The sequence below is a fragment of the Ambystoma mexicanum genome, chromosome 2q, assembly GCF_040938575.1.
Source record: "Ambystoma mexicanum isolate Mex_15411 chromosome 2q, UKY_AmexF1_1, whole genome shotgun sequence".
Lineage (NCBI taxonomy): Eukaryota > Metazoa > Chordata > Amphibia > Caudata > Ambystomatidae > Ambystoma > Ambystoma mexicanum.
In genome coordinates, this window is record NC_090924.1 from 311,060,667 (window position 1) to 311,920,396 (window position 859,730).

At 47.3% G+C, this 859,730-nt stretch overlaps 1 protein-coding gene across 2 annotated transcripts; it reads left to right on the plus strand.

Moving 5' to 3' along the window:
• The first annotated feature begins 32,967 nt into the window (after positions 1 to 32,967).
• On the plus strand, positions 32,968 to 676,650 carry CIAO3 (cytosolic iron-sulfur assembly component 3). 2 transcript variants are annotated; one of them, XM_069647280.1, is made up of 11 exons: positions 32,968 to 33,131; positions 106,066 to 106,161; positions 167,478 to 167,621; positions 175,409 to 175,541; positions 288,131 to 288,265; positions 482,537 to 482,655; positions 541,172 to 541,301; positions 578,350 to 578,422; positions 594,027 to 594,164; positions 675,062 to 675,219; positions 675,545 to 676,650. In XM_069647280.1, exons 1-11 carry the CDS (start codon positions 33,066 to 33,068, stop codon positions 675,769 to 675,771), a joined length of 1,419 nt encoding a protein of 472 aa, XP_069503381.1. In that variant the 5' UTR covers positions 32,968 to 33,065; the 3' UTR covers positions 675,772 to 676,650. The 2 variants fall into 2 exon arrangements, with proteins under 2 accessions (XP_069503381.1, XP_069503382.1); XM_069647281.1 differs by lacking the exon at positions 167,478 to 167,621 and having other exon boundaries at positions 32,985 to 33,131.
• Positions 676,651 to 859,730: the final 183,080 nt, after the last annotated feature.

Consider the following 859,730-nt stretch of genomic DNA (forward strand, 5'->3'; position numbering starts at 1 on the left):
ATTGTCAAGCATCGTGCCCAGTTCAAAGGAAATGTATTAGGGGCGGTATTGAACGTGTCACTACTGATTACAAGATGCTTGTTTTGTATATATGTAACTATTGTACGATCTTCTCTCTCCTTGCGTCCCCCAAGGTCTGGTAACACACGTCACGGGATGTGGGACCCAGTTGGCCAACTGAAACTATTTGCTTTGCAACAAACCCTAGCTTTTGGGAATACAACCTCGTGTCTGGAGTATCAGTTCGTGTGTGGTGATTGTGCCTTGTTTCCATACGCGAGGGTCCCTCAGGGGCCCCTTCAAGATGACGCCCGAATAGAGACCCTCCCCCACTTGTTCCATTGTGTACGTTGTAAAATAAGGAAGGCGGAGAGAACGGCGAGGACGGGACGATCGAGCCGGGATCAAGAGGTGTTCGGGGTGCCCCTGCGAAAGCGATGAGAGACTCCTTTGCAGATCTGCACACAACTGATCTCGGATTGACGTGCCGGGCCAGAGAACAAGGAGCCGAGGGTCCCGAAACGAGGCAGAGTGAGCCAAGATACGCAGACACGACGTCATTGGTTGCGTCAGTATACGGACGAATTGTGTCTTGAAAGACAACTTGATCGATCAGGTGAGTCGTGCCCCGATTCAAAGTAATCCTGATATTGGTTGAGAGTTGATTTTGCAAAATCAAACACCCAGTGTAAGGTTGATTAGCCGAGGGTAAGGTTAAAACATGCCTGGGGTATTGTCCACCCTAGCAGGATTTTTCTGCTGCGGTAGACAATCTTTGGAAACTGGCCAGGTCGCACCATCTGTGGGATAGCCGGCGTATGAGTTGTATGTGAAATATGGTGTGGGAGCGATAATGTTTTGTGAGACTTGGCATAAGCAAACCAGAAAACAGGAAGATCTTCAGTGGCCGAATCATGGGAGTTTTGAGATGACGAGAATAGATAATTTGGAGAAGGTGTTGATGAAAAAGAAAACACGCCCTGCAGCATTTGATATCCTTAGGGACTGAAGAAGGGAAGCTATGCTTCGCTGGAGAAGTAGAGAGAAACATGCGCATTAAGCATAAGTCGAAAGCAGAGAGAGCGAAAGAAAAAGAAGTGGAGGAGTGGAATGATAGTTTGAAAAAGTCAAATAGACGCGATCAATTGAGTATAGAAAAAATATACCCACAACGAGAGTTGCATTCATCAGACGAATTAATAGATAAAATATTGACTGATACAAAGCGAGGTCCAAGGGGAGAGACAAAAGACCGCGTCAGTGGTTATTGCTCAGCCCCCTCCAGTTGCTCAGCCCTTCCCAACTGACCAAATCTCAGCACAGCCACACACTGCACAAACAGTGCCTCCCATTAGCCAGCCAGCGCCGCAACAGTCACTCCCTGGTCCCGTTGTCCCATCTGCACCTCCCTCCATAGAGATCGATCCTGTCCCATCTGCCCCTCCCGTAACTGAACTTGAACTCGTTGAAACAGGAGAAGGGGCCGGACAAAGTGGATGTGCGAGAGTGACCCGTAGTGCGATCAGCAAGGAGAGAAAGCGAGAGTTGCAAGAACAGGCCGAAATGTATATAAATGGGAATGATGAAACGTCAGCGCTAGCTTCGATGTATGACTTCAGGAGGAGCAACGAAAGACAGTTAGTGTTGGAATGCATGGGGGAATATTTAGTGGCGAGATGGAAACAGTTAATTGGGAAGTTACCGCCGCAACGATTGTTGGATTTGAATGCGTTGGCATGTTGTAGAGGGAGAGATGAAGAAATAAGGGAACATGTAGACAGACATTTTGAACTTAAGAATTAACTTCATGATGAATATGCTGAAATGTTTGCCACACCAGGGTATAGGAGTTGAGATATTAGGAGAGATAGGACTGAAGCAGTGGAGCTATATATACAGCGGCGATATTTGCCGTCGTCAAGACAGACAGGAAACAGACTAAAAGTATGTATACGAGAGGCGTTAAAATGGATTTCAGATCCTAGTATCCCCACAATGGAAATACATGAGATATTTAATGAATACCCCTTACCAATAAGAATAGAAGCGCTACGAACAATGGTCGAGGTGCTATTCCAGCAGGTGGCGGGACACAATAGAGGGAGAGGAAACGCCCAGGGCAGAAGTAATTCGAACATGCATGGAGGGCCCCTGGGATTGAATCCATGTGCGTATTGCAGAGAGGAAGGTCACTGGCGAGCGCAATGTCCACATCTGCAAAATAGAAATGGGTAAGGCCAGAGAAGACAGAATAGGGGGCATCCAGGAACTAATGGGCAAAATAAAAATAACATGCAGCAGCACCAAAATAGTCAAGGAATGGTACCCAAAATCAGAACCAAGCTCAGAATCAAACCTCTACTCAGAATCAGAGCCATCAAAACACACAGAATGGGAATAGAGGAAGGGGTGGGAACATTTTTGACACCCAAGCAAACGCGTACTATAATAACAGCAGCGGTTACACATCGGATGATGTGTTATTTCCCCAATAGAACAGCCCAAGACAGGGGTCGGAACCAGTGCCTATTCCCGTGAATCAGAAAGGACCCTACGTAGAAATGAAAGTCGGGAATAGAGAGCATAGCTTTCTCGTAGATACAGGTGCACAAAAGTGCTCAATAGATCATCACTTGGTTCCAGAAATACCACTGTCAGGGCAAAGAAATATTTCAGTATGGTTCGCAGGTACCCCAGTGATAAATCCAGTGTCCCAACCAGTAGCAGTGACATTAGGCCCATTCACTGAATACTGTCCATTTCTCTTAACAGAGAATTGTGGGGAGAATCTTTTGGGATTAAATCTATTGAAAAAGCTGAGTGCAGTTATCCACTGTACACCAGATGGAGTATTTTTGACCATTTCACCACAGGATGTACTGGTATCTGAATTTGTGTCCAAACCTTTGCCAGGAGAATTGAGTGAAGTGCCAACTTGTATATGGGCGATGAATGACAATGATGTGGGAAGCTTGAAGATAGAGCCAGTGAAGATTGCCCTGAAAGGAGTAACGTTACCGCGTATTCCACAGTATAAAATCTCAGCAGAAGGAGAGAAAGGATTGAAAAGTATTGTTTCTGATTTGGTAAAATTGGGGGTGATCGAAGAGATTACAGGCAGTACATGTAACAGTCCCATTCTTCCAGTGTATAAGAAAGGAGGTAATGAGGTACCGTATCGTTTCATAACTGATCTGCGCGCACTAAACAAGGTGGTAGATCCCCAATTTTCATTGGTTCCAGACGTCACCACAATTTTGACAATGATTCCTGCCTCGGCTGAGTTCTTTAGTGTCATTGACTTGAAGAATGCGTTCTTTAGCATTCTAGTACACAAGGAAAGCAGGTATTTGTTCGCCTTCACATTAGGAGGACGATCATTCACATTCACACACATTCCACAAGGCTACAGAGAGAGTCCGAGTATTTACAGCAGAGCATTGAAAGAACAATTAGATATGCTAGAATTACCAACAGGTTGTGTATTGTTACAGTATATAGATGATTTATTGATCGCTGCAGATACAGAAAAGATTTGTAAGAAGAGTACTGTTTTACTATTAACATACTTAGCAGCGCATAGCCATAAAGCAAGTTTAAAGAAGTTCCAATATTCTCGAAAGGAGGTGACTAATTTGGGTTACCTACTTTCGAGAGAGGGGAGAAGACTGATGCCAGAAAGAATAGAGAGCATTTCTGGTATGCCTATTCCAAAAACACAGAAAGGAGTCAGAGCCATAATAGGCATGGCTTCCTATTGCCGGCAGTGGATTGTAAACTTTGCATTGATTGTGAAGCCAATGGTGGAGTTGAAAAAGAAGGATGTTGTGATGCCTTTGCAGTGGAATGAAGAATGTCAGAGAGCATTTGATCTGCTCAAAACTGCATTGTGTTCTGCTCCAGTTTTGGGCACACCAAATTATGAAAAAGTTTTTAGATTGTTTGCATACGAGAGTGGAGGCTGTGCGTTGTCCGTTTTGACGCAGGAACAAGGTGGAAGAAATAGGCCATGCAGCTATTTTTCTTCCGCGCTGGACCCTTTAGCACGCACTACCACAATGTTTGCGAGCTGTTGCAGCGGCTGCTGCGTCAGTGAAACAAACCGAAGGAATGGTATTGGAGCACACTTTAATTCTGATGGTGCCACATGCCATAGACGTTCTACTAAATAGAACGCAGACGCAACACCTCACCTCTGCTAGATTGTTGACTAGATATGAAATTGTCCTCTTTGCGCCACACATCCAAATTATGAGGTGTAGCGCTTTGAATCCTGCAGAGTTAATGCCACTGCCCACGGAAGAACTCGGTGAAAATGAATCACCTTCCCATGATTGCTTAATGGTCACTGAGGAAGAAACGAAGGGGAGAATTGATTTAAGAGATACCCCACAAAAAGAGCCAGATGGAGAACTGTTTTGTGACGGCTCTTGTTTTAAACTACCTGATGGCACATCAACTGCTACCTATGCTATCACTACGTTAAAGAGTATTGTAGAGAGTAAAAGAATCCCCTACAACTCTGCACAAGTGGCGGAGATAATAGCCTTGACCAAAGCCTGCGAGATTTCTGAGAATCTGAGTGTAAACATATATACTGACAGCCAATACGCCTTTGGTGTAGTTCATAATTTTGGCCGATTTTGGGCTGCAGGGGTTTTCTTGACATCGCATGGGGCCAGAATTCAACATGGCCCTTTGTACAATTGATGTCTGCACTCACGTGTCCAAAGCGCCTAGCAATAGTGAAATGCGAGGCGCATAAAAAAGTAACATGCAAAGTGGGAGAAGGAAACGCATTTGCAGACAGGATTGCGAAACAAACTGCCACTGACTTGAATACCAAAATGTTAACAGTACAGTCAGGGGAAGTGCCCTGCATGATAGAGAATGGAATTGCCACCGTCAAAGAGATGCAGGCAGAAGCCACTGCAGATGAAATATAAGGGTGGGCTGAGGGCACTGCAGAGCTAGATCTAGAAGGTTGTTGGGTAGACAAGAGTAGAAATTGGATGCTGCCCAATTCCTATGTAACTGCAATGGTCACGATGGCCCACAGACCTACTCATATTTGTGCCAAAAAAATAGTCCAGCATCTAGCCACAGTATGGGAGAACAGGCACATAAAAAAGAATGCTGAGAGGATGGTTCAAAACTGTATCACGTGTCTACAACACAATGTGGGGAAGGGAACGGTGACTCCAACAGGCAGTTTCGGCCCTCCCTCTATGCCACTCAAGGTAATCCATTTTGATTTCATAGAGATGGAGAGATGCCAAAACTTGAAGTATGTCCTAGTAGTCATATGTGCATTCAGTAAGTGGGTGGAAGCGTATCCACTGAAAGACTGTACTGCCATGAGCACTGCAAAAGTAATGTTGAAGGAGTACTTCTCCCGTTTTGGTCTGCCCCGTGTCATATGGTCAGACAACGGTCCGCATTTTGTGGGCGCAGTAATATTACAGATTTGCGCAGGTCTCCAGATTGAGAAGTGATTCCATTGTTCTAGACACCCCATGAGTGCCGGTCTTATTGAACGCCACAACGGCATTTTGAAGTCCAAAATAAGCAAAATATGCGCAAGAAACAAGTTAAGCTGGGTAGACGCATTACCAATAGTGTTACTGTGCATGTGTACATCTGTGCAGGCAAGAACTGGGCTCTCCCCTTATGAAATTGTGATGGGGAGACCGGCGAATGTTTGGTGTGCACCGCAGCCGAAACGGTTGAGGGAGCTTGAATACCCTGTGCTCAGCATTTATTGTAATCTGTTAATACAAAAATTGTGTTTGATTCATCAGCAGGTGCAGGAGGCATTACCAATAAGATACACTGGTCCGGGACATGCACTGGAACCCAGAGAGTGGGTGCTTATCAAGAACTTTGAACGGAAGACATCGCTTGCACCAAGGTGGCGTGGACCCGATTTGATCATCTTAACTACGTAAACGGCCATTCGTGTGGACGGAAGGAAATCGTGGATTCACACGACGCACGCTAAAAAGGTCCCATCACCGTCTGAAAAACTGACTGATCGAGACGACCAGAGAGACAGCGGTCCCAGAAACGAAAGTGACGGTTGCCAGTTCTTTGCCATAAAATCTGCCTGATCCTGAAACCAAGCCTGAAGAGATTGCTGTAAAAGAGGAAGGGCAAAGAGTGCCCCAACATTGTCCAGCAGACCCTGCATCACTGCTGGCTGACACAAAACGTGTACTGCTTTGGCGCCCACCATCTATTGTTGCGCCACAGCCTGAAACAAAATTTGCATCATCACTTGGGCGCCCGCCATCATCTGTCATTGCGCCACAAGCTGACTCCGAGCTTGAGTCTGGAAGTGCATTTGCACTATTCATTGATCACACAATACCAGGACCAAGGCGGTATAATTTGCGAAACGGAAAAAGGAGTGATCAAATCTTCATTTCTTTTATTCTTTGTTGCCTCTGTTTCCTATCACTGAAGAAATAGGAACCGGAGGCCTAGAGGAGAGCGGCGTGAGGGTTGTGCAAATCGGACAGCCCAAAAAAGCGAGGCTCCTCGGTGCTAAAAAAAAAATCCATGTGCAGATCACCCCTTGGGGACGAGAGGGGCTCACATGGAACGAAGGCAATTGATAACTGCTCTGGAGTTCTTTGAGCAATGTGCAAATTCACATAGATCTTGCCTAACAAATAACAATCCAGGCTGCTAAGAACTGGCAGAATAGACTGTGGACAATCATCGAACTTACTGACATTCGAACGAGTGCAAGAATGCCGGAACCAGCTTTTGCCCCCTCCTGCACCACTGCTGATAATGAGTTAAACATAGCGCATAGAAGGTTACAAAAAGGAAGTTGTCGGAAAAATTGTATGCTGATCTTAATGATAATAATGTGCATAATGAGTATATTAGCCCCAATGATGACAGTACTGGTATTATGGTACTTGGAAGAAATACACCCATTAGAAGTGCTCTTGCCTGTTAGAAACATTTCCACTACTGAAAGCCCGGTTCATGTGATTACTTACACCTTGTCCCCAATGGAAGAAAGACACAGGGAAGGTTATGGAAATAACACATTACTGCTAATAATGAATATGACACACTCAATATTAAGAAAAAATAATTGTTGGGTTTGTGCCCACTTGCCACAGCATGGTGGTAAGGGGATTGGTTGGTATGTGCAGCCCCTGCCATTGAGTTACGCTTCTTTGAGTGCATTATTTTATGGGAAATGGAACGAAAGTGAAACTGGTCAACTAGACAGAACAAATATTAATGAATTCGAAGAAATCATTATGAAACCTGTTATGCCTCGGCAGGCCCGCAAGAGGGTTGTTGCCCTCCGTAGGGGTATGCGTCGTTGCGCAAACCCAATCTATACCCACTGGCAGCTGCCCTGGAGAATAGTGGCTTCAGCTCACTCCATGGCAATTTTGGACTACAATTCCCATGATTCCGCCTCTCTTTGTCAGCCCAGAGGCGATGACACGTGAGCATCGTTTTCATCCGATTCCGCCTCCTCCTTCCCGATTTAAACCTCGGAACCGGACAAAACGCTGCTTCTGATTAAAGTTGCAAATCGTTGTAAAGAAGTTTCGTCTTCTATTTTCCTATTCCTTGTTATTGTGTACCGAACCATGTTTACTTCATTGGATTCCGATTGCCTGCTCCCTTCAGCCTCCTACACTCGTTTGTCCATCAGACCCTTTTTTTTCCATCCACGGACTGCCTTGCCTGCTGTTTGGATAATTTCTACTCGTTTGTGTATCAGACCCTTTTTTCCATCCAAGGACTGTCTTGCCTGCTGTTTGAATAATTTCTACTTGTTTGTGTACCAGACCCTGCTATAGTCCAATGGATTGAACTTGCCTCCTGTTTTTGACACCTGTCTGCATTTTGTAAGAAGATCTCAAATAAATATACAGAATTTGACAGGGTGTTGGTCTCATATAACACTTCAATAAATATTATGTGAACCCAATCTGTATAAAAAGCGGGTATTTTAATCACAAGAAAAAACACAAATGTAACATTGAGCAAAAACACATCCCACAAGTTCAATGTGAATGGCTTTACGTGTTTCAAGGAAGATTCCTCTTCATCAGAAGCCTAAATTGAACAGTTGATTGTTGATGATGAAAGGAAATTTGGAAAGAAAAAAACAGAAAACTGTCTAATCACATTGTTCAATTACAGTTCCTACACCAAGGAGATTTTTGACATATACATAAGGACAATGGATTCCACAATGCTCTTTTCTGAAAACATAAAGAGGAATGTACAATGCGTATTTGCAACTGGATGTGAACCTGAAAACAATTGTGAAACCTGAACCAGTTAATCAAGTATAGCGAACCCTAATGTAATACCCTTTGTAGTAGAGGGCGACTGGATTGCAAAAATATGAATAACTACTAAATGTATTGATGATAATACCCTAACTACAAAGGCAAAAGGTCAATGGGATCAGAATATTAAAGGAAAACAGGTTATCTAATGTTTTCCTCCTGCTCAAAAAAACTGAATCCACTTGCTGCCTGTAGGCCTATAAGGCACCCCTATATTGAATGCAAAAATACTTGCATAAGTGTACTTGAGAGAAAAGAAACCACAAGAACAAATATCTCTACTTGGAAGGTGGAGAACAATATAGCATGGCCGGTAACTCACCTATGGGTGCTCCAACGACTTGTTACCCAGAAGTTCTCCTGCTGAGGTTAGTGCCACCTCCAACCTCCTGAAATTCTCATAAAGGAGTGCACCATTAGAAAGCCCTTTCATATTGTACAGAAAACCCCATGTTAAATTGTTCTCCTTCATTTGTTTGAACCTTTCTTGGATGGAGTTTAATGCAGTGTCCAACAAGACATTACAAAATTCAACCCTAAACTTCTCCTTCGGATCTTGAGGAGCGTCATCTTCACATTCATAAGACAATTGCATTTTCTTGCGTCGTCTCCTCGTATTGTCTTTGAAAGAAGCTTCAACTTCCAGTTCGGTGGCCAACTCTTTAGTTGTAATCAGAGCATCAGTGAATCAATTTTCTCTGTATTTCTCCAGAAAGTGGATCCAGGATTCAAAAAAGATAACCGCTGTAGAAACGTCCAAAGACTTGGCCTGCATGGGTTTGCTTATTAGGTTGACTATAAACAAAATATCGTGCCAGACAACCAAAGCCACTAAAAATGCATAGTCTTCCAATTGATCAGCCAAAGTGCTTGCTTCATGACGAAGCGATGCATCACTTTTGCCCTATTCGGCAAGTTCAAGAAGAGCATCATGGACACCAGTTATTTGATACCTTACAGCTTTTACACTGTCATTCTTACACTCCCATCGTGTTTCTGAAAGGGGCTTCAGGGTCAAACCGTAAAAAAAAAATCTGAATGCTCCAACGACAAACCGAGGAAGGAAAAAGGACATATATTCTCTGTAACATGCCAAAGAGGGTTCGTGATTTAGTTGTGCATTTTGCAGGATCTCCTAACACCAGTTTAAGGGAATGGCCGCCACATGGCATAAAGAAGGCTCTTGAGTTTATATCAAGGACATGCTTTTATACTGCTTTAATTATCCCCTTCATATTTGCGCCATTGTCATATCCCTGTCCTCTGCAGTTATTCACATCAAGACCACAGCCTTTTAGTTCTTGGAGCAAAACATTTGTGAGGCCTTCTCCAGTACTGTCATCTACTGCTTCAAACCCAAGAAAGTGTTCTTGAATGCAAATGGTGGCTGCATTTGTGTCCACAAATAGGATGGTTAAGGAAAGCTGCTCTTGGTGGCTGATATCAGGAGTGCAATCAAGTATTACAGAAAGTAACTTTGATCCCTGTGCACGTTTTACGATATCCTCTTTCACATTCTCAGCCATCAAGTTTATTAGTTCATTTTGGATGGTTTTTCCACAATAATGGTCTGCTACTTCCTTTGCAAGTACTTTCTCTAAACGTCCCCCCATCACCACATGAAACTTTGCTAATAACTGCACAAGGCCTAAAAAGTTCCAGTTACCTTTTTGGTATAAGCAGTCATTTGATTCATGGAAGGCCAAATTATTGCCAGCAAGGAACTGCACTATAGAGAGAAGGTGCTCCAACACATTGCGCCAGTGCTTTGCTCGTTGTAGTAAAATACGTTGATGCTCATCATCTATCGTTTTGTTTGAGAGCAGTCTCATTTCTGTTTCAGCCCAATCTCGATAGGCCACTAAGTGCGTGAGAGAATTCTCATGCTGACACAGAGTCTGTGCGATATGCTTCCAATCCCTGCTTCCTCCCTCTTTTAGATTGCCCTTCACATTGATATGGCTAAATAATTTGCAACAAAAACAAAATACACAATCTCTGCTAACTGAGTACACTAACCACTTACGATGAACAACTTCTGGATTATTTCCTGTTCTCCTTTTGTAATGGACATTTGAAAAATGACACCCTAAATCATCTCTTGGAAAATTAAGATGTACATGTTTGGCAGGGCCGGTGAGCAAAAGGTGGTCTCGCAAAGTGATATTCATGACTGTAAGCCATAGTGCTGGGTGTGAAAGGTCATTTTGATAAACTTTTCGTCATCAGCTTGGACAACATCATCTATAAGGGGTGCTACCTCAAGTTGGGGAGTTGGGCTTGCGGCAGGCTGAACTCCAGTTTCATGCTCGGTTTCCAAAAGAGCAGAGCAAATGGCAACACGAGTGGTTTTGTCCCCCAATGTGCATGCCCTTTTCACATTTTGCTGCATTTTTTCCTTTAATGTGTCCCGCTCCTGATTCTCCAGTGCTTTGCGTTTCCGATTTTGGCTACCAGATGGCTTGTATTTCAAAGACATTTTTATGGCTACTGTACCAAATTTCTCTTTCTTCCCTTGTCCACTGTAGGGCACTTCACCGCTCTTCCTTTCTTGCAGGTGAGCCGTAACTGTCTAACTTCTACACTCAATTCTGGTGCTCGCCTTCTGTGCACATCACTCTAGCTGCTGTGCCATTCACTGTCTAGCTTTTGTCTTATGGGAATCGCAAGAACTATTTCCTGAGTAGCGAATGGACAATCTGGGTTAGGTCATTGTTAACTGGTGGGTGATGCTGTGGTGGATAAGCGTGAGGTTAGTTGGATGGTTGAGGCAGAGTTGTTAGTGCATTTAGGTGAGGACACAAAAGAACGGGATACAGCGTGACACATGTTTCAAATGACCACAAAACCTCAGCTACATTCAGGGAACAAAAGAAAAGTGTAGCACCCTACACACATTCAACACACATTCAAATAATTGTTGTCATATTAATATAATAGGGCCGGGAGGATTGCTCAGGGGCAACACGTTTGTCTTGGAAGCAAGACAACGCATAGCAGCAAATGTTCGAATCCTGGACTAGTGTTTAGAAACTGGTCCCCAGTATTAAGCGTGTTAAGAGCAATTATAATTATTAACATAGTAGCATGTCTCCAGATGGGTTTCTTTTGCACTTTATTCTTCAGAAGAACGTTGCCAATTTCTAATTGGACTCTAGAGAATATTTAAGTGCTGAAGCGAGGAATTATATTAATGTGCGCTAATTGTTAAAGATGTGAATTTCCTATAAGAATGCCATAGGAACATCGTGTACCGGCTACTGTGTCCGCCCTATTTGAGCCTCGCTTGCAGAATGCAGTGTGAGGAAAGTTTGCAAAAATAACTTTTAAAAAATTACTACACATAACAAGTGGGTCTAGACAGCTATTTGCAGTTGATTGAGTGTAGGTTGCCATAGTTTGGAATAATTAGAAATGAGAGGCATTACATTCGTCAAATGCCATACCATTGAAGAAAAATGCATCGAAAAAAAAGCATCGAATGCAACTGGAAAATAACTGTGGTGCAAAACACCTAAATTGCACTATAATCATATATGGAGAAATTTGATAGTCAGGCTTTTTTTTAAATAACAGCATGAAAAATTAACATAAACTCGGAAGTGAATCACTTACAGAGCTGCAAATAAGACAAAGTGTGATTAAAGGATCTGCCCAGGATCACACACTTTGGTTCAATGGTGAAACCGGGATGTGGACAATTTAAGCAACAGAACACGTCTTCCCAGGTTTAGTTGTTATAGATAGTTTATTAAAGTTTCCCTTTGCATTTCATGTGCTTAAAAACTTCATTGATAGCAATACCTTGGAAGCAAAGCACATTACATAATAAATTATCCTTTTATAATTAACTTTACACTATATACACATCATCAGAGAACATGCAATGTCACAATAGCATCATGCAGATTAATGTGAACCTTCAGTTTGATGGAATTCACACTTTAAGTTTGCAAAATAAATGGTTTTCCTTCAAACATTGACAGTTTGTACATGGAAAGTATGATCTTCTTGAATGTGGGAATATATTAGAATATCATCCAGATACACTATGACTATATGAAGAGGTAAATCGGCAAGGACACAGTCCATGAACCATTGAAAGATAGTGGGAGCATTTGATAGACCAAATGGCCAAATGGCATTACACTACACTCAAAGTGACCATAAGGGATGCGAAAGGCTGTTTTCCATTCATCTCCAGTATGAACACGGATAAGATGGTAAGCACCCCTAAAGTCAAGTTTGGTATAGATAGATGCTCCTTTAACTGCTTCGTGGCTATCAGCGATGAGGAATCGGGTAGCGGTCTGGTATTGTGATCTTGTTCATGCCTTTATAATCAATACAAGGACATAGTTCATCAGTGTTTTTCTTCGGAATGAAGAAGAGAGATGCTCCAGCAGGTGACTTTGATTCTGTGATTAGGCCGTTTTTAAGATTAGTTTGGAGGTATTCTTTGAGTATGTGTCTTTCTTTTTCCAATAAAATGTACATATGTCCAAAAGGCACAGGTTTATCAGGTAAAAGGTTTATATCACAGTCCTCACGACGATGAGGAGGTAGTTGTTCGAACTGTGATTCGAAAAAAACTTCCTAGTATGTTTTTTAAGGTTCAGGAATGATATGCAGGTTGTCAATTAAGGCTACTGTATCTCGTTGAGACACTTGAGATGTGTGATAAGGAATCCCTACTGATCCTTCCGATAGGCAGAGAGACACGCAGTATTCTGAACCCAAAAACAAAGATCCAGCATTCCAATTAATGAAAGGATTGTGACACCTTAACCATGGCAATCCTAGTATCACAGGATAATGAGCTGCCTGATATCCAAGGACAATTGTTTCTTATGAGAGGAAATATGCATGTTGATAGGAATGGTGTGTTCAGTAATCGGAGCAGAAATTAATGGTGAACCATCGACGCTCTCCACTGGAATCTGTATTTCTTTAGCTACGCTGGGTATACCTTTACTTCTGGCCCAATGATCATCAATAAAGAGTCCTGCAGCTCTGCAGTCTATCATGGAAAGGAATGTTATAAATCTCTAGATCCATAAACATCAAGGATATTCGAACAGCCACCATGTCATGGCTATGAGCAGTCAGCAAAGGAGTCGTTGCAGGGGAACCAACCGGTTCTTCATGGATCGTGGTTCCCCCCACTATCGGGAGTTGGCGTTTCCCTGTTGCATGGGAGGGGCAATAGGGGTAATAGGACAATCTCTCTCTAGATGAGATTTAGGCCCACAAAACATACTCAGACCTTGCGTTGGTCTCCGATTTCTCTCCTGAGAAGTTCATTATCCCCAGGCAATTCCCAATTGCACAGGTTCGTCTTGTTTCCAAAGTTTTTGTTGTAGTTCGCTGCGGTTCTACTGTATGTCTGACTGCACAGTTCCTTTTACACTTTGTATGTCTCTCTGTATCTTATAGTCTAACTGCATTGTCAAGGTATTCATTTCAGCAAGATTTCCCACACAAGGAACTTCAGAAACCTCATATTTCAAATCTTCAGAAAGGCCTATGCGGAACAATGTAATGAGAGTGTCATCGGGCCAGGCAGGCTGTATCAGCTGCCATCTGCTTGAATTTAGTGATGCATGACAACAGATCCATAGACCCTTGCTTGAAAGCAAGTAACTGTTCCTTCTCTGAAACTGTTCTCTCATGCCGTCCAAACATAGCTTTTAAACTATTAACAAAGATTTGGTTAATAATCAAAAATCAGATTATTTGTAGTAACTAAAGGTGTGGCCCAAGCTAAGGCTGTGACAAGTACCTGGTCATGGTGGCTCCTGGTTCGGAGATTGGTGCTTCACTCCGATGTCCTCGTTTGCTCTCCAGAATTTCCATAAAGTAGACAATATGGCGTGGGGTCTCTAGACACCTGTGCCCCTCACTGGAGCAGATTACCAGAATAGGTGGCCGGGGCTTTTCTCCCTGCGCCATGAGACAGCTGCTTCCGGATTACCGTGACGTAGGGACAGCGCAAAATGCTGAACGGGGAAAGTCAGATGTCTAGTTGTTAAGCAGCAGGAAACATTGCAGCAGGCAAGGTTGAGTCAGTCACCAGAATAACAGGCCAGGAACAGGCAGGGCCCAGGCAGAGTTGGAACAGAGGTTGGGAGGCACAGACCACTGGAGCAAATAAGGAGCACTGGAGGCAGACAGCAAGGCAAGCAGGGTGACAATTAGAAAGGTGCCAGGAGATGGCAGGAAAGAAGGAGGAGGAGGGAGGCAAGTGCAGGAAAACAGGCAAGCGATCAGGATGGCAGGCAGGCAAGGTCAGGACAAGGAAGATCCAAGAACTAACAAACAAAAGACACGAACCGCACATGTGCAGTACAACCCAAGCTGGCAGCGCCCAGTCGCAACGTCTCTCCCAGCCCCATGTGCCTGCTGGGGATACCTCTTGTGACTGCCCTGCCTCCAGGTTGCCGGCCGGCCCCCCGCTGCAGCCTCCAACGAGGATACATCCTCCAGGTAAGAGATTTCGGGCCGCGGCGAGGTAAAGCGCGGGACGTGACAGGCTGCTCCAGTCAGATGTGAGATCATGTGACCCACCTTATCTCTCTCTGTAGGAAAATATGCAGCTTTAAATGTGAATTGTACAGTGCAGGCGTCTAGGGATTCTTTGAGTTTGTGAGGGTTTCCGTCTTATTTCCCACCAGGTAGACGTCCAGGGGGAAATTCTCCTACTCCAGGAGAGCGATCTACTTGTTGTCGCAAATGAACATTTTCTAGTTTCAGTGTTTGTAACTCTATGGTTACATTTTGGATTTTTTGCTATGGACGTTGCTATCTGTTAGCACACTCCGCTATGCTGGGTAATTAACTTCTTATTAATTGTAGCAAACACGTAAGCACAACAAATCACTTTCAAGACTGACCTGAAGTGGTCTTCATCTTTGTTTGTTGAAAGAAAGGAATCGCCCCGTACATGCTATCATCCGGACATAAAATCAGAGAGATAGTAATAATAGGGAAACCTTCTGGGGAAGAAAACCCTGTGGTGGATGAAGCCTGTTGCAGTATTCGTCTTCTTTTTGTTCAGGAACTGAATTTCTGTATCACTGCGATGTTATGGGGCCGTCTGATGCAGTCAGAGATCGAGCATGAGGAAGTCAGTTGTCCGTGGCCGTGCTCTGAGTATGAAAGAGACTTGTGTGAAATATCTGTATTGTTCCAGTTTAGATGATAAGACTAGCAACAAGGAATCTTTACATATCAAGGAACAGCCGCTGGTGATATCGTCTTCCGTGGCCGCATTGAGGGAGCAGATGTGCGTGGTATATGCGGCTGAGGAAAGTATCCTATCAGCTTTTGGCAGCGGGAGAACAAAGCGAGTTCGTAATATTAGCGAGTGAGAGTCTTCTCAGCATAGAAGAAAGGCTTGTTAATACAAAGGTAATAGATAGCCAAGAAAGGATAACACAGGAATATCGGCGCAAAGGGACAGATAAGGATATTTCAAACTTAATGAGCATTATGCTGGAGAAATAGCAACAAGCCGGTGCTATGGAAGCAATTTTCCTAAATAGAGTTCCTTGATCCTCAACCAATGTCAAAGGGGAGATGCTTGTAACACGGTGCGCGAGTCGTGCAACAGCTCGACTGTTACACGGAACAAGCAGCGCCATCTTGGAAGGACTTGTATAGATGTAATGAATACCTTTCCATCTTCACCAGAAAGCAGGGCTTCTGTAACGTGCCATGACATAGAGTGGGTGAAGGTCTTATCTTGGCATGCCATCACCCAAAGCCAACCCCTGGGTAAGGGATTGCTCAACATACCCGTTTCTTCAGGAGGAGGGAGGATTAGCATGAAAAAGTTTGAAGACCACTGTCTTATGATAAATCTAAAGCCTTAACTGCTGGGCTCAGCTTTTAGATGGCCCACACCTCCAATGATTAGCCTCTTTGTTTAACTAAATAACCTCGGAATTGTGGTGAAACATGCATTTAATGGGCCAAAGGAAGTTGCAATAGTTATTCGGCCTCCTGGGCTCAAAGGAAGGGGGGGTCAACAGCGCAATGGGTTTAATGGCCCCACTCCACTTGCGCACTTGAGGCATTTGGGCATGCTGCGTATTATAAGAAATGAATAACAATAACTCCAAAGATGGAAGTGTAATATAAATCATTGGTACGCTGTACTACTAGTTTGTTTTTTACAGAGCGTACCTTTAGTTCAAAGGCTCAAGAAATGAATCCTTGACACTTTGTCTTTCTCCTAAGCCAAATATAGAATCGGCTCAGGCCGGACATTCAAGAACTGCCAGTTTCCCAAGTCACAGCTAGGCAGACACACGCACAGTGTCTGTGGCTCTGCAGGTCGTTAGGGTGTTCAGGTTGCAAACACATTTCTTTTATCAGTGGCAGAGCTTTCATATGCATGATGGAACATTTTCCAACTCAAAGAGCTCACAAAACATCAGTTACCTTGCAAATCTGTGATAGTTTAAAGATTTGTTTATATCCACTATCTTGATATGCGAAAAAATAAAATGCTTTCAACATCATGATTAACGTGCTGGAAATTTGTGACAAAGAATCTGCATGTCTAGCTTTGTTTATTACACAACTTCTTTTTATTAGATGTCTTAAATTACTGAAAGTACACTGGGGTTAACAAGATTTTTCAGGTCTGCATTGTCTTGTATGCTGGGACTTATAGTTTACCATTCAGGAAGTGAAAATTAAAGCCACAATGATATTCTTTTGGCTTAACATGTTGCTATAAGGATTTACATCCGGGATGTACATGCTGTCATGTGGCTTTCTTTTGCAATTTGTCTTTTTTGTAAGTAAGCTTTAGAAGACATTATTACTGTAGACCTTAAAATCCAACTATTTGAGCCAAAGGTTGCGATCCTGGTCACCCCTCCAGACCTCACTCGACACACCTTCATGCCCATCTGTGCGACCATCGCTCTCCCTCCTTTTTGGATGCAGCCAGAGTACCACTAGTTCCTTTTTTCCACTTCCACCCCGGCCCCATGTAGTATCTTGGGGTGGCTTGAATCATCAGGCAGGACACAGGAACCGCTCCAGAGCCAGATACGTATAAAAAGGTAAGCTTGCATTATTGTTCCAGTTAAAGGGAGGAAGGTAAGTAAGGAGAGCAGGTAACAAACTTCTACTCCCTCTGGCTATCTATCTCTTTTATCCCTACCCGTCATCCCTTGAACCTTGGAGAACCCTAGGATCCAGCCCCCTCACCATATTCCAAGCTCCACTTCACTCACACAGCTCATCCTGCCAGGTGCTAGGTCACTACACATCTCCTTCCTCAAAAGAAGAAAATGAAAGCCTCTCCATGTGTACATAAAGATAAACAACATACAGTGGAACTAAAACTCCTTCTGTCCTGGTCTGCCCCCCCAGGACCTCAGGGCTGCCACCCCCGAGCACAGATTGCTCTCTGTGAGCAAATAGACTTCACTAACACTCGCAACCACCAATACAGTACCTTGCTCCTTCCTTAAGGGCCTGCCACGCCCAAACCGTAGACCTGCCACGTCTAGGCACAACCTCACCCACAGTACAGAGCACCCCAGTCTCTGCAGTGCAAGCAACCACACTAGCGTCCAGAAATCCTTAGGGTTTTCACAAACAACTCATAACACATCAAGGTAACATGAATAACTCACACTCCTTTAGAAATGACCAATTAACACTACCACTAATAACCACTAACACCACCTCTCTGCAACACACAAAAGCAATGAAAAAATAGGAAAGTGACTCACAAAACAAAGAGCACATACAACAGTAACGCAACCACAAAAGGCGTGGTGTGTAGAGTATGCACACACTAAAGACTGCACGCAAGCACAAAAAGATGAAAAATAAGTGCTTTCTAAAAAAATGTATATTTAAAATTGGTAAATAACTATATATTCCACTAAAATCACTTGCCAGTGTCTGATGCTTCAACAGGTCATACCATGACTACATGCCACCTAACTAAACTCAACTCAAAACACGCAAATACACTGGCATATATTGTGCCCCAACAAAACTGCTCAGCCAAATGTCAAAATAAAGGGTGCCTAAGGAGACATCTAACCACTCAAAAGGCACAAGCCAGCAACACAGACCTTAAGCTAGGAGTTTGAATCATTTCTCCTAAAACACTACTTTAAGCGAATCAACAAACTGCACTGGAGTCAGATGTGGGCACCTACCCTAACATCCTGCCTCACACCCTACCCTTGTATGGGGCCCATCCCCACACATGATGTGTAAACCAAAAATATATAATCGGTCTCCAGGAAATCTCAGCAGACTTTGTCCTAGTGTCCCATGTAACTTATTAAACTCTCCACCTAGGATTCAACTGACTAGAACGCTACAACGCTACTTGCGTTCCATAAATCTCCACAATTCCGAGTAAAAACCACAGGTTTAAATCATGGCACCACACCTGGCCAGCATGTGGGCCACAACCTATATCTCAATGCGGGCCACAACCTATATCTCAATGCGTCCCACCTCCTAAACACGCACATACTACCCTAACAAACTTTATACATGTCCACTATCACATGCACATACACACTTACATCACTCCCTCCAAGTAATTCATGCATAGAACACCACAACACGCACATTAGAATGATCTGGGGATGTAAAACACTAAGTGAGAATGGTGGTAATCAAACAGCATTCTGAAAGTGCACACTAAATACAGTTCTAAAATACACCTCTAACCATCCCACCAAAATCGTTAATTTCATCATTTAAGAAAAACATAATTTAAGAAAAACATCATTTAAGAAATATTCTGTGCAAAAAAAATTGTCAAAAATCTGTGCACGTTTTCTCACTAATTTCATCATTTAAGAAAAACATCAATTAAGAAATATTAATTCATTGCCAAAAATCTGTGCACGTTTTCTCGCTAATTTCATCATTTAAAAAAAACATCATTTAAGAAATATTCTGTGCATGTTTTCTATAAAATAAATACTAATTTCATCATTGCATTACCAGTTCACCCTTCACTGCATCTCACTAGTACCAGCACATCTGCACACATCATTACTACTCAAGTGTGAGTAAAACAACATCTAAACACTACTATGAATGCAGTACTTCCTATTCACATCAATAGAACGCAGCTCCCTAATCCTTTTAAAGCATTTCACCTTCACATATTAATCTGCAACTCCACAATTTCTATCTAAAAATGTTATTTGTATGTTTGCTAAACTGCACCACTAATAAATATCCACAATAACTTTAGCATAATGTATAAAACACTACTGCCAAAACCCCATCTGTAACAAAGAATTGTTCCCTCGGGTGCTGTAGTCTCGACCTCGCTGAATTGTTCTCTCTGCAACTCAAGCAAACTGTCCCTTCTTAACGCTGCTCCACACCGCGTCACAAACAGCATTTACCCCCAGCACAGCATGTGACAGAAACATTAAGCACCACAGCATAAATCCAGGTTCCGATTGAACCTCGAAGAAGGAAACTGTCAAACTTTCCTTATCCCCGAGCCGCCGCCTTAATACAATAATGGTACCTCCAGCCTCATAAACAGGCACATTCACAGCGGTCGCAAAGGTTCCTTTAAACACCGCGCTCCATCAACATTTCAAATGTTCTCAGCTGCAGTTCAGGCTTGAATAGAACCGTGACCGGTGCAGTGTGTACAACTTGTAGTTTCAGATGCTCGGATCAAATGTGTTTAGCCCACGTCATCGCGCTGGATAAGCGTTGAGGAGACCCTTCCTCTAATGAGCTCCACAGCATTCGATGAAGGCAAGCCATGGCGCCGGGGAAAATAGCATGTGTTCCAGCCCAACGGACTGCACTGCCCAATGGCCTCCGGGACCACAGCTAGGCTCCAAAATTCAGTCACTGGGGCTCTGCTTCCATTTTATCCACTTGGGCCTACGTTTGGACGGAAAAAGGAAGTGGTGGGAGGCAGTACTGGTAATAGTCAGGGGTAATTCAAGGTAAATAGACCCCAAGGGGTCTTATGTTAAGTGTGTAAAACAGGTAAGTGCTATTTCAGGTGCAGCAGGGTGAAGCTCGAGGCCACTCGAGATTCAAAATACTGAGGAACAAAACAGGCACAGACTGTTGCCAGTCGGTAACCCTGTGCTGCACTCCTAATGGGAATAAAATCCTAACTGGTGATTCAGCCTAACTAAAGCAAGAGGACTCCCTTGTGGGAATACTAGTTCAGTAGGACAAATTGTCAAAAAAGTTCAAAGAAAAGGGGTCAGCTTGTTCAAGTATTAAAGTATTACAATGGTGCTCCAGGTGTACACAAACCTCTCACGCTGTAGGTCCCCAGTGAACATAGAATTCAGCTGGGCTCAGAACAGGTAATAGGTTGGCCTAGGTGCCATTAAGTTGTATCATTCACATTGAAAGTCAATTCAACTTCACACACTTCAATGTGTAAAAGGTGTGAGACTCAATTAATTGAATTCACAGGATACTAAGTAAAAGTAAGTTTATAGTACACAAACAAAGGATTGCATTTCAGTTGATCTGGACAGAATGCTCTGTAACAACACATATACACAGTAGGTAACAAAAGTAAAATACACCTTTTAGCAGTATAGTCTGACTGAGCTATTCACATACAAAACTGAACAGACAACAGTTGTCCAATTTCAAATTCCCTGCTTCTGAGCAATCACATTCACTCAGCTCAGAAGTATATTCCTAAAGACACTCCTATTAAGTTTGTCAGTGCCAACGCCTTTCGGATTGTAGGAAATCCATCTTCAGGGCAGGATGTGTTTTTAGTTTCAACAAGATTCAAATTTCAGTTTTCAAATTTCAGTGGGATTTCCTAAAGGTATAAGGATACACTAATTAGATTCATGCAGTATTTGGAGAAACTCAAATAAGTATCTCACAGAGGTAGAGGTAAACTAACCTGCTTTCCTTGGTACCCATAGAAAGATCATGGCCACCTGTATAGTTAAAATGACATGACCGAAACAGCTTGTACAGATCAGATCATTGGTGAGGGATCAGATTTTCAAGTGTTGTGAACATAATTTAATCGTAACTCACCCGGTCAAAAGACCGTAGATCTCTCGCCGGGTGTAGTGGCAGTGTCGGGCAGTTACTTCAACCGAGAGCGACTGCAATTGTGAAGAAAGGAGAGGAGGGTGACTTCAAAGCATACGTGCTAATAGTAAATGTCGTTGAGTGAGAGGTGGAAAAGCCGTCTCTATGCGCTCATTCACTCATGGTGACATTTTAATTACTAGTGCTCGCTTCGGTTATTGTTGTAACTTACTTCTAAGTAAAGAAATCACCTGTAGAACACTAAGTGTAGCTGCCCGCCTCGAGGACGCGCTGCACAGCTCACCCAAGCTATTATCTTTGCCCAGGGAACCGACGCGCATGTGCATCCCAACGCGGACCGTCATCTTTGTATGGGCAAATCCGCCAAAAGATTCTACTCAGGCCGATCGTGGTGCTGCGCGAGCGCCTCAGCAGTCGTTGCTAGTGACGCGCACGGAGCATGCGCCGCGTTGCCAATGGTATTGGATATGTTAATAATTCCACTTTGTAAGGATCATGGTTATATCGAGTGATCAGAGTACCAATCAATCAGAGGAGACAGATTTAGCGGGGAGAGGGGCACGGCAGCAGTTGTGAAGCTGCCTCGTGCCCCTACCCACCGTTCAAGTACTGGAGAGAGGCAGACCTATAGAGTGGGTCGGTCCTAAGGCGCCGGCCTGCAACCTTCCCACCTGGACTGTCAGTCTAGTTATCAATATAGTAAGTTAAGGCGTGTTCTATAGTGGCGCTGTAGGTGCAATGTACACACCATTTTTTTAGACATTCTATCATGAACCGCTCAACTGTCTCATGTCATGTACATTACAACTTTAGTGAGCCTGTTGCTCTGAAGATTCCCCTCTTCCTTCACAATGCATCCAAACTTAAGCTCCTGGTCAGTCGCCAGTTCACAATCTACCGGGTCAAAGCCCGTAACAGTGGAATGGATTAATTATAAAGTTTTCACAACGTGAGTCCTACCAACATGAGGGTTTCCTATGGTGAAAGTCCATGGTATCACATATACATTTGGACCCTTGATCTGTATGCAAGCCGTTAGCTTGGTATGACTCTGTTAAAAAACACTATTTACAAGTACACCAACAAAATAAACGTGGATTGGATTAGAGAAAACACATTAAGTCGAATTCACAGTTCATGCCCCTGGGACTGAGGCAATCGAGCAGGTCAATCCAACTGATCTCCCTCTGGAGTAATTTCTTCTGTATATCTCCCCCTCTCGGACTTAGTTTGACCTGTTCCAAGATCATACATTTGAGTTGGGCAATTGAATGCCTTGCTTCAACAAAATGCATTGCCACCGGAGATCTCAGATTTTTGGTTTGGATATTGGACTTATGTTCAGTCCAACGTAGTTTAGCCTTTCTTGTGGTGATACCCACGTAATAGAAACCACAAGGACATTTCAGAGCGTAGACCACATTCATGGAATCGCAGGTGCATGAGTGTTTCAGCGTGATTGGTTTACCAGTGTGTGGATGCGAAATGATGTTGCCTGGTATAATGTTACTACAATGTTGACAGTTATGACATGGTTGTGTACCTTTATGTTTGGTCTGTGTGATTGGAGTGGTCGATAGCTCTGCTCTCACCAGGCTGTTTCTTAGGGCGTTACTGTTCCTATAGGCAAAAATAGGAAGATCTTGAAAAAGGGGTTGGGTCAGCGGGTCCATCTGCAGCATGGGCCAATTTCTTTGAATGATACTCCTGATCTTCTTACTCTGTGCTGAGTATGTGGTAAAATATACCATAGAGACATCTTTCTTGCTGATCTTGGGTGAGAGGAGGGTGTCCCTCTCAACATTCGCCACTTTCTCTTCGATTTGTGCCAGCTTGGACGGGTTCTAATCTCTCTCCCTAAATTTCTGACGTAATAGAGAAGAATGTCTTTGATATTTGGTATTTTCAGAAATGTTCCTCCAGTATCGTAAAAACTGACTCAAGGGAACACTGTCCATCGTCCTTTGGGGGTGGAAACTCGTTGCCAATAGAAGGCTATTTCTATCAGTTGTTTTGGTGAAGATTCTTGTCTCCAGACGGTTTTCTTTAACATAAAGTTCAACATCCAAAAAGTTGATCTGTGTTTTGCTCGTCTGGGTAGTGAACTTAATCCTTGGGTGCATAGAATTCATCATGGTAAAAAATTCACATAGTTCCTCATCTGGACCTGACCAGATGCCAAACACATCATCGATGTATCTAACAAAGATGGTCAGATGTCGTAACCGCCTTGCGGAAGTCAGGACGTATTCTTCTTCCAAATAGTACATGTATGTGTTGGCATATGCTGGGGCCATAGCGGCCCCATGCTGGTCCCTGAGACTTGTAGATAGTACCTATCTTGGAATCGGAAGAAGTTATTCATTAAGACTAATTTAAGTAGTGTCAATACAAATAATCTATCCCCCTTACAGTTATCATTCCTTAATAGTAGCCATTCCACTGCTTCTAATCCAGCCTCATGTACAATGTTGGTGTAAAGGGAGGTTACATCCATTGTAAAGAGGATGTCCCTGGTGCTCACAAATTCAACCTCCTTCAGTTTGGTTAAGAAATGGGTAGTATCCTTGATGTAAGTCGGAGTATCCTGTATCAGAGGTTGCAGAATAATGTCCAAATACGTCGCCAATGGTTCCAATATGCTTTCAGTTGCCGCTATGATTGGGCGGCCCGGGGGATCAATAAGTCTTTTGTGGATCTTCGGAAGAATATATATAACAGGTGTAATAGGGTGCGTTTTTTCCAGGAATCTACGTGTCTTCTCGGAGATCACCTCTCTTGCTTCAGCCTCATCCAGTGTTTCCCTGATCAATCCCCTCAGTTGTTCAGTGGGATTAAAGTCAATTTCTTGGTAGGTTTCTCGATCAATCAATTGTCTTTCAATTTCAGCAATGTATTTTGCTTTGTCCATTAAGACTAGGGCACCACCCTTATCCGCTGGTTTAAAAATGATATCGTCGTTGTCAAGTAATTTCTTCAAGGTTTGGCGTTCTCCCATGGTGAAGTTACCTCTGTCCCTCGTTCTAAAAGGAATTTTCTTGAATTGATCTAAGACTGTTTTTTCAAACACTGCCAGTACATGGTTATTAACTGCAGGATTGAAGACACTTTTGGGTGTTAGCTGTAAGAACCTGGAGGGTTCTTTGACATTCTCTTCTTCCTCAAGATCATTGAAGAATACTTTCAATTTCAGTTTCCGCATGAGTCTAAAGAAGTCAATCTTTTCCCTCAGAAGGTTCGTGTTATGGTGAGGTACAAAGGAGAGGCCTTTGTGGAGGACTTGTAATTCCATACGAGACAGTTGATAGGATGAAAAGTTGACAACTAAGTCTTTTTGGCTATTGGTTTCCTCCTCTCTGATTTTTTTCTTCCTTTGTCCCCGTCTGGTAGGTCCCTTGCTAAAAAAGGAACAGATGCGGGCGTGGTCTCCTCACCCCTAGGGATGGAAGATGTGGATGCTTCAGTCTCGGTATTCACTTCAATTTATGTGCTGGAAGCTTCCGAGGAAGTGGCATCTGGGTTCGCAGGTCCAGTTCTTGGTGTTCGCGATTGAAATGGTCTAGTGGGACGTTGACCGTAGTATTCCTGCCAAGTATATACTATGTTTAACTTGTTGTCCTGGGTATCACGTCTGAATTTACGAATTTTCTTCGTCTCCAATTCTTGTTTATACTTTGCCAATTTATCATTGGTGTCGTCCAGTATCTGTTTGAGCTGATCCGCCGTGAAGTTTTTACTTAATGTAATTTTGATTGTATCAATTTCCTCATCAAGAGATGTTAGATTGTGTGCGAGTTCTTCGATTGTCAGCAAGATAAGATCAAGGGAGCACTTATTGAGAATCTGTCTCCATTTTGTTTACAGAGTTCGGATTTTCTTTGCACAGTGTTGGCTCTAGATTCACTCTCAGTCCACGTGGTATCCTTTGTGCCTTGTAATAGTGTGCCAGAGTAGTTGCATGTAATTTCAAATTTATCTCCCTACGTATTTTCCACTCAAGCTGTTTCATTAGTGCCTCAGGTTTGTCAGAGCTGACCAGTTCGTCACCCGTTGTTTTGATGAGGCTTAAAATCCTCTTGGCCTCTTCTTCGCTGAAGCCTAATGATTCAGCTCTGTTATCGGTAGTTGCATCTATTTTTGCAAAGGACATTATCTAATGTAGAGTGTATGAGGATGAGTAGTATTAGGGCCAATTCAGTAGTGTGTGTGCACTCCCTAGTGTGGCCACTGTAAAGTGAAGAAAAAGGAAGTGGTGGGAGGCACTACTGGCAATAGTCAGGGGTAATTCAAGGTAAATAGACGCCAAGGGGTCTTATGTTAAGTGTGTAAAACAGGTAAGTGCTATTTCAGGTGCAGCAGGGTGAAGCTCGGGGCCACTCGAGATTCAAAATACTGAGGAACAAAACATGCACAGACTGTTGCCAGTCGGTAACCCTGTGCTGCACTCCTAATGGGAATAAAATCCCAACTGGTGATTCAGCCTAACTAAAGCAAGAGGACTCCCTTGTGGGAATACCAGTTCAGTAGTACACATTTTCAAAAAAGTTCAAAGAAAAGGGGTCAGCTTGTTCAAGTATTAAAGTATTACAATGGTGCTCCAGGTGTACACAAACCTCTCACGCTGTAGGTCCCCAGTGAACATAGAATTCAGCTGGGCTCAGAACAGGTAATAGGTTGGCCTAGGTGCCATTAAGTTGTATCATTCACATTGAAAGTCAATTCAACTTCACACACTTCAATGTGTACGTTTGAACGGACCACAAGTCCTGGAGTCCTCTGCACCTATTCTGCTCATTTATGGAGCACTACGGCACACAATGTTGCAGCAGTTTAAACGACTTCTCACGGCACATTCTACAGCAATGCATCTCATTATGGAGACTCCGCTTCACTGCTGCCAGTCTCCGTAATGTCCCAGGACAATTTCTTCAATCTTCCATCAGCTGACTCTCTCCTGGGCATTTGCAACTATGGGTTACTTTTCAACTGCTTCCCACTTCCTCAGGGTCTGCAGCTGCTCAATAACACATGATTTTTCTGCAATTCCTGCAGCAGTTGCTCTCCACCTTCCTCATCTGGGTTCTCTTTAAGCTACCTCATCGCCAAAATGTAGTATCTTGGGGTGGCATGAATCATCAGGTAGGACACAGGAACAGCTCCAGAGCCAGATATGTATACAAGGTAAGCTTGCTTTATTGTTCCGGTTAAAGGCAGGAAGGAAAGTAAGGAGGGCAGGTAACACGCTTCTACTCCCTCTGGCTATCTCTTTTCTCCCTAACCGTCATCCCTGGAACCTCAGAGACCCCTAGGTTCCATGCCCCTCAACACATTCCAAGCTCCATTTATCTCACACAGCTCATCCTGCCAGGTGCTAGGTCACTGCACCCTACTCACTACCAGCTTTCAAAACTGCCATGCAACCCCCTCCCCAAAATGTTGAGTCTTGCTCTGCCCGTGTGTCCCACTGCACAAGGTAAATTATAGTCAAGTATGTCCTGGTGTACAAAACACATCTCCCCTCTTAACAACCCCCCTGTGGTGTCGTCACCGCCTCATGTCACGTGTGGAGGGCCCCGGTGCAGCGGAAAGGGGAGGAGCAAGCAAGGGAGAGGAAACAGCAGTCCTCTGCAGTTGTGCATGAATAAAGTTGTGTTGCAGCCCAGCTCCTGTGTCCGACTCTCCTTGTCCCACAAGGGACAGTACATTGGCGACGAGGTGGCACGAAAGCCCACTACGCCAGCTACCTTTTGATGCTCCGCACTCGTGGCACATCAAACGCGGTGCCACTTGAGACGTGGGCCGCCGGCACTGTAGGCGGTGAAAAAGGAAGGCGGGAAGGAGCGCAACAGCTCCCCTCCAGCTGGCCACCTCGGCATACATCCGGGCGGTCGAGAGGAAGATCTCCCGCCGACGGCAACCGACTGGCAGAGTCACCGACGATCGGTGGAGGCGTGGTCCTCCCGCTCAGGCTGCAAAACGGGTAAGCGCACACAGCACGCTCCCCGTTTCATCTCACCTCATCCGGCAGCGGTCAGAGGATAAATACCCTCCTGCCAAAAACACAAAACAATCACGAAGGCCGCCGGAGGCCTACAAGCAAGGCGGGAAAACGCCTGCCCACCAGCACTTGCACCAGCACCCCCTCCTGGGCCCCACACCACTGGAAAGCAAACTCTCCAACACACAGACACTCATGAAGGCCATCAAAGGCCTGTGCGCAAGGTGGGAAAAAGCCCACCCAACTATATTATCACAGCGCCCCCACCTGGGCCACAAATTAATCAAAAGGAACACATTCCTGAGCAGAGTGAATTACACAGAGCCCCAGGCACCAACATCTCTCCTCTTACATGGTGAGAGAAGAGCTGCATACCAAGGCCACAAGAAGAAGGGGACCAGGCCTGAACTAGCGAACAACAAGCCACCCCAAGGCACGGTAGGCCAATTCCCGTCTGGAGGTTACACCCACCCAGCAACTCTAGAAGAGCATGTCAGAAGAGGAGTCACTGACTGTTCCAGTGACCCCTACAAGGACACTTCCCCAGAAAATGTCGGACAGCCTATTGTCCCAACTACCTTCTAACTTTGACCTCACTGATACCAGCACCCTAGGATCACGATGGAAGAGGTGGCTGAGGGACTTCGAGGTGTGCCTAAAAGCAGTCGGGCCCATAGAAGATAAACAGAAGCACAGTCTGCTCAAACGTGCGGGACATACTAGATGAAATACCAGAAGGTGACATAGACACTTATACCAGTCTAAAAACAACCCTCACTGACTACTTCACGCCCCATACAAACGTGGACTATGAAAGTCATATCTTCCACACCACGAAACAAAACAAAGGTGAGACCATGGGCGCGTTTGTAATGAGGCTAAGGCTAAGAATGAAGCACTGTGATTTCAATAAATATTCAAATGAAGATGCACTTCATTCACAGATCATAGCAGGGTGCGAAAGCACAGACTTCAGGAAGCGACTACTACAGAAGCCGCGTAACTTGGAAGAAATACTGCGTCTGGCTCGCTCGGACGCTACGCTGGTGGCACAGGTGGAATTCCTCGATGACATTAAGATCACACACGGAAAACAGGAGAACATTAACAGGCTAGAAGGGGCCGCAAGGAACAACAGCGATCCATTTTGTTACAGGTGCGGGCACGAATACCCACACGAGGGGCAATGCCCTGCCATGGCCCAAACATGCTCTGCCTGTGGAGGGGAGAATCACTATAAAGCAGTTTGCCTCATCTTTCGCAGCAAAATGCATGGAGCAGGAAGGAACGGAAAGTCCACACCAGAACAGGAACAAGACCAACCGACCCCATTCAGAGCACCACATCACCCCCACGACCCGGCACGTCACCGAGACGAGCAGCCAGACAGAAGGCAAGACAGAAGTGAATGGAGAGACAATAAGACTCCAACATCCAGACAAAGAAGGAGGCCCCGACGGTACGTCAAGTACCTTGTGGAACAGCCACCGTCCGACAGTGCTTCAAGTGCATCCTCGGAGGACAACACCCGAAGAAGTGAGAGGCACAAGGAGGAACCATGAAGAAAAGGTTACTTATATGCCCTAGGAAACAACACTGCGAAAGAACACAGCACAATACTCATGATCCAGGTCAACCAGACAACGGCCGAATTACTAATAGACACTGGGGCAAAGGTAATTGTGATCAGCGAGAAGGTATACAAGTGCATAGCCCATGCCCCTTGCCTACAACCATCCCACGCACTCATATTTCCCTACGGCTCCAAGACACCGTTAACCTGCAAAGGATTTTTCATGGCATCATGCCGCTACAAAGATCATGCAAAAGACATTCCCATGCATGCCCTCGAAGCCGCCACCGACAGCGGGTGCATTCTTAGCTATCAAGCGGCCATTGAGATGGGACTAGTCCACATACTATACCGACTCATGGTGCACAAGTTCCTGGACTCTACCGCGAGCATTGAGCAAGTCTTCCCCGCATTATTCAAGGGCATAGGGAAATTGAAGGACCGACAAATCGGATTACACATCGACACCAGCATCCCACCAGTGGCACAGCATTACAGGGGAATCCCCATCAATATCCAGAAGCAAGTGGAAAATGAACTAACAAAGTTACTGGAGGCAGACATCATCGAGCCAGCAGAAGGTCCCACACCGTGGGTTTCCCCTATAGTGCCCGTGCCCAAGAGAGATTCATCCGACATCCCCATATGCGTGGACATGAGAAGACCAAATGAAGCCATCCTGCAAGAACGCCACCAGGCCCACTGCATCACCAACTAGACCTCAGCAAGAGGTCCAGATACATAACAACTTTCGTCACTCACCTTGGCCTATCTAGATATAAACGACTGAGTTTCGGCTTGTCGTCAGCGGCAGAAATCTTTCAAGCAGAGATCCACAATGTAATCAAGCATGTGCCAAATGACCTGAATTACAGCGATGACATCCTGGTATTTGGCCAAACACAAGAACAGCACGACGACACACTCACGCGGGTATGCATGGCCTTAGAGGAAGCTCAACTCACACTAAAGAGAAATGTGAATTCCGGAAAAGAACACCCAATTTTTTTGGACACATCTTCTCTGAGAAGGGTATGACACCAGACTTGGAGAAGGTTAGCGCGCTCACGGGCGCAGATCCACCCAACTCCTCCGACCTCAGGTCCTTCCTGGGACTAGCGAGCTATTGCATGCGCTACATCAAGGACTTCGCGTCCATCGGTGAGCCCCTCAGGGCACTCACCAAATTCAACACTGAATTCATCTGGTCGGCCAGGTGTCAGGAAGCGTTTCAACTCATTAAAGACTGCATCGCTGACGCCAAAAACATGACATATTTTGATCCCAGAAAGACCACGGAACTCATCGTACATGCAAGTCCAGTCGGCCTCAGAGCCATATTAACCCAACTGGATGAAAAGGAAGGACATGACAAACACATAGTATCGTATTGTATCCCAGCCGAAGCATATCCAAGACCGAGCAGGCATACTCCCAAGCTGAGAAGGAAGGACTAGCAGTGGTTTGGGCTTGCAAACATTTTCATTTATTTCTTTATGGAAAGCCATTCACCGTCGTCACGGACCACCAGGCACTGATCTTCATCTACGGCAACCCACAAGCCAAAATACCACCCAGGATAGCGAGGTGGTCACTGCGCCTCCAGGACTACCAGTTCATTATAACACACAGACTGGGGAAAGAACAAAACCCTGCAGACTTTCTCTCACGCCACCCACGAGATGGATGCAAGCCTCAGTTTTCCATAGCAGATCAATACATCCGATACGTCATCCAAGGCAATACACACCAGGGTCTTGACATGGACCAAATAATTTGAGAATCCAACACTGACCAAGGCTTGCAAATCATACTAAGATGCCTGGAGACGGGTTGCTGGAAACAGGTGAAACAACTCAAAGAAACCGTAGGTGACGAAGTAAGGCAAGACATCATGTGCCTCCTGGCCGTCAAGGAGGAACTTGCGACGTCAGATGAGGGACTGCTACTAAAGGGCACCAAACTCGTAATACCACGCAACTTGTGACAAAAGGTCCTCGAACTTGCACATGAGGGACACTGGGGCATAGTGTCCACAAAAAGAATGTTGAAAAAAAAGCTGTGGTTTCCCCACCTCGATTCGCTAGCAGAGGAACTGCTCAAGAACTGCCACACCTGCGCTGTCATAAACCACCATACTGCACCTGAGCCACTGTTCATGACTGCATTGCCTGAAGGAACATGGTAGGAGATAGCGGTAGACTACTTTGGACCACTTTAAGGGGGGGAGCACATACTAGCATACATGCCAACCCTCCCGATTTAGGCGGGAGACTCCCGATTTTTCGGTGAAAAATATTGCTATTTTTCACCGTCTCCCGCCTAAAATAACTATACCCCCAATGCATTTCTATGGGGAAATGTATGTATCCCGATTTCCCTGTGGAAATCTCCCTCCCAGGTGCATCTGAATGTTGGCATGTTTGTACTGGTGGAAGTCGACGAATACTCGCGATATCCGGACCTACAAATAGTACTGTCCACGTCAGCACACCATGCCATTCCTGCTCTTGACAGAATGTTCGCCACATATGGAGTTCCCAAAATTGTGAAAACCGATAATGGGCCCCCATTCACAGGACATGACTTTAAAACTTTTGCAGAATACATGGGATTTCGACATTACAAAATAGCACCTCTATGGCCACAAGCCAATGGCACCGCCGAAAGATTTGTGTGCAACATCAAGCGCACCACTCAGATAGCACGGCTCACCGGAGAACCAGTAGAAAAACTGTTGTGCCAGCTAATGCGAGACTATAGAAATACCCCACAAAGTACCACAGGAAAAGCACCCTCAGAAGTGATGTTCGGACGAACAATCAGAACAAGACTCCCACACATTACGCCAGATGAAGAAAGATATGAAGGCGACCCAGAAATGCGAAGGAAAGACGCTCTCATGAAAGAAGACATGAAGAGAGCCACTGACACTAGAAGACGGGCAAAGGAAAGTGAGCTGGCACCAAGGGACAGCGTCATAGTCAAACAAACCCAGCGTCGCAAGAATGTGGCTGCATTCAATGAGGAACCCCTCACAATTGTTAAGACAAAAGGTTCACTCATCACTGCGGAAGGAGAACAGAAATCTATAACAAGGAACTCGTCCCATTTCAGGCGGATGCCTGTGATCATACCTGTGGCAGAAACTCTCTCACCTGATGGCAACCACGTCTGGAATACACCATATGAAGGGGACAGAGAGGACTCCGACAATGAGATGGCACTCTGGACGTCTCCAAGCCAACCGGAAAGGACGGACCTACGGCCTCAGAGAGTCAGGAAGAAACCCCATCAGCTCACTGAGGAAATGAATTGAAGACAGTGCATCATGTTTAGCAAAGGGTGGGGTGTGGTGTCGTCACCGCCTCATGTCATGTGGGGAGGGCCCGGGGCAGCGGGAAGGGGAGGAGCAAGCAAGGGAGAGGAAACGGCAGTCTTCTGCAGTTGTGCATGAATAAAGTTGTGTTGCACCCCAGCTCCTGTGTCCAACTCTCCTTGCATGGTGTGGAGAACAAATGCAGGCCGGAGCGTGAGGCGGTCCACAAGGGACAGTACACCCCCCAAAATACCCCTCTCCAGCAGGCAGGGGGAAAAAAGCCTGGCCAAAAAATAATAACTCTCTGCAATTCTGTAAACTGGTATACTGGAAATTCGCTTGTGAATGGTGGAATGTCCCTGCTCATCCGCACTGCACAAAAAATAGCCCCTTGCACGTAACGAACCCCCAAAATACACCGAAATACCCCCGCCTCTTGGTCGGCCAAAACGCCCAACTTCACTAAAAGAATACTATAGCTTTAAGACTTACTGTTAACCAAATTGGCTTGGTACCGGAGGAATGACGGTGTTCATCATCTCTCGGCCACGATACTGTCTTCAACTACAGCTTTCCTCTTTCAGCCACGAGGCTGCAACCTTCCCGCTCGTGCCACGCGTTGCAAATAAGACACGTTGATGTAGTACGCAACCTGAGACACGTGATTTGCCAGACACGGCTCAATGTGCAACCCACGTGATGTGCAGGGGAAGGCGCGTTGCTAAGGTCCGTTTCTCGGATGCGAAATAGACACTGTACTGTTTAGAAATGGCATCTCACTTTAGCGGCGCGCTGCAGCTGACAGACTTGGATGATTTCATCGGGCCCTCTCAGGTGAGGGCTAGAAGGCAGAGATTTCTTATCGTGTGTGGCCCATGTATTGAGAATTGCTGTTGTAAAGGTATAGGATGGCCCGGGGTCCTGGTCTGGATAGGACCAATTCTGAGAGATTTGGCAGGTGGAAGAAGTATAGGAGGAGGGCCAGTGGTTAGTTATCCAACTTTTAGATATGAGTGTGTCCAAGTCAAACTGTAGTATTTGAGTCGAAATATCAACTGTTCGGATGAGGCGTACATCCAAGGACTCACTTTTCATGTGTTTATTGTGGCAAATTTGGTGCGATATGGAAAAGTGCAGCCAGCAGGAGAAGGATGATGGACAGGGTGCAACGACAAATGCGCTACCGCTCGGGGGCTGGTGGGTGGGGGAGCTTGGGAGGGGGCTTCCTACAGATTGTTTGAGGTGCCATGTATCATAACCTTTGACATAACCTTTGACTTCTGTCTAATTCGCATGGCAGTAAAAACATAGAGAATGTATTTACAAATATTTTCTCCTTACTGAGTGATTGTGAACTGCTACTGCTTAGAAACAGTCTTGTTAATTCAGTGTGCTCTGTCATTTGTCCTAAGAGGATGTTGCATTAGTCAATTTTGTGATCAGCTAACTAAGTTATATTTGGTTGTTTTTTTTAATTGGGGCGTAAGGTGTGCCGGGGCTAGCCGGGACCGAGCCCTGGCCCTGGCAGTCTCTCTAAAAATGTCCTCTGATACGGAGCTCCCTCAGTCCTCCTCCAAGCACCCGGCATAATCTTAGCATCTGCTCATCCTGATCTTAACTTTAAGCACTAAAAGAGCCTTTGCAGCAGAGGCTGATTTGTGTTAATAACGATCGAGTGTTTAACATGATGTGATGGAATTATGTGGGACAGTCAATACATGACTCCCAAAGGGTGAAGCTGTCAAATGCATGCATATACATATATATATATATATATATATATATATATATATATATATATATATATATATATATATTCTCGTTATTTGTCGTCATTTTACAGTTTTGGTGTTGCCACAAATGAACCTAGCAGGCAGGCCAGTGAACATTATGTGCTCGGAAGAGTTACAGACTTGACTCGTTGTCACAGATATGTCATATTAAAACGTGTGCTAATTCTTATGTTCCCAACATTTTATGCAAAGTAGCTTACATTGGTTCTATTTGCCCCCCATCCCTTTCTCATGGGTAATGTCAGGGCCTGCAGAAGATGCACGGGGGCTCGGTGTGAACCCCTTCAAAATGATGCCCTTGGACCCCCTAAACCTTCCCCCTTGTGGCGCATAGATTTTAATGTAGATGTTTCCAAATGCAAACTCCAATGGATTTATGATGGGTGGAACATGAGCCCCACATTGAAGTTCATTATTCCCCAAGCATATTCACTGCCTCACATTAAAGAGCTGAAAGCAAGCTCACTGATAACGCATTTTAAAGAGGTATGTCTTTGGCCAGCAAAAGCACATAGCAAGTGACCGCCTTTGGTTTGAGGAGACTGGTGCCTACCCAGACAGTAGGTGCATACTATCGGCCCCCTATTGTGGTTAAAAACTGTGGCTAAATCAATAGTAAAATACTGGGGGTAGTGTGTAAATAGCTGCAGATTATCAGCCTGTAGGGGAGCTTAAACCGTATATGAGCACTGAAGAAAAGGACGCAAGTTATTTTTTTTACAGAATGAAGGAGATTTACTCACTAATTGAATTGCTTATTTACTGAGTGAGTTCATTTACAGACAGCAATGTATTTAGAAACTGAAACGGGAGTTTTATTTACAGTATGCAAGCAAGACCTCCTGAGACAATGCTGACTGAAAATAAACGTTTGCAGGTCCTTGTTATGTATTGTTTGGGACAGGCAGCTCTTGACCAAGCCACCTGCCCCTCCTTTAAGCCACACTCCGCATACTTTGCCACACAACCTTTCCACATGGCCCCCACCCAATATCGTATCCCACTTAAAGCACTGACGTTAATTATGAGTAAACGAACGTCTCTGTGCTTTCTTGTGTCTGTATTGCTTCATTTCAATAGGTGCTCCATAAGGTGACCAGACGTCCTCTGTTCAGTGTGGGGGTAGGCCTACTTTTTCCCACCATGTCCCCCTTCATACAAGTGTCTGCAAAAGAGTGAAGGGCCAACGTTTTAATTTTAGCTATTCAATGGCGCCTTCAAACAACTTGTAAGCCAAAATTGTTACATTGGAGTACAGATAGGAGAGAGATGGAATGTGAGAAGGGTCAAACAGCTTGTGGACGATGTTCAGATTTGTACCCACAGATTGACCACCCCTGTGGTGATTGCCACCCACTACCTGCCTAAAACACACCCTCCCCGGATTTCTTTGAGCTAGCTATGTCACTCCGTAGCCTGGCAGTGTTATTTCTAAGCAATTTACTTGGACTTAATGGCAGCTATTAAGTAGCTCCTGGTGTAATAAAAATGTCTTACCAAAGCGTCCCTTCAGTGACTTCATTTCTAAGCAGTATGTTTATCCTTAGGTCTGTTCCTTTCACCGAAGTCCTGTTAAAACGCACATTGGCAAATCCAACCATTTTGAGTTCTGTCTGCATATTAGATGGGCATTTGCCAGACACCAACTTCGTATTTCCAGTTAGCCGCACCATTTCCACCTGTTTCCATCTTATTGCCATTATGGCTATGCCTGACACATGCCTATCCCATGCCTACACAAAAGCCATACTTTTTTTGGCTTTTCCATTGCTTGTTCGACTGAGCTTTGAAGCTAGGTCCTTATCAGAGCATTGCATTTCTCTGATGAAGGGTAAATGCAGATGTAGAAGATGCAGATGCATAGGAAACTTGGGTTTAGGAGAGCTGGTGTAAATGAAAACAATTGTTATTGCTGCTAAAACATCAGATGGATCAGAACAAAAGAGGTACGGATGAGTGTGAAGTGATGGGATGGAAAAGAAGGGAGCAAAATCATGTAATCGAGAGGGGCGAGGCAATAGAAATTGAATTAACGGTAGTTATTGCAAATAAAAGGACACCAAAGAAGTGAAATTAAAAGAATGTATACCCATTGTGCCTATATTGTTCTGAGTGTGTCACTTTCAGAATTTAAACTCAATTAGTACACCCCAGTACTCTACGCAACATGTCAAATTATGGAGCAATACTAATGCTCCAGATAGAAATTAATTATGTATACTCATTTTGGGTTTGTGGCATATTCTTTAAATAGAGGATTCTGAAGTAGATAGTTTGATATATTTGCTGTTTATTGATTGGCACTCCTACAAAGCTATATTATTGAAACAAAATTGGTTGTCTGTTTTGTCATAAAATCATATACAGATCTGTGAATTCCCTTTGTCCATTGTGGTTCCATACATCATATACTCATTAGTAGGTGCATTTTGTCAAGTGTGTAACTGTCCTCCACAAGATAATAATTGATATTCAAACAATTGAATCGAAGAGTCCTCAAGGCTTGAAAAAATATTTAGGAAACTTGAAGCAAAGAAAAAAAGACATCTTGGGAACTTGATACAAAGATTAAAAAAAACATTCTTTTTTTTGGCTCAATTCTTCTACACGTGTTTTCACCCCTGTAATCAGTAGGGATTAAACATCAGGAGGGATTAAACATCAGGAGGGATTAAACACTATTTGCATTTGTCGATAGCTTTCTATAATTTTCCAAAATGATTAAATCATTGTTGTATCTAAAATCAAATCAAAAGGAGAATGCAGTGAGTAATAGTAAATAGTGATTAAAGTTAGTTGCAATGGAAAGAAGGTTATTTGTTATATGATGTGCAGAGAGATGCCAACTCACCCTTTTGTTGCTCTTGATGTAAGTGTAGTTCAAGGTAGCGAATCCTCTGTTTGGGATAGATAACCCTGTGTGGATAAAATGTGTGTGTCAGACCATGTTTAACTTCTAATGCTGAACTACGTGGGAGTTGCAGAAGCAGGGGTTAGGGGATGAACAGTGAAAGAAAAATTAGCCCTAGAACATTGAGATAACAAATGCATCTTAAATGTTACTCGCCTATTGTACTGCAGCATGTCCGCATCGCAAAGCAGTCCCTTCCGCTGCTGTTCTCTTCTTCACATGACACAAGAACATGTAGGCGTCCGGGGGCAGACTTGGGTCATCGCAAAGCAGTCCCTTCCGCTGCTGTTCTCTTCTTCACATGACACAAGAACATGTAGGCGTCTGGGGGCAGACTTGGGTCATCGCAAAGCAGTCCCTTCCGCTGCTGTTCTCTTCTTCACATGACACAAGAACATGTAGACGTCCGGGGACAGACTTTGGTCACTTAGTACCTCTGGTGGTGGCACTCTGAGCCTCGTTACAAGTACAGCAGTGCAAGTAAAAACGGCAGTAATGCATCAGTAGTTTCAGTACTGCCGTATTACTTAGTACTACATGTTTGGTGGTAAGGGGGAGGATTTACCTACAGTACTTTACAGCCAAAAAATCAGCAGAATTACCACCAGCAGTAACTGCTGAAATCCCTATGGAGTCCAACGGACTCCAAAAAAGGGGATCAACACCACCCTACCACCAGTTGCAATGTCGCGGTAACAGTGATCGAGTTTGGTGGTGAGACCCTCTATCCAAAGAGGTACATATGCTTGTCCTTTTGTTTTTTTAAAACATGTTTTATTTTTTTTGTGAAGCACCCCATTTCCTTGTTTCTGACATTAATTTTACCCACACTTATCTGAAACCAACGGGTTAGTAAAGTACATTACAGAAATAGTGTGCTTAAAAATACTGATTGACGCATCTTGTTTCCAAGAGTCCCTCTTTCTTATTTAAAGATTGTTCTTAGGAATAGGTGTACATGTTTCCTTTCTGTCATGGCTTTCAAAATGAATTGTAAAACTAACCCAGGGGTCATGTCTCCGTACATGCAAGCCTTCACCATTGATTCTGCTCGGAAGGGCTGATGGCAGTTGTAGTTCTAAACATCTGGCAAGCCAAAGATTGCAGACCCCTGACTACACTTTTTTTCATCTAACCAAACTACTGCAGTTGCACTCTTATTCTCTCAAAAATGCTCTCCAATCCTGTTTGTAAGTCTTCTCATCTTTAGACCCCGTCATTTTGGGATCCTATGTTATTTCCTCATTAAACATGTAGGACTAAGAGTACTAAAATGCAATATAATGTGAAACTGAAAACCAGGACTTGCTAATAGTTTCCTACCTCACATGAGGCAATCTGACATCTCCTATTTACTGACATTTAGTTGGTAGTTCTTTCAAAACACACCACATAAGTCTTTTTCATTTTTTTGACAAAGGCTTGTATCCTGTTATGAATAAAATGTGCAATCCCACAGAATAGTTGAAAACATGGTTTTCCTGTCAACTGAGCAAACCCACCAAAGACCATCAGCGTTGTTAAGTTGAATGCTGAGAAGCCAATTGGAGACTTTGGAATTGCAAATGTTCAATTTCAACGATTCATACCACAAAAGGTAGCAAGGGCCATCACTGGGTACAACCTCCCTTTAGAGAGGGAAATAATGCAAATCACAAAGTCTAGGGGGGAAATGGATTTTCCTTAGAGGGCCTCCTCACTTCCTTGAGAGATGATGGACATGGTGGTTCTTCTGTGTCTGCCAAGGAGTGTGGTTAGACGGCATTCTCTGACTACTGTGTCGCATTCGGTGACTTCTTCCATGCTAATCTGTTAGTCAATTAGGTTTCTTCTGTTAGACTTTATAGCGCATGGTTGAGGTGTCTCTGTTGTAGCTGTGATAAAGTGCTGTGCGTCTGAAAACCTCACTCCTTTGCTTATGCCTTTCATCCAAGGCTACCCTTTCCGTGTCACAATTTCTTTTTTCTTCAGTGACTACATAGCTCTTCCATGTCTTTTCACTTATGTGGGCTGGGTGTATCTTACCTGTGTCTTTTTTTTTTTTAATTATTTGTTCTTGGATCTCCTCCTACATCATTTTATGACTCTCTTCGTGTTACTTAATGTCATTTCGGGAACATCTCCACGTCTTCCCTCACATCTGGCAGGAAGGAATAGATGTGACCATAATGGGCTTTTCCATCGCTCATCAGTTGAATGAGGCTGACTGCGGTCATGTAATTTTTGTAGTCTCGATTAGCAGTTGCTCCTTCCACTGTGGTCATTTTGGTGTCATATTTGGATGCTGCATCTACGATAAAAGGATTTGTCCTCTCACATTGTATGTTAGCCTGCGGGTATAACAGTGCTGCTTTACATGTTTGATGCTGCTTTTGGATTATAACTTCATGAGACATTGCACACCACTGTCACCAATTCCTTTGGGAAGCCTTCTCTGATAAATATGTCTTCTAATACCTTTTGTGTTAATTCTGGTGACTATATCGTGCGTACAGTACATTTTCTTTCTACTTGGATAAGTAATTTGAGAGTACCGCTCTGCATTTCACTTCACGTCCATGTGATCTAATGCATCTATTATTCCGACGGGCACTCCGCTTTCTGTAAGTAGAGCTTCAAGCCTTTTATCTCTATGGTAACATGCTTAGCAATTCTGGACTACTATATTTGTCATTATCCATAGCTGAACACCATTACATTTCTTATGATCTGCACTGTGTGAGTGGCTCGCATGTGCCTTGTTTTTTTATTTTTATATATAACTCTTTATTATTTTCAAATAAAACCAAAGTAAACAAATGGTTGTCAAAACTTGGTTACACATTGTTGGAGATATATCTATACAATCGGGACTAAGAACATTGCGGCATGGTGTAGACTCAAATCAAATAACAGTTCATCCTCAAACCTGGCGGCCCGAAAACAGTAAATCAGAGGAGATGCTACATCCCTCTTCACCCCTCCCTCCACCCACCCCATACTTTCTGAAATGTCTGGGGCAACCCCATGCCGTAAACACACGCCTCTCTAAAGACGCACCCCTGTCAACCTCTGCTGACCAGCGACTGAATCTTGGTTGCTCCGCTGAGCCCCTCGTTGCAGCAATGAGCCTCTTGGCCATCCCCGGCATATTTGGTGAACCCCACTCTCCCCAAATATCCATCAGCACCAGCTTCGGGTCACATGGGACCTGGGACCCCAGCAGTAAGGTTAACAAACGGATGCACTTCCCTCCCCCCCATCCCCCAGAAGACCTAGATTAGTTTGCACTCCCATAACATGTGGAAGAAGGTGCCTGCCCCCCTCCCTACCCTCAGATACGTGTTGTGATATACTACAGCCCCCCCCCCCACGAGCCATTGCCGGCCATGAATAATATGCTTGGTGCAGTATTTTGTATTGGATTAAGCGGAGCCTGGCAGCCATTCCTATCTCCCGTGGGAACATGAGTGGTTCTACCCACTCCTCTGATTCCAGTGGTCCTACCACCCTCTCCCATTTTTCTTGGTACAGCGTCGAAGTAACTTTAGTGACTATTTGTCGTGGAAGAGATTGGCTTCCAGGGGTGAGCACCTAGGGCCCCTTCCATGGTGGGGAACTGGGAGCCGATATGATATGGCAATAATGATATGATATGGCATTTATAACGTGCCTGTGCAAAAGTGTTTTTAGGTGCGACAGGACAAGGCGGGGGAAACGGAGGGAGTGCAATAACAACGATCTTACTAGGCCCTGTGCCATTCAGATCGTGCAAGTGCAGGGAAGGGGAGAGGTGCCTTGTCTCGAGACGTAGGGGCAACGTGCTTGCCTTGGAAGCAAGGCGACACAGAGTAACACAGGTTCGATCCCCGGGTTCGCGTTCGGTATTAAGCACGTTATAAATAACCTATCATATCATATGCGTTAGCCATCTGGAGAAAAATCCATCTGGAGAAAGATACCCTCCTATCTCCAATAAGGAAAAGTTCACTACTGCCGATACTACTTATAAAACAGCCATTCTTAACACCGAAAGAGGTTTGCAAAATCGGGTACAAAAGAGCTCTTTACGATACTAAGGGAACTGAGTCCCCTGCACCGCCCACAGAAGCCTGCATCAAAGATGCAGCTTGGTGCTCCAATATCCAAAAGGCCATATCTGACAAAATTGCCTTACTCCAAGCCTAAATGGAGAACAAAAAGAATAGCCTAGCTTTGAGCGCCAACTTGTGCACATTGCCCAATGCTCAAGCTCCTCCGTGTCGCCCTTTCTACTTCTCCCGAGTCACTACAAAAGAAGTTGAAAACATCATCACAGGGCTAAAAACCCACTAGATTCCAGGGTGATACTGGCCCAACTTCAATCATTAAGGAAGGAGAAAAAGATCTAGCACTGTTTATCATTGCCTTGATTAACTCATCCTTCAAAAGCTGTTCAGTACCCAACAACCTTAAAGAGGTATGGGTAATGCCCCTCCTCGAAAAACCAAACCTAGATCCTAACATACCCATAAACACAGTTGCCTTCCTCTTAAAAATACTAGATAGAGCAGCCTATCTAAAATACAAAAACACTTGGAGGACAACAATCTCCTGGGCCTGCGCCAATCTGGCTTCAGACCCAGGCACGTCACTGAAACCACCCTCCTGGATCTTAAAATCCAAATGGAGGAAGCCAAAGACAGGCAAACTAGCCATTCTCCTACTGCTGGACCTCTCAGCAGCATTTGATCTTGTGGACCATCAGATCCTTACAAAACACTTAACCACAGCCGCATCAATTTCCACGAAAGCCGCTAGCTGGATCCAATCTTTTTTGTCAAACAGAACAACAAGGGTCTTTGTACCTACAGCGTCGGCTGAACCAGTACCCTTCTACTGTGGAGTCCCACAGGGTTCCTGCTTTTCACCCACGCTCTACAACATTTTCACAAAGTTCCTCTTTCATCGTCTCGATACCTTGGGTGTCACCCACACAAATTACGCAGATGACGCCCAAGTCCTCATTACGCTAACTGGCTGCTATGACGAGGACTCCAAAATGTTAAATGAAATCTACCTCGAAATACAGGCGTGGATGGCCGCCCACAGCCTTTATCTAAACGACAAGATGGAGCTTAGCTCGTCTAAATAGACTTGATACACGTTTAAGACTTTTAACATTGATGGGAACATCATAAAGGTTGTCAATGAGGTGAAAACCTTAGGCGTCTACTTACACTCCACTCTCTGTCTCAAAAGACAAATCGGCACCACAGCCCCAACTACAGCATACACCAACAAACTTATCAATGCCTGCAAACCTTACTTATCTACTAACAGCTGCCTTACACTCACCAGGGCATTGATTTTATCTAAGTTAGACTACTGCAATACACTATTCCTAGGCTCCACCCAACGCAACTTGAATAAATACCAAGTTCTCCAGAACAATGCTCTCAGATTCGCCTTAAACATACCACGCTCTAATCATATCTCTGCCACTAGACCGGATACCCACTGGCTCCCAGTGCGTGACAGAATCTCCCTGCACACGCTAGTCATCACGCATAAATGCCTGTCAAATGCAGCCCCCAAAAACCTGGCTGACAAATTCTCTAGGAAACAACCCTCCAGACCCTCAAGATAAATCTACTCACACTGTCTCACACTGTCTCAACATCCCTAAGTACAAACTGAAAACTGCAGGCTGATCCAGCTTCCCTGTGTTAGCTGCAAAGTGCTGGAACTCACTCCTTACAGCCATCAGGTCTGAACCTTCTTTCTGGAACTTAAGAGCCAAGGGGAAGGTTTGGCTCCTTGCCCAGCAACATTAAATCCCAACCATTACTGCATTCTCCACCCATATTCGCCACCCTCTCCTCCACTAGTAGGCACAAGTGCCAAGTCCAACTCGTGCCCTTGTGTTGTTACCCTTTTGCAGGTTGTCTACTTTCTTGTAACCTGTGCTTGTCAGTATGTAACTATCTAGCCTTGCTGTAATCTTTGTTGTCCTGATGCTGGTACGTTGACCAATTTGTAACACTCGTAAACAAGCCACTTATCAACTGTCTCTATTTGTATGCACTTGTAATAATCAACTATGCTAAAGCGCCCAGATACCTCAGGGTTAGGTGTGCTCTACAAATAATAAACAAAACTAAGCTGCAAATGTCTGTATCGCTCGTTGTTCAGGAGCTCAGGGTGTCTTGCAACGCTTCGAACAGAGTAAGTTGCCCATCCCGCACCACATCTCCCATGGCACATACCCCTGCTCTTCTCAGAACGTGAAGTGGGCCATTTTCAGTATTTCAGGGAGATACCTATTGTTCCAGAGGGGCTGGTCCAGCAATGGTTTCCTTCCCCAGCCCATTTGATGGTGTGCATCCGCCCATACGTGCACGATGTGTAGTGTCATCAAGGGTAGCCCAGTGGTCCACCCCACCCCATCTCATACAGTACTTGCTTGGGTGACAACCGTCCCATCCTGCCCTTCTGTATCGCAGTGTGGGGGAGCCTGGGGCCGCCGTGCAGCCAGTCATTTTCTACCCCAGTTGTGCCGCCCAGTAATGCATGTGATGGCAGTGCAGACTTATTCTTCCTTCCCATTGGAGGGTTTTGAGTGCAATGCGTGGCTGTCTGCTCCCGTAGAGTGCCTTCAATGGTGAAAGACCGATTTGGGAACCGGGAGTGGGGCATTTTGCAGGACATAGAGAATCCTTGGGAGTGTCGGCATTTGCCCAGCATTATCAGTGGGAGGGATTGCCAGTTTACAGTGTCTGCAGATAACCTGAGGTTGTCGGCGTAGAGTAAGACCCCCATGTGAACCCCGCCCACTCCGGTGCAGTTCAGAGTTTAATTTCTAATGACAAGTGAGAACAAACTGGGCAGCCCTGCCTGGTCCCCCATCCCAATGGGAAGACTCTGAAAGACACTCCATTAACCCATACCACTGCCTCCAGTGATTAATACAACAGTCTGATCCACGATATGAACCCCATCCGGCCCATTATTTCCCATAGTGAGGCCCACCCAACTGAGTTAAGTCCACAGCCAGAAGCGCTAGCGGGTCCAGTATCTGCGATGCTTGGCTAATAATGAACTGTACTCTACAAAGTTTCATGTGCGTGGACCTGGATGGTATGAATTTGCACTAGTCCGGGTGTATCGGGAAGTCTCTCACGCCCAACAGCAGATTAGCAAGGACCCTTGCTACGACCTTGGTTTCCCCGTTTTTCAATGATATCTGCCTGTAGGAAGCACAGAGTTCAGGCGACATCCTGGCTTTCAGCAGCATCACGATGCAGGCCCTCCTGAGATCTGGGGGGAGGCAACCGCCCCGCCTGCACCACATGAATAGGCGGTGTATGGGACCTACCACCTGGTCTCCCTGGCACTTCCACGTTTCCACAGGGAATCCGTTGTGCCCGAGGTATTACCGGATTGATGCTGAGAGTGCCGCTTCCATCTCTTCCTAAGTGATCTTCCTAAATCGAGCCTCAGCGCCTATTGTTCCATTAGAAGGGGGATCACCACTGAGACAAGGATGCACAGGGAGTCTGCTGGAGGCCCTCCTGTGGGGGGCTATGTAGCTCCTCATAGAATCATACAACTATCCCTGCAATATCTGCGTCTTGCCCCCCCGACCCCTGGTATATGGCCCTAACGCATCCATTTCCTCTATCATTGCATGTGGCTTGTTAATGATGCTTGTTCTTAATTCTGATGGCAGAACTGTCTTGTGTCCTCTGAAAACCATGTCCTCCATGACTAAAATTTCTGTTACTGGGCAGTATGGTTTCAGTGCTGGTGAAAGACCTCGGCTGGCCACCCTTTCACAGAGTACTCTCTGTAAGACTTTGTCAGTCTCTGTGTGTTGTATCCACTGCAATTTGCTGAAGCTATCTTCTTACTCGGGTGTCCTCGACAGGGGACACATCCACACTAGTCCTCAAGGAATGTGCTTGACATTTGTTTTACAAAGCAGTCTTGTTTGGCAGCCCCTATCCCTAATCTTTCACCCTGGGCTATGGTCTATGGAATAGATACATTCTTGTAGCTTGCAGCAAACCTGGAATACTATAGGGTGAGTGCCTTCGTACCTCCAGGGCTGGCCTGAGCATTAGACCATAGGTTTGTGGTATGTTGAACAATATTTCGTCCCCCTACAGCATGATGTTGGCTCCTGTGCCATATGCACTGGCATTCATGTGTTTCTATGTCAAAAGAGCAGGTCTAAATGACTGCAATTCGGGATATTGACAGTGGTTGCCTTTACACTGCACAATTCTACTTATGCTTCAAGTTCACATGTGATCTCCTGGTCTTTCTTCAGCAGTCTACTCTGGATATATTTTCTCTGTGAGCCTAATACATTACTTTGTTAAAAAGGAGTGTTGGATCGCCTCTACTGAAAATGAACATGGGTCAAATACCTTGTTTTATGGAATTTCTTCCACTCGGGAGGGTCTACAATCGCATTTTAGCTCACTGCACCCTTCACAGAGGAGAAATATCTATTTGCATATCAGTCTTTGTTCCACCCACAAGGGCAGCCCAGCACTGAAATGCTACTTTGGAGTTGGAGAGGTAGTCCTGAAAGGAAGGTGATGCTCGTAGGAGGTCAACGTATTGGATCATAGTGGAGCCCCATGGGAAGGTGGACTCCTGGAGGTCTTCCTGCAGAATCTGGGAGAAGAGAGATGTGGAGTCAACATATCCCATGAGAAGGGATCTGTAGGTGAGCTGCGGCCCCTTGTATGTGAAGGCAAAGAGATATTGAGAGTCAGGGTAGATAGGGACAGAGAAAAAGCCAGAGGCAAGATCAATGCAAGTGAAAGATAGGGCTTTTGGTGGGATATAGGAGAGGATGGTGAGGTGGTCTGGTATTGATATTGATATTGATATTTTATTTCTGTTGCGCTCGTACACAAATGTTTCAGAGCGCGACAAGGCAAGGGAGGGGAACAGGGGAGAACAAAACGGCGATCTTACTAGGCCCAGTGACATTGAGAACGCGCAAGTGCATGGGAGAGGGGAGGGGAAAAGTGTATGGAAGGGGGAGAAGTGGAAAGTGCGAAGCAGAGAAGAAACAGATAAATAACAATACATAAATAATAAAGGCAACAAACAGCGGTAGTGCAGCCAGCAATTTGCAAGTGCTAGGTTTAAGGCAGCAGACAGGGTAGGTCTGATAAGTGCAGGAAGAAAAAGGGGGTGCTGTATGAGTACGGGGGGGGGCCCGGAGGCAGTGCGGGAGGGTGGCAGGGTGAGCAGGTACCTGGGCCCGGAGGACAGAGGGTGGCCAGGTGTTACGGTTCCAAGAGAGAACAGATCAGCAGGGGAGAGGGGGAGCAAAGGCAGAAGAAAAGAGGAAGGTCTTGAGGTGCTTCTGGAACCGAAGATGGTTCTCCTCAAGTTTTAGAGTGGCAGGGAGGCTGTTCCAGAGGGAGGCCCCAGCCGAAGACCGAGATCTACCCCCAGCTCGTTTCTTTGAAAAACGACTGACCCTGAGGGAGTTGGAAGTAGAGGAACGAAGAGCTTGAGAGGGGAGGTATTTGCAGAGGGATAGCTGAAGGTATCTTGGACCCAGGCCCCAGAAAGCCTTGTGTACAATGCAGAGGGTTTTGAATTTAATCCCTGCACCCACTGGGAGCCAATGGAGAGATTTCAGAGCTGGAGAGATACGATCCCAGGGCTTGAGGCCAAGGACAAGCCTTGCAGTCCTGTTGTGGATTAGTTGCAGAGGGCGGAGAGTAGAGGCAGGTAGATTTAGAAAGAGGCTGTTAAAATAGTCTAAGCTAGAGGGAACCAGAGCTTGGGATACCATGAGCTTCTGGGGGAAGGAGAGGAAATGCAGAGTACCTCTGAGGAGGTGCAGTCGGAAATTTGACTTTTTAGGGATCTCAGAGATGTGGGCGGAGAAGGAAAGGGTGGAGTCAAAGATGACCCCAAGGTTCTTAGACTCGCAGGTGGGGGTAGGAGGGAGGGCCAAGGGAGGCTGGCCAGAGTGAGGGGAATGGATGGTGAAGGTGTGCCTCTGTCTTGCTGGCATTCAGACAAAGACCATTGGCGGCACACCAATCTTGAATGGCAGTTAGGCAATCAGAGATGAGAGAGGGAGAGGAGGTGGCAGAGGGCAGCCTGAAAATGAGTTGAGTGTCGTCAGCGTAGCACTGCAAATTTGAGCAGAAAGTGGCAATGCAGTGGGCGAGAGTTGCCAGGTATTGGTTGAAAAGCCAGGGCGAGAGGTTAGACCCCTGGGGAACACCACATGTAAAGAGGAAGATAGATGATAGGAAGGAGCCAAGTTGGACCTGGGAGGGTCGATCTGAGAGGAAAGAGGTCAGCCAGGCCAGAGCCTGATCAGGGATACCCAGAATTTCACGTAGATGGTTGAGCACGATGGTATGGTTGACTGTGTCGAAGGCAGAAGAGAGATCGAGGAGGATGAGGACAGAGGGAATGTTAGAGTCAAGGTTGGAGAGCAGATCTTCACGGATGTTCAGGAGAGCAGTTTCTGTGTTTCTGGCAGCTCTGAAGCCAGACTGGTGGTCATGGAGACAGCCAACAGAATTGAAATGAAGGTTAAACTGAGAGATGGCCAACTTTTCCAGGAGTTTGCCAAGAAAGGGAGTAATGGAAATTCGGCGATAGTTAGCTGGACAAGAAGGATCAGCTGTGGGTTTCTTGAGAAGAGGATGCACAAAGGAGTGCTTCAGAGGGGAGGGGAGGGGAAGGATCCCGAGGCAAAGGAGTGGTTGCATAAATCAGCAAGGGCCGGAGCGAGGGTGTCAATGTGGTCCTTGATGGTTTTAGAGGAACCTTTTTTGACAATGCTTTCATAGATCAGACTTGTATAGCGACCTCGTCGGGGGAGAAAAGAGGAAAGGACGAGAAGGATGGTGGGGGAGGTGGCTAAAGGAGGGTCAGCAAGCACAGATGGAGAGGGGAGGGGGAGGGGTGTGGATGGAGAGGGTGGACAGGATGTCCTGGGTTTTTTAAATGAAGTGAGAGGCAAGGGCATTGCAAAGAGCCTGGGAGGCAACAGGAGGGGTAGAGACTGCAGCAGGGTTGGCCAGCTCCTTGCAGATAAGAGGTTTGCCGAGTTGTTAGATGCTGCAGAGACACGAGCTTGAATGTGGACTCTCTTCTTGGTGACGACAGTCGGTATTGCCTTTGTAGTAGGCGACAGGCCAGCTTGTCAGAGGATGAACAGGAACATCCTACTGGATGTGAGGGTATGCAGCCTTATTAAAGGCGTGCAAATTATGCACGAAACCGAATTTGCCTGTGCCCTTTTTTTCTGTTAGCTGAAACAATTACCCAGAAGCCTTGGTGCCACTCTCTTGGCTGCTGGTAATGCTTCCACAGTTTTCTCTTAGGCAAGGTTGAACTTCTATTGTGCTCACAGTATTGATTAAATTCACAATCTCAACAAAGGAATACTCTTGGCTTGGTCAATGCTTGCTCTCTCTACAACTGCAGATACAGTGTTTAAACACTTGACTTCTTTTATGAGTAATGGTTAGTTCACGTGAATAAAGATGCAAAGTTCACTCTTCCCTTAAAGTGAAATTAGGCACTCGCAACCACTTCTTCATGAGTTTTACAAGGTTTGAAATGTTCAACCATGTCTTTTCTTAATGTTTGTTCTGCGTAATGAGGCACATGTGACCGCTTCTTTATAAGGTTTACACAGTTAGAGGGTTTAACAATGGCTTTCCGCAGCGTTTGCTTTTCACACGAGTGAAGGAGAAATAGCCCGATCACACGCTAGTGCTACTTATCCATTGTCACATTATCAATAACTCAGAAAAGAACTTCAGCTCGCTTCTGCTTATACGCAAGTGAAAATTAAACTGTATACTGTCGCCGGCAGTGTTTGTACAAGGAATCGGGACACCAGGTTTGACTCCCCAGCTTCTGTGATGCTCTCTCCACGTGTTGAACAACTTCTACTGCTTCTGGCTTCACTTGGAACCCTGACCCTTCCTCACTGAAGGTGTCTCTGATCCGACCATCCAATTAAGGAGCCCCTCTCGTTCCCGAGACCCACAGCTTCACAACAGCTCCTCACCTAGGTCTCTGACATGCTTCTTGCACGGCAACCTCTGTAATAAGGCTTACATGGGGAAAGGCATTCTGCCAGCACACCTTCTACTGCGCAGCCTCTGCACTTCAGAGTTTGGAGGAACAGGACCCTCACAGAACAAGCGGGTGAAATCTGCTGCATCCACGTTCCGGCGTCCCTTCGGCTCTCCCACTTATGCCCGGATTGCAAACACTGTGCCTTCTTCCTTCTGCACGCACTCCAATCACAGTTCCAGCTCCTTCTCATTGCCTGCACCTGAGGGGACCTTTTAGGCCTCCCAGGTTCCTTCAGGTGTGGGTTGTTAGACTAAATTGCCTGACTACCACTAAAGCCGAACTCCTCAGTCCTCTTCCTTGTCCCAATACTTATGGGATTAGACTTGTAGTCTTCAACAACAAAATTAGTCATTTTAACTAACATTTTGATTTTAAGGGTAGATGTATTTCTTTTAGAATCATTTAAAGATGAACCATTAGAATGTGGTTACAGAGGAAGGCAATTTACTTAAGGCAATATTTCTAGATTACTTTACATTATTCCTTTGGGAGTAAGGAGGATTTTTATCCTGAAATACCTTGAATGATCTTTCTGTTAAGGCTTGTACAGGTTTTATGGTATTTGTGACCAAAGCCACAGATCTTGTATGTGGTTCAGATCCATCATAAAGGCAATATTTATTTATTTTATATATTTATAAAGCCTGCAGCCATTACCTGTTTTGGTAATTTTTAGAGGCTTTCCCTTTCAAAGGATAAACTGTGTCTCATCCCATGGGCCTTGTCTGCTTCCAGGTGATTCTCCCGCAGTACACCACTCCTAAGGTCCGGATTAGGAAGCGTCTGCCTTTCCCTGGCCACCTCGGAGTAGACTTTACGCAGTGTTTCAGTGGGAATAGGACGAAATGTCTGAATAAAAATTACCGACCCCCACCAAAAGACCTAGAACTTTTCGTGGTGTGTGTTTTAACTACCAAAAGTTTGAACTTTTCGTGGTATGTGTTTAGCTGTTTTGGTGGGGTCGGTATTGAAAAAAATAAAAATAATAAAGGCTGGGAGGGTGTCCCCCGGAACATCCCGCTCACTATAGTGAGCGGGTGTGGCGGGGGACACCCCTGAGCTCATCCAACAGAACAAAAAACAAAAAAAGGGGGGCTGCGGGTTGTTCCCCCCGCAACATCCCTCCTCACTATACTACACAGTATAGTGAGCGGGGGTTGTGGGGGAAACCCCTGCATGTTCACATGGGAAATGCACGAACACAAAATGTTCGTACATTTCCCATGCAAACATTTCCATCGCAGGTAATGCAGCCACAGGCAGATCCTTTCAGTGAGGCATCTATAGGATTCATCACAGGTAGCACTCGGCAATCACAAACCTCCTGAGTATGATGAAGGGATGTGGCAAGAGCTGAGCCTGATAATTGTTGAGAGTAGGAAAAGCACTGAGGAGTGTGGAATACTGCAGTGTAAGACATGGCCAGCAAACGACGTGAGGGCAGGAGGAGGAATGGGTTAGGAGAACAAGGAATAAAATGAGGAGGAGGAGGAATTATCAATAAGACCCAAATGCATAAAGGAGGTTGTGAAGAGGATTCAGGAGGAGGAGATGAGACCCAAAAGCCTGGAGGATGTATGGCCAGCAGAGTCCTGGAGGCACACACAACCTGTAACATCAGAGGGAGAGAGTGATACGGAAGATGAGGGAAGAAGCCAGATAAGATCAAGGAAATAAGAAAATACCAAAACTGGCCAGAGCCAGGTCAGCCAGGATAGGACGGTTCTGGTGGCTAGGTCTGCTATAGGTTTGAGCAAGTGGAGGGAGGAGTGAGATGGTGCCAGAGAGGGTACTGTAAGTTCAAAGAAGCTAAGAAAGAGAGGAAGTCCAGTCTACGTTCTGTAGCGTAGGAGCCTCTTTCTAGCTCTAGTTGCCTCTAAAAACCAATGACCTTAGTCCAGAAACCTTGGTGTCTGAGTAAGAGAAGGGAAAATCTGCATCTAAAATAGACAAAAGCATAGAGTTTAGGAACCCCATAAACCTGCAACACCCGGGGAGAGAAGGTGTGGCAACCCCCAACAGACTTAGAGACTCAGACATTGGTTCCAGGGGCTGCAAAGGCCTAACCGCCAGCATCCAGCACTGCAGACCTTCTGTTGGGAAAGAGACCATCCCGATTATCATCATACATATTCAGGATCCCCCATCCCAGCTTTGTCAGCGAAGCTCTGTGCATTACCAATGTGAACATATTTGTCAGCTACAGCCTGTAGTTTCTTCTCGCTCCATGCTGGCTTTGTTTTCTGGTACAGTTGGAGCATCGAGCAGCGAACTGCTATAAACGTGTTTTAACACTTATTAAAAGGAAAATGGAGCCGTTTGGGTGTCAAATTGTCAATTTAATTCACTGGCATGCATTTAAGCATGTACCTTTTTAAGGTTGCATTTTTCAAATTATTTAATTATATACTTAAAGACCGTTAACATCCATACACTAAGATTTAAATATGTAATACTTGTACTGCCATTAAACATTTGAGAACAAGTAACCGCCCAACAAATCAACATTCTGGCAAAGTAAAGCATGCCATAAAGTGAGCACAAAAGCAAGCCATGTTTTCTAAATTACTTGTCACCTTCAAATACTAGAAATGGGTTAAAGTAGTTCTCCAGCATGGGGTCTGGCATGGATTCACATACTCATGAATATTCCCAGTCGTTGGGCTGGGAATCCTCGGTAAAAGAAAAAAAAAGTTTCACTTTCACTTTAAAACTGTATTTCTCCTCTAAACCAATCACTGTCCTCTGGATCATATTGCCCCCATCCAATGACAGTCCTCTCCCTAAGCCCCGCCTGTGGCAGCCATCTTCAGATTTTTACTGCACTCTTCAGTGTTGGGAGTTCTCAAGTTGCTCTCTGGGCTATTTTGTACTTTTTCCAAGTGTTTTGCACAAAAGTTCTATATTTATTCCATCAGAGCCTGTGTGCTCCTATCTTCATCGGCCAGCAAAGGGTATCTGTTGTTGGTGAAGTTGCACGCTCCCAAGGGCGATTGTTCGTCAAACTTTCTGGAAGGCCGTCTTGGGCCTACTTTGCGCCCTCCGACCATGACGGATGGAAGGACACTTTTTCAGGCCCTGCACCCTATGCTGGCTAAGGAACGTCTTTGTGGAGGACAAACTGTCTATACTGCCTGCACCCAGACCACAACGAGGATGGGTGCGCGATAAGCCTGGGCTTCTCGAAGAAGACTAACACAGGTATAGCAGACTGGCAGCATGGCTTAAGTGGAGCAAGGCCTCTGGCCCGTGCTCCGAGCAGGGTTATGCCTCAGCCAGGACTGGTCGGTCTGAGGAGCAGTCTCCCTCCGGGAGGAGGTCGAAGTCCTTTGAGGACTCCCATCTGTGGGGGTCCAAGACAAGGCCAAGAATCGCAAGACCGATTCCACTGGGTTCACCGGTGATGCGTGTCCCAGGTCGGATAGACTGCGATCGCTGTCCACCTCCTTAGCCAGCCTGCGATTGGGTTCCTCCTCAAAGAGGAAGTCCTCCACCCCAGCCAAGTTACAGGAGAAATTGGAGAAACAAAGGCCGGAGGAAGAGAAGAATGCCTCACGTGCTCATCAGGCGCAGCTGAAGATGCTATCGACTGCTTCATTGACATCCTCTGGGGCGGCCGCTACAGTGAGTGGTACCGACCAGGCGAAGGTGGTCCCTACAGCGCAGAGAGTATCCCTGCCTCCCGGGCAAGGCACTGGTTCTGGTCCCGGTACACGCCTCTCGGGATGGAAATAGGGTGGGGAGGGGGCAAGGAGGCCACAAAGCAGCCTTCCAAGGTTTATGTTCAGTTAATGGACATCGACTTCACGTACGACGACCAAGAGTCCGTCCACGAGGAGGACGGCAGCGCAGGGCCTAGCACTCCATCATTCCCTCTTTAGCCGAGGGACATATCCATGGAAATCCTGTCAACTCTCCACACCCTAGTGACAGAGATCCAGCAGAGGTTGCCTCCAGCACTGGCACCTGTTGTTCCGCAGGCTCCCTCACCAGCCTCCACGCAATAAGAGGAAGTGTCACCCAACGCCGTCGCATCATCGGCCTCCTCCACTTTTCGGGACCCGACTCTACCAGCGCACCACGGAAACCGATGAGGATGTTGACTTTGTCCCGGCAGACAGCGAATCCCCTGCACCTCGACGCCTCTCGGAGGGTCTCCACCAGACGAGGTGGGATCATTCCACTCTATGATCTCCAAGTCCTCTGAGCTGTTCCAGTTGGTGCCCGAGGAAACCAAAAAGGAGGAAACCAAAAAGGAGAGCTTCCTATACCAGCAACGGGAGTCCAAGAGGAAGATGATCATGGCTGTACCCTTTTTGGATATTTGGGCGGAAGGCCTGGCCCTCCTGAAGAACCCATACACAGCTCCAACCAAATGGGACTGGTTGGAGAAGAAATACAGGGTGCCGGACTACCGCACCAAATTGTTTGAGGTCCCAACCGTTGCCGGACTCGGTCGTGTCATCCGCCGCAAGAAAACATTCAGACAACAAGGCATCCGCATCCTCAGTCCCTCCAGACAACGAGGGGAAGAAGATGATGCCATGGGAAAGAGTCATTTACATGGCTGCATCCACGATCAAAGCGGCTAATGCTCTGGCTATCTTGTCACAATACTTCTGGGAGTTTTGGTACAAGCTGGGCCCTATCCTGGAATTCCTTCCTGACGTCAAGAAAACCAAGGCTCTCACCCTCTTCCAGGAAGGGGAGGTGGCGTCAGACCATGCCATTACGGTGGCACTGGGCATGGCCGACTCGGGCTTCCGGCAGATGGGAAACAGTGTTTGCCTTCGGCAGGGATGGTTGAAGGCCATTAACTTTTGCCAAGACGTTCATGCAAAGGTGCTGGACATGTCGTTCGACAGTGAAAATCTGTTTGGGAAGGCGGTCAACGAATCCCTTCAAGCCATAAAGACAGACACGGAGCATTCCCTTGGCACTCTGCAGCAGCATTGCTCGTCTTTTCACTCCTCCAGGGGGAATTCGAGCAGATCATCCAAGGGATACTCCACGTAGTACAGACAACCTCCACGCAGGAGGTTGGCATTGCCGTCGTCCACAGGGCAAGGCACCCAAGCAAGCCTGAACCGGCCAAGACATCTGGCCCTCACTCGTGCACCCCACTGGGAGGCCGGCTGACTGGTTTGGTCAGCGAGTGGAAGATCATCACCTTTACAGATGGGTGCTGGACGCTCTCACCCAGGGACACACCTTGGAGTTCCAATGCAGGTGCCCTCATACTCCACTGGTTCCCCATCTTGAGCAGCGCATCCCTCCAGCTCCTTTCCAGGTGCAAGCCATGTTAAGGAAAGGGGCGATGGAGCTTGTTCCTCAACGGCTCAGGGGCCCCAGAGTCTGTCCAGATACTTTCTGGTCAGAAAGAAGACTTGGGGAGGCGGGGGGAATGGTGGAGGTGGTGGAGACCCATCCTAGGTCTACGCCGTTTGAACAAGTACCTGAAGTCCCAAAAATTCAGGATGGTCACATTGCAGCACATGCTCGGCCAGCTGGAAGTAGGGGATTTCTTGACGTTGTTGGACCTAGAGGATGCATACTTCCTCACCCCCCCCCCTCTCTACAGGAAACATTGAAAGTTCCTATGTTCATGGTACAAGGCCAACACTACCAGTGCACGGCCCTACCATTCGTCTTAAAGTCGGCCCCAAGAGTGTTCACAAAATGCCTGGCCCCCGGTGGCGGCCCACCTGTGTCTGCAGGGTATACCCATACCTGGAGCACGCCCGCTCCCGTAAACTGGCCGACGAGCACACAAAGGAGACCGTCCGGCTACTGACGGAGTTGGTGTTCTACGTAAACTATCTTAAGTCCTGCTTAATACCGTTGCAGAATGTGCTTTTCCTCGGCGCCAGACGCAACACAGTGGCCTGCCTGGTGCCACCCTCAGAGGAGAGGCTAGTAGCCATTCACGGTAAGGTGCAGCGACTGTCGTCCGCAAAGACGGCCACAGTTCGGGCCATCAAGTCGTTGCTGGGCATTATGTTGTCCTGCATCTACCTCATTTGTTTCTGCAGGTTGCAAATGCGACCCCTACAGGAATTCTTGTATGCAGGTTGGATACAAGTGTTCCGGAGCTTTGCAGACAAGATTTCCCCCCCTCAACGAGGAGTTCCGGCAGGCGATAGAGTGGTGGGGGGTGTGCTCCCACATCACCCCGGGGACGGGATTTCAAGCCCCGCCATGCCAGGAGACGGTCACCACGGACACCTCTCTGGAAGGTTGGTGGGGGGGAGGCTCACACCGGGCGTCTACAGGCCAGAGGTCTGTGGCTTCCAGAAGAGCAGGATCTGCACATCAACATCCTGGAGCTACGGGCAGTGTTCTGGGCCCTCCAGTATTTCCTGCCATCTCTGAAGGGCAAGGTGGTGTGAGTATCTTCACGGACAACACCACCACCATGTTCTACATCAGGAAGGAAGGGGGCACTCAATCCCCAACGCTCTCCAAGGAAGCTCAGTGATTGTGGCACTGGGCCATCGGACAGGGTATGTTCCTCGTCCTGCTCCACCTGGCAGGCGTCAAGAACACCATTGCAGACTCCCTCAGCAGGGGACTGCGCGCCTGCCATGAGTGGGAACTTCGCCAGCATCATGTGGACAGCCCGTTTGTCAAATGGGGCAGACTCCCGATCGATCTTTTTGCCATGGCAGCGCACTCCAAATGCCAGAAGGTCGCCAGCAGATTACACCAACCGAGGAGCTTGGGGGATGTGCTCTCCTTCCTGTGGGAGGGTCTGTTTCTGTACGCTCCCCAACACCCCCTGTTTCCTCTCCTGCTACGTGTCATCAACACACTCAGACATCAACAACCTGTTTGCTTGTGGTGAGTCTGTTCCATGGGTAAGTATTGATTTACTTCTGTTGATCCTTGCCACCTCCCGTGGTTGTGTAATATGTACTGCTTTGTATTCGTTATTCATGAGCATGTGAATCCATGCCAGACCCGTGCTGGAGAACAATAGTTACAGGTAAGTAAATTAAACCACCTTTTGCTTTGACACCAACCATATATTAGATCTCGGCAACTATGGTCAATGTCACTTATGCTGGTAAAAGACACCAAAATGTTGCTCAAATAAGGTGGGCCGAACAAACCTTTCCTTCCAGGCTGCACCACTAATTTGTTGCCGGTTACCGTTAGGAAAGCAACTGCATTATCTGGTCGTTTGCTTTGTTTACTCCAATCCATGCTCAACTGCAGTCTATGCCCAGAAGCTAACTTGTTGTAGCACAAACCCAAGTATAGAGTGATCAAGTTTGCAATCATGATAAGGAAAACTGCTTTTATATTTGTGCACTGGGATATAATATTCACACATCACTGATAAAAACCGGTGCACATAGTCAGATCTTTGAACAAACCTTATTCCATGTCTGTTCGAGCTTGGGGCTCTATGTCTATATTTCTGGACATTTTTTACATATAATAGCCCTTTCTAGTCCAACACTGTATTTGTGAGGAAAGTTTCCTTAATGGGCTAACATTTCAACAGTTTGAAATACAAAAGAACAACTTGCACTATTGCCATGATGCAACTGGTTTATGAGACCTTCCTATCAAAGGGGCCCCCTTCTTGCACATGCTTGCATAATGTGTTACATTTAGTTGAGTGTGGCTCTTTTCCCTTTATGGTCTAATCGTGAAGCAGCATTTTCTGCACAAAACAATGAAATGCAAGGGGGGGCCTTTCCTCAAATCTTTCCACCAATGCCCCATGTTAAAACCACAGACCACAGTAATCATTTTGCCCCTGACATAGGGATTGTCCCCAGTCACAGATCACCACCCTTGTGGAGTCTGTAAATTGACTAAGAGAACAACAGAGATTGACATTGAACTAGGCAGGATGTGGTCACAAAAGGCATTCTCGAATTGTAATACACCCTAAGTGGTACATATATATAGGCCGATTCATGAAATTAATGTGTGCCGAAATTTTCGGCGAAAACGTGCGATTCGCAGTGAAAGAGAGAAAATCGCAGTGCAAGTGCAAATATCGCAGGGAAACGAGCGCACATCTATTCATGGAAGCCCGTGCGCGAGTAAAATCAGGGATGTGCGTGGCGCACGCTGGCGCACAGGTCATCTAACGGCGTGCGGTAAGGCCACAGCAAAAGCGCACATAGCGCGGCGCACATACCAAAAGTAGGCGGAACACGGGGCGTAACACTCGGAAAGGGGAACAACTCGTGAAAATGTGGGCGTCACGGGGGAAGTACAGGAGGCAAGTGCGCAGAACGCCCACACACTCGCCTACAACACGTATTCATGGAATCGAATAGGGCAAACCAGCGCACGGGCAAAGACGCGCACTGACCCAAACCCGTCCGCCACACGAAGGCAGGCGGTAGCGTCCCTGCGCTGGGAAAAAAATGTGTGCCAAAATGTGCGCTAACAAAAAGCACGAATATACAGCTCTGATGAATGTCCCATACTGTGGCCCCGTAGGACAAATGACATGCAAAGGGGTACGCGACAAACAGCGACACCCGCTGTGTGAAAAATGAGCTTGTGCGTGTATTTAGTGTGTGCGCGTGAAGTTCTACACGCGGTCGTGCCTGGGGGAGCGGGATACGTGTATTCCAGGGGTTCGCGGGAAGTTTCAAATGCGATGGGCCCTGTGAGTGGGGTGCGTGTATTCCTGGGGTTCGCGTGAAGTTGCACACGCAATTGGGCTGGGTACGTGTAAATCTGGGGTGTGCGGGAAGTTTCACACGCGATTGGCCTTGGTCGAGCGGGGTATGTGTATTTCGGGGGTGCGCGGGAATAATCACACGCGACAGGCCCTGTGCGAGTGGGGTACATGTATATCTGGGGTGCAGGGGAGTCCTACACGTGAATTGGCGGTGTGGGTCCTCCCAGGTGTTCCCTCTACACCCTCCACGGCCCCTGCAGGCAGCCCACATCACAGGGGACTTCATGTTCCGCAGGCAGCCCATCCACCATGGGCATACCCCCCCAGGCAAGCCACATATCGGCTTGCACTACTGATCACCAACACATGACCCCCTCCACCCCCACCCCCCAGCAGTGCAGGGCACCTGCCAGCAGGCCCCCACTCATGTCCCCTTGCACCCCCACCCCCCCAGCAGTGCGGGGCACCTGCCTGCAGGCCCCCACTCATGTCCCCTTGCACCCCCACCCCCCCAGTAGTGCAGGGCACCTGCCAGCAGGCCCCCACTCATGTCCCCTTGCACACCCACCCCCCAGCAGTGCGGGGCACCTGCCAGCAGGCCCCCACTAATGTCCCCTTGCACACCCACCCCCCAGCAGTGCGGGGCACCTGTCGGCAGGCCCCCACTCATGTCCCTTTGCACACCCACCCCCCAGAAGTGCGGGGCACCTGCCAGCAGGCCCCCACTCATGTCCCTTTGCACACCCACCCCCCAGCAGTGCGGGGCACCTGCCAGCAGGCCCCCACTCATGTCCCCTTGCACACCCACCCCCCAGCAGTGCGGGGCACCTGCCAGCAGGCCCCCACTCATGTCCCCTTATACCCCCACCCCCCAGCAGTGCAGGGCACCTGCCAGCAGGCCCCCACTCATGTCCCCTTGCACACCCACCCCCCAGCAGTGCGGGGCACCTGCCAGCAGGCCCCCACTCATGTCCCCTTGTACACCCACCCCCCAGCAGTGAAATGGCGATCCCACGACACAAACCAAAAGTCAACTATGTACATCAACACATGTCCGCCACACGAAGGCAGGTGGTAGCGTCCCTGCGCATTAAAAAAATGTGCGCTAACAAAAAGCCGTATACACAGCTCCGATGAATGTCCCATATTGTGGCCCTCTAGGACAAATGACGTGCAAAGGGGTACGCAACAAACATGGACACCCGCTGTGTCAAAAATAGCGTGTATTTCGGGGGTGCGCGGGAAGTTTCACACGCGATTGTGCCTGGGCGAGCGGGGTACGTGTAATTCAGGGGCTCGCGGGAAGTTTTACACACGATTGAGCCTGGGCCAGCGGGGTACGTGTACTTCCGGGGCTCGCAGGAAGTTTCACACGCGATTGGGCCTGGGCGAGCGGGGTACCTGTATTACTGTGGTGGGCGTGGAAGTACAGGAGGCAAATGCGCGGAACGCCCAAACGCACACGCCATAAAAAGACGCGCTAATGCGGAAACACGTACGCAAGCAGGAAGCAGGCGTACGTCGACCCGCGCAGCATAAAAGTGCGCACAAACAACAAACAAGCTCAGACGCCAGGATGAATATACCGTTCCTAGCAGCAGTGGTCGTGGGATACCGCAGGAGGAGGCGGAGGATAGTCGGGGCCAGAATTTTTACACCCAGAACCAGCCTTTTTGGGATGCCTGATGACCATGTGTATGGGAGGTACAGGTTTCCACCTCACATAATACTCGACCTGGTCAGTGAGTGGGAGGATGACCTCACATCACATCACATCACCCACCCTCTGCTCCCAAGTACTCAGCCCCCTGGTGAAGGTCCTTAATGTACTGCACTTCTTGGCCACTGGATCATTTCAGCGGACAAGTGCCATAGTGGGGGGGGGGGCGTCACAGGTCACGCAGTCACGCTGCCTACACCAGGTCTTGGCCATCATGACTGCACGCCCATCAGTACACAGGCACATATACCTGCCCAGAACACCTGCAGAAAGGCAGGCTGTCGTCCAGGATTTTTACGGGGTGGCACACTTCCCCAAAGTGTTAGGTGCCATTGACTGCACCCATGTGGCTCTACGTCCCCCCCCCCCCCAGGGCATCTGAGCACATCTATAGAAACCGCAAGCACTGGCATTCCATCAACGTCCAGGTAGTATGTGATGCCAAAGGAATCATCACCTCAGTATATGCCAACTATCCAGGGTCCACCCACGACAGTTTCATTTACAGAATGTCAACCCTAAACCGGGACCTAGAAGCTGGTCGGCATGGTGATACATGGCTGATTTGTGAGTATAAATGCCACAGTGCATGCATGTCAGATACTGAGTAATGTCACAACCCCACTAATGATACCCATCACCACCTCCCCAGGGGACAGTGCCTACCCTCTGAGCACCCACATGATGACGCCAATTCAGAACCCCACCACGCCACACGAGGTAAGATACAACACAGCCCATATTGCAACCCGGGGCATAGTGGAGCGCACATTTGGAGTGCTCAAGTCACGCTTTCGCTCCCTTGACCGCTCTGGCGGGCAGCTGTTATACGCTCCCCCAGTAGTGTGCAGGATCATAGTGGCAGCATGTGTCCTGCACAATGTTGCAACACGCCGGGGCCTGCCCGTGGACATGGTGGTGCCCCCACATCCTCAACCACATGCACGCCCGCTGCGCATGGGAGGGGAAAGGGCACGGGGTGAGGCAGCCCGTACGCAGTTGGTGGCTAATTACTTCACCTAAAATCACACCCCTGTGGAGTGCACACAGCCCTGGCACATACCAGCTGACTATCAATGATGATTAGTCAAGTGACCAGTCAACTGTCACAACCATACCAGCCTGAGATTGTTCACCTGGTAGTGTTCCATTGTGTGCATCCCTACCTACACAAACACCACCAATGCTGTGTCATCAAAAGACACACTTCTATGCTGCTAAAATCATTACACCCTTGCAAGATACAACATGACAAAGGTGCCATGTCACCCAACACCTCCCCAGCACCACCACCCAACACACCATGGCATGTCATGCTATGTGAGAGCAAACAAAGGAATCCCCAAAACATGTCACAAGTGTCACAAAGTACAGTGTCCAGAATGGAAAATGGCCACACGCAATATGCTCCCATTAATGTAGAACTGACAACACACATGACCAAAGACTTACCACAATACAATACAATGCAGCTAGCCACCCCAAACATAGCATTCACATGACAGTACTAAGTTAAAGGATACGTAGACTTACAACCTGGTGATGCTAGCACATCAACCACTTCCAACTGTACAGTGTTGGTGCCACGCAAATCTGGAAGTGCACTGCTTACAACATGAACTCCATCTCCAAAGTAGACGGCCTTGTGAAGGCATGAGGAATGAACCTGCAAATTAGGAGGGAGACATGGATGCACAAGCACACATCAATACACCATGCAGTGTACAATACTACAACAATATGCACTAGGAATGTATACACAGTATTGATTACAGACTGCCCACACATGTCATGGGAGTCCAACGTCACTGTGTAAGTTACTGTCACTTGGGCACACCCTTTGCAAGCCCATGGTAACGGGAAGCAGGAGGGGTGTGTGTCTCACAAACCCAAGCATCTAACCCAAACTCAGGACAAGCCTGCATGTGCCCAGCCGGAATACAGTGGATGCCCACGGGAGCCACACAAGGCAACACACTGTAACAAAAACTCAAAAATCCAAAATCAAAAATGGCCATGTGGGGGCCAGGAGGGGTGGGGGAGGCCAACCAGGAGGTCCGAGGACCAGGTGCACACCAACAGCCACCTGTGTGGATGTTGCGAAAAAAAAAAAAAAAACACCTCCATGGGCTCATGGCCTGCACGGCTACGCTATCGTGAGAGATTCAGAATCACTGTGGTCGCTCTCATCACCCTGTGCTGCTGCCGCCACAGGAGGTGGTGGTGCTATGGGAGGCAGCCCAAGCAAAGCCCTAGTCTGCTCCTCCATGGCAGCAAGCATGCGGGTGTGGAAGGTCTCGTTCTGGAGGAATATGGTGCGGAGATCCCCATGCACCACCTGACGTGATGCCCGGACCTCCTCCCGAGTTGCCTGCATCTCTGCTGAGAGCGTATGTGTGACCCGCTCCAGCAGCTGTTCTGTCCTCGTGACAGTGGAAGCCTCAAGCTCCACAAGAGTCTGCCTGAGGTGACGGACTTCTACCCTCAGGGCTTCCCTCTGGCACTGGGACTCTAAAGAAATGGCTTCCCGCAGAGTGTCCAGGGCCGCCCGTCTGCCCCTGTTGGACGCCAACATGTCCTCCCTGAGTGATTGGCAAATGGAGTCTGTTGCCTGCTGTAGTTGCTCCATCTGCCTTTCTGGGGGGACAATGGAAGTGGCCACCCTCTCCATAGCTTGAGCCATCATCTCAGATGCTGCTGCCTGTTGGTTTGCCATACTGTATATGGATTTCTCCCATGCAGTATTGCCTGGTAGCGTACGGCCACCGCGTTGGCGGGCACCACACCTTTCTGGGGCAAGGCGAACTGTGCTTTGCTGTGTCGGCACTGCCTGAGGCTGCAGGACTGCATTCCCCCTCTGATCTGCTGGCCCAGGAACAGGATCAGATGTTGCGGAGTGTGGCCCTGCATCCGTAACCACCAAAGGCGCACCTACCAACACTGACATCCCCATAGTGGGCTGTACCCCTGGTGCAGGTGGGTCGGACAGAACAGAATCCCTCCCAGAAACACCTACCTGCGAAGCCACATCTGTCTCATCATCTGAATCAACACCCGAAAAGAGGTCTGGGGAGGTGCACCCAGAGACACCCCTGGAGAGAACGATCTGCAGCAAGAGTGGGTTCTCACCCACCACCACACCCCGTCCCCCACTGGTGCCCGGTCGTGCCTGAGATCCCTCCTGGGTCTGCACCAACTCCTCACCCTCAACAGCATCAAGTGCGTCATCCCCTGCAGAAACATGAAAGACAAAAAATGGAAACAGGCATTAGCACCATGGCACACAATTAGGCCTCGCAAGCTACAGAACCAGCACTTGATTGACACATGTCCCACATGACTATAACCCTCCCATGCATGCACTGTCACTGAGTTTGAAGGGGAGGAAAATGTCAGACACTGATGACACCAAGATGGAAGAGCAACACATTAGCTGCATGCTGGCTAGCAGAGCCATCACACATTGGCCTGTGAGTGGCATGTCCAATCCACATACATGACACATGCCAGGTGGCATGTACCATAGGCATGTCACATATCGTTTGACAATAGGGCTGAGAAATGCTTAGTGAAAGTGTGGGGATCGAAACAATCAGCCTGAATGAACAATGAGAAATACGGAACAATGTTGTTGCAAGATGCCACTCCAAGGGCAACTGGCGTGATGTTGCACAAAGTCTACTGTGGGCAGAAGGGATACTGTAATACCCAAATCCAGGGGCGCAGAATGTTTTGGATGAAGCACATGGGTGACCCAAACCACTCAGGCACACACACCCTCACCTGGCACTCAATCAGAACCCCTCACACACACAACATACACATGGATCACACACATGCATGTGCACTCACCGGACAATGCCTCGTAATCTGGCAGATCTCCCACACCTTGGATCTGTTCTTCTGTGACGTAGGTCCCAGCAACAGACTCCTGTACAGTGAGTTCAATGTCCTCTTGTGGAGACCCACCTCCAGTCACCAGAGTAGCGGCATGACTTGAGGCCAGCTTTTTCTTTGCCCTGCGCTTAAGGTCATTCCAGCGCTTATAGCACTCACCAGCTGTGCGCCTCACTGATCCAAGGGCACTTATGAAGTCCGCGGCGGTCTGCCAGTGTGCCTGACGTCGAGCAGGTGTGGTCTTGCACCCTGAAGTGATCAACATTTCGCTGTCATGTGCAGACACATACTGCACAAGTGCATCACGTTCGGCATCATTGAAGCTAGGCTTCCTTGACTGCGTAGCCGTGTTTGGGGTATCAGCCTGTAGTGGACGAGCACTCTTCCTCTCTTTTTTTTTGGAAGGTGGTGGGGATCCTGAGTGGCCTATGCTGCTCTGGCCACTAGGGGCAGGAGCATCAGTGGACTGGGTAGTTGGAGTGTGGGAATGCACACTGAGCATGGAACTTGGTGCAGGCATTGGCTGAAGTGTTACGTAGTCAGGGGGAACGTTAGCAAGATGGACTGGGACAAACACTGCCCTGGCTGGGAGAGTCAGAGCTGGGGTGGATGGAGCTGCAGCTGCCCCTGCAGCCTCCCCACCCTGCCTACTCGGGGCAGCAGATGACATAGCTGCCCCTGATCCACGTGGCTTGGTGACGCCAACTTGCACCGCCACACGTGGCCTAGACTTGGCGACCTGGAAGTCGGCCTGGGAGTCGCTCTCTGCCAGGTCGGGTGCCACAATGGGCCGGTCCAACAAGGGCTGAGCAGAGATGGTGTCAGCCACGTTTCCCTCAACTATGGGGGGGGCATGGGTGTCCCTGACTGGTCCTCCACACATGGGGGGCTAGGGGTACCCTGCAAATCCCGGCCACGTCCCCTACTGCGCCCACCACGGCCACCTCTTGAGGCTCGGCCACCTTTGCCACCCTTACCGCTTGGTCGCCTCCCAACCGTGGCACTGATGTTGTTGTGCGTATGGGAGTTGCAGTAAACTATTGTCCTGGGCAATTGGGTGTCAAAGGGGTAGGGTACTAGATGAAATTCGTACCCTAGTGCTCTAGCAAGGCTGTATGTGACCCCTGGGGAAAGATGACGGATCACGCAACGCACAGGCACCCCAAAAACAGAAAATAACGTGCACGCAACCCCTCGTAGACCACGTGCGTGGAAAAATGAACCTACGCTACGCTGTGGCGCCCAGAAACACAAAAATGAACGTACGCGTGTTACACGCAGCCTACAATGACCTCTGAAGGGGTACGCGACACACGGGGCAAGCACAGTTGGTAAATACGTGCGCGACTCATCGTCTGCCTGGAAAATGAGCATGAAAAATATGCGCGTGTGCGCGTTGGCAACACCCCCGCCAAAAGAAGAATTGTACACTGTCTGAGGAGACAGGACAAAAGAAGAAGTGAACGCTGTTTGAGGAAACAGGCCCAACAGAAAATCAGAAAAAAGCTGTCCGAGGTAACAGGGAGTACGAACTAGAAACGCTGTGAAGTAAATCGCATGTGAACCGACAAGAAGTACCGAATTCACCCACTCGCTCTCCACGAAAAGCACGTACAAGGAAATGACGTCCTACACGTGCCTTTTGAACCGGCCCACACGTGCAACGTCACTTCCGCGTATACGCGCTAAGGCCCTAACCTCCAATTACACGAGCTGACACTCGGACGTGCAGTTCTTGGACGTGTAACATGCACCCGGGTTCAGGGAAACGCCCGCGCGCGCACGTCACAGAGGCGCTTACGCGCCAAGGGCCTTTGGTCCAATGAAATCGCATACGCGTGCTGACGCGCTTACGCGTTAAGGGCCTTTCCCCGAATTACACGCTGACGTGCTAGATTTTCACGTGCCAAATCACTCCGTATCAAGCTGGCCACGCGTTCACACACGGAAGACCACGCTCCTGCCCAGAAGGCCGAATTACTGCCCCCCCCCAGAACCCTGAGCACGCTCCCACCTGCCATCTGCTGCTGCCTGATTGCCTGCTGCCCACGTGCCCTGCTGTTTGCTGCCTGCACGTCAGCCCGGGGTTCTGTTGCTGTGACCACCCCTGCTGGAACCGAAGACTCCCGACTGCTATTCCATCGCTCCACAGCCCAGCCCCACGACCCAGTTGCCCACCCACACCTGCCTCTGGGGTTGCCATGTCGGGCACTACACCATCTGGCACCACTGGCAACCCCCAGCCAGAGAGGCATAGGGCCACCAGCTTCACTGCCACTGAAGTTGGTGACCTGGTGGAGCAAGTCCTGGTGCAGTATGATGCCCTCTTCGGAAGGTCGGCCGCCGACAAGGAAGGACGGACTCGGATCTGGACGGACATCGTGACTGCCATCAATGCGGAGGGGGTGGCAGTCCGTGACTTCCAACATGTCAAGAAGCACTGGGAGGACTTCAGGTCCAAGACCCTCAACAAGGCCCGGCGCCTCTTGAAGGCAGCGGATGCTAACGGGCACCGGGGCCACCTGTCGGAACATCAGATGAGGGTCCTGGAACGCATACGCCCAGCGCTCCACGTCCAGGTCCTTGAGAGGCAGACCCGTCTGGAGTCGAGCGGTAAGTGTACATGCATACTGATTGGAAGCTGTGCGTGTGGTGGTGTGCCAGTAGTGTGCAGGTTGTACATGTGGTTTTGTAGGGCCATGTATGGATGTGTATGTACAGGGCTGTGAGGCTGACACATGCAAGTCCTTTCATGTGTGAGACACATGGATGGTGTATGTGTGGGTAAGCATGCAGGCCAAATGCAGATGTGTGAGCACACATGTTTTGATTACTGTGTATGTAAGTTGGCATGGTTGTCGTGTCGCACATGGATGTTGGTTCCAGCTGCATGTATCTGCACCATGTACATGTGTGTGTATTTGACATGGGTGCAACAGTGATGCAACATGGATGCATGTGAGACTGATATGTAGAAGACTGATTGCCAGATGTGACATGGATGTCCATCCCGTCACTGCGACAGTTGACGGAGGTGTACACATGCATGTAATTGTGGTGGCGTGTGTGCAGGTCTAGTGCACTCCCTGTGTTTCATGTGATGTCTGGCTCACCTTTGGCTGCTCATGCTGTTTGTATGTGTATGGATGGTGCTGGCTGTTGCAATATGGCTGTGGAATAGCTCATGTGTGTGTTGCAATGACGTGTGTTGGGGATTGTGATGCCATGTCTGAAGTTTGACAATGCCACTCATGTACAACTGTCATGTGTGTATGAGTCCATTGTACAGTGCCCTGATGCCTGTCTCCTATCTCTCCCTGTCTGCAGCGTCAACTGATGAAGAGGGCGGAGAAGGTGCTGTGGAGCACAGTGGCAGGGATCGCACCGCCAGCCGGAGACGCAAGGCCCGTCTCCCCTCCCAGGTTGTCATCTCGTCGGGGAGTGAGGAGTCCAGTGCCGCGTCCCAAGTTGCAGCTGCCGAGGGGAGGTCCAAGAGGCGGAGGTTGGATTGGACTCCTCGGCAGCCGAAGGGGCAGCTGAGACCCCACTGGGCCCAACGGAGGAAGATGGCACGGAGTCATCCAGGTTGGTGGGGGGTTTGGTGGAGGAGGAGGCCGTGCAAGGGACAGAGACGGGGTCTGGAGGTGGGGATTCCACTGGTGCTAGTGGTGCAGTAAAGGGGCAGGGACAGGAGGCAGCACAGGCCGCCGCGGAGGTGCCTGTGTGTAATCCTGTCCCCGATCCTGTGACTGCATCATCTTGCACCAGCAGGGATACCTACCTCCAGACCCGTTCTCAGGGAGGGGATTGGCTTACACCAACTGGCCTTCCTCTCCCTGCGGATGTGGCTATCCGGCACCGGGTTGAGCCTGTCCTCGGTGGGGTGGCGTTGCGTCAACGTGCCATGCGAGCTGACCTGCAGTCTTTTCATGAGGAGACTGCATGTCTTCTCGCATGTCCCAGTGGGTCAACGAGCCAGCTCACCATGGCCGGATTCCTCCGTTTTGTGGACCTTGTTCCGACCCCCTCCTCAACTGAACCCCCTATGCACCAGTCGTCCTCCGTGCCATCTTCCCACCCATGTGTCACCTGGGTGCCCTGTGGAGCTGCCTCTGACCCTGTGGCCAGGCTGGTGGAGGACACATCCCTGCCACAGTCGGGAGTCGGACGTCCAGCAGGGGTGGGCACCTCAACAACTGCACCCCAGCTGGAGGAGGATGTGCAGGCAGCAGGAGCCAGGGCACAGGCAGCGGTACAGCAGCAGCAGCAACAAGGTGGGAGCCATGATGGCTTGGGGCCTTCATCATCGGAGGGGCAGGCATCGGCCGGAGGGCAGGAGGACCCTGGACCGGAAGTGTCTTCCGTGTGGCAGCGGTTGGGCCATGCGATAGATGCGGAGCGGCAGCGGGCGGAAGAGGCACTGCTCATGATGGTCAGGGCGGAGAACTCCATGCGTAGGGCCCTGAGGCGGGCCGAGTGCCTCGAGGCCATTCGCAGGGACCTGGAGTTCCAGATGTCATCGTCCCTGCGAACCCTTGGGGCCATGGAAGAGGACCACCTCCGGGACATTGAGCAGGAGTTCGATGATGCCCAGGCCCGGAACATCAACATGTGAGCCGTTGGACTTGCCCGCTGGCCTTGTAAACGGTTATTTTGTTAGTATTAGGTTTCCTTTGTTTTTTTCTTTATTTTGGACCTTTTGGACAATGGACCACATTTCTGTATATAGTTTTTTTTATTGGGTAGGAGTTTTTGATAGGTTTCATTTCTTCAGTTGGGATCATGGACCCTGGATTGTTCATCTGTGTATAGCTGACTGTTGGATTCTACTTTTTTGTTTGGATTTCCCCATGGAGCAATGGTTTTCCCTTGGATTTCATTTTTGGAACTGTGACTTTGGACACCTTTCCTTTGGATTATGATTTGTTGTTTTTCATTATTTTACAGACCTGCAGCTTTTCATTTTTAATTTCCATTCATGTTGCTTTTAATACATTTTTTTTCTTCAAACTTCGATGTGTGGTATTATCTCATTGGTTTCATGCATGTCATGATATGGGTTTTGAGATTCACTTGCACCCATTGTGTGTGTGTGTGAGGGACATGTCTTCATTTACATACTTGCCATTGGGGTTGTGTCATGTAATTGGCATTTCTATGTGGGTGGGTGCAATACTTGGGTGGGTCTTTGGCATGTGGAGGCTGGCCATAAGGGCCAGGGATCTAGATTGTGATGACATGTTGGCTGGAGGACATGTGTCGGGGCCTGCTGGCAGGTGACCTGCACTGCTGTGGGGGTGGGGGTGCTGGGGGAAATTAGTGGGGGCCTGCTGGCAGGTGCCCCGCACTGCTGGGGGGTGGGGGTGCAAGGGGACATGAGTGGGGGCCTGCTGGCAGGTGCCCCGCACTGCTGGGGCGTGGGGGTGCAAGGGGACATGAGTGGGGGGCCTGCTGGCAGGTGCCCCACACTGCTGGGGGGTGGGGTTGCAAGGGGACATGAGTGGGGGCCTGCTGGCAGGTGCCCTGCACTGCTGGGGGGTGGTGCTACAAGGGGACATGAGTGGGGGCCTGCTGGCAGGTGCCCTGCACTGCTGGGGGAGTGGGGGTGCAAGGGGGCATGGGTGGGACATGAGTGGGGGGCCTGCTGGCAGGTGCCCCACACTGCTGGGGGATGGGGGTGCTGGGGGAGATGAGTGTGTGCCTGCTGGCAGGTGCCCTGCACTGCTGTGTGGTGGAGGTGCAAGGGGGGGGGGGGGGTGTAATGCATTGGTGATCACTAGTGCAAGGTGACGTGGCTTGGCTGGGGGGGGCATGCCCAGGGGTGCAGGGTAGTCCCCTGTGGTGTGGTCTACCTGCAGGGGCTGTTGAGGGTGTAGAGGGAACACCTGGGAGGACCCACACTGCCAATTCACGTGTAGGACTCCCCTGCACCCCTGGAATAAACGTACCCCACTCGCACAGGGCCTATCGCGTGTACTTCCCGCGCATCCCAGTAATACAGGTACCCTGCTGAAATTGCGTGTGAAACTTCCCTGCACCCCAGAAATACACGTACCCTGCTGGAATCGCATGTGGGACTTCCCGCGCACCCCAGTAATACAGGTACCCTGCTGTGATCGCGTGTTACACTTCCACGCACCCCAGAAATACACATACCCTGCTGTAATCGCGTGTGAAACTTCCCGCGCACCCCTGTAATACAGGTACCCTGCTGGAATCGCGTGTTGAACTTCCCCGCACCCCAGAAATACAGGTACCTGCTGAAATCGCGTGTGTAACTTCCCGCGCACCCCTGTAATACAGGTACCCTGCTGAAATCGCGTGTGTAACTTCCCGCGCACCCCAGTAATACATGTACCCTGCTGGAATCGCGTGTGGAACTTCCCCGCACCCCAGAAATACACGTACCCTGCTGAAATCGCGTGTGGAGCTTCCCGCGCACCCCAGTAATACACGTTCCCCGCTCACCGTTTGCTGTTTGGCAGCCCTGTATACTGGTCCAGGGTTAGCGCAGCCCTTTGCGATGAATTGTGAATTTTGATGGCTTTTCCTTGCGCAAGGGCGTTCTTGGCGTAACTGGCGCAGCTGCAGGGTCGCTGCGCCACGGCTGGTTTTGGAGGCTGAAATCCATGAATACGCTGTGGGGGGATATCGATTTTAGCGCACGCGGCTGGCGCAGACATTCGCACGCGCACCCTGGGCGCCAGCCGCGTGCGCCACTTTTGTGCGAAATTCTATGAATTACCCTGATCATTTCTTGAACTTTTGGCTTCAAATATACAGGCAAGACAATTAGAAAAATCAAAACCCGAATTTTTCATAACACAAGTTATTTAAAGCATAAGTTGGAGAATGCTCAATTATTGGAACTAAAACATGGTCATGAGGATTTCAGTTGGATAGTGGTCCAGAGAATTGGAGGTGGCAATAAAAAAGACAGGGAGCACCGACTTCTCAAATTGATTTTCCTCATGGGTAGTTATCAGAGGGGGTTGGTTCAATGATGACGTGGAATGGCATAAAATTAGGGGGGTTATTTGTAAATCTAATCCCCCCTCCACATTAGTTGGACAGACGTAGTCTTCAATCAGGGAAATTGTAGATGTTTATTTGTTGGCATGTGATGCAGTGGTTCTATGTCAAATTTCCACATTTTAAAGACAGAACACAAAAAAGACTGGATTTTTTTTTCAAAGTCGTTTTTGTGTTGGCTTTAAAATGCCAAAATAAGACTTTCTGCACCCTCCCCCTCGTAAGATGATCCCCACCCGTTACAGTTCGATTTAGAAAGACTGTTCTGTGCAGTCACAGAGCGGTCTTTCTAAATCAATCTTTTTATTTTTGTTTTTTAGAAAAAGGTCTTTTGACCTAATACCGATGCAACAGCAGGTGAATGACATTGTACACTCCTGTGCCCTTATCTTTACCATTTCCATCTGATTAGAAGGAGGCCCCAATCAATTGGGTGTTTGTGATGGTCATCTCGACCAGTAGCATCAGTATGACTGATTCACTACACTATCATGTAATCTCTTCTCAATATGACCGCTACGTACCTAAAATAGAAAAACAGTGGTCCATTTGTTTACTAGAAACTGAAAATGGACTAGTGGAGTTTACGCTTCCGATATACAGAGCGTGTTCCATAGACATGAACACCTAATATGATTTCACCATCTGCCGAACTCAGAGGATTACTGGGCTGGTGTCACCCGTTCTATCGTGCTGATCAGCCACAGTAAGTAATACTTAGGAAAAGAGGACGAGGCAATGACATGAGGCAAATAGGATACTACTTACTAAGGTTTTGGATGTTTTTATGTGGCACATAGGTTCATCACCAAATACTTTGGCATATATTTACTGGGGGGTGGAATTCCCTAGTGTCGCGGAATCATGACTACAGATGAGTGTTTAGCACATGTTGGTCTTCTGAACTCGGGGTGATTTTCAAAGTGGGACTTTGGTTTTATCACACATTTGGTGGTGGAGGTCCGTTGGGATTTGAGTCTGATTATGCACCTTTTTGTGCATTGTTTTTCTATAAGGACTATTTTCCTACTAGCATGTCCAGTGCAATACACCTCTGGGAAGAACCTGCCATATTGATGCCCTAAGGTAATTAGGTTTCCCCTCTGTCATATTTACTTTATTTTTCCTCTACGACTAGTTGTAGCAATCAAAGCATGTCTTTGTTCTTTCAGCAGAATGGGTTTGCACTCTCTCATTTAACTCCATACAAGGTTAAGGTTAACTGTGGCTATTAATGCAATCTTTTTTTTAACAGTCCCTTCATGTACCAAGTGGCCCCTGATGAATGTTCCGCATTTATAGCCTTAAGAACAGTAGCATGGCATGTTAGGCTGACCTGCACGGATCAAGGCGTGCTTTCAGGATGTAAGTATTCTTGGTAATAGGCCTTAATATTTGGATGGAGTGTAAAAACTTGATGGAAATGCACTGCTATTGTGCTCGGAGGATTTGATTGTAAAATAACATGAAAAATCACATTTATGTATATATAATCTTCTGGCAGTTGCATGTTCATTTTCTTTGTGGCCTGTGGGAAAATTCACAATGTTTGTGAGTGTTTTGAATTAAATGTTCACGAATGCAAATGACGAATTTAGACCACTTGAACTAACAAATCCAGTTCAGTACAGATACTCAATGAGAATTACTCAACTTGATAGAACTGATGAAATATGGTTGTACTTTTTTTTAAAACATTTTTTTTTAAAGTGTTCAAGTATTTATTAATACATTTTCCATTTGAATAAAAGGCCATTTTGTGTCTTCTTCCATGTTAAACAGTGACATTCCTCCTGTAGAAGCAAGTGAAAATCAAATAGTTTAATTGACATGTAATTATGGCATTTGGACATTTAGTGACAGAGTATACTCTCACCACATAAACACCAGGCCAAGAATATAAAAAGAAGTTCATTCAATTATTTGTAACACTCTTTAACTAAAATACACAATTTAAATACTTGTTTATCCTGGGCTAGCACACACAAGAAGAAAGAGGGGCCCTTCTAATGTATGCAGACAGTGTGATGCAGTGACACTATATCCAGAAATGGTGTTAATAAGTATCTGGCTGTGCATAACATACGAGTAGTTTCTCATATAGTTTAAAAGTACTTTGTGGTGTTTGTAGGGCATACAGATGAATTGCTTGTTCATACAGAGTATAAGCAAGTGCAGTGCCAATATATCCAGATGATTGATGTTTTGCCTAACAATCGCACTTTTACAGCTACATAACTATTTCAGTTAATAAACTGAATCGGATTTGAAATTTAAACTGTAAACGCCAAGACGAAAAATCATAGGAAGCTATATGAACATGCACAATGTTGGTGTGCTAGGACAAACTGCACGCAATCGCTAGAGTGAAGATTCTATAGAGCAAAACAGATAATTGAGGCAGCACAATAGTCTAAACAATCCTGTTAGGTTTTCATTGAAGTTTGCCAAAGAGTTTGCATTTCTGACAGTATTTTAGGAAATGTAAGTTGGCTTCCAAAATTTTGAATTGGCTCCTACATATTTTGCCCAATGAGCCATTGTCTTCTTGGGCAAAGGTTAGTCTGCAACCCACATATGTCAATGCTGGGTACATGGTTGGAGCATTTGCCGACATAACGGCAATATCTGCCATATGGTTTCAGTGCTTGGAGAACACTGTCATAGTATTCCCAAATACCTTCCATGGGCAAATGCTCCCAATATTACATTGCAGTACCCATCAACCATAAAAGCATCTATCAGTACGACACCACCTATTCCAAAACACCAGCATCCTGAACATTCCTAACCATGCTTTCTTTCACATTCCAGTAAACCTTCTTTTACACTACATAAAAAACCAATAAAACATGCTAGACATATTGACTTTCCAATACTTGTTTACAAATCCGTCCTGCAATGTGAAATGGTTTCTGTATCACCATGATATCACATTATATGAGAAGTGGGGGCTGTGCTTCTGCTTAGAACTGAGAATTCAGATTGTCACATTTTAGTTTTGTGGGTTACAACTGTCCTCTTTGAATGTACGTTTCCATGGTCTGTTGAATGGTTGCTTGCATTCTAAAAGCATACAATATTCAGTCAGTGAGTCAAAACTACTTTATTTCAAATCTGAATGTCCATAAAAGCAATGACGATCACAATTTATACAAAAGATACATAAAACCTCTCTAAAATATTAAAAACAGAATATACACGACGCATTGTCTCATTCTAGATCCCAAAAGGAGTAACAAAATCTAGGCTATCATTGGCTACTATTGCAAACCGTGCCAAACTATCATTTAGTATAGTCTGTTTGAGCTAAGTAGCCCAAACCCGTGATAACTAAGGTGGCTAAAGGGCAAGAGTGCAAAATAGCAAAGGACAGTATGGCCAAAAACCAACAAAGGCCACACAAAAGATACCATTGAAATAAAAGGGGCCTTATTAGCTCAAAATTACCAAACGTAAAGTGCATGTGCTTATTTAAAATACAGGAAGATAAAGTTGGAATATTAAAGTTGGAATGTTGACCCGCACCCACAAGACCCCATCGTCAATTTCCTACTTTTTAAATTTCTTTTCCCGTATTTTCCAAGCTCTGCGTATGAAGAGTGGACAATGCCCAAGCCATAATCCGTTACTCTATATTTAATAAGAAATGCAAATCCGGATGGTGCTGTGTAATTTTCTTGTCTTTGAAAGCAGGCACCAGTAAACATTTCTTCAATACTTTATCTGCAGGGCAGAAGAAAAGGAAATGTGCCATATCCTCCACTTCTGCTTGCCACATGATGCCTAGCAACAATGCTCACACCTGATATCTTAGATAGGATTTCTTGGAGGAGTAAACGGTTAAAACGGGCATGCGTTATAGGAGATGTGATGAATCTGATATCATTACTCCTTTCCCTTGGATAGCCTTTCCCCATGTGGCCAGAGGACAGCAGTCACTACCTGATACTGACCCTGGGGGTGGCCGTTTGAGGGAGGATCACGTGGGGGGAGGTGGCCCTCAGGGGATGACATGGCATCATTGGAGGAAGTTGCATATTCCCCATTCCCTTTTATAGGGATGTTCCCTCCCTTCCTCATGCATTGATGGCATCTTGTAACCATCACCCTCAACCACTTGCCAAGCCTATTGCCAGTATTCCTCAGTATCACATAAATAATAGTTTGACAACAACTCAGACAAGAAGCAGTGGTGATTATTCCCAATGAGAACCAACACCAGCGGTCTAATCGCACGGAGACTCCAATTGAATCAACATGGTTTAAAAACATGCTGGAAAGAGAAACATAGAGTTCTTGAGCTCGGTGCAGAGCGAGATACCAGCCGCATTGCAGAAGCCCTGGTCTGCTCAGCAGTAAAGAGGAGGACAGAGAGTTCACTGCCCCTGACGTGTGTCGAAAGTCCTGGGGAAGAAATAGCTGGCAATGGCAGAGCTGCTGGAGCAACTATGCTGGCAGCCCTAGGAAACCAAAAGGAGACTCATTGTTCGCTCTGGGAAACAGGGCGCAACGGCAAGGAATTGAGATGTCCTGGGTAAGGCGCAGAAGCCAGACGCAATGAGAACCGCAGCAGAGGCATCCAAAAGCTACCAGCACCTTAGATGAGACGCAGCAAGAAGGTGAGACACGCAGAAAAGAGTGTGAAATGATTCGAAGCCCTGGAGAGGTCAGGCGAGGTCTCTGCTCGCATGCCATAAAATACCATTGAGAAGAGAGTAAGGGGCCCTGAAAATGGACTTTGTATGAAGCCCTGGCAGGAGAGTATACCAGGCAAAGTCAAATGTGTGTAATGAAATGCACTGAATGTAAATGAGAACCTGGCAGGGGAGTATACCAGGTATCCTGCACGTCTAGAACCCACACCCATATTGTAATACAGTAAGAAGAGAACCCAAAGACTCATACCTTTTTAGGAATTTGACTTATCTTGAATGTGATTAGAAACCTGAGGAATGGAGCCATTTCCCCAGGAACGGATTGCAACACCAAGAGGAGGGGGTTCTTCTCTTGGGCTACAAAGAACTTGGTTATTCTTTGTTTTGAACGTTTCGTTTGTAGGAGGAGAGATACCTGGGGAAGGGAGTCATTTCCTGGTACTGTGGGAACATTTGTTAGATTTACACCTTTGTGTTGGACTAGAACATTTGTGCACTTTGAGTACCCTTGGCACCTTTAAAGTTAATTTTAGTGTGTGAGGGATAGGATAGGATTCTGGACACTGGACATATTTTTGCTTTGGAGATCTTGGCAAAGGACAGAGTCTTAGTTTTGGTTGAGGTAGGATAATACCTCCTAGATTGGGGATAGGGAGGCATTTTTCAACCCTTTTTATTTTTTTAATAACATTATATAACCCGAACCATGAGTCCTCTGTGTCAGTGTCTCATTCCTGGCGCCTCGCAGAGACCTTTTGAGATTTAGTGTTGGTCCAGACCAAATAGTTTATTATAGTGTCAGTGGCTAGGATCATAAATCGCTGGTTAGCTGCTTTTGCAATTTCAGGGGTTTCCCTTGCATCCTTGACCCAGAATGTGTCTCTTTTTGAGATCACGACTCCTCAAATTAAGTAAGTTTGGGATGTTAAAATAAGTGATGATATTGATACTTCCTAACATGCATTATGTGGAAAAACCATTTGATGCTCTCCACTGCCCTTTTGATTAGCAAATTTGACAGAATATGATGTGTTAATGAAGCATTTGAGTTAGACCACATCTGTCATGACCCTTGCCCCTGGCCCCCACTGGCAAGTCAGCCTTCCAGTTAGGGCCAGGTCAAAGACCTTAAAACCTCATCCAAGACTCTCTTGGAGTCAGTCCTGGCGCCTTTGGCGCCAGGCTCATAACCATCATGAAGACCAACATTAGAATGGGACTATTTACTTGGGACTATTTAACTTGAGGGGTTCAGCCAACATGGAGGCACACACATAGCTCAATTACAAGGAACTGAGCTATGCAATCTAGTTTTTTGTGTGTGGCAGGCCTGGGACTACTTTACCTGGGCTACTCTGGGTGTGGCAGGCCTGGGACTATTTTACCTGGACTACTTTACCTGAGACTATTTAAACCGCACCCAAACAGCAGAACATGCTTTGCGTTATTCTGCTGTGGGCAGTGTAACGCTCAACGTGTCCAGTTCTTTGATGCCAGCTTACCTGAAACCAAGGACCTGCAGAGAGAGAAAGAAAACTACAAAACTTACCTGGAACAGTATCCTGTCTTCAATCCATCGCCGACTTCAGTTCCACTCACCTGAAGGTACGAACTCCATCATCCGGCACCGCATGCATCCTTGAATACCATAACCTGGAAAGAGGAGAAAGAAAGACAGCATTAGTAAGCGTTTACTCACGTTTCCTCCCGAATGAAGAAAGCCACGCAATTCTTACCTGGGTAGTCATCTCCTGGTCAGGATCATTGCTGGAACATTACAGCGCTCGGCGAGGAACATTGCAACCTGCAAGGAGACACAGGTTAGCAATATAAAAGGCGAAACAGCGCAGCGCATCGCGTTACTTAACGGACAGCATCGCGCACACCGCGCTTTCGTCTACCAGCCCATGCTCATCTTCAAACTGCATGACAACACCAAAATACCTTTCCATACCTAAAAAGGAAAGAAGCAAGACATTATTATTCGAACTAAGAGGAACATAAGAACTGCATATAAAGACTGTAAAGCAGCAAACCTACGGAGTCGCAGCAGGCCTGGATTCCCACAGGGGGGCTTACACCAGTGAAGTTACTTGGTCACTGCTCGCCCCCCACATCTACGCGCCCCCGCCACAAGGAGCAGGGCGGAGAATCCACCTTTTACAATATTGAGGTGAGGAGAAAGCCCACGGGGGAGGAAGGAGTTGAGGCCAAGGGAGGTGGGAAAACATAAAGACAATCTGGTATTGAATCCAGCTCTCCTATATTGCAGACCCATCTTTAACCAGAGGCCTTACCAAGGGACCGGGAGAGGGTTCAAGAGTGCAAATCATCCAACCAGGGCTGGGTGACGTCCCCGTGGATACCAGGTGAGCGTAACACATCCTAATCCAAAGCCAAGTCATCCTGATTGAACTTTAAACAGTCTCATTCCGAGTTGCATAATTCGGGGTGGAACTAAGGGAAAGCCAACAATTTCTTGAGAAAGGAGTTTTCTTCTCTCTGGATAGCCATAGTTCGAGAAACCCCACACTGCTGCCCTGCATTTTGCTGCCCCAGGGTGCGGGCTACATAAATTGACTTTATGATGTTAAGCGGTTGTTGTTTGTTACTTCATGAAGCGGAAGGTGCCCCCTATTGACAGTCATTAATAGGAGCTGTTTTAGCAAAGGGGCATCTGCTGTAAATGATTCTGAGAAACTGCTCTCCAAATAGTCAAATATGTTGGAATAGGATTTGTGTCACACTACATAGTGGGAACATTCACCTTCTTTTTAGATTAACTGACTGGAAATCATGCCTGCAGATTTCTTTGAATTTACCTGTAAATAGAGTGCCGCCATAAATGTTGCCGTATGTATTACTCATAATTTGCAAGGCTCGGAGGGTACAAGCAATAAGTACCGAATCGTTGGCGTACACTAATGCTGGAATCATATGCCAACTATCCTGGGGACATCAGCATTGCAATTTGTCATTTCTTTTTGGAGTTTATTAATGTACGGGGAAAACACACCCCTGTCTAACTCCTGAGTGAATGGGTAACCAAGCTGTACACTGATATTCACTGCCAGATCTTACACAGGCCTCATTGTTGGTATGTAAGACCATGAGGAAATCTAGGATGCGTGCTGGGCGATTGTGGACCTAAGCACAATATATACAGGATTCCTCATCAGGAACGGTGTATTGTGCATGCTTTAGCCGTGAAAGCAGCATCAGTGGCTTCCAATCGCACATATGCCCATCTAATCTGCAGCGTGTCCTCTTGCATGTGCATTGCCTGCAAAGTTGGCAATAAATGTAGTTAAGATTAGCTGCAGGATTAAGGTATAGATGAAGGATGGGTAATTAATATTCGGCCGGGCGGGAAAGCTCTTGTCGCTGTTTTCTGCTGTTTGCCGTGTCTACGTGTGCAGTGGTGCTGGTTTCCCTGGCTTCTATTTGGCTACCATATCCATACTGCATTCAGCCGTCATGATTTTACACATGTCGGTCTGCGGACCATACGTGCGTTTGAGGAAAGAACTGGTGTGTTTGGCAACTGGCAGGATCAGTGCCCTCCTAGCCCATCTCCAAACATTGAGCAAAACATCCTTCATATTCTACAGGATAACCTCCAAAGCGTCCTCAAAAATAATCTTGCTAGGAGACCTCAACCTGGGCCTCCATGACCCTAATGATCTAACCTCCAAATCATTATAGGACGCACTGAACACACTTGGCTTCACTCAACGCATCACTAATCCCACACACAACAAAGGCTGCACACTGGACTGGATCTCAGACCACAACTGTCAAATCTCCACCAGCGCCAACACACCCTGTCCATGGTCTGACCACCATATTATCCACTTCTCTATCACACAGCCAACCAAGCCAATAGCACTACCCAACCCACTTCCTTCTTCTGTCACAAGGAGCTAACGGAAGCTCACCAGAGACAATATCCTACCCCTGATCAACACTCCCCGCATTCAGGCTCCCTCGCCTCTAACCCTATTTCACTAGTGGATACCTACACTTCAATGCTCTCTAAGGCAGTGAACACCTTAGCCCCCCCTAGTACCACACAAAGCGAAGATGGTCAGACATTCCAATTCATGGTTTACCCCTGACCTCTTAGAACTACGCACCTTGAAACGACAAGCCCAGCTAACCTGGCTAAAAGAACCTACCATCTCTGCAAAACAAGACTTCACCAAAGCTTCCAAATTATATAAATCAGCCATAATCACAGCTAAATCCAACTACTTCAACACTAGAATCGGCAATGCCAAGTCAGATGCAAAAGACATTTTTCACCATATACAGAGAACTTTAATCCCCTGCAGTTCCCCCACAACCATCATAAAAGACAAGATTTTCCAAGAGGCACTCCTTTGCAAAACTGACACCTTGAATAGGAAGATCCTATCTCAACAAGCGACATTCAATATAGTACCAATGACCTCTAGCAACAATTGCTCACCTCCCACCCCTACGTCCTCCGCCACTCAGTTCTCTTCAGAGACCTCACCAAACTGATTAATAGGCTAAAACCTTCAAAATGCAAAGGAGACATATGCCCAGCACCCCTAGTCAAAGACTGTGCCGACATACTGACCCCTCCCCATCATCACAGCCATTATAAACACCTACTTCGCTCAAAGTACTGTTCCAGCTAACCTCAAAGAAGCTTGGGTACTACAGGCTGATCACTACTGTCCCCTTCCTCCTAAAATTGTTGGACCAAGCTGCCTACCTACAAGTTTTGCAGTTCCTGGAGGACAATCACATCCTAGGGATGCATCAATCCGGTTTCTGCCCAAGGCACGGTATAGAATCTGCTCTGCTCGATCTAAAAAATCAATTAGACGAGATTAGGGACAAAGGCAAGTCTGCCCTGCTCCTCCACCTAAACCTATCTGCAGCATTTGGCCTGGTCAACCACCAGATCCTCTGCCACCACCTCACCACTTGCGCTCATTTCTCACCTTCAGCCACTGCCTGGATAGTATCTTTCTTGAATGGAAGAGTCACGAGGGTTTTCTCAGATATCGCTAAAGCCTCTCCCTCTACGATCACCTACGGTGTGCCACAAGGATCCTGCATCGCCCCTACGCTTTACAATATATTTACCAGGCCCCTATTGCACATATTAGATTCACTCAGCATAGAATACACTAACTATGCCAACGACACTCAAATCTTGATCCCCCCCTCTCGGGCAACGACATAGAAGACTCTAACACCCTTAACACGATCTACTCCACAATTCAGACCTGGATGGCAGCCAATCATCTTTGTCTCAACAGCAACAAAACAGAAATCCTGATTGTTGGCCCACCAAGCACCCTAAAGACCCTCAACAATCAATATTCTGCCTTCACAAGCAACAATTGCTCAATTCCTGTCTCAGACACCGTAAATACCTTAAGGGTATACCTAGACACATCACTCACCATGACTAGACAAGTAAGTGCCATTGTCCTCCGCAGCCTATGCTACCAAGGTCCTTAATGCAGCCAGACCCTTCCTCTCTAAAAACCATTGCCTAACCATTGCCTGTGCAGTCATTGGCTCCAAGATTGATTATTGCAACGTCTTATTCAGTGGCACCTCATCCAGAAACATGCTCAAACTTCACACCATCCAGAATAATGCCCTCGGAACAGCTATGAACATCCCGAAAAGAGAGCACATCTCGAGAGCTCGAAGAGACGCACACTGGCTCTCCATCCAGGAGCGGATCATTTTCAAAACGCACTCCATTACCCACAAGTGCCTTTCTGATATAGTACCACCCTACCTCTCCAAACGAATTGCCAAAGCCCACTCTTCAAGACCCACTAGGACCCCTTACAATGATAGACTAATTGTTCCCAAATTGAAAAGATGCAAAGCTGGAGGCTCCAGCTTCCCATACCTTGCTACCACGCTCTGGAACGACCTCCCACCGTCCATGAGGGCATAGAAATCCTACTAGATCTTCTGCAAAGCAATAAACTCAGCTTTTCACCTAAACCTAATCCCCCCCCCCCCCCCCCCAATGCCTCTTGCCAGGAACTCTCTTCTGCCCCACCGCCCAACTGCTTGTTTTGTAGGATAATTGCCATTGGGTTTTATACCCATATATGATTTTGCATTTTTTTGTATGATAATTGCCATTTGGTTTTATTTACTTGTATGTAACTTTGCCTGTATCTCGCTAGCTTGACTAGTAATTTGTACCTGCAACAGCGCCTCAATGCCTACTGGTTGTATACGCGCTATACAAATGAATTAAATAGGCACAGATGGAGCGGAAGCGTCTAATGCGGCCCTATACTGAGTAACTTTTGCTGCGGTGCCTGAGAAGTAAGGCAGTAGCCCAGCTTTCTAGTCTTGCAGCCTTGCTTTGCTTCAGAGACTTATTTCAGTTGCCTATGCACGGGCCTGAATAGAATTGAACTGAATGCATAGAGGCAGTATGTGGTCTTCAGAGTCTAGCTCCTGTTACTCATATATACAACATGTATAACTCATTATACAAATCTCTCATCTGAACTTTTGACCATTTGGCAACTGCCAACATCAGCATATATTTTGATTAATACTGGTAACTGATATTGGAGTGTGCTAAAAGAGGACGCGTATTGACTGGCCGAAAAACAGCAACTGGTGCACAATTGTACAGTCACATGGAAGATTTGGCTTGCTTTGGCCCATACATTTTCTTCTTTTCTGGATTGTTCATGGAGCAGGGGAGGGGAGACGGACTCAGGCAGCCCCTTTAGCCAGTCGGACGTGCCCTGCTCGTGCACTATTTTGGTTGTGACTTTGTGCCCTCCTGTGCTTTTGCTAGCTAGGTTGTCCTATTCGTTATTAAAATACTCAGTGTATAGCTGGCTAGCACTTCCAACCAAGATTGTCTCCACTGACTTGCTTTGTCTACCCACCTGTGGTATGTGTTTTTTTTCCCCCCATGTTTGCTATCTTTTTTATAATATTGTATCAGAATTATTATAAACTTTTTTATAGTTTGGCATAAACTGTTTTTAATAAAAACTGTCCCATTGCAGCTATTTAAAAGAATAAATATTGTCAAACAGCAAGTGATATATATTTAGTTGCAGTTATTTTGTACTTTGCATCTGGTAATTGGTATTTACACCTGCACTTTACGGCATGGGTTAGATATCTTGTATTCCCCATTTTGAAGTATGTCTAAGAAAGCAACCTCCGCCATTTTGCCCGAAAATAGACCGAAAAGAAATTCTAAAATGTTTGATGCCATAAAGGATGTTAATGTTTTGAATACAGAAATCAAAGATCTTATACAAGACATTGGTTGTTTTTAGATACCCATTACTGGGGTGTATCAAGGGTTGCTGGGAAACCGGATATTATTGAGCTAGATAATGTTTCTTCTAACTGTGCTGTGATTGGGGCTGAGACAGAAATTCTAGCTTGTGCGCCTACCCCACAGGTACATACTACAGGGAATTTTAATTATAAGAATATGACAGGAAGAAACAGATCGCTAAAAGAAGCCAAGGACCCATTAAAGGCCTTTTGAGATTGGTAAAAAGGATGGCCAGGAGGGAGGTGCCCGTTAACATTCAGGGACATACTGGATTGGTTGTGATATCATTGAGATTTATCTGCAGCAGGCTGAGGTAGTGGCTGTCGAAGTAGCCAAATTGGGATGCATGTGAGCTAATAGCCATTTAGATAACATATCACAAAACCTTCTCAGGTTGATTGAAATCGACCCTAGTATTTACCTGTCAAATAGATTTTCCCTACTGAGTCCCCAAGGATCACAAAACCAGCCATCAGAGGAGTCCAGTACAGTTGTTACTGGCACTCGACACGTCAGTGGGCCCTTGTCATTGAAACCCGAGGTATTGGAGGGAACTGTGATCGTGCAAGATCGAAACCCCCCCACTGCCCCGGGGGAAAAAGAAAAGAGGGAGGAAAGTTGATATCAGCACAGCCTCCAAGAAGCCTAAACTAATGCACATCAGGAATCCTGACCGCCCACAGTATCAAGAGAAAGTATGTGAAATATAGGAGAATAGGAACCAATTTACCCCTCTCTAGGTCTGAATCGTTTCGGTTAGTACACCACCTGTTGGCTTTATCAGAAAAAAGTATTCATTATACGGTCATTCAAATTGTCTCCAAACCATTTCTATAAAAAACATATTTTATTGCTATCTTTACACCACAACATACAAGTTCACATAGTCGTGTCTATGAAATGTGGGGTTAGTATAGATCATTCTGTGGACACAAATTGTCCTACTGAGAGGTCATACTATGGCCACAATAGAGAAACAAACATGAAAAAATGCAATCGTTGGTATATTGCTTAGTTTCTAAATAAGTCGCAGATTTTTATAGATGAAGCTCCTTCAGTATAGTCTTCATGAAGTGAGACACAATGGTTCAGGCCTCTTCGATGGTCTATGTATGTTTCGGCTTGCTTATAATAAATTGGGCGCTATCTCTAGTGCCTTTTTCAGTGTTTGAGCTGTCTTCAGGACACAGACATTTCTTACAAAATTGCGATCAAATCACGGGAACCCCCTTGGGTGTCGTTATTTTGCATGCTCTTTTATTTATACAAAAGCTAGGACTTTGAGCATTGTTTTCAATCACAGATAATACTGCTTTGACTCTGTAGGGAACTTCTTGTTTTTACCTGTTATTACAGGACTCTAATTCTTATTTTCTTTTTCTTCTTGGCTATGCCCTGTGGTCACGCTAGGCACCAGCCAGAAATCTTGTGTTCTCCAATAGGTTGGATATTAGGTTTCCTTTCACATGAAGTACTACTCGGTCTGCTCGCATCAGTTATTCTCGGGCCCGAGCTCGAGGCAGTATTATCTGTGATTTAAAACGATGCTCAAAGTCTGAGGTTTTGTATAAATAAAAGAGCGTGCAATATAACGAGAGATTGAGTAAAAGGGATTTTGGGTCTTGTCTCTAAGGCAATACTGCCAAACATCGAGAATATTTGCCGGGAGGTAGTCCAAGACTGGGAGATCATTTTATAATTATCAGGAAATATCCAAGAAAATCAACCCCTTTGTTACTTCTACTAGTAACCAAGTTAAGCATAGGGCTGAGTGGTATGACCTGGAATGCATGTTTGTAAAACGAGCCCTGGTAGCTGTATTGGAACAGGGACCGCCAATTGATAGAGATTTACTTGTATTAAGAGGTCCCACTATAAGAGAGTTATAAAACCAAAAAAAAAATGCTATCTCAAGCACGAATGGGATTGCCTCGCAGCAGCACTGGATAGTAGCGATAGCGTTGCTTTTTTGAAGTTGGTGACCGATAATGAGGGTTAAGGGGATGCCAGTATGCAAAGTACTATTACATCAGCGGCCTGGTTAAATCATGTTTCTGCCCTATGTGAGGGGTGGTGGAGACAGGATGAAGAAACATGGAGGTTAATGCATTCATCATCCCCGGCTGAAGAGAGGCCATCAAAGCACAGAGGGCAGGCAAGGCGGCAGGACCTGATTAGTTGCCGAAAGATATTTATAGAGAAGAACCAATGGTTTGAGCGCCGGTCCTTTTTGGAGTCTTTTTTTTTTTTTTGTTTTAATGTATGTATCAAACTTGACTCTGTTCCAGAATCCTGGCGTCTAGCAGAGATGGTGCCCATTTACAAGAAGTGGGTCTGGGGGGCGGGGGGTGTCCAGCAAATTTTACACCTTATATCTCTGCTGTACAGCTCTGGAAAAAGTGGTTCTGGAGCACATTCAGGTCTGGGTTAAGGAAAATAAGATAATTAGTACTCTACAGGCAGGCTGTCAGGCAAGTAAACAATTGATCAGAGAACATGATTGGCATTGTCCAGTCCTTATACCTAATACCTTATGTCTAAGCAATATCGCTCTTTGGAATGCCAGATCCCTCTGCAATAAAACTGCAGCTGTCTTAGACCTGTTCTTTCGTCTCAACCTTCATTTCCTCTGTCTAACTGAAACTTGGATCCCACCTCACAACTCTACCATCCCTGCCTCTCTTACGACGCCTTCCTCTTCATTTTCTCATGTCTCTCGTCCCACTGGTCGTGGTGGAGGTGTTGGTATCCTCTTCCATCCTAAATACCATTCATCTACTTCTACACTGTCCCTTCCTACCCTCCCTTCTTTTGAATACCTGTATAAATCCTTTACTTACCCTCACTCTATTTCCTCCCTAATTATTTATAGACCTCCTGGTCCCCTCTCCTCCTTTTTATGACGACCTTGACCACCTCCTCTCTCATCTCCCCTTCCCCTTCTCCCCTCACTGTACTTGGCGATTTCAACCTTCACCTCCCCACATCCCCTCAACTTTCAGCTCATCTCTCGATCCTCGACTCCTACCTTCTCTCTCCTCTCCCCTCCCCTCTTCTCCAACTCACTCTTCTGGTTCCACTATTGACCTCCTCTTTAATTCCACCTACTCCTCCTCTCCTGTCTCCTCTTTATCCATCTATCTGATCATGCTCTGCTCTCCTTCTCTCTTAATCTCAGCATTACACCTTGCTCTCCTCTACCCTCGTCCATATCTTTTACGACGTGACCTCCGGAACTTTAGCACTTCACTCTTCATTGATACCTGCTCTTCTTCTCTTCCTCCCCTTTCTGACATCTCTTCTCTCCCTGCTGATCTTGCCTCATCCTCTTTCCTCCTCTATATCCACTAGTCTCGATCAACTCTACCGCCCTTCTTCTTTCCGCCCTACTCGTAAGCCTTCCCAACCCTGGCTCTCTCCCCACCTCCTAGCCATGCGTCGTCTCCTCCGTCTCCTTGAGCGTTTTTGGCTCAAATCTCCTACTCTTCCTAACCAAACCTACTTCTCTTTTCGCTCTCTATATGATTCCTGCTTTAACTTTGCCAAACGTGCATACTCTTCTAACCTCCTTCATTCCCAAGTCTCTCATCCTCGTCGGATCTTTCAAACCCTCTCTTGTCTCCTCTCCCGCTCCTGACATCTCTTCCACTTCTTCTCTTTCTCCTTCTGACTTTGCTAAATTCTTCTCTGAAAACATATTTCTCTTTGCCAAAAAATGGTCTGTTCTCCTTCTTATTCCTCCCCTCTCCCCTCCATACACCCCCCTTCGGCTAGCATGTCTACATTTTCTCCCATCACTCCTTCTGATGTCTCGCTCCTCTTATCTAAATCTCACCCCACCGCTGCTCCTTCCGATCCTATCCCAACCCTTTTTATTCCCAACATTTACCCCCCTCTCATACCCTATCTAACCTCCTTCTTCAATACTTTTCTCTCTACGGCCACCTTCCCTTCTGCCTTCAAACATGCTACTATTATCCCTATATTGAAGAAGCCTTCTGCTAATCCTCTTCTCGCTTCTAACTTTCACCCAATCTTACTGCTTCCTTTTTCTCTCTAAAATACTCGAACGCTTAGCCTATTCTCAGCTCTCAACTTTTGTCACTATCCACTCTCTCCTCCCCCCCCCCCCATCTCAATCTGGCTTCCACCCCAAAAACTCCACTGAGTCTGCTCTTACCTATGTCCTTAACTCTCTCCTTACTGCTCGCTATTCTAAGCAATCCTCTATCTTTTTCCTCGGTGACCTCTCTGCTGCATTTGACACTGTCTATCACCCCTTACTTCTTAATACTCTCTCCTCCCTTGGATTCAAAGGTTCTGTCCTTAACTGGCTCCCCTCTTACCTCTCCCACCGTTCTTTCGCCATTTCTTGGGGCGGAAGAACCTCTACTACCTTCCCTCTTGATTACGGTGTTCCCTAAGGCTCTGTTCTTGGACCCTTTTTTTTATTCTCTCTTTACACTTCACTCCTTGCCCCTATCATCTCCTCCTTCGGAATTTCTCACCATTTTCTATGCTGATGATACCCAGCTGTTCCTCTCCTTCACCTCTGACCTACATCTCAATCTCTCTTCTGTCTTACTGCCATTAAAAACTGTATGTCATCTCACTATCTCTCTTAACACTGATAAGACTGAAGTTGTGTTCTTTCCTTCTAACACACTTCCTCCTCCCTCTCCCCCTCCTTCCATTCAATTTCCCCCTTCTAATCTTCCTATTTCTAACCATGCTCACAATCGTGGCATTTACTTTGACTCTTCCCTCTCCTTTATTCATATCTCCCTCACCTCTTGGGCATGTCGCCACCATCTATTTAACATTCGTAAAATCTGTCCCTATCACGTTTCATGCTACTAAACTCTTAATTTCCTCCCTCATTTTTTCACTCCTTTTCTATTGTTCTTCTCTCATCTTTGGTCTCCCCGCTTCCCATCTTGCCCCCGTCAAATCCCTTTACCACTCCGGTATCCGCACCCTCTGTTTTCTCTCCCCTCATGACTCCATTTCCAACTCCCTTTCTCACACAGATTGGCTTCCTTTCCACTCCCAACTTAAATTCCACTTCCTTTGTCTTGTCTTTAAATCACTTCACAACCTTTCTCCTCCTTACCTCTCCTCGTCTCTCCTTCTACGCCCCCTCTCGCTCTCTTCGTTCCACCGATCTCTTCTTACTCTCAGTTCCCCCACCCCCTTTTGCCTCCTCATTTCCGTTCTTTTCAGCTTCTTGCCCCCTTACACTGGAACTCCCTACCTTTTTCTATCCGCTCCTCCCTTACCTATTCCTCCTTCCGCTCCTCATTGAAATCTCTCCTTCATTCCCCTCCCTGTCTTCCTTCCCCCTTTCACCCTTCTCTCCCTCCCTCTAGTACCCTTCCTTTTGTTCTCTTAATCTTTTCCCTTCTCTTCTAAATTATCCTACTCTTCACTATTCTCACTACTCCCTCTCCCTCTTCCCTCCTTCCCCACCCCCTTCCTCTCCATTCCCCTTTTCTTATGTAAATTGTTCTACATGCCGATTTTCTGGTTTGATTCATGTTTACTGTTATTGCTTCTACTGTTCCATGTTTAATGTGTTCTTGTTGTTAACTGTAAAGCGCCTTGGATTAAGGCGCTATATAAAACGATAAATACAAATGCCACAATAACAAGGCAGTCTGTTAAGTATTTCAATCAGGCGATACACCATGGTCTCAGCCTAGTATGCAGCGCACAACCAAAATGCTTATTTTGTTATCTATGTAGGTTCAATATTTGAGTGATAAAACACTCGTATCACACCCCTTTTCAAATACTCCGGGTCACGATGGACCAGGAATCGGGCTGGTTGGTAAAAGTATGCTTTTTAATAGGGAGCTGCAATCACCACTGCAGTGACAATAACAGATAAGAAGGTATGTAATGCACTTAAATACACTATTTAGCAACACAGATGGGAAACACCAGAGAATAGAACACTTTTGGCTTGTTTGGAAAGATAGCACTTAAGTTAGGATTTCCCCCTGCAATATTCCTCAACCCACAAATAAGCAATTATAAATAGATATAAGGAAGCAACAGGTAATCAGGAATAAGAAGCAGAATTCGAATCCGACCGTCCATCCCCAAACAAGAGAGAAAAACGGTTTTGAAACCCTTGCACTGTTTAAATTGACATTCGGAAATGGCTGAATAAACACTGAAAGCGTGCAAAAATCCTTAAATCAGTACAAAATTATATGGGAGCAACATGTGAAAGATACTAGCAGTCATAAGCAATAGTTTGAGCAAAAGTAAACAATTTGAATGGAAAGTTGAAAATAATTTAGAATAAAAATCCCATGTGTAAAACTTTGCAAAAATGTTGATTCCCGCCTAAAATTAACCAAACGGTTTTTAATAAAAAAACAGGTGAAATTCACAGATTTTGAGTTGCGGTTTATCCATAGGTCTTAGGTATAATATAGAAGTGTAGCTATTAAACTGAGGTAGATATGCAATCTAGAATGAGAGGTGTTTTTAGAAAAATCGGGTAGTGAAAACAGAAAAGAAACTCAGTTTGGAAAAGCAAATATTTACTATAGTTTTAATCTAGATTAGAGCATTCAGGCTAGAATACCAAAGAAGAACACAGTAAGCTCTGGAGTTGATTCATGACTTCAACCCCAGATCCCCAGCACCCCCCTGGCGGAACCAGACCGATTACTCGAAATAGGATTGATAGTTTAGGATTTGCACGAGATAAAAATTACTAAAGAAATTGCGCTTAGCAAGATAAATGAAAACAGGATTGCAATAAGGATTCTGACAATGTTATAAGTTATTAAGGTAAGGTAAGGATAGGATGGTTTAGAGATTGGGATAGGGCAAGGCAAGGCAAGGTATGCTATGGTTTTCTATGATTCCTCTTAATACTTACAGTCCACTTTAATTTTGGATTTTGGACCGTCAAGGGTTTTGGCCACCACGCGGATTCGGTCTAACACAGGACAGCTGGGCAAATCTGGTGGCCCAGGATCAGCTGGGCCATTCTGGTCACCAGACTGCACTGGACTGGCACTTTTGGTTACTGGATACTACAGATCAGCAGGGTGGTGAGTTTTCAGCAGGCATGCATCTAGTTGCAGCAAGCCAGGCAGGATCAGGATGCTTCCCTTGGGTTTTTTGGGATTTTTTTAGAATTTGAGGCCTAGCTGAAAAGGGGTTCAGCAATGCATAGGCCTTGGCTTTGCAATGAAAATCTGGAATCGGGATCAAACGGGATGAAGAAATCAGGAACAGGATGCCATGCAGGAATTCAGGAAGAAGTCGGGAATCAGTGTGTCTGTGTGTTGACAGGGGCCCTTATTTGTCATGCCAGATGACATCACTACAGTATATGGCAGGGGCAGGCTTACTACCAACGCCCCCAATACTAGGATTGGACAAGAGCATAGCTTCCGCCTTGCCCACAGCTGATTGGATCACAGAAAATGGATGTCATCTTTATGGGGTGATTTTTACAGTGTTTAGAAACCTCCCCTAGCTACTGGAACCAAAATCAAATTTTCTCACAAACGCATATTTATGCATTTGCAACCTCTGAGAAACAGATACACAGGTTCCATATTTTATGTGCCATATTTCAATCCAAACCCCAAGTCTGTGGCACCTGGTTTTGCCTTTCTGCTACATTTTGGTAATTTTAACCATGAAAGATTTGGCCCAAAATTCCCCAATTTTGTACACAGATGTGCATTTACCCTAGGGATGGATGTACAAAATGTTATGTTTGCAACATCAATACTTTCCCCCGTAATCTGTCATTTTTTATAACTTCTTTTCCTTTTACAGTAAAAAATTCTACCAAGTTTTCAAAAAAAGAGCATGAAATGAGATTTGGAACTACAAACTTTTCATATTTTTCCTAATTCTTGCTGCAAAGTTAAACGTCTTTAAAGTTCAGTTACAAAATAGGCTTTTAAACCAAAAGGAAGTCCATGGTCACTTGATGTCATGATCACTGCTTCCAAGGAGCCAGAACCAGCCCAACGTCCTTGGAAGCAGGCCCCTAACCCTAATCCTAGGCACCAGCCGGTCCCCACGGGAACCTTTTGGACCTTGTCCTGGCGCCGGTGGCACCAGGCTCATCAGAATCATTGGTCCCGGCACTGGAAGCGCCGGGCTCATAACATGTGTGCAGATGCTTGGGTGGACTTACCTGCAGCAGACCATGCTGCTTACTTACCAGCCTATTAGAAGTCCTCTGTGAACAGGAACTACTTTCTTACCTGGGTGGGGCAAGCTTCACTCCCTGGATTCAGCACTGGAAAGCTTCTGGAACTGGAACTCTTTTCTTACCTAGGCGGGGCCGTGGAGGAAGACGCCTCATCACTCCTAGGCTATTTAAACCACACCCGATAGATGAAACGTGCTTCGCGTTATTCTGCATCTGCAGCAGAACGCTCACCGAGTCTGTTTCAGCCTTTCTTCTTACGATCTTGAACCTGCAAGAATCATACTCACCATTCCTGCATCCTGAATCTGCAAGAAGCATACTCGCCATTCCCGCATCCAGTCGAGAGCAGCACCTGCAGAGACAAGAAACAGCAGGTTAGCAAGGCAGCCTTAACTCGCGGTGCTACTCACCTGATCCATCGGCTGCGGTCATTTTCAGCACGCTGCACCTCCGCCTGCAAAGATAAAAACATTGTCACTACTCACCGGCACTCCGTGAATTCTGGATTTCTTCACACTGCATCGCCGCCTGCGGAGATAAAAGCATTGTATCTACTTACGGACATTCCGCGGACTCCGGCGCTGCAAACAAACTTCTGAAAGACAAAAGAAGAGACATTAGACAGGTATTTACTTACGCCCATCGCGCTCTTCGCAATAGAACGCCTGCAATACTCCGGCGTCTCTTCGGCACGAACTACGCTGCAAGGGAAAAGGCAGTTAGAGCGCTTGCATTTACTCGCGCATTTCCAGGCGCTTCACTCCATCTTCCTCAAGAGTCCTGCAAGACAAAAGGGAGAAAAGCATTATACGAAGTCCTGTTCAATGTTAACGTGCCTTGCACCTAAAGACTATAAAGACTAAAAAGGTGTCTGGAAACTCACCGCTCGTGCAGTCAACGACGGTAACGGTCTTCTGAGTCCAAGAGGCCTATGTTTCACCAGTGAAGGAACCGACTACAGCGCCCTGCGCCCGACGCAGATGGAGAGCCCAGCATTCACCTATCTTAGGTGAGCACGTTGACCTGGGGGTTCTACGGAGAGGGAGAGAGAGGAATAGGGACATTGAACAACCCAGACCATTAACCCCCCATATTCTTTCACCTGCAGAAACCTCACCCTACGAGTCCGACACACAGTGCGAAGAGGTTCGACCCCAGAAGCCCATCGGGTTCTGCACATCACCTTTCGAGTCACAGACACCTTCCTGCCAAGATCAGCGCCTCCGTGGGAATCAGGTGAGCGTTACAGAACGCGAAGCCCACCGCAAAATTCCTACCCAGGCGCAATGGAAACCTCAGACACTGATCACTTAGCCCAGTTGCTCGGGGAATTAAGAGCAGAAGTACATGCAGCTCGTCAGGAAACAAGCTCTCTAAGAAGAGAACTGATAGTTTCCAAGGAGCGAACAGAGGACCTCGCTAGGCAATTGCTTCAAACGCAGGCAGGACAGACACCCCTGCCCACTCCAGGAGGAAGCTATCCTTCTGCATCATCTGTAAATCCAGTGCAAATCAATCTACCTGGTAATGTGCCCTTGGCTCCGCCCGATCGTTTTTCTGGTGACCCAAAGAAATTTGCAGTGTTCCTCAACCAGTGCCGCTTACATTTCTTATGTCGACCAGCTGCATTCCCAACAGACCAGACCAAAGTGGCTTTCGTGCTTTCTTATCTCAGTGGCAGCGCCGCAGATTGGTCGATCCCTTTAGTCACCCAGGATGATTCGGTTTTACATGATTTCCAGGCCTTCCAGTTCAGCATGGAGAAACTGTTTGCAAGACATGCACAAGGGCAGGCCTTGGACAATGAACTTCTTTCATTACGACAGGGTAATCAAGACCTCTTGACCTATATAGCCTCATTCAACAGACTCGTAGTGGAAACTCAATGGCCCGAGGATAAGAGAATTACGCTTTTCTACAGAGGTCTGCGTGGAGAGCTCAAGGATGTGTTAGCTCAAGTTGTGAACCCTCCACAAGAATGTTCAGACTATATTGACTTAGTCATCCAATTGGACCACAGATTACAGAACAGGAAGGCTGATCGTTCTAAATTTGATACCCAAGTGTTTTCTAAACCACAGACTTCTACTAAGGGAGCTGACACTGTGGAACCCATGCAAATAGGGGGGATGAAAGGTCCTTTAACCCAAAAGGAGCGGGAAAGAAGAAGACAGCTGCAATTATGCCTCTATTGCGGGAACTCGGGGCACTTTCTTCGAGACTGTCCAGTGAAACCAGCTAAGAAGGCTGTAGGAGCCGCAGATTCCAGTACCTCAAGTTCTGAGCAGGGAAACGACCTAGCCCGGCAAGTGTAGAGGTCCTCTTGCCGAGCGTTAAGATCTGTCCCGTGACCTCGCACTTCGTGGTGCCCAGGGTCCTCATTAGTCCTGCACGTCCGGATCGTTTGCATGCAATTGAAGCTTACATCGACAGCGGAGCAATCGGCAATTATGTGGACCGTGAAATGGCATCAAGGATGAATCTACCCCTTGTCCCTAAGGCAGTAAAAGACGTCATTACTACAGTGGATGGCACGGAGATAGCCTCCGGACCAGTAACGCACGCCACCCAAGAAGTGACGCTAGTGAGCCAAGATGGACACCGGGAGAAAATCGTGTTCGATGTGATCAAGGCCCCTCAGTTCCAGATCATTCTGGGAATCCCTTGGTTAGAGAAGCACAATCCTCAGATCAACTGGCGAGCAAAGACGGTTCAGTTTCCAGGATGTTTTACCACTTGTTATCCTCGGCCTGAAGTTTCAGTGGCGGCAATCTCTTCTGAGGTTCCCACATTACCTCCCGACTACCAAGAATTCCAAGATGTCTTTCGGAAGGATCAAGCTAACACCCTGCCTCCTCATAGGTCTTATGACTGTCAAATAGACCTGATACCCGGAACAACTCCTCCTTGCAGTAGGATTTATGCCCTCACCGAGCCAGAGAATCTTCACCTCAGGCAATATCTGGACCAATACCTAGCTAACGGGTTTATCCGTCCTTCTAAATCTCCAGCTTCATCGGCTTTGTTCTTCGTTCCGAAAAAGGAAGGAGACCTTAGAACTTGTATAGATTACCGCGCCCTGAATCAAATCACCGTAAAAAACAGATACCCGTTACCTTTGATCCCTGAACTCCTGGACCAAGTCAAAGAAGCATGTATATATACAAAGTTGGATCTCAGAGGAGCCTACCACTTGGTACGAATAAAAGAAGGCGATGAGTGGAAGACGGCCTTTCGCACCAAGTATGGGCTATTCGAATATCAAGTGATGCCCTTTGGACTTTGTAACGCTCCTGCCGCCTTCCAGTATTTTATGAACGATGTCCTTAGAGAACTCATAGATGTGTGTGTTGTCTACATTGATGACATCCTTGTCTATTCCTCTTCTGAAGAGGAACATCAGAGACACGTTAAAAAGGTTCTCGAGAGACTGCGTCAACATAACCTTTTTGCCAAGCTTGAAAACTGCGTTTTCAACGTAACTGAAGTTGAGTTCCTGGGATTCATATTGTCACCTAATGGGGTTCATATGGATTCAAAGAAGGTCGACGCAATCATCAAGTGGCCATCTCCAACCTCGGTAAAAGGAGTTCAAAGCATGTTAGGCTTCGCTAACTTTTACCGCAGATTCATTCCTGAATTCTCTCGGATAGTCCAGCCCATCACCGCTCTGTTAAAGAAGAACAAACGTTTTGAATGGTCTACTGAAGCAGAACAAGCTTTTCAGGACTTAAAAGCTAAATTCATTTCTGCACCTGTTCTAAAACATCCTCGCCCAGAACTCCCCTACATCGTGGAAACGGATGCTTCAAGTCTTGCTATGGGGGCAGTGTTATCAAAAAGAGATCCGGTCACACACCAATTACATCCAGTAGCCTTTTGGTCCCGCAAATTCTCGGCTTCCGAGATCAACTATTCAATTACAGACAAGGAACTTTTAGCTATCAGATCGGCCTTTAAAGCCTGGCGGCATTATCTTTTGGGAGCCAGACACACAGTCACCGTAATGACTGACCACCGCAATCTACAATATCTGAAGACGGCCAAAGCTCAGTCTTCCAGACAGCTTCGCTGGGCTCTGTTTCTGGCTGAGTTTGACTTTCTAATTACTTATCGACCCGGCAGTAAAAACGGAAAAGCAGATGCCCTCTCTCGGATGGGAGTAGATGAACATTTGACCAATCCGGAACCAATACCCATAATCCCAGAACAAAGGATTTTGGGGTTGGTCAGCGCTCAATCCTTTGAAGACATCAAGACTACAGTCAAGTCACTCCTAACTCCGGCCGATTTGCAGGACTGGCAATTAAAGGGAAAAGAATTCTCAGTGGATCAAGACCTACCATATTTCCAAAGGCGATTGTACTTGCCCTGTGAGAAAATACAAAAACAAGTAATCTCCGGTTATCACGACTCTCTAATGGAGGGTCACCCTGGCATTACCAAAACCATGGAAAAGATCAAGACATATTTCTGGTGGCCATCTTGGAAGAAGGATATTAGAGACTTTGTAATCTCCTGCGGTGTGTGTGCCCAGAATAAAAGTCAGAGGGAGAAACCAGCCGGCCTTTTAAACCCTCTGGATATTCCTCCCTGTCCATGGCATACCCTGTCCATGGATTTCATCACAGACTTGCCTCCATGCTCAGGGTATAATATCATTTTAGTAGTCGTAGATCTATTCTCCAAGATGGCTCACTTCATTCCCCTGAAGGGCCTACCTTCGGCTTCGGTATTGGCCCGAGAATTCTTAGAAAACATTGTTCGGTTACACGGTTTTCCCTCGGTTTTAATTTCCGATAGGGGAAGTCAATTCATCTCCCACTTTTGGCGAAGTTGCTGTCGTCTAGCCCAAATTGATGTAAGACTTTCAACCAGTCACCATCCCCAAACTGACGGACAAACCGAGAGGACAAATCAGACTCTAGAGCAATATCTGCGTTGCATGCTCCAACAAACTGAAAACCCTTGGAAGGATATTCTTTGGATCGTTGAATACGCTTACAACAATTCGACTCATTCTGGAACCGGGAAGACTCCCTTCTTCCTATTATACGGACATCATCCTAGAACCTCTAATCTGGATCCTCCCCAAGAATTCGAAACACCTGCTGTGGATTATTTGCACTCTGAGATTACCCGTGCTTTTAAAGAAGCCACTGCCCATCTGCAAAGAGCTAAAGCTCAAGTCAAAAAGGGAGCAGATCGACACCGTAAAGAGGCCCCTCACTACGCAGTAGGAGATCAGGTCTGGTTATCCACTAAGCACCTGCCTCTAAAAGGACCCCGCACCTTCAACCCGAGATACCTTGGACCTTAACCCATCTCTACCATAGTTAATCCGGTGGCGGTCAAATTGGAATTACCTGCGCATATGAAAATACATCCAGTATTCCATGTCTCCTTATTAAAACCAGTACAACCAGAAACCCGATTGACTGAACTCCCAGAACCTGTTTTGGTAGACAGAGAACTCGAATTTGAAGTAAAGAACATTCTAGACTCCAAGACCTCCAAATCTAAGTTATATTATCTGGTTGATTGGAAAGGATACGGCCCACAGGAAAGGTCTTGGGAACCCTCAGAATATGTCCACGCATCTCGTCTGGTCAAGAGATTCCATCTGAATCATCCCGACAAGCCAAAACCCCCGGACAAGACACGCTTAGGAGGGGCCTTGAGGGGGGGTACTGTCTTTGATCACTGCTTCCAAGGAGCCAGAACCAGCCCAACGTCCTTGGAAGCAGGCCCCTAACCCTAATCCTAGGCACCAGCCGGTCCCCACGGGAACCTTTTGGACCTTGTCCTGGCGCCGGTGGCACCAGGCTCATCAGAATCATTGGTCCCGGCACTGGAAGCGCCAGGCTCATAACATGTGTGCAGATGCTTGGGTGGACTTACCTGCAGCAGACTATGCTGCTTACTTACCAGCCTATTAGAAGTCCTCTGTGAACAGGAACTACTTTCTTACCTGGGTGGGGCAAGCTTCACTCCCTGGATTCAGCACTGGAAAGCTTCTGGAACTGGAACTCTTTTCTTACCTAGGCGGGGCCGTGGAGGACGACGCCTCATCACTCCTAGGCTATTTAAACCACACCCGATAGACGAAACGTGCTTCGCGTTATTCTGCATCTGCAGCAGAACGCTCACCGAGTCTGTTCCAGCCTTTCTTCTTACGATCTTGAACCTGCAAGAATCATACTCGCCATTCCTGCATCCTGAATCTGCAAGAAGCATACTCACCATTCCCGCATCCAGTCGAGAGCAGCACCTGCAGAGACAAGAAACAGCAGGTTAGCAAGGCAGCCTTAACTCGCAGTGCTACTCACCTGATCCATCGACTGCGGTCATTTTCGGCACGCTGCACCTCCGCCTGCAAAGATAAAAACATTGTCACTACTCACCGGCACTCCGTGAATTCTGGATTTCTTCACACTGCATCGCCGCCTGCGGAGATAAAAGCATTGTATCTACTTACGGACATTCCGCGGACTCCGGCGCTGCAAACCAACTTCTGAAAGACAAAAGAAGAGACATTAGACAGGTATTTACTTACGCCCATCGCGCTCTTCGCAATAGAACGCCTGCAATACTCCAGCGTCTCTTCGGCACGAACTACGCTGCAAGGGAAAAGACAGTTAGAGCGCTTGCATTTACTCACGCATTTCCAGGCGCTTCACTCCATCTTCCTCAAGAGTCCTGCAAGACAAAAGGGAGAAAAGCATTATACGAAGTCCTGTTCAATGTTAACGTGCCTTGCACCTAAAGACTATAAAGACTAAAAAGGTGTCTGGAAACTCACTGCTCGTGCAGTTAACGACGGTAACGGTCTTCTGAGTCCAAGAGGCCTATGTTTCACCAGTGAAGGAACTGGCAACAGCGCCCTGCGCCCGACGCAGATGGAGAGCCCAGCATTCACCGATCTAAGGTGAGCACGTTGACCTGGGGGTTCTACGGAGAGGGAGAGAGAGGAATAGGGACATTGAACAACCCAGACCATTAACCCCTCATATTCTTTCACCTGCAGAAACCTCACCCTACGAGTCCGACACACAGTGCGAAGAGGTTCGACCCCAGAAGCCCATCGAGTTCTGCACATCACCTTTCGAGTCACAGACACCTTCCTGCCAAGATCAGCGCCTCCGTGGGAATCAGGTGAGCGTTACACTTGATCCGTTTTTTTTTTTTTTTTTTTTTCATTTCCCCCTACTGCAAGCAGCTGTCAATTCCTTTGAAGCAGGATGAGGGGCCTCTCTCTTGATTGAAGGTTTTATTGCCCCTCACATTTGACAGGCGAGAGTCTCAGCCTGCTATTGTCCCAGCCTGGAGCAAAGACGAATGTCTGATGAGCTTGTGAAGTTTCTTTGTCCTGGTGCATTCAAAGTCTTGTAAGCTAGCAATTGGCACTTTCCTGTCCCAGAAGTTTGAGGTGTCACCCTTTCTCAGGGCTAGCAACTGGCAGTGCAAGTTTTTTTTTTAATATAGTTTGCCAACTTAGCCTATAGGTTTTAGTTATTTTCTCATTTTACATCTTGACTTACATCTGTGGAATCAAAACAGTTTATAGGTGTACTTTTACCAGCAACAAATCCTTTTACATTGTTAAGTAGGCCATCACACAACAATTTACTTTTAAATAGGCGATTTTCTCTCTTCAGTCAGAAAAAGCACATTTTGCTATTTCTTTAAATTCGGTTCTCATCTCCAGCAACTACACACTTTCTGCAGCTATAGTTCTTTTCTTGAGTGCTGGAGTTGTTTTGCAGCATGGATACATTTACAGAGGCATCTATTTAGAGTCTTTCAGCTGATTCTTGATACTTTTGCAAAGAAAATAGACGCGTTTCCCGTGTAAAATGAAAACCAAGCCCCTGGTTGATTTCCAAAGATACTTTTGACAGGAGCTGTCATTCAAATAAGGCCCGGTTCCTCTGAGGAATAATGAATGATCCTAGGCATTGCCTAGGCAGGGCCTTTTTAATCACAGCAGTTTCAGGGTAAATGGATGGATTTAGTGCCAAACAGCACTTTTAAAGGTTGAAAAAGGTGTCCTTGTAAAGAGGCATTTTGGGTTTTCAGCAAAGTAATGCTGCCTCTTTCACTTCACTTCATGTTACATGTTGCAGAGCACACTGGCACATTCCTGCAGTGAGTACTCTGTTCCACCCCACCTGAATGTGTGTGGCAGGGTGGTGCAGCCATTTTCTGGTTGTTGCAAAAATGCAGTTTTAGAGATCCTGGCGTGCACAGGAGTCGGCACGGCCATTTTGCTGTTTCTTGCACCAATGCAGCAAGTGATGTGGTAAGGCACATCTGAGTGGGTTAATTTATCCCACAAGTCGTACGTGTTGGCTTGGGCGGAGAGGTCACAGCCCACTTTGAAGTAACCAAGGGAGTCCATTCCCAGAGCTATCCGTACCTGCATCGGTAGCAGACGTCTGGGAGAGCGCCTCACACGCCGCCGCTTAAGGGTGAATTAACCTCCTATGATCAGACTCATTGGAGGAATTACTCGGACATAACAAAGACAAACATCTGAAGATTCCACTTATTGCATCCGGGGATTCGCTAAACCAACTATGATGATAGAGAATCCAGGGTGAAGTTAAGAAGTTGTATAAAGATTGCGGACAGACTGAATATTCACATGAACACTTATTGCCGTGAATAGGCAAATATTTGTGAAGAGCTATCTGATGGCGGATATGAATAAATAAGGTAGTGTGCTGCACCTGAAATCTGGATCAAAGTTGAATAATGATCCGGTTTGGACTTTTCTCAATGTCCCTAACCAAGCATAGTGAGCTACAGATTGAAATTGAAGAAGCATCACATTTGGGAAGAATTAAATTCTTGAAAAATTATTGCTTTTCTTTGTCCTGAGGATCGCCCATATATCAATTAGACCAACAGCATTTGAGAGTGCGAAGTATGCGTCCATGTGGCCGAAACATATGCCGACATAAAAAGGAAATACCCATTCAGCTTTTTTCCAGTGCTTCACTTGTAATTGTAGATGGCTGGTTTTTCTATATGAATTATAATATGGACTTTAACCAGTACAATTTACATTAAGAAATTCCGAGAGATTGTAGAAAACAAACAAAGAAACAAACAGTATCTCTCCGTCGTGTCTATGTATTTATCTACAAGTGTCAGACTATAGGTTTCATTGGTCGACCATAATCTTTACATATTTAGAAGGTATTTTTTTCCCAAAAGAATTGCTTTTGATTTTCATTGATTTGTGTCACAATTAGGTTTTTTATGAAATAATTGTTTTTGATGATTATATTAGATGTGTTTTGATGTCATGTAAGTGTGCACTATTTTATAGTGGTTTTACATTTTTTAGAATGGTGTAATCTAAATACATTTGAATGTTTTTCTATCTTGAAAAATAATGTGTGTGGGCAATGCACTGAATTATCTATTACATGAATAGATTTTCGACTTACTGACAGGTAGACACTCTGGGACAAAAAGAGAGGGGTAGTTGACCTGTCCTTTTGTAATTTTGCTATATTAGTCCCCCAATGTGTAGAGATGACCCCCTCAAACAAAAAATAGGGAGTACCCAATAAGAAGAATCCCAATGGGGATGAGACAGACCTTGGCGTCGATCATGAAACAGTGTGGGGAGAGGGGCCCTGCACTGCATAGAGAAAACCAAGACCATGGCTTTATTAATTTAGGAGGCATCAACAGCTAGAAGCCATGGTGGAGGGTATTGCTCTGCATCGAGTAAAATGTATGATTACCTTGGGCTGTGTTTCCATGAAACTGGCCACTGTACTGCTCAGGTGGCAAAATCTATGGCCACCTTAGAGAAGTGGTGGGATTCAGGCAATTCTTAACAGACATGGTAGAGGTGCAATAAAACCTGCCCTGGACTTATATGCAACCGTTTTGTGAGAGGTAGGCGATTTTGGCCATTTTTGCCAATTGGACATGCATGGACGGAATGGAAGAAAAGGGCAGGAAAGCCAAATTGGAGGACAGAAAGGCATATATTTCTGAAAAGTAGACAAAATTCCAAGTTTAGGAAGGGGTGATTTGCATAGGTCAGGCAACAACTAGGTAGAGGAAACTGCCATCGAATGGGGGGAAAAGCAGGAAAATGACTGAAAAAAAAGGTATGTGTTGGACATGGTTGGCTTGGTACGGCAATGGCTTCTATGAATTTTGAGAAAAGCAATGCTCTGCTACATTCCCCCGACGCTTGCAGTTAGGAGAGCATACATTTCTTTGTAGTGTTTTACAAAACAAGCAATACCACAAGCCAGACACTGAGCCATGGTACACAGGAGTTTTACGCTCACGGCCTGACCAGACGCACTTAGCATGTGTAAATTGGGAAAACCAATGTGGTGAGGAACGGCAAGCATACAGACCTTTTCAAGGGTAGGTGATTTGTGCAGGTTACAAAAGTGTATGGTGGCTAAAGCAGCGACTAAATGTAGGTCACGTTTGGGAAATGAAAGGGTTGTGAGACAAAGGGCACCAACAAATGGGTCAAAACATTATGTAAACCACACAAACACAACACATGGCCTACCGTCCTGCGTTCCCACAGGTGTCCCGATGAAAACGGTACCTCACATGTGTGGGTGCACCTACCTGGCTGCCAAGGGGAAAGCCTAAAACACAAGTAACCCCAAGTCTGTTTTCAGAGCGAAATATCAGACATTCTGCCGACCGGCACAACATACAGATATGGACCTTGGGTGTCCAAGCCACCGAGGAAAACCGGGAACCCCATGCATTTCCAAAAAGAGAACACCCGTGGGAATCCGCAGAGGTATGATTTGCGCACATCGCCCCAGAATTATTTACCCAGACAGCCCCGCAAAGTCCGAAATGTGGGGGAAAAAACGCTTTTTCTGCAAATTTCGCTCGACGCACCCATCGAAACACGCCCCCAACAACACATGGCCTACCGTCCCGCGTTCCCACAGGTGTCCCGATGAAAACGGTACCTCACGTGTCTGTGCACCTACCGGGAGCGCAAAAGGAAAAGGGTAACCCACTGGTCACCCCCAAGCCTTTCGCCACTGCCCATTGTGTTCATGTGGGAAACCTACAGATTTGGGCCTAGGGTGTCGAAGCCAGAAAGGAAAACGGGGAACCCCATGCATTTTTCAAAAGAGGACACCCCTGGGAATCCACAGAGGTCTGCCTTGCGCAAATTGCCCCAGTTTTTATTAGCGACAATCCCCGACAAAGTGTGATGTTTGGTGGGGAAAAAACACAATGTTCACTTTGTCTGGGGTTCTGGGTAATAAATTGTGCTGTGGCGAAAGGCTTGGGGTTACCAGCGGGTTACCCTTTTCCTTTTGCGCCCCCGGTAGGTGCACCCAAACATGTGAGGTACCTTTTTCGTCGGGACACCTGTGGGAACGCGAGAAGGTATGACATCTGTTGGTGGCGACGTGTTTCGTTGAGTGGGCACAGGGAAATGTCTCTGAAATTGGCTGGAAATGCAGACAATTCTCAGACATTTCCCTCTTGCCACTCACCGAAACACACCGCCAACAGCACATGGCCTACCGTCCCGCGTTCCACAAGCAATGCACCCGAATATGTAAAATCTGTCATTAATATATTTATCTATGGGAGATGTGAGCCTATTCCAGGTTTGTTTTTGTAAATTTGGGGTTGTGCATTTACTGAATCCCACCAGAGGATAATGGTCAAACACTTTGTATGATGATTAGAATCCTATACGATGAAATCATAAGTATAGCCGGGGGCTGCGAGTAAATACTTTCCCCTGTCCGTTAATATGAGGAAAACAGTTGTGATACTTTTAAAGGATAAATTGCCATTTTTAAACTGTGAAAAACATGATTATAGATTATCGTATTTATTTTTGTCATTATGAATTTATTTAATGTGTATTTTGTAACTTGCAATTTTATAAATATGTATCCTTTACACTGTGAATTTAGAAATCATCTGCTATTTAATCTTTATCTTTTTTTATATGTTTTCTGCAATGTACTTTTATGGTTTTAATGCCGAATAAAAGTTAGTAAATCAATATTTGATTGCGCCCCTAATACCGGAGACCAGTGTCTAAGCACATGGACGAGATTCAAACCTCTGTGGTGCTGCGTTGTCTTGCTTCCAAGAAACACGTGTTGCCTCAGACCGATCCTCACGGCCCCCTGGGTAGGGTGAAGAATATGGACTAGAAAAAGACTATAAGGGAAGACCTGAATTTAAGTTTAGAAGAAGTGAATACCGCTGAAGTAAAGACATACGCCAGACTACGCCACGCACATCCTACAAACATGGTTCCCTGCATGACTGCTCTAGACCCCTTTTTTCGGTCATTCATTGCTCATGAACATTTTTGGTTAAATAGTATAGTTGCTATCCTCCATTAAAAATCTTTCTGGCTGCTTGATGGTCTATTCCATGAGTCTGGAGGATAGTTGACAAGATGTACCAAAGTAGAAGTTACTCACAGTACTAAAGGTTCATGTTCCCTTTCCAACCGTCACCACACACCGTATGGCTCCTTTCTCCATATTGTGTCATTTGCTGAGACGGATGAGTAGAGGCTAAAACACCTACTTAGCCCTCACCTCTACAAATCAAGAGCCAACGCAGTCAGAAAGGTAAAACAGGCACAGTTAAGCGATATAGGTCCTTTGCCTTTTGTGGTAACTTGGGCTGAGGGAAGGCTATACTATCTAAGGGTTTGAATGTGGTTCAGTAGCAACCCAAACAACAAAGTATAACCGTCCAAAATAAAGGAACATGCCATCAAGGTTCTATAAAAATATATACTTTTAGTTAAACACAGCATATACAATAATAATGAACTAGACAACACTGTAAAAACTCACCCTTGTACAAAGAAATCAGAATATGCCTAGATGCAGATGCAGCACTCGGGGTAATGAAGCTGGGGGAGAAAGGGCAATAAAAAAAACTCATTGTTGAAAAGGATATGTTCTTGAGTTTCAAAAAGGGATTATGATGACCTTGCCTGTCTCTAGCGCCTTGATGCAGTTTTTTTCAGCTGACTTGCTAGTGAGAAGTCTTCATTCAATAACTATTTGTACTACTAAATGGACCTGGACCAGGGTGGCAATTATCGGGCAATAATACCTTTTTGTAGTGTCTTTGTGGTTAAACAATGCTGAACCAAACTTGGGGCCTCATCACAAGTTGGGTGCTAACCCCGGTGGTATTACCACTGGGGCTATTGGCCCTACCGCCAAACCCCCCTGGCGCGCCGGATCCCGGGTTTGGCGGAATGGTAAATCCACATTCCCCATTGGGCCCTTTCGGGAATTTTCCATTCCCCATTGGGCCCAATGGGGAATGTTCGGCGCTATTATAGCCATGGGTATTACCGTTGACGGTACTGGCACCAAAAATTGGCAAAATCACAGTAGATTTGGCCGCAGCTCGGAGCTGGGGGTAAATCCGCCAAACGCCCGTGATTTGGCAGACCCTTAAATGCGACGGTAATAGCGTTACCGCCGCATTTAAGGGTTACCGCCAAACTCGTGATGAGGCCCATGGTGCTGTTTGGTTGTTCATGTCGGTGAGAGATGCAGCACTCTTGTCGTCCACCGACAAATGTGTTCGAACTGGATGAAGGCTGCGGTTCGAAGCGGCTCGAGCGGTGTGGATGGTGGAGGTCACCAGTTTCGATTTGATGCTCGAGGGTGCGAGGCGGTCTGATGGGGCTCGGGAAGAACACAAGCAGCGGTTGCATCCTCGGCTCGATATCAATGAAAACACTGGTAGTGCGAAGGGCGGTTCAAGCAATGCAAATCCAGCAGCACACTTCTGTTCGAGCTGAGACACTGATTTGCTTCAGTTGGCGTCAAACTTGTTCAAACTGGCAGACTGCGGTTCGAAAGGTGATGTGTCAAAGGCAGCTCTGGAGAGCCCTTGTGGTTCGACCTGGGTCGAACACCCTCTAATCGCGGATCGCAGCAGTTAGACTGCGGAATTGCAGGAATACTGGCTGTCTTGGTTCTCGGGAGCTCTGGGATGATTAGGGGACAGCTTGCCTCTTCCTTGGAGCACCTCTCTTCACCCCGCAACTGGTGGGCTTTGGAAAGGACTTCTCTCCCAATAGGGTCTGACGAAATCTTCTTGAAATGTTTAAAGTCCAAAAGATGATTTAAAGAAGTGTTGGGAAACCCCTTCTTTTAACGGTGAAAACCCTCAGTTAATTGGACTTAAGGCAGCCTGCTTCAGGGGTCCAATTCCTGTTCTTGGAACAAATGCATTTTGCCATCTGGCATCGCACCCTTGTTCCTTGTTCTCCGTTCTCAGTTTGTAGAGGACAGGAAGGAAAGATGGAGGCAGAGAGGAACAAGATGGTGGAACCTTCTTCCAGCTGTAAATAGCTCCCTGTCTACAGTCACCCCAGTCCTGCCCCCCCGCCCCCATTCTCAGTAGAATCAAAGACCTTTAGATATGCAGCACCCTGGTTTGAGGCCTACCCTTTTGTGAATGGCTGTGCCATTTCATTTATGTTCCCACGCCAGCTTCCTGTGGAGTGGCTGCTTCTCCAGGGAGGATTACCTTGCCTGACAAAGGAACTGAGGCAATCCCAAGGGCTACCTTTCTGCCAGCCGTGGCAATGCCTAACCTGTTTTAGGAGAATACACATAATGCCTTCAAACCTGATCTGGGCTGACAGGGTTGATGCATGTGTGATATCAAATTGCTGTGGCTGTAATAATTATTAGAATACCATCCACCATACCATAACTCTGGTATGGCTTCTATTTAAAGATTTCTCTGCCACCAGATGAGAAGGCTCATAATTATAGTGGTTTGGTACAGGGATGCATGTTTTAAATGGAGTCCCTGCTCTGCATAGACTTGGCTGTCAATGCAGCTGTAAACTGCAAGTACTTATGATCTCTTAACCTGCTCTATGCCACGGTAGAGCATGCGCTGCAGACTAGGATACTGATGTCGTAAGGCACAAACATGCTGCTTTTGGCGTGTAGCGTTATGAGAGGGGAAACTGTTCAGCAGATTCCCTTTCAGAGATTAAATTACGTGCACACATTTTATTAATGCAGAAAAAACAAAGCCAAAGCTTCTACATCCTTGCCAGAACGTGTATTGCAAGAAATGATACATTCTCAATTCTGAGGGTACGACTCTCCCAGGAATCTTTCAGAAGGTAAGGGGGTAGTGGCGGGGCTGGAAGACGTGATTTAAAAGTACAGGAGTCCCAGCATTGAATAACCTGTATCATATTTTACCTTCATTAACAGATTATTTGTGCTGTACATCCGAAGTGTTCCGAATGGAGCAATCCACAAAATGTATTGGAACATGTTATAGAAACATACGCTAGAATTGAGTGGAAAGCATTATTTGATTCTTTCATGTTTTTGAGGCTGTACAGCTGCTCGCAGCATTGCTACAATTATCAAATCCGTTCTCCTTTTTTTTAAATTTATTTTTTACCTCTGTTCAGGAGTGCATAAAGCCAATAAAAGTCGAAAAGAAGTTTGGTAAATCTGCAGCAAAGATTCAGATCGAAGATGATGGGAATTACTTTCAAGTTAACCAGGTCAGAGCATTTCTTTTTTTTGTATCAAGTTGTGCCACACTACATCGATGTAGTGTGTATTTTCCTTGTGCTCAACATATGTATGAACATTACTTTTTCACTAAATAACCACAAGGGTAAGATTGTTGGCAATGGAGTAAACTGTATGTAAACATCGACATGTTCAACAAAATATTTCAGACCCAGCTTTGTAAATGGCCATGAGGGATTGTAGCAAGCCGGTATTGCCTTTCACTTCTCTTTAAATCCCTGTCCATTCCTAAACCTCTGGACACAGCGAGGTCTGCCGCCAACAGTTAAGTAAGGGGGTTGGAGGGGAGCGGGTTGCCAGAAATGTCAGTGAGAGAAAAAACCCCAGTCATTTTCGTTCAAATTACTTTCACTATTTTCTTCCGCTGACATTTTGCATTCGATTTAATTCATGGATAACCATAATCGATGGTAATAAACCAAATATCCCAAGTCTTGAGCGTGCACGGCAGAAGTTCCGTACCTACTCCCTTCCTCTCGAGGAGCTGGAGGGGATAGGGTGGAGAGGTGGGCAGTGGGACGAGGGTTAATGATTTGAGGAACAGATTTGCCTCGCAAAATGATGGTGTCCTCCTGATGGTGTGGAGCAGGGGAAAGTGCTGTGAAAGGGAAAGCAGCCAACTAACGGCTGTGTAGGCTCACCGACTGCCAGGCACCCAACTCAGTTGGAAGGTCCAAGGGGGTTTAGAGGGGAGAGCACGCACAGCTCACTGAGCCGAATGGTCCAAACAAGATGGAGCAGAGTATTACGAAGCCAAGCACCCTAGCGGGAGGGAGGCAGGGGGAGATATGGTGGTTATAACTGACGTAATAGAAAAAGAAATCCACTGCATCAAACCCAGGAAGAGGGGCATTTAACATGGCAATACCCAAAAGTGGGTGAGAAGGTACTATTGAACTGAATTCTAATGTTGTGTAGCCAGAGTCATAAGAGTGGAATGTGTGGTAAATTGCTTGCCTGCGTCCACTGAATTCCCTACTGTTAGGAGTGTGGAAGAAGAACCGGTTACAGGCAGTGAATGCAAGAACAAGGGTGACAGAGTGGATGGAGGACTAAGCTGCAAGGTTTTGCTAGAGTCCAGGAACCCCCCAGAACAAGATGTAAACATGAAAGCCACAGAGGAAGTCTGTTTCAAATTTGAGAGCTGAACGGAAGCAAATGGATACCAAATAAGATATTAAAGGCATGGTCTAGTAGAAAATTGTATTATCCCTACGGGTCGGCCATGTTTTTTTAAGCCTAAGTGGCTTGATTTTAGAAAACTTTCCTATGGACCTTACCCGAGTTTTCGTCCATTGAACGCACGCGAAAACAAGCACCAGGGAGCCGCCATTTTCTGATAATCCTATCTTTTCCCCGATCGCCCTGGCTGACCTGCTTTTGCGGCACTAAATCAATTCCCCCGCCCCTGAGCCTGTCATCAGCAGACTCATACCGCCCATTTCCCAACGCCAAAGCACGTCTCGTGTCAACATTCGCTGCGCTTCAGCTAATGACGTGTCGCCATGGAAATGGCAGGACGCCTCTCTCCTCAATAAGTATAAACAGACCGTTTCACAACACACAGCAGCCGATTTCCGATTCCGATCCTCTCTCTGTGTTACTTTGAGTATTCTGTGACTCGTTTCAGTGCTCTGGTCAGCTACCTTCGCCGCTTGTAGCCCGTGTGAACACATACCAGTACCACCGCTATAAATTATTTTAGTTTGTTTAACACACAATGGCTACAATAATGCCCTACATGTACGAGCCCGAGTATACCGAGGAGGAACTACTGGAAAGGGAAGCACGCGAAAACGATGGGGATTCGGACGGCAGTTGGCAGGACGAATCAACAGATGAAGAGCCTGGGCCTAGTCAATTGGATGGCGTCTCCACCTGGTGCACATGCAATCGGTGCGAGCTAATGCCAACCGAGGACGAGAACTGCTGCTGCCGAGAAAACTCTGGATGCCTGGCCTACATTTCGGAAGTCGAGCCACGACCGCAATGCATCACCGAGCTGCCAGACTTCAGGGCAGCCTGCCTCACACGGGCCGTGTTGAGAATAATGATGGTGCTTATGCACGAACTTCGAGCAACTGTTCGTCCTCGTAATCCGAGTAACGAGTAAGTATACTCTGCTTGTCATGCCACTCCTATTTCATGGTCTTCTACTATATCCAAAATTACATCTACATATCATTGTAACGCATGTAAGTCGTTGAATAGTGTGCATTGTCTAGATAGCATGTGTCCGTGTAAAATGCCATTAGTTACAAGAATTGTCATTGACGACAAACGTTTATTAAACTTATCTTGGTAATTTAAAAACAGTTCGTTTCATTCCTTTTCACAGGTGGTACAGGCTGGTGGCCTATTGTTCCTTTACATGGTGGCTTCACGGGAGGCTTGGACACCGCGTTCGAAGAGTGATACCCGCCTGTGCCGTTCATGCCATTAGAGAAACGTTCCCGAGTGACAGCGGTCAGTACAGGGGATTTTCTCTCGCTGTGCTGCAACCTGACCTGTATAATCTTTAAAGTCTTGTATTTTTGTGTCATGAAAATAAGATACAAAATAAAACACCACATATATTGTAACAACGGTTGTCTCGATTTTTTTAAATGAATCAAGTGTGTCTCCATTCAAGGATGGACGTCCGACATCTCTGCTCCGAATGGGTGAAGGTCTGGTTGCTGTGAAGCAGGGTGGTCACTATCTATCTAAGCTAACATAACATATTCTCGATAATGCATGCACTAAAACACACTTGTTCAAAGTCTTTCAGTAGGTTATGTCTCTATAAAAGTCACGCATATATCTATACTAACATTTACCATTGGATTATACAGTCTTGACCACTATAATACACTGGTTGAAGTGTGGGTCTGTGCTCACAAGAATCTCTGGTATGTGGCATTTGTTAATGATAAGCAACGATATACTGATGCGCGCTGGCATGGGGGGCTGTGACGGGCGCGAACGGCCAAGGTGGAAAACTACATGTACACTTCAAAAGGTGTCCCACGCCAAGGGGCCATTGTTCACATGGTCTCCTCAGACCCCGTGTCTCCAGGCAGGCCTCCCCTGAGGCAGGCCGCCCCCCTGCAATCCACATAAGTGTGTCTCCATTCAGCAGTCTTCCTGTGCCTTATCTGCACACCCCAGGCCCATCCATCCCACCCCCTTGTATCAAAGGCGGTTCACACCTGGGGATGAGCGCTGGCATGGGGGGCTGTCAGGGGCGCGAAAGGCTGAGGTGCCAAACTGCATGTACACTTCAAAAGGTGTCCCACGCCAAGGGGCCATCGGTCACATGGCCTCCTCAGACCCCGTGTCTCCAGGCAGGCCTCCCCTGAGGCAGGCCGCCCCCCTGCAATCCACATAAGTGTGTCTCCATTCAGCAGTCTTCCTGTGCCTTATCTGCACGCCCCAGGCCCATCCATCCCACCCCCTTGTATCAAAGGCGGTTCGCGCCGGTGAATGCGTGCTGGCATGGGGGGCTGTGACGGGCGCGAACGGCCAAGGTGCCAAACTACATGTACACTTCAAAAGGTGTCCCACGCCAAAGGGGCCATCGGTCACATGGCCTCCTCAGACCCCGTGTCTCCAGGCAGGCCTCCCCTTCAAGCAGGCCGCCCCCTAATACCACGACATACATACGTCATTCATTCACAAACACACCCCAGTTTCTAATACTTTAAAAACCACTCGATATGTCTCATGAGAACATCTTTGTGCTTTGCAAGTCAACTCTTGAACGTGCTACCTGGGAACCACTGAGATCTATGCTAATCTGCTCGTCGTCGTGCTATCCGTGAACTTCTGTGACCGCTTCGAGCATACCCATCAGTGCGCTACCTGTGGCCATCCACCTATTCTCCTGCAACATACTGCTCTGCTTGCTGAATCCAACTGTTTGTTGGTCAAGGTAAGGCCATGTATCCTGGTCATATTTCGCAGATTTTTAAATTTCTATCTATTTTCGAGTAGAGTACACAATAGTGCTATGTTCATTGGTCTCATTGGTATTGACTTGAGTTTCCATTGCTATGCTATCAATAGATCTATTTATTTTCATCTGTGACTATTGTGATTGAATTGCATCCTTCGGGGGTCCAGTCAATAAAGTTAGCATGTTTCCTTCTCGTGCAAGACAGAACATCCAAGGGACGAGTCACATGTTCAGATTTCAGTCACATCAATTATACATTTCTGCAACTTATGCAAATACTAAGCAGCACATAATGAACTGGTATAGTTCCTGCGACCAAAACAAACCTTGCATTGATCATTGCATGATTCATTTACTTTTGTATCAAATCTTTATTCTTGAAGATTGTATAATAATGTCGATATTTACTTTTCAGATTTATCAACAATGCCTGCCTGTTCGATTAGCGGTTGCCCTTCGAAGACCCATGCGAAATCTGAAGGAACTACAATGCATGTATTCCCGAAAACTGTTGATCGAATAAGAGAATGGGTCAGACATTGCGGATACCCACTGGATGAGCTGGAAAGTAGAGTCCAACAAGTCTTAGAGGACAAGAGGGGTGATCGATACCGCATCTGCAGCCGGCACTTTTCCTTGGACATGTACACAACTTCTTGGGTAACAAAGAAGAATAAACGGCGAACGACACAGAAATTGCGCGAAAACACTATTCCCACTCTATTCGTCCACATTCCGCCACCGGTGAGTCAAGTGTCCGGATTTAGCTTTCGGCCTTGCGGTAGTGTGTAGCCGAATGGATTAATAGATATTGTAGGTGTTCTATCCCTTGTAATAATTTCGATATTGATATGAGTGTATAGTTTTTTGAATAATGACATTTATCAATATATTCTTTTTCGATTTCATAACCCACAAACGCAATGTATATATATATATGGGGACAGGGAACTGTGCTGTATTGAGCATTTTTCAAGTATTCTGTCGGTTTACATGGCTATTTTTAATATTGGCAATTCATTATCAATCATTAATTGACCTTTACAACTTCTTGACTATCCCTTGAATCTGAAGCAAGAACATTCTACATCCTTGACGTGGTCGCAGTTATCAACCACTTCTAGCGCGTATCAGGTAATCTTACTAGGCTAATCCGCTACATACTTGTTTTATTCTATCGTGTAATTATTTTACCGAATGTTTGGTTACTGATTTCCAATTAATATACACCTTAGTTATCGTCCACTGGTGTTTTTTTTCAGTTATAATTAATTATCCATACTAATGCGAGTACTGTCTTTCAGGGAGATGCTGAAGCGTCCGCCACATCTACAACATTTCTAGATGTTTTTCAACATCAGGAGGTATGGATACTGACAGCTCCATCGAGCGTCATCATCAGAGCTGGAATTCTTGTCGTTTGATTGTTCTACACAATGTTTCATTCGTGGTTAGCCGTTGATATGTACCTGTGCTGTCGACCCCAGGTGTGTGTTATGTTTTCACAATTGTAATCCTCACTAATGCAAGTACTATGTTTCAGGCTGTTGATGGAGCGTCAACCCCTGCACTTGATGCCGAGCCTGACATTCAAGTAATTCCAGGGGAAGTGGAAGCGGGACCTTGCGTATACGAATCGGCGCAACAGCTTTCGGAAGTGCGCACTACATTTACAACATCCCTACATATTCTTCGGCAGCACGAGTTATGGCTACTGACAGCTCCATCGAGCGTCATCATATAACGTGATTCCATTTGCTATACTTTCTTCCCTATTAACGCAAGTACTGTGTTTCAGGGAGACGACTGAGCTTCCACCACAATCACAACATCTCATTTAGATGATGCAGATGTAAAGGAATCGTTGAAATTAGTCGATGAAATGTGATCATATTTGGATTTTCCTTGATTCTTTTGGACAATGCATCATTTGCGGTTATCTCTTTATATGTACCTGTGCCGTCGACCCCAAGTGTGTGTTGTGTTTCCAATATTGAAAAGCATACTAATGCAAGTAATGTGTTTCAGGGAGATGCGGATGCCTCCTCTCCAATACAACCATTCATGGCAGTGCATGCAGAGCCAGAGGTATGGATACTGACAGTTCCATCGAAATAGATCATCACTGGTCGAATACTTGTCGTTTGATTGTTGCACACAATGTTTAAATCGTATTTGGCTATGGAGATGTACCTGTGTGTTCGTCCTCACGTGTGTTTTATGCTAACAATATTTTGATACATAGTAATGAAAGTACTATGTTTCAGGGAGACGATGGAGCCTCATTCCGTGCTGTCTATGCGGATACAGAAAATATAGTCGTTGCAGCGCAAGAGGAAGGGAGGACATGCGGAAACGAATCGGAGCTACAGCGTGCAGATGTTGAAGGTCCAGTCAAAAAAGTTGCAAAGAAAAAAAAACAAAAAAAGGTTAGTTACAAACAGTTCATAACTTTAAAAAAATGTTTGTGCTGGGGACTATTTTATGTTTTTTTCCAGTCAATTCTACTACACTCCATCTTGTGTTTAAACTGAACATCCCTTTTCCAATCTCTCCTCCAGTTACCCGTGGGTGTCAGAACTATACACACACAGACAGTGAAGCGAATGAGAGATGTGGCTTGCCAGACCGTGTACACTATGGAGGAACTATTAATTGAGGCGAGGCGTGTTCAGGCTCGAGATGCTCATGTCCAATGGCCAGAACATGAATTAATTGTGTTTGGAGACTACAGCAAAGTTGCATTGGACCATAGCTACAGTGCGACCGCACCACCACAAGAAGATGTTATTGAATGTATTGAAGATAGCTCTGAAGTAGTTGCAGATCTATTTACACAATCTACACCCGCCAAAAATTTGCCACCAAAAAACCTGTCGACATTGTTGTGTTCTCCCATCAATGTCGAAGTAATAGATGTTGAAATGACAGAGAATGAACCAGCCGCAGCATCCATAGACGCATCAGAACTTGATATCAGCGATATTACTTACCAATGTGTTGAAATCTCCACAACGTCAAAGGCCGAAAAACGTTGACGCAGGATGACAGTCTAATGAAAGAGAGCAAATACATTGTATTCGACAGTTGTTTGATGGAAATTATAAGTATGCTGAAATGTGTGCATTCCATTAGAGGGAAAGTATGTGGGAAGCCATTGATTAATGTGACTCGTCAAATAAAAGGCAGTAACGTCAAAATAAATGGCGCCTGTAAATTAAATCATAGGTTCTCATGGTCTGCACAACCGATGCTGGGGAAACTGCCAGCAGGCAATCTACTGTGTGCAGCTGCATCACTTTTTAGTGGCTCCAGTTTTAGAAAGTTAGGGGCTTTCTTTCAGTTTGTGGGACTCCATTTCATTTCTAAAGCGCTGTACTATACATACCAACGTGATTATCTGTTTCCGGCCATTAGTGATGCTTGGAAAATTGAACAATTGTCTCTAGCAAGTACATTCAAAGGCAAACGATTCAGGCTAGCCGGCGATGGACAGTGCGACAGCCCTGGATTTTCTGCCAAGTGCTGCACCTACCACTTTCAGGACATGGATAGTAAGAAAATTGTGAGTTCGGTGGTCGTGCAGGTAACACAATGTACATCCTCAGTGGCCATGGAGAAACTAGGTTTTATAAAATCAGTGGAATATCTACAATCGAGGGGAATGCACATCGACCTCATAGCCACGGATAGACACGTTTCAATTGCCAAGACAATGAGAGAGCAGTTCCCACATATTAAACATCAATTTGACGTATGGCATCTTGCTAAATCAATCAATAAGAAAATCTCGGCTGCAGGGAAAAAAAAAGGTTTTGAAAGTATTTTGCAGTGGTCACATTCTATCACCAACCATCTTTGGTGGAGCTCAAAAACTTGTGAGGAGTCAGTGGAAATACTACTTGAAAAATGGCGGTCACTGATGCACCACTGTACCAACGTTCACCGCTGGACAGCAAATTAACATTTCCACCAATGTGAACATGGCCCTTTGTCCCCAGAGGAGGCACGGAAGAAGAAGTGGTTGATTCCATCTTCACCGACACACAAAGCCATTGAGAAGATTGTTTTCGACAAAACTCTATCAAGAGATTTGAGAGGACTGACAGAATTCTGTCACACAGGAGATTTGGAGGTGTTCCACAATATGTGCCTAAAGTACAGGCCAAAGCGCTTGCATTTTAGCTTTCGGGGCATGAAACATTGCACTCTACTAGCAGTCTTGGCCCATAACAGCAATGTCGGACGTGAACAATCTAGGACTAGGTGTAAAGTAAGGATGCCTCGCTACACTAAGGTGTTTTCAAAACGAAGTAAGCAATGGGTGATCAAACCAGTCTATGATGAAATGCAGTTCGACTTTGTGAAAGGCCTTATTGTTGCTGTGTTAGAGAAGCACAGATATGGAATTTTGGACGTTTCTGTGCAGAGCAGTGATCCATTGCCACCGATTGCGACTGTGCCATGCCCACCCGAAGCACAGCTGATTGTGAAGTACAAATCCCGGTTTAAATAATTGCAATACGATTGTCTTTTTGTAAATAAATGTTATTGTACAGTGTACCTGTAACCCTAACCCCTACCTTCACCATCATGGGTGGCGAACAAGCTGGGTGTCATCTTTGAATTCTCTCTATTCACCTCATATATGTGTATGTATATATTTTTCTCATGTCTCATCTCATGTAAATGCTGCGCACTGTTAACGGAGTGGAGGCTTGCGTATTGCAAATAATAAAAAAAAAAAAAAAAACAATAAATCTCACTTTTAACTCCACTCCTGTGGTACTTTATACTTTCCCTGACCTTCCGCCAAAAATTAAATGTCTCAATTTGGGCTGCAAAGCTCGCAGACAACGGGGACATAATTGGGGCACTTAGAACGCGCCAGCCAAGCGGCCCGTGGCATTTGGGAGAGAAGCCAGTTCGCATTTGCACATTGAGGCGCACTACATAGACGGATTCTAAACTTCAAGTTCTCACAGATGCCTATAGTACGTGATGTTGCAAATAAAGAATGCGAAGGACAGCGCCCAGATGAGGCCCACAAGTCGCACTGGAAGTATAAGGGTCTATTGTTTTTTGACCTTGAGACAGGGACCATGCTGAAAGAACTACATTTGAAGGGAGTGCACAATAACGTAAGAGACGATAAGGCAGAAAATTCAGAAACTAGACCGAATTTCAGTTTTAGGTCAGTATACGAAAAATCATTGTCAAGAGCACGGTCCGTTTTACAGACTGCATTACAAAGAGACACAATGGAAATTTCAAATATAATGTAAGTAAATCTTTACACGCTTTTATACTGGAATGAAGATTTAATGAATGGGTGCATGAATAAATGAATGAATGAAGAGCTAGGAAAAGCAAGTAAAACTGTTCGTAGTGGGCACATGGGCATGCAGGTCCACTGGTCTCACCGATCTCGGTCCTTGGCCCAGCCACTTTTCCCTGCACTACGGGACTGTCTCTGTATCCTTCAGCTACTTCTCCCGGCATTTACCTTGCACTTGCCACCAGCTGGCCCTATTATTTAATTTGTATTCAACTAACCATGTACAGCCCATCCCCTTGCGCGATCAGAAAGACACCTGGCCTAGTAGGATCATTGTCTGTCTGCCCTTGTTCCCCACCTGCCTCGTCACGCCTAGAAACACTTGAGTATAGGCGCGTTACAAATGCCATATCATATATCATATCATTCCTCACGCATGTAGACTGTCGTTTATCATTGTGTGTTGGCCTCGATTTATCTCGTTACTTTTCGCATTGATTTTAGAGACGAACATACTCCATTGAACTATCCTTGCAAGCAAATAGTTTCTGATCGGCCGTAATAAATAAAATGAGTAATATTAATGAAGTTCGGCTAGCGAGACTAATCATCATTTTTTTGTTTTCATAACAGGTATTTGATCCCTTTCTGCCACTGCCACCTGTTTGAGACACCGGCAGATGGATTCTTCAGCAGACACCTGCAGCTTCGTGTCAACAACTGGAGCTCGATCACCATATTATGGGACGATCGCCAAGGGCCCACATGCCTTTACGCTGTACTAGTGTCTAGAAGCAACATATCAACCTTTACGCTGGCCTAGTGCCTACTTGATGGAACAGCCTTGCGGTTCACTGTGCTTCCAAAGTGATTCTTTTTACGAAAAGGAACACCCTGTGTACCATAAAGGAACAGCGCATGACTCAAGATGAAACGGAACAGTTATTGCGGATACAGATAAAAGAAAATAAATGGCTTCCGGAGTTCATATGTCAATTGCTGAATATTCTCTAAACATTTAATGTCAAATAAATGTACTTTACCAAAAGTACCGTGTTGCTGTTTCATTTTAAAGTACAGTTTCATATTCCGAATTGTGGCGCGCTGTGTTGTGAGTTGATCTGTGTTGGTTTCCGGGTTCTGTGTGGAGTCGCGCAGAAGACGACTGGGCGTGTTTGCCTACGCAGCACAGTAACGTCACGGGGAGAGGCGGGGAATATGCATGTTTTGATAATGTCAGGCTCAGGGGCGGGGGAATTGATTTAGTGCCGCAAAAGCAGGTCAGCCAGGGCGATCGGGGAAAAGATAGGATTATCAGAAAATGGCGTCTCCATGGTGCTTGTTTTCGCGTGCGTTCAATGGACGAAAACTCAGGTAAGGTCCATAGGAAAGTTTTCTAAAATCGAGCCACTTAGGCTTAGAAAACATGGCCGACTCGTAGGGACAATAAAAATTTTTACTAGACCATGCCTTTAAGGATGAACTGGAGGAAACTAAAGCCATCAAGCCAGAAATTCATGTCTCTTGCACAGATTTTAAGAACAGGCTGCAAAAGGTGGAAGAGAGAGTAGAAAATAATACATTATCTGCTGATCTACAAGAGCTTAAAACAGATGTGAAATTAAAGGAGAGGGGGACAGATTGATTATACCGAGAACCGGCAAAGGATGTGTAAATGCCATATCTTTGGGCTGCCGGAGATTGAAGGAGAATCCCAGGGAACAGTAGCGAGGGAGGTGAAGGGGATGGTTCAAGTGCTCTTCAAGGATTAATCTCTGAATCTCCAGCTGGACAGAGCACATTGTGAATGGCAAATGAGTAAAGGCCCCAGATATGTAGTGCTCAGTTTCCACGGCTACAGGAATAAGGAGCGTATCCTATTGAAAGCTAGAGAATTGAATGTCATTCGCATAAGGGCCCCAGGATACAAATATATAAAAAATCATTAGACCTAATGCTGGCAAAGAGGAAGGAATGTAGACCGCTCACCGAATGGCTGAGACAGAAAGAGGTCAATTGGATGGACAATCTTACGAACTGCTGCAAAGGGCAGACATACACCGAGCTATACATGCAACGTTACTTGTTGACGTTCCTCAATCAAGACCTCAAGCTACAGAGACCGGCCCTCCAGAGGACAAAGGAAGTAGTAGGGGAGAAAGAGTAGAAATTCCAGGCTCCTGGAAGATTCAAAAATTCAATTCCTTGTTGCAGATGCGTATTGGTAAAGGACGATGCTTTACGTGAAAAGTGAAGACTTTGAGGCAGTGGGTTCTACCTGTGGAACTCTAGCAGTCCAAAGGTGAAATAATGGTTATTGGATTTCTGTGGGGATATAAGGGGAGAAGGGAAATGGGTGAATAAATGGAGTGAGTGATCACTGGTGACCCTTGTTTGCTTGGTCCAACAGGGTGTCTCACAAGGGCACAGATGCCATTTTCAGCAGGGGGAAGGAGGGGAGAGGATGGAAGATGTTCAGGAAATATGATGGGTCTCTCCACTCCTATCAATGTTTTTGGTTTGTAAAGTTACAAACAGGCTGAGGGTGGGAAAGGTGGTCCTCTGTTACCGGACGAAAGGTGGAAGATACTAGAAAGTAAGGATGTAGCTTGTGCGAAATTAATCGTGAACAAATGGTAAGGGTACCAAAGACATGGGGCAACAGCAGAGAAAGGAGCTTGAAAAATTGTCTGGAGATGATGGGAGGGCGTTTGATGGACAGGCTATGGAAGGTAGCCACACCCAATGTCAAGGGAATACATTTTCCACACAAGCACTCATTAGTGGTTAGAGAAAGCCGGATAGACACTATAAACCAGGAGAGGAGAGCGATAGTTATTGGGCAGGTGTAGGGCAAGCCTTCAGTGCGTCACATAGGGTTAAGAAACCAGGAGTAGGATATATTATTCTCAAACAATTAAACATTAGAAGAAACCAACGTGAGAAGGCAGTTGGAAGGAAGGCTTTTACTTCTGAAAGTAATATTAAATGGAGTCCAACTCAAGATGGGATGCTGCTCTGCACCGAATGTTGGACAATTTCTATACCTGGACAAGGTGATGAAGGAGGTAGAAGAGGTGGCTGAGGGCCACCCTATATTTGAGGGGGATTTTAATCTGATTGTATACCCAACCAAAAACAGTTTATCAAAGGAACACAGATTTTTATAGAGACTCTGAAAGCTCTGACGGTAATGGGACTGGTAGACATCTGGAGACTGAGTAACCCACAGGATAGGTTTTACACTTTCTACTCCCAAGTGCACTCGTCCCACTCTAGACTGGATTATTTGCTAGTGGAATGAGTTCAACGCCATATATATATATGGGGAAGTGGAAACAATACCAATTGCTTGGTCTGATCTCGACATTGCCAAGGCAGAGTTGGCCTTCCCAATGCAGGATAGGGGGAATGTAAGGTAGCAGTATAAGGATTCCTTATTGAGGGAAAGTCAGAAATCGAGTTTTACTTCAGTAAAAACTAAGAAAAGGGGTTAGACTGAGCATGGTCTGGGATGTGGCCAAAGCAACAATTAGGGTGATCTTAATTAGGCATGGGCGAAAAAGAAAAGCAATGGATTTTGAAGTCCAAACTCTGAACTGCAAGAGGTGAGGACTCTTTTGGCCAAACAACCAGTGTCGAATACAGATTTGTCGGGAAAACATCTTGAGATTCTGAGAGAAGATTAGAGAGCTACAATCAGGAGTTATATAAAAAAATGTAAACTATTCAAGAAAAAGTTATGAAAAAGGGGGGGGGGAAGAGGCTGCCACCTTTATTAGCCAAGATGTTAGAGATGCAGAGGGCTGATAAGAATATCGCGATGCTAAGGAAAAATACATGGGAGATGGCTAGAAAGATTGTGAGCTCTTTTGCAAACCTTTATGCAGAACTATACAATGAAGAACAGGCTAATCTGGAAACCAATATTGGAAACTATTTGGGAGGCCTGAACCTACCAAAATTGACTGAATCAAAAAAAAGAAACATTACAGAGCCCCATTTTAGAGGAGGTTAGAACGGCTATCTTAAAAAAAAAAAAAAAAATTAAAAAAATGTTTTAACTTTATTTTTGCATTTGTCAACGTTAACAAACATCTCAACATGGAGTCAGATTTTCCCAAGGTATACACTGTTCCAAGCAGCGCATAGGAATCACAGTCCCAAGAATGTAAAGTACCAAGTAACATTACCAGCTCTGTCTTTTTATCAGACTGCAGTAGTAATCGGGTATTGAATATAAGGGCCCCAGACATGGGGATGCACATGTAAGGCAAGGGTCCTAATGAATGCAGTTTCTGTGTCATGACAGTAGACGACATCTTGGAGCCACAGTGCATCCGGAGTGAAAGGGAAGTGTCTGTGTAGCCTGGCTGGGGTATGGTACACCTGATGCAGACATTTGAAATGGGTATGTTTATACCTGGAATGAAGGGAAAACCTTTGGTTCTGGTTCAGTATATAGGCCCAGTCTTCTTCAATGGATTCTCCCAGGGTTATTTCCCACCTTTTTCTTCGGGGTTTCAATCCCTTCTGTCCTGTCTACCAAGATCAGATCACTATAGATCTGTGAAATCAACCAGCCCTCTCCTTGTGTCTGAATCACCCTGTGCAGTAGATGCCATATTGGTGATTGTGCTGGGAAAGAAGGGGAACCCCCCCCCCCGACTGACCGTAAACGCGAGCAAAAACGGAGAAGCCATCCCAGAGCAAAGACCGTCTGACCGCGCGGCCCCCCCTCCAGGACACACGCAGGAGCGGGATCCGGGCTGTAGGCCGCGTACAGAGGAGGAGTTGAGAAGCCTGGCCCCTGCCCTCCCAAGAGGTACCGGCGCCCCAGCACTTCCGTGTGTGGCCTACCCGCCCCACCTCGCCCCCAACCCCACGGAGACCCGAGGATAGAGCCCGCAGAAGGGAGATCCTGCGTTCCGCGCAGCCGGCATGGACAAAAGAAACAAGGTGGGTCTGCACCCCCCCCCCCGGAACTCTGGACTGCGCAGAGCTCCACAGGGAGGCCCCATCGACTCCCGACACGTGGGAGTGGTGGAGCCGCGAAAGGTGAGCGCCCCCTCTCCCCTATAAACGTTTCATCTCCAACTGTGCAGGTGTCTGGGACCCGCAGGAAGGTCCCGCTGCGCATCCCGCCCCCTGTCGGAGCAATATGCACGGGCCCCCCGAGCCGGGCAGCAGTGCTCGTGGCCCTGCCATGCCACCTGATCAGGGCAGGCACACGGCACACCTCCAGATCAAGAGGGTGGAACAACACCATTGAGGAATCTCCTCACCCCAACCTGCAAGCCCACGGCCCTCGGACCAGGATTCAGTGCCTCAGCAGTAACCCACAGGCCACCATACTTCCCTGGGAGGCTCCGGAACTGGAAAGGCCCACTGAAAGTAAATAAGGACACTCTAACTGCGCAATAGGCAAAGGATTACTACGAGCCACAAACCCCCAATAAAGCCCTAAAAGGAAGCAACGGTATCCAAAGTCATAAGCTCGCCAGGTACCCCCGCCGCGGCCATGGACCCCCCACGAACCTCTGCACAAAGCACCAGCAGTGAATCGACGCCCTCGCAACCTTTAAGGGCACCAGAACACTCCACCCCACAGAAACCCTCTCCCTATCGATCGGGGAGGACGCCTGGATACTGGAACGCCCCACAGCGACGCCAGTCCTCACCCACCTAGCCTAAAACGCCACAACCAACAGCCCCGGCACACGCAACTGGTGGACTACTTACGTAACCTCTGCAAAACAGATTACCGAGGCCCTCAGAGAACCACGCAGAGAGACTGGCGGCAGTTTAGAGGGTTGGGCCCCAAAACACAGGGCGTGTGCCCTCCTTTTGAATGAGCCAAAACGGACAGTAACCACATGTGAACCCACCCATTGCTCCGCACAAGACGCTCCAAATACTGGTGCGCTCCCAGAACCACATTGGACCCAATAACAGACGTCCAACCAAACGGAGGGTAGAGCGAATGCCTCCTCCTGTTTCGTGGATGCAACGAGCCAGGCGGGCAGCGTCGCGGCCCACCGACCCGGATTCATCCCGAAAGAGGGCAAGGCCCCCATAAAAGGGGCGTGTGCCTCCTCTGACACAACAACCGCTCCATGAACACTAAAAGTAGACTAGCCAAATATGCATGCACCTCGTACCCCCCACCCCCTCCCTGAGTTCAGATCAGAGAAGCACGATGTCTACAGAAGCCCTGGAGACAGGAGCAGCAGCCACCAAGGGCGACATTGCTGCCCTCCTGAGTGAAATTAAAAACATGGGCGCCAGTCTCTGAGGCAAACTCGATAAGATTACACAGAGAATGGATAATATTGAAGAAAGACTAGAAGGAGTGGAGAACAACCAAGCCTCAATAGATACCCTTGAAACCCAAATGGACCTCAGGATACGTAATATGGAGAAGAGTGAAGAAGAAATCGGCCTGAAGATGGACGATTTAGAAAATGGAGAAAGGAGGAACAATCTAAGATTTTTTGGGATACCAGAGCATGAGGGGGGAAAGGGAAGAACACCTCAAGAAAACAATACACGACATCATCAAAATCTTGACCGCAGACGAGGACATCAATGAGCCTAAAACCGAGAGAATACAGAGCCGGAGGCCCACCTGGCGGCCCGAGGTCAGTCCTCGCAAGATTTCACCGATATCAGGACAGAACAAGGATACTTACGAAAGCCAGATCCGGGGGACCCCTGACATTGGGAGGGGCGCAGATAACCATATTTCAGGACCTATCCTCACTTACCTTGGCCCTGAGGCGCCTCTGCAGCCCCCTGACGAAATGACTTAAAGAGCAAGGCACGAGATATAGGTGGGGATACCCTTTCTTCCTCACTTTCGAGCACGGAAGCAGACAAATTCAGCTACGATCTCGGGAAGAGATCCGCGATTGTATTTTGGACCTCCTTGGAACAGCCTCAAAAGAAGGAGACTGAGAAGGACCCGAGCAGAATGGAACCCGATGGGAGCTTCAGGGCCCGAGGAGAAGGAGAGTCAAAGGGTCAAGGAAGTATCGGCGGCTCAACGACACACCAGATAGTGACAAATAATTGTCCACCCTAAGGTCCTGAATGTCAAGAATGGTCATCGGGTCGACATTGTATGAACACCTGTTAAGACCCTGATGAATTGTACACCTCCGATACGGGACCCGACTCATAGAAGGGTTCTTCCCTGAAGGTGGGATCGACCAGCCGACCGATGAAGAACATGGGAACCGCATGTATCGAAAAACGTTCTACACATAACAATTTTTGTTGAGTGTTAATGTGTATGGGGGACGGGCGGGAAGGGGGCTCAATATGTTATACTGATACTAGCAGTGAAAGTGGCCGCAAGGTAACGGTCCCCATCGGTGGTCCGAAATTAGACGGGCAGCATCCACCCAGTCAAATTCGGACACCATCAAACCAAAATCCAGACCCTCGTTAAAAAGGTGAAAGACGAAGAGGATGAACAGAGGGCAAGGGGTATCACTTTGGATACCTCTGGGGAAAGGGAGGTGGGAGGGCAAACGGAAATGGCACCGCTCCAGGTGACCATGAACACTTCTCAGACAGCTTCCACCACGGTGGCACCCGGCGATGGAAGACGGGTCCCGAAGCGCATATCAAGAAGGCGTACAAATGATCAACAGACATGAAATGACATGTGACAGGCGTGGCACAATCAAAATAGGCATGTTAAATGTCAAGGGACTCAACTCCCCAACAAAAAGGTCACTGGTATCCAGAGAGTTCAAAAGAGCGAAACTTGATATACTTTTCTTACAGGAAACCAGCTACAGTAAGGGATAGGAGAGAAAGGTCCTGTACGCCAAGACAGGTTCTGAACATTGTGGCGTAGGTCCACACAAGAAGGCCGGTGTCGGCATCCTGATCAGCAAGGAGCTACAGTTCGAAATCCTGAAAACATGGGCTGACGTAAGCGGCCGAGCACTCCTACTGGTCGGCAAAATACAGGGCACCACCCTTAAGCTTGAATTCATATATGCACCCAACTCAGGACAGTCCAGGTTCCTACAACACACTGTCCCCAAAGTTATGACTGAAGCTGAAGGTGAAGTGATTTTGGGGGGGATCTTAACACGTGGATAGACCCAGAATGGGACAGACAAGCAGGAAACCCACTAGTGGCCACCCCACCGGAATCGGGACGCACCCGGATTGCAGACATGATGGACGTCTACAAACTCAGACGCATGGCGGCATGTGAACCCACGAAAAACAGGTTTCACGTTCTACTCTGCACCACATGCCACGTATACCAAAATAGACTACATATATCTCACCCCGGACCTCACTGAGGCGATGTCCACATCCAATATATCCCCGGTGACGTGGTCAGACCACGATATGGTCACGACCTCCATCAATCGATGGCGCTCCCCCACAGAAACTCGAAATGGCGCTGCAACGAGACACTCTGGAAGGATCCTATATTCCGAGATCAACTTAGGCAGGACATTGATCAGTACCTCGAACAGAACAATACAGGAGAAATTTCAGTGAATACAGTATGGGCAAAGCCACGTGGAGCGGGATCCTCATCAAAGAGGGAGCCGCAAAGAAACGAGAATGCCAACTCATGTCTCCGACACGAAATAACTCAGCTTGACTTCAGTGCTCAATCAAGTGGCCCTGACAGATCTCGAAAAATTGAGGAGGCCAACAACAAGAGGGAGGAATTGCGACAATTGGAAACCGCCTGCATTGTGCGCAAGCTTCAATACTTAAAACAAAAACAATACGAAAAAGGGAATAAGGCGGACGCCCTACTCGCCGCGAGACTCTGAGGGCAACGAAAGGAAAGATGGGTGTCAACAATACAGAGCGGTGAGGGGCCAACCAAAACCACCCCTCTAGTATCCCAGAAACCTTTGCTAGCTTCTATGAGAAACTGTACTCCTCAGATGCCACCCCACACTCGGAGTCGATTACAGAATATATGAACAAGGTATCTCTCCCAAGTCTACCCCCGGATATAGCACAAGCCATTGACGCCCCCATCACAGGAGAAGAGATAGAAGAAGCAATTAAAAGACTCCCAACAGGGAAAGCTCCTGGAAATGACTGCTATACAGCAGGGTTTTACAAGACCTTCAAGGACGCCCTCCTTCCATTCTTGGTCAAGCTCTTTAACAACATCCTACAATCTGGCATTGCCCCAGAATCCTTTACTGAGGTGCTTATAACGGTTATCCCCAAGGAAGGCAAGGACCCCAAACTATGCGCATCATATCGCCCAATTTCCCTTCTAAACACTGGCGCCAAAATATACACGAGGGTCCTCACCATGCGGCTGGAGTCACACATGCCCGCTATAATCCATAACGACTAGGTGGAATTCATCCTCGGAAGACCCTCCACCTCATACACAAAGCCAAAAAATGCTGAACACACCTGCACTGTTCTCAATTGATGTGGAGAAGGCATTCGATAGTCGAATGGCACTTCCTGGAAGCCACGTTAAAGAAAATAGGATTGGGCCCTGTACTCCGAGGAATCAAGGCTGTCTACACGGCGGCCCGAGCGTCAGTGGTACTGCACTCCCAGTACTCTCACTGGTACCCCCTGAGCAGAGGAACAAGGCAGGACTGCCCCCTCTCAGCAATATTATTTGCAATATCATTGGAACCGCTCGCACAGTCACTCAGAACGGACAACAGCATTGAGGGAATGCAAGTAAACGGCAGAGAATACAAGATGACCCTATATGCGGACGATATCCTGCTCTATGTGCAGAATCCGATGACGTTGATCCCCCAGGCGATCCGTCTCAACGAAGAATATGGCACACTATCGGGCTTTAAAATGAACAAAACCAAATGCATCCACTTCCCGGTCCACGAACCCACTCCTGACCAGCGAATAGACCTCGACTAATCATCGGAGGCCGAACATTAAGATACCTAGGGGTCAACTTGACGAGAGAGACATTGCGGATCTGTACGAAGCAAATTTCACCCAACTCCTCGCTGCCCTCAAAGCAGACTGCACGAAATGGAGACCCCTGATGATCACCTGGATGGGACGACGGAACGCTATCAAGATGGTTACCCTTCCACGCTTCTTATATCCCTTCCAAGTGCTTCCTGTGACAATCCCAGAACTCTTCTTCAAACAGGTGAAAAAGGCAATAACCGAATTCCTATGGGTCGGGGGAAAAAACCAGGGATACCGTAGGAAATCCTAATACTACCCAAAGAGCAGGGAGGAGTCGGCCTTCCCGACATTGAGCGATACTACCAGTCCTCATCCCACATCTACGAGACAGAAAGGACCTGCAATGGGTCCAACTGGACAATGACAACCTAACTCCTGCAACTCTTGCAGAATGGCTATGGGTCCCCAGACCAAAACTTACAAGAAGACTACGTAACCATTCAATATTGGGAACAATATGGAACATATGGACGGAAGGTCGGGGGATGACAGGCGTCACGACATGGCCGTCCCTGCTGAGCCACCTCTGGTCCCCCGGGATCAGAGACGAAATTCCCGAACACTCCAGATATCAAGCTTGGTTCGAAGCTGGACTTGAAAGGATCGGCCAACTGTGGAGAGAGGACAAATTCATACCTATTATGGAACTATAGGATGCCCTCCAACTGCGCCCAATTCCGGTCTTCCTATATCTACGACTGAAAGGCGTCCTGTCCAAAAGGGAATGGAAAGACAAAACCCAAAGAGAACTCGCGCCCTTTAAAAAATCTTAGACACGACCACTACAAACAAAGGCCTGATAGCCCACATGTACAGCGCCCTGATCCGTAAAGATCGACCTCCAAGCCGCCGCCTCAAAGAAAACTGAGAAAAAGACTTCGCTAGAGAATTTGATGAACAAGCATTGGACAAAATTTGTGAAACGCCATCTCGAATATCCATCGCAGCACAATATAAGCTCCATGCAATAAAGCTACTCCACAGATGGCAGTACGACCCATATAGGCTTTCGAAAACAAAATCAGACCAACAGTCCGAAATGCTGGCGACAATGTGGAATGGACGCTAACTACTGGCACATGTGGTGGAGCTGCCCCAAGGTCCGGATATACTGGAACAAAGTCCTGGGATGGATCAAACACACTGCATCGAGCACACGCCATCCCCCCTCCTGACTCTATTTGGCCTGGAAGAGGAAGATGAAGAGCTAGTTAGGATAAAAGGACTGGCATCTCCCCTGTTACTGGCTGCGAGAGCAGGCCTGGTCATTTAATGGAAATCCCCACACCTCCCAAGCAAAGAAGAATGGATTAAGATCGCAACAGACATCTATACAATGGAGAAAATAACGGCAGCGCTCCATGATCAGGCCGCACGACACGAGGAAGCCTGGAGCTACTTCGCTAACCAACATATCACACGCATAGGAGAGAACGACCAAACACATCAAGGATCCTAGGAAGTTACACCCTCCGCAGGAGGTTATCGACATTCGCCACACCACGAATCAACCAAGCCCAAGTGTATTGGAGCCTAAAATACAGGAAAACATCAAGGGCCGAGACGGCTCCGGAGCGGGAACACCCCATCCACAAACAAATCGCCCAGGGTTTCTATTCTTAGCTTATCTGCCCATTGCAAATATACCCGCTCACTCGTTATGGCCAGCCCGGGAATGTGCTTCGCTGGTAGGGGAGGCAAGTCCAGGCTGAGGATGCCGCCCATCCCGGGCATCTTTCTCCATATCGCTTATGTGATCAGCACCACATTTATCGTGTCTGGTGGGACTCGGAGCTCCCCAATAATTACTGCTTGTAGCAAGCTGAGAGTCATCAAACCCTGTTCAACCTGAACATGCAGCCGTACAAAGTGTGTGGCACACCAGTGCCCCAGGAATTGCGCCTGTACTGCCCAATCGTAACGTTCACGATCGGGTAAAGCTAAGCTTCCTCTTGTCATCGGCTGTACGAGCGTTGTATAGGCTACTCTTGCTGGTTTCCCAACCCACAATAGGTCTAGGATCAGTCCTCGCAAGCGCCAAAAGAAGCCGCCTGACAAAAGCAAGGGGATATTAACAAATAGGTACAGTAGTTTGGGCAGTATGATCATTTTGATAATGAAAATGCGTCCCAGGAGCATGAGTGGAAGGTGTCGCTACCTCGCTATCTTTTTGCGGAGCCCTTCAATGGTCCTCCGATAGTTGTCGCCAAACAGTTCTTCGCGGTTGCGGGATAACATCACCCCTAGGTATCGAACACCTCAGGACTCAGACCTAAGATCAAATTCGTCTCAGTATTCTCTGATTTCTCCAGTGAGGGGGAACACCACAGACTTACTGTGATTAATCTTAAGGCCTGAGAAAACCCCAAACCTGAGGATCTCTCGCATCACTGGATTTAAATTAATTTCTGGATTGCTAATGGAGAGACAGACCATCTGCATACAACGATATAATCAGTTTGTGTGGTCCCAGGCTAAGACATCTCCCGATTTGTCGTTCTCTTAAACCAACTGCAAGCGGTTTCCTAGCAAGGGCGAACAGTAGCGCGGAGAGAGGGCAGCCCTGCCTGGTCCCTCCTTTTCATATCGAATTGCGCTGATCGTACTCGCCCCATTACGATTTTTGCTGAAGGGTTCATATATAGAAGAGAGACAAGTGGGACCCCAGCCCTAGTTTGTGTAGTACTGCAAAGAGATGCGGCCATTTACAGAGTCAAAGGCTTTTTCGGCTTCCAAAAGTAGTGCGACTGCCTGGGACGAAGAGGTCAATGCCTCAATGATCACAAAAAAACTGAGAGGACCAAACCTGGTGTTTCGGACCGAGCATCAGTGGGAGTAGCCTCCTGGCCAAGACTTTAGCAAAGATCTTAATTGTCAACATTTATTAGGGAGATTGGCCTGTACGAGGCACAGTCCTCGGGAGGTTTTTCAGGTTTGTGTAGCAACACCACATTTGCTTCACGCATCGTAGGGGGGAGGGTCCCCCTTTCAATCGCCTCTTCGTAGAGTCTGAGGAGGAGTGGTGCCAAAGTAGGGGCAATGGCCTTGTAAAATTCCCCTGTCAACCCGTGAGGTCCTGGTGATTTGGGCCCTTTAATCATTGCTAAGATTTCATCTAGGGTGATCGATTTATTGAGAGATTCCCGTAAGTGCGCTTCCACCTAGTATAGCTCAAGTTTCTTCAAGGTAGTTGCGTAGGGCTTCTGGGTCTCTTGGGCATTTGGAGCTCTTGATAGAAGGCTCAAAACACCTTTGCAATGTCTTCTTCTGAGTGAACCAATTCCCCTTGGGGGTTTGTCACACATTCTACGAGGGGCGGACATCTATCCGCAGCTATCAGACGTGCCAGGAGCGCTCCTGTTTTCGGACCTTTGCCATATTGCCGCACCATATTGTCCCCGGGGCCAAAAAAACAGATTTCTCGATCAGCGTGCGTCCTGAATTTATCGGGTTCCTCACAGAGATGGGCCAAGGTTCGGGTTTCCTGTTTTTCTGCATATTCCCCCTCTAATGCCTTAATCCGGTTTTCCCCATCAGTGAGTTCCCTTCTGATGACCTGTAGAATTCCATTTTCTTTGGACATGCAGACCTCTCTGATGTAACATTTGAGGGTCTCCCATAGAACTCCTTCAGAGGGGACTGATCCCTCATTATTTTGGAGGAAGGACTGGAGTTGTCCCTGCACTTCTGGTCCTGGAGCGCATCTATTTGAACCGCCAGGAGTAACCTCCCCTCCCGCCTATCTGTGGCACGCACTCTAGTAACACTGGGGAGTGATCGGAGAGCCTTCTAGGGAGAATGCAACTGCTCCCCCAGTGGACCCTCCCGGGATACTAATAGTCTAATCTGGAGCTTGAACCATGAACCCAGGAATGGTATGTGTAATCTCGGACCTAATGTCATTGCCTCCATGCATCAACGAGATTGTATGTCGGGCAGATTTTCCGTACCTGTAGGCCTGCCCTAGTCATCCCACTCTGGCTCTCTCCTGATCTATCCCACAGGGGGACTAGTGTGGTATTCAAATCCCCTCCCCACACAATCGTGGCTGTTCGGTGCCCGGTTAATTGTGTCATAACCCAGTTGAATGTGTTTGTGCTATCTACGTTTGGGCCATATGAATTCACCAGGGCTACCTGTATCCCCTCAAGCACTCTGTCTACCAGAAATGTCCTCCCAATGTCCTCTCTGGCCACCAATATCAGCTGGAATTTCACCCCTTTGCTTATCAGAATTGCCACTCCTCTGGCAGAGGAGGAATACCTGTGGCACCCCCAGCCAGCACCCCATTTACATTTGGAGTTAGGAGTAAGGTGGGTTTCCTGGATAAGTGCCACATCAATGCAGTGTCTTGTAAGGTATTGTGTGATTCTCTGAATCTTGCCAGGATTATTCCCCCCCCTCTTATATTCCATGTTGCCACATTAAACCCCATCAGTCCTCAGGATACCCAAGCAGTGAGGCCCGGATCTTCCCATCTATTACATTCTTTACGTAAGTAGGTGCTGCCTGTTTCATAGGATATATCGGCGGAGTGAACTGATGAGGATCGGACTCCAAACAACCATAACTAAGCCTAAACTCCTCCTCTGGTACCCTTTGATTCCCATCCCTTCCTTCTTTTCCCTGTACTTTGGATTTTATTGCCATCGCACTGGAGTTCGCCCTTCTCTCTGGCCAGTCGAAGGATCGTGTTGCGGTCACTATAGTTTAGGAGGCGTGCGATGATGGGACTGGGGGATGGGGATTCGGGGGGGGGGGGAGTTGTCGCTTTGCTCCTGGTATCGCTCGGGTTGCAGGTATGCTGTGGGCGCTCTCCACCACAAACAGTGGAGATAGCGCGGGTTCTCTGAACAGGTCTTTTCACATGGCCTCCACAAATTCTTCCATTTTGGGTAGGCCTTGCTGTTCTCTTAAGCCGACCAGGCGAATATTGTTGCGGCAAGCTCTTCCCTCCAAATCTTCGTTTTTAGCCGTTACTGATTTGACCTGAACCTCGAGCAGTGACACTCTGGTGATAAGTGAGGTATTCCCGTCTTCTAGCCCAGATACACTCTGCTCCACCTCATCCAGGCAGTCGCCATTCTTGTCTAGCCGGTGTTGTAGCTGCTCAACCTTGGAGGGCAATGAGTCTAATTTGGAGTTTAGACCTCCGATGTCCACCTTTTAGGTCTAACAGAATCTCTCTAATGTCCACCGCCAAAGCTTGGGTGGCACTCTGTCTCCCCTGTTGATTCGGCTCTCCGCTTGAGGCTGTGGTCTGGGTGTCCTTGCGGAGGACCTGTTTTCGAAATGAGTTTCTGCTACATTTTATCCGGTTTCCCCATTTTCAACGACCGTCTTTCTCGGTGCCAACACAGTCTGTCTAGGAGTGTTTGTGGGAGTCGGGGGTGCCCGACCTCTTCTGTAATGTAGATGCAAGGTTTTGGTTGCGTGTGGTCTCAGAGGTATGTAGGTGTGTGCATCTAGGAGTGGGGTCATGGGTTCACTGGCTGCAATGTGTTCAACCCCTGACTGAGGCAGTCTGCCATGATGTTCAGCCCCACTCCAAGAGCAGTGGGGTTCTGGGGGTGTTCTTCGTTAGGGTGATGTGCCTGAGGGTTGACTCAGACCTGTACTGACCGTAGTAGTGTGTCCTAATCTTGAGCTCTCCTTCTGTCCTTCCATGTGGGCTATACAGGATTCTTCCCCTTCTCCAGGATGCACTGTTAATGAGGGTGCTCAGCAGGTAGTGTCCCGCTACTTTCTCACTTCGTTCACCCTGGCTTGCCCCTCACTCGATTTATAGTATGCTAGGGTGTTATGTTAGCGACTAGGATTCCCCACGATTCACTCTCTTGGCGGCAGTGTTATCTGTCAGACGGCTGACCACTTGATGCTCACCAGGGGTTGCGGGGGGAGCGGGCTCTAGACTTCCCCTTAACCCCCAGCTGTATGTTGGGTTAGTGGGTGGACGTGTCAGCCAACCGGTTCTGCTGGCTCGGTCCTGTCTTAGCAAGACAACGGGCTCTCCCCTCACAAACTGCTTTGCCATGTATCAGTGTGTTTTATTGACGTCCAGGTCTCTCCCTCGGCAACAGCGTTATTTGTCAGATGACTAGTACCTTGACATCTGCTGGGGGGGACGGGCTCCATACTGCCTCCGTCCCCCAGCTACTCGTGGGACCAGTGGGTGGTTGTGCCGCCCTACTGGTTCTACTGGTTTGTTTCTGTCGTAGGTAGATAGCTGATTACTCCCTCACCCACTATCTTGTGGTATATTGAAGTGTTATGTTAACGATCAGGCTTTCCCATTAGTCTCTCCCCTGCCGGCAGTGTTGGTTGCCAGATGGTTGGTACTTCGCTGGGGGTGTGTTCCAAACTGCCTCTGGCCCCCAGCTAAGTGTTGGAGAGGTGGGTAAATGTACCAGTCTACTGGCTCAGCCGGCTGGATCCCTCCGTAGAAAGATTGTGGGGAACAAAGGCTTTGCTCTCACTGTTGACTTTCCGCACCAAGGGTTGATGGTCGGACACCAGGAGCGGGCTCCTCACTGCCTCCGCCCGTGGCCTCTGTGCGGTCGTCTCCCACCTCGGGGTTGCTACTGCTCTTTGGTGGGGGAGCGGGCGCGGCTCTGTGTTGCAGCAGGGAGGGGGTCTGCTCCTCCTCTCCGCTATGCGGTAGTATCCCGGGACGGCGAACAGCAACACAAGCTGTCAGCTTAATCTTGTTGTGTGCCATCCGTTAGGCAGTTCACCGACCTCCATTGTTCTGGCGCCACGAGTTAGGGGCCAGGAGCGGCTCAGCACTGCCTCCGCTCTGCGTTGCACTGCTTCCCGGTGGAAGTCTTTGCTTATATGGTGGGGTCATAGGCCCGCGCCGCTGTGGGAGGATGCTGGGTTCCCTCCTCTCGCTTGATTTCCGCCGCCGTCCCTCCACTGGTTCGGTTTCCCAGAGGGAGGTGGTCCGAGATGGTGGGCTCTCTGACCTGTTGCAAACATTACCCATTCAGGGGCCGGAGCGGTCTGCACACCATCCACTCATTAGGCGAAAGTCTGGGTTCTGGAATCTGGATGGTGGATTTTGCGCTCAATCTGCCCTTTCTGTCAGCAGTACCAGAAACCTGCGTTTCACCCACCCGTGCCGGGTAGGATTGCATGCATGTGATGCACTTGGCCTTGACTGACCAGGGCCTGCAAATGCATATCAATAGTAGATGAATGCGACTGAGGTTGTGGCCACCTCCCCAGCATTTCCCTTGTAGCAACTGGTGCTCTGAGACGCTGCTTTGAAAATCACTGGAGAGCCACAAGGACTTCAGAAATGTCCACCTCCAGCATGGCACTTTGGCGCTACTGAGAACGAAGTGGGCACTTTAACAGCGCATGGACACTGCGAGGATGGACAATTTGAAAGCAATGCAAGGTAAGTTTTACTGTAACTGAATGGAAATGAGACGGCGCTCAAAGTTATCACAGCTATTGGGGGTGCAGACAGGTTTTGACTGGTAAGAAAATTGGACTGTACACTGAAAAGTATGTTAGACTTTTCACGACAAACAGGTGTGGGGGCAGTCGATATTACGGTGTTCACTTTTTTTATGGTACAAATACAATATGCCACTTGCAGTGCTTTACGTGTGACAACTTTAGTGACAAACGCAACCGATTTATATGAAATTCGGGCCTGCTTAGGCCACTCTAATGAAAATATAATTGACTTATAGGTGGAACTGTTATGACTTTTAATAAGATAAATGTCAACATGAAAGCCTACAAACGGGCGTGCTTGAAATGCACAAAAAAAGACAAGTTAAAAATGCACTTTAATCATCACCCACCGGCACCTAGCTATAACAGGGGTGACTGGGGACTACCCAAAAGGGAAAAAGAAAGAGAAATTCAAAGCGCTATGACCCAGGCATGACTAAAATAGAAAAACAAATAACTTGTAAGCAATGATTAATTAGTGGTCCACCACAGATCTGCTCTTTAATCAAATTTGGGCAAACCCCAGCAGAGAAATCCCCTTTGGCGGGACCACATTCAACTGCTGGCATGCTGAAAAACTGCTCTGCTGTACAGCAGCAATAAGCAAAAACACCTAGTAGGGGGCTTTTGCTTGCTTGTTGCTGAGAGCACAGCATGAACACAAACAACTGAAACTGTTTATGCTGACAACATGGCAGCCTCCAAGTCATTTAAAGTCAGGACTTGGAGCCTCATTTTGAAGCAAATTTTCCATAGGAACTTTAAAAAATTGAAAATTTTCCATAGGAACTTAAAAGAAAAGTAATAATGCCAATATATCATTTTTAATATGGTCAACACTTTTTTTAAGTATAGCATTTTTCATTGAACTTCCCCTTTAAGGACAAAATTGGGAAAGGCACCTGGCCCAGATCTACCCCCACCCCCTATCCTTCTACAGAGCCTTTATAAATCTGTTGGCCCCAAAGTTAACTGAGCTATTTAAAGGAATTCGTAAGTGGAGAGGATATGCCAAACATATTCGTACAGGTATTAATTACAGTGATTCAGAAAGAGGATGGATAGTGGAGACCCCTTGTCCGGCTCATCATATAAACCAATCTCTCTATTAAATGTGAACAAGAAGATATTAACTAGAGTTTTCGCAACTAGGCTTGAAGGGCTTCTTCCCCCCGATGATACATACTGATCTGGTAGACTTTGTATTGGGAAGGCAAGGCGCTGATAATATATGCAAAGCTATTAACTTGATTCATGCTTCAGATGCCTTGTCCGTGAACCCGGCCATGCTTTCCATAGATGCTGAAAAGGCATTTGACCGGATCAGCTGGGGCTTCCTTTCCAGGACACTCAGAGGATTTGGGTTTGACCTGCATTGGTGGCAATGGATCGGGCAATTCTACTCTGCAGTGGTTGGAGCCAGTGGAATAACATCAACCGTTTGGGCTATCCAGGGCTACTGTACAGGGTTGCCCCTTCCCCCCACTGTTATTTGTCCCAGTCATTGAGCCATTGGCTGAAGTAATCGGGCAGAACCCAGAAATAAGTGTCTTTAAAGTGGGCAATGAAGAGTATAAAATAGCAATTGTTTTGAGATCTTATCCTGTTTATTACATATCCTAGACACTCATTAAAAGCTTTACCTGAGGTTTAGATGCTTATGGTAGACTCTCAGGATACAAGGTAAAAGCTTATAAGTGTATTTATATACAGGAAGGAACAATGTTCTTTTCATCACAAAAGAATGTACATTAGGTAAGAAATAGGAGGAACGTTATGAAACTGTTTCAGCTTTTTCCAAGCTTGCGATTTGTTTCTTCTGATGACATCAGAATTGTAGAATTTGTATTGGAACAGACCACTGATTGGGTGGTTTTACATCTAGCCTCGCTGGAGATAAAGGTGGCAATCTTGGAGCAAAGTGAGAAAATGTTGCCCCTGGGATACGACTTGAGAAACTATCAAAGATCAGGCCTTCATTCTGACCAGGTAACAAAAGGGAACAACCATAAAGATCATCAAAGCAGAAAACATTCTAATAAAATAATATCTAAACCAAAATCAACGAGGCAGTATACTGATAATATCTCCAAAAGCCGACAATACATTTCTAAGTCATGCCTTCCCTAAAAGAGAAGCAGAAAAAATACTGAAAAGACTAAAAAAAAGTTGACCCGAGCTGAGGAAAGTGAACTGGTTAACTCTCGCTGATTAAAGAGAAATATCGGGAAGCCATTGGTGGAAAGTAATATGGACCTGTGCAAGGTACGCTTTACTGTGAATAGTAGCCGTCAAGAGGAGAAACCATGAGGTGCACGAAAAATTGAGTGGCTGGCAGAAGCGCTAGCCCCGAGATCCAAGAAATAGACTGTCCAAAAGGAGGATACCCCAGTGATTTGGTTTGCATCTTGGAACACTAGGGGTTTCAAATCCTTGTTTACAGACAAATTGAAGGAATTAAGCAAGTATGAGATTATTTGCCTGCAGGAAACTTGTTTTAGAAGGCTCCGTCCTGTGACGTATGAAGCCTTTCTAAACCCAACCAGCAAGGGTCTAATGGGCCTACCGTGTTCAGGGCTACTAGCGCTGGTGAAGGTAGACTCAAGTGGTCGCTCATTCGTTCCCAAATCCATACATGCAAGTCCTACATCTAAGTAGGAAAGTCCAGGGTAAACCAGAAAATCTGCTTCTAATAAATGCATACTGGCGGGTGAACTCAGCCAAAGAAATGTATTTTGTCCTAGCAATATGCAAGGAGATGGATAGATTGGAAGGAACCCCTTATGATCATTTGCAGAGATCTCAATATACACCTACTAGATAAAGAATGACTCCTAAAAAAGAGGGCCTTACGAAGCAAGGTCCGCAACTGGCATCAAGAGACAATGTTGCCAGATCTGCAAATGCTGAATGGACCGATGTCGGGGGACACCACAGGAAGATTTAACTGGGGTAGAGGACCCAAAAGATTTTGTCTGGACTATTGTTTTATCTATGTGAATTAAGAGTGATCATGACTTGGTCTCAATGGCAATGGAGATCGGGAAAGACGGGATGAATCGGGACAGAATGGGTCCAGTGGAATTATCATGGGTAAAAAAACAGGCTGAAAATAGGAAAAAGGGACATTATGAAGATCAGTGATCAATTTAAAAAGGCATTAGAGTTACAGGTGGATTATAACTGGATTCTCAAAGACTTTTCTAAATCCAAGCAGAAAGGTGTGAAAGCGCATCTAGCCCCGAAGAATGCATATGATCCTCAAGTTCGGAAAGCAAAAAGAGACCTCCGCGTAGACTTGAGAGCAAAAAATTGCCGGAGTGGGTAGACCTAATCCGGCAAAGGAAGCAGAGGTTTAAAAATTGGTTTCTAGCCACCAAGTCTCAGAGATTACAGTCGGAGGCAGAGCATATGCTGAAGATCGGAAGAACACCAGAGACCTCTGGGAACTTATTAATCATGGGGGGCTTTTAGAGCAAATGCCATGCTAGGACAAGTCAGAGAATCAAACTGGTTTATTCACTTCAAGTCTTTTCTCGGATCCTGGGGACGTACCAGCAGTTGAAATCTCTAATTCCCGCAATAAGTGGGATATTGAAATAGAAAGAGAAGACTTGGTAAGAAGGATAAAGAGCCTCAGCAGTTCAATAGCTGCCGGTCCAGATGGGATATCAAATCACCTCTTAAAGGAGAACCCAGAGGGATGGAGCCAGATATCTATACAGATTTTTGTGCAAGTCCTGCATACAAAGCAGGTGCTGGACGGCGACAGTGGTTCCCATTTATAAAAACGGGAACAGAGCGGACCCTCGCAACTATCGTCCGATAGTGCTGTTGGATACGATGGGAAAGTTGTTTGCCTCCATACTTTTAAGAGATCTGACAAAATTGGCCACGAAATTGGGGATGCCAAATCAACATCAAACAGGATTCTTTAAAGGCGTAGGAACATCACTAATCCTCCTTGCAATTGGAATGCTAAAATTGAGAGCGCTCAAGTCAAGGGCCTGCATCCACATGGCTTTCTTAGATTTAGAGCAGGCTTTTGACTGTGAACAGGGCAAAGTTATGGGCGAAACTAAAAAAATGGAAATGCCCAGCCAACCTGCTGCCCGCAATTTGTGTACTTTATACTAACACCTCAATACAAGTAAGATTGACAGGCACAGGAGTGCTCTTGAAGAAAATCTCGACCCACAGGGGATTGAAGCAGGGTTGTTCCCTCGCAGCATTTCTCTTCAGTCTGTACATGGCAGATTTGGGAGAATCGCAGGAGGAGGTGAGGGCCTTCCCTCCAAAAATAAATGGGAAAACATATGCCCTGGATCCTGTATACGGACAATATTGTATTTATGAATTTAACAGTGATTCGTCTGCAGAGGAGAATTAAGTTTTCTCCCATTTTTAGAAACTAGCAACATAAATTAACGTTTGCAAATCCAAAATACTAAATCTGACATCTGCGCGTAGACATCTGCGCGTAGACATCAGCGACCCAACCAAGTTTGGTGGATAGGTGATAAGAAAGTAGAAAGTTGTGAATACGATGATCTATCTAGGGGTCATCATAAATAAGAATGTGATGATTGTGCCCACTATATCGGACTCAGACTGAAAACTAAGAGGCTGGCAGCCCAAGGAATGAGAATCCTCCATAATTATGGCAAATGTTCCCTCATACCACTTCTGGCATTTTATCACCAGAAAGTGATCCCTATTCTAACATAGTGTGTGGAGGGAATGTTGAACCTGCCCTGGAGGATTTGGGCCCAGCTAGAGGGTCTGTTCTGGCGTAAGTGCCTACGGCTGCCAAATGCACCTTCACTCTCGTTGATCCGCCACGCCAGGAACTCTGATTACAATAGTTTGAGAGTATTGTTTTATGGAAATCCATGGCTGTTTACTGAAAGTGTAGATTGGCCGAAAGAGGTTAGTCTTTTGAAACTTGTGCATGCAGAAGAAAGACTATTGACCAATCTCTGCAGAAATGGTGGGAGAAGATCGAGAGAATAATGACAGAACAGGAATTAGATGGATGATCTACTCACCAATCCCACGAAAATCAAAAACAAATTAAAGGAACAGGATTGGATAGAAACGACGAGTTTAAGGAACCTAAATCCCCTGAGACTATGTTTGGAGAGGGAAAGAAAGGGTTTAAATCAACTCCCTCTATACCTGCAGAAGTTTCCCTCCGCATACTATAGAGCCTTGCTGCTGAGAGCGAGATTAAAGGAATAGTGCGCTCAAAAATATTATTGTCCCAACAGATGGGCAATAATGAAAACATGCATTAAACATAATTTGAATGAAAGTTGCTATGTAAACTTTTGAGCAAACAAGGCTCAAAGCGTTTACATGGGAACATCCATTTTGTCATTTCAGGCAGCCTCCTCAGCTCATGTAAAGCTCTGCCATGGCAGCACTAAACAAGCCTACTGGGAGCTTTTGCTTACTGCAGCCAGAGCAGAAGTGTACATGAGCTTGGGAGGCTACCTTCACTTTCATTTTACGTTTTCGGTGCTCCCCAAGCCCAGGGAAGCACAGAAAATGTAAAATGAAAGTGAAAAAGGCAAAGGCGCTGCAATTATAAATACAACGTTGTTGTATTTCTGATTGCTGTGGTTTTCCAACAACAGCAATCACAAATACAACAAGGTTGTATTTCTGACTGCAGCGGCTTTCGCTTTGAGTCTCCTAGGCTCCCTCAGGTCAGGGGGAGTCCAGGAGACTCCAAACGAAAGCCGCCGCAGTCAGAAATACGTTGTTGTATTTCTAAATACTGCAGCATTACCTTTCGACACGAGAGGTGAAACATGAGTGAAAGTTAAACACCTCCAGAAGGAGCTCATTGCCGATATTGTTCACAACCCGGAACAGTAGAATCTCTCAGCCATTGGGTAATATTTTGTCCAGCCTTGTCAAACCTACGAACCAAACATCTCGAACTTCAAATGACCCGTAATATCGAACTAGATCAGCAGTGGTTGGAGTGGATGCTGATTGGGGGGGGGGGAGAATAAGCTACTGTTTAGAAGTGCTAAAATACATAGAAGCTTATTCTATCATTGTCAAATGAATTGAATCCCAGTAAATTGCCTTCTTCAATGACCTTGGGCGGGGGCGGGGGTGTTAGGGAGAATTCTCTGATAAGGCTAATTTCCCAAACCTAGTGAGTTCCCCCAGCAGCTTTGCTGGATTTTTGGGGTTTGTTATTTTCTCCTGCTAAGAGTGAGACTTTTACTCCCACTCTTAGACATGATTTGATGTATGTCGTTGACTTGTTATGTGCTTATGCGCTATGGGGTTTCTTTTTTACGCCATAGGGTACCCTCAGTGCAGTGCCACAGGGGTGTCACGGTGACCCCCAAACATAGACTCCATACCCTGGGACTGACTACTGTGGGCATGTAAAGTCACCATTGGCTTTACTAGTCCAAAATGGTGAACAGAACCAGTACAAACCATCATATTGTGGAAGTACTGGTAAGGGGTAATTCGATTGCCCCTGGGTCTGTTTTCGAAGGGGCACTGTCCTGTCCCCCCTCGTCGAGTTTCTGGCTGGTGGCAGTGGTTACCACGCGAAATATTCCTCCGGAATATTCTCTATGGGATTTTCCCATTGATTTTAAACGCACCACTTTTTGGTGCAATGTTAAAGATATCGCCGGTTTATTTATTTAATATTAAATCACTGGTTGGGTCTTTTTGCCAGAACTAGATTCTAAAATGGCGTTTGTGTCCGTCTCTGTAACTCTGACCAGGGTCGAGCTCTTTGTTCCACTATTTTGGCGGGCTTCTCCACAGAAGCCCTCCAAGTGGTGCTACTCTGTCTGGGTTCCACAGGAAGGGTGGAGGGGGGAATTGGCACCCTGGACTGCGTTGTCTTGGCAACCCAAGTCGCACTGTACTCTTATTGGCCCAGTGGTGAGCCGCCCAGCTCAGCACTTAGCATGTGTGATTGACAGCTAGGCTGTTGAATGGGGGTTTTTCTGCATAAAAGCAGGGCTTTTGGGACTGGAACTTCAGAAGTCACCACAGGACCTAAGAATCCGAAGAGGGAAGAAGCTGAGCCACCTGCAACCGACGACACCACCGGTGAAGTCCTGCTGCAATGAACTCACCACTTTTCCAACAACAAGAGAAGATCTTCTGCTGGAGAGTCTTCTCCCTTTGAGCTGGTAGGACCATCCAGTTTGCCCTTTTTCACTTCCAAAGACGTCACTTGATCGAATCGCCCGTGCCAAGCACCCCGGCGGCCGGATAGCCAAGCTCACCACTTTTGACCGCGAATAAAAGGACCGCACCTTTTAATCGGGAATTCCGCGGCTGGTTTCATCCCTGTGCAGTGCAACGACTCCACGTTTCCTCCTTGACAAGATCTTCTCTTCCCCTGGTCGGAACCACGAACCTCAGCCACTGCCAGGAACAACTGCCCCCGCTGGAGCTTCCTTTCTCTTTAAGGTACTGTGTCCTGCCTGACCTCCCTTTCTACAGATTGCTAAAGGTGACCCTTAAATCCTTGGCTTCTAAATTGGGTTGGCTCCAGGCCTTCTATCTATATCTTTTGACTTACCCCAACCTCTTTTGAACACTCTGCAAAGACTTTCAGTGCACTTTAAACTGTGTGATCCTGGGCACATTTCGCTTTGCTCCATTTAAAGTGGGCCTGGCCTATGAACTTTGGCTCTACAGTATAACCTGCTTTCTCCCCTTGCTCTGAACTCTTAAAAGTGTTGGGAACTGTTTTATTTTATGCTCTGCCTTTTCTCTCCCTTTTTTTTTTTTAAATTATTTTTATTGGCTCAACAGTGTCCCTCTGCTCCCCCCCTCCCCACCCTGCGCCCCCCCCCCCTCACCGGTTTTAATGTCTTTGCACTGTCTCTGCGAACCTTGGATGGTTTTGTTTAGGCTGTGAACATATCAAGTATGCAGATGTTATGGGGGCACCATTGCTGTATATATAGTCGCCTTGCAGAAATTCGATGGCTTCTCCCCAGTCCGTGGCGAACTTCTGTCTGCCCCTTGGAGATCGCACGTGATCTTTTCCATAGCTACATGTGTCCAAATCCTTCAGAGCCATTCTTGGGTGGTTGGGGGGGCCTTTTGTTTCCATTTTTGCGCAATGGCCAGCCACGCTGCAATGAGGAATCCCATGAAATTCTGTTTTTGCGTCTTTGTATAGGATTTATCTCGGGGGGTGGGGGGGTGGGTGCGGGGGGTGGCCACATGCCGCACATCCAAATTTCCTCTCCCAGATTGGCCGCACCCTCAAAGATTACCTGCATTTGTGCTTTCACTTCCTCCCAAAATAATTGTATTTCAGTGCAGTCCCACCAGATATGTCTCCAGGTGCCCAAAGTGTCGCATCCCCTCCAGCATTTGCCTTGTGTTGTTGGGAACATTTTGTGGATTCTCTCCGGCGTATAGTGCCATTGAACCATTATTTTCATCCAGGCTTCCCTCGTTTGTACTGCCCGTGTCCATTTCGGGATTAATTGCCAGAGGTATGACCATTGTTCCCTTATAATTTGTTTCCCTAGGGTAACTTCCCATTTTTTCATATACTGCCAGGTAATGTTTTCTTCTTGGGCGTTGATAAATTTGCATAGAGTGGATACAAATTTCGAATCTCCCGTATTGGTCATGATATAAGTCTCGAATGGGGTGAGGTCTCTTGACCAGGCCTTTGTAATTCTTGGTGAAGTGAGCCAGTGGTGGAGTTGCTCATATTGATATCTGTCCCTTTCCGTAAGGCCCAGCAATTCCCGGGTGTTTTGGAAGGATCTGATTTGTTGACCCTCCATCATATCTCCCACTTTCGTGCAGTGTGCTTCGCGCCATTTCCTAAAGGAGCCTCTCTCCTGGCCGGGGGGGGGGGGGAGTCTGAGTTGTCGAAGAGTGGGATGAAGGGGGCTGGGTCGATTGTCAGAGCGCCCTTTCTTGTAGATCTGTTCCAAATTTCCATGGCGGAGCTCATGACTTCGCTGAGGTTTATGTTGTGGTATCTGTGTTCGGGTTTCATCCAGAGGAGGTGGCGTAGATTCGCTCTTGCTACTGCTCACCACTTTTCTGAGTCATCCGTGATCCATTCGTGTAGGACCCACAGTTGTGCAGCCTCGTAGTATTTCTTCATGTGGGGAAGCGCCATTCCTCCATCCGACTTATGTGCGGTGAGTGTTTGGAGTGAGACTCTCAGAGTTTTGTTTTGCCATACGTATTTCAAAATGGTTTTGGGGAGGGGTCTAAATAATGTCGGTGGGACTCGGATGGGGAGAGCCTGGAAGTAGTATAGTAATCTTGGTGGTATTGTCATCTTGAGGACTGTGATTCTGCCCCACTATGAAATTGTCAAGGGGTTCCACCTGAGTAAATCGCTTTTGACGTCTTCTAAAGGTTTGGGGTAGTTTCCTTTGTTAGAGGTCCTGTATCCGCGGTGTCAGTGTCACTCCGAGATATTTGACACCCGATTCTGCTTTTTGTAGTTGGAGGTCTGTCGTCTTGTATATTTTTCTTGTCGCCCGCCAGTGCCATCACAGATGATTTCTGTTTATTTATCTTCAAACCCGAGATCACTCCATAGTTGTCTATTTGCTGAATAAGGGGGGGGGGCGGGGGGGTTTGCTTGGGTCTGCTAGAGTTAGCAGCATGTCATCTGCATATGCCGCCATTTTGTGCGTGTGCCCTCCCATTTCTATGCCCCTGATGTCTGGGTTCGCTCTAATCTGCGTTAGGAGGGGTTCTAGGAATATAGCATAGAGAAGGGGCGAGAGGAGGCACCCCTGTTTCGTGCCCCTGCTGATTCTGACCGTGTCCGAGAGTTCTCCGTTGACTGTGATTCTGGCCGTCGGGGAATTCTAGTTGGCCCGTATCATGTTGATAAAGTCAATTCCCATGCCCATTTTCTGTAATGTGGCAAACAATAGTGACCATTCCACCCGGTCGAATGCTTTTTCGGCGTCCAGCGCAATTATTGCCGAGGGGATTTCCATGATTTCTGTCTTCTCTATGAGGTGTATAATTCTTCTAATGTTGTCGTGGGTTTTCCTTTTAGGGATGAAGCCTGCTTGTTCCTGGTGGATTAATTTGGGGAGTAAAGGAGCTAGTCTGTTGGCCAGGACTTTTGTATAGAGTTTGGCGTCAATATTGATTAGAGAGATTGGGCGATATGAGCCCGGAGCTTCAGGGTCTTTCCCCTTCTTATGGAAGACTAGTATTTTTGCTTCATTCATTGATGGTACGATGTTACCTGAAGTCTTGAAGGTGTTGAAAAGTGTAGTTAGATGGGGTGTTAATATGTCCGCGTATGTTTTATAAAATGCTGCAGTATAGCTGTCTGGCCCCGGGCTTTATTCCTTGGGAGGTCTCTGATTGCCTTCCCCACCTCTTCCTCCGTTATTGGTTGGTCGAGGGCCATTTTCTCTGACGGTGATACTGTCGGAAGGGTAATCCCCGTTAGAAACTCCATTTGAGCCTCTCTGCTCGCCCGCTGCGACGTGTATAGGTTCTGGTAGTACTCTCGGAACTCTTCTTTTATGTCCTTCGTTTGCGTCTTCTTTTCTCCCCCCCCGTTTATCAGGGTTTTTACTGCTTGATCCTGGCGCCTGCCTTTTAGTTGTCTCGCTAGGAGCTTGTCCGCTTTATTTGATTTCATCGCATACCAGTGTTTTGCATGGAGTAGTTGCGTCTCGGCTCTTTTGGTTCTTATCAGGTCTAACTGGCTCTGTGTGTATCGGTATGCTTTCTTCAGTTTTCTGGAGGAGTTTTTGGTCATTTCCTGCCTAATTTCTTCCAGCTTCTCCCCCAGCTCGTCTTCCCATTTGTGGATGAGCTTATTCTTCCGCGCTTTTAGTGCTATTAGTTGACCCCTTATCACGACTTTGAATGCTTCCCACTTGGTGGCCTGGGTGACATCTGGGGTATCGTTGTGCTCAAAGTATTCATCTATTTTTCCCCTGATAGTTTCTCTTAAGACTGGATCTTGTAATATTTCTCCTGGGAGAGTCCATCGCCACAGCCCTGAGTGGTTTCGCCTCTTGGGAAGGGTGATCCATAGCGGGGCATGGTCTGATAGGGATATTATGCCTTTTCGATGTCCCGGATTTCCCAGAGTAATGCACCTGATGCCCATATGTAGTCTATTCTGGAACTTCTATCATGAACGTGAGAGTGGTAGGTGTATCCGTCCGTTGGTCCTCTGAGTCTTCTCCACACGTCATCTAGAGCCAGATTCTGCATCGCCTGTCTGAGAGATGGTGACAGGGCCACCTGTTGGGATGAATTTGGTTTTGAGCGATCTTCTGGTAGGTTCCACGCTATGTTGAAGTCTCCCGTGAGGATCACCTCCCCTTCCGCGAAGCTTTCGAGTTTGTTGAGTGTTGCTTTGATGAAGCCCTCCTGGCCCGTATTAGGGGCGTATAGGGTTGCAATGGTCAGATTACGGTTGTCTATCTGGATCTTAGCAAAGACATAGCAGCCGTTTTTGTCTGCCATTGTTTCCTTGACTTGGACCTGCAGGTGGTTGGTGAATGCAATAAGGGCGCCTTTTTTCTTTTCCTTATCGTTAGATTGAATAAGCTGTTTATATCCTCTTATGCGGAGTAGATTTTTCCTCTTCTTCTGTATGAGTTTCTTGGAGTGTTATTATATCAAACTTTTCCCTGAATAAGAAGTGTTCTCTTTTTTTCCTCTTCACTGGCGTGTTCAGCCCCCTTATATTGAAAGTTAGTATTTTCAGCCCCATTCTGTCCTCTGTTTTTGCAGTTCCTCGGTGGGGGCCTCCTGTGGTTCGCCATAGTGTGCATTTGATCCGGTGATTGAGTTTATTCCCTCCCAAACTTTCCCATGAACTCCCTCCCCTCCCCTCTCCCTTCCAATTCCCCCAACAATGTCCCTGAGGAGGGCCCTGGGCCCTATGGTTGCTCTGGCGTTACGCCTTTGCTCCATGCCCTCAAACGTCTCAGGGTGGTAGTTCGCAGGGAATCCTAAACCCTGCATGTCGCGCGATTCCACGATGGTCCCATGGCTTCGCCGTGCATAGTTTTCGGCTTTTGCCCTCTCTATTGTTCCTCTAGTCTTGTAGACTCCTTCTCCGGATCTGTCTTGGCTTATTCCCTCCGGGTTCTTGATTCTAGTCTGGGTTGTGTGACTGGAGTCTCGTTCTTCTTTTCACCATTTGCCACCCCTTCGGCTGTCTTTGTTGTTTGGGGGGTTCCCTAGTTTCTGTCGGATCTTGCTCCTTTTCCTGGCATCCCAAGATCCTCAGGCCCTCTTCGCATGAAGTGACGCGGTGTTGCCTTTCTTCCCATGAGAATAGAAGGCCAAAGGGGAATGTCCATTTGTATCGCATTTGTCTTTCCGATAAGATCTTGGTCAGTTGGCCCATTTCTCTTCTTTTTCTGAGCGTTGATTGTGCCAGGTCTTGGAAGAGTGAAATGTCTTTACCGTTCATTCTATTTTGGTCCAGAGTCCTGGCCTCTCTCAGTATTCGTTCCTTTTGTACGTATCTGGTCATGGCCACTAAGACATCTCTGGGGCGGGACCCGGGGTCCCCTGGCCGCCGGGGGCCTACCCTGTGTATTCTATCGATGAGAATATCTTCACTGGGGTCGTCCTTCAGTATGTTCTGGAACACTTGTTGTACCGCAGTGCGGAGATCTTTGTCCTCCACTGTTTCCGGCATATTTTTAATGCGTATGTTCGATCTCCTAGATCTGTTCTCCAAGTCTTCGCATTGAGTTTCGAGTTCCAACGCCAGACGTGCGAGGCAGTCTTGTGCCTCGGCCTGCGAAGTCGCCTCTTCGTCCATGTTCTGGACCGTTCTTTCCAAGTTGTCCGTCCTCTCTTCTAGAGATTGGATGTCCTTTTTTAAGTCCTGTACTGCTTGTTTCAGTTCCCCCTTCATATTGTCAAATTGGGATTGCGTAGAGGCAATAAATTGGTCTTGAAGCTCCTTAAACCACTTTTTCAAATCCTCTCGTGAGGTCGCCATTTCCGCGCTTACGTCGCGTTCCGCAGGGGGTCTTTCAGGGCTTGAGTGTTTGACTGCTTGTTTTATTCCCGCGTTTCCTAACCCCCAGATGTGGGTTAGGTCTTGTGTCCATGTGGACCCTACTTTGTTTTTGGATATAGCCTGTGACTTCTGCCTGGTCCCGGGTTTGGACATATGTGGTTTTTTCTTTCCCAAGGCGTTGTCTCGGTGTGGCTTTCTCTCCCCGATCTTGGAGCGTTTGTGGGTGTTCGCTTGTCTCTTCGCCAGAGCCTGTGCCCCTCCGCTGTTGGGGTGTGGTTCGCCCTGATTCCCTGGGGTGGCTTGATTCCCCGGTTCTGCTTGGTCGCCCGGCGTTGGGGTGTTTTGTATGGCGCTGTGGGCCTGTCTCCATGGGGGCCGAGGCGGTCTCCCTGTGTCCTTTTTATCCTGTCCTCCCTGGATTCGATGAGTCGCTCAGGCCCGCCTCATGGGGGGGGGGGGGCCTCTGTTTGCTTTCGTGCGCGATTGTTGGAGGGTCCTTCTCATCCCCCTGTGGGTCCGCGGGGCATGCGGGAGGTGCGCAAGTGGGGGGGCCCTCCCTGTATACCCCGGGATCTTCTTGCTGCAGCCGCGTACCTGTTTGCTTTGTCCTCGTTCGGGGCTCCGGGCTTCGATGGACTCGAGCACTGCTTCTGGGGCCGCCGGACTCCGACCGCCTCTCACCACAGAGTTTCCTTCTGCTGGGGTATCGGAGGCACCTTTTCTCCCTCCTGGGATGCTCCCTCTCACTGGCGGCTTCTCTTGCGGCTGTTTCCCTCTTTTCCCTCTTTTCCCGCGTTGAGGCGTCCTCTGCGCCCGTCCGGTCCTCCTTGGCTGCGTCACTCCTGGGGGGGGTCCCCTTGCTGCTTCTCACCGGATTTCTCCCCGGCGGGGGACCGGGACCTATGCTGCGCGGGTTCTTATGCCGCTGTCGGGGGGGGGGGGGGGTGGGGATCAGGGGTGCCGATCCCGGGCTGGATTCACTTCTCTCGGATGCCTGCCGCGGCGGCCTGTTCCAAGCGGAGCTCCGTTTCGGCGGGAAGGTGGGGTATTTCAGGGCCGCGGTGACAGTACTGCCGCCTCCGATGTACTTCGTTCGGCGAGACTTCGTTCCCAATCTCTATCTGAGATCGGAGGGGTGAAGGAGTCGTCTCGATGGGCTCATTGCCGGCTTTGTTTTCTTTGTTGCCATGGCCCGAGCAGGGGGACGGAGCTACGCTCACGCACGTCTGCCCGGCTCGGCCGCCATCTTGGAATCTTCTCTCCCTTTTTAACCTAAACTATTGGAGTGCCATCTAGGTTAAGCGCTCACTTCTGTCTTAACAAATAGTTGTGCTTTAACCCTGACTTGTGTGATAGTTATCAAGGGAGGTGTGTATACTTACCTGACTGTGTTTTAACTTACTTTTCATTGAGAGTGCTGGTATATTACCTAAAGTGTGTTTTAAATAAATAATTATATACTTTTTATACAAAGCTCTGGTCAGTGTTTGTTTGCTGTACTGTGTTTTGACCCTATTTTGTGTACTCTGCATACTGCCCTACTCTTCTTGAGAGAAGTCTGGCTGCTCAGCCACAGCCACCAGGTAAATCTGGGTGGTGCAGACTGCTACCAATTGGGTTTACTGCTGCTCCTGTAGTCTTAATCTTTTTGCAGTGTTCCCCAAGGGAACCGCACAGGATTCTGCCTAACACTGGTGTACAGCGGTGGGATTTGTATTGAGTATACATTTTAGAGTGTCTAGATACCTTAGTGCAACTAACCACAAAGATTAGCTCTGTAAAAGTTAATTTTTAACAAGTCAAACTATGGAAAGTTACAGCCAGGAGTCCCTTTCTGCAAAAACTGCTGATTGTTTGAGTTCTTTGTAGACATAAGGATCTTCCTGTTAAAGGCAAGAAAATGGAACTAATAGAAAGATTGTTAGAAAACCAAAGTCTGGGTAGTGATTCAGAGGAACCTACCTCCCCAGCAAATGTAGACAACAGTGATGAAGGTAATATGGATCAAAGTATTGATAATCTTGTTGTAGATTCAGAAGAGGAAAGTGAGGCTAATGTAACTGTCCCCACTGCCCCTCTGCCTGCCCTAGCACCTCAAGCTATGTCTACTGGACCGGTGTCAGGTCCCACATTAAGTCCTGAATTCATTGAACTAGAAAAAATGAGGCTTAAATCAGAGTTCAAAAGAATTGGTGCCCAATCTGAACAAAAGCACCAAGAACTAAGGCTCAGAGAAATAGAGCTCAAGCATGAGCTGGAGATGAAGAAATTATCTGTTGAAACTGCTTCTCTCCCAGGATCCTCTAGGAGTTCCAGTCCCAAAAGACCCCGGATGCCTAAAGAGATTGTGGGTATGTATGAACCTAAGTTGGATGTGTTGGATTGGTTGGCTATGTTTGAGTATAATCATGGGCTCCAGAACATCACAGGGAATCAGTTGCTTCCTTGGTTGTTCGCTAGGCTCCCCCCTATTGCATCTGATGTGGTAATGGAGTTGGGGAGGTGGATAAGATGGATTATGAATGTGTGAAGCTAGCTTTAATAGTTAGATTTGGGAAGGCCCCTTCCCAGTACCTTAAGAGGTTTAGGACCCTCAAAAAGAATGATGGTACCCCTTGGGCTACCTGGGTGAATGAGTGTTTGAAAAACTTAGAGGGATGGATTAAGGGTTACAGAGTGAACACTTAATGAGGGAATGAGAAATCTTGTGATGTTGGAGTCAATTTATGATGCCTGCTCTCCTGAGCTCAGACAGCAATTGGCTGATTCTAAAGCAAATAGATCCTAGAAAGCTACCTAAGGCTGCTGACTTGTGGGTTGCCAACAGGGCTACTCACAAGGACTCTGGGGCAACTCAGAAAAAGGATGAGGGGAAGCAGCCACCAAAAGGGAACCAAGAGACTTCTAATACCTCCCAACCCAAAGAGGCCCCAAACAACAAAATAACCAGGGTAAGCCCCAAGGGAAGCCAAATAGGACGAGTGAGTCGTCTGGTGTCCAACCAGAAAGAGGTCAGCAGAAGCCCCCATTCTAGAGAGCATTTGGAACATGCTATCTCTGTGGGGCAACTGACCATATCAAAGGAGATCCAAAATATAAGGGTAAACCTACAGGGATCAGCACAGTCTCCTTATCCTTCGCTCCTGAGGAGGAAGTCCAAATGGCTAGTGCTTACTTTGAAGTCTTTGCTGAAGAACCTTTGGGTCTTCAAGCAAGTGTATCATTAGGGTCCATGGGTCTGGTTAGTAATCAGAATAGGGGTGTGTATGACTCCATACCAGAAAACTCTAAAGTTTATTACATGGACAGGGTTCTTGTCAATGGCCAGGATACTCCTGCCAGACGAGACTCTGGGGCCAGCAGAACAGTAGTGGATGAAAGCTTTTTCAGGCCTGAAGATGTTGCTAAGGCACCCAAAGGTCCCACTAAGATGTCTGGAGGCCCTGTCCAAATGGTTCCTATTCTACCAGCCCTTATACAGTGTAAAAACATGACGGTGATGATTCCTGTCAGTGTTCAGACTGAGGTGCCTGGGAGAGTCCTGTTGGGGAATGATCTAAGAGCTCTAGGAGTAGTATCCAGTACCCCCAGGCCTCCCAGTATGGAGACCCAGAACCAAACCAAATTGGCTAGAGAGGCCACCTTAAGGAACCACTCTAAGCCTGTGGGAACCTCTACAGAGAACCCCACTACAAGCCCTGGTGTTGGTAAGTTGACCTCTGACCCAGGCAAATTTCCGGCTAAAATGTTAGGGAAATGGGAGCCCCAACCAAGCTCCAGCATTGTTCCCCCTGCTTCTGAGGAAGAGGTGGATAGACCAACTGGACCCCTAACTAGGCCTAAGAGAACTGGTAATTCTCAGTGCTGGTGGAAAACCAGGAAAGAAAAGTCTAAGGCCAAAAACCTTCAGACTGTTGGATCTTCTACTGAAGACTCCAACCCAAATCCTAGTATTGGGAGTGAAACTCCTAAGGTAGGTGAGGAAAGATCTAAGAGGAATGGGAAGCAGGTACATTGCCTAACCCCAACCCCTCCAACCAAGAGGCCTGAGATCCAACCTGCTCCCAACAGAGAGGTGGTGAGGAACCTTGGAGCCCCTCTAGATCTAAGGGAATCTTTTATAAGGACCCCTTGAAAAAGCCTAACACAGGTTCAGAAGTTGTACCAACTTCTGAGGGACTGGTCCACCAGATCCCCTATAAATTTAACAAGAAAGATGTTCCTCAAAGGGTTTGTAGGTCATATAGCTTACAAAGGAAAACCTTTGATGTTTCCATTGAACACAGGTCAAGGTGTCACCACCAAAATGCTGATGGTCTCTCTAGGGCGTTTATAACCAACTAGAGGTATGAGATTCATCCAGTTGTGGATTCGGTCCTCCTGTCCCTTGGTCTGGGGGGGCGAGTGTTGGGGAGAATTCTCTGATAAGGCGAATATCCCAAACCTAGTGAGTCCCCCATCAGCTTTGCTGGATTTTTGGGGTTTGTTTTTTTTCTCCTGCTAAGATTGAGACTCTTTTACTCCCACTCTTAGACATGATTTGAGGTATGTCCTTGACTTGTTATGTGCTTATGGGCTATGGGGTTTCTTTTTTACTCCATAGGATATCATCTGTTTTTCTGTATGTGTGGTACACAGCACCCTCAGTGCAGTGCCACAGGGGTGTCACGGTGACCCCCAAACATAGACTCCATACCCTGGGACTGACTACTGTCTCCCAGGGCATGTAAAGTCGCCATTGGCTTTACCAGTCCAAAATTGTGAACAGAACCAGTACAAACCATCATATTGTGGAAGTACTGATAAGGGGTAATTCGATTGCCCCTGGGTCTGTTTTCGAGGGGGCACTGTCCTGTCCCCCCTCGTCGAGTTTCTGGCTGGTGGCAGTGGTTACCACGCGAAATATTCCTCCGGAATATTCTCTATGGGATTTTCCCATTGATTTTAAACGCACCACTTTTTGGTGCAATGTTAAAGATACCGCCGGTTTATTTATTTAATATTAAATCACCGGTTGGGTCTTTTTGCCAGAACTCAATTCTAAAATGGCGTTTGTGTCCGTCTCTGTAACTCTGACCAAGGTCGAGCCCTTTGTTCACTATTTTGGCAGGCTTCTCCACAGAAGCCCTCCAAGTGGTGCCACTCTGTCTGGGTTCCACAGGAAGGGTGGAGGGGGGAATTGGCACCCTGGACTGTGTTGCCTTGGCAACCCAAGTCGCACTGTACTCTTATTGGCCCAGTGGTGAGCCGCCCGGCTCAGCACTTAGCATGTGTGATTGACAGCCAGGCTGATGAATGGGGGTTTTCTGCATAAAAGCAGGGCTTTTGGAACTGGAACTTCAGAAGTCGCCACAGGACCTAAGAATCCAAAGAGGCAAGAAGCTGAGCCACCTGCAACCTACGACACCACCGGTGAAGCCCTGCTGCAACAAACTCACCACTTTTCCAACGACAAGAGAAGATCTTCTGCTGGAGAGTCTTTTCCCTTTGAGCTGGTAGGACCAACCAGTTCGCCCTTTTTCGCTTCCAAAGACGTCATTTGGTCGAATCGCCCGTGCCAAGCACCCCAGCGGCCGGATAGCCAAGCTCACCACTTTTGACCGCGAATAAAAGGACTGCACCTTTTAATTGGGAACTCTGCGGCTGGTTTCATCCCTGTGCAGTGCAACGACTCCATGTTTCCTCCTCGATGAGATCTTCCCTTACCCTGTTCGGAACCATGAACCTCAACCACTGCCAGGAACAACTGCCCCCGCTGGAGCGTCCTTTCTCTTTAAGGTACTGTTTCCTGCCTGACCTCCCTTTCTACAGATTGCTAAATGTGACCCTTAAATCCTTGGCTTCTAAACTGGTTTGGCTCCAGGCCTTCTAACTATATCTTTTGACTTACCCCAACCTCTTTTGAACACACTGCAAAGACTTCCAGTGCACTTTAAACCGTGTGATCCTGGGCACATTTTGCTTTTCTCAATTTAAAGTGGGCCTGGCCTATGAACTTTGGCTCTACAGTATAACCTGCCTTTCTCCCCTTGCTCTGAACTCTTAAAAGTGTTGGGAACTGTTTTATTTCATGCTCTGCCTTTTCTCTCCCTTTTTAACCTAAACTATTGTAGTGCCATCTAGGTTAAGCGCTCACTTCTGTTTTAACAAATAGTTGTGCTTTAACCCTGACTTGTCTGATAGTTATCAAGGGAGGTGTGTATACTTACCTGACTGTGTTTTAACTTACTTTTCATTGAGAGTGCTGGTGTATTACCTAAAGTGTGTTTTAAATAAATAATGATATACTTTTTATACAAAGCTCTGGTCAGTGTTTGTTTGCTCTACTGTGTTTTGACCCTATTGTGTATACTCTGCATACTGCCCTACTCTTCTTGAGAGAAGTCTGACTGCTCAGCCACAGCTACCAGGTAAATCTGGGTGGTGCAGACTGCTACCAATTGGGTTTACTGCTGCTCCTGTAGTCTTAATCTTTTTGCAGTGTTCCCCAAGGGAACTGCACAGGATTCTGCCTAACGGGGGGTGCCTGCATGAACACACTATTAAAATCTTGAGGTCAGCATGGTCCCACTAGAGTCGGAGGCTCTTCATTTAACTTTTTTCTTCAGTCTCTCTATCGATCCTTTGTTTGAAGGCTTGATTTTAATGGTTAAAGCATGCAAAATGATGTGGAAAAAGATATTGGAGTAATGTAATATGTAAATGGTTAGAATAACGTGTTTGTATTGTGTTTTGTTTTATGAATAAGTGAACCAATAAACATTAAAAAAAATGAAAAGATAAGAAATCAGATTTGACAGGAAGCAGTGAGCTTCTTATAATAGGGTGAGTTCGAGTGACATTCTTACCAGGTTGTAGAGGGGAGGAAATGGAACAGTCACCGGGGAAAATACATGGGTGGACAAACATAGATTAAGGACAACCAACATTAGATATTTGTAAGTGCAGGCAAGCGGTACGGCCAGCTGTTATAGGGATGTGACCATGGTAGATGAAGTGCTAGAGTGGAGGCAGAGAAAGCGAGGCAGAGATGCAGTTTAGAGGTGAGTAAAAAATGATAGCTAGAAGGCAGATGGGAGGTGAGTTAAGAGGATAACTCTGATGCGAGGAGTTAGGCTTTTAGTTTGGTTTGAGCAAATGTGTGCACTGTTTCTCAGAAGAAAATTCCATGCAAGCAGAGCAAGAAGAGCGAAAGAGCGGATGTGAGAGGAAGCACAGGGAAGGAAAAGTGCCAGAAGAGTAGTCGAGGCGGCAGAGCAGAGATTGGGAGGTGGCTTGCAGAGTTGGATCGGTACAGTGGTGTTAGGCAAAGCTTGTATGCAGTACCCTCTGGGACCACTACACACAACTCTGACTACAGGTATAGGAAACCCAACCTTTGGAATAAGCTTGTACTACACAGTTCTGGTAGCGTGTTGAGCAGCCAGGCTTATCTCAAGAGGGGTCAATGTGAGCTGTAGTGGAGTTGCACAGAGATCCACAGTTACAAGTATTCAAATAAACTCTTTCACTCAAGGTTTCTTGCATAAACAATTATTTAATTAATGTATTTATCAGTCAGTTAGAATACGCCTTCTTCAGCAGGGAGCAATATAATAGTAACACACAAATACACTTCAATACTGTACACTCTTAGTTAGTTTCTAAATCAGTAAAGACCCTTTTGGGATGGCCCACAGACACAACCTACACCCACTGGTGACTTCAATAGCTAGGGTGCTGGGGACATTAATATCTTACTGTTGGCATTTAGAATACTCTTAGAAGTTGGTAAAAGGCAAAGGTTATTAGAACAAGAGACCACAAATATTCATAAGCAGACGCAAATACTTTTGGATCCCTTCAAGAAGAGTCATACAATTCAATAGGCTAATCCAAAGTCAATGGGCAAAAGTCTTGTATAGGATGAAGCACTTCTGGTAAGTAAATGGAAAAGTCTTTGCACAAGTTCTTAGGAGTCTTTGATGAAAAGAAGAATCAAATGTAGGGACACAAGCTGATTAGACCTGTGAGTTGTAGAAGTTGCAAGCACTCTACAGTAAGATTAAGTTCTCTCAGACTTTTTACAGTACCTTAGAAATGAAGAAAAGATGCAGCTGATGACTTCTGATCCTGTGCAGCTCTGCAGATCTCCCTGTTCCTGGACCTCCGTCGTGGGGACAAGAGGGAGGACGTCGGGGGGACTCCTGCAGTGCGCTGGGACGGTCAAAACTTGCAACCGGAAATTTCACTTTCAGTGGCTGTTCAGTGTTTTTAGCTCCTCGCGTCTACCGCAAATAGCAACACCACGGTTCCTGGCTGTTGAGATGGGCTTTCCTTGCTGCTGGAGTCCCACACACTGTTGAGGGGGCTCAGGCTCGGTCAGTCCTACTTCCTGGGAGTCTGGAGGATCTTCCTGAATCTCTAGGCCAGCTTAAAAGCAACACACACAATCTGGTGTTCCTCTCCCTGGTTAAACGGCTTCCATCAGCAACTCTGTGAAAATTCAACCAGCTCTGAGATGGATGTGCAGGTGGCTTACTTTGGAGTTGATTGGTCCCACCAACTCAAGGGGAGAAGTTGTCCGTGCAGGGGCTTCCCTGTCGATGCAAACTTGGCGTTTCGGCACTGCAGCAGGGCTTCACCGGGCAAACCTACGGTCCAGGAGTTGCAGCAGGCGTCCGCTTCTCAAGTTCTTCTTTGGTTCCTTCGTCCAGTGGTCGACTCTGCCTTCCAAGCCAAAAGACTTTCCTTTTATTCAGTTCTCTCCCATTCATTCTAGCCTAGCTGTCAGTCACACAGCAGGGTGGCTGTACTTGCTGGACAGTCAGCCGGCCAATCACTACAGAGTCTCCTGTATAGACTGAGCACAGGGAGTTTCGGGCACCTCCCTCACTTCTGCCTACCCCAGACACCCCAGAGCCGGAGGCAGACTTCACTCGTGAATCCCGCCAAAGGCAAAATGAACAAAGAGACCAAACCTGGTTTGGCGCGCAGAGTAAATCTCAAGAAGGCCCTTTCCACAAAGAAATGGCGAAAAAAGAAGCCCAGGGCCATTTTGACAAAAATGGCACCCTTGGGTGCTTTACTGTAGCTGCGAACGCAGCCCGTGGTAAATGCACACCATGGTAGTTAAAACAAAACCACTACCACCAGCCAGTGAGAAAAGGGTAACATACAAATCTTACATGAGAAGCTAGACAAAGGGGATACTAGGTAACCCCTCCAGCACTCCATCGTAAGGTAGGGTGTGCTGGGTCTAGAAAGTTACAATGGTAAGTAAAGTCAATTTCACTTTACTGCTCTTGGAAACAGGAGTTTATCCAAGAGAAGGAATTTAAACCTTTGGGAAATCTGAAAGACTTCCCGGTGTCACTGCACTGAAGGTGCTGTGTGACACAATGTAAAAGATGTCTATGGAGTATGTCCGACTCCACAACCAAAAAAAACAGTGTTCAAAATCACAATAAAATGCATGAGAGATTGGGGGGAAAAGGGCCACACCCTCAAAATCCAGCAAAGTTGCTGGGGGTTTCTAAGGTCTAGGGAATTGGCACATTTCTGAGAATTCTATACCTAACAAGTGGTGTCTTAACGTGGATAGATTTATGAACCAGGAGAAGAAATATAAATCTGGCCCTGTTTTGTATCGTCAGCCATCCAGCCTAGTTGGGGAGACCAAAGAGAATGCTGGCAAAGTAGTCCAGTTTACTGAAGACAGGAGGGTTTAAGAGATACTTGGTGGTGTTGAAAGGAAGGAGGTGCCTGATTTTCCTAATATTTAGGAAGTTGAGGCGAGCCGCTGTTGCAGTTTTGAAAACAAATGCAAAGAAGGTATGAGAAGGGTCATAGATATCGTTGAGGTTCAAAGCTGAAAGAGTAGCAGAGCATGTCAGGTGGGACCTGGATAGGCAGAGATGAGATGAGGTAGTTTTTGGCATGGAAATGGAGCACCTCTATTTCTGTAAAGTTTAACATCAGAGTGTGAAGCCATACATAATTTTAATGGAAGAGAGACCGTGTGAAATGTTGATGGAGAGTTCAGGAAAAGAAATGTGGGTGTCGTCCGAAGAGTTGGTACAAGAACCCAAAGGAGGAGATTAGTGGCCCATGAGCAGAGGTGTAGAGTGTAAAGAGAAGACCCAAGGCAGAGCGTTGTGGAACACCAACAGTTAGAGGAGTGAGTTGTGTGATGAATCCTGTGGAGTCATCGCTGATTCCAGCCTACAATCTACTCCCATTTTGCCAGGGACGGCAGCCGCTATCTGATCTTGTCAATGGGGGTGGGGTTATGAGGGAGGAACACAGAGGAGGTGGCTGTCTGGGAGAAGTGGTCACTCCATCAGAAGAGATGCGGTATGGCCCTCTTCCATGTGAAGAAGATGATCTATAATCCCTGATTTGTTGATGGTATACTGCCAGTATACCAGTCCTTCTAATGATAAAACTCAAAGATCTTTTCCCATTAGACACTCAAGGCAGGATGACCTTCACCCTTTTCTAGGTTTCACCATCTTGACCTTGATGTAAACCCAAAGCATTGTAACTTTACAAAGCCTCCCTCTCCAATGGACTCCCAAGTCCCAGAAAACCTACTGTTCTGGGACAAAGAAAGAGGGCAAGGAGTTAAGGAGGAGCAAAAAGCACACCAAGCTGAATGTGCAGACTAGTTGTTGGAATTCCATTCAGCTGTGTGGGATATTTAAAACTGATGTGCTTTTCGGAATAGAAGGAAAGGAGAGATGCAAGGCTGGCCCAGCGGGAAGCAGAACCGGAGACAGACCTCTCAGGTAGGTGACGCTGAAGGAGGCAGGTGCTTCCTACCGAAGTGGAAGGAGACTGAGAGCAGTGTGGCAGAAGCAGAGCAGGGGTTGCAAAGGAGCCCGCAGTGAGGAGAAGGCTGGCGGGAGTGCAGTCACGGTGCAGTGCCATCATTCCACCGGCGAGTGAGAGGAGCCGGTGGAAAGAATGAAGAAGTGTCTGCAGAGCAGGGAACGCTTTACCAGCATTCAAACATTGTGGCAGCAGTACCCCAAAGGTCAAGGACGCCAAGCGATACCGGTGAGTCGGCCTGGGGCATACCGATAGGAGTACTAGCAAGTGCCAAGATGTTTTGACTGTCCGCCAAGTAACGTTGAAAGATTAAGTTGACACAAGTCTCCAGATGAGGGATGCCAATATGGGGAAAGTTGGAGTAAACTTCATGAAAGGCAAATTAACATTTCTAGAGAAGTAATTGAAAGGCAAGATTTTTACAACTCTTCATATGTGCAAGGTCGACATGGGGAAGATTGAAACAAGCAGTGCCACAAGCCAATGAACACTTGTTCTGCCCAGCTCCAGAGCGAAGACCTGCGTTCCCACCTTGGAGGAGAAGCTGCACGCCTGGAGGTTGTGCTTTCAACCCTGCCACTCCTGCATAGAGGCTCAAGGCACATGGTGATGTTGGGAGATTCCCATCAACTTTTTTTAGACCAAAAACAAAAAAAAAAGAAATTCTGAACATTTAATTTGTATTTCACTGCAAATCCTGTGATTTCATTGCACGACTTTGCCGCACTGCCCGGCTCCTCGCTGCGTTCCCAACAACATTTTTGTGGCCGCATTGCTGGGGAGTTCAATCTGCTTGCTTTTGACTGCCGTCCTCGTGGCAATTCCAAGATGGACGCTGCCTTGGATGGGATCTAGATGGCCAATTCCAGTGCCTCCTGACTTGCTTACTGCAAGTTCATTGGCCAGCCGGATTATTGAATTGCACAACTCTGGACCGCCAGGCATTAGCCGGCCCCTCCTCAAAGGCCTACTTTCTAAGGCCCTGTCTGTTCCCTGGCCGGTTCTGCAGGACCCCTCCTACACTCCCCACATGCAATGGAGGCCGAGGAGAACTCCACTCTTTCTGGACACATTGTGGTCATTGGAACATCTAACATTTTCTCAGGAGGTCAGTTACCTTAACTAACTTATTCGATCCTTTCCTCACACCTAGGACTGTCCCACCTCTCACCTCATCTCATCTGGACTCCCACCAATCTATCTGTGCCCTGTTGCTAAATGTGTTTCACCTATCCTTCCGAAAATTGAATTTAATTGTGCCCTGTTGCTGAATGTGTTTTCACTGGTCCTGCTGAAAAATTAATTTAGTTGTGCCTTGTGGCTGCTTGTGTCTTCACTAGCTGATGTGCTACCATCTGTCTTCCCCCTCTCCCTTGTGTCCCCCCACCCCCTTCCTCCAAGGGCTTATGAAGGTAAGTGTTTCTCCCCCACCCCCTTCCTCCACTGCAGCCAACCATTTTGCTATCTATCGTTCCTATCCTCTCCAACTGCTTCACAATCTCCTATCGCCAAATCTGGCCATAAGAAACTTAAGAAGGACATACTGGGCTCCAACCCAGGTCCTATTGCAAACACCTATGTCACGTCACGGCTTCTGCCAGAGAGACTATCACTGACATCCTCTTCTTCATTAACGCACCTGGCCGATGTACTTGCTACATGGTCAGCTTTTTCTCCCCTATCGCCTGTTTTCCCATTAATGGTGGCACCTCTTCGCCATTTCCATAGTAATCATTAATGTTTATCTCAATGGAACCATCATGGTTCAGGGTCCTCAACCCAACCTTCTTCTCTTCGACAGGCTCCTCCCTCGCCTCTCTAACCTCACCTCTCCCTCCGGCCAGGCTCCCTTGCCTTCTGTGCCTTCAGCCTCCTCTGTACAGGCGCCCCTGCCTTGCTGTACTGTCCCGGCTCCCTTGTCGGCCTTGGCTCTTTCTCCGTCCTCTACTATCCCCCTGACCCTCTTGCCACCCTAGGGGGGGTAGAACCACTATACCCTCTGCCCCTCCCCCCCCCTGGGGTAAGACCCTCAAAGATGGCAAGCTGCTCCACATTGCCACTCTCAACACCCGCTCGGCTGTCAAACACTCGTCTGACATCTGCAACCTCCTCGAACGCATGGATTTTGATGTGTTCGCCATCACAGAGACATGGTTCAGGGATAGCTTCGTCACAAGCTTTGACACACTCCTCCCTGATGGCTACAAAATCCTCTCTGTGCCTCAGCCTAAGAAGAAAGGTGGGGGAGTGGCGCTCATCTTCCCTGAATAGATGAATAGATACCTGTGTCCATCATCCCTACTCTGGCCTCCTCCTCTTTCGAGTGCCTAGATTCTCACTATGGCCACCTTCTATCGGCCACCAGGACAGTCCACTCTCTTCGTCTCCGAATGGGCTGACCTGGCCTCCTCGCTACTCTCCTCCTCCTCTCAACTCCTCCTGATGGTTGATCTCAACATCCATCTGGACTCTCCTGACTCCTCAGGACCTTTCTGCAACCTATGTGATTCTCTCTCCTTATCTATCCTACCCTCTGGCTCCACGCACACCGCAGGGCACACCTTGGATGTTCTCATCTGACATCCCCTTCTTTATCCCTCTCACTACTGCTCTCTCCATGAGAGACCACTCTCTTCGCTTAACACACCTGACGCTCTCCTCTCTTGCAGCAACACACCCGGCATTGCCACTGGGCTTCAAAGTCACCAGACCCATGAAAAAGGTGACAGTGGCTGCCTTTGCCTCCATCTATTCTCCTCCCATTCCTGCAGCTGACTTCCACCCTGACACAGCCCTCGCTAACCTCAACCTCTCTATCTCAAACACTCTTGCCTCTGCCATGAGGGTCTGACTGAAGCCTTCCAAAAAGTGCAACTCTTGGTACGACTCTGATCCGGCTGCCCTTAAACGCAAGTGTAGGGCAGCTGAGCGGAAAAGGAACTCATCAGGCGGACCATCTGACAAACTGGCCTGCAGCCTCCTTCAAAGGCAATATCGACTCTGTATCCGCTCCAAGAAAAGAGTAGTTATTCAAGCCTGCATCTCTGCTGCATCTAACAACACGGCCACACTTTTCAAAGTCTGCAAGGAATTGGCCAATCCTGCAGCAGCCTCTTCCTCCATCACACCCACCCAGAACCTTTGCTCGGCCCTGGCCTCACACTTCATCACAAAAACCCAAGACATCCTTTCCTCCCTCTCTTACACTCCATAGCATACATCAACACCAGATCCTCCCTTGCTCCCCCCCGTACTCTCTCCTCTCTCTCACCCGTCACACCTGATGAGGTCACCAGACAAGTCCGGTCTATGAAGGCTTCATCCAAACAGGTGGACCCCTGTCCCTCTAAAACCATTAAGGACAACATTGACTCCCTCGCCCCAGCCTTGGCTGATATCTGCAACCTCTCCTTTCCCACTGGAGTTTTCCCAACTGCCCTTAAGCACCCCCTTGTGCACCCTCTGCTCAAGAAACACTCTACCGACCCCTCCTTTCTGGCAAACTACTGCCCTATCTCCATCACTCCTTTCTTGGGCAAACTCATGGAGAAGTTGGCCATCACTCAGCTGACCCTCCACACTGAATCTATTGACTGCTTCCATGACCATCAGTCTGGCTTTAGAGCATCCAGAGGCACGGAAACTGCTCTTCTGAACATCCGTGAAGACCTTTTCTAAATCTTGACACTAACACTCCCTCTGTCCTCATTCACCTTGACCTCTACTCTGCCTTTGACACGGTTAAGCACAACATCCTGATCGCACATCTCCGTGACACCCTGGTAATCACAGGTCAGGCTCTGGTGTGATTAATCTCCTTTCTCTCCGAACGCCCATCCCAGGTGGAACTCTGAGCCTTTCTCTCGACTATTGCTCTTTCAACCTGTAGCGCTCCCCAGGGATCTAACCTCTCCCCCTGGTTCTTCAACGTCTATATGGCAGCCTTGGCACGCGTCATTGCCACGTTCACCTCTTAACTTCCAGTGTTACACGGATGACCCGCAACTATCTTTCAGGCTACCTCAGCCGCCTCATCCTCCTCTCTCATATCTGACTGTCCTCTATTCAGTCATGGTGTGCTGAAAATGACCTCTGGCGTTTAATGACCTCTGCCTCAATGCCAGTAATACTGAGATTGTTCTCAATGGAACCCCTGCCCTCGCTTTTCCACTCACTCTGGCCAACCTCCCTTGGCCCTGTGCCCGCACCCACTTGCGATACAAAAAACATCAGGGTCATCTTCGACTCCACTCTTTCCTTTGCCTCTCACATCTCTGACATTTCTAAAAAGTCTTATCTATCAGTTGCACCTCCTCACAGGTACTCTACCCTTTCTCACTTTCCCCCAGCGGCCTACTGTCTCCATAGCCTTGGTTCTCTCTAGGCTGGACTACCGCAACAGCCTCTTCCTCAACCTCCCTTCTTTGGCCCTGCGGCCTCTGCAACTCGTCCAGAACAGAACTGCAAGACTTAGCCTTGGCCTTGAGCCCAGGGATTGCATTTCTACGGCGCTGAAATCCGTTCACTGGCTCCCCGTGGCTGCAAGGATCAAGTAAGATCCTCTGCATTGTCCACAAGGCTTTCTGGGGCATGTGACCTATCTACCTGCAACGCTGCCTACCTAAATACTGTCCCTCACAAGCCCTCAGCTCATCACCTCCATCCTTCTGCGAGTGAGCCGGTTTTCCAAGCAGAGATTTGAGGAAGATCCTTATCCTCAGCAGGTCCTCCCTCTGTAATAGCCTTCCTGCGGCCCTCTGTCTTGAGCTTGACCTTAAGTTCCGGAAACTCCTCAAGACCTTCCTCTTCTCCTCTTCCTTCGCTCTCCCTCTTCCTTGCTAACCTATCCCTCTGCTCTCTCCATCTCTCCCTCCTTTTTCTTACAGCCTGTTGACTGGCTGCCTGGTTACCACAGAGTCTCACTGGTCCCGGGTACCCCCGCCAGTCCTCTATCGCAATTGCCTCGGGCCCTACACCACCCTACCTTCACAACACTTAGAAATAACCGAAGAGAGTGGCTCTCTCTGCACTTGCTCCAGTTCCACCAACTGGGTGCCCTTGGACCTTCCCCTCCCTGTTACAGTCTATGCACTTGCACAATCCAAATTCATCCTGCCTGAAGATCGCTTGTCTGTTCTGTTCTCTCCCCATAATTCTTGCACTGGTAAAACTGCAGAATCGCCGTCAGGCCTATTTGCTGTGTCTCAACTGGTAAAATTTATTTTACGCACTTAGTCTGCCTGTGCAGACTATTATCTCAGAATTTCAAGGGCTCTGGGGTGTTTTTTCCCCTTGTCCCCAACCCTCCTTGGGCGCTTTGAAACACTTCCTGTGTATAGGTGCTATATAAATAAACAATACAGCACAACAATATGAAGTTGAAGAGCAAAATGTGAAGAAACCTCCATACAAGGGATACCAGTGTGGGGGAAGTGGAACAAGTAATCACTGAAGCAAGTGGACTATAAAACAGTAAAGAAGTAAGTAATGTGTCAAACTCTAGAAATAAATATTATTGAAAGATTGTGAGAAGACCTGGTGATGGTGTTGCATCAGGCAGTGAGCCTTTGGGGAAGGGGAGATGCCTGGCATGAGAGTACACTAGGGGATCCTCCAAACCTAGAGGACCCTTTTTGGGGGAGATGCTCGTCAGAAGAGTACATCAGGGGATCTTTAAAGCCAAGAAGGGGAATACCTGGCAGGGGAGCACACCCACCAGTTGAACTAGCTAAAGTGTATAAACCGAAAAGACATTATGAAACGAGTTCCTGGAAGTGGAGTATACCAGGAGACGTCCTTTTGCTGAGTAGAAGAGACACTTTTTCCACCATCTCTACAAAAATCATAAACTGTTTTGAGGAGATACTCTTTGACATTCTTGAGAAAGTGTTGCACAAGAGACATTTCCACTTCTGTTTGGGAATCCGTGTTTGGGAGGGACAATATTTTCATCATACCTAAAAGAGTGTTAAAATCATCCTTGCTCAGGTTGCCAAGAGATACTTTGCCATCCTTGTAAATCATCATTTGTTTTAAAGAGACCGTTTCATCTTAAAAAGAGACATTACTATAGCTCCTAAGGAACTGTTGTTTGAATTGAAAATGTTATACCTGAACTAATTCAGGGGAAGATTATCCCCTGGATCCAAGGATTGTTCTGTTGGGATTTATATACTTAGTTTCTGCACTTAAGTTTAAAACCGAGGTATTTACTTTGCACATTTTGTTTTTCTTTTTTTTAGTGTGGGGGTCGATATGTTTTGGACACAAGGGGCCTCATTCCAAGTGTGCCGGTCTGGAAATACCAGTGCCTGTCACACCATACCGGCACCCTTTTCCGGACCCTCACACTACGAGTTGCGATGCCAGAAACTCTGTACCCGCAAATGCGACTCTGTGTTGCCGTTGACACCTGCACTGTGAACGCCAACAGCGCATGCTACCGGGTGCTGTGCCGGAAACACCAACACTGCAGTAGTACAGCTTAATTCTGAGTACCGTCAACATGGAAACACTGGCATGAAAATGTCAGTTCCACTGTGAATGCTGCGCCAGAAACACTGGCAAAGCGGAGCAGACATTAAACAGTCTCAGGTGTGCAGCAACAGGCCAGAGGTGGCCATAATCAGCCCAGCTGCACACCAAGAGCACCGTGAATGTGCAAAAGGATCACACCCACACCCCACACACCTTACAGCACAACCATGCTGGCAGCTGCAGCAGCCGTAATGGAGCTAAAGGGCCCTGCATGCAGGGGTCCAATATGAGCAACAATTGAAAGAGGCCGACAGGCAGAGGAGGTGGCAGAGGAGAAGGAGGAAGATGATGGCCATGCACATGAAAAATGGTCAGCCGCTAGCACCCCGCAGGCAGCCACTCGTACCCCGGTTAAGGGCCACACCCTGGAGCCTCGGCGACACACCGGTCCACACCGCGTATCGGCTGGACCGGGAGGCCATAACCTACATGGTGAACCTAATCCAAGATGACATCCAGAGCCTAATCGACATCAGGACCACCATACCACCCTTGCACAAGGTGCTATCTGTGCTGCATTTCATGGCCACCGGCACCTTCCAACATACCATGGGGGAGATGCACGGGTTGTCCCAACCTTGTTTTTTTGAGGTGCTCGTCCAGGTCCTGGATGCCCTCCTGCGGCACGTGTCAGACCACATAGCCCTCCCCAGAACACCTGCCCAGGCCAATGCAACTAAAGTGGGCTTCATGCCCTTGCAGGCATGCCCAATGTGATAGGTGCGCTGGACTGCACGCACATGGAGCTGGTGGCCAGATATGCCAATGAGGCTGTCTACCGCAAACCGGAAACTGTAGCACTCCTTGAATGTCCAGGTTGATGCAGACCTCCTCATTACCCACTGCAGGGCATGCTTCCATGAATCTACGCGCGATTCGATGGTTCTGCGTAACTCCACACTCCCAGGGTACATGGCACGATACAGCAGAGAGCGGACCTGGCTATTGGGTGAGTGAAAGTACTGACACATAGCATGTGCACTGTGGAATGGTGTGTGAGGGCGGGGGGTTGACCACTAACACAAGTGCCCGTGTGTAATGCAACAGCATGTCCACATGTTGCATGCATGAGCGGGAGGGCATTTCTGGCATCTGGTGCATGGGCAAATGGAGCACATCCCATTGCAATTAGTCCACAGAAGGAAAGGCACAACACATGCACTGCAGGTACCAGAATGCATCACAACAATGCCACCTACCTCAGCATGTACAAAAAAGAGACATTACTATCGCTTCTAAGGAACTGTTTGAATTGAAAATGTTATACCTGAACCAATTCAGGGGAAGATTATCCCCTGGATGCAAGGATTGTTCTGTTGGGATTTATATACTTAGTTTCTGCACTTAAGTTTAAAACCGAGGCATTTACTTTGCACAGTTTGTTCTTTTTTTTAGTGTGGGGATCAGATATGTTTTGGACACAAGGGGCCATATGCTTGTGACAAGAATCTAAAATGGTGGAACACAGAATGACGAATAGGAGAGATGACCAATGTACAACATGCAAATGCCAAACAATACACGGCAGACAACACTGAAAAAGTAGATAGCTGTGTTTCCATAGGAGTAACGGGCAAGGTGGGAGTCATATGGGGCGGGGAATGTGGGTGCAAACCACACCCCCTGCCTTACAATACACAAGAAACCAGGGTCATCTGTGCCATTTGCTACGTCTTGCAGCAATCCCATGTGACACTGACCATCATCTTGACATGGCTGCATTGACACCTCCACCACAATGACTTTGTCCCCCTTGTGTCCCTCCCATGAAGGTGATGCCGGATGCCCCTTGATGCAATGGCTCATGACCCCCATCAGCCAACCACGAAATCGGCACAAGCATGCCTACAACCGAGCACACATCAGGACATGGTGCACCATTGGTCAAACGTTTGGACTGCTGAAGGCAAGGTTTTGCTGCCTGAGTAAATCTGGGGGTGCCCTCATGTAGAGTCCCATGAAGGTGGGCAAGATTGTCCTGGCCTGTGCCATGTTACTTAACATGTACATCAGGCGCAACATTCCCCCCCCACCTCCCCTGCCCCCCCAGACATGGACATTCCTCCAGCGGAGGGGGACGACAACAGTGACACAGAGGCTGAGATACCATTGTCCGATTGCAGGGATGACATCGATGGGCGTAGGCACGCTATCAACTAATATCCCACTACATTTGAGCACAGAGCACATGCACATGGCCTAGGCCATACACCACAATTGACACCGTACAGCAAATAAACCACTCTCTCACGTAAATAATGAATGTCCAGTCATGATTTGCAGTGCAGCACCTAGTGTATTTACATGAATGGAAAAATGTACAGGATGACCAACACTACCTCCCCACTACCCCTTCCCCAACTTGTGTCACACTGTCAATAAGGACACATGTTTGACCAGGGCCTATTTTCGTGGCTGCTTACCACCTGGCCTGCCCTTTTGCCCTGTAGCAGACAGGCGCATTGACCTCCGCCTTGGGCTGCTGTGGTGAGAGCTAGCGGGCGTGGAGCTTGTGGTCGGCGTGTGGGAATGCTCACAATTATGTCGGCCATGGCCAAGTCACTGGCAAGGGCCCCCTGCAGGGACATTGCCGGTGACTTGGCCATGGCCGACATAATTGCCCTGGTGGACCCTCCTGGCCATGAGTAAAATTGCGAACGTTGCACGTCTGAGGGCAGGTGCCGTACGGCGCCCAGTGGCCTGCACACTTTCCTGCATGAGCTCTGCCTCAGTGCGGAGCAGGGCTTCCTCCCACTGCATCAGGCGGGACTCCTCCAGGTGCTGCTGCACCGGGGCCGACAATCCTTCCTGCCTTTCCTCGATGCGGTGCAGACTGTCCATGTCCCTGACATTAGGGAAGGCTGGGCGTGGGGGGGGGGGCCTTGTCGGATTCGAGGGGCTGAATTCTGGCAGCTCGTATGTGACCGTGGTATCCCCGATCCACGCTCAGAACTCTGGTATTAAGCGTGTTATAAAAAAACAATTAAATAAAAAATGGTATCCGCCTCACTATTTGGAGGACAGGAGAAAGCAAAATGGGTTGTCAGTTGGCCACCTTTGAACAAAATACTTATTTTTAAAATCTAAAGCTGTTGTGCGTTTTTCAAATTTTTGATGGCCTCCCCCTACACCCCTGCCCTCCAGATTCAAGTGCCTTTGTATTTGGGAAGAAGTGAAGTGCGAGGCAATAGCAATTTATGTGCTATATGGAGAGGCTGCCCTAATAAAATGGCTAGCCCCACTCTGGCCTACCCAAGCCTGCAGATCAGATCAAGATTAAAGTAGCCTTTCTACAGCTATATCACAGGTAAATTGCTTTTCTCTTCGCTGACTTCTTGTATTGTATCCAGGTTTCTTTAACATTTAAAATGGGTGTTTTATTAGTGATATTTTTTTTCCCCTTTGGCATGATAAGTTTGTACTTCCTCAGTGGTGGGCCAATAGCAAATTCTTCACAGTATTTCTGTCAAGTGAGTATTTGTGATGTGGTATTATGCAGGGCTGTAGTGCATATATAAATAGATGTTCAACGTGAAGCATAAACCTTGCCAAATTTGTAATAGATTCTGGTTGATTAATGGGTTATATGTGATTTTACTGAAGTCAAATTCAGTGGTAAGTTTCACCGAGGTACAAAATGCCGAAAAAATACTGTTTTGTATTTGTTGGGAGCGGGTCCCCCCCAAGACCCTGTTTTCCTAGCCTTTTAACCCCATCCCACCCTGAATTTTTCAGTATAATGACTCTATACCGATTAACGGTGTGACCGGCAAGTCACATGACCCTCTAGGACACTTGAGCAAGGCTGTGGTCATGTTGGCCATGACATTGACCCCTCATGTTGTTTTTCAAAGGTATTGTGTCCGAATGGTTTATAGTCAAAATATCGAAAACAAAATAGTCGAAAGTCAAAATATCGGTCGGAAAAAAAAGTCTAATTTCTTTTTTATGTTTTTTATTCGAAATGGGGGGAATCCCCCCGAGCCCCCCTTTTTTTCTAAAACTTTTTTTTTACATGCGAGAGCCAAAAAATAAATAAAAAATGTTGTTGTCTTTAGATATTTTTTTTTCAATATTTTGACTGCACACCTGTCCGAATGTCTCATTAAATTATATTTGCTTCTGTTTCATTTGGTTTTGTACATAATGATCTTTTAAAAAAAAAAAGGGAGATGCAACTCATTTCAAGCATGATTCACAAGTTCGGCTGTAGGTAAATGAAGTACCAAAAAAACAGTTAAACATGAATGTCGATTTTTCTGCTGCTATATTGCAGGATGGGGCGACCCAGAAGCTTGAGAAAGCAAAGATCACCTTGAATGACTGCCTAGCCTGCAGTGGCTGTGTGACGTCAGCAGAAACTGTATTAATCACACAGCAAAGCCATGAGGAAATCTTTAAAATTTTAAAATCTAACAAAGTAAGTTCGAAACAAGTTAAGAAATTGTTGAAAGATTCGAAATATGAAATGTTGCTGTGTGTGAAAGTGGGTGCAGCAGTTTACTTGGGGGAACTTAGTACAGTCAGGTAACTATGGCCACATTTTTTCCATTTGAAGTATTCCCATGTTTCCAAGACCTCATGGCTATTTAAGGCCCATACAGAAACTCTGCAGACAATGGATTCCTCCCTGTTGATTTGTCACACATTTCCTTCATAGGAAATCCAAAACTCGGACCTGGTCTCCGTAGACTTCAGTCTATCAACCCTAGTCACAGTCTCTCGTTCCTAGTCTCTATCTTAGTCTATTGCTCACTTCTAGTCTGTCCTAATCCTAGTTTATGTCCTAGTCTCTGTCCCAGTCCTGGTCGTTGCGTCTCTGTCCCAGTCCTGGTCGTTGCGTCTCTGTCCCAGTCCTGGTCGTTGCGTCTCTGTCCCAGTCCTGGTCGTTGCGTCTCTGTCCCAGTCCTGGTCGTTGCGTCTCTCTGTCCCAGTCCTGGTCGTTGCGTCTCTCTGTCCCAGTCCTGGTCGTTGCGTCTCTCTGTCCCAGTCCTGGTCGTTGCGTCTCTCTGTCCCAGTCCTGGTCGTTATTTGGCCCCAATCCTGTCCCTAATCCTAGTATATCCTAATCTCGGCACTAGTCCAAGTATATATCTTAGTCTCGGCTGTAGTCCCAGTTTATATCCTAGTTGCAACTCTAGTCCTAGTTTATATCCTAAACTTGACCCTAGTTTATATCCTAGTCTCACTTCTAGTTTATTTTCTAGTCCCCGTCTCTCTCCCCTGGTCTCGGTTGGTTCCATGTAATAATGTCGCCACAAATCTCGCCATGCAAAAATATCACCGAAAAATGGCTGTTTTTTGTGGCGACATTATTGCATGGAATTTTTTTTTTTTTTTGCCCCTGTCCCCATATATATGGTCACCCATATAATATCGCCGCAACCTTTTCCCGGCCATATTATTTACGGCAACCATATATATGGGGATAATATTACCTGATACCTCTCGGGTTCTAGACTGCCAACCTCTATCTCCCTCATTTCCCAACTCCTGTGGTATCAATAAATCTCTTCCCTTCCCCTCCTGCCCTCATATGTCTTTGTCTCTGTCAGTCTGTCTGTGTACCTTGCTTGCTCTTAGGTACATGTTTCCACAACCCTCTGGGGAGGGATGTGAAGCCAACTAATGTAATGGCAGAACAGAATTTCCAACCAAAAATAAAGGCAAGATTCTCTAAGGTGGTAGCTATGCCAGAGTAGTCGGGTTTAAGGGATTGAGAAAGGCTGGTAGTGACCAAGCACAGTTAAGCCCTACTTTTACCCCCAAAGACAACACTACACTGGTATCCTATGGCTTTCACACCTGTATTGGTGGATGGACATGGCCGGTAATTATTTATCGCGAGGGCTGGGAGCCGTTACAGCCCATGTTTGCCCTCGGACGCAGGGGTAAAAGCCATTTGCACCCCAGGGTTTATCCGGAGTGCCAATGGTTGATTTATTTATTTTCAGGATATCGGCTGCGCTTATTGCATGGCACCAATATCCTGAGGGGTTGGGGGAGATGGCTGCCTCCATAGGGAACAGGGACTAGGTCCCTTTTCCATTTCTATGACAGATGGGAGCGGGAGCAGCGCCGGGACCGGAGCACAAAGCTCCAGTCCTGCAGGTTAGTGGGAAGGGTGATAGGAGGACGGGAAGAGGTATGATTGATTTTGGGGGTTGGGAGGCAACAGGGAGAGCCTCCCTGTTGCCTCCCGACATTCAACAAAATAGTAAAGGTGCCACCCAGGGAAGGCCTTTCGGTGGCTGGAAACAGTGGGTGGAGAGTATGTATTGCATACATGGCTCTTCCAACTACCTGATTGGCTGAGCGACCTTCTGTGCGAATGAAAAATATAGAGTCTATTATAAAATCACACCTTCAATCTATTTTAGGTAAAATAAGTACTTTGGGGATTAAATGACTCACACTAAAAAAGGTGTGTGTATAAAAACAGTAATGGTCAGCTAAGGCCCAATTCACTCGTCAACTACGTATTTCCCTCTACCTGGTGATAGGTATAATACAAGAGTTAAGGAGTGGGAAGAAAAAGGGGGCTATAGACAATAAAATGTACTTCAATACATCCTTTATCAGGAGTTATAATGGCAACAAAAAACACAGTGCCCATAATCCCTAAACCTTTAGTACCTGGTAATTGAAATAATAAATGCACATCATACATGGCATTCAGAGGGAGAAAGTGGGATTAATACTTGCAAAATCAAACCTGGAGGGCCAGCAAAAGTTGGGGTTAGATTAGACTGATAATACCAGACTAACATGTTCTTACTCGCCTAGAAAAGAGATCCATTAATATTCAACACTTCTACACTGCAAAATAGCATTTTCACTAGTCAGGAGTTTAATACCAAGACTTTAAAAATACATTGCAAATCAGGAGTAAATGTTAAAATTCAATTTCTTTGTCCTAAAACTCCAAAAGGCCCAACTGGGACACGGGGAAAAATGTCCATGCACAGGTTTCGCGTCACTTTTAGAGAGTTTTAGATGAGTACAAATTTCCTCCTAGGAATTAATCTGACCAAGTCTGTTCGCACTTGCACAGTTATGGCGAAAACGTGGTTGCGTTTGAGTTCTACCCCTCCAATGCGGAGAAGTTGGCAACCTACACCAGGGGGATTCTAAAAGAGACCAACACTAAGGTTTCCAGTTGCAGGTTTGAGACGCAGGAGCCCCATGAAGAATTATGGCCAAAGCAAGTGAATGGTAAAACGTGCTTCAAAGGGACCTGCAGAAACCCACAACTTGGGCACCCCTGAGTGCAAGTATCTCAAACAATCCACTATACCAGAGCCCACACTCAAGTACTTATAGTAGCAGATCCCAAAAACGGAGTTCAGGAATGGCAAATCAGTCCAAGTCTTCCTTTGCCGGTCGAGTTACACGATCCTGTCACCCAGGCACTTCAAACCCAGACCAACGACGACCGTGAGTAACAAAAAGAACAATCTGCCTTCCCTGGAGTGGGACACACCCGCCAGCAGTGAAAACAGTGAAGAATGCCTCAGGAAAACTGAAAATCTCTATAGGTAAAGAGGGGAAACAATGGTAGAGGATACCCAGAATGGCCCAGATGAACAGCAGGGACGGTGTAGTGGTTTCCCACCATCTTTTTAGATGGCTGCAGTTTCCCACCCCAAGACACATGACCAAGGCGCTTCCCACCCCAACACACACGACCAAGGCATTGATTCTGGAAGTGTGACGAATCGAGAGTGTTCGTCCCTTCTCCCCAAGGAGGAGCTACCCCTTTTGAGGCTAGGGCAGCAAGCCTGCTGCGCAAGACCCTCCCTAAGGATTTGGGTAAGTGGGACCTCACTGCGAGCGACTCACCCTTGGGGGACAAGGAGACTCATTCCCAAAAGTAACTCCCTAGACCAAACATCCGGTCTGCGTATATGGGACTGCCTTGTATTAAGAATAATGGATCCTCCTTTGATTAGCTTTCAGACATTATTGAATCCAACCAACCATACAAAAGTAAAGGAGATCTCTCTTTACAAATAGATCTCTATGTAACTGGGATGAGAAAAGCTGACGAGGAAAGAGAGTATGGTGTGCATGGGAGGCCTCCTGGCGTAATCACGCCCGGGAGAGGTGGAGCAGAAATAAGCTGCAGTGCCGGCGACTTTCAGGGAGGCGTAGAACACCACGTCGAGACTCCGTTTGGCCAGCAACGGGAAAATCATTCCAAAAATTGGCCAAGGCTTAAATGCATAGTTGTATGTTTATACATTCTGCCTAACTTGTGTTTTAGGAGTGCTTTGTGCTTAACTTAGCCCTTCATCACTCTCCCAGTCTCCTAAGTATAAGCCCTACTGCTCATCACACTAGCATTACAGAGTTTGGCTAGACATTGTCTTTTTCTGTTCACCAGAGTAGGGTGGCCTCTGTTGTAGCTGAATAGAATGTGGAATGTAGGCAAGGGATCCTGGAGAATGGAATGTGGAAGGTAGGGCTGGGGACAGCTGTAAGGCAGTTAATATGAGACATTAAAAGAAGGAAGACCTAATCCATGACTCAGCGTCATCATTAATGTTCTAGAAGATATGCATGAAATCAGGATCACAACAGCCCCTCGGAATCAGCCAGCCTGGCTGATTCTGAATATCCACCTTAATACTATCCGTGTTTGTGTTGTACAGGCGGGCACGTTGGCTGTAATAAAGTGGCTATGTGTGGATGCCAAACTTTTCCCCCCTTAAGAGGTCATCCTCACTGCATGATTAGGGGAAATGTAAGTGTGTGTTGGCTGTTAGTGAGGACACTGTGGAAGAATAGAACCAATAGGAGGACCTTGGAGTACAGAATTGCACCTTCTGGCTTGCCAGGTTTGATGGTTCAGGGGGCTGCAATCTGTACTGCTATGTGAATTGCAAACTTTAGGCTGGAGGTTAGCCACACTAGGAGGAGACAAAACATTTGTTCGCCATCTAAGAATCTGGGCAATGGTATGCCGCTGTACCAAGGTGAACACTGCTGCTAATTGGGAATTCCAGCAGCCCCTAATGTGATTCTGCAGTCTCCATGTGTTAGCCTGCTCTCTACTAAGCATGAACAGCAAGTGGTTTAAATCGTACTTCTCTCTTTCCCCATCCTATCGGTATCAACATGATGGTGGCCGTGCTCGGGAATGGTCCATTACCTCATGTTGACCAAAGATAAAGGACCTTGCTGGAGGAAGAACTAGAGTGAGCAGGTCTGTAGAATCGTGTCCCTTAATGAGGGCAAGAGGACTGCACTCCCAAGCCTCCAGAATAGGGACTCTGGGGCATACCTGTAGATGATAAAGAGGGAAACGGCCCTTGTGAAAAAGACTGCCAGTTACTACAACATACTTGATTTATGTATGTATACTAGTGGAGGAGTGGACATAGGGATTCCACTACCACGAAGACAATCAGCCTGGCAGAATGGCTACTCTGGACTGCGTTGAATCCTTATTAATTATAGTCCGAGCACTGTTAAAAATGAAGTGGGATCACAGTCGGCAGAGTCCTGTCGTGAACATCTGATTTTGGTTCTATGTGAAAATGTCCATTGGGTGGAAAAAGTCACCAGGTAGGATGGGTACAATTTTCTATTCTAACTCCAGTTCCAGAATATTTGGGGAAAGTGCTTGATTTTCGTGCAAGTGCAAATTTCGGAAAAAGTCGCTCCCTGGCGACCCTTTTCTCAGGCGACTTGATCACCTTGATTTTGGGCTAATAAACACCAAGGGAAGCAACAGCATCTTTTGTAATACCTGAAATGTGTCCGTGAACTGGAGATGCAGGTTGCCCTCAAACAAAGCATCTGATTAAAGAAGAGAGAATGCTAATGGTTCTGTCGAGTCCTGGCATAAAGAAATGGAAATGTGGAGATATCCTTGGCAGCAGCGGAAGGTAAAGTGGAAGCCTGAACTGTTAGGGTATTACAGACTAAAAAAGAATTAAAATGGAACAAATGAACTCCTTAAATGTCAAACTGGAGTATCCGGCATCAACCGAAAAATGCTTTGAGTCTCTTCAATGTTGTGCAGTTTTCTTTGATAAATGTCAAAAATCGGAAATTTGCATTGAGCAACCAACTTTCGGATTTTATGTCTGCCAGTGAAAAAGGAAAGGGATCTCTGTTTCTGGTGGCTTTGATACAAGACCATGACCTCGGAGGCGAGCATCACAGATGAGTCTAAATCTAGTGGAACAGGAACTCTGTTAGCGGTACTAATGGGTTAAGAAGAGAGAAACCGAGTGATGAAAGCAGCATGCACAAGAGAGGCCATAAGTGGATAGGATCAGTGTGCTGATTATTTCTAGATTACTGCGCCGAAACAAAAAAGAGGAGACAAGGGCTGCTGAATATCCAAAATGGGTGGTCAGAAAATGGTTTTGCTGGGAATGAAACAGCAGTTGCAAGTGTTGTGTTAATGCTGAGAAGAAATGTCTCTTCACTCAAGTTGTAGTAGCACAGAAAAATTTGGGTTTAAAAATCGTCTCAAAATAATTGACACTGACCTCCCGCTGGATGTTCTGCTTGGCCACTAAACAGCTAAAGCAAACCCAGACATTAAAAGAAAGGTAGGAAGGAGTCACACTGACTGCCAATTCTCTGAAGTTACAAAACATTCAAAAATAAAAATTCGTGCAGAAGGCACAACCAGTATTGGAAGAGTGAAATAAGAGAATAAGACACATGATGCGGAAAAACCTAGAGCCCCAATGGCAGGGAGTGTGAAGAGCAGTCAATGGTTGAATTATCGGGAAGTCCATTCAGGCCCAATGGCATGTGGGCGATGGTCCAATTTTTGGTGAAATGGGATGAAAATTTGGCCGAACTACTACAGATGGAAATTTTTGGGAGAGCGATAATGGACATGCAGGTGTTGATTTGGGGGAGAGTTGGGAAAGGGAATGACCAATTGAAATGAGCGCTCCGGGAAAACTGTTTCAAATCAGCAGGCCATGACAGTTCCAAAAAGCAGGCAAAGTCACAGGGCAAGAAGTATTGAAATAGTCCGGTTGAAATAGGTCTCTGAATACAGTGCAGGGTCCAAACACGCCGAGGATATTGTATTCAGACATAGAGCTGAAGCGGTTTCCAGTACAGGGTCTGAGTTCATATGCCTCATACAGGTATTCTTAGCCAGCAGGCCTAGAAGAGCAGGACAGATGACTGGCTGTCCGGAAGAAAAACCACAGTGAATCCCAATCTCCAAACGATCCAACATTACAAAATGTCCAGAAGAGAACCCGGGATCGAGACCTCGGGTTTCTTAAAGCGTGCATTTTTGTGGTGTGCATGTGTGTGCTACATGTTTTGGGTTTGGCACAACCAATTCCAGAGCCTTCTGTACGTCGATCTGGTCTCCCGTAACGCAGACCCAACGGGCAAAGGGCAGCCAGAGGCACCACTCATGGCGACCCTACCTGTTGAAACATATCAACTGTTCCACTGGTAATTGTGGTGTGGCAGGCGGTGGACGAGCACGATCCTGAAAGTCGCTTTTGATCTTTCTTCCTTCCTGCCTTCATTCCTTCCTTCCTGAAAGTTATTGGACAAAAGTAGTGCAGTACACTAAGGGATCCATTTTTCTTTTTTTTTTTTTAATGCCCTTTTCCTAACCTGCAAAAAGTTTCTAGGTTGCATTACCAGGTTGGGTACGTTTTGGGGCTGAGTGGCAAAGGATACAGCAAACATTGCCTGATATCTATTTTGTTAGTGTTTGGGCTATACGATTTGTGCATTGTTGTTCCCAACTTTGCACCTACGATCCCTGAAATACTTTATACAATAGTCTTTCAGTGATGGTCATTGGACACTTGCAGGAACAATACAAAAACACGTTGGTGGGCATATCTCTTCCGGCTTCCTTTATCTTGTTACAATGTGAAACCATTGCAAGCATATCAAATAATTGGTTGCATATTTGGCTATCAAGTTGGTAAGTAGAAGTTACTTGTCAGTCTAAAGGCAGGCAACTCTCACTGATTTTGATCTGTGATGACAAGTGACATTCTACTTTTTCTCTACACCTTTAAGCAGGTCCTTTACATGTGAATACAAAGATGGTTAATCTGGACAAAATGTGTGGTGGACTTTGTCAGAACTGATATTGAGCACCTGCTAGCTTATTAAGATTCAGCCTTTTCTCATAGAAGCATAGTGTGTTACGCAGTAGCAATTAAAGTCTGACCAACGGTGCTCTCCTCTCATTAGATTGCAGGTTCCAGCCAACAGAAGCTGGTGGTCGTTTCCGTTTCCCCACAGTCACGGGCATCACTTGCAGCACAGAATAACCTGAGCATTGAAGAGGCTGCCAAGAAACTGACAGGCTTCCTGAAAAGCATTGGTGAGAGACTGTGACCTTGGTCAAAGGACGGTGAAATGTGGTTCTAAGTTCAACACTACCACACAGTGTCCTTCTGAAATATTGCACAAAGTTCAAATTAAACACATTTTCTTAAGAATGTTAATTGGCATTTTGTGATATAGCCTGAATATCTTTTCTAGCTTTCCTTGCTTTCTTACTAGATCAGATTTGTCAAGGTTATTTGTGCGTATATAATTATAGTGCAGCGGTTGTAGCGCTATAGTTGAGTATCTGCTATAGGAAACCCGAAAATAGAATTGCTAATAACTTGATTCGCAAGACGGATTTGGCTCTTATTTCGCAAAAAAGGTTTGTCACAGGCCGCACCGGAGTGGACGTTTTGGGAAAGATTTGTTAAACAATGAAAAGGTTACTAAGAAAGCAAAAGAAAAATTTGTTTTCAGCCTACTCCCATTTGTTTCTCCATAGAGGAAAAAGTCCAAACTTCTGCGGAGCATACAGCAAAAACTGCTGGATGGACTTGGGCCAGGTATGAAACAACTTGGCACAAAGTGTTGACTCGATTTCTGGGAGGTTCCATGTGATAATATCGCCTTGAAAAAGTCACCAAGTAGGTGACTTTTTTTTCCTGATTCCCCCCCCCCCCCTAAAATTCTTTCCACAAATATTCTAGGAGGGGTATCATTATATATTGTTACCTCCAATACTAGAATATTTGGAGAAAGTGTTTGATTGTCTGCAAGGTGCATTTCCCCGGCAACATCATCACTGAATACCTTTCGGGAGGGGACTAGGGTTATTCTGTCCAGTAGTTGTTAAAATATTTTTGACGGAGAACGGGGTGCCCCCTTCTCCTATAATTATACTTATATCTGCCATGGTGTTTTGCAGGAGAGAGGCTTTTTCAGAAATGAAAAAGCTGCCATTTTTGTTTGGTCAAGATGCGAGAGACGACCGGGATTATTTCCGAAATAACAGGACGAGGAGGAAAACGGATGAAATGGCCTCAGGCTAGTGGTGGGGAGGGGGATAGAGGACACCATGTGAAACTGGGGGAGGGGTGGGGGATGCTGGGCACCAAGTTCTGAGCTTGAACATTTTCTCATAACCGGGATTATAGTAGAAATCCGGATTGTGAATGAAAGTGCGTCACATGAATAACTTTTGTTATTTTACCAATAACTGGGGTTATTTTACAAATAGCCAGGGTTATTTGTAGTACACTATTATTGGGGTTATACTAACCACGGTTATCGGAAAACATAATAAAAAAATCAAGTTTTACAAAAATTTGATTAATACAAAAAAAAGTAGATTGTTACAGCTAAGGTGATGTGGGGGGGGTAATGGGTGTGGCCAAAGTAATGGGTGTGGCCAAAAACTATGGCTACTGGGATACCTTTAAGGTACCGAATGGTGCAATCTAGAAAGTGAACACGGCCGAAGGCCATGGCTAGTCGGCCCAAACGAAACCTGTTGGGTTAACATGTCAAGGGACCATGGTGAAAGGCAAGATTCCGCAGACGGGGGTAGTCGTGACCAGCTTAACTCGTTCCTGTTGCAAAACCTTTGAGCACATACGTATTATTAGAGAATCGATTCACAGTGACCTACAAAATGGCATTATGGGGGACACCAATGGGAGCGTGCCGAGTTAAGCTGGTCATGATTTCCCACATCTGCTAAATTTGAAGGGTTTTGTTGCGTTAAATCTGCACAACTTCACTGCGCCTTAACTAAGGGGTGTGTGTATGTGTGGGTGGGTTTTTTTTTTTTTTTTTTAGGCTTGTGTGCTTAAATCACATGCTGTGCATAGGCCGACATCTAGTGGAAGCTGCAGAGTATTAGTTTGTTTTTCGAAACCCGAAAAGGGGCGTCGAACTAGGGCGTGCCAGTAATACTATCCCCTAGTGTGACATCCACTGTACCCATGATCCCTCAGATTGTTTTTTTCTGCCATACTTGTCTGAAGCATATCGCTGAGTTCCCTTGGCTTTAGCCATTCATCAATATTATTACAATATTTCCCCGTTTCTCCCACCCTACGCCGAAGATCGACGTCGGTGAATCGAGATTGAGGAAATCAGCTGTCGAGACCACACAACGGACTTTGGGCCTCGGCCCTGTGCCAGTAGGGAGAGTGGGGGATGGTCATACACGTGTTTCCTACATATACCTGCCCGCTGCCAATTAGTAACATATGGAGAGTGCGCCCTTTAAATTCTGCCCGAAGTGTAACAGGAAGTTTCCCTGGGTAGACAAACGCAATACGTGTAACCTGTGTCTCCCACAAGGCCATCCCGAGGCTACCTGTAGAGCTTGTAGGCTCTTCAAGCCCAAAATACTCACAGACCGCTCGACGAAGTGCTGGGCCCACTACGCCAGGCATCTAGAGGCCAGGGACGCGTGGGATCCTTCAGCGATGGCAGCAACACCGCCTTATCGGACGGCAAAGGCACAGACACCCACGCGCAAGCCCCCAACCTCGAAGGACTGACCGGTGGTTCAGTTATGGGGACAACACCCGGCGGCATAGGCACAACACACCACTTCGACCACACACACCACTTCGACCAAGCACATTAGCTCCAGCCGAGATTCGACATGCATGTCGAGCCATCGGCAACGAAAGGCGTCTAGAGAGCGGTCCACTGAATCTGTGTCCTCTGGGCGTTCCCGGTCACGTTCGCCTCACGCCAAACAACAACCGTCCACGGTTGGGAAAGGTGCCACATTACCAAAAGTCATTGAGGCCCGGTCGTCAGAAGACGAATCCGACCTCTTCCCCCAAATAGCATGTTCGACGTCTACTTCCGAGATTCAACGCCCCTCTTCCAAGACTTTGCAATCTCGTACCACCTCCAAGCCCAGACACGATGTGTCGAAAGCCACCTCTGTTTCTCAACGCCAGGTGTCGAAACCCTCAGGGACCCCTAAAAGTTCAGGAAAACAGTCCTCTAGTCATGGGAAGGGGGAAAAACAACATAAAAAACCCTCAGAACACCATGTTCAAAAGGAAAAACAAAAAGCCCCTAAATCTTTAGAAAAATCCAAGGTCCCTGACCCTGTCACCAAGGGAAAGATGAGAATCCTGTAGTCCTTCCCAGTTCAAAAAATTGGAGTTCTGACGACATTGATAGGGTAATGAGAAGAATGTCATTTATGGCAGACTTCTATGAGAAAGACCCTAATTATTTCCAGAGCTATACCAGCACTCCAGCTACCTCTGTCCCTTCGGGGTCAAAGCCCTCTCAACTCCCTACTAAAAGGCTCCGCTCTGAGGCTCCAGGGCAGGGTTTGTTTTCAGACCCTTTGCTTATTGAACATTACCATCCAGAGTCTTATGGCGAGGAAACGGGAACACATGCTGGAAGACCAGACAGGGGTTTCTTACTATGGGGACGATGAGGACCAGGAAGAGGAGGAGGAAGATGAGTTGGAGGCCTACAATCTAGACTCTCCTATTCCGAAAGACCACCCCCGGTGAACGACTCACCGATTGATAATCGGCCACTCCTCAATGAGGTACTGGCAAAAGCAGCAGCCCATTTCCAAATAGACACACAAGGTGCCCAAGAAGACAAGATTTCGTGGAGGAAATCTTAGGTGACAGAAGAGCCATTTCCCAGGCTATCCCCATATTAAGATCCATCCAACGCAGAATAGATCCCTCGATGGTAACTCCTAATCTTACTCTTGCAGTCCATCCACGAGTGGAAAAATTATTCTGCGCCGCACCCTCTGATCCCATGTACATTAGGGGGCAATTAAAACCCAATCCTTCGTAGTAACAACTACCAGAAAGAGGGCAGGTACACCACTTGCTTCTTCCAAAGCACCTCCCGATAAAGAGAGCAAAAGAATATACGCTCTGGGTAGGAAAGTTGCCTCCACGTCAGCCTATCGGGAACGTATTGCTAATAGTACCACTCTTTTAGCAAGCTATAACTGCCATCAATGGGAACAAGTAGCTGCTTTAGTAGCCTCTGCACCTGAACCACTAAAGGGACAGTTAGCCCAAATTGCAGCAGACGGAAAGTCCATGTCTGGATGCATCCTTAAGACAAATTTTGATGCAGCAGACAAGGCTGGAAGACTGATAGCTGAAGGCACAGTGATAAAACGCCATGCTTGGCTAAGACAGTTCGGGTTCAAGACCGAGACCCAAGCCATGCTCATAGACATGCCGGTAGAGTCGAACGTTCTATTCGGAAAAGCAGTGGAAGAGGCACTAAAGACGCTAAGGACAAATATGAGACCTTAGAATCTCACGGCTAATTGACAAATAAGCCCTCGGGTCAGAGGGGAAATAACCATTTTCGTCACTTTCGCGGCCAAAGCTCCCCGAGGGGTTCCAACTACTATCAAAATCAAGGAACCTCATGGGGCAACAATCAGTCCCAGGCTACACAGGGTTTCACCAGAGGTCAGCGCAGGGGCTGCACTAGGGGTAGAGGCAGCCCCAGTAGGGGTGGTACGCCGCCCAATAAACGGTGATGTTCCGCTCCGGGTCCCTTCCCATGCATCCCCAGTAGGGGGGCACATTTCCACCTTCACCCACGCATGGGAAGGAATCACTTCGGACAGATGGGTGCTGTCCACAGTGGCTGAAGGATACTGTATAGAGCTACTAGAACGCCCCCGCAATCATCCTCCAAGACAGAAAGTACACTCCTTGGAGCACCAGAAAATCCTCCATGAGGAGATCGCCATTCTACTTGCAAAGGACGCAATCGAACTTGTCCTGGTCAACCAGGTAAACAAGGGTATTTATTCAACCTACGTCCTTGTGCCAAAGAAAGATCTAACGATGCGCTCAGTATTAGACTTGCGCACTGCAAAAAAGTATGTCAAGCCACAAAAATTCTGCATGACTACACTCCAAGAGGTAATCCCCTACTAGAAAAGGGGATTACATGGCAACATTGGATATGAAAGATGTCTATTTTCATATTTCATTGTTCCCAGTGCACAGAAGATTCTTGCCTTTCAAGATAGACAACCAGCACTACCAGTTCAAGGTGCTGCCCTTCGGAATAGCCTCGGCTCCAAGGGTATTCTCCAAGGTACTGGCGGTGGTGGCGGCGCACCTACGCAGCGAGGCAATCCAAGTGTACCCTTACCTGGATGACTGGCTCATCACAGGGGAAACCCCCGTAATTTGCAGATTAAACGTTCAAAGAACAATCAACCTCCTCTTCCAATTGGGCTTCTCAATCAACGAGAAAAAAATCAAACCTGGTGCCAAGCACCTCAAAACAGTTCCTAGGAGCTGTCCTAAACACCCAAGAGGGGTTGGCCTTTCCATCCGAGGAAAGAATTCGAAATCTAAGGGTGCGCAAACCGATGCGTTTGCTAGGCATGATGGCATCTTGCATTTACCTGGTTCCCCACACGCGCCTGCGACCCATGCAGGAATGGTTGGCTAACAGTGGTCTCAAGCAAGTGGCCAGTGGGACGATCTAGTGGTCGTTTCGCCAACACTAGTAAAGAGTCTTCGCTGGTGGACAAGAGAGAATCTTACAAAGGGTAAACCCTTTTACGAAACAGAGATACAATCCCTCATCACAACAGGCGCCTCCCTGTCAGGGTGGGGAGCTCATTACCTTCAACACACAGGTCAGGGTTACTGGTCTCACACAGTGGCTCAGAACCACATCAATCTGCTAGAACTTCTGGCAGTGTTAAGAGCGCTTCGTGCATTCAGACCGCTCCTATCCAACCTGTCAGTGCAGATCCTAACAGACAGCACGACAGCTATGTTTTACTTAAACAAACAAGGGAGCACTTACTTTACTTAAACAAATCTGTCCAAGCTTGCCCAGATAATTTGAAAATGGGCCCTCAGACGGAAGATTTACCTGTCATCCCAACATGTTCCAGGGGATCTCAATTCACTAGCGGACGCTCTGAGCAGAGATCCCCTCCCAGAGGAACACGAATGGCGACTACACAAAGAAGTCGTAGAAGATCTCATCTCTGAGTGGGGTTTCCCCACTATAGACCTATTCGCCACAGGCGAAAACAGACAGTGCCCAGACTTCGCATCCAGGTTCCCCCAGCCAGGCTCCAAGGGGAACGCTCTATGGATGAATTGGTCAGGGATGTTTGCCTACGCTTTTCCACCAACCCCTCTGATGAGGAAGGTGGTCAACAAGATGCACAGGGAATCCATGACGCTCATCCTAGTTGCTCCTGTGTGGGCGAGGCAACCATGGTTTCCACACCTACGCAAACTGGCGGTGTGCGACCCCCATCAGACTCCAGTGCTGGTACAACCTACTCTCCCAGCACGAAGGACCAACGGTGCAGCCTCAACCCAACTCCATGAACTTGGCAGCATGGCTCCTGAAGTCATAGAGTTCGGGCATTTCAATTTACCCCATAGCTTAAGAGTCAAGAAAACCTAACAAAAGGCACTGTTACTTTGACAAGTGGAAAAGATTTGTTATTTGGTGCCAGAATAAATAAATCAAGCCAATTGATTGTACTCCTTCCAATATTGTCACCTATATGCTCCACCTACTGGATGCAGGGTTAGTATTTAATTCACTCAAGGTACACCTGGCGGCGCTGTCCGCCTACACTACCTCACATAACAAGGTGTCATGGTGGAAAGTGCCAGTTGTCAAAGCCTTTATGGAAGGGGTAAAGAGACCCCACCCTCCAATTTCTAACCCACCACCAGGTTGGGACCTTAATGTGGTGCTTGCTAAACTCATGGGACCTCCCTTTGAACCTATGCATAAAGCTAGTCAAAAACACCTGACTTACAAGACTGCCTTCTTAGTAGCCATTAGCCAAGCTCTGTCAGTGCAAGATCCTTTCTTTACTGTACATAAGGATAAACTGGTTTTACGCACTCGCCCTAGGTTTTCAACTAAGTTCATTTAAAAAATCCATGTTAACCAGTCAATTGAGCTACCGGCCTTCTTCCAGGAACCCAAAAGCTCTGCTGAGGTGAAACTCCACACACTAGATGTCAGGAGAGCGGTCCTCTACTATGTAGACAAGACCAGACCGCTAAGAAAGACAGATCAACTGTTTGTCTCCATAGCTCTAGACAGAGAAGGAGATTGCGTCTCTAAAGGTGCCATCTCTAAATGGATAGTCGGATGTATCCAGCTGTGCTACTCCCTTTCAGCTAAAACACTGCCTTTTACACTGAGGGCCCACTCTGCAAGAGGTACTGAGGCCACTCTGGCTTTCATTGCAAATGTACCCCTTGACCCCATTTGCAAAGCAGCTACATGGAACTCTATTCACACCTTTACTCGGCACTATTGCATTGCCACTCATTACAAGACAGATACTCAAGTGGGACAAGCGGTTCTAAGACATTTTGTTCGCTCATGACCCTTCTCACATCCCACCTCCTTCTAACACTGCTCGCTAATCTATGCACAGCATGTGATCTAAGCAGATTCCACAAGCCTCAGAAGGGATACATTACTCACTGTAATCATATTTCTGATGCTTGTATCTGCTTGGATTCACATGCGCCCGCCCTTCCTCCCCTCTGAGAGAAGGTACATGGATGCTTGTAGTCTTATCCATCTTATCTGCTTGGTTACTCTGTACTCGTGGTACTCCTCATGTCAGAAAAAATACAATCTGAGTGTCCTACACGCGTGAGGGATCATGGGTACAGTGGACGTCACACTAGGGATAGTATTACTGGCACGCCCGACTTCGATGCCCCTTTTCGAGTTTCAAAAAACAAACTGTAATACTCTGCAGCATCCACTAGATGTCGGCCTAAGCACAGCACGTGAATCTAAGCGGATACAAGCATCAGTCAGAAATACGATTACGGTGAGTAATGTATTATATATATATATATATATATATATCACACACACAACACTGTGTACCTTTATTTGCTTTTGCATTTGGATAGCTAACCTCTTTTCTGTTTTACCTGACCATATTCTTTGGTTGCCTTCTTGCTTCTTCCAACGATCACTGATTCTCTCACATTTAGCCTTCCTGTGTTTTAACTTTAGTGTGATGTCATATGGCCTGACGGCATTAATAATTGCATGTGTGTTGTGCATAAGGATCCAATGTTGATTTCATTCAGCAGCAACATTCTGTGAAGGAAAGGAATGCAGAAACATTTGTGAATCATTCGGGGAGAGCCACAAATGGATGTATGCATTTTGCCTGTTTCCTATCTGGCCTTGTGTCTCTCAACCAAAATACAGCACCATTCATGGGAACATTTAAAGTTAGATACTTTTGTGTAACATTTTAAATATGAATAAACCCAAGATAATGGGCCATATTTACTAAGTATGTCTAGGGCTGAGGCCTCCTTTAAAATAAATGTATGATATTCTGATAAAATAAGTCTAGAAAAGTACTATAGTGAATTAGTGATGATGGCTTTAATGTTTCCATGTCTAAAATCCCACTTGTGCTAACTTACTGTTGTTGAAGGCATTTAAATAAATATTGGTCTTCTTGAAAACCTCACAAGAGAGAACCAAATTAATTGAAGAGGCACACACCGCCAGGCAATTGCACAAAAGAATACATCTTCCCAGCCTAAACCAAGAGTATATACCATGCCATTCTTGTTTGTTGGACACATTTGTAGGCATATGTAATGTTATCTAACTGAACTGCAAGGAACATCATATGCCCAGATCACTAATCAGATTACAGTTTTGTGGAAATAGATATTTTAGTAACCTAAACTTATCACAATACCAACTACCCCTTGACAGTAGTGTTTGGATCTGCTCTTCAATATTATCTGATGGGTGTTTAGTCAAATAATTTACCATATTCAAAATCGCTTCAAGTATGTCCTCCAATCCGGCATCTCGGTTTCTGTTTTCCTGTCATAAAGTATTGTTTTATCTTAATTCCCAACTTTCTTGATCATTCAATGAGTTTCTTCATTCATTACTTCCTTTTTCTTATTTCTGGTCCTTTGTCTTCTTTGGTTTTCCATTCTACAAAATGTTTACACCGTGCTTTCATTTGTGTTCACTTGCCTCTATTGGGCCTCCCTGCCCACTGAAGCATGTTGGTGTCATCCTTTCTTTGCCTTTGCAGTATTACTGTGTTTGACTCCCATGGAGGAAGAACCTTTGCAATTTTTGGGCCTAGTATATTTTAGGATGAATTTTCACTAATTTGTTCTCGTTTTAGCAGTCTTGACGATTCCATTAAACTCCTGATTCTTTCCACCTTAAACAATAATTTAAAATGTCAGCTGAAAGAACACACCTGTTGGTTCCTATGTGGCTTGTATTGCTTCCCCTATCCTTCATATTATTTAGGCATTGAAGGAGGGACTTCCAGTTTTTGCAATGTTAAGTGAATAATCTCTTTTCTTGGGTACTACTGTCTCAAGAAGGTCACGGGAGCCAGGTGCTTCAGTCTATTAACATGTCACCTGGTTTCCCACAGACTCCCCATTTCCATTATTTGGGATGCGAGTATCTCCTGTGGCCTTACTACTGTATTTAATTTAATATTTTCAAACTTCCTGTTCAAATCCCAAATTAGTGGTAGAAAAAACATTTTGGGTAAGGGACCTCCTGATGTGAACCATTTATTATATACCTCTGTCACAATATCCCTATAGTTAAAGAGGAGCTGATTCAACCAGCAGTATTTCTAACCATTGAAACAGTGGGCCAAAATGTTTCTGAAATACCACTGTTCTTTTATAGTTTCTGTTTCATTCTCTAGGTATGCTCAGGAAAGGTCCTTTAATCCGACTAAAACCAAGGTGATGGGACTTGCATCTTCTCGTAAGAGTTGGAAGCATACTTGGTTTATGAATAACATAAAGTTGCAATTTTCTAGTAATATGATATTTTTGGGATTCCCTATTTTGGATAGTCCTTATCGTTCATATCTTTTGGTCTTCCTTGAAAATAAGGTAATCGTACTTAGTAGTTTTTTTTGTTTTTTTTACTATTTTATTTTATTCGATTTCAGCCATGGAGTGAGCAGTACATTACTATATATTGCCGTCCGTCATACAATTAGCAGTATAAATGATGGATATCCCCTCCCCTTTCCCACCCCTAGAGATTACCTCCCCATATTCCCCCAGTCTGGCGCACATTGGTCTGGAAAATACCACTTCAAATGTTGTCTCAAAGGAACAGGGTTGGAAGCTGCAGCTTGTATGTTTGAGCCGGAATGCCTCGATCATAATCTAGTATGAGGGACCGCACATCTGTAAATCGGTGAAAAAGACTCTCCTTTACCGCTGGGACCTTTCCTGTCACCAAGATGTCCCATATTTTGACCCACCATAGAGATAATAATGGTCCTTGGGGAGATTTCTAAGTCCGGGCGATGGTGACCCACCCCGCTAGGAAAAGCTGAGTAATGAGTTTGGCTGTCGCTCCAGATCTCCGATAAACCCCCTAAATTGGGGAACCCAGGATCATCACTTGGGGTTTGTTAAAACAGAAGGGCAGTCCCACCACATGTGTAAGTGCCTTGGCACTCACGGTTTCACCAGGACTACAGGGTCCAGTGAGTTCTGAAAGTGGTGGAGCCACGTTGGAGGATAGTACCAATGAAGAAGCAGTTTAACAGCGTATTCATTGTTAGTCACACAGGTTGAGAAGTAGGTTTCTCGTCCAGATGTCCACCCAAGTATGATCATTGATTGGGCAACCCAAGTCCTTTCCCCACTGTGCCATGTATGTAGGGCGAAGAGTCAACATGTCTTCTTGCAGCAACTTGTATAATTTAGATATGTTCCCTCCAATCAGCCCCTTCTGTAAAGTAAGATTAACGGGGTCGAAGTTTCGAATTGACCCTCTGCAGGACCAGCGGGTGCGTGTACCAATGACGTAGTTGGGCGTAGGAGAATCTGTCTCTGTCAGCTGGAATGTTCCTTTACAGTATCCAATAGCTGTGCTAAGGGTTGCAACCCTCCCTCCTCCAGTTCTTAGTTTGTGGGGAGCATACCTGCAGTGAAAACTGGATTGTGGAAGACTGGGGTGTGTGGCCCGAATCTGGTCGGGATGCCTTTGGATTTCATCGCCCAATCCCAGATTCTCACTGTGGATTTTGTGGAGGAAAGTATACCAGGCCAGTATTTTCGTGCAGGTTGGGGGGATATGTGGGAGGGAGAAGAGGGGCAGTGGCAGTCTTAAAGGAATGGTTCGGTCAAAAAATGTTATTGTCCCTACGTGTCGGCCATGTGTTTTCAAGCCTAAGTCGCTCGATTTTAGAAACATTTCCTATGGACCTTACCCAAGTTTTCGTCCATTAAACGCATGCGAAAACAGGCACCAGGGTGCTGCCATTTTGTGATAATCCTATCACTTGCCCCATCGCCCTGGCTGACCTGCTTTTGCGGCACTAAATCATATCCCCCGCCTCTGAGCCTGTCATCAGCAGACGCGTACCGCCCATTTCACAATGCCAAAGCACGTCTCGTGTCAACAATCGCTGCGCTTCAGCTAATGACGTGTCGCCATGGAAATGGCAAGACGCCTCTTTCCTCAATAAGTATAAACGGACCGTTTCACAACACACAGCAGCACATTTTCGATTCCATTCCTCTCTCTGTGTTACTTTGAGTATTCTGTGACTCGTTTCTGTGCTCTGGTCAGCTTCCTTTGCCGCTTGTAGCCCTTGTGAACACCTCTACCATCGCTATAAATTATTTTAGTTTGTTTACCACACAATGGCTACAATAATGCCCTACATGTACGAGCCGGAGTATACCGAGGAGGAACTACTGAAAAGGGAAACAATCGAAAACGATGGGGCTTCGGACGGCAGTTGGCAGGACGAATCAACGGATGAAGACACTGGACCTAGTCGCATGTACAGTGTTTCCACCTGGTGCATATGCAATCGATGCGAGCTAATGCCAACCGAGGAGGAGAACTGCTGCTGCTGTGAAAACTCAGGATGCGTGGCCTACATTTCGGAAGGCGAGCCACGACTGCAATGCATCACCGAGCTGCCAGACTTCAGGGCAGCCTGCCTCACACGGTCCGTGTTGAGATTAATGATGGTGCTTATGCACAAACCTCGCGCAACTGTTCGTCCTCGTAATCCGAGTAACAAGTAAGTATAATCTGCTTGTGATGCCACTACTATTTCATGGTTGTCTCCTATATCCAAAATTACATCTACATATCATTGTAACGCATGAAAGTCGTTCAATAGTGTGCAGTGTCTAGATAGCATTTGTCCGAGCAGAATGCCATTAGTTACAAGAATTGTCATTGACAACAAACGTTTAATCAATTTATCTTGGTCATTTAAAAACAGTTTGTATCATTATTTTTCACAGGTAGTACCGGCTGGTGGCCTATCGTTCCTTTACATTGTGGCTTCACGGGAGGCTTGGACACCGCGTTCGATGAGTAATACCCACCTGTGCCATTCGTGCCATAAGAGAAACTTTCCCGAGTGACAGCGGTCAGTACGGGGGATTTTCCCTCGCTGTGCTGCAACCTGACCTGTACAATGTGTAAAGTTTTGTATTTTTGTGCCATCAAAAAAAGAAACAAAATAACACCACATATTTTAACAACGGTTGTTTCGATTTTTTTAAATGAATCAAGTGTGTCTCCATTCAGCAGTCTTCCTGTGCCTTATCTGCACGCCCCAGGCCCATCCATCCCACCCCCCTCTGTCAAAGGCGGTTCGCGCCAGTGGATGCGCGCTGCCATGGGGGGCTGTCAGGGGCGCGAACGGCCAAGGTGCCAAACAACATGTACACTTCCAAAGGTATCCCACGCCAAGGGCCCATCGCTCACATGGCCTCCTCAGACTCTGTGTGTCCGGCCAGCACTCTTCTCCCCCCTTCTTCCCCCCCTCACGCTGGCCAGCCCCCGGCAAACCACATAATACCACGACATACACACGTCATTCATTCAAAAACAAACCCCTGTTTGTAATACTTTATAAACCACTTGATATGTCTCATGAGAACATCTTTGTGCTCTGCAAGTCAACTCCTGAACGTGCTACCTGAGAACCACTGAGATCCATGCTAATCTGCTCGTCGTTGTGCTATCCGTGAACTTCTGTGACCGCTTCGAGCAAACTCGTCAGTGTGCTACCTGCTCGGCTTGCTGAATCCAACTGTTTGTTGGTCAAGGTAAGGCCATGTATCCTAGTCATATTTCGCTGATTTTTAAATTTCTATCTATTTTCGAGTAGAGTACTCAATAGTGCTATGTTCATTGGTATTGACTTGAGTTTCCATTGTTAGGCTATCAATAGATCTATTTATTTTCATCTGTGTCAATTGTCATCGAATTGCATCCTTCTATAATGTAAGCATGTTTCCTTCTCGTGCAAGACAGAACATCCAAGGGACGAGTAACATGCTTAGTTTAGTCACATCATTTATAAATGTCTGCAATTTATGCAAATGCTAAGCCGCACATGATGAACTGGTATAGTTCCTGCGACCAAAACAAACCTTGCATTGAACATTGTATGGTTCATTTACTTTTGTATCACATTTTTATTCATCAAGATTGTATAATAATGTCGATATTTACTTTTCAGAATTTTCAACAATGCCTGCCTGTTCGATTAGCGGTTGCCCTTCGAAGACCCATGCTAAATCTGAAGGCACTACAATGCATGTATTCCCGAAAACTGTTGATCGAATAAGAGAATGGGTCAGACATTGCGGATATCCACTGGATGAGCTGGAAAGTAGAGTCCAACAAGTCTTAGAGGACAAGAGGGGTGATCGATACGGCATCTGCAGCCGGCACTTTTCCTCGAACATGTACACAACATCTTGGGTAACAAAGAAGAATAAACAGCGAACGACATGAAAATTGCTCACGAACGCTATTCCCACTCTATTCGTCCACATTCCGCCACTGGTGAGTCAAGTGTCCGGATTTAGCTTTAGGCCTTGCGGTAGTGTGTAGGTAGCCGAATGGATTCATTGATATTTTAGGTGTTGTGTCCCTTGTAATACTTTCGACATTGATGTGAGTGTATAGCTTTTTGAATGACATTTATCAATATATTCTTTTTCGATTTCATAACCCACAAACTAAATATATATATGGGCACAGGGAACTGTGCTATATTGCGCATTTTCAATAGCATTACTCTTGTATTCTGTCTCCTTACATGGCAATTTTTAATATTGGCATTTCATTATCAATCAATAATTTACCTTTACAACTGCTTGACTATCCCTTGAATCTGAAGCAAGAACATTCTAAATCCGTGACGTGCTCGCAGTTATCAACCACTTCTAGCGCGTATCAGGTAATCTTACTTGGCTATTCCGCTACAGACTTGTTTTATGCATGTCAAGTGACATTTTTATTGTATCGTGTAATTATTTCACTGAAAGTTTGGTTAGTGCTTTCCAATTGATATACACCTTAGTTATCGTCCACTGGTGTTTGTTTTCAGTTTTGATTAGTGTTATCCATAGTAATGCAAGTACTGTCTTTCAGGGAGTTGCTGAAGCGTCCACCACATTGACAACATCCCTAGATGTTCTTCAACAGCACGAGGTATGGATACTGACAGCTCCCTCGAACTAGATCATCAGAGCTGTAATACTTGTCGTTTGATTGTTCTACACAATGTTTCATTCGTGGTTAGCCATTGATATGTACCTGTGCGGTCGACCCCAAGTGTGTCTTATGTTTTAAATATTGTAATCCTTACTAATGCAAGTACTATCTTTCAGTCAGTTGATGGAGCGTCAACCCCTGCACTTGATGCCGAGCCTGACATTCAAGTAATTCCAGGGGAAGTGGAAGCGGGACCTTGCGTATACGAATCGGCGCAACAGCTTTCGGAAGTGCGCACTACATTTACAACATCCCTACATATTCTTCGGCAGCACGAGTTATGGATACTGACAGCTCCATCGAGCGTCATCATATAACGTGATTCCATTTGCTATACTTTCTTCCCTATTAACGCAAGTACTGTGTTTCAGGGAGACGACTGAGCTTCCACTACAATAACAACATCCCATTTAGAAGATGCAGATGTAAATAAATCGGAGAAATAAGTCGATGAAATCTGATCATATTTAGATATTCCTTGATTCTTTTAGACAATGCATCATTTGTGGTTATCTCTTTATATGTACCTGTGCCGTTGTCCAAGTGTGTGTTATGGTTCCAATATTGAAAACCATACTAATGCAAGTACTGTGTTTCAGGGAGTTGCTGATGCCTCCCCTCCAATACAACCATTCATGGCAGTCCATGCGGAGCCAGAGGTATGGATACTGACAGTTCCATTGAACTATATCATCAGAGCTCGAATACTTGTGGTTTGATTGTTCTACAGAATGTTTAATTCGTGTTTAGCTATTGAGATTTACCTGTGTGTTCGTTCACATGTGTTTTTTATGTTTTCAATATTGTGATGCGTAGTAATGAAAGTACTATGTTTCAGGGAGTCGATGGAGCGTCATTCCGTGCTGTCTATGCAGATCCAGAAAATACAGTCGTTGCAGCGCAAGAGGAAGGGAAGACATGCGGAAACGCATCAGAGCAACAGCGTGCAGATGTTGAAGTTCGAGTCAAGAAAGTTGCAAAGAAAAGAAACAAAAATAAGGTTAGTTACAAACAGTTCATAATTTTAGGAATTGTTTTGTGTTGGGGACTATATTATGTTTTTTTCCTGTCAATTGTACTATACTTTATATTGTGTTTAAAATGAACATCCCTTTTCCAATCTGTCCTCTAGTTACCCGTGGGTGTACGAACTATACCTACACAGACAGTGAAGCAAATGAGAGATGTTGCTTGCCAGACCATTTACACTATGGAGGAATTATTAATTCAGACGCGGCGTGTTGAGACTCGGGATGCTCATGTCCAATGGCCAGAACATGAATTGAATGTGTCCGGAGAAACAAGTAAAGTTGTATTGGACCATTGCTACAGTTCGACTACACCACCAAAAGAAGATATTGAATGTATTGAAGATAGCTCTGAAGTAGTCGCAGATCATTTCACACAATCTACACCCGCCAAAAAAATGACACCCAAAAAGCTGTCGACAATGTTGTGTTCTCCCATCAATGCTGAAGTAACAGATGTTGAAATGACAGAGAATGAACCAGCAGCAGCACCCAACGACGCATCAGAACTTGATATCAGCAATATTTCTTTCGAATTTCTTTGTCCTCAACGGCACAGTCCGAAACAACTTTCACGCCGGATGACAGTCTAATGAAAGAAGGCAAATACATAGTATTCGACAGTTGTTTGATGGATATTATAAGTATGCTGAAATGTGGACATTCAGTTGGAGGGGAAGTATGTGGGGAGCCATTGATTCATGTGACTCGTCAAAAACAAGGCAGTAACGTCAAAATACATGCCGCCTGTAGATTTAATCATGCGTTCTCATGGTCTGCACAACCGATGCTGGGGAAGCTGCCAGCAGGCAATCTACTGTGTGCAGCTGCATCACTTTTTGTGGCTCCAGTTTTAGAAAGTTGAGTCTTTCTTTCAGTTTGTGGGACTCATTTCATTTCTAAAACGCAGTACTACAAATACCAACATGATTCTGTTTCCGGCCATTAGTGATGCTTGGAAAATTGAACAATTGTCTCTAGCAAGTACATTTGAAGGGAAACGATTCAGGCTAGCCGGCGATGGACAGTGCGACAGCCCTGGATTTTCTGCCAAGTACTGCACCTATGACTTTCAGAACATGGATAGTAAGAAAATTGTTAGTTCGGTGGTCGTGCAGGTGTCCTAATGTAAATCCTCAGTGGCCATGGAGAAACTAGGATTTATAAAATCATTGTGTAATATCTACAATCAAGGGGAATGCGCATCAACCTCATAGCCACGGACAGACACGTTTCAATTGCCAAGACAAAGAGAGCAGTTCCCACATATTAAACATCAATTTGACGTATGGCATCTTGCTAAATCAATCAATAAGAAAATCTCGGCTGCAGGGAAAAAAAAGTTTTGAAAGTATTTCAGAGTGGTCCCAGTCTATCAGCAACCATCTTTGGTGGAGCTCCAAAACTTGTGAAGTGTCAGTGGAAATCCTACTTGAAAAATGGCGGTCACTGATGCACCACTGTACTAACGTTCACCGCTGGACAGAAAACCAACATTTCCACCAATGTGAACATGGCCCTTTGTCCACAGAGGAGGCACGGAAGAAGAAGTGGTTGATTGCATCTTCACCTACACACAAAGCCATTGAGAAGGTTGTTTTCGATAAAACTATATCAAGAGATTTGAGGGGACTGACAGAATTCTGTCACACAGGAGAATTGGAGGTGTTCCACAATATGTGCCTAAAGTACAGGCCAAAGTGATTGCATTTCAGTTTACAGGGCATGAAACATAGGACTCTACTAGCAGTCTTGGCCCATAACGAGAATGTGGGGCGTGAACAGTCTAGGACTACGGGAAATGTAGGGATGCCTCGCTACACTACGACCTTTGGAAAAAGAACAAAGAAATGGGGGGGTAAAACCAGTATATGAGGAAATGGAGTTTGACTTTGTTAAAGGCCTTATTGTTAGTGTACTAGAGAAGCACAGATATGGAATTTTGAGCGTTTCTGTCCAGAGCACTGATGCATTGCCAACAAACATTGCCACTGCCATGTCCACCCAAAGCAGAGCTTGTTGAGAAGTTCAAATCCCGGTTTAAATAAATCATTGTAATCTGATTGTCTTTTTGAAAATAATATTATTTTACAGTGTGCATGCAAAGTATGCTAACCCTAAACCCTCCATTCACCATCCTGGGTGGCGAACAACATGGGTGTCATCTTTGACTTCTCTCTCTATTCACCTCATATCGCTGACCTTGTGAATATGTGTATGTATATATTTTTGTTGCTGTAACTAAGTTTTGCAATCTCATGTAAATGCTGCGCACTGTTAACCGAGGGAAGGCTTGCGTATTGCAAATAGTAAAACATATAAACAATAAATCTCACTTTCAACTCAACTCCTCGTGTACTTTATACTTTCCCTGACCTTCCCCCAAAAAGTCAATGTCTTCATAGTTATGGTTCTCTAGGGCTGCAAAGCTCGCGGACAACGAGGACAAAAGTGGGGCCTTAGAACGCGCCAAGCGAGGCATTGCAGATGGGAGAGAATCCAGTTTGCATTTGCACATTGAGACCTAGTACAAACATGGAGTCGAAAATTCAAGTTCTCACAGATGGCTTTACACGGGATGTTGCAAAGTAAGAATGTACGCTCATGCAGAGTGAAGGTCAGCGGCTTTGATTTTATGCTCGCGGGCTGAAGAGGCCCGCGAATCGCACTGGCAGTATAAGGTTCTATTGTTTTTTGACCTTGAGAGACAGGGACCATGCCGAAAGGACTTCATTTGAAGGAGGTGGGCAATAACGTAAGAGACGATAAGGCTGAAAATTCTGAAACTAGACCGAGTTTCATGTTAGTTCAGTATATGAAAAATCGTTGGCACGAACACAGTGGGATTTACGGACTGCATTATGCAGAGATACAATGGAAATGGCAAATATAATGTAAGTAACTCTTTAGACACTTTTATATCGGAATGAATGAATGAATGAATGAATGAATAGCAAGTACAACATTTGTGTGATCGTCTTTCTACCGGGCACATGAGCATGCATGTGCCCATTCGACACGCATGTAGACAGTCGTTTCTCAGTGGTTCAACAGTAAAAAAAAAACATTTGTTTGTGTGTTTCCCTCAATTTATTTCGTTAGTTTTCGCATTGCTTTTAGAGCCGAACATACTCCATTGCACTATCCTCACAAGCAAATAGTTTCAGCTCGCCCGTAATAAATAAAATGAATAATAGTAATAAAGATCGGCCGGTGAGACTAATTTCAATTTTTATGTTTTCTAAACAGGTACATCCTACCATATTGCCACTGCCACCTATTCCAGACCCCGGCAGACGGCTTCTTCAACAGCCAGCTGCAGCTTCTTGTAAACGACTGCACTACATTGACCATTTTATGGGTTGATCGCCAAGGAGCCATATGCCCTTACGCGGTACTAGCGGCTAGAAGCAACATATCGGCCTTTACGGTGGCCTAGTGCCTAGTTGATGGAACAGCCTTGCGGTTCGCTGTGCTTCCAAAGTGCTTCTTTTAACGAAAACCAACACCCTGTGTACCATAAAGGAACAGCGCGTGACTCACGATAAACTTTTACGTATTTGCGAATCGAGAGAAAAGAAAAAAAATTCTATTCCGATTTAATATGCTAATTGCTGAATGTTATCTAAACATTTAATGTCAAATAAATGTACCGTATTGCTGTTTGATTTTAAAGTACAGTTTCATATTCCGAATTGTGGCGCGCTGTGTTGTGAGTTGATCTGTGTTGGTTTCCGGGTTCTGTGTGAAGTCGCGTAGAAGACGACTGGGCGCGTTTGCCTACGCAGCACAGTAACGTCACGGAGAGAGGCGGGGGAATAAGAATGTTTTGATAATGTCGGGCTCAGGGGCGGGGGATATGATTTAGTGCCGCAAAAGCAGGTCAGCCAGGGCAATGCGGCAAGTGATAGGATTATCACAAAATGGCAGCGCCCTGGTGCCTGTTTTCGCATGCGTTTAATGGACGAAAACTCGGGTAAGGTCCATAGGAAATTTTTCTAAAATCGAGCGACTTGGGCTTGAAAACACATGGCCGACACGTAGGGACAATAAAAAATGTTGACCCAACCATTCCTTTAACTGTTCAATATCCACCCATTTTGGAGGATCTGCCGGGGAGAGCTACGCCTGGAGATGCGCCAGTTGTACAGCTACGTAATATTTGCGTAGGTTAGGAACCTCAATCCACCCAAACGAGCATTGCTCATCATTACCCTTTTAGGGATCCTGGCTGTTTTACCTCTCCATATAAACTGTAACATTTTCTGTTGTAGGCAAAGGCGGCGGGGGTAGCAGGACCGCCACGGGAGGAGTAGAACAGAGGTATAGGAACCAAGGGAGAAGTTTCATTTTTCAGGCCATAATCCGCCCCATTAGCGAGATCTCTTGAGGGGTCAACCTTTTCAGGTCTGCTTCCAGTTCTTTAAAGAGTGGGGGGAAATTTGTTGCATATATCTCAGCCGGGAGGGCTGGAATGTGCACTCCTAAGTAATCTATTGATTTCTCATTCCAGTGAATTGGACAGAAGGGCCAGAGGGCATCTATTTCCCCTGAGCTCAATTCTACTCTGAAGGCCGATGATTTATGGTAGTTAATAGAAAACCATGCAACCAGGCCAAATATGTATAATTGATTGGTGAAGAGAGGGTTGGGCATATGTTAAAGTAAGCAGGACGTCATCCGCATAGAGAGAAAGCTTATGGTGCGGACAGCCTACCTAGACCCCTTCAATAGCCGAGTTGCTCTGAATTCGCTGAGCGAAGGGCGCCATTACTAGGGTAAAGAGAAGGAGAGACAGAGGGCACCCCGGTCTAGTTCCACATGTTAATGCTATGGGCGCCGTTTTACTCTGGTTAACCCGCAGCGCCGTTTATGGTGAGCTATAGTAAGACCATCTTTCTAAAGAGTGGGCCAAATTGGCCTCAAGAGTTAAGCGCAGAAACTTTGTCAAACGCATTGGTTGCATCTAAAGCTAGAAGTGCCATTTTCCAGCGATCTGAGGCCGCTACCTTCACCTGATTCAGGGCCCGCCGAATTTTATCTCCCGTGTTTCTGCCCCTTATGAAACCAGTTTGGTCTGAATCAATTATTTTAGGTAGAACCAAGGCTAGGCAGTTTGCCAGAAGTTTAGAATAGATATTGGCTTCTATGTTGAGTAAAAGATGGTCCTATATGAGGCAAAATCTCTCGGATCTTTGCCGGGTTGCAACAGCAGGTTAGTTGAGCTTTGCATTGATGGGGTTGTGGAGCCAGCTTGGCAAAAGGAGTCGAAAGGGCTTTAAGAGGGGCTTGGAGTTGAGGGTAAAAGTGCTTATAGGATCTGGTTGAGAACCCATCTGGGCCAGGTGCTCTGGTTTGTAAGGATTTCCTACCCGAGTCTATGTCCTCACTAGTGATCGGGGAATTTAGGGCTTCTCTTTCTACCTCTCTGAGGTGTGGGAGGCTAGTGCCTTCCTTATATCGTTTTTTTTCCCTGCCAAATTGCAGAGAGAAGCTGTCATGGTTTCGGTCAGGTGGGCTGCTGCTAATTGTAGTTTGGCCTCTTCCGTATATTGGACCTTACCCTCTGAATCTCGTAAGCCAATTATTCCATTGCACTGTTTTACTTTTGCCAGTTTCCTAACTCGGAATGTATGCGTTTTGTTATTTTTGGCATAGTATCCTTGTTTGGTTTTCAGTAGGGAATGGGCTGTTTCTTCGGCATAGTGGACTTCTAATTTGTTTCGGGCCACCTGCAGTGAACGATGACCTTTAGGAGACCATACCTTTTTTATGTTTCAATTCTGCTTCTATTATTTCTCTCTCTAGCCGAGATCCGGCCTCTCGCGTGCGCTTTCGATAGGCAGAAGCATGGGCTAGGAGTTCTCCTCTGATCACAGCCTTCATGGCATTCCATGTGAGTGCAGGCGAGTTAAGTTCTGTGGGGTTTTCCTCAAAGTAGTACCAAATGGCTTTAGCGCCTGCGTCCCTAGTGCCATGTCATTCAAGATCTGGTCATAAAACCTCCATTGCGATCTGGGGGCGAGGGGATTCGGGTCATGAAATCGGGATGTTAAGAGAACTGGAACATGATCGGATAGAATCCTTGGTTTTATGATCACCTCATCGACATAGTACATGAGCTGGGGGGATGCCAAGAGTAGGTCTATTCGGGAGGAAGTTCGATGTACGTGCGAGAAGAAGGTGTAGTCCTTCTCTCCCGGGTGTAACACTCTCCACGTATCCACTACCCCCAGAACATTGAATAAGAGATGAAGATCTAGAACAATGTCTAAATCTTTTGATGTGGGTGCGTACTATCTATCTGGGGGTCCGGGACCCCATTAAAGTCTCCCCTGATGATCATCTGACCATTGAGAAAGGGGAGAGGTTCAGATTCCAGTTCCAGGAGAAAAGCTTCTTGCCATTCATTGGGGGCGTAAACGGAGATCAATGTATATAGTTGCCCAAATAACATACCTTTGACCCCTGTGTATCGGCCTTCCAGTCTATATACTGTTTCCAGTTCCCTGAATGATATCCCCTTCGCCAGAAGCATTGCTGTGCCTCCTTTTTCCGACCCATTGGATGGCAAGTATTGAGTTGGGAAATGTCTGTTTCGAAGGCAGACAAAGTCTGGCGGAAGGTGTGTCTCTTGCAAGAATACCACTGAGCCGTTGAGGTCTTGCAGGCATTGAAGCGTAGATCTGAGCTTGGCTGGAGCATTTAGGCTCTTAACGTTGAGTGAAATAAAGTTCTGTTTTTGGTGGGGTGGAAGCTTCTCCAAGGAGGCTGACTCTGCAGTGGAGGGTGGGGGGGATCGAGATCGATCTCATCTGCCATCTAGTCTTGTCACTGCCTCAAATCCATTTAGCAACCGAGTTTTTAACTTGTAACTCCAACTGGTAACCAGTAAAGAAAAACCAACAATAGGATTGGGCTTGGCACCCCGTTGGATTCTGAGTGGGATCTTACCCACATTTGGATGTAGGCCAAGTGAAGCCAGGTGCCCAGATAGCCCTCATTGGTGGATTGTGCCAGTTCAACTGCAGGGCGGTCATGCACCAGAAAACCTTTGCTAGCAGTTAGCGAGACCCCATTCAAGTTTGCTGCGAGGTCATTTTGGATTTTTGTCCTCTGGATACATTCGCCCAGGTGTTACGTTTCGGCTAGGGAGCGTCTCTCTTCGGTGATGTAAAGGGGCTGGAGGGGGTGCCCTGCCTGCCTCTGTGGGGGTGTCTGATAATATATCCTCTGCCTCCTCCAAGGTGCTGATAGTGCGGGTTGTGCCATCCAGCACAAACTGCAGAGTGGCGGAGAACAGCCAGCGATATCTGACCTTCTGATCCTGAAGGGGGGTGGTCATTGGTCTGAGTGTTCTTCTCCTGTGCATCGTGGCTGTAGCAAGGTCTTGGAAGATTTGCAGGAACACTCCCTGGAAGGTCAGCTCTCCACGTGATGGGCTTGCTGCAAGAATTTCCTGCTTGACCTTGAATAAGTGGACCCTTGTAATCACGTCTGGTGGAAGGTCCGAAGACGACCCTCCTCCGGGAGCGCAGCCTGTGGGTGTGTTCTAGGAGCAACTTCGATTTGTCCAGATGTGGGAGTGATTGTACGAGGTCCCCTATATATTCATTCAGGGCTTGGTCCGAGACCGATGCAGAAACCCCTCTGACCCGCAGGTTGTTTCTGCGGGCTCTGTTCTCCATGTCTTCCTTTTGTGCTTCTACCCTCCATTTGAATTGTACATTGTAATTCCGCCACTGTCGCTGCCTGGTCGTTTGGTCCTCCACCTCCCCCAGCCTCTGCTCCGTTTCCAGCATTCTTTGGTCCAGGCGGTCTATCTTTGATGATATTTCTGTCATGCAGTTGTGGGATTCCAATTCAATCTTGGACATGAAGGATTGACTGCCCTCTTTTGTGGCTAGCTGTCCCCCAGGGTGAAGTGGAGATGGGGGTTGGGTCCTCGCCACCTCCAGGTTCTTCCCTGTGTCTGTAGATTGAAGTAAGGTTGCAATATCCAAATCTTTGGTGGTGGTTTCACCCCCTTTGCTGTGACAGATATGCGGCCTGAGGCTCCCTTTGCATTGACTACGTTGTGGGTACCGCAGCTCTGACCAGGCGCATGTGGGCTCTGAAGGCAGGCCAGCAAGATAGATGTTATAGAGTGGGAAGTGTGTGGCAGTCTCCTTCTTGAGGCCACGGAAGGTACAGGCTACTGTTGCTTCCTAGCTGGGGCCTGCCCACCAGCCTAAACATGTTGATGTGCTCCCTGGGCGCTTCGAATTTCACTCTCCCCACTGTGCCCCCCAGGGGATACTCAGCTGCTCATTCCAGTCAGACCTCTTTGTTGCTTCTCACCTGATGAAGTGCTGGGGCGTGGACAGCTTGCACTCAGGCCCCAGGGGGGTGATCCTGTGCTTGCTCCAGGCACCACCATCCCTCTTTGAGGGCTTGGATCTGGAAGGGTCATCTGTCCCTCAATCACTCCACTGTTGCGATTCTGATGCTCATGGTGAGCAGCAAGGAGCCAGTCTTTTGCTGTATAGATTGATCGGCCATCAGGGCTTCCCTAGTCCCATCACGCCAGGAATTCCCTCCTCGGCCCTCGCAGTCAGGATTAAGAGCACAGGGTGGGGGGAAACAAGGGAAGAGGGCAGCTGATCCGCGCTCCAGAGCTCTGACTCACGCAGCCGCCATGTTGCTGGAGCCCTGCTGCGGATGCGACAGAGCTTAATCTTTTATATCGCCATTCCCCGCTGCTGTCAGGCCACGTCTTTTGGTCCAAATGTGCAGCAAGCTTAGCTGCACACCATCCGAGCTCCGAGGGTGCTAGCGCAACGTTTGAGCCGGCACAGGCTTAGTTATCCCAGGGCTTCATGCAGAGGCCATTAAAGCAGCGTCTGCATCGTTGGGTCTGCTAGCCACTCCCCACTAGTCAATTGTTAAAGATTGGATCCAAATATGGAAAATTCTCTGTGAGACTGATGCTGGAGTTTTACAAAGGGAAAATCTTCCCCAAGCTGCTATATAGGGTGGAAACTTTACCCATTTGGGTCCTGTAGAAGCTCCCTCTTCTGGGGACCCTTATCTGACGAAAAAAGCCCTTGGAATGCCGGATTGCATTCCAATATCAATAATTAGATACGAGTTGTGGTTAAAATGCCTTATGGCACGTGCCATATGGCGTATTTTATCAATGTATCGCAACCTGTCAAATCCCTCGGTGCACTCTTTGTACGGAAATCTGCAAAAGTACATGTTGGACAAAAGGGAGAACTATGCTAATAATCTTATGCGCTATTCTAACAATTTCCTCCATAAATTTGGTTTATGCGTGTCTGATTTATTGATGATCCTTGCATTGTTAAACCGCTCCATAGGTTAGATTGAGCCCACACTGTAGATAATTGTCATACTTATCGATCCCTTGGTCACCTAACTAAAGATCATAATCTAGGGATTGTTGCTCCATACTTGAACCTTTTTCCCTGAAAATCATTAAATAGTGACTTCCTTAGATTTAGATTGGACATCGAGCCAAAATCTTTCTAGTAGGAAAGAACAGGCATCATTTTGAAGATTCTATCAGGACCCCCACATGGAAGAAACGATGCAGCATTTGTTGCTGAAATGTGAGTCTTTGATTCCCCTACATCGGCTGTATTTTGGGAAGTTTGTCCGTAGATTGGATTGGATTAACATAGAAAACGTGTGGGTCAAACTGTTGGGTCACCCTGTTTCGGTAGTAATTGCTTGGATCATGAATTTAAAAGTTAGTTGGATCTAACTATTATGGTTGTATATAACTATTTAATTTAATGGATTGAAATTTTTCCTTTAATTTTTACTTTTCGCATATTTGCTTATCTTTTATTTTCTTTTTAATGCGTCAGGAATTTGGTATTTTTTGCAATAGATTGAATCATTTTATTTAGCCATATGCAAATAAAAATAAAACATTATAGTTTATGTGGGAGACTTCAGTGTGGATCAAATCATTCATAATATCCTAGATAGAGTGAAGTCTGTCAGGCAATGTGTAGTGGGTGTCAATTGCACTTCAGTAAGGTGGTGGAGGGTGATGGCGATACGACCAAGCAGTGACTCCATACTGTTAGTCAGGAGAAACTGCTTCCTATTAGTGTGTGCAAAAACATTGCTATTGTCCTCCTCCCACCACCACCACCACCACCACCACCACCACCCCCCCTCCCCGCCCCATTGATTTTGTCTCACAATTGATGACATAGCAAAGATAGTTTTTAGCAACTGCACCATGTTCCTGGTACATCCACTACATTTCCCACATCAATGTTCGTATGCATTTTTCATGCTATCGGCGTCAAAACCAAGCCTGAATTTGAACAGAATTGATCAAAGGCTTATGGAGCAGTTCTTGTACCACCCTGTTTGTTGATGTAAAGCATTGTTGTGGGGTTGCCTTGAAAGCTCCACACCCAGGAGCCTCCAGATCGTATGTACTGCCTACCAGTCCTTTTCTCAGAGACTTTGGGACTGGACACATTTTTGCACAGTAGGTAGCTTTTCTTGCCTCACCATGGTTTTGGCGTATTTTGGCAAACTGTGGCTCATGTCTAGCCTTTGCTGTGTGCTTTTACCCAGGGGTTTTCGTATCACTTTGATTAAAGTTCCTGGACCATCATTGGCACCTCTGTATGATGCGCGACATGTTTTCTTTCAGGCTGATGACTGTGCAGCTTTGGCTTTCAGAGAAATTGTTTGTGAAGTCTCCACAAGTGTTCCTTAAGAGGGTTTCGACTTGACAAAGAAACTAACAACATCATACTTTATTTTCCCTGTACCTTGCCCAGTGGATGTGTTCCTGTGCCTCCAGGCTGGACAGTGGATGTCCTCAGTAGCTCACCACTGTGCTACTGGTAAGAACCCAGAGGTTCTCCTCTAAGGGGCTAACTGGTGCCGCTGGTACCAAGGACCCTTTGCTGTCTAGTACTAGGTGTCACCACTAGGTTAATGTTGGGTCCCCAAAGTAGGGGCTGATACAAGGGTCATCTTGGGGATCTCGCAGTACTCTTGCGGGGAACATTTCAAAGGCTTCATTTGCTGTGGGAACATGAGACATTTTGCAAGGGTGTAAAGGGACTTGAGTGCCTGAGGGAGTCCTCAGAATAATCTCTCGCTGTCCGATGTAGGTCTCTGTGCCTGAGGTGATTTTGCAAAATGGAAAATAGGCAGCATGCAAAAGTTGGGTCTCCAACCTCTGCTCCTAGTGAGCAGACCCCACAGCAACAAAAGTACCGGATCTTCAGAAAGGGGTCCCCTTCTGAAGTTGTTCATTATGACTATTGGGCAAGATTTTCTTTTTGCTGTCCCGGTGAAGCCCTGCTCCTCTGTCTGATCTCAAGAAGACACTTGTTGGTGCTTTGACCCATGGGCATGTGCGAACAACCATTCTCGACCACTTATTTGAGGAGCTGTGCCCTCTGAGCCTTTGGAAGTTCACTGGACCAACCCATGGACTGACCAGCACTCTCCCGGGTTACCCACTGCAGCTGTTGCCATTCCGAGGGCATTCCTGGAACTTGGAGGAGCTTCAGTTTATGTAACAAGACGCCTGCTCCTGCATTTCTAGCCTTTTTTTTTTTTCATGAATGGAAACTGTGCTAGGCCTGCTCCTATGTTTGGCCCCTGTTGCCTGTCGCCACCTGACCATGGTAATACCCTTTGCAACACTCATTCAATCCTGTGAGGTGTCCTGAGGTGGTCTGCCCTACAGAAGTCTCCATCTTTCCTTGTTTGGGTGTTCTACTGGAAGCTGTCCGGAACCGATTCCGAAGTACCGTGACTGACAAACTTTATCCCATACAGAAAAGTGACCAGTGCACCCACGACCTGTGGGCCTTCCTCGACCAGACCAACCACAGAAGAGTATGCCCCTGATGGATTCTGGAACATCAGCAGTAGTCTCTCGAAGAATCAGAATCTGGGGGTTCAGTTAACCTACCTGTTTCTGCCCCCATATCCTCCATGGGGTTAAATGGGTGTAAAGTCCTTCCCCTAAATTGTTCGTTCCGGACTTTGATCAGTGGAGGCCTGGTCAAAGATCCCTTTGTAGGACTATCCTATAGAAAGGAATTTAGTGATTTTACTTTACTGAACTTTAACTTGTTGACTCTTATTAATCATAAGCACTGGTACTGCTAATCTCTGAATAATCCTACGAGAAATATCTACTTTGGAACTGGTGACTTTTGGGCACAAGGTCCCAAACCATCTTAGTGTTGGACTTTATAAGAGCTAGGGAAGCTGTTCTATGATTTTCCTGAAGTTTTCTTTTAGTTTCTAAAGCATATGAGTATGTACATGTGCTTTTAATCTGTGAGTATTTAAGGGAAGCTCTTACCTATAGGGACTTCTTAGGGAAAAGTCTTATTCTGTAATTTTATTTATTACAATTTTGTATGAGTATATGGATTTTAAGGTTAATTCTTTGCTGTCCTTATCTTTTGTAATATTTGATGTTTGGAAAACGCCACTAATTAGTTTCGGCTATTAGGTAGCGCTTAAAGCGCTACCTATAAAGCCAAAACTATTGTCATTAAAATAAGAGCTTTAACATACAAGCTTGAAATGGGTGCTTTGAATGTAGGTTTGCAGTGGTTTTCAATGCCGGTGACATACAAGGATGGATTTTTGTAGTTTGGCTATGTGTTCTACCCATATAACGCCCATTGCTAAGTGAAATCTATAGGCTTTTCCTCCCATTCCCACCCATTTTCCATCCAACCACACCTCTTTTTGCACTCTCTGACAGAATTTCTGCTGTGTGGTGAATTTGTCAGCCATTTTTACTTCCAAAATAGCAGCCGCCATCTGTTAATGTTATTTAAAGGTTATTTGACTGGATTTATGCTAAGTGCCAGGTTATTATGCAAGTCTATGCAAAAAGGACGAGCATAATCATCGTTTGCATTTAAGGGGTTAAAATATATTTATTGCAGCTTTCAAGTTATGTTACACATTTTACAGTATTTACTTATTGAAAATAAACAAGGTAGTGTAATAGTATGTTTTGTATGGCACTGAAAATGTACATCTAGTGACTTGTGGGGGATTGGTTTCGTGTTTTTGATGTAAGGAGAACCTGCTTGTCTGTGCAGTGTGTGTTTGTTTCTCTAAGTAAGCCATTTTGTTTCCTGCGTTTTCCAGTCCCAGCCACAGGAGTGCGTTTATTTGCCAGATGGAGCCAGGTGATGGGAATGATGGGAATGGCTAGTCTGGGAGAGAGGAGGATTCCTCGCCGGAACACCTCTGTGGTGGCTTCTGGATTGTGCCAGGGCTCTGTGGCCTGTACCATTTTGATCTGCCAGAGCAGCCAGGGGTTCAGCGAGTGTCTCTGTGGATTTGACACTCTGCGGCGTGCTTTCAACTTCTTGCCACACATGGGGTAGCCGACTGGGTCCAGTCATGGGGGGGGTTGTGGGGGGTCTGTGCCTGCGCAGCCAGACTACCCCTGTCATAGTGCCGTCCCCTGCTCACCCATGCTCCGTTCACCTGTGATCAGGGAGGGATGTCGCTCTGGCAAGGTACAGGGAGTCGGTGGAAGGCAGCCCTGGAAGAAAGTTGGCACCTTTCTGGGAGCACATATAGGTACATGCCAAGAAACTTCCTAGGCATTAGTGCCCTGCCCAGGAACCTTGCTGCACATCTCTGCCTGTGGAGCCAATCTCTGACCGTGGGAGCTTACGAGCTGCCACGCGGATACACCTCTGTCCTTCGGGCCCAGGTACCTGCTCACCATGCCACCCTCCCGCACTACCTCCGGGACACCCCTTGCACTGGGGTCTGTATCTGTACCCATACAGCCCCCCTTTTTCTTCCTGCACTTATCAGACCTACCCTAGCACTTGCAAATTGCTGGCTGCATTACCACTGTTTGTTGCCTTTATAATTTATTCATTGGTATTTATCTGTTTCTCCTCTGCTTCGCACTTTCCACTTCTCCTCCTTCCATGCACTTTTCCCCTCCCCCTCTCCCATGCACTTGTGCGTTCTCAATGTCACTGGGCCTAGTAAGATCGCTGTTTTGTTCTCCCCCGTTTCCCTCCCTTGCCTTGTCGCGCTCTGAAACAATTGTGTACGAGCGCGATAGAAATAAAATATCGATCAATCAATGACTTGGGTTCCCGGCATTCGTGCATAGGGGCTACACCTTACTCCTCACCCTTTCTCACCCTCCTACAGTTCAGAAGCCCTTGAAGAAAGTACTTGCTGAAATCCAGAAGCTGTTTGACATCAAAGCAACAGATAAATTATTCTCAGCCGAGAGGTCTCGAATCTTCCTCTCAAAGTTCTTTATGCTCCCTATGAAGAACATGGCTGGCCTGTGAACTTATTGGACCCCTCACCTTCAAGCCTTTCCACCATCTCTCGAGGATAATCTCAAAAGGATCATTCCAGGGCATTTAATTTCTTAGGTTGACTGACTTTGCATGCTAAATATATAGAATGTTTACCTGCGCTTTCAGATTTGGCATCAGCATACATATTTTTTGAGGTTCTTCATGTGAGACAAATTATTTCAGTACAACGTCTTCGCTTTTCTCAGCATGTTTATGAAGCTGATGAGTTGGTGGCCTCACATAGCTTTCTGACAGTCATTTGTGTGTACCTCTACATGGACGACTCGCTGGTCAGTGTCGCTTCGCCTTTGGAGACCTTGAAAGCTACCTCTGTCCTCCTGAAGCTTCTATTGTGTTTGAGTAAATTTCTTGTCATTGAACGTGATCCAGTCTGACCCAGTCTCTGATTTATTGCCAGTATATGGAACTCAAAGCTGGCCCAAGTCTTCCCTATTGAAGAGCATACCTGGGGCATCTAGGGGACTGTGGGTCACTTTTAGGCAACAACCACTACAACAGGCTTCTGCTGCCAAAGATTCCTACGACTGATGTCTCAATGCCTTTTAATGGTCCCCCCTTGCCTGGCTCTGAATGGGATGTCTTCAGTTGCATCTAGCAGCTATCTGGAATCTGTCCTCTCAACCGCAATCCCTCAGGACCTTTCTTCCTTTGCAATTCAGGGAGGATACTTTGGCAAAGTGACCCCATTTACATTACAACGACCTGGGTGTATGGAATTTCCAGGTCCACAACACCAGCTGTCTGCAGTGAAAGCATATCCCTGGGCATGGAACAATCTTTTTTGGAAAAGCAAACACGCTTAAACTGTATGTCCGTAATTGCCCCTCTTAAACAAGAACAAAACCCAGAATGAATTCAGAAAGTGGAATTATGGACCCCGAAGATAATAGACCATACAGAAAGCTCATTCAGGTCACCTAGGCCAGGCTGGAAAACCTGTCCCTGGACTCAATCACCAAACCCTGTTATCAAACCAAAAATAAAGGGACTGCATCTCCCATAATCCCACTTTGCCACCAGAGGGAAACTCTATTCGGACTTGCAAAATGTCCTTTCAGATTTGGAGTTGGGAAGACCGGAGTAACCCTTGCTCCTCTAGCTTTCCTCCCTCTAATGGGGCAGTCCTGGACAACATGCACTCCTCGCCAATTCAATATCCAGAGTGGCATCAGGAAGCCAAGTCTGCACCCATACAGTTAATGGACACACGGACAGAGCATTACTCCCTCCCTGGTCTTGGGGGGGGTAGCTCAGGGGCAATGTGATCACCTTGGAGGCAAGACAACGCGGAGCAACACTGGTTCGATCCCTGGGCCCGTGCTTGAAAACCTCTGGGTATTAAGCACATTATAAATAACCAATTAAAATTATTTAAAAAACATGGACACTACAGAGAAAATAATTCATGCCTCCCTCACAATTGCAAGCACAAGAGAGACAGAATGGCTTGCAGAACTCCCTCTATTGCAAGCAAGGGAAAGAATAACAATGCAAAGCAAATGAGAAATGTTTTTCTAGAACGCCTCCCATGAGGAGGAATTCTCAGTTCATATACTCAGCTGTTTAGCACAGGATGTCATCAAAATAGAAATTGGAGGAGGGAAACTCCAGCATATGGCAGGGGAACAAACAAACTGTTCCTTCCCAGCAAGCAACAATAGACTGAAGTTGAATCCAAACCGGTGTCTGCCCCGTTTAATAATGTCTTCCCCAATTAAATCAGGACCACATCCTCTCCAGGGAATAGGGCAGAGAAGGCATGTGTCCTGGCTGATCGATCAGAGGGAAGTTCAGTCTAAACACTTGCCATGGGAGCTGGTCCTGATATAGAGTCCAAGTAGTTTTGTGGCACAGAGAAAGCATGTTGTGATATTAATTAAGAAGATAATTGCTGGGCTGGCTGTGAGACCTAAATGGAAAGACAGATTTTGCAAGACTCGGAGAGAAGAGGAAGGCTGTTAGGCAGACATTAAGATCTGGCGAGGTCAGGCATAGGGTAAGACAGAGAGAAGTGGTGGAGATGGTGGCCAGAAGGGTTTCTGAAAGGAAAAAGGCTGAAGCCGTAACAAAATTGACGGTAAACCAAGACCTGACCACAGTCCCAGTCATGAAAATGGAATAAGTAGCAAAGACAGAGGCCTTTGTTAAGGGAAAGCAGAGGATGAAAAAAGTGAAGCACTCCAACAAGGAGGTGAAGAGAGGAAACATCCCCCTGGACATTAACACATTAAGGGGATTAACCCATGAAAGAACGTCATGACATATATTCTTGTAAGGTTTTGGGGAACTCCATAAGTAACCCCAATTATCCTGACACACTAAATGAGACGCTGAACTGAATGTCCTTATTGCATCATTTGTTTTGATTTACCACATACCCAATGATGGTACTGGCTGGACAACCTCAGCATGGGCTTGCTGGATCCGGTTTGAAGTGTAACATTACAATGGATTCCCCCTTGACTAGCTCAGGCATTCTGAATGCTCGGCCCACAAGCTGTGGAGCCCACAGGAACATTACCAAGCACATGAATGTCCTCAAACTGAAATCGCTGTCATGATGCCTACCCCCGGGCATCCGGATGAAGCCCATCAGCCCCAGGAGCAGGCATCCAGACATTTACAAAAACCCCAGCAGCCCCAGCTAGGGGCTGTCTGGGTTCAGTCCCGGCGCCATAGGCGCCAGGCTCATAGACTTTACTTACCTCATGCAGACCATGCTGCAAATAAATCCAAGCCAACGTGAGGCCTGGATGGGACTATTTTACTACAGGGTCTATTTTTTACTCGGGTGTGGTTCTGGGGAACTTCTTTCCTGGGACTACTTTGGAGGCTATTTAAACCACGCCGAACAGCAGCACATGCTTCGTGTTATTCTGCATCCAGCAGCGTGACTCTCACCGTGCCTGTAGCCAGCATCCAGTCTTCTGCCACGCCCGCGTGCCTGCAGCCAGCATCCAGTCTTCTGCCACGCCCGCCTCGAATCCGGAGCTCCTAGAATAAAGAGGAAGAAAAGGACAAGGTTAGAAAACAAACTTATTTCAAATTCCTCACCTGATTTCCGGATCCATTTCATCTCCCGACCTGGAAAGTACATCAGTCCTGCACACGTCGCTTCGCCAGTTCCAGCACGGCGCCGTACTCGCCAGTTCTTACAGCAGCTTTCGATCCAGCACTGTCCATCATTTCTTCGGCGTACTCCGGCACCTAGGGGCACAAGAATAACAAGGTGAGCCAAGGGAATCAACAAATACCTCTTACCACCATGGACTGACCTGATTTACCACCGGCGGTATTATTCTCCATATCTTCATATGCCGCATCTGTAAAGAGGGAGAAAAACAACACGTTAACGCATGCAATAGTTACCGGACAGTGTTGGGTAACACAAACTTTTACCTGAACGCCAGCAACAGCTACGAGACCTTCCTCTCACAAACTCAGTTGCAACTTAAGGAAGCAAGGGGGCAAGAGTGAACAATGGGCACATTGAACTCTTTGAACTTGATACTTACCAATCCCGTCTGGGACTTGAGAGTCCATGCTTACCGGAACTCTCCCAACGCCTTCAAACCAGTGAAGTAACTGGTATCTACGCGCCCCTGCAAGACACGCAGGATGGAGAGCTCATCTTTTACAAACATAAGGTGAGGTTACTAAGGGGATATCGGAGGTGATTAGTGGGGGAGAGCGAGAACGGTTGGGAGGCCATCACTAAAACCCACAGGTGGCTAATCCCTGTCTCCACTTGCAGGAAAATACTTCTTCGCGTCCATCAGACAAGACTAGGCGGGCCAGTCCAGACAGTCATCTCTGCACTACGCATCACGTTGACGGAGACCGCACTGTCCGGGTCCGATCGGCACCCCTGTGGGGTCCAGGTGAGCGTAACATTCACTTGGACAGTTTTGTTTCTTAACTTCAAATGTACATATAAGGCTACTGCAAAACACAAGCTTCTTTATGCATACTTTCATTGGCTTTTTCCATGCAGGGCACTCGATCTAGGCACAGTTGTTGGACCACACAGTCCACCCATTACAGGTCACGCTACCGATACCCCTTCTTACTGCTTCCCTCTGACAGTGATGTTTAGTTGATTCCCCATTTAAAGGGAAAGGCAGATTACAGGGTATGCTGAACCTCAGAAGGTTCAGAGATCGTAAACCCACTGACTTCTCATGGTTCATGCAGAAGCCAGCAATAAGAGCAAATTCCTCTAGGAGCTCAAGATGCGTCAGGAGGGACAGCAGGGGGTCTTGAGGAAAGCATATGCCATCTGCGTATTGTGCTATCTTATGTGTGTTCCCTTTATAAGTTGGTCCGAATATGCAGGGGTGGGAAGGTACCATCTGTGCCAAGGGTTCCATGGCTAGGGGCAAGGGGTCAGCCTTGCCTTGTGCCTCTGCCCAGGGGGATTAGTGGCGATCTAAGGACATTGACCTTGATTCTGGTTTTGGAATTAGGAAATGTGCCATGATTAGTCTGGTGAAGGATGGGCCGAATCCATATGCTGGTAATGGTGCCTGTAGGTATTCCCAAGACATGCTGTCGAAGGCCCATTGGGGAGTCTTTGTAATTAGATCCACCACCCTACAGATATTATCGTGGGCACTCCTGTTTTTAATAAAGCCAGTTTGTTCGCTATTTACTATCTGCGGGAGGACCTCGCCCAACCTGCTAGCTAGAATTTTGCTGCAAAGCTTGGCGTTAGTATTTAGGATGGCTATAGAACCATACAATGTACAGTCCTCTGTGTTCTTTTCTGCTTTTAACAATAAGGTTGCGGCTGATGCTGCCATCAAATCCGAAACTCTCCCTGACTTGGAAAAGCAGTTAAAAGTTTAGTGAGGTGCGGTGTCAGAGGGTTTGCTAATGTTTTGTAGAATTTGTTCGTGAAGCCATCTGGAGCAGGTAATGAATTGCTTGGGAGACTTACTGTGAGGTTATCTCCCCTTCTAGTATCTCTCTAATCTCTTCAGGGACCTGGGGAGGCTGCTCCTGAAATCCTGAATGCTAGCCTCGTTCCCCTGGAGTGGGGCCGACACTCTGCGAAAGAAGTTCTTTAGTACGTGTAGTTTCCCTTCCTCTGAGGTGACCCTCTTCCCTTATGTCTTCCACAATGCCCCTATATATTTGCGAGTGGCCACTTTCTTTAATTTGGCAGCCAACAATTGATTTTCCTTTTTTAACCTTAAAATAAAAGTATTATTTTGTCTTAAATATCGATTGGGCAGCCTTCCCCGTCAGGTGTGTCTCAAATGCCTGCCGGGCTACCCTGACCTATGGACATCCTGCTACCTTTCGCCACATGTTCCTTCTCTTTATCTTGGACCACGCCTTCCAACACCATTTTCTGCTGTTTGAGCCTTCCCCCAGGCTACTGATTGTTCGATGATGACCCCCTGCAATACTGCCTTCCCTGCATCCTATTCCGTTCGAGAGTCCAAGGCCCCACCATCGTTAGTCTGGAAATCATTCTTTATAGCTTCTTCAATGTGGACCCTCCCGGTGACATCAATCAGTATGGAGTCATTAAGCCTCCAAGGGGGCCTGTGCTGTGGGGTAGTCTGAACCCAATCTATTGCTAACCTAAGGGGGGAATGATTGGCCAATGACTTTGGTTGAATATCTTTCTCTTTAACTGCCGGGATGAGAGTCTTGGAGACCAAAAACATGTCTAGCCTGGAGAAACCTTTATGGACAGCCGAATAAAAGGTATTATCCTTTTCGGCGGGATAGAAGAAGCACCACACCTCTATCAATGAGTGTTGACGTAACAAGGTCGTCATGACGTAAATGTTCTGTTTATCATTCGGAGCAGTGGCTAGCGATTTGTCCAGATCTGATTTTATCACACAGTTAAACCGCCCCCCCAAGGATAATTTCCCCCACTGCAAACTCAACCAGGATATTAGAGAATCTCGCCAAGAACTCCACTTGTTTCTCATTCGGGTCATATAGAACTGCGAGCAAGACCTTGTGGTTGTTCAGATGGATATTCAGCCATAAAGATCTCCATTCCTTGTCTCTCAACACCCCCAGCACCCTCACTCGCAAGCTTCTTCGAAAATGTGATGGTGGCCCCCTTCCCGTTACTTAAAACCACTGGTGGTGAAGTACGTCCTCGGGTATGGCCTATTACATAGCCACTTTTCATCACCTAGCAGTAGGTGGGTCTGCTGTAGGAAAATCAGGGCGTCGTCCAGAGAAGAGTCTTTGCAAGAGTGCTTTATGCTTTACTGGTGAGTGAAGACCCCTCACATTCAGGGTCCAGCAACTAATGTCATGGGACGCCATCAAGCTCCAGCGTAGGCTGCTGTACAACCCTGCAAGCCAGAACAGCAGTTGGGAATTTATTTTTACAGGAGATTTAGTCTCTATTTATTGCCCAGGATCTTCTTGTGACCAAACAGAAATAAAAAAATCGTAACCCTCGGATTGGTAATGAAATTGCAACAAAGCCCAATCAGCACCATTTCACACATTTCCAACAACTTTGACACAGGCGCAATTCCCTCGTGGCATCTTTTCCCCTCTCCCATACCCCACAAATGTGCCAACGAGCAAAGAAAAGATGACCTGTTTACGTCACCCCTGATGGCGTGAAAGTGAGAGGTAACACTAGCACCCTGTGAAGGGTATGAAAACTTCAGAAGTAAGACTCAGCCATTGGGATATAGCCTTCAGAAGGCTCAGGTCCAGGCTCACCTGGGACGCCCCAACTCATCATGAGGCGAGATCTTTGCCGAATTCCTCCTCCTTCTGGGTTTCGTGGAGCTGTTTCTAAGTTCCCAATAAGAACCAGTTCCCTTCTCTGCATCTTCTTGGTTCAGGCCTGGGATGGCGCTGCGCTCATAAAGTCTGCCACTTCCTCCTCCGAGCTGATGACATATCGTTGATTCTGGAATTCAAATAGGAGCTTGAAGGGAAAGCCCCATCTGTCATGATGCCTACCCCCGGGGACCCACACCAGGTCCAGCAACCCCGGAAGCAGGCATCAAGTTATTTTGAGCAAGCCCAAAAACCCCTGCTAGGGGCTGTTTGGGTGCAGTCCTGGCGCCTATGGCGCCAGGCTCATATGGAGGGTCAGTCCTGGCGCCAGGCTCATAGAGTAGAACTTACCTGATGCAGACAAGGCTACAAGCTTACCTGATGCAGACCATGCTGCAAGAGCTCGAAGCCAAATGAGGCTTGGAAGGGACTATTTTACCTAGGGACTATTTTTTTACCTGCTGGGGAGGAATACTTACCTGGGACTACTTTGGAGGCTATTTAAACCACGCCCGAAGAGCAGCACACGCTTCGTGTTATTCTGCATCCAGCAGCGTAACGCTCACCGTGGCTGCAAGTCTGCATCCAGTCTTCTGCCACGCCCGCCTTGAGTTTGGAGCTTCTAGAAAAAGGAGAAAGAAGGAGAAAAGGTTAGAACAAGAGCAATACCTTTTGATCCTTACCTGAATTCCCGATCCATCGCGCCTTCAAGCTGGAAGAAAAGTTATTTTATGCGCATCGGCTCGCCTGCTGCAGCGCCGCGCTGAACTCACCGGCCTTTGCAGCATCTTCACATTCCACCGCATCCTCCTGCATGTTCCCGCCGCATTCCGGCATCTAAGGAGAAGACGAGAACAGCAAGGTGAGCCAAGGGAATACACAGAGGAATATTAGTTACCCCCCCATAGACTTACCTGATTTTACCACCAGGGGTACTATTCCTCTTCACGGGTCGGCGCAGCTTCCACTGCATCTTCACCGAACCCCGGCCCCTAAGGGGAAACAAAGGGACTATCAAGGGGAACCCGCATCACCGCAATAGACTTACCTGATTTTACCGCCAGAGGTATTATTCCCCGAGACTTCATACTTTCTTCAGCCTGAATAAGGGAGAAAGCAACAATTTACATATTGACATTATTTTATCGAACTGTGTTGGAAAATACAAATCCTTACCAGAATATTACCGGTTGCCATGAGGAACTCTTCACTAGGGTCAAGCTGCAACCTGCAAGGAATCGGACAAGAGTGAAAGTCAGGCATTTGAACTCTTATGAACTACATACTTTTCGGAGTCAATATTGTTCTGGAACTCGCCAATTCCTTCGAGCCAGTGAAGCAACTGGTTATCAACGCGCCGCTGCGCTCAATGCAGGATGGAGAGCTCATCTTTTCAAACCATCAGGTGAAACTATAAGAGGGAACATCAAAGGTGATCTGTGGGGAGAACAGCGGGGGGTGGGGAGGATTTACACTCAGCTCCACGGGTGGTTAATTCCCTTTCTCCATTTGCAGAAGAATATTCCTACGGGCCAAGCAAACAAAGCTAGGTGGGCCAGTCCAGTCCGTCATCTCGGCCCTACGCGTCACATTGGTGGAGACCGCAGCTGTCCAGTTGGGATCGCCTCTGTGGGAGCCAGGTGAGCGTAACACCATCAATATTTAATGTTGTGGCACTGTAGCCAGGCCGTGACCAAGTGTAGTCTCCTCCTGTTCACGAGTGTCCGAAGCAAAAGGTCCTGAAACAGAGAGCTTTGCCACCCTAAACTCCACCAACGCTTTTCTCCGGGCAGCCCTCATGATTTCTTCCTTTAACTGGACTTTGTAGAACGTTGTGAGCACATCTGGAAGTAGATAACGCTGTTGTATTGAAGAATAAACTCGTTGCGTTCTGTCGAGCTCCAACACTGTGTTCCCCGGGAGGTCTAACGAGGATCAGAATAGGTCACAGAAATATTCGATCAGGTCTTGATCTTGTATCTGTCGAGGCACTCGGCGTATGCGTACATTGTTTCTCCTTGATCTATTCTCCAGGTCCTCCTGTTTTAGCCAGATCAACTCTAGCTGCTCCTCAATGCCCACCACTGTTTGATAGCTCTGCATGGTAGTGTGCTGCTCACGCAGCATATTCTCGAACTCATTCACTTGTGACTCCAGACCCATTAGGTGCGAATTAAGGTCTGTGACAGTTTTGACAAGCGTGTCCTTTGAAGATTTAATCTCCTTGGTAAGATCTTGTTTCAAAGAGGCGAGCATGTCCCCGTTATCTTCCTTTTGTGAACCAGGGATTAGCCTGGGCAGCTCCCTGAGTGGGAGAATGGGCCTCGGCGCGGGGATCTCAAGCAACTTTCTCCTTATCTGTCATTCCCAACATCGATTTAATGTTGCCCCCTTGGCTTTGGTGCTTGCTTTAGCCATTATTGCAGAGGTTGAGCAGTGTTCCAGGTAAGTGTTTCAGTCTTCTCCCAAAGGTTTCCCTCCCAGCTGGATCTAGCTGCTATGACTTTTTTGATAACACTTATGGACGCAGGACCTTGGGGACTAGTGATGCGCCCCAGTATTTTGGGTAGTCCAGTGCAATGTCAGGTTTATAGAACACTCCTGCTTGGCTTGGTGTGCTGGGTCCCCGCCAGTTTTCCCCCCTCTCCTCCTCCCCCATGCGCTGGGTCCCCAGGTGCACTTCACAGTGCCTTATGCCTTCTTTCAGTGTACCCGACCCCAGCCTGAACAAGTTCTCTGGGATGGGGAAGGCCTCTGCCTACAGGGTTACAGTCTGAGCCCCCGAACACTGATATGGGATCCAAACTTGCAGGGTCAGTCCCTCTCTGGAGGATATATCTCCAGCAACACTGTTCTGACATATAGGTCAATGTCGTGTATCCCTGCATTTGCACATCCAGAAGCTTACTGGGCCGGGTGGCATACTTTAATTGATTCCCAGCTCCCCTCGCCGGGTGTCCTGCAATCTGTATGGAGCGCGCTCAGACTAGATGCTTTGGACGCAGTTTAAGATGTGGGAGGCTATCTTCCAATCCACTCCATCCGCTCCGTCCGTTCCATCCGCTTCGGCCGTTCCATCTTCTATCCGCTCAATCCGTTCCATCGGTTCTGTCCGCTCCATCCGTTCCATCCAATGAACATTTTCCCTGTCTGAATTCTGCTTCTTGACCGTGGATTGCTCTGTATGGTATGCAGAGCGTTTTGAGGAAAATGTGTTTCTTGAATGGTAGCTAATGTAGGATTCCCAGTGCTGGTGTGATGTGTTCTCTCTCTTGGTGAGTCTGAGGAGTAATCTTGCTGCTCCGTTGGGTATTCATTTTAGTTTTTGGATAAGGTAGTCTGGCCTTCCCAGATAGCTGTTGGTGTAGTTTATTCTTGACATGAAGAGAGTAATGACAGCAAGTGTTCTATGTGGGAAGGTGAAAAGGGGAAGAATTTGTTCGATTCTGTGTAGGTGGAAGAAGCATTTCTCCAGCATTGGATGTTTCATAGATTGACATGCTTGAATATTCCCTGGCGTCAGGCAATAGTCATGGCCACTGGGCAAGAACCACAAGATCCACTACTTAAAAGGTCCAGTTGGACCCAGCCCTGGCGTCTTTTGCGCCAGGCTCTTGAGTAAACTCTGCACACTTTATTCTGGTGCATGTGCCTTTTTTTCCCCTGCAGGGCCTCCAGGTCGGGCGTGGCCATAGGAGTTAATTGGGCTGCATGTGCAGCATCATCTAGGAGTGGCAGGGTGGGGCCACGAGTTGGAACAAATGGGCGTGGCCGGGACCAGGCTATTTAAGCCTGCCCCGCCCGCATGCAGACGCTTCGCATTAGTCTGCTTACAGCTGCATAATGCTCACCGCCCCCTGAAGAGCATCCTTACCTGATTCCAGCAGCAACTGCAGTCGCAGCACATCCTTACCTGATTCCAGCAGCAACTGCAGTCGGAGCGCGTCCTTACCCGACTCAAGCAGCAGCCAGAGTCGGAGTGTATCCTTACCCGATTCCGGCTCCCAGCCACAACACTTACTCGGGAGTCCATTTTCGCCAGCTTCATCGTGGATCCAGGCATCCTTCATCCGCCGGCAGATCTTCGGATGACAGCATCCCAGTCGGACTTCGCCAGGCCATCCCTGCAAGAGAAAAGGACAAAATAAGGTTAGAAAAACTACATTACGCTAAGGTCACGCTCAAACCAATCCTCGCGCTTGACCTAAAAACCAAATTTACCACCTATTTGGACATCGTGAACTCCCTTTTTCCTCCATTGGGGCTCGCTTCTTGCACCGCAACTACCGCTGGGCCTCATATCACCTATTGGGGAAAAGGAAAGACATTACAAGAGGTACGGACAATAATCCAGGAAAAGACATTACAAAAGGACACAGACAATAATCATTATCGAAGGATACTTACCTTTGAAGTGGTTCAGCCACAGCCGTTCTGGGCTGCCACGCACATGGACCAGTGAAGGAGCTCGGTCTATCTAAAGGCGCCCCTGCAGTGAGAAGCAGGACGGAGAGCTCACCATCCTAATTAAACAGGTGAGACTATATGGGTAGGCGCATGCTCACCACATTCTGGGAAGAAGGGTTCGAGGGAGACCACAGTCCTATCGCAGCATTCTCACGGTCTCTCGTATTCTCGCAGGGGCAGTACCAACAACCAGAGCAATCCACAACACAGGAGCAGGGGAAGAAGCCTGACCAAGGGGAGCCAGTTCCAGGGAGGGCTGCAACCGTGCCCCAATGTCCCAGCAGAGACCAGGTGAGCATAACAATAATTTAAAAATAAATATTTATACATTTTTCCCATTGGAAAAGAGCAATACAGATTGACCATTATGCCTGATGAGGCACTCACTTTTATAGTCCCTCCACATCACTTTGGTCCTTTATGACCCCAGCCAATGAGGTTGCAGGGCTTTAGCTTGACCCCAGGCAGCCATTTTCAGATTTTTCGTTGCAGTCTACTGACTAGGGGAATCCTTATCAGCTCTCTGGGCATTCTTCTGTTTAATCCATTTTTTTGACCTCTCTTTTCACTAAGAAAACATTTTTCTAAAAGAGTCTGCCCTGCTCTACACAACCTGTGTTTTTGAGATCGGGGTTTCTTTTGCTTGGTCTTGAATTGTTGTGGGAAATATCTGCAAGGGATCTCATGTCCATGGCAGATACAGGCACTGAATGCAACTGAATGCACTTCTAAGACCCCTCTCTTTAAGGACTGCATGAGATGCAGGAAAAGGCTTATTTTTGTCAGGAATCCACCCACGTGTGTGTTTCCTACCTCTGTCCACATGACATTATTCAATGTCCTCTTTGCCAAACCTTTTCTCAAAAGACCCTTAAAGACGGGCACAGAAGGCTCCTCCTCCATTTGGAGAGCAAGTTATGTTGATTTATAACACGCACTGCTACCACCCAGGGGCAGTTTCCAGGCGTGAGCTTCTTCAGATGAGGAATCCGTGAAGACAGCCCCTGTTTCCTCACACAGGACCTCTGAAATGCAAGCTCCTTAGAGGAGAGCTTCTTCAATTGACAGAGGATCTCCACCTACTACAAAGGCCAAGAAAAATAGTTAAGGAAGCAGAGGCAAGCTCCCAGGCATCCAAGAAGCACGAAAGTCGTCATTTGAAGGCAAAAGGGTCTAAAACCAAAGGTAAGGAGCCATCAGCAAAGCTCCATCCACGGGACCCTCGTCCAACTACAAGACACTGCTGATACCCAAGTCATCCACGGGGGAACGCTCTGAATTGGCCAAAATATCCTCGTCCACGGGGAAAGACCCATCAACGATAGTCCCCTCTTGTCCATGGTTCCCCTATCGACAGGCAACGTCTTGTCAACCAAGAAATCTTCAGATCACCATTCACCCACAGAGACCATACTTCCACGGCGACCATTGAATACGCTGCCTGGAGTCAATGTCTCACGTTGGCGGCTCCTAGCGCAGGATGTGTGTGTTTCCTACCTCTGTCCACATGACATTATTAAATGTCCTCTTTGCCAAACCTTTTCTCAAAAGACCCTTAAAGACGGGCCCAGCATCAGCCTCTCTCCCATTAAGGAAATGGTAGAACTACCGGATATCATCCTCCAGGAAGAATTCTCTGACGTAGGACATTCTAGAGGTGCCATGGTCGTTGCCCAAGGAGCACAGGCCACCCTGGCACCCCTCTACAGCAGACACCAAGCCTTTCCAACAGGGGCTGATGCAGTCCATGAGAAGTATTATGGATGATTTCCAGCGAAGACAGAGCATGCGTAGCGGCGCAAGTCACCCGTGGCCTGCCTACCACAGAACAGGAGGTATTGTTCAAGAGGAGAAGAAGTATCTCTACCCCACCGGGACCAAGCAGTTCGCCCAGGAGTATGTACCCCCACGGCTGAAACACAGCATCTCACCCAGACTTCATTGAGAAGGCTCTCTCCCCCACCATGTGCTTTGTCTATGAACTCCGGAGCCCCTTCCACCTTGTCAGGATCCTGTGGACAATCAATCCAGGGATTTCACCAATTTGGATGCTGAGGAGGATGTGCCTGAGGGGGGAGGGGGGCGGGCGGGCGTCCTCAAGATTCACCAACACATCAGGTAGATGAATGGGACGAGTATGTCATCGATAAACAGTGGAGACACGACTCCCCCGGAGGCTTATCACTACCACGATGCAGCCTCTTTCCACATGATCATGGCTAAAGTGGCTGAATTGTTAACTTGTAGGTGTCCAGTGAGGAGAAAGTTTGTTATATGAACACCGGGACAAGTGGTGGACGGTTACGACCGTCCCGATCCTGGACACAATTCGAAGGCTGGGACAAAGATACTGGCGAACCTGCTGTCCAACCCTGCCTTAGCCGCTCAACCTGAAAAATATAAGGTGTATGACAGCACGCCTTTATGTTTGCAGGGGCATCCCAAGCCTGATTCTTTTCATTACAGTAGCAACAAGGAAGAAGCTGGCAAATCCTGCGTCGCTGCGAACAACTCATCCAGAGAAAGGGGGAAGGAAGCTAAAGGCTATTGGCAGAAAGGTGTCAACGGCAGTATCTATCTATCAATGGGAGCAGCAAATGCTATAGAAATGTCAGCACGGTACGACGGGGAACTTTGGCACAAGGTGTCCAAGCTCGCCAAACATCTCCCTGTGGAGTTTCAAGAAGAGGGTAAGACGATCATTTCAGATTGTGAAACCACTTCAGAGCACATGACCGCTGTAGATGTAGCGGAGTCTGGTTTCAGACAGATGGCCCACAGCACTGTCCTGAGAAGGCAGGCTTGGATGAAAGAAACTAATTTCAGGCCGGAGGTTCAGGCACACATTTTGGATATGCTGTTGGATGGACCGGAGCTATTCGTCAAGAAGGTGGACGACCATCTAAAAGGGATAAAGGCTGACACAGACACAACCAGGGCAATTAGCTCCCTAAAGGATAAAGATAAGGACCAGCGTCCTTTTCGCTCCTTTCGGGGATCATCCTCAAGGTACACGGTTCTATAACAAGGTGTACACCTCTCAGAGCTCCGCTTCCTCATTTTTTCAGTCTGGAAACAGGTACCAACAATCATCCACCAGGTATAATCCGCAGAGACAGGGATGATCAGGCCAATACAGGTCCCAATCGAAGCAGAATTGTCAGGGTTATGCCACCCCTCCACCCCACTGCATCCCTGTGGGGGACGGAGTATCAGCCAATACCTCCACCACTGGCTAGACGTAACTTCAAAGAAATGAGTGCTTCAGGTCGTGCAGAAGGTTCACACTATCGCCTATCTAATTAATGGACACCACAACGATCAACAAAAATCCACCACTTGGCGCAACTCAAGCTGGAGATAGACAAACTTTTCAAAAAGCTAACATAGAAATGGTGTCCATAAACCAAAGAGGGAAGGGATTTTATTCTCATTTCTTCCTGGTCAAAAAGAAAAACAGACAGTGGCGCCCAATATTAGACCTACGGGCATTGAACAAGTTCACGAGATGAATACAAATCAAGATGAGCTCACTTCAACAGGTCTTACTGTGGCTAAATAAGCACGACTTCCTGGCTACGCTCGATCTGGAAGATGCGTACTTCCTTGTCCCCATACACTCAACTCACAGATGCCACCTCAGATTCGCATTGGGAGACATGCATTTCCAGTTATGCCTGCTAAAGTCAGCCCCAAGGGTTTTTACAAAGTGCCTAGTTCTGGTAGCGCCACATCTCAAGCGTACAGGAATAGAGGTTTTGCCATACCTCGGCGATGGCTCATAAAGGCAAAAACAAGGAAACAAACAGCCAGAGCTGTCAGGCTAACAGAGGCTACTCTAAGGAGGTTAGGTTTCTCCATAGACCAGGCCAAGTCAGCACTCACACCGGCACAAACCGCTCTCTTCCTCGGAGCAGAACTAGACACTCGCATTCCCAGAGTGCAGCCTTCCGCAGAGCGAATAGCGGCAATGTTGCAGCTAGTCAGCTGGTTTCTCACGGAGTTATCCTCCACGCTACGTTGATTCAAATCTCTCCTGAGCATAACGTCCTCTTCTTTATTCCTCATCCCCAACTGCAGATTGAGAATGAGACCAATCCAGGACCAGCAATGGGATGAAACAGGCTCATGGGAAGATCTTGTTCACCTCTGACCCCGTTTTCACGCGGTGATGGAGCAGGGTATGCCTTTTCAAGCGCCAACCTCCACATACTCCTCTGGAACGACTCCTCCCTCCCTGTCTGGCTGCGGAGCGCATCTGGGAGAACTACAGACAAAAGGGCACATGGTCAGATCATGAAAGGCTACTCCACATCAACGTATAGAACTCCAAGCCATACGGTGGGCACTAAAGTCTTTTAAACCAGTCCTTGCAGGACAAGTCACGATTCAGACAGACAACACAACCTCCATGCATTACACCAACAAACAGGGGGTCTGGGGGGGTAACAGATTGGCGATGCTCTCTGCAGAAGCACAGACACTCTGCGAGTGGGCTCTCCAACACCAGGTTCATGTCAGGGCATAGCACCTTTCAGGGACGGACAATGTCCTGTCGGACAAGCTAAGCAGGAATTTCTCCTCCTCCTTCCCACAAGTGGGAGCTCACGACAGCAAGATCAACCGAATCGTTTGCAAATGGGGACATCCTCAAATCCACCCATTTGTGCCCTCACTTCACTTCCAGGTACTCGGAGAAGAACTCGCTGGGGATGCTTTCTCAACATGGACGCGTCAATTCCTTTATGCCTTCCCACCACTACCTGCTAGATTACTAAGGAGGGTGAAGATGCAACCATGCCGGATAATCCTCCTAGCACCAGCATGGGCCTGGCAAGTTTGGTACTTGACCCTGCTGCGACTGATTCAGAGCAAGCCAGTTTGCCTCCGGGCTCACCAGTTCTTGTTAACCCAGCAGGAGGTTAAGATCCTTCATCACGACCCAGCGGCACTCTCGCTCGGGCCTAGTTCATGAACAGTGGAAACACGCCAATTTAACACTACCCTCCAAATGCTGGGACATCATTTACGCATTTAGTGCACAATTGACTCGCATAACCTTAGCTAGAAAATGGAAGCGCTTCACCACATGGTGTGAGGGTGCGCAGCAGGATCCACCGTCTATCTCTGTAGACCAGCTACTACCCTATCTGTTGCATTTAGCCAAAGCGGGTTTGGCGCTGTCCTCTGTTAAGGTTTATCTTTCTGCCATCTTGTCCTATTCTAAGGGTATGCAACACGTGTGGTTTGTGACCAACCCAGCAGTGAAAACCTTTCTCAAGGGACTATTGCGCACCTTGTCTCTGCTACCCACTCCCCAGTTGAAAACTAAACACTGTTTTATCTGCAGTGATGGCGCCTCCCTACGAACCAATTCACAGATGGGACTTGCGATTCCTCTACTGGAAGGTTGCATTTTGGTGGCAATAACGTCAGCAAAATGAATCCATCACCTAAAGCCTTTTCTGCAGAGGAGCCTTTCACAGTCTTCCAGACAGACCGTGTCATACTTAGGCCACACCTGAAGTTCCTACACAAGGTGGTATCCGAGATGACACTATCAGAACGCATAGTTCTCCCATTCTTTTCCGTCAACCATTCCTCCAGCGCTGAATGTGCTCTGCATTCCTTAGACCTTTCACAGGTCTTGAAATTCTAGCTACAATGCACCAGTGGGTTTCTTACCTCATCCAGACTCTGTTGCCTTTTCAGGGTACACCAAGAGGCAAAGTATCACCAAACAGAGCCTTGCACGCTGGGCGGCGAACTGCATCACGCATTAGCACCAATATAAGGACGAACCTCTCCCATATCTCGCTACCGCACACTCCAGCAGAGATGAAGGGCGGCTACAGCAGCTTTCCAAGCAGAGTGGTGATAAGACATCTGCAGGCCGGCGACCTAGAGCATGCTCCACCGGTTTGCTAAATAGTACTGCCTGGAGGAGGATGTCAGTAAGGAGTCAGTGTTCAGACAAGCGGTCCTGCGTCACCTGTATACGAAAGGTAGGAGCAGCCATTGTTCGTCCCTCCTTCCTGTAATTTTTCAAGCATGCATAGGGTATAAGTATTCTTTGTGGTACTTTGGTTAACCTATGTGTGTTAACTGGTAAAGTGGCATGCTTCCACTGCTTGGCATTCTATTCAAGCATGTGCATCTATGAATGATCCAATACTGACAAAGTCGTTACTTACCTGTAACTGTATTTCTCCAGCATTGGTATCTTTCATAGATTCACATGCGCTCCCCAAGTCCAATCACTCATATATGCAGTCACTACGGCTCAAAATTTGAAGATGGGTGCCTGGGGTGGAACCTAAGCCCTACCACCTCACTGGTTGGGGTCATCAAAGTGAGGTGGAGGGACTACATAGGTCAGTGCCTTATCGGGCATAATGGGCAATCTGTATTGTTTTTTTTCCTATGGGAAAACTGTGTGTATATATAAATATATTTATTTTTAAATTAGAGGATTCACAGTCTAACAATGGGAAACAAAGACTTCTTTACTTCTGAATTGACTTGCGGTTCAAGTGTTACGTCGTTGTCATTAATATTCCGAGATTTCTGACCTCTTTGGATGGTTATGGTTGATTTCCCAATTCAGTAGGCCATGGAATGTGGTGATGGTTCGGCGGGTCATTGGGCGAGATCATAATTTCTGTTGTGTCTGGGTTGAGTCTAAGGCTGTTGGTAGTCTTCCAATTATTTATTTTTGTGTGGCAGTTGGTAAGGGTTGGGTTTTGTTCTTAACTGCCCTTGATTTTGTCGATAATTTGTTTGTTGTCTGCGTAATTGTAGGAGGTGAGGCTGTGACTTGATGAAAGAATTCATGTATATGTCGAAGAGTAGTGGTGAGAGGCAATCGGCAAGTTGTTGTTTAGGGAGTTGAGTTGAAGCGGGTTAGCCAAGTTGTTTCTGTTCTTTCAGTCATTAAGTATTTTAGCCAAAGTAACGTTGTGTTGCCGATTCCTGTAACTTTGTTTTTTGATGAGTGTTTCGTGGTGGACTGTGTTGAAGGCTGCTGATCAATTCGTATTCGTGCCGATTTGACGTTGGACTCTGCGTTGGTTTTTAGATCATCCCATATCAATAGTAATGATGTTTCTCTCATGCATCTGAAGCTGACTTGTCCTGGTTTAGTATCCAATTCTTGTCTACATGTTCCAGGACTTGTTCGTAAACGTAGCTTCCTAGTAGTTTTGCCTGTTATGGGATGTTTGAGATTGGTCAGTAGTTGGTTAGGTCTTCACTGTTTCCTGATGGATCTTCAAGGAGTAGCTTAATGTATGTCAATTTGAAGGCTTGTGGCACAGTTCCTGATTCTATTGAGTGGTTGGTGAGGTTGAGGAAATATTCTGCAGGTGCATAGGTCTAGTGGGCAGGGGTCTGTTGGAGAGCCAGGTCTGTCGCTTTTGCTCACCAGGCTATTCAATTCTTCTGTCAAAATTGGTGGGTAGTTGTCTAGTCTCGTAGATGGTTCCGGCATTGGCTGGTTAGGGCGTGTTGTTGGTGTTAGGCATTCTCTTAATGACTTTCTGGATGTTTGTGGTTTTGTTTTTTAACCAGTCTGCAAGGTGTGATGGTGTAGAAGGAGACTGGCAAGGAGGGGTTATTTTTGGGGCTACAAACTTTTATTATGAGAAATATTACAAGAAATATTTCCCCCTTCTTCTAAGGGGTTTGCCCTGCCTCAATCTAGGAAACTTTAGTGACCTGTCAGAATGTCCGTCCAAAATAATGTTCTCTGTCCACTTTCAGAAACCTAACATTCGAAGGGATTGTGTCCTCCGACGTATTCCTTATCTTAGATAGAAATCCTTCAGCTTTGCTGGCCTCGGAAATTTTTTTCGCCAGAGGGCGCTGCGCGTCGATGATCGCCGAGTCGATGACCCTCGACGGCCTCCGTGCCGACGTCGACGTCATCCTGCCTATAAAGGCCGCGCGCAGCGTCCGTTGCTCAGTTCCGTTTTTCCGCGCTTCGTTGTGCCTCGGAACACCGTTGCTCAGTTCTCGTCAAGATAACGTATATAATAACTACTATTTACCTCGATATCGATGGCATCCTCCTCCGACCCGACGACCCCTCGGTCCGGTTTCAAAAAGTGCCGAGACTGCGGGAAGAAAATGTCGTTGACGGACCCTCACAGGGTCTGTTTGTGGTGTCTGGGAATCACGCACCAGAGTTCGGAGTGTGAGGAATGCCTTTCCATGACGGCGAAAGCCTTGAAGGAGCGTAGGGGGAAGCTCGAGAGAGGTAGGTCAACTTTAACTTCCTCGAAAGCTTCTTCGGTAGAGTCGAGACGTTCGTCTCCTCACCATAAAAAACACTCTCGATCTAGATCACGAAGTGGCTCCCACCACTCGTCGACATCGAGACACTCGAAGAAGAGACGTAGGAGATCCCCTTCGTCATCTTCGTCGAGTTCTCCTGAGAGAGTTCATTGCCCCACAAAACGCAGCTCGCAAGCTGAGTGGGAGGAATTCAGGAAAAAGATGCTAAGCGTCTTCGAGAAAGCGGCCTCGTCCCCCTCGAAGACAGCTGAGGGTGATACCCCGGGTAAAAAACCCAAAAAATCTAAACGCCGCGAGTCGCAGTACCCGGCGGAAAAGTCAACCCGAAAGCGCCTCGAGCCATCGGGAGATAAAGCATCATCGACGCCATCGTCGAAAACTCCTTCGAAACAGAGGTCGGCGCCATCGACGCCGTTGTCGAAGGATTCATCGGCGCATCAGTCGATCGAGTCGACGCCGACGTCGACGCCGATATCGACGCCGGTGAAGGAAAGAACCACGGCTACTCCACAGCCAACGGTTAGACAAAAGACCTCCGACTCGACGCCGAGAACGTCGACGTCGTTCTCGAGCAGGACTCCGATCCTTTCGAGTTCTTCGAGGCCTAGTACACATTTCTCGACGCTTTTCACGGCGCCTTCGAGTACTTTCACGTCGGTGTCGACGACATCGACGTTTTCAAGGCCTGTGATGATGGCTCCTTCTGCATTGGAAATGGGGTTTATACCATTCCAAAAACCAATGTATCCCCCTTTAACCTCGATTTTTGAGGAAAGGGAGGATTCAGACCAAGATATTGATTTACAGAGGACCACATCACCAGAGCCAGAGACTTTCGCCTCTGAGGAAGGAAGATTAAAAAATCTTCAGGATGCACTTCAGGAAGCTAGTGGCTTGGACACTTCTCCTGAAGCAGAATTTATCAAACCAGACCCAGGAGAACATGCGGAGACTCCATATAGAGATCTGATGTCTAGAATCATAGAATTTATGGGTTGGTCTGCACCTTCTCCTGCCTTTCAGCAGGATGACCTCACTGACATACTGGACAAGGGCCCACAGGAGGATCCTGTGGTTCCATTTCACTCTGCTCTACAGAGAAGGATTTTGACAAACTGGGAAACGCCAGAAATTATCCCGGCAGTAAATAAAAAACTGTCAACAAAATACAGGGTGGCTAGTTCTGACCCTGAATATTTGTCAAAACACCCTACTCCTGAGAGCTTGGTTGTACAGGCTGCAACCTCATCAGGCAGCACATCTGCATACCCCACTGCTCCGCAGGATAGGGATGACAAAAAGTATGATGCCATGGCTAAGAAGGTTTTTTCTGCCTGTAGCATGGCGTTAAAGTCTATTAACGCGACCTGTACGCTCGCTAGGTTCAGCCACACCCTTTGGGAGTGCGCTTCATCAGCGGCTGACTGCCTCCAAGAAGGAGAGGAAAGGGACGCATTTTTAAACATCATCAGGGATGGTAAAGATGCGATGTGCGAGACCCTACAAACTGGCCTAGATTCTGCTGACAGTATCAGCAGGGCCATGGCGGCAAGTACCACAATCCGCAGGCATGCGTGGTTGAGGAAGTCTGGTTTTGCCTCTGACGTGCAGACCAGGCTTTTGAATATGCCCTTTGACGGTTCTACCCTCTTTGGAAAGAAGGCGGATGACAGTTTGGAGAAACTGCAAACGTCCAAGGCAGCAGCCAAGTCATTGGGAGCTGCTATCCGTCAGAATACCTTTCGTCCTTCGGGATCATCGTGGAGAGGACGGTCCTTTCGTTACTATTCCTCATATGGAAGGGGCAGGGGACGACCGGCTCAAAGAGGCCAAGGAAGATTTACCCGTGGTGGACGGGGTAGGGGAAAGAAAGCCGCACCCGCAGGAGCAGGAGCCACTTTACCTTCGGCAACTGCATCAGCCGCTTCAAAACCACTCTGAGGTCTCCCCTCACAGAACACCAGTAGGGGGCAGGTTAACTCACCATCTGACGGAATGGCAGGCTATTACGTCAGATGCTTGGGCTCTGGAGACAGTGGCCCAAGGTTACTGCCTGCCCTTCCTACATATCCCTCAGAGTCATCCACCGGGGAACAACCCTTTGAAGCTTCCAGATCCGCTCCTCTTGCAGGAGGTTTTAGACCTGCTAGAGAAAGGTGCCATAGAACTGGTACCTGTAGCGGAAAGGAACAAGGGTTGGTACTCCCCCTACTTCATAATACCGAAGAAGGACGGAGGACTGAGACCCATCTTAGACTTACGGGAATTGAACAAATTCCTCCGAAAGGACAGGTTCAAGATGGTGACTCTCTCTCAGATCCTTCAGGCCCTCCAGCTTCAGGACTGGTTGGTATCTCTAGACCTCCAGGACGCTTATTTCCATGTGCCGATCCATCCCAGGCACAGGAGATACCTGAGGTTCGCAATTGGCAGCTCTCATTATCAATTTCGAGTTCTGCCATTTGGGCTAACCTCCGCCCCGAGGGTCTTTACCAAGCTAATGTCGGTTGTGGCTGCAAGTCTAAGGAGGGAAGGGATTCATGTCTACCCTTACCTAGACGATTGGTTGATCAGAGCTGTATCTTCGGAACAGGCTCAGAGACAACTAGATTATGTTTGCCACTTCCTTCACAAGCTGGGCTTCTCCCTCAATTTAAAGAAGTCACAGATGATACCATCACAGAGACTCCAATTCATTGGAGCAGTCCTGGACACTTCCCTGGGAAAAGCCTTGCCACCAGAGGTGAGGGCTCGAGATATTCTGCAGATGGTCATCAGATTTCAGAATGCCCAATATCTCCCAGCCTACGACTTTCTGAGGTTGCTAGGCCTCATGGCATCCTGCATATTCCTCGTGCCGGAGGCTCGCCTGAGAATGAGATCCCTCCAGTGGGCACTGAGAACTCAGTGGTCACAGTTCTCAGGAAGGATGACAGATCTCCTTCGGATCCCGGTCAAAGTAGCCCGAGACCTTCAGTGGTGGGCCTGTCGGGAGAACATCCTGAAAGGAGAAATGTTTTGGCAACCATGGCCGGAGATAACAGTAGTCACGGATGCCTCACTCACGGGGTGGGGAGCTCACGCCAACGACTTGACCATCAGCGGTCGTTGGTCTCCATCGGAGTCCAGACTACATATCAACCTGTTGGAGCTGAGAGCCATCAGACTAGCGCTGAAGGCTTTTCTGCCGTCTGTACGGGGAAGAAACGTCCTAATAATGACGGACAATACAGTGGCCATGCACTACCTCAACAAAAGAGGAGGCGTAGGCTCACTACCACTGTGCAGAGAGGCGATGCAGCTCTGGTTTTGGGCAATTCAGGAAGGAATCTCTCTATCGGCAATTCACCTAGCCGGAGAGAAGAACTTGACAGCGGACGCTCTGAGCAGGCAGAGCACAGTCTCTCACGAGTGGGAGATAGCTCAGGAAGTCCTTCAAGAGATCTTCGCCCTTTGGGGAACCCCTCAAGTGGATCTGTTCGCCACCAGTATCAACAGGAAGTGCGACAGATTTTGCTCAAGGGAATTTCCCCCGAGAGGAGCTCTAGGAGATGCGTTCGTAGTGGACTGGGAGTTCCCACTTCTGTACGCGTTCCCTCCGGTCCCTGTCATTCCTCAAATGATCAGGAGGTTGAGAAGGTTTCGGAAGACCATGATCCTAATTGCCCCGGATTGGGCCAGGAGAACGTGGTACCCGGACCTTCTAGACATGTCCATCTGCCCTCCAATTCGACTGCCATACAGAGAGGATCTTCTCTCGCAGAAGGAAGGTCAGGTTCTCCATCCAGCCATCAAGACCCTCAACCTTCACGCTTGGTGTCTGAAAGGTTGAGGTACAAGGATTGGGACCTTCCGGATGATGTTATGGAGGTGTTGCTTTCGGCCAGAAGGCCGGCAACTAAAACTCTATACCGCTGCCGTTGGAACAAATTTTGCAGCTGGTGCAGAGAAAAGAATATTGAACCCTTTTCTTGTGGTACACCTATGGTGTTGTCATTCTTACTTTACCTGGCTAATTCAGGCCTACAGGTTGGCACAATTAAGGGCTATCTCGCAGCGCTATCAATCTTTAAGCGCACTGCAGAGGAGCCTTCATACTTCAAAATTCCATTGGTAATACAATACCTAAAAGGATTAACTAATGTTTATCCCCCGAAACCTTTTCAAGTTCCCTTATGGGATTTAAACCTAATTTTAAACTTCCTAAAGGGTGCCCCTTTTGAACCACTACACTCTTGTTCATTGAAGCTTCTCACCCTCAAAACTGTTTTGCTAATAGCATTGACATCTGCTAGAAGGGTTAGCGAGTTGCAAGCCTTATCGTGTAAACCTCCACATACAATCTTTTACAAGGACAAAGTTGTTCTTCAGGTGAAGCCTAACTTCCTCCCGAAGGTAGTCTCGGAGTTTCACATCACTCAGAAGATTATATTACCTTCTTTCTACCCTCCTCCTCATCCGGGGAAGGAGGAAGAGAGACTGCACAGGCTGGACCCTAAGCGAGCCTTGAGCTTCTATATCAGCAGATTGGCTAAGATCAGACAAGCAGACCAACTCTTTGTAGGTTATGCAGGACATAAGTTGGGCCTTCCAATAACAAAACAAACCATCTCCAGATGGATTATTTTAGCCATTCTGGAGTGCTACAAATTGGCAGGAAAGGAGCCTCCTCAAAATCTAAGGGCTCATTCTACCAGGGGTATCGCAACATCCTCAGCCCTTCAAAGAGGGGTGCCAATTCGAGATATATGTGCGGCTGCCACATGGTCGTCCGCACATACATTTACCAAATTCTATAGCCTGGATTCCTCCTCTAGTCAAGAAACTAGATTCGGCAAGGCTGTGTTACACTCTGTCCATTCTGGAAGGGTAACATAACTTTTATTACTCCCGCCTCCAGTCACAATACCACTGCTATGGGAGTCTATCTAAGATAAGGAATACGTCGGAGGACACAATCCCTTCGAAGAACTAGTTACTCTTACCTTGTAACGTTCTTTCGATGGGATGTTCCTCCGACGTATTCCTTATCGACCCTCCCATCCATCCCCGCAGTATGACTTCCTGTGGGTTTGCAGCCTATGCTCCTTCAAGGTGATTAGTCTAATCCAAAAACATTACTGGGGACTACAAAACGGAACTGAGCAACGGACGCTGCGCGCGGCCTTTATAGGCAGGATGACGTCGACGTCGGCACGGAGGCCGTCGAGGGTCATCGACTCGGCGATCATCGACGCGCAGCGCCCTCTGGCGAAAAAAATTTCCGAGGCCAGCAAAGCTGAAGGATTTCTATCTAAGATAAGGAATACGTCGGAGGAACATCCCATCGAAAGAACGTTACAAGGTAAGAGTAACTAGTTCATCTTAGCCTAACACTTAAATCAAAAGTCTATAACCAAAGTAAAGTTCCTTGACCAGGCGAATGACTCCCTTCTCCTGGTGTCTTGCTCAGTCTTATTGTGATAGTAGTCGTAGGCGCCCCTCTACGAGAACGAACACAGCTAAATGACCTGTTCTTTGGGAAGTTACCCACTCGAGAGTCCGCAACCACACTTTAGCTCACTGTACCTTTCGCAGTTGTTTTTTACAACATAGAAAAACAAACAATGGATTGGTCATCGTCACAAAGATACCATTTCCAAGACTATGATCTATCAGGGTGTTACATAGTTGAAAGTACAGACTAAAAGGCTTTGCACCCTTCCCTATTCCCCGTAGAAACATTTGTTTATGCCTCAGCCCGTTGGTAAGCCATCACTCCCCATCCTCCCATCGCTGCCAGATTTTATCTGCCTTTTTTTCGGGACATCCCCGTGCAGTACACACACGCCGTTCCATGGACATACACCCGTTCACATCAACAACCCATTGTCTAAACCTGGGGCGCCCCAGTACTCCACATTTCATTGCAATGTTTCGTTTGATCAGGCCAATCATTGTGGATATGAATAGCTTCTCGTATCGGGTATAGGAGTTCTCACCCCGATCCCCAGAATGAGTGGTTTAGGATCGTCTTGTATCTTTTTCCCCAGTATGGTGGCCAATCTATTGCAGCACGCCATCCAGAAGCAGCGGATCTGGGGCCATTCCCATAGGATGTGAATAAAGGTACCCTCCTCCGCCCTGCATCCTAGGCAATGTGGGCCGTCAACCCAGCCCCATCGGAATAGTGCTAACCTGGGATTATCTATTCTGTGGAGAATCGTAAGTTCAATCAGGCGGAATCTGGATGAAATTGCGATCTCCCTGGGAAACATGAATTTCACAACCCAGTTCTCTGGGTCAATGGATCCCACGGCTACATCTCATTTCGTCTTGAGATTGGAGAGTTCTGGGGTTGCAAAAGTTGTGATTGATTAGTATAGGGGGGGAGGTAACCTTAGTAGTCGTGTTCCAATAGCACATTCCGTTCAAGTGGGGAGCATTGTGGCGTGTCTGACGGATGAGTGAGGTGGGCTTGTATTGCATGGGTAATTTGCAGGTAATGATAATGTTTTGTGTTTAAAAAAACAGTACCTCTGTTGCAAGTCAGCAAAAGAGGACAAAGCCTTCCCCCTCCAAGTCCCTAGTAGTGTTAACACCCGCTGCCACCCATCCCGGTAATCTGGGTAGTTTGGTCATTTCTGGCAGCCAATCATTTCCCCAAAGAGGTTGCGCCCGGGTTAATTTAACTTCCCACCCAGTGTGTTTGTTAGCCGCCCTCGATATCTGCACTGTGTGTTGTAGCATGGATGGAGGAGAAGCCCGATTTCCCTCCTCCCAAACAGATCTTTGCAGTGCAGTTAGCGCAATCTGCGGTTGGGCACCACCCCACAAGAGGTCATGAAGAGCGGATTTGTTCCTCGGAAAGTCTGAGTCAGGGATTTGCAAGGGGCGCTTTGTAAGACGTATATAAAACACGGCAATGCAAACATCTTAAAAAGAGCAGCCCAACAGAGATATCGAGAGCGCTTTCCAGTGTCGGACATCTCTAAGAAAACGGTCCATGATCGAGTGTAGATTTTGTATTAAATAACTTGAGATCCGCTTCTATGCGGACACCCAAATATCAAAATCTGCTCGTTACAATTCGATATAGACAGCTCGGGGGTGGGGGGGTTTGCCAGGTCGGCACCTTGGATTGGGAAGATAAGTGATTTACCCTAATTAACTTGCAACCACTAAATGTTCCATATTCCTCTAATAGGCGTGTTACAGTCGGACAAAATCGGGTTGGGTTGCCTAGGTATATCAACAAGTCGTCCTCCTATAGCAAATCTTTATCTACGCTTCCCATTGGCCAGCGGAAACCCCTCCAGGATGTGTCCTGCCGAAGTAGTGCAGAAGGGGTTCTATCGCTATTATAAATAATAGAGGGGATAAATGGCAGCCCTGACGCGTCCCTCACCCCAGCGGGAAATTCCTGATGAGTCCCCCGTTCACTCTGACTTCTGCAATTGGAGATGCATATAATAAGCGAACCCATGTTAGAAAACTGACCCCAAAGCCGATTCTGCCCATGTTTTCCCATATACTATCCCAGATCACTGAGTCAAATGCCTTCTCAAAATCAATTGCTAGAAGTGCAAGAGGTTCTTGAATAATAGGGGCTCGCTCAATCGGCAAGTGTAATCGATGGATATTCATGCGCATTAACTTGTTTGGCATAAAACCGCATTGATCCGGGTGGACCAGGGATTTTTTCACCGGAAGTAAGCGGTTCGCCAGCACCTTGGCAAGTATCTTTGCTTCTCCGTTGATCCTTGAGATCGGTCTATAGGACCCACAAAGCTCTGGGATTTTGGACGCCTTGGGGAGAACCACCATACTGGCTTTGCTTAGATCTGGAGGGAGAACACCCCCGGTCTCTACAGTATTTAAACATGTTATGTAATGGAGTAACCACTGTCTCTCCAATCGTTTTCCATGTCTCAACCGGGAATCTGATAGGACCCAGTGTCTTCCCAGAGTGCAATTGGGTTATGGCCGTGGCAATTTCTTCTTCCGTTAAGTTGGTCTCCAGTTGTAGTTGCTGGACCTCTGACAGACGGGGGAGCGTCGGAGTGTTCAGTATTATGGCGTCTCGCTGTGTTTCCGGGCATTTATAGAGCTCTGCATAGTAGTCCGCAAATGCCTCGGCAATGCCCTGCTCAGTCTCCTCACAAGTTCGCCTTGGTCGGCTCTCAATTCTAGGACTTTTCGATGTCCTTTGTCTCTTTTTTTTCAAGCCATGCCAGAAATTTCCCAGCCTTATTGCCGGATTCGTAGATACGGCTACGCATCTCCCAGTGGGCCTGTTTGGAATTGTCCATAGAGATGTTACGCTGTATCTCCTTAGCCATAAGGAGGGACCTGTGTGCCTCTGGAGAACTTGAGAGCAAATATTCCTCCTCCCGCCTGTTCGCCTCCCCTTCTGTAACTCGCTGGAGCTGGGCCTTTTTCTTGGCTTAGATCCAGGAGATCGTCTCTCCACGGAGGACTGTCTTCTAGGCCTCCCCAATGTCTCTGGGTTATACAATGACCCATTGTTAATGTCAAAATACTCAGTGGATTTATTTTGAATGTGGTCCACACAGTCCAGGAACCCAGATAAAAACCATTCAAACTCCAAGTCGAGGTCAATGCCGCTTTATTAGTAAGCACTTCGATCACTAGCGTTGAGTGGTGCGAAGCCCCACGGGCGTGGTAGTATGCGACCAAACCCTTATGAGTCCTGCCGTGGAAGGAAAAAATAATCTAGTTGCGAGAGGAAGCATGTGCCCCTGAGTGAAATTAATATCCTGTTCATGTGAGTGCAAGTCCCAAACGTCACACAGTCCCATAGCTGTGACGAAAGCCACTGGTTTTGTGGGATTATTGGGATTCCTCCCTCGTAGATTTGTGCGATCGAAAGTCACATTCATAATGTCATTGAAGTCGCCCCCAAGGATCCACAGATCCGTCTGGTGTTCTACAAGTGCAAAAACAAAGAGGTGATGGCTGGAAGGTTTAGACTGAAGCTTAACCACTGGCATTGCTCGGGGCAACCCTCCAGACCATCGTTCTTCGCCTGCCAAGCCATTACAGAAGGGGAAAGACCATATGCAAATCAGGCTTGGCCCAACCCCAAAAGGGGCAGTCCAGCCCGAACTGCTAGGTCACATCCCTTCTGCACGAGACCACAAGCATCCCCAAACATGTTTCGCCCTTGTTGGGGCTCATCAGTGAGGAGTAGCTCGGGTCTCTAGGCCCAGAAGGCAAGGGACCCACGTCTGGGCAAGCCCGTCCCACTCGGGGTGACAAAGCAAAAACAAAGAGGTGATGGCTGGAAGGTTTAGACTGAATCTTAACCACTGGCATTGCTCGGGGCAACCCTCCAGACCATCGTTCTTCGCCTGCCAAGCCATTACAGAAGGGGAAAGACCATATGCAAATCAGGCTTGGCCCAACCCCAAAAGGGGCAGTCCAGCCCGAACTGCTAGGTCACATCCCTTCTGCACGAGACCACAAGCATCCCCAAACATGTTTCGCCCTTGTTGGGGCTCATCAGTGAGGAGTAGCTTGGGTCTCTAGGCCCAGCAGGCACGGGACCCACGTCTGGGCATACCCGTCCCACTCGGGGTGACAAAGCTGGGCCTAGAGACCCAAGCTACTCCTCACTGATGACGCCCAACAAGGCTGAAACATGTCTGGGGATGCTTGTGGTCTTGTGCAAAAGGGATATGACCTAGCAGTTCGGGCTGGACTACCCCTTTGGGGGTGGGACCAATCCTGATTTGCATATGGTTTTTCCCCTTTTGTAATGGCTTGGCAGGCGAAGAATGATGGTCTGGAGGGTTGCCCAGAGCAATGCCAGAGGTCAAGATTTATTCTAAACCTTCCAGCCATCAACTCTTTTGTTTTGCTACGTTCTACAAGTGCAGCCTGAATATCTGTGAGCAGATCTGCTGAGTGGTGAAAAGGCATAGACTGCTAAGACGCGCATGGATCCGCCCCATACTTCGCCAGTCAACAAGACGAACCTGCCCCTGGGATCTTGCTGAACCCCTACCAATCTGAGAGGGAGGCGTTTGTGTATTAAAATCAGGACCCCACTGTCCTCCATAGAAAAACCGGCATGTAGTGTCGTTCTATAATAATTTTGTGCGGAAGATTGTGCATGTCGATCCAGCTAGATGTTTTTCGGTGAGGAGGACCATGTTAGGGGAGTGTCGGTTAAGCATTGTGTAACTAGTCTCCTCCTAATTCAAGAGCCCACGCCCTTAACATTCCACGTAAGAAGCTTAAGAGATCTCAAGGCCTCCGCAGCCATGTCATCTGTTGGGGATGTTTCCAGGCAGTCTAATACCCTTGGGTTGTGAATGTATCCCTGTATCTGCAGTGGCAGGAACTGTTATTTTTGCCATGTACCAATGTGGTGACCCAATCTAAGCAGAGAAAAAACAAACTTCTCCAGCATGGGGTCTGGCATGGATTCACATGCTCATGAATATTCCCCGTCGTCAGGCTGGGAATCCTCGGTGGTAAAGAAAAATCAGTATCAGTTTTGTTTCTGATCTTTCTTAGAAGTAACCAATCACTGGTTTCTGGGTCATACTGCCCCCAGCCAATGACTGCCCTCTCCCTAAGCCCCGCCCCTGGCAGCCATCTTCAGATTTTTACCACACGTTCAAGTGTTGGGAGTCCTCGTGCTATAGCTCTCAAGCTTTTACTGCGTTTTGTGCTTTTTCAAAGAGATTTTTCTCATTTTTCGGTTTAATCGAGCCTCAAGCTCCACCGTTTCTACTTCCGATCAACGGGGACCTGTTTTGGAATTTTCTATGCCCCTCAAGGGTGAAGTTTTCGTCGAGTTACGCTTCTTGGAGGATTCCAGAAGTTTCTAAGGCCTACCTCGCGGACGAGAGGAACATGGCCCAGGAGACGGGAAGCTGGACTCCCGGCAAGCTGTTCAGGATCTGCCCTGGATGCAATCTACAGAATGTGTTCAAGGAGGACGAGCATTCGAGATGCCTCTACTGTCTCCACGAGGACAAAACGCACGTGGAGAAGAACTGTGCGTGTTGCATGAACATGTCGGATCGGACGATGAGGGATCGTCGGACCCGTCTCGCCAACAGCTGGAAGGCAAGAGCCCAGCAGGTGAGAAGAAGAAGAAGTCAGAGCAGTCTTCTAAGTCCTGTGAGAGGGCCCAGGCGACGGGGGCCCAACAGAAGGCAAAGCACCGGGAGTCCGCGGGCACAGGGAGCGCCGAACGGCTCCTCGGCTGCCAGGCAGGGCGCACCTTCACCGACGCCATCAACCATGAGCCAACGCTCTGGCTCGGGGAAGAGAAAATTTGAGAACCCGGCTAAGCTTATGGAGAGGCCCCAGTCGATCTCGAAGGAACCGACCGAAGGGGAGCGAGGCGGTGACCCTCCCCCTAAGGTGAAGGCCTCAAGCACACCCAAGGTGGTGAAGGCCTTGATTCACCCGGCCAAGGCCTCTATTGAGGGGGTCACTGCGGCCCTGGTGAAGCCTGTGGATGCTACCCCAGTGGAGGCGACCTTGGGGCCCAGAGTTTCCCTGCCTCCACGGAGGGAATCCTCTTTTAAGCCCATCGAGAAGACACCCATGAAGACCCCGGTGGAAAAAGAGGGGGGGTGCGGTGGCCGTTACGGACACAGACACAGCCTCCGAGGAGGAACAGGTCGACGTCGAAGAGGGACTCGACAAGAATTTGGAAGAGGCCCGGCCCCACGGGAGGGATCCCGATCAGGGTGACCATGAGAGCGAGGGTGGCGACGACGAGGCTCCCGTGGAGGAGCAGCAACCGTCGCCACCGTTGCAACCCGAGCCACAGGACAACTCAGCGGCCATTTTGACATCAATCCAAGCCTTATGTACGGAGATAAGGACGAGATTGCCCCTACACCCGACGGACGACCCAACTGAACCGGGTCCGTCGGGAAGCCCTCCAAACAAGAGGAGGAGAATCCATCCAGTCCACTACCAGTTCAAGGCCCTCCCATTCGGATTGAAGTCGGCGCCCAGGGTGTTCAAGTGCTTAGGACCAGTGGTGGCGCGGCTGCGTCTGCAGTGGATCCACGTCTACCCCTACCTGGACGATTGGCTCATCCAAGCAAGAACAAGGGAACTCGCCGTCGAACACACAGCGAGGACCGTCCGGCTGCTCACGGACCTGCGATTTTCCATCAACTTCCCCAAATCCCACCTGGTCCCGTCGCAGGTCGCGTTGTTTATGGGAGCCAAGCTCGATACGGTAGCGCGATTGGCCTCGCCATCGGAGGAAAAGACGAAGGCCATCCTGGGCAAGGTGCGAGGTTCATCAAGTCCCTTCTCGGGATGATGTCCTCATGCATCTATCTGGTGCACCTGTGCAGGCTTCGGATACGCCCTCTACAGGAGTTCCAAGTGCCAGAGGTTCGCCAGCAGGTTTCCCCAACCGAGGAGCATGGGCGATGCCTTCTCGTTCCCCTGGGATGGCTTGTTCCTGTATGCATTCCCTCCGTTGCTGCTCAGACTCATCAACCAACAAGAGGTCCCGGTGCAGGATGATCCTCGTTGCACCGGCGTGGCCGAGACAGATTTGGATCCTGGACCTTCTGGACTTGTCGGCGTCCCCACCAGTCAAACTGCTGACGGATGCAGATCTTCTCTCCAGAGAAGGAGGCGCCATTCTTCATCACGACTCGGAGTCGCTGAACTTGCAGGTCTGGCTCCTGCAGCGCTAGAGTTTGGAGGGTACGATATCCCGGCGGACTGCAAAGAGGTTCTTGCAAAGGCCAGGGCGTCCTCAACTCTCAAGTTGTATGGACATAAGTGGAAGAGGTTCTCTGTCTGGTGCCGTGCACAGAAGATTAACCCTCTGCGGATTATGGCCCCTCAAGTGCTACCGTACCTACTGTCGCTGGCCAAGGTGGGACTAGCGCATGCTTCCATCAAGATACACCTGGCAGCGATTTCCCGATACACCAGAACTACAGGACGGCCATCCCTGTGGTCTCATCGCCTGGTGAAGGAATTTATGAAAGGACTGTTCCGATCGTTCCCGCCGGTGAAGGCTCCGGCCCCAGGGTGGGAGCTCAACGTGGTGCTGACCAGGCTCATGGCAGCGCCATTTGAGCCTCTGCATTCGGCACCGTTGACGTTCCTGTCGTGGAAGACAGCATTTCTTGTGGCCATCACCTCCGCACGACGAGTGGGAGAGATCCAGGTCCTATCCTGCAAGCCTCCATATTTGACCTTTCACGAGACGCGGGTGGTGCTGAGGAAGCACCCCTCTTTTATGCCCAAGGTGCCGTCGGACTTCCACCTCAACGAGCCCTTGGTGTTGCCAGTTTTCTTCCCGCCGCCTTCGTCGCCGGCCGAGAGGACTTTGCACTCGCTGGAAATAGCCAGAGCGCTGAAGTTCTATGTGGACTGCACGAAGAGTTTTCTGAAGACTTCACAACTGTTTGTGAACTTTGGACCTGTAAATCAAGGGAAGGCTCTCTCGAAGGCTTCCATTTCCAGATGGCTCTCCGGCTGCATCATGCACTGTCACCGGTTGGCAAACCGACCGTTGCCCGGCCGTCCGAGAGCCCATTCGACCAGAGCGATCGCTGCTACCACGGCGTTCTTGTCTGGTGTGCCCCTGCTGGACATCTGCAGGGCTGCTACGTGGAGGTCGACGCACACCTTCACAAGATTCTACTGCATCGACCGGGATTCCAATGAGGAGTCCAGAGTCGGCCAAGAAGTGCTGAGCGACCTGTCCGCCTGAAGGTGGGCCTGGTGAGGAGGCAAGAGTTGCTTAATGCTGCGTTTATGTAATGCTTAATGTTGAGCCTTGCCACCTCCCATGGTTGTGCATGTGTGTACGGCTATGTATTCTTATATTTATGAGCATGTCAATCCATGCCAGACCCCATGCTGGAGAAGGAACAAGTTACTTACCTGTAACTGTTGTTCTCCAGCATGGGTCTGGCATGGATTCACATGCGAACCCTCCCTCCTACCCCTCTGCGGCTCTTCACTTGGTCATACTGCCACTTTACGTGCTACCAAATCTGAGGATGGCTGCCAGGGGTGGGGCTTAGGGAGAGGGCAGTCATTGGCTGGGGGCAGTATGACCCAGAGACCAGTGATTGGTTACTACTAAAAGACAGATCAGAAACGAAACTGATACTGATTTTTTCTTTACCGAGGATTCCCAGCCTGACGACGGGGAGCATTCATGAGCATGTGAATCCATGCCAGACCCATGCTGGAGAACAACAGTTACAGGTAAGTAACTTGTTCCTCCCCCCACCGTATACTCCGCCCCAACCCGAAGTACCTGTCGCCCAAACATATCCGGCGGGCTCAACCTTTGGATTACCAGAAAAAGGGGAAAGAACAAAAAAGTTACACTAAGGAGGGAAAAAAGGGGGGGCCCGTCTTTTGCAGTCATAGGCCTCAACGGCTCAGTGACCACAGGAAGTCAACATGTGAGACAAGGGGTAGGATGATTACACCCCATCTCCCGGACGCGGCAGCCTCTGTGTCTTCAACCTGTGTCCTGCAACTGTTGTGTATCCCTTTCCGGCGTAGCTGGTTCAGTGTCCTGATTGTTCCATGGTCAGCCGTTGGGCGGCCCTGGGCTGCGCAGTTGGGATTTATCACTGATCTTACCACCCTCCAGATGTCCGCCCTCCAGATGTTGTTCGACCCATGTCCAGGCCTCTTGGGGGTCTGTAAAGTGTTGGGTTGACCCATTATGATATATTTTGAGCTGGGCAGGAAACGGCAGACCATATTTTATGCCAAGGGATTGGAGTCGTCTTTTCAGCGGGTCAAAGGTTTGTCTGGCCTGCTGTACCTCTCTGGTGTAGTCGGGAAAGAATGGGACTTCAGATATAAGTGATTGGCCCCATTGCATGTGCCATCTGGAGCAGCGCATCACAGTCTCTGTAATTAAGTAGTTTAGCCATCAATGTGCGGAGAGCCGCTCCTGGTGTGTGCCATCTCAAAGGCATCCGGTGCGCCCTTTCAATTGAGAGAAAGTCCGAAAATGCTTAGGTGCCACCAAGTCGACCAGCCATTGCTCAAGAAAAAGTTCCACACTAGGCCCTTCTGACTTTTCGGGGAGGCCCAGAATGCGCACATTGTTCTTTCGAGATCGACCCTCTCCTTCCTCAACGCAGCTTTCCATTTTGCAGTAGTGTTGACATTTGGAGCTTTAACGGGTTCAGAGTCTCTTCAGTGCCAGATATGCGTTGTTTGGTCTCCCTGACTCGAGAGGACAGTTTCTGTAGGTTGTGTCGCAGTAACGATGCCACCAAGCTGAGGCCATCAATTTTCTCTTCCATGGACGTCCGAGAGCCTGCAATGGCAGCCATCACTTCCCTCAGTGAGATGGTCTCATGAGCTGATGTGATCCCTCCCTTCGCGGATGGAGCACTGGGGCCATTTGCAGCAATCGGTCTCATATTGGTCCATTTTGCTTTGGGTAGAGGCCTTCCTAGTTTTATCCTTGACCATGGTGTAGCTTTGTGACAGCCAGAGAGATGGCCAGACCACCACTGGGTCATGAGAGATTTATAGTCCGGGGCCTGGTACACCAGTCTGGACTCCCTGTCACCAAAGTCTATTGGGTGGGTGTCTGCCACCGGCCCTCCAACACCCAGCGGCCAGGGGTCCGGGAGAGGTTTTATGGTTATCCCTCCCCCGTGGGGGGGGGGGTCAAACCATCCCTAGTGGGGCACCAAGGCAGGCAGTATCAGGTGAGGGTTCCACCACTGGGTGTCTCCAGTCCCCGCAGACACCCCTCTTACCTGTATTTCATGTCCCTTGCTTGGTCCCCTTCATGCTGGTGATAGAATCGCAGTTGTCGTGGCGCTGCTGTTATTGCCGTGTCTCCCCGGTAGCACTTCATTTCAGGTATGTATCACGGGGCCCGGACTGGCTCGGATTAAGAGCCCTCCACCCTGGAGGTCTCTCCCTCCGGAGGTGTTTCAGCAGGTCGGCAGTACCGGTCCGTTTTAGTTGTCAGTTGTGCCCTGACCTTTTCTGTTGGAGTGTCTTCCTCCCATCCGCGACCACTGTACCCGTCTTATTCGCAGGGGGGGGTCGTTCACTCCTGCAGGCAGACCGGAGGAGTCCAGAGTTCGGTGACCAGACAGCTCTTATCCCTGCATCCCGCCGTCTTCACCGCTGGAATCTGTTCTGGCCTACCAGTCTTCGCTCTCCACATAGTGGTCCAATATCCATTTGTTGACCCCTTGTAATGCAGACACCTCAGTCTAGGCTCTCCTGTGGCTCAGCAAAGTGTCTTCGCAGCGGGTTTCTTCTGGCCACATCCGACTCCCCAGCATCCACACTGTACTGGCGCCTTCGTATTGATGCACACACAGGCAAGCTTGTGGTTTAGCCTACCTCCAATTCAGTCTGATCTTCCCTCCCGGGCACACCACAGTCCCAGCGGGCCTCCATTGCCGTCCTCCTCTTTATCAATGTGTCCAGCAACCGGGGAGTGCCTCAAGTGTTCCAACTGCCACTCCCGGGGGGGGTTGGACCCTCACTTAGGAGCCACGCGATCCAGCAGGCCCCCTAGTCCATGGTCTGCAGCACTGCTTCGTTGTGGTGTCCCAACCGTTTTGGCAAAATGGTGCCCAGCCAGGGGAGTCGCCGCCGTCCGCCCTGAAACAGGGCTATCCGACCACCGCTTTCCACAAGGATTAGTGCAGGACAGAGCCGGCCTGTTCCCCAATTGCCTCCTGGCTATGTTTACACACCTTGTCCCAGGAAATCAGGATATTTGCGGCTCAAACGAAGCTATGGAGGATCACGTCCTCATCAGTGCGCAACAGCGCCCCCTTAATTTGAGTTGATATTGATTCGTTTTTCCATCAGGTTGTGCCTTTTGGTTTTGCTTTTGTTTCTTCATTGAGTAGGCCTAAAAGGTTGACTAACAGGTTGATAGTTTTTTTCCAGTTTGGGGGTGGGGGAGAGCCTGAAGAGCACTCCCGGGGCTGATACTTACTTTGATCCTTAGCGTATGGGTAATAGCATGTTCCTTGACACATTCAAGTGTGTGAAGGTCTGGAGAGCACTCGTACAGCGTTTCGCATGGTTTGATGGTCCCAATCGGCCGCTGTTTGACAAAGTTTGTGTGCGAGTAGGCGGCAAGGTGGTGACTGGCACCAGGCTGGCGCTCATCCGAACACAGTGAAGGGCGCTTGTTGGAGTAGGAGCTGTGCACCAACTACTTTGAACTCTGTGCGGTGGCTACCATATGACCGCCTAGCTTACCTTGCAGCAGTACTGTGGAGCGCCATGGTTGGACTGTGGCGGAAATGGGAGACACTGAAGGCGTACTACGGAGCAGACTTTGAAGACCTAATCACAAGAGAAGGAAGGGGATGCCATATAGATGCACAACCAAGTGATGCTGGCTGGCTACTGCAGACCTAAAAGCCGCATTGGGCACTCAAATAGAAGCTGTCAAGATAGATGTGGGTCTGTTACGTCAGGACGTTAGAAACCTGGCGGAGCGGACGACGAATGTTGAAACCCAAATGAAAGAAAACACTGAGGGGCTCCAGAAAACGAGCGCTGGTGTCCATCTCCTAAAGCAGAAAGTCAGTTCACTTTAAAACGGAGTGGAGGATGCAAAAGGGAAGGCTCCAGGACACATGGGCCACTATCTGGGTGGCTTTGGCATTCGGCCCAAGCACCTCCTCTTATGTTTCCTCTGGCCTACACCTAACGGCGCTCTCCTCGCGTGGGGATTCATACCCCCAAGAAGGGAAATAGGGCCCATAACAGCAGATGGCATGTCCTATGGGTCGTATTTGTGTCTCTCCTTTCCCCCTTTTGTTTGTTGTTTGTCCTTTTTGCTACTTTTATGGGCACTTGGGTTTATGCTAAGCCTCTGGTTTATACTCCTTTGGTGGGGGTGAGAAGCAGATACGCCCGAGCATGGGTAATGATGCTGAGCAATTGTTTTTGGTTGGGGAAGTTGGGAAAGTTACTGTGGGTCATGGTTTGCCTGTACGAAAGCCCGGGAAGAACCTAGGTAAAGTTACTGTGTTTCGGTTGCCGTTCTGTGTTGACGCAGGACCCCTGTTGGATGTATGGTGGGGAGCCTGTTCTAAAATACAAAAAATGTGAAATGGCTTGTACCATAAATGTAATTACCTGGAACGTCAGGGGCTTGAACAATTATGTGAAAAGAAACTGAGTTTATTCCTACCTGAGGAGATGTAAAATTAATATTGCTTTGTTGCAGGAGACCCACTTAACGGCAGATAAACAAGCTTTGTTGTCCGGTAGTGGGCGGGTGTTTGGTTCCTCATACTCTTCATACGTCGGAGGGGTCCTGATCTTGATAGCACCCACGGTTCCTTTTAGGGTCACACAGGTTAAGACTGGCAACAAAGGTAGAATGGTGCTTGTACAAGGGCTCCTGGAACAGCTAGACACATGTTTGATCAACACATACGCCCCCAATCAGAACACTGTTGGAGTTTTCCCAACGCTATGCCCAAAACTCATCCCCTATAGGAACAGCAATGTTCTATGGGGGTGGGGGCTATTTTAATTGTACTCTAAACCCAGCATTGGATAGATCTGACACTAGACTTTGCAGACCTGCCCCACCGGCCAGGTCCCAACAGATGCTCCTGACATAATTTGGCCTGATAGACATCTGGAGGACACTGCACCCAGATACCAAGCATTTTACCCGTTTCTCTGCTCCACATGCAGTTCACACCAGGATAGATTACTTTTTTATTGGTCAGGAGATGGCTGATGGATTCACACTCACTGAGTACAGAGACAGGGTACTGTCAGACCATGCGCCCCTCCGCCCTCCGACTGCAATGGCAGTAGGCCCACTATTCCCATGTGGAGACTTGGAAGCAAATCCTTACATGGCCACATTAAAAAAAGCATTACTGAGTATGTCGAGCATAACTCTGGCAGCGTCGCCAGTGCAGGAACCCTATGGGAAGCCCTTAAAGTCGTTATCAGGGGCACCGCCATAGCAAAATCCAGCAGTGTCCAGGCTGTGGTAGGCAGAGAGTTAACCTCCACGGAGGATCATTTACAGAGGTTGGAATAGTCCCACGTGGGTGTGACCGGAGAGGGCGCAGGGGCAGTGACGTTAAGGGAAAAGTGTGTAGGATGTTGGGAAAGACTGGGCAAACATAAATAAGTACATCGAGAGACAATACAAGAAGGGGGACAAGCCGGGCAGGTTGCTGGCCTGCTTGTATAAAGGGGAGGAGAGCTGGAGTCCTATCCACTCGATACATCTGCAGAATGGCGAGCTATGTCATACACAAGTGGGAATAAATGTGGCCTTTAAAGAATTTTACAACATCCTCTATCAGGAGGGTCCCCAGGTCTCACATGCACATATACGAGAAGTGTTAGATGAGATAAACCTCCCTTGCTTAAGTCAAGAAGCGATTCACAGTTTGGAAGCGCCCATCGCACTGGATAAAATACGATGCACGATTAGTTCATTGCCTACAGGCAAAACCCCAGGTTCGGATGACTTGCCCAGCGAGTTCTACAAAGAATACATAGACGATCTGGCCCCTCAGCTCCTGAGCGCATTCACTGACTGCTATGAGGAGGGAGTTCTTCCTCTCAGCCTGAGATAATTGATTATTATTCCCCTCCTTAAACCATGTAAACCATCTACGAAGTGCGACTCATACAGGCCCCTATGCATGCTTAATCAGGATATTAAGATCTTGACGGATACACTGGCAAACCTGCTGAAAAGAGTGATCCATACGATCGTTCATCCTGATCAGACTGGCTACGTGGCAGGTAGATGTATGGCCTGGAACCTGCAGAGGCTAGATAGTCATAGATGGCACTGCGTCCCGGGAGACCCCCCTGTGCAATAGCAATGCTTGACAATGTTAAGGCGTGTGATTCAGTGAGGTGGGAATGGCTCTATGCGACGTTGCAAAGGTTTGGCTTTGGGCAGACGTACATAAGATGGGTGAAGCTGATTTATACCCAACCAGTCGCAAGAGTAAAGATTGGTAGACACATTTCGGACTTAAAGGTACCAGGCAGGGGTGCCCACGGTCCCCACTCTTTACATCCTAGCCAAGGAACTGATAGCTCAGTACTTGAGGACAGAATACCTTGCGGCGGGCATAGCTATAGATGGCGTAAGCCATCTAATATCAATGTACGCTGATGACGCCTTATTATATAGTCAGAACCCAGTGGACAACTTGGAGCTGATTATGGAAGCTCTAGCACTGTTTGAGGTGCTATCTGGGATAATGATCAGCACAGATAAGTCTTACCTGTTCCCGTTATCAAGCTTGTCCAAAAAGGGGCGGATCTCGCTCCCTGTCTTGGCACTGCAGTGGACGGTGGACACGTTTAGATACCTGGGAATCAATATATACCACAACCCGGAGACTGAACGCGTCAACATCACCCTGAGCACCCTGGCAGGTATTAAGAACTCTGAGGCTCTGGAATAAATTGCCCCAATCGGTAATGCCAGACTATATACCCAAGGCCTACTTCAGCACGTTAGACTCTGTATGCGGTGGATTCTTGTGGCAGCATGGTAGGTGTAGGATAGCGCTGTTGTCATGATTCCTGCCCCTCATGTCCCCAGCCCTCCAAGATGTCAGGCTGGAGCCAGGCCACAATCACCTACATGGCCCTCAAGGGCCTATCCATCCCCCACTTGGAGTCAGACGTGGCGCTTGTGGCACCAGACTCACTCACTCCCATAGGATAACATTGGGGATTGGACTTGTAGTGCATTGATGGGGACAAGATGGATGCCCCCACATATTTCGGTTCCTAGAACTGCATGTGCAGTCTAGCACCTGGGATACCCAGAGACTATTTAAGCCACACCCAGGCTGCGAAACATGCTTTGCGTTTTCTGCACCTGCAGCGTGACACTCACCGTGTTCGGATCGGTCTCCAGTAGGCCTGCATCTTTCTTCTGCGCTCAGCTCCTGCAAGAACAAGAACACCGTTAGGAACAGCCTTACCTTGCGGCGCTTCTGCCCATCAGTCATCGCTCCTTCTGTTCTGCTGGCATCTTCGGCGGTGTCATTCCCATCCCGGCACGCCTCTTCCTAAGGAAAAGGGAAAAGAACAGAAAAAAGGCATTAGTAAGCATTCTTCAAATCTTCGCTTATTTTTAAATACTGTACGAGCTTCAAACGCTTACCTGAATCCCAGCCGCTCTGGGGGAACTCTGTCTCTGGAACTTCTCATCCATCTGCAAGAGGGAAAAGACACCCCAGGTTAGCGTGGAAACATCTAGAGGCGCCGCATACCGCGCTTACCCACAGCATTTGTTCTTCATAACAGGCATCCACGCTGAAAACGTTGCAGCACCTAAAAGACACAGAAAAAGAACTCAGTTCAATGCAAATACGAAAGGGGTGCATCGCGCATCGCGCTCTCACTCACCTTCAGAGCTACTCATCTCAGCAGCACGCCGCCATTCACCGAACGCCGGCCATCATCTAAGGAAGGAAAGGAACGAAGTTAGAGAAATGTTCAAAAGACTCATTATACTTACCTGTCGGACTCTTGCCAGTGAAGTAACTAGGCAGCAACGAGCCCGCATCAATCAACGCGCCCCTGCGCTGAAGGCTGGACGGAGAGCACACTATCCAAGAAAACAAGGTGAGCTGTGGATCAATGGGAAGGGTTGGACCCCGGGGAAGAAGGGGTTCAAGCACACAGAGACAATAGGGAGTTAAACTCTACCAATCCTGTGTTTCAGACCCATTCTCCAGTCGAATAGCCTCCAGGGAAGTGTTTGAGGTCGTAAGAGGTCAGAACAGGCTGAGTGACGTCCCCGTGGATACCAGGTGAGCGTTACAGCTGTCCTCCCTACGTAGACCCCATGAGGAAGGAGGAATTGGGGTTCCATACTTTAAAAAAAAAGTTCATTTTTATTGGTTTTCAACATACAACCATACAACACAATAGGCATCGTCCTTACTTACTTAACATACTTTGTCATATGCTTTTTTCCTAACCCCCAACTTTCCCATTTCTACCCCCACAACACCCCCCGTTCGCCCTGCCTCCTCGCTCCCCCCCGGCCTACTAAACCCTGCGTCCAGCTCCCCTTGTCCCTTTGGGCCTGTTCCCATAGTCTTCTTATCCCTAGGGTTAGGTGCTACCCAGTGTTGCCTGGTCATGTAGGGACAATTCGGCCACCAGTTGTCTCCAGGCTTCTAGTACCCCATCCTCTGCTTTCACGTGGCTACACCTAGCACCTTGCCACTCCACTGTCTCCACATTCACTCATTTTATTAGATTGCGCCACAATACTTCAGCAGACGGTCGTGTCTGCGCTTTCCAACCCATCGCTATCCTGCGTTTTGCCAGTATATATGCTGGGTCTTTCAGTTTGCTCATGTGTTTTGCTCTACGGGGCCTCGATCTTACCCCCACCCCCCAGCAGGCATGCCCAGGGTGTGCTTACATCCAGTATAATCTCTACTTTAGCCATTCTTTGGGCCGCCTCCTGCCAGAATCTCTTAATATCTACACAAGACCAGAACATGTGTACCATTCCCGCATCAATTTCCCCACACTTCGGGCAAGTCTGTATTTCTGCTCGGTTGAACTTAGCAATTTTCCCGGGGGTTAGATATGCTCATTGGGTGACATACAACTGTATCTGTTGCAACCGTACGTTACTGGACACCTTCTTGTGGTACCTCTGTACTCTGCTCCACAGCCCATCGGTCATCCGTGTTCCCACCTCCTCCTCCTCCCACTGCAGTCTCGTTTGAACCTCCTCTTTTCCTATCTTGGACATCAGCAGCTCATATATACGAGAGACCTCATGCCTCCAATCTGTCGCATCGTGAAATGTTTCTATCGGTGTCCGGCTGCTGAGCCAATTTGGCTTCGGACCACGTACTCTGGATAATCTGACAGTCTACAGTACGTAATATGTTGCCCATGATGTAATCCTGTGTTTCCCACTAGCTCTTCAAACTCCTTGGGTTTCCCCTCTAACCATACGTCACCAACCAATGCCACCCCCACTGGTCCCGCCACTTCATCTGATGTTCAACCTAGTCTGCATGTCCACTCCCTCCAACGCCACCAGTGGTATCTGCGGGGAGCATGGGGTAGGGTTGCTTATTTCACGTCACGCCCTGCGCCAGATATATCTCCCAAGTAAAACCAGCCCACCTCCTCCTTTCCCCCTCTCCCTTGGAGGCCATATAATCTCATTTAAGGAGTATGGGGAGCATTCAGCCCTAAGTAGCCTGGACTCTGATGTCTGCTCCTCGGATAGCCATTTCACCACAAATTGGAGCTGGCTTGCTAAATAGTATACCTCAAAATTGGGCAGTTTAATGCCTCCCTGTTCATATGAGTTCTGTAGTTTCCACAGTGCCACTCTGTTCCTGGCGTTCTGCCAAATGAAGCTCCTGCATATACTCTGCACTCTCCCAAAGAACCGCTTGGGTATAATGTGTGGAATATTCGCAAAATAGTGTAAAAGTCTCGGCAGCACCACCACCTTCTGCAGTGCTGCACGACCCATCATAGACGATGGCAGCTTGGCCCAGAATGCCATACCTTTCTCTATTCTGGTCAGTGCGTTCTCCGTGTTCTGTGTGTTCCACTCTGGGGTCATGGTATATATCTACCCCTAGGTATCGAATGGTCTCTATTTCTCATTCTGTCGATAACACCAGCAATTTGTGAATGGGCTTCCCTATGCATCGCCCCAGGGGGGAATATGCTTGATTTTTGTGGGTTGACTATTATACCTGATAGCGCTGCATATCGTTCCAACACCTCCAGGATGTATTGTAGGTTTTCCTCTGGGTATTTTATTTATAAGAGCATTTTGTCTACGTATAGCTATATCAGATGTTGTCCAGCCTTTGTACTAATTCTTACTTCCCCATAGATCTCTCTTAAGTACACTGCTAGGGGTTCTAACGCTAAAATGAAGAGCATCGGAGACCATGGTTACCCCTGTCTGGTGCCTTTCTTCAGTTGCCATTGCTCTGATATTGTGGAACCCATCTTAACCCTAGCTACCGGCTCACTGTACAACAACCGCACCCATTTCAAGTATATGGGCCCAATCCTGTATCTCCCTAGGACCGCTAGCAGCCATGGCCATTTGACTGAACCGAAGGCTTTCACTGCGTCTAATGATATGATGGCCATTTCTTGCTTGCTTCCCTGGGTATGTTCTATAGTATGGTGCAACCGCCTTAGATTATTTGTTATATTCCTATGTGGGACATACCCAGACTGGTCAGTGTGTATGAGTTTTCCTATGACTGGTCTCAACCTGTTAGCCATCACCGCTGTCAGGATCTTTACATCTTGATTCAGCAATAAGAGCGGTCTGTAGGGACTGTATTCCGTCTCTGGCATATTAGGCTTCAGGAGCGGGACAATAATCGCCTCCCTCAGTCTCGGGTAGCTTGCCTATAGCAAGTGCCTCATTCAGCATCTCTAGAAGGGGGGGGGGGGAGTATTTCTGCCTTGTATGCTGTATAGAATTTGCTGGGGAGCCCATCCGCCCCTATGGCACTACTGGTGGACAAATGCTCTATCACACTTCCTAGCTCTTCTATCGTTATAGGGGTTTCCAGGCTCTCTCTCTCCTTCGTCCAATCTGGGGAGTATAATCTTTGTGAGTGTTTCCTGTATCTCCAGCCCCCCCCTTCATCCCTGTCTTCGTATAGCAGTTTGTAAAAGTCCCCAAAACATTTGGTCACTCCCTCTTGGGTGTCTCGCACCTACCCGTCTTCCCCGCGCACCACCCTAATAGGTTGCCTGGAGATGTCGCTTTTGTACAGCCAGGCTAACAATCTGCCCGGTTTGTCCCCTTCTGCATGTTGTCTTTCGATATATTAACTGTAGCTAAGATTTCCCAGTCTCTCCCAGTGGCCTCTACATTCCTGTTGTATTCACGACATAGTCGTGATCTCCTCCGGGAACCTGTGGTCTCCCTCGTGATCATTTCTAACTCTTTCAGCACGCTGTAACTCCTGCGTGATGACGCCTTGCATCCCCTTAGCCGCCCCTCTCACCACCACTTTAAACGCTTCCCATACTACCCCGGCTGATTTTTACACTGCCAGTATGGGACTGCAGTATCTTGAAAGGGACATGTGGTGCTATCCATGTCAGGACCCCTCTAGCGTACGCCCCATGGTCATCCCTTTCCATTTCATCGTGATCATTTCTTGTTTATCTTTGGTTGGGTGGGTTTCTTGTAACAATGCTATATCTTATCTTCTGCCTCCTCAACTATATCATCACCCTGTTTCGTTTGATTGAACTATTGAGCTCCCTCACTTTCCAGGTTACTAGCTTAAGTTTGCCTGTCAACCCTAGTTATCCTATCACCCTCCCTAGTCCCAACTCCTTCTCCCTTGTTTCGTGGTGCATGTCCGTAGGCCGGACCCCTAAAAACTCCCCCAACTCCCTCGCCACCCTCTATCCCCAACAACCCCAACAATTGCCCAGCTCCATAAATTAATCTCAGGCTACCCCGCATCTCGCTCTTTCCCCGGCTCTGGGCAGTACTCGGAGCACAGCGGGTGGATACTGTACTACTACTCCCTACTAACTAACCTACTGCGGGGGTGGATGTGCACCTTGCACTACCCAACTGTGCAGCATGCCAACCCCTGCATTTTGCTAATACAGGCTAACATATTTTGTTACACCACTTTCAAAGTGTCTCTCCTTTCCCAGCTACCACTTGTCTGCCCCCTACCATAGTGTGCCTAAAGGGCCTCCTTGTTGTTTCACTTATTACTTCCCTCTCCAACCTGTTCCCGCTGCTCCGATAGCATGTTCTGCGAGTCTATCCAATTGTTCACGTCCTCTGGGGTTTAAAAAAATAAGGCTCGACCTTTGTACAGTACTTTCATCTTGGCCGGGTACAGCAACATGAACTTAAGGTTAGCTGCTCTCATTCTCCGTTTGACCGGCCCGTCGATCATCCTCTGCTTTTGTACAAGGAAGGTGTAATCCGGTATGCTGTAACGGTCTCTTACGCCCGGCTCATGGTGCCCCCTCTCCGGAAATGTTCCAGGATCTTCTCTGAGCATGGCTGCAGTCTCCTCGTCTGGGCTGTATGCTCCGTCTCCACTGTGAACCCCTGAGTCAGCTCGCCAGCTCCTATTTCTTGCTGTAGCATGTTCTCTATGTTCTGGCCTTCATCTCCTTCAGGTAGCCCGACAATCTGCACATTGTTCCATCTGGCCCGGCCTTCCGGTTCTTCCGCCCTGTTTTCCAGGTTCTGCACTTGTTGCTTTAAGATGGAGACATCCGTGGAATTAACTTTACGGCTCTCAGCGTTGGTCTTCACCTCGTTTTCCAGCACCCCTGTGCGCTCCAACAATGCTCTGACATCTTGTCTCAGAAGATTCATGTCTATTTGCATTGTGTCTATCTTAAACTCCAGGGACGCCTTTAACTCCGCTATTGTTGCCAGTATTTGTTTGTCCTCCTTCCTTGTGTGTCCCCCCTCGCTTGCCCCGTCCGTTTTAGACTTTGTGCTTTCTGTTACTTGCGTTAGCCTGGTGAACGTGTCCAAAGATGACTGCTTCGTCCTGCTGCTGTCCGCATTAGCCATCATGGCTGCTACTTTCGCCTTTGCCACCCTTTTCTTCCCTGGCATTCATGAGGTTTCGGCCTGTCGTCCCTGTTTTTCTCTTCGGGGGGAGGGAGGCGCGGGGGGGGCTTGTTTGTGTAACTTGTACTGGCAGCGGTTCTCCTGTCTCCACTCCCATGTTGCTACCTACTTATTCTTGTCCGTCCTCTTTTCAGCATACAGAGAGTTGCATCTCCTTACAGATTATCCCCTCTTGTTCTATATGCCCTCCCTTTCTTCCATTCTCTGCTGTCTGTGCCTGCCTGGACCCAGTGGCAGTGCTTGTTCTTTTGGTGGGGGCCCACCGACCACTCAGACTCCTTATTCGCCTCCAGCTTATTGTTCATCCAATTTCGGGAGCTTCGTTGACTTTGACTATATGCCGCTGGTGATATTACCCTTTGTTCCTTAGCTGCGGTACAGCGCCCTCAGTTCCTTGAATAGCACACTGCCGGCACTTGTGTATGTTGTCTCGCAATCTTCTCCACTTATCTCACCCGGGTTGTTTTAGGGGCTTTGCAAACACCTTGCTGTCTCCTCTGGTTGATACTGGGCGGTGGGTGCTCCAGAGCCTTCACTCCGGTGCCTCCTGGTTTCCTGTATTGCTATCCTGGTTCCTCTAGCGATGGTGCATGTGTCTGCCTGCAGTCCGTTGGTGCGTGTGCCTCTTTAAACTTTAAGCTCCCTGTAGTCCTCGCTGCAGCTGAGGTAGATTGGGATCTCCCCTATTCAGAACTGTTTCCGTGGTGTCCCGCCTGCCTCTGTGCTTCTGTGCCAGGTCCCCAGGGCCCCCTCCTGTTAGGCCCCTCTGCAATCGTCCCTCTGGTGCATCGTCGTGGCTGGGGCTAAGCTCCACTCTCTTCATCCCCTCTTCTCCGCACTGGACTTGCCTGTGACACTTTCCGGGGAAAGTAGCCTCTCTGCCTCCAGCCAGCTGTGTCTCCTCAATAGATGCCGCCGTGTGGATCCGGCCACCCAGCGCACGAGTTTGCTTGCATGTGTTTTCAGGATGCTTCCATCCCCCCCCCCCCCCCTCGGCACTGTTGTACTTCAGCGCTTTGTTCGCAGCCTCTGTGCTGGTCTCCCGTACAGTTGACCGGGCCGTTTAGTCTCCAGCCCCTCTTGCCCTGCTGTGCGAATGGTGATGTTCCACCGTGCCATGTTATTGCTTGTTGTGTCGTTTTGGCCGCTTCTGCCACCGCTCAGGGGGTCTTGTTCTGCGCCCAGCCGCTCCGTGGACTCCTGTGCCTCGCGTGTTCTCAGGCACTCCCTGTCTACTCTTGGTGTCCTTGGATACAAAGTATCATACGCTGGATGGCGTTGCTGTACTCGGCTGCCAGTCACTTGTAACACTGCTCTTTCCGACTCACTACGGCTACTGCTGTCATCCAGCATCAACGCGTGAGCTCCGGTGCAGGGTCCCCTTCACAACGGGGCTCAGTTCCTGTTTATACGTGCTGTCCGGATTTTCCTCTCCTTTGTTTGTGGTAAGGCGCTATTTTGTAGTGCTCGCCCTCCCAGCTCTGTCCCAATTTCTTTTCCTCCGCGTTCTGTCACAGCTGCAAGTTTCTTCACGGCTTTTCCAACGCTGCATGACTTGTTCATACAGCTGCAGCTTTTTTCATAATTCGTTTTTGTTGGCTGTTAAGCCTTCGGGTCTTTGTCAGATCAGCAGGAGCTCCGAGATGCACGTCCTTTACGTGGCCATGTAGCCACGCCCCCGGGGTGCCACACTTTGAGTTGTATTACTTAGCGGGACAGCTGCAATTTGTGGTGGATTGGCTGGCGGATGACCCCTCCCCAGACACGCGGATGCTCCTGTGTACAGAGCCACACATCTACTTAATGAAATTGCTATGGGCCAAGAGGCCTCGTGCCCGCCTTAGGTCACACTTAGTGTCTTAAGGGGTGCAAGTGTGGGACAGGGCACTCAAACAGATAGGATTTACGGACCCGATATCAGCACCGATTCACTTCATATCAGTAGTATCAACCTCTAGACATTTGCGATTGGGGATAAATGCTTTTTTTGAGCCCAGTGGTGTTATCGTGAAAGGGGATCTACTGTATAACAAGGGGGGTGGTTACCGCCGATGAAATTTAGACAATTCTCAGATTTTAGACTGTTTTATTTAAAGTGAACTGTAGTGGTGTTTAGAAGTAATCACCCTATTCCAAACTTGCAAGCGCTTAAACATGGACTCGCATTTTTCTAGGAAACAGCAAAACAGATTAAATCATGTCAATTGTTGGGCACCCTTTTCAATCAGCGGACATGTGTAGTCTAAAAGAAAATCACATAAACATCTTCAGGCAAAAAGAACTCATTATGCAACATATTGCCAGGGTGTATGGATCAAAGAAAAATAGACAATGTTGAACACTAGGATTGTCCTCATTCAAAGCAAAGCATAGATTCTGTATTCAGGAGTGCAACCAACATTTGTATTTAGTTGGGATATTTCCTTTACATGAACCTGTCTGCAACAATAATAGGTTCTTAATGTTTGAACTGGAAACTTTTAAAGCGTATATATACACAATTGTGCTACTACTGTGGTCTGCTGGCAGAGCTGGAGCACTCTCTAATGCAGTCAGTGTTTATGGTATCAGAATATAATACAATTATACCAAACAGAAAAATCACACAGAAAGTTAAGTACATTGTGTTTTGTGAGTGCCATTAGGTAGCTGTGTACAAGACATGTGGTCAAGAGAAAAAGAGCACACATCTCAAGTGTGGCATTATTTGGAAAGTACAGAGTCTGACTTTTTGCAATTTGTTTAGAAAAGCCAAGTTCTGTTGTTTTGTAGTGAACTCTTGCACATTAGTGGGGTGATGGCCAATCCTTGGTCAAAGGGGATCTACTACAGGACTCATCTTTCATACCCTTTAGTGAATTAGTTGAACACACTGGTCTACACCACGGCCAGTATTTGCTACATTGCACTATTAGGAGGGAGATTGCAGGCCGCGGACCCACATTTGGTGAGTTGATGGAAACACTTAATAGCAGACATCCTACACGACATCTCAGAGGGAGGACACACCATATCCAGGATATATGACTTCTTGCTAACAGGAGGACCCCCCACAAAATTAGTAGTGAGATGCAAGTGGGAGGAAGACCTTGGTGCTCCTTTCTCAGACACATTGGAAGGAAATCCTGGGATACCACCAGTGTGTCCCGGAATGTAGACTACAGCTGATTCAGCGGTTTGTGACACACAGGGCATGTATGACCCCCTTCCCCCTGAAGTTCAAGTTTCCCTGGCGCAGGAGCACAACACTGCCCTCGGTGCAATTCTGAGGTGGTGGTATGCTACATAGATTCTGGGCATGCCCCTTGGTGCAGCAATATTGGGAAGAGGTAGCAGCCAGAATGTATAGGGGAGGGTTGGTGTTGGATGTACCTTCCCCCGGAGCATGTTTGCTGGGTTGTGTCCCACGTCCCAAAAGGGCGAAGCACATTCATAAGATGAAAGATTTGGCGTATATACTAAGAATAGCGATGGCATGGAAAACTCTGAGGGATCCTAACATAGTGGATTGGTGGCGAAATTTGAAGAAATGGGCGCAGGCTATGACGGAGGCTTGGATGGGGCGGTGCACTTTGGCCTTTCGGTCGCAGATGAAGAGGTGGCGGCATAGACTTTCCTAGTGCAGAGTCTACATGCTCCAGGAGCCACAGAAGCAGTCCAGGAGGATATACCCCCATAAAAACCATGAATATGATGGATATTGTTGGCGACCTGCGCTCAATTAAAGTTGTTAAACACAAGTTACGGGCTAGTACGTGAGGCAAATCGGTGGGAGGGAACCAGGCAGGGAAGGGTAGGTCAGTTGGGGTGTGTGTGTGTGTGTGTGTGTGTGTATACAAAAAAGTAAATTTTGTTTTTCCAGTTCATCTGTCTGCTCACATGGATGATTCTTTGCGTCATGGCAATTTTTTATGAGAAATGGTGTGTTGAGGTTGTTTCTTTCAGTTGTGCTTCTGCGGATTTCATGTCTGTCTTTTGTGTTTCTGGCGATCCTCGTGTGCCTACGATTCCTATGGTTGGTTGGTTGGTTGTGTGAGTGGGTGGTAGGTTGACAGCACGATAATTAGTGATTATGTTCTTGTTCCAGCAAAGGGTCTCTTCCGGTAGCCGGGTTGATGTGCAATTTGTTGGTGTTGGTTGGTTTCTGGGTGTGGTGTTTTGAGATGGTTGGTCTTGTTCCAATTTTTTCTAATTTTTGTATTTGTTTATTTCTATCGCGCCTTGGCCCGCCTGCATCAGGGCGCTCAGACAGACATTAGAGTAAGAGGACATGGAGTTGGCTAAGCTACTCCAAAAAGATTGTTTTTTAAATAAATTTGAAAGGTGATGTATTGTTCTTCCGATCGCATAGGTGTGTAGGCAGTTTATTCCAAGTACCAGCATCTCTGAGAGTAAAGATCTACCTTTTCCTCAGGCTCGATTGGCTTGCGGTACAATTGGGAGATGTGCAGTGCTAGATCGCAGGGTCCTGTTCAGTGTGTATCTTGTCAAGGTTTGCTTTAAATAGTCTGGTGCCTTACCGTATATACATTTGTCAGCAAGGGTTAGTGTATTAAAATGAATTCGTTTTTCCACAGGCAGCCAATGAAGCTCCCACCTGTAGTTTGAAATATGTTCTCGCCTAGAGGCATTATGGATTATCCTGACAGCATCATTCTGAATGATCATCAGCTTCTGGATGTTCTTTTTGCTAGCTCCACAAAGTAAGGCATTGTAATAGTCCAGCCGAGGCATGATTATGGCTCAGACTACGGTTTCACCAGTGGTCGCAGTGAGCGGTCGGGAGCGGTGCTCCTCTACTTTTTTAAATTATGTGTTACAGCTCCTATACTTTTATTTTAAAAAGAAACCGTTCCGGAATGGTTTCGTTTTAAAATAAGTGTAGGAAGACGTTGCAGGTGCACTTTCAATGCACTGCACTGAGCGTTCCCTTAAACAGCAGGTGCAAGAGTTTGTGGGTTTGTATTGTGTTTGGGAGGGGGCGTGGTGATGGGGTTTGTGGGGAGTGGGTGCAGGCCAGCAGGGAACATAGTTCCACTACTTCTTTTTGTACACTTCGACAACTGGATTTCACAATTTTTTCGTGATACCAGTGGTTTTATTTGTCCGAGGTTATAGTGGGTATTCTTTGCGACATTGTTAACATGGGCATCCGAGTTAAGGGATGCTTCAAGTACTGTCCCTAGTGTTTTAACTTTATCTACCACCTTGATGGGGAAGGTGTCTAATATGAAACTTGTACATGCTTGATTAAGCCTGCTCCTGGCTTGGTTTGTTATTTCATGAGCTCAGTTTTTGAGCTATTTAAGTACATCCAGTTACTGATTATCCATTCCTGGACGATCGAGTAGATGTGATTCAGATTTGTTGTATCAGTAATGTAGTCAATGCTGCGATTCATGGTGAGCTGAAAGTCGTCCGCATAGTTTAAGTGTTGGCCCATGGCTTCTAGTTTCTCACATAGAGGCTTTATAGAGAAATGCAGGCCCCTTGGGGCACTCCGTAGCTGATGAGAACTGGATCAGAGTAAGCTGTGCCCCAGCATATTATACAGGTTTTTTCACTAAGAAAGGAGGTTATCCACTCAGTGACGTGGGTGGAACAATTTCCGGTGTCAGCTAATATTTCCAGTAGTCTAGGATGGTCCAGGAGGGCAAACACTGCGGAGAGATCCAGTAGGATGAGTAGTCCAGTTTTACCCTTGTCTAATCTCCCTAACATTTGTGTCTGCAAGTCTAGCAAGGCGCTTTCAGTCACGTAATTGCTACGGAAGCCAGATTGTTTATAGTGAAAGGCAGATGTAGATTCAAATTGTGTCCGCAATTGGAGTGTTGCTGCCTTGTCCAAGATTTTAAGCAGGAAGATTTTAAGTTGGTTATCGGTCTTGGGTTCGTAGGGTCTTTAGCACAAAGACCTGGCTTTTTAATAATGGGCGTGACTGCTACCTCCTTGATGGTAATAGGTACCTTCCTTTGCAAGAAGGAAGCATTTATAAATCTAGTGAAAAAAGGGGCAAAGATGTTAATATTCTTGAGAATAATCTTTGTCGGGAGAAGATCTCCTGTACAGGAAGTGGGCCTAATGTTTGCTAACATTTTGGCTGTATCGTCGATGGTCATGGTCTTGAAGCAGAAGCATGAGGTTGTGTTTGTGTTCTTGAAATCGGCGCTAGTCATATGCTCAGGTGTCTTTATAACATCTTGTTTGTTATAGATTTTACTGCGGGCCAGCAGGACTTTTTCCTGGAAAGCATTTTGCACTTTGTCGCAGTCATCCTTCTTAGGGGCGATAGTATGGGTGAGGGCGGTAGGTTTTTCCCATGATTTATATAATCCGGAGAGTTTCTTAGTGTTTCCTGCGCTTTCAATTTGAGCATCACAATAAAGCTTTTTGCCATCAAGTATCTTTGCCTTGTATGTTCTTTCTATTGATTTCCATTTGTCTCTATTTTCCATGTTTTGATTTTTTTGGCTATATTTGCTCGGCTTGTCTTTTCGCCTATTTTAGAATCTTTAGTTCAGGGGTAAATCAGTTTTGCTGGTTTGGACAATCCCACATTATTTTAGGGGTGCATTGTCAAGAAATTGGTTTGTTCTGTTTTGGCCATTTCATGTGCGTTAAGTCTTTTCTGGTGTGTTTTATTTTGTTATGTGGGCTTGTTGCTTGGGGCTTGTGTTTCTTGTTTGTTTCCTTTATTTCCCAAAAAGATTGGATGTTTTTTTTTTTACTGGTTGATGGTTTGTTCTTACAGTTTTTCTCTTCGCTTGGGCTGTTTCTGCTATTGCAGCATGGAGCGTAGGTGTCGCATATGTAGTTTGTAGGATGATATAGGGCTGTCCCAGTGGTCTAGCTGTCTGATGGGTTATACTGTTTCAGGCGTCCAACTGCCCCATGGGTAAACCTATGTTGGGGGCTCACCGCGTCCCGGAGGCTAGCCTTTTCTCTAGGGGTCGCCTTATCCCTGGTCTAAACCTTATCCCAGGGCCAGAAACCTTATCCTTGAAACAGGGCCTGTCCCGTGGGCTGGAGCTATCCCAGGGCAGAACTGTTCCCAAGGACTGCGCTATCCCAGGTGGAAAGTACATTAGAGAGAGTATTCCAGGTGCCGTATTCTCCTTTGTCCCAGAATTTCTCTGTGTGGTTTTACTGTGATGTAGGCCTGTTAGTGCTAGGAGCTTGGGATGGGGAGGTCCCCCAATCGCAGGATCTCTGAGTGGTAAGTCCTTACTGTGATAGGTTTCCTGCTCATGAGTCCCTGTAGTGATGGTGCCTTGCATTGGTGAATTACTTAATGTGGCTTTAGCTTCCAGGTGGTTTGGGCTCACTTAGTTTGGGACCTTGTAGTGGTATCGGGTTCTCAGTGGCACAAAGCCTCTCTGCGGTGGTTGTATGTATATTCATTTATATTGCGCGCCAGACCCGAAGGTATGAGGGCGCAGGAGCAGCAAGGTTATTCTCAGCTTGGTTAGTGCTGTACAGTAATTACAATGTGTACATAGGTTGATACAGTTGCGATAGATGCAGTAATATACAGTTTACAGGTATACATGATTACATGATTAGTAAAAGCGAGGTCAGTTGTTGGTCATTATTCTTTAACCACTGAATGTAGCTACGCCTAAAGTGGGGATAGGTTTGAGGTGTCCTAAGGGAGGGTGGTAAAGAGTTCCAGTGTTGGGCTGCTTTCACCTGGAAGCTGTTGCCGCCCATTTTGGTTCGATTGAATATGGGAACTGTAAGTAAGTTAGCATTGGTGGATCTGGTGGGCCTGTTAGGGGTGTATCTTTTTTATTCTGTCGGCTAAGTAGCAGAGGGCTGCATTATTGAGGCATTTGTGTGTTAAGGAGGCTACTTTGAGCAGGATGTTGTCGGTGGTATCTTAGTCGGAGAGGCTTGTGGTGCTTGGGAACTCCAGCTTCACAGTGGTATGGTTTGCTGCGGGAGGTTGAAGGTTTGAAGAATTAGTAGTGGGAGGTACAGAGTGTTAGTGTCCAAAAGGTTGGGTTGCAGAGTACAAGGTTCGGAGGTGTGCTGTAAAGTGGTCAAACTCAGTGGCTCAGTGGCTTTGCCCTACCGCGGCACAGTTCTAAGTGTGCCTAACCTCACTGTGGTAGATTTTGTAGAGATAGAGTTCATTGTGGCAAAGTTCAAAGAGAGGGGAAGAGAAACCCAGTGGCATAGTTTAAGCGAGGCAAGGTGCAGGATTGGTAAAACCTTAAGGACAAGAATTCAAGGTGAGGCGACTCTGGCGTATTGATCAAAGTTCAAATATGGTGTAACCCACGCAGCCGGAGTGTTCTAATTTGATGCAACTGCAACAGCATCACAAATCAGAAGTGGTGAAACCCAGCAGTGCAAAATTCAAGTTTGGTGGAACCCACACAGCAGCAGAGTTCCAATGAGGTGCCACCCCAAAAGTATCAAGGTTTTTTTTTTTTCTTTTTTAATTGTATTTGTTTTATTCAAACCTTTACAAAAACATCACACCTTAAGAACACATACAAAAGCATAAAATGGAGACTTTAAATTAGCGATCATATGTATACAAATCATCATTCATGCATCCTTAGTTTTCAAATCATTACATCATTATATCCAAACAGGCAATCCATAGGAGGATACTTACTAAGAGGGTTCACCAAACATAATGAACCACACAAAGGTACAGAAATTCCTATGTTAATTAAAAAAAAAAAAAAACAAGGCAGGTTATCGAATGACGCCCTACAAGAGCACTCGCAGCCCTATTATTTGGGATTCAACAGTAATGAAAAAAAGATAGAGGTAGAATCAATGCAACATTATCTTCCCACATCAATCAGGCCCAAAAGAGCTTTTGTGTAAAATGGTGAATAAAGTTAAGTGCACATGCTTTGTTACATGGAAAATGTTCTAAGTACCTGTAAGAGCATCTCTCACGAGGAAATTGAGCATTTTGCCTAAATAGGCTATAAGTCCCTATAGATTCTACTGTCTAAAGTTTCTTTTTCACAGTGCAGGGACGATTAATAAGTTCTTGTTCACTAGAACCCATCTCACAAAGAAGAGAACACATCTTCCATCTATATGAGTTAACAGAATTGGAGGAAGAATCCAACAACATTAGGCCCAAGTCACATAGCGTGAATTACTTGTAGGATTTTAAAATGTGGCAAATTTTAAAAGCTATCTCCAACGGTATCTGGTTAGTAGTGAAATGAGGACCAACTCATGTCTGGTAATAGCATTTGGCATGACGCTTGAGAATCCAAGAACCTCTTTCCATACACGACCCTGCAGACAATTCAGGTATTCGCCTAGATCTAATTGACCCGTATACATTCCGTACACCAAAGTAGGCTCAATTTTAATGAGAGAGTTTTTCAGAAGTGGAAGCATCAAAAATGTACATGACCTGGAATATAAACATTTCATATGTGACAGGAATGGCTGAGTTTCTCTGAAAGAGATGCCTTCAACATACGATGAAGAGTTACTAAGATTATACCCCAAATATCTCAGTTCCAAAACTCGATCGATTCACTCAGAGCCCATAGTCCAATACATTGTTTTTATTTTACGAGATTTCGAAAATACTACAATCTTAGATTTTAGAGCATTGGCATGCAAGTTATTAGCTACAACATATTGCAGAAAAAGACGTGCAAGCCTAGTCCTGTCGAAGAGGATGAGATCGGCTGCAAAGGCTAACCATTGCAGCATTAGCATACCCAGCCTCACTGGCGATATATTGGAAGCATTCCAAAAGTCATCAATATCACCAAAATATAAATTAAACAAGGTTGATGCCAATATACATCATTGATTAACCGCCGTGAATCAGGCAATGGATGTCGTAAGAGCTCTTCCTGAGAAATCCTAATCTTAAATGAGGTGTTCTGATGTAGTAACGCCACAAGCTGTACAGGTTTGAGGGGGATTTTAAACCTCAATTGTTTGTTAAAAAAAACCCAATCTAATCACACAGTCGAAGGCTGATGAGATATCGAGGGATGTCATATAAATTGGACTAGATTGGCTATGTTTCACATTTAAAAGATGAGCCAACATAGTAGCGTTTAAAGGTGTCCCCATATTTTTTCTAAAGCCAATTTGGAAACGTGATAGCAGGACTGATTGTTGCAGAACAGTCTCCAAACCCTTAAGTACATGAAGTCCAAAAACCTTTGATGACGCATCCGTAAGGGCTATGGGCCCACAGTTTGCAACATCAGAGGGAATGCCCTTTTTAAAAAATAAGGGATAATAAGTGATTGTGCCCAAGTTGTTGAAATGCAATTGGATTCAAAGATATGGTCAAATGTAATTTTCAAGAGAGCCCATAAAATGGGATCATTTTTCAAAAAAAGCGATGGAATACCATCTGTGCCCGGAGCCCTAGATGGATTTCATTTAGAGATGGCCCATATAATGTCCTTCTCCTTCCAAGGACACATGACCTGAATAAGATCACCGACGCACTGGTCAATCACATCAGAAAATGCTTCCGTCAATTGGTATTTGTCGGTAAAAAATGTAACCAAGGAGTCCTCAGAAACCAAAAACTCCGAGAAGCCCTGAGAGTCTCCAGTAGTTTTATTCATAATGGATGAAAATGTGTCTGCCTTATTATCACTAACATGTTTAAGCATTGAGTACAAAAAAGGTGGTGGGTGAGGCGCGCACTCCCGGTCCTGGTCAATTAAACCTGTTGCAAAAAATATAGGTAGCTGGGTCACATCCCAAAATTGACAAATATTCACAGGGTTAGATCCCTTCTGCTGAAAATCAGGTACTCAGTATTAACAGGGTTAGATCCCTTGTTCAGAACAACCACAGACCACAGAACTGCAGCTGAGGGATCTAACCCTGTTATTACTGACTACCTGATTTGCAGCAAGGGATCTAACCCTGTTAATACTGACTACCTGATTTTCAGCAGAAGGGATCTAACCCTGTGAATATTTGTCCATTTTGGGATGTGACCCAGCTACCTATTTTTTGCAACAGGTTTAATTGACCAGGACCGGGAGTGCGCGCCTCACCCACCTTCTTTTTTGTACTGAATGCTATGGGAGTCCCGGGCTCCAGAGGCAGCGCCACGGGGTGACTGTGCCCCACTTTGGAGAATCATAAAGATGGTTCTCTCCCCTCCCCCACATTTGGGAAGGACTTGTGCTTTGGAGGGGTGTCGGTTGCTGGCAACCTGAACAGAAAAAAACTTTTTTCACTACAGCTACCAGAATCCTTTGAGCCTAATTAGACACACCTGCTTAACAGCCTCCCTGATGATTATTTGAGATAAGAAAGCGCTAGGAGGAGAACAACCACAGAACTGCAGCTGAGGGATCTAACCCTGTTATTACTGACTACCTGATTTGCAGCAAGGGATCTAACCCTGTTAATACTGACTACCTGATTTGCAGCAGAAGGGATCTAACCCTGTGAATATTTGTCCATTTTGGGATGTGACCCAGCTACCTATTTTTTGCAACAGGTTTAATTGACCAGGACCGGGAGTGCGCGCCTCACCCACCTTCTTTTTTGTACTGAATGCTATGGGAGTCCCGGGCTCCAGAGGCAGCGCCACGGGGTGACTGTGCCCCACTTTGGAGAATCATAAAGATGGTTCTCTCCCCTCCCCCAAATTTGGGAAGGACTTGTGCTTTGGAGGGGTGTCGGTTGCTGGCAACCTGAACAGAAAAAAACTTTTTTCACTACAGCTACCAGAATCCTTTGAGTCTAATTAGACACACCTGCTTAACAGCCTCCCTGATGATTATTTGAGATAAGAAAGCGCTAGGAGGAGAACAACCACAGACCACAGAACTGCAGCTGAGGGATCTAACCCTGTTATTACTGACTACCTGATTTGCAGCAAGGGATCTAACCCTGTTAATACTGACTACCTGATTTGCAGCAAGGGATCTAACCCTGTTAATACTGAGTACCTGATTTTCAGCAGAAGGGATCTAACCCTGTAAATATTTGTCCATTTTGGGATGTGACCCAGCTACCTATTTTTTGCAACAGGTTTAATTGACCAGGACCGGGAGTGCGCGCCTCACCCACCTTCTTTTTTGTACTGAATGCTATGGGAGTCCCGGGCTCCAGAGGCAGCGCCACGGGGTGACTGTGCCCCACTTTGGAGAATCATAAAGATGGTTCTCTCCCCTCCCCCAAATTTGGGAAGGACTTGTGCTTTGGAGGGGTGTCGGTTGCTGGCAACCTGAACAGAAAAACTTTTTTCACTACAGCTACCAGAATCCTTTGAGTCTAATTAGACACACCTGCTTAACAGCCTCCCTGATGATTATTTGAGATAAGAAAGCGCTAGGAGGAGAACAACCACAGACCACAGAACTGCAGCTGAGGGATCTAACCCTGTTATTACTGACTACCTGATTTGCAGCAAGGGATCTAACCCTGTTAATACTGACTACCTGATTTGCAGCAAGGGATCTAACCCTGTTAATACCGAGTACCTGATTTTCAGCAGAAGGGATCTAACCCTGTGAATATTTGTCCATTTTGGGATGTGACCCAGCTACCTATTTTTTGCAACAGGTTTAATTGACCAGGACCGGGAGTGCGCGCCTCACCCACCTTCTTTTTTGTACTGAATGTTTAAGCATTGGCTGATTATCCTTTATGTACATATCTATCCTCAATGACTTTACCAAATTCTTGTGTATCTGACAAAGAGTTTTTTCCCCTAGCATATTGCAAGTTTAACTCGAAAGAATATTTTCATCTGAAAGGCTCCCAGGAAATCCTTCACTTAAGGATGGTAGCAAGTGGATCAGCTTTTGCCATTGGTCTATAGAAGCCAGAGTCGATCATCTCCTTGCCTTGCTGAAATAGGTCCTATCCTTTGTCTGAACCTTTTCCTCTACTCCAGTCTGACCTACCTTTCAGAGGTTTGCACCTTCCTTACTCAGGTCCATAAGGTGGTCTTGCTCTGTACCCTTGTGGTAAAGAGGCATTTGCATACGTTAGTTAGGTTACACACTCCACATGCACTGCATCCTGCTGAGGCTTGAATATTGTTCTCGCTAAGTGGAATAATAAGTGTTTTGAGTCTATGGCTCCAGCAGATGTGTCTTATCACTTGGGAAATAGTCTTCTTGGTCGCTTTCACTTCGACTCGCAGTTTTAGGGATGTGGTAGTCCTTCTGTTTCGGCAGGCCGTATCTGAAATTCCATGAGGAAAAAGTGATTTTCTGGACTCTCCCTCCTTTTGCTCCCAAGACCTGTACCAGATTTCCCAACCAGTTGTTTTTATGAATCCACATTCCAAACATTCCTTCTTCACAATTTGGAGTTGGCGAGAGACCGTAAATTCAACTTGGAGCACTCCAAGCCCTTCATGTCTTCAGAGCATTTCTGTGTGACCTTTGGGAGATCCTCTCCCGGCGTCAAGTCTTATAAAGCGACAATTGCCTCCTGGCTGGCATTTATTCTGGCGTGTAAATGCTACAAAGGCATGCATTGCCATATTGCATTCTCACTCATTTGGTACATGAAGACTGCTTTGGTTGCCTTTCAGCGCAGTGTTGCATTGGAGGAAATCTGTAAAATGGCCACTTGTGCTACAGAGTGGATACTAGCTCATTTCAGACAGGGCATTCTTTGGCCAGATTATGGTTCCATCCACCCTCTGTGACTTAGGGTGAATTGCAATTTCTCATTAGCATGTAGAAAAGGGAATGGGATCTAGGAGTGCGTACAAGTTAATCACTATAGTGACCACGCCACTCCTAAACCTTAGTCCCCTTACCTCAGTACGCCCCTACTTCTGTCCCCACTAATAAGATTATACGGGTTGTCGCAAACTATGGATCAACGGAGTGCTTGCACACTGTTCTTGTGGTTTTAAGTCCCTACATCGCCAGTGTTTTTTTTTTTTTATAAGTTTCGAAATTTGTATTTTTAATTTTGGGGGGAGGGCCGGCCCCCCGCCCCACTAACTCCACATTTCCTATAATATATTCCCTGTTCCCCAACCCGTGAACCTTTAAATCCCCTTACCCAAAGCCATATTTTTCATGTTTTTTTTTGGGACAAAGTACGGTCGGCAAAAAACGAATTGAAAAAACACTGTCGATATATCAACCATGTACCCATTCTTGTATATCGAATGTGGGTTTGGGAACACACAAGGTGGGTTACAGTAAGGGAAGCCAAGGATAGATTATACGCTGTGCAAAAAGTGAGGTTCAAAGGAAACAAACACATTAAAATATCTTTGAAAGACGCAGAGCGATGCTCTGATTGGTCCACAGTCCTAAATCCAAAGTTCCACTATATGACAGTTCTGAGTTAGGACGAGGCCTTCAGACAAAAAGCTATCAGTTGCTCCTACGTAACCAAGAAATAATTCCAGGAATTACTTCTGGCAGCCACTGGCATTTGGTGGCTCTCCTGGGCAGCAGTTGCTTAACTGGTCAGCGACCGTCTACTTCTTCCCAGTAAGTCCTGAGTTAATTTAGTTAGGCTGCAATCACTGTATTCCTCCTCCAGCCAAAGGAACGATGGTGCCACCTAACAACTTTAAAACAAGGAACGATTATGGTTGTCCAGTTATTTTTTTTTTATGTGTTTATTGGCGAATTGTACAGGTACTTTACACATTATCGAGTATACATCCATCTTCATGTGATTCAACCAAAATACTGAACAAAACAATACAGATACCATATGCTCATCTATTTAGATTATATGAGGCTAGTCTCTGTTCAGTGTCGCAGCATATCCAGTTTGAGCCAGGTGAACAGTTCACATTTGACATTTCAATGGGAGGGGTCTGGCCTAATATATACATCCTGTGTATAATTAGGATTACAAGAGTAGATAAAACAATGTCTGGGGGCAGAATTCACAGTGGTTTATCATCTGAAGGGTAAGGGACAGAATTGACAAGTGCTTTCCAAGCTTCAAAGTTAAGTGCTACATCTCCCCCCAAGCCTGTCTATCGTCCCACTTCATGCAGTAGTTTCAGCGTCACACCAACGTGTACATTCCCTATACCATACATCAAACTGTGGCCCCTTGCATGATTTCCATGTCATCGGTATACATCTCTTAGCCAGTATTCATGCTAGGTCCATTAATTTGTTGGTATGTTTATGCTTACTCAATCTGGGATACCCACCTAATAAACATTTGAGCGGGTTCCAGTGGTATCTTCTAATCCCAATCCCCTCACAGATCTTTCTGATTAGGGCCCAAAATGCTGCATCAGCACACACTCCCAGAACATATGCATTAAATGAATGTCATCTTGACCACACCAGGGGCAGTTAGAAGGTGCGTCTGTTTTACATTTTCCCACTCTAGAGGTAGTCGTATATGTGCGATGAGGCACATTCACCTGTATGAGCCTGAATCTGGCATTGCGTGATAAATTTTTCCCGAATCGGCCTCGGAGCGTGTCTTTAGTTTAGTAAGTTTAATGCTAGCACCATCTAGTAGATGCTTGTACAACCTGGACACAGGTCTTCAACCATCCTCTAGTTCATACATTAGTGCCAAAAAAGTGTTTGACTGTGGCTCAGCAGGCCACTTGCACCAATTGCACCTGGCAGTCCTTGCTATTCTCATGTATCTCCGGAACTGCCCACCTGGTAGTCCCTCCAATTGCATGAGTTTCACCAATTCTCTGAATGTTCCACTCACATACATGTCACCCCAAGTTCCCAGCACCGAACAGCCATTAGTTCATCTAAATTGTTACATGTACCCACCAGGATTGAAATACTGGGGAAGAGTAAGGATGTTGGAGTCGGAGTATCTTATGTGTTCTAGACCAGATCTGTCTGCCCACACATAATGTCAATGGTTAGGTTTCGTTCCAGGTTTCCGGGGACCATAAAGCCTCTCTAAACCAGGCAGGGCTTGTCAGCGTGTTGAGCAGCTCATGTTCAGACCGGAGTTCATCTGATAGCCATTTCATAACGAAGCTTAACTGGGCGGACAGGTAATATTCCAGGCGTGGAAGTTGAACCCCTCCTTTCTCTTAGGGGAGAGACAATGCACTAATTGCCAAACTATATTTTTTAGGCCCCCCACAGAAAATCTCAAAGTATGCCTTCCAGATCTCGGAAGAAGGAAGCTTCTATATAGAAAAGGACATTAGTGAAGAAGCTATATAACAGTCTGGAAGGATAATCATTATTTTGGTAATAGCAACCCTGCCCATGAGGGAGAGAGGCAATTGAGACCAGAATGTTGTTTATTTCTTCACGCCCTCTACTGCCCTCCGTGTGTTGAGCGCGTGTGTTTCCTCAGGGAAATGTGCAATTTGTATGCCCAAATATCTAAAGAAGTGAGGATCCCATTTCAAGCCCAATTCTGGTAATACAACCATGTCTACCCCACGTAGTCCTGCCAGGGGAAAAAGGCATGATGTTTGTTTATTGAAGGAAATTTACTGCTAGCCTGGCAAAGTCGTCTAACACCTCTAGTATTCTAGGCAGGGCAGGTTATGCTGTGGTGGACACAAATATAGTATCACGTCGTCCGTCTATAGGGAGACATGGTGTGTGGCGCCCCCTATGTTTCCCGCCTCGAGGTGCTCCTGTCTCAAATATACGGCCATTGGTTCCAAGGCTAATATATAAAGCATTGGCGAAAGCGGGCATCCTTGTCGCATCCCCCTCTGGATGGTCCACTGTACCGATATCTGCTGGCCAGATCGTACTCTGGTTGTGGGAGAGGTGTACAATAATTTAACCCAGCGAATGAAATTCGCACAAAAGCCATGTAGTGCTGTATCTATCCACTCCCAGTACACTGAGTCAAAAGCTTTGACAGCATCTTTATAAATCTACCTGCCTCTACTCTCCGCCCTCTGCAACTAATTCAAAACAGGACTGCAAGACTTGTCCTTTGCCTCAAGCCCTGGGATCGTATCTCTCCAGCTCTGAAATCTCTCCATTGGCTCCCAGTGGATGCAAGGATTAAATTCAAAACCCTCTACATTGTCCACAAGGCTTTCTGGGGCCTCTGTCCAAAATACCTTCAGCTATCCCTCTGCAAATACCTCCCCTCTCGAGCTCTTCGCTCCTCTACCTCTAACTCCCTCAAGGTCAGTCGTTTTTCAAAGAAACGAGCTGGTGGTAGATCTGTCTTCGGCTGGGGCCTTCCTCTGGAACAGCCTCCCTGCCACTCTAAAACTTGAGGAGAACCATCTCCGGTTCCGTCAAGCACCTGAAGACCTTCCTCTTGCTTCTGCCTTCGCTTCCCCCCCTCCCCCCTCACCTGCTGATCTGTTCTCTCTTGGCACCGTGCACCTGGCCACCCTCTGTCCGCTGGGCCCAGGTACCTGCTCACCCTGCCACCGTCCCGCACTGCCTGCAGGCCACTCCTTGCACTGGGGTCTGTATATGTACCCATACAGTCCCCCCACCCCTTTTTTCTTCCTGCACTTATCAGACCTACCCTGTCCGATGCCTTAAACCCAGGACTTGCCAATTGCTGGCTGCACTACCACGGTTTATTGCCTTTATTATTTATTTATTATTATTTATCAGTTTCACCTTTGCTCCGCACTCTCCACATCTCCCCCCTTCCTTGTACTTTTCCCCTAACCCCATGCACTTGCGCGTTCTCAATGTCACTGGGCCTAGTAAGATCGTTGTTTTGGTCTCCCCTGTTCCCCTCCCTTGCCTTGTCGTGCTCTGACAAGCGCGATAATATCAATATTTAGCGACGCCACCACTTATTGTTCGGTACAGGTACTGGTCCGGTCGTTTGATATGTTGTAGTGTGCGCAAATTCAGATGGTGTTACACCAGACACAAATCCACTCTGGTCAGAATGTATCAGAGTTGCAATGCACCGCCGAAGGCGTGCGGCCAACATGGTAGTAAACTGCTTTACATCGTAATTTAACATGGCTAGAAGGCGATATGAATCGCATACTTCAGCAGGCTTCCCGGGTTTGAGAATGTGGACCACCAATGTTTCCCGCATAGTGCTCAGGAGTGTACCAGTATCAAAAACATCTAAAAGACTTTTAAGAGCAGTGCAGCCAGGGTGGATTGGTAAGTCTCTAAAATTCTGCCGGGAGGCTGTTGCTTCCCGGTGTCTTGCCTGAAGAGAAGTTATTGCTTCGCCTAGCTCCAGTAGTGTAAAAGCCTGGTCTAAATGTTCCCTCTGGCTGATAGTGTGCTTCGGAAGTCGGATTGTTGCAAAGATCTCAGCAATTTCTTCAGCAGATATTTGTGTATCGTGACTATACAATTTGGCATAATAATGAGCAAATATCTAATTGATTGCTGTCTGTGCTCTCCACGGGGCCCTGCATTCGTCATATAGTAGCGTGGGCAATAGTTTTGGGTGTTCCTGTCTACATAGCCAATCATTTACCAGACTTGTCTCCTTCAATGTGTGTTCGGGCCGTTCGGGTGGTGTAGTCAAACCTTGACAATCTCTCCCATGCGGTTCGACATATGGATCTAATCTCCCTAAGTTCTCCCTCAAAGGATAACACACCAGAGTGCAGCCTCTCAAGTTCGTTCACTTTGACTTCCAGAATCTCCAATTCCCCTCTCAACTTTTTACGAATCTCCCAGCTCCTGCAATGATCTCGCCCCTAGTTACAACTTTCAAAGTTTCCCGAATGGTCCTCTAGCTACTCACACTACCAATGTTATCTTCCAGAAAAGAACTCTGCATGACACAAAGTTGTTCTCTAAAGGCAGAGTCCAATAACTCATCCCCTCCCCATATAAAAAAGGCGTCCCGCTGTAAGGCAATATGTGTGCACAACATCTGAATTTATGATGGTATTGTGTGATTGGGGAAATAAGAGTTCACAATGGATAATTCTTTACTGCCAAGGTAGCCCCCCATAATGATATATCGGCCACCCACATGTTTTTCTAAGTTCACTAGTCTAAATGGAAGAGAGTCAGCGATCCATATGAGCACCCTTCTGGCAAACTGAGTATGGGGCCCCATAAACAGTCCCACCCCAGCAATTTACTACGAATTCTTGTTCCTCAGCCATCAAGTGGGTTTCCTGAAGGAGAGCTATTGATAGCTTTTTGCAATGAAGATATGATTTCACCCTGTTTCTGCAAAATGGAAGTACAAAGACCCCTCACATTCCATATCAGAAGTTTAATTTGCGTCATGGTCTTTTAGTGTTGTCATTATGTGGCCATAATATAGGGCAATATAAGCATGTCTTCACATGCAGCAGAACACGCATGATCACTTTCTTCCATATTCAACACATATAGTGCTAGTTGATTTATGTAATAATAAAGGACTTTGCCTGCCCCAAGTCTCCATGCGAATTGTAAAGGACAAAGCGAGCATCATTGCAACATCAGGGTTTATTAAGCAAAACACAAACAAGCCCCCAAACATAGGGCGCAAACAGTGTCCAACAGGACTGTCCCATTCGGACAAACCAGTGCCCGACAAAGGGAGTGATATTCTCAGGCACCAATTCAATAGGTCGACAACAGGGTTGTGTCAACGATCCATATGGATCGGGGTAGTCTGGTCGTCACCCAGTGGATGATGTCGCCTGCCCTCACCAGGTAGAGACAGTTTCTGCAGTGAATAGCAAAAAAACAATCACAAATCCACTCTCAAAGTTTCCATTCTTCGTGTCGTGCAGGTCTTGTGATTGTTTTTTTAAATAATTGATCCTTGCAGGCATTGTCCAGGGCAACATATCGTCCAGCTGACCGGCTTTCAGTCCCTTCCACTAGTCATCAGGTAATAGCGAGATTTAATGTTTATTGGGGTCTGTCTCCAGGAGGGTGGAGGCCCCCGACCCCGGTCCGAGGCATTATCTTGAGCCTCTGTTATGTTCCATCCACATGGATACAGCCTCTGGATGTTCAAAGAAATGCGACTTTCCGCCATACAGCACTTTTAGTCTGGCCGGACATATAAACATGTATTTGAGCCCTTTCTGCCGTAGCCTTGCTATAACCGGAAAAGATCTGTTTCTCTATTGCTGTACTAGAGGGGTAAAATCTGGGTAGATAGCGATGTTGGTGTTATCTCTCTATCTTCCCTCCCTCTCCTGAAAATTGTAGGAGCACGTCCCGGTCCATACAATATCTTAGCAATTACTGGGCGAGGATGCGACCGAGGTGGAGGTCTCTTCTTTATGGACCGATGGGCCTGCTAGACATCAAATCCCTGTGACAGTTTCCCAGGGCCCACTTCCTGTAAGAACAAATTCTCGACGTAGGTCGTTGGGTCTCTCCCTTCAATTCCCTCTGGGATCCCCAGTACCCTGACATTGTTGCAGAGAGAGAGGCCCTACATGTCCTCAGCTGTCCGTTCCAGGATGTTGTTTCTGGATTCCAGTGACTTCATCCAAGTGACCAGGTCCTCGGTGGTAGTGACGGTGTCTTTCAACAGTGATTCCGTCGGTGTCTCCCGTTCGGCGAGCAATCTCACATCTTGGCGGAGTAGTTGGACAGCCACGCCCTTGGGCTTCATAGCAGAGAGCCAGGTCTGGATGTCAGGGTGTTTGATGTTGTTGGTTAGCAGTAGGAATTCAGTCTTGGAGTGATTGAGCTTCAGTTAAGCACTGGACATCCATGACTGAATCAATGTGAGGCAGGCCTTGAGCCTGTGGATGTCTTCGATGGGGTATATCCTGAGGTAGAGCTGCATGTCATCTGGTATTGGTGAATGTGGATGTTGTGTGAAGCAAGGAGGGTTCAGAGCAGTTTAAAGATTGAAGATCACGGGGTAGAGGATGAACCCTTGCCGATACTCCAGGTGATGAGTAGAGCTGATGATCTGTACGAATCCATTTGTACAAACTGATAGTGATTAGCAAGGTAGGATTTGCTGAGGACGATCACGCTGATCGCCATGTGGATAATCATTGAGTGTCCGATGGTCTACTGTGTCGAATGCTGCTGAGAGGTCAAGGAGAACGAGGAGGGAAGGATGGACATCATCATTTTAAGGGCCTTGTCGCTCACTTTGATTGTAGCCCTTTCTGTACTGCATCTGGGTCTAAAGCCAGATTGTTAAGACTGAGTTTATTGGCTTGATGTGTTGGCAGACTTGTGTGGCTACCTTGTGATGGTGTTAGGCAGAAACCTGTGCAATTCCCTGTGGGACCACTGCAAAAAGTTTAAGACTGCAGGAGTTAGCAGTAAACCCAATTGGTAGCAGTCTGCACCACCCAGATTTACCTGGTAGCTGTGGCTGAGCAGTCAGACTTCTCCCAAGACGAGTTAGGAAGTATGTGGAGTATACAAGATAGGGCAATTTACACAGTAGAACAAGCAGACGCGGATCAGAGCTTGGGTGTAAAGATATATAATTATTTATTTAAGAACACATCTATGAAAAACACACTGGCACTAATATGGCAAACAACTTCAATCACAGTTACTATAAGTATATATCAATCCCATAACAATATTTCAACAAGTCTAGGTTCAAAGACACCACTTATTTGCAGACAGAGGTGAGTGCTTAACCTAGATGGCACTCTAGTATTCGTTAGAAAGGGAGAGAAAAGGCAGGGTATGAAGCCAACTCAGTACCAACTCTTTTACGAAGCAAATGCAAGGCAAGCAAGGCAGGGTCTACTGTAGATCACAAAGTTCAGAGGCCAGGCCCACTTGGAGAGAGGCAAGGCGGTATGTCCTAAAAATCTCACAGTGGAAATGCACTTCAAGTCTTTGTAGCAAAATGTCACAGAAAGGTTGGACCAGTTTTAGAACAAAAGTTAAGAAGGTCTGGAGGCGACCCAGTGGAAAGGCAAGGATTTAAGACGCCTCACGCTAACCGTCACAAGGGAAGCCAGGCGGACACAGTACCTTGAAAGTGGAGAGACAGCTCCGGCGGGGGCAGTTGTTCCTGGTGGTGGATGCAAGTCAGGGCTTTGCCAGAAGAAGAGATGATCTCGTCGTAGAGGAAAGTTGAAGATCGTTGCACCACCAGGGAAGAGACCAGCCGCGGAGTGCTCAGTCACAAGGCACCACCTTTTGGTCGCGGTACAGTGGTTAGTGACTATCCGGTTGCCGGGGTGCTCAGCACAGGCAATTCGACCACTAGACGTCCTGGAAGCGAAGAAAAAGCAAGGGACTGGTTGTTCCCACCAGTCAAAGGGAAGAAGACTCTCCAGCAGGGAGATCTCCTCTGTCGTTGGGAAGTGGTGAGTCGGTTCAGCAGGGCTCCATCGGTGGTGTCGTCGTTGCCGGTCGGCTCAGCTTCTCCCTCGTCGGCTTCTTAGGTCCTGTGGCGACTTCTGAAGTCCCAGTCCCCAAAGCCCTGCTTTTATGCAGAAAACCCCCATTCATTCAGCCTAGCTGTCAATCAAACCTGCTAAGTGGTGAGCGGGGTGGCTCACCACTTGGGCCAATCACACCAGAGTGCGACTTGAGTTGGCAAGGCAACTCAGTCCAGGGTGCCTAAACCCCCTTCCACATCCCCTGTGGTACCCAGACAGAATGGCACCACTCTGGAGGGCTTCTGTGCAGAAGCCTGCCGAAAGTGGAACAAAGGGCTCAACCTTTGGTTTGGAGTTACAGAGGCGAACACATACGTCATTTAAAAACCGAGTTCTGGCAGAAAATACCAACCGGTGAATTTATTTTAATTTAATAAACCGGCGGTATGACCGAGGCTACATAGAAAAAGTATTAGCCTCGAACAATGGGAAAATCCCATAGGAATATATTCGCGGTCGAATATAAAAAGTAGTATCCACTGCCACCAGCCAAAACTCGACGAGGGGGGACGGGACAGTGCCCCCTCGAACAACAGACCCAGGGGTAATCGAATTGCCCCTACCAGTACATCCACAATAGGATGGTTTGTATTGGTTCTGTTAGTAAATTTAGGTCTAGTAAAGCCAATGGTGACTTTACATGCCCTGGGAGACAGTAGTCAGTGCCAGGGTATGGAGTCTATGTTGGGGGTCACCTAGGACACCCCAGTGTTACGGCACGGAGGGTGCTGTGTAACATACATAGCAAAACACATGAGACCCTAAGGAGTAAAAGACCCCATAGCCTATAGAACACATTAACATTCAAAGAAATACCATAAATCATGTCCAAGAGTGGGAGAAAAAGAGTCTCACTCTTGGCAGGATGAGAAAAACAAACTCCAGAAATACAGCAAAGCTGCTGGGGGACTCACTAGGTTAGGAAATTCAGCCTAAACAGAGAATTCTCCCTAACACTGCCCCCCCCCCCCCGACTAAGGGACAGGAGGATTTAATCCACTGCTGGATGAATCTCATACCTCTAGTCGATGACATACATCCTAGAGAGACCATCAGCATTTTGGTGGAGACACCCTGAGCTGTGCTCAATGGTGAAATCAAACCCTTGCAGGCAGATTGACCATCTCAGTAGTTTTGGGTTTTCCCCTTTCATTTGCATTAACCATCTCAAGGGTTGGTGGTCAGTCTGAATGACAAAAGTAGAACCATATAAGTATGGCCTAAACTTCTTCAGAGCCCACACAATAGCAAAGCACTCTCTTTCGATTGTTGCCCACCTTGTTTCAGGATCCTTCAGCTTGCGGCTGATGAAGCAAACGGGGTACTCCCTACCTTTCCCATCCAGTTGACCGAGTACTGCACCTATTCCTACATTTGAAGCATCTGTCTGCATAATGAAAGTTTGGTGGTAATCAGGAGCTCTGACTACTGGGGCTTGGCAAAGAGCCTTTTTCAGGTTTACAAAGGCCTGATTGCACTCCTCATTCCATCTAACCTTCTTAGGGAATTTTGGAGAGGAGATGACATTCAGAGGAGAGGCTATGGTCCCATAGTTCTCAATGAAATTCCTGTAATACCCGGTGAGACCTAAGAAGGCTCTCGGCTGTCATGATCCCTGCTTCCAAGGGGTCAGGACTTGCCCCACAACCTTGGAAGCAGGCCCATAACTCTGATCCCAGGAACCAGCCAGTCCCGATTGGGACCTTTTGGACCTTGTCCTGGCGTCAGTGGCGCCAGGCTCATGATGGTGACCGGTCCCGGCACTGGAAGCGCCGGGCTCATATCTCATATTAGGTAAGAGTGCTTGGTGGACCTACCTGTAGCAGACCATGCTGCTTACTTACCAGCTAACTGGTCTCCTGATCCTTCTCCGCCTGGGACTACTTTTCTGTCTGGGTGGAGCAGGAGCCACTCCCTGGAAGAAGAACACAGGAACTCTTCTAGAAATCTGGAACTCTTTTCTTACCTGGGTGGGGCCGTGGAAGAAGACGCCTAAGCACTACAGAAGGCTATTTAAACCACACCCGATTGGTTTCACGTGCTTCGCGTTATTCTGCATCTGCAGCAGGACGCTCACCGTGTCAGCTCCAGGAAACCTCCAGCTCCAGATCCTGTGAATACTAAATAACCTGCTGGAATCCAACCTTCAGTCTTCTTCAGTATTCTGCAGCTCCTGCAAGACAAGGGCACAGGTTAGGCTAAAGCAAGGGCAGCAAATCTACTTACCTAATCCAGCGGCAGCATCCGAAGCGCCTTTTTCTGCCTTTCTCTTTCGGCATCCGACATCTGCAAAGAGAAAGAACTTCGGTCAGGAATATTTAACTACAGAGCCTGCTTACCTGTGTTACGCCCATACCAAATCAGCTCGCGCTGCATTTCGGCACCTGCAAAGACAAAAGAGACATTACGGTGCATTCTACAGCGCTAGAATAGTCTTTCTACTTACGTGCCATTAGAAGGATAATCTTCATCGCCACAGCATCTAAAAAGGGAAAAGACATAGACTTTAAAGACTTAAGACTTTTGAACGAGAAGAGAACAATCTAAAAGGAACTTTAGTACTTACAAGGCACGCTCGTGCATTAACGGCGTCTTCGCTCTCAGCAAATCCTCTGCTATCAAGAGGCAGAGCTCGCATCCAGTTAAGCAACTGGACCCAGCGCCCCTGCACAAGACGCAGGATGGAGAGCCCGGCAATTACCTATATAAGGTAAGCGCAATAACAATCCAGTTCCACGGGGAAAGAAAGGGCGAGAGGGGCAAGGAACTTTCCCAACCTTCCAAACACTAATACCTTGGTTTACCCTTTCAGACATCTCACTCTTCAGCTTAAACTGTCGGTAGGAAGGGGGCCCAGTCCGGGAGCAAAACGAACCCTGCGCCTAACACTGAAGACGGTATCCTCGCCAGATCAAGACCTGCGCCTCCGGGGGAACCAGGTGAGCGTTACACCTGGGTCTGAGTAGTAGGCGTTGTCCAATTTTGCACAGCTTCAATCTTACTGAGCAAAGGCCTTATTTCTCCACCTCCTACCTCATGATAATACCATAAATCATGTCCAAGAGTGGGAGAAAAAGAGTCTCACTCTTGGCAGGATGAGAAAAACAAACTCCAGAAATACAGCAAAGCTGCTGGGGGACTCACTAGGTTAGGAAATTCAGCCTAAACAGAGAATTCTCCCTAACACTGCCCCCCCCCCCCCGACTAAGGGACAGGAGGATTTAATCCACTGCTGGATGAATCTCATACCTCTAGTCGATGACATACATCCTAGAGAGACCATCAGCATTTTGGTGGAGACACCCTGAGCTGTGCTCAATGGTGAAATCAAACCCTTGCAGGCAGATTGACCATCTCAGTAGTTTTGGGTTTTCCCCTTTCATTTGCATTAACCATCTCAAGGGTTGGTGGTCAGTCTGAATGACAAAAGTAGAACCATATAAGTATGGCCTAAACTTCTTCAGAGCCCACACAATAGCAAAGCACTCTCTTTCGATTGTTGCCCACCTTGTTTCAGGATCCTTCAGCTTGCGGCTGATGAAGCAAACGGGGTACTCCCTACCTTTCCCATCCAGTTGACCGAGTACTGCACCTATTCCTACATTTGAAGCATCTGTCTGCATAATGAAAGTTTGGTGGTAATCAGGAGCTCTGACTACTGGGGCTTGGCAAAGAGCCTTTTTCAGGTTTACAAAGGCCTGATTGCACTCCTCATTCCATCTAACCTTCTTAGGGAATTTTGGAGAGGAGATGACATTCAGAGGAGAGGCTATGGTCCCATAGTTCTCAATGAAATTCCTGTAATACCCGGTGAGACCTAAGAAGGCTCTCGGCTGTCATGATCCCTGCTTCCAAGGGGTCAGGACTTGCCCCACAACCTTGGAAGCAGGCCCATAACTCTGATCCCAGGAACCAGCCAGTCCCGATTGGGACCTTTTGGACCTTGTCCTGGCGTCAGTGGCGCCAGGCTCATGATGGTGACCGGTCCCGGCACTGGAAGCGCCGGGCTCATATCTCATATTAGGTAAGAGTGCTTGGTGGACCTACCTGTAGCAGACCATGCTGCTTACTTACCAGCTAACTGGTCTCCTGATCCTTCTCCGCCTGGGACTACTTTTCTGTCTGGGTGGAGCAGGAGCCACTCCCTGGAAGAAGAACACAGGAACTCTTCTAGAAATCTGGAACTCTTTTCTTACCTGGGTGGGGCCGTGGAAGAAGACGCCTAAGCACTACAGAAGGCTATTTAAACCACACCCGATTGGTTTCACGTGCTTCGCGTTATTCTGCATCTGCAGCAGGACGCTCACCGTGTCAGCTCCAGGAAACCTCCAGCTCCAGATCCTGTGAATACTAAATAACCTGCTGGAATCCAACCTTCAGTCTTCTTCAGTATTCTGCAGCTCCTGCAAGACAAGGGCACAGGTTAGGCTAAAGCAAGGGCAGCAAATCTACTTACCTAATCCAGCGGCAGCATCCGAAGCGCCTTTTTCTGCCTTTCTCTTTCGGCATCCGACATCTGCAAAGAGAAAGAACTTCGGTCAGGAATATTTAACTACAGAGCCTGCTTACCTGTGTTACGCCCATACCAAATCAGCTCGCGCTGCATTTCGGCACCTGCAAAGACAAAAGAGACATTACGGTGCATTCTACAGCGCTAGAATAGTCTTTCTACTTACGTGCCATTAGAAGGATAATCTTCATCGCCACAGCATCTAAAAAGGGAAAAGACATTGGGCCTCATTACGACCCAGGCGGTAAGTTACCGCCTGGGCCGTGACTTTACCACCATGGCGTAAACTACGTTTACGCCATGGTGGTTGGCGGACTTACCGCCCCATTCCGACCTTGGCGGGGCGGTAAGTCCCCAATCCCCATTTACCCTTCCCCATTCCCATTTTTGCCCCATAGGGCATAATGGGAGTGGGGAAGGCGTTAATTACGCCACCGTAAATTACGGTGGCGTAATTAACTCCATGGTACCTTAGCGCCATGGATTTTAACACCTGCTAAAAGCAGGTGTTAAAAGCGCCATGGCGCTAAGGGACCTCGTAGTTGGCGGTAAGGGGTCGGCGCAGCTAACGCTGGCGTTAACCCCTTACCGCCAGGGTCGTAATGAGGCCCATAGACTTTAAAGACTTAAGACTTTTGAACGAGAAGAGAACAATCTAAAAGGAACTTTAGTACTTACAAGGCACGCTCGTGCATTAACGGCGTCTTCGCTCTCAGCAAATCCTCTGCTATCAAGAGGCAGAGCTCGCATCCAGTTAAGCAACTGGACCCAGCGCCCCTGCACAAGACGCAGGATGGAGAGCCCGGCAATTACCTATATAAGGTAAGCGCAATAACAATCCAGTTCCACGGGGAAAGAAAGGGCGAGAGGGGCAAGGAACTTTCCCAACCTTCCAAACACTAATACCTTGGTTTACCCTTTCAGACATCTCACTCTTCAGCTTAAACTGTCGGTAGGAAGGGGGCCCAGTCCGGGAGCAAAACGAACCCTGCGCCTAACACTGAAGACGGTATCCTCGCCAGATCAAGACCTGCGCCTCCGGGGGAACCAGGTGAGCGTTACACCTGGGTCTGAGTAGTAGGCGTTGTCCAATTTTGCACAGCTTCAATCTTACTGAGCAAAGGCCTTATTTCTCCACCTCCTACCTCATGTCCAAGATAGACTACCTTACTCTGTCCAATTTGGCATTTACTCGCCTTTAGGGTCCGATTGGCTCGTCCAAGAGCCTGCAAAACATATCTTAGGTGGTCTACATGTTCTTCCCAGGAATTGCTGAACACTGCTATGTCATCCAAGTATGCCATGCAGAAGTCCTCCATCCCATTCAGAACCTGGTTTACCATCCGTTGAAATGTAGCAGGTGCATTTGTCAATCCAAAAGGCATTACCTTAAACTGGTATAAACCAGCTGGGGTAGAAAATGCAGTTTTCTCCTTGGCATGGTCTGTCAGGGCTATTTGCCAATAGCCTGACGTCAAGTCAAATGTGCTGAGGAACTTGGCTGAACCAAGTCTATCCACCAACTCATCTGTTCTTGGCAAAGGGTGGGCATCAGTCTTGGTGACTGCATTAAGAGCTCTATAGTCCACACAGAATCTAAGTTCTTTAGATCCTGCCTTTGGTACTAACACAACTGGGCTAGACCATGGACTAGTAGAGGGCTCTATTACCCCGAGATCAAGCATCTTGCTGACCTCACCTTTAATGTGGGTTCTTATATTTTCTGACATTCTGTATCCTCAGCTTTTGACTGGCAGACAGTCACCAGTGAGTATGTCATGCTGGCCCCAAGGGGTCAAGCCTGGTGAAAGTGAGAACAGAGAGGCAAACTGATTTAACATAGATTTGCACTCTTCCTGTTGCTCAGGTGTCAGATTTGAAGAGAGATTTACTCCTTCAATCTTTTCGTCTAAAGGTAAGTCTCTGAGGAGATCAGGAAGAGCTTCACTCTCTTCTTCTTCCTCTGATGATGCTAGAAGCAACGCTCCTACATCAGGTCTCGAGACATACGCTTTGTCGGTTGGTGTGGAAGACTGTTGGAGCCTCCTTGGGATTGCCCAAGTCCACCAGATAGTTGACCTCTCCAAGATTACCCACAACTCTGAAGGGTCCCATCCATTTGTCTTGCAAGGCCCTCTGCCTTGTTGGGATCATAACGAGAACTAGCTGGTCTTGAGTGAACTCAACCATGTTAGCCTTTTGATCATGCCAGTGCTTGACCAATGCTTGTCCAGCTTTCAAGTTATCACTTGCTTCTGCCATCATGTGTGACATTCTCCTCCGGAGCCCTATCACGTAGTCAGTCACTCTGACTGGCTTGGGGGAAGGAGCACTCTCCAACCCCTCCTTAATCAGGGCCAATGGACCTCTGATGGGATGACCATAGAGAAGCTCAAGGGAGAGTAACCTACTCCCTCCTGAGGGACTTCTCTATAAGCAAAGAGAAGGCATGGCAGTAGAAGATCCCACTTTCGTTTAAGGGGCTCCTCTAAAGCACCTATCATGCTTTTCATGGTTCGGTTGAACCGTTCGACCAATCCATTGGTTTGTGGGTGGTAAGCTGTTGAGAACTTGTAAGTAACTCCACAGGTTTTCCACATGGCTTTCATGTAGTGGGACATAAAGTTTGACCCCCTATCAGAGATTACTTCCTTAGGAAACCCAACCCTGGTAAAAATACCAAGGAGGGCCTTAGCCACAGGCGGAGCTGTAACAGTCCTCATAGGAATGGCCTCAGGATACCTAGTAGCATGGTCTACTACAACAAGTATAAACCTGTTGCCTGAGGAAGTTGGAGGATCAAGGGGACCAACAATGTCAATCCCTACTCTCTCAAATGGGACTCCCACAACGGGGAGAGGCACTAAAGGTGCCACATTCTTGGAGCTAACCTTACCAGAGGTCTGGCAGGTGTGGCAGCTCCTGCAGTGTTTTTCTACTTCGGCCCCCATCGTTGGCCAATAAAAGTAGAGAGAGAGCCTTTCCTTAGTCTTCTTGAAACTCAAGTGACCAGCCAAAGGAATCTCGTGGGCTAACTGCAAGAACTGTTGTCTGTTCTCTTGGGGTACTACAAGTCGTTTGTAGTCTCCAGGTTCAGACTCTGTCGGTTCACTGTAGAAGAGGCCATCTTCCCAGTGCAACCTGTATTTCCCAGGCTCTTGCCCTTCAGCCTGAGCTTCTGCCTGGTGGCGAAGACCTTCCAGAGTTGGACATTCTCTCTGTCCCTTACTGAAGTCTGCCCCGTTGGGTCCACCTTCTACCAGTAAAGATTGAAGCTCAGGATGGTCAACAGGATCCAGATCTCCAATGAGTTTGTGGCCTTCCATTAGCTCTTCCTCAGAGTCTAATTCTACCACACAGGGTTGTACCACCCTCTCAGCCTCAGCTGGAGGGGGAGTTACTGGTGTAACTTTGGACAACCGAGGGGAAGTCCTTGTTGGCTGCACTGAAGTGCTGGCTGCTGGTTTCTGTTTAGAAGTTTTAGGTTTACCTTTCGCTTCTGATTTCCTTGAGACAGCAGCTGACAAATCCAGTGGAGCAGGAGTGATATCTTTCTCCATCTCCTTGGGAGTACCTCTCATGGTTCTCTCCCTTGCAGGTCTGGTTAGCTCCTGTAACCGTTTACTAGGAGGTCTGGGGGTATGAGACACAACTCCAAGAGTTTTTAAATCGTTACCCAACAGAACTCGTCCTGGTACCTCACTTTGTATGCTGACAGGTATCTTCACAGTCATGTCATTACACTGGATGAGAACTGGTAATTGGGGAAGCATCTGCACAGGCCCTCCAGCTAACTTGGTGAGGCGTTTGGGTGCCTTAGCAACATCCTCAGCCTGAAAAAAAGATTTATCCACCACAGTTATGCTGGCCCCAGTGTCCCTAATGGCAGGAGTCTCCTCACCATTCACCTGGACACTGTCCTTATAATACTCTTTAGTATTATCTGGGAAATAATTATAGACATCTAAATTCTGTTGTTCCCACAAACCCAGAGACACTAAAGAAACACTGGCTGAGACTCCAATGGGTTCATCAGCCAGCAGTAGAAAGTTTCCACTTGCCATTTGGACTTCCTCCTCTGGAGCGAAGGCTAAGGAGACAAGCTGGACCCCTGAAGGTTTAACCTTGCATCTGGGATCTCCTTTCACATGGTCAGTAGAGCCACAAACAAAGCATTTACCAAATGCTTTCTAGAATGGCGGCTTGTTCTGGCCTCCCTCTGGTTTGGCACCAGAAAGTACGCTATTCTGCTGTGGTTTTCCTTGTGGCTTACCCTTATGGTTTTGTTTGGGGCCCTCTTTGGAATTGGAATTATTAGAATTCTCTTTGGAGTCCTTTTTTGGCTGTCTTCCCTCATCCTTTTTCTGAGTTGCCCCAGAATCCTTATGAGTAGCCCTGTTGGCAACCCATAAGTCAGCAGCCTTAGCTAGCTTCCTGGAATCAAATTCCTTTGAATCAGCCAAGTGCTGTCTCAGCTCAGGAGAACAGGCATCATAAATTGACTCCAACATAAAAAGATTCTTCATACCCTCATAAGTGTTCACCTTGTAACCCTTAATCCATCCCTCTAAGTTTTTCAACCCTTTACTCACCCAGGTAGCCCAAGGGGTAAAATCATGCTTTTTGAGGGATCTAAACCTCTTAAGATGCTGGGAAGGGGTCTTCCCAAATCTAGCTATCAGAGCTAGTTTCACACTTTCATACTCTTTCCTATCCTCCTCCCCCAACTCCATTACCGCATCAGTTGCAACAGGGGGGAGCCTAGAGAACAACCAGTTAAGTAGCTCATTACCTGTGATGTTCTGGAGCCCATGATTATACTCAAACAAACTCAGCCAATCCAACACATCCAACTTTGGTTCATACATACCAATTAATTCCTTAGGCATCGGGGTCTTTTGGGACTGGAACTTCTAGAGGAGCCAGAGACAGAAGCAGTTTCAACAGACAACTTTTTCATTTCTAACTCATGCTTGGGCTCCATTTCTCTGAGCCTAAGAATTTGTTGCATTTCTTGGTGTTTCTGTTCAGTTTGAGCAGTAATCCTTCTGAATTCCAAGTCTATTTTCATTTTTTCTAGTTGAAGGACTTGAGGACTTAGTGTGGGACCTGCTATAGGCCCAGTAGGTACAGCTGGTAAGGCAGACAGAGGGGTAGGGGAGACAGTTTCATTAGCCTCGCCTTCCTCTTCAGCCTCCTCATCACTATCATCAGAACTTTGATTTAGATCAACACCATTACTGTCATCTACATTTGCTGGAGAAGTTGGTTCCTCTGAACCAGTACCCAGACTTTGGTTTTCCAGCAATCTTGCTATCAGTTCTATTTTCTTGCCTTTTACAGAAAGATTCTCTTGTCTACAGAGAGCTCTCAAACTCTCAGTATTTTCACCTGACAAGGACTCTTGACTGTAAACTTCCATAGTAGACATGTTTTTGGAAAGTTGCTTTTTAGTGCTAAGCTTTGTGGTTAGTTATGCTAAAGTGTTGAAAAGCACTCTAAACTGTATACTCTATACAAATCCCACTGCTGTACACCAGTGTTAGGCAGAAACATGTGCAGTTCCCTCTGGGACCTCTGCAAAAAGTTTAAGAGTACATGAGTTCGCAGAAAACCCAATTGGTAGCAGTCTGCACCACCCAGATTTACCTGGTAGCTGTGGCTGAGCAGTCAGACTTCTCTCAAGACGAGTTAGACAGTATGTGGAGTATACAAGATAGGGCAATTTACACAGTAGAAGAAGCAGACACGGATCAGAGCTTGGGTGTAAAGATATATAATTATTTAAGAACACATCTATGAAAAACACACTGGCACTAATATGGCAAACGACTTCAATCACAGTTACTATAAGTATATATCAATCCCATAACAATATTTCGACAAGTCTAGGTTCAAAGACGCCACTTATTTGCAGACAGAGGTGAGTGCTTAACCTAGATGGCACTCTAGTATTCGTTAGAAAGGGAGAGAAAAAAGCAGGGTATGAAACCAACTCAGTACCAACACTTTTACGAAGCAAATGCAAGGCAAGCAAGGCAGGGTCTACTGTAGATCACAAAGTTCAGAGGCCAGGTCCACTCGGAGAGAGGTAAGGCGGTATGTCCCAAAAATCTCACAGTGGAAATGCACTTCAAGTCTTTGTAGCAAAATGTCACAGAAAGGTTGGACCAGTTTTAGAACAAAAGTTAAGAAGGTCTGGAGGCGACCCAGTGGAAAGGTAAGGATTTAAGACACCTCACGCTAACCGTCCCAAGGGAAGCCAGGCGGACACAGTACCTTGAGTGGAGAGACAGCTCTGGCGGGGGCAGTTCTTCCTGGTGTTGGATGCAAGTCGGGGCTTTGCCAGAAGAAGAGATGATCTCGTCGTAGAGGAAAGTTGAAGATCGTTGCACCACCAGGGAAGAGACCAGCCGTGGAGTGCTCAGTCACAAGGCACCACCTTTTGGTCGCGGTACAGTGGTTAGTGGCTATCCGGTTGCCGGGGTGCTCAGCACGGGCAATTCGACCACTAGAAGTCCTGGAAGCGAAGAAAAAGCAAGGGGCTGGTTGTTCCCACCAGTCAAAGGGAAGAAGACTCTCCAGCAGGGAGATCTCCTCTGTCGTTGGGAAGTGGTGAGTCGGTTCAGCGGGGCTCCACCGGTGGTGTCGTCGTTGCCGGTCGGCTCAGCTTCTCCCTCGTCAGATTCTTAGGTCCTTGGCGACTTCTGAAGTCCCAGTCCCCAAAGCCCTGCTTTTATGCATAAAACCCCCATTCATTCAGCCTAGCTGTCAATCAAACATGCTAAGTGGTGAATAGGGTGGCTCACCACTTGGGCCAATCACACCAGAGTGCGACTTGAGTTGGCAAGGCAACTCAGTCCAGGGTGCCTAAACCCCCTCCCACATCCCCTGTGGTACCCAGACAGAATGGCACCACTTTGGAGGGCTTCTGTGCAGAAGCCCGCCGAAAGTGGAACAAAGGGCTCAACCTTTGGTTTGGAGTTACAGAGGCGAACGCATACGCCATTTAAAAACGAGTTCTGGCAGAAAATACCAACCAGTGAATTTATTTTAATTTAATAAACCGGTGGTATGACCAAGGCTACATAGAAAAGGTATTAGCCTCGAACAATGGGAAAATCCCATAGGAATATATTTGCGGTTGACTATAAAGTAGTATCCACTGCCACCAGCCAAAACTCGACGAGGGGGGACGGGACAGTGCCCCCTCGAACAACAGACCCTGGGGTAATCGAATTGCCCCTACCAGTACGTCCACAATAGGATGGTTTGTACTGGTTCTGTTAGTAAATTTAGGTCTAGTAAAGCCAATGGTGACTTTACATGCCCTGGGAGACAGTCAGTCCCAGGGTATGGAGTCTATGTTGGGGGTCACCTAGGACACCCCAGTGTTACGGCACGGAGGGTGCTGTGTAACACACATAGCAAAACACATGAGACCCTACGGAGTAAAAGACCCCATAGCCCATAGAACACATTAACATTCAAAGAAATACCACAAATCATGTCCAAGAGTGGGAGAAAGAGTTTCACTCTTGGCAGGATGAAAAAAACAAACTCCAGAATCCAGCAAAGCTGCTGGGGGACTCACTAGGTTAGGAAATTCAGCCTAAACAGAGAATTCTCCCTAACAGATGGGGCGATATATGTTGAGTGAGGTAATCAGGGTCGAGTGTTGGTTGCTTGAGCGGCAGCAGGATATGGCCAGTCCTGAGGGTCGAGGGGGAAGGTGCTTTGAGTTGGGGATCTGTTGATGATTGTCAGGTACAGGAAGAGAGCTTCAGTCGGCAGGATCCAGTGCGACGGCAGGGAGGTTGTCGTCCTCATGTGATATGGCCCTGAGGGATGCTAGGTTTGATGTGAGGTCTTCCATAGTGAGTGTCCTCAAAGGGGGGGACGGGGTGTCACCTCCAGTGGGATCCCACATGGCCTATATCTCCTAGGGGTGTTATCAGGCTCACCTCCCTATTCCCTCGGGGGGTGGCTCCCTTGAGGAGACGGAACGGATACCCTGCATTCGTCGTATCTGGTATGCTTCCTCTGTATGGACAAGCAGGCATGTTCCTTGCAGTGGCAGAGGCAGCTTTTGGTGCTCTGGGGGCAGAAAGCTTCTGAAGGGGCACTAAAATGCTAAAGGATTAATGAGTGAGCCACACGGCTGGTGAATGATTTCAGTGGAAGGGCCTAAATATTTTTGTCAAATTAGAAATGAGCGACTAAGCATAGCAGGGGTGCCCAAAATAAGTAAGGGTTGGGGAGTACCCAGGGGGATACCCTCAAAAAAATAATGTGCTGTAATGATGCATTTTGCAACACAATTGTAGAGGAAAATTGGGCTTAAAAGCCTTACAATTGTTTCTCTGAGAAACATGAAAAATACCAGATTCACGCTCACTTTGGTCTGGTGAATATTTTCAGTGGAAAGGCCTAAATATTTCTTCAGATTAGTGCAAGCGACCAAGCCCGAAATAATTAAAGAGGGGGGCAACGGGGGGGGGGGGCGCACAATTTTTGTGTAAAATGAGGTAAAATAGCATACTATTTACAGCTTGTTCTCTAGGGAACACATGAAAACAAAATCCAGTAAATGCCATGTCACAAACTGCACTTCACAGGAGCACTTCATACCATTTTCATGAGGCTGACCAACCATACAAATGCAGGCACCCGCACACAAACACTTATTCACAGGCGCACACTAGTGCTAATGTATACACAGCTACAGTCTCTCTCTTGCTGTGCATAACATTCAAACACACACGCAAGCATAAAATAACACATCACAAAATCACAAAATTCATGCAATTATGTCGTCTTTTCCGTCTTCTCTTCAGGTGGCAGTGTGTAGCCAGGCAAACAAGCAATGCTACCAAGGGAGCATCAGACTGTCAGGACGAATTTGGGTGTGCAGTGCCGGCGCCCACTGGAAGGACTTCAATACCCGGAGTGCACCGACACTGCACCAACCAGCAACGTGGTTGTCAAGCAACCATGTAAGCAACGCTCTGTACCACACACACCATTTTTTTCAAATATCAGCGCTAGCACGAAGTGCCAGTCCTGACGGTGTGCTAGCCCTGCACGAACCATGGGGGTGCACCCATGGAGGAGCTAGAACGAGCAACCAACCCCTTTTCCACCTCCCCTATTTCTGCCACTGACTCCCTTTGGGATGGCTGATCTATTCTTCTCAGAACTGAACTGAAGTTGGCTGCAGGTTTGTGGATGACCGCTGTGATGGGAATAGTTGTTGGCATGGCCTTCTAGAAATCACCAGGAGATTATGTCCTGGATACGAGTGCATGAAAGAATGTAGCTTTAAAATAAATTGAGACATCTAGGGGAAACGGCAAATGGTCCCCATTAGTACTGAAAATGGACAACAAACTACAATTGGCAGGTGAGGTTTGCTTGTGATATGTTTCAGCCAGTGTAACCCTACTACTTGTGTTGTGTCAGAAGAATTGGTGAAATGACTCGGCCAAATCAGACTTTAAAATACTGTCAAAGGCGGCTAGCACTTTCGCTTGAGGAAGTCGATCAAATAGTGCAACTGTGTATATTTTTGCAATGCTTAAGAAAAAATCCTTACCTGTATCCATGATTAACCCAGTTTGCCTCCAGTCGCAGGGGAAAAACGAATGGCGATCCATCCACACCAAGAAAACTGATGATGTTGGTACCAAATTGCCTTGTCTTTGATTTCTAAAATCTAACCCTTTCTTGTGTTTTTGTAGGTGTGCACTATGTGTTTGACACTACCTTCTCACGGAATTTTAGTCTCCTGGAAAGTCAACGAGAATTTTTGCATCGTTTCCACAGACAGACCGAGGACAAGAAAGCTTTACCGATGTTGGCCTCTGCTTGTCCCGGTAAGTTTAACATAGTACAGCTAACTCGTTCCAGTTGAGTAAGGCTCGTCAAAATTGTTTGAATTTGTTCTCTGTACTGTATATTTACACTAACCTATATGCTTCTTTTGATGGAGTACCAAAATATATTCTGACTCAATATATGCTTGAGGGCTTCGTAAATAGGGTGAATGGACATTAATTGCATCTCGGAATACATTTTGGCTTTATCAGATTCTGAGCCCTAAAATGTATACCTTTTTGATTGCTCTGAACTCTAAGGAAAATATATTTGGATAATGATATTTGATGCTGTTGATGATGGTGTTGTTAAAGATACCTTGAATATCTTTCCTTCCATCTACTCAGAAAAAATGCAAAAATCTGGCTCCTCTCGCAAGAGACTTAAGAATATTTTCCATTATCCTGTCTGCCTGTACCCCTTTCTGCACTTTCTATGATTCTAATCTGCTTCACTATTGTTTTTGTATTTGCGTAACATATGTACTGTAATTAATGCGTCCAGATGCCTCAGGACTTGGTGCGCTAGATAAATAAATATCTGTGTAACCATTCTTCACGTCACCTCGCCAAATTAACATGGCTGCCCGAGTGGTGGCCTGTGCAGTTACTTAGCATTGACTCTGAAGCGGAAGACCACTGTTTTGTTCTCGAACTTGATATTTATACGAACTATAAACCTGTAATGCTCCAAGATCGTCACCACGTTCAACGAATAGTTATAAACTGTTCACTCATAATGATGAATTATGGTTAAATAGGCAACCATATTAGAAGTCATTGCGAGTATTATAATCAAGTGACATTGACTATGTTGAACTACAAGAGGATGCTAAATACCTTTCACAAGGGTCCACTGCTTCACAAATACTATGTTTGATCTAGTGAGGACACATCGGCAGCGTTTACAGATAATGGGGTATGACATTGAATTCTTGAAGTGCCCCCGTCAGAGTCATGGTAAATCCCCCGAGTGGGATGCACCATGCAAGCAAAATGGTACGACCCTGAGTAAAAACAAAGTAAATAACCCAGTCGGAAAAGCCTCTCTTGTCCACTCAAGGTCCGAATGATCACTAGCGAAATAGTCATTTCCGCACCCCTCTATCGGGCAAGAGTGGGGTTGGTTATCTGGATTTCTGACAGTCCACCCTCAGAAAAGGCAATGACCACTTAACATTGTGACATGGTACGCTCGTGGGCTACAGTCATGCAGTAATTATATCTGTAATAAAGGAGACCATCAGTGGTTGTTTGAGAATTACCTATTTCTCGTTAAAGAATGTTGGCTGACAGAGCCGGTTAATATAGATGGTAAGGGGAAGTGTGGGGAGACCTTAGGCAGGTATGTTAAGTTGGTGGCAGAAGAAATAGAGGTGCGAGGAAACACATTGAATGTTATAGTAGTAGAGATAATGGACCCAGCACCATCAGGTGGCAATAAGATCAATGTTTCTCCAGCATGGGGTCTGGCATGGATTCACATGCTCATGAATATTCCCCGTCGTCAGGCTGGGAATCCTCGGTAAAGAAAAAATCAGTATCAGTTTCGTTTCTGATCTGTCTTTCGTAGTAGTAACCAATTACTGATCTCTGCGTCATACTGACCACAGCCAATGACTGCCCTCTACCTAAGCCCCGCCTCTGGCAGCCATCTTCAGATTTTTACCGCACATTCAAGTGTTGGGATCCTCGTGCTATTGATCTCGAGCGTTAGTGCTATTTTTCACGTTTTTTCTCAAAACATTTCTCTTTTTTCGGTCAAAAGAGCCTCAAGCTCCACCGTTTCTTCATCCGATCAACAGGGACCCGTGTCGGATTCGTCTACGCCCCTCAAGGGTGAAGATTTCGTCGAGCCACGCTTTTGGAGGACTCCAGAAGTTTCTCAGGCCCATCTCGGACATGGCCCAGGAGAAGGGAAGCTCGACGCCCGGAAAGCTGTTCAGGGTCTGCCCTGGATGCCAGCTTCAGAATGTCTTCAAGGAGGACGGAAGAAGTCCGAGCGGTCTTCTAAGACATTTGAGGGCGCCCCGGCGACGGGGGTCCAACAGAAGGCCAAGCACTGCGAGTCCGCTGGCACCAGGAGCGCCGAACGGTCGGGCTCTACGGGCGCCAGGCAGGGCGCATCCTCCCCGGCGCCATCAACCACGAGCCAATGCTCTGGCTCGGGTAAGAGGAAGGCTGAGCACCCGGCGAAACTCCTGGAGAGACCCCGGTCGTGCCCTAAGGCCCCATCGGAGGGGGAGCGAGGTTGTGACCCTCCCCCCCAAGGAGAAGGCGGTGAGCACACCTAGGGTGGTGAAAGCCTTGAACCATCCGGCCAAGGCCTCTATCGAGACAGTCACGGCGGCCCTGGCTCAGCCTGTGGAGGCTACACCAGTGGTGGCGACCCCGGGGCCCAGAATCTCCCTGCCACCGCGGAGGGAGTCCTCTTTCATGCCCATCGACAGGACCCCCGTGAAACCTCCGACGTAGAAGAAAAAGGGGGGGGCAGGAGGTCGTCGTGGACTCTGCCTCAACCTCTGAGGAGGAGCTGATCGAAGTCTTGGGCCACGGTTCTGGCGTGGAAGAAGGCCATCCTGTCGGGACGGACCAGGACGTGGAAGACGACGAGGGCGTCGAGGATGCCGACGGGGCTCCTGATCGCCCATCGGATCTCCCTCAACCAGTGCCGCAAGACAACTCGGCGGCCATTTTGTTGGCTATACAGTCCTTATGCTCGGAGATAAGGACGAGACTGCCGTTACCACCAACGGAGGAACCGCTCCCGACGGGGGACCCGGAGCCAGGCCCTTCTGGGAGCCCTCCCCCTAAGAGAAGGATTCATCCTCCACCTCCTTTTCAGCCATCGTGCCCTGTTCAGCCCTCCTCCCCGTCCACGGCACGTGGGGATGATACGGGGACTGACACGGCCGCGACGGGTACAGACGACGAGGTTTACGACGAGGATCTCCCGTCGTCACCTCCCACCCGGCTTCCCCGCCCGACGAGATTGGATCGTTTCACTCCATGATCGCCAGGGCATCAGAGCTTTTCCAGCTCTGCCCGGAAGAGAAGAAGGAAGGTTTCCTTTATCAACGGCGCGAGACCAAGAGAAAGACGGTCCTCGCTGTACCTCTACTAGACATTTGGGATGAGGGCCTCGCCCTCCTCAAGAACCCATCCACGACGCCGGCTAGAAGGGATCGGTACGAGAAGAAGTACCAGGTCCCGGACGCGGCCCCCTTGTGCCTTCGGGCACAGCCGACCCCGGACTCGGTCGTCTCTGCGGCGGCCAGGAAGAAAGCGGGGGGGGGGGGGCGCGGCCTCTACGTCAACCTCCCCGCCGGACGGCGAGGGAAAGAAATTAGACACGATGGGACGCAGAGTCATCTCGACGGCAGCGACGACGATTACGGCCAACGCCTTGGCTATCGTAGCCCGCTACGACAGGGAGTTGTGGTACAAACTGGCCCCCCTGCTGGACTTCCTACCAGACGACAAGAGGGCTGAAGCCCTAGAGATCTTGCAGGAAGGAGAGGTGGCGTCGGACCACGCCATTACGATTGCGACGGACATCGCTGACACTGGATTTTGCCAGTTGGGCAACGGCGTGTGCCTTAGGCGGCGTGGATGGCTCAAGGCTACTGACTTCCGTCAGGACGTGCAGACCAGAGTCTTGGACATGCCTTTCGACGGAAACAACCTGTTTGGGAAAACAGTGGACGATTCCCTTCAAGCCATCAAGGCGGACACGGAGACGGCCCCGGCTCTTGGGGTTCTCCAGCAACGGCGGCCGCCCTTTCGGAGCGGCGGAGGCAAACAGGGTGCCTCCAAAGGTTCCAGCGGCGGATTTTCCACCTACCGTCAAGCGGCCCGTTCGTCGTCACAGGAAGCTTACAGGGGACGAGGCAAGTCAGGCGGACCCCGCCGTCGTCGCCAAGGAGGACAAGGCGGCAAAGCCTCGTCAAAGCAGGACTGAACCGGCCGCAGGGTCGGGCCCCCACCGAAGCACCCCTGTGGGAGGCCGGCTGGCGAGCTTCGTCAGCGTGTGGGAGTCCATCTCCACCGACCGTTGGGTGCTGGACGCCCTAGCTCAGGGTCACGCGCTCGAGTTTCTAAAGAGGTGCCCGCGCGTCCCCCCTGTGGCCAGGAAAGAACATCACGTCCCTCAACTTCTCTTGGAGGTAAAGGCGATGCTCAAGAAGGGCGCCATCGAGCTCGTCCCAAAGAGGCTTCGGGCCTCCGGAGTTTACTCAAGATACTTCCTCGTGAAGAAGAAGACGGGAGGATGGCGTCCCATCCTGGACCTACGACGACTGAACAAATTCATCAAGGCACAGAAGTTCCGGATGGTCACCCTCCAACACGTCCTGGGTCAACTGGAGGAGGGCGATTTCCTGTCGTCGTTGGATTTGGAGGATGCGTACTTCCATATTCCCATCCTAAAGGGACACCGAAAGTTTCTCAGGTTTGTGGTCCAAGGGCGTCACTACCAGTTCAGAGCCCTTCCCTTCGGATTGAGGTCGGCACCCAGGGTGTTCACCAAGTGCCTTGCACCGGTGGCGGCGCAGCTGCGCCGAGAAGGGATCCACGTCTACCCCTACCTGGACGACTGGCTCATCCGAGCAAAGACGAAGGAGCTCGCCGTGGAGCACACGGCAAGGACCGTCCAACTGCTCACGGACCTGGGATTCTCCATAAACTACGGCAAGTCCCACCTGTTGCCCGCGCAAGACGCACTGTTTCTGGGAGCGAAGCTCGACACAGTGTCGCTTCTGGCCTCTCCGTCGGAGGAAAGGACGAGGGCCATCTTGGGCAAGGTCCAGCGGATGCTGGTTGCGGACGCGGCCAGGGTGAGGTCCATCAAGTCCCTCCTCGGAATGATGTCTTCTTGCATTTATCTCATCCGCCTGTGCAGGCTCCGGATGCGCCCGTTGCAGGAGTTCCTGGACGCGCGCTGGATCCAGACGACGGGCAGCTTCGAGGAGAGGATCACACTCGACGAGAGTTTCCGACGAGCAATCCGGTGGTGGGGCACCCGCGCGCATCTGATGGCGGGCATGGACTTCCAGACCCCCGGCCACCAGGAGACAGTGACCACGGATACCTCCCTGGAAGGGTGGGGAGCGCACACCGAAAATCTGCACGCGAGAGGCCTTTGGCTTCCGACAGAGAAGTCCCTCCATATCAACGTCCTGGAGATCCGTGCAGTGTTTTGGGCCCTCAGGTCCTTTCTTCCGTCCCTCAAGGGCAAGGTGGTGAGGATCTTCACCGACAACACTACCACCATGTTCTACATCAGGAAGCAGGGCGGTACCAGATCCCCAGCCCTGTCCAAGGAGGCGCAGGATCTGTGGCATTGGGCCGTCGCCCAAGGGATGTTTCTGGTGCCGTTTCATCTGGCAGGAATAAAAAACACCATCGCCGACTCGCTCAGCAGAGAACTGCGCTCGTGCCACGAGTGGGAGCTACGACAGGATCTAGTGGACCGCGTCTTCCGACGGTGGGGCACACCCCAGATCGACCTGTTCGCGACGGCGACAAACTCCAAGTGCCGGAGGTTCGCCAGCAGGTTTCCCCAGCCGAGGAGCATGGGCGATGCTTTCTCGTTCCCCTGGGAGGGCCTGTTTCTATACGCGTTCCCTCCATTGCCATTGCTGATCCGGCTCATCAACCAGCTCAAGAGGTCACGGTGCAGGATGATCTTCGTCACACCTGCGTGGCCGAGGCAGATATGGTTCCCGGACCTTCTGGACTTGTCAGCGTCCCCATCAATCAAGCTGCCAGTGGACGCTGATCTTCTCTCCAGGGAAGGAGGCGCCATCCTCCATCACGACCCGAAGTCGCTGAACTTGCAGGCCTGGCTCCTGCAGGGTTAGAGTTTGGAGGATACGACATACCGGCCGACTGCAGAGAGGTTCTTGCAAAGGCCAGGGCGTCCTCAACTCTTAAATGCTATGGACACAAATGGAAGAGGTTCTCTGTCTGGTGCCACGCACAGAAGATTAACCCTCTACGGATTACAGCTCCCCAGGTACTGCCTTACCTTCTGACGCTGGCCAAGGCTGGACTGGTGCACGCGTCCATAAAGATTCATCTTGCTGCGATCTCCCGATACACCAGAACCACGGGGCGGACGTCTTTGTGGTCTCATCGTCTGGTGAAAGAATTCATGAAGGGACTGTTCAGATCGTTCCCGCCGGTGAAGGCTCCGGCCCCGGCGTGGGAGCTCAACGTGGTGCTGACCAAGCTCATGGGACCTCCGTTCGAGCCTCTGCACTCGGCTCCGTTGAAGTTCTTGTCGTGGAAAAGAGCGTTTCTTGTGGCCATCACCTCCGCACGAAGAGTGGGAGAGATCCAGGCCCTTTCCTGCAAGCCCCCGTTCTTGACTTTTCACGACACAAGGGTAGTGCTCAGGACGCACCCCTCCTTCATGCCCAAAGTGCCGTCGGACTTCCACCTCAACGAACCCTTGGTGTTGCCTGTTTTCTTCCCGTCACCTTCGTCGCCGGCCGAAAGGACTTTGCACTCGCTGGATGTGGCTAGAGCGCTGAAGTTTTACGTGGACCGCACAAAGTGTTTTCGGAAGACGTCACAACTTTTTGTGAACTTTGGACCTGTCAATCAGGGGAAGGCTCTCTCAAAGGCCTCCATTTCCAGATGGCTCTCCGGCTGTATCATGTACTGTCATCGGTTGGCAAACCGACCGCTGCCTGGCCATCCGAGAGCCCATTCCACCAGAGCGATCGCAGCTACTACGGCGTTCCTATCTGGTGTGCCCTTGCTGGGCATCTGCAGGGCTGCTACGTGGAGGTCGACGCACACCTTCACGAAATTCTACTGCGTCGATCGGGATTCCAGGGAGGAGTCCAGGGTCGCCCAAGCAGTGCTGCACAATCTGTTCGCTTAAGGTGAGCCTGGTGAGGAGGTAAGAATTGCTTAATGTTGAGTTTGATGTAATGCTTAATGTTGAGCCTTTGCCACCTCCCGTGGTTGTGCATGTGTTACTGCTATGTATTCTTTATTCATGAGCATGTGAATCCATGCCAGACCCCATGCTGGAGAAGGAACAAGTTACTTACCTGTAACTGTTGTTCTCCAGCCTGGGTCTGGCATGGATTCACATGCGAACCCTCCCGCCTACCCCTCTGCGGCTCTTCACTTGGTCATACTGCCAAATCTGAAGATGGCTGCCAGAGGCGGGGCTTAGGTAGAGGGCAGTCATTGGCTGTGGTCAGTATGACGCAGAGATCAGTGATTGGTTACTACTACGAAAGACAGATCAGAAACGAAACTGATACTGATTTTTTCTTTACCGAGGATTCCCAGCCTGACGACAGGGAATATTCATGAGCATGTGAATCCATGCCAGACCCATGCTGGAGAACAACGATTACAGGTAAGTAACTTGTTCCATATAATCTCCCCCCTGTCCCCCCCCTCACCCCGCCGGGGGGGGGCACGTTGCTGGAAGTACACATTACATCTTTGGCGAAGTGTTAGCAGGTTGCCTCTAAGAAATTGGGGATGCTGGTTATATTTGGTAGGGAGATACATGTGTCGATCAAATTATAGATGCTACTAGAGACCTTGCTGCAGTCTGTACCATGAAACACACAAAACTAAATGATCAGGGAAAATTGTGGCTATGATTTGTGAAAAATTGGGGATTATACATTATAAATGCAGAGTGAGCAGAGACATACCAGGCAACTATACCTGGATGTCCAGAGGAAGGGTAGCGACCATAGACTATTTCTTCAGGGTAATCCTCAGGGTATAGCTAGAATACACTATATGAATGTTCAACACACTGTATATAGTGATTACCTCATGCTAAGACTAAATATGAGTGCTGATTGGGAATGCCGGGAGGAATTTTAAAAATTGGACTCACAAAAATATAAAGGCCTTTAATGTTGTAATAGACAATGAGGCCATTGAAGAGATGCATACCTGTACAGACAACACGGCCCAGGGTATAATAGGTTGGTATTCATATTGTATATGCAACATAGCCATCAAGGGGAAACGTTATGTATTCAACAAAGGTGTCAGGCACTTTGGGTTGGGGGGGGTACGTTCCAGGGATTCGAGAGGTGAAGTTGCCAAACAGGAAGTGCATGATGATTCATGAGCTCTCTAGTGTTTGGGTGTGGCTGGCTATATAAGCCACACCCAAGATTCTTCAGTGCTTCGCGTTGCTTACTGTGAGCTGCATCAGCAACACACTTGCCGTGCTCTGGATCAGCCAGCTTCTGCTTACCTGCTCCTGATCATCCTGCTCCGGATCATTCTGCTTCAGCTTACCTGCTCCGTAAGAACCTCTGTTCTTACTCCATGCCGCAGCTATCTCCATTCAAGAGGGGACTTCTAGACCGGCACCTGTAAGAACAAAGAAGAACTGCGTTAACACGCGCACATCAGTAACGCTGCGCATACTCGCCGAATCTTCCCGCAACGCTGCATTCCAGGTCAGTTGTACGAGCGCACAAACCCCTGCAAAAGAAAGAGACATTAGTCATTGCGCTCGCCCCAATAACGCGGACACTTATTTCACTGCGCTCACGGTGCATACTTACCAAAAGCCTCCGTGTATACTTACCCAACCACCAAGTCTCCCGTAGCGCTAAACCCGGACAAGAGACGCTAATGTCACATAATTTCTCCTGCAAGGGAAAGGGAGAGACATTACCAGGCACGCTCGAATAAAAGGCGCTGCGCAAACCTACCAGCAGCTATCTTCTACACAGAGCGCTACTCGCCCACAAAAATACCGGCAAATAAAGACAAGACTGACAATTTCAGACACTCTACATTCTCCGCGCAACGTTCACTTGTGGGAAGGACTTTCTAACCAGTGAAGAAACTGGCGCCTTGAACACTCTGCTGTTAGGGAGAATTCTCTGTAAAGGCTAATTCCCCAAACCTAGTGAGTCCCCCAGCAGCTTTGCTGGATTTATGGGGTTATTTTTTCTCCTGCTAAGAATGAGACTCTTTTACTCCCACTCTTAGACCGGATTTGAGGTGTTCCTTTGTCTTTCCATGTGTTTTATGGGCTATGGGGTCTTTTACTCCATAGGGTCTCATGTGTTTTTTATGTGGGTTACACAGCACCCTCCGTGCCGTAACCCAGGGGTGTTGTAGCGACCCCCCAACATAGACTCCATACCCTGGGACTGACTGTCTCCCAGGGCATGTAAAGTCACCATTGGCTTTACTAGTCCCAAATTATGAACAGAAACCAGTACAAACCATCATATTGTGGACGTACTGGTCGGGCCAATTTGATTGCCCCGGGGTCTGTTGTTCGAGGGGGCACGTCTCCGTCCCCCCTGATCGAGTTTTGGCTGGTGGCAGTGGATACTACTTTTTATATTCGACTGCGAATATATCTCTATGGGATTTTCCCATTGTTCGAGGTTACCAACTATAATTATTTAATTCTTATAGCCTCGGTATTTTTTGCCAGAACACGATTCTAAAATGGCGTTTGTGTTCTCTTCTGTGACTCCAACCCAAGTCGAGCCCTTTGTTCCACTTTTTGGCGGGCTTCTCCACAGAAGCCTCCAAAAGTGGTGCCTCTCTGTCTGGGTACCACAGGGGGTGTGGGAGGGGGTTTAGGCACCCTGGACTGAGTTACCTTGGTAACTCAAGTCGCACTCTTGTGTGATTGGCCCAACCACTTAGCATGTTTGATTGACAGCTCGGCTGAGTGAATGGGGGTGTGCTGCATAAAAGCAGGGCTTTGGGGACTGGAACTTCAGAAGTCGCCACAGGACCTAAGAATCCGAGGAGGGAGAAGCTGAGCTGACCTGCAACGACGACACCACCGGTGGAGCCCTGCTGAACCGTCTCACCACTTTTCCCGACGACAGAGGAGATCTCCAGTCCGGAGAGTCTTCTTCCTTTGACTGGTGGGGATAACCAGTTTTGCCTTCTTTTCACCTTCCTGGAGCATCTTGTGGCCGCCTTGCCCGTGCCAAGCACCCCGGCAACCGGAATACCACGGTTTACCACTACCGCGAAGAGAAGGGTAGTACCTTTTAACCGGAGAACTCTGCAGCTGGTTTCTTTCCTGGCAGTGCAACGACCTTCATGTTTCCTCCACGAGAGACCTCTTCTTCCTCTGGACGAAACACCGACTTGCACCTGCTGCCAGGAATAACTGCCCCCGCTGGAGCTTCCTTCACACTTAAGGTACTGTGTCCCGCCTGGCTTCCCTTGCGACAGATCGTTCGGGGTGACAGTAAAGCCTCGACTTTCTAACCTGGGCTAGCCTGGGACAACCTAGCTAACTTTTCCTGACTTTAATTTCATCCTTTTTGTGCGAACTATCTACAAGACTCTTTGGGCATAACCCCACTGTGTGAACCTGGGCCCCTTCTGCTTGCTCTCTCCAAGAGTGGGCCTTGCAATTGACTTCCTTGCTCTCCAGTAGAATTCTGCCTATCCTTCCTTACTGTGGTTCTTTGTAAAAGTATTGAAACTTGTGTGCTTCCTTAACTCTGCCTTTTTTCCCTCCCTTTCTTTACAACTTATTAAAGTGTCATCTTATGTTAAGCGCTCACCTCTGTCTGAAAATAAGTGGTGTTTCTCACTAAGACTTGTCTAATAAGTGAATAGGGTTGTGTATATATATGATAGTGACTGTGTGCTGAATTTACTTACCTCGTTTTTGCTAGTGTAAATCACAAGTGTGTTTTTAAATAAATAATTATATACTTTTACACCAAAGCTCTGGTTAGTGTTTGTGCTACTGTGTCTCTGTACCTATTGTGTATACTCTACATACTGCCTAACTCTTCTTGAGGGAAGTCTGACTGCTCAGCCACAGCTACCAAGTGAATCTGTGTGGTACAGACTGCTACCAAGTGGGTTTACTGCCAAACACCTGTAGTCTTAAATCTTTGTGGTCCCTAAGGGAACTGCACAGGTTTCTGCCTAACTTCTGCCTCGCTGTGAAAGCATAAAACAGCGTTTGGCATCTGAACTCAGCCTACAGACATTGGCACCAATCACAAGTGAATCGCGCCCTTGCGAATGCAGGATGGAGTCCACACCCTTCTAAAGATCAAGGTAAGTCCATAGGGGGACATCACTGCACACAGTAAAGAGGGGAAGAGCCCAGGTGAATCGGGTGAATTCAGGTCTGAGTGTACACCTTGTATTTGACAGGTATTCCTCCGGGTGAAACAGGGAAAGTGAAGACTCGGGGTCAAGGGAGGCTCGTCCATCGCTCCTGCAGAGACACAGGTGAGTGTGACACTGACCTTCATCGCGAGGATGAGCCCAGCTGACGCATGTGCACCAAGATCGACGAGGAAGAACCAGCCAATTAGCGCCTGTCATCCCCTATGGAGCTGGTCTATGTGTAGGGGGCCTCTAATCGGGAGCACCAAAACGTCCTGTAAAGAAATGACGCTTTTTGTGTTTATAAACTCATGTTTGATGATAAGGCCAGAGCGCTCTCGAGCAGCAGAGTCCTTTGCTAATAATTGTGTTCTGTACAATTAAACCTTGTTATCCTTGCAAAACTATCTCTTGGCTTCTTTCCCTAGCGGGTTGCATTTACTCTGAAGTGATTGTACAGTGGGACTTGCCTTAATTTGACGACCCCTGTGACGTGATTCATTAGCCCCCGTACTTGGAGCGATATCGAGGGGCCTCTCCGGAAAGGCCGTGCCCACTTAGAGCTGACCAGTCCCCCAAAACCCGTATGCAGCAGAAGTGGTCCTTGCGGGTGCCGGCATTGCAAAAATGCCACCTGCTCGTTGGAGCCGGGTACAGCCCCAGGGAGAGACCCAGACATATTGGGGATTAACCGCAAACTGAGGCATTCGGAAGAACGTGGACACAGGAGTATAGATTGCAATTTTTTTTTTTTTAGTTTTAAGTTATACAGAGGATATAAAAGAGGAAAGAAAGGGAGCCTCTCCATCTGAGGAGAGAAGGTGGCAGCCACAGTGCACTGTCCCGACCAGTGCTGGGAAACAAAACTAAGAACAACAACCTGGGAGCCCCATATAAGTAGAGGGCTCGGGAGAAAGTAGTGGTTGTTGTTTTAGCTTGTTGTTTTAGCTTATTGTTTTCAGTGTACTTTTTCATATGTACGGAGGAGGATCAGGAGGGGCGTGTATGGTGTGAATGAGAAGCGAGCAGGAAAAGTGTGTCGAGAGTGAATGAGGGATGTTTCATGGAGGAGGAAGATGGCTAAAAGGTATGTGTTTTGGTATAATAACAATGGAGATAATATTGTCTGACCGAATAAGAGACTATTGTAACTTGCATGTGACGGAAATAAATTGACTGATAGTGTGCCCCAACGGTATAGACGGGAGGGGACAATACTGCATGACCACTTTGGTGACCCGCACTTTAAACAAACAACAATCACGGGGACAGACACACCCTTAATCCACATATGTAAAAGCCTTCCCTTTACAGTGACGAAATCAAGAAATACCATGGTCAGTGGGTGACGGAAACTAAAGGGGAAGGAATGCCCCACACTTGGCCAGAGGAGGGGCCCTTCGATAAGGGTGCATTAGATCATATATCCACATACCCTACTGCCAAATACAAGGGGAAGCCATTACAGAATCGGAGAGAAATATTGGATTTGTGGGGGATGTTTGAGGAAACACCCGCCCTGGAGAAGAAAGAGATAGCGTCAGATAATGTGACAACAACTAATACAGGGGAAAGTGAGAAGGGGGAAGGCTAACCAAAGAGCCTTTACCCCCTATTTACAAGACCAGCAGAAGGGTACTCAATCCCAACATATGTATCCGGGGGGGGAACAACCTTAGCAGGCCCAGGCTTAGCACCGCCCCCGCTATATGACCCACCAACAACTTCCAGCCACCCACCCACACCAGAGTGAGAGCTAGGGACATCGAGGTGGCACTATCCTCCACATGCACAGAGTTGGCTAGATTATGAGCAGCACGTGAAGCAGTAAGAGGACCACAGAGTGCAACGCTACCCCTGACCACCTCTCCTTCCCCACAAGAGGACGAGTGGAAATCGGGAGATTTTCGGTTTAAGATTGACAGTGCCCCCATACGGGCTGTGCGTGTGGAAAGGGAAGGGGAGACAAACAGTTTAGGATACGAGAATGTGGGATCAGTAAGGGATGAAGAGTATTGGAGCGATTTTGATGATGGTGAAGAAGGAACACTGGGAAGAGTACAGCAAGTACACCTGACAACACCAAGAGTGGAAGGGATGTGGGACGGAAGGTTGAGAGAGCGGTTTGGGAAATGGCCTTAACAAAGAAAAAGGGAAGTGGAGTAAAAGGTGGGAGAGTAAAAATGAAAATGCAAATGCACCTTATTGTCATGACCACCGGGTCAAAATCTACTAAAATGTCTTGGCTAACTGCATATAGATCCTGGGCTCAGGGAAGGTAGGTCCTTGGCTATGTAGTTTTGACACTTCCTTATCCTACAAACATGGCCCCCGGTGAAAATCCTGGTATGGGTGCTGTGCAGTCTAGTTGTTGTCACGCCTTCAGTATTTAAGCCCCTCCCCCTTAGCGTTCCGGGCTTCGCATCTGTTTTGTTTTCAAAGGACGCTTACCGCGGATCCTGTCAAGATTCTCCTCAGAACCCCGTTCTTTCTTCATGGTTCATAGTTCCTGGTTCCGTGCTTCCGTTATTCATAGCATTCCTTACCTTGCCCCTCGCGCTACTTGCCTTTGGTGTTCGTTACACGTTTGGGGCGAATCTTTCTAATTGAAGTAAGTTAGCGGCAACGCTTAGCTGTGCTCGCGCTTTCTGCCAGTATTGTTTCTGGTATATTTATTGTGGTGGATAGTGCGCATAGCGCCTTGATCAGTTCCAGTCAGGTGTCGAGTGTCGGGGCTCCGGCACTCAAAACGTTTGTGAGGATTCTCTCACTAGTAACACGCAGACTCTTGCCTCAGGGTTCCTGTTGCTATGTCTCTGTGAAATACCTTTAACTTGTGACACTTCATTGAACTCGCAATAGTTAAATAATTCTCTCCGTTCATTTTGTCATTGTTTATATTTGGACAACGTCATTAGGAAATTCTGTACCATTCCATATCGAACCCCTGTTACAGTTTTCCTCAGGTTTATTGTCATCCGTACACATCACCTCAGGGTCCTGTTTCAATTCAGTCCAAGGGTTTAGGAGTCACTCCAGTGTGATAGGTGGTTATTATACAGTGGCTAGTTGGTTCCTTCCTGTGCCTATTGCCTTCCCTCCAATCACCCTTCTACAGTAAGATCCTAATTGCCACCCCCTTCCATCTTCAGGACAAGCGCCCCTGCGCAGAAGCAGGATGGATAGCCCACAATATACCAATCAAAGGTAAGAGTAGAGAGATTGAAGGGGAAGATAGATAGGAAGATTAGTTAGTGCAAGTTACCTTGGGAAAGTTACATTTATCTATGTTCTTGTGTTTCCTCATAGATTCCTAGTCTATTGGAGCTTAAGATTTCGGGAAATAAAACTAAGGGTTAGAACAACGCACTCAGAGAAGAAAGTTACATTATAATGAGTGGTGTCCCCGCAGAGTCAGGTAAGCGTTACACTTATCCACAAAAGTGCAGGACGCCCTCATTATCTTCCATGATATGATAGGTTATTTATAACACGCTTAATACCCAGAGGTTTCTAAGCGTGGACCCGGGGATTGAACCTGTGTTGCTTTGTGTCGTCTTGCTTCCAAGGCACAGATGGCTACAAATAACCTCCTTAAACCATCCGCATTCACGGCGGGTGCAGGAAAATGGATTTACGCATTTGAGAAACACACTGCAAGGGGTACCCTTAGCCATAGGAGATATCAAGAGCTTGCTAGTGTCTGCGGTAGGAGATTGGGCAGAATCAGTGTGGGTGAAAGCGGGGTTTCCGGGAGTAACTAGAAGTATTGACACCCATGATGGAGCTTCATTTAACAATATCAGAACATGCATATGGAATGCACTGCGGAGGGCCTTTCCAGATACTCCCGATTTACACTCAATAATGCAATGCACCATGGGAGATGAGGAAGATGCTGCGCAGTACATTCAAGAGATGTGGAGGACAGAAACGCGCTCCGCTTGTGACCAATCAACGTCCTTGTTTTATTTTATTATAAAATGGGGACTCCGAAAGGAAGTACAGAAGGCCCTAGATAAAATAGCGGGGGTGGAGGCGAAGGGCTGGCCCAAAATTCAAAGCATCATAGTGCACCATTGTAGGAGGATCAAAGAGAGGGAAAAGGAAACTATCCAAAGACAGGCAGAGGAAGCAAAATTAATTCAAAACAAACTAGTGAAAGTAGCTACGGTATCAGTAGTACAGCCCCCAGAACAGATGGGAGAAGAAGGGTGTGCCTCTGTTGCCACACAGGCGAGGATGGCAGCTGTGTGGGCGGACAAGGACAGTGGGGAGGAAATCAACATATGCAGGACCCCAATGGCAAGAAGGGCCACCAAGAGGACGAGGTGGGCTCGGAGGGGAAGGGCCGAGAGAAGGTGGGCAAGGGCAGTGTTTGGTCCTGCGGGAGGTGGGGGCACTTTGCCAGGGAATGCTGTAGCAGGCAGGGAGGTAACTACCAATATAATCAACCCCACTACAATCAACAACAATATATGAACCCCCACCCTGGTTGTCAGCAGGGACCTGCCCAAGGATCAACCATGATCCCATACAAAATACACCAAGCTTACACGCAGTTACCTACCCAGATGCCCGGCCCCAGCACGTATCGCCATCCACCACATGCCATGCAACACTAGAACTTCCCCCCAATTCACAGGTTGAGGGAAGAAGACACCCTTTCGCCACTGCACCGAACGGCGCAGCAGCACTGTATGATGGTGCCTCTGTGATGGGAGGGAACCCCTTTGCATGTCCAGGGACAGACACCTATCCCGACTAGGACGGCCCACAGAGAGCACTTGCGTGTCCAGCACTATCGATGACCTTGCATCCAGAAGAGGAACCGCTGGTAGGGGCAGAGATAGGAAACGCGCAATTCATCTTTATGGTGGACTCTGGGGCGGAAAAGTCATGTATCCGTTAAGTTGACTTGCGGTTATCAAGACAAACTCTCGACATGCAGGGATTCTCAGGGGTTGTAGTAATGGTTCCATACACAGAAGATTTGGATGTCAAAATTGGGGGGTGGAGGAGTTGTGCGGGCACCACTCCTATACTATGAAAGCTTGCCTGTCAACTTACTGGGAAGGGACCTGCTCAGCAAACTAAACATGACCATATCCTTTACTGACACAGGGGTTGTCTGCGCCACCCCTGGCATGTGCTCCCTTTGAGCAATGTTAGTAATACACGCACTGGCAAATGAGGTGGTGGTAAAATGGATACCTGTGAACCCAGACATGTTCATATATGGCATTAGAGTGCTTGCCAGAGCGGTGCCTCAGCTCACTAGAAAAGAATGGAGAGTACCTGTTGACTTTATCTTTCGCCCTATAGCAATGCCCAAAGTGGTTGCTGGCACCATCCTGTCCTTGGACCTAGAGGGATTGCATGTGTCCGCAAAAAGAATTGTAGTACTAGGAGCAGACACCCATGGGTGCCAGTGGCGCACAGTTTTATGTGTTGAACCCAATATACCTTTACGAGAAATGACAGATGAGGATCTGTTCGAAGATGCCAATAGTGATGGGGAGATGGTACTCGAAATATGTATACCTTGTGACATGGTACATTATCAAAGTGCAGAGTCCCCCTATGGCTATCGTCAGTGGACCACCCCTCCTTTTGTGAAAGTGCTCTGCAGCAGGTCCCACCCCAATTGTGGACCACCAATCTGCATGACGTAGGAATGCTAAAAGAAGTGACACCTGTGAAAATAACTCTAAAGCCAGGTGCCGTGCTGCCAAGAGTAAAACAGTACCCCCTGTCCTGGGAAGCAGAGGAGGGGATACAAGAAATATTACAGGCCCTATTACAGCCCCCTTAATGATGTTGTACAAAAAGAATTTCCTATTGTGCCTAACCCTGCCTCTATCCTGTGCAGTATCCCGAAACTAGCCACCCACTTCACTGTGGTGGACCTGAAAAATGCATTTTTCTCAGTGCCCCTCGACCAAGAATCACAGTACCTTACAGCATTCACCCTTGGAGGAAAGCGATACGAACACTGTTGCTTACCCAAGGGGTACTGTGAAAGCCCCAGCATCTTCAATAGAATACTGCATGAAGATCTCCAGTAAAATTCAGGTCCCCAGCACGATTGTTCAATACGTAGATGACCTATTGGTCTGCAGTGACAGTGAGCAGAGCTGTCGAAGGGACTTCATCACCTTACTTCAGCTTCTAGCACAAAAAGGAGAAAAAAACTCCAGTAGTGTTTGGCAGAGGTCTTGTACTTGGGCCAGCTCATTTCCAAAGATAAGAGGATAATACCAGATAGAGCGGCCACAGCCAAACTAACAATGGTAAAAGAAATGCAGAAATTCTTGGGACTCTGCAATTATTGCTGAGCCTGGATCTTGGACTATGCAGCATAACCAGACCACTCCTGTAAGGGCTCAAAGAAGCACATTACGTGGACAGCAGAGATGGTGACTGGGTTCACTGACCTAAATACGTTTATTTCAACAGCCCCAATTCTTGCAAGACCAGACTATTCACAGGATTTCTACCTGTTTTCACATTCAAATGGCACCCTCATGACCGCAGTGTTGACGCAGAAAAGTTCAATGGGTCGCAAACCTCTTGCATATTACAGCGGCACACTTGACTTAGTGATGCAAGGGCAGTTTGCATGTGAACCGGCGCTTGCAGCAGCGGCCTTCGTGGGTTCCACTATCGTGATGGGGTGTCCAGTAACATTGTATGTTGAGCACTCACTATTTGCAGTATTGGAACTATCAAAATCTACACTGTCTACACAGACGCTCAGCATATGAGACCATACTATTGGGTCCCAATATTCATGTGGTAAGGTGCAGAACAGTAAAGCCAGCCACATTTCTCGGAGAGGCATGCACTGTCGTAGACATGCAGCAGCATGACTATGCAACATACGAAGGAGAGGGGGATGATATCCCAAAAGCCAGAGATGGTGCCTTGGACGAAAGAGAAGTGTTCTTCGACGATGGGGTCAGTCTTCATAGATCAGGAAACTGGTGAAAAACGTGTTGGGGCTGCAGTATTGAGGATGGCGGAAGGTGAATATGAGACACTCATTATGAAAAGATTGCCTAGGCAAGCAGCAGACCTTGTAGCGTTAATCGATGCCCTAAGGACAGCCAAGGGGTGTTGTGTTACCATTTATTCTGACTCTGCGTACGTCACCACCACGGTGCACGCTGGTCTGTCACCGTGGAGAAGGGGGGGTTCAGAAGGGCAGACGGCTCCCCAGTACAACATGCAGAGTTACTGAATCCATTGATTTCGGTGCTCGCAGAGCCCTCTGTAGTAGCAGTCATCAAGTGCCTAGCTCACACTCCTAACACAGACAAAATATCATTGGGAAATGCTACTGCAGATGCGGCAGCCAAAAAAGCAGCCCATCTCCCAATCCATATGGGTGCAAAATATGTCCTCACCACTCGACACATCCCAACCAACAGATGCATACACAGCACTCCCCATAGCCCAAATAATATAGTTACTATGAAGGGCGCCCACTGAAGAACAAGATCTATGGCTTAAACGAGGGGGCACACATCACCCACCAACCTCTTTTGACAACAGCAGGTGACAGGAAAAGTTGTCATGCCCCTCAAACTACTATACACCGTGTTTGAACAATTACACTTTCCAGCCCACAACTCAAAACAACATATTGCTGCTCATCTCCTGGAAGATTGGTTCATTCCAAATTTGCAGGAAAACCTTACACAAATGGTAGTTCAGTGCACCACATGTCAAGTGTTCAACACAGGCATGACACTGAAAACACTGTGGGGAACATTGCCCCGCCCCATTGGACCTTTGTGTGAGCTGCACATAGATTATGCAGACATGCAGGAGAGGTGCAATGGAGTGCGGTACTTGATTGTGGTGGTGTCCATTCTCTCGGTGGGTGGAAGCAGGGCCCTGTGTCCACCCAGATGTGAAGTCTGCTGCAACATTTCTTGTCAGAGAGGTATTCCTCTCCCCCCCCGATGGGGGGGTTATGTAACATCATTCGCTCTGACAATGGGACTTACTTTTTTTAATGAACTATTCAGAGAAGTAACGACTCTTTGAAATCAAACCCAAAGTGTGCTTTTTACCACCCAGAAGCCAACGGAATAGTAGAAAAAATAAACAGCCTCCTTAAAAGCAGATTGTCAAAACTATGTAATACACTGAAAAAGAACTGGGTATATTGCCTGCCCCTCGCATTGTTCCAACTTCGCACACAACCCAGCAAGGACCACTATTTGTCCCCCCACGAAATAGTGACTGGCAGATGCATGCAAACGCCACTGTCGCCAGTAAGAAGAGCATCTGATGCGCACAGAGCAGCCACAGTGTTGGGTGAAGAATTCAAACAGTACCTCACAAAACTCACACGCGTGATAAGGTGCATATAAAAACAAATCGCACCTCCACACACACAAGAAAGGGAAATCACTACAGAGCCCCCAATGAACATTACCCCAATCTAGCCCTTGTTGCCAGGGGAATGGATTTATGTAAGAAGCTTTGTCTGCAAGTGGAACACACCAAGGTGTGTATGAAGTGGTGTATTCCACCCCTCTTGCAGTAAAAGTGAATGGGCTGAGATATTGGATACACCTCTCAGATGTACGTAAAGCACCAAACCACACCCCTCCAGGAGCACTGACTGGGGAAACCGCCACTACCTCGACCTAAGTAGCCTTACACCAATTTTATCTGTGCGTGTACAAATGTAAGAAATAAACATTCATTGCTGCTGGTGCATGGGCTACAAGAATTTAAAATCTCTCGCTCTTTCTCCCTTCTATCTTTTCATGAACATCCTTCCCGTTCTCTCCCTCTCTGCAGGTGCAACGATCATGGAATTGACACCGCTCAACGAAAATGCAACTGTAGATAGCAGTAGGAATAGAATTAGTTTTACAAGAGCATATAGTTTCAACTGTGGGTTGCACTTTTCTGCAATCTTGTTAAAATTATTAATGTTTATATTAGGCATTTATTGGGGAGCGTCTTTTATCCTGGGGTCCCATATAAAAGAAGGGGGTGAGGGGGTTAAATGGACCTGGGATGGATACAAATGGAATTGGAGTGGAAATGTATCCCTAAACCTCACAAGTCTACATATAAATACGAGAAAGGTCCCAGTTATCCTCATATCCATTGAAAATGCAACAGAAATATCACCAGATGCCCCAAATGCCACTTTTACACGCTCTATAGTACTTAGTTCTGAACAATCTACCTCAGCATTTAACATGTTGTCTACTCCAACCCCTAACATGGTTACAGGTTTTTCCCATCTCTTAACCCTGAATGAAAGTAGCAATGTTTCAAGAACAAGCACTGAGCAGTTTGTTCTGGAAGAAAACACAATGTCGAATACCACAAATGCCACCTGTAGCAACTCCCAATTCACATTGTGTAATAGTTTAATGTTTCAGCTATTAAGTGTACAAAGGTCATTATGTAACAGTAGTAAATCCTATAGAACAATATTGGAGGAAAGAACATTTCCCCTGCGCAGAGACGGAAGAAAATGGCAGACACGCCAAAATTAATATGATGCATACCGTGGTTTAGGATTAGATTAAGTGGAAGACCTTCGCCATCCCGGCCATTCAAACAATTGGTACTCCGATATGAGTGCAATGGAAAGGCGAACGACTAATGGGAGTTGCCATGTTTGTTCCTTAATGCCGCACGCATTTGGGGCGCTCTAGGTCTTGGTGCCGCAAGAGGTACCCTTAGAAGAAACACAAATTCTGATTCATCTTGCACTATGTAGGATAAAAGGCACTTTTCTGGCACAAAGCATCCAGCTAAAACTCCTTAAGCCAGACACTCGCAAATGCAAAACAGGTTCTACCAACCCCAAGTGTTTCAAGGAACCCTCCCTGGCCATACAAGGAATGAAGTTGGCAGAAAACATGTGGCAAGAAGGTACTTTCATTTGCAAAGCTGAAGGACTTCTCAGTTACTCTGAAGAAATGCCAGCTCTGGCAGACAAAACATGTGGACGAATATAGACATAACATGTCGCAAAACTGACATGGGTCACAGCAATTGAGAAACCAGTGAATGTGCACCCAGAAGAAACCTATGAACTTTGTTTTTACAGTGAAGGAACTGTCTCCATCGGGTCCAATAAACGGTGCAACAGAACACTGCTTATTCCAGAGTTCCGAAAGGGAACTGCAGCGCTGATGGACTATTACTGGGTCTGTGGCAAGAAGGCATACTTTCACCTCCCACCATCATGGAGGGGCTACTGTTTGCTTGCAACACTGCATTCAACCCTGCTAGTAGACACCTAAAGGGGGAACATTGCCTGATGAAGAACAAGTGACCCCCGAGACGACATAAATTACAGCTACCGCTTCAGCTCCAGATTTCCGTGTCCTGCCAGAAGAAGAGCACCATGATCGATTGAGCAGAAGGAAACGATCCTCAAACTACTTATTCCAGGATTCCTCTGACCTGCTTGCACAAATACCTGATGTGTATAGACTATACAACTCAGCAGAGACATTTTTTGCATCCCTCGTGCCCAGCGTCCAGACGAGGGCCAATGCCAAATGGCTCCAGATCGTCGGGTGGGCACTGATCCAGCTGGCAAATGACACTGAAGAGGGTTTGAACATCATCAAGGTGGAAATGAGAGCACTTAGAGGGCATATCTGTTATGCATTGTCATTAGCTTATCTCCTCACAGCCATGGAGGGCAGGGTTTGCAAAAACAATGGGAGTTCATGTTGCACATTCGTACCTTCTACAGATGCTGAAAATTGAACATTATCACACGTAATCGCAGCAGTACATGAACTTGGAGTGAAAATGAAGAAGGAAGCAGGAATACAAGAGGACAATTGAGTGAACATGGCATTCGTCTGGGTACCATCGTGGCTTGGGACAACTGTAAAGATGCTGGTTCCTATCATCGTTTTTATTTTGGTGATTCACGTGCCAATTGGGTCTCCTTTGTTGTGCCAAAGCAGTACCTAATAGTGCATTGATGATGGTGACAATTAGGAATAATGATAAAAAGCTGCCTCATGACACACAGGAAGAAGAAATCCAGACAGAGGTGAATAATGACCCTAAATATCATATGGTTGCCCTGTACCATGGCCATGGGGTTGAGGTGGACACTCTATACCACACAACCATTGCACCCCCACCAGACCCTGAAAATTACTAGGAAGTTTGGGTGGATTTAGCAGGGGATGCATATACTTGACCTGTATGCCCCAACTGTATGCACTACACAGGGAACGTTTGAGAAGTGTCTGTAGAGCATAGATGCCCATAAAGGGTGCCCCAGCCTGAGAGATAGCAGAAAGACGCGGTAATGAACGGAAATATGGGGGGTGAGTTTGCTACTGTAGAAGTGACGAAAGGGGGGAATGTTGCGATGAAAATAAGCCTATCCCACCCCGCTAGCCGCTTCCAAATAAGGCGACCCCATACAAAGCCATATAATGTACAAGGGGGGGAGCAGTATGCTTCCCCAGGTCCCATGTAAAGGCACTGCAGCACATAGAAATAGGTGAATAGTACTAGCAATGTCCCTGTCCTGCGACTCCATTTTGTATTCGGCCCAGGAAGACAAGCTGCGGGCTCACGCTGCCCCACACCCCAGGTTCAGCAAGTTTCACAAAAGTCCAATTCCAATGCAACATGCTGGGTCCGCTCGAGCCTGTTCCCACGGAAGTCCATCACCCTCTTGTCCCTTCAGTGTTGCGAATATTTAGTATTGTCTCCAGGAAGGTATCCTTCAAAGAGCTTGAGACAGTACCAGACTTTGTGCTGCATTCATCCATCTCCACAAACCTGCCACTGGGCCTCTGGTCCCCACCCAGCCAGGCCGGAGCCCCACCCACCCAGCCAGGCCGGAGCCGGCCATACTCCACCGACCTGACCCCCAGATCCTAACCTCCCTAAGGTGCCCACCACAGATCTAAAAGCCTGCACGACTGTACATCTCTCTCCAGTAGCAACACACGTCTCCTGTAACATGAGGTACCGGGAAAAGTAAATCAAAGATCAATCTCCACGGCGGAGACCTGGGGTGCAGGAACTGCAGTATTAACGAAGCCCTGAATGTGGGGGTCAGCATGACTGTATTTTATCCTCCCCTCTCCCTGGAACCCCTTTCCTATGCTGCCTACGTGCCTGCTATGAGTGAATAGCCGGTTTTAGTTGTTTAGCTTAGATTAGATACAATAGGCCTCATTACGAGTCCGGCGGTAACCGAGGCGGTAAAACCGCCTGGTTACCGCCGGACTCGTATTACCATTCCGCCTCCGTGATTCCCGGAATTACCGGGGCATTACAACCCAGGTTTTCCGGGAATCACGGAGGCGGAATGGTGTTAATCCCCATTCCCATTGAGTCCTATAGGACTCAATGGGAATGGGGATCATGGAAACACCGGCCGCATCTCGTAATGCTGCCAGTGTTTCCTCGTCCGCCTGCAGGCGGGCGGTGTTAAACCCACCAGGTCAAACCTGGCGGGAACATCACCTCCCGCCTGCAGGAGTCGGGATCAGGCGGTCCGGAAACAACGGTGGCGGCGGGTTTACCGCCACCGTTATTTCCGGACCGCCTGATTTGTAATGAGGCCCAATGTATTTCATGTATGCCCTGACCTTCTTTAATTTACTTTAATAAATGTATAATGCACAATCCATGGACCTGTGGGCATCGGGGCACGGACAGGCATAAAAAAAGGAAAAGAAAGGCCAGGGCCAGTTATATTCATGCAGACTAGTCAAAAAAGAGGTCAGACGAACAACCATGTTTTCAACTTTTTCTTGAAAGGATCCATGGTTTTCAGACTTCTAAGGTTCCAAAGGTAGATTGTTCCAGGCTTTTGGAGCTGCAATGTAAAAATCTCCTTTATCGGCCTTCATGGTCCTACACGTAGGAAGCAGCAAATATTTCTGATTATCTGAGGGACCTCCTATGAACTTTTTCTATGATGAGGTCTTGCAGGTAGGAGGGCATGAGGCCCTGTCTACCTTTGAAGGTGATAACCAAAAGGTGAATAAGCATGCAAGTCTCCACGGGGAGCCAGTGCAGTGCTCGTCTCGCCACCGAGACATGATTTCGACGGGATAGTCCCATGACCACCCTTACTGCCCCATTCTGGACCACCTGTTGTCTATTACTGTCTGTTCTTCTGAGCCCAACAAGGAGGCTACAGCAATAGTCCATTTTAGAACCAATTAACGGTCTAGCAATAGTCTCTGCATTGGACTGAGAAATAAACAGTCTAAGGTGTGCAAGGAGCTTAATATAGTAGACTGCCGCAGATAGAAGGCTCCCAACATGGGCCTTCATCTTAAGCTGTTGGTCAAAGATAATACCCAAGTTCTTTACCTTCTTTTGGGGGGGGGGATATCTTGACATCTCCCAATTGAAAGTTATTATAGGAGGAACCAAGCTTAGCTATCATGGACTGGGTACGGTTGATCAGCAACTCTGTTTTCTCGTTCAATGCCAGATTATTTCACATCATCCAATACTTAATGGAGGCAAAAATCTATTCAGTTTAGCTTCGTCTTGAGCATGAGTTCCAACCATGGGGATGACATACTGTGTATCATCCGCATAGTTGGTAAACTTAACCCCTTCCTGTTCCAACATGGCGAAAAAAGGTGCCATAAATATGTTGTGCAGGCAGAGAGAAGTACAAGCACCCTGCGCGACACCAAATTGAACCAAGACCGAGGGGGCTAATGCTTGAAAGACTCTGCTCTCCCGGTTGTCCAGAGAAGAGGCGATCCAGTGCACTGATGCTGGGGAAAAATTGGCCACGTCTCTAACCTGGCGACCAAAATTGAATGGTCAACTAGGTCAAAGGCGGCCGAAAAGTCAAGCAACATCAACATGGCGGGTTTACCCTTATCAACCCGTTCCAGAAGCCTGGACTTCAGTTAGAGTAATGCAGTTTCCGTTTGATAACCCTTTCTAAACCCAGATTGATGACAATTAAGAACAGGATAATCATTCAGATGTTGTACAATCTGGCCATACGCAACACGATCCAGGATTTTCAACAGAAATGGTTTGTTGGTAATGGGCCTGTAGTTGAGGGGTACCTCAATGGGAAGGACAGGTTTTTTCTAAAAAGGTATGATTCGTGCCTATTTTAGATCCCCCAGTACATGACCGTCTGTAAGGGAGGAGTTCATAAATTTGCAAATGGCTTCCAACAAAATCGGAGGACAAGTTTTAATGATCACGACCGAACAAGGATCGCCTTTGCAACTAGTTGCCTTAAACTGTTCCATTACTTTGGTCAACTCATCAACCGAGATAGCAGAATAGTTCAATTGGGGAATAGTCGAACATCTCTCGAACCTCATGTTCCTAACCTTACTGGGGGCTGTGAGAAGAATTTCTTTTTTATGAACTATATCCGTTCTAATACCATTCAGCTTATTTTGCTTAGCTTTACTGAATTTCCTGACACCAAGCCGTGTCCTTAACTAATTGACCAGCATTGGGAGGGCAGGTGGATTCCTGTTCCTTAAGTATCTTACAAAGTTCCCTAACCTCAGATTGTGCATTCAAGATTCTAGAGTTTAGGGAGTTTTTCTCAGCGTCAATGATCGCCAGTTTATATGACTTGGCAGCTCCTTTATAGGCTGCCAACGATCCTGGGGAGGGGTTGGATTTCCGATGTAAAAGTGTTTGAGGGTTTAGGATTTGAGTTTTCTCAACTCAGGTGAGAACCAGGATTTATTTATCATCCCGTCCTTAACTTTTCTATATTTAAGCGGTGCAAGGGAATTGGCAATGTTATCCAAATTGGATAAAAGGGTTTTAGACATCCCAGCGGGAGAATCTCCCTTCATCGCGAGGATGAGCCCAGCTGACACATGTGCAACAAGATCGACGGGTAAGAACCAGCCAATTAGCCCCTGTCCTCGTGTATGGAGCAGGCCCATGTGTAGGGTGCCTCCAATCAGGAGCACCAAAACGTCCTGTAAAGCAATGATGCGTTTTGAGTTTATAAGCTCATGTTTGATGATTTAAGGCCTGAGTGCTCTCGAGCAGCAGAGTACTTTCCTGATAATTGTATTCTGTGCAATTAAACAATTAAACCTTGTTATCCTTGCAAATCTATCTCTTGGCTTCTTTCCCTAGCGGGTTGCATTTACTCTGGAGTGATAGTAAAGTGGGACTTGCCTTCACCATTCCAGAGATTCTGTGAAGAGGGATTTATTCCGGTCTCTTGGAGAAAGGCCATATTAATCCATATATATATATATATATATATATATATATATATATATAATCAATGACTCAATCCAGCAAATGACCGCTTATTATCAATGCTGAAAGTCCTGTGCAAGATTTTAGCGTCCATAGTATTAAAAGAATTAAAATGCTGGTTAAAGAATAATGACATTTAGGGCCCTATTAAACAGGATTCAGGGATGGCTCGGCCACGGTCCACATTATACTTTTACTGAGTATGATGATCAATAGCGTAAGCAAAATTAAATCCTCCTCCTCTAGATTTGATATATATACTTTAAAGCTGAATTCAACATTGTTAACAGAACACAATTGTGGAATAAACTGGAGAAATGGGGAATCCCTGAGGTATTGCTCTGTATCATAAAACAGTTCCACAAAGGCACAAGCGTACAGTTCAGGTTGGATAGCACAGGCGTCTGCACTAAAGAGGTTGTACATCAAAAGGCCTGAAACAGGGCAGTGTGCTAGCGTCTTTGTTATTGAACCTGTTCCTGGCTGACTTCTCATGACGGTTAGCTACAATCCGAAACTTTCCAACAAAACTGGGAGGTTCTTGCATGCCTTAGATTTCGTACGCCAATGACGTAGTCTTACTGGACTATACTTCGGTAGGGCTAGGTAGGTCAGTAAAAGAGTTATGTGAAAGAGAATGAGTTGATCATCAACTCCGATAATTCAAGCAGATGCACATGGGTATGATACGGAAGAAATAAAGACAAATTCCCCTGACTAAAGAGTACATTGAGATGGAATCTGTTTGCAGTGCTGTTGGTTTTTGGAGGGGGTGCCTGTGGAGTGGAAATGCCTGCCTTACCTATACAACATTACAAGCTGCTGGGTAGAAGTGGTCCGACGTGGTCCGCAAGCAATTGGCCCTTATTAGTGGTGTTCTCTGCCACGAAAGCCTGTAACTCAATTAAGTTTTAACTGTTGGGTTGCAAGCAGCTTCTAATAAAATTGAAATGCCTGGTAAGGCACCAGTAAAACCAAGACTTACAATTTAAGGAAAGCAAAGCCCTGTCGCAAAGCTGACAATAACTCAAATCACGGTGCTAGCGATTTGGGATGATGCGAGCCGCCGCACGCCTCACCCAAGGAAATGGAAGGCAGTAACTTGGAGATGCAGGGTAAGATTACCGCTTTTTTTCCAACCATGAGGAGAAGGTAGTGCTGCGGGAAGCTCTAAACAGGGACCCAAAGTTGAACGGTGCTGAAGCACCTAGGGAAGATACAAATCACTCCTTTATCGAGATTAATAGTGACTCCTTATAGGAGCTTTGCTACTCCCTAAAAAAAAAAAAAAATATATATATATATATATATTGTACGGCTGTACCAACAGTCAATTGTGACGCTACTGTAAACCCTGCTCCTCCTACAAATGTAGACAAAGCGCTTTTGCCTGCAGGATAGGAAAAATCACAAAGTATGGCCACTACACCCAATTTATATCCAGAACCAGAGGAGGAGAACTTGGATGCCATTAATTGTTCAACAATAACTGAGGCAAGGAACACACGCATTAACCCTAGTATTGGTGTACTGCAATTTGCTGTTAAAATACTGGGATAAACTATGTGGCAGAAATCACTAAGGAATTGAAAACGCAGTGTGAATCAGTGACACACCTGGTGAATTTAATGGAGAGAAAAATATGCCATAATTGGAAGCCCATCTATAGCCAAAGAAGTTATTTGCCGATAGTGGGTCTCGTCAGGAAGAAAAGATGATGGCTGATGAGAACTCTGAATCAGTTCAGATTTATGAATCGCGTAAGGAGAGACGGCTTGCAAAGCGTTGGTTAAAGCGGGCGCAAAAAACAAATGTACTTAAGAAAAAACTATCAGAGGCATTTAACCCTACTATTATATCCACAATTACAATTGAATAAAATACAAAGAAACTGAAAAAGAGGAAGTGTCTGCGCAAAAAGTCTATTAAAAACAACTGGAACTCTGACCAGTTGGTTGTTGAAAGACGGTGCAAACTGCAATAAAGGTATTAGGTCAGTGAAAACGAATGTGATGGAGGAGCGCCTGATAGACGGAAAGAACATTTCTTTGAGAAGTAAACTTAGACTTGGAGGATATGATATTCACAATCAGGTCTAACTCCATTGTTCAGACAAAAAGGCAAATCAACCGTTCAGATTTATTGAAATTGTTGCACATGATTCCTACACGGCGTACTTCTCTCCAGCGATCTTGAGTTTGTAGAGCCTCTCGAACAAGGTGGAGACGAAATATCTCATGTTTGTTGTACCATGGCAGACCCAGCAACGTTGATCCGCTCTCACAAAATTGCTTTGACTATGTGTTGGATGTTAAATTGAGTGGATCAGCAGCTCCTGTGTGCTGTGATAGATGTTCAGGAGCGCTGAAGGTTCTCTCTAACAAAGATAAAAAAGCAGTAGCACCTTGTCCGGTTAGAAATGGAAACAATCAAGGCTGGGAGTGGCTACTTGACTTTTTTTTTACCAGCGCCGCCATCTGTTAACCATTGAGTATGTAGAATTGCTTCTTCGAATAGATGAGGTTGTACACATTTTTTATCTTAAGCTGGGTTTTATGACGTCTTGCCAAGTCACAGTATGTTTCTGCTACAGGAGATCTGGCTGACTACAACCATCTATATTGATTGTTGCCAACTATACCAGGAACTGGCAAAAGGGGCCTAGAGGGCCCCCCTATGACGGTCTCTTGATTGGAGTAAAGCATGGTTTGAAGTGCCCTGCGATACTTCCCAGGGATAGCTTCGGAAATTTAGTAGCGGTTGAATTCATGATTAGATCTGGAAATGTACCCAAGCGATGCTGGTACTGAATGTGTATGATCATCCTGGCGTAGCTCAAACCGAAGCAATTCTTGATTTATATTGACATGATTACGACCAAATGGGCAGCAACTTATAAACATGAAGCGATTGTGCTTGGGGGTGATTTTAAATGCAAGATGCAAAGATTGGGATCTATATGCACCCTTCGAGAACATCAGGGAAGAAAGTGTCCTAACTCAGAGATTTTCTAATCGGCAAGGTAAACTGTGGGTGGATTACTTAAAAGATTGGGAACTGGTTTTATGAAATGGTAGGACAAAGGTAGCTTGCCCTGGGAAATGCACCTGGAGGAGTGGATCTAATCTGGCAATCCTTGATTATTTCTTTGGTAGCAATGATTAACTAGAACTTGTTAGTGAATATGATATTGGCTTTAACAAGTACAGTGAGGACTCAGCCCTCGCGATCGACCCAGATACAACTCGTGTGGACAGAATTTGTGATGTGGAGCCTATCTATACTGGAAATAGAATAAACTGGACAAGTGAAAATATAAGTAAGGTATCTATCATTGTCTCACATACAGCCCAAATTTAGATTGCCTATGTTTAGAGGGCTAACTCCTAATGAGATTTAAAAAAAACTGGTTTAAGGATACAGTAGCGGGAACTGTAGTTAGCAAAGGCTATTGTCGCCAGTAAAAAAGTACGTGAAAAACCAGTTTGATAAAGTGATCAGAGATGCAAAGTGCAAAATGCAGAGAAAGATTAGGAACATCAGGAGAACATTTCTCTCTGTGAGTAAACAAGATAGCTAACATTAAGAAAATAAAAAAGTTATCACAATTGGCTAACATGGTGGAAATCATCAACAAAACAATGCCCAGTGGCAGCGTATGTGATCTGTTCTAAAATGTTGAAATACTCAATCTATTTGGCAACTATTGGGTACTGCGAAGGGTACAAAAGCCAATCCCATTGTTAATCCTATCAGCGAGGAGGATTGGAAGAGACCTATCATTGCGAACATGAATGCCTCTGAATCTATTGTGGCAAAAGACTGTAAGACTCCGGTTTGCTGACTTATACGTGTCAATCGTAAGAGTACTAGAAATGGCATAATTAAGTTGAAAGGTTCCAAAGCTCCAGCCCTATTGGGCTGGCTAGCGGCGTGCTCAAGAAAGATCCTGAGGGGTAGTCTACTATACTTGAGCTTCATTATGATAACATTTGCTCCAAACCAAACGTATTATCCCTGACTCATGGCATCAATTGATTTTAATTCCAATCTATAAAAAAGGCCTTCAAACATCTCCTGTAAATTACAGATTTCTGTCCGTTAGATATAACAGGGAAGATATACGCAACATTTGTATTAAAAGAATTTAAAAATTGGATGGAAGCAAATAATATCTTGGACACCTTCCAGAACGGATTTCAACCTGGCTCTTCCACGGTGCACAATGTAAGGTTACTCGATAGACTAATTAATGGCACCAGATGGAAGGGGATCCCGGCCTTGTATATAGCCTATGTAGACTTTCGGGGCACTGTTCGACTGAGTAAATCGGGCTCCTTTATTGCACAAACTGGAAAAAATGGGCTGTCCCGAAAGGCCTACTGCAAGTAATTAAACTATTGCATTGTGATGCAAAGGTGCAGGCCTGCCTGAGCAGCAAAGGTCTTCTTTCTGCTCCAATGCCTGTCAACAGGTGAGTCAAGCAGGGCTGTGGGCTGGCTCCCCTGTTGGTTAACTCATATCTTGCTGACATGCCAGTTGGCTACGTGAAACTGCTAATTGTCCGCCAAACATTGCTGGGGAATGTATCGTCAGCATATACGCTGATGACGTGGTCTTGTTCGACCACACTATTATGGGAAGGAAGAGAGCCTTAAATGACTTATGGCCATATGCTGCAGAAAATGACCTGGCAATAAACTTAGATAAAATTATGGTCATGCTGATTGCGAGCAAAAAGATCAATAGGCTCTCTGTGGTTGTGCCTGCAGGTATAATCGAATATGCAAATAGCCGGCCCTACTTTTTAATTTTTTTTTAATTTTATTTTTAGAAATGAACATCCTACATAAGCAAAAAAAGAGAAAACGGAAGAAAGACCATGAGCATCACGATGCGTTACTCCATTTGCTTCAGCTATTGAGTCGTCATAGCTGCCTCAGTATGTCCTTCCCCCGATCTTGTGGTCCGTACCTGTTCCCTACCCGGGCCCGCTACCAGGTACACGTCGCTGAGGTTGTTTATAATGTTCCAGTGTGATTCTCGGGTCACATTGGCACATATCTGTCTCCTGTTAGTCCATGGGCCACTCGGTTGCTCTATTATGTCCCGTCTTTGGTGGCTATCCCCACCATGGCCGCTATGCACAGCGTCATGACTCATCGTCCAACAGAAAACCTTAACCCCGAACTTCCTCCAACCCCCTGCCCCTCCTGCCAACCCCTGTCCCTAACCTCAAGTTCCCTTAACTCCTCCCCAACCCTGAGTGCCGCGCCTTCCCGTCGCTCCCCTTCTCTTCCCCATACTTTGCGAGTAAGGGAGCCCTCCCCCTTGAACCAGTTTCATCTTTTCCCTCTCTCTCTCCTCCTGCACTTTCAACCCTGTATGTATTTTAGGGTGGCTTTAGGTCCTGTGTGGATTCCAACTCATTCAGTACCTGTCCCCAGTCCACTACTCGTGCATTTTCCCCTTCCCGATCCCTATGTTTGTTTAGGTATTCTACTTCGGCCAGGCCCCATTGACGTACCTCGTGTAGGCACAGTCGTACTAACGGACCGGCCTCTTTCTTCTATTCTATCGCAATCCGTTTCTTGGCCAATATTAGAAGAAATTATGCAATTTTTATTTCTGTTTTTGTACCTTTTTGCTCCCGGCCGAAGTCCCCACAAGCACACCTCGTGGGTGCATTTGTAACTACTACCCAATATGGCATTCACTTTGCTTACCACTTCTCCCCAATATTTCACTATCACTGGGCAACTCCAAACCATCTGCCAAAACCCAGCGTGATCCCATCCACATCGTGTGCAAACATGCAGGCCATATGACTGATCGCATGTATTCTTTCCGGCATCATATACACTCTATGTAGGTAGTAGAATTGGGTGAGCTGGAATCGTGCATCCCTGGACGTTTTCTTAACCAGCTCCCACAACTGTGCCCAATGCTCTTCTGAAATAAGTGCTCCCGAGTCCCTTTCCAACTTCCACTTAACTGCTAGCACTCCATCCTCCCTCGCTATCTGCAATACTCTTTACACCCTTGATGCTCTATCCCTACTCTCACCCAATTCTAGTAATGTCTGCATCACAGGGTGCTCCTCTGGTTCCTCCGGAATGCGGTCCCATAATGCTGCTTTACGCTTTACCACCTTGGCGTATGTGAGGAAGTGACCTTTCGCTACTTGATACGTTTGTCTCCATTCCTCAAACGTCAGTAGTTTACCATCCTTGAAGAGATCCCCCAATGTGGTGCATTGTCTATCTCAACACTTTGAGGCCCACGCTTTGCAGTGCCATTCTAATGGTAGTGTCAAACCCAATTGGGGGTACCCTACTATATAGCTGTTTTAGCCCGCATTTTCCTCAATAGCTTTGTCCACACTGCTCGAACCGTTTTAAAGACCTCTGTGCCCCCCTTTTCCCCTAAGGAGCTCTACAGTAGCTCTGCACCATGCCTCTCTGGTTGTATCCCCCCAACAGTTCTGCCAGCTCCCCTTCTAACCCAGTTTGTCATCACTTGTAATTGTGCCGCCATGAAGTACAGTTTGATATCTGGCATATTGAGTCCCCCTTCCTCTCTCAATTTTCGCATGGCCACCCTGGTATGCCCCGTATGCCACAAAATATCTTCTTCACTATATATGGGATATTTGTGAAGTAATACAAAAGACGCAGGAGGACCACCATTTTGCAGAGTGCGAGTCTGCCCATCAGGGATAATGGTAGTTTCTTAGTGCCCTTCCGGTATTGTGTATGAACGTCTCGCCACCTCATGATAGATTTAAATCCCTAGATATTTGAAATATTCCCACTCCCAGCACAAGATCACTTCCCCGTTCCGGTCCCTTAGGCCTGCCAATGGGAATACCAAAGATTATTCTTTATTCACCTGAAACCCTGACAATTTGTGAAAATTACCCAGCACCTCCAGGATCACCGGAATATTTTCCAGTGGGTTGTCCACATACAGCAGCACATCGTTTGCATAGAGCGAGATGCTGTGAAAGTATGTCCTTTCCGACAAATACAGTTGATCATTGTATCTCTGGATAACCTCATTTATCCCCTGTTGCAATGACACCAGGCCTCCCTTCGGGGCCTGTATATGGGTGATTGCCCCTCCTGCGCTTTCCCACTTTATCAACCATGCTAAGAGCCGCCCTGCCTCGTCACCATCCCCATGGATTCTTGATGTGTATAGCCCCTTGTCGAACTGTTCTAGCGAGTTTTACGCTTCCCTGTGTAAGCTTAGTTTCCCCGCCAATGCTTCCCCTACCTGCTGGCCCCCCCTCCCAAGTCGTCCACCGATCCCTCATTGATTTTTAAAAAAGGATGTGATTGGTTCTCTCAAGGTCTGTGTGTTAGCTACATCACCCCAGTAGTGCCTGCCTCATTCGCCATAACTTTATATCTGATCGATTATTTGCGCCCTCCAACCCGGTGACTAGTGGTGATTGATCCGATATAGCTCTGTCTAGATATCTAGGGTTGTGAAAATGGTGGAAACTCTCCCTCCCCACAAATAGGTAATCCAGTCTGGAGAATGACCCATCCACCCCTGAGTGGAAGGAATACCCCTTCTCTGATCTGTGCACTTCCCACCAGAGTTCCACGAGATCCAACCTCTTCACCACCTGCCTCAGTGCCTCTCTGGCCAGTGGTTTCGTTGGGCCCCCTCTTGCTGTGCGGTCTAATTCCGGGTCCAATGCACAGTTAAAATCCCCCCACATATATATAACCCCGCCTGCTGACCTCCAATCAATTCCATCACAGAGGTAAAATAGGATTTGTCGTCCACATTCGGTTTGTACGAGTTAACCACACAGATATCCTGGCCCTCCCACTGACCTGCTATGGCTATTGTCCTGGCCTCCGTGTCACCCATTGTACGATCAACCTGTATAGGGACTCCGGAGGCCACCCAAATAAACACTCCTCTCGCGTATGTGGAGTATGAGGACCCGAACACTTTGCCCCCCCCCCCCATTTGGTTTCCAACCCCTTCAGCTTCTCCCCCAGCAGATGAGGCTCTTGTAGTAGTGCCAATTGTATCCCCTGCCGCTTCAGGTATTGTCCCACTCTGACCCTCTTTCCTCTACCCCACAGCCCCCGCACATTCCACGTGCCTATTCAAAGGCGGTTCCCACCCTCGCCTGTGTGAATATTGGTTTCTCCTGGGTCTACTATGGTACTGAGGCTGTCCTTCCTGGCCCTCTTCCCCTTTATTCTGATGATCGCTTTCCACAACAAAGAACTATCCCCCAACTCCCAACCCGCCCTTCCCTCCAACTCCTGTGCATCACTCGTTCTGTCATCAGTCATCCGGCTCTTGAACTGTCTCCTTCGTTTCTCTGCTATCCAGCCAATCCCAAGCATCCTTCTGGATGTGAACATGAAGGATTGCCCCCCCCCCCCCCAACCATTACATTCAGCTTTGCTGGGAAAATAGTCATATATTGTAATTTCAGCTCGCGAAGTCTCCGGCGAGCCGAGTCAAAGGACCTTCTTTGTTTCTGGACTTCCTGTGTAAAATTTGGGAAAATCAAAATTCTGGCGTTCTCCACTTCAATGTATCCAGCTTTGCGCGCCTCCTGTAATATCGTGTCTGTTTCTGAAGTTAAGCAGTTTGGCTATTATTGCTCTGGGATGGCCCCCTGGCGGCCGGGGTCTGCCCGGCACTCGATGTGCTCTCTCAACTGTGAAGAGCTTTGATAGGCCTTTCGGACGTAGGGTCTCCAAGATCAATTTTTCTACATACAATTCCATGTGGGGTCCCTCCTGGCCCTTCGGAACCCCCACCAGGCATATGTTATTTCAGCGGGAGTGACCTTCTGAGTCATCCGCTTTCACCTCCTGCCCCTGCGTTGCTCCGATCAGACCTCGCATTTGGTTCTTCAGCGTGATCAAGTCATCCTCCACCGTGCTGACACGTTGCTCCACCTCCGTCACCCTTTCGCTAACCTTGCGCAGGTCAGCCCGTAGCAGATACGTCTATTCCCACCTCTTGTACTTTCACTTCCAGGGAGGCCCTGGATTCCTGAATGGTCGCTAGCAGGCCTTCTAGCGCAACCCTTTCTGCTTTATCTGCTCCTGAGGCATCATTCTCTCCCTCCTGGCACTTGGATGCTTTCTGCTTGGGGCAGCAAAGTGGTACATTTTTTTGCTGTCCTTTCACCATTGTGCTAGTATCAGTTATCTGTCCGAGGTCACACCAGGTTGATTGTCTGCTGATATGCAGAGGTTGGCACCCTCTACTCATCTCGATGTCTCCTGGGGTCTCCTAGTGGTGCACTGGTGTCTTCCCCCACCTTCACTGTGAAACAGGTGTTGTAGTGCTGTGCTTCCCTGTGTCCAAGTCCAGTTTTTTCCCCCCACCTATCCTTCTAGGACCTCCTCCTACATTCACCTACATATGTCCCGTAGTCCACCAGGCTTCACTTCTTCTTGGTAGAACTTGTTCGCCTGTCCCTGGCCCTTATGTGGCAGGCTTCCGTATGTCCTGATGGGGGAGCTTCAGCACTTCTACTTCACCCTCACCTGTGGTGGGGGCTTATCCCTATATTGAGGGTTTTCACCAGGGGCTTCCCGCTCCCCCCTGAGATCGCAGGGGGAGGCGGGGGTGGGGGGGTTGGATCTGCGTTGTTCTCCGCTTCTGGTCTCTGCAGTGCCACGCTGCTGCCCCTTTCCTCTGGTCAGCCTTAGCCCTGGGCGCCTGTGCTGCTCCTCACCTTGATTGCAGAGAACCATCTTCAATATCTCTGCTTCCATCAGCTGACTGCCACTTCAACTCCTGCACGGTCTTTGCTCGTCCGCTGCCTCCGGCTGTCCTTCGCAGCTCTCTTCTCACAACAACCGGTGGTGGGCGAAGCTCCGGGGCAGCTGTCTCCTCTGCTTCACCCGTTGTGGTCGTTCCGCGTTGCAGTGCGCCTCCCTCACTTGTCCCTCTCTCGGGTGCAAAGCATCCACACGGATTTCCTTCTCCGGGCCCCTCACCCAGGTGTCTGGGTTGCTGCAGTCCCGCAGTGGGGGGCACAGTACGCCCCCCGTTGGATTTACTGGCTCCTTCACCTACCAGCGGTGGCCATCTTGCGGTTTCCTTCCCCGACACCTTCCTGCACTACGTATCTGCAGGACGTTACAGATGGGGCTTCTTGTGCCTGCTGGCTCACCAATTGGGCTCCAGGAATGTTCTGATCCGCAATCCCGTCAAGTTCCAATTTCAGGGTGTGTTTTTAAAGGATTTATGGCAGATATTTGTGTGGCCTGGAGCAGGAGCTTCACCAATGCATTCGCTGCTCGCTCATAGCTGTCCCTACTTAAGATTGAAGATAAACCCTTGAGCCAATTATGCAGAGATAATAGCTTCTAAAAGCAGAAAGGTGAATCAACTTGGTTCTCTATTCTGTAGCTTTGCAAGCCAGACAGCAGGATACAGTCTAGAGTGCATGTTGACCCTCTATAAACAGTGCTTCTGTCCTGCAGTGCTATACGGACGTGAGTCTCTGACATTGAGAGATGTCCAGTGGCTGAATAGGCTCAAAGGGCAGTTCTGGCATAAAGTTTAAAATTTACCATCAGTCACTCCCAAGGAATAGCTAAGACTAGAGCTGGGGCTAATATCTTTTCGTGGACAGGCCTTGAAACGTGAGGGGAGCTTTACATCCGGTCCAAGATTTCACCAGCATATCCCTTGCTGTTGACAATCTGTGCAAATTACGATACTGAGCTTACTATTAAGCGCAACAATCACGACGATCTAAATAGTGAACTCTTTAAACTTTGGGAACCTCCCTTTGATAGCTAGAATAATGAATCTCTGCTTAAGGAAGACTTTAACAAGAAGTTGGATATTTGGGATTGGAATTGCAAGTATGCACACCATATACAAATATGTGTCTGCAATAGTGCTTACATGAGTACAGTCCTGTCTTACTCAATGCCCCTAGCCCAGCTGTCCTCAAGCTAATTTATTTTTTGCGCATCAGCTCCCTGTTCTCACAGTGTGCAGCCCTCAGTTAAATATGCCTGCTGAGCAAAGGCTCGTCGTATTTGCAAGTTAGCACACAAGATAGAAACTGCTAAACATGTATTAACAGTATGTGCCATGCTTGGTCCTATATACATGTATCCATTTCAGCTTTATTTCGATAAAATATTTACCATAAAAGCCAACATAATACAAGACAGTACATTCAATATAAACATTGTCCAAATACAAATATTAAAAACGCATAAGAAAACTAAATTACCTATCCTCAATAGGAAATAAGACAAATTGATGACGCAAATAAAACATGCAGGAAGGCTTACAGCATCAGAAATACGTGACCATTTCAATAGTGTGAGCTGTCGCGCAAGGACGTGAGAATAGAGCTCCGACATCACCAAAGGAACACAGTGCTCTATCCTGCGGAAAAAGACACGTGATCTCCGTGAGAGTCAGCTTGGCTGGATCAGACCAGCTACGTGCCTTCCCGATACACCTACCTCCGTTAATGCACGCGTGGATACTGTTAGGGAGAATTCTGTCTTTAGGCTGAATTTCCTAACCTAGTGAGTCCCCCAGCAGCTTTGCTGGATTTCTGGAGTTTGTTTTTTTCTCCTGCCAAGAGTGAGACTCTTTTTCTCCCACTCTTGGACATGATTTATGGTGTTCCTTTGACTGCTAATGTGTTTTATGGGCTATGGGGTCCTTTACTCCATAGGGTCTCATGTGTTTTTTTCTATGTGTGTTACACAGCACCCTCCGTGCAGTAACACAGGGGTGTCATAGTGACACCCCACCATAGACTCCATACCCTGGGACTGACTACTGTCTCCCAGGGCATGTAAAGTCACCATTGGCTTTACTAGTCCCAAATTATTAACAGAAACCAGTACAAACCATCATATTGTGGACGTACTGGTTGGGGCAATTCGATTGCCCCGGGGTCTGTTAGTCGAGGGGGCACGTCTCCGTCCCCCCTGATCGAGTTTTGGCTGGTGGCAGTGGATACTACTTTTTATATTCGACCGCAAATATATTCCTATGGGATTTTCCCATTGTTCGAGGCTACCAACTTTAATTATTTAATTCGCATAGCCTCGAACATACCGCCGGTTTATTTTTTTAATATTAATTCGCCAGTTGGTATTTTTTGCCAGGACTCGATTCTAAAATGGCGTTTGTGTTCTCTTCTGTGACTCCAACCCAAGTCGAGCCCTTTGTTCCACTTTTTGGCGGGCTTCTCCACAGAAGCCTCCAAAAGTGGTACCACTCTGTCTGGGTACCACAGGGGGTGTGGGAGGGGGTTTAGGCACCCTGGACTGAAGTCGCATTCTTGTGTGATTGGCCCAAGTGGTGAGCTGGCCGGCTCACCACTTAGCATGTTTGATTGACAGCTAGGCTGAGTGAATGGGGGTGTGCTGCATAAAAGCAGGGCTTTGGGGACTGGAACTTCAGAAGTTGCCACAGGACCTGAGAATCCGACGAGGGAGAAGCTGAGCCGACCTACCACGACGACACCACCGGTGGAGCCCTGCGGAACCGACTCGCCACTTTTCGACGTCGGAGAAGATCTCCCGGCTGGAGAGGCTTCTTCCCCTGACTGGTGGGCACAACCAGTTTACCTTCTTCTCTTCGCATCCCAGGCCGTCTTGTGGTCGAATTGCTCGTGCCAAGCACCCCAGCAAACGGATAGCCACTTACCACTGGACCGCGAACTAAAGGACTGTTCTTTTTAACTGAGAACTCTGCGGCTGGTTTCTTCCCTGGCAGTGCAACAGACTCCTGTCTTCCTCCCCGACGAGATCCTCTCTTCCCCCGGACGAAGCACCGACTTGCATCCGCTGCCAGGAACAACTGCCCCCGCTGGAGTATTCTCACCACTTTAAGGTACCGTGTCCGCCAGGCCTCCCTTTCTAAAGATTGCTACAAGGTAATAATAACCCCTTAACCTTCTGGACTGGGCTGGCCGCCTTGACCTTCTAACTGGTCCCTTTCTTTGGTCCTACTCCTTTTTGAACCGTTACAAGACTTTTGTGCACTGCAACCGTGTGACCTTGGACACATTTCGTTTTGATCCTCTTAAAGTGGATCCGGCCTACTGAACTCTAACTACACGGTTTTACTTTTCCTTCCTTTCTTGTTGTGTTCTTGTAAAAGTGTTGGGACCTGTTTCAATTTGTTCTCTGCTTTTCTCTCCCTTTTAAAACGAATTATTAGAGTGCCATCTGCGTTAAGCGCTCACCGCTGTCTGAAAATAAGTGGGGCTTTACTTAAGACTTGTCTAATATTCTTCTAAGGGAGTGTATATCTTTTAGTGACCGTGTTTTTGAATTGCTTACTATTAGTGCCTGTGTGTTTTTCTAGATGTGGTTTTAAATAAATAATTATATCTCTTTTACACCAAGCCCTGGTCAGTGTTTACTTGCTCTATTGCGTTCTTTTGACCTATTGTGAATACTCTGTATACTGCCTAACTCTTCTTGATGGAAGTGTGACTGCTCAGCCGTAGCTACCAAGTGAATCTGTGTGGTACAGACTGCTACCAAGTGGGTTTACTGCCAAACACCTGTAGTCTTAAATCTTTTGCAGTGGTCCCAGAGGGAACTGCACAGGTTTCTGCCTAACAGATACGATTAAGGCCAATCAATACAGGCCACTTAGGAGAGATTCTCTAAGACCGGGCGGCACCAGTTGAATAACTGCCTCCAGGCTCAGGTGGATGCTACCTCCTTACCAACATACGTGATATGTAAGCGCCACGAAAAAAGTGCACATAGGAAACATACTTCTCCATATGGTGACTATAATCCAGTCCCTTTGAGATCCAGTTAAAGAATCTGCAGCAGTATTTTCTCATACTGGCAACGGAAATTCTACAGAATAGGCTAGGGTTACAAGATGGTATTAGTACTGAATAAAAAAAATGTACATGTCCTGAAGAAGGCCCGAAACAGCAATAAATACGAAGTGCCACTAGAGATAGTGTCTAATGATTTCATAAAGGCTGAAACATGTCGACTTTCATGTTTCATAAGTGTATATAATTTCATCTTTTTTGAACTTGTATAAACCATGTGAGAGTTGTGAATTATCAATTGATGTATTATTGATTTTTTTAAAAAAAACTTTTTGAATAAAAACATATAATGTTGGAAAAATGTACTTTTGTCTGGTTCTAAAAGTATGTGTAGTCTGGTTATGTAATTACATTGGTGTGAAACATCCCAAAAATTAAATGGGTTGTTCTTTCTTGGCATGTAAGCACAACCAATCCGTCCCTTCCCAGTATAGAGACCGGTAATCTGTTTCTCACCTTTCAGTTTTGTTGTTACCCACTCCCGAGAAACTGATCCCCCCCACCCCCATACAAAAAAATTGGGAGTTTACCTTTATATCAGACATTTCAATAGGAATACACAACAATCGCAGTAGGCCCCCGCACAGCTTGAAATTAGTTTTCTGTCGTGGGGGGACAAGGATAAAATACCCCCGTCACAGAAAGGGTAATATATGTACTCATGGAACCACATTACTAAGTTTCATCCTCCTATACCAGACCCTTAACAAAAACCAGCCTGTAGTAAACGTGGCTATAGGAACGTTGGCACCCAGACATTGCCCAATGGCCCCGACAACAGTTGGGACCTGTTTCTGCTGGAAGAGGAGTTTTAAGGAACTCGTCCTAAGGTCCACATAGATAGGGCAAAATAGCAAAAAATTTACTCTTTCCTCTCTGACACCAGGGCAGAATGGACAATGTGGGTTAACAGTAACAGTCCACTTAGACTTCACGGAGGCAAGGGGCAGAAAACCGAGTCACAGGTTAAGCGCATGATATAATGAGCGCATGATCTTAGGACTCATTCAGTCCAACTAGGATTCGTACCCCTACTCCTAATCATTGCCCAATAGGTACTAAATTGAAGGGAGTTGGCCAATCTTCCCTCGGTTGCAGCCATCCTTTCCAATTTAAGGTCATATTGGACTTTAGCTTTTGAGCCTGGGCTAATTGTCACATAATGGACCTATAGGTTCCCAGGGCCAAGGGCAGAGAATTTCCTCTTGAGCTGCACTAGCCAGGGAAGCGCTAAACCGCCCTCCTGGGCCATTACGTCATTGCTCCACATTCTGTCCAATACAAAAGCGGTTTAACCCTACACACTTGTTGAATAGATTGCAGATCCACCTCAAGGAGGATTTGAAGAGTTGGGACACTAGTGGGCAAACCCAATGTTTTTTTTGTTTTTTTTAAATGCATCTTTTCATTGAAATTCAAATGTACAGTGTCAACAATAATGCCATCAAAGGGTCTATCTTGTATCATCAGAATTCCATTTTACATTTCATGAATCTTAACCCCCCAATCAACATAATAAGCATGTTTAATTACATAAATCAAAATAACACCAAATTAAACAAAACTGGTTCCATCTGATAACTTAAGCAAGGTTCAGTGGTTCCCACCTACACCCCCGTCCCCCAGCTGACCCCGCTTCAGTAACGCTCTCTTCCCATAGGTATTCAACATTGCAGCAAATGTCTCTGGGTGTGTGGGTGAAAGAATCTCTGTTCCCTGTCCTGCACAAAGTCAGAAAACAGAGTCCAGGTGCGAGAAAACCGTTTCATCTTCCCTGTTGTGTGTGCTGTTAATTTCGCCATTGCAATGATGGCCCAGACTTTAACCCACCAGAACGACGCCCCGGTCCCTCTTTGGTTTTCCAGAACTGGGCCCAATTCAGTTTCGCTGCCAATAAGAGCTGGGTTATCAAATCGGCCCTAAAACCTGAGGCTGGGTAAACGCCATCATCTGGTACTTAGCCCAGAAGCATGTCTCGGAGGCACATCAGAAGCGATACACCTACAATGCCTTAATTCTCGATTTGATTTCTTGCCAATAAGTTTGTATTATTGGACATTGCCACCACATGTGGAAGAAGTTCCTCAGTTCGCCACAACCATGTCAGCAGCGATCTGAATAGTGTTGATATCGCATATACCACCTAAGACAGAGTTTAAACGCACATTCTTTGTGCCCCGTGCGCCTGGAGCTCTTGTTGGTACAGGCCCAAATTTGTTGCCAGGAGTCCTCTGGGGTCCCTCCTCCCCACCCCCCCACCGTCCTCCCATTGTTTCATGTAAGAGAGCTTGCCCCCCCAACTGAGCCTTGTCAAGTAAACAGTAACACCGTGGATCCTATGGGTAGTTTGCCCTTCCATCAGTTGCAATTCGATTCCCTTTGGTGGGCGTGCGCTCGCCTGTTTTTTATCTTCTGATTAGAGACCCAATGTCTGTTCTGGCAGTATCGAAAGCACTCCGATTCCCAGAGTGTAAACTTGGTTTTACCTTCTAGAAAAGTCAGAGGGTGCCCTTCTTTATATAAGTCTGAGTCTCAGAAGTCCCAGGGATTCTCAGCGGTTGAACGAGTCCTCTAATAGGCCTGGTGAGAGCTCTGGATTCTGCAGTACCGGTGTTAGTGGGCCAATCCCGGTTTTAATTTCCAACCCTGCTCGGGCCCTATCCCAGATGTATAGTGGCATGCGTGTGGGTTCAAGAAGTCCCGCTCTGGCCTGTCTGGTCAAGAAGGGCAGGTGTGCTAGCGGGAAGTCTGTCGGACCATGCTCTATTCCCTTCCATTTCTGTTAGTTCCTCTGACCTCCCAAGTGAACATTGGAGCAATCTAGGCTGCTTGATAGTATCTTTGCAGAAAGAGACCCCACCAGCTCTTTCGATCTCAGAAGTGTTTGCCTCAGGATTCTTGGACGCTTCTCCTTCCAGATGAACTGTCCTGCGGCCCTTTGCAGGTCTAACGGCTCTTTATCAGAGATGTAGATCAGCAATGTTTACATGTATAAGAGCCTGGGCAAGATTGTCATTTTCTCTGCTGTCACCCTTCCAAGCCACAATATTTCTTGGGCTTCCCAGCCTTTCAGGGTGGCTTTTGTTTCTTTCATAAATTGTGGGATATTGGCCCCATCAAGGCCTTTGTATGTGTTGGTGATATTTACCCCCAGATAGGACAACTCCTTCTCCACCCATTTGAACGGGAATGCCGACTGAAGCGCCAACTGAACATCCTGCGGTATGCCTATGGACATGTCCACTGACTTATTATGGTTGATATGGAACACAGAAACCCCATGGAACTTCGCTAGAAGGTCCATTGGAGGGGGCAGTGATTGCTTGGGATTTTGTATAAAGTAGATGACATCATCCGCATAAAGCGCTACCTTGTGTGTGTTCCTTACCCATTCCAAGCACTGTATCAGGGGGCTGTCTTGAATTCTTTGTGTCAATGGCTCCATGGCCATTGCGAAAATTAGGGGCAACAGCGGGCACTCTTGCCTTGTTCCCCTACGCAGGGGAATCGGGGAAAGTTGATCCCATTCACCCTAATCATGGTGGAGGGGGATTTGAAAATTTGTTAGAATTAACCTGCTGATGTTCGGCCCAAAGCCATAGAGTGCCAAAAGAGTTTGCAGAAAATCCCAAACATGCTGTCGAATGCACAGTGCGTATCTAGGGAGATGAGTGAGAACCCTCCAGGGAGTTTCGGGGCCAGAGCTATTAAATTAATCACCCTCCTAATATTGTCATGGGCCCCTCCATCCTTAATAAACCTTGTTTGGTCTGCGTCTACAATATGTGGGAGCACAATCTTCAGCCTTGCCGCAAGGATTTTGTTATACAGCTTAGCGTCTGTGTTCAAGAGATCTATTGGACGGTAGGAGGAGCAATCCTCCGGGTCCTTCTCTGGCTTCAGTAACAACGTGGTTGTGGATTCCGCCATAGTCGGTCACCTGTCCCAAGATGGAGAGTGAATTGAAAAGTGTTATAATATGTGGGGCCAACTGTCCCGCGAATGTTGTATAAAAATGTATTGGTGAACCCGTCTGGCCCAGGGGCTTTTCCCCCTTGGGAGAGTTTGGATGGCTTGCATCACCTCTTGGGCTGAGATAGGGCTGTCTAATGCCTCTCTCATCTCCTCTGGGATCTCAGGGAGCCGAGCTTTTCTAACAAACTCTCTAATATGGATGAGGTCCCCCTCATGTGGGCCAGAGACATTCCTAAAAAAATCTTCAATGACCTGCCTCTTTCCCATTTCTGTAGTCATCCTCTGCCCATTCCCGGCTCTTAAGGCACTGATATAGTTCCGGGTAGCCTTCTTCCTTGGCTTAGCTGGCAATAGTTTATTCGCCATATTACCCCTAGAGTAATAAAACTGCTTTGTCATAAGTAATGTTTGTGCTGCTTTCCCCATTAAGTGAGTTTCTAGTGCCTGTTTCTCTTCCTCTTTGCTTCTGCTTTCCCTCTCCCTCTCCCCTGCTGAACTGCTAATTAATTTTCACTGAAACTGCACTGATCCTGCAACTGGACCACTCTAAACGGCCTCGGTCCTGGGCCCTGCCACTCTCCACTTGCACTGATGCCCTGGAACCCCTTTGCACTGCGGGACTGTCTCTGTATCCCTACAGCCACCCCCTCCCCCAGCACTTGTTCTGCACTTACCTCACACTTGCCACCAGCTGGTCCTATTTATTTATTTATTACGTACGCCACTTACCTTGTACTGCACTTTTCCCCCTCCCCTTCCCCCTGCACTTTTTCCCACTCCCCTACCCCTGCACTTGCGCGATCTGAATGACACCTGGCCTAGTAGGATCGTTGTCTGTCTCCCCTTGTCCCCCCCTCCCTGCCTCGTCGCGCCTTGAAACACTTGTGTATAGGCGCGTTACAAATACCATATCATATCATATCATATCTGTTTGGCTATTCTAAGGTCTCTGAGCGCCCGTTTGCCTCTATTGACATGTGCCTTTTCCTTCTCCCGTACCGTCTCTTCTAGATCATTGCGGACTAGCCGCTGGGATCTGTTCCAGGCTATTGTCTGCCCTATTTTGACTCCCCTGATTACTGCATTCCCCGCATCCCACACTGTGCGACTATCTTAACTCCCCTGTCTTATATTCTTGAAACTATTGTGAGATTGCGTTCTCCATTGCCGTTCTTGCTACCATATCCTTAAGGATACCCTTGTTGTCTCCCCAGGGGTTTTGGCTGCGGGGTCCCGAGGTCCAGGTCCAACTCCAATACCACTGGGGAGTGGTCCGTAAGCGCTCTCGGTAGGATCTCTATAGCGGTGACTAATGGTATGAGAGTGGGGGAGACCAGAAACATATCCATCCTAGAGAAACCGCCTGCAGCGGCTTTCACTTTGAGTCTCCTGGGCTCCCCCGGGGAGGATAGCTCAGCGGCAACGTGCTCGCCTTGGAAGCAAGACGACACGAAGCAACACAGGTTCGATTCCCGGGTCCGCGCTTAGAAACCTCTGGGTATTTAAGCGCGTTATTAATACGCAACTAAAACAAACAACTACGCAACTTAACAGCGCCTTGATGCCCGTGGGCTGTGTGAGCGCTCTAAAAATGCAAATAAATAAATAAACCCCCATGTACTCCCTCAGTAAGGTGGTCATGACGTAGAAGTTAATTCTGTCGTTTGTTGCGGCATGGTCTTGTCTATTGTTGGGTCCACCACACAGTTAAAATCCCCTCCCAATATTACCTCCCCTAGACCGCAGCCTGTCTGGCCTGGGCTTTGTAGGCCTCTTTGTAGCACCTCCCCCACATTTCTTTGCAAAATTGGCAATTGAGCCACTATACCTAGATAAAGTCATGCCTGATATATTTTTTTAATTTATTTTTTCTTCAAATGATCACCCCGGGAACAGGCTTCATGCACCCCCCGGCCTAGGTAATCGTACGTCTTTACCTGGTCAATATGCGAGCCTTCGAGCACCAGGTTAAAGGAGAGTTCCGGGACTTTTTTTTTATTGTCCCTACGGTTCGGCCATGTGTTTTTAAGCATAACTCGGTAGATCGTGGAAAACTTTCCTATGGACCTTACCCGACTTTTCGTCCATTAACGCACTCGAAATCAGCCGCCATTTTATGATAATCCTATCACTTGCCGCATCGCCCTGGCTCACCTGCTTTTGCGGCACTAAATCAAATCCCCCGCCCCCGAGGCTGACATCAGCAGACGCGTACCGCCCATTTCCCAACGCCAAAGCACGTTTCGTGTCAACAATCGCTGCGCCTCAGCTAATGAAGTGTCGCCATGGAAACGGCAGGACGCCTCTTTCCTCAATAAGTATAAACAGACCGTTTCACAACACACAGCAGCAGATTTTCGATTCCATTACTCTCGCTGTGTTAATTTGAGTATTCTGTGACTCGTTTCTGTGCTCTGGTCAAATACCTTCGTTGATTGTAGCCCGTGTGAACAGATACCAGTACCACCGCTATAAATTATTTTACTTTCTTTACCACACAATGGCTACAATAATGCCGTATATGTACGAGCCCGAGTACACCGAGGAAGAACTACTGGAAAGGCAAGCACGCGAAAACGATGGGGATTCGGACGGCAGTTGGGAGGACCAGTCAACGGATGAAGAGCCTGGACCATGTCGCATGGACGGCGTCTCCACCTGGTGCACGTGCAATCGTTGCGAGCTAATGCCAACTGAGGAGGAGAACTGCTGCTGCCGTGAAAATTCCGGGTGCTTGGCCTACATTTCGGAAGGCGAGCCAAGTCCGCAATGCATCACCGAGCTGCCAGAGTTCAGGGAAGCCTGCCTCTCACGGACAGTGTTGAGGATGATGATGGTGCTTATGCATGAACTTTGCGGCACTGTTCGTCCGCGTAATCCGAGTAACGAGTAAGTATACTCTGGTTGTGATGTCAGTGATGCCACTACTATTTCATGGTCGTCTCCCACATATAAAACTACATCTACATATCATTCGAATGCATGTAAATTGGTTCCATGTTGTGCATTTTCTAGATAGAATTTTTTTCAAAGCAGAATGACATTTTTGTACCTGAATCGACAGTGATAAGAAAGTTGTCATTTTAATACAGTTTGCATCTTTCATTTTCACAGGTGGTACAGGCTGGTGGCCTATCGTTGCTTCACTTGGTGGCTTCACGGGAGGCTCGGACACCGCGTTCGGAGAGTAATACCTGCCTGTGCGGTACTTGCCATTAGACAACATTTCCCCAGCGATAGTGGACAATACCGCGGCTTTTCCCGGGATGTGCTGCAACCGCAACTTTACAATGTGTAATGTTTATTATTTATGTTCAATTGAAATTAAGATCTAAAATAAAACCCAACATATATTTTAACAATGGTTGTTTTGATTTTTTAAATGAATCTAGTGTGTCTCCATTGAATAGTCTTCCTGTGCCTTGTCTTGTCACACCACATGTCTCCGGCCAGCATCCTCCCTCACGCTGGCCGCCCACCTTCAATCCACATAACCGTTGAACCCATATGCAGCAGACATACATATGTGATTTTGCGGGTTGGCATCAAGCCTCCCGGCCTTGCCTCCTCCCCCAAAAATACTTACCACACCACTTTGTTCAGGGTCTCCAGGGTGAACTGCACCCATATATTCTCCTGGGAGGCTGAGGTATTTATAAACTCACCCCCCTGCCTTCCATGTACTAGATCCTGCAGCCTGCCTCTTACATGCAGTTAGATGGCCTCTCCTTGGTGAGGCCCTACGGCAAACGAGTCTTGTCTGCACGACCACCGCCCGCACCGGGGTACTTGCGCTGGCAAGTGGAGCTGTCAGGGAGCGATAAAGGCCAAGAGGTGCCAAAGACCATGTACACTTCAAAGTGGTCTATAGAGCATGGTTTGTTGTTCCCATGTCTACCGCCAGACCCCGTGTCTCCTGCCAAGCATCTCCCCTCACGCTGGACGGCCCCATGCAATCCACATAAGTGTGTCTCCATTCACGAGTCTTCCTGTGTCTTGTCTGCACGACCACCGCCCTAATCCACCCCCCGCCCTATCAAAGGCAGTTCGCACCGGGGTACTTGTGCTGGCAAGTGGAGCTGTCAGGGAGCGATAAAGGCCAAGAGGTGCCAAAGACCATGTACACTTCAAAGTGGTCTATAGAGCATGGGTTGTTGTTCCCATGTCTACCGCCAGACCCCGTGTCTCCTGCCAAGCATCTCCCCTCACGCTGGACGGCCCCCTGCAATCCACATAAGTGTGTCTCCATTCACGAGTCTTCCTGTGTCTTGTCTGCACGACCACCGCCCCAATCCACCCCCCGCCCTATCAAAGGCAGTTCGCACCGGGGTACTTGTGCTGGCAAGTGGAGCTGTCAGGGAGCGATAAAGGCCAAGAGGTGCCAAAGACCATGTACACTTCAAAGTGGTCTATAGAGCATGGGTTGTTGTTCCCATGTCTACCGCCAGACCCCGTGTCTCCTGCCAAGCATCTCCCCTCACGCGGGACGCCCCCCTGCAAACCGCATAATGCCACGACATATACACGTCATTCATTCACAAACACACCCCTGTTTCGAATTCTTTATAACCCACTTCATATTTCTAATGAGAACTTCTTTGCGCTTTGCTAGTCAACCCGTGAAGGTGCTGGTTGTCTGCTCTTCGTCTCTGTGAACTTCCGTGACCACTTTGAGCAAACTCATCAGTTTGCAACCTGTGAACTGCTCCCTGTTCTACGACAAGAAACTACTCTGATCCCTGCATCTAACTGTTTGCTCGTCAAGGTAAGGCCATGTACCATACTCATTTTGCGTCCAATTTCTTTTCGTTCAAGACAGTACATGCAAGGAACTAGTCACATGTTCTGAGTTTAGTGAAATTATTTTTGTATTTTTTTAAAGTTATTCAAATACTTATCCGCATGTGAATAACGTGTATAGTTCCAAGAACCAAAACATACCTTGCATTGAACCTTTTATGTATTTAATTTTTTAACACAATGGTATTCATAGAGAATTGTTGATCTTTACTTTTCAGAACTTTCCACAATGCCTGCCTGTTCCATTGGCGGTTGTCCTTCGAAGACCCATAATAAATCTGAAGGTACTATAATGCATGTTTTCCCTAAGACAATAGATCAGATAAGAGAATGGGTCCGATATTGCGGATATCCACCCTCTGAGCTTGAAAGTAGAGTCCTAGAAGTCTTTGCGGACAAGAGGGGTGATCGATACCGCATCTGCAGCAGGCACTTTACCTCTGACATGTACTCCACATCATTGCTAATAAAGAAGAACACACCGCGAGCGAGGCGAAAATTGCTCTCAACCGCTATTCCCACTCTATTCGTCCACATCCCTCCACTGGTGAGTCAAGTTTACGTATTTATCTCTCGGCCTTGCGGTAGTGTGTAGCATTAGCTAACAATTTCCCCATTTATGTATCCACTCAATATGAAGGCGGAAGATTCTCCATCCGTGTCGTTATTGCAGTCATCAGCCACTTCAAGCGCCTATCGGGTAATCTTACTTGGCTATTCTGCCACTGACTTGTTTTAGGCATGTAAATCAATAGTTTTAATTTATCGTGTAATTATTTTACCTAATGGTACACCCTTGTACTCGTCCTCTAGTCTTTGCTTTCAGTTATAATTATTGTTATCCAAAATAATTCAAGTACTGTCTTTCAGGGAGATGCTGAGGAGTCCAACGTATTGACGACTACCGTTGATGTCACTCAGATGCTCGAGGTACGTTTCAGGACAGTTCCATCGATGGAGATCATCAGATCTTGCATTCTTGTAGCGTGATTGTTACACACAATGTTTCTATCGTTTTTAGCCATTGATATGTCCTTCTGTCGTCGCCCTCCTATGTGTCTTCTTTTTTCAATATTGTGTTCATTACTAATGAAAGTCCTATGTTTCAGGGAGTCGATGGAGCATTAGTCCAAGAAGAAGGGGGAGCGTGCAGTTACGGGTCGGCGCAACAGCTTGCAGAAGTGTGCACCGCAGTCACATCGTCCCTTGATGTTCTTATGCATTTCGAGGTATGGATACTGACAGCTCGATCAAGCGAGATCATATGACTTGATTACATCCGCTATACTTCCTTCTTTATTAACGCAAGTACTATGTTTCAGGGAGATGACGGAGCTTCTTCTACAAGAACATCACCCCTAGTAGTTGATGCAGATTTCTGGGTGGTGACACTTCCAACGATCGAGCAAATCGAATCATATTTAGATATCCATTATTTATTTTAGACAACTGATCATTTGTGCAGGTCTATTTAGATGAGCCGTTGACGCCTGCACAAACTTTATGTTCTTTTTATCAAAATAGAAAACCATACTAATGCAATTACTGTGTTTCAGGGAGTCACTGAAGCATCATCTTCAATAATATCATCAATGGAAGTCTATGAGGAGCCCGAGGTATGGATCTTGACAGTTCCATCTAACTAGATCAACAATGCGTGAATAATTGTCGTTTGAATGTTCTACACAAAGCGTTCATTCGTGTTTTGCTATTGAGATGTACGTGGGTATTGGTCCCCAAGTACATTTTGTGTTTTCGATATTATTATACATACTAATGAAAGTTCTATGTTTCAGGGAGTCGATGGAGCGTCAGTGCGTGATGGATGTGCTTATCAGGAAAACATAGTCGTTGCAGCGCAAGAGGAAGTGGAGACATATACACACGAGTCGGAGCAACAACGTCCTGATGTTGAAGTTCGAGGCAAGAAAGTTTCAAAGAAAAGAAAGCAAAAGAAGGTTAGTGTCCTGGTCACTATATTATGTTGTTTTTCACTGTTAATAGTTCAATACTGTAAGTTGTGTTTAAACTGAACACCCCTTTTCCAATCTGTCCTCTAGTTGCGAGTGGGTGTACGAACTAGATCTACACAGACAGTGAAGCGAACGAGAGATGTTGCTTGTCAAACCTTTTGGCAGGGACTTGAGACTGGAGAAGCATCGTGCCAATGGGAAGAATATGAAGTGATTGACAACGGAGCTATACCACCACCAGCCATTGATAGTGAATGTCCTCCTGGTAGTTCGGATGCAGTCGGAGATCAATTCACAGAATCCACACCCGCAAAAACTAAGACCGCGAGAAAGTTGAAGAAATTGTTTTATTCACCCATCGCCGGAGAAGGAACAGATGTTGCAATGGAAGAGAATGAAGTAGGCGACAATGAAACACCATCAATATCACTGAACATAGCGGAAGACGATATCAGAGATTCTACCTTTCATGTGAGTGACATGTCCTCAACGTTACAGGCCGAACCAGCTGGGATGCAGAGTGACAGTATAAGGAAAGAGGCCAAATTCATTGTAACCGATAGTTGTTTGATTGATATTATTATTCGGATGAAATGTGGGCATTTGGTTGGTGGGGAAGTATGTGGGGAGCCATTGATTAATGTGACTCGTGCAATTCGAGGCACTAACCTTAAAATACATGCCACCTGTACAAAATATCATCCTTTCACATGGTCTGCACAACCTATGCTGGGACAACTGCCAGCAGGCAATCTACTTTGTGCAGCGGCTGCACTTTTTAGTGGTTCAAGTTTTAAAAAATTAGAGTCGTTCTTTCAGTTTGTGGGAATCCATTTCATTGCGAAAACTCAGTTCTACAAATACCAAACCGATTATCTATTTCCAGCCATTAGCGAAGCTTGGAGAATGGAAAAAATGTCTATTGATAGTACATTCGCGGGCAAACGGTTCAGGCTAGCCGGTGATGGACAGTGCGACAGCCCAGGATTTTCAGCCAAGTACTGCACCTACCACTTTCAGGACATGGAAAGTAAGAAAATTGTGAGTTCGGTGGTCGTGCAGGTGTCACAAAGTACATCCTCAGTGGCCATGGAGAAAGTTGGCTTTGTAGCATCATTGCAAGAACTACAATCGCGGGGAATGGTGATCGACCTGATAGCCACGGACAGACACGTTTCAATTGCCAAGACAATGAGAGAACAGTACAAAAATATAAATCACCAATTTGACGTTTGGCATCTTGCAAAATCAATCAATAAAAAATTGTCGGCTGCAGGTAAAAAAAAAGAATTGCAAGGTATTTCACAGTGGTCCAAGTCAATCAGCAACCATCTTTGGTGGAGCTCAAAAACATGTGGAGGGTCGTTGGAAATTCTACTGGAAAAATGGCGGTCAGTAATGCCACACTGTACAAATGTTCACCGATGGAACACGAACCAACATTTCCACAATTGTGAACATGGCCATTTGTCCACAGAGGAGGCACGGAAGAAGAAGTGGTTGATTCCTTCATCACCCACTCACAAAGCCATTGAAAAGATTGTATTTGATAAAACTATAACAAAACCTTTGGGTGGACTCATGGAATTCTGCCACACAGGAGATTTGGAGGTGTTCCACAATATGTGCCTAAAGTACAGGCCAAAACGATTGCATTTTGGCATGGAGGGCATGATAAATCGGACTCTTTTAGCGGTCTTGGCACATAACCATAATGTTGGCCGTCAACAAAGTAGGACGACCGGAACTTTAGGGACGCTTCGCTACAATAAGGCCTTCACTAAAAGAAGTAAACAATGGGTGATCAAACTAGTGTTTGAGGATATGCAATATGAGTTTATTGAGAAACTTATTGTTGACGTCCTAGATAGGCACATAAATGGAGCTGTGAACGAACCTGTGCAGGGGACAACTGCATTGCCACCCAACATTGCATCTGTTCCATGTCCACCTAAAGAAGAACTCATTGAGAAATACACATCACGGTTTAAATGATTGTAATTTGATTGTCTGTTCTCTCAAGTCTCCTCATGTCGCAGGCCCATTGAATATGTGTATCTATGTATTGTGTAAATAAAAGTGATTGCTCAGTGTACATGCAATGTGTCTCTCCACCCTTGCCCCTCCCTTCACCGTCCAGTAGTGCGAACCACCCGGGTGTCACCTGTGACTTTGCTCTGGAGTCTCCTCATGTCGCAGGCCCATTGAATATGTGTATCTATGTATTGTGTAAATAAAAGTGATTGCTCAGTGTACATGCAATGTGTCTCTCCACCCTTGTTCATTTGCGCATTAAATTAAACCAAACAGTAATATAAATCATTTTTCAATAAATATAGAATCTCTCCGTATTTATGGTTCTGTGTGGCTGCAAAGCACGCAGACAAAATGCAAAGATGGAGTGTAAATTTCAAGTCCTGTGAGAATGCCTTACACTGAATGTAGCTAACTTGGAATGTGTGCTCGTTCGAAGTGAAGGTCAGCTGCTTTGATTTTTTCTCGGGTGCCAGAATGGCCCACGACTCAGAATAAGGTTCTATTGTATTTTGACCTTGACAGGCCTGGACCACGTAAGAAACGATAATGAATATAATTTCAGAAACGAAAGCCATTTCATGTTCGTTCATTAGAAGAAATAACGTCGGCATAGAAGGAGTGGTATTTCGGGGCTGCCCTACGCACAGACGCAATGGAAAATGCAAATATAATGTAAGTAACTCTTTAGATGAGTTTATACCGCAATTTAATTACTATACAGTTGCTTTAAAGACGGGTTAAGTTGTACTTGTTCGTTCTATGTGGCATGTTGTTTTGTACCGCGCACTATCTTGGGGAGAACCGTCTACTTGGCCCCCTTCCCGCCCCTACCTGCAAGGCTAAAAACCTCGGGGTCATCTTCGACTCCACACTCTCCTTCTCTCCTCATATATCTGACGTCTCTAAGAAGTCACACTACCAGCTGCACCTCCTCAGAGGTATTCTTCCCTTCCTCTCCTTCCCCCAGAAGCTCACTGTCTCCCGAGCCCTGGTTCTCTCTAGGCTGGACTACTGTAACAGCCTCTATCTTAATCTGCCTGCCTCCACTCTCCGCCCTCTGCAACTTATCCAGAACAGAACTGCGAGACTTGTCCTTGGCCTCAAGCGGGCCCTTTTTATTTATTATTTATTATTTTATTACGCTACTTACCTTGTACTGCACTTCCCCCCCACCTCCTCTCCTTGCACTTTCTCCTTTTCCCCTTACCTCTGCACTTGCGCGATCTGAATGACACCTGGCCTAGTAGGATCGTTTGTCTTCCCCTTGTTCCCCTCCCTCCCTGCCTCGTCGCGCCTTGAAACACTTGTGTATAGGCGCGTTACAAATACCATATCATATCATATCATACTTTTACGGAAGCACCTCAAAACCTTTGCTTCTGCTTTCTCTCTCCCTCTCCCCTGCTACAACTGGTCCACTGTCTGCGATCTCGGTCCTGGGCCCTTCCACTCTCCACCTGCACTCCCTGTCAACCCCTGCACTGGGGGACTGTCTCAGTATCCTACAGCCCCCCTTGACGTATAAAACCCAGTTGCACTGTCCTAGCTATGAAATAATTTCCAGACCTAATATATAAAATGAATAATTTTAATAAAGATCTGATGGTGAGACTAATTTCCTTTTTTTATGTTTTTCAAATAGATACATCGTCCATTATTGTCTGTGTCACGAGTACCAGACACCGGCGGATGGGTTTTTTAACCGCCAGTTGCTTCTCCGCGTGAACAACGTTAGCACCCTGACCATTTTGTGGGACGTTCGCCAAGTACAAGTATGCCCTTACGCGGTACTAACGGCTAGATGCAACATACAGACCGTTGTGGTGCCCTAGTGCCTCGTTGTTGGAATAGCCATGCGATTATCAGTGCGACCGAAGAGCTTATTTTATCGTAAACCAACACCATGTCTACTGCACACGAACATCGCTTGCCTCAAGACGAAATATTTTGGATCGAGAGCAAATAAAAATTCATTTATCTAAGACCCTGTGTACAGCAAAGGAACATCGTGTGCCTCGAAACGAACTTTTCGGAACGTGAAAAAATCAAAATCTAAATCGCTGAATATTCTCAAAACATTTGATGTCCAATAAATGTACTTTGCCAAATGTACAATCTTGCCGTTTGCTTTTAAACCACTGTTTCATATTCCGAATTGTGGCGCTGTATTGTGAGATGATCTAAGACCCTGTGTACAGCAAAGGAACATCGTGTGCCTCGAAACGAACTTTTCGGAACGTGAACAAATAAAAATGCAAATCGCTGAATATTCTCAAAACATTTGATGTCAAATAAATTTACTTTACCAAATTTACAATCTTGCGGTTTAATTTAAAAGTACAGTTTCATATTCCCAATTGTGGCGCGCTGTGTTGTTTGAGCTCATCTGTGTTGATTTCCTGGTTCTGTGTGGAGTCGCGTATAAGACGCCTGGGCGCGTTTTGCCTACGCAGCTCAGTCACGTCACGGATAGAGGCGGGGAATATGAATGTTTTGATCAAGTCTGTTTCAGGGGCGGGGGATTTGATTTAGTGCCGCAAAAGCAGGTGAGCCAGGGCGATGCGGCAAGTGATAGGATTATCATAAAATGGCGGCTGATTTCGAGTGCGTTAATGGACGAAAAGTCGGGTAAGGTCCATAGGAAAGTTTTCCACGATCTACCGAGTTATGCTTAAAAACACATGGCCGAACCGTAGGGACAATAAAAAAAAAGTCCCGGAACTCTCCTTTAAGCTGGCGCCCTTTTTTCCCTCTGTGTGCCTTCAAGATCAAGCCTGAGAAAAAGGCCAGCTGCTGACGTAGACCCACCGTAGACCCACCGGGTCCAGGGACAGGAAAACGGTGTCATCTGCGAACATCAGGACAGGAATCCTGTTTTGGCCCAAAGTGGGAGCATCAGTGGGAGTTGTCAATAGTTCCCGAATTACGCCATTGAAGCAGAATAAAAGGGGGGGCCAACACGCAGCCCTGGTGGACAACATTCTCAATATGTCATGCTTGGTCCTATAGGAAAAACGAGAAATGGGTCACACGGGTAAGTACAACACTTGATAAATCGCAGTTGATTCCGGGAGTGGAGAGGAAAAAAGCGGTCGCGTTTTCTGAATCATTTATAAAGTTGCACGCGCATGCGGCAGACGAGCCTCGAATGTGACTGATTCGTAACTTGGCTATTCTTGATTGGATTTTTATGGTCTCTGACAACTGTAGAGGACTACGCTACGTCAGTGAAATGTTGATTATTATGAAAACCTTTTGAAACACGGGACGTGAATATCGTCTCATGAACATATATGTTCTGCATTGGCAGACTGTTCAGATGTAAGACAAGTGTCATCTGTTCTCTTTATGGGCTGCATGACAAAAAAATTACTGTTCTCTGCGCCCCTCCTGGACTAATCTAGACACTGAGATCTACAATCAAGTTTGAAATTCTACAATGATGCAAGCATGGGTCTCAGTTGTTTAAATATAAATTGTATATATTAATGCCATTCAAAATGTTAGATGCAACTTATTAGTGCGCCCTGACGAAGGCGACCATCAGTTCTCGTTGAACTAGATAAAGTGTCATTGAAACTACCATTTTTAGATACAGAGGTATTTTTTACATGTAGTAGGCACTGAGCACTTTTTTGTCTGCACTTTTTTTTTAACTTTTGTTTTTATTATTTTCTCAACAATACAACAAAGAGGACCATCACCTGATCGCTTTACAGTAATCCAATAACTCCCTCGCCCGCCTCCCTCCCAACTTTCAAGACCATAACGTTCTGCACCGCAAGTTTCGTGCACCGAAATTCATCGTGAGCTATTCGTATCCTCACATGAGGAGCTGTCCACCTTCGGGCTGAACAGAGTCACTGTGATCGCCACCCATTGAAGTAGGTCATTAGAAGTGTCCAGTCTTTGTTGGCGTTGGGCAGTCTCCCAAGCTCCCGTTTTGGCCGTCGACCACCTCCGGAGGTCTTCCCACCACAGTGACAAACTCAGGGCATATGGGCGCTTCAGCTCATGGCGATGCGTCTTTTTGCGAGAATGTAGATTAGGTCCTTAAGTCTATTCAGTGGCTTGTTCTTTCTGTTTCTGGGGTATCTACCCAGGATGCATGCTTTAGGTGTGTGCACCTCCAGGGTGATGTCAGCCTCGGCCACCTTGGCTTTGATTTGTGCCCAGGTCTGTAATGCAGGGCATCCCAAGAGCATATGAGTCATTCCTGCCTGCAGTTCTTTACATTTGGGGCACCCCGTGGCATCGGCCCCATTGAATCTGGAGATGTCTGGGGTGAATGATGTTTATAATCTATTTATCTGACTGAGCCTTTTTTCCTCTCCACTCCCGGAATCAATTGTGATTTATAGAAAGTGTTCTACTTACCTGTGTGACCCAATTCTCGTTTTTCCTAACCTATTGCTCCCCTGGTCCACGGGTTTGGGGATATCCATGCTTGGTCCTATATAGAGCAGTTTGTCAGCGACTACGATACAATGAAGGCCACTGATTTTTTTGACCTACTGGGGCCACTTCTTTGCACACGTATTTGTATCGTATATGGCTGCATGTTAAAAAAAGTCAAATATTAAATGCATTGAGTTGGGTGAAGTGTTATTTTGCGTTTTAATAGTTGTTGATTTCAATGGAATTTAATGGACTGCAACATATTTTAACGGTTTTTATTTCAATAGACTTTAAGGGATGCTAATTTCATAGGTTTGTTTCTGTGCATATAGTCCGACATCTAGTGGTAATCACAGAGTATTGCATCTTTCGAAGGTATTGTGTCCTCCGACGTATTCCTTATCTTTGATAATAAGTTTCCGGCTTGCTGGCCTCGGAAATTTTTTCTGTAGAGGGCGCTGCGCGTCGACGTCCGCCGAGTCGATGTCCCTCGACGGCCACCGTATCGGCGCCGACGTCACCATGCCCATAAATAGCCACGCGCTGCGTCCGTTGCTCAGTTCCGTTTTTCCGTGCTTCGTGGGGCCTCGGAACGTCGTTGCTCAGTTCAGTCAGGATAACTCTATATCTACTCGAATAATACCTACTCGTTCTCGATGGCATCTTCATCGGAACCGACGACGCCGCGATCCGGCTTCGAGAAATGTCGAGACTGCGGTAAAAAAATGTCGATAACTGATCCACACCGGATCTGCTTGTGGTGCTTGGGATCTGAGCACCATTGTTCGGAGTGTGAGGACTGCATGTCCATGACGGCGAAAGCCTTGAAGGATCGCAAGGGGAAGCTCGAGAGAGGTAAGTCAAAAACCTCCTCGAAGGTTTCTTCGGCTGAGTCGAGGCATCCGTCTCCTCGCCGTCAAACCATTCCCATTCTAGATCTCGAAGTAGCTTCCACCATTCGTTGAGATCAAGACACTCAAAAAAGAGATGTCGAAGATCCCCTTCCTCGTCGTCTTGTGTCCCCAGAAAGGGTCTCCTGTCCCACAAAACACAGCTCTCAAGCTGAGTAGGAGGAATTCAGAAAGAAAATGTTAAGCGTCTTCGAGAACGCGGCCTCGACCCCCTCGAAGACAGCTGAGGGTTACACCCCGGGTGAAAAACCCAAAAAATCAAAACGCCGCGAGTGGCAGCACCAGGCGAAACATTCCACCCGAGAGCGCCACGAGCCATCGGGTAAGAAGGCACCATCTTCGACACCGTCGTCGAGGATTCCTTCGCCGCCGTCGTCGAGGATTCCTTCGCCGCCGTCGTCGAGGATTCCTTCGACGCATGGATCGGCGCCATCAACGCCGTTGTCGAAGGGTTCCTCGACACCGACATCGCCGATGAAAGAGAAGACCAAGGCTACTCCACAGCCAACGGTGATTCCAAGGTCCTCCGGCACGACGCCAAGACCGTCGTCGATGTCCTCGAGTAGGATCCCGATCCTCTCGAGTTCTTCGAGACCCCTTCCAGTTTTTTCGACGCCGTTCTCGGCGCCTTCGAAGCCTGTCACATCGGCGTTGATGACATTGACGTTTTCTCGCCCAATAATGACGAGTTTGGCTCCTTCTGCCTTAGAGATGGGGTTTACACCATTTCAGAGGTCCGAGTACCCTGGACTATCTTCAGTTTATGAAGAGGGGGAAGATTCTGACCAGGAAACATTTGGGTTACAGAGGACCACACTGCCTATTTCAGAGGATTTCACCTCTGAGGAAAGAAGGCTGAAGGACCTACAAGAGTCGCTACATGAGGCAAGTGGGCTGGACACTTCCCCAGAAGTGGAATTTGTTAAGCCAGACCCAGGAGAACATGCCGAAACACCCTATAGAACCCTTATGGCAAGAATTATTGAATTTATGGGTTGGTCTGCGCCTTCCCCTGTTTTTCAACAGGATGATTTAAGACATATTAGACAAAGGTCCACAGGAAGACCCTGTGGTCACCTTCCATGCAGCCTTGCAAAGGAAAATTACATCTAATTGGGAAACTCCTGAAGTTATCCCTGCGGTCAATAAAAGATTGTCAGCCAAGTATAGGGTAGCGGCTGCTGACCCTGAATACTTATCAAAACACCCGACTCCAGAGAGCCTGGTGGTTCAAGCGGCAACTTCATCTAGCAGTAGGACCGCTTACCCTACTGTCCCACAGGATAGAGATGACCAGAGGTACGATTCTATGGCGAAGAAAGTCTTCTCTGCTTGTAGTATGGCGTTGAAGTCCATCAACGCCACCTGTACGCTCACCAGGTTCAGTCGCACACTATGGGAGTGTGCTTCATCAGCGGCTGACTGCATACCCAAAGGAGAGGAAAAGGAAGCCTTCCTTAACATTATTAAAGATGGCAAAGATGCCATGTGCGAATCACTTCAAACTGGCATCGATTCTGCTGACAGTATCAGCAGGGCCATGCCGGCAAGTACAACAATCCGCAGGCATGCGTGGTTGCGAAAGTCTGGCTTTGCTCCAGATGTACAGGCCAGACTTTTGAATATGCCCTTTGACGGCTCTTCACTATTCGGAAAAAAGGCTGATGACAGTCTGGAAAAGTTACAGACTTCTAAAGCAGCAGCAAAATCTTTAGGAGCTGCTTTCCGCCAAACTCCTTTTAGCCCCTCAGGAACCTCTAGGAGAGGAAAGTCCTTTCGCTATTATTCCGCATTCGGGAAAGGCAGAGAACAGCCGGCTCAAAGAGGCTAAAGAAGATCCACCCGAGGGGGACGGGTCAAAAGTACTAAGGCCGCAGCAGCAGCAGGTGCCTCTTTACCCTCGGGATCTGGATCAGCCGCCCCCAAACCACTCTGAGGCCTTTCCACACAATACACCTGTAGGGGGCAGGTTAACTCACCATCTGACGGAATGGCAGGCTATAACGTCAGATGCTTGGGCATTGGAGACAGTTGCCCAGGGTTACTGCCTACCCTTTCTACACATCCCTCAGAGTCATCCACCGGGGAACAGCTCTCTAAAAGCTCCAGATTCGCTCCTCTTTCAGGAAATTATAGACCTGCTAGAGAAAGGTGCCATAGAACCGGTACCTGTAGCGGACAGGAGCAAGGGCTGGTACTCCCCCTACTTTCTCATACCAAAGAAGGACGGAGGACTGATACCCATCCTGGACTTACGAGAATTGAACAAGTTCCTCAGGAAGGACAAGTTCAAGATGGTAACTCTCTCTCAGATCTTTCAGGCTCTCCAGCTCCAGGACTGGGTGGTATCTCTGGAACCTTCAGGATGCTTATTTCCATGTGCCAATCCATCTAAAACACAGGAAATACCTGAGGTTCGCAATTGGCGACTCTCATTATCAATTTCGAGTTCTGCCATTTGGGCTGACCTCCGCCCGAGGGTCTTCACCAAGCTAATGTTGGTAGTGGCTGCGAGTCTAAGGAGGGAAGGGATCCACGTCTACCCCTACCTGGACGATTGGCTGATCAGGGCTGTATCTTCGGAACAAGCTCAGATCCAACTAGATTATGTCTGCCACTTACTTCACAAACTGGGCTTCTCCCTCAATTTAAAGAAGTCACAGATGATACCATCACAGAGACTCCAGTTCATTGTAGCGGTCCTGGACACTTCCCTGGGAAAAGCCTCGCCACCAGAGGTGAGGGCTCAAGATATTCTACAGATGGTCACCAAGTTTCAAAATGCCCAACGTCTCCCAGCCTTCGACTTTTTGAGGTTGCTAGGCCTCATGGCATCCTGCATCTTCCTTGTGCCAGAGGCTCACCTGAGAATGAGATCTCTTCAGTGGGCACTGAGAAGTCAGTGGTCGCAATTCTCAGGGAGAATGACAGATCTCCTCCGGATTCCGGACAAGGTAGCCCGCGACCTTCAATGGTGGGCCTATCCAGAGAACATCTTGAAAGGAGAACTGTTTTGGCAACCATATCCGGAGATAACAGTAGTCAGACGCCTCACTCACTGGGTGGGGAGCCCATGCCAACGAATTGACCATCAGCGGTCGTTGGTCTCCATTGGAGTCCAGACTACACATCAACCTATTGGAGCTGAGAGCGATCAGACTAGCGCTGAAAGCTTTCCTGCTGTCATGATGCCTACCTCCAAGGAGCCAGACCAGGCCCAGCTACCCCAGAGGCAGACATCATGTCCCCGAGGGAAGTCTCAGCAGCCCCAAGTAGGGGCCCTTTGGACTCAGTCCAGGCGCCTTTGGCGCCAGGCTCATATTGGACAACAGTCCTGGCGCCATAGGCGCCAGGCACATAAAAGATGACTTTGTGTTTAAAGGTCCTTGGTGTAAACTTACCTGATGCAGACCATGCTGCAACATCCAGGCCATCTAGAGGCCTGAATGGGACTACTTTATCTTTGGGGACTACTTAACCACACGGGTGTGGTCGGAGGAAGAATACATACCTGGGAGGAAGGATACATACCTGGAACTACTTTGAAGGCTATTTAAGCCACACCCAAGCAGCAACTCACGCTTCGCGTTGTTCTGCATCTAGCAGCTGGACGCTCACTGTGTCTGCTCCTGCATCCTGACTTCTGCCACGCCCGCCAGCATCCTGGAACACCTGCAAAGGGAGAAGAGAAGAGAATAGGAGAAAGAAGAGTCCTTACCTGCTAAATCCGCATTCCGGAGACATTTCGTCGACGATCCTGAAAAGGAAGACATTCATCTTAAAAGCACATCGCATCGATCGCTGCAGCGCCGCATTCCACTCACCTTTACTAGGCGCCTCCATGTTCATCAGCGACCATCTGGATCCGCAGCCACATTTCAGCGCCTAGGGAGAAAAAAGACAAGAACAAAGGTGAGCTAGGGAAGAGAATAAGAAAACCTTAATTTGCCATCATAAGACTTACCTGTTGGGTCATTCCCACTTCATTTCGGGTCGGTGCCGCATCCTGGCATTTCCGGACCCCGGCCCCTAAGGGGAAAAAAGAGACATCAGCGTTAGTGAGCGAATGCTAAGACATTACCTGAACGCTCATTAAAGACTTACCTGATATCTACTGGAACTGCACCTCTCACTTAGGGTCGGTGCCATATCTCCGGCATTTCCGAACCCCGGACCCTATGGGGAAAAACGACACAAGCATTAGTGCATTAATGCAAGGACACTAAAGGAACCTCTCATCAAACAACTCACCTGAGTTTCCTTCGTCGGTTCCATTGCTCATCTCGGAATCTTGGTTCTGCACCTGAAATAGAGACAACAGACAATTATTATTTCGGGCTCATACTTATAAACAGAGTTCTCACAGTACTTTATCGGGAAGGTCAAGCAAACTTGAACTCTCTACAATCCATGATCCAGTGAAGTAACTGGATTACAACGCGCCCCTGCATCAGAAGCAGGATGGAGAGCTCGTCCTTTCAGACCCTAAGGTGAGACTTCACGGGAATCGCAGAAGGGTTTCGTGGAGGGTGAGAAGGGAGTGGGAGGCTTACACATTATCCCGCAGACTGTTAATACTCCCTTTTCACACACAGAAGGATATTTCTGCGAGTCAGAAAAGCCAGATTTGAGGGTCCGGTCCTGTCCATCTTCCGAGTCCTGCGCTTCACCATAGAAGAGGCAACAGCACTCCAAACCAGGCCTGCGCCTTCGTGGGAGTCAGGTGAGTGTAACACCTGCCATCAGTACAGGGGAGAAATGTCCTGATAATGACGGACAACACGGTGGCCATGCACTACCTCAGCAAAAGAGGAGGCGTAGGAACACTGCCACTGTGCAGAGAGGCGATGCAGCTCTGGTTTTGGGCAATTCGGGAAGGAATCTCTCTATCGGCAGTCCACCTAGCCGGAGTTAAGAAAGTGACAGCGGACGCTCTGAGAAGGCAGAGCACAGTCTCCCATGAGTGGGAGCTAGCTCAGGGAGTCCTTCAAGAGATCTTCGCCCTTTGGGGAACCCCTCAGGTGGATCTGTTCGCCACAAGCACCAACAGGAAGTGCGATCTGTTCTGTTAAGGGAATTTCCCCCGAGAGGAGCTCTGGGAGACGCGTTCGTAGTGGACTGGGAGTTTCCACTCCTTTACGCGTTTCCCCCAGTCCCTGTTATTCCTCAAATGATCAGGAGGTTGAGAAGATTCCGGAAAACCATGATCCTAATTGCCCCGCATTGGGCCAGGAGAACGTGGTACCCGGACCTTCTAGATATGTCCATCTGCCCTCCAATCTGTCTTCCACTCAAAGAGACTCTTCTCTCGCAGAAGGGAGGTCAGGTTCTCCATCCAGACACCAGAACCCTCAACCTTCACGCTTGGCTTCTGAAAGGGTGAGGTACAAGGATTGGGATCTCCCTGATGAGGTCATGGAGGTGTTGCTTTCGGCCAGAAGGCCAGCAACAGTCTTTATACCGCTGCTGTTGGAAAAAATGTTGCAGCTGGTGTAGGGAAGAGAATATCGACCCTTTTTCATGTGGTACACCAACGGTGTTATCGTTTCTACTCTACTTGGCAAACTCAGGCTTTCAAGTTGGCACTGTAAAAGGCTATCTCGCAGCGCTTTCTATCTTCAAGCGCACTGCGGAGGAACCATCGTATTTCAAACTACCTCTAGTGATACAATTTCTCAAGGGATTAACTAATGTTTATTCTCCAAAACCATTCCAGGTTCCCTTATGGGACTTAAATTTAGTCTTAAACTTCCTAATGGGCACTCCATTCGAACCACTTCACTCTTGTTCGCTGAGATTTCTCACGCTTAAAACTGTCCTATTGGTAGCACTAACATCTGCTAGGAGGGTGAGCGAGCTACAAGCTCTCTCCTGTAAACCCCCACATACAATTTTCCACAAGGACAAAGTTGTCCTACAGGTGAAGCCTAATTTCCTCCCAAAGGTGGTTTCTGAATTTCATATTACTCAGAAAATTACCTTACCTTTGTTCTACCCTCCTCCCCATCCGGGGAAAGAGGAGGAAAGGCTACATAGGCTGGACCCAAGGCGAGCTCTCAGCTTTTATATCAGCAGAATGGCTAGGATCAGGCAAGCAGACCAACTGTTTGTAGGATACTCAGGTCACAAGTTGGGACTACCCATTACAAAAAAAACCATCTCCAGGTGGATTATTTTAGCCATTCTGGAATGTTACAAACTGGCAGGGAAAGAACCACCCCAAAAGCTCAGGGCTCATTCAACCAGGGGTATCGCAGCCTCTTCGGCTCTCCAAAGAGGGGTACCGGTCCGAGACATATGTGCGGCTGCCACATGGTCGTCCGCACATACATTCACAAAACTTTACAATCTGGATTCCTCCACTACTCAAGAGACCAGTTTTGGCAAGGCCGTATTACATTCGGTCCATCCCTAAAGGGATACATAACATTCTCACTCCCACCTCCAATTACATGCCACTGCTATGGGAGTCTATCAAAGATGAGGAATACGTCGGAGGACACAATCCCTTCGAAGAACAAGTTACTTCTTACCTTGTAACGTTCTTTCGACGGGATGTTCCTCCGACGTATTCCTTATCGCCCCTCCCATCCATCCCTGCAGTGATACTTCCCTTGTGGTTGCAGCTTACGCTCCTTCAAGGTCAATAACCAATTCAGGCATGACTTTTCTTATGCTACAAAACAGAACTGAGCAACGGACGCAGCGCGTGGCTATTTATGGGCATGGTGACGTCGGCGCTGATACGGTGGCCGTCGAGGGACATCGACTCGGCGGACGTCGACGCGCAGCACCCTCTACAGAAAAAATTTCCAAGGCCAGCAAGCTGGAAACGTATTATCAAAGATAAGGAATACGTCGGAGGAACATCCCGTCGAAAGAACGTTACAAGGTAAGAAGTAACTTGTTCTTCTTTCGAAGATCGAAAAGGGACGTCGACATGGCCGTGACTGTAACACTATCCCTAACGTGACGTGTAGTGTACCCAAAATCCTTCACGCCTCGAGGTTCCACCAGATTGTTTTTTTCTGCCTATCTAGTCGGTCGCACATGCAGAGCTCGTATAGCGTTTAGATTGCGTTATCTACCCTTGTGCGGTTTGCGCATAATTTCCTCGACGGATACTTGCAGACTGATCCTGCATCGCTGAGGGTCCTTCTATCGACGACTCAGCGACTGATGTCCTTGTGGCCTTGGCCCTCTGGCCCGGCCTCACAGTAGGGTGATTGGGGCCCTGTTTATTCCCGACTTTCTCTCAAGAATGCCTCTTCTTTTCCCCTCTTCTACTTTTTCCTTCAGTCTGGCTACCGTTTCTCTCTGTTATGGAGCGAACTCCCTTTAAATTCTGTCCGTCTTGCAATGGCAAATGTGCCTGGAAAGATACCCATCACCAGTGCAATACATGCCTCCCTCATGACCACAATAAGCAGTGTTGGAAGGTCTGTAAACGTTTTCGGCCCAAAACCTTAAAAGACGGGCGTGCTAAGCGGTGGGCAGCCTATGCCATAAATAGGCCCGAGAGTCACTCCCCCACCAGCGCCTCAGACGAGGAGACTGTTGGCAGCCACGGCTCAGATTCGGAAGCCATAAGGGTGGAGCCTATGGCTTCCCGTGTGTCTGTCCCCAGACCCGTCAAGCATGCCATCGGCAGTGCAATGGTGAGATCACACCCTGGTGACAAGGGCACACACGCTGCACCCAAACGCACAACTCCTACGCTTTCCTTGATGGATCCGCTGACAAAACCTTCAGCGGCCACAGGTCTGTCAAACTTCGACAGGGCCTACTGAACCTCCTGGTTCAGCGCCCTCTGCGCACCCACCATCGCAGTCTGCACACAGCAATATGATATGTCATTTATAACGCCAATAAGACCTCTGCTTCAGTGGGCGCTCATATTAAATCTTCGTCCCTTGATGCAGTAGCGTCGAAAAATGCGCTGAACCTGGCCCATTCATCTCAAATGCTCCCAAAGCTTTGGAAGCTTTCTAAAGCTTGTTTGCACAGACCTAACCCTAAAAATGCCTCCCCTTTACCTGAGGGGTTATCCTCCTGCCTCTCCCCCTCTATCTAGGGCCCTAGCGCAGGTTCCTGTTCAGCTGCTCAGCCTTTCCCTTTTACTGATGAATCCGGCTCTTCTGGGTGGACTAGATACATATTTGAGGCATATATGGATAAAATGGCCAAGTTTATCAACTTTTCGAGCCAGTTCGATGATATCCTCAAAAGAAATGGGTCTATGGATTCCTGTCCTATACCTCAGAAGTCCCTGGGACTCCTTTCACCAGGTGCACAATTTGCATTCCTGGATGAAAAACATCCTCAGGAACCTCCTGTAGATGTGTTCCTGGACGACCAGGATGACCCCGACCAGGACATCTATGTCCCTGACCCGGGTCAGGCAGCTCAGGACCCCGTCTCCCAAGACCCAGACTGGAAACCTGCTGATGATCAGGCCACGTGGCACACTACACCTTTCCATGACCCAGACATCTTTTTGGACGATCCGCCTGTTGTTCAACCCTGGGACTCCTCGCCATCGACCAGATGCTTTTCAACAACCTTCTTAAGAAGGTGGCTGATCATTTTAAAATCACCACCCAAGAAGCTGCCCCTGACTCAGACTTCGTGCAGAACATCCTTAAGGAGAAGGTCCCGGTCAGTCGGGCTATTCCCCTCGTGAACTCAGTAAAGAAACACCTAGCTCCCTCCTTGCCGACATCCTTGCTCACTCGGACAGTCTAACCTAGAGTAGAAAAGATTTCCGCCCGGCGCCATCAGACCCTCTGTATATCGGAGGCCACGCTGTCCTGGGTTCCCTGGTTGTTGCAACCACCAGGTCCCGAGCAGGAGTGCCGCTATCAGAGACTCCTCCAGACAAGGATTGCAAGAAGCTGTATGCTCTCAGCACACTTGTCACTACCTCTGCTGCCTTTTGAACCTGAATCGCCAACAACACCACACGCCTGGTGAGCTATAGTGATGTACAAAGGGTACTCGTACAAGAGGGCCTTCAGAACGTCCCATAACCAAACCAAAAGTAGTGCTGCTTAATACTGCCCAAAGGTTTGTGTCAGGAAGATGTTAGGTGAATTGTCTAGGGTAGCTCTGTGGAAGAAACGGGTGATCAATTAACATTCTGTGACAAAGCCCCATTCCTTATGTTGGGACCAAGAGGGAAGGGGGGCCTCCTTGATTCAGTGGAGGATAGCACCTGGATTGTATGGGTTGTATCCCCTGGTCCACCCCACTTTGTCCCTGCTGCTTGGCACGGGACAGTCGCATTCTGTTTAAAGTGTTATTGGCCTTTAAGAGCCTGTTGGGACATCTACAACCTCATGTGGAGTTTGGGATCTTTTCCCCATAGCAGGCTCATTGAGCTGTAGGCTTTAACCTTATCAGAAACTATCATTAAAACTGTGAAGCACTACTAAGTGGCAAACTCCTATTAATCCTAGCTGCAAAGAGTAAAACAAGGCTTACAGACCTAGAGGCTGAAATAGGGAGGTCTGGCGAAGAATTCCTATTAACTCCATTTACTCTGATTAAATAAAGGCATGTTGTCTAGAGAGACTTATAGCAATTGGAACATGGACACTGCAAAACAGGTGTTCTGGGACTCCAGGGGGTGCATCTACGAATCCAGGTACAAAAAATGATTGGCTGAGTAGAGCATAGGGAAGAGTTTGCCTTACATGTACATGAAATTCTAGATGATTGGGGCAGCAAACTATCAGTTGATGATGCGATCGTGAATGCATTCACCTCAGATTACCAACAGCTGTATCAAGCTTCCTCAAAACCGCACGAGACAATTCATACACTTGAGCGGTCTGAGGAAACTATTTGAACAGCAAATTATTTTATTGGACCGCGAGATGAGAGGAAGACGTTGCTGCTGCAATAATGGATCTCCAACTTGGTAAGTCCCACGGTCCAAATGGGCATCTGCTAGACCCCTGGAAAGAGGCGATTTGCCGCCTAACCTAGAAGATGACGGTCGTAGTGCTTCCCGAAAAAGACAAACCCCCTAATGTTCAGGCCTCATATCGACTGATATTTCTCATCAACTCTGAAACCAAAATCCTAGCTAAAATACCTGCCAACCAACTGCTAAGAGTGATACTATGATCCACTCAGAGCAATGTGGTTTCATGTCATCTCAAGCTACCAGAATGAGCATACGCAGAGTATATATGACGATAGTTTGCGCCCCCACCATGCCAACACTGTTTGCTAACTTCTCAATCGATTTTGAAAAAGCTTCTTTCATGGTCTTGTGGTATTTCCTTTAAGGATAGATGACGGAAATGGGGTTTGGCAACCAATTTTTTACCTGTATAAAATTACTCTAAGGGTATATATAACTGCTTTGATTAAAGCCAGTGGGAGAATCTCTCAACCTTTCCTGCTCGGAAGGGGTACCCGACACAGATGCCCATTGCCCCGCCCCTCCACCCCCTTTGCTTACGTTTGCCATTGAACCTCAAACCATTTCGCTAAGAGCTGTATACGGATGCTTAGGTTTTATATTGCCCAATGGATATGAGAACAGGATCGCCCACATCTTTCCCGGGCAACCCAAAAAGATCCATCCCAAGAATCATTACCATTTTATGACGATAAGGTGAATATATTGACCTCCTGGTGAATTGGAGCAAGATTATTCTATTCCCTATACAAAGTGGCCCATTTGTTCTGCGTACAGCTTCCAAATAACTGAAGACACATTTAAATTCCTCTGTATCCTAATAAGCAGAAAGAAACTTGGCTCAAATTACTAAACCGTTTGAGGCATGTAAAGCACTGGGCATCACTGCTGCTATAAATACTTGCCGGAGCTGCCCTATTTAAAATGGAATGTTGCCCAGATACCGGTCTGTTCTATAGTACACACCATATAAAATCCCCCAGTCACAATTTAACAAAATCGAAAGCATAGTCAGAAGCCTCATATGGAAGAATTCCCAGAGGCAAATCTGTTTATAGACACTGTATCGCTCTGTGTTGGAATACGATATTGGCCTCCCAGATACATGTAAAAAAATTATATATTATTGGTTACTCAATTGACTGTGGCTAATGACGATTTACTTTGATTCAGGTCTACTTCGTATTAGATGGGAATGCGTGTGGATGGAGCCAACCACCCCTTTACAAGCGCTATATGGCGGACAGCAGCATCATTACTCCCGTTGGCAACATTGCAAGTTATTCTCATAAAAACAAGGTCACTAAAGCAATGGGATGCTAAACTTACTTTATGTACACCATTATCAAACAGTAATACCCTGCTCAAAGTAAACAAAACTAGGGACGTTTAAGGTATGGGCCGACAAGAATATAAACCTGCTGAAAGATATTGAGAATGGCCAAATCAGGGGGCGTGGCTTACCGTGGGATGAGGTAGACGTGTGTCTGCTCGGCTCCCGCGGCCGCACTACAATATCCTGTCAAAAGCCTTATTTTTTGCATACTACGTAAGCTGGAAACATCTCCATGCCCAAGAGAACACACTTGGGCACTCCCGGACCGAAGATCGGGGGAAACCGCAGTGCGATCTGCTGCAGACGTCCGAGTGAAACTTGCTGGCGAGCGGAGCCCGGCCTGTCTTTAAAATGGCCGCGGGCGGGCTTGACTGTACGCGCTGAGCGTAGGAAATGAGGCTGTGCTGAGGAGAAATCCAGGAATCCAGCCCGCGGCAGACCTGCTATTCGTGGCCGGGGGAGAGTCCGAACCCGGCTGGGCTCCGGGAGTCCCGATCGGCGAGGGTGCATCTCGCGTACCGGCACGGGCGGAGGCGTTGCGAAGGAGTCCACCGGGGAGCGGAGTCTGGATCTCCCTACGCCCGCACCTACCTCCTGGGAACCCCGGAGGGAGCAGGGGTCCGGAACGGTGCCGGCTGGGAAGCCAGGAGGGCTGACCAAGGCGAGGTAGGCTGAGCCCCCCCCCCCCCCCCGCGCGGACCCTGACCCCTGACAACAACGGCGGCTGGCGAGGCGGCCCAGAGAGAGGCCGGGGCCGAGGAGGAGCTGCTCCTGACAACAACGGCAGCTGGCGAGGCGGCCCAGAGAAAAGCGGGGGCCGAGGAGGAGCTGCTCCAGACAACGCGGCTCGCCCCTGTTCGGTCCCGGCGGTGCCGCTTACTCAGCGACACACACGCGGACCCACGGGCTGGAGCAGGAGCCTGTATCCCTGCTGCGGAAGAGACACCCTGGTACAGGAGCGAACCGCGGCCCGGCAGCGGGTGGCTGCAGGGCACAGAAGAAGGCCGCCTGGAGACCTGGGCCCAAAGCACTCGTGGAGGGGTGACGCCAAGCCAAACACAACAGCCCACGCAGCGCAAATGACATTTTGAATGAGATAGCGCCCAACACCAGCAGAATTAGTGGTGGCCTCAGTGGGACAGGACACCGCACTTATCAGAAGGCCCACCCCCCCCCCCCCCCCAACATCCAACATCCGGACACACTGGCCTGCCTTTGAGGGACAGACTGAACCTGGTGCCTGTTATGTCAAAGTCTAAACTTAAACTCTCGCGCGTGTGAATTCGTAGTGCAACATCCATTACAATTGGGCCAACGCAACGAAACGCTAAATACCCAACGAGGCACTATGGGGAAGGATAAACCGAGGAAGCTTCCTACACAGAGCAGAATGGACCAGTACACCATTCCCCCACCCCAGCCCACTGAACACCACCTGCTATCATTGGAAGAGATGGAAGCGGACCAGGGTATCTCGCTGAAAGACATCATGGCCGCCATAGCGGACTCTCGCACGTCCATGGAGCAAAAAATGGACGGTATAAGTATGGATGTTTCCCTCCTCCGGCATGACCTGCAAAAACTAACGGCACGCACGGGAGAGGCGGAGCAGCGCATATCCACCACGGAGGACAGGGTGAACAGCATGCAACAGCTCCATAATGTGACAGCCAAGCTGAAGGTGATGGAGGACAGAATGGAAGAGGGAGAGGGTAGATCCAGACGCAACAATGTGCGCATCCTCGGTATACCCGAAAAGGCAGAGGGCTCCTGCATGGAACTATTTCTAGAACAATGGCTCTCTGACCTGTACGAGCCCGCCTTCTCCAAGTTTTTCTCCATAGAGAGGGCGCGCAGAGTACCCACGAACAGACCACCACCTGGGGCCCCCCCACTAACTGTAATAGCGAGATTCTTAAACTACAGAGACCGCGACGCCCTACTGCAACATGCACGTGCCAAAGGAACTGTCACGTTCAGTGGCTCCAAAATCGCCTTCTTCCCAGATTATACACGGGAAGTCCAAAGAGCAAGACAACTCTTCGATCCCCTGAAAAGACAACTGCATACGATGGGAGTTAAGTACGGATTGCACTTCCCCGCACAACTCAAGATTTACCACAAAGGGACAACCGTCCATTTCAGTGACCCCGGAGAAGCGTGGCGCTGGGCTGAGCAGAACATAGATGGAGACTGGTCGACCCCCCGCGAAAACAGGGGGAGAAACCGCAGACCTCCGCCAGACCAACAGCGAGAACCCCGACGACGACCAGCGCAGGATCTGCCGGAAGACCTGGATGGATCAACCCTCCCCTCCCAGAATTGCCCTCCCCCCCCTCTCCCGTACAATGCCTGCCAATACTCCGTGGCCACACTACGATACCCAAAGCAGGCAATAGATCCTACCTACAGCACACACATATATGTAACAATAGGCAGCATACACCCACCTGTAGCGGCCGCGGGGAGCCCCGAGCCCTACAGTAGGAGAGTGCAATAAACCCCAGGTGTTGCGCACTGGTATCTCCCCATGGGGACCACCTTTAGAGAAGTAACGCCCTCCCTTTAGGCCCCACCCATCCAGGGGACAATCACTTTCACCTGATATTCAGTTTAGTGCATGTTAAGTGTCCGGTTGACACCATAGTTTTGTTGTTTGGGCGACCAATGCTTCTAGTTGGGAGGAGTATGGGGTGGGGGGTTAAGGGTTTGTTAAGGACCGCTTCAACAGGGACCAATCGAACTCATAGGGGCATGTGGCTGGAATGGATGTTAGGACCCCATGGGCATGGCTCCAACAGGCGTATATCGCCACCGGAGGCAATGAGGGCCAATACCAATACATGCTCACATGGCAGACGACAATAGTAAGGCGGACGCCCTCAGAACACTAAAGCTCATGTCTTGGAACGTAAATGGCCTGGGCAATGCTATCAAGCGTCGCTTGGTGCGCCAATTCCTGAATAGACGGGGGGCAGATATAGTGTTCCTATCTGAGACACACCTTGCAGGCACAGAATGTACCCTATTCAGACGTACGAATTACAAGCTAGCATTCCACTCGGGCTTCACGATGGGCGCAAGAGGCGTCATGATCCTGGCGCACAAAAATCTCCCCCTCCATCTTTACACAGTGACCCATGATACAGGCGGCAGGTACATATATGTGACGGGTGAGTTGTGGGGACAATCCGTGGCACTAATAGCAATCTATGCACCACCAACCCTCCTAGAGCCACTACTCACCGACATTACCCCACTAATCGCTAATGATACCTCCAACTGCATGATACTAGGTGGCCATTTTAATGAAGTCATGAATGTTACCCTGGATAGATCACACATACGTAACAGGAATCCCAACATCCCCACCAGGCTGGCCACGTTCGCCAACGCACTCGGCCTTTGCGACGTGTGGAGAGAACTCCACCTAGACACTAGAGCGTACTCCTTTCGTTCGGGGGCACTTGCTTCGCTCTCCAGATTGGATTACTTCTTCACCCCCGCAACTGACCTATACAGAGCACGGGAAATAAACATACTGCCTAGAGGCATCTCCGATCACTCTCCGATTGAAATGTTACTCACGACATCCCGGAAGATCCCACCGCCGTGCTGGCGCCTGAACAGCTATCATCTGGGAGACCCTGAGCTGGTTGATAAACTGCAGGAAACTACTAACAATTATTTCGAGCTGAACACACAGGCAGGAACAAACCCTGAAACGCTGTGGGAAGCCTATAAAACGGTCCTAAGAGGCGAGTTAATATCGTGGACAGCGGCCCAAAAGAGGCAGCATTTGAGCAAGACCCTTGAAGCAGAGACTCAAGTCAAACAGGCAGAAGAAGGCCACATAAATGAAAATACGCCAGCCACTAACCGGGCACTGCTACTAGCACAAAAAAGATTGCAAAGCATCGGGATGGATAATGCTAGACAGGCACACACTGCGATGAGAGCAAGGATCTATGACACAGGCGATAAGGCAGGCAAGATGCTGGCGTGGCTGGAAAGGAAGGAGCGGGGACGCAGCCATGTCCAGAGACTCGAAGCAAAAGGATTGAATACAGGAGCAACAGATCAGGAAATAACCCAAGGCTTCGCGGAATACTATGCTGAGTTATATAGTGAACCCACAACTCCGATGGACGCTACGGTCATGGATCACATCGAAACCCCTGCCTTAAATGAGGCGCAACGGCAGCAGCTGGAGCGGGAGATCACAGAGAATGAGATCTTGGGTGCCATCTCCGGTCTCCAGTCCGGCAAGACCCCTGGCCCAAATGGCTTCCCGGTGGAGATATGGCGTAAGCTAGGCACTAATGTGGTAGCGCCCCGACTGCGGCAAATGTACCTCCATGCACGAGAAAAGGGCATTCTTCCTCCAGATCTGCGAGAAGCAACAATAGTAGTGATACCCAAGCCAGACAAGCCCCCAGAGAGATGCAGTTCGTACAGGCCCATTTCACTCATTAACTCTGAGACCAAAATACTTGCAAACTATTAGCAGACCGATTACAAAAGGTAATTCCCGCCCTGATACACCCGGACCAATGCGGCTTCATGCCACAAAGATCAACTCGCATGAACCTCCGCAGGCTATTTTCAGCGCTGTAAAGGGTCAACAGCATACAGGGGCCACTAGCCCTGTTAGCAATTGACTTTGAAAAGGCCTTCGACACGGTGAGATGGGAAGCCGTCTGGACCATAATGCGCCGCATGGGCTTCGGTGAAACCTTCATGAGTTGGGTGCGAGTGCTGTATGAAGCACCGGTTGCTAGGACCAGGGTCAACGGCTGGCGATCAGAACCCTTCAGGCTCGGAAGAGGTACAAGGCAGGGCTGCCCACTATCGGCCATGATCTTTGCCATTGCCATCGAACCCCTGGCGATCCTGCTGCGAAACACTCAAACCTGGGAGGGCTTCCGATGGTCCAAGAGTTGGGAAGACAGAATATCTCTTTACGCGGATGACCTACTCATCTACTTGAAGGACCCGAATGCCTCGTGTCCCAAGGTTGTTCAATTACTGAGGCAATATGAGGTATTTTGCGGATTACGCGTGAACTGGTCCAAATCCATTCTTTTCCCTATAAGGGGCACCCCGGTGGAGGATCTAGCGCCGGGCCCCTACCAGATCGAGAAGGAGCAGTTCAAATACTTGGGTGTACGTGTCACGACGCAACTCACGGAGTACACAACATTGAACCTCTCTCCCTTGATAACAAGATTTGCGGATGACACTCGCCACTGGATCTCCTTGCCGCTGACGCTGCTGGGAAGGGCGGCGCTGATCAAAATGATTGCCCTTCCCAAGTTCCTATACATCCTGCAGAACGCACCTTTGTACATTCACCACCAGGACTTCCACAAAATTGAATGCATCCTCCGAAAATTGCTCTGGAAGGGAGGACACCCGAGAATCGCGCTTGCCACTCTTCAGAGGTCCATCTGGGAAGGGGGGATTGGGCTGCCCAGACTGCAATCATACTATTGGGCCGGCCAAATGGAAGTGGTGAATGATATGCTTCATGGCGACAGGGGCCTACCACACATCAGGGGCCTACATTGTAACACCACGATGAAACCAATAGAGCTCCTCTACAGGGACCTGGACCGACCTCCGAAACCAGACATGGCGTCCCACATAATGAGAGTTTGGAAGGAAGCGCTTCGATACTTGGGCTGGGGAGGGAAAATAACTATGGCCCAACCGTTGTGGAACAACTGCAACCTCCCTGAAGTACGAAAGCTGCCAAGATGGCCCGAGTGGACCCAACGCGGTGTCTCCAATGTCGGAGATGTCGTGCATGAGGACAACCTAGCGGCGTTCGAGACATTGCAAGAGAAATTCTCCCTGCCAGACACAGAAAGGTTCCACCATATGCAACTGAGCCATGCTTGGACGGCCCATCGACAGACCATACAAGACCTGCCGGAAAGCTCCCCTCTAGAACGCAAAATAGTCCTAGACAGGGTGGAGCGGAAGGTTACCTCCACAATGTACAATGTAATAACCTCATTCGCGACATCGGAACTTTCCAGTCTAAAAGCAAAGTGGGAACGCGATGTAGGCCAGCTTCTGCTAGAGGATTGGGTGCAGGCCCTGATGTACCCGCGAGAAACAACTATCTCCTCAAATCTCCGATTGGTCCAGCTGAAGATCCTGCACCGCACCTACTACCCGAGAGTGGCCCTCTTCCGCTGGGGCAGGGCCTCGGATGCAAGATGCCTGCGCTGCAAGCGAGAGGAAGGTACCTTTTTTCATATACTATGGGAGTGTGGTAATATCCAGCAGCTCTGGCAGAAATGCTGTGACAAACTATCCAGAGTCTTGGGTAAACTGATACAGAAGTGCCCGAAGCAATTGCTTTTAGGGATCTCCGGTGAATCTGACCTCTCCCGCTATGAGAAACTGCTATGGCGATCCTCAGGCGGAACATTGCACAATTGTGGGGCTCGGAACGCACACCCAGTTACGAGCAATGGGTTACGGATGGGGACATATGTGCCGTAATGGAGCACCGTGTGTACAAAGCAAGAGGTTGCCCGAAAAAAGCAGAGAAAATATGGAAAAGGTGGGAGGAAGATGACTGAGAGTCACGGGCAAGTACTGTAGTCGATGAGACTGTGGGAGGCCCACTAAAGGGGAAATATTGAACCTGCTAAGTGCACCCTATGTCACAAGGACATCCGATGTCAACTCCGACGTAATGTTGTACCATGGTCCCTGAAGCTGAATTGTTAATGTTATTGTTTTCTTGTCTGCCGCGCTCCTCCCCTGCCATCCCTCCTCCTCTCCTCTTCCCCCTCCCCCCCTTTTTCCCTCCCATGTCCCCTACCTGGAGCGCAGAGAGATGAATGTAATGTTGCTTAAATTTGAAAATCAATAAAATCTTTGATTTAAAAAAAAAGAGAATGCCCAAATCCTTCCTTTTCCAGATTTATCCCCAAAAATGTAGGCACCTTTATTCATACTGTATGGCGATGCCCTGTCATACATATTATTGAAATAAGACCTTGACACAAAATGATCAGTGAGGCGCTTGCTAGTGACCCCAACTACTACTCCTTGGTCGTGGGGAGATAATCCTTTTAACCAGCACTTATGATTGCTAAATGCAACATCGCCATAAAATGGGGCAGGGATCCCCTTAGCTTTTCTAAATGGAAGATGGACGTTGACACTTGTATGATGTTGGAACACAGAGTAAATAGATCTTGTGGATGCTGTCACAAGTTTACAAAAATATATGGCACAGATCGAAACACTTAAGTTGGATCTTACAATATGTTTGTTTAGCCCACATTTCCTGCATCAAGACTATAAAGTCTGGAAATACATGCATGTAATTTTATTATGTACTATTGTATGATTTTGGTTTATAAGTATTTTAAACCATTACTTTTTTTAAAGCTCAGTTTTGTTGCTATAACAATATTCGAAAATCAATTAATTGTATAATAGCACTGAAAACGCTCATCATAGCTCCAGCTGCCAACATAACTCTGCAGCCATCTGCAGTTGCACGCGCACTTGCACAGAATAACACAACCCAAGAAATTCACTGGGGCTGATTAGCTTCTTAAAGCCTTGGTCCAGCCATTCCCTGGATTACACAATCAGACATGTGTACTCCTTTGGGGAGAATGCAGTTCCCTAGCACCCAGTCACACTGCAGCATCAGTAAAGATGCATACATGTAGGCATTCGTGCTCAGACTGACCCAAGGGGAATACCTTCTGGATTTTAAAAGGGACGTCTCAGGAAAGGGAGGTGTGGGTGTTTTGAGGTAATCATCTGAATTTGTATCGAGTTGGTGATTCAGCAAAGAGGGGGAAGGAGTGAGGAAAGAGGTAGAAAATAGCAGAAGAGACTGGAGACAAGAGGGGAGAAGAAAAATCAGGTGATATCAGAAGCATGAAATCCAATGTTGGCAGGTGAGCAACATCGGGAGATGGCACATAAGGAAGAGGTTAGTAAGCTTCAAGAAGTGCCCGGCACTAGTGAGCTAGTGAGGTGGTAGCTAACAAGGGCCAGAAGTACGACGGGCCACGCATTGGTAAAGTCAGTGGATGGGGTGCGACCCTGATCGGAAGGGATTAAATCCACTGTGGATAAACTAACAAGCATGTGGCATGGCATTAAGGTAGGCCAGGACCAGAAGACAAGTGTAAGGATGTTGCATAGGGTTCAAATCGGTACACTATGGAAGAGAGATGACAAACCAGATTGGCTTTGTCTACATGTGAAAGATAAGCTGGAGCTGCAGCTCATGGTGGATACAGAGCAACGTTGGCAGAACCTTACGGTAGAATTGAAGGTGGTCGTAACCCGCAATCACCTGGCGACAGGCGGGAGGACGTTTGGAGCAATAACTATAGAGGTTGTGACTATTGGGGGGATAGCCGAAAATCTTGTGAACTTTAGGAGGAGACCTTTTCTCTTGTGGAACTGTTGAGGAAAGACTGTCCTGACAATTGTTGTTAGCATGTTTTCCAGGGGAGAAGCTTTTTCTGTAGTCTTTCACCCAGGAGTGTGTGGACTTTTGTGCCCAGCACTTTACAGTATAAATTGGGTTGACAATTCAACTAAGCAGATAGCCCTAAATCAGGAACGCAAAGTTCAAGATGACCCAAGATCCTACCCCAAGGTGAAGCTCTGCTCTCTATTTGATAGGAGATACTTTAGACGGTGCCTTCCTTCCTTTAACTGGTGGGCCTAAGTATTTCCGAGTCCTGTATCACTGTGTTTCTCCTGCTGGATCTCTGAAGGGTTGTGACCCTGTTCTTAGCAACCATCTTCCGAGGGGGGATTTCTCATGTTGGCTGGAGCTTGTGCAGCCTGATGCAATGGCGTTTTCATTGAATCCTCGCCGTGGGCCCTGGACATTGCTGCTTTGCTGCTGCTCCCTACCAAGAAGCAGAGCCTTGCTCGAGCCCGACTCCTGTATAACTCATCTTTCGAACCATATTTCGGGGTCACTCCACCTGCTCATGGCACTTCCAGTGTCCTGGGTAACCTCCAACAGTGTGGAGACATTGCAAAGTTCCCTCTTCAACTTCAGGTCCAATAAAGAAGTTGTGGAGGGCGTTGCTGCGCCAGCTAGAGATTTCTGTTTGGGTGTGTGGCAAATTACTTAGATTAACAACTCAGAGATTGATAGTTTGGTAACTTGCTGGTTTATTGTGAACTTAATGCAAATAAATTGGGGGTCTCTCTATGGAGCCGGTTGCGAAAAGGAAAAAAAATAAAGTGATAGTTTAATTACTATTCCTCAAAAGAAAATGTTTAATTTAATCAATTCCTCTAAAGGTAATTTTCATCTGTTGTTCAAAGAATCATTTTCCAACAGTTCTCAAATGAGGATAGTTTTTGATTCCTCCAAGAAATTATACATTTCCTCAACAAGTGTTTCACCACTGAAGTGAAGTGGCTCATCAGGAGGAATGCAAAGTGGCAAATGTACATCAATTTGTTTCTGATGCAAAAACTTTGGCATACATTTTCATAATTGATCAAAACATTGGTGTATCCTCTGTTGCTTTAATATTGGTGATGGAGAGATAAAGTAAAAGGGAATCTTCTGTGTTGGATAGATGGCCCTTGGTATGAACTGTAGTGGCGAGGGCAGAATCCTTCGTGTTGGATGGATGGCCCAAAAGGTTGTGCCGGACTGAACATAAGTCAGTCTCTTCACGGTCTCAGGACACAGATCCTGTGGGATGGGTCACCAAGCATTTAACCAAGCATGACAACACCATTATGAAATTAGTCATATGTAGAGAATTTAGTGTGATCACAATGTCTAATAATAATAATGAATGGAGTTCTAACACAAGCACAATGCATGGGTGAATATTTGATCTTGACTGTATTGGTCCAAGAAGACACATTGAAAATGTGATTTGTGCATTTTGGTTGCTTCATCGTGGCCATATTATATGGAGATAAAATGTTTGTTATGCAGTGTTTTTTAATTATACTTTCAATGTTCTTTTCTTTTGTTTGTTCTTGTCTTGTCTGCCTGTCTCTCCCATTGCCTTTGAAGTAATGTTGAATTTGAATGTGCAGACACACTAGAAATCCAACAGCTTTTGCATTAGCGTTGGGAAAGATAACAGGTCAAAACACGTGTTGGCTGCTGGCTGTTAAAGCAATATATATGGAAATCTATGATTTGTAGGAGTATATTATAAGGCAGATTGTCTGCATAAGGGAACGTATAACCATGATTTGTAAAACTTTATTGTTAGAACAGGCAACAAAAAGGCTGAAGGCTGCTGGCTGTAAAATAAATGTAAATGGTAGTATTTGAGTTGTACAAATATATTGTCAGGCTAACTAGCTGCATAAGTGAACTTATGTTTGATTTGTTAAACTCTGTTAAGCCAACAAAATTGGATTGCTTGGTTGTTTAAAGATATTTGTTTATGAACTGTACAATAATTTTGTCATAAACAACCAGAGGTTTGTTGAATTTACAACTGTGTGTACATCAATATTTATAATTTTCAAATACGACTGCTGTCTTTATTCAAAACTAACATATGGTCAGCGCAGAGTACTAGTTAAACTCGCATACCTCCTCGTTGTAAAGTATTTATTTTGTCAACATTTCTGTCAGTATTTATCCATCTTTATGGTATGATTTAAAAAAGTGTTTTCCACATTTATTGAAATGAAAACATTAAGTGCTTCAATGCCTTTATCTGGATGCTCACTGAGCTGGGTTACTGCACATCTAGCCATGATCCATTTTTTACATTAAAAACAAATGGCTGCTCCTTCTCTTGTTACTCTGAGCAACAACACTCTAGCCATTTAAGCAGTGCCAAAGGGAAATGTAGTCCTTTATCCTCTTCGTTGTATTACTGTTGGAAAGATTTCCTTTTTGCTGCTTTTCTCTCATTGTTATATGGCGCACCCTTTCTTTTCTTTATTTTGGCTGCTGACCTGACTTCTTGGGAGGTAAGTAAAGTTTAGGCTTTACTTCCATTGCTTTGTACAGATTTTTATGGGGAAACTGATCAGTCCCTAAAACCATCTACACTGGGAGACTATGGCTCCTGTGATAAATCCTGCAGAGTCCTTGCAGAATCTCTGCCTAAAGTCTCCTACCAGGTGACCAGGGGAAGGCTACCTGATCCTAAACCTGGGGGTGGTAGTAGCGGGATGGATCACCTGGGAGGGGAAAGGCCCCAAGGGAACGGGAGGGTTCTGCCAGGAGGGACGTGGAACTCGTCTTCCTTGCAAGGTAAAATTTCCCTGATGCCAGAATACCTGATGGCATATAGAGTGGGGTTCCCCTTCCCAGAAGTACACAAGGTATTTGTGATGATGACCCCTGTTATCAGCATAGGAATGAGGTGTATAGCAATCAGAGTTAATACCATTGTTTCTGAGGGTTATGGTTCATCTAACAACACGGCTGAACTTGTTAAAATCTGCAAGGATCTTGCCAATCCAACTGTAGTCTCCACCTCTTCCCTTCCCTCCCAGGTTCTCTTCACCGCTCTGTTCTCCCATTTCACATCTCAAACACAAGATATCCTATCCTCACTCTCCTCCACCCCTATCCCTTGTCCCCCCCCTTATCCCTCACCCACGCTCTCTTCCTTCTTGCCCATAGCATCTGATGAGTTGTCCGCTCTATGAAGGTCTCATCCAAACAGGTGCTCCCCTGCTCTTCCAGAACTATTAAGGACAACATCTCTGTCGCCCTGGCTATAGCAGATTTCTGTAACCACTCCTTCGCCACTGGCTGTTGCCCTCGTGCACTCCCTTGTGCACCCTCTCCTAAACAAGCAGTCTGCTAACCCTTCCTGCCTGGCTAGCTATCGATGGATCTCTATCACCCATTTCCTGGGCAAACTCCTGGAGAAGTTTGTCTTTCCCCAATCGATCCATCACACTGAACTTGCTGGTTGTCTCCACGACCATCAATCTGGATTTCGGGCATCCAGAGGCATGGAAACTGCTCTTCTGCACACCTGTGAAGATCTGCTCACTAATCTTGTTTCCAACTCTCCTGCCGTTCTCATTCTCCTCGATCTCTCCTCGGTCTTTGACACAGTCAACCATTCTATCCTCATAAAATGGCTCTGCGATACCTTTGGCATCAAGGACCGGGCACTGGACTGGCCAGCCCCCTTCCTAACTAACCGTCCTTCCCAGGTGCAACTTGGCCCTTTCTCCTCCACCACCTCATTCTCTACCTGCGGCGGTCTCCAGGGCTCTATCCTATTGCCGCTGCTTTTCAATATCTGCCTCGTACCTCTTGCCCACCTGATCTCCTCCTTCTCTCCTCATTTCCAGTGTTATGCTGCCGACACACAGCTTTCCTTCAAGTTTCCCTCTACTAACTCCTCTTCCTCCTCTCTCATTCCCGATTGTCTGACCGCTATTCAGGCATGGTGCGCAGCTAATGATCTCTGTCTTAAAGCGAGTACGTCTGAGATCCTTCTTTTTGGGACTCCTGCGCCCTGTTTGCTGCCTCCACTCTGGCTGCCCTCCTTGGGCCCTCTACCCTCACCATCTAGTGAGGCCATAAATCTTGGTCATCTTCGACTCCTCGCACTCCTTCATCCTTGACATCTTGGACCTTGACAAGAAGGCCCACTTTCAGTTTCACCTCCTTAGAAGCATTCTCCCTTTCCTCACCTCACCCCCCCCCCCCCAAAAGCTCAATGTCTGCGGAGCTCTGGTACCTCTAGGCTGGACTACTGCAACAGCCTCTTCATCAATCTTCCCCTTTCCTCCCTTTGCCCCCTTCATCTGACCCAGAATAGGGCTGCAAGACTTATTCTTGGCCTCAAGCCCAGGGACTGTCTCTCCAGCTCTAGAATCCCTCCACGGGCTCCCGGTGGCTGCGTGGATCAAATTTAAGGCCCTCTGCATCATCGACAAGGCTTTCTGGGGCCCGGCACCCCGCTATCTCCAACGTTCTCTCCCCAAACTCCTCCCTGCTAGAGCCCTCTGCTCTTCTAGCTCTAACTCTCTGCTGATCAAATGCTTCTCCAGGCAGAGCGTGGGAGATAGGTCTCTCTCTTCAGCTGGTGCCTCCCTTTGGAACAGCCTCCCTACCCCTCTTTGACTTGAGCCAGACCTCCTTATGTTCAGAAACGTCTCAAAACTCATCTTTTCTCTACCTCTTTCCCTCCCCAGCTAATCTCCCCACTGCCGCTGAGACTGGCGGTCTGGTCCTCATGAGTCTTACAGGTTACCAGGCCTTCTGCCCTGTTGACACCAGCACCTACCCCCCTCAGCACTGCCCTCTGGGCCCCAGCCAGGCGGCTGCGCATCCCCCTTGTGGACACCTCTGCCCTTGCATTTAGCCAGTGACCTCCTCCCAGAGCACCCTCTTGGCACTTCCCCTCCTGGACTCCCACTAGCACTTGTCCATTCCTTGTCCCCCCCCCCTTCCTCTCCTGCACTTCTCGTCACTGCACTTGCACGATCCGAATGTCACAAGTCCTAATAGGACTGCAATTTGCTATTGGTATTGCTTTTTTTACTCCCCTGTTCCTGCCCCTCTTTTGTCTTGTGCTGCCTGGAAACACTATTTGTTGTATAGGGGCCTTACAAATACTCAATAAATCAAAATCAAATCAAACCTTTAAATATAAGACGTGGAACTAAAAACCAAACAATAGTTTCTGTAAATACATTCCTGAAAGGTACCTTTTTTAATAAAATCCTTAAGCAGGACAAATTGAATAAAGACTAAACTTGTCCATAGTGCTTTAGGTGCTGGGACGAGGAAGAGGAGCTCAGAGGCACCGAACTCAAACAGACTAATGAGACTGATGGCCCACACCTGAACGGGACTTGTGAGTACTTAAGACCCTCTTGAGTGCAAGCCAAGAGAATTGTCAGCCTTGTGAGCAGCAGAAGCAGAGAAGAGACGCCAGGACCACCACTGCATTTTCTGAGCATTAGGGTCTTGATAGTCGTAGAAGTTGTTGCCTCGCAGCGGGAAGTGGTGTGGGGACTGACTGTCCCAAGGGAGAGAGGAGCTCTCCCCGTTCTGTGCTGTGCTTCCGCAGCTGGTGTGCACCGGAGTGCGCTGGGAATGAAGCAAACTCCCTGCACAAAAGGCGCAAGCGCAAGCACTAGCGGTGTGACCGGTGCATTCAAACGTTTAAACCCTGACGGGAGAAGGCAGAAGTGTAATCGGGAGTGGGTCAGAAGGAAGCCGCAGAGGAAGGCTGTGTTGAGTTTACAGATGCAAGGTGACTTCAGGGTGCTCCTTCAGAGACCGCTGTCTGTAAGTAGATGTTTTGAATACCAAACTAGTGAATTAGTGTTCTTTGAATAATCCTTACATTAAGAGAAAGGTGAAACCGGAAGATTACCTGATCAGAAGTACCAGCATTGCATAAGCCAAAGAGAGGCAATAATAAACCAGAGGCAAACGCGCTTTCCTAGAGAGAAAAAAACGAAATCAGAAACATTATCATCAGTTAATTGGTGAAGCAGAAGAACCCCAGAGGTGGCAGGAAGGAAGCCCTCCTTGTATTCATTATCAAGGAGGATTGGAAATTAACCTGCATTGTATATGGCAAATAAGTCAGAAGAACAAAGAGCACCAATGGGTGCTATGTCCTTTTTGAAAGAAGTGTTGTTGAAGATCTTTATGAAGTTTGAAGTATACCTTACCACTGAGTAGTAGTAGTAGGAATGTTATCCTGGCAGGCATGTATACCAGGAAAGGGAACATTTTAGTAGTTGGTCCTGGCAGGTTAGTGAACCAGGAAGAAGATATTGAAGTACTGTAATTGTGGCTGAAGGCCACCAGAATGAGATGATTTGAACTGTTAAAAATTCATCCTGACACAACCTTGCTGTACCTGAAGAGAGAGATACTGAACCACCCAAGAGTGGGAAAATTGAATATCAGTTTTGTGGAAGCAGAAAACTATGAACACTTTGAACATTTATCTTGGATAAAAGTGCCATTGGTTTTGTGGAAGTTGAATATTGTTAAAACTGTGGATATCCTAATTGGAAGAGAACTTTATGTTGAATTTAAATAAATTGACAAGTGGAAGATATATGGATTGAACTTTTGTGGCATTCTTTCCGAACAGGCTGTGGATATTGTGATGAAGTCAAGAACAACGTCACTGGTTTTCTACCAACAAGCACTATTCCACTGGTTGATGCAGGACTTGACCAAAAGAGGTTACCCTTAACTACCACGCTGAACTCATTTGTGGCAGAGCAACTGAGATAGTCATGCAAACTGATTCCAGTAACAGAAATGCATAGTACTGGGACGAGGAGGCCCTATACGGAGGTATAACGAAAGTACCAACAACGTTCTAGTTGTTCCCTGATAGACTGGCAGGAATTGTCCAATAAAAAGTGTGGAGGAACAAAGTCAAAGTGATTCAAGCAGTAGAAGCGGTAGCAGTGGTCGTGCTGGTGGTAGTGGTTAGAGAAGAAAGAAACGGGAGATGTGCATTTCGTACGGGACGTGAAGGAGAAAAGAAACTAAGCGCAGCACACATGATTGAAAATGATATTATTGCCGAGACTGGCAGAAACCATTTGATCAATCCAAGCGACAGCCGAAACCACGGCTGGGAGAAGTGTTACCGCCTCCGTTTTAACAGGCACAACAGTGGCACTGTACTGTCGACTGGTAGCAAGGAGGCACGACCGCAAGCGTCGGGAGAACTGTCGCAAACACTGCCCTGCCGCAAGAAGCAGGGCACAAGAGTGCAAGATGAACCTGGGTTCACTAGCAAAGTAAACGACGACCTTGCAGGGAGCCGAGAAGCCGACTGCTTGAAAGACTGATAGAGGAACGCAGGGCAGGGCAGAGGAAGAACCCAGGACGGAGTGTAATTGCCAGGTGGGAGCCTTGCATTGCCAGCCCAGGGAGAACCAGCTCCAAGCAGCCATAATGTGACTTGTGCAGTCTACAAACAGGTACTTGGGACAGGGAGGGAAAGAGTGTATTGCGGAGAACGTAACGTAAAGTAAATAATTAAATACACCCATGTGTGATTTAAAATCCCCACAAAGTCTTGCATGGTACATCACGTGTTAGACAAAACAAGATTAACATGTAATAAATGGTGATATTAAAAAAAGGACATGCATACAAAATGAATGGTAGATACGTACAAGTTGAACTAATATCCATACGCTTGTTCAACTTTGAAAACACATGGTGGGGAAATAAAGTTGCCAGTTCTTGGCAGGGGAGCAGACTAGCCCTATCAAGGACAGGGGAATATTATTTAGAGGTATAAAAAAAAAGAGAAATAAGCAAGAAGAAGCTCACTCTTCTTGGTACAAAAACCAAACAATAGTAAATAAACATCAATAATCCAATGACCAGTTGTATTTGAAAACCGGAGGAAGACCACTAATGTTCCTTGTCCTAGTGATTTGGGAATAACAGTTGGCAGCACTTGAGAAACAAGGCAAAGCCATCCTGCCACAGTATGTGAAACAGTTACTGTGGAGATGACTGGTCAATAAACTATGGAAAGACAAGGGATGAGGATTTTCCCTGTTGGCATAGTAAGTGTTTGAAACTTTGAATTGCACTCTGTTTACTCTAGTACTAGACAGGAAAGACCAGGAAAGGGGATTGTACCCCTGGCATTATAAGAATTGTGTTACAGAGACAAAAAGCATTTCCCAAATAGTGGGTACCTGAGAAGCAAAAGTGCCTGATTAGTACCGTTGCATGACTGTGTGGGTTGACTTTTAGTTGGTTTCGTTAATTTACCAGTTAGAACTTGGTGCATGTACTGGGAAGAAAGGCTGCAGGAAAGCAGCCAGCATTTTATTTTCCCTTTTGGGAGTTTTGGAACATGAGGGACAGACTAGGTTCTGGGCACTGTGCAGTGAACTTTTATTTTGACATCCTGATGACTGTCACATTAGTCAGTTTTGTTGAGGCAGGTAAACCCCTCGTAGAGTTTGGGCCAGTGAGACCTTTTCCCCAACCCCTTTTATCATTTAAAATAAAATCATTGTGAAACAAATCAGTACTGTCTGTCTTCTTACTCCGGCTTCCTTAAAATATTGAAAAGAACTTTCCTGACTGGAATTCTGAACTAAGAATACTGCTTTAATCCTGGGGAAGGGGGAACTGACCCAGATTTCAAGGAACCTTGGTTATAAAAAATGGTGTCTGCAAATATGAATTAAGTTGTTAAGTTGACTTGCCATCCAATACCTGTATGTTTTGATGTTTTTTTAAGTCTGAGGGACAGAAACCTTTTTAGAGTATTTTCCTTTAGTCTTAGTTGACTAGGTAGGGAAATCGCAGTTAGGTTCGGAAAAGTGAGGTGTTTTTCTCACCCACATGATTTAAATAAAGATGGCTACTTATGAGAAACCTCCATCTACATGTCGGCCTCACATGTCTGACCCCTCACTCTCCCTTAGTGATTTAATTGTGATTTTAAAGCTGCACACATCACTTTAAAGTGAAGTTCAGTTTATTTTGAATCCATCCTTTTTCTTTTGTAACTTTGTGATCACAAATGCAATGTGACCAGGATAGGCGGGTGGCAGTGGATGTTATTCTAGTGTGTTTTTGTCTTTTTACTTGTTCACATTTGCATTTTACCACATATTGCCATAAAGAGTACCATATAATCTAAAAGAGATGGTCACCTGTCCGTTTGCCATGTTGTCCTTGGGTCTTCTTCCTGCCCTCTCGGGTGTGGAATTGCTGTACATGGAAACCCTTTCCTGAGCAAAGCCACTGCTTTCCTGGGCAAAGTGGCAGTCTTTTTGTGTGACCATATTTTGGGGTTGGGACTGTATGGTCCTGTGATGGATCCACTCTGAAGTGCACAGGAGATCTTCCGTCAGGCGTTGGCTCTGGCAATACCAGCATAAGCAGGATAAGCAGGGCATCAAAGGGTTAAATATTTCTATCGGCTGGAGAGGTTAATTGACAGTGTGTTTAGTCAATCACAGCAGGGATTCAAGCTGTTGACCTTGTTCTCTTGTTTTGCTGGTTGCTAGGGAACGGAGGAGCTGGAGGAGGAAAACGACTGTTATAGCTGGGCTTACTGATGAGGTACGGAAAGAAAACAAGGAAGACCGTTTTAACTTAAAGTAGTAAAAGTTGCGCCGTTGCGCTTATGTTAGAAAATGTTGCTGAAGTTCATGGAGTGATTGTCAATCGCTGTGTGCTGCCAGTTCTGAGATCTTCACGCCGAGATCAGCGTGTCAAGGTGAGAGAGAGGCCGTCACACTAGTATAAAGAGGGGAGGAGGAGTGAGAGAAGCGACGCAAGTGCGGTGGGGAGATCCCTTCCGAAACAGACGATCCGAAGATCGTTACAACAAAGGGGAGCGTAACATGAAGTGAGGAACGCGCTGTTACGTGAAGTGAAGGCGAGGGGCAGAAACGCTGTGTTTTCGGATTACAACACCGCTGAAGGGGCGGAACTCCCGCGTAGCAGCTGGGTGTGTGCAACGGTGTCACTGAGGCTCATTCAACAGTCAGCTGGGGGGCGGACCTTTCTAGCCACTGCCGAGTCAATAAAAGGGAGTGCGACTGGAAGGCAGAAGCCTCAACAAGCCTGCAGCGTATAAAAGGGACTAGAGACTTGATGAAGAGAGACGCTGCAAGCCAGTCTCAAGGGAAAACATTAAACCAATCAAGCGAAGTGTGAGCCGAAGAGTGCCGGAGTGAGAAAGGAGTTTAAGTGCGTTCACACGTATGTGTACAGTGGATATTGCAAAGGGAAAAGACTGTTCCCCATTGGAAGAGTCTACTAAACAAGATGTTAAAGGATTAATAAATTGCATTCCAGAAAGAGAATGAAGCATCAGAGCTAGTTGATAAAAAAAGACTGTAACATCCACAGAGCTGGGAACATTCGCAGTGAATTAACAAGAAAAGGCAAAGACGTTTGTAGTGAAATGAACTGACGGAAACCATGAGAGAGACTTGAAGAAAATGAGAATAGAATATTTCTACCTTTTAGAGGCTTACCTGAAGGAACCAAGTCCGCTGCCTGAAACTGTCACCAGAAGAAGTACTCGACCAAGTAAAAATGGTATCCATTTTCCTAAAATAGAGAAAGAAAAGAAAGTTAATGCAAAATAAATGTTTTCACTAACAGGAAAACATCTACTTTCAGTCTCAGCGTACATATTTCATAAAATATAGAGAGTACACACTTACAGGTCCCAATCTACATCTGTGTCCCTGAGTGTCTGTTGCTGAGCATAATGTTTGGCTAGTGGCTACCAAGATTGAATAGCCAATGCCTCTTTGAATGGTGCAAATCCTTACCATTGATGGACCTGGTGGTGTCTCCAGTCCAAATCCTGGATCAAAGGAGGACTCCTGCAGCCAGATCATCGTTGGAGTCAAGACCCCTATGAATACAAGAAGCCCGCTGAAGACCAGTGGACAACTGTTGCAGCTGACAATCCTCAACTTCAGTTCAGTCCCGGTGTGTCGCCCTGATCTCAAGAAGACCCTTGTCGGTGCTTCGAGCCCTGTAACAGTGGGAACAACCAGTCTCGACCCCTGCTGAAGGATCTGTGCCTGCTAAGCCTTTTTAAGTCTCCCTGGATCACCCAGTGGACTGACCAGCTCTTTCCTCGGAGACCTTGCGGTTAAGAGTGCATCCTTGGAATTTGGAGGATCTTCAACTTGTGGCAAGATGCCTTCTTCATTTTCAGCCTTCTAGTTGCAATGGAATCTGTGCAGGACCTGTTCCTTGTTCACCAATCAAAGAACAGCTGCTCACTGAAGTCGTCTTTTTTTTTTTTTTTTTGCAATGGTGATTAGCTGGACAGTTGTTGAAACTGTATTACAGTTACGTCCAAAACTATACACCGAGTACGAAAATGACCTCTGCACCCCTGGGCAATCCTCGACTGGACCAAGCACAGAGGTACATGGCCCCAACAAATTTCGAAACCCCTGAAGTGCTCTCTGGGGAAAATTGGCGTAAAGGTGGGGGCGGAAACCTACATACCTGTTGCGTCCCCCGCCTCTTCTCCATGGAGAAAAGCTCTGTCCCCATATCCTTCCCGATTTAGATCGGTGGTGGTCTTATCATGGATCCTCCCCTGGCCATTCCCTAAGGTGGTGGGATTGAGAAAGACACTTACCTGAACTTTTCTAAATTTTGGAGTACTTAATCGCAATCCACTGGCATTGATAAAACCAATCCTGTCCTATCTCAAGGCTGGACTAGTTCAGCGTTGGGGGAACTTATTCTAGTTTTGCTCATAAGTTTAATCTTTTGATTTTCAAAATGGATTGCTTGCCTGTGTTTTTACTGGTTTTGAATCAACTGCTCTCTCTCTCTCTTTCTCTCTCTATTTCTCTTTCTCTCTCTTTCTCTCTCTCTCTTTCTCTCTCTCTCTTTCTCTCTCTCTCTTTCTCTCTCTCTCTCTCTTTCTCTCTTTCTCTCTCTTTCTCTCTCTTTCTCTCTCTTTCTCTCTCTCTCTTTCTCTCTCTTTCTCTCTCTTTCTCTCTCTTTCTCTGCACACAGTTATTAGAAGTCTTGCTTATGCTCTCCTCTTTATTGTCAAACTGTCTTTAATGTAAAGTGTAGGGATTCTAGTCAGAATCCTCAATTGTGGATGTATATATCTGTTAGAATAGTAGTTGTGTGATAATACTTACCTGAAGGTTTTATTTCTTAGTGTGTAGTTTAAAAGCCTAAGAAATGATTGTATATTTGTGTACTTAACTGTCTAACTGGAATTATTAGAGTGTTTTGTGTGTGTCGAATTGTAGACCTAGACTACTCTCACACTGTTCCTGAGTCCACGCTTTGCCACTCTACCTACCTTGATTGGATTTGGCTAGACTTCAGTGTCTGTCATGTTCACCATAAACGGTTGGCCTCACAAAATGTGTCAATGTTGACGAATACAGGGAATTCCTACCTTCTCCCAAAAGGGGAGCCACCTCCTTTGGGACTAGAGAGGTGAGCCTGCTAAACAATAACCAACCTCCCTAGGGAACAGGGCCTCCCACTGGTGGAGGGCAGAGGGGCAGGAGTGGGTGAGCCTCCCTCCCACCCATCTGTTGACAAGGAATGCCCAAGTGAGGATGTCATTCCACCTCCATTGGCTGCAAAATCCCTAGTGTGTGTTTGGTCATATGGGAACTGAACAAGAGCAATCATGTACAGGGCACCTTTAAAGTGGAAGACTTGCTGTCTGATCTGTATTTGTTGCCACCTCTGTGAAAACCAGAACCTATGAAATCTGCCCTTCCGTTCCAGGGAGCGACCTAAATACACCTGGATGACCACGGAGCGAGCAAGGAAATGTCGCCCTGCGCAACCACGCAGAGGAAGCTGTCTCTCCTTCACATGAGAGACAGAACCGGAGAGCCACTGTCAGCGTAATGGGTGGAGAGCCAATGCAGCCTGCGGAATGCTGCAGCTTCGATGAAGACAGGGATAAAATAACAATTCATTTTAAAAATGACGAATCCGGGCCCACTGAGAAAGGGAAGTAAAGCAAAAACCAAAAGACGTACCGGCGTCCTGCCCCATCGAAGCTAGAGACCTGTAAGGAAAAATTGGCATGCGAAAGAGAGTACAACATCAGAACCAGGCCGACAATGCAAGTCCAAGGTGACCACAGAGACCCCCTCCATTGCCAAGCAATGCAGCTGGAGAGCGAAGGTATGCAGCATCCTATGAGGAGCGGGTGCTTGGCAGTGAGGCCAAAACCAAGCCCACAAGAGGGTACCAGAACTGAGAACCAAAGCAGGGCTGAGCAGGCCCATAGCCTGCCCGTGGCTGAAGCAGAAATATCCCACCAGGGATCAAGAGAAAGTTGTGAATTTCGACCTCACCAGATCAGAAGAACCTGTTTCGTTTAATACGGAGAATACATCCCTGGAGAAGGGGATAAAATAGAAACTGTTTGGACAGCTGATGATGCCATTGTTTTGCCAAGAGGAAACCAAGCGACATTTGTTTTGTTGTCGGGACTACCACTACACCAGCCAGAAGTCTGAGAGACTTTTAGAACTTTTTGGTGGGGGTCCACAAACCAGCCATCACTAATCTAAGGGAAGAATACCCCTATCCTAAACTTAGATTGTATTTCCTTTTGTAGTTGTAGGCAGATGTTAGTTTAGGATAGATTTTTACAGAGGACATAGTTTATTTTTTGAACCCATTGGTTAAGTAAAATATCTTGTTCAACCATGTTCTCTTGTCCGTCTCCATTGTCTGACTTACCACAAAATCCATCTTAAAAATTACATTATACTGCCATCTCCCTGCAGGGTATGGTTTGGCAGCAAGAGACCTGCATCTCTGCTTTTTTTCTACTTCTTTTAATTAATACTGAAGGAAAACAGAATGATTTCCGTCTGTATTTATGTGTGAAAACAAACCACACCAGAAGCCTTGGTTATTCTTGACAGCAAACTAACTCAGAAGCCAGTGTTAATGTGTACAATGGTACAATACTATATGAATTGTCATTTATAACACGCCTGTACACAAGTGTTTCTAGGCACGACAAGACAAGGGAGGGAAGACAGATGGAGGACAAGGCAAACAATCTTACTAGGCCTTTCGTCATTCAGATGTGCAAGTGTGCCAACGCAAACGGGAAGGGAGAGGGAGAAGTGCCATGGAGAGGGAAGGGGGAAAGGCATCCAGGGCAGCGCGGCTCTGGGTAAGTGTCAGGAGGCAGGGGACTGTAGGGGTTAGTTACATCCCCAAGTCCACGGTAGGCCCAGAGGCAGTGCAGGGGAGACTGATCAAGGAGGAACCTGTACCCAGTGAGACTCTGTGGGTAGCTAAGCAACCAGTGGGCGCAGCGGACAGGTAGGTCTGCAGGGGAGGGAGAGAGAGAGAAAGCAGAGGAAAAAAGGAAGGGTCTTGTACTACTTCCAGAACTTCAGGTGGTCCGGTACAAGTTTGAGAGGGGCAGGGAGGCCGTTCCAGAGGGAGGCACCTGCAGAGGAGAGGGATCTACCACCCACTCGCTGCCTCGAGCAGCGTTTGACCCTCAGAGAGTTGGAGGTGGCTGAATGAAAGGCTCGAGAAGTAAGGTATTTTGGATTAAGGAGTTGGATGTAGTCTGGGACCCGGCCCAAGACAGCCTTGTGGATGATGCAGAGGGTCTTGAACTTGATCCTTGCAGCCACCAGGAGCCAGTGGAGAGATTCAGGGCTGGAGAGATACGGTCCCTGGGCTTGAGGCCAAGGACATGTCTTGCAGTCCTGTTCTGGATTAGTTGCAGAGGTCAGAGAGTAGAGCAAGGCAGATTGAGAGAGGCTGTTGCAGTAGTCCAGCCTAGAGAGAACCAGGGCTCTGGAGACTGTGAGCTTCTGGGGGAAAGTGAGAAAAGGAAGACTAGCTCTGAGGAGGTGCAGCTGGTAATGGGCCAGGTCTGTGATGTGAGGAGAGAGTGGAGTCGTATATGACACCAAGGTTTTTGTTGTTGTTTTTGTAAATTTAATGTTATTGATTTTGCAAGAACAGAAAGCATAGAAAGGGGGGTTAACACCATAGTTTGCTTCAAACATAGAATCTGACATCAGTTCTTATTCCCTCCCATTTACCCTCCCCAAACCTTCCCATGATACCTCCTAAGCGTGATGTTTCTAGCCCAAAGTAACCGCATAGAGCGGTCCCATAAACTAGTGCTCAGCCTACACCTACATTTGCTTCGCCTGGAACCGAGCAGGACCACCAAAGGCGGCTGCTTCCTTAACTCACCTTCCTAAATCTCGTGCAGAATGGCTGCCATTCCCCCACTATCCCTAGCGCTTCCCCTATGGATTGCCGGTGTGATCTTTTCCATAACGTAAAAATCCATTGCTGTATCTGACCATTCCTTTAGGCTCGGAAGTTCCCTTCTCTTCCACTGCCTTGCCAGGCATGCCGTTGCGGCTAGCAATGAAAAGTGCAGCATATGAGGCAGGGTGTGCCATTGTCCCTCATGATTGTCCAGACCAAACCGTATCGGCATGGGTTCCAATACACGTTCTGTCCCCTCAACCTCTTTGATCCATCCCAAGATCTCAGCCCAATAGACTTGAACCTTTGTACTTCTCCACCACATGTGCCAATAGTGTGCTTGATCGCCACATCCATGCCAGCACAGGGAATTCACTGATGGAAATATTTTCGAGAGCGGCAGCAGGTCATATTGCCATCGGTGTAGCAACTCCAGTCTGTGCAGTTTGTACTGGCAGGCTATCGATGTCTTAAATGCCCTGCTTACACATAAATTGCCAGAGATGACCATTCAACTTCAAACCCAAGTCCCTTTCCCACTTTTGCCAGAGTCCCTCGACCGTGTCCCCAGAGGTCTCCAACAGTGCCTTATACAGTAATAAGATGAGGCCCTTCATTGCAGTGTGTATGTCAAGCACCTTCTCTATCGGCGTGACGTCCCTTTGAATCGAGTCCCTCCATTTCTCTGCTGTGAAGGCCCCTTTCAACCTGAGATAGAGAAGCATGGGTAGCCCTCCAATGCCCAAGCCAGTCTCCAGCTCCTGGATCCCTATGAATCGCCCTTGCACCCACAGTTGACCAACTCTAGCTAGCTAGCAAACCATTTCTGATATCTCTCCGGCTCGGGTATCTCATCCCGCACCAAGAGGGTTGCCCAAATGTGACTCATCGGTGAAGGCCACGTGGTGACGCCTTGCATTCAGCACCCTTTCTCAACACCTCACAATAAACCCCAGGGGTCGGGTGATCCCAACTTCTCCTCGGAATCCACTTGCTTGGGACCCAGAACCACTCTCCCACCATTGCCAGGTGCAGATCATGGTTTTCGAAATAGACCCATTGTTTGTTGGGGTCCTCCCGCAGGTTTGGCACCATAGCTCTCAACTGGGAGGCTTTATGGTACATCAGGTGCGGCAGCCCCACCCCTCCTCGATCTTTGGGCAATATCAGAGTATCATATCCCATCCTCTGCTTCTGGTTATGCCATAGAAACCATACCATCCAGGCCTTGGCCCGCGCATGAGGTCCTCCGGCGCCCGTATAGGTAACATATGGAACACATACAGCACTCTCGGAAGGAAGTTCATTTTCAGGGCGTTCAGCCTCCCCATTCATGAGATGTAACCTTTGCCCCAACCCGCCATTTCACTAAATGTATTAAACCGGGGTGGGTAATTTGCTGGCCAGGTCCCCTCCAGTTCTAACTATGGTGACTCCCAGGTCTGCATGCTTTCCAACTGAATCTCCAACCCCAGGGGTCGGAGTGCCTCCAACATCCCTCTGTCCATCCCCTGCAAAGGGGAATATGACTGACTTTCCTTTAACTTTGAACCTGAAGAAACCCCATACTCCTCTGATGTCCAAGGCTGCAGGAGTCGAGCTCTGCTTGTTTACAAGATGCAGTAGGACGTCGTCTGCATAGAGCCCCACCTTGAATTCCCTCTCCCCTACCTTGATGCCTTCTACATGGGGCGCCCGTTGCAGCCGCACCGAGAGCGGCTCCATTGTCAGCACAAATAAGTGGCGAGAGCCGGCAACCCTGTCTCGTACCCCTCCTCAGTTTGATGCTTAGTGACAGTCTCCCATTGGCTGCTACCCGTGCCACTGGGGATGAGTACAGTGCCTGAATCCGCTTCAAGACGCGCTCTCCAAATCTGTGCAAGACTCCATAGAGAAAGCCCTAATCTACCCGGTTGAACGCCTTCTTGGCGTCAAGGGCCACCAGTTTCTATTTCTATATATTTCTAGAGCACCAAAGCCCATAGGCATCCAGGCGCTACATAGAACAAGGACAGACAAGCCAGACAGAAACACACATAGAACAGTCAAAAAGGACCTCCCTAAGCAAACATCTAGTTTTCAAGAGTTTCCTGAATGCAAGGTGATTTTCTTCCTTCCGTAGATACTCTGGGAGCTCATTCCAAGCCTGTGCAACGAAGATGGGAAAAGACTGACCATTCCCCCGGACTCTCTTGAATCAATGGATCTTTAAACTGCAAGCACCAGATGATCTCGGGCTTCTGCCTGGTTTGTAGAACCAGGACCGGGTTACCCTCTCTCCTGGCTGTCGCATCCATCAAATGCAGTGTTTTGCGCAGTGCATCAGCCCCCTGTCTGCCCCGGATAAAGCCCACCTGGTCCGATTGCACTAATCTTGGCAAGACCCCCTCCATTCTCGTGGCGAGTACCTTGTTGAAGATCTTGGCATCTACATTTAGGAGGGTTATGGGGGCGGTATGATTTACAGCTCTTGGGGTCTCGCCCTGCTTTCAAAATGACTAATATTAAGGCACTACGGAAGGAAGGAGGTGCCTTTCCCATGGCCAGGATGTAGTTGAACAGTTTTGCCGTATGCCGGGCTAAACTGCCCAAAAACCATTTTTAAAACCTTCCTGTGTTTCCCTCGTTACCGGGGGCCTTTCCGACCTTTAGCCCTCTAATCGCCCTCAATACCTCCTTCTTAGTGATCTGCCTCTCTAGATCCTCTCTCTCGTTCTCGTGTAAGAACGGCAGCGACATCCCCCACTACACCCCTGCCCCCCATTCCCCAGTTATCACTGCAGGTCCCCCTCCTCAACCACCCTTTCTTCCCCATTACAATTGTTCATAGAACATGGCAAATTCCTGCAGAACTTCCCCCGTGGAGGAGTGTAGCGAGCCAGCCGCATCCTCGACTGCTGTTATCCACCGGTCTGCGCGCTGCCCCCGCAGCCTCGATGCAGCTTTATCCTCTGCTCATAGTACCGGCATCAGAGGAACTGTAAGTTCGACACCACCTTCCTCATCTCAAATTCCTTCAACCCCTGCCGTTTCTCCCTCGCTAGCCGAAGCTTGTCACCATCCATTTCTCCTCGACCTAACACCTCAGCCTCCAACCCCCGAATATCGCTCCTAAGCCTCTCTACCAGAAGGGTCCTACCCCTTTTCTTGGCTACACCCTCCCTATCATGAGGCCTCTACATGTAGCCTTTACAGCTTCCCACAGTGTTCCGATGTCCACCTCCCCATTGTCATTGAAACTAAAGAATTCCTCTATTGCTGTTCTACTCTCGCCAGCAAACAACGCATCCTTAAGGAGCATTTCATTGCAGCACCATATAGAATCCCTTGTTCGGAGGCCCACCATTGAGATGTCCATATCTACCATATCGTGGTCTGACCAACTAATGGGGATAAGTTTGCTATCCGAGACCCTCCTCAAGTATTTCTGTTGTACTAGCCAATATTCAATCCGTGTCCCAGAGCCATGGGCTGAGGTGGAAAAGGTATAGCCCCTATCGGCTGGGTGGCATTCCCTCCACACATCCACCAGACCCTGCTCGGTCATGTAGCTAATGAAGCCTCCCCCCTCCTGTGCTCCCCCACCGATCGGCTGGCTGCCACCCCCACTGTGGTCCACGTGGCGGTCTGCCCACATATTGAAGACCCCTCCCTCCCCCCAACAGTAGTGGGCCCACCGTCCTTCTGAGTATCTCCATCATCACTTCCTGCAGAAACTGGAACTGTCCTATGTTCGGGCAGTAGACCGTGGCCAGGGTCACCGGTAGCCCTTCCAGAGTGCCGAAAAAGCTCAACCATCTACTTTTCCCCACGCCTGCGGTTCCCCTAGGTAAATTCTCTGGATGAGGAGGATGCCCACTCCACCCTTCTTAGTAGGCCCTGATGCCCAGAACACCTGCCTGATCTGAGCCCCCGGAATATACCTTTCTCCCCGGCCCCCCCCCCCGCACAAGTCTCGTCTCCTGGACCAACAGTACATCCAGCGCCCTATTGCAGAACTCCCTACCCGTCAAAGATCGCTTGGTGGGTGACTTTAAGCCCTTGACATTTAAAGTCCCTACCTTGAGTGCGTCGGCCCGCCTCCCTCCTTCAGTGCACACCATGTCTGTGTCTCAACCCATTCCCTGACCCCTCTTCAGCAAAACAGGTGAAGAAACTCATTGCTCCCCAACTTTTCCCCAACAACCCTGAACCCCATCGTGCCACGCTTCCCCTCCTCCCCCCTCCCGAAACCTCAACTTCTCACTGGAGACACCCACCATTCGATGGGCCACCAAGGTTAACCTGCGCCTCCTCTGCCACCTCCCCCCCCCACTTAACTTTGGCCTTTAACCCTTTGGGCAACATGAGAGTATTCATAGGACCATTCCGCTTGTGTCCAGCTGCTGTTAGTTTCACCGGTGGCAGTGTATTGAGCTTCTTGTACTTTCGATCCCCCCCGCATCCTCCTTTGTGTGAAAGCCATTCTGCCAACCCACTTCAGCCGGGGTCCCCCATCTCCCTCCGCTGTCTGTCGTGTCAGCCTCCTCCTTCAGCGCATGTAACACCTGTTCTCCAGCATGGGGTCTGGCATGGATTCACATGCTCATGAATATTCCCCGTCGTCAGGCTGGGAATCCTCAGTAAAGAAAAAATCAGTATCAGTTTTGTTTCTGATCTGTCTTTCTTAGTAACCAATCACTGATCTCTGGGTCATACTGCCCCCAGCCAATGACTGCCCTCTCCCGAAGCCCCGCCTCTGGCAGCCATCCTCAGTTTTTTTCCGCACGCTCAAGTGTTGGGAGTCCTCGTGTTTAGCTCTCGAGTTTTTTTTACTGCGTTTTCACATTTTTTCAGGAGATTTTCTCATTTTTTCGGTTTAGTCGAGGCTCAAGCTCCACCGTTTCTACTTCCGATAACGGGGACCCGTTTCGGAATTCTTCTACGCCCCTCAAGGGTGAAATTTTCGTCGAGTTCATACTTCTTGGAGGTTTCCGGAAGATCTGCGGCCTACCTCAGCGGACATGACCCAGGACAAGGGAAGCTCGACGCCCGTATCCAAGCCGTTCAGGTGCTACCCTTGATGCGGATTACAGAACGTTTTCAAGGAGGACGAGCATTCGCAATGTCTCTACTGCCTCCATGAGGACAAGACGCACGTGGAGAAAGACTGTGCATTCTGCAAGAACCTTTCGGAACGGACCAAACAAGATCGTCGTTCCCGCCTCGCTGCCTCGCTGGAGAAGGGCACAGCAGGTGAGAAGGTGAGGAAGAAGTCTGAGCGGGTTTCTAAGTCCTGTGAGGGCGCCCCGGCGACAGGGGCCCAACAGAAGGCCAAGCACCGCGGGCACCGGGAGCGCCGAAAGGTCGGGCTCTTCGGTTGCCAAGCAGGGCGCTACTTCCCCGGCACGTTCAACCACGAGCCAGCGCTCTGGTTCCGGGAAGAGGAAGTCCGAGAACCCGGGAAGGCCGCTGGAGCGGACCCGGTCGATCTTGAAGGGGGAGCGAGGCGCTGACCCTCCTCCCAAGGCGAAAGCCCAGGACGCACCTAAGGTGGTGAGGACTTTGATCCACCCGGCAAAGGCCTCTTCCGAAGTGGTCGCTGCGACCCTGGCAAAGCCGGCTGAGACTACGCCTGTGGAAACGCCCGCCGGGCCCAGAGTATCCCTGCCACCGCAGAGCGATTCCTCTTTCCAGCCCATCGCTAGGACCCCCCGTGAAGCCCCCGGCTGAAAAAGAGGGGGGGGGGGGGCGGTGGACATTACAGACTCGGAATCAGCCTCTGAGGAAGAACTGTTGGAAACCGAGAAGGGCCTCAACGAGGGGTCCTTAGGCCTCAACGAGAGGTTCATGGGCCTCAACGAGAGGTTCGAGAAGGTTTGATCCCAGGGGGCGGTCCCTGCTGACGTGATCGAAGATAGCGACGACGAACAGGGCCCAGTGCAACGGCCATCCCGTCCGTCGCAGCCATTGCCCGAGCCCCAGGATAGCTCGGCGGCCATTTTGTTGGCAATCCAATCCTTATGCACTGAAATAAGGACGCGATTACCACGGACCCCGACGGAGGATCCAGAACCAGGCCCGTCGGGAAGCCCTCCGAACAACCAGAGGAGAGTCCTCCCCGCTCTGCCTTTCGTGCCTGCGAGACCAGTGGACCCCTCATCCCCCTCGCCTGACCCTAGAGAGGATACAGCGATGGATACAGCGACGGGGACAGACGATGGCGGCGATGACACGACAGACATCCCGTCATCACCCCCCCACCCCGGCGCGGGCGTCACCAGCCGACGAAATTGGCTCTTTCCACGCCATGATAACCAGGGCATCCAAGCTCTTCCAGCTCTGCCCTGAAGAACAGAAAAAGGAGGGTTTTCTGTACCAGCGACGAGAGGCCAAGAGGAAGACAGTCCTCGCAGTGCCTTTACTCGACATCTGGGAGGAGGGGCTTGCTGTCCTCAAGAACCCTTCCACGACACCAGCCAAGAGGGACAGGAACGAGAAGAAGTACCGAGTCCCCGATGCAGCCCCCTTGTGCCTCAGGGACCAGCCCACGCCGGACTCTGTCATCTCGGCAGCGGCTAAGAAGAAGGCAGCGGGTGCGGCGGCTTCAACTTTCACCTCCCCGCCGGACAGTGAGGGCAAGAAGTTGGACTCTATGGGACGACGAGTCATCTCGTCGGCGGCAACGACGATTAAGGCGGCCAATGCCTTAGCGATCGTGGCCCGCTACGACAGGGAGCTCTGGTTCAAGATGGCTCCCCTGCTAGACTTTCTGCCTGATGACAAAAGGGCAGAGGCCCTAGAAATTCTGCAGGAAGGCGAGGTGGCATCGGATCACACCATAACGGTGGCAACGGACATTGCCGATACCGGATTTCGCCAACTAGGCAACGGAGTTGGCCTCCGACGACGAGGATGGCTCAAGGTGACAGACTTTCGCCAGGACGTCCAGACCAGGGTGTTGGACATGCCGTTCGACGGCAACAAACTTTTCTGTAAGGCGGTGGATGAGTCCCTACAGGCCATCAAGACCGACTCGGAGAAGGCCCGGGCCCTGGGGGTGCTTCAACAGCGGCGGCCCTTTCGGAGCTCCGGAGGCAGACAGGGTGCCTCCAAAGGATCCAGCGGTGGCTCCTCCACTTACTGCCAGGTGGCCCGCTCCTCTTCCCAGGAGGCCTACAAAGGTCGCGGCAAGCAAGGGGGTTCCCGCCGTCGTCGCCAAGGAGGCCAAGGCGGCAAGGCCACCTCCAAGCAAGACTGACCCGGCCGTGTTGTCGGTCCCCCACCGAAGCACCCCGGTGAGAGGCCGGCTCACGAAGTTCATCAGCGTGTGGGAGTCCATCTCCACCGACCGTTGGGTGTTGGACACCCTGGCCAACGGGCACTCGCTGGAATTCCAAAAGTGCCCTTGCATTCCTCCCGTGGCCAGGAAGGAGAATCACGTCCCTCAACTGCTGTTGGAGGTAAAGGCGATGCTCAAGAAAGGTGCCATCGAGCTCGTCCCCAGAGTGCTCCGGGTCTCCGGAGTGTACTCAAGGTACTCCCTCGTCAAGAAGAAGACAGGCGGTTGGCGCCCCATCCTGGACCTGCGTCGCTTAAACAAGTACATCAAGGCACAGAAATTCAGGATGGTCACCCTCCAGCACGTGCTGGGACAGCTGGAGGAAGGCGACTTCCTATCGTCTTTGGACCTGGAGGATGCTTACTTCCAAATCCCTATTCTAAAAAGGCACAGGAAGTTCCTCAGGTTCGTGGTTCAGGGACGCCACTACCAATTCAGGGCCCTACCGTTTGGATTAAAGTCGGCACCCAGGGTTTTCACCAAGTGCCTGGCACCAGTGGCGGCGCGGCTGCGTCTGCAGGGGATCCACGTTTACCCCTACCTGGACGACTGGCTAATCCGGGCAAGGACAAGGGAACTCACCGTCGAACACACGGCGAGGACCGTCTGGTTGCTCGCGGAGCTGGGGTTCGCCATCAACTACCCCAAATCCCACCTGGTTCCATCGCAGATAGCACTGTTTCTGGGAGCGAAGCTCGATACAGTGGGGCAATTGGCCTCCCCTTCAGAGGAGAGGACCAAGACCATCCTGGGCAAGGTGCGGCACCTGCTAGCCACGGACGTGGCCAGGTGAGGTCCATAAAGTCCCTCCTCGGGATGATGTCCTCATGCATCTACCTTGTACCCCTTTGCAGACTTCGGATGCGTCCGCTACAGGAGTTTCTCGACGCCCGCTGGCTCCAAGCAAGGAGCTGTTTCGAGGACAGGATCCCACTCGACGAGGAGTTCCGTCGGGCGATCTTATGGTGGGGCATCCGTGCTCACCTCACGACAGGCACGGAATTTCAAATCCCGGCATTTCAGGAGACGGTGACAACGGACGCCTTTCTGTAGGGTTGGGGGGCCCACACCGGAGACCTCCACGCAAGAGGCATTTGGCTCCCGGAGGAAAGGTCTCTCCACATCAACATTCTGGAGCTCCGAGCAGTGTTCTGGGCTCTCAAGTCGTTCCTTCCGCCCCTCAAGGGCAAAGTGGTGAGGATCTTCATCGACAACACCACCACAATGTTCTATATACGGAAGCAAGGAGGCACCAGATCCCGAGCCCTTTTCAAGGAGGCCCAGGATCTGTGGCACTGGGCGGTCGCCCAGGGGATGTTTCTGGTTCCCTTCCACCTGGCAGGAATAAAAAACACCATCGCGGACTCACTCAGCAGGGAGCTGCGCTCGTGCCACGAGTGGGAACTGCGCCAGGACCAAGTGGATCGACTCTTCCAACGATGGGGCAAACCCCAGATCGATCTGTTCGCGATGGCGACGAACTCCAAGTGCAGAGGTTCGCCAGCAGGTTCCCTCAGCCGAGGAGCATGGGCGATGCTTTCTCGTTCCCTTGGGACGGCCTGTTTCTATACGCGTTACATCCGTTGCCGTTGCTGCTCCGCCTCATCAACCAGCTCAAGAGGTCCAGGCGCAGGATGATCCTCGTTGCACCGGCGTGGCCGAGGCAGATCTGGTTCCCGGACCTTCTGGACTTGTCAACGTCCCCACCAGTCAAGCTGCCGGCGGACACAGATCTTCTCTCCAGAGAAGGAGGCGCCATTCTCCATGACGACAGTCGCTGAAATTGCAGGCCTGGTTCCTGCAGCACTAGAGTTTGGAGGGTACGATATCCCGGCTGATTGCAGAGCAGTTCTTGCAAAGGCCAGGGCATCCTCGACTCTCAAGTGTTACGGTCATAAGTGGAAGAGGTTCTCTGTCTGGTGCCGTGAACAGAAGAATAACACTCTGCGGATTACGGCCCCTCAAGTGCTGCCGTACCTACTGTCGCTGGCCAAAGCTGGACTGGCTCACGCCTCCATAAAAATACATCTGGCTGCCATCTCCCGATACACCAGGACTACGGGACGGGCGTCCTTGTGGTCTCATCTCATCGCCTGGTAAAGGAATTCATGAAGGGACTATTCCGATCATTCCCGCCGGTGAAGGGCCCTGCCCCGGCATGGGAACTTAATGTGGTGCTGACCAGGCTCATGGGAGCCCCATTCGAGCCTATGCATTTGGCGCCATTGAAGTTCCTGTCATGGAAGACAGAGTTCCTCGTGGCCATCACCTCTGCACGACGAGTGGGAGAGATTCAGGCCCTATCTTGCAAGCCTCCATACTTGACTTTTCATGACACAAGGGTAGTGCTGAGGATGCACCCCTCCTTCATGCCCAAGGTGCCGTTGGACTTCCTCCTCAACGAGCCCTTGATGTTGCCGGTTTTCTTCCTGTCGCCTTCGACGCCGGCCGAGAGGACTTTGCACTCGCTGGATGTAGCTAGAGCGCTGAAGTTCTACGTGGACCGTACAAAGAGTTTTCGGAAGACGTCACAACTGTTCGGGAACTTTGGGTCTGTGAATCAAGGGAAGGCTCTCTCGAAGACTTCCATTTCCAGATGGCTCTCCGGCTGCATCATGCATTGTCACCGGTTGGCAAACCGACCGCTGCCCGGCCGTCCGAGAGCCCATTCAACCAGAGCGATCGCTGCTACCATGGCGTTCCTTTCTGGTGTGCCCCTGCTGGGCATCTGCAGGGCTGCTACGTGGAGGTCGACGCACACCTTCACAATATTCTACTGCGTCGATCGGGACTCCAGGGAGGAGTCCAGGGTCGGCCAAGCAGTGCTACGCAACCTGTTCGCTTAAGGTGAGCCTGGTGAGGAGGTAAGAGATGCTTAATGTTGAGTTGTTGTATTGCTTAATGTTGAGCCTGTTGCCACCTTCCGTGGTTTTGCATGTGTATACTGCTATGTATTCTTTTATTCATGAGCATGTGAATCCATGCCAGATCCCATGCTGGAGAAAGGTACAAGTTACTTACCTGTAACTGTTGTTCTCCAGCATGGGTCTGGCATGGATTCACATGCGAACACTCCCACCTACCCTCTGCGGCTCTTCACTTGATCATACTGCAACTCGGCGTGCTACCAAATCTGAGGATGGCTGCCAGAGGCAGGGCTTCGGGAGAGGGCAGTCATTGGCTGGGGGCAGTATGACCCAGGGATCAGTGATTGGTTACTACTAAGAAGGACAGATCAGAAACTGATACTGATTTTTTCTTTACCGAGGATTCCCAGCCTGACGACGGGGGAATATTCATGAGCATGTGAATCCATGCCAGAACCATGCTGGAGAACAACAGTTACAGGTAAGTAACTTGTTCCTTGTGCTTCGTTGCCTCAGGTGACCCGATGGTCAATTTCTCCTCTTTGGAACACCAGAGCAAACTGGAATGACCAACGGTATCTAGTTCCCTTTTCTGTTAGCCACTCAGTGAGGGGGCGGCAGTCCCAATGCCGGAACAGGGTTAGACCGGACAGGTCCTGGAAGGCATTCATATCATCGCCTTCGAACGGGACGCTTCCCAGGCGCTTTGCCTTCTCCAGGATCTCCATCTTTTCCCTGTAACTGAGAAATCGGACCAGTATCGACCTCGGGCCTTTGCCCCCTTCTCCCCCTCCTATGTGGGCTCTTAAGTTGGACTTCTTTCTCGCCATCCGTGAGGAAGAGGGTGTTAATAAGGCCTTGCACCTTCCTGCCCACATCTACAGCAGTCTCCCCTTATGCTCCTGTATTCCCAAAATACGTATGTTGTTCTGGCATTCTCTGTTTTCGAGGTCATCGAGCTTTAACTGGATTTCCTCCTCCCGGGTCTCCAAATCCGTGAATCGTGGTTCGTATTTGATATCACATAGGTCGACCTGCATATGGTTGTTCTCTATTCCCTCCATTTTAATCCATTTTATCTTCAAGCTTATCGACTCTACCCCTCTGGTCACAGATCGACGCCTGAATGTCAGTCCAGATGGCCTTGATTTCTTGGAAGATCTCCTTCAGATGGTTGCTGGTGAGGGAAGGGGCACCACCCCCCTCCAGCTTGGCATTGTTCCCGCTCCTTAGTGGTCCATTGCCGGTGGTCTCGGGTAGTGCTGCAGGGATCTGGTTCCCGAGGTCTCCTGCTTCTTCTGCTTCTCCAGGTTGACCAGGGCCATGACCCTGTCCTGTGTCTCACACTTCCCCTCCCCTGGGCTCCGACCTCATCTGTGTGCTGTCGAGGATTCTGTGGGCCCCAACACTGCTGCCCCACTGCCACCACCCCCGCCGACGGGGCTTTCCCTTGTCCAGTCGTCTACCAGATGTTCTCCACGTGGCAGAGTTTTGCTGAGCCCAGAGGAAGGCCACCACCCGCAGCACCCTTCAGTAAGCTCAGGCCGGTGCTCGATTGACCAACACCATATATTGTCCTGAGGGCGATGATTCTGGCTCTCCAGGCATGGGGACCCCTGCCCGGGTCTACCCCTTGTAAACTCTCCTCTGCCCAATCACTTTGTCCCGTGGGCATGTGGCGCTGGTTCCCAGACGAGGCACACGCCCTCTAGCTCTCTGGAGTCACCTCCCGCCTCCGGGGCTCTTGCACACTATCAGGGTGTCACCCGGGTCTTGGCACTGTCACGGCTTGCAGCTTGCTGCTCTTATCTCTGCTGTCTAATGTTGACGTCCTTTGCCCCAATGGCACCTCCGGCCCAGCTCTGGTGAATCACTATCCTCAGCCCCCAGTCCGGGGCACTTCCTTAATGGCAGGTCGCTCGGTCGCCACCTCTGCTAGCCACCGGCTCCCTTAGTACGCTCCAGACAGCTCGTGGCTGCACCTGCTGATCTATCCCTCACGGGAATGGTCTTCCACTATGAACGGGTGTGCAGATCTAGGCAAACTCTTCTCGTGGCACCCTCCCGGAGCTGCCATGCACCCACAACGTCTTTGGTGGAGGCCTGAGGCTCTGCGGGCTGCTGCGTCCCTCAAACTGCTCCGTACTCCTGGCGGAGCTCTGCAAACCGCTGCATCCCTCACGTGGAACGAGGCAGCCAGCTGCTCACCCAGCTGCAGCAATCTCCGTTCGGCTGACCGCTCGTCTGTCGCGTGGCCTCTCTCTCACCACTGTGGTCTCCTGTAATCCGTTGTTTCAACAGTCTCCGGGATAATCCGGTATTCAACGCGAAAACCTTACCAAGCATAAATCAACATCAAACCCCCTCATCTCCCTCCCTTATCTCTGATTTAATATCCCAGGCGTATGGGAACTTCTGTTGTGTTTCAGCCTTCAATGGGGGGTAATGTTTAATCCCAGTATCTTGGATTTAGCACAGTTTGCTTTCAACCCTGAGACAAGACCATATAGGCATAGCTCGTCTTCCACAAAGGCAAGGCAGCGCAAGGTGTCGGTGAAGCAAAAAATAACATTGGCAGCTAACAAATTGATCTTATGCTGAGACCCCTTGAATTTTATACCCGAAATGTGGGCCTTGGCCTGATGCATGCCGTCGGGGGCTCCATAACCATTGCAAAGAGCAAGGCGCGAGATGGGGCATCCCTGCCTCGCACCCCTTCCCAGGAGGATCTTCAGGTGAGAGCCCCATTAACCACGTGGCGTGCCGTCGGGTCTACATAATTGGACCGGATCATGTGATGCATTTCCGGGCCTATATTCAATCTCTCAAGCACCTCTCTGAGAAATCCCCACTCCACCCCGTCAAAGGCTTTCTCAGCGTTGAGCACAAGCAGGAGTGAGTGTGCCTAATTTATCCACTAGTTGGAGAACCCTTTCAATGTTAACTGCTGTGCTTCGACCCCAGATAAAGGCCGATTGGTTGGGTTGTATGAGAGAGGGCATTAGCCTTGCCTGTCGTTTTATAAGGATTTTTGTAAATATTTTAGGGTCCAGTTTTAAAAAGGCAATCAGCCTGTAAGCGGAGCATTGTTTGGGGTCCTTCCATGGTTTTGGTACAAGTACCACATGGGCTTCCTTCATAGAGTCTAAGGGAGCTCCCCCATCCGTATGTCATGGAAAACATCCGCCAAAGGGCTTGGCTAGCAGTTGGGCCAGAGTTTCATAACACTGGGCAGCGAGCACGTCTGGACCGGGGGGGCCTTGTTCAGCTTTAGTGATTTGATAGCCTGGATTTCCTCTTTTGGCTCTATCAGAGCATCTAGCAGGTCTGTCTACTTGGCAAACTTGCTTCAGGTCTACCATCTTCAGGTATATTGTTTGGTCGCTGATTTTGGGTCTGCTAGTAAAGTACAGTGTGTTGTTAAATTCGTAAAAAAGGTATCTTTTTTTTTTCTCTTCACCCCATTCCCTTCCCTAGGCATCGACTAGTGTCGGCATAAACGATTGGTTGGTCTGCTGCCCAATAAGGTGTGCATGCACCCTCCCAGGTATATTGCCCTGTTCAAAGTAGCGGTGTTGTAGCCGGTGTAGGGTACGCTCAGCTCTCTGTGTCCTAAGAAGCCTCAGTTGGCTCTTTGTCATAGTGAGCACTCTAAAGCTCTTCCTGGTCGGGGTTTCACTATACCTCTTGTCTGCCTCTTGCACCTCTTTTAAAAGCTGCTGTTCCTCCCGTGCCCTTATCCGCTTCATTGTGGCCGAGTTGGAGATTATGCTTCCCCTTGCCACAGTCTTAAGTGTGTCCCAGTGATTGCCCTGTGACGTGTCCGCAGGGGCATTCGTTTTAAGATATTCTCTAATCACCTCCTTCAACTCTTGCAGGCAGACCGGGTCTCTCAAGAACCTGAGGGTATCCTCTATTGATGTTGCGGATGATGTCCCGCCCACTCACTTAGCACCACTGTTACCGCACTATGGTCTGCTAGGGTCATAGGCTCGATCTCAGTAGAGTGAACCAGACAGGCCAGGTCCATTGGTAAGAACATGTAGTCTATTCTTGAGGCTGTCAGGTGGACGTGGGAGTTATACGTGTACGACCTATCCATGGGGTGTCTAATGCGCCATATGTCCACTTGTCACGATCCATGCCCCTGGCCCCCTCAGCTATAACAGCCCCCTGGCAGCAGTGGGGCTAAGGCCCTTCACACTGGCCTCAAGGGCCTTAAAACTCCATCAGAAACATACATGGAGTCAGTCCTGGCACCCTTTGCGCCAGGCTCATTATCAGGAATAAAGCAACACCAGTTTTGGACCTTAATCCAACATGGAGGCATATTAGACAGCTCATTTCTTTAGAACCAAGCCTTGCGGTGTAGTGTTTTAGGTGTGGCTGGGCCTCGAACTACTTGGCCTGGAACCACACCCAAACAGCAGAACACACTTCGTGTTATTCTGCACTCCTGCAGCGTAACGCTCACCGTGTTCAGCTCCTGCTCATCTGCTTCTCCAGCGGTCCGATCTTGAGTCCTCGATCCGGATTCCATTTCTAACCTGGAAGAACAAGAACAGCATTAGCGAGCAAGAACACTTACCTGTGAGTAACTGGTCCTGAAACCATCCTGCGCTTCGCTTACCTCGCCCATCTCCGGATTTCACCGCAGCCTGCAAAGGTAAAGGAACAAGGACAGCATTAACAACAATTCTTACCTGGGCAAGCAGCGCTTCGATCGCTCACCACTCCGAAACATCGCCGCAACCTGTACAAAGAAGGGAAGAGAACACAGGTTAGCAATTAACACTAACAAACAGCGCAGCACTCCGCGCATTTATAACTCACTGTGGTTTTCGCCATCCGGCATAGCAATGCCGAAAATCGCAATCATCCCTGTGAAAACAGAGACATTGTTAGGTAAGAGCGTAGTGGAGCAAAGACGCTAAGAAGACAGAGAAAATTAAGGGAAAGGAAGAGAATAAAGACTGAAAAGACATTATAACTCACCTGGAACACAGCAAGCAGAGTCTGAGTCACAGCCGGTGTGGTCCCGACATAAGGGCATACGGACCAGTGAAGCAACTAGGTCCACGGAACGCCCGCATCGACCACGCGCCCCTGCACAGATACGCAGGACGGAGAGTTCAACGCACAAAAACCTAAGGTGAGCAATAACTCCATGGAAACGGATTTGGACCAGAGGGAGGTGGGAGTCCACCCATCACAGAACCAGTATCCTAACAATCATTCTCCTGTTATAGGTCTGGCACGTAACCAAGAAGAGAGGGGTCTGGGTTAGCGCTTAGACGTTTATCCAGTGTCGTGTGGCGCCCCATGGATACCAGGTGAGTGTAACACCACTAGATTATGCTCCTGCAACCTGTCCCTTAGGGTGCATGAGGCTGCCCTCAGCAGTGTAGGTTGTGGGTGTCGACCTATTGTACCCCCCGTCCATTACCAATGTTCATGTCCCCTAGAAGCATAACTGATCCTTGGCCATGCTCCCTCAAAGTGTCTGGTATATGCAGCACAAAGGTTTCTTGGGAGGGGATCAGGGCATAGAACGCGAGAACTGTTACCAATTTCCCATGTATGGTACCAACCACCATGACTGAACTCCCATCAGCTCCCTTTCTGGTTTTTAAATGGACAACCCCTAACTCTCTATGTATGAAGACTGCCACCACCGCCCTCTTACTTATCAGCTGACGCATGGAATTTGTGCAGGTAAAGCCTATTGCGGGTCCTAAATTGATCTTTAGACAACAGGTGCGTTTCTTGGAGAGCGACCAAGTGCGCCCCAGACGCCAAAGTTCCCCAAATAACTGTTTGCTTATTCGAGGTGTTTGATCCCCCCAAGTGTTCAGTGTACAGACATTAAGTACCCTATTGTGACAGTATGTTCCCCTCCCCCCAGACAACATGCCCGTTCCCATGTTCAGGACGCAACCTGCATCTCCACCCCATCATTCACCACTATACTAGCATTCCTCCCACCCGCCGTGCCAAACGGATGCCTGACTGCCTCACCATAAACCCCCCCCCCCCCACATTCACCAACGTTTCCCCCAAAAGCTTCAAGCTTCCACTCAACCGTATGCTTACATTGGAAGTTTCATTACTCGCCTCCCCGGTCCACCGGCCATTGCAAACCAGTAAAGCAATAATTTAACTGGTGGCTTCCGTGGTATCGAATAAAACTGGTAGCCCGGCCCTCAGTGCGACTCTCTTATAGAGTCGTCTTCCAGACATGACAGGCGGGGAGGTGCTGTCTCCCCAGACCCATCCCGTTCGGGCCCATAAAGAGTGCTGGCAGTATGGAGACCTGTGTCTCTGATCATTGGTCGGTCCTCTTTTTTCCGCACTGGACTTTGTACCATGAACCCAGATCTGAGCTCCTCGCCCTTTGTAGCATTTTCCCAGGCTGGTCTGGTTCTGGAATTTGCAGATTGAACAGCTTTGCTCCTTCTTGAGCCGAGAAAATTGTGTGCACCTTGTCCATTCATTTGAATTGTAAGCCAAAGGGGTAGGTCCATTTAGATCTCACTTCCCAGCTTCTCAACTCATCAGTAATTGGTTTCATCCTCTTTCTCTTTAGGATCGTATTCTGAGATCGATCTTAAAAAACCTGTACCTCTGAATCCCGGAATTGAATCCTGTTGGCTTTTCTCGCCCCGCCCAGGACTGCCTCTTTATTCCTGTAATCGTGGATTTTCACTACCACACCCCTAGTGGGGCGATCTGGGATGTCCCTCTTCGGGCCGATCCTGTGGACCCTGTTGATCTTAATCGTGGCCTGGGCACTGTTCGGGATAGGTTGCTGAAAAAGCTGTCGCACTCATCCTTCTATGTAGTCTTCTTCAGCGCCCTCTTTAAGGAATTTAATGCGTAGGTTCTCTCGTCTCACTCGATTGTCCAGGTCCGCGCACTTGGCCCGTAGTGTCTCAGTATCTTCTTTAAGAGCAGCCATAGCACCCCCGCACCTCGCTTAGCCGACATGTCATCCACTGACCGATCATTTCGTCCACTCAGTCGCTGAGCGCCCCAATTTCCTTTTGGCGCTTTCGGGCAGAGTCGTCCATTTCTTTACCGAGATCTGCCATTTCAGAATGAAGGGATTCCGGGAGGTCCTTCTTCAGAGAGTCCAACGATCGAGTAATTAAGTCAGGTTTGAGTAACGGGACATCAGGCGCTGGCTGTGTCACCCTAGCCGCATCTTCCTCCATGTCTTCCACCTGCACTGGCCTCTTGGTTGACTGTGCCAGTTAGGATTGGATGTCTGGGTTCTTGGCCTTCTTTTTTTTTTTTATTATTAAGTAATTCTTATAGGGCGCAACACGTCCGTAGGCCTCAGTGCCCACAAGTAAGACTGACTGGGCCAAGAAAGAAACATCAAGGAGTCCAAGGGTAGAGCGCAGGGGAAAAATAAGGTTCTAATTATCAGAGTTAAACAGAAATGTCTTAATAGCTTTTTAAAATCCTGATATACATGGGTTATTTCTCAGGTTCAGTGGGATGGAGTTCCAAAGACCGGGGGCACGAACATCAAAGCTAGTGCCTACAAAACTCGCTCTTCAGTTTATATCTAGGAAGATGTAAGATATCAAGAGTATTCGAACAAAGAGATCGTAAGACAGGGGCCTTATTCAGCCTCTTCAAAAGATAGGCAGGAACATTTCTTGCCAGACATTTGAGTCAGTGTAAGAATTTTGTAATTAATTTGGTGGTTGACCGTCAGCCAGTGAAGTGATCGCCTGGCCTTGGTAACATGATTGCTTCTTACTAGACCTCAAACCGCTCTAACCGCGCCATTTTGAGCCACCTGCCGAATTTTCTAATTATTTTAAGCGGTACCTGCAATCCATCCATTCCTGCCTCCTTCCCTCCCTCTCTACCTCCCTCCATATCTCCATCTCCATTCCATTCCAATCCATCCATCCATATCTCCATCCCCATCCATATCTCCATCTCCATTCCAATCCATCCCCATCCATATCTCCATTCCAATCCATCCCCATCCATATCTCCATCCCCATTCCAATCCATCCCCATCCATATCTCCATCCCCCTTCCAATCCATCCCCATCCCCATTCCATTCCAATCCACCCCATCCATATCTCCATTCCATTCCAATCCATCCCCATCCATATCTCCATCTCCATCTCCATTCCAATCCATCCCCATCCATATCTCCATTCCAATCCATCCCCATCCATATCTCCATCTCCATCCCCATCCATCCCCATCCATCCCCATCCATCTCCATTCCAATCCATCCCCATCCATCTCCATTCCATTCCAATCCAATCCCATGATCAGGTTATGTACCTGGTTGATTCGCTGCAGGTCCGTCTCACGTCGGCATAGTTGGTATATTTAACACCATCGATATCCAGGAGGTCAAAGAGCGGCCAGATGTAGAGGTTAAACAAGGATGGGGAGAGGCAGGCTCCCTGTGGAACACCACAGGTAAACCATTCTGGAGGTGCCTGAAATCCCTCAATAGCCACATGCGCCATCCTAGGCCCGAAAAAGGAGGCCATCCAATGGACTGCAGATTGGGAACAGTTAGCGATTCTTCCCAACCTTTCAATCAGCAAATTATGATCAATAAGATCAAAAGCTGCCGAGAGGTCGAGAAGCATCAGCAGAGCCACTTTGCCAGAGTCCACAATGCCTTTGAAATTGCTTCTTAGGGCTAACATCAGTTTCAGTGCCGTGCCTAGCACGGACGCCAGACTGCAATTCACCTAATAGGTTGTATTTGTCCATATGATTCTGGAATTGCAAATATGCTGCCCTATCCAGGATTTTTTATGAAAATTGAACATTGGGAGGCCCAATTTGGACCTTTCCCCAGCACTCCCAGGTGCTTACTGGGGAAGGTCCCTTGCTTATGGATGTTGTTCTACTCTCCTGGCCCCGCTGATCACACATAGCAGTCAGCCAGTCCCCTTATTATTGGCAGTAGGTGACCGGGCGTAGTCAAGGTCTCCTAGTCTCTGCTTCCAGGTCACCCTCCAGGTGCCACTCAGCAAGTGGGCCACTCCCCTAGCCCTCTCATTCAGCCACTAATTAGTGTACACCCTCACCAGGGCGCCAGCCCTCTACCAGGGCCATCTGGGCAGATCATTGCATACAGGGTAGACCTACTTGAATGGTGGAGCACTCTCCGGCCGGTCCACAGCAGGTGCAATCAAGGCCATGGGTAATAAAATCATGCAGTATTCCAGGAGGCTTCCCACCCTGTTGACAGGGACCCTAGCTCGAGTTGACCCTCAGCAGTGCCCTTCGGGTCTGTGGTCGTCTGCTCCCACGATCAGGCCCAGACAAGTGTCTAGAGGGCACTTTCCACTCCTTCCCTGGGAGCTCCCAGCATCAGCTTTAACTCTGCCTGTAAGCGGTGCCCGGGAGGTGTTGTGGCTTTCAGAGGACTTGTGAAGCTTAATTAAAACATAAGCAGAGGATGCCGGGCATGTGCATGAGCCAGGCATTTACACGGGAGGGGGAACCCCTCCACTCACATACAGAGCACCGGGCCCCCCCAGAGAAGCTGCAGCTCTCCCTCTCTATATCGGCTACAGAAGGGCCTTCTCCATTGCATGGAGCTGCCGGCCTCCAGCATGGTTATCCCCGACCGCAGGGGGCAGAGCTGGCCACCCTCCGCTCCAGGTAGATGGTACTGGAGTGCCTCGGGAGGTCTCCCGGAGCTGGCTCCACTCTATCATGCCGCCCGGGGGCCAGGCACCCTTGGGGCCTCCAGGCCTAGCACGGTGGAAGCCATCTGCACATTGGCGGCCGTCTCGTTCGGCCGTTACTGAGTGCACTTCTCTGCCTCTGTTGGTCCCTGTAGCTCTCCGCCGATGTAGCAAGGGTGTTGGGTGCTCCCTCCAGCCGAATTACTGCCACCATAAACAATTTGCAGGCCGGTGGTCGGTGAGGGTGGAGGTGCACTTCTCACCTTACCACCATCTTGGCCACACCCTCCCCAACACTAAGGTTTTTTTGTCTCACAGGAAGGCGAAGGAAGAGGGCCCAGAGAGGGCGGCCAGAGTGGGAGGGAAAGCGGAGCAGGGGTCCCAATGAGAAGGTGCTCTGTCTTACTGGTATTAAGGCAGAGGTCGTTGGAGGAGCACCAATCCTGCATCGTGGATAGACAGGAATGTGCGGGGGAGGAGAGGAGGCTGAGGGGAGCCTGAAGGAGAGCGGAGTGTCATCTGCATAACACTTGAAGTTAGAGGAGAAGGTAGAGCTCAGGTGGGCCAAAGGGGCCAAGTAGACATTGAAGAGCCAGGGTGAGAGGATAGATCCCTGGTAAACACCACATGTGGAGAGAGAGGTGGTTTAGAGAAAGGACCCAAGTTGGACCTGGGAGGGTCGGTCCAGGAAGGTGGTCAACCACTCTAGGGCCTGATCGGTGATGCCCAGGTTCTCATGCAGTCGATTGATCAGGATGGTGTGATTGACCGTGTCAAAAGCACAGGAAAGGAGGATGAGGACAGAAGGAAGGCTGGAGTGAAGATTAGAGAGCAGATATTCACAGGTGTTCGGGAGAGCAGTTTCTGTGCCTCTGGCTACTCTGAAGCCAGACTGATGGTCATAGAGACAACTAACAGATTCAGTGTGGAGAGTAAGCTGGGAGATGGCCAGTTTATCCAGGAGTTTGCACATGAAAGGAGTGATACAGATCTGGCAATAGTTTGCCAGACAGTTAGGATCGGCAGAAAGCTTTTTAAGGAGGGGGGGTGCACAAGGGAGTGCTTGAGGAGAGAGGGGAAAGATCCAGTGTCGAAAACGTGATCGCAGAAATCGGCCAAGGCTGGAGCGAGGGTGTCAATGTGGTCCTTGATGGTTCTGGAGGAGCAGGGGACACCTGTTTGGATGAAACTTTCATAGTTCGTACTGGTCTAGAAACATTGTCGGGTGTTGTCAGAGAGAAAGAGGAGAAAGGAGGAGAGGGAGTGGCGGCGAGAGGGAGAGGGGGGCAGAGAGAGAATTTTAGTGGTGAAGTGAGAAGCCAGAGCCGTACAGAGTGCCTGGGAGGGAACAGAAGAGGGAGAGACTGCAGAAGGGTTGGCCAGCTACTTTCAGATTTTAGAGTTTTGCCGTGTTGTTCGCGGCTGCAGACATGCAGGCTTGGATGTGAACTCTCTTCTTGGACAGGACAGAGAGTCTGTATTGCCTTTGGAACAGGCAGCAGGCCAGGTTATCAGAAGATGCGCCCGAAGCCCTACACTTCCTCTTAGCCACCCTGCACTTGAGTTTCAGGGTGACGAGGTCAGAGTCCTATCAAGAGTTGCACTTTGAGGTAGGCTTCAGATGGATTCTCCTGACAGGGGCAAGGATGTCCAGGGTGTTGGAGATGGAAAGATGCAGATTAGAGAGAGCTGTGTCAGAGTGTGACTAAGAGGAACAAATAAAAGTAGAGGCAAAGGCATCCACTGACACATGCTTCATGGCCAATTTCCAGAGTCAATTATTTATTGGGCCTTTGAATACGCTCTAACCAATGAAAACCTCAAGTAAGACTTGTCATGCAATTGTAAACAATACTTAAGCAGGAGGTGCGTGAGATTAAAAATAAAGTCTCACTCTCCTTCAAAGTCAATGAAACAAATCACAGCAAGTTCAGCAGTAGTGCTGGGAGGCACAGGCTAGAGTGGGTAAGATTTGAAAAATGAAAATCTCCCTAACAGTCACCAAGAAAGGAGAAGTCTAATGTGATGGAGAGCATCTTGGCAGACATTGATCAGATTTTATTAAGACCCTATGGACACACTTCCTGAACATGAAGCTTTAAAGTAGATGCCTTCTTTCGAGTAGGACCAGTCTCGCTTGGCCATGTCACCTGAGCTTCTGTGCTCTTTGCAGCGCATAATGGCAACATTTTAAAATTGCAAGCCATTTGGTGGCTCCCACCCTGTCAGATGAGGGCATGGGGTTAGAGTATTCTACAAAAGAGCATGCAGGCAGATAAAGTAGAGTGTCCATTGAGGGGCACAGTGCCAGACAACATAAGGAAGGTGTGTGCAACTCTGTTAAAGGAGCAGAGACCTAGAAGAATCCAAGCTTTACTAGGACCTGCTTCAGAAGTTGCCTTATCCAGCCCGAGACCCTTAAACTTCCCTGGAATAGAAAGTCCCTCTGACAAATAGGACACTTGCTTCATCTTAAAGCAGGACATCTATCACTTGCTCCTAGATCATCTAGATCATCTAAATATTGTCATTTCACCATAAGATGTCCAAAATGTTCAATTTAGAAGTGCCAAAAGAGGCAAAGAAGCCTGTAGGACAGCAGGGAGCACCAGCAGTGCATAGCCACCATACTAGATACCATCTGGTATGCAATCAGGCAGGTTTTTAAGACACCCATATGCTAGACAAGAAATGCATGGCCCCTGTGAGGCAGGCATGGTATCAAGAGCGACACAGACTCAAAGGTAACAGTTTGAAAACCTTTATTTAGAAACTTTGTTGGGTTGGTGTAATACCTAACTGGCCCTAACTCTAAAGGGATTGTTCCCTCAACTGATGTTTCTAAGGGCTGTCAATGTCTGTCTGTGTCTAAACCTATGCTTGCCCTGACTCTTAAAAGAACTGTGATCAAGGGTTTTCTTAAAGAAAAAATGGTGGCTCAAAAAAATAAATAGAAACCAAGACTGGTTTCAGGTAGCCTTACCCATTAGGTGTGATTCTGCCAGTTTCAAAACTAGTTTAACTCAAAAAGGTTGCCCTCAGAACCTTCCACGTAGGGCTTGTGCAGCAAGTCAATAAAAGGTCCCGATGTCTCTGGGTCTCTTGGGAATCCCTTCCCCAAGCTTCAATCGTTCCAGTTCTTTTTTTCTTTTCACTCTTTATTTAGGTTGCAGATTAGCCGGTCATATCAAGCCAAGGCCACAAATTTACATCAGTTCAAACACACCATTATACATTTTTACATATCTGTATTTTATTTGTTACATTTTCAGGTCGTATCCTGTGTTTGTTCGTCCATGTACGCTTTGAATGGGCCCCAAATGTCTTTTGGACGACATCACGTTTATCAAGCAGATATACACCTCCACAAATGTAATTTCTCCTAACCATTCCTCGGCTGTTGGTGCTCTCCTTGACTCCCACTTCAGCATTATACATTTTTTAGCAAGAATACAGCCCATATTAAACAGTCTACGCATTGTGATGGAGACTTTGCCCATGTCTCCCAACTCGTAATTGAATGGTGTAAGCACAGGAGGGACTCTGGTCATTTTGTGTAATGCCTCTGCTATTTCGGACCAAAAATGTGTAATCTCTGGACATTTCCAGTACATATGTATGAAGTCCGCCCCTTTGTGCCCACATTTCATGCATGCATTTGTCGTACCAGGATAGATGCGTGCTATTTTAGCTGGGGTATAATGAAATTGCTTTAGTATTTTCAACTGTATAAGCCTCGGACTTGCATTGAGGGATGCCTCTCTGGTCAGCAAACAATATTTCTGCTATTTGGTTTCGTCGATGTTTATCGAGGTCTCTCTCCCAAAGTTTCGCTTTATTATATAACTGTTGGCCTATCTGAATTGACTCATACAGCCTTGAAACCAATCCTCTGGGCATTTCTTCTTTAATTATCATTTCTAATCGTGTAAAGGGCACAGGCTCTAATGGGAAGGATGGCCATTTGCGACGTACTGCCGCCCGAATGTGGAAATATTGCAGCAATTTAACAGGATTATTTCCCAGTTTCTCCCTGAATTCCTCCTGAGTTACGAAAGACCCTCCTGGAAACAGGTCACCTACTCTCATTATTCCCCATAGATCCCAGGCTTTCTGTATGTCTAAGTCATACGTAGGTGGTAGTCCCGGGCAGTTCTATAGCGCTATTTTGCTGTTGCATGGTATGTCGCTGTGCAGTCTGTTGTGTATCCGCCTCAACAGTAGTGCGTACCAGGGCCAACTGGCATGAATCCACATGCTTCCCTTTGAGAATTACAGCTTTCAAATGTGTAGGAGCTGCTCCGTATCGTTATGTGCTGGGGCGGCAGTTTGTGAATACCAGTAACCCGCAAACTGTGCCTGTGCTACTAGAACGTACAGCTCAAAATCGGGTACAGCAAGTCCTCCCCTTTCGTAAGGTTCTGACATTACTTCCCAGCTGATTCTAGGAACCCCGTTCTCCAGACAAATTGTATCGCCATGGATCTAAGTCTAGCAAAAGAGCTACGGCCTGGCCAGATCGGGATCGAGCTGAAGTAATAAAGTAATGTGGGTACCACTATTATTTTTAATAAAGTTTACTGCATAGGTATTTCTGGAATTTAGACCACACTGCCAATTTGGTGGTTAATGCATTAAGATAGGCTTCATGATTATCTTCATATAGCATTTGCTGATTATCAGAGACCAGCACTCAAGATATTTAATTCTAATCGGGGACCATCTAAATCCTCAAGTCAGTTAGGTGCGGTTGTGTTCTTGGTTAGCTGCAATAATTCGGATTTTGTATTGTTTATCTTGTATCCTGAGTGCCTCGTGAATTCGGCCACCTCTGCCATCACTGGTTTAAGGTTCTCCTTAGGATTACGTAGGTATAGTAATGTATTATCTGCATATAACGATATTATCTGAGGGGCACTGTGTATATGTATACCTCCATGTGAATGCCGTTCATGCATTTTTATGGCAAGTGGTTCTGTTGTAAGTGCGAATAGTACAGGTGAAAAAGGGCAGCCCTTTCTAGTAACTCGGAACAGCCCGAACGGTTGTGGTAACTTCCCGTTCATGCGGACTCTAGCTGTTGGATTTGTCTATAACATTCGTATATATCTGATTAAGTTGTTTCACATTTTACACTGTCTGAGTACCTCAAATAGGTACGTCCATGACACTGAGTCAAAGGCCTTTTCGGCGTCCAATGACTCTGCAACCGCCCTGGTCTCTGGGTTTATCTGTGAAATAATTCTGAATAGTCGTCTAAGATTCAATCCTGTTGATCGTGTGGGGATTAATCCTGATTTATCTGGGTGTATCAGTTGTTGCATATACGGCAGGAGTCTGTCTGCAAGTGTTTTTGCGAAACTTTTTGCATCCGTGTTAGTCAGGGACAACGGGCGGTATGATGCAATCTCACTAGGTGGGCACCCAGGCTTAGATAGTACTGTGATGACCGCCTCCGACTTTGAAGGTGGAAGACTTCCATTAATTAACACTTTTAGGAGCTTTGGGGCTAGTATGCTTTTGTATTATTTATATATTTGAAGGCCCAGGCCGTCAGGGCCTAGGGACTTACCAGAGGCCAATGAGTCTATAGACTCTTCTATTTCCCTCAGTTCAATCAGCCTCCCAATTTCTTCCCTCATTTCTGCCGAGAGGCCCACTGGGGTTGGGTGTGTTTTCAGATAAGTATTGTTCTTTCTCTTCCTGTGTGCTCGTGTCTGCGTTGGCATATAGTGTCTTATAGTGATCCCTAAATTCCTAATTAATCTCCTTTAGCAGACGTCACAATCTGGCCTGTCTTCCCCATAATGCCAATGATGGTCTGTATCCCACGTTCGCCCCTGGCCAGTTCGGCTAACCATTTCCCTGGTCGGTCTCCCTCCCCGTACCTATGGGCTTGAGAAGGTTTAGCCATGTATCTTCTAAATCCACCAGATCGCAGAACTTTGTCAGGTTCCCCTTAACTGCCCCCAGGAGTTTATTATCCTTGGTGTTGCCATATTGATTTTCTAGGTTTCGTATTTCCCTTTCGGTATCGCCCAGTGCATTGTCTCATTTTTTTAAGAATACTGGTAGTTGTGGCGATCAGTGCCCCCCCTAATCCACACTTTGAACGTTTCCCACACGGTGGTATATTGAGACACCAAACCCTCATTCTGTTTTAAGAACTCCTCAATCTTGCCGTGACCTGTATGGTGTCTTTTAGCGTAGCCAATGGCATTCTCCACATGAAGCAAGGTCTTGGTATTTCCCTCATTACAAGTTTAATCACTACCGGAGAATGATCTGACAGCGTGCGTGGGTGGATCTTGCTGTATTGTATCCTAGACACCCATTCCACAGATATTAGTATTAAATCAATTTGTGACATGGCATCGTGTACTGTGGAGTAATATGTATATTCAGTGGTATTCGCGTGTTCATTTCTCCATACGTCAAAGATCCCTAGCTGACCCATTATTTGTTGTACCATCTGTGCAGAACTTGAAAGTTTTCATCGGTAGTGCTAGTGCCCTCTCTCACCACGTCTAGTACAGTGTTAAAATCACCCCCGCCCCCATATGATCGGGCTCTGCCCACCCCCCCCCCCTCCCTACCCCCTGTCACATTCTCTGCGATGCTATTGTAGAAGCCCGGGTCATCCACATTGGGGCCATATGAATTCACCAGTATGATCTTTTTTCCCGCCCAACTCCCCTGTAATTATATATCGCCCTTCAGGGTCTATTTGCACCTTTTGTGATTTGAAGGGCAGCGTTTGATGAACTAATATCATCGCCCCTCTCGCCTGTGATGAGTAGGTGTCAAATCTCTCCACTTGGGGGCAAAGGTATTGTTTATTACTCCCGTAGCATGTGTCTCCTGTAGCATCAATATCTTGGGAGGGCCGTTCAATGTATGCTGTTATCTTTATGGCTTTAATGGGATTATTGATGCCTCTGATGTTCCATGATACCAGGCCTATTGATTCACCCATTTGTTGGCTCATGTATTGCCACTAGATTCAGTGTGTTTTCCGTTGGTATGAAACCAACTTTCTGACTGTGTGCCTGTGCCACTCCTGCAACTTGCATTTTTAACCTTAAACATTTTCCAACTTCCTCCCCATCCCCCTTTCTTACCCCTCTTGTATTTATCCCCCCACCCTCACCATCTACCCCAACCTGATGGTGTCCCCTTTTCAAAACAGTAGAATATTCTGGAGGAATCCTGTGAGCAGACAGCGGCCGCATAGCATGTCCAGCACCCAACTGCCTGTTTCCAACTTATCTCATTGTGTTGTGTCTCTCTTCTCCTACCAGTTCTTTGCCCCAGGCTTCTTCTTTGTGGTCTGGATTTCTAGGTCACCCAGCCTCCTGATCAAGAGCATTCTCTGCCTCTCGAGCGGGGCTAGTATTATTTCTGCAATCCCGCAGTTGTAGTGGGATGGATGATTACATGAATGCTATAGCCTCTGCCGGTTTTTCAAAAAAGTGTGCGCGTCCCCTGTGCTGTTTCCTGAGTTTAGCCTGAAACATTAAGGAGTATGGGATGTGCCTGTCACCTTCTTCACCGAATCGTATGATCGCTGCTGTCTGAGCCCCAACCGAGAAGTCAGGATAGATATGTACTGTGCTGGACTCATAGTATAGTGTTCTTTTCTCCATGCATAATTTCAGGATGAGGTACCTGTCCCTATAATTGGGCAGTCTTGTGATGATGGTACGCAGTGCGGCACCTGGTTTGGGCATCGGCGCGAGGGTGCAATGTGCCCTTTCCACTAAGAAATGTGATGAGAAGAGTGCTGAATCGAATAGGGTTTGGAGTAGGTTCTCTATGAATGGCTCCATCAGGCATTTACATGCTGCTTCCGGTATCCCTACTATGCGGATGTTATTGCGCCGCAATCGCGATACAAGGTCTTCACATTTACCCTTGGTTTTTACTAGTTAGGTTTTCAGTTCTACAGTGTCCCGGTGATGCTGAGTTAGTTTATCTTCTGTTGTTCCGATTCTAGCTTCGGCTTAGGTTATTCGACCACGCTTTCTCTACCTTGGCTTTCAGGGAGCTAATTGTGGAGACAATTTCATCAAGTTTGACATTCACTGACATGAATCCAGCTTGCATTGCTTGCAATAGGTGGTCGTCCCGTGACTCTCCTGGTGTTGTGGCAGTGCTTCTACCCGTTGCCTGGTCCGGCTGTGTTGTATTTTGCACCATGGTGTTAGTGTACGACTCCATCGGACCCTTCTTTTTGTTGGCGTCCTTCGTCATTTCGTGACACTGCTCTCTTACTGCTCAATGGGGCATGCACTTTAATCATCTGCTGTACTTCTGGCAGTTGTCCTTTGTCAGTTGTTGCAGAAGCGTTGAACTGGTCTGGGTTCCTGTTAATTGTACGGGTGTCAATACTATCCGAGGCGCATGTCTGCGAATTCTGGTGTCTGCTTAATCAGGCTGCACCTAGTGCGTTTTCCTACCGGTAAGCATTCTGTTCTAGCACCTCTCTGTGTCCTCCGCCACTTATGTTTGAATAAAAGAGTTTCCGGTGGCATGGGGTGTCAGTGGTATAATAGTCTGATTTATGCACTGAACTTGGTACAGTACACTGTTGCCCCCGTTATGGGATATCTATTACCCTCCACATACCATTTAGCAGCGTCTCCCTACCATGGGTGGATATATAGAATATCCCAAGTGTGTATGTCAATATAAATGCTCTGTGAGGTTTTCTTCCGTTACTGCTCTGCCCACCCAAGGTATTGGTATTGTGGCCTCCTACGTATAACCTGGATCACACGCGTTTAGTTCCCTTCAGAGGTTGTGTTGTAGTGGTCTCCAGTCTATGCCCTCCACCTGAATACAGCAACTGTGATTATATTTTGTTGCTGACCTTACGTCCTCCAGGTGAACTTCTTCAGTCAGTCCTGGTTTGTGTGCTGCCTACATCCAGGATATTTGCAGCTTCTCTGTAGGGGGTTTTACTTGCTTAGTACAATGTGGCTGCCTATTATATTCCACTCAGTTTGACAATGGATTACAGGCAATTTCCTCCTGCTCGGCTGCAGATAGTCTTCCCCTGATCCAGCTGTTTGTTGTCTATGTGCCGTTCCTGCAACACTCTGTCTTTTTTTAAAACTCCCCCGTGGTGTTGCGTCGGCTCCCTTGACTTCTCCCAGGGTCTTTTATGCGAGTAGAGGGTCAGGGAAGTTTTGGGAGGTGCCGGATAGCGAGCCGATACGTCTTAAGAGGTGGACTCCCCTGGGTCCTAACGCCAGGCCTCCTGAGCCGCCCGACCCCTCAGGCGCAGCAGTTCTCACCTGGCGTGTTAGCGTGGTCCAAGTTGGGGCCCTTTGTCTCCGAAGAGCTGCTCCGCAATCTGTGGTGCATGTGCTGTTTTTGAGCACGTCTCCGTGTACCTGCAGACTCTGCCGTTATGCCCCGCGGTTGTCCCTCCTTGTCTGTAATTATATCCATACCTCTCAACTCACACGCTTTTGCCGGGTGTCACCCGCCACTTAGGCAGCTCTCTTATCTGCCAAGCTCCCTGCACGCCCATAGGAACCAATGGGCTTTCACCCACCAAATAAGAAATCGGGTGTTTTCACCCGCCCAAGGGCCATGAAAGGTTGAGAGCTATGTATATCCGCTGCGTTCTCATTGCAGAACAACCCTCTTCATCAGGCGCAATGGGCAACCTCCATCCCCCGCTTGGCTCACAATTTAGGGGTGAAGTTGTTGACTTCAGGGGTCCGGCAGGCGCCCTAGGCCACGGCGCGGCAGGTGGCGGCGTTGCAAATGACGGCAGTCCATGGAGCCGCGGGACAGATCTTACTTCCACTCAGGTCCCTGGGCTTTTCAACGGCGCTCTAAACCTTCAATACTGCTCGGTTTCCCGAAATTTCTCGACCACAGTGTTCTGGAATCAGCCTGCAACTTTTCTGCAGTTCAGTACTTGATTTATTGGCACACAACAGGATAATGTTCACGGATTATGCAGTGTCACGGCTGGAGCAACGCCAGTCTGCAGTTCCTTTACGCTGCTCAACAGCGCCACCCACCCTCAATCCTTCCAGTTCTAAACACAAATACACATTTCTTGTCGGGCCTCTCAGGGTTCCCTTCCCCAAGTCTAGGCCCCTCTGGTGTCAAACAAAGGTTCACCTTCTCAGGATGTTCCATTTTAACATAGTTCTTTCCGTGGGGGAATGCCAGACTTTCAAAAACACTGGCCTTTTTCTCCTCCCCTGCGTGACCACTCTGACTTCTGAACCCTCTACTTCCACTTTTTATGTCCTTTCTGGCACCTTTTCCTTTATACCCTTTCCACTCGGTTCTTGTTTCACTTTTACCTTTCTTTCCTTTGACTTTGTGCACACCTGCACCTTATTGTCACTCTTCTGTTCTTCTTGCACACTCCTCTTCGCTTTATCGTGCCCCTGGCACGCTCTTTTTAGTTGATTGTGGACCCTTGCACCTTTCTCTTTATCGGCCCTCTTGCACTTTATTTTTCCTGCTTTCGGAACGCTTGCACCCTCTTTGCTTTCTCTCGCTTTGATTTCAGTCTTTCGCACCCTCTCCTTTCTCTTTCTGTATATTCGCGCCACTCACACTCCTTTTCTTCCTTGCTTTCCGTTTTCTGTGCTGCTTTCCACTTTCAAATTGCGGCTTCTGCTCCAGCCACACACACACACTACTGGGTCTCTCTCTCTCTCTCTCTCTGTCTCTGTCTCTGTCTCTGTCTCTGTCTCTGTCTCTGTCTCTGTCTCTGTCTCTGTCTCTCTCTCTCTCTGTCTCTCTCTCTGTCTCTCTCTCTGTCTCTCTCTGTCTCTCTCTCTGTCTCTCTCTGTCTCTCTCTGTCTCTCTCTGTCTCTCTCTGTCTCTCTGTCTCTCTCTGTCTCTCTGTCTCTCTGTCTCTCTCTCTCTCTCTCTCTCTCTCTCTCTCTCTCTCTCTCTCTCTCTCACACACACACACACACAGCTAGTGGTACTGGCGGGCAGCTTCTTGGGATCTGTGGGTCGATGTCTGGGTTTTACCACCTGCCCCTCATACCCCTGGGACTGGCACACACCACAGGAGAACGAGCACATGGCCAATAATTAGCAATTCTCCTCACTCTGGCTCCCCGGAGACACGGCTCCCTCGCTTCGCTGCAACACTCCAGCCACACAGAATCAGCATCCCAACGTCCTGCTCTCCTCCAGTCTTTCCAAGCTTCTCGTGCTGCAGCCTCCACATTCCAGCCAGCAACCCCAGATTGATCCACTTCTTGGGCAGAACCACACCTTTTATACCGAGTCAAGTGCAGTCGGGTGTGACTGAAACTAAAGTGCCTGACCTTGCCTGACTCTATTAGTGGGACAGCCTAGTGGTGTAATGTGGTAGGCCTCCCTCTGCTTTTCACTATTATGTCTATGGGTAATCTTCACTGCTCCTGGTCTCCTCTTACTCGTCCCAGTACTTGTTGGCAATGGGGAGGGGGCGATGGGATGAGATTGAAACTGAGATTTACATGTTGGATTATTATAAGGTGACTGATAGAGGAGAATTCCCTGGTCCTGTTTTTGTATGCCGGGGTTGATTCCTCTTGTGTTAGGTTACCCCTTACTCCTGACGTCCTGCCATGAAAATATGGATCTTGACAATACTCCCTATGGTCGGACCCAGGGGAAGAAAAATAAGTGTTTGAGCTATGCCTTTGTCTCATGTGACCCTCCTCCTTGACATTTTTTGTTCAGGTATGATATTTTCACCTCCCTCTTGGATCAGAGACAATGGGACCTGCATACCCCACAAAGGCTTCCGGGACCTCTTCTTCCTCGCCTACCGCCCCATCGGAATACTGCGTCTCACCTGGGGTACTCCCATGGCCACAACCCCGGACTCCCCTTCCCAGGTGATCTTCCCTCACGCGTCCACCCCAAAGGTTGGGATCCAAGAGTGGGAGCCCTCGCCTTTCCACCCAAATAGAGGATGCTCAGGGTCTACATGGGAGAATACCCCCATGTTTCTCACACCCTGCTATGACTAAGAGGCCTTTCAAGGTCTGGCTGTCTAGTAACAGTTGTGCCCCTTTTGATGTTTAAAGGCATGGTCTAGTAAAAATGTTTATTGTCCCAACGGGTCGGCCATGTTTTTTTAAGCCTAAGTGGCTCGATTTTAGAAAACATTCCTATGGACCTTACCCGAGTTTTCGTCCATTAAACGCACGCGAAAACAAGCACCCGGGAGCCGCCATTTTCTGATAATCCTATCTTTTCCCCAATCGCCCTGGCTGACCTGCTTTTGCGGCACTAAATCAATTCCCCCGCCCCTGAGCCTGACATTATCAAAACATTCATATTCCCCGCCTCTACCCGTGACGTTACTGTGCTGCGTAGGCAAACGCGCCCAGTCGTCTTCTGCGCGACTCCACACAGAACCCGGAAACCAACACAGATCAACTCACAACACAGCGCGCCACAATTTGGAATATGAAACTGTACTTTAAAATGAAACAGCAACACGGTACATTTGGTAAAGTACATTTATTTGACATTAAATGTTTAGAGAATATTCAGCAATTGACATATGAACTCCGGAAGCCATTTATTTTCTTTTATCTGTCCGCAATAACTGTTCCGTTTCATCTTGAGTCACGCGCTGTTCCTTTATGGTACACAGGGTGTTCATTTTCGTAAAAAGAATCACTTTGGAAGCACGGTGAACCGCAAGGCTGTTCCATCAAGTAGGCACTAGGCCAGCGTAAAGGTTGATATGTTGCTTCTAGCCACTAGTACAGAGTAAGGGCATGTGGGCCCTTGGCGATCGTCCCATAATATGGTGATCGTGCTCCAGTTGTTGACACGAAGCTGCAGGTGTCTGCTGAAGAATCCATCCGCCGGTGTCTCAAACAGATGGCAGTGGCAGTAAGGGATAAAATACCTGTTATGAAAACAAAAAAATGATAATTAGTCTCGCTAGCCGAACTTCATTAATATTACTCATTTTATTTATTACAGCCGATCAGAAGCTATTTGCTTGCAAGGGTAGTTCAATGGAGTATGTTCGTCTCTAAAATCAATGCGAAAAGTAACAAGATAAATCGAGGCCAACACACAATGATAAACGACAGTCTACATGCGTGAGGAATGATATGATATATGATATGGCATTTGTAACGCGCCTATACTCAAGTATTACTAGGCGTGACGAGGCAGGTGGGGAACAAGGGCAGACAGACAACGATCCTACTAGGCCAGGTGTCTTTCTGATGGTGCATGGGGATGGGCTGTACAAGGTTAGTTGAATACAAATTAAATAATAGGGCCAGCTGGTGGCAAGTGCAAGGTAAATGCCAGGAGAAGGGGCTGAAGGATACAGAGACAGTCCCGTAGTGCAGGGAAAAGTGGCTGGGCCAAGGAGCGAGATCGGTGAGACCAGTGAACCTGCATGCCCATGTGCCCACTACGAACAGTTTTACTTGCCTTTCCTAGCTCTTCATTCATTCATTTATTCATGCATCCATTCATTAAATCTTCATTCCGGTACAAAAGCGTGTAAAGATTTACTTACATTATATTTGAAATTTCCATTGTGTCTCTTCGTAATGCAGTCTGTAAAACGGACCGTGCTCTTAACAATGATTTTTCGTATACTGACCTAAAACTGAAACTCGGCCTAGTTTCTGAATTTTCTGCCTTATCGTCTCTTACGTTATTGTGCACTCCCTTCAAATGTAGTTCTTTCAGCATGGTCCCTGTCTCAAGGTCAAAAAACAATAGACCCTTATACTTCCAGTGCGACTTGTGGGCCTCATCTGGGCGCTGTCCTTCGCATTCTTTATTTGCAACATCACGTAGTATAGGCATCTATGAGAACTTGAAGTTTAGAATCCGTCTATGTAGTGCGCCTCAATGTGCAAATGCGAACTGGCTTCTCTCCCAAATGCCACGGGCCGCTTGGCTGGCGCGTTCTAAGTGCCCTAATTTTGTCCCCGTTTTCTGCGAGCTTTGCAGCCCAAATTGAGACATTTAATTTTTGGCGGAAGGTCAGGGAAAGTATAAAGTACCACAGGAGTTGAGTTAAAAGTGAGATTTATTGTTTGTTTGTTTTATTATTTGCAATACGCAAGCCTCCCCTCCGTTAACAGTGCGCAGCATTTACATTTACATGAGATGAGACATGAGAAAAATATATACATACACATATGTGAGGTGAATAGAGAGAATTCAAAGATGACACCCAGCTTGTTCGCCACCCATGATGGTGAAGGTAGGGGTTAGGTTTACAGGTACACTGTACAATAACATTTATTTACAAAAAGACAATCGTATTGCAATTATTTAAACCGGGATTTGTACTTCACAATCAGCTGTGCATCGGGTGGGCATGGCACAGTCACAATGTTCGGTGGCAATAGATCACTGCTCTGCACAGAAACGTCCAAAATTCCATATCTGTGCTTCTCTAACACAGCAACAATAAGGCCTTTCACAAAGTCGAACTGCATTTCATCATAGACTGGTTTGATCACCCATTGCTTACTTCGTTTTGAAAACACCTTAGTGTAGCGAGGCATCCTTACTTTACCCCTAGTCCTAGATTGTTCACGTCCGACATTGCTGTTATGGGCCAAGACCGCTAGTAGAGTGCGATGTTTCATGCCCCGAAAGCTAAAATGCAAGCGCTTTGGCCTGTACTTTAGGCACATATTGTGGAACACCTCCAAATCTCCTGTGTGACAGAATTCTGTCAGTCCTCTCAAATCTCTTGATAGAGTTTTGTCGACAACAATCTTCTCAATGGCTTTGTGTGTCGGTGAAGATGGAATCAACCACTTCTTTTTCCGTGCCTCCTCTGGGGACAAAGGGCCATGTTCACATTGGTGGAAATGTTCATTTGCTGTCCAGCGGTGAACGTTGGTACAGTGGTGCATCAGTGACCGCCATTTTTCAAGTAGTATTTCCACTGACCCCTCACAAGTTTTTGAGCTCCACCAAAGATGGTTGGTGATAGAATGTGACCACTGCAAAATACTTTCAAAACCTTTTTTTTTTCCTGCAGCCGAGATTTTCTTATTGATTGATTTAGCAAGATGCCATATGTCAAATTGATGTTTAATATGTGGGAACTGCTCTCTCATTGTCTTGGCAATTGAAACGTGTCTATCCGTGGCTATGAGGTCGATGTGCATCCCCCTCGATTGTAGATATTCCACTGATTTTATAAAACCTAGTTTCTCCATGGCCACTGACGATGTACATTGTGTTACCTGCACGACCACCGAACTCACAATTTTCTTACTATCCATGTCCTGAAAGTGGTAGGTGCAGTACTTGGCAGAAAATCCAGGGCTATCGCACTGTCCATCGCCGGCTAGCCTGAATAGTTTGCCTTCGAATGTACTTGCTAGAGACAATTGTTCAATTTTCCAAGCATCACTAATGGCCGGAAACAGATAATCACGTTGGTATGTGTAGTACAGCGCTTTAGAAATGAAATGGAGTCCCACAAACTGAAAGAAAGCCTCTAACTTTCTAAAACTGGAGCCACTAAAAAGTGATGCAGCTGCACACAGTAGATTGCCTGTTGGCATTTTTCCCAGCATTGGTTGTGCAGACCATGAGAACCTATGATTTAATCTACAGGCGGCATTTATTTTGACGTTACTGCCTTTTATTTGACGAGTCACATTAATCAATGGCTTCCCACATACTTTCCCTCTAATGGAATGCACACATTTCAGCATACTTATAAGTTCCATCAAACAACTGTCGAATACAATGTATTTGCTCTCTTTCATTAGACTGTCATCCTGCGTCAACGTTGTTTCGGCCTTTGACGTTGTGGAGATTTCAACACATTGGAAAGTAATATCGCTGATATCAAGTTCTGATGCGTCTATGGATGCTGCGGCTGGTTCATTCACTGTCATTTCAACATCTATTACTTCAACATTGATGGGAGAACACAACAATGTCGACAGGTTTTTTGGTGGCAAATTTTTGGCGGGTGTAGATTGTGTAAATTGATCTGCAACTACTTCAGAGCTATCTTCAATACATTCAATAACATCTTCTTGTGGTGGTGCGGTCGCACTGTAGCTATGATCCAATGCAACTTTGCTGTAGTCTCCAAACACAATTAATTCATGTTCTGGCCATTAGACTTGAGCATCTCGAGCCTGAACACGCCTCGCCTCAATTAATAGTTCCTCCATAGTGTACACGGTCTGGCAAGCCACATCTCTCATTCGCTTTACTGTCTGTGTGTGTATAGTTCTGACACCCACGGGTAACTGGAGGAGATATTGGAAAAGGGATGTTCAGTTTAAACACAAGATGGAGTGTAGTGGAATTGACTGGAAAAAAACATAATATAGTCCCCAGCACAAACATTTTTTTAAAGTTATGAACTGTTTGTAACTAACCTTTTTTTGTTTTTTTTTCTTTGCAACTTTTTTGACTCGACCTTCAATCTCTGCACACTGTAGCTCCGATTTGTTTCCGCATGTCCTCCCTTCCTCTTGCGCTGCAAGGACTATATTTTCTGTATCCGCATAGACAGCACGGAATGAGGCTCCATCGTCTCCCTGAAACATAGTACTTTCATTACTATGTATCAAAATATTGTTAGCATAAAACACACGTGAGGACGAACACACAGGTACATCTCAATAGCCAAATACGATTTAAACATTGTGTGCAACAATCAAAGGACAAGTATTCGACCAGTGATGATCTATTTCGATGGAACTGTCAGTATCCATACCTCTGGCTCTGCATGGACTGCCATGAATGGTTGTATTGGAGAGGAGGCATCCGCATCTCCCTGAAACACAGTACTTGCATTAGTATGCTTTTCAATATTGGAAACACAACACACACTTGGGGTCGACGGCACAGGTACATATAAAGAGATAACCGCAAATGATGCATTGTCCAAAAGAATCAAGGAAAATCCAAATATGATCACATTTCATCGACTTATTTCAACGATTCCTTTACATCTGCATCATCTAAATGAGATGTTGTGATTGTGGTGGAAGCTCCGTCGTCTCCCTGAAACACAGCACTTGCGTTAATAGGGAAGAAAGTATAGCAAATGGAATCACGTTATATGATCACGCATGATGGAGCTGTCATTATCCATACCTCGTGCTGCTGAAGAATATCTATGGATGTTGCAAATGTAGTGCGCACTTCCGAAAGCTGTTGCGCCGATTCGTATACTTGAATGTCAGGCTCTGCATCAAGTGCAGGGGTTGACGCTCCATCAACTGCCTGAAACATAGTACTTGCATTAGTGAGGATTACAATTGTGAAAACATAAGATACACCTGGGGTCGACAGCACAGGTACATATCAACGGCTAACCACGAATGAAACATTGTGTAGAACGATCAAACGACAAGAATTCCAGCTCTGATGATGACGCTCGGTGGAGCGGTCAGTATCCATACCTTCTGATGTTGAAAAACATCTAGAAATGTTGTAGATGTGGCGGACGCTTCAGCATCTCCCTGAAAGACAGTACTTGCATTAGTATGGATAACACTAATTATAACTGAAAACAAACACCAGTGGACGATAACTAAGGTGTATATTAATTGGAAATCAGTAACCAAACATTCGGTAAAATAATTACACGATAGAATAAAACTATTAATTGACATGCATAAAACAAGTATGTAGCGGATTAGCCTAGTAAGATTACCTGATACGCGCTGGAAGTGGTTGATAACTGCGACCACGTCAAGGATGTAGAATGTTCTTGCTTCAGATTCAAGGGATAGTCAAGAAGTTGTAAAGGTCAATTAATGATTGATAATGAAATGCCAATATTAAAAATAGCCATGTAAGCCGACAGAATACTTGAAAAATGCTCAATACAGCACAGTTCCCTGTCCCCATATATATATACATTGCGTTTGTGGGTTATGAAATCGAAAAAGAATATATTGATAAATGTCATTATTCAAAAAACTATACACTCATATCAATATCGAAATTATTACAAGGGATAGAACACCTACAATATCTATTTATCCATTCTGCAACACACTACCGCAAGGCCTAAAGCTAAATCCGGACACTTGACTCACCGGTGGCGGAATGTGGACGAATAGAGTGGGAATAGCGTTTTCGCGCAATTTCCGTGTCGTTCGCCGTTTATTCTTCTTTGTTACCCAAGAAGTTGTGTACATGTCCAAGGAAAAGTGCCGGCTGCAGATGCGGTATCGATCACCCCTCTTGTCCTCTAAGACTTGTTGGACTCTACTTTCCAGCTCATCCAGTGGGTATCCGCAATGTCTGACCCATTCTCTTATTCGATCAACAGTTTTCGGGAACACATGCATTGTAGTTCCTTCAGATTTCGCATGGGTCTTCGAAGGGCAACCGCTAATCGAACAGGCAGGCATTGTTGATAAATCTGAAAAGTAAATATCGACATTATTATACAATCTTCAAGAGTAAAGATTTGATACAAAAGTAAATGAATCATACAATGATCAATGCAAGGTTTGTTTTGGTCGCAGGAACTATACCAGTTCATTATGTGCTACTTAGTATTTGCATAAGTTGCAGAAATGTATAATTGATGTGACTGAAATCTGAACATGTGACTCGTCCCTTGGATGTTCTGTTTTGCACGAGAAGGAAACATGCTAACATTATTGACTGGACCCCCGAAGGATGCAATTCAATCACAATAGTCACAGATGAAAATAAATAGATCTATTGATAGCATAGCAATGGAAACTCAAGTCAATACCAATGAGACCAATGAACATAGCACTATTGTGTACTCTACTCGAAAATAGATAGAAATTTAAAAATCTGCAAAATATAACCAGGATACATGGCCTTACCTTGACCAACAAACCGTTGGATTCAGCAAGCAGAGCAGTATGTTGCGGGAGAATAGGTGGATGGCCACAGGTAGCGCACTGATGGGTATGCTCGAAGCGGTCACAGAAGTTCACGGATAGCACGACGACGAGCAGATTAGCATAGATCTCAGTGGTTCCCAGGTAGCACGTTCAAGAGTTGACTTGCAAAGCACAAAGATGTTCTCATGAGACATATCGAGTGGTTTTTAAAGTATTAGAAACTGGGGTGTGTTTGTGAATGAATGACGTATGTATGTCGTGGTATTAGGGGGGCGGCCTGCCTCAGGGGAGGCCTGCCTGGAGACACGGGGTCTGAGGAGGCCATGTAACCGATGGCCCCTTGGCGTGGGACACCTTTTGAAGTGTACATGCAGTTTGGCACCTTGGCCTTTCGCGCCCCGGACAGCCCCCCATGCCAGAGCTCATCCCCGGGTGTGAACCGCCTTTGATAGAGGGGGGTGGGATGGATGGCCCTGGGGCGTGCAGATAAGGTACAGGAAGACTGCTGAATGGAGACACACTTATGTGGATTGCAGGGGGGCGGCCTGCCTCATGGGAGGCCTGCCTGGAGACACGGGGTCTGAGGAGGCCATGTGACCGATGGCCCCTTGGCATGGGACACCTTTTGAAGTGTACATGCAGTTTGGCACCTTGGCCTTTCGCGCCCCGGACAGCCCCCCATGCCCGCGCTCATCTCCGGGTGTGAACCGCCTTCGATAGAGGGGGGTGGGATGGATGGCCCTGGGGCGTGCAGATAAGGCACAGGAAGACTGCTGAATGGAGACACACTTATGTGGATTGCAGGGGGGCGGCCTGCCTCAGGGGAGGCCTGCCTGGAGACACGGGGTCTGAGGAGGCCATGTGACCGATGGCCCCTTGGCGTGGGACACCTTTTGAAGTGTACAAGCAGTTTGGCACCTTGGCCTTTCGCGCCCGTCACAGCCCCCCATGCCAGCGCGCATTCACCGGCGCGAACCGCCTTTATATCAATGATAGTATATCGTTGCTTATCAATAACAAATGCCACATACCGGAGATTCTTGTGAGCACAGACCCACACTTCAACCGGTGTATTATAGTGGCCAAGACCCTAAGGCCTGTATAATCCAATGTTAATTGTTAGTATAGATATATGTGTGACTTTTATAGAGACATAACCTACTGAAAGACTTTGAACAAGTGTTATTTAGTGTATGCATTATCGAGAATATGTTATGTTAGCTTAGATAGATAGTGACCACCCTGCTTCACAGCAACCAGACCTTCACCCATTCGGAGCACAGATGTCCGACGTCCATCCTTGAATGGAGACACACTTGATTCATTTAAAAAATCGAGACAAACATTGTTAAAATATATGTGGTGTTTTATTTTGTATCTTATTTTCATGAAACAAAAATACAAGACTTTAAAGATTATACAGGTCAGGTTGCAGCACAGCGAGAGAAAATCCCCTGTACTGACCGCTGTCACTCGGGAACGTTTCTCTAATGGCACGAACGGCACAGGCGGGTATCACTCTTCGAAAGCGGTGTCCAAGCCTCCTGTGAAGCCACCATGTAAAGGAACGATAGGCCACCAGCCTGTACCACCTGTGAAAAGGAATGAAACAAACTGTTTTTAAATGACCCAGATAAGTTTAATAAACGTTTGTTGTCAATGCCTATTCTTGTAACTAATGGCATTTTACACGGATAAATGCTATCTAGACAATGCACACTATTGAATGACTTACATGCGTTACAATGATATGTAGATGTAATTTTGGATATAGTAGAAGAACATGAAATAGGAGTGGCATGACAAGCAGAGTATACTTACTCGTTACTCGGATTACGAGGACGAACAGTTGCTCGAAGTTCGTGCATAAGCACCATCATTATTCTCAACACGGCCCGTGTGAGGCAGGCTGCCCTGAAGTCTGGCAGCTCGGTGATGCATTGCGGTCGTGGCTCGCCTTCCGAAATGTAGGCCAGGCATCCCGAGTTTTCTCGGCAGCAGCAGTTCTCGTCCTCAGTTGGCATTAGCTCGCACCGATTGCATGTGCACCAGGTGGAGACGCCGTCCATTCGACTAGGCCCAGGCTCTTCATCTGTTGATTCGTCCTGCCAACTGCCGTCCGAATCCCCATCGTTTTCGCGTGCTTCCCTTTCCAGTAGTTCCTCCTCGGTATACTCGGGCTCGTACATGTAGGGCATTATTGTAGCCATTGTGTGTTAAACAAACTAAAATAATTGATAGCGGTGGTACTGGTATCTGTTCACACGGGCTACAAGCGGCGAAGGTAGCTGACCAGAGCACTGAAACGAGTCACAGAATACTCAAAGTAACACAGAGAGAGGAATGGAATCGAAAATCGGCTGCTGTGTGTTGGGAAACGGTCTGTTTATACTTATTGAGGAGAGGGGCGTCCTGCCATTTCCATGGCGACACGTCATTAGCTGAAGCGCAGCGAATGTTGACACCAGACGTGCTTTGGCGTTGGGAAATGGGCGGTACGAGTCTGCTGATGACAGGCTCAGGGGCGGGGGAATTGATTTAGTGCCGCAAAAGCAGGTCAGCCAGGGCGATCGGGGAAAAGATAGGATTATCATAAAATGGCGGCTCCCTGGTGCTTGTTTTCGCGTGCGTTTAATGGACGAAAACTCAGGTAAGGTCCATAGGAAAGTTTTCTAAAATCGAGCCACTTAGGCTTAAAAAAACATGGCCGACCCGTTGGGACAATAAAATTATTTACTAGACCATGCCTTTAAGGTGTTTGTGTTTTCCAAGCGCTGGAGCCCTACGTGCTTCCCACTCTTTTTAAAGGCAGCACATGTTGCTTTCTGCATCTAATTCAGATACCATTATCCAATACCCTCTTATAGATCAGGAGGAAACTCTGTACTTGGACAACTGCTTCATAAGAGTGCACAATGTCAACCTAGCTCAAAGGGCCATGCAGGAAATTCTACTGTTGCTGTCGTGAGTTTTTCTGTCAATCATGCAAGGTCAAAGGTCTGACCAACCCAAAAGGTGCCGTTTCTGTAAGTCCTTCTGAGCACTGCAATGAACCATGGTGCGTCGTGTGGAGCAGAGGAAAGCTCCGACTCAGACACATGACTACAATTCCCAGAGGACCAAGAGCGCTCACAGCTAAAAGAAGCCAGCGCCCCAGCACCGGTTCTTGTGATGAAGCACCGGAGGTTACACATGTTTCCAGCGTGTGCTGACTAACGGTTTGGCAGCAGATACTGGGGTTGACACACGCCTGTGCATAATTAGGTGGCCGGGCTGTGGTGTAGAACTCCTGGAGTAACCTGCTCCTGTGTCCTTAATGTGCGGCAGTGCCGCAGCGGGTCGGAACCCCCATACTGTGGCTGGAAGGATGCTGTTTTTTGCTGGAGAATCTATGGCCTTTGGACTCGCACGCGCGTTCAGAGTCATCAGATAAGTGCATAAAGCAATGCCTATCGTGTGGGAGAACACAAGTGTTTGTTTTGTTCGTTTCCGTATCAGAGACGTTGGAATAGACGGAATCAAAAGAGATATTTGACACAACATGATCTTCATATTAAGGGCATTTTGGGTGGTGCAAGTAGAGGGTGTGCAATAAGTCCTACGCACAGGGTGTGCTGAGAGCATGTGCATTTGGTGCATGCTTTTGTATTGAGTTATCTGAAAGCGTGATCAGCTGCAGTCAGATGGGGCATAATATTCGCTTTTTTTAAGTGCACTTGGCCATCAAGCCATTTCTGGTCACCAGCAATTGGGAAGATGGGATGACCTTGGACTGCAAGTTTCACAAGAGCCTATTCATGGTTTTCAGAACAGGCCAACATTTACTGGTGAATGCCGCCTCTGTGAATGGGCAATTCAGGATATCATCAACATTTTTGCAGCACACCTTCGATGAATGAACGACTAACACTCTGTTTGGCACCCTGAGCATAGACGCCCCCACACTGTGCTCAAGGGCCAGTACAATGACTAAAAGCTTGAGCGAGAGTTGGGGTGGCAGGGCAGGCCAACACTGGACATCCTTCAAAAGAGTGAAGAATGCAAGCACAACAAATTTGCCATCGGATTTCACCAGTGAAAAGGTGGAAGTGTGCTGTATTCTTATCTTTATTTTATTTTTTTGGGGGGTGGTTACGTTGAAGAAATGTTTCTATACCTTTGAAAAACATCCTGTGGATTCGCAAACTGGTTTCCAAACTCTTGCACGCAATAGCCATAGCCAATTCTTGGCGGCTACAAACTTGGTACACAGATCTTTGATTAGTCCGCACACAGCTGAATCAGTCTTTGCCTTCTCTCCCATTATTTATGTTTAAATTCTATTTTATTGAGATTTTCCAGCACAATAAAACAGTTGTCTATACAACACATGAAACCCCTTTTCTCACTACCCTTCCAACCCACCTCCCCTCCCAGATGCGGATTAACGACTCGATAGATGAAAAAATAATCAACCATTGTGGAGAGCAACATTCACATCATAAATTAAAGCACTGCACGCCCATAAAGATCCTGATTTACCGCATCATCCTCACCAAATGTCTGATGCAGGAGGGGTGGCAGACTCTGTGCCGGCCACGTCAAAGTCTCCCCATATATATTTGCTTGGCCTTAGCAGCCCATTCCTTTTCCATCAGCAAGTTGTCTCTCTTCCAAGCAATCATCAAGTATGCCATGGCCGCAACCAGGGAGAAGTGAGCCATGTGTGACACAGCCCTCCAATGAGGCCAAATAGCACCAGCATAGGGTCTACTGCACACTGAATCCCATCCAACCCAGATCCTCTTTCCAATAACCCTGATACAGAACCGCCACATATGCCAGTAGGTGGTCCCATGACCGCTATTCTTTCAGCATAATGGGCTGACACCCGGAAACATTTGATGGATTCACAGGATCGTACTGCCACCTGTGCAGCAACTTAATTCAGTGTAATTTGTACTGGTATGCTATAGATGTTGTGTATGCCCCTCGACACATTTCTGGGGGTTCGCCACACTTAGGGTTCCAGGCTCAGTCAGGGTTCACACTTCCTTTTCTAGTTGTCATTATGTTTTTGTCTTCTCTTCAGAAACCCTTTAGCAGGACTTTTCATCAGCAACTCTTGCCTGGTCAGAGCACATAGGTTTGCATTTGGTAACTGCTGACGGGGTGGAAAACTGCATTCCGTTTCCCAGAATGTATTGTCCTTCGTTTAGTTTCTCCTCCATCTCCGTGGCATGGTTCTTTGGTGATCATGCATCAGATTGTGGTTGTCTGGTCTCAGCGGGATGATTTGTATCACAAAAAGCATTTTATCGTTAATTTAGAAACTAGTACAACCCCATTGCCCCTTACTGCGCTCCGAATATTTTCTCCAAGTTTAGGCCACTAGAAAGCAGATACTGAAGGTAGCAACATTTTTTGCCTTGTCTTTATGGGGCAGGTGGGGCGCGCCTCTTCAGAGCCCACATAGGGCGTTATGGGTATAATTTATCCATATACATAGATACCTATTAATATATTTTGAGTCCTACTGCCAAGTAAGCCACCACAAGTCTCACCGTGAAGTGAAATAGTCTAGCATGACACTATGTAATCATCAAGGATCCAGGCCTTCGCAATTTTACATTTGTTTTGTCCACTCCATTCCCTGACCTTCTATTAACATGATTCACCTTTATGCTTAGTCAATTATTGACTGTGCCACTCCCAGAATTAACATTCTGGAATTTTACCTGGTGTGCAACGTATAGAGCTGCTGAGGCAAGTAAGCCACCAAACTGCCCGGCTTGCCTGAACACACTCCATCCCCTCATGCATCCAGCATTACACTAATCGGCTTTGTTAACACAATTCAATAATCGCAAAACCTATCTTTTTTGCAGAACTGTGGATTAGCTAACAAGACTGCCGTGTACCCATGCTGTCACTAAACCGTCTTACCCTGCTGCATTTCTCCTTGAATTAGTTTGTAGCACCTATTTTCTGCTTTTTTGCCATCTTCCCTGTTAGGGAGAATTCTCTCTTTAGGCTTAATTTCCTAACCTAGTGAGTCCCCCAGCAGCTTTGCTGGATTTCTGGAGTTTGTTTTTTCTACTGCCAAGAGTGAGACTCTTTTTAACCCACTCTTGGACATGATTTATGGTGTTCCTTTGACTGCTAATGTGTTTTATGGGCTATGGGGTCCTTTACTCCATAGGGTCTCATGTGTTTTTTTCGATGTGTGTTAACCAGCACCCTCCGTGCAGTAACACAGGGGAGTCATAGTGACACCCCACCATGGACTCCATACCCTGGGACTGACTACTGTCTCCCAGGGCATGTAAAGTCACCATTGGCTTTACTAGTCCCAAATTATTAACAGAAACCAGTACAAACCATCATATTGTGGACGTACTGGTCAGGGCAATTCGATTGCCCCGGGGTCTGTTAGTCGAGGGGGCACGTCTCCGTCCCCCCTGATCGAGTTTTGGCTGGTGGCAGTGGATACTACTTTTTATATTCGACTGCAAATATATTCCTATGGGATTTTCCCATTGTTCGAGGCTACCAACTTTAATTATTTAATTCTCATAGCCTCGAACATACCGCCGGTTTATTTAATATTAATTCGCCGGTTGGTATTTTTTGCCAGGACTCGATTCTAAAATGGCATTTGTGTTCTCTTCTGTGACTCCAACACAAGTCGAGCCCTTTGTTCCACTTTTTGGCGGGCTTCTCCACAGAAGCCTCCAAAAGTGGTGCCACTCTGTCTGGGTACCACAGGGGGTGTGGGAGGGGGTTTAGGCACACTGGACTGAGTTAGCTTGGTAACTCAAGTCGCACTCTTGTGTGATTGGCCCAAGTGGTGAGCCGGCTGGCTCACCACTTAGCATGTTTGAGTGACAGCTAGGCTGAGTGAATGGGGGGTGTGCTGCATAAAAGCAGGGCTTTGGGGACTGGAACTTCAGAAGTCGCCACAGGACCTGAGAATCTGACGAGGGAGAAGCTGAGCCGACCTACGACGACGACACCACCGGTGGAGCCCTGCGGAACTGACTCACCACTTCCCGACGACAGAGAAGATCTCCCGGCTGGAGAGGCTTCTTCCCCTGACTGGTAGGCACAACAAGTTTACCTTCTTCTCTTCGCACCCCAGACCGGCTTGTGGTCGAATTGCCCATGCCAAGCACCCCGGCAACCGGATAGCCACTTACCACTGGACCGCAAACTAAAGGACTGTTCCTTTTAACTGACGAGATCCTCTCTTCCCCTGGACGAAGCACCGACTTGCATCCGCTGCCAGGAACAACTGCCCCCGCTGGAGTATTCTCACCACTTTATGGTACCGTGTCCGCCAGGCCTCCCTTTCTAAAGATTGCTACAAGGTAATAATAACCCCTTAACCTTCTGGACTGGGCTGGCCGCCTTGACCTTCTAACTGGTCCCTTTCTTTGGTCCAACTCCTTTTTGAACCGTTACAAGACTTTTGTGCACTGCAACTGTGTGACCTTGGACACATTTCGTTTTGATCCTCTTAAAGTGGATCAGGCCTACTGACTCTAAACTCACGGTGTTACTTTGCCTTCCTCTCTTGTTGTGTTCGTGAAAAGTGTTGGGATCTGTTTCAATTTATTCTCTGCTTTTCTCTCCCTTTTAAATCGAATTATTAGAGTGCCATCTACGTTAAGCGCTCACCGCTGTCTGAAAATAAGTGGGGCTTTACTTAAGACTTGTCTATTCTTCTAAGGGAGTGTATATCTTTTAGTGACCGTGTTTTTGAATTGCTTACTATTAGTGCCTGTATGTTTTTCTAGATGTAGTTTTAAATAAATAATTATATCTCTTTTACACCAAGCCCTGGTCAGTGTTTACTTGTTCTACTGTCTTCTTTTGACCTATTGTGAATACTCTGTATACTGCCTAACTCTTCTTGATGGAAGTCTGTGTGTTAGACTGCTACCAAGTGGGTTTACTGCCAAACACCTGTAGTCTTAAATCTTTTGCAGTGGTCCCAGAGGGAAGTGCACAGGTTTCTGCCTAACACTGGTGTACAGCGGTGGGATTTGTATGGAGTATACACTTTAGAGTGCTTTTTGAACACTTTAGGACAACTAACCACAGAGTTTAGCACTAAAAAGCTAATTTTCTAACTATGTCTGCTATGGAGAGTTATACCCTAGAATCATTGTCTGCCAAAACTGCTGATTGCTTAAAAGTATTGTGTAGACATAAGAATCTCCCTGAGAAGGGCAAGAAAATGAAACTTATAGAAAGATTGTTAGAAAACCAAAGTCTGGGTGGTACAGAGGAATCTACCCCCACCAGCAAATGTAGAAAACAGTGATGGTATTGATCTGAATCAGTCTTGATAATGATTCAGAAGAGGAAAGTGAACCTAATGAAGTTAGCAACTCTGAGCCTCTGTCTGCCTTACCTACTGGGCCTATACCAGGTCCTACATGTAACCCTGCTTATTTTGAACTTGAAAAAATGAAGCTTGAATTAGAGTACAAACGTTTTATTGCTCAATCTGAAAGAAACCAAGAGCTAGAGTTCAGAAGAATGAATGCCCAGGCTGAGCAGAAGCAAGCCGAGTTAAGACTCAGAGAAATAGAGCTTAATCGTGAACTAGAAATGAAGTTGTCTGTGGAAAATGCTTCTCTCCTCTGGTTCCTCTAGGAGTTCCAGTCCCAAAAGACCCCGGATGCCTAAGGAATTAGTGGGTATGTATGAACCTAAGTTGGATGTGTTGGATTGGTTAAAAATGTTTGAGTATACTCATGGGCTCCATGACATCACAGGGAATGAGTTACTTCCCTGGTTGTTCTCTAGGCTTCCCCATGTTGCAACTGATGTGGTAATGGAGTTGGGGGAGGTGGATAAGAAGGATTATGAATGTGTGAAGCTAGCTTTGATAGCTAGATTTGGGAAGACCCCTTCCCAGTACCTTCAGAGGTTTAGGACCCTCATAAAGCATGATGGTACCCCTTGGGCTACCCGGGTGAGTGGGAAGTTTGAAAAACTTAGAGGGATGGATTAACGGTTAGAGTGAACACTTATGAAGGAATGAAAAATCTTGTAATGTTGGAGTCAATTTATGATGCCTGCTCTCCTGAGCTCAGACAGCACTTGGCTGATTTAAGGGAATTAGATTCCAGGAAGTTAGCTAAGGCTGCTGACTTGTGGGTTGCCAACAGGGCCACTCACAAGGATTCTGGGGCTACTCAGAAAAAGGATGAGGGAAAACAGCCAAAAAAGGACTCCAAAGAGAATTCTAATAATTCCAATTCCAAAGAGGGCCCCAAACCAAACCAAAAGGGTAAGCCACAAGGGAAACCAAATCAGGCTAGTATACCTCCTGGTGCCAAACCAGAAGGAGGTCAGAACAAGCCACCATTCCAGAAAGCATTTGGTAAATGCTTTGTTTGTGGCTCTACTGACCATGTGAAAGGATATCCCAGATGTAAGGGTAAACCTTCAGGGGTCCAGCTTGTCTCCTTAGCCTTCGCTCCAGAGGAGGAAGTACAAATGGCAAGTGGAAACTTTCTATTGCTGGCTGATGAACCCATTGGAGTCTCAGCCAGTGTTTCTTTAGTGTCTCTGGGTTTGTGGGAACAACAGAACTTAGATGTCTATAATTCTATCCCAGATAATACTAAAGAGTATTATAAGGACAGTGTCCAGGTGAATGGTCAGGAGACTCCTGCCATTAGGGACACTGGGGCCAGCATAACTGTGGTGGACAAATCGTTTTTTCAGGCTGAGAATGTTGCTAAGGCACCCAAACGCCTCACCAAGTTAGCTGGAGGGCCTGTGCAGATGCTTCCCCAATTACCAGTTCTCATCCAGTGTAATGACATGACTGTGAAGATACCTGTCAGCATACAAAGTGAGGTGCCAGGAAGGGTTCTGCTGGGTAATGACTTGAAAACTCTTGGAGTAGTGTCACATACCCCCAGACCTCTTAGTAAAAGATTACAGGAGCTCACCAGACCTGCAAGGGAGAGAACCATGAGAGGTACTCCCAATGAGATGATGAAGAAATAGATCACTCCTGCTCCACTGGAGATGTCAGCTGCTGTCTCTAAGAAAGTAGAAGAAAAAGGGAAACCTAAAACTTCTAAAAAGAACCTCACAGCCTGCACTCCAGTGCAGCCAACAAGGACTTCCCCTAGGTTGTCCAAAGTTACACCAGTAACTCCCCCTCCCCCTCCAGCTGAGGCTGAGAGGGAGGTACAACCCTGTGTGGTTGAACTAGACTCTGAAGAAGAGCTAGTGGAAGGCCAGGAACTCATTGGAGATCTGGATCATGTTGACCATCCTGAGCTGCAGTCTTTACTGGCAGAAGGTGGACCCAACAGGGCAGACTTCAGTAAGGGACAGAGAGAATGTCCAACTCTGGAAGGTCTTCGCCACCAGGCAGATGCTCAGGCTGAAGGGCAAGCACCTGGGAAATATAGGTTACACTGGGAAGATGGCCTCTTCTACAGTGAACCAACAGAGTCTGCACCTGGGGACAACAAACGACTTGTAGCACCCCAAGAGACAGAGCACAGTTCTTGCAGTTAGCCCATGAGATTCATTTGGCTGGTCACTTGATTTTCAAGAAGACTAAGGAAAGGCTCTCACTCTACTTTTATTGGCCAAAGATGGGGGCTGAAGTAGATAAATACTGCAGGAGCTGCCACACCTGCCAGACTTCTGGTAAGGTTGGCTCCAAGAATGTGGCACCTTTAGTGCCTCTCCCTGTAGTGGGAGTCCCATTTGAGAGAGTAGGGATTGACCTTGTTGGTCCCCTTGATCCTCCAACAGGTTTATACTTGTTGTAGTAGACCATGCTACTAGATACCCTGAGGCAATTCCTATGAGGACTGTTACAGCTCCGGCTGTGGCTAAGGCCCTCCTTGGTATTTTTACCAGGGTTGTGTTTCCTAAGGAAGTTATCTCTGACAGGGGGTCGAATTTTATGTCCCAATACATGAAAGCCATGTGGAAAACGTGCAGAGTTACTTACAAGTTCTCAACCGCACACCACCCCCAGACAAATGGGCTGGTTGAAAGGTTCAACAGAACCATGAAGAGCATGATAGGTGCTTTAGAGGACCCCCTTAAAAGAAAGTGGGACCTTCTACTGCCATGCCTTCTCTTTGCTTATAGAGAAGTCCCTCAGGAGGGAGTAGGTTATTCTCCCTTTGAGCTTCTTCATGGTCATCCAGTCAGAGGTCCATTGGCCCTGCTCAAGGAGGGGTTGGAGAGTGCTCCTTCCCACAAGCCAGTCAGAGTGACTGACTATGTGATAGGTCTCCGAAGGAGAATGTCACAAATGATGGCAGAAGCAAGTGATAACTTGAAAGTTGGACAAGCATTGGTCAAGCACTGGCATGACCAAAAGGCTAACATGGTTGAGTTTACTCAGGACCAGCTAGTTCTCGTTATGATTCCAACAAGGTAGAGGGCCTTGCAAGACAAATGGATGGGACCCTTCAGAGTTGTGGGTAAACTTGGAGAGGTCAACTATCTGGTGGACTTGGGCAATCCCAAGGAGGCTCCAACAGTCTTCCACACCAACAGACTAAAAGCGTCTCCAGACCTGATGTAGGAGCTTTGCTTCTAGCATCATTCGAGGAAGAAGAGAGTGAAGCTCTTCCTGATCTCCTCAGAGGCTTACCTTTAGACAAAAAGATTGAATGAGTAAATCTCTCTTCAAATCTGACACCTGAGCAACAGGAAGAGTGCAAATCTATGTTAAATCAGTTTGCCTCTCTTCTCCCTTTCACCAGGCTTGACCCCTTGGGGACAGCATGACATACTCACTGGTGACTGTCTGCCAGTCAAAAGCAGAGGATATCGAATGTCAGAAAATGTAAGAACCCACATCAAAGGTGAGGTCAACAAGATGCTTGATCCCGGGTAATAGAGCCCTCTACTAGTCCATGGTCTAGCCTAGTTGTCTTAGTACCAAAGGCAGGATCTAAAGAACTTAGATTCTGTGTGGATTACAGAGCTCTTAATGCAGTCACTAAGACTGATGCCCAACCTTTGCCAAGGACAGATGAGTTGGTGGATAGACTTGGTGCAGCCAAGTTCCTCAGCACATTTGACATGACGTCAGGCAAATAGCCCTGACAGACCATACCAAGGTGAAAACTTCATTTTCTACCCCAGTTGGCTTACACCAGTTTAAGGTTATGCCTTTTGGATTGAAAAATGCACCTGCTACTTTTCAAAGGATGGTAAACCAGGTTCTGAATGGGATGGGGGACTTCTGCATGGCATACTTGGATGACATAGCAGTGTTCAGCAATTCCTGGGAAGAACATGTGGACCACCTGAGATATGTTTTGCAGGCTCTTGGAAAGGCCATTCTGACCATAAAGGCAAGTAAATGCCAGATTGGACAGAGTAAAGTGGTCTACCTTGGACATGAGGTAGGAGGTGGAGAAATAAGGCCTTTGCCCAGTAAGATTGAAGCTGTGCAAAATTGGACAACACTTACTACTCAGACCCAGGTGAGAGCCTTCTTAGGTCTCACTGGGTATTACAGGAATTTCATTAAGAACTATGGGTCCATAGCTTCTCCACTGAATGTCCTCTCCTCCCCTTAATTCCCTAAAAAGGTTAGGTGGAATGAGGAATGCAATCAGGCCTTTGAAACCCTGAAAAAGGCTCTTTGCCAAGCCCCAGTACTCAGAGCTCCTGACTATCACCAAGCTTTCATTGTGCAAGCAGATGCTTCAAATGTAGGAATAGGTGCAGTCCTCAGTCAACTGGATGGGAAAGGTAGGGAGCACCCCATTTGCTTCATCAGTAGAAAACTGAAGGATCCTGAAACAAGGTGGGCAACCATTGAACGAGAGTGCTTTGCTATTGTGTGGGCTCTGACGAAGTTTAGGCCATACTTGTATGGTTCTACTTTTGTCATTCAGACTGACCACCAACCTTTGAGATGGTTGATGCAAATGAAAGGGGAAAACCCAAAACTATTGAGATGGTCAATCTGCCTGCAAGGGTTTGATTTCACAATTGAGCACAGGTCAGGGTGTCGCCACCAAAATGCTGATGGTCTCTCTAGGATGTATGTCATCGACTAGAGGTATGAGATTCATCCAGGAGTGGATTAAATCCTCCTGTCCCTTAGTCTGGGGGGGGGCGAGTGTTAGGGAGAATTCTCTCTTTAGGCTGAATTTCCTAAACTAGTGAGTCCCCCAGCAGCTTTGCTGGATTTCTGGAGTTTTTTTTTTCTCCTGCCAAGAGTGAGACTCTTTTTCTCCCACTCTTGGACATGATTTATGGTGTTCCTTTGACTGCTAATGTGTTTTATGGGCTATGGGGTCCTTTACTCCATAGGGTCTCGTGTTTATTTCTATGTGTGTTACACAGCACCCTCCGTGCAGTAACACAGGGGTGTCATAGTGACACCCCACCATAGACTCCATACCCTGGGACTGACTACTGTCTCCCAGGGCATGTAAAGTCACCGTTGGCTTTACTAGTCCCAAATTATTAACAGAAACCAGTACAAACCATCATATTGTGGACGTACTAGTCAGGGCAATTTGATTGCCCCGGGGTCTGTTAGTCGAGGAGGCACGTCTCCGTCCCCCCTGATCGAGTTTTGGCTGGTGGCAGTGGATACTACTTTTTATATTCGACCGCGAATATATTTCTATGGGATTTTCCCATTGTTCGAGGCTACCAACTTTAATTATTTAATTCTCATAGCCTCGAACATACCGCCGGTTTTCTTTATTTAATTTTAATTCGCTGGTTGGTATTTTTTGCCAGGACTCGATTCTAAAATGGCATTTGTGTTCTCTTCTGTGACTCCAACCCAAGTCGAGCCCTTTGTTCCACTTTTTGGTGGGCTTCTCCACAGAAGCCTCCAAAAGTGGTGCCACTCTGTCTGGATACCACAGGGGGTGTGGGAGGGGGTTTAGGCACCCTGGACTGAGTTACCTTGGTAACTCAAGTCGCACTCTTGTGTGATTGGCCCAAGTGGTGAGCTGGCCGGCATGTTTGATTGACAGCAAGGCTGAGTGAATGGGGGTGTGCTGCAGGGCTTTGGGGACTGGAACTTCAGAAGTCGCCACAGGACCTGAAAATCCGACGAGGGAGAAGCTGAGCTGACCTACCACGACGACACCACCGGTGGAGCCCTGCGGAACCCACTCGCCACTTCCCAACGACAGAGAAGATCTCCTGGCTGGAGAGGCTTCTTCCCCTGACTGGTGGGCACAACCAGTTTACCTTCTTCTCTTCGCACCCCAGACCGGCTTGTGGTTGAATTGCCCGTGCCAAGCACCCCGGCAACCGGATAGCCACTTACCACTGGGCCGTGAACTAAAGGACCGTTCCTTTTAACTGAGAACTCTGCGGCTGGTTTCTTCCCTGGCAGTGCAACGGACTCCTGTCTTCCTCCCCGACGAGATCCTCTCTTCCCCCGGACAAAGCACCGACTTGCATCCGCTGCCAGGAACAACTGCCCCCGCTGGAGTATTCCCACCACTTTAAGGTACCGTGTCCACCAGGCCTCCCTTTCTAAAGATTGCTACAAGGTAATAATAACCCCTTAACCTTCTGGACTGGGCTGGCCGTCTTGACCTTCTGACTGGTCCCTTTCTTTGGTCCAACTCCTTTTTGAACCGTTACAAGACTTTTGTGCACTGCAACCGTGTGACCTTGGACACATTTCGTTTTGATCCTCTTAAAGTGGATCTGGCCTACTGACTCTAAACTCACGGTGTTACTTTGCCTTCCTCTCTTGTTGTGTTCGTGAAAAAGTGTTGGGATCTGTTTCAATTTATTCTCTGCTTTTCTCTCCCTTTTAAATCGAATTATTAGAGTGCCATGTACGTTAAGCGCTCACCGCTGTCTGGAACTAAGTGGGGCTTTACTTAAAACTTGTCTAATATTCTTCTAAGGGAGTGTATATCTTTTAGTGACCGTGTTTTTGAATTGCTTACTATTAGTGCCTGTGTGTTTTTCTAGATGTGGTTTTAAATAAATAATTATATCTCTTTTACACCAAGCCCTGGTCAGTGTTTACTTGTTCTACTGTGTTCTTTTGACCTATTGTGAATACTCTGTATACTGCCTAACTCTTCTTGAGGGAAGTCTGACTGCTCAGCCACAGCTACCAAGTGAATCTGTGTGGTACAGACTGCTACCAAGTGGGTTTACTGCCAAACACCTGTAGTCTTAAATCTTTTGCAGTGGTCCCAGAGGGAACTTCACAGGTTTCTGCCTAACATTCCCTTCCTCTTGCTCCTTTTTCTGACCTGCACACTAAGTTGCAGACTTAAGTGCTCATTCTCCCTGGCTGGGGCACGCCATCACTCCTGGGACTCTAAAACTAGTACGATGATGACTTGGTTCAGTATGAAAACCGATTAACCTAATATTCCACCTGGTGACGTCCGCCCGATTCAAAATTACTTCATATTTACTGGGTGGACCCATTATTTCACTGGGTGGCAATTGAGACTGAGTCTGCCACAAATTTAAACTTGCCGTTAGCAAAATTACTCACAGTGCATGAGGCCACAAAGTCCCACATGTTCGGTCTCCTGGGAAGAACTTCTTTACTCTTGAGTCCATTTAGTTGAACCAGAGAATTCTTTGGTTCTTCTGATCCAAAGAGAATTGTGTAGTTCTGTTACGCTCACCTGATACGTCTGGAAGGCTCTGAGATCTGGAACCCTGGATGCGTAGTTGCCCATTGCTGAATAACGAATCTGCACTTACAGAAGGGAGGATTTGTGATAACTGTCTTTAATAGGTGAATCTCCCACTGCCCTCTGACCGATTCCCTTCCCAATGGGTTCTTTTCTCACCTTAGTTATTTGTGGGGTGAGCTATCAGTCCTGCGTTTCTTGTGCAGGGGCGCTTGACGTTTGTTGGCGATCTGCCCGAGTTGCTTCACTGGTGCAGTACGCCTTCCTTGGGCCCAGGCTTGCTGTGACCCCGAATCTGCTGGTAGGCAGGTAGCTTTGTTAATTGTAAGTCTTTGTTCTGCTTATGGTGGGAATTCGTTAATGTCTTTATCTCCTTCTTTTCAGGTGCGAAGGTCTTGATGCTGGCGTGCCGGATGGAGAGGCGCGTTTTCTAGGTAAGAGAAAGCGCGAAGCGCAGCACCTTTGTCTTTTAAAGCTAACCTGTGTTTTCTTCTTCTCCTCAAAGGCTGCTGTGGTGCTGCGAGTGGATGAGAGCGCGATAAAAAACAGGCCCCTGGAATCTGTTAAGGTAAGTACAGCGCTGTGCGGTTGTTTAATATTGAAAGCGAACCTGAATGGCTCTTTTCCTTTGCAGATGTTGCTGTGGTGCTCCAGATGGAAGCGTGGCGTAGCATGATGAAATTCAGGTAAGACTGATGGAATTCGATATTTTGGAAGCACACCTTCTAATATTGTTTTTCCCTTTCTCGTTATTGCAGGTCGCAATGTTCGAACATCAGCTGTGGTAGCGGTTCGCTGGAAGTCCTTAAGCTAGTACTCACAGGTGAGTGATGTTTCTTCTTCTCTCGGTTTCCACAGATTGCAGCTCTGTTGAGATGCTGAGTGCTGGATGGTGTTTCCTCAGGTAAAACAGAATAATCTTGTTCTTGCAGGATTACAGGAAGATGCTGAAGACCAGGTGCACAGAATAACACATTGTGTTCTGCAGTCAGGGTGTGGTTTATATAGCCCAGGTAAAGTAGTTCCCTGCCACACCCAAAACACTAGACTGCATGGCTTGCTTCTTAGAACTAGACTTTGTGGGTGCTTCCATGTTGGATTTAAAGGCCCATGTACATAAATGGGACCTAGTTTGAACAGCCCTTCCTTCCTACATGTGAGCCTGGTGCCAAAGGTGCCAGGACTGGCTCAAGTAGCCCTTTTGCAGTGGTTTTAATGCCCTCATGGTTCTGATGGGAGCCTGCTTGTGGCACAACTTGTGCCCCCTCACAGTGGTCATGACAAGTACATAACTTTATTTGGATTAAACCATCAAAGCATCACAAAATCAACACAGTTCATATAATAAAATATTTTTTAAAAATTATAAAATCAACAATTCATCATAAAATAGAATACATTGAAAACAGAACCGACTGAAAGTATACACATTTGTTCGATGGAGTTGATCACAACAGTGCAAGTAAACGCGTTCTTAACCATGCCCTAAAAACATATTTAGAAGTAAAATAGACATTCAGATAATCTGTGTTTTTACAAAGATCCACAGCTATAGCAGTCAATCTAAAATTCATTAACCTAAAAAGAGGTAATAAATATCGTTCCCTCATTTCTTTGCACCGCGGACAAAGCAGTAGGAAGTGTATTATCGATTCCTGAGAAGACCCGCAGACTTTACACTGGCAATCATTGGAGGATTTTCACTTTGCTGTAAATGTTTCCAAATTCAATTTGTTATTACACAACTGAATATATAATGGCCAAGCGTAACTGGGACCAATGCAGTCCAAATAAGGCTCAAACCCCTCTTGTCTGTTTTGTAATACAATTTTTTTTTTTCTAAATTTGTTACACCGTCAGACTCTTGGGTATCAGGCGAGGTTACAGACAACTTAAAATTTGCTTAAACAATGTTACAATGATACAGTTAGAATAACATTTGGCAAAGTGGCTCTAGAAACAGAATAGTTACAGAATCAGAAAGACAGATTGGTTCATGGGAAAACCTGCATGCTTCATGGATATAGTGTGAACCTGTCTTAGTTGGATACAGGTGGGATGTCTTAATCCATCAATATTGGTTGAACAACCAAGTTTTCAACAATTTTTTTGAAACTTGCAATTGTTTCCTCATTTTTGATTGAGTGGTAGGGAGCTTCATAGGGTAGGGGCGAGGACTCTGAAACTGCTCCCTCCTGCTTTGGTACTTTCATGACGCAGAGTTTCTAATAGTGCCTTATTGTTTGATCTGAGTGCTCTATTAGATTGTTTTTCTTTATAGCTTTGTTGAGGTAGCTGGGGGCTTTATTTGTGAGGCAATTATATACAACACAAAGTTTTGAAAATGATTCTGGCTTTGATAGGCTGCCAATGGTTTTCTCGTCTAATGTTAGAGATATGGTCTGATTTCTTCATGCCTAGTGGCGCTCTCAGGGCTTTATTTAGCAACACTTGTAATTTACATGTATTGTCATTGGAGGTACCTAGTAGGAGGATGTTACAGTAGTCGAGCTTAGTTAATATCAAGGCTCTAGCCAACGTTATGCAATTTGAGGGTGTGAGGAAATGGCGGCTTAGAGCAATGAGTTTAGCTGTATATGCTATGGAAGAAGAGTGCTGAGATATGTTTGCTCATCGTGAGATTGGCATCTAAATAGACACCAAGGGTTTTAACTTGCTTAAGTACTGGTATTAGTGTGCCATCGATGTTGATATTTGTGTAATCTGAATGAAGGTGTGCCTATTCTAGATTGGGATCCTACAATGAGAACCTCAGTCTTCTCATCATTGAGACAAAGGCTGTTCATTGCCATCCAATTTTGAATGATGGCGTAGATTTTATTTATGGTCTGAGTATCATGGGCATAGTTGCCAGTGATGGGAATAAGGATCTGGGTGTCATCTGCGAAATTTGTGTAGATGACACCCATGGTGAGTGTCTGCAAGCTTGTAGTCACCTGGTTTACTGTTTGTTTTAGCCTTGCCACTGGGCCCGTGCCCCTGCTTGCGTCCTTCTTGCCTCTGTCCCCCTCCTGCTTCTCGCTTCCTGATGCCCGCGTTCCCTCCCGACCCGCCCACTGCCTTCCCATTGGTGCTTCCAGTATTTGATACGAGTGTACCGGCTTGTGTGACCAGACCGGCTCCATTTCCCACCTTGAAGCTCGGTGAGTGTCTGCAAGCTTGTAATCACCTGTTTTGCTGTTTGTTTTAGCCTTGCCACTGGGCCCGCGCCGCTGCTTGCGTCCCCCTTGCCTCCGTCCCCCTCCCGCTTCCCTCTTCCTGGGGCCCGCGGTCCCTCCTGCCGCCCGACCCGCCCACTGCCCTGATTGGCTGACTCACCCGGTCATAATTGACCCTCCCAAGGCACCCCTCTGCCCGGCAGCCCATCGGCTAAGGACCCGAGGCAAAGGATGGCTCCCACAGAGACGGCTCCAGGTCATATCTGCAGATATCCACAGGAGAAGCCAGAAGCCAACAATAAGTAAGTGTGGCAAGGGCGGGGACAGAAGCAATTACTTCACGCCATACTACCCTACCACTCAACCCTGGAAGCTAAACCGTTGTAAACTCTTCCATCTGTGATGTAACTGCATTTAGAAAGTCCACCTAATAGCATATCTGTGGACTAGTTTGCATTTAGAAAGTCCGCCTAATAGCATATCTGTGGTAATTGCATTTAGAAAGTCTGCCTAATAGCATATCTGTGGTCTAGTTTGCATTTAGAAAGTCTGCCTAATCTCATATCTGTGGTCTAGTTTGCATTTAGAAAGTCCACCTAATACATAACTGTCGCCTAGTAGAATTCAGAAACTCCACCCAATAGCATATCAGTGGCTAGTTGCGTTTAGAAAGTCTCACTAATAGCATATCTGTGACTAGTTGCATTTAGAATGTCTGCCTAATTGATTGATTGATGTTATTTCTATCGCGCTCGTACACAAGTGTTTCTAGCTTATCCATGGTTTAGTTGCATTTAGTAAGTCTGCCTATTAGCATATCTGTGGTCTAGTTGCATTCTGAAAGTCTAAATAGAAACTGTGATATAGTTGTTTTTAGAAACAGTGAATAATCACACCCTGTGGTATAGTTTTACCTAGAAACTGTGAATAATATAACCCTGTGATATAGTTGAACTCAAACTGTGAATAATCTCGCCCTGTGGTATAGGTGAATTGAGAAACTGTGAATAATCTCACCCTATAGTATAGTTGAATTTCAAAACTGTGATTAATCTCACCCTATGGTATAGTTGAACTTAGAAATATGAATAGTATCACCCTGTGGTTTAGTTAAATTTAGCAACTGTGAATAATCTCACCCGGTGGTATAGTTGAATTCAGAAAGTGCGAATTATCACTGTGGTACAGCTGTAGTATAGTTAATCATAGAGAGTGTGTACAACAAACATCCGTGGGAAGGTGTGAATCGAATTCATCCAACGCCAACTATAACACAGCTCAAACTAATCCAAACCATGAGTCCTCCCAACCCACCAAGATCTGTCGAAAATGACTCCCTCGTGCCCACATCCCATCCCGCCCACCCTACCTCCCATCCCCCCCACCCTACCTCCCATCCCCCCTTCCCCAAACCATCCTGCCCTCCACCACATCCCCTACCCATCCCCTATCCAAACACCAAGCCAGAGGGGCACGATGGCGAGCCAAGCATCCTAAGACCACTCCTCTTCCCACCCGCCTACTTTAATCGTACCCGCTGCCCCCACTCCCCCTGACTAACGCCCAGCCTAACCGCCCAAGCACACCCGGCAACGCTACAATCCACCCGCCATTCCCCTCATCAACTCACCATCTCCCCCACACCCCTGAACCCACGCCTTCCCCTCCCTAAAAATTGCACGCCTCGCCCTGGCAAGAACAGTAGCCGCTTCCCTTAGCCCCTCCGACCCCCCCCCCTATCCTCTCTCACACACCAACCGCAACAAAAACACTGAAGAGAAAATGTACTTGGTTTCCCTCAATCTCTCAGTACTCATCGCCACTCGTGTCTCGACCCACCTCCTCATCCTCCCAATCTCATTCATCACCATCCACTCCCCCTGCCTCACCCTACCTGAAACCCCTCTCCCTTGAATTCTCACCGACCACAACTGAAACTCCTAACGCCCCACACCCCACCTTCAAATCCTCTGACCCAAATCCAATAAACCAGTCACACCAGTCCATCCCCCCAAACCCACCAACTCAACTGCCTGCCTACTCTTCCCATCGACCACCAAGCACCCCCCAGCTCCCCTTTTTCCACCCTCTCCCACACCCCATCTCTGCAACTCCCTCATCATCCTCCTGTACCGAAGTAAACTGCATGCTTTTTAATGCCCGATCTGTTGCAAAAAACAGACACGGCATCTTTGACCTCCTCGCCTCTGACAAACCGGACCTGGTCTTTACCACGGAAACCTGGTTCTCTGACGACTTCGCCCCTATCGCCAATGAAGCCTTGCCCCAAGACTACTCCCTCATCCCACTAAACCGTCCCTCTAGAGGAGGAGGAATAGCAATCACCTTCAAGTCTCACTTCTATGCCTCAATCATCGACAACCAGCCATCCATTCCTTCCTGTGAATCACTCCTCGTAAAACTATCCCTCCCCCCTTCATGCTCCCCAATCATCTGCAGACCCCCGGGCTACGATAGACAATTCTCAAACAACCTCTGCGACTCTATTGCCACCCTCCAACTAAACCATCCCACCCTTCTAGGAGACTTCAACATATGGCTTGACATGCCCACCAACCCTATGACCCACTCTCTGGTTGACGGCCTAGATGCGATTAACCTCCATACCCACAAATGGGCCAACTCACTATAAAGGACACACACTTGATGCCATCTTCAACTCCCACAACCTGATGCATCTAAACTCCCCCATCCCTATCATCTGGTCCGATCACTTCATTGTTTCTTGCATCATTCGTTCACCCAGCCCGCTCCCTTAACCAGAACCTCCGAATCTACGCAAATGCTGGAAGAAACTAAGAATCCTTCCCGACCTAGCCGATGCACTCCTTCAGGCTCCTCCCTGTACCCGCCTACACAACGAACCCCTAACCTCTGACCCCTTTGACTCATGGCTCAACAACTCACTAATCCCTCTCACCCCCTCTTGCAAACCATCAGAACGCCATGGCCTTTTTTCTAGCTGGTTCACACCAGAACTGAAGACCACTAAACGGATATATAAATCCCTAGAACGCAAATGGCGGAAAGACAAAACAGCCCTGAGTAGATCCTCTTTGGCCTGGCACCATCGCCTTTACAAGGCCGAAATCCGGAAAGCTAAAAAAGCCCATTACAATTCCTGAATCCTAAACTGTAAAAACCCCAGCAAACAACTTCACAAAATCATCGCCGAATTCACCAAACCATCATGTACCACCACCCTTCCCACCCCCTCACAATCACTGTGCGACTCACTCTCTCTACACTTTTACACCACAGCTCTCGAAAGAACAAACTCTCTAACCAACAAACTAGCTCTCTTACACCCACCACCCAATCCACCAACTCTACCTGCCATCCCACCTCCTGCGACCGCTACCCAACTGACTTTCGACGACTCCACTCCAATATCAACTGACCAATTTCTCAAACTTCCCTCTGCCTGCAAACCATCCGGCTCCCTGCTCGACCCCTGCCCAGCCACAGCGCTCAAAGAAATGTTTGCATCTACCTGCGCAGGAGAACACACAAGAACCATCATAAAGAAATCCCTCTCCTCGGGAATTTTTCCCGACGCGTTCAAAACTGTTCATGTCAAGCATCTGCTAAAAAAAAAAAAAACCTTCCCTCGACCCTCTCGAGTCCAAAAACTACCGCCCCATCTAAAACACCAGGTTCCTTTCCAAACTCATTGACCGAACCGCCTACTCCCAACGAAAAGCCTTTGTCGAAGCCAACAATCTCCTAGACCCCGCTCAATCAGGCTTCAGAGTCCGACACGGAACCGAAGCCACCCTAACCTCAATCTGGGATGACCTTAAAAACACTGCTGATTCTGCAGGATGCGCCACACTAATCCTTCTTGACCTATCCGCCGCCTTCGGCACAATCAAGCACTCGATCCTCCTTGACCGCCTCCACTCCCTGGGAATCCGTGGAAACGCTCTCAAATGGATAGCATCCTTCCTCGACAATCGGAACAAAATAACCCTACTCTCCACCTATGCTTCCGACGCCCGCCCAGTCAAGACTGGAGTTCCACAAGGAGCATGCCTATCAGCCCTCCTGTTTAACCTCTATATGTCCACCCTCCCACGAATAATCCGCTCGCGCAATATCCTGTGCTATAACTATGCCGATAAAAGAAACAAAAGAGCAATCCAATGTGGATAGCCACGACCCCTGCACACTTTCTAGACGGCCAAGATAGGCCTATTGATAATTTTTTGTGTACATTTTTCTTGAAATACACTATCAGTAACTTTCAATCACTTCTGTAGGAAATGTCCATAAATAATTCAATTGAAGCTTTCTATTTTATAAAAAACAATTTTTGCTTTTTATTTGTCTTCTGGTGAGCCCAACGCGTTTCGAGTATGAAACACTTCATCAGGGGTGGCATTTTTTCAACAAATTAAAGTCTACAAAAAAGGATACATATAAACATCAATTAATGTGAACTTGAAGCAGATATTTCACAATTTTGGAGAACATCATATCCATTTTTCAGATTAATTTTTTACAGATTAATTTTTTACAGATCAATTTTTTACAAGGCAGTCGGCCTAATGTACAGATCAACATCCAATTTTTCAGTCCTCATTAGTTATTCATCACCCATAGAGCGGGAAAATATAGGAATTCGTCAAAAAATCAACAATTAAGATTGACATGTAGATGTCCTAAGTCAAATGTAGGCATGTAGTTTCCTTCTTAATTTCAAATGTGGGGTAATGTCCCTTATGCATGCATAGTTGCGGTACACTGGGAGGGTGAGAGTGATTTCCTTATAAAATTCAAGTGTAGGGAATTATCTAGAAAGAATATCCCTAGACTTTTGTACTAGATAACATTCTCTGGAAAGATAAAATCAAATGCTGGCAGAGATACATCGACGACATTTTCGGAATATGGAGGGGCACCGAAACAGAATTGCTAAACTTTTGGAACTTCCTTAACAGCTGTAACCCAAAAATCGGATTTACCATCGAAATTGGCAAACCTCATGTTAATTTTCTAGATGTCACTGTGGAAATCACAGGCTCCTTTGTGAAAACCAAAATATACAGAAAACCCACGGATGTGAACAGTTGTCTTCACCACACAAGCCATCATCCCAAACATCTGAAGGATAATTTACCTTACAGCCAGTTACTAAGATTAAAGAGAATTACATCAGAAACAGACACGCTGCATAATGAATACAGCACAATGAAGCAAAGGTTCTTGGATCGAGGTTTTCCATCGGAAGTTGTTGACAGCGCAATAGCACGCACAGAAACTCAAACCAGAAATACACTATTGGAAGGAAATCCAAATAGAAAAGACAAAGGGCTAATTCACACACTAAGATACTTGTTTTAAAGCTTCCAGATCAAACGGATAATACACAAAAATTGGGACCTCATCAAATCCGACAGTACACTATCTGAATTGTTCCCGGACCCACCAATGATGGCCTATAAAAGAGGAAGAAACCTGAGGGGCCATTTGATAAAAGCAGAGAAACCCAAGCAGACAGCCCAGATGACCCTCAGCAAACAAAAAACAGGTACCTTCGCCTGCTTACACTGCCAACATTGCAACAACGTGATCAAAGGCGACAATATCAGACACCCACATAACGGCAAGAAGATCATGCAAACAAATTTTGCTACATGTGACACGAAAAATGTTAACTATGCAATTCGCTGCCCATGTGGTATGTACTATGTGGGCAAAACTAACAGGAAGGTTAAAGACAGGTGGACAGAGCACAAATCCTGTGTGAGGACAAAAAATTGCAAATCCCCTGTGTACAGACACTTTCGGGACAAAAAACACAATGTGTCACAGATGAGATTCGTGGTACTAGAAGTCCTACGACCCCTAAGTAGAGGGGGGGACCTTCCAAAACTTCTGGCCCAAAGAGAACTTTTTTGGATAAACAAGCTTGATTCCATGACCCCACTTGGAATCAATGAAGACTACTATTTAGGGCCATTTCTATAAATTAGTCCCAGAAAACTTTGTACCCAATCACCTCATACCATGATAGGAGTCCAGTGACCAAAATCAAGATTTGCCTGATACTCCCCAAAACCATATACATCTGTAGCACTCGACTCTTTAAACAGCAAATTATCTGCGTCAAAGAATCACCTATACCTGTGTTCCACATATAATTGTACTGTTCATCTATGTTATTTTTTTCAAATCAACATGTTGAATACACAACAATTGAAGCCCCACTTAGGATCAACATTGTGAAATATGTGCCACTTTCCCATTACAAGAGGTAATACTATTCTTTAACATGAATCGGGCCTGCAAGCACCCGTTTGTATACCCATGATGTCTAGTCTGTTGGTATCTCGCAATTTGTGCATACATTCTGTTTGTTTACTTTTTTAAGTTGAAATGTAATGACATTTCCCTGATTGGTTAACAAGAAAATGTCTTCATTATCTCCTACTTATTACTTGCATTATTTTTTTGCAAGACAAAATGTTGACATACTGATCAACACTAGATTGTACACCCACAAGTTCTATGGGGTTAGTGACTTTGTTTGAAACCAACGTTGTTCTAATTGTTCGTAATGTGCCAAATTCTTTCTTTTACAACATACCTCACAGTATGTGATTAATATCATCAAGTCATAGCTAGGGGACTCCCACATCTTTTACTTCATAAATATTCTTCAACTCACTCCTCTAAGGCTTAATATCATCCGTTCTCATAACACGCATACTTTTGGTTTGTTTACGTCCTCTCGCGCGTGTGACGTCACAATCCTTCGTGACGTGGCCCCTGCATGCGCGCAATGTCACAGCCATTCACAATATTTAAACATGGCCGCCGAGTGACGTCTTCACTCTGCTGCGGCTCCCGAACGCATCCGGACATCTTCTTGACCCAGTTGGATACTGCACCTGTAAGTTTCTTCCTTAGTTAGGCGCTTGACCTACATTTTTTCACTTCTTATCTTGCTTTGCAATAGAATAACCGCTAGGTTATACCATTATCCCCTGTAGATGATTATACTCGTAATGGCTTGAAACAAGACTTCCACACTACATGTGTCCACTGGATACCTGGATCTTCTCCGCTAATTTTCGATTACTCCATAAGCAAAATGTTCTTGGGTAAGAATGCTGCCTATTTTTCTACACCCCAACTTTTTCTTTAACAGACTATGCAATAATTGACCCACCTTTCCTATTCTGTTTCCCATCACTTTGCATGTATAGGGGATATTCTTTCTAGATAATTCCCTACACTTGAATTTTATAAGGAAATCTCTCTCACCCTCCCAGTGTACCGCAACTATGCATGCATAAGGGACATTAGCCCACATTTGAAATTAAGAAGGAAACTACATGCTTACATTTGACTTAGGACATCTACATGTCAATCTTAATTGTTGATTTTTTGACGAATTCCTATATTTTCCCGCTCTATGGGTGATGAATAACTAATGAGGACTGAAAAATTGGATGTTGATCTGTACATTAGGCTGACTGCCTTGTAAAAAATTGATCTGTGAAAAATTAATTTGTAAAAAATTAATCTGAAAAATGGATATGATGTTCTCCAAAATTGTGAAATATCTGCTTCAAGTTCACATTAATTGATGTTTATATGTATCTTTTTTTGTAGACTTTAATTTGTTGAAAAAATGCCGCCCCTGATGAAGTGTTTTATACTCAAAACGCGTTGGGCTCACCAGAAGACAAATAAAAAGCAAAAATTGTTTTTTATAAAATAGAAAGCTTCAATTGAATTATTTATGGACATTTCCTACAGAAGTGATTGGAAGTTACCGATACTGTATTTCAAGAAAAATGTACACAAAAAATTATCAATAGGCCTATCTTGGCCGTCTAGAAAGTGTGCAGGGGACGTGGGTATCCACATTGGATTGCTCTTTTGTTTCTTGTATAAATCCAGCCTAGGTACCAAGGCTGTGTCTTTCTCCCCCGCACCTCGAACTATTTACCAAAGATTACCATTCTGTCTAGCTTTAACTAAACTACATTTACTTTGGTGTGCAAGTGTACTTACCTGTGTTGTCTATAACTATGCCGATGACACAAAACTAATCCTAAAACTCCTGAATTAATAACCCAACTGCCAACCCGACCTTGCTTCCTGCTTCCTCGACATAGATCACTGGATGACCACAGACCACCTCTTGCTAAACCCCTCCAAAACAGAAATCATGGTATTTGGCAATACTGAACTTCTTCCGCACCCGCTACCTTGGCCATCTGCCATGGGCAATTCCCTGACACCCTCAAATTCAGTAAAAAATCTTGGAAGCACCCTAGATTCAGACCTAACCCCCTCGCTCCAAGTCAATGTCTCAAGTCCTGCCACTACCACCTTAAAACTCTTGGGCGCATTTTTTCATACCTCTCCTTTACCAACAGACTCTCTGCGGTCCAAACAATTGTTATGTCAAGACTGGACTATGCTAACCCCCTCTACCTCAGAGTCCACGCGTGCCAACTGACTAAACTACAAAGTGCACAAAAAGCCGCAGCCAAACTGCTGCTAGCACTTGGCCCAAGAGATCACATCTCCCCAGCCCTCAAAACTCTGCACTGGCTTCCGGTTGCCCGAAGGGTGACCTTCAAAACCTTATGCATCTCTCACCGAGCAATGCATAAAACCGGACCTCAATATCGTCAAGACAAACTAAAACCCTACCATCCGCCACACACTCTAAGATCAAGCTCTGCCAGTCTCTTAGTAATACCAGAAACCAACTCAGTCAGGTTAGGTGGATCATCATTCTCAGCCCTGGCCCCCACTCTGTGGAACGCACTTCCACCCCATATCCGACTCACCTAGGACCTCATGTCTTTCCGCAAATTACTGCAAACATGGCTCTTCCCCTAAAATCGACTCTTAACTCAAACTGGATAACAGAAATCAATGACCTTAGCCCAAAGCTGCTTTATCATAAATAACAATCCAACACCACGATCTGAGCGAGAAATCAAAAACTAATAACCGCCAATGTAAATTAAAACTGATAAACTGAATAGAACGAGTGAGGTGGACAAAATTGGTAAAGTGGATGAAAGGAATAAACTGGATGAAAGCAGTGAAGTGGATGAAATTAAGGAAATGGATGAAATTAAGGAAATGGAAGAGGGGAATGAAGTGGACGAGAGGAATAAAGTGGACGAGAGGAATAAAGTGGACGAGACGATGGAAAGGATGAATACATGAGATGGATAGTGTGCACGGAATAGATAGAGTACATGGAACGGATAGATGGCATGGAATGACAGTGCATGGAATGAACGGAACAAATGGAATAGATTAATCAAGTGCATGACATGGATCGACTGCTTGGGACGGGTGGAGTGCGTGGGGTGCGGATGGCGAGTGCGTATCTGATTGATCAGATGGAGTGCATAGATCCGAGGGAGTACATGAGACAGATGGAATGCTTGGAACAGTTAGGGGGCATAGAATGGACATTGTACAAGAACGTTTGGAGTGCATGGAATGCATGGAGCATGAAGGCGCTCGATCTCAAGCACCTACTGAAAACCACCATATCACACCACCACGCTTACTCTCTTCTATACATCACCACTCAACTACAACACAGCGATACTATGACACATTCGGTATAGCTGTTCTCATACCAACACCTGCCACATACTCCCCATCATCCTAACCAAACACAGCTGGCTGCACACCCGCCAGCCTAGGCGTTCTCCTGAGGCCTAACGCAGCCAGAATCAGTCTGGTATCACCCTGCCAAAACGAACACTTGCTCCTGATCTCCCAACCACAACACCTACCGCTAAGAAGCAGCTATCGTACGAGTGCCACACCTGCTGCACACATATCCAGTGCACACACGCACCTTATGACCCTCTCTCTACTGACTTGAACTACGGTTCCCGAGGGCGTTCAACCTACCAGCGCCTTGAGATCATACCAATGGTACATAAGGCGCTATATAAATGCAAAGTAGCATAACATAACACATCATTGATCATAACTTATCATCCAGCTCCCTTCCCACATCCTGTTCCTATCTGTCTCAACCCATCTGTCCCTTCCACCTTCACCACTACCAAAGTAGTATACAACCGTGAAACCAGGCCCTTGGAGTCCACCTGTGAATCCAGCACCTTTTCCGTCAGGGTGAGGTCCCTCTGAATGTCAGACTTCCATTTATCAGCACTCAAAACCCCTTTCAACTGCAGGTAACTAAACACAGAGAGCTCCCCACATTAAGATGAGATTGCAATTTCTGTAGTGTGATAAAGGTGCCCCTAACCCATATCTGCCCTAGCAGCTCCAACCCTGCGTCAAACCATTTTTTAAACCGCAACGGGCCCGGAAGATCATCCCTCACTGAAGGTGCCCAAATATGACTCAGCTGGGAGGGCCTTGTGGTAACCCCCCTACTAGCATGTCTCTTTCCCCAAATCTCCCAATCAAACCCAAAATATAATTTTTTCTAATTTGACCTAGGTATGCGTCTCCCTGGCACCCACAGCCATTTCCCCACCATGTCTGGCCTCAACCAAGTTTTCCAAGTAAACCCACTGCTGTTTGGGGGCCATCCTCAAGTGGGGAATCAACCCCCTCCATTTCACCACCCTATAACAGGTGTTCAAGTCCAGGAAGCCAATCCCGGCCATCTCCTTAGAGGGCATCATTTGTAATCCTCTGATTCTTACCCTGCCTGAGGAAGCCCAACATCTTGTGCTTTGCTTTCTGTAACAATGCTTTTGAGACCTTAATCGGGGGCATCTGAAATAAATGCACGACTGTAGGCAGTAGGTTCATTTTCAAGGCATTAACCCTAGGCACAGGTAGCATAGCTCAGTGGCAATGCGCTCGTCTTGGAAGCAAGACGATGCAAAGCAACTTGGGTTCCAATCCTGGGTCTGTGCTTAGAAACCGCTGACGTGTGAAGGACCATGGATACAGTGGACGTCACACTAGGGATAGTATTACTGGCAGGCCTTGTCGACGTTCCTTTTCGAGTTTTGAAAACAACTGTAATACTCTGCAGCTTCCACTAGATGTCGGCCTACGCATAGCATGTGAATCTAAGCAGATACAAGCATCAGAAATACTATTGCGGTGAGTAATGTATCCCATAACCCTCCCCCCTCCAAGAAAGGCTCTGCTGCCCCATTACTCTGTATCCCAAGAGAGTCTATCGAACAGTGGGGGAAAGTTTGCTTTGCACAGCCCTGCCAGAGATGCAGCCACCACCACCACTCCCAGATATCGTAAGCGTTCTCTATAAATCTCAAGTGCAAGAGGCTCGAGATCTGCCACATCGCCATTCGAGTCTCTCCCAAACAGGAAAATCTAGACTTTTTTACATTAATTTTGAACCCGGGCATCATATTGGGCAGGGGTTGCCAGAGCCACAGGGATGGAAGCCAAAGGATTCACCACAGGGATGGAAGCCAAAGGATTCACCAAGTGCAGTAGAACATCGTTGGCATACATTCCTAGCTTGTACTCCCTCTCTCCAACCCATATATCCTCAATCTGGGCAGAGGCCCTCTGCCAATGGTTCCAAGGAGAGGGAAAATAGCGATGGCGACGGTGGGCAGACCTGCCTCGTACACCGCTGCAACTCAAACCAGACCCACATCTTACCATTAACCCCATCCATGTACAGTGCACAAATACATTAAAGTCCCTCCTCCTGAAACCAAATTTCCCCAAGACTTCATACAGAAACCCTCCATCCACTCGATCAAGCACCTTCTCTGTGTCGAAGGCCAACAGCACCGGGTCCCCCCTTTCCCCTTGTTCACTCCATCAAATGCATAGTTTTCCTTAGCGTGTCCGCCCCCTGTCTACCTAGGATAAAACCCACCTGGTCCGGGTGATCAGCTTCGACATTAAACTATTCAAACATGTAGGCCAGTACCCTGTTCATAACATTGGCATCCACATTAAGCAAATACATCGGCCTATATGACATACAATGTGTATAGCCCTTTAGCTCTCTAGGGATGATTGCAACCAATAGAAAGACAGGGGAGCCTTACCCATATCCAAAATAGAATTGAACAGTTTGGCTAGGTGGGCCGAAAGGATATTGACAAAACGTTTATAAAATCCGATCATAAACTCGTCTTCACTCTGGGCCTTCACCCGGGGCCTTCCCTGCAGGGATTCTCTTGACTCCTGTCCCAGTTTCCTCCGGCATGATTGGGGAGTTAATCTGCATTGCCATATTATGATTCAAAGTCAGCAGGGAGACCCCACTCAAGTAGTCCCCAACGTCATCCAAGTATACACTCTCGTCCTTCCTATAGGTTCTCATGAAACCCTTGCCCATCGCACCCAATGCAGATTGGGTCTTCCCATCCATACCCCTAACCTCTTCAATCAATCGCTTCACGCCCTCAGCCTAGCCACCAACATCGAATCTGCCTTAGCCCCTTCTTCAAAATACTTTTGCCTCGAGAATTGCAGCATCCGAACAACATCACCTGTACCCAGCTGTTTCAATTCATGTATCATCCACTTAAGTTCTGCAAGACAGTCGTCCGCATCCTCCGCTCCACAGTGAACCTTACCCTGCGGTGCCCTGATTTCCCCACAGAGCTGATCACCCATCACCCCCACCTCCTCTCTTCTTGCTATCCCCCTCTCTAATCAATAGTCCCATCCAAATTTCTTTCGCAGCTTCCCATACCGTACAGACGTCCTCTTCTCCCATGTCGTTTGCCTTAAAGTAGTCAATGATTTCCATACGCAGTTACGGCATCCCTCCAAAGATGAGCATTGCACCTCCACGTGGAATCCCTTTTAACCAACCCAGTATTTACCGCTTCCATAGCGACCAAGTCATGGTCCGACCAACCTGGCGGCATAATCTCACAAGATTCAGCCCTACCGGCCAAAGCTCTTTGCAGAAACAAAAAATGTATCCTGGTGTGCATACTGTGTGGAGCGGAGAAGTGTCCCTCCTACCCACCGGATGTTGTGTCTCCACGTATCAACCAAACATCTAGATCCTGAGTTATGTTCCAACGTATCATGTTGCTCAATCACTGTACCGCGGCTCCTACCACTCAGAGCAAATCTATCCAACTCAGTCTGCCCACATATTGAAGTCCCCACTGACTTTTATTGGATTACTTCCCATCCTCAAAATAAAATCCAGAGCATCCCTACAAAAAGCCACTTGATGTCCTTGAAGCCCAAAAAGATGTTCCTACCTGTGCGCACGGGATCCACCTCTCTTCCTCTGTCAGAAGCCTAGTTTCCTGCACCATTAAAATATCAAAGCCCAATTTCCAGAATTCCCTAGCGACAAGAGCTCTTTTGGTAGGAGAGTTAATTCCCTTAACCTTCAGTGTCCCCACTTTCATGCGGCACAGCCCACCCCTCTGCGTCATTCCCGTAGACCTAGACATAAGCAAGTCGCTCCACTCAAAGTAAATACACCATGGACCTGTGTGCCAATTCAAACTCCAAAAAACCACATTGCCTCCACAGACCTGTTCCACATCTACCCCAGCCAACCCCCCAAAAACACAACCCAGAAACCACACGGCCCGAACCTGAGACACCCATATAAACAAACATGCCAACAGTTGGGCTTTTGTGCAGGCTGGGGAAAGACACTTGTCAGGCACAGCCATAGTGGTATTAACTGCCCATAGATGGTAGTAGGTGCAAAATGGTACGAGTACCAGGGTATCTTATTATTATTTTTTTTTTTTTAAAGAGGTGGGGGGGGGCTCTGTGAGCCCCTCTACTGAGAACGAACACGGCCAAATAACCTGTTCTCTGGGAAGTACCAACTCGGGAGGGTCTGCAACCACGATTGGCTCACTGTACCTTTCACAGAGGAGAATGTCCATTTGCCTATCAGTCTGGTCCAACATATCATATTTTATCATATCACCCACATGAGCAGTCCAGCACCGAAATGCTAGGCAACAAGAGTACCAACAGCAACCCCAGACACTCGTTTTGGCCTAGTCTGGCCTCCTAAGGGATGTGAAGCTGTGAGCAAGGGGTCCACATCTGGATTACCGTGGGTAACAGCTGATCTTGGTGGAAGGTTTCACGGCCGATATACTCTGCCGCAGAACCTGAGACCCAGATGCCTCTTGGGTATTTTCGGCTCTATCAAGGTGTGAACCAGCCGCTATGGATGTCTTCGACCGAGGGCTCTTACAAGCACCTATCTGCGGGGGGATACACTGTGCTGTGCTTCACGCAGCCATCTTGGTCTGCGTCACCTAGTGGTCTCCTCTCTCACATCTTTTGATTAGATGAAGGCAAGATTCTCCACCTCAACCTGAAATCGAAATCAGCCCAGCAGACTGCATGGCACCTAAATGCCCTCTATTTACTCTTAAGCATGTGGATCTTTGAAAGACAAGACACCAATGCTAGAGAATTCTAGTTGGAGGCAAGTCATTTTTGTCTTCCAATTTGTGTGAAAGGAAACATATGAAGCCATGTACGGGCTCTGCCTCTGTCAGAAGATCACAGGATAAGCCAAGACCAGAACTGGCCGGATACTTGGTGATTGGGACTCCTGAGCAGAATTTACATTTTGATTATTTTCCCGTCGATATGGCATGGGAACATTTGAATGTAATGACCAGCTGTTATTGGGTGTCTGACAAATCTTTGAATGAATGCACCCTTGTATGTGGAAGAAGAATTTGCACTCTGCTCTGAATATTCCCATATTGTTTGTTTATTTTCTATTTTATTGGATATTTATAAGGCGCTTATACAACAATACGAGTGTTTCAGAGCACCACAAGGGAGCAATTAAACAAAGGAATTGACAATGAATAAATAGAACATGGAAGTGGTCCTACTAGGCTTTGTGACATTTGGAGCATGCAAGTGCAGTGGAAAAAAAAAAAGGAAAAAACGGGGTGGGTGAGTGGGGGTAAGTGCTATTAGGGCAGTGCAGGGGGAGTGCTCGGGCGATCGGGCAGAAGGCCAGGACCCCATTGCACTCTTGAGGGACCAGACTGGCAATCTCGCGACAGCGAGAATAGTTAGCACGGGTGAGGGAAGGAGGAGGAGAGGAGAAGAGAAAGGTCTTGAGTTGTTTGCGGATCTTGAGGTGGTCCTGTTCAAGACGGAGAGAGAGAGATGGAGTTTGTTCCATAGGCGGGAGCCAGCTGAGGAGAGGGATCTGCCCCCAGCTCTCTGCTTGGAGAAGCGTTTGATCAGCAGGGAGTTGGAGCCAGAAGATCAAAGGGATCTGGAAGGTGAGTATTTAGTGAGAGTTGCATGTAGTGTGGCCCCAGACAGTCTTGTGGATGATGCAAAGGGTGTTGACTTTGATCCTTGCAGCAACCTGGAGCCAGTGGAGAGATTTTAGAGCTGGGGAGATACGGTCCCAGGGCTTGAGGCCAAGGATATGTGTAGCAGCCCTATTCTGGATTAGTTGAAGAGGGCGAAGTGAAGAAAGAGGCAAATGAAGGAAGAGGCTGTTACAGTAATCTAGCCTGGAGAGGACCAGAGCTCTAAAGACATTGAGCTTCTGGGTGAAGGTGAGAAAAGGGAGAATGCCCTTAAGGAGGTGAAGTTGAAAGTGGGCCTTCTTGGCAAGGTCCAAGATGTGAGGAGTAAAGGAAAGGGAGGAGTCAAAGATGACCACAAGGTTTCTAGCCTCAGTGAAAGGAGAGGGAGGTGAGCCCATAGAGGACGGCCAAAGTGCAGGAGAGAAACTGGGAGCAGGTGTCATGATAGGAAGAATCTGTCTTACTGGCATTAAGGCAGAGATCATTGGAAGTGCACCAAGACTGAATAGCAGACAATATAAGGAACACATAGTGGCAACAGTAAAGACAGACACAAGTGATCACAGTTCAAGGGTGTTTATTAAACTGTTTGTGCAGGTTGGAAAAACGCCTAATCTAAAACTAAATCTAAGATGGGAGCAAGCTATGACCATCAAATGAAAAATAAGGCAGTCCTAGTGGAATCCTGTCAAATAAAAATGGGCTATGCTAAAAAACCTATTGCCAGTCCTTAAAACTAAATACACAAAGGGCGTGAGATTGGGTTCACACGAAAGAAAGAAGTCTTCAGGATGTGATAGCCCGGGTTCTCCCTTCCCCACGTTTTGAGCACGGGACAAGGTGAGACTCCTGAGCACAGCACACTCTCGAGATTTCCCAGCACAAGACGACAGTTCCGTTCTCAGCTATCGGGACCGTCGATGGTCAAGTTTTTCTCTTACAAGTCTCTTGCCTTCGAGTACCTGATGTATTCAAAAATAACAAACCAAATGTTCCTTTTCGTATTGCACTTTGGGTGATGACTTTTCATCCCTGGATCCCCCTCTTCCGGACTCAGATACCTCTTGCACGTCAGCCTCCCTCCGCCGGGTTCACTATGGCTTTCCTTGCATTCACAAATCTTAATGTCTTTGTAAACAAAACAGTTCACTGTGGACATCCCTCTTTCTGGTTCACCTTTGTCAACACAATGTTCATCTGGACTTTTAGGCTTTGTCCCTTTTCATCGGCATCCCTCCCATCGGGTTCACTCTTGCCAACTTTTCTCTCATGCAATTTCTTCTACGTTCTTATGTGGAATTCACTTCCCTTAGCTTTACAATCTTCTGCCAGTCAAAGACTTTCGACTGTACAGAGGATTTTGCAAGACCCCTGTATGACCACTTTTTCACCCCATTCCCAAGGCCTTGTGATAATAGTAGTTTTGTAACGCTCACCTGATTCCCGCAGAGGCGCCGGTCTTGACTGGGTGAATGCCGTATCTTCAAAGGTGATGTGTAACACACGGTTGGCTCTTTGGGCTGGACCTCTGTGCACTGTATGTCTGACTCGAAGAGTAAGATGTCTTAGGTAAGTGAACGCCGAGCTCTCCATCTGCCTCGGGGCAGGGTGCCGTAACCAGTTTCTTCACTGGATAAGGGTGCAGGCCTCTTGACCTCAGAGGACTGCTGTCCGTCGTTAACTGCACGAACGGTAAGTTCTGGGCACTTCAAATGTCTTAAGTCTTTTGTAATGATATCTCTTGTTCTCCAGCATGGGGTCTGGCATGGATTCACATGCTCATGAATATTCCCCGTCGTCAGGCTGGGAATCCTCGGTAAAGAAAAAACCAGTATCAGTTTCGTTTCTGATCTGCCTTTCGTAGTAATAACCAATCACTGGTCTCTGCGTCATACTGACCACAGCCAATGACTGCCCTCTACCTAAGCACCGCCTCTGGCAGCCATCTTCAGATTTTTACCGCACGTTCATGTGTTGGGATCCTCGTGCTATTGCTCTCGAGCGTTAGTGCTATTTTTTCACGTTTTTTCTTAAAAACTTCGGTTTTTTGGTCAAAAGAGCCTCAAGCTCCACCGACTCTCCATCCGATCAACGGGGACCCGTGTTGGATTCGTCTGCGCCCCTCAAGGGTGAAGATTTCGTCGAGCTACGCTTTTGGAGGACTCCAGAAGTTTCTCAGGCCCGGACATGGCCCAGGAGAAGGGAAGCTCGACGCCCGGAAAGCTGTTCAGGATCTGCCCTGGATGCCAGCTGCAGAACGTCTTTAAGGAGGACGAACACTCCTTTTGTCTCTACTGCTTACATGAGGACAAGACACACGTGAAGAAGGACTGTGCGTTTTGCGGCAACATGTCGGAGCGGACCATGAAGGACCGCCATCAACGTCTCGCCAACTGGCTGGAAGGTAAGAGCCCGTCAGGCGAGAAGAAGAGGAAGAAATCCGAGCGGTCTTCTAAGACCTTTGAGGACGCCCTGGCGACGGGGGTCCAACACAAGGCCAAGCACCGCGAGTCCGCTGGCACCGGGAGCGCCGAACGGTCGGGCTCTACAGGCGCCAGGCAGGGCGCACCCTCCCCGGCACCTTCAGCCACGAGCCAACGCTCTGGGTCGGGTAAGAGGAAGGGCGAGCACCCGGCGAAGCTCCTGGAGAGGCCCCGGTCGAGCTCAAAGGCCCCATCGGAGGGGGAGCGAGGCAGTGTTCCCCCCCCCTCAAGGATAAGGCGGTGAGCGCACCTAAGGTGGTGAAGGCCTTAATCCATCCGGCCAAGCCCTCTATCGATACTGTCGCGGCGGCCCTGGCTCAGCCTGTGGAGGCTACACCAGTGGTGGCGACCTCGGGGCTCAGAGTCTCCCTGCCACCTCGGAGGGAGTCCTCTTTTGTGCCCATCGATAGGACCCCCGTGAAATCCCCGGTGGGGAAGAAAAAGGGGGGGCAGGGCGTCGTCGTAGATTCGGCCTCAACCTCGGAGGAGGAGCTGATTGAGGTCTTAAGCCACGGCCTTGGCGTGGAAGAAGACCGGCCCGTCGGGATGGATCCCGACGCAGGCGACGACGACATCGTTGAGGGTGCCGACGGGGCCCCTGATCGCCCGTCGGATTCCCCTCTGCCAGCGCCGCAAGACAACTCGGCGGCCATTTTGTTGGCTATACAGTCCTTATGTTCAGAGATAAGGACGAGACTACCGTTGCCGACGCAGGAACCTCTCCCGTCGGGGGATCCGGGACCTTCTGGTGTTCCCCCGCCCAAGAAAAGAAGGATTCACCCTCCACCTCCTTTTCAGCCGTCGCGCCCCGTCCAGCCCTCCTCCCCGTCCACCCGAGGGGATGATACGGGGACTGACACGGCAGCGACGGGTACGGACGACGACGTATACGACGAGGATCTACCGTCGTCACCTCCCACCAGGGCTTCTCCGCCCGACGAGATTGGATCGTTCCACTCCATGATCGCCAGGGCATCCGAGCTTTTCCAACTCTGCCCTGAGGAGAAGAAAAAGGAAGGATTCCTTTATCAACGGCGCGAGGCCAAGAGGAAGACTGTCCTCGTGGTGCCTCTACTGGACGACATTTGGGATGAGGGCCTCGCCCTCCTCAAGAACCCTTCCACGACGCCAGCTAGAAGAGACCGGTACGAGAAGAAGTACCGGGTCCCGGACGCGGCCCCCCTGTGCCTCTGGGCGCAGCCTACCCCGGACTCCGTCGTCTCCGCGGCGGCCAGGAAGAAAGCGGGGGGGGTGCGGCCTCCACATCGACTTCCCCACCGGACGGCGAGGGAAAGAAATTGGACGCTATGGGACGCAGGGTCATCTCGTCTGCAGCGACGACGATTAAAGCGGCCAACGCCTTGGCTATCGTGGCCCGCTACGACAGGGAGCTATGGTACAAACTGGCTCCCCTGCTGGACTTCCTACCGGACGACAAGAGGGCGGATGCCCTGGAGATCCTGCAGGAAGGTGAGGTGGCGTCGAACCACGCCATCACTATTGCGACGGACATCGCCGACACTGGGTTTCGCCAGTTGGGCAGCGGCGTGTGCCTTAGGCGGCGTGGATGGCTCAAGGCTACGGACTTCCGTCAAGACGTACAGACCAGAGTCCTGGACATGCCGTTCGATGGGAACAACCTGTTTGGGAAAACAGTGGACGATTCCCTTCAGGCCATTAAAGCGGACACCGAGACGGCCCGGGCCCTTGGGGTTCTGCAGCAACGACGGACGCCCTTTCGGAGCAGCGGAGGCAAGGGCGCCTCCAAAGGTTCCGGCGGCGGTTTCTCCACCTACCGTCAAGCGGCCCGCTCGTCGTCTCAGGAGGCCTACAGAGGACGAGGCAAGTCTGGCGGACTCCACCGTCGTCGCCAAGGAGGTCAAGGCGGCAAAGCCTCGTCGAAACAGGATTGAACCGGCCGTGGGGTCGGGCCCCCACCGAAGCACCCCGGTGGGAGGCCGGCTGGCGAGCTTCGTCAGCGTGTGGGAGTCCATCTCCACCGACCGTTGGGTGCTGGACGCCTTAGCCCGGGGCCACGCGCTCGAGTTTCAAAGACGGTGCCCGCGCGTCCCCCCCCCGTGGCCAGGAAAGAGCTTCACGTCCCTCAGCTTCTCCTGGAGGTAAAGGCGATGCTCAGGAAGGGCGCCATCAAACTCGTCCCAAAGAGGCTTCGGGGCTCCGGAGTTTACTCGAGATACTTCCTCGTGAAGAAGAAGACGGGAGGATGGCGCCACATCCTAGACCTGCGACGTCTGAACAAGTTCATCAAGGCGCAGAAGTTCCGGATGGTCACACTCCAGCACGTCCTGGATCAGCTGGAGGAAGGAGACTTCCTGTCGTCGTTGGATTTGGAGGATGCCTACTTCCATATTCCCATCCTAAAGGGGCACCGAAAATTCCTCAGGTTTGTGGTCCAAGGGCGTCACTACCAGTTCAAAGCCCTCCCCTTCGGACTACGGTCGGCACCCAGGGTATTCACCAGGTGCCTTGCACCGGTGGCGGCGCAGCTGCGCCGCGAGGGGATCCACGTCTACCCCTACCTGGACGACTGGCTCATCCGAGCCAGGACGAAGGAGCTCGCCGTGGAGCACACGGCAAGGACCGTCCAACTTCTCACGGACCTGGGATTCTCCGTGAACTACGCCAAGTCCCACCTGGTACCCGCGCAAAACACACTGTTTCTGGGAGCGAAGCTCGACACAGTGTCCCTTTTGGCCTCCCCGTCGGAGGAAAGGACCAGGTCCATCCTGGGCAAGGTACAGCGGATGTTGGTTTCCGACGCGGCCAAGGTGAGGTCCATCAAGTCCCTCCTCGGAATGATGTCTTCCTGCATCTACCTCATTCCCATGTGCAGGCTCCGGATGCGCCCGTTGCAGGAGTTCCTGGACGCGCGCTGGATCCAAACGACGGGCAGCTTCGAGGAGAGGATCACACTCGACGAGAGTTTCCGCCGAGCGGTCCGGTGGTGGGGCAACCGCGCGCATCTGACGGCGGGCATGGACTTCCAGACCACAGACCACCAGGAGACAGTGACCACGGATGCCTCCCTGGAAGGGTGGGGAGCGCACACCGAAAATCTGCACGCGAGAGGCCTTTGTCTCCCGACGGAGAAGTCCCTCCACATCAACGTCCTGGAGCTCCGTGCAGTGTTCTGGGCCCTCAGGTCCTTCCTTCCGTCCCTCAAGGGCAAGGTGGTGAGGATCTTCACCGACAACACCACCACCATGTTTTACATCAGGAAACGGGGCGGAACCAGGTCCCCAGCGCTGTCCAAGGGGGCGCAGGACCTGTGGCATTGGGCCGTCGCCCAAAGGATGTTTCTGGTGCCGTTTCATCTGGCAGGGATAAAAAACACCATCGCCGACTCACTCAGCAGGGAGCTGCGCTCGTGCCACGAGTGGGAACTACGGCAGGATCTAGTGGATCGCCTCTTCCGACGGTGGGGTACACCCCAGATCGACCTGTTCGCGACGGCGACGAACTCCAAGTGCCGGAGGTTCGCCAGCAGGTTTCCCCAGGCGAGGAGCATGGGCGATGCTTTCTCGTTCCCCTGGGAGGGCCTGTTCCTCTACGCGTTCCCTCCTTTGCCACTGCTAATCCGGCTCGTCAACCAGCTCAAGAGGTCACGGTGCAGGATGATCCTCGTCGCACCTGCGTGGCCGAGGCAGATATGGTTCCCGGACCTTCTGAACTTGTCAGCGTCCCCGCCAATCAAGCTGCCGGTGGACGCGGATCTACTCTCCAGGGAAGGAGGCGCCATCCTCCACCACGACCCGAAATCGCTGAACTTGCAGGCCTGGCTCCTGCAGCGCTAGAGTTTGGAGGATACGACATACCGGCCGACTGCAGAGAGGTTCTTGCAAAGGCCAGGGCGTCCTCGACTCTTAAATGCTACGGACACAAATGGAAGAGGTTCTCTGTCTGGTGCCACGCACAGAAGATTAACCCTCTACGGATTACGGCTCCCCAGGTACTGCCGTACCTGCTGACGCTGTCCAAAGCTGGACTGGCACACGCGTCCATCAAGATTCATCTTGCTGCGATCTCCCGATACACCAGAACCACGGGCCGGACGTCCTTGTGGTCTCATCGTCTGGTGAAAGAGTTCATGAAGGGACTGTTCAGATCGTTCCCGCCGGTGAAGGCTCCGGCCCCGGCGTGGGAGCTCAACGTGGTGCTGACCAAGCTCATGGGACCTCCGTTCGAGCCTCTGCACTCGGCCCCGTTGAAGTTTCTGTCGTGGAAAACAGCGTTTCTTGTGGCCATCACCTCCGCACGACGGGTGGGAGAGATCCAGGCCCTTCCCTGCAAGGCCCCGTACTTGACTTTTCACGACACGAGGGTAGTGCTCAGGACGCACCCCTCCTTCATGCCCAAGGTACCGTCGGACTTCCATCTCAACGAACCCTTGGTGTTGCCTGTGTTCTTCCCGTCGCCTTCGTCGCCGGCTGAGAGGACTTTGCACTCGCTGGATGTGGCTAGAGCGCTGAAGTTCTACGTGGACCGCACGAAGTGTTTTCGGAAGACGTCACAACTCTTTGTGAACTTTGGACCTGTCAATCAGGGGAAGGCTCTCTCGAAGGCTTCCATTTCCAGATGGCTCTCCGGCTGTATCATGTACTGTCATCGGTTGGCAAACCGACCGCTGCCTGGCCGTCCGAGAGCCCATTCCACCAGAGCGATCGCAGCTACCACAGCGTTCCTTTCTGGTGTGCCCCTGCTGGACATATGCAGGGCTGCTACGTGGAGGTCGACGCACACCTTCACGAAATTCTACTGCGTCGATCGGGATTCCAGGGAGGAGTCCAGGGTCGGCCAAGCAGTGCTGCGCAACCTGTTCGCCTGAGGTGAGCCTGGTGAGGAGGTAAAATGCTTAATGTTGAGTTTGATGTACTGCTTAATGTTGAGCCTTTGCCACCTCCCGTGGTTGTGCATGTGTGTACTGCTATGTATTCTTTATTCATGAGCATGTGAATCCATGCCAGACCCCATGCTGGAGAAGGAACAAGTTACTTACCTGTAACTGTTGTTCTCCAGCATGGGTCTGGCATGGATTCACATGCGAACCCTCCCGCCTACCCCTCTGCGGCTCTTCACTTGGTCATACTGCCACTTCACGTGCTTCCAAATCTGAAGATGCCTGCCAGAGGCGGTGCTTAGGTAGAGGGCAGTCATTGGCTGTGGTCAGTATGACGCAGAGACCAGTGATTGGTTATTACTACGAAAGACAGATCAGAAACCAAACTGATACTGGTTTTTTCTTTACCGAGGATTCCCAGCCTGACGACGGGGAATATTCATGAGCATGTGAATCCATGCCAGACCCATGCTGGAGAACAACAGTTACAGGTAAGTAACTTGTTCCTTTTGCAGGGTTCCGGCGATGGCGGGCTGATGAGAGTTGAGGATCGAACCCGCGTGAGGAATAGAAGCGCCTGGAAGCACGTAAGTAAGCGCTTGTAGCCTGCTTCACGATGCGCACTAACTGTCCCTTTTATCTTGCAGGTACAAGTTCGGAGCTTTAGAGAAGCTGAAGGGTGCTGGAATACCCACTGGATTCGGCGTGGGAAGCAGTAATGGCACGTGAGTAATAAAGTTGCCCAATGTCTTTAAACGCACCTTCTTTTGTCTTTCAGATGCGGGATGCAGCGCCGAAGGCCTCCGGAGCGTGCGAAGAGCTGGTAAGCTTTTGTCTTTCAGATGCCGGAATGCAGTGCGAAGACCTCCGGAGCCTGCGAAGAGTAGGTAAGCCTTTGTCTTTCAGATGCCGGAATGCAGCGCGAGGCATTGGTGACAGCCGATGGACCAGGTAAGAGATGCGCTGCCGCTGAAGACCGTAGTGCTAACCTGTTCTTTCTTTGTCTTTACAGGTGCTGCTGAAGACTGGATTCCAGGATGGTAAGCCTTTGTTCCCTTAGGCCCAGGATCAGAAGCAGAAGACACGATGAGCGTTCTGCTGCAGAGAATGCAGAATAACACAAAGCAAGATTCATCCATCGGATGTGGTTTAAATAGCCTCCTGTAGTGCTTAGGTGTCTCCTTCCACAGCCACGCCTAGGTAAGAAAAGAGTTCCTGCTTTCCAGAAGAGTTCCAGTGTTCTGAACCTAGGGAGTGGCTCCTGCCCCACCCAACAGGAAAAGTAGTCCCAAACAGAAGAGGATCAGGGGTTCAACTGGCAGATAAGTAAGCAGCATGGTCTGCTGCAGGTGAGTCCACCCAAGCATTATGAGCCCGGCGCTTCCAGCGCTGGGACTGGGCATCTTTATGAGCCTGGTGCCACTGGCGCCAGGACAGGGTCCAAAAGGTCCCAATTGGGACTGGCTGGCACTCGGAACCGGGGTTATGGGTCTGCTTCCAAGGGAGTCGGGCAAGTCCTGATCTTTTGGAAGCAGAGATCATGACAAGTTTCAACAATAGGGTAATCACCCAGAGTTTCTCGAGTGAGCACCCACGTGGTGCCGGACTCCTCTGCAGCTAGCTTTCCCCTCTCGTACTAACAGTTATTTGTACTTTTCTTCAATTAGCCGTTTGCTGCTTTTGTTCAACACAGTGCAGTTTTCTTATCCGTTCTCCCCTCGACTCACCGGCTGTGAAAAACAGCTTGGCTTTCCTTGTATCTGCAGCCAAGGACAGTACCACGGTAGCAGGCTTTCGTCTCTGTCCTGCTTATCAGCGCAAGCTTGCTCCGTGTACCGTTGACATCTCCTGCATCACACTTTTGCTATTGTTCACAGTCCTTCCATGAAGGCTTTGCTGGTCTGGATCGGAAAGGGCAAGGTCACTTCTCTCCTTTTCGCTTCTCGCCGCCTTTCTCCTTCTCTTGAACTACCGTATCTGGACAGCTGAGTCGTGCCGTCTGCCTTGCTTGTACTGTGCTCTCGTGCTCCACCTTTTATCCCTGTGGGGAAGGGAAAGGGGGACGTCAGGTGTGTGTGATTTTGGTCAATCGGCTGACTTTGCCTGACCCTTGTATTGGGACATGTCAGGTAAGCGGCTCTGGTGTTAGTCGTTTTTCGTGGTGTTTCTGAATATCCTACTTGGCAGGATGGGGAAAAGATGTTGCAAGAAGGGGGATACTGCGTCCCACCCATCGGCGTCCCACTTCCACTCCCCGAGGAGCCCCCATCCAAATGATCCTCCCTCACTGGTCCACCCACAGGAACTGGATCCAATAGCGATGGCTGTGTCCTGGCCACCAGGATGACAGATCCCCGGGGATTAGTTAGGGATACACCTTCAGGTTTCTCACAACAAGCAGTCAGGGATGATAGCGGGGAAGAGGAGGCGAAAAAGGGGAGCTTGAAGAAGAGTTGTGTGTCATCTGCATAACACTGGACATGAGGAGAGCAGGCAGATATCGGGTGAGCAAGAGGTGGAAGGTAGATATTGAAAAGCCAAGGCGAGAGGATAGAGCCCTGTGGAACACCACATGTAGAGAGAAGAGCGGTGGCGGAGGAGAAGGAGCCCAGAAGCACCTGGGAAGGGCGGTCTGTGAGGAAGGAGGTCAAACAATCCAGTGCCCTGTCTGAGAATCCAAGAGTATCTTGGAGCGGCCTTATGAGGATAGAATGGTTGACCATGTCAAAGGCGGACGAGAGGTCAAGGAGAACGAGAACAGCAGGAGAGTTGTAATTGTAATTAGTTGGAGATTTGCCAGCAGTTTTATTTTTTATTTATATTTGTATTTGGTTCAAGAAAACTTGAGCCTTTACAAAAAAGGACAGTTATTACAAATACACGTTACATTAACACTACAATAAAAAAAATCCTTCATTAGTTCATTCATACAGATAAATTCATCTATTTACATCTTTATCAAATTATAAAAATAGTGAGCAATATATTTGCACCTAATTCTAACTCCGGCACAATAGACTGCTACTGTTTAAAACATCACATTTAGGAATCATAAAATCCCATTTATAAAAAGGAAACGTTATTTAGTCTCAAGGCAATTTATTTCTTTTTCAATGTAGTCACAAAACTGCACTAATGCATATATTAGAGGGTTATGAGCATCATTCTTGCCCAAAGAGTTTCTTCGCAATATTCAATGTTTATGTCACAGAATTTTGCTAATAGATTAGATCTCCTATGTCTAAAATAAGGACAGTATAAGATCAGGTGCTTCAACGTTTCATTCTGCTCTATGCACGGAGGGAAGCAACATTTTTCTACCACTTTGTGGTCATTGTCCTTGTTCCAGTGTTTTGTCCTTTCGCGTGTATAGAGTAAATTGAATTTAAAGCTAATATACTTCTTTCTGTAATACTGGGAAGGGAACGTCTCATTGTAAGAGTATCTGGGAACACGTTTCTTAACATATTTATTTAGAGTATTCCAGATACATTTTATACTTTCCCATTGCTGAAATTGTATTACACCAGTCCAATTCAAACAGTTTCTTGTTAGTATAGGCTGGTCTGACCAGTAAATCTTCGATTGTAATATTGAGTTCATCAAGACATTGTTGCATTTAACGATGGAAAATATTAATCGAAGAAGTATTCAGTAGTTGTATATTTGTTTTCAAATCATAGTATAAAGAATTAGGTTGAGCAGAGCGCATTTTGGAGTAATTACTTAGATAGCGCCATTTCCTTCTTGCTGACAGTGAAATGAGACCCAATTTATGTCTTAATACACAGTTAGGAAGGCTTAGTGGGAGGTTCATAACTGTTTTTAACATAGATCTTTGAAGGCTGTCTAAGCACTTGTCCATCACCGTAAGGCAGTTATCCAGTGTATACAGTAGCACACTTTCAATTTTAAGAGTCCAGAAGTCTATTATCGGTATTAATGAGTATTTACAATACTTTACATAGATTAGCTTCAATTGTGAAAGTAGTGGGCGGCTTTTAAGTTTTAGTAATGCCGTCCAGTAATCCATTGAGTTTGCCTCGTTTATGTGGTAACCCAGGTATAGGGTATCTTCTAGTAGAGGTAGGGGAATTTTCTGTAAGTACCACCTGAAATTTGTAATTTTTGACTTGGTATTTATGCCAAATTTCATGATGGTCGTTTTGGCTGTGTTAGGGGATAGATTGTGATCTCGCGCGAAATTCTCAGAGTTTGTTTTGCAATCCCATTGGAGTCGGATCAAAAATGATTATATCGTCTGCAAAGGCGAGCCATTGCAGACGTGTTGTACCTAATTTTACCAAGAAGAGACTTATTTCGGACCAAGATGCATCCATATCTGCTATATACAGGTTGAAAAAACAAGCAGCCAGATTACAACCTTGCTTCAAGCCTAGTGTGGTCTTTATCGGAGCAGTTGTTCTCCCTTCAGCTGATATGCGGATCCTGTAAGATGTGTCAGTGTGCAGTTTGATAAACCAATAAATTAGGCTATCGGGTATACCCATTTTTAACATTTTGGACCACAGTAGATTACGTACTACACTGTCAAAAGCTGCAGACATATCAATCATGGCCATATAAACCGGGTATGAATTCTTAAGTTTTGTGCCTGCTTTTAAGTGTGCCATGATTGTTTCATTAAGAGTGGTGCTCATTTCTTTACGAAAGGCTGTTTGGAATTTAGAATACAGACCCCGATTCTTGATTTCTTTCTCTAATTCGAACAGGAGTAACTTTGCAAAAATCCTAGCTTCTGTATTAATGAGCGAAATTGGGCAATAATTTTCCAGCATCGAGGGGTCACCCTTTTTAAAAATTGGAATGATGGCCGAAGTGGTCCATGATTGAGGGATCTGACCAGACGTCATGATGTTATCAAATTTGTTTTTTAAGATTCTGGACCATAAATGAAGATCAGTCTTGTAGACACATGGTGATAAACCGTCCGGGCCTGCAGCTTTTGAGTAGGAAAGTTTACTTCTTGCCCATATTATATTGGTGTTTGACCATTGGTAGCAAGAGAGGTCCTTGTAAGAGAGCGATAGATTAGGGAAATTCTTAAATACTTCTGGCAATTTGGGGGTGAAGTAGCTACACCAGCTGTCTTCTGAAATACAATTCATCATGGGAGATATCATAGAGTTCTCTTTGCTTTTTATAGTTTGCCAAATTTGTCTTGTGCCATGTCTGCATGTAGCTTTTATTAAATTGCAGTTCACTCTATTGTAGGTTGAAATTCTCATCTGTCTAAACTTATGTTTGTATTTGGCTATTTATTTGTGCAATTGCTGGTAGTTAAAAGAGCTGCAGCCCCCTTTCCTTAAAGTTCTAATTTTTTTATTCTTATCGCGTTTTAGAGCTTTGATAGTCGGATCATAAGAGTGGTTATGGATTTTGGGCTTATATTTAGTCTGAAAGTGTTGGAGTGCAGAGTGAACTATCCCAGAGCAGATTATCTCCATATTAGCTGTGGATGTAATCTGGTTGTTTAAGGTTTCATCTATATGCTTTGATACATATGCAGAGAAGTGCTGGCATAGGATTGTATTCCATCTGCGTGATATAAAGGGATGATTGATTTCGAATTGGACTATCGAGAGATCTAAGGGTAATAGAATGCAATCAAGCTTAAGGGAAATAGATAGCTGGGCATGTTCACTGTAAATTATCGGGCTAATGTCTAGCGGGGATGCAAGCTGCATAATATGATGTGATCGAAATATGTAGTCAATCATTGAAGTATCACCTCTACTCCATGTCGGGTGATATTGTTTACCTAGGGCTTGCATCACGTCAATGTCCCAATCTTCAAAATATGAGTTCCAAAGGGAGCCCGCTCTTTTTCATTAATTGTTTACTTTTTGTTGGTTGGACTTTGAGGCCAATTCGACAATCTGAATTGAAGTCACCCGCTATTAGAATATCACAATCACCCAATTCTGTCATAGCTGTCTCAAAGCATTGATCTAACTCATCAAACATAGCATCCTGTAGCGTGTTTGCAGGATTCCAAAATAAAATTATAGCTAGAATCCATTTGCATTTCTGTTTAGGGAGTGTCAGAGCGATCGCTAAAATATTGGCAGATTCCCATAGTAATTTTGAGTAAATTCCATACGCGTTGTTTATTGTAATCGCTAATCCTCCAGTAGGTCGTCCCGTTAATGAACAAGTTGCCAATGAACAATATGAAGTAAAACCCTCTAACACCAGTGGGTCTAATTTCATTGTTTCCTGGAGTAAAATTATAGTAGGATAGTCAGCCAGAGACAAAGTGCTAAACCAAGTGAAAAAATTACAGAAGCCACATGAATTCCATGACATAATTCGTAGGCCACCAGTTTTCAGTGGCTATTGTTGGTTAATCTTTGGTTGTGTGATTAGGAGTGATTTTAACATGGGTTCAATACATGTAATATGTTTGTTTTCACCTAGAAGGGTCAGGAAGTCATTGGTCAGAAAATCTTTCGCAGCGTGTTCCCAGAATTATTAGCTTCTGCGTTTTCACTGGTGTGTGGGGGAGTATTCCAGGGCAGCAGATTTGTTCGGGAAAGTTGAAAGGATGAGACCCTGGGCTATAATGTCTGCTCTGCATCACCAAATAAATTTAAGTATATGTACTGAAGACAGATAGCAGATCGAGAGGTTATTTACCTTTGCTAGCGAAACTCTAAGAATGTCTTCAGATTTCAAGTTTCTTAGTTGTAAAATATGCAAGAGTAACCCCAGCAAAGTACAACGATTTAAGGGAGGAGATCGCGAATCGTGGGTGATTGGTTCAAAACCAATCAAGTGGTGCATTTCCACAGAAGGTTGTGTTAGTAGGTGTAAGGGTTGAGAGAAATCTCCTTTCCTATACGGAGCATCATTATTGAATCGTGTGGTCATTTTTTGGATCACAGGACGGGCAGCCACGGGGATCGCCCGTGGAGAGATTTCCGCAAAAGAGGGCCATCTAGTTATGCCCGTGGCCGTTTCTTCGTCTTGGATCATTTTACTCAGTGTCATCAAAAGCTGTTCACTCACAGACCGTGCGTTATTACTATGGAGCTCGGGGTGTAGCATAATAGGGGGTAGAGTGTCGATTGAGAGTTGCAAAGAGTCTTTGGAAGAAAAGAGCTGTGCGATTGCCTCAACAGGAATTTCACCTTTATTGATTGCTTTTCTCAAGGATATTAGGATAGGTTTGCCAACGTCGTCATTGAGACATGTTGCATCACTCAGAGGGAGGGACCTAGGAAAGTTTGTCCCATGAGACGGTAGATAGGGCGTATTCCCGGAAATTTGGGTTAAGGTAGGTATCTGTAAATTTGCATTTTCCTCCGAGGGTTTCATCATCGCTTCATCTGGTAAAATTGAACTTTGCTACTTCCATTGATAGTCATTGAAGTGGGCTTTTCAGTAAGAGGAGGTATTGTACTTTTCTTTAGGTCTGTTATACAGGCTGCACTATGTTTTTTTTGGAAGCAGACTTGGACCCAGTGGACCCACTGGCTCTATTAATGAAGGAATTTGGAGATTCCGTTCATTGCGTTGAGGATCGTGTGATGTGCTGGTTCTTCCAGTTACCGGAAAATATGCACTTAGATTGGATTTTAGTGCTTTTAGCGGTAATTCACCCATATCAAATTTGGATCGTTTAGTTTTCATAGACAATGTATGTGCTTGAATGGCACTCGGTTGTTCCGGGAGCATTTTGCTAGTACATGGGTACTGTAGGAGCAGTTGGATTGATTGTGGGAGGTTGTGCAATAGAAGTGCTTTTCACTGGAAGTAACATGTCCTGACTTTCTTTACAGAGCAGTTAGACATCAATGGGGTCGTCCTCAATCAAACTGGGGCCCCTGGAGAAATAATTTTAGCGTCACTTACTGACTTATTCTCAGGGTGAGCTGTGTTTTTATTCAGGAGAGCCTCCTTTCGCCTTTTTGCGTAGCGTTTTACCGCACGCAAATGAATTTTTTTTGCCCGCCTCGAATGAAAGCCAGTTTTTGGTTCACAAGGAGCCGGTTCATCATTCTGAAGATTTTCCATGACTTCATAATATAGATGGAGACTCTGGGGGGGGGGGGGGTCAGCATTAGCTGCAGAAGACGGAGTGATTACATGAAGGGCCACTTTAAGCTCCTCCATGGCCGATCTCAAGTTCACCAATTCCACTGAAATCAATCCCTCACAAGAGTTTGGTTTCGTGGGAGAAGGCATTAGAGCTGGTGGAGCAGCAAGTGGCTTAATTATATCCTCTTCCTCAGATAAAAAATTACATTGTGATACTTTATGATCACAGGCTCGATTATTAGTATGGGTCTGTTTTTTTCAAAGTTTTGTTTATTCATCATGATGGTTTCCCATCCCATTATAAAACCTTCGATACGATCCATTTTTGAACACGTCTGTCTCATCGTAGATTTTATTTCCTGTAATTCTAAATGAGGGCGATCGTGTCCCTTATCTAAAAGATCAAGTATTTTGATTATAACTGGGAATGTGTGTGGTGCTCTGGTCTCTGTGATGTCCTGTTGAGAGGAGTGCTTGGGAGTTTCATAGTCGGAGTCTGACTTTTGAGAGTGATCAAACTCCAGGGAGAGGTCAACATCTAAGGGGGGTGATTATTTATGTCCGCAGGCACTGTATGTATTTGGGCAGTATGCATAAAGGGTAAGTTGGTAGAGGGAGTCGCTAAGTCTAGAAAAGGTGGTGCCGTTGCACTTGGCTCAACATCGCAGGATTTTCCTGCACATAGCATCGAATCAATGCTCGAGCTCGTAATTAATGGAGGTACTATGTCCATCTTGCGGCTGCGCAACCCAGTCGCCATGTAATTATGAAATCGAGCGTAATGTATCGGGATAGTCTTACACAAGATTTTAGGAAGCTTTTGAAACCTGTGTCTGTTAACAGCAAATTAACATGCTAAACAAACAATTGAAACAAACGTTAATGCTTACTTTCCGTGCTTCTTTTCCATGTGAGGCAGCTCCTAAGGTGTTTAAATTAATAGCGTGGTTGAATGGAAAGTGCAGTAGTGGGAGAAAAGGAATAGGGTAACACACCCGCTCTCTCAGCGAACCAGCGAACATCAAACAGCGCTACTTAGAGTGCATACTTAATGCGTGCGGCCTGGTGGTTTTGTTGACTTCCAGGTAGAAGGGGGTGGGGCCACCTAGAGTAATATGAAAAAAGGGAATATATCGGCAATATATACTTGTAGCATAAGCATAGCTTTGCTATATATGCTGTTAGGGTATGATATGTACCAAAGAAGTCTGGAGGATCACAGTAAACGTCCAAGTAAATCCAATGCAGGGTCAGGATCGGCGTCTTGCAGGGCAGCGTGGAGAACCAGCAAACAGCGTTACTTAGAGCGCGTACTTTGCAAGCAGTTCAGAGGTGTTCAGGCGAGCAGTTTCTGTGCCTATGTATGCGCGGAAGCAAGATTGATGGTCATGTAAACGACCAACGAGCTCAGTGTGTTGTCAGTTGAGGGATGATCAACTTCTCCAGGAGTTTCCCCAAGGAAGGGTATGGTAGAGATAGGGCTGTAGTTGGCTGGACATGAGGGGTTGGTTGAAGGCTTTTTTAGGAGGGAATGCACAAGGGAGAGTTTGGGAGAAGAGGGGAAAGAGCCAACTGCTAAGGAGTGGTTGCAGAAGTCGGCAAGAGCCAGAGCGAGGGAAGAGATGTTGTCCTTAATGGTTCTAGAACAGGGAGATACCCGTTTGAGGTTTGAGATCTCATTCGTTGTCATGGGTGAGAAGGAGGAGAGTGGGAGGGGGTGGAAGAGAGGCCAAGACGGGCAGGGGGACGGGGAGGAAAGGATGGGGGAGAGAAGAGAGAGGTCAGAATGTCTGGAGTTTTTGAGGTGAAATGGGTGGCCATTGCAGGACTCCTGATAAGCCCCATATCATGAGAAGATGACTCAAACCAAAGAAACCAGTGAGAAAGCCCTGGTGCTGCATCTTTCAAGAACAGCCTGACCGCAAAGCTCACTAGTTTCTGAGGACGACTGACTTCTCAAGTGACCAGAGGAAATTGATTGATTCGATTGGATGGATGGATTGCGCTCTTACTTTACCCTGGCATGTAACAGCTGGGTTGAAAGCCTCAAAGGTGACTGCTCCTCCTTGAGAAGCATTGCTGCACCTCCCTGTGCTGATCCGTCAAAGAGGCAGGGGCACTGGATAGCCCTGTTTGTTGGTAACTAATAGGGCCCAAGGCTTGTAGTTAAAAAGCCAAATAACCAACAAGGAACTGTATGGGTTTCTCAGAAGCTCTGGGGAGTTAATTTCTCACATAAACCTGACTGTTGGAACAGGCCTGTGTCTGCCTTGTACTGTAACTGTATGGTCTGTAGGCTGTGTTGGAGGGTAATCTAGCTTCCATTGTCTTTGACATGGTTTAACTACTTGGACCCCTTGCTTTGCTCACTGCTCTTAGAGAGACACAGCTTCACCTCACTGATGATGCCCAACAAGGTTGAAACACGTGTATGGGGTTGCTGTGGTACTCTTGTTCAGAGGAGAATTGCCTAGCATTTCGTTGCTGGACTGCCCCTGGATAGGACAAAGACTGATATGTGGGGATATTTCTTCTCTGTGAAAAGAACAGTGAGCTAAAGACTTGGTTGAGACTCTCCCAGGGGCCATACACCCAAGAACAAGTCAATGGCTGTGTTCTAGCTGGTAGAGAGTTTCCCAGACCCCCTGCCCCCACTGTTTTGCATACATTTGCAGTGAGGCAGCCACTGTTGTGGTTGGCTGCAGCACCTTGCTGTCACTACTGAACACTTTGGTGACGATCTTGAGACCTACGCTGCCACTAATGAAATTTGATTTTCTGAACTGTCAAGGTTTGGCAGCTATCGTTAGCCTACTATGCTTACACGGCGGAGCTCTATACTTCTCACTGAACCCAGTTTTATGATTGGAGGGTACCGCAACATCAGGACCAATTCCTGCTCAACCAGTCAGACACAGGTCTGCTTTCCCCATTCATTTCCAAAAGTGGTGAACCACCAGCTGAGCAGATTCAGATTGCTAGCCAACTTTGTTGTCTGGACTAGTCAATTTGAGTCTTCAATTCTCTGCTGGACATTGTTGATGACCTTAACTGGCAGCATCATGACCTCCAAATACTTTATTAAAACCGAAGTGCCTGAAGGGGTCATGTTCTCGAACTACGCTGACGACATCCAGTGTGTTGTCCCCCTCTCAGGCTATCATGCTCGAGATGAACAGGAATTAAACAGTGTTCAGGGGGCGTGGCCAGCAGCCGAGCGATGAGGACGTGAGCTTGCATCGCTCCTGGGCTGCCAGCCAGATCCTGAAACAATCCTGTTTTTCCTGCAAGACTAAAAGTACCCAAAGTGCCTAATCGATGTGGGAACTTCCGCTGCACATCCCTACCTGCTCCCGGTGAAAATCGGTGCCGGGAGACCCACTTAACGAGATTTGCAAGAAAGTAAGCCTGCACGCGCAGGGCACACAAAATGGCCGCTGCAGACCGCGGATGAACGGAGGACGCCGTGCGCCACCACCAAACCCTGCCCGAGTGTCGGCGGCTAATGAGTGGAGTGTGAGGTACTGTGTTGAGCTATACGGCGGGCGAAGGACCCAAAATAAAAACGAACCGCCCCCAGCGCCGCTCCCGGACTGCAGGGAGCGGATCCCGCTGTGTGCCTCCCCGCCTCCCGCCTGTGAAACCCTCGGAGCCGTGACAGTTCCCTCCAACGGCAGATCGAAGAGCGGAAGGGAAACACCCTTGGAAGCAGTACCGGAGGCTGTCGTTCGCAGGCAGTCAGATCCGCACCACCGCAACGGCGTACGCGCCCGTACATTACTTCTGCCTGCTAGCGCCGTCAGGCTGCCCGGAGCCGCGGGGGCACCGCGGGCGCTCCGCTTAGCGTTGAGCGCCTACTAGACTCCTGGGGCGGCCCCCGCTCACCGTCGGACAGCTGCTACCTCAATCCTGCGGTAAGGAGACGGGAGAGCAGGCAACACACTTACACGCTCCCCCCTCGCCGCCTGTGGGCTCCCTACAGGGACTCTTCCAGTGGCCCCATCTGAAACATAAATATAGCCAGGCAGCCGCCTACAACATACGTGGGACAACGACATCCAAGTAAACAAGACCCGTGCAGTACCCAAGCAGACACGGTGGCCTGCACTTTCCAGGCATAGCATCCTGACAGTGCGCCTTAACCATAGACATAGACCCTGATAGGAGAGGCTGCAGGGAATGAGGTGACGCTACTGGCGCGCAAAACAACCATGATAAAATAACTTTCCACTGTGGCAACAACGCCAGGTCCCATACACTAGCGGCAGGACAAACGCAGCCCTCGCAATGTTGTGAAACGGATATGTCATATTGAGGCGCACAGATATCTTTCATCCTTAACAAGGGTGAGCGCGGGCTGACTCCAACGGACCCCAAGTAACCTGCATCTTCACCCCCCCTACTGCCCAAGAGGAGTCGTTGTTGTGGCCCCAATGGAAGAACACTTGCTTGATTTACCACCACCTTCCCACCGAGCATAGCAGAAGCGACCAAATCTCAATGAAATAAGGAACACTGGGCAAAGCGATCAGAACATAGTAGTGCACGGAGACACGGTTTTGCGGCGGACCTGTAGCAAATCCTAGCTGTGTGGGAACGCCGATACAGTTAACCCAAAGACGTGCTGGGAAGGTGTGGTGTGGAACGTTGCGTGGACCCAAGGTGTCACCAAACCCGGCTTCTGGCGCTTTGCTACAGTGCATAGGGACGATACGGTGCACCCGCCTTCACGCAGGAAAGCAAAGAGGACCAGGAAACAAAACACTACCCATATTGTGCGGGTAAAGATCTGTGAGCACTCCAGAGGACATGACACAAGCCCCCTGAAAGCTAAAACAAGCTATACATCAAACCTACACGGAATCCGGCAGATTACACATAGGCCACTGAAAAAAGTTATACAGCGGAGCAGCCGCTCCCATAACGGTCACGCTCACACTACCCAGGATAGTAGTCGCCCCCGCAACCCGCCTCGGATAAACAGGCGGAATCCGCAACAAACTGTCCACCGATTAACATTACAGACCATGCCAGCTGCTATGGGGAAGGATAAAACAAGAAAATTGACAAGTCAAAGCAAAATGGACCAATTCACCACGACCACGGCGAGCACCCAATTGGAACACGAGCAATCAGACACCATGTTAGAAACGGAGAATAAAATATCCCTGAAGGACATCATGGCTGCAATAGCAAACTCCAGAACCTCCATGGAACAAAAAATGGATAGCATCAGCACAGACGTTTTGCTCCTTCGCCATGATTTACAGAAACTGTCCTCCCGCACAGGGGAAGCAGAACAGCGGATCTCTGGGACTGAGGATGGGCTGCGCACTATGGAACAAAGGATGGCTGGGGTTGTGGCACGTCTGAAAACACTGGAAGAGAGGGCAGAAGACAGTGAAGGTAGATCAAGACGAAATGACGTTCGCATCTAGGCGTACCGGAAAAAACAGAAGGCCCTTCCATGGAACTGTTCCTTGAACAATGGATAACCGATATGTTTGAGCCCCAGACATTCTCGAAATTCTTCTCAATTGAATGCGCGCACCGTGTGCCCACTGGAAGACCGATACCTGGATCACCTCCACGCACCATAGTTGCAAAACTGTTGAATTATAGAGATAGAGATGCATTACTCCAGACGGCACGGGTCAAAGGCACACTGACCTTCAATGGGTCCAGAGTGACATTCTTCCCTGACTACACAAGCTAGGTTCAGAAAGCCAGGCAGTCTTTCGATCAGCTCAAAAGACAACTCCAGACCCTACACGTGAAATACGGCTTGCTATTTCCGGCCCATCTCAAGATTTATCACGGTGGGACAACGGTACACTTCACTGACCCAAAAGAAGCGTGAACTGGGTCGAGAAACACATTGAAGGAGACTGGAGACTAGCAAGCAACAGAAGCAGAAACAGGAACCGGCGTGAGCCACTAGACAGAAGGCGCCCAGCTCCACAACCTCCGATGCAGGAACCACCACAACAAGAGGAAATGGGCTGAAACAGTGACACTAACAAGAAGTACTACTCCGTCGCGGCCCAATTAATGGGCTATCATGCCACCTCGACATAAGTGCGGCCTGCGAGGCACGGAAGTACTCATTGTAACGGCCAAAGCCACGCCCTCAACTTAAGACTTGAGACTCGAGACACCAGACTTGCTAAAGAACAGTAAGTCGAGAGGAAGGTGTAAACAATTCACACTAAGTTAAACTGGCGATATAGTTGTTTGGCACCAGTAGAGTTAGGGTGACAGATACTTCATGTTGGGGAGGAGTATGGGGAGGGGGGTTGGGAATTTGTGTTATTTTTCAGGAAATCACACCAATTATAATGTTAAGAAGCACACCATCTCTAGCACACTCATTGTCACTCCACTTTTGCCAGCAGTCCACACAACACAAATGGATGTACATGTCCTGACAGGAAACCAGCCTGCCCTTGGCCATGGCAAATATTATTATAGTATGAAACTCCACAATACTCTCAGGGGCCCGACGCACACAGATGTCATCTATACACGTGTCAAATGGCGGGAGTCACTAACGTGAACAAAAACAGGACAATCCGAGTGATGACATGGAATGTAAATGGGCTCGGCAATTGTATTAAAAGACGTCTAGTATTGCAAACACTGAATGGACACTCCCCGGATGTGGCATTCCTTACGGAGACGCATCTAGCCGGTACCAATTGCTCATTCTTTAGACGCACCAATTACAGACTAGCATTCCACGCCGGTTTTACCACTGATCCTAGTACACAAAAGACTTCCCTTTGTGCCCGCATCCATTACGCAAGACACGGGAGGGAGGTTTGTGCTCACGACAGGTACACTCTGGGAACGTTCTGTGACTATGCTGGCGGTGTACGCACCTCCTAACCTACTAACCCCCCTGACCAATAACATTACGCCTCTAATTATGAATAATCTTGCAGACCTTACGTTGATTGGGGGAGACTTTAATGAGGTAATGAACGTGGACCTTGATAGAACGCATATAAGATCCAGAAACCCGAACATACGCACAAAACTTGCCACATTCACTAGCGCATTGGGGCTGCAAGACGTATGGAGAATGCTGCACCCTGTCACAAGGGAATATTCATACCACTCTGGTGCGCACGCCTCGCTGTCTAGGCTGGACTATTTTCTGTTGCCACTAAATAACATGCATGAAGCACGTGAGGCACAATTTCTCCCCAGAGGTATATCTGATCATTCCCCACTTATAATAACACTTAACACCAGCAGGTCGATTCCCCCCACCCAGCTGGCGATTGAACAGCTACTACCTAAGCTTCCCAGAGCTAGTTGAACACGTCCAAAAGACCACTGAAGAATATTTTGAGATGAATACTGACTCAGTGGATAGCCCGGTAACACTATGGGAGGCATTAAAGACGGTGCTCAGAGGGGAAATAATAGCCTGGACCACAGCCCATAAGAAAAAACAATTGGAAGCAATACGCGATGCCGAAGCGAAAGTGCAAAAAGCAGAGGCTGATCACCTAACCCATGACAAATCGGAAACGCATTGCGCACTACAACTAGCGCAGACACATCTTCAACACATAGCCCTAGACAATGCAAAGCAGGCACATACTGCGATGCGGGCAAAGATATATAAAACAGGGGACAAAGCCGGGAAGATGCTGGCATGGCTGGAACGTAGAGACCTGTGTCTCAGCCAAGTCAGGCAACTGACAACAGAAGAATCAGAACCATTAGTGACAGACTTAGATATAGCGGAAGGTTTTGCAAAATACTACGCTGAGTTATACAAAGCACCAACCTCACCACCCGTAATGGACATCCTGGAGGAGATTACCCTCCCCACTCTAAACACAAACAGTCTACTCTACTAGAACAGGTAATCACCGAGGAAGAGCTAACACAAGCCATGTCAGAACTCCAATCGGGCAAGACCCCAGGTCCAAACGGCTTCCCCATTGAAACATGGAAAAAAATAGGCGCAAATGTAATCTCCCCACACTTACTTCGTTTGCTACAACACTCACACTCACCTGGCTGTCTCCCTCCAGACTTAAGGAAAGCCACAATAATAGTCCTGCCCAAAGCAGATAAGCCACCCGATAAATGTAGCTCCTACAGGCCCATCTCTTATAAACTGCGAGGTCAAAATATCGGTAAAGGCGCTAGCCAACCGCCTGCAACAAGTCATACACACACTAATACATCCAGACCAGTGTGGATTCATGCCACAGAGATCCACTAGACAAAACATATATAGGCTACACACAGCACTGCAGAAACTACCTGAGATACAGGACCCCCTGGCTTTACTTGCCATAGACTTCGAGAAGGCGTTCGACTCTATCTACTGGGAGGCAATATGGGCTATTATGCAACGCATGGGCATAGGACCGTACTTTGAGTTGAGTCAAACTGCTATACAACCGCCCCGAAGCAGTTACAAAGGTAAACGGGCATGTTTCCAATCCTTTTCAACTAGGCAAGGGCACGAGACAGGGTTGCCCTCTATCTTCCCTAATCTTTGCAATAGCAATTGAGCCATTAGCAATTTTATTAAGATCTACACAAACATGGAGTGGCTTCAGACGGTCAGACGACTGGGAGGATAGGGTATCCCTATATGCAGATGACTTGTTAGTATATCTGAAAGACCCACGCGAATCCTGCCCCATAGTGACGCGATTACTAATAAAATACGGCACTTTTAGCGGCCTTCACGTCAACTGGACTAAATCCATACTATTCCCACTGAAGCAAATAGACGAGTGTCCATACTGTGTGGAAAAGGAGCAATTCAGATACCTAGGCATCCAAATTACAAATAACCTAACAGACTATGTGCCCAAGAACCTGTACCCAATAACGACGAGATTCAAGGAAGACGTCCGTCACTGGATGTCCCTACCACTAACACTACTAGGCAGAGCCGCACTCTTTAAGATGATGGCGCTCCCGCGTTTCCTCTACGTACTTCAAAACGCGCCACTACCTATAGCACCCAGCGAATTCCATTAAATAGATCAGACGCTTAGAAAACTGCTATGGAATGGAGGTCATCCTCGCTTAGCATTAGCCACACTACAAAGATCTGTATGGGAAGGTGGAGTTGGACTGCCCCGATTGCAAACCTACTACTGGGCCAGTCAAATGGCAATAGTGAACGATAGACTCCATGAGAACACAACATTACCGCACAACAGAGAACAAGATCCCAACCAATATGAAAGATCCGTAATAAGATACCTCTACCGGAAAAAAGACCGATCTGCTGCCCCGTCCATGATGTCGCACATATCCCTAACATGGACAGACACCCACAAATACTTAGGCTGGGACAAAAAGTTGACCCCAGCTCAACCGCTGTGGAATAACAAACTACTCCCGGAAGTGAATAAACTACCAAAATGGCACTCTTGGACCCAATTGGGCATTACCAAAATTGGCGACGTAGTGAAAGGAAACGAAATAATACCATTTACAGACCTAATCACTACCTTCGCACTGCCAATAAATGAGCAGTATCACTACACACAACTCAAGCATGCACTACAGACCCATCTCCCTGAAATGATTGACATGCCTGATTATACCCCTTTAGAACGTAACCTATTTCCGGACATGATTAAAAACAAAGTTACATCCATCATGTACAGTGCCATAACATCCTTTGCCACCGGGGAGCTGTCGAGCCTGAAAGCCAAGTGGGAGGGGGACGTGGGTGACATACTCCCGGAGGAATGGGTAACTGCCCTGATGTTCCCCAGAGAAACGGTGATCTCCTCCAGGCTAAGATTACAACTAAAAATATTGCATAGAATATATTATCCGAGGGTAGCACTATTCAAATGAGCAAGATCACCTCTTCAGCCTGTTTGAGATGCAAACGAGAAGAGGGCTTGTATTATCACATACTATGGGACTGTACCATAATCCAACAATACTGGCAGCAGTGCTGCGATGATCTCTCAAGGGTATTGGGCAAAACGATTCATAGAAATGCAAAAATGTTACTGTTGGGGATAGAAGATGAGGTCGAACTGTCATGCTACGAAAAACTGCTCTTATCCACAACTACTGCGTTAATCAAGAGAAATATAGCGCAACTCTGGGGCTCTGAAACGGCACCAAGCTATGAGCAGTGGACCACGGATGTGGACATTTGTATTGCAATGGAAAAGAGTCTACACAGCCAGGGCTGTCCTGAGAAAGGCCCAAAAATTTGGCAAAAGTGGGAGGACGCACACTGAGAGGTAGCCTCCGTCAGGAATCGGGCTAACATCCAAGGACATGCACAGAGATAGAAAATCATATACTACTGGCGTAACAAATGTAATTAGTAGTGCTAAGAGACTTCATTGAAATGGGTACACGGTGTGAATTTGTTGATGGGTGGGAAAGGGGTATAACCTTTACCACGCTGCGCGAGATGTATGTTTTCTTTATGTGTAGAAAAACAATAAAAAATGTTGTAATTAAAAAAAAAATAATAAACCAGTGTTCAATCTCATAGAAAGGTGGATGCTGGTTAACAACTTGGTACTTAATAAAAGCAAGGCCGAACTAATGATTGTGGGAAGTCTACCCCGATTGCTAAACTGGACCCTGCTTATAAATCATTTAGACTTGGGGTTGACAATATTACTCCATCAAAAATAAAATGTTGGGGGGTGGTCCTGGACCAGAAACTCTCTATATCATCCCATGTTGCTAGTGTGGTCTCAGCTTCGGTGTATAACATTAAATTACTGTCACACCTCAGACCTTTGATCACACAGGAAAACTCTGAAACCATCGTCAGAGCAATAATAGGGGCTAAAATGGATTATTGTAGCAGCCTCTTGGTTGGACTATGTAAGCAGGATTTAAACAGACTCCAGACTGTTCAAAATGGAGCGGTCAAAATTGTGGTTTGTTTGTTTCGCCGGAATCCTGTTTCACAGGCTAGGCACTCTCTGCCCTGGCTTCCAGTGAAAGCTCACGCCAAGTTCAGGTTACTGGTCATTACATTTAAATACAGGTTGGGTCTGATGCCCCCTTACCTCCACGGTCATATCATCTGAAAAAGTCAATGGAAGAGCTCCTAGATCTTGCGGTCAGAACTATCTTTTCATCCCGCAAAGTAGAACAAAGAAAGCGGAGAATAGCGCATTCTTCTTAGCAGCACCCAAGCTGTGGAATCAACTACCGACAGACTTAAGAAGTCGAAGCTCTTTGACAGCATTTAAGAAAGATTTATTAACCCTGCTATTTCCTTAATCCCATTTGTGGATGTTTCTGATTCCCCGCGCTGGTTAGAAAAACATATAGCTGCACTCTATTTTTTTTTTTTTTCCTGTTCACGTTTGTTTGTCACATTGTCCGCACCCTAATGCTCTTGAGTCCTAAGTGTGCATTACAAATGTTGTAAAGTAAAAGTAACAAAGATGCTTGCCTTTCCCAGAGTTAGTCTGCATTTATAACACCTTTGTGTGTATAATTTCTAATTGCGGCATTGTACTCCAGGGGGAGAACTCTTACCAGGTTATATCCCCACACCCGAGTTATGGGTCTCAAGTGAAGCCTGGGGCACAAAACTCGCATAATGGGTGATAAGGTCTGCTATAGCCCTCTGACCTTCGTCCCATCTGTAATACTATTGTAATATGGCAAAATTACCAAGCGAGGTTAAAAACAAAAGAAAATGGTTGAAGAAGGTTTCTTGGATCCTTGGATTCAGCATTGTTGAGGCAGAAAGTTGGCTAAGAAAGATACTGAGCAATGATGTTTCACGTTGGGAGAAAAAGTGCAGGACCTATAACAGTGGTTTAGGTTCTTTGCTGACCCATTACTTGCAGTGGCCCACCAACATTCCAGTATTGTAATTAAGCAACAATATCCCCTCTGGTATGATTTCCCAGGGACAGAAAACCAGCCTTAGTTAGGTTGTAACCTACCCTCCTTATACGCACCTGTGATTTGTAATCTAGCCATTGGCACCCCTGCATAAAGTCTGAGGTGCCTGCTAGTGCTGTGTGTGTGTTTTATTTGCTTTAGAAAAAGCGCCCAGGAAGACATAAAATACAAAAATGTGGCCATCATGGAAACAGCAAAGAGGTTGCAAATCCATTTGCATTAGCAGCTATAAGGCAGAGCATGGCACTGGAGAGGGAGAATTAATTGGCTGCTGGCAGAGATAAGTGAATAAGGAGGCGGTAGGTGCATCGTGTTGGAAAGGGGTGGGGTTTGGGCAGAGGGAGAGCAGTGGAGTTGTCAGGTGGGCTTTTAACGCATGCCATTATCAGTGGGTGCTTGCCACCTTATGAGTTGCCTGATTTGCTGAGTGATGCCACCCTGGTGCTAATGATTACTGTATGTGTGTTATAATAATCCCTAAACAGCCCACTGCCCTGCCATTGTGTAGGTTGTCCTTTGTTTAGCCATTTCTATCACTAAATGAGTCGGGAATCTCGGGTTGGATCACCTGTTGCCTAGCTGTGTGTCAGTCTCCTTGGCCTTGAACCCAGGAACTAGAGAAACATTCTAATCTTGCTGGTATGTATTTACACAGCAGCCCAGTGATTTAGTCAAGACTAAGCTAATTATATTTGATGGGAGCATTTAGTCAGTTTAATAGTGAGCTGGTGAATGTTCTGTTTGAATTGTTTTGCTTTCTAAGATCCCTGCTTCTACTATATCAATGCTAGCATCCATGTTGATATCTGTTGTTTCGATTTTTACTTCAAACTCAGGCTGGATCTGCTATGCTGAGAAAACCCACGGAAAGTTCATCATCCCTTACATCAGCACCACCAAGTCTCCACAGCAAGTCATGGGGTCCTTGGTTAAGGAGTACTTTGCAAAACAGAAGGTAACTCATTACTTAATTGTGCACTGGAGGAATTCAAATTAATTTCCAAAAGTACCAGCAAGAAGATTGTATCCATACGTCCTATACCCATGCTACGTTCAGCAAGCAAGCATTTGTTTTCTTGGTTTGGTTTTATTTCTATGCTTTCTGTAGAGCACACACGTCATAGTTGTCTGATCTACTTTATTTATTGGCCCCATTTTCCATTCTGTAGAATAGAAATCATGGTCTTATGCTGTAGCCACTTCACCACCAGCCTACCTAGTTCATGTAAAGGTTGTAGTCACCAAATGGCCCTGCAACAATTCTCATGTCTGTCTGCGCACCAGAAATGTGCAGGTTGAAATTACTGATGCAATTTGGATTTGTTTTGTTCACTTTGAGGCCTGTTTCATCTTACCCATACAGCATTTCCCCGCCTTCTTTTCCCCCCATGGGATAGCATGCAGAAGGGTCACTGGCAAAGGGGATAAGCGAGGATGCATGTTGCCTAAAAATAAAATGGCATTAAGATGACAATCATCATGGGTTCAAGATTTAATTTTGTCATTGCTCTGATCATGTTATTGACTCATTAGATTAACATAGAACAATACACAAAATGTTAAAAAATTACATGTCATAGAACTATTGTAAATTGAGTCATATCATTTCAGAAAACAGTCTAAAAATCATGAAATTGTCACTCCCTGGTCTTGGAGACCAGGCTTTTCCTTCTGAGGTTTTGTGATGTGTTTGGCGCAATTGTCTGTCTGGTGGTTTGAGGTTGATGCTATCAGTACAAATCACTCCGACAATACAGTTCTTATTAATGTTGCTTTGAACAAGGGATACAGCCAGTGTTTCCTTACTTTTGAGTAAAGGGGACAGACTATGAAAAAAGGCAATTGAGGCAACACATTTTTGCTTCTGTAGAGGCACTTATCCGACTCCTTCCCAGAATCTCTAGTAGGCAAGTCGCCAAGTGAAAAGTCCAATGACTGTTTTGTCACCTCCCCTACTTTCCATCTATCAATACCCAATTTATTTTGTCACCCAGGATAGTATCATCTCGTCACTCCCCATGACGGCTGAATCTAATGCCTTTGCCATGATGGCATCTGCTACCCTATCAAATACAAGTTAAATAGAAGGGGGCAGGAACAGAGCCCTGACTAACTACTGTACGGACTGGGACTTGCACAGTGGATTTGCCACCTCTTATTTAAGTCACCTCTACCCTAGTTCTAACATGTATTTGTATTTTATTAGGGTTTTGTATTGCCTCACCTCCAAACCATATGCTTCATAGTGCTGTGGTTGAAAGGAGGCGATATAAATTGTGAAAGGGTTGGAGGTTGGAACGAAGAACGGTAGGTGCACAAACCCGCAGGTTTGGTACATCGGATGCATTATAAATAGTGATAGGTGGCTCATTCGAGCCTCTCTACATTGACACGTTTTTCATTATAATTGTTAACATTTCGAAGAGATATGTTTAAAGATCAGGGCACCCTTTACTTTATAGGTCAGAGTTTTCTCCTTTGAAGAACTTTGTTGAGCCTGGGGGGAAAGACTTCTGAAAGATTTGTTTTTTATGCCTTGGGCATGGAATGCTCAGCAGTAACTAGTACTCAGTTCTCCAGCATTGGATCGTTCATAGATTTACGTGTTGTATGAATAATCCCCGTCGTCAGGCTGGGAATCCTCAGTAACATAGAACAGTTTATTTTTCAAACTGAATACTTCAACCACTTTAGTGCTCTAGTACAGTAATTTACAGCAAAGTAACTTATTCCATCCTTTAGTCTGTGAAGGCCAAATACAAGGGTGCTTTTGTTGGTCACTACATACTTCCTAAATCCTGATGGTAATGGGGCTATGGGAACCTCTTTTTCCACCCACGATCTCTAGCAGAATATTGGCAAACATGTTGGAGGTTGAATTCAGCAAAGATATAGGTCTGTAACAGGCCAAATTGCTCTGGTTAACTTTCTTAAAAATATAAACAGTGACTGTTTTGGATCATGAGAACTGGGACACAATGAACATTTATCAGCTCTTTATGCCCTAAACGGAAATGAGACCCACATATCAGGGGGATCCTCTTCAAGAGATCTGCCGGCAGCACAAGAGATTCTGGTGCTTTGCTTTCCTTGGACCTCCTTCTCATAAGAGGTCTGATTTCCAAGCAACAGTCAGCACTTGCACCAAAACATCTTTACCCTCCCACCCTCAACTCTGCCTTGTTAGCAGGCCAAATGCCATAAACTTTGCTAAAGCAGTCCCTTCTGGATTGCTATGCAGTTTTGTTGGGGAAATAGCTTGTGTCCTCTGTTAATTATTTTCTAAAGTTTACCAGACCATCCCCCTATGCTATGACCTTTAGCTCAGTCCAAATTATTGAAATTCTGCTGCAAACTATTTGGTCTTGTTTGTATAGCTGAAACAATGCAAAGCTTGTCCTGTGTGCATCTCTTGAGCATTAAGCCTAATTTTCTTTCTTGTTACTGCACTTTTTCTTAAACCGTTCATTTAGAATTCCTATTCCTGCTGGGCAGCTAGTTGTGGACAGTTTCTCCCCAGATATTTGCATAAAGGTATTGTAACTCTAGTAACTTAACAGGAGGTGCTTAATGTTTGCAGATTCTCAGCGAATCATGTTTTACGCCCATCGCAATTCTCCCCACTTTGCTGTCCGGTGCACTTTGGTCCACTTAAGTGCATTTCTGCACCTGACAATGTTGGCTGTTGGGGCTGCTATGTAGGAGAGCAAAACTCAGCAGACCGGTGCCAATATCTGGTGTTCTGTGGTGAAATGTGACCTGGCCAGACACTTTTTAAAATACTTTGTAACCCTCCACCATGCACTTGTAATGAAATGCTCTGCCACAAGGTGACATATAAGAAATGGGAATGAGACAAAATCTTTTGTTTGACGTGTAGTTTATTTTGGAATAACGTGTATAAGATTGGCCAACTAATTGAAAGGTTGTAAGAAACCGAACTCAAATTTCAAGTTCACTTCCCTGACTGCCCCTTATCTGGTTTCCTTTGTGTGTTTTTTCCTTGGGGATCCTGAACACGGCTCTGGAAGGTTCACTGGCCTCTCGTTGGCTTATGGGACTTTGCATAGCCGCTTGCTGCCAACATCTCTGGATCTTGTGAACTTTTCAGGCATTTCCCACACATGGCTTTCGTTGCAGGCTTTTCAATAGTTTTCCATAGCCTCTTGCTGTGAAATCTCTGAATCTTGTGTTTCGAGAATTCCAGGGTTTTCCTTTACCCTGTTGCTTATGTCTGTGTCTTGCATGGTTGTGTTTCTTGCAGGCTTATTTAAGTACGGTTTTGTTTGGTTTCTGTGCATTGGTTTCTTCAACTCCCAATAGATTCTGGCTTATGAAGAGGTGTAAAGTCTCATCGGCCTAGAAGGGATAAGAGGTGGATAAAGGTGGGGAATTGGGAAGGCTGTCCTACTCATGGAGATCGATCCATCTGTGTTGTCAGCTCATCTGTTAGGGTCCTGACCTGGCATCTCTTGATCCATTCACTGCTCTCCCATTCCTCAGCCTTTGGGGTACCTTCCTTGCACAAGCACCCTTCTCCTTACTTTCGCCATCCCCAATCAAGGCTCTTTAAAATTATATACTCTACTGGGCTCTTTCTTTGCCCCTGTTTCTCCTTCAACTACCACCCTCCCCTTTGGCCTCACCTCCAGATCTTTCAGTGCCTTTACTACCTTCTTTGCCCCGCTAGGCACTACCTTTTATTTTGATGCCACTTCCTCCTGACGCATCATTTACACCTCATCCCCCTGATGTCCTCTTCTGTCATCTCGTGGAGAATTCATTTCAAACCCCTACTTTTGAAGATCTCTGTGTGTTGGGGAGATTGTCTTTCTCTAAATCTTACTCTCACTGTCCTGAGCCTCCCAGCATTACTTCTGGGCTCAAGTGGATTTTTTTCATTGACTTTCATGGCGAGTGAGAATTCCGTTTTGTTTAGGGTTCCAGTAATGGAGTAACATCCATGTTTTTCCTATGGAAGCGCCCCCACTCTGTGGCGTGCTACCAGGGGTACTTAGGGCCAATGTTGTTTTGGGTGCACTCGGTACTCCGTGTGTGCGTGTACAAGTAGTTGTCTCCTTTTTATGACCTGTGTTTTTTACCTTTGTGGCACAAGCCATCTTGTATGGAGTGCTGTGGGGATACTGTGTCCCCTTTTCTTTTTCCCAAGTGGGATTTTTGTTGCTCCCCAGGAATCATCTGAACGGTCTGGTGGCAGTAGTTACATTTTCACCCTTTTCGCAGGGCACAATCTCTAGCTTCCTTTTTAGCCACAATAATGCACTTGAGAGGACCATATACTCAATGTGGCTTGTCAGCATGTTTTAAGTCCTGTTCTGTTCTAAGCACTTTGGCGGGCGTCTTGCAGAAAGCCTGCAAAGATTGTCCGTGTGTGAGAGCTGTTGGGGGATGAAGGCCGTCTGCCCCTAATCCACATTGTTCCAGTGGCTTGGCTGTTGCGGGGCAGCTTTTGGGAGGCTGGCTGTCCACTATTGGACTGTCACCTCCAAGTTTGAATGTTGCAAGTGTCCTTATTGGAGGACTGACTAGGGTCGCTCCCATACCGGATATAAGGCGACGAGCTTGAGTCGGAAACCAAGTTGACATTGGAGATGAGAAGACCGAAAGAAGATGACTGAGGGACACTGGGGGGGGGTCTACTGCAGAAAAAAACAGCATTGGCTCAGCGAATACCATCTTGTATAGGGCTTCGACCTTCTGTTTAACAGGGAAGATCTGTGCGAGATCCATTTCACTGGTGGGACCAACCAGTCAGTTATCCTGTTAGAAGTCAATATGATCTTTCATGATGTCGGAGCATGCATCTTTTCTTTTTATTGGCAAGGCCCAGAGCCAGCTGTACTTTTTTACAGGGACTTCATTCCGGCCTAATGTCTGTAACTCGTCGTAGGCACACTCTGGGTTCTTCTCGAATTCTGGAAATCGGCTGCGTTATCCTCCACCCGGAGGCACGCCTGCTGGTAGCCCAAAGTACAGCTGCAGAGGGCCCCCTTGCCCTGCCCGCGATAGTCCTTTGTGAGGGGCTCCTCTTCATTGTGGGACTGAACCTGCGTGGAGCCCGAACCATCTGAGGTCTCTAGACAACCTGAGAGACGACCAGTGGTGATCGCGCTTGAACCTGTGACACAACGTCCCTCCATGATGACCACAATGCTGAGGCTGTCAGATGGGACAGCTTCTAACATTCTAGGGGCTCAGAGGCCTTCTCACTTATTCCTCTTGAAATGCTCCCCTCCCCATTGGGTTTACATTGGGTGCAAAGTCCTGCTTACTTTAGCGCTATCCGGGGCTGGGACATGGCAGTGGTTTCTGAGTCTGTACTTCTGTGGGTAATCCTTTTGGACCTCTGGGGTGGTAGCTGCTTCTTCGATCTCTACAAACTGATTTTAGTCCATTAAGTCCTTTTTTCACCTTTTGCTTTTTCTCTGCACTAACTGCCTTTAGTAATTGACTTACCCTAGCTGAGTGTTTGCACCTAGACTGCTCACCTTGACTCTCGGGGACCTTTTTGGGACACCTAAAGACTCACAGAAACTTTGTGTAAGCAAGTTAAGGCTGGACTTTCTGAAGATTAGGTTTATGGTACTGAGGGCCTTATGAGTGTAAGTATGTTTTGAAACGCGTGTAACTTTTCTCCCTAATTTGGAGTTTGCATTTATTATCTGAATAATTGCTTGTGATAATAAAGTTTCTGATGCTTGTTAATCTGCTTAGAATCACATGCTGTGCATATGGTCCGACATCCAGTGGTAACCGCAGAGTATTGCATCTCGTCTTTCGGGGGACCGAAAGGGGACATCGGCATAGGCGTGTCTGAAACACTATCCCTATCGTGACGTGTGTAGTACCCAAAATCCCTCACGCGCCGAGGTCCCTCAGATTGTTTTTCTCCGCCCAGATAACTGGTCTCCCTATAGCGGAGCTCTTCATGTGACATTGTTTATCTTACCGAATTGTCGGTTTAATCCCCGTTAAGTCACTTAGCCTATCAAGAACCTCTTTGACGAAGACTACGGGGGAATCATCTACGGCTGTGGATTCCGGCACCTAAGATCCGGCGTTCGGACCTCCACGTGGTCAGGCCTTCTGGCCGGCCTACACAGTAGGGAGTGTGGGCTCGGGGTTTGCCATAATACTATGATGTCTTTCCTCTTTTCCACTTCTTTCCTTTTTGGTCTGGTCACCCTTCCCTTCTGCTATGGAAAGGACTCCATTTAGATTCTTCCCTGTGTGAAGGGTCAGATATCCGTGGCAAGACGAGCACACTTCGTGTAACGCTTGTCTCCCCATAGAGCACTATAGCAGTGTTCGGCGTATGAACTCCTAAACCTAAACCCTTAAGGAGCGCCGGTTGAAGCGTTGGGTCGCATACGGAATGTCACGCTTGGAGCCTCCCTCCCCTGCCGCGACACCAGCCGAGAGTGACGGGGATACATCGGATGACCAAACGTCCAACGCGGACGTTATAGACCTTGAGGCGGACTATTCTAGAACCGCCACGACCGTCCCCAACCCTTACAGGCTCGACTCCAGTCTAGCTACAGGGACCACACCCGGTGACAGGGGCGTACAATCGCACCACACAAAACACACAACCCAAGCGCCCTCCTCGACGACTTCGTCGAAGAAGGCGAAAGAGCCATCGGATCGATCTGATCCGAAGCATTCCCCGCATCCGCAGCAGCGCATGACGACTGGGCTTAACAAACATAACAAAGGCGCTACTCCCCAAACTACACACGCCGAAGTTTCTGAACAAGAAACTTCAACGAGTTTCAAGGTTTCCAAGGCCCATGCAGGCCCAAAAACTACAAGTAGGCCTCTACCCGAGAAGCCATCATCGGAGGCGTTGTCTCCCGAAGATTCGGTGACTATCAGTAAGAGCATCAGTAGGATTGCTACGGCGGTGGGCCTAGTACCGGTTTCGCCCACAGTTATGGGCCAATCCGCCAAAAGGTTTTCCACGGTTTTGGAAGACGATCCCGAGGACTCTTACGAAGAGAGCCAGGTACCCCTCTCAAGCACCCTGAGGAGATCCTCTGAACGCCTTAGGGCGGAGGACCCGGTTCCTGCTCAGCTGGGTCCATTTGGGTCGTCCAAGTGGACCACGGAGCAATTTGAGGGGTATATGGATCGGCTGGAGGAGGTTTTCAGGGCTTCTGATCAACCTCCGCCGAAAAAAGCTCGGGTAGACCCTAACCCTCAAACACAAGTTGCCCAACACCTAGATGTTCAACACTATGTTGATTATTAAGAAAATGTCCAGAAAAACACGTATAGAGACATCTATACAGAAGAAGAGGAGACTTCTTTTCTGGTCAATTATGGGGAAGATCAAGGCGCAACTGACAACCGGGAGGACACCCAGCAGGATGATCTTAATTCTGATATTGTTTGCCTCGACTCTCCCCCATCCACACTGGTTCGACAAGCTCCCCCGGTGGATGATCAAATGGTTTTCAACAACACATTGAAAAAAGCAGCGGAATTCTTTAAAATTGCCACGCTTGACGCATTGCCTGAACAGGATTTCGCGGAAAACATTATTAATGACAAGCCTCCGGCAAGCCAGTCTATCCCTCTCTTGAGCTCTGTAAAGAGACGGCTGGCCCCTTCCTTACTCACACCCGCTCAGACTAGGGCTGTGAACCCAAAGGTCGAAATACTTTTCCGGCCCTCCCCCACCGACCCGCTTTATATCAAAGGGCACGCAATCCCACACTCGCTGGTGGTGACCAACACTTGCAAGAGAGCAGGGGTTCCCCTTGCCACGGGAGAGTCACCCCCGGACATGGAGTCCAATAGGTTGTATGCCTTAGGCAAACAGGTCACGTCGGCGGCTGCTTATACCGTCCGTATTGCCAATAACACGACGTTACTGGCAAGCTACGTCGACGCCCAATTGAACCTACTCCAGGAAGGCCTTCAGGAGGTTCCGGAACCAACCAGAGCCAAGCTTCTCCCCATTGTCTCGGAGGGCAAACTTGCCAATCAAAATGTTGTAAAGAATATCCTGGACTCTGCAGAGACAGCAGGCAGGTCTCTCGCACAGGGTACTCTCCTAAAGAGACACGTGTGGCTGTGCACGTCGGGCTTCAGGCCTGAGACCCAGGCATGCATCATCAACAAACCCATAGAAGAGGCCAACCTCTTCGGGAAGGCGGTAGACGATGCGTTGGAGACAGCCAAGAAGGAGCATGAGACTATTAAGTCGCTGCACGAGATTTCCCAAAAACCCTCCTCAGAGAGGGGCAGCAATTCTCAGCGGTGCTTTCGAGGACAAACCTGCACTGCTCAAAATAATTTCGGCACGGGCAACTTCAACGCAAGTCAACCGGCTGCAAGCCCCACTTACTACCCCCAGAGGGGTCAGAAGCGTGGAAAGAATAGAGGCAGAGGCTCCAATTCCAGAGGTGCGTCAACCTCGGGTCAGAAATTACCACCAAGTTCAGGTCCCCTCCCATGTCTCCCCGGTCGGGGGGCGATTAACATCTTTCCTCAAGGCATGGGAGGGAATAACTTCAGACCAGTCGGTATTAAAGACGGTCGCCCACGGTTACTGTGTGGAATTCGCCCGACCCCCACAGTTCAGACCGCCTAAACATCTACGCCTTTCACCGGAACATCTGCAGATCCTGGTCCTAGAGGTGGAGGCGCTGCTGGGAAAGGACGCCATAGAAGCTGTCCCGATTCTTCAGGTAAACGAGGGTATCTATTCAATATACTTCCTTGTACCCAAAAAGGATCTCACCATGCGTCCTGTTCTAGACTTGCGCCCAGCGAACAAGTTCATAAAGCCCCAGAGGTTTTGCATGGTAACACTGCAAGAGGTGATCCCATTGCTAAAACAAGGGGACTTCATGACAACATTGGATATGAAAGATGCATACTTTCATATTTCAATGCTGCCAGCGCACAGAAAATTCCTAAGGTTCGTGATTCAGGACGAGCACTACCAGTTCAAGGTACTCCGCTTCGGCATAGCCTCGGTGCCAAGGGTGTTTACCAAGGTCCTGGCAGTGGCAGCAGCACACCTGCACAGACTTTCAGTTCCAGTTTACCCTTACCTCGACGATTGGCTCATCACGGGGGACTCGTTCGACGTTTGTTTTTCGAACACCCAAAAGACAGTAGACCTACTGTTCAGCCTGGGATTTTCTATCAACAAAAAGAAATCCAGCTTAGTCCCCAGCCAAGCAAAACAAATCCTGGGGGCTCTAATTTGTACGGAAGACAGTCTAGTCTTCCCTTCCAGCGAGAGGCTTCAGAACATGCTCTCTCAAGTTCCTCAGTATGTAGCCAGTCGGGAGGTGACGGTACGCAAAGCTATGCGTTTGCTAGGGATGATGGCGTCATGCATATACTTGGTCCCCCACGCGCGGCTGCGCATGCGTCCCATGCAAGAGTGGCTCAACAGCCAGTGGTGTCAGGCCAGCGGACAATGGGAAGATCTGTTAGTTGTCTTGCCAGCCCTCTTTCTCTCTCTGCAGTGGTGGTCGAGGGAGAACCTCTTGAAGGGGAAAACGTTCACCACCCCTGCAGTGGAAGCCACTCTCAAGACAGACGCATCTCTCACAGGGTGGGGGGCTCACCTGCTTCAACAGACAGCGCACGGAGTGTGGTTCCCTCAGGTAGCATCCAACCATATAAACCTACTGGAGCTACTGGCAGTGTTCAAAGCATTGAAAGCCTTTCAGGGGCAACTGCAAGGGAAGACAGTGCTGTTCCTAACCGACAGCACAACAGCAATGTATTACCTAAACAAACAGGGGGGCACTCACTCTCCAGGGCTATCCAAGCTGTCCCAAAACATCTGGATATGGGCTCTCAAACACAAGATGTTTCTGATATCCCAACATGTTCCAGGGGAACTCGATCTTCTGGCAGACGTACTCAGCAGAGATTTTCCTCTGCCAGAAGAATACGAATGGCGTCTGCACCAAGACATTGTATGCAACGTCTTCGCAGAATGGGGGTTTCCAGAGATCGACCTGTTCGCTACTCAGGAGAACGCCCAACGCCCAATGCCCAGATTATGCCTCCAGGTACCCCCAGAACCGATCCAAGGGGAACGGTCTCTGGATAACTTGGTCGGGGAAATTTGTTTACGCTTTTCCCCCGACTCCCCTTCTAAACAAGATAGTGCACAAGATGCACCAGGAACAAGTCACCATGATTCTGGTGGCTCCCATGTGGGCCCGCCAACCCTGGTTCGCGCACCTGATGGACATGTCCCTCTCCCCACCAGTCAAGCTGCCCTGCCCGTACAACATGTTGTCTCAGGACAGGGGGGAGACTCTGCACCCATGCCCACAAACTCTGAACTTAGCAGCCTGGCTCCTGAGGTCATAGAGTTTGGGCATCTGCAACTCCCTCAAAGATGCATGGACATACTGAGGGAGACAAGAAAGCCTAACACACGTTATTGCTATGCCAGCAAATGGAAACGTTTTGTCATCTGGTGCAGTTCCAAAGGCGTCAATCCCACCGATTGCTCGCCTTCACACATTGTGTTATATCTAACCCATCTGTTGGACTCTGGGTTAGTCTTCAATTCCTTAAAGGTTCACCTAGTGGTGTTGTCAGCCTACACCACATCACAGCAAAAGGTGTTGTGGTGGAAAATACCTGTGATTAAAGCCTTTATGGAAGGGGTGAAAAGAATGTATCCCCCCATCACTCACCCAGCCCCTGGGTGGGATCTAAATGTGGTTTTAACTAGGCTCATGGGACCCCCTTTTGAGCCTATACATAAAGCTAGTCTGAAAGACCTGACTTACAAGACAGCCTTTCTAGTGCCTATCACTTCTATCAGAAGAGTTAGCGAACTACAGGCCCTCTCGGTCTTGGACCCCTTTGTTACAGTCCACAAAGATAAGGTAGTTCTGCGCACTCATCCCAGATTTGCGCCGAAATTTATTTCGAAGTTCCATGTGAACCAGTCAATCGAACTACCCACGTTCTTCCAGAGACCTACTAACATGGCCGAAAGAAGCCTTCACACACTAGATGTGCGCAGGGCAGTCATGTTCTACATGGATAGAACTAAACCACTGAGGAAAACTAAACAATTCTTTGTTTCAGTGGCAGCTGGTAGAGAAGGGGACCCTGTCTCTAAATCATCAATATCAAGGTGGATTGTCAAATGCATCATACTATGTTACACTCTTGCAAAGAGAGAACTGCCCTTCAAGCCTAGAGCACATTCTACTCGAGGCACTGGGGCATCCATAGCATTCATTGCAAATGTTCCCCTAGAGTTCATTTGCAAAGGGGCAACCTGGAGTTCTGTACACAGCTTTACAAAACACTATTGCCTAGACACTCATTCTAGGTCTGATTCTCAGGTGGGACAAGCAGTACTAAGACATCTTTTTTCTACTGTTCCTTCTCACAACCCACCTCCAACTCCGGGTACTGCTCGCTAGTCTATGCACAGCATGTGATTCTAAGCAGATTAACAAGCATCAGAAGACATGCATTACTTACTGTAAAAGCATTTCTGATGATTGTATCTGCTTAGATTCGCATGCGCCCTCCCTGCTCCCCGCTCGGGGTGGAAGGAACATAGACTTCTCCAGCATGGGGTCTGGCATGGATTCACATGCTCATGAATATTCCCCGTCGTCAGGCTGGGAATCCTCGGTAAAGAAAAAACCAGTATCAGTTTTGTTTCTGATCTGTCTTTCGTAGTAATAACCAATCACTGGTCTCTGCGTCATACTGACCACAGCCAATGACTGCCCTCTACCTAAGCACCGCCTCTGGCAGCCATCTTCAGATTTTTACCGCACGTTCATGTGTTGGGATCCTCGTGCTATTGCTCTCGAGCGTTAGTGCTATTTTTTCACGTTTTTTCTTAAAAACTTCATTTTTTTCGGTCAAAAGAGCCTCAAGCTCCACCGACTCTCCATCCGATCAACGGGGACCCGTGTCGGATTCGTCTGCGCCCCTCAAGGGTGAAGATTTCGTCGAGCTACGCTTTTGGAGGACTCCAGAAGCTTCTCAGGCCCGGACATGGCCCAGGAGAAGGGAAGCTCGACGCCCGGAAAGCTGTTCAGGGTCTGCCCTGGATGCCAGCTGCAGAACGTCTTTAAGGACGACGAACACTCCTTTTGTCTCTACTGCTTACATGAGGACAAGACGCACGTGGAGAAGGACTGTGCGTTTTGCGGCAATATGTCGGAGCGGACCATGAAGGACCGCCATCAACGTCTCGCCAACTGGCTGGAAGGTAAGAGCCCGTCAGGCGAGAAGAAGAGGAAGAAATCCGAGCGGTCTTCTAAGACCTTTGAGGACGCCCCGGCGACGGGGGTCCAACACAAGGCCAAGCACCGCGAGTCCGCTGGCACCGGGAGCGCCGAACGGTCAGGCTCTACGGGCTCCAGGCAGGGCGCACCCTCCCCGGCACCTTCAGCCACGAGCCAACGCTCTGGGTCGGGTAAGAGAAAGGGCGAGCACCCGGCGAAGCTCCTGGAGAGGCCCCGGTCGAGCTCGAAGGCCCCATCGGAAGGGGAGCGAGGCAGTGTCCCCCCCTCAAGGATAAGGCGGTGAGCGCACCTAAGGTGGTGAAGGCCTTAATCCATCCGGCCAAGCCCTCTATCGAAACTATCGCGGCGGCCCTGGCTCAGCCTGTGGAGGCTACACCAGTGGTGGCGACCTCGGGGCTCAGTCTCCCTGCCACCTCGGAGGGAGTCCTCTTTTGTGCCCATCGATAGGACCCCCGTGAAATCCCCGGCAGGTAAGAAAAAGGGGGGGCAGGGCGTCGTCGTAGATTCGGCTTCAACCTCGGAGGAAGAGCTGATCGAGGTCTTAAGCCACGGCCTTGGCGTGGAAGAAGACCGGCCCGTCGGGATGGATCCCGACGCAGGTGACGACGACATCGTCGAGGGTGCCGACGGGGCCCCTGATCGCCCGTCGGATTCCCCTCTGCCAGCGCCGCAAGACAACTCGGCGGCCATTTTGTTGGCTATACAGTCCTTATGCTCAGAGATGAGGACGAGACTACCGTTGCCGACGGAGGAACCTCTCCCGTCGGGGGATCCTGAACCGGGACCTTCTGGTGTTCCCCCGCCCAAGAAAAGAAGGATTCACCCTCCACCTCCTTTTCAGCCATCGCGCCCCGTCCAGCCCTCCTCCCCGTCCACCCGAGGGGATGATACGGGGACTGACACGGCGGCGACGGGTACGGACGACGAGGTATACGACGAGGATCTACCGTCGTCGCCTCCCACCAGGGCTTCTCCGCCCGACGAGATTGGATCGTTCCACTCCATGATCGCCAGGGCATCCGAGCTTTTCCAACTCTGCCCTGAGGAGAAGAAAAAGGAAGGATTCCTTTATGAACGGCGCGAGGCCAAGAGGAAGACGGTCCTTGCGTGCCTCTACTGGACGACATTTGGGATGAGGGCCTCGCCCTCCTCAAGAACCCTTCCACGACGCCAGCTAGAAGAGACCGGTACGAGAAGAAGTACCGGGTCCCGGACGCGGCCCCCCTGTGCCTCCGGGCGCAGCCTACCCCGGACTCCGTCGTCTCCGCGGCGGCCAGGAAGAAAGCGGGGGGGGGGTGCGGCCTCCACATCGACTTCCCCACCGAACGGCGAGGGAAAGAAATTGGACGCTATGGGACGCAGGGTCATCTCGTCTGCAGCGACGACGATTAAAGCGGCCAACGCCTTGGCTATCGTGGCCCGCTACGACAGGGAGCTATGGTACAAACTGGCTCCCCTGCTGGACTTCCTACCGGACGACAAGAGGGCGGATGCCCTGGAGATCCTACAGGAAGGTGAGGTGGCGTCGGACCACGCCATCACTATTGCGACGGACATCGCCGACACTGGGTTTCGCCAGTTGGGCAACGGCGTGTGCCTTAGGCGGCGTGGATGGCTCAAGGCTACGGACTTCCGTCAAGACGTACAGACCAGAGTCCTGGACATGCCGTTCGATGGGAACAACCTGTTTGGGAAAACAGTGGACGAATCCCTTCAGGCCATTAAAGCGGACACTGAGACGGCCCGGGCCCTTGGGGTTCTGCAGCAACGACGGACGCCCTTTCGGAGCAGCGGAGGCAAGGGCGCCTCCAAAGGTTCCGGCGGTGGTTTCTCCACCTACCGTCAAGCGGCCCGCTCGTCGTCTCAGGAGGCCTACAGAGGACGAGGCAAGTCTGGCGGACCCCGCCGTCGTCGCCAAGGAGGTCAAGGCGGCAAAGCCTCGTCGAAACAGGATTGAACCGGCCGTGGGGTCGGGCCCCCACCGAAGCACCCCGGTGGGAGGCCGGCTGGCGAGCTTCGTCAGCGTGTGGGAGTCCATCTCCACCGACCGTTGGGTGCTGGACGCCTTAGCCCGGGGCCACGCGCTCGAGTTTCAAAGAAGGTGCCCGCGCGTCCCCCCCGTGGCCAGGAAAGAGCTTCACGTCCCTCAGCTTCTCCTGGAGGTAAAGGCGATGCTCAGGAAGGGCGCCATCGAACTCGTCCCAAAGAGGCTTCGGGGCTCCGGAGTTTACTCGAGATACTTCCTCGTGAAGAAGAAGACGGGAGGATGGCGCCCCATCCTAGACCTGCGACGTCTGAACAAGTTCATCAAGGCGCAGAAGTTCCGGATGGTCCCCCTCCAGCACGTCCTGGGTCAGCTGGAGGAAGGACACTTCCTGTCGTCGTTGGATTTGGAGGATGCCTACTTCCATATTCCCATCCTAAAGGGGCACCGAAAATTCCTCAGGTTTGTGGTCCAAGGGCGTCACTACCAGTTCAAAGCCCTCCCCTTCGGACTACGGTCGGCACCCAGGGTATTCACCAAGTGCCTTGCACCGGTGGCGGCGCAGCTGCGCCGCGAGGGGATCCACGTCTACCCCTACCTGGACGACTGGCTCATCCGAGCCAAGACGAGGGAGCTCTCCGTGGAGCACACGGCAAGGACCGTCCAACTTCTCACGGACCTGGGATTCTCCGTGAACTACGCCAAGTCCCACCTGGTACCCGCCCAAAACGCACTGTTTCTGGGAGCGAAGCTCGACACAGTGTCCCTTCTGGCCTCCCCGTCGGAGGAAAGGACCAGGTCCATCCTCGGCAAGGTACAGCGGATGTTGGTTTCCGACGCGGCCAAGGTGAGGTCCATCAAGTCCCTCCTCGGAATGATGTCTTCTTGCATCTACCTCATTCCCATGTGCATGCTCCGGATGCGCCCGTTGCAGGAGTTCCTGGACGCGCGCTGGATCCAAACGACGGGCGGCTTCGAGGAGAGGATCACACTCGACGAGAGTTTCCGCCGAGCGGTCCGGTGGTGGGGCACCCGTGCGCATCTGACGGCGGGCATGGACTTCCAGACCCCAGACCACCAGGAGACAGTGACCACGGATGCCTACCTGGAAGGGTGGGGTGCGCACACCGAAAATCTGCACGCGAGAGGCCTTTGGCTCCCGACGGAGAAGTCCCTCCACATCAACGTCCTGGAGCTCCGTGCAGTGTTCTGGGCCCTCAGGTCCTTCCTTCCGTCCCTCAAGGGCAAGGTGGTGAGGATCTTCACCGACAACACCACCACCATGTTTTACATCAGGAAACAGGGCGGAACCAGGTCCACAGCACTGTCCAAGGAGGCGCAGGACCTGTGGCATTGGGCCGTCGCCCAAAGGATGTTTCTGGTGCCGTTTCATCTGGCAGGGATAAAAAACACCATCGCCGACTCACTCAGCAGGGAGCTGCGCTCGTGCCACGAGTGGGAACTACGGCAGGATCTAGTGGATCGCCTCTTCCGACGGTGGGGCATATCCCAGATCGACCTGTTCGCGACGGCGACGAACTCCAAGTGCCGGAGGTTCGCCAGCAGGTTTCCCCAGGCGAGGAGCATGGGCGATGCTTTCTCGTTCCCCTGGGAGGGCCTGTTCCTCTACGCGTTCCCTCCTTTGCCACTGCTAATCCGGCTCGTCAACCAGCTCAAGAGGTCACGGTGCAGGATGATCCTCGTCGCACCTGCGTGGCCGAGGCAGATATGGTTCCCGGACCTTCTGGACTTGTCAGCGTCCCCGCCAATCAAGCTGCCGGTGGACGCGGATCTACTCTCCAGGGAAGGAGGCGCCATCCTCCACCACGACCCGAAATCGCTGAACTTGCAGGCCTGGCTCCTGCAGCGCTAGAGTTTGGAGGATACGACATACCGGCCGACTGCAGAGAGGTTCTTGCAAAGGCCAGGGCGTCCTCGACTCTTAAATGCTACGGACACAAATGGGAGAGGTTCTCTGTCTGGTGCCACGCACAGAAGATTAACCCTCTACGGATTACGGCTCCCCAGGTACTGCCGTACCTGCTGACGCTGGCCAAAGCTGGACTGGCACACGCGTCCATCAAGATTCATCTTGCTGCGATCTCCCGATACACCAGAACCACAGGGCGGACGTCCTTGTGGTCTCATCGTCTGGTGAAAGAGTTCATGAAGGGACTGTTCAGATCGTTCCCGCCGGTGAGGGCTCCGGCCCCGGCGTGGGAGCTCAACGTGGTGCTGACTAAGCTCATGGGACCTCCGTTCGAGCCTCTGCACTCGGCCCCGTTGAAGTTTCTGTCGTGGAAAACAGCGTTTCTTGTGGCCATCACCTCCGCACGACGGGTGGGAGAGATCCAGGCCCTTTCCTGCAAGGCCCCGTACTTGACTTTTCACGACACGAGGGTAGTGCTCAGGACGCACCCCTCCTTCATGCCCAAGGTACCGTCGGACTTCCATCTCAACGAACCCTTGGTGTTGCCTGTGTTCTTCCCGTCGCCTTCGTCGCCGGCTGAGAGGACTTTGCACTCGCTGGATGTGGCTAGAGCGCTGAAGTTCTACGTGGACCGCACGAAGTGTTTTCGGAAGACGTCACAACTCTTTGTGAACTTTGGACCTGTCAATCAGGGGAAGGCTCTCTCGAAGGCTTCCATTTCCAGATGGCTCTCCGGCTGTATCATGTACTGTCATCGGTTGGCTAACCGACCGCTGCCTGGCCGTCCGAGAGCCCATTCCACCAGAGCGATCGCAGCTACCACGGCGTTCCTTTCTGGTGTGCCCCTGCTGGACATATGCAGGGCTGCTACGTGGAGGTCGACGCACAACTTCACGAAATTCTACTGCGTCGATCGGGATTCCAGGGAGGAGTCCAGGGTCGGCCAAGCAGTGCTGCGCAACCTGTTCGCCTGAGGTGAGCCTGGTGAGGAGGTAAGATGCTTAATGTTGAGTTTGATGTAATGCTTAATGTTGAGCCTTTGCCACCTCCCGTGGTTGTGCATGTGTGTACTGCTATGTATTCTTTATTCATGAGCATGTGAATCCATGCCAGACCCCATGCTGGAGAAGGAACAAGTTACTTACCTGTAACTGTTGTTCTCCAGCATGGGTCTGGCATGGATTCACATGCGAACCCTCCCGCCTACCCCTCTGCGGCTCTTCACTTGGTCATACTGCCACTTCACGTGCTTCCAAATCTGAAGATGGCTGCCAGAGGCGGTGCTTAGGTAGAGGGCAGTCATTGGCTGTGGTCAGTATGACGCAGAGACCAGTGATTGGTTATTACTACGAAAGACAGATCAGAAACTAAACTGATACTGGTTTTTTCTTTACCGAGGATTCCCAGCCTGACGACGGGGAATATTCATGAGCATGTGAATCCATGCCAGACCCATGCTGGAGAACAACAGTTACAGGTAAGTAACTTGTTCCTTCTTACTACTTTCTCTCTTCATGTACTCACTCACTATAGCCTTGGGCTCTCTCATGGCAGAAAAAATACAATCGGAGGGACCTCGGCGCGTGAGGGATTTTGGGTACTACACACGTCACGATAGGGATAGTGTTTTAGACACGCCTATGCCAACGTCCCCCTTCGGTCCCCCGAAAGACAAGATGCAATACTCCGCGGTTACCACTGGATGTCGGACCATATGCACAGCATGTGAATCTAAGCAGATACAATCATCAGAAATGCTTTTACGGTAAGTAATGCATGTCATTGTGTAACCCATACTGGGTTACACAACTTAGAATTGTATATATGTACCTTGATATTTTTACTTACTTTTGAATATTTAAAGTTTTTCCTTAGTGTAGTGCTGTAAAGTGTTTTTATGCTTACCTGTCTTGGTCTTTTTGCTCACTACTGTACTATGCAAAAGTGCCCCCTTTCTCCTTAGTTCAGCCTTACTGCTTGCTCTAAGCTACTCAACAGTTGTTTAGGTCAACTGTGTTTGTAAAAAAACTTGATAAGCCTAGGTTGGCTTTTCCAAGTACTGCCCCAGGTAGTGACTTTCAAAACCCCCCTTAACATTGTCTTGGAATTAGTGAGACCTTAGTTGACTATAATGAGCTCAGCTGAAAGTACTGATTGGTAGGGAGAACATGCCAAACATATACAAGGGTTTGGCCACTGTGGCAGGTCAAAAGGACGCAGACTTTTATAAGTCATTTCACTATGAGGCTTAATAAAGAAAAGGAAAAGGCCTAGGTTTCCCTAGGCCATCTGGTGTCACTACTTAACAAAACTAGCGAAGTTGTTAGTGAGTCGTCAGTGAATGTCATAACAGAATCTGTCCACCATCCAAACTAAGCTTAACTGACCCTACCACGCTGACAACAACTCGAGACAGGAGAATGAGTCCCTTCTCCTGGAGTTTTTGCTTCTTGCAAACTTTTGTTTCAACAGCTGATTTTCAGATAGTCTATGGTGACTTTAGGGTTATATTCTTCTCCTCTTGATTCTCTCTACAGACAGTTGTTCTTCTCTCTTCCATGGTAAAGCTAGCCAATATTTATAACTCTCTCCTTTTTATTATACTTTCTTGCCCTTTATTGATATGAGACTGAATGTTCCTTCAATGGAACATTCTCATTTACTTCTTGCAGTTTCACTATTCAGATTTCTTTATCTTAACTGGGACGGTTCATAGTGACTGTTTCGACAGTCAAAGTTTCGAATGACAAACGTTCTGACACAAGTTTTGAAAAAGTGTCGAATGCATGTTTAAAAAAAAAAAAAATTATGGGGGGGTCCCCCCTAAACATGTTTTTTTAAATTAAAAACTTATTTTACTATATGAAATTAAAATAAACCCTTTATTAAAAAAAAATGCATTCAACACTTTTTTTCTGAAACTTTTGTGTCTGAACTTTTGTCATTCGAAACTATTTTTTTGAAACTTTGCATGGACACCAACTGAGACGTGTATGACAATTTTCATTCACTCCTCTGGGTTTAAGGATCACAGTCTCTTTACCTTTTTTAAAAAATGTTATCATTAGGTATTTTTAATGCGCCTGTACACAAGTGTTTCAAGGCACAAGACAAAGAGGGTGGGGGAACACGGTGGACAAAACAAGTAAAACAATCCTACTAGGCCTTGTGACATTCGGATCGTGCAGGGGTGTATGGGACTGGCAGTCGGGGCGTAAGTGCCCAGGAGAAAAGCGGGTGCCAGGGGAGACCAGGTGGAAGAGCCAGAGGAAAGCAGAGAGTGCAGGGAAGGAAGGTCCACAAGCTAAGCACGAAGCAATGGGCTGGAAGGGCTACAAAGGTGCAGGCCCAGCCAGGCTGGTGCGCTGGGAGCGGCCTGAAAGGGTAAGTTCGGGTAGGGCAGGGTGGTTAGGGGAGACCAAGTTGCAGGGATAGACTGGAATAGGGGGGCATGGTGCCCTGTATGACTCTGAAGGAATTAGGCAGCCAGTCAACAGGCAGACGGGGACATTAGCGGGGGTTGTGGGAGAAGGAAGGAGGAAGAGAAAAGGAAGGTCTTGAGAAGCTTCCAGAACTTAAGGAGATCCGGCTCAAGTCTGAGGGGTGCAGGGAGTCCGTTCCAGAGGGAGGCACCTGCCGAGGCGAGAAATCTACCCCTCACTCTGTGCTTGGAAAAGCGTCTGATCTGCAGAGACTTGGAGAGCTAGACGACCGAAGGGCTCTTGATGGGAGGTTGTTAGGGATAGAAGGTTGCATGTAGCGGGATCCCAGGCCCAGAAAGCCTTGTGGATGATGCAGAGGGTCTGGAATTTGATCCTTGCAGCAATATGGAGCAAGTGGAGAGATTTTAGGACTGGAGAGATGCGATCCCTGGGCTTGAGGCAGAGGATAAATCTTGCAGTCCTGTTCTGGATTAGTTGAAGGGGGGCAAGGAAGGAGTTTGCAAGATTGGAGAAGAGACTGTTGCAGTAGTCCAGCCTTGAGTGGACCAAAGCTCTGGAGACATTGTATTTCTGGGGGAAGGTGAGTAATGGGAGAATGCCTCTGAGGACGAGCATGATTGGTCCCATAACAATTCTCCATCCCCCTCCCAGGTCTCCCCTGTTCACCCTGTTACCTGGTGTTCTTAGGGAAAACCTCAATGGGGCTTCTATTTGCTCGGGGTCGGCTCTCTTCTCTGCCAGCATGGTCTCTCTTGTTTCTGCAATGTCTCCTCTTTTGTGCTGTTGTCCAGGATGGTCGTACAGTACTTCCCATACTTCTAGGTTCCACGTTTCCGTTTTCATAGTAGTTTCAGCATTGTTTGAGACTCCTGGTCCACCACAAGTCTTTTGTGGCCACGCCACCACCTTCTATGTCTTTCTCTCTCTCAGTACTCCAGGACTCTCCATGTCAAACTTAACTTCTCTTGTTTTCCTCCAGGTAAGACGCTGCGTGTCTAATTCTGCTTCATGTTCATTTCCGGTCACAGGGCACTGCGCGTTTAGTTCTCTCTCTGCATCCCGCAGCGCCCCCGTTTTGTAACTCGCAGGCTTTTCTCTTCACCCGTCACCTTCCTTTTTCATGCATGACGTAGCATTGGTACTTCCCTGGCGTACGTCTGAGTCTTCCTCTTCCTCTCTCGCATGGCTTCTCTCTTCCTCCATATGTCATCCTCCTTGTCCCAGTTAAATGGGATTTTTCCTTTAAAACATATTTACAGTTTCTGGGTGACATTAGCAGATATTGGTATCTTCTTTGTACATGTTCCCATAGGAGATGTTCAAAAAGGTGGTATTGTTGGGATGTTTTCTAGGGGAGTCTCTCCTGGTGAAGTCTCAATTGCCTCGACCCCTTTGGGGAGGGTGTTGTGGAGTGTGCTCACCTTCCTAGCCTCAAGGGTGGGCGAGGGGGAAGCTTCCTATTGGGAGAAGGGATGCATTTCTGTGATCGTCGCACCACCCCCCCACCCCACATCTACATTCATTCACTGTGATCATGCCCTGGAATGAGACTCCCTATATTTGAGAGGTTTGTTATGTGTAAGCATGATGGAAGTGGTTTTGTACTTGCTGCGCCTTCTCTGCCAGCATGCAACCTGTCTGACAGAGAAGCATATAAAGTGTTCTTTAATTTGTCAGTGTTAGGCAGAACCCTGTGCAGTTCCCTTAGGGAACACTGCAAAAAGATTAAGACTACAGGAGTAAGCAGTAAACCCAATTGGTAGCAGTCTGCACCACCCAGATTTACCTGGTAGCTGTGGCTGAGCAATCAGACTTCTCTCAAGAAGAGTAGGGCAGTACATAGAGTATACACAATAGGGCTAAAGACACAGTAGAGCAAACAAACACTGACCAGAGCTTTGTATAAAAAGTATATCATTATTTATTTAAAACACACTTTAGGCAATATACTAGCACTCTAAATCAAGAGCAAGTTAAAACAGTCAGGTAAAGTATACACACCTCCCTTAATAACTATTAGACAAGTCAGAATTAAAACACCACGATTTGTTAAACAGATGTGAGCGCATAACCTGATGGCACTCCAATAGTTCAGTTAAAGGGAGAGAAAAAGGCAGAGCATAGAAATAAAACAGGTCCCAACACTTAGTTCTCAGCAAGGGAATAAAGGCAGTATAGACTGTAGAGCCCAAGTTCATAGGCCAGGCCCACTTAAAAGGGAGCAAAGCGAAATGTGCCCAGGATCACACGGTTTAGAAATGCACTAAAAGTCTTTGCAGAATGTTCAAAAGAGGTTGGGGCGATTCAAGAAGGTAAAGTTAGAAGGTCTGGGGCCAACCCAGTTGGCAAGCCAAGGATTTACGGGTCACCTTGGGCAAACCGAAGAAAGGGAGGCCAGGCAGGACACAGTACCTTAAACAGAGAGGAAGCTCCAGCGGTGGCAGTTGTTCCTGGCAGTGGTTGCAGTTCGTTGTTTCGTCCAGAGGAAGAGAGGATCTCGTCGAGGAGGAAACATGGAGTCGTTGCACTGCACAGGGATGAAACCAGCCGCGGAGTTTGTCAATAAAAGGTGCGTTCCTTTTATTTGCGGTCAAAGTGGTGAAGCTTGGCTATCCGGCCGCCGGGGTGCTTGGCACGGGCGATTCGACCAAGAGACATCTTTGGAAGGCAAAAAGGGCGAACTGGTTGGTCCCACCAGCTCAGAGGAAGAAGACTCGTCCAGCAGAAGATCTTCCCTTGTCGTCGGGAAAGTGGTGAGGTAGTTGCAGCAGGGCTTCACCGGTGGTGTCGTCGTTGCAGATGACTCAGCTTCTTCCCTCTTCGGATTCTTAGGTCCGGTGGCGACTTCTGAAGTTCCAGTCCCAAAGGCCCTGCTTTTATGCAGAAAAACCCCCATTCATCAGCCTAGCTGTCAATCACACATGCTAAGTGGTGAGCCGGCGGCTCACCACTGGGCCAATCAGAGTAGAGTGCGACTTGGGTTGCCGAGGCAACGCAGTCCAGGGTGCCAATTCCCCCCTCCACCCCTCCTGTGGAACCCAGACAGCGTGGCACCATTTGGAGGGCTTCTGTGGAGAAGCCCGCCAAAATAGTGGAACAAAGGGCTCGACCTTGCTCATAGTTACAGAGACGGACACAAACGCCATTTTAGAAAAGAGTTCTGGCAAAAAGACCCAACAGGGGATTTAATATTAAATAAACCAGCGGTATCTTTAACATTGCACCAAAAAGTGGTGCATTTAAAATCAATGGGAAAATCCCATAGAGAATATTCCAGAGGAATATTTCGCGTGGTAACCACTACCACCAGCCAGAAACTCGACAAGGGGGGGACTGGACAGTGCCCCCTTGAAAACAGACCCAGGGGCGATATAATTAACCCCTTCCAGTACTTCCACAATATGGTGGTTTGTACTGGTTCTGTTCACAATTTAGGACTTTGTAAAGTCAATGGTGACTTTACATGCCCTGGGAGACAGTAGTCAGTCCCAGGGTATGGAGTCTGTTTGGGGGTCACTGACACCCCTGTGTTACTGCACCGAGGGTGCTGTGTAACACACACATACAAAATACATGATACCCTATGGAGTAGAAAGAAAACCCCATAGCCCATAAGCACACTCAAATCAAGAGTGGGAGGAAAAGAGTCTCACTCTTAGTAGGAGAAAAAAACAAACCCCAAAAATCCAGCAAAGCTGCTGTATGACTCACTAGGTTTGGGAAATTAGCCTTATAAGAGAATTCTCCCTAACAGTCAGTCTTGGAGCCGACGCAGTGCTAAACTGTCCTGTATCCTGGTGTGGACCTGCAGAGCAGGTAACGCTCAGAGTTCTGTTTTAATTGTTTACACAACTAGGGCTTTGTGAATAGATCAGGTAGAAAGTAACAGTTCTCCAGCATGGGGTCTAGCATGGATTCACATGCTCATGAATATTCCCAGTCGTCCGGCTGTAAAAAGAAAAAAGTTTCACTTTAGCTTTAAAACTGTATTTCTCTTCTAAACCAATCACTGTCCTCTGGGTCATACTGCCCCCATCCAATTTCGGTCCTCTCCCTAAGCTCCACCCCCGGTGGCCATCTTTAGGTTTTTACTGCACGCTTCAGTGTTGGGAGACCTCTTAGTGCGCTCTTAGCTATTTTTCATATTTCCAATTTTAGTAAAGTTTTTGACCGGTTTTTATCTAATAGTTTGACCGGAGATCGACACTACCAGCAGCGGGGACCCGCCGTCGGCGAAGATCAGACCACATCGCAGATCTTTCAATGAGTTTTGAGAGGTCCGGGCTTGGGCCTACTTCACGCCTTTCCATCATGACCAAGGAGAAGAGATGCCTCTTCAAACTCTGCACGAAATGTGGATTGAGGAACGTGTACATCGAAGATCGACATCATAAATGTCTGCATCCGGATCGTGAAGAGGAGGGATGCAAGGTCTACCATGGATTTTCCAAAGACAAAGAAGGACCGCTACAGATGGCTGGCAGCATGGCTCAAATTGGGCAAGGCCTCTGACTCTGCTTCCGGGCATGGTCATGCTTCCACCAGGACCGGCCGGTCCCACGAACAAACTCCCTCAGAAAAGAGGTTGAGATGCTTTGATAACGCCTCGCCCATGGGGGGTCCAAAAGAAGGCAACGCTGGACGTTGATTCCACTGTGTTCGCCGCTGATGCAGGACCCAGCTAGGGAAGGACAAGGTTGTCGTCGCCAACCACTTCTACGGCGATCCTACCAGTGAGGGCCGCTCCCTCAAAGAGAAAGTCCCTGACTCCTTCAAAACTCTGCTTGCTATCGGCAGGCAAGGCGACAAATTAGAGACCCAAAGGTGGCCATTCGCTGCCCCACTCGTCGACGCCATCGGCAGCTAAACCGGCCAAAACAACTTCATCATCAACGGTCACAACCATGTCGATGAAGGCTCCTGCCACTACCCCGAAGACTACCACTACTTCTTTGTCAAAAGGGGGCTGGCCACGAAGGTGGTGTCCACAGTCACGGCGCCAGACGCCCCGCGGATGTCCCTATCTGCAGAGAGGGGAAAGGGTAAAAGCCTATGGACCGTAAGAAGAGTACTGAACCACGGGCTGCACGGATGAGATCGGTACAGATTTATACGAGCTCCAATGAGGGCGACGACAATCTGCTGAAGACTATTATTCGTACCACGAAGGGGATCAGGGACTAGTATCTGTACTCGGGTCACCACGAGGCGAGCCGGCCCTCTACCTCGTCAAGGGCCGCTCCAGTTCGGAGCCTCCACTTCTTTCCTTCCACACCTCAGCCCACGGACATGTCTTTGGACTTTCTGACCACGCTGCACACGCTTGTATCAGAAATTCAACAGAGACTGCCGCCCATACCGGGCCCTGCTCAGTCTGAGTCCCCCAAGACTGCTTCCCGGAAGCCCTTCCCGGCGCAAGTGCAGGTCAAAGGGCCCTGTTCGTCCAAGACGTAAACCAACACCACTGCCTCCACCTCAGGACTTGACCCCGACTGGGGATCCTGCCACGCACACGGATGCTACAGACACAGACTAAGCCGATGACTTTGTACGAACTGACTGGGAGCCAATGGCTCGGATGAACCGCACAGGGCCTCTGCCGGATGAGGTCGGCTCCTTCTACGCAATGATGTCCAGGACCTCTGAACTTTTCCAAATGGTGACTGAGGAGACGTTAAAGGAAGTATTTCTTTACCAAAGTCGCAAGTCCAGACAGAAAACCATCCTGTCCGTCCCCTTGCTGGACGATATCTGGGATGCGGGCCTGACCCTAATGAATCTGAGCACCGCTCCACCCAGGCGGGACAGGCTCTATAAGAAAGAGTTTCGAACTCTGCCCCCAAGTGGCTGATGTCCCAGCCTTCACCTGACTCTAGTCTCAGCAGCGGCCAGGAAACGCTCTGCAAACCCGTCGTCCTCGTCCATGGTGCCTCCAGACCAGGTGGGGATGAAGGTGGATGCTATGGGGAAAAGGATCATCTATACTGCTGCCAGCACCATTAAGGCTGCTAACGCCCTGGCCATTTTGTCCCACTACGGGAACTATGGTATAAACTGGGCCCTATTTTGGACTTCTTACCTGACAAGAAGGTAGAAACTCTGCTGCTGTTCCAGGAGGGGGGAAGTGATGTTGAACCACGCCATTACAGTGGCAGTAGACATCGCAGACACAGGTTTCCGGCAAATGGGCAACGTTGTTTCTCCAGCATGGGGTCTGGAATGGATTCACATGCTCAGGAATATTCCCTGTCGTCAGGCTGGGAATCCTCGGTAAAGAAAAAAAATCAAGTCTCTGTTTCGTTTCTGAGCTGTCTTTCTTAGTAGTAACCAATCACTAGTCTCTGGGTCATACTGCCCCCAGCCAATGACTGCCCTCTCCCTAAGCCCCTCCCTTGGCAGCCATCCTCAGATTTTTACTGCACGTTCAAGTGTTGGGAGTCCTCGTGCTATAGCTCTCAAGCTTTTACTGCGTTTTGCGATTTTTCAAAGAGTTTAATCTCATTTTCATTCAGTCAAGCCTCAAGCTCCACCGTTTCTACTTCCGATCAACAGGGACCCGTTTCGGAATTTTCTACACCCCTTAAGGGCGAAGTTTTCGTCGAGTTACGCTTCTCGGAGGATTCCAGAAGACCTTGAGGCCTACCCCATGGACATAGCCCAGGACAAAGGGAGCTCGACGCCTGGATCCAAGCTGTTCAGGAACTGCCCTGGATGCAGATTGCAGAATGTGTTCAAGGAGGACGAGCATTCCAGATGCCTCTACTGCCTTCACGAAGACAAAACGCACATGGAGAAGGATCTGTGGCACTGGGCCGTCGCACAGGGGATGTTTCTGGTGCCCTTCCACCTGGCAGGAATAAAGAACACCATCGCCGACTCACTCAGCAGGGAACTGCGCTCGTGCCACGAGTGGGAACTAGGGCAGGATCAAGTGGATCTGTTATTCCAACGATGGGGCAATCCCCAGATTGATCTATTTGCGATGGCGACGAACGCCAAATGCCGGAGGTTCGCCAGCAGGTTTCCCCAGCCGGGGAGCATGGGCGATGTCTTCTCGTTTCCCTGGGACGGCCTGTTCCTGTATGGGTTCCCGCCGTTGCGACTCATCAATCATCTCAGACGGTCCCGATGCAGGATGATCCTCGTCACACCAGCGTGGCCGAGACAGATCTGGTTCCCGGACCTTCTGGACATGTCAGCGTCCCCCCCCCCAGTCAAACTGCTGACAGACGCGGATCTCCTCTCCAGAGAAGGAGGCGCAATCCTCCACCACGACCCGGGGTCGCTGAACTTGCAGGCCTGGCTCCTGCAGCACTAGAGTTTGGAGGGTACGATATCCCGGCGGACTGCAAGGAGGTGCTTGCAAAGGCCAGGGCGTCCTCGACTCTCAAGTGCTATGGACATAAGTGGGAAGAGGTTCTCTGTCTGGTGCCGCGCACAGAAGATTAACCCTCTGCGGATTATGGCCCCCCAGGTGCTGCCATACCTACTGTCGCTGGCCAAGGCGGGGCTGGCGCACGCCTCCATCAAGATAAATCTTGCAGCGATCTCCTGCTATACCAGAACTCTGGGATGATCATTTCTGTGGTCTCATCACCTAGTGAAGGAGTTTATGAAGGGACTGTTCCGATCATTTCCGCCGGTGAAGGCTCCAGCCCCGGCGTGGGAACTCAACGTGGTGCTGAGCAGGCTCATGGGGCCGCCATTTGAGCCTCTGCATTCGGCGCTGTTGAAGTTCCTGTTGTGCAAGACAGCGTTTCTTGTGGCCATCACCCCCGCACGACGAGTGGGGGAGATCCAGGCCCTTTCCTGTAAACCTCCATACCTGACTTTCCACGAGACGAGGGTGGTGCTGAGGACGCACCCCTCCTTCATGCCCAAGGTGCCGTCGGACTTCCATCTCAACGAGCCCTTGGTGTAACCTGTTTTCTTCCTGTCGCCTTCGTCACCGGCCGAGAGGACTTTGCACTCGCTGGATGTAGCTGGAGCGCTGAAGTTCTACGTGGACCGCACAAAGAGTTTTCGGAAGACATCACAGCTGTTTGTGAACTTTGGACCTGTGAACCAAGGTAAGGCCCTCTCGAAGGCTTGCATTTCCAGATGGCTCTCCGGCTGCATCATGCACTGTCACCTGTTGGCAAACCGACCGTTGCCCGGCCATCCAAGAGCCCATTCGACCAGAGTGATCGCTGCTACCACAGCATTCCTATCTGGTGTGCCCCTGCTGGACATCTGCTGGGCTGCTACGTGGAGGTCGACGCACACCTTCACGAGATTCTACTGCGACGACCGGGATTCCAGGGAGGAGTCCAGAGTCGGCCAGGCAGTGCTGCGCAACCTGTTCGCCTGAAGGTGGGCCTGGTGAGGAGGTAAGAGATGCTTCATGTTGAGTTGATGTAATGCTTAATGTTGAGCCTTGCCACCTCCCGTGGTTGTGCATGTGTGTACTGCTATGTATTCTTATATTCATGAGCATGTGAATCCATGCCAGACCAAATGCTGGAGAAGGAACAAGTTACTTACCTGTAACTGTTGTTCTCCAGCATGGGTCTGGCATGGATTCACATGCGAACCCTCCCTCCTAACCCTCTGCGGCTCTTCACTTGGTCCTACTGCCACTTTACGTGCTACCAAATCTGAGGATGGCTGCCAAGGGAGGGGCTTAGGGAGAGGGCAGTCATTGGCTGGGGGCAGTATGACCCAGAGACCAGTGATTGGTTAGGTTCCATGTAATAATGTTGCCACAAAAATATCGGCATACAAAAATATCGCCGAAAAATGGTCGTTTTTTGTGGCGACATTATTGCATGGAACATGCGGGGAACACCCCCGCAACCCCCAAATGTTTTATTTTTATTTTTTTTTTTTATACATTTTTTTTTTTTTGTTGCCCCTATCGCCACATATATGGTAACCCAAATAATATCGCCACAACATTTTCCCGGCAATATTATTTACGGCGACCATATATGTGGCGATATTAATACCTGATACCATTGGTTACTACTAAGAAAGACAGCTCAGAAACGAAACTGATTTTTTCTTTACCGAGGATTCCCAGCCTGACGACAGGGAATATTCATGAGCATGTGAATCCATGCCAGACCCATGCTGGAGAACAACATTTACAGGTAAGTAGCTTGTTCCCTCTTCGGCGGTAGGGATGGCTCAAAGCCATCAACTTCAGACTGGAAGTTCAGTCCAACGTGTTGGACATGCCATTTGATGGTGAAAACCTATTTGGCAAGACAGTCGACGAGTCTCTGCAAGTGATCAAAATGGACAATGAGACAGCACGTTCACTGGGTACCCTGCAGCAACGGTGATCGTTGTCCTTTTGTTCGTAGAGGAAAGTCTGGCACGTCCCCCAAAGGGATATAGCACCCTGTATCGACAACCATCCCTATCCACAACGCGAGAGGCATACAGAGGTCACTCACAGGCATATGGCAGCAGAGGACAACGTAGGCACCACCCACAGTGCAGGGCCCCAACACCAAATTGGCCTGAACCGGCCGTGGATTCGGACCCCCAGTGTGCACCCCAGTTGTCAGCGTGTGGAAAACCATCACCACTGACAGATGGGTGCTGGACGCTCTCGGACAGGGGCACACCTTGGGGTTCCAACCCTGGTGTCCTCGTATTCCCACTGTGGCTCGACCAGAACAGCATGTGGCGCAACTGCTGCAGGAGGTCCACGCCATGTTAAAAAAAGGGGCGATCGAGCCCGTCCCCCAACACCTCTGGGGCTCCGGAGTGTACTCAAGATACTTGTGTTCTGAAAGAAGACAGGAGGGTGGAGGCCGATCATGGACATGAGCCGCCTCACCAAGTATTGAAGTCCCTGAAGTTCAGGATGGACACGTTGCAGCACGGGCTCGGCCAGCTGGAACAAGGCGACTTCCTGGCGTTGCTGTATCTGGAGGACGCCTACTTTCACCTCCCCATCCACCAGAAACACCTCAAATTCCTGAGTTTCGTGGTACATGGACGACACTATCAGTTCAAGGCGCTGCCTTTCGGCCAAAAGTTGGCCCCAAGTGTCTTTGCAAAATGCTTGGCTCTGGTGGCGGCAGCGATCCTTCGTCTCAAGGGCATCCACGCCTACCCTTATCTGGACGATTGGCTTGTCTGATTCCCGCTAATACGCGTTAGTGGGCTAACACTTGACGAGGACGTCCGTCTGCTGATCTGGAATTTTCCATAAATTATCCAAAGTCCTGCTTGGAGCCAACACAGAACGCTCTGTTTCTGGGTGCCCGACTCAACACCGTAGCGTTTCTGGCATAGCCCTCGGAAGAGAGGGTGGTAGCCATCCTGGGGAAGGTACAGCGCCTGTCGTCGGCACACTTGGCTACAATACGAGCCGTCAAGTTGCTGCTGGGCATGATGTCTGCCTGCATCAACCTCGTATGCCTTTGCAGACTGCAGATGAGACCTTCAGGAGTTTCTGAATGTGAGGTGGCTGCAGGTCTTAGGATCCTGGACAGACAAGATCACCCTTAACGTGGAGTTCTGAAAGGCGATACAGTGGTGGGGCGTGCGCCTGCACCTCTCAGAATGGGCTCTGTTCCAAGTCCCGCCGTACCAGGAGACAGTCCCCACGGATGCTTCCCTGCAAGGTTGGGGAGCCCACACCGGACAGTTGCGTGCCAGAGGTCTCTGGCTGCCAGAAGAAAAGACTCTTCATATCAACATCCTGGCGCTCCATACTGTCTTCTGGGCCCTCAAATTATTCCTACCCTTGCTGAAGGGCAAGGTGGTGGGGATCTTCAAGGACACCACCATGTTCTACATCTGGAAGCAGCGCGGATGCGCTCTCCAGGCTCTCAGCAAGGAGGCCCAGGAGTTGTGGCGCTGGGCCGTTCGCCAGGACATGTTTCTCGTTCCTTTGCACCTGGCGGGCGCCACGAACACCATTGCAGACTCGCTCAGCAGGGAGCTACGTTCTTGCCACGAGTGGGAGCATCGCCGGGACCAAGTGGATCTTCTATTCTGCAAATGGGGCTAGCCACAGCAACAAACTCCAAATATCAGAGGTTCCCGCAGCCGAAGAGCATGGGGGATGCTTTCTCATTCTCATCGGAGGGACTCTTCCTTTACGCCTTTCTTCGATTCCCACTCCTGCTACGAGTGATCAACAAACTCGGACAGTGTCACTGCAGGATGATACTTGTTGCTTCTGTGTGGCCGCAGCAGATATGGTACCCGGACCCCGGAAGTCGATCTTCTCGCCAAAGGAGGTTCGATTCTGCACCACGACCCAGCATCGCTGAACATCAGGGCCTGGCTCCTGCAGCCCTAGAATGTGGGCATTATTCTTTGCCAACAGAATTTAAAGACATCCAGGCCAAAGCCAGAGCCTCTTCCAGATTAAAGTGCTAGAGCCATAAATGGAAGCGATTTGCTGTATGGTGCCGGGCGCAGAAGATCACTCCCTGCATGTCACAGCCCCTGCTATCCTTGGGCAAGGCTGGACTGGCTCACACCTCTATCAAGGTGCAGCTGGGTAGGCCTGTGGTCTCAAAGACTAGTCAAGGAGGAATTGATCAGGGGCCTCTTCAGGACTTTTCCGCCGGTGAAGGCTCCGGCTCCAGCTTGGGAACTCGATGTGGTATTGACTCATCTCATGGGGGCACCTTTTGAACCAATACATCAGGCCCTCCCTGACGTTCCTCTCATGGAAGATGGCTTTCCTCGTAGCAATCACCTCGGCCTGGCAGGTCGGGGAGATCCAGAGTTCCACCTCAACAAGCCTTTGGTTTTGCCCGTCTTCCGGAATCCGTTGTCGCCAGAGGAGTGGGCGTTACATTCGCTGGACGTTGCTCATACCTTGATGTTTTACATGGCACGCACAGTTTTCGGAAGACTTCTCAGTTGTTGTTCAATTTTGGACCTGTGAATTACGGCAAAGCCTTGTCGAAGGCATCCATCTCCAGGTGGCTCTCCGGCTGCATCAGGCACTGTCCTTGACTGGCGGCCTCTTCTGGGCCGGCGAGAGAGCCCACTCCACCAGAGCCATTGCAGCAACAACAGCGTTTCTCTCTGGTGTTCCCCTGCTTGACAGTTTCACGCTCTTCCTAAATAGAAAGGGGCTGTTAGTGGATCTAAGGCGAAGAGGGAGGGGGTTCAACAGGTTGGGGGACCAGAAGAACTCCTTGCATATGGCTTTTAAATCTTTGGACATGTCAGAATATGAGCGTAGTGGGTCAGTTAAACACAAAAGCTTTATCAAATGGCTAAATTTGAGTGGCAAGAATCGTGCAGAGCCCTCTGGACCATACAATTGACACTAAAGTCAATCTGGTCTTGACCAGCAGTCGATGTAATGAGCGTAAAGAGTGAAGGAGATGGCTGAATTGCCCCTGCCAAAAATGCAGATATGTTATGGTCTGTACCCCTTGGAGGCACTGAATGAGGTATAGCGAGATACCAAAAAACAGACTACTTGTGTAATCCATTTACATGATAAGCAGGACCTTTGCTTTCCATGAGAAGGAGATGAAAGGAAAAATCCTTGTAAGCAACCTCAGATTATAAAAGTCTTTCGAATGGATTGTGTCCTCCCACGTATTCCTCATCTTAGATATCTTGTCTCCCAGCTTTGCTGCTTCCGAAAAAAGATTTCACCAGAGGGCGCTGTGTTCGAAGCCACGGAGTCGTAGTCCCTCGACGGCCAGCGTCAACGTCATCTGCAGTATAAAGGGCTTGTGCTGCGCACGTTAGCTCAGTCTGTTTTTCCGAGCACTGCTTCATGTCACAAAATGGGACATCTGTTTTTTCAACGAAATGTCCTCTTCATCGACTCAGACGGGTTTTAAAAAAATGTCTAAAGTGTGGGGAAAAAGATGTAGATTACCGATCCCCATCGTAATTGCCTTTGGCGTTTGGGCCCTGACCATCGGGTCGACAAATGTGGTTCCTGTCAGGCTATGTCCACTAAGGCTCTTAAGGAACGGAAAGTTAAGCTGGCGGTGGGAGAGGTATCTTATAAGTCTTCAAAAAGACAAAGATTCAGGATGGTCGAGGAGATCCTCCTTCGTCCAAAAAATCAAAAAAGCGACGAAATAGATCATCTCCTTCCTCTTCATCCTTGTCTGACAGAAGGGTCGTATCCGAACCTTCCAAGCACGATTCCCCCGAAAAATGGGAGGCCGTCAGGGTTTCGATGCTAAAAGAAATTCGAGAATGCGGCCCAGACCCCCTAGAAAAATCTGCGTGCATATCATGCCCCTGCCCACTCCAAAAGTGACAGAGGGAGATCAAAGATCAGGCACGCGAGATCCGACAAAGTCGAGGGTCTCATCGGTGTTAGGCAGAAACCTGTGCAGTTCCCTTGGGGACCACTGCAAAAGATTTAGGACTACAGGTGTTGGCAGTAAACCCACTTGATAGCAGTCTGTACCACCCAGATTTACCTGGTAGCTGTGGCTGAGCAGTCAGACTTCCCTCAAGAAGAGTTAGGCAGTATGCAAAGTATACACAATAGGCACTCAGATACAATAGCACAAGCAACCACTGACCAGAGCTTTAGTATCAAGGTATATAATTATTTATTTAAAAACACACTTATTGAAACACTCCAGCACTATTATTGTAAATCACTCTAAACACAGTTACTATTAATATATATACATTCCTTATTCCTTATCAGACAAGTCTTAGTTACCACCACTTATTTCCAGACAGAGGTGAGCACCTAACTATAGATGGCACTCCAATAAGTTAACGAAAAGGGAGGGAAAAAGGCAGAATGTAGGAAAATACACCACACTAATACTTAGGAACTCTTAAGTAAGGCAGGAAAGTCAAAAGTTACTTGTGAGCCAAAGTGCCTCGGTCGGGCCCACTCTTGCAGAGAGCAGGGCACAAATGCACCCAAGATCACACAATGACAACAGGCTTAAAAAGTCTTGCAGGGAGTTCAGAAAGGCTTTAGTTAGGCTCAGAAAAGTTTAGCCAGGGTGTCCCAGGCTAACCCAGGGTCGAAAGCCGGGGGCTAAATCTACCCCGTACAGTCAGTTGCAAGGGAAGCCAGGCGGAACACGGTACCTTACGTGGAAAGGATCCTCCAGTGGGGGCAGTTGTTCCTGGCAGCGGTTGCAAGTCGCGGCGTCGTCCAGAGGAAGAGAAGATCTCGACGTGGAGGAAAGATGAAGGTCGTTGCACTGCCAGGGAAGAAACCAGCCGCAGAGTTTTCCGGTTAAAGGTACTACCCTTTGATTTGCAGTAGTGGTAAAACGTGGTATCCCGGTTGCCGGGGTGCTTGGCACAGGCAAGGCGGCCACGAGATGCTCCAGGAAGCGAAAAAGGAAGCAGACTGGTTATCCCCACCAGTCGAAGGAAGAAGACTCTCCAGGCTGGAGATCTCCTCTGTCGTTGGGAAAAGTGGTGAGATGGTTCAGCAGGGCTCCACCAGTGGTGTCGTCATAGCAGGTCGGCTTAGCTTCTCCCTCGTCGGATTCTTAGGTCCTGTGGCGACTTCTGAAGTTCCAGTCCCCAAAGCCCTGCTTTTATGCAGAAAACCCCCATTCACTCAGCTTAGTTGTCACTCAAACACGCTAAGTGGTGAGCCGACCGGCTCACCACTTGGGCCAATCAGGACGGAGTGCGACTTGAGTTGCCTAGGCAACTCAGTCCAGGGTGCCTAAATCCCCCTCCACCCCTCCTAAGTACCCCAGACAGAGTGGCACCACTTTGGAGGGCTTCTGTGGAGAAGCCCGCCAAAAAGTGGAACAAAGAGCTCAACTTGGGTTGGAGTCACAGGAGCGAACACAAACGTCATTTTAGAACCGAGTTCTGGCAAAAAATACCAACCGGAGAATTAATATTAAATAAATAAACTGGCAGTATGTTCGAGGCTATAGGAATTAAATAATTAAAGTTGGTAGCCTCGAACAATGGGAAATCCCATAGGGATATATTCGCGGTCGAATATAAAAAGTAGTATCCACTGCCACCAGCCAAAACTCGATCAGGGGGGACGGAGACGTGCCCCCTCGACTAACAGACCCCGGGGCAATCGAATTGCCCCGGCCAGTACGTCCACAATATGATGGTTTGTACTGGTTCTGTTCAGAATTTGAGACTAGTAAAGTCAATGGTGACTTTACAGGCCCTGGGAGACAGTAGCCAGTCCCAGGGTATGGAGTCTATACTGGGGGGTCACTATGACACCCCTGTGTTACTGCACTGAGGGTGCTGTGTAACACACATCACAACAACACATGAAGCCCTATGGAGTAAAAAACCCCATAGCCCATTAAACACATCTAGAGTCAAAGAGACACACTCCAATCATGTCCAAGAGTGAGGGTAAAAGAGTCTCACTCTTGGCAGGAGAAAAAAATAAACCCCATAAAATCCAGCAAAGCTGCTGGGGGACTCACTAGGTTAGGAAATTCAGCCTAAACAGAGAATTCTCCCTAACAATCGGGGGGGAAAGCTCTCCGACAGCTCATGAAAAAAGAGTGAAACCACAGGTGCATAAATCCGGGGTAATGGCTGACAAAATGGCATTCACGTTGAAGTCGAATAGCGACTCGACGCAGCCTACGAGGACAACGTCGAGGCCGCCGCCGGAGATGGCATCGATACCTTCCGCGACGGCCTCAAGGCCTCCCTCTGACGTCGAAGCCTCCTTCGAAAACGTTGAAGCCAGCGTTTATATCATCAACGCCTTTATCGAGGCATTCTTTCATTCCGATGCCAACATTGACGACTTTGTCAAAGCCTAGATCAATGCCACCCTTTTCACCACAGAAAATCCTCCATCCACAACATTAGGTCTATGTCCTCTATTTTCAAGGAGCAATCCTCCTGAAGAGGATGTTACTTCAGCTGGAGTTAGATTTGGAACTAAAGAGGTTCCTGAGGAGTTGATAGACCCAAACTCTAAGATGGATGATCTTTATGATTGTCTTCAGTCAGTGGCCTAGATACACTTCCCCTGAAGTAGAGTTTGAGAAGCCAGACCCTGCAGATCATGCAGACTCTGGGTATAGAAACCTAATGGGAAGAGTCATTGACTTCATGGGATGGAAAACAGCTTCCCCAAGGTTTGACCAGGACGATATGACAGACAACCTTAATGAAGGACCTCAAAGGGACCCTGTCCTCCCTTTCCATAAGGCATTGCAAAAAAGGGTGATGGCAACTTGGGATGCCCCAGACTCGGGGCCTGCAGTAACAGTAAATAAAAAGTTTATAGTGAAGTACAGACAATTCTCATCAGATCCTGAGTACCTATCAAAGCATCCCTCACCAGAAATCTTGGTGGTACAAGCTGCAACCTCCACTAGACAGTTAACTTACCCTTCGATACCACCTGATAGGGATGACAAAAAGTTGATGCTTGGGCCCGGAAAGTCTTCTCTTCGGGCAGCATGACCCTTAAATCTATGAATGTAACTTGCACTCTGGCAAGGTTTACATACACCTTGTGGGATTTTATGACATCAGTGGCTGATCACATCCCGGAGGGCGAGGAACGGGATGGTTTCCTGGCAATAGTAAGAGATGGAAAGGAGGCTATGGAGGAATGCCTCCACGAGGGATTGGACACTGCTGATGTTGTGAGCAGGTCCATGGCATCTAGCACGGTCCTACGCAGATTTGCTTGGCTGAGGAAATCTGGTTTTGCACCGGATGTGCAATCCAGATTACTCAATATGTCCTTTGACGGCTTGAGGCTGTTCGGCAGCAAGGCGGATGAGAGCTTGGAGAAGCTGCAGACCTGTAAAGCAGCAGTTAAATCACTCTGCGCCGCTATAAGGCAGCCTCAGCAACACTCCTACTCAGGGTCATCTTCCTGGAGGAGCCGTCCCTTTCGTTTCTACTCCTCTTTAGGAAGTGGGAAGGGACAGGCCAGTCAAAGAGGTCAACAAGGAAAACCCCCTTGTGATGGAAGAGGGAAAGGTGCTAGATCATCCCCAGCAGTGGCTACTATCTCCTCAGCCACTGCTGCAGCTGCTGCAAAACCACTCAGAGGTCTTCACCCACAAGACCCCGGTGGGAAGCAGGATCACTCGGTATCTGAGCGAATGGTGGGGCATTACATCAGATGCCTGGGCACTAGAGATAGTGACCCATGGTCACTGCCTTCCCTTTCTATAAAGACCTCAAGATCATCCACTGGGAACCAATTCTGTCAAAATTCCAGACCCGCTCCTTGTGCAGGAGATTTTAGTCTTGCTAGAGAAAGGTGCAATAGAACATGTACCTGTAGCGGAGAGGAACAAAGGTTGTACTACCCTTATTTTCTCATTCCCAAAAAGGACGGAGGATTGCGATCCATCTTGGATTTAAGAAATTTGAACAAATTCCTCAGGAACGATAAGTTCAAGATGGTGACCCTTTTTCAGATCCTTCAGGCTCTTAAACTTCAGGACTGGCTGCTTTCATTGGACCTTCAGGATGCTTACTTTCATGTGCCAATCCATCTCAAGCACAGAAAGTACCTGAGGTTCGCGGTTGCCGGTTCTCAATATCAGTTTCAAGTTCTGCCATTTGGGCTGACCTCCGCCCAAGGGTTTTCACAAAACTGATGGCTGTGGTGGCAGCGAGTCTCAGGAGGGGAGGAATTCATGTCTACCCTTACCTGGATCTAGTCTCGAAAAGAACATCCAGAGGATATAATTTAAATTTCTTGCATTAAGGATTTTATTAGACCTAATACATTTCTTGTTGTGTGAGTTTAATCACAGATTTAGTTTGCACTCAAACAATTATTTATTTAACATAGTAGAAAAATTGTTAAAAGGCTCATCATAATTCCATAAAATTCATACTCTTGAATCATTCACACATTTGTCCTCAGTCGTACACCATACATTTACCCATTCATGCACAACATCCAAAAATACAGGTTAAAAACACATGAGAAACATCACAATTAATTGACATTCCAATTCTTATACAAAAAATATATTATATTTTGAAAAAAACAACAGCAAACAAAATGATCACAGTGATTCTTGTGGGTGATCAGTAGTTCGGATAGGCAAGGAATAGAAGATCTTCACAAATAGCCTTATCCACACTTTCTCTACCGGTTTCGACGTGTTAACATTTTTTGTGTTACGTCTTCATCAGGAGAATTTAATACATTTTCTTGAGAGCGCCAACAGGAATAAATCTGTGGTGTATTATCGCTGTCAATAAGATTTATCAGCCTTCAGGTAGAGGATCCTGCTTTTATGAAAGAGTGTACTCAAGAGGAGCGTAAGGGGAGAGGAGAGCAAAACATGCGGGCATTTGCTGTACACATCTGTTACATGGTTTCCAGAACACAGTTTTGATCCTCTGATTCCCAAATGAAAACTGCCTCTGATGGGTACAGAAGAAAGAATAGTTCATCGTGTTTTAATGTTAAGTAGTGTATATTAAAATACACTTTCCCTGTTGAGCTTGGTTTTTACAGAGCTGCCTCCATTCCCGACTTGATTTAAACTAAGCGAAAGATGTGAACTGGATTTATAATACCGATTGTGCAGTGCTATTTACGTATAGTGAACAGAACAGCACTGGCTTTCATTTATATACCACCCTTCCAAATGGCTTTTCAGTAGTCTGACATTTTGATTCTTGTTAGGTGGCCCTGGCTCAGCTGCAGGTCATCGATCCATGTTGACTGAGGGACACTGTTTGCCACCAAAATGGGGGTGGGGGGGTCAATCGCATTGCCCCACCCCCACTGTACGGCACCTGGATCTAATTTCCACAATTCCTCTCTAGGTATGTTTGCAGCTGGTTCCTGAGTCTCTTTGGGAGAGTTTTCCCTTTCATTTGCTACATGGCAGTGTGGTGGTTAGGTCCTGAATGGCTACGACTAAGCTCAGCAATTTGTCTTGCAGCCTAGGCAACATAGCTCTTCTGCTGCAAAACTTCCCAAGAACAAGTTTAACAGCCTAGAGACCATGTGTCTCCCCTCTGATACGCTTTGTATGGTTTCTAGCGTCTCATTGAAGTCCACCAACCCCTGTGGACCTACCCATCTTTTTTCAATGTGTCTAACCATGCCTAGGTATAGTAAGAACTGATCCCTGTGAATGCCGTAATCTCTGACCAGGGTTTGAAAGTCTATAGTCTTGCCTTCTCATAATAGGTCTCCCACCCTAGCTACTCCTTTACTCTCCCTTTGTCTCCTCAGTTGTCCCACGACTCCCTGCCGCTCTCCCACAACCCCCACCAAGGGGGCATACATGGAACACATGTCTGATGCTCTCACAAACCTCCAGGCCCTCCTCCAGACTTCCCTGCCAAGTTTGAGCAATCCTGAGGGTCTTACCAAAGCCTGTTTCTTTTACCCATAAGACTTCTTTTAGAAATGGTCTGCCTAGCGTCGGCTGCAGCAACCAGGTGTCTTGTGTTGCTTCATCCGTAAACCAGTGTACCATAAACTGCATCTGTCCCGCTAGGTAATAGCACTCGAAATTGGGTACCTTCTTTACACCCTTCGTGTAGTCCCTCTGTAGTGTACGCAAAGCCACTCTATTTCATCCCCTTTCCCGCATGAATTCCCTGGCCATCATGTTTAGTTGCTGGAAGAAGCCCCCAGATATGTTATAAGGTTTAGTAGTGAAATAGTAGAGGAGACGAGGAAGTACAACCATCTTCAAGAGGGCCATTCTGCCTGGCACCCTCCTCCACAATCCCATCGAGTCAGCTACGCCCTTAAGCGCATTGTGTATTGTCCCTATGCTCAGCCTCCGGGTCTTGCCATACATTAATACCTAAATAATGGAAGTTTTTATTCGCCCACTGCAGACCAGCAGCATGGCAGCTTCCTTTCCTCAAGGCCCCTCCGACCCGCAAGCGGGAACTTTCTGGATTCCTCCCAATTCACATTAATACATGAAAGGGTGCTGAATTGGTGTATAATGTCCATTAGGTATTGCAAGTTCTCCTCTGATCTGGTGACGTACAACATGTCGTCTGCATACAGGGACACTGAGTGTCACCTCATCTACCTTCATCGCTGCGTCCTCATACTCCTTCCTGAGGAACACGGCTAAGGACTCCAACGCCAGGATATACAACATCGGTGACAGTGGGCACCCCTGCTTAGTTCCCTTATGTACTTCCCATGCCTCCGATATTTGCCTACCTGTATTCACTCTCACCATGGGAGCTGTGTAAATCAGTGACACCCATTTTAGGAAGACTTTGCTGATCCCAAATCGCTTCATGGTTACCAGCAACCAGTCCCAGCGCACCGAGTTGAAAGCTTTTACTGCGTCCAACGATGCCACCACGCAGCCCTCCTTCACCTGGTTAGTGCTGTCTACGACGTGGTGTAGCCTTTGCAGGTTCCATGTCGTACTGCGCCCTGGGACATACCTGGTTTGGTCTCTGTGGACCAGGTCTCCTATTCCTGTCCTAAGGATATCTGCCAATGCGGTTGTCAAGATTTTGCAGTCTTGGTTCGCCATTGAGAAAGGTCTATATGATCCACAATTCTGTGAAGGCTTGCCTGGCTTTAAGGATAGGTACTATCGTAGCCTCCCGTAAGATGTTGGGGAACACTCCCAGCTCCTACACCTCTGTAAAGGCCGCCAGCAGTTTAGGCGCTACTATGTCTCCATATGCTTTGTAGAACTCCCCTTGGAGTCTGTCTGACCCCAGGGTTTTGGCACTCGGGAGGTCCCTGATCACCTCCCTGATTTCCTCTAAAGTCAGGGGTGCATCTAACCTGTCTATCTGGTCCACCTTTAGTCTTCCTAGCTCTATCTGAGCTAGGGTGTCCTCCACACCCCTGGCCAACACACAGTGTAAGAGTATAGGGATTTATAGCAGCTCGAGAACACTTTGTTGATCCTGATGACCTCTCCTTTGTCATCAGTAACCGCGCTAATCGTGTCTCGGTTCCTCTCGCCTGCATAGCCACGCCAACAATCTCCCAGACTTATCTCCCTCCCCATGCAGCTTTTGGGTGCATTTGCAAAATTCTATTCTCTGCAGCCTCTCTCCCATTCTCCCATATATTTTTGGCTCAATTCTGACAATTTCCTGGGCTCTCCCTGCGGACCTCCCTCAGCGTCTTCCTTCTCTGCCAACTCCTTCTCAACCTCCTCCAGTTACCTCAAAATTTCTTTGGAGTCCTCCCATTTTCCCTATCGCCGCTCCTCTCACCACCACCTTAAATGCATCCCATAGTGTGCCTGATTTCCCAACGCTACCCATGTGGATGTTGAAGTAATCCTCCATCTGCTTTTCCGGGTGTTCCCTAAAAAACACATCTTGTAAGGCTTCAGCCCGCAACTGCCAATTAGGTGGTATTCAGAGTCTCAGGGCATTAGTTTGTCATTTCGCCAGGAGCGGGGCGTGATCCAATATCACCTTCGCGCTGTATTCTATGTGCACAAATTCTCCCAGTATGTCCTTTCCCGTGAAGATGTAGTCTATCCTTGTGTGCACTGCGTGGGAGGCTGAAAAGTCAGTCTCCCTGTGAGTCTCCCTCCAGACATCTACTAGCCCTAGGTCCAGCATCAGAGAACCCAGTACTCTAGCCGGCAGTGCAGGCTTCTTATATTTCGGATCTGACCTATCCAGTCTAGGATTGATTGTGCAATTAAAATCTGCACCCCAAACCCATGCCGACTCCCTGTACGTGGCTAGCTTAGAATTATAATGACCTGAAAAACACTCTGGCATCATGGTTTGGAGCGTATGTGTTCACAAAGCAGACACCCTGTTTTCCCACGGGCCATGCACCACTACCAGACTACTCTAATTTTTTCTGTATTCCAGCAAGTGGAAGGGAGCAGTCGGGGCTATCCAGACAAGGACCCCTCCTGCATATGCAGAAAAGGAGGAACCATACATCTTGCCCACCCACTTCCTAGCCATAGTGACTTGTTGGTCCGCTGTGAGGTGTGTTTCTTGTAACATCGCCACCTGTATGCCCTTCTTTACCAGGTATGTATGTATTCGCAACCCGTTCACATAATTATTGATCCCTCTGACGTTCCACGTGAGTATGCCCACCACTCTATCTTTTATCATGGATGTATGGAACCGGGCGTCCTGTTTCCCATCGGCCCTCCCATCTAACAGTTACCCGGTCTCCACCATCCCACTGCAGTCGGTATTCACTTGCCGTCCCATCGGATTCCCACCTCTCATGGCTCAGCCTATTAGACTCTATGCACCAGTTTCCCCACCTCTTGATCCACTTTCACCCACCCGTCCCTCCCCGCAGCAAGCTAAATCGCAAGAGCGTTCCCCTCCACTTCCCATAGGACCTAAAAGCAACTCAGCGTTCAGACTTTTATTCTGACCCGTCTGTCTTCCCTCCCCTCACCTCCCTTCCCTTAACAAACTTCCCAACAATCCACAAACAGCGCTAATCATAACTGCCCAGCAGTAACATGCCTGCTCAGGTGCAGCCACCTTTCCTGCTCCCTCCTCTCCACTCCCAGGCAACGGATAGCAGCTTGATGCCCCAAAACTAGCATCTAAGAAAAAAACCTTGGGAGTCCGTGCCAGTCGCCCGTAGCGGCTGTTGACATGGCACCTCAGTGTCCCAGATCCATTTGCTCCCGCACTATGTTGAACATCTTCTATCTTTAATTGCGAGCCGCGTCTACCTTCTTTCTTATCTGAGAGAGTTATGGCACGTTGTGTAATCTGCTCAGAAGTTGCTGGAATCCCTGTCCGTCCATCCATGCTTGGGTCTCCTCTGTGTTCTCGAAAAAGTGCTATTTGCCTTTAAGTAGGATTTTCAATTTGGCCGGGTGTATTAGCATGTACCGTATATCCGCTCTCCATAGTGTTTCTTTGGTGGGTCTGAATGTTGCTCGCCTGCACTCACAAGAGCTGTATAGTTCCAGATATATTGCTAGTTTTGTGGATCCCCTAGTGATGATTGCTCCCTCTCTGGAGAAGGCCAGTATCCTCTCCCTGTCTTTGTAATTCATGATCTTTGCTATTATTGGCCTTGGGGGGGCGGTCCCGGCTGGAGTCTTCTTGTCAGCAACCTGTGTGCACGTTCCACTGCAAACCCCTGTGTCAGCGTGCCCAAACTCACCTCTTGCAGGATGTTACGCTCACTTGGCTCCCACAGAGGCGTCAATCGGAACTGGACAGCTGCGGTCTCCAGCAATGTGATGCGTAGGGCCGAGATGACGGACTGGACTGGCCCACCTAGCTTCGTTTGCTTGGCCCGTAGGAATATTCTTCTGCAAATGGAGAAAGGGAATTAACCACCCGTGGAGTTGAGCGTAAATCCCCCCACCCCCGCTGTTCTCCCCAAAGATCACCTTTGATGTCCCCTTTTATAGTCTCACCTGATGGTTTGAAAAGATGAGCTCTCCATCCTGCATTGAGCACAGGGGCGCGTTGATAACCAGTTGCTTCACTGGCTCGAAGGAATTGGTGAGTTCCAGAACAATATTGACTCCTAGATTCCCGACAAGACGCCGTAAGTATAAAGTTTGTAAGAGTTCAAATGCCTGACTTTCACTCTTGTCCGATTCCTTGCAGGTTTCAGCTTGACCCTAATAAAGAGTTCCTCGTGGCAACTGGTAGTATTCTGGTAAGTATTTTCCAACACAACTCGAGAAAATGTCAATATGTAACCTTTTGCTTTCTCCCTTATTCAGGCGCTGAGAGAAAGTATGAAGTCTCGGGGAATAATGCCTCCGGCGGTAAAATCAGGTAAGTCTATTGTGGTGAGGAGGGTTCCCCTTGTTAGTCCCTTTGTTTCACCTTGCTGTCCTTTTGTTTCCCCTTAGGGGCCGGGTTTGGCGAAGATGCAGTGGAAGCTGCACCGACCCGTGAAGAGTAATAGTACCCCCGGTGGTAAAATCAGGTAAGTCTATGGGGGGGTAACTAATATTCCTCTGTGTATTCCCTTGGCTCACCTTGCTGGTTTTGTTTTCTCCTTAGGTGCCGGAGTGCGGCGGGAACATGCAGGAGGATGCGGTGGAATGTGAAGGTGCTGCAGCAGGCGAGGCGACGCGCATAAAATAACTTATTTTTGCCAGCTCGAAGGTGCGATGGATCGGTTATTCAGGTAAGGATCAAAGGTATTGCTCTTGTTCTAACATTTTCTCCTTCTTTCTCCCTTTTTCTAGGAGCTCCAAACTCGAGGCGGGCGTGTCAGAAGGCTGGATGCAGACTTGCAGGCACAGTGAGCGTTACGCTGCTGGATGCAGAATAACGCGAAGCGTGTGCTACTCTTCGGGCGTGGTTTAAATAGCCTCCAAAGTAGTCCCAGTTAAGTATTCCTCCCCAGCCCCGCCCAAGTAAAAAATAGTCTCTAAGTAAAGTAGTCCCTTCCAAGCCTCTTTTGGCTTGGATCTCTTGCCGCATGGTCTGCATCAGGTAAGTTTTAATCTATGAGCCTGGCGCCTATGGGGTTGCTGGACTTGGTCTGGGTCCCCGGGGGTAGGCATCATGAGACAGGAACAATGTTTTGATATATGCCGTTGCATCTCTGCCGTCCTCACCCTCTGGGAGGCTGAGGATCTGCACATTGTTCCTGCAGGCTCTTCCTTCTGCGTCTTCGGCACGACTTTCCAGGGCTTGTACTCTGTCAATTAGGTCCTCCACCTTCGACCGGGTCCCTGCAATGTGCACTGCTTTGTCTTGTACCTGTTGCTCAGCCATCCCCAAGCTTTCTGGCAGACCCCGGACATCCTGTCGTAATAAGCCCATGTCCACTATGACAGCATCTATTTTATGCTCCATCGTTGCCTTCACGGCTGATATGGCCACAAGGATCGGTCCTTCTTCCTGTGGGTTCACCAGCGGTGGGATGGCCTCCATCTGCTTAGTTCCCTGTTGGCCCGAGTTGCCTTCTTCCTCCTTACTGGTGTAGGCTTCCATGACAGTTTCTGTCCTTTCCGCTGCTTATCCGTCATTTTAGCTCGCTTTATGCGGACCTTGATGGTCCCCTAACAGTATATGCCTCTATAGCCTCAGTGTGTGAGCCGGTGGTGTCGAGTTGTCTCTGCGCACAGGTAGTTCCAGGTTCTCGTTTACCTTACCAGGTTCCTTTTACACAGTCCCAGGATTTCCCTCCTTGCTGGTACCTGCCGATCCCTTGTTCGTTATGTCACGTAGTGTTATGGGGGTGCTTTGTGAGCTCCTCTACCCCTGCATTATCCCTTTGCCGGGTCTGTCGTGTCCCCCGATCTCTCTGCTTAGTGCGCAGTATACCTGGGCCTCACAGGCGCCGGGTCAAGTTATTATACTCCTTGCCCGGTAGTCTTCTCTTGAGCACTCTCAACGTAGGGGGGCCACCCTCCAGTGTTTCCACCTAAGCTGCCCGCCCTTGACCGGCAGCACCCCACTGCTGCTCGCTGTCCTCCACCTCTCACCTCCACTCAGCCTCTGCTGCTGCAGTCCTTAAGGGGCAGAAATTTGTGGTGCCCAGGTCCACCGCGCCAGTGGCTCACACAATCCTGCCTCTACTCCTCTGCACCGGCCACTCCGCTGCACTCTACTCCAGTGGGTCACTGGGCCGGACCTCAGTCACCAGGGTGTTTAACGCCTCACCACCGCCCTCTGCCCTGCTCCCCTGTGCCCCTGGGCAGGCGCCACCCAGGTCCAATCACTGCAGGGGCTGCCAACGCAGCAAAGTCTGGTGCCCAATCTCTTTTGGAACTGTGATCTCTGCAAGCCGCTTCTGAGTTCGTACTCCACAAAGCCCCGCTTTCCTAGTAACACACGTACCACTCAACAAGCGTTCTCTGGTACAATAGGTCCACAGGACTCTCTGGCTCTTCGTCTTGTTCTACGTTCCTCGGTTCTGGCCATTCAGTGGTCGCGCTGTTATAGCCTCTTTCTCACCTGTAACACCCTGGCATTCCTGCCGTAGTGTTTCGTGAATCACAAGCCGCTTACACCTCCTCTTGCTTGCTCATCTCCCCCCACAGCACATCCATTGCCAGTACCCTTGTCCACTGTCTCTGGTTGGGTTAATCGCAGCCAGTGGGGGTCCTGGGCAGGTTCCCTCTGCTCTTCTGTGTCCTGTGTCAGGCAGGCGTAGATGTGTCTTTCTTCGGCACAGGTCATACGGCTCGTGCAGCATTTGCAGCTGCCATTTTGGGGGTGTCGGATGCTCTTTTCAGAGCTGCTTTTCTCTGCCCGTGGCTCTCCTTCTCCCTTCACCTCTTTGCCTCAGTCTCCCGGTATGTTCAACTCTCGCCTAATATGTTTTGGCAGTCGCCTTCATTTTCAGGACTTAGCTATTGCTGTCTTCAAAGGGATCGTGCGGGAGCTCTCACAGAGTACAGCTTCACTGCATGGCTGCTGGCCATGCCTCCCTCTTGTCCTGCTTTGTTATCCCAAGTCAGCAGGAAACTTGTCAGAAAAGAGGAAAACAACAAGCCCAAAACATTCCTCTCGGCTTCCTCTAGTCCATTCAACAGAGGATTACCCTATGTACCCTGCTAAACATTTTGCCCCAGAGGTGCACTTGTGGTGGGGCCAAGGCACTGGTGAAACCATGAACGTTGCTGGGATTACGGTGCCTTCAGAAATTACGTTGGTGCCTCCTTTTTACAACACTGTACCATACCCATACTAACAATCAACGGGCACCTAAGATATACATTTGGTCTTTATCAACCTGTACCAAGAAACCAAAGCCTTCAATATAATCAAGAACCCATCACACCCAGTTGTTCTGGGCAGTACCTGGCTTGTACACCAAAATCTGTTTATCAATTGGACCACCAGAACCCTGATCTTTGTGTCGGAGCATTGTAAAGACATTGAGAGGGGCTAAAACCAGTCGTGGTTCTGTTAAATTATGCTCCTCTCAATCCATTCCTACCGGGTACACGTCTGCAAAAACATCCCAAAAATGTATCTTCTTCAAAAAGGTATTTTATGAGCAAGAACACATACAAAGGTAAGAGTATCATCCACACAATTGTGAAATCAGTCTACAACTAGACAAACCTATGCCCAATTGTTGGATCTACTCCCTAATGACGAGTTGAACAAAGTAGTTGCAGCAGTCTCTGAATTACTGTCTAGACAAGGGATATATCAAGCCGTCAATTCTCCCACTGCTGTCCTGTTTTTCAACCCCAAAATTAAGGGAACAATTTGGTCTTGCAGCAAACACAGAAGCTTGGACAAGATGAAGTGTAAGGACTGGTATCGACTTCCCCCGATACGGTACATCTTAGACTCTGTTACTCCTCCCATCTTTTCCAAGCTCGATCTGCATAGGGCCCATCTCTTTGTGCACATAAAGAAGGGAGATGTGTGGAAGACGGCCTTTACTAATACTGTGTATTGCCCTTTGGATATTGTAACATTGTAGCCATCTTCCAATGGTTCATGGATTCCACCTTCGCTGACCTCATGGGTTTGTTCATTCGTTTGGGTTTACCTTGATGGATATCCTGGTCTTTTTCACTTCACGGAAATAACATGAACAAAGCATAGCTGGAGTGCTATTCAGTTTGTCACAGAACCATTTAGATGCCAAGGCAGGGAACTGCATGTTTCTAGGCTATATTGTGAGCAGGACTAGTGACTATATGGACCCTCAGAAAATGCAAGCAATGCTTGCTTGGAAGAAACATTAAGACTTCAAATCCACACATTGGTTTCTGGGGTTTTCTAATCGTTACCACCACTTTATAGCCAACCATGCTAATCCCTTGGCCGATATCTCTTCACACTTTAAACCGCAGTAGTCTTATTGGCGTTTTACTTCCAAAGTAGCTTTCTGAACCATAAAGAAAGTATTCTCAACAGCTCCAATGTTATAGCACCTCAACAACACTCAACCTTTTATTTTGGAAGCAGAACTATCCAATGTGGCCATTGGAGCTGTTGGGGTGTTAAAGAATAGGACACATACCAAGATCACCCTATTGCCTAATAACCCAGAAGCGCACCTCCAGTAAGAGGAACTACAAAGTAATGGGAAAAAAAGCTGCTTGGCATTTTGGAAGTATTCAAGAAATGGAGGCATCCCCTCCAAGGAGAAACTCATCCTGTTATGGTCTAAACAGATCTCCATAATGTAAAATACTTGATATCCCTGAAAACATCCGTCAAGCAAGATGGGCATTCTTCTTTTGCCAAAATGACTTTACAATCACTTACATTCCTGTTTACCAGAATAAGACAGCCAACATCCTGTTTCACTAATTGATAATTAACAAAAGACAAGAACAATACCAAAGCTACCTTTGGCCCTTATGTTATGGTATTGTGATTTATGCCGCACACAGCTGCCATTTGCATGGGCTCCTTGTGCTGTGGCTGATCCGAAATAGAGGGAGGTGGGTGAGATATTAGTGGAGAAAGAGGGTTTGATGCAAGATTGTTTTGTTGCTGCATGGGTGCATGCAGACTGGAGGTACCCTGATCTCTGTGTGGGGGACCGATTCTAGGTGTTCTGTGCCAAGGGCATAGGAGCCTTGTGTGCCCATGGTGCTAGGATGCATTGGCTTGGGGTGTGGCATGCGAGTTGATTGTAGAGGTGTCATGTTTGGATGTTTGTCTTTTGTGAGGTGTGTTCAATTGCCATGTGTAAGTGACTTAGTTGGTATGCATATTTCTTGTTTGCACATAGAATTTGAGTGGGGTAGTGCAGGGAGCAGTCCAAGGCATAACTGGGCTAACAAACCTGGAACCAAATGTAGCAGATCATAGCATGTTCTCATAAGGCATGCAAAGCAACATCAACGTCCTCACAATATATCAGAAGCAATAGAAACACATAAAGAAGTACTTACAACCTGGTATCCTCCCCATGCTCCTACCGCTAGCTTCTTGCAGATGGTCTCATTTCACTTTCTTGAATTGCCACTGACAAATGGAGAGAGGAGAGACTGGGACTGTCTCCCTCTCTTCCTCTTTTTGTTTTTCTTTCTCTTTTTCTCTTGCTCTTTTTCTTTCTCTTGCCCTCCCTTTCACTTTCTCTTTTGCTCTCACTTTGTCTTTTTCTCTTTTTCTCGCCCTTTCTCTCTCTCATACATTTTACTCTATGCCATACCATATGTATCTGGGAATTGGCAGATGCAGGATGAAGGCAGTCTGAAGACTTCATTCATTAGCATAAGCTTAGGTACTAAGGGTTGTGGGAGGCAAGAACCTTTTGGTTCAGAGAAACGGCTGCTGTGGTGAGTTGACTGAACTCCACATCCGAACGTGGGGCAATCGAGCTACCATGGGCTGCCTTCACGATGTGCCTCCCAGAAGGTGAATGAGGATAAACAGTCGCAGAGGCAATACTGTGAGTGATGACCTGAAGGACTTAAAATCCTAGAAGGCCTTGTCAAGCTTTCACTTCAGTCCAGGGAACGGTGCAGCAAACAAGCAAACAGGTAACACTGAGAAGAATATGTTCTGCTAAGTTGCATGGTTTGCAAATCACAGAGAAAGAGTTTTGGAAGATTACATGAGTGAGGGCGTGAGTGGCGTAAGGATTGCATGCTTCACACTAACCCTGTAGCATGAACCCAAGCAAGACCACAGAAAGCTGCAGAGTAGTTTTCCATGCTGCCAAGAATTGCCAGGAACTGTATTGGAATCTAAGTCCCAGCCTATGGAGTAAAATTAGACTATTTAGGCTCAGAAGGGAGGAGAATACGGGAGAAAGCAGATGTCCCAACTCAAGCTTCCTTAACACAAGGGTAGATTTGTGAAACATGGTATGGACTACTGCCTTGAGGTGGCAGTGCTAACCTGGAAGAGGTTCTGGTAAGCCAGCTTGGAAGTGGTTCAGACCTAGAAAGTGGAACTGACCCAGGTGATTGGAGAACACCTCTCAAAACCTTGGTGGACTTGGAAGGCCAGAGTCTACACCAGCGACCCCTAAGATATAAGAGCGGAGCTTGACCCGTGGCAGGATGGTGACACATCAGTTGCCTGAAAAGGTCTAGAAGAAACCTGCTGTGATCGCTGAGAAACCCCAGGTCAGGTCCATGAGCGGCCCAAGAATATTACAAAGCTGTGATGCTCCTAAAAAAGCCTTCCTAGAAACAGTTTTGTGTTGTTTAGAATAGCATAGTGATGGACGTTTGTGAATCAATTTTTGGCCAAAGCATGGAACACTTGTGTTAGCTTGGGGTGACCCAGAGACAAAAAGAAGTTTGAAGATCAAGTTTGTGAAACGGTTGGTGGCATATCTTTTGAGACTTCGCTTTATACAATGGGTGTATCGAGGTGAGACTAAGAATGAAGAATAGTTTTGGAACATTCTAATTTGAATAATAACTTGTGAAGGTGCTGGATGCCTAGAGAGGAGCCCCTCTTTGTGTTGTCTTGTCCTTTGCACAATGTGCATTAGACTGATCCTTATTGCTTGAAGATTATCCCTTAATACTTATACATTTTCCCACCCCTCTTTGTGTACCATATTATCAGTGTCATTTGTGATTCACTACCTCCATCAAGAAAAGCAGAATACATCTGTGGATGCCATGTTACCCGGTCTGTTGGGTACACCTAAGGCCCAACTGCTAGATGCTCTGTTCTTTCAAGAGAAGATGCATACACCCACTCGGTATATCCCTTCTTTGCAAGTTCCATGGCACTAATATCTTGGGTCACAATGGCATACATACCCATCTTGTCTTGCCCATTATGTGCACAAGCAAAAGACTTGGTGAAGATAATTAGTAGGGCTGCTCTAATCATGGAACTACCACCCTGTCCCTGACATGCCATTGTCACTGACTTCATAGTGGATCCCCCGGTTTGAAAGACAATACCTGAATCATGACCTAGTGAGTAATGGTGGTAAAATGGCCCAGAAAACATTCCCAGGAAAGAAGCCATGAGCTAAGCGGATGAGTAGGACCATTAGCAGGATGATGAAAACCCAGGTCACCTGGCACTCAAATGCAAACTGGAGCATAGGCAAGAGACACCAGTGCCACCAATTGCCAGACTGGGTCTCAAAATCGGCTACAACTTTTCTTTGCCCCAAAACCTATAGCGGGTAATCAGACCTGCTCACTTTCCAAAACTCCAGCAGCACTGTGCTTATGAACCGGTTTTCCCCTTAATGTCCTTTTGGTTCTATGTCATTATTTCTATTTGTGTAGGTCGCCTAACAAAAAGACAGATTTTTTTCAGCTGATTTTAGGCGGCCTAAAAAAATCAAAATTACATTTCTTCCCCTGGTACACCCCCCCACCCTCTCCTCCTGGATTTACTCCAAATGGGGGGGTTTCACCCTCGCCGAACCTCCTTCCCTCGGCCCCCGCTGCCTCCCTCCCATCCCAAGACTCCTCCCACCCCCCCCTCACTGAAACGTGCACAAACACACACACGAACACCAAACACACACACACATATCAACGTACCCATTCTCCGTCGAGGCCGCTTCCGGGTCCTGGCGTGCCTGTCAGCCCCTTCGCGCACTCGTGTGCGTCACAGGGCCCGACAATTCGATTTAGAAAGACTGCTCTATGCGGTCACAGAGCGGTCTTTCTAAATTGTTTTTTTCTCGCTTTTTTTTAAAATAGGTCTCTTAATCTAATACCGTCCTTTCATTCAGAGGCTGGCTTCTGCCAGCCCACCAATACCATTAGTGAATTTAAAGCAAAGGTTTCGGTGGACGACAAATACCCAGAATCGCCCCTACAGGAAGTGCAGTGGCCTGTGCAGGGACAAACTGGTTTAAACCAGTCGAAACAAAACATAGGCTGCAATCTTGCACTCACAAAAAGCCCACATGGGTAGAAATGTGATTTTTACTTTGTGGGTTCCTGAACAAAAGAGCCCCTGAAAGAAAATGGCCAAGGGTAGGACTTAAAAATAACCTTTGGTACCACAATAGCAATCATTATGGTACATCGGGCTGCTAATGCAGCAAATAGTTTTGCACCCCTGGAGAACCGAAAACGAAATGGTAGCTTTTGCCAGCCTGCCCTTTAAACGAAATGTATGATTAAAAAATCACCCAAGGGCAAAAATGGGGTGCCTGAGGGGTGCCTGAGGAGCAACACTGGGACAGAACGACGTATGGCCTACCCAATGCCATATACCTTAAGTAGGGTAAAAAGGGATGTAGTGGCAGGTGGACATTGTTTGTTTGTTTTATTATTTATAATGGTCACATAACCACAAGGATAACAAGGCGCGAACATAGTAAGAGGGTTGTATAGCTTAGTTACATACAGCAAATTAAATAACGTCCCGTGGAGTTACAATAGGGATACAGTGGTAACATGGGTAAACAGATATCAAAGACATTTTATCTAGTGCAGTTTATATAGTAGCAGGAGGTAGCGGGGGTACACTGAACAATAATACAATTGGTGATGGCACTGATAATGGCATGAGGAGCCACCAGGGAGTATTATTTGTCATGGTCCTTCATCCATTGTATAGTACATGTCCTGAACTGAAAGTAAGGGATGTCTTTCCTTAGAGGTGGCGGTAGTGAGTTCCAGTGAGTAGCTGCTTTAACAGGGAAGCTGTTCCTTCCAGTCAGGGACCGTTTGAATCTTGGGACTAGTAGTAGATTGGCGTTGGCACTTCTGGAGGGGCGGTATGAAACCTGTCTAGAGAATCTTGTTATCAGATATTTCGGGGCCATGTCATGAAGGCATTTGTGTGTCAGTGAGACAGTCTTAAGGAAAATGTTGTCTTTCGTGGAAAGCCAGTTAACAGATCTTCTGGTATCTGAGATGTGGGCTTTCTTGGGGATACTTAGAGCTGCTCTTAGAGCATTATTTTGAAGGATTCGGATCTTGTTTGATATGTTTGTTACTGCCTACGTAAAGGGCATTACAGTAATCCAGCTTAGAAAGGATATGATATGATATAATATGGCATTTGTAACGCGCCTATACACAGGTGTTTCAAGGCGCGACGAGGCAGGGAGGGGAGGAAACAAGGGGAGACAGACAACGATCCTACTAGGCCAGGTGTCATTCAGATCGCGCAAGTGCAGGGGTGGGGGAGGGGGAAAAGTGCAAGGGGAAGGGGAGGGGGGGGGAAGTGCAGTACAAGGTAAGTGGCGTAAAGTAATAAATAAATAGGGCCAGCTGGTGGCAAGTGCAAGGTAAGTGCAGAACAAGTGCTGGAAAAGGGGGGGGGGCTGTAGGGATACAGAGACAGTCCCGCAGTGCAGAGGGGTTCCAGGGCATCAGTGCAAGTGGAGAGTGGCTGGGCCCACTCCTAACACCTAATAACTGCACTACCTTGGCCAGGATCAATGCTCTGGCCAAGGTAGTGCAGTTATTAGGTGTTAGGAGTGGTTTGGCAGCTCGGATGAGTTTACAAGTATAAGCAGTGGCGGAGGCCATTGCGTTTACCTGTTTGTTAAATGATAGTGAGGAGTCTAGGTAAAAACCCAAAGTTTTTACCTCCTTGGCCACAGTGATGGTGTTGTTATCAATTACGAATGATGAGTAAATTTGGCAGAGTTTGTTGATATTGGCTGAGGTACCAAGAATGAGGAGTTCTGTTTTGTCATCATTCAGGCATAGTCCGTGTGAGGCCATCCATGCCTGAATGATGAGGTACACTCTGTTTACAAAGGCCAAATCCTTGTCATAATCCCCTGACAACGGGATGAGGATCTGAGTATCATCTGCATAGTTTGTGTAGGTGATACCCAGACCGTCGAGATCATCGAAAAGGGGCTTTGTAAAGATGCTGTACAATGTAGGTGAGACGCAGGAGCCCTGAGGCACGCCACAGGCGATGGGCGTGGGGTCAGCAGCCGCTAATGGTGAGAAGACGCGCATTGTTCTATCACTGAGGAAGGACTGAATCCAGCCTATAGCCTCATGGGAGAAGTGTGCGGCCGACTCGAGATGTTTGCACAGAATCTCGTGGTCGACTAAATCGAAAGCTGCTGAGAGGTCAAGGAGCAGCAGCAGTGCGGTTTTGCCCTGGTCTCTCAACTCGTCAATTTGTATCTTAAGGTCAACCAAAGCGGTTTCGGTTCCGTGTTGGGGTCTGAAACCAGATTGTCGGATTCCTAGAAGGTGGTTATATTCTAGGTGTTGTTGGATTTGTAAATATGCCAATTTGTCGATGATTTTAAGCAAGAATGGTACTGTGGTGATAGGACGATAGTTCGTGGGTATGGCGGGGTCTAAGTTTTGTTTTTTGAGGAGTGGGAGGACCCATGATTGTTTCAGGTTATTGGGTATTATGCCTGAGTTGAAGGATGCATTTATTAGTCTAGTGATGAAAGGTGATAATTCACGAGCTGCATCTTTTATAAGTTGTGCTGGGTATAAGTCCCCGTGGCAGTTCGATGGTTTAAGAGTGAGGATGACATTCTCAACCTCTTTGATGGATACTTTGCGGAAGTTGAAGTGGGGGGTGGTATCAAGTGAGGGGGTCAGGATGGAAGGTGTCACTGTCACATCGTTAGTATTGGATTTCGTAATGGCGAGAAGGGTAGCCTTTTTATGGTGGATCTTCGTTTGCAAGGTGGTGATTTTATTAGACAGGGCATTTTGAATGTTTGTACACCAGTTTTTATCCTTAGTGCAGGAGTCTGGGGTTTGGATAGGAGATTCTAACTCCTTCAGAATTGTAAAGAGCTCTTTAGTATTGGACTTAGCTTGGGTGATTCGGAGGTTGTAGGAAGTTTGTTTGGCGGAAATTATTTCTTTTTTGTAGAGGGCTGATTGCTTACTTAGGTTGCGCTTATTGGTCTCTGAAGGATCAAGTCTCCATATTTTCTCACAACGACGTTTCTCACGTCTGAGTTTTTTTAGTTGTGGGGAGAACCAGGAGTTCACATGTTTACGTTGTTTGCTTTTTCTAATCTTTAAGGGAGCTATGGCATCAAGGGATGATAGCATCACTTTATTGTACACGTCTACCATGGTAAATGGGTCAGTGTTGTCTGGTATAGAATTGAGGGTGGGTATGATCAGCGGGATGAGGTTTTCTGGCGTGATGTTTCTTTTATTTCTAGTGGGGACTGCTGGGGCTACATTGTCAATGAGTAGCGCAGGTGGGGCCTCTAAGGCGAATGTGATCAGATAGTGGTCTGACCAAAGCTGAGGTAGTGTGGATAGTATCGAGATGGGGCAATTGTGCACAGCAATCCAATCAAGGGTTCTGCCTTTAGTATGAGTAGGGCATGTAATCTTTTGGGTGAAACCTAGTTCCTCTAGGGAGTTATTGATTAGTGTGGCATTCGAGTCTCGGGGGTCATGGAGTCCTAGGTTGAAATCTCCTAGTACGAGTTTCTGGGAGGTACTTTTCAGATTATTAGATAGGATATTATTGAGATCTTCTTCGAAGAGTCCTATAGGGCCTGGTGGGCGGTAGATAAGGTGGATAGTTACAAAATGTGAGTTAGTTATGGATAGCTTGGCTGTGAGGACTTCACAAGAGTTTGTACTAAGAGGTGGATCGAGTTTCAGTGTGAGATTCGTTTTATGTATGATGGCAAGACCTCCACCTCGCGATGTGGTACGGTCTAGTCTGAGGAGGGTGTAGTCATCTGGGATGGCTAACATAATTGCTGGGCCGGCTGCGGGGTGGAGCCAGGATTCTGTGATGGCTAGAAAATCCAAGTTTCCATTATGTAGTATGTCTGCAATCTCTGTTGCGTGGGCGACCATAGAGCGTGCATTTATGTACGCCCCTTTTATCGTTGGTTGAGCTGGTGGGGGCAGTGCCTTGGGGGGGTGTAACAGTCTCTCTGAAGAGTCTGCTGTTGAGTTGCAGGTGATGTCGATTGGATTTACTAGGGCCAGTAGTGGTGTTAGATACTGTTTTAGGTAAGTAGTCATGCAATCTTGGGAGTCTTGCATGTAGTTTAAGATTCCTTTGTATTAGAGTGCATGGTCTGGTGAGCTGCTTGGCCGAGTAATGTACAGGAGCCAATGGTAGGGTATGTTGAGGCATGGTGAGGTCTTGTAGCGTGATTATGTGAAGGAGGGCTCTTAGGAGTGTTGTGTAGAGTGGTGGTAGGTACATGTTGTACGATTACGAGTATGTGCAATGGACCTGGAAGCACAGTTTCAGTATTCAGGACTGGGGTGGCGAGCACAAAGTAAGCTAGGTGAGAGGAGCAAAGCTTCAGTCTATCGGGTGGCTTAGTGAGGTGCAGTAGGGCTGGAAGCTAGGCGATTACAAGGCAGAGGTGATAAGGGCAGTAATCAGTGGCAACAAGCTGTAGAGCACATACGTAATAGCTTCAGTCTAGTAAGACACAGTAATTAGATAGAGTTGATTGCCGAGCTATAGAGACTGGTGACTGAGTGTTCATATACGTTACGTTTAACAAGGTCATAAACTGTGGCAGCATTATCTGTCAGATGCATACATTATTAGTTCACATGCTTCGTACACTTTGCCTACTGTCCACATACTGTGGTTGGTGGCCACCATAAGGCACAACACAGTAGTCAATGTGGTCAATAGGCGACCATAAGCCACAACACAATAGTCAATGTGGTTGGTAGGCCACCATAAGGCACAACACAATAGTCAATGTGGTCAATAGGCGACCATAAGGCACAACACAATAGTCAATGTGGTCAATAGGCGACCATAAGGCACAACACGATAGTCAATGTGGTCAATAGGCGACCATAAGGCACAACACAAAAGTCTGTGTGGTTTGTAGGCGACCATAAGGCACAGTATAATCATTAGTGTGCCTCTACATAAAGAGACCATGCAAAAGTTGAAGTACAAAGGCACAACGTGCAAAGTTTGCAATGGCACGAAAGCTACAGAGAATAAGTTATGCCCTAGTACCACGGGCAATGTTCAAAGAGGCAGAGTGTGCAGCCCTGACAATGGTTTAGGAAGCGTAGGTGCAGAGGATAGCATTAGCAGTGTCGCGCGATGATACGGATTTAGTTGATAAGTCTCGGCAGTGCAGCCAACTAGATGGCCAGATAAGTGTGCACGCAGAAGCCCCGGTCTTACCGTGTTAATAGGTCAATGGTGCCGCGCTAACGATACTGCCACCTTGAAGCAGATGGATAATTGAAAGGGCCATATAGCGCCTCACGTGCGCCAAACAGGCGCTCAACAGGCCTATGTATGGCCTTCGTAGGAGCCGCCGGCACATCCGCCTGCCGGCGGATGTAAGATGCTGGATATGCGAGGCTTAGCCTCGTTGTGGCGCCGCGATGCGCCCGACATGCGGGGGACAGGCAGGAAGTAGGACAAGGCCAGGCAGGCCTTCGTTGCAGCTTACCAGCTGTTTCAGGGTTCCAGCGATGGGGAAGGGCTCCTGCCCTCTTCCCTTGGATGGGACGACAAAGTGGTTGCTTCTTTCTTCATTAATAATGGAAGCAATAGTCCCTTTTTAAGGTAGCTCTTTATGCTAGATTCCATCATCTTCCAAGCAGTGTGATTGTCAGTGTTATGCAATTGAATGTTAATCCTATGTCCCCGTCCTATGGGTGAAGGGCTGAGTTTGCCCTGCTCAGATTGGCGTCTGCAGGTTGAACATGGGCTGCTATCTTTAAAGTGTCTGACCCCACCTTCCATTCTTTCCAACCAATGGAATTTCATTCTTGTCTTGGATGTTCATATGCACAATACATTTGCGCCAATGACTTACTCTCGTTTAGGCCCTGTATCCTGGAAAATTGTTCTCCTAGTAGCTATCGCTTCAGCTTTAAGCATAAGTGGGATAACTACATGCTTTTTCTTTAAAGAGCCTTGCATTATTTTTCACAGAAAGCAAGTGATTTTCTGAATAGTTATTTTATTGCAAAAGTAATTTCAGAATTTAATCACAACATTCTTCTTACTTGACTTTATTATTCCTCAGTAGTGGAACTATTGCAGAAAGCAGCTTAAATCGACTGTAGCAAGATTAATTGTTTCCTACAGCCTTTGAGGAATACCTCTCCTTTAGAGATTGTGTGCCTATTGTAACAGAGCACAGGCATTATTCGGAGGTTAAAGATTTTAGCATCTCATGCCTACAGTGCTATTTTTCTGCGTTCCTCTAGAAGAAAAGTAGTCTGCACCCATCCAGCTTTTAACAGCCCCAACCCAACCTTACTCTTAAATCCATGTATACCGCCTACTGTGTGCTTCCACTTTCCCCAACTCCATTTCAACCAACACCCTCATCCTCCCACCACAGTCCAAGGTCTGGAAATGCAGGCATGAGCACAATGCGTAATATCCTTTTACATTACGTTGTCAAAGATATATCTATCTTGGAAATGTGGAGGGCAGCTACCTGGGTCATCCCACGTGGTGCTTGAAAGTATTACTCTCTAAATGTGTCCTCAAGAAAACCTCCTTCTTTTTGGCCAGATGTTCTGTGGAGCTTTTTTTGCTTAAACCGGATTAGCATATGTTCTCACCCATCTGAGTGCATTTGGGGTTTCCCAACCAGGTCTGATTGAGTCCGAAGTGGGCAATAGAGAACGGAAAAAATTACTTTCATGGTCATTCCGGTACTCTTTGTCCTTGTTCTCTATTAAATCACCCGCCATACATTCCCCACTGAGCATATATAATGTTTCATTCTTAAAGTTACAGGGGAAAAACAGTAAGGAGCTGCTCCTACGTGTGTGTGGTTCTGTGTGGCCGTTGAGGGGAGGGATGTGGAGGCGCCCCTCTTTAGGTTTTAAAGAGACAGAATAATTTTAATTGACCTTTCCGAACATGCTTCTGGTGCAGGCGATTCCCAAACAATTGTAAAAGCAGACCAAACGTCAACAGTGCCAGAATCGTCATAGAATTGTTTTGCCCTATATTTCAGTTTGGTTACTCTGCCCATGATGAGTTTGTTTAGTTGTCAACATGTTTTCATTTGTGTATTAGAGCATTTTTACCAAAACATGCCTTAAAATGAAAGTCCTGTGAAAAATGTCTATGCAGCACTGTTTATGGAGAAACTAGGATTGGATCTGTGAACGGTTTTGTTTTTGCAGAACTTAACTCCTGATCAGATATATCATGCAACTGTGATGCCGTGCTATGACAAGAAACTGGAGGCCTCAAGGCCGGACTTTTACAATCAGGAGTATGAAACCCGAGAGGTTGACTGTGTGATCACTACAGGTAAAAAGCCTTCCTCTTCAGTAGTGTACTCTCTAGGAAGAGTTATGTGGGGTCCACTGGTTAGTTGAATGCATAACAGTAGGAGCTAATTCTGCTGCTAACCTTGCGCAAGTCCAGATTTACTGTATCATGGTGCATCTACTACTACCTATTGGTCCTGAGGTGGTAATGTTACTGTCCATCTTTGAGACATAGTGTTGTTTTTACTGTTGAATGTGGTGGAGTAGTTGATCGATGCTTGCTCTCATCCTTTCCAATTTTAACTGCTGCATAAAAAAGGCAACCATAGCATCAGTATGCTCACGCATGGGATCTCTTCATGAAAACATCCACTTTGCCAGTTCTGGGTCTTTTTAGAGATTCACATGTTTGAGGCAGACACCCCCTCAACAATCAAACATAACACCCATCCCTATTCTTACTACGCCTAAGAAGGACTGCAGCCTGGATATAAGTAGCCTTTTCTTCTGATAGTTACTGCTGGTTGTCAAACTATGCAATAACTCTTGCAGCTGATTGAATCATCTTTTCAGCTGGCTGTAGTCTGGGCAGCTGTGGAAATGTCCTTGGCTAAGACCCAAGGGAAGTATTTTCGGAAAAACATTGCTCACAAAGACCCCCTTCAGTCCTATAAATATTGTTTGAACTCTACTGAAGATGTTTCTTCGGATCTGTGCAAAGGTCTATGCAACAAATACCCTGCCTCGCCCTGCCAATGGATGTTTGGGTTGTCAAGGTGACCAGGTGCCACTTGTGATTAATCGTGGGATTCAGTCATTTCTCCCCAGAGGGGGGAAGCCTTTCCTTGTGAGGGTAGGGAGGTGTGCCTGCTACGCAATATTCCCCCTAGTGGTGGCTGACAGCAGCACCACACAGGGAGAGACTCCCCTCTTGGGGTCAAGGACTCCCATTCCACACAGGAACTCTAATGCCCTTTCTTTGGGATCTACAGTAACATCAGGGTTTCAGAAAAAAACTCTCCGACCAGGTCACTGTTTGTTATTGTACCATACAACCCAAGACTCAAACAGAAGAAATATCTGATAAAACTACCAAGCAGAAGACTGAGTGAGTCATGAATATTCCTTAATTGAAGCAGGACTAAAATCTTCCACTGGGGACAACCCAGCAATGTGCAATAAAAAGAGCAAGGACTTTCAGAAGAGCGTGAAACCCGGTAGTTTGAAGTTAGCAGTGCTGTGAAAGCTGACTGAAACTGGAAGATCCTCCGTCGGGAGGAAGTAACTAGCTGGCATGTGCACGAGGCACTGAAGGAGCAGAAGACCAAAGAGAACCGGGGGAAAGAGGAACTGCAGAGGAAGAGCTAGTTGTGAGTGGCAGCGTGACCCATGAGATGTGGACTCATTCAATATGGCAACAACGCTGAGACTGCTACAACGCTGGCCCCGCCGAACTGCTGACAAGAGGCAGAACGAGAAGGACTGGATGCCAAAGCTATCCCAAGTACAAGAGAAGTCCCTATCCTCTATGCAGGCCCTGTGATGCCAACCCGTAGGAAGAAGGGTAGCGGGGACAGGGATGGCGGCAGAGCCGGAGGGATCACGGGACTGAAGATTACCATCAGCCTACTCGTCCCAGTGAGGCGTTAAACATTAAGAAGAGTGCAACGCATTCAGGGACACTGCCTACTCATCCGAGTGAATGGCCAAACATTAGGAAGGATGAGGACCATTCAAGCACTCAACCTACTTGTCCCTGTGAATAACCAAACATTAAGAAGAGTAACACTCATTCAGGGATTCAACCTACTCATCCCACTAAATGGCTAAACTCTAAGAAGAGGGAAACATATTCAGGGACTCGGCCTACTCATCCCAGTGACCCGGCAAGTATTAAGAGTGAGAAGCACTCAGGAAATCAGCCTACTCGTGCCAGTGAGTGGCCCAACACCAGGAAAGTTGACAACCCTCCTAAAACCCATCCAACTCGTCTCTTGGATATCAGAAAGACTCTAGAGACTGATCAGAATTACAGAACTTTATTTTCTGATACTAATAATACCCAAATTGATCAAGAGAACAAGAATTACTATACAGGCCCCAAATAGAGACTTTCAGAGACACTTAAGCCAAGAATGCTGAGGAGAAGAAGTTTTCAAAGGGAAGAGAAAGAACCAGAGACTTGGAATCGTCCCCTAGACGAATTGTATAACCTAATCCAAAGGATAGCGAGAAACTATGTAAAGTTGATAAACTAAGGGTGCGAAGCCTATCCCGTAGAAGGGAGTCATTTTCCTGGGTTTTTGTTATTTTGTCTTGGTGCTAGGATCAGGGTAGTTTTGGGCGGAGTACAAACTGTGTTTACTTTTTGACTTTACACCTGACCATGAGCACCCTAGTTAGTTCTGTTGTGCGGGGGGAGGGAGGGACACCCTTAGAATAAGGATAGTTAGGCCTTATTCACTTATTATTAAATAAAAGCCATTAAGAGTACCCAATATTGGTCTGCCTCCTTCTTCTGACATACACACACTATATACAAGCTGCGTGCTGCTGGGCCCGTGGGGCTGGGGGGGAAATGGAGAGCACCTCCTGACTACGGCCATTGTCACCTTCAGGAGGCAGGATATCACCCATGCAATCCTTAGATAACGGATCACGGAAGTGCTGCCTGTAAGCACAATACTAATGCACTATAAATTTAGCTTGTCCCTTTAAGGGTTGTGATTAAATTACTGGACCTTTTTTCTTGTAGGTGGATTCATTACTCCTAGCTACATGTTAGCAAGGTTTGTCCCACTGCATCACTGGAAAAGCTCTGCTCCCTGTGGAAGAGGAGCTATGCGAAGCATGGAAACAAGGATGCAGCATTAGGCTCATGGCGGGAGGAATGCCATTCTTGCGGCTGCATGTACTGATTGTAGAATCTAAGATGGTGGTTGAGCCTTTTATAGGCGTGTTCCACACACCAGAGTGGGCCCATGGCCCTGTCTAATAAATTAGACACACCAATTCCACCTCAGTTCAGGATCCCAGGTGAACACAATGCTACTATGTCTGGGATGGGATCAGAGCCCATATAAACCAGGCAGTCCCACGGGTTACTGTAGGTTTTTGAAGACAGTATGGGTGACTGGTGGGATATTGGGGGGTGTTTGGTGGGTGTTGAAAGGAATTTGGAGAGGCAGGTGGATGGAGTTTGGTGACTGAGTTAAAGGGGGCTGGTTGAGAGATGACCTGAGGTGGAGGTGGAGAGGAGAGCTGAGATGGAGGTGGTGAGCGAAGTTTTAAGGTGGATGTGAAGAGAACTAATGGGGAGCGGAGGTGGTGAGATCCAAGGAGGAGCTGGAGAGGGGCGGTAAGAAGAAGTGGTCAAAAGATCTGCAGAGGTCTTGGAAATGACAGTTAAGGGGCAAGGTGTAATTATGTCACCTTTAGGTGTACTTAGCTGCTGGAAGAATTTTCACCGGTTGGGAAGTTACTCCATTATGTAGGACCAGATGGGGCCATATTGGCTGGACCGGTGTCCTCGGCTTAGCTCAGTTCCTGATCTGTAACTGATGGATGTCCTTCCTGGCCCACCTTCTGGTCATCCTTGTTTGATTTTGGGCAGGTTTCCGTGATGGCACACCGCTTTAACACTGCTTCCTGTTATTACCACCTGGGTGTCCCATTTTGGTTTTGGAAGCTGCAGTGTTCTCACCTGAACGGTGTTCTCTGGCCCATCCTCGGTCGCCACCAGAGTCGTTTCTGTCGGGGTACTATTTCTGCGAGTGTGCTTTCTCGTTGAGCTGCCAGAATCTACCCTGATCTGGTACTTGTCATTCTGGAGCCTCAACTGTCATTCTTTTCACTTCTGGTTGGTGGATCCCACTCCAAGGAAGGATGATGGTGGTTCTATTGGGTTGTTACTGTTCAGGGGTTCAAGTCCATTGGTCACCAAATACTGGAATTCATCCTGTTAAAGAGGAGCAATGCTTACCGTGTTTTTCCGCTTCCTGAAACCATATTTTCAGAAACTGCAACCATATGGATGGATGTGCAAATGTTGGCATGTCCCACACTTGGGTGGAGCCATAAAAATCGACCTGATCGCATCTTGATACACATATTAACATTTACATTCATATTTCTATCACTGTGTACCCTGCCTTCCTGTTCCCCATGCTGTTGCTATATATCCGTACACCCCCCCCCCTCCCTGTCGCTGAAAGCCCTGCCCCCTGTCTGTATCAATGTGATGCTATGTTTCCTGCCATCCTGTTCACGGGCCTGGTCTCGGGTGCTTTAAAAATAACCATCATATCACATCACTACGCTTACTCTCGACTATGCATCATCGTTTAACTAGAACACAGCTATTCCCCTGATTAATTCGGTCTAGCTGTTCAGATACGAATACTACCCCATGAACACCTCATCACCCTAATAAAATGCAGCTAGCCGAATACATTCCGGCCTAGTCGCTCACATATGCGTCCTTCAAGCCTAACGCAGCCATAGCCCAGTCTGGGTGTCCACCCACCACATTGCACACATCCAACTGATATCTCCAGCACCCCACCTAATGCTAGGATGCAGCTACCACCCGGCAATTACATCTGCTGCACACACACACCCTACGACACAATCTCTCTCTCTCTCTCTACTGACCAGAACTACGGTTCCCAAGGGCGTTCAACCTACCAGCGCATTGAGGTCATACCAATGATATATAGAGTGGCTATACAAATGCCCAGTAACATAACATAACATGAATACTTAGCTCTGGGCAATGATTTGGTGGGTTATTGTCGATACTTACCACCATAGGGCCCCATGGTAGGACGATTTCTACAGTCTAGCTTGGCTGCAACTGCCCCTTGATCTGCCGGATCTCAAACATGGCCCTGTATCTCTTCAAAAGGGTCTTCCTTGGTCTCCCCTGGGGTGGATTGCAGCCATCTCTGCACTTTTGGGATAGAACTGGGATTTAGCTTGCTTTTCACTGCAACAGCAGAATTGCCTACTGACTTTTTCTTGTATTCCTTGGTTAACTTTAAAAACGTCCCGTAAACCCCTTTGGAGGTCACTTTAAAAGGTACTTACCGGAACACTGGCCTTTTTCGGGAGTTCCCTCTGACTCCCTGGAGTCCAAAACTAGAATTTTAGCTGGTGATCTTGATTTTTCTCTGCATTTTTCTAAATCCTCCACTATATTCCCGTTTCTAAAATGCTTTTCTGCTTTGTTTCCCGTGTGTCACTAATGTATCACGGTCTGCTCTAAGAATGAGCCTTAACAACTAGCACTGTTAGTCTGAGTTTTTCTAACCGTGTGTGGTACTCCTGATTTTATCTGCATTTGTGAAGTCCCCCTTACACTCCTGATATTGATCTGCCTTTTTACTTTGTGTCCCTTGCTGCTACATTTGTGTGTCTGGTTTAACTAGGGGTGCAATGAGTCTGATCTAACCTCGTGTTTTGTGTTTTAAAGTGCAACCCCTTTTACTATGCTCAATATCTCTATAACTGCTGTGTAGAATCATGTTTCTGTGTGCTATATAGGGTCAGGAAAGCTGTAATCATTTTTTTTGGCAACTTGTATAGGGATCATGACACTGTAAATTTCACGCTGTTGAGATTCCTTTATCTACCCCCCCCCCCTCCCAACCTCCCCTTTAGACTATATGTGTAGTAAGTGCCTAGCTCCAGATGGTGGCCTCGCATGTAAGCAGTAAGGATGAAAGATGTCTTAATCGACATTTTTTTTTTTTTACAAACACTTGCTCCATCTTGTATTGTGTGCCTAAAAGTACTTATTTTGACCAGATAGATGTTGTATGTGTTACTTTAATAAGGTGAATAGATTTACAGTGTAACAGTGTTGCTTTTTTTTATTTAACCTAGTGGACTAACTGACCTTCCTTTCAACACCCACCAAACACCTACCAGCCCTTATTCTCTCCTGAAGTTAAGCCTGACTGCTTTTCCACGTCTACCACTTTTAGACCGAGTTGGCTTCCCTTTTGGTTGCATTTCTTGGTCCGCCATTAGGTTAGCTGGTTGGTTGTATACAAATCTCCCTTACAGCTGTCCGAGTTAAACCGAACTTTCACTGGTAAATGTGGCTGAGCAGTAAGTCTTCACATGGTTTATGAATAATGTACTCAAAATATTTACTCTGATAAACCAGTTTGTAATAGTCAAGTAACCACCAAGTATAGATCTTTAACAGGAGAGCTGGCTAGAGGCTGGACACCCCGAGCACTTTAACACAAGCAATACAGTATGATCAGTACTCACAATGTTACACAATAGTTGCAGTTTCAATGGGGGTGAAAAAGTGCGAACTGCAAAGTACAGCCTTTAAAATGAATGTTGAGTATTCACTCAACAGTTTTAAAAATTCCAAACGAAGTTCCTGAATGTGTATTCCAGCAAAGTTCACTGGTGAGTAACGTTTTAAGTTACTTTTAGGTAGTTTGTCATGTTTAAAATGTTTTCACGTAGAAATCAATGCGACAAAAGACAGCAGTTGGATTGTGATTTTGTTTACAACATAAGTAAGGTCTTTACGGTTTCTGCGGCAAGAAGGCAGCCACCCTGCAGGGGAGTTAGGAGAGACCCCGTACAAGAACCTCCACCCAGATTGCACCACCGAAAGCCAACAGGGGAATGGCTTCAGTTTTAAAGTTGGATCAAGGCAAAATACAGCCTTACAGGTGTTATAAGGCAACTATTTAAACTTCTACAGCAAAGTCCCATCTCCAGTTCCCGAGCAAGTGTTCCACCACAGCTCCATGTCTTTGCATTAACATCCGTGCATTTGCACCCTTTTAACACAAAAGACACTGCTCCTTTTTATTAGTTTGGGCTATTGCAGAGCCACCTATACACCAAAACCATTGCATTAGAGTACATATGGGGAGAAATAGCATATGGGGAGCTTGTAGGTGGTGTTTGGTTATTTGCCCACCCATTGACTGCCCATGGACATGCTAATCTCTATTGCCATTCCCACCCAGCTCCTGCCCCTCCCAAAACATGGGAACTCTTTCAGCCCACTTAAATCAAGCCTTACAATCAAACTTTGCACTGGAAGTGGCAGCCAGTGCTTTTTTCAAAGTAGTCTTCTGAGAGTTAATGACTTAATTGGAGTTGTGAACACGCTACTGATGTAATAAAAATGTCTAAACCAGGCCTGCCTTCAGCCACTTTATAAGCACTATGCATGTCCTCCACTGAAGTCCTGTTAAAAACAAACATTGGCAAAGCCAACCGTTTTAGTTGTTTAGAAGTATTAGGCATTTGCCAGGCACTCCTATTCAATGACCATCAATGGCCAGTTCATAAATGTTGGCATTGTCAATGCTTGTTTTTTCTATACCTCTTACCTGTTTTTGCTACCCTGAAAAATGAGTGAAACCTATGTAATTGCAATGATGCAAATGTACTGATGCAAATGTAAAAACATGTCCACCATAGTTCACTGGTAAGTAAAGTTTTAAGTTACTTTTTAAGGAGTTTGAAAATATTAGAGATGTCTTCTCATGGCAAATAGGAAAAAGGCAGTTGGGCATCCGCATTAAGGTTACACTGTATGAAGTTCTCACTGACTGGTTTCTGCAATGAAGACAGCCACCCAGCTATGGAGTGAAAAGCGCCACACAAAAGAATTTCCAACCCAAGTGCCACCGCCAAAGGCATAGAGGGATGGCTGCAGAACATGATCTCGGGTTCTGTGGAGAAATGGTGTGGTCAATGGGCCAACAAAGCTAATATGCAAACTGACTCCAGAGATTCCACAATGGATGGCCAATGAATTCAGCAAGGCCCATGGACTCAGGGAAGAGTACTTGTACAGAAGGCTGCTGCGATGAAAACCCACGGTCGCGAAGGATGTCCATCAACATTTCAAATGGAGAAATGACTGCATCTTTTTTTATATTTTTTTTATAATGCGGGGGGAGACCCCTGCACCTCCCACCTTTACCCTTGCCCCACCCAACGCCTATATCTTTAAAATATGTTACAAAATGTCTCAAAAAAGATGCAGTCATTTCTCCATTCAACTTTTTTTTAACGATCATTTCTGTGTATATCGGTCGTGAATGCAGAGGTAGGTTCTCATGTAGGGATTAGGTTTGGTTGGCATAGGTTGCATTCTCATTTTGGCAGCTCAAGGTACCGTGCGGTGAAAAGGACATGACTTCATGATCCACAATAAAGGATGAACGTTTTCAGGCAACTCACAATGATGATCGGGCGCAGTAGATGCAGCAGCAATGGAGCATGTCTTAGTAGACGAATGCAAGCGGCAAGAGCTGACTCAGGCATAGATAAAGGCGTCAGCACGATCAACAAGCTTTTTGAAGACAGCAGGAGCAGTGCTGCAGTACGGTATGTCCGTCAGAGTCGGCACAAAGCAGAGTAGGCATGCAATTGCAGCTCAGTTCCAGCACAACAGGACCCCACTCTCAGGATGAGAAGTCCTCTAATCTCAGAGACTACAGGTGAGCCCCCCAGCAAGTCATGAAGGAGGGCGAATACACTGTGCCTACCAGTGCAATGGAGGGAAGCACATTTGACAGGCTTCCCAGAGTTGTTGAGTCAGAGCTTTCCTTCTGTTACACATGATCAACGTTGGTCATGGTGGCAAAGCAGGAGAATAGGAAGAACGGCACATAACTTAATCATGCAGGCTCCCAAAGCAACGGTTCTTCATATGGAAGACAACGGTCTAGTTGTTTCACGTACATCTGACGTACCCGTACCTGTTCACGTGACTCCTGATAAGGAAGTGTTGCTAGCATACGCGTCGCTATTGCCTTTACCGACGCTCCGTAAGTTCGCCTCTAGGATTTCCACCTTCTGTAACTCCTGACTCTCATTACCTTCTTATACCCAACTTCCGCCCTCTCTCTGCATCTCATACCCACAGGCATATTCTCTGGCCGTATTCCGCCTTCACCATTAGTTTCGTGTCGGGAGTTCTGCCCTTGTCAGTGAGTGCAACTAAACTCTGCTTCCCCTCCAGACCTCTCTCTCCTGCCGTACCTCACATTGCTTCCTCTCCATTTCTGTTCGCTCTAGCACTACAGCTCTAACATAACTGAACAGACTCCTCGGGCATCCGGACATATCCGAGAGTATCCACACCTCGTTAAGGACCCCATTCCAAATTCCTTGTATGTTGCATCTACAATACTCGGCGCTCTTCTTTCCTCGCAGTCTTCCTTACTGGCACTTACTTGTTCTGTCTTGTTTCCTTTGCAAGGTCTCCGATCCTCTTCGCGTTCCAGCTCGTCTAGAGGCACCCCGTCCAGGCTTCTACCGTCCTGTCTGAAGAGTAGCAGCGACTCAGGTTTTTTTTCCCCAGGAGGGTTTCCCTGGGGGTCGTGTCTTCCTCCTCACTGGTATTCATTACAGGGAGAGAGGGAGCAAGACTCCCACGGGGGATTCTCCCATTTGTCTCCATTGCAGACCGCAGTCTGCCCAGGTTAGTAATATTTAAAACTATAATTCAATACCAGTTGACAGATTGTGACGCCATAAGGTATCGGCTTGCCAGGGCGGACTGCGATTAACTTTGGAGCAACAGATGCAACAACTCATGGCTGCAAAGCAGTCCATGTCGTTAGAAATGCAGACCCTAAAACAAGATAATTCACAATTAAAACAGCAGATAGGTTGTGCCTTTTCTAAAACTCCACCGTTAACATTTCACACTGAAAAGTTTGACGGGAACCCGCTCAAGCTGAAAGAGTTTCTTGACAGCTGTACTATTCAGTTCACCTTTAAGCCCAGATTCTTTCCCACAGAGAAAGATAAGGTGGGATTTTTGATTTCCCATATATCGGGTCCAGCATTAGCATGGGCTACCCCTTTGGTTACCTCTGGAAATGTCATCCTTGATTCCTACCCTGCCTTCACTAACAGCTTGAAGACTATGTTTGGTCGAAAAGAAATTTCGGTATCCATACCAGAAAAGCTACTCGATTTGAAACAGGGATCAAAGGACCTCATTTCATATATCACGCTCTTTAAACAATTGTCCTCTTAGACCGAATGGCCAGATGATGGTCTTATCACTTTATTTCGGCGAGGGCTGTCAGAAGAGCTCAAGGACGAGGTCTCGAATATTCCTAGACAAGCAAATTTGGCAAAGATGATTTCTATTACCATGCAGATAGATTACCGATTACAAGAACGCCATCATGAGAGGAAGAAGGGTAAGAGCCCTCAAGCCCATTTTGAGTTTCTTCCTGGAAACACAAAGCCAGTCTCTACTGAAGAGCCCATGCAAATTGGGACTATGAAGGGTCCTTTATCCAACACAGAAAGGGAGAGGAGAAAGACCTTAGGACTGTGTATGTATTGTGGTTCTTCAGTACAAATTCTAAGAGACTGCCCCCTAGTACCACCTCGTAGAAACCAATCCCAGGTTTCATGACACGCCAAACCCCTACCGTAGGGGGAACCACGGTAGGAGTCTTTAGACAGGGTTCCCCTACTAGAAATGAATCTTCCCCAGACATTGGGTTTGTTGATCAACCTATGATAGTGATTTCTTTGACAATAGCCCTCCTGAATACTGTCCTAAAGAATATCCCTGCACTTATTGATTGCGGGGCGGGTGGGAACTTTTTGGATGAATGGGCAACCAAGAAAGGGGTTACTAGAGTAGCCAAACCACTAGCCACTCCGATTCAAGGGGTTGATGGGAATCCTTTAAGTTCCGGTCCCATCCGGGAACAAACCATACCTTTAAACTGTTCGTGATTACTCACCAGGAAACCATGGAATTTGATCTCATCAGAACGGCCCATTTTCCGGTTATCTTGGGTCTCCTGTGGTTAAAATTACATAATCCCTTCATCAACTGGTCAGCCGGTACTCTCTTTTTAGGTTTCGAGTACTGTATCTCTCATTGTTTGTCCCACACTTCAGTAGGAGTACATATCCCATCGGAGATAGAAAGATGCCAGAGAATTCCGTCCATTAGTCACATCAGTAGGATTCCTGATTGCCATCAACAATACCTATCAGTTTTCTCTACTCCCAGATTTCCGACTCTTCCACCACATCGCAGAGATGACTGGCATATTGATCTACTGCCCGATCAGCCAATTCCATTCGGTCGCATGTATGTGCTATCCCACAAAGAAAAGGCCACTCTGAAGGAGTACCTTCAACAAAACATCCAAAACGGGCTGATTTCCAAATCCAACTCTCCTGCCGGAGCTTCATTATTCTTTATTCCAAAAAAAGATTTAGAAGAATTACGACCGTGTATAGATTACCACGGTCTGAACAGGATCACTATTCCAGACAAGTACCCCATGCCACTGATACCCGACATCTTGGAGGCAGTTCAAGGGGCCTCATTCTATACTAAGCTGGACGTCAGAGGAGCCTATCATCTCATCAGAATTACTCCCGGAGATGAATGGAAACCGGCTTTCCGTACTCCTTTTGGACACTACCAATATCATGTTATGCCCTTCGGCCTGGTCAAAGCACCGTCAATCTTTCAAAGATTCATGGACCATCTATTTTCGGATATCCTTCTTCACTTTGTCACAATATATCTCGATGATATTTTGATTTTCTCCAAGGACAAAGAACAACATATCCGTCATGTCAATCTGGTGTTGGCTCGCCTTCAGGATAACCAACTATATTGCAAGCCGGAAAAATGTGAATTTCTTCAAAGACAAGTAACATATTTAGGATTTGTCCGGTCTCCTCAAGTGATTTCTATGGATCCTAGAAAGGTATCATCAGTGTTGGATTGGCCTCCAAAAACGTCCATAAAAGAAATCCAGAGATTTCTGGGTTTGACAAATTTCTATCGCAAGTTCATCCCCAGTTTCTCTGAAACAGTTCAATCTATCACTAGGCTGCTAAAAAAGGAGGTCTCCTTCGATTGGGATGAAGAGGCGCAGAAAGCCTTTGAAAAGCTAAAACGCCTTTTTACTTCAGCAGAGATATTGGCAACCTCAGATCAAAATCGACCATTTGTGGTGGAGACGGATGCTTCCCACCATGCGCTGGGGGCGGTTTTACTCCAAAAGAATGATCAAGGAGACGAGAAACCAGTAGCATATCTATCCAAGACATTTAACCATTCGGAAAAAAAAATTATTCAGTCCTTGAAAAGGAGTTATTGGCTATTAAAAGAGCCTTTGAAGAGTGGAGACATTTGCTATTGGGAACAAGATACCCGGTCGAGGTACACACGGATCACCAGAATCTCAAGGTTCTGCAGCAAGCCTATACGACTAACAGCAGACAAGCGATATGGGCCAATTTTTTTTTTTTGCCATTTAGGATAGTTTACCTACCTCCCAGGGAATCGAAACCTCAGTGCAGATGCTTTTTCATGCAAAGATTTCTCCCCTTGCAAATTCACCCCAGAACCCCTATTCGCTAAAGCCAAATTTGTAGCTATGATAACTGACTTTCTTCAAGATCTGAAACATGCAACGTCACAGAATAGACAGACTTGTGAAGAACTAGCGGGCCATCACCCGCTTAAGTTGACTCAAGGCTGCTACTTCCACAAGGCTCAAGTCCTTGTTCCCTCCACCTCTTTACAAAAAGAGGTGCTCCAAATGTGCCATGACTCCAGAGCTGCCGGACATCGAGGGTTTCAAAACACCTTGGAACTGATCTCTCGATATTTCTGGTGGCCTACAGTAAGAACTGATGTCCGCGATTATGTTTCCGCCTGTGTAGTGTGTCAACAGTCCAAGACTGCTCGAGTTCCACCCTACTGCTTATTATTCCCTATGCCTATCCCGGATCAACCATGGAAGTATATTTCTACTGATTATATTGTTGACCTACCAATCTCGTCTCAACACACCACTATTATGGTAACTATTGACTATCTTACTAAATTGGCTCACTTTACTCCTCTTACCAAGATTCCCGGTGCAGAACAGATGGCAAAGGTGTTTTCAGCAGAAATCTTCTCCTGACATGGTCTTCCAGACACGATTGTTTCTGATCGAGGTCCCCAATTCACCTCTAAATTCTGGAGATATTTGTGTCGTGAATTGGGAATAAAGAGATCCCTCAGTTCTGGATATCACCCACAGACCAATGGTCAGACCGAACTTTTAAACCAAACGTTGGAAGGGTATCTTCGGTGCTTTGTATCCGCAGCCCAAGATGACTGGTTGGGATTACTTCCACTGGTGAAATTTGCATACAACAATGCGTATCATTCTGCATTGAACTCTACCCCTTTCTACTGCTCCTATGGTTATCACCCATCCTTTTTACCCTCCATCTCTCCTCCTTCATCGCAATGCCCAGGAGTCGACCGCATTGTTTGTGACATTCAGGAAGGTCATCGACTGGCCCGCCGATCTTCGAAAGCAGCCCAGGATCGAGCCAAGCGATATGCGGATCGTCATCGCAGAAAGATACCTTCACTTCAGAAGGGAGAATTGGTTTGGCTAGCTTCCCGTTTTCTCCCCAAACATTTGGTTCCTTCCAAACTGTCTCCTCGGTTTTTCAGTCCCTTTAAGAACCTCTCCCAAGTAGGATCATTGGCGGTTCGGTTAGAGCTGCCTTGTTCTTGGTCTCAAATTCACCCAGTCTTTCATGTCTCCCAGATCAAGTTATCTATTCCGGACCGCTTTGCTCGGACACCTAAGACTCACCCTCCACCAGTGAACACTGAGACAAGTCCGGAATATGAGGTGGCCAACATCTGTGACTCAAGATACAGACAAGGTCGCCTTCAGTTCCTAATTGACTGGAATGGATACTCGCCTTCAGAAAGGACGTGGGAAGCTGCTTCGGGGGTTCATGCCCCCAAATTGGTGAGAAAGTTCTATCACTTTCATCCCGGAAAGCCGGGTTCACCTCCCCTGAGGAAGGGTCATACCGTTACACATTATCAACGTTGGTCATGGTGGCAAAGCAGGAGAATAGGAAGAACGGCACATAATTTAATCATGCAGGCTCCCAAAGCGCGGTTCTTCATATGGAAGACAACGGTCTAGTTGTTTCACGTACATCTGACGTACCCGTACCTGTTCACGTGACTCCTGATAAGGAAGTGTTGCTAGCATACGCATCGCTACTGCCTTTACCAACGCTCCGTAAGTTCGCCTCTAGGATTTCCACCTTATGTAACTCCTGACTCTCATTACCTTCTTATACCCAACTTCTGCCCTCTCTCTGCATCTCATACCCACAGGCATATTCTCTGGCTGTATTTCTCTTTCACCATTAGTTTCGTGTCGGGAGTTCCGCCCTTGTCAGTGAGTGCAACTAAACTCTGCTTCCCCTTCAGCCCTCTCTCTCCCACCGTACCTCACATTGCTTCCTCTCCATTTCTGTTTGCTCTAGCACTACAGCTCTAACATAACTGAACAGACTCCTCGGGCATCCGGACATATCCGAGAGTATCCACACCTCGTTAAGGACCCCATTTCGAATTCCTTGTACGTTGCATCTACAATACTCAGCGCTCTTCTTTCCTCGCAGTCTTCCTTACTGGCACTTACCTGTTCTGTCTTGTTTCCTTTGAAAGGTCTCTGATCCTCTTCGCGTTCCAGCTCGCCTAGAGGGACCCCGTCCAGGCTTCTACCGTCCTGTCCGAAGAGTAGCAGTGACTCAGGTTTTTTTTCCCCAGGAGGGTTTCCCTGGGGGTCGTGCCTTCCTACTCACTGGTATTCATTACAGGGAGAGAGGGAGCAAGACTCCCACGGGGGATTCTCCCATTTCTGCCAGTTGTCTCCATTGCGGACCGCAGTCTGCCCAGGTTAGTGATATTTAAAACTATAATTCAATACCAGTTGACAGCTTCAAGGAGGACAGCAGACGCAACAAAGCTTCCAGATGGAGTTAACAGCATCTTGCTTGGTCAACTCTGATTCTAGGTCCAATGGTTCGACTGAAGAATGGCTCTGCCCGAGAAATACACATTTGCAGGGTTGGAGACACTAGCCCTGCCCTCCTATCACAAATTGTGCAGCTTCCAAAGTTTTGGTGGCATTCCACTCCTTCATTGTCCACCAAACTCCATGTGTGACCTTATTCAAACTTGGATATGGAGTAGGATATCTGGCAGATTCCTACCCAATGTAAATGCATTCGATTCGCTTAGCCTGCCACTGTGGGCTCTAGCCCAAGCCTGCAGATGTCAGTGGCCGTAATCCCGGCAACAAGGAGAAAGGCTGTCAACAAACTCAGCTGTTTGGATTGCAGGACTTTAAAATGAAATGTAGCCTTCTTTGCTAATATGTGTTCAAAGAAGGCTACCTCGTTGTAAAATAGGAAACAGTAGTGTCACAATATCAAAACATAAAACGCTGCAACCAGCCTGCACCAAACACACAGCGCCTATGTTATGTTGCTCCCCCAGGATCAAGAAAAAGCGATACAAGGCTACTCCTGGTCCTGATAGTTATAGGGACCACTAGGGCTGGCCATGCAAAGTAGTTACTTTGGTGAGTGAGGTTTAAAAAGAACCTCACATACTCCAAAAGAAAAGGTAAAGGCACAGCAAAAAGACTGGGGTCTCAAAAAGTGATGCTAAAAAGCAGCAACAATGGAAATAGTCCCTAATAAAGAGACCAGGTAGATATGTATGTTTAAATATGTAGAATGGTGCTTGGCAGCCAGGCTTTTCCAGAATTACTCGATGGCTTACTTACACTATCAGTCAATTCATTTTTGTGTGAGGTGCTGCATAAGGATTTCCGCTTTTCTAATTTCCTCTCTCCAGTTCCAACTCATGAATTTACATGGTTGAGGGTTGGTTGGTTGGTTGGTTGGTTGTTTGTAGATTTATGAAAGCTATCCATGATGGAGAACTAGGATTACAAGCAATGGTCCCTCTAAGCTGTGTGCATGTGCTCTTGCCCAGGTTCCTTCTGAGGTGCCACTCAGAAGAGTTTTAGCAGCGCACACAGACGATTCCAAACTTCTCAAGAATTAATAAAGCCCACGCCACAGCAGTTGCCTGACATTTTCTTTCTCTCTTAATAGAGCTAAATTATACTAGCTAGTCATTATATTGTGGCGTAGCCTATTTACATTACCCTACTGTGCCTAGCATGACCTTAAAAATCTAAAAACAGAATACACCCTCAAGAAGTTAAAAACAATTATGAAAAAGTGGCTGCATGAACTGTAGATCGAAGATATGCTTGTAGACAACCAAATAGCCTTCCCTTCCCACAACACCTATATTTGACTCTGCCACACTTTTACCTAATGACTAATTTATGCCCAAGTCCAAATCTAGATATTACCAGACAACCTTGACTCCGCCTGCCTTAGCTCTGCGAAAGGCTCATGGTCACCCACACTTTGTAACCTAACTATCAGCTCAAATATCGCATATCGACTGTAAGTAAGCAGGCTAATTGAATGGATAAACTCATCCAATGCTTCCTAATCTTTGTACATATGTCGCACATGCACTTTGAAGTGGTACCCTTGCAATTTAACACATTATAAATATTAATTTGCCTTATAAGGATTTTGAGTAGGCAAATCTCATGCTCCCGGTCTCCTACGTTAGCATTGCCTACTTTAGCCTGTAAGTGGAGAGCAACATTGCAATATCATTTACTTGACCTGCAAGGGATAATGGGTATGGGCTATGCCTGGTATTACTCTTGTATAGTATTAGGGCGGCCGATATTCAAACAGTGAACGCTTTTTACACAATCTGCACCCTTTCCCAGGTATTCAAAAGTTCAGTGGGCGTCGACATTACCAAATTATATGGTAACTCTCTGCTTTACAAAAAGGGTTTCACTGAGCACTTGTATAATCCTAAACTATTGAGGTGAGGTATGCTGCAAACAATCTTCTCTGCAGTGCTAAATAATTGTGTACGTCAGATTCATGCCATTTTCTTAAATTGCCCATAATATCACTGTGAGGCTTTAAATATGATTTGCTTGCAAAGTATGCAAATATCCCAGTGAGTGTTTTACTGATACAATCCCTCACTTTATTTACCAGAGGCCTGTCAACTAGTATTGGAGGCTAGTACAGGAACCAGAGTGCTGGGGTAGGGCATAGCAGAACACTCCTTGAGGGTGAAGAACAAATTAGCAACTTTCAAAAGCCAAGTCCCATATTTCAGCTGTACATTACAGTAAAGGAAATGTGTTTCTTTGATAAAATAGCACACTCTAGTAACAGTCTAATTAACTGCACCTTCTGTTTCCTTCTATGCTATGTGTTCTATGTTTATTGCCTGTAGCATTCCCTTACATCTTGTTTAGCTGATAACCGGGAACTGCAGAAGAAGGGTTCCTAGTTACAGAAAAAGGCACTCAATGTTTTGTATATCTCAGCATTGCAGCTATTCAATTAAAAGGCAAATATGTGATTTACTTCAAGGCTCCATAAGAAACCTCAGGAAGGCTCTTGTTGAATTAGGCTCTGGTAAGGAAGGGAGGGGAAAAAACAAAAGCTGTATTATGTGCCCTCTCATTCCATTCCTATGTCAGGGTTGCAAGCAAAGCTCTGAAAAGACTGTACTCCATGCCTGTATTCAACTGATTTCTCAGGGAGTAAAAAAGTAATTAGCTTTGCCAATAGGGATACCTTTTGATTATTAAAGGATGTTCTTTCCCCTTAAAATTCTTCTTGAGATCGAGCACTAATATCTGGGCCACTGCTCACCTGGTAACCAATTTGAAAATATCAGAAGCGGAGGGTAGGTTCCTACATTTTCCTGTTTTTAGAGAGTACAAACTGGCTGTGTGTATGTATGCCTCTTAGCTGTGAGTCTGGTTTTGTGAAAGCGCTGTCACAGCTCTGTTCACCAGACAATGTAATGTGGCAGAGTAAGCAGAGGTTCAGAAATTCTGATCATACTGTGGTGCATCATCCTTATTCCAAATTATGAGATGTATGTTGTCAAAGCCCTTGAATTACTTCATTTTAGTGGCACTTTAACTCCTATTGGCATGTTTTGTGACAGACACAGTCCTTTCAGTTGCCATTATTCCATCTGCACATTTTGTATTCAGTCTGATTTTTTTGCCAGCCACATAAGTTATGATAAGGAATATGTTTTTTGTAATACAGAGTTTTTTTCCAGTGGCATAAAACACTTTCAGCATTCTCTGAGCAGTTTCAACAAATGAATAGCAGCCACTAAACCTATTGTTTATACTGAATATACAATGCTTTTTTGGTGCATACATATTTCTCTATAAACAGGAATATGTTTGCTAGGTACTGTGGCAGATCTTGGATTGTTGATGACCTCTCTTTATAATCACATATAAAATGTTTTTTTTAACTTGTATCTTTGGAAAGTGTGCTGTGAGGTATACCTTTTACACTGATTTGTAAGGAGTTGCAGTGGTTAGGAAGGGGAAATCATTTTCCAAACTCTCTTCGGCGATGATAGTTCACTAACTACTCATGCTCACAAAGTAGCCTTATCTCGTTAGTCTGTTGCGCACATGGAAAAGAATGTTCGCACGAAAGCCATCCATTTCCACATTTAGAGATAAATAATTAGAGGGAACATTGATTACAGGTATGTCTTGTTTCCTTCCCCACCACAGTTCTTCATTAATTTTCATGTTCAATTAATAAAATCGCAAGCCTATCCCCTAAAAGAGGCTTGGAATTTGGGACTTAAGATAAGAAAGAACCTCCTAAAAACCACTCTAACTAAAGAAACCCCTAGAGAAGTTTGACCGTGTTAGCATTTTTTGTAGCATCTGAGTCAAAGCAGATTTCTGTAATGGGGATTTTCCTCAATGGAGCACCGGTGGCTGCCTTTAATCTATGGATTCGGCCTTGAGTTTCCATATCAGAGTAGTTTGCCTTCTTGTAGTATAAAGGACTGCAAGAAAGTAGATGGCTAGCAATTAACCATCTGTAGGTCGGGATATCTGACTCGATCCTTAATTAACTAACAATTGGGTAGATTCTCATAATCCTAGTTGTAGACCAAGTTGGAATCCAGCATGCCTTTTTGCATCGCCAGGTTTGCAGCAGTGTTTTTGGCAATTGCATCAGCTAAACAAGTAATTACTGCCATCTGGCTATTGTGACGAATCAAGGGATTCAGTCACTTCTCCACAGGGTGGTAGAGGCAAGCAGGACCTCACTGGGAGAGTCTTTTCCCCCCCATGGGGACATGGACTCCCGTTCTGAGGTTGAACTCCCTTTTCACCTCACTCAACCAACTACTATACCAGAAGACTCCTCGTCTATTTGCTGCTGTGATGTTATGCCTAAAGACAAGTACCTGTCTTGATACTGTGACGAAGAGACTGGAAGTCCTAATGAGTATGATCCAAAAACAAAAGGACTTCCACAGAACGCTGGGGAAGCCTCGGAGCAGTATCATGACAGTGGGAGGAGAGAACATGACAGCGAGTGAGACCCAGGAGTTTCAAACCAGCTCCAGTATGGATGGCGGTGAGCTGGAGAGGACGCCGACACTCAGACAAGGTTGACTCACGAACAAACAGGTGCCCGACGAGCACTATTCCTTAAAGAGCCTACCGAGTGGAGTTCAGTCCCAGGAGGGACATACCAGTAAGCGGTTTTGGCTGAGAAGGGGGAAGAGAGGAAACCCCTCTCTGAGCTGATACCACTTGGCAGAGAGCACATTGGAGCGCTTTCGAAGATCAAGCAGAGTAAAGGCTGGGAGGAGTCCTGAACCGTGGTGGCTGAGACAGGGGTGGGAGGAGAAAGGGAACCCCTGTGTGCCGACACCACAGAACAAGAAGTATGCCGAAGAGTATACTGAATAGCAGCGAAGGCAAGCACAAGAACCATCCTGACAAGCACAAGAGAAGCACAGAAGGAGAACGCCAACCCAGTGACTTGTCCTCTATACAAGGAAGGTAACTGGGAGAGCGGGATACCCAGGGTGAAAGGCAGTGATAAAGATTGGTACAGTCGTACTCGACACAGTATGGAAATCGTATGTAACGATTCAAGTATTCCTACTTGTCCCAGTAGTAAGAAGAGTGAGAATAACTACTGGACTAATCCTATTTGTCCCAGTAACATGAGTAGTGAGGCTATTGTGAGGAATCTGAGGGCGTCCTCACTTCTTTCCCCAAAATGTCCTCCCCTCAGGTGGCCAGGGAAAGGCTATCTCTTTTTCCCTTTAATCAGGGATCCAATGTCTCCCAGGCTTTTATGGGATATTTCCAATGCCTTTCCTATTGTGTTCGAAAACCATCTCCCAATGCACACCACTCTGGTACCGGGACGAGGACGTAGAGTCCGAAGACCATTGTGAAATCAATGTGAATGGCATGCACATGAAGCCAAAGGGGCGGTATAAATAGCCCGCAAAGACGATGCTAATGCGATCGCCTATGGATGGAATGCTTGCAGACGGGGGAGCCGTAGGTGAAGGCAGAGAGACACGTGACCGAGGCACTGCAGAGTTGTTGCTGCGAAGCAGTTTGTGGACGCCGTTGTTGGAAGGTCTTCGGTGGTAGGGTCAGGCTGCCGACCTCTTGGAGTCGAGAGGACTCCCTTTCCAGTAGCCTGAGGTGTCGGAGACCCAGTAAGAGGGGCTTACTGAGCCAGGAACAGCAGCAGCCACGAAGAACCAACCCAAGCAGAGAAGGGCACACAAGGACAGCGTACTATGTGAGTCAAGTGAGGCTGAATGACTCAAGTGAGTGGCGGACTGCGGAGCCTATAGGATTGACGGTCCAAATGCAAATTACAGATGTTTGCCAGCAACGATGAGGGTTGATGAACGGAGCAGTTTGTGAATACCAAAACTGTACTGATTTGGGAAGGCTGCGGAAGGGCCAGAAAAGCAGTAAACTTTAAATTGAAGGAGAAGCCCGTGAGCAGGGTGCAAATTCCCAGCAGGAGAGTGAACTGGGAATTTGTATTTGCGTTGTTTTGATACAAATTATTACTGAACCAGTGAGTGAATGCCACATGAGTGCGAAGCAGAGAAGTGTTCCCTGATACAAAGGAACTGTGAATCTTGGAAACTAAAGAAAGCAGGGATTGGTACTGAATATAAAGAACTTATAAGCTGAGAAAGAACAAGCAAAGTATTGGGGTAGTTCAGGACGTGGAATGTCATCGGGCGATCGGGATATGGGCATCCTCATAACGCAGGGTCTCCAGGGATCTAACCCTATCAAATCATGTTACACTGTACCAGAGCAGTCAATCAGTCTACACTGGCCAGCTATAGTTTGTATACCCTTTTCTTTTGTAAGAATAATGTATTTCAAGTGCCCAAGTTTTTAAAAAGACCAAAGGAAGGTCGAAACACATGTCACCAAGGGGCACATTTATAATAAAAGCACTTACACTTACTTAATATTCTTTGTTTCATATTTCATTATCTCTTACACTGACGCCTTACCCAGGTCAACCAATCACACTGAGAAAGAACAAGCATTGGCAAGAGCCATAAGGAAAATAGGAACTGTACAAATTGAAAGTTGGAACTGTGGCAATAATATGAGAAGGTTGAATAATCGAACAAAATGAATGGTGGCAAAACAAGTGTTGAAAAGCATTGCAAGAATATAAGTCCAATGCCACTCTTGAGCAGAAGTAGTGGTGATGTGAGTTGGAAAAGAAGACAATCGGGTGTGTTGGTTGTGTGACTAATGGGTGGACCGAGGGGGTCTGACAACTGTGCCTAGACCGAATACACCCCACCAAGGAGAAGCCACTTGACTCATCTATACGTTTATGGTTGAATATACAGAGAAACTGGTACATTGTGAACTTCAAGAGTTAAACTTTATGATCATGTTGAAAGAGCCAAAAAGCCTGAATCATGGGAAGAATCCAGAGGAATTGTGTTGTGAAAACAGTGAGAGACTTGAAAGTTTGGGGTATGGAACCCCTTTTGATTGAAAGTGAACTATTTGGAATCCTGGGGAAGGAAGAACCCCTTTCCGACCAAGAACTGGATGAAGCGCTGAACTTTTGTTTGAGCACTTTTTTTATTTGATGCTGACATCCCTACACAGTTTGAACAAATAGATGTGAGCGCAAGGTTTTTACACAAACATTTATTTTGGACTTTCTGACATAGACTATCATTAGTTTCAGTTAGTTAGGGAATCTCAGCCTTAGCATAGGGCAAGATAGGCCTGATCCCAACCACTTTTGTGATTTTAATAAATGTTTGCAACACAAACTTTCCTCAGTTGTCTGTCAACTTCCTAATGCCTTCACAAAATCCACTAGGTTGATCCTACTCATCCCAGTAAGTAGGAGAGTGAAAATAGGCAATGGATTAATTCTACGGGTTCCCATGAGAAGCCAGGTAAATGGAAATATAATAGTGGTACAAGAAGAAGGTAGCTGATAAGCCTGTCCTCATAAGTCGGGGTCAGAAAGAGAAAAACTGTTTGAACATAGAGAACTTTGTGAAAGAATGTCCTAGTGTGGGAGTATCTTTAAGGATAGACTTGAAATACCAAGGGACCCTTAATTGAGGGACATGGAAAAGTCCCCTAAAGGAACTGAATTAACTGGTTCAAGAGATAACTAAGAGCTATCTGAAGATTCTCTATTAATAGAAACTGCTGAGAAGCACTCCACGAGAAGGAAGTCATTCTCTTGATCTTTAGTTAAACCTTAATGGTAGGGTAAGAATAGCTTAGTTTTGGACTTCACATCGGACTAGCCCACTAGTTAGTTGTATTAGTTAAGGAAATCAATAGCTTAGTGAAATGTAGGCCTTTTCTTATTATTTGGAATATAATTTATTCAAGAACAGCAACTCCTAATATTTCTCCTCCTTCTGACCCCACTACACTATGTAGTTCATGTAAAATTGCTAGCTGATCCTTGTGCTGTATGTTCAGTAATTTAATTTCTGATGTTTGTTAATCTGCTTAGAATCACATGCTGTGCAGTGGTCACCGCAGAGTATTGCATCTTGTTTTTCGAAAGTCGAAAGGGGACGTCGACATAGGCGTGTCTTTAACACTATCCCTATGGTGACGTGCAGTGTACCCAAAATCCCTCACGCGTCGATGTACCTCAGATTATTTTTTTCCGGCCAGAATACTGGTCGTCTTAAGCGGAGCTCGTAAGAGACATTGCCATTGCTCGACCCTTGGTCAATTTTGTTTCATTATTGTTAACTAACATCACCTCCAGCCTTCTTTCGATGGCCCTTCCAGATCTCCACCAAGACCAGATCTTCGACGGACGGTGGTTTTCGACGGACGGTGATCCTATCGGCGCTGCCGACCACGTGGCCCGGCCTCGCCGGCCTACACAGTAGGGAGAGTGGGGTCGGGATGAACATTTCTGTCTCATACTAGAATGCCTTCCCTTTCTTCCCCCTTTCCTTCTGGGTCGTTATCACTTGTTTCGTCCTCAGCTATGGAGAGGACTCCTTTTAGATTTTGCCCAATCTGTAAAGGCAAATTCCTGTGGAAGGAAAAGCACAGGCGGTGTAACCACTGCTTGCCCCTCGAGCATGACGAAGCTGGTTGCGCGGCCTGCAAGCTCTTTCGCCAGAAAACTCTGAAGGAACGCAGGGTTAAAAGGTGGGCAGCCTATGGGATGTCAAAGGCTGATTACTCGCCCGCGGCCGCTGAGTGCGACAAGGGTGATAGTGATGATTCGACCTGCGTAACTGAGGTTGTTGACCCCCCATCGGTGCGCTCTCGCTCTGTGGCGTCTGTCCCCGGCCCGACAGGCACTGCTCTGGCCCTGCTTCGGGGGATGTACACCCCGGCGACACTGATGTACAATTACACGTCACAAAACACACAACCCCCGGCCATTCTTCGAGTAAGTCGAAGAAGGCCTCTGCGTTAACAGTGACGCCGACACAGCCGGCCGTCCCTGCCGACCGTGAGGGTCGGCAGCCCTCCCCGCAGCCGCATTCGCGCCTAGCGACCGGGCCGTCGAATACAAAGGGCGCTACCCATAAAGTATCATCAGTCGAGACGCATCGCAAGAAGGCGTCCGTCGACGGCAAGGTTCCGGCTCCACTGAAAACAACTCCTCACGATCAGCTCCTGTAGGATTGTATCCGAAGACGCTCAGAAACAGCTGGTGAAGGAATCCCCGAAGCCTGCTGAAAAGGTCAAGGAGAAGCCGAGACCTAGCAAAGGTGCAACGGGAGCGCCGGAACCCTCCCCTAGGTCAAAGGAGAAATGCAGAGCCACTACTCCACTGTCTGGCCCAGGGGACGGCTTCTCGGAGGGCGACAGGGTATTTCCTCCACTTAGTGGGAGAGATCTCCACGCCTGGAGAAGAGGACCCTCATGTCGACACTCAGGACGATGATGAATTCATGGATACTGAGGACCTACAAGATCCTGTAGAGGGCTTTGAGTAAGACCCCGACATGTGTGAGTCACAGCCATGGCAATCCCTTGGGGCGTCAACTGACCCTGATGCTTTATATCTGGCCTCTCCACAGACTACTCCTGTCAGAGAGCCTTCCCCTGTGGACGATCAGCCCACGTTTAATGCTCTGCTACGCAAGGCGGCTGCACATTTTCAGATCGATACGGGGGTTGATTTTGTTGAGAAAATCATCAAAGAAAAGCCACCGGCTAGCCAGGCCATTCCTCTCCTCGCCTCATCAAGAGGTGCCTCATTCCCTCTTTGTCTACACCAGCCTTAGTCAGGGGTATTCACCCACGGATTGAGAAGCTTTTTACCCCCTCCCCCTCGGATCCTTTATATACTAGGGGTCATTCCATCCCAGATTGTCTGGTGGTGACCACCACGAGGAAAAGGGCAGGGTTTCCTCTGTCCACCAGTGAAGCACCCCCTGATAAGGAGGGTAAGAAGCTCTATGCTCTCGGAAGAGGATTACAGCCTCAGCGGCATTCGCTACGCGTATTACCAACAATACCACCCTGTTGGCTAGTTACGCTGATGTCCAATGGGGCCTGTTGCGCAAAGGCCTACAGGAGGTCCCTGAGCCTCGTCGCACCCATCTCTTGGCCACTGTTACCGAAGGAACTCAAGTGAACCAGAGCATCATTAAAAATACTTTAGATGCTGCGGAAACGGCTGGCCGTTCCTTAGTCCAGGGTGTACTCCTTAAAAGGCATGCATGGCTTAGGAACTAGGGGATCAAGCCAGAGACCCAGGCGTCCCTCATTAACAAACCCCTGGAGGACTCCAACTTGTTTGGAAAGGTGGTTGTTGACACCCTGGAAACCTTGAAAACCCTGGACCAGATCACGAGACCCCCTGCCCCTCCCCCCAATAAGCGCAGATATGGAAATAGGTGCTTTTTTCATGGCCAAAGCCAACCTCCGCAACAGTATACCTCAGCCAGCAACTAGTCCTCCCCTCAAGAAACAAGTGGTTACAACACGCCGTATGCTCAGAGAGGCCAACATCGTGGCAAAGGAGGGGCCGGGGCCCTACTCATAGAGGTTCCCCAGCCACCGTCACTAAATGACCCGAACATTCGGGTTCCCTCCCATGCATCCCCGGTCGGAGGGGGTGGTTAACATGTTTTCTCCAGGCATGGGAGGGGATTACCACAGACCGTTGGGTACTGTCAACAATAACCCACGGTTACTGTATCGAGTTCAGCCGGACCCCGACATTCAGACCTCCAAAGGGAAGACGTCTCACATCAGAACACCTTCTCATCCTTCTTCAGGAAGTGGAATCGCTGCTGCAAAAAGGAGCCAGAGAGGTCGTGCCTCTGTCACAGGTAAAGGAGGGTATTTATTCAGTGTACTTCCTTGCACCCAAAAAGGATCTAACCATGTGCCCTGCATTAGATCTGCACCCAGCGAACAAATTTGTAAAACCTCAAAAAGTTTGTATGGTGACTTTGCAGGAGGTAATCCCCCTGCTCACACAGGAGGATTACATGGCAACACTGCACATGAAAGATGCATACTGTCATATTTCAATGTTGCCAGCGCACAGGAAATGCATCCGGTTCATGATAGAAGGCAAACACTATCAGTTCAAAGTGCTACCCTTCGGCATAGCCTCAGCGCCAAGGGTATTCACGAAGGTAGTGGCAGCGGCACATCTGCGCAAGTTGTCCATTCCGGTTTATCCTTACCTCGACGACTGGCTCATAACAGGGGATTCTTTCGAAACATGCCTCTGAAATACACAAGACTATAGACCTCCTGTTACACGTGGGCTTCTCCATCAACGAGAAGTCCAGTCTAGACCCCAGCCAAATCAAACAATTCCTAGGGGCTCTAATTCGAACAAGGGACGGCCTCGTCTTCCCCTCCAACGAGAGTGTCCAAAACATGCTGTTTCAGATCCCTCAATATGTAGCCGGTCAAGAAGTGACGGTACGCAAAGCCATGCGGTTGCTAGGAATGATGGCATCATGTATTTACTTGGTTCCTCATGCGCGCCTGCACATGTGCCCTATGCAAGAGTGACTCAACAGCCAGTGGTGTCAGGCCAGCGGACAATGGGACGATCTAGTAGTTGTCTCGCAAGCCCTGGTTCTCTCGCTGCGGTGGTGGTCGAGGGAGAACCTCGTGAAGGGGAACACCTTCACCACCCCCGCAGTGGAAGCCACTCTAACCACAGACGCATCCCTCACAGGATGGGGGGGCTCACCTGTCCCATCAGACTGCGCATGGAGTTTGGAAGTCAAGTGTGGCTTCCAACCATATAAACTTACTGGAATTGTTGGCAGTCTTCAAAGCACTAAAGGCCTTCCAAACACATCTGCAAGGAAAGACAGTGCTGATCCTCACGGACAGCACCATGGCCATGTACTACCTGTACAAGCAGGGGGACACTCACTCTCCAGGACTGTCCAAGCTGACCGAGAACATCTGGAAGTGGGCTCTCAAACACATGTTCCTGTTAGCACAACATGTACCAGGGGAACTCAATCTTCTGGCAGATGGGCTCAGCAGAGACTTCCCTCTACCTGAGAGTACGAATGGCGCTTACACGGAGACATCGTCTCCGTTTTTGCAGAATGGGGCTTCCCAGAGATTGTCTTGTTCGCAACTCTGGAGAACGCCCAATGCCCAGATTATGACTCCAGGTACCCCCAGAAACGCTCCAAGGGAAACGGAGTCTGGATAACGTGGTCAGGGAAATTTGTCTATGCTTTCCCCCCCCCCCCTGACTCCCCTTCTCAACAAGATGCACCAGGAACCAATTACACTGATACTGGTGGCCCCCATGTGGGCCCGCCAACCCTGGTTCGCTCATCTGATGGAAATGTCACTATCTCCTCCGGTGAAACTAACATGCCCGTACAACATGTCGCAGGACAGGGGCCTGACGCTGCACCCATGCCCGCAGACCCTGAACTTGGCAGCCTGGCTCCTGAGATCATAGAATTTGGACATTTACAGCTCCCTCAGAGATGCATGGACATTCTCAGGGAGGCAAGGAAACCGAACACTCGTTACTGCTACTCCAGTAAGTGGAAACGGTTTGTCATCTGGTGTACCTCAAAGAGCATCAACCCTGTTTGACTGCTCTCCCACTCATATTGTCTTATACCTGACTCACTTACTGGACTCATGTCTAGTCTTTAATTCCATTAAAGTTCACCTAGCCGCACTCTCCGCCTACACTACGTCACAACATAAGGTGTCATGGTGGAAAGGTCCTGTTATTAAAGCCTTCCTGGAGGGAGTGAAAAGAATTCACCCTCCTATATCTAACCCAGCTCCCGGATGGGACCTGAACGTTGTGTTAACCAGGCTAATGGCCCCCCCTTCGAGCCCATGCATAGAGCGAGCCTTAAGGATTTCACTCTTAAGACTACTTTCTTAATAGCTATCACCTCCATCAGGAGAGTGAGTGAACTACAAGCGCTCTCTATCTTAGAACCCTTTGTAACAGTTCACAAAGAGAAGGTGATTCTACGCACACACCCTAGGTTTGCACCTAAATTCATTTCAAAGTTTCATGTCAACCAATCTATAGAACTACCAACGTTATTTCAAAACCCTTCAAACTTGGGAGAGAAGAGCCTGCACACACTTGATGTGCGCAGGGCGGTTTTATATGGAAAGAACTCATCCACTAAGAAAGACTAATCAGTTCTTTGTCTCAGTGGCGGCAGGAAGAGAAGGAGATGCAGTTTCCAAATCCAGTATCTCTAGATGGATTGTCCAGTGCATCACTCTGTTACACTCTTGCTAAGAGAGAACTGCCCTTCAAGCCTAGAGCACACTCTACTCGAGGCACTGGGGCATCCATAGCATTCATTGCAAATGTTCCCCTTGAGTCCATTTGCAAAGCGGCAACCTGGAGTTCTGTGCACACCTTTACAAAACACTTCTGTCTAGATGCTCATTCTAGAGCTGATTCCCAGGTGGGACAAGCAGTACTAAGACACCTTTTATCTACTGTTCCTTCTCACAACCCACCTCCAACTCCGGGTACTGCTCGCTAGTCTATGCACAGAATGTGATTATAAGCAGATTAACAAACATCAGAAGAAATGCATTACTTTCCGTAAAAGCATTTCTGATGGTTGTATCTGCTTAGATTCACATGCGCCCACCCTTCCTCCCCGCTTGGATGTAAGGAACATAGACGTCTTATTACTTTCTCTCTTTTCTGTACTCAATCGCGTTAGTCATAAGGCTCCGTCATGGCAGAAAAAATACAATCAGAGGGAATTCGACGCGTGAGGGATTTTGGGTACACTACACGTCACTATAGGGATAGTGTTACAGACACTCCTATGTCGACGTCCCCTTTCGACTTTGGAAAAACCAGATGCAGCGGTGACCACTGGATGTCGGACTATATGCACAGCATGTGAATCTAAGCAGATACAACTATCAGAAATGCTTTTACGGTAAGTAATGCATGTAATATAATTAATATAAATTAGCTGAGTCTACATATTTGTGTACTACCTCTTTGTGCAAAGAATGCTCACCTAGATCCAAGTCTGGCAACACTTGTAATACATAAGTCTGATTGTCCTTACCAGGGTACAGTATGGCAGGTAAGGGTGATGATTGGACATGTCAGTGGTCATGTTTTTTCTTTTGCTGCTCTGTTTCTGCAGTTGGCATCACATTTTCAGTTGCATCAGTGAAGTTGACATTTTCCAAACATTTCACACCATTTACGCATAAAAGTTGCAGTGCAACAATAGGAACATTTACTTGTGGTAGATTTGTGTGGTGTTATCTCCTCACTTTGCTCCTTTGGGGCCATGCTGTTGGTGTCTGTCTGCAATGCCCCAAAACGATCTTCATCCACAATGGAAACAAAACATTCTTGGATTGGTGTGAAACTGTAGTGGAAAGGGGAGGCACCACATTTGCCTCTTCTGTGTTCATAACGCTCACTTTCATGTACTCTTCTGCAAAGGTCACGCCATCTATTTTTGCATCTTCTATGTCCCTTTTAGCATCAGCCACATCAATATAGCATTCACCTTCTGTAATGTCTTTTGGCAAGTCACTCCCCCACCCACGACAAAGGGTGCGTTCCGGACTGGGTCCTCGCCACCAATGCCTCCATCGACTTACTAGCCATCAACCCTGTACCCTGGTTGGATCACTCCCTGATGTTTAACATCTCGTTCACCCACCCATTGACCACCCGACACACACCACTACTTCTATAATGTGAAACACCTGCAAGCTTACAGAAAACACACGTGAGCCCACACTACAGATTCTACTCCCGCCTTGATCCCCACCTGTATAGGCCCCCAAAGCCTAACCAACCTCTACCATCAGAGCCTCCTCTCTACCATGGACCAGCCTGCCTCTCTGAAACCCAAAAACACTGAAACCACGCAAGCCGGCTTACTCCTGGTTTATGGACGAGCTTGTCACTCTCTGCAGACGTAAAAGAGCCCTGGAACACCTCTGAAAGAAACACCTCACCCCTGATAACTGTAAAAACCTCTCCAGTGCTGCCAAAATGTACAAACATGCCCTCATAACTTCCAAAGCCGACTCCTACAACTCTCGTATGTCCACTGCCAGCTCTAATACCAAACAATTCTTTGACATCCTAAAAGAGTTTGAAAACACTGTCCCAACTGGCGCCCGGCTAAGCTCAGACAAAGTATGGTGCTCCACCATCCGAACCGCTCTTGCAAACGAAATGGACACCTTAAGAGACCAAATTACCTCAAACAAAATGCAACTTGCGGCCAAACTCCCTCCTTTAGATGCCTCTGCATACTCTCCTCCTCTCAGCATCCCTCTGCCCCCTCCCTTCAGCTTCACCCAAGTCTCCCAAACAAATTTACTCAAAACCATACTAACAATCAAACACACTAATTGCAAGGGAGACACGTGCCCAGCCCACATTGTCAAACTCTGCGCCACCACACTGGTCCCTATCATTGCCAAATTCATAAATGCCTCCTTCGTGACTAGCTCAGTCCCCTCTAGCATCAAAGCTTCCTTGGTCACCCCTATTCTTAAGTAACCAATGCTTGACCCTACCCTCTTCACCAACTACCGCCCAATCACCATTGTACCCTTTCTCCTCAAATTCTTAGATTGCATGGCCTAGTACAACCTTGTAGTTGCCAGGCAATTAGGTTTCTGTCCTAAACACAGCACAGAAACAGCTCTGCTAGCTGTAACAATCCAACTACCAACACCTCCAGTCGAATTTCCAATTCTCAATGAAAGCTAACGCATGGATTAAATCCTTCCTCGGTGTTAAGCAGAAACCTGTGCAGTTCCCTCGGGGACCACTGCAAAAGATTTAAGATTACAGGTGTTGGCAGTAAACCCACTTGGTAGCAGTCTGTACCACACAGATTCACTGTGGTAGCTGTGGCTGAGCAGTCCGACTTCCCTCAAGAAGAGTTAGGCAGTATATAGAGGATACAGGATAGGTGCAGAGGCACAGTAGTACAAGCAAACACTGACCAGAGCTAGGTGTAAAAGTATATACCTATTTATTTTAAAGGCACACTCATAAATTACACTAGCACAGAAAAAGGTAAGTAAGTCAAAACACAGTCACTATTACTTATATGTACATCCCTAGTCATTTGTTGGACAAGTCTGAGCTAACACCACTTATTTCCAAACAGAGGTGAGCGCTTAACATCAGATGGCACTCCAACAAGTTATTAGAAAAGGGAGGGAAAAAAACAGAAGTAATGAAAGCAGCAAGGTAAAACACTTTTCACATAAGGTTAGAAAAGGCAGTCAATTGTGGAACAAGGAGAATTGGTTCGTGGCCCGCTTTAGAGGGAGCCAGGTGAAAATATGCCCAAGATCACAGAATGTCACAAGTCTTTGCAGGTGAGTAGAAAAGGTTTTACTCAATTTAGAAAAAGTTTAGTTAGGGTGTCCCAGGCTTACCCAGGTTCAAGAGCCGAGGGCTAAATCTACCCTGTACAATCGGTGGCAAGGGAAGCCGGGCGGAACACAGTACCTTTAAAAGTGAAAAGGATCCTCCAGCGGTGGTAGCTGTTCCTGGTAGTGGGTGCAAGTCGCGGCGTCGTCCAGAGGAAGAGGTGATCTCGACGTGGAGGAAAGCTGAAGGTCGTTGCACTACCAGGGATGAGACCAGCCGTGGAATTTTTCCGGTCACAAAGGATTTTACCCCTCTTTCGCGGTTGAGGTAAAAAGTGGTATCCCGGTTGCCGGGGTGCTGGGCACAGGCAAGGCGGCCACGAGATGCTTCGGGACGGCGAAAAGAAGGCAGCAACTGGTTGTCCCCACCAGTTAAGGGAAGGAGACTCTCCGGCGGGAGATCTCCTCTGTCGTCGGAAAAAGTGGTGAGACGGTTCCGCAGGGCTCCACCGGTGGTGTCGTCTTGGCAGGTCCGCTCGGCTTCTCCCTCTTTGGCTTTTTAGGTCCTGTGGCGACTTCTGAAGAACCAGTCCCAAAAACCATGCTTTTATGCAGCAAACCCCCATTCATACAGCCTAGCTGTCACTCAAACATGCTAAGTGGTGCGCAGGGTGGCTCACCACTTGGGCCAATCACACCAGAGTGCGACATGAGTTGGCAAGGCAACTCAGTCCAGGGTGCCTAAACTCCCTCCCACACCCCCTGTGGTACCCAGACAGAATGGCACCACTGTGGAGGGCTTCTGTGCAGAAGCCCGCCAAAAGTGGAACAAAGGCTCGACTCGGGTTCACGGTTACTGAAGTGAACCTAGACGCCATTTTGGCGGCGAGTTCTGGCAAAAAATCCCAACCGGTGAATTTATATTAATTAAATAAACCGGCGGTATCTTTAACATTGCACCAAAAAGTGGTGCATTAAAAACAATGGGAAATCCCATTGGGAAATATTCCGGTGGAATATTTCCGTGGTATCCACTGCCACCAGCCAGAACTCGGCGAGGGGGGACGGGACAGTACCCCGTCGACAACAGACCCAGGGGCAATCTAATTGCCCCTACCAGTACTTCCACAGTAAGATGGTTTGTACTGGTTAAGTTCCTAAGTTAAGACTAGTAAAGTCAATGGTGACTTTACAGACCCAGGGAGACAGTAGTCAGTCCCAGGGTGTGGAGTCTATGTTTGGGGGTCTCTATGACACCCCTGTGTTACTGCCTGAGGGTGCTGTGTAACACACATTCAAAAACCAATGATAGCCTATGGGGAAAAAATACCCCCTAGCCCATAAGCACATAGCAAGTCACAGAAACACTCTCAAGTCATGTCCAAGAGTGAGGGTAAAAGAGTCTCACTCTTGGCAGGAGAAAAAAATAAACCCCAAAAATCCAGCAAAGCTGCTGGGGGACTCACTAGGTTAGGGAATTCAGCCCAAACAGAGAATTCTCCCTAACACTCGGTGAACGCTCCTCTAGGGTCTTTATTAGGGATTCAGCAGCAGATCTTATTGATGTCCCCCTCAGAGTACTCCAAGTCTCCTGCCTCTCACTGACCATTTACAACCCATACACCAAGCCATTGTTCAACGTATTTGACTCTCTTGGCATCAGCTACACCAACTTTGCTGATATCCAAATCCTCATCCCCATCTCAGGCATCCACACTGACGACACCATCGCTATAAACAAGATCTACAGCACCATCCAACTCTGGATGGCCACCCACAATTTGTGTCTTAATGATGACAAAACAGAGCTGCTTATTGTGGGCTCCCCTCTCTGCCTCAACTGCCTAGACCCGGCATTCTCATCACTCCTTATCACTTCTGGCAGCAGAATACCAAGAGGCAGTTGCCTAGGTTTACAGTTCAGTTCGTATTCAGCAACGCCAGTGGTCGCGGCTGTAAAGACTGGGGGAGTTTCTACTTCTGCTCTCTATATGATAGAGGAGAGGCACAGAGGACCCCAGCCAAGATTCTCTATTATTGGTATTGTGGTCGAGCAATCAAGGCCTAGCTTCTCAGGAGGTGATGCAGGCTGGTTCTTAAGTACAGTGTAGTCCCCAAGCCCCCACAAAGGAATGTCCACACACTGTATTAGTTAAAACAGTCTTTATATAATTAATATTCAAGGTTATGTACACTATCACAATAACTCACTTTGTGCTCAGAAAATCTACAATGGTAAAAAAATACAGTTCTAAGTGGTACCACAATTATTATCAGATCTCATTAAAGCGCATCAACTATACTCTGGTTAAATGTCACACAGATCACTTAGGCAACCAACAATAGACATAGGAGGAAAGCAGTTGGTTAGAACAATTGGCAGAATACTGGCCTCTACCGTTAAACACAGTTCTGTGTGGAGATCCCCCCCCACCTGGGCAACCTGTAAAGCAAAGATGTATCACAAGCCCAGTCCATATATTGTTCTATAAGTCTTATTTCCTTCTATAATGTTTCTACCCCCTCAATGTACCTGGTAGAGCAGAGTTCTTCGAAGAGGTCTTCGATGGATCCTTCTTGAGTGACTCCCTTTAAGGCAGGAGCCACGGATCGTCGATATCCCACGAGGAAAAGGGTTGAATGACGACAGTCAGGTGGCAGCTTCGTTCCTAGCGGTGCTCGGTGACGACGGAGCGTTGACGTCCTGCAAGGAAGAGACGTGCGGATCACCTCAGTGACGATAGTTAAGGACCGCAAAGAGTTTGAAGAACTGTGGCCCAGCAAGGGCTTCGAGTCGTTGGCGTCTCTGTGGTCTTCAGGTGACAGGAAACCCACCGGCGGATGCTCCTCGGCACGTTGGTGGCCTCGACTTTTTCCGGCGGGAGAAAGCGGTCGACTGTGCAGGATAGAGCGTCCTTGGATCAAATGTTACTTAGGCAAAGGTGGAGCGTTGCGGCTCCGGTCATCGGTGGCACAGCGTCAAGTGGTCCCTGCTTCTGGGCAACACGGCTTCGATGGGCCTCCAGCGGTTACGGCAATACTCCGAACCCTGGTCGAAGGCAATGGACTTCGACGGCGTCAATGTCCGGGTGCTTCACTTTGTTCTCGTCGGCGGTCCCCGTCTCCGGTCGGCAGCGTTTCGAGGGTCTGACTTCCAGGGAGCTTCAGCGAAGGTTAGCAGTGCTCGATGGTCCCTCGGAGCACGGGAAGAGGGCACCTAACCGGGTCCTCTCTTGGATCAGTCCTTGATGAACTCGACAGCTTTTGGATCGGGTCGAAGCAAATGCAGCAGCAGTTCTTCTTCTTCCAGCTGGGCGTCAAGGATAAGCAGTTCCAGTTACTCTTCAAGTGTCAACTCAGCTTCTGAACATGTATTCTAGCAGTGAGAGGCCCCCAGATATACTAGTTGATCTCCCATTCGTTCTGCTGGCTCACACTCGGGCAACCAGTCGGTCAGAGGAGCATTCATGCAGGCAGGCAGCCAATCGGGTGCATAGTGCATTCAGGCCATTCACTTCTCTCCAGACACTCAACAAGTTATGTGTATTGGGACAAGTACCCAGCCATTCAACACTCCACACTGCATTCATACCAGTTTCGGGCAGGGCTGTCTCAGTCATTGTGTCAAACACCAGAAACCAGACATCCACAACAAGAAGTGCATATTGGTCACACACTCCGTTCACCCAGGTCCCACCCACAGGGTGTACCCACAACATAGTGTCACTGGGAAGGCTCCAGCCAGTCTGGCCTGGACTTCACAACAACACCATATATGGAACTTCCACCCAACAGCCAGTCAGGGGGAAGGGGCAGAGTCAGGGCTTCCCATGACTTTGGGAAAACAAGGTACCAGGCAATAGAAAGCAAGAGGCCACAGGGGCCATCTTGTTTCCTATCAGGAATCAACTGATTCCAATGGCAGGGCCTGGGAATCACAAAATGGAGGATACTCAGAGCACCTGCCAAATTCAGCATGGAGCTGCCACCAGCCCATACCCTGCTCTGTGGGCCACACACAGGGTGCCCAAAAACATACACTAGGGGCACAGGGTTGTACCCCCACCCGTGGGTGCCATAAGGATATCCCATGGGTCTGTAGACCAAACCAAAAGAGAGAGCTGCACCGCCAGGAGTCCCACATGAACTCCTGCGCGGAAAACACGACCAAACACACGATAAAAACAGTAAAGGACAAGGATACGGAGGCTCTGTCCCTCCGATGCATTTCCAGCATCACAGCAGCTGAGTGCAAGACACAGTTTTGTTGATAGATGCCAGTTTGTAGACATCAAAAGAAGAGGAAAATACCTGGGCTGGAAGTGAGTAATGAGGCCCAGAGGGAAGGAAGTGGACTGAGCAACTAACATATGCAAGATGCTTATTAGGATGTGTAGTTCGGATTTATAGTGAGTTTCTCTTAGATTTGAAACTGAAAAACAAATGTTTGAAAGAAAGTGAAATTTTGAAACTGCTGAAGAGTAGAATAAAAGAAGTTGAAGCATAATGCTCGCCTCCGGTGTTGAAATAGAATGTGATGGTGTGGAATTAGTTAATTATCTTGTATCTTGGCCACCTTGAAACTTGAAGAGAACCATCTCCGGTTCCAGAAACACTGCAAGACCTTCCTCTTGCTTCTCCCTTTGCCCCTCTTCTCCCCAGCTGATCGGTTTTCTCTCTCGGCACCATGCACCTGACCTCCCTCTGTCCTCCGGGCCCAGGTACCTGTTCACCCTGCCACCTTCCTGCACTGCCTCTGGGCCACCCCTTTGCACTGGGGTCTGTATCTGTACCCATACAGTCTCCCCTCCCTCTTTTCTTCTGCAATTATCACATATACCTTATCTGACTAATCTAGCACTTGCTGGCTGCACTATCACTGTTCATCACCTTTTATTTATTTATTTTACTTATTATTTATTCTTCTCCTCTGTTCCACACTTTCCACTTCTCCCCATTCCATGCGCTTTCCCCTGTTTCATGTACTTGCACGTTCTCAATGTCACTGGGCCTAGTAAGATCGTTGTTTTTGTTCTCCCTTGTTCCCCTCTTTGCCTGGTCGCGCTCTGACACACTTGTGTACGAGCGCGATATAAATAAAATATCATATATACTTGTTGACAACAGATAAAGATAATGATACATGCAAGACTTGTGTAGGAATTCTGATCATGGAGAGAAGGGCATGACATTGTGAGGCAATTTTTCACAGAAAGCCGACCCTATGAACTCCAAAAGTATTGTTTGCTTCCATTCAATGGGCAAATTATATGCCTTTTGGCTCAATGTAGTAGCATGCTTGCTTTCGAGGTAAGCGATCACATTTCACTAAGTAATTTAACTAATTCTGACAAATATAGAATGTCTACTTTACCGGATCCTTTCTGATTGCACAGATATTAAAGTCTCTATTAAATCCCTTGGCCATCGTAATAAGAATGTCAGTTTTTGTATATAGCAATTCAGTCAGATTCGTCCTGCTTATAAGTGCTGTAATATTAGCTGTTTTTACTTGAAGTAATGGTACTTCTGGTACCATGCCAGACACTTTTCAAAATGGGCAAACACCTGCTGGGAAAAAAAAGTTCACTTTCTTTAATGTTTTTACATGCATCACACCCTTGAAAGATTTTAAGTCAATACATTTCAATTTGACCCCCTTTTTGTTAATATGTTCAAGGGGATAGGTTTGGACTCTCCTAGTCACCTGTTACTCTTATCACTTATGGAAACTGTCATGTTGTCAACTGTAGGAAAAATGTTAATTTCGATTCTTTACAGAAAAGTAAAATTGGTTTGAACACAAAACAATCCTCCCTTGTATTTCCAAGACAGAGAAAATTGAACTATATTGTAACTTTATTTTACTTGACAAAAAAAAGGAGAACTGTAACAGACATTTTTCTTTCACAGGAGAACTGGTCAAGATGTTGGAAAAGGAAGGAGTATCTTTATCTGCCAGCCATCCATCCCAGTTGGACACACAGTACGAGCAACAATTTTCCATTTGAGACCTGTCACTTCTCTTTAAGGATGGGAGGGCATATTTTATCTCAGGCTGGGGAATACATAGTTGTACTTACATGTTGTATTGTAGTAATGCTGCAGCTAACTGGTCATTAAATAGTAATTATGCCCATCTGCTCAATTAACCATTCCTCTCCATTGGTAGGATACTGGGGGTGGTGACAATGCTTTGGTATATGTATTGAGTCTCTGCTTCTGCATTAATGTTCTTGCTCCTATGTGTATTGTGTCTGTCCTGCTTCAGGCGTGTTGGCAGCATTTCTCTTTTTCTGCACCCATGACCCACTATCCTCCACCTGTACCCTGCGGGCCGATCTGCCCTCTGCTGCAGTGCTTTTGTCCCTCTGCCCTTCTACCTCTTTCCCGCTTAACCGACCGTCCTTCATTTTGTTTCTTCCAACACCTGCTGCTTAAGGGCATGTGTGTGAATTTTTAAAAGGATGTACTGTCCGAAGACAAAATCTGTTGCCTATTTCTGTACTTGTTGAACTTCATAGGTATCCGTACTCAAGGCATCAGTGGGGCAGAAGCTTTTTGAACTCTGAGAATTCTGTCACCTTTTCAGCTCGGATAAAAAGGAGAATAATGTCCCTTGTTAAGGAGGTTTTCTTTTCCAAACCCTACTACTGCTGTATTCACTGGTATTTTTTAATAGATTTTGAAGGTGAGTAAACTTTTTTTATCTCACTCACTTCCTGCATTTAACTTTGTTCTGTGACCACTGGACCCCTCTTACAAGATTACAGTGGAGGGATACCTCAGTTGCTTAGTTTTTGCTCCATACTTTCCTACGGCAGCACTCCCACCTTATGTGGTGTGCTGCCAGAGATTCCTAAGGCCACTTTTGCACTGTTTTGGTGTCACTGGTGAGTCCCTAGAGCCACCAGTACAGGAGTGGTCATCTCCCTTTTATGACTTTTGTGTTTTTCTGTTGTCTCTTCCCCTTTGTTCTAAGTAGCATATTTGCTACTTTCCAGACATCCTCTGAAGAGACTGGTGGCAGTGGTTACTGGCGGAGTTGGTGCATAGTCTTCTGAGTCTCTGGCACCCTGTTCTACTTTCCTGGAGCCTGCTGAACTGTGGAGTCTGCCAAGTCCACTTTCTACTTCCATTGGCTCTGAGAGGGGTGTAGAGCTTAAAAACCCCTTTCAGTCCGCGAAGTGGTGCAGAGTCAGTGCAGAGTCTCGTGAGTCTCTGGAGGCTCTCGAGGCTCCCTTAGCACCCTTTTCATCTCTCATGGATCGCGATAAGCTCCCAACGCGGAAACTCCATCAACCGCCTACCCGTCTGCAACTGCAGCGTGTTGGAGAAGAAGGTGCTCAAAATCAAACCGACAGCCTAAGCCGGCCAGAAGCTGCATTCGGGAGATCACAAGTAAGAAATTTAACTAACACCTCTTCTCCGGCTGCTCGCATTATATCGCTGCCGCATGATTACTTGCTTAAAAGGAGCGCAAGCAAAAATTCCAATGCGCTTGATTGTGGTCCACAAACACAAATCCTCACACAACATTGGTCCCACATAGGCAAGACAGCGAGAGTCAATGAAATTGTACCTTTTGGAGGTTGTCTTTGCAGCGCCGGCCGTGTGTTGCTGCGCTGGCTTGTCAGAGTGGTGACGTGAGCACTTTCCCTCTTGGAGTGCTCTTAATGAATTCAGCTGGGATGGGTGTGGACTTGCGAGGTAGTTCAGGCGCTTCCCGCTTTGTTGATGGGGAGGCCGTTGTGATGAGCGGGCTCATTCCTCCCTTGCGCGTCTTAGCAGCGCATGCATTACACCTTGCCAGACTGCCAGCAAGGTCAGAGCTTGGCGAGACTGACCGTAGAACTCAACGGCTTACCTCGGAAAGTACTGGCGCATGGTTAGAATGCGCGATAGCCCCTTTCAGAGTCGCATCGAGTGTCCATGAGAGACAAATGCTAAAAGGAACATCAAAAATGTATTCTGCGTCGAATTTTGAATAAAACAAGGAGTTCGTATCCAGTCAGAATGTCCCGCTCTTGGTCCCTTTATATGCTACATCAAAAAATGACTGTGAAAAGAAATCCTTTCAAAATACATTGCCCATGGAACAAGACGAGGATGTTGTCTTAAGCCCACATGTGAACATAGCACAAGTTACTTGCCCCACAAACAACGAACAGAGAGAATCACCTAACTCGCCTGTCAAAAGGCACAATTCCCTGGCAATAGTAAACAAATTGCTGCAAGATCTGATATAAATGAATGGCTCACTGAGCTCCAAATCGCCCACTACTGCTGATCTGAGTCAGAGGAACTCTTTAAAGAGCCTTGGTTAAATTCTGAGCCACGCTCGTCTGTAAATGAGTCTACTGCTTTGACCCACTAGCCAATGGGTGCCAGGAAAAGACGACGTGTGGCTTCTAGTACTTCTGCCTCAATTCAATGTTCTCAGAACAGAAAAAAATCATGCAAAAAAACACTGACTCCAAAAACAATGATCAATCAATTGGAAATGAGAACTACACATAAAAGGTCTTCAAACATCTTGAGTGCGGAAGACCGGTCCGACTCGTCCTCAACTGATGAGTCTACACAGAACTCCACATTCATGCAACGGAACCATCCAGAAATAAAATGCTTGCACCACAAAGCTAGCACAAATCAAACCATGAGGGCTGCCCATGTTCAGAAATTGATCAAGGAAGCCTTAAATGACCTCAGATCATTTGTAATGTCATTGTTAACTATAGCTATGGCTCCTATGCTCAAGATGTATGAGCAAATTAACTAAAACATAAAAGATTTAACAACCCTGTCGGCACCCATGAACTCCAAAATATCAATTCCAGAGCCGCAAGTCGAATCTTCAAACTTGACTCACGTGAAAAGGAGAATGTCTTAGGTGTCGCTACTGAGTCTGATCTGAGCAAGTCTCTTCCCTCAACCTTGGCTAACAGGGAGAGTGCCCCTACTGCCAAAAAGGATAAAACCTATGAGATATTCCAAACATCTCATACCATAGATTCAATCCAATCTCAGAAAAAAAAAAATTAAAAATGCTAAAGAAAATGTAACAACATAGGCTCAAGAAAATTTCTGAGAAATTTCAAATCAGTAAATACAGATCAGGCCAACGCGAACTGCAAGAAAGACGAACAAATAGTAAAGCCAACTAAAATCCCATTAACTAAGGAACCAATTACTCTGGATGAAAGTGTGGAAATCGCACAGAGTGAGCACATGAATTTATCATTATATGAAGAGGACACATGCTTTGGAGACAGTGACCAACACATTGAAGAAACTAATGTTAAACACAATGTCGTGCCTCGTGAAGAGAACCAAACACCAAAAAATATTGAAGACTGGTCTGAAGTTGGGAGAGTTTGTCAACTGGTCCTGCCCCGAGAGTACTTCAAACCAACAAAACCAATAGAGCAGGAAGCTAAATTTGTGACCATGGCCGAGAAAAGAAGGCGACTAGTTGTCTCAAGTGGCTCCCCCAAAACCTCAAATGACAGAAACCCCACATGGAACACTTCAAATGAAGGGATCGTGGAGGCTACATCGTCAAAAGGCGGAACAACCCTCTCCAGTAGTCTCTCCAACAGGAAACTCTGCACGAGTGATCACACACTCAAAACAACATTCAGCACAGAAGACAGAAATCGAGGGAGTACCAGCCAAAAACACAGTTCACGATCGGACAGACGGACAAATCCAGCAAAATATCTCTTGACCATCGAACAAATTCTGGATACAAAAGATGGGTTGACACTAAACAGAAATAACGTCTTACGCCTGTTACATCATGTTCCGGGACTCCGATCTATAGAGTCAAACGATATACAAACTGTTGAGTTCTTTAATGATCAACATAATGACAAAGTCCGGCTTCACATAGACTCTAGACTAATCTGCGACCTCCTCCTGAACGCGGTTCCGTTCATAATATCTTTAGGATTTGATATTCATGAGGAATTTGTGGAACTACAAACCAGCAGAGTGCCTAAAGAAAGGTTGAGGGAGTCTGAAGGAGCCTGGCCAAACATTGCGCAAGGTCACTTTCAAGACCTCACTTACCACAGATCAGAACGCAAGAGAGGTAATATCTAACGAGCCCAGCAGACCTCAAAATGACATGGGCAAAATTATTGATACCCATGAACATTTTACACCAGGAGAAAAGATAAAAATCACGATTCACTGAAATGTAAACACATTGGGAAGTGAAAATGTATTGGATGGTGCCCCGGAGCATGCCAGTACCACAAATTGGAACTGGCTGGCAGGAGTATTAGGGGGCCATTCAAGCTAATGCCAACATGGGCTAGATAGCTCAAACATCAACATCAACATCTTATCTTGGATCCCAAGAGGCTTTACACACTTGTTCAAGGAAACCAGAAATTGGATGGACGACCTTACTTTCATATGTTTTCAGGAAACATGGATGGCTGCTTGCCCCATATCTGATGATTATGAGGTAGCAATAAACCTAGCAGTAACAGGAAAAAAGGGACGTCTGTCTGCCGGTCTCCTGACTATGATCAGGAAAAATTCTGGATGGAAACTGATATGTCCAATAAATCACACGCCATATATACAGCATACGGTGGTGGAAGCAAAAAAACATTGAAAAAGAAAACATAATTCGACTTGACATCTTCAATCTTTACTGGCATCACAAAATGGCAGGAACTAACAAATTTATGAAGATCGTGCTTGACCTAATTGATGACGCCAATAGTGCTCAACAAACACCTAATATAATTTGCTGCAGCGATCTGAACTTAACCTGTATAAAGGAGTCTAAAAACGATCTCAGACCACAAAACGCCTCTCAAAAATTGGCCTTAAAATGGTGTTCTGCCCTTGAAGAAAGAAATATAACAATGGCAAATAGCAACACCTCAGGCGACATTCCAGCTCAGAAAACTTGGAGAAGTAAAAATAGTCAACCACTATAGACTACATTTTCATTTCAGAAAATCTAAGTCGCCGGGTGGTGTCATTACAAATTACAGTGAATCCAAGTAGCGACCACAGCCAACTTAAGTTAACTGTGGAGTCACTAAATACCAAAAAGTCCCAGTATAGGGACAATCACGTCAGAGTGGAACCAAACATATCACGATTAAAAATAAAGCCCCATGAAGTCAAGACACTCAGTCGTACTGCAAGTACTTAAATGACACAAAAGACAAAGTGGAATAAACCTGCCTCTTGTACCAGTTTAAGGTCATAGATAATGGAGAAAAAAGATGCCCATTCAAACCAAAACACCAATATGACGAAGAAATCGCCAAAAGAAAACAACAATTACGAAAAGAACTGCGGAAACATGACAATCTAAAGAAGGACCAGCAACATCTGGCAAAACAAGCCAGTAAACAAAAATATAAAAACTGGCTAATATCTCGCAGGTCGATTCTCCATCAACAAGATAGTGAAGCCATGCTTGCTAGTCTTCACAATAAGAACTCATCTGAGTTTTGGAAATTAATAACATTGACTGCCAGCAACATGCAATCCAAGCGAATATGGTGAGCGAAAGCGACTGGTCAAAACACTTCCAAACTGTAACGCTCACCTTGCTTCCACGGGGACGCCTCACGACAAGCTGGTGAGCTCTTCGGGACCTCTCCACCCTTCTTGGAGTTCGGGCTGTGAGGATTGGCTCTGGAAGATAGGAGCTGAAGTTTTACTGCTGTTCCCTCCGTGGCCTCCCGAATTCCCTTGCAGTTTCTCACCTTACGTTCTATAAGGTTGCGCTCTCCGTCCTGCTGTGCTGGGAAGGGGCGCATCGTTAATGGCTCTGTACCGCCGAGTTTCTTCACTGGCGAGGGCCGGAGTCCAGACTGGCTGCGACTCCTACTTTTCAGGTAAGTCTTATTTGGTGAAAACAATGTCTTAGTTTGGCTTTGCACTAGTAACCTTTTCGCTTCTTCTTGCAGGTGCTAAGAGATGCGATGGAAGCCGGATCCGAGTTCGAGAAGGTGAGATGGAACGCCAAGCGGCGCTGATAACGTCCTTGCAAATGGCTAACCTGTGCTATTGTTTTTTTGCTACAGGCCGAGAAGATCTGAAGATAGATGGTTCCCAGGAATCCTTGGAGACAAAAGATGTCTTGAAGATGGTGGAACAGGACAACGAGCGTTGGGCGACTCAATCGCTGAAGGATGCTGCAGAGCAGGTAAGGATGGCAATGGTTATTGCCTTGGACAACTTCGATTCCCAGAGGATGCTGCCGAGCAGGTAAGGATGTCGATGGTTCTTGCCTTGGACAACTTCGATTCCCAGAGGGTGCTGCCGAGCAGGTAAGGATGGCAATGGTTCTTGCCTTGGGCGACTTCGAGTGCCAGATATGCTAGACCGCTGAATGCAGTTCCCCAGTATTCCACATGGGGGCAGCCATACTTGCCCATTGCCCATTGAAACCCCGTCCCAGCATGTGTCTCCGATGCCAACAGCCCCAGGACTGACTCCAAGGAATCCGAGGAGGGCCGAATAAGGTCCTTAGGGCCCTGTGAGCCCTCGGTGGGGATGAGGTTGTGACACAAACCGTGTATGAGAAGAAAAGTACTACTCCAGAACCAATTTTACTGCTGCTCACAAAATGGGATCTACAATTCGAGAGAGAGAGGACATTCTACAGAGTATCCAACGAAGTTCCACATCACAGGCCCCTGGACCTGATGGTCTAACGAACTTCATAATCAAACAAAATCCAGAAGAATGGGCCGACTTCCTAGTGAAGTTGTTTGCAATAATTGCAAATGAAGGCACAATTCCATCAAGTTGGAAAACAGCGATTGTAATTCCGATTTTTAAAAAAGGCAATAGAGCAGAGCCTAAGAATTACAGACCTATCGCCTTATCAGATGTCCTTGGTAAAATCTTCGCTGCTCAATTACAAAAACAACTGTTGAAGTGGATTAAAGCAAATAACCATCTGGATTGCCGGCAAACTGGCTTCGTAAAAGGTGTGGGGTGTGGTCTCAATCTGTTAATGCTGAACATATTCAAAATGGATACAATAAGAATGGACAAAAAGATCTATCTCGCTTTTGTGGACCTATCGCAAGCATTTGATAGTATCGATAGAGAACTATTATGGAAGAAAATGTCTACATGGAAATGCCAGAGTAGCCTTTTAATGGCCATAAAAGCCTTGCATACCGACACTGAAATAAGGGTAAGGTTGGACCAAAAGGGTTCCCTATCCGACCCAATAAAAACCTGTTGAGGAGTTAAACAAGGCTGCCCTTTGGCCTCGATAATTGGCAATCTATTTATATCGGACTTGAGGCAAACACATTCCCTCCAAAAATCAACGGAAGAGAAGTGAGCTGGCTACTATATGCGGATGATCTGGTCCTCTTGGACCATACACCGGTAGGTCTACAGCGCAAGTTAAGCATCCTTGACCAATATATCCAACAAACCGGATTATGCGTCAATACAAGAAAATCAGAGATTTTGATCCTGCAAAATTTGCAAAAGAACTACGAAATCGGTGGGAAACAAAAGTTTGTCTGGAAAATGGGCAATTAAATAATTGAGCTGACAAAACAATGTATTTAGGCATGTGTATCAGCTCTATATTAATGATGCCCCATGGGTACAAAGGACAAATGCAAGCAATTGACAGCGCAAGCTTGCATTATGAACAGGAAATATGGTAAATACTCTCTGAAACCTGTTTTGATCTTCTATAACATGAAAGTCATTCCAGCACTAATACATGGAGCAGACTGTGCCGTTGGATGTCCAGCAGAACTATGGGCTTCTTTAGAACATTCCATCTGGTCTAAAGTCTTGCAGCTACTGCTGGGTTTGCCGACCGCGTGCATAAAATACAAGCTTTAGTCTCTTATCTATCAATGTAAGGATAACGTGGAACACCCTAAATGAATATCGTAAAATGACTGCAGAGATGGTTGGGCCGCAATACAAGATTCTCAAAGATCCATTGATTGGCAATGGTTACAGTGTGTTGACACAGTGGGTTCTCTGCTGTGAAAAAATCTTGAGTGACATAGTTGCTAGCAGAAGTCTACTGCAAAACAACCCAAACAAGGTTAAATCAATGCTATGGGCACAAGACTGGATAGACACTGGTGATACATGTGCCAAACACAGAATCATGAGAATGGCCCCTTCGGAAGCTAGGAAACTAAATAACACCCAGTCTTATCTAGTAAAATTTCCAGGAAATTATCGCAGGTCCATCTTTATGAAGTACCGACTAAATCAATTCTACACAAGAGAAAACCTGAGCATATGGGAAAAAGATGGCTCAGCACCATTAAGATGTCGTCTGTGCAGAGAAAACAATGAAACTTTGAAGCATCTAACTTTATCTGTTTGCAAGCCTCAGATTTTTGTGCCATCTATAACACTACATTACAGCTTTGTATAGAAACCTTTTTTTTTTCAAGCAATGTTTGGTGTGGCTGGCATTGACCAAGTATTCTCACAGAGCTAAAACATGTACGCAATTGAGGCTTTGTCCTTGTTACAGAACCAACAGTAGGCAGACTGAAGCAGACTAGCTTCAAACATTCTCTCCAAAGGCCAATGTTACCTGAAGATACGTTAATTTGTAAATCGTGGTGCCAATTGCAGTTTTATCTGTACTGGATTAATGCACATCCTTGCTCTTACGGCAGTTTTTGCTCAACCCTCTGAGGGAACTACAACCACTGACCTTTATGGGGGCTAAACACACATGACGAGAAATGGAGGCCAAAAAGTACTTAAAGTATATAAGTAAAAAACACAGTATTAAAAAAATGGCAAATATATTATTTTAAAAGAAGTCTAAAATGGATTCTCCTTACCACACTGTCTATATGCAGGCCCACTACCAACATAAATTAGCAGGGTTGAGGAAAACAAGGGCACCACAAACACCCCTGTCCCACCTCCCCCAAAGCTCCCTCCCCCCGTGGGCCTGCAAAATTGTGTACAGCGTCTTAGACAAAAACCACCCCTGGAAATATGTGCAATGCCCTAGACGTGGTGGTCAGCACCTAACACATGTAGATTGGTGTAGGCAGGAAAGGGAAATAGACCTATTAACCAACAGGAAACATTATCTACAAATCCCTAAGGCCTACACCAACACTGCGCATTCATTTGGACCCCCCCTGTGGTATAGTATTAAAAATAATACAAATGCACACATGGTACTCAAATATGATCATAGAGCATAGGAACCCTTTTATTTTACCACAGCCATAGGGTCAATTAACAATGGACTTTAGCAACATTTACCATAGCAATATATTTCAGGGAAAATATGTACAATGTCAGCATAATAAGCTACAGTGTCAAAATGCATTCACCATTACAGAAATACAGGGCATGACTTCAAACATGTATTAAACATCAAAGGTAAGTATGAAAATTCGAATTCATTGTCCAGGGCTAACTTGTGAGTACAGGAAAAATGTCCAGGGGAAGTGTGACAGTTCTATAGGAAACAATGGGGGAGCTCAGGGGGGGTCTAGGCGATCGGCTTTAATAGAGGTAAATCAGTTCTACCGTACAGGTGTGGACTCCTTGGCATACAACCCCAGGGGAGGTCAAAGAGACCCCGAAGAAAAGATCCAGGGGTTGAAGGACGATCCCGAAGCCCCAGAGGAAGAATTGGTGCCGGAGGATCCCTAAAATAAGTCTATTGGGAAACGTGGCAAAGAATCTCAACCCTGAACCAGAGGGGCACCTGAGGGTGGGTATCCTGAATAATCGCCCACCGAGAACCCAGAGGCAAGTACTCACGTAAGTGGTTTCAATGAAAACTGCTTCAGCAGCACGAAACAACCCGTTAAGTACAGGGCTTCTTTCCTTAGGTGTGGTTTTCAGGATCCAGTACCCAGTGACTTGCACCTTGAGCCAGCAACAGACCAGACAATCAAGGAAAGGAACAAAGGGTCTTCCTACAATATCAACCATTTTTCCTAAAGGGAAACCCTCTGTGAGGAAAACTCCAGGAGACTAGGACTACAGCTACCATCAACCTACTCACTAACAGCAATGTAGGGTGATAAAATAACTCTAAGAGGCACCACTGAGACTGGGCGCCCAGTTATCATATACCTCAAGAACAGTAAAAAAAAAAGGGGGCTGTAATGGCAGGGGGACCTAAGGAGAAGACCCTCTGGCTATCAGAAAGTTATCAATGATCCAAAAATATATAGGAGAAATATATAGGAGAAAAATAGCTAAAAGTTGAGGGGCCCTAAAATGTGGCCTAAAATCCCCAGAAATAGAAAGCCTGCCTTTAAAACTTGCCTAGTCTGCATCAGCAGTAGTAATGCCCAGATCGTGCACCCATCTGTCCCTGTGTCAGGTAACATCAGTCGGGCTGGAAATAAGTTTGTACAAAGTTGATACTGAGATCCTGCTTTTTTAGACAGTAATTATGGCATTTTAGGCTCATGGGTGCTGAAATCATGAATATTCATCAGACTTTCAAGTAGGCTCAGCAGACATTGAATTTGTCCCTCCCATGAACCCTCTACTCGAGTTTCAAGTATGAAAATGAGACGAGGAAGAACCCCTGTCTAAAGTATCCTGCAAGGAGAAGCGTGCCGGGGTACGGCACTACAGAAATGATTACCCCTCACTACTATGATCCTAGAGAAATGCCTAAGGTCACATACGTAAAATTTTACACAATAACATTTACATAAGAAATCAGCAAATGTGAAATGCCAGACGTCTCAATGTACATGAGATCAATTTTTTAATAGTTAGTAGAAATGGTTAAAAGGGCAATTTTATGCATTTATAAGATAAAAAAGGGGAGATACGAGGACAACATTGTAATGCTTGTATCAAGCACATAAAACAAGGCTAAAAAAAAGCAACAAAGACAGAACACAGGAAGGGCAAATTAATACACCGTGTAAAATTTTACGTATGTGACCTTAGGCATTTCAAACTCTCTCTAGGATCGTAGTAGTGAGGGGGTAATCATTTCTCTAGTGCCGTATCCCGGCACGCTTCTCCTTACACGTTCACCGTCCCTTTTTGAGAAATGTTCCCCCGATAACAAAAAATCTTGGGATTTGGCCTCTCTTTTATAATACAAAGTATCCTGCAGGCACAAAATTAATTTACTTCTCCAACCTGCCAAGAGAGTGTCCTCTTGTCCACTTGCAGTGATGGACTTTTCCAAAGCAAGGATTCTTAATGCAGAAGATCGTTTTTATTCATCAAAGTGGTTTTGCGTGTCCGAGATGTGTGACATTCACAGCCTATGGGCAGAGGATAGAAGAGACCGGACACACTGCCCTGTTAGGTATTAAGTCAAGTGCGTGTAAAGCCAATTCAGACCTCTTGGTGTGAAGGCTCGGTGTTACTGCCTCACACCCAAAAAACAAAGCACTCTGTGAAACTGGGCACCTTCAGACTTATTAATGGGACAGTTTTGGTCTCAGACCGCAGAAAGCCAGTCGAGCGCTTCCCTAGAGTCTGTTCACTACATTTTACAACATCAGCATGTTATGCTAAAGTTTAATATTGTGCAACAATCACCTGAGGGTATCTCAGCGCTATGAAAAGCAGATGGAACTGAGTGCTGAAAGACCATAACAAAGTTGCAGGGATCACAGGGAGGCTGTTGTTGATTGAATAGAAAAGTTGTTAATTTCTTCCGAAAAGAAAGAAGATTAGGTTCTCTTCAGTGTTCAGAAGGTAAGGTATTCCGGTGTCTGATTACCTGCACATGAAAGAATCGTCTGCCTAATTTCTCCTTTTTATATCCAGACAGTGTCAGTCTTTTTGCATGCGGCTGATCATGCTAAGGACATGTATCCTTTGCAGCAAAACCACTTCCATCTTGCTCCATAACGTGATATGTAATTTCTTCCAGTGGGCAATGTCAAGGGACATAAATGGCATCTGTTTTGCAATAATGTGAGAAAGCTGCAATGTTTGCGTGCGTCTCAACAACTGTATCTACGTGTACGCACTTGATGCCCTATCCATCGAACACAGCCCTATGACGATCGGTGGAGAAGGGAAAAATTGGTTAATCTTCATATATGACTGTGTAACAAATTCATGAAATAGGGAGAAGAACCATAGCTCTGAAGCATCTGGGTCAAACGCAAGTCTTCTGCACTGTGCCTCCAAATTGTCTACACCCCGGATACCTTCATGATCCCCAAGAGCTGAGGCCAACTGCTCCATGACCAGATTGAACAGCAGAGGGCACACGGCAGCGCTGCCCATTCCCTCTACGAAGCGGGCAGTGTGGTTTTAATCTGTTCACCATCGTCTCACAGAAGCACTTGCATAGACCGCCCCAAAGCCGCTCAAGAACTGCAGGCCAACCGGGGAAAAGAAATGTAGCATGAAAATGGCCCCCAATTTGTGAGCCCAATTGTGAGAGTTTACAGTAAGTAGAGGTGTTTCAAGTGCACACTTACAACCTTAAGGCGGAATATACAATAAACCCTTAAACCATCTAAATTGGCAGGCAAAATGAAATCAAATGTTGTAATGTTAAATAAAGAACTATGACAAATAATTCCTCTGGAAGTAATCCATTTCTCTGATGAAGTGACAGACTTGGGTTAACTAGCATGGTTTTAATATAATTGCCATTCAGACTGTGAAAGATCAGATGCGTAATTCCCAAGAATACTTCTAGGATGAGAAAGTCGATTATGCACATGTTAAGCATGTTTTTAAAACATCCTTTCTGTTAGGCCCAAACGAATTTGAAACCGCCGGCCCCAGTGGCGCAAGATCGTGCTTTGAATCTTTTGTTTCAGAATGCTGTGCAATGGCAAGGTTATCGGCATTACCATTTTTCCAAAGAAAGGGATACACGTGTGTTTTTGGTCTGATTATTATTTTAGTGAAAGCAAAGCAGCCTAGCAGACTTTTTTAGAAATAAGGGATGTTCTCCAGGAAAGGGGAAAGAAACTCAGGTTTCTTAATGAAACCACCTTATTCTGTGGAAATTATAAACAGGAATGCCAGAAACAATGAACTGATAAATGGTTGTGCTGTGGGGTCCTTTCATGGAAATTCGAGGAGGTGGTGGTGGTTTTACAGAGGAAGAATGCACACTTACGGAACTTTCAAGGAACTCTTAAGCCTTGGTGTTCACTGATACGAGGAACCAAGATTGAGACACAGTTTGTTAAAATTCTAGATTTTATAAAGATGCTGACCAATCCAGACCTTGCATGGTATGAGTCAGGGGTGCGTATTCACCCCATGCCGGTTTAATCTGTTTATTTCTGATGTGGGTGAGGCTCTTTCTAAAGTTAGATAATTTCCTCCTTGCCTGGGTACCTCCCTGGTTTCTCGGATTGCTCATTCTGACGATCTCGTGCTAATTGATTGCATGCCTATTGAAAAGCAGCATATGATTAACTGTCTTCAAACTCACCGGAGGAATAATCATCTGGAGGTACAACCTGTTAATCTAAGATCTTGATGTCATCAAAAACCTCTAGACTGATCTATAAAGGGTTTAGTTGGCACTGAATGGTCCAAATCCCAAGGTGTTGCAACAACTTATTTACCTAGGCTTTCTCATATGTACTTATGAATCCTTTTAATTTCAGGGACAAACACCTTTGTAATAAATTGTCTGGTGTAATCGCTCAAGCAAAAAAGATGAATACTACATTTGGTTGTTTATCTTTACTTCCGGTTCAAAAATTTTATAAAATGAAGGTCATTCCTATGATCACTTATGGTGCCGAATGTCTAGATCCGATTAACTTTGCTTGGTTTAAACTTGAAGGCATGTTTTTGAGATCTATTCAAAAACTTTTCAGTTGTGCTCCAATCTCAGCAATCTGCTATGAATTAGGTTTATCCTCTTTGGTTTAGTGAATTGGAAAATACTGTGGGTCAGATCACGAGTTGGGCGGTATCCCAGCTGGGATACTGCCCAACTTTATTAGCGTTGGCGCTCACCTGTCCGGCGATCTTACCGCCAGATCACGGGTTGGACGCTAACTGTTAGTCCCCATCCCCCATTGGACCCAATGGGGAATTTTTGCTGCATTTACAGCATGCTAATGCCGCCAACGGTTATTACGCTGAAAATTGGCATTTTTTAACACAGCTCTGAGCTGGGGGTAAACACGCTAGACTCAAGATTGGGTGGATCCTTAAATGTGGCGGTCACACTGTTACCACCGCATTTGAGGGCTACCGCCCAACTCATGATGAGGCCCTACGTCTTTTTAATAAGCTTGTAAACCCGACGGACAATTCTTTATTCCATAGTTTTAATTTAGCACATGATGTGTCGTATCACAGAATTGACAACCTGGGTCACTAATTGCCAACATGTTATCTATAACTAATTATTCTATGGATATATTGGCCAATAGGCCAGGTGAAGTAAAAATGAAATTACTAAGACTACGCCGGTGTAGCATGCAAAGGGAAGTTTTAAAAAATGTTTTTTTTGCCATATTGCACTTTCGGAGATAACATTTAATTGTTTATTTCCATGTTCTATATTTCGGCAATCATTTTTAAGTTTTTGTTTTAATCTCCTTTTAATTTAATTAAATGGTGCTAGATCAAAGATTGCAAGTGAAGATCGTTTTTGTAGATTATGCCTAGATCGCACAAAAATTGAAACTTTAGTTCACTGATTTTGTCACTTTGTATTCGTTAAGACAAACTGTTTTCGAGATTTGTTCATGATCCTGATACTTTAACAACTAGACATTTCTGATACAGGATTCTTAGGGGGAACTCAAATCTCCTTAATAATCACCACAGTTAATTTTTGGGAAAAACCTTTTCCTACTGCATAATTGGCAATTTATAATCAATGTGTATTATACCAATTATGATAAATTATTTTTAATTACTTATGTTAAATGTTCGTATGCTCTGCTCACCTTTAAGCAGCATCAGATGTTCCTGTTGGTCTGGAATAAATGTGAACAATATTCCCTAGTCGTTTTCCCCATGCAGAGGGTTAGCAAGGGCTGCTGCTATTTGTAAGTAGTGCAGTACTTTTTCACTGGTATAGGCTTGAATTGTTTTAGCAGGTGTAGGAGCCTCTTCAATTGAGCACTGGAGTCCTTGGCTCCGTTTGTTGTGGTATTTACAGCAGATGATGGGTGTAGTAGCTGCCCATTTCAGACTATTGTGGAAGCGTATTTTATCGAGCCAGACAGCAATTTAGAGCCTGCATAGGTCACCTATTTTAGACAGAAAGCAACATGTCCGTTGTTCAAGAAGAGCCATTGCTTTCTTTCCTCAGCATTATATTTCAAAGCATGCAAATCCATGAAAGATACCATTGGTGGAGAAATTAAGTTGTTGATGAACAACTTTTCTTATTTCTATTCGTACTACAAATGTTCATTGTAGGAAGGAGACTTGTTGGGCTGTTGGTATGCTGCAACAAAAATGTTGTTGGGATGCAATTTTAGGTCTTCTCAATGCAGGAGTATAGAACCTTAAAAAGTGTGTGAGCTAGATCAATGGACAGGTCTATCTTGGTTAGGTGTCAGTAACTGGAGCTGAGCTTGTGAAATTAATGCTTCCAAGAACAAGATTCTAACCCATTTTAAATACTTTGTCTTCCATAGGTTCAGCAGTGTTTCTGAAGAGGAGCTCCTCGGCCATTCTGGTGGAGGGTCTGGTGGCTACTTAGAGCACATCTATAGGCACGCTGCCAAGGAGCTGTTCGGGGTCGAAGTGGCTGAAATCGTATATAAACCCTTAAAGTAAGGCTTTTGGACTTTAAACCTTTAATCACTTTCCATATATCACATGATTCTGCATCACTGAGAGTACCTAATGCATCAGTGAGCTGGTATAATGCCCTTTCTCTGATGCGTACACTGATTCAGGGCTAGCTGTAGTGCTCGAGGTAGGATGGTCTCGATCAAGAACACCACCCTATGATCTGTTCAGTATTTAAGAAGGCTTGGTCTATTTCTAGTTTGAGGACCGCCACACATGGCCTCAAAAACACACCAACTCTCAAAAAAAGTTGAAGAGTTTTAAAAAAAGATTTTGAAGTGGCTCGCTAAGGAATGTACCTTCTTTATTGGCTTCCCTTGGGTTTTTCCCCTCCCTAGCCCTGGCATCCGTAAATCCCAATATTGTCATTAGCTGTCAACCCCTACTGTCTAATCGCCGACTGGCTAGTTGTGTTCGCCTAAAGGTCAGTGTTTTATGTATCTGATTCTCTCTGGTATTCCCTATCCAGGAGTCCCACAGGAATGATGATTATCTGTACAATTGGTTAGGTGCCTTCCAGTTAACCAGGTTCCACTTGTCCTTCCCTCTCATGCCCTTGTACTCTCAACCTGATCCTCTCCGTCTCCTTTCCCTTCCTCCGTTTCTCCTCCTTGCTTTTCCTCCCACTGTCTCCCCCTCTTCTCTGCCTCAGATGTTCTTCTTTCCCTTTCCTCACACTCTTTACTTCAATCTATTTACTCTCTCCTCCCACCATACTCTACTCTCACTACTCTCCACTACACCCACGGTTTCTACTGCAGTCACCTTCCTTTCCCAGTCACCTTTCCCAACCACTCTGTTGCACACCTTACACTTGCCTTTAGCCTCACTCACCTGACACACCTTCTCAAACTCAAGTCTCACTTTCTCTCACCAACTACCGCCTCACCTTGCACATACATTCTATGATTCTCCTCCATGCTCTGCAGCACTGTTCTTCTGCCACCTAGTCTCTTGGTCTGCCTTCTCCACCCTTGACCTTACCTGAACAACCCACGTTGACCCGTCCCTTCTGCCCTCTTTCACCCCCGCCCCCTTACATTGGCCCTCTGTGTCAGCTGGTTCTCGGGCCAATTGCTGCTGCCTTTTTCCCCCTGGACCGGGTTACAGGCATCACAAAGCATAAAACTGGCTGTTAGCTCTGCCCTCGTACACGCATCTGCCAGCTCTTTGTAACGGTGGCCCATTATTAACAAATTCAATGTTCAAATTAATGTCTTTGTTGCATAGAGCTTCTGAATTGGCTGCTTGACATGCACAGCTTTCCTCGACCTTTCCGCTCACTGGCGCCTCGCTCCCCGTTGAGCTTTGAAGTCGGGTATACACTTTAAGGAATTTTTATAGCTGCAGTCCAACTGGAAAAAGAGAGAAAGACTGGCCAGCATTGTGCCAACCGGAATGGGGTAACTGGCAATGGTACTCGATAGTTGCAGCCAAGCACAGGTATCTGGACAAAGACTGGGACCCTCCCAACTCCTGCACCCCACGCCTGGGGCAGCACTGGCCCACACTGTCGTAATCCAGGTTGCGTGGGATCCCCATCCCCTCTTGGCGAGGTCAGATCACGGTCAGAACCCGGTCACATGGTCCAAAATGGACTTTTTGAGATCAAGAAATCCTGCCTTCAGGACACACAGGTTTTGGACTTAGAAAAGGCAGTGCTCTCTAAAGAAAAGAAGAGCATCAGCTTCATGCTCCAGATTGCTTAAATTTAGATAGTTTTACTGATTTCTGTCTCTGCTACTGCATCACGTAATTACTATCCTCCCATACCCCTTCCACTTTCTTCCATACTACTGGGACATCCGTCACGCAGGGTAGGGAAGCTCACGCTTTTGCATAGCAAATAATTAAAAAAAAAAAAAATAGGCAAAGCAATGGAATATATATGTTTCTAATGCTTTTGAATCTGCTTAGAATCACATGCTGTGCATATAGTCTGACACCTAGTGGTAACTGGGGGGGTATTGCATCTTTTTTTCAAAGATCGAAAAGGGACGTCGATCTGGGCGTGTCTGTAACACTATCCCTACTGTGTCGTGTAGTGCACCCATGAACCCTCGTGCTTAGAGGTCCTCCATATTGTTTTTTTCCCACCATACTGGCCGGTAGCTTTAATGCAGAGCTTGTGTTAACAAGATTTATTGCTATATATTGTCGCGTCTTCGCACCCTTTCGATGATTTGACTCGACGGCCGTTACTGTTTCCCGTCTTAACAATCTCAGTCTGAATTCTCGACGGCTGGCAGCGGCCTTCACCATCAGGCTTAGGCTTATCACAGTTTGGAGTTTGGAGAGTGTAGTACTCTAGAGAATGCCTTTTCTTGCATTTCCCTCTTCTTTCCCCTGTCTGGCTGCTATTTTTCTACTTGATCATGGAGAAAACTGCTTATCTACGACTACGACGAGCAGCGCTGCAAGACCTGTCAACTCTTTAAGCCTAAGACACTTAAAGAAAGGTGCACAAAGCAATGGGCAGCCTACACCATGCAGGCCGAATCCCATTCCCCCACCAGCGCTGTCTCGTTGGACAAGGGCCCCTTCAGCAGCCACAGCCCCAGTTTGGAGGCTGAAGACATTGCTGCAAAGTCTTCTAACTCTTGCTTGCTCGCCCCCAGCCCCACTAGGCATGCTAAACGCACTGCTATGGGGAAACAACCCACTGGCAACGGGCACACACACTCACAGCACCAAGGCTAAGCACACAACCCCTCGGCATCCCTTGACGGTACTGTCTGAAGAAACCACCGGCACCCGCGCAGCCCCATCGAAATCTTTGGCGGAGCCTGCTGAACCTTACAGTTCTCGACCCTCTGTGCCTTGGCGTTTGGTGCATAGTTCCAAGTCTTCGGCTATACAGGGTGCTCCCCCTTAAGTTTCAGCTCCTGTTTCAGACCCATCGAAATGTGCATCTCTAGGTAAAACACACCTTAAAGTAAGGAGAAAGTTGCCCAAGGCACTTCCTCAGCCAGATTCGATTCACATAGTTCTTGTCCCCTGACAACCCCAAGGTTTGTCAAGGCCTCTTCTCTACTGTCAGTCTTTACAAAGTCAAAAGGGTCCTATTCAAGAATAGGTGGCTTTTCCACTCCCTGAAGCTCCAACTTCTTGTTCCTGGACTAGGGCAAGGTTTGAGGAATGTATGGACAAGGTTGAGTTTATTTATCAGACAGGTTTGATAAAAGCACTCCTAAGAGGACTCCCTCCTTTGAGGATGACCCTAGGCCCTTCGGTCCCCTGTTTTCTGCTCTACCTTTCCTGTTCTTAAGATGGCTGACCCCTCGAGGGATATTTTTCAGGATGATCAGTATGATCAGGGTGGGTGAAGAATTATTCTGTGTCCCAGACCAGGATGATATATCCAAAGATCCTGCCTCCTACGACTCAAACGCATGGATCAATACTGACGACCAGGGGGTTTGGCTCACGAGGCAAAGTCTAACAATATCTTTCTAGATACCACTCCTGCTACACAGTTCAGGGAGGCTTCCCCTATTGATGACCAGCTGCTCTTTAATAACATTCTTAAGAAGACACCGGACCATTTCAAAATTATCACCAAGTGGCAGTGCCTGATTCCGACTTTGTGGAAGACATCCTCAAAGAAAAGAATTGCCCCCACTTCGCAACTCTCAAAAGAAGCGTATCGCCCTTTCTTTGCTCACACCCTCCCTTACTTGAGCAGTAAACCCACACATTGAGAAAATGTTTCCACCTACTCCCTTGCATCCCCTCTATATTCGGGGACACTTCCTTCAGGATTCCCTCGTGGTCACCACGACCAGAAAGCATGCAGGCCCTCCCTTCTCTTCAACTGAGGCTCCTCCCGACAAGGACTGTAAAAAGCTCTATGCCTTAGACAAAAGGATAACGTCATCTTATAGTGCCCGCATTGCCAATAACACCACCTTGCTGACCCGCTTCTGTGATGTCCAGTGGGGTCTGGTGCAGGACGGACTGCAAAGTTTTCTGAACCGGCTAAACCACAGCTCCTCGCTATTGTGCAAGAAGCACGTCAAGTAACTCAGAATATTCTAAAAAAAACACGTTATATGCCGCTGAGATGGCGGGCAGAGTGTAAGCGGAAGGTACTCTTTTGAAGTGCCACGCTTGGTTGGAAAACTTGGGTTTCAAATCTGAGACAAAGGCCTTGCTTATCAATAAGCCCATAGAGGCGTCTGCTCTCTTTGGAAAGGAGGTGGACGACACCCTTGAATCGACAAAGAAAGAACATGAGACCCTAAAATTTCTCGACAAGATTTCCAGCAGGCCGTACGTGCAGCGCAGGGTTTTTAATACCTGCCACGCCTTTCAGGGAAAATCCTTCTCTAGACCCGCTCATGGTTCTTATGGTACAGGAGGTTCACCCTAGTACGCTGGCCAAGGAGCATCCAACGCACAGCAAGCTCCTCAAAAGCAGGGCTTTCGGCGTGGCAAAGGAAGGGGTAGGAATGCAGCTGCCAGAGGCTCCCCTGCCCCATCCAAGTCTCCTCCCATGCATCTCCAGTAGGAGGGTGGATAACATGCTTCACCCACGCATGGGAGCTGGGGGCGGGGGGGATCACCTCAGACAAGTGGGTGCTCAAGACAGTGGGCAAGGGTTATTGCATCGAATTTGACACCTTGGTATCACCCGCCAAAGAACAGAAGATTGCCACCAAACCATCTCCCCATCCTGCAGGCAGAAGTGGAGGCCCTGCTGCAAAAGGGAGCAATAGAACTCGTCCCAGATCCTCAGGTCAACGCAGGGTTATATATACTTCCTTGCACCCAAAAAGGATCTAACCAGCCGCCCTGTCTTAGACCTGTGCCGTGCAAAAACAAGTATGTAAAGCCTCAAAGATTCAGGATGACGACTCTGCATGAGGTAACGTCTCTGATAAAGCATAGGCATTATATGGCCACCTTGGATATGAAAGATGCATACTTTCATATTTCAATGTTGCCAGCGCACATGAAGTACCTAAGGTTCAAGATAGAGAACACTCACTATCAATTCAAAGTGCTCCCCTTCTGCATTGCCTCAGCCGCAAGGGTTTTTACCATGGTTCTGGCAGTGGCAGCTGCTCACTTGCGCAGACATTCCATTCCAGTGTACCCTTAGCTAGACGACTGGCTCCTAACAGGGGACATGTCAGGCATGTCTAGAGAACACCCAAAAGACTGTAGACCTACTCTTTAAATTGGTGTTCTCTATCAATGAAAAAAAAACAAGTCTTGTCGCAAGTCAAGTAAAACAATTTATGGGAGCCTTATTCGGACAGAAGACATTCTTGTCTTCCCGTCCAACGAGAGGGTCCAAAATATGTTGTTCCAGATCCCTCAATTTGTGGCTGATCATCAGATAACCGTACGGAGAGCCATGCAGCTATTGGGAATGATGGCATCCTGCATTTTCCTGGTCCCACATGCCTGTCTGCGCATGCGTCCTATGCAAGAGTGGCTCTTGAGCCAATGATGTCAAGCAAACAGTCAGTGGGACAATCTAGTGGTTGTCTCGAAAGCCTGCGTTCTATTACTGCAGTGGTGGACAAAGGAAAACCTTCTGAAGGGGAAATCGTTCACCACCCTCACAGTAGAGTCCACTCTCACCACAGACGCATCCCTGTCGGGATGTGGAGAGCTCGCCTTCTACATCAGACAGCGCATGGCACGTGGTCACAGTCTGTAGCGAACAAACCCATCAGTCTATTCGAGCTACTAGCAGTGTTCAAAGCCCTGAAAGCTTTTCAACAACTACAAGGGAAGACCGTTCTAGTCCTAAAAGACAGCACCACGGCCATGTTCTACATAAAAAAGCAGGGTGGCGCTTACTCGCCAGGGCTGTCCAAACTGTCACAAAGCATTTAGAAGTGGGCACTCAAACATCAAATGTTCCTCTTGTCACAACACGTTCCAGGGAAACACAATCTTCTTGCAGACTTGTTCAGCAGAGACGTTTAGCTACCCGTAGAGCACGAGTGGCAGTTACACAAACACATTTTATACAAAGTCTTTGCAGAACGGGTTATTCAGACATCGACCTTTTGGCCACACTGGAGAACGCTCAATGCCCAGACTATGCCTCCAGGTATCCCTAAAGATGTCCAAGGGGAACAGTCTTTGAATCAAATGGTCAGGTAGACCTTAGCTTTCCTTCCCCCCCCCCCCCCACTCCTCTCCTCAACTCCTCTCCTCAACAGGATCATTCACAAGATGCACCAGGAACAAGTTACACTAATCCTGATGGCACCAATGTGGGCTAGTGAACAGTGGTTCTTGCATCTCATAGGAATGACACTTTGCCCTCCAATGAAACAGCCTTGTCCCTACAACATGCTGTCCCAGGATCAGGGGGCAACAGTGCACCCATGCCTTCAAACTCTCAACTTAGCAGCATGGCTCCTGAAGTCATAGTTTGGGCATCTCCCACTTCCTCAAAGATGTATGGACATTCTTAAAGAGGCACGAAACCTAATACGAGACACTGTTATTCCAGTAAATGGAGACATTTTGTCATTTGGTGGTGTACTCGTAACATCAACCCTGTTGATTGTTCGCCCACACACAGTCATTTATCTAACTCACCTTTTAGACTCAGGCTAGTTTATAACTCGCTGAAGGTCCACCTTGCTGCCCTCTCTGCTTACACCACATCTCGGGGAAAGATTTCCTTGTGGAAAGGCCCAGTAATCATAACTTTTATGCAAGAGGTAAAAAGACTTCACCCACCCATTTCTAATCCAGCTCCCGGATGTGACTTGACTGTTGTCCTTACAAAACCTATGGACCGTAATGTTGAGCCAGTGCACAAAGCTAGTCTTAAATCTCTCACATATAAGACTGATTTTCTGGTGGCTATTAATTCCAACAGGGTAGTTAGTGAACTATAGGCACTCTCAGTTCAAGACCCATTTCTTACTATTCATAAGGACAAAGTGGTTTCGCACACAAATCAAGTTATGCACTTAACATCATCTCCAAGTACCATGTAAACCAGTCCATTGAACTTCGATCTTTCTTTCAGAATCCTACTAACTCAGCTGAAACAAGCTTCCATACACTAGATGTTAGGAGAACATTGATGTATTACCTCAAGAAGAAACACTTCTTTGAAAGCCAGATCAATTAATTGGCCCATACTACGAGGTTGCCGGTAGACCGCCCGGCAACCTTGTCTTACCGTTTCCGACACCCGATATCCCGGTAGTACCGGGATATTGCAGGTGGCGGAAACGGTTAAGTTTGCATTCCCGTGGCGTCCCGGTGCTTCAGTGATTTATCTGCCGGTTGGGGCCTGAGCTACCGGCAGGTCAGGTCTGAGTGAGCCGGTCTGGAAAAGGTGCAAGTAATGTTGTTACCAGCACCTTATTTCCAGACCGGCTCATTTATGAGGGCCTTTGTCTCCATTGCCACAGATGGAGAAGGGGGTCCTGTCTCAAAGTCTGTAATCTCTAAATGGATTGTTAAATGTATCCAGCTGTTACTCGCTGTCAAAGAGAGCCTTAAATTTAATGCCTAGAACACCTACTATTCTAGGCACTGGGGCAACTATATCGTTCATTGCAAATATTCCTCTAGATTGTTCACACCTGTACACAACATTACTGCTTAGATACACATTCTAAGACTGATTCTCAGGTGTGTCAGGCGGTCCTAAAACATCTCTTTGCTGCTGTTACTTCACACTTCCCAGCACCATCTCCCGGTACTGCTTGATAGTGTTTGCACAGCATGTGATTCTAAGCAGATTCACAATCGTCAGAAGACATACATTACTTATCATAATCGTATTTCTGATACTTGTTAATCTGCTTAGAATCACATGCTGTGCATATGGTCCGACATCCAGTGGTAACCGCGGAGTATTGCATCTTGTCTTTCAGGGACCGAAAGGAGACGTCGGCATAGGCGTGTCTGAAACACTATCCCTATCATGACGTGTGTAGTACCCAAAATCCCTCACGCGCCGAGGTCCCTCAGATTGTTTTTTTCCGCCCAGATAACTGGTCGCCCTATAGCTTTATTTTACCGAATTGTCGGTTTAATCCCCGTTAGGTTACTTCGCCCATCAAGAACATCTTCGACGAAGACTACGGGGGAATCGTCTACAGCTGTGGGTTCCGGCGCCTAAGATCCGGCATTCGGACTTCCACGTGGTCGGGCCTTCTGGCCGACCTACACAATAGGGAGAGTGGGCTCAGGGTTTGCCATACTGTTAAAAATGTCTTTCCTCTTTTCCACTGCTTTCCTTTTTGGTCTGGTCACCCTTCCCTTCTGCTATGGAAAGGACTCCATTTAGATTCTGCCCTGTGTGTAGGGTCAGATATCCGTCGAAAGACGAGCACATGTCGTGTAACGCGTGTCTCCCCCTAGAGCACGACGAGAAGCGGTGTTTGGTGTGTAAATTCCTAAGACCTAAAACCTGAAGCGGTGGGCCGCATACGGAATGTCACGCGTGGAGCCTCCCTCCCCTGCCGCGACACTAGCCGAAAGTGACGGGGGTACATCGGATGACCAAACGTCCAACGCGGACGTTCTAGACCTTGAGGCGGATTATTCTAGGGCTGCCACGCCTGACCCTTCCAGGCTCGACTCCAGTCTTACTACAGGGACCACACCCGGTGACAGGGGCGTACAATCGCACCGCACAAAGCACACAACCCAAGCGCCCTCCTCGACGACTTTGTCGAAGAAGGCGAAAGCGCCAACGGGTCCGTCGGAAACTTCGGCGGCGCCCACGGATCGGTCTGATCCGAAGCCTTCCCCGCATCCGCAGCAGCGCATGACGACTGGGCATAACAAACATAACAAGGGCGCTACTCCCCAAACTACAAGCGCAGAAGTTTCAGAACAAGAAACTTCGACGGATTCCAAGGTTTCCAAGGCCCGTACAGGCCCGAAAACTACGAGTGGGCCTCTACTCGAGAAGCCATCCGCTGGCCCTTCTGGAGCCGCGGAAGCCATTTTCACTGCCGACACATCATCGGAGGCGTTGTCTCCCGAAGATTCAGTGACCATCCGTAAGGGCATCAATAGGATTGCTACGGCGGTGGGCCTAGTACCGGTTCTGCCCACAGTTATGGGCCAATCCGCCGAAAAGTTTTCCACAGATTTGGAAGACGATCCTGAAGACTCTTACGAAGAAAGCCAGGTACCCCTCTCAAGCACCCTGAGGAGATCATCTAAACGCCCTAGGGCGGAGAACATGGTTCCTACTCAGCTAGGTCCATTTGGGTCATCCAAGTTGACCACGGAGCAATTTGAGGGTGTATGGATCGGCTGGAGCAGTTTTTCAGGGTTTCTGATCAACCTCCGCCGAAAAGAGCTCGGGTAGACCCTAACCCTCAAACACAAGATGTCCAACACCTAGATGTCCAACACCAAGTTGACTATCAAGAAGATGTAAAATGGACACGTATAGAGACATCTATACAGAAGAAGAGGAGTCTTCTTTTCTGGACAACTATGGGGAAGATCGAGGAGCAACAGACAACTGGGAGGACACCCAGCAGGACGATCACAACTCTGATATCGTCTGCCTCGACTCTTCCCCCATCCACCCCGATTCGACAAGCTTCCCCGGTGGATGATCAATTGGCTTTCAACAACATGTTGAAAAAAGCAGCGGAATTCTTTAAAATTGCCACGCTTGAAGCCTTGCCTGAACAAGATTTCGCGGAGGACATTATTAATGAAAAGTCTCCGGCAAGCCAGTCTATCCCTCTCTTGAGCTCTGTAAAGAGACGGCTGGCCCCTTCCTTACTCACACCCGCTCAGACTACGGCTGTGAGCCCAAGGGTCGGAAAAACTTTTCTGACCCTGCCCCACCGACCCGCTTTATATCAAAGGACACGCAATCCCAGACTCGCTGGTGGTGACCAACACTCGCAAGAGAGCAGGGGTTCCCCTTGCCACGAGAGAGTCACCCCCGGACAAGGAGTGCAAAAGGTTGTATGCCTTAGGCAAACGGGTTACGTCGGCGGCGGCCTATACCGTCCAGATTGCCAAAAACACAACGTTACTGGCAAGCTACGTCGAACCCAATGGAACCTACTCCAGGAAGGCCTTCAAGAGGTTCCGGAACCAACCAGAGCCAAGCTTCTCGCCATTGTCTCGGAGGGCAAACTTGCCAATCAGAATGTGGTAAAGAATACCCTGGACACTGCAGAGACAGCAGGCAGGTCTCTCGCACAGGGTACTCTCCTAAAGAGACACGCGTGGCTGCGCACGTCGGGCTTCAGGCCTGAGACCCAGGCATCCATTATCAACAAACCCATCGAAGAGGCCAACCTCTTCGGGAAGGCGGTAGATGATGCGTTGGAGACAGCCAAGAAGGAGCACGAGACTATTAAGTTGCTGCACCAAATTTCCCAGAAACCCTCTTCACAGAGAGGCAGTAATTCTCGGCGGTCCTTTCGAGGACAAGCCCGCGCCGCTCAAAATAATTTCGGCACGGGCAACTTCAACTCAAGTCAACCTGCTGCAAGCCCCACTTACTACCCCCAGAGAGGTCAGAAGTGCAGAAAGAATAGAGGCAGAGGCTCCAATTCCAGAGGAGCGTCAACTTCGGGTCAGAAATGACCACCAAGTCCAGGTCCCCTCCCATGTCTCCCCGGTCGGGGGGGGGGGATTAACATCTTTCCTCAAGGCATGGGAGGGTATAACTTCAGACCAGTGGGTCTTAAAGACGGTCGCCCACGGTTACTGCATGGAATTCGCCCGACCTCCACAGTTCAGACCGCCGAAACATCGACGCCTTTCACCGGAACATCTGCAGATCCTGATCCAAGAGGTGGAAGCGCTGCTGGGAAAGGACGCCATAGAAGCCGTCCCGATTCTTCAGGTAAACGAGGGTATCTATTCAGTGTACTTCCTTGTACCCAAAAAGGATCTCACCATGCGTCCTGGTCTAGACCTGCGCCCAGCGAACAAGTTCATAAAGCCCCAGATGTTTCGGATGGTAACACTGCAAGAGGTGATCACATTGCTAAAACAGGGGGACTTCATGACAACATTGGATATGAAAGATGCATACTTTCATATTTCAATGCTGCCAGCGCACAGAAAATTCCTAAGGTTCGTGATTCAGGACAAACACTACCAGTTCAAGGTACTCCCCTTCGGCATAGCCTCAGCGCCAAGGGTGTTTACCAAGGTCCTGGCAGTGGCACACCTGTGCAGAATTTCAGTTCCAGTTTACCCTTACCTCTACGATTGGCTCATCACGGGGGACTCGTTCAACGTTTGTTTTTCGAACACCCAAAAAACAGTAGACCTACTGTTCAGCCTGAGATTTTCTATCAACAAAAAGAAATCCAGCTTAGTCCCCAGCCAAGTAAAACAGTTCCTGAGGGCTCTAATTCGTACGGAAGACGGTCTAGTATTCCCTCCCAGCGAGAGGGTTCAGAACATGCTCTCTCAGGTTCCTCGATATGTAGCCAGTCGAGAGGTGACGGTACGCAAAGCTATGCGTTTGCTAGGGATGATGGCGTCATGCATATACTTGGTCCCCCACACGCGGCTGCGCATGCGTCCCATGCAAGAGTGGCTCAACAGCCAGTGGTGTCAGGCCAGCGGACAATGGGAAGATCTGTTAGTTGTCTTGCCAGCCCTCGTTCTCTCTATGCAGTGGTGGTCGAGGGAGAACCTCTTGAAGGGGAAAACCTTCACCACCCCTGCAGTGGAAGCCACTCTCACGACAGACGCATCTCTCACAGGGTGGGGGCTCACCTGCTTCAACAGCCAGTGCACGGAGTGTGGTCCCCTCAGGTAGCGTCTAACCATATAAACCTACTGGAGCTACTAGCAGTGTTCAAAGCATTGAAAGCCTTTCAGGAGCAACTGCAAGGGAAGACAGTGCTGGTCCTAACCGACAGCACAACAGCAATGTATTACCTGAACAAACAGGGGGGCACTCACTCTCCAGGGCTATCCAACCTGTCCCAAAACATCTGGATATGGGCTCTCAAACACAAGATGTTCCTGATATCCCAACATGTTCCAGGGGAACTCAATCTTCTGGCAGACGTACTCCGCAGAGATTTTCCTCTGCCAGAAGAGTACGAATGGCGACTGCACGAAGACATTGTATCCAACGGCTTCGCAGAATGGGGATTTCCAGAGATCGACCTGTTCGCTACTCAGGAGAACGCCCAATGCCAAGATTATGCCTCCAGGTACCCCAGAACCGATCCAAGGGGAACGGTCTCTGGATAACTTGGTCGGGGAAATTTGTCTACGCTTCCCCCTTCCCCCCCGACTCCCCTTCTGAACAAGATAGTGCACAAGATGCACCAGGAACCAGTCACCATGATTCTGGTGGCTCCCATGTGGGCCCGCCAACCTTGGTTCGCGCACCTGATGGAAATGTCCCTCTCCCCACCAGTCAAGCTGCCCTGCCCGTACAACATGTTGTCTTAAAACAGGGGGGAGACTCTGCAACCATGCCCACAAACTCTGAACCTAGCAGCCTGGCTCCTGAGGTCATAGAGTTTGGACATTTGCAACTCCCTCAAAGATGCATGGACATACTGAGGGAGGCAAGAAAGCCTAACACACGTTATTGCTATGCCAGCAAATGGAAACGTTTTGTCATCTGGTGCAGTTCCAAAGGCATCATCACACCGATTGCTCGCCTTCACACATTGTGTTATATCTAACCCATCTGTTGGTTAGTCTTCAATTCCATAAAGGTTCACCTAGCGGCGTTGTCAGCCTACACCACGTCACAGCAAAAGGTGTTGTGGTGGAAAATACCTGTGATTAAAGCCTTTATGGAAGGGGTTAAAAGAATGTATCCCCCCATCACTCACCCAGCCCCTGGGTGGGATCTAAATGTGGTTTTTAACTAGGCTCATGGGACCCCCTTTTGAGCCTATGCATAAAGCTAGTCTGAAAGACCTGACTTACAAGACAGCCTTTCTAGTAGATATCACTTCTATCAGAAGAGTTAGCGAACTACAGGCCCTCTCGGTTTTGGACCCCTTTGTTAGATAAGATAAGGTAGTTCTGCGCACTCATCCCAGATTTGCGCCGAAATTTATTTCGAAGTTCCATGTGAACCAGTCAATCGAACTACCCACATTGTTCCAGAAACCTACTAACATGGCCGAAAGAAGCCTTCACACACTAGATGTGCGCAGGGCAGTCATGTTCTACATGGATAGAACTAAACCACTGAGGAAAACTTAAACAATTCTTTGTTTCCGTGGCCGCTGGTAGAGAAGGGGATCCTGTCTTTAAATCAGCAATATCAACCTGGATTGTCAAATGCATCACACTATGTTCCACTCTTGCAAAGAGAGAACTGCCCTTCAAGCCTAGAGCACATTCTACTTGAGGCACTGGGGCATCCATAGCATTCATTGCAAATGTTCCCCTAGAGTCCATTTGCAAAGCGGCAACCTGGAGTTCTTTACACACCTTTACAAAACACTATTGCCTAGACACTCATTGTAGGTCTGATTCTCAGGTGGGACAAGCAGTACTAAGACATCTTTTTTCTACTGTTCCTTCTCACAACCCACCTCCAACTCCGGGTACTGCTCGCTAGTCTATGCACAGAATGTGATTCTAAGCAGATTAACAAGCATCAGAAGACATGCATTACTTACCGTAAAAGCATTTCTGATGATTGCATCTGCTTAGATTCACATGCGCCCTCCCTGCCTCCCCGCTCGGGGTGGAAGGAACATAGACGACTTACTACTTTCTCTCTTCATGTACTCACTCACTATAGCCTTGGGCTCCCTCATGGCAGAAAAAATAAAATCGGAGGGACCTCGGCGCGTGAGGGATTTTGGGTACTACACACGTAACGATAGGGATAGTGTTTCAGACACGCCTATGCCAATGTCCCCTTTCGGTACCCGAAAGACCAGATGCAATACTCCGCGGTTACCACTGGATGTCGGACCATATGCACAGCATGTGAATCGAAGCAGATACAATTTTACGGTAAGTAATGCATGTCATTCCAGTACTTGTATCTGCTTCGATTCACATGTGCCCCCCCTTTCTCCCCTCTTGGAGTTGAAGGAAACAGACTTCTTACATCTTCTTTTTCTTCTCGCACACTTTCTTCAGGCTTCCTCATGGCAGAACAAAAACAACCAAGGAGGACCTCAACGCGTGAGGGATCATGGGTACACTACACATCACAGGTCGATGTCCCTTTTTGATCTTTGAATAAAAGCTGCAGTACTCTGCAATTACCACTAGATCTCGGATTATATGCACAGCATTTGAATCTAAGCAGTTACAAGCACTAGAAATACGAATATGTTGAGTAATGTAGGTCATAGCTCTATGAATCCCTGTCCCAGTCTTAGTGCCTTTCAACTCCATTGCCATTCCTTTTCCCCCCACACAGATGGAAGAAGCGCTTGCAGTGGGCCATGATGTATACTATTTAGTTATTGTGCATGTCTTTTTTCATACCTATGCCTTTCTGGATCGATTTCAAAACATTTTGGTCTTGCAATAGGCATTTTTACATTGCATACCAACACAAACTTGGTCTCGAGTGCCTGTGCCCAAATCATTTTTGGCCTCTATCTGACATTGTGGTCACCTCTCCATAGCCTCATCATCTCTTCAGCCCCACTCAGAACTTCATGAAAATCATTCTACATGAGTAGTAGTAAAGCAACCGGGTATTGTCCCTCTTTTCTCATTCCCACTGGTCTACAGAAGGCACACCAGACCCCTAATAATACTATCACTGAGGTACTGTTTCAGAGGGGTAATACCAGAGTTCAAGGCATGGAGTGCCACTCTGACCTATGGAAGATATGTTATCCGGTCGCTACTGAAGAATCTCTTTGGACAATTGAAACTAGTAACTTATGATATATGGTAATTATAACATGCCTGTACACGTGTTTCTTGGCGCCACAAAACAAGGATGGGGGAGACCGAGGGAAGCCAGGACAAACGATCCTACTAGGCCTCGTCATTTTGATCGTGCAAGTTCGACAACAAAAGTGCAATGGGGAAGGGAGAGGGGGAACTGTAGGGGAGAAGGTAGGGAAAAGTGCGATCAGGGCACCATAGCTCTGCGAAAGGTGCAGCCATGGCAGCACGGTTCGGGTGCATGGAAGGCAGGGGAAAGTAGGAGTTAGTTACAGCCCCTAAGTGCGCGATAGGCCAGCAGGCAGTGCAGGAAGACTGGTCATGTAGAGGCCTGGTACCCTGTGAGATTCTGAGGGTACCCTGCAACCAGTCAGGGCAGGCAGACTGATAGGTTATCAAGGAAGAGGGGAAAAGGAAGGTCTTGAGAAGTTTCTGGAACTTCATTTAGTCCGGCTCAAGTTTGAGAGGTGCAGGGAGGCCGTTCCAGAGGAAGCCACCTGCAGAGGAAAGCGATCTACCCCCCCCCCCCCCCCACTCTATGCTTGGAAAAGTGTCTGACCCTCAGAGAGTTCGTGGTAGCTGAGCGAAGGGCTCTAGAAAGAAGATATTTAGGTAGAAAGAGTTTGATAAAGTGCGGACCTCGGCCCCTGAAAACCTTGTGGACGATGCAAAGGGTCTTGAACTTGATCCTTGCAGCCACCGGGAGCCAGTGTAGAGATTTCAGGGCTGGAGGGATCGGTGCCTGGGCTTAAGGTCAAGGATAAGTCTTGCAGTCCTGTTCTGGACTAGTTGAAGGGGACGAAGAGTAGAGTTAGGCACATTGAGAAAGAGGTGCAATAGTCCAGCCTGGAGAGAACAAGAGCTCTGGAAACAGTGAGCTTCTGGGGGAAGGTGAGAAAAAGGTAGAATACCTCTGAGCAGGTGCAGCTGGAAGTGGGCCTTCTTGGTAAGGTATGTGATGCGAGGAGAGAAGGAGAGTGTGGAGTCGAAGATGAGCTCAAGGTTTTTAGCCTCCGAGGAGGGCAAGCGTAGAGAGCCCAAGAGTGCGAGAGGGAAAGCTGGAGCAGGGATCCCAGTAAGAAGAATCTGTTTTACTGGCATTGAGGGAGAGATCGCTGGAGCTGTGTGTCATCCGCATAACACTGGAAGTTAGAAGAGAAGGTGGAAATCAGGTGGGCCAAAGGGGCCAAGTTGCACCTTGAGAGGATAGATCCCTGGGGGACACCACAAGTGGAGAGAGAGAGGTGTGGCGAGAAAGTACCCAAGTTGGACCTGGGAGGGGCGGTCCAAGAGAAAGGAGGTCAGCCATGTCAGAGCCTGATCCGCGATGCCCAGGTTCTCGCAGAGTCAATTAGTCAGCGTGGCGTGGTTGACGGTGTCAAAGGCAGAGGAAAGGTCAAGGAGGTTGAGGACATCAGGAGAGCTGGAGTCGGGGTTAGAGAGCAGATCTTCCCGGATGTTCAGAAGAGCAGTTTCTGTGCCTCTGACTGCTCTGAAGCCAGACTGATGGTTATAGAGACAACCAACAGATTCAGTGTGGAGGGTTAGCTGGGAGATGGCCAGCTTTTCCAGGAGTTTGCCTAGGAAAGGAGTGATGGAGATCGGGCAATAGTCTGCCGGACAGGAGGGATGGCGGAAGGCTTTTTTTAAAAGGGGTTGCACAAAGGAGTCCTTGAGGAGAGAGAGGAAAGATCCAGTGGCGAAAGAGGGATTACATAAATTGGCCACGGCTGGAGTAAGGGAAGCAATGTGGTCCTTGATAGTTCTGCAGAGCAGGGGAGAACCTGTTTGAAAGACACTCCTAGATCAGACGTGTCTAGAAACATCATCAGGTGTTACCGGAGAGAGGGAGGAAAGGAAGAGAGGGGGGAGAGGCAGCCAAAGGGGGCCTGAGAAAGGTAGAGGTAGAGAGAGGACAGGACGTCCTGGGTTTTAGTGGTGAAATGAGAAGCCAGAGGCGAGCAGAGGGCCTGGGAGGGAACAGGAGAGGTGGAGACTGCAGTAGGATTGGCCAGCTCCTTGCATATCTTTAAGAGTTTGGCCCTGTTATTAGAGGTAGCAGAGACACAGGCTTAAATATGGACCCTCTTCTTGGAGAAGATTGAGAGTCTATATTGCCTTTGGAGCAGGCAGCAGGCCAGTTTGTCAGAGGATGTGCCTGATGCCTTCCACTTCCACTCAGCTACCCTGGACTTACGTTTCAGGGCTGCCAGATCGTAATCATACCAAGAGTTGCACTTGGAAGTAGGCTTCAAGTGGATCCTCGTGGCAGGGGCAAGAATGTCCAGAGTGTTGGAGATAGAAAGATTCAGGTTGGAGAAGGCTGTCAGAGTGGGAGTCAGCCGCAGTCATAGGAGGAGCAGAGAAATTGGCCGCAAAGATGGCCACTGACACTCGCTTTATGGGCCGAATGACCGAGAAGGAAGGTGGCAGTGCTGAGGTAGGCTTTGCCTGGGGGACAGGAAGCTTCAGGTAGGAGGAGAGCAGAAAGTGGTCAGTCCAAGAGTGAAGAGTAGCGAGAGGGGGATGTCGGAGGAGATGAGAACATCCAAGATGTGTCTGGCAGAGTCTGTAGGATCAGAGAGTAGAATGGAAAGGGAGAGAAAGTTGCAGAGGTTGCGGAAAAGCCCAGAGAAGGTGTTGGAGGCATCCAGGTGGATGTTGGGAGAAAGGAACAAGAATAGAAGAGGTAAGGGCCCCTCATTCTGAGAGGAAGAGAGCGACCTGGCCAGGTGGCCTGCAGATGGTGGCCACAGTCGGAGAAAGGCCAGCAGAGATAGAGAGCCTGCAGACCAGGCATTCAAAAGAGGAATAGGCATGCATGGGAATGACAGATGCAGGAACCCACTCAGGAAAAATCAAGGCCACTCCACCTCTTGGCGGATTGGGGTTCTGGGCTCGGAGAGGATCTTGTAGCCCTCAAGGAGGAGAGTGTCAAAACTCGCGACAGAGCTGGCCGTGAATCATGTCTCGTGAGAGCGAGGACATCAATGTCAAGGTCTGTAGGGACCTGGCATATGTCAGAGGAGTGTTTGACTGCAGAGCGAGAGTTGAGAGTAGCTACGTGTAGAAGGTTGCGACTTTTGAAAGACTTGCAGGGTATGGTACAGGAGTACACCCAGCGGAAGTGGCAGAGGCAGTAGATATTATGCAAGGAGTTGCCTCTCAGGCCTTGCACCAGGTCTCTCCCTGAGGTGTTGCAGCCTAAGGCCATACTGGTGGAGCTTAATATCTGGGATCACCCTGATGAGTAAAGAGGGTCTACTGATGGGCCTCGGCTCAATGTCCCACAAGCCAATAATGGGCCTGACCATAGAGCCAGTTCAAGATCCTGTGTATAAGGCCTGGGCTTGCAGCAATGGTCATGCATAGGAAGGCTGCGGGATGTGTTTCTGCCTCTCCCGCTTCTGTGAAAAAAGCCTCCAATACACCTGTGCCTCTTTAAGATGGACTTCAAGAACAAAGTGAACAAGCTGAAAGATCAAACTCCATGCTAAATCAATACACGTCTACTGCATCTAGACTACCCACTGCTCCAGGCTTGTATTCCAAAACGCAAGGGGTCTAGGTACTGATGCAGTCATATGGGAAGAGCTACAACCATTGATAATTATTGTCTATTCAAATGGATTGTGTCCTGCCACGTATTCCTCATCTTATGATATTCGTATCTCACCAGCTTCACTGCTTCGGAAAAATAATTCTCGGCGGAGGGCGCTGTGCACGAGGTTGTGGCATCAATGTCCCTCGATGGGTTCCGTACCGTGTCGACGTCACCATCAGTATAAGTAGCTCGTGCCGCGCCCATTGGCTTTAGTTCTGTTTTTCCGATAGCTTTGCTCTCGAGTTAAAGGCGCGCTTTGAAATTTTCTTTGAGAAAATGTTGTCTTCTTCTACCCATTCTACTCCCAAGACGGGATTCAAAAAATGTATCGACTATGGTTCATAGTGATAATACCGAATAAAAAAATCTCAAACAAAGATCTCGAAAACAAAAGGCCGAAAAAAAAAATATCGAATTTTTTTTTCAATGCGTTTTTTTTCAAAATGGGGGGTTCCCCCCCAACCCCCCTTTTTTCATTTTTTTTTATTTTACCCCTTTTTTTTACTTACCTGACCCCAAAAACATATATAAATCAATAAATAAAAAATTCGATATTTTTTTTTTTTCGAGATTTTTGTTTCGTGCTTTTTGTCATTAGAGATTTTGTTTTCGAGATTTTGACTGACCACCATCGACTATGGATCGAAAATGTCGATTTACAGACCCTCACCGCGTTTGTCTTTGGTGCCTGGGTTCGGACCGGCGACTGTGGCTCCTGTCAGTCTATGACAGAGAAGGCTCTTCGTGAGAGAAGAAAAGGTAAACTGGCAGTGGGGCGGGAAGCTTCCAAGGCCTCTTCGAAGGCCTCGTTGAAAAACATAGAAAGTCGGGCGAATCGAAGAATCCGGATCGATGTAAACATTCCAAGAGATCTCAATCACGAAGTAGATCGAGAGGGTCTTCATCTTCTTCTAAGAAGATGAAGAGGAAACATAGATCTCCCTCTCCCTCCCCTTCCTCTGATACGTCTACAAATTAGTAAGATGTCTGACTAAGTCGGATTCCCCATGGAAATGGGATGAATTTAGAAGGAAGATGATGGTCTTTGAGAATGCGGCCTCGACCACCTCAAAGAAACCTCAAAAGAGCCAGACCCCGGTTGCTCCGTTGGATGACGCAGGAGAGTCAGAAATACTGTTGAAAGATCCAGTAGTACGGGTGAAATTCGAAAATCTCGACTCAACGTCAAATCGTCGAAGGTTCTTCGAGAATAGAGTGATTTCCTGACACCGATGAAGAAACATAAGTCGCCGAAGCCCTCGACGACTTTGTCGGCGCTGACGGCTTCGCTATCAAAGCCGAAGGAGTTTGTGACACCTTCTTCGAAGACGTTATCGACTCCTTCGAAGACTCCTTCGATTCCTTTGCGGCAAATTCAGACACAGGAAAGGAGATTTACTCCTTTACCTAAATCAGACTTTTTTAAGTACATGTCTTCTATCTTTGAAGAGGAAAGTGCCTCAGAAGACGTCTGTCCTTTTGGAGTACAGTTTGGTACCAGAGAGCTGCCAGAGGAATTAATCGATGCAGAATCGAAAATGAGTGACCTGTGTGACACCCTTCACTCTGCTAGTGGCATTGATACGCCACCAGAGCTAGAATTTACAAAACCTGACCCTGCAGAACATGCAGATTCAGGGTACAGGAGTTTGATGAATAGGGTTGTTGAATACATGGACTGGGGTAGATCCTCACCCACATTTGATCAGGCTGATAGGACTGATATCCTGGACCAGAGCCCCCAGAAGCACCCAGTTCTCCCTTTCCATAGGGCACTTCAGAGGACAGTGGAAAAAAACTGGGAGGCTCCTGAGACTGCTTCTGCTGTTAATAGTTATTTTCCAAAAAAATACAGCGTTTCTAGTAGTGACCCTGATTACTTAAAGAGGCATCCTACGCCTGAAAGTTGGTTATTCAGGCAAAATCTTTGCCAAGACAAACAGCCTATCCATCTATACCCCCGGAAAGAGAGGATACGAAGGTGATTGCTTGGGCCCGTAAGGTCTTTACCTCGGGTAGCATGGCTCTCAAGTCAGCAAATGTCACCTGTACCCTGGCCAGGTTTACCCATACCCTGTGGGACTGCATCACGGGGCGACTGATCATATTCTGGAAGGCGAGGAAATGGAAGGCCTCCTGAATATTATAAAAGATGGCAAGGAGGCAATGGGGGAATGTCATCAGCAGAACCATGGCTGCAAGCACAGTGCTAGGCAGATTTGCATGGTTGAGGAAGTCTGGGTTTGCCCCTGATGTGCATGCCAGGCTACTCAACATGCCTTTTGATGGCTTGAGGCTGTTTGGCAGTAAAGCTGATGAAAGCTTAGAAAAACTGCAGACCTCAAAAGCGGCGACTAAATCTTAGTGCCTCTATGCGACAGCCTCAGAACGCTTATTCGGGCTCATCTTCCTGGAGAGGTCGTTCTTTTCAATACTACTCCTCTTTTGGTATAGGAAGAGGACAGGCCATTCAAAGAGGTAAAAGAAATGTCCCTCGTGGTGGAAGAGGTGCGAAACCAGCCTCAGGAATGGCATCTTTGCCCTCAGCTGCTCCTGCAGTCGCCTCCAAATCACTCTGAGGCCTTATCAGACAAGACCCCAGTGGGAGGCAGAAACTCGCAGCATCTGAAAGAATGGCTGGGCATTACTTCAGATGCTTGGACACTGGAGACAGTAGCTCAGGGTTACTGCCTTCTCTTCCTAAAAAGGCCTTCGGACCATCCACCGATCCAGATCCGCTCCTTGTGCAGGAAATGTTAACCCTGCTAGAGAAAGATGCAATACAACAGGTAACTGTAGCTGAGAGGAACAAGGGTTGGTACTCCCCTTACTTCCTCATCCCAAAGAAGGACGGATGATTGAGACCCATCTTGGACTTAAGAAACTTGAACAAGTTCCTCAGGAAGGACAAGTTCAAGATGGTAACCCTTTCTCAGATCCGTCAGGCTCTCCAACTCCAAGACTGTTAGGGAGAATTCTCTGTTTAGGCTGAATGTCCTAACCTAGTGAGTCCCCCAGCAGCTTTGCTGGATTTTTGGGGTTTATTTCTTTCCCCTGCCAAGAGTGAGACTCTTTAACCCTCACTCTTGGACATGATTTGAATGTATTCCTTTGACTCTAGATGTGTTTAATGGGCTATGGGGTCTTTTACCCCATAGGGCTTCATGTGTTTTTGTGATGTGTGTTGCACAGCACCCTCAGTGCAGTAACACAGAGGTGTCATAGTGACCCCCCAGTATAGACTCCATACCCTGGGACTGACTACTGTCTCCCAGGGCATGTAAAGTCACCTTTGACTTTACTAGTCTTGAATTCTGAACAGAACCAGTACAAACCATCATAATGTGGACTGAATCAAGTTCTAGCTGGGATGGAGGACTTCTGCATGGCATACTTGGATGACATTGCAGTCTTCAGCCACTCCTGGGAGGAACATGTGAACCACCTAAGACATGTTTTGCAGGCTCTTGAGCAGGCCAATTTGACAATCAAGGCAAGTAAATGCCAGATTGGTCAAAGTAAAGTGGTCTACCTTGGGCATGAGGTAGGAGGTGGAGAAATAAGGCCTTTGCTCAGCAGAATTGAAGCTGTGCAAAATTGGACAACACCTACTACTCAAACCCAGGTGAGAACCTTCCTAGGCCTCACTGGGTATTACAGGAATTTCATTGAGAACTATGGGACCATAGCTTCTCCACTGAATGTAATCTCCTCTCCAAAATTCCCTAAAAAGGTCAAATGGAATGAGGAGTGCAATCGGGCCTTTGAAAAACTGAAGAAAGCTCTTTGCCAAGCTCCAGTACTGAGAGCTCCTGACTACCATCAAACTTTCATTGTACAAACTGATGCTTCGAATGTAGGTATAGGTGCAGTTCTAAGCCAACTGGATGAGAAGGGTAGGGAGCACCCCATTTGCTTCATCAGCCGTAAGCTGAAGGATCCTGAGACAAGGTGGGCAACAATCGAAAGAGAATGCTTTGCTATTGTGTGGGCACTGAAGAAGTTTAGGCCATACTTGTATGGTTCTACTTTTGTCATTCAGACTGACCACCAACCCTTCAGATGGTTAATGCAAATGAAGGGAGAAAATCCAAAACTATTGAGATGGTCAATCTGCCTGCAAGTATTTGATTTCACCATTGAGCACAGGTCAGGGTGTCGCCATCAAAATGCTGATGGACTCTCTAGGATGTATGTCATAGACTAGAGGTATGAGGTTCATCCAGGAGTGGATTAAATCCTCCTGTCCCTTAGTCTGGGGGGGGGCGAGTGTTAGGGGGAATTCTCTGTTTAGGCTGAATTTCCTAACCTAGTGAGTCCCCCAGCAGCTTTGCTGGATTTTTGGGGTTTATTTTTTACTCCTGCCAAGAGTGAGACTCTTTTACCCTCACTCTTGGACATGATTTGATTGTATTCCTTTGACTCTAGATGTGTTTAATGGGCTATGGGGTCTTTTACCCCATAGGGCTTCATGTGTTTTTGTGATGTGTGTTACACAGCATCCTCAGTGAGGTAACACAGGGGTGTCATAGTGACCGCCAAGTATAGACTACATACCCTGGGACTGAATACTGTCTCCCAGGGCATGTAAAGTCACCATTGACTTTACTAGTCTTGAATTCTGAACAGAACCAGTACAAACCATCATAATGTGGACGTACTGGTTGGGGCAATTCGATTGCCCCGGGGTCTGTTAGTCGAGGGGGCACGTCTCCGTCCCCCCTGATCGAGTTTTGGCTGGTGGCAGTGGATACTACTTTTTATATTCAACCGCAAATATTTCTCTATGGGATTTTCCCATTGTTCGAGGCTACTATCTTTATTTATTTAATCACGATAGCCTCGAACATACCGCTGGTTTATTTATTTATTATTAATTCTCCGGTTGGTATTTTTTGCCAAAACTCTGTTCTAAAATGGCGTTTGTGTTCTCTTCTGTGACTCCAACCCAAGTCGAGCCCTTTGTTCCACTTTTTTGGCCGGCTTCTCCACAGAAGCCCTCCAAAGTGGTGCCACTCTGTCTGGGGTACTTAGGAGGGGTGGAGGGGGATTTAGGCACCCTGGACTGAGTTGCCTAGGCAACTCAAGTCGCACTCCGTCCTGATTGGCCCAAGTGGTGAGCCGGCCGGCTCACCACTTAGCATGTTTGAGTGACAGCTAGGCTGAGTGGATGGGGGTTTTCTGCATAAAAGCAGGGCTTTGGGGATTGGAACTTGAGAAGTCGCCACAGGACCTAAGAATCTGACGAGGGAGAAGCTGAGCCGACCTCTACGACTACACCACCGGTGGAGCCCTGCTGAACCGTCTCACCACTTTTCCCAACGACAGAGGAGATCTCCCGCCAGAGAGTCTTCTTCCTTTGACTGGTGGGGATAACCAGTTTCACCGTCTTTTCGCCTTCCCGACGCATCTCGTGCCCGCCTTGCCTGTGCCAAGCACCCCGGCAACCGGAATACCATGTTTTGCGACGACCGCGAAATAAAGGGTAATACCTTTAACCGGAAAACTCTGCGGCTGGTTTCTTCCCTGGCAGTGCAACGACCTTCATCTTTCCTCCAAGTCGAGACCTTCTCTTCCTCTGGACGACGCAGAGACTTGCACCCGCTGCCAGGAACAACTGCCACCGCTGGAGGATCCTTCCCACTTAAGGTACCGTGTTCCGCCTGGCTTCCCTTGCCACCGACTGTACGGGGTAGATTTAGCCCCCGGCTTTCGGACCTGGGTTAGCCTAGGACACCCTGGCTAAACTTTTCTGAGCCTCTCTAAACTCTTTTCGAACTCTCTGCAAGACTTTCAAAGCCTAGTGTAACTGTGTGGTCTTGGGCGCATTTGTGCTCTGCTCTCTCTAAGAGTGGGCCCAGCCTATGGACTTTGGCTCACCAGTGACTTTTGCTCTTCTGCCTTGCTAAACGTGTTCCTAAATCTTAGAGTGATGTATCTTCACATATTCTGTCTTTTTCCCCTCCCTTTTTCATGAACTTATTGGAGTGCCATCTATAGTTAAGCGCTCACCTCTGTCTGGAAAGAAGTGGTGTTAACTAAGACTTGTCTGATAAGGAATAAGGGTTGTATATATCATAATAGTAACTTTGTTTAGAGTGTTTTACAATAAGGGTGCTGGAGTGTTTCAAACAGTGTGCTTTTAAATAAATAATTATAAACTTTGATACCAAAGCTCTGGTCGGTGTTTGCCTGTGCTATTGTGTCTGAGTGCCTATTGTGTATACTTTGCATACTGCCTAACTCTTCTTGAGGGAAGTCTGACTGCTCAGCCACAGCTGCCAGGTAAATCTGGGTGGTACAGACTGCTACCAAGTGGGTTTACTGCTAACACCTGTAGTCCTAAATCTTTTGCCGTGTTCCCAAAGGGAACTGCACAGGTTTCTGCCTAACAAAGAGTGGTTGGTATCATTGGACCTTCAGGATGCTTATTTTCATGTGTCAATCCATCTCAAGCACAGAAAGTACCTGAGGTTCGCGGTTGGCAGTTCTCACTATCAGTTTCGAGCTCTGATGGCAGTTGTGGCAGCGAGTCTCAGGAGAGGGGGGGATTCACGTCTACCCCTACCTGGACGATTGGTTGATCAGAGCGCGTTCTCCCAAACAAGCTCAGGCTCATCTGTCAATCACCTGTCGCTCCCTTCACAGACTGGGTTCTCCCTCAACTTCAAGAAGTCCCACATGATACAATCTCAAAAGCTCCAGTTTATCGGAACAGTCCTGGATACTTCCTCGGGAAAAGCCTCGCCTCCCGAGGTGAGAGCTCTCCACATTCTGCAGATGGTAAGAAAATTCAAAATGCCCAATATCTTCTGGCCTTCGATTTTCTGAGGTTGCTCGGTCTAATGGCATCCTGCATCTTTCTAGTGCCGGAGGCCCGATTGAGGATGAGATCCCTTCAATGGGCTCTCAGGACTCGGTGGTCCCAATTCTCGGGGAATATGTCGGATCTTCTGCAAGTTCCAAGCACAGTTGCTCAAGACCTTCTTTGGTGGGCTTGCAATGACAACATTCTCAAGGGAGAATCTTTTTGGCAACCATGGCCGGAGATAACTGTAGTGACGGACGCCTCACTCACGGGGTGGGGAGCCCACACCAACGATCTGACTATAAGCGGTCGTTGGTCTCCATCGGAGTCCAAACTACACATCAACGTTTTGGAGCTGAGGGCAATCAGACTAGCGCTGAAGGCCTTTCTGCCATCTGTACAGGGAAAGAATGTCCTTATAATGACGGACAGCACGGTCGCCATGTACTACCTCAACAAGAGAGGAGGAGTAGGGTCACTACCACTGTGCAGAGAGGCAATGCAGCTCTGGTTCTGTGCAATACGAGAAGATATCTCTCTATCGGCAGTTCACCTAGCCAGAGAGCAGAACAAGGCGGTAGACGCTCTGAGCAGGCAGAACACAGTGTCCCACGAGTGGGAACTAGCTCAGGAAGTTCTTTGAGAGATCTTCACCCTTTGGGGTACCCCTGAAGTGGATCTGTTCGCAACCAGAGTCAATCGGAAATGCAAACAGTACTGTTCAAGGGCATTTCCTCCGACAGGAGCTTTAGGAGATGCATTTGTGGTGGATTGGGAGTTTCCACTTCTGTACGCGTTTCCGCCAGTCCCCGTGATTCCTCACGTAATGAGGAGGTTGAGAAAGTTCAGGAGAACCATGATCCTAATTGCCCTGGATTGGGCCAGGAGGACCTGGTACCCGGACCTTCTAGACACGTCCATCTGCTCTCCAATACGTCTTCCGCAAAGAAAGGATCTTCTCTCGCAAGAGGAGGGTCGGGTTCTCCATCCAGAGGTCAAAACACTCAACCTTCATTCGTGTTTTCTGAGAGGTTGAGATAAAAGGATTGAGATCTTCCGGATGACGTAATGAAAATTTTACTTTTCGGCCAGAAGCCCAGCAACTAAACACCTGTACCGGTATCATTGGAATAAATTCAGTATCTGGTGCAGGGATAAAGATGTGGACCCTTTTCAATGTGGCACCCCAATGGTGCTTTCTTTCCTATTGCATTTGGCCAATCTGGGGCTCCAGATCGGAACAATTAAAGGGTATCTGGCTGCGCTGTCCATTTTGAAGGACTCCTCGGAAGAGGTTTCCTACTTTAAAATTCCATTTGTTTTGTTTTTGTTTTTTGTTTTATTCGTATTTATATAGCGCACAACAGCCCGAGGACATTGTGTCACTTGTTACAGTACAAAGCTTAGTTACTTAGTTACATGGTCATTAGCAATATATATACAGGTTGCAATATAGTTACATAGTCATTAGCAGTACATACACAGGTTACAATATAGTTATATTACATTTGTGTTATATTACAATATACATGGCAGAAGTGGAGGAGGTAGTCCTCCACTTGCTAGTTGAGGAGAGTGGCCTTGAGGTTGTTGCGGAAGACGGAGATGGAAGTTTCAGCTCTCAGGGTGGCAGGGAGTGAGTTCCAGAGTTTCGGTGCAATATAGGAGAAGCCTAGACCTCCCGCTGTGGCTCTCTTTATGCGTGGTATGTGTAGCTGGTTGGTGTACTGAGCTCTGGTGGGGCGAGTGGATGTGGTCCTTGATATTGCTTCAGATAGGTATGCTGGAGCGGTTTTGTTGATGCATCTGTGAGTGATGGTGATGATTTTCAGAGTAATACGGTCTTTGACCTGGAGCCACCGGGCTTTACGTCTGGCGTGGGATATATGGTCTCTTCTAGGGATGCTCATGGTGGCTCTGAGGGCATTGTTTTGTGTGGTTTGCAGTCTGTGAATGTTTTGGCGGAGGTGCCAGCTAGGAGGGCGTTGCAATAATCGAGTTTGGCTCCTATAGTTGCTCTAGCTATGGCCAAGCGGGGGTGGGTAAGTAGGGTTTAATGGCATTGATGAGTTTGGTGCTGAATGCTGATGCAGAGGCTATGGCGCTGACTTGTTTGTTCATCGATAGATTTGCATCAATGTGAACACCTAGAGTCTTGACAGAGGATGATGCGGAGATGGTTGAGTTGTCTTTGTTGAAGTTGTTGTATTGGGGGCTTAGTTTCGATAATGGGTTTGTCTGGCTGTAGAAATCAAGACCCGGACCAGGGTTGCGTTGCTGAAATTATACTTTTATTCATGTGATTTTAAACTAATGAAAATATAGTCCATGAACTCCTTGAGAGTTACTCCACTCTTAGGCAGTCTTCCAGGTATAGGATTAAGCCCTCGTAAGTCTCCTTGTTGTCCGGATAGGCCCACCAGTTGTTCCTTCTCTCCTCGTCCTCTTCGTATGACTAGGAAAATCAACAACAAATGCTGGATTAGTTCCCGGGCTTTTATAGGATGTGAGTGACTTGCTTCCCCCCCAATGGAAAGCTTCCCTGTCAATCAGACTTCTCATTGGCTGGTATTGCCATGTCCTGCCTCCTTTAAAGGCTGCCGTGGTTTCCCAGAGTGGCTGCTTCTGCTGCCTGCCCGAAGAGTCCCGCTCCCAGGCCATTCCATCCTGCAAGTCCCTCCCCCCCTTTGAAGTCTCTCCCTCTCGCCATGTGTGTCTGTCTCCGTGGCCGCCCCAGAGCGGCCCGCCCCGCCGAGCAAGCCGTCTCTCCCTTCTCTCCCTTCCTGGTGGGGAGAGACGCTCGGCGGGCCGTGTGGGCCGGCTCCCCGCGACCGCCTGTACCTCCCGCGGGTTCGCCGTCACCAACCCGTCTCCCGGGCTGCAGGCCGCGGCGGCGTTACCCTTGGCGGGTTCAGGTAAGGCTGGACGGGAGGGGGCCGCTCCTTTCATGTCGCGGCTCGTTGCCGCGATCCCGTAGAGTCCCGGGGATAGCGGGACGGCGCTGCGTTCTCTGGATCGCGGCCCCATCCCGCGGAGTCCCGCTACCCCTCCCGGCACCCCCTCCACTCCGGGCCCCTTCTCACATCTCCCCATCACAAACCCTGGCCGATCGGGCAAGGGAGGATTCCGGGACAGATAGTCGGCCACCAGCTGGAAACCCGCAGGTCTGTGTAACGTAATGAAATCGAACGGTTGAAGAGACAGGAACCATCTGAGTACCCGCTGGTTGGTATCTTTATGCCTTGCGAGCCACTGTAAGGGGGCATGGTCAGTATACAACGTAAAGCAGCGACCCAAAAGATAATACCTGAGGGTCTCTACCGCCCATTTGATGGCCAAACACTCCTTCTCAATAGTGGAATAGGCCTCCTCGTGAGGTACGAGCTTCCTGCTCACGAAACAGATGGGCTGAAGTTCGCCCCCTTGTTCCTGTGAAAGAACTGCTCCCAGCCCCTGATTTGACGCGTCCGTCTGAAGGAAAAATTGTCTATGGAAGTCGGGGCACCGGAGTATTGGATTTGAGGTGATCCTCTGCTTCAGGACATCGATGGCTTCCAAAGCAGCGGTGTTTTTGGTCAAATCGGGAGACCCTTTGTTCCTTAAAGCGTCAGTTAGTGGAGCTGCCACCGAGGAGAAATCTGGGATAAATCTACGGTAGTAGCCTATGAAACCCAAAAAGGCACGGATCTGTTTCTTCGTGGATGGAGTAGGTATCTCGTGGATGGCCTGGATTTTCGAGAATTGCGGTCGTATCGTGCCTCCGCCTACCAAGTGTCCCAGATATTTCGTCTCGTGTGCCCCTATCACTGTTTTCTTCGGATTAATGTGTAGGCCTGCCTTAAACAACTCAGACACCACCTGTTCCAAGTGGCGTACATGTTCTGTCCAGGTCGTGCTATACACGACAATGTCGTCTAAGTAAGCCGCAGCATAACTCTCATGGGGACGTAGTATGACATCCATCAGTCTCTGGAATGTGGCTGGTGCACCGTGTAGCCCGAATGGCAAAACCTTGAATTGGTATAGACCTTGGGGAGTGGTAAAGGCAGTCTTTTCCCGGTCCGTGGATTTCAAGGGAATCTGCCAATAACCCTTAGTTAGGTCAAGCGTGCTTAGGAAGTTGGCGGATCCTAGCCTTTCCAACAGCTCGTCCATTCGTGGCATAGGATAGGCTTCATAATTGGAGATCGTATTTAATTGTCGGTAGTCCATACAAAATCTAACACTACCATCGGGCTTTGGTACCAACACTATTGGGGATGACAACGGGCAGGTTGAGGGTTCAATTATGTCCATACGGAGCATCTCTTCTACTTCGTTTCGGATAACCATCCTTCGTGCTTCTGGAATACGATAGGGTCTTAGTCTAACAATCTGTCCGGGATCGGTTTTGATCTCGTGTTCGATTAAATAGGTCCTCCCTGGTAAGGCCGAAAACGCTTCTCCAAAGGGAGACAGCCTGGTCAAAAGTTCTGACCTCATGGAAGGAGTCAAGATGGTTCCCCATTGCACGTCTTCTAGCTTGCCCTGTTCATGATTCACGTTTTGTTCTGAGGTATCCTCACCAGCATCCATTGTGGCTACCAATACAGGCGCGTTCCATGCTTTTAGCAGGTTCACATGGTATACCTTGTCTGGTGTGGCACGATCGGGTTGGTGGATCCGATACGTCACAGGGCTAAGTACCTCCTTAACCTCATAAGGACCTCTCCATCTGGCCAATAGCTTGTTAGTACTGGTGGGTAGTAGGATTAGTACTTGTTCTCCTATTCGGAAAGTTCTCATCCGACTTCCTTTGTTATAGTTTTTCTCCTGGTTTGTCTGTGCGTGTCCCAGATTCGTCTCGGCCATCGAGCGGAGTGCTGTCAAATGTTCCTTCAACTCTTTGGTGTACTCTGTTAAAGAAATCTCATCCGAAGTCTCCCATTCTTCTTTTACAAGGTCCAAGATGGTTCGGGGTTGTCTTCCGAAAAGGAGCTCGAATGGAGAAAAACCGGTAGACGACTGTGGGGTGTCGCGTAATACCATCAAGACCAAGGGTAATAAACGGTCCCAGTTCTTCCCATCGGACCCGGTCACTCTCCGTATCATTTTCTTGATCGTTTTGTTATACCTTTCGACAAGGCCATCGGTCTGGGGATGGTATACCGAGGTGGGTAACTGATGTATCTGCAGTCTTTCGCATACCTGCCGAAGTAAGGTGGACATAAAATTGGTCCCTTGGTCTGTGATAACTTCCGAGGGTAAGCCTACTCTTGCGAAGAAGGGAATGAGCTGGTCGCATAGTTGTCGGGCTGATGTTCCCTTCAAGGGAAAAGCCTCTGGATACCGCGTAGCATAGTCAACGATGACTAGTAGATACTTGTATCCACGGGATGCAGGTTCTATAGGGCCAACGATGTCCATGCCTATCCGCTGGAAAGGAACGTTAATGAGGGGCATTTTCTGCAAAGGGGCTTTTGCTGGTAAGACGCCACTTGTTAGCTGGCAAGTGGGACACGCCTTACAGAACTGGGATACTTCACCGTATATGCCTGGCCAGTAGAACCGTCTCAGTATGTTCTGCTGCGTTTTCAGGGAGGCCATATGTCCGCCGCAGGGGTGGTTGTGTGCCAGTTGCATTATGACCATTCTATGGGGTTTTGGTAATATCAATTGTTCCTTTACAGTCCCATCGTCCGCCTTATATTTTCTGTACAATAGTCCATGACGGAACAGGAAGCCAGGTCCTTTTTGTTACGTCTGGATCATTCTCATTGGCCGCTCTCTCACGGGCTACCCGAAGGGTGGGATCAGTTAGGGTTTCCCCCCTCAGGGAGTCCTCATGATCCTCGGGTTGCCAGTTAATGGGTCGGGTCATGTAACTGGCTTGGCACCACTCTAGCCTGTTCCGTCTTTTATGTCCGGGGGGGTTTCTAGAGTCACCTATGTTCGAGGTTCTGTTGCTCTTTGCTCTTTCTTCATCCAGTGCTTTACTAAAGTGGGGTAGGTCAGTACCCAGGACCACTGGGGTGGGTAGAGTAGGAAGGACGGCAGCCTTTAATTGGGTGGTTTCATGGTTTACCTCTATCTGTACCTCTCTCATCGGGTATGTTTTAATGTCCCCATGTATACACTTTATCGGTACAGAAAGGTTAGGTAAATTAGGGTTATTACTCACGGTGGGAGATATGGCTGTTTGTCGACTTCCGCTATCCAGCAGCGCCCGGGTCGGTCGTCCATCCACTCTTATATCCACGATGTATGGACCAGGGTTACGTACTTCCGGGTGTGGCTTCATGTAGCCGATTTCCATAGGTTCTGTGGTCTTCCTTCTGGGGCAAAACCGGGCAATGTGACCCCATTCACCACACTCAAAGCACTGGGGTTGTCGAACTCCCGGGATTATGGGTGGCTGTCTCTCCTCATATCCAGTCTTCCTTTCTTCTAGTTTCCTGAAGACCTCCTCCGGTTGCCTCCATCTGGTATGTGCCACTTTTGGGCCTTTCTGTATCTGATGTTCAAAGTTCGGCGACGTCATCCTTCCTGGTATACTTGTTGAGGGGAAGCGACTGTACCCGGCCTTTTGATAAGCCGATGCAATGTCCACGGCTTCCGCCAATGTAGGCCTGTGGTGTTGCCTAACCCATCTTTGCATTGGGCTTGGCAAGGCTTCTACGAACTGTTCCAGGATTATTTTATCTAGGAGGGGTTGGTTGGCTGGGGTAGGGGATTGCATTCACTTCTCCGTCAGGTCTTTAATGCGGTAATATAACTGCCTGGGACTCTCCACATTTTTCAACTTGGTGTCCCTTAGCTGAAGGCGATAGGCCTCCTCATCCAGGCCTAGACGGTCCAGTACAGCTGCTTTAATTTCCCCATATGGAGTGATACCATGGGGTTCACAGCCTGATATGCACCCTGCATTACCCCAGATAACAAGGGAGCCACATACTGTCCCCAGCGTTCAGGCGGCCATTGCGCATTTCTTGCAATCCTCTCAAAACTTGTGAAGAAAAAGGCTGGATCCTCTCCCTCCTTATATTTCTGGAGCAGGGTGGACGGTACCATGGGTTGGTTCCTCGTGCTGGTTACTGCATCTGTGAGCCTGATAATGTTCTCATGCTGTTTGTCCTGGGCCGTGGTCTGTAGGGTGCCCTGTAACTGGATGGCTTGCTGGAACGCCTGGCGATCAGCCTCTGCCTGTTGTGTTTGTAGCTGTATTAATTGCTGCAGCTGCTGTTGGCCATCCGTCAGGGTTTTAATTAGGTTATCCATCGCGTTGTCGCTGATCCCACCTTCGTCGCCAATGTAGAAATCAAGACCCGGACCAGGGTTGCGTTGCTGAAATTATACTTTTATTCATGTGATTTTAAACTAATGAAAATATAGTCCATGAACTCCTTGAGAGTTACTCCACTCTTAGGCAGTCTTCCAGGTATAGGATTAAGCCCTCCTAAGACTCCTTGTTGTCCGGATAGGCCCACCAGTTGTTCCTTCTCTCCTCGTCCTCTTCGTATGACTAGGAAAATCAACAACAAACGCTGGATTAGTTCCCGGGCTTTTATAGGATGTGAGTGACTTGCTTCCCCCCCAATGGAAAGCTTCCCTGTCAATCAGACTTCTCATTGGCTGGTATTGCCATGTCTCGCCTCCTTTAAAGGCTGCCGTGGTTTCCCAGAGTGGCTGCTTCTGCTGCCTGCCCGAAGAGTCCCGCTCCCAGGCCATTCCATCCTGCAAGTCCCTCCCCCCCTTTGAAGTCTCTCCCTCTCGCCATGTGTGTCTGTCTCCGTGGCCGCCCCAGAGCGGCCCGCCCCGCCGAGTAAGCCGTCTCTCCCTTCTCTCCCTTCTTGGTGGGGAGAGACGCTCGGCGGGCCGTGTGGGCCGGCTCCCCGCGACCGCCTGTACCTCCCGCGGGTTCGCCGTCACCAACCCGTCTCCCGGGCTGCAGGCCGCGGCGGCGTTACCCTTGGCGGGTTCAGGTAAGGCTGGACGGGAGGGGGCCGCTCCTTTCATGTCGCGGCTCGTTGCCGCGTTCCCGTAGAGTCCCGGGGATAGCGGGCGGGACGGGGCTGCGTTCTCTGGATCGCGGCCCCATGTCGCGATCCCGCGGAGTCCCGCTACCCCTCCCGGCACCCCCTCCACTCCGGGCCCCTTCTCACACTGGCCCAGGATGAGAATTTCAGTCTTCTCCCCGTTAAGACAGAGGCCATTGATTGCCATCAAAGCTTGGATAGTGGCATAGATGTTGTGAAGGGCAGTGGCGTCTTGGTGATAGAGTCCAGATAGGGGTAAAAGTACTTGTGTCATCTGCATAGTTTCTATATGCAACATCCATGGAGTCAAGTAAGTCGAAGAGGGGTTTTGTGAAGAGGTTATAGAGGGTGGGGGCTGTACAAGATCCTTGGGGGACACCGCAGTTTATAGTGGTAGGATCTGCGTTAGCTGTGTCGGAGTAGACCTTCATGGCTCTTCCTTCTATTCATTTCAATTAATCATTCAATTCCTGAAAGGGCTCACTAATGTGTACCCTTCAGTCCCTTTTTATGTCCCAATTTGGGATTAAAATCTTGTTTCTAACTTGTATACCTTTTGAGCCTCTGCATTCCTATCCGTTGAGGCTTCTAACATTAAAAACTGTCCTTCTTGTGGCCTTAGCATCCGTCCGCAGGGTTAGTGAGTTGCAGGCTCTCTCATGCAAACCTACATACACTACTTTTCACAAGGACAAGGTGGTACTTGAGGTTAAAACTTCTTTCTTACCAAAAGTAGTTCTGACTTAAACTTGTCACAAAAAATCATACTACCAAAGTTCTGCCCTCCTTCTCATGTGGGCAAAAAAGAGGAGAGGTTTCATAGACTGGACCCTAAAAGGGCTCTCAGTTTTATATTTCAAGAATGTCAAAATTACATCAGGATGACCAATTTTTCGTAGGTTATACTGGCCATAAATTGGGATTAGCGGTGACAAAACAGACCATATCCCGCTGGATCATCTTGGCCATAGTTGAGTGCTACAGATTGGCGGGAAAAGAGCCGCCGGATTGGCTTTGAGCCCATTCCACTAGGGGTATGGCTACTTCTGTGGCTCTGAAGAGGGGAGTCTTTGCAGCAGATATTTGTTCAGCTGCAATATGGGCATCAATGCATACCTTCATCAAGCATTACTGCTTAGATGCTTCTTCTTCCAGTGAAGGATTATTTGCTAAGGCGGTACTCCATTCCGTCCATGAGAAAAATAATTAGTACTCCCACCTCCAAAATTACCACTGCATTGGGAGTCTATCATAAGAAGAGGAATACGTGGGAGGACACAATCCATTCGAAGAACAAGTTACTTACCAACTGTAACGTTCTTTCGACTGGATGTTCCTCCCACGTATTCCTCATCACCCCTCCCATCCTACCCCGCAGTACAGTTCACGTTAGTTACACTTTTCTCTCACAAAGAGTTTTCATTCATGAGGCACGCCTGGGTTTTCCTCGAATATTTCCTGGAAAAAACAGAACTGAAGCCAATGGGCGCGGCACAAGCTACTTATACTGATGGTGACGTTAACACGGTACGGATCCCGTCGAGGGACATCAATGCCACGACCTCATGCAATTTTTGTTTCCGAAGCAGCGAAGCTGGTGAGATACGTATATCATAAGATGAGGAATACGTGGGAGGAATATCCAGTCGAAAGAACGTTACAGTTGGTAAGTAACTTGTTCTTCTGTTATAATGGTTTAATTTGTTTAACACGTGTAAGCAATTTTCTTTGTTTTTTCTTTATTGTTTTATATAATTGTGAAATACACATGCTTTGACCCTCCGCCACTGAAATACATTGGCCCTCATTATTAGTTTGCTGACACCTGAAATCTTGGAATTTCCGGGATATTAACAGTGTCTGCAACATCAGTAATTCCCCATTCCATGTAGTCCCATCTGACGACCCCATGGGGGAATTGCCGGTATTACTGGCACTGGTAATGCCAGCTGTTATTTGCCTGTGGGGGCCTGATTTACCTCCAGCTATTAGCTGGAGTTAAATTAGTCAACCCACACCAGCAAACTTGGAGTTTGGTGGTACAGGAAAAGTGGCAGTCACAGAATTACTGCCACTTTTTTCCTGCATTGCCAAACTTGGAATGTGGGCCATTGCCTCCTCCAGGGGGCATTATGGAACCCTTCCTTCTGCAGCTTGCAGCCCACAAAGCCTGGTTGATGTTTGATCCAGGCTTTTCATTTCCTTCTAGATTATTAAGGAAGGATCCTCCTTTTAACACAGAGTTCCCCATTGTTTGTTGGCTATATGGGTGTTAATGGATACTGTGTGTAACCCTTTTAGAACAGAAGATGTGGTTTCTGACCCTCTGGCGATATCATCCTATGAATTACCAGAACCAATGATGGTCCCCTCTTCTAACAGGGGGAGGGGGGGGGGATTTAAAGGACTGGTGAAACAGACATGCAAGGAGGAGGAGATCCTGCGGAGTAAGCCGCCGGAGTAGAATCCCTACCGAGGGGCAGAGGCAGCAGCGCACAGCTAGCGTGCAGGGTAGGGATGCCGAACAGCCCACGAGAGTCTGACCACGCCTATGCAGTACCGAAGCAGTCTTGAGTGCTGCTGTGGAAGGACCCTGACTGCGACAAACCTAGTGGCCCGGTGCCAGAAGCACCGAAGAGCACCAGAGAAACCTCAAAACGGTACCACAGCAGCCGAAGATTACAACTCCCCTAAGGCACGCCACAGCAACTCCTCAGGTAGGCAGTGGTTCCAGGGAGAAAGTCAGAGACCCGGCCAAATCCCAAGCAGGGCCATGAAAGACTGTAACAAAACCCTGAAACGGGGATAGTAACCCAAGCTGGAGTAAGGGAAACAGATACTCGGATCATCGTGGAACTCGAAGAGAGCCCAAGCCAGGACGACATAACCTGATACTAGAGTCGGTGTGGAACTCAAGATAGCCCAAGCCGGGATAGAGAGAAGCAGATACCCAAATCAGCGTGAAAGTCGAGAAAGCCCAAGCAAGGGTGGGAGAACAGATATCTGAGCCAGTGTCAAGTCAAGAAACCCCATGCATGGGAGAGAGAAATGAACACCAAAGTCAGGGTGAAGATCAAACCACACCAATCGGGGGCCAGAAAAACAGGTATCCAAACCAAGGTGAAAACCACGAAGGGGGTGAGGAACCGGAAAGGCGGGAAGCAAAATAGGCCAGCCCGGGCTAAAAACCAAAATACCCTACAAAGGGGTGAGAAACCCAAAAGCCCACGAGAGGCTGAGAGGCCGAACAGCAGAAACAGAATTGGAACCAGAAATACCCCAAGTGGGAGTGAGACATTACCACTCATGGAAATACAAACAATCTGAGACTTGGCAAACAAGTTACCCTATGGGGGATGGAGAAATAGAGACATTGGATAACAGTGATTTGTGAACTGCACAGCCACGCAGGTTGCCTGGGACAAGAGATGAGAAATCTTTTTGGGTCGGGGAGTCTGAAACCACCTGCCAATTCCCCAATTTAAGGGAGGGACAATTTTGAAACTACATTTATGCTAGTTTCTGTAAAAGTGGCAGGGACAGACTATAGGTAAATTACGTTTTGGGAAAGAGGACTGAATTGAATGTAAGACCTACTGACAAACACATTTTCTTTTCTTTTGTAGAAAAGCAAACACATCTCATTAGCAGTAGGGTCAGGACAGGCCTTATTTCCTTTAATAAAACTGACCAGTTGCAAACATGACTTGTCTGTCTCGTATGTCTGACTTAACACAAAAGTCTTATATAATCACCCCAATGAGATCTTACTTATTGGACTGTTAAAATGAATTTTCAGAACCAGACCGGTGGCAGGGTTCAGAGAAGCCATGCTAGTTGAACAATAGGGTCATTAAGACTTGGACAAAGCCAACATCAATCAAGGTAGTGTAGTGTACCAGAGCAGTAAGCTGAGACTTCAAGAGCTATGAGGTTGTGTAATGGTACAATGAGCCACGCACAGTGCACTCAAATCAAATGCAACAGGAGTATAGTAATACCATATTTTGTGGCCTCACTACAGCCAGTGGTGCCTTTTTGGGTTGAAACCAGCTATGCACCTGGCACCGAAGACCGAATCCTCCATGGTGGCAGTGGCATATTCAGAGGAAAATGTCTTGCCTTCTACACTTGGAGTAAAGAAGCGAGGTTCTTGCAGTCAGTAGGAAAAAGTATATTGAATCAGCTCTCTTTCTGGAGGGTGGCCAAGGGAAGATGTTCATAAGCACCCACTCTAAAAGCCTCAGTGGGCACATAAACCCCACGTATGACCTTTTAGCACCCGATCAGCCGGTGTTAGAAAGTGCCAGAAGTAGACTAAGCTGCCTGAAATGTATTTTGAAAAGTAATCTTCTGAGATTTCCCCCATCTTCTCTCAGAATGGCATGGAGCGAGGAAGCCAGTTGCACAATGGCTGCCGCAACACAGTTGACAACTAAGTTTCCCAACACTTAAGTGGTGAGAGCAGTATTAGTGAAGCCTAGGAACTCTGGGGGTAAAAAAAGCCCTCCTGGGTTCCTGCTGAGCAGTGAGGATGAAACCCTGCACCGAGCAGTTGAACCTCTTATTCATTTGATTGGTTGCGTAGCATCATTTAACTGGGGAATGCGGACAAATGAACGCAAAACCTCCTGCTTGTTGGCGATGTCAGTAAAGTCCAGTGAACCCGGTCTGGTGGATAGTGGGCATACCAGCAGGAGTGGTTTGTATAGATGGACGCACCCCAAAGTAGATCCTATAGACTGCACCCGAGGGAATTTGGCAGCAAGGAACCCACATTACAATAATCAGGGACGTCATTTGGGGGTCTCCAGGAGTCGCAGTTGTGACCCCCGAGGTCTCCCTTGCTCCCACTTATATGTAAGCTCCTGGGCTGTAGCCAGCACCATGTAGCTTTGTTTCTCGTGTGGCTGGCTTTCTGGTTCAGGCTACTTTTAAAAGAAAAAAAAAAGAAACGGGGTTCCACAAGAGTAACACTTTGAGCAGTGACCTTAAATAACAAAGAATAGGAATAACAAATAATGTGTCTTTCTGGAATTCTGTACAGTAACTGCAAGACTCATTAAATGTTTATTTCAGGCACACTTCAGGGGGTGATAACTCAACTCAACCTTTCATCCTTCTGTGGGCGATAAATGATTATCAACACAGGTTGGGTGGTATTGTATGTATATTTGTTCGATATAAAGCGCTTTAACGTGAGTGCTATAGAATAACACATCATTATCATTTGGCTGCTTGCATTCACTGTAATTTGGTAATATGGGCCAATACAGACAGATATTAACGATGCCTATGGTGATCCATTCTTGTATGAAATGTATATCACATTATAGTGATATCATAACCATATTTTTTGTAGCACACTTGGGAGCAATGCTATGTGATGCCACCTCATGTTTTGTTAAGGGGTGAAAGGTCATGTTCCATCGCTTCCCATGATGTCACTTCGGGGTGGGGTCAAATGACATCCCTTCCTGTGATGTCATCAGAGGTCAAGGGTTGTGTGATGTCACTTCCGCTACCCCTGGCATTTTGGTGAAATGACGTCCCTGACAATAATTAGCCACCTCGAAGTACAAAGGGATTTTCAGAAACCTACTCTGGTCTGGGATTCCTAATGGATCTGCAAAGGCTTGTCATATTTGGGCCTAACCAAACTCTGTTGGTAGCTCAGAGTAAACAGTGTAAGGCATTAATATAGATCAGGGGGTTGGTGTAGATTTACAATTAAGAGCAGACGCACTGCCAAGTATTAGAAGGTCCACACAGATATATACAAATATATTGTTTTTTTAAGAAAACTCATGCAATTAGGTGAAGGTTACTGCACACTGAATAAGCAACCATTTGCATATATTTCTCCAGCATTGGATATTTCATAGATTAACATTTTGTTGGGCTGGGAATCCTCTAATATTAAAACGGGTTTCATTTGAACTAAGAAAACTGCAATCACTTTATTGTTCTCTGTGTTGTTTTGGGTCATTTACCCCCAGGCTTATAGGCAGTACCTCCCATAGCCATCTTCAGCTTCTAACCGCATGTTCAAGTGTTGGGTGTCCTCTTGAAGTTCTCTACTTTCATTCAACATTTTTATGAGAACTTTACATCCTTTGAAAAGCTCAGATAAGTACTTTTCTCTTCTGGGGATTTGGAACTCCTGCACCCTTTTGGTGCTCTCCTACTGGACACAGACCCCTTTGTCCCCCTGCCCACCAAAACCCCCAACACTTGAGGTTGAGCCCTGTGGAGTGTCTTTTCTTCCGGGACTTCATTTCACCAAAATTCCTAGGGTGGCGCAAGTGACATTATATGACCCTTGACCTCTGATGACATCACAGGAAGTGATGTCATTTGACCACATACTCAAGTGGCATCACGAGAAGTGATGGCACGCGACCTTCAGATGTGTCTAACACCCATGTTTCCCGGCGCTCTCATTTCAGCCAGATATAAGAACCGATGCACAGAGGGAGGCGTGATTTGTCAACGATCGCACATTCGGGGAATGTCATTTTCCAGATTCGACATGGGGCCTACATGTAAAACATACATAATGCAGTACTTGTAACAGGGTAACCGAAATCTCGAATGCAGGCTACAGTTAGTGTATGACACATCTAAAGATCAATGGACACAGAAGTAATTGTTATCTGTGGCATTGATGTGTTAAAAAAGCAAATAAAAGCACTGACCAGATGTTGTCCCCCACAACCCAGAGCCGAACATAACACCTTAATGTCCTAAGCTTTTATACATGACTCTTCACTCTTTTTTAACGGGGTGAGGTGTGTGGAAGGGGGGGCTGCACTTCCCTCAAGAGTGGGGCTCAATGCATCTACGATTTTCAGAGCTCTATGTGCGAGGTGTATTATTCAGTGACTCGCCCCCGCCCCCAGACCGGCCTGTGACTGAAGCTTCCACAAAGCCCTTTCCTAGAAGGAGTTTGGGTGGGGAGGCCTGGGTCACTCGATTACTCTCTCACTTCTGAGACTCTGTGTCCAGTGCATATTTTCTCAAACAGTGTTGCACCAGAGCAGGGTCCTGGTTGAGTTTGCGGCCCCTCTCAACCATTCACATCACACTTGCAGAGTCCAATCGGTGGCGTAGCACAAAATGTGGGGGCCCTTCTCTCCTCCACCCCAGCTCCTTAAAAAAGCACTGTGCATGCCACACCACGGGCCGGCCTGGACCACCACGCGTGGGCCATGTGCATGAAGATTATGCCACTGCAGGGGCCTGCACTACGTCAAGTGAAAGGAGTAAATATGTTTTTTAATCAAAGCTTACATTTTGTACCTAGCGTAGAAAGAAGGGGGCAGTGCCTGGTCCCCAAATATACCAGCCACCAGTAGTGGTTGGTGAGTTGTTTTATTGGAGAGTGTAAATATTTGCCACAAGATTGCGACCGAGCATAGCGAGGGGGCTCTGAATGAATTAAAACGGGTTTGGGGCAGCCGGTGGGATTCTTCCGCCTCCCATGAGAAAATGTTTTAAATAATGGGTTAAAATGGTGTATTACATAGCACACTTTCTGTGAAAATTTGGGTAAAAGGCCAGACAGTTTGCAATCAGTTTTGTAGGGTAAATCATGAAAAAAGTACAATAGATGCAAGTCACCAAAAGTGCACACGCACATTTCCCAATGCATTGTCATGCCCATCGCTACAATATATGCCAGTATACATTTTCTTTATTTTATTTCCATGCTGGCTTCACCACCACATGCTAGTATTCCCATATAAGAACATACTCTTGTTCGCTTTGAGATGTTTGTGTTATAGTATTACTGGCACAAGGCACAATGCTGGCTCTTCCAATATATGCCAATACTCCTATGTAAGAAAATACTACCATTGGTTTGGCCATTAAGAGTGACATGTCACAATAAGAAAACATGTCCAAACTGTTTCCAATGTAAGTCAGTCAATGCCCATAAGAACACTTATCCTTGCTTCACACTAGAGGCCTTTTTAAATTATTAAAGGAGCTGGAAATCCATGTAAAGTTAAAGTAGATACTATTATAAAAAAAATGCTGCTTGGTGTATCACAATTTAGGATGCCATGATGGGGAAAATTGATAGGATAAAAAAGAACATTAAAGCTAACAGGAAAACCTGTCTCATACCAGATAATACATCGATAGACGGTTTTACTCCGATATCAGAGAGTCAAGAACATTGGTTTAACTTTAAATCTGTTACAAAAAGTAAACTTGCTGCAATTATTGCTAATCTGAAGCCAACTAATTGCAAGGGAGACAACTGCCCAGCCATGATAATCAAATAATGTGCCCCTTAGTTGATAGGCACACTCTGTAAGTTTGTAAATGCATCCTTTTTGGAGAATCATGTGCATGGCGATCTTAAGAATGCATGGATTACTCCTCTGCTTAAGAAGCCAGGTCTTTGTCCAGCCACTGAAGTTAATTATTTTCCTATCACTAACGCACCTTTCTTGTTTAGAATTCTGGACTGGGTGGCATACATGCACATTTCCGTATTCCTGAATGAACATGACATCCTAAACAAGTGGCAGTCAGGGTTCAGGCAGGGCTACGGAACAGAGACAGCCTTGCTGGATTTAAAATCAAGGCTGCTGCAGTATAGGGACAAGGAGCAGACAGTGATGTTGATGTTATTGGATCTGTCTGCCGCTTTTGATCTGGTGGACCATGGTAAACTGGTTACCATGCTAAAAGAGGTAGCATTATTTTAAGATAACGCAGCCCTTTGGATTGCGTCATTTCTGAGTAAACGAACATGTAGAGTATGGAGTGGGGCAGCGGAAGCCCCTCCTGTACTGTTAAAGTTTGGGGTACCACAGGGAGCATGTTTGTCTCTTGCTCTATATAACATTTTCACAGTCCCTTTCTATAATTTATTGGAAAAGAACAATCTAGGTTTTACGAACTTTGCAGATGACACTGTGTGTCATTCCAATGTCAGGTCGGCATGAGGAGGATGAAAAAAGAATTTAATGAGACTTATGAGATCATCCAAATATGGAAGATGGAAAATGGCCTGGTGCTCAACAAAGCAAGAATCGAGCTGATGATAATAGGCATGAACAATAAATTGAAAAATCCGAATGAAAATTATAATAATTTTTTAGTAGCTGGTTGTAATATTGAAACCAAAAAGAAAGTGAAGACCCTAGGTGTTGTCTTGGATCAGAACTTAAATATGAAGGCACAAATAAGCAGCTTGATGTCTTCTACTGCATATCATATTAAATTGTTGGCCCAACTTCGGCCCTACATTTCCCAAACTAATTGTGAGATGGTAGTCAGGGCTATTGTTGGGTCAAAGATTGACTATTGTAGTAGTCTTTTAGCAGATGTTGCTAAAACAGACATCTTCCGACTTCAAACACTTCAAAATAGTATGGTCAGGATCAATGTTTGCCTAAAAAAGAGAGACTGTGTAAGAGGCCAGGTGGGGACTGCACTGGCTCCCAGTTGAAGGCTTGATCCATTTTCAGATGCTGATCATTACACATGCATGCCTTAGGGGATCTGGCCTTTGTTACCTGGCTGAGGCATTGAAACGAAAAAAAAATGTCAGGACGTTGAGGTCTAACAATACAAATCAGTTACACATTTCAAAATGCAATCTTATTCAGGTTACTAGATGTGCTTTCTTCATGGCGGTATGGAATGCTATACCCCCTGATCTCAGAGACATTGAGTCAACAGCAATATTCAGGAAAAAGATCAAGACGTTGCTTTTTAAATAAGGGTTGCATTCTGTTATCCGATTTTGTTCTGTGTATTTGTTTTTTGTTTGTTGTGCCCTCATGCCTCCAGGTCCTTTGTTGACCACACAGGAATACACCCACCCAGAACATTCATACCCGTTCACGCACCAGTCACTCACCCCTATACCTTCTCTCACCTTCACTGGCACCCTCCCAGCAAGAACACTTACACACACATTCCTACTCACTCACCCATAAACGTCTCACGTCCACTTGCACTGCATTCTCTACACAGGAACGCACCCACCACCCAGAACATCCAAACACACAATATCACATTTCTTCTCATTCACCCACCAGTCACTGACCGTTGGCACATACATATATCTGACACGCACTTCACACAATCAAAATGCACATCACATTTTTGTTTTGTTTAGCAATTTTTAGTAAGCTTTGTAATGGATAAATACAGAATATAATCAAAAATTAACCAATTTAATGCTAGCTAACCAATAATCCAAGATAAAAATGTAAGTTGAGTTAACAATTAAAAGGCACAACGTAGTGTATCAAGGTTACAATAAATGTAGAAATTCACTGAAAGTTCCTTGCAAAACTTAACATCTGACTTAATTGAAGCAATATATGAGAAATATAAATCTAAAAGGACTACAAGAACACAACACATACGTGACCATACCAGACACAAGAGTAGAAGGAAGGACAAACGAAACTAAAACTTCTTACCTGTTTTTCCAGCTTCAGTCCGTCTCGCCGGGCCACCATCGGCTCCTCCGTGCTGCTCACAAACAGGAACCAGGAAGCTGGCAGAACTTCCTGGTTCCTGTATATGAGCCGCGAGGATGCCGGTGGAGAAGGGGTTGGAGCTGAATGTGGGCTGTGACACGTGCCACATCTCACGGTCAGCCTCAACCTCTACTGAGCGCTTCCTGATGGGTGAGGACTGGGCTGGACACCCCTCCCCCAGGCCTGGTGTGGTAGGGCCTTGCTCTGTAGAGGTTGCAGGGGCCCTTGGATCTCTTCTCCATCGGATGAATAAATTAATCAATGTCGCAAAACACAGTTGACAACCTCTCTCCGGATTCTGTAGGTTAAATGTCAGTTCTTTACAATTCTTGCTTTCCAGAAGAAAAGGTTTTCCTCACATTTCCACCAATTTAGACTTGGTTCTGTACAATGCTGTTTTTCTATCAAAACACAGTTCACAACCTCTGTGTGCAAGTCAAACCTTGATTCCACACCGTTCATTCTTTCCAGGAACCAAAGGTTTTCTTAATCCAAAACCCACATTTCTTACTTGGTCCTTGACAAGATTATGATATGATAATGATTGGAACCTTCCAGGTTCTTTATTTTCCCCCATTCAGACTCTCTCACTTTTTCCACGGCTCTCCAAAGCCCAATGGCTCTTTGATAGGTTTGTTTTATCTCTGTTCGGATTTGTCTGGTTCCCGTAAACTTTGTGGCTTTCCAAGTCTTGGAAGTTAAATAATCTCTGTTTCTCAGGGCTCTTCAAAGCCCAATGGCCCTTTGATAGGCTTGTTGTGTCTCTGTTCGGGTTTTCTGGGCTCTGGTAACCCTTGTGGTTGTCTGCCCCTCTCAACACTGTTGCTTCTTCGAGAGTATTTGCTTCCCTTATGTTAAAGTCTCTCCATTTCTCGGGGCTCTCCAGAGCCCTTTGGCCCTCTGATGGGCTGCTTTAACTGTGCTTGTGTTTATCAGGCTCCTGTAACCTCATCTGCTTCGCTTCCCTGCTATTACCCATCAAAGCGGCAAATGCATTTCTCGTGCAGCACTCTGGATACGGGCTCCTTTCTGGAGTCTGGTCTCAGCATCAGTTTCCAGGCCCTAGGCCCACTACGGCTTCCTTGTGGTCACGCCACCAGATGAGACGGTTGCGTTTTCATTTCTTTCTCGACCTTGGCTTCAGAACGTCAGTTTTCCAGCATCCAGCAGACAATTTGCTCGCTCTCCACTCCACCAGTGGCTCTGCAATCTAGCATGGCTGTGCCCCTGCAGGATATCTTCTCAGACTATCGCCTCTGTGTAGGCTTCTTTCTCCTTGATTCAAAGTTCCTCTTGGTTTTATGTACTTCAGCCGAAAGGGTGGTGTCCATCTTTGACTCAAGCAATCATACGAGATCCAGCATTACCTGGAGCCAAAGAGTTGGAAGAAATACCACTATTTGGTGAATCCAAAATCGTATCACAAACAAAAGGGGTGTGTTGCTGTTCTTTGACTGTGGAGTTCAGGCAACCCCACCCCCTCTTCCTCGCATCTTGAGCCAGAGCACCTTAAGTTCCGGAAACTCAATACCTTCCTCTTCTCTTCCTCCGTCTCTCTCTCTCTCTCTCCCTCTCCCCTGCTAACCACCTTTCTGCCTGGGTCACCATCGGAGCCTTACAGGTCCAAGGCCCACCCGCCAGTCTTTTACATTTGCCTCCGGAACACTGCACTATGTTCAGCCTTACCTCACTTTCAGTTTACGCTCCATGAGCGAGGCAACCTCTCTACACTTAACCCAGCGCCCTATTGGACTGAATGCGTTTGTCTCCCCCAACCCCTCCTTCCTCACTCCTCAGTTTGTACGACCTAAATGTACTAGGGCTAGAAAGTCCGTCTGTCCTGCAAACCCACCCCTCTAGCTTGGTTGCAACTGTAACACTTCATGCACTTGTACTAGGAGAAATGCCGTCAGGCCTAGTATACTAGTTTTTCTGTTTAGATAATTTGGAAACTTCAAGGCCTAAGAAGGATTCCCTTGTTCCCTTCCTGCCTTGGAGCGCTCCACCTGTATATAAGCGTGGTATAAATAAACAATTACAGTGATAACAGTGACAAGATCCAGCATTACCTGGAGGCAAAGAGATAGAAGAATGTTGCTGTTTGATGAAGTCCAAACAGCACTAGCAACAGTCTTTCCATGTAGGCATTAAATATATTCGGAATGTGAGCCATTGCCCCCAAGATGGGAGTCCCTCTCAGTGAGATCCCACTTGTCCAGAACCCTAGGGAGGTTCTTGCTGAGCGAACTCACCTCCCAATCATACAGCACTGCCAGCTTCACATGCAACCTGTCCAGGAGTTCCTGGATGCCCACTGGCAACATATCACCGGCCACGACAAGTTGTTCCTCATGCGTCCATTCCACAAAGCTCTTCATTGGTGGTCCGAAGACGCCACCCTCGCACAAAATTGTCAGTTTGTGACACCCAGACACCAAGTCACGGTTATGACCGATGCGGCCATGCAGGGTTGGGGAGCCCACACCAGCAATCTTCACACCTGTGGTCTCGGGTCGGAAGAAGGAACGTCATTAAGTATCAATGTCTTGAAGTTGAGGGCAGTGTTCTGGGCCCAGTAGTCCTTTTGCCACCATCTGCAACGAAAAATGTTTCATGTTTTCACGGACAACACAAGCACTATGTTATACATCCTGGAGCAGGACTGCACCAGATCTCCTATCCTGTCCATAAGGCGATGAGAGTTTCTATCCTCAATTGTACAGATCTAGTCCCAACGCCATAACTTTTCCTTCAATTTATTTGGAAAATTGCACAATTCATCCCCGTCGGACTGTAAGTCGCTCAGAAGCTGTATACAGCAGTCACACCACTGTCTCATTACTACTTTGTCAGTTCTTTCTTGCTTATATTTCAAGATTTCATATAGATTTCTTATGGGACTGCTGACAAGGAAATTAGGGTTTTCCAAAAGAGGGACAGAAATTTCCATGTCACTCTTCCCCGTAGTGAGATCAGCCCTAATTCATATCTTGTCAGGGCAGTTGAAGTAATCCGTGACAGGTTTAAGGTTTTTCTCCAGAACAAGCCCTCTAATGAAGCCCAGAGTTTCCATTGTGTAAGTAAAAATGCCTCCGCTCCAAAGGTCAAAGATGGAACTGCCTTTTAGGCTATAGAAGGCAAGTATTGGCTTGATTGAACATTTTCCAAACTTTCCCTGACTCCTTTTCCCCTGACCAATCAGGCTCTTTTGTCTGGCTTTAAGCCGAGTTTGTCTTTGCTGATCACAAATGCTGTTGTTAAGCCGGGTACCCAGATAGGTGATCTCTGACGTCACTCCCAATCTTTGGCCGTCAATAAACCGTTTGCTAGCTGATTTCCCACTTGATTTTTGGCGGCCGAACAACATAATGCTGGTTTTCGAAATGTTCATTTCGAGGCCGTTTTGATGTGAGAAATCGTTCAAAGATACCAGTCTTCTCTGAAGGCCAATCCGGGTTTTGTCCATCAGCACAATGTCCGCATAGAGGAGCCTAGAAAGTTCCAACCCCCCCCAATCGATGGCGGAAAAGCATTCGCTATGTTCAATTGCTCACCCGTATCTGAAAGAAATGGGCTAAATAAGGTTGGAGCTAGCAGGTATCTCTGCTTTAGGCCCCTAAATGTAAGAATGGATTTAGAAAGGACACCCGAAGCATTTAGCCGAACGTGGATACTAAGTCATAAAGAGTCTTAATAGCCGACAGCAGGTGGGAGGGGCATTCCCACTGTTCCATCTTTCTCCACAGCAGCTGACGATCATCAACACTGGCAAAAGCTTTAGACAGATCTACAAAAGCCAGATAAATCTTTGTCTTCCTGTTGAATGCTTTTCCCTTCAATGGGTTGAGGGTTGAGTAGTAGGAGGTTTAGCTCTGTGCCGGTTCCCTTCAAAAAGCATGTTTGCCTCGGATCAGATCTGTTCGTGGACAGAATCCAATTCTGAAGATGTTAAAAGAAAGGCTGAGAACAGTTTACCAATGGCGACGTCCAATAACGCGATTGGGCGGTTTTTTGGACGGATCCCTCCTACAGCCTTTTTTGCAAATCGGGACGACGATTGCCTTTTCCCATGACTGCAGAATTCTTCTTGTTTTGAAGATGTGATGGAAGACTTCTAAGATCAGAGGAATCCAGAGTTCTGGCAACTGCTTTAGCATGTTGTTGGTGATTCTGTCTGGGCCAGGCGCGCTCAAAGAATTAGCTTTTTTTAATGAGGTGCTCCACGTCCTGATAATTCAGAAGAAAAGGCCATGCTGGAACGACGGATTCAAGTTCTTGTTGACAAATATCCCTTGCTTTAAAAAGCTTACTGAAGAAATCGACCCAGATTTCTTCCTCCACCACCCCTGCGAGTGAATTTAAGCTAAAATGATGTCTCATTGAGCAATTGCCAAGTCGTTCTGATATCTTTATTCAGAATTGAATTCAGCATTGTCTCAGAGTATTGTAACAAGCACGCCTTTTGCCTTTTTAACCAGTTCTTATAGTTCATCTTTCTTTTCGAAATCAAACTTTGATGTAGATCGCAGGGCGCTTTTAAAATACTCCTGAGGTTTTTACAAAGGAAGATTTTCTGTACCTTTATTGCTCCATCAAAAGCATGTCTCCTCGAGTGATCAGAGGCTTTATTCCTTGTGGGAAGGTGCATACATTTACGCAGGAGTGGGGCATAGTTCGAGTCACCCACCCTTTGTCAGATGGTCTTTAAAATGGGCCTGTAAAGAGATAATGTCTACCTTCTTCACTCTGAAGCGAGTCCCTCCTCTAGCGATCTCGCTGTTCGCCCTCCATTTTTCCCCTCCTTTTGGCGATTGGAAGACCAGGTCAGGAACAGGAGCGCACGGTCGCTAATATCTCTCCCAATTACATCAATACTGGTAATACGGTGCATCAGTGACCTCGAAACGAAGATGTAATCCAATGTCCTGGCTTTTCCTGTACCTAACCATGTCGGTTTTGCGGCAATGTCCCCACGGCTTTGCCCGTTCAGGATATGCTAGTCTTTCTCTTCTAGTAAATTCAAAAGTATTTCAGTTTTTAAGGAACACAGCCCACCATCCTTCAAAGGTATCACTTCGCTAGAGGCCATAGAACATAGGCCATGGCAGTTAAAGTCTCCACCCATGATGGTATGATGGGGCTGAATACCTGGGAAGGAATCATCAATGGCAGCCATCATTATATCCAAAAAAAGCTTTGTTGGACAATTCTTGAGGGTTCCAGTAGACTTTAAGAATTAGAAACTCCTCTCTGCTCTCCGAAGATTCTTTTTGTGAGGATAGAATCAGCTTCTGAACAAAGGGGGAGGGGCAACTAACCTCCCTTAAGGAGATCCTCACTCCCAACTTTACAAACGTCACTAGGCCTGCAGCTGGCCACCCTCTAGCCCCTTTCTAAGATGGATTAAGAAAGGCTGAATACCCATCCAAAACCAGGGGATGAGGCAAGTCATGTCTCCTGTAAACAAAATAATCATTGGGTCCCAACTCAAATGGGTAAAGCCTCTTGTATTCCAAAAGACCATCTGGAATGATGGATTCGTTATTAGTTTGCTGGGGACAATTGCTCCTCAGCCCGCCCTCCCCTGACTCGTTCTCTTCTCTCCAAGTATGTGGAGTGGTTCAAAACTGAGATTGCTCTTGTAGAACTAGTATCCCTGAGAATTTTGATTCTCATCTCTTCTTTTCGTATAGCCACTTCAACCGGGTTCACCATCACAGGCGTTTTTTTTAGCGCCCCTGCTGATAGTTGCATTGCTTTTCTGTATTGGAGCCCTTATGTATCCTTTCAGGATAGACGAACAAGCTAGAATAGTCCCCGGAATTATTCATGCTTAACTGACAAGGCGTGCTCCCCACCTCATCTGAAAAATCCACCATATCATAGCCCATGGGCAGAAGCAAGTGAGCCGCCTCAAGCATGAGAGTTTTCACACTACTGATTTTCAAGTGTAGGATCACTCTGTCCAAGCAGCCCTTTTTAGGGAACTCCACAATACGGATGTCATCTGAATTTAAAGAGAGAAGAGTGGGTAGTAGATGTAGAACCAAAATAACATTTGCACGATTGAGAATAAAACCATCATCGGCCGGCCTGGTCAGCAGCACCTTATATGAAGCTTTTGCCGTTAGTTGGGTTTTCGAAGCCCATCGTACTCTGGGTTCCAACCCATTTTTTAAGCACCCTCTAGGTGGGCTGACTCATGTACAGTTCTTTGTTTTTCAAAGTTTGTACTGCAGGCCTTGCTAAAGGGATACCCAGTGGTATTGGTTTAGCGTTGGGGATAATTTTGTCCCGTCTTTCCTCAAGGGTCAAGAATCGGAACTGTGCAGCTCCAAGATAAGAGTACCCATTTAGGTGAACAATGGAGGGATCAAAAGCAAGATCCAGTTGTTGTACTGGAAGCATAGGCAGGCAAGATTCCCAGTTTTTAGATTGTTCTGTTTTGTTCAGAACCTTAAGTAAGCCGTCAAGAGGTGACGTATCCACCACCTCCGACTCACCTTCCTTCATAGAGTAAGTTGACAAATCCACGCATTCCAACACAGATTAATTAGCCGGAGAGGTTTCATTCACATAATGTTTCCCCTTAACCACTTTCTTTGTTGCAGTAGGAACATCCTGTGGTCCTCGTGCATGCAAGGCAATAGCTTTAGCGATCAGCAAGGCTAAACTTGAGGGTTTGGGAATATAGAGATTTCTCAAAAACGCATGACTGTTGTTCCTATTTCGGTTCAACAGAAAGGGAAGATTTTGTTTTCTTTGATCTTGGTGCTGGTTTTGGAGGACCATTAAGATCTTTCTTACTTCCAACTCTTAAGAAAGATATGAAATGAATCTGCACTTGAGCCATCGCTCTCCTGGGCAGGCGCCACTGATTCCAAGTGGATTTCTGAAGTGTCAACCTCTTTACTATTGGTTTTCAAAGGCACCTGTATGTTTGTTCTAGAGGCTGACTCCTTCTCTGCTTTTGTGCCTTTTTGCTTTTGGGCAACAAGGCCAGAAACAGAAGGGACTTGGTGAAGGTCTTGGTCCCACATCTTTTTGATGGAATCCTTCAGATTTGTTTTTGACGAACAAACCTCAAAATAGTCAGTTATCCTGGGGGCAGCCTTTTCTGTTAATTCACAACAACCCTCTTCCTTTCTGTTTTGCACCAGAGATTTGAGTTGCAATAACTCCAATACTGAGTTTAGGAGAAATGTTTTGTCGGCTCTCTAGATCCAGAGCATCCTGCAGTTTTTTCTAGATTGTAAAGGCACACTCCGCTTCATGATCCACCCTGGATTTCAGCTTGGTGATAAAGGACTCAATGTAGATGACCTTGGAGTGCATCATGGCTGAGTGTCGCCTGATCCTTAATGTTATCTTTCATCGTCTTGTGTAACTTCATGTAAGGAGCTAATGCCAAAGCGAGACACGAAAGGATCATCTGCTGCAACCCTGGACCAAGAGGCCCATCGAAAGTCGGCCCCCGTAATCACCACCTAGCACTGCATGGGTACTTTTAGAACATTTAAAGGACCCACTTCCGAAAGTATGACTTTCGGAGGAGGAGAAGAGGTGACTATCTCAAGGTCTGGCCCCTGGGAACCAAGAGGAGTCTCTGCGTGTTACCTCTTTTCACCCAGGGGACACCCAGTCAGTTCCCTCCCACACTCAACCACACTCAGCAGTGGCCTCGAGGGTAGAGGGATCAAGGGAGGTAGGGGGCAATCGAAGTCCTCTGCACGTGCTTCCCGACTCTTCAAACAGTGACCACCTTTGTTGTAGCTAGGCTTCTGGCTAAATTCAGGCAGTGCACCCTCCTTTCAAATACATTCCACTTGAGGGACTGATGGTATAGACCACAAACTTGGGAACTTTGCTGCCGCCATAAAAAAGAGCAGAATTTCACTTCCCAAGTCTCATTCAGAAGAACTATTGCAGGAGACACTCTGTAAAATCTCTATCGGTCACATCCCCCAAGCCCTCGGATCCAATCGGCTGAGACAATTTGACAACCGTGCCAGTGTTACTCGATGAAAGTGTCAGTTGGGCTGGAAGGGCAAGTTGTTTAACTGAAATCCTCGCCAAGTCATGGGGTTAAGTTGCGTTGTTTTTCTTTTTTTCCCCTTTTAAGTCGTGCTTCAAACCTCCACATTCAATCCCCCCTTTGGAATCCTGAAGCCAAGTTTTGGCATCTTTCATCGTCGCAAGGGAGATTGAGGATTGCTTGTCTATAGGGAACATTTCCTGTGAAGATGTGTGCCGTTGAGAAGGAGTCTACTCGTCTGGGTTCTGGTCCTCAATCTGGTCTGCGGCATCGGAAATAAATGCATTTCTTCCATGTTCCAGTGAAGGGGAAGCTGTATTTATAATCAATGGATCCAGCACCCCGAATCCCCACTTCCCAGAAACACAAATCTGAATACAGTTAGTAAGTCAGAGCTGGCTCCTCCTTCTACGGAGCTCAACAAGGAGGGATTTATAGCGCCGCACACAACTTCTTATCAGTAAAACCGTCATGCTACAATCAATTAGGATGCAAAACTTCATACGAGATCACTCGCTTGATCAGGCATACCAGAAAAGCAGGGAATCCCATTTACTGATGTACAAGACTTGTAGAGAAGTAAGGACACTCCTGGCGGCGCGTAAAAGTTGCAAGGCTTTCAGATACTATCAGTCCCAATGACTGCGAGAAGTGTCCCACCGGTCACCCGAAACACCGGTAAACACTGCAAACACACTCAAGCCACACTCTGCTAAAGGCAGGAGGTTTTGTCCATCAGGCTCAGCCTCAAAGTGAAAGCAGCGAAAACAGACTCCAAGGATTGGAAAACACCAGCAGCAGTGACAATTTGAAATGACTTGCGTTCGCAATCGGATTCCCACAGCCAGGCAGCCTGGGGTTGCCGTCACACTTCGTGGACGGGCACGTTTCTGTAACCTTTCCCCAATTCATCTCATACAGAGTCTTGTACGTCTTCAAACAACGGCAGGGCAGACTGATTTTGATGGCCAAGACAGTAATAGTTTTCTGAACTCCTAGATCTTTCGTCCAAACCGTACATCACGCTTCCGCCAACATACAACCTCCTGCCAAGAATTAATAGAACAGTCCTTCATCATGACCCGGCCTTGCTCAACTTGATGGCCTGGCTCTTTCTTCCTTAGAGTTCAGCCATGTGGACATGTCCCAGGAATGCAGAGACATCTTGGCCAAGGCTCAAGCATCTGCCACCATCTCCTACTACAACAACCAACTGAAGCGTTTTTCAGTATGGTGTGCTGACAAGAGTGGACGCCTTCCACCACAACTCATCCTGCCATACCTAATCTCCTTGGCCTGCAGCGCCCTGGCCCACACCTTTATCAAAATTCACTTGGCCACAATTTCCCACTTCATTCGTACTCCTGCTACCCCTTCACTGTGGTATCTACTCATGAAGACATTTCTTAGCGGCTTGTTCTGTGCTTTCAGTACTTTCGCCGGCCCCTACTTGGGAACTGTTCTGCTCTCCAAATTGACAGGACATCCTTTTGAGCCTCTACATAAGGCAAACATCACATTTCCAGTCATGGAACATGGCTTTCACCATGACCTTGGCCAGGAGGGTTGACAAAATCCAGGTGCTATCTGTTAAGTCTCCTTATCTGGTGTCTGCAAATCTAAGACCCTGTTGAGGATGAAACCTTTGTTCATGCCGAAGTGCCCTCTTCGTTTTACCTGAATGAGCTTTCAATACTGCAAGTATTCTTCAGCTCTCCATGCCTGCAGAGTGCTCCCTCCACTCCCTGAATGGTATGCAACAGCTGAGGTACTATGTTGCCCATGTGAATCTGGTCTGAAAGTCCTCAGCTGTTTGTCGCATTTGAGCCCACAGCAGTCGGCAACGGGCTAGCTATAAGTCCTCCAAATCCCAATGGCTTTCGACGTGTGTTTTTTGTTGTCATCAGCTTGCCAACAGGCCACTTCCAGGCCAGCCTAAAGCACTTTCCATGGGGGATGTCTTGTCTACCACTGCCTTCCTCTCTGGTGTTCCCCTTGTGAACATCTGTAGGGCAGCGACGTGTAGGTCTGTTCAGACCTTCATAAAGTACTACTGTACCGACAGAGGAGTCCAGAGTCGGACAGCCTATCCTTCGACATCTGTTCGCTGAAGGAGAGCCTTAGCCGCCTCCCGATTTGACATTGTAGGCCTGAATGTGCATATGCATGCATACTGCTGTGTAATTTATTCAAACAGCATGTGAATCTTTGAAAGATCCAATGCTAGGGAATAAATAAGTTGCTTACCTGTAACTCCTGTTCTCCAGCATTTGTATCTTCCATAGATTCACATGGCACTGTCCCACCTACCCTGCACATGGATCATCTTGACTTGTTTTAGCACTGTCACATGTGTTATGCGAATCTGAAGGGATAGAGCTATTGGATGTACTGCCTATTGGCTGAGGGGTGAATTACCCAAAACAACTTAATGTGAACACTAGAGTGACTGCAGTTTTCTTCCTTTCAAAAGAAACTGCTTTAATGTTACTGAGGATTCCCAGCCTGTCAACAGGGAATAGTCAGGCAGCTTGTGAATCTATGAAAGATACGAATTCCGGAGAACAGGAGTTACAGGTAAGTAACGTATTCCATCTACACAGTAAGTAACTCCAAAAGCGGATTGCTTAGCACTTTACCATTCAGAGTTCTAAAATGCCAGTGTAAGGAAAAGGGTTTGCCAAATAAAACTGTATACTTACAATTAAAAGCTTAAAATGTAATTCCCTAGCATCATAACTAAAGTACCAATGTTCTAGTAAGACATTAATTGCATGAATGAGGATTAACCAAGTCCAAATATTCTCCCAAAGCAAGTTAGTAAAATGCATTTTTTTTTGTAAGCAATCTTTTTATTGAATAGTTTTTTTATTGAATAGTTTATCAACCAACAAAGCGAGAAGAGTGCAGTTTCATAGCGTCACTCAATCTTAAACATAGTGGAACACTTTGCCGTTGTTCCGCTCCTCCCTCATCCTACCACACTCTCGTACTCCCACCAAGAAAATGCTTCCGTCGACACAGAGGGCATGGCTAAGACACCACCAGACTACCCCGTGGCATTGTAAAGAAACATTGCACAGCAATCGTGGCACATCTCCTTATTTTGCCCATCATATACTCCGAGCAACACAAATACAGATGGAATCCTGGTTAGCTGCCTCGGGACACCTTCACGCTGGATCGACCGTGCTTCGCGCCTTCAAGCCACCACATGTCCCACGTTGCTACTTTTGGTACTCTACAAACCAGTCACTGCATCTCAATCCTTCCAGATGCTGGCAAACCTTTTGTCGTGGACCGTCTAAAGCAACCTGACCACAGACTCGACCTTCGTGGGTAGGAAGCATTTGATTTGAGCTCCGATTTGTTGGAAGCCATCGAACCCGCCGTCGCAAACTACGCCTCGGCCCAGCAGAAGTCAATTCCAAGTTCCCACAATTGTACTCAATCGTCTCCCATAAACCTGGAGGAAAGGGGATTGGACATGTTCTAATCTGAGACTGTTGTCCTCTTTCCTCCATATGCCCTCCCATGGTCCACAGCAACTTAGTTATTTAATGCAGTAACCCAACGCTCTAATCAATCCCAATCTACAAAGAAAAGGGGGGAGTGGACCCCATACATTATTGTCCGATCTTACTTTTGGATTCAAGTGGGCAAATATTTGCAAAGGCAATATTAGGCAAGCTAGAAACCTGTATTAAAGAGAAAAGCCTGATCAGTCACTTGCAAGCAGGTTTTCAAAGAGGGGTAAGTACAGTCAACCAGTGCTTGAGGCTGGGCTTAATAACAGAAAAGTATGTGGCCCTCAGAAAAATTAACTTTTGTGATGTTCATTGATCTGAGGACCCCCTTCCACTGTATACCCAGGGCCAGGCTATGGAACCACTTGAATGATCTAGAACTTCCAACATCATTACTTTTGACTTTCTTATTATTGTATATTGGGAATGAGGCGATAGTTGGATGGGGATTGGATGGCGAAATCACGAAGATGTTCAAAATACAAATAGGAGTGTTTCAAGGATGTGTCCTAGCTCCAAAGTTATTTTGTTTATTCATAAATGAAGTGAGAAATAAGTTATTGGCTGTACCTAGCGATGCCCCAACTTTGAATGGGGATAAGTACCCCATTCTAATGTTTGCGGACAATGCAGCTTTACTATTACTAAACCTTGCTGGTCTCAACACGAAATTCTCAGTTTTCAACCAGTTCTGCTTGGAGAATGGTCTGCAAATAAATAGTTTAAAGACCAAGATTATGATGATCTTAAGGAACGGGAAAGGGAAAGCAAACATGGTGATAGTTAAATGGGGAAAAACTAGAGAAGTTGTTGCTTATGATTATTTAGGCTTGAGTGACCAACAATGGAATGTCGAAGAAGCCACTAGAGAAGGCAGGGGCAGTTCTATCTAGGTATAGTGGGTCTGTCGATAGGCACACCAAATCACATGGGGATCGGGCCCTGGAGGTACTCTTAAAGGTGCATCGAGCCTAAGATATGTAGGCATCTCTTTTATGGGACAGAGGTATGGGGACAAATGTTATGCAGAGAACTATCAGTGATCGAAAATACATTTGTAAAAAGCATTACAGGGTTGCCAGCGTCCACACCAATGATTCCTCTACTGGAAGTTGACCTGCAGAGTATCTGTCGTATCAAGATAAAACCTCTATTATATTGGGTTAGTACACCCACTCTTATTGTGTATAGAGAAGCAGTTAAAGAGGTTTTGGGTCAAGAAGGAGGGACGAAAATGGCTTGGTAATCATACATAAAAAATACACTGAACGCAATAGGTTGTGGTGAGTGCTGGCAAAATCCTGAAGAGCATTTAAACTCTGATAAAGGTTACATTTAATGCCCAGGATGATAAGTTATTGGCAAGAAAGTTACGGAACACTTCAGCCCTCAGTACATACTGCAGCAAGAAATTGGATGTGGGCTATGAGAGGAGGTACTTGGATGTGGTAAAACCCAAATATGCAAGATTATTGTATATGAAATTTAGGTTTGGGATATTGCAATTGGCTTAAGCGCAACGTGAATTTAGCGATAAATGTTGTAAAAAGTTGAGTTTGAGCTGCATTTGTTCCTAATATGCCCATTCTATTTTGAGTATAGAAGGGCATATCTAAAACCAAGATTTCTAGAATATTGGATTAGGAATACTGAACAAGCACTACATTTTTGCAGCCGTACATGAGATGAAACAACCCTTTTTGCTTTGGTTAAATATCTACACAGGGCATGGTTACAAAGGACTACATTTATGTCGCTGTCCCAGTAAAATCGAATTGGAAAAACAAGTCTAAAATTATTATATGCTGAAAATTAATTGAGCAGTACCTGGTGTAATCTCAAACATTGGCACAATGCAATGTGTATGTTTTTAATGTTTTATTGTGAAGTTTGTATCCATGAAGTAGTGTCTAAGGGATAATAAATGATTGATTTTAAGTTTACATTGAGTCCCATCCTACTGATTGAGACTATTCAAAGCAAGTGAATGTACAGTTAAATGCAATACTGGAGAACTATCCTTATGGGTAAATGACGTATTGTTCACTGTGATTGTTGCCTGTGAACAGCTGGCCCACAACCTGTTCATTATCTCCAAGCCTCTAGTGACCTATTTTGGGAGAAACCGGTGTAGCAAGTGCTACGGTCATGATGGAAGTAAACCACTGCTGTGACAACTGTGTTTGTTGATAACAAACAGAAAAGCATAGATTTTATAAAGGGAGTGTAGATAATAACATGTGACTGCTACTGCATTCATCTTAAGTTTTAAGGGTCCTGTCCAGAGTTGCTGAAGGAGGGCAGGGATTCACAGAGCTTGGCGAATGCCAATGTGATCAGTGTTCACCTTAAACCAGCCTGAGCTCATCTACTCACCAATGACAACCCTTCCATATAAAAGCAGAGAGATGTACAAATGAAAACCATGTGAGTAGATATGCCAGATAGAGGCTGAATGTAGACACTGAAAAGAACTGGTGAGAAACAAACCTTGCCCACTCTGCAGGGAACCGATCCAAATGAGGGGTTGCAAGAGGTTACAGAGCCATAGAGAGACAGCCTGATGACTAATGATGCTCGCCGTGCAAGGCTTTGCCTGCAATAGCAATCCTGAGAAGACCACTGATGTAAGAAGTCGAAAATGGCAGGCATATCTAAAAGCAGTCACAGCCACAACTAGGGCAACCTAGTTCGTCATTCTAAGTTCATCCGGAAATATTAGAACGGATTCCATTCATTGGTGCGAAAACCCACATGTTGACGATCCAAACAGCGGGCAAATTTAGTAGATTTGGTCAGATGGAGTGTAATCACTTTCCTTAAGATTATTATTAACAATAACCTATACTGAATATTTGATGGAATTTTATCAGGTCCAGTGGCCTTTATTGAGCAGTGGCCTTATAATCACTTTCTTCAAAGTGCCTGGCACAGTATCCTTTTTTACGGTTACCTTCTTTGTATTTTGGGGAACCTCTCCAGGACTCTGGTGGGTTTGGTATCGTCTGTTGGTCTCCGTTCCTTGTTTGCTGTGTCCGTACCGGCATCCTTGCCTGGCAGTTCTTGTTCTGTCTCTCGGCTTTGCTGTGCTTCATTGCAAAGCCAGGTCGCTGATTGTGCCTCCTCTGCAGCAGTGTCGGCGTCATTGTATGCCACCATTCCGAATTTGCAGTTGCGCCGCTACATGCCATCCAAACCCAGTTGGTTCTGTTTCTTGTCTCCTTCTGACTCCGAAATACCAGCTTCTTTGTCGCTGACCTCCAGCAGTTTGGATTTTTGAGGGCTCTGCGTTGCATGGGCTCTCTGCCTCCAGTTAGTGTTACGTTTCCAGGGGATCTCCCCAGCGTCAGTCTGCGATCCTATCGCCTCGCTCTCTTCTTTCTTCAGGATCACCAAGTGTTCCTCCTTTAATCCATTCGTCACAGTGTAATGCTGATTTCCACTTGAAGAGATACCGTCTCTATCTTCCTGATGGCCGAATATTTTTACTTTCTCTTCCACCAAGTCTTGGTATTTGGAAGTATTGGATATTTCAGACATTGCCAAACATGCCATCATGTGACTTGGTCCTCGCAGGAACGGGAGCCCTTGTCCCTTAATGGGGGAGTCTCTTCCGGTGAGGTCCCACTTGCCTCGACCCCTAGGGAGGATTTTGCAGAGGGGGCTCACCTCCCTAGCCCCACAGGTAGGGCTCCCCTTGGGGAGAAGTTACAAGTTCCCTCGATTTGTCAAAGTACTTGGTGGTCAGGGGTCAAGTATAAAACCATTTATCGCAACTCTATTTGGCACAAATATGAATCTTTGGTTGGTCTCACTTTTCCAAAATGCTATTTGATTTTATACAAAGCAGCCATGAACCCCTCATGTGTGCTATATGCCCCACCCCCTTTCTCATAAGGACATTTCAAAAGAGTGCAATAGGAAATAATTGATATCTTTAGCCTAGGTTTTGCTATTGTGCTTTGATCATTAAGCGTAACATTCTTATCTATTCTGAAAGTGATAATTAGAAATAAATTAAAATTGTAAAATGTTAAGAGCCAGTTTACATAGTTAGTACAATTTAAAGAATTTCCATTTTGTAATGGCTTCTTTTGCCGACAGTGTTCAGTCAATACTGTGCAGAAAGGGTTGCACTCCAATTAAAACCAATGATCTATTTCTTCTGTGAGCACCAAAGCAATATTTAATTTGCGTGTTGGCCACTTATTGGTAGTGCTGAACCCCAACATTTGTTACATTATTGGCGAACACTAATATTTAATGAAAAAAAGAAAATAACATAGTTGTAGACCCTAAAGTCAGGTCCCCTGGTCCCTTACAAGGTCTATTAGAACCCCAAAATGACACACAAAGCAAATATGTGTCGCTCGTACCTTCTCATCCCCCGCACCCGTACAAACAATGCACCCTTAGTGTGATGGTGGCATTCCTACAGGATACAATTGATGACCATGTATATTCCACAAGGATGGTGGCAGTTTTAGCCCAGAGTGTTCTCAGCTGGTCTTACCGTAGACCGAGCATTGTTATTATTTAAGGTGTGGTATGGACTGGAGCCACATCTAGATCATACCTTGCTCCGGAGATGCATGCCCTCTACCTTCAATTTTACTTTGGTATCTTGCCTCCAAATTTGATTATGGGTGGATGTCCCAGGCTTGAATGACCTGAAAATATGTCTGTTTTTGTAGTTCAGGCCAGGAATTTGCAGCCAATTTCTTTGTTTGCAAGCATTATTCCCACCTCAGTTTGTCTATGCTCAGGCTAGAAGACTCATACAAAAATCACTGTTACCCAACTTTTTTACCACAAAAAGATAGATGGAGGGGTTTGGGTTGGGTATGTAGCAAGGAGGGTGAGTGGCACCCATTCCTGCATCCCACCAGATCTGGTCATAGCGTACCTAAACTCCCAACCCAGAGCCTCGGCAATGTAAGGACCATACATGGCACACACTATTTTCCATGCTTACCAGGTAAACAGAGCCTTGTTATGTAGGCTCACTGGACGTCATAAACCCAGGTTGCCATTTTTACGAATGTCTGCAGGGAACAAGACTTTATTCACTAAGCATAAAATGGTTGCAAAGATGTGCCTCCTTCTGAAAAATTACAAATCGCTGCCACCAGCCAGTGCATATGCACAAGGAGTCTAGCAGGGTGACTTGCTTTTGCAAGCATATTAGAGGGTAACCTGATTGGGAAGCCTAGGGACTCTCAAGAACACATACACTGCATTACATCACCAGTGCGGCTGTGGCTGGAGACTCACGGTGGAAAAAAATTATTGGTGAACTGTGAGGGGAAAAGATACCAGGGCGCGTATCGTCAGTCATGAACATGCCCCGAAACCGCAGTGCCTTTTTTCAGCAAGCCGCAGATGCTACTGTTACCCAGCCCAGAATTCTTTGAAGTGTGTGCACAAATGTACAGACATCCTTGAATCCGGTACCAAGTATGAGGTCCAGTTGTCTTTTCGTGAGGCTTTGCAGACACCCATTTTATCACTTTCAGAGATTTCTTCATCTGCCCCTTTGGTTTGCAAAAAGCTTTCTAGGAAACGTAGGTCTGATTTTGGGTTTCACTTTCTCTCAGCTCTTCCTACTGTTGAGAGACTACTGGTGCAGCTTTCCAGTGCAAAATGTAAGCCAAATGCATTACTTAGTCTACCATTTGATATGTAATCCAAGAAATTGGTCCGACAGGTCCTACCTCCCCGACTATGTCATACTCCCATCCATCCTCTGAGCTCCACCCCCCTCACCTCCGCAGGAAGACATGATCCAGGAGTTGGTGGAGGTGATCTTCAAGCATTTCATTGAACCGCCGTCTTCCAAAGAGGGAAGACACTCTGGTGTGGTATTTGAAGTGTACTTCCTCGCATCCAAACAAATGGGTGACCTGTGAACTATTTCAGACCTCTGCCTTCTGAGCAAGTACAACAGGAGAGAACGTTCAAGAGGGTGACTCTAGCCCACATCCTTTAGACACTAGAGTCCGATGACTGGATGGTGTTCCTGATGGACCTTCAAGATTTGTATTTCCACATCCCCATGGGTCCTCTGATGTGTTGTAAGGGATCATTATTACATATTAACCACTCTGTGTTTTGGGTTGATGTCCGCATCATGTGGATTAACTAAATATCTGGCAGTGCATTGGAGGAGGGAGGTCATCCATATTTCCCCTACCTCAATGACTGGCTCATCAAGACCAGTTAAAGCATCACATCTTCATAGCTGGATGTGCTCCCTCCTCCGCTCACTTGTGTTCTCCTTGAATTTCAAGAAGTCAGAGTTCTCACCATCGAATAGACTGGAATTCATTGGGTGATTGTGGACACATCAAAGAGGAAAGCATTTCTGCTTGCAGAGAAGGTTTGGGACATCTGTTGTCTCGAGTTGCCTCCGTACTCTTGAGTCCCTGCTTCCTAGTTCCACAGACTACTAGGTCTTATGGCCTCTTGCAGCTCACTAGTGCCATGGGCAAGACAATTCTCCTGACTGATTCATTTTTGTATCGCAAGAGTACATCAAGATCTTGTGTGGTGGGGTTATTTGTCCAGTACTTTGAGAACGTTGGTCATGGATACCTCTCTGTTGATCCATCTTATTTGTCATTGTCTGGCCACTGGGATCTTAATGAACAAGCCTTTAACATCCACCCCTTGTTATTGGGAGCCATCGGACTAGCTCAAACTGCTTTTCTCCTGGTCATTTTGAGGGGAAACATTGTTACCTACAAAAAGTGATTTTTATTTCTCCAAACTCCTCGGCCATCTAATACTGAGAAAATGTTTCCTCGACTTTGGTTACCTGCTCGATGGAATATTGTGTTGGTTGTGAATTATTTGTAGGATATCTGGGGCCTCTGAAGTGTAGCCATTACTCAATTGTATACATGGACTACCATTACTTATCACTTTGTTGACAGTTATCTTAGCTTTTTTTCGGTTCAGAATCTAAGTGTGAACTTATTGTTAACTGCAAATTAAAAACCTGTTTGGTTTCTTTTTACAAAAACTTACAAGTGTTTTTTTCTCATTATTGATGTAACTCTAAACACAATAGAATGATTAAGTTGAATCTATTTGACATTGATGAACCATCAATTGATGGATTTTGAAAAGAGTGCAGGGGACGGGAGGGCTCCTCCCTTTGGATCCTCGTTTCTTTCCTCACTTACACGTTGTAGTGATTCTGTGCCAGGATCACTTTTCCTCCCCCGCACCTGAAAAGAATATCTCCATTTTTACACATTTAGAAAGTTTACTTTATAATTGAAACACTTGGTGTGCACCTACTTATCCCCTTTTTCTGCCTCTGAAGTGTAATACCATTATTAAAGAGACTTTAGTGTCCTGACCATGCCTTGTTTTCCAGAGGTCGATCTTAAAAATAAAAGCAACAAAAATAAAAAGTGACCCCTGAAAGTCTTTTTTGGAAAAAGGGTTGTCTGGCCTTGTTGTTTCTAGTGCAGAGGTAGACTGTGCACTAGAAATAACATTGAAAGCCTATAATACATTTTGTAGCCTCTGTCAGCCTTTATGAAAAGATGTAACCGCACATAATATAAATTCAAGACTTTTTATAAAAGAAAAACATATAGGAGGAAAATGGGCATAGAAGAGAGAGATGTTTTTTTCTCCAGCATGGGGTCTTGCATGGATTCACATGCTCATAAATATTCCCTGTCGTCAGGCTGGGAACCCTCGGTAAAAAGAAAGCAGTTTAGCTTTGAACTTGAAACTGCTTGTCTCCTCTATAGCCTATTAGTGTCCTTTGGCTCATTCTGGCCCCAGCCAATGACACACTTCCTCCTAAGCTCCACCCCTGGAGGCCATCTTCAGATTTTACCACATGTTTCTAGTGTTGGGAGCCCTTGTGCTTCGCTCCTCGAAATTCATAAGTTTTTTGCTGTTTTTATCTTCCATCTCTTCGTTAACCATTGCACATCGACGACCGACATCAGGGACCCGTTGTCGGCGAAGATCTTCGGTCCACCGTCCGATCTTCACCCGTGGCGCCAACAGGCCCAGGCTTGGGCCTACACCTCGACACCTCCACCATGGCTGATGCCACGAAGATGAGCCTCTCCAGGGCCTGTGAAAGCTGCGGCCTGAAGAACATCTTCGAGGACTGCCACATCAAGTGCTTTTATTGTCTGCATCCTGACCACAACGCAAACGGATGCTCCATCTGCAATCCTTTTTGTCGAAGACCAAGAAGGATTGCCACCGGAGGTTAGTGGCTTGGATGCAGGAAGGGAAGGCCTCTGACGCAGCCTCCTGGAGCAGTCATGCCTCTTCCACTACCGGCAGGTCCCATGAATATACTCCCTCTAGTAAGCGGTCCTTTGAGGATGCTTCTTATTCAAAGATCCAAAAGAAGGTAAAATCCCACACTCCATCAGCGTCCTCGTCAACAGTCTCTGCGGCTGCGTGACCAAGTTATCGAAAGGGTCAGTCACCAGCTCTGTCGACATTTAGCATGCCGGCTGGTGGGTTAACCCAGTCTGCGAGGAAATTGCTGATGCCATCCAAGCACAAATCAAAGACTGCATCTTCTAAAGAACAGGCACTGACTCAGTCATCGGCAACTCGGTCATCGACGGGGGCCCCGTCGATGGCAATGTCATCCACCAGTACCTTCAACCTATCAACGAGCACCCCGTTGACAAAGTCAAAAACAAGTCTTTCTTCAGCAACATCAAGTTCGTCAAAGACCATCCTCTTTACCTCGTCAATGGTCACCACACCCAAGGTCTCGCTGCTTCCCAGACCCCCGTCAACGGTCCCGGCGACGATCCCGTCGATGACGGCTACTATTCTGGAACAGGTTCCTGTCATATCCTCTTCCAAAGGGCTCTCTCCTGGTGAGAGACATGCCTCTGGATTTCCTGCCCAGGCCCAGAAGGCCCCAAACCATATACACCAGTTCTGAGGAGGACCGGCCAGAAAAGATTTATTCGGATAAAGAAGAGGGCCATGGGGAACTTGACCCTATTCTGCCTATGCAACATCAGGGGTCACTAACCCCTAAGCTTTCCCAGCCATTTAGCCCTCCAAGGGGCTCAAGCCCGGTTCCAACTCCTCCTGCACTCGTTAAACCAGCTCCTGCATCAAGGGACATGTTGCTGGACATCCTGACCACCCTCCATACGTTGCTGGCGGACATACAGCAGCGGCTGCCCAATGCCCTTGGTCCAGCCAAGTGTCCTTCAAGGCCTCCTACGCATCAGCTAACACCGCCTCATAAGGCACATGTTACCCCTCGGCCAGTGATAGGGTTAGTGCCCCCTGTGGCGGAAGAGCCAGTTCACACTAACAGGCTCAGACACTGTCAGCACTCACACTGATGAGTTTGACGACTACGTTCCCGTGGATGAGGAACCCCTGGATGTTGATCAGCCCTCCAGGGGCTCTTCCCCAGGATGAAATTGGCTCCTTTCACTCCATGATTTCGAGAGCTGCCAAACTCTTCAACCTGGTGCCGGACTAGTAGTGAAAGCCTGCCAAGCATGCCTGGCTGTAGAAAAAAATACTGGGTTCCAGATTCAGCTGCCAGGTGCCTCAGGTCGCAGCATTCGCTGGACACGGTGGTGTCAGCCATTGTCAGGAATAGGTCATTACCCCTCTTCATCGCCCATGGTGCCTCCAATCCAGGGAGGCAAGAAGCTTAATGCAGCTGGCAAGCACATCATTACCACAACAGCCTCCACCATCAAGGCCGCCAACGCCCTCCCCATCCTGTCCAGGTACGACAGGGCGCTGTGGTACAAGCTGGGGCCCATCCTTGACTTCCTCCTAGGTGACAAAAAGACTGAAGCCTTGGCCCTATTCCAGAAAGGAGAAGTAGCTGAGGACCAAGCCATCACTATAACACTCAACAAAGCAGACTCAGGCTTCCACCAAATGGGGAATGGTGTGGCCCTCTGAGGCCAAGGTTAGCTAGTGGCCACTAATTTCTGCCCAGGCATGCAGACCAAGGTCATTGACATGCTGTTCGACGGGGACAGCCTGTTTGGGAAGGCGGTAGATGACATCCCACAGGCCATCAAGGCCGACATGTGGACAGCATGCTCTCTGGGGACCCTGCAGCAGAATAGATCAGCTTTTCGTTCCTCAAAGCGGAGAGTCTCCAGATTGTCCAAGGGGTACACCACCACATATTGTCAGTCCTCCCGCTCCACCACCCAGGAGGCTTACAGGGGTTGCTTCTATCCCTACAGAAGGGGCACCCAGCATCGTCGTCACCCCCATCCAGGACGCAGCCGCCCAATCGGGCCTAAACCAGCACAGGACCCACGCCCCCACTTTTGCACCCCAGTGGGAGGCCGACTATCAAACTCTGATCAGTGGCAAAAGATCTCTACAGACAAATGGGTGCTGGATGTTCTTCAACAGGGGGCATGCTTTAAAATTTCAAGACAGGTGTTCCCACATTCCTTGTGTCGTGCGACAAGAACTACACATGGCCCAGCTGCTGCAGGAGGTTCAGGCCATGCAACGCAAAGAGGGCAATGGAACCAGTGGCTCCGGAGTATACTCCAGATACTTTCTTGTGAGGAAAAGGTCAGGAGGGTGGCGACCAATACTAGACTTGTGACGCCTCAACAAGTTACTAAAGTCCCAAAAGTTCAGGATGGTCATGTTGCAGCATGGAAGTGAATTTTCTGGCAACTCTCGCCCTGAAGAATGTGCACTTCCATCCCCATTCACCGCAAACACCAGAAGATCCTGCGGTTTGTCGTCCAGGGGCCGCATTACCAATTCAAGGCCCTTCCCTTTGGCCTGAAATCTGCTCTGAGGGTGTTTACCAAATACTTGGCCCCAGTAGCAGCGCATCTATGCCGAATGGGTATCCACGTCTAGCCTTATCTGGAAGATTGGCTCATCCGCTCCCACGCACTGGCAACCCAGCACACAGCGGAGACCATACAACTTCTGACTTTGCTAGGATTCTCAATCAACTATCCGAAATCCTACATAGTGGCATCTCAGAACGCACTGTTCTGGGCGCAGAGCTCAACACAGTATCGTGTCTGATGACTCCCTCAGGAGAGTGTGTGAAGGCCATCCTGGGAAAGGTCCAGCGGCTGTCCACAGCGTCCGTTGCAACAGTCCGATCCATGAAATCCCTGCTGGGATGATGTCTTCCTGCATCCATCTGGTTCCCTTTTGCAGGCTACAAATTCCACCCCTCCAAGAATTTCTGGATGCCTTAATTGGGCATTCCGTCAAGCTCTCCAATGATGGGCAGTTTCGTCAAGAGCTTGCGAAAGGAGCTCCTTTTCACATCCCTCCATACCAGGCTACGGTCATGACCAATGCCTCTCTGGAAGGTTGGAGAGCCCACACCAGACATTCTCACACCAGATGACTCTAGCTCCCGGGAAAAGGTGTTACACATGTCCTAGAACTGTGGGCAGTCTTCTGGGCCCTCAGGTAATTCCAGCCACAGCTAATGTGCATCTTCACGGACAACCCCACTACTGTGTTTTACATCAGGGAAAGGGGCTTGACGCGCTCCCCCACTCTATCTCTGGAAACCCAGTCTCTGTGGCACTGAACTATTTGTCAATGCATGTTTCTCGTCCGTTTCACCTGGCAGGCGTCAAACACCATTGCGGACTCTCTCAGCAGGGAATTAAGGTCTTGCAACGAATGGGAGCTTCAGCAAGTGTTTGTACCTCTTAAACCAGTGGGGTCTTTCTCAGAACAACCTCTTTGCAACCGCTGCTAACTCCAAGGGTCACAAGTTTGCCAGCAGATATCCTCGGCCGAGGAGTCTGGGGGATGCCTTCTCGTTCCCCTCGGAAGGGGTCTTACTTTATGCCTTCCCGCCAATTCGGCTTCCGCTACGTGTGATCAAGACACTTGGACGTTACCACTGCAGGATGATCCTCATCTCGCAGGCATGGTTCTGGCCATCCAACTGCCTCCACTTCCCAACCTCATCTGCAGAGAAGGAGGATCAATCCTGCACACGACCCGGCATCACTGAACCTCACTGCCTGGCTTTGCAGCCTTAGAATGTGCACACTATTCGCTGTGCTTAGAATGCAAGAAGATCTGGCCAGGGCCACGGCCCCCTCTACATTATCTTGCTACAGCCACAAGTGGAAGTGCTTCACAGTGTGGTGCCGGGCACAGAAGATTATGCTGCTGCGTGTCACTGCTCCACAGCTCCTTTGTACCTGCTGTCACTGGCCAAGGCTGATCTTGCCCATGCAAGGTCCACCTGGTCGCCATATCCCAGTACACACGGGCTGCGGGCAAACTCTCCCTGTGGTCGCACAGGCTTGTTAAGGAGTGCAGGGGTCTCTTCAGGACTTTCCAGCCAGCGAGTGCTCCTGCCCCGGCTTGGGAACTAAATGTGGTCCTGTCTAAGCTCATGGGACCTCAGTTTGAACCATTGCACTGTGCCCCTTTAATGTTTCTGTCATGGAAGACCGCCTTCCTGGTGATTATCCCCTCGGACAGGCTGGTCAGGGAAATGCAAGCCCTTTCCTGTAAGCAGCCGTATTTGTCCTTCCAAGCTACTAAAGTGGTTCTGCAAACTCATCCTACCTTCGTGCCGAAGGTTCCATCGAGCTGTCATCTCAACGAGCCTTTGGTTCTACCAGTTTTCTCACAAACCAGTCTTCGCCTTCTCAAAGGGCGTTGCATTTGCTGGGCATTGCTCGTGCCCTGAAGTTCTATGTGGCACGCACGAAAGACTTTCAGAAGACGTCTCAGCTTTTTGTCAATTCTGGACCTGTTGCAGCTACAACAGCGTTTCTCTCTGGTGTTCCCATGATCAACATCTGCAGGGCTGCTACGTGGAGGTTGACCCACACCTTAATGAGTTTCTACTGTGTTGACAGGGATTCCATAGAGGAGTACTGGAAGGGTACGCACCCAGTTTGTTTGAGGTCAGTCTGTTGCAGGGCTAAGTGTATTGCTTCTGTTAGCTTTGCCACCTCCTGTGGTTGTGTATATGTACTGCTGTGTAATCGTATTCATGAGCATGTGAACCCATGCAAGACCCCATGCTGGAGAAGGTACAAGTTACTTACCTGCGACTCATGCTCTCCAGCATGGGTCTTGCATGGATTCACATGCAAACCATCCCTCCTTCCCCTCTCTGGCTCTTCTTGTGCTACCGAAACTGAAGATGGCCACCTGGGGTTGAGTTTAGGAGGCTGAGTTTCATTGGTTGGGGGCATTATGACCCAAAGGACACTGATAGGCTATAGAGGATACATAGATAAACTGCTTTCTTTTTTACTGGGGATGTCCAGCCTGACGACAGGGAAGAGTCATGAGCATGGCCCCATTCAGGACCCATGCTGGAGAACAAGAGTTAAGAGGTAAGTAACTTGTATCTTTATCCATTTTACCACTTCAGGTATGGAATCGCTATCCAACTCATACATTTTCTTTTTTTAAATTTTCTTTTTTTTTAAGTGGATTATGAATCCATAGAATACAGGCAAGGATAAAGTGTTATGGGGAGAGTGTTGAGGAGGGAGCAGAAAGATTAGTAGGAGGATTCCAACTCTAAAACAGTAAGGTCCTAGGTTGGTAAATTCAGGTGTACAAACCAGACATAAAAGGTTTATACAGAGTTTTACACATGCTCTAACTCTCTGGAAGAATTAAACGTTTGGCAGGTGGAGCACAGGAACTTGGAACAAAATTGTTTCTCCTGGCACTTAAGCTTCGCCTGCCAAAAAGGATGTATTGATGTCGGCATATGATTTTGATGCTCGAATAAAGGAATTTAATTCCTTTGGAATCCACCAGCTTTTAGCACCTAGTGCAAGCAAAAGAAATGTGTTTAAATGTTGGCAGTCCCGTCAGCTAACTTTACACAAAAATGCCCCCAAAACAAGAAAAAGGGTTTTAACAAATATAGTAACTTTAGTAAAACTTTGCTCAAAGCGAGCAAAAGGAAATTATGTTCATTACTAGGACCTTCAAAAGACTGCCTGACAACCTGTAGGAGTTCGACCTTCAACAGGCTGTATTTTGGGTAATGACCTTTTGAAAAACAGTGTAGAGACACAGAGGCACTTTCCCATGCCGAATTATGAGCATAAAGGCCTGCTAAAAACGATCAATCGGAGCTAATGCCACAAAGGAAAAAGAAGCCACTTTGGCACTGCAACAATGTGTGTGGTTGTTGGATAACTCCAAAGCAACTACATTGGTGTCTCTATGCACATTCATTAACACTACTGTTTAGATCCGACAACTGTTTTGGGCCATCTATTCAGCCCGGTTTTTTTGGTCTGAGGATTGGCACAGTATCTTCTGAAAACCACTTGCCACTGTTTGGATACTGCTTTGAGTTTTCTAAGATGAGGGACCTGTAAGATGAAGGTATCTATAAGAGCTACAAATTACTTTCCATTGGTAATATTGTTTCGGATGGCAATATTCATACCTCTCTGATTACTCATGTCCTCCCACACCCCAATGAAATATTGGTTTGCTCACTGGTTTCCTGAAACAAACATAATGTTTTATTATAGCTGTTTTTGGGGCCACTTTATCCTTTGTCTTGTAGCCTCTGTGGACTATGTGAAATTGTGTTGATCTTTGATAAGGGGCGGCATGTGCAGATCTCAATGCACCAGCTGCATCACATGTGTCAGGGTGGCGGCTATGAAGTCATGACACAGCCAGACATTGAGTCAGACAGGTGCTGTTTGGTGGCTAGGTGAAGATTTTCCTATGTCCATCTGTGTCAGGAAGAGATATCTGTGGGGTTGAGAAGGTGTCCCAGAGAAACAACACTACCAAAGGTAATTGTGTTCTTTAAAGGAGTGGGCAGCAGTTTTGGGGATACCTTGCTCCATGCTTGGAAGGACTGCGTGGCATTACAGATTTGTAACTGTGAGCCTTGTAAAAAAAGAGTAATACTAAAATACTAAAGTGGTTTGAGCAGGTTAAAAGGAGTGTGAAGTTGTGAGTGTGCCCAACCATCACCAGGGAACACCCTATATTCAGTCAGGTTGCAGGGTGACATGAGCGTAATGGGTTTTGGCCACAGATTAAAATATCTCAAAGGGGTAGTCAAGAAACCAGCAAGTGCTGCCTTGAATTGGAGATTGGATAGTCCACTCCTGGTGGCCTATAAACTACCAGGATTGCCAAAGAAAATTGCAAGAAACAGTGGCTTTTACAAATGTAATTCATATTTAACCTCTGATACTAGTGGAAGCAGTGCATGACCAGTCTTCCATAAGACAACCCCTCCATTGGTAATATGGTCAGCAAAGATCATCAGAAAGTATGCAGAGAAAGCTCAGTTCAGCTTGCAGATGTGTATTGGCTTGTTGATGCTATGTGTATATTATAATTTGTTTCTGGCATAATGCAGCATAGCTGCACCACCCTGCATATGGTGTTGGTTTCCTAAGATGGTACCCTCTGCTTCAGAGAACCTGCTGTAAAAAAAAAAAAGTGGAAACTCTAACATCTGAAGCCGTGTGACCTAGAAATAATTTGTTTCTGTTTTCGTCCTAAATGTCACAGCATAGGATGCGGCATTTAAAGGAGAGTTCCGGGACTTTTTTTTTATTGTCCCTACGGTTCGGCCATGTGTTTTTAAGCATAACTCGGTAGATCGTGGAAAACTTTCCTATGGACCTTACCCGACTTTTCGTCCATTAACGCACTCGAAATCAGCCGCCATTTTATGATAATCCTATCACTTGCCGCATCGCCCTGGCTCACCTGCTTTTGCGGCACTAAATCAAATCCCCCGCCCCCGAGGCTGACATCAGCAGACGCGTACCGCCCATTTCCCAACGCCAAAGCACGTTTCGTGTCAACAATCGCTGCGCCTCAGCTAATGAAGTGTCGCCATGGAAACGGCAGGACGCCTCTTTCCTCAATAAGTATAAACACACCGTTTCACAACACACAGCAGCAGATTTTCGATTCCATTACTCTCGCTGTGTTACTTTGAGTATTCTGTGACTCGTTTCTGTGCTCTGGTCAAATACCTTCGTTGATTGTAGCCCGTGTGAACAGATACCAGTACCACCGCTATAAATTATTTTACTTTCTTTACCACACAATGGCTACAATAATGCCGTATATGTACGAGCCCGAGTACACCGAGGAAGAACTACTGGAAAGGCAAGCACGCGAAAACGATGGGGATTCGGACGGCAGTTGGGAGGACCAGTCAACGGATGAAGAGCCTGGACCATGTCGCATGGACGGCGTCTCCACCTGGTGCACGTGCAATCGTTGCGAGCTAATGCCAACTGAGGAGGAGAACTGCTGCTGCCGTGAAAATTCCGGGTGCTTGGCCTACATTTCGGAAGGCGAGCCAAGTCCGCAATGCATCACCGAGCTGCCAGAGTTCAGGGAAGCCTGCCTCTCACGGACAGTGTTGAGGATGATGATGGTGCTTATGCACGAACTTTGCGGCACTGTTCGTCCGCATAATCCGAGTAACGAGTAAGTATACTCTGGTTGTGATGTCAGTGATGCCACTACTATTTCATGGTCGTCTCCCACATATAAAACTACATCTACATATCATTCGAATGCATGTAAATTGGTTCCATGTTGTGCATTTTCTAGATAGAATTTTTTTCAAAGCAGAATGACATTTTTGTACCTGAATCGACAGTGATAAGAAAGTTGTCATTTTAATACAGTTTGCATCTTTCATTTTCACAGGTGGTACAGGCTGGTGGCCTATCGTTGCTTCACTTGGTGGCTTCACGGGAGGCTCGGACACCGCGTTCGGAGAGTAATACCTGCCTGTGCGGTACTTGCCATTAGACAACATTTCCCCAGCGACAGTGGACAATACCGCGGCTTTTCCCGGGATGTGCTGCAACCGCAACTTTACAATGTGTAATGTTTATTATTTATGTTCAATTGAAATTAAGATCTAAAATAAAACCCAACATATATTTTAACAATGGTTGTTTTGATTTTTTAAATGAATCTAGTGTGTCTCCATTGAATAGTCTTCCTGTGCCTTGTCTTGTCACACCACATGTCTCCGGCCAGCATCCTCCCTCACGCTGGCCGCCCACCTTCAATCCACATAACTGTTGAACCCATATGCAGCAGACATACATATGTTATTTTGCGGGTTGGCATCAAGCCTCCCGGCCTTGCCTCCTCCCCCAAAAATACTTACCACACCACTTTGTTCAGGGTCTCCAGGGTGAACTGCACCCATATATTCTCCTGGGAGGCTGAGGTATTTATAAACTCACCCCCCTGCCTTCCATGTACTAGATCCTGCAGCCTGCCTCTTACATGCAGTTAGATGGCCTCTCCTTGGTGAGGCCCTACGGCAAACGAGTCTTGTCTGCACGACCACCGCCCGCACCGGGGTACTTGCGCTGGCAAGTGGAGCTGTCAGGGAGCGATAAAGGCCAAGAGGTGCCAAAGACCATGTACACTTCAAAGTGGTCTATAGAGCATGGGTTGTTGTTCCCATGTCTACCGCCAGACCCCGTGTCTCCTGCCAAGCATCTCCCCTCACGCTGGACGGCCCCCTGCAATCCACATAAGTGTGTCTCCATTCACGAGTCTTCCTGTGTCTTGTCTGCACGACCACCGCCCCAATCCACCCCCCGCCCTATCAAAGGCAGTTCGCACCGGGGTACTTGTGCTGGCAAGTGGAGCTGTCAGGGAGCGATAAAGGCCAAGAGGTGCCAAAGACCATGTACACTTCAAAGTGGTCTATAGAGCATGGGTTGTTGTTCCCATGTCTACCGCCAGACCCCGTGTCTCCTGCCAAGCATCTCCCCTCACGCTGGACGGCCCCCTGCAATCCACATAAGTGTGTCTCCATTCACGAGTCTTCCTGTGTCTTGTCTGCACGACCACCGCCCCAATCCACCCCCCGCCCTATCAAAGGCAGTTCGCACCGGGGTACTTGTGCTGGCAAGTGGAGCTGTCAGGGAGCGATAAAGGCCAAGAGGTGCCAAAGACCATGTACACTTCAAAGTGGTCTATAGAGCATGGGTTGTTGTTCCCATGTCTACCGCCAGACCCCGTGTCTCCTGCCAAGCATCTCCCCTCACGCGGGACGCCCCCCTGCAAACCGCATAATGCCACGACATATACACGTCATTCATTCACAAACACACCCCTGTTTCGAATTCTTTATAACCCACTTCATATTTCTAATGAGAACTTCTTTGCGCTTTGCTAGTCAACCCGTGAAGGTGCTGGTTGTCTGCTCTTCGTCTCTGTGAACTTCCGTGACCACTTTGAGCAAACTCATCAGTTTGCAACCTGTGAACTGCTCCCTGTTCTACGACAAGAAACTACTCTGATCCCTGCATCTAACTGTTTGCTCGTCAAGGTAAGGCCATGTACCATACTCATTTTGCGTCCAATTTCTTTTCGTTCAAGACAGTACATGCAAGGAACTAGTCACATGTTCTGAGTTTAGTGAAATTATTTTTGTATTTTTTTAAAGTTATTCAAATACTTATCCGCATGTGAATAACGTGTATAGTTCCAAGAACCAAAACATACCTTGCATTGAACCTTTTATGTATTTAATTTTTTAACACAATGGTATTCATAGAGAATTGTTGATCTTTACTTTTCAGAACTTTCCACAATGCCTGCCTGTTCCATTGGCGGTTGTCCTTCGAAGACCCATAATAAATCTGAAGGTACTATAATGCATGTTTTCCCTAAGACAATAGATCAGATAAGAGAATGGGTCCGATATTGCGGATATCCACCCTCTGAGCTTGAAAGTAGAGTCCTAGAAGTCTTTGCGGACAAGAGGGGTGATCGATACCGCATCTGCAGCAGGCACTTTACCTCTGACATGTACTCCACATCATTGCTAATAAAGAAGAACACACCGCGAGCGAGGCGAAAATTGCTCTCAACCGCTATTCCCACTCTATTCGTCCACATCCCTCCACTGGTGAGTCAAGTTTACGTATTTATCTCTCGGCCTTGCGGTAGTGTGTAGCATTAGCTAACAATAATTTCCCCATTTATGTATCCACTCAATATGAAGGCGGAAGATTCTCCATCCGTGTCGTTATTGCAGTCATCAGCCACTTCAAGCGCCTATCGGGTAATCTTACTTGGCTATTCTGCCACTGACTTGTTTTAGGCATGTAAATCAATAGTTTTAATTTATCGTGTAATTATTTTACCTAATGGTACACCCTTGTACTCGTCCTCTAGTCTTTGCTTTCAGTTATAATTATTGTTATCCAAAATAATTCAAGTACTGTCTTTCAGGGAGATGCTGAGGAGTCCAACGTATTGACGACTACCGTTGATGTCACTCAGATGCTCGAGGTACGTTTCAGGACAGTTCCATCGATGGAGATCATCAGATCTTGCATTCTTGTAGCGTGATTGTTACACACAATGTTTCTATCGTTTTTAGCCATTGATATGTCCTTCTGTCGTCGCCCTCCTATGTGTCTTCTTTTTTCAATATTGTGTTCATTACTAATGAAAGTCCTATGTTTCAGGGAGTCGATGGAGCATTAGTCCAAGAAGAAGGGGGAGCGTGCAGTTACGGGTCGGCGCAACAGCTTGCAGAAGTGTGCACCGCAGTCACATCGTCCCTTGATGTTCTTATGCATTTCGAGGTATGGATACTGACAGCTCGATCAAGCGAGATCATATGACTTGATTACATCCGCTATACTTCCTTCTTTATTAACGCAAGTACTATGTTTCAGGGAGATGACGGAGCTTCTTCTACAAGAACATCACCCCTAGTAGTTGATGCAGATTTCTGGGTGGTGACACTTCCAACGATCGAGCAAATCGAATCATATTTAGATATCCATTATTTATTTTAGACAACTGATCATTTGTGCAGGTCTATTTAGATGAGCCGTTGACGCCTGCACAAACTTTATGTTCTTTTTATCAAAATAGAAAACCATACTAATGCAATTACTGTGTTTCAGGGAGTCACTGAAGCATCATCTTCAATAATATCATCAATGGAAGTCTATGAGGAGCCCGAGGTATGGATCTTGACAGTTCCATCTAACTAGATCAACAATGCGTGAATAATTGTCGTTTGAATGTTCTACACAAAGCGTTCATTCGTGTTTTGCTATTGAGATGTACGTGGGTATTGGTCCCCAAGTACATTTTGTGTTTTCGATATTATTATACATACTAATGAAAGTTCTATGTTTCAGGGAGTCGATGGAGCGTCAGTGCGTGATGGATGTGCTTATCAGGAAAACATAGTCGTTGCAGCGCAAGAGGAAGTGGAGACATATACACACGAGTCAGAGCAACAGCGTCCTGATGTTGAAGTTCGAGGCAAGAAAGTTTCAAAGAAAAGAAAGCAAAAGAAGGTTAGTGTCCTGGTCACTATATTATGTTGTTTTTCACTGTTAATAGTTCAATACTGTAAGTTGTGTTTAAACTGAACACCCCTTTTCCAATCTGTCCTCTAGTTGCGAGTGGGTGTACGAACTAGATCTACACAGACAGTGAAGCGAACGAGAGATGTTGCTTGTCAAACCTTTTGGCAGGGACTTGAGACTGGAGAAGCATCGTGCCAATGGGAAGAATATGAAGTGATTGACAACGGAGCTATACCACCACCAGCCATTGATAGTGAATGTCCTCCTGGTAGTTCGGATGCAGTCGGAGATCAATTCACAGAATCCACACCCGCAAAAACTAAGACCGCGAGAAAGTTGAAGAAATTGTTTTATTCACCCATCGCCGGAGAAGGAACAGATGTTGCAATGGAAGAGAATGAAGTAGGCGACAATGAAACACCATCAATATCACTGAACATAGCGGAAGACGATATCAGAGATTCTACCTTTCATGTGAGTGACATGTCCTCAACGTTACAGGCCGAACCAGCTGGGATGCAGAGTGACAGTATAAGGAAAGAGGCCAAATTCATTGTATTCGATAGTTGTTTGATTGATATTATTATTCGGATGAAATGTGGGCATTTGGTTGGTGGGGAAGTATGTGGGGAGCCATTGATTAATGTGACTCGTGCAATTCGAGGCACTAACCTTAAAATACATGCCACCTGTACAAAATATCATCCTTTCACATGGTCTGCACAACCTATGCTGGGACAACTGCCAGCAGGCAATCTACTTTGTGCAGCGGCTGCACTTTTTAGTGGTTCAAGTTTTAAAAAATTAGAGTCGTTCTTTCAGTTTGTGGGAATCCATTTCATTGCGAAAACTCAGTTCTACAAATACCAAACCGATTATCTATTTCCAGCCATTAGCGAAGCTTGGAGAATGGAAAAAATGTCTATTGATAGTACATTCGCGGGCAAACGGTTCAGGCTAGCCGGTGATGGACAGTGCGACAGCCCAGGATTTTCAGCCAAGTACTGCACCTACCACTTTCAGGACATGGAAAGTAAGAAAATTGTGAGTTCGGTGGTCGTGCAGGTGTCACAAAGTACATCCTCAGTGGCCATGGAGAAAGTTGGCTTTGTAGCATCATTGCAAGAACTACAATCGCGGGGAATGGTGATCGACCTGATAGCCACGGACAGACACGTTTCAATTGCCAAGACAATGAGAGAACAGTACAAAAATATAAATCACCAATTTGACGTTTGGCATCTTGCAAAATCAATCAATAAAAAATTGTCGGCTGCAGGTAAAAAAAAAGAATTGCAAGGTATTTCACAGTGGTCCAAGTCAATCAGCAACCATCTTTGGTGGAGCTCAAAAACATGTGGAGGGTCGTTGGAAATTCTACTGGAAAAATGGCGGTCAGTAATGCCACACTGTACAAATGTTCACCGATGGAACACGAACCAACATTTCCACAATTGTGAACATGGCCATTTGTCCACAGAGGAGGCACGGAAGAAGAAGTGGTTGATTCCTTCATCACCCACTCACAAAGCCATTGAAAAGATTGTATTTGATAAAACTATAACAAAAGCTTTGAGTGGACTCACGGAATTCTGCCACACAGGAGATTTGGAGGTGTTCCACAATATGTGCCTAAAGTACAGGCCAAAACGATTGCATTTTGGCATGGAGGGCATGATAAATCGGACTCTTTTAGCGGTCTTGGCACATAACCATAATGTTGGCCGTCAACAAAGTAGGACGACCGGAACTTTAGGGACGCTTCGCTACAATAAGGCCTTCACTAAAAGAAGTAAACAATGGGTGATCAAACCAGTGTTTGAGGATATGCAATATGAGTTTATTGAGAAACTTATTGTTGACGTCCTAGATAGGCACATAAATGGAGCTGTGAACGAACCTGTGCAGGGGACAACTGCATTGCCACCCAACATTGCATCTGTTCCATGTCCACCTAAAGAAGAACTCATTGAGAAATACACATCACGGTTTAAATGATTGTAATTTGATTGTCTGTTCTCTCAAGTCTCCTCATGTCGCAGGCCCATTGAATATGTGTATCTATGTATTGTGTAAATAAAAGTGATTGCTCAGTGTACATGCAATGTGTCTCTCCACCCTTGCCCCTCCCTTCACCGTGCAGTAGTGCGAACCACCCGGGTGTCACCTGTGACTTTGCTCTGGAGTCTCCTCATGTCGCAGGCCCATTGAATATGTGTATCTATGTATTGTGTAAATAAAAGTGATTGCTCAGTGTACATGCAATGTGTCTCTCCACCCTTGTTCATTTGCGCATTAAATTAAACCAAACAGTAATATAAATCATTTTTCAATAAATATAGAATCTCTCCGTATTTATGGTTCTGTGTGGCTGCAAAGCACGCAGACAAAATGCAAAGATGGAGTGTAAATTTCAAGTCCTGTGAGAATGCCTTACACTGAATGTAGCTAACTTGGAATGTGTGCTCGTTCGAAGTGAAGGTCAGCTGCTTTGATTTTTTCTCGGGTGCCAGAATGGCCCACGACTCAGAATAAGGTTCTATTGTATTTTGACCTTGACAGGCCTGGACCACGTAAGAAACGATAATGAATATAATTTCAGAAACGAAAGCCATTTCATGTTCGTTCATTAGAAGAAATAACGTCGGCATAGAAGGAGTGGTATTTCGGGGCTGCCCTACGCACAGACGCAATGGAAAATGCAAATATAATGTAAGTAACTCTTTAGATGAGTTTATACCGCAATTTAATTACTATACAGTTGCTTTAAAGACGGGTTAAGTTGTACTTGTTCGTTCTATGTGGCATGTTGTTTTGTACCGCGCACTATCTTGGGGAGAACCGTCTACTTGGCCCCCTTCCCGCCCCTACCTGCAAGGCTAAAAACCTCGGGGTCATCTTCGACTCCACACTCTCCTTCTCTCCTCATATATCTGACGTCTCTAAGAAGTCACACTACCAGCTGCACCTCCTCAGAGGTATTCTTCCCTTCCTCTCCTTCCCCCAGAAGCTCACTGTCTCCCGAGCCCTGGTTCTCTCTAGGCTGGACTACTGTAACAGCCTCTATCTTAATCTGCCTGCCTCCACTCTCCGCCCTCTGCAACTTATCCAGAACAGAACTGCGAGACTTGTCCTTGGCCTCAAGCGGGCCCTTTTTATTTATTATTTATTATTTATTATTTTATTACGCTACTTACCTTGTACTGCACTTCCCCCCCACCTCCTCTCCTTGCACTTTCTCCTTTTCCCCTTACCTCTGCACTTGCGCGATCTGAATGACACCTGGCCTAGTAGGATCGTTTGTCTGTCTTCCCCTTGTTCCCCTCCCTCCCTGCCTCGTCGCGCCTTGAAACACTTGTGTATAGGCGCGTTACAAATACCATATCATATCATATCATACTTTTACGGAAGCACCTCAAAACCTTTGCTTCTGCTTTCTCTCTCCCTCTCCCCTGCTACAACTGGTCCACTGTCTGCGATCTCGGTCCTGGGCCCTTCCACTCTCCACCTGCACTCCCTGTCAACCCCTGCACTGGGGGACTGTCTCAGTATCCTACAGCCCCCCTTGACGTATAAAACCCAGTTGCACTGTCCTAGCTATGAAATAATTTCCAGACCTAATATATAAAATGAATAATTTTAATAAAGATCTGATGGTGAGACTAATTTCCTTTTTTTATGTTTTTCAAATAGATACATCGTCCATTATTGTCTGTGTCACGAGTACCAGACACCGGCGGATGGGTTTTTTAACCGCCAGTTGCTTCTCCGCGTGAACAACGTTAGCACCCTGACCATTTTGTGGGACGATCGCCAAGTACAAGTATGCCCTTACGCGGTACTAACGGCTAGATGCAACATACAGACCGTTGTGGTGCCCTAGTGCCTCGTTGTTGGAATAGCCATGCGATTATCAGTGCGACCGAAGAGCTTATTTTATCGTAAACCAACACCATGTCTACTGCACACGAACATCGCTTGCCTCAAGACGAAATATTTTGGATCGAGAGCAAATAAAAATTCATTTATCTAAGACCCTGTGTACAGCAAAGGAACATCGTGTGCCTCGAAACGAACTTTTCGGAACGTGAAAAAATCAAAATCTAAATCGCTGAATATTCTCAAAACATTTGATGTCCAATAAATGTACTTTGCCAAATGTACAATCTTGCCGTTTGCTTTTAAACCACTGTTTCATATTCCGAATTGTGGCGCTGTATTGTGAGATGATCTAAGACCCTGTGTACAGCAAAGGAACATCGTGTGCCTCGAAACGAACTTTTCGGAACGTGAACAAATAAAAATGCAAATCGCTGAATATTCTCAAAACATTTGATGTCAAATAAATTTACTTTACCAAATTTACAATCTTGCGGTTTAATTTAAAAGTACAGTTTCATATTCCCAATTGTGGCGCGCTGTGTTGTTTGAGCTCATCTGTGTTGATTTCCTGGTTCTGTGTGGAGTCGCGTATAAGACGCCTGGGCGCGTTTGCCTACGCAGCTCAGTCACGTCACGGATAGAGGCGGGGAATATGAATGTTTTGATCAAGTCTGTTTCAGGGGCGGGGGATTTGATTTAGTGCCACAAAAGCAGGTGAGCCAGGGCGATGCGGCAAGTGATAGGATTATCATAAAATGGCGGCTGATTTCGAGTGCGTTAATGGACGAAAAGTCGGGTAAGGTCCATAGGAAAGTTTTCCACGATCTACCGAGTTATGCTTAAAAACACATGGCCGAACCGTAGGGACAATAAAAAAAAAGTCCCGGAACTCTCCTTTAAATAACGTATGATTTATATATATTCCTTTTTGTAATGGATATGCAGAGTAATTTTATGTGCAATATTAAACAGTGCTATAATATGTTGTCCTCGCCTAGGTTATGATGGGGAGCATATCCATTTGTAACCACCTCATGGTGCAGATTGTAGGCACAATTGTGAAGGAGAAAGGTTTTTGTATACCTTTACACTGCAAAGGTCTGAATGAAAATATTGGAAAGGCAAGAATGGGGCAGAGATCACACCTGCAGCTTTGTGTGGGTTGGGTTCACCTTTCTACCAAGGGCAAGGGTGGTTGTGACATTTTTAATTTCTTGTTTCTAAAATTCAGATGACAATTGGCCCACAATAAAGATGCGTTTGTCAAATGCAAGGTACTTCATGATGCCTTTTTTCTTTTCTTGGGTCAGAAATAAAGATTTCCAAGAAGTTACCCTGGAGAAGGATGGCAAGATTGTGCTGCAGTTTGCTTTAGCATATGGCTTTCGAAACATTCAGAACTTGGTGCAGAAGCTAAAGCGAGGCAAATCTACATACCACTATGTGGAAGTCATGGCCTGCCCGTCAGGTAATAAAGCAAAAAGTGGGGTTGCTTATGTGTCCTTTGCTATTTTCACTGTTGTAACTGTTCTGCTGTTTGTTGAGAAGTTATAACTAGGCTGTCTTTTGTTTTGCATAGTTGTACAAGTTTTGCTATTGAGGTATAACTAGCCACAGCCTGTAAAAACGATGGGGCTTTGTCATAGAAACACATCTGGGGCACAAAGATACGTTTACCTCATAACAGCTGAGATCTTAATATTAAGATGAAGAACTACTAGGGCATATGCATATTCGCTACAATGTGGTGATTTCCATGTTCCTGTAACAATGTTACTTTGTTTTTTCCGTAGGTTGTCTGAACGGTGGTGGACAGATCAGAGCTGAAGGAGCATCCAGCAAGGATTTGGTGCAGCGAGTTGAACAGTTGTACCAGTCTGTGAGAACTGAGACTCCAGATACAAATTCCAGTGTTATGGAAATATACAAACAATGGCTAAATGGAAAGACAGAGCAAGTGTTGCACACACAGTACCACGCTGTAGAAAAAATGAACACAGGATTTAGCATCAAGTGGTGAAAACGAACATTTTCCTCCCAGTTTCAAGACAAAGGAGAAAGAGACTTTGTACTTGGCCTGTCTGGCAACTGAATGCTGAAGGTTGTGACTGATGACTGGGGCGTTATATTTTGCACATCATGTGAGGGTAATTTGCTTTTAGGTCGTTTTTTCAAATTCAGCCCATACATGTTGAAAATCGATTGTTGCACCTGTTTGCAGACCCAAGTGACTTTAGTTGGTTGCCTCGGATCACATCAAATTTCCAGGTTGGATTCAAACACAAATACACGCAGGGCACATGAAATGAACTGGAAAATCGAATAAGTATTGCCTCTTATTACATACCCCTCCAGTATAGGAATGAAGTTCATTGGTTGAGCGGTATTCTCATTACGCTGCCACCTCCTCTTTTCTGTTTGGTGTGTTGATGATATTTGGAACAGTTTTATTTCTAATGGTGCATTACCTTTTTCTTGCACTAAACGGACCCCTGAAAAAAGAAATATATGTATATTCTTAAGTGTACATTAGTAGCTAATCCAAGGGTAGGGATTACCTCTCTACAGTGGAGGGGTCAACTGCCTACAATTTAAGGGCTTTCATGGAGCATTTTATTTGGTCGGACAGCCACTGTAATTTGAAAAATACATCCTGGCCGTATGCCAGTAGGGCTTAAAAATAAAAATACCCATCTACCATATGTCATGCCCACCTTTTTCTCCGTCATGTGGGGATAATTGACACTTTGAAGAATAGAGAGTGGCATACAAAACGCACATAAAGTGTACAATACAAGAGGGGCACAGCAATTTGTGTTTTAAAATGCTGATGATAACCTGTTTTTTTAAATGTATTTCTTGACTGTTATAATTGAATAAAATATCAAATTGTAATTTATTACGAATTGTTTTACAACATTAACCCTAGTGGCTCAAAGCCACTATGTGGTTGTGAAGTAAACCGATAATAAATCTATAATAAGTATTTTAAACACAATGTACATTTCTTAGTATAGAATGTAGAGGAGGAGTAAAAATGTCAAGTTGCATACTACAGGGTGGGCATAAAAAGCACCTCTCCTCAATTCTCTACATAGTACACCATTTCTTACGCGCCAAGAGTTAATTATCACTTGCCAATGGCTGGTAGCGAGTGCAGGTTTTGAGGCCTATTCTTGATGGCACTTCAACTGGATTTTACCAAGGAAGCAACTATCTGTATTGAAAGTTAATGTTGCCCTCTAAATAATTGGATTCGAATTCTCAAAAAGGATTAAATGATCCTGCAGGAGTGGATATAGATGAACAGCAAGATAGGAGGATTTACCTCTCTCACTCTTCATTTCTTCAGCCACTTGCGTGAATTTAATCTCTTGCATTATTTCAGAAAAGTATGGTTGGGGACAGCAGGACATCGCCTGCATCAGAGGTAGAAATGAATCCCGGGCACTATTCTTGGCCACTGAGTAACTTTTGGCATCAATTGGCTGTTGACAGGCCCCAACTTTGCCAAAATTAGCAGACATCTCAGTGTAAGTTGGTGGGTGTGTAGTGCATTATCAACAGACTTAAACACTAAACCCCATTGTTTGCACCTGACCAATGTTGAAGAAGCAGGGGACTGAATTCTTGTGCATGCACTTGTTTGATGGTAAGCATGCTGAAGTAAAGTAGCATAAACATCCTAGAGGTGCTGCAGTGAGACCTGACACATAAGGCAGCACAAAAGACTTTGCTGACTTGGACTCTGGATGTCTTCAACCCAACCCCAAAGTGTCAGTTAAATATATAGGTTGTCGGAAAAATCCTGGGGAAGATTTTGGCGGCCAGGTTGGCGGTGGTTGCACCGAATCTGATACATCCTGATCAATGTGGGTTTACAGGAGGCAGGAATACGTCGGGTAATATCTCCCGGCTACATCACGTGATGGATTGGGTGAAGTCACAACGGCGGGACATGGCGATAGCGTCGTTTGATGCCATGAAGGCGTTTGATTCCCTGGAGTGGAAGTGCGTGAATTTGGGTTTGGGGAGAACATCTGTAGGTGGTTGACCTTGCTGTACACTAAACCGCTAGCGATGGTGAAAACTAACAACTGGGTGTCGGAGACATGGGAGTTGGGAAGGGGGACGAGGCAGGGGTGTGCGGCTTCCCCAATTTAATTTGCGTTGGCTTTAGAACCGCTGGTGGCATTTCTGCGGCAGGACATGGGGGAGGCTGGAATTGAGGTGGATGGGCAGAGGCATATTCTATCCCTATACGTGGATGACTTGTTATTATATGTAGGGGACCCCAAGATATTTCTTCCAGACCTTTTAGAAATATTGCCCAATTTTAGAGCTATGTCGGGGTTCTGTATAAATCCAGAGAAATCTGTTCTGTTTCCGTTGGGAGAGCTACGGGAATGCCCGGCAGAGGAATTGCCAGAGCTAGGGGTAAAGTGGGAGACGGAGTCATTTCGATACCTGGGGGTGCGGGTGTTTCATGAAGTAGTGGACACGTTTGTGCATAATACAGGGAGGGCATAATCCAAAACAGGGGACTCTATCCAGTTCTGGAAGGTCTTACCCCTTTTGCTGATGGGTAGGGTGACGTGTTGTAAAATGGTAATCCTCCCGCGGTTGCTCTACTTCTTTACGAATATAGCATATGTGGCAAAGAAGTTTTTTTTTTTTTTTAAATGCTGGATGTTAAGATTAGGTAATTGCTGTGGGACGCGCGGAGGAGGCGGATGTCCCTGCAAACTCTGCGGAGATGGAGGGAGGGTGGGGGGCTGTGCCTTCCAGACTACGAAAAGTACTTCGTGGCGGCACAATTACAGTCGGTGCTGGTGTGGGATCAACCGGAGGTGGACGTCCTTGGGACACTGGTGGGGTCCTTGCAGCAGGGTTGTAGGCCGGTGGAGCTCCTACGGCGCCCACTGGGAAACGTGGGGACGTCGGTGGTCTTTGAAGCGGTGAGGGAGACATGGAGGAAATATGTGGGCGGTAAGGGAGTTAGGGGCCGTTATGAGAGTAGTCTCCCATGGGGGGCTGACCAGAAACTCCGCCAGGCAATTTGGAGGGTGGGGATACGGAGATTACGGGAAAAGGGATGTGAAAAGGTGGGGGATTTTTTTGAGGCTGGGCAGCTCCTTTCCTACAGGGAGTGGTGCGACAAGTTTGACATGCCACAGGGAGTTTTTTTGGCATATGGGGCGGTAGTTCGGAGGATGGCGGAGATATAGGAGAGAATTCCTGAGGAGCTGGAACCATGCCCAGTGCTTCGAGTACTACTTGACCGGGCGGGGGGAAGGGGGTGTATCTCGCGGGTATACAAGGCTCTTGGGGAGGGGACGGCAGAGAGGGAGTTGAAAGTCAAGGAGAAATGGGAAGTCGATATGGGGCGCTCGATATCGAGTGAGGAATGGGAGTGGGTCTGGGACTTGGTCCGGAAGTCCTCGAGGAATGCCCGCTTCCAGTTGGTTCAATTTAACATTCTGCATAGAGTATGTGTTACCCCATTGGCGCTCAAAGCGATGAGTGGGGAACACTCAGGCGAATGTCCCAGGTGTGGGTCGGAGGAGGCGGGGTTCTGGCATATGGTGTGGGAGTGCGGAGCAATAATAGAGTATTGGGACTTGGTGCTTGAGGGAGTGAATGAGCTACTGGGAATCAGCCTGGAGCAGCGTCCGGAGATCTGTCTGTGGGGGAACCTACCGGGGGGGGGGAGCGTAACAAGCTACGGAATAGAATGGGTCGGTTTCTACTCATATTGGAGGGGGTGGTGAGTGGGAAGTGGTTGTATTGTTGGTTAAATTTCGCTAATGTGTGGGAGGGACTGATCCTTGGGGGTTGGGGAGGGTAAAGGGGCAGTTGTGGAATTGTTATAATAAAATGCCAATAAAGAGTGTTTAAAAAAAAAAAATATATATATATATATATATATATATATATATATATATATATATATATATATATATATATATATATATATATATATATATATATATATATATATATATATATATATATATATATATAGGTTGTCTTGGGCATAGTTGCATTTCAGAGCATTTTGGGAGCCCCACTTTGGAAAGGGAAGATAAAGAAATAGATGGGGACCTAACAACCTTCTGCCAAACAGGTAATACAGTAGGCCAACAGGTAGCTGGCATCTGCTGCAGGCTTTCTGAGGTGGATGGCCATATTAAAAATGATAAAACGGAGGGGCGCTCGAGAGCGACAGCCAAAATGGTGGCATAGTTCTGAAGCTCTGCTTGCAGGGGAGGAAGTCACTGAGCCTGCAGACATCTCTACAGAACCCCCTGAAGATACTTCTCCCAGAAAGCCTGCCCTATCAATGGTGTCCCTGTGGTCCCGTGTCTAAGACTACTTGATCCATGAATTTGGAAGCTGCCAATTTTGTCACCGCTATCACGGGTCACTCTCGACCGCAGAAGCTGAGACAGAGTAGAGGCGCGAATCCCCTGGGGAATTTGCTGTTGCCTCAAGTGGTGAGCCTTCAGTTGGCAGGGTGTAGCAATATTGCCAGATCAGCGTCGACTATTCCCTAATCTAGCAGAGTTTATGGCAGGGAAGACATCCTCCACCCCGGGGATCGGCGCAGGAGATTTCCATGAGGCTGGTGTCGACCTTGAGTCATGTTAGCACGCAATACCCTGGCAGACCCTTACCTAGGCTTACAACCCATTGCACCCGGTAATGCCAACTCTGCACGGACTACTGTAGCTATGGCCCCTAATTAACTACTAGCTAACTACGCCAGCTGCTACGTGGTGGTCTTGCAACCTACGATTCATCTCTCCAAATTTCAATCCTGGGCATAAGCGGTTGTGCTTTCTCAATACACGTGCACAAACCCAAGGTACTGCAAACACTTCACCCAGTACTCTCATAACGGATGGTATAGACCGGATACCAACAGTGCTGTGTCTACCGTTAGACTTCTCCAAATTATAGGTGGAAATACTGCTCAGCAAGCACCATCTCAATTTACAATACCAGACAGTCTGAACTCTCTATGGCTCCCATATGATCCAAGAACGTTGAGGTTAGTCGACACAAATCCTCTCCGTAACACTCTATTATATTGTCACAAATGAAAGTAAGATTTGATTCTGTCAATTGAGAATTAGACAACCTAATATTAAAGGTAGATATGATTCAGCAAAGAATCGAAAAAGAAAGTGGTCGCATTTCCGAATCTTAACTATGTGTTGGTGTCTTTGAAGACAATGGATCCGAGATGAACCGACTGATCCAGACATTGCAGAAATAAAGGGAGGTGCAAGCTAAGAATGAAACCCTCAGAGAGACAAGATCTTGCAGGAGTAACGTGTGTGTCAATAGTATTCCAGTATCAACCTCAATACGTAACATGGAAACCTTTATGGGAGTCATTTATTAAGGAAGCACTACAGAACCCTCAGTTCTCTTCACAATTCTTAATTGAGAGGGCACACAGTCGCTGGCTGTAATTCACCTCTTGGACAAAACCCACAACCTGTAATAACCTGGCTTTTCAATTACAGGCACAAGGACATAATCTTATGCCGGGCTTGTGTACTTAATGAACTAAGGCACTAGGAAGCTACAATATCCTTATATCCTGACTTTGTAATGGGCCGTCAGAAGGCCTGCTTGTACTTTTCCTCAGTGAAACAAAAACTATAAGGGCAGAAAGTACTCAATGCTTTTTTCATCCGAACTTCGAGTGGTCCACAACAACAATACCCACTTCTTCAATAACCCTCCAGAAGCACACTACTTCCTTGACTCCTTTCCTGCAGGATCTGACGGACTGTAATAGGCGTGTGCTGGGCTACAATCTTATCCTGGTTGTTCGCTTTGTTGTTTCATGGTGTTCATTAATGTCTGCACTGTTGCAGAGCGTACTGTTTGAAGGGAGAGAATCTTGTTAGTAATTTCACCCTGTTGTTAATTTTGCTAATTTCCCCTAGTTCTACACAAGAGAAATCATATAAACTGAATAACTATGTATTGTTTCTGTCCATTGTAATTAAAATATGTCACCCGATGCGCCCATGCCTCCAGCAAAGGCATCTCCAAGGTAGGACTCCTCAGGCACCTCAACGGTGGCGCAGGTTTAGGTGTTATCCATGTTAATTTAGAGTAGGTGCTACTCACTGCAGGTTGTGGGTACTGCAGTGTGGGTGGGGGAGGGGCAGGTTTGATTTTGCAATCAATTTTGGGTTAAAAAAAGTTAACTATCACAGTATATTTGTGTCCAATGGTTATAGTCCTCATGACATATCAGACCCTCACTCTAGCTACAGTTATCAATACAGACCACTAAACTCCCCACCCTACTAGGTTGGAACGTGCAGATCAAATTGAGATTGTTAAAGCCTATAAGGTACAGGTGTATTGTGAATGGCAAGGAGCTAAGATTATACTAATTCAAGAATCCCACCTGATGGGGCCCATTTAACAAAACCTGCACAAAGGTGTGGGACCCTTCATGTCACTACACATCTTTCTCCATCTCTTGAGTTGTGCTGACTTTAATCCACACATCTCTCTCATTTAAGGCATCCAGTTATTATTGTGACCCAAATGGTCGCTATGTGATAATCTCGCTATGTCTTTCTGTGGTCTTGTAGACCTCTGGTGAACACTTAACCTGAAGACTCAAGAATGTTCATATTGCTCCACAGTCCATGACATGTACTCTCGAATTGTTTGGATACTCGCATTCACAGCAATGGTTCATAAGACTGAGATCTATGCTCTCTTACCCAGAACCTTGCCAAACCACTCTCCAATTAAATGGACAATCCACTTGGATGATGCTGTTTTCAGGTGCGCCCTATTGGGGTTTCAAATCTCACACCCTACTGTACATAGCATTCACAAGTAAATTGGGAAATGCCATTGCTACTTTCTTTGACAATAATGTAGGTGCTGTCCCCCGAACATCTACAGTTTGGGAAACATTCAAGGTCTACCTAAGGGGGTTCTTCCTTGGAAATGAAGGCGGCATCTTAAAAACTATTTCGACAAGACATGTCTAAGTTAGAAACTGACTATGGGCATTTTAAAAAGAATTAGAGCAGTCCAATAATATAGCATTACTTCTCCCAATAAAGACAAAGCTAGATCGATTTAGATCGTTGGCAGATCTTGAAATTCGGTATATTTTCTCCCCTGTTCAAGCTTGTAAATATGGTGAAGCTGACCGACCAGGCCGGATTTTTGGTTATGTAATAAAGCCAGGAATCTGACCTTGTCACAGTGGGGACAGGGGTATCTAAAGCCAACCTTGAATCTGGTGGCAGCAGGGGGGCCCAAACCCTGTTACCCCTTCCTGTGCCCGAATGCTAGTATGCAGACCCTTATTTCCTGCCATGGCCCTTGAATCAGTTGCTCACCAGTATTTCTCTCTTTGTTACAAAGACCTGGAGGGAAGATCTGTCCCAAGTGATCTGTATCAAAGACCCAATGAAATGGCAGCAACTGCTTCACCCAACTTCCTGAGACTCCAGTGTTGCCAAACAACCACCAAGTATGGAACTGACAGAGAACCGATTGGCGCAAGAGAGGGAGCTGGAGTAGACCTCGACAGGCCTGCGTGGCAACCGTGAGCAATAAGGTCCCACTATGAAGCCCCAGCGGAGGGCCGCTCAGGGAGACTAAACTGGTAAACCACCAGGGACATTTAACAGCTTAACAACACTGTCACAGAGACGGACCCTGAAAATGTTAAACATGCCATTGAGCTCTGTATTGCGTCAAACCGCTGCAGAGCCAGTGTGCAGAGCTCGGGCCCCTTTCGAAATCTTCAACACACATGCACTTCCCTGGACGAGGAAAGGCATTCATATTGGATAGGGGCAGAAAACCAATCGGACTGGAAGCAGAAATAGGTTGGTGTACCAGGGGCGTTGGAAGGTGACCAAAGACCAGCAGGAGGAAGAACAGAGCGGCGGCTTGTGGAGGAGATTGTTGGAGAACGTGAGGTATTGGTTAAGGAGTCAGTGGTTCTGCAGTGTGAGTGTGGGTGGGTGGGACACAGCTGTGTAGTGAAAAGTGTGAATGTGAGATGGTTTGTACAAGTAGAAAGGAAGGCATGTGTGTGATAATAGCGGGAGGAGTAGTGTCAATAGCAGTAGGAGGAGGGGCTTTAGTGTTAAGAAGATAGAGACGGAAGCAAAGAGGTAGTAACATTAAAGACTGGGGGTAGAGAGGTGGAGTGAATATCGGAGGGACCGAGGCATCGTGGAAGGAGTCCAGGAGTGAGAGGAGGTACAGTAAAAGGGCATGGTAAGCTTGCTTGTACTTGATGATCCAACTGGGCAAGTGTAAGGCACTATTTCCTTCCATGCATAGAACACTAAGCGGGGCTAGTCTAGGGACGGCTTGGAAGTCCTTGAGGGAGTTCAAAGAGATGAGGACTCCTTGAAAACTACGTCCAATATCCTTAAGCCCTGGTGTGAAAAGGGCTGGTGCTGTTTGGCTGTTCGGCTACCAGGTGTCAGGAGAAAAGAAAAGAAATCTCTTTGAAAAGATGACCCTGACTGCGGATGGTGGCCCCCAGACACGCCGGAAAACTTTGCAGCATCGACGTATGCTAAATCCTTGGTCCGGCATGAGAGCAGCCACGGCTGCGAAGGAAAAGGTAAGCAAGTGTGTGAATTCAATTTTGCCCCCGCAGCCTACAAATCAATCATTGCCCCACATCTATGACACGATCGATGCCTGTCTTGACACTCTCATTTCATCAGACCCATTCCTGTGCGGAAACGCAAAACCATACACCTACACTTATGGGAAATGATGAGGGTGTGCACAGCCAGCAAGTTGCTGGAGAGGTAACCGGAAACTGCAATGGACTAGAATTGCTGTTACCAAAAATAACGTTCGCCTTGTTATCACTACGTGATTTGGAATCAACAACCACTGCAGTAACGCCTGCAATTCAACTGCCACAATTACACTCAATGATGGCAATGACCACTGACAGTAGCGAGACTTCCGATGCTTTTTTTCCTCACCATTCTGTGTTACAGACGCTGAACTTATCTGTCTATTTAACGCTGACACGATGACTGGAGGGTTTGGAAAAAATTACGTTCGGGAGCTCATTGAGCATGCTTCACAACAAGTATCAGGAAATGGAAATGAGAATCAACAACGTCTCATAAGTGAATCTTCAAATAGACAAAAGTGCATGTCCATTCCTGCTGCTTCTTTAGTTCAATCTGAGGTAGCCATTTTTCACGAAAATATGCAGGATCAGACAAATGCACTAAAAAAGGATATGAGAGCACGTGCTACAGAAAAAAATAATACTAACCACTTGAATGGATTTGCAAATAAATCTCTGGGAACTTCATTTGATGACATACAGGAGCTTGTTAACAATGATCAGTCCAAGGAAAATGGCAATCAAAGCGCCTACGCATGTCAAGTGCCCGAGATGAAAGGAAAACATTCCTGGGAAACTATTGGCATGGAGACTGAGCGGGCAAATATACCCGCAAAAATCGTGAGTGCAGTACTCTCAGCATCGAACATAGATACTGCAGACTTGAGTGATATGGCAAGAGCTCGCAGATTACAAAGAATTGTAGAGCTAAAACAAAAGTCAAATCAGTTGACATCAAAGGAGCTGGAAATTTCGTTCATAAATGCGAGCACCCCACGTCTCAAAACAAAAAGCACTTCAGTCGAAGCCTCAACATACAACAAACCACAAAAATGTTCTTCCCTTGCCACACAATATAACATGGAAAGCCCATACATTTCACCAAACAGGAACGAGTTGTCAATATCAAATGATTTAAAATCCAATTTATCCGCTGATGCTATAACTCAGATACACAATAATGTCTTAGCAGCCTCTTCACTTGCGATGCTCCCATTTACAAAACTATATGAATCTCATTACAGCAATCTGCGATCAAGGGGCTATGCTGTCAAATTTAGCTAAAAAAATTGAAAAATTGGAACTCTTTACAGGTTTCTTGCAAAAGCAACTGGAAAAGGAATCCGAACTTTTTGTGTGATGGCAAGAACGCCTCTGTGATTTAGCCGCTCTGCATCATTGTCAAAACGAAAATTTAATGGACGGTCTCATAGAAACGGTGAAATGGCTATGCCACAATTCTGGTAAAGTGAAAGAAAATGAAATGAATACACGAGAAACCATTAAAGTGAAGGAAAGTGCACCTAAAGTACCAAGTCAACAAAATCTGCCCAAATTGTTGCAGCATCCGAAGCGGTTGCCACCGAATGAGGCAGAGATGGATCAAGGTTCTTTGCCAACTGAAATCTTACCCCCCAGCTTACTAAATCCAGTCCAAGAATCTGATACCATCCCAAGAAAAAACCGTAACCAAACAGGTGAACTTTATCCAAACGAAATTGCTTCCTCTGGAGAAAATAGCCAATGTCTGGCTGGTCGAGCTGTGGAACCAACAAATTCCAATCTATGCCCTGTTGGCATCTCCAATGGGCTGGCAAACTCAAACAAGATTACAGCCTCCAGCAATCAACTGATAGTTGATGCAACTGTCGCACCTAATAATATCACACAATGTTCGTTTGGCATCTTTAATGGTCTGGCCAAATCAATCCCAATGAATGGGAAATCTACAAGCAACACTAAAGACGCTAAAGATGGCCAAACCAAAGGACTAAAAACCAACAAACCAAAAGCTGCTTGTCCAAATGTCAAAACATTCATAAGGAATTTGACTACGCCGATTAAAACTAGCATGTTTGAACGACCAAGCAGCACAATTCAGCCAGCCTCTTGGCTGGCATCTGACAAAGGCTCTCCCAAAGATTCCCGTAATCTATCAAACAAACAAACAGCAAAACGCTGTTGCCTTGACTCAGAGGAAATGAGCAACGCCAGTACATCTATATCTTCGGCAGTTGATCTATGTGACCTCTCTACGTACTCAATTGATGCTGAAGATGCAGCTGAGATCACGAATCAAAGTCTTGTCCCAAAATCTACAAGACATCCGTGCATTCAAGCGTCGGAAAATCAGAGACAAGCAAAATTACCTCATCGTAAAAAACAAAGTGAGAATGCTATTGCACAGGAAAGTGACAAAACTCTGCAAACACCAATGTCAAATCTAACTTCCAAACTCAATCCTAAATTGACTATGAATCAGCGGAAACAAGGAGTACATTATCATTCTAGGGTGCACCTGAACAAAAGTCCAAGGAAAAACAGCCGCCTCTGGAAATTGCGTCTACAAAACATTCAAACTGATGGCAACAAGGTTAATCTAAATAGAGCCAATGTAATGAAATTATTTGGCTGCATACCACTATTGCGAACAATAACCTCGGACAATATAAAAATCGTTGAATACCCAACAGAAAAAACCTCTGATCAGGTACTATTGCACATTAGATCTTTTGCTGTGAAAAACATGATATTACAAGCTATCGAAGAGCTGCTTGTATTTGGTTTTAATATTACATTGGAACCTGACCAAATACTGGACAATGGAAAATTGGGCCCACAAGAAAGCGAAGATGGTGACAAAATTGAACAACGACGAGCTGCACTCAGGAAATCATTATCTCATCCTTATGTAACCTGCAATGAGGGTGTCAATCAGGTCCCTTTGTTGAAAAAGAGAAATGGATCTCGAGCAAGTAATGTAAAACATCAATAACAATGATTGATGAGGGACGAACGTGTACAAACTGTGCCATCATTGAATACACAAGGTTTTGTTCACCTGTTCAACCATTTTGAGGTACCAATGAATGATATTCTTGCAGTATGTCTGCAAGAAACATGGTTACGTGAACCACCAACACGTGATGGATTCAGTATCTTTTTAAATCTTGCTGGAAAAAATGCAAGGGGACGCCCTTTTTCGGGTCTTGTAAGCTTGTTGAAAATTCATAACTGGCTCACTCCTCGGGAGTCGCATAATCCCAACCCCTTTGTCCAAGGAACAACAGTGCAAATAAGATCTTCAAAAAATAGCGAGAAGAAACATTTATTGTTAATAAATGGATATTGGAATCCAGCTATGATAACCACAATTAACTTTATAAACGCGGTAACCTCTTTAATTGATGAAGCGATACTGACTTAAAACAATCTGTCAGTAATTTTCTGTGGTGATTTAAATTGCAGTTGGTTTGAATACGAGCAAAGCGATAAACCAGCGGATTCTGGACCATGCACTTCCTAATACAGGGCAAATTTGATCAGACGCTCTTGCAATTAGAAATTGCACAATGTTAAATGACAATACAAAAAGTGATCAGCCATGTAAACCAACGTGGCAAAGACCACGAAGTCAAACCTCATTGGATTACATCTGGGCTTCCAGAAATGTATTCGAAAGGGTGGTTGACTTAAAAGTAATTGCAATGACAAATAGTGACCACGATCTGTTACGTCTATCTTGGCAGGCTGATTGGGATGAGGCAGCCTCCACATATGAAGCCCAATTGTCAACAAATGCAGCGGGCAATCGTTTGAGGATAAACAGCCCACAAATTGAAAGACTACTTTTTGCATTAAATCAAAGGACGTGTACTACGCACCTTTGCTGATGGTTTTTACGACAAAGTTTGTCTCGTCAAGAATCCTCGGCCACACTCACAAACATCTATTTAGTAAAAAGATTCTACAAGCAAAAAAGGATCTTAGAAAAGACCTGCGACAAATCAAGAAGACAAAGCGAGCAGCGGAAAGCAAATACATCAGAGTTAAAGAAAGACGTCAGGCATATCGTCATTGGCTTAAAGCCCATGCGGCGGAAATGGAGAAAAACCGTGCTGAAATAATGTTGGAACTCTTAATCACTAAAAATACAAGAGACATCTGGCCAATCTTAAATAATGGAAACACAAAATCCCTGCCCACAAGTATAAATGAAATTGCCAGTTCGAAATGGGAAGAGTATTTTTCTCAGATTTATGAGAAGCCACGAAGTGAAATCCAGCCAGAGGTCCATTATCCAACCAAAGCATGGGACATATTGCCGTCAAGAGACGAAATTGAATTAGCTATACAAAAAGCTAAAAAATCTCTAGAGCTGCCGGTCCCGATCATATCTCAAATGTAATGTTAAAAAAACACAAGGAACAATGGGCAAAGTTCATTGGACACTTATTTAGTAAAGTATCTTCCAGCAAGACTGTTCCAGACTCGTGGTTGAGGGCAATTGCCGTCCTGATATATAAGAAGGCCAATAGGGATGATCCTGCAAATTATCGCCCTACTGCCCTTCTCGACACAATTGGGAACATCTTTGGCTCATTCCTTCGACAGAAGCTTGCTACATGGGCAATCGAAACAAGGATAACAGATATCCATCAGGCTTTACCGAGAGAGTGGGAGTTGAAGTAAACTTATTAATATTAAACATCCTAAAGTTGGAGGCTCAAGTGTCAAAGAGAAAGATATTTTCTGCATTTATAGAGTTGAGGTAGGCTTTTGACGGAATAAATAGTGAGAAATTGTGGTCAAAACTACTTAAGTGGAAGCGTCCTGCTTTAATATTAGAACCTCTAAGAGCTCTTCACGCAAAATAAGGGTGAACCAGCAAGGCGATCTGTCCCAGCCAGTATCAACGTTTAAAGGCGTTAAGCAAGGTTGCCCCTTGGCAGCTGAATTGTTTAAAGTATTTATAGCTGACTTGCCCTCTTGGTTGGAGACAGTTCATTGCTTTCCTCCGAGGATAAATGGAACCCCAATAAAATGCCTTGTCTATGTGGATGACTTGGTGCTGACCGACTATACCCAAATTGGTTTGCAATGACTCCTGAATCGTTTATATGAATATGTGAAGGAACATGAGCTGGTGATGAACACAGAGAAAAAAAAGATTGTGCATTGGCAAAGCGCAAACAAAAAAAAGACAAAAAAATTAGATGGTTGATTGCAAATACTGAACTAAAAACCGTAAAGTCAATAAGATACCTTGTCATAAAGTTCAATGACTCAATTTGTGAAGCTGCATGGACCAAGGATATAACGGACCGAACAACAAAACTTGGCCTACAAGGTGCGAAAATGTACAAAGAATAAGGGAAATTCACGATTGCCCCAATAATGACCTTCTATCTTCAGAAGGTCTTACAAACAATTGTCTTTGGAGCAGAAGCGGGCTGGAATGTATACTATCATTTATGGCAAAGACTAGAGGCACGTTTTGGCGCCAAGCTCTGAGGCTCCCTAAATATATTTCAATGATTGCACTGAGATATGAATTGGCCATCAATTCATTACACATGACAATCATATGGAAATCTCTTACTTCCTTAAAGAAAATGTATCTTGGTGGGAAAATTCCGGCATATGGAATCTTTGCGGTTGAAAATAAAGGGGCCCAATCCAAACTAATACAAATATTGAAGCTAAAGCTAAATGCCATCATGGAAGCAGCCTGTATAAGCAGATCAGAGCTACTTGATCGTCCAAAAAATGCACAAAAAAAAGTGAAATCTGGGACTGGATTATAAATTCAGAAAAGCGCTTAAAACTGTTCTTCCATCATTAAGAGGAGAAGTTAAGCTACATGATCCCCCGAAATATATACTAAATTGTCCATCATGTCACCACCGAAATCAATTCCTTAGATTCAGGCTAACTGCTCTGAATAATAGTTAAATGATGTGGTTAAGACAGAAGAAGGAAATCGCTGATAACATCTGTAGATTCTGCAACACTGGAGAAATTGAGTCTTTAAAGCATTTAATAACTGCTTGCACTGGAACAAACAGTCAGCAGAACCTACACTTGAGTAGCTTTAAACCACAACATAATGACATGGAAGAATGGTGGAATTACGTTTTTTAAGTTATCATGTCGATTAATTGACTATTTAGACATGTTTCTGAGTGTTAAACAGAAAATGAAATGAAATGAAAAGATTAGACGGTCAAAGATCAAAAGACTCGAACTGCGGCCAAACTGCTAATGGGCTTCTTGACCGACTTTAAGATGAAATAAGCCTTACGATTTTGGTCAAGAAAATTACTTTGATCTTGATCTTGAGTCCGATTTTGACTCTGACTTCGGCTGTGATTTTGAGTTGGATTTTGAAAAAAAAATTTTTTTGAAAATGAGCACTGACAGTGACGATTGCCCAACAATGTAACAAAAGTTAAGTATTGATTTACTGTTCTGAAGTTTCACAATAAAATAAAAACATAAAAATATCCTTAATGTAATCTCCACCCTCCCCTCCACAAAGGCCCCTAGGACTGATGGCATAAGGGTGAAGTTTTGCAAAGAGTATGCACCAAAACATGCCCTGAAAGTATGGCAGGACACACTACGAGAAGGAATCCTTACTTCGTCCATGAGCGAGGCACTTATTACATGAATTTTTAAATGCCATGCGCTTCATGCAGGCAAATTTCACTAATAAACATGGATACTAAAATCTTTGTTAAAATACTATCCGATTGCCTAATGCAACACCTAACTCCATTAATCCATCTTAATCAGTCGGTGTTCTTACCTGGCAGATCCAAATCACTGAATGTGTGATGTTTGTTTGTGATTATGGACCAAATAAATTCTGAGGACCAAACCATAGCAGCATTGTTTGATGACGAAAATGTGTTTGACTTGCTGTCTTGGCAATTTCTATTTACAATACTTGTGAAAATTGGTATATTGTGATATTTTTTAAATGTGCAAAATTACTAAATTCTATTTGCCTCTTGGAGATCCTTAACTGGGTACTGGAGGGTTCTTCCTCAGTGGTGGGCAGCCTGCCACATAGCTTGGTTTCGGCTAGACCCCAAGAGTCTATTTTCACTCCAGTCTTAAAGACTCAGTGTATGGCAGGTCGGCAGTACGGGTGCCGCCATGTTGACCTGTCTGCACATGTGCTGGGGACTGGCGTCTAGCTTTCAGGTATGCACAGTTGTCAATGCGCTCTGATGCCTGTATGGAAATGAGGCTAACCTCGCTTTCGTTTCAGCATCTTCCTAAGGCAGTCCGATGCCTTCCACATTGTGCCTCAACTCATTTGTTGGTGAGTGACGCTTGTCCCCTGCCAGTTACCTTGCTTCCTGCCCTTCTTGTCTTGATATGATATGGCATTTATAACGCAGCTATACACAAGTGTTTACACTAGCCGTGGCTTCCCTGCCCTTGTGTGCTTTTGCCTTTTTGCTCCCAACTACTTTTGTCTTGCCTTTGCTAACTACGATTAGCCTTTGTCTGCCTGCCTTTAACCCACACTTTGCCTGACTTACTGGCATTCCATTTCTGTATCTGTCGGTCCCAGCTCTCTGACTCCTGGCCTCCAGCGGCTGCCCTGTCGACCTGGATCTAGTGTTGCCTGTTTTTCCAAGAACACCTGGCCGTCCACTCAGTGTCTGCAGTGTCTTTGCTCCTATACATCATGGACATTCTTCCCATCTGTGGAGCAGCGAGCCAGACACTTACAGACCCTGGTGTTTAACCCAGGGACAGATAGTGGCTTGTTCTTTGTTTTCACCAGTCATCAACCCTGGACCGGGATACTGGACCATCCACCACTCGCTCCTTGAGAAGACCACCAGGTATTCACCAGTGGGATGTGCTCCTTGAAAATTAGCAGTGGAACTAGACTGGACCGTGCCTTGTTGCCGTTCCTATTTGCACTCTCCACGGAGCCTCTAGCCGCCAAGATAAAAAAGTTCCATGTTACTGGGTCTGGAGGGACAAAGAGAAATGATCTCTTTCTATGCCGGCTATGCTTTTCTATTTGTCAAGTTCCCAGCGCTAAACCTTAACCTGCTCACTCGGGAGGATTGTGAAATTTGGGCAGTTCTCTGGCCTAGGCATAAACTGGTCCAAATCCTTGCTTTTGCCCTTTAACGGATACAACCCCCAACCCCCTTGATATAGTAGAGTACAAATGGGATCTCCTTTTGGTTAAATACTGTAAGAATTTCAGTTAGTAGAAGTCATGCCACCCTCCTTAAGGATAACCAATATGCCTGCTTGAAAACCCTTAGCCACAAGGTTTCCCGTTTGATCACACTGCCCTTATGTAGATATGCCAGGATAACTATCGCTAAATTGCTGATAGTCTCCAATCTGCTCTACCTTTTCCAAAATATTCCTGTATGACCTGATGGAGACTTCTTTGATCAACTTCACTCACTTTTAAACACTGTCCTGGCACCCAGATGAATTGGAAAACCATGACCCACCTATTCCCTCAGGGCAGCTTGGAGGGCCCGATATGGAAATCTAGTATCTTGTAGCGCAAGCCCAATTTGCGTCCTACTTGATACTGGGTTCTCCACTCTATCCCCATGTCAAAACAGAGAAGTAGTCGGTCCACTCTACTCTCTGACACCCTGCTTGACACCTGTAAACTTGACCCTTTAACTTGTACCATAGCAGCCTGCAGAAGCTGCACAGACATTTTACCATTACATTTCCATCTACCCCAGAACTAAAATGGAGGATCAAATAACTCTAACCAACGTACACCGGATGGATTGCCAAATCTCAGTCATGACTGCATAAAACATATCTACGATATGTACCCAAAAGCAAGATTTGTTTCCAAGGAGCAGTTCGTTGATGGGGTCTGTGATAATTTTCGACTGAACTTCCAATACCACTGCATGCAGATGGCCTTTTAAGACGTGGTGCCCACATTTCCCTCAAGAACTGCCTCAGTTTCCTATCCTTAAATATAAAGTGATGTCAAAGAACCATCGCGATGCTGTATAAAATGGTATAAGACTTCTCTGGGAATGCAGGCTTTTCGATGATGCACTGTATTCTGCTGTTCCTTGGTTTAAGCATTAAAGAAAACAAATTTTATGTTTACAACATATCACCGGATAAAAAGGAGTGGAAATCAAGGCGAACATGGGTCAAGTTGAGCTCTGACAAGAAGCTGAGTTGATTCAAAACCGGATAAATGCATAAACGCTAAATGAGAATTTTATTAAAGAAGAAACACTGCTATGGGTTGAGTTCATTTAGGGCCACAAACTAAGGATATCTAGACTTACATTTCAATAATGATAAAAGAGAAAGTGGTTGGGAAAACAAATGTTTTTACTTCTCAATGCAGCTTTTAAATTGAGCAGAAGTCTCCCAGCAAAATGTCTGTGTTTATTTATAGAGCGCATAAGCCAAAAGGCGTCTAAGCGCTGTTACATAAAAAATAGGAGATAACAAACCAAACACAAAACAAAAAAATAATACTCCAGAAACAAAGAAGTCAAGCTCCGAAAAGAGCATACAAATTAATTAAAGGATTCTCTCAAGATAAATGATTTCAAGTTCTTCCTAAAAAGACGTAAGGGCAGGGTTGAGCCATAGACACACTGGAAACGTGTTCCACAAAGCTGAATCAGAGGTCTGAAAAGATCTACCACCGCCAAGGCTGCGCTTAAAGCATTTGTTATTTATCAGTTGCTGTGAATTGGAGCGGAGAGAACAAGATGGTTCATACAATTGCAGTCTATCCTTAAGGTAATAAGGGGATTCACCATACATACATTTATGTATAATGGTTAAGGCTTTGAACTTGATCCTCTGAGCGACAGTGAAGGCTTTTCAGTGTAAGAAAAATATGAGATCTTCTAGCAACATTGGCCACAATCCGTGCAGCTGTGTTCTGCAGCACCTGGAGTCTGGCAACCTCACCAGCCGGTGCTCCAACAAGCAACGCGTTGCCATAATCCAGTTTACTCCCAATAATGGCCCTAGCTATAATGGCAGCGTTGGAGTCAGATGTAAATGGTTTTATCTGGCGAAGTAGACCAAGTAAATAATGGCAGGAAATAACAGTAGCCGAGACTTCCCATGATGGGTTGCCATGAAAGAGTCTAGGTTTCCAACACATTTCTTTCAAGTCCTCAGTCTCGGGTTGGAGTGTTGGAGTATCCTTATATTTTTCTTGACCACGTTCCAGTCTTCTGCTTTGAGCGCTGCATCCCTAACAAGACCCCTTCATCTGGGTGTATTGGTCCTACATGTGTTGCACACCAAGCTGTACCACAAAGTGTATAGCGGACAGTGGGCCAACTGAGCTTCACAGCGTCTGGGTAAGGGTGGCATAATAGTTGCGATCCCCAAAACATCCACTGTTAGGCTAATCCGACATGCTTCTTTGAAAATGAAGGTTGACCGTCTACTACTTTCCCTTGTGCTGGGCTTTTGACTTTTGTAGGTAGGCATCCTGTCCTGTTATACCTCTTTGACAGGTCATACCTATTTTGTACATAAAATGTTGTAACCTCTACCTAGGTTTCGCTACTGACTCTCCCCTCCAAACTCCCATGGGCCTCCTGTACACCTCGCCTCATGCACAATACTGTCTGATCTTAACCCAACCCTCTGTCTGATCTTTTTACATCCCTCCTCCAGCCACCTTTCCACTCCAATCACCTCCTCCTTCCCTATGTCTCATTTTCCTTCAATGTGTCCTCCTTGACCCTCCTTAGACCTTATTTTACCTCCAACCTAGCATATACCTCTCCTTCTGTATACTCCTCTCTTCCCTCAGTTCTGTTTTTTTTAACCATCTTTATTTATTGATTTTTAAGAGACAGATGGGTGACAGTGTAAATCAACATAAGCAGGAGTAAGCGGATACAAAAAGAAAACATTAATAAGTGGGCATCACATAAACAGCCAGCATCAAAGTACAATATACTGTCCAAACCACATTAGCTTGAGGCATTCAGAACCCTCTTAGCAATCAAAACAAAGGTAAATATTTATAAAACTTTCACTTGTATTCCCCATGGTAGTAATCTTGCGTGTAATTGATCAAGGGAAACCAAATAATGATGTAAGAGGTGTACCACCTCTCAGCTATGATTTTCTCTGAGGCCAACAACTCCCAGAGTTTCCCCCACCACATGCCCAGAACAGGGCCGTCTGTCGATTTCCAATTGCTGGCCAGGGAGATCTTAGCTGCCAGGAGAAGATAGAGAAGTGTAGATGTGTGGCCAGTTAGCAGGTAGAGCCCATCACCGCAATCCCCTAACAGGACAAGCAAAGGGTCCAAGGGTAGAGTGAGTTTCAGCATTGCCTTGATGTGTGAGAGGACCTCTTTGCAGTAGACCTGGGCCTTGGGGCATTCCCACCACATGTGGCAATGGGTGCCTCTTTCCTGACCGCCTCTCCAGCAGGTTTTAGGGTAAGAGAGGACCATGTGGCGAAGCCTATCCAGGGCATAGTACCATCTATAGCATAACTTAAGCTTGCATTTCTTATCTGTGGTGCACCTAGGGACCTTATGATTGTGTTCCCATATACGCTGCCAAGAATCCTCCCCAGTGGTGAAACCCAGGTCCCTCTCCAAGCCCAACATGTACGGTAAGCGTTCCTGAGGGGCGAAGCGGTCCAGCATGTTATAAAGCCCAGAGATCCTGCTCTTAGGTCTACCTGCTAGATAAGGGAGTTCCAATACATTGAGATCCCGAGTACCCCTCTGTCGGACCACTGGATGAGATCCCCAGCAACACAGTTGTAGATAACAGAACTGTTCCTTTTCCTTGAGTGCGGAAACCTGTTTGCTTTTTTATTGTCTCTAAGGGGGGGGTGCCGTCCCTAAAAAGCTATTGGAGTTCCCGAGGACCCCCCATGGTCCAAGCGGAGAATGCTGTTACATGTTTGCCGGGGGTAAAGTCAGGGTTGCCAAAGACAGGCGAGACCAATAGGGGTACCCCACCTTTTAGTTTCTAGGTTCCAACATGTGAGTGTGTGTGGGATCTTGAAGAGAGGAGGGTGTGCCATGTACAGTTAACATCCAACTTCACAAATGGCAATTGTCTCAAGGGGACGAGGAAAGCTGCATGTTCAATCTGTGCCCACATGGTTGCCTTCAAGTGAAAACATGCGATAGTTGAGAGGCTAGCTAATGGCGATAGATATCGGGGACTCCCAAACTTCCCAAAGGTTTCTTTGTGCAGCAGGACCCTTTTTGCTATCCTCGGCTTGCGTTGCTGCCAAATAAATGTTAAAATCTTCCCTTGCAGTGCATGTATTTTCTGTAAAGGGACCGTGGTGGAAAGCGCTGAGAAGTGTTGAATACGTTTTTGAATGCTATTCATTTTTACAGCCATTATACGACCCAACCATGAGATTGTTTGCTTATGCCATCGTTTGCGATCCGCCTCCATGTTTGCAAATAACGAGGGGAAGTTAGCGGAGAATATCGATTTAATAGTGTTGGGGATTTTGACACCCAGATATCCGATATAGTCTTGTTTCCATTTGCTTTTTTAAAACATTGACAATAGCCATCTAGCGTGGGGGGCTTCCCTCAAGCATACCTCCCTGTAGTCCACAAATCTGCTATCGAGCAATGGTGAGTCCTTTTTGGGATTCAAAAAGCTCATTAACCCCCCCCCCCCACACAACTGTTCCATAAAAGTAGACTAAAAGGACGAGATTACCCCTCGTCAGTGAACTGTTTTAATTTTGAACACCCATGACCAATCATCACCACCAACTTTTGTGATGACAGCAACTTTGCTGACAAGACCAATTTAGAACCATTGGGTAAAATAGAGCATTTTAGCATTGGCTTTACCTCTACTGACCACTTCGCACTCTGTAACATTGCTCCATTCTACTGGGCTTCAGGGTTTGATCACACTCCTGCAGTGAACTAAGTTATCCACTAAGGCTTGCTTAAAAGGTATTAATTCAAGCCCCAATCCTAGCAATGCCTCTGCAAGGTTCAATATAATGTTGTAAAATAACAATGACTTCACGTGGCGAACCAACCTGTCAGTTCTCTAGTCCTCAATAAATTCCACCTGACATATATTCTGAGACTGAATTAATCTCAATGGTGGAATGTCATGTAGCAAAGAAAATACTGAGCCCTTATTCAAAACTAGATTATTTGAGTCCTCCCGGTACCAATTGATTCTGTGTTGTATCACTTGCACGTGAGCAATGCTTTAGCTGTCCAATCGATGTCAAATGCTTTCTTCTGTTGTTGAAATTGTCTCTTTCCAGGAACCTCTCTTGCAACGATGTGTTTCTCAGCCACTTTGCTGATTTACTTGTTGGACCTTTTAATGTGGCCCTGATCCAGTTTATTTTGCTTACACCCTAAGCTATATCACTCCAGTTATTATTAGGCTACTGTTATGTTTGGGGAATGGGGGTCGGGGGGAAGAGGGGGGGGGTGTTCAGAGCTTGAATGAGCCATGGGCTGCTGGGTAATTCTTACAATGTTGGCGGGAGGGGAGTTTGGAGTTCAGTTAAAAGTTGAATTGCAAAGCATGCTAACCCACTGTGTGGTCTGCACAATTGTGCCAAACAATGGGGCATACATGTGTCAGAGAGGAGCTGGGCCTGAGAGGCTGAAGATGGAGGGAGAGGTAAGGCTAGTGGGACCCCGGCTGAGAGAAGGTGCTGTAGATGGGAATGAGCGATATCAAGGTTGTCACCTGGAATGTTAGGGGCTAAACAGTTTTGTTAAAAGGAACAGGGTGCATCCGTATTTGAAGGGGAAAGGGTTGCATATAGCCCTTTTGCAGGAGACGCACTTAACCGAGGCTAGACAAGTGACGATCAGCAAGAAGTGCGGAGGGCGGATCTATTGCTCGACGTACTCTGCATGTGCCCGGGGCGTTCTAATATGGGTGGCTCCCAATGTACCATTTAGGCTGTCAGAATGTAAGAGTGACAATGAGGGCAGGATGGTGGTTCTAGATGGGTTCCTGGAGCAGGAGGAGATTTGCATTATTAACACATATGCCCCAGCTATGGCGCTACTGCTTTTTTTCAAGGCAGTGGGCCCCAGACTAGCACCGTATCGAGGGGCCATGTGGATATGGGTGTGGGGTGCCTCAATTGCAAACTAAATCATACGTTAGACAGATCTTATGAGGCACAAGAAGCGGGCCCCAGCGCCAAGTGTTGGGATCCCTGTTGAAGGAGCTTGGCTTGAGAGACATATGGAGGGAACTGCATGTGGGAAGGAGGAGCTACTCGAGCCCGCATGGAGTGCATACGCGCATAGATTATATGTTCACAGGCAGCAAGTCATTGTGTGAATTTATTGCAGCCGAGTACAAAGCGAGGGTACTATTGGATCATGCACCGCTGGTTGTGACGTGGCAAAGAGCCAGAATAGGCCTCTCATCCCGACGTGGAGACTAGGAGTGAAGGCGCTGTTGGACGGCCAGTTCAGGGCCCACATGGAGAAGATCGAGGAATTCTTTGCTAAAAATCTGGGGAGTGCAGAACACACCAGAACCCTGTGGGATGCCTTCAAAGTGGTGATGAGAGGGGAGGCAATTGGCAAAATGGGAGGCATCCGAAGGGAACTGCTGTGCAGCATCGAAGACATAGAGGTGCAGATCGAGGTGTTGTTAAATGAAGGGAAGTGCCCAGGGGAGAGTAAGAAAGAACTTCTAATGCTCTGACAGACTTGTATAGCGCACTGGGAATGGCTGGGCAAACATGATTAAGCCAGATATCTGGAGAGACTCCATGAAAGTGGGGACGAGCCTGGGAAGGTCTTGGCTTGGTTGTGTCACGCAGAGGAAAGGAGGGAAATGATACGCAGCATCAGAGATGAGTGCGGGGAGGAGTGGCAGGCCCAGAGCAAAATGAATACAATCTTTGGTAGATTCTACCGGCAACTGTATAGCGCAGATGGGGGAGGGGATGTCGTGGAAATAGGACACCTTAATGGACATAGCCTTGCCATGTATAGAGCAAGAACAAGTGGAGGCACTAGACGCACTGCTCACTGAGGAGGAATTGACAGTAATCATATGCTCGCTACCTGCGGGCACAACGGTAGGGGCTGACGGCCTCCTGGCAGAAATTTATAAGGAATATGTGAGAGAGCTGACGCTGCATCTCTTACGGATGCTGGAAGAGGCATTTGAGGCTGATCTATTACCTGCGAGCTTAAGAGAATTGACTTTTGTGCCGATACTCAAACCGGGCAAGTCGTTGCTTGACTGCGGATCTTACATACCGCTCTCCATGATCAATTGGGACCGTAAACTCCTGGCTGCCCTCCTAGTGAATACACACCGCGGGGTGAGCAGTACGCTGGTGCAGCCTGATGAAACAGGATATGTCACTGGGCAAAGCACGTCTTGGAACTTGCACAGGCTACACCATATCACAGACAAAACTGGAGGGGCGGAGGAAGAATATGCGGTGAGCTCGCTGGACGCGATCAAGGCGTTTGATTCGGGGAGGTGTGAGTGGTTGCATGCAGTATTGTGGTGCTCCAGAGTCTGCCCTTGCATTTTACGGTGGGTACAGTTGTTATACAGGAAGTCACTGGCCAGAGTGAAAACGGGGAAGCACATCTCAGAGGCATGGGAACTGGGCAGAGGGACCAAACAGAGGTGTTCACTTTCTCCAATGCGGTTCATCCTAGCGCTGGAGCCCCTGGCGGCCTTCTTCAGGGTGAATTTCAAGGAGGCGGGTATACTAGTAAGTGGCAACGGGCATGTGATCTCGCTGTATGCGTACATGCTCCTATACGTGCAGAACCTTGATGCAAACTTAGCGCACATACTTGAGGTACTGGACGGATTTGCCAGGTTGTCGGGAATAACCATCTGCAGGGAAAAATCAAGGCTTTTCCCCCTGGCGGGCCTAGCAGAGCTGAACATGGAGCGCCTACCGAATCGGGGGCTGCAATGGTTGGTGGAGACCTTCCAGTATTTGGGAGTGGAACTTCACTCTGATCCAGGGAAGGAACACAAATTGAACACACTAAAAGCGCTCCAGGGGGTTGAAAGATCCATGAAATTCTTGTGGAAGCTATCATTGTCCATGATTGACCGAGCTGCAATTTTAAAGATGGTGGTACTCCTGCGCCTGCTCTATCACTTTGTTAATATTCCCTATGGTATTCCAAGTCAGTTCTTTGGGAAGCTAGATTCGATGGCGAGGGAATTCATTTGGGGAGGCGGGAGATGCAAGATATCATTGAATACACTGTGCAGAGACTATGGGGACGTTGGGGTCGGACTGCCGTACTTCGAGGGCTATTACCTGGCCGGTCAACTGCAGTTTGTCGTGACCTGTCTAGCGGATGAAAGTTCACTGGATACAGAGTTACTGCAGGGGGAGGCGAGACCTTACTATTTGTGAGAAGTGCTCTAGGTGGTGGACGCCTGGCTACGGGAAGCATAGGTGCCGATAACCCTAGGCAGAAGAATTTGGTGCAGATTATGGAAGATGGTGGGGAAGGGAGACCTGTACTCGACTAACACGCCTCTGGCAGCGATTGGCGGTGGAAATCGAGGGGAGGTTCGCAACCACCAGCTGTACTGGGAACCGAATGGGATAACATATACAAGGAGGGAGCGTGGGTAGCATTTGTGGAACTGAGAGCGCAATGTGAAATTCCTAAAGGCCAATTTTTGTTGTATCACAGTCTGATAAAGACAGCAGAGGACAGATCGGCAGGTCTGAAGGAGGGTCAAGAAGTGGGGAATTATATGCTGGATGCTTTGTATGACGTGGCAGAAAGGAGGCACAGGATATTGAGGCTCTGCGAGCTAATACAGGATTCTCTTGGGAAGAAAAATCTCCAAGTTAGAACCAAGTGGGAGGCAGACCTTGGATGGCCCTTCACGGATGGGGAATGGGCCAGAGTGCTGGTACAAATGAGAATAATATCCAGGAACACCAGATTTAAGCAAACGCAATTACATGTTTCTCATAGGGCATACATGACCCCACAGACCATTTAGAAGTTCCTGGGAGCGGTAGAGCAGAAATGCCCCAGATGCGCGAAGCAACTTGGCAGGGATGTTGCATGTTTTGGTCGTGCCCGGTAATCCGGCCCTTTTGGCAGAACATAGCAGGCAGAGTTATGAAAGTAGGGATAGACATGCGGGAGTGGTTGCCCGCAGCATGCCTGTTGGGACTATACACGAGGCGGAGGGGGGTAGGGGATCTAGCGAAAACAAAAAACCTCATCTGTGTCCTGGCCAATTGGCCACTAGCACGGAAGTCAGCGGAAGGCCGCTGCATAGCAGCATGGTATAAAGATCTCAAAAACATGGGTGGAAGCTGAGACAGTGGTGTGGCATAGGACGGTATACAGGGGACGACGAGAGGCCAGTAATGATGTTACGGCATGGAACACACTGGTTCAGGTGATGTTCGTAGCTCAGGATGACGGGACTTGCCCACTGCCAAGTCCAACCCGGCAATGAGAGAGCGTAACTCAGGCGCCAGGCAGAAGGGAACAGGGAGAGCAGACAGGTGGGTGTTTGAAGATGGGGAGGGGCAGAGTGGGATGGAAAGCATGCAAAGTTGGGGTTATGTTTAATTATGCAATTAGCGATAGGGAATGCAATGTTGCCAAGAGCTACTGGACAATGGAACAGCAGGTGGTAGGAAAGGGTGGCGGGCGCACAGGCAGGAGGAAGGAAGCAATGGGTGCTGCACAGATAAGGGGTGGCACGGGGTCAGACATCAAAATGCGCACAGAACAATGTGTGTTACCGTCATTTCTTTTGCTCCTGTGGGCTATGCCTGCTACCGGAATATCCACTGTCTGGTTTCCATAAAACAATAACGAGTATTTTGTAATACAAGGGAAGAAGGGGGGCCAGAGTCTGAGGACAGGGCCATTCACTGGATCTTGAACGGTGGAATACAGACCTTCTTTATTGTCATGATACTGAAGCAGAACATTGAACCAACAAGTACCCTGGAATGCGACTCCAGAACATTTGAGGCCCTTACAAACTGTACCTATTATCAAAGGTACAGGGGGAGACCACACCCCGGAGGGGGCTCCAGAAAATCATAATTAGACTTCTCGACATCAGCCAATTACTGATTTATGATTATATGCTTTCCTGACTGCAACACTTTCTTATTGTTGTGTTCTGTAAAAGCAAATTAAAAATAAAAAAAAGACTTGTAAGAAGGTTGTTGGTTTTAACTAGGAAGGGGAGAATATTCATCTTCAAGGATTTCTCCTCGGTCTCAACAGCCCTCTTATTGGACCCCTTCTTTTTTCCTTTTTTATCTTGGGTTTTGATGCTGATGTTTCTTTTGGAAGATTCTCTCCTGGTAGGATCATGATTTATGTGTTATCAAGGAAAAATGAATCAAGACATTTCTTCGAATTATGCTGTTTTGAAGGCTGCGGTTTTCTTTTTTTGCCAAGGCTTATTTTTCTTTGATCAGAGAATATTTAGTGAATTGGGTATTGATTCAATGTCAACCACTGAATTTGGTTAGGAAGATTATAACACTTCCCTGCCCATAGGGTTATTCTCACTCATGCCTCGACTGCTCATTGACATTAACATTTACATCCATAAAGTTAATAATGGGTGTAAGTGTCCGTAATCAAAACGGTGAGAGAAGGCAGATGGAGCGGATGGCAGAGTGGTAGACAGATTTGAGGGGGGAGAGGTGAGTGGAGGGGAGTCCAAAGAAAAGAGTGTAGCAGTAGAAAAGTCTGGAGAAGATAAGGGAGGGTGATTAAGAGTTTACTCGGGTGAAAGGTTATGAAGGGTTGAAGTTTACGGATGTTATAAAGGAGAAAGCGGCAAAATCTGTCAGTAAGAGAAATGTGGTGAGATAGAGAGAGGTGGGGGGGGGGGGGTCAATGTGAAGACCAAGGTTACGGCCATGAGGAGAGAAGGGGATTTGGGAGGGGGAAAAGAGAATGAAAGGAGGAGGAAGTGTGTTGGCAGGGAAGAATAGGACTTCGGTTTTGTCTGCATTTAGAGCAAGGAAGTGAGGGGACATCCAGGATTTAATAGCTGAGAGGCAAGAAGAAAGCTTATGGTGGATGTCGGGAGAGAAAGGGGAGAAGGAGAGGAAGAGCTGGGTATCATCAGCATAGAAATGATGTGAGACACCAAAGGAGGAGACAATAGGAGCTAATGTAGAACGTAGAAGCTTCAACCGTCCACCGGCAACCTGCCAGACTACACTTTGCCACACTTCGTGCTCTGGTGAGCTGTTAATGCACGCCCGGGTCAGTCATCCATGCTCCCTCGACTTCACCCTGGAAGTGCACAAAGCAGCTAGAAAAAACGACTTTTGTGATCCCAACAAATGGCTATACTAGCCATGACACAACATGCAGAAGTAAGCGCCAGACTGCACTTTACACTGGTTTTTAAGACATCAGTGGGACTGAATTGCTTTTTGTCACACCAGAGTCCCTCTGGCAGCAGTAGTCAATTTGCCACAAACCACACTTGCTCCCCATACATATGTACACAAAAATGAAACGGCCGCCTTGGTAGTGAAGTGAGGCAAGCCTGATTGAGCTCAGGTCAGACACTGGTGCCATTAAGGGGCCCTTTAGTGCCACACTCGCTGAGCAGCCAAGTTGCACTTACATGTGCACTTCTTCCAAAAGCCCCACACGTTCTTTCTAATTAACGCCTTTTACCGCCTCATTGTTCCGGGCTCAGGGTTGAAGGGTCGGGGCTCTCGGGGTGCTTGGGTCTCTTGCTCCTACGCGGCCTCCTTAGCTCCAAAGGCTCCAGGAGCTGAATTTCACGAGCCGCACGCGAACAACTGTCTGCAGGCCCCGTCTGTAGCAGAGCTGATTAGAGGAAAGAACATCCTGCTGTCAAGCCTCACGCACTCATTACTCACAACCGCTTCTGACAGCTTCACCACCACTTCATGCACAGGTGGTCTACTTGGTTCCCAATCAGCGACAACATTGGGGCACTTTCGAAAACGTCCACGCGGTCCAGTTACAGATTTGTAATAATTCATTATTTTTTTGTATTTTTTTAATTTATTTATTTGTGTATAATCAAAAATTACAAGGTCTCGAGGAGGTGAAGAAGAAGGGGAGAAGAAGAGGAAGACGACAAAAGCAGACAACAAAGAAGAGGGAGAAGAACTTTTGAAAAAGAAAGTAGAAGATGGCATATGTCGGAGAGAAAAAAAAACTAAAGACAAACACAATTACGGGAGACATTGTACCGACACAGTTGATCGGGATTTGATCTTTTTTAAAGTTATATCAAGGAGCTTTGCCGTCGCAATGGTCCATTTGGTGTTTTCCCTGCCATTAAACGATTCCACCATACTACTACTTCTGCGGTAGTGAGGCCTGCACATAGAGGTGTCAGGTAAGCAACTCTCTCTTGCCTCATTTGTACAAATTGAAGGAAAGGGGTGCCACTACGCACCCCTGTCTCGGTCTTTTCTGTTAACAAAAAGGAGATGTTAGCTCACCAGATGGTCCAAATCGGATGCAGATTTTTTTATACAGTTAATTTATGCCAGGCTCCCGGTAGGTGATGCCAGTACTCTTCAAAGGCGGCTTTTATAGCCAGCGGCTCTTGGTTGGTCAGGGTGCACTTCTGTTCCACAAGAGACTGCTTCGTGCAGTAATGGGCCATAGGTGTAGTTGTTCAGTGTTTGGACATCTTTGTGACAGATTGGCCCAAGTGGCCAAGACTGTGATTCCTCCAACCAATGGTATGGTGTGAAGGGTTTTGTAGAGAAGGGGTAGGAGCCGAATGTCACATGTGGCACGCGCCACAGCATATCCCCAGTATGTCCCCAGTCTCGGAGCTGCAGAAAAAGGACTTACATTGAAGCACATGACAGTGTACAAAGGAGGTGGGTTTTAAGGAAACTGACGGATCTTTTTGCTACAGTAACGTGGGGGCAGAGTGATTAAAGAAATAGGCAGGAGTCCGGGAGTTCATCAGATCGAGTCCTCGTAATGGATTTTAATATCCATTTTAAAACGATAGATCAAAGGTTGTTTTTTTTTTCTTTTATGACATTGTGTGGCATGTAGTGTCATGCACATCTGAGTTGTTTTCTCTCAATTATGACATTTTTGGCATGGCATGTGACACCTGCCAGTGGCACGTGTCTCTTGTATTAGTGACATGACATGCAGTGGCACGTGTCACATGTCATATTCGGCTCTTACCCCTACTGGTTTTGTAAGGCAGGTTAGCTCTTCTGCTGTGCCAGAAGCATTGTGGATGAAACAACGTTAACAATTTGAAAACGCCACAAAAACCTGTACCTGTAGGGCCTTCAATAAACAGGGAACTAGCTATTAGGACTGTCTTTAATTCACTGTTGCACATGTGCACACCAATAGCACTTGGCACAAAACCAAGGGTGTTTGGTGGCTCGTGTGTAAAAGGTACATCCCTCCAATTCAGCATCCAACGGATGCTCGTCCGTGGAAGATGCCCAAGATTGACCTGACCTGACCTGCTCTAAATGGAAAACTTGTCCAGGGACGCTCCTACATTCCAAAATAACATCCCTGAAGGTGACCAGGGAATTACAAAGGCTGAATGATATTGCCAGCTATTTGTAGAGGCCTTATTTGGTATGAAATGTCATCTCCAACTTGTTCCTGGCCTCCATCCTAACCAGATTGTATGTGCCCCACAGATCCAACTTTGTATAAATGTTGGCAGAGGGTACCTGATCCAATAAAGTGGATATCAATAGTTGTGGCTACCTACATTGATAAATGATACAAAATCACTAAAAGGAAAGCCACGCAATATCCGTCGAATGGTAAGGCCACTAAGAGGTCGGCCAATTTCACTAAACATATTGATGAGATGAAAATTATGATTAACGAGATTGCTAGCCTTTTGCATGACCTGGACACCCATGATACATTGCCAAAGCACATACAGACAAGGGGCCAGTAGGGAAGCCCCAGGTCTTAAATGGTGCAATCTTGTTGGGTTAAGAGCATTTAGTGATTGGTCCGGCCCATTCCCAAGATAGTAACCCCAATCAAGCAAGGAGTGTGAGAAGGTGTGTCGCAAATCAGGGACCAACGGAAGAAGTTATGCGGGAACTTGCGAGGGACCGTTTAAAGGGCCTGAGAGCCACCCTTCCCACACATCTTGGCGTTGGCAAGAAACTCCCTGGCTATGAGATACCAATTCCCCCTAACCAGTACAGTGGGAAAAGTTATAATATACCTGTAGAAGTAACAGGTACTTTGCCTGTGGATGGCAGACGTAGTAAAATAGGCCTATGGGAGGGGATGGAGCAAGAAGGGCAAGAAGGACCACCCACACACACACCCCCATAAATTGAGATACATAATAGGTACACTGCACTGGTGGTGGAGGTGGGGAATGGAGAGTCCCAGTGTGATGAGACACCACGAACCAAGCCCAGAAGGGGCACAATCCCACATAGGCTGGGTTGGTATGGAAGGGGTAAGCACTAATTTCACCCACAACAAGGGCTGTAGAGAGCTCTTCTCTGTTTTTGATCTAATCAAAGCAGATAATGCCATGCTACGTAAGGAGTTAGATGGCATGAAAAAATCCATGGGCGAGCGGAGGGCCTCAAAACCTGCAAATATTGCAAAGGGTAACATGTCACTTCTACCTGCATCCAATCACTTAGCAACTAATTGTTCCACCCCCTCAAATACTAACCTTGTGGACAAAGTAACAGAGCTAATTCATGTGTTCACGGCAAAGAACCATCACTCAGTCGAGGCTTTTCAGTGGAAATCGGGTAGGCCGGTGTGAGGGGCAAAAGTGGAGGAGGGTCCAGGGCAGTAGGCCTGCGTCCAAAGGACGCTTCTATTTAGTAAATGTCCCGTGGGTTAGCAGTAATATCAGAGACACGAGGGACTCTCTAACCAATAAAGTGATCCATTGGCTATGGTCAAAGAGAGGGTGATATAGCATAATTAGATGCGATTTATTGCATTATGAGTGGTTGTCAAGTCCCAATTCCAGGCACAAAGACTACATTAGAGTACAGTTAAGGGATGAAGATCTACTAAATGGGCTGCTATCCATGGAGCAGATATCACTTCCACTGTGTGGGCTAGAGGTCCTGATGAGGATGAGTCCGCCGGAGCCGAGAGTCACCGCTGTTAGTGTTGAGCAAGCATGGTATGCTCATGCCATATGCACAACTTCAGCAACTACCAACTCTGCCTCAAAGGCTGTACTCTGCACTCAAGATTGGATTTTGGCGTGAGAGTATTTTACTCCCAATCTTTAGAATTAGAGAGTAAATCCAATTTTAAGACAGTAAAAATGACTTTCCTCCTTTGCAAGAGACTAAAAACTGCCTGACAACTATCCAATTTGTGCGTAAAATTTAAACTGTATTCAAAAACATTAGCGACAAAAAACTTGTAGGTGCATACTACCCAGCTTCATCTTCATCATACTTGGACACCAAAACTCTGTTAAGAACTACTACAGGTGCCAGCTGGTTACATCATACATCAAGTCCCTCATTCTATCAGCATCACTTCTCTGCCTCTCAGGCCTACTGTTGCTGCCTGGTACTACCTGCTTGACAGCCACTCCATGTTTTTGCTCCATCTCTCCTTCCCTTTGCTGCTTGCTTTCCCCAGTCTCTCACTTTCTGATGCTATGGCTCATTGTTAAGTGTTGCTATGCTACATTTTGTGGTCTGTTGCTGCTCAGTCACTCTGTCTTTCCCATTTTTGCATTCTATTGTTGTTTCCTCCTGTATCGGTTTATATAACTCCTCTTCCTCTCTCATGTCATTTCTCTGGCTATATCAGTTTTTTAAATGTTCTCTGTTGTGGTTGTTACTCCTATTGATTATCTTTTTTGCACTGCCTCTTACGTTATTGGCCTGCCTTTCTCTAGTCTTACTTTTCTATTTCCAGCTCTCCCTGCCTGCTGCTTTTCTGTGTTTTCTTATTTTACTGTCTCTAGATGTCTCCTTTGCTCTGCCTATCCCTCACTCCTATTGTGTGTGTATCCTATTATTTACCTCGGTTTCTCTTCTCAATTTCTTTGTTGTCCCGTCTTGTAGCTCATTGGCCTCTCTTCTTGTTACTTGAATTACTGTTTTGGATTGTCAAGTATATTCTCTGTTCTGTCCCCCCGTACCTCCCCAGCTTTGTTCTCCTCTATTACTTAGGTTCAGAGTGGCTCTTCCTCTCCTGTTTTTCTGTTTGTCTTTTACCATAGCAACAATAAATATCCAAAAAGCTGAATATGCCGTTTTCATCTACAAATCTAGTGCAGCTTTACTATTGGGTGCTCCTTCTAGATGTATACAAACCTTTTGGCTATTAGGCTGGGAATTATAGTTAGAGGTTTGTTTCACCAGATGCTGCACGTGCGTAATGCAGATGCTTTACTAGATCTATATGCCATTTCATGTATAACAGCCCTCATGGGATGGGCTTGTTCTGAGCCATTACATAATAGCAGTGCTGATGGAATGTGCATGTTCCGAGTCATTACAAGTATAGCAGCTTTCATGGGATGTATGTGTTCTACTTCTGCGCCATTACTGGTATAGCAGCCCAGATGAGAGGTGTGTATTCTAAGCCATAACAGGTATAGCAGCCCTTATGAGAGGTGTGTGTTCTCCCCGATGAGGGGGTGTTCTGAGCCATTACTGGTATAGCATCCCTGATGAAATGTGTGTGTTCTGAATCACTGACCCTTTAGTAGTCCTTTTGATAAGTCGAAAGCTAAGTGAGTTCCTTTACAATTGAATGTTTTCTGCATCTTAAACACATCCTTCTGATACAGACGCATTATCTCACTTATCAACAAAATTTGAACTAACAGGTTACACAATGTTCTCTGCAGCAGAGTTATTAACCCACTAAGCTATGCTTCCCAACAGTCTGTTGACTCTGAAAGGCATGTAGGGTTAGGGCACTGCACTGGCAGTTCCATGTAAGATTTGGCTGACATAACTGGCTTGTCAAAAGCTCTAAGCCTGTTTGTACTATCCTACATGTGAGTCAGGAGATTCATAGTGAGGCTTTGAAATGTGCTAGATTTTTGGCAGTGGAACTTAGTAATCAGACATGGAGAAGAAGAAGTTTTAAAAAGTGCAAGACCGAGCACGAGGGATTGAAGTATATGACAGCAATACCATCTTCTCATACTGTCCGCCAGTGTCCATCACACTAACTCAAGAGGATGGTGGGAAGAGCTCAGACACTGTTCTTGCTCAGTACTTACGTTTGATGCGGAAAACGCCAAAACATGGTGCTGTATCATTACAGCAAACCTGTTGAGATATGCAGGTACTGTCCCAAAACACAGCAGTCCTGCAAAGAAATATGGACATGATACAATCAGTCCTTCTGTGAATAATTTGGATTGTGCCATGACATGCCTATAGCAGCTCTGCTGATAAATTAGGCAACTTTGCCTGAATATATAGCAGCCCTGTTGAGAGGTTAATGGTACAATCTGTGCCACCAAAAATATGTACAGCACTGCTTCTACCTGTTTCCATTATACCTGCTTGATGTGGGCAATCAGAAAGGGAGTTCAGTAAAGTTCAGACTACATGTCTAGCTATTCCTTGCTCTCTAAGAAATCAAAATATGTACAGTGCCCTTTCATGCATGTCAACACATGCAATCATAAGACAAAAAAAAATGCATCTTCATATATATAACACCAAATGTTTTCCTTCTCACAAATGCCAGACAACTCCTTGCTGGGAGGCTCTCCTAAAACTTCAAGAAATCAAGAACCCCGTGCCATTAAATGCAATTGATGTGCTTCTGTTATGAAAAGAAAAGAAAGTATGACATGCCCATGCTGCTGCAACTGCCTCTATTAAAGCTGATTAAAACAGAGGAAAATGAAGCATAAATGCAGCCCTTGTTTAAGACGATCTTCATTTTACACAATACTACAAGTGTCCTAAAGCAACGTTAAAAGCATGTTTATGATTCAAACCGCATTAATAACACTGCAAACTACAAAATGCAAGCAGTTGAACAAAGTGAATAAAACACAAATTCCCTTGTACATTACTCAGAACGTATTAACTTTATAGGATCATCATTAACGGAGGAGAAGGTTAAGAAAAATAAACGGACCATGTCTCATCCCAATTGCTTCTTTCAAGGAACTGTGTGGATTGCTAAAGTAAAGAGTGGATTTCCAAGCTGCTGCTGGCCAGGCTGTCACCATTGAGCTCCTTGATTTATGGCGGTGCTATAACCACAAAAGTGATGGGGAATCTGAACCCCTGGCATTGCTCTGGGCAAACTTCCACATCACCGTTGTTTAGCCTGTCTGCGCCATTGCAAAAGGGGTCCAGCCATATGCAAATCAGTCAGGTACTGCCACCAATGGTAGCTGCCCAGCCTGAACTGCTAAGTCAGGTCCCCTCTGCACGGAAACACAAGCAACCCCAGACATGTTTTGGCCTTGTTGGGCCTCCTCAGTGAGGTGCCTCTTGGTTCCCTACGGCGCAGCGAGCAAGGGACCCACGTCTGGGCATACACTCTCTCACATAGTGAGACAAACTATAACCACAAAAGTGATGGGTGGAATAAATAGCCTGTGTAAGTGGTACACAAGGAAGAATCTGTCATGGTGCAAACTTCCAAACCTCTGAAGCTGATGGGCCTACCCCAGTCACTGGCAACCATAAGGGCTTATCAAGCCCCAAAAGGTTGTCTTAGGACTTCCTGGACTCAGTTCTGGTGCCGTTGGCGCCAGGCTCATAATATGTGCTAAAATGCATGGGACTACATACACAGCCTAGTGGGGCTGAGCCTTTCTGTCTACCCTGGGTGTGGCTGAGGGACTACTTTACCTAAGATTGCAGGGTTTTGTTGAGGGACTACTTTACCTGGAACTACTTGCAAGGCTATTTAAACCACACCCTACAGACAGAACACGCTTCGCGTTATTCTGCACTCCTGCAGTGTAACACTCACCGTGTCTGCTTAGTGCTTGAACTTCAACAGTCACGCCCGTCCGGAGATCACAATCCATCGGCACCTGAGAAGAAGGAAAAGAAGAGAACAGGAATTAGTACAGCAATTGAGGCCTTACCTGAAGCATTCCAGCCAAAAGAACGCGCCTTCAGCTGCTGTCCTGATCGCCGCACCTGCATAGAAGAAGGCATCTGCATGAACAGCCAATAATCACCCGGGGTCTGCATTCTTCTGGGATTTCATTGAAGCGGTTCATGCATTCGCTGCTCCGGAGCCGCGCCGCACCTGCATTGCAGAAAAGGAAAAGAACAGCAGGTTAGTCGCGCACAGAAAAGAACCATCTATAAAGACATTCAGAGCCACGCGCTCGCGCTAATACTCACCCGTAGGAAATCAGCGTTTCAGGAAAAGGCAAATCTTCATCTGAAAACCGGCCAATGCCGCACCTGAAAGAAAAGAGAAACAAAGGTTAAAAGTTGGGCAATAAGGATATTTAGCACCTATACCAAGCATCTGTTGGCATAGAGACTTACCTGCTGAGTCAGCTATTCAAGACTCTGCTACAGCCCCGCAGGATCAGTGAAGTAACTTGATCCAGGGAAAGATTGAGCATACCGCACCCCTGCTAGAGATCGCAGGACGGAGAGCCCACCATTAAAAACCCCAAGGTGAGGCAGAAGAGGAGAAGGGCATCAGAAGGTTAAGGGAGGTGGGAACCGACCCGCTCCCCACGGTTGGCTAATATCTTGTTTTGACATTTTAGGCAAACGCTTCCTGGGAAGTGATAGTAAGGGAGAAGACACGTGCAAGCATCATCACTCAAGCGGTGCAACGCCAGTGCAGACATCATTCGTGCAGCTTCGTGCTATGCCCCAGTGGAGACCAGGTGAGCTTGACAGAATCAAAAGGACCGTATTTACAAGATTTCTGTGCGTAAAAAAGCCTATAAGCACCTTATCTGGAGGGCGGGTGTAATGATAGCATGTGTTCAAAATATGTCCATAGCTCCTCACGCGCAGATGTTGGGATTAGCAATTCTGCTGCAGAAAGTTCACCACACCCCACTAGTCCAGGCCAGTGAGAGGGGTGGAGCTAGCATTGAGGCTGATGCCTCACTGGAAGATCTGGATTGATATAGACAGCACCACGATTCTGGCATGGAGCCCCAGACTTTGGCATCAGTTACCACACCAGAGTCAGTGGTGAGTGTAATGTCCTGGAACATCGCGGGGCTGAACAAATACCTAGCAGATGAGGACTGGCTTGGTTTTGTACGTGGCCATGAAGTGATATGCCTACAGGAAACATGAGCAGTTGAGACAGCCCACCTGCAGGGGTATGTGTCCTTTGCCATTTCAGCAAAACGGGGCAAGAGTGGTCGGCCAAGTTGTGGTGTATGGATGTGGGTGGACGTTGCAGTGATAACTATGTTTGCAGTGATGGATAACAAATGCAGCGATGAGGTACATCTGTAAACAACAAATGGCTCTGGGGCCCTTTTAATTCATTTGTATAATTGGCCAAGATTAGAAGGAGAGGCCAGAAATGGCTACTTGCTGTAAGAGAGGGTAGATTCCTGGAGGGTGAGCAATCTGAGTATATCGGTAATGATCGTAGCAGGGAATTTTAGCATGCAATTCGAGCTCCTAGACACCATGGAAGGGGTGCTTGATGAAGAGGATAGGGTTTGGGCAATAATGGAACTGACCGCACCCAAACCCAGAATGAAGCACAGGCTAGCAGATTAAGTAGCCAGTGTTTTTTTTTTGTCAAAATCTTTTTATTGAAACATCAATTCACATTGAGATCTTAACAATATAAACAGTGGCAAGGATATTTGAATGCAGTTCAATAGTTCATCAAAATTCGCCAACTTAGAACCTCAACGAATGACGCTGAGACCAATTAATTTAACAATGGGTTGACATTTCATTTTAACCATTATAGTTTCGTTTGTGACATCACAGTTACTCTTGGGGATGTATTGTTGCAATTGTATGTAGAAGAAGAAAGGAAAGGAAAAAAAAAAAAAAAAGAAAGGAAAGGAACAAAACTCATTTTTCACCTGCTCCCCCCAATAGTCCGGGTATTACCCTTGGTGTCCGATATTCTCCTGCCGTTTCGGTGCCAGGTCAGCCATGTCCCTTGTTTACACTGAATCTCTCAGGGCTGGAGAAGGCATTTGATCAGTCTTGGTTGGAAGAACATATGTTCCTTTTCTTCGACATGGTCTAGAAATGGGCCCCAAATTTGTCGGAATTTGTCCGTTCGGTTCAATAATGTGGCTGTTAGCTTCTCCATTCCCAAGAGTTCCCAGACCTTGACCCACCATTGTGCAATATGGGGGCCCTCAGGTTCTTTCCAGAAGCGCGCGCGCGTAAGGCGGGCTGCCATCAGTAGTTGAGTGATGAGCTGCGCTCTGGGACCAGATTGTGGGTATGATCCGTCCTCAGGGGAATCACCCAACACCATCACTACCGGGTCCATGGGAAGGAGGGATCCGCAGATGTCTTTAATTTTGGAGCAGATCTCCAACCAGTAAGATTGAATAGTCGGGCAGTGCCACCACATGTGTCCTAAGTCCCCTTTTGCCCCGCACCCGTGCCAACAAGTATCGGGGTAGTCTACATTCATAGCGTGCAGTCTCTGCGGTGTGAAATACCATCTGTAGCATATTTTAAGTGCACATTCCCTCACCGTTGTGCATCTGGAGGACTTGTGTGCTCTGGCCCAGATTCTCTGCCATGACTCAGGAGCAATCTCCTTGCCCAGTTCTTTCCCCCAAGCTACCATGTACGGCAATTCCTCCACCTCTGGGGCTATTTCTGTGAGACGGTAGCACGTAGCTACATTATGGGAGCGTTGACCTTCTACCGCAGTTAGTTCTAAGCCTATGGGGGGGTCTGGTGGCTGCTTTTTTTAACTAACGGGTTGGTGGTCCAGTGCCTAGGTTGAATGTATTTAAATCTTTCAGATTCTGGGAGGTTAAATTTCTCACACCGTCAGCATATGTCTTGTGCAGCCTCAAGATTTTAGTTCCCGACCAGTTATAGTAAGATCTAGGATGAAGCCCCGGAGTAAAGACAGGGTTTTGTGTGATCTGAGTCATAGGGCCCAGACCCGGGGTCAATCCTCTTAAGGTGAGCTGTCTGTCCCAGCATCTGAGTGAGGCACTCGTGGTTGGGAGAAGTGGAAGTTGTGAGGCTCGCGTTTCCCACGGCAGATAAGGAAGGTGAGAGAGGGGGGCCCCGGCGAATGATTGCTCTATGTCCCGCCATTTGGGGGGTTCCTCTTGGACAGCCCAGCCCAGGATAGGGGCTATCTGAGATGCTCGATAGTATCTTACAATAGAGGGGAGCCCTAAGCCTCCAAGCTGCCTACTTCTGATAAGGATCTTACGCTGGATTCTGGGTGTTTTACGCTGCCAGAGAAATTGGCATATCGCTTTCTGCAGGTCTTGTAGATCAAGCTCAGGAATATAAACTGGGAGCGCCTGAAATACGTAAAGGAGGCGGGGTAATAAAGTCATTTTAACAGCTGTCATTCGCCCCAGCCATGAAATCTCCTAGGGACCCCATTTTAGCAGTGATTCCTTAGCTTCTTTAAATAGCGGGGGAATATTGGTCTTCGCCAGCCCAGAGTAGCTTGCAGTTAAGTGCACTCCCAGATATGTTATTTTGGAGGTTACCCAGCTGAGGGAGAATTTGTTCTGTAAGGCATTTAGCACCTCAGGGATTTCGGACAAGTTCAGCCCCTTTGATTTAGCTGCGTTTATTGAGAAGCCCGAGATCTGCCCAAATCTATCCAGCAGGGCCATGAGCGGAGGGACCGAGGTCTGGGCCTCTCGCAGAAAGCAAAGCACATCGTCTGCATACAAGGCAACTTTATGAGTCTGATCTTTTAATTTGAACCCTTGGATTTCAGAATGTAGGCGGATATGTTGAGCCAGCGGTTCCATTGCAAGTGCAAATACCAGCGGTGATAGGGGACAACCCTGCCTGGTCCCTCTGCCAAGAGGTATCTGTGGAGTCCAATGGGCGTTGACTCGAACCTGGGTGGTGGGGATCTGAAAGTTGGCCAGCATCAACTTGGAGAAGTGCGGGCCAAACCCAAAGCCCTTCAGGACAGAGTGTAGGTAATTCCATGACATGCTGTCAAAGGCGCGATGGGCATCTAATGACAGCAGGGAAAGAGGGGCTGATATGTAGGGGGCCAGGGCTAACCGGTCAATTGCTCTTCGGATATTGTCATGAGCCGATCGACCCTGGATGAAGCCCGTCTGGTCTCGGTCTATTAACTTAGGTAATACTTCCCCCAGACGGCGCGCTATGGTTTTGCTGAAGATCTTAGCGTCAGTATTAAGCAAAGCTATGGGCCGATAGGAAGCGCAGTCTGCCGGGTCTTTTCCAGGTTTTAGTATTAAGGTGGTAAAAGTAGCCAGTGTTTTAATGACCTATATTATGAAGGGCTGCAATGGTAGGTTTTCAGGTGAAAACCCAGCTAGAAAGACCTTTGGAAATGGAACTGGTTTCATCGATTTATATCCTGGTCAAGGGGGACTAATGGAAGCTTGTAACAGACTTTGCTGTGGTATCTAGATCAGAAAGTGAGCTTGGATTTTTATCAACTGGAACCAGAGGTGTGGATAATGATTCTTAGAAAGCTTTTTAATGCTGCAGATTTTGTCCCTATTTGTGAAAAGGGTGGGGGGAACAATCCAGGCAACTATCGCCCGATCCCCCTGCTGGATGCAGGGGGGGGAAGATATTTGTGAGAGTACTTCTGGGGCATCCGGAGGTCTGGATTGAGAAGTGTAACATCATCCATCATCTCCAAACAGTCTTCCAAAGTAGCACTGCGACAATAGACCAAAGACTGTGACTGAGATTGTTATTGGACAAGTATGTCACTCTGAGTAAAATGCATGTTTACACGGCCCTCATTACGACCCTGGCGGAAATCGAAAAACGATGGCGGAAATGCAATACCGCCATCGAATAGCGCTCGGTGCGATTATGAGCCGTCACCGTAAAGTACGATGCCATTAGCGACACCGTAGTGAACGCCAACGCTAACTGCACCAAGTACGCGCACGTGCGCCATGCCAAACCGTAATTACCACCATGGCGTAATGGTACGCGAATTCCGATCCAAGCGGACATGTACCTAACGCCATCAAGCATGGCGGAAAGTACCATTCCGCCATGGTGAGAAGTACAGCTTCGCGAATCAACCGTAAACGGCCCTACTGAGTGCCTGTACACCACTCCCTGGCCACACTGGGCTTCGTAGGCAAACGCGCCCAGTACAGTACCACGCAACTATACTCAGAAGCCGGAACCCAATGCAGATCTTCCCACAAAACATCGCACCACAAATAGGAATATGCTACATTACTTGCAAAGAAGAACGCTACACGGTTAAAATCAGAATAGACATTTAATGCACCACAAAATCACCAAGCCCATACAGCCATTAGGTCATGAACCCCAAAATACATTTCATCATTGTGGGCTGCATCCGCAATAAATGACCAGCTTCTTCTTGTGTGACGCCCTGTTCCTTCATGGTACACAGGGGCTACATTCACGTTCAAAAAGGCAACATGGAAGCGCCTACAACCGCAGGGCCGTCCCATTAGGTAGGCACTAGTCCAGCTGAAAGCTCGAAATGTTGCTCCTAGCCACTAGTACTGCGTAAGGGCATGTGGCCCATTGGCGATCGTCCCATAAGATCGTAATGGTGCTCCACTGATTAACTCGAAGCAGCAGGTGCCGGGAGTAAAAGCCATCTGCAGGAGTGGCATACAGATGGCAGCGGCAAAAGGGGAGGAGATACCTGTCACCCAAATGAAATGAAAAAGAATAGTAGGCCATCAGAACTTGATTCGTATTACTCACTTCAATGATCACACTAAATCTACAGCCATATGCATGCTAGCCCACTCCAAAGGATTATTCCCACCCAAAAATCACTTGCGAATCATAACTATGAAAATCGAGCTGGGAACACTATTACACACGAGTGCTTGTGTGCATGCGTCCGTCAAAACAGAATCCATTCGATGGGATTAGTAACGTGCATAGACACAAGTGTATGAAGGCGCGTCGAGACACGGAGGGTACAACAAGGGCAGATAGACGATGGTCCCACTATGGCAGCTCTGCATCACATAGCGCAGGGGAGGTGGATAGATTCCAAAAAGCCCTGTACATGGCAAACTCTCCATTATATCATCTGTCCATGCATCCATACATCATTTCCTCATCCCGGTATGAAAACGCATGATTATTTACTCACATCACATGTGAAATTTCCATTGAGTCTGTGCGTAATGCAGTCTGCAAAATCCACTGTGCTCCAGGCCGGGATTCCAGCGTTGTGAAGTAAGATGTATTTGGGAACGTCCTGCCTCATCGTCCACTACGCTATTGCGCATCCCATACTATTCATATCAATCATTGCATTCTCGCCATGGCCCCTGTCCCAAGGACACTAAACAATAGAACGTTATATTTGCAGTCAGACCTGTGGGCGTCTCCTCGCCGCTAGCTGAAGACCGAAAGCGCCGTCCTTTGAATACCTCATTTGCAACATCACGTCGAAAAGGCATCTGTGACCGCTTGAAATCACAAATTCATCCATGTAGTGCGGCATTGTGTGTAAATGCAAACTGGCTTCACTCACAAATGGGACGCCCCGCCCGTCGGTGAACCGCGGTACAGTGCTGCATGAGGGTCCACCGTTAATCGAGTACTACATTCCACTGACCCTTCACAAGTTTGTTCTCGACTGCAAAGATAGTATGTGAAACAATGGGACCATAGCAGAATGAACATATGAACCAATATTTCACTGCCATCGGGATCATATACATGATTGTAATAGCAAGATGCCATGCGTCGAATTGCAGCGTTGTGTGCGGGACGTGCTCGCCCAAAGGGGATTGCAGCTTGCACAGGTGGAATGAATCACCACAGGTTGAGGCAATACAGCTTGAAAACACATAAATTGCACACCCAACCCCCTCCCACACCCACACCAAAATGCTACCGGCAGGACTAGCGATGTTGGCCCTGGGGGACCTGATTGCACTGCAAGTACTCCAACTTCAAGAAGAAGAGGAACAGCAACCACTACAACAACCGGCCTCACAGAGGAGACGCAGGAGGAGGAGGAGGGCAAGGCAGGGCCAGCAAGGCCCGCCAGCACAGCTACTACCACCACGCAGGCAGCCCGCAATCCCACGCCTCCGAGCTCATCCGTTCAACCTCACTGCTGAGCAGATCCACACCCTCTACCGTTTGGACCGGGACACCATAACCGCCATTGTGGACATGACACAGGCTGACCTTGTCAGCATGATAGATAGCCCAACCGCCATCCCACCCCTACTGAAGGTGGTGTCTGTACTCCACTTCCTGGCCACAGGCACCTACCAGCACACAGTCGGACAGTTGCATGGCATTTCACAGCCAGTGTTCTCACGGATACTATTGCAAGTGCTCGATGCCCTCCTGAAGCACGCAGACGACTACATCTCTCTACCACGCTCGGAGCAGGAAATTACGAACACAAAAGTGGGATTCCATGCACTTGGCGGCATACCGGGTTGCATTGGTGCCATCGACTGCACCCATGTGGAATTGGTCGTCCCGCATGCCATGGAGGCCCAGTACCGCAACCGAAAACAATTTCATTCTCTGAATGTACAAATGGTGTGTGACTCCAACAGGATCATTACACATTGTTGTGCCCGATTTCCTGGATCAACCCATGATTCTATGGTTTTGAGGAACTCTACAATACCACGCTACATGGAGCGACACGCAGGGAACAGATCCTGGCTACTCGGTGAGTCTCATTTCATGCATGATAATGTGGGGTATGTGATGCGGCAATGACCTGGCAGGAAGGGGGGGGGGGCGTACGTAGCAATGTCATTCCACAAACATCCTTTATTGTCCACATACAGGTGATGCCGGGTATCCACTGAAGAGATGGCTCCTTACACCACTCCGGAACCCACAGAACCAGCATGAGGAGGACTACAACCATGCCCACTCACGTACCTGTGTAGTCATAGAACAGGCATTCGGCCTACTGAAGACTCGTTTCCGCTGCCTCAGCAGGTCTGGCGGGGCACTCCTGTACCGCCATGTGAAGGTGGCAAAGATGGTCATGGCATGTGTCATGCTACACAACATGTGCGTACGTAGAAATGTGCCCATGCCCCCTGACGCAGAACTGCAAGCACCTGAAGATGGTCATGATGAGGGTGGGGATGTGGCAGCACCTCAAGGAGTCCGCGAGGCACAGGAGGGCCGAGACATTCGTCAGATTCTCATAGATTCATGCTTCTAGCACTCACGCCTGGTGGCTGATACATGGACACGGGACTTGTGGCAATGTGTGTGTCTGGAACATGCACAATATGGACTGTACGCCTATAATGGCCTCGTACACAAAGATCAATGTCCACACATCTCATTGGATGATAGTGAAATGTTTATCGCATATGTGAAATTATGTTACACACCCCATCGACCCGCCACCCAAGTGAGCCCAACACACCCCCTCCACCCTCCTACCTCCCCCCCGAACACCAGTGTCCAAAGATGCTCATTGTCAGTGGGCAGACGCTATTGCAAGCCCCCTCTGCGGGTATCAGGGGCACCCCTGCCTGTGGAGCGCAGGTTCCTCCCAGATCTACGTTGGGGGCTGCCCTGGACGGAACTTGCAACGGATGATGTCTCTGCCTGCTCACGTCCATGCATGTCCCTAAGGGTTTGTGAGAGCTCAGTGAGCACACGGCGCACAGCGGCAAGTTCAGCACATACGTCTTTGGACGTCGCATGCAGTTCCCCCCTCAGGCTCTCGGTGCTTCTCTCCATTTGGACTCTCAGGCTCTCGGTGCTACTCTCGATTTGTGCCCTAAGTGTCTCAGTTGATGTTTCTATGTCTGCCTTAGTGCCCCCACATCCATCGGCATGGTCCTTGAGGAGCGTGGCCAGTTGCTGCTGTTGCACGATTAACTGGTCGAGGGACTGTTGCCTCTGCTGGGCCATGGCCATTTGCGGTGGTGTCACAGAGGGGCTGTTCGCCTCATGTTGCCCTGCCACAGGGCTTGTGGGGGATGGCCAGTCGTCTTGTGGGTGCCCCTGCGTGGTATCCTCATGGTGTACGGGATGGAACAGACAGGGGGATTGGGACAGGTCATGGATGGATCTGACTTCGACATCCCCGTCTTCTGTGTCGAAGCATGCTGCCATTAATGGGGTGTCACCTATGGTGCTGCTGCCACCAGAGGCAGTACCTTCTGTGGCATCCATTGGGGGGACCTGTGGTGGTGGTGTTGTGGGCATGCTGGCTGCTGGGGTGCCTGTTGATGTTCCCTCCTGTGTGCTGCCACTTGATATGTGCTGCTGCCGTGTCTTGATGCGTGCAGCTGAGGTGGAGGGTCTTTGGCCGTCGGTCTTGGCCCTCTTTGCAGGTGTGCTGGTAGGGGTGTCCTGGAGCTCGTCGTTTGGATCGGACCCTGTGGTGGAGTAAAGGAGGGCGAGCGTTATTAATGGGTCTGTGGGAATTGGAATGGCAATGTATCACATGCATTGGGGTGGTACCTGAGGGTGATTTGGGTCGGGGCCTTGGAGGTGCTTTCATTTGTGTGTGGAGTGAGGGTGCAGTTGTTTGGCAGCCTGCAGTTAGGGTGTGCCTGCTGCACGTGTAGTGGGTGTTATTGGGGTTTTTAATTATTTATGTATTTATTGTGGTTTTAAAGTGCGCTATCAGGCCAATGTGTGTGGACGTTCTCCTGGCCATGTGTTTCTGTTGCACTATGTGGGCACGTGGTACTTCACATGATTGTACATTGTGGTTTTGGCATTGTTTTATTTGGGCCACCTACCTGATTCTCCGGATTTCTGCACTCCTTTCTCCATCCCTCCGACTCCCTCTATGCTCTCCATTCCGATGGTGGAGGCACAGATTTCTTCCCAGGGGGTCAGCTTGATGGGTGATTCCGACCCTCCCCCGGTGGCTGTGGCAATGTTGCGGTTGGCAGAAAGTATGCTACGGACGCGTATCCGCAGGTCGTCCCACCGCTTCCTGCATTGCTGTGGGTTGCGGGGTGCGGTCCCCACCGCACTTACCCGCTGTGCCACCAGGGCCCATATGGCCTTCTTGTTGGCAAGTGCCGTCCTGGTCATTTGCGTGGAGAAGACGGCGGCGGCATTCTCCTGGAGGGTCTCTGTTAGCACGGTGAGTTCCTCACGGGAGAAGTGGACCTGCCGCTTGCGGTCGCACGCTTTCTTCGCTACTTTTCCCATTTTTCTTGGTTTCACTAGGGTGGATGTCGGGTTGGGATGTGTCTCAGGGTGGTGTTTTTAGTGGTTGTGTGTATTTAGTGGTTTTATAGGTGTACGGGGTGTTGTTTCCTGTTCCGGGCACATGTTTTTACTTCCGTTTCCGTATATTTACGGTCGCCGTACTTTACGGTTGGCGCTCACTGCGGTGTCCGCTATGATGGGTGGCGGTATTGCACCTAGGGCGCCGTACGGCGGCGGTGTGGGCCGTTTTGGGGTCATTTCCGCCATCGCGGACTTTGCACTTCCGCCATGGCGTGGTGCTCGTGCCCGATGGGTCGGAATGGGCCGCACTTTGCTCCATCGTGCAATGGCGGAAACGCTTTTTACGCTGTGGCGGTCCGGTCAGTCACTTTCCGCCAGGGTCGTAATGAGGGCCATTGTATTTGACTGCTGCCTGGTAGAGATTATGAACATGAATACATGTGATCAAAAATTACGTAGGAGGGTTTGTGGGGAGCCATTGGTGAAGTTTACATGTGTAGAGTAGTGAAAGGCACCTACCTGAAGATCAAAGGTAGATGTGTCCACAATCATAACACATTTTCATGATCTGCTCAACCTACCCTTCAAAAAGTGCTTGCTAGAAATGTAGTTTGTTCATCTACTTTGTTTAGCGGATCATTGTTTAGTAAAATGTAATGTTTCTGTAAATTTGTGGGACTTGAGTTCCTTGCTAAAACCCAATACTACAAATATCAGAAAAACGTCTTGTACCCGGCTGTTAGCCAGGCCTGGAATCTACAACAGATATCTATGGACAATGATCTTGCGGGCAAAAGGCTCAGGCTTGCTTGTGATGGAGAGTGTGAGAGTCCTGGGTTTTCTGTTAAATACTGCAATTACCACTTCCAAGACATGGAAAGCAAAGAAATAGTGAGTTCAGTCGTCGTGCAAGTGTCTGAATGTACATCTTCTGTTACCTTGGTGAAATATGGCTTCATTAAATCCTTTTAACATCTGCAATCCAGAGGACTGCAAATAGACCTGATAGCCACTAACAGGTACTTTGGAATAGCAAAGGCCATGCAAGAGCAGTTCCCACACATACAGCATCAAAATGATAAATGGCACATAGCGAAATCCATTTCTAATCGAATTACAGCAGCTGGTAAAAAAAAGGGTATAGAAAACATGTTTGTCACCCTCTAGGAGTATCTCACAACTCCCTCCTGACCACGGAAGCCAACTGTTAGTCGACCATCCCACCTTGGTTGGCACACGTTCCTGGTTTTTGAGATAATGGGTAACCTTGAGACAGCCAATGGGGGGAAGAGGGTTACGAAGAAGTTATGGATAGGAAATGGGAGTTAGGGAAACCGGATAGAGGGTTAGGAAACTCTGGTTGGATAGGGTATGAGGTATTGAGGGAAGAGACCTACAAATACCTAATCCTTTGTGCACTGTACTTGTAGGCACCCTGCGCATAGCCACTCTGCATCTTTTCTATGACTTTTACTACTGAACATCTGAGCATGAAACAAAGAACGTGACCCTCCTTGATCAAGGACACCTGCAGAACACATTCCTTAATTAAGAGTGTGGAACACCATGGTAGCACCCCACATGTTGGCTTAAAACAATGAAAGCAAACCAACAGTAAGCACATTTAGCAGACACACAGAACGAGTACAAAATGTTGCCGATCTTGAATCAGAACTCATATCAGCTGCATTAGAACACTGCATCACAGACATGTATGATATGATATGGCATTTATAATGCGCCTATACACAAGTGTTTCAAGGCGTGACAATGGTAATTCCCCAACACACGTTCAAGGTAATATAATCCATCATGGACGTACAGACAATAAGCGTTGCCACATGAAAATGTGCACAAGTAAGCGGATGCCATTCAAATGGTGGTTTGTGAGGCATTCAAGGTGACCAGTCTGTCTCCCAGCGCCCTGCCTAGTACTTAGTCTTTCAACAATATCACATATGCACCCCAGCAATGTAGCACCATTATGTGTCACTTAACTGATGCCTGGGGAGTCCATACAGAGTCTCCCCAGGCGATGCGATGCAGGCGTTGAACTCCTTACAGTTGGTTAACACGCCCACCGCTCCTGCATACCAGCAGTCAAAGCTAGCGGCCAGTGATCGAGCGGGAATGGAACTTCCATTTTCCCCAGCTCCAACGAGTTTTCGCTGCGCCTACTAGGTCCTGGTCTTCATCCAACACAAACGCTGCTCGTGACTCTCCCGGCGGAGCTTATCAAGGTCTCCACAATCTCGCGTGCCTCACAAATACGTTCAGGATCACAAAGCCTCATTGGAGTTGTGGTTCGGAGCGGTCAGGCATCCCAACACACTACACCTCTGGGGCTTATTAGCCTGTGTTGTGACTCCGACTGCAACATCCCCGTTGCCAGACCCCAGCTCCCCATTTCCTCACAATTTTATGTTGGTCACAGTCTGGAGCTCAAAAACTTGTGATGGATCTGTAGATATTCTTCTTGAAAAATGGCATTCAATGCTGCACCATTGTGCAAACATACACTCTTTGGGGAAAAAACGAAACATTTCCACAAATGTGTACATGGACCTTTGAGTAAGGAGCAGGAGTGTGAGAAAAAGTGGTTGGTGACAGGCTCCCCTCCTCACACAGCAATCGAGATGATTGTGCACAGCAAAATGCTTGCAAGAGAAAGGAAGGCACTCACCGAATTCTGCCACACTGGAGATTTGGAGGTGTTCCACAATATGTCCTAAAGTACAGGTCTAAAAGGTTGTATTTTGGCATAGACGGTATGGAGGCCGGAACAAGACTGGCTGTACTTGCATATAATGAAAAAGTTGGTAGGGAACAAGCAAAAACTGCAGGAACTTTCGGGATGCTTCCTTACAACATGGCATTTACTGTCATGAACCGGGGATACTGGCGTGTGTGGAATAGGTGTCCCCCCCAATCCATTGTGCCAACGATTTTGGTGGAATCAAACACACCATCCATTGAGGAGACCTTAGACCAGATCAAAGAGGCACACAGTACAGCGAGACAGAGCCTTCAAGAAGCTAATAATCGCTACAAAGTACATGCTGATAAACATCACAGACCGGTGCCTGAATGGGAGAAAGGCACTAGGGTTATGCTTTCCACCAAGTTCTTACCTCGCTGGATTCACCCATCAAAACTGTCTCCCCGATATATAGGGCCGTTTGAGATACTTTCAAGATTCAATCCGGTTGCCTATCGTCTTAAGTTGCCCAAGACGCTGAAGCGGGTTCATCCGGTTTTTCATTCCACCCTTTTACGTCCTTTTGTGCCTGGCACTCGAAGACAGTCTGCTCCCAAACTGTGTGTTTCTTCCAGTGCAAACTCTGAGGAGTATGAAGTCCCTCTGATCCGTGATTCCTGGTATCACAGGGGTTGCTTGGAATATTTGGTTCACTGGAAAGGTTACCCCACCTCGGAGGATACCTGGGAACCTATTTCCAATATCCAAGCCCCTAGCTTGTTGAAACAGTTCCATGGCCTCCACCCAGGTAAACCAGGAGGACGCGACCTTCGAGGGGGGCGTACTGTCATGAACCGGGGATACTGGCGTGTGTGGAATAGGTGGAAGCTTGGCCGCCATTAGACTGTTCCACCACGTTGTTTTCACAGTGTAAGTTGCGGTCTAGTCTATTCCAACATGGCCGCCGCCGAGTGTATATTACTACACTTCACTCGGCAGATCAGCGCATTGCAACTTCTTGGATTCCCTCGTTGCCAGCGCTCCGGATCATTTCCCTTGGTGGTGATCCGCCCGCTCCTCTACTAACCCAAACACTCTTGTGTAGTTTACTTCCTCCCTGTTTATCCCTCCAGTGCCTTCCATTGTCCGCTACGTTTTTCCTCTTTTCTTTTTCCTCTTCACTTGGTTCTTGCTGTTTACATTTGTGTGTTCCCATTTTTCCTTGCATTGCGGTTCTCTCATTTCTACTGTGTTTCCTGGTTCTCATAGAATCCTCCTGCAGATCTCTCTGGCTCTTCCCTTAGAGCTTCCTGTGTTCATACTTGCAAATACGCTCTGGGCTCATTCGCCTTTCCTGAACAGCCTACATATCCATTCCTGCAAGATCTTTTTTTTTTTATGCCATTGGCTTTTTCCCCTGCAACTTCTCGGCTGTTGCGGAGAGGAGCCACCGGGGATTTTCAGGACTGAAATCACGGTGGCTTCCTTTCGAGGCAGACCTTATCTGCTCAAAAAAAAGAAACCAGATACTCAGAGACCTCGACAAAAGAAGTTAGACTATTCCTCTACAACATCAGGTGAGGAGGAAGGGGGAACTGGTGAGCTCCAATTCTTAAGTGGAGAGGAGGACATTACTGACAAACCTGATAGCTTGCAACGCCGAACGGAAGTTATGGCCACCCCGCAGCAGATACAAGAACTAGTGGCAGCGGTTCAAACCCTCAATCTCGAGGTTCAGACTCTTAAGACAGACAATGCAGCACTGCAGCAAAGAGTGGCCGCTCGAGAACAACAGTCCACAGATCTTCCCCCTTTACCTCTGGTCTCGGGTAAATTTGATGGATCTGAAAGGAAGGTGAAGGAATTCTTGGATGCGTGCAACATCCACTTCGCCTTCAGGAAAAACGCCTTTTCTACTGATTATGCCAAAGTGGGTTTCATGATCACCCATTGACGGGTAATGCCTTGGCCTGGGCTACTCCGTTGGTTTCTCAATCCGATCCAGTACTACAAGACTTGACTACCTTCAAAGATCTCTTGAAGCAGATGTTCCTCAGGACAGAATGTGCACATGTGGCCAGTGAAGACCTGCTAGACGTACGTCAAGGAATTACGGATTTACTCACTTACATATCTCTCTTCAAGAAATTAGCTGCTGAGGCAGGCTGGCAAGAACAGGCCCAATACACCATATTCCGCCGGGGGCTGAAGGAGGAACTTAAAGACGAGCTTGCTAGGATTCCTCGCCCAGAGACTTTCACAGACCTTGTCACTGCGGTATTAAGAATCAATTTCAGGCTAACAGAGTGAAAAAACGAAAAGAAGAAGTATCGCAGTCCGGTTCCCTTCCAGGAAGCAAACCCTTTGCCCTCCTCACCTGCCACGCGTCCTTCCAGAGACGATCTGATGCAAATAGGTACCACACGGGCTCCCTTGACTCCGGAAGAGAGAAAGAGAAGAAGAGACGGAAGCCTTTGTATGTACTGTGGTTCTTCTGCCCACCTATTGAGGGACTGCCCAGACGTACCCCCTAGGAGGCTGGGCAAAGAAACCCCCTCAATAGTTAACAGGACGGAATATCGAGGGGCGTCATCCAGTCTCTATACCACCCTTTCTGTCACCTCAGCCGAGTCTTCCGAAGATTCGCGCCTCATGGTGGTTTCAGTCAAGATTCAGTTCAGAGGAAGAGAAGTCAACACTCAAGCACTACTGGACTGTGGTGCAGCGAATAACTTCCTGGACACCTTATGGGCTGACAAGGTGGGCCTACAAAGAATCGCTAAGACAGAAGACCAAAAAGTGGAAGGTGTGGACGGAACTCCACTGTGTTCCGGCCTAATCACCCATACTACAGAAGAGGTGCAAGTCGTCATAAGACAACATTCAGAAAGGATGAGTTTCGATATCATCCGTGCCGCCCATTTCCCGGTCATCCTGGGTATAGGTTGGCTCAGAAAACACAACCCTATGATAAACTGGACCAACAACCTCTTGAGTTTCCATTCTACCTACTGCAACGAGGAATGTGTCATGCCTGCTGGACATATCTCTGGACCGGGAAAAACCTCTCCATACAGAATGAGTTATGGCCATAGAACTGCTAGACCGTTCTATTCGAAATGGAGGTTGTTCGATGCATTGCCAGGAAAACGACGTCTGCATTTTTCACGTTGTTAAATTCACGTGTTTCACGGCAGCACGTACATAAGCAGCGTGGAAACGTCAATCGCTGCTTCTGATTAATTCATTTTTGGCGTTTTGTAGCTGAACTCTGGACCTGCGTCCTCGCATTCCCCTCAGCAACTTCTTTGGCCTTTTGTAGCGTGTTTTCCGCCACACGCTAATTCCTGGGCTGCGTGTATCTGTCATGATGCCCGCTCCCGGGGAGCCGGTTCAAGCCCTGCGTCCCCGAAAGCGGGCATCCAGTCCCCAAGGAAGGACCCAGCAACCCCATATAGGGGCCCTTTTGACAGTGTCCTGGCGCCTATGGCACCAGGCTCATAAAAGACATCAGTCCTGGCGCCATAGGCGCCAGGCTCATTATGGGAGTGCTTGGGTGCACTTACCTGATGCAGACCATGCTGCAGGATCCCGGCCTCCTTGAGGCCTGAAAGGAACTACTTTACCTGTGGGTCTAATTTACCATCCGGGCGTGGTCGGGGAAGGATACATACCTGATTGGAGGAAGGATACATACCTGGAACTTCTTCCAAGGCTATTTAAACCCCACCCGAACAGCCACACGTGCTTCGCGTTGTTCTGCATCTAGCAGCTGGACGCTCACCCTGTCTGCTCCTGCATCCTGACTTCTGCCACGCCTGCCAGCATCCTGGATCACCTGCAAAGGAAGAGAAGAAGAGAACAGAAGAAGGAAAAGTCCTTACCTGCTAAAACCGCATCCCGGAGACATCTAGCCGACAATCCTGAAAAGGAAGACTTTTATTTAAAAGCTCATCGCGTCGATCGCTGCAGCGCCGCATTCCACTCACCTTTACAGGGCGCCTCCATGTTCAGTAGCGATCATCCGGATTCGCAGTCACGCCCCAGCGCCTAGGGAGAAAAAGACCAGAAAAAAAGGTGAGAGAGAGAAGGGAATAAGGAAAGCTAAATCTCCATGTTAAGACTTACCTGTTGATTCATTCCCTCTCCATTTCGGGTCCGTGCCGCATCCTGGCATTTCCGGCCCCCGGCCCCTAAGGGGAAAAAGAGACATCAGCGTTAATGAGCGAATGAAAAGACATTACCAAAAAAAGCTCATTAAAGACTTACCTGATTTCTACAAGGATTTCACCTCTCATCTCGGGTCGGTGCCTGTTCCCCGGCATTCCGTACCCCGGCCCCTATGGGGAAAAAGACACTAGCATTAGTACATTAATGCATGGACACAAGGGGAACCTCTTATCACAAAACTTACCTGGAAGCCAAGCAAGTTTGGTTCTCACCAATCCGAAAATCCAGTGAAGTAACTGGATACCAACACGCCCCTGCATCAGAAGCAGGATGGAGAGCTTGTCCTTCCAGACCCTAAGAAGGATACTTCTGCGAGCCAGACAAGCCAGATTTGGGGGGCCCGGTACAGTCCGTCTTCCGAACCCTGCGCATCACCTTAGAAGAGGTCACAGTAGCGCGAACCAGGCCAGCGCCTCCGTGGGAGTCAGGTGAGCATTACAGAACGCGAAGCCTTCCTACAAATTCCCACCCAGGCGCTATGGAAAGTTCTAAGACTGATCAGATGGCCCAATTACTGGGGGAATTACGGGCCGAAGTACATGCCGCTCGTCAAGAGACTAATGCCCTCAGGAGGGAATTAATAATATCAAAGGAAAGAACTGATGACCTGGCCAGACAGCTTTTGCAAGGTCAAGATGGGCAAACTCCTCTACCCGGTTCCGGAGGGAACCCCGCTCCTGTGGTTTCCAGTAACCCTGTGCAGATTAATCTACCTGGAAACATGCCGCTGGCTCCACCCGAACGCTTTGCTGAGGACCCCAAACGATTCGCCGTATTCATGAATCAGTGTCGTTTGCACTTCCTATGCAGACCTGGGGCCTTCCCTAATGATCAGACCAAGGTAGCCTTTGTATTGTCATATCTCAGCGGCTGCGCTGCCGATTGGTCAGTTCCACTGGTTACTCAAGATGACCCGATTCTCCGTGATTTTCAAAGGTTTCAAGCAAGCATGGAAAGGTTATTTGCTCGACACTCTCAGGGGCAGGCTCTGGATGACGAACTTCTATCCCTGCGACAGGGCAATCAGGACCTCCTATCCTATATTGCAACCTTTAATAGACTAATTGTTGAAACGAGATGGCCAGAGGATAAAAGAGTCACGTTGTTTTATCGAGGCCTACGCGGAGAACTTAAAGATGTCTTGGCCCAAGTTGTAAATCCGCCCCAAGAATGCACAGAGTATGTAGTCTTAGGGGTCCAATTGGATCACAGACTTCAAAACAGAAAAGCAGATCGGTCAAGGTTTGAGACCCGGGTGTTGGTCAAGACCCATGCTAATCCCAAGGGAGTTGATGTCTCTGAGCCTATGCAAATTGGAGGGGTTAAAGGACCCTTAACTCAAAGGAACGTGAAAGGAGGCTGCAGTAAAAATTATGTCTTTATTGTGGGAATTCTGGACACTTTCTACGAGATTGCCCGGCAAAACCGCCCCGAAAGGCGGTAGGAGCCGCTGATAAAAACCATGAAGACTCTGTTTCGGGAAACGACTCCGCCCGACAAGTGTAGGGGTCCGCTTGCCGAGCTTGAAAACTAACTCTCAGACCTCGCATTTCATTGTGTCAATGGTTCTCGTAGATCCAGAACAGCCTAAGCGATTGCATGCAATAAAGGCATACATCGATAGTGGGGCTATTGGAAACTATGTGGATCGTGAATTGGTCTCTAGGATTAACCTCCCTCTCCGTCCTAAAACCAGCAATGATGTCCTTCGGGAACTCATCGATGTTTGTGTTGTCGTATATATCGATGACATTCTGGTGTACTCCTCTTCGGAATCTGATCACAGAAAACACGTCAGGGCAGTACTTGAAAAACTGCGCCAACACAAACTATTTGCTAAATTGGAGAAATGTGTTTTCCATACCACAGAAGTCGAGTTTCTAGGTTTCATCCTGACACCCAAAGGAGTCCGAATGGACTCAAGAAAAGTGGATGCCATCCTCAAATGGCCATCACCTAGCTCTGTAAAAGGGGTTCAAAGCATGCTCGGCTTTGCCAATTTCTATCGCAGGTTTATCCCGGAATTTTCATGCGTGGTACAACCCATTACTGCACTCTTGAGGAAAAATAAACATTTTGAATGGTCTGAAGAAGCCGAGCAGGCCTTTCAGGATTTAAAAGCTAAGTTTACCGCCGCACCTATATTGAAACACCCGCGTCCAGATCTCCCTTATGTCGTCGAGACTGACGCATCCAGCCTAGCCATGGGAGCTGTCCTGTCCCAAAGAGATCCCGAAACCAACCAACTGCATCCCGTAGCATTTTGGTCCAGAAAATTCTCGGCACCCGAGGTTAATTATGCAATCACGTACAAAGAACTCTTAGCCATTAAGTGCACTTTTAAAGCCTGGCGGCATTATCTGCTTGGCGCTCGACATACCATCACAGTGATCACTGATCACCGGAATTTACAGTATTTAAAAAAGCGCCAAGGCTCAGTCATCACGGCAGCTCCGATGGGCTTTGTTTTTGGCTGAATTTGATTTCGTGATTACCCATCGACCTGGCTGCAAGAAAGGCATAGCAGACGCCTTATCCCGAATTGGAATGGGAGAATCTGATACAAACTCAAAACCAGTACCAATAATTCCCGAACAGAGGATTCTAGGCATGACTTCGTTACAGACGCTTGAAGACATTCAAGCCAGAGTGAAACGACTCCTGGACCCTACAACCTTACAGGATTGGACACAAAAGGGATCAGACTTTACCATAGATAAGGGTTTACCTTATTTCCAAGGACGCTTATTCCTGCCACATAAGGAATTACACGAACTAGTTATTTCCGGTTATCATGATACATTAATAGAGGGACACCCCGATATTGCCAAGACAGAGGAAAAGGTGAAACGACAATTTTGGTGGCCCTCTTGGCGAAAAGATGTTAAATCTTTTGTGATGTCCTGTGGTGTTTGCACCCAAAATAAAAGTCAAAAGAAAAGACCAGCCGGTCTCCTTCAACATCCAGACATACCGCCAGCACCCTGGCACACCCTATCAATGGATTTTATTACGTACCTGCCTCCTTGTTCGGGGTACAATACTATTCTGGTAATTGTGGATTTGTTTTCCAAAATGGCCCACTTTATTCCTTTGAAAGGTTTACCTTCAGCTTCTGTCCTAGCCAAAGAATTCCTTGAAAATATTGTTCGGCTACATGGATTCCCATCTATACTAATCTCTGACCGGGGGAGCCAATTAATTTCCCACTTCTGGCGCAAATGTTGTCAAATGGCGCAGATCGACGTAAGATTATCGACCAGTCACCACCCTCAGACCGATGGTCAGACCGAGAGGACAAATCAGACCCTTGAGCAGTACTTACGGTGTATGTTACAGCAATCTGAAAGCAACTGGAAAGACATTCTTTGGATAGCCGAATACGCATATAATAATTCGGTACACTCTGGAACTGGCCACAGTCCTTTTTATACTTTGTTTGGGCATCACCCTCGAACCTCAAACCTTGACTCACCTCAGAACCTCGGAATGCCTGCAGTAGAACATCTGCATTCTACAATTACCCAAGCCTTTAAAGAGGCAACTACACATTTACAACAAGCCAAGAGAAAATACAAGGAGAATGCTGATCTACATCGGAGTGAAGCACCTCCGTATCAGATTGGGGATCAAGTGTGGTTAGCTACCAGACATTTACCACTCAAAGGGCCTCGGACTTTTAACCCAAAATATCTGGGACCTTATTCTATTACGGCAATAATTAACCCAGTGGCTGTTAAACTTGATTTACCAGCTAGTATGCGAATTCACCCTGTTTTTCATGTGTCACTTCTGAAACCAGTGGTACCCGGAACCCGACTACTCAAACCTCCAGAACCTATTCTAATAGATGGGGAGCCCGAATTCGAAGTGAAGAACATTTTAGACTCAAAAATGTTTAGGTCAAAACTGTTCTACCTAATTGATTGGAAGGGGTACGGACCTCAGGAGAGGTCGTGGGAACCCAGCGACCATGTGCATGCACCTCGATTAGTCAGGAAATTCCACCGACTCTTCCCAGACAAACCAAAACCCCCAGAGGGAACAACCTTGGGAGGGGCCTTGGGGGGGAGTGCTGTCATGATGCCTGCTCCCGGGGAGCCGGTTCAAGCCCTGCGTCCCCAAAAGCGGACATTCAGTCCCCAAGGAAGGACCCAGCAACCCCATATAGGGGCCCTTTGGACAGTGTCCTGGCGCCTATGGCGCCAGACTCATAAAAGACATCAGTCCTGGCGCCATAGGCGCCAGGCTCATTATGGGAGTGCTTGGGTGCACTTACCTGATGCAGACCATGCTGCAGGATCCCGGCCTCCTTGAGGCCTGAAAGGAACTACTTTACCTGTGGGACTAATTTACCATCCGGGCATGGTCAGGGAAGGATACATACCTGATTGGAGGAAGGATACATACCTGGAACTTCTTCCAAGGCTATTTAAACCCCACCCGAACAGCCACACGTGCTTCGCGTTGTTCTGCATCTAGCAGCTGGACGCTCACCGTGTCTGCTCCTGCATCCTGACTTCTGCCACGCCTGCCAGCATCCTGCATCACCTGCAAAGGAAGAGAAGAAGAGAACAGAAGAAGGAAAAGTCCTTACCTGCTAAAACCGCATCCCGGAGACATCTCGCCGACAATCCTGAAAAGGAAGACTTTTATTTAAAAGCTCATCGCGTCGATCGCTGCAGCGCCGCATTCCACTCACCTTAACAGGGCGCCTCCATGTTCAGCAGCGATCATCCGGATTCGCAGTCACGCCACAGCGCCTAGGGAGAAAAAGACCAGAAAAAAAGGTGAGAGAGAGAAGGGAATAAGGAGAGCTAAATCTCCATGTTAAGACTTACCTGTTGATTCATTCCCTCTCCATTTCGGGTCCGCGCCGCATCCTGGCATTTCCGGACCCCGGCCCCTAAGGGGAAAAAGAGACATCAGCGTTAATGAGCGAATGAAAAGACATTACCAAAAAAAGCTCATTAAAGACTTACCTGATTTCTACAAGGATTTCACCTCTCATCTCGGGTCGGTGCCTGTTCCCCGGCATTCCGCACCCCGGCCCCTATGGGGAAAAAGACACTAGCATTAGTACATTAATGCATGGACACAAGGGGAACCTCTTATCACAAAACTTACCTGGAAGCCAAGCAAGTTTGGTTCTCACCAATCCGAAAATCCAGTGAAGTAACTGGATACCAACGCGCCCCTGCATCAGAAGCAGGATGGAGAGCTTGTCCTTCCAGACCCTAAGAAGGATACTTCTGCAAGCCAGACAAGCCAGATTTGGGGGGCCCGGTACAGTCCGTCTTCCGAACCCTGCGCATCACCTTAGAAGAGGTCACAGCAGCGCGAACCAGGCCAGCGCCTCCGTGGGAGTCAGGTGAGCGTTACAGAACGCGAAGCCTTCCTACAAATTCCCACCCAGGCGCTATGGAAAGTTCTAAGACTGATCAGTTGGCCCAATTACTGGGGGAATTACAGGCCGAAGTACATGCCGCTCGTCAAGAGACTAATGCCCTCAGGAGGGAATTAATAATATCAAAGGAAAGAACTGATGACCTGGCCAGACAGCTTTTGCAAGGTCAAGCTGGGCAAACTCCTCTACCCGGTTCCGGAGGGAACCCCGCTCCTGTGGTTTCCAGTAACCCTGTGCAGATTAATCTACCTGGAAACATGCCGTTGGCCCCACCCGAACGCTTTGCTGAGGACCCCAAACGATTCGCCGTATTCATGAATCAGTGTCGTTTGCACTTCCTATGCAGACCTGGGGCCTTCCCTAATGATCAGACCAAGGTAGCCTTTGTATTGTCATATCTCAGCGGCTGCGCTGCCGATTGGTCAGTTCCACTGGTTACTCAAGATGACCCGATTCTCCGTGATTTTCAAAGGTTTCAAGCAAGCATGGAAAGGTTATTTGCTCGACACTCTCAGGGGCAGGCTCTGGATGACGAACTTCTATCCCTGCGACAGGGCAATCAGGACCTCCTATCCTATATTGCAACCTTTAATAGACTAATTGTTGAAACGAGATGGCCAGAGGATAAAAGAGTCACGTTGTTTTATCGAGGCCTACGCGGAGAACTTAAAGATGTCTTGGCCCAAGTTGTAAATCCGCCCCAAGAATGCACAGAGTATGTAGTCTTAGGGGTCCAATTGGATCACAGACTTCAAAACAGAAAAGCAGATCGGTCAAGGTTTGAGACCCGGGTGTTGGTCAAGACCCATGCTAATCCCAAGGGAGTTGATGTCTCTGAGCCTATGCAAATTGGAGGGGTTAAAGGACCCTTAACTCAAAGGAACGTGAAAGGAGGCTGCAGTAAAAATTATGTCTTTATTGTGGGAATTCTGGACACTTTCTACGAGATTGCCCGGCAAAACCGCCCCGAAAGGCGGTAGGAGCCGCTGATAAAAACCATGAAGACTCTGTTTCGGGAAACGACTCCGCCCGACAAGTGTAGGGGTCCGCTTGCCGAGCTTGAAAACTAACTCTCAGACCTCGCATTTCATTGTGTCAATGGTTCTCGTAGATCCAGAACAGCCTAAGCGATTGCATGCAATAAAGGCATACATCGATAGTGGGGCTATTGGAAACTATGTGGATCGTGAATTGGTCTCTAGGATTAACCTCCCTCTCCGTCCTAAAACCAGCAATGATGTCCTTCGGGAACTCATCGATGTTTGTGTTGTCGTATATATCGATGACATTCTGGTGTACTCCTCTTCGGAATCTGATCACAGAAAACACGTCAGGGCAGTACTTGAAAAACTGCGCCAACACAAACTATTTGCTAAATTGGAGAAATGTGTTTTCCATACCACAGAAGTCGAGTTTCTAGGTTTCATCCTGACACCCAAAGGAGTACGAATGGACTCAAGAAAAGTGGATGCCATCCTCAAATGGCCATCACCTAGCTCTGTAAAAGGGGTTCAAAGCATGCTCGGCTTTGCCAATTTCTATCGCAGGTTTATCCCGGAATTTTCATGCGTGGTACAACCCATTACTGCACTCTTGAGGAAAAATAAACGTTTTGAATGGTCTGAAGAAGCCGAGCAGGCCTTTCAGGATTTAAAAGCTAAGTTTACCGCCGCACCTATATTGAAACACCCGCGTCCAGATCTCCCTTATGTCGTCGAGACTGACGCATCCAGCCTAGCCATGGGAGCTGTCCTGTCCCGAAGAGATCCCGAAACCAACCAACTGCATCCCGTAGCATTTTGGTCCAGAAAATTCTCGGCACCCGAGGTTAATTATGCAATCACGGACAAAGAACTGTTAGCCATTAAGTCCGCTTTTAAAGCCTGGCGGCATTATCTGCTTGGCGCTCGACATACCATCACAGTGATCACTGATCACCGGAATTTACAGTATTTAAAAAAGCGCCAAGGCTCAGTCATCACGGCAGCTCCGATGGGCTTTGTTTTTCGCTGAATTTGATTTCGTGATTACCCATCGACCTGGCTGCAAGAATGGCATAGCAGACGCCTTATCCCGAATTGGAATGGGAGAATCTGATACAAACTCAAAACCAGTACCAATAATTCCCGAACAGAGGATTCTAGGCATGACTTCGTTACAGACGCTTGAAGACATTCAAGCCAGAGTGAAACAACTCCTGGACCCTACAACCTTACAGGATTGGACACAAAAGGGATCAGACTTTACCATAGATAAGGGTTTACCTTATTTCCAAGGACGCTTATTCCTGCCACATAAGGAATTACACGAACTAGTTATTTCCGGTTATCATGATACATTAATAGAGGGACACCCCGGTATTGCCAAGACAGAGGAAAAGGTGAAACGACAATTTTGGTGGCCCTCTTGGCGAAAAGATGTTAAATCTTTTGTGATGTCCTGTGGTGTTTGCACCCAAAATAAAAGTCAAAAGAAAAGACCAGCCGGTCTCCTTCAACATCCAGACATACCGCCAGCACCCTGGCACACCCTATCAATGGATTTTATTACGTACCTGCCTCCTTGTTCGGGGTACAATACTATTCTGGTAATTGTGGATTTGTTTTCCAAAATGGCCCACTTTATTCCTTTGAAAGGTTTACCTTCAGCTTCTGTCCTAGCCAAAGAATTCCTTGAAAATATTGTTCGGCTACATGGATTCCCATCTATACTAATCTCTGACCGGGGGAGCCAATTAATTTCCCACTTCTGGCGCAAATGTTGTCAAATGGCGCAGATCGACGTAAGATTATCGACCAGTCACCACCCTCAGACCGATGGTCAGACCGAGAGGACAAATCAGACCCTTGAGCAGTACTTACGGTGTATGTTACAGCAATCTGAAAGCAACTGGAAAGACATTCTTTGGATAGCCGAATACGCATATAATAATTCGGTACACTCTGGAACTGGCCACAGTCCTTTTTATACTTTGTTTGGGCATCACCCTCGAACCTCAAACCTTGACTCACCTCAGAACCTCGGAATGCCTGCAGTAGAACATCTGCATTCTACAATTACCCAAGCCTTTAAAGAGGCAACTACACATTTACAACAAGCCAAGAGAAAATACAAGGAGAATGCTGATCTACATCGGAGTGAAGCACCTCCGTATCAGATTGGGGATCAAGTGTGGTTAGCTACCAGACATTTACCACTCAAAGGGCCTCGGACTTTTAACCCAAAATATCTGGGACCTTATTCTATTACGGCAATAATTAACCCAGTGGCTGTTAAACTTGATTTACCAGCTAGTATGCGAATTCACCCTGTTTTTCATGTGTCACTTCTGAAACCAGTGGTACCCGGAACCCGACTACTCAAACCTCCAGAACCTATTCTAATAAATGGGGAGCCCGAATTCGAAGTGAAGAACATTTTAGACTCAAAAATGTTTAGGTCAAAACTGTTCTACCTAATTGATTGGAAGGGGCACGGACCTCAGGAGAGGTCGTGGGAACCCAGCGACCATGTGCATGCACCTCGATTAGTCAGGAAATTCCACCGACTCATCCCAGACATACCAAAACCCCCGGAGGGAACAACCTTGGGAGGGGCCTTGGGGGGGAGTGCTGTCATGATGCCCGCTCCCGGGGAGCTGGTTCAAGCCCTGCGTCCCCGAAAGCGGACATCCAGTCCCCAAGGAAGGACCCAGCAACCCCATATAGGGGCCCTTTGGACAGTGTCCTGGCGCCTATGGCGCCAGGCTCATAAAAGACATCAGTCCTGGCGCCATAGGCGCCAGGCTCATTATGGGAGTGCTTGGGTGCACTTACCTGATGCAGACCATGCTGCAGGATCCCGGCCTCCTTGAGGCCTGAAAGGAATTACTTTACCTGTGGGACTAATTTACCATCCGGGCGTGGTCGGGGAAGGATACATACCTGATTGGAGGAAGGATACATACCTGGAACTTCTTCCAAGGCTATTTAAACCCCACCCGAACAGCCACACGTGCTTCGCGTTGTTCTGCATCTAGCAGCTGGACGCTCACCGTGTCTGCTCCTGCATCCTGACTTCTGCCACGCCTGCCAGCATCCTGGATCACCTGCAAAGGAAGAGAAGAAGAGAACAGAAGAAGGAAAAGTCCTTACCTGCTAAAACCGCATCCCGGAGACATCTCGCCGACAATCCTGAAAAGGAAGACTTTTATTTAAAAGCTCATCGCGTCGATCGCTGCAGCGTCGCATTCCACTCACCTTTACAGGGCGCCTCCATGTTCAGCAGCGATCATCCGGATTCGCAGTCACGCCCCAGCGCCTAGGGAGAAAAAGACCAGAAAAAAAGGTGAGAGAGAGAAGGGAATAAGGAAAGCTAAATCTCCATGTTAAGACTTACCTGTTGATTCATTCCCTCTCCATTTCGGGTCCGCGTCGCATCCTGGCATTTCCGGACCCCGGCCCCTAAGGGGAAAAAGAGACATCAGCGTTACTGAGCGAATGAAAAGACATTACCAAAAAAAGCTCATTAAAGACTTACCTGATTTCTACAAGGATTTCACCTCTCATCTCGGGTCGGTGCCTGTTCCCCGGCATTCCGTACCCCGGCCCCTATGGGGAAAAAGACACTAGCATTAGTACATTAATGCATGGACACAAGGGGAACCTCTTATCACAAAACTTACCTGGAAGCCAAGCAAGTTTGGTTCTCACCAATCCGAAAATCCAGTGAAGTAACTGGATACCAACGCGCCCTTGCATCAGAAGCAGGATGGAGAGCTCGTCCTTCCAGACCCTAAGAAGGATACTTCTGCGAGCCAGACAAGCCAGATTTGGGGGGCCCGGTCCAGTCCGTTTTCCGAACCCTGCGCATCACCTTAGAAGAGGTCACAGCAGCGCGAACCAGGCCAGCGCCTCCGTGGGAGTCAGGTGAGCGTTACAGAACGCAAAGCCTTCCTACAAATTCCCACCCAGGCGCTATGGAAAGTTCTGAGACTGATCAGTTGGCCCAATTACTGGGGGAATTACGGGCCGAAGTACATGCCGCTCGTCAAGAGACTAATGCCCCCAGGAGGGAATTAATAATATCAAAGGAAAGAACTGATGACCTGGCCAGACAGCTTTTGCAAGGTCAAGATGGGCAAACTCCTCTACCCGGTTCCGGAGGGAACCCCGCTCCTGTGGTTTCCAGTAACCCTGTGCAGATTAATCTACCTGGAAACATGCCGCTGGCCCCACCCGAACGCTTTGCTGGGGACCCCAAACGATTCGCCGTATTCATGAATCAGTGTCGTTTGCACTTCCTATGCAGACCTGGGGCCTTCCCTAATGATCAGACCAAGGTAGCCTTTGTATTGTCATATCTCAGCGGCTGCGCTGCCGATTGGTCAGTTCCACTGGTTACTCAAGATGACCCGATTCTCCGTGATTTTCAAAGGTTTCAAGCAAGCATGGAAAGGTTATTTGCTCGACACTCTCAGGGGCAGGCTCTGGATGACAAACTTCTATCCCTGCGACAGGGCAATCAGGACCTCCTATCCTATATTGCAACCTTTAATAGACTAATTGTGGAAACGAGATGGCCAGAGGATAAAAGAGTCACGTTGTTTTATCGAGGCCTACGCGGAGAACTTAAAGGTGTCTTGGCCCAAGTTGTAAATCCGCCCCAAGAATGCACAGAGTATGTAGACTTAGTGGTCCAATTGGATCACAGACTTCAAAACAGAAAAGCAGATCGGTCCAGGTTTGAGACCCTGGTGTTGGTCAAGACCCATGCTAATCCCAAGGGAGTTGATGTCTCTGAGCCTATGCAAATTGGAGGGGTTAAAGGACCCTTAACTCAAAAGGAACGTGAAAGGAGGCGGCAGTTAAAATTATGTCTTTATTGTGGGAATTCTGGACACTTTCTACGAGATTGCCCGGCAAAACCGCCCCGAAAGGCGGTAGGAGCCGCTGATAAAAACCATGAAGACTCTGTTTCGGGAAACGACTCCGCCTGACAAGTGTAGGGGTCCGCTTGCCGAGCTTGAAAACTAACTCTCAGACCTCACATTTCATTGTGCCAATGGTTCTCGTAGATCCAGAACAGCCTAAGCGGTTGCATGCAATAAAGGCATACATCGATAGTGGGACTATTGGAAACTATGTGGATCGTGAATTGGTCTCTAGGATTAACCTCCCTCTCCGTCCTAAAACCAGCAATGATGTCCTTCGGGAACTCATCGATGTTTGTGTTGTCGTATATATCGATGACATTCTGGTGTACTCCTCTTCGGAATCTGATCACAGAAAACACGTCAGGGCAGTACTTGAAAAACTGCGCCAACACAAACTATTTGCTAAATTGGAGAAATGTGTTTTCCATACCACAGAAGTCGAGTTTCTATGTTTCATCCTGACACCCAAAGGAGTCCGAATGGACTCAAGAAAAGTGGATGCCATCCTCAAATGGCCATCACCTAGCTCTGTAAAAGGGGTTCAAAGCATGCTCGGCTTTGCCAATTTCTATCGCAGGTTTATCCCGGAATTTTCATGCGTGGTACAACCCATTACTGCACTCTTGAGGAAAAATAAACGTTTTGAATGGTCTGAAGAAGCCGAGCAGGCCTTTCAGGATTTAAAAGCTAAGTTTACCGCCGCACCTATATTGAAACACCCGCGTCCAGATCTCCCTTATGTCGTCGAGACTGACGCATCCAGCCTAGCCATGGGAGCTGTCCTGTCCCAAAGAGATCCCGAAACCAACCAACTGCATCCCGTAGCATTTTGGTCCAGAAAATTCTCGGCACCCGAGGTTAATTATGCAATCACGGACAAAGAACTGTTAGCCATTAAGTCCGCTTTTAAAGCCTGGCGGCATTATCTGCTTGGCGCTCGACATACCATTACAGTGATCACTGATCACCGGAATTTACAGTATTTGAAAACCGCCAAGGCTCAGTCATCACGGCAGCTCCGATGGGATTTTTTTTTCGCTGAATTTGATTTCGTGATTACCCATCGACCTGGCTGCAAGAATGGCATAGCAGACGCCTTATCCCGAATTGGAATGGGAGAATCTGATACAAACTCAGAACCAGTACCAATAATTCCCGAACAGAGGATTCTAGGCATGACTTCGTTACAGACGCTTGAAGACATTCAAGCCAGAGTGAAACGACTCCTGGACCCTACAACCTTACAGGATTGGATACAAAAGGGATCAGACTTTACCATAGATAATGGTTTACCTTATTTCCAAGGACGCTTATTCCTGCCACATAAGGAATTACACGAACTAGTTATTTCCGGTTATCATGATACATTAATAGAGGGACACCCCGGTATTGCCAAGACAGAGGAAAAGGTGAAACGACAATTTTGGTGGCCCTCTTGGCGAAAAGATGTTAAATCTTTTGTGATGTCCTGTGGTGTTTGCACCCAAAATAAAAGTCAAAAGAAAAGACCAGCCGGTCTCCTTCAACCTCTAGACATACCGCCAGCACCCTGGCACACCCTATCAATGGATTTTATTACGTACCTGCCTCCTTGTTCGGGGTACAATACTATTCTGGTAATTGTGGATTTGTTTTCCAAAATGGCCCACTTTATTCCTTTGAAAGGTTTACCTTCAGCTTCTGTCCTAGCCAAAGAATTCCTTGAAAATATTGTTCGGCTACATGGATTCCCATCTATACTAATCTCTGACAAGGGGGAGCCAATTCATTTCCCACTTCTGGCGCAAATGATGTCAAATGGCGCAGATCGACGTAAGATTATCGACCAGTCACCACCCTCAGACCGATGGTCAGACCAAGAGGACAAATCAGACCCTTGAGCAGTACTTACGGTGTATGTTACAGCAATCTGAAAGCAACTGGAAAGACATTCTTTGGATAGCCGAATACGCATATAATAATTCGGTACACTCTGGAACTGGCCACAGTTCTTTTTATACTTTGTTTGGGCATCACCCTCGAACCTCAAACCTTGACTCACCTCAGAACCTCGGAATGCCTGCAGTAGAACATCTGCATTCTACAATTACCCAAGCCTTTAAAGAGGCAACTACACATTTACAACAAACCAAGAGAAAATACAAGGAGAATGCTGATCTACATCGGAGTGAAGCACCTCCGTATCAGATTGGGGATCAAGTGTGGTTAGCTACCAGACATTTACCACTCAAAGGGCCTCGGACTTTTAACCCAAAATATCTGGGACCTTATTCTATTACGGCAATGATTAACCAAGTGGCTGTTAAACTTGATTTACCAGCTAGTATGCAAATTCACCCTGTTTTTCATGTGTCACTTCTGAAACCAGTGGTACCCGGAACCCGACTACTCAAACCTCCAGAACCTATTCTAATAAATGGGGAGCCCGAATTCGAAGTGACGAACATTTTAGACTCAAAAATGTTTAGGTCAAAACTGTTCTACCTAATTGATTGGAAGGGGCACGAACCTCAGGAGAGGTCGTGGGAACCCAGCGACCATGTGCATGCACCTCGATTAGTCAGGAAATTCCACCGACTCTTCCCAGACAAACCAAAACCCCCGGAGGGGACAACCTTGGGAGGGGCCTTGGGTGGGGAGTGCTGTCATGATGCCCGCTCCCGGGGAGCCGGTTCAAGCCCTGCGTCCCCGAAAGCGGACATCCAGTCCCCAAGGAAGGACCCAGCAACCCCATATAGGGGCCCTTTGGACAGTGTCCTGGCGCCTATGGCGCCAGGCTCATAAAAGACATCGGTCCTGGCGCCATAGGCGCCAGGCTCATTATGGGAGTGCTTGGGTGCACTTACCTGATGCAGACCATGCTGCAGGATCCCGGCCTCCTTGAGGCCTGAAAGGAACTACTTTACCTGTGGGACTAATTTACCATCCGGGCGTGGTCGGGGAAGGATACATACCTGATTGGAGGAAGGATACATACCTGGAACTTCTTCCAAGGCTATTTAAACCCCACCCGAACAGCCACACGTGCTTTGCGTTGTTCTGCATCTAGAGGCTGGACGCTCACCGTGTCTGCTCCTGCATCCTGACTTCTGCCACGCCTGCCAGCATCCTGGATCACCTGCAAAGGAAGAGAAGAAGAGAACAGAAGAAGGAAAAGTCCTTACCTGCTAAAACCGCATCCCGGAGACATCTCGCCGACAATCCTGAAAAGGAAGACTTTTATTTAAAAGCTCATCGCGTCGATCGCTGCAGCGTCGCATTCCACTCACCTTTACAGGGCGCCTCCATGTTCAGCAGCGATCATCCGGATTCGCAGTCACGCCCCAGCGCCTAGGGAGAAAAAGACCAGAAAAAAAGGTGAGAGATAGAAGGGAATAAGGAAAGCTAAATCTCCATGTTAAGACTTACCTGTTGATTCATTCCCTCTCCATTTCGGGTCCGCGCCGCATCCTGGCATTTCCGGACCCCGGCCCCTAAGGGGAAAAAGAGACATCAGCGTTAATGAGCGAATGAAAAGACATTACCAAAAAAAGCTCATTAAAGACTTACCTGATTTCTACAAGGATTTCACCTCTCATCTCGGGTCGGTGCCTGTTCCCCGGCATTCCGTACCCCGGCCCCTATGGGGAAAAAGACACTAGCATTAGTACATTAAGCATGTACACAAGGGGAACCTCTTATCACAAAACGTACCTGGAAGCCAAGCAAGTTTGGTTCTCACCAATCCGAAAATCCAGTGAAGTAACTGGATACCAACGCGCCCCTGCATCAGAAGCAGGATGGAGAGCTCGTCCTTCCAGACCCTAAGAAGGATACTTCTGCGAGCCAGACAAGCCAGATTTGGGGGGCCCGGTCCAGTCCATCTTCCGAACTCTGCGCATCACCTTAGAAGAGGTCACAGCAGCGCGAACCAGGCCAGCGCCTCCGTGGGAGTCAGGTGAGCGTTACAGTATCCTGTTCGCGTGCCAAATCTCCACGCGGACGCTATCTCCAAGCGCGGCTGTCCTGGGCTGCGTGCATCCTGTTCGCGTGCCAAATCTCCACGCGGACGCTGTCTCCAAGCGCGGCTGTCCTGGGCTGCATGTATCCTGTTCGTGTGCCAAATCTCCACGCGGACGCTGTCTCCAAGCGCGGCTGTCCTGGGCTGCGTGTATCCTGTTCACGTGCCAAATCTCCACGCAGACGTTGTCTCCATGCGCGGCTGTCCTGGGCTGCGTGTATCCTGTTTGCATGCCAAATCTCCACGCAGACGCTGTCTCCAAGCGCAGCTGTCCTGGGCTGCGTGTATCCTGTTCGCCTGCCAAATCTCCACACGTGGACGCTGTCTTCAAGCGCGGCTGTCCTGGGCTGCGTGTATCCTGTTCGCGTGCCAAATCTCCACGCGGACGCTGTCTTCAAGCGCGGCTGTCCTGGGCTGCGTGTATCCTATTCGTGTGCCAAATCTCCACACGCGGATGCTGTCTTCAAGCGTGGTTGCCCTGGGCTGCGTGTAGCCTGTTCGCGTGCCAAATCTACATGCGGAAACGCTGTCCCCAAGCGCGGCTGTCCTGTCTGTGTGTACGCTGTCGCGTGCAATCCTGCACGTGGTTTTCTGAACTTCTTTGAACTTTTGGTACCTGTGATAGTTAACAGGTGAACTTCTATTTTGTTCTTCGTGGGAAAGGAAGTATTTCATGAACTATTGGAAGGTGATTGTGCACAGTACTTTGGACGCTATCCTGTGGTGCACCAACCCGGTATCTAGCGTGAGCCTCGTGCCGTTCGGGATAAGTCTCCCTTACTAATCTTCCCCTCCTTTGTCGTTGGTTCAACTCCTGGTTTTCTTCAAGAGACTTACGTTGAATACTTCAGTTTTTGCCATAAGGTCAGTGTTTTGAATTTATGCTAATACTGTGCTATCATAGTGAGTTGAGTTTGGGACAGTTTCTTATGATACTTTTTCTATCCTAGGCTGACTTCCGATACAATACCCACGCCCTTTCCATTGATCCATCTCTCTGCCTGTTTCATCAGTCAGAGAGTTGTATCATTTGGAAGGTCTAATTTGACTTAACTACAATCAAGTCGTGTGAAAAAGGATCCGGAAGAGCCCTACCAATTGTATCCTTTTTTGGTTACCGCATCCTTTTCAATTGATACATTGGTGATTTATGACAGAATGTCTACCCCAACTCCTGTTTGAAACTGTGAAAACCATATGTTCAACCGATACCAATTCTATTCACTGCATTCCAGGTTATCTGACCAAGTGTCTGAGGTCTTTCAGGATCCACTACCTGTCAAACTTCCTCCTCACAGACCGGAGGATTGCAGAATCGACTTAGTCCCCCATGCCTTGGTTCCTTTTGGTAGGATGTACCCCCTCTCTGTGTCTGAAAAAGAGGTACTTTGGCACTATCTTGATGAAATCTCGCAAACAAACTTATACAACCATCCCGATCTCCAGCGGGGGCATCGTTGTTCTTCATTCCAAAACGTGATACCAAGGAATTGAGGCCTTGTATAGACTACCGAGGACTAAACAAGTTAACGATCAAAGACCGTTACCCCATGCCTATCATATCCGAGGTACTAGAAGCAGTTCAAGGGCCTGTAATATTCATAAAACTGGACCTTCGTAATGCTTATCACCTGCTCCGCATTAGAGCAGGTGATGAATGGAAAACAGCTTTCCGCACTCCATTCGGTCTGTTTGAATACCAGGTCATGCCGTTCGGGCTAGTCAATGCTGCATCCATTTTTCAAAGATTCATGGATCGTTTGTTCTCTGATTTGTTGGGTCAAACCACAGTGGTCTATCTAGACGATATACTCGTCTATTCCCATGATCCAGAAGTGCATAAACATCATGTTAAGGAGGTACTACGCAGGCTTCAGTCACATCGCCTCCTGGTCAAACCGGAGAAGTGTGCGTTTGAACAATCTTCCATATCCTACTTGGGGTTTATCCTTTCAGACCAAGGAATTACCATGGACCCAAAGAAAGTTGATGTGATTTTGGCCTGGCCACCTCCTTCCTCAGTCAAGGATATCCAACGATTCCTTGGATTGGCAAACTTTTATCGGAAATTCATCCCCTTGTTTTCCCAACTCACACTTCCGATTACCTCTCTGCTTAAGCAGTCCTCTGTTCCATTCAACTGGTCCAGGGAAGCCAACGACAGCTTCACGGTCTTAAAACAAAGATCCTGTACAGCTCCAGTTCTAAGACAGCTCGACCAAAGCCAACCTTTTATATTGGAAACCGATGCTTCAGCTGCGACGGTGGGAGCCGCTCTTTTGCAGTCAAACCAAGGACTAGAGCATCCCATAGCCTACTACTCAAAGACTTTAAGCCCAAGCCAACGGAATTATTCCGTGATCGAGCGAGAACTATTGGCTATGAAATTGGCGTGTCTTGAGTGGAGACATCTTCTCCAAGGAAGTCTTTTTCCATTCCAGATCAGAACCAACCACAAAAACCTTCAAATCCTCAGACAACAGGAATGCTACAATACCCGTCAAGCAAGATGGGCACATTTCTTTGCCCAATTTCATTTCACCATAACATACATACCTGGTTCCCAAAACCTGATCGCTGAGGCTTTGTCCCGAAGAGAGTACACGGACAATGGCCCTACACACAGAAAAGAACTGATGTTTCCCCATATCAAGATTGTGTCGTCAGTGTCGTCTTTTCTACAACAGGTTAAAGAAGCATCCCTTCATCTGGAGAAGCCCACCACTGCCATTATGAGACTACCAGTAGTAAAGAGGGGTGGACTGTTCTTTGTCCGAGGGAAGCTGGTTATTCCATCTGATGATCCCAAACAAAAAGCACTGAAATGGTGTCATGACACTAAGGTTGCCGGTCATCGCGGCATAAGAGGTACCTTGGAGTTAGTCCAAAGGTCTTTTTATTGGCCCAACATGAAAGCAGATACACAAGAACATGTAAAAACCTGTCAAATCTGTTTGCAGAGCAAACATCTCACTCAGAGGCCGTTGGGATTGCTTCAACAGGAACCTGTTCCACTCGGCCCCTGGAAACACATCTCAACTGACTTTATCGTGGACTTACCTGTATCAAAGGGTTGCACTTGTATCATGGTTACAGTGGACTCTTTTTCCAAACTGGCCCATTTCTCTCCTTTGGCTGGAGTACCTTCCGCCTCTGTTATGGCAGATGTCTTCTTGAAAGACATATTTAGGCTACACGGTCTCCCTCAGAAGATAGTTTCTGACCGTGGTAGTCAATACACCTCCAAATTCTGGTCTGTCTTGTGCAAGAGATTAGGCATAGAAAGAGCTCTTTCATCCGGTTTTCATCCCCAAACCAACGGCCAGACTGAGAGGTTAAATGGAACATTGGAACAATACCTCAAATGCTTCATCAATCGACAACAAGACAACTGGGTCTCTTTATTCCCCACAGCAGAGTTTTCATACAATAACTCAGTCCATACTGCGGTAGGTATCAGCCCTTTCTATTGTACCTACGGTGTCCCCCACAATCCATTGTGCCAACGATTTTGGTGGAATCAAACACACCATCCATTGAGGAGACCTTAGACCAGATCAAAGAGGCACACAGTACAGTGAGACAGAGCCTTCAAGAAGCTAATAATCGCTACAAAGTACATGCTGATAAACATCACAGACCTGTGCCTGAATGGGAGAAAGGCACTAGGGTTATGCTTTCCACCAAGTTCTTACCTCGCTGGATTCGTCCATCAAAACTGTCTCCCCGATATATAGGGCCGTTTGAGATACTTTCAAGAATCAATCCGGTTGCCTATCGTCTTAAGTTGCCCAAGACGCTGAAGCGGGTTCATCCGGTTTTTCATTCCTCCCTTTTACATCCTTTTGTGCCCGGCACTCGAAGACAGTCTGCTCCCAAACTGTGTGTTTCTCCCAGTGCAAACTCTGAGGAGTATGAAGTCCCTCTGATCCGTGATTCCTGGTATCACAGGGGTCGCTTGGAATATTTGGTTCACTGGAAAGGTTACCCCACCTCGGAGGATACCTGGGAACCTATTTCCAATATCCAAGCCCCTAGCTTGTTGAAACAGTTCCATGGCCTCCACCCAGGTAAACCAGGAGGAAGCGACCTTCGAGGGGGGCATACTGTCATGAACCGGGGATACTGGCGTGTGTGGAATAGGTGGAAGCTTGGCCGCCATTAGACTTTTCCACCACATTGTTTTCACAGCGTAAATTGCGGTCTAGTGTATTCCAACATGGCCGCCGCCGAGTGTATATTACTACACTTCACTCGGCAGATCGGTGCGTTGCAACTTCTTGGATTCCCTCGTTGCCAGCGCTCCGGATCATTTCCCTTGGCGGTGATCCGCCCACTCCTCTACTTACCCAAACACTCTCGTGTAGTTTACCTCCTCCTCGTTTATCCCTCCAGTGCCTTCCATTGTCTGCTACTTTTTTTCTCTTTTCTTTTTCCTCTTTACTTGGTTCGTGCTGTTTACATTTGTATGTTCCCATTTTTCCTTGCATTCCGGTTCTCCCATTTCTACCGTGTTTCCTGGTTCTCATAGAATCCTCCTGCAGATCTCTCTGGCTCTTCCCTTAGAGCTTCCTGTGTTCATACTTGCAAATACGCTCCGGGCTCATTTGCCTTTCCTGAACAGCCTACATATCCATTCTTGCAAGATATATTTTTTTTTTTATGACATTGGCTTTTTCCCCTGCATCTTCTCGGCTGTTGCGGAGAGGAGCCACTGGGGATTTTCAGGACTGAAATCACGGTGGCTTCCTTTCGAGGTAGACCTTATCTGCTCAAATAAAAGAAACCAGATACTCGGAGACCTCGACGAAAGAAGTTAGACTATTCCTCTACAACATCAGGCGAGGAGGAAGGGGGAACCGGTGAGCTCCAATTCTTAAGTGAAGAGGAGGACATTAGTGACAAACCTGATATTTACAAAAAGAAGCAAACAGTGGGGCCAATAAGACTATGGCCCTCATTACAACACCGGCGCTAAACCAATGGCGCTATTAGCACCATGGTTGGTGCCGGTGTTGTAACGGGTCCGCCATGGTTCAATGGGGAATTACCACCCCATTCCTAGGTCGGCGGGGCGGTAATTCCCCATTGAACCATGGCCCTTCCCCATTCCCATTTACGCCCCATAGGGCTCTATGGGAATGGGGAAGGCGCTAAGTACGGTACCACAAATTGCGGTACCGTACTTAGCACCAAGGTCCCTTTGAGGGTCCCTACTTTAACGGCTGGCGTAGACCAGTCGTTAAGGTCGGGTCCCGCAAAGGGACCTCGTAGTAAGGCGCTAAGTGTTTAACGGCACCGCAGCTTTTTAAGGCGCCGTTAAACACTTAGCGCCAGGGTCGTAATGAGGCCCTATATACCAGCAGATGCATTTTTAATTTGTTAAAGATCTGACATTGACTGTTCTGGCCATGCATATACATGGAATGGCCCAGAATTTGTTTCCAGGGCCCAGACTATGCCACGGAACATTGCAAAAGAGGTGTGTCCTCTAAAACCTGGACTTGTTGAAGGGCTGACTTTAAGATTCAAATGATGTGTGGCCGTCTTCACAACTTTTTCCAATACAAGTTTCAAGCTTTTGCACATTGTTTGGAAACTGTTTTGATTGTACAAAAAATGCAATAGTATGCAACTTGCAATATTATTGTTAAATAATTCATTTTAATTTAATTATTTTTTGTGTTTTAATCTTGCTCGCTATGGATTCATTGTTCTATTTTTCTTTGCCTTTTTTAATAATTATTTACCTCAATATAATTTTCTGCTCAAATTTCAATGCTATGCTGACAACACTCAACTCATTTTCAGGCTGCCCTCGGCCACCTTCTCTCCCTCTCTCATCTCTGATTGCCTAACTGCCATTCAAGATTGGTGTGCTGCCAGTGATCTTTGTCTGAATGCCAGCAAGACGGAGATCCTCCTCATTGGCACACCTTCACCATCCTTTCCCCTCACTCTCTGGCTGACCTCCCTTGGCCCTCCTCCTACGCCCACCTGCGAGGCTAAGAACCTCAGGGTCATCTTTGACTCTACACTTTCCTTCTCCGCCCACATCTCTGAGGTCTCTAAAAAGTCAAACTTCTACTGTACCTCCTCAGAGGTACTCTTCCTTTCCTCTCCTTCCCCCCAGATGCTCATGGTCTCCCAAACTCTGGTGGTTCTCTCTAGGTTGGACTATTGTAACAGCCTCTTTCTAAATCTACCAGCCTCTACTCTCCGCCATCTGCAACTAATCCAGAACAGGAATGCGAGACTTGTCCTTGGCCTCAAGTCCTGGGATCGTATCTCTCCAGATCTGAAATCCATTGTGCTCCCAGTAGATGCAAGGATTACATTCAAAACCCTCTGCATTGGTCACAAGGCTTTCTGGGTCATGGGTCCAAAATACCTTCAGCTATCCCTGCGCAAATACCTCCCCTCTCAAGCTCTTTGCTCCTCTACCTCTAACTCCCTCAGGGTCAGTCGTTCTTCAAAGAAACGAGCTGGGCGTAACAGCCTCCCCGCCACTCTAAAACTTGAGGAGAACCATCTCCGGTTCTGGAAGCACCTCAAGACCTTCCTCTTTGCTTCTGCCTTCACTCCCTCTCTCCCCTGCTGATCTGCTCTCTATTGCCACTGTGCACCCTCTGTACCCTGGGCCCAGGTACCTGCTCAGCCTGCCACCCTCCTGCACTGCCTCCTGGCTACCCCTTACACTGAGGACTTTATCTGTACCCATAGAGTCCCCCAACCCCTATTTTCTTCTTTTTCTGCATGTATTTAGACCTAGACAGTCTGCTGCCGTAAACACAGCACTTTGCCACTTGCTGGCTGCACTACCACTGTTTATTGCCTCTATTATCTATTTATTTTATTTATTATTATTGATCTTTTTTCCGCTACTCTGCACTTTCTACTCCCCACCCATACACTTTCCCATGCACTTGCACATTCTCAATGTCACTGGGCCTAGTAAGATCGTTGTTTGTTCTCCCCTGTTCCCCTCCCTTGCCTTGTTGTGCTCGGAAACACTTGTGTACGAGCATGATACAAATAAAATATCATATCAATGTGATTTTTTTAAAGTGATTGCCTTCATTCCTAAATCATCAAAGTATATTTTGATCACATTGCTACATACATATGCTTTTTTATTCCCCAACAATTTGTAAAAAGTCTCAGCAAAGTTTTGTGCAGAGTTTCAGTCTGCATCAGTCTTCATAGCGAGAGGAGCTGCAGCCACATTCTGTTACAACCTGCTATAAACGTTGGTCTTTGTGGCATCGCGGCAGTATGTGCCGTTCCGCATTTGTGAATCCCCCTAGCATGGTGGCGTATCTTTCTTGCTATTCTTTGAGTGCCGGTCTAGTTGTTTCACGCACTTCTCAGACGTCGCCAGCGGGGCATGTGACCGGATATAAGGAACCGATTACTTTGCCACTGCGCATCGCTACTCCTTTAGCCCAGACGCTTCGTAAGTGATCGCCTTCTATGGATCTTTACTCTCTGACTTGTGTTCGATTGCTAACTCTTTCCCTCTTGTGTGCTTTAGCATTGAATCTTCCAGAATTCAGGGATTCTTTGATTCCACCCGCCGAGACCCTCTGCAGTGTATCTCCGGACCTCTATCCGAATCTAGTACAAGTGCTTTCATTCTATGGTAGTTTAAGGTCCTTTCCTCTTCTCTCTTCCTAGCCCAGCCATTCTGCTACTATTCTACTAACCATCCTCCTCTTCCGTACCTTCCAGGAGTGTTCCTTCCATCCCTTCAGCCTTTCGAGTTCCTTGATACACGGAGCGCAATTTGTCTGCATTAGAACATCCAAGGCAGATATAGGTAGGTGCAGGGTTTCTGTGGGACGTTCCTCTTCCGACCTTTACCTCTCTCATCAGCTCTTTCTCATTTCTACAGAACTCTTCCCATCCGAACTCGTACTTCAGCATCACAGTTCCCGCAAGATTCCAGGACATTGAATCCAGCCTAGAACCAGTGTTCTTCAGTGCCGCGCAGGGTTTTTTCCCATAGAGGGTTTCCCTGGGGGCACAGTCCTCCCTTTTCCTGGTTGTTCAATCCGGGTGGGGAGTGATTGGGCTTATAGGGAAGCCTTCGCAGTCGTCAGTATCTTTGCCCTTCCTCTTCACCGCTGGATGTGCAGGTTAGTGTGTTCTTCTTTATATCTCTAACTGAGCTAATCGCTAACAGATAACAGATAGCGACGCCCATAAGAAATTTTTTGGTACATCTGGCAAGTGACCATGGAACAGCAAATGCAACAACTCATGGCCGCCATGCAGTCCATGTCTATGGAACTGCAAAGTGTCAAGCAAGATAATGCGCAGCTCCGTCAACAAATAGCTCGAGTAGCCCCTGAGAACCCTCCGTCCTTTCTGCCTTCGGGAAAATTTGATGGAAATCCTCATAAGTTAAAGGAGTTTTTGGATAGTTGCACAGTACAGTTTACATTCAAACCAAGATATTTCCCTACTGATAAGGATAAAGTGGGTTTTTTTATTTCTCAACTTTCCGGCCCTGCATTAGCATGGGCAACCCCTTTAGTTACCTCGAGAAATGCGATTCTGGATTTGTATCCAGCTTTTACTAACAGCCTTAAATCCATGTTTAACAGGCAAGAGATATCAGTGGCCTCCCAAGAGAAACTCCTCGATCTTAGGCAAGGGAAAGAGGATCTCCTGGTTTACATTACCTTGTTTAAACAGTTATCCTCTGAAACTAATTGGACGGACGACACTCTTCTTACGCTATTCCGAAGAGGACTCACTGAGGAGCTAAAGGATGAAGTGTCCAGAGTTCCCCGTCCTGCCAACTTAGCTGACATGATCACCATCACCATGCAGATGGACTATCGTCTCCAAGAGAGATTAGTTGAAAGAAAGAAAGGAAAGGGGTTTCGTCCACGATCCGAGCACTACCAAACACTTAGCAAGACCCCACAGACAGAAGAGCCAATTCAGATTGAGACAGCCCGAGGTCCATTATTGTTGAATGAAAAGGAACGACGTAAAACATTAGGCCTATGCATGTATTGCGGTTCCTCCACTCATGTGTTACGAGATTGTCCGACTGTACCGCCCCACAGAACAGGAACACAAGCCTCGGGAAACTCCAAATCCCAGTCGTAGGAGGAACCACAGCTGGGAAAAAAGAAAGAGGTTCCAATCACAGGATCTTACTATGGTGGTGGTGTCAATGACTCTGATGTTCCAAGACCAAGTAATTCAGAGGGTCCCGGCTTTAGTGGATTGCGGAGCCGCAGGAAATTTCATTGATGATAAATGGGCCGAAAGCAAAGGAATTGCCCGGGTCGCTAAGACTTGCATTACTCCCATTCAAGGGGTGGATGGGAGCCCTTTATGCTCTGGCCCGATTCGGGAGCAAACTAAACCCTTAACTTGTTTAATAGCTTCTCATAAGGAAACCCTTACCTTTGATTTGATCAAGGCAGCACATTTTCCCATCATACTAGGCTTGCCCTGGTTAAGGTTACACAATCTGTTTATGAACTGGTCCGCTGGTACCCTATTTCTGGGGTCGGGATTTTGTGTGACTCACTGGGCCTCATTACACGGAAGGCGGTGAGCCATGGCCATGGCTCATGCCGGTAAAATACTGGCACCGCCTTGGCGGAAAGGGGATTTACCGCCCCATTCCAAGGTTGGAGGGGCGGTAAATCCCCCTTCCGCCATTGCCCTTCCCCATTCCCATTTCTGCCCCCTAGGGCTCTATGGGAATGGGGAAGGCAATTTTGCGGTGCCGTAATTAGCTCCGAGGTCCGTTAGCGGGTTGGTTTTTAACGCCTGCAAAAAGCAGGCGTTAAAGCACCAACCCGCTAAGGGACCTCGTAATAAGGCGGTAATGGTTAACGGTCACCGTTACCATTAACGGTGGCCGTTAACCATTACCGCCTTCCGTGTAATGAGGCCCACTGCCTCTCCCATGAATCTGTGGGACTTCATATCTCTCAACAAGAGCCCAGTCACACTCCGATCACAACGATTTCTCAGTTAGGAAACGTCCCTGTATGTTATCAGAAATACCTATCGGTATTTTCCACACCACAATTTCCTACCTTACCTCCGCATCGGAGAGATGACTGTCATATAGAGTTGCTTCCCGATCAAGCAGTTCCATTTGGAAGAATGTATGTTTTGTCCCAGCGAGAGAAAGAGGCTCTCAAGGAGTACCTTCATACCAACCTACAAAACGGCCTAATTACTGAATCCACCTCCTCTGCTGGGGCATCTCTGTTCTTTATTCCAAAGAAAGATACTGAGGAACTCCGACCTTGTATCGACTATAGAGGCCTCAACAGGATCACAGTACCAGACAAGTATCCGATGCCCCTAATACCAGACATCCTCGAAGCAGTGCAAGGGGCTTCCATTTACACAAAACTGGATCTCCAAGGGGCTTATCATCGCATCCGTATCGCTCCCGGAGATGAATGGAAGACAGCCTCCCGAACACCCTTTGGGCATTATGAGTATCAGGTAATGCCTTTTGGCCTCTCAAATGCCCCAGCCATATTCCAAAGATTCATGGACCATTTGTTTGCAGACATCTTATTGCACTATGTGATTGTATATTTGGACGACATATTGGTTTTCTCAGTGAATGAAACGGATCACATCCGGCATGTGAAAGTAGTCCTAGACCGACTTCAAGCTAACCATTTGTATTGCAAGGCAAAGAAATGCAAATTCCACAAGACTCAGGTCAATTACCTGGGGTTCGTGCTATCGGCTCAGGGAGTTTTGATGGACTCCAGAAAGGTATCGGCCGTATTGGAATGGCCATCTCCATCAAACATAAAAGAGATACAACGGTTTCTGGGCTTCGCGAATTTCTATCGTAAATTCATCCCATGTTTTTCCAACATCATTCTTCCCATCACAAGATTGTTGAAAAAAGATGTACCTTTTTCTTGGGATTCAAAGACACAAGAGGCCTTTGATAAACTGAAAAGATTGTTTTCCTCTGCCCCGATATTGTCAACCCCTGACCAGTCCAAGCAGTTTATTCTAGAGACTGACGCTTCTCACTATGCTTTGGGAGCAGTCCTCCTGCAGAAGTCCAGCCAAGGTGTGGATTTACCAGTTGCCTATTTATCCAAGACCTTTAATCTCTCGGAAGTAAACTACTCGGTACTGGAAAAAGAACTACTGGCCATCAAGAGATCATTTGAGGAGTGGAGACATTTGTTATTGGGGTCTCCATTCCCTGTGGAAGTCCGTACTGATCATCAAAACCTGAAAGTGCTTCAACAGGCCCAGACTACTAATAGTCGTCAAGCACGATGGGCACACTTTTTCCTCCCCTATCGTATTATATTCACCTTCTTACCGGGAAGCCAAAATCTTAGAGCAGACGCTCTATCTCGGAAGGACCATCCTACGGCTAGGTTTAGCCCAGAAAGTCTGTTTCCCAGGGCTCGATTCATTTCTGTACTAACTGATTTTCTCCAGACCATTAAGAAGGACACAAATCTACATCTTCAGTCCTGTGAAGATCTCGAACGGAGATACCAATTAACAAGGAGCAATGGAATTTTCTTTCATAAGGAGCAAGTACTAGTACCTTCCACCACCCTTCGGAAGGAGGTACTATATATGTGCCATGATTCAAAAGCAGCTGGACATCGTGGATATCAATCCACGTTAGATCTCATCCAACGTCATTTCTGGTGGGCTGATCTTCTCTCAGATGTGCATGACTATGTCTCTGCGTGTGTTGTCTGTCTGCAGTCCAAATCACATAGACAGCCTCCGTTGGGATTACTTACTCGAATGCCTATCCCCAAAAGACCCTGGCAGCGGATATCTACAGATTTCATAGTGGATCTTCCCCAATCCTCTCATCACTCTGTGATTATGGTTACGATAGACTATTTCACAAAGATGGCTCACTTCACCCCTTTGTCTAAACGTACTAATGCAGACCAGATGGCCAGAGTCTTCATTTCTGATATCTTCTCACGTCATGGAGTACCAGACACAAACGTGTCGGACCGGGGACCCCAGTACATCTCCCTTTTTTGGCAGAAGTTGTGCTCCTTTTTGGGAATTAGAAGGGCACTGAGCTCAGGGTATCACCCACAGACTAACGGGCAAACCGAACGCTTGAATCAAACGCTGGAATGCTATTTACGTTGTTTCGTAACAGCGGCCGAAGACGACTGGGTTGATCTCTTACCATTGGCGGAATTCGCCTATAATAACGCCAAGCATTCGGCGTTGAAGACCAGCCCTTTCTATTGCACTTATGGTTACCATCCAGCTTACGTTCCGACCATTTCACCCACTCCTTCCCGTTGTCCCGGAGTGGACCAGCTTGTTGCAGACATTCAACAGGGTCATCTAGTTGCCCAAAGTGCTCTGCACTCGGATCAGGATCGAGCCAAGGAGATTGCGGATCGCCATCGAAGGCCAGCTCCAAAGGTGTCGATTGGCGACAATGTATGGCTATCTTCTCGATTTCTTCCTCGCCATTTGGTTCCTTCTAAGCTGTCTCCCCGGTTCTTTGGTCCCTTCAGGGTAGTGTCCCTGGTGGGCACGGCAGCAATCAGACTCTCACTTTCTCCTTCTTGGTCTCGTATACATCCTGTGTTTCACCTCTCCCAGATTAAGATGGGAGTGCCTGATCGTTTTCTACGCTCCCCTGTTTCTCGGCCTCCCCCGGTATCTACTGCTACGGGACTTGAATTCGAAGTGGCTGCTATTTGTGATTCCCGTTACCACAGGGGGCGTCTTCAATTCCTGATCGATTGGAAGGGGTTTTCTCCGGCTGAGAGGTCCTGGGAACCAGCTTTAGGGGTTTATGCCCCCCGTTTGGTTCGCAAGATCTTCCGGCTGCATCCCGGAAAGCCGGATTCTCTGCCTTTGCGGAGGGGGCATACTGTTACAACCTGCTATAAACGTTGGTCTTTGTGGCATCGCAGCATGATGTGCTGTTCCGCATTTGTGAATCCCCCAGCTTGGTGGCGTATCTTTCTTGCTATTCTTTGAGTGCCTGTCTAGTTGTTTCACGCACTTCTCAGACGTCGCCAGCGGGTCATGTGACCGGATATAAGGAACCGATTACTTTGCCTCCGCGCGTCACTACTCCTTTAGCCCAGACGCTTCGTAAGTGATCGCCTTCTAGGGATCTTTACTCTCTGACTTGTGTTCGATTGCTAACTCTTTCCCTCTTGTGTGCTTTAGCATTGAATCTTCCAGAATTCAGGGATTCTTTGATTCCACCCGCCGAGACCACCTGCAGTGTATCTCCGGACCTCTATCCGAATCTAGTACAAGCGCTTTCATTCTATTGTACTTTAAGGTCCTTTCCTCTTCTCTCTTCCTAGCCCAGCCATTCTGCTACTATTCTACTAACCATCCTCCTCTTCCGTACCTTCCAGGAGTGTTCCTTCCATCCCTTCAGCCTTTCGAGTTCCTTGATACACGGAGCGCAATTTGTCTGCATTAGAACATCCAAGGCAGATATAGGTAGGCGCAGGGTTTCTGTGGGACTCTCCTCTTCCGACCTTTACCTCTCTCATCAGCTCTTTCTCATTTCTACAGAACTCTTCCCATCCAAACTCGTACTTCAGCATCACAGTTCCCGCAAGATTCCAGGACATTGAATCCAGCCCAGAACCAGTGTTCTTCAGTGCCGCGCAGGTTTTCTTTCCCATAGAGGGTTTCCCTGGGGGCACAGTCCTCCCTTTTCCTGGTTGTTCAATCCGGGTGGGGAGTGATTGGGCTTATAGGGAAGCCTTCGCAGTCGTCAGTATCTTTGCCCTTCCTGGTCACCGCTGGATGTGCAGGTTAGTGCGTTCTTCTTTATATCTCTAACTGAGCTAATCGCTAACAGATAACACATTCACTGTTCTTCGTTTTTTTTTGCTTCCATTTCCATTTCTGGATTGTGCCTTTAAGGGAAGAAAAGGCCAACCCCCTTTAAAAAGACCCTGTAAGCACAAAGTGCGCGAAGTTTCGTGCAGAGTTTGTCTGCATCAGTCTTCACAGCGAGAGGAGCTGCACCCACATTCGCCGTTCTTCGTTTTTTTTTGCTTCCATTTCCATTTCTGGATTGTGCCTTTAAGGGAAGAAAAGGCTAACCCCCTTTAAAAAGACCCCGTAAGCGCAGAGTTTCGTGCAGAGTTTCAGTCTGCATCAGTCCGCAGCAGGGAGCCAGGGGCTGGGGGCCTCTCATTCGCATCTCGAGCAACCAGCCATTGAGGTAGGCAAACGAAACTAAGAACTATGCTGTGTGTGCATCGATAAACACTGTGAACATTTTGAACGTATTTGAAAACAATCACCACCACACACATATCTATGTCCTTATCTACACAGTAATGTACACTCCCACAACCTAAAATGGGCTACGGCTAGGACGGGGAGGACCACATCAGCGCTTATAATCTGACTTACAAATTGACCCCAGCATGTGCCCCTGCACTTTGCTTGTGGAAAATGGAGGAGGACCCCAAGCAATGTTGCCTCAGGAGTCACGTTAAGAAAAACCCTGTGACTCCAAAGCAACTTGGCAATCTGTGTATGCCAATTTCCACACCCGCTCTGAATAGAACATCTGACCCCCCCCGCCCCTCCAGCTTTACTACAACCCTTGCTAAAACCCTTCAACACAGGAGAAACTGTGCAAAGACTACCACCCATTATCAGAGAAGAACTCAAAGACCTGACCGGCAACAAGTAGCGGCCCGCTGGCACCACCGTGCCCCTCCTCGACATCTCCAATGCGGCTTCTCACCTCGTGCGTGGTGGGAGGAGCTCAAACACCGCCGGAGCGGGCGCTCTCCGCTTCCACTGCCTGTGCCGACCGCCCCCGCACCGCCTCGGCGAGTGGCTCTACTCGCGAGTGGGTCGGAGGACCCCTCGCTTGGGGTCTTGGGGCGGCAGCCCAGGAAGAGGGGAGCGACCTGACTCTTAAACACGGCTCGTCCAGCGGCAGAGGCACAGAGAGCTGTGGTGCGCAGCCGCCCAGCCCTCTGGCCATGGCCACTGAAAGTGCCCCAGTGTTACGACTGCCTCCGATGGTCCCGGACTCTGGGCAACACAACAGTCGGCCTGGTAACCCTGGCAACCCTGCTGCTCAAGAGCCGCACAGGGCAACACCTGCCAGGTCCAGTACAATGGCTATTGTACATGTGTGTGCAGAGGATGCCTCCTCTAAAACTAAAGACTCAGTCAAGGCTCAGTCGCCAGAAACAACACCAGAGCCTCCAGCCTCCTCACTGACTCCTAGTGAAGTGGTCTCTGCCACGGCTGCCCAGATTCCACTTGAGACCCTGAGGCCGACACAAGAGCTACTGGCCGGAAGGAACCAACCATCTGTCCAAGAATCAAACAGGGGACATATAAATCAGAGTGGACCTTTACCAGCTGATTCAGATTTGTACCTCATCCAAGATCCTACTCCAGCTGACACCATTAAATGAAACCCCGTACTTCCTGCAATTAGAAAAAGGATTCCATACAAAAAAAGAGGAAGGGGCAAATCTCAAAAGCCTCCTACGCACGGCACTAAAGAAAATACAACTACACACAAAAAAGATGGAACTAAGACAAAAGAGACTGCAGCGAACCCAAGCACTGACAGCCAAACTACCAGTAAAAAACGGGGTCCTGGGAAAAACAAGTTACCGACCCCTTTGCTCGCCAACACCTTGTTGAACTTCTTCAAAACACAAGGCAAACGGAAACTACCCATTGATACCGAGTCCTCAGACGCGGACATTTTGGAAGCCCTGGAAGAAACCCCTCCACTGTCCAAACTTAGAAAAACACTAGCAACGCCGGCCAAACGAACTGACATCCTGGTGAGCAAAGAAATCCGACAGCCAGATGATAGGCCAATAAATATCATTGCTGTAGGAACACCCACTCAATCTGAACTGATAACGACAGACAACACTAACCAAGCACCCGCAATAGATCCCCTGCTACAGCCACAGACATGTCGGAGATACTTGAGCTACTGCATCCGAAAGTCTACCCGCAAGAAAGAACAACATGTCTGCAACCGTGGGCAAAAATCCACCTCACAAGCTTAAACCTTCCACCAAGTCTCCCAGAATCCTTAATTGACTCGCTTCCTCGCGGACATGACGACACCGGCCCTTGGAATTCCTCACCCAGACCATACCAGTCAGGTGAGGCTGGCCTTACCTCAGATAGAATCCGGTGATCAGCCACAAATCCACAACATGCAGAGCATACAGCTACGCCATTGAAAAACAGAAGGCTCAGTGAACTCACATCAGATACGCGAAAAGATTCTCCCAACAACAGACGGGACATGACAACAGTCATGTCAGCCATAACAATTGCATTGGCCCCTTTCTGCAAACTTTATGAGACCATAAGTGATACCTCCAGAGACAACACAGTGACGCTAGCACTTATTCAGTCTAAGCTAACGTTCCTGGAAGGATTCATATCAGCTATAGACTTGAAGTACGACATATCACAAAGAAAACGAGACATGCACGAGGTGGAGCCTGAAACCAGCACGGTCCCATCCGGACAAAAAGACGCACCAGTCGGACCGTCCGAGCAGAAATCTACACAGACGACCCAGAATAGATGTAGGGAGGAAACTGCACCAATATTGAACAACCAACCAGAACTGGCTCCAAAAACTAACCAAATGCAATTGAAGACAAATTCAGTACCAACACAGGCAACTGGAGCCCCACACGGGCTGGGAACAGGAAAAAAAGCCTTAAAATTATCAGACAAAAACCAAACAGAAAATGTGAGACAACCTCTAACACGACCCATATTCGACCCCAAAATCCACAATGTTGAATCTACCACGACAGCTGCAGGTTTCAGCCCACCAATGAGCAAAACGACCATGTCAATTGACCTTACCAAATCACCCAAAACCACGAGCGAATTCATGGAATTAAGCCTTATAACAAATCTATCTCAGCATCCAGAACGGGAGTCAGTTGATAATATCCCACATCCACACACAGGAGACAGTGTTGTGACGAAAGAAGGTCAGTGGACCCCTAGAGGCACTAAAAGGACAACGACCCTGCCCTCAGTTCCATGTCAGCAAACAACTGGAACTCTTCAGCAGAAAACTGACCACGAGCTTCAGCAACACAAAAATTCTATGTCTTCAACAGCACTACTAACTTCACCAGAACCATTACCAGAAGCACCAGTCAAGGAGTTGCGTCATCCCAGTCTGACTAAGCATTACCAAAACCTAAACAGACCCTCAGAAAAAACAGAGGCTGGTGCGGCTATCGAGAAAAAAACTTGACGTTTCAAACTAGAACAGGCCTCAAGTAAAGACAAATATATGGTTCTGAACCGAAAATCAGTGCTGAGAATAGCAGCAAGCACAACTGTCCTAAAAAAGCTAAAGACGGAAGACTTTAAGCTGATCGAGCTGTACCATAGGGAAAACAAAGCCAAAGCTTATTTACACATCAAGGCAACTGCAATTCAAGACTTAACACGGGAGGCCGGTAGAGAGCTAAAAAATAGCTGGCTTTCGACTATCTGAAATAAAAAGCCCAGGTATGGTAAAAAAAAAAGAAACTGGAGGAACATACCATGAACACGAGGAAATATGATGCCAAATTACCAGACTACCACTACTCCCAAAGAGCAGAGCTGAAAGCCCACTTTGAGGAGACAACAGACAAGAACCATTGCAACTACTCGACTGATACAATGGAAGTATTCCACTCTTGAGATGCTAAAGAAAAGACCAGATCAAGACCTTCCCATTCAAGTAATGACAGGCAACACGGGTACCAAAGAAGACAAAGTCTTAGAAAACGCTCTCCACGTCGAATCAGAACCGACAGTTATAGAAACACCAGACAGGAGTCACCGACAAAGAGATCTAGTGATACACCTACTGGTGAAAGAAAGGAACCGACGTCAGGAGGCCCTTGGAAATGTCTAAAGGGGGCCCTCATCCCAAATCACAAAAGAAAGCAATCACTGAAGACAACAAATAAACCTAATCTCCAAAAGGCAATGACATTAGCATCATGAAACACCAGAGGCCACGCCCATCTAACTGATCCCAACAGCGACGACTTAGGACAATTTGATATTCTCTGCCTCCAAGAGACTTGGCTCCTTGAGAAACCATCAATGGATGGCTTTGAAATTGAGACCTCACCAGCTGTGAAAGGCCTTATGGGTCGCCCGTCATCAGGCTTACTCATCGCAGTTCGGACAGGTCAGGACCTGAAGATCGTCAAGAGGATTACAAGGTCCTACTGGGTTTTGGCTGTCCTTATACATTGGAATCACTTCTCCAACGCCACATGCTGAGTCTTGGTCATCGACACATGTCGCAATAATAACCATCTACTGGAACCCCCAAAAAACGTCGGCCACAGATTTCTGTCAAACGGTGGCTGAAACCATTGACGCGATTGTAATTGAATGGAATACCACATTCATAATCATCAGTGGGGACATGAATTCAAAGGGCGTTTAGCCAAAAGACCAACTTGTACCAACCGCCCTTCCGTCACCAGCACAGTAAGAGGCCGAGCTTGGATGAGTCTGATGACCTCCAGAAACTTCCACAACGCCGCGTGGATCAAGGATTGGCACACACAGATTCCCATATGGGAAAGGGGAACCTCAACGGCCACCCTGGACTACATTTTCGTTTCCAGTGCTATGCTCTCAGAAATTGAGCACTTCCAAGTGGTAAAAACAAACGCAAGCGATCACAACATGCTATCCATGGCACGGTCCTCCAATTCTTGCCAAACAAAATGCTACCCAGCTTCAGTAGAGGCCAACACTCAACAAACTCAGCTGCGCTTGACAGCAGCAAGTGTGAGAGCTATAACACATCACTATACAAAAGCAGGGGATGCTTCAGCAAGTACCAAGACTAAATTAAGGCCAAACTACATCCCGCTTTTGATCAAGTATAAGGCCAAACGGAAAGAGGGCAAGGAACCTGCGGTCTACTTCAACCATGTATACGACAAACCAATAGCGGAAAAAAATTGCTTTGAGAAAATTAAAACGTAAAGCAAAAGCTGAAAACAACGATCGGGCCTGGGAAACGTGGTCCAAAGAACAACAAATCTACAAATCATGGCTTAGATCACGCAAAGCTGATTTATATCAAAATGACGCTGAAACAATGATGAGAACCCTGTCGACTATAAAAGCAGGCGACTTTTGGGCTCTAATCAACACCTCACAGGGAAACCCAGGATCCAACATGGTAAACTCAGTCACAGAATCGGCATGGGTCAAATTCTTCACAGATCTCTTCGCAGCCCCGCCGACCACAGATACATTATACCCCGAGACCAACCTCCATCCCTGGATTGACCTTTCTTCAAAAGCAGACATAAGCTCAGCCATTCAAAAGCTCAAAACATCAAGAGCCCCGGGTCCCGACAGCCTCACCAATATTGACCTAAAAAGCTACATAAATGAATGGACAGACTTTATCAGTCTCTTGTTCAATGACTGCAGAGACAGTAAACAGATCCCAGCATCATGACCAAAGCAACGATTGTCCCGATCTTCAAGAAAGGAAGCAGGGAAGAGCCGGCAAATTACCCTTCCCATAGCACTCCTGGATATTATAGGAAAACTATTTGCAACTCTCTTACTACAGCACTTTCAAAGTTGAGCGAAAACGGCCCCCTGCATCGACCACTTCCAGATGAGCTTTAAAAAGAACGGCAGTACCTCTGTGAACATACTCCTGCTAAACATTTTCAAGGCAAAAATAAAACAGGGATCACCAACTGTCTACGCTGCATTCATAGACCTATGACAAGGTGGACAGAGCGCTCCTATGGAAAAAGCTAAAAGTCTGGAACAGTCCCGAAGAAATTTTAGAGCAAATAATAGCGCTCTACACCAAGACATCTCTCTGCGTCCGTCTGAACAGACAAGGCATACTTTCTAAAGAAATTCCAGCAGAAAGAGGAGTCAAGCAAGGTTGGCCCTTGGCTCTTGCCTTGTTTGTAGCTTTCCTAGGGGATTTTAAAGAATCGGAAGTAGCTGTCTGCTGCTTTCCCTCGAAAATAGGCAACACCGAGGTATCACGAATCTTATACGCGGACGACATGATACTTCTATACCAGACGCCGGTAGGTCTTCAGCGACAGTTGGATAACCTTGCCAAATATATGTCAGCCAACAACCTCTCTATAAATAACACCAAGACCAAAATCATGATCTTCGCCAAAACTCAACAGTTTCATAAAACACCCAAAAATTGGTCTGTGAACAAAACGAATATCGAAGTTGTCCAAAACTTCAAGTACCTTGGAGTTATCATTGATGGATCATCGCAAGAGGCCAAAATGCAACAGTACCTTTGGGACAAAATGAAAAATCTGACTTCCATAATGAGGCTGATCGACCGAAGGTCCGGCAAATTTTCGCTGATGCCAGCTTTTAACTTCTATAAAGGCAAAATAGTACCAGCTTTGACATATGGCATGGAAGCAACAATCACAATGCCGAAGTCCATCTGGCCGAAATTAGTATGGAAAACGGTACTTGGCCTTCCAAACTCAATACCAATATCGGAGGTCAGAAGAGAGCTGGGACTGTTGTCGCTAGAAGCAACTGTCAGTGTGTCCGTAATGTCACTTTACAGGAAAACACTGATCCGAGATGGTCTCCCGATATTCAATATTATTGACAAGGAGCTCAAATCGACCAAATGTAAAGTACTATGCAACTGGGCTGACCATGAAAAAAACAAACTGGAAAACTTAGCGTGTACCGCAGACGACCTGATAGTCAACCCTCAAAGAGTGATCCAAAAGCTTAAAAAAGATGACTGGATTACCACAGGCGAAAAGACAGTGGCGATCAAGCTCTTGAAACATCTTCCACCAACACATAACAAATTAAAAAGCCTGCTGGCTTACTGCACAAAATTCCCAGACAAAAAACTCTGAAAAACCTTCTTAAGAGCGCGGCTTAACTTACTACATACCAGAGAGATCCTAGCGATAAGAAGTCAAGCTAATCACACAACCTGCAGACTGTGCAAAATTTCGGATCACCAAGAAACAGTCCACCATCTGTTGTTAAACTGTCCGACTTTAAACGCAGAGCGCACAGCCTTTTTGGCCCCCTTGTGAGCCAACTCAGTTCTTGTGGAAGAAGACACATGGTGGTGCCACCTGATTTCGGGTGGAAAAGCCAGATGGTCGTTGGCCACAGCCAAGCGAATGGAAGCAGCATTTGCAAAGATAAATGTCATCGCAACAATCCCACAACAGCCTACAAATCAACGTTAAAGCCAAAGTCAAGTTTTATACCTCTGGACTTTTCCTCTCTTTCTCAACCAAGAATAAAAAATCTTTCTTCCGACTGTCGGCAACTCCATAATGATTTTCGGCAGCTCGTAAGCATTCAGTAGAACATGTAAATACGTGACTCATCTGATTACTTGAACATTGACTTTAATTTGGCTTCTTCTTCTTCTTGTAAAAATCAATTTTATTTTGATTATACACAAGTAAATAAAAATAAAAAAGTCTCAGCAAAATGTTCATTACAAGAAATAGAACATCGACTGAAGGTAATTGAATCACATATTTGAAATACAACAGATGCAAAATGTATTATTAAAATTGGTAGAATTTATCTTGCACACATGACATGGACTGACAGAAAAATAACTAGTAATTGTGTGACTGGTAGTAAGCAAGCATTATGACTGGGCTTAAGTTGAAGGGACACGAGTTTGGACGGAGTAGCCCCACTTTTCCCATTAGTCCACTAACTTTTTTATGAGTGCACCATCCTATGCTAATTTCAGTCAAAACAAAGTTCAATTGATATGTCAATGAGTTGACACCTTTTTTTGGGCACTTGATCACTGGATTAAGGTCTCGCCGTGCACAGCGCTGCACAAGTAGGCGGACGATGCGATGCATGGATTTTAGCATGCAACAAAGATGCATTTCATTTTAAACTTTGCCGAACATTACCTCTCTGTTGCATAGCATTAATAATAGTGATTAACAGTAGTCATAATTTAAACATATGTTCTAAATGCAATTATGCATCACCTTGTTAGAACAAGTAAGGAGTAGAGCCAGTTCCACACGTAGTTGCATTGGCTTGCAAGTCAAGGATAAATATTTTGCAATGGCCACTCAATCTAATGACCCAGCTTTCATTAGTTATACCTCTGTCTCATTTACCCTATTTTACATGCACCACACCACATGGTGTTCTTCCATTGCACCATATCATTGATGCCCCTTCATCTTACATTTACTTATGAGAAAATGTCAGACCTCTAATACCATTTTGCGCCATCCCTTCACTCTTTACTGACTTCCCTTCCCCTTCGTAGCACGTTACCCCTTTCATTTACCCACATTGCCCATTGAGCAATTGCTTCTAAATCACCCCCTACCATTGCCCTGGTTCACATGTACATGTCGGATCCCATTTATTTGCCATTTGTATTTTGCAAGACATGAGAAGAAGTTGTGGTAGGGCACTTGATGGTAATTGTAGCTATGGGGACTGCCCATGGACAACACAGTGAAAGACGCTGAGTGGACTTGACATTTATTTTGCTGACACATTGCACTTTCTTGTAAAGTTGGCTGCACATTTCAATTAATGGAAGCCGAGGCAACTGCCTGGGGTGTCATCCATGGATATGGTGATGGAGGGGGATTATGTCTGTCCAATAATATGTATTTGTGTTGTGCATGAAGCAGAGGACATTTCCTTCAAACCTCTTAAAAGTTTCCAAAAGGGCCATAGAAAGGGATGAAAGGAATGGCATCTCAGATACGCACATTATTGTGTCCTTTTGCAGGAAAAACCTTTTGGGGACAATATTGTCTATTGTGTCCATCAATATGACTAGTAATGGTATTAGTAGAATAATATGTAATACCTGACTGTTACATCCTTCTGTGCGTATAATTGGACTGTGCACAAAAGTGAGTACCACAATCTACCAGCATTCTATCGTTCATGGTTGTTACTGGGGATGCTATCAAACTCGCTTTTTGTAATGAACTCACACGAGTTCAAGAATCTCATCAGAAAAGTGGAGGAGCAACCATACAGAATGAAAGTAATGAAAAACAATTTTAAGATATATAGGGCCTCATTACACATATGCGGTAAACCATGGTGCTATTAGCACCATGGTTACCGCCGGTACCATACCGGTACCACCATGGAGGAAAGGGGAATTACCACCCCATTCCAAGGTTGGCGGGGCAGTAATTCTCCCTTTCTCCATGGCCCTTCCCCATTCCCATTTTTGCCCCATAGGGCTCAATGGGAATGGGGAAGGAGCTAATTACGGTACCACAAATTGCGGTACTGTAATTAGCACCAAGGTCCCTTTGCGGGTCCCAACTTTAATGGCTGGTCTACACCAGCCGTTAAGGTCGGGTCCCGCAAAGGGACCTCGTAGTAAGGTGGTAAGGGTTTACCGGTACCGGTGCCCTTACCGGTACCGGTAAACCCTTACCACCTACCGTGTAATGAGGCCCAAAGTCTTACTTTGTTGGCAAGTAGGAATAGTGCTAAGTGGCTGTGTATTGCAGTATACCAAAGGTTTATGGGCCACAGTGTTAGCCAACATTGAAATAACGGGCGAAAGAATGTCATTTAAATGCATACTTTGCTGATGTGCACTACGAACATGCACATGAGGCCTTTGTTCATTTTCTTCTTATTGTGGAGGCCCACATGTGGATGACACCCATAAGCGCCTGCAACATTGACTGGGGAGGATAGCTCAGGGGCAACGCGCTTGCCTTGACGACACAGAGCAACACAGGTTCGCTCTACGGGTCAAGTCCTAAAAATTTAAGTGGGGGGACTCATCAACAAATGCAATGGGATTTTCCATCGCCAGAAATTAGCATATCAAGGTGAAATATACACATTTCATTAAATAACCACTGAAATTGCACAGGACAAATGGCATTTGCCGTTCACACACTCAAAAGCAAGAGAGAATATTTTCTCTTAATAGTGTTTTGGAAACGTTAAAAGGTGTGCATGTTTTAAACTCCAAGAACCAATACCAATGTTTTCCCTGGACCGTGCAGTATAGGACATTTCACCTTTAGTTGTTTGTCATTTTTTCGTCAGGTTATATAGTGCAGTGGGGAAGTGTCTGGCCTCCAAACCGAAGACTTTAGTTCGATCCATGAGTTTGACTTTAATTTATGAATTCAAAGAGGACATTTAATGTTTCTCATTTTACCTGGGCGGACTGGGGCCACCCTCTGGAAAAAGTGGGTGGACGCCGTCCACCCTCGTGTACACCCGACTTGAGCCCTGATTCGATCCCTGGGTCTGCGCTTAGAAACTCTGGGTATTAAGCGCTTTATAAATAACCAAGTATAAGTAAGTATATTTCAGAAATCAAGATGATAGCTGGACTAGAGCTACACAGAAGCCATTAAGCCTCTCAAAAGTCTGCTCATTCTAGGCGTGCTTGAATTTTAGTGATTTAAATTTTTATTCTTCCACTTTTTATAAGGGACTTAGGTTTAGTCACCCTACCTTTCCTAGGGTCATCTAGACGTGGACCCCTTGCTCACTGTGCTCAGAGAGGCACAGCTCCACCACACTGATGAGGCCCAACAAGGCTGAAACACGTGCCTGCGGTTGCTGTTGGTACTCTTGTTCAGAAGAGAATTGCCATAGCATTTCAGTGCTGGACTGCCTATGTGGGTGGGACAAAAGACTGATATGCAAATGGATATTTCCATTCTGTGAGGGGCGTCAATTACTATTTTTTGATTACTCCTAAACAACCATTCATTATAGTAGTTGTGATGCCCAGTGTAATATCTGCAAATTAGGGTTATTCTGTCCCCCTCTCCAGTCAGAGCTATAGAGCTATCACCGTTGAGTTGAGAGATGTACAGGGCCGGTAATGCCCCACCACAGTGGGCCTATGAAAGCCCAAGCAAGTGCGTCGTGGCATGCGCTTGGGGCTGTTATACACCCTGTATATCTCCAATAAGGGGATGATGACTATTGGCATGCCGAGGCTCCAACCAGTGTAAGCATAGTACGCAGTGTTCATTTGCATACTGAATGGTAGACCGGTATCCTAAGATGAACCTGTCCTATCCTTTTAACTAAACTGAAATGGTCTGCCCAAATTGATGTATTTTTTTATGTTCCCATGTGTCAGACAGAATTTTGACCTCCTTACACTGTGTAGCCAGTAGATTTGTGCAGTGTTCCGGTCGAGCTGTGCTTAAGTGGTCCAAATCGGCTAAACCCTTCAATATAGGTGGATTAGCTACCCCAGAATTTGAGATATATAATTTGGTATCACAAGACTAGTTTGCTTACACTTTGTATGTTTCAGATGTAACCTCTCCTCATATAAAAATAGAACTTAGTGTGTGTGGCCGGGTCAGGGACTTGACTCTGTCCAAGGTGGCAATAGGGACCCCTCTCAACCTTGGGCGTGAGGCCTACCAGGGTTTTCACCAGAGCCAGTCCTGCCCCAGAGGCTGGGTGAGGGAATTGGGAGGGCCCTGTCTGTGTCCCCACATATGTGCCTTGCTAACTGTGGAAGTTACCACTATCAATTACCCAGTGTCTATCGTACCCTATTCTGGTCAGAATTCTGTTGGCCTTATTTCGGGGTTAAAACAAAGAGGTGATGGCTGGAAGGTTTAGAATGAATCTTAACCACTGGCATTGCTCTGGGCAACCTTCCAGACCACCGTTCTTCGCCTGCCAAGCCATTACAGAAGGGGAAAGACCATATGCAAATCAGGCTTGGCCCCACCCCAAAAGGGGCAGTCCAGCCCGAACTGCTAGGTCACATCCCTTCTGCACGAGACCACAAGCATCCCCAAACATGTTTCGCCCTTGTTGGGGCTCATCATTGAGGAGTAGCTTGGGTCTCTAGGCTCAGCAGGCACGGGGCCCACGCCTGGGCATACCCGTCCCACTCAGGGTGACAAAGCAAAAACAAAGAGGTGATTGCTGTAAGGTTTAGAATGAATCTTAACAACTGGCATTGCTCTGGGCAACCCTCCAGACCACCATTCTTCGCCTGACAAGCCATTACAGAAGGGGAAAGACCATATGCAAATCAGGCTTGGCCCCACCCCAAAAGGGGCAGTCCAGCCCAAACTGCTAGGTCACATCCCTTCTGCACGAGACTACTAGCATCCCCAAACATGTTTCACCCGCCATTTCAGCAGGGTACGTGTATTATGGGGTTTGCGGGAAGTCTCACACGCGAAAGGGCCCTGTGCGAGCGGGGTACGTGTATTACAGGGTGCGCGGGAAGTTTCACATGCGATTTCAGCAAGGTACATGTATTACGGGGTGCGCAGGAAGTTTTACACGCAATTTCAGCAGGGTACGTGTATTTCAGGGGTGCGCGGGAAGTTTTACACGCGATTGGGCCTAGGCAAGCGGGCTACCACTCACCGTCTGCCTTGCGTTTAGAAGAACGCGTAGCCAACACCCACCCGCTGTGAAGTAATAGCGTGTGAACCCCAACGCCTGGAAAACACACGCACCGCACCCCACGAAACGCACGTACAGGGCAATGGTAATCCACGTGGGATCTTCAAGCCCTGCCAGGGCAATGCCCGTGCGCGATACGTCACAGACGCGCTTATGCGCTAAGGGCCTTTGGTCCAATGGAATAGCGTGCGTGCGCTGACGCGCTAAGGGCCTTCCCTCGAATTACACGCTGACGTGCAATTTTTTCACTTGCCAAATCACTCCGTATCAAGCTGGCTACGCGAAAACACACGGAAGCCCACGCTCCTGCCCTCAAGGCCATTTTCCTGCCCCCCAGAGCCCCGAGCACGCTTCCACCTGCCATCTGCTGCTGCCTGACTGCCTACTGCCCATGTGCCCTGCTATTTGCTGCCTGCACATCAGCCATCTGCAGGGGTGCAGTTGGTGTGACCACCCCTGCTGGGACTGAAGACTCCCGACTGGGATACCATCGCTCCACAGCCCAGCCCCAGGACCCAGTTGCCCACCCACACCTGCCTCTTGGGTTGCCATGTCGGGCACACCACCATCTGAGACCACTGGCAACCCCCAGCCAGAGAGGCAGAGGGCCACCAGCTTCACTGCCACCGAAGTTGGTGTCCTGGTGGAGCAAGTCCTGGGGCAGTATGATGCCCTCTTCGGAGGTTTGCGTGCCGACAAGGAAGGACGGACCAGGATCTGGACGGACATCGTGACTGCCATCAACGCGGAGGGGGTGGGAGTCTGAAAATTCCAACATGTCAAGAAGAGCTGGGAGCACTTCAGGTCCAGGACCCTCAACAAGGCCCAGCGCCTCTTGAAGGCAGCGGATGCTAAGGGGCGCCGGGGCCACCTGTCGGAACATCAAATGAGGGTCCTGGAACGCATATCCCCAGCGCTCCACATCCAGGTCCTTGAGAGGCAGACCAGTCTGGAGTCGAGTGGAAAGTGTACATGCATACTGATTGTAAGCTGTGCGTGTGGTGGTGTGCCAGTAGTGTGCAGGTTGCACATGTGGTTTTGTCGTGCCCTGTATGGATGTGTATGTACAGGACCGTGAGGCTAACACATGCGAGTCCTGTCATGTGTGAGACACATGGATGGTGCATGTGTGTGTAAGCTTGCTTGCCAAATGCAGATGTGTGAGCACACATGCTTGAATGACTGTGTATGTAAGTTGGCATGGTTGTGGTGTCACACATGGATGTCGGTTCCAGCTGCATGTATCTGCACCGTGTACATGTGCATGTGTGTGTTTTTCACAAGGGTGCAACAGTGATGCAACATGGATGCTTGGGACACTGATGTGTAGAAGACTGATTGCCAGATGTGACATGGATGCCGATCTCATCACTGCTACAGTTGGTGGAGGTGTACACATGCATGTAAGTGTGGTGGCGTGTGTGCATGTCTAGTGCACTCCCTGTGTTTCATTTGATGTCTGGCTCACCTTTGACTGCTCATGCTTTTGTATGTGTATGGATGGTGCTGGCTGTTGCCATATGGCTGTGGAATTGCTCAGGTGTGTGAGTTGACATGCCATGTGTGTTGGGGATTGTGATGCCATGTCTGAAGTTTGACACTGCCATTCATGTGTAACTGGCATGTGTGTATCAGTCCATTGTACAATGTCCTGATGCCTGTCTCCTATCTCTCCCTGTCTGCAGCGTCAACTGATGAAGAGGGCGGAGAGGGTGCTGTGGAGCACAGCGGCGGGGATCACACCAGCAGCCGGAGACGCAAGGCCGGCTCCCCTCCCAGGTTGTGATCTTGTCAGGGAGTGAGGAGTCCGGTGCCGTGTCCCAGGCCGCAGCTGCCGAGGGTAGGTCCAAGAGGCAGAGGTCGGAGTTGGACTCCTTGGCAGCAGAAGGGGCAGCTGAGACCCCACAGGGTCCGACGAAGGAAGATGGCACGGAGTCATCCAGGTTGGTGGGGGGTTTGATGAAGGAGGAGGCCGCGCAAGGGACAGAGACGGGGTCTGGAGGTGGGGATTCCACTGGTGCCAGTGGTGCAGTGCAGGGGCAGGGACAGGAGGCAGCACAGGCCGCCGCAGAGGTGCCTGTGTGTAATCCTGTCCCCGATCCTGTGACTGCATCATCCCGCACCAGCAGGGATGCCTACGTTCAGACCCGTTTTCAGGGAGGGGATCCGCTTACAACAACTGGCCTTCCTCTCCCTGCGGACGTGGCTATCTGGGACCGGGTTGAACCTGTCCTGGGTGGGGTGGTGTTGCGTCAACGGGACATGCGAGGTGACCTGCAGTCTTTTCATGGGGAGACTGCACGTCATCTTGAATGGCTCATTGACCACGTCAGCCTACTGGGGCAGGTCACCCAGGCCGGATTCCTCCGTTTGCTGAACCTTGCTTCGACCCCCTCCTCACCTGAACCCCCTATGCGCCAGTCGTCCTCCGTGCCATCTTCCCACCCATGTATCACCTGAGTACCCTGTGGAGCTGCCTCTGACCACGCGGGCAGGCTGATGGAGAACACATCCCTGCCACAGTCAGGAGTCGGACGTCCAGCAGGGGTGGCCACCTCAACAACTGCACCCCAGCCGGAGGAGGATGTGCAGGCAGCAGGAGCCAGGGCACAGGTACAGGCACAGCAGCAGCAGCAACAAGGTGGGAGCCATGATGGCTCGGGGGCCTTCGACATCGGAGGGGCAGGCATCGGCCGGAGGGCAGGAGGACCCAGGACAAGAAGTGTCTTCCGTGTGGCAGCGGTTAGGCCATGCTATAGATGCAGAGCGGCAGCAGGCGGAAGAGGCACGACTCACGATGGCCAGGGCGGAGAACTCCATGCAAAGGGCTCTGAGGCGGGCCGAGTGCCTCGAGGCAATTCTTAGGGACCTGGAGGTCCGGATGTCATCGTCCCTGCGAACCCTCGGGGCCTTAGAAGAGGACCACCCCCGGGACAACGAGCAGGAGTTCGATGATGCCCTGGCCCGGGAAATCAGGAAGTGAGCCGTCGGACTAGCCCACTACCATTGTATATAGTTAATTAGTGTTAGGTTTCCTTTTGGTTTTCATTTCATTTGGGGCGCTTGGACAATGCCCCACCTTTTTGTATATTGTTGTTCATTAGGTAGGGTTTTTGTAGGTTTCCTTCAATGGTTGGGCTCATGGACCCTGGATTTGTAGTTTGTATATAGTTCTACACTGGATTTTACTTCATTTAAGTTTCTTTTTTACCATGGATCAATGGATGTGTCTTATTTTTACACTTTGGATTTGGTTGGACGGACAGACTCTTTGGACCCATTTGCTTTTGGATTGATTTGGATTTTGCTTTCACACATTTTTTTTTAAGTATTTTGGACATGCAGCTTTTTCTTCATTATTTCCATCATTGTGTGTTTTTTTAAATTCATTTGGTTAATTATTGAATACACATTTATTATATACTTTACTGATGTGGTCTTATCTCTTTTGTTTTGTGCATGTCACAATGTTGATCTTTTCACAGTCATGTGTCACCATTGCGTGGGTCTGAGGGACATTGATTCATGGCCATGCTGGTTATGTAATTTCTATCATGACTTTGGGAATTCAATGTGGGGTGTTTGGACTGGGGTGGGATTTGGGTGGCCATGAGGGGCATGAGTCTGGAGTGTGATGACCTGTCAGGGGGGGACATGAGTGGGGGCCTGCTGGCAGGTGCCCCTGACTGCTGGGGGCTGGGGGTGCAGGGGGACATGTGTGGGGGCCTGCTGGCAGGTGCCCCTGACTGCTGGGGGGTGGGGGTGTAGGGGGACATGGGTGGGGGCCTGCTGGTAGGTGCCCCTGACTGCTGGGGGTGGGGGTGCAGGGGGACATTTGTGGGACATGAGTGGGGTCCTGCTGGCAGGTGCCCCTGACTGCTAGGGGTTGGGGTGCTGGGGGACATGTGTGGGGGCCTGCTGGGAGGTTCCCCTGACTGCTGGGGGGCGGGGGTACAGGGGGACATGAGTGGGGGCCTGCTGGCAGGTGCCACTGACTGCTAGGGGGTGGGGGTGCAGGGGGACATGTGTGGGACATGAGTTGAGGCCTGCTGGCAGGTGCCCCTGACTGCTGCTGGCAGGTGCCCCTGACTGCTGGGGGGTGGGGGTGCTGGGGGACATGAGTGGGGGCCTGCTGACAGGTGCCCCTGACTGCTGGGGGGTGCGGGTGCAGGGGGACATGTGTGGGACATGAGTGGGGGCCTGCTGGCAGGTGCCCCTGACTGCTGGGGGGTGGGGGTGGGGGTGCTGGGGGACATTAGTGGGGCCTGCTGGCAGGTGTCCCTGACTGCTGGGGGGTGAGGGTGCAGGGGGACATGTTTGGGACATGAGTGGGGGCCTGCTGGCAGGTGCCCCTGACTGCTGGGGGGTGGGGGTGCTGGGGGACATGTGTGGGGGCCTGCTGGCAAGTGCCCCTGACTGCTGGGGGGTGGGGGTGCTGGGGGACATGAGTGGGGGCCTGCTGGCAGGTGCCCCTGACTGCTGGGGGGTGGGGGTGCAGGGGGACATGTGTGGGGGCCTGCTGGCAGGTGCCCCTGACTGCTGGGGGTGGGGGTGCTGGGGGACATGAGTGGGGGCATGCTGGCAGGTGCCCCTGACTTCTGGGGGGTGGGGGTGCAGGGGGACATGTGTGGGACATGAGTGGGGGCCTGCTGGCTGGTGCCCCTGACTGCTGGGGGGTGGGGGTGCTGGGGGACATGAGTGGGGGCCTGCTGGCAGGTGCCCCTGATGCTGGGAGATGGGGGTACAGGGGGACATGTGTGGGACATGAGTGGGGGCCTGCTGGCAGGTGCCCCTGACTGCTGGGGGGTGGGGGTGCAGGGGGACATGTGTGGGACATGAGTGGGGGCCTGCTGGCAGGTACCCCTGACTGCTGGGGGGTGGGGGTGCTTGGGGACATGAGTGGGGGCCTGCTGGCAGGTGCCCCTGACTGCTGGGGGGTGGGGGTGCTGGGGGACATGTGTGGGGCCTGCTGGCAGGTGCCCGTGACTGCTGGGGGGTGGGGGTGCTGGGGGACATGAGTGGGGGCCTGCTGGCAGGTGCCCCTGACTGCTGGGGGTGGGGGTGCAGGGGGACATGTGTGGGACATGAGTGGGGGCCTGCTGGCGGGTGCCCCTGACCGCTGGGGGGTGGGGGTGCTGGGGGACATGAGTGGTGGCCTGCTGGCAGGTGCCCCTGACTGCTGGGCGGTGGGGGTACAGGGGGTCATGTGTGGGACATGAGTGGGGGCCTGCTGGCAGGTGCCCCTGACTGCTGGGGGGTGGGGGTGCTTGGGGACATGTGTGGGGGCCTGCTGGCAGGTGCCCCTGACTGCTGGGGGGTGTGGTTGCTGGGGGATATGAGTGGGGGCCTGCTGGCAGGTGCCCCTGACTGCTGGGGGCTGAGGGTGCAGGGGGACATGTGTGGGACATGAGTGGGGGCCTGCTGGCAGGTGCCCCTGACTGCTGGGGGGTGGGGGTGCAGGGGTACATGTGTGGGACATGAGTGGGGGCCTGCTGGCAGGTGCCCGTGACTGCTGGGGGGTAGGGGTGCAGGAGGACATGTGTGGGGCATGAGTGGGGGCCTGCTGGCAGGTGCCCCTGACTGCTGGGGGGTGGGGGTGCTGGGGGACATGTGTGGGGGCGTGCTGGCAGGTGCCTGTCAATGATGTGGGGGTGCTGGGGGACATGAGTGGGGAAATGCTGGCAGGTGCCCCTGACAGCTGGGGGGTGGGCGTGCAGGGGGACATGTGTGGGACATGAGTGGGGGCCTGCTGGCAGGTGCCCCTGACTGCTGGGGGGTGGGGTGCAGGGGGACATGTGTGGGGGCGTGCTGGCAGGTGCCTGTCAATGATGGGGGGTGGGGGTGCTGGGGGACATGTGTGGGGGCCTGCTGGCAGGTACCCTGCACTGCTGGGGGTTGGGGGTGCTGGGGGACATGTGTGGGACATGAGTGGGGGCCTGCTGGCAGGTGCCCCTCGCTGCTGGGGGGTGGGGGTGCTGGGAGACATGAGTTGGTGATCATATTGCAACGTGACATGTGGCTTGGCTGGGGGGCATGCCCATGGTGGATGGGCTGCCTGCCGGACATGACCAGGGGTGCAGGGTAGTCCCCTGTGGTGTGGGCTGCCTACAGGGGCCGTGGAGGGGGTAGAGGGGACACCTGGGAGGACCCACACTGCCAATTCACGTGTAGGACTCCCCGCGCACCCCCGAAAAACGCGTTCCCCGCTCTGACAGCAAAATCACGTGTGAAACTTCATGCGCAGCCCAGTAATACACGTACCCTACTCCAATCGCGTGTGAAACTTACCGCGCACCCCTGAAATACACTTACCCAGCCCAATCGCGTGTGAAATTTCCTGTGCACCCCTGAAATACACATACCCCGGCCAATCGCGTGTGAAACTTCCCGCGCACTCCTGAAATACACGTACCCAGCCCAATCGCATGTGAAACTTCCTGCCCACCCCCGAAATACACGTACCCAGGCCAATCGCGTGTGAAACTTCCCGCGCACCCCAGTAATACACGTACCCTACTCCAATCGCGTGTGAAACTTCCCGCGCACCCCTGAAATACACGTGCCCAGGCCAATCGCGTGTGAAACTTCCAGCGCACCCCAGTAATACACATACCCTACTCCAATCGCGTGTGAAACTTCCTGCGCACCCCTGAAATACATGTACCCAGCCCAATCGCGTGTGATACTTCCCGCGCACCCCTGAAATACACGTACCCAGCGCAATCGCGTGTGAAACTTCCCACGCACCCCTGAAATACACATACCCAGCCCAATCATGTGTGACACTTCCCGCGCACCCCTGAAATACACATACCCAGTCCAATCGCGTGTGAAACTTCCCGCGCACCCCCGAAATACACGTACCCAGGCCAGTCGCGTGTGAAACTTCCCGCGCACCCCCGTAATACACGTACCCCACTCGCACAGGCCTTTTCGCGTGTGAAAGTTCCCGCGAACCCTGTAACACACGTACCCTGCTGAAATCGCGTGTGAAACTTCCCGCGAACCCCAGTAATACACGTACCCCACTCGCACAGGCCCTTTCGCGTGTGAAACTGCACCCGCACCCCAGTAATACACGTTCCCCGCTTGGCGTTTGCTGTTTGGCAGCCCTGTAAACTGGTCGAGGGTTAGCGCAGCCCTTTGCGCTGAATTGGGAATTTTGATGGCTTTTCCTTGCGCGAGGGCGTTCTTGGGGGCGTAACTTGCGCTGCTGCAGGGTCGCTGCGCCACTCTGTGCCACGGCTGGTTTTGGAGGCTAAAATCCATGAATACGCTGTGCGCGGAAATCGATTTTAGCGCACGCGGCTGGCGCAGACATTCGCACGCATACACTGTGCGCCAGCCGCGTGCGCCGCTTTTGTGCGAAATTCTATGAATTACCCTCATATTGTCTACTCAATCAATTGATCTATGTAATGTGAGCTCATCAGAGAGATGAATAACTAACTTGGTGTTGAATTTAACCTTGAGATAAATGTTCTTAGGAAAGCATCGATCTTGGATTATGCTAGTGGAACAGCATAATCGCGTGTGAAACTTTGGACTTAATCCAAAAAAACAGCATACAGATGGTTTTTCACTGTCAATATCTGTATGGTATGTCTAGAGCTAATGTTGGCCTGTTCATGTTGGTGATTGATTCATAATATTTACAGAGCGTGGCATGACATTAATGACTGACATAATTTTTTCTTCTTCTTCAAAACACCTTCTCCTGCCCAATCTAGGTTCACATTCTATTGGGTAAGGCACTTGTAATTTTGCATTTCAGTCGAGGAGGGGCTAGTTATAAGATAGCATGGTCAAGAAGGAAAGATAGTAAAGATGACATTAGTGATGAAGTAGTAATGAGTTTAAATAAAAGGTCCCAAGTAATAATCTTCATTCAAGACAAGCGGAGACATTGCATCTAATTTGTGTATCCAGTAAAGTTCTTTTTGGGCAAGAATTTTTGGTAGATCACCTCCCGTTGGGAGGGGGTGCACTACGTCCAATATTGCAAATCGCATCTGTGAGATGTTGTGATTATTATCCCAAAAATGTCGGTACACTGGTGATTTAGGGTTTTTAGTTCTAATCTGTGACTTGTGTTCTGTCCACCTTTCCTTTACTCTTCTGCTTGTTTTACCCACATAGTATTTACCACAAGGGCACTTAATGGTGTAGATTACATTTTTGGAGTCACAGGTGGCATAGTTTTTCAATGGTATCTTCTTTCCATTATTTGGATGCCTGATGTGGTTCCCTTTTATGATATTCAAACAATGTTGGCAGTTAAGGCAAGGGAAAGTGCCATTATTTTGTTTCGTCATTGTCCTTTGGGTTGATTTCTTAGGTCTTTTGCTTTGATCAGGGCATCTCTAAAATTCCTCCCTCTTTTGTACGCCAACATCGGGGGAGATGGAAAGAGACGGTTGAGATTAGGGTCTGATAGTGTGTAAATGAGGTTAGATTTTGTCTGTGCTGGTTGTTTTGGTTAGTAATTTTTCAGGAAAATTGGTCTCCGTCCTGTTAATCGCATTACTTATAATGTCTTCTGGGAATCCTCTTTCCAAAAATCTCGATCTCATTGTGTCAAACTCAGTTTGTAATCTTGCTGTGTTGGAAGTAATCCGTTTAACTCGTAAGAGTTGGCAATATGGAAGGTTTTCCTTAAAATGTCTTGGATGAAAACTATTGAAGTCTAAGGAATTATTTACATCTGTTGGTTTCCTAAATATAGATGTCACCAGTTCCGTATTTTTCCATTCCACTGTCACGTCTAAAAAGTTTACATGTGGTTTTACAATTTCAATAGTGAACTTTATTCTTGGATTGCATTGGTTGATGTAGTTCCAGAATTCAGTAAGTTCTTGTTCTGTTCCATTCCAGATTCCAAAGACGTCATCAATATATCTTGTCCAACAGAATATTTGGTTTTTCCAGTGGGGGTGGTCAAGCACATGTGTTTTCTCAAAGTAGAACATAAAGATGTTTGCGTAAAATGGGGCCACAGCCGAGCCCATAGAGGTCCCCGAGATCTGTAGATAGTATTGTTAATTAAATCTAAAGTAGTTGTTGTATAGAATTAGATTGATAAGTTTGATTGCAAAAGTTTTCTGAATTCTTATATCATCATGTCTTAGAAGAAACCATTCAAGGGCAGCTATGCCTTCGTCAAGAGGAATCGAAGTATATAGACTACTTACGTCCATAGTGAAAATGAAGGGCTCCGTGTCGTTAATCCTCAGAGTGCTGATTGTCTGGAGAAAGTGAGTAGTGTCTTTCAAATACGTTGGTATTTTCTGTACCAAGGGTTGGAGTGCGGTGTCGAGATAAACTGCCAGTGGTTGGAAGATGCTGTCGGTACCAGCTCATTAGACTGGATATCTGACAAAACAGAGGAATTTCTGATTAAAGCCAATCCAGTGACTCCGGTCTTCTATGGATTGCCAAAAATCCACAAAGATTCTAAAGACCCTCCATTCAGACCAATAGTCGCATGCAGGATTCTTCAATCTGGTTTCCTGGCCTAATGCCTTTCAATCTGAAGGTTTCTGGAAAGTAATGGTTTCTCGCTGGAAAGGTCAAGAGTATCTCCCTCCTTGCTCTCCCTTCTCGGTTTGCCGCCTTTCTCCCCTCCTTCAGCTGCCGCCTGGAAAACTCTGTGTGCTTTGCCTCTCTCAGAGTGTGCTCTCGTGCTCTGCCTTTTATCTGTGTGGGGAAAGTCAGGTGTGAGTTGTTAACTCTCCTTGCCACGTTCTCGATTCCTGACGCCTTTCTCCTTTGTTTGAACTGCCGCGCCGGAATTAGCTGTCTCGTCGTGCTGTCTGCAGTGCTCGTACTGTGCTCTCTGGCGCCACCTTTCATCCCTGTGGAGACGGGAAAGGGCCATCAGGTGTGTGCGATTCTGATCAATTGCCTGACTTTGCCTGACCTTTGCATTGGGACATGTCAGGTAAACGGCTCTGGCGTTAGTCTGTTGTCCTTTGTGCTTTGTCTTGTGCAAAAGTGTTCATGTTGGAAAACGGGGCGGGCAGTGGTTTAGAATGCCCTAGGTGTATGCAGCTCATATAGGCCTATCTCATTGATTAATGGAGAGGCCAAGATTCTCGCTAAGCTTCTTGCCACCAGGCTACAGTCAGCCATTCAATCTTTAATCCATCCCGACCAATGTGGCTTCATGCTACAAAAATCAACACGCATGCACATACGCCTTCTCCACCTGCTCATGGAGCGGGCTCCTATCCTCGCCACCCCCTCGCCCTATTGGCTATTGATTTTGAAAATGTGTTTTATTCGGTGGTGTGGGAGAGCCTATGGGAAACAAAGCATTGAATGGGGTTTGGCAAGACCTTTCTGGGATGGGTGAGATTGCTGTACGAAGCCCCATAGGTGGGAGTCAGGATCAACGGGTGGCCCTCCAGATCTTTTCCACTGGGCAGGGTGACACGACAGGGATGCCCCCTGTCTCCACTACTTTTTGCAATAGCCATCAATCCTCTTGCCCAATGGCTGCGCCAGGTCAATACGTGGATGGGTTTTCGCTGGCCGGAGAGGGGGCGGGATGGAGGGGATTTAGGCCAGCTTTCCCTCTACACCAATGATCTTCTGGTATACCTGCGTGACCCGGCCCGGTCTTGTCTAGTCGTCACACAGATGTTGGCACGCTTTAGTGAGTTTAGCGGGTTGCGAGTCAACTGGGGGAAATCTGTCCTTTTTCCGGACCAAGGTGGGGAACAAGCGATCCCACCAAACTGCCCATATCGGGTGGAACGCAAGGGTTTTCGCTATTTAGGGATCTAGATCTCTAGGGATCTCTCGGGCTACACACCTCGCTACCTGTATACGATTATTGATCGCCTTTCCAACGATGTTCGGCACTGGATGCTCCTCCCCCTGACACTGCTGGGCAGAGCCGCACTCTTTAAGATGTTGGCCATACCACGTTTCTTGCATGTTTTGCAAAATGCCCCATTCTAGATTCCGGACTCCGAGTTCCACCGGATAGATGTTCTCCTTAGGAAACTCATATAGGGAGGCAGACAACCCTGGGTCGCCCTTAGCACACTACAAAGATCTTTGTGGGAGTGAGGGATAAGGTTGCTATACCTCCAAGCATATTACTGGGTGAGCCAAATGGCCGTGATCAACGACCGACTCCATGGTAGCCGAGAATTACCACACATCAGGGCCGAGATGCTGGGAGACCTGGATCTGTCGCCACTCGCCACGCTTCACCAGACCCTCACCAAACCTCCCCTACAGACGATGGAGGCGCACAGTGCCATAATCTGGAAGAAAGCACACAAACACATTGGGTGGGGAAACAGGGTGACTCAAATGCAACCCCTCTGGGACAATAGCAACCTCATGGAAATAGGGAAACTCACGACATGGCCGAGATGGGTGGAGGCCTGCATTACAACAGTCGGGGATGTCCTCATTGAAGTCAATATCGCCCCATTTGAGGTACTGCAACAGAAGTTAGGACTCCCAGACATGGAACACTATCATTACATACAATTCACACACGCTCTGAGAGAACACTTATCAGCACCCACCAACACACCTGAATGCACGCCCCTGGAACGTAACCTCTTAATAGAACGCATACCTACCAGAGTTGCCTCCCTCCTATATAACGCCATAACAGCCTTTGCCACTCCAGAGCTGATCAATCTTAAGTTGAGGTGGGAAACTGATGGAGGTACTATCGACCGGAATATTGGATAATAGTTTTAATGTATCCACGGGAAATTACAATTGCCTCCAGGGTCCGCTTGATACAATTTAAAATTCTCCACAGCGTGTACTACCCCAGGGTTGCATTGCACCGGTGGAACCGGGCACCTGATCCAAACTGCTGACGATGACAGGGGGCGGAAGATACTTTTATACACATCCTATGGGAATGTGCCCATATTAGGGACTTCTGGGAAAAATGTGATAAACTAACTGACACTCTGGGTAGAACGGAACCATTGGAACCTAAACTACTTTTGCTGGGCATATCTGATGAGACCACTACGAATCGATCGGAAAAACAGTTTTTATCCACTGTAGTCACGGTGATCAAACGCAATATAGCTCAACGTTGGGGCTCACCCGAAAGTCCAGTGTTGGCCCAATGGGTCGCTGATGTAGATATGTGTGCGGCAATGGAACACCGAATATATACTGCACAGGGTTATCCAGCAAAAGCTACAAATGTCTGAGGTGAATGGGAGGAGAGAGGAGGATAAGGGAGCTCTGTGATGTCAAGATAGAGATGTGTGCGACGCGATGTGACTTTACCGGCCTTGATCACACTGGAGAGCTATGGCTAACGAGTGTCAAGACATGTATTTGTAGGGAAGTGAATGTTTGTATGGTTTGTGTTTATAAAACAATAAAAAATATTTTATTTAAAAAATAGAATGCCCTACATGAGAGGAGGGGGAAAAGGTGTCAAAGGAAGGGGGATACCGTGTCTAACCTGTCGGTGACCCACTCCCACACCCCGAGAACTACATCCAGGTGATCCTCCCTCACTGGTCCACCCCCAGGAACTGGATCAAAAAGCGCTGGCTGTGTCCTGGCTACCTGGATGACAGATCCCCAGGGACTAGCTAGGGAGACACCTTCAGGTTTCTCGCATACCCTTCCTCCATGCGATGTAGCCACATTTGTTTCACAGGGGAACCGTGAAAGAAAATCCATGATTTCCTGGTCTTTTCCTTTCCATTGTTCCACCGTGAAACAATAGGGTTGTAGGTCTAGAAACCATTGCATGACCCAAGGGTTGGACTCTTTGGTCTAAGGGTGAGTGGTAACCAGAGTGAACTTTCTTCTGAATAGGTAGTACCTGAGATGGATAATGGCCCACTTGATGGCTAGGGCCTCTAGTTCCAGGACAGAGTAGTTTTTCTAACGTGGGAATAATTTGCGACTGGTGTATAGTATGGGATGTTCTAATCCATCGCAAATTCGGGACAGGATGGCTCCTAACCCTGCAAGGGAGGCGTCTGTCTGTAACGCAAACTCTTTCGAGAAGTCGACTACCTTTAGCATTGGGTTTTGGCATAGTGTTTGCTTTAGTATGTTATAGCATTTTAGTCGTCCTCTCTCCACTGAAGTTTCTGGGGTTCAGCGTTTTTAAGTTTATCTGTCAACTGTGCCGTTTTATCTGAATAGTTAGGGATAAATCTACAGTAATATCCTATTAACCCAAGGAAAGCTTTAAGGTCTCTTTTGGTCTTGGGAGTTGGAGTATCCAAGACGGCATTTACTTTTTCATGTTGGGGCTTTACAGTTCCGTTCCCTACAAAGAAGCCAAGATATTTCACAATGGATTGGGCTAATCTGGATTTTTCTGGATTTGCAGTTAGACCAGCATTCCTAAGGACTTTCATGATGGTATAAAGATGGAAGAGATGGTCTTCCCAGGTCTTACTATAAATTACGATATCGTTAATGCAAAAGTCTGAATAGGGTTGTAGGATGTTATCCATAAGATGTTGGAATGTAGCTGGTGCACTGTGTATGGAAGGGGGGAGAAGTGGAAAGTGCGAAGCAGAGGATAAACAGATAAATAACAATAAATATATAATAAAGGCAACTAACAGTGGTAGTGGAGCAAGCAAATGTATTAGTGTTAGGTTTAAGGCAGCAGACAGGGTAGGTCTGATAAGTGCAGGAAGAAAACGGGCAGGGGGCTGTATGGATACAGATACAGACCCCAGTGCAAGGGGTGGCCTGGAGGCAGTGCGGGAGGGTGGCAGGGTGAGCAGGTACCTGGGCCTGGAGGACAGAGGGTGGCCAGGTGCACAGTGCCAAGAGAGAACAGATCAGCAGGGGAGAGGGGGAGCGAAGGCCAAAGAAAAGAGGAAGGTCTTGAGGTGCTTCCGGAACCGGAGATGGTTCTCCTCAAGTTTAAGAGTGGCAGGGAGGCTGTTCCAGAGGGAGGCCCAAGCCGAAGACAGAGATCTACCCCCAGCTAGTTTCTTTGAAAAACGACTGACCCTGAGGGAGTTGGAGGTAGAGCCGGATTTAAAGAGTATAAAGGGACTTCCCAGTACCTCTTTGTTAAATCTAGGGTAGATAGATAGGTGGCTGTTCCTAGTTTGTCAATTAGGTCATCGATGCATGGCATGAGATAGGCATCAAAGTATGATATTGCATTAACTTGACGGAAGTTGATACAGAATCTCCAGAACCGGTTGGGTTTAGTGACCAACACGATAGGAGAGGACCATTGACTTGAGGAAGTTTCGATGATATTAGCCTTCAACATTTTGTTGACTTCCTCGATCACTACATGTTTACGCGCTTCTGGTAGATGATAAGGTTTTAGGTGAACTACTTTGCCTTTAGGTGTTTGAATATAATGATATGTACCTTTTACTCTTCCCGGTTTTTCTGAGAATACATCAGGGAATGAGACTATTACACCCTTTAGATCTTCTTGTTATTGGCTAGATAACTCGGGTGGAATTAAGTCAAAGTTATCTATGTCTTCGGGAACCAGGCAGGCTAGAACCTTGGCATGAGTGTCTTACTGTGATATCTCCTCATTTGCATAGACACTGATGGGTGGTGTAGCGCCGCTGGCGACGCCTAGCAGCTGTTCATTCTACCCCTTTCAAGATGGCTGCTCCTCCTGAGGGCGACATTGCAGACCTTTTCCAGAGTCCTATGGTTCAGACTCTGCACACATTCACAGATCGTGTTCATCAGGAGAAAACAACGGAGCAGCTTTGCGTTGCTACTGCCCTCGTAGCTATGTTCCATAAGTTTGGATCTCTGTTAAGCTTGCTATTCCCATTTTTCCTTGACATTCATGCTTACACACTGTCATCCTTCTTTTTTCATTCAGAGCCCTCAAGTGGCACAGCGAGTAGAGCACTCGCTTTGACATCGGTGCAGAGTCTGCTAAGAATCCCGGCTGGGCCAAGCTGAGCCTTTCATCCTTCCGAGGTCGAAAAATGAGCACCACACACCGTGGGTAATAATAAGCAGCGCTCAGATACCTGAGGGTTCGTAGCGCTATATAAATGCCAAAGTATTATTATTATTTATTATTTATTGCAGTCACTCACGAATTCTCTGTTTCATGCCCCAGTCTTGTTTGCCTAATGTTCTTACTCAGACCCTCGGAACTCCCTGTAGGCTTACTATTCCCCTTCTGTGGATTAAACTATCATTCGATTGTCAGCTCTAAACTTCTCTGTCTTTCCTCTGCACTGAAACGTGCCCATTGCAGACCGTGGCAACCAGCCGAGGCAACAACTCTGAGCAAGGCTCGCCACCTCCTTCTCTCTCATCCACCGCTGCACATCCTTCCGCGCAGCACAGCGCTTTCAACTACGGTAGGATATAACTTTCCTCTGTTCTCTCACTGCATTCATCCTTTGGAGTTAAATCTCAACAACTGTGCCTTTCATCACACAGCCTTCTCCAAGAGCCCCAACTCCTCAGCACTCCCGAGACCTGAAAGCAGCATAGACAAGACGCTCCCAGTAGAGGTCACTCTAATGGTAAATCCGGCTCCTATATTTTTGGAACCGGGAGTCTTGAGTTCCAACACTGATATCTTCCTTTGCCTTACAGAATCACCATTAAAGCACACTGCTACACTTCTCCCGAAGGATGACTTCAAGTCCAGCTCCTCCAGAATCTTTACATCAAGAACAGGGTTTTCTTCCTCTTGTGGGTTGCCCTGGAAACTCTGCCCTTTCCTGCCCATTGTTGGTGGGAAGTACAGAGTGACTAGGTGGATTCTCTTATCGTCCAGACTGCTGTTCCTGCTACAGGTTGATGCCATTTACTATTGTTGCTTGTACGATATTGGGTTCATAGAGTATTACACTTATAGGTTTTCTTTCTACTGTTTTAGGAGGTTAATGGGATATAAGCAGACTTTTTGCTTTAGGTCTGGCTGGGCTATTTAATACGTGAACATTCCAGTTCTTTCTATTATCTCATAAGGTCTGTGCACTTGGAGACAAGTTTGTTTTCTGAGGTGGGTAAGAGGACTACTACTTTCTGTCTGATAGAAAAAGATCTTAAATTTACTTTTTGGTCGTAACTGGCCTTTTGCTGTTTTTAGGGCTTTCCCATGTGAGTACAAACTAAGTCCCGGACTCATTTCATGTATTCTCGCATTCTCGTGGCGGTTTGGGATATTTGAATGGAAGCCTCTTCGTGTTGTTCCCAGGTTTCCCAGAGCATATCCAGAACATCCCTTGGTTCTCTTCCATAGAGTAGCTCAAAGGGAGAAAAACCTGTGGAGGCTTGGGGAGTTTTTCTCACTGCAAATAGTGCCCATGGGATCATTCGATCCCAGTCCTTCCCGTCCTTGTCTACCAATTTTCATAGAATTAGTTTCAAGGTCTTATTGAATCTTTCTACTAGACAATCGGTTTGGGGATGGTACGCAGAAGTTTGCAAGGTGGTAATATGGAGTAGCTCTTTGACTTCGACCATAAGCTTACTCATAAAATGTGCACCCTGATCTGTATTTCTTTGGGAAAGCCAACCCTAGAGAAATACGGTAGAAGATGTTTCAGGATTTGCTGAGTGGTATTATTTCGTATTGGGAATGCCTCAGGGTATCAGGTCGCATAATCCGTGATCAGGTCACCAGGTTGCCCAATTTAGATGTTTCCTCAGGTCCTATTATGTCCATGCCAATTTGTGCAAAGGGGACTTCTATAATTGACAACGGGTTCAGAGGGGCAGGTAATGGAACGTGCAGGTTGGTTTTTTGACATATCTCGCATGTTTGTATGAAGGTTTTGATGTCAGTGAGGATACCTGGCCAGTAAAACTTTCCACTAATATGCACCTGGGTTTTAGCTTGGCCCAAAAGCCCTCCCATGAGATGGGAATGTGCGATCTCTAGCACAACCTTTTGGTGACTTTTGAGTATTACCAGTTGAGTTTTTATTAACCCTTCAGGGGAGGTTTCTTTTCTGTAAAGTAACTCTAGTTCTAAGAAGAAAAATGGACTTCCCTTCTCTAGGCCTTCTTCTTCAGGAATTTCTTGTAAAAAGGCTTCAGCAAGGGCTGGATCATTTCGCTGGGCAAAGGCTAGGTCGGGATAGATGGTGGGTTTGTCTACTTTCCTTTCTTAGATGGTAGGGGATTTATCAGCTTCTCCAAAGACTAAGTTACCTCGGTCTGCTTCATCTGGTTCCCTTGCTTGGAATTAAGGGAACAGAGCTCTCTCCAAAATTCCCTGTGCAATTTGGTCTCCTCGATGTACCTCAAAAGGGACTTCACCATGATTCTGTAAGGGAACCTTGACGTCTACTCTGAAGTCAGGATCAATAACGCTTGCTAAGACGTCTATCCCGAACTTCCATGCTAAGCCAGACATTGGGGCTAATCGTATGTAACACCCCGCAGGAGGAATCAAAACCAAATCCATAGGAATCATTTCTCTTTTCCCAGGGTGAATAATAGCTTTCCTACTTCTACAGATGATTCCTTGGTTGCAATGGAAGGGTTGGGGGCTCTCTGACTAAGCATTTAAAATTGAAGGGTTCCGCAATTTGTTTCAACTGAGTCACAGCCCACTCCACCATGCTACAGATGATTCCTTGCTGGCAATGGAAGGGTTCGAGGTTCTCTGACTAAGCTTTTAAAATGGTAGGGTTCCCAAATTTGTTTCAATTGAGTCACATCCTCCTCCTGACAACATAGGTGAGGAACTCATGGTGTCAACAAGTAAGACGGACACAAGTGATCACAATTCAAGGGTGTGTCAGGAAACGCAAAGGGATCGGGTATTCGGACCAGTCTGGAGTCCGGTGCCAAGTAGCGAGACCTGTTACACCTGCTGTTTCCACACGTATCCGCCTTGAACGTCATGGACTTAGAGCACCTCCCTACGGCAGGCGTACCCGTAATCATCAGGTATGCTATCGGTCTTTCCAAAAGCACTGAGGGTTGTCATGGAAACGCGGTTGCTCTGTGTTGCTGTGATCACGTGTCTTCTCACGTTGAGCCCAGTTGTGGCAGATCACGTGACCAGTATTCGTAGTATACTTCTGAGTCCCTCTGAGGGGTATATTGGCAGAAAGAACTTGTCGGCTACACAACGGGTTCAACTGCCAAGATTGACCTCCGCTTACTTGGCAAGAATATCAAGCCTGTGCTGACATATTCAGAAGCCTCATAATGGACGCTGCTAGTGACCCCATAACCGCACTCGCCCAACTTGTGGCTGATTTACGAGCCGATGTAACGGCAGCCCATGAGGCCACCCAACGAAATATCCTTGAGATATGGGCTGGCATGCAGTCCACTGGGGCGAGTGCCTCTGGCAGTATTCCTGATCCAACAGCCTCGTCTGGGGCATCCGCTGCTAGACAGGAGAATGCTCCTGTGGTTCTCGTGGCTCAGTTTCCATTGGCTTCGCCAGAGCACTTTCATGGTGACCCTAAGAAAAACAGAACTTTCATCAACCGATGTCGGTTGCATTTCTTGTGTCGTCCTTCTTCATTTCCGGATTCGACGACGAAAGCGGCTTTTGTATTGTTCTATTTGGGTGGAACTGCAGCCGTTTGGGCTAACCCGTTATTAGAGCAAGGAAGTAACCTCCTTCATGATAGTGACGCATTGATCGAGGCTATGTCACGAGTATTTGATACCAGGTACACGACACAGGCAACTGACTTGGAACTCTTGTCTCTGCAACAAGGGGATGCCTCTTTGCTGAGTTATTTAGGCAAGTTTAACCAGTTGGTGGCCGAGACAGGATGGCCTGATGAGAAGAAGGCTGCCATGTTCTATAAAGGTCTATCTGACACCCTGAAAGATGTGCTGGCTACCGTACCAGTGGTGCCATCCACGTTCCCCGAACTGCTGGGTCTGATTTTGCAAATTGATGCACGGAGAGCCAAAAGAAAAGGGGAGAAACGAGGCACTATTCCGGTTTCAGTCATAAATCATGCGCCGGTTCCAAGCAGGGAAGAACCCATGCAAATAGTGGCAGTACGGGGTCCCTTGTCCTCTGAGGAAAGGGAGCACCGTAGGAAAAGCAATCTGTGTTTCTATTGCGGGTCCTGAGAGCACTTCTTAAGGCAATGCCCCAAGAAACCTCAGAAGTCTGGAAAAGCCAGAGTTCGGCAATAGAGGGAGCTCCCTTGCCGAGCAGTCCTATTCAGGGTTCCTGTTGTCCTGTTCCTTTTGTGTTACAAATCTCGTTGGCTTACCGGTCCAGTGAGCCATGGCTTGTTCATGCAGTTTTAGACTCAGGTGCCACCGTGAACTACATTGACATACAATCTCTGCATCAGTGGAAAATTCCTGTTATTCCGAAAGAACACCCTGAGGTGGTCAATGCGGTTGATGGTACCACCTTAATGTCAGGATTGGTCACCGAACGCACAATTGATCTGACCATGACTATGAGTTCTGGACATATTGAAGTCATACATGTTGATGTTATTGCAGCACCCCAATTCAAGCTCATTTTGGGTTTACCATGGTTAATAAAACATAATCCTCTTGTTGATTGGCAAACTGGTTAGGTTACGTTTTCCTCAGAATGTTGTAAATCCAATTGCCTATCTGTACATGAAGAGCCCTCCAGTCCTTGTTCCTCTTTATTGGGCACCGCTGCAGTAATCAGGGCTATCACTTCGTCTTTACCTAAGGAGTACGAGTCTTTCAGAGACGTATTAGACAAAGTAGGGGCCGAGGCACTTCCACCCACCGGCCATACGATTGTCCTATCGATTTGGTAGATGGGGCTAGAATACCCTCAGGACGTGTTTACTCCCTTACCCAAAGAGAGAACATTGTTTTGAAGGATTACATCAAAAAGGCCTTAGAGAACGGCTTTATTTGCCCGTCTCGCTCCCCAGCCGCTTCTCCACTTTTCTTCGTGCCTAAGAAGGAGGGGGACCTGCGTCCTTGTATAAACGCGGTCACCATAGGCAATCAATACCTGATTCCGCTTATCTCGGTGCTTTTGGATCCGTTGGGTAACTCTGAGTACTTTACCAAGCTTGACCTACGTGGGCGTATAACCTGGTAAGGATGAGGAAGGGCGACGAGTGGAAAACAGCTTTCAAAACCAAATACGGCTTTTTTGAGTACCTCGTTATACCCTTCGGGTTGTGTAACGCTCCTGCTACAGTCCAACGGTTCATCAATGATGTTTTGAGTGACATGTTGGATCGCTATGTTGTCGTTTATTTTGACGATATACTGGTGTATTCCTCTTCTTATGAAGAGCACGTGAAGCATGTATCCGCTGTCCTTCAACGATTAAGAGAAAATCGACTCTATACCAAATTGGAAAAGTGTTTGTTTCATGTTCAGGAAGTGGAATTTCTTGGGTATGACATAACAAATACTGGCATCAAGATGAGCAATGCCAAGGTTAATGCTGTATTGGATTGGCCTGTTCCCACTACCGTCAAGTCCTTACAATCATTCCTTGGTTTTGCCAACTTCTATCGTCGATTTATCTGCTCTTTCTCAGAGACAGCTGCTCCGTTGACCGCCCTGGCTAGCAACAAGCAACCTTTCGTCTGGAGTCTGGATACCAAACAGGGTTTTGGTGCTTTGAAACAAGCCTTCACCACAGCACCAGTGTTGCAACATCCAGATCCCAGACAACCATATTTCGTAGAGGCTGACACCTCTGAGGTTGCTGTAGGGGCTATTTTGTCACAATTATGTAAAGACACAGGAATGCTGCATCCTGTAGCCTATCATTCACGAAAACGTACTCCCTATGAGCAGAACTATACAGTTACGGAGCGGGAGTTGTTGGCCGTTAGAGATGCATTCACAGTGTGGAGACACCATTTGTTGGGTACCGCATCTCCAGTGCAAGTCTACACTTATCATAGGAATTTGTTAGCGCTACAGTCTTTACAATGTACTACTGCTCGTCATGCCAAGTGGCATGAATTCTTCTCTATGTACAATTTCAAGCTTATCTATCATCCTGGTCCTATGAATTCGAGAGCTGGTGCCCTTTCGAGATTACACAGTGTGTCGTCTCATTCTTGGGGAGGTACTGTCCATCACAGTAATCAAGTGGTCTGCGCTTGTACATTACAACCCTCATTGGTGTCTTCTATTCAGGAATGGGTAGCGAAGGGACCCAACGAAATACCGGAGTATAACATGGATGTTGTTCGTTCTTTGCCTTATGTACAGGGTCGCCTTTATCTGCCTGATTTTGCCACTCAGTGCACTGCCATGTAGTGGTGTCATGACTCTCTTCTAGTTGCGCATCCTGGTAGGAAAAAGACCTTGGAGCTGTTGAGACGCTGGTGTTGGTGGCCTGCCATGACTCGGGATGTGTCTTCTTATATTGATTCATGCTCAATATGTGCCCAATGTAAAGGTTCCACGTCGAAGCCTTTGGATCTTTTGCAACCATTGCCAATATCTGATCGTCCTTGGTCAATGGTTTCCATGGACTTCATTGTAGAATTACCTCCTGTGAAGGGATTCGATACCATCTGGGTGGTTGTGGACTACTTTTCCAAACTTGCCTTGTTCATTCCTCGTCAGGGCTTGCCGACAGCACCTGCTCTTGCAGAGTTATTCTTACACAATGTGTTTTGCTTTTTTGGTCTTCCCCATATCATTGTGTCAGACCGAGGTGCCCAATTTACCTCCAGATTCTGGAAACATCTTACGAGTTCTATAGGCATTGACGACCGTTATTCCAGCGCATACCATCCGCAGACAGACGGTCAGACTGAAAGCCTTAAAGCCACGCTTGAGCAATATATGCGCTGTCTTACCCTACAATATCAAGAGTCCTGGTTTTCTGTTCTCATACACGCAGAGTTTGCTTAGAACAATTCTGTACATGTATCCACTGGTACCACCCCGTTCTATGCCTTATACAGCCAGAACCCACATACCCTGCCCTTGGACACCGCTTTGGATACTATGAACCTGCTCCATTTGACTGATGCAAAAGAGCAGGCCAAGCAGTTTGCCGACTGTCGTCGGGGCGAGGCCCCGCAGTATCAACCTGGTACCAAGGTGTGGTTATCCACGAGAAACCTACGCATGCCTGGACATAGGTGTCTCCTGCCACGTTTTGTTGGTCCTTTCACAGTCCAGGCTCTGGTCAATCCGATGGCTGTTCGTTTGGAGTTGCCATTATCTTGGAGAAAGCATCCTGTTTTCCACATCTCATTATTGAAACCTTGTACTCAAGGTACCAGAATACCTACCCATCCTCCACCTCTCATGATCCATGGGTCTGAAGAATATGAGGTCAATGCTATTCTTGATACTAAGACTGTTAGGGGTAAGAGGTATTTTCTGGTGGACTGGAAAGGTTACGGTCCGGTGGATCAGACTTGGGAGCCAGCCGCGAATATACATGCTCCTCTACTCTTGTCACGATTTTTGGCTTCCAGGAGGGGGGGTTCTTTCATTGGGGGAGGATAGTGTCAGGAAACGCAAAGGGATCGGGTATCCGGACCAGTCTGGAGTCCGGTGCCAAGTAGCGAGACCTGTTACACCTGCTATTTCCACACGTATCCGCCTTGAACGTCATGGACTTAGAGCACCTCCCTAGGGCGGGCGTACCCGTAATCATCAGGTACGCTATCGGTCTTTCCGAAATCGCTGGGGTCTGTCATGGCAACGCGGACGCTCTGCGTTGCTGGGATCACGTGTCTTCTCACGTTGAGCCCAGTTGTGGCAGATCATGTGACCGGTGTTCCGAGTATTAATGGACCGTTCAAACTTGGCGCTTCGCTTCTGAATTTGTATTCTATTGCCATTGCTTTTTGTGCTTCTTGACTCTTGATTTCTCGTGACCTTGGCTTGCTTATTGGATTAACTTTGGATTGCCCATTTGTCTCCTGGCTTTTGAACCTTTTTGACCTCGGACCGCTTATCGACCTTCCTCGGCTTTGTGATTCTGATTTCTGTTCGTCTACTAGGTTTTGACCCACGGACTACGCTTAGACCTGCTGCTGCCTAACCCTGGTCTCTTCCTTACGTGCATTGTTGCCGACCCGGACCGCTTCCTCGACCTTCTTTGGATCTGTAACCCTTCATTTAGATTTTGAAGCCTTGCTCACCACAGACTTCTGTTCCTCCCGGCGTGTTGAACTAGAGACGCTTTGTGCTGCTGATTAGGCATTCCTTGTGCTGGTGGTGGGTAGGTGGATCACGAAACTCCTTTCTACACGGACACTGGGATTGATACTATCAGGCATCCTCGTGCCGGCGGGTGTTAGGGTCTTCCAGACTTACCTTGGATTACCGGATTCCTCTTCTTCATGACCCTGCAAGAAATATACAGATGGTAAGAGCGTTCTATGTTGACTCTTTATTCAGTAGTCTAGTTACCTCCTTGATTAGTGTCTAATATTCTTGGTGTTCTTTTAGGTTAGATGTCTCGTGGTTCCATTTATACTACTTCCTTCTAGCCTTGCAGGTATTACCTTGTTGTGAATTCCTATATTGGGTTATTACTGTCATTTGGCTGTCATTAATTGTGACTTCCTTTGCAGGTTGGCGGTTCCTGTGGCGTCCATCCATCTTTTGGTTAATAGATCCTTCAGGGGGTATTTCTGAGTTCCTCTGAAGGGTATATTGGCAGAAAGAGCTTGTCGGCTACACAACAGGTTCAACTGGCAAGATTGACCTCCGCTTATTTGGCAAGAATATCAAGTCTGTGCTGACAGGGTGTTTATTGAACAATAAATGCTGTATGCAGATTGGAAAAACGCCTATTCTAAACCTAAATGTAGGAATGGGATCAAGCGTCGACCATCAACTGAAAAATAAGGCAGTCCTAGTGACGGTGTGTCAAAATAAAAGGCCTATTCTAAGGAACCTATTGCCAAACCTCACAACGAATACAAAAAGGGGTGTGGGATAGTTCTCAAGAAAAGAAAGAAGTGTTCTCAAATAATATGTCAGGATGTGGTAGCTTGATTTTCCCTTCCCCACATTTTGGACATGGGGTAAGATGGGAGCTTGGAGCACAGTACAGTCTCGGGCTTCTCCAGCATGAGACAACAGTTCTAATGGCAGCTCTCGGGACACTCTCTGGAGCTTTCAGCTATCAGGGCCGTCAATGGCCAAGTCTCGTATCACTTGAAAGTCTCTTGCCTTCGTGGACCTAACGGGTTCAAATAACAGAACAAAAGTTCCTTTAACAAATTAAAAGTTTTTTTCCAATGTTCGCTGGGTGAGGAGTTCACCCTTGGGTCCCCTCTTCTGGGCGCTGACCTTTCTCAATTGTTTATCACAGTTTACGCAGGGTGATGGCTTCCACCGTGGGTCCCCCTCTTCTGGGCGCTGACCTTCTTGTATCGTATTCCACAAATCTTAATGTCTTTTTAAACAGTTCCAAACACACTGTTTCTTGGGATTTTAGAAGTTGCCTCATTTGGGATTCGCCTCCCTTGTTTCTTTTCACTGCGGGATTCACTTCCCTTTCTTTCACTTAGTTTGAAGATCAAAGTCTTTCTATTTTACAAGGATTTTGCTTGACCCTCAGTATGACCACTTTGACCTATTCCGCTGGCTCTCCAATGGCCTTCTGGTATCGATAGTTTCTCCCATTTGGGGCTCGACCAGAGTCTCTCGAGTTAGCACCCATGTAGTGCCAGTTTCCCTCTGCAGCAGGTCTACCCTTCAATACTTATTACAGTTCTTTACACAGTTCATTGAACTTGGTTAAAATTTGCCCCTTTGCGATTCTCACTCAACACAGCCCCGTTCTTATCGTTTTCCCTTTTGACTCACTGGCTGTGATGAACCGCTTGGCTTTTCTTCTTTATTGGAGTCAAGGCTGGTGCCACGGTCGCGGGAGCTTCCCATGCTCCTGCTTATCGGCGTAGGTTTGCCCCATGTATTGTTGACATCTGCTGCAAGACACTTGTGCTATTGTTCACAGTCTTGGGCTCTGTTCCACGAAGATTCCACAGGTCTGAGATGAAAAGGGCATGGTCACTTCTCTCCTCGCCACCCTCTCGATTCCTGACGCCTTTCTCCTTCATTTGAACTGCTGTGCCTGATTAGCCATCTCGTCGTGCTGTCTGCCGTGCTCGTACTGTGCTCTCTGGCTCCACCTTTTTTTTCCCTGTGGGGGAAGGAAAAGGGCTTGCAGGTCTGTGCGATTCTGATCAATTGCCTGACTTTGCCTGACCCTTGTATTGGGACATCTGAGGTAAACGACTCTGGTGTTAGTCTGTTGTCCTTTGTGTTGTGCAAAAGTATTCATGTTGAAAAGAAGGGGCAGTGGTTTAAAATGTCCTATGTGAGAAGAAGGGGGAAAAGATGTCAAAGGAAAGGGGATACCACCCTGTCGGTGTCCCACTCCCGGAGGACCCCCCATCCAGGTGATCCTCCCTCACTGGTCAACCCCCAGGAACTGGATCCAACAGCGATGGGTGTTTCGTGGTCACCTGGATGACAGATCCCCAGGGACTATCTAGGGAGACACCTTCAGGTTTCTCACACGTCTCATCACTGGGTCTAGTTTCCCACTGTAATATGCTAATGGTTTGTGACCCATGGTTGTTTTCTGTGTTAATACTGTGGTCATTACCACTCCATTAGAATGTGAGAATAAGTAAAATGTGTCTTGATAGTCTGGGAGCCCTAACACTGGAGCTGTGCATATTGCTATCTTCAGCTCTTCAAATAACTCGGTCATCTCTTCTGTCCACTGTAATGTACCTTCCCCTCTTTGTGCATCTTTCAGTGCGCTTAACAAGGGCCTAGTGTATGTGCTGTAGTCGAAGACCCATGCTCTGCAATAATTACAAAGGCCTAGAAATTGCTGCATCATTCTTATGGTTGTGGGTTTTGGGGTCCTGCGAATTGCCTCTGCTCTTTCAGGTGTCACCTTCCGCCCCTCTTGTGATATCAGTTGCCCAATGTATAAACTTCCTTCTGGCAATATTGTAATTTGGCTTTGTCTACCTTGTACCCCTTTTCTGCTAGTACAGTCAACATGTACACCGAATCATCTCTACACTGTGTTTCTGTTTTGCTACAGATCAGGATGTCGCCTATGAATTGTATAGCAACACTTTCTAACTGTACATTGCCTAAATCCCTCTGGAGGACTCTGTTGAATACAGATGTGGACTCACTGTACCCTTGTGGAAGACACGTGTATTTCCATTTCTTATTTCTATATAGAAATTAAGTCAAATCTTGGGAATCTGAATGAAGTGGTATTGAATAGAAGGCATTCTTCAAGTCTATAACCGTGAAGTGGGTAGCTTCTGTGGGAATGCTACACAAAATTGTTGCAGGGTTCAGAACTAGAGGAGATTCTGCCATGACATTATGGTTCAAAGGGCGCAAGTCATGTATAAAACACCACACCCCCCTGTTGCCTTTTTCACAGGGTACACTGCTGTGTTGCACAGTGACTCTGATGGTAACAGAATGCCTTGCTTGACTAGGGTTGCAATGGTCTCGTAAATGCCCTTGTCTACCTCCCTTGACAGAGGGTATTGCTTTGCTCTTGGTGGAATGTCTCCTGGAAGTTTTATCTTTACTGCTCCTATTCCCTTCAAAAGCCCAGCGTCATAGGGACTTGTGAGCCATAAGAGACTGGGGACCTTGGCCAAGTCTCCCTCGAGAAATGACGGTGGTGCTTGCAGCATCATCACCATTCTCTGTGGCACTTCACTGTAGTGTATTTTTACCCAATATGTAATGCTAATGTCAAACACCATTTCGAGATCTGAGCGGTTGTCTTTGAACAATTCTTCATCAGTCACGGTGGTCAGCCTGTACCCTTCTCCCACTGCAATTACTGACCTCCATGCTCGTCTGGTGTCATCGGTCCCGTGTACTGTTACTCTGTCTTTCCCCACTATTACTGCCTCTAATTCTAGTGGGATCACCATCCCCTTGTTCTCTTCTAATGGTAGTTCTGTTCTGAATATGTGCTTGTTTGGAAGGCGCCATAGTTTTCCCTGGATCCCCAGGAGAAATGCTATTATTACATCCCCTTCTGTACCGTGCTTTCACAATAGGCTTGAATAATTTCCCTCACGTTTAGGGGGTGAATCCCAGGTGTGGAACACACTATACCTTGGTCAGTGAATGAGATGGTCATGTTAAGTTTGCTCATGTCGTCTCTTCCCATTATGTTTACCAGTGTCTATCAGAAATACAATAAGGGTAGAGCAAAGTCATGCTCCCCTATAGAAAGTGTAAGAATGTCTGTAAAAGGAACCAAATCTGTTGCCCCAGAAACTCCCTGTCCATTCATAGCGTTGTCTGACATTGGATACCTTCCCTCCCTGCCCTGATACAGGACGTAGTTGCCCTTGTGTCTACGAGAAAGGAAAAAGTCTTGTCACCTATTGTGACTCCTATACATAGTTCACCTGCCGAGTTGGATGTAATCGATAGGATGGAACACATCAGGTCTGTCTGTGAGCTGTCCCATTGTGGGTATAATGACATTCTGTTCCCTGTGAATGGTTTGCCCCCACCACAGTCGCCACTCCCAATTTCCGATAGGGAGCCATTCCCGTGGAGTCTGTGAGGTTCAGTGTCCTGTTGTGTTGCTGTGCCATGTATGTGACTGCATATTATTCTGAATCTGCGGTGCAGGTGGTGTCTGCGAGCACTGCTGTGCGGGTGCCTGCATCTGGGGTGTCTGTGCCATGGGTTGGTATGCCTGCGGGTATGCGTTTGATGTCTGCACCGTCATTGTTTTTGGTCCTGAGCATAGTAATGATTTTGCATCACCACATTATGTTGCATTTTCCCCCTGCTTCTGCACACCCTGGAAATGTGTCCTATTTGTCCACATACCCAGCACTGGGGCAGTCCCCCTGTTTGTCTTTGATACCCTCCTGACTGTGCTGCATTGGGTGCCCATATCCTTGGCCCTTAGGGGATATGATATGATAGGTCATTTATAATGTGCTTAATACCCAGAAGTTTCTAAGCACAGACCCGGGGATCGAACCTGTGGTGCAGTGCTCCGTGTCGTCTTGCTTTCAAGGCGAGCATGCTGCCCCTGAGCTATCCTCCCAAGACTTAGGTGGCCCCCTTCTTCCTCTGAACCCGCGATGTGCGTCGCCCCAGCCCATGAAATCTCCCCCTGTGGGCAGCGGTCTGTTCTGTGCATGCAGGGTACCTTGTCCTTCCGCACTTGTTAACAATGCTCCTTCCATTGTATATTTGACCATTTCTTTTGCACTAACTTTGCCTCTTCCTGCTTTCTTTCTTCACGCTTCTTTCTCGCATTTTCTTGCATTCGCCTACAATAGTGTACTATAGTGAGTTGAATTTCGGACTACGATTTGGCCTCCATCCCCACTAACTTCTTGAGCTGCCTTTGCACCTGCTCTGGCAACCCTTGACATAATATATGATAAAATCACCCCACTGCTTAGTCCCACGGTTCTCGCATTTCAAGTCTCCATTTCTCTTGAATGGCTTGAATGTACTGCAAGGGGTCTTCGTCTTCCCCCATTTCGCATGCCATGATCGAGCTAAAGTCTGAGTTGTCTGGTTACTGTACCCATAGAGCATACAACACGGCCGCTCAGCAGTTGTTAAATGGCGAACCATTGTGCGCCGTGTTCTGGGTGGTTACTCCTGGCTAGCCGGCCCTTTTCCATACATCATTGGCAATCTCCACGAGAATTGCCAAAAGTAAACTTTTCATATCCCCCACTGCTAGTGTCATACCTGCTGTTAGCCTTTCTATTTTGTATATCCATTTCCCCGTACCAGAGGAAAAGAAGGGTAATTTACACCTGAAGTTGTCTTAGTCAATCTGTTGCCATGGTATGTATTGAGGTTGCCCCCTCCCTTTCCCAATAAGGGGAATTGTGTCAGTTTCGTCTTTCCACTCTGTCTCCCAGTGTCTTTGGTGTCAGTGAACACCCTCGCCAATTTTCCCCTCTTCCGTGCTGGAAGGTCCCTGAGCCTCTGTGTATCTGGAGCAACGCTGTCTGCGGTGCGTGACATAGCCCTAGAAGGATGGGCCCTCTCATTCTTGACACCCCACGGTCCACCCATGTCCTTGTCTACTTCCCATATGTCTCGGTCTGGGCTCTTCCCTGTGGACTGATTGGCAGGTCACCCCACTTCCTCGTCCTCACTCCCTACTAAGTCGTTGTCCGACCCGGTGTCTCCACCATCGCTGTTGATATTATCTTGGAAGCTTAGTCTCCTTAATACTGCACCTTCCTGCTACCCTTCTTTTATGTCAATCACGCTCCTGCGCATACCCCTCATAGAGGAACCGGTTTTGTCTCTGTCTGGTAGCGTGGCTGCCCTATCATATCTCCTGCCTCTGTCTCGTTCTCCTTGCTCCTCTCTTTCCTCATGGTCACAAAAACATGCTAAACCCAACTTCACTCTCACTTCTCACACAGCGCACTCATCCTCCCTGCGCCGTCGCTCTCTAACGAGCCGTTCCACATCTAACTTCCCCTTCTCCTTCTTTATCTGAACTCGCTTTTCCCTCTCTTCTTCTGCCCTTTTCCTTGCCATGTCCTCAAGCTCTCTCTGTCTCTACATCTTTAGCTGTTTGCACTCTTGCTCTTCTGCCTTTTTCTCCCTTCGCACTCTCTTGCGTTCCTCCTTTTTCTCCTTCTCTTGTCTCTCTACTTCTTCCATTATCACTGCCCATTCCCTTGCTTCACTCGTATCCTTACAACACATTGCTTCATTATTAGGACCTCTCGCTACCTTCCCATCCAGTTTAAGAAATATTTGTCCACCTACCCACTCGTCGATACTATATTCTCTGGTCCTTCCTGTCTCCCTTCCATCCCAATGTTGCTCTCTTATATGCATGCCTTGCTCTCGCTACGCTCTCTTTTTTCACCTCCCGCACTGTCAGCTTCCTTGACTGCATGGGCGGTCTCATTCTGCCCTTCCCTCTGCTGTATGCTGGAGGTGCAAATATTGGATTTCTGTACCCTGCCGCTGCTCTCAAATCCCTTGCTGGATATAATCCCTGGATGTCACAGGTTTCCCCCCTTCTCACCTCTCTTTGTTGTTTGTTGGAGTTCTTTGATGGAGTCTTCTTTCGTAGAGTTTGGGTCTTGTATAACCCAACGTGCAGGTCCTCTAGTTCCAGCGTGCGTTCAGTGTTCCGAGTCCTTGCAACCTTCAGATGTCCGGGAAGTCCGAGGAAATCCAGGAAACAGCGAAGAGTGCACACGGAAGACGAGTGCACGGAGATCCGGGATGCAAGGAGGACGAAAGGAGGGGGAAATGAAGGAGGAGGAATTAAGGGTACCGGGAACCAAGAATCACAGGAAAAACACAAGCGAACTACGGCAGCACACGTCTAGCCACGGCAAGCGGTAACGTTGAGACGCGCAGGGCCGCGGGGGCATGTCCACTTTATAGAACGTAATGCGTACGGTGCGGAAACTGGTAAACAGTATTCCCTGTTCGGCGGCCATGTTGGGAGTACTGCTGAGTGCAAGCCCCTATGGGTCAGGGACCAGGAAGTCCAGAAAGGACGCGTCCGATGGTTCACAACAGCATGCCTCCTCCAAAGGCCTGTTCCTCCGGGTTTGCCCGGGTGTATAAGGTGGTACCTTTGAAGTAGCCTGGGGGCGTTTAGGTTTGAGACCGGTTCCCAGGTGCGTTCACTGGGTGGATAGCCTTTCCACTCCACCAGATACTGTAGCACGTCTGTACCTGGAGTCACATATTCGGGACACTTCGTATTCTAGCTGGTCGTCGACGACCACAGGGGTAGATCTTGGAGCAGACCGGGAGGTCTGGACGTATGGTTTCATTAGAGATGTGTGAAACACTGGGTGGATCCTCTTCCAGGAGTCTGGTAATTTGAGTCGGAAGGCCACTGGGTTAATGATTTCCTTTATGGAAAAAGGGCCATAGTACCGAGGAGCCAACTTATTAGGTCGTAAGTGTCGAGGCAGTAGTTTCGAGGATAACCAGACTTTATCAGCCACTGCATAGGAAGGTCCTGGTCTCCTTTTGGAGTCTGCATAGTGCTTGGTGTTAGCTCGGGCCCTTTCGAGGTGTTCTTTGGCTTCCGTGTGTACGTTGATGAGGGTTTCAATCCAGGAGTCGACTGTAGGAACTGGTGTAGGATGTGGGAAAAGGGATGGTAGAACCGAAGGGTGGAATCCTTGGCTGCAGAAGAAGGGGCTGGTCTGGACAGCCGAGTGATCCGAATTGTTGTAGGCAAATTCAGCCACAGGTATTAAAAGAGACCAATCGTCCTGGACCTTGGTGGTGAAACAACGAAGATACTGCTCCAGAGTTTAGTTCACACGTTCTGTAGCTCCGTTGGTCTGTGTATGATAACCTGAGGAGAGGGCTCGTTGGATTCCTAGTATACGGCATAAGTGTTTCCAGAATTGAGATTTGTATTGAGGACCTCTATCTGATATGATCTTGGAAGGGAGTCCATGAAGTCGGAATATGTGTTCCAAGAAGATTCCGGCAAGTTCTGAGGCAGATGGTAATTTATACAAGGGTGTAAAATGAGCCATGTGAGTGAATAAGTCAATGGTAACCATGATAGGTGTGTATCCCCTGCAAGGTGGTAGTTCCACAATAAAGTCTGTAGCAATACATTCCCAGGGCCTTGTTGATAGCGTTGGTTGGAGTAGGAGACCCGCCGGCCTCTTGTTATCATGCTTGTTTTGATTGCAAACTGCACAGGCTTGGATATACTGCTGGACGTCAGGTTTCATTTTTGGCCACCAAAACTGTCTTTGTATTAGACAGAGAGCGTTGGTAATGCCACGATGTCCTGAATGAAGGGTATCATGACAGAGGCTTGTAATCCTTTGTCGCAGTCTCTGTGTGGGAATGACCAGGCCATTGTCCTTGAACAAATACCTGTCCTTGGTTTTAAGATTCCATCGATTCTTCCCAGTAAATTCCTTCCAGATCTCAGAGGAATGGTATTGAATCCGAATGTCTTCCAGGAGAGTGATTGCTTGGGCTACGAAAATTGTATGGGGAAACATCTTAGGGAAGAATCGATCTTCAAGAGTTTTATAGTCGGAACGTAGGGATAAGGCATCAGCAATTATGTTGTGTGTTCCGGGTACATGATGGATTTGGAACTGGCACTGGGCAAAGAAGAAGGCCCAACGGGCTTGACGACTATTCCTACATTCCATGGATTGTAAGACTTGGAGATTCCGATGATCCGTACGGACCTGAACAGGATGTTTAGGTCCCAGGAGTAGATGACGCCACTCTGTGAAGGTTTGACGGATGGCCAACAGTTCCTTTTCCAGAACAGAATAATGGGTCTCGCTAGGAGTTAGGGTTCGCGAGAGTAAGCGATGGGGTGTTCTAACTTGTCCTCAAATTCCTGCTTTAAGACTGCTCCGATGGCGTAGTTAGAGGCATCAGTCTCCACTAGGAAAGGTCGATCAATGTCAGGTTGAGCCAAGATGGGGGCTTGTGTAAACTCCGACTTCAAACATTGGAACGCTTCATCTTGGGCTGCGGTCCAGAGGGAGGGAGTATCCTTCTTCAACAATGTAATGATCGGTTGAACTATCTCCGAAAAGGAAGGTATGAATTTCCGGTAGAAGTTGGAAAGCCCCAGGAAGGATTGAATCAGTTTCACAGTAGATGGAACAGGCCAGGATAGTATGGAATTTACTTTTGAGTGGTCCATTCCAATTTCTTCTGGACTAAAGACAAATCCGAGATAGTGAACAGTAGAGACATGAAAAAGGCATTTCTCGGGTTTAGCCAGGAGTTTATGTTCACGTAGCCATTGTAAGACTGCCTTGACATGTTCTTCATGCTTAAGATGGTCCTTGGAGTATATCAGTATGTCGTCCAGGTAAACTATGACAAAGAGGAACAGCATATCGAAGAACACCCGGTCCATAAAACGTTGGAAGACCGCTGGGGCATTGGCGAGTCCCAAGGGCATGACCAGGTATTCAAAGTGACCAAAGGGTGTTCTAATGGCTGTTTTCCATTCGTCACCTTCCTTTATACGGATCAGATGGTAGGCACCTCTGAGATCCAATTTCGTGAAGATTACGGCTCTGCTCACCACTTCCAGGATATCCGAGATTAAGGGCAATGGGTAGCGGTCCTTGAGGGTGCATTGATTAAGACCATGATAATCAAGACAAGGCCTAAGCTCCTTAGTATCCGTCTTGGGAATGAAAAACAATGAAGCTCCCGCTGGGGATTTGGATGGTCGTATGGTGCCATTTTCTAGGTTGGTATCCAAGTATTTTCAGAGGGCCTTTTTCTCTGGTTCTGATAGGATGAACATCCTTCCAAAGGGTATCACTGCCGAGGGTTCAGTATCGATAGCGCAGTCTTCAGGTCTGTGAGGGTGTAGGGCTTGAACTATGGCAGTTGAAAACACATCAGTGCAATCCTGATAGGCTCTGGGGACCTGGATAATATTTGAGACCGTGAGTGGGCCTTGCTGGTCTGTCAGCGTACCTTCAGAGGATCTTGACGAGGAATCCAAGGATAGGCAGTGAGACATGCAATGTTCGGAGCCAAGAAACAAGGATCCTGCTGCCCAGTTGATGTATGAGTTGTGCTTCTGTAACCAGGGCATACCCAGTACCATTGGATAATGGGCAGACTTTATGATGTCAAACTTGATCATCTCTTGATGATGGTTTATCGAGAGCTGGATCTCTTTGGTTTGCAGGATGATTGGTCCTGAAGAGAGAGGTCGTCCATCAATGGCCTCTACAGGTTGCATGATGTCTCGAGTTTCATATGGAATGTGGTGGGCAGTGACCCAATCCTGATCTATAAAAATCCCCATGGCTCCACAATCCACTAATGCCAGAATGGGGTAAGTTTCTTTCTTGAACGGCGATAGAAAGGCCTGCAAGATCACAAGGTTGTTTTGTCCAGGAGAGTTCAAAGATGGAATAGATGTGGAGCAAACATCTCTCTCCCGAAGCTGTGCTCCATCTAGGATCGGGAGCTGGCGTTTCCCGAAAGCCGTGGAGGGGCCAAAGGACATTCTCTCACAAGATGTTTATCTGAGGCACAGTACATACACAGACCGGTGTGGATCCGTCGTAATCTTTCTTGCGGGGATATGGGTCCGCGGAAGCCCCCCAGTTGCATGGGTTCAGGGTCTGTGGTCGGGGCAGGAGTGGGCTTGGGTTTAGAGGCAGATTCTATAGAGGTCTTGATGTAAGGCATCTTTGTTTTCTTCTTTTCTGCCTTCCTTTCCTGGATTCGAAAGTCTATTTGTAAATAGAGGTCCATAAGGGCCTGGAAGGAACCTGGGCGAGCTACCCTGGCTAGCTCATCTTTTATTTCTTTGTTTAGTCCTCTCCGGAATAGAGTAAAACAGTCCTCCGGGGACCAATCTGCTTCCTTGGCCAGTTGTTTAAAGCATGTTACATAGGTAAGCATGTCCTGGGACCCTTGTTGGAAATCCAATAGACGTTCTTGGGCACTGTAAACCTGTTCTGGGCGGTCAAACATGGTCTTTAGAGCCCGTACGAACCCATCATAATCCTCCAGGAGGGCATCTCGAGAATTAACTAAGGGCGCAGCCCAAGTTAACGCATTCCCGGAGAGATGCGAAATCATAAAGCCCACCTTTGCCCTGGGGGTAGAAAAGTAGTAGGGCTTAAAGGTAAAGTGCACTAAACATGAATCTAGAAAGCCACGAAGGTTCTTTGAGGAGCCATCATATTTATCCACTACTCCGCCCAGCAATACACTTTCCTTGGTCGCGGAATCATGTGACAGGATTAGTTGTTTTAATGCGGCATTCTCAGCTTTGAGATTCTGAACTTCTGTGGTTAATTCTTGCATGCCGCTGTTAGACGATCCTCTGCACATCAGAACACTGCTAACATCTCCACAACACCTTCCTCGGGTTCCCACACGATTCCCTCCAGGATTCGAGACTCATGTGATTTGGTTTACCCAAAGGACCGAAAGTTCCGTACCAGGTACAATTTACGGGCTCGGTTGCAGCCCTTCCTGCATTGGCAGTTGCCATGGAGAACATACAGCAGAAGGGGCGGCGGAACACCTCCGCGTAGATCGTTCATTTGCTCACGTGATTCAGAGCAGCGTTTCCCACGTGACCTTGGTGGACGTCACATGACCCCGAAGCGCACAGTATATAAAGCCTGATGCACGGAGCACTCATCGCTTCTCAGCTGTCTTCAGACCCTGTTTGGCGCTACGTTTGATAACTCTACTGGTTTACCTTGATCTTGGAACTCTCACTTGGACTCCCTCGGATTATCCTTTTGTACCTTTGCTTGGAACTGCTTACCCATTGCTGAATCTCGACACGACCTCCACCTGCCTTCGGATCATCCCTTGGTACTTTGTTGAACTTCTACGCCATTGCCCTTTTTGGAATTCTAGTTACGCCTTCAGCTCTACAGGTGGCTCATCCTGTATCCATGCTTGTCTGCGTTCCCTCTTGTTCTGGGGACCGCCTCTCATCTGAGTCTCGAACCTCCCTTCTAGGTTTCCCGGGTTTTCCAAACACCGGATAGGTAAGACTATTCAGATCCTTTGGTTCTTGTGATATATATTGTATTTGCCTGGTACTTAACCTCGTTCTTTTTGCAGCAGCATCGGTGTTCCAGAGGTTCCGTGGATCCGGGAAGTAACATCTCCCACCTGTGGCCCCAAAGGCCACACAGCGGGTTTCTTTTGGTTTCTTTTGGTTCCCCTGTGCATCACTTGGGGACGGAGGTCTCAACGGTCTACACGACACTCAAGTCAGAACAGACTGAGAAGCCATATAGTCGTGTTAGATAATGCAGGGGTCCACGGAAGAACCCATAGCTGCTTTAGTGCAGGCAATTACAGTATTAAGGGCAGATATAGCCGCCGCTAACACAGTGATTCACCAAAGGCTAGATTCCATACAGAGCGTCCAGCATTCCCTTCCTGCAGACTCTGAATTCGGGGATGCTGCCACTTCAACCACACCTCCTCCGGTGGCAAGTACCCCAGCTCCAACTCCAGTGGTCCTCCCAACCCCTTCTCCTTTGGCCGCTCCTGAACGTTATCAAGGCGACCCCAAGAAGTTCAGGACCTTCATCAATCAGTGCAAGTTACACTTCCTGTGTAGACCTCTGGCCTTTCCTAATTCCACTGCTAAAGCGGCCTTTGCCCTTTCCCACTTGGCCGGAACAGCTGCCGCTTGGGCTAATCCTTTACTGGAGAACAATAGCCCGGTTCTCTATGATTTTGATTTGTTAGTTTTAGAGATGTCTCGAGTCTTCGACACCCGACACAAGGCACAGTCTAGGGATCTGGAGTTGTTAGAGCTAACCCAGGGTAGAGGGACCTTGATAGATTACATCACCCGTTTCAACCAATTGGTCGCCGAGACATCATGGCCAGAAAGCAAGCGGGCGGTCATATTCTATAGGGGGTTGAATAACTCAATGAAAGATGCCTTAGCAGTGATTCCTTCCGTGCCCACTCAGTATCAGGAACTAGTGGATCTTGCCCTGCAGGTAGATGCACGTCGATCAGAGCGCAGAGCTGAGTTGGGTCTTTCTCATCCTACAGTGGTCAGTACCCCTGCTTCCAGCATTGAGGAACCTATGCAAGTGGGAGGTTTACGTAGCCCTATAACGACATCCAAGAGAGAACGTAGGAGGGTGGATAATGCATGCTTTTATTGTGGCACCACAGGACATTATGTTAAGGAATGCCCTCGACGTCCCAAGAAGTCCCAGGTTTTTCGGACAGCTCGACCTTAGATCCGGAGACCAGGTCGAGTTTCCAGTCCTCATCTCCGGGTACCACTCTTGCTTTTGCTCGTGTCCAGCCCATCTTTGTACAGGCCACTCTTTGTCCCTCTACGGGTATCTCTCACGCAGTCACGATCATCATTGACTCTGGTGCCACTGGGAACTACATAGACATTGCTTTAGCCCATTCTCTCAATCTACCTTTAGTGGTAAAAACCCGACCTGAACTGGTTCAGGCCGTCGATGGCACCGCACTAGTCTCTGGTCCCGTTAGACACCAAACTGCTCCTCTATTATTGACCATACAAGACATTCACACAGAGACGCTAAGTTTTGACTTGATCACCACACCTCAATTCGGTATCATATTAGGAATACCATGGTTGCGTCAACACAATCCTCTGATTAATTGGCAAACAGGCACGGTGCTCTTTGAGTTGGATATCTGTCAGAACTATTGTCTCCCAACCCATCAAGAAACAGATACTCCTTCACGGGCCTTGGGAGCTCTTGCTCAACTCACATTGAATGATGATGGATCAGAGGTTGTGAATTCCCACACCGTCGGCGGGATAGTTACCGGGATTCCTTCTGAGTACAAAGCATTCGAGTCAGTTTTCGATTGCGGTTCTTCCGAGGTGCTTCCTCCACACAGACCATATGACTGCCCGATTGAACTAATCCCGGATTCTACCATTCCTTCGGGCAGGATTTATTCTCTGTCCCCCTCGGAAGAACAAGCTTTGAAACAGTATGTACAGAACGCCCTACGACTAGGACACATCCGCCCCTCTACCTCACCAGCTGTAAGTCCCATATTCTTTGTACCTAAGAAAGAGGGGGACTTACGTCCCTGTGTGGATTACCGGCGTCTTAACGCCATCACGAAAAAGGATAGGTATCCAATACCTTTGATCACCCCTCTTTTGGACCACTTATCCCATGCCTCCGTTTTCACCAAGCTAGATCTTCGCGGCGCATACAATCTAGTGCGCGTTCCCGAGGGCGATGAGTGGAAAACTGCCTTTTACACCCGTTACGGCTTGTATGAATATCTAGTCATGCCCTTCGGTCTATGCAACGCCCCGGCAACATTCCAGCATTTTATGAATGACATATTCAGGGACATTCTGGACGTATACATGGTTGTTTATTTGGACGACATCTTGATCTTTTCACGGAATCTTGATGACCATGTAAAGCATGTTCGGGAGGTCTTATCCCGTCTGAGGGAACATTCCCTATTTGCCAAACCCAAGAAATGTCAATTCCATAAAACGTCTGTTGAGTTTCTGGGCTTTCACATTACCCCTGGGGCTCTATCCATGAACGAATCCAAGGTTAAGGCAGTCCTAGATTGGCCAGTTCCTCAGACACTCAAGGCCTTGCAGGCCTTTTTGGGCTTCGCCAATTTTTATAGGCGCTTTATCTCGTCCTTTTCCACAATTGTGGCCCCACTTACGGCTCTGACCAGCCCTCAAGTACCCTATCGGTGGCAAAAGGAACATCAGGAATCTTTTGAGGCTTTGAAAACCGCTTTCACCACCGCACCGATTCTCCAGCACCCCAATCCCGATCTTCCATTCATAGTCGAGGCGGATGCCTCTTCTTTTGCCCTCGGTGCGGTGTTGTCTCAGACATGTCCTACGACAGGCAAGTTGCACCCGGTGGCATACCACTCCCGCAAGTTTTCCAATACTGAGAGCCATTATACTGTAATGGAGAAGGAACTTATGGCTGTCATGGACGCCTTTCGTGTATGGCGCCATCACCTCCTGGGGGCTAAGCATCCAATCACTGTCTACTCCGATCATCGGAATCTACAGCATCTGGCCTCCTTAAAATGCATCAATAGCAGACAGGTCCGGTGGCATCTCTTCTTTTCCGCCTTTGATTTTCACATTACTCATCGTCCTGGAATCACTCATGGAAAAGCGGACGCCTTGTCACGCTCTCCGGGTGGAATTGAGTTGCCAACCTTCCCCGATACTGTTCTTGGTAAGAGTCATGTGATTTGTCTCTGCACTCCCTCTCTGTCACTGTTGGATTCTGTGCGGGCATGGACGAGCAATCATTCTGACCAACTGCGGGATTGGGATCCCGTATATTGTGATGGTTTGCCTTTCGTGCATGATCGCCTGTTCCTTCCCACGCCTGACACCCGTAACCTGGCCCTTGAATGGTCTCATGATGCCCCCTTTAATGCTCATCCCGGCCAGGAGCGTACTATGGATCTCCTAAAGCGCTGGTGCTGGTGGCCCTCTATGAAGCGCTACGTGGAATGCTATGTCAACTCTTGCTCTGTTTGCGCTCAGGCCAAACATCGAAGAGGTCGTCCAATTGGCCTGCTGCTTCCGCTTCCGGTACCCCCAAGACCTTGGCATACACTGACGATGGATTTCGTGACCGATCTCCCCAAGGTACGGGGTTTTGACACCATCTGGGTGGTGGTGGACACATTCACAAAAATGGCTCGCTTTGTTCCTTGTAAGGGGATCCCTTCGGCACCGGTGCTGGCTGAGTTGTTTTTTGAATCTGTGTTCATGTTGTTTGGGCTTCCTTCTATCATTGTTTCAGATCGTGGGTCGCAGTTCAGCTCTCGTTTTTGGAGATCCCTGACTAAACTACTTGGCATCGATACCAGGTATTCTTCGGCCTATCACCCTGAGACTGATGGGCAGACTGAAAGGACGAATCAATCTATGGAGCAGTATCTTCGGTGTCTTATCCTGCAGCAGCAGTCCTCCTGGTTAAGTGCTTTACGGCTTGCCGAGTTCGCATACAATAACGCGGCTCACTCTGCTACAGGTTTTTCTCCTTTCTATGCCCTCTATGGCCAACACCCCAAGGTCTTGCCTGTCCCTGATGCCTCTGTCTCTTTGAATCCTGCGGCCACGGCCTGTTTTAGGGATCTGTCTGCTGTTCATGCTAGTACTTTGGTCCATCTTACTGAAGCAAAGGCCTCTATGAAGTCCCGTGCTGACAGCAAACGCTTGGCTGCTCCTCCCCTTGCGGTGGGTTCCAGGGTGTGGTTGTCCTCCCGTCACCTTCGCCTGGTGGGTTGTCGGAAACTTCTGCCTCGCTTTGTTGGCCCGTATGTGATCTCTTAGGTTGTGAATCCAGTGGCTTTTCGTCTGGTTCTCCCGAGTTCTTGGCGAATCCATCCTGTTTTTCATGTCTCTCTCCTCAAGCCCTGTCCTGATTCTTCCCGCCTTCGGGCGCCGGCAGCCCCTGTGTCCCTGGCCTCCCCTGATGTTTTTGAAGTGTCAGCTATTTTGGGTTCCCGTTGGTTTAGGGGTAGGCTCCAGTATTTGGTGGATTGGAAGGGTTATGGACCGGAGGAGCGTTCTTGGGTTTTCGCCTTGGATCTTAACGCTCCTCGGTTGGTAGCCCGGTTCCATAGGGATCACCCGTCCTGCCCACGAGGTCGTGGGCCATTGGGGGGGGGCTATGTTAGACGATCCTCTGCACATCAGAACACTGCTAACATCTCCACAACACCTTCCTCGGGTTCCCACACGATTCCCGCCAGGGTTCGAGACTCATGTGATTTGGTTTACCCAAAGGACCGAAAGTTCCGTACCAGGTACAACTTACGGGCTCGGTTGCAGCCCTTCCTGCATTGGCAGTTGCCATGGAGAACATACAGCAGAAGGGGCGGCGGAACACCTCCGCGTAGATCGTTCATTTGCTCACGTGATTCAGAGCGGCGTTTCCCACGTGACCTTGGTGGATGTCACATGACCCCGAAGCGCACAGTATATAAAGCCTGATGCACGGAGCACTCATCGCTTCTCAGCTGTCTTCAGACCCTGTTTGGCGCTACGTTTGATAACTCTACTGGTTTACCTTGATCTTGGAACTCTCACTTGGACTCCCTCGGATTATCCTTTTGTACCTTTGCTTGGAACTGCTTACCCATTGCTGAATCTCGACACGACCTCCACCTGCCTTCGGATCATCCCTTGGTACTTTGTTGAACTTCTACGCCATTGCCCTTTTTGGAATTCTAGTTACGCCTTCAGCTCTACAGGTGGCTCATCCTGTATCCACGCTTGTCTGCGTTCCCTCTTGTTCTGGGGACCGCCTCTCATCTGAGTCTCGAACCTCCCTTCTAGGTTTCCCGGGTTTTCCAAACACCGGATAGGTAAGACTATTCAGATCCTTTGGTTCTTATGATATATATTGTATTTGCCTGGTACTTAACCTCGTTCTTTTTGCAGCAGCATCGGTGTTCCAGAGGTTCTGTGGATCCGGGAAGTAACATCTCCCACCTGTGGCCCCAAAGGTCGCACAGCGGGTTTCTTTTGGTTCCCCTGTGCGTCACTGTGCGACGGAGGTCTCAACGGTCTACACGACACTCAAGTCAGAACAGCCGCGCATGAGGTCTTGAACTGCAGCCTCCATGTCCGTATCTGTATCAGTTTGTTGGTGTCTCAATCTGTCACAGGTTTCCCCCATTCTCACCTGTCTTTGTTGTTTGTTGGAGTTCTTCGATGGAGTCTTCTTTTGTAGAGTTCGGGTCTTGTATAACCCAACATGCAGGTCCTCGGGTTCCAGCGTGCGTTCAGCGTTCCGAGTCCTTGGAACGTTCAGATGTCCGGGAAGTCCGAGGAAATCCAGGAAACAGTGAAGAGTGCACACGGAAGACGAGTGCACGGAGATCCAGGATGCAAGCAGGACGAAAGGAGGGGGAAATGAAGGAGGAGGAATTAAGGGTACCGGGAACCAAGAATCACAGGAACAACACAAGCGAATTACGGCAGCACACATCTAGCCACGGCAAGCGGTAGCGTTGAGATGCGCAGGGCCGCAAAGGCGTGTCCGCTGTATAGAATGTAATGCGTACGGCGCAGAAACTGGTAAACAGTATTCTGCGTTCAGCGGCCATGTTGGGAGTACTGCTGAGTGCAAGCCCCTATGGGTCATGGACCAGGAAGTCCAGAAAGGACGCGTCCGATGGTTCATGACACTGGACCCCCGCTGCTGCACCTTCTCTCTCATTTTCAGGAGGGGCAGGGGTTTTTGCCTGCGCCCTACTGTTAGTTCAGCACCCAGTGATGCCGTGCCACATCCCCTCCATCGTCCTGGAACATTTTCCACAGTTTGAATATAGCCATTCGCTTATTCAATTTCTTCCCCATGTAAACCTTGCTGTTATGCTACTGCAGCGACAAAGGACATTACCGAAAAGATCGTTCCCACGGAGTATCTCGCAATCAGGGAATTTGCTCTGGCAGCGTTACAATTTGCCTTGGAAACTGTTTGGACCACGTAGATCTGCTAGTCAGCTGATCAGACATGCCTCGCTTTCACGGAAGCCACGCCTCCTTGTTCCATAAAAGCGGTTAGCCGCGGGAGCTTCGTTGCTGCTAATTGATCGTTACGGCGTTCCTTTTCATAGCCTTCCTACGGCTTGTTCCATTCGGATTACCCTCCGTGTATCCTGCTTTGTATTTGATCTACTGTTACCAGACCTTGGCTTCTGTCTCCTGTTTTGCTTCCTGGATTTGTCCTTCGATATCGGTTGCCTTGGTTTTGAATCCGCTCGCAGTCTCTTTTACACTGCCTAGCTCCTGTTGAGCTCCCCGCTCAGCCTGTCCTTCTGCCGGGTTTTCAGCACGCCATTGCCTGCTGAGAACGGAATTCCAGTCTTCAGTTTTCTTCTTACAGCAAGCGCCCTTGCTTCCAGCGGAATTCAGTCTTCTATCAGTTTAGTCCTATTTCCAGCCTTGCCTAAATTAAGGATTTACTTCTACCTCACCTACTTTGGACTGTGTAACATCCTGTGAATATGATGTGTATTTTCGACTAAAGTGCAGTACGAACGCTTTCCAGATTTGCACCAACCCGGTCCTAGTGCGTCCCTCGTGCCGTTCGGGTTGTCCTACCTATACTAACCTTCCCATTTGTTATTTTATCCTTTCGTTTTCATCCCTCATTTTGGAACTCTGAACACTACTGAACTGATACGGGACTTCCTCTCAAGGCCTTCATTTCCACTACCTCAGGTACCAGCGATTCTATTGTGTTCAATAATTGTATATACCTATCACACCAGGTTGGCGTTATACTCAAAACAGTTTTTGTATTTTTTGCAGAATTGCTTGGTGGTGCGGTCAATTCCGCTCTTTTGCATTATAGACTACTCTGTCTTGTTTTACATAATAACAGAGTGGTACGTCGTGAAAAAGAGCCCCTCTCTAAGAGGAAGCCTGATTCTTTTGAATCAGGAGATCTGGGTTTTCTGAAGACTTCCACGGCTCGCCTCACATCTCGATCCAGGTCGGAATCAAGTACTCCTTCCGGTTCGGTGAGTAACACTTGTGTACATGCACGTCTAATGGTTGCTGCACCTATTTGGAAGCGCTCCCACCTTTTGACCATGGCTTAGGCAGTTCACCCTCTGTGCTTTGTGTCCATTCTGTACTATATTTACAAATGTTGTCCTTATATCGCCGAATGGACCGGCACATGTGCTGTAGGGGTGTGTCCCCCATATTGCTTCGACAATACATTATTTTAAATTTCCAAATAACAGTTCAATCCACAGAGTCACAAGCCTCTCCAGCTCTCGATCAATACTCAAGGATTGCTCTGTGCACCGCCCTTCTGCAACTCTCCTCCTTCTCAGGCACACTCACTAATCTTGCGCATGCGTCTTCCGCACACAGCCACAAAATACCACAACTCTGTCAATCCACGACCGCCAAACAAAAGTTATGCACCTCCACGTGCTCGAGTCCTATACACAAATCTCACTGGTGACGTCACATCAATAATGCATAAGGATAAAGAACCAGAATCGCTGATACTCGCCCACTCACAAAATTGATCAAAACATTTCCCAACAACACCAAGACCTCGACAAATACACACAACATATATCCACGGCCGTCTTCCTGCCTCCTAACAGGAGATACCAATATTTCACATGCTCAATCTGTACCTACAGCGTCGCCTTGTAGATAAAATGCCTCTGCAAGACTTAACCAGAAGAACACCTTACGCTATTCAAACTAGCTTCACTTTGCTAAGCCCTATACACAGCGATATCATTATCCATGACCCGAGCTACAACGCCTAACCCACAGGAAATCCAATATTTACATAACTTTTGTCATCCATACATTTGAGTCAATCGTCTAGGCCAAATGCCGCAACTAATCACCTCAAGATCGAATGTTCCCTAACCACAGACCATTAACATCCACTTCTACGTCTTACCACACAATACTCAACACCACCCCATGCCCAACATCTATTCACCACTTCCCCTAGTTGCCATATGGCTTAGCCTATACTTGCACTACATGATCCACTGACGTCACTCGGCCACCGGATTTCCCCAAATCTGCCACTCCGCCCTTCTGGTCTGCTGGGTATCCCACGGACTGCAGGTAGGATATTCTCCAAGGCGGCTCCTAATGGCCTCTTCACGCGGTGCACCTTCAGTGCGGTCCTCATTTTCCATGAGTCACCTCATATCCTTCCAAATGTTGCGATGGAAGAGATGGCTCTGTGCCAATTGAACGTATTGAACGTCCTCTGCTACCACTTTGTCTTTGTAAAGGTATGCCAGAGGACCGGGGGTTCGCACTACAAAATCACAGTTTAGCAGAGTAGCCAGGGCCCATCGAACCCTCCCCTGACAATGACGGAGGACTTAGCCATGGGGCAAATCAGAACTGTCTTTTATTTTATAAACAGACAGGAATCATACAGAAAATACAAAAATCTCCAGCAGTCACAACTCCAGAGCTCGTGTCACAAGCTTTTATCCAGTAATGACGTCGCAATTCCCAACCCTTCCCAAAAACCTCAGAACCAAACCCATTGGGTAACTTGGGTAATAACATCTATAGAAGTCCCCTGTATCTGTTGTTAGATTGGTCTTCCCATGTCAGGTGGGTTCGCCTGAGACTGCCCCAAAAACTATCTATTACATTGTTGCAGGGTTGCATGATGACCCTTGCCCCATTACACACCACCCTAGGATGGATTTGAGTGTTGTGATTGGCTGGAACGGGACTCCGCAGGCCTGGAACCCTATTCTGTTCAAGGCGCTCAGTGTACCTTTTCAAGGTAATGAGAAGGACTGTGTGTCCCCATTGTTGCCACTGGTATATCCACCTAGCTTGGGAGAGTGCCTGCTGGTTGCAATGTTTGGTGGACAATGCATGCATCAATTCTGTCTGTCTTCGCTTGGTACAGCTTCTCTTCCCACCACGGGTTAAATAGCCATTGCTCTGCTCGGCCGAGTCACGTGGGTGAGGACTGCAAAACTGAGCTTTTTGATCTGCAATTACTGAGGATTTTATTCAGTTATTTTGCAGGTGGCTCCCTGTGAATGTTCCACCCGCCCTTGTCCTTGGCTGCGAGCGCTGGCTCTGTGCTTCATGCTGCAGGGTCTGCCTCTTTTCTTTCCTTATTGTGAGGTCTGTGACTTCAGGTGAATTCACTACAATTATTATATGGTCTCTACATCTATATATATATATATATATATATATATATATATATATATATAGTATTATTTTCTTTGGAGGTTAGAAGTACTTGAGCCCTTCCAGGTTCCTTCAACGTCCCTGTAGCTCCATAAGATTAGTTGCAATAAGCGGCTGCAAGCTTGCTCGGTGTGAATTCTGCTTTCCTGTGTTTCTGCATTTGGCTAGTTAAAGGGAAAGGATTCTGACAGTATGTATATGTATCTGTCCTCTATGTACAGGGCAGTAAATGCATGTTCTTCGTGTGTGCACTTGTGTGTCTGCGTAACTTCGTGCAGGGATGCAAATTTACTTTGTGACTAACGTTACTATGTCGTGTTGTCACTAAGGATGTCAGCACAGCTGGATATTTATCATTAGTCAACATGATCCAGTGATGAGGCACCCGTATCCATGAAGACATCAGCTGGATAGGGTTTGAACGGTTGTCTAAGAGAATATCTGCTCACATACGTGGAATGCACCAGTCCACCTGTGGGTTGGCCAAACAGTGACTGGCATCTCTCTTTTCTATTCCTTTGGGCTGACATGCACATAGGGGACAAAAGTGTCATTCCAGCGACCCTCTCGGGCCATCTTCAGCTTTGATTGTGTCCATCTCCTGCTGTACCTCACAGGATAAGCGTGGTACGATTGTCTTAGTAAGTAATCTTTCTCACCTGTGCTGTATTGAGCTGGGCGAGGGGCAGAAGCTATGGATTATTTATTCATCTGCCTCTCAATAGTGAAAAAACTGGAGGTGAGCAGAGCAAATGAGTGGCAGGGCCTGGTCACCTGACCAGCAGCCTACTCAATGATGTCTGCCTAGAGCTGGGATACTGTCCTTAAGTAGAGTCTTGGAAGGTATGAAAACTGGAGGTGGGCAGAGCAACTGAGTAGCAAGGCCTGGTCATGTTACCAGTATACTACTCAATGCTGTCTGCCTGGGTCTAACCTACAGTCCTTACGTAGCGGCTTAGACAACAATGTACGGGTGCTGTGAGGAATCTGAGGGCATCCTCACTTCTTTCCCCAATAAATCCTCTTTCTAGGTGGCATGCGGAAGGCCGTCGCTTTCAGATCATGACCCTGGGGGTGGATATGCAAGGGAGGTTCACATGGGTGGAGGAGACTTGGGGAGTGAGGATGAGGCACACTTGGGTGAGGCACGGTTTCCCCCCTTTCCCTTTAATCAGGAGTCAAATATCCCCCAGGCATTTGTAGGGTATTACTAATCCCTTCCCTATTGTGCCAGAAAACCATCTCCCAGTACACACCTGTCAGATACTGAGACAAGGAAGAGACAACCTAGAGCCATACATTAACTCTTTATTAACTCAGACATACACAAACCCCACTCTGATACTGGGATGAGGAAGAGGGATGCAGAGTACCAAGACAGTTATACAGTAAAGGAACATTGCATGCACCTGACACCAAAGGGGTGGTGTAAATGGCCCGCTCAGGTGGGGCTAAAGAGATCACTTGTGGAACGCTTGCAGGAGAAGCCAGATGTGAAGCCAGGGAGGTACATGCCCAAAGCGCGTAGGACCTGCAGGGCGTTGCAGCGGAAGCATATTGTGGCAGGAGCATTCGGAAGGTCTCCGGTGGAAGGGCTGGTCTGCGTACCTCCTGGAGTCAGAGAGACTCCCTCTCTGTTAAACCGAGGAGGTGATGATCCTAGAAGAGAGGTGCGTCAAGACGGAATCTGGGACAGCCACAGAGAGCCTCCCAACATAGAGAACAGCACCTGGAGACAGCGTATCCGGTGAGTCAAAGAAGTATGAATGACTCTTGGACGCTGTGGTGCGAACCGCATGGTTCCTGCAGGTTGGATCGCAATCGGAATGCCGGTCCAGCTTGAAATACAGAAGATTGATAGCTACGATAACCTAAAGGCTGATAGAATTGAACAAAAGGATTTTGTGATTACTGAACTGTAACTGAATGAAACTGACAGGGCCAAGGAAGGGTCAGGGAAACAGTGAACTTTGAAATTGTGAATACGCCCGTAAAGAGGGTGCAATTTCCCAGCAGGAGAGTAAACTGGAAATTTGATGTTGCTTTATTCAATGTGAATAATTGGAACGAAATTAAACTATTTTTGAATACCAAACTGAAAGAAAGCAAGTGTGATTGAATATCAATTGGATTGAAAGCAGTTGGTGAAGTTCCCTGATAAAAAGTAACGGTGAACTGTTTAAACTGAAGAGAACAAGCATTGGCAAGTGCCATAAGAATAAGAGGAACTGTGTAATTTGAAAAAATAAGCGGTGGCAAAAGCTTTGAGAAGATGTGATAATCTAACAAGTGAATGGTGGGAAAACAACTATTGAGAAAGATGCAAGAGGATACATCCAATACCACTGTGAAGCTGAAACATTGGCAGGGTAACTGTGAAGAAGAAGCAAGTAAGGTGTGTCGGTTGTGTGACCTGTAATGGGTGGACCGACAACTGTGCCTGGACTTTGTACACCCACCTAAAGGAAAAGCCACTTAACTCCATCTATAAGTTTGTGATTGAATGTCAAGAAAAACTTGTGTATTCTGAACTTAAGGAACTGAACTCTGTGGTATAGGTGAAAGGCACTGAAGCCTGAAAAGCTGTGAAGTATTCCAAGGGATTGTGTGGTTTTGGAACTTTGAGAGACTTGAAAGCTTGGGGAAGGGAACCTCTCTTTTTGGTAAAGTGAACTATCCTGAATCCTGGGAAAGGGAAAATCCTTTTCCAACCATAAGCTGGAAGAAGCTCTGAACTTTTATTTGCACACTTCTCATTTTGACGCTGACATCCCTCCACATTATGTACAAGTAGATGTGAGGGCAAATATAGGTTTTGGACACAGACAGAGATTTATTTGGACTTCCTGATACAAAGTATCATTAGTTTCAGTTAGGTAGGGAAATCCCACTTTAGCATAAGGCAAGTAAGGCCTTTTCCCAACCCTTTCTCTTGTTTTAATAAAGATTTGTAGCCCAAGCTTTACTAAGTTGTCTGTGTCTACTTCCTGATGCCTAAACAGTCCAAGGGAAAAACTCAGGAAATTTGATTTTATTGTTTACACAAGGACGATGCATGGACAGTGATAAAATGGGCAGATTGTTGGCATGGTTATGTCGTACAGAAAGTCTGCGACACGTGATTACGACCATTAGAGATGAATGTGGTGAACTCTGGAGATCTCTAGGTGAGATCAATGAAACCTTTAGTAGATACTATAGTTTGCTATATGGGATGAAGGGGACTGCTAACCAGAAGGAAATTGAATTCCCATATTGCATTGCCTAGGTTAACTTTAGAGCAGGCAGCGATGTTAGATGCGGTTCCTAGTGATAGTTTCGACAGTCAAAGTTTCAAATCCAAAAGTTCCGACACAAAAGTGTGGAAAAAGAAAGTTTTACATTTTTTTTATTTGTTTTATTTTACAATACAAAATTAAAATAAACCCTTTAATATAAACACTTTTGTTTTCGGAACTTTGACTGGACAGCGTTAGATGCACCACTCACAGAGGGGGGACATCTCTGCGGTGATTAACTCTTTGAAAAGTGGGAAGAGAGCTGGTGGAGATGGGCTCCCATCAGAATTCTACAAGCATATGGAGATTTTTTGAGCCCGAAACTAATGAAAGTGTTTGAAGAGGCATTCGACAGAGGGGCCTTACTAATTAGTATGTGTGTATCTATCATTGTACCAATTTTCAAGTCGAGGAAGCTGGAGTCTTATAGACAGTAGTCAATTCTGAACCAGGATGTTAAAATTGCTATCCGTCTTTTTGCTGGGGGGCTGCATCAGGTAATTGTTTCCATTATACATCGGGATCACACGAGATTTGTACCATGTAGGAACACCTCCTTGAACATGAGAAGGCCACATCATGTTATTTACAGGACCCAGAATGAGGTAGGTGAATGTGCGATGGTTTTGCTTGACGCAATTGCAGCTTTTAATTCAGTGTTTTGGCATTGAATGTATGATGCCCTTGCAATTTGGCGATTTAGAAGGGTTTTTCAGATAGGTGCGGTTGATGTACACTGAGGCCACAGCCAGAGTCAGGATGGGTACATATATATCTGCTCCATGGGAACTAGGAAGGGGAACTAGGCAGGGCTACCCACTGTTACCAATGCTGTTTATATTGACATTTGAACCACTGGCAGTGTACCTGAGGAGGGAATTTGATGCAGCCAGGATCATGGTAGATGTGATGCATCACTGTATCTCCCTGTATGCAGATGATATGCTTATATCATGCCTACTGCCTACTCCCCGCTTTCCTGCTTGCATGAATCTGCACTCATTCTGATGAACAACTGACCAGATGACTTTCACCCCTGCATTTTCTTCTATCTGGAATGTGCGCACAGTGCATTTTATAATTTAAATGCTCACGATTTAAATTGTGACACCTGTTGCACAAAGCTGGAAAAAAGTGGAAAAGAATCTGCTTGCTCTCATAATTGAAAGAAACATACTCACATTGTTTGCAAACGTTCTGAGCAGTGCTCTGCCCACCTTTGAAGCAACGTGGGTAGGGGCAGAGGGGTGATCCCTTTGTTGCATGTCCACGCAGCATTTTTAAAGATGGCTGCCACCTTCTGTGCTTACTGAGAAGGCCCCTCTGGAGCCCTCATCCACCTACTTCCCCCCCATCGGATTGGCTCACCAACCCTTCTTGTGGCCTATCGGGGGACCGGCAGGCTTTAGCCACTCACCTAAGGCCCATATCGAAGGGCCTGTCTGCTCCCTGTCCGCTACCAGCACAATGTTACAGGGGGTTCTTGCACCCCACCTCACTGGAGCATTCAGGATGCTGCTCATACACTCTTCAGTGTAACATGGACTACCATGACTCTATCACCTCCATAACAATGGGTAAGTCCCCTCCAACTGGGCTCATTCCTACCCCTTTGACTTTCCCTCCTTCTCCCCATCTCTCCTTGTTCTACCACGCTTATAGCCTATGATTATTCTGTGTTTCACAAACTGCTAGAAATTTGAATCTAGCTGTTTTTTCACCAACTGCTAGAAATTTGAATATAGCTGTGTTTTCACCAATTGCTAGATATTTGAATTCAGCTGTGCCCTTGTAGTTGTATTGCGTGTTTTTCTCTTGAACTTGGTTGGCCCAGTGACTGCATTGTGTTACTCTGCCACGCTGTTCCTATTCTGACCCTCCCCCTCCGCCTCTCTCTCTACCTCTCCCATGGCGCTCTCAGTTTCTCCTATCTTCTCTAACCATTTCTCTATTGACTATCCTTCCCTTCTCACCAAGTGTCTGACAGGAAGAAGTTCAAAAAGAACAGCTTGGCCTCTAACTCAGGGCTCCCTATCGCTGACACTTATACCAGTGCTTCCTCCAGACAGACCCTCACCAACATTCTCTTTGTCGTTCCCTCGACAGATCTATGGACTCTTCATATGGTCTCTGTGCTCTCTCCCCTCTCCTCTTCTCCCATTAATGGTGGTACCCGCTGGGAGGCACTCCTGGCCCCCTTTGACTCCTCCATGGTCATCATTAATGTCTACCTGAATGGCACCGTCTTGGTCCAAGGCTCTCAGGCCAACCTCTTCCTCTTTGATAGACTCTTCCCACGCCTCATCAATTTCCTTTCATCTCCTGCTGTCCCCTCTCTCCCTTCCTTGGCTTCCTGGCCCTCGCCTCCCTTCTCTTCTGCCCCCCTCGGGCTCCATCTGTCATGGCCACTAGACAAGGGTCCAGTCCTTCCTCACCTCCAGGGTCCAAATGGACCCAGTCCTGGCGCCTCTGGCGTCAGGCTCATGCAAATGTGTGCCTTGCCCACTCTGTGCCTAAGGCACGTGCAGCAGGGCTGGGCGTGGCCATAGAACATCATTGGAAGGCATGTACAGCAGGGCTGGGCGTGGCCATAGAACATCAATGTAAGGCACGTGCAGGAGTCCCTGGGAGGGACCAGGTGGAGTCACTAGGCGGAGCTAAAGGGAGGGGCCAGGGCCAGCTTATATAAGGCCGACCCATCCACATGCCTCCGCTTCACGTTATTCTGCTTTCTGCAGCGTAACGCTTACCGCAGTCCTTACCTGTGCATCCACTTGATTCCAGCTACTCCTGCTCTGAAGACATCTTACCGGATTCCAGCAAATCAATTGCTGAAGACGCCTCTTACCTGAATCCAGCTACTCAACCGCTGAAGGCGTATTTTACCTGATTCCAGCTACTCCATCGCTGAAGGCGCCTCTTACCTGAATCCAGCTACTCCACCACTGAAGGCGCATCTTACCTGATTCCAACTACTTCATCGCTGAAGGCGCCTCTTATCTGAACCCAGCTACTCCACCGCTGACGTTGCACCTTACCTGCTTCCAGCCACTCCATCGCTGTGCGCGCTTCTTACCTGCATCCCATCACTATCGGAGTCAGAGCCTTCTTCTCACCTGATCCAGGCGCCCAGCTACTCGCAGCTCCACTTCTTTTCTTCATCCTGCAAACGCAGAGCTGCGCCAAACACCCAGACTTCGCTCTACGCCGCCAGCCTTCTCCTGCAAGGGAAAAAGAACACAACAGGTTAGAAATCATATAGATAACGAACGCTTGACCGCGCCATACTTGAGACTAGAGTTCCATCATAAAGACCAATTTAACAGCTACTTTGGAAGCTCCATCATCCTCAGGGGAATCCCCGGATTCGCTCCACGACTGCAATCTACATCTTCACACCTATTGGGAAGAGATAAGACATTGCAAGAATTACTATTAATGATCAAGACCAAAGACATTGGGCCTCATTAGGACCCAGGCGGTAAGGGGTTTACGGCGGCGTAAACAGCGCCGACCCTTACCGCCTGATTCCGAGGTCCCTTAGCGCCATGGAGGATTTAACACCTGCAGGTGTTAAAATCCATGGCGCTAAGGGACCTTGTTGTTAATTACGCCACCGTAATTTACGGTGGCGTAATTAACGCCTTCCCCACTCCCATTATGCCCTATGGGGCAAAAATGGGAATGGGGAAGGGTAAATGGGTTAATGGGGACTTACCGCCCCGCCAACCTCGGAATGGGGCGGTAAGTCCGCCAACCACCATGGCGTAAACGTAGTTTACGCCATGGTGGTAAAGGTACGACCCAGGCGGTAACTTACCGCCTGGGTCGTAATGAGGCCCATTATAATAAACGAACTACAATCATAATCAAAAGACTTACCTTCTAAGTGGATTGGTCGCAGCTGGTCTGGATAAACACTTCCACGGACCAGTGAAGCAACCTAGGTCCACTCTACGCGCCCCTGCTATAAGAAGCAGGACGGATAGTTCAATGTTACAATACAACAGGGGCAATACCAGCATCCAGAACAGCAGACTCTGCAGCGACAGGGAGAGAGAGGCGATCGAGGGGAGTCAAGTTAAGGGAGGGCTCCAACCATGCCCCAACGCCCCCGCAGAGGCCAGATGAGCGTAACACCATCTATACCTCCTTCTACACCTCCACAGGGCATACCCCTCCCCAGAAGTCCTTCAGGGATGACAACATTCTCCATATTGCCACTCTCAACTCTCGCTCAGTCGTCAAAACACTCTTCAGACATCTGCCTCCTCCTGGAAGAACTTGACTTTGATGTCCTCGGTCTCACCGAGACATGGGTCACGGCAAGCTCTGTCACAAACTTTGACACTCTCTTACCTGACGGCTACAAGATCCTCTCTGCACCGAGATCCTCCTGGTCCAGAGGTGGTATAGCCCTGATCTTCCCAGAGTGAATTCCTGCCTCTGTCATTCCTATGCAGACCTACTCCTCTTTCAACTGCCTTGTCTGCATGCTTTCTCTCTCTCCTGGCCACTCTCTTACCATGGCTACTTTCTATCGGCCACCTGGTCATATCCCCTCCTTCCTCCCTGAGTGGCGGACGTCTCCTCATCCCTCCTGGCCTCGACCACTCAAATCCTCCTTCTTGGTGACCTCAATATCCATCTGGATGTTCCCTCTTCCTCCTGTGGACTCTTTCGTGACCTCTGTGATTGTCTCTCCCTTTATATTCCCGGCTCTAGCCTGACTCACTGGGCACACACTGGATGTTTTGAGCTTGTCTGACCTCCCCCTCTCTATCCCTCTGACCACTCCTCTCTCCTGGAGTGATAACTCCCTCCTTTCCTCCCATCTCTCCCTCTCTGCCCCTCAGGTCAAGCCAACTCCAACACTGCCACCTACCTTCTCGGTCATCCAACCCATGAAACAGGTGTCAGTTGAGGCCTTTGCAGCCACTTTCTCTCCCCCTCCTCCTCCGGCTGACTCACATCCTGACATAGCCCTTTCCAAGCTCTACTCTTCTATCTCTGATACTCTTGATGTTCTTGCACCTGTCATGAGGATCCACCTGAAGCCCAAAGCCAAGTGCAACTCTTGGTACGACTCCAACCTAGCTACCCTTAAGGGTGGCTGAGAGGAAATGGCGGGCTTCTTGTACATCCTCTGACAAACTGGCCTGCTGCCTGCTCCAAAAGCAATACCGGCTCCTTGTCTGAACTAAGACGACAGCCCACATACCAAGCCCGCGTCTCTGCAGCATCCAACAACTCAGCCGAACACAAAAATCTGCAAGGAACTGGCCAACCTTGCTGCAGTCTCTACCTCTCCTGTCGCCTCCCAGGCCCTTTGCACGGCCCTTGCCTCTCATTTCATCTAAAAAACCCAGGACACCATGTCCACCCTCTCACCTTTTCCTTCTCTTCTGCTAACTCTGGCCTTCCTGCAGCAGACCCCCTCCCACTTTCTCTTCCTTTCCTCTGTTCTCCCCTGACGAGGTTTCTAGACAAGTCTGATCTATAAATAACTTGTCAAAACAGGTTCTTCCCTGTTCATGTAAAACCATCAAGGACCACATCGACACCCTTGCTCCTGCTCCCGCCGACTTCTGCAACTGCTCCTTCACCTCTGGAACCTTTCCCTCCCCTCTGAAGCACTCTCTTGTGCACCATCTTCTCAAGAAACCCACAGCCGACCCCCCATGCCCAGCAAACTATTGCTCGATCTCGATCACTTCTTTCCTGGACATATTCTTGGAAAAGCTGGCCATCTCTGAGCTTAATCTTCACACCAACACTGTTGGTTCTCTCCATGACCATCAGTCTGGCTTTAGAGCTGCCAGAAGCATGGAAACTGCTCTCCTGAACATCTGTGAAGACCTGCTCTCCAACCTTGACTCTAACATCCGTTCTGTCCTCTCCTACTCGATCCCCTCTTCTGCCTTTGAAACGGTCAAACATGCCATCCTGCTCAACCATCTCTGTGATAACATGGGTATCACCGATCAGGCTCTGGCTGGCTTTCCTATCTGATCGACCCTCCCAGGTCCAACTTGGGTCCTTCCTTTCCTCTGTCTCACACTCTACCTGTGGTGTTCCCCAGGGGTCTAACCTCTCCTCCACAATGCCGCTCTTTGCTCCAATTTTCAGTGCTATGTGGATAACAATTAGCACGTTTTCAGGCTTCCCTCTGCCATCTCTTTTCCTTCTCTCATCTCTGACTGTCTGTCTGCTATCCAGGAGTGGTGTGCCACCAATGATCTCTGCCTTAATGCCAGTAAGACAGAGATTCTCCTCATCGGCACACCTGCACCCTCCTTTCCTGTCTCTCTCTGGACGGCCTCCCTTGGCCCTCTTCCTGCTCCCACCTGTGAGGCTAAGAACCTCTGGGTCATCTTTAACTCCACACTCTCCTTCTCTCCTCGCATCTCTGACGTCTCTAAGAAGTCAAACTACCAACTGCACCTCCTCAGAGGTATTCTTCCTTTCCTCTCCTTCCCCCAGAAGCTTGGTGTTTCTAGAGCTCTGGTTCTCTCCAGGCTTGACTACTGCAACAGCCTCTTTCTAAATCTGCCTGCTTCTACTCTCCACCCTCTGCAACGCATCCAGAACAGGACTACGAGACTTGTCCTTGGCCTCAAGCCCAGGGATCGTATCTCTCCAGCCCTGAAATCTCTTCATTGGCTCTCAGTGGCTGCAAAGATTAAATTCAAGACCCTTTGCATTGTCCACAAGGCTTTCTGGGGCCTGGGTCCAAAATACCTTCAACTCTCCCTCCGTAAATACCTGCCCACTCGAGCTCTTCGCTCCTCCGCCTCCAACTCCCTCAGGGTCAGTCGCTTCTCCAAGAAACGAGTTGCGGGTAGATCTCTTTCCTCGGCTGGGGCCGCTCTCTGGAACAGCCTCCCTGCCACTCTGAAACTTGAGGAGAACCATCTCCGGTTCCGGAAGCACCTTAAGACCTTCCTCTTTGCTTCTGCCTTCGCTCTTCCTCTCCCCTGTCGATCTGTCTGCTTAGCACCGTGCACCTGGTTACCCTCTGATTTCAGGCCCAGGTGCCTGCCCACCCATCGCCACACCCGCATCACCTCCTGGCTACCCTTGCACTTGGGTCTGTATCTGTAATCCTACAGTCCCCTTACGTGCACTTATCAGACGCCCCTTCTCTGCGCTTTAAACCTTGCACTTGCCACGTTGGTGGCTGCACTACCATTTGTTGTGTTTTATCCCTTGCTCAGCACTTTCCACTTCTCCCCTCTCACTTGCACTTCCCCTTCCCCCTCCTAACTCTTGTTTCTTTTAAAGCATACCATTCAATATCTGTAGAGTTCTTTTTAAGAATCTCAATTGCACATTTGGAGGGTTCCTTTGGAGACCTGGAAAACATAAAATAGCAATGGCAACTCTATGCAGGAGTTTTGAAAAAGGTGGTCTACAGCTTTCCTGGTTTCAGCTGTACTATTAGTAGCTCAGTTGCAACATCTGACGTGCTGGCTCTCTGATGAAATAATATTGGATACGGTATTAATGCAAGGGGCTATTGGACCAGTTATGCTGAAGGAAGCACTCTGGATGTCAACGCAATGTTTGCCGGGCCTGCCGGCTCTCCTTCGGGTGGGCAGGAAGATCTGGTATAGGGTGCTAAAATTAATTGGAAGAGGAAACCCAACTGTTCACATATCCAATTATCAGCATATACTTATTGGAAGAAAGGAGATTTCCATCATATAAGGGCCTGGGAAGAAAGGGGACTCACCAATGGGAGATGTTTTCACAGATGAAAGGTTTATGGAATTTTCATAAGTGATGGTGGAATTATGGACTGCATCATTCTGGGCACTTTTTGTTATACATGAGGCTAAAAACGAATGCAAGAAATCTTTGGCCAGAATTTCCTTTAGAGCCTGAAACGGAGGAACAATTGCATTACTGTACGAACTAGAAGATGGTTAGGTGTTATTAGGAAAGATTTCATTTATGTGTAATTTTCGCTCGATTTATGGAATTCCCCCCAAACATTTAACTTTTGTTTGGCTATCCTATCCTGAACTTTTACCAATGGAGCCCAGCCTTCAGCTGTACTCCCCTGGGCTTTTGCTCACGTGTTATGGGGAAACTGACACGTCCTTCAGACTGTGAGTACTGGGAAACCGTTTTGCTTAGTCTATGACTATGTTGCCATTTCTTGGTAACTTTTTAACAGTGCACAATGTACCTTCCAGTATCGGGCACTGGGGTCTTCTTTGTTTTATGGCACTAGACACCGTCGAAGGATTTTTTGGTGATTATACCAGTGTGCCTGGGACGATCTGGTGGCAACAGTTACTTTTTGTAAGTGCGTTACTTCTTTTTACTGAATCACATCGCTTTTACCGCGTTTGGTTCAAGACTGTGGCCAGGTGCAAAGATGGCCGAGCCACTAAGTCCTTTGTTCTGTCCCATGGCCATTTTGTCCCTTGCCTTCACCCAGGTCGTGTAACCTGGGTTTTCCTTATTTGGGCATGTAGCCTCCTGTGAAAACCGATCTCTTTCGCAGGTTTCTGCCTGTCACATGTGTGTGCCTAGGAAGCGGGTTGGGACTGTCTGGTCCCAATCCACACTGCTGGTGCCAGGATGTCTGGAGTGCCTGAATGACTGAGACCACTGTGGACCGTGATTGGTCTATGACGGGGATGCCTGTATGAGAGCAGATCTTCGATTGGAAGTCCTTGATTTTGGCACAAAGCTAATCTTGGATAAGAGAATGGGCTCTGCATCCATTCCAGGCTGATCCCCTGAGTTCTCACTGGACTACAGAAGCAGCCAAGACTCCTGCACAAAGAAACAGACTCAGGAAACCGCCTGAGACACTTTGGAAGGTTTTGGAACCCTTTTGCCCTCTGTTGTCCCGTCGGACCCCTGCTTTCTTCTTCCATCAAGAAGGCCTTCCAAGGCGCTTTGCCCCTTTGTAGTAGTGGGAACAACTACTCTCGGCGTCCCCTGCTTACCCATCGAACAAGCCCATTCGGAAATGTTTCTGGGCCATCCAGTGAACTGTCCAGCTCTACCTCAGGGTATGCTGCAGAGCCGCTGCCGTCTCGAGTGCAAACCCCAGACTTGGGACATTGATTGCTTGTGGTCCTGTGCATTCTCCACCACATTTCGCAGGTCTAGCTGCTCTGGGTCCCGAAAAAGAAGTGCCCGTAACGCTGCCAGCACCTGCAATTCCTGTGTCACTACCTGTTGGTGACGGTTGCTATAGGTCCCTTGCTGTTCTCCTCCCCTGTGCCCTGAAGCCTGCTGCACCAGAATTTTCTTCATACCTTCTTCGGAAGCTGAGGAAAGGCAACTGTCCCGTCACAGACGATCGTTCTCCCCCGCAGGCGCTGAGAGCCGGAGTGCCGCAAAACTACATGACTCTAACCTACTAGCGACCTCAACTAAACTGACAAAGTTCAGTCTGGACTGTGCCGAGGATCGGTGAGTACTTGCATCACTTACCGGGGGCCCCCTGGCAGAACCGATAATTTTTACGCACGAGTACCCTTTAAAGGTATTCGATCTTGGCTAGGTTAGCCTGCGCTCCATAGTTATTCTTACCTTTTGAAAACTGTTCTGCCATCAAGGGCAGACCCTGCTCGAATAGTGGGAACCAATTCTTCATCGCCTCAAGCCCCTTCCAGACTTGCTACAGCCCTCCCAAGAATACCCATTTTCTGTGCTGCTTGCGTGATTGTGCGTTTTTACACACAACTGTAATGTTGAGCACAAGGCTCCCCTCTTCTTAAGGATGGACTCGAAAGCTAGGGAACGACTCCAAAGAATTGCCTAATGCTCTTAATGTGTTAATTCAACCCTCTCTTTACACGTTGTGGCTGTGTTTTACTACTGTGTCGCATTAGGAAAGAATTGTATGCATGTTATCTATTATAAGTATTTTGTGTGATAACTGTTTGGTATAGCTAAAGTGGACTTGTGTCTATTGGTCCGGCCAACAATAAATGTATAGCTATCTTTCATATACACTTGTCTAAGAGTAATTTGTGGTTTGTTACTGTGTGTGCTCATTATGGGCTTCTGATAACTCTCACCCATCCTGAGACTTCTTGACCGGCTGCCAAGCTACCTAGATTGGTTTGGCTTGTCCCGAAGTTTCCCCAGTCTCACTAAACCGAGGGTGGCCTCCTAAACTTTAGAGTTTAGAAATCCATTTTAACAGATGTTAGTCAAATCACTGGATGTTGTCACTTCTCCGTGAGCGGGTGCCCATTCCCATGAGGCAGGGGAGGTGAGGCCGCTATCGGTAGTCCCTCTGGGGATGCCACAAGCGGGAGGATGTCATGGAAAGGGATTGCTCCCTCCCAGGGAGAAGGACAACTGTCTAGGGTACAGCCCTTATCAGAACATCACACACTCAGAAACTCTAGCCTCTCGTTCTTCTGCTAACCTCTTTGTAGACAGTAGACCTATGTACTGTTATAAGGCAGACTACCTCAAGGTTCTGGAAAGTACTGAGACGACGAAGAACATCAGGAGCAATGAAGATGAAATATGTAAAAGAGACAAAGGACTTATACAATGAACCCAGATACTGCTGGCCACTTTGTGTAAAAATCGACAATGGATGAAACAATGTGTCTCGGGCAGCTGCCAAGACGGCAGGATACAAACCTACGTTGCTGATCCGGAGAGTTAGAACTCAAGGATGCTTGCAATCTGCCATGTCTGATGATCGGGAGGTTGCAGGAGCAGGCAGCCAGGAACGCTGTCTCACAACCGGAGGGAAGGCAAGATGCCAGAGAAGCAGAACGTTTCTGTGCCTCTGGCTGCCCTTTTCCTCAAACATCTCCTAGATTCTTCTCTCATCTGCCACTGTTGTGTTTCTATCCTGCTGTGGCCTTCCCCTTACCAGGAGTACCATTGTTACATGCCTGAACAATTCTTCTGTCCCTCTTCGCTGCAAACCTACACAGACAACACCTCTACTAATAGCTGTCACTGAGCGACCAGCGTTTTTTGCCTTTTTCGTTTTTCCACAGGGACTCACTGCCCGCCAGGTCACCTTGGTGATTCTACTATCAACACCAAAGTAATGTTACTTACCACCACCGATCAGGCTGGGGCGTTGATTAGAAGACCTCGAGTCGAGTGACCAGGATAAGGGATGACCTCTTCTGGACAACAGCTCTCCAGCCAGAGTTCTGAGTAACCTCTGCTCCACCTAAGGTATACCCAGAACCCAGCCTCCTCAGCCTGAGGGAGCTCTTCTTTGCAATACACCCCTCTGCTGTTTTAATGTGTACACAGACAGAGGTGTTGATTACACAAAAGAGAGGGGAATACCCACACCGTCACACCAATGCTGTAAAGAAATACAAATAGGTTAGCACAAGGCGAGTGAAACAGAGAACAAACAATGACCACAACGTGTTATGAATACCTGGTACTGTGGCTTTTAAGGTCTATGGTGGATGAGCCTCTGAGGAAACCCAAAACAAGTAGTGTAAACACTCTGAACCCTGGTGCTGTTTGCTAAGAGATTTTGAGGAAGGCTTACCCCTGTAGTGTATTGAGGTAGTGTATAGTTCCTTGAGTCAGTCAACAATGGAAGGATAAAATAACAAATGGACGGTTAGTATAGGAATACTACCTGGATGGAACGAGGGACGCGCTAGGTTCGGGTTGGTGCACCGAGGCAGCAAAGCGTTCAGTGATGCACGTGGCGCGAATCAATATTCCTTGCAGTAGTTGTGGAGATGACCAAAGGAAAATTCAGGCTTGGGTAAGTGTTTAATGATTAGAAGAGTACCTAGTTCGAAATACCAGAATCAGGCTGTCAATATCAAGAGCCACTACGTGTTTTACCAGGCATGGAGCGCTCCCTGTAACTGGATACACGGGGATAGCAGCGAGCGATGGGTCTCAAGCGTAAAACACAGTTTAGTGTAGAGGAATGATTTGTAACAGTGGCGAGCCGCTCAGGAAGTAACATTGTTTGAAGAAGCGTAACAGGAGACACGCGGACAACGCAACTTGGTTCAAGGCACAATAATCGTCAGGCAAAGGAGTCCATATAAGAGTTCCAGTTTGTCAACAATCTGTCTGCAGAGTTTAAAGGAAGAAGGCAAAAGAAGGTTGAGATGGATAATCCGAGGTCTGTACATAAGCAGTAACAAGAATCCGAGTAATGCTGTAATTAGAAGCAGCGCTGTGGTGGAGTAGCTCCCTTTTGTGCTGACGACGAAGGGCAAAGTCTGTGTGCCCGCGTCCCGGGTGAGGTCAGCTGATTGGACACATGACTAACATACCGCTCTTGCGCCACCGAGCTCGTAACTCGGACGCGTCTTCTAGGCAACTTCCAGCGATGCCAAACGGGAGCAGCCGGGCGCCGGAAAAGGTAGAAATGTTTGCCCATTCGGGAGGTATGCCTAAACTGAGGAGAGCGTAGAGTCCCATGGGAGTGCGGAGACCCAGGTGTAACAGCAGCCGCCCCCAAAGGCAAGGGCAACCCCCTGGAAGCATGGAAGGAATGCAGGAGATCCGGAGAATGAATGTGGGCCAAGAGCTCCCAGGTACGATCCTCTGGGCCATACACCTTCCAGTCAACCAGATTGAAGGGCGAAACACGAGAAATCTTGACATCCAGGATCCAGACACCTCGAACTTCTCCTCACCGTCCACTAAAACAGGCGCAGGATGCAAGGGTAGTCGAGTAGTAGGCGGGCAGGGTTTCAACAAAGAGACGTCGAACACCGGGTTAACCCGCCAGGGAACAGGTAAGGACAAGGGAACAGTTACTTGATTGACCAAAGATTCAACTTTGTTAGGACCCACAAAACGAGGCAGCAACGACTTCTTACCAGGAATGAGCAAATGGCGTGTCGACAACCAAACCGACATCCCAGCACAGTAGACCGGGGTCGGGGGAACAGCGGACATTGGTGTACTGCTTAGCCCTCACCTGGGCACGCAATAGATGTAATCGCACGTCCCGATGCAACTGGTCCATGTCTCGCACACAAGCGAGGTTAGTCAGACTATCGCCAGGTAAGGCAAAGTCCAGTGGTAGCGAGCGTGGATGATGGCCATAGAGAGCGTAGAAAGGTGATACCTTTGTAGAAGTGTGCGCTGAGTTGTTTTACGCAAATTCAGCCTGCGACAGGGCAGGCAAGGAGGTCTGTTAATATTGAAGACACAAACACCACAGATACTCTTCCAAAGTGGAATTAACATGTTCTGTTTGACCGTTTGGGGATGATATGAAGATGAGAACCGATCGTCAATGACCAGAGAAGAGGTAAGTGCCTTCCAGAATCGGGAGGTGAACCTGGACCCCCTGTCAGTGATAATGATAGAAGGTAAGCCAAACCGTCTGAAAATGTTCACAAGAAAGAGGTCGGCCAATGCGGGTGCTGATGGAAGACCTGAGCATGGAATGAAAACTGCGTATGTAGTAAAATAGTCTACCACACCAGAATGGTACCAAACCCTTTAACCACCGGTAGTTCCACTACAAAGTCCATCGAGATCATCTCCCAAAGCTTGTAGGGAACAAGTAGAGGCTGGAGTAGACCCATAGGTTTAGTCCTGGAGAATTTGCACTGGGCACAGACGGCACAAGAGGCAGTATAGTCTATAATGTCCCCAGACATGGACGGCCACTAGGCCCACCGTCTCAGGGATTCTAAAGTCTTCTGTTGGCCGGGATGTGCCGCAATGACAGAGTCATGGACACCCTGCAGAGCATGTGTACGTGCCTGTCTGGACGGTATAAACACCCGTCCCTGGATCAACGGAAGCCCATGTATGTCCAGATTGAGACTTGCGAACTCGGTCTGATGCGATGCTACCCATTCCTTGATAAGAGACCGCAAGGAAGGCTGAACAGAACAACCACACACCACCTGATTGGGAAGAAGAGGAAGGGGTTCTTTGTGCACTTGATGGTTATCAGCGTGCAACCGGAATAGAGCATCCGCAGAGCTGTGAAGTCATGCTGGCCGATAAGTGATTACAAACTGAAAATGCGAGAAAAACAGGTTCCAGCGGGCCTGTCGAGCAGTGAGGTCTGAATAAACAGTCACAGGCTGTCTAGCACCCAAAGGATGGTGTCTCCATTCGACAAACCCGTCTCTTATCACCAATAGTTCCCTCTCCATGATGGTATAGTTCTTCTCATACGTGGAGAGCTTTCTGGAAAAATAGGTGACGGGATGCATCTCACCAGATTGTGGAAAAGACTTAGAGAGAATCGCACCTACCGCAAATCCTGACGGCTGGTCTTGATTTGGGTGCTGTAGTATCGGTGCCGAAGTGAAAGCTGCCTTCAACTGATCAAACGCTAGCTGGGCCTCAGTAGACCAATCGAAGGCGACCTTAGCGCTGGTTAGTGCCGTAAGAGGTGCTGCTATGGAGGAGAAAGAGTGTATGAAGCGTTTACAGAAGTTTGCGAAGCCTGAGAGACTGCAAAGCTTTGACGGTTTTAGGGACAGGCCATTCCATGACTGCCTTGACTTTAGATGCGCTCATTCAGGGGCCATGATTTGTAAGGTCAAAACGGAGGAACTCCACCTAGGTCGCGTGGAAGACACATTTCTTGGCCTTAACAAACAGCTGATTGTCTCTGAGGCTTTGCAGGACGGACGACACCTGCTGGACGTGTCCTGTCAAGAAAGAGGAGTAGATTAGTATATCGTCCAGGTACACCACTACATATTGATCCAGAATATCATGGAATAGATCGTTCATAAACGCTTGGAATGTGGCAGGGGCATTACAAAGCCTGTACTCAAAAAGGCCAAAAAGGGTCTTAAAGGCCGTCTTCCACTCGTCGCCTTTTCTTATGTGTACGAGGTTGTAAGCACCTCAGAGGTCGAGTTTGTTGAACACCTGTGACTTCCCCAACTAGTCGAGTAGGACGGATATCAGGGGAAGCGAATATGGGTTCCTAACTGTCACCACGTTCAAGGCTCTATAATCTGTGCACGTCCTTAGATCGCCCTCTTTCTTGGGCACAAAAAAAGAGCAGGGTGGGGGCAGGAGACTTGGATGGACGGATGAATCCCATGGCCAGTGCCTTGTCTAGATAGTCCTTGAGGACTTTGTCTTCCTTCAATTGCGAAGGAGTACACTCTACCAGACAGTATCTTTGCCCCTGGTACAAGATCTATAGAGCAATCATAGATTCGGTGCGGAGGCAGTGTTTCCGCCATGCTCTTATCGAAAACATCAGAATAGCCGGCGTATTCGGGGGGAATGCCGGTGATTGACACAGCAGAGACAGCCCCAATGAACGATTATGTGGTGGCTAAGGCTTGACAGGGTAACCCTCTAATAATCCTGTGCAAAAGCATACACTGACTATTGCAGACAACCAAAGGGAACTGGACCAATCTCAATGCCCAATCAATAGCAGGGTTGTGGTGTTGAAGCCAGGGTATACCCAATATGACTTTGTAGGCCGTGGCTTTGATAACATCAAATGTGATTTCTTCAGAATGCCCTTCGGCAGTGTACACGATGAGAGGCACTGTGTGCTCTGTCACCAAGCCAGAAACTAGCGCAGAGCCATCCACCGCACTGACCGTCTCGGGTTGTGCTTTTGGAACAAGTGGAATCCATGCAGTAGCGGCAAAATGCTGATCAATATAATTACTGGTGGCTCCGGAGTCGATTATATCTGTAGCGGGGAAAGGAAGACCCGATGTCACCGAGAAAGTAACTGGAAGATGGAACAAGACTGCTTGTCCCCCAACAGGTGGGTCCAGAACTGGTTTTCCCGATGTAGGGACTCTGTCTACTGCCGGGATCTGGCATTTCCCACCTTTTTCTTGGGTCTCTTGTTGCAGTCAGGAAGAAGATGATCAGAAGACCACAATACATACAAAGATTATGTGTTCTGCGATGTTCCCTCTGGGCCGGAGTCAGAGGACCTCGGATAGCTCTGATCTGCATGGGTTCAGGAAGGGAAACTGAAGGGACAGATACGTCGGAAGCTACTGGAGGAGGTACTGGTCTTTTTATGCCCCGCCTCTCAGCCCTACAGGCACAGATCTGTAGTACCAGATCAAGTAGTTCTCCAAACACAGTCGGAACCACCAGGACGGTGGAGAGTGTGTCCTTTAACTCTTCTGATAGCCCTTGGTAAAAGACAGCCAACTTCTTCTCTTCAGGCCAGTCAGTCTCAGCAGCTAACTGGTTAAAGCGAGCCAAACAAGTAAGGAGAAGACAATCCCTGTCTGAGCTTTAAAAGTTCCATATCTGAAGCCTGAGTGGTGTATCGTGTGTCAAACACTCTACTAATTGCCAAAAGCAAGGTGTCGCATGTTGTACAATATGTGACTGTTTGCCTTCCAGAGAAGATTGGCCCAAGCCACCGCTTTACCCCCTAAATGAGACAAAACAAACGCTGCCTTGGTGGTGGAGGTAGGGAAGGAGGAAGGGCGACACAGAAACTGCAGCTTGCATTGATTCACGAACGTTCTGTACTATTTAGAGTCATCCAAAAAACCGTTCAGATGGGGTCAGAGGGAATTGAGTGGACACCACCACAGGAGTGGGTTCTTGCCTTGGAGGGGGAAACTCGGAGCCAGAGGCAGTAGCCCCTGATGCATCAGCCCCTTGTAGTCCAGATGAAGAAACCATGGTCTGTAGAGCATCGAGGTGTTGATGAAGGGCCTCTTGTGCAGTGGTCATTTCAGTCCGTAGATCTGCAACGATCTGCATTATCTGTGACAAGGGTTCCGTAGGCTCTGCTGGCACGTTCTTTTTAGGCTTCTAATTCTGTTGCTCACCACCACCGATCAGGCCGGAGCGTTGATTAGAAGACCTCGAGTCGAGTGACCAGGATAAGGGATGACCACTTCTGGACAACAGATCGCCAGCCAGAGACAGTCAATATCAAGAGCCACTACATGTCTTACCAGGCATGGAGTGCTGTCCGTAACTGGACACAAGGGGATAGCAGCGAGCGATGGGTCTTAAGCTGAAAAAACTGTTTAGTGTAGCAGAATGCTTTGTGACAGTGGCGAGCCGCTCAGGAAGTAACATTGTTTGAAGATGCGTAACGGGAGACGCGCGGACAACGCATCTTGGTTCAAGGCACAATAATCGTCAGGCAAAGGAGTCCATATAAGAGCTCCGGTTCTTCAACAATAGGTGTGTAGAGTTCAAAGAGAGAAGACAAAAGAAGGTTGACATGGATAATCTGAGGTCTGTACATAAGCAGTAACAAGGATCCGAGTAACGCTGTAATTAGAAGCAGCGCTGTGGTGGAGTAGCTTCCTTTTGTGCTGACGACGAAGGGCGAAGTCTGTGTGCCTGCGTAACGGTTGAGGTAGGCTGATTTGACACATGACTGACATACCGCTCTTGCGCCGCCGAGCTCGTAACTCAGACGCGTCTCATAGGCAACTTCCAGCGATGTCAAACGGGAGCAGCCAGGCACCGGAAAAGGTAGAAACGTTCACCCATTCGGGAGGTACGCCTAAACTGAGGAGAGCGTAGAGTCCCATGGGAGCGCGGAGACCCAGGTGTACCAGGTTGCTTCTGGGATCGGTCGCCCCTCCCTTTCAGCAACACATTGAAAAAGAAAGTGAGCAACAAATTACAACCCGCCCTTAACAGATTGCCACGTCCTCCTCCCAACCATGGCTGCTGTTTTGCTATGCCTGTGGATCATGTACATCCAGGGCTTCTTAGAAATAAAATATCCAAAGATATGGAACCAGTTACCAACTGCCATCCGGTCATGCACATCGTTAGGTTTTAGAAAGGCATTTAAAACCTTCTTATTTAAGTGAGCCAAAGAGGTATGGATGAAAACAGCTTTCTCTCAGTCAAAGGTTGAATCATAGTTAACATCTGCGCCCTAATGCAGTTCAGTCAGCTTGGTGCGCACAAGAAATATTCAAAAAAATAAAATAAAAAAAACATACAAACGGCTTAACACCTTCAAGCGTTAACTTTATGGCCATTGTTTTCAGAGTGCCATTCCATGACATGAAGATGAAGCTTGCCTGTAACCATCAACCTCATAGCAGCAGCCTGAACCCCATAAAAGGCCTGGTCCGCTAAGAATTTCACCTGAAGGCACATATCCTACAGGATAGGTGTGCAAACAGCGCAAAGAGCCTCCGTCACAATTGCACTGTCCAGCTTTTAAAAGCCCCAAGACAGAATTAGCAGCATAGAACGTACACGTTCTCGCCAACAGAGCCAAATGGGTCCTCGCATAGGACTTCTCAAAAGAAGCATCTGCCTTACAATCCCCTGGATCACGCACAGCCACTTCTGCTGCCATGGACGACCTTCCCACCAAACTGGCCAATATATATACGATCACTCTCTACAGCCGCAGGCAAAGATGACTCCTCTTCTCCCATTGGATATAGTTTGGTCATAAACTGTTGTAGGATAATCTGCTCTCGGCCTCTCCATTCCAACAAAACCCTGTCCTTGATTTCCGAAATAAGTGGCAAATCCAAATTAGGGCGATTACTTAAAATGTCAAAACTTTAAGTCCTCTGACATCCAAGGCATCTAATGAGAAGAGAATAGCATACTATTGGCCACATGCTGCAACATCCCTGCCAGGGTTTCTCTATCCTTAAGAGGAGCTAGAGAAGCCAAACGAGGAAGACCGAGGAAAAGAGCAAGATTCACAAGCAGAGGACACTGCCATTTTCCTTGCAACCTTCTTCCTGCACCCTTGAGCCTCCTTTATTTCCTGCTGCACAAGTTTCTGAAACCTTCTTTCAGGAATTGACAAACACTTCTATTGTGTTCCTCCTCCCCCCCTTCATGACGTTAGGTACAGACTCAGACTCCTCTGAAAAAGCCACCAGCAAACGCTTCCCCCCAGAAACATTCCTTTTCAGTAGCCAACAGATAGACACAAAAACATAATGCCTCAGACCATACCGCAGACCTCTAGCCAGTAGCACAACCACCAGACAGCACCAGCACACTGAAGCAGATACAATGTACAGTTTAAATCCCCAAAAGCCCCCATGCCTGCTCAGAGCTTCAGACCTCTCCTGCACAGCTACCAGCACTGGGGAATCACACCTGCAGATGCCTCTGAGCACTAGTTAGGAGTGCTACCAGAGAGTAGCGTCCTCTGCCCCAAAGCAGGACCACCAGGGGAGGGAAAACACCCTGGGCCTCATTACGACCCTGGCGGAGGACCATGGTGCAATTTGCACCATGGTCCATGGCGCAGAGCTGCCAACTCCGCCATGGGGGTTGGCGGACTCACCGCCCCATTCCGACCTTGGCGGGGCGGTTAGTCCCCAATCCCCATTTACCCTTCCCCATTCCCATTTTTTGCCCCATAGGGTATAATGGGAGTGGGGAAGGCGTTAATTACGCCACCGTAGATTACGGTGGCGTAATTAACAAGAGGTCCCGTAGCGCCATGGATTTTTCCGCCCGGAAAATCCGGGCGTAAAAATCACCATGGCGCTACGGAAAGTCGTAATCTGGCGGAGAGGTACGCCATGCATTACGCTGGCGTAAATCCCTCTCCGCCAGGGTCGTAATGAGGGCCCCTGTGTTTGCCGAAAAGGCCTACGAGTTGAACTGGAGCCAGACGCCCCACCTAAAAAAGAAGATTTGCCATATGCTCTGAGCGCAGAGGCTCAGATCAGAAGCCATGCTCAGAGCTGTGAGGGGTCAGAAATAGGAGACGTACGCAAAGGTATAGTGTTCTCACAAGTTGCCATATTATTAAATAAAAAGGGGCATTTAGAGAATTGCGTGTTCGCTCGCGCTCTGTGCCTTGCTGCAGTCACGCGACCCTTGTTGATTTTCGAGAGGGTGGCTGTCGCGGGACTGCAGTGAGGCGGTTGGAGACAGAGTGAGAGGCAGGTGTTGGCTCTGTGGGGGCTCTTAAATAAATATACTTAAGCTCACCTGAGGGAGTGTGCCCCAATCCTTTCATTGGCGACAAGGATAATGGGGAGCCCCCACAGAGCACGGCAGCAGGGGCCGATACCTTCAAGTGGTACCGCCAACGTAGCAGAGCGGGGGCGGAGCAGCAGCTGAAAGCCGCCCCTGCAGTATAGCCTTATCGGACTGCAACGAATTGGGGCCGCGCTGCCGGGTGTGCGAGGTGGCGCTGCGGCGATGCAGAGAGACAGTCTCTCTAGCGCTGTTCCTAGCCCTGAGGCCATGCTGAAGGAGAAGCGAAGCGATCCTGTTTGGGACCCGCCCCACCAGCTCCCATTGGACATAGAGGTGAGAAGCAGACAGGAGGGGGCACGCCCAGAGGGGGAGGTCAAAGTTTTAATGAAACAAGCCCAATTGCCAGAGAAAACGACCTCAGCGGTAGTTGGTCAAACAAGGGGACACCTGCAAATTTGGCTGTGAGGAAAAAGAAAGGATTCAAAAGTCAACAGATCTGCACACTTGGCCTGACTATAAACAGAATTGGCACAAATATATGTATTGAATAAGATAAAGAAAAAGGAACATTTAATACCGCAAGGCATACAAAGAAAAGGGCTAGAGAATCTGGTATTTACCACAGAACCAGACCAGTCCCCTCATTAACATGGCTGCAGCAAGCATGGACCCACCACCGCATTTTCTATCTGAACCGGCACTACGGCGATAAGATGGGACAGATGGAAAAGGCTATTTGACACTTACCTGATTGCCATAGGGGGGGAAAGTTTGCTCCAGCAAGAAAGGAGGCCACATTGCTTCACAATCTGGGTACTGAAGGTAGAAGCGTTTATGATGGACTGCCTGAACCTCCATAAGAAGGCCAAGGGGATTTGGATCAGTAATCTGTGGCGGAGAGGAAGTTGGAAATTCATTTTGAAGCTAAAAATAACATTACATTCGAGAGACACACATTTTTCCAGAGGGTACAAGATCCACAGGAACCAGTGTAAAAATGTATTGCAGCATTGAGATCTCTCAGCCACACGTGTGAGTTTGGACCGCTAACAGACTCACTTATAAGGGACCAATTGGTCCGATGCACCAATAACATGTAAATACAGGTGAGACTGTTGTCAAAAGATGTGTCACTGGAGTCAGCTGTGGAAACGGCAAGAAGTATGGAACAGACCCACAAGTACATGTCATCTATGAAAGGCGACAAACAGGAAGGTGAAGTGGCTGCTGTGAGAGGATTTCGCAGAGGAGTCTCGAACAAGGAAGTTAAATGCTACAAATGCGGGAGCAATCGCCATATATCTACAAGTCTGTTCTGTCCTGCGAGAAACATTTCATGTTTGAAGTGCAAAAAGAAGAGACACTTCGCAAGAGTTTGTCGGGAATCTGGACTGGTGCAGAACATTGAGCCTGGCGGAAGAGTACCTGAACAGGAGGAGAATTCGGCAACGTTGCAAAGCAGCCAGGCAAAACACGTGCTGGAGGTATCAGAGGTTTCACACAAGGGAGGTGCACCAACGGATGTGTTCATGGTCAACGGTAGAGTGGTAACAATGAAGGTGGACAGTTGTTCACCTTGGACCCTGATGTCGAAGGCAACTTTTGAAGGTTGCATGCAGGGTGATACTATTAAAGGAGCACAAAATAGAACCTTATGCGTATGGCAATGTGAGAATTGGAGTTTTGGGGAAGTTCCAAGCTTCCATTAAATACAAAGGGAGAAGCTGTGATTCTGAAGTGTACGTTACTCAAGAAGGTTCATCTCTCCTGGGGTGGGCGGAACAGCGTAAATTGGGAATCAGAATACAAGCAAGTGCCGAGGAACCTATTTCTGTGCTGAGCTGAGAGACAAATGGAGAAGGAATATCCAATGGTATTTCAAGAGGAGTTAGGGATGCTGAAGGGGTTTGAACATGAGATACGATTAAAGACTGGTGCTAGTCCTAAGGTGCACAAGGTGAGGCCAGTGCCTCACGATCTGAGCGAGAAACTGAAGTTGGAAATTGAGTCATTATTGCAGAAAGGAATCATAGAGAAGAGCGAGAGCTCAGAGTGGTTGTCACCGGTGGTGGTCGCTGCTAAGTCAAATGGAGACATTAGGCTCTGTGTAGATCTACAAGACCTCAATAGGAACATTTTAATAGATAGACATCCCTTGCCGATAATCGGTGACAAGTTGTCAGTGCTTAATGATGCTAAAGTATTTTCAGTGATCGATCTTTCTCAGGCATATCATCAGATTCCCCTGAAGGAAGACTGTCAACACTTAACAGCATTCATAACAGTCTTTGGAACATTTAGATATTGCAGAATGCCGTTCGGGCTTGCCTCAGCGGCGGCCGTGTTCCAAAGGGCCATGGAGACTGTGATGAATGGAGTAAACAACATTATTGTGTTTCAAGATGATATGTTAATATATGCAAGCTCCATCAGAGAACATGATGATGTTTAGAAACAAGTGTTAAGCAGGAGCTGGGTTTGAGCGAGGTTGGAGCGAGGCTGGGTTGACTGTGAAAAGAAGCAAATGCAAGATTGCCGTTGACAGGGTAGAGTATCTGGGGCACGAGATCGATAAGCAAGGGTTGAAACCTAAGGGAAATTTGGTGGAGGCTGTGAAATGTGCTCCTGTGCCAGGAAATAAGGACCAAGTGAGATCATTTTTGGGTTTAGCCGAATATTATCATAGATTTGTGAAGGATTTTGCCAAAGTGTCCACACCTCTCAGAATGATACTCAAGAAGGGTGCAAAGTTTGAATGGACTTCAGAGTGTGATGCAGCTTTTGATTGTATTAAGCAGGCGGTGAGTGAAGCACCATCAATTGGAAGGTTTGATCTCAAAGATAGGATTGTCTTAGTAATTGTTGCGAGCATATTGGGTTTAGGTGCGACTTTGGTACAATATGACAGGGGCAACACAGAATGAGTCATTGCATTTTCCTATAGGGCGCTCAGGGGTGCGGAGTGTAAGTACTCCGTTATCGAAAGAGAAACACTGGCAATGTTTTGGGCCGTGAATAACTTTAAATATATTTTGTGGGGGAGAAGATTCATCGTCAGGTCGGACCACAAACCCATGGTGCAGCTTTTTGAAAGCAGAAGGTGGGCTATGGGTTCCCCCAGGATAAGTAGGTGGGGCTTAGGACTTCAAAATTATAACTTTGATGTAAGTTATCTGCCTAGGAAGAAGAATGTTGTGGCAGATTGTCTGTCCAGGCTGCCGGTTGGAAATGTACTAGTAGACAAGGCCGAAAAGGAGGTTGAGGAGGAGTCGGTAGTAGCGGAGATACAAAGTGCCGTTAGTCAGGAAAGGTGGGCATAGGAAGAGGATTTGGATGAGGACCTCAAATTGATCAAAAGGTGGACTGTGATGGGACGGGCGGACAGGAAAGAGCTTAATAGTAAATTCAATGTGTGGTGGGAGATTAAGGAAGAGTTGAATTTGTACTAAGACAGGTTAAGGAGGGGACGTTGTATAGTTCCCCCAGAATCTCTCAGATCTGTTTTGGTAGAACTTGCGCATCAGGAAAAACCCAGGGGAAGGAGCCATGAAAAGGAAATTAAGACTGAGTTATTGGTGGCCATTGATCAACAGGAGGGTGGAGAGGTATGTCAAGGATTGTATGGCTTGCCAGACTAGTGACAAGTGCAAAGTTGTAAGAGAAACCCCATTAGTCCCCAACGTCATACCCGACCAGCCTTGGACCAAGTTGGCGGTGGACATTATGGGTCCAGTAATGGGTTTAGGTGAAAGCCTTAGATTTTTGTTTGTTGTGGTGGACTTTCACTCTAAATGGATTGAGTGGGAAGCGGTCAAAGAAGTCACGGCTAAGGAACTGATTGCGTTCCCAGAAAGAGTTTTCCTCAAAGAAGGAGTTCCCATTGAAATTATGTCAGATAATGGAGTACAGTTTGTATCTGAGGCCATGAGAAAGTTTCTAACTAGATATGGAATAAAACACACTAGGACAGCGCTGTATAATCCCAAGGCTAATGGACTCGTAGAAAGAGTCAACAGGTATTTGAAAGGGGGTTTGCAAATGGCCGTGAGGTTAAGACAACCCTGGAGGGAAGTGGTGAGTTGAGTATGTTAACTTGGAATTATGTAACTACTCCACATTCGGTGACCGGAGTCTCTCCGTTTGTGCCCATTAAGGGAAGAGAGCCGGGGACAAGGCTCTGTCCAGGATGGCTAGGAATGGCCAGAGTTGTTCAAGTTGATAGGAACCGCATTATGAGACTTATCAGCTTGAGTCAGGAAAGAAACAAGGAGTTGTTTGATAAGATGAGTGTGAAAGATCGTGAGTGGAAAGTTGGGGAGTTGGTTTATGTTAAAAACCCCATGCTGGTGAATAAATGTGTGGAAAGTAGGTTCCTGGGTCCGAAAAAGATATGCGCATTAAAAAACAGCATAGTCATCCCAGAAGGGGGAGAAGTGTGGTCAAAAGCTGTGGATTCGAAAGAGGAGTGTAACGGTGCAGCGTGTGGCCGAGCAGCTTTGCGGGTTGACAATAAAAATGCCGGCAGGGTGGTGGAGGAAGACTTGAATGGGAAAGGTTCCCATATGATAAGGTCAAAGCCGGTGTGGATGACAGATTATAAGTGTTATGGCACTGCCAGAACCAGTGCTAGATATTTTCATATTCACGTGTTATTCATAACATCTATTGCACAGTGATTGTGCATGAGGACTTTTCAATATCAGGTTGTTTCAATGATTTGTTCTGGCAGCGCATCCAAAATGTGGGAATACCCAGTGTTCCATTCGTTTTGTTAAGTGGGTTTGAGGTGCCCGCTTTTCCCTCAGGGTGCAGCAGCCGGTCCTTTGCGTTTAAACAGGGTCAATTCTGCTATATTTATTCGCTCAAGCGCTTATATTCACCTGGCACACCTCAGGCTGTCTGTTCTGTTTTCTACATTACACCAGGTGGGGCGCAACTGAGCCACATCAGTGCATGACCAATTCCATTTAATATACATCACGATGGCTGAATATTTAGTCAACCGAGAAAGAGATAGGGTGGCATTGTTCTCCCCCAAGGGTACCCCAGGTAATGCTTTTACGGGCAGTAATCCACAGGCAGAGACTTAAGCTAATAAATTTGTCAAATTAGAGAGATTAGCTAAAAGAGAAACCAACAAGTATTGGGAAAAAGTTTCACTTGCTAATTATTTAGAGCACAATATGATACCAAGAGGACTGAGAATTCTTATATTTCCTGATTTTACCAATGATGCTGATCAAGATCTAGCTAGAGAATGGGAAGAAAATCTTACGGTTAGTTCAGAAAAAATGTTACAACTTCTGATCACACATGCAGAACGTGAACATGAAAGAGTCTCAACTCAAATTGAGACTTTACACAAAGAAATTGAAGCAATGGGTAATCCAAAGGCAGTTAAAGACAAAAATTATACTACTATGCATAATATATTGAAAGATTACCAGGACGAGATTAAAATTCGTAAATTTCGCAAATTTTTCAGGACGAGAGATTACAAGAACGATCGAGTATATACGTTTCAAGCCAAGTATGACAAAGACAACGCAGGTCCATTAGTTAAAACACCGACAGGAAGTCCAGCTTCCTCAGAGGTTGATTCTGAGGAAGAACCCGTGAACATTACAGAAGGTACAGTGGGAGAGAATCCAATTACCTCCTCAACATATCGGAGGAGGGGTTTTATGGCTGAAATTAAAAGGTACAAGAAAGGTAACTTCTCTAACTATAATGCTCCCGCAAACAAACACGTTAGATTTACTGTCCCTTTAGGGCGAACTATTGCAATACCCAACACATCATCAGAGGAAGAAGAGGAAGAGGATCCAGGGCAAGATACAGGGCACACTCCAAAGAAACGCCAAACCAGGGCCAGCCTCAGGAACCTTCAAGCCAAATCAAGTCTGAAAACTTAGTACATAATCTTTCCTCCAGAGTTCTTACCTCGGCTGAAGTGTCACTTTTGAATAAAGGTCTGTCATTTGCAGCAAGTCGTCAACCTGATCTAATTGAATTTCAAATAGATCTGTTCAAGTTTATACGGAAGTTGAAGCTTAAAAAATTCTTTCACACACAGGTCAAGCAATTTATACCCAGGAACATTCCCAGTTCTCCCAGTCAGATCACGATATCGGACATTGAAGATACGGCATTATTGTTGTCCTTGTCAGAGACATCTGACTATCAGTCAGGTCAATTACAACAGGAACTGGGCATACAACAGTTACCTCTTAAATTGGTAGAACATAAGAAGCCATCCAAATTTGTACCACCGTCACATAATGAGAGCGTAATAGATACTTTTCACCAGGCTGTTATACAAGACTTACATTCTCTTATGGATCATCCCAAGAACAGATTGCGACATTATAACAATCTATCTGACGCAGAACAACAATCTTTAACTACTTTGATGTTGGATCCGGGTATAGTCATTAAGGAAGCCGACAAAGGCGGTAATATAGTTTTACTAAATAGAGACGATTACATTCAGATGGCAAATGATCATCTTGCTACCCCCGGTTGTTATCAATTATTGCCAGGGAACCCAACTCTTCAAACGGTTGCCAATTTATCTGACCTTATTCACAAATGGCACTCACGTGGACTCATTACTGATGATGAAAAATGCTTTTTGTATGGGACGGCTCCAGTTATGCCCACCATGTACTTTTTACCCAAGATTCACAAAGAATATACTCAGCTACCACAAGTGAGACCGATTCTAAGCGGTTTAGGTTGGGCCACAGAAGGGCTTTCACAGTACATAGATACTTCAATTAAAAGCTTGGTTGCCACATTGCCTGCTTATCTACGAGACACTACACACACTCTTCAGACTTTAACTTCCATTAAGTGGTCAGAACATTTTTCGTTAGTGACTTATGATGTTAAATCACTATACACTGCTATTCAGCATAACTTGGCACTTAATACTATTGATTTTTCCTTTAGAAATCACTCGGCATCTCATGCAGACCATATATCAATGATCAAGGAATTTTTGGCTTTCACGCTTCGACATAACCAGTTTCTATTCAATGGTCAATATTATGCACAAACTAGAGGAGTGGCCATGGGGGCTAAATATGCCCCCTCTTTGGCCAATCTCTTCATGGGTTTTTTAAACATCATTACATACACAGTACTCATATATTTCAAGACCATATTGTACTTTGGAAAAGGTATATTGATGATATTTTGTTGGTTTGGAGTGGGTCTACAGAAACTTTTCACCAATTTACCGATTACTTGAACAATAATACATTTGGGATTGAATTTGTGGGACATATGAGTGCCACCAGAATGGAATTTTTGGATCTCGTCATCACTGTTCTAAATGGTCAAATACAGACTCAAACTTTCAGAAAACCAACAGCTGTGAATTCGATTTTACAAGCCACAAGTTGCCACAAACGCACTGTGATAGAGAACATACCGTTTGGAGAATTTTATCGTGCCCGACGAAACTGTAGTAATTTGGAGGAATTTACTAATGAGTATCACAGATTCGAGCAAGGTTTAAACAGAGAGGTTATTCAAATCGTTGTATTCAAAATGGTATGCAACGGGCGAGTGTTATACCACGCGAGGACATGTTGATGGACCAGGGGAGGCAAAGACCCACCGGGTTCTCTGATGTACGCATTATTACCAAATATGTTCATAACTCGGATATGTTATACTAACTATTGAATAAGCATTGGCACTTATTACAACTAGATCCAAATATCACACCTTATATAGCTGATCATCCGAGATTTATTTTCTTACGGAATTGTACACTCAAGGGGCATTTGTGTCCTTCCTTTCTAGCACCCCCAATCAATTCGGCCAACCCTAGATCATGGTTACCACCTAAACCGAAGGGCTTTTTCAAATGTGGGACTTGTAATTTTTGCCAATTTGCTATTCAGGCTGATAATTTTGTCTGTCACAATGGTTTATCAGTTCAAATACGTGACTTTTTGAATTGCAAGACGAAATATGTGGTGTATGCAATTTTGTGTATTTGTGGCAAAGTGTATGTGGGTTCGACCATTAGGGAATTACGGATACGTATTAGGGAACATTTTGCAAGCTTGAGAAAATTTGATTCCAAATTACCCCTAGCAACACATTGGCAGGAACAGCATCAAATGGAAAATGTGAGCGATATCAGGTTTATAGGCCTCATGCAGGCAAGACCTCAACCTAGAGGTGGGGACCGCTCTGCATTATTGCGACAATTAGAAGCACGTACCATTTGTAGGTTAGGTTGCACTACCTTGGGACTTAACAGTGACACGGAATTACATGTTTTCTTGTAGATGGTCAGGTAAAATGTGGCAAACGCGGGATTCTTTGTTCGTGTGTGCCAGTGCGGGAGTCGAGCGGACTGGCAAGGCACTGTCGCAGTACCCATGGGCCAAATTTAACTTGGAATAGCATTAATTTTAATCATAGCCGTATTGCTTTCCTTATTTGGTTTATAATTCTAGCATTTAGCTACTACATTTATTTTATTTCACAACACGTTGGCAGATACGTATTTATTATTCTTAATTATCCGAATTATTTTGGGCTGATTGCAGATAAACTGCCCATTAATGACCAAGTTCATTCAGTAATGAATCCAGTAACTCTTGAATGGGGTGTTACATATCTTGTCTTCAGCATTTCAGTAGTTGCACTTCAATTTCTTCATCTTGGCCGTTTGACAGACGTTATCATTTTTGTTTATGCATTATTCTCTCATGTGATCCATGTCCGAACACGTGACCAACTACCACGTGACCGGAACTTATTCTCCTCTGACTTCTACGCGTTTCATCTGTGCAGCGCCGTACACGTGATTAACGACCGCAAGGTGCTCTTCTCTACACTCTTATTCTTAGTTATATACGGTACACGGACTGAACCGCGTTTAGATATGTCTCGGTTATAATGGACTGCTGCAGACGAGAGATTATGGTTGTAAGTGATTTCTTATACTATGTAACGGTCAGTGTTGATGACGGAATGGGATTTTAATACACGCTTTGTTTTTCTTCAACAGACATGCCAATTTAGGCGGGACGTTTTAATCGAATTAGAATGTTCGTACTGACATAATTCATATTTTGGAAAGGAAGGTAATGGCTTCCCTTTTTAACACCTTTACTTGTTTCTAGTGGCTTATCATCACCTGGATTCATTCATTATATGTTTCTCCAGATTTTTAGAGTATGAGAATTTATCTAAGACAACGCTGTGATACAACTCTAATACAGTGGCTAACACCTTCACATTGAAATATTAATCAACAGTAATTTGTGAAATTCTATCCGGCAATCTGGCATGTTATTGGTGTGGTGTTGGAATCCTTTTGTGCTCACTAGTTTTAATTGGTTCTAATTTTGACATTTCATAGGTCATTTTCGACACAGCCCAAGTTTTGACCCACTGGGTTCGGTGATATGTGCTGAACTGGTGTTTTTTGGCCCCTGGCGTTGGCACGCACGAATTAAATTATAGAAGAGATATACATTGCTTCATAGTGCATGGAAATCTACGTGCACATCACTTTCACTTTATGTGGGTTAGTTCTGATACAGGTGACACACGAACCCGGCAGCACATTTTCTGCACCAACTGTGTATCTTCTTGAGTTTGTAATGTTGCAACATGTTACTCTCACTATATATATACATATATATGGTTTCATCTTGAATTTTTTAATTTATTTTTTAATTATTTTTCCATGTGCTTCTGATGACATGTTGATTTACCAATCCTTCTGGTAATGTATATATGCACTTTTCAATACCCTTGTTTGTTGTGTTCTCTGTATTTTATGTCCTGGTTCACTAATGGGGACTTTTGCATGCACTGAAAAATTGTACACAACAATTGTTGAACAGAGTTTTGCCTTGAGAAAGACCGAGAGAGGTCGAAACACGTGTTGGCACAGCACTCTGTCATGTGACATCACAAACTGGATGTGATGAAGATTAAATTTTGAAAATGTTTTTATTCACGTGTTATTCATAACATCTATTGCACAGTGATTGTGCATGAGGACTTTTCAATATCAGGTTGTTTCAATGATTTGTTCTGGCAGCGCATCCAAAATGTGGGAATACCCAGTGTTCCATTCGTTTTGTTAAGTGGGTTTGAGGTGCCCGCTTTTCCCTCAGGGTGCAGCAGCCGATCCTTTGCGTTTAAACAGGGTCAATTCTGCTATATTTATTCGCTCAATCGCTTACATTCACCTGGCACACCTCAGGCTGTCTGTTCTATTTTCAATTAGCATCATCTTAATTTTTCACTTTGTAAAAGTTAGGTTTGCAAAAGTAGGGCAAATGTTAATGGCTTGCTATTTTCATGTTGTATGTTTTATTGTAGCATTTCTTTATAGTATTAATAGTGTATTATTTTAGGTTAGGAATGATCTGGACTTTGTTACTTTATTTTCTTTGAAGGGAAAGATGTGTAGAGAATTGCGTGTTCGCTCACGCTCTGTGCCTTGCTGCGGTCACGCAACCCTTGTTGATGTTCGAGAGGGTCGCTGTCGCGGGACTGCAGTGAGGCGGTTGGAGACAGAGTGAGAGGCAGGTGTTGGCTCTGTAGGGGCTCTTTAATAAATATACTTAAGCTCACCTGAACGAGTGTGCCCCAATCCTTTCAGGGCAAGACAAATGCTTATCTTTCCCTAACCTAACAAGGATGTCCCTGCCTAAAAATCTAAGGTTAAAGAAAAACGACCTAGTGTCCAAATAACTGACCAGCACACTAATATACACAACAAAATTATATAAGGTTTGTTTGGCTGTCTCGAATTCAACAAAATAACATCAAGTCAAACTCAAAAGTTATAAACAGTAATCCTTGTGTCATGAATCGCCGGGTGCGCCCCTTTTGGGCTTCATGGTCCCTGTCACAACGGGCTTGTACACATTAATACTTCCAATATGGCCGTCCAGCGTATTCCCTTCTCGCTCCATGCGTTGGACGTAGCCTTTCTCTATTTCTAGACCACGCCTTCTGCGGCTCAGCGCGTCTCAATGCTATTGCGAAGTAGCGACCAGACTTGTGCTCCGTAGCTCGCGGTTCCTCTCTTTTTCCACACCCGCTTTCCCTTCCTTGACCTCCCCCTTCTTCTTACCTCCTGGATTCAAGTTCTAGCGAACTTGCATTGCCTCCTGGATTCCTGGATTCGGCCTCCTGGAAAACTGAACGCATTCTGGATTCGGCAGAGACACGGGCCGCCTTCTTCAAAACCCGCTCCATCCGTAAGAAGGCATCAACCAAGGACGCCGGCAAAGAACGGACTCAGGTGAGAACGAGGGAACTCCTTAACAGTTTGAGACGCCACCCGATCGAAAGCGATATCGACATGGAGGCTGCCGTGCAGGACCTGATGCGTCGTATGCAGGAACTATCAACCGAGGTACAGAATCTGAAAGCGGAGAACGCCGCTCTCAAACAATTGGTCCTATCCCGGGATTCTGCTACAAAAGAAAGTGTTATACTGGGCGGCATCATGGATAAATACGACGGCTCCGCAAAAACCCTTTGTGCATTCCTGGATTCGTGCTTCGTTCACTTTTCCTTCAAACCTTACTACTTTGCGACCCCCAGGGCCAAGGTGGGTTTTATAATCTCTCACCCTTCCGGGAATGCCTTGACTTGGACCACTCCCCTCGTTAACTCTAGTGATGCCCTCTTGGACGATTATGATGGGTTTATACGGGCCCTTAAAGACATGTTTGACCGCCCTGAGCAGGTCTAGAGCGCACAAGAACGCTTGTTAGATTTTTAGCAAGGGGCCCAGGATATGCTCACGTATGTGACCCGATTTAAACAACTGGCAAAGGAAGCTGACTGGTCCACTTTTACCCTGTTCAGGAGAGGATTGAACGAAGAAATTAAGGATGAGCTGGCCAGAGTGGCACGACCAAGCTCGTTCCAGGCCCTAAGTGATCTTGCCATGCAGATTGACATCCGTATCCAGGAAAGGAAGTCAGAAAAGAAAAAATCCAGGGGAACTCCTTCCAAGGTATCATTTGAGGGTACCTCCAGACCGGACATCAACCCAAGCCCAGTCACGAAATCCGAGCCCATGCAGATTGGGGCCTTTCGTGGACCCATATCTCCACAAGAGAGAATGAGGAGAATTCATACGGGCTTGTGCATGTACTGTGCCTCAGATAGGCATTTGGTTAGGGAATGTCCTTTAGCACCCCCTCAGTGTTTGAGAAACGCCAGCTCCCGATCCTAGATGGAGTAGAGCTTCGGGAGAGAGATGTTTGCTCCACATCCATTCCATCCTTGAACTCTCCTGGACAAAACAATTTGGTGGTACTACAGGCCTTTTTTATCACCATCCAAGAATACAAACTATTCCATTTTGGCCCTGGTAGACTGCGGAGCTATGGGAATATTCATCGATGATGAGTGGGTTGCTAAACATCAGATTCCCTACGAAACACGAAGCACCATGCAACCTGTGGAAGCTATTGACGGAAGACCCCTCACATCAGTTCCCATAAGCCTGCAGACCAAGGAGATCCAGCTTTCAATAAATCACCATCAGGAGCTGATCAGGTTTGACATTATTAAGTCAGCTCATTACCCCTTGGTATTGGGCACGCCCTGGCTACAGAAACACAATCCATATATCAACTGGTCTGCTGGTTCTCTATTCCTAGGCTCGGAGTTTTGCATGTCTCACTGTCTATCCCTAGAACCTCCATTAACACACCCAAAGGAACCAACAAAGGAACAACAGACACCACTAATGGTATCCAATGTCATGCAAGTTCCTGAGGCCTACCAAGCATATGCTGATGTGTTTTCGACTGCCATTGTCCAGGCCTTACCCCCACACAGATCTGAAGACTGCGCAATAGATACGGAACCATCTGCAGTGATTCCCTTCGGCAGGATGTTCATTCTTTCCGAACCCGAGAAGAAGGCCCTAAAAGAATACCTGGATACCAACCTTGAAAATGGCACCATAAGACCTTCGAAATCTCCTGCTGGTGCTTCTCTATTCTTTGTTCCCAAGAAGGATACCAAGGAACTCAGACCCTGCCTTGATTATCGCGGGCTAAATCAATGCACCCTCAAGGACCGGTACCCGTTACCCCTGATTTCAGATATCCTGGAAGCCGTGACAGGCGCAGTAATATTCACCAAGTTGGATCTCAGGGGCCCCTATCATTTGATCCGTGTCAGGGAAGGGGACGAATGGAAATCCGCCTTCAGAACACCCTTTGGCCATTATGAGTATCTAGTCATGCCCTTCGGACTGGCTAACGCCCCGGCAATTTTCCAACCCTTTATGGACAGGGTGTTTTCTGACATGCTGTTTCTCTTTGTTATTGTATATCTGGATGACATACTGATCTTTTCCAAGGACCCTATACAACATGAAGAGCACGTGAAGGCAGTGTTGCAGAGACTCCGAGATCATAAACCCCTGGCCAAACCTGAAAAATGCTTGTTTCATGTAACCTCCGTTCATTACCTAGGGTTTATTCTTAGCCCAGAAGGAATTGGTATGGATCCTTCAAAGGTAAAAGCCATATCGACCTGGCCTGCTCCTACTTCTGTGAAACAAGTTCAATCTTTCCTGGGACTTGCCAATTTCTACCGGAAATTCATATCTAATTTCTCCGAGATAGTACAACCGATTGTTGCTCTCCTGAAGAAAGACACTCCTTTCCTCTGGTCAACACCACAAGATAAGGTGTTCCAGCGTTTAAAGGCAGAGTTTACACAAGCTCCTATCTTGGCTCAACCCGATACTAGCCGTCCCTTCCTGGTAGAAACGGACGCCTCAAATTACGCCATTGGCGCAGTCCTGAAACAAGAATTAGGAGATAAACTGGAACACCCAATTGCTTACCTCTCACAAACCCTGACTCCTAGTGAAACAAATTGTTCAGTCCTGGAAAACGAATTGTTAGCCATTCGCCAAGCCTTCACTGAGTGGCGACATCTACTTCTGGGAGCTAAACATCCCGTTCAGGTCCGTACGGACCACCGGAACCTCCAGATTCTACAGTCTTTGGAGTGTAGGAACAGTCATCAGGCGCGTTGGGAATATTTCTTCGCCCAGTACCAGTTCCATATCACTCATGTTCAAGGATCACAAAACCTGATTGCTGACGCCTTATGTCGACGACCTGACTATGAGCCCACTGAAGACAAGGCATATCCTCAGATGTTTTCCCCCACGATCTTTGTGGCCCAGGCAGCCAACCTCCTTGAAGAAATCCAAGCCCAAACCCAATCCTCTGATCTGTGGAAGAACACATCCAAAAGAAATCAATGGAATATAAAGGTCTGGGAAGGTTATTTGTTCAAGGACAATGTATTGGTCATCCCTACAAAAAACTACAACAGAGAATAACGAATCTCTGTCTTGATACCGTACACTCCGGACATCGTGGTGTCACCAATACCCTCCGTCTGATACAAAGGCAATTCTGGTGGCCTAGGATGAGACCCGACATACAACAGTACATTCAATCCTGTGTTGTCTGTAGCCAAAATAAACACGATAACAAGAAACCAGCGGGCCTTCTACTACAACCTACACTGCCAACAAGGCCTTGGGAGATTATCGCTAGGGACTTCATTGTGGAACTGCCACCTTCCCGTGTGTACACCACCATCATGGTTACCATAGACTTGTTCACTCATATGGCTCATTTTACGCCCCTGCGTAAATTACCATCCTCTTCTGAACTAGCAGGAATCTTCCTGTAACACATATTCCGTTTGCATGGACTCCCTTCCAAGATCATATCGGATCGCGGGCCTCAATACATCTCACAATTCTGGAAACCTCTCTGTCAATGCTTAGGGATCCAACGTGCCCTTTCGTCAGGTTACCACCCTCAAACCAACGGAATCACAGAACGTGCCAATCAAACCCTGGAACAGTATCTTTGATGCTTCGCCACCAAGGTCCAGGATGACTGGTCGCTCCTGATCCCGTGGCTGAATTCGCCTACAACAATTCTGACCATTCGGCACTTATCATCAGCCCCTTTTATTGCAGTGAAGGATTTCATCCATCGGTCCTGCCTTCTGTTCTTCCTCAATCTACACCAGTACCCACAGTTGACTCCTGGATCGAAACCCTCGTCAACATACATAGGGAAGCCAAGGAATTCTTGGAGAAGGCCTGGAAACAGACCAAGAAATATGCAGATTCCAGAAGAAGACCTGGCCCTTCTTATGCAGTCGGTGATCAGATCTGGTTATCCTCAAAATTGCTACCCCGACATCTACGACCTAGTAAACTGGCCCCTCGGTACTATGGTCCATTTTCCATTAAAGAAATTATAAATCCCGTTTCTTATCGGATCAAATTGCCAGAATCCTGGAAGAAGATACACCCAGTCTTTCACACATCTTTACTGAAACCCTACTATCCATCCTCCTGAAAATCCTCCAGACCTCCTCCTATACTGGTCAATGACCAATTGGAATATGAGGTATCTCGGATTTGTGATTCCAGGTATAGAAGGGGCCAGCTTCAATACCTGGTTGAATGGAAAGGATATCCTCCTAGCGAAAGAACTTGGAGGCCTGTCTCAAACATCAAGGCCCCACGGCTGCTCAGAAGGTTCCACCTCATCCACCCGGGCAAACCAGGAGGGAAGGGTCTTTGGAGGAGGCATGCTGTCATGAATCGCCGGGTGCGCCCCTTTTGGGCTTCATGGTCCCTGTCACAATGGGCTTGTACACATTAATACTTCCAATATGGCCGTCCAGCGTATTCCCTTCTCGCTCCATGCGTTGGACGTAGCCTTTCTCTATTTCTAGACCACGGCTCCGCGTGTCTCAATGCTATTGCGAAGTAGCGACCAGACGTGTGCTCCGTAGCTCGCGGTTCCTCTCTTTTTCCACACCCGCTTTCCCTTCCTTGACCTCCCCCTTCTTCTTACCTCCTGGATTCGAGTTCTAGCGAACTTGCATTGCCTCCTGGATTCCTGGATTCGGCCTCCTGGAAGACTGAACGCATTCTGGATTCGGCAGAGACACGGGCCGCCTTCTTCAAAACCCGCTCCATCCGTAAGAAGGCATCAACCAAGGACGCCGGTAAAGAACGGACTCAGGTGAGAAGGAGGGCACTCCTTGACACCTTGTGACTAGGGTTGGATTCCCTTCCCATGGATCAATTCAGGAATATCTGGAACAAAGTTCGGTTCCATAGAAAGTTCTGGGTAATAACAATGTTCCATTCAATATAGCATACAAAGTATTTCCCATTCAATATATCCTTTCACTTGGCAAAGTGAATATCTCTCTTCCAAAGGCTTGTTTACAGATCAATGCAATTGTGGCTGTTTCCACAACCTACTGCTTGCTAAAACACAAGTATTTCCCTCCAGCCATAAATTCATAAATCAAATGCTAGTGTTCTTCTCTCAAAAGGCCAAGCACTTGTTAGCAGATCATAATTCTTCAAAAGAAACACTTTAGTCAGGATGGTTCAACAATTACTTTCTAAAGTGCCACAGTTCAAGTTCAACAAGGAAAGGTGATCGGATTAACACTTCTTTTCCACCGCAACCTTTTAACACAACCACAGTACTTTAAATCATCATCTTCTTCCTGGCATACTCACCTGCCAGGACTAACTACAATTGGTCCCTTTCATGGTTTACTCACCTACAAGGATAAAACTCCTACTACAATGTGTACTCTGTGGTGATGATTATTCCAAACTCTTCACACTAAAATCATACATGACGAGATTTGAACCAACAACTGCTTCTCTTGATAATCTTTTAACTCTAAACAATTTGTGTTACATCGCCTCCAAATTGATATTCCACAAAAGGATAATTGTTCTATTGCTTGTCTTTTGGCTTTAGGCAATGCAGGTTACAGTTCTCTACCCCTTGGTTTCTCATATAAGGAGGGCGTTGCTCCTGCTGCTTTTGTTTTATGGCTGTGCAACCTCTTGGCTGCTGGCAATGCGGGTTACAATGATCTCCCAATTTACTTCACTTTCTGGGAGAGTTGTGGGTTACAATAGTCTCCTAATTGGCATCCCTGGTTAGGAGAGTTGCAAACCATTTGCTTGTATATCAATCTTCTCTGGCTTTGGCAATGCAACATTACAGTGGTCTCCTATTTGGAATCCCTCATTAGGAGCGTTGCGCCCAGTTTGCCTTATTATACCTTTTCTCTGGCTTTCGCAATGTGGGTTACAATGGAGCTGGCATTAGGAGAGTTGCGCCTAGTTAGCATCAATTCAATTGTTTGGTATTCAAAATAAGCATTCTCACCAAGTGGTCTCCTTTGGAGTGCCCAGGGTCACCTGCTTCAGGCCCACTCACTGGTATGCCTTGGCGTCTCCTTCTGACTTGCTGGTGTTGCTGTGGGTCTCTTTGTGGCTTCTTCTGCCAGTTCCCGTTGGTCTGCCACCGTGCGTGCAGACCTTCATTGGAGCTTTCGCAACTCTGTTCACTCTCCGGTCTAAATTCAATGCCGTAGCAGTTCATGGCGTGTTGGGAGCTCCTCTCCCACACGGCGTGGCTTGCTTCAGCACTGCTTCACGCTGCATTCTCTCTGCAATGCCACATCTCCCCAACATCTACTGCATCTCCTGCATATGGTCCTCCTGCTGCTGCCACAAAGACATCATCAGCTTCTGCTTCCACCTGCTGCTGCTCTCGCACCTGAAAGTCCTTTAAGTTTTTAAAGGTCCTGCTCAGGTCTTTTCTATTTAAACAACTATACAGCTCATACCACTTCATTTACTCTGAGCCCCCTTCCTCGTCTCAGTACTTTGGGCCTTATGGAACTTCAAGTCCATAATGTTGATGTTTGTTTTATTATAGTTAACCCAATCTGATTGGGTAACTGAGAGTGTTCAGACTTATGGGAGAATGTTAAAAGAGTTGGTATTTTACCCCTGGGTTTAGGACCTTTATGTAAGCCAGAATCATAACAGCTAGAAGTTGTAATATTAGCTTCCTGATCACTCATTATATAATGTCCATGTTTGTAAAAAGGGTCTTCATGTTCTGTACTTTGGGTATTTCTGGGAGAGGGAACCACACTATGACAGTATGCCATTAGATATTTAGGCATTCGGGGAATCTCGTCCTCAGAATTTAATTATAATAGTTTTTTTTATAATGCGCTTAATACCGAAGAGGTTTCTAAGCGCAGACCCGGGATTCGAACCTGTGTTGATCTGCGTCGTCTTGCTTCCAACAAGAGCACGTTGCCACTGAGCTATACTACCCGTGTCTAAGAGGATGAATACTGCGTCTCTCCTGACGGAGTGACCACTTCCCCCAACAGCCATCTCCTCCCATGTCATCCTCCCTCATGATACAACACTGAGGGTCAGGTCAGGTAGCGGCTGCCTTCCCCTGGCCACATGGGAGAAAACTTTAGGCTGGAGTTTAGTGATGACTCAGCAGGATTCATCACAGAGCCCAGAAATCCCTATACTCATCAACCCCGGCCTGAATAAACAGTGAAGGCATCTCATAAGTGATGAAGCAGAATTTGAACACTGATCTCCAGACTGCAAATGCTGGTAGCTAAACCTTTTGCCATTACAGCTCCAATCCACCAGGAACATAAATCAACAGGTGGGATCAAACTCCTGAAGTGGTGATAATCCCCTGTTTCCATCTACCGGACACGGGTGACTCCCCGTTCCAAGGAGATGTCCAGGCAGCCTCTACCAGCACTGGCACCCTTCCAACCAAAATAAATGAGCCAATGCACCTCAAGTGGGTGCCCATGCCAAGCAGTAGCCCCGGGAAATTGCCCCACACACTTTCCACATCCCTTCCCCAGATGGCAGGAACAGCACATGCACAGTCCCACCAATTGTGCCCCTCAAAGCCAAGCAGCGAGGGGACCATAGGTCCCTGTCCGAAAGACCGACAAATTTAAGTATAAACTATGCATGAAGGGAGCTGTTCTACCTTTAGGAGGGAGGGGCAGAACATTAATTTGGATTGGAAAGGTCAAAGCTATGTGTGCTAGGGCTAACCGGGAGAGAGAAAAAAAGGAAGAGCCCCGGCAGAGCCCTAGCTAGGGGGCAGTATTTTGAGACTGACAGGGGTCCTCCTTACCACTGATAAACAGCTGATATTATTCCTAACAATCACATATCTTTAAAGTGGACATTGAGAATTGCATGGGAGGATTGATTTACAAAATATGAAAGGAATTAGACATGTTCCTCATAAGCAGAGAAGTTGACGACTCATAACACTAAGCTGAGGCTGGCTGATTAAACATACATATGGCTTGTGGTTTCCAGACCGTTTACAGTTAGGAGTTAAGACAAATTAAATGAGCACCAACTATGTGTGCATTACATGTTAAGAACATTTCAGGTTTCATGCTTGAATCACTATAACATACATATTTGTCAAATATAAAAATCTGTTATTATGTTTCTCAAATTCTCTTTGATTTTAGGCAAAAGGGACTGGGGCCATTTTGGTGCAATTTGTGCCACCTTCCTTTTTCATAGGTGATTTATTTACAAAATAGGGGTGTTTGTTTGTTTTATTATTTATAATGCGCGAGCGTACCCAAGAGTATCAGGGCGCAGCTTTTACAAGAATTTGCGAAGCTTAGTTACAATAATCATAAAAATATACATAGTGACAGTGGGGTACACAGATGTTATATACATATCAGCAATGAGGTACACAGGCATTATATACATATAATCAAGTAGGCCCACATGGTTACAATGTGTGCAGGTAGCACAAAGGGGGAGAACCTTGGCACTTAAGTGTCTTTGTGGGCCTACGTCTGCAGCCATGAAACTAACTTGGATCGGAAGTTCTGATAGGGCAGGTCCACTCTAAGATTTGGAGGTAAGGAGTTCCACAGTTTGGCTGCTTTCACTCGGAAACTGTTGCCCCCTATGGTGGCGCGTTTGAAGTTGGGGACAGAAAGGCAATCTTTATATGCAGTTCTGACGGGTCTTAGGGAGGACTGTCTATGGAATCTATTAATCAGGTATGTCGGGGCAGAGTTACTGAGCGATTTGTGAGTGAGTGATGCCGTTTTTAAAAGAATGTTGTCTCTGATGGAGAGCCAGTTGTTCTGTTGGCTAAATCCTGTAATGTGCTCTCTTCTGGAGATGCCCAGAGCTGCTCTAAGAGCGTTGTTCTGGAGAGTTTGCAGTTTGCTGGTGGTGGCTTTGGAGGATCCCAGATAGAGGGCGTTACAATAGGCGAGGCGGGACAGTATAAGGGCTCTGGCGAGGGTAAGGCAGCTAATGTCAGACAGAAAAGGTTTAGCTGCGCGGATTAATTTACACGTATATGCCGTGGAGGATGCCAGGGAGCTCACTTGTCTTTTGAAGGAGAAATTAGAGTCCAGGTAGAATCCCAATGTTTTGACCTCCTGTCCGACTTTGATGTCGTTACCGTCGATCATGAAAGAGTTGTAGGCAGGGCCAAGTTTCTTTAAGCTGGACGTAGTACCTAGGATGATAAATTCGGTTTTATCATCATTCAGGCATAGTCCATGTGTGGCCATCCATGCCTGGATGATGATGAACACCCTATTTTGCAAGGCCAAATCCTTTCCATAATCTCCAGAAAGCGGAAGGAGGATCTGGGTATCATCTGCGTAATTAGTGTAGTTGATACCGAGATGATCCAAATCATCGAAAAGGGGCTTGGTAAATAGGTTGTACAATGTGGGGGAGACGCAGGAGCCCTGTGGTACACCACAAGTGATGGGTATAGGGTCTGCTGCCGCAGTTGGTGAGAAGACCCTCATGGTTCTACCGTTAAGGAATGATGTAATCCAAGTGATGGCCTCAGTAGAGAAGTGCGCTGATGTGTGGAGGTGTGAGCATAGGACAGAATGATCGATCAAGTCGAAAGCTGCAGACAGGTCAAGGAGGAGGAGTAAGGCGACTTTCCCATTGTCTCTGAGCATGTCGATCTGAGCTTTCAGGTCAGTG

Coding starts and splice junctions, on each gene's coding strand:
- CIAO3 (XM_069647280.1), top strand. CDS start 33,066: ATGGCATCTCACTTTAGCGGCGCGCTGCAGCTGACAGACTTGGATGAT. Junction 288,266..482,536: donor GTTGGCCTCTGCTTGTCCCG/GTAAGTTTAACA, acceptor CTTCAAACTCAG/GCTGGATCTGCTATGCTGAG. Junction 594,165..675,061: donor ATCGTATATAAACCCTTAAA/GTAAGGCTTTTG, acceptor TTCTTGGGTCAG/AAATAAAGATTTCCAAGAAG.